This window comes from Jaculus jaculus, chromosome 16 (assembly GCF_020740685.1).
Source record: "Jaculus jaculus isolate mJacJac1 chromosome 16, mJacJac1.mat.Y.cur, whole genome shotgun sequence".
Classification (NCBI taxonomy): Eukaryota; Metazoa; Chordata; class Mammalia; order Rodentia; family Dipodidae; genus Jaculus; species Jaculus jaculus.
In genome coordinates this window covers 62,357,458-63,510,890 of record NC_059117.1, presented here as the reverse complement: position 1 = coordinate 63,510,890, position 1,153,433 = coordinate 62,357,458, and the positions used below count along the sequence as shown (strand labels likewise).

At 44.7% G+C, this 1,153,433-nt stretch overlaps 4 protein-coding genes, 1 non-coding gene and 2 pseudogenes across 12 annotated transcripts; 3 read left to right on the top strand and 4 right to left on the bottom strand.

Annotated features, from left to right (window-relative positions):
* Window positions 1-125,050: 125,050 nt before the first annotated feature.
* Window positions 125,051-126,400, bottom strand: LOC101615746 (annotated as a pseudogene).
* A 63,228-nt stretch (window positions 126,401-189,628) lies between these two features.
* LOC123455449 lies at window positions 189,629-189,739 on the top strand (annotated as a pseudogene).
* Window positions 189,740-229,682: 39,943 nt separating this feature from the next.
* On the bottom strand, window positions 229,683-235,348 carry Oxsm (3-oxoacyl-ACP synthase, mitochondrial). Of its 2 annotated transcripts, none has more exons than XM_045135942.1 (3): window positions 235,263-235,348; window positions 233,059-234,043; window positions 229,683-230,162 (listed from the first exon to the last, which is right to left on the bottom strand). In XM_045135942.1, exons 1-3 carry the CDS (start codon window positions 235,285-235,287, stop codon window positions 229,760-229,762), a joined length of 1,413 nt encoding a protein of 470 aa, XP_044991877.1. In that variant the 5' UTR covers window positions 235,288-235,348; the 3' UTR covers window positions 229,683-229,759. The 2 variants fall into 2 exon arrangements, with proteins under 2 accessions (XP_044991877.1, XP_044991878.1); XM_045135943.1 differs by lacking the exon at window positions 235,263-235,348 and adding an exon at window positions 235,009-235,190.
* On the bottom strand, window positions 232,486-232,593 carry LOC123455396. The gene has a single exon (XR_006633885.1). It is a non-coding gene; the product is annotated as a U6 spliceosomal RNA (small nuclear RNA).
* A 10,085-nt stretch (window positions 235,349-245,433) lies between the features above and the next one.
* On the top strand, window positions 245,434-317,788 carry Ngly1 (N-glycanase 1). 4 transcript variants are annotated; one of them, XM_045136177.1, is made up of 12 exons: window positions 245,434-245,574; window positions 250,563-250,677; window positions 255,887-256,084; window positions 280,144-280,309; window positions 291,680-291,902; window positions 295,067-295,188; window positions 296,467-296,612; window positions 298,934-299,044; window positions 300,860-301,024; window positions 304,773-304,958; window positions 316,014-316,191; window positions 316,889-317,788. In XM_045136177.1, the coding sequence occupies exons 1-12, from the start codon at window positions 245,444-245,446 to the stop codon at window positions 317,062-317,064; spliced, it is 1,917 nt and encodes a 638-aa protein (XP_044992112.1). In that variant the 5' UTR covers window positions 245,434-245,443; the 3' UTR covers window positions 317,065-317,788. The 4 variants fall into 4 exon arrangements, with proteins under 4 accessions (XP_044992112.1, XP_044992111.1, XP_044992114.1 ...); XM_045136176.1 differs by having other exon boundaries at window positions 255,860-256,084; XM_045136179.1 differs by lacking the exons at window positions 245,434-245,574; window positions 250,563-250,677 and adding an exon at window positions 255,183-255,198.
* A 56,003-nt stretch (window positions 317,789-373,791) lies between these two features.
* Top2b (DNA topoisomerase II beta) lies at window positions 373,792-448,923 on the top strand. Of its 2 annotated transcripts, none has more exons than XM_045135708.1 (36): window positions 373,792-373,902; window positions 394,497-394,652; window positions 396,300-396,390; window positions 398,331-398,394; window positions 402,713-402,858; window positions 404,437-404,534; window positions 405,241-405,453; window positions 409,276-409,449; window positions 411,700-411,801; window positions 411,885-412,022; window positions 414,155-414,293; window positions 414,595-414,752; window positions 414,896-415,021; window positions 417,179-417,289; window positions 417,375-417,480; window positions 418,924-419,033; window positions 419,613-419,705; window positions 419,797-419,911; window positions 421,823-421,944; window positions 422,355-422,503; window positions 423,366-423,597; window positions 425,270-425,404; window positions 426,140-426,340; window positions 427,374-427,569; window positions 427,712-427,803; window positions 430,458-430,613; window positions 430,762-430,845; window positions 433,974-434,168; window positions 437,654-437,798; window positions 438,081-438,242; window positions 439,959-440,160; window positions 441,216-441,295; window positions 442,687-442,797; window positions 446,317-446,445; window positions 447,516-447,610; window positions 448,430-448,923. In XM_045135708.1, the coding sequence occupies exons 1-36, from the start codon at window positions 373,864-373,866 to the stop codon at window positions 448,601-448,603; spliced, it is 4,839 nt and encodes a 1,612-aa protein (XP_044991643.1). In that variant the 5' UTR covers window positions 373,792-373,863; the 3' UTR covers window positions 448,604-448,923. The 2 variants fall into 2 exon arrangements, with proteins under 2 accessions (XP_044991643.1, XP_044991642.1); XM_045135707.1 differs by having other exon boundaries at window positions 373,828-373,902; window positions 394,482-394,652.
* A 49-nt stretch (window positions 448,924-448,972) lies between these two features.
* On the bottom strand, window positions 448,973-950,563 carry Rarb (retinoic acid receptor beta). 3 transcript variants are annotated; one of them, XM_012949394.2, is made up of 9 exons: window positions 950,528-950,563; window positions 821,352-821,787; window positions 593,857-594,005; window positions 545,544-545,685; window positions 468,326-468,486; window positions 460,767-460,943; window positions 453,097-453,301; window positions 452,117-452,275; window positions 448,973-450,464 (listed from the first exon to the last, which is right to left on the bottom strand). In XM_012949394.2, the coding sequence occupies exons 2-9, from the start codon at window positions 821,527-821,529 to the stop codon at window positions 450,268-450,270; spliced, it is 1,368 nt and encodes a 455-aa protein (XP_012804848.1). In that variant the 5' UTR covers window positions 821,530-821,787; window positions 950,528-950,563; the 3' UTR covers window positions 448,973-450,267. The 3 variants fall into 3 exon arrangements, with proteins under 3 accessions (XP_012804848.1, XP_004661352.1, XP_044991644.1); XM_004661295.3 differs by lacking the exons at window positions 821,352-821,787; window positions 950,528-950,563 and adding an exon at window positions 622,514-622,938; XM_045135709.1 differs by lacking the exons at window positions 593,857-594,005; window positions 821,352-821,787; window positions 950,528-950,563 and adding an exon at window positions 551,523-551,624.
* Window positions 950,564-1,153,433: the final 202,870 nt, after the last annotated feature.

Genomic DNA, 1,153,433 nt, shown 5'->3' with positions numbered 1-1,153,433 from the left:
ATCTGGAGTTCATTTGCAGTGACTGGAGGCCCTGGAGCACTTAGCCTCTCTGTCTGTGTCTCTCTCAAATAAATAAAAATAATTTCTTTTTTTTAAAAAAAAAAAAAGACATAAAAGGAGTTAGTGTTTGAAGGCAATGAGATTGTTTGCTTTGCTTGGGTGGCTATAAGGACCCATGTGGCTAGATTACGCAGGTCATTGTCTGCCGGCTGAAGCAGTAGAAGCAGCTGCCGAGCCTGCATGCACACGGCAGGGTACACTTGCAGATCCCGCCCCACAAGAAGACCTTCAGGTTCCCCGCTCATGCCTACGATTCCGTCATTACCATTGGAATGTCAAATGTCCCCCACATCCTCCCGATCCTCATGTTCCGTTCTGCATGTATGGTCCTGTGCCGAGAGGCTGGGAGCCTCTAGGAGATTGGTCCCCAGGAGTGAGACTGCCAAGGCCTATTCCAGCCTCTGGTTCTGGCCCCTCGGGTTCTTGGTCTGCCGGGATGTGAGGTGTCTTTTCTCCGCGTTCTCGCCACCATGACCACAGGTGAGCCTCCCTAGCCATGCTGGACTGAGATCTTCTGAAACCAACAGCCGAAATCATGTTCCTGGCCTTGTTTCTGTCTGATATTTCGGTCACTGCAGCACAAAAGCATTTGTCACACCCACTCTTAGTTCCTGTGGTTTGTATGAGACAGGGATTTGGGGAACTCAGGTGGCCCTGTTCTCCCTCCATTGATCACTATATCATATTTCTTGCCCTCCCCCCCACCCCATCCAATCAATAAAGCTTTGATTGAGACTGTAAGTATTTATCCCTACTAAACACTCATCAGAGCTGCTGGCCAGTGTGCTGTGGCCACATGGGAGAGAAAAGAGAAGAGGCATTCTGGAATCAGAGAGAAGGAGACCAGCGTTCAATGTTCTAGGATCCTGTATCCACCCGAAACTTGAGCGTTGAGCAGAAGCTCCCGCTAACACGTCCCTCTGTACTTAATGCTGGAAAGCAAGGCCAGCATCCTGCTGACTGCATTCTAGACTCTGCCTGCAGCACCCCAAGATAAGAATGTTTGTGGGCTGGAGAGATGGCTTAGCAGTTAACCACTTGTCTGTGAAGCCTAAGGACCCCGGTTCGAGGCTCGGTTCCCCAGGTCCCACGTTAGCCAGATGCACAAGGGGGCGCACGCGTCTGGAGTTTGTTTGCAGAGGCTGGAAGCCCTGGTGCGCCCATTCTCTCTCTCTCCCTCTATCTGTCTTTCTCTCTGTGTCTGTCGCTCTCAAATAAATAAAGAAAGAATGTTTGTAATAGCAGAGGCAGATACACCTGCATGCCGAAGTAGGCTAAGGAATGCAGCTGTCCTTACCCCAAGTTAGAAGAAGTTGAATCTTAACCACTGGCCACCGTGGCCTGTTTAGTCCAACTCTTCCACAGCAAACAGACCCTTTTCATCAAACAATATGCTATGAAATCAAGGAATTGCTCTCTAGACAGTTTGTATTATGTAAGAATTGTTATTTGTGATGGATAGGTAAGCCTAAGGAATAAAATCATAGTGGGCTAAGGTGCTGATCCTTGAAGACAGAGAGGAGCCCAGATCTTTCACTTTCCAGTTCCCCCAGTGTGCTTGGTGTCTTGCTTAAGCCTTGCCATTCTTCTTTCAGGGTTCTCTGAGCTCTGCTGTGTTGGACTCAGCCATTTAAGTCAGCTTGAATTGGATTGTTTGTTTCTCTACAATCAAAACACTGAATTGATCTACATAAGTATTTTCTTCTCCACGCAAGGAACCCAGGAGAAACTCTTAAGAGATTTTAAGCAGTTGATGGAAAAGTCAATTTTGATTTTGTAAAGGTCCTTTGGGGATTGTTTGGGAAATGGACTAAAAAGAAAAGAAAAGAAAAGAAAACATGCGAGTGTATGTGCTAGGAATCAGTCAGGATGGCTCTACAGGTATCCAGGTGAGAGATGCCAATTACAGCACAGCCAGGCAGAAACAAAGCCAACCTGGAGCAGTCGCTTCATGGGAACAAAGGCGATTCTAGAGCAAAGGAATAGCCCAGGCACGTCATCCGGCCTCTGCCCCTGGACTCAAACTGGGGTGCCCATCAGAGGCCAGTGCTCAGCCTTGCTGCCCCACACACTTGTGTGGACGGCTGCGTGGGGACCCTTCACAAGCGTGTCAGAGTCTCATTTCTAGATCCAGTCAAGTTGACAATCAAAATAGACCATCCCACTACCTTTACCATTTGGTATGACTTTTCACGTTTCATCGCCATCAGTGGGTTTAACTTCAGGGAGCTCTCTCAGGCCTGACATGAGATATAAAATGTGAACCCTAGAAGTTCCCACTCCTCAGGTATTTGCCCAGGGCTCTATGGAGGTGTGTACACATGGGGGTGTGTACTGTTTTCGAGGTCAATGATGAGCACTGATAACATTCCCAAACACATCCTGACTTGTTTCATGAGGTTCTGTAAACCTCTGCCCCGCCCAGTCCTCACAGCAATTCTGTGAAGAAGCATGGGGTAGCTCAGATTTACAGCTGAAAGCAGGAAGGTTCTTAGAGAAGAAACTTGCCCGTGCCACACAATGGCCATCAGCAGAGCTGCCCTTCACATTTCCCTGGGTCAAGCTAGCTGTGAAGACTCTCCAGCTCTGTAGTTGATGTTGCCTTCCACTTGCCATGACTTCTCGGCTCAGCACTGGCCATCGTGCATCGGTTTTCTTCCCTTGGGCGAGACTGAGGTCAAGCAAGCAAGCCACCCAACCACTGGACATTCTTTAGAGCTCAAACTGATGATTCCCTGGTCCTCTGTTCGGATCTGCAAGTTTCCTTGGCAAAGCAGTTTCCATAGAACAGACACACTGTTTTCCCATTTAGTATCCCCTCCCATCTTTCCAGTGGAATCAAGGCAAGCTTATTAGTGCAGTTTTATTTTTAATATTTTAGTTATTTAGTAATTTGAAAGACAGACAGAGAGAGAGAGGATGGGTGTACCAGGGTCTCCAGCCACTGCAAACTTACTCCCATAACATGCTCCACCTTGTGCATCTGGCTTATGTGGCTACTGGAGGACCAAGCCTGGGCCCTTAGGCTTTGCAGGCAAGTGCCTTAACCACTAAGCCATCTCCCCAGCCCTAGCTCAGTTTTCGAGAGAAGAGTCCTGAAGTTGAACATGGGGTAATGTCCAGTCGTTCAGGAAGAAGCCATGTGCATTAGACAACAATGTGAAGCTTGGCCGACTTTATTACAGTTCCACCCGCTAGTGAGAGGTATCAGAACCATGGGGGTTCCTGACCCCATCCGACCCCATCCGAGACCAATAAAACCAGCTATCCAGAGGGGAAGCCCAGGAATTTACACTAAGGAAACAAAGTTCCCCAGAGAATCCAACACTAGCACTTTGAGACATGGTTGCCTGGCAGAAGAGCGGAGACTTTTGAAACCAAAGAGCTAGCACTGTATCCAGACCCGTCCCATCACTCACTGGCTGGGGAACACTTTGCATGCAGTGCCGGGCTGGGCACCTTCCTTCTCTGGGCTTTTCTTTCCTGGGGTGAGGCAGTTAGAGTTCTTGCCCTGTTAGACACAGCAGAGAGAATGGAAGTGTTCTTTGTGATGTTTTAGTGTGTGATGTGCATAAGATGTTCAATAAGGCATGCTGAAATAGAATGGGAGGAAAAGATTAAATGAATGAATAAAGAAACAATTTGTTTGCTTTCTTTAGCTACTGTACTTGAGTTTTTCTTTTCTAGAACCCCTCCTGAGATCAGTTTGTTGCCTTAAATTGGAGGTGGCATATTTGGAGACTAAATACCTCTCTTGCACACTTAATGCCCCTCTATTTGATCTTGAATCTTAGTTCACACGGAAACACCATCAAGTGAGATGAAAGCGGATATTTGCAGACACAGCCGGTGCGGGCTGTCACGCTGAGCCTCGCTCCCAGTGATGAATGCTCCCGAGAAAATCTCAAAGCTACACCTGCCACGGCCTCACCTGCTAATAATGTTTTTGATGTTTAGAAAAAGTCTTTGAGCACAGTGGCCTTTTTAACGACAAATCTAAGCCTCTCACCCTGAAGTCAACTCCATCTTTACCCATGACCATAGTTGCAAAAAGGCCAAATTCCAGGTCTCAGGAAATCTCTTTCCCTGGTGGCCATTGTCTGTTTTTATAGCTTCCTTTGATTATTGTTACAAGCCCATAATCTGTTCCACAATAGTCCCTGCCACTATTTGTGTCTAGCAATCCATTGTTCTGGTGGGAGAGCTGACAGGGTGTCTCAAGGCCAAATGTTCCTGGGCTTATAGGTTTCTGATCTTAGGTTCTGAGCTATCTCTGTATTTATGCACTAAGTAAGTTTCCCACTTAGAAGTGTTGATGTTTCTCCCTGCAAGGCTCAGGGACCATTGTAGACAAGGTGGCAGAAAGAATGTAGAAGGCAAAGGAAGTGGATAAGCTTTTACAATGCTTTCTTCCATACACAAAATGGCCTTGATATTCATGAGCTCACAGTGGCTGACACTACCTACACCAGACCTGCATAATAGGAGGAAAAATGATGACATCAAAATAGAAGAGAGACTAGTTGGAAAGAAAGGATTCATTGGAGGAGGTGATTTAGGAAAAGGAGGGTGGTGGGACATGATTATCTTCATGATATATTTACATATGGAGGCTGTCAATACAAGTTTCAAAAATTTTTAAATGAAGTGTTGGTGTTTTTGTTTCCTCCTGGCTTCTTGAGAACATTAACAAACATACTCACTTAGATTTTTTTCATATTTTTTCCAGGCATATATGTTTAATCCCTTTGGCCATTGAGCAGAGAAGTAACTCTTTGTTTGTTCAAAGTCAGAGCTAAACCCTCCTTGGAGAGACTTAGTTTCATACACTGCCTCTGATGAATGATTCTCAGAGGTCTGTGTTTAAACCAAGACAAGACGAGAGTATTGAGAACCTCTGCCTCCAGGTCACAATTCCCAGACCCCACTTCTCCGGATCCTCTACGTTTATTTTATTTTATTTATTTATTTATTTGAAAGAGAGAGATAGAGATAGAAAGAGAATGGGCATGCTAAGGCCTCCAGCCACTGCAAACCAATTTTTCAGACACATGTGCCACCTTGTCCATCTGACTTTTGTGGGCCTTGGGGAGTTGAACGGAGGTCCTTTGGCTTTGCAGACAAGCACCTTAACTGTGAGCCATCTCTCCATCCTCCTCTATGTTTTATTAATGAACTCATCAGAAGCACCTCTTTCTTTCACATTGGCACTTATCAGAACTTTCTTAGAACCTTCTAACAGAGGTTCTTTTTTTTCCCATGATTTTGTTATTTATTGCTCTCAAGGTCAGTGATTTTTCTTCATTTAAGGAAGGGTCTCCCTCTAGCCCAGGCTGTTCTGAAACCACTCTGTAGCCCAGGCTGGCCTCAAACTCAGAGTGATCCTCCTACCTCAGCCTCCTAAGTGATGCTGGCACTAAAGGCAGGCCATTTCAGGCCTTCTCTGTTTGTTCTTTTTGATGAAGGGTCTCGCTCTAGCCCAAGGTAACCTGGAATTCACTGTGTAGTCTCAGGGTGACATCGAACTCACGACATGAAGAACTATGACACATAGCAGCTAAAGAAAAGGTGAACATTCTAAGTGTTTGTTCAGAAAACTACATGGGTTGTTTTGCAAAAAACAAACAAACAAACAGAACAGAATAGTTCACTCTCTGGAGGCCAGCAGACATAGCTCAGCTCTGATGCCAGCCTCCTGATTCCTGCCAGCTGGGCAACACTGAGCGGGTCTGTGAAGCAGGCATGACTTATATTTTTATGTGTGCACCATGCTCTTTTGTCCCCTCATTCTGGGAGCTTGGAGCTCCTGGGATAGAGGCTGTGCAGTGTATTGGTGGAGAGCCAGCTCCGCTCCCGGCTAACCTGAATTTACAGCCATCTCTGTGCTTTACCTACTGCTTGGTCTTGAGTGAGTTAACTTACCTCTTGGGGCTTCAGTTCCCCAACCTATAAAATAGAAACATACTACAAGCTGCCTGCAGGGTTTGGGGGAGACGATAATGAATTAACATGCTCTACCATTTACTTTCTTACTGCTGGGACAAAATCCAAAGTCTGTGTCACATGGTCACACTGGCAGGGAGAAAGTGGAAAGTGGTGAATACTGTGGTAGTTTGAATGTATGCCCCCCTACAGACTCATGTATTTAATAAAATATTTTTTTTAATTTTTTTTTAATTTATTTGAGAGCGACAGACACAGACAGAAAGACAGATAGAGGGAGAGGGAGAGAATGGGCGCGCCAGGGCTTCCAGCCTCTGCAAATGAACTCCAGATGCGTGCGCCCCCTTGTGCATCTGGCTAACGTGGGACCTGGGGAACCGAGCCTCGAACCGGGGTCCCTAGGCTTCACAGGCGAGCGCTTAACCGCTAAGCCATCTCTCCAGCCCTAAAATATTTTTAATACAATATTTTTTATTAAATACCTGAGTCTCCCAAGCCTGGCTGGAGGAGGTGTCGCTGGGGGTGGGTCCTGGAGTTTAGCCTCAAGGTGTCATTGGGGGCAGATCTGACTTCCAGCCAAAAGCTATGCAGAGCAGCCTGAGCTGTGCCTGGGCCCCTGCTGCGTGTCATCCATTCGTGCTGCTGCTAATTTTGTTCTTTTCTGGGCTGATTGGTTGTTCGTCTCTGCTTAGGTGTATGGAAGCAGCTTCTTGTACCATAGATGGACCTTCCCCCTGGATCTGTGAGCTTGAAGTAAATCCCTGCCTCCCATAACCTGTGCCTGGTTTGGATGTTCATCCCAAAACATGGATCTCTGGACAACATGTGCTGAATGATCAGCTCACTTTCTCCGTTTAGTACAGTCCAGGGCCAAAGTAAATGGAATATTGTCGCCCACTTCAACTAATCTAATTAAAAAAGAAATCCCTCACAGGCATGATGAGAGATTTGTTTCCATGGTGATTTTAAATTCTGTCAAATTGACAACAAGAAATTTGCCATACACATGCACAATGCCCTTGGCATGGCAAAGATTAAGAAACCAATGGTGCCAGCTTCGACCTTCTCCATCACCACTGTCCACATTAATCCTGCATTTTGAGAAATTATTTAACCCACTGCAGGTGGTATTTGGTGAAGTGCAGACTCCACGTACTTTGCTTCAAAAAGTTTCCCCAAAAGGGTTGTAAGCTACAGCTTCAGATAACTTAGTAAAGCGGTCTGCTTCTTTAAAAAAATTTTATTCATTTATTTATTGGAGAGAGAGAGATAGGTAGACCGAACGGGCATGACAGATCCTCCAGCCACTGAAAATGAACTGCAAAGGCATGCGCCACCTTGTGCATCTGGCCTGTGTGGGTCTTAGGGAATCAAACTTGGGTCCTTAGGCTTCACAGGCAAGCACCTTAACTGCTAAGCTATCTCCTTGGCCCTAATTTTTTATTTATAAACCCTAAAACAGCCGGGTGTGGTGGCGCATGACTTTAATCCCAGCACTTGGGAGGCAGAGTTAGGAGGATCACTGTAAGTTCAAGGCCACCCTGAGACTACATAGTGAATTCCAGGTCAGCCTGAGCTAGAGTGTGATACCTTCAAAAACCCAAAAAATAAAAAAACACCCTAAAACAATTCATAATAATATTTTTCTCTACATATCTTTCCCTTTCATCCAAATTTCCAACATGCACAGTACACACTGTATTTAAAACAGCATAAATGATGGGCTGGAAAGATGGATTAGCAGTTAAGGTGCTTGCCTGCAAAGTCAAAGGACCCAGGTTCGATTTCCCAGGACCCACATAAGCCAGTTGCACAAAATGCTACATGCATCTGGAATGTGTTTGCAATGGCTGGCCGCCTGGGTATGCTCATTTTCTCTCTCTCTCTCTCTCTCTCTTTCTCTCTCTCTCTCTCTCTCTCTCTCTCTTCTCTGTCTCCCTCCCTCCTCTCTATCAAATAAATAAATAAATAAATAATAAAAACATAAGCAAAAAGAAGATATTTCATCAATATTATAGAAAAAATATCAAAATGCTTTGTTTGGTCAAGGCCATGGGGGTCAAAGGCAACCTGCAGCATGCTGAATGTTCCTATTGAAATCTCGGGGCTCGTAACATCTCTTTCCCTGTGGGGATTACGGCTGGAGCAAGGTTTTACAGGGAGCATGCCTGAGATCCCTCTGCATCTTGACCTTTGAGAACAGGGATTTTATTTCTGATAAATAGAAAAGGCTGCAAAGCTTCTGGTCTTTCAGAGGATAAAGCCGCACCTGGGCCTGTGGTGCTCTGAGCCACCGTCTGCCCTTGGGCCCTCACTGCACCTTCTCCACAGCTTGTTAGGTAGGGTGCTGGGCCTTTGAAAGGGGGGTCAGAAAACCTCTGGGGCTGAGATTATCAGGAACTCAAGCTGCTGACAGCCTGGTTCCTCTGTCTCTCTTCCTGAACCCAGACATGGCAGCCCTGTCTGGAGTTCTGTGAATACTCCAGGGATCGCTCAGATCCATCTGTCTCTTTCTCTTACACTAAACAATGACGTCCATTTCTGTTGGTGGCAACAAATGTCACCTTAGTAAGTGCATAAAAGCCCTCCCAGAACAAAGGGGCGGCAGCTACAGGTCTGTGTGTACTTAGCAACCATAGATGTTGAAATGTGACAACAGGGCCGTTTGCAATGCATTTAGCCACCTAGAGCTGGAATGTACTTGGTATACTGGGTATGGTGGCACACACCTTTAAATCCCGTGCTCAGGAGACTGAGGTAGGAGGATCATTGTGAGTTCAAGGCCACCCTGAGATTACATAATGAATTCCAGGTCAGCCTTAGCTAGAGTGAGACCCTATTTGAAAAGAAAAGTGGGCAGGCTGGAGAGATGGATTAAAGGTTAAGGTACTTGCTTTTAAAGCCAAAGGACCCAGGTTTAATTCCCCAGGACCCACATAAAGCCAGATGCACAAGATGGTACATGTGTCTGGAGTTCGCTTGCAGTGGCTAGAGGCCCTGGCATACCAATTCTCAATCTCTCCCTCTGTACATTATATATATGCGAGTGTATGCCTCTCTCTCATAAATAAATAAAAATAAAATAAACCAAATAAGTGTGCTGTAACTTAGAATGTGCATATACCAACCTATTAGTTCAGGATAACCAATTGGAATATAAGCAATGCCCTACATGGGAGACCAAGAGACTAAGGTGTATATAAGCGATGATGTGTCCTGCATTTGGTGTACGCTACGCTATGCTATGCAGATGAATCTGCTGGGCCCATGCCATCAGATACTAATAAACACTGCCTCCTGTAAATCTCAACAGTCCTGCTTGTCACACTGGGCACATAAGCTTCATGCCACCCAGTGTGCTTTTTACCCTGTTGCCACAACCCAGGACCATTATCAACAGCTTATTATATTATATGGTACATGTGTCTGGAATTTGTTTGCAGTGGCTAGAGGCCCTGGCATGCCCACTCTCAATCTCTCTCTCTGTACATTGTGTGTGTGTGTGTGTGTGTTTAAAGCAAACAGAGGGAGAAGGAGGCTAAAATTACATGACAAGTTGCTAGAACCAGCTATACGCCCATGCAGTCCAGTGCAAGTGCGCCTGTCAGAAGTCCATAGTTCTGTCTCTGTGGTCTGCTTACTCAGTAGTTCAAACTGCTCCTACTTGAACCTGTCTTTTATGTTTAAATATTTATTTATTTATAAGAGAGTGATGAAGAGGCAGAGAGAGAATGGGCAGGCCAGAGTTCCAGACACTACAAACGAACTCCTGATGCATGCACCACTGTGTGCATCTGGCTTACATGGGTACCAGAGTATCGAACCTGGATCCTTAGGCTTTGCGTGTTTTATTTCTATGATTATATTCTGGAGCTTAATACAGCTTGTTTTGTGTTTCTAGCACTGAACTTTGCAAAAGCAACTTCGCCTGCGTTTTTCTTATAAATTAGAAAACTATATTATGACTCCACACTGGAAAGTAAAGGAACTAGGCCTCAGGAACCACAAAATTGAGTTTTCTTAAGTGTCAGAAACATCCATCACAATTTCTACAGCTTTCTTTTAATGGTAAAATCTAAGCAGGAAGGGTGTGTAGGGTGATCCCCCAAAGGGCTATATACTTTTCAGCAAAATTTCAACACCAAGATCATAGCATGGGATAATACCTGGTGTCCCAACTGCTGGGGATACAATGACTAAACTCCACCATCAAGATCCAGTTAGGTATAGCTGGAGAACTTCCGTGGTCCAAAGTTCATGAGATTCAACTTCTTACCTCTTCTTGCTCTACAAAAGGACTGGACAGTGTCACCGTTAAAAGGACCTCGAAGTCTAGCAGAAATGCCTGCCTTCCTGAGTCTGCTATCAGCTGCCTCCTTGAAAGCTTGGAGATCCAGAAACGTCACTTATCATATTCATTTAAAGGACATTTTCAAATGGGTTGAATCCTTAGACAAGAGTACTTTCTAGTTTGTAAGTTACTCTGGGGCATTGGATATATAACCTCACCATGAAGTTTCATAGGAATAAAGAAAATAGGCTGGAGAAATGGCTTAGAGGTTAATGGCCTTGCCTACAAAGCTAAAGGAGCCAGGTTTGATTCCCCAGGGCCCACATAAGCCAGATATACAAGGTGGCACATGCATCTGGAGTTCATTTGAAAGTAGCTGGTGGCCTTAGCACACTGATTCTCTCTATCTGCCTCTCTCTCTCTCTCTCTCTCTCTCTCTCTCTCTCTCTCTCTCTCTCTCTCTCACACACACACACACACACACACACACACACACACATACACACACACACACATACATAAATAAAAAAGAAGTAAAAAGAAATAAGAAAAATAAAGTAAGCTTTGAACAACATAAAAGCCTAAACCACCATTGTTAAAAGACATCTTAACTAATGTGGGATGGAAAGATGGATTAGCAGTTAAAGTGCTTGCCTGCTGTAGTGGTTTGATCCAGGTGTCCCTCATAAACTCAGGTGTTCTGAACGGTGGGCTCCCAGCTGATGGAGATTTGGGAATTGACACCTCTTGGAGGCGGTGTATTGTTGAGGGCAGGCTTATGGGTGTTACAGTCAGTGGTCAGCTTCCCCTTGCCAGTGTTTGCCATCCTCTCCTGCTGTTGTCCTCCACCTGATGTTGGCTCGGAGGTGATGTCCACCCTGCTCATGCCGTAGTTTCCCCTGCCATCATGAAGCTTCCCCTTAAGTCTGTAAACCAGAATAAACATTTTTCCCCACAAGCTGCTCTTGGTCAGGCGATTTCAGCAATGGGAATCTGACGGTAAAGCCTAAAACTCACGTTCGACTCTCCAGCTTCTACGTTAAGCCAGATGCACAGTGACACAAGCAAACAAGGTCACACATGTGCACAAGGGGGCGCACACATCTGGAGTTTGGTTGCAGTGTCTAGAGGCTCTGGCATGCCAATTCGCTCTCTCTCTCTCTCTCTCTCTCCCATAAAAAAGCAAAAAAATAAAGACATCTTAATTAATGTGACAATGTGTCACTTAATTTTTAAGCTGATTAATACAGAAAAAAGCAACCCAAGGCTTACTGCTCCATCGAAGTCTAGCAGAAATGCCTGCCTTCCTGAGTCTGCTATCATCTGCCTCCTTGAAAGCTTGGAGATCCAGAAACGTCACTTATCATATTCATTTAAAGGACATTTTCAAATGGGTTGAATCCTTAGACAAGAGTACTTTCTAGTTTGTAAGTTACTCTGGGGCATTGGATATATAACCTCACCATGAAGTTTCATAGGAATAAAGAAAATAGGCTGGAGAAATGGCTTAGAGTAGACGATCCGCGCACACATGCTGAAGCCAGACCTTCTTCTCCCAGACACTGAGGGCACAGTGATGAACGAGAGATGTTCTTGCCTTCATGTGCTCAATTCAAGACACAAAGCTACACAGTAGCTTCCAACCCACTGGCACCATCTTTCATGTTCTGCAAAGAAAAAGAAAATCACTGGAAAGTGAGAAACTGATGAGCATAATAAAGTATATCCTCTCAAATATACATCAACTGTGACAATAAAGGCCGGGCTTTATTTTGGTGTTTCAAAACCAGCTTTTTACTGCCTGCTTTCTTTCTTATTTTTCTGACATGTTCACACATATGTATTACAGTTTGATTATATGCACCATTACCCTACATTATCCTCCTCAGTCTCACTGGGCTCTTGCTCATCACTTAGCAGTGGACATGCCATGAATGAGGAGGCCTCGGCCTCTCTGGCAGTCTTTAACTATCATTTGCTCAAGGGGGTGGGAGGATTTGCGCCCAAGCCTCTGCTCTGTGTATAACGGAATGTTGACTTGCTCCATCATGTCTCACGCAGGTAACCATATCCAGTGTGAGCTCATGAGTGCAGTGGCCCTGTCATGTCTGGACATCAAAGTTCCCCAGCATTTCTCCTCATCCTCCAGCATTTACGTTCTTTTTGTTCCATCTTCTGCAATGTTCCCTGAATCCTGAAGAAAAATATACATAGATTATAGATATAGATATAAATATAGATATAAATATAGATTATATATATATATATATATATATATATACCAATACATAGAATTCTTTGATGTTTCCATGCAGTATTCTAGTGTTTCTACAATGGCAACAAATTTCCAGAAAGCATTTTTAAGCATCACATGGACTAAAGAAACCCCACGTGTGGGCCTGTCCAGCCATCAGGGTTCCCTTGGCAGCTTGGAAGCAAACCACTACCTATGCTTCCCTGCTTCTCCCAGACCCCTTCCCTCCTTTCTTCCTTAGACAAAGACCTCTGATCCTGGCATGTCACCTACCTGCTTTGTAAGTGTCCAGCTGGTGTTTGATCTTCTCATGCAGCCCCCACCCCAGAAGCAGTGAGTGGATCTGCTCGATGTGCCTCTGTCTTCCAGAAGTTGGAACAGTGCGCTTCATGAATTAAGTGTTTAGTAGACACATTAAGTATATTAACTAAGTGGGGCTGGAGAGATGGCTCAACAGTTAAAGGCACTTTCTTACAAAGCCTGACAGCCTGTGTGTGATTTCCCCAGTGCCTACATAAAGCCAGATGCACGAAGTGGCGCATGTATTTGGAGTTTCTTTGCAGTGGCAGGAGACCTTGATGTCCCATACTTACACATTCTCTCTCTCTCTCTCTCTCTCTCTCTCTCTCTCTCTGTGTGTGTGTGTGTGTGTGTGTGTGTGTGTGTGTGTGTGTGCATTTCTCTGTCTCAGTCTCTCTCTCAAATAAATAAATAAAAAGTATTTTTAAAAATTGACAAGTTGTGGTAAGCTAGCCTTATCCAACCCTAATTAGGAACCAATAAGGACCAGACAAAATACAACATAACAAAACAGATGGAAACTGTTGCATTTGCATCCTCTGTCATATTTTGAGGGGGGGGGAGATAGGATATTGTGATATATCTGACTCACCTTGAACTCACTACGTAGTTCAGGCTGGCCTCCAACTCGCATCCTTTCTGTCTGCCTCCCAAGTGCTAAAATCGCATGCACCACCAAACTGGCTTTCCTCAGTTTTTAAGGCCCCATGCCTTCCATAGGGTTTTGTTAGTTCTGAAGAGAGCCCTCTGCGTGACCCTGTTCACTCCTCAGACTGTATAAATCCACCTGCAGAAAAGTAATGCATTTGCCGAAAACAAGGATGCAGGTGCTAGCCCCAGGAGGTCAAGGAACCAGGTCTGGGTCTTTGAAGAAAAGAAGGTGGCTTGGGAGAGGAAGAGAAGTTTAGTCCAGCAGGAGATTTCCTGTCCGTTGTGTCTGTGAGCCCACCGTGTCCCATAAAACCCTTCATACCCAAGCTCCCCTACCAAAGATGGGACTCTGAGACACACGTGTCTTCTCTGATTTCCTCTGTTCTCCTCTTTGAGTAAATTTACTTCCTTCCACTGGTTTCTGCCTCTGGGTTTTGGTAGTAGGATGAAAGATGTTGGGTAATAAGCACTTCCCCAGCCAAGACCTCAGTGCTTCATGCTTGCTTCAATGCCCTTTGCCCTGGGGATGTCCATGCCTCAACCAAGTAGGAACTCACCCTCCATCTTTCCCAGATCTGTACAAGTATTTCCAGTCACTTGGTTTCTGGATCCCACTAGAAAAACAGAAGTTTGGCTTTCCATTTTCCATCTTAAGTATTATGGAGAGGTTGCTCTGCCATGGTATATGGTCAGATGTATTCTGCAGGGTTGAGGGAAGGAAAATAGTTGGTATCCAATGTCTTAGATACAAATCTTAAGGCGATTCTTGTGTTATGGGTTTGTTTGTTTTTTTTTTCTTGGTAGCTTTGGATATTTGATGTATTTTTAAAATACCAAAAAAATCAAGGATGGAGGTGTTTGAGGTAAATGTAATAAGAATCCATTTTCTGCATTTTTGCTCTATTTTTCATGAAGATGTAAGGCCAAACTTGAGTACTTTGTATTAACATTAAAACTTAGTGAAATATTATGGGCAATCAGATATAGAAAAATACAAAGAGATGTCTGTGGCAAGAGGATGAGCTAAAGATGAAGAATGGGTTTCATGCAGGATGAATGAACGGCAACAGCTGCTGAGCCTTTCCCGTAGCCTGTCCCTCCCCTCCACCCATCCATCTCTCTCTTCTCTCCTTCCCTCACCTCCGCTGTCTCTCCTTCCCCGCTTTCTTCTTCCTCTAGCATCCAGAGTTCTCTTTACCTTTGTTGGCAAGCAAAGCACTAGAGCTCACAAGTGATAGGAGGCTTCATTGTTTTCACCAGCCAGTCATGGTATATTTTACCCAGTCATCAAGTCCCATGGATCTTTTGGTTAAGGTCAACTTTGGTTCTGTAGTCCAGTTCCCTTCTTCCCAAAGTGCTTTACAAAGGTTGGGTTTTAATAATCAAGTCTTTATTTTCTTTTTTTTTTAATTTCTTAATTTTTTATTTATTTATTTGAGAGCGACAGACACAGACAGAAAGACAGATAGAGGGAGAGAGAGAGAGAATGGGCGCGCCAGGGCCTCCAGCCTCTGCAAACGAACTCCAGACGCGTGCGCCCCCTTGTGCATCTGGCTAACGTGGGACCTGGGGAACCAAGCCTCGAACCGGGGTCCTTAGGCTTCACAGGCAAGCGCTTAACCGCTAAGCCATCTCTCCAGCCCAGGTCTTTATTTTCTTGTCCCTCCCTCCTTCCCTTCCTTTTCTTGTTATCTTCCATAGGTGCCTCCTGCTGAGATAGGCTAGGATGGTCAAAGATTAACTGCAGATTTCTCTCAGGAGAAAGATTTATTCCAAACACTTTTAGTCAGGTTCCTCCATCATGCAAGAAACAGTTCTTGGGGTGTTAGCAAGAGCTAGCAAGTGCTCCTGTACATTTATGGATGGGGAAGAGTTGGTATTTTGCATCTATGGATGGTGAGGGGTGCTTTTGTGCATCTGTGGATGGTGAGGGGAGGTCTTGTGCATCTTTAGATGGTGAGGGGTGGTCTTGTGCATCTGTGGATAGTGAGAGGTGGTCTTGTGCATCTGTGGATGGTGAGGGGAGGTCTTGTGCATCTTTAGATGGTGAGGGGTGGTCTTGTGCATCTGTGGATGGTGAGGGGCGGTCTTGTGCATCTGTGGAAGGAAAGGAAATGTAGTTTCTGATTCTCATGTCTGTTGCTGCAGGAAGCAGCAGCTCAGAATTATTCATGCATCTCTCAGAAACACACCCATTCATTCTGGATGCTCATTTAATGTAGCTTTTATCCTTCTGTGTAACTCTTGGTATACATTTCCAAGTCTTATTTACAAAAAGATGCTGGCGCTATAAGGAGGGCTAGATCATAGATATACATACACTTTCTGGATGTTTTTGTATTGCATGGCCAATTACTCCAGAACTTAATGGCACACAGAACAACCAACCACTTATACTCAGAGCTTAATGAATATCAAGGATGGTTTGTTTCTGTTCCCTAGTGTCTGGATTTTCATACGGAAGACATGAAGTAGCAGTGATTGACAGCTGAAGGCTGCAGCAATTCAAAGGCTCCATTACTCATACATTTGACGATGCTTTCTGAAAGCTGAGACTCTCTAACCCCTGGGTTTGTTGAGTGGGACATCTAGCCATACCCTCTGCATGTCGGCTGGGTCCTGAGAGAGCTGGGGAGACAAACCTACCTCTTGATACTGACACAGATACTTCCAAAGCATTCTATAGTTTGAGGGAGCTACAGAGGCCCACATGGTTGCCAAAGGAAGTTTCACCTCTTGATAGGGAAATGAAGTAATGGAGGAATATTTGAAATATAAAGTACTAATATAGCCACTTGTGGACATACAGTTTGCCATAGTCAGCTTTCTGGTCACAATAATGAGCATCACTTCCACACAACATCTTTGAAAATATATTTTTTATATTATTTAATTAAGAGAGTGATATTGATTATGAGGTTTCCAGGGCCTCTTGCCACTACAAACGAACTCCAGATTCATGAGAAACTTTATGCATCTGACTTTACTAAACTGGGAAATCAAACCCAGGCTGGCAGCCTTTGAAAGCAAGCACCTTTAACCACTGAGCCATCTCCACAGCCCCACAAAGACATTTTTCTGATGATAACATTGACCTCAAGATTAAGTCCATAGATCACTGTCAGGGTTGGGAAGTACATAACACGAGAGCAGCAGCTGGTACTGGATTTACCAAATGTGAAAGCCAGAGCCTCGTGCACACTAGGCAAGCACTCTACTAGAGCTCCAGCCCAGGTCCTCACGGTTACTTTTGAGTCTTCATCCAGTGGCCCCAATTAATGCTCACACATTGGTCATATTCCTGCAGTTAGAAGGTCAAATGTGGGGCTGGAGAGATGGCTTAGCGGTTAAGCGCTTGCCTGTGAAGCCTAAGGACCCCAGTTCGAGGCTCAATTCCCCAGGACCCATGTCAGCCAGATGCACAAGGGGGTGCACGTGTCTGGAGTTTGTTTGCAGTGGCTGGAAGCCCTGGCACACCCATTCTCTCTGCCTCTTTCTCTCTCTCTCTCTCTCTCTCTCTCTCTCTCTCTCTCTCTCTCTCTCTCTCTCTGTTGTGCTCAGATAAATAAATAAAATAAACAAAAAAAAATTTTTTTTTAAAAAAAGAAGGTCAAATGTGGTCCAAACAAGTGTGAGAGTTTTGTGCAGGTATTCCTCTGAATGGCTATATTCTCTCCCTGTGCAAGGAGAGAGGCTTCTAGAACTCACGAAGCTAAGATAAATTACAAAGTTTAAGAAGCTCAGAAGGTTACAAGATCACAGGGCCCCTCCTCACAATTATACAGTCATTGAACAACTACTGAGTCAGGGAGACATTTCAGTAAAGCTGCCACCAGCCGGGCAAGGAACGCCAGGGAAACAGCTTTTACGACTTGTTAGCCATGCTGGGGGCTTTTAGATGACTACGCAGCTGCCTTGGGTCACCTGTGCTCCTGTAAGTAACCCTGATAAACTCATTGGTTCATCAAGCCAGACTTGGGTGAAATTATTTCTTTGATCTGCTGGTGTTCTATGTTGGGTGAATAGATGTTTGTTTATGTGTTCCCAGGAAATGTCAACCAACAGAGAGGCTGTCAAAAAGACTTGGACTCTTACACAAGAAAATTATTTTATAACTATTTTGCACAAGGCAGAAACCAGCTATGAGCAAGCCTCACTTGCCAGGGCGTGATACATAGCAGGACTGAGGTTCTCAAGGCCAACCATCAGGGAAAGCGAGTACTAATGCTTTGCTTAAATAGCAATCAGAGATAATTCTATTCTGTGTCTTAAGTGCACCCGCTGGCTATTGTCATTATGTCACCGGAACTGTCCGTAAAGCTTGGCTCTGGAACAGAACATTTGCCCCACATTAAGAGTAAATGATATTTTATATGTGTCCGTATGAAATATGAATTTACATTTTTGGCTAACAACTGGGGAGAGAGAAATTCTTGATCTGTCTGTGCTTCACCCACAGCAGCAATACCACTTATTGAAAAGATGAAAAGGAGCCAGGAAATACGCATGTGTGGACCGAGCTGTGGACTCCATTCCAGGAAGTGGAGATATCCTCTTTTGGCTCCAGGTTCATGGCTGGGGTGGGAACATTTTCACTCTAACATGGTAATTTTTTTTTTCTTGCAGGGATTCTAATCCCTAGGGTACATCCCAGGTTTCTTCATCTTTTTATATAGAATTTGCGAAAAACAAAACAAAATAAAAAACCCACCATGGAGATATTCTACAAGGGCATTTTAACCTGACTCAGTTTCAATGGTAGTGCTATTATATAGCCTTGAATAGAATATTTTTCTGTCAATTTTTTGTCCTAATAACATGATAAACTTATTGACAATCAAACGTTTCAAAAACCACTGAACTAGAATCAAATACTCGGCATTGACAAAGACCTCCATGACCTCCAATAAGAGGCTGATATCAAAGTTACAGTGTCCCCTAGGATAGTGTGGGAGTTAATGTGTTTATGTGCATATGAAAGACTTAAGATGCCCTTAGAGATATGCAGCAATCTTCCTGGGTGCTCTTGCCTGCGGGAAGACTGACTGCTTCTCTCATTCCTCTTAGTATTCCCCATCTGATCTGTTGGAACCCAGCAGGAAGAAAGACGCTTCAGCTGTGGTGCTTTGAATCAGATGTCCCCCATAAACTCACGTGCTCTGAATGCTAGGGCCCCAGCTGGTGGCAATTTGGAAATTGGAGCCTTGCTGGAGGAGCCGTGTTGCTGGGGGAGGTCTTATAGGTGGTACATTCAGCAAGCCCTTGCCATGGCTGCGGGGTTCCGCCTGCTGTGGCAGAGGTGATATCCAGCCCCCGCTCATGCCATCTTTTCCCTGCCATCATGACTGTCAGCCAGAACTCAGTCCCTTCCTCCCGTCAGCCTCTTGTGGGCAGGTGCTTTGTCCCAGCAATGCAGACGTCAACACAGCATCAGCCTTAGTGAGCTGATTAAACAAATCATATCTTTGAGCAAAACCACAGAATAACATAGCTAAGGATTGAACCCACGGTCTCTCAATTCAGGTAAGCTCTTCTTACTGCTGATCCACCTTCCCAGTTCACAGATCTGCCCTTTATTTGAATCTATGTCTACCCAAACTCCTATATCCTTTTGTTTCATCCAGGTTCGATCCTTCTGCTCCAGGAACAGACTGACTGCCACAGTTATCTTCTCATTGCTGAGACAAAAGCTTCAGTCAGAAGCAGCTCAGGGAGGAAAAGGGCTCATCTCAGGTTACAGTGTTCAGGGGAAGTTTCCTCGTGGCAGGGAAAGCATGTTAAGGGCATCACGACTTGTCACATCAGGTAGGAGGAAGCATCAAGAGTGAGCTATCCATCGCCAGTAATGAGGCTGAACAGTAAAGTCCCAGAGCTCACGTCCTCCCAGCTCCACCTTCCAGAGGCTCTGCCAGCTAGGAACTAAGTATAAGGCTGGATCACAAGCACATGAGGCTATGGGAGACATTTTATTTTCAAACCATGGACTGTCTTCCAAAGTGCTGGCATCTTAAAGTGAGATTGAGTCTCTTTGTGAGTGATGGAGCCTTATCTTAGCTCTGAGGTGGACTTAACTTGGGAACTAGGATGCTGGACTCTTGTTGGGCCTTGAGAGGCCCGGGCGTGAGGCCTAGTGGAACTTCCTGAGCCTAGCTAAAGTTTGGCGACCTGTCTCTGGCCAGCTATGACTCAGCAAGACGCCTAATGGCTTCTGGCCTGCTACTTCCACTCAGGAGTTGGAATTATCATTTCAAAAGTCACAGTTCACTATTGGCCCTTACCTCTCCCACCCCACCGTCCTAAAATCCCCACCTTCTTCCCCAACATTTTATAGGCAACTGTTTGTAAGAATAAAGTAAGTTCCTGTGAGTCCCTGCTTCCACAAGACTCCCGACTCAGTGTGGCTTTTCTCCAGTGACTAGGAGAGGTTTTTGAGTCGTCCGACATTCATCTTCCTTCTCAACCCTTGGGAGGAACCAGCTGGCCTGGTTCCTCCTCAGCACTACCCGCCTGCAGGGGAGGAGCCCGACAGACTGTCACCAAAGCTCTACAGAGTCAGTGGCTTCAGGTTCTTGTCTGGTAGACTCAAGAATGAATCTTACAGATGATGAAGGATGTGTTTAGCAGGAGACACTTAATTACAGAAAGAAATCAGGACTAGAGGAAAAGCTTACTGCAGAAAGGAAGGAAATTATTATAGAGAAAAAAGCAAAGAGAAGAAAGGAAATGGAGCTCTGAAGCTCTCCTAAAAGGAGATTCCATTCCATACGAACATGGACCCAAAGACAGTTGGCCAATGAGTGGCTTTGTCCAAGAACTAAGAAAGCTTTACCCAAAAGAGCAAACTGATCCCTGAAATAATGGAGTAGAGAGAAGAGGAGGTGGCAGTTTAGTGCAGGCATCAACTCCTGTGACATGCCCTTCGTCATGGTGGCTGACTGAGACTAAAGCAAGGTGGGCATCATAAATTCATGTCCATGTGACGTTTCTGCATCACCATGGTGATTAGCCAGTGCTGACAGTTTTGGGAGCAATGGAGTCTTTCTCAGCTCTTGATGGACTTAGCTAAGTAGTCAGAGTGCCAGGCACTCAATAGTCACTAAAACTCCCCAAGCCGGTGACTCTCAAGTTCTTGTCTTGTGACCTGTGACGAACGACAGGTGCAGACACACCAGAAAGCAAGGTGATCACAGGTTTTACTAGCAAAACAGACAGCCAACATAAAGTTGAAGCAGAACAGTTCTCAAGCCAGGAGGTGCCCCAGCCAGCGGGGCTTCAATGGGAGCACGGACCCTAGAGAACCTGAAATGGAAGGGACAAGAGACACAAGGAACCGACAGCAAGACAGGAGTCTGATCAAGCTGCAATTTTTATTTTTCTCAGGGTGCCTTTTATACAGCAGAACAGGGGAGCTGGTCAGTAGTTTAGGTATTGCTACAGTTCTGTTTTGACAGGATAAGGTCATAGGCCCAAGGCCACAAGATATTCAGCAGGATAAGGCCCCAGCCTTAAAGCCACAAGTTAACAATTTTAACAAACAGTTACAGGCTTTGTGACTTTCCAGAACAGACACCTTATCACAAAATGGAGTCGTTACTCAAGATGGAGGCACTTTTGGTTGCCTAGTGCCCAATGGTTCCCCACAGGTCAGGGCAAGGAGTTGTCAGGAAACCTAGAGGGGATGTAATCAGGTGTTTATCTAATCTTGCCTCAATGGCTTACCATCCTGACTGCACCAGGCTTCACATCCTGACCATAAACTGGCCTTTTGCAAAAGATAAGCTTCTGTAAGCAGTCTGCTGACCAACGTTCCAGAAGTACCTAACAGAAAGCTGGATGGGCCAGCTTTCTGAGTAATGAGTCAACTTACAAGCAAGCCCAGGCAAAATGGAGAGGCTGTTTGCTCTATGGCTCCCAACAAGGAGGGGTCCCCGGGGGTGCTACTGACTGTCTATACACTTGGGGATGTGAATGGACCACCGAGTCAGGGTGGATTGGGTTGTTTACTGTGAGTGTAGGTGAGGTGCTCCTGAGGGCTGACAAGTCACCCAGAGGACTGGCTACTTGATCGGCCAGCCCACATCCTGGGCAGTCCATATGAGTCGGGGCTTTTTGAAATTCCCAAACTCTGCTTTCTGGCCTTACAAACTCTTTTCTCTTTGGTGGCTCTTTCAGGTTACACAGACATTTGTTTATTCTTTTGGGCTTGCCACCATGACTACTTGCCCACAAACTGGGGACTACCTAGCTTCTAATTTCTATCTCGTTGTATACCTCCAGGGACCAGTGAGGTGCTGGTCACATAGAACACAGAATGCAGGCATCTGTGCTCATTAGTTTGTTGCTATTTAAAAGATTTAAAAGAAGAAAGAAAAACAAAAGAAAAGAAAAAAAACAGAAGTCCCTTAATGAAGCCTCTAACTGGAGCCAGATGGATAAAGGTACCAAGGGCTGCTTTTGCCCAGGGTCTCTCCTTCCTGATAGATTTCTTTCTTCTGTTCTCATCAAAAAGAAGTAGTACATGGGCTGGAGAGATTCGTTAGTGGTTAAGGCACTTGCCTGAGAAGCCAAAGGACCTTGGTTCAATTTCCCAGGACCCACATTAGCCAGATGCACAAGGTGGCGCATGCATCTGGAGTTTGTTTGCAGTGGCTGGAGGCCCTGGCGTGCCTATTCTCCCTCCCTTCCTCCCTCCCTTCCTCTCTCTCTCTCTCTCTCTCTCTCTTTCAAATAAATAAAAATAAATAAAATACTTTTTAAAAGAAGTAGTATAGAGCTAGGCGTAGTGGTGCATGTCTTTAATCCCTTGGGAGACAGAGGTAGGAAGATTGTCATGAGTTCAAGGCCACTCTGAGACTGCATAGTGAATTCCAGGTCAGCCTGGGCTAGAGTGAGACCCTATCTCAAAAAAAAAAAAAAAAAATAAGAAGAAGTACACACAAGGGGTGATGCCTGGTGCATTTATAGCACCACAATCTTGGGCATCAACAGATAGGCCGCTGTGTCCACATGCTCTTCCTCCATGATAAGCCATGGGCAACTTCGTGCTACTGTATTTGCTTGCCCATATTTCCTGCCCCTTTTCTCTCTCATCTCAGCTGAGCACATTGGGAAGAGAAAGAAAAACAAAACACCAGCATGACATGAGACTTTCTGGTGTGACATTTTCTCACCAAGTGTTATGAATCTTTGGAACTATTGGCATTAAAAAGAGCACAGGTGCAATAACATGACTCTCACCCCATAAGTTCACATGGACAAAAAATATCCTGTCACTTAGTCTGGTGAGACTTAACTCTTCCTCTCTCAAGCTGATTTTGGTCAGGTATTCTTGTACCAGCAAAGAGAAAGGTAACTGTCTTCTTGGTGTCCACAGCATTTAAATAAAACTGCAAATAAACTTATATTTTGACATTTATTCCTTCCATCAAAACCATAATGTCATTTTCCCCAATTTTCTAGCTTGAAAAGTTTAGGCATATAAAAAAGGTAAGACAATAGAATGCAAGTCAAAGTGCATTGTTTTTATTCAAATTTCTCATGTCACATGTCCTCTATGTTGATAGCTGTGTATCTTTCATTTAAATGTGTCAGCATCATGTTACCCTTAGCTACCTTAGCACAGAACCTCAAAAACAAGGGCAAACTACTTACCAGCCATCATTTTAGCTAGGGAAATAGTCGTTCTTGGATGGTCACTCCTGTTTGTACCTTAATGGAGATCTCTCATTCTGGGGAAGTGTGTGTGTCACTCTCTTGAGTACTGCTGATGTCATCTGGAGGCATCTTCCTGCCGAAGCCAATGTTTCTTGTTGCATTCTGAGACTTGTTTCTCTGGGCATTACATCTATATACTATCTATATCTATCATCTATAAATGATTTCACGTAGAGATGGGAGCTTGAGAAAGGGGTTATGTTTTGTTTCTTCTGACTCAGAAATTCTTTTTTTAATTTATTTATTTGTGTGTGTGTGTGTGTGTGTGTGTAGATAGGTACGCCTGGGCCTTTTGCCTCTGAAAACAAATACCAGAGGCTTATGTCATGGTTTTCTGTCTGGCGTGAACGAGGGGATTGGGAATTGAACCTGGACTGGTGGGCTTTGAAAGCAAGTGCCTTTAATCACTGAGCTATCTTTCCAGGCCTGAGCCTGTGTTTCTGGGAAAGCAATTGGAGGCTGTGATGGTAGAATCCACTCCAATCTGTTTCTTGGTTGTTCACTGAGTGGATTAACGCAGAGGTTTCCTTCTCATGTGCCACCAGGACACTTTGCTGACTGAAGCAGATCCATGGTGTCCACAGCCAAAGGGAAGCAGGCTGTATGTGCTTGTTCCCGTCTCCTTTCAGCTCTGGCCAAAGGTTTGTTGGTGACAGAGCCTTGGACTACATTTAAGTTTGTGAATGATAAATTAATTTTGCTTTCCAAGAATCTCCCTGTCCATATTACTGAGAATGATTGAGTTCTTTGAAATAAATAAAATGACTAAAGAGCTTATAAATTCTGTGTCCATATAAGAGATGACTGTCATAAAGACTGCCAATCAGTGAGTAAAACCACTATGAATGAGGTAACACTGGAGTCTGCCATGACTCAGAGGCACCCTTCCCATCTGCAACACCCTCAGCCAAATACAGTTCTTGAGTCAGAAGCACAGCTCATTCCTACACAAGTACTTCATATTTTAATTGCAGTGTACTGAGTGCTTTGAGGTCTATATGTAAAACCTGTTAGAATTATTAATCTGTGTACATTTATATACCTGTAAGGTACCTAGAAATAAATGTTGAGCTGTGTTACTTGCAAAAGCAAGGCTTGCAACCAGCCTCTGTCATGACTGAGTGTTGACTCTAAAATTTCCACCTTGGGCTGGAGAGATTGCTTAATGGTCAGGGCTCTTGCCTGCAAAGCCAAAGTACCTAGGCTCAATTCCCCATGACCCATGGAAGCCAAATGTATAAGGTGGCACAAGCATTTGAAGTTCATTTGCAGTGGCTACAGGCCCTGGAACACCAATTCTCTTTATATGCCTCTCTCTCCCTCTCTCTCTCTCTCCCTCTCTCTCTGTCTGCCTCTCTCTCTCTCCCAAATAAATAAAAATAAAAACATTTTTAAATATAATAAATTTCTACCTTAATTCGAAGAAACATAGACCCCAGAACTGAAGGCTCCTCTAGAAGAGACAGCCCATTCCTGAAAAAAATTAGGCATGTTATTGTTGTCAGTTGCTGAATGCAGAAAAGCAAAATGAATCCTAAAATGATAAGAAATAGAATGATAGTAGAAAAAGCATACACTCAGGACTGCCCTGGTCAGAAGGCTCTTTTGGGGGAGGGGTGAGGCAGTGAGAAACAGTCAATGCAAGGAATTATAACTGGTAAAAGGTTTCTCTTTTTTTAATATTTTTATTTGAAACAGAGAGAGAGAGAGAGAATGGGCACACCAGGGCCTCTAGCCACTGCAAACGAACTCTGGATGCATGTGCCACCATGTGCGTCTGGTTTACATGGGATTGAAGAAGCAAACCTGGGTCCTTAGGCTTCGCAGGCAAGTGTCTTAACAGTTAAGCCATGTCTCCAGCCCCAAAGGCTTCTCTTAAAAACAAATCAGAAGATACAAACATTTGGGCTGGAAAGATGACTCGGCAGTTAAAAGCACTTGCTTGCAGAGCCTGAAGACCTGGTTTCAATTCTCTAGTACCCACATAAAGCCAGATGCACAAAATGGCACATGGAGTTCATTTGCAGTGGCAGGAGGCCCTGGTGCAACCATTCTCATTCTCTTTCTCCTTGCAAATAGATAAAAATACAAAAAGTTGAGATCTGTATGGACTTAGCACTGATTATCTAAAGGAGAATCTTTTAATCCAGAAGTAGGCTTTTCAATTTTGTTCCAGTTCTACCCCTGCCCCCAAGTTATACCCAACCAGAAGTTTGCTCCATGTCTTTCTTTTGTCATACCTGCACCAATATGCATATTGGAGCAATGACCTGTGTCTGCTATGACCCACAGGAAGTCCACAGTGAGGACTGGAGATGAAAGACCAGGACAAGATGGCAGAGGTAGAAAGACTGAGATTATGATCAGACAACCATGACCCACTTGCTAGGGCCTAAGACTGGGAGAATTTATAACGAACACACGGCAGCTGGAACAGGCGAGGGAACCAGAATGAAGAGAGTTGGTTAACTCAATAAAAACCTGAAGTGTTTTAAGAAGTTTAGATGAAGGGATTGCCCGTATCTTAGAGAGCTTCCAGAAGTGTCATCCCAGATGGGCAGGACACAGCCCATTCTCCACCGCGGCTGTGCGGGTGATCTGACAGGAGCCGGGCAGAATGGCTCAGAGAAAGCAACAGGAGAGCTTGGGACATGCTTAGGAATGATGATGAGAAGGAGTAAACTGGGCAGGGAGAAAAATATCAAAAACACCTTCCATTAGTCCAAAGGTCTTCAGAGGCAGGTTTATAACATACTTGTAGTGGCAGGTACGGAATGCCATTGAATTGTTGGAGACTTTGATAAAATAGGAAGTGCATATTCAAAATCAAGTTGTAAATTGGAGCAATTAGAACCCAGTGTATCCATCAAACAAAATGTGTTCATGAGACAGAATCATCCAGCAATGAATTGATAGGATCACAGGTCCCCCCACAAGCCAGTTAGCTCTCAGCTAAGGCTCGGGATGGGCGGGAGGAAGAGGTTCTGCTTATACATCAATAGACAAAAAGAAGAACTTCAGACCTGAGGTTTGTGGGGTCTGAGACTCCACCACATGCTGGTGACCTTTGAGTCTCTGAGTTAGAATGAGTCTAGAATCCTAAAATAACCCCATAACCCAAAGTACATGGACAAGGCAATGTTTTCCTCTGCAGAAGGTGCATGGCTTTTTAGAGTTCAGGCAAGCAAACACACCAGCAGAAAATCTGAAGGAGTTTTAATGTTCCCTCATGCAGGCAGGGTCCTGGGCACTACTCTGAGTCAAAATTTGGCTTCACAATCTCACACAATTGACTAATGTAAAAAAATGATAGAGTTTCTAGAAGAAACATAAAGAAATGAAAGATTTAGGGATCCTTTACCAGATGCATAAATAGAACTTTGTTTTCAAGGATTATTAACTCTTCTGGTCTCAAGGATAACTGACTCAGGAAGAGGAGCTCACAGAACAGTATCCTTCCAGAATTGAGTTTTTCTATCCTTTGAACCCTTTGAGAGAAAAGACAGTGCCTGCCTTTCTCCCTCCCTCCCTCTCTCTCTCTCTCCCCCCCTCCCTCCCCCCTCATAGTCCTCACATCTGGAAGAAGACGGAGGGTTGATAGGGAGAGAATAGTTCAGTCCTTACAGAGTCCTGCATGGCAGGGAGTTGGGGTGTATCAGGAAGCTGTAAATAAGCTGAAATAAAATATTTTTGAAGATGTAGTAGAAAAAAACTTCCAGGAGAGGAGACAAGCCTTAGTATGCAATGCTGTCATGTGATCGTGGTCCCTTCTCAAAGGCAGAACTGAAATCCTTTCTTCTGCGACAGCTTTCTGCTCTGTCAAGTAAGCAGAGTCCTTTCTACTCTCATATTGTCCTGCTTGCCTTCCACCTTCCCAGGACACGTTCCCATACCTCATCACAGATAACCACAATGATGACTTTGGCCACTGACTTGCCTCTGGTAAGAGCACACAGCTTACCTTCAACACACACTCTCAAGATCTCATTTGCATCTTCTCTGGAATCACCTGGAGATGCCCAGGGGATCCAGGTTTGCACAGGCATCACACCCATCTCACTGGGCAGCTGGGAAGTAAGCACAAAGGATACAGAGATGCTACCATGTGCAGAAAATCTTCTGTGGATGAAGATATGATGGAAATATGGGGAGGCCACCAGGCATCCCAACCCTCCCTCCCAAAGTAATGAATGTGAAATCAAGTCTGCTTCATGGATCCAGTGTCAACACTATCATGAAATCACTTCTGCATTGTGATACATTACTCATGGCAACCTGGGCCATACTCATTCACACTTGACTTAGTGTGAACTGTCTCTTGTCCTCTTTCACATAAGAGCAGTGTTTTACACTGACAGTGTATTCTTACGAAGCATTCTTTGTTCGTTTTACTAATTCTTCCTCCTAAAGCCATGTAATTATGTAAAACCCAGGATAGAAGGGACAGTGCTTGATAATTATACTCAGTCCCTTTTTATGTCAGAAGCCCTGTTTTTTCAAGGGTGTGCACAGTCAATGCTACATAGTCTCTTCTTCACACTTGCAAGACATTGTTTGCCACCCATGACCCAATGACTTTTCCCAAGATTAAGGAAGACTTGAAGTGAAGAAATGAATTGTCTTCTGTGAAATAAACAGGAAGTGAATATCTCAGCCCCCGGGAGCTGGATTCTATTGTCTAGTTTTGTGGGGTTTACTGGAAATGTGCTTGCTATTCAGAGTTTCATTTTGCTGTCTTGGTCTGCAATAAGGAACGTCACACTGTTTGAAAACCCGGGAAGCATATGGGAATCCCGCAGTGTCTGCCCACTTCGATTTTCACGCTGTGGAGCCAGCGTGGAATGAAGGATGGGCCTGCAAACACAGACTGCGGCCTTGCAAACCTCGCAGCTAGAGGCAGCTCTGTCAGGAAGTCCATCTGGCCAGCATCTTGTCCCCCCGCCCCCCCAGCAAAGGTAACACCACGTCTGACCCCGTCTGAGCTCACAGGCCTGGCGTGGGTTGAAGTTGTACAGTGGAGTTAAGAAGCTTCTGTGGAGGGCTGGAGAGATGGCTTAGTGGTTAAGCACTTGCCTGTGAAGCCTAAGGACCCCGGTTCGAGGCTCGGTTCCCCAGGCCCCACGTTAGCCAGATGCACAAGGGGGCGCACGCGTCTGGAGTTCGTTTGCAGAGGCTGGAAGCCCTGGCGTGCCCATTCTCTCTCTCTCCCTCTATCTGTCTTTCTCTCTGTGTCTGTCGCTCTCAAATAAATAAATAATTAATTTAAAAATATTAAAAAAAAAAGAAGCTTCTGTGGAAAATGCCAGGGTATTTGGATACTCATTTTAATGCATTCATGTCACTTGGATTCCACTGCCACTTTAAAAAGAGCACTGAGCCATCAAGGAGCTATTGAGCTGAAGTGAGGCAAAGCCAAACTAAGTCATTAATGTGTGAATTTGTTTTTATTCAAGTATTTATGAAACATGTTTACCAACATGCCTAAAAGCATGCTTGGAAATTCTAGTGTGAAAACCATACCAAAACTCAGCTAGAGAAATATAAATTGAACTAATGAAAAAATAGTTTAAAATCTTTAGAAACATAGATAAATCTAGTAAGAGAATCCAGTGGATAACTAATAAACTAAACAGAAATTTAAAGGAAAAAATATTCTTTCTGTATTTTTTAAGATTTTTTTTTTAATTTTATTTGCAAGCAGAGAGACACAGAGAAGAGAGAATGGGCTCACCAAGGCCTCCGGTCACTGTAAATGAACTCCAAACGCATGCTGGAAAAATATTGTTAATGTAACATTTGTACTTTCTCAATAAAAAGTAATAATAGGACTGGAGAATGCCTTAGTGATTAAGGCTTTTGCCTGCAAACCCTAAGGATCCAGGTTCAGTTCACCACTACCCACATAAACCTGGATGCACAAGGTGGCACATGCACCCAGAGTTCATTTGTAGTGGCTTGAGGTCCTGACACACCCATTCTCTTCCTCCCTCCCTCTCTCTCTCATAAATAAATAAATAAATAAACAAACAAACAAATAAATAAATAAATAAATTCCTTATTTAAAAAGAGAAGAATGCTGACCAAATGGCTCAAGCCAGGGCACAGGCTGGAGACACTTCTAGAAATTACTATTTCACATATTGTCCAATGGTTCCAAAGTCTTCAAGGAAAGGGACATTTACTTGCCAGATTTGAATCCATACAGCTTGGCAGAGAAAAACTGTCTCTTTTCCAAATCTCTTTAGAGGGCTACTTCAACCTATGGATGCTAGAAATGTAAAACTGGTACAGCTTTAGGAATGTTAGACTGATTCTTGAATAATTTTTTGCTAGTGTATACCCTAGATGTGTCTCCCTCGTAAATATTCACATTAACAAAACTTTGAAAAATCTTGCATGTTTGCCCACACTATTTCTTTCTTTCACTATGTTGCCCCGGCTGACCTTCACCTCACAAGCTTCTGCCTCAGCACCTGAGAGCTGAGATTTCAGGCATGCACTACCACACTCATTTTTCTATGCTATTTTCAATAGGTAGTAACATTTACATAAATTCATCCTGTTCAAAATTTAAATATTGATACATGCACACATTTCTTTGACCTGTAGCCACCCAGCATGGTCTTTCCATTTCCTATGAATTTTCATTGGGGTCTCCATTTCCTTGTCTCTAGAAAACTTGCATTAGATAGAACATGCACATTTTGTAGTGTTTATATTTTATAAATGGGATCAGATTATTTACATTTTTCTCTAAGCTCTTTAATACCTGTGTTAAAGTAGTAAGAACTGAAGAATGGCATTAAATTCATTTTACCTTGCAGCTATATTTTTTTAATGAATCAGGCCAAAAGGTTAACATAAAACAATGCAGGGCTGGAGAGATAGCTTAGCAGTTAAGGCACTTGCCTGTGAAGTCTAAGGACCCAGGTCTGGTTCCCCAGTCCACATGTAAAGCCAGGTGTACAAAGTAGCACATGCATCTGAGTTTGTTTGCAGTAGCTAGATGTCCTGGCATGCCCATTCTCTGTTTGTCTGTCTGCCTGTTTGTCTGTCTGTTTGTCTCTCTCCTTGCAAATAAATAAATAAAAATTTTAAAAACAATGTAACTTTGTATAACTTTAAACAAATTAAACTTTTCCAAGCCTTGGTTTATATGCCAAAACATGAAAATGATTATCAACTACATCGCCAGCATAGAATTACTCCTCAGATTAAATGATAAAACTGACATGACAAGCCAGACACGGAGCATGTGCTTAGTAAATATTAGCTTCTACATCAGATTATTTTGTTTTGTTTTTTGAGATAGGGTCTCACTACAGCTCAGGCTGATCTGGAATTCACTCTGTAGTCTCAGGATGGCCTTGAACTGACAGTGATCCTCCTACCTCTGCCTCCTGAGGGCTGGAATTAAAGGTGTGTGCCACCACGCCTGGCTTCCATATCAGTTTTGATGTGTTCTGAGACGGTGGAGAATCTCAAGGCCATTTGTTTATTTGGAAGGCAGGCATGAAGCAAGAATAATGAGTAAGGCTTAGACTATGAAGTGGAACACAGAAATATATCTGGAAATGGAACCTTACCTAGAAAAACATCAATACAAAATACATGTCTATGAATCCTTGGGAATACCCACACAGACTGCTCCTCTATTTGTCCAGCACTGATCCTGTCCTCCAGAAACAGTGTCTGTCTTCTTTGAAAGCACTTCCAAGACCTTCACACTTTGGGAGGTGAGTTAGAGAAGCTGCCATCTTAATTGGCCATTTCAACAGGTCAGAAATAATGCATGTGGCTTGGTCATTTGACACAAATCAGGCCAGTTAAAGGATTTTTCAGTTACAACACAGGAAAGGGGCATTCTTCAATGACAAAGGCATATAATGCTGGCTTAGATGCTGTCTGCAGAAAGATTCCCACCATGCTGGGGAATCTATAAAAGAATGAAGCCTTAAGTCTTCCTAACTGTAGGGAAATTGCCTAAGCCTTTCTCCTCACCAGCAAAATGCAGATTCAGGAATCACTAGCCATCCCAGACAATGTAGAATGAGAAAAGGACCTTTTTTTTCTTTATAAACACTTATTTGAGCATTCCTATGCAGTGCATTCCTATTGTCAGTGCAACCTAACTGTAACTCAGAAACAACGTAGACTAAGTGAAAAAAATTAGCAAAAGCACATTATTGAGTTTTAAAAAAGAGCAGCAAAATCATGTTAAGTATGGCTAATGATTAATCCATTTGTGTATGAAAATTTACAAAGTTTGTAAATAAGCACAAAAAAAAGTGATGGCCATAGTTTAAATCAATGGGGGACCACAACTGGGGGAGGTAGAGGCCAAAGGGAATGTCACCTAGATATCACAGGAATTTGATATTCCAGATCAGATAGGAAATTAGTGTCTCTGAAACTTTATTGACATGTTTTGTAAGTAACATTCATAGTTAGTATCAGCAGACCTTTGACCCCGGCCGAGGTCTCAGGTTGGGACCCAATGCCCCCACTCATGGTGATAGTGCTCACTAGGGAGAATCGTAGGTCTGCGCAACACGGTTGACTCTTGCTGTGTTTCTTAAATGAACCAGGTAAGGAAGCCAGCCCGCTCCTGACTGTTGGAATAACTTGTACTTTGAGTACATCAGCAAGGCTGAAAAAGAGCTGCTGGAGCCTGATGTTTATAAGTCGGTGGCATCAGGTGCATATAGATTTTTGTCAGGGTTGTCTGGCATGCAACTGAGAAGTGCTGAGCAGAGGCAAGAGATCTCATGAGATAAAATACAACACAGGGGCTGGAGAAATGGCTCAGTGGTTAAGGCACTTGGCATATGAAGCCTAAGGACGCAGGTTCAGCTCCCCAGAACCTGTGTTAGCCAGATGCACATGATGGCACAAGCACCTGGAGTTCTTTGCAGTGGCTGGAGGCTCTGGTGTGCCCATTCTCTCCCTCCCTCTCTCTCAATACATAAGTGAAAGTATTTTTTAGAAATACAATGTAGTTATGAGATAAGGATTGGGTGTTTATTGTAACATGACTTACACTGATAGGAAGAAGAAAAATCCCCTCCTGTTGGAAACTGAAGTGGGGTTTCAGAAAGGGCCTATGTGGAAAGTACATGTATAATTTTGGTAAAGACATGTCTAGGATGGTCCTAGCTCCTTGTCCCCAAGAAAGAGAAAAGGAATGGTCATTGATGGTGGAAGTATCCGAGAAGTGGCATGTGGAGGACTGCTCTGAACCTCGGTGACTATTGCAATTTGAACACCCACCAAGTCACAAAAGACCCCAGAATTGTGGCAACTCTTGGGACAGTAGGATAGAGAGTGTGTCACTGCTCTTGCTGGCCATGAGACAAGGTTATTTCTAAACACAACACCTGGGCCTGGTAAAAAGGAGAAACCCCGGAGAGAGAGGATTAGGAATTGCACATTCCATGTTGGGATGGGGAGTTCTACCAACAGAGCATGTGGCTATTCCTGTCACATCGGTGGCTTAAAACAGCAAGAAAATAAAGGAGGAAATGAAGCAATAAAAAAATCATGAGGGAGATTATTAGACCGAAGTTTAAAACAGCATTTGTGAATGGAGGGGAAGTGGAGTGAGGGTGAAATGGAGTCACCAAAATCTAGAGAAGGGTAGACTCTGGAAATAGGAGCTACTACATTTATGAACCACTGTGCAAGTGAGCCAGGTGGAACAGAAATAAAAAAAAATTTAAAATAAATAAAAATAAAAAACAAGAAGAGAAAGGCAACATTTGTCCACAAGAGAATAACCAGATGAGTGAATGATGTCTGGAATGTTCCTTTTCTTGCTCCCCATATGCAGGGCTCATCGCCTCACAGAAACCCATTATGCTGGAAACCACACACACACACACACACACACACACACACGATATACTTTGAGAGGAAGACCACACAGTTACCCCCTGGAGGAAAGTCTACCAGGGGTTCATGTTCAAGACAAAGAAGAATGTCGCATAGAGAAATATCCAGGGGCTGGAGAGAATGCTCAGTGGTTAAGGTGCTTGCCTGCAAAGTTTAACAACCTGAGTTTGATTCCCTAGTACCCACGTGAAGCCAGATGCAGAAGGTGGCACATGCATCTGGAGTTTGTTTGCAGTGGCTAGGTGCCCTGGTCCACCCATTTCCCCTTTCCCCCTGTATCTGTCTATCTCTCTGCTTGCAGATAAATAAACACATAAATATTTTTAAAAATAAAAGGGAAAGATCCAGACCTGGCTGTTGAAAGGGAGTAAAACTGGGAGGGACTTATGTCCTGTAGCCATTGCCTTTCACATTCAAAATACAACTTACAGTGAACAGAAGTTTTCAAAATCAAGAGCGAATGTAGAAAAGGCAGGTGTTCATTCACTGAATCCCTGTAGCCAGAATTGGGATTATTCTTCACAAATCTCCACACCTTGAAGTTCTAGGCCTGCCTGGAGTGAGGAGTGAAGGGGTCTGCCAGTAACTTTGCAAACCCTCTCCCAGGGACACTTACCCAGGACTGCCTCTGGGGATGAGAGGTCACGGGTGACTCAGAAACACCCCCACAATCTACACCTATCAGCTACTCTGTTCATTTCTTCCCCTGAGCTTCCATCAACAAGGTACCTCTGTACCTCCAAAGACACCACCCCCAGACACTGGTTGTGGCAAGAACACAGCCCTATAGCCAGACAGTGTGTAAGGTGTTGGTAGCCAGTGCTATAGAGACTCTATCCAAGCAGGACACTCACATCTCAGGCTGAGCTATAGCTGCTCGGGAGATAAAAGTTGGCAAAACAATAGCCTCACCTCTCCATCCAGCCCGCCGTCATTGTTCAGAATCTCCTCTTGCATCTGCCCTCTGCTCCTCAGGAGCATTTGTCCCATCGCTGAGGGAGGTAAGACCTGTAAGACAGTCATGAAGGAGTCACTAGAGTCTGACAATGACCACAACCAGTTCCAGAAAGGGTGTCAAAAAGGACCAAACCAAAAGTCTACCTCTCTCTCAAAACATGCTAGAATACTTTAATTCTCTTAGGGCCCTTACCTAAGCAGGCTTAAGGAAACCCTGATTCCCATCTCAGAATATGCTCCATGTTGGGCTGGAGAGATGGCTTAGCGGTTAAGCGCTTGCCTGTGAAGCCTAAGGACCCCGGTTCGAGGCTCGGTTCCCCAGGTCCCACGTTAGCCAGATGCACAAGGGGGCACACGCGTCTGGAGTTCGTTTGCAGAGGCTGGAGGCCCTGGCGCACCCATTCTCTCTCTCTCCTTCTATCTGTCTTTCTCTTTGTGTCTGTCACTCTCAAATAAATAAATAAATAAATAAAAAGAATATGCTCCATGTCTAGAAATTGATCCAGTCCCTTCTCCATGCCACAAGGAGCAGAGCTGAAACTCAGGCCAAACCCCCGCCTCTATCCGCTGCTTACTCATGGTGAACTCTTTGGTTTCCTTATTTGGTATGCAATAGGTTTCTCTTCATGGCTTGACCCTGCAGACATGCCATGCCATGCTGCTGGACTGATGTCACACTGCCCAGGGTTGTATCGGCATTCGAACACTTCGTTTGGCATTTCTGCTATGGATTCCTGGAAGCTTACAGAAGCAGAAATCTCAGCCGCTGGGAAGTGAGAAACTCATGACCTACAAGGTTGAATGCAGCCTATCCAGCTTTAATACGTGACTTTAGTTCCAGCTCCAACATCAGACTTCAGAACCTGCCTTTGGCTTGTAACATCTCAAAGCTGAGGACACATTAGCATTCCACTAACCCAGAAGCACAGCCAGGTGGACAGTGTGATTGGTTTTTCGGAGGAACACTCATCTTTGCATGATTAAAATGTATGAATCTGGATAAATTCTGTGATTTTACCTAGATTTATTTTTCTCTTCTTTCCCAGCAAGCACTCTTCTGAAGTAGACGAGTGGCCACTAAGTGCAGCTATGCATATGTCTAATTCAAATGTGAGTCATATAAGCAATGCACAGAGAGTTTTAAAATTATTTTAACTTGCTATAATTGTCATTACATCATTCTATACTTTCTTTGTATAAACTCCAATGCATGTTTCAAAATGTATCTCTAAGATTTATGTATTATGTCAGCATTTTAGTTGCATGCATTTTTTATAAAGTTATTGTCAGAGTTCTTTATACACACTGGAAAAATACACATGCATACATACATATTTCTTTTCCACCTAGTCCAGGATAAGTTTTAAAAATTTATTAATGGTATCTTTTGTCATGCAGGTTTTCATTTTAACATAGTCATATTTATCAACATTTCCTCTTATGATTTCAGCCTGCATAAAAAAGTCACTTCTGACATTGTATTCAAAACAATGTTGTCTTTTTAAAAAAAAGGTTTTATTTTACATATTTATGAATCTTCTTTGCCAGTAGTGTGTAGTGGTTCTGTCTCATCACCAAGTCTTATTTGTGATGAATGGTTCTTGACTTAACAGTACTTCATCAATGGCATGTCTTCATTTCAAAAATATTTTTGTTTAAAAATTAACTTTTAGGGCTAGAGAGATGGTTTAATGGTTAAGGTACCTGCCTGCAAAGCCAAAGGACCCAGGGTTGATTCCCCAAGACCCATGTAAGCCAGATTCATGAGGTGGTACATGTGCCTGGAGTTAATTTGCAGCAGCTGAAGTCCTTGATGTGCCCACACTCTCTCTTTCTCTCTCTCTCTCTCCCTTGTATTCTCTTTCTCTCTCTCTCTTGAATAAATAGATAAAAATAATTATTAACTTTTAAAAATTAATTAGTGTGTATGCTATGGAGATGGCTCAGTTGGTAGAAAGCTTGCCACACAAGCCTGAGGACCTGAGTTCAGATCCCTGGCACCCACGGAAAGACGCCAGACATCATAGTACATGCCTGCTGGTCTCCTGAGCCAGACACGATTCCCAACTCTCCTTTCTCCATCCTGTCCTCTCTGAATTGCAATTCAGTCTTCTTCCCCAGGCTCTCATGGAGGAGACTGCCTCTGTGACTAGAATTCCTTTCACATCTCCTGCAGTGCAGGTTGGTGGTCAGGCATCGCTTTAGCTTGCACTTGTCTTGAAATGTCTCCATTTCCATCAATTTTAAAAGATAACTTTTCTGGATATAGAAATCTTGCTTGGCAGTGTTTAACTAATCTGTGTTTCCTTGTTTTTTTTTTGAGGAGTCTGATGGTGTTTCTCTTTGTGAGTTTGCATTAGTCTCTTGCAGCCTCTAGTGCTATTTCTTTGCTTTGTAGCCTGAGCGTTCTGACTGTAAGGTACTGTGCAAAAGATCTTCTCCCTTTAATTTGGGCTTCTAAATGCCTCTTGAGTTTGGATGATCATTTCTTTTTCTAGATTTGGGGATTCTTCTGGTGTGATTCCTATGAATTACATGTCTACAGCTTTAGTTTTTAATCACAGCTCTTGTTTTAATCCCATGCACTATTGATTATTAAGTTTGATCTCTTGGTAATGTCAAAGATTTCTTAGGAGCTGTGGCATGACTTTTTTTTATTGATGTCTAATTATCATATTCCTCAGACTTGTCTTCCTAATATTTTCTTCTCATGCTTGATCTGGTTTATTGTGTTTATTTGATTAACTGATGTTCATTTCCAGCATTTTTGTTTCTTTGTTCTCAAAATTTTTGATTTCCTTGCTAATTTCTCATCCATGTTCATGACTTTCTCTTCTAGACTGATGACTTGCTTACCCACAGCTTAAACTTACTTTCTTACTTCATATATTTACTTTTTGTTTTTCTCTTTGATGTCATTACATGCACAAAAGACTTGAATTCTTTGTCTGGATTTCAACCATTTTATTATCTTTGCTCACAATAATTGAAGAGTTTGGATGTTTGAAAAAAATCATGTTGTCTTATTCATTTTTAAGAATAAATTTAAACTTTTTAATTTTTATTTATTTATTAGAGACAGAGAGAGGGAGGGAGAATGGGTGGGCCTCTAGCCACTGCAAACAAACTCCAGACACATGTGCCACCATGTGCATCTGTCTTATGTGGGACCAGGAGAATTGAACCTGGGTCCTTAGGCTTCATAGGCATGTGCCTTAACTGCTAAGCCATCTCTCTAGCCCGCATTATTTTTTAAGTTGGTTGTTCAAGACAGAGTCTCGCTCTATCCCAGGCTGAGCTGGAATTCACTATGTAGTCATAGGATGGCCTTAAATTCATGGTGATCTTCCTACCTCTGTCCCTTGAGTGCTGGGATTAAAGTCATGGACCACTACACCCAGCTTTTACCCATGTTTTATGCTTCTGGGTCTCAATGTGTGCATCTCATGGTTTGTAAATCTCCTGTGGTTTCATCTGGAGTCTTTTTAGTGAACAGCTCTCATGATGTCCTATTCCCAGTACCACTCAGAAAGAAGAAAATAAGTGGCAATTTTAGTAACAACTACAAACCAAACATGTACACAAATGCATTTAAAATTGAATAAAGCCCATTAGTATACCACCAATGATAACAAGACAGTAAATGGGAAAAAATAATGTAACATGTGCTATGAAGTGAAAAAGTATTTAGAAAAAAATTAAAGTATTTAGGATTAAGTTTTTATAGGTAAATTAATTGTGAAGCACTTTTTTTTTTTTTGTTTTGTTTTTCAAGGTAGGGTCTCACTCTGGTCCAGGCTGACCTGGAATTAGCTATGTAATCTCAGAGTGGTCTCGAATTTATGGCAATCCTCCTACCTCTGCCTCCCAAGTGCTTAGATTAAAGGCGTGCATCACCATGTGGCTAAGTGTGAAGCACTTTTTAAAAAGGCAAATTAATGAAATAAAGGAAAGAGTCAAAGAAGAGGAAAAAGGAAGAATATGGGCATACCAGGGCCTTCAACCCCTGCACATGAACTCCAGATGCATGTGCCACTTTGTGTATCTGGCCTTGTGGAACTGAACCCAAGCCATCAGGATCTGCAAGAAAGCACCTTAACCACTAAGCAGTCTCTACATCCCCCAAGATTTGTACTGAATCAGCTACATTATTTTAAAGATTTAATCTTTCATACATCAAGATAACTATTATCATCAAGGACATTCTTTACACAACTAGAAAAAAAACAGGGGCTAAAGATATTGCTCAGTGGTTAAAGGTGCTTGCATGCAAAGCTTGACAGCCAAGTTCAACTCCCCAATATCCATGTAGAGCCAGATGCAGAAAGTTGTACATGCATCTGAAGTTTGTTCCCAGCAGCAAGAGGCCCTGCCATGTTCTCTCTCTCTTCCTCTTTCTCTTTCTCTCTCTCTCCCTCTCTCTTCAAATAAATAGTAAATAAAAATTTTAAAGGAACTAAAAAACCCTAAAATTTGCATATAATCACAAACAAGCTTGAGTGTCAGTTATATTGAACAATAAAGAGATGAAGAAATATAATCCTGCTTCATCTCAAAGTGTTCTACAAAGTTATAATAATCAAAATAGCACAGCAGTGGTATTAAAATGGCTGCAGAGCTTAGTGGAACAGAAGAGTGGGGATGTAAGCCTACTCACCTACATCCAGCTGATCTTCAAGAAAGATGTTAAGAGCAAGCCAGGCATGGTGGTGTGTTTCTACAGCCCCAGTGCTGGAGTGAAGCAGCAGTATCATTAGTTCCAGACTAACCTAAGCTGTAGTTAGCCCCTGTCTCAAGATGCATAAATTCATTCATAAACGTTAAAACATCCAGGCATGGTGATGCACGCCTTTAGTCCCAGCACTCGGGAGGCAGAAGTAGGAGGATCACCACAAGTTCAAGACCACCCTGAGACTACAATGTGAATTCCAGGTCAGCCTGAGCTAGAGTAATACCCTACCTCAAAAAACCAAAACATAAAATAAATAAATAATAAAACAAATCCATAAAAAAGAAGCTGAGGATGGTAATATCTTTTGGAAAAGGACATTTTTTTTAATAAATGGTGCTGGGAAAATTGAGTATGCACATGCAGAAGAATGAATTTAGACCATTCATAAGCTTCAATAATCAACTGAGGATAAAAATTTAAATATAAGATCCGAACTACAAAAGTGCTAGAAGAAAACATAGGGGAAACACTTTAGGACATTGGAGCAATCAAAGATTCTTTTTCATAAGTTTCCAAAAGCATTGGCAGCAAAAATTGGCAAATGGGGTTATATCAAACTACAGAGCTTCCTTACAGCAAAGAAGAAAATCAGCAGAGTGAAGAGGCCTATAAGATGAGAGAAAACATTTACAAGGCTTCCATCTAACATAGTTAGTATCCACAACATAAAATGAATTCAGAAACAAAAATATTAACAGTGATCTGATTTAAAAATGAACATTAGCTGTTCATACCCATATACTAACGCTACTCTCACTTTTGGTAGAGAACCTTCTCTTTTCAGATGGCAGTGACCTTGGGATGACTCAAAAGGCACCATGTTCCTGGGAAGAAGTGACAGAGGAGTGCACCGCACTGCAATATCTCTATCACACCCTCCAAGGCTCAGAGTCCATTGCAGAACAAGTGGTGGAAAGAATGTAAGAGCCAAAGGAAGGGTAGGACTCCTTACAACGTGCTCCTCCAGACACAAAATGGCCTGAATATCCATGACCTCACAGTACCTGACACTACCTACACAAGACCATCATAGTAGGAGGAAAAGATGATGACATCAAAATAAAAGAGAGACTGATTGAAAGGGGGAAGGGATATGATGGAGAGTGGAGTTTCAAAGGGGAAAGTGGAGGGAGGGAGGGCATTACCATGAGACACTGTTTACAATCATGGAAGTTGTTAATTAAAAAAAATTTAATTAAAAAAGGGGTGCTGGAGGAATTGCTTAGCAGTTAAGGTGTTTGCCTGCAAAGCCAAAGGACCCAGGTTGGATTCCCCAAGACCCACGTTAGCCAGATGCACAAGGGGGCACATGTGTCTGGAGTTCGTTTGCAGTGGCTGGAGGCCCTGGCACACCCATTCTTCCTTTCTCCCTCTCTCTCCCTTTTTCTCTGTCAAATAAATAAATAAATAAAATGTTTTTTAAAAGATGGAAATTAGGACTGGAGAGATGTCTCAGTGGTTACCAGCACTTGCTTACAAAGCCTGGGTTCATTCTCCAGTGCCCATGCCATGCAAAGCCAGACGCACAAAATGGTGCATATGTCTGGAGTTTGTCTTCAGTGGCTAGAGATCCTTTCTCTCTCCCCCTCTCTCTCTCTCCTTCTCTCTGTCTCTCTGCAAATGAATAAGTAAATTAAATAAAATAATAAACATTGGGACAGGAGATTTCTCAGTGGTTGAAGGTGCTCATTTGCAAAGCCTGATGGCCTTTGTTCTATTCCCCATACCACATAAATCCATTTGCACAAAGTGGTACATGCATCTGGAGTTCATTTGTAGTGGCAGGAGGCCCTTGCATGCCAATTCTCATTCTCTCCCTCTCCTTCTCTCTCTCCTTTTCTGTCTCCCTTTTTACAAATCCATCAATAGAAATATTTTCAAAAAACAATAAAATGGCTGGGCATGGTGGTGCACACCTTTAATCCCAGCACTTGGGAGGCAGAGGTAGGAGGATCACTGTGAGTTCGAGGCCACCCAGAGACTACAGAGTGAATTCCAGGCCAGCCTGGACTAGAGTGAGACCCTACCTTGAAAAACCAAAAACAATTAATAAATAAGTAATAATAATACAAAATGAATAATGGACCTAAATAGGTAATTCTGAAAAGAAAACATGCAAATGACCAATGGGGGTATGAGAAATAGTGCTCAACACACGTGAGTTAAAGCCACAGTGGGCTTTGCCACTCCGGTAAGAATGCTTACTCCTTAACAGTCACAGCATGGGGTAAAGTGTCACTGGAACTGACTGTGCCACTGTGTGTGTGTGTCGTGGAATGTGAGCCCATATGCTGTGTGTGCCTGTGTGTCCCTGCCTATGTAAGTATGTTTCATACACATCTAAAGAAAGGTAAGTCCTGGAAAAGACTATGAGCCTACAGGCTTCTTCAAGTCCCTCTTGTTTGCTTGCTGTAGATTATTTTTGATATCAGGTATTTCAGATATTTTAGATAACAGGATATCCTGCTGTAGTCCAGGCTGGCCTTGAATTCACTATATATTCCAGGCTGACCTCAAATTTTTTAACCTTTTTCCTCAGACTCACTAATGCTGGGATTACAGGTGTGTACCACCATGCCCAGCAAGGTCATGCTGACGAATACGAGGAGAAAAGATTTGAGACAGTAAGTCCACCCAACAAAGCCCCATGATGTGAGGGGTCTGTTTCTAAAGCGCCAAGTACTTAACTAGAGTCAGTTTGAGAGGAAAATGTTTTATAGATTTTTGAGGCTGTGAGATCCTGCAATTGGAGCTTTTCTACACATTTTCTATCAGAGCCATTTGGTATGGCCTTCTGTGGTCTAAACTAGTTCTCTTTGGCCAGATTTGAAGGACTAACGTCTTCCTGACTTTCTTATTTATATAGGACCAGCTCCTTCATTGGATTAAATGGCTTTGAGATTACAGAAAATAGCATTTCAAAGAAATCGCAGCTCTAATGCAGGTTCATCTTATCTAAGCCAAAACACTCGTGAGATCATGGACACCAGGGAAACCACAGTCCAGGCCTGTGTAATGGCCCAGATGTAATGAACAACGTGGCCCCTTTGAAAGCAGGACAGACTCATCTGACACCCATGAGCTCACCTTCATTACAGCCTTAATTTGCGACACCCTTGCCTTCTGTCTGGCTTTCAGCAGCCAAATGCATTAGTCAGCAAGGCCGAACCTTCCAGGCGAAACATCTCATATTTCTAAATGCTCTGTCTTATTTCCAGGATATTTAAAATATAATAAGATACAGATATTTGCAAGAAATGCAGCATGCGGCTTCCAGCAAGTCCACTGCCAAAAGACGCTCACTGAAACCTAATACCTTAAAAGCATTTTCTTCTTGAGAAGCATTCAGCTTACGGAGACTTTTCTAGCAAATGCTACTGTTTGGGGCTGACACAAAGGGCCAGGTGCCAAAGCCAACCTTGATCCCCCTGGATGGAAGGCATCTAGGGATTTCTGTGACAGCTATGAAGTCGTCTGTTCTCTGGTGATTGAATCATAAATTCAGCAGGCAGGGATGAGGATAAAATTTGAAATTAGCCAGGTGTGGTGGTGCGTACCGTTAGTCCCAGCACTAGGGACAAAGGCAGAGGTAAGAGGATTGCTGTGAGTTCAAGGACAGCCTGAGACTACAGAGTGAGTTCCTGGTCAGTCTGAGCTAGAGTGAGCCCTACCTCAAAAAAAAAATTATTTATTTATCTATTTTTTGAGATTAACAACTTGGATAGTCTTTAAATGCTTTAACAGTCATGCCCACAGTTGGCACGCTGCTGATGTGTATAGCACCATCTGCCTCTCATATGAGTGTGTTTTTATTTTCTCTGGTCAGATCAACTTTCCAGATGTTTCCTTCTCCGACAAAGTTAGCAGAGGAAAGAGTGAACACAATCAGGCACAGAGCAGACCTCTGGTGAAGCGGTAGCAGGCACCTGTCCTTTTCAAACATCCACGTTACACTTTCATTCCTGTCCAGGAAAGAATGGGAGTATACTGTCAGAAAAAGAACGCCATTCTGGCCACGTGTGGGAGAGCGTTCTTATAATCCCAGGAGTTCAAGGCTAGACTGAGCTATCTGCAAAATACTGCCCCCTCACAAAGAAATACAAAATCAACACAAATCAAATGGCATTGGGTCACATACAATGTTTATATCCTAGTTATGAGGAAGATGGGCAAGAGCAGCTAAGCAAGTAACTTGCGGAAGGTAACAGAAAGTCCTATGAGAAAGAAAATAGAGTAGCGTAACGTGGGAGCTGAGGTGTGGGGACAGGTGGCTGCTGAACACAGAGCATCAGGAAATCCTCTCGTAATAGGTGCCATTTGAGAGGCAATAAGTCATAGCCAAGCTACTTTTATTTTTCTTTAGGAGGAGAGAGAGGGGGGCAGAGGGAGTGAGTACGGGCACACCAGGACCTCTTGTTGCCAGAGATGAGCTTCAGACACATGTTCTACCTTGTGAAGTCGGCTCTGTGTAAGTACTGGAGAATCAAACTCAGGCCAGCAGGCTTTGCAAGTTAAGTGTCTAACCACCGAACAATCTTCTAGCCCTTCAAACCACTTCTAAATTCTTTACAATGTTTTGTAACTTTTTATTACGTGAGTTTATATTCTTCAGAACATGGTGTTTATTCAGCATATGAGCATATTTCTACACTTAACTACTCTTCCACAGCATAAGTTTATCATATTACTTAAAAACAAATGAAGTTAGCCACAAACGAGCTATCACATATAACTCCACAACTTTTAAAAAGAATTATTTGTTTACTTTAAGAGGGAGAGAGAGAGTGAAAGACATAGAGAGAGAATGGGCATACCAGGGCCTCTAGCCATTGCAAACTAACTCCAGTACATGTGCGTTCTTGTGCCTTTGGCTTACATAGGTCCTAGGGAACCGAATGGGTCCTTAGGCTTCCCAGTCAAATGCCTTAACCACTAAACCATTACTCCAGCCCAACCTCACCACTTTTAATCATATAATGAAACCAAAGTCTCCGTCCTCCGGCCTCTTCTCCCTATGCAACCCTAACGCCTCTCTTCCTCCTCCCAACGCTATGCCTGTTCCATCACTAGCAATGAGTGTTGAGAGCCGAATTCTCTGCATTAGCATCTTATATTTGAATCATGGTGGAAGACAATTTGCCAGGCTGTAGGAGTCTCCTCACTGTTCTTCAGTCTGGACATGAATTTCCCTTACTGCAGCAAAAGCTGGTTCAAACCCCAATGGCCTTTCAATTGGATAAATAAGCTGAAAGCATGGGGAGTGGTTGCCTGAACGCAGACTTGGTGAGAAGTTGGGCTGGCAAGATGACTCGGTGGTTGAGTGCACTTCCTGTGTGAGCATGAGCGCCAGAGAGGCCCTGAACATACCCACGTTCTAATCTCTACATGCCTTGTCAGCAGCAGGGCAGAGCCAGTCTCACAGACAGAAGCAGAGGCCAGGGCACTGCCCAGCTTCATGAAAAGCTCCAGTATCAGGAGAAGACTACAGCTCAAATAAGAATGAGCAGCACTGTGAGCTGGCGTCAGCCTGAGACGACACAGTGAATTCCAGATCAGCCTGGGCTACAGTGAGACCCTACGTCAAAAACAAAACAAAACAAAGAAGAGTCATGCAGAGGGGCACCTGCTCTGGCCACCCCAAGGGACCACCTCCTGACACAGGGGACCTCATTATATTATCTACAAAATAGAAACAGTGTTCAGACATATTTCACAGAGTCACTTTGAGGAATAGGAAATGCAGACACACCTACAACAAACTGCGGTGTACTATTCAATACATACATAGAGCACTATTGCCTACATTTGTTATGATTACTTCCAGAATCTTTTCAGAATTACGCACAGTCTTCCATTCTCCTCCTTATACCAATTGGTTATGGTCTGATGAAATAATTTTTCGGCATAATAATGATAAAAATAATTAATAATAGTTAGCCAGTATGGTACCTTGTGACTTTTGAAGTAGCTTCCTCATTAATCATGAGCATGTATGATCATTTTTCACCATGGCCTAAGTCTCTCATTAATGGGTTCTGAACAGGGGTTGTGTCAGAGCAGCCAGAAGGCATGAGGGTTTTCAGAGAAGCAAAGGGCTTGAAATGCAAGTGTGTTCTAATGCATGGGAGCAAGACCCACATGAGATCTATAAGCTGATTGCCTTGTTAGAAACCAGCAAACATAGGGAGACAGAAACGGTTCTAGCGCATCTCTCTCCACATCCTCTCCCCATCTCCTTCATGTGAACCTTTCTCTCTCTCTCTCTCTCTCTCAATCTTTGTCACTAAAAGACAGAAATACTGTACCCTGTCCTCCAAGCAAGAAATCTGGAAGTAGTGAGTTTTTGTGTATTCTACAGCTTGAAAGTAAGTCATGACTCCTGCATCCAACACACAAAATGGCTTTACACATAAGGGAGGCACAGTGATATTGGTGTTGGGGAAAGGCCTGTCTGGAAATGTAAAAAGAATTGAGGAGGAAGTAGGCTGAAAGCGAGGCTTGTCAGCTACCCTAAGAAAAAGTGGTACTTGATAGGCCTCAACAAGGGATGACAAGATGGAGAGAAATAGATTTGAGGGACATGTAAGAATGAGGAGTACAGACTGACTGGATGAGGGGGAGATGGAAAAGTGTGAATCCAGGATGCCCCACATTCCTGTCTCAGGCACCTCTGGGTCTGCAGATAATTAGGAATTCAAATTATCATTTGATTAAATGATCTCATGAGCTCATTAATACAAGATGTCAATATATTCATATTAATTTTAGGCTACTTATCCATCAAATAGTCCAGAGTGAGAGAGTCATTATCAAAGGTTTTTAAGGAATAATCAGCTCCTGCATGCACACACACACACACACACACACACACACACACACACAAATACTCACACAGACACACACAAAGACACACACACACATAAACACACAGACACACACACACATATAGACACTCACACAGACACATGCATGCACACATAAACACTCACACAGACACACACACATACACACAGACATATACACACACGTAAATACAGACACACACATGCTTTGTGCCAAGCACAAGGGAAGAAATAAACATGAATAAAACACATGTCCAAAGCAAAGTTGTCAAATATTAGAGTGAGTAAAATCTAATTCTAAATGTAAACATATGCATTATATTCATAAATAGTGCCCTCAGAAAGAATGTGGCATTGAGACATCTCAGCCAGCAGAGACAATCTCCATAGACAGGACCCTCAATGCTGCTAAAATGGTATTAGGAAAGCTCTGCAAGTGTGGGGTGTGTTACATGTGGGTGTGTTAGGTGTGTGGGTGTGTCCAGGAATGAGAGAAAATAATCATTAAATGTGTATGAAAGCCAAGGGTAAACATCTCATTGAGTTAAATGGATATTGTACTGAAAGCAGAAACAATACTACAAAAACCCTTCATGCTACTGCAAACCCGACAGCCCACACCAAGTGCTGGGTGGGATGCGCCACCCACCATGATGATGTCAATTTTCATACTGTCCAGTTCGTTGCCTCGTGACCAAGGGAAAAAAAAATGAGGCACATGCACAATGAGGCATGATTAACAGCCAAAAGATGAAAAAGTCTCTAGGTGTCGGGACAAGTATACTTGGGATTTGGGCCAGCATCCAAAGAGAAAGAAAGGAAGAAAGAGAATAAGTTACACTTTTGGAGTTAGAACTCATACAAGCAGGCAGGTTCTGCACCAGGGTCTGTGAGCAGCTGCACTAAGAGAGGGGCTTCCAAGGGTGCAGACATTGTCCCTTAGCAGGATCTCCTGGCAGGAGATACGCAGACTCGGCCAGATTAACTCCTTTTTCCCTCAAAGTCAGATGTAACCTTGTGTTTTGCTTTTTTCTTAAAATTGGTTTCATTCGTTTATTTATTTGCAAGCAGAGAGATACAGACATACAGAGAGCTTTCCTGCAAAGCCTAACAACCCAGGTTTGATTCTCCAGTACCACATAAAGCCAGAAAGCACAAAGTGACACGTACACCTGGAGTTTGTTTGCAAGCAGCTGGAAGCCTCGATGCTCGTTTTTTGTCTGTCTCTCTTCTCTGTCTCTCCTTCCACATAAATAAATAAATAAAGTGGTGGGCTGGAGAGATGAGAGATGACTTAGTGGTAAGCACTGGCCTGTGAAGCCTAAGGACCCTGGTTTGAGGTTTGATTCCCCAGTACCCACCTAAGCCAGATGTGCAAGGTAGCACATGTGTCTGGAGTTCATTTGCAGTGTCTGGAAGCACTGGTGCACTGACTCCCTCTTTCTCTCTCTACCTGCCTCTTTCTCTCTGTCTCTGAAATGAATAAGTAAAAATGAAAAGTATTAAAAAGTAAGCCGGGCGTAGTGGCGCACGCCTTTAATCCCAGCACTCGGGAGGCAGAGGTAGGAGGATTGCCGAGAGTTCGAGGCCACCCTGAGACTACACAGTGAATTCCAGGTCAGCCTGAGCCAGAGTGAGACCCTACCTCGAAAAAAAAAAAAATGTATTAAAAAGTAAAGTAGTGGGCTGGAGAGATGGCTTAGCGGTTAAGCGCTTGCCTGTGAAGCCTAAGGACCCCGGTTCAAGGCTCGGTTCCCCAGGTCCCACGTTAGCCAGATGCACAAGGGGGCGCACGCGTCTGGAGTTTATTTGCAGAGGCTGGAAGCCCTGGCGAGCCCATTCTCTCTCTCTCCCTCTATCTGTCTTTCTCTCTGTGTTTGTCGCTCTCAAATAAATAAATAAATAAAATTTAAAAAAAAAAGTAAAGTAGTAACATTGTTCTTTAAAATATTTTTAAATAAATCTTTGTTAAAAATTTATGTAACCTCCTCCCACAACTGTTCTTTGTCCCTCTTCCACTGAACCTTTTCTTCTTTCCTGCTACTTTCTAAAGATTTTATTTATTTATTTGTTTGTTTGTTTTAGAGCGAGAGATGGGTAGAGGGAGGCAGATAGAGAGTGATAATGGGCATGCCAGGGCCTCCAGCCACTGCAAACTAAATCCAGACACACGTGCCATCTTGTGCAACCAGCCTATGTGGGCACTGGGAAATTGAATCTGGGTTCTTAGGCTTCACGGGTAAGTGCCTTAACTGCTAAGCCATCTCCTCAGCCCCTTTACTGGTATTTAAAGGGTTTTTTGTTTGTTTGTTTGTTTGTTTTTTGCCTTCTCCATCATCCATGGTAACCTGTTGATGAGTTCAATATTATGCAGGTCTTTTACAGGTATCAGTTGGATTAACTCTGAAGGGAGGGGACCTTAATCTTATGTTTGTATACTTTAGAATGTAATGACCCCAACCAGGGCTAGAGGTAAAACTCAAATTAGCTTTTCCTCAACAAAAGCCTGGATGCACATATCCTCTTCCTTTTCATATGGTTACTTTAAATCCTATGGAGAAGCAATTGTGATGTTTTCCATTCTAATAATATCAGGGAAGCTGGAGGTTGGGTCCATGCTTAAGGAACCTCCAAGTTTAATGCCCACCTAGCTACCTACCAGTAAGTTAGGGACTATCTATATACACATGTTCACAGGCTTCTGATGTATGTGTGTGTTTATGTACTGCATAGATGTATATATATATATATATATATATATATATATATATATATATATATATATATGGATGTATATATATATATACATCCATATATATATATACACACACACATACATACATATACATACACACATATATATACACATACACATACATACATACATACATACACTGTCTAACTATAGGTATATGTATATATTCATATATATTTTTTCAGTTTATCTGCAAATCCAGAGGATTAAGTTATGTATGATTTCAAACTTCCAATTAGTCTATGTCCCAAATTACTTTGTGTTTAATTTCATCTACCTAATGTAACCTGCTTGTGGGGAAAAAAGTGAACTTTTAATCCATTGAGAGCAACTATATGTGTGATGTCACTTTTTAGACAGAATAGGCTTCCCACTAAAAATAAAATTCCATTAAGTTAGTCAAAGGATTCGTTTTAAGATAATTTGCTATTCTTGTGAGGGAAAAAGTGAGCAGGAGGGCATGCTTGCAGGCTCTTGGCTCTTTGCCTTAAGTGAAAGATTGTAAATGACACTAAACTTCCAGCTGAACTCAGTTTCTTCTGAGCTCTGAGTCTCCAGCTAGCTTGCTGCCACCCCGGGAGTCTCATCCCCACCAAAACGGCATCATCACTGATCAGGGAATTGCCTTGATAGGGCCCCCCAAATGCGTGATAGCTGGAGACCGGAAATGGAAAATAATGTAATCTCTTCAGAGGGAATGCAAGAACATGTTTTAAGGAGCAGAGTCTCTACTTTAAGCGTACCACTCCAGGAAGTCAGTGAGATGTGAGACCATGAATGAGTGCAGGCACGAGTTAGCTGACCTAGTGAGTATGAGGCGGAGACTGAGCTTAGTCTTGCATGAGTTGGCCAAAGAAGAAAGCAGAAACCAGTGAGGAGAGGTGAGGAAGAGGGAGAGGAGGAGAACTTCAATGTGCAGGGTCCAACTTGAACTGTTTTGTGGATGAACACACCCCAGCTCTGGATTCTTAAGGCTATTTTGCTTCTCAAACCTTCAGTGAAATCTATAGGCTCAAAAATTATCTTGGGCTGGAGAGGTGGCTTAGCAGTTAAACGCTTGCCTATGAAGCCTAAGGACCCTGGTTCGAGGCTTGATTCCCCAGGACCCACACTAGCCAGATGCACAAGGGGGCACACGTGTCTGGAGTTTGTTTGCAGTGGCTGGAAGCCCTGGCGCGCCCATTTTCTCTCTCTCTCTCTATCTGCCTCTTTGTCTCTCTGTGACTTTCAAATAAATTAAAATAACCAAAAATGTTTTTTAAATTATCTTGAGGACAGACTTTTGTAGAACTTAAGAAAGGCACAGAGAGCTGTATACGCCCATGTGGTAGAGAATTAAGCTAGAACCATGGGACTGGACACTGGCTCATAAAAAGAGCTGAAAACTTCCAGTGTCAAGATTTCCAGAAATAAAAACACCTACAAAAATTACAAAGATGGGGCTGGAGAGATGGCTCAGTGGTTGAGGTGCTTGCCTGCAAAGGCACTTGGCTATTGCTTCTGCTCACAGGCACTCATTGGTGTGTGTTTTTTTTTAATATTTTATTTATTTACTTCTTTTGTGAGAGAGAGAAAGGCAGATAGAGAGAGAATGGGTGTTCTAGGACCTCTAGCCACTGGAAATGAACGCCAGACACTTGCGGCACTTTGTGCATATTGTGGGTACTGGGGAATCAAACCTGGGTCCTTAGGCTTCACAGGCAAGTGCCTTAACCACTGAGCCATCTCTCCATTGGTGTTTTTATTGAAAAGCTAAAAAGTACAGAAGTACAAGGACAAGTAGAACATTGGCCATGGGCAAAGGGCAAGGAACTTTTAAACTTCAAATAACCTTTCAAATGTTAAAGGAAGGGATTTAGGGTATAACCTGTTGGACTCTGCTGATCCAGTGCACACGCAGACACTCCACGCACACATGCAATCACAACAAGTCCACTTGTATTCAACAGACCAGTGGCAGTTCCGGGAGAAATTTATTATTGACTGTGTGGTCTTCAGTGCTATGAAAGTCACTTCTCACGCACGCATGCCTGTTTTGGGTCAAGAGGATAATCAGGTCACTGAGGAAGTAGAGCAAAGGGCGTTAGCTAAACATCGGCCAGCACCTCTAAACACTGCCTGTCCATACTGGTCAGCTGTGCTCTTCTGGCTAAAGGTACACTGAGGCAGAGGAAATCTAGTCCCATTGCCTTACGTGGGTAGACTACATGATTGTAAGATTAACTTCAGGGCAAGTTACAAGTCAGGAACTGAGTAGAAAAAAAAAAGCATCTCACAGCATCATCCTCAGAAAAGTTATTTATAAGAGCCATAGAAATATTCCCACAGTTCTTCCCCACAGTTCACGACCACATTTCACTTTTATAGTCCACCCCCACAGTTTGGTTTTATAGTTCATCCTCACAGGAGCCCTGGCAAAACCCAGGGGCTCCAGATCCAACATGTTTCTTTCCCCTTTCTCCAATTGGCTTATTGTATCTCATGGTTGGGTATGAAAAGTTTATTCTTCATGGGGAGATGGCTTAGAAGCTATGGCATTTGCCTGCGAAGCCTAAGGACCCGGGTTTGATTCCTCAGGACCCACGAGAGCCAGATGCACAAGGGGGTACATGTGTCTGGAGTTCCTATGCAGTGGCTGGAGGCCCTGGTGTGCCCGCCCATTCTCTCTCTATTTGTTTCTTTCTCTATCATAAATAAATTAATAAAAAACTTTTAAAGTTTATTCTTCAAAATAAAGCTTTTGTCTGGAGTCTCCAGACCCATGAGAGCTGCTGAAAGACAAGGACATTCACATCTACTGAAAGGCCCAAGAAGCCAGGAGCCTAGAAATACTATCACTCTCCCAAAGGCGCTTTAGTGGGGCCCTGCATACCTCAAGTTTCAGGCCCTACTCTCTGCTAGAAAGTAAGTAAAAAGTCACTCTTATTGTGTCAGAGCCCGCTCTCGATATAAAACTAGGTAAAAGGGCATAAGACAGGTCCTTGAGGATGGGAAGTGAGTAACAGATTAAACCGCTTATCTGGCTTCTGTAAACTGCTTGCACCATAAGCCCTAGTAACCTGTCTTAACTACACTTTGTCAGCCCCACCCAAGAGCCTGCCCAAATGCTGACCACTGAGGTTATAGGAAACTGATTGGTCTACGGAGCGTGGGCTTGAGTAATTTAAAATGATTGGCTTAGAAACTATGGAGAGGCATAAACTGACTGGCCTGCACTGTGCGGACTCCTGATGCTAAGAAATGATTGGTTTTAATGCACAGGCTTTGCTAGAAATCATATAAAAGCTGTCCTGTTCCTGCATTCGGGGCTCTGCAGTCCTCTACCCCTACGTGTTTATGACTGTGGGCCCCAGCGTGCTTGAAAGAAAAATCCTCTTGCTGTTTGCATCAAGACTGTTTCTCATGAGTGATTTGGGGTGTCGCCATTTCCGGGCAGAGCATGGGGTCCTCGTTCTGGGGGTCTTACACTACAAACTGCTCAACTTGAAAGTTCGCTCCAGCCAGGCAAAAATACAAAGAGCTCTCTAGGGCTAGAGAGATGGGTTAGCAGTTAAGATGCTTGCCTGCAAAGCCAAAGGTCCCAGTTTAATTCCCCAGAACCCACATGAGCAAGATGCATATGGTGGTACATGTATCTGGAGTTTGTTTGCAGTGGCTGGAGGCCCTGGTATGCCAATTCTCTCTATATATGCCTCTCTCTCTCTCTTTCTCTCTCTCTCTCTCATTCTCTCTCTCATAAATACAACTAACAGAAAAAAAATTAAAAAAGAGCTCTCTGGATGGGCATGGTAGAGATAGGAAAATCGCTGTGAGTTTGATGCCACATTGAGACTACATAGTGAATTCCAGATCAGGCTGAACTAAAGCGAGACCCTACCTTGGGGAAAAATAAGCTCATACCACACCTCCTTAATTACAAGTTCTATTTCGAAATGCATCATGTTGTAACAGTAATTTGTTTTCATTTTCTTCATTATGTTTCTTTTCGGCATTGTTGGTATTCAATGATATTCAATTCAATACTATTCAATTAAAGCCACACATTGCTTTCCTCTTAATCTATTCCACCAATGCATTCCCTATTACAAACAATTGTTTTTAGTCAGGCAGTTAGGAGGCAGAGGTAGGAAGATCATAGCGACTTCAAGGGCACCCTGTGACTACATAGTGAAATCCAGATAAGCCTAGGCTACACCCTATCTCTCTCTGTTGTTCTTAAATCAATGAATGAATGATTTTTTAAAAAAAATTACCATAGAGTATCCTCAGAAGGACATTCAACACCTACCAAATCAGAGATTTAGACACTCCTAAGAGCCCATCACTGAAGTAGACTTAAGATACTCCCAGAATGGTTCTGAGAATTTTGTGGAAGAGGAGATTAAAAGATTGTTAGAGCCACAAGGGGGCGCACGTGTCTGGAGTTCGTTTGCAGTGGCTGGAGGCCCTGGTGCGGCCATTGTCCCTCTCTCTCTCTCTCTCTCTCTCTCTCTTTCTGTCTGCCCCTTTCTCTCTCTCTCTGTTGCTCTCACATAAATACGTAAAATTTTTAAAAAAAGATTGTTAGAGCCACAAGTTGGGACTTCATACCCAGAGAGAGTGCCTCTCCGCAATAACTGGATGCTGCTCCCAAATGCATAACCCAGGATTTCCTTGCACTTACGATGTGTGGGTGGTGTGGCAGTCTGGAGTAAGTAGACCAGACTTTATCCAGGCTCCCCCCAGGTCTGAGTTCCTTGTGCAGGCAGTGTGTGGGCTGGCATGGGGGTCTGAAATAAGTAAGCCAGACCCCTGTTTCCAGGCTCCTCTCACCTCCCTGGCCCAGGTTCCCTGCACGGGTCTGTGTGCGGGACAGCATGTCACAAAGTAGGCCAGATCCCTGCTCCCTTACTCCTCCCAGTCCCCTGGTCCTGGTGGGTCCCACTGTGTCTTGCTTGAGAAGGCGTAGTCTCTGTGTGAGCTGTGGAGTCAGGTCCTTTGCTCTGATATCCTGACTGACCATTCTGTACCAACATCCCTGCTCACCTGATTCAAAGGCTGAACTAGCCTAAGAACAAAAACTTGCTTCCTCCTCAATAAAATAGTCTTCCTAAAATGGATAGACAATATGCAAAAAAGCCAAAGGAAGTCAGAAAACTCAGAGATGTCCACCAAGGATGCCTAACCCTACAATGGAAGCCTCCAATGAAATCATGAAGAAATCAACAGAAATTCATTCCCAAAATGAATTGAATATCATTGAATACCAACAGTGCAGAAAAGAAACACCCTAAAATGACCAAACATCCAGACCAAATGCATACCAGAAGGAGAGGAAATCAAGAAACATATTCAACAAAATTATTGAAGAAAATTTTCTGATTCTCACAAAAGAGAGGCTCATCCAGATACAAGAAGCCCACAGAATACCAAACAGACAAGTGAAGACACAGACCTTAGGACAGGTAACTACAGCTGCTTCGTCTTTGACAAAGGCGATAATCTTGTAGACTGGAGAAAAGGCAGCATGTTCAACAAACACAGTTAGACAAATTGGATGACTGTATATAGAAAAACAAAATTAGACCCACCCATTTCAGCATACACAAAATCAAGTCCAAATGGATTAAACACCTCAATGTAAGATTTTAAATTCTTCAACTACTGGAAGTAAAAAACAGGAAGCACTATCTATGATATAGGACTGGGAAAAGACTTCCTGAACAAAACTCCAGTAGCCCAGAAAATTAAACAAGCACTCAACGAATGGGATCTCATGAAGCTAAAAAGTTTTTGCACATACAAACATACTATAAGCAAAGCCAATAGATTATCCACTGAGTGGGAGAAAACCTTTGCCAGCTATACCACTGACAGTAGCCTAATATCTACAATCTACAAAGAACTCAAAAAAACTAAGTAATAAAAATCCAAAGAATCCACTCAAAAAGTGGAGCAGAGAACTAATAGGGAGTTCTAGGAGAAAGAATTACAAATGACTAACACACACTGAAGAAAATGTTCAACACCCCTAACCATTAGGGAAATGCTAGTTAAAACAACCATAAGATTCCACCTTATCCCAGTAAGGATAGCAAACAATAAAAAATCAAATGAAAACAAATGTTGGCCAGGCAGTGGAGAAATAGGAACACTCATTCACTGTTGGTGGGAATGTAAGCTAATATAACCACTGTGGAAATCAATATGGAGACTCCTGAAAAGGATGAATATAGAATTACCAACAGACCATGCTATTCCCTCACTGGACATTTACCCTAAAAGCTCCACGTATCACTTCAGAGATATTTTCTCAGCCATGTTTATAGAGTGTGAATCCATAAGAGCTAAGACCTGGAGTCATCCCAGGTGCCCATCACTGGATGAGTGGAAACCAAGATGGGGTATATCTACACGATGAACTTCTACTCAGCAACAGGAAAATTTTCATATTGGGATTTGCAGAAAAGTGGTAGAACTTGGATCAGGTCATTCTAAGTGAATTCACACAATCACAGAAAGACAACCATCACATGGTCTCACTCATCTGCACTTCCAAACCTGAGTCAGCCCAAGGTACTATTCAGGCTTAGAGGCTTAGACTATAGGAACGGTGGGATTGGGGGAAGGGAAAGGGTGAGAGGGACACAACTGAACCCAGATTGAACTGGTACCATAGAATCTTTCATCCTGCACATCTAGCTAAAAGGTGGAACCCTCATGAGGTCCTTAAGGGGAGCTCCTGAATTGAAGGGCCCTGAAGAAAGTAAGACGAAACCTAACCTCAAATTTCTGCTGTTTCTCTTTCTTCTCTGTCTTTTTCTTTTCTCTTGGTGCTGGCCTATATTTCCCTGTACCAGGATGTGGTCTACATCCACAATGAGCTGTTGATCAGAGAGACCTACTAGATCTCCCAAGACAAAAACGACAGACTTCTGCCAGAACACTTGATTACCCAACAGAGATTAATGGTAAGCCCTACTGCTGAAGACACTATATGCTGTTGGTACATACAAGAAAGAGACCTGGTTGGAATCTGGAGGAGAGCCAGTCCCTAGACAATTAGTCCATCTAGTGCTGGAAGGCACTACATGGGCTACTGGGGGAAAGTGGCCAACATCTGTCCAAGCAACTCAGAGTCTAAGCAACTCAGAATCAAACAACTTGATGTGATGTTCACACAAGTGCAATACTGATGCACAGCCATGGTGGGTAACCAACTGCTCTTGGATTGGCTAACAGATGCACTCAGTGGAAAGGAAACCATATCTGGAAATGGGAAACAAGGCAGAATCATATCCAGATAACGATTTGCTTTCCATTGTCAAGCTCCCACTAACCTTAGACTATAAGAGGGTCTACAACCTTTTAATTCTCTCTAAATTAATAATGGTTATACCATTTAACTGGTGCTGACTTCATTCTCTGTTGGAGAACCTGCTTCTCTTTTTCAGGTGGGAGCTGGACCTGATGAGATAGACGACCCAGTGCACTCCACCCTGGCCCCAGCTGAAACCACAGAGGAACTGGGGAAATGAGCAAGAGTGCTGCTTTCTTAGTGAATCTGATATCAGCACAAGAGTGGTGGAGATGGACACTAAGGACACTCAACGCCTACCAAAGCAGGGATCCCGAGGCTCCTAAGTGCCCGTCACTGAAGTAGACTTAAAATGGTCCCAGCATGTTTCAATGAATTTTGCATAAGAGGGGGTGGAAAGATTGTTAGAGCCACAAAGTGGGACATTTTCCACAGAGACATTGCCTTTCCCTCCCTCCTGTAATGCATGACCCATAACCCCATGGAGTTGATCTGCATCCCTAAAGAGGAGGACCTCTTCAGAAAAGGGGCTTGGAGGAAGGAAAGGACGGCACCAACATGTGTTGTTTACATACAAAGTATATCCATATCTAATAAAAAAAATGTTGTGTAAATAAAAAAGAAGCAAAATGTTCTTGGTACTGAGTTTGGTATGTGGTTGGGATGCTGCATGCATAGAGTGAGCTGTTGTCTCAATTTCACATGAATGAATCCTTCAGTGGAGAGTTTAGACTCCAGGACTTTGCAGAAAAGGGGGTAGAAAAATTGTTAGAGCCACAAGTTGAGGTATTTTTCACAGAGACATTGCATCACCCCCTCCATAATGCGTGACCCACAATCCCCATGAGGTTGATCTGCATCCCCAACAAGGAAGGCCTCTTTAGAAAAAGGGCAGGGAGTTGGAAAAGGATGGTACCAACATGTGTTGTTTACATACAAAATATGTCCATATGTAATAAAAAATGTTTCTTTAATAAAAAGATGAAAGATAATGCATAACCCACAACCCCATGGGGCAACCCCACTGATGTGGGCCCTCAGCAGAGTGGGGGCAGAGAGTTAAGAATTGAAAAGATGGTACCAACACATGATGTATCCATACTTAGTATGTCCATAATTAATTTAAAAAAAAAGAAAAGGAAAAGAAGGTAAGTGAACGTTCTCTACAAAATAAAAGGACCCAGCCTGGAGTCATCAAGGCAATTTTGATGATCAATTAAAAAGTAAACACACCCATGCACACATGCAAATAAATAAATATTTTATTTATTTATATATTTTAAGAATAAAAAACTTAAAAATAAAAAATCCAGGCTAAATGGATATGTTATGCTCATAAAACTGTCTTCTATATAAAAAACTTAGCATAGAAAAGGAACCAGTAGGCGAGACACTGGACATCCCACCAGCCAAGGCTGCCTGGTAACAGAAAGAGACCTGTGCTATGCAAGTGACCTCAAGGGTTCCCATCCACTGGAAACAGGGCCCACTGAGCCTCTGACAAGTTTTTCCAGGTCCAGACCCTTCCACCTTTGGAACTTCTCTTTCTTAATAAGCTTACTCTGCTTCCACCACTATCCATGTGTCCTTGGCCCAATTCTTTATTCCAGAACACCAGACCTGGAAATCACAGCACATACCCACTGGATCCTAATGTCTACTTGGAACACTGCCAATGGGTTAGATACCTCAGTGTCGAAGCAATATTTCCTGGTTACAGTTTTAAAGCAATCTCTCAGAAGACGGAGGGGAACCACAGTTGACGCCTGACAAGTGCGCACGCAAGTATCTGTCATCAGAAGGTGCAGGGGAACTTGTTCCTGCCTCACTTTCAGGCAGGTTTAGACATGGATTTTCCTGCTATAAAGTATCAATATTTTTGCCATATGAATCACAAGTGTAAAAATACCCTCTGTATACATGCTTGCTACTCCAATGCACAAAAAAATCTCATGCTTGGCCTTTAAACAGAAGGCATCAAGAAGGAGAAAGGCGAGGCAAAGTATAAATGTACAAAAGATGATTCTAAAGTAAATGCACTAAGGAAGAGTGGCTGGATAACAAAAGAAAGGCAGAAGGGAAAGGAAATTGCCCCCCACTGTCCTCAGGGTTGAGCATTCCCCAGTGTAGTTGACTTTCTCGTCCCTTTTACATATGTCATGAGAGACAAGAAAGAAATAACACGTAACTAATTAAACAATGACACTGCCATTGTAGGACAAACCATTGTGAACAAAGGAGGATCTCGGGCTCGGCTCAGATAAGGAACTAACTGACTAACGTGCTGACCTTTGCTTCTGTAACTCATGCTTGCTTGCTCAACAGGACATTCCAGAAATACTTAGCTCTGGGGGCCTCCAGCCCCTTGCAAAAGATAGGATCTGCAAGCAGTCTGCTGACCAGAGATGAGCAACTAGAAATGTTCCCGCGCGCGCCTTCTTGGAACCAATCATTTTAAAAGATGCTATGTGATGTAACCCTTTTGCCCCCTTCCCACTTTTTTCCTTTATAAACCCCTACTTTTAAAAGGTCAAGGCTCTCTCCACTCCCGCTGCGTCGGTCTGTGTGGATTGAGTCCCTGCTTAAGCTTGACATTAAAAGAAACCTGTTGCTTTTACATTCGAGTGTCTTGGCTTCTGTGGCGGTCCTCTAGGTGACTCCTGGGTGACCGGGGGTCTTGGCTCCTGGTCAGGGGTCGTGGCACAACAGTCATTTGGAGAACACTTAAGAAAGGTCATTTTGAGCTGACATATTTTTTTTCTTTTTTTTATTTATTTATTTGAGAGTGACAGACACAGAGAGAAGGACAGATAGAGGGAGAGAGAAAGAATGGGCGCGCCAGGGCCTCCAGCCTCTGCAAACGAACTCCAGATGAGTGCGTCCCCTTGTGCATCTGGCTAACGTGGGTCCTGGGGAACCGAGCCTCGAACCGGGGTCCTTAGGCTTCACAGGCAAGCATTTAACCGCTAAGCCATCTCTCCAGCCCAAGCTGACTTATTTTATGACTGGTTGAGAACACCAGGCGTAATGGAGAGCTGTCCCTGGGGGAGCTCCTTGCAAGGTAGCGCACGACCTCAAAGAATTTCCCACTGCCACTTTCCATAAAGGAAAACACAGAGCAAGGCATTTTTGTAAAGGTTAAAGACATTAAGTTCAGTTGAATAATGGTTAGAAAATCAAGCACACTGATGAGTCTACCTTAATCAATCTACTTCAAACTCCCCCAGTGTTTAATCACGTGAAAACGGTGCTATAGGTCTATATTCCTTTGGTTACTATTCTAGATCTGGAAGAAAGCCAGGATAAATCAGTATTGAAAAGGGACTTTAAAAAATAGTTACAAGTACTTGAAAAGATTTGTGCAAAGACTTTACCTCCCACGTACAAGCCTGCATGAAATCACTACGTCCTTAAGATGTCCTATAATCCCAGGATAGCATTTGCCATAAATTCCCCTCCCAGAAAAACTCCAGAAACAAGAAAAGAACAAAGGACCTTTTCACTGGCCTTTAGCAATGACAAAATTGTATTGTTTTACACAATCAGAGGTCTCGGCTCAAGGTCAGTCATTCTCTCCTGTTCTCAAGGCATTTGCTGTCACTGTGTTGAGTAGCAGTGGTTTTCAACAAGGAGACAGCTTGTTAGTTGAATAGCATTCCAGGTCTAAAAGATCTGAAGTTTGATGCATGTGTAGTGGCACATGCCTGTAATCCCAGCACTTTGGAGGCAGAGGTAGGAGAATAGCTGTTAGTTCAAGGCATCTCTGAGACTATGTAGTGAATTCCATGTCAACCTGGGCTAGAGAGAGATCCTACCTTGAAAAACAAACAAGCAAAAATACGAAGTTCATCAAAAGACAAAGCATAGGGAAGAAAAGAAAGGAAAAGAAAAGAAAAGATAAAAAAAAGACCAAACACGAATGCCACCAGACCAGGAACATTGTCATGTCCATGCCTGCTGCATGTGAACTCCCATCATGCATTTGGCTCAACAGTGACAACTAGGGAAAATTGACCATCTTACCAGGACCTGTACAGCTTTCTTAGCCTAAATAACTCATCGTGACAAGAAACAGGATTACATAAAAATCATGTCATTGCACCATTTCTTATACTGTGTGTCCTATATCATTTGGTGCTACTACTAAGATAAACCTGACTATGTCATTTATAGACCTTTGGGACTGGTTTGTGGGAAGAATGTCGAAAACTTGAGCTGTGTGTTAGAGATAGAGAGTTGTAAAGTGAGCTTAATGGGTCATGCTGGTAGGAATGTGAAAAACAAGAATACCAAGAGGAATGTGGACAGTGGGGACACAGAGCATGATGTTTCGGAGTGGGAAAGAACTCTATCAAGAACTGGGCTAGCAGCCATTCTGGAAAAGAACTTGTAGGTATTCTATCTATGTCCTGAGAAGTTGTGTGAGGCTCAATTCAAAGATAATGGGCTAAAAATAAAAAAAAAATAGAAAAGTAATGGTCTACTTTGGCAGAAAAAATTATCTAGGAGAGGGTAACATCCAGACTGCTTCATAGCTTCTGCTCACTGTTCCTATCCAGGTCTAGGGTAAGAGAGCGTTCATTGTGACAATAGAAGTAGTGTGAATGTGTTTAAGGTTGTAGACAAGGCAGGTGGTGCTTCTCACAAAGATTAGCTCCTTTAAAGAGAAACCTGGTAATTCTGAGATATTCATGAGCTTACACAGACTAGGGATGGGAATATGGTGATTTGATGTCACTCATGGACTTTTGTGTTTGCTTACTAAATCTCAAAATGACTGGTACTGGAAACTAAGCTGAGAATGTCACTGACGAGATTCCCTGCTGGACAATGGTCGCTTGAGGAAGTTGTTCCCTAGGATCAGCACACAGAGCTGCTATCACTGTTGTCTGCTACGTATCACATAGTCAGGTTTATTAAAGCAGTAGCCCCACTCCTGATACCAATTTTCTGCATTAGTTACTTTTCTTGTGCTTGTGATGAAAAATGTGACAAGAAACAACTTAAGGGAAGAATTACTTTGGCTTGCCATTTGGAGGTAAATAGTCCACAGATCATTATGGCAGATAAAGTCCAATGGCAAGCGGCATTGTCACATTGTGTCAATGGTGTGTGCCCTTCCTAGCAGAAGACAGACACAAAGTGAGGCTGGGATATCAAAGTTCAATGTCCTTCCTTAGTGACTCACTTTCTCCAGGAATGTCACACAATCTTTTAAAACAGGATACATTTCCAGCTGGCAGTTGAGCTTGGCAGTGTCATCCATATGGTACTAGTTTTTGTTTGTTTTTTTTTTTTTTTCAGGCATGCAAAATGTAAGAGTAAAAGGGTCCTGGAGGCTTATGCAAAGGCTCCATAAAGTTGTTAAGAATAAGCAATGTGTGGCAACATCAGAAAGAACCTTGGGTGAAGCTGCCCAAGCCCGTTAGGCTTCTGATGAGTATAATACAACATGCCAGCTATAGGCTTCAGTGTTTCTTATGCTGGGTCTCTTTTTGGTTTTGGTCTGATCTACCACCTTCTTGGAATGCTATTGTATGTTGGATATAATGTATGTTTTTCTGAACTTACAGGTACTCACAATTAAGTGAGTGATTTAAGTCTCAGAAGAGATTTTGAGCTTTCAATGATATTTGGAGTGTTAGGCTTTGGGGGACTTTTAAACTTGGAATGACCGTACCTTTGAATTCTGAGATATTCATGAGCTTACACAGACCAGGGATGGGAATATGGTGATTTGATGTCACTCATGGACTTGTGTGTTTGCTTACTAAATCTCAAGTTTGTGGCAGTGTTTTGGAAAGCTGTGTAACCTGTAGAGGTGGCGAAAGTGAGTCACTGGGGCAGGACTTGAGGAATGAGAAGCCAGCCCCACACCCTGCCCAGGCTCTGCTTCCTGGCTGTGGATATCATATGAGTGGCCCCTTCATGCTCCTTGACATGTCTCTTTGCCCATGATGGACGGTCTGCCTGCAAACTGTAATCCATAGCCAACACTTCGTCCCTTCAGTTGCTTCTCTGAAGGTGTTTAGTCAAAGCTGAGACAAGTAAATAAAACATGTACTGAGTGTGCCTCCACACCAGCCTGTATTTTAAGTCCCTAGTCTTCAATGTGGTGGTATTAGGAGATGAGGAATTGCCCTAATGAATGGGATTATTGATCTCATAAAAGAAACCTCAGTGAGCACCCTTGTTCCTTCTACCATATAGTGACAAAATGAGGAGACAGTTGACTATGGTGTAAGAAGTAGTTTCTCACCAGATAACAACTCTTCTATGTTGTGACCTTAGCTGCTCAGCCTCTAGAAATGGGAGAAAGAAGTTTCTGTTGTTTATGATTAATCAGGTCTATGAAATTTTGTCTTGGAGCCCATACAGGCCAGGGTAATTTGATGAAATCATACCTGTCCTTTTGTCTTATGCTCTTGATGTCATATTTAAGAGTCCAAATGTTTATGCCCATCTTTCTCTTATAGTTCTCGTCGTTTGACTTTTTGTATTTCAGTGCATTGATCCATTTTGAATTCATTTTGGTTAAGGCTTGTCTCCAACTTCTTTCTTTTTAGTGGATATGCAATCTTCACAGCATCATTTAGTAGAAAGAATGGAAGTGATGGCATATGCCTATAATTCTAGTACTCAGAAGACTGAGGCAGAAGAATTGTGAGTTTGAGGATAAGTTGGGCTACATAGTAAGTGTCTATCCCAGAAAAAAACTAATTTTTTGCATCTCTGAATTATCTTTGCACTGTTGTCAAAGACCAATTGATCATATATGTATGAATTTATATTGAGTCTCTCAATTTTATTCTGGGAACATTAATACTACCAGCAAGTCTTCATTTAGCAAATATAGATATCATTTATCTTCTTTCCACTATGACAAATAAAAATTATTTGCCACAGCATTCAAACAATGATGATACTTATGGCATTTTAGCCTTTCTATTGATTACTTTTATAAGTTTTAGGCCATTAATAAGTGCATTCTTTTAAATACCTTATTTATTTATTTTGGAGAGAGAGAAAAAGAGAGACAGAATATGGGCATGCCAGGGCCTCCTGTTGCTGCACATGAACTCCACACATATGACACTTTGTGTGTCTGACTTAAAGTGGGTGCTAGGGAAATGAACTCACTGAAAGGCTCTGCAAGCAAGCACCTTTAACCAGTGAGCATCTCCCTATCCCAATAAGTATATTATTTTCCTCTCAACTAGAGATCAAAACTGTTTGCCACCCGTATTTGTAAACATTTCCACCCTTTCTCATTGCCAATGTTAATAATTTTTACGTTGTGTTCATATTTCCATCCACAGTTTGGAATGTAGACCAAAGGTCAACTCTAAATGCTTAAAAACAACATTTCTTGCCATTGTTTCTACTCTACTACAGCACAGCTAAGCAGCACCCTACAGTGTACGTGTCCTCCCTGAGGTCACCATGTCTCTGTCCTGTGCCACGCAGAGACCAAGGCACCTCACAGTGAGGTCACATGAGCCATCTGGTCCTTCTCTTATTCCAATCTATTAAATGTTCAAACCCTGACGTATATCAACTTGCTACTTATGTGACTGTAACTTTCTTATGCTTCTTTAAAAACCAGTTTTGCCCTTTATTAGATTCTTGAATCATAAGCTCCACAATAAGGTCTTAATTAATATTTATTAAATCTAAATTACTTTAAATTACCAGTCTACCCAACTAATAAATGAAATATGAACTATTGTCATTTCTCAAGGATTTTATGATTACTTGTAAAAGCAGAAAAAAATTCAGTAGGTACTTTTAGAATAAATTCTCCAGTTGTTTGGAAGTACTAAGTTTGCTTAAAATGTTCATGCCATCATCTCATGAAACACAGCTTTGCAAATCTCCAATGACTGTACTATACTCAATATTAACTCTCCAAATGGGAATTAAATATTTTATTTTTCTACACTTGTGCTAAATCATTTCTATCTGTCAGGCTCTTAATGAGAAGCACCTGGTTCCATGTGAACAGTTTTCCTCCAGTGTTTATTCCCAAAGCATCTGCACACAATGATGAATTACAATACAAATTTAGAGAGAGAAAGAAGGGCCTATGTAAAAAATGATAAGAAATATTGTTATTTATTTATTACAGAGAGAGAGAGAGAGAATGGGCATGCCAGGGCCTCTAGCCACTGCAAACAAATTCCAGACACATGAGCCACCTTATGCATTCAGCTTATGTGGATACTGGGCAATCAAACCTGGGTCCTTAGCCTTCATAAGCAAGTGCCTTAACCACTAAGCCTTCTCTCAGGCCCAAAAAGTAATATTTTTGAAAGAAAATATTTGTCATGACAGAGTGATTTCTATCCTCCTAAGCCAAACTTCATGAAGCCATCAGTGAGCTTTCCTTTTCAAATATGTCCCCTACCAGGATCGGTGAAGCCTGAGGTATAATTAGGATCTTTGACCCCTATGAAATAGCTTCAGCAACTTAGTGAAACCCTTTTATCCATGTAAGGAATTTTATGTTTAGTAAGTTCTCCTGCAAATGATTTCTAGATATAGGATTTGTGAAAGTTTCCAAAACCCTGAAGAAATAGAAATCATTATCATAGATTAAATAGGCCACTCACCATTGTGTACTGACAAGCTGACTCAGAAGCAAATACACAGTAAAAGACTGAATGGCAGTCCATAGGTTCCAGAAGCAGACATGGATTCTTGAAGCTATTGCTCTTGGTTTGCTGGAGAGCTAACTATAGAAACCAGCTGACCAGTTAACTTTTCCATGTAAGATCATTCATTAGGCATTATCTAATCAATGGCACCACAGTACACTTCAGCATTTTTAACAAAGCCATAATCTAAGGATGAATATATCAAGTTACTGCAATATATGTAAGTATGTATGCATGTATGTATGTATGTATGTATGTATTTGGGGAGAGGGGGGATTCTGGAATGAGTCATACAGAAATAAAGAACAAGTAATTCATCTGAGCAAGTAAGTAATCTACATGCTCCAAGAATCCATCATGCTCCTATGTCCCTGCATTCCTGGGGAGTGTCCTCTGATGAGTGATGTGAGAGGGAAAGATGTAAGTTTTGTATACAAATAGGTCCAAACCATAGCTCTAGACCAGTGCTCACTATGAGCAGCCTTATTACCCTGTCTATCAGAGGCCATGAAAGGCAATACAGACAGGCTAGTGACCACTGTTTAGTAGGCTGTGATGATAAACACTCCCCACACATGAGCAGTTACAACAAACGCCTTGTTGTGTTCACTATGGTGCGAGCTCTGGGTCAGCTAGCTTTGCTTTGTATACTGTCTCGGTGTCTTTTTTTTTTTTTCAAAAGAGGAAAGAGCAGCTCCTATCTGAGTTAGAGAGAAGAAAAGGCAAGCTCCAAGTTCATAGTGACCATCTTTTTTATTTGGGCATGCTAGGTATTATGTTTAATCACACTTCATTGCTCCACACACAGTATATGGTCAAGCATCATCAGTGGTCTCTACAGGTAGGCTATTAAATCCTCCTGTAGAAAAGAATGTGAACACTTAGTCCAAGTGAACCATGTTCTGAACTGTTTGTAGTAGATGAATGCATATGTTGCTAAGAAAAGAGACTTCAAGGTGTGGCTCAAGACCAATTCACACCAGTGGCTGAGGAAGTTTGAGGGAAAATGAACCCATGGTATGAGGATAATTATGTCCCATGTGACTTGTGACCAGGGGCCTCATTGTGCAGAAAAGCTGTTATTCATATGACCCAATGGTCCATCTTAGCCACTCTATCTCCAGCCAGTGGCTGTGGCAATTCAGAGAGATTTTTGCCCCATAGAAGTCCCCACTACCAATAGATGCTCAAGTCATCAGAAAAGCAACTGGCCCTCAGCCCCAACACATAGCATCATGTCTTTGTGGTCCACAACACATAACCTACAACCCCACAGGGATTACCTGCAACCCCACTGAAGAGGGCCCCTACCAGAATGGTGGAATGGATGAGGAAAAGGGTGTTACCAACACATGATGTATCCATACTATGTCCATAGTTTAAAAAATAATAATAAAGCAAGTAGTGTTCTTAACAGACCAATTGCATCGAGCTTTTTCTATGAAGGAACCCATCACCACTTCTGTTTCTCCAGCCATCCAACTGACTCTGTGATCTACATAACCCTATTATACACATTTCCACTTCAATGTAAGGTTCTGCTACTTGTACATAGAAGTCCAGACTGAAAAACAAAGTCCTTAAGTTTGTCAGAGTCACTTTCCTTCTGAAATAAAGTCCTAAATTTTCAAGTCTCCATACATGAAGAGATCTTCTAGTCTCTTAGAATTATGACCCTGGCATCCAGATTGTAATCAGTCAGATTCAGCCAAGATAACTGTGGGGCTGGAGATACTTCAAAGCCTAACAACCTGAGTGTGATCCCCAGTACCCACACAAAGCCACATATACAGTGGCACATGTATCTGGGGTTTGTTTGCAATGGCTGGAGGCCTTGGTGCACCCATTTTTTCTCACTTTCTCTGTCTCTTTTCTCTATCTCTCTGCTTGCAAATAAAGTAATAAAAATACAAAAGTTTTTTTTAAAGATAAATTCTAAAATAACAGTGACTTAACCCAATACAGAGTCATTTCATCAGTTTCTCAGTCACTTTGATGTAAGTTTAGATGTCAGTCAGGTCTTCATGCAGTCACATGGAGATCTAGAATGTTCCATGTGTGGCTTCATGATTTTAGCATGTGACCTCCAAAACCCTTGAGCCAAAATTAGTCACATATTCTCATTGGTAAGGAGGCTAAGAAATAAAGGAGGGCCACTGTCTCTGCTATGTGTGGAAAAAAACAAGGAATTATTCATCTTCTCTATATTCGGAAAGCCTTGTCTTCTTTAAAAGCCACTGTGTTCTTGGCTCTGTGAGCACTGGGCTGTGAGCTCAACCTAAACATGGTCCTCTTCTCAGCAGATATGGGTTCAGGGAATAGAAAGAGGAGACAAGGAAACTAATGGAATAAAAACAGCACGGGAGTTACTATTAAAGAAAGGGGGAAAGCAGTTGAAGGAGATATTTGTTAGCTAAGTTTGAAAGATGGTTCAAAGCAACCAAATGCTAGTTTAAAAAAAAAAATAGTGACAGTCTATTTCAACAGCTCAATGTGTCATCAGGACTATGACTCACTTGAAGTGACAAAAGGGTTTAGTGGTCAACCGTACAATATCTTTGAGAAACACTATGGAACACTCTGAGCATACTGAAGGTTCTAAGAAATCCTTTGCTATCTAAACCAGTGGAAACTTCTGGGTACATTTACTAAAATCAATATGCCAATCCCTTAACAGGTACTCATGGCATTGCTGTTCTAAGGAACGCTGATGAAGAAATCAAGTACAAGGTATGTCAGTGCTAAATCACGAAGGGCTCAGTCCAGACAGCTTGATTCTTCTCTTGATTCTTAGAGTCTAAACTCAGTAAAAATGTGCACATCCACTACAGAATGTTCATCCAAGAAAAGTGGGGGTCCTCGTGGGGTGGTTTTAAATTATATCATTGAATCTGGAGTGTTTGCTCGCTTTAGGGGTTTAAAAGCCTCACCTCATGCATTTTAACCCGATTTCTACCATAAATTGGAGAGTGATGGAGTGCCACGGGCAGCTACTAAAATGTTTCTCCCACCCACTGCCCTTTTGGTATTCTTGATTTTTATGAAGTACCCTCCTCTTGAGCCCAAACTGGACCTAATAGTTTGTTTCCATTAAACAAAACTGTTGGAAGTCAAAGTTGAACATTTAATCCACTCTACATTTGCCTTACCAGCACTGTGCTAATTTCTAGCAATAGATAGATTTCATTAATCTTGTATGTTCTGCCTTAATATATTCCCTGCTGCTCTGTTCTTTTCTTATTTTTATATTTATAGGTCTTTTTATTGACAACTTCTGTAATTATAAACTATACATCATGATAATTCCCACCCCTCCCCCACTTTCCGCTTCACAAATCCACTCTATCATACTCCCTCCTCTCCACCAATCTCTCTTTTATTTTGATGTCATCAGCTTTTCCTCCTATTAGAAAGGTCTTATGTAGGTAGTGCCAGGCACTGTGAGGTCATGGATATCCAGGCCATTTTGTGTCTGGAAGATTGCATTACAAGCAGTCCTACCCTTCCTTTGGCTCTTACAGTCTTTCTGCCACCTCTTCCACAATGGACCCTGAACCTTGAAAGGTGTGATAGAGAGGTTTCAGTGTTAAACACTCCTCTGTCACTTCTTGGCACTATGGTGACTTTTGAGTTACCCCAGAGGTCACTACCATCTGAAAAGAAAAGCTTCTCTAAACAAAAGTGAGAGTATCATTGACATATGGACACGAATGTTAAGAAAAGTGCTTACCAGGCAGTTTGAGGAGCATAATATATGCATTTAGCCAAACACCAGCAAGTGTTACAACTTAGGTTATGACCTGCCCTGTCATAGGTTTTTAGTACCAGGCATGTATTCCCTCCCATGGAATGGGTCTGTAGTCCAGCTAGTGAGTGGTTGGTTTCCCATATAATAGACTTATAGACACTATTGTACCCATTGGCTCATTTTCTCTGGCTGGATAAACTTAAGGCTTGCAGTATCCACTGTTGTTTATCTCTACTGATGACTTCTGTCTCCCATAGGGTTGCATGCAGCATAGCTTTTTCCAGCTTTCTGTCAGATGGTCTACAGGAAGTTTTCAGCTCAGCTCCAGCTTGATTGCTCAGTGAATTTGCAACCCAAGTATGTAGAGTCTTCAGCAATATAAAGATCTTTTGATATTTTATTTATTTTCTTATTTATTTGAGAGAAAGAGAAAGAGACTGAGCATACCAGAGTCTCTAGCCCCTGCAAATAAACTGCTGATGCATGTGTCACCTTGTGCATCTGACTTTATGTGGGTACTGGAGAACTGAACCTGTGACCTTTCACTTCACAGGCAAGAGCCTTAGCAGCTATGTTACCTCTCCAGCCCTTGCTCTTTTTTTAAAAAACTGACATATCAGCCACAATATCTGCCACTTTTGCACTTGGAATCGGCAAATCTAACTCCTCTCTGCTCTTTCCTTTGGTAGAAAAGAATAGGACATGCATATTGCTACATATTTTTAGGCTACATCAAGGATAGCACTGCTACATTCATTTCTTACCATTTTGTACTTTTTAAAAAATGTCTTTCGGAATGTTTCCAGTACTTTTATGTTTCCCATTTGATTTTGCCATTTTTTTTTTTTTTTTGCATTAAGAAAGTAAAACATAATTTCAGATTCCCCGATACAGGGTTTAGCTGTGTAACTTGTTTTGACTAACATAATAAAACAGATGTAATTTGGTGTCAGTTAGAAGCCTAGGTTTAAGAGGCCCTTAGGGTTTTCAAGAATATTTTCTTGCAAGTCTGCCACTGTCATGAGAAGAATGTTCTCAACTCAGTCTTCTTATCCTGACGGGGAGATGAAACAGACATAAAGCTCAGGGTCCATCCGAGGATTCCAAGGCTGTCTACCAAATAAACTGTAGCGTGAGTAGATGCCAACCAATGTGTGCTGTGCAATCTTGGGATGTTTTCATACATCTGCATGCCCACAGTTGACTGAAAAAAAATGCTATATTCAAGAAATGGAGACTGGAAATTTTCTACAATAGAACTGGTCTAGTAAAGAGGCCCCTATATGTGAATTTTGAATCAAATAAAGCAAAATAGTATATGGCTATGTTTGCAAGCAATATCAAGTAACTTGACCAACATCTCTAAGCCCTGGAATTCCAATATCCTATTACTTCTAGGCTACTAACACTCTCAGTAAGTTATGAGAAAGAAAATGGATTCTAGATAATCATTTGTCTGGGTGAGTTACAGACAAAAAAATTTATAAGAAAAATCCCTTCTATTATATAAAAATACTTTTCCTAGAGTTTCTTTTCATCTGCTTAGTACTAAATCAAGAAAAGAAAAAAAAATGCCTATATTCCCATTCCTGATTACCATGGCTCGCAGATCTGATGCTTTTAAGAAAATCATGAACTCCTAGTATCTCAATTGGCTGGAGGCCATGAACGTCACAGCATGAAGTGACTTCTAACAGGTAAATTCTTTGATCGAATTCATGAGCAGGGCTAGGAGGAAAAAGTCAGCTAAAGGGAAATTTATCTTATGAATGTTTAGTTATGAATATTCAACCTTTGGCGTACTGAATTATGTTGGAACCATATATTGAGTGACTTCATTTGAGATAAATTATTGCGGTTTACATGTTCCTAATTTTTATCCCACTGTGTTCATTTTTAACTCTGATCTTCCTTTTTGATATTTTTAAGAGTGTGTGTGTTTAGTGTGTGAGGGTAGATGCATTCCATGGTGTTGCAATCAGTTTCGTGTTGCTGGGACAAACACCTGACCGAAAGCAGCTTATAGGAGGAAAGAGTTTTTATTTCAGGCTTACAAATTCCAGAGGAACACTGTCAATGGCAGCAGAAGCTGGCTCACTTCCATAGACCCAAGCATGGAGACCCCACCCACAGCCTGCACCACAAAGCAGCCAGAGCTCTAAGTGCTCTTCACATACCTCAGGGCTGGACTCAAGACCCACCCCTAGTGACCCCTCCTCCAGCTGGGCTGCTGTAAACTCAGGTCACTCAATGAAAATTATCTCAGGCTATGGGGACACACATTCACATTCAAACCTCCACACATGGTGTACGTGTGGACATCAGAGGACAACCTTGGGTGTCTGTTTTTCCTTCACATGGATGTCAGAGGACAACCTTGGGTGTCTGTTGTTCCTTCACATGGACATTGGAGGACAACCTTGGGTGTCTGTTGCTCCCCACCTCTCATCTTTTATGAGGCAAGGTCTCTCATTATCTACCACTCCATTTGCCAGGTCAGCTGACCCACAATCTCCCAGGGATCATTCTGTGCTCAGCTCCCACCTCACCATGGGCACACTGAGCTTCAGGATACTGCATATAAACAGAGATCCAGATTCAGGCACTCATACTTGTTCAGCAAGCACTTTTTCCACAGAGCCATCTCTCCAGCCTGACCTCTGACAAAAAGGGTATTTCTTACTGTTCTGCTAAAGTTGTGCATTCATTTCTAACAGAAATAAACCATCCTAGAACATTTGGTACAGTAAGCCAGAACCTTGCTGGTTTGTGCCCCAGAAAAAAAAATGCATTCTTATAAGTTATCTCCTCAAGTCTTGTGTGGCACTGAGAGTTGAGTGCTTTAAAATTCAGAATGTTTGGAAAAATGTTTGCCACTCAAACTCCATAGCAAATTAAAGCGTTTTTAACAGTGATGTGGAAATAGTGCTCCCTTGAAATATAAGTCTAGGCTGTAATTGCTATAATTATACCTCAGCAGGGGGCCAGAATAGATTCCTCCAGCTGCACCAGCTGCATGGCGCACTGAGACCAAGAGGAAGGACAAGCCCAGGACTCATGGGGTTTCTGGAATAAACAAAAATGCATCTCCCAGGAAAAAGGCCATCTAAGAAAACAAGTAAAGTTTGAACAGAGACATGGAGATTGAAGCAAGCTTTGTCTCTGAGGAACTTAGGACGCCCACCACAGGAAATGCCTCCTGGAAGCACAGAACAGAGATCCTGCAGCTGGATGCAGTGGAGAGTCTGGGGATTTCCATGGGTTCCAGTTAAGCTGTGCAGAGCCACGTCCGAGTGTGACCAGGATGATGCAGTACTATGAAGCATTCCTGAGGGGCTGGAGAAATGCTCAGTGGTTAAAGGCACTTGCTTGCAAAGCCTGAAGACCCAGGTTCTATTTCCACTCCCCACATAAAGACAGATGCACAAGGTGACACATGTGTCTGGAGTTCGTTTGCAGTGGCAGGAAGCCTTGGTATGCCCATTCTCTCTCCCTCTCTCTCTCTTTCCTCCCTCCCTCTCTCATTAATAAATAAATATTAATAAATAAATGTTTAATTTTTTAAAAAAAAAAGAATTACTTATGTGCCTCATATTCCTCGTTCCCCTTAAAAGTGGCCTCCCATTCCCTTCAAGTACCCAGGAATAAGTTTCCCACTGAGCCAGATAACAATGATTTGTCTTTAAATATTTAAAAGCCAAAGTTAAGTTCAAACCCAACACTACTGCCACAGATACGTCATCAGACAGACTGCGTATTTGGCCACCACTCTGTGAGCTGCAAATGATAGTAAGAGAGAGGAAAGGTCAGTGCTGGTCCATCTTTATGCTCAGTCTCTCCCCCAAGTCCCGGAGGTGATGGAAGAGAGTGGCGAGAGACTGTTCCAGGTAGAACGGAGGGCTTCAGGATGGAGAGACCTGTGTCTCTCCTGTCCTTTCTGAAAGAGGTAAGGTAATGCCTCACCAGCACAGCTCACATAACAACATAGCAACCCTGGGTTATTTTCTTTCTTTCTTTCTTTCTTTCCTCCTTTCTCTAGATTATTTATAAGAAAGAGAGACAGACAGAGAGAATGGGCACACCGGGGCCTCTAGCAGCTACAAATGGAATCCAGGTTCATGTGCCACTTTGTGCATCTGGTTTTATGTGAGTTCTGGGAATTAAACTCTGGTGTTGGATCAGAGTTTAAGGAGCTTGCCTTCAGAACCTAACGCCAGAGTTCCACTCCTTAAACTCTGAGCCATCTCTCCAGTCCAATGCTGGCTTCTCTGTGCTCCCACACAAGAGACAGGCTCGTAGGTGATACAAGGCACCTATGCTTGCTACAGGATTTCTCGCCTCTGAGTGACCAACTTGTAGAAAAAGTTGAAGCCTGCAGACCAGGCTGGGTGGCTTCACAATGAGGCGAGAGGCCAGTGGAGCAGGAGCATGAGCAGTGGAGCAGGAGCGAGATGGGGACAAGACCCTCGTTCCTACCAGTTGCTTAGGAGAGTTTCAGAAAACTGCGGGACCACTACGGGCTCCATCAAGAAGGCTAATGAGTTTTACCTTTGCTAATGGAGAGTGGGAAGCCTTTGACAGTATAATTTTCTTCCATAAGGGATGAAATCCAAGAAACATTAGCACAAATAACTGCAAGTTTCTTAGTTTTACATAGCCAGAAGCCTAGAGGGAGACAATCGTGAGCAGGCAAGAACTCATATATGTCGTAAAAGACGGAGGCACGGGCTTGAGGTCGAGCACAGCGCTAGAGCACTTGACGGGCATGCGCAAGGCTCCAGGCCCAGGTCCACGAGGGAACAGGGAAGGTACCGATAGTTACGCCGGAGTTAAGCTGGCCATGGAGGGGCACGCTTGCAATCCCAGCACCTGGGAGATTGAGGGGTGAAAGTTATCTCAAATGTGAGGGAATTTACATAGTGAGTTCTAGACAGGCCAACAAGAGAATGCAAAACCCTAGCTCAAAGTAAATAAAAATAAATACATAAGAAATAAATGCTCTTAAAAACTCAAGTTCTTAACTGGGTGGGATAGTGCATGCCTTTAATCCCAGCACTCAGGAAGCAGGGGTAGGAGGATCACTGTGAGTTCCAGGCCACCCTGAGACTACATAGTGAATTCAAAAAAAAACCACCCTCAGGTTCTTTCTAGCTTTCTGTGTCACCATCCTTTCTATAGTTTCCATCCTTGTGAATACATTATACTTATAACGGAGATCAGTGGATGAAGGAAATATGGAGTAAAATTTTATTCACCCAAAAGAGAAGGAAGAGGAGAAAAAAGTAGAAAGATAAAGAAGGAGGGAGAGGAAATTCTATTACCTGTGGCAAGACTAACGACTAAATAGAAGGTCATAATAAGAAGTGAAATCTGACTGACAAAGAAAAATATTGCATGATGTCCCTTGTGCCTGGACCAGGGAGAAAGTCAGACCCAGAGACAGACTGTAGGGCAGTAAAGAATGTAGCTAGAACTGAATTTAGGATGGTAGAAAAATATACTTAAAGCTAGAATTTAGAATGGTAGTTGCTGAGGCTGGCAAGGGAGGGATGTTTGTCAGAAAGAACAAGCCTTCCGTTAGGAGGTGAAACAGTACAGAAGACCAGATTCTTGCATGGGAATTATAATTATAACACTGTATTACGTACTTGAGATTTGCTAAGAGAGTAGAGCTTAAACGTTCTCACCACAGGAAAAAAAGGTTAATATCTGAGTCACCATGTAAAAATGGTAGCTACGATTTTGAAAGACACTTGTTAACTTGATTAACAATTTCACAATATGTATGATTATAAAAGCATTGTATTGTATATTTTAACTACATATAAATTTACATGTCAACTGTACTTCTAATTTTTTGTAGATCAGAAAACCTCACTTCTATTGAGCAGCCTTTTGTAATCCATGAGCTTATTTCTATTTGACAATTCCATCTATGTACATAATGTATGTTGACCCTATTCACCCTCCATTGCCCCACTGCCCTCTCTTGTTCCCCTCTCACTCCTGCCAAGCTCCTCCCTCTTACCAACTAATCCCATTCCCACTTACATGTCCGTGAGCATGAGTGTGTTCCAGTGATTTTGACTGGGATTGTCTACACAGGCATGAGTGACAGGCTATTTACCAGAACATAAACAAATTGCCAGTGGCTTTACCACTGAAGAAAATGTCTCCCCTCTCCCCCAACAAGCTCTGTGCTCAGAGATGGGTGCGGTCATGAGCTCCACGCCTGACATAAGGCTGATGAGCCCCATCTAGCTGAGTTCACAAGTGGAACAGACACCTCATGCCAGAAAGACTGCATTTCACAACACTTCTCCCTTCCCACTGGTTCTTAGATTCTTTTCTCCCTCCCTTAGGCAGTATTCCTTGAGCCTTGAGGTTGGTGATACAGATGACTCACTAACTACTCAGCATTCTGACCAAGGTGGGTCCATGAAGTAACCATCGCCCACTGCAGAAAGAGGCTTCTCAGAGCTCAGCTAAGAGCAGCACTGATCCATGGACGTCACCACACATACTGAGAAGGCGTTGATGGACACAATATATCCACTTAGCATAACAGTAGTAGTAGGTTCCCCCACGCCAGGGCCTTTGACCTCCTGAGCCATGGGGTCTTGACCAGCTTTGCCATACCAGTCATGAATTTCCTCACGTGAAGCGTGCCTCAAATTCAGTCATAAACGGGTTGGGTTCCCATGTAACAGTAATTCCACAACTGCACCTGTGGGTTTCTCGTGCCTGGCAGGTTGGATATGTAGCAAACAGGGTCCAAAGTTGAGTAAGACTGTTGTTGACTTTTCTCCCCCAGAAGCCTGCATAGCACTTTCCAGCACTATGACCGCTAGCCATTAGGGAGGAGGCTTCCAGCTCGGTTCCTGTTCAATTTATTCCATGTCCTACAATTGACGCTTGTAGAGTCTTTACCAATAGAGTTTTACTATCTAGTTCTGGTAAGCAACCAAGAGCAATGGTAATAGTTTGTATCGCTTTGGGAGGTCTCAGGAGTCTCCCTGTCCAACAATTCACAAGGAAGTATCCCATCTTGGCACTGAGATCCCACCTGTGGTTTCTATACACACTACCTACCTCCACGAAAACTCTTAATTTTAATTATATTGTCATGTATTTATTGATTTATGAGAGAAAGAGAAAGAGAAAGGAAGGAAGGAAGGAAGGAAGGAAGGAAGGAAGGAAGGAAGGAAGGAAGGAAGGAAGGGGAAGGAAAAGGCAGGTGTGAGAGAATGGACATACCAGAGCCTTCTACCTCTGCAAACAAACTCCAGACACGTGCACCACCTTCTGCATCTGGCTTTACATGAGTACTAGGGAATCAAACCTTGGTCCTGAGTCTTCACAGGCAAGCACCTTAACCACTGAGCAATCTCTCCATCCCCTAATTATATTGTTAAATCAGTTTACAAAGTAGTAGGTTTCTTTTTTTTTTAATTATTTATTTATTTATTTGGGAGCGACAGACACAGAGAGAAAGACAGATAGAGGGAGAGAGAGAGAATGGGCGCGACAGGGCTTCCAGCCTCTGCAAACGAACTCCAGACGCATGCGCCCCCTTGTGCATCTGGCTAACGTGGGACCTGGGGAACAGAGCCTCGAACCATGGTCCTTAGGCTTCACAGGCAAGCGCTTCACCGCTAAGCCATCTCTCCAGCCCAGTAGTAGGTTTCTTTATGGCCTTTTCATATCCTTTTCATATATGCTTAGCTGTGCCTGACCCTCCCTCTCCACCCTGTAACTGTCCTGGCAAGAAGAAAGATACTCTAAAGAGATACTTGTGCCCCTATGTTTGGCTTTTATACTGTTAAAAGAACTGATCCAAGAAACTAGAATTTTTCCAAGAATCTCATGCATGGAAAAGAAAAGGCCCTGGGCCCAGCCAGAGGAGGAACTTGCCACAGAGAAAGACATACAACTTCTCAGATGACTTTGCAGGAAAGTCCCAGGACTGAGACAATGGGATGGCTGGGACCATGCCTTGGCTGGGACCTCTTAGCTATGACTATTTCTAGTCTTCTATTTAAACCCAAACCTCATGCCAAGGTCCCTGAAAAAGATAGACTTGGGCTGATGATGAGAACTCTTCACTTTCTTTCCAATGTGGCCACCTCGAATAAGTCTCCCTTCTCAAAGCACTTCATTACTGTGTTTCCCTCGTGTATGAGAAGCTGAACCTGACTTGTTAGCTGGCTGTTGGGGCTCACACACTCACTAAGAACTTCAGGAGCAGTTCTGGTGAGTCACTGAAAGACAAAGGCACACTTTTGGGGTCAGCTACTCACAGTAAATTGACTCCAGGTAGAAAGGGAAGACTGGAGTATCCCACACGCTCATGGGATCACTTTATGCCAAGGACTTTTTCCCTCCTTAGCTGGCAACAGCTGGTTTTCACCTGCATGTGGTGATACAGAACAAGGACTATTTGGGCTTTGTTTTGCAGTCTTGAGAAAGTTTGACCTCTGGTGGGATTCTCCCTGCTTGGAACACCTCAGACTTTGATTTCCTGTTTGTTTCTGAGCTGTTGGAGTTCTTTCAGAACTATTTCTGGCAACTATAGTGGGGTGATTAGTATTGTCTTTCAGGGGTCTTTTAGTTATCTCAGTCCTGTTGAGCTATGTTGGGCTCTTAGGCCATTTTTATGGTGGGTATTAAACTATCTGGGTGTCTGCCATGTGACAGAGGAGGTTTGGGGGCTCTATTGAGCAGTGGAGTCTCTCTTGAGCCATTGGGTTTCTGTCGAACGATTTGAGATGGAGAAACCAGGGTGCTGAGGAGATCTCTACTGTGATTTATGGAAGAGAATATGCCTTTGCTGTCTTGGCACCCCATTGAGAGAATTGTAGATGACGATCTTTGTAAACTCATGATAGGTTCAAGACAGCATGGGGTGAGCTTGATCTTCGCCTAGAGTTCCTGAAAATAACTCAGTAAGAAACTCCGGGCCGTTGCATTTCATATTTCTTTCCTTCCTTGCCAATATGAATTGTCACAGAGTAAGCATTCCCAACACACACACGAAATAAAAAGGAATAGAGACAAAACAAGGAAAGGTAAAACCAAAGCAATACTGAAACCAGGCAAGACAAACTCCGAATCCCACCCTTCCAAGCTTAGCATCTGGGACCTGGCGATGGAGCCGTCTGTGTGCAAAGGGCTTGGGCCGTCCCACACCTCTGTTGCAGTCAGTTTTCTCCTGAGTTGCTCCACTCTGAACCTCCAGCTTTCAATGGCAGATATCCTTGTGGTTCTGGCATCTTCAAGAACCTAGGTGTCTATTGCAACTTGGGGTTCACATAATGGCTTCTCTAGACCTCCCTGCAAGTATTCTGACCCTACCATACATTGCCTGGCTTCAGTGGTTCTCTGAAATCACCCCAAGCCCCCCACCCTTCGGTCTTGCATCTTTTGTGCCTCCAAAATCATTACCATATGGACACTGCTGTTAAGTTCCGTCACCGGCTTGGGATGAATCTCCCACCCCCAGACCTCTGAGCAGCTGTGTTGGAGCCTATGTAACTTCCATGCTGACCTTGTGTATCCAGGTTCTGTATTTCGGTGGTTTGAATGTGAATGTATTTCCCCCATAGCCCTGGAGGTTTTTTGTTGCTGTTAAGTAGAAAGCTGTATAGACACATCACGTATCAGCACCAGCATTCCCTCTTCCCTGCCCCATTTTTCCTCCTCAGGAGGATTGCCGGTATTTTGTTATGAGCAGAGAGAGCATCAGTCATTCACTGTAAGGTGGGGGTGGCAGTGCCTCCTGGACATGCCCTTCCACTCTATGGCGCTCGCATTCTTTCTGCCCGCTCTTCCTCAAGATTCCCTGAGCCATGGTGGGTGTGTCTTAACTCTATTGAGCAATCAGCAGCTTCTGTATTTCTGCTCTGGTGCGTTTGAGTGTCCTCATTGTCTGTCTCCACCGCCCTGGCTCTGACTGACAGACTCACTATTGAAGCAGCACTCTTGCTCACCTCACCAATTCCTCTGTGCTTTCACCTGGACCCACCTTAGGTGTTTTCAATTATGATTCCCTGCTGGAAGAGGTGTGTCGCTAGGGGAGGGTCTTTAGTCCAGCCCTATTAGGTTTGTGCAAAGCCAGCTTGAGCTCTGGCTATTGGTCTTGTCTCTCTGTCATGGATGCGCGATGAAGTGAGCCAGCTTCCTCCACCATGATAAAGCTTCCCCTGGAATCTGTACACCTGAAATAAACCCTTTCCTCCATAAGCTGCTTCTGGTCAGGTGTTTGTCCCAGAAATGAGACCGTAACTGCAACATGTATGTTACTTTCCCGTTGCTGTGAGCATTAATTAACTGACAAGAAGCAACTTGAAGATAAGAAGGGTTCTCTAGAGTAAAATAACCAATAAGATGGAGCTGTATTATAAAAGTGAATAAGTAGATTACTTTTTACAGCATATGGAGTGGACAGTCCAGTGACAGCAGGAGAGTTGGAAAATCCAGTTCAGTCCACAGCCTGGATGCTGCAGCAGTCTCAATCTGGCACTGAAGGCCTGGGGGAGGGGAGGGGTTCCTGAAGAGACGCTGTTCTTCAGTCCACATAGGAAGGCCAATGGAACTGGGCCCTAGCGTCCAAAAGGATATCTGCGGAGAATGTATACAGATGCACATGCCAGCAAGTAGGCTGGGCAGCCAGGTAAATTTCCACATGTTCTTTTTGAACAATTCTTCCTGAATTGTCCACTACCAAAAGGGCAAGCCACTCTGGGAGAAGATTCTCTAACTTCCCTAAGAAGGATGGATGGAGACAATCCACACAGACCCACTCAGAGGCATATATGTTCCTTGATTCCTAATCTTATCAAGTTGGAAACATCATTTAACCATCACACCTTAGCAAAACATTTCCCTAGGTGGCTGTGTTTGAGTGGGGAACCACTCAATATAGGCTTTGTTCATTCAAATCAATTTGGAATTTCACAGAATTGCAGCTGTTGTAAGTGGAGACTTTTCTCTCAGGACACCTTTCCTATTGACCCAGTAGAGTAAGGAGGTCTCTCATCAACGGCGCTGATTCTCTTTAACAGTTACAACTGCTTTCTCAGCATTGGTCTGAGTACTAAACTGTTGTGATATTTCCTCTGCCCAAAACATTAGTCCATTAGTTTTGAGCTTGAAGAGTCTCCTCACTACCAGTCCATAGTAAGGAGTCAGAGAGGAATGAATGCTGCTGTTCTGCTTGCTTTTTCCTCTATAGTTCACCCAGGCCCCAGTCCATAGAGGGCTACAGCCTACAATTAGGGAAGTTCCTCCCATCCCAATGAGCCAAATCTAGAAAATACCTCAGTTATTCCCAGAGGTTTGTTTTCATAGTCAAGTTCACAACCAGATATTAACCATCACAGTGTACCAAAGTTTAATTATGGACATAGTTCTGCTCTTGTTAACATTTTATAACTGATTTAAAAGACATAATTTTATGTCTTCTGCTATTTATGTTTCAGTATTTTAGATATCTATAAAAATTGCTTCAGCACAGCCACCAAGACTCAGGATGTTTTGCAGAAGAAAGGGCAGAAATAATGTAAGAGCCACAGGGACTATCCTGAGACATTGCCCACCCCACACACACACAGAAACACAATGATTGACTTCTGCTCTCACAACTCATAATCCACAACTCCATGGTGAATACCAGCAATTCCTCTAAGGAGGACCTTCAGAGGAGTGGGGGCAAGGGAGAGGGAAGTAATGGTACTAACATATGATTTCTCCATACAAAGTTTCTACGTAATAATAATTTTTAAAATGTCGTCTGGAGAAATTGCTTAGTGGTTAAGGAACTTGCCTGCAAACCTGAAGACCCAAGTTTGATTCCCCAAGACCCACATAAGCCAGATGCATAAGATGGCACATGTGCCTGGAGTTCATTTGCAGTGACTAGAGGAGTTGCTATACCTAGTCTCTCTCTATTGGCCTCTTCCTCAACCTCTCTCTTTCTCTCCCTCCCTATTTCTCTCAAATAAATTAAATATTAAGACAAAAAAATGTTTCAACAAAGTAAAGTTTAATATAAGTATCTGTGTTAAAGTTTTTGTATGACTAATTTGCAAATAACTATTTTAATGGGATTGTCTTTAATGTCCTATGTATCTATGACAAAAATTTTATAGAGCTATGAATTTGAACTTCATTATGTTATATAAAAAGTCAGTAAGTGCTATTAGCCAGCATGGGCCCTCACAGCAGCGCAATGTGGTTGACAGAGAGGTAGTAGCAGATGCACCTATCAGACCTGGGAGCCAGCCCGAACAACACACACAGCCCTGCTCCCCTCGGCCCTTGCCTGGGCGGAGCAGCTTGGGCTGGCTCCACCAGCGGTGGGATAACACGTGGCACAAAGGAGGGAGAACTCATGGAGAATACAGATTACAGAGGACTAACAAGGGAATTCATCCATCCGCAGAGCTGTGCCTAACTTTGCTTATTGAGGAAACAATCAATACAATCTGTGGGATCTTTTCATGCTGCTTGAGCCTTGCTAATAGTTTTCATTATTGTCCTTGGCTACTGACTCTTGGGATAACTGACACTTGCCTAAAGTGTCAAGGCCCATGGGAGTGGACCTTCATTACATGTGTGATACCATGCTAACCTCTTAGTGTCTTAGATGTGGAAAAACACCTGAAAAAAAAAAAACATGTTGTAAAAACAACAATTAACCACTTTTTTTTAAGTATACTACATGGGTAAGAAAAAAAAAAAAAAAACACCCAGGAGCCATTTGATTGTTAAATGAAAAAAAATCTGCTATTTGGGCAAGCTTGTTTCCAACCATGAAATAAATCTACTTGCCTTGACTAATGATATGAATTGTTCTTGGCCCTTTTATGTGTATGCGCCTCTTGTGCTATATAAACCTCCTAGTACACAATGCTGAGAACACTTGACCAAGCTGGTGTCCCCTAAACCAGACTTGTAAATGATGTCAACCTTCCCCAGGTTTCCTGCGTGTGCATTCCTAACTGTATTGTGACTATTGCCTCTAGCAAAGGTAATTAAACAGGGCCTAACGCCGAGCACTCCCCACAGAGCATCCTCATAATTAAAAGATATTAGACAAACTATAAACAAGTATTTAATTTCAAATTAGTTATCATTAAATATTTACACCTTGTTGGTTGTGTTTTTTGGAAAGCCTTTTAACTGCTGTCTGTTAACATCCTGCAGAAGTATAAATCACAGTAAAGTGCTGCTGAAGACCTGGAATAGAGGTTCTGGGACACAGAGAAGGAGACAGTAAGAAAGGAAATGGGTGCATACCTTAGTTTAGGGAGAAGCCATAGAAACAAGAGAGAGGGGACATCAAGGAGAGGCCTTACATTTGCTTCCTTTGGGGAAGGGGAAAATACCCTGTGAGGGAAGGGCCTCTGGTGACTTGTGAAAGTATAGGCTGCTGGTCAGGGAAGGAGCCAGGCTGCCTAGATACCTGCATTGAGCCCTTCTGTGGAAGCGAGACCTCTGAAGCCTGAATTATGGCTCTATGGGAAGGGGAGAAATGGGTTTGTAAGGCTTAGAGACACTACCGGGAACCTAAGCCATATATTTGAGATGCTAGGACATCACCCACAGGCAGACAGAATGGATTTCAAACATTTCTGACCTATACAGCTTTGTTGCTTAAAATTGTCCATAAAGGAGTTTATTGGAACTGATTCCTTGACATTTGTCACCTGCCCAGCATGCTTTGGGATCAATCAGACCAACCGGGACAGTTTTCATCCCAGCAATAACAGCCAGTAGAGAAAAAAAACACGAGATAGTTAATCAGTGATATCTTCGGATAATATTGTTCAGGGATATAGAGATTACTCAGTGGTTAAAGGTGCTCGCCTGCAAAGCCTGGCAGCCTGGATTCGTTTCCCCACTTAGAGCCAGCTGCACGAATTGGTGCATACATCTGGAGTTTGTTTGCAGTCACAAAAGGCCCTCATGTGCCAATTTATCTCTCTCTTTCCTTACAAATAAACTATATATATATATGTATTGGTTTTTCGAGGTAAGGTCTCACTTTAGCTCAGGCTGACTTGGAATTCACTCTATAGTCTCAGGGTGGCCTTGAACTCCTGGTAATTCTCCTACCTCTGCCTCCTGAGTGCTGGGATTAAAGGCATGCGCCACCACACCCGGCTAAAAAAATACATATTTTTTTAAAAAGAAAATATCGTTCAGAGACCAAGGAGGTAGGTAGGTTTTCTGAATTAGAATGAAGTTTTGCCAGGCATGGTAGCACTTGCCAGTAATACCAGCAGTTGGGAAGCTAACACAGGAAGATCGTAAGTAAGGGGCCAGCCTGGGCCTCTTGGCAAGACTCTGTCTCAAAATAAAAAATAGAATCACTTGCTCCTGCTCCTCCAAAATAACTAAAGTCAAGATATTATGGATAAATGATTCTTCTGCATAACTACCTGAAACTAACTGGATGTGTATGCCCTATCTTTTGTTTTTATGTGTATTCTGTTTGTCTTTGTTTCTAATACAGGTATAGTGCACTTCAGGGGAACTGTAAGCAGCCTGGCATGCATGAAGATGAATCTAAAGAGACAACTGAGCCCCTCTATTTGGATATCAAACTATTAAAACAAGGTGCTTCAAAGAATTGGAATTTCCCCCCGGAAGCTCATGCTAAAAGAATGAAAAGATTGAAGCCTAAAGCCAGTCAGAAAGAGAACTTGTCAGGTCAGGGGAAGAGAATGAGTAAAGGAAGGGTGAAGAGAGAATTAGTCAAAATCTAAGAGGGTATGAATAAGTCATATGAGAACCTACTTCTTTTGGACAATGGAACATTCAGAAGCCATAGATTATTACTAGAAAATTTGCAGTGCCTGGGGTGGGATACCTTCCAGTGACTTATTGGCCAGGGAGGTCCCTGATGCCCCCAAAACATGATAGGCCATTGCCAAGGCTCTTTGTTTCCCACCAGGAATAGATGGTAAGACCCTATTGCTAAGTACTCCATATACTTGGGCTGCAAGGTCACTGAGAAATCCTGCTAGAGCTGATCTGTAAACCTTCTCTGTGTAGACCAGCTGACAGAAAGCTGGTCAAAAGCTATGCTGCATGGGAGAGAGAGAAGTCATCAGTGGAAATAAACAACAGTGGATACTGCAGGCCAAATGAGCCAATAGGTGTAATAGTGGTATGTCTGTTATGGCAAAAACCAACCACTTTCTAATTGGGCTGGAGGCCTCCTCCATAGGAGGGAATACAAGCCTGATAGTGAAAACCTATGACAGGGGAAGTCATGAGCCCTAAGGAGGTAATGTCTGCTGGTATCTGGCCAAATGCATATGTTATGCTCACCAAACTGCCCAGGAGGCACTTTTCTTAATGTTCATACCCATATATTAATGCTACTCACACTTTTGGTTACAGAACCTTCTCTTTTCGGATAAAGGTAACCTCTGGGGTGACTCAAAAGGCACCACAGTGCTGAGACGAAGTGGCAGAGGAGTGTTCAGCACTGAAACATCTCTATCACACCTTCCAAGGCTCAGAGTCCATTGCAGAAGAGGTGGCGGAAAGAATGTAAGAGCCAAAAGAAGGGTAGGGCTCCTTACAATACACTCTTCCAGACACAAAATGGCCTGGATATCTATGATCTCACAGTACCTGGCACTACCTACACAAGACCATTGTAATAGGAGGAAAAGATGATGACATCAAAATAAAAAAGAGACTGAGAGTGGGAGGGGATATGATGGAGAGTGGAGTTGTGAAGGGGAAAGTGAGGGAGGAGACAATTATTGTGGTTTATTGTCTATAATTATGGAAGTTGTCAATAATTTTAAAAAACAGCTGAAAAAGGAAAGGAACTTGTCTCCGAGAGAGAGATTTTGGGTAGTGCTGTCTGCTTCTTAGACCCCCTTCACAAGGAGAGAATGGAGTGGAGACGGGGACTGGGACTGCTCAGGTATACAAGCCTGTCGTCCTCTGCTTAAGCCTACAGTTATGTCAGGGCTCCGATGACCAGCTGGGTGGAGGGGTCTCACTCTTGGTCCTTCTTCCCAGTGGGGCCACTTGAACAAGCCTCAATTTGCTGTTTTCACCGTTCATCTGGCCCCTTTAACTAGCTGCTTGAAGATGAGTGGCTGAGCCTGGCTTGTTGGGGCTGCCAGGGTCCAGGCTCAGACCCTAACTCCTAATATCCTCAATGCAGCCTCATTAAATAATGGCCTTTGTTTGTTTTTTACTACCACAGGTTTGTTTAATTGGCTTATTGAGGATGAGTGGCTGAGCCTGGACTATCAGGGGAACGTCACGGCTCAGGCTCTGACACTAATAACTGTGGTAACCCTCCTCTCCCCCACATTCCCCTGACCCCCACCCCCACTTAAATCTATCTTCTTCTTGTGTTCTCCCCTCTACATTCACATTATATTTGCTTGACTGACCTCCACCCCCTATTTAAAGCATCTTTTCTTTATACCTCTCATGGCCTCTGTCCAGCTTCCTGGCCTCTAGGCCCCCTGACCCATACATCTGAACAGCTTATATATGCACATCTGCATAGTTGAATCTAAGATCTGCATATGAGAGAGGACAAACGGTATTTGTCTTTCTGACCCCAGCCTACACCACGTTTTATAATATTTGCTAATTCCATCCATTTTTTTCTACAAACTTTATTTTTCTCAACAGCTGAATAAAATTCTGTAGTGTATGCCAGGCGTGGTGGAGCACGCCTTTAATCCCAGCACTGGGGAGGCAAAGGTAGGAGGATCGCCGTGAGTTCAAGGTCACCCTGAGACTACATAGTTAATTTCAGGTCAGCCTGGACCAGAGTGAGACCCTATCTCAAAAAAGAAAAATTCTGTAGTGCATAAGTACCACATTTTCATTATCTATTTATCAGTTGATGGACATCTAGACAGATTCTGTTTTCTAGTTAATGTGGAGAAAGCAACAAGAAGCATGGATGAGCTACTGTCTCCTTTGGGCATGTGCCCATGGTACAACTAGGTCATATGCTAGTTCTGTTTTACATTTTTTGAGACACCTCCACATTGAAAACTATAAAGGCTGTATCAGTTAGCACTCCCACCTACAGTAAAGTAATTGTGTTCCTCTTTTTCTACACCCTCACCAGCATTTGTTCTCATTTTTCTTAATGATAAACATTAGGACTGGAGTGAGATGGAATCTCATAGTAGTTTTAATGTTTTATCTATTTGTAACCAGAGAAGGAAAGGGAGAGAATATGAGAATATGGGCATACCAGGCCCTCCAGCCACTATAAACTCCAGATGTATGCACAATTTTCTAAATCTGGTTTTACGTGGGTACTGGGGTATCAAACCCTGGTTGTTAGGCTTTGCAGTAAAGTACCTTAACCAATTATCCATATCTCCAGCACTTGAACATTTTTAAAATGTTTATTGGCCATTTGTCAGAATAATCTGTTGTATTCCATAGCCCATTTTTTACCCTCTGCCAGATTTATGGCTGGCAGATTTTATTCTATTCTATAGTCTGTCTCTTCATCCAACTGACAGTTTCTTTTTCTGTGTACAGAAGCTTTTGAATTCCATTAGGTCCCATTTGTTGACTGCTGGACTTATTTTCTAAACAATTAAGAGTCCTGTTCAGAATGTGTTTATATGTGTGTTTATATGTTAAAGTGTTTTTCCTATTTTTTTCTCTAGCAGTTTCAGAGTTTCAGGTCTTATAACATCTTTGGTTCATTTGGAATTGCTTTTTGTGCAGGGTGAGAGACAAGAGTCTAGCTTCATTCTTCTACATATAGATCTTTACATTCCCAGTTCCATTTGTCCAAAAGATGGTCTTTCTCCAGTGGGCATTTTTGGCATCTTTGTCAAAAAACATGTGACTATAGTTGAGTTGATTTATGTCTGGGTTTTTTGTTTCATTGCTAACTTCCACTTAGGATCTCGTACCATGCTGCTTTTTGTTGCCTTGGCTCAATAATAGCTCTTGAAATCAGGTATGATGATACCTCCAGCTTTATTTTATTTTTTTGTTCAGGATTTCTTTGGCTATCCAAGGTCTTTTGTGTTTCCAAATGAATTTTGAGGGTTTTTTCCTATTCTTGTGAAGAATAGCATAATTTTTTGACAGAGACTATACTGTCTATAGACTATAGTTTTTGGTAGTAGAGCCATTTCAACACTATTCATTCTACCAAGCAAAGAGCACAGGAGTACTTTCCATCATTTAGCATCTTCTTCAGTTTCTTCCATCTACATTTTAAGTTTTTATTAAAGCTGTTTTCCAGGTTTATCCCAGATTATTTTCTTTTTAAAAATATTCTTTAATATATTGTATTTATTTATTTACTTGAGAGAGAGAAAAAAAAACAATGTAAGAGAGGAAATGGGTGATCCAAGGCCTCCAGCCACTGTAAACAAAATCCAGACACATGCACCACCTTGTACAAATGGCTTACCTGGGTACAGGTGAATCAAACCTTGGTCCTTAAGCTTCACAAGCAAGCGCCTTAACCACTAAGCAATTTCTTTGAGGCAATTGTTAATAGGATTGTTTCTCTGATTTCTTTCTTGTATATTATTCTTTGGTATATGAGAAGGATACTGATCTTTGTGTGAATGCTATGTTTTGACACTTTAGTAAAAGTTTTTATCAGTTCTAAGAATTTTCTAGTGGAGTCTTCAGGTCTCTTATTTATTGACTCATATCATCTGCAAATAAGGATATTTTGATTTCTTCATTTCCTGGCTATATCTCTTTTATTTGCTTCTACTCTATTATAATTCTAGGTGAGAATACCAGTATTTTTTTTCAACTATTAGTCTCATGATTTTTGACAAACAAATTCCAGATACATATGCCACTTTACATAGGTACTGGGGAATTGAACCCAGGTCTTTAGGCTTTGCACCGTAACCACTGAGCCATCTCTCCAGCCCTGACATCCAGTAGTATTTTAAGCAAGAGTGGAGAAAGTGAACATGCTTCTCTTATTCCTGATTTTAAATGAAAACCCTGTGAGTATTTTCCCATTTACTGTAATGTTGGCTATAGATTATTGAATTTGGTTTTCAATATGTTGAGATATGTTCTTTCTATACCCAGATCCTTGGGAATTTTATCATGAATGTATGTTGGATTTTGCACCCCCCCCAAAAAAAATTGTTGTGCATCTATTGATATGATCAAATAATCTCTGTTCCCAAATCAATGTATATAAGATGTATTGAATTCAGAGCTTTTTCAATGCTGAACCATCCCTACATCTCTGAAATAAAGCCAATTTAATCAAGGCGAATGATTTTTTTTATGTGTCCTTGAATTCTGTTTGCAATGATTTTGCTGAGAATTTTTGCATCTGTTTATTGGGGAGATTAGTCTATAGTTTTCTTTTTCTGTTGTGTTTTCATCTAGTTTTGGCACCAGGATAATGTCGCCTTCATAAGAGAATTTTTTCCAGTGTTCAGTCCTTTCCTATTTTATGGAATATTTGAGAAGCATTGGTATTAAAGGTTCTTTTTTGAATGTCTGATAAAATTTACTACTGAATCCAACTCTGGACATTTTTGGTCAGAACAATTTTTTTAAACTACTGCCTCCATCTCTCTACCTATTATAGATCTATTTAAGTGATTTCATCTTGGTAGATCACACACATCTAGAAATCCACCTATTTCTTTTAGACTTTAAAATTTAGCTGACAGAGCTGCAGAGATGGCTTAGCAGTTAAGGTGCTTGCTTGTGAAGCCTAAGGACCCAAGTTTGATTCCCTAGTACACATGTAAGCCAGACTACAAAGTAGTGCATTGCCTGGAGTTATTTTACAGTAGCTAGAGGCCGTGGTATTTCCATTCTACATATATGTCTGCCTCTTTCTCTCTCTCTCTCTCTCTCTCTCTCTCTCTCTCTCTCTCTCTCTCACACACACACACACACACACACACAAATAAAAATAAAATTTAGTGGAATATATCAGTTTTTCATGTTTTTCCTTATGATATTTCTGGCTTTCATTGGTTTCTGCTATAATGACTCCTTTCTCATTTCTTATTTTGTTAGATCAGGTCTGCTTATTCTCTGTTTTTCTTTCTCTTGATTAATTTCTTTAAGAGCTTTTTTTCCTTGAAGAATGTTTAATTTTGCTTTATTCTTACATACTGCCATTATAATCAGGGTTTATTTACATTCTACTAAAAAACTGGAGAAATGTATTCACTACTTTACTTTTCTTAGTATTATTTTTACAGCTTAATAACGTATGGCTTAACTCACTTCTAGATGTATAATTCTGGAACTTTTAGTAAATTTACAGAACTGTACAATTAACATGAAAATCCATTTTCAGAGTATTTCTTTTTCATTTTTTTCTTTTTTAATTGTCTCTTGATTGGACTATGTAATACATTTGTACAAGTTAAATTTTTTAAATACGAAATTTTATACAAATAAAAATTTCTCCCTCAGCTAGGCATGGTGGAACACACCTTTAATCTCAGTATTCAGGAGGCAGAGGTAGGAGGATTGCTGTGAGACTGAGGTCACCCTGAGATTACATAGTGAATTCCAGGTCAGCCTGAGCCAGAGTGAGACTCTACCTCAAAAAAAAAAAAAAAAATTCCCCCTTGTGATGTTTGATTTTTGTGTGCCCCATAAACTTAGGTGTTCTGAATGCTAGGTTCTCAACTGATGGAGATTTGGGAATTAACACCTCCTTGAGGGAGTATATTGTTGGGGATGGGCTTATGGGTGTTATAGCCAGTGTCCCCTTGCCAGTGTTTGGGACACTCTCCTGTTGCTATTGTCCAATGGACATTAGTGAAGAGGTGATGTCCACCCTCTGCTAATGCCATTGTTTTCTCCTGCCATCATGGAGCTTCCCCTCAAGTCTATAAGCCAAAATTAGCCCTTTACCCACAAGCTGCTTTTGATCAGGTGTTTTCTGCCAGCAATGCAAGCCTAACTGCAACGCCCTTCATCCTACATGTCAGAAGAAATCAAAGATTACTAGTTTATATCCTCCGGGGTTATGTTATACATATACTAGCTACTTCTCCACTTTAAAAAATATATATTATTTTTATTTATTTATTTGACAGAGAAAGAGGGAGAGAGAGAAAATGGGTGTACCAGGGGCCTCCAGACACTGCAGACAAATTCCAGACGTGTGCACCCCCTTGTGAATCTGGCTAACATGGGTCCTGGGGAATCGAGCCTGGGTCCTTTGGCTTTGTAGGCAAACACCTTAACCACTAAGCCCATTCTCCACTTTTTTTTAATTCTAAATTTATTTTATAATTTCATCTATAAGTTCCTTTCCATTGATCAGATCTCTTAACCAATCAGAAAGCCACTGGTTACCCCTATGGGCTGTGTGCCACCATTTTACAGGTGTGCACATATTATTATCTTTCTGTGTGCAAGAGAGAGAGAGAGAGAGAGAGAGAGAGAGACCCACTGAGTTTAATTACAACTGTCTACATGAGCACAGGTGAGAGGATTAAAAGATTCGTGGTTTCCAATGACTAGGGAATTTAGGAGTATGCATAGATATCAGAAAGATTTCAATATGATAGAAATTACAATTTTCTTTATATAGATTTCATTTTCTGTACATTTCATATAAAAAATAATCTATGTAACCACTTTTCCTTCACTTCCTTTTCCTCCCACATTTGAGCATTTATCACCATTCCGTTCTCTCTCTCTCTCTCTCTCTCTCTCTCTCTCTCTCTCTCTCTCTCCCTCTCTTTTTTAGTTTTTGAGAGAGGGTCTTAGGTATCCCAGGCTGGCCTCAAACTTATTAAGTAGCTGAGGAATTCAGGACCTTGAATTCCTGATCTTCTTGCCTCCACCTCTCACAGGCTGAGATTAGTGCTAGGATTAGAGGAGCAGTCCAACAATCCTACTTAGAGCATCTTTTCATATTTTTATTAGTCACTTGTTAATTGGCAGAGCGGGGCTTTTTTCAAGGTGGAGTTCATACTCTCCCAGGCTGGCCTGGAACTCACTCTGTAGATCCAGAATGGCCTTGAACTCACAGTGATCTTCCTACATCAGCCTCTTGAGTGCTGGGATTAAAGGTGTGTGCACCAGACACCTAGTCACTGTTGGCTGTTTCTGTATTTTCTCTAATGAAGTATTCTTTCCTAGTTACTGCCTATTTTTAATAAGTTTGTTTGCCTCCCTATTATTGAGTTATAAAGTATTTTTATTATTCTAGATATGAGGCCTCTATTAGATGTGTAATTCAAAAATATTTCTTGAGTTACTTGTCAAGAGTGGCTTGTCTTTTCAAAGCTGTTTTTTTTTTTAATTTTTTTTGTTCATTTTTTATTAATTTATTTGAGAGTGACAGAGAGAGAGAAAGAGACAGAGAGAGAGAGAGATTGAGAAATGGCGCGCCAGGGCTTCCAGCCACTGCAAACGAACTCCCGACACGTGCGCCCCCCTGTGCATCTGGCTAACGTGGGACCTGGGGAACCGAGCCTCGAACCGGGGTCCTTAGGCTTCACAGGCAAGCGCTTAACCGCTAAGCCATCTCTCCAGCCCTTCAAAGCTGTTTTTGAGGTACAAAAGCTTTCAATTTTTCAGATATTCAATTTATTAAATTTCCCTTCTTGGATTTTTTTGTGAAGTTTATGCTTTTACGTAGGAGAGAAGCTACTCTCGGATGACTTTTGCAACATGTTACAACCATGTTACCTCACTCGTGGGAGGAGAGTCTAGCACTAATAGAATTTTCACCTAACAAAATCAGGTTCCTTAGTAAGTGAGGAAATAAGTGAGAGAATGGCTATCTGGGATACAACTAGCATCATCTCTGATTGATTGTAAGCAAGATGAGCGGCTTCTCCTTTAGAAATGGAGTCATTTTCTCTATTACCACAGTACTGTTTCACAGCAGCGCCACAAGACCTCTGCCACAGGCAGAGCAATGTTACTGCCAGTGTGTTCAGAGCCAGTGAGCTCTGGACTGACACCTTCAGTGCCCCTGGCTTTCACATGCCTAGGCAGCCTGCCATGGGGTCATTTAGACTGCTAATGGGCTATGCCCAGGTCTCCATCCTCCAGCAAACCAGCCTTGCCCTGTTGCCATGGTGATATCAAAGGTGCAGGACGGCATCTTAAACCACAAGACCTCAAGGGTCTAAGCCATAAATGACCCTACCTACCTTTTCTGCATTTCATTGCTCACCATCAGTCATGCAGCCATCCCGGGCAGAAGAGATGAGAAGCACACTGATTTTCCACATTTGTGATAAGAACTGCATCATCGCATGGAAGATATACAGATACACAGGTAGATGAAGATTCAGGGCATGAGAGAAAGGCAACATGCAAAACATCACCAGATAAAGACAAAATACCAGTGAGGACTCCCACAGCTGTATCCCAGGGGAAGAGACGAGCAGCCGCCCAAGGCAGAGGGAGATAGACGAGAATCCCCGGGGATTCTCACACAGGAGAAAGAGGGAGAAAAGAGAAGTCTCTCGTGCTTTGAGAGCAGCACTCCCTCTTTCTGCTTTTCAGAGCCATCACAGAGGCAGAAAAGAAGCGTGACACACATTTGATTTTCCCTTATTGTCACAACTGACCCATTTTTATTTGGGTTCCAGTTTTAGTTTGCACTGATCTCTTAGGAGCACAGCGAGATGGGTAACTGTGCCCCTCGCCTGTCACCAAGTTCTAGTTTAATGAAGCATTTGATTCTGAATGATAGATTGTGGCCAACGTGAGAAGAGAAACATTTTCCCACAGCTCTGCGGATATAGATTTCAGTTGATTAGCCCTGAAAATTGGCCAAAAATAAATTAGTACTTAATAAAGCAAGGAAGCCAGATGTTGGGTGTAATGGAGAGTCACAGGGTAGTATGACGATGGTGACATAAAAGAGGCAACGGGGCCTGAGAATCCAATATCGCAAGTTGTTTTACACGAAGTGATAAAAGTTTTGTGAACTGTCAGGGCTGCAGACAGACTTCGCTGACAGCAAGAATCTCCAAGCCTTGTGGTTGGATGTACATGGCCATTGGATGAAGAGGTCCATTTTGAATATCAAAGCCAGGGCAGATACTTTTTGTTTTGGGGAGTGTGTGTGTGTGTGTGTGTGTGTGTGTGTGTGTAGTTTCATTTTGTTTTTAGAGACGAGGTCTCACTACGCAGCTCAGCCTGCCCTGGAACTGCTGATCTTCCTGTGCCAACACCCCCGGTGGTGTGGGATTGTAGGCATGTGCCACCTCACCCAGTTTAATGGATCTTGATAACTGTGAGTCAGTAGAAGTTTCAAATTTTATTAGAGAATTTAAAAATTTTACTGTTTCCAGATGTTCCAAGTAGGAGCCCCTAGGGTTCAAGGGCCAGAGAGTAACAGTGGAAGCTGTGGTGGATCTGTGCAAGGAGGGCAGAACGTACATGCTAGAGAATGTGCTGTCCTTGGAAAGGAGGTGAGGGAAAAGGCAAGAATCCCTCTTCCAAAAATTAAAGGCAAGTGTCTTACTATCATTATTTGCAGTGGCTGGAGGCCCTGGGTGTGCCTATTCTCTTATCTGCCTCTTTCTCTGTTGCTCGCAAATAAATAAAAATAAACAAACAAAAAGAAGTAATTGTACTTACCTGTGGCAGTGGAGAGGGTTAGCCTGTAGTTTAAATGGGTCCATTATATTCAGAAGCAGTCATAATGACTGATGGTGCACAGAAAGAGAGATACCTCCAAAGTGCATAGCCTGTCTCAAACCTTAAAATATTTTGGGTGGGCTGGAGAGATGGCTTAGTGGTTAAGCGCTTGCCTGTAAAGTCTAAGGACCCTGGTTTGAGGCTCGATTCCCCAAGACCCACATTAGCCACATGCACAAGAGGGCGCACGTGTCTGGAGTTTGTTTGCAGTGGCTGGAAGCCCTGGCATGCCCATTCTCTCTCTATCCATCTGCCTCTTTCTCTCTCTCTCTCTCTATCTCTCACTGTCACTCTCAAATAAATAAATAAAAATTAACCAAAAATATTAAAAAAATAAAATATTTTGGGTGTGGGTGTGTGCAAGCGCTTTACCAGCTGAGCCATCTCCCTAGTCTGTTTGCTTGGGTTTTTGTTGTTGTTGTTGTTGATTTGTTTCATGTAGTCCAGGCTGACCTTGAATTTCTTTTGTAGCTGATGGTGGCCTTGAACTCCTGATTATATCCTGGGACTGCAGGCATGTTCTAAAATTAAATGTTTGGAAATTCACAATATTTATTTGACAGTTAAGAAAAATGGGGAAGAAATCTACTGTTAAAAGCTAAAACATTTAATTTTAAAATATTTTGTTTACTTATTTGAGAGACAGAGAAAGAGAAAGATAGAGAGACAATAGGTGCACCAGCGCCTCCAGCCATGCAAACAAACTCCAAATGCGTGTGCCGCCTTGTGCATCTGGCTTTACCTGGGTACTGGGGAATTAAATCCAGTCTGTTAGGCTTTGTAGTCAAGCGCCTTAACTTCTGAGCCATTTCTCCAGTCCTTAAACTTTTTTTTTTTTTTTTAAGGTCAGTGAGTTAATAAAATAGTCCTTCAAGATTCTTTTCTTTTTTTCTATTTTTTTTTTTTTAAATTTTTCAATTTTTCAAGGTAGGGTCTCACTGGAGCCCAGGCTGACCTGGAATTCACTATGGAGTCTCAGGGTGGCCTCGAACTCATGGTGATCCTCCTACCTCTGCCTCCCGAGTGCTGGGATTAAAGGCATGCACCACCACGCCCGGCTAAGATTATTTTCTTTATTGATTCTGAGGGAATAGATGTTATTTAAGAGATGCTGCTATTGTTGTAAAACAATACAAATAGAAATATTAGCTTTGACTGAACTAGAAGTATTTGTAAATTAAAAGTAGAAGAAATTTGTAATGTAACTTTTAATGAAAATATATGTTAGAATTTCTAAATTCTGGTTTCACTGAGGCTTAAAGTGTTTGATATGGAAACATGAGCACACAGTAGTAGACATATCAAGTGAGGGTGACAGTTTCTCTTTTATGGTATTATGTTCCCATATACCTGTGACTTCAAAAGTATGCCATTTCAAAAATTTTCCCAGTCTTGTCAATGACAGTGCAATGTTCGCAAGGCCCATAGATATATCCTTGTAATCTTAGAAGCTAATACAATTGTTCTTGAAAAAACTGATTATCTTTCCTATGGCATTTTGATTGGTACTTTTCCATTTTTAATTTTAGCTTACATGTGACATAAAATTGATCTACATGAAAAAGAGTGGGTTGCTGTTTCATATCGTAATTTTGATTGCCTATCTACGAATGTAAAAATAAAGACAATTTTTTTTCATTAAAAAAAAAAAAATTAAAAAAAATAAAAAAAATAAAGTTCTCAAGCTGGTCATGGGGGGTGCACGCCTTTAATCCCAGCACTTGGGAGGCAGAGGTAGGAGGATTGCCATGAGTTCGAGGCCACCCTTGGACTCCATAGTGAATTTCAGGTCAGCCTAGGCTAGAGTGAGACTCTACCTCGAAAAATCCATAAATAAATAAATAAATAGTTCCCACTTCATTTGTGCCCCCAAAATAAACAAGAATGGTTATAATGATATGATAGGATATAATATAGCATGGTATGGTATGACATGACATGATATAATATAGCATATTATATGACATGATATGGTATGGTGTGACATGTGATATGGTATGTTATAACAGGACATGGCATATGACGTGACATATGATATGGTATAGTATGGCATAGTATGGTTTGACATTATCTATGACATAATGTATCTGGTATGGTGTGACATGATATGTGATATGGTATCATACAGCATGACATACTGTATCTGGTATGGTAGAGTATGACAGGCTATGATATGGCATGAGGTGGTATGGTATGACATGATATGAGAGAGATATGATACGATAAATCGGTCCCCACTGATAGATCTGTAGTGGGCACAGCCGTTTGCTCACTCATTTGCTTTTTAACACAAGTTATTATCATATTTAACTGATATCACCGAAAGTGGAGACAGAGTTGCATGGAGTGGTATAAGGACATTGACCACGATACAGACAGTCCCTGGCCTGTGGTAAAAATGACAGCTGTCGCTGCAGAAAGTCGGTGATGTTGCAGGCACTGCACGTTTACTTCGTTTACTCCTCTGAATGAGCACAAAATGCAAATTCTGCTGCTTCTCTGTCACCGAGGCACCAGGGAGACACTCATGGCGGGAGACTGGCTTAATCTCCTCTTCACCTCAGGCCTGGTTCTGGGTGAACACCTTTTCCCATCTGCTCTACATGACAAAAACAAGCATTTGCAAAGGGGTGACCCATACCTCTAGGCTGCATTTCCTCTCTTTCATTGCCTTTTACACTGGCTTTATCCACACACCCCCCCTTGAGACAGTTATCTGAGGCAGCTGTGAATGACCTTGGCACATGTCACTGCCTTTGAGGAATAGACAGCTCACAGAAACTGCTGACTCCTCTGCGTGGTGTTCCTCACTTACCAGAGGCCCTATCCATTCGACAGTCAACATCCTTAGCACTTCTCAACTTAATCAAAAGCAGGCCAGCAAAGCACATTCCCCGGTCATAAACCCAGATCATCATAAAATCAATCTTCCCTGAATGGTCCACCTGGTACCTGCTTCCAGCAGCGTGAGGACAGCATCACTGTCCGTATCTGCATTCCCAGTGGACACCCAGCGAGCTAATCTCCGAGTGCCTCAAAGAGATGGATACCTGCCATTGGCCTATTTGCATAGCAGATAAATTGGAGAACAGTTCCTGGAGGCAAGGCATGACAGATGGCTAAAATCCCCAGGGTACATGGTGGTTATGCCAGGCACAAGTGATTCCAGGAAGGCGGATGGGACTACACAATACTCTTAACCAAGAAGAACTTTTCTTTACCCAGGAAGGTGGCCCTGATTGACAGACACATTTGGAAGAGGCAGGTTTTACTTTTGCTCATCTCCTTTAGCTTGTAGCCCTTCAGTTTTTGGTTCCATTTGCATTAATATGAATAAATTGATGGAGAAGTGGGATAGGAAATACTCAAAATACTCAGATTTTTAGGTTCAAAGCTCTTAATTCAACAATCACACCAGAGGGTCAAGGAAAACATGCCAAGAAACTTCCCCACATGTAGAAGAGATGTTTGTACCTGAAGCAGGACCTTGGTACAGAAGATGCCTTCAAGAAGCACCAGTGTGAAGCTTGACAGAAATCCAAAAAGTCATATTACTAAGGTGGTTACCACTGTGGGCAATTGGGTTCCACCATATTGGGGACTTTGCAACAGCATGAAGGGGGAAAAAGAAATGGGACATGTGTCCACCATACAAGGATGTCACAATTATGCACAGATGTGTGAGCTCTTCCATGATATCATACAAAGCCCCAAAACAGAGGCAGATACATGAGTCTTGGTGTAATAAGGAAGTAGCACAGTGCCCAGCATTGGCTAAGACTGCAGCTCATGTGGTTAAGGGAATGGGAAAAGATAAGGTGTCAACAGTGCCTGCTGTAATATACCTGAGAAAGATAACAGCAAGGCAATTAGGGACAGAGGCAGAGGGGACATAGGACATAAGACACCAGTGTGGCTCTTTGGAAAGGAGGCCTGTCCTCCACTTCCTGTCTCCACAAGATCTAATAAGAAAGCTGATCAAACCCACCAGCTAGGACTGGAGAGATGTCTCAGTGGATAAAATATTTGCTGAACAATCGTGAGTGGCCAAGTTCAGATCCTCAGATGCCACCAAAAGCCAGAGGCTGTGGGGGACCTCTGTAATTCCAGTGTACCAATGAAGAGAAGGGAGGCAGAGACATTTCCCAGAGCTCATGAAGGGAGCAGAGAACAGCTCGTAAAAACAGCTCAAACGAGGTGGCAGGAAGGATCAACCCAAAAGTTATTCTCTGACCTCCACATGTGCACCATGGCAATCCCAAACACTAAATAAATAAATATATAAAGATATTGAAAAACTTTTAAACCAGTTGAAATGTTGGGGTCTAAAGATAGAGTGAACATGTATTCAAGCCACTGGCAGGACCCATCATTGTTATCAGTCTTTGGTTTCCCCATACCTCACTAGCTAGGTGGTGTGCTCAGGAGCATATAAAAATATACAAATGTCAGAAGAGTGGGTTTTCAACAAGATACAAGGCCACGATGGAAAATAAGCAATGTTCATGATCTGATAGCAAGGTCCATGGTAATGCAGGTAACTTAGCAAAAGTCAGGGGAGGGCAGCAGGGAGAAGAGCAGCAGCTGAGGTGCTTGCAGCAGAAGCCAGCCACACAGCCCCGGGACAACCGTGACATCTAAGATCGTTCTTGTTGAGCTGGGGAATTCATGCGCTCAGGCAGCCATCTCCCCACCACAGAAGCACAGACAGACCAGGTGGCAGAAACAACACAAATTCACTGTCCCCAGTTCTGTGAATGGGACTCCAAGATTCAAAATGTTGGGTTTCCAGAAAGAGCTTCCTTCCTGACTTTCAGATGGCTGACTTCTCAGTACATTTTCAATAGAAGCAGGAGAGGAAGAAGAAAGTGGGGGGGAGGGAAGGAGAATTCCATCTGGTGTCTCCCTTTTAAGAACACCAAGCCTATTATGCCTGCCCCCCCCAATCGCCTCATTTAGCCTTAATTACCTCTTTATACTCTTGTTTCCAGATACAGTCACATTGAGGATTAGACTTCAGCATAGGCATTTGAAAAAGTCACAAAGCATTCAGAGCGGAGGGAGAGGACAAGTATAAATTCACCCAGCTTTCCCCTGAAATGACCATGGGTCGCAGTCTTGGTTTCTCCAAGAGAGGAGCCTGAAACAAGGACTTGCATGCAGCTAATTCACTCAGGGGGTGAATCCAAAGAGCAGGAGGGAGGGGTTAGAAAAATCAGACAGAGACAAAGCCATCCTCAGAGAGTGGCACCAAGGTGGCAATTCTGGGCAAATGAGAGCCAATTCCTTAAGGACTCACTCTGGCCCAGGCTGACCTGTGATTCATTTTGTATTCTCAGGGTGGCCTCAAACTCATGGCAATCCTCCCACCTCTGCCTCCTCAGTGCTGGGATTAAGGGTGTGCACCACCATGCCCGGCTTAGTTGGTGGCATTTTGGAAGCCTTGCTGGAGGAGATGTGTTGTTGGGGATAGGCTTGAGTGTTACAGCCAGCTCCCCCTTGCCAGAGCTCAGCTCACTCTCCTGCTGCTGTTTTCCACCTGCTGTGGCAGAGGTGACGTCCAGCCTCTGCTCATGCCATGCTTTCCCCTGCCATCATGGAGCTTCCCCTACAGACTATAAACCAAAATAAATCATTTCCCCCTCCCCAAAAGGTAATACAACAACATATATTCCTTTGTGGTGAAATTATGTCCCTATCTAGATAGATTTACATGATAGATTAGATAGATAGATAGATAATAGATAGTTGATAGACAGATAGATGATAGAGTGATGATAGACAGATAGATGATAAATATAAGTATAGGTTGAAAGATGACAGAGAAACAGATAGCAGATAGAAAAGAATAGATAGATGATGGATAGATGATTGATAGCTACAGATAGGTGGAAAGACCAATGATAGGTGGCCATACATAGATAAGACAGTATGTGTCTATTATAAGGATTATAGAAGTCAGTAACCCACAAATCTGGGTGAACCCACAAACTGAAGACCCAGGAGAGCCAATAGTGTAGAATTCAAGCCTAATGTTTTGAGGAACAGGAGAAGCAGAGATGTAGACTAGAGGAGAAAGACAGGGGAGGAGACAACGGCAGCCTACAGGAGGGTCATTGAGGTGGTCAGCAGGCTCAAACCCCAGAAGGAGCCAATGTCTCCGAACTTTTCAGAATGGCATTTACCGCTTTGGACCAAGCATTCAACAGAAGAGCTGAGGACATTTCAAATTCAATCCATGAGAACCCAAACTTCCATAGACTCTCTCATCTTTATCACATGCTATCAACGTGCACGACAGCAGCAGAAACAGTGGTGTTGAATTTTACCATTTCTCGGTACCATATAAGGTCCTTTACATGTGTAAGCTCATCTATTATTCAGCCCAAGCCGAGGAGGCAGGTGCTTTGACACCCCTATGTACCGACAGGAAAGTGGAGCCACACAGAGGCACAGAGCACCGCCCCGGTCACCTAACCAGGAAGGATCGCTACTGGAACCCAGGCATTCTGACTGCAGAATTCTGATCTAGGCGCCTCTTGAGTAGCCGGGTGGGGGGGGGGGAGGCTGGACTGAGACACAGCATGGTGGGCTATGTCCTCATTCTGCATCTGTCAGCAGCAGCATTTGATGTGGGACACTCCCTCTCAATAAACTTTCTCACTTCACTACCAGAATGTGATGCAGTTCTTTCTTGGAAGGGCTGTAATTGGCCATTGCTTCTTCAACTGATTTGTCTACTTCTTTATAATAATACCAGAAGACAAACATGTCAGGTCTGCAAGCCCAGCTATTCAGGAGCCTGAGGCAAGAAGATCATTATTTCAAGGTCATCCTGGGATATGGAGTCAGTTCAAGGCCAGCCTAGACAAATGAGTGAGACTCTTGTCTCTAAATACAAAGTAAAAGGAGGGATGTGGGAATGGCTGGCTCAGTGGTAGATTCCTAAAGCCCTAGGTTTCATCTCCAATGTCAAAATAAAAATATCAAAAAAAGACAACTAGGCATAACCCTTTGTCCCTTTCTCTTGCCCCAAATCACTCACTTTCTTAGTTAGGTGATCCATTCCCATAACTTTAAACATCATATATCACACACCCTTCTCTTTCATGAACTCCAGACTCATAGTTTGACTTTGACTGAATGTTTCTACTCACATGCCTAATAGACCCAGTAGAGGTCTTGTTCATCCCCCAAAACCCATCCAAGCCCTCTCTGTCCACAAAGAGCACCAAAATACCACTTGTTCAGGTCAAAAATCGTACAGGAAAAAAAGCACAAACACACTTATAAGTAAAGAAATCCTGTAGTCTCTACTTCAAAATGTAGCCATAGGGCTGGAGAGATGGTTAAGCCATTTGCCTGCAAAGCTAAAAGACCCTGGTTCAATTCCCCAGGACCCATGTAAGCCAAATGCACAAAGGAGCCTGTGTGTCTGGAGTTTGTTTGCAGGGGCTAGACAGCCTGGTTCTTTTCTCTTCTTCTAATTCTTCTTCTCCTTCTTCCTCTTCTTCTTCTTCTACTTCTTCTTCTTCTTCTCTCTCCCTCTCTCTTAAATAAGTAAATAAAATCTTTTTAATGTAGCCATAATTTCATCACATTACTGCTAACACTCTATCTACCAGGTGCCATCTCCCTTCACAGGCAGCAGCAATAGATTTCTCATGGAATCTCTGCTTACACTGGTGCCTTCCTGCAGTACCACACAGCCTGTGAAATTCTGTTTCCCCTCGTGCTGTTAGGCTCCCACCCCAAGTCTCATCTTGGACTCCTATCATGCTGGCTGCCTTGCTTTCTGCCCCCAGACACTGGCCCAGCTCACAGTATCTACATGGGCACCATCCCTCCTCTCCCTGGTGGTAATTTAAGTCTCCATTTTTTTCACATACTAATTGTTACCCACTGGCATGTAATACAATTTATTCACTCTATTTTTCTTAATATTGTATTTTTATTTATTGATTGATTGATTTGACAGAGAAAAAGGGAAAGAGAAAGAGAAAGAGAAAGAGAAAGAATGGGTGGGTCAGGGCCTCCAGCCACTGTAAAGGAATTCCAGACACATGTGGCCCATTGTGCATCTGGCTAACGTGGGTCCTGGAGAATTGAACCAGGGTCCTTTGGCTTTACAGGCAAACACCTTAACCGTTAAGCCACCCCTGCAGCCCTCACTCTGTTTTTAAAATAACGTCCCACTAGAAATTAAGCACCAGAGAGCAAGTGTCTTTTTTAATTCATATTATATTCTAAGACCACGTTTTAGAAACATCAGCCTGTGTCAGGCCCTCAATTGGTGTTTTTCCTTGGTGGACTAGCTGGCTATCTAAGTATGGTCCCTTTAGTAATACGTATGTTGCTTTGAATTAGTTATCTTTCTGATTATTCTTTGCACACTTTGTTTGCTCATCATGAACATTTCAGCTACTTCGTAATGACTTTACTAACCTTCTTATCTTTCAAAGCATATATTTAGGGCTTCAGAGATGGCTTAGCAGTTAAGTGCTTGCCTATGAAGCCAAAGGACCACAGTTCAAGGCTCAATTCCCCAGGAACCACATTAGCCAGATGCACAAGGGGGTGCACACATCTGGAGTTCGATTGCAGTGCCTAGAAGCCCTGGTGCACCCATTCTCTCTCTCTCTCTCTCTCTCTCTCTCTCTCTCTCTCTCTCTCTCTCTCTCCTTCTTTCTCTTTCTCTCTCTGCCTCTTTCTCTCTCAGTCTGTCATTCTCAAATAAATAAAAACAAAACAAAATGTTTTAGAAAAAAAGCATATATTTATCAACACCATTTTTTTTTTACTTACAGCCTAATTACACTTTGAGGGCTTCATATGAAAGGACAAATGCCAATCAAGCATAAGTTATTATTGAAATAGATATAAACAAAACCTCCATTATCGTGTGGTGGGAGATAATTCATTAGTGATATGCCATGAATTTAAATTAATCCAGTAATCCATTATCATTGTGAAATTGCTATGCTGCACTGTGGCTTAAAGAGTAATGACATATAACAAAAAATCATATGCACAGGTTTAAGTATGTGTCAGAATGAGTTACTGCAAAAAACAGAAAACAGGAAATCACCAATTTTCAAGCTTAGCTTTCCTCCCATGCTTTTTCAAGAGGGTACTTGCAACTAGGAAATGAGTGTGATGTTGCACAACCATAATTTAACCCCAACCTGTAAGAGCCAGTCAGAAACTTGCATGATTCCCCAGTGTCCACAAAAAGCCACTTGCACATGGTGACACATGCATCTAGAGCTCCTTTCCAGTGGCTAGAGGTCCTGGCATGCCCGTTATCTCAGTCTCTATCTGCTTCTTTCTCTCTCTCTCTCTCTCTCACTCTCTCTCTCTCTCTCTCCCTCAAATAAGAAAATAAAATATTAAAAAATAAAAAACTTGTACCATCACTAATCATGGGGGTTCACTGAATGTGTGCTCGGGGCATAGAAGATAACATAACTGAAGGATGCAGGGTGGAAAAGAGAATCCACACTTGAGTATGAATTCCTAGGCCACTAGTTACATCATGGATGAACCTGAGCACGTGATATGACCGGAAGTGTGATAACCCGTTTTCTCACGGGAATTTGAGGTGATGTGACACCTCACCTCATACAACAGCTGAAAGGACTGAGGGAACGCAAAGCAAGTGGTCAGTACAGTGCCTGACACCAAGTTTTGTGTTCTACACACACTAGCTATTACGAAAATAGTGTTGTTTTATTAAGAAATTCATACTGGACTCTGACATGAATCATGACACCCAGAAAAGTTGAGATTTTGTGCAGCTATGGAATCCAGATTTTACCAACTGAGAGGGAGAAAAAAAAAAAAAACACCAAATGTTGTTTTCTTAGATTTTAAATTGGAGGATGAAAAAAAAAAAAACAAGTTCATTTAAACATTTCCTTCCCAAAATCAAAATTAGTTTTGCTTTGGGGTTTGCAAATTCCTCCTTTAATTGTCTAAATGTTTGTAATGAAGAGATGAACCACACCAGTAAGTTTATTTGTCCTAGAACCAAAAAGTTAATATATATATAGATTGAGGACACTAAGAGCTTCTGCTTACACATAATAAAAGAATGCAATGGGTAAATGAATTTTCAAAAATATTAGCTACAATCAACTCACCAACCATGTTTGCTTTGATATACACATTAATTCCAAAATAGATAGAAAATTAGGTCTTACCTGTTACAACTTGGGTCTTCCTTACCTTTTGAACTTATAAATTTAAATGGTCTACAAAAATAAGTGAACAGTACCTACAATAAGTATTTTAAATTTAGCATTTTTTTTAATTTACCTGTAAGGAGAGAGAAAAATATAAAAAAACTAGTGCACTGGGGCCTTCTGTCACTGAAAACAAACTCTAGAAGCCTGCACCACTTTGTGTATCTGGCTTTATGTAAGATACTGGGGAACTCAACCTGAGATGTCAGGCTTTGCAAGCAGGCACCTTTAACTGCTGAGCCATCTCTCCAGCCCCCAAATTTAGCATTCTTGATTTCATGTGTATATGGTTCTTGACACCTGATTTTATGATAGCATGTCCCACTTCATTCCATTCAAGTAGTGATTGCTGAGGACCACTTTCAGCTAAAGATTCATCCTTAAAAGCCCTGCTCAAATCAGCATTAAGTTACTATGGATGAACACTTGGTCCTACTGAGAACTTTCTAGATTATGGGCTTTGTGTCTTCAGTTTTGGTGGTGTTTTTGTTTCTTTGAGGCAAGGTTTTATTCCAGCTCAAGGTGACCTGGAACTTACTATGAAGCCCTACCTGGCATTGAACTCACGGCAATCTTCCTACCTTAGCCTCCCAAGTTGCTGACTCATCCTATTTGACAACTTTGTATAGATAGACCATTTATTTTGGTCACCCTGCCTTATCTGCTTTCCACTCCTTCTGAATCCCCTCTTTCCAACTAGCCCCCTTCTACTTCCTCTTTTGTGACCAAGTTTAATTACGGTTGCTTTCAAAAGCATGGGTTGGGGGCTATTTACTGGAGCATGGAAAATTTACCACTGGCTACACCACTGAAAAAAATGACTTCTGTAGCAACCATTAACTACCAGTAGCTTCTCAGACATGGGTGGGGCTTCATGAGTTTCCCCCTCATTCGTGATGAATTTTTTAAACATTTTATTTTTATGTATTTTTTTGAGAGAGAAAGGCAGACAGAGAGAGAGAAGGGGAAGGGAGAGAGAGAGAATGGGCATGCTAAGGCCTCCAGCCTCTGCAAACTCCAGATGCTTGGGCCACCTTGTGCATCTGGCTTATGTGGGTCCTGGGGAATTGAACCTGGGTCCTTTGGCCTTGTGGGCAAGTGCATAACCACTAAGCAATCTCTTCAGACACATGATGGAATTTTGGTGGGCATCATGCAAGTAACCATAACCTCTGTGGGCTTATAAGCTCAGTAGCCATGTCATAGAAGACAGATGTTTACAGCACTCCTCACCATCCTCCAGTCTTTCCGCTCTTTCCACACCCTCTGCTGGTACTGGTATGTTTCTGGGCCTTGGAAGAGGGAACATAGATGTTCTATTTAGCAATAAGCACTCAGCAATCACTTACTCTCAGCACTTTGAGCGGTTGTGAGTCTCTGAAATAACTGTGCCAAACACTGCAAAAAGAAGCCTCCCCAGCAGAGCACCAAGCTATGGATGAATGCGCAGCAGGCAGTTTGACAACATGTCCACTTAGCAAGCAACATTTGCAGGTCCTCCTCCCAGAGCGGGAAACCTCCCCAGCCACAGGCTTTTGACTAGGCTTACAGTATGAAGCATGAATTCCCTTGTGTAGAATGGTCCTAAAATCAAGTCAGAAAGTGGTTGGATAGGGCTGGAGAAATTGCTTAGTGGTTAAGGCTCATGCCTGTGAAGCCTAAGGACCCAGGTCCAACTCCCCAGAACCCACATAAGCCAGATGCACATGGTGGCTCATGTGTCTAGTTTGTTTGCAGTGCCTTGAGGCCCTGGCATGCCCATACTCATTCTCATTCTTGCTCTCTCATAAATAAATAATTTTACAAAAAGAAAGTGGCTGGTTATATGCCACTGTTGTACCAGTGGGCACATCTTGCCTGGCAGGTGAATGACCCAGTATACACAGCTGGGTATGACTGCTGATAACTTTTCTGTCCTGGTAGCCTGCATCGAACCTTCCAGGATTATGAAAACTAGCCAGCAGGGAGGAAGCTTCTAGCTCAGTTCCAGCTTGACTTCTTATGTCTGACAAAGTGTCCGGTGTCTTCAGCAATAGTCTCAAGTAATAGCTCAGTGGTGCAAATACCCATTCATTTAACAAGTTGGTGATATACTCTTTATAAGACACCATGTTAGGCTCTAGAAATACTAAAATAAATCAACAAAACAGACTTGTTAGCTCTACATTCAATCAAAGAAGCAAGCATGAAAACTATTACATATATTAAGAGCTATGGGGAAAATTCAGCTATACAAGCAGTGAGAGAAACCTCTCAGCTGGTGTAAAAGGCCAGGAAAGCTTCCAGTATGTCTGAAAACTCACAACAAACACTCCTGTGCCCAAGTTTTTGAGCAACAACACATAGAAGATATAACGATTGTCTTTCAATTTAAAAGACTTAATTATAGGATATAAAATGAAACCCAGAGAAACCCATTGTCTATATTCATGAATAAATATATTTACAAGCCCAGGCCCTGTGGGGCTGGGACAGAGTAATCAAGAAGGGCAGAAATGAGGGAGGCATGCTCAACTATTTCTTCAGTTTCACCCACCAAATAAATCACTCATAAGTGGACAAAAAGAAAAGAAGGCTATGAAGTCACATTTAGTGAAATTTCTTCCACACAAAATAACCAATCATGTGCAGTGATCTGAAGTAGAGCTTTATTTACCTTTGGGGGGGAAAAAAAAGATTGTGGTCTAACTGGTGTCCCATTATTCTCTTTAACAAAAGAGCGATCACTCTAAAATGTGTCACCAGCTCGCTATGGCTTCTGTTAGCAGCAAATGCCATTGTTCAGAATGTAACAGACAACTGGACTTCCAGCTAAGGTGGTGCAGTAGGAGCCCTGCCAAAGAAACCTGAGGCGGAGGTAGAGAGGCAAGAAAACATACAGTCTTCTACCAAAAAGGGAAGGCACATGAGGGATTATTAACCTGGAGGAGAACCATGCGGAGAAGCAGGAGGGAGCTGGAGCTCCCGGTAATCACATGAGCAGCGAGGATCAGGCGGGGAACAGCTTCTATTCTCTGGGCCCTGCCTGAGCCTGCAAGAGCAGAGCTACTGGGAAGGGCCTCTCCCTCCCACACCAGCCTTGCAGAATACAAAACCCTGAAGGTGAAGACAACAGGGACCAGCTGAGCAGCTCCAGAACAACTTACTGCTTTCCACAGCCTCTCCCCGCCCCATATTCCAGGATGGGAGCACCACTGGAGATCTCAGGTCATGAAGGGATCTGAACCACCCCACCCCGCACTGCATCCAGCCCTGATCAGAAGAACACCGCACAGCATGTTCTCTCTCGTGTGAAGATGCCAGCTTCAAATAGATTTCTATGACAGTTGAAGTAAAAGTCAGTATTAGAGGCCCAGAAGCTAGAAAGGGGGTGTGAGGGAGGGAGGAGAAGGGAGGACTTAAGGAGAGGGTATAGTATGAATGTAAGTAGAGGGGGCAGAAAACAGGAGATGAAATGGTCTAAATGGCATTGGGGGAGAGGATGAAGAAGAGGGAGGAAGGTTAATCAAGATGAAAGATGTCTCGGATGAAGAGACGACTTAGCAGTTAAGGTTCTTGCCTGCAAAGCCTAAGGACCCATGTCCAACTCTCCAGATCCCATGTAAGCCAGATGCACAAAGGTGAGACAACCACAAGATCACACATGCTCAATAGGTGGTACAAGTGTCCAGAGTTCAATTACAATGGCTGAAGCCCTGGCACACCAGTTCTCTCTCTCTCTTTCTCTCTGTCTCCCTCCCTCTAAAAAAAAAAGTTAAAAAAGGATAAAAGATGTTATAAATAAGCAACCTACTGCTAGTTAACATATATATTAAAAAAAAAAAAAACAGAGAGTTTGGACAGAAGTACTCTGTGGGAGTGGATAATCCTGAACTCAGAAGCCATAGATTGTTATAAGAAAATTTCATTGCCAGAAGTGGGATGCTTTCCAGTGAGTTGTTGGTCAGAGAGGCCCCTGATGCCCCTAAAGCAATACAGGCTATGGCCAAGACTTTTGCTTGCCCATAAGAGCTAGAGGGTAAGACCCTATTGCTGAAGACCTCACATGCTTGTGCTACAGGTCACTGAGAAATCAAACTGGAGCTGAGCCAGAAGCCTCCTCCATGTTGACTAATTTTCATGGTGCTGAGAAGAGTTATAAAGCTTATCAAGAGAGAAAAGTCATCAACAATCTTAACAAGCAGTGAACCCTGAAAGTTTTACAGTGCCAAGCCAGGTCAAGTGTGCTGATTGGCGTACTGGTGGCATGTCTGTTATGGGGACAACCAATGGGTCTCTAATTGGATTCGAAATCGTATGCACAGGAGGTAATTCATGCCTGGTACTGAAATTTTAATCATATGCCTATTACTGGGGAGGCTATAAGCCCTAGAGCGGATACTACTGTTATCTGGCTAAACTGATATATTATGCCCACTAAACTACCCACATACTTATGTTTGTGCCCATATATTAATGCTTCTCTCACTTTTGGTTAAAGAAGCTTCTCTTTTCAGATGGTGATGACTACTGGAGAGACTCAAGACTTATCAAAATGCTGACAAGTACTGAGTGTGGTGGTTTGAATCAGTTGTCCCCCATAAACTCATGTGTTCTGAATGCTTGGTCCCCAGGTGATGGTAATTTGGGAGGTGGTGCCTTGCTGGAGGAGGTGTACTGTTCGGGGAAGGCTTAGAGGTGTTATAGCCAGCTCCCCCTTGCCAGAGCTCAGCTCAGTTTCTTGCTGCTGTAGCAAAGGTGATGTCCAGCCTCTGCTCATGTCATGCTTTCCCCTGCCATCATGGAGCTTTCCCTCAAGAAAACTGAAATAAACCCACTAAATTTATCAGAGTAGGCTAATAAATACTAAGTGAAAGCTGCCATCAAGTGCTTCATACTTATTTTTCTTCTGAAGAGTATAAGAATATTTCCCTTTAAAAATCTCAGAAGAAAAATTATGTTGGGTGGAAATTTTGAGTGTTTCCACTACTTGCCCAAACTCAGTATTTCATCCTGTACAGTTTCTATGTATATAAGCTTTTAGTGCCAAAAAAATTTTCAGAAGCACAGCTGAACTTGGCAGAGTACATGAGTGAAATAGTGTGTGTAAAAGTGTTTTATAAGCCAAAATGCATAAAATATGTGATTTACCTGGTGAATGAAAATTCACCTTACCCACGACTTTCAGCCAAAAACCAAGAAATAAAAATAAGAAACAATAAAGCTTGTTTTTGCATTAGTTAGAAATTGTTGACCTTTATATTCAATGGCCTTATGCCAAAACATCTTTCCTCTCCAGGCATGTACAGAATTTATATTCTGAAAACATTGTCAACCATTTGAACAATTCTTGAAAATGTAAAGATTCTTCTTAATTAAGTATTTTATGTTACCCTGAAAACCAATGCTTACACAAATGACTTTGAGGAAAAAGAAAATTGATATTAACAGATATCTGAGAAAATAAGTAGGCAATTACAACAATGTATATATTTTAAAATTGCAGGTCCTAAGATCTAGTTTGATAAGTAATCATTAAAATTTAAGCAATACATCTCATTTTCTACTGAATACAAAGACAGGGTGCTGGAGAGATGGCTTAGTGGTTAAGCGCTTGCCTGTGAAGCCTAAGGTCCGAGGCTTGATTCCCCAGGACCCACATTAGCCAGATGCACAAGGGGGCGCATGTGTCTGGAGTTTGTTTGCAGTGGCTGGAAGCCCTGGCGCGCCCGTTCTCTCATTCTCTCTTCCTCCCCTTTCTCTCTGTTGCTTTCAACTAAATAAATAGATAAAATAAACAAAAAAATTTAAAAAAAAAGAAAGACAAAATAACAATGTTATAATTGATTAATGTGAAAGTGAAAAAGCTAAACATATTATTGACCAAATCAAGGATCATAAATAATTAACTTTTTATGAAATCTTGAATATTAAATTAAAGCCATATCATTAAAAGTTGGACATAAAGCTACAACCAGTTAGACAAATTAAATAGAGGGGGGGGCTAGAGATATTGATTAGTGGTTAAGGCATTTGCCTGTGAAGCCCAAAGATTCAGGTTTAATTCCCTAGTACCCACATAAACCAGATGCACAAAGTGGCACATATGTCAGGAGTTCATTTGCAATGGCTAGAGGCCCTCTCTTTCTCTTTCTGTCTCTCTCTCTTTCCTTCACTCTCAAATAAATAAATAAAATATTTTTTTTTAAGTTAGAGATAAAGCATCAATTGATGTAAGGAGAGTATAAGGGTTGCCATCTGCTAAAAGTGGTAGAATCCCTTCAGTAAATTAATCAGAAAGTTTGTATTTCAAAGCAATTGATAAAAGAAAAAAATGGAAGATTGTAATATTATTCATTTTCAGAAACTTCCTAGAGTAATTATCTTTTTAAAAACTAACATGAAACAAGGTAATAACAGTGGCTGTGTGAAGAGGAGATTCCCAAATCTTTCTTCATAATATTGCTACTTCCCAGCTCACCCTTCACCAGCATGAGAAATAAGGAAGCTGGTGAGCTTGTACTCTTATCTGACCACAGTGGGGTTAAACTACACATTGGCAACAAGAAAAACTACAGAGCATATAGAATTCATGGAGTCTAAACAGAACACTATTGAATGATGAATGGATCATTAAGGAAATCAATAGATTCAAAGAATTAAAATGAGGAGAATATAACATACCAAAACTTTTGAGTCACAATGAAGGCACTCCTAAGAGGGAAATTTATAGCTCTAAGTGCCTATATTAAGAAATTAGAAAGTACATAAGTAAATAATTTAATGCTTCACCTTAAGGCCTTGGAAAAAGAAGGATAAGGCAAACCAAAAATCAGTAGAGGGGAAGAAATAATAAAGATTAGGGCAGAAAAAAAAACAAAGACAGAACAAGAAAAGAAAATTATGGACCAATGTCCCTCATGAACATAGATACAAAAATTCTCAACAAAATTTTGGCAAACAGAATACAAGAATATAGCAGAAAAATTCTTCACCCTGACCAAGTAGGCTTTATCCCAGAGATAAAGGGATGGTTCAACATATACAAATTGATAAATGTAATACACTATATAAAAGGACTGAAGGACAAAAATCACATGATCATCTCATTAGATGCAGAAAAGGCATTAGACAAAATCCAACATCCCTTCATGATAAAAGTCCTACAGAGACTGGGAATAGAAGGAACATATCTCAACATAATAAAGGCTATTTATGACAAGCCTACAGCCAACATAATACTAAATGGGGAAAAAGTTGAAGCTTTTCCACTAAATTCAGGAACAAGACAAGGGTGTCCACTCTCCCCACTTTTATTTAATATAGTACTAGAAGACTTAGCCATAGCAATAAGTCAAGAGACACACATAAAAGGGATATAAATTGGAAAGGAAGAGATCAAATTATCATTATTGTCAGATGATATGATTCTATACATAAAGGACCTGAAAGACTCTACCAGCAAACTTTTAGAGTTTGTGTTCTTGCCAAAGACCATCACCAATGCCTCTTCCGATCTGGTGGCCATTCTGTATGCCTTCAGCTCCCCAAGGCCCAAAGTCCAGCGAAGCCCATCACAACAGGCTGGGGTCATCCTGCAGCTGACCCATCCACCTCTCACCACATCCCAGACCCTTCCACCTTGCTTGCTGGAGCATTAACCAAATCCCTCTCTCCCAGTGCTTGCTACTGGGTGATAAAGTATACTGCTTACTTTCAGTGAGACATGCAGTGGACCACCCAGGTTCAAGCCCCAGCTCCATCTCTTACATTCATCACAGGGTATTTATTAACCCTAGGCTTTAATTTCCCCTTCCTGAAATAGGGGTAGCAATTGTGTCTTCCTCTGAGAGCTTGTTGTGAGGATGAAGTGACTATAAACTAGTAGGAAGTCCCTGGCATAGCTAGCACTCTTGCCTACCCTCACCACCCTGCCTTCAGAAAGCCCTGGCTCTCCCCTGAGCAGCTTGCTGCCTCCTCTGAAGTTCCACAGGGGTGTCTCCTCCCCTTCCTATCCTACTGAGACTCAAGGGAGAATGGAAGTCTTTACAGTGCCTCATTTGACCCTTCCCTCCTCCTAATCACCCCTTCCAAACATGAGGCCATGCTATGCCCTTCCTTGTGGCACCCACAGACCACCACACCCAGCCCCCCCCCAGAAGATTCCAACCCATGGGTCATAGTTACTGCGTCTCTACTACTGTCATAATTTGGTGGCTCCAATGTTTATGGCACTTGCGGTTTCCATTCACTGGCTCTTCACTTTCCTGACCACTTCTCCAGCGACAGCCTCCTAAACCCTCATTCCCTTGGCTGTACAGTACGCAGACCATCCAACACCAACCAAACCTTCTCTCCCCACAGCCTCATCCCCAACGCTCTCCTATCCTGCAGCTTGCTTCACTCGCCGCACCCGACCCCTCCGACAATACCCTACCCCCAGTACCCTCCGTACATTCATCCTGTGATCTATTCACTCATTCCCCCACATCCAGACTTCCCCACGGTAACTCGTGATTCATGGTCTGTCGTTGACCTCTTCCTGCCGTGGACCTGCAGCCCTCGTGCCTTACTCTGTTATTCTCTCGTGGTAAAGTCCACACCTAACCCAGGCTTAGCTGTGGGGCTGTGGCTGCTGCTATTACTTTCCTTTCATGATCTCTCACTGAAGAAAACCCTCCACTGGGGCTGAAGAGATTGCTTAGTGGTTAAAGGTGCTTCCTTACAAAGCCTGTTCCCAAGGACCCATGTAAATCCAGATACATAAAGTAATACATGCATGTAGAGGTTCTTTTTTTGGGTAGCAGAAAGAGGTCCTGGTATGCCCATACTAATTCATTCATTCCCTCTCTCTCTCTCTCTCCCTCTCTCTCTCTCTCTCTCTCTCTCTCTCAAATAAATAATTCATTCTTTAAAAAACACCCTCCACTGAACTTCAATCATGACACTTTCCCAGTCCCTTCATCTTTCCTACCCCACTCAGCTAGTATTTTACAACTTTTTTCTTCTCAAACTTCCAAGATCTCGTCCATCATTCTAATTTTTAGCTGGCGATGGGTTTTGTTTTTTTTTTTTATTTCACTGAGAAAGTGGAAGTGACCAAAAAATAGCTTCCCCACAGCTCAGTCCATGGGGCTTTGCATTCACTGTTTCCCCCTCAGGATCACCACTCCCCGCCAGCCATCCTTCCCCTACCTGCCCCGTGGTCTAGGAGGCTGACCCCTAGGTTCCGCTCCAGTTGGGCCGCCTTCTGGATGCTGGCTCATTCAGTGAGGGGAGGACCAGAAATCCGAGGGTGGGAGGAGAGTGAGATCCATGGTTTGGGTCAACTCTGTTCTGGGCTACAGGTTGGGAGTTGCTCATCCTTCTACCAAGGGCCTCTCCCACAGTGATAGCCTCCACCAGGGCTCACGCTGGGTCCCAACAACTTCCCTTGCACTTGACTGGGAAGCACTACTGTGGTGATAGTTACCGTGTGTATAAGGACTTCTCTAGTTCTTGTCAGGGCCTCCAACTCGTCCCCTTCTTTGTAAATAAAACTTTTATAAGCAACTCTTTCCTTACCCTGCTTGAGTATGCGGCCCGTCTCCTGAGTCTTTCTGACCCTTCCAATGCCTCTTCCGATCTGGTGGCCATTCTGTATGCCTTCAGCTCCCCAAGGCCCAAAGTCCAGCGAAGCCCATCACAACAGGCTGGGGTCATCCTGCAGCTGACCCATCCACCTCTCACCACATCCCAGACCCTTCCACCTTGCTTGCTGGAGCATTAACCAAATCCCTCTCTCCCAGTGCTTGCTACTGGGTGATAAAGTATACTGCTTACTTTCAGTGAGACATGCAGTGGACCACCCAGGTTCAAGCCCCACTGCTTCTCTGACACTGTGCGCAGTCTGGCTGTTTTCTAAGGCTAATCCTAGCATTTGTCTGTAACGCTCTCACCCACTGAAGGTGTCCTTTTCACCATTTTCATGCTTCATGTCTCTTCTCCGCTGAACCCTACCTAACAGCATGTAAAGAGGCTAAAATGGTTCAAACAAAATCTTCCAGTTACCCCAGCAGCTGCTTCATTTACCTGGTCCACTTTAAAGCAAAGCCCCTCGAAGGTAGGATCCTTTCTGTCCCCAGAGCTCACGCCATCTGGACTTCCACAGCTCCTCCCTTAGGCTGTCATGGTCTCTGCACCAGTGATCTAATGGTGAGCTCTTAATCAGGCTGCTGTGGTCTCTCCGCAGGTGACCCAATGGTGAGCTACCAGACAGCTATGGCCTCTCCGTAGGTGACCCAGTGATGAACCCTCGTTCAGGCTGTGGCCCCTCCACAGATGGCCTAGGGGTGAGTGCTTAGGCTGCCAGAGCCTGTCCATGTTGCCCAGCGGTGAGCTCTCAGCGAAGTTGCTGTGGCCTCTTCATGAGTGATGCTATGGCTCTTGGCCTCACCTTACATGATTCTCATGACGCTGGTCATGGGCAATCACTTCTTCATCCAGACGCTTTCTTCCTCTGTCTCTTGGTTGTTCGCTGGACATACCCTCCCAGTGTACTTTTCTGGGTGTATTCTACACAGTGCTATGCGTTTTAAAGCCCACTTCTCAGACCTTTCCACTTGTCCATTTAGGTGACTTTACCTTATTTCATGTTTTCAAATGCCTTTTTTTCCCTTCATCTAATTATATATAACTGACCAGTCAACAAATCGGAGATGTACTTGGCTTCTCAGATGTAGCATGCCCATGCCAACAGACCTGCCGCAGCCTGGGGAAGATTGTGAAAGAGGGGGCAGAAAGATGGTAAGAGCCGCAGAGTGGGTAGAAAGACCCTGAGGCTTGGTTCCCCACTACCTCATGGGGACTGACTAAGGTTTCCATGACCCTACCGAAGAGGGCTCCCAGGACAACAAGAGCTGGGAAGAGGGGATAATAATGTAATAATGTTAAAATATATAATAAAACTTTAAAAAATTAGTGTGTCCAAAGTCACATTCACGGTCCTCCCTGCCAACCTGTAGACCTATTCCTCCTTAACATCCTTCCAGCTGCGCAGACATCAGTGCCATCCCTCCCTTCTCTCTTCAGCCTGTACCTTCTCCACCACCAAATGCAAGCTGCTGCATCCTAAGAACAGACCTGAAGTCTTCTCACTTCTGCATGGGACCCTCATGTGGGCATTGCCATTTCTTGCTGAACTTATCACAATTCCCCTGATGCAACTGAGCAAGGCGTCTGTTCTCCTTGCTCAGCCTTATATTTCTTCATTGTATTCGGTTTGACATGATGACCTATATTTACATAGTTGTTAATTTTTATATCACCTCTCACCAGAAAAAATCAACTCTGTAGCTATTGTTTATTGTTCTCTCTGGTGTGCAGTGTAGTTCTCTGTGCTTACTTATTGATGAGGGTTTGAATATGTACAGAGATAAGACACAGTGACCTCATGTCTGTCATTTAGAAGGATGAGAGAATCATGGAACAGGAGCAGAGTCTTTCAGCACGAAGGTCTTCCATGAGAACCTTAAACACTTTTAAGACATCAATAAGCAGATGTTTCTTATTCCTTCAGTCTGAGGTTTAATGCTTGACTCCATAAAAGCTTCAGAAAAATAGTTCTGAGAAGGAAGTGTGTCGTGTTAGGAAAATGAAAAAAAAAAAAACCAAGTTGCAGCTGAGGTGAATGATAAACTAAGGAGGGTACCATGCAGAAGGTGTGCACTGTGGGTGGACTAAACAGAGCTGCATTGGAGGCGATGGGAGATTAGATACAGGGAAACTGAGTAGGAGATGACATTCATGAAACATTTACCTGATGTCATGACAAAGGCACATTTAATGCTAGAGACTATGATCTCTAGATGTACATAGTCCAATATTTTAAAAAAAATCACATGCTTAAATAACTAAGGTATAACATGAGATTTTGGAAGGGAAGGGAAAATGAAGAAAGGCTCTCTGGTGATTTTATGTCTACTAGAGGAAAAGCAACAACAAATGGAATTAAATATCATTCTAAGGCTGAAACCCAGAGCTTCAAAAGTTCCTGTGACATGAGCAGAATGAGAAGACCCAGGCTGGCAAAAGTACAGGATAAGTTGAAATGACATGTATGTAATGTATGGAGCCAATGTCCTTGGGCTCTAAATGTGGCTTTTTAGGCCCAGAATTGCCTCTGTGACTTCTCAAAAGTGTAGCTGAGCTTAGAGAGATGGCTTAGCAGTAAAGGCACTTCCTGCAAAGCCAAGGGTCCCAGGTTTGATTTCCCAGCACCCACACAAACCAGATGCACAAGGTGACGTATGCATCTGTAGTTTGTTTGCAGAGGCTAGAGACCATAGTATGCCCATTTTCTCTCTCTCTCTCTCCCCCCCCCCTTTAACTAAATTAAAGAGTCTTAACTCCTAAATCCCAGTTCATATACCTGCTGCATCAGTATCTTTAGGATGTTGTATATTGCCAGGTGGATCATAGATTAGATAGCCAATAGATATACAGACATAGGTAGTAAAGATGATAGATTGATATATAGATGATTACATGGATATATGATGAAACAAAGGGAGTGAGAAAGAGAAACAAAGGAAGAAAGGGAGGGAAGGCAGGAAAAAGGAAAGGAAGGGGGAGGGAGGGAGAAAATTTCTATGACTGATGTGATAGTTAAGGTGAAGTCAACATGATCATTTAGTAATCCACAGAAATCCCTTTCAGATGGGTCTGGGAGGTTGCTTCCAAGAAGAATCAACTAAAGGAGGAAATCCTTCCTCCAGAGTGAGCCTTTCCCCCAGAGCGGGTGGCCTGCTCAGAGAGGGACATCATATAAGGAAGCTCTGGGTGAAAAGAGCCCTTCCTTCCTTCCTTCCACTTGGCTGCCGGAGCTGCCTGCTGCCTTCCAGCATGGATTGAAGACCAGCGCGGACTGAAGACCCGAGTGGATTGTGGATCGTGGATCGAAACCCACAGGCTCCTCAGGAATCCTCCAGGCTTTCCGGCACCATCTGCAGTGCTGGTTTGGGACTTCTGAGGCATCTGGCCATGTGGACTGAGCAGCTACCAGGTTCCGTGATTCTCGGGCCTGCAACTGCTATTGGACTACCGCAAACTAATTCAATAAATTCCCTTTTTAAAAATAATTCATTCTAGCAGTTCTATTCCTCTAGAAAACCCTGACTAATACAACTGATACGTGAGTATATTTGTGAGCATGTGTGAGTTTCTTAGGTGGTTCTGATATAGCCAGTTTCTGGACCACTTTTTGGAACCACTGCTGTTAACAGATGAAAATATGGGACAGGAGATGAGAGGTCACTGGGAGAAAAGTTGTGTTCTAAGGACTGGTGCCTCCAAACGTGAAAGAAAATCTAGATGACTCAGCTTCACAAAAGTAGAATTACAACATGTTACATATTATATACTATGTAAATGGATGTTATAGATACATGATATAACATGTGCCATTACATATACTATGTACTACATTCATAATATAAAAAGAAGGCCAAAACACCATTCTGAAAACAGACTAAAACAGCTCTCAGAAAAATGATGAACTGCAAAAAGTCAATAAATAAGAAAGATAATTATTCATGAGAAATATTGGAGGTACTTCTCAGGCACATTCATGCCCAGTGCATATTTTCCTAACTTTTTGCATTTTGAAACTGAGCAGTGTAGTGCAACAAAGTAGTTATTCATTTCCTTCAAATATTTTTGAAAAATAACTGCTGTCTTAAAATAATGAATACTGACCAAATGTTGCAGAACAGATGCAGTGCCCAAAAAGACAGGTCTTGCTAATTAACTCAGCACTCATTAAAGATGAACAGCTCATGAAGCTAAAACATGATTGTGCTCAGGTCTAAAATGTATAATTAATATGAAAGGGAATGCATTATTAAAAGAAAATAATTTGTTAATAAATCAGTTGGTCTTGACCTACTTAGAGAAGTTCTAACTTTTACTACTGATGGGCCTAATTTTTCAGCCATGTGTTTGAGCAAAACTCATGTGGCACTTAATATATGCCGAGCTCTCTTCTGAGAATATGGCCAATTTCAATTCACTTGATGCTCTTAGTGAGCACAAAGATTAGATACTTACTGTTAGGTCACATGAGAAACTGAGACACAGTGAAGCTGAGAGGGTTGTACAAGAAACACAATTTTAAAAGGATTTAACTTTAGAGACATATATGACACATAGAAAATGCAGTTTCCAGATTCGGGTGTGGTGGCGTACGCCTTTAATCCCAGCACTCAGGAAGCAGAGGTAGGAGGGTTGAGGCGAGTTAATGCCACCCTGAAACTACATAGTGAATTCCAGGTCAGCCTGGGCTAGAGTGAGACCCTAGCTCAATAAACCGAAGAAGAACAAAAAGAAGGAGGAGGAGAAGGAAGAAGAGGCATATTTCAAAAGGATATGGTTTTTAAAAATTTTTTTTTTAAGTCAAGCCCAACAGACTGGCCTTTTTTTGTGAATGAGAAACAGTGAGAGCAAGACAGAGAGAGAATTGGCACACCAGGGCCTCAGCTGTAATCAAACCCCAGACGCATGGACCACCTTATGCGCATGTGCAACCTTGCATGCTTGTGCGCATGTGCAACCTTGCATGCTTGTGTCGCCTTTTGTGTGTATGGCTTACATGGAACCTGGAAAGTCAAATGTGACCCCTTAGAATTTGTAGGCAAATACCTTAACAGCTAAGCCATCTTTCAGCCCAGAATGTGATTTTTTTTTTATTAGTTTTGGCTAAATTAATGTTGATCTGAAAATAGACCATAGCTAGTTTGAGGCACTTTACCATACTGCCTAAGAACACATGTCAGGAAGATAAGCTGACTGAAATAGTGAGACACAAGACATACTTATTTGTTATGTGTAAGTATCATTGAGGGTGGGTCCCCCCAAAACAGACCCTCAGACAAAATGTGGGAGCGAGCAGTCTGTTTAGGAAGCGACCCCAATAAGCACTGGAAGGGAAATGGCTGTGCTGACGGGGAAGGAAAAGGAAGAGAGGAAGAGGACAGAAAAGGAGAGGAAGGTGATGGCGAGCATTTCTCAGCACACTCTGTGAAAGACAGACGTGGCCATGTTTTGCCTTGTGAAGCCGGCAAGAGAGGCATCTTGTTGGAAATATTTCTTTCCTTGGACAATTGACTCTCTTTCAGCTCCTCTATGCACAAGGGCATAACGTTCACCACCACTGCTTGTCACCACTTATATCAGGCAATGCAGTCAGTCAAGTGAGGCCAACCTGAGTCTTTGGGGGAGCTGAAGGAGTGTTCTGGAATAGGGACTTCCCTCTCCATGGCTTTGATTGGATGATAGGAGGAAGATCTGAGCGTCCCACAGCCAGCTTGGCTGATACACAAAGAAGGTTGGCTTGGCCAAGAAGGAGGGGTATATCCCCTGGACCCTCCAGTACAGGCCACCTCTGAAGGGCAGACTGAGTCCCCTTCCGCTGTGGTGGTCTGGCATGTGTGCACATGTGAGCATCTGAGAGTGTGGGGCACACATGGGCACATCTCAGGTCTTCCAGCTACCCAGCCCCTAGCACTTGCCTAATCCTGGCCTCGGACCAGAAGTTTTAATTCTCACATTCCTCCACCAGTTATAATTTCTCACACATCTGGAAGTCACATGAATTCATAATTGTATCCTGATAAAAAGGCATGTGTCTGTGATCAAGTGGATTAGGTATGATTAGTAAACATGCCTTATAATGGTTTAAGATTCGAATTATGAAGAGGAATTAAATGAGGCTACTTAACCACTTTGGTAAGTGATTAATTTCAGATAAAATATGGATAGGTTATATATACATACATATGTATACATATATATAGGTGTGTGTGTGTATGTATACATATATATAGGCAAGCTCTGAAAGAAGGCTATAGTACTTCCCAAATTAACAAGGTCAAAGAAGCTGAGCAAATGGTTTGTTGCTATGGAGTGTACACAAGTGCACACATGTGCGCGCACACACACACACACCTTTACATGTTATCTCTGAAGACATGAACATGATTATTATTGAGGAAAATGAATATGGTGGGAGTGATATTAGAAAAATTATCTTAATGTTGCCAGTTGTACTCTTAATGAAGATTAATACCTCTAATAAGATGCTCATGGATTTGGAGAGAATCCTCTGAGGTTAAGGCACTTGCCTGCAAAGCTTAACAACATAAATTCAATTGCCCAGTACTCACGGAAAGCTAGGTAGATACACAAAGTGGTGCATGCATCTTGAGTTCATTTGCAATGGCTAGAGACCCTGGTGTACCTATTTCCTCTCTCTTCTCTCTCTCCTTTCAAACAAATAAACAAAAAGTTGAAAAGCTGAATATAATGGGGCTGTGGAGATAGCTCAGTGGTTAAAAGCACATGCACAAAACCTCCAGTCTGGGTTTGATTCCCTGGTATCCATGTAAAGCCAGATACACAAAGTGGTACATGAGTTTGTGTGCAGTAGTAAGTGTCCCTGAGGTGCCCATAATCTTTCTTAAAAATAAATAAGTAAACATTTAATTTATTATTTTTTTAAATGTTTGTAGTAATGAAATAAAATGTAAAAGGCTAGTCCTTCCACCTTCAGTACTGAACAATTGCCTCCACTCTCTGCCTAGGACACCATCCCTTACTCATCCGTTTTCAACCATGATGCTATTTCAGGATATGCCTAACTCTAAAGTGATGGTTCTAAAAGTGCACACAAAAGTTCACTGCATTCATTTCTCACCCTCAACAAGCCATCATACTGAGCACACACGATTACTTGTCTGGGGAAGATGAATCACAAAACCATCAACTAGCAAATGTGTCTGACCACATTTTCTCTTCTGTAGCTTTTATTTTAACATGTGTAATGACTAAATAACATCACACATTATTCTAGATATTTGATGTGTAAACTTTCTGTTTGCCAAATACTGTCATAATAAGAAAAGTTTCAGCAAATATTTGACCTTGTAAGTGTCAAAATCAGTAATACAGCAGGAGCTGACTCACTGAGTCACATATAACCCACATCCACGTTGTGCCAGGCACTGCAAAAAAAGATTCTCTCTCTCTCTCTCTCTCTCTCTCTCACTGTCTGTCTCTCTCTCTCTCTCTCAGACCAGAAGACAGAAAGATGATATGACTAGTTACCTCTCTGTCTTTACAAGTACTGTGGCTGCAAAGCAAATATATTAGCTGTCACTCATTCTGACTTATTTTGCCATTTGGTGAATGATTCATGCAGGAAAAACTAGGCCAGTAAGCCTATCCTCAGGACAAAGTGATCTGATGGCCCCTCACCATCAGGTGAGAGAAAGAAGCAAAGAGACTTCAAGATACAATCTATGTCTACATAGCTCTAGATCCTAGGTCTGACCTTCTGACTTCCTGAGCAACTCTCATTTCCATGACACTAAAAATATAGGGAGGGGGGTAAATATGACCACAGGACATGATGTACTTGAAAGAAACTGTTATTATGAAACCCAACACCATGTACAATGAATTACAAAGGAAGAAGAGGAGCTGTATTTATCCTTCTCAGGAAAACATTCATGAAGAAATGAATCACAGTGTGTGATCCTGGTGGCTTTCTCAACACTAGTTGAAGTTAGTCTCCTAGACATTCTACCTGTGCATCTAAGTTTTCAAAAAGAATTTAATAATGTATGCAGTGTCTCGGTTGGAAACAACAGTAATCTCATTCAATAATTTGTTGAGGAAAAATAAGTGGAATGAAAATAAATTTGGTTTTAGCACTTTTAATAAGGAGTCAAATGAAAAAATAATGAAATAAACATGAGAAATAAATGTGCTGTTACACAAATGACTAATATTTTGAGATAGGAATATCTTCATATGAAAACAAAAAAAAAAGGACATTTTGGGTTTGTTTTAGGATAGGATTTTCTTTGCCAAATAGTACATAGAAATAAAATCCAATAAAGACATTTGCATACACATTGTGTAATATTTTATACAGTACCAGTGCTGCAGAAACAGGAGCTGACATGAATAATTCATGAGACAGAAATGACATATTACTTCACCAACATTTATCTACAATTACTTCCAACTTTGTTTAGGTGCTGAACCCTTCAAGAGGAACACAGGGTGACAGTGAGTGGAGACATCATAACCAAGAATATTAACATTAAGGTCACAATAAAGAATCTGTGTTTTTAAAAGAAAAAATACTTCAAAATCTTTTAAGAAGACAGAGAGATTTGTTCACATTATTTGAACGGCTGTTCCATCCATCCCCATGAAAGGGGATTTTTGTGATTAATGTCCAACTCACCAACAAATAATATACCCAAGTACTCAGCTGTAGGAAAATCCATGGGATGTGTCAAAAAAACAAAGCACAGAGTTCTGATGCCTTTACCCTGATAGCTGTATGAAGAGGATCAGCAACCACTAAAATGAGATGTATCACCTCTCAAATTTCATCCCACCAAAGTCAGGGTATATAGCAATCAAGACAAGCACATTAATCCCTCTCTCAAAATAAAAATAAGTTTTTTTTGACAAAAAGTGCAAAAAAAAATACTCATTGGAAAAAGAACCCCCTTCAGTAAATAGTAATGTAGCCGGGCATGGTTGTGTACACCTTTAATCCCAGCACTCGGGAGGCAGAGGTAGGAGGATCTCCATGAGTTTGAGGCCACCCTTAGACTCCATAGTGAATTCTAGGTCAGCCTGAGCTACAGCAAGAGCCTACCTCAAAAAAAAATTTGTAGTGATAAACTGCATATCCATATAGAGAATGAAACTAGATCTTGATTTCTCACTACACACAAGAATCAACTTCAAATTGATTAAAGACCTTAGCATGAAACCAGAAACTCTGAAACTGCCAGAGCAAAAACTAGAGAAAATTATTCAAGATGTTGGCATAGGTAAGGACTTTCTGAGGAGAACTTCAGTCACTCAAGAAATCAAGCCAATAATCAGGGAACTGGACCTCATGAACTTGAAAAGCTTTTATACAACAAAGGCAACAGTTAATCAAGTGAAGAGGTGGCCTTCAGACTGGGAAGAAATCTTTTCCAGCTTTAAATCTTACAGAGGAAGGGAATCTAGACTAAACAACGGACTCTTAAAACTGAAATAATATAAAATGAAACAACATAATAAAGATCAGCAAAAAATGCAAGTGACCAATGACCATTTAAGTGAGCAGTTCCTTTAGCCATCAGGGAAATGCAAAGTAGAACTACTTTAGATTGCATCTAACTCCAGTCAGGATGGTTACCATTAAGAAAGCAAATGACAGAGTTGAAGAGGTGGTTTAGCAGTTAAGGCATTTGCCTGCACAGCCAAAGGACCCAGGTTCAATTCCCCAGTAGCCACATAAAGCTAGATGTACAAAGTGGTGCATGCATCTGGAGTTCATTTGCAGCAGCTTGAGGCCCTGGCATGTTCATGCTCACTCTCTCTCTCTCTCCCTCTCTATCTCTCTCTCTCTCTCTCTCTCTCTCTCTCTCTCTCTCTCTTTCCTTTCCAATAAGCAAATAAAAATAATTTAAAAAAAAAAGAAGAAGAAAAATGACAACAAGGGCTGGAAAGATTTCATATCAGTTAAAGTGCTTGCCTGCAAAGCCAAGGAACCTAGATTCAATTCCCCAGGACTCATGTAAACCAGATGCACAAGGTGGCACATGCATCTGGAGTTCATCTGTAGTGGCCAAAGGCCCTGTTTTACCCATCCTCTCACCCTATCTATCTGCCTCTTTCTCTCTCTTTCTTTCTCTCAAATAAGTAAAATAAATAACTAAAAATGACAACAAGTGCTGAGAAGGTAGAGGGGGAAAGGAACTTTTATTCACCGTTGGTGTGAATCCAGTCTGGTATAGCCATTATGGGAATCAGTGTGGAGGTTTTGAAAAACTTAAAAATACAGCTACCATATATATGATCCACTTACACTACTCCTAAGCATATACCTTAAGACCATTTGCATTTCTTGTTTTGGGAACTCTGTTCAGTTCCATAGCAATCTTTATTAAGCTGTTTGACTTTGTATTGTTTAGTTTTGTGAGTCCCTTGTTTGTTCTAGATACCCTTCCTCTATAAAATTTAAAGCTGGAAAGATTTCCTCCCACTCTGTAGGTCACTTCTTAACTTGATTAACTATTGGTTTCCTGTATAAAAGCTTTTCAAGTTCATGAGTTCCTGTTGGTTGATAATTGGCTTGATTGAGTAACTGAGTTCTCAGAAAGTCCTTACCTATGTCTATATCTTATTTATACACTACTATAGAGATACCTGGAAACCCACATTTATTGCTACTTTATTCACAATAGCTTGGAGATGTCATCAACTTAGAAGCCCATCAAGTTATGCCTGAATGGTGAGGGGTGGTACATATACACAATGAAGTTTTATTCAGCTGTAAATAAAACCAAAATTATGAAAGTTACAGGAAAACAAATGGAATTGGAAAAATATACTAAGTGAAGTAACCCAGACCCAGAAAGAAAGGCAAGTGTCACATGTTCTCTCTTATGTGCAGATCATAGCTTTGGATTATATGTGTGTAAGTTGTGGTAAGAATCAGTAAAGACCCAGAAGCTAGAAGGAGAAAACATAGGGGAAAGTTAAAGAAGAGAGATAAAAGAACACATGTGATATGAATGATAAACATACACAACATCTATAAATAAAACTATACAGCTACAGCCACCTGATTCTCAACAAAGGAGGCAAAAACATGTGTTGGAGAAAACATCCTCTTTAACAAACATTGCTAGATAAATTGAATATCCCTAGACTGAAGCTAGATTCCTATCTCTCACCCTGTATAAAAATCAACTCAAAATTCATCAAAAACCTTAATGTAAGACCTGTGCTTGAAATTTCCACACATGAGTGCTTACACTCAGTACAGAACAAGAGATTCCTGGGTGCTTACTCTCAGTACAGACAACAGACTTCTGGGTGCTTGTGCTCAGTACAGACAACAGACTCCTGGGTGCTTGTGCTCAGTTCCACATCCGCAGAGGAAACAGGTGCACGAGCTCTCTCACCCTGCCCTCAGCAGTGCCTCACCCTAACCAGCCAAACAGGGCCAGCAGGACGCATTACTACAGCTTCATGCCCTCCTGTCATTGCCCTTGGGAGACTGTCACATTAGTTGGTGTCTCTTTACCATGTCTTGCACTGCATTTTGCTAAAAATTACTCCATTTTCTAAGTACTTACGGGGCCTGGCAAAGGACAAAGACATGAATCAGTTATTTTTCTTGTTGCTGCGACCAAGTATCTGACAAGACGCAAGTGAGGGTTTCTTTTGGCTTACAGTTTAGGGACACCCAGGCCCTGCCGGTGGCAATGGTATGTGGAAGCGCTGGGCGCATTGTGTTCTTTGAAGAAGCAGAAGGTCCAAGGGCTTGGGCCTGGGCTACGAAACCTCAAGGCCAGTCCCTGGGACCCACTTCCTGCACAGAGCCTCAGCTCCTGAAGTTTCCACAAACTTCCAAAATAGTGCCACCAGCCAAGGACCAAGTCTGTAAACATGTGGGGACATTTTATAACCAAACCATAGCAGGGCACATGTACAATCCCTTTCCAGTGAAACTTCCTACTTCATAAATATAATGGTGTCTTTCTGATATAAGGTGGGCTTTCTCCATGAAATTGATTTCAAGTTACTTTTTTTTTTGAAGTTGAACTTTTATTCCAAATGACCATGATGTCTAGAAAGGTGACAGCTAACACTCAAAACAATGTGCTTAGTTGAAAATGAAAAGGACTTGATTTGCAGCAGAGGGAGCAACAGGGTGCCAGCCTTGCTTATCACTGCTCTGGTTCTGCCCAAGAAAGCTAAAAATGACCTGCATCTTTCCGGCACACAATCTGGATGTGCAGCTTTTACTATGAGTGATGTAAAGAGCTAGAAAAATAGGAAAGGAAAAGAAAAGAGAAAACATACTGCAAAATCCCAAGCCTCAGAAGTCAACATGCACTGAAGGATAGCAGTGAAGACCCGCCATAGCAAAAACCTCACGATTCTTAAAGTGGGAGTTATCAAAAGTTCTTTAAGTTCGGAAGCTACAGGCAAAGCGAAGGGGAGCAGTCACACTGGCTCAGAAGAGCTTCTGCCTGCTGTGAACACGACAATCAGCCCTACTTCCAAGACACAGTTGGAGCTGCTGAGCCTGGTGCACCTGAAGGAAGAGACGGGAGGCTGACGTCCTTAAATGTACAAAAGCACACTGGGCCACCTGGTCCTGAGCCGTGTGAGCCACACCTGCCACTGCTCCTGGATGATGCTGAGGTTGCCTTTCTGCACCTTGAGCTCCTCCGCACTGACCACTGATGGGTCGATGGCGGAATATTTGGTCCCGTGGAATTGCAGCAAAAATGTATCTGCACATAAAGGTTGACATCTGCACTTCTACATGCATAGGGGAAGTGGCCTCCTGTCTTGAGGTGAGCTCTCCGGGCATTAGGGTACAGCTTGCACATTTCTTCCTTGGCTTCCTTTGAAAGTGTGCTCTTATCAAACACATCCATAATTGTTACACAGATGTTCTGAACTTCATGCGGCTCCACATAAAAATTCTGACAGTTCAGGGTTAGTCTTGAAGCCTGTTCACGCTGACCCAAACTTTCCAGCCTGTCCCCCATGAAACCAATGGCATCAGCAATCATAGGGTCCCAGGGGAAACTTTTCCAAGGACTATTTTCTTTTAAGCATAAATGCTGGCATCAACCAAAAGCTGTTTGCAGTCCACATTTGGTTGAAGATGGAGGTATCACTGAAGGCACTGCAGAGGATGAGGGAGTGCACTCTGGGAGACTTGTGAGTGTATTCAGCAAATTTCTGAATCAAAAACCCTCCCAAAGAAGCCCCAAACAGATTGACTTTATCCAACTGTAAGTGGTTTAAAAGTTTTCTGAATCCATCATAGAATTCAAGGTGGTCCCAGTAAACTAGATACTGCAAAGCTATGACCCGGAAATCCCATCCAGTCAAAGCCAAAATCTGCTGGAAGAATACATCTGCAGTTACACTGGCAGGGGAAGAAATATGAGAGGACACCTGACACTTTGGGGGCCCACATCACAGAGTGACCAGATCTTACTGTCATCATCATCGACAATAATCTTCTCAAAATGTTTTTCTTTATTTTTATTTATTTATCTGAGAGTGACAGACAGGGAGAGAAAGAGGGGAGCAAGAGAGAGAGAAAGAGAGAGAGAATGGGCGCACCAGGGCCTCCAGCCACTGCAAACAAACTCCAGAGGCATGGGCCCCCTTGTGCACCTGGCTTCCGTGAGTCCTGGGGAATCGGGCCTCGAACTGGAGTCCTTAGGTTTCACAGGCAAGCACTTAACTGCTAAACCATCCGTCCAGCCCCTACAATAATCTTCTTAAGGGGAACGGTACTTTTAAACCAGTTATAATCAGGGGAGACTTCGACCTCTCCCATGTTTAGCTCAAGTGGAGGTTAACCCTGCCATGGCCTCACTTTCCCTCCGGCTCTGGCAGCTCATCTTTGCCCCAGGCCGGCTGTGGGCGGTGGAGGTTGTGAGTACAGGTGGACCAAGGCCTCCTGAGGGCGCAGCAGGCGGTGGGAATGCTGGAGAAGGGGCCATCACCTCCCTCCTCCACAATGGGAGGCGCCCGCCTCTCAATTTCAGGTGACTTTATGATGCATGACAAGAGATGATCCCCGTCCTGCCACCTGTGCTTCCCCAACCCCTGCTACTACGAAGCATCAATCTAAGAAAGCCTACCAGACCCCTTTCTCGTGATTCAAAACTTTGTAGGATCAACCACCAAAGAATTGGTTTGCCAGGCTGGAGAGAAGGCTTAGCGGTTAAGGTGCTTGCCTATGAAGCCTAAGGACCCAAGTTCGATTCCTCATTACACACATAAATCAGATGCACAAGGTGGTGCATGTATCTGGAGTTTGTCTGCAGTGGCTGGAAGCCTTGAAGTACCCATTCTCATTCTCCCTCTCTCTCTCTCTTGCTTTTATAAAAAGAAAAGGAAGAACAAAAATAATTAATAAAGAATTGCAGCTGGAGAGATGGCTTAGTGGTGCTTGACTGCAAAGCTAAGGACCCGTGTTCGACTCTCCAGACCCAACATAAGCCAGACACACAAGGCTGGGGCAAACACAAGGTCACATATGCCCACCAGGTAGCACAAAAATCTGGAGTTTGATGCAATGGCTGAAGCCCTGGTATGCCAAATTCTCTGTCTCTCTTTATCTCTCTCTCTCTCTTTCTCTCTTAAAAAAAAAAACTAAAATTAAAAATATTTGCCTTTCCGAGTCTCATTTTCTCTTTGGGACTCGTGATCGGATATGCCATCATGATGGATACCCATCCTCAGAGCTTGTCTTGGTGCCATACATTCTGCTCAGTAGAGTCTCTCTAAGGATCATAAATCTCCGCTTCTTCTGCAAAACTCATCATGTTCTATGGGAAAAACCAGATAAAGAAAATGATAAAAAATCAAGTTGCCCGACTTGATGTTACATGAGAAAAATGGCCAGTATCTCAGAAGGGTTCCTGAAGTGCATAGTGGGGACAACATTTTCAGGACACCCTCCAAGGGACTGGAGGAGTAAGGCGGAATGGAAACGCTCCATCACAGCCCAGCACCATGGACAGCCGACTTGGACACCCTCCAGGGGACTGGAGGAGTAACCGCTCCATCACAGCCCAGCACCATGGACAGCCAACTTGGACACCCTCCAGGGGACTGGAGGAATAACCACTCCATCACAGCCCAGCACCATGGACAGCCGACTTATTCTTTCTTGAACGGGGACCCGGCAAGGGCCATCATTGACACCCTCCTAGGTGGTAGACATGGAAGCTTCCCAGCCCTTCCAGCCGACCTCCTACAAGAGAAGGGAAAGTCCTGAGTCACTTCTGGGTGATGCTCTCAGCCAGATGCCATCAAGAAAGGTGGGCTAGAGAGATGGCTTAGTGGCAAAGGCGCTCACATGCAAAGCCTAAGGACTCAGGTTCAATTCCTCAGTACCCACGTAAGCCAGATGCACAAGGTGGGGCATGCATGTGGCGTTTATTTGCAGTGGCAGGAGGCCTTAGCACACCTAATCTCTCCTCCCCTCTCTCTCCCTCTGCGTCAAAAAAATGAATTATTTTTTAAAGTTAAAGGTGAATTCTGGGGGTACCAACTAGGACTGCTACAACCATTGAAAACATTGCAAGCAGCAAGTGCTCACAAATTTAACACATGAAGAGAGCATCACCCCGGAAGAGCAGAGCCAAGGCCGTGGGCGACGCACGCTGCAAGGGGAGGCTGGGTGAGGAGGTCACGGGGTCCAGCAACGGCCCTTTCCGTACAGTCGGCCTGTGACAAGTTGATCCACTTTCTGCACAGATCTTCGTATTTGCAGGACAGAAGCCTCCCACTATGTGCAGAACTGATTTAACTCTTACTGGAGTTCACTTGGAAACAGGCAGCTTTGTTGGCTGAAGGAGAATATTAGCTCACATCAACATACTAGGAAATGAATACCCAAGCAAGAGCTAACTCACACACTCAACAAAAGAAAATCAATATGTTACATAGAAAGGAACAGCAAAGACTATAGAGAAAGCTTACCCCCAAATTGCTGTGTAGGTGTCATTAGCCTTCAAAGCAGCGTATAAACAATAATCATGTAGAGCAAAAATACAGACACCTGCCAGGCATGGTGGCGCATGCCTTTAATCCCAGCACTCTGGAGGCAGAGGTAGGAGGATCATCATGAGTTCAAGGCCACCCTGAGACTACACAGTGAAGTCCATGTCAGCTTGGGCTAGAGTGAGACCCTACCTCGAAAAACCAATATATATATTGTATGTATGTACATATATATATACACAAATGCCTGTGTTGAAAACCAGATGTTTTGATTTTAAATTTCCTGGAACAGGTCCCAGAAATCTGTATTTTTTTTGAGGTAGGGTCTCACTGTAGCCCAGGCTAACCTGGAATTCACTATGTAGTCTTGGGGTGACCTCAAACTCAGAATGATCCTCCTACCTGTGCCTCCCAAGTGCTGAGATTAAAGGTGTGTGCCACCACACCCAGCTCCAGGTATCTGTATTTTTAAGATCTACAGGTAATGCTACAATGTACATTGGGCCACAAACCACTAGCAGAGAACGAAATGAACGTCAAGGCCTGTATTTAGTTAATGTGACTTGGAGGCTGGCTGCAAGGGTAAGATGAGTGAATGTGCAGTGAATAAAACATTGCAAGAGGGAGGAAAAACAGGGTTGCAACATCAAGAGAAAAGAAGACTCCTGCATACTCCTGTTATGCTGGACGGTGCCTGGCACATGCATGTTTGTTCTGAGTAGTAGTCCAAGCTCTTCTGAGCCTAAATTAATGGCGAATAAGAAATGCCCATGACACACAGAAATAGGGTGACCTTCAGCATGAGTCCTGGCAAAGCAGGTGGCAGAGTTGAGAGACATTTCATGGATGACATTCTACTCTCTTTGTTCTTTTTGTTGGTACTGATGTCTGTTTAGTTTATTATTTTATTATTACTTGCAAGCATGGAGAAATAGAGGGAAAAGAGACAGAGAGAATAAGAGTGCCAGGGCTTCCAACTGCTGCAAAGGAACTCCAGCTGCATGCACCACTTTGCTTTACATGGGTACTAGAGAATCAAACTCAGGTCTTTAGGCTCTGCAAGAACATGCTTTAACTGCTGAGCCATGTCTCTGGCCCTGTTTTGGTTTTTAGAGATAGACCATCAGTATGTAGCCCAGGCTGGCCTGGAACTTTCTGAGGACCAGGCTGTTCTCCAAGTAGTTGTGGTCCACTTGCTTCTGCCTCCGTAGTGCTGGGATTGCAGGAGCGTGAGCCTCCTACTTCTTCATCCAACCACAATGACCATATAACATAATAGAAGGGCCACACGCCACATGCACATTAGCAACAAGTGAAATACAATATGTATTATACCTCCTCCATTCTGAGACATTTTTACTATACTCATGTTGATCTCCTGAATGTCCACAATAACTGTGAGATGTGCGTGTCTGTAATCCAAGCACTCAGGAGGCAAAGGCAGAAGAATGAGCTCAAAGTCATCCTCAGGTAAATGGAAAGTTCAAGGCCAGCCCAGTCCACATGAGACCCTGTCTCACAAAGAAAACAACTGGGCTGGAGATATGACTTAGTGGTTAGGCACTTGCCTGTGAAGCCTAAGGATCCTGGTTTGAGGCTCAATTCTCCAGGACCCATGTTAGCCAGATGCACAAGGGGGTGCACGCATCTAGAGTTCGTTTGCAGTGGCTAGAGACCCTGGCACGCCCATTCTCATTCTCTCTCTCTCTCTCTCTCTGTCTGTCACTCTCAAATAAATAAAAATGAATAAATATATTTAAAAAATAATAAGCTTTAAAAGAAAGAAAACAACTACAAGATGCATCTTAAGTCCCAAAATTATGTCTTATAATGTAAGAAATGTTGTAGTCAAGAAATATGTTGCATACTACAGGTCATGCAATGAGGGGACCACCTTTTGTCTTTCAATGCCCGGTTCGATTAGCACTGTCCCTACGTCACTGAGGGCTTCTGGAACTGTTCTTACCTCTCCACTGAAGCACTGGCTCTGCAAGCATTCTGTTAGCCTCCCAGGGCAACAACGGCAGTGGTTCACTGAACTGCTTCTCTGACTGAGGCCCTGGGGACTCAGGCTACACTCTGACCAGTAGTGTACCTGTTACTAGTCTCCAGCTGAAACCACATGGAGCGGAGACATGCATCCCTTTCTGGGCTCTCCTCAAACCGCATGTTTGGGCATGAAGTAAATGATAGTTGTTGTTCTAACCCTTTATATTCTGCAGTAGCTTGTTACACAGCCCTAGGATATCAGAAAAAAGACCTTATGATTCCCAAAGTGAGACCATAGGGTACATTTTGACATTCAAACCACAACAGCCCTATATCCATATATTCATATACACATATACATACAACATTGAGTGCATGGGCATGTATACATATGTACACACACCTTAAAACCAGATTTGTATGTGAGCACATATTCACAGGTATGTGCACACACATGCCTTTAATTGATATTAATATATAGGCATATATGTGTGCATATATGTATATACACCTCAAATAAAACTAGTATGTGAACAGTCATCTTCAGAGTTTCAGAGTCTATGGTCACATATGCAAACAGCCATGGTCAAAGGTATTCAGGGAAAAATGCATCTGTATCAATCATATTGATACTTTTTTGTCTTTTCATATTCTCTAAACAATAAAGTACAATAACTTCAATCACATTTACATAGTGTTATCTCAGCTATAATCTACAGATTAAGCAATACCAGAGGATACGGTTACATTAGATACAAATATTACCCTTTTTATGTAAAGGACCTGAGCATTAAAGAGTTTGACTATTCATAGGGCTTCTCTATGACACCATCCTCTGTTGATGCCAAGAAGAGAGAGAGTGTGTGAGAGAAAGAGAGAGAGAGAGAGAGCATGCTCAGATTAACTCGTTACTTGGGGAATACTAATTAAAACCATAATGAGATGTCCCATCAAACTACAGAATGGCTAACAAGAGAAAGACAAAAACAAGTCTGGCATGAATATGAACTCATCTATTGCTGGTGGGAGGTAAATTGATATGACCACATAGGGAAACTAAAAGAATGCAATCTCTTGCATGTCCTATCACCCATAAAGTTTACTCCGAGGTACATGGTACACACCTAAAAGAAAGACATGCATGCACTCACCACAAGATGTGAACAAAGGTTCCATGAGCTTCACTATTCAAAGTAAGCCAAAGCCAAAAAACACACCAAAAAAAAAAAAAAATTCCCCCAAACAAGACTATAGAGCAACTAACTGCTATTGTAAACATGGATGAGTTTCACAGCTTAATGCTGGTGATCAGGGAAATCAGAAACAGAAGACCTGAGCATGAGCCCATGCCTCTAACGTGTGCAGATAGGCTGGTGAGCGGCTCAAGTTCATGCCGAGCCTTGGAATTTGAGTCCAGGAAAAATGTAAGCAGATGTGTGATGGGGAAAAGTCATGAATAAATCATAACAACTGTGTCTACATGTGGTGGTTTGAATGTAAAATGTCCTCCGTAGCTTCATGTGTTTGTGATTAAGCCTCATGCTACATTGCAGGGTAGAGGAGCCTTTAGGCAGTGGAGCCTTGCTGGAAGAGGTGGACCCCTGGGGGCAGCTGTTCTATCCCAGCCCCTGTCTGTCTGTCTGTCTGTCTGTCTGTCTGTCTGTCTGGAGATATGACACCTGACTGTCTGTCTGCTCTGCCATGTTTCCCTCGCCATGATGAAGCTTCCACTTGGAACTATAAGCTGGAAATAAACCCTTTCCTTCATATGCTGCTTCTGGACTGGTGTTTTGTCCCAACACTAGGAAGGTAATTGCTACCAAAAATTAGTATCAAGAGGCCCCAGCTGAAACCATAGAGTAACTGGGGAAATGAGCAAGAGTGCTGCTTTCTTGGCGAACTTGATATCAGCACAAGGATGAAGGAGATAGACACTGAGGACACTCAACTCCTACCAAACCAGAGATCTACAGACACAGAGGCTCCCAAGACCTCATCACTGAAGTAGACCTTAAATGAACCCAACATGGCTCAGAGAAATTCACAGAGGAGGGGGCAGAAAGATTGTTAGAGCCACAAGTTGAGACATTACACACAGGGACATTGCCTGTTCCCCATAACTGATGGCCACCTCCACAATCTACAGCCTACAATTCCCATGGGGATAACTAGCATCCCCAAAGAGGAGCGTCCCTTTGGGAGGGGCAGAGATGAAGGTAAGGAAGGTACCAACATGCGCTGTTCACACACTGAGCATGTCCATAACTAACAAAAAGTGCAACATGGGGCTGGAGAGATGGCTTAGCAGTTAAGCGCTTGCCTGTCAAGCCTAAGGACCCCGGTTCGAGGCTTGATTCCCCAGGATCCACGTTAGCCAGATGCACAAGGGGCACAAGCATCTGGAGTTCCTTTGCCATGGCTAGAGGCCCTGGCATGCCCATTCTCTATCTACCTATCTGCCTCTTTCTCTCTCTGTCTGTCACTCTCAAATAAATAAATTTTAAAAAGTGCAACATGGTCAGATTCAAAGATCTATAAAAAAAAAAAAAAAAACAGCGGGATACACCACACCTCCTCATGGATGACACTTTCTACCTCACTTTTTAGGACCCAGCTTGGTCTAGAGTCGAAGGTTGGTTGGTGGGCACTGAGGGCCATCAGCATTGTCTTGCTTGGCATCTCCTTATGGGAAGGTCATTGCTGGCTCCACAGACAATGGAGGTGGTGGTTGGACAGGGGCTGTGAGTGGGGGTACGTCTGCTGCTGAAGGTGGGTAGGTTACTTCATCAGGCAAAATAAATCCATCCAAGAATTCAATGCCTCCAGCGTTACCAGGTTTTCCCACACACCCCCACCAGCTACCATGAGTGCTCTCACTTTACCTACCAGTACCTATCGAGGCCGAGACTTGAGCTGGTATCGAAAGTCAACCAAAGGTACAATGAGGGCTTGGGTTTGGTTGTCTGCAAATTGAACTCTAAGATGACTGGAAAGACGCATCTCTTCCAGAGCAGACATAGGAACTTTCAGGTCATTTACATACATTGTAAGCTGGGAAATTTCATCTCCAAGTTTATTCTTTCCCTCTAAACCCTCACATAGCGAGCTTTCACAGTCCACACTTTTCTCTTCATTTGGTCTTTCAAGCTAGCACCAGCACAGTAGGTCAAGCTCTGCTTAAAAACACCAAAAAATTTCCAAAATTTCAAATCCTATAAAACAGCTGCAAAATACTAAAAACCAGGGCTGGAGGGATGGCTTAGCCATTAAGGCACTTGCCCGAAAAGCCAAAGGACCCTGGGTTGATTCCCCAGGACCCACGTTAGCCAGATGCACAAGGGGCACATGTGTCTGGAGTTCATTTGCAGTGGGTTGGAAACCCTGGTGCTCCCGTTCTCTCCCTCTCTCCCTCTCCCTCTCCCTCTCCCCCTCCCCCCCCTCTCTCTCTCTCCCTCTCCCTCTCCCTCTCCCTCTCCCTCTCCCCCTCCCCCTCCCCCTCCCCCTCTCCCTCTCCCTCTCTCTCTCTCTCTCTCTCTCTCTCTCTCTTTCAATCTCTCTCTCTCTCCTTCCCCCCCTCCCTCATTCTCTGTCAAATAAACAAATAAAAATAAATTTTTTTTTTTTAAAAAAGACTAAAAACCACATGGTCAGGATTATCACAACCACAGCCCCACTTCTCAGTACCAATTTTTTGTAGCGGTTACATTCCCATGGGTGGCACAAACACCCAGTCAGAAGCAACTTAGGAAGGAAAGGGCTTATTCCCAGCATATAGTTTGCAAAAAAGAAAACTTCATCGCAATGGTAAAAAGCATGGCCAGAGCAGACAGCCAGGTGTCACATCTGCACATGACTCTGAGTTCAGCACCAGCTTGTCTTTTCAGCCTTATTTCCCTTGATTTCTTTCCTGCACTCTATAGATGGATCAAAAATAAAAATTATGAAATAAACAAGTAAGTCAATAACCACTGGCAGATCATTTAGAGTTTATAAACTGTTTAGAATGCCATCACCAGATTTGTATGTTTCTTCTTGCATCTGTAATAACTACATACAATCACAGTCTTTGGAGAAGTCTGCATCAAGATGATCTCCACATGTGGCTGTCATGACAGGTCTGTAGGTGGCATACGGCTGTCTCTGTGCTGCGGCTTCTGCAAGGTTCCATCCCTGCAAAGCATACGGCTGTCTCTGTGCTGCGGCTTCTGCAGGGTTCCATCCCTGCAAAGATGGTTTGCTGCAAACTCTAGAGCCTTACAGACTAAGGCCCTGCCCAGGTAATGTCTGCAAGCACCTGTCATAAATCAGGGAAGAGGAAAGCTGGGGGAGGGGCTACCAGTCTGGAGGGTACAAGTCAGAGATACTACCCACAGCACGGCTGGACATAAAAATTATCTGCCCCAAGTATCACTTATGCTTGGACTGCAGTGCTGTATTATAATTTTGTCTACCAGTTTAAGAAATGGAACCCCCAAAATATAGAGCTAAGAGAGTTGACAAAGGCAGGTCTTATGACTAAAGAAAAAGACAGTACGATTTTGACAGGGAGCCCGGGAGAATGAAAGGGCAATGCTGCACCTGCCTCCATTTCTACCACCGCCGTCCACCCACTCCTGCCATATGTCTCCAGCTGGTTCTCCACGTCCTGTCGGAAGTGGTGCGCGGGAGTCACATGGCCGTGCCTCCCTCTGGCCCTCTGCCTGGCCAACCCTCTCTGGACTTGTTGACCCGACACAAATACTCCCCATTACTCTGGCAGTTTCCTCCTTTAGTTCTTGATGAAGCAAGGTGGCCCTACTGGGAAAGGGGGGAAAGGACTCTGGCAAAATCCCCTGACCTTAAGTCTGTGGCCATGAGTACTTCAGTTTTGTGTCAAGGAGCCTGTGTTTGGCCCAAAGGGGAGATTCAACAGAGCACGGCATCAGAAGAATGAGGTCAGCATTCAGCTTCTTCCTGGAAAGCTTTCTGCCCTTTCTCTTCCCTCCCTGCTGAGCCCAGGTCCTGTCCAGTCCAACCACCCTTAGTTTCAAATAACAGACTGTGACAGCCTACAGCTCCAAATCCAAAGTCCCCTGGGACTGAACAAATTGCCTACCCAGCAGGCGTCATGACTGATGCTACTCCTTCATCTTGGGCAGTTTCCATGGCGCTCTGCCCTAGACCACCTGGCAAAGTGTCAAAATTCATGCCATGCCCATTGGCATTTTGGGCTTTGCCACTTGCTCCATCAGAGCTCTTGGACCCTAGGACCTGCTAAGTTCACATCATGCTGAAGGGGCATAGTTTCAGGCAGTGAAGGAAATATGGCTTAACAACAAAACAAAATTTGGCCCAAAATGACAGTTATGAGGCATCCAAAATCCCCACAAAAACAAACATATGCCAGGAATGAGTCTGCTCAACCAAACCTTCAGGACCCAGTCCCCAAACTTTGAATACAAATGGGATATGAATGAATATATCACTATAGAATTTCTCATGGTTCTGCAGCTATAAGTTTTTATATCACTTTCCACCCCAGGGCACCAATATGCCCTAAAGATCAAATTTATTTGTACTCTTCTTGCATACCTAAAATAGAGCAAAATGTCTCATACATAGTAGGTCCTTTGCTTCCCCTTTCATTCTGAGACTACACTCAAGCATCTTCCCAGATGTTTGTCACCATTGGTTAGCACTTCCTGACCCATGGCCTTACCTGTCCCATGTAGCCAGGGCCTGTCAAGAGCTGTCTTTTCCCCTCCTGAGAGCAACTCTGGCCCCTCCACCGACAGTCAGTTGGCTAAATTAAGAACCAATGGGGTTTGTATCCTAATAAGTAAAACTCATCTTTACTCTTAACTGCGACTTCTGAAGGCCGTATCTGTCATTGTCATACTCCTCAGGCAACATCATAAGACATCAAATTTAACTTTTTCTACCCAATGCAGATGCTTATAAATCCTTGCTTAGCAAATCCCACTTCAGTAGAGACAATGCTCTCTCAGAATCATAGGTGGGAGTTATGGAGTGTATCTTTGTAGAAAATTTACATATCGAAATGCATGATTCACACACAAATTATATTGATAATCATAACTTTACCACCAACAACAACCTGTAGAAACACAACTGTTTCCAGACTTATGCAACACATATCTTTGTTGCTAGTTGAAAAGCCCTATTATGAACGTCTCAAGAGGACAAGATAAGATGAAAGGAATATTGGCAGAAGCGATCTCTCAGGGCTGGCTTCTTGAGTAGATGGCGCTAGAGCTTCTTTGTTTGAGGTAGAAATGAGATGAAGGTAGAGAATCGAGACAGCAGGATGCCTCATGGCTGTGCCTGTGAGGAAGGCAGTATGGCGGAGTTGTCAGACTAACCAATGTCAGAGAGGAGGAAGGCAGCGCATTGTGAGCTATGGCTTTGAACTCAGTGTGAGGTGAGGCATTCTTACCAACGTCTGCTCTGTGCTGTCCTCTTAGGAAGCTCAAATCCTTCTCTTTGCCACAGAAACTATCGCCATGAAGTCACAGAATATAACCACGGCTTACACAATAGCTCTACTGAAGAAAATCAAAAGTTCTCGGGATATGAGAGAGACTATATCTGAAGTTTAAGATCTGTATCTTAAAAGATATAGGCCACACTGTGACATCCTGTGACCAGCAGCAAGGAGCAGCATGCTTGTTGGTGGTAGGTCAAGTCTCTTAGTTCTCAACCAACTTAGAAGTGGGCTTTTTCATCCCCATTTAGTAAATAAAAACACTGAAAGGGAATGATAGTGATGTTGAGAAAATGAAACTAGGGGCTGGAGTTAAGCAAGTTTAGGCGCTTGCCTGCAAAGCCTAAGGACTCGGGTTTGATTCCCCAGGACCCACATAAGCATTTGCATAAAGTGACATATGAGTCTGTAGTTCATTTGCTAAAGGTCCTGGCGCAATCAATCTCTGCCTTTACCTCTCTCTCTCTTTCTCTCTTTCTCTCTCCCTCTCTTTTTCCTTCCCTCTCTCCCTCTCAAATAAATAAAAAAATCATGTTTTATAAAGAAAATGTTTATCATTATTTATTTTCGTTCTTTTTTGGCAAGGTCTCACTATGTAGCCCAGGCTGGCCTCAAGCTCAAGGCCCTCCTGCCTCAGTTTCCCTAGTGCTAGGATTATAGGCATGTGCCTCTATGGCCTGCTTATGGATCCCATTTCTAATGTTGCTAATCACCTCAATTTGTTTTCCAAAATCATTTCTAGACACACATTCTTCTACTTCTCAGAAACAAGGGTAAAAAGAGCAACCTTTTTCTTTCCCCCTCCCTCTGTTGATTGAAACTGTCCCATGTAGCCAAAGCTAATTGTAAGCTTGCTGTGCAGCTGAGTCCAACCTCAAATTCCCAACTTTCCAGCCTCCACCTTCCAAGTGCTATTCTTATGGGCATGTGCCACCAGACCTGCGTCCCTGGTGGTAAGAGTCTCTTTTAATTCCTTTCTTAGGGCATTGGGAGAACACTTTGCCCCTCAACTGTTATTCATGCTCTATTACTACAACCTACTAATAAGCTCTAGTCTAGATCACTGTTGTGTTATCATTACATATTAAGTCATGGCTAAATATATAAAGTATTAAGTTCAAGAATATTTTTGTTTTTTTTATGAGAGAGAGAGTGTGTGTGTGAGATAGGGGTGGGGAGAGAATTGGTGTACTAGGGTCTTCAGCCACTGCAATCAAACTTCAGACACGTGCACCATCTTGTGCACATGTGTGACCTTATGCATAAGTCACCTTGTGTGTCTGGTTTACGTGGGATCTGGAGAGTCAAACATGGGTCCTTAGGCTTTGCAGGCTAGCATCTTAACTGCTAAGCCATCTCTCAAGACCAAGTTCAATAAATTCTTATTTTTGTATTTTCCATCTTTTCTTGTTTGGATTTAACAATTTATTATTATTTATGTCATTTAAAAAACACCAGTTCATTAAAATATGTAGAACTGAGTGATGCAAAACAAACTTCACTTTAAACCTGTGTCCATAGGTAATCTGTAACTCCAGACAGGTCAGTCCCTTCCTGGAAGAGCTATGGCAGCCAGGTAACCCTCACTTCAGGGGCAGTGAACCTTCTAGGCCAGTTTCAGTGCCAAGCCCACCTTGTATGCCACCTTGTATCACCTGCTCTTCAGACTGTTCCTTTGCTCAACATGGCTGTATCAATGGCATCCTTAGGTTCCAGAGCTTGTCCATCTTCTACCAAGGAGAATTTTCCCACTCACATAGCTCTCTCCTGCTGCTGTGGCTCCAAGACAAAAACATGATCGAAATAAGTGTGGCTGTCCCTCATTCCAATCACATCTTCTTTGAAAAAACAATAACAAAAACGGGGGCTGGAGAGATGGCTTAGCAGTTAAGCGCTTGCCTGTGAAGCTGAAGGACCCAGTTCAAGGCTCAATTCCCCAGGACCCACATTAGCCAGATGCACAAAGGGCGCACATGTCTGGAGTTTGTTTGCAGTGGCTGGAAGCCCTGGCGTGCCCATTCTCTCGCCCTCCCTTCCTCTCTCTCTCTCTCTCTCTCTCTCTCTCTCTCTCTCTCTCTCTCTCTCTCTCTCTCTCTGTCTCTCTCTGTGTGTCACTCTCAAATAAATAAACAAATTTAAAAAAAAAACTAGTGGGCTGGAGAGATGGCTTAGCGGTTAAGCGCTTGCCTGTGAAGCCTAAGAACCGGTTCGCGGCTCGGTTCCCCAGGCCCCATGTTAGCCAGATGCACAAGGGGGCGCACGCGTCTGGAGTTTGTTTGCAGAGGCTGGAAGCCCTGGCGCGCCCATTCTCTCTCTCTCCCTCTATCTGTCTTTCTCTCTGTGTCTGTTGCTCTCAAATAAATAAATAAATAAATTTTTTAAAAAACTAGTGCAAATGTGTAGTAAAAGGTTTACAAACGTGGCCTAGGTGAACCCTCTTCAGTACCCTGTTCAGCTGGTTGCAACCCCAGCGCAGTCACCTCTGACACATGCACCCCACGCTTGAGCTCTCAGCCTCGTCTCAGCAGCCACATTGCGGCCGCAGATCTGCGCCACCTTATTCCTGCATCTTGCAAGTTTCTTTCCTCCCTGACTTACGCTCACGTAGGATTATTTTCCCTCATCATTTAGTTCAATATTATTTGCCTGGATGATTTTGAATATGGGCTTCTTTTCAATTATTATTTGAGGATCATAATCGAATCCTCCAACATGCCTACTGGCCAGTTAGCTCATTTATTTTACTTATAGTTTTGTTTTTTTTTTTTTTTTTATTCCTGAAGTCTTCTCATGAACATAAATTATCCATTTGTTGAATCTTTATTCTGTCCACTATTTATATTATCTTGCTTTACATCATTTTTATCAATTTATTCTTGTTTATAAGTTCTGGAAAATAGTGCCTTCATTGGTTTGATTTTTTACAATGCTAAATCATCATTTTTATCTCCAATGTAGATTGCATTTCTACTACTTAATTTTTAATGTACTCGAAGTCCTTTCTAACATTATTCATCTCCTGTTTTATTATGACCTCATATATTTCCACCAAAAACTTTCTTCCTTTATTATCTTTACCCACTGTTCCCAGTGTGCATGCTTCCTTGCAGACTACAGAGAACACTCCTTTCCTCACGCTTTATTCTAAATCACAAAGATGGGGCTGGAGAGATTGCCTAGTGGTTAAGGTGTTTGTCTGCAAATCCAAAGGACTCAGGTTCGATTCCCCAGGACCCATGTAAGCCAGATGCACAAGGGCGCATGCGTCTGGAATTTGTTTTCAGTGGCTAGAGGTCCTAACGTGCCCATTCTCTCATTCCCTCTCTCCCTCCCTCTTTCCCTCCCTCCCTCTCCCTCTCCCTCTCCCTCTCCCTCTCCCTCTCCCTCTCCCTCTCCCTCTCTCTCTCTCTCTCTCTCTCTCTCTCTCTCCCCTCTCTCTCCCTCTCTCCTTCTTTCTGTCTCAAACAAATAAGCAAAATATTATAAAATGGTTTAAATCTCACAGATGACTTATATAGAGATGTAGAGTTCCTGAAGGGTTTTGTGATTCTGTTCTCTGCTGCATGGTATTTCCAAATTAGCCCTATGCAGGCTGTGACTCATCCTTGATGAGGAAACATTGCCTGTCCTTGGTCCAGCTCTGTCCACTGAAGTCAGGGTGGAACTGTCCATTTGCAAGTTTCTTGTTGCCACGCCCCCAGACAGCTGGCTGTGCTCTGCGGAGATGCTGCCTTGTCACGTCTCCCTGGTGCTCAGTCCTCGGCAGAGGAAAGTACCCTTCTTCAGGATGTCCTGCCAAGCCCTTTCATCTTTCTGCTAGCTTTGGGATTTTCACCCTGAAGACAGAACTTTCCAGAATGTCTTTGACCACTATCAGATACCTGAACCTCACTTGCCATGAGTCTGTAAGTACAACTGTCTCTGACCTCTCAAATAAATTGGTGGACAAAGAAGTTGCCAGAAAAGATGGTTTGACTACCTCAAAAGTCAGCACCTTGTAATGGTTCTGAACTTCTAAGTCAGTGGGCCTGTGGGTCTGGGGGACAAGGACCACTGTGGGTCTGGGGGAGACAAGGACCGCTGTGGGTCTGGGGGGAACAAGGACCGCTGTGGGTCTGGGGGACAAGGACCGCTGTGGGTCTGGGGGGAACAAGGACCGCTGTGGGTCTGGGGGGACAAGGACCACTGTGAGTCTGGGGGGAACAAGGACCGCTGTGGGTCTGGGGGACAAGGACCACTGTGGGTCTGGGGGACAAGGACCGCTGTGGGTCTGGGGGACAAGGACCGCTGTGGGTGTGGGGGGGACAAGGACCGCTGTGGGTCTGGGGGGACAAGGACCACTGTGAGTCTGGGGGACAAGGACCGCTGTGGGTCTGGGGGACAAGGACCACTGTGGGTCTGGGAGATAAGGACCACTGTGGGTGTTGGGGGGGACAAGGACCGCTGTGGGTCTGGGGGGGACAAGCTCCCTGGTAATACTGTTGCTGCTGCTGTGGGACTTCACCGGATACCACTGCATCCAGGGCCACAGCAGTGACAGTGGACCCCCCCCTCCCCCCGCCCACTTCTGTCAGTGCTTGTCTCCCTAGGCAAATTCTGAAAAGAATAATTACAGGATCCCTTTTGTGGCCACAGACACAACTTGCCAAACTGTTTCCTCAATAGAGTGTCATAGCAACCAACACAGTTTTCTCACACAGGGAAAATACTATGCTATTGGTATAGGAAAAAAAAAAAAAAAAAAAGAAGTGTCTGATCATTGTGTGATTTGAGAATTTTTTTTTTTAATTTTCCTGCCAAGGACTATTTCCCACCACCCTGCATGACCAAATCTGTCATAGCAGTAAGCACCCTCCAAAGCTGGAATGCCAGAAGGAGACATCCTCTAGTGGAAAAAGCCAGAATCTCTTTCAATCACCCTAAGGTACAGAAGATAGACTCGCAGTGAGCTGACCTTGACAGTGTGAAAGGCTCTTTTTTGCTGCATCTCTAGGGGTCATGTTGCAGGGCTGATCTTTCCTGCCCACCTCCAGCCCATCCCTTTATCCCAGACCCTAGGCTTCTACCAGTAGTAGAACTGGCTCTCATATAGAGACCCAAAGCCCATCAGAGGTCAGTACAAGAAAGGGCCAGTCCTTGGACAGGAAATGAAATGTTAAAGGGGAGAAAAGAAGGAAGCAAGAAAATTTTAAAGCACGGAGCTTGGAGAAAGGGGCACAGAAAGTAAAGAGGACTGGGTATGATGCAATCCTTAGTTGTCTGAGCCACACTGAGAGCAGGAGCCTGCTGTCCCACCTGACTCCTCAGAGGAGCCAAAGAGGTGCTCACCAGGCTGTGGACTTGATTTCTGAATTCACTAGCTACTTCCTGGAATACCAAAGAGCCACAGCTAGAATCCTGTAGGGAGCCTGAGAAGCAGAATGATGCTTGGAATTTCCCAAGTGACTCCAGTGCAGTCATGACCAGAAGTAGAAATGGGAAATTTGGGAAGGATCTTTCAGAGAAGGTTCTCCTGCAGACACAGCTGGCCAGAGAACAGGGTGGGCGTGGGAATGTCGGACCCACTGCTTTCCACAACGAAGAAGCAGGGGTGGGAAGCGAGCTGAGTACTTCTTCATGAGCCATTTCTTAGTCATGTGAGTGGTGGGTTCATACCTGTAAAGCATGGTTTCTTCTGCCTGCTCCTGGAGTTTGCCAGCTCAGAGATGATTGCTGGTCATTTATAAAATGCTATGGAGGACTGGAGAGATGGCTTAGCAGTTGAGGCACTTGCCTGAAAAGCCTAAGAACCCAGATTAAGTTCCCCAAAACCCATGTAAACATGGTGGTGAATGTGTCTGGAGTTTGTTTGCAGTGGCTAGAGGCTCTGGCACACCCATTCTGTCTCTGGGTAAAAAGTAAAACTTTAAAAAACGTTATGGGAGGCTGGAGAGACGGGTTAGCAGTTAAGCACTTGCCTGTGAAGCCTAAGGACCCCTGTTCAAGGCTCAATTCCCCAGGTCCCGTGTTAGCCAGACGCACAAGGGGGGCGCACGTGTCTGGAGTTCGTTTGCAGTGGCAGGAGGCCCTGGCGCACCCATATTCTCTCTCTCTTTATCTCTCTCTGCCTTTCTCTCTGTGTCTGTCGCTCTCAAATAAATAAAAAATGAACAAAAAAAAAATGCTATGGGACCTCACAGTGCCTGACACTACCTACACAAGACCATCATACTAGGGGGAAAAGATCATGGCATCGAAATAAAAGAGAGACTGATTGAGAGGGGAAGGGGTATGATGGACAGTGCAGTTTCAAAGGGGAAAGTGGAGGGAGGGAAGGAATTACCGTGGGATATTGTTTACAATTGTGGAAGTTATCAATAAAAAAAGTAATTTTTTTAAATGCTATGTATGGAGCATAGCTCATGAGTAAGTTGTGTCTCCTAGTCCTCCACATTCCGGAGTGTGGTCTCGTGGTGTGTAAACAGGACCAATGAAGTGCTCACACAGCACACAGAAGAAACTCGCCTGCCCTCCTCCCCTGAGCATTGCACCTGTAGGTCTGTGATGACACCAAGGCTTAGAACGATGGATTCAAAATTGCATCCGGGGCTAATAATAAAGCTTCTTTGCCCTTTTAAATATGAAGGAATTAAGGTCACGGAATGTTCTAAGGACATTCTAAAGGGCCTTAAATATGTCCTAAAGCTATCAAAGGGCATGCATGTAGGGTGTATAAATATCTCTTTGAAATTAATTTTTAAAATGACAACCTAATAAGAAAAATGGCAAAGCTTTTAAACTTTCTTCACAGTAAAAAAATAATCCAAATAACTTATGAGTGGATGCTAAACTGTGCTGGTCATCAGAAGAGAGAAAATTCAAGCCCACAGTAAGATATCGAGAATGCCCAAAATGTAATAAAGATGGTGCCCAATGCCAGCAGCTAGACTGTCATACCCTCAGGAAGGGAGAAAACTGGTACAAGCACCTTGGGCATTGTTAGAAGGCTGAACAAATACCTGATACCCAGAAGTGACACCACAATTAGAGCAACATTTAACCCTCTAAGCAACCAAACAAGTCCCAAAGACCTCCTCAAGAGAAAGCTTCACCTGGAAATGAAATATGAATATTTGTAGAGATGGCTTAGCAGTTAAGGTGCTAGCCTGTGAAGCCTGAGGACCCAGGTTTGATTCCCCAGTATCCATGTAAGCCAGACACACAAGGTGTTATATTCATCTGGAGTTTGTTTGCAGTGGATAGAGGCCCTGGCTTGCCCATCCCCCCCCCCTGTGTGTGTGTCTCTCTCTCTCTCTCTCTCTCTCTCTCTCTCTCTCTCTCTCTCTCTCTCTCCCACCCTCCCTCTTTCTCTAAAATAAATAAAATAGGTTTTTAAAACAATGAATATATGTAGGATATCATTAATATCCTACATTATTAATACTAGACCCAAACTGAAAATTTGACCCAAGTAAGAAAGATGAATGTAGGACATCCATTCATATAATGAGATAGCATTGATAGTGATGACTTTCCTGTCAGCTCACATAACAATGTAGAAACATCTTATGAGCAGAATGAAAGAGGCCATCACTGACTTCTCCATACTTACGATTTCAGTTGTATCAGCCTATTATTATTATAAGTCAGGATGGTGCCTGTCCCTGGGGAATGCCTGGGGAAAGAGACAAACAGGTAGCAATGTGATATCAAGAAATCAAATAAGAAGTGGGAAGTCTTGGAAATCACTTATTTAAGCAGAGGGTCCACATGCATTTCTTTTTTTTGTAGAGTCAAGTAACAGCTTATTGAGGTCTGTGCCATATTATGTACAGTAATCATCTCTCATATAATGCAAAAATCTAATGCATGGGTATCACCAGGTTCCAATAAGTCTTTCTCTTCAGTGACCTGTGGTCAGCTGCATTTGGCCCACAGGCCCTTGTTTAACAACCCCTGGTAGATGGGACAGACAAAATGAATTTATGGGTTTTTTAATTAACTTACTAATTAATTAATTAATTAATTTGAGAGAGTGAGAGAGAAAGAGGCAGAGAGAGACAGAGAAAAAGGGCATGTCAGGGCCTCCAGCCACTGCAAAGGAACTCCAGATATATGTGCCCCCTGGTGCATCTGGCTTACGTGGGTCCTGAGGAATCAAACCAAGGTTCTTTGACTTCGCAGGCAAGCGCCTTAACTACTAAGCCATCTCTCCAGCCCTAAACTTATATTTTTAAAACAAGGATTTATCTCGTACCTCTCCAGGCTTAAGTTTTTAAATGTGCTATAACAAATAACTAGATAAATTAATCTAAACCAATGAGGGCCTCAGATGTTGGAGGGCTTTTTTTATAACCATGGAGCAAATCAGGGTTTGATTCTCTTTGACCCACACTTGTGAAGTCCCCAAGGCTGCAACATAGTGTTCATTATCTTCTAGCTTCATCACAGGCCTGCCTTCCTGTCAACGAACCCCACTAGTCCAGCAGCTTCATTAGGATGGCTTCCTCCAAGAAGACAATGAATCTACTTCACAGAGGCTGAAAGGAAGCTTAGCAGGAGGAAGTCCAGGACAAGACTGCTCTCAAGGATGAGCAAGCTGGCTTAACAAAATTGAGACCAAAAGGTAGGTCAAGAAGTTATCTTTGTAAAGTTTAGAATGATTTTGGCTGAAAAGGTTCTCACATAATTTAATTTAGCAACTGTTTAATTTAGTAACCACCCTTGGTAGCCTCTGTTCTTCTTTCTTCCCTGCTGTCCTGTAGTTCAGGAGATGCCAGCCTTTGCCAAGTCCATCAGTCAGCCAGTCAGTCCAGGCTTTACCTGTCTTCCCTCACGGTGGCCATGCATGACCCTGTAAGCCATGTAGCATGTCCCATCTCCCTGTGCATAGAATGCTTCACATGAGAAAGATGGAGACCCTCCACTTTCAAGTCTGTCCCACTGTGGAGAGTAAGAGGAGAGTCTTCCTACTGCAGTTTATAAAGTAAACATAGAGAGGGTCTTCCTACTGCAGTTTATAAAGGGAACGTAGAGGGAGGTCTTTCTATTGCTGTTTATAAATGGAAAAGAGGGGGTCTTCCTACTGCTGTTTATAAAGGGAATATAGAGGGGGGGTCTTCCTACTGCTGTTTATAAAGGCAATATAGACAGGGTCTTTTATTGCTGTTTGTAAAGGGAATGTAGAAGGAGTCTTTTTACTGCTGTTTATAAAGGTAACAGAGGGGGTCTTCCTACCACTTTCTAAAGGAAACATAGAGGGGTGGTCTTTCTATTGCTGTTTATAAAGGGAACAGAGGGTGTCTTCCTACTGCTGTCTATAAAGGAAACATAGTCAGGGTCTTTCTATTGTTGCTTATACAGGGAATGTAGATGGGGGTCTCTCTACTGTTGTCTATAAAGGGAATGTAGATGGTCTTTCTGTTGGTGTTGGTAAAGGGGACATAGGCCTGGAGCATCCACTGCAGGAAGCTTCATGGCAGGTGCATTACAAGTTGGACAGCCCAGGAAGAATCTGGCCATGTAGCTCATGACTTTGGAAGTCAATTTCCTTCCAGTTCCCACAGTTAAGAATACTGAGAACACAGCTGGTGCCCAACAGCTACTCAGCAACGACCCTGCTGCTCCAGGGATATGAATGAGTGGGGCACGGGGTGATGCTGATGAGGGGATGGAAACTCAACACATTGGGCCATGGAGCTTCCACGTCCCTTGGATGTCCAAAGCCCTCTTAGAAATGTCAGTAGAGTCCTGGGGAGGAATGGTGTCCACTTACCTCTCACGTCAACTCCTCTTTATTTATTTATTTTTTTCTTTTTTGCTTTTCAAGGTAGGGTCTTGCTCTAGCTCAGGCTGACCTGAAATTCACTCTGTAGTCTCAGGGTGGCCTCAAACTCATGGCGATCCTCCTACCTCTGCCTCCCGAGTGCTGGGATTAAAGGCGTGCACCACCACGCCTGGATTTCAGCTCCTCTTTTGAATAGGCTGTGTTCACTTTGGCAATTTGGGGAGCATTTCTTAGATACTGCAGCAACTTAGATGGGGAGACTGAACCCCAAGGGTGTGATTGCTCATTTGTTTGGCCTGTGGTCGCACTCTGTATTGGCTTTCCATTTGTGAACATCACACCGTTTTCAATGGTGAAGTGAGCTCCTGGTAGACAAAGGTTTTATCACAGACCAGAGGCAGTCCAGCAGCAGGATAAAGCCTCATTGTGCCTGCAGCATTCCCTTTCTTTGTAGGTGACTACTTATCCAAGCCAGGCCAAGGATGCTGCCAAAGGAGCGACTCCTGTGGCAATGCTGATGTGTAAGTGGGGCAGGATGGAGTCGGTCACAAACATCTGGTGCACTAGTTAGACTGCTAAACTCCTGCAACAAACTGCTGAAGAGATGGTTCAGCGGGTAAGGCACTTGCCTGAAAGAAATGCAACCAAAAATGTTAAGTACTACAAAGAAAATTGAACCTCATTTTTCTATCCACCAAATCATCCAAGATAGGCCTTCTGGATTGGCCAGAACCCCTCTCTGTATGTGACTCAAGTCCTAGACTTCTCCTGCCTGTAGCTCTGGCTCCCTTAGGGCCACTAATGTCTACTTTGTAAAGGAAGAATTACAAGAGGGTCCACATCACATGTGTTTAGTCCCGCAGACATACTGCCCCTGGGTGTCCTGTGAAACATGATGTGCCCACACCCCTTACCAAATCCAATCAGTATGCCAGGAGAGAAGGGATGTCGACTGACAGTGAGGGGATTCGTTTTTTACTTACTGGTTTCCGTTAAGACCACTACAGCAGATAAAGTGACAGGCAAGGAGTTGAGTGTGTCATTTATCCCCTTTATCCATTAACTGGTCTTTCCTCCTATAGTCCCAGGTCACTTTAACATCCATTACCTCCTCCCGGATGCCTTCTAATTCCGCCTTCTCTCTTGTGTTTACAAGAAGGTCTAATTTCAATAATCCCCCCATCACGTCCCTAGTTGTATTTCTTAGCATTTTGCAAACCAAGTCATGGATGTCTAATTTATTCATTGCCTCTACAAAACATAATCGTCAGCCCCAATCTTACAAAGTCTATACTTAGAAATTATTTGCACACAGTTCTTTGAAAAACACTATCTATCCCAGCACCTTATCCCTTTCTCATTACTGCAAACTTCTCCCCTGATTACTATTGCCAGTCTTCTGTACACGTCTGCAGCCCACTACCAGAAGCATCATGTTATTTGCTGAACTCTCTCCAGTATTCCCAGTTACTCTACCCTGAAAAAAAAAATAATGTGCATACATTTGGTCAATAAACATTTATTAAGAACCTGCTATGTGTTCGGCAATGTTGAAAGATACTGGCAAAATTTCAGGATGAAGAAAATACAGTTTCAGATCAGCAAGGTGTAACATCTAGGGGGTGAGACGCAGAGAGCCCTGTGCAGCCGCAGGGCTCTGAGCTGGGCTTCACAGGATGAGGAAGCAGCGGTGCTGGGCTTCACCATCAACGGCAGGGAAGTATCACTTGCCAGCAACGATTGAGTCCCCAGTTTGCACTCAGCGCTATAGGGGCAGGTGATGGCTGCAGAAGAAACACAATGTTCTGCCCTTGTCCTTGATGAGCTTATCTTCTCTATCCAGGAAGCAATGGTGTGCTCTGCAGGCTGTGTAAAGTGAAGTTACTCAAGGGCTATTAAAGATATGGAAGGTGTGAGGGCTGGAGAGATGGCTCAGTGGTCAAGGCACATGTAGGCAGAGCCTAACAACCTGGGTTTGGTTCCCTAGCAAAAAATATAACGCCAGATGCTCAGAATGACAAATGCACTGGGGCTTTGTTTGCAGTGGCTGGAAGCCATGACACGCCCATCCTCTCTGTCTTTCCTCTTTCACTCTCTGCTTGAAAATAAGTGAAATTTAAAAAAAAAAAGATATGGAAGGCCTTGGAGATGGCTTAGCAATTAAGGTGCTTACTGAAGAACCTAAGGACCCAAGTTCGATTCCCCAGTACCCACATAAGCCAGATGCACATGGCACATGCCTCTGGAGTTCAGTGGCCAGAGGTTTTGGCATGCCCATTCTCTCTCTCATAAATAAATAAAATATTTTTTAAAAAAGATATAGAAGATGAGGTAGGCCTCCAGAGGAAGGTCAATACTTAGGTTGGGTCTTAAAAATTTGTTTTAGCCGGGCGAGGTGGTGCATGCCTTTAATCCCAGCACTCGGGAGGCAGAGGTAGGAGGATCACAATGAGTTCGAGGCCACCCAGAGACTACAAAGTGAATTCCACGTCAGCCTGTGCTAGAGTGAGACCCTACCTCGAAAAACCAAGATAGATAAATAGATAGATAGATAGATAGATAGATAGATAGATAGATAGATAGATATACACACACACCTATTAACTGGAATGGAAATGGTCTATATTCCCAGCACTTACTTTGTAGGGAAAGGAAAAAATAGTGAAATGAAACAGGGAAGAATGTATCCAAGTGTACAGTAAATAAATCTTTCTGGAGCAGAAGGAGTTGGTAGATAACAGTGGAAGACAGCGTAGATAAGGATGTAGGGTAGACAAAGGAGGGGCGGAAGGAGACGGTATGGAAGGGGCGTAGGAGAGGCTGTGTCAGTCAAACCTTATAGGGAGAGCAGAGGAAGTGAGAGTTCATGCGGACAAATTTGGAGATTACTGAAGTCATGTGAGCAGAAAGACTTTCTGTAGAAGAAACATGTAAGGACGTCTTTGTTTTTGCAGCCCTGGGAGGCATTTGACAACACTTAGAACGGCTGTGAACACATGTTTGTGCATGTCCTCAACTCCCCAGAGGTAACAGGCTTTCACTAGTGCTACAGTGTCACTGGGTGTGGAAGCAGCAGATCTTCGCGGGGAGCCTGTCTTCCATGTTTCCACTGCCTTAAAAGGCCAACCTCTCCCTGTGCACAGTCGCTGTAACACACTGCACTGCTGGGTAGCAAAGCCAGCTGAGGTGACTTTTCAGCAAGGAGGTGAAAGGGAGAAGGGGGCCCTCCAGACTGCGCACAGACTCACACCACACTCCTTTCAACGAGGCCGTCTGGGTGGCTCCACGGGCCTCCAGCCAGACAACATCGTGAACATGCAATTCTAAATGAATAAACTCGAGTTCCAGTGTGACTAATTTATGTCAGGACTCGCTGTGCTCTGTGGATCAAGGAAGGCCTACGGTGGACATTTCTATATTGATTTTTGTTTTAAATAAACAACAAGACCAGTCCCCTGCCCAGAGGCACAATAGTTTTCTCTATCCAGCTTTTATTTCTTTTGCATCTCAAACATCTTATTTAAGTGAGAATTATTTCACCTTTCTTCTTTATTAACTGGGAAAGCTAGTCACATTGAAACAAAAATATTAATTTCATTTAATCCTAGGACTTCCTTAAAGGAAAACATATAAAATACAGAATTACCTTCAAGTATCTGAAGACCACTTCTTCTGGAGTTTACCAAATTCTACTGAGAGCTTTTGAATTTGGCTCATGATAGGGACCTTCCTCTTGCAGATAAATTCAAGAAAACTGGATGTTGTTACCTGGTGTAGGGAACAGTGCTCTAAAAACTCATTAAACAGAAGGCAGCATTAGACCCAGCTTTCATGGTCTATGGAGAGAAAACAGTTTGCTGAGGGCAATAATAAGTCGAGGAAAGAAGTTGTGATACCAAATTGACATAAATTCTTTTCATTCTCTGTTAAAGGCTTTTCAATGCCAATGAGTACAAAGCCTGAATGCTGTTAACAGGAAGAAAATTATACATTTTCATCTTCTAATACATTTCAATTGTTTGAGAATAAAAGATAACATTTAAAAAAGCTATACAATTTAATGTAACAAAGATGATATGACACAGGATGGCTCAAGTAACTTCTTACACAGCTGTTCAGGCAGGGGCGGAGCTATGAAAGCGCCCCAGTTCTTGCGGGATCTCGCTGTGTGCAGCGGTTACAAAACCACAGGACACTCCGCATCACAGCAAAGCAGGGTGAATCTGGAAGTGAAACTGCACTGGGAAGGTAGTGGAGGCCTTAGTGACATGATAAAAGCTTTAGACTACAGAAGTAGCTATAGAACACGGATTCTCAGACTTTTCTGCCAAAGAGGTGAGAGAAACATTGAAACCATGTTCTTTAACACAGGAATGTCGCCCCACTTTCACTGGTCTGCTGTTCGTGGTCACCTACTGTCTCCTGCCCATGGTCACCTCCTCTCTGCTCTCCATGGTCATGTACGCTGTGTTGTCTCTGTAGAATCCAAGCACCATGGATCATAATGTTTATTCATAAGTTTAAATGCCAAATTAGCTCTATTTTTCTACATGGAAAATTGTATGATAACTTGGTAATGTGAAATGGCCCCTTTTTATACCTCACCAGACTCAGGGTCGCATAAAGGATCTGCAGCCTACATTGCTGAGTGCTGGGCCACACGGTGTCTCGGCATTGACCAGCTGCCTGGTTAGGTTCCGCCTCTCGAGCATGGGCAGTGGTCCTGGAGAGCAAGAGCACATGGTGTCACTGAGCTCCCACATGTCATTGCTGCATCACACTTGCCAACAGAGATCCCAAAAGCAGCCAAGCTCAAGGTTAGAAGAAACGGTCATTACAGCTGCAGAAGAGCCTGCTGAATTCGTCACTATGAAGGAAAGGAACCTAAGAGGTGGAGAATGGCAGCTGTTTTTACAGCCTGGCATAGAAACCAGTATCCTTCCGGAGCTGAAGTGTGATTTCATTGCGGAGAACTTAACTGGGCATGGGGAGAAGAGTGCTTGCCAACACCAAAGGGTCTTCACAGATCTCAGCACACAAGTCAGTAAAGCTAGGTTCACGCTTCCCCTGGCGCTCCAGTTCTCCCTCTGGAGTTCTGCTGCCAGTCACTCCGGTTCCGATCACATAGTCAGTTCACACCCGGGAAGGCGAGTCTGAAGGGAAGGGCGGCATTTGTTGGAAAGCAATTTAGCAGCCTCTGGCCCGGAATGTATCCACTGAGCTGGAAGATTCAGTAGCTACAAAAATAAAACATTTGATGGACAAATGAATGCCTGCCTCTTTGTAATGGAGGGGCCACCGAGCAGAGAAACTGGCAGGAAAGGTCAGCGGAAGAGCACCCACCCTGCAGAGGCGCTGCCGGCTCCCAGCCAGGCCCCGAGCCCAGGTGCCTAAGGAGGGGGCGAAATAAAAGCCCCAGCCAAAGGGAGGAAGAGTACCTGTGAAATAAGACAGAGTGCATGAAAAAAGCAATGAAGCAACAGAAACCTGAAAGGCCAAAAATAAAGGGCCAAGTTGAAAAAATAGTAGTCTTTCTTTTGTTTTTTTAAAAATATATTTTTATTGGACTGCCTAGCTGCGCTGCAAATCCTGGGGAAAGAAAGATGCAGATCCTAAGGAGAGAGCCGCCCCATCATACCTCAAAAGGGCCCGGCTGAAACTAAGGAAAATTGGCCAAACAAGCAAGGGAGCTGTTTTCCTAATGAGCCAGATACCAGCACAAGGGGGAAGGAGACCAACACAGAGAAAAATCAACTCCTACCAAACCAGAAAGCCAGAGCCTCAGGGGCCCCAACACCTCATCACTGAAGCAGCCCAAACTGACCCCAACATGGCTCAGGGAAATTTTGAGGAAGAGGGGGCGAAAAGAATATCAGAGCCACATGTTGGGTCAGTATATGCACAGACATTTTTATCGTACCAATAACTGTGGGCTAACTCCACAATGCATGATCCATATACCTCAACAAGGAGGGGTCAATGGGGAGGGGGTAGGTCACGGATGAGCCTAATAATGGTACCAAACTGCCTGTATTTGTTGAATAGAAAACTAATAAAATAAAATATTTTTATTTATTTACTTGGGAGAGAGAGAGAATTGATACACCAGGGCCTCTTGACATTGCCAGTGAACTCCAGACACATTTGCCACTTTGCCTATCTCAGTCCTGGGGCATCAAACCTGAGCCAGCAGGCTTTGAATGTGAGCACCTTTAACCACCGAGCCAGCCCCCCCCAAACCTCTTCTTTTTTCTCTATAATTGTCTTTCTAGAAAATAAATGAATGGCATCCACACTGATTTGCCAACACAATGTTTCTAATGTCTGACAATTCAGCAACAAAAAGAAAGGGCTCAAGTGCCACATGTTCTCTCTCATATGTGGATCCTAGCTACAGATGACTGGGCTTCTGTGTGAGAATGAAAATACTTAGTAGCAGAGGCCAGTAAGATGAAAAGGAGACATAAAGGGAAGAGAAAGGAAGGGAGGAGGATACTTAATAAGCTGATATTGTATATATGTAATTGCAATGATTGTAATGGGGAGGTAATATGATGGAGAATGGAATTTCAAATGGGAAAGTGTGGGGGTGGGGAGGGAGGGAATTACCATGAGATATATTTTGTAATCATGGAAAATGTTAATAAAAAGAAATAAAGAAAGGGCTCCTGACACCCGCGGGCAGTAAGTCGGGAAAGCCATGCATCCCCCAGCACGGTGAGCAGTTTCTCTGGGCGCGTCGGACAAGTGGGGATTCGCCCAAACCCCAGCATGGACAAGGAGAGAGCACCGCATAGGGGAGCTCTACACACAGGAGACCTCGCCATCCTCACAGCCTCAAGGGGAGGTGGCCTTAGGTCCCCTTAGCAAATTCAAACTTGACATTGAAACAGAAAACTAACCTAGGCAAGGGCTCCCACCTTAGATGTCCTGGAGAAACAGCACAGTCTCCTGACCTCGAAGCGGCTGTTTCCCAAGGCACCCGAGAGCTCTGAGATCATGCGACGCTGACCTGCCACATTTCCAGAACTATTAGAACTGTTCAAAGGCTTGTGGCTTCCTTGGCTATAGGAAAAGTCTGTAAGATAGCAGACTGAGAGGCCCAGCCCTACACTACACCAGATGGAGGTTGCCAGGATTTGTCAAGCATCTGTCCACGTCCTGCGCCCTAACACCATGTGGCCAGCAGATGGCACTTTATGCACCATAAGCATCTTCTAGAAGTCGCATTGGTGTCTCTGAAACCAGATGACAGAGATGACCTAAAGACCACAAAGTCATCTTTACATAAAGAATTTCATTTCATAAAAAAAAAAAAAGAATTTCATTTCATTCTCATAGCACCCGTACATGATTAGTGTTACCATCATATTTGCATTTTGTTTTGCCTTGGCTTTAGGGTGAGGGCATTGTCTCAAGTAGTGTAGGCTGGCCTTGATCTCACTATGTAGCCAAGGCTAGCCTTGAACTCCTGATCCTCCTGCCTCTATATTCCAAGTGTTGGGACTGCAGATGTGCCAAGCTATATCATAGTTTCCTCATGAAGTTCTGGTAATGGGAGAGGTCAAAAGTGGTACAAGAGCTGGAGAGATGGTTACAGCGCTCACCTGCAAAGCCTAATGACCTAAGTTCGATTCCCCAGTACCCACGTAAAGCCAGATACACAAAGTAGTGCATGTATCCAGAGTTTTTTTTTTGTTTTTTGTTTTTGTTTTTTTTTGCAGTGGCTACAGGCCCTGATGCTCCCATTCATATTCTTCCCCCCCCCTCCACTCTCTCTCTCTCTCTTTCTCTCTGCTTGGAATTAAATAAATAATATTTTTAAAGTGGTACAAATGGCCTATCTTAGAGTTCTAGGCCACCACTAGCAATTAGACAATTTAATCAGAGTCTCTTCATTTGACTTCCAAGGACAGCCCACCTCTTCTGACTTGGAAATGCTAACCACGACTTTTTTCTTCTTCTAATTCTCAGGTTACTTCACCTCCAAACACAATGACTCTTCACAACACTCCAGAGAAAAAGCCATCAACAACTAATACTTTCTCCAATACATAAACCAGAAGTAGACTACCTAACAGGTTACAGTTGATCCCAAAATAGCCCCCAACACAACTCATATGCCAACTCCAGCAATAGAATGTTTCTCCTTCATGCCAAAAACTCCTCCATAGAAATCACTGCCAAAACCACCATGCAGCCACATGCCCATCTGCAATAAGCTTGTTGTTCTCTGCCCCGTGCCAGGGTACCTGAGCCAGTCATCACAACAAATTGCTGATTTCTCTGCCCTCTTTGTACAACAGTTAGTAAATGTATCTGAAAGAGCTGTGAAATTTTTAAGACCATAGAAAAGCGGACAAAAAAAATTAACAGAATCACTCCCTTATTTCACTCTCTGATCATTGCTTTTGCAAAAAAAAAAAAAAAAAAGCAAAACTAGGCAGCTATTTTGGAAATGTCATTATGCATTTCAAAGGATTTGAGGGGATATTTATTCTTTTCCTTTATCCTAGCTTACTCAGCAAATCTGTACTTTGGTAACACAGTACCAACCAACAATCATGATGTCAGGAGCCAGGAACAGCCACCTTAGGCAGGCATGGGCTGGTGATGGTGGCATGAGCATCCCCAGGTGCCCTGGTACCTCCCTGGGAAGTTTATGGCCTCTTTTTGTAGAAGGCCAATCACTCAGGAGTCCAGACATATGGTCAAATTTAAAACTCCAGCTGCTGAAGGAGGAGGTATGTGGAGCCTGAACTAGAATGAGGCTCCTTACGGTCAGTGGTGGCCTCACGCACATCTCTCTTGGATCTTAAGAACAGTGAGCAAATGAATTAACCTAGAAAATGTGAATTTGGGGAGCCGGGAAAATGGCTCAGTGGATAAAGTGCTTGCTGTGCAAACATGAAGACTGGAGTTCAGATGCCCATCATCTTCATAAATACTGGTGGGCAAGGAGGCCCATCTGCAGTCCCAGAACTCTGGGGATAGAACATGGGGAATTCGGGACAAGCTAGCTAGGCCAAATTGTCAAGCTCTGGGTTCAAGTGAATAAAGTGGAGAGTGTGATGTGAGAAAACACTCAACATCAGCCCCTGGCCCCCATATGCACACACACACACACACACACACACACACACACACACACACACATGTATGTATATATATGCCCACACATATGCAAACATGTATGCCCATGCACACATGCCATACACACACTCACATACAATATGTGAATTTATTGCAGAGAGCAGCAAAAACACTGTACTTCTGACAAAAGGGGAAACACACAGTCTATATATTTGTCAACGTGTCATCAAGTTAAAAGATATAATTACTGGTTCTCCTTAATAACAAAATATGTGTGTTAATATTCCTAACCAGTTCTGTTAATGTTGTGATGATATAAGATTCCCACCAAGAAATCAATACAGTCAGCCCACAATTTTCAATTCCTACCTGATAGTGATTACTGCCTGTCGCTCCTCTTTGATGTGTTTTAGCAACCACATCAAGGCCACACTGAGACGCCTACAATGGCTTCTCAGCGGTTGCAGGTTTGCTGTGTCTCTCTCTCTTCATCCTTTGATATCCAAATGGTTCGCTCTACAAAACCAGGTGGATTACAGATCTGCTTGTTAAGAAATTATTAATATCGAGGTTCTGAGTAAAGTCAACACACCAATTTGGACAGACTTCCATATGCCTCTAATGTATTTGCTTAACTGCAGAAAAATGTTCCAACCAACCAGTGAAATAGCTCATTAAAATGTTCAAAAGAACTCTTTTTTGGCTCTCTTGTTGCAGGTGCATACTTTTCTCCCCCCTTTATTTTCTCTCCCTCCCTCCCTTTTGTGCCTCCCTCCCTTTTTCTCTACCCTCCTTCTCCTTCTCCCCCATTATAACAGTCTTGGATCAAAAAGAAAGTTCAAAAACACTCATTTTCACTTTGAACTAAACTAATAAGAAACAGGTGGGTGGTGTTTTTTTTTTTTTCACAATATGCATAAAAACTCTACATGTCAGGTGAAGAATAAAGATTTAGACCTGGCCTACCTTAAATCCCTCTGGGATGAGGAAGCGTCAAAACTGTAAGTAACCCACTGTCTTTTGGAACAACTGTTATATATCCTAATCATTGCTGAAACCACAATCTGAAGTTTTTTCAGGAAGGGACACCATTTTGCATCCTGCTTGAAATCACAGACCTTATGGAAGCCCAGCTGGAAAATAAACTGTGGACTACTGTCTTACTAATGCTTTCCAATAAGTAAAATGGTTTGTTTTCTTTAATATTTTATTTTTATTTATTTGAGACATAGAATACTGGTGTAAACCAGATACACAAAGTGGTACATGCATCTGAAGCTCGTTTTCAATGGCTAGAGACCCAGGCATGCCCATCCTCTCACTCCATCTGCATCTTTCCCTCCCTCCCTCCCTCCCTCCCTCTCTCTCTCTCTCATAAATAAATAATAAAAAAAAAACAGGGTCTCTAGATATACCTCGGGCTAGTTTTGAACTCATGATTATTCTGCCTCCACCTCCAAGTGCTGCGATTTCAAGGATGTGCTGCCATACACAGCTTAAATAAAGCTTTTTAGGAAAAGAAAATACATATGGCTTCATTAGTAAAATAACAATCCATATCCACTTTCTGAATTCCTGTAAAATAATATCAGCCTTCATCTCTATTTCCATTTACTAGTATAGCTTTTTTATTTTTATTTTGAGAGAGAGAGAGAGAAAGGGCGAGAGAGAATGGGCGTGCCAGGACCTTCAGGCTGCTGCAAACGAATGCCAGTCGCGTGCACCCCTTGTGCGCATGTGCAACATTGCACACTTGGCGTTACTATGCATCTGGCTATGGGGGACCTGGGAAAGTTGAACATGAGTTCTTAGGGTTTGCAGGCAACTGCCTTAACCACTAAGCCATCTCTCCAGCCCGGTACCCTAAATTTGTTGGTGTATTGGCATATTGGTGTATTGACAAGAAACCATGTGAGGGCACAGAGAGATCAGAGATTGTAGGAAAGGTGGATGAGCAAAAGGACACAAATGACGTTAAAGCAGAAAAGGGGACCAAGGGGTGAGAGAGGTAAGGGGGAGGGAGAATCCACTGAAACAAATCGTGTTGGAAAATTCTGTAGTGACACCGAATACTTTGTATGCTAATTTAAAAATGAATAGTCACTAAATAAAGATACAAAAGAAGTGTAAAGGATGCTACAGGGTGCGTTCTCTGGAAGCCATCACTGAGCCAGAGTTTGAGGTGATCAATAGTTATGAGGAATCTATACCTGTGTAGGCAAATAAAGCTAGAACGGAGGCCAGCGTGACACTTGTGGAGGACAGAGAACAACAATAATGGATATTAACATTAGTATCATTAACACCTTATTGTTGTAATAACATCATTTTTATGCCTTCTGGGAAATAATATTCTGTGGGCAGTATGTCTGTTCACTCTAGTACCAAATATTACTTTGCCCAGAAGAAACTTTGCCTAAATCCAGCAAGTGACAGTACAAAATTACACCACAGAGTAATTTCAAGGTGCACTGAGGTCTGGGCCCATCATGGGGTGATGTGTTTCAATATACTGTTAGGGATCTCAAGAGAAGCACAGCCAAGCAGAAGCCAGCAACTAAAGAGAGAGAAAGAGAGTGGGAGGAAGGGAGAGAAAGATTTATCTTGAGGAAGTGGCTCAGGTGTCTGTGGAAGCAGATCCAATGTCAGCAGGCAGGCCAGGGAGGAAGTGCAGGTCAAGTCCTAAGGCAAGCTGCTGGTAGAATAACCCCACCCTGGGGGAGTCTTAAGGCTTTCAAGTGATTAAAACAATCTACTTCCCTGAAGCTTATTTTTTAAAGCAGTAATAGCTTTAAAAAAAATAAAAAGAAAGAAAGAAAAAGAAAAAGAAAAAAAAATCCTTAGGAGAAACATCTATGATGGACGAAATAAGTGGGTACCATGGCCTAACCAAGGTAATATAAAACTACCTATCATGACTTGGGATTGATTTTAAACTTGGGAGGAATTAGGTTATACCCTGGGCATGGCTCCACAGGGTTAGATTGATTAGGTTATTAGGTTAGCTAAGGTTGGAAGACCAAACTCAACTATGAGCAGCTCCATTTCATGGGCCAGATTCTTGAGTGTATAAGAAGAGTGGCGCTGGAGAAATGGCTTAGCAGTTAAAACAGGTGCCTGCAAAGCCAAAGGACCCAGGTTCGATTCCCCAGGACCCACGTAAGCCAGATGGACAAGGTGGCGCATGTGTCTAGAGTTCATTTGCAGTGACTGGAGGTCCTGGTGCACCCATTCTCTCCCTCTCTCTCTCTCTCTCTCTCTCTCTCTCTCTCTCTCTCTCTCTGACTCTCTCAAATAAATAAAATTTTTTTTTAAAAAGCCTGGCATGGTGGCGCACACCTTTAATCCCAGCACTCGGGAGGCAGAGGTAGGAGGATCACCGTGAGTTCAAGGCCAGCCTGAGACTACACAGTGAATTCCAGGTCAGCCTGGGCTAGAGGGAGATCCTACCTCGAAAAAAAAAAAAAAAATTAAAAAACAAAAGGTGAGCACCTGCATTCATCTCTCTCTGTTTCCTCACTGTGGATGACCGTGACCAGGTCTGCTTCAACCTCTCGCTGCTGCCTTCCCTGCCCTGATGGACTACAACCTGGAGCTGTGAGCTGAGGTAAACCATCCTCCTCTTAAGCTGATTTTTTTTTCAGATATTTTGTCCCAGTATACAACGAGAAGCTAACAATCATGCAACTATGAAAACATAAAATTAACATACCAAATAGTCCCATTCATATCATTTTCATATTAGAGTTAATATAAAAGTTAGTGTGGCCATTACCTTCTTATTGCTGAGACAAAACACGCAACCAGAAACAGGTTATGAAAAAAAAAAACGGATTTATTTCAGTTTACAGGTTTGAAGGCAAGTTTCACCATGGTAGGGAAAACTTGACACGCCTAAGCAGGAAGCTCGGCTCACATCTCCACCCAGCATGGAGGAAGCAAGAGAGCAAGAGCGCTCTCAATACCCACTAGGGCTGGACTAAAAGATCTCTAAGCCCGCTCCTGGGTGATATCTCCTACAGCTAAGACTCCACCAGCTTAAGAATGAGACAATCAGGCTGAAGAGATGGCTTCATGGTTAAGATGCTTGCCTGCAAAGCCAAAGGACCCAGCTTCAATTCCTCAGGACCCACACAAGCCATATGCACAAGGTGGCACATGCATCTGGAGTTTGTTTGCAGTGGGTGAAGGCCCTGACATGCCCATTCTCTCCCTCTCTCTTCCTCTCCTCCCCCCTTCTTTCTCTCTCTCTCTTTCTCTCTCTCAGAAGTAAAGAATGAGACAAGCACATGAACCTATGGGGTACATTCTACATTCAAATCACCATAGTTACCATGTTATCATATGAAATTGCTTTGTCTTGGGTTTGTTATCTTGTTGACGTTCTTAAATACAAGTAATTCTGGTCAAAAGATAGCTTATTGAAAGGAACAGAGATCACAAAATCAACCAAAACTTTCAAAAACCAAGCGAGTAAAATGGGAAGGAATTGAGGTAACTGAGAAGATACACAGCCAAGAGGTCACTGTCACCCCAGATTCACTGAGTTCCCAACAGTGGGTGTGGCCATTTTTGAAGGCTGGTGCCATCACTTGGCAGAGAACAGAAGTTACTAAGCAGCACTGGGTGGCACAAACTTGGGTCATAAAGGCTGATCTGGCCCCGATTCCAATACCCCACGATGGAAGAAAAGCCCAGCATTTAACTTGACTCCAGGAAGTCAGGAGCACACTGTGACAGTCATGACAAGGACTGAAAAATGGATCGAATACCGGGATTCAGAAGCACAGGCCTTTCTCAACAGTTTGTTCCTGATCTGTGGGTGTCCTCTTCCTCTCTGAGAAAAAGCTCATGGAGATCCCAAAGGGATTCCAAGTGGAAGGCTTTGAGCATGTGTCTATTTCTCCTCTTCCTCCTCCTCCTCCTCCTCTTCCTCATCCTCCTCTTTCTCCTAATTCATCTCTACCCTGAATCCTCAGTGGCTGGGCCAGAGATCACCCCCCACCGCCAAGTGCATAGGCAAGATTTGGCTGAGTTTTTCAGGAGGTAGTTTATGACCAATACATATTTATTAAGTTCCTACCATGCTGTTCTGTGTATTGGAATTGCATGGGGAAAAAAATCAAGCATACACTCTTCCTCCTGTACTGAAATTTGCATTCTAATGAAGGAAGCCAGACAAGAAATAAACGCATATGTCAAGAAAACAAAGCTGGTGAATGCGACAGGAAAGCAAGAGAAGGTGCTATTCCACGGGGAGTGGCCCAGACGCTCTCTCTGGGGTGACCTCTGAACAGTGTGCACAGCTGAGAGGACAGAAAGTGGGACCCGCAGGTGCCCTGCAGTGAAAACACATTCCCCGTGTCTAAAACACTTCATGCAGGTCAGTGGGACTGGAGCGGAGGGAAGCACTGGGGCGGCGTGAGGTGAGGCTCAAGGGGCCTCAGATCATATAGCACCTCGCAGCCTGGCTTCAAGACTAAGCAAGACAGGAATTTAGCAGACCAGTAATGAAATCTCATGTTTTTTTGTTTTTTTTTTTTTTGAAGGGTTATTTGAGCTACTATGTTGAGAGGAAAATTCTAAGAAGGCAGGAACATAAATTCACACAATGGCCCCAGTGAGCAAAGATGAGGCTGCCCAGCGTGGTGGCGCACGCCTTTAATCCCAGCTCTTGGGAGGCAGGGGTAGGAGGATCGCCCTGAGTTCAAGGCCACCCTGAGACTACAGAGTGAGTTCCAAGTCAACCTGGGCTAGAGTGAGACCCTACCTAGGAAAAAAGAAAAAGAAAAGATGAGGCTGAACTTGGACTCTTAGCAGCAGGGGCAGTGAGAAGTGACCAGATGGATGCTCCCGAGAAGAAAATGGATTTACGGACAAGCTGTAACATGGAGCCAAACAGAAAAGGTGATGATGCTTTCAAAGCATATGGCCAGAGGAACAACAGAGACAAACTTACCACCCGCTGTGCTGGGGGAGACTAGAAAGTGAGATCTAAACCAGGAGTTCGGGGCTGGAGAGATAGCTTAGTGGTTAAGGCACTTGCCTGCAAAGCCTAATGACCAAAGTTGGATTCCCTAGGACCCATGTAAGCCAGAGGCGCATGGTGGTGCATGCATCTGGAGTTCATTTGCAGTGGCTACAGGCCCTGGTGTGTCCATTCTTTCTCTCTCTCTCTCTCTCTCATACATAAATATATAATAATAAAATATTTAATAAGGAGTAAAATAAAATATTAAATAAGGAGTTTAGGGCTGAAGAGATGGCTCAATGGTTAAAGTGCTTGCTTACAAAGCCCACCTTCCTAGGCTCAGTTCCCAGTACCCACATAAAGCCAAATGCACTAGGTGGCACATGCATTTGGAGCTTGTATGCAATGTCAAGAAGCCCTGGCATGCTCACACTCTATGTGCCTCCCTGACATCCTCTCTTTCTCCCTCCTCACAAAGAAATAAATGAAAACATTTTTTTAAAAAAATAAGGAATGGGCTGGAGAGATGGCTTAGTGGTTAAGCACTTGCCTGTCAAGCCTAAGGACCCCAGTTCGAGGCTCGGTTCCCCAGGTCCCACGTTAGCCAGATGCACAAGGGGGCGCATGTGTCTGGAGTTCATTTGCAGAGGCTGGAAGCCCTGGTGCGCCCATTCTCTCTCTCTCCCTCTATCTGTCTTTCTCTCTGTGTCTGTCGCTCTCAAATAAATAAATAAATAAATAAATAAATAAATAAATAATTTTAAAAAAAATAAGGAATGGAGCCGGGCATGGTGGCACATGCCTTTAATCCCAGCACTCAGGAGGCAGAGGTAGGAGGATCACCATGAGTTTGAGGCCACCCTGAGACGACATAGTGAATTCCAGGTTAGCCTGGGCTAGAGTGAGACCCTACTTCAAAAAAACAAAAAAACAAAAAAAAAAGGAATGGCCAGGTATACTGATACATGCCTTTAATCCCAGCACTCAGAAGGTAGAGGTGGGAGGATTGCAGAGAGTTCAAGGCCACCCTGAGACTACATATTGAATTCCAAGTCACCTTGGGCTAGAACGAGACCCTACCTCAAAAAACCAAAAACAAAAAAAATTAATTAATTAATTAATTTAAAAATAAGGAATTCTAATGTGACACATATTACACTTGAGGTGTCTGCTGGCAGTTCTTTGGAGGAGGTCAGTAAGATGAAAAGTACGTTTACAGAACCTGGGACAGCAAGTCTGGGAGGGAGGCGCTGGGCCACAACAGAAGAGGGCAAGGAGCTGTGTGGAGCGCCATGAGAACCCAGCCAAGTAGACAGTGACCACTGAAAGCCACAGCAATGCAGCTTCAGCAGACAGAAGCCTGAGTGAAGGGGAGAGGCAAAGAAGAAGGGAGGACAGTGGGCATGTGTCTGAGACGTTGGATCTCTAAGGGAAGTGGGAAAGGAGCTGAAGGAGGGGTGTGCATGGGAAAGAAGGGGAACTGGTCACTCTGTCGCTAAGCTAATTTGCTGGGATCTGAAGAGAGAAGAAAATGCTCCTCTCATTCTCTCCCTGTTTCAGCAGGAGTCCTGTTACCCCAAAGAATCACCCAGCACCTTTTGTAAATGAGACTTTTCCCAGCACTTGTCAAATAACCTCACTATGAGTATAGACTCTAAGCCAGAAACAAACTGGCCCTTTCATTGAGTGTGGTCATCTCTGTATCTTGTAAATACAAATAGGAGGGTCCATTAAGGATCCATTCATCATTCGGCAGTGCACTGGTTGATTTCCATGAATTTGTATATGTTCTATACTCTCTATTGCTATTCATTAGCAGTTTTTATTTATTTATTATTTGCAAGCACAGTGAGATAGAGAGAAGAGAGACAGAGAGAGAGAGAATAGGCACACCAGGTTCTCCAGCCACTGCGATGCATGTGCCACTATGTGCATCTGGTTTTGCTTGCCTTCAAAGTCTAATGACCCAGGTTCCCCAAGACTGTATTAATAGTTTTTTTTTTAATATACTTTAGCAGTTTATTTTATTATTATTGAGACAAGGTCAATAAATTTTTTTAAATGTTTTAAAAATCCAGATGCTTCTTTGATTTTGTTTTTGTTTTTGCTGGAATGACCATTAATTGGGTAGAGTGAAGTATTGAAATCACCCACTACTATTTTGCTGGGCTTAATTTGTGGCTTCACATCTAGTAGCATTTACTTAATGAAATTGGTTGCTCCCATGTTTGGTGCATATATAATGTTGAGCATTGTAATGTCCTCTTATTGAATTGTTCTCTAAGTATAAAGGGACCTTGTTTATCTCTCCTAATGTTGGTTTTAAGCCTATCTTGTCACATATTAGAACAGTGACACTTACTTGTTTCCCAGCTCCATTTGCTTGAAATACCATCATCCATCCTTTCATCATAAGGTAGAATCTCTCTTTTATGGAGAATTCTCCTTGGAGGCAACAAAAAGAGGATCCCTGCCTTTAATTCAGTGTATGAGCCTGGGTCATTTGATTTGGGAATTGATACTATTAACATTCAGAGTTATTATTGAAAGGTGTTCATTAATTCCTGTCACTTTTGTTGATTATGCAGTACATGTGTAGAGTTTTTCTACTCCCTTGTGCATTAATTATTATTATTATTTATTAGTTAAGAATAACTGGGCTGGAGAGATGGCTTAGCGGTTAAGATGCTTGCTTACAAAGTCTAAAGACAAAGGGTTTGATTCCCCATTGCCTATGTAAGGCAGATGCACAAGGTGGCGCATGTGTCTGGAGTTCACTTGCAGCGGCTGGAGGCCCATGAGTACTCATTCCCTCCCTCTCTCTCTCTCCTCTCCTTCTCTCTTCCTCGTCCTCTCTCTTCCTTCCTCTTAAATAAATAAATACATTTTTAAAGAATAATTTATTCTTTCCTGTGGCCTCATGCATGTGCTTTTCCTTCCCTTCAGTCCAAAGGATTCTTTCAGACAGCTAAGTTCTGATGAGTTCTAAGTGGCCTGTTTTTTATCATAGAAATTTCTTATTTTCCTTCAGTTACAACTGACAACTTTGCTGTGTACAGGAGTCTAGGTTCACAGAAGTCTTTCTTCATTCCAAGTGCTGCTGGCTTTTGAAGTTTCTGTTGAGAACTTGGTTGCACCTGATTTATCAGTGACTTATTTCTTCTCTCTTGCTGCTTTCAATACACTTTCTTTGGTTTGTACATTTTGTCATTTAATTACATAATTGGGGAACGAATCTTTTCTGGTCTTGATTGATTGGTGTTCTACATACCTCCTCTAGTGGCAGTTTTCTCCTGCTTGTTTGTGGAGATCTCACTTGGTTAATCTGTTCATTTAAAGATATTGTGTTTTCTTAAGATAAATTCTTTGTTTTTTTTATTGTTTTTTTTGTTTTGTTTTGTTTTGTTTTGTTTTGTTTTTCGAGGTAGGGTCTCACTCTAGCCCAGGCTGACCTGGAATTCACTATGGAGTCTCAGGGTGGCCTTGAACTCACAGCAATCCTGCTACCTCTGCCTCCCGAGTGCTGGGATTAAAGGCGTGCGCCACCACGCCCGGCAAATTCTTTGTTTTTTATATTGATTTGTTTATTTTATTTATTTGAGAGAGAGGCAGATAGAAAGAGAGAGAGAATGGGCATGCCAGGGCCTGTATCCACTATAAACAAACTCTAGATGCATGTGCCAACTTTTGCAGCTGGCTAACGTGGGTCATGGGAAATCAAACCTGGGTCCTTTGGCTTTGCAGGCAAGTGTTTTAACTGCTAAGCCATCTCTCCAGCCGAGATTTTTTTCTTGTAGAAAAAAAGTGGACTGTGTATTATCTTGCCTCTTTTGTTTCCTCGGGGTTTCACCTAATGTGGCTCCTAATCTTCTCTTACCCAGAAGTCTTTAATGGATACTAAACATTGCCAACTTAATCATAAATGTATTGAAAGTCTGCTTTTATGGCATGACTGGGAAATCGTTCTTTGTGGAAATGCAATAGAAAATAATACATTTATAGCAATATTTTTGGATGAGTGTCAATTGTTAAAGAGGCAAATGCTTGCTTCTGAAACTCAGAAAAGAAAATGTCTGATGGGTTGTTGTAGATATAAGATGTAGAGAAACAGTGGCAATCCTATTTCGTGGGAAGCTTTGTTTTAATTTAGACTTGAGACACTTGGCAGTCTCTCTCCTTTTGTCACAGATTGCTGTACTCCAACATCACCTTGTGTCAGCCATGACACAGGTTTGGCCAGCTAACATGAATTCTGAGTGACATTATTTTGTATTCAGAAAACTCATTATGGAGTGAAAACATTTGTGAGACAAGCTCTCTATTACTGTGACCTACTTTGACTTCACTATGTTAATGACTTCATTTTTCTAGCAGAAAGTAAGGTGATTTTTTTCCCCCTAGGTTCGGATTTGCTATACCAATGAATAATTTGAGGCTTAGATGAATCTTAGGTCCATTAACTTCTGGAAAAAGATGAGTAGAGTGTAATTATTACTAAGTAATTGTTCTGCTTCCCTCTAACAGGATATGATTTGTTTTAAAAAACTGTAACTGTTTTTCCTGCACAGTGCTTCTTAAAAAAGGAAAGTTTCACTCCCAGTTCAGATGCGTGGCTCTAGGCTTGAGTTACTTGGCCATAAGTTCAGGGGTTTTGTGTATAAAGAATTGCTTTGACTAAGATGTTTCTCTGAATACTACATGCTTTAGAAACTAAAGAGAGAAACTTCTGAAAGTCTTCAGGGCTGGAGAGATGGCTCAGCAGTTTTAAAGGCTCTTGCTTGCAAAGCCTGAGGGTACCAGTCCAATTCCACAGTTTCCATGTGAAGCTAGAAGCACAAAGTGGCTCATGCATCTGGAGTTCATTTGGAGGGACACCCCATATTCACTCTCTCAGTGTCTGCCTCTTTCTTTCTGTCCCTCAAGTAAATGAAACTCTCTCTCAAGTAAATAAATACATTTTAAGTCTTCATTATTTTTAATAACCAAAGGGGGATTTTTTTTTCAAAGCTCACCTGTTTATATAGCCAAGTAGAATATCTCTGGAATTTTACTATTCATCCTGGGTTCCATGCAGTCCTACTGCATAATTAAGATGTTTAGATATTTACTAGGCAAAAACATTGTCAAAAATATGCTGAGAGAGAAGGAGGCAGAGGAAGAAAATAAGTTAGAACATTCTTAAAATATTGTACTAAAATGTCTGCAGAGTTTACCTCTGCTCCTCAAGATCCTCAAACACTAGTAGACATTTAAACTTGTCCTCCAAAAAAAAAAAAACAAAAAAAAAACACTGCTCACCTCAAAGGGAATAAGAAGTAGGTGATCCCATAGCTGAATATGAGTGGCCATGGTCCAGAAACATGGATTTAATTTACTCCAAATACCATGTTCCAGCATAGAAATGTTTTTGTGAACTTTTCATAATTACAGAAGAAAGAAAGTCACAAATAAAAGCACTTTTCAATCATATTGGTGGAACATGGTGTAATAGACAGATCTACAATACTGGGGCAAACATCCAACAAACACAGTGTATGGGAAGAAGGTATTTATTTCAAGCTTACAAATCAAGGGAAAGTTCTGTCAATGACAGAAGAAACTGGCTCCCTTTCACAGATCCAAACAGAGAGGAAAAACCACCAGCAGCCAGCAAACACAAAAAAGCAATAGCCAAGGACCCCACCAGAGTTCAGAGTGCTCTCTACACCTTTGAGCTGGAATCAGATCCACCCCTAAACACACCTTTGGGCTGGACCCTAGGGTCCACTCCCTGTGACACCTCCTCTAACCAGGTGGCTAGAGATTCAAGTCACAGATTTAATTTTAATCCCTGAGTCAATGGGGACACATAATCAAACTCCCATACATGGGCAAAGTGAAGTCTCTGCTACAGACCTCAGATACCATCAGATGGCATTCTGAGCCACTGGGTTGGCAGAAGCCATGGGGTGCATTTTACATTTCAGAAGGATTTTAAAATGGCCTCATATCCAACCAGAGAGCAGTTGGTGACCTCCATGGTCTGTATGCCATTATTGCATCTTATACATCGTGTCTGGCTGGTTGATTTTGTAGCTTTCAGGATCTCCTGCTTGTTCATGGTGCTGGTGACCATTATTCCCCAAGAGCTTACATAGCAGTTTCTGGGACTATGAAGGCTAGCCAGTTGAATGCCTTTTCCTATGTTTATTGGCTGTTTGTATTTCACATTTGAAAATTCTTGGCTCAGTTCTGTGGCACTCAGGTTCTCATTACTTGCAGAAATCACCCCACCAAGAGCAGCTTATAGGAAAAAAAAAAAGAAAGGTTTATCTTGGCTTACAGGCTTGAGGGGAAGCTCTATGATGGCAGGGGAAAACAATGGAATGATCAGAGGGTGGACATCACCTCCTGGCCAACATCAGATGGACAACACTGACAGGAGAATGTGCCAAACACTGGCAAAGAGACACTGGCTATAAAACCCATAAGTCCACTCCCCTCCCCAGCAATACACTGCCTCCAGGAAGCATTAATTCCCAAATCTCCATTGGCTGGGAACCTAACATTCAGAATACCTAAGTTTATGGGGAACACCTGAATTAAACCACAAGAAGCTCCCTGTCCCATTTTTTGAGTGGATTGAATTTTTTTATTGCTCTTTGCTTTTAGTTCTTTGTATATTCTAGATATCAAGCCTCCTTAGATGTGTAGCTGGTGAAGATTTCTTTCCATTCTCTAGGTCATCTGTTGACTCTGTGGATGGTTTGCTTATCTGTACAATAGCTTTTTTTAAGTTCACGAAATCCCAATGCTTGAGTGTTTGTCTAGTTCCCTGGACTGCTGGAGTATTGTTAAGAAAGTCTTTCCCTATGCCTATAACTTGGGGTGTTCTCCTTACTTTTTCTTCTAGTCATTGTAGAGTTTCAGGTGTTATATAGAGGCCCATGGTCAATTTGGAGTTTATTTTTTGGGTGGATGAGTGAAGAGTACCTTGATTCATTTTCCTACTTATTCAGCTTCTCCAGCACATGTGTTGAAAATGCAGTCTTTTATCCAGTATGCATTTCTGTCTTCTTTGTCAAGGATCATACGGCTGTAGTTACTATGACTTATACTTGGGACCTCTATTCTATTTCATTATCTATGTGCCTGCTCTGGGACCAGTACCATGCTGGCTTGATTGCTATGGGTTTGTAGCATTTTGTTTGCTCGTTTGTTTATTTGAGGTAGGGTGTCACGCTAGCTTAGGCTGACCAGAATTCACTCTGTATTCACAGGATGGACTAGAACTCATGGCAATCCTCCTACCTCTGCCTCCCAAGTGCTGGGATTAAAGGTCTGCGCCACCACACCCGGTTGTAGCATATTTTTTGAAGTCAGATATGGTAATACCAACAGTAGTACTCTTCTTGCTGAGGACATTTTTGGCTCTCTGGGGCCTTTTGTACTTCCTTACGAATTTTGAGCATTTTTTTTTCCATTTTTGTGAAGAATGTTGCTGAAATTTTTATTGTAATTCCATTGACTCTGTATACTGCTTTTGTTTGGATGGCCATTTGTATGATATCACATCTTCAAATCTATGAGCATGGGAGGTCTTTCCATCTTCACGTGTCTTCCTCAATTTCATTCTTAAATGTTTTAATGTTTTCATCGTAGAGTTCCTTCACTTCCTGGGTTAGGAATATTCCAATATAGTTAATATTTTTGTGGCTTTTGCAAATGGGTCTACTTCCTTGATTTCTTTCTTCATATGTTGCCAAAGAAAAGACGGTCCTCACCCTGAAATCTGGCTGGCAATCAAGGAACTTCAGCTCACTGGTGAAATCTAAACAGAAGGGTTACAAACAGCAAATAGACTGTGCTTGACTAGAATGTTTCCAACCTTACATTCCTATCACATCCCGAAGTCTAAACAATATTTCTCCTAGATCACTTCCTAATTCATGAATAAAAGAAAATGATTTGGGATAAGAAAATAAGTAAGCCAGATCATTTATCTTTTTAATTTTTCAATTTATTTATTTACTATATAGCGAGATATATGTAGAGAGAGAGAGTGAGTGCATCAGGGCCTTTCGCCACTGCAAACAAACTCCAGACACATGCTACCTCATGCATCTGGCTTACCTGTGTTCTGGGGAATTGAGTCTGGGTCCTTATGCTTTGCAGGCAAGTACCTTAACAGCTAAACCATCTCTCCAGCCCCAGATCATTTATTGTTTAACTTAAATTTTAAACTTGTTTAAGCTTTGAACTTGGTTGTAAATTATATCCTTTGGGTAAGGTAACTACAAATGCCACAAATAAATATTACACACACACATTATATTTCTTTTGATATATTTTATATATAGTATATATACATATATATGTATACATACATATATAACCATATATATATATATGTATATATATATATATATATATACACACACACACACACACACACATACATACACACACACACATATATAATCACAGCCTGTACTATGACACTTAGTCACTACTTTCTCTCTTGAGAAACCTAAATCCACAGTGGTACAAGATCTTCACATGGTATTTATTGTTCTTAAAGGTAGCTGTTTCTAAATGTCTATGACCACACTTAATCAGAAGTACTATCCTCTTTCTCCACTTAAAAAACTCAGTAGCTTTATTTCTTTCTGACTCATCCTGCAAAGTCAAGGATCAAGCTTTCCCTAAGCAGAAGTCTTAAGTGGAGAGCTTAAGTGGTGAGAATGGTGGGCTGGTCTTTCCACCTCTGCTTATGCAAACCCATAGGAGGAGAGCTGGGAGAAAAGGGCTGCCTACCTGTACTCTCAGGAACCTGCTGGCACCACTGGCAAAACATCAAGGCACAAGCAAGGAGTGACAGAAAACCCAGGCCTCTGAAAGGGTGAAAGAAAATACTCAGCCCCATTATAGCCACTTAATAGGGCACAAGTCTGCCCTGCAAACGGGCCTAGAAACCGTACTTCCCAGACACATCGCCTCCCTTCCCACTGGCCCTGTCTCTTTCGTCCTGCACAATAATTCTGTTCCTGGGACTTCTCTGACTCTCTCTGTTCCCTCATTCAGAATTGAATGCATTTTCCCCAATAGATTTTGAAATGCTGACCCTGAAGGAGTTGGAGGCAAGGAACAATTTGCATTTCAGTGAAAATATTGCCTGATCTATGTATAGCATCTCTCTTCAAATGATGAGATTCTAGTATTGTCTTTCTTTAAGCCATTTCATATCTCTTTGCTGGTTAGTAGATATGCAAATTCAGTGGCATTTCTATTGACTTTTCTGTACAAAAGCCAATTTTACCTTCATTTCTGTCAATTCAGTTCATATAAATTCATGCTTTGTGAGTCTTCTTTTAAGCTGGATATAAAATCTGTCTGGTTCTATCATGTAGGGGAGTTAATTATTTTGGGGTATAGCAGTAGGAATAGATATGAGCATGAATTAATTTTAATATACACTAAAGGGTCACGATTTTTGTGAAAATTGTCTTTTAATAGGAATCTGTCATTGTCCTATCAAGAAGAACTTTGAATCTTTGAACAAATTTTTCTAGCCTTGCCTTAGCAAAATTTAAATTTAGCATATCAATAGCATTTCAAAATATAAAACAGGGCTGGAGAGATGGCTTAGCGGTTAAGCACTTGCCTATGAAGCCTAACGATCCAAGTTCGAGGCTTGATTCCCCAGGACCCACATTAGCCAGATGCACAAGGGGGCACACGTGTCTGGAGTTCATTTGCAGTGGCTGGAAGCCCTGGCGCTCCCATTCTCTCTCTCTCTCTCTCTCTCTCTCTCTCTCTCTCTCTCTCTCTCTCTGTCACTCTCAAATAAATAAATAAATAAATCTAAATATATATATATATATATATATGTGTGTGTGTGTAATATATATGTATGTATGTATGTATGTATGTATGTATGTGTAACAGGGGGCTGGAAAGAAGGCTTAGCAGTTAAGGCACTTGCCTACAAAACCTAAGGACCCAGGTTCAACTCCCCAGTTCTCACATAAACCAGCTGCACAAGGTGGCACATGTATCTGGAGTTCATTGGCAGTGACTAGAGGCCCTGAGGTTCCCATTCTCTCTTTTTTTCTCTCTCAAATAAACATATTAAATTTTAAAAATACATTCTTAAAAAGATAAAACATATAAATATTATATAAGGTTTGAAGGGAACAAGCAGGTTGATGTCATGTTAAGAAAATGCACTAGGGCTGGAGAGATGGCTTAGCGGTTAAGCGCTTGCCTGTGAAGCCTAAGGACCCTAGTTCAAGGTTTGATTCTCCAGGACCCACGTTAGCCAGATGCACAAGGGGGTGCACGCGTCTGGAGTTCATTTTCAGTGGCTGGAGGCCCTGGCGCGCGCGCGCGCGCTCTCTCTCTCTCTCTCTCTCTCTCTCTCTCTCTCTCCCCCTCTTTCTGTCTCTGTCACTCTCAAATAAATAAATAAATAAATGAACAAAAAAAATTTTTTTTTAATTTTTATTTATTTATTTGAGAGCGATAGACACAGAGAGAAAGACAGAGAGAGGGAGAGAGAGAGAATGGGCGCGCCAGGGCTTCCAGCCTCTGCAAATGAACTCCAGACGCGTGCACCCCCTTGTGCATCTGGCTAACGTGGGACCTGGGGAACCGAGCCTTGAACCGGGGTCCTTAGGCTTCACAGGCAAGCGCTTAACCGCTAAGCCATCTCTCCAGCCCCAAAAAAATTTTTTTAAAGAAAAGAAAATGCACTGATCAGCTTGTGAAATGTTTAATGCTCACTGCTTAATTACAATTTATAACCTTGTCCTTTTCATTGCCGTCTTGATGACTGGCACTCACTCACTCAGAGACGCTGACTGTGACAGCATAGTGTTCATTTCTCAGAGGAATCACAATCACTATGTTACTTCTCACCTCCACTACATGTCTGCTGGAGACAGCGGCAAGCCAGCTTCACTGGGTGCGAACCCACTGAGTACTGGATGAAAAGGTCCAAGTATTCCTAACCTGTTTGTCAGAGTGTACCCTTTTGTGAGCAATCAACCAAAGAAAACAATAAGCAAAACAGCCCAAGATTCTAGAAGTTGTCATTTGTAGTTGTCTCCTAGTTGTAGTCTTACAGAATTACTCCATTTCAATTGGTCAGTTGGTTATTTTTCTATAATTGAGCCTCGAATTGTTAAAATGCTAACCTGAGCTAGACCTGCTTGTCACCCACTTTTCCTCCCTTAGCAGCCACTCAAACAAACCCTTCTAGGCATCAGTCTTGCATACCACCTCAGGCTGCACATCCTAGACTTGCCTATGAATGTCTCACTCCCACAGTGAGCTCCCATGATGAGCCCTGCTGAACTACAGCCCCTTCACTTCCTGATCCTCATGTTTCTGCCCGTGGAAAGAAAGCCAGGCACTTCCAGATTCTTGGTGTCATAGTGAAACAACTGAAAAGTCCACACCAGCAGTAAGGCAGCAAGAAGCTTGATGTGAGAACAAAGCGAAGGTTTAAGTCAGGAGCTCCTTGAGTTCAAGTACTAGGGCTTCCTTTCATGTGGCCCAAGAGAAGGAGGAGCTGATTGCTAGGGGTAGAGTATGAATCCTCTTTCCACTTCCATTGATAGTCTTAATATTTTTTAACTTAAAAAATGTATTTTATTTCTTTATGAGATGGGGCCAGAGAGAGAGAATGGGTATACTAGGGCTTCTAGCGACTGCAAACAAATTCAGAAGCATCTGGCTCCTGCAGGAGCTGTGGGATCAAACCTGGGTCCTTAGGCTTTGCATGTAAGAGCCTTAACCACTAAGCAATCTTTCCAGTCCTGACAGGCTTAGTTTCATAAGCTTTGTTCACTGTGGCTGTTCCTTCCCATGATGCATCTGATTTTAACCAATCACACATGGGCCTACACAGGATAGAAAATAAGAGATTTTCCCTATAAGTTCACTTTGAAGACTCAGTTTGCCTTACTTCCCATGCAGCCAAAACCTGGTCAGGTTGGATAAGCCCATCTCCCTTAGTTTCAGGATGTGGTGGTTCACAAAGTAGCAGCTACCAGGGGGTTGCTAGGGAGCAGCCACTATTGCATTGTTTGAAGTGAGGTATATGTGCAGCTCCATGCAAGTAGGGTGTCCCAGGTTGCTGAGTGTATTGTTAGGAAAGGGGTAGGCATGTAGTAGTGAAGGAGAAATAACAGAAAGCTAGGTTCTTTTAAACTGTTTCAGTTGGAAATGGGAGTCCAAAAGAGAGAATCAGGAGATGCCATCCACATGCCAACCTGCCTTGGCATGAATGAAACTCAGGAATGGAACATGTGTCGGATGGAGACTCAACTAAAACAGCTGAGGGCCCCCCTGCTGCCCACAGTCTAGGACAGTACTTAGATGGGTGGACTTCACTACCCAGGTGGGCTTGGTCCCGGAGCATCTCCTTTTAAATCTACAAATCAATCTGGTCTTCCCCTTTACATACATGAATCTACCATGTGGGTGCGTTCTCTAAACTCTGGTCCAGTTACCTGTGTAATTTCTCTAAATTTGGGGTCACCAAGGATAAATTAAGGATTATGGTATAGCAACCCAGAATTGATGGGTATAGCAACAGGGGGTTGTGAAGCAAGGAATTTGAAGAATCCTACAGTGCCAGCGTCTATTAACACTTCCCATTGAAGAGTTCTGGGATTTTTTGAGGACAGTCCTGTAATAAGTAATCCAGTTTTTCATGCAACATCAGGGAAAGGAGTCTTTCTCGTGGATAATGGCACAGCAGAGCCATGGTAATACAGACTTAGTAGCTGCTTCCAGTTCTGCATTCAGGCTACGGGTCAGGCAAGAGAGAAAGACAGGAAAAATCAAGAGGGTGTGGGAAAGAAAAAGAAGCCTTTATCTTAGAGACTGAAGTCTCTCCAACTGAGAGTCAAGAATTCCAGAACAATTAACATTTTATGTGAAGACTGTCTGCAGAGACAATATTCCTTTTGTATAGAGATGTTCCCCGTAAGAACGTTAAAATAGTAGTGAATCATCCTTAAGGTCTTAGCATATATGTCCTTCTAGTAGTGATATGGATTAGGAGTAAGGTAGCTTTCTCCTGACAGGTAGGTAACTAGAGACTGGGCCCCAGAAACCTGAATGCCACCTTGCCTGTCTGCTAAGACTAGAACTTGCATCTAATCCAGTCTTGTCAATATGGCTGCAAGCCACACCCTACAAATCCTTCCTCAGCAAGGGCAACAACAGTTTCCTGTTTCTTCCTCAGTTCTGGGGGGGTGGGGGAGGTAGCCCTTCCCAATGTTCCTCTGGGGCCCTACAGACAATTAGGCCCCTCCCTGCACTCCTGAGTCTGGTGATGGGCTCTTTCTAATTGGATGTCTGAGTTATATAACTGGACCTGAGACACTTGTGTGAGACCCTTCTTCCCTCCCCTTCCCAGACATTCCTCCCTAGAGAGACTTTTCTGGAGAACTGCTTTTAGACTTGAGCGCTTTCCTGCTTTGCTTGTCTTCTTATCTAACTCTCCCTAAAGTAAATCTCATAATCCACCCTTGTCTGAGTCTACGTGTTCAATTCTTTGCTAAAGTGAACAAGAGCTGGAGACTTAAAAGCTGCTGGTGTGGGAGTTCTAATCCCACAGAGCTCTTTCCTGTATCAGTATGACCTTTCTACTTCTCTAGCTGTAAGCCTATACTTTTCTACAAATGTTCCCCCCCCAAAAAAAAAACCATATGCAATAAAAGACATGTCTTGTCTTGTGCACCCCTTGTGCACGTGTGCAATCGTATCAAAAGCACATCCAGAGGCACCTTGTAATCTCATTTATTGCAAAAGAGGGAAAAAAAGAGAAAAGAATCTTAGCCACCTGTTGAGATATAACTTGAGAGCCACCAAGATATAACTACTGAGCATGACTTTCCCTTGACAGGCCCACACCCTTACTTGGACATATGTTACGCTTTCTCAGGATGTTTCTCTTTCTAATAACTCCCATGTTTAAATCTATGTTCAATTTTCTTCTTCAAAAATCTCCAGGTGGGGCTGGAGAGATGGCTAAGTGGTTTAAGTCTGTTGCCTGAAAAGCCTAAACAACCTGGGTTCTATTCCACAGTCCCTATATAAAGCCAGATGCAACAAGTGGTGAATGCATCTGGAATTCATTTGCAGCAGCTAGAGGCCCTGGCGAGCCCATTCTCCCTCTGTCTCTATGTCTGTCTCTGGCTTTCTCTATCTCACTCTCAGCTTACAAATAAATAAATAAAATATTTTTCACAAATTCCAATTCTTTACATCCTCATCCTTGGCAAAGCCAAGAACCTCAATTAAAGTTCCTCTCCCTCTCTCTCTCTCTCTCTCTCTCTCTCCCCTCGCCCACCCCCTCGCCTCTGACAGTTCTCACTTCATTTTAAGAATTTCAGAGACAAACCAACTCTCCAGCTCTCAACCTGAGGAAGACGGTACTGAGAGAAGGAAAGAAGTCAAGAGCATCTTGAACTCGGACTGGACATGGGATGAGTCAAGTGTGACAGAAAATACCACCCCCACCCTTTGCAAAGAGTTCCTTTCTAAACATCTGGAGCAAATAGCTACTCTCAACATGAGAAACATAGGTGTTGTGAAGAAAGAGGGGCTGGAGAGATTGCTCAGTTGTTAAGGTACTTGTTTGCAAAGCCTAAGGACCCAAGTTCAATTCCCCAGTACCCACATAAAGCCAGATGCATATATAAGGTAGGGCATGCATCTGGAGTTCCTTTCCAGTAGCCAGAGGCCCTGGTGTGTTCATTCTCTCCCTTTCTCTCCTCTCTCTCTCTCTCTCTCTCTCTCTCTCTCTCTCTCTCTCTCTCTCATAAAATATTTTTTTTAAAAGGAAGGAGGCCATTTTCTCAGTAGAATTTCATCTGTGCAGCTCTATCAGCTGCTGGCCATGGACTTGGCATCTGTATCTGGAGGTGACTGACAGCCCCACCAGTACCTTCTGATGATGAATTGGACCGGATTTGCTCATGGTAAAGGTTCTTAGCTGAGCTATGGAGCTAATGGGAGAGCTAGCACGCCTCTTGGATGGTGTACTACCGTGCTGACTGGTTCTGCAAATGAGACGCTCCTGGGCTTCTAAAATCATGACCTATAATTATACCTGGGGGATCAATTAACAAGCAACTGAGGCCTACCGTCAGCATTTGGTAGTGAATTTCTCTTGAATATCAAATATAAAGAGCATAAATAATTTAATATAGAATGATGGTGTATGTAGTAAAGAAAATGATCTATAATCTTAGTTGACTTAAAACATTTTACATATCAAAAAAGTGAATAACACTGACATTGAAATCACTATGAAAGGGAATATTGCACATTATAGACAATATGACGAATTTGAGTCAAATTGATGCAGGTCATCTTTAAATACCACTTAATCATATGAATTGTTGTTAAGTAATCAATAGAAGTCAAGATCCGTCCAAGACTCAGCTGTACGGTGGGCCTGACTGCACCTCCTGTTTCGCAGGATGCAGCCTCGGGTGTGGCTGCCCGTGTGGCTGTCAGCCATCACCGCAGGTCTCTGCTGCAGGCACCCACCCTGCCCCGGGGTTTCATCACTCTTGGTTGCTGGATTAAACCTCATCGGCTGTGTGGGCCTTCCTGCGCTCCTCAAGTCAGTTTCATTATGAGTAAATCTGGGAAGGGAAGGGGAGGGGAGGGGAGGGGAGGGGAGGGGAAGGGAGGGGAGGGCAGGGCAGGGCAGGGCAGGGCAGGGCAGGGCAGGGCAGGGCAGAGCCCATGTGGAGCCAGAGCAGAAGCCGTTTCTCCAATGCCAACATACCTTCAGTGAACAGGGAGGCAGGGACAAGAGAATCCCACAGAAACTCACAAGCCAGCTAGCCTGGCAAAGGGAGCAGTGAGCAAGAAGCCCCTTCTTCACAGTGGAAGGTAGGGACCAACGCCTGAAATTGTTCTCTGACCACCACACGTGCTCTGCGGCAGGCACATACCCACACTCGTACACTAACATGCACATACATCCTACACACACCAAAAAAAAAAAAAAAAAAAAAAGGAATAAATGGTAGTGTTCTAATAAAGGGATGGAGAACTCCACCAAGTTACGCTGGGTCAAAATATCCAGAATGCTAAGAACAACTTGTAACTTTTCCGAGAAGACATGAATAAACATCTCTTCACCCCGGACGGGATCCCAATGATTCCACTCAAGTGTAACTTAGGGAGCCAGTGAGTAATCTACACTAGTGCTGTTGAAATGCCCACTAGACTTACAAAAGCTGCATCCCTGGAGCTCTGTGCTCAACTTGCAGGCAGCTTCACCGAATACAGTCTTCTGTTACCTTGCAAGAGGGCCCTTGTGAATCATTCTGCATTTCACTTACTTCCTGTGCCTTGTAAGTTTTATTTCCTGAATTTTATGAGCCTCTCCCCTTCCTCCAAGAGGGAAAGTTTAAATCTGAAGGACATAGCTACACAAAAATATCAAGATCTTGGGATTTAATTCAACATCTTAAATTTGGGTGGGAATGAACACTAATTGGAGCAGTCTAATCAAAACAGAATGGATCCAGCCAATCAATATTTGGCTTCAAAGGCTCTATCACATTTCAAATATATTAACCTAAAAATTGTTGAACTATCAGTTCTTCATATCTAAGAACTATTCATTTTCAGGCTGAAAGTACCCACAGTCTTGAGTTTATGCCTACTTCACTGTTTAAAAGACATTAGCTATTGTCAATTAAGCCATAATGAAAGTATTATAATGCAAGCCAGAATAATTCACAGACTGTTCCATGACTTGCAACCAGAGCTTTTGTTCTAGAGAACAAAATCTATTAAAACATTCTTTATGCATAAATTAAAACAGAATAATTTGCATAAAACAGATAATTAACTCCTACCACTATGACGCTTTAAAATTTACAAAGTATTTTAGCATAGCTATCCACATTTAATCCTTACTAATACACTGCAATGTAGGTTATAGGATGACTACACAAGTTTCCAATTATACAATATAAAACAAAAAACTTAAAAATACTATTAGTGGGTATAATAGTGAATGAGCACTACCTTAAATTTAAAAGGAAGCCACAAGTTTGTTTCTTGAAAACAAAAGCTAATGACAACTTCCTTGAGAAAATAACCATAATGTTGAAGCGATTTTCGTGCATAAATGGCTCGGCAACATTGCGCGCTGTAAGCCAGCTCTGCTCAAGCACAAGGATAGCAATGCTTAAGCAGGAGCATGGAGAGATGGCCCAGTGGTTAGGAAAACTTCCCGTGCAAGCCTGAGGGCCTGAGGAGGCCTAAGGGACCCTCTAGGTCTATTCCAGGACCCACATGATCAACCAGACGTGGCCATCTGTGATTCCAGTCCTATAGAGGAGAAGAGGCCTGACAAGCACTGGAGTTCTCACACACACACACACACACGCACACACACACACACACACACACACACACACACACACACACACCTGACAAGCTCCAGGATTAGTAAGAGTCTGGATCAAATAAGAATGCATGGAAGGGCTGGAGAGATGGATTAGTGGTTAAAGCACTTGCCTGATTCCCAAGCAGGGCTGGAGGCCCTGGTGCACCCATATTCTCTCCTTTCTCTCTCTCTCTCTTTCTCTCTCTCTCTAATAAAATAAAAGTAAAATATTAAGAATGTGTGGAAGAGTGATGGAGCAGGACACCTGACACTCTGTGAGTACACCCCATCACACGCACGCGTGTGGGACACTGAATTCACACGTATGCATGCACAACCAAGCCCTCTCTTGGGACACTGGATTCACACGTACCCGTGCACAAACGAGCCTTCCCAACACACCTGCCCCAAAGAAAAGATGAAGCATGGCCCTAACACCAGGCAATGCTCTCAGCACCACAGAAAGACCAAACAAGCAAGGCTCGAGACCTGCTACTTAAAATGAACATGAGAGAGTTTAATAACCATTTTAGTATATTTTTTTAAATTAATTCATTTCTTCTGGGTTGATATTTTGCAGACCTTTGTGCTTTAGGCACATAACAATAATAAATAAAATAATTTAGAGCAACATTAAGACGCCAAGTTAGGACACAGATGCAGTCACTTCAAGAGACCCTGCACCTGAGCTGAGCAACCTGTCTTCCCGGGGCGCCCATCTCCCACCGCTGCTAAGCGCGTGAATGGTTAGAACAGCTGAACTTCAGGACCTGCCCCCTTAGAGATTCTGAGGGACTTTCTTTATCTCCCACTCTCTCCTCCATTGCCTCAGTACTTCTCTCTTGTGTATCCAGACAGTCTTTCCCCACACTCCCCCCCGCCCAAAAAAAAACATCTCCTCTAAAGCAAAAACCTACCTGTTTTCCTTGGAACCGAAGCCTTGACTTTGGAACTCCGTCACGCTCGTCCATGGAGGACTGACTCCCTTCTAATAAGCCCTCTCAGCATCCCGCTCTGCTGAACTGACCTTTAGTACATCTTCTAGCACTTTTGCAATGACTGCATTCAAAATTGAGATACCTGTAGCATACTTTAAAAAAAAAAAAAAAGCTGAGGGCTGAAGAAATGGCTCAGCATTTAAGAGCTCTTCCAGCGCAAGCATGTGCTGCTGAGGGGGCCTGAGACCAGCTGGAGACTGGCCTGTGTTCAGTTCTTCAACACTCATGTAAACAGTTGGGTGAGTATGGCTGCACACATCTGTAACCCCAATCCTATGGGGAGCAGAGACCACAGAATTGCTGGGGCTCATGAAAATGGCAAGCTCTGGAATCAAGAGACTCTCTCATAGATGGATAAGAGGTAGAGGAAGCGCACTCAATGTTCTTCTTTGGTCTCTGCACATGCATGGGCATGAGTGTCTACACACACACACACACACACACACACACACGTGCATGTGCCATGCACACATCACAACACACATGCACAATGCAAGAAAACCTGATTTGGGGCTGGAGAGCTCACTGGTTGCTTGCAAACACTTGCTTGCAAAGTCTGACAGCCTGGGTTTAATTCCCTACTTCCCACATAAAGCCAGTGCACAAAGTGGCACATAAATCTGGAGTTCATTTGCAGAGGCAGGAGGCTCTGGTGTGCCCATATTCATAACCCCTCTCTCTCTCTCTCTCTCTCTCACACACACACACACACACACACACATTCTGTCCCCTTCTCTCTCTCAAATAAATAAATATTTTTAAAACCTAACAATGATTTTAATCATTATCAAATGTATAAGCACATTGTTTGTAATGCTCAAGGAATAGAGACCATCTATTATATAAAATAACTATCTAATATAAGAATTTAGGAACCTGTAGTAATTACAGGGTGTATACTCTGCAGGAATTGAAAATGTACCAAGGAAAAGACTGGCAAAAGCTCAGAAGCAGACTACATATGGAACTTGATGGAGTGGACAGATGTCCCTGTAAGTTAGGAAGAAAACTTCAGACTGATTAACAAATGGTCTTTGAAAATAACCATAGAAATAACTAGCAATTCATATGAGAGAAGAAAAGATAATGCATCTGAAGCATACTTCTGGTAGGAGTACTATTAAAATAAATAAAAATAATTTCAAAGCCATAGAAGCTAAGGCAGAAGAATGTTTTATCTTACTGGACAAAGTACACATCATTATAGGTAAAGTTTGGCAACTAGGTTAAAACAGAGTCATAAACAGCAACATGAAAACATTAAAACATGGACCTGGGCTAGAGATGGTAACATGGCCAGTGAGATCAAGACCCAGAGTATCCAAGGCAGCCCCCCAGTCAGCAGGAAGGACAAGCCACTGGGTAGCAGAGGACACATGCAAATGACTTACAGAGGAGACAGCTCCACCCCCCAATCAGCAGGAAGGACAAGCCACTGGGTAGAAAGACACAGCATCATCGTGCAGACGACTTACAGAGAAGCAGACATTGGGAAGGATGCTTGGTCTCTACAGGCGAGCAGACATCACAAATCAACGCTTCCACAAGAGGCGATTTCACACCTGTCAATCCGCCAGAAACTAACAAGTCGGAAAACGCCAGGTGTTAGAGAGCAAGAGGAAGACAGAAGTCTCCTGCTCACTGCCAGGGGGAAGGGATCTCGAAAGCAACTTAACAGTAATTTGACATACTCGGAGGGACAGAGTGGCAGGTGTGTGTGTGCACACGCTCATGCACACAGGCCTGCATGGACCGTCTAACCCAGACCACGCTTGATTTGAATGAATAAGCAAGAGTTAAAAGTGTCATTGCTAGGGCTGTGGCTCAGTGGTAGAGTGCCTGCCTGGCATATAAAAATCCCTGTGTTCAGTCCCCATCACACACACACACACACACACACACACACACACACACACACACACAAAATGGAGTTAAAAGCATGATAATATGCAAAGCTAGAAAACAAACCTGGAAGGAAAAATTTAATTGCAGAATAACCCACTCATTTCAACTTCACATGTTTGAAAACAAACTCATTGGTAGTGATTCTTGTAGACACATTCTTTCTATCCCATTTTTTTGGTTGGTTGGTTGGTTTTTTGTTTGTTTGTTTGTTTTTGTTTTTTCCAGGTAAGATCTCACTCTAGCCCAGGCTGACCTGGAATTCATTATATAGTCTCAAGCTGGTCTCGAACTCACAGTGATCTTCCTACCTCAGCCTTCCAAATGCTGGGATTAAGGGTGTGTGCCTCCATACTTAGCAATGGTGATTTCTGGAGACACATACATGTGTAATGAGGTTCACAAATGATAATATCATTTTTAAGATAATTGGCACGTCAGGGAAGGAAAGAGAAAGTGATGGGAATGAGGAGGGGTGTATTATGCTGTATTTCTCTTTCCTTTTACTTTTCCCTGAGACAAAGTCTCTCTGTTTAGCCCAGCTATCCTAGAACTCACTATGAATCCCAGGCTGGTGCTGATCTTGTAATCCTCCCAACTCAGCCCCCTGAGATCTGCAATTAGACTTTCATGCCACCACACCAGCCTGTTGTGTTTCTTTTTTTTTTTTAATTTTGTTATTTTTATTCATTTATTTGAGAGCGACAGACAAAGAGGCAGACAGAGAGAGAGAGAGAGAGAGAGAGAGAGAATGGGCGCGCCAGGGCCTCCTGCCACTGCAAACGAACTCCAGACTCGTGTGCCCCCTTGTGCATCTGGCTAACATGGGTCCTGGGGAGTCGAGCCTTGAACCGGGGTCCTTAGGCTTCACAGGCAAGTGCTTAACCGCTAAGCCATCTCTCCAGCCCCTGTTGTGTTTCTTGAAAGGAAAGAAGTGAGCTGGGGAGATGGCTCAGCAGCTAAAAGCATTTGGTCTGTAACTCTGCAGACCAGAGTTTGAGTCCCCAGCACTCATGTAAAGCCAAATGCAAAGAGGCACATGAGTGTGTAACTGCAGGGTACCCACAGCAAAGGGAGGCAGAGCCAGGAGAATCCCAAAGCTCATGGGCCATCTCAACTGGCCCTCTCAGCAGCAGCAAAATCAACCATGTCTCAAACAAGGCAAAGGAGAAAACCAACACCTGAGGTTGTCCTTTGACCTCCATACACATGTCATGGCATGCATGTGCCTACACACACACACACACACACACACACACACACACGACAATGTGGATATTGAGCTACTAGTTGCATGTAGTCAGGCACACTTTTGACCCCAGCACCAAGAGACAGAGGCAAGAAATCTGCCTATCCAAGGCCACCTGGGCTATGCAATGAAACGCGGTCTCACTACTCCCCTTTCCAAAACAACTGACTTGTTGATATAAGCCTCTTTGTTATACATGAAATGTTTTCTCATAAATTTTTTTTTCTCAATATTTTTATCCAAAACTTCAAAAGTAAGCTAGTTTACTCAGATTCAGTTGACAGAAAGAAAACAGAAAATCCACACATGGTAGCAATAAAACTGTCAGAATTTCTGGACAATTAAAATCAGTAACATTTTATAATAAATGAATAGACGGTTGTATGAAAAAGTACACGGCCAATTTTCTGAGCATCGAACTGAAAAATGCTGAGGCAAACGACAGGATACCACTTTTTCAGAAGGCCACGTGGTAAATCCGTGTGGCCGCCTAGAAGAAGTGACAAGTCACTTCCTAATTTCAAGGTTTCACTTTATGCTGCTGCAGCGGAAGTCACTTGGTGCTTGTTGGAGGCAGCCTGCGGGCCTGTGACGGCACAGAAGGATGGCCTGCGGAGCCAGGACTCTCGCCAGGACCTGGGTAGATCTGCTGGTCCCAAAACTCAGGGGCTCTTTTGTCTTTATATCCAGCACCACTTGTCCTAACTCAGTTCCATCCAAGGAGTAGGGTCCCCTGGAAGAGTCATCATGGGATGAGGGGTATAAATTTCCTTGTGCTGCCCTAAACCATCTAGCTTTCTAATGCCCTCCATGCTTGGTCCCTAACTTACAATTATCCCACGTGCTCACAGCCACAATGACAGGATGTGGAGGAGCGTCACAGCAGTTTCATAGCTGGCTACTTTCCTCCTCCACACTCCTAACCACAAAGGCTCCCTTGAAGATGTGTCGGATTCTCTACCCCAATCCTGACGCTTGCATAGAGCCTCCTCCTGGACATGGCATTCTTCCCTGAGTTCCAGGCCTTATCTTGTCACCTCGGCCTGGTCCTGTTTCATATACATTGTCAGCAGCAAACTTGCATCTCTTGCCTCCTACGCTTTGGAAATACCTCCAGCAGCCCTTGCTTCGTAGCAAATCCCCAAGCTATAGCTTCTCGTGGTGTCCGAGGAGCACTAAGGACTTCCACGCTGAGCCCCAGCCAAGCCCATCCCTCCAGCCTCCACTCAACGACTAGGCTTCTACTTCAGATTCCTAATGACTCTTAAAATTTGCTCAATTTCCCCATCTGTGGATAAAGCCCTGCCAAGCAAAATGAACAATAACTATAAATAGTTCTTGTCATGGTTGGCTTGGAAAATCAGGTGGGAAGGTGAATGCAGGCTTGTAGAGGCCTTTTCACATGGGGAAAGGCTGAGGGAGAGTGGCCTGAGGGAAAATACTCCAGCCACCTTGTCCAAACCCACCACAAAGCACTGGGAAACTCGATGCATGCAGGTGCATTGCTCTCAAAGCCTCCATCTCTTTCCTCCCAAGTTTCTGGAAACATTCTGCCTGGATCTCAACACAGCAGTCTGGAAGGGAAGTTTCCAGATTCTCTGGTGCCATTGTTAGAAATGAGTCTGGGGTCCAAGAATGATCACACACACACACACAGTCGGAAGTATATTGGCAAGGCCATATTTACTTCTGCAGAAGGGGGCACCACTTCTGAAGAGTTCAGGCAAACAAGCGAGCCCAGCGGGGAGTCTGCTGGGTCGCCTAACGCAAAGATCCCTTGCTGCACTCCGATTAGTCACTGTTCAGCCTCACATCCTCGCATAATTGGCTAAAATATTCCCAGGGGAGACCTGAAGGAAGCTTTATGGACTTTTTACTAAATGCAGAAATAGAAGTTTGGGTTTCAAGGATCATTGACACTTCTGGCCTCAAGGAGGGTTGGCTGAGGAAGGGGGCTTCTCACAGAATGGCATCCTTCCAGAGTTGAGTTTCTTTATCTCCATGACCGTTTTGTTTATTAGTTTTGGGAGGGGTCTGGGGGGGGTTGTTGATAGAGAGACAGAAAGAGTCAGAGAGAGAATGGGTGTGCCAGGGGCTTTCAGCCACTGTGAACGAACTCCAGATGCATGCACCCCTGTGTGCACATGTGCAATATTGCACGCTTGCATTACTGCGCATCTGGCTATGTGGGACCTGGAGGCCCGAACATGAGTTCTAAGACTTCACAGGCAAGAGCCTTAACTGTTAAGCCATCTCTACAGCCCCTTGTTTGTTTTATCAAAGTAGGGTCTCACAGAATTCACTATGTAGTCTCAGGGTGGCCTTGAACTCACAGTGATCCTCTTACCTCTGTCTCACAAGTGCTGAGGTTAAAGGCATGTGCCACCACACCTGGATCATTTTTAACCATTTGACAGAAAAGACAACATATTTCTTACACCATGAACAGTGATCTGCAAAATACCATGCTTGGCCACTATGATATATGCTCATCCTTTGATGGAGAACCAGTCAAGGGAGCTGTCCTTGCTGGACCTCCATATACCTAGCTGGGACTTGACCCTACTACTTCAAACCAGATATGCTTTCAGGAGCAAGCGGGCACCTCTGATCTGACCCAGATTTTCTGCTTCCTAGAGTTTGTGAGCAACAAAGATTTCTAGGACTGAGACAAACAGACCATGGCTTCCTGAAAGGCTTCAAGCATGGGCTCCCTGCTATGGCCTTTGAAGTTGGAACTGTGACCTTCTTTCTTCAGGAACAACACTCTTTTCATACCTACTTTCTATAGACCTAACCCTCTTTCCCCACCATGTTCTCTAGGGCTCCAGCTCACAGCAGCCTGAAGGGGCAAGCAACACATGTTCCAACACAAGGCAAGATTCCCAGGAAGCCATCTGCCACTGTCGTTTGTCTCCAGCTACAAGTCCTAACATCATTGTACTAAACTGCTTCCCAAGCTCTGGGATCCCTGCCATAGATGTATTGTGGACAGTTTTCTAACTTTGGGTTTATTGACAATAGAATTACCATGGCACAAAAGGTTTCAGTAGCTGCTACTGCCTACAAAATAAAAGAAACTCCTCCCCTATGCATTCAGTGACAACTGCAAAACTTACCTCTCTAGTCCTATAGCCCAGAATTCCCTAACTTTATCCTATACCCTTCAATGATGCATTTGGCATCCTTCCCCTAAAACAATCCCTCCTGTGTACCAGCCTTAGTACCTACATTCAAATAATTCTCTCCACTTAGAATACCCTGTTTAAAATTGGGAATGTAGTGCAACAGTGGAATGGTACCAAATATGGGAAAGACCCTGAGTTTGGCCACCTAGCATTACAGAAGGATAAAAAGAAAGAAGAAAAGAAGAAAAGGGGTGGGAGGAAGGAAGGAAGGAAGAAATAAAAGAAGAGAGGGAGGGAGGGAGGAAAGGAGAAGGACAAAGTGAATGGTCTTCTTTATCCCTTAGTACCTCTGTGAAAATTATAGCCTATTTGTCATAGCACATCTCCAATGGCACAAAAAATATTCATTGCCAGGCATGGTGGTGCATGCTTTTAATCCTAGAACTCAGGAGGCAGAGGTAGGAGGATCACCATGAGTTCAAGACCACCCTAAGACTACATTCTGAATTCCAAGTAAGCCTGAACTAGCATGAGTAAGACCCTGCCTCACAAAACCAAAAAAAAAAAAAAGTACTTTTTGCAATAGCAGCACCATACCATGCTTGTAACCACATGTTGGTGTGCAGGTTATATCTTATATTAAACTGAAAGCCATCAGTATCTACTGCAATGTCTCTCACCAACATAATCACACAAATCTACAATGGCCTAAGGGGGAAAAAAAAAAAAAAAATATATATATATATATATATATATATATATATATATATATATATATATATATAAACTAGATGACTTTCAGATTTAATTTAGGAGTCCAAATAAGTCAATAAAATTTTTACATCATAAATTGGGATGTTTCTAATTTTATTCAGTTTGAAAAGGCATACTACTCAAATAAAATAATGGCTTAGAAAAAGAGTTGGATGACAAGTATAAAAATTTAATTCAAAAAGCCACCAAGCAGAAATTTTCTGATGAAAATATCTAGTGCTGGGCTGGAGAGATGGCTTAGTGGTTAAGCACTTGCCTGTGAAGCCTAAGGACCATGGTTTGAGGCTTGATTCCCCAGGACCCTAGTAAGCCAGATGTACAAGGTGGGGCCTCTGGAGTTCATTTGTAGCAGATGAGGGCCCTGGTGCACCCATTCTCTCCCTCTCTCTCTCTCTCTCTCTCTCTCTCTCTCTCCCTCTCTCTCTCTCTCTCTCACGTGCTATCAATTAAATAAATAAAAATAAACAAAATTTTTTTAAAAAAAGAAAATATCTAGTGTCCAGTTACCAATGCATTTTCAGTACCATTTCATCCCAAGTTCAGAGGTTCATGCGAAATTAGTAACACTTTGGAGATCCTGATCACTTATCCAGTTGTTTTACTTGTCATTCATTATTTTCAGTTCATTAAAACACTTACTCGATGGGGGCTGGAGAAATGGCTTAGAGTTAAGGTGCTTGCCTGCAAAGCCAAAGGATCCAGGTACAATTCCCCAGTATCCATGTAAAGCCAGATGCACAAGGTAGTGCATGTGTCTAGAATTTGTTTGCAGTGGCTAGAGGCCCGGATGCACCCATTCTCTCTCTATCTGCCTTTTTTTTTTTTCAATCTCTCTCTCCCTCTCTCTCTCAAATAAATAAAATATTTTAAAAAAAAAAAAAGAAAAGGAAAAGAACACTCAAACCCTTGGAGTTCCTCTACTCACTTCCTAAAACTATTTCCTTCAATATGTTCAGTGAGTAATGGAAGATTTGAGTGACTCCTGGAGCACTGAATGACGGAGACAGGAGCAAATAGACCACCAAAGTCAGTGCAGAAACACCAAGGCTATAAGAGAGAAGAACTGGACATCTAAAAATTGTGGAGGCACCACAGACTGAAGGCTCTGAGAAGTCTCCACAATCTGACACAAGGTGGGCTGTGACAGGAGCCTCTGACTTTCACTGAAGAGGGAAGTTCACATTGTAAGCACATGCACTTCCACCCTGATGGGAGGTAGGAGGACTAGGTTTGAAAGTTTTTAAGGGCTGGAGAGATAACTTAGTGGTTAAGGCACTTGCCTGTGAAGCCTAAAGACTCAGGTTCAATTCCCCAGTACCCACATAAGCCATATGCACAAGGTAGTGCGGGCATCTGGAATTCATTTGCAGTGACTGGAGGTCCTAGTGCTCTCTCTCTCACTCGCTCTCTCTCTCTCTACCTCTTTCTCTCACTCTATCTCTCTCTAAAATAAATGAATAAATTAAAAATATCTTTTAAAAAAGTTTTAAGGCTGAAGAGCGCTGGATAGACGCAGGCCCAATTCAACAAGACTGGACATGAAAGTATTAGAGGCAGAGGCTCAGACACCAAAGCCAGCAGTGCTCAGTGTCGCCCACAGGCAGGGAAGGCCAACTCTGGAGGCACAGGTGGAAAGACGCCTGCGTCAGAACCAGGTTGCAGCAGAGGAGAGGAGAACAGGAGGATGGCAGTGGCCAGCGTGACGTGGAAAACAGAATTCTAAATGTGATAGATACTAAGTGAGACACCAGAACAAGAATGTCTGATTTTTTTAAATAATGGATTTGTTTCTAAAACTCTGATGTATTCTGACTTCTCATATATATGTTACTAATTGTGAATTTTCTGAGTTAACAGGTAAATACGGAAAGTAATAAAATTAGCTGGAACCCAGGAAGGTTCTGAACGCAGGTGAATTATGCTGGCAGAACTCCCATGTGCCGTGATCCTCTGAATGTGGTCTTGAGAGTTTAAACATAATCTCCTCCATATCTCCCATGTGCCGTGATCCTCTCAATGTGGTCTTGAGAGTTCAAAGGCAATCACTCAGGAGATGGAAGCGGGAGAGTAGGAAATTCAAGGACATCCTCAGCTGCATAGTGAGCTCAAGGCCAGCTTGGGATACATGAGACCCTATCTCAAGAAAAACAATAGGAAGTCTACCCAATCACCTCCCTTATAAGTTTGGACCAGAAAAGAGGAAAAGTAAACATTTGTAGATTGTCCTGTGTATTACATATATCATCTAATTTAATCCCTGCAGTAACTCCATGGATATTATTATACTTATAGAAGTGGAAACTGATAAAGACAGGTACAAAAATAAATCCTCTTTTGCAACCCCAGAGCTCATTGTTAAATATGAGTTTTGATACAGATAAGGAGGAATATGGTAAAGAAAAAAAATGGAGGCTGAGGCTAGGAGAGGTCAATTTGGGTTTGCTTCTCTTGTAGTCAGCTCCACTCTGCTGGGATGAACATCCAAACCAGACACATCTTATGGGAAGAAAGGATTTATTTAAAGCTTACAAATCCAGGGGAACTTCCATTGTTGGCAGAGGAAGCTGGCCTCCTTTCACAGATCCACGCAGAGAGAGAAAGGCCACACCACAACCAAGAGCAAAACCAGTAGCCAAACTGCAAGGAACCCAGGCAGAACTCACTCTGCATACCTTAGGCTGGAAATCAGATCCACGTCCAGGGACATGCCTGCCTGCAGGAGTCTGTCTGCTAGGGGCTGCTAGGGGCAAAAGCTGCAAACTCAATTTTAATAGCACCTGAGTCTATTGGGGGACATAGCTTCAAACTACTACCCTATAACTTTTTAACAATGTTTATTCCTTGTTCTCAAAACTACAATTTGACCTGTCAGTGCTGTTCTTTTATTCATAAACCATCCCCCCTCAGCATGTACTGAGAGGGGGAATAGCCCTAAAACAACAGCTCAGCTATAAAGGGCTACTTGAAGGGTGTCTATCAAAGCACACATGCCATCCGTCTAGCTCTTAACCTCACACAGATCCCAGGCAGATTTGCTTCACAGCTGACATGCAACACAAAATATAAATCACTAGCAACAAGACTTACAACTTTTGCCCATGAAAATCCTTTGTGGTGGCTTTCCCACTAACATAGAGACCTTAACTAACACTAGACAGATGGCTCTACTTCCCTTTGAGCAGTGTGCCATTTTCCTGGCTTTTGACTGGCAGCCGGGATTCAACAACAGAAAGCACTTCCTTCTCTACCATGGCAACCTTATGGGAACACTGAGAGGTAAACAGCAACCAACCTATAGCATCTCAGCTGATGGAGGCATGTAAGCCTGGGCAGGTGCCTCCTAAGACAACAGAAGGCAAAGTGCTATAACCTCTGTGGCCGTTTGGATCAGATGTCCTCCATAGACTCATGTGCTTTTGAAATCTTGATCCCCAGCTAATGGCAGCTTGAGAGATGGAGGCTTGCTGAAGAAGGTGTGTTGTTGGGGGTGGGATTAGGAGTGTTATATCCAGCTCCCCCTTGCCAAAATTCAGCTCACTCTCCTGCTGCTGTTTTCCAACTGTGGTGGCAGAGGTGACCTCCAGCCTCTGCTCATACCATGCTTTCCCTTCCCATCATGAAGCTTCCCCTCAAATCTGTACACCAAAGTAAACCCTTTTCTCCCATCATCTTTTGGTCAGATGTTATGTCCCAGCATCATGAAGGTAATTAGAACAACCTGAGAGTTAGACAGACCAAGCCAAGTCTGAGGGATGACAATAGATAAGTCAACCTTAGCAATCGTACCTGGGAGACATATTTTACTGAAGTATTCCAGCATGGGTTGCCAGGAGGGGAAGAAACAAATTAAAAAGAAACAAATTAAAACAAAGATGAAAAGAGAACTCTAGGGCTGGAGAGATTGCTTAGTGGTTAAGGCGTTTGCCTGCAAAGCCAAAGGATCCCAGGTCAATTCTCCAGGTCCCACATAAACCAGGTGCACATGGTGACACATGCATCTAGAGTTCATCTGCAGTGGCTGGAGGCCCTGGTACACCCATTCACACTCTCTCTCACTCTCTCTCTCTCTCTCCTTCTCTGTCTCTAGTAAATAAATAAAAATAAAATCTTTTTTTTTAAAAAAAGAGAACTCTAGAAAGTAAATACAATTTCTAACTTCAAGCACCCACTTCTTGTCTAAATGAAAGTGTAAAGAAATTAAAATGGTCTATGATATTAATGAATCAACTAAAATTTTACATCAACCAGAGATTTAAAACAAACAAGATGGCAGATTATTTGATATTGAAAATCATATAAATATTAAAGAAAATTACAGCATTTGAGAAATTGGGGAAAATAATTCTAAAAATAAGGCTTGCTGAAGGAAAATTTTGCAAATTGTTACAAACTAGAGGAGTTCCAGATCTGGGTGGGGGGACTTGGCTCTATCTCTCATTCTGGATGGTCAGGGAGGTATTGGACCCATACACTAAGGATTGCTTGGATTCCAGTGCCTTGGCCCAAACACAGTTCAGGGCAGGCAAGAGGCCCAGATCTAGGATCCCTGCAGAAACTAGAAGCCAACAACAGGCCTCCACCCATGAGATAGAAACTAGAGACTCTAGCCAACTGGGGGTAAAATGTCAAGGAAACATGCTCTCTAGGTAGGAAAAGGAAAGTTTTCCAAAAGGCCAAAGCCACACAGTCAGGTATTTAGGAGAAATCCCACTCCTTGGTACCACTTTACTGTTGCAGTCAGGTTCACACTGCTGGTAGATATCACCCAACCAAGAGTACCTTGTGGGGAAAAAAGAGGTTTATTTTGGCTTACAGGCTTGAGGGGGAAGCTCCATTATGTCAGGGAAAATGATGGCATGAGCAGAGGGTGGACATCACCCCCTGGCCAACATAAGGTGGACAATAGCAACAGGAGAGTGTGCCAAACACTGGCTTGGGGACACTGGCTATAACACCCATAAGCCCACCCCCAACAATACACTGCCTCCCAAAGGCATTAATTCCCAAATCTCCATCAGCTGGGAATCTAGCCTTCAGAAGTTTATGGAGGACACCTGAATCAAACCACCACAGGTATTATAACCAGAGCCCCCTGCCAGTGTTTGGCACTCTCCTGTTCCTATTGTCCACTTGATTTTGGCCAAGAGGTGATGTCCATCCTCTACTCATGCCACCATTTTTCCCTGCCATCATGGAGCTTCCCCTTGAGTCTGTAAGCCACAATAACCCTTTTATTGACCACAAGCTGCTCTTGGTTTAGTGAGTTCTGTCAGCAATGCGAACCTGACTGCAACAGTTTGAGAATCCCCATGAGGCAAGAAGGCAGAGCTCTTGCCAAGATAGTAAGAGGGGATTTGAGAAGCCCACCCCAAGGCTCAGATCTGGGGTTTTTATGGGGACTGGCTACGTGAGGAAGACCAGGTTGGCAGGTTACTATGGGCAAAGACCAGATTTTACAGCTTTGCCAGTAATCTTAGGTAAGGATCAGAGTTCCGGTCCTTTAGCAAGGGTGTAAGCATAATCTAGAAATCTCTCCTGGAGGATCTAACATCCAGGTTTCTGTAAGCTCAGTGACATTTCCTGCCTTTAATCTAGGAAAAAAATAAACATTCATATTGGAGGTTCTGTTATCCTGTCTGCCTCACCAATTTCTGTCTCCAATTAATACAACCACTTGAATGAACTGTGATGTTCATACTGGTTGTCACGTTGATGGGACTTAGACTCACCTGTGAAGGATTATCTTGATCAGGTAAATCAAGGTGTGAAGCACTGTCTTAACTGTGGGTGGCCCCATTCCACAGACTGGGGTTCGGGCCTGTATACGAAGGAGAGAGCTGGCTGAGCTGCAGCATCCGTCACTCTGCTTCCTCACTGTGAACTGAGTGTGACCAACTGCCTCAAGCTTCTGCTACCATGCCTTCCCTGACAAAATGGACTACAACCTGGAACTGTGGAATACACACACACACATACACACATTTACAAACACATATGTAAACACACATGCATACACACATACAATTCTGAAATAAACCTTTCCTCATTTAAACTAATTTTTTAAAAATTTTTATCTATTTATTTGTAAGCAGAGAGAGAGAGAAGAGAGACAGACAGAGAGAGAATGGGCATGCCAGGGCCTCCAGCCACTGCAAACGAACTCCAGACACATGTGCCCCTCATGCATCTGGCTTATGTGGGTCCTGGGGAATCGGGCCTGGGTCCTTTGGCTTCGCAGGCAAATGCCTTAACCACTAAGCCATTTCCCTAGTCCTAAACTAAATTTTGTCATGAGGCTGTTACTAATACATAAAATATCCACATCTAAAATTATTGAAGAAATTAAGATGAAAATGATAGTGGACATCTGCATATCCTTGATTTTTTGAACTAAGTATTCAGACATTCCTGGCTGTCATATAAACCTGGGGACTTTTGGAAGTGGTGGGAATATCTATAATGTACTACTATAGGGATACAAAATGGTGTGTTGATCAAAACTCATCAAACTGTATGCCTAAAAGTGTAAATTCCATGGTTCCTAAATTATTTCTCAGTGTGTAACACTGAAGATAAAGAAAAATGCAATCTTTTCTCTTTCAAGATATTTGCAGAGAGGAATAAGAATATTCCACTCACAGCAAAAGAACTTGTTTGGGTTCGCCAACAAATAAACTCACCCAAAGAAAACAAAATCATAGAAAATAAGTGAGCTCAAAACATATTAATTATTCAATATTTAAATCACTTCTGTCTGGCCTGCACCTGCCCAGCTGATGAGGGAAGTGTCCTCGGTTGGGAAGCAGCCAGCCAATGAGAGTCGGTGACGCTCACGTCCATTTGTGAGAAACATTAAACAGCAATGTTCTTACTCACTCACGGCACTGGAAAATGAGACCTTACTCCTTAGCAAGTAGGCACATCACTTGAAAGTGAGATCCAATTTTGTTGGATCAGAATAGAGGAAAGATAATTCAAATTCAGACTTTCCCAATAATGAGTAATTTGATGTTGGGCCAGAAGTCTCACTTCTCTGTTCTCTTAAGTTTCTCAGCACACGTTGGTCATCCCCATGTTCAGTAGTGCAGGGCAGGAGGATCATGAGTTCAATTTCAGTCTGGGCTACATGAGAAGACCCTTTCTCAAGAAAAAATAAATAAATTTAAAAGTCTGCTATAGTAGATTGAAGTCATGCAATCTCCTAGCAACATACAAAAATAATGAATGACTTCTTTAAAAAGAAAACTTATTTGGGGAGTTTTATTGTAGAAATTTATTAACAGTGCAAAAAGAATGAAAATGTTAATTCATGTGAATTTTTAAAAGACTTAGCAAATAACTTTATCCATTATTCTCCCTTCCTAACATTCTATTTAACACCCAGCTGCAAAGCCCCACTTTGACAGGATCTTTCATGTTCAAAACCACTCCAGCTAGCCCGCCCTCCAGTTTGTGAGGCTCATGCTCCACCAACTGAGCTAACCAGGCACATGCTCACTTTCCAATTTTAAAGATCTGGGAGACAAACCAGAATAAATCTAACTTGAGACAAGAATTCATCTGTTGGGCTGGAGACATGGCTTAGTAACTAAGACCTCAAAGTTGTCCTGTGACTGCCAGATGTGTACCATGGCACATGTTTCCATACACATACATATGCACATACAACACACACACACACACGCACACGCACATTTTAAAGTCTACATGTACAAGCAGTTTAGGAAACATGAACAATGATCTTCATAAGAGAAGCAAATGCAATCAAGATTCAAGATCATTGCCTTCCTTTTTAATTATTTTATTATTTATTTGCAAGCAGAGAGATAGGAGAGAGAGAGAGAGAGCTAGAGAGAGAGAAAGAGAATGGGCACACAGGGCCTCTAGCTGCTGCAAATTCCAGATGCATGCACCACTCTGTGCATCTGGCTTTACAGGGGTACTGGAGAATTGAACCCAAGTCCTTAGGCTTTGCAGGCAAATGCCTTAACTGCTGAGCCATCTATCTAGCCCCCATTGCCTTCCTTTGTGTTCTTTTGTTTTGCTTTGTTTTTTTGAGGTAGGGTCTCACTCTGGCTCAAGCTGACATGGAACTCCCTAGGTAGTCTCAGGGTCACTTTGAACTCGAGACAATCCCCCTCCCTCTGCCTCCAGAGGGCTGGGATTAAAGGTGTGTGCCACCACACCCAGCTGCTTTTGTTTTGTTTTATGTTCTTTTAAAAAATAAGTCTTTATGTATTTATATGCAAGCAGAGGGAGGGAGAAGAGGCAGACAGACAGAATGGGTGCACAGGGGCTTCCAGCTACTGCAAATGAACTCCAGATGATGTGCGACTTTGTGCATCTGGCTTCATGTGGATATGGGGGAAATTGAACCTTGGTCATTAGGCTTTACAGGCAAGTGCCTTAACTGCTAAACTATCTATCCAGCCCACCTGTTGGCCCTTGTTGAATAATGGGCAGAGAAATGTCTTACAGGTAGGGTGTCATCAATATTAACATTTACGGGAAGCATGCCCAAATCAAACATATTCTTTTTATCTGAAATTAGTTGTATTTGGTTTTAGAAAATTATTGTCAAAGGGGAGAATTGTTTGTGGGGAATGAAAGAAACATAAATCCTATTTGAAGGCATTTACTGGACAGCTAATAGAATGCAGATAGAAGCCAGCCAGATATTATATATTTGAGCTAAAAGAAAAAGATAAGCTTCTCTTAGGATCCTCTCTCTGCATATGTCTCTCTCTCTCTCTCTCTCTCTCTCTCTCTCTCTCTCTCTCTCTCTCTCTCTCCCTCCCTCCCTTCCTCCCTCTCCCTCTCTCCTTCCTGCCTCTGAGAAATTCTATCTTTCTTCTCAAACCCCAAAATATACATGTTAGTTACTCACAACCCTGAGTTTACTTCTCTTCCATTTGAAAGGCTAAAGAAAATAAACATTCCTTCCTTTTGATTCTGTAATTCCAGAAGACTCTAATTAACCTGCTCTGGTCAAATTGGCAAAGGCCCAGAGGGTAGCGATCATACAGCATAGACCTGGTTGTGGACTCATCGCTGTAGGTCAAGAGAGCAGGGAAAGAGTCCACTGTGAGTCTAGAAGATGCCCAGACAGATTGAGTTTAGAGAAAAATAACAGTTGCCTTGGGTAAAAGAAGTATCTATCTCTATGGATGCTGCATGTCCATAATGCTTTAATAAATTATGTGAAGGAAGAATGCTCAGAGAAGCTCACACAGACAAAGACTTCTGGAACATAAATGAGCCAACAAATGGCCTGCTGTGAGTGTTAGGGAAACGTACTACTACAGTGCTAAGAAATCAGAGAACCACTCTTGAGTATAATGAGGTCATGCAGTAGACTAGACAAGATTAATGGATACTGTCCGTTTATCAAATCACTTTTAGTTCTCAAGAATCAGTCACTCATTACTAATGAGGGAGAAAGAGAATGAGGAAAAACATACACAATAATTATCTCATAAGTTATTATCAATCCAGTTTTTCAGACAAGGAAACTATAGCTGATAACGACATAAATTGCCCAATATCACCCATGCTTAAGTAGAACAGCTAGAACACCAGTTGAAGTTTAACTCTGTGACCTCAGAGCATAGGCTCTCTCTCCCACATCACAATCCCACATTTGTGAGACTAGGTATGAAATTCTTTACATGTGCAGGTGCATGTGCGGGTCTGTATATGTGGGGGCCACAGGTTGATGCTGCTATCATTCTTGATCACCTCCCCTAGTTTACTGAGAAGGGGTCTCACATGTGTTCTGGGGCTTGACAGTTCCACTACACCAGGTAGCCAGCCCACCTCTGCCTGCCGAGAGCTGAATTACATAGCTACCTGGCATTTACGTGTGTGCTGAGGACCTGAATCCCAGTCCTCATGTTTTTCAGCAAGTGCTGTATCAACAGAGCAATCTCCCGAGGTCTTGGCATGCAATACTTAACGTTTCTGTCACCAGCATCAGAGCGCTGGGGTAATTAAAGTGAAGGAATGAAAACCACTGAATGCTAAATGCTTTGAATATGGCAGCAAAGGCTAAGACAAAACAACTCATTTGGACAAGAAGACATACATGAAGTCTCTCTAAGCAACAAGCTTCACACACCAGAACAGCTGCCCTGGGGTTGGGAGTGAGCTCAGTGGTTGAGTTCCTGCTTAGTTTGAACAAGGTTCTTTCAGCTAGTTTTATTACTGCTGTGATGAAATGCCTGACCTGAGCAACTTACAGGAGGGGACGTTTCTTTTAGCTCATAGTTTCAGAGGGCTCAGACCACGGCCACTTAGTCTAGTATACTTGGGCAGAACACAGCAGTGACAGGAGGGAAGGCAGAGAACACGTCTTCTGCTCACGGTGGAAAAGAAGCAAAGACCAGCACTACTGAGGAGTTTGTGTCGGGTGTGAATCCTCTTCGTCCCACACCTTTGCCACATGTACCTCCAACATCACTGTTGCAGCTAGGGATAGACAGATTAGTGAAGAACACAGATCCTCTCACCATTCTCCCTCCACCCACACCACCTGCACACTGCCTGCCACTGTGACAAGGTGGAACGTGCAGGTTCTCTTCTGCTCGCCCCAGGAGGAGGCACACACTTGACTTTTTTTTTTTAATTTTTATTTATTTATTTGAGAGCGACAGACACAGAAGATAGAGGGAGAGAGAGAGAATGGGCGCGCCAGGGCCTCCAGCCTCTGCAAACGAACTCCAGACGCGTGCACCCCCTTTTGCATCTGGCTAACGTGGGACCTGGGGAACCGAGCCTCGAACTGGGGTCCTTAGGCTTCACAGGCAAGCGCTTAACCGCTAAGCCATCTCTCCAGCCCACACTTGACATTTTGATCCAGAATTCAGTTATAGCCTTCCACATCAGGGGAATCCTAACAGCTCTACCAGCTGGAGCAGCTGGCCACTGGGGCGAGCACCTGCCCTCGAGCTTCAACGTACAGATTCCCTTTATGTCACTCTCCCCCTAGTAGCAAGGGTCACGGATGAGCTCCTATTTGGATGGAGTCCCAGGCGAATATTCCATCTCAGCAGAAATGGAGTTGAGAGCACGTCACCTGCCCTGTCCACAAGGCAGTACAAAACAGTTCCTCCAAAACAGCACCTCAAGCACCACAAAGCCGAGCAAGGGGCAGGAAACACAAGAAACTTCATGTTTTATCCACTCCACACAGCTGTGCCAGACAGACATGAACAACGCACTGTGTCCAAATGGGAAACTCTCAATGTAACATGATAAACCAAACCAATATGTCTCACAAAGAAATGCCAAACCCATAGCATAGGACACTCATGACAGCTGCCTATAGGAAACTCCAAAGATCTCAAAAGAATAATTATAAACATATACAAAAAACCCAAGGAAAACAAAACATAAATACATGAATGAAATCCTGAGTGAGTTCAAAGAGGACATAAGCAAACTGCTAGATGAAATGAAGAAATCCAACCATGATATGAAAATGAAACTCAACAAATAGATAAAAATTCTGGGCTGGGGCTAGAGAGATGTCTTAGTGATTAAGACACTTGCGTGTGAAGCCTAAGGACCCAGTTTGTTTGCAGGGGCTAAAGGCCCTGGGATGCCCATTCTCACTCTCTCTCCCACTCTCTCTTTCTCTCTCTCTTCTTCCCTCCCTCCCTCTCCCTCTCTCTCTCTAATAAACAAATAAATTACAAAAAATTTAAAGCCTGGGATTATAACTTCAGCTGCCTGATTTTTGGCAAAAAGACTAAAAACATACACTAGAAAAAAGTTAGCATTTTCGCCGGGCATGGTGGCGCACGCCTTTAATCCCAGCACTTGGGAGGCAGAGGTAGGAGGATCTCCGAGAGTTCAAGGCCACCCTGAGACTACATAGTGAATTCCAGGTCAGCCTGAGCCAGAGTGAGACCCTACCTCGAAAAACCAAAAAAAAAAAAGTTAGCATTTTCAACAAATGGTTCTGAGAAAACTGAATTATCTGCAAGTAGAAGAATAAATCCAGCACCTTATCTCTCACACTACATGAAAATAAACTCCAAACGGATCAAGGACATTAATGTAAGACATGAAACCCTGAACCAACTAGAGGAAAAAGTAGAGAGAACACTCCAAGATAGAGGCATAAAGGACTTTCATACATACATAAAGAAAGAGAGAAAAAATGGGCATACCAGGGCCTCTAGCCTCTGCAAATGAACTCCAGATGCATGTGCCACCTTGTGCATCTGGCTTTATGTGGGTACTGAGGAATCAAACCTGGGTCCTTTGGCCTTGGAGGTAAGTGCCTTAACCACTAAGCCATCTCTCCAGCCCAAGAAGAACTTACTGAATAGGACCCTGGTTGCCCAGGAAATAAGGCAGAACATCAAAGGAAACTGTTAACCAGGTCATAAGACAACCACCTCACAGAGGGTTAATATCTGGAATATATACAGAACTCATAGCCTAAGCAATATAAAACCAAACAACCCATTCAAAAAATTGGCTGTGTGGCTGGGCGTGGTGGCACACACCTTTAATCCCAGCACTTGGGAGGCACAGGTAGGAGGATCACCATGAGTTTGAGGCCACCCTGAGATAACATAATGAATTCCAGAAGAGCCTGGGCTAGAGTGAGACCCTACCTCAAAAAAAAAAAAAAATGGCTGTGGAAATGACCATAGTTCTCAAAAGAAGAAATAAAAATGGCCAGGAAATGATGTCCAGGGTTGGTGAAAAGGTGCCCTGATTCACTATTGGTGGGAGAAATATTGGTACAGCCACTATTCCTCATAACATTGAGAGCAGCTCTACCATATGACCCAGCTACACCACTTTGGGCATAAACCCTCAGGAACCCAACACTTTACCACAGAGATTCCTAGTCAGCCATGTTTATTGCTGCCCTATTCATAATAGCCAGGAAATGAAATCAAACCGGATGTCCCTAGTGTGAAGGTGGATTATGAAGCTGTGGTACCTTCACACACTGAAAGTTTGCTCAGCTGCAAAGAAAAACAAAATAATACAATTTGAAGGAAAATGGGTGGATCTGGTAAACACTATGCTAAGGGAGGTAACTCAGGTACAGAAAGACAAATGCCACATGTCCTCTCTCATATGTAGGTGGTTACACTACTCTCTGATTGGATTTGAGGCCTGCTCTACAGGAGGGTGCTGGAAGCTAACAGTCCCACACTCTGTCACTAAATTGTGGTCTTTGGATTCTTGTCTTGTGAGTTTCAGTGAATGAAGCCCACAGATGAGAGAATAAGGTTTAGATTTTACTGCAGGGTGAGTTTAGAAGGAGAGATTACAGATGGCTTAAGAGAAGGGAAGAATACAAGGCTCTTGGCTAACTGGGCAGGATCAGGGTTCCCAAAAACAAGATAGACTCCCATAGAGACCCAGGCTGGGGACTTTTAAGTGGGCCCACTGGTTGAGGAAGCCTGAAGAAGTAGTCCTGACTCCAGACAGGTTTTCTGGGAAAGGACAAAGTTCCCAGGAACTGTAATCCTCCAGGAAGAGAGTGACCTTCTCATAAGGAGGTGATGTGACTATCTCTCTAAGAAAGGGTAACTCCTTAAGGAAAAGCCAGAGCCTTCTGACATCTCTGACTTCTAGCAAGGTGGAATAGCCCAGATTCTCCCCCTAATGGCTCAAAACATTCCTCGTTTTTACTTTCAGGGAGGGAGCCTATTACCCCTAAACTGCCTCATCACCACTAGCCTACATCCCAACCCCCAATGTTATGTAATTATACAATTTCTATGACAGAATTATTGAACATGTTTTTTAAAAGTTCAAACATCTGTCTACTGCTTGACTCAAAGTTAGAGCCATGAACTATAAACAATAATTTTTTAGACTCAAATACCTACAAAACAGAAATCTGACTTGAGCCATGCTTGTGTTAAAAGTCTTTGCAACCATTAGAATGTGTGCTACAAATAAACACACACACATTTACTAGCTGCATGCCAAAATAGCAGCAGCAATTATCTTTGAGACACGGGGGTGACAGATGTCTTTCTTTGTACATGTACGCTGTTCTCAATTTGTCTGTTTCCATGGGAAGTTAAGCTACATGATTTCATGATCAGAGAAGAGTTGCTTTTAAATTAGACTGCAGACATCGAGGAAGAAGGCATTCTACCCGTCTTGTCCATGTGGAGGCTTATGCCTGTCAGAGAAGATCACAATGGCTGCAGAACATTCCAGATGCATGGAAGTAAATGCTAATATCTTCACAAATATGCAGAGCAAGCTTAGGCAGTCCTTTCCAGAGAAAATATAATGCATTCCTAATAAGAAAGAGAGTAGTGGATGACGAGTTCCTCACAGAATAATTAAGACAGTATTCAGAAACTTCAAAAGCAATAACACAGACAATAAAAACAACATAAAACAGATAATAAAAAGGATAAAATACAAATCAAAACAAAGTCATCTTATTAAAAACAAGGGATTATTGCTGAAACTTATCAAAATATTTTTTTTCTTTAGTAATAATTTTGGTTTGTGAATGCCAATTTCAAAATGTCTTGATTTTCCCCACTGAATGATATTTTTTTTAATATATTTGGGTACCTCTGCAAGTGTTTATATAAGCTGCCTACTAAGAGAGATATGCATGGTTAGAGGAAACATATTGCAATATTCAAAAGAAAACAAGATAGATAAATGATATGCTTATAATTAATAAAATACATTTTTCATATAAACCATGTAAATTGGAATTCCAACTTTTGTCTCTATCCCAAACATTTCTCCTAACTCATACCAAAGTGGTCAAAAATGCCACTTCCGAGTCATATTGTAGGGTCCTGAAGGTCTTTACCTTATCAAGACATTATTTTTTTTAATATTTTTTTAATTTTTTATTTATTTATTTGAGAGCGACAGACACAGAGAGAAAGACAGATAGAGGGAGAGAGAGAGAATGGGCGCGCCAGGGCTTCCAGCCTCTGCAAACGAACTCCAGACGCGTGCGCCCCCTTGTGCATCTGGCTAACGTGGGACCTGGGGAACCGAGCCTCGAACCGGGGTCCTTAGGCTTCACAGGCAAGCGCTTAACCGCTAAGCCATCTCTCCAGCCCAAGACATTATTTTTAAAAGGATTCAGGGCTGGAGAGATGGCTTAGGAGTTAAGGCACTTGTCTGCAAAGCTTAACGACCTGGGTTTGATTCCTCAGTATCCATGTAAAGCCAGATACACAAAGTGGCTCATGCATCTGGAAGCCATGTTTCTCTCTCCCTCTCTCTCTCAATCTCTCTCTCTCTGTCTCTCTCTCTCTCTTTCTGTCTATCTCTCCCCCTCTCTCTTCTCCCTACCTCTCTCAGCTTGCAAATAAGTAAATAAAAATATTTTTTTTAAGAGAAAAAAAAGTAAAAAGGACTTGTTATTGCAAAGCAATTACTCCCTGGACCACATTCAGCCTGGTTAGCGATGACTTTCAGTCACCCAAGAGTGAACCAGGATGCCGTACCTTAGAGGAGACCACGTACCAGGGACGTTTAAAGAGGGGACATGGAAAATAAAAGGGTCACGAAAGCAAGCGCCATTTGCAGATAATGAGCGTAAGCAAGTTCAATGGCATCTCGAGGAAGTATCCACTCCTTTTCTTCAAGCAGCAAGTGACAGGTCAGTGGCTTCTTCTATGAGCCACACAGGGGGGCCTTGGCTGTGATCTCTGTGCAAGAGAGAGAGAGAGAGGGAGGGAGAGAATGGGTGCACTAGGGTCTCCTGCCACTGCCAAGGAACTCCAGATGCATGGGCCACTTTGTGCATCTGTTTTATGCGGTGGGATCGGGGAATCAAACCTGGGTCATTAGGCTTTGCTGAGGTAGTGAACAGCTTGGATTTGAATTCACTGGTAGAGCCTCCTTCTCCAGCCGAGGCCGCGCTAAGTACTTCACGCTACCGCTTATCCAGGCTGCCCAGGCGCACTGCTCTTCACGCACTTACGGCTGTACATACGAAGACACGCTGTGACGGGCCCCTGTTACCGAGTCTGCCCTTCATGGGCAATATCCATGCTGTTCCAGCCATTGTTTTCTGTTAGGCACTGGACGTTTGCACCACCCAAGGCTCATGTGTCGAAGCTCTGATCCTCGATGTGATGATATTGAGAAGTGTGGATTATCAGGAGATAATTAGTTTAGATGTAGTCCTGAAAGTGGTGGGGTCCGGGCATAAAATGTCCTCTATAGCTTCAGGTGTTGGTGGTTAACCTCCCTACTTAGTCCCCAGCTACACCGGGGCAGGCCCCGAGGCTGACCAGTTTGCGCTGTGCGGGGTGCTCAGAGCTAAGCCATCCTGGCTGTTCTCTCTGTGGTGCCCAGCCGGCTGACATGATCTTCTCAGCCAAAATCAAACTTTTCCTCACCACGGCACCCTGAAATAAACCCTTGACTTCCATCAGCTACTTCTGGTCAGGTGTTTTATCCCAACAACAAGAGCATAACTGCTACAAAGAAGAAGCCCCACCACATAATTAGTGCCCTTTTAAGAAGAGGAAGAGGCTGGGGAGATTGCTCAGTGGTTAGACACTTGTGTGCCAAGTCTAATGACCTAGGTTTGATTCCCCAGTATCCCTACATAAAACCAGATGCACAAAGTGATGCGTGAATCTAGAGGTCATTTGCAGTGGCGAGAAGCCCTAGTGCAACTATTCTCTCCCTCTCTCTCTCCCTCTCTCTCTCTCTCTCTCTCTCTCTCTCTCTCTCTCTGTGTGTGTGTGTGTGTGTGTGTGTGTGTGTGTGTGTCCGTCTACCTCTTTGTCTCGGTCTCTGTCTCTCAAATAAATAAATAAAAACTTTTTTAAAGCCATGTATGGGTGCTCATTCTCTCATTTTCACTCTCTCTAATACATAGACACACACACAAAATTATTTTTTTTTAATTTTTTATTTATTTATTTGAGAGCGACAGACACAGAGAGAAAGACAGATAGAGGGAGAGAGAGAGAATGGGTGCACCAGGGCTTCCAGCCTCTGCAAACGAACTCCAGACGCGTGCGCCCCCTTGTGCATCTGGCTAACGTGGGACCTGGGGAACCGAGCCTCGAACCAGGGTCCTTAGGCTTCACAGGCAAGCGCTTAACCGCTAAGCCATCTCTCCAGCCCAAAATTATTTTTAAAAACAAAGATTCTTCCCTTTCCTTTTGAGGAGACAGCAGGAAGCCACCATCACCTACCAGCAGGATCACAATCCTCAAAGAACCAAGTCTGCTAGTTCCTTGAGCTTGGACTTCTTACCCTGGTGTAGGCCACTTGGTCTATGATATTTAGGTCTACAACATTTCACTATTATAGCTCAAACTAAGATACTGTTTCCTTGAACCCAGCTTTCTATTATCCTTGTACTTGCCCTCTTTCATCTTTTCTTTTCTTTTTCAAATATTTTTATTTATTTATTTGAGAGAAAGAATGAGAGGAAAAGGGAAATAGAGAGAAGGAGAAAATGGGCACACTGGGGCCTGTAGCCACTGAAAATGAACTCCAGGCTCATATGCCCCCTTTTGCATCTGGATTACGTGGGCCCTGGAGAATCAAACCAGGGTCCTTAGGCTTCGCAGACAAACACCTTAACCACTAAGCCATTTCCCCAGCCCTCACCTTTTCTTTATTTCTTGGATTTTGTCCAGAGTTTTTGCATCATTGTGGCAAAAGTAAACTGTTCTGCTATGGCAGACGTGGTGATGTGCTACCCAGGGGATTCTTTGATAAAAGACTTGTCCACCTGGGGGGGCCAGCCATCCCCAGACAGTGTCTGGCTGTCAACAACTGAGCTGTCAGTGCTTCCTCAGAGTCTCAGGCTTTCCAGATCTGCTGGGTCAGTGGGTGTCTGAGCAGAGTTCTGGGGTGCTGAGGTGTGGGTGGAGGTGAGGAGCAAAAATACAAACCACAGTCACCCTGATGTGAGATAATTCTAACAGGCAGATGTTGCACTGTAGATACTACTGAGGATTTACTGGGCCTGAATCACTTGCCAACCTCTGATCAACCTATGGTCTGGTTAATATCCCTTATAACCCTTTTTTCCTTTCATAGGTATTGAACCCTAATAACTATACTCCAATACAAAGCGTACTTCTTTGTCTACCACAAGAGGACCCAACCCGAAGGTATTGGCCAGGGAGGTCCCTGATACCCTAAAACATTACAGGCCATTGCCAAGGCTCTTTGTTTCCCACCAGAAATAGATGGTGGGACCCTATTGCTGAAGATTCCACATGCTTGGGCTACACTGAGAAAATCAATGTGGAGCTGAACTGAAAATTTCCTTCCTGTAGAACAGCTGGCTGAAAGCTGGAAAAGGCTATGCTGAATGCAGCTCTATGAGAGAGAAAAGTCATTAGTGTGGATAAACAATAGTGGGCACTGCAACCTTAAGTTTGGACAGCCAGGCCATATGAGCCAAGAGGTGCAATAGTGGCATGTCTGTTATGGGGGAAAACAACTGCTCTCTAATTGGACTAGAGGCCCGCTCCATGGGAAGGAATACATACCTGATACTAAAAACCTATGACAGAGGAGGTCATGAGTCCTAGGGGTGTCACACCTGCTGGTGTCTGGCTACATGCATCTGTTTTGCTCACCAAATTGCCCAGAAAGCACTCTTCTTAATGTTTATACCCATATATTAATGCTACTACACTCACTTTTGGTTAGAGAAGCTTCTCTTTTCAGATGGTGGTGACCTCTGGGTTCACTCAAAGGCACCATAGTGCTGAGAAGAAGTAACAGAGTGCTTAGCACTGAAACATCTCTATCACACAGTTCAAGGCTCAGGGTCCATTGAAGAAGAGGTGGCAGAAAAAAATGTAAGAGCCAAAGGAAGGGTAGGACTCCTTACAATGCACTCCTTCAGACACAAAATGGCCTGGCTATCAATGACCATGCAGTGCCTGGCACTACCAACACAAAACTATCATAATAGGAGGAAAAGATGATGATATCACAATAAAAGAGAGACTAATTGAGAGGGCAAGTGGATATGATGGAGAGTGGAGTTGCAAAGGGGAAAGTCAGGGGAGAATTATCATGGTTTATTGTCTATAATTATGGAAGTTGTCAATAAAAAAAGAGCCCTAGGGCTGGAGAGATGGCTTAGTGGTTAAGCGCTTGCCTGTGAAGCCTAAGGACCCCGGTTCGAGGCTCGGTACCCCAGGTCCCACGTTAGCCAGATGCACAAGGGGGCGCACGTGTCTGGAGTTTGTTTGTAGTGGCTGGAAGCCCTGGCATGCCCGTTCTCTCTCTCTCTCCCTCTGTCTTTCTCTTTGTCTGTCGCTCTCAAATAAATAAATAAAAAATGAACGAAAAAGAATTTTAAAAATAAAAATAAAAAAAAAGAGCCCTCAACCCACAAGACAAAATTAAATGGCTCAGAAGCTCTGACAATGGGGAGTCACTAAGTAATTAAGAACACAGAGCTTTCCCTTATACAACCTTAGATTGTTTTCATAGACACCAGTTATTTACATACTCAATAATATTTGCGTGTCTCCAATAAGTTGGTACCTGCTTCATGGAAAATAATATAAAAGAAGAGTCTGGGGGTACAGAGGTCTCTCAATGGTTAAGGCACTTGCCTGAAAAACCTAACAACCCAGGTTTGATTCCCCAGTACCCACGTAAAAGATGCACAAAGTAGTGCCTGCATCTGAACTTCTTTTGCAGAGGCAAGAGGCCCTGCCCCCCTCTCTCTTTCTTCTTGCAAATAATTATAAAAAATATTTTTAAAAAGAAAAAGAGATTGGGCGTGGTGGTGCATGCCTTTAATCCCAACACTCGGGAGGCAGAGGTAAGAGGATCGCCGTGAGTTCAAGGCCACCCTGAGACTACAGAGTGAATTCCAGGTCAGCCTGGGCTAGAGTGAAACCCTACCTTGGAAAAAAAAAAAAGAAAGAAAGAAAAAGAAGAGTATAGAATGTGGACACAGGGAATGAAGCTGCTATCTTGCAGCCATGAAAATGAACCAAGACTTTAAGGGAAGCCAGAGCAGCAGGGAGCTACCTTTTTGCTGGTTGGCTTAACCTGGGCTTTCTCTTTACCTGAGAAACAACTGCTTTAGATTGTGACTTTGGCTGGAACATAAACCTAGCTCCTAGGCTACCTCCACTTTGTATTCACTGTGCCCTGTGGAAGCTCTATGCCTCAACAATAGCTTGTTGATTTATTGATTGAATGGAAGTCAGTGTTGACCATTATCTAAACCCTATTTTCCCTGACCAAGTCCACAAAGTCAGCCTCTGACTGCCCAGCCCTTGTCCCAGTCTCCTCGCCGTCTGTCCTCGTCTTCCTTTCTCATCTCCAAAGCAAACCAATCTTCTTACCTTTAGGACAGTGCCACACAGAAATGAAAGGATCCTGGCGTGGTGGCGCACACCTTTAATCCCAGCACTCTGGAGGCAGGGGTAGGAGGATCGCCATGAGTTCAAGGCCACATAGCAAATTCTAGATCAGCCTGGGCTAGAGCAAGACCATACCTCAAAAAAAGAGAAAAAAAAAAAAAAAGGAATTTCTGCAGTTATCTATCTCATATTCAAAGGAGAAGAAAGTTAATCCATGACATGTGGGGGTTGTGTCACATGCAACAGAGCATTTGAGATCTGCGGCTTCAGAGGAATTGAGAGAGAAGTGTCCATCTGTAATTGTCCATCCATCCATTGGTAAGCTTCCAATTACTATTTGCTCCCAAAGGTAAAGAAAATTTTAAATGATTTTTATCAAATTTCAGATGTTGCATATTCATTAATTTCCTATGTCATGGTGGTCTAGACACAGAAGGTGTTTGAGATACTGGTTTTGTGGAGGGACGTTTTTTAGTATTTTTAATTTATATGTGTGTATGTGTCCATGTGTGGAAGAGAGAATAGAATGGGTGCATAGGGACCTCTTGCTACTAAAATCAAATGCCAGTTTCATGTGCTGCTTTTGGTGTCTGGCTTTACATGGGTGCCAGGCTTTTCAAGCACACATCATTAACCACTGAGCCACCTCCTCAGTCCCATGAGGGAAGTTTTTACTCAATCTACTCGACTAGAGTAAAATAAGACTCCAAAGGTTTGTCTAATCACCAAATAAAGCCATACACCGAGGCACAGGGACACTTTCTACAAGAGTACACATTATCATTGGTTTTAGCACGTGATTTGTCTTATCTCCTGACCAGTGCTTTCTTCCCAGAAGTCTTTTCCGTTTGTTGACGTGTGCATGTATTAAACATGCATTCACATCCCCCCATGTCAAAGCTAGGGAAGACTAAGGCCTGGTCTTCAACCTTAGCAAACAGAACTCGCAGGCGGACACACAATGAAGCCTTTCCAAAAAATAATACAGGGGAGATCTCAGTGATTAAGGACATTGGCTTACAAAGCCTGATGCACTGGGTTGGTCCCTCCAGGGCCCATGTACCGTCACAACAACCAACTCTGTTGCTCTGGCACAAAATCAACATTGACAAAATGTAAGCAGACACATGTTACTGTGTTTCAATGAAATCTTATGTGTGCGTACTGAAAGACAAATGCTACATATTTCAACGCATTATGAAATAATACTTTCAATGTTTTTTTTTTTTTTTCCTTTGGGATACTTAAGAACATAGAAAAGAGTTCCTAGTTTACAAGCTAAGAAAAAGTGGGCAGCAGACAGGTTATGGTCATGGGCCACCGCTGGTGAATCTCTGGCCCACAATTGTGAGCAGGTACGAGAAGGAGCCAGACTTACCTAGCCCAATCTACAAGCTATTATTCAATGTGAACATAGCAGCTCCTCTCCTGACCACCCTGGCCCGATTTTAATAGTAATTGGCATTGTCTCACCTAATCAAGATCTCCACAATGACCCTGGGGGGAACAAAGCCAGGTGTATATGATGCATCCCAATTTTCTTCATTATTTTTATTCAAGTTACAATGGCATTAACAGGAGAAAATCTTTCAATATCACCTCTAAAATAAATCTCTATGGGCTGGAGAGAAGGCAGGGCGGTTAAGCTGCTTGTCTGTAAAGCCTAAGGACTCAGGTGCAATTCCCCAGGACCCATGTAAACCAGATGCACAAGGTAGCATATGCATCTAGAGTTCATTTGCAGTGGCTGGAGGCCCTGGTGCATCCATTCTCTCTCTCTTTCTCTCTCTCTCTCTCTCCTCTCAAATAAATAAAATATTTAAAAAATTTTTAAAAACAAATCTCTTAGGACTGGAGAGATGGCTCTTCAGCTAAAGTCACTTGCTTGCAAAGCCTGACAGCCTGGGTTTAATTCCCTAGTACCCACGTAAAGCCAGATGCGCAAAGAGGCGCATACGTCTGGAGTTTGTTTGCTGCAGTAACAGGCCCTGGTGCTCACTCTCCCCACCGACCTCCCGTTTCTATCTCTCCCCAGATAAATTGTGGTGAGTTTTATGCACCAATAAAAGCAAAAGAAATTGTGCGCCTAGTTAGATGGGTAAAGGGGAAATCAAACCTAGACCAGTAGGCTTTACAAGAAAGAGCCTTTAACCACTGAGCCATCTTCCCAGCCCTAAGCCATAGCTTTTGCTATTTATCCATGATGGCACTCAAGGATCTCCTGGGGCTTTTAACATATAAATACCCCTTCCTTGCTCATCCTTACCTTCTGTTTGCAGAGTGACTTGTCGTCTTACATCAGTCAGGGTTCCCTCTAGATCTAAGGACCCTGTTGGTACAGTTTAATCTACTCTGCAAATCCAGAAGTGAAAACCATTCGCTCTGCTTCACAGATGAGTCAGGTTGCTGGTGAGCACCGTCTGTGTGACATAAGATCGGTGCCTTCCTGCTGTCACGGGCTGAGTCAGCAAGCCTGCCGCAGCACGCCCTTCCCCCTGTTTATCTTGTCATTTAAAGCAGACGTCTGACCGTTCTGTGTCTGAATTCATTTCTATTCATTGTCTTCCATCCACACTCTGATACTTCAAGGTTAATGAAATCAGTCCTCTTCAAATTAGAGTGCTGATTTCACATATGCAAACATGTTGCTTCCTCTTTATTTCTTCATGGAGAAAAGTAGTATCTTTAAGGAAGGTCAAAAATCATACAAAATTTAACTGAGACCTAAGGTGAGTTTTAATAGGAGAAGGCTATATTCCATGACCTCATTCTGCATGAAGTGGAGGGAGTGTCTGCAAGCTTCCCTGGCAGTTTTCCTGGTGCTTAGTCACACCTCCCAAGACGGACTCCATCCTCTCACCAAACAGTTGTTTCTAGGAGCTGCTTGCTCGGACAGCCATTTTCATTTATGCAATTGGAAGCAAATCTGACTCTAGGAAAAAAAAAAAATGGGTCTGTGATTGTACATGGGCAGTATGGTGGTTTGAAAACCAAGTGTTCTCCCATAAAATCATGTGCTCTGAATGTTTCAAACCCTGTGGGTGACAGTTTCAGAAGTAAAACCTTGCTGGAAGAGGCATGTTGCTGCGGGTGGGCTTTGGGGTGTTAAGAGCCAGCTCCCCCTTGCCAGAACTCAGCCCACTGGGCCCCTGCAGTTGTCCCCCTGCTGTGGCAGAGGTGACGTCCAGCCTCGGCTCATGCCATGCTTTCCCCACCATTGTGCAGCTTCCCCTGAAGACAAAGCCAAAATAGATAACTTTTCTCCTATCAGCTGCTTTTGGTCAGGTGTCCTGTCCCAGCAATGAGAAGGTAACTGCCACAGGTGGCATCTGTGAGTCTAGGACAAACTTCCTAGCAGGCAGACAGTAAAGCTTGTAGACAGCAGAGGCACATGGTCTCTGCTGCACAGCTCAGCACTAGTTCTACAATATAAACCCAGCCTGCTGCGGTCGGGTTCGCGTTGCTGGCAGAAATCACTTGAGCAAGAGCAGCTGTGGGGAAAAAAAAAAAAGGTTTATTTTGGCTTACAGGCTCGAGGGGAAACTCCATGATGGCAGGGAAAACGATGGCATGAGCAGAGCATGGACATCACCCCCTGGCCAACATAAGGCAGTCAATAGCAACAGGATAGTGTGCCACAAACACTGGCAAGGAGAACTGGCTATGATGCACATAAGCCCGCCATCAACAATACAATGCCTCCAGGAGACATTAATTCTCAAATCTCCATCAGCTGGGAACCTAGCATTCAGAACACCTGAGTTTATGGGGGACACCTGAATTGAACCACCACACAGCCATATGCCATGTGAGAGTAAAGAGGCATGGAGTGTGCCCAATAAATCTCCAGGTATAAAAGCAGATATCAGGGCTGGAGAGATGGCTTAGTGGTCAAGGCAATTGCCTGCAAAGGCTAAGGACCCAGGTTTGATTCCCCAGGACCCACGTTAGCCAGATGCACAAGGGGGCGCACGTGTCTGGAGTTCGTTAGCAGTGGCTGGAAGTCCTGACGCGCCCATTCTCTCTCTCTCTCTCTCTCTCTCTCTCTCTCTCTCTCTCTCTCTAACTGCCTCTTTCTCTGTCTGTCGCTCTCAAATAAATAAATAAAAATAAACAAAAAAAATTTAAAAAAAAAACAGCAGATGTCACTCGTGAGCTCCTGAGGGACATAGTTCACGGATTTCAAACTTGAAGCTGCTAGAAGTTCTCCTAGTAAGTGCCAATAACACCAGGAGCACATTGGCTCTTTATAGCAGCTGATATGACATGTATGATTCTAGAAGACCTTTCTGGAAACACCATATTCAAGGGGCTTCTTAGAACTTGGTGGCACTCGTGCTTCCAAACCTTGATACCACACAGGGGCCTTGTGTTCTGTGCTCCTGGTATCCATAAATGCTGTTGGCATGACACTTCTACAGCTGGTAGTTAGTGGTATGAAGGGTCCTGTCTCAATTCTGAGATCACAGCCCCAAGCCCAGTAAACATTCACAGAACACTTATTGAATAAGTAAATCATCCACACTTGTGTCTCCAGGAGGTGCTAAATATTGCACCTCTAATGTTTTCTATTTTCTACACTGTGCATTTTCTTTTTTTAATATTTATTTTTATTTTTACTTATTCATTTCAAAGATAAAGAGACAGATATGTAGAGAGAATGGGTGTGCCAGTACCTCCAGCCACTGCAAACGAACTCTAGACGCATGTACCACCTTGTGCGCCTGGCTTACGTGGGTCCTTGGGAATTGAACCTAGGTTCTTTGGCTTTGCAGGCAAGGGCCTTAACCACAAAGCCGTCTCTCGACCCCATGCTCTGCATTTTGTATTCCTCTCTCTCTCTTTCTCTCTGCTTCTTCCCGTCTCAAATAAATAAATAAACAAATAAAATATTTTTAAACAAATACTTGGGGTTTTCAATAATTGATAGTTTCAGTCACTGTGTCTGTAAATTAAGGATCTAATTTTTTATTTTTTTAAAAAAAATTTTATTTTTATTTATTTATTTGAGAGAAAGGAAGAGGTAAATAGAGACAGAGAGAGAATGGGCATGCCAGGGCCTCCAGCCACTGCAGACAAACTCCAGATCTATGTGCCATCTTGTGCATCTGGCTTACATGAGTCCTGAGAAATCAAACCTGGGTCCTTTGGCTTTGCAGGTAAGTGCCTTAACCACTAAGCCATCTCTCCAACCCCTTAAGGATCCAATTTAAGAATCATGTTAAAATCATGTTAAAAGCCGGGCCTGGTGTCACACGCCTTTAATCCCAGCACTCGGGATGCTGATGTAGGAGGATAGCCGTGAGTTCAAGGCCACCCTGAGACTACATAGTGAATTCCAGGTCAGCCTGAGCTAGAGTAAGAGCCTACCTCAAAAAATAATCATCATCATCATCATCATCATGTTAAAAGTTACCTTGGTAATTTTGTGAATATCTCTTGTTCAAGCTTTGCATAACTTCCACAAGCACCATAGAGATATTTCAACATTTCCAACTAGTTTCTTTTCTCTCTCTCTCTCTCTCTTTTATTTTATGTTATTTTTTTCATTTTCAAGGTAGGTTCTCCCTCTAGCCCAGGCTGACGGGAACTCACGCTGTAGTCCCAAACTGGCCTCAGACTCACAGAGATCCTCTTACTTCTGCCTCCCAAATACTGGGATAAAAGGCATGCACCACCATAAGGGGCTCATTTCAGCATTTCTAAAGGAGTGGGAAGCTGTTTCATAGAGATTCTGCAGGTCTTGCTCTTTTTTTTTTTTTGGTTTTTCGAAGTAGGGTCTCACTCTGGTCCAGGCTGACCTGGAATTAACTCTGCCATCTCAGGGTGGCCTTGAACTCATAGCAATCCTCCTACCTCTGCCTCCCGAGTGCTGGGATTAAAGGCGTGCGCCACCATGCCCGGCTGAAAATTCCAGTTTTATAACTCTGAAATAATGAGGAGGAAATCAGATCTACTTGTTGGCTCAAAATATCATTAAATTAAAACATTACGTTGAAAACAGACAAAAACATTTATTCTTAATGGCTTGGTTTTTAAAAATAAAGTAGCCAAGCTAAAAAGGCAATATTTCTGTAGAAGAGGAAATGCACAGGCCCACTAAAGAATCTGTTGACTAACAAGCCTTTGGCACCATCATGTGGCCATCTGGATTCATTCACTTTGTGATTTCTAAGTCGCGTGAGGTTTATTACACAAGCAAAAAATATTGACTAGATACAAAGTGTACAACAGGATGTTTTGATATATGTGTATATCGTGAAATGACTAGCATAACCAAGCTAATTTGCATAGCCACCATCTCACATAGTAACCATTGTGTGTGATAGTACACCAATCGACTGATCCTTCTAAATACTTCATATCTATTAACTGTTGTCACCATGCTACATGTTAGTTCTCCAGCACTCATTCTTCTTTTTTTTTTTTTTTTTTAATTATTTATTTGAGAGTGACAGACACAGAGAGAAAGACAGAGGGAGGGAAAGAGAGAGAATGGGCGCGCCAGGGCTTCCAGCCTCTGCAAACGAACTCCAGACACGTGCGCCCCCTTGTGCATCTGGCTAACGTGGGACCTGGGGAACCGAGCCTCGAACCGGGGTCCTTAGGCTTCACAGGCAAGCGCTTAACCGCTAAGCCATCTCTCCAGCCCTCATTCTTCTTTTTAACATCTTATTTGCTTTTTTGTTTGTTTTGTTGGTTGGTTTCTTAGTTGGTTGGTTGGTTGGTTGGTTTTTCGGGTTAGGGTCTCACTCTAGCTCAGGCTGACCTGGGATGCACTATGTAGTCTCAGGGCGGCCTCGAACTGTCAGCGATCCTCCTACCGCTACCTCCCAAGTGCTGGGATTAAAGGTGTGCACCACCATGCCCAGCTGTTTATTTATTTGAAAGAGGCAGATAGGGAGAGAGAGAGAAAGAGAGAAAGAATGGGTGCACCAGGGCCTCTAGTCACTACAAACGAATTCCAGACACATGTGCCATCTTGTGCATCTGGCTTTACATAGGTCCTGGAGAATCGAACCTGGGTCATTTGGCTTCACAGGCAAGTACCTTAACCACTAAACTATCTCTCAAGCAATATTTTTATTAAGTAGAAATTTTGTATGAACACAGCATGTGTTGGGACCATCACTTCCCTCCTCCCTGCTCCCATTCCACTGGGGACCCTCCTCAGTGGGATTGCAGGTGTTCACCATGGGGTTGTGAGTTATGAGTAGTGAGAGCAGCGGTCAGTTATTGTGGGGGGAGCATGTCTCTGGATGTGCCCTCCAACTTTGTACCTGTTACATTCTTTCCACCCCTTCTTCCGCAAAATTCCCTGAGCCACGGTGGGTGTGTTTTAAATTTACTTTAGTGCTGAGCGCTCAGCTGCTGCGGGATTTCTGCTCTGGTGTGTGTTGAGTGTCCTCAGTGTCTGTCTCCTTCCCCCTGGCGCAGGTTGTCAGGTTCTCTGTGGAAGCAGCGCTCCTGCTCATCTCCTCAATTCCTCCGTGGTTTCACCTAGGCCCTGGCTGATGTGTGAGGGTGGCTCATCTCTTACCAGAGAGTCGGCTATCTGTTCTTGTTATTGTTGATAGATTTTGGTTGTTCTCGGTTCTCGCTGCCTTCTGGTCCGGGTACACAGTGAAAGTAATTTGTAGTCCACCATTACATTGCTGCATTATTTCTGTCTGTACATTTCATTGTCACACTATTCCTATCTACTTATACATTCCATTGTCACGTTATCCTATCTGTCCATACATCAGTCATGCCAGCTTCATGCTTCCACATGCCCTCACTTTGCTGTTTAGCATGCTTTCCACTGAAGTGCTTTCTGTAGTTCTTGTGAAGGAGGGACATTGAAGAAAAACTTTGCTTTTCTTTGTTTATACACAAGACTATTTCATCTTCATTTTTTTAAAAAATAGTTTTGCCAGGCAATATACTCTTGTCTTAGTTCACAAAATCTCTCTTTAAAAAAATTGTTTTTATTTATGTATTTGACAGAGAAAGAAGGGTAGAGAGAGAATGAATGGGCACACCAGGGCCTCCAGCCACTGCAAACGAACTCGAGACACATGCACCCCCTCTTATGCATCTGGCTTATGTGGGTCCTGGGGAATCAAACCTGGGTCCTTTGGCTTTGCAGGCAAATGCCTTAACCACTAAGCCATCCCTCCAGCCCACAAAGACTTTCTTTTTCTTTAAGTACTGTAAAGTCCTTATCTCACTGTCTCCTGACCTGCTGGAGAAAAAAAAAAAGCTACAGAAAAGTTGTTACCACACCTGCAAAATCTTAGTGTTCTCTTGCAGCTTTCAAAATTCTCTTATCACCCTTGGGTTTTGGCAATTTAATTTCAATGTTTAGACCTCTTTATTTTCAATGTATCTGGCTCCTTGAGTTTGGAATCTACTTTCTTCCCTAAAGTTGGATCATTTTCCATCATGGTTTCTTTAAATAAACTTTTATTCATTTTTTATTTTTCATTCTGGAATTTGTAATGACATCCTGGCATTCTCAGTGGTGTCCATAAATCCCACAGGCTTTCTCATCATTCTTCTTATTTTTTTCTGCCCTCTGACCTGGCAAATGACCTTTCTTCGTTCACAGGTTCTTTCTTCTACTTGATACAGTCTGCTATTGGAGCTCTTTTCCACTTTTTACTGTATTTGTTATATTCTTCAGCTCCAGAATCTCTATTGGTTTATTATTTTTAAAAAGAAGGTGGGGGGGGAGACTAAACACTCTACCTCAAATAAATAAATAAATAAATAAATAAATAAATAAGCTAGGTATTTAATAAATGCAGTCAATTCTTTTATAGCCCTGTTACTTTTTCACTGCTGTGACAAACTAACTGAAGGAAGAGCTTCAGAGAGGAAATGCTTATTTTGGCTCATGGGTTTATAGAATACAGTCTATCATAGTGACAGGCATGGTAAAGCTTGTGTCTATATGTATATGCACACGCACGCACGCACGCACATAAACGTACTCATACATGAACCAGATGTGGTGGTGCATGCCTTTAATCTGAGCACTTGGGAGGCAGAGGTAGGAGGATTGGCAGAGGTAGGAGGATTGCCACGAGTTTGAGGCCACCCTGAGATTACATAGTGAATTCCAGGTCAGCCTGGGCTAGAGTGAAACCCTACCTTGGAAAAAAAATGTACTTATACATATACATCTAAAATGTTGGGAGAAGGCCATATTTTTTTTTCATACCTTGCTGATGTTCATGTATAAAAATCAGATTTTTTGTTTTGAGACAGATTTTCATGTAACCCAGACTGGGCCCACAGTTGCCTTACATCTTAAGCAGCCTTGAACACCTGATCCTTTTGCCTCAGACTCTCAAGTATTGAGGCTACAGATGTGAGTCACCACATCCAGCAAGAAATCTTGTGATTTTATATACTGTTGTGATTGAACACATTAATAAATCGTTGTTGCTGGTATTTTGATAGTTTATTTAGTTAGGGTACTTTGATGTCTCTTTCTCTACATCTGAAAAAGGGGTATTTTATTGTTAAAAGCCTGGGGAAAGAGAGAACTGTGAAACTGGGTATTTGGAAATGAAAATTTGGCAAAATCAAGAGGAAACACATTCATCAAACTTAGTCGTTCTCTGCTGAGAGAGCAGTGCTCACACACAGGGATTTCACACAGTCTCACACACATACAGTGCACACACAAAGAGTATTCGTACAGAAAGTACCCACCCACAGAGTGCTCACACACAGAGTATTCACACACAGAGTACTCAGAGCGCTCATACACAGAGTGTGTTCACACAAGCAGCAGTGCTCAAACGTCTTCTGCTAACAGCTCTTCCTCCAGGGCAAAGCTTGGGCGGGTGCACACAACCCTGAACCATTGCCTGCTAGGGAAGCTGCCACATCCTGGGCAGGGCCTGCTCAGAACCTTTGAAAGGCTTTGTAGGATCCTGCATGGAGCAGTCTGTCAACCCCCAGACCCTGCTCCCCTCCCTTTCATTCTGGAGGAAACCCCACCGTTGCTTGTCTTGGCCCCTCCCCTTCTCCCTCTTCGGCCATAAAGACTGCTCACTTCAATGCACAGGGCCCCAACATAGCTTACGGACACAACGCACAACAGCCCCAGTGGAAGATTCATCACCATCGTGCTCTGGGATTTGAATGGACTCAGTGGAATCAGAAAGCAAAATATTAAGCCTGATAACTCTTTGCTTTAAGAACCCGATGAACTAATTCTTGAGAAATCCTGCTAGTGTGCAATTAAATTCCTGTTGATTCTCTGGTTCAATGAGGGTTATTCATTTAACAAAGGTCTTGCTCTTCTATTTAATTTTATTTAATGATTTGCAAGCTCAGAGATAGAGACAGAAAGAGTACGAGGATGCCAGGGCCTCCAGCTACTGCAAACGAACTCCAGAAGCATGTGCCATCGTGTGCATCTGGCTTACGTGGGCCCTCGGGAGTCAAAACCCAGGTTTTACTGGAAAGTGCACCTTATCCACTGAGCCATCTCTCCAGCCCACAGGTCTTTGTGTCACAGTTGCTTGCAGTAAGTGTCCTCGCAAGTTGAGAAAATAAAAGACTTGAGGGGAAGCCAGAACCACTGGGAACAGTCCCGACCCAAGATTGGGCTTTACAGAAACAGGGCTTTCATCAGAACGCGCTTGGGGCATGCCTTGTGCTGATGTCGTCAGTGGTTAGATGGAGCCGCCTGATGTCTGCCAAGCAAGCTTTAAGCAGGTTCTGTCTGCCCTGCGCGGTGTTCTGAAATCTCCCCTCCTCTCCTGGCACACACCCTGTGTGCTCGCAGAAAATTCCATCTGCTGGTATCCAGGACCGTTGTCACTGGGCATGCGGCTGTGATAACACATCAGGCACTTTCCACGTGATGAAATTGCATCTCCCGGTGTCCAATGTCTTAATTAACTGACTGGGCTCAGCCTCATTGTGTGGGGCAGAACTCTCTGTTTACATCATGGCTTGGGACAGAAGGAGATGACAGGTTCTCAGCCATCGAGCTGACCAGAAGGCTTTCTTAAAAGTAAACTCTCATCTTTCCGGGCTCTACAGATACTTCACTGTAATGCTGTAAGGGATGGAGGAATATCTGTCATAGCTGCTCTGACACAACTGATGTAAAAATATACACAGTTGGGCTGGAGAGATGGCTTAGCAGTTAAGCGCTTGCCTGTGAAGCCTAAGGACTCTGGTTCAAGGCTCTGTTCCCCAGGACCCACGTTAGCCAGATGCACAAGGGGGCACAGGCGTCTGGAGTTCGTTTGCAGAGGCTTGGAAGCCCTGGTGGGGCCATTCTCTCTCTCTCCCTCTATCTGTCTTTCTCTCTGTGTCTGTCGCTCTCAAATAAATAAATTAATTAATTAATTAAATATATATATATATATATATATATATATATATATATATATATATACACACAGTTGAGCAACTTATAAGTTATCAGACTCACGTTATTTGATTAGCCTAACTGTTATGAATGTACTAACCGCTGCCCTTAGCACACATTGTTTCCATTTCTCTCTTAAATGGTTATTGTACACCTGCTAGAATTTGAATGTGGTTTGGCCCCTTAGAAATTCATGTTGAAAAGCTGCTGGGGGAGCTGGGGATTGAACCGGGGACCTTGCACATGCTAAGCACATACCTTGCTACTGAGCTACATACACACTCAGCCTTGTGTTCAAATTTGTCATTGCAACAGCCTGAGGAGCTGGGCCAGGGGAAGGTATGTGGATGGTGAAGGAAGCCTTCAGAAAGGAATTACAGGAGGGCCTGGGAGAAGGGTGAGTTGGCGCCAGGGTGCCACACACAAAGGCTGACTTCTCTCCTCACTCACCTGCCGTGTGCTCACTCTTCTGCCTGCCTGTCACGCTGTGAGCAGCATATGGCCTTCGCCACACATGGTTCCTGGTCTTGAACCTCCACAGCCACTGTCTAAAGTAAAGTGATTTTCTTTACAATTACGCAGTCTCGAATATTTCTTTTAAATTCCAGTCTTGGGCTGGTGGGATTGTTTAGTACTTAAGGTGCTTCCTGCAAAGCCAAAGGACCCAGGTTCGATACCCCAGGACCCACGTAAGCCAGGTGCACAAGGTGACACATGTGTCTGGAGTTCATTTGTAGTGGCTGGAGGCTAGAGACCCTGACATGCCCATTCCCTCTCTTTCTCTGTCTCCCAAATAAATGAAGAAAAATAATAAACAATAAAAATATCTTTTAAAAATTCCAGTCTCGTGTTTTTATAAAAAATTATTTATTTATTCGAGACAATATGACCATGCCAGGGTCTCTTGCTGCTGCAGATGAACTCCAGATGCACTACACTGTGTATCTGGCTTTATGTGGGTACTGGGGAATCAAACCCAGACCAGCAGACTTCGCAAGCAAGTGCCTTTAACTGTTGAACCATCTCCCCAGTACAAATATTTTCTTAGCACAACACAGAATCAACTAAGATCTGTACAGTGTTTTCTGTTTAAGTCTCCAGTTACAAGCAGCCTGGTGCGATCCTCCTCTTGTGGCCAGTTGACATAACACACGCATGCCACAGGTGACCTTTTCTTTCCATCCACAGAACTTTTTCAGTGGCTCAGAAATTCTTCCTATGTTCTTTCTCTTGTAGATGGCTGTGTCTTATCACTAAAACTTTTAGGACTTTTTTCTCTAACTCTAGCTGAGGTTTCATCTCAATGTGCTTACATTTATGAATATGTATGATTAATGTCTAGCTTTACTTTTCTACATAAGGACTTAAAATTTTTCCAGGACCATTTGCTGAAAGGTCATCATTTCTTTTCTTCTTCTATTTTTTTTTTCAAGGTAGAGTCTTATTCTAGCCCAGGCTGTCCTGAAATCCACTCTGTGGTCCAAGGCTGGCCTCCAACTCATAGTGATCTTCCTGCTTTGGCCTCCTAAATGCTGCAATTTAAGGTGTGCACCACCACAGAGACAATAAGCATGTCAGGGCTTCCAGCTGCTGCAATTGAACTCCAGCTGTGTGCACCACTTTGTTCATCTGGCTTTACGTGGTTACTGGAGAATCGAACTCAGGTCATTAGACTTTGCAGGCAAGCAAACACCTAAACCACTGAGCCATCTCTCCAGCCCGGATTATCCTTTTTTACTGAACTGCATTTGTCCCGTTTCTGGGTTCCCTCCTGTTTCATTCCATCAGTCTATGTCAACCTATGTGTCTCTGTCACCAACAGTATGCTATTAGGTTACCCTCTAGGAAAAGTGCTTGCCACTGCAAGCTTTCATTGACCATTTTGCTCAATTTCTTTTCTGCATCCCGTCAGTACTGAATTATATATGGCATGTATATCTTTCTCATTCTCTCTCAAATAAATAAAGAAAAAAATCATATATGTAGCATCTTATATATATTTTTCATGAACGCTGCATGTCTCCATTTAAAAAAGAAAAAGAAAACAGATATTGGTCACTCCATGAGGTTTGCAGATTGTCTGAGGATCTCAAGAAAAATTGGATTGAGTTTGCAAGGAAATTCTTTCCTGCTTAATTTATGGGAACTAATGATCATATTTAAAAGTCTAAAAGTACTTTAAAGTCTAAAGTGAACCAAACTTCTATTGCATTAATATTAATATAAGTCCACAGCTGTAGGGCTGGAAAAATAAGGTCAGGGACATTGAAGGAACTAGGAATTGGCAAATAAGGGTTTTGGTAATTACTGAAAATAAAATCCAGGATCATGACCCTAAATTTAAGAAGAATAATGAGTGCTTGCCCAGGTCAGAAACTGAATCATACAGTATTTTAAAGGCTTGAAGAAGTTGCTAAAAATATAAATAAATTAACTGTAAAACCATCTTAATAATGACTTTATGGGGCTGGAAAGTTGGCTTAGCCATTAAGGAACTTGCCTGAGAAGCCTAAGAACCCAGGTTCAATTCTCCAGGGCCCATGTTAGCCAGATACACATCATGGCACATGCATCTGGAGTTCATTTGCAGTGGCTAGAGGCCCTGGCATGCCCTTTCTCTGTCCATCTGTATCTAATAAATAAATAAATAAAGTGATTTTAAAAAATTTCAATGACTTTATGGCAAGGCATGGTGGCACACGCCTTTAATCCCAGCACTTGGAGGCAGAGGTAGGAGGATCCCTATAGCAGACAGCTTCAGGTTCGCTGACATGAACTTCCAGACCAAGTACAGTTATGGAGGAAGGGATTTATTGAAGCTTACAGATCCAGGGGAAGTTCCATAATGGCCAAAGGAGCTGTCCTGAGCACAAGCCAAAAAGCCAAAAGCCACAAAGCACAGCACACTTCAGGAACTCCAGCTAGGTATACTTTGCATACCTTTAGATTGAAATCTGAAACCCACCACCACACCTTAAGATCCACCCAGTGACTGCCTCCAGGTGGCTGCAGATGCAAACTACAAACAAATAAAAAAACTGAATATATTGGGGGACATCTATTCAAACCACCACAATCCCTGTGAATTCAAGGCTACCTTGAGACTACATAGTGAATTCCAGGTCAGCCTGGACCCTGGACCCTACCTCAAAAAAAAAAAAGTGACTTTATATTCCTGGTACTGCAAAATAAATAAATAATACAAATAAATTGGTCCATCAATTTTGGATTTTCCTGTTCTTAATAACTTAAATTTTCCATTTTCTGGCTGTAAGTAAACAACTATTCATCTTGTTTTTCATTATTCAAACAACTTTTAGACATAAAATCAAACCCAAGATAAATGAAGAAGATGAAGTCAGGAATCAGGTTTAGGAATGTTCTAGCAGGTTTTGCTGTTTTGGTTGTCCTGTTACCGTTTTCTAATTATAACAGATGCTTACTCTTACTTCAGTAGAACTGCATTAATCAACCTGAAAAAATACCTAGAAGAATATCAAAGCATAAAAATGACAAATCAATACCCACACCAATTTAAAAACAATTAAGAAGCCGGGCATGGTGACACATGCCTTTAATCCCAGCACTCGGGAGGCAAAGGTAGAAAGATCACTGTGAGTTCAAGGCCAGCCTAAGACGACATAGTGAATTCCAGGTCAGCCTGGGCTAGAGAAAGACCCTACCTCAATACCACAACAACAACATAGGTAAGCCCCATGGATCCACTGTCCCTATCTCATGACTGTCAAGGAGCACCCACCACAGACCTTCACTGGCACCGGAGCCCCAGTTCTGTGTGGGCGGCTGCATGGCTCTGCTTGCCTGGAGGGACTTGCTCAGGTGCCTATGGGTTGAATGGCAGGAGCTAATTGAATCCACTCTGCTAGGGCAGATCTCATTGCCCTGCTCACTGTGGAGTCTGCAGCCTGGCAGAAATGCCCAGCTCACTGTCCTGCCAGAGCCCAAAGTACACTGAAATATGTCCGTAACGGGCATCTAAGACTGAAGTGGACACTACTCTCTTCCCACAGTGGGAGTGTCACTCACACCTTTACTGCAATCCATCATATCCACCTTGGAGAATTCACTCAAAGAAATATTTAACAAGCTAAAAAAAAGGGGGTGGGGGGCTCCTGCAGAGAAGGCTTAGCAGTTAAGGCACTTGCCTGCAAAGCCTAAGGACCCAGGTGCGAATCCCCAGCACCCACATAACACCAGATATACAAGGTAGCACATGTCTGGAGTTTGTTTGCAGAGGCTAGAGACCCTGGCATGCCCATTCTATGTTTCTCTCCTTCTGTGTCTTTCTCTCTTTTTGTCTTTATCTCCCTCTCCTTCTCTCTCTCACACTCAAATAAAAAAATAAAATTTAAAAAATGTATCAAATGTATTAATTATAAGATAAAAATTCTAGGGCTCTATATAGCAATAAATAAGAAGATAGTGATATAAGAAAATAAATGTTTTTATGCTCTCAAAATCATTGTAGCAATTGTTTGTTTCTGAGACAGGGTCTCATGTAACCCAGGCTGACCTTGAACTCACTATGTAGCTGAGGGTCAACTTGAACTTCTGATCCACTTCTACCTCCCATGTGCTGGATGACAGGGTTGCGCCAGTTCACCAGTTTATGTAGTGCGAGGGTGGGGCCGAGGGCCTGGCGCGCGTGAGATATATGTTCTACCAAGTGAGCTGCATCTCCAGTCCAGCCTTTCTTTGAGGGTAGGGGCAAGGTCTCACTGTGCATCTCAGGCCAAGATGGAACATGTTATTTAGTCCAGGCTGGCCTTGAATGCACAAGCATCCTCCCTCAGCCTCCACTGTCCCTAGCTTCTTTTCTTTTTTATATGAAATTATGCCCATCACATATTGTGGAATGAAAAATAAGGAATTTACAGAATCAAGTAAATGTTGTAAGGCTATGCATGTAAAATGCATACATACTTCCACATGTGTCTACATATTAAAAATATATGAAGTGTGCATACACTAGACTATAAGTTCAATGCCAAGCAACACACACAGACACAATAAACAACCATCTGTAGTTTTTGATGACTTTTTGAGCTACAGACAGGTCCTTATTCCTTTCTGTGTTACTCAAATTTTTTTTTAATTTTATTTATTTATTTATTTGAGAGCGACAGACACAGAGAAAGACAGATAGAGGGAGAGAGAGAATGGGTGTGCCAGGGCTTCCAGCCTCTGCAAACAAACTCCAGACGCATGCGCCCCCTTGTGCATCTGGCTAACGTGGGTCCTGGGGAACCGAGCCTCGAACCGGGGTCCTTAGGCTTCACACGCAAGCGCTTAACCGCTAAGCCATCTCTCCAGCCCTGTGTTACTCAAATTTTAAGAAAAAATAATGCACAAGAATTATTTAAACATTAGTAATAAAATACTCCAAAAAGAACACATGAATGCATTCTCTCTTTAATCTTAGATTAAATGCAGAGCTGCACCCTGAGATCCCAACTTCTGGGGCGCAGACCTGATGCACCCGCATTCTTCCTGTTCACCCAATAAAACTCTGCCTCAAATTTCACGAATCAGTGGTCGTACCTGTGTGACAGCAGACCCCATAATATCTTGGGGTCTTGCCTTGGATCTACATTTCAAGACCTCCCTCCCCAACTCTGGGGCTACCAAACCAGGGAAGGACCCTTAATCTTGGCCTAAGAACCAGATCTCCATCAGTCTGCATGTTCTTGGTTTTGGAGCTCATAGCAAGCCGTTGATGGGGAACTTTTGCCGAGGACTACCAGCCCCTCCTTTATTGGGTAAGAAACCTCCAGAGGTGCTTTTTCCACTCTCCTTTTTGTTTTTCTTTTTTTTTTTTTTTTTTTTCCTGGTTTTCTGGTTTTGTCCACTTTTCTGGGTCTGACACAGCATTAATTCCCATGGATGAGGAATCAAGGAGCCACCCTTGACCTTCTCTGGCTCTGTTCGGAGATTCTGAATGGAGGAGGTCTATTTCTGACTCAGTTTCGATTTGACAGTGCATCTGTCTCTGATTCAGTTTCTACGTGGCAGTGTCAGGAGAGCCGTTGTTGCTAGTATGTTTGTGTTTGGTGTTATGTTCGTTTGTCTTGTCCTTGTCTTTGAAGATATGGGTCAAAATCATGTGTTTGAGACCACCCTGAGACTACATGCATAGTGAACCCCAGGTCAGTCTGGGCTAGAGTAAAATCCTTCCTCAAAAAAAGAAAAGGAAGGGCTGGAGAGATGGCTTAGTGGTTAAGCGCTTGCCTGTGAAGCCTAAGGACCCTGGTTCGAGGCTCAGTTCCCCAGGTCCCAGGTTAGCCAGATGCACAAGGGGGCGCACGTGTCTGGAGTTCGTTTGCAGGGGCTGGAAGCCCTGGCACGCCCATTCTCTCCCTCTCCCTTTGTCTTTCTCTCTGTGTCTGTTGCTCTCAAATAAATAAATAAAAAATGAACAAAAAAAAAGAAAAGGAAAAAAAACCCTGGAGAAACTAGGCTATATATAACAAACTTATACCCAACATCATACTAAATAGAGAAAAACACAAAGTATTCCCACTAAGATATGGAACAAGACAACAGTGTCCACTCTCCCCACTTCTATTTAACATAGTACTTGAAGTCTAAGCCAGAGCAATAAGACAAGAAATAAAAGTGAATTGTAAAGGAAGAAGTCAAATGACACTTACTTGCAGATGATATGATTCTAATAAAAGACCCTAAATACTTCACCAACATACTCATAGAACTGATATATAATTTCAGGAAAGTGGCAGGATACAAAATAAACACAAATCAGTAGCCGTTTTCTATATCAATAACAAACATACTGAAAAAGAAATCAGGGGAACACTTTCATTCACAATAGCCACAAAAAAATTAGGCTAGAAAAAAAAAATTGGGCTAGGGTGATGGCTCAGTGGTTAAGTGTACTTGCTTGCAAAGCTTGCCAGCCATGCAGGGTTCAATTCCCTAGTACCCATGTAAATCAGGATGCACAAAGTAGTGCATGTACCTGGAACCTGTTTGTAGGATGGTTGGGGGCAAGAGGTCTTGGAGCACTCATATTTTCTCTCTCCCTCTCTCTCTCTCTCTCTCTCTCTCTCTCTCTCTCTCTCTCTTTCTGTTCTTGAAAATAAACAAATAGCCTGGTGTGGTGGCACATGCCTTTAATCCCAGCACTTGGGAGGCAGAGGTAGGAGGATCGCCAAGAGTTCGAGGCCACCCTGAGACTACAGAGTGAATTACCAGGTCAGCCTGAACTAGAGTGAGACCCTACCTCGAAAAAAAAAAGAAGACGAAGAAAGAAAATAAACAAATAATTAGAAATGCTATTTAAAAATTTTAAACATCTCGTAATGTCCCTAACAAAGGAAGTGAAAGACTTGTACAATAAAACTTTTAAACACTGAAGAAAAAAGTTGAAGAATGCATGGGAAGATAAGGAATGCTGGCTGGCAAGGGTGGGGGGAAAAGAGGAAATCTTATCCACTGTTGGTGGGAGTGAAAACTTGTGTTAGCACTATGGAAATCAGTGTGAAGGTTTCTCAACACATAAAAATAGAACAGTTGTATGACCCAGCTATATCACTCATGGGCACATACCCTATGGTCTCTATACCTTACTGGAGAAATACTTGCTCATCCATGTTTTTTGCTGCTCTATTCACAATCCCAGGGAAATGGGATCAGCCTACCATGCCCATCAACTGATGAATGGATAATGGAGATGTACTACACATTCACAGTGGAGTTTTACTCATCTGTAAACAAAACTGAAACAATGACATTTGCAGAAGAATGGGTGGATTTAGAAAATATTATGCTGAGTGAGGAAACCCAGGCTCAGAAAGAAATATTGCCCGTTTTTTCTCATATGAAGACCAACTTTGAATTTCTAGATTTGTAAGTTGAAGTAAGAGCCAGTAGAAGCTAGAAAGCTATAGAGGCCATGAGAGGGTGAGGGGAAAGGCTTAAGGGAATGCAATAGTAGATTTATAACTAGAGGAGTTTGTCCTGGAGTAAAAGGGTTTAAATATGGCCAGAGGAGGGAGGGAGGAGAACAGTGTTAACCAAAACTAAAAACATAAAAAATCCATAGGGAAACCTGCTTGTTAGCCAATTAAAGAAACGTAATTTATGAAGAAAGAGAAAGGAAGAGCATGTTTGGGCAGAATTACCCTGCAGGCTGGGTAACACCGATCTCAGAAGCCCTGGGCTGTTACAGGAAAACCCCAGTGTCAGAGGTGGGATACCCACCCGCCCCCAGTGCATGAGACGTGTGAGCACAGCCCATCCAAATTCAGCCGTGAACAGCACACACTGATGACCAACTAGCATAACAACATAATAGTTCATGAGACACGTGAACACAGTCCATTGAACAGCACAGACTGATAATACAACTCAAAGAGACAGAACATTTCCAGTGAAATTATAGAGTAAGCAGTGGCTCGAAGCCCTGGCGAACCCATTCTTTCCCTCTCTCTCTCTCATTCTCAAATAAATAAATAAAATAATTTTTTTTTTTAAAAAAGGAATGGTAGCAGGGAAGGAAGGAAGAAGGTAGAAAGGAAGGAAAGAAATAAAGGAAGGAGAGGAGAGGAAGGAATGAAATAAACCTCCTTACTCTGGTGTAGTTTACATTTGAGGAGGAATAGAAAACAGGGAGGATTAAAAAAGAAACAGGAGCCGGGCGTGGTGGCACACGCCTTTAATCCCAGCACTCTGGAGGCAGAGGTAGGCGGAATGCAGTGAGTTTGAGGCCACCCTGAGACAACATAGTGAATTCCAGGTCAGCCAGGGCTAGAGGGAGACCTTACCTGAATGAAAGAAAGGAAGAAGGGAGAAAGAGAAAGAAGAAAGACCAGGATTTAGAGAAGGTGAAAGTAACCAAATCTTGATGACTTTACCTCCTAAATAATTCTAGTTTAAGTTTAAACTAGATGTCAGCTGCCTTTCATTATCACTAAGAGTGGATTGGAAAGGAAATAACTAGAAAAAAAAGTATTTGAAAATAGGCAAGGTTGCAGTGTATCCCTTGCTTGGTGATCAACCTGTGATCTCCCTCCTTATAAATACGGAGTCATCAAGACCAGTCAGATTTGGTGCCTTCAATTAGGGTGTGTAATTTCTCATTATGCAATTCCTGTTATGCACACGAAGATAGCTTTGTGGCCCTGGGTTGCAGCGAAATTTGTCTGGTTGTGCCATTGTGCTGTTCCACTGTTTGGGCAGGATATGTGAAAATGAACACATGGAACATCCGGTGATGCCAATTCAACTGTCTGTGCTTGGAAGATCATCCACTGGAAGCTGATCATCACCACAAAACGGCAAGCCCTCCATGAACATTACAGTGAGGGCTTAAGCACCTTCATTTGTGAACTACGCAGCAGAGTTAGAAAACGACTGCAAGAAAAGTCTCAGTATTTTAAGTAAGTTTACAATGTTGTGCTGGCCTGTATTCATGGCTACATTGGGAAGCATATGGCCTGTGGACCTTGGGGTGAACACGCTTGCTCTAGGTCACAGGAAGTAGGAAGTTAAGATATGCTCACTGTAAACAAAGGTAGTAGTCTCGTTTGTCAGATTCCCAGAATATGTACTGGAGAAAAGTGAGGCTTTATACATTCTGACCTTATGCCTGGTGTAGGACATATGGCCCAGCCATTAAGGCACTTGCTTGTAAAGCCTAGCAACCTAGGTCCAATTACCCAGTACCCAGGTAAAGCCAGACTCACAAAGTGGTACATGCATTTGGAGTTCATCTGCAGTGGGCAGAGGCTCTGGTGTGCCCATTCTCTCTTTCCCTCTCTCTCTCTCTCTGCTTGCAAATAAATAGATAAATAATTTTTAAAAAAGAAAGAAAGAAACGCTAAGCCAGCTTGACTTACTAGAAAAAAGAAAACTCCGAAGTTCAGGGAGATTCCATTAACTTACAGAAAGTACAAGTAATATGAAGAAAGAGGGCAAGGGCTAGAGAGGTAAAGGGTGAACAGATCATTTCTGGCTGGCAGCTCTGCTCAGGGCTGACTGATGATGCAAGCCTCCACTTGTATTATTCTCCGTCCCACACTGCACAAGTAGTGTTCCAAGGCCTGCACCAGGCAGCACCCCTGCTGTGCTCACAGAACCGACTTCAAAAGCCCGGGACATGAACAAGAGCACATCAAATAACACTAAGAGGAACAAATCAGTGAAAGTAGGGGATGTGGGCTGGAGAGATGGCTTAGCTGTTAAGCGCTTGCCTGTGAAGCAAGCCCTTAACCCCGGTCCGAGGCTCGATTCCCCAGAACCCACGTTATAGCCAGATGCACAAGGGGGCTCATGCGTCTGGAGTTCTTTGCAGTGGCTGGAGGCCCTGGTGCGCCCATTCTCTCTCTCTCTACCTCTTTCTTTCTGTCACTCTCAAATAAATAAATAAAAATGAATTTAAAAAAAGAAAGAAAGAAAGTAGGGGATGTGAGGGAAGGAGCTGCTACTGGGATCTAACAGGAGGTACCCAGATGCTGTTAAGCACCCAGTACTGCAAAGGGTAGCCCCTTTCACCTAAGATTAACCTTACGCCAAGCACCAACTGTGCCGAGTCTGAGAAAGCCTAACACATTAAGGGCTTCTGAGTATTGATATAAAATAAATACATATATTTATTACTTTTACATTTGTAACATATAAAAAGTTAATGTTTAACTACAAATGATTTGTTCTACATGCCAGCGATACAGAGTGTTGCATTAGTACCACCAAAACCAAAGGAGTTGGTGAGCCCAACACGTCGCTGTTCAGTTTTCCACTCCTGTGCCTCCAGAGGAACATAATTGAGATCAAATTCTGGCTCTGTACAGTCCAGATTTAAAGTCGGAGGTAGTTTCTGATGGTAACAGGCCAGTGCGGTAAAAGCTGCTTCAACTGCCCCTGCAGCACCCAGCAGGTGGCCAGTGGCTCCTTTTGTGGAGGAAACAGCAAGGGCACGTGCATGGTCTCCCAAGAGACGCTTGATGGCTTTGTTCTCAGCAGCATCGCCCAGTGGCGTGGAAGTGGCATGTGCATTGATGTAGGAAATCTCTCCAGGCCGTACCCCTGCATCTTTTACAGCAGCAGTCATGCATCTGGTGAGAAAAGAAACTCATCAGAACTAATTTAACCTTGACAGGAGAAAAATCATCTGAACAAATGCAGTGAAAGAAACCAAAAAGAAAAAAAGGTATCCAAGCACACTGAATGAGACCCATCCTGGGTCACCATGTGGCTTAGAATGAGCGACACCCAGTAAGTACCTTGAACCAACTCATGACCAGGAGTTAAAAAGACTACAGGACTGCACAGTCTCGAATGAAATACAATCCCATTGATTTGAACAGGCTTCTTTTCCCTGGTGACGTGGGGGGTGTTAACACAAAACTAAAGTATCCTTCTAGAAATGCTTTTAGGAATGAAGAAAGGACAGGAAGACATTTAAATATATTAAATGCATACATTGAAATATCAAATTTGACACATTTCCAATAATCTACTAGTTTAAGGTTTAAACAGCCTTTAAACATCTCCTTTACGGGGCATGGTAGCATATGCCTTTAATCCCAGATTTGAGAGGCAAAGGTAGGAGGATCACCATGAGTTCGAGACCACCTGAGACTACATAGTAAATTCCAGGTCAGCATGGACTAGAGTGAAACACTACCTCAAAAAACTTTTAAAAAAAAAATCTCCTTTAGGGCTGGAGAGATGGCTTGGCAGTTAAGGCGCCTGCCTGCAAAGCCTAAGAACTCCTGTTTAAATCTCCAGGTCCCACACAGCCAGATGCACAGTGATGAAAGGATGTAATGTTGCACATGTGCATAAGGGGGCACATCTGTCTAAAGTTTATTCACAGTGGCTGAAGGTCCTGGTGCACCCATTCTCTCTCTCTCTCAAAATAAATATTTTTAAAAAATATTTTATTTTTATTATTTATTTGTTTGACAGAAAAAGGAGAGAGAATGGGCGTGCCAGGGCCTCCAGCCACTGCAAACGAACTCCAGACATGTGCACCCCTTGTGTATCTGGCTAATGTGTGAATCAAACCTGGGTCCTTTAGCTTTGCAGGCAAAGTCCTTCACCACTAAGGCATCCCTCCAGCCCCTCAAAATAAATAATATTTTTAAATCCCCTTTATTTAGGCTACAATAATTCTAATGTAGAATTACAAAGCCAAAAAATCTAAATAAAAACAAACTTGGCTGGGTGTGGAGGTGCACATCTTTAATCCCACCGCTTGGGAGGCACAGTAGTAGGATCGCTGTGAGTTCATGGCCGGCCTGGAAGTACGAAGTGAACTCCAGGTCAGTCTGGGCTAGAGCTAGACCCTACCTTTTAAAAAAAAGAAGAAGAAAATTGAGCCAGGCACGGTGACACATACCTGGCATCTAAGTCCACTGTAAATCTGAGGTCAGGCTAGGTTACAAAGCAAGTTCCAGGTCAGTCCCAAGACCCTGTTTCAACCCTCTTCTCTCCAGAAAAAAAAAAAATTCTCTAGTAAGAGTTTTTGAGGGCTGGAGAAATGTCTCAGTGGTTAAGGTGCTTTGTGGGCAAAACCAAAGGACCCAGGTTCGATTCCCCAGTACCCATATAAAGCCAGATGCACAAGGTAGCATGTGCATCTGGAGTTTGTTTGCAGTGGCTGGCAGTCCTGGCATACCCATTCTCTCTCTTTTTCTCTCAGGTAAATAAGTATTTGGGGGGAGGGGGGAGAAGGCTTGGGCTGGAGAGATGGCTCAGCGGTAAGGCACTTGCCTGCAAAGCCCAACGACCTGGGTTTGATTCCCCAGTACCCACATAAAAGCCAGATGCACAAAGTGGTGTATGCCACTTTACAGTGGATAGAGGTCCTGGCATGCCCATTCTTTCTCTCTTTCTCCTGTCTCTCTGTGTATAAACAAACACTTAAAAGAGTCTTTGAGAATCTCCTGGCATCAACACCTTATCTTTAGTTGCTAATCTCCAGACTGCACATGCTCTTAACAAGTGAAGTATAATTTGAAGTGTACTGGAAGGTTTCTCCTCACCATAACCACTTCTCATCTAGCTCATTATTTGTTAGATACGTAAAGCAGCAGCAGGTTCCCATTAAAACTCAAGAGAGCACTTTAGCGGTCAGGTTACTCTGGCTCTGGACAGCTGCCTGTGTTTATAAATACTGTTCTTTCACTGGGACAAATTCATGCCTATTCATTTACACACTACTGTGTATGGTTGCTCCCACAGTGCAAGAGCAAAGCTGGAGGGTCCCAAATGAGACCCTGTGGTTCACAGTGCCAAAATATCCACTACTCATGCCTCTACAGGAGTTTGCTAGCCCTCAGGGTAATACAAAGTATGAAGTTCGAAGGCAAAGCTTTTAGCTAACACAGTAACATGCTGTCAAGGGTGTTTTCTTTTTCTTCCTTATTTTTTCTAAATATGGAATTCTTAATGAATTTGGGTGTCATCCTTCATGCAGGGGGCATGCTAATCTTCTCTGTATCACTCCAATTTTAGTATATGTGCTGCTGAAGCAAGCACTCAAGGGCATTTTTCAAAGAGTGCCCTGATCCCAGCAACATCACTATTGCCCAGGAGCTAGCTAAAAACGCAGACCATCCTAGCCAGAATCAACACTTCAGCAAGATCCCTGGGTGCCGCAAGGCTGAAAAACAGTGACTTGAAAAGAGCAGAACGAGCACAGGCCAGACACATGTAGAAGGGCCATCTCTTGTCCAAGTCTGATAAAGGGACAGAGAAAGACTGAAGGATGCACAATTATGCAGAAAACAAGGCATGGCAAGTTTTCAAAGACAACTCTAGCCGCCTTTACTAAAATTTAACTTTTGTAGGTATTCAAGAGTTTTCAAATATTTTAAAGAAACTCAAAAGTGTTTAGTCGAAAATGGAAAAAAGAAGAAATACTACCACCAAGATATAATTTCCAATTGGAGATGCAAATAAAATATCTGAAAATGCACTTTGAACAAAACTGCCAGTCTTTACCTTAAGGCACCTTCTCCTTCGGGATCAGGGGCAGTTATATGACCAGCATCACCTGAGAGTCCATAGCCCAAAACTTCAGCATAGATGCGGGCTCCTCTGCGAACAGCATGTTCGTACTCTTCCAGCACAAGTACAGCGGCTCCCTCTCCCATGACAAAACCATCTCTCTCTGGATGAAATGGTCGACAGGCCACCTTAGGGTCTGGGTTTGTGCTTAGAGCCCGGGCCCTGGAAAACCCAGCAAGGGACAATGGACTAATACAAGAATCCGTACCTCCAGCCACCATCACATCAGCATCACCATGGGCTATCAATCTAAAAGAATCTCCCACAGCATGAGCTCCTGTTGTACAGGCTGTGGACACCGCATGATTAGGGCCCTTGAGTTTATGTCGGATGCTGACCTGGCCCGCAGCCATATTGATCAGAATCTTAGGAACAAAGAAAGGGCTGACTTTATTATAACCTTTGGTCTGAAACATCACAGCAGTTTCGGAGACAACTTCAAGGGGAACCATGCCCATGCCAATGGCAACTCCAGTAGCCACCTGATCAGCCTCTGACTGAGGATGCCAGCCAGAATCATCCAGCGCTAACTCTGCTGCCCCAATGGCCATGATGGTGGGAGAAGACATGGACTTGGTGTCTGCTTTGGACACAAAGTTCTGCTCATTGAACTGACCTTCGTCAGAACCCCTTGGCACATACGCAGCGACACTGCAGGGGATATTCTTGTATTCGTCACCAACCAGAGAAACGATTCCACTTTCTCCTCGGAGAAGTCGCTCCCATACCAGTTGAGTGCCAACACCAAGAGGGGTCACTAGGCCAATGCCTGTGATGACAACCCGCCTGTGCCATGTGGATGTTGACATAGTCCCAGAAAACCTTTTGTTCATTGATCGCAGGCCCAATGTGAAGCATAGATGCATGCTGGTGGCTTTTAGATTTTGTAAGCAGTTGAACCACATGGCTGAGCACATTCCTGTAACAGACATGTAACAGAAAAGAAGCTAAAAGTTAAAAAGCTGAAAGTTGAGCTACTAAAAGAGTTAAATGCTGAGGAACTGAACTTATCTTTGTCAGTAGATGAAAAACCCCAAAAAGAGAACTGTCCAGAAAGGGCCCAGAGGGGCAATAAGAGGGAAGGACAATTTAGACCAACATAGAGTTCTCCTTCAGTCATGCTTAGGGTGACCCAACTGCAAGAACGATTGATATGCTGTTTTGAAAAATGTTTTGAGCCAGGCATGGTGGCGCATGCCTTTATCCCCACTCTGGAGGCAGAAGTAGGAGAATCACTGTGAGTTCGAGGGCACCCTGATACTACAGAGTGAATTCCAGATCAGCCTGGGCTAGAGTGAGACCCTACCTTGAAAACCAAAAAAAGAAAAATGTTTTGATACCATCTAGATCACACCAGCTAACTCAGCTAAGTACTGCGTTTTGCTTCCCGTAAGCTCGTTTACCCGGCCCCGAAAACCGAACTGCCACGAAAACCGAACCTGTCAGCTTGGAGCCAGAGCTTTGGGGAAGCTATCCTAGCTCTTCCGCCCCAGGGTAAATAAATTCATCTACTTTCATTCATACTAGTGTTGGAGTGGTATTTTCAGAGCAGTTCCCACCTCAAACAAAGACAGAAAGAACCAGCTTGCGGATGTCCTCTGGGATGCTTAACGTGTGCTGGTACAGAAAAACCTAACATTTCAACAATGATTTGTCACATTCCTGTCACAGACACAACACAGACAGCAAGAATGAGCTTAAGGATGTCCTCTGGGGTGCTTAATACGAGCTGCTACTTGTCACGGAGAAACCCAGTATTGTGGTGGCGCAGGCCTTTAATCCCAGCACTCGGGAGGCAGAGGTGGGAGGATCGCTGTGAGTTCGAGGCCACCCTGAGACTACAGAGTGAATTCCAGGTCAGCCTAAGCTAGAGTGAGACCCTACCTCGAGGCGCACACACCCCAACATTTCAACAAGGATCTGTCACACCCGGCTGGACTTAAGTCTCATGAGTGGACAACTGGACCGTCCTCCCCGGCCCGGGCTGCGGGAAGCACCGTTCCGCAGGCTGGGAGTCCTCCCGGTTCGGGCCGGCCCTGAGGGTGCGACAAGCGGCTCGAACCGTCTCACAGCCGCCAGTCCCCAGGCCCCGGCTGCGCAGTCCCGCGGGCCCGTGACCCTCCCGCAGCCTCGCGTACCTGGAGCCGACCTCAGCGCTCCCATAAACCTCCGCGGGAGCCAGGGCGGCGCGTGCGCACACGTACTTCCGCCGCAAGCAGCGCCAGAGTCGCGCATGCGCAAATTCACTTCCGCCGCCGAGGCCGCCGCGTCGCGCCGCGCGCGCTCCCGGGGACGCCTCGGGTCACGCCCGCCCTGGCCGCGCGCGCGGCCGCTGCCGTCCTTGCCCAGTTCCAAGGACTTCGCGTCGGGGGTGCGGCGACGTGACCCAAGGTGTCCCCGCGGCGTCAAGGAACGGATGCCATCGTATCCCACGGAAACCAGAAAGGGAATGACTCCCCGGCCTGCGAGAGTGACCAAAGATGAGGGCAGCCAAGCACCCGGAAGCGGGTGTCGTTCCCGGAACGTGCGGACACCGGAGCCGCTCTGCAAGCGGCTGTTCCGGAATGGGCAGGGATGCTGGGGAGCCGTGGAAGGGGGCAGCCTGGAATCTCCGCATTCTTGAGAAATGGAGGCAGGAGGATTAAGAGTGGAGGTCGGGTTGTACAGATGGCTCAGAGGTTAAGGCGCTAGCTTCCACAGCCTAACGACGGGGGTTCGATTCCCCAGTACCCACGTAAAGCCACGTGGGTATGGTGGCACATGCATCTGGAGTTCGTTTGGACCTGCTGGACACCATTGCACGCACATTCTATCTCTTCTCTCTCTGCTTGTAAATAAATCAATAAAAATATTTTTCTTTATAAGTTCAAGGCCATCCTAGTCTACTACAAAGCAAGTTCAAGTTTGAGGCCACCTTGGGCTGCTTACGTGAGCCATTGTCCAAAAACTCCATGTCTTCCATTATCATTTTTTTTTTTTTTTTTTAGTCTTAGTGTTTGTTTTTTTTAAAATAGTAAAGAAAGCCCGCGCGTGGTGGCGCAAGCCTTTAATCCCAGCACTCGGGAGGCAGAGATACAAGGTCACCCTGAGACTACAGAGTGGATTCCAGGTCAGCCTGGTCTAGAGTGAGACCCTACCTCGAAAAAAACAAAGTAAATAGATAAATAAATGGTAAACAAATACGCCAATCCCATCCCCCTTATGGTGCAGAACTTATGCGGGTAGTATCAGTCACTGTGAGCTCATGAATGCAACAGCCACTTTGGAGGGAAAATGACATCAAAATAGCAGAGGGATTATTTAGAAGGGGTCCAGTGGAGGGAGAATGGGGGCAAAGGAAGATGGTGAGAAGAGATTGTGATGAGGGTACATTGTACAGATGTATGGAAGTCAATAAAAAGTTTAAAAAAAGAGCTGGAGAGATGACTTAGTGGTTAAGGTGTTTGCCTGCAAAGCCAAAGGACCTCAGTTCAATTCCCCAGAACCAACGTAAGCCAGGTACACAAAGTGGTACATGCGTCTGGAGTTTGTTTGCAGCAGCTGGAGGAACTGGCGCATTCTCTCTCCCTCTCTCCCTCCCCCTCCCTCCCTCCCTCCTTCCCTCCCTCTCTCCCTCTCTCTCTTTCTCTCTCTCTCTCTCCTTGCAAATAAATAAAAAGAAAAATAAGTTTTTAAATATATTTATTTGAGAGAGAGAGACTGGGCATACTAGGGCCTTTTGCTGCTGCAGACGTGCTCGGGATGCACATACCACTTTATGCATCTGGCTTTATGTGAGTACTGGGAGATCGAACCTGGTCTTTCAAGCTTTGCAAGTAAGTGCCTGTAACTGCTGAGCCAGAATTTAATTGACATATCATTTCTTATCCAAATTGATTTTGTGATATTACTAAGGGGGAAAAATGCACACTAGAATTAAGGGATTTATTTATTGATTTTTTTCAAGGTAGGTTCTCACTGTAACCCAGGGTGACCTGGTATTCACTATGTAGTCTCAGGCTGGCCTCAAACTCATGACAATTCTACCTCTGCTTCCTGGATGCTGGCATTAAAGGTGTGCACCACCATGTCCAGCAGGAAGAGAGGGAGCGAATGTGTACGCCAGGGCCTCCACCTGCTGCAAATTAACTCCAGACACATGTGCCACTTTGTGCATCTGGCTTTATGTGGTACTGGGGAATCAAACTCTGGTTGTTAGGCTTTAATATGGGGAAGTGCCTTAACCACAGAGCTATCTCTCCAGCCTGTATTATGGGTTTTTAAGATGAGTTTAGCTTCAAAGACCTACACATTATTTCACATTATTATTTAAAAGTATTGTACAGTAATGAAAAGAGCAAGTTTCAGTACTTGTCACCATCTTTTTAATGTTCTTTGATTGTTATTTGATCACATTTAATTTTTCCTGAAGTAATCCTGTTTTCATTGAAGGAAGTTCAAAGTTCAGTGACTGGGTATTAAGGTCAAACTGGGTTTCCCTAAACTATTTTAGACAAAGTAGATTTCTAAGCTCATTTAAATCCAGAACTAATGGGGGGAAAAAAGGCTTGACCTAAATTCTTTTCTACAGGAAAAGAAAGAATAGTGTGCCCGGAGACCAAGGCATTAGGAGGTATCATCCAGAATAAATCATGGACACGACTAGACTGGTCAGGTGCAACCAGATAGTCAAACCTTTAAGGTGAAGAAAAAAAAAAAACACCTGAGACAGCACACGAATAACATGGTACTCCCTTCTCGCATTTTCCCTTTACTGAGTCACAGCTCTGAGCAAATAAAAGTTGATGAACTTGTCATACACTTAGAAATGTCTCCATTCTTCTCCTTTCCATTCCTGGCAAATACTGAGTGTGGTATTTTGAGTACTACCTCAGTAGAGGCAAAAATTTTGATGACAAAAGTTTTATTACAGAGCTAGAGAGATGCCTGAGCAGTTACTATATAGTCTCCACAGGCTGGCCTTGGACTCAGAGCCATCCTCTTACCTCAGCCTCCTGAGTGCTGGGATTTAATTTGAGCACAACCAGTTTTATTTCCATCTTCCAGCTGTGTATGCACTAGTACCATATTTAATCTACAAAAAATCATGATGTGTTCTTGCACATAAATCTACAAACTATCAGAGGCTCTTTTTGCCTTAGGTTTACCTTAAATTTTCCATTGGACTCAAAATTATATTTCCAAATATACCTACTGTTTTGTTTTCTGTTAAATAAGCTTTCTAGCCAACTGAACTTCTCTGTCTGTGTGTGTGTGCATTCAGCGTGGCTTAAACCCAGGGCTTCGAGCAGGCTAGGCAGGTACTCTGCCACTAAGCTATGCTCCAGGCTCACAAACGAACTCCAGAAGCATGTGCCACCTTGTGCATCTGGCTTATGTGGGTCCTGGGGAATCAAACCTTGGTCTTTTGCAGGCAGGCTCCTTAACCACTAAGCCATCTCTCCAGCCCACAATCTCTTAATTAACGACAAAAAAATTTTTATCTCTGTGCTTTTGTATATTCAAATACATATTTTTTTCCTACACTGGCTAGAAGCTGGAATATAATGAAGACTAGCGAGGAGTGGAGGAGATGGCTGTGCGGCCATGAAGACTGGCGTTTGCATTCCCAGCACCCCCGTGAATGGTGGTGGTAGTGGATCTCCAGGGCTAGGCGGCTGGCTGGACAGTTTGGCAAGCATGGGGTTCAAGTGAGAGGCTCTGCCCCAGTAAATAACGTGTAGAGGAAGACATCTGGTGCTAAACTCTGATCTCAACATGGACACGGTTCCAAATTACAAGCACTCCACAGTTCAGTAGACAAGAGGCGTGGAAACATGAGTAAACCAATGAAACGTGTCGTCATGGGAACTTTCAATAGAATGAACATACTGTTAGGTCAGGACAAAATGGAATTACAGCAGGAGGGCGAAGTGAATCATGCACATTCCTCAAGAAGGATGCCCCAAGAACCAGATTTACTGCCCCTCGCTAGCCCCTCCTTATCTTTCACCAGGTCGCTCCTGGTCTCACCCTGAGATCAAAAATTCACTGTCCTCCTACCTCTCACCAGGTCACTGCTGGTCTCTCCATACGGCTAATGTGAAAGAACAAGAGAATTCCTTCCCCTTTCTCACCTTCCCCCAATTGAAAAAACCTGTAAAGCCCACTATCCGTAACCCCAGACTGACTGAGATTGTGGCAGGAGGTGCAGAACGCAGACTTAGAGGCAGAAAGCACCAGTATCTTCTGAAAAATGTTCAACGTATCAAGAATTTCAAGATCTCCACTTTGAAGTGTGGCAAAGCAGCAGTAAGAGCATGAGAATAAGCCAGGGGCCAGATGACAAAGGCCTGGGGTGCCATCCTGCGGCTTTTGGATTTGCTCCTGTAAGTCAGAGACCATAAGCCCCCAGCAAATTTGGACTGTGACATTCTTTTACTGAATCTAAATCTAAATGACATAGTAAGCACATTCCCTTAAGCAAACCATTCCTACAGTTCAGTTATCAGCTTGGCTGAGCCCCTTCCACCTTAGAACGTGGGGAGCAGGAGCCAGAGGGATCTTTTTATGGATAGATTAGCTTGATCATGTGTGTCCTTTAGGAAGATGGCAACAGGAAAGGTGACACAGTTGATGGAAAGAATATGGATATGGACATGGAAGACTTAAGACCAAAGTAAAGACGAAGAGCTCCCGAAACAAGGACCAGGAAGAGGGCAGGAAATGTTGAGAAGGAAGCCCTACTTTCATTCAGCGCCCAGTGGGGTGTTTAGGGCTCTCTTAAAGCCTTGCCCTTCTGAATCCTTACAACCTTCAGACTAAGGATTCTGTCCAGATCCCCCTACCTGCAAGAAAGTCCATGTATTCGTCCTGTTTCTAAACTAGTAGCTCTCAACCATCGAAATGCCAGGAGTGGGGTTGGGGTGATAACTCAGAAGTTAAAAGTGCTTCCTATACAAGCATGAGTGCCGAGAGAGGGCCGAGCCCAGGTCCTGCTGAGTCTTATTTGCCAACACCCACGTAAATAGCTAGTCCTGTGCAAAGTGGAGACAGGAGACTTGTTAGAGCTCCCAAAGACTGCAGTTTTGGATGCTGTGGATTCAGAGAGAGAGAGAGAGAGAGAGAGAGAGAGACTGTTCCCAGAAACGCTCTCTGCCAGTCTCCATGAGGGCATCTGCAAACACGCATTTCAGAAGGGGTTGTTACTCCACAGATTGCTGGACCACATCTTTGAAGATGGGGCTTGAGTAGGATGTGGGGCTCATGCCTATAATTCTAGCACTCAGGAGGCCGAGAGGGTAAGACTGCCAGGAGTTTGAGGCCAGCCTGTGCTATACAGTGAGTTCCAGGCCTGTGATGCTGATGAGCAGCTCTGACTCCATGGCTCTAGGAAAGCAGGAACCAAGTTTGTCTCCAGCATTCAGTCTTCCAGTCATAGTCACTGTGTAAGAATGTGGTGAAGAAATAAAGTATGGAATAAGTGAATGACCCTGAGAGGGAGTCAGGTAGCTTTGGTAGGTAGTTTAGAGGGACTGGGCCTCAGAAATTAGAGATAGGAATGTCTGCCCTCACAATCTACATTTGCTAGAGATCAAAGGATCTGATTTCTTTTTTTTTTTTTTTCTAAAGAGCTGTTGCCTTCCTGAGGCTTTGCTCTTTTTTTTTTGTTGTTGTTTGTTTTTATTTATTTATTTGTGAGTGACAGAGAGAGAAAGAGAAAGAGAGAGAGAGAGAGAGAATGGGCGCGCCAGGGCTTCCAGCCACTGCAAATGAACTCCAGACGCGTGCGCCCCCCCCCCCCCCCGTGCATCTGGCTAACATGGGTCCTGGAGAACCAAGCCTTGAACCAGGATCCTTAGTCTTCACAGGCAAGCGCTTAACCGCTAGGCCATCTCTCTAGCCCAGGATCTGATTTCTTATCTCTTGCCTAAAAGAGTTCCCTAGATCTTTTTACACACACACACACACACACACACACACACACACACACACACAGAAACAAACAAACAACAACAAAAAAAAAAAAAACAGAGCCCCTCCTGGGAGGGAGGTCCCCTTTTCTAGAATTTAAATCTAATCCTGACATTGTGGTTGGGCAAATTCAGCCCCCAGAACTTGGTGCAATGGCTAGCTTCTTCCTAAACCAGCCCCTCGTCCAGATCAATCAGCCCTTACTCTGGCTCACCTGAGCCAGAAGGTGAACCCCACCACAATAAGGTTATAAATAGAGGTGTTCCAGGAAACAAGCCTCTCTCAGGGCTGCCTGAGCATCACTCCTGAACCTCCAGGTTCTGGTGGGATTCCCCTTGTCTCGGCCCCCTGAACCTTACTTCCACGTGGGCTCTTTGCCGTGTCCTGCCCTCCATGTGGCCAGAGCTCTCTGCATGCCCTCTTCTTTCCTTTCTGACCCACTTTCCACGTTTCCTGCAGGCCCACCACATGGCCTCTCGGACCAGGCAGGAGTATTCATTTTCCTGTCCTTGATTCTGTACTTCCCTCAGTAAATGTGATAACTTAATTATTATCCTCAGTTTGGTTTGCCCAATTCTTTGCTTAAATACAAATAAGCACTTAGGACTTGGGGTATCAAGATTATTCCTAAGCACCCCATTTGCCCTGAATTTGCCCTTATCAAACCTATACTCTGACATGCTTACACTGGCTATGATACGTGCAGTTTTCTGTGCATGTCTCACCAAATTCCTTTTGTACACTTTTTTTTTTGGTTCATTTTTATTTATTTATTTGAGAGCGACAGACACAGAGAAAAAGACAGATAGAGGGAGAGAGAGAATGGGCGTGCCAGGGCCTCCAGCCTCTGCAAATGAACTCCAGACGCGCGCGCCCCCTTGTGCATCTGGCTAACATGGGACCTGGGGAACCGAGCCTCGAACCGGGGTCCTTAGGCTTCACAGGCAAGCGCTTAACCGCTAAGCCATCTCTCCAGCCCACCAAATTCCTTTTGTTTTCATAGTGGCTCTTGTTTCACACTGTCTAGTATAAGTATCATTAGCGGTCTTCACCCCGGATGGGATCCTTTCATGCCAGTTATTTTAAACTGCTTTTATGCCATTTATTTTAAAATATTTTATATTTATGTATTTGAAAGCTGTAGAGAGAGAAAGAGGAAGATAGAGAGAGGATGGGTGCTCCAGGACCTTCAGCCACTGCAAACAAATTCCTGATGCATGCATCACCTTGTGCATCTTGTGCCATTTATTTTAGACTGACAATGTTGTTTAATCATTAGATAATCACAGAACAGTGAATAACCGACCATATCAACACCTGAAACGTGTCCGCCTACCAGGTTAACAGGTTTTGGTTTGCTTTGCTTGTTTTGTGTGCATGCAGTGTGCGTACCGGTACGTGCCTTGGTGGCACCCCTTGCACTCCCTGCAGGAGGGGGGTGCACACCTGCAGTGTCCTCCATCACTCCGCCACCTGCTCTTGTTTGAAACCAGGTCTCTTACTGAAACTGAAGCTTGCAGCTTCTCATAAGCCCAGGAAACTCCCTGGTGTCGGTTCTCCTTTGTGAGACTGGGGTTACTTACAGGCATGCGCTGCCACTCCCAGTTGCTATGTGGGTTCTGGAAATAATTTCAGGCCCCTTCAGGCCTTCATGCTTGCACAGGAAGTGCACATAGCTGCTGGGCCATCTCTACAGCCAAACTGTTTTGGTTTTCTTTTGTTTTTGTTTTATGTTTTTTAATTACAAGATTATGTTGGACAAAATGTGGTAGGTTCTTTTTGTATTCTGTTTAGGATTAATACCAGCATGTCTTCACTCTAAAGATAGTACATTTGATGAAGCTGGACTATTAGAAGAAAAAATTATACTTTTAATGGTTTCATTATGGTGTCCGGTGTCACAAAAGTAAGACCATCGGCTCACAAAATGTGAGGCAAAGTTTTATTGGGTAAAAAATAAAAGGGAGAAAAAGGATAGTCTGGTATACCACAGCTCCACTCCAGATTTTGAGTGAAAGCCCTGAACTTGTTCAGAGAGTCAGTTTTTATAAAAAAGAAACAGGATGGGAATCAAGGCATAAATCACAATTTACATGTGACAGTTATAGTCATAAAAGTAAGACAAGAGAACTTGTAAATAGGTCTGTTGGTCAGATACAGGAAGTGCCACCTAAGGGATGCCAGGTAGGTCTGTGACTGGGAATCCTGCTAATCTTAAGGCGTTTGTTCAACAGTGCAAGCCCCAGGAAATGCTATTCATTCCAGCAGAGCCTCTTGTTTACCTGCTATTAGCAGAGCCTCCTGTTTGGCTGCCATCCACAGAGCCTCCTTTTATATTTCTCTTGGTTAGGTATAAAGAAATGTAGAGAAATATAACATTTTGCGCTCTTTACAGTTTTAATAACAAATCAAATAAAGAATATAGCTAATTTAACATCAAATCATATGTTGGGTTTTTTTTTTTGAAGTAAGGGTAGATCTAAAGAGGTTAATGGAAGCCCAATGTTTTAAACTTTTTAAAAACAATTATTAGGAATTATTTTATTGCCGGTCATGGTGGTGCATGCCTTTAATTCCAGCACTCGGGAGGCAGGGGTAGGAGGATCGCCGTGAGTTCAAGGCCACCCTGAGACTCCATAGTGAATTCCAGGTCGGCCTGGGCTAGAGTGAGACCCTACCTCGAAAAAAAGAGAGAATTATTTATTTATCTGAGAGAGAGAGGGAGACAGAAAGAGAGAGAGGGAGAGGGAGAGAATAGGCATGCTATGGCCTTCAGCCACTGCTAACAAACTCCAGACACATGAGCCACCTAGTGTATCTGGCTTACATGGGTCCTGGGGAATTGAACCTAGGTCCTTTGGCTTAGCAAACAAGCACCTTAATTGCAAAGACATCTCTCCAGCCAATCTTTAACTTTTTTAAAGGAATCTGAAGAATCAAAATACTCACAACCTGACATGGAAAAGAAGCAGATGGAAATGTGAAATAAAGCCCCTTATAGTGAATCCCCAAAATAATAAATGATGGAATCCAAAAGAGATTAAACTCAGAAACTTTTTCATAAAGCCCAAACCATTTCCAATCTGACCTTTGCCAGTTGAGCCCTGGTTCTGCCCTACTGGATGGAGGAGTCTGGAGCTACTGACAAAGAGCCCAGCATTACACATTGTTATGTGAGCAAGAAAAATAATTACTCATTTAGCCTCTGAAATTTTTGGTTAATAAAAGCTTATAACACATAGTGTGTTGAACATACTATTCTTTGTCTTTGTCTTTTTTGCTCATGAGACAGGGTCTCATGTAGCCCAATCTGGCCTCAGACTTACTATGTGACCAAGAATGGTCTTAAATTTGTGATTTTCCTGCATCTACTTCCCAAATATTGGGATCTTATACATTTGCCACCATACACAGCTGAGCACCACATTCTTCGTCATGTTTTTTTTTTAATATTTATTTATTTATGAGAGAGGGAGAGAGAGAAAGAGAGAGAATGGATGTGGTACCAGGACCTCCAACCACTGCAAATGAACTCCAGACGTATGTGCCACCACATGCATCTGGCTTACCTGCATTCTGGGGAAATCGAACCTGGGTTGTTAGGCTTCTTGTGCAGGCAAGCACCTTAACTACTAAGCTATTTCTCCAACCCTAGTTATTTTCAAGTAAATGCATTTTCACTCTTTTATAAAAATTACTTATTTGCAAGCAGAGTAAGAGAGAGGGAGGAGGGAGAATAGCTACTGCAAACTGACTCCAGACTCATGCGCCACCTTGTGCATCTGGCTTACATGGGTCCTGGGGATTCGAACCTGGGTTCTCAGGCTTCATAGGAAAGTGCCTTAACCACTAAGCCATGTCTCCGGCCCCTTAAGTACACTTTAGATTCAGGCTATCGCCAAGGGAGGTTGTAAAGCTGTTTTATCTGTGGGAACGGGAGGCGACATGGAGGGTTCGAGGCCCGGGGTAGGCAGCTGTGCTGGGACCAATCGCCTGCCACAGCTCTAGGAGTGCGCTGCCAGGCTCCTTCCACCAGGTCCCCAGCTCTTGGAGCCCAGGCCACGCCCCTATGGGGAGCCCGCCCCTGGACCTCTAGGCCCCGCCCCTCCGCGACCCTCCCTGACGCTCCACCGGCGAGGCCCCGCCCGCGCCGCAGAGGCCCGCCCCTCGTAGCCCCGCCCACCCTGCTCAAGCCCCGCCCCTACCGGCGTCTAAGCACTCAGGCCCTCCATAGCCCCGCCCCTCCGCCTAAGCCCCGCCCCCCGCCCCGGCTGGTTTCTGCGCGGGCCGCGGGCCGTGCGCGCGCGCCTGCTCAGTCAGTGCGGGCCGCGGCGCGCGTGGGGCGGCGACGGAGGCGGCCGCAGGCATGGCGTCGGCGGCGCTGGGACGCTCGTCGGGCGCCGAGTCCCCGGCGGTGGCCGAGCTGTGTCAGAACACCGCGGAGACCTTCCTGGAGGCCTCCAAGCTGCTGCTCACCTACGCCGACAACATCCTGAGGTGCGGGCGGCGCCGCGCCGCGCCGGGCAGGGCCGGGAGGACGGGCGGTCCGCCGCCGCGAGCCCGCGGGGTGACGTCGTCCTCCCCTGCCGACGGCTGGGAAGAAACAGCCCGGCCGTGTCGCGGAGCGTCGGCGAATTCCGCCGTGGTTTCTGTCTTCTTTCGCTCGGCCGGCCGGAGAGAGTCGGGTCGCCGCCGGGAGAGGTCGGCTCCGTCCCCGAGCGCGGCGCCCTCCTAGGCGCAGGCTGGGTCGACTCGGCACCCGCGCAGCTCCCCCGGGGCGACCCCGAGGGGAAGTGCGGTGCTTTCGGGGACACCCCCACTCCCGCACCCAGGGTCTTAGCCCTGCTGCGCCGGCCCTTAAGAGACAGGTGTCCTGCAGCGAAGTGTTTGCGGTGTTTTAAGACAGGCCAGTGCCCTGCAGCCCAGGTGTGGTCTCGAACTCACGTCAGTCCTACTTTCTCAGCCTCCCCACTGCTAGGAGCACAGGCAGTAATGATTCATTTCGGTGTAACATTAAGGATTTTTAAAGTATCTTGAAAGTGGTTGATGGGGAACTGGAGCGATGGGTGAGTGGTTAAAGCACTCGCCTGCAAAACCTAACAACCTGGTTTTGACTCCCCCAGAACCCACATAAAGCCAGATGCACAATGTGTTGCATGCACCTGGAGTTAGTTTGCAGTGGCTACAGGCCCTGGCTTACCCATTCTCTTTTTCCCTCTCCTTGCAAATAAATATTTTTTAAAAGTGTATTGAAGGGAGAACATATTGAGAACTTTATTATGCACCAGATGTCGTGTATCATGAGGCCTTTCCACAGCTACATAACTGTAACCTGTGTGGCCATCACCACCTTCCTTTGTGACACCTCAGTTTACCTTTTTCTACCCTGAGAGAGCTTAGGAAACTTCACAGTTCAGGGTGGCTGTGGGCTTCGAAAGAATCCATAGACTGTATCCTCCCTGCTAACTGGGACTTCCCACTAAAGAAGACTCACTTCTGCTTTCAGTTCATTGTGACCACTAACGCTCAGATCAGTGTTTGAGGACATGAGCATGTGGGGTCATAATCATTATGAGAGCGTACTGCATTCCTGAAAGAAAGAAACTTGGTATGCTCTCATTCATGTTACATCCCAGCACTCGGGAGGCAGAGGTAGGATTGCTGTGAGTTCAAGACCACCTTGACACTACATAGTGAATTCCAGGTCAGCCTGAGCTCCAGCGAGACCCTACCTTGAAAAACCAAAAAAACAAAACCGTATATATACATACACATATGTATGTATGTGATATATACATATATATATGTAGTATACACACACACGCATATATATATAATAAAATATGTTTTTTAAAAAAGCTGTGGAAGTTTCACAGACCTTTTACATGGGTTTCTTAGCTAACTTGTTCCATTCATTCTCTTAAGATACATATTTGATCATTAATTTGACTTGCAGACTGCACACAGTTGTTAAAAGCCAGGAATGGAAAGTGCATTCTGTGTAAAATGAACCTAAATATACTTGGTAGGAGGCATGTGTGGAAAGTGTCTGTAAAATTCAAGAATGATTCCAAGAGAGTGTTCCTGTTCCTGTTTACACATTTATATGAGGAGATAAGCAGGGCGATCAGACATGAGACACTAGAGAATAGAGCGTTGCTAATGTGAGATCAACTGCTGAGTAGCAGACAACAGGTATCTGATACCATAGGCAGAAGAAAGCAATTGGTGTCTGGAGTAAAATCAATACAGTGAGGTTTTGGATAGAATAATATCATAAGGCGTAGATTCTGGTGAAGCCGTCGTACCGTTGTAACTGTAAATGCAGGTAGATTGGAGGACGTCGTGTTGCAGGTAGGGCAATATTGACTCAATGACAGTAGAAATAGTCATTCATCCAGCTAACTTTTGGTTTTCAATGTAGGTTGCCACTGACTGCAGAGCAGGTGACCATTAGTTGAGGGTTGGTGAGGTTACCGCTGGCAGCTTGGTTGGTGGAGCATGTGTAACTTTTCTAACCAGACCAGTAAGTTTCATTTCTACGCAGCTGTGTGTTCTTTTTTCAGGCTGCAGTGTCCTGACATTATAAAATGGGAGACAAATACTATGTTATAGATTTAGCAGTTTACAGAAATACAGAATAAAGTACCTGTCATAAATGTATCTGTGGCTGATATTATCATTATGATTCATGCTAAATTAGGTTTTAAGTTTGGTAGAGTTTTGGCTTTTTGATTATATTTTTCATTTTTGGATGGATAAGTTTTGGAGGGATAATTCAAAGATCTACAGAATGAGAACTTGTCTCAACAAATAAAGTAAGCTGGGCATGGTGCACACGTCTTTAATCCCAGCACTAGGGAGGCAGAGGTAGGAGGATTGCCATGAGTTCAAGGCCACCCTGAGAATACAGTGAATTCTAGGTCAGCCTGGGCTAGAGTGAGATCCTACCTCGAAAAAACAAAAATCACATAAATAAAGTGAAAAGTGCAAGTTTTTCTTACTATTCAATTACAAAAGCAAAGTTTGTAAGTTACATATCTGATAACTACTTGTGGGAGTAACAGGAGTGGTGGTTGTGGGAAGGCATTAGGGAGTTGTGCTGTTGTCTCAAGAATCCATTTCAGCGGTAAAGCCACCCAAGGTCCCAAGCAGAGATGCAAAGTAATCACCAACAAGTGATGTGAATATTGTAAGTTGCAGAAATAGTTAACAAAACAGGTGGGAACCAGTTATCATGATAGCTAAATCTGAGAAAAATCTGCAGAGAAACTAATTTAGTGAAAGGTCAGGTGAAAAATCAAGGTGAACCTTAGGGGGTACAAAAAGAAAAAGGACTAGACTAGATTCATTGCTAGACCTTGTGTATAGGATGAGAAAGACTGATGAAAACCTGATAGCTGGTCATATAGAAATCTTGAAGTTATTAGGAGTATATTAAAATTGATCAGCTTTAAAGAGGAGGGTTTATTATTATTCTGGTGGTACTGACATGTTTAAAATCTTGTGGAATGTGGAGTAGAGTGAAAAGTTGTTTCAATTGTGGGTCTTTGTCTTTGGTAAATGTAGAGTATTTTAAGGGTTTTTTGTTGTTGTTGCTGTTGTTGTTGTTATTGTTTAGATGGAAAAAAATAAAAGACAGTTATGTCACAGTGGCATGCAAAGTAGGGATACTGAACATTCTGCAGCTTACAGGGAACCCCTCAGCCACAGCCCATGTCACTAATGTCACAGTTAAGAAATGTATAATAAAAGAGTGGAACATACAGTTGTCTTAGTTTTCTCAACTATCTGTGTTTCTCATATCATATCTGGGAAGAACAATGTTTTGTTTGTTTTTAATTCATAATCCTTTGTAAACTTGGCAACTTTCATAAAACACGGCAAAAATTTCACTTGTTTTTTCAAATTTCCTTAAAAATTATTGAACACTTAATTTCTGCAGTTTTCTTAGAAAACAGTGTGTAGATCAGTACCAATCTTACATTTAAACAGTAAAACTCAGAACTTTGCGTATCCTGTGAACATTTTTGTTTAATTTTTAAAACTAGGAGGGAAAGATTTTAAAAAGATTAAGAATTTCTAACAGTTTTGGCAGTAGCAGGAAGTTATCTGGGAAACAAGTACAATGTTCTTTCAAATTTGCACAGTTCAGACACTTGGTTTCCAGCTAGGCATAGTGGTGCGGGCCTGCAGTCCCAGCACTCGGGAGCCAAGGGGATCACAGTCAAGAGCAGCACACAATAAGCCCCTGTCTCAAAACCAACCAAAAAATTTGCTGGTTATTTTTATTTCAGAACAGCTAGTGAACATATGTTGTGTAGTCACAACATTGGTCCACCTTGTTACCCATACCACATGTACCCCCTGTGGACTCCTTAATCTATCCTCAGAATATACCTTAGTGCTTATGGAAGACAGTGCCATTTTAAAGCCATTGGTTTCAGAAATACACTTACTGTCATCCTTAAACTATGTTCTAAGGATTTTTAAGTATAATATTGTGATTACCTTTAATTTCTTTTCTGATTTTTAAAGTCTTATTAAAAATCATACATTAAAGGTTTTTGTATGCTAATTACTCATCACATGTATGCTATTCAAAATCTTGATGGTAAAAGGACACATATCTTCCTTTAATTTATATTATGGTAAAGAAAGACATTCAGTGCTGGAGAGATGGCTTAGTGGTTAAGGTGTTTGCCTGCAAAGCCAAAGGACCCATGTTTGATTGCCCAGGACCGACATAAGACAGATGCACAGGGTGGCGCATGTGTCTGAAGTTCATTTACAGTGACTTAAGACCATGGAACACCCATTCTCTATCTCTCGCTCTCAAATAAATAAAGGACATTCATTGGTTTGGGAGAGAAAGGAAATCAGGTGACTATACCTTGGAAGTAAAGCTTTTAAGTTTTTTTTAAGTTTGATTCATTCATTTCACAATGCTTAGTCATCATCATTGTGTTAGATGCCATGCTGGGTGATGGTGTCCCTGGAATAGAGCAGACACGGTCCTCTAACCCTTGTGGGTATGTTAGACACCATGCTGGGTGTTGGAATCCCTCTACCCTTTCTTTGTTGGTGCCTCTGTGGTGTGCTGGACTCCATGCGGGGTGGTGTGTTCCCTCAGATCGAAGCAGTCACAGTCCTCTAACCCTTGTCAGGGCCTCTGTGGGCTGTTTTAGAATTCAGAAGACCTAAGGATCTAGATGTAGTAGCATAGAATTAAAATGACACATGGATTTTCCTTGGCGCAGTATTAGGAAATTCATCTGTGAAGTTGGACAGTTAAGGATTAAATGTTAACAGAAGTAAGGATCACAAAATTGGACAACTTCTCTGTACTGTGCCATCTCGCACGTGGGAGTCCAGTTGCCACATAGGAGCATAACCAGGACAACGTGGAAAGGTGTGCACAAGCAGTAGAAAGTACAGATTGCTATATGTCACTCAACTTTTTGTTTTTCTTCTGTTTTACTCAGAAACCCCAATGATGAAAAATACAGATCTATCCGCATTGGAAACACAGCATTTTCTACTAGACTCTTGCCTGTCAGAGGAGCTGTTGAATGTTTATTTGAAATGGGCTTTGAAGAGGTAAGAATGGTCAAAGACTTCTCTGCACTTCACAAACAAAGCAGTCGTGGTGTTGGTGAATAATTGTTTGAATAATCCATTTTTAATTAATTGATTATATTGAAAATCTGAAGAACTAGGTCTGTTTTCACCTATAAGACATTTACAAGTTACAGTGAAAGTACTCAAAAGAGTTAAATAGAACAAGTATTCACAGGGGAATTCCGAGAGTCTCAGTGCTTTAGATTAGAAGCAGACCAGCTGTGGTCCACTTCAGTCTTTTAGCAAGCACCTGACTTGTGAGTACACGGTGAATACTGTGAGGGTCTCACCACTGTCTCCAGTAAGAAGTGAGAGCAGTGCTATCAACACAGAAGCAAAGTTCACTCCAGAAGGTTTTGTTCTGTGAGAGGAAAGGAGTCTCAGTAGATTTTGCTGTTTTCTATCATAAGAGTGTTTCTGTCTTTTCAGATCTTGTGCCACAGGTTACTTTTAGAATGAATGTCACTTCAAAAATTGTGACTTTTAGGGGGCTGGAGAGTTGGCTTAGCGGTTAAGGCATTTGCTTGCAAAGCCAAAGGATCCCGGTTTGATTCTCCAGGACCCACATAAGCCACATGCACAAGGGGGCACATGCTGGTGGCCTTGGCGTGCCCATTCTTTCTCTTGGTCTTGTGCTCAGTGGAAGCCTCTATCTGACCATTGTCTCTCTCTCTCCCCCCCTCTTTCTCTCAAATAAATACATAATTGTGAATTTTAGCTAGGCATGGTAGCATGTTCTGTAGACCCAGTGATATGGGAAACTGAGGGAAGAGGTCATGAATTTGGACCAGCTTGAGCTGCTTAGTAAGACTGTCTAAAAAAAAAAGCCAACCATGTGATTTTCTTCCTATTTATATTTCTGACTCTCTTGTTACTTTACTTGTTGCTATGAACTCCTGACAAGAAGTAGCGTAAGGAAGAAAAGGGTTTATTCCAGCCTGCTGTTTTTACTTTATTTTATTTTATGTATTTATTAGAAAGAGAGAGAAAGAGACAGATAGAGACAGAAAAATGGTGTGCCAGGTCCTCCAGTCACTGCAAACATATTCCAGATGCCTGCACCACTTTGTGCTTCTGGCTTATGTGGGTCCTGGGGAGTTGAACCTGAGTTCTTAGGCTTCACAGGTGAGCACCTTAACCACTAAGCCATCTCTTCAGCCTTCGGCTTACTGTTTTAAAGGAATACATCTTTCATGGTGTGAAGGGCATGGTAGCAGTTGCAGGAGGCTGCCTGGTCACATTGCATTCCGTCAGGAAAAGAGAGAACAGAATGTGGGCCAGGCTATAAAACCTGAAAGTCTGTCTTCAATGACTTGTCTTCCAGGAGAGCTCACAACCTTCCCAAACAGTGCCATCGGCTGAGAACCAAGTGTTCTCATAAGCCTATGGAAGACACTGGACATTTTCAGCATGACACTTCTGGCCCCAAGTAGACTCATGGCCATCTCACTATGCACAGTGCATTCAGTTGAACTTTACAAGTCCTCATAGTCTTTAACAGTCCCAACACTGTGAGAAGTTCAAAATCTCTTCTGAGACTCAAGGCAATCACTTACTTGGGACACTCGGCAAAACTAGAAAACAAATTACCTACTTCCAACACAGGTAAACATTCCAGTTCCAAAAAGGAGGAATGGGGACATAGCAAGGAAAGATTAGACCAGAGCAAGACTGAAACCCATCAGGGCAAACACCAAATCCTGCAGCCGGTGTCCCATATCAGAGACTTGAAATGGAGTCACCTGGGCTCCAAAGGGTTTGGGTAGCCTTGTCCCTCCAGTTTGGCTTCTAGGAGCACTCATAGCCTCTTCCTTGGGTCAGCTCTACACCCAGTCTATAGCCTTTCTTGGCAGATGCCCCATGGTCTTGGCAGCTCCAGCATCCTAGAGTCTTCACTGCAGCTTAGCCTTCACCTCACTGTTCTACACTTTTCTCCTAGGGCCTCCTTGCAGGGAGCCCAACCCTGCCTCACATTGCCTAGCCTCAGCAGCTGTCTGAAACCGTGCAGCAAGATACTATGACCCCCTTTATCTTGCTTTTTTTTTTTTTTTTTTTTTTTAATCTGTAAAACCAGTACCATGTGGACAATGCTGCCAAGTTCTGCCAGCTGGGGATGGAGCCTGGCCCCCTGAGACCTCAGCTGATTCTGGGGCAAGCACTTCTAGAGCAGGGAACTCCTCCAGCATTCTGCTTGCAGGCCTCTCCTTTCCAAAGAATTTATAGTCCCTCAATTTAGAGCCTTCAATGGGTAAAGCATTGCCCTCAGGGAAACTTTTCTATTGTATGCAATGAAGAGCATGAGGTTTTTCCACCTCCTAAAGGGTCTGCAACCTTCCCAAATAATGCCACCAGCTGGGGAACATTTGACATTCAGCACATATCACTTGTTTCTGGTTTGTAGAGCACTGGGAAAAGCTGGACAAGATTAAGGAGGCTCAGGTGTCAGTGGTGGTCTGAGTTGGCATTTGTAGACAGTGTTACAGAGATAAGGTGCACTTTTCTTCCTATCTTCTTCCCAGCAAGATTACATTGCAGACCCTGAGGATATGGTAGTGAGCTATGTAAATATAAACTCATCTCTTAACAGTGTGAAAGCAAAGCAGTAAGAGGGTCAGTTACAGCTAGAACAGCAAGCAGGTAGTGATGTAACAGTGAGTGGCAAGGGAAGGCCCCTAGGAGATAAAGATGAGAATGAGTAATAGGAAACACTCAGGTACCTGAAACTCAACTCAGGCAGAGGATTGGTATGTGCAAAGGGCTTCTGGCTGTGGTAACTCTGTCACAGAAAACAGCTTAGCAGACAGAGACCAGCCCATAGGGGGTTTTGAGGACCAGTAGATTTCACTCACTTATTCTAAGGGATACAGAGCTGTGGGGCAGTCTTGTCAGTTTGTCTTGAGAAACACCTAGGAGACTAGTAAAGCCCTCCTATGGGAAGATCTGTTAGGGCATTTCCAGAGATAGATGTGAGGGTGACCAAGTAAATGCTTTCATCCCTTGAAGCATTCAACTCTAGAGTAGGTGAGTAGAAGGAGTTAGAACGTATGCAGTTGTGGCCTTGATGGAGGGAGAAAGCTACTGAGGGCTTGTCTGGGGCTTGTGTGCTGCCCTGGCCTCTTTCTGCTGCTGCTGTGCTCCACTTCCTATGCCACTCCCACCATATCCTGGCCATGAGCCCAAGAACACATTGGCAGGTGACCATGGACTGAGCCCTCTAAAACTAGCTAAAATAAATTTCTTTTCAATTGTCTGTGTCAGATATTTTATCACAAGTATGAGAAAAGCAATACAGATGCTATAGGAAAGCATGTTTCAGAGATTACAGAAAGAATTATATGGGGAGTATTGTCAATATTTTGGGTTGGAGTCAAGGGAGACCCAGTTATTATGTTAATGTAAGTTATAGCAGTGGTTCTATGTATTTCTTTTTTTATTTTTTTTAATTTTTTTCTTTATTTATTTGAGAGTGACAGAGAGAGAAAGAGGCAGAAGGAGAGAGAGAGAGAATGGACGCACCAGGACTTCCAGCCATTGCAAACAAACTCCAGATGTGTGTGCCCCCTTGTGTGCATCTGGCTAAAGTGGGTCTTGGGGAATCATGCCTTGAACCGGGGTCCTTAGGCTTCATAGGCAAGTGCTTAACCGCTAAGCCATCTCCCCAGTCCCTATGTATTTCTTGAGAGTCTGACTTTGGTCTATTTTGTTCCAGTGTTCCTAGCTCCTAGGATAGTGTATGACATCACAGACATGAGTGGAAGTAGATGGTATAGACATTTTTTCATCCTTTTTATTTTCTTTCTGTGGGACCATCAGGTCTCGTTTATGAGTTAGATTTAGGGTCCAAGGGAAAAGAAGAGATTGGGGATATCCTGGTTTGGATTTGAGAAAGTAAGTGGATATGAGCAGCATGGATTGAGGTGGAGAAATCTTGGAAAGTGGCAGATTTTATAGGGGAAAGCACTACCTATGTTTTGCTCAATTATGATTGATTTGCTGTTAAAAAATACTGTTTAAGTATTCAACTGTTAATTGGGCAGTTGCATAAATAAGCTTCCAACTCAGGAGATGCAGGCTCAAGAAGTAAGTCATAGAGATTTACTTCAGGAAAGGAAGAAAAAAGAACATAGCTCATTTCCTTCCAGCTTGAAATTGAAAGTGGGGGAAAAAGCTGGGTAACTGACAAGAACAGTAGACTCCTAGTATCACTTTGTTGACATGGCCCAGGTTCCAGATAATCCTGTTTGTCTTTCATCAAGTACTAGAATCACCTTCTGACCTGCCCTGTGCTAGGCTGGTTTTAGCACTTTAAAGCCCCACCTTCCACAAAACTCCTTTCAGGCATGCTGATGATTAACCACTCCAATAGATAACAAGCTACTCTTGAGCAGTTACTTGATGCAAATGGAGTAACTCAGAAATTATCAACATGCTTTGGTGAGACTGTAAAATGTGCTTAGGTTCAGGCTGTCTTTGGACGTCACACCTCAGAACATGCTTGAGGTAAGTTCTGTGTCAGTGAATTAATGGAGCTGAAACTGGTTTCTGCTACCAAGAGGAAATTTCAGGTTTTTGAGTTGAAGGATGCTACTAGCTTTTAAAAAAGGATTCTTGCCAACAAATCAATGCCTTGCTTCCTATAGGTCTGCCACCACCAGAAAAATAGCCATTGTCAATTATGGACTGATTTTGATAGAATGTTTTCTTCTGGCAGTGCTGGGGATTGGCCTGGTGCACGCTGGGCAATCACCCCACCAACTACCTTGGAATTTATGGTGAATGCTCACGAGCTACAGGCGTGGTTACTTAATTGGTAGCAACTTTAAAAAAAAATTTTTTTGTTTATTTATTTATTTGAGAGCTACAGACAGAGAAGGAGGCAGAGAGAGAGAGAGAATGGGCGCACCAGGGCTTTCAGACACGTGCGCCCCCTTGTGCATCTGGCTAACGTGGGTCCTGGGGAATCGAGTCTTGAACTGGGGTCCTTAAGCTTCACAGGCAAGCACATAACTGCTAAGCCATCTCTCCAGCCCTTAAATATTCTTAAAGAATAGTATTTTGTTAAAATATGATGCATTCTGTAGTGTTGATTTCACTATGTACATGCGAATGACTCTCAGGTTTAAAGCAGAAGTTAGAAATTTTCCAACTTTGTAAATTCCAGGGAGAAACACATCTTATCTTTCCTAAGAAAGCTTCAGTGGAACAACTCCGAAAGATTCGTGACCTGATTGCCACAGAGAGAAGCAGCAGACTGGATGGATCTAGTGAGAACAGAGGGGAGTCGCCTCAGCAGCCTTCTGCTGGCGCCCAGCCTCTTCCAGCACAGCCTTCACTTCCTGACAGGACAAGCCAGCGACCCCAGAAGCATCCAAGACCGCTGCCAGAGGTACTGTTGGAGTCAGATTTTCCTTAACCAGTCTGTGAAAGCAGGAAACAGCAAAGTTTTCCAGTATGCTATTGTTTGTTCCTAAATGTATGTCTTAGTTATTGTTGGTTGTTCTACCATCTTCAGATGTGTTTAACACTTTCAAAAGTTGTCAGAGATGTAGCAAATGTGGAGATAACAGCTGTCGTTGTTTTTGTTTTGTTTTTGTATTCTTACTTTTTCTTTCAACACAGGGTCTTACTATGTTATCCAGGCTAGTTTTTTTTTTTTTTTTTTTTTTTTTGGTTTTTCAAGGTAGGGTCTCACTGTGGCTCAGGCTGACCTGGAATTCGCTATGTAGTCTCAGGGTGGCCTCGAACTCTCGGAGATCCTCCTACCTCTGCCTCCCTAGTGCTGGGATTAAAGGCGTGCGCCACCACGCCCAGCTCCAGGCTAGTCTTGACTGACTGTGTGGTGTCAGGAGCTTGTGACCTTCCCACCTTAACTTCCTAAGCACTGGGATTACACTTGCATGCCACCACACTCACCCATTGGCTTCATGATTCAATTAATTAATTAATTAATTTCTGTGTGTATGTGTGGGCATACCACAGCCTCTTGCTGCTGCAAACAAACACCAGGTACTTGGGCTACTTTTTGCATCATCTAGAAGTGTTATGAGTGCTGGTCCTCACAGCTGCTCTGATTTTGAAGTGGCAGTGCCATGTCAGGTCTGAAGGACAGTGAGCGTTCTACAACAGTAAAAAAGTACCTAGTTTGCAAACATTCTTTTTGATAAGGGTCTTTAAAGATTCTCATTTTTTAATTAGAGAGAAAAAGAATGAGTGCACCAGGGCCTCTAGCCACTGCAAACAATCTTCAGACACATGCACTGCCATGTTCATCTGGCTTATGTGGATACTGGGAAATCAAAACTGTGTCCTTAGACTTTGCAGGCTAGTGCCTTAACCACTAAGCTATCTCTCTAGCCCATATCCTCAGTTTTCAATGTCAACAAACTTTGTTGCCAGGCATGATGGCCTATGACTTTATTCCCAGCATTTGAGGTGCTGAAGTAGGAGAATCACCATGAGTTCAAGGTCAGCCTGAGACTACAGAGTGAGTTCCAAGTTAGCCTGGGCTAGTGTGACACCCTACCTCAAAACCCACCTCCCTTAAGAAAAAAAAAAAAAAACAACTTATTGTAACATTTATGTAGTAATTTTATCAGTAACCAATTTAAACATGTCCACCAATTTTAACTTTGTTAGAACCCTTTGCATTCATTCTTCCTACATAGAACTTTAATCACTGATGACATCTATCCTTAATCTTAAAGTAGTTCATTCCAGATCCTTCCCCTGGGTCTCTGTTCTTGGTGATGAAATGATTGAAAGCTATTCCTTTGTAGGCCTGTGAGGGTACAGTGCACTTTTTAAAAAAAAATCATTTAAAGGTAGTAGGTGTTGAGCAGGAGAAAAAAGAGCATGAGCTATGATCCTTGCTTGTGATTCTTGTTGAGTAGTTTTTTAACTTTTGATTGTGAAATATTAACTCCTCTACCTTACTGAAGTACATTTTCTTTGTTATAAGTTGGCTTGTAATTCCTTTGTTGTTGTTGTTTTGAGGTAGGGTCTCACTCTAGCCCAGGCTGACCTGGAATTCACTATGGAGTCTCAGAGTGGCCCTGAACTCATGGTGATCCAGCCTCCCAAGTGCTGGGATTAAAGGCGTGTGTTACCATGCCCAGCAAATTCTTTTTTTTTTTTTATGTTTTATTTATTTGAGAGTCAAGAGAGAGAGAGAGAGAAAACACAGACAGAGAGAATGGTTGCACCAGGGCCTCCAGTGAACTCCAGATGCATGCGCCACATTATGCATCTAGCTAATGAGAGTCGTGGGGAATTGGACCTGGGTCCTCTGGCTTTGCAGGCAAACACCTTGACCGCCAAGCTATCCCTCCAGCCTGCCTGTAATTCTTTAAAATATTTTTCTTCACAGAGATTGCTTATTGATAATAATAAATACAACTATTGCTTATGTATGTTTCTTAGGAATGTTACAGTGCATGTTGGTCAGTTAATAGTACACAGAAGGCTATGGGCATCACAGCTAGCATATGAGATAGCATTGTATGCTATGAGGCACTTTTTTAAAAGAAAAATTAAAGTATATCATACTATAATAATCACAAATTACGGATGTACAGTTCAGCAGATTAATATGCCATGGCATTGGAATTCATGCCATAATATCAAATCTTTAGCCCAGAAGCCCTCCTGTGAGTAAAGTAGAGCATTGCCAGGTCCTTGGAAGCCCTCCTGTGGGGAGCTTTGAGACATTTTGATTTTAGTGGCAGTGCTTCTTTCTTCAGAATGAAGTTCTCACTGTCAGAGAAAATAAGAAATACTAAGTCAGAACGTAACTCTCCTCGTTCCATTTGCTGTGATAGTTAATCTTGTCAAATAGATGCCATTTAGAATCAGCATGGAAACTAACCTCAGGGCTGGTTAATTAAGGTAGGAAAAGCCATAGTAAATGTGAGTGGCACAGTTCCATGGGCTGGGGTCCTGAGCATGAGCATTCATCTGCCCTTCCTGACCACAGTTACAATGAGATCAGCTGCTTTGTGTCCTGCTGTCATGCCTCCCAACTATGGAGAACTGTATCCAAGATAAGACCTCAGTCCCTCAGTTTCCTTTATGCTTGGTATTTTGGCACAACAACAGTAAGAGTTATTAGTACAAGTACTATCCACTGTGTCTTTGTTTTTTAAATAGTTTTATTTATTTTGAGAGAGAGAGAGAGGGAGGGAGGGAGGGAGGCAGGCAGGCAGGCAGGCAGAGAGAGAGAATGGGCACACAGGGCATCCAGCCACTGCAAACAAACTCCAGATGGATATTCCACCATGTGCAGCAGGTTTACATCGGTTCTGGCAAATTGAACCTGGGTTCTTTGGCTTTGCAGGCAAGCGACTTAACTGATAAGCCATCTCTCCAGCCCCTATTGCTTTCTTTGAATCAAGTTTACTACATAACCCAGACTGATCTTGATTTTCAATTCTATTTCTTCTGCCTGCCAACTATGTTTATAGATATGGCCCACTGTGGTAGTTGAAGTGTATGTCCCCCATAGACTCAGGTGGTTTGTTTGTTTGTTTTCTTTTTTTTTGAGCCCAAAGGTGTGGCAAGCAATGTGAGTTCTGGTGAGGTCCCTGCACATTGTTATTTTTTGGTGTTTGCTGGATGGTGGTAGTTACTGTCTGCTTGGATTTGTGGTAGTTACTGTCTTCTTGGATTTATGAATGGGAGCTAGCTTCTTCCACCATGGATCGAACTTTCCCTGGACCTGTAAGCTTGAAATAAATCCCTTCCTCCATGAACTGTGTTTCGTTGGATATTCATCTCAGCAGTGTGAAGCTGTCTACTACAGAAACTTGGTACCAAGGGATGGGGGTTGCTGAGATAAATCTGACAATGTGGATTTTGGTGTTTTGGAAGTTGTGTATTGGAGAAATATGCATGGACTTGGTACTTTGCACTGAAGAAGCTATAGAGAATGGTAAGTCAAATTTTATGAGCTATTTTGGTGTGAGTTTTAAAATACTAAGTGCAGAGAGGATTATGTTGGCTTTGGAACTTTCAAAGGGGAAGGAAAGATAGCAGAAAACTTTGTAGGAACTGGGCTACTGGCTTAAAGGCAGACAGACCATTCTGCCCATGCCCAAAGACTGACCAAGGTTGAATTTAAAAGTAATGGACTGATATACTTGGTAGAAGATTTAGAACTGAGAGATAAAACATTTAAAGTTGGAAAATGTAAAGAAGTTTAAAGTTAATAGCAGAGACAGGTTTTAGATTACTAATGCTGCTATTGTCAACCAGATGACCATGATTAAGGATGGTCCATCTGCCTTACATTGAAACAAAGGAAAGATACCTGAAGTGATTCTACCTTGGAAAACTGGTAGAATCTCCTTATGAAAGGAGATGGCTGAAAGGAAGAAACCTCTTCACATCGCAGTTCATTTCCCCCCTGGATTAACAATATGACTGTATTGTTAAGCACCTGGTATTGATTTTGGAAGCATGAGAACTGCATATACACTTATGTCATGAAGTATGCATGGTTTTAGGAACTGCTGTTGAAATGTGCCATGAGACACAGTGTGTGATGTCCCGGATAGGCCAATTAGAACATTTTAAGATAGACCATGGTGTGCCATGGAGAGCTGAAGACATAATAGATGTACCAAGACTGTGCCTGAAGGCTCAAGATGGAAGTTTTCTCTGGCTACTCAGCCAAGGTGGAGAGATGGAAATTGGTAATTCAGAGATTGTCATCACTGATGATGGATGCCAATCTTGAACTGTAGCTGTTTGATGTTTACATGATGGATATTAATTTTGCATTGGTCCAGCATCTCCTTGTTATGCCTTTTAGCATTGGAAATGTTTACTGTGTTCCATTATATGTTAGAAGTATGTAACTTGTTTGATTTTACAGAACTCATAGTTAAGACAGTTTTGAATCTCAGATGAGATTTGCGACTTTAGGACAATCTTTTTTTTTTTTTTTTTTTTTTGGTTTTTCAAGGTAGGGTCTCTTTAGCCCAGGCTGACCTGGAATTCACTATGTAGTGTCAGGGTGGCCTTGAACTCATGGCAATCCTGTACCTCTGCCTCCTGAGTGCTGGGATTAAAGGTGTGCACCACCACGCCTGGCTGGAACAATCTTTTTTTTTTAAATTTTTTATTTTATTTCTTTGAGAAAGAGGGGAGGGGGAGAGAGCGAGAGAATGATAATGGGCATGCCCAGACTTTCGGCCACAGCAAATGAACTCCAGATGCATGCGCCACCTTGCGTATCTGGCTTACGTGGGTACTGGGGAATTGAACTGAGGTCCTTTGGCTTTACAGGTAAGCGCCTTAACTGCTAAGCCATCTCTCTAGCCCTTTGGAACAATCTTAAAGTTGGTAGAGACAATGGGGACTGTTAAAGTTGAATTGAATACAGTTTGCAGTGTGCAATGGACATGAAAATTGGCGACCCAGGGCAGAATGTTGTACTTCGAATGTATGTCCACTATTGACTCAGGTGTTTTATTAAAACTTGTAACTTGGCTTCTCTAGCTTCCTGGCCAGAGGATGTGTTGCTGTGGTTAATCATGGAGCCCAACCTAAAGGTGTGCTTTGGGGCAGATCTGAATTCCAGTGTAAAGGTGTCAAGGGCACTGAGCTCTGGGGGGCCATTATGGCTTGTTCTTTTTTGGTGTTTGCTGGCTGGTGGTGGTTTCTCTCTGCCAGGATTTATGTATGGGAGCCAGCTTCTCTGCCACAGATGGAACTTTGCTGTATATATATGCTGAAATAAACCCTTTTCTCTCATAATCTGTATTTGATTTGGGTGTTCATCCTAGCAATGTGAAGCTGTCTTCTACACCCACCATGCTTGTTTTTTGACTCCTCTGGTTTTATTTTTATTTTTATTTTTTTGAGGTAGGGTCTCACTGGAGCCCGAGCTGAGCTGGTATTCAGTATGTGATCTTGGGCTGGCCTCAAACTGATTGTGATCCTCTTATGTCTGCCTCCTGAGTGCTGGAATTAAAGACGTGTATCACAATGCCTGTAGGTGTTTTTTTTATTGTTTTGACTTCCCTGTGTAAATTATGTAATTTGCACTAATATGATGATTTTCCTGAAACACAAGATCCTGTAGCTCCAGTCTGGCCTGGAAAGGGCAAACACAAGTCCCAGCATCCACTTGCCTCCAAACAGACTCTTGCTATACCTCACGTAGTGCACGGGACTTACCATCTTGACCAGGAATGAAGAGAGATAGGGTGTTTATCTTCAGCAGCTGGATTCCCATTAGTAATCCACTCCCTTTACTTTGTGGACACAGTCGCCCTGACACTGAGGTTGGGACTCCACCTGAGTCACAGCATTCAGTTTCCTTTCAGCATTGCTCTTCGCTGCATGGCAGAAGGCACCAAAGATCTCCCATTTGGGCTAATGTAAGTTCTAGTGTAGCTAGCTGCAAGTGAATTTTGTCCACTTCATCCATGAAAGAGCTCCAACTACTTCTAAGACTGAGCACCAAGAACCACAAAGAAGAAAAAAGACACTACTAAGTATTTTCCTTCTCACTCAGAAGCCGAATCATCTGTAGCTAGGATCCACATATGAGGGAGAACATGTGGCGCTTGGCTTTCTGGGCCTGGGTTACCTCACTTAGAATAATCCTTTCCAGATCCATCCATTTTTCTGCAAATTTCAAAACTTCATTTTCCTTTACCGCTGGGTACAACTCCATTGTATAAATGTGCCACATCTTCATTATCTACTCATCAGTTGAGGGACATCTAGGCTGGTTCCATTTCCCAGCTATTATAAATTGAGCAGCAATAAACATGGTTGAGCATGTACTTCTAAGGAAATGAGATGAGTCCTTAGGATATATGCCTAGGAGTGCTATAGCTGGGTCATATGGTAGATCAATCTTTAGCTGTTTTAGGAACCTTCACATTGATTTCCACAATGGCTGGACCAGATTGCATTCCCACCAGCAGTATAGAAGGAAGGGTTCCTCTTTTTCCACATCCCCGCCAACATTTATGATCATTTGTTTTCATGATTGTGGCCAATCTGACAGGAGTGAGATGGAATCTCAATGTAGTTTTAATCTGCATTTCCCTGATGGCTAGTGACATAGAACATTTTTTTTTTAATTTTTATTAACATTTTCCATGATTATATAATATATCCCATGGTAATTCCCTCCCTCCCCACCCCCACACTTTCCCATTTGAAATTCCATCCTCCATCATATTACCTCCCCATTACAATCATTGTAATTACATATATACAATATCAACCTATTAAGTATCCTCCTCCCTTCCTTTCTCCACCCTTTATGTCTCCTTTTCAACTTACTGGCCTCTGCCACTAAGTATTTTCATTCTCACACAGAAGCCCAGTCATCTGTAGCTAGGATCCACATATGAGAGAGAACATGTGGCGCTTGGCTTTCTGGGCCTGGGTTACCTGACTTAGTATAATACTTTCCAGGTCCATCCATTTTTCTGCAAATTTCATAACTTCATTTTTCTTTACCGCTGAGTAGAACTCCATTGTATAAATGTACCACATCTTCATTATCCACTCATCTGTTGAGGGACATCTAGGCTGGTTCCATTTCCCAGCTATTATAAATTGAGCAGCAATAAACATGGTTGAGCATGTACTTCTAAGGAAATGAGATGAGTCCTTTGGATATAAGCCTAGGAGTGCTATAGCTGGGTCATAGGGTAGATCAATCTCTAGCTGTTTTAGGAACCTCCACACTGTTTTCCACAATGGCTGGACCAGATTGCATTCCCACCAGCAGTGCAGAAGGGTTCCTTTTTTTCCACATCCCTGCCAACAATTATGATCATTTGTTTTCATGATTGTGGCCAATCTGACAGGAGTGAGATGGAATCTCAATGTAGTTTTAATCTGCATTTCCCTGATGACTAGTGACGTAGAACATTTTTTTAGATGCTTATATGCCATTCGTATTTCTTCCTTTGAGAACTCTCTATTTAGCTCCATAGCCCATTTTTTGATTGGCTTGTTTGATTTCTTATTATTTAACTTTTTGAGTTCTTTGTATATCCTAGATATTAATCCTCTATCAGATATATAGCTGGTGAAGATTATTTCCCATTCTGTAGGTTTCCTCTTTGCTATTTTCACTGTGTCCTTTGCGGTGCAAAATCTTTGTAATTTCATTAGGTCCCAGTGGTTAATCTGTGGTTTTATTGCCTGAGCAATTGCGGTTGTATTCAGAAAGTCTTTGCCAAGACCAATATGTTGAAGGGTTTCCCCTACTTTTTCCTCTAGCAGTTTCAAAGTTTCCGGTCTGATGTTAAGGTCTTTAATCCATTTGGACTTAATTCTTGTGCATGGCGAGAGAGAAGAATCTATTTTCATCGTTCTGCAGATATATATCCAGTTTTCAAAACACCATTTGCTGAAGAGGCTGTCTCTTCTCCAATGAGTATTTTTGGCATTTTTATCGAATATCAGGTGGCTACAGCTACTTGGGCTTACATCTGGGTCCTCTATTCTGTTCCACTGATCTACATGACTGTTTTTGTGCCAGTACCATGCTGTTTTTCTTACTATGGCTCTGTAGTATAGGTTAAAATCAGGTATGGTGATACCACCAGCCTTATTTTTGTTGCTCAGTATTTCTTTAGATATTCGAGGTTTTTTGTGATTCCAAATGAATTTTTGGATTGTTTTTTCTATTTCCATGAAGAATGCTTTTAGAATTTTGATAGGGATTGCATTAAATGTGTAGATTGCTTTTGGTAAGATTGCCATTTTCACAATATTGATTCTTCCAATCCAGGAACAGGGGGTGTTTCTCCACTTTCTAGTGTCTTCTGCAATTTCTCGCTTGAGTGTTTTAAAGTTCTCATTGTAGAGGTTCTTTACTTCCTTGGTTAGGTTTATTCCAAGGTACTTTATTTTATTTTGATGCAATTGTGAATGGGAGTGATTCTCTGATTTCATCCTCTGTGTGTTTGTTGTTAGCGTATATGAAAGCTACTAATTTCTGTGTATTTATTTTGTATCCTGCTACATGGCTGTAGGTTTTGATCAGCTCTAACAGTTTGCTAGTAAAGTTTTTAGGGTCCTTTATGTATAGAATCATGTCATCTGAAAATAATGATAACTTGATCTCTTTCTTTCCAATTTGTATCCCTTTTATGTGTGTCTCTTGCCTTATTGCTATAGCTAAGACTTCCAGAACTATATTAAATAAAAGTGGTGACAGTGGACACCCTTGTCTTGTTCCTGAGTTTAGTGGAAAAGCTTCCAGTTTTTCTCCATTTAGTAATATGTTGGCTGTAGGCTTGTCATAAATAGCTTTTATTATATTGAGATATGTTCCTTCTATTCCCATTCTCTGTAGGACTTTTATCATGAAGGGATGTTGGATTTTTTCAAATGCTTTCTCTGCGTCCAATGATATGATAATGTGATTTTTGTCCTTCAACCCGTTTATGTAATGTATTACATTTATAGATTTGCCTATATTGAACCATCCTTGCATCTCTGAGATAAAGCCTATTTGGTCAGGGTGAATGATCTTTTTGATATATTCTTGTATTCTGTTTGCCAGTATTTTGTTGAGAATTTTTGCATCTATGTTCATGAGGGAGATTGGTCTGTAATTTTCTTTTTTTGTTTTATCTTTGCCTGGTTTTGGTGTCAGGGTGATGCTGGCCTCATAGAAGGAGTTTGGTAGGATTCCTTCTTTTTCTATTTCCTGGAAAAGCTTAAGAAGCAATGGTGTTAGCTCTTCCTTAAAGGTCTGGTAAAATTCAGCAGAGAATCCATCTGGGCCTGAGTTTTTTTTAGTTGGGAGATTATTGATAACTGTTCGGATCTCCATGTTTGTTATAGGTCTATTTAAGTGATTAATCTCATTTTGTTTTAATTTAGGTAGGTCATATAAATCAAGGAAAGCATCCATTTCTTTCAGATTTTCATACTTTGTGGAGTATATGCTTTTATAGTATGTCCCTATGATTTTTTGAATTTCTTTGGAATCTGTTGTGATGTTACCTTGTTCATCTCTGATTTTATTAATTTGTGTCTCTTCTCTCTTTCTTTTGGTCAGATTTGCTAAGGGTTTATTAATCTTGTTTATCCTTTCAAAGAACCAACTCTTTGTTTCATTAATTCTTTGGATTGTTTTTTTTTTTTGTTTGTTTGTTTCTATTTCATTAATTTCTGCCCTAATCTTTATGATTTCTTCCCACCTACTGATTTTTGGTTTGCCTTGTTCTTCTTTTTCCAAGGCTTTAAGGTGAAGCATTAGGTCGTTTACTTGCGGCCTTTCTAATTTCTTAATATAGGCACTTAAGGCTATCAATTTACCTCTTAAAACTGCCTTCATTGTGTCCCAGAGATTTTGATATGTTGTGTTCTCATTATCGTTTGACTCTATAAATTTTTTGATTTCCTTCTTGATTTCTTCATTGACCCATTCATCATTTAGTAGTGTATTGTTTAGTTTCCATAATTTTGTGTATGCTTATAGCCTTTCTTGCTACTGATTTGTAGTTTAATTCCATTGTGGTCAGATAGAATGCAAGGAATTATTTCAATTTTCCTGAATTTGTTAAGATTTGCTTTGTGTCCTAATATATGGTCTATTTTAGAGAATGTTCCATGTGCTGCTGAAAAGAATGTATATTCAGCATTTGGATGAAATGTCCTGTATATATGTTAGGTCCATTCCTTCTATGACCTCATTTAGTCCAGATGTCTCTCTGTTTATTTTTTCCTGGGATGACCTATCAATTGATGAGAGTGGGGTGTTAAAGTCACCCACCACCACTGTGTTTGGTGTTATCTGTGACCTTAGTTCTATTTTTTAATTTTTGTTTATTTATTTATTTAAGAGTGACAGGCAGAGAAAGAGGCAGATAGAGACAGACAGAGAATGGGCGCGCCAGGGCTTCCAGCCACTGCAAACAAACTCCAGATGCGTGCGCCCCCTTGTGCATCTGGCTTACGTGGGTCTTGGGGAATCGAGCCTTGAACCGGGGTCCTTAGGCTTCACAGGCAAGCACTTAACCACTAAGCCATCTGTCCAGCCCTGTGACCTTAGTTCTAATAATGTTTGTTTGACGAATTTGGGAGCCCCCATGTTAGGTGCATATATGTTTAGGATTGTAATGTCCTCCTGTTGGAGTGTGCCCTTAATCAATATAAAGTGACCTTCCTTATCTTTCTTGACTAACATTGGACTGAAGTCTATCTTGTCAGATATTAGGATAGCAACCCCTGCTTGTTTTCTAGGCCCATTTGCTTAAAACACCGTTTTCCAACCTTTCACCCTAAGATAATGTCTATCCTTTGTAGAAAGGTGAGTTTCTTGGAGACAACAAATTGTAGGGTCCTGCTTTTTAACCCAGTCTGCAAACCTATGTCTTTTCATTGGGGCATTGAGGCTGTTGATACTAAGAGATATTATTGAAAGGTGTGTATTTATGTTTGCCTTTTTTTTTTTTTTGGTTCTGGTTCTACCTGTGCTCTCTTGTGTTAACTAGTATTTGAGTATTGCTTGTTTTTTCTAGGTTCCTGATGTGTGCTTTTCCTTTTCTTCAGCATGGAGGATTCTATCAAGTATTTTCTGTAGAGCTGGTTTTGTCTTCAAATACTCCTTTAACCTGCTTTTGTCATGGAATGTTCTTATTTCTCCGTCTATTTGAATGGATAACTTTGCAGGATAAAGAAACCTTGGTTGACAGTTGTTATCTTTCAGAACTTGGAATATATCACTCCAAGCCCTTCTGGCTTTAAAAGTTTGTGTTGAATAATCTGCTGTAATGCTGATGAGCTTGCTTTTGTAGATAACTTGATTTTTCTCTCTAACTGCTTTCAATATTTTTTCTTTGGTTTGTGTGTTTGGAAGTTTGATTATAATATGGTGAGGAGAGGTTCTTTCCAGGTTTTGTCTGGCTGGGGTTCTAAAGGCTTCCTGTATCTGCATTGGCACCTCTTTCCCAATTTGGGGGAAGTTTTCTTTAATCCCAGCATTCAGGAGTCAGAAGTAGGAGGATCGCTGTGAGTTCAAATCCAGTCTGAGATTACATAGTGAATTCCATGCCAGCTTGGGGTAGAACAAGAGACTACTGTGAAAAGCTAAAACAGAAAGAAAGGAGAGAAAGCAGGGAGGGAAGAAAGAGGGGAGGGGAAGGGAAGGAAGAAAGGAAAGGAAGGAAAGAAAAAGGGAAAGAAGAAAGATATAAATTGGAAAGAAGTCAAAGTTATTCATAAATGATAGTCTTCTGTATTTAAAAATGCATAAAGACTCCAGCTGAAAATTCCTAGAAGTATAAACACTTTCAGTAAAGTGGAAGGGCACAAAATCCACACAAAAATCTGTAGCCTTTCCTATACACCAAGGACAGACATAGTGAGAAAGAAATCAGGCAAGCTGTCGCATTCACAGTAGCCACATAGATATTCCAGAACATTCCTAACCTAGGAAGTGAAATACCTGTACAGTGAACACCTTAAGACACTGGAGGAAGAAATTAAGGAGGACACTTGAAGGTGGAAACATTCTCCACTCTCATGGATTTGAAGAATTGATAGGGTGAAAATGGCCATCCTACCAAAAGTGGTTTATATATTCAGTGCAATTCTGACCAAAATTCCAGTTACATTCTTCATAGAAATAAAAAACAAAGCAATTTTTAAATTTGTATAAAACCACAAAAATAGTCTCCAACAGCCAAAAAATGTCCTCGGCAATAAGAACATGGCAAGCCAGGCCAAATGAGCCAACAGGTGCAATAGTGGCACATCTATCATGGTGGAAATCAACTGCCCTCTAATTGGAATGGAGGCCTGCTCCTTGGGAGGGAATACGTCCCTGATACTGAAAACTTAAAACAGGGGTAGTCATGAGCCATAGGGATGTAAGGTCTGCTGATGTCTGGATAAATGTATATATTATGCTTATCAAACTACCCAGTAAGCACCTCTCTTAATATTCATACCCTTATATTAATGCTACTCTCACTTTGGGTAGAGAATCTTCTTTTTTCAGATGGCAGTGACCTTGGGATGACTCAGAAGGTATCATAGTGCTAGAAAGAAGTGACTGGAGTACTGAGTAACATCTTGATCACACTTTCTAAGGCTCAGGGTCTAATGCAGAAGAGGTGGCAGAAAGAATGTAATAGCCAAAGGAAGGGTAGAACTCCTTACAACGTGTTCCCACCAGACATAAAATGGCCTGGATATCCATGATCTCACAGTGCCTGACACTACCTACACAAGACCATCATAAGAGGAAGAAAAGATCATGACATCAAAAAAGAGAGAGTGATTGAAATGGGGAGGGGATATGATGGAGAATGGAATATCAAAGGGGAAAGTGGTGGGAGGGAGGGTATTACCATGGGATATTTTTTATAATCATGGACGATATTAATAAAAATTGAGAAAAAAAAGAAGTGATGCTGGGAAACTGGATAGCTACATCTAGAAGAATCTTACACTCTTATTTCTCACCATGAATAAAAATCAACTCCAAATGGACCCAAAGCTTCAATGTAAGACCTGAATGACTAGTGGAAAAATTCATGAGAGCACTTTAAGATACAGACATAGAGGATTTTCTGCATGGGACTCCAATACCTCAGGGACTAAGACAGTCTACCAGTGGGATCTCAGTATTCAAAGAACTTTCTGTGTAGCTAAGGAAACTATCAACTGAGTCAACATACAACCTATAGAATGGAAGAAAATCTTCACTAACTGTATCTGACAGTGCATTAATATCTAGTATATAGAAGGAGCTTGTGGTAGTTTGATTTGGGTGTCCCCCATAAACTTAGGTGTCCTGAATGCTAGGTTCCCAGCTGATGGAGATTTGGGAATTAACGCCTCCTAGAGGCAGTGTATTGTTGGGGGCAGGCTTATAGGTGTTATAGCCACTTTCCTCAAGCCAGTGTTGGGCGCACTCTCCTGTTGCTGTTGTCCACCTTATGTTGGCCAGGGGGTGATGTCCACCTTCTGCTCATGTCATTTTTCCCTGCCACTCTGGAGCTTCCCCTCGAGCCTGTAGGCCAAAATAAACCCCTTTTCCCCAGAAGCTTCTCTTGGTTGATTTCTACCAGCAATGCAAACCTGACTGCAATGGAGATCAATGAAAACTAAGCAATAAAAAAATCAACCCAGTCAAAAAAATGGGCCATGATGAGTTAAGCATGAGTGCTGCTCTCATTGTGAACCTGACAACCTGCACTACGGGGATGGTGATAGACACTGAGGACACTCAACATGTCTCAAAGCAGAAATCCAGAAGTTTCTAAAAGCTCACCACTCAAGTAGAGTTAAAACCACTCACCAAGGCTCAGGGAACATTGCAGAAGGAGGGGGCAGAAAGATTGTAAACTTTACTGTTGCAGTCAGGTTCATATGGCTGGCAGAAATCACCCAACTAAGAGCAGCTTTTGGGAAGAAAGGGTTTATTTTGGCTTACAGGCTCAAGGGGAAGCTCCATGATGGCAGGGGAAAACAATGGCATGAACAGAGAGTGGACATCACCCCTTGGTCAACATAAGGTGGACAATATCAACAGGAGAGTGTGCCAAACACTGGCATGGAGATACTAGATATAACACCCATAAGCCCACCCCCAACAATGCACTGCCTCTAGGAGGCGTCAATTCCCAAACCTCCATCAGCCGGAATCTAGCATTCAGAACATCTAAGTTGATGGGGGACATCTGAATTAAACCACCACATTCCGCTCCTGGCCTCCATGAACTGATAACCATCCATGCTGTAAAATGCAGTGTATTCAGTCCAATTTTAAAAGTCCCCATATTTTTTTTTATCAATTCCTATGATGTTCAAACATCCCCATAATCCGAGGTCTTTTCATGAAACCATAATACCAAAACAAATCCCCCCCCCCCCTCAAAAAGAGCATAATGGCACAGATTAAACACTCATACTACAAAAGACGGCACTGGGCATAGCAAAGAACTATTCAACCAATGCAAGATTTAAATGGGGCAAACATCAAACTCTGTAGCTCCATGTCCAACAACTCTAGTCAGTGAAAAATCTCCAAATCTGGTAATTCTAACCAGCAACAAGTCTCTGGATTTCCACTTCTGTCCCTCCAGCTAGGCTACTCACAATCCAGAAAACGTCATCTGGGGCCAGCAACTTCCCTTAGCGGCCATCTTGTGGGCCCAGCATCTCCACTGGGTCTTCACTGCAACCCTCAGTTCATCCTCATGGCTCCATCGGGTCTCCATGCAGCCATCCAGCAAACCTGCTTCACACTGCTCATGGCCATTTCCAAAAACAAGACCATATTGCAAACTCAGTGACCCTTTTTTCCCTGCATTCTTTATGTTCCACAATACCAGGTGCGGTGCCAGTTGGTCAATCTGGGGGGAATAAAGCAGAGTCTGAAAAACAGGGCACTCCTTGAGCAGTCAAGCCCCTTCAAAAGACTGCATTCCTTCTGTTGCCCCAGTGCAAGTCAGCTGGCCCAATCTCAAAGGTTGTAACCTCTCATATAATTGCAGCTAAATGGCAGAAGTTTCAGCTTAGATTCATTTCTGTGCTATATCCTCTGTACATGCCATTCCGTTTCTACACAAAGCAACCCTTCACAAGTTCTCAGGTCATGGGCATAATAGCAGGTCTCTCACAGAAACTGCTCCAAGCCCAGACCAGGCAAAGCTTTCTCACCCTCAAGCCAAACCTCACAGCCCATAGTTCTTAATGCATTGAGGTCTTTCAACTCTGACCAGAATATTCCAGCAAGCTATACATATAGCACTGTAAGGCATCTCTTAGGCCAAGGTTTCAAATCCTTCCACATTCCTCTTGAAAATCAGCTCAGAAAGGCCAAAGTCACATAGTCAGGTGTCTAGCAGCAGTCCTACTTCTTGGTACCAACTTTACTGTTGCAGTCAGTTTCGCATTGCCGGCAGAAAAACCCTGACCAAAAGCAGCTTGTGGGGGCGGGGGGGGGGGGAGGGAGGAGTTTACTTTGGATTACAGACTTGAGGGGAAGCTCCATAATGGCAGGGGACTATGAAGGCATGAACAGAGATGGACATCACCTCCTGGTCAACACCAGATGGACAACAACAACAGGAAAGTGTGCCAAACACTGGCATTGGGAAACTGGCTATAATACCCATAAGCCCGCCCCCAATAATACAGTGCCTCCAGGAGGCATTAATTCCTAAATCTCCATCAGCTGGGAACCTAGCATTCAGAATACCTAAGTTTATGGGGACACCTGAATCAAACCACCACAGGCCCACCAGGAGGGAAGGAGTTTCCTGGGGTGCATCCACAGACAGAAAGCAGGGAGTGAGCAATGAATGGTTATTCTCAGCCCAAAATTAGGGTGGTTCTTCTCACTTCAGTTAACCTAATCTCACACATATATCCAGACATTTGCCTTCTAAGTGATTCTAAATCTCATCAGGGTAACACTCAGTGTTAGCCACTGGAGAGTGGGACCTCTGGGTGTATGTCACATTCTTTCTACATTCTTAGCAGCATGTGTAAAGGGTCACGTTCCCTTCCCCTCCTTTTTTCCTTCTCTTTGTCATTGTCTTTGCTTGTGTGTTGTATGGAATATGCATGTGTCTGTCCTTGCAGTCCCTCATATGTTCTCCTGTGTCAAGAGGGGACAGTGTCATGTGTACTGCTCCATCAATTTTACATGAGAGAGGGAGGGAGGGAGGGAGGGAGGGGGAGGGAGGCAGATAGAGAGAAGGGGCATGCCAGGGCCTCTAGCCGCATGCACCACCTTGTGCATCTGGCTTACATGAGTATTTGGCAGTTGAACTGAGGTCCTTAGGCTTTGCAGGCAAGTGCCTTAATTGGTAAGCCATCTCTCCAGGCCTTACACTCATTCTTACTTGAGCCTGAGTTCCTTCCTGATACTGCAGCTTTTAGGCCCACTACAGGGGTCTGGGCAGTTTCCCACTGGGCTTTCCTCAGGGTTATAAGGAAAGCGAAATAGAAAAAGCAAACTGGACTTGATCTCAACCAACAGACACTGTTTATTGGAACACAGCAAGGGGCTGCCACCCTCCTGCAGGATGGAGGGTGAAGCACTCAGTAGTGGAAGGGGCTCAGCTTATAAGGGCGCTATTTGAGGAAATGACAGGAATCAGGTGCAGTCTGCTGGGGGTAGACAAGTAGCTGAATCACAGCAATGGCTGGTTTCTTTGGTCTTCCACAGTGAAGAGGATTTGCCTCAGTGGTTGTCTGCAGGGCAGAATGTCTTGAATTGTTTTAGTTCCTCGGTGCTTTCTGAGTTACAGTTCAACAGTCTTTCATGAAGAAAGTCCATTAACCCTTGAATGGGTTGGGCAGTTTCCTCCTGGGCCCTCCACAGGGGTCTATGCAATTTCCCACTGGGTGCTCTCCACAGGGGTCTATGCAGTTTCCCACTGGGCGCCCTCCACAGGGGTCTGGGAAGTTTCCCTCTGTGTACCCCTTTGCAGGAAAGACTAGGGTTACAGGCACACATGGTCATGTCCTACGGTTGAAGTGGCATCTAGAGGTTTGAACTTGGGCAGTTTCAGGCCTCCTCAGACCTTTGTGCTTGCACAGGAAATACACTTACCTGCTGAACCATCTCTTTCCCATTTTAGTGTCTTTAAGTTGTATCTCATTTTGCTTTTATTTCCCTTATCTCCCTGACTTTTAAAAGTATATGTTACATATACCCTTATTGTAACGAATGAAAATAATTTCTTGACAGCCCTCCATATATTTTTTACGGTTTCCTTCCAAAAAGCAAATTTGAAATAACAAGGATAATTTCCAATGTGGGCATGCTCGGGTTTTTAGATGTGTTATTTCCAGTTTTGTGAATTACTTAGATTGAAACCATGATTCTAAAGTATGCATTCAATAGTTTTTACATGGCTAAGCTAGTTTATATGACTTGATTTGCTTTGGCACACAACTATTTCTAGAGTGCACATAAAATATTATGAACTCAGGGCTTGAGAGATGGTGCAGTAGTTAAGGTGCTTACCTGCAAAGCCTGAGGACCCAAGTTTGATTCTCCATTACCTATGTGGAGCCAGATACACAAGGCAGTGCATGCATCTGAGGTTCATTTGCAGTGGCTGGAGGCCCTGGTACATCCCTGTCTGCCCCCACAAATAACTACATGATATTTCAAAAAGCACTATGAACTCTTCATAAACCGATTTGCCACTAGACATGATTATCTGCTTTGTATATGAATGTATTTGATGTGTGTGTTTATCCCAAAGTAGGGTCTCACTCTAGTCCTTGCTGACCTGGAACTCACTGTATAATCCCAGGCTGGCTTTGAATTCACAGAGATCCTCCTACCGCTGCCTTCTCTACATGCTGGGATTAAAGGTGTGCCACCACCATGTATTTCCTCAGAGTTATTATTTGCTATTATTTCATTGACATTATAAAAATTGTGTCATAATAAAATTCAGTGTGGCACCTCAGGTCTCTCACTACTAGACATGCATGGTGCTAATGATCCGTAGACCATTAAGCTAATTAATTTTTTTTTTGAAGTAGGGTTTCACTCTAGCCCAGGTGACCTGAAATTTATTATGTGGTCTCAGGGTGGCCTTGAACTCACAATGATCCTCCTACCTCTGCCTCCCAAGTGCTGGGATTAAAGGCGTGCACCACCACGCCTGGTGCTAATTAATTTTTAAACCAACAATAAAGAAATTTCTGAGCCTACATAGCCTTTTTGGCCTTAAGATTGCAATGTTCTGTTTCTTGTTTACTAATTTGCTAAGTACCTGTGTGACTACTTAAACCATAGTACGTCATCTGTTAGCACTTACTCTGTATTACAAGTGGTGATGCTAAGTGTGCTTGGCACTCAGGCTGAGGCAGGAGGATCATGAATTGCAGGCTAGCCCAGGCTACATAGCAAGACTGTGACTCACTCAGTGAAGGAAACAGACAGTGTGATGATATGGGCTGTTTGGACATCAAGACCAGTGTGATATGGGAAAAACTAAGCTGAGACTGGAAAATCAAACATAAACTGTTATGTGTAACATTGCAAGTTTTCTTATTGAAGTCATAACAGCAGTCAGGTTCGCATTGCTGGCAGAAATCACCCAACCAAGAGCAGCTTGTGGGAAAAAAGTTTTATTTTTGGCTTACAGGCTCGAGGGGGAAGCTCATGATGGCAGGGGGGAATGATGGCATGAGCAGAGGGTGGACATCACCCCCTGGCCAACATAAGGTGGACAATAGCAACAGCAGAGTGTGTCAGACACTGGCATGAGGAAATTGGCTGTAACACCCATAACCCCACCCCCATCAACACACTGTCTCCAAATCTCCATCAGCTGGAAACCTAGCATTCAGAACACCTAAGTTTATGGTGGACACCTGAATCAAACTACCACAGTCATATACATATAAAATTTTTGAAAACCATATGCAGGTATCTTAAATGTGATATTTTTCTGAGTGGTGACACTTGGTGGTTTCATATTATTTATGTCAGTTAGTATTTTGTGAAATTTTTTTGCAATAATATGTAATTCATAAATAGAAAAAAAGGTATTCATTTGGTAAGGAATGTTTAGGGAATTCCAAGATGAAACTACAACTTAAAATTTTACTAAATGGAAGTTTCGTTATCATAAAGAAACTCAAGATCTGAATGTCAGAAAAGTAAAAGGCAGCACAGGGGCTGGTGGGCGGTGCCTTGACCTTCCCCAGGGGAGCGACTTTATCATCCAGCTGTCCCTGGTTAAGTCACAGGATTTACAGAACCATGAGCTTTGTACATTTTTCTTATAAAGAGTCTTGAAAATATCATACATCAGGAACCAAAATACTTGGATGTGCAATTAGTGAAGAAAAAATATTTTTGATCCAAAACAGATTTCACATTTTAAACTTGAGCCTGTACTTCAAATAACTTTTCCTCTGTCAGGCAATTAACTGCTGCCTTGTGGAGCATTAGTGTGTGCCCACGCAGTTGCACCACCCGTAATCAGCAGCCTTCTGTTCAGGTGACTGAACCCCATGCCAGGGAACATGGGAAGAAATGAGGCAAGAACATAAACTTCATTGTTCCCGCTTGTCTGAATGCCATTAAGAACACAAGGAGCCAGGTGTCGTGGCGCAACGCCTTGAATCCCAGCACTCGGGAGGCAGAGGGAGGAGGATCGCCATGAGTTTGAGGCCACCCTGAGATTACATAGTATAATTCCACGTCAGCCTGAGCTAGACCCTACCTCGAAAAAAAAAAGGGGTGGGGAATACAAGGAATGAGGTAATTTCCAGGTTGAAAAGGAATAAATTGAAAATAAAAGTACTGTGAATGAGTTCTTACCCTTAGTAAGTGACAGTCTGCATTTAAGGAAAAGTTATCACTTTGTATGTTATATATATCTGCATACTATAAGAATTCTTTAAAATAAAAATGTTCTGTGTTTCTGTTCTGTGTTTTTTTTTAAAATCAGTTCTCCTAAGGGAACAATTTTCCATTTAGAATTCCCTGCGTTCATTACCAAATGTAGAAGAAATCCAAATTTCTTCTCAGTTATTGTTTTCATCCCTTGTTTTATCAGGCTCCCTCCTGTTCCACACTGTGCAGTCTCACCCACAGTGCCCTCTTCACCTGGTCTCTCGCAGGAAGTCTTTTGTGGTGTCAGACGTTGCTCTGGCCCATTTTCCCAGGCAGCTCTGCTGGCATCCTGTGCACATCTCAGTGTAATCCTTGTCTGCTCAGGTCAGAGTCGGGTTGGTTGCCGTGTTTGTGTTTCAGAACCTTTCTCCAGGCTGTGTGAGGGCTGGGGATCAAGCGTTCAAACACGTGAGCTTCTCTTCCATTCAAACCACCACAGTGTCCATCTCTTTTCATTTTCTGCCAGCACCACAGTCTTAGAGATCTACAGGAATCCCTTATTGTATTTTCTGATGCCTTCTTTCTGCATTAAGGGTGACAGGGCATTATGAAAACAGATCTAATCATTTTACTCCTTGCTTGAACCCCTTCAGTGACTTCCCGTTGCACTGGAGAGAGACCGGAAAGGTCTTGGTACTTTATAACTCATCTCTATTCTCAGCTTCCGCCCTCTCATCTGTTCCCTTAGTGCCCTGGGTACTGAGCAGTTTGATCCCTCCAAATATGCAAAACAGCCCCCCAGTACCATCTTGTTATTCCTTCTAAATGGAGTGCCCTTTCCCTTTTCTCTCATTATATGTCTGCATGGTGTGTATGCTTGTGTCTGCACATTCTTGTGTGTGGGTGTGCACGTATGTTTGGTGTGTGTGTGCACACATGTGGTGTCTTCCATGATTTACTTGCTTCTCCATATTGTGGAATGAGGCAGTCTCTTCCTTGAGCCCAGGGCTCACCCATTCTGCTAGTTTAGCTAGCCAGCTTTCCCTCCTGAATGCTGGGATTCAAGGTGGGCCACTGTGGCCATCCAGCGTTTTACATTGGTGGTAGAGAACTAAACTCCAGTCTTCACATTTGTATGGAAAGTGCTTCATCTGCTAGGCCATCTACCCAGCCCCCATTTCATTCTTTGTTTGCTTTAGAACTCTATCATAGGGCTGGAGAGATGGTGCTTGCCTGCAAAGCCTAAGGACTCCCAGTTCGATTCTCCAGGTCCCATGTAAGCCAGATGCATATGGTGGTGCATGTGTTTGGAGTTTGTATGTAATGGTTAGAGGCCCTAGCGTGCCCTTTCTTTCTCTCTCTCTCTCAATCCCCCCCTAATAAATAAAAATAAAAGAATTTAAAAAACTTATCATACTTTTTTCAAAAAATGTATTTATTTGAAAGTCGAGAAAGAGAGAAAGAATGGGCATGGCTAGACCTCTAGTTGTTGCCAACACGCATGTACTACTTTGTGCATCCTGCTTTATGTGAACACTGGGGATTATCTTGGGACACTAGACTGCAAAGCAAGCACTTTAACTGCCGAACCATCTCTCCAGCCCCAGTTATGATACTTTTTATGAAACAGGGATTTTTAAAGAATATTTTTTTGTAAGCAGAGAGAGAGAGAGAGAGAGAGAATGGGTGCACAGGGCCACTAGCTGCTGCAGACAAACTCCAGATGTATGCTCCACTTTGTGCATCTGGGTTTACGTGGGAGTAGAGAATTGAATCTGCCTTTGCAGGCAAGTTCCTTAATCACTAAACCATCTCTCCAGCCCTGAAATAGGGATTTAAAAAATATTTTATTTATTTGAGAGAGAGAGGGAGGGAGAATATGGACATGCCAGGGCCTTCTGCTACTGCAGACAAACTCTAGACACATTGAACCTGGGCTATTATCCTTTGGAAACAGGCATTTTAACCTGAGACATCTACCCAACCCAGGTGTTTTTTGTTTTTTATTTGAAATAGGATGTTGTGTATCCAAGGCTGTCCCCAAACTTTAGTCAAGGATAGCATTGAGCTCCCATTCCTGCTTTTACTTCCTGGATACTGGGATTCTGAAATTCACTAGCACACTTGATTTATACTGGGGTAGAACCCAGAACTTAATGCATGCTAGGCAAGCACTCTGCCAACTTGGCTAGACCAGCAGCCCTCTATTATATTTATGAATAAACTGTTTAACTTTATATCGTTTATATCCCTGCTATGCTAGTAAATAGAGGTGCAATAAGTATTTGCACAAGTGAACCTCATTGGATGGGTCTATAGCCTAGGCTACTTGCTCCATAGGCGGTATACTTCCGTGTTTGATCTCCACTATTTGTCCAATGTCTAAGGCACTGACACAAATATTTGTTGAGTCACTGTAGTGGCTCTTCTGTTACTTTTTGCACCTTTTCTACTCCTGCAGTAAAATGATCCTTATTATTACTTTGTTAATTGTTGTGGTATTGGGGCCACAGGCATGCTGGGCAAGCACTTACCCAAGGCTGTATACCCTAGCCTTCCTTTTACTTCACTTACATTTTGCGACAGGTTTTACTCAATTATCTAAACTAGTCTCAAACCCACTGTCAAGCCCAGACTAACCCTGAATTTCAATTCTCCCATTTTACCTCACAGCCTCTAGAGTAGCTGGGATTACAGGCCTATGCCAATGGGCTGGGGACCCATCCTGGGGCTTAATACAGCACCTGGAATACTTTATTTAGTAATGATTAACTAAACCATTCACCTTTAATGTAACTACTAATGTGTTTACAATCGTTTGAAACAGCGTCTGTTAGTGGTCTCCTTGCTTTCTTGTTTTATTTATTTATTTTTGTTGTTTTATTTTTCTTGATTTCCTTTCTGCTTTGGTGGATTTTTATTGATCCAAAATTTTTACATAAACCCTTAAACATTTTTGTAGTAGCATCATATAAAACAGCAATCTCTTTTCTGCTCTTCCTGTGCCTCCTATGAAAATTCTTGAGGTTTTGCTTTCCATATGCAATTGATAACAATCATAACTCAAATTTTGAGCAAATCATGGTAGTGTAGGCTGCAGTCCCAGCACTTGAGAGACTGTCATAGGAGGATCCCCAGTTTAAGGCCAGCCTTAGCTACTTAGGGGGCTCCTGCCTCAAAACAATAGCAATAAAAAGTCAAGTTTTATTAGTTAAATTTTGTTTGGTAGTGGTGGCTTTTTATTTTTAATTCCAACTGTACTTCTTAGGTGTTTTGCTTATTTATTTAGGCTGTGTATATAACATATGTACCTTTTTTTAGGTAGGGTCTCACTGTAGCTCAGGCTGACCTGGAATTCACTCTGTTATGCCAGGCTGGCCTCAAATTCAGGGCAGGCTTCCTACCTCTGCCTGCCCCTTAGTGTTTTCTGAATTTTGATTTCGACGTACCTCCTGGCTGCACGGTCACTTTGTGACCCTCCGCACTTGGCAGTTTCTCCTAGTCATCTGCAGCATTGGCTTCCAGCACCGGTCTGGGGGCTGGACACACTGACTGTAGGACTGTGAGATCCCCTGGTCTGCACTTGGGGCCCTCCTTTCTTTGGGCCTCTTGAGTATGTAAGTCTGCTCAGAGGCAGACTTCTTTGGTGATGGGATGGGAAGGAGGAAGAGGCCGCTGTGTGTGCCACAGAGCCCAGCCAGTCCCCGAAGTTCAAGGACCTTTCTTGTCTGCTGTGCGACCCCCTAACACGCACATGGCCTTTGTTTTGACCTGTAGTCAGTTCATACCTAGTGCTTCTCTTTGAGGCATTTTTTTTCTTTTTCTTTTTCTTTCTTTCTTCCTTTTTTTTTTTAATTTGAGATGGTGGGGGGGGGGACAGAGAAAGACAATGGGTGCACCAGGGCCGCTAGCCACTGCAAACAAACTCCAGATGTATGTACATAATTTTATAGACAGGGAAAAATGTGTGCCTGTGGCTGTCTGCTAATACTAATACTGTCAAGGTGTGCATAAATTGTGTGTCAGTAAATCTAGATGTTCCCCATTATCTATGAAGTAGAACCAGAGGGTTGCTAATGTTATTTTTGTAGCATATTGTGAAATGCTAATTTCAATATTTTTCCTTTTAGGAAATTGCTGATTCAACCATTCTAAAAGTTCTTCAGTCCAACACCCAGCACGTGCAGCTCTTTGAAAACCCTGTTCTCCAGGAGAAAGCCTTGGCTTGTATTCCAGTCAACGAACTCAAAAGAAAATCACAAGAAAAGCTATCCAGAGCTAGAAAATTAGACAAAGGTAGTGGCTTTCCGTAATGGTTTATTACTAACTGTGCTTAGCATTGCTAAGACAGCAAACACTGCAGTAATGCTTTCTGCTACATCTATCACACATCAAACCCCTTCTGCGAATGGAGTTGATTTTTTTTTTTTCCTTTTGGTTTTTCAAGGTAGGGTCTCACTCTAGCCCAGGCTGACCTGGAATTCACTATGGAGTCTCAAGGTGGCCTTGAACTCATGGCAGTCCTCCTACCTCTCCCTCCTATGTGCTGGGATTAAAGGCATGTGCCACCATGCCCAGCGTGAAATTTTTTTTTTAATTCAATTAATCTGTTAAGAGAGAAAGAAGCAGATAGTGTGTGAGAGAGAATGGACACTCCAGGGCCTCTAGTCACTATAAACAAACTCCAGACACATGTGCCACCTTGTGAATCTGGCTGACATGGGTCCTGCGGAGTTGAACCTGGGTCCTTAGTCTTCGCAGGCAAGCATATTAACCGCTAAGCCATTTCTCCAGCCCTGTATATGAATTTTAAGAGTATAGCAGGAATAGAATGCTTTGCTTTTAAAAATTTTTAAACTTATTTATTATTTATTTATTTATGTATGAGAGGCAGGTAAGAGAGAGAGAATGTGGGTATACCAGGGCCTCCTGCCACTGCAAACAAACTCCATATGCATGTATCCCCGTGTGCATTTGACTTTACGTGGGGACTGGGTAATTGAACCAGAGTCCTTAAGCTTTGTAGACAAAAACCTTAACTGCTGAGTTTTTTCTCCAGCCCCCAAATTTTTATATTGCAGTAATAGTATTACAGAAAATTTACCATCCAATTTAAGTGCCAAGCTTATTACTGTTAAGTACTTTCACGATGTTATAAAACCCTTACAACTGGCTCTTCTTGTAAACAGAAATTCCACCCATCAGTCTCTCAGCCTTCTGAAGCCTCTTCCCTCCGTCTGCTGGCGGCCATCATGCCACGGCCTCTCTGTTTTTTTTTTTTTTTTTTTAATTTTCAGAGCGACAGACACAGAGAGAAAGACAGATAGAGGGAGAGAGAGAGAATGGGCGCGCCAGGGCCTCCAGCCTCTGCAAACGAACTCCAGACACGTGCGCCCCCTTGTGCATCTGGCTAACGTGGGACCTGGGGAACCGAGCCTCGAACCGGGGTCCTTAGGCTTCACAGGCAAGCGCTTAACTGCTAAGCCATCTCTCCAGCCCCCTCTCTGGTTTTTGACTACTACTCTTTTGCACTTGGTTTACTTCAGTTAATGCAGTTCCCTTTCTTTTTTCTTTTTCTTTCCTTTTCTTTTATTTATTTATTTATTTGTGGTTTTCCAAGATAGGGTCTCACCTGGAATTAACTATGTATTCTCAGGGTGACCTCAAACTTACAGTGATCCACCTACCTCTGCCTCCTGAGAGCTGGGATTAAAGGTGTGCGCCACCACACCCGGCTTTGTTTTGTTTTTTGTTTGTTTGTTTGTTTTTTTGAGATAGGATCTCACTCTAGACCAGGCAGACCTGTAAATCACTGTATAGTCTCATGCTGGCCTCAAACTCATGGTGTTCCTCCTACCACTTTGTGTTAGTTTGATTCATGTGTCCACCATAAACTTAGGTGTTCTGAATGCTAGGTCTCCAGCTGATGGCAATTTGGTAATTAAAGCCTCTTGTAAGCAGTGTATTGAGTGTGGGCTTATGAGTATTATAGCTAATTTCCCCTTGCCAGTGTTTGGCACACTGTCCTGTAGCTGTTGTCCATCTGATGCTGGCCAGGGGGTGATGTCTACCCTCTGTTCATGCCATCATTTCCCCTGCCATCATGGAGCTTCCCTGTCTAGCCTGTAAGCCGAAATTAACCTCTTTTTCCCACAGCTGCTCTTGGTCAGGTGTTTTCTTCCAGCAGTGTGAACCTGACTACAGTAGTAAAATTGGTACTGTAACGTGGTATCATTGCTGCTAGAAACCTATGTGGCCTTTGGCCTTTTGCAGCTGATTTTTTGAGAGGAATGGAGAAGGATTTGAAACGTTGGCCTAAGAGACACTTTACAGTGCTGTAAGTACAGCTTGATGGACTATTCTGGTCAGAAATCTTGGAGGCAATGGGAACTTTGGGCTGTGAGGTTTGGCTTATGAGGGGAAGAAAGAGCTTTGCCTGGACTGGGCTAGGAGCAGTTTGTATGAGAAGCTTGCTGTGTTTTGCTTGTGTCCTATAAACTTGTGTCACCATGTACGCATTAGGAATTAATCCCTGTGCTTCAACCCCTGGTGTTTTTGTGTGAGCCTAGGGCTACTGCTTCACTGAGCAACCTGTGTGTGTCATTTTCTTCATTTGAAAAGAAGAGTCATAACTGAAAGAATAAATGAGGTATAGTACATTTAAACAGCTCGGAAAAATACCTTTCACATTCATAATTGTTTGTTAATCCTATCAATGTATGAAGATTTTAGTTAAAAGTTTTTCCAATTATAGCATTTTCATATTGAGTTAAAAAAATTTTTTTGTGTGTGTGTGTGTGTGTGTGTGTGTGTGTGTGTGTGTGTATGCATGCGTACTGTGTGGCACATGTGCAAAGGTCAGAAGACATTTTCAGGCTGGTCCTCACTGTCGGCCTCATTTGAAGCAGAGTCTCTTATTGTTCGCTCCTTTTGGGAACTTCCTGAAAATTCTTTTGTCTCCACCTCCCTTCTCCCTGTACCCACAGTGGGATTACAGAAGCCCACTACAGCTTTATGTGGGATCTGGGGATCCAAATTCAGGTGCTGCGTTGTGTGGTAAGTGCTTTACCCACTGAGCCAGCCAGCCCTTGTTTTGTGTTTCATGTAATATCCTTGTATACATTATTTCCTTGGGCTATATTTTTCAGGTCATTGTTTAATTTTGGGGAAAGTGATTGATTTCCCTGCTTAATAGTAATGTTTTTGACTAATCTAAATGTGCCTTCTAAAACACTGTCCTCCTGCATGTAGACTGCAGGCTCCTTGTGAGATGGCCTCAGTGCCTCTGTCCTTCTCTTCAGTGGTCTGCATACCATGATCACTCAGGCAAGAGGAGGAAGAGGGCGAGTCTGTTCTGTCGTAGCTTACTCCTTCTCTGGTGTTCCTCATCCTTGATGTGGACCCCAAAGTCTGGTCTCTTTTCTGAAAAATATGTAATGTTCCTTCCAGACAAGTTTACTGGAGGTGAAGTCCCAGGTTTTGTTTGCCTGGAAAGGCATTTTTCCCTTACTTTTGAAGGATAATAAATGTCACTGGGATGTAGAATTATATGTTGGTGTGATTTTTCTGTTCATATTTCATTCTGTTCTGCTGACATTATTCTGTCAAGTCTACTATGTTGTCTGTCTGTATTCCTCATTGAAGACCCTGCCTCAAAACTGGTTTGCTGCAGTTTCAGTAAGATCTGCTTAGATGGAGGTGTTTGCCCTGGTGGTGTCCTCAGGTGTGTGGACCAAGGTGAGTCTCACTGACTCTGGGGACTCTGCCATTGTTACTTCAGCCCTTCCTCTATGTCCTTCTCTCTGCTTTCACTGCTCCTGTGCCAGTGCATGTGGGTTCACCTCCGTCTAGCCCTGTGTCTCAGCCTGACACTGGACTCAGACACTCGGTGGTTTTGCCCCCCCCCCATACCCAGTCACCTGGTCACCCGGTGTAAGGAGTTTTGGTTTTTCTTCCTTTTCCCTTTGGTCAGTCTGAGAAGCTTCTCCAGGTCTGCCTTGGGGTTACTGACCCTCCACGGGCTGTATCATATTTGCTTGTGTAACCCATCAGTTGTTCTTTTGGCTGTTGTTTCCAGGTAGGGTCTCACTCTAGCCTAGGCCGACCTGGAGTTCACTATGTCGTCTTAGGGTGGCCTCGAACTCATGGCAATCCTCCTACCTCTGCCTCCTGAGTGCTGGGATTAAAGACGTGCGCTACCATGCTGGGCTACCAGTGGTTCTTTATGTCAGTTACAGTGAGCTATAGCATTTCCTTTAGAAATTTTGTTATTTCTATCTCTGTGCTTACATTACTTATCTGTTCTTACATGTTTTCTTCTTTTTGCATTAACCCATAGCATATCTATTACAGTAATTTTAAATTCCCTGTTAATTCTCTAGTTATTGTTATAGCTAAGTGACCTTCATGCTTGCTTTTTCTATTCAGACTGTGTTTCTTGCTTGTTAGCATGCCTTGTATTTTTAATTACAATTACGTGTGACGTGTTGGGTAAACAGGATACTTTTCTTAGCGACAGTGCTGTCCTCACACTACTTCATAGCTCTGTCCGGCTGAAACATGGACTCATCCTGCTTCAGCCTCCTGAGTGCTGAAATTCCAGGTGCCGCACTGCTAGAAAAGTGTCGTTGATGTCAGGTTTTATGTTAACCTGGATGGAAGCTGGCCTGTGTTCAATGTTGGCCATTGCTGCAGGTGTCAGACTTTAACTTCCACCTGTGTTTTGTTGTCGGTGTTCTCGTCCATCACTTGGACCTGGTTGTCATGCAGTCTGAAATGGAAGCCCTCTGGAGGGAGACCTGTGATGTTTAGTAAGGGGCTTTCCCTGTTGGTCAGACAGAAGGCTGGCAGGGACTGGCCTCGGGAGCCTGTCCTCCCACCTTTTCTGTTTGCCTCTGGCAGTGTTGTTTTCCTGGAGAACAGGACTGCAGGGCTGGAGATGGTTCAGTGAGCAAGAGCTCTGGCTGTGTAAGCATGAAGACCCCTGTTTGGACCTCCATGACCCACGTAAAAAGCCAGATTTGGCCACGTGTGATTAAAATCCTAGCACTGTGGGACAGATGCAGGAGAACCCTTGGGGCTGGTTAGCCAGCCAATGTAGCCAGAGAAAACATTGAGCCCCAGGTTCAGTGAGAGATCCTTCCTCAAGGGAATAAGACAGAGTGATGGAGGAAAGCAACCAACCTCATTTATGCTCATACACATGCATGTACATGTGCATACACACATGCAGTGGGACTTCCTTGCGTTAAGTTTCTGCTCTGGGTGTAGTTCACAATACTTAGTCTCCCTTCTCCTCTGTGGAGTCGCAAAGAATCTGTTTTCTTTCTTTTCTGTTGTTTTTCTTTGATCGTGAGAATCTGGTGTACGGATGTGGGACCCTGTCCTCTGCTGCATTTCTCACTCCTAGTAGTCCTCACTCAGTCTAGCTTCCCGTTCAATTGTTCTTACCAGCTCTGGCTCCAGTGGCTTCTGCTGCGTGGAAGCACATCTTGGCTGCGGTTCTGTACTTGCCTGTCTCTCGGGATTTAGGGCCACAGTTTGCTCTGTGACCTCAGCTCTCTGGTGAGTTCCAGAAGCGTTTTCAATTGGTTCAGCTTGTATTCTTGTAAGGATAGGTGTGACAACTTCTGGGAACCTGAAAGCTGAAACTAGAAATCTCTCTGAGGGTTTGTGTGGCGTTTTCTGCTTGAACCACACAGTTCATTGTAATCTTGCTACTTCTAGTCTTTGGAAGTCTGTTTTCCTCTTGCACTGTGCCATGTCCTTGTTTGTGATGACCACTCTGGGCTTCAGAGCTAATTCTGCCATAAACTTACCTGGGGATCACTCTTAATCGTCTTGTATTCGTAGGTTTCCCCCGTGTCTGTGAAGCTGTGCATATCGACACACGGTCACGGAGGCCCTGCCCAGCTTCCAGTACTATGTCTTGCATGCTTTCCCCTCATGAAAGGTTCTCAGGCATGGGCGGAGCCATCTCGCAAGAAATAAGCCACCCTTTCCAGTGACTCCATGAGTGAAGCAGCCGCAGTTTTACAAAGTAAAGCCAGGTAGATCAATTGCAGTGAGACGTGTCTGTCACAGAATGCAATAGTGGATTCTTTCCGTCTAGGCAAGTAACCAGCAGCAAATTGCTCAAAAAGCAGGAACCCATAAACAGTACGCAAGTTAGGTGAGTGGTGTAATGCTGATGTGTTGCTCCATCTGTCCTCACTGGGGATGGCCTTACTCAGGTGCCAAGCATCCTTCAAGTCCCTTTCCCATAAAACCTGCTGATGGCTCCTGCTGACATTGTCCAGCCTTTTCCCTCTCATTGTAAAGGTAATGCGTTTTAAAATTTATTTATTTGAGAGACAGAGAATGGGCACACCAGGGCCTCAAGCCACCTCAGTGAACTCCAGACACATGTGCCACCTTTGTGTATCTGGCTTATATGGGTCCTGAGGAATCGAACCTGGGTCCTTTGGCTTTACAGGCTAACATCTTAACTGCTAAACCATCTCTCCAGCCCAGTAATTTATTTTTTTGACAGAAAATTTGGAAAGTAGTGTGAAGTTATAACTGACAAAAGAAAGTTAAAAGAAAGCACACACCTTAGCCAAGTAGATCTCAGATGTTGTTATGACGAGTAAATAGCCAAAAGAAAGATACGTAACCTTATTCATCAGAAACGAGAAAAATGAATTATTTCTTGAGGAAGTCAGGTGTTTCTGAATGCTAATTCAGCAGGGTGAACTGTTGACATGTTAAATGAGAGACAGCAGAACTGTGTCAGAGAGAAAGGGGAATGAGATAGTGAGGGAGGAGCATGTGGCACTTGTTTGGGTGGCAGAAAATACGCTATTGCAGTTGATCATGGGGTATGTGCATAAAGGTGACACATGTGCCTGGATAGTTTTGGAGCTAGTCAGCTAGAAAAGGCAGTCTCTGGAATAGGCTCGAGCTCTTGCTGTCCGGAGCATGGACTGACAGCAGGCCCGGGCTCGGTGTTCAGTCAGACCGCGATGCCTGCCTGCAGGTGGTGGGTGAAGCCGGGCCGGCCGGCCTGCGAGGAGAAGTGCGAGGGGTGACACAGGGTTCTGGAAAATAGGAGCAGCAGAGTGTGAACTTGGACATGTGAGTTCATGTTAGTAAAGCTTAAGATGGAGTTGTTCCATCATATACAGCACCCATCTGCTCAATAACTACACACTGTCAGTGGCCATTCTGGTGGGCAGTGAAAACATTTCTGTTGTAGCTGAAGGTTCTGATGATGGCAGCAGGCTTGGCAAGCAAGTGCCTTTAACCATGACCCATCTTCCCAGCCTGTAATAGGCTCTTTTGTCCTCCAAATGCAATCTTGTTCTAGGTTTATCCGATAGGAAAGTGTTGGCTGGGAGCCAAAGTGGAGCCCCCATTGCCTTGTGCACTGAAACACTTTTCAAGGTGGTTGTCTCCAGGAGTCTGGATGCGTAGCCTGGCCTGGAAAGCTAAAGCTATTTCTTTTTTTTTTTTTTAATTTTTTATTTATTTATTTGAGAGCAACAGACACAGAGAGAAAGACAGATAGAGGGAGAGAGAGAGAATGGGCGCGCCAGGGCTTCCAGCCTCTGCAAACGAACTCCAGATGCATGCGCCCCCTTGTGCATCTGGCTAACGAGGGGCCTGGGGAACCGAGCCTTGAACCGGGGTCCTTAGGCTTCACAGGCAAGCACTTAACCGCTAAGCCATCTCTCCAGCCCTAAAGCTATTTCTTGATGGTGTTCTAGGCAGAAACCTTTCTGAAAAAGAGAACCTGCCATTAGAGGAATGAGGTAATGTTAAAATGAGCTAAATGGAGCTTAAAGGCGTGGGATACACCATGTTGAATCCTGAATGTGTGTCTAAGTTCAAGGTTTAGACAAACAAGTCCCAGCCCTCTTCCAGACAGTACTAGCAGTTGTGTGTATTTATTCCTGTATATGTCTTTTCCTGTATGTTCATACTGACCTATGCTATCTATTAAGATAAAACATCTGCAGGGCGTGGTGGCGCACGCCTTTAATCCCAGCACTCAGGAGGCAGAGGTAGGAGGATCGCTGTGAGTTCGAGGCCATCCAAGACTTCATAGTGAATTGCAGTTCAGCCTGGTTTAATAAAGCCAGACTTATCTCACAAACCAAAAACAGAAAGATAAAGCATCTGATGTATATATACTTCCTTAATGGTTTTTTGTTTGTTGGTTGGTTGGTTGGTTTTTTTTTTTGTTGTTTTTTGGGTTTTTTTTTGAGGGAGAGTCTCACTAGCCCAGGCTGACCTGGAATTCACTATGTAATCTCAGGGTGGCCTTGAACTCACAGCGATCCTTCTACCTGTGCCTCACGAGTGCTGGGATTAAAGGTGTGCACCACCGCTCCTGGCTTCTTGATGGTTTTTGTTGACATGCCCTGGACAAATATTTTCAGGTCTCCATAGAGCATTGTAGTGCACGTGTCCCCATGGATGGGCACCAGAATTGTTCCCCGTTCTCTCTGCTCCATTGCCACCATGGGGAAGAAGCATGACACATGCCTCCTCTCCCAGTCTCCTCCCATAGCTCTTCCTTGATTAGACCCACGTCTGAGGCACTTGGTACTTTGCCCTCAATGGTTCGTTAGAGCATTGCTTTTCACTGGGTGAAACCACTAAAGGTGTTTTATAGACTTTTTTTTTTTAAACCTTTTTCAAGTGAAGTAACTAATATTCTTACTCATACAGAATTTTTGTTCTAGATCAAAACTTTTCTCTGTTGTACATGTTATAATTCTTTCCTCATAATTTTCTTTGTTAACTTATTTGGTATGTCTTCTGAAATATGAAAGTTTTATATTTTCGTGTAACAGATTTTCTCCAGTATTGATTTTATGCTATTGATTGTGTGTGGCTTTCAAGAAGGCCTTCCCTGCCCCAGCTATACACATCCCGTGTTGTCACTTTTGCTGTTACACTAAAGATGGGCAGATTTGCGAGTGAAGTGCAATAGGAATCTGATCTCTCGATAGCTACTTATCCCAACTTAGTAAATGCTCCATCCTCTTGGAACTTCTCTGACATGGCAGTTTTGTTCTGTGACTTTTTAAAATTTTTATTTATTTATTTATTTTGAGGTAGGGTCTTGCTTTAGCCCAGGCTGACCTAGAATTCATTATGTAGTCTCAGGTTGGCCTTGAACTCATGGCGATCCTCCTACCTCTGCCTTCCACCTCTACCTCCTGAGTGCTAGGATTAAAGGTGTATGCCACCACACACAGCTGTGTTTTTGTTTTGATATTTTTGTTTTGTTTCCTTTTTGAGATACTGTGTCCTTACATAGCCTGGCCTGGAACTCCTGCTCCATCCTCCTGCCTAAGCCTTTGAGGTGACAGAACTGCAACCGTGCACAGAGTTGACCTGGAACTTCTGCTCGGTCCACCTGTCTCAACCTTATAAGTGCTGTGGTGACAGGCCTTCGCCACCATGCGCAGCACCGACTTGTGTCACGTGCTGTGTCCTCATGTAGGAATCTACCATTTGGCTGATACAGAGAACTTTTCTCAAAAAGAATGAAGAAATCTTTCATACTTTCTTGGTTCATTGATATTTTTGTTTTTTCTTTACAATAACAGTATTTAATAAAATTCCAGTATGTGTTTTGATATGTAGTGTAGTTATGTTCGAGAAACCTTTAAATGCATGCTGGGGGAAACAAAACAAAACAAAGCAAAACAGGCTATTCAGCAAACGTTCCTGTCATTGTGATAAAGGGTGGTTAGTGAGAAAGTGAACCAGCCCTGTAGGTAACACTGTAGTGCTGCTTATCTCGTCAGCTGGCTGACAGCAAGCACAGAAAAGCTTTGTGGTTCTTACTCGAGCTGGTTTGGTTTAGTTTGGTTTGTGTTTGCTTGTTTGCCTATTTGCAGAGCTGAAATGGAACCCAGGGCCTTGTACATGCCAGGCACTAGCTACATTGCCAGTTCATGTTGGCAGTTTGCCCATTTTCTTTTTCACATGAATTCTGTGTGTAAATTTCTCACCACCTAACACACAAAGCACAGACTACACATAGTGTGCACATATGTGAGAGAATTGTAAACAAGTACACAGATGCAGTGTTAACTTTGCACCGCTCATGCTCATTGGTGTATGGTGTGTCCTGCCTCAGCCAGCCCTGCAGCCTGCCGGCCTCCCCACCTTGTCGCATGTGGGGTCTAGGTGAGACTCAGGCCTTCTGTGTAGGGAGCAGTGGTAGAGGGTGCTCCAGCCAGCTGCAGCAAATAGGATTTCATTTTACCTTTATGGATAATGACAAACATGTTTTTGTTTTGTTTAAAATTTTTCTTTAAAATTTTCATGTTTCATATTTGGGCAAATTAAGATTTAAAAAAAAATCATTCATTTATTAGAGAGAGAAAAACAGAGAGAATTACCATGTCCGGACCTCCAGTTGCCGCAAACAAACTCCAGATGCATGTGCCATCTTGTGCATCTGGCTTATGTGGGTCCTGGGGAATTGAGCCTGAGTCCTTGGGCTTTGCAAGCAAGCACTTTAACTGCCAAGCCATCCCTTCAGCCTCAAATTGAGGGTTTTTTTTTTTGTTGTTTTTTTTTTTTGATTTTTCAAGGTAGGGTCTCAATCTGGTCCAGGTTGACCTGGAATTAACTATATAGTCTCAGTCAAATTTAGATTTTTAAGAACTTAATTTAATCCAAGTTTATAATTTGTCAAATAGTAAACTGCAAGCACCGGTTAATAAAAGACTTAAATCAGTTTTTCCCAGAAGTTTTGCAGACTTTTATGCTCATGGGGGTGGGGAGGGAGAGGTTTGCTTAGTATTCCTGGCCTCAGTATTGTTAGAGCCAACTGTGTGATACACCAAACCACGTTGACCAACATCAAACTTCAGGAGACCTTAGCATCATGCTATAGATTTCCTTTAAACATATTTTATCTCTTTATTGACAATATGTTAAAGATAGAAATGAGAGCTTCTGGTGTATGTCTCCCTGGTCCCCGACCCTATGGTCTTGAATGTGGTAGAGGCCTCTATTGATAAAGTAAGTGCATGTTGTGTCTTGCCGACAGGCTAGGACTGCTGTGAACACTGTTGACACAGGGCTGTGTTTATGTGTTTGGGATGTATGTCCACGGGTAGATTGTATTACACAGTTGAAGTGCTAACAAAAGAAAATGGTGATTTTTGAAGTGGCTGGTATTCTGATCTCCACCTATAGTTTTTTAATTATTTCATGTTATTTGTGTATATACCCAGTGGCAAACTTAATGGGCCATATGCATTGTTTTGTTTGATGGTGCTAATGATAGAACCCAGGACCTTGCACGTATTAGACTTACGGCCTGCCACTAAGCGGCACACCCAGCCCATAGGTAGTCAAATCAGATGTACATTTCTACCTCCCTTGGCTGTATGGACCACTCCCCACTGGTCCTAGTTCCCTGAGAAGCCTTTCTGCCCTGGTCACTTGCCTCGGGTACGTACATCGTGAGAGTGTGAAGTGGACATGCAGCTACACCTGCCACTGCTGCCTGTCACTTTTAGGCTACTCTGACTGGTCTGTCAGTGCCACAACCGTCATCTCCTGCTTTCATGTATTTCTCCTCCCAGTCAGAGCACAAGCTGTGCTTTTGAATTTTGTCAGCGTCCAGCCTCACTTGTCGCTTTTACTTCCTAGGTACTAACCTGAGTGATGGGGACTTTCTTCTGCTGGAGCTTTTGCACTGGTTTAAGAGGGAATTCTTTAAGTGGGTGAATAACATCCCATGCAGCAGATGTGGTGGGAAGACCAGACCTAGGGCTGAATCTCTGTTGCCCAACGACGATGAGCTAAAGTGGGGTGTGAACACCGTGGAAGATCATTACTGTGAGGCCTGCCAGCTGAGCAGCCGCTTCCCAAGGTGGGTGCCCGAGAAGCAAGGCTCAGGGGTTTCTCAAGGAAATGGTTAGCAGGGAGTTTGTATTGAATGTCCTTTAAAATCTCTATTTGAACCCTTAGATTTTTCTCTAGAACAGAGAAAACAGCAAGCTCTTGCTGGCAGGCTAGATCAAGCCATATCTATATTTTGTAGGTAGTTTTGTTAGAACGTAGGCACGCTGACTTGTTGACTTACAGCTTGTGACTCTTCCAGGCTCAACAGCAGAGTACTGGTGACCCTTTGATCTGCAAATCTGACATATTTCCTGCCTCCTTTTAGGGAATTTGTTGACTTTGTTTTATGATACACATTTTTTTTTTTTTTTTTGAGGTAGGGTTTCAATCTAATCCAGGCTGACCTGGAATTCACTATGTAGTCTCAGGGTGGCCTTGAACTCAATGTGAGCCTCCTACCTCTGCCTCCTGAGAGCTGGGATTAAAGGTGTACACCACCACGCCAGGCTGTGATGCACGTTTTAAGCGTGCTCATAACACCTTTTTAATTCTGTCTTACATTTTTTATACGTAATTTTCAGTTTTCTGAAAATACTGATAATGCCATGATTCTTTTGACCATTATGACAGTAAATGCAGTGCTAATAATACTCAGTGTAAAAGCTTAATATAGCATGATCATAATATTTTTTAAACAAATTTTACTTGTTTATTTGAGAAAGAGAGAAGGAGAGAAAGAATAGACATCCCATAGCATCCAGGCACTTTATACATCTGGCTTTACATGGGTGCTGGGGAATTGAACTTGGCCAACTAGGTCTGGCAAGCAAATGTCTTTAACACTGAGCAGCAGTCTCCAGCCTCATGTTATTTTCTTATAAAGGCAGAAGTTTTTTTTATTTAGAATGCTCCCTATTCCAACTAACCTGCCTCTCATAGTTTTGAGTTTTCCTTTTCTTTTTTCTTTATTTTTTTACTGAGACGTGGTCTTGCTGTGTAGCTCAAGCTGGCCTCCAATTCAGGAGCTCCTGCGTCAGCCTCCTATGTGCTGGGTTACAGGTGTATACCATTAAGCACAGCTAGTCATTTCTGCTTTTTAAACTAGGACTTGGTTATTGGTTATTTTTTTCAATTCACTTTTCTCTTAGTTTATGTCTCTTGTCATATTTTCTTAATTGACCATACTTGGAAAGTCCAATTATCAGCCATGTACTACACAGAAAGTAGAATAAACAGGATATAAACTGTCTAAAAAAAAAAGCCTATTTTCTAAAAACAAGTGTTCATTCTTTCTTTGTTGAGCATGCATTTGCACAGCCCCTTCCTAGGCTATACATAGTTGAATCTATCTCATACACATTTTCTAGGCATTAGGTTTTAAACAGTATGGAATGGTACCAGTTAGCATTGATATCTATGTAAAGTGTACTTTCCTCTCTAATCATTTGCTTATTTTAGCTATTCTCTACAAAAAGTTTGGGAAGATGAGCACTTCTTTAAAAAAATATTTATTTTCATGCAAAGAGATAGAGAGATTAAGACAGAATGGGCAAGCCAGGGCCTCTAGCTGCTGCAAACAAACTCCGTACTCATGTGCCACTTTGTGCATGGGGATTTAAGTGGGTAATTGAATCAGGTCATTAGCCTTTGCAGGCAAGCACCTTAACCACTGAACCGTCTCTCCAGCCTGACAATAGACACCTTGTTTGTTTGTGTTGTTCTAGTACTGATGACAGTATAGAACCGAAGCCTCACATTTGCTGGTGAACACCTTCACCAGTCACTTTACCCTGCTATTAATATAGCCCGTTTGACTTGGCCTGAGTCTTGTATATAAAGGAGACATAGAGGGTTCTGCTGTTTCGCCTTACTTTTTTTTTTTCCTAAGTTGATTTAACTTAACTGAAGCAAAAGTGGCTACTTAACAAATGTGACATTGCAAAGTCCATTCAAGGATGCCACTGTTACCATCTTGTTCCCAACTCAGTGCCGAGCTCTGCTCATCTTGAGTTCTGTCCTATACCACAGCAAAATCCTCCTCAGTACAGGGTGCAAGATCTGCTGTTCTCTATGCTTACAATCATTTTATAATCAGAGTAACTTCTAGAAGAATGCTGGAGACATCTTGCAATTAAAAAAAAAAACAATTCCCAGAGCTGGGAAGTTAGCCTAGCCTTTAAAGATTTTGCCTGCTGGCGTGAGTCCAGTTCCTATGCCACCCACATGAGCCAGACACAGAGAGTGGCCCAAATATCTAATCTTTGTTGGCAGTAGCAAAGGCCCTGACATGTCCATATATATATCTCAACAACATACATGTAGAAAAAGTCCAAAATTAGCAAGTACCTATAAGTACTTCTGAAGGGTAAATGCTAAACAAAATCATTAGGAGGAAAAGGTGAAGTAAAACTAAGCTAAAAATCTTTGTTGAGTAAAATTTAGTACCTTTTAAGCATAGTGAGCTAACTGTGCCACTTGTGAGAGGAATATTAATGCCAGAGGCACATTTCTGGAAAAATCTACCTAAATCTTCCAAAGAACCACTGAGATAAATCTCTCCTGTCAGTCATCTCTCCTCCATGCATCCTGAGCTGCCGCACGGTCTCTATCACTGTGTCTGGACTGCTGCACAGTCTGTCAGTCAGTGTGCCTGAGCTGCCGCATGGATTCTGTTACTGTGCCTGAGCCTGGCCCTTTCCGTCCCAAGGATCAGTATGCGTACCTTCTTTCGAGTTGTAGCTCATGTTTTCCAGTAAGACTCAAACTGACTGCATATGGAAATGATTCCTGTTAGCCCTTCTCTCTCAAAGAATTCCAGGTGCTTTGAAAACAGTGCCCCTATTATTTTTTAATCGCTTTTTGTTGTTTTTTTTTCGGGTAGGGTCTCACTCTAGTCCAGGCTTACTTGGAACACATTCTATATTTCCAGGCTGCCCTCAGACTCACAACAGTCTTCTACCTCTCCTTCCTGAGTGCTGGGATTAAAGGTGTGCACCATGCCTGGCTGTTAAATCATTTTTCATATGGCTGTAGAATGATGGCTTCTATAGACGAGGCTGTCTAATCAACATCTAAGGATAAGAAATTAAGGAACATGATTAATATTTAGTATACAGGTAATACAGGTTCCTCCAAGGCTTGGATTGGATCTTGACTCTGACCTGTTGCTTTTGGTTGTTGTTTTTAAACCAGATACAACAACCCTGAGAAGCTTTTGGAAACAAGATGTGGACGCTGTGGCGAGTGGGCCAATTGTTTCACGCTGTGCTGCCGTGCACTGGGCTTTGAAGCTCGCTACGTTTGGGATTACACAGGTATGGCACGCTCTCAGAGGGGGAGGAGGGCTCTGCAGATGAGGAGTGTGGGTTCAGGGTCAGAGCCCTCACTTTCTCACAGCTTAAATTTCCATTTACTTCTATAAAATAACAGCAGTACCAACCTCATAAGTGCTTTGTAGCAGCCACCAGACTGGTAATACTTGCAGCCTTGTTTGCTGGTACTTGTATTTTAGTCTTTGCATTCATCACAGTGTTGTCACTGTACATATAGGAGCATGTGTAAGAATATACTGTAAAAGTCTTCAGTATTAGAGGGTTATTGTTGTGATTTATTAAATTGGCTTCATGCTAGGCATACATACTATAAGAAAATCCATGGTATTTGACTTTGTCTTCATTTAGAAATGACTCGTGTTGAACATGTTAAAGAGTTGTTTCCCAGAGCTGGGGAGATAACTCACGTAAATTGCTTTCCATGCAAGTGTGCAGACCTGAGTTTAATCTCCAGAACCCACTTTTCCAAAGTGCTGCTCCTAGTGGCACACACTTACAATCCCAGTTCTGAGGGGGCCAAAACAGGCACATTCTTAGGACTCATTGGTCAGTGTAGCATCATTAGGCAAGTTTCATGCACATGAGCAACCATGTCTCAAAAAGTTGACCCATGCTACGGGAGTGACAGCCAAAGTTGTCTTCTGGCACATGTGCACGCATACACAGAGGAGTTTTTGTTTTTCTTAGAGTTCTATTTGTACTTCCAATATTCTTTTAGAACAGCTGAGACCTCCAGCCCATAATTATTATTCTTTTGCAATCAAAAAAAGGGTCCCAGGCAGGGTGTGGTGGGGCTTGTCTGTAATCTCAGGACTGGGGAGGCTGAGGCAAGAGGACTGAGGCTTCATAGCCATCTCAAGAAGCAAATATCAAGCTAGAATAGCCTGACCACTCTGTTGTTTCTGCTGCCGGTTCTAGGCCGCAGGGTGCAGGGAGGGGTTTCAGTTTGGGAGGTGACATCAGCTCCTTCTAACCAGACAGTTTTGGTGCTGTCCTCTGCTGACACTTACCTTGCTTAGAGGCACAGCACACTTTATTTTCTATTAAGAGTACAGCTGACTAGATTTTAGTAAATTTCAAAGAAAGAGAAAATGTCACAAAATTCTCATGTATATGAAGGAGAACTTAAATGTATCATTTTACGTGAATGGTTGTTAGGCATTTGCGTACAGTTACTGGAATCCATTGTGAGTGGTGGGCCATTGTGCTTTGTGACCTTGCGTTTATTTCCTTTGTCTTGTTCTTGTCCCATGTGAGCAGACCATGTTTGGACAGAAGTTTACTCTCCTTCTCAGCAGCGGTGGCTGCACTGTGATGCCTGTGAAGATGTCTGTGATAAGCCTCTCCTTTATGAAGTAGGATGGGGCAAGAAACTTTCCTACGTCATAGCATTTTCTAAAGATGAGGTAGGACACAGATCAATTTCCAAGAATAAAATATAGTTCTTCTAAGGGGTACTTGACTTTAAGCTGCATGTGTTTATAGAATACCATCTAGTGAGTTTGTCATTTGTGTATCCTGCCAGCCTCCTATGACTCTTTCCCTATATTAGAATATCAGTACTCCAGGGTGGGTGCACCAGCTTGTTTGTCCATTTACATGTTGGTGGGCATTTGAGTAATTTCAGTTTTGAGTATTTTAAATTAAGCTGCTACAAACATTCAGATATATGCTTACGTTTCTCTTTGCTCAGTGCATGGTGCTGGGATGGCTAGCTCATTGACAGGAAATACTAAATTGTTTTCAAAGGGACCACACCAGTTTCCATTCTGACCAGCAGAGGGAGGGTTCCCAGTTTTCCCATATCCTCACTAACATTTAGTGTGATGTAACTTGTTAATGCTAGTGCTTACTGGTACATAGTAGTATATCATTGAGCCTTTCACTTAGTGGAACATGGAGAGATGTCCTGTTCATGTGAGCTTCCCTGTGACAAAGCCTGTGGTACATGTTTCATGTGTATTTCCCATCAAAATGTCTACTTTGCCTATTTTTCCATTGTGTGTTTTTTTTTCCTTGTGTTTTGAGGGTCTTTATATGTTCTTATGTAAGTTTTTAAAAATATTTATTTGAGAGAGAGAGAGAAGGAGAAAGGCAGCTAGAGAAAGAGAGAATGGGCATGCCAGGGCCTCTAGCCACTGCAAAGGAACTGCAGACACTTGTGCCGCCTTGTACATCTGGCGTATATGGTTCCTGGGAAATTAACTTGGGTCCTTTGGCTTTGCAGGCAAGTGTCTTAACCTCTAAGCCATCACTCCAGCCCTTATATAAGTTTAAAAAAATGTTTTTGTTCATTTTTTATTTATTTGAGAGTGACAGACACAGAGAGAAAGGCAGATAAAGAGAGAGAAAGAGAATGGGCATGCTAGGGCCTCCAGCCACTGCAAACAAGCTCCAGATGTGTGCACCTCCTTGTGCATCTGGCTAACATGGGTCCTGGGGAAATTGAGCCTTGAACCAGGGTCCTTAGGCTTCACAGGCAAGTGCTTAACCACTAAGCCATCACTCCAGCCTAAGTTTTTTTTGTTTTTAAATCGGATATATGTACTGCAAAGGCTTTCTCCATTCATAGCCTTTCATATTCTAAGTAACTTGGAGGGAAGAAATCAGTACCCCATTTCCTACTCTTCTCGTTGTCTAGGAAAGCTTTGCCCTGCTGCCATGATTTTCTTTTAGAAATTGGATTATTTGTCTGTGATTCATTTGGGATACTTTTTGTTAAAATTCATTTTCAGCTTAGGGATCACGATTTATTGTAGCATAGTTTTCTAGGAACAATTGTCCCCTTACCACTGAGTTGTCCTCACACCTTTACCAGAAATCAGGCCTGTAACATCATTACTACAGTGCAGATGGTAAAGTTTTATTTGTTTAATTTTATAGAGTCAGCTTTGTATACAAATAATACAAAGCTAACATTCTGGGGGCTGGAGAGAGGGCTCAGGGGTTAAGGTGTTTGCCTTCAGTGCCTAATGACCTTGGTTCAGTTCTCTAGGACCCATGTAAACCAGATGCACAAACTGGTTCATGCATCTGGAGCTTGTTTTCAATGGCTAGAGACCCTGGCACACCTGTTCTCATTCTCATTTTTTCTTTCTGTCTATTTTGCAAATAAGTTATTTTTTAATGTTTTTATATTTTATTTATTTGAGAGAGAGAAAGAGGCAGAGAGAGAAGGGGGTGGAGAGAATGGGTATGCCAGGGCCTCCAGCCACTGCAGATGAACTCCAGATGTAGTCACCCCCTTGTGCATCTGGCTTACATGGGTCCTGGGGAATTGAGCTGGGATCCTTGGGATCCTTTGGCTTTGCAGGCAAATGCCTTAACTGTCAAGCCATCTCTCCAGCCCAAAAAAAACATTTTTTTGAAAACTAAAACATTGTGAAAATTTCACCTTTTTAGTTACCACAGTGATTTTTGTACATGTTGATAAAAAGTTAAGCCTGTTTTCTTCATTTGTCCTTCATTGGTTTCTGTTTTATTGTAACAAGGTCTCACTATGTAGGCCAGGCTGGCTCAGATTTGCAATCCTGCCCTTTGCCTCCTAAGTGCTGGGTCATGATTGTAAGCCACCATGCTTGGCTTTTCTTTAATTGAGCTATACCTGCAGCCCTGGTTTTTAAGTTTTAACAAAGGGTAGTATTTTCTTGGCTGCATGCATTGTGAATAATTGTCAAGTTAAGTTGAAGTTGTAAAGTTGCTATTTGTGTTCTGTAATTTGTTACAGGTAGTAGATGTCACGTGGCGATATTCATGTAAGCATGACGAGGTGATCTCCAGGAGAACCAAGGTCAAAGAAGAAGTACTCCGAGAAACTATTAATGCACTTAATAAGCAAGTAGGTGGTGGCTGTCTATTAAAAAGGGTGTTTGAATTTTATTATAATCAGGAATAGCCAGATTTTAACCCATTGCAATTCTGAAAGTAGAGACATTATTCCTAGCAAAGGTAGATTAGTAATTCAATGTTTCTTATTCATTGAAAGTTTTGAGAACTCATTTAAATTATTGTGGTCCTATTTTAGATTATATGTCACATCCATTCTTAAAATTCAGTGAAATAGCCTTTCATTATTTTTAGTATTTTCCTTTAGAGTGCATTGTTACCAGGCCTGGTGTACATACCTGTAACTCCAGCACTCAAGAGGCTGAGGCAGGAGGATCATGAGTTCAAGACTGTCCTGGTATTCATAGTGAGATCCTGTCTCAGAAAATGAAAGTAGGCCGGGCATGGTAGCACACATCTTTAATCCCAGTACTCGGGAGGCAGAGGTAGGAAGATAGCAGAGACTTCAAGGTCACCCTGAGACTACATAGTGAATTCCAAGGTCAGCCTGAACTACAGTGAAACCCTACCTGGGGGGAAAAAAATGAAAGCAGGGGTTGGAGAGATGGCGCAGTGGTTAAGGCATTTGACTGCAAAGCCTAACAACATGGGTTTGATCCACCCATATTCATGTAAAACCAGATGCTCTAAGTGGCTCATGTATCTGGAGTTTGCAGCAGCTGGAGGCCCTGGTGCATCCATTCTCTGTTTCTCTGTCCATCTTTCTCTGCTTGCAAATAAATAAATTTTTTTAAGGAAAAAATACTGCCATATTTGTAAAGGTAATCATATATACCTTGGGTATAATGACACACTTGTATTTGTGAGTGTATGTGTGTGTGTGTATGGAAATGTCTGCAACAGGGTACAGAACATTGTCACAGTGATCACTGAGGAGAGCAGGAGCTAAGGATCTGAGATGGAGTCACTTTACCACCTTTTTTTTTTCAAGGTAGGGTCTCACTAGCTCATGCTGACCTGGAATTCACTGTGGAGTCTCAGGGAGGCCTCTAAACTCACAGCAATCCTCCTACCTCTGCCTCCCGAGTGCTGGGATTAAAGGCATGCACCACTCCCAGCTGTAAGTGCAGTATTTTTACTTTAAAATTCAACAACTCATTTTGCTTTTTAGAATAGGGGAAGATCACCTGACCCCAGTCAGTGGCTGAGAGGCATGGTAAAGCTTCAGTCTGGTTTGAATTTGCTCTTTTGTCTGCTGTGTCAAAGACCCCAGCCTGGAACCCTGGAGAATGTGGCAAGAGTGTCTTGTTTTCCTCCTCTGAACTTTGATTTTGGTTAAAAAAAAAAAAATTGCTTTGTTTTTCAGTACTTTGGTCACCATTTTGTGCCTGACTTTCAGCGTCTTCTCCTCAGGCTGTGTAAGAATTGCCAAATGCTGGAGAGGAAATGGGGCACAATGTGTTCCCTTCACCCAGTCTCTCTCTTCCTCTGGGATCCTCAGCACTCGTGTTTTGTCACTTGGATAGTTTTTATGTGCATCCAGATGTGTGCATTCGTGCGTGTTTCCTTGGCTTTGCTTAGCAAGATTCTTGTTGTAACACAAGCTAGTTCATCATAGTATGAACCGAAGAATGCTGTCTCCTGTCTTAAATATTCATCCAAGACAGCAAGAATAGGAAATAGGTATTAAATGGTTTCTCAAAATACACAAAATATTAAGCTTTTCATAGTGTTGTTTTGATTTCCCAAGTAATATATCTATGAAAATAAAACTGCCTACTTCGGTCAAGACCACTCTGTAAATACAAATGTTTGTATTTTGATAGAGATGGGCTTCTGTAACTAGTTTTTCAAACTTAAATTACAGAGGCAACTATCTTTGTCGGAAAACAGAAGAAAAGAACTTCTCCAGAGGATAATTGTGGAGCTTGTTGAATTTATATCTCCCAAAACCCCAAAGCTTGGAGAACTGGGTGGAAGAGTGTCCGGTTCTGTGGCTTGGAGAGTGGCCCGGGGTGAAATGGGTCTAGAGGTATTGTTCCAGCAGTGCCATCCTGTTTTCCTGCTTCCTATGGTATACCCCTGGCTTAGAGAAGCCATATTGTCTCACAACTACAATAGTCTTTTTCTTCCAGAAGGTTTTTGAGTGAAGTGCAAAGGACATAAATTTTGAGAAACATTTAGATATGTTTCTTGTTTATGTTTAAACATGAAAGTAGACACATTTCCTAATAGTGCTTTAATTTTTCAAACAGGGTTTCAAAATACTCTTCCTTTAAGATGCAAGAATTCTGATGCAGCTACACTTGGTGGCACCTACCTGTAGCCCTGTAGGGGATGCTGCGTCAGGAGGGACATAAGTTCAGCCAGGGGCAGCATAGGGAGAGCCTGTCTGGAACTGGAAAGGAAAAAGAGGGCCGGGGATGGAGCTTGGTAGTACAGCACTTGCTGGCCTGTTTGAGTCCCTGGAATCAATTCCCTGATGGGGGTGTGGGTTATCATCACTTCTTAAATTTATTTATTTATTTTTTTATTATTTATTTGAGAGCGACAGACAGAGAGAGAAAGACAGATAGAGGGAGAGAGAGAGAACGGGCGCGCCAGGGCTTCCAGCCTCTGCAAACGAACTCCAGACGCGTGCACCCCCTTGTGCATCTGGCTAACGTGGGACCTGGGGAACCGAGCCTCGAACTGGGGTCCTTAGGCTTCACAGGCAAGCGCTTAACCACTAAGCCATCTCTCCAGCCCCATCACTTCTTTAATATCCAGAAATTAAGTAATCAAAGTGGAAATTAATTCTGTAGTTGAGCCCTATAGTTAGGGACAGGTAGAAGTTGGTATGTGGGTTCTTAATGAGCATGAAGACATGGTATACCAGCCTGGCTCTTCCCAGGAGCTGAAAGCAGAGTTGCTAGATTATTTAGAATAACCATTTAGGAAAAGGAGAATAGTCCACCACATATTGACTAGTATGAAACATTTCTACATGGGTGAAAGTGGTCTATCAGCTTTTCTGAATCTACCTTTGCTCACTTCTCCACCAAGGGATGGCGTCCACAGAGGTCCCCAGGCAGTTCCATGGTTGCTTTTTAATTGATCCCATCATCCGAAGCAGGCAGCCAGAAGCAGTGGTTTAGTCCTAAAATGACTAGAGCTAATAAGCTCAACAAATTATTCCGACCTCTACAGATGCAGCGCGAGTGAGGAGGAGCATGAATGTCGATGAGGCCGTGAAAAGAGCTCATTGAGCTCCCAGCTGTGCTTAGTTGAAAACATGGATGTTATTTAGGTCTCCTTTCTTTTTCTTTGTAGGGAAGGCTGTGCTTCCTGAGATGGCATGTAGTTGGTTAAACTTTAAAAATACTAATTGGCAACTGAGATTGTTTTTCTTTTTTGAAAATGTTCAGAATTTCTTAATTACTGGAGACCATCTTAATGCCATGACTTTAAAAAGAAATCATTTCCTCCTTTAGAGATGGATGTTTTAAAAGTAGATAGGAAAATGTTAATCCTAAAAATACTTGGAGGCGGGGCGGGGTGGCCTGGGATGGAGCATGTGCTGCACAAGTGCCAGTCCCTGCAGCGCTGCCCCAGGCTCCACGCGAAAGCGTCCAGACGGGAAAGGCTTCTGCAGCCCTGCCCAGGCAGAGGCGGGAAACCTCCTGGAAGCGCCCGGGCCAGCCGATGAGCACCCAGCCCTGAGAGACCCTGCCTCCCACCACGGGACGGCAAGGCCCAGCCCCGAAAGTCGTCTTCTGACCTCCACACAAGCGCGCATGCTCGTACCTGCATTCCCACCCAGAAACATGCCCACGCGCACACACGACAGAGAAAATTTCCTCTTCAGAGCTAAGAGGGAAACATTTCTGATACTATCTCCAGGAGGAAAAGTTACCTTACATTAAAATAATCTTATGAAGCCCAGATTCAAGCCAAGATGGCACATGCTTGTCCTCCCAACACTGGGGAAGCCGAGGAGTTCAACCATGAGTGAGACTAGCTTGGTCTTATAAACATTGTAATGAAATAGCAAACTTACTCTACACTGCTCTGCACATAGGGATATTTGCTATGTTCAGAAATACATGGATTTTTTTGTTTTATTTTTGCTAATTATCCTTTATAAGAGATAGTCCTTTTAAATACTTCCTCTTGGTTTATGTCATACATTCTGAAATATCTTGGATAAAAATGGAAAGAGGATATGGGGATGTGGCTCAGTGACGAGTGCTTGCCTAGTGTGCTCAGGCCCTGCGTGCACTTTACACTACCACAAAGGAAGACAGAAGGGAATGAAAGAAGGAGACAGGAAGAGAATTGGGCAGTGACTTGAAGCACACTAAATCTGAATTATAAAATCAAATTTTAAAAACAACAAACTTGCTTTTTTACCTTTTGCCAGCAGCAGCATGTATGGCTGTACTTTAGAATTGTCTTTTCTTTCATACATGTAATGTTGTTGATTCTTGTTATTATTTTGAGACAAAGTCTTGCTGTATAATTCAAGTTGTCTTCAAGTTTTCTGTTCTCCTGCCTCAGCCTCCCCAGTGCTGGGATTGTACACTGCCACACACAGCTTAATGTTACTATTTTAAAATGATGACAGTGATGTGCATTTTTTTTCTCATCTTGTGTTTAAGGTATTTTGTAAAGAGTCATCGCTTCTTGCACCTTGAAAGTTTTTGTATTTTTAACACAAAGTGTAGCCTACAGTCCTCATCAGTTAGAAAGTTCAGAGGACATGGTGCCCTAGCCTGCTCAACAGCTCGCCTCCACAAGATGGCCTACCCCATTGCAAGGAGACACCCTGTCCCAGTGGCACTTACAGACATGGGGTAAATCTTCCTTTGTAAGTGTTTGATGTAGTCAGTGGTTTCAGGAAGAGAGATTAGTAAAACAAAAAGATTTATTGTAGGTGAGAATATACAAAACTTGCCTGGAATTTTAAGGTAAAACATGAGCAGTTATAGTAATTATCACATGGAAAATAACTCCTCGGGCATTCTCTCGGCTTCCCTTGGAGGCAGGAAGGATGAGAACAAAGTCAAATAGGTGATGTGCAGAGTCCAAACACTAGGGTTAGCCCATGTCAGGCTCTGTGTCAGGAACTAGTTGATGCTTGTGAGAAACTACAAGACTGTAGCATGGTAGAAGTTTAGTGGGAATGGGAAAGCTGAAACCGGCGATGCCATCATACAGAGCTGAGCCTTGGTGGGGGCTGAGTGTAAGTATTGCGAAGTCCCGGGAGTGATGTACCCCATTCAGATGTGGTAGCATAGGCCTGTCGTCTCACGCCCACGAAGTGGCGGCAGGAGCACTGTGAGCACAAGATCGGTCTGGACACGTAATGAGACCTGACTCAAAAAGACAAAACAGGTAACGATGAGTGAAGAGAGCAAGAGATAGTGCTTCTCGTTACGGTTTTTACATCCCTGCCCCTCATGGGGAACATGAGTAAGAGTGAACATCAGTGTCCAAGTCACAGGAAGGGGGTGGCAGGAGACATGAGGCAGAGTGAGTGGGGTGGGTCTCAATGACACAGTCTAGGCCCGCCTCTTACTTAGCTCTGCTAAGGTCTGGTATTGCGGCAGCAGCACGCGTGTTGTGTGTAGCCACAGTGTCTTCTCGTTACACGTGTACCACAGTGTCTTCTGAGCTCTCTTCTGGCATCTTTGCCTTTGCAATTTAAATGAATCTCTTACTACTTACTATACATAGTGTTTCCTTTTTATTTTCTGTATCTTCCATAACATTGAAATCGCATTTTGTTTTCTTTTAAGAGAAAAGAAACCCTGTTCACTCCCTCTGAAAATGAGAAGATTTCCAAACAGCTTCACCTTTGTTACAATATTGTGAAAGACCATTATGTCCGAGTTTCGGATAACAACCAAACCATTTCTGGATGGGAAAATGGTCTGTGGAAAATGGAATCCGTGTTCAGAAAAGTGGAAGCAGACTGGAACATGGTAATTCAATGCATGAAACTGTAAAACTTGTGTCATTACTTAAACAAATAGAGGTTGGCTTTGTTTTTCGGTTGTGCATAATGTCAAAACTGATGTAATTGATTTTGGTCTCTCTAACTTGGAAAAGAAAATCCTGTTCCCAGCATTTAATCACAGGTTTACTAGAGACACTTACATTATTGTTATGGAAATAACCATTTTCTTTCCTTTTTTTTTTTTTTTTTTTATTTGAGAGCAACAGACACAGAGAGAAAGACAGATAGAGGGGGAGAGAGAGAATGGGCGCGCCAGGGCTTCCAACCTCTGCAAACGAACTCCAGACACGTGCGCCCCCTTGTGCATCTGGCTAACGTGGGACCTGGGGATCCGAGCTTCGAACCGGGGTCCTTAGGCTTCACAGGCAAGCGCTTAACTGCTAAGCCATCTCTCCAGCCCGGAAATAACCATTTTCATCAGAGGTTGAATTTAACTCTTTCATGGGAAAAATAATCAAGTAACCTCTGGTCCATGTGACTGTCATGCATGAACATAAGAAGCATACTGCTTTCACTGGCGTGTATTCAGAGTCTACAAAATACTAGCTGCTGTGGAGTATGATAGACTTACCCCAAGTCCCACAAGCTCACCACCTCATAGTTTCATGTCATCCGAGTGTGGGTGACTGGTTATTCCTTCTCTGTGTCCTAAAGGGTCAAATAAAGAAATGGAGGCTGGACCATAGTCATTCACTGATACCAGATTGCACATTGTCATACAAGCAAGAGACATTGCTTTTGAGTGTCCTTGCTCCTTAGACGCACGGTCAGCTTGTACCTGTTCATGAGGCTGCAGGGGAGTGTATTTATTCACAGTAGTTTTCCATAGGAGTTAGCATACACAGCTTTTAAGTTACCTCACTAAAGTTGTTGAGCAGGACAGTTCCCGTGCAGGAAATACTGGGCATATTAAAAAGGTGAGGTCTGGGTTGAGGTGGCCGTGTCTGTTAGCACTTTCCATATAGGCATTATTCGAATACAGAGAAACACAAATGTAGTTGCCACTGTCTTCTGTCTTATTCAGTCATGAGCTTTTGCTATAAGCTTACCTATGCTTAGCCATTAAATTGTCTAGTCTAAGGACTGGAGAGAGGGAGTTGCGGTTACGGTGCTTGCCTGCAAAGCCTAAGGATCTACATTTGACTCTCCAGGCCCCACATAAGCCAGACACACAAGGTGCCACAAGCGCACAAGGTCACACGTGCACACAAGGTGACACGTGGAGTTTGATTACAGTGGCTGGAGGCCCTGGTGTGCCCATTTGCTCTCTCTTGCTCTTGCCCTCTTGCATAAAAAACAAGGCCAATGAGCCAGGTGTGGTGGCATACGCCTTTAATCCCAGCACTCAGGAGGCAGAGGTAGAAGGATCACCATGAGTTTGAGGCTACCCTGAGACTACATAGTGAATTCCAGGTCAGCTTGGGCCAGAGTGAGACCCTACCTCGAAAAACAAACAAACAAAATAACAACAACAAAAGGCCAGTCTATTGGGATTGCCTCAAAAAATGAAAAGTCGGGCTGGAGAGATGGCTTAGCGGCTAAGCGCTTGCCTGTGAAGCCTATGGACCCCGGTTCGAGGCTCGGTTCCAGGTCCCACGTTAGCCAGATGCACAAGGGGGCGCACGCGTCTGGAGTTCGTTTGCAGAGGCTGGAAGCCCTGGCGCGCCCATTCTCTCTCTCTCCCTCTATCTGTCTTTCTCTCTGTGTCTGTTGCTCTCAAATAAATAAATAAATAATTTAAAAAAAAAAATGAAAAGTCCAGCCTACATAACATCTAAGAATATAAAGTGTGGGGATCCTTTTGTGTTGAACCAAGAATAGGTTATAGGATTATTAAAATTATAAATATGTGTGTTTTTTAGTTAGCTAAAGAAATGTATAAAATACAATTTAAAATTCAGATTTCAAGGTATGTGTCTACAGTGGTTATATACTTGATGAGGGAGGATGAATGTCTTCTGAAAGACTATTTTTAGTCTAAAAGTTTCTGTGAGCTGAAAAGAGGGCTTAATAGAAGTTTACCTGTCATGGACTAGCTGGTGCCCGCTGAATTGAGGAAAACTTGTAGTTCTTCCTTATCAGAAGTTTCTATAGGAAAAGTACTGGTGGGGAGTAAGAATGTGTTGTGGAGATACAGTGGGCTGAGGAGCTGGGCCAGTCTCAGGCCCACATCTTGCTATCACACCTTCTTCTTTCTCATCAGAGAACATTTGCTGAGGGCTTGTTCTGCCAGGCATTGTTCTCAGCTACACATGTGAAGGGGAAGCTACGGCTCCTGCTCTCAGCCCCACCAGGGAGACCGGCTTATGAGCAGCCATCCTAACCACTATGTCGAGTGCTATAATAACTGTGTCCTTGCATTGCTATAGAAACACTGAGGTAATTAGCTTTGGCTGTGGGAGTTGGGCAGAGCTCCACAGAGAGGGCGGCACTGGAGCTGGACGCTGAAGGATGAGTAGGTGTTTGTTCATCAGGCAGGGAAAAGCAAGAATGCATGTGTTTTCAGATTTCTTCAGCAGAACAGTGGAACCACGAATAGTGTATGGTGTGAACAATGGGAAGGCCATGCCATTGAGCAGAAAACAGACCAGTTTAAGACATGCTTTGATATGCTGTGGTGAGGGACACCCCATCTTAGGTTGAGTGAGTCTGTTTAAGACATGCCTTGACATGCTGTGGTGAGGGACACCCCATCTTAGGTTGAGTGAGTCTGTTTAAGACATGCCTTGACATGCTATGGTGTGGGACTGGTGTGGGACACCCCATCTTAGATTGAGTCTGTTTAAGACGTTCTTGATGTGCTGTGGTGAGGGACACCCCAACTTAGGTTAAGTGAGTCTGTTTTTAGATGTGCCTTGATGTGCTGTGGTATGGGACACCCCATCTTAGGTCGAGGGAGTCTGTTTCTAACTCCGTGTTTATTATCAGATCAATGCAGTACTAAAATTTGTGGAGATGGCCAGAGCAACATTTGTCATTAAACCTTGCATGTCCCATTTAAATCAGTGCCTGTAGTTGTTTGCCAGCTCTGCTCAGTAGGCTTGCCCCCTACCCCTGTTTCCAGTGACATCCCACATGACAGGTCAGTTGTAGAGCAAGCAGACATACTAAATTTTGCTACTTCCCAAGTTCGCTGTTTGTTGATGTCTGAATTGAAAAGATATAGGTGCATTCTGAGAGGCAGGCGGCAACACCGTGATAAAGTCATGTGAATGACTCCTGCCTACCTGCTGTCCCTTCAAGCATGTGCTGTGCTCTCTGCCTGCAAAACTATTTTCAGACCTTCAGCCCCTGCCTCGTCACTCTCTCCAGGCTGCCCTTGCCCTGCTGTGCGCGGCCCTTGCTCTCTGCGCCCCCTGCTGTCTGCGCCCCCTGCCCTTCCACCTCCTCAGAACGCTGGTACCTTCCTTTCTCACTAAGGACTTGTCCTCAGAACTGTGCTTAAGGCCTCCAGCCCCAGCTACTCACATACCCGTCACCCTTTGTAGATGCTCTGCAGCACATCCCTGCCTGCCTCACCTTCACTCAGCAGCTGTGTAAGACAGGGTCTCCCCTCTGTTAGAGCATTGACCTCACACAGAGACCTGCCCCTGTCACTTCCCATTCTGTCATTGCATGGCTCTGGATGTCTGCTAGTGCTGAGGCAGTGTTGAGTGGAGGGTCTGAATGTGAGAAAGAAGAATTAGGGGTGTGCAACATAAATTCTATACCCTTGGACATATTTTGTGTGTGAGTGTGTGGTGCCTTGGGCTTTGCACATGTCAGGCAAGCAACCTGCCACTGCTAATCTGCATACTCAGCTCAGTCCAGTGGACTTTTGAGCAATTTTATGTCTTTGTCATTAGTATCACTTCTGTCAAGAATTGATAGTAAATGTGTACGTTGTCAGACATTGCATGTAGCATTCAGGGTGGATAAACTAAGAGACAAGCCCCAGGCATGTAAGAAAGACACATGGGCCAACTGTTTAGATTGATGGTATAAGTTTTAGAAAAATACCAGTCTGTGTTGGATGCTGAGGAAGGGAAAATAAAAGAAAGAACCACTAATTTCCTGAGCCAGATTGTCCTTGCAGACAAAATAACATCAGGGTGAGTATTTGTAAGAAGAAAAAGAGGGAGAGTTTCTCAGAATGAGACAGGATATGGAAGGGGTGTGTCTGTGGGCATGGACAGAAGCACTGAGGTGGGGACGTCTGGTGCATAGGGGACGGCGAGTGGCAAGATATAGAGAAGGGAGAAAGTGAGGCTAGAGGGAAAACAGTTATCAGGGCTGCGAGATATTCATGTCTTCTCTTAGTCAGGAACTGGAAGGGTCAGGCAGGGGAAGGATATGATCACACTATTGCTCTCAAGACGTAACTACAGAAGTGAAAGGTGGAATAGATCTGAAATAGTATGGAAGGATTTGGACACAGGACATCCAAAAGTGGATTCATGTTCAGTTTCAGTGAGTAGGCAGACTAACCAAGGTTAAGATTCCTGAGCAGTGCCAGGGTGCGGGCGTGGGACTACAGCTGCGTTGTGAGTACCTTGAGAACAAGGGGCTGCAGGGCGCTTTCCGTGCGGTGAACACAGCACAGCTGGGCAGCCTGAGCAGTGAGTATGCCAAGAATGTTCTCCCCACAGTGTACTGAAATCCTCCACAAGGCAGCCATAACCTGACACGTGCTAACTACAGCCTGTAAGCAAGAGTCGCCTGCATTCTGCATGGGTGCATAAAGAGGCCGGCATGCACAGTTGTCTCTGCCCTGAGACTGTGATGGCAGCCACAACCCAAAGGACTGGCTCTGCTTGTATTCACTGTGAGTGATACACCTGTGACATGGTGGTCTCAGCTGTGTATGCATGCAGACATCATAAAGAGGTGGGGTCAGCTACTGGAAATAACTGATTTCTTATTTTACTAGCACAGGAAAAGAGCAGTCACCCTGAGTAGGCCCACACTGGCATGTGAATCTACACAGTGATAAACCTATGAGTGTAAAAAGCCAGGATCTAAAACCTGGTTTGTGAGGTGGGAAGTCAAGAACAGTCAGCAGATTCCTTCCCCATCTAGACAAATAGTGAATATTTGCTGGTTATACCAGTATTTATTATATATCAACAAAACCATAGTTGGAGGTTTTTATATAAATTCTAATGGTTAGTGTCTTTTAAGTTATAAAAGTGAGCATAGTCTTGGTCACTTTCTATCATGTCTAAAAATGCTATTTTGTCATCTGATTTAGTTAAAAATGGTATGGCCATAATATTTTGTGTGAAAAAGATAATGTGAATTTTATATAAATAAGGGCCTATTTTATTTCCACATATAATAGCATAATCTTTAGCAGTAAAAACCTTTTTTATTTTGTCATAATATATGTAGATGTTTACACGGATAAGAATTTAAACTTAAACGCAATTGACTTCTTTAACTTTCTTTTTAATTTTTTAAATTTTTTTTTTTAATTTTTATTAACATTTTCCATGATTATAAAATATATCCCATGGTAATTCCCTCCCTCCCCACCCCCACACTTTCCCGTTTGAAATTCCATTCTCAATCATATTACCTCCCCATTACAATCATTGTAATTACATATATACAATATCAACCTATTAAGTATCCTCCTCCCTTCCTTTCTCCACCCTTTATGTCTCCTTTTCAACTTACTGGCCTCTGCTACTAAGTATTTTCATTCTCACACAGAAGCCCAGTCATCTGTAGCTAGGATCCCCATATGAGGGAGAACATGTGGCGCTTGGCTTTCTGGGCCTGGGTTACCTGACTTAGTATAATACTTTCCAGGTCCATCCATTTTTCTGCAAATTTCATAACTTCATTTTTCTTTACCGCTGAGTAGAACTCCATTGTATAAATGTACCACATCTTCATTATCCACTCATCTGTTGAGGGACATCTAGGCTGGTTCCATTTCCCAGCTATTATAAATTGAGCAGCAATAAACATGGTTGAGCATGTACTTCTAAGGAAATGAGATGAGTCCTTTGGATATATGCCTAGGAGTGCTATAGCTGGGTCATATGGTAGATCAATCTCTAGCTGCTTTAGGAACCTCCACACTGTTTTCCACAATGGCTGGACCAGATTGCATTCCCACCAGCAGTGCAGAAGGGTTCCTTTTTTTCCACATCCCCGCCAACATTTATGATCATTTGTTTTCATGATGGTGGCCAATCTGACAGGAGTGAGATGGAATCTCAATGTAGCAGGATACAAAATAAATACACAGAAATCAGTAGCCTTCGTATATGCTAACAACAAACACACAGAGGATGAAATCAGAGAATCACTCCCATTCACAATTGCATCAAAAAAAATAAAATACCTTGGAATAAACCTAACTAAGGAAGTAAAGAATCTATACAATGAGAACTTTAAAACACTCAAGCGAGAAATTGCAGAAGACACTAGAAAGTGGAGAAACATCCCTTGTTCCTGGCTTGGAAGAATCAATATCGTGAAAATGGCAATCTTACCTAAAGCAATCTACACATTTAATGCAATCCCTATCAAAATTCCAAAGGCTTTCTTCATGGAAATAGAAAAAACAATCCAAAAATTCATTTGGAATCATAAAAAACCTCGAATATCTAAAATAATACTGAGCAACAAAAAAGAGGCTGGTGGTATCACCATACCTGATTTTAACCTATACTACAGAGCCCTAGTAACAAAAACAGCATGGTACTGGCACAAAAACAGACATGTAGATCAGTGGAACAGAATAGAGGACCCAGATGTAAGCCCAAGTAGCTATAGCCACCTGATATTCGATAAAAATGCCAAAAATACTCATTGGAGAAGAGACAGCCTCTTCAGCAAATGGTGTTTTGAAAACTGGATAAATATCTGCAGAAGGATGAAAATAGATTCTTCTCTCTCGCCATGCACAAGAATTAAGTCCAAATGGATTAAAGACCTTAACATCAGACCGGAAACTTTGAAACTGCTAGAGGAAAAAGTAGGGGAAACCCTTCAACATATTGGTCTTGGCAAAGACTTTCTGAATACAACCCCAATTGCTCAGGCAATAAAACCACAGATTAACCACTGGGACCTAATGAAATTACAAAGATTTTGCACTGCAAAGGACACAGTGAAAAAAGCAAAGAGGCTACCTACAGAATGGGAAAAAATCTTCGCCAGCTATATATCTGATAGAGGATTAATATCTAGGATATACAAAGAACTCAGAAAGTTAACTAATAAGAAATCAAACAAGCCAATCAAAAAATGGGCTAAGGAGCTAAATAGAGAGTTCTCAAAGGAAGAAATACGAATGGCATATAAGCACCTAAAAAAATGTTCTACGTCACTAGTCATCAGGGAAATGCAGATTAATTTTTTAAATTTATTTGTGTGCATGTATGTATTAGTGGGGTGCATATCAGGGTCTCTTGCTGCTGCAAACAAATGTCTGTCCAGTTTTACTTGAGTGCTAGGGAATTGTGCCCAGGCCAGCAGGCTTTGTAAGCAAGTGCCTTTAAGCACAGAGGTAACTCTCCATCAGATTCTTTCAACTTTCTGGGATCTTAAAAGCCACTGTCAGGCTGGAGAGATGGCTTAATGGTTAAGTGCTTGCCTGTGAAGCCTGGGGACCCCGGTTTGAGGCTCGACACTGCAGGACCCACGTTAGCCAGATGCACAAGGGGGCACACGTGTCTGGCATTCATTTGCAGTGGCCTCCAGCCCATTGTCTCTCTGTCTCCCTTTTTCTCTGTCGCTCTCAAATAAATAAATAAAAATAATTTTTAAAAAGGCCACTGCCTTTAGAACTTAAAAAATTAAATACATGCCAATCCATAGTCTTAGGTGTGTCCCACAGCTATTATAAACCTTCTGTGACAGTGGACACATTTGTGACCCAGGCCCCTATAATATAATTAAAGCAACTCTTGGAATAAACTGATAATTTGAAGTGAATCTGACTTCAAGCTCTTATATTTTATATCATGATTTGGGGGGAACATCTATAAATACGAAACTGTTGAAATGTTGAGTAGACAAATATATTGAGACATAAATTTAAATATATTTATTTTTGCCTTGATTGCTTTCTGCAAGTCTTACTACTCCTGCTTGCCTTTCTCCCATTAAACTTCCTAGCCACTCCTCAGTGGAAATTTGGGCTGTGGTCCCTCTCTTAGATCCTAGTAGCACAAAATGGGTGAGACCAGTGACTCCCAGGCTCTACTGTGGAACAGCTGCAGGAGTACAGTCATGTGAGCCTCAGAGGTGGCGACAGTGGTTACCAGATATGTGGAGCACGTCTGGCTGTATCAGCAAGTAACAGATGACTATATGCATCTAGTCTAAGGAGTATAAGACCGTCAGTTGTTGCGTGATCTCTGATTGACTAATTCTTAAAAACATTCAAGTCAATTACTATATTTAGCCTGGAATAAAACAGTTGCCAAATATGACTGGAATACTAGTAGTGATTGTTCTTTTATTTGATTAATTTTTTATAGACATATGTGGGGGTGGGAGAAGGACATGCCAGGGTCTCTTGCTAATGCAAATCAATGTTAGATGCATGCATGTACCACTTAGTGTACCACTTAGTGTCCAGCGTCACGTGGGTGCTGAGGGTTCAACTTAGACTGTCAGCTCTGCAAACAAGCACCTTTACCTGCTGAGCCGTTTCCCCAGCCCCGTGATTGTTTGCTACCTAATGAGTAAAGTCTAGAATTCAGATGGAATATGCATTAAGGCATCTCCATGTCAGGTGGGTTTTATGTGGGGTTGAACCATTGCCCAGAGCTAGAGTGTCAGCTGTGTGTGCTGAAAGGACCAGTCTCACTTGAGTATCTGCCCATTTGCATATATTTAATATTTTAATATTTAATAACTATCTCATGTTGATTAAACTCTCTAATGAATCCAGAACCTGTTTTAAGTTCAAGCAAAATTACTTTGAGGAAAGGAAGTCTTGGCAATTCAAGGATTGATAAAAATATGAAAGACCCTGAAAGTTGATAGTGTAGATACAAGGTTAGAGCCATAGCTCATTCTCAGTTAGGTACATGACGAGGAGAAAGGGAGATGTTGAGAATGTGGATCTTATGAGAGAGTAAGAACTGAGCAGTACTGGGCAGGGATGAGCGTGAGGTCACCCTGTGTGGTCAGGGCAGCGTGGTGAACGGTCAGTTAGCGTTCTCTAGAGGACTGAGCAGTGCTGGGCAGGGATGAGCGTGAGGTCACCCTTTGTGGTCAGGGCAGCGTGGTGAGCATTCTGTAGAGGACCAGTAGAACCAGTATGTGTTAGAAAGGATATTCATTGGATTAGTTAACAGGATGTAGGCTGGACCGTCCAACCATAGCTGTCTGCAGGCTGGAGAATCAGAGAACCCAGTTGTTCCTGAGTCCATGAGGCTGGATGTCTCAGCAGTCCCAGGCTGACGTGCCGGCTGGAGGAAGCCTGGAGAGCCACTGTTGAAAAGTCCATGCTGTAAAGCTGACAAAGCAGTTCCAGTGTCCCCAAAGAAAAGCAGCAGCCAGGTGAAAGGCTCCATGCTTCCTGAGCTCCTTTAAACATAGTCCATCACCAGGAGGACTGTCCACTCAGGGAGGAGGACCTCCTCCTCAGTCTTCCTAGTTTTGCCCTCACAAACCATCCAAGAAGCATGTCTGTTACTAGCCTGATGAAGTTAACAGAATTTAACCATCACGGTGAGGAAAGGGTCTTTTTCAAGACATTTTTCACACACGCAGACACACGCCATTTCCGTAGGTGTGAAAGTTAACCCAGAGGGAACAAGATACCCAGTGGAACACTCAGGGCTGGGTTGTGTGTAGAGCTCGGGTTATAGACACAGCTTCATGGCTCCTGGGCAGGACTGCAGATGGCCTGTGGTAGTGGTGCACTGGGTGCCAGAAGACTGGTGTCTTGAGCTGTGTCCATTTAAAGTGCTGCTGGTGGGCTGGAGAGATGGCTTTATAGTTAAAGGCACTTGCTTGCAAAGTCTGATGACAAAGGTTCAGTTCCCCAGTACCCATGAAAAGCCAGATGCACAAAGTGGTGCATGTGTCTGGAGTTCACTTGGCAGTGGCAAGAGGCTGTGGTATGTTACCCCTTTTCTTCCCTCCCTCCCTTTCATTGTCCCCTCCCCCTACAAATTGAAAAATAAAATTTTTTTTAAAGTTTTTTTTTAAATTTTTATTTATTTATTTGAGAGCAACAGACACAGAGAGAAAGAAAGATAGAGGGAGAGAGAGAGAATGGGCGCGCCAGGGCTTCCAGCTTCTGCAAACGAACTCCAGACGCGTGCGCCCCCTTGTGCATCTGGCTAACGTGGGATCTGGGGAACCAAGCCTCGAACCGGGGTCCTTAGGCTTCACAGGCAAGCGCTTAACCAAGCCATCTCTCCAGCCCAAAAATAAATTTTTTTAAAATGAAGTGCTGCTGTTGGGAACAGGGGCCACACTAGAGACCCTTACCTAGGGCAAAGCGGGTTTCTTTTTTTTCTTTTTTTTTTTAATTTTTTATTTATTTATTTGAGAGCGACAGACACAGAGAGAAAGACAGATAGAGGGAGAGAGAGAGAATGGGCACGCCAGGGCTTCCAGCCTCTGCAAACGAACTCCAGACGCGTGCGCCCCCTTGTGCATCTGGCTAACGTGGGACCTGGGGAACCGGGCCTCGAACCGGGGTCCTTAGGCTTCACAGGCAAGCGCTTAACCGCTAAGCCATCTCTCCAGCCCCAAAGCGGGTTTCTTAATGGGAGGCTATTACTTCTCTGGAAAAGTGGTTATTCTGAGCTATGGAGCAGGTGCACTTAACAGGACCCTTATTTTAAACTATTCTCTCAATTCTCAGTTTAATACTGAACTCCTTAACTAAGTATAACTTAGCAGAGTTTGACTAGCATACAACTAAAATGTAGAGCTGCAGTTAGTGATAAGAATCTTCTCAGTGGGGAAAACAGGTTTGTTTTTTGGAATAACTCTTCTTTCATCAGTCCCCATAGTTTGATTATTTCTGATGACTCCTCTCTCCCCTGCGTCATAGGTGTATTTGGCCCGGAAGGAAGGGTCATCCTTTGCTTACATTTCCTGGAAGTTTGAGTGTGGGTCAGCTGGCCTAAAGGTAGAGAGCATTTCCATCAAGACAAGTAGCCAGACCTTTCTGAGTGGAACTGTGAACTGGACACTGCGATCTGACACAGCACAAGTAAACCTGGCCGGTGGTAAGCATGTGACCAGAGAGCTAACCAAGACTGCCTGTTCTTATTTGAGATTTACTAGCAAAGATTTACTCTCACTATTGAAAAAATATTTTAATTCAGTATAACCTCATTCTATCCGAAAGGCTGATGTTTTGATGAAACAAATGCAGGGGGAAAAATCATTTCTTTGTTGCAAAGCATGCATTTCCTCCCAAAAGAATAGTGACTGGTCTAGGGAAATGGCTCAGTGGTCAAAGGTACTAGCTTGCAAAGCCTGGCTGTATAGGTTCATTTTCCCAGTACCCATGTAAAGCCAGAGATACAAAGCAGTGCATACGTCTGGAGTTTGTTTGCAGAAGCAAGAGGCCATGGCACATTCATTCTCTCCTCGCCACCCCTCCCTCCCTTTTTCCCCCTCCCCCCCCCCCCCACACACACAGAGGAAGAAAATAAAAGTGAGCTTGTAATGGCCAGATGTGGTAGTACATTCCTTTAGTCCCAGCACTCGGGAGGGAGAGAGAGGAAGATCTCTTTGTGTTTGAGACCGCTGGGGACTACAGTGAGTTCTCAGTAAGCCTGGGCTAGAGTGAGACAGCACCACAAAGAAGAGTGCATGTCTTCTAAGGGTGATAGCCCAGAGGGAATCCATTCTAAGTCCATTTCTTTATACTTTTCAAATAACCAAAATCAAAATGTAAATTATTTTTTCCTCCAACAGATAAAAATCTTCGCTCTTATGATGATTTTTCTGGTGCCACAGAAGTTACTTTGGAAGCAGTATTAAGCAAAGGAGATGGAACTATTGCTTGGCAACATACCCAGCTGTTTAGACAAAGCCTAAATGACCATGGAGAAAACTGTTTGGAAATAATTATCAGATTCAGTGACCTTTGAGAACCTGAGGATTGGGAGAAAGCTGCCCCTAATCAAGGACTTGCCGTGGCCTTGAGGAGTATATTGGCTCAGCACATGTCTAGTTGGCGGTCACCACCCTGGCCAGCATATTTCTTTGACTGGCCATCCATCATGTGACCCTCATTAAAGTATTTCTTTGTACTATGGACCATAAGAAACCTCGAATTAAAACTCCCTTCAACCTGTGACTATAACTCAGCATAAAGTCTTATTGATCCCAGATGAGAGTCTAATCTAAGTACTAATAATAGAGTTTTTAAAATGATGGTATTTATGGTGAAATGCTATTCATGACTGTAACAAAATCTTGGGCTTATAGGTACTTACCTTTTTTCTGATCAATCTTTTATTTCCTTATAAATGATTGAATTAGACTTTCCTAACATTCTTCATTTTGAGTAAGTGTGAAAGTAGAGTGTCTCCTAAGTTATAATGCATGAAGATTTTTATGATTGTAAATATGTAGACAATTAAGAAATAAAATGGATTATTTTGCCTTATACCTTTCCAGTGGCTACTTTGGCTCGACACAATACTAAACATTGCAGATGACCTGAATTCACATGAGTTGAAAAAACATTTAACATTGACAGCTTAAATTCAGGCACATTGTAAATTCCATAGTATGTAGGAACTTGAAAGTGCTTTACATTAAATTGTGAGCTATTTCACCAAATAAAATGCTCTTGACTTTGGAACTGTATAGCTATTATGCAGTGTCTGTGAACCCTGTTGAGCATTTCTGTGTGTTTCGTAGTACTTCCATGTACCTGTCCTGCAAGGTGAGGGTGATGGCTGGCAGTGCTGAGGACCGAGCTCAGGCAGGACCTTGTATGTACTCGGCAAGCACTCTGCCCTGACGTTACCTCCAGGTAACGCTTAATGAATGCTTACCAAGCCCATGTGTGCAAAGCAGTTGGGTAGAAGCAGTGGTGGAAGAGACGCCGCCAGCCCGTCGGTCCTTTGATGCTCTGTAGACTGGGCTCTCGGTTCCTTAGACACGCCAAAGACATATGTATGCCCAGATTCTCAGCCTGTGCAGCTCACCAGAACATAACGTGTCATAAAATAGGTACTAAGATCCCATAACGACATTTTTAATGGCAACCAAACTGTTGAGAATTGCTTTATATGTAAAAAAAAAAAGTTAATGTTTCTCTTTTGCTCATATACATATATAATTTAATTTTATGTTGTATTTTGAGACAAGATGTTGAGGATGGCCTCAAAGTCATTCTTCCTCACTCTCCCAAGTTACAAGGATTGCAGATGTGTGCTGTCACATCTAGTAAAAGGTATATTTCAAAAGAAAGTTGGAGGGGGCAGAAAGATAGCTCAGCAGTTAAAGGTGCTTACTTGCAAAACCTGACAGCCCAGGTTCAATTCCCCAGACCCATGTAAAGCCAGATGCACTAAGTGGCACATGTGTCTGGAGTTCATTTGCAGTGGTAGGAGCCCTGACATGCCCATACTCACACACACGCTCTCTTTCAAGTAAATAATAAAATCAGAGAAAAAAACAAAAACAGAGGTTTGAGTTTAAGGCCATCCTCAACGATATAGCAAGATTGAGGCCAACCTGGGCTACATGAGATTCTATCTCCAAAAAGTTATTAAAGAAAAATATGGCTTATGAACTTGTTGATGAGAACATCTGAACTTGTTGATATGTCTTTAATGTTTTCTGGAACCCTCAATCTGAGTTAATTGTAGTAGTTTTAAGTGGACAAGTCCTGGTGACTTCATCTTGGCAGTTAGGATTTGAATGTACCCTCAGACCTTCGTGAGGAAACCTACCAGTGTGCAATCAATTCTGTAAGCAAGATGGTAATCAAAATTGTTGGATCTTAAATATACGTGGGAAAGAATGCATTATAGTTTTTAATTTTTAATTTTGTTTTTTTATGTTTATTTGAAAATGACAGGCAGAGAGAGAGAGAGAGAGTGGGCACGCCAGGGCCTCCAGCCACTGCAAACAAACTCCAGATGCATGTGCCCTTGTGCATCTGGCTAACGTGGGTCCTGGGGAATCTTGCCTCGAACTGGGGTCCTTAGGCTTCACAGACAAGTGCTTAACCACTAAGCCATCTCTCCAGCCCACATTATAGTTTTTACTATGGCTTTAAGTGGGGAAAAAATGGAATTCAAACGTCCTGTTTCCATGGAATTGAGCTGCCAAGGATAGGTAGTTGGACAGTTGGAGGTTGAACCAGGGGACTTGCACATGCCAGGGAAGTTCTTTCCCTCTGAGCTACACGCTAACTCCCGCACCTAAACATACTCCTCCATGAGGATTTCAACCCTGAGAGTGTACAATACATGCTAATAAATAGTTACATGAAAGGTTGAGAAATAATGTAGAGTATGAGATGGCAGCTCTGTAGCCACTCAGGAGTATCCAGCCTGTTGACATTTTGGTAGGGCAGCATCCACGTTTTGCTGGGCTGCTTTCATGGCTGTCTTGTGAAGTGTGTGGTCTGCAGACTGCAGGTGGGTGGTGCTCGCCGGGAAGTAAATGCGACAGCTGGGAGTTGAGGAAAGGTGGGCTGCTAGAGCGGCCCGCGGCGCACAGCGGTCACTGGGGGTCTCGCTGGAGAGCTCTTCTGTTGTGGCTGCAGAGGAGTGTGAATGAACAGGCGTGACACCGCCTTCCAGATGTGTGCTTCTGTGCCTACCGTCCCCTCCAGGGCTCGTCCGTGACCTCCGTCCCGTCAGAGTGCGCTCACAGACTGCTTTCTGACACTGTGCTTGCTTTGCTTTTTCTTTGCTTGGGTATGTAATAGGGGTGTGGTGGGGTGTGGTGTGGTGTGTGTGTGCTCACAGACTGCTTTGTGACTCTGTTTGCTTATTCTTTGCTTGTATATGTAATGTGTGTGTGGTGTGGGTGGTGGGTGTGGTGTGGTGTTTGTAGGGGTGCATGTGTCTGCTTCATCACTCTTCCACCTTCTCAGTCTGAGCCAGAGTCTCTGGACGTCAGCGCTTTCTGTCTTCCCCAGCCTCAGGGACTACCTGCTCTCTGCTCCCCACAGCACAGCTGCGGTTACAGGCATGTGCACTTGCTTATGTGGGATCTGGTGACTTGAACTCAAGTAGTTTAAGGCTTCTTCAGACCCTCATGCTTGTGTAGGACTGCCCTGTAGCCCATTTTTTAAAAATAATCTCTCTGATTTGTATCTTCTTTAAAAAAATATTTTAGTTATTTCAGAGAGCAAGAGGGGCAGGTAGGGAGAGAATGGGTGTGCCAGGGCCTGTAGCCACTGCAATCAAGCTCCAGATGCATGCACCACCTTGTACATCTGGCTTACATGGGTCCTGGGAAATTAAACCTGGGTCCTCTAGCTTCACAGGCAAGTGTCTTCCTAATGGCTAAACCATCTCTCCAGCCCTCCCAACTGCTTTTTAAAAATATATATCTCATTTGCAAGCAGACTGAGATAAGAGAGAGAGACAATGGACATGGCAGGGCCTCTAGCCACTGCAAACAAAACTCCAGATGCATGCACAACTTTGTGCATCTGGCTTTACATGGGTACTGAGGAATTGAACCCATCAGGCTTTGCAAGCAAGTGCACCAACCTCCAAGTCACCTCTCCAGCCCCCCAACTGTTTTGTTTTAGTCTTTTTGCTAAAAAAAAAAAAAAAAAAAAAAAACATCGCCAAGGTGAACAAACAAACCCTATACTTGATCAACTTATAAGGAAATAAGTATCTCTAATCAAGGGAGGAGATGCTTTTGGAACTGGAATTTTGAGGTCAGCAGGATTGTTAGAGTTTAGCCCAGACTCCTCATTTTTCACTACAAAAACTTCAAGCCCAGAGAAGTTACATGGCCTGTCCTAAGCGTTTCGGGGGCAAGACTCTGCTCGCTCCCATCTGAGCTGCCGTCAAGTGCAAGATGTGTGGGTGCTGTTTAATGGGTGTTTCAGGAATATTTTAACATCAATGTTCAGAGAATTAGAGCCAGTGACTTCTGTAACTACAATGTAAGCCATTCTGTGACTGTAATTGTGCGTGTGTGTGTGTGTGTTGTCTCTACAAGTTGTGTTTTGATTTAATGGCCTGAGCAGATTAATCTTACAAGCTGATAGCTCTGAGGCAGGCATGCCTTAAGTATTCTTGAGGGACCTGAAGAGTTAACAGTGGAAGAGCCCATTAATTCACTCCACATAGTACACCACCAGCTGCTCCCTCCAGATTGGTCTAACTTCATGTGTGTATAGGGTTAGGATGGGTCTAAACTATTGGTGGACACTTAACCAGTGTTTCCATCTTATTTCATCATGGAGACACTAGGGGACAGAGCGGTAACCACCACAGCAAAACCAAAGTGAAATATTGCTCCTTAATATTCTTTTTCTCTCCCACCTCCTTTGTTTTTGTTAATTGTTTATTTATTTTATTAGCAACGCATGTGCTACTTTGTGCATGTGGCTCTAAGTGGGTACTGGGGAATCGAACCCAGGTTGTTTGACTTTGCAAGCAAGTTCCTTAACTACTGACCATTTCTCCTGCCCAAAGCCCTTTTTTTTTTTTGCTAAAAATCCCAACAGGACAGTCTTGCAAATCCAAAGTGTCACCTCCACCTGTCACATTGACATGATTTCCTAAAGTCACTGCCACAAGTTTAATGTGTACTTCCAGATGTTTCCTGTGATATGTATGTATATATGTCAGCTTTCACATGTTTGGGTTTTCTCTGTAAGCATGGATGTACACCCTCATTCCATTTGTTTTCTTAATGTTGTTTTACTTTAGTATTTTTTTTTTCCCCCGAGGTAGGGTCTCACTCTAGCTCAGGCTGACCTGGAATTCACTATGTAGTCTCAGGGTAGCCTTGAACTCATGGTGATCCTTCTACCTCTACCTCCCGAGTGCTGGTATTAAAGGCATGTGCCACCACGCCTGGTTTTCAGATCCCTTTCTATTGCAGCCCTGACCTGCCCCATCTCAGCAGCACGGCTCTTCACACGTCCCTTGACTTACAGGTTTCCATTTTCCCCTTTACTGTTTGTTACAGACACTGCCACAGGAAGCATACATGTGCATAGTTAACATAAATTACATAGAGGCTGGAGAGATGTCTCAGCAGTTAAAGTGCTTGCCTTGACCCTGGTTCAATTCCCCAGTACCCACATAAGCCAGATGCACAAAGTGGCATATGTGTCTGGAGTTCGTTTGCAATAGCAAGAGGTCCTGGTGTGCCCATTCTCTCCTTTCTCTCTCTCTCTCTTTCTCTGCCTCCCTCTACTTGCAAAAAAGTAAATAAAAATATTTTTTAAAAATACCTGCATAGGGCTGGAGAAATGGCTGAGCAGTTAAGGCGCTTGCCTATGAAGCCCTTAAAGACCCATGTTCAACTTTCCAGTTCTCTCATAAGTCAGTCACATGTAGGTGAAGCAAGCACAAGGTTGCATATTCCCACTAGGTGGCGCAAGCATCGAGTTCAAATGCAGTGACTAAGGCCCTGGCGCACCGATCTCTCTCTCTCTCTCTCTCTCTCTCTCTCTCTCTGTGTGTGTGTGTGTGTGTGTGTGTGTGTGTCCCTCTAAAATAAAATTTTAAAAATGCATGCATAGACAAGTGCATTAAAAATTTTTTGTTCATTTTTTATTTATTTATTTGAGAGCAACAGAGAAAGAGGCAGATAGAGAGACAGTGGGCACGCCAGGGCCTCCAGCCACTGCAAAGGAACTCCACAGGCAAGCCCCTTAACCGCTAAGCCATCTCTCCGGCCTGACAAGTGCATTTTAAGTTGTGCTTTTGTTGTTGGTGGTTTTCCGAGATATAGTCTCACTCTTGCTCAGGCTGACCTGGAATTCACTAGGTAGTCCCAGGGTGGCCTTGAACTCATGGCAATCCTCCTACCTCTGCCTCCCAAGTGCTGGTATTGAAGGTGTGAGCCACCACACCCGGCTCCTGTAAGTTGTTTTTTTTTTTTTTTTTTGTAATTAAGTAGGAACTTTGTATGGATACGTCATGTGTCCGTACCATCATTTCCCTCCTCCTCCTCCTCCATGGCCCCATTCCTCTGCCACCACAGCTCAGGGAATTTTGCAGAGAAGGGAGCAGAAAGATTGTAAGAACCACAGGGTGACAGGGAATAACCAGAGGCATTGTAAGTCTTTGTGGCTACACACCATCAGTGGCATTTGAGGACAGCCATCTCCTTTCCTCGCAAAAACCGAAAGGCAGTGGTGGTGACGAGCCTGCAGTCCTTGCCACCTTGCCTTCCACATGCGCAGATTAGAGCTTGCTCTGTGTCCAGTGGACGGTGCTGAAAGCGAGCATGTGGCATTACTGCGGCTGGGTCATGGGAGGCCTTGGCTGTCATGACTGCTGGCCTGTGGAGAAGGCAGGCTCCTTGCTGCGGGGATGGTCAAGAAGGCCCATGGATAGCAGGCAAGGCTTTGCGCCAACTGCCATCACCAGCTTGCTGTGACTCTTGAGCAAAGTCAGGCCCCTAGAGTTGCCCAGGCAAACTTGACCCTGGCATTTCTAATGAGTACGCAGGAGTCCCGAGGGACTCGGGGACCTTCAGACATGTTGGAGTGATTTTCTTAATGTAGCACTAAATAATTTAAATGATGATGCTATTTTTACTCATAAAGGATGAAAAAAAGCAGTTTCCCTGCTCACTGCGTAGCGCACTGCCTCAGCACGCCCTCTGCAAGGAACGGCGCGTGGCAGAACGGAGTCCCCGAGACGTGGCGCGTGGCCCCAGCTCCTCCCCATGCCGCCCGGGCACCCAGTGGACCAGGCCCCGCGCCCCGCGGAGCTTCGCTCATCGTGGGGGTTCTCTGGGCTTTCTCTTTTCTCCTTCCATGAAACACCCATCAGGTTCCCAAGTTAGAACCGTCGCAGGGGGAGTGGACAGACGTCTTCCTTCCGGTCACACCCTCTCCTTTCCTGACGGCTTCCTCTCGCCCCTGTCCTCGTGGGGAAGCAGGTAAGCTTGGGTTTCTTCCTCCATTCTGCTCTTCCTGAAAATACAAGTGATGACGTCTCTTCCCTGCTCATCACAGCAGATACAGTTCTATAGACAGTGTGTCTGGCCTTCTTGTTTGTTTTCTTTTTGTGATGCTCTCACTATTAGTAATAGCTCAGCTATCAGCCTTGACCGTCTTCAAATTCTCAATCCCCCTGCCTCAGCTTCTCCAGTTCCTGGATTACAAACATGTGCCACCACGCCCAGCTCCACGTACCTTTATTAGTATTGGTGCTAAAGAGCTGCCCGTCCTCTCTGCAGCTGTGTGCAACCGTTCGCTGTTGGCTTGTCTCCAGTCTTTTTTCTGCGATTGCCTTTTCATTGATGAGAAACCTGAAGCTTCTTGAGATTTAGCAATTTAGCTATTACTATTCAGCCTGAAAGTGGCAAAGCTGGGATTTGAACCTTTGTCTTCCAGCCCAAGCCATCCCCAGTACATTGTAGCTGCTTCCCCCCCAACCCCCGCCCCAAGGTAGGGTTTCGCTGTAGCCCAGGCTGACCTGGAATTCACTATGTAGTTTCAGGGTGGCCTCAAACCCATAGCATTCCTACCTCTGCCTCCCAAAAGCTGGGATTAAAGGCTAGCTGCTGTGATTTTAATCATCTCACAGATGTTTCATTAAGGTATTAAGCCTTGCTTCTGAGTACTAAAACTATTGGCATATATATTCCCCAGGGGCATTTATGGCATTTATTTGTTCTTTTTCTTTTTTCTTTCTTTTTTTGGTTTTTGGAGATAGGGTCTCACTCTAGTACAGGCTGACCTGGAATTCACTATGGAGTCTCAGAGTGACCTCGAACTCACAGTGATCCTCCTACCTCTGTCTTCCAAATGCTGGGATTAAAAGTGTGTGCCACCACACCCAACTGGCTTCCTCCCTTCCTTCCCTCCCTCCCTCCCTCCTTTCTTTCTTTCTTTCTTTTTCTTTCTTTCTTTCTTTCTTTCTTTCTTTCTTTCTTTCTTTCTTTCTTTCTTTCTTTCTTTCTTTCTTTCTTTCTTTCTTTCTTTCCTTTTGAGGTAGGGTCTCACTCTAGCCCAGGCTGACCTGGAATTCACTAAGTAGTCTCAGTGTAGCCTGAAGCTCACAGCAATCCTCCTACCTCTGCCTCCCAAGTGCTGGGATTAAAGGCATGTGCCATCATGCCAGGCCTTTGTGTTTTTAATTGCTCTGTGTAGAATTTTTTTTAATTTTTAAAAACTTATTGACAACTTCCATAATTAAAGACAATAAAACATGATAATTTCCACCCCCAATTTCCCCTTCACAGCTCCACTCTCCATCTTATCCCCGCTGCCGTCAGTGTCTCTTTTATTTTGAAGTCATGATCTTTTCCTCCTATTATGCAGATCTCGTGTAGGCAGTGCCAGGCACTGTGAGATCATGGATATCCAGGCCATTTTGTGTCTGGAAGAGCATTGTAAGGAGTCCTATCCTTCCTTTGGCTCTTATATTCTTTCTGCCACCTCTTCTGCAATGGATCCTGAGCCTTGGAAGGTGTGATAGAGATATTTCAGTGCTGAGCACTCCTGTCACTTCTCAGCACTATAGAACCTTTTGAGTCATCCCAGAGGTCACCACCATCTGAAGAGAGGTTTCTCTAACCAAAAGTGAGAGTAGCATTAATTAATATATGGGTATGAATATTAAGAAAAGTGCTTACTGGGCAGTTTGGTGAGCATAGTATATGCATTTGGCCAGACACTAGCAGGCGTTACACCCCTAGGGCTCATGACTTCCCCTGTCATATGTTTTCAGTATCAGGCATGTATTCCCTCCTGAGGAGCTGGCTTTTGGTCCAATTAGAGAGCAGTTGGTTTCCCCCATAACAGACATACCACTATTGAACCCACTGGCTCATTTGGCCTGGCTGGCCAAAGTTAAGGCTTGCAGTGACCACTGTTATTTATCTCCACTGATGACTTCTCTTCCAGTCTTTTTTCAACTAAAATTTAAAAAGCGAATTTAGCAGAAAATCTGGATTTTCTAATTTATATTGAAAAATGGATACTGGGAAGATGGCTCACAGTTTAAGGTGATTACTTGCAAAACCTGTCAGTCTGAGTTCAATTCCCAAGCCACCCATGTAAGCCAGATGCAAGAAGTGGCACAGGGCCAGGCATGATGGCACACACCGTTAATTCTAGCACTTGGGAGACAGAAGTAGGCGGATGGCCATGAATTTGAGGACACCCTGAGGTTACATAGTGAATTCCAGGTCAGCCTGGGCTGGAGTGAGACCCTATCTCAAAAAAAAAAAAAAAAAAAAAAAGTGGCACAGGCATCTAGTGTTCCAAGTGGCAGAAGGTCCTGGTGCACAATACACACACACACACACACACACACACACACACACACACACACACAAACTTTAAAAAATACAAGTGGAAGGCAGTGACAATAATGTGTCTGTACTTTCTATATGGATAAAGTGAGGAGGACCTGACCATTAGCCGTGCTTCGTCTTGCATAGGGACCCTGCAGAACCCAAACCACCCCAGTGCTGAAGCCTCCTACCAGTCACTAAACACCGTGGCATTTGTCCTTAAAGAAATTCTCCTTTGTTTCCATGAGATTGAGTGTACAAATGAAAGATAATGTGTTTCACATTTTATTTTCTCGGTAATTCATAGATTTTTTTTTATGTACAGTCACATTTAAGTTACCTGTCTGGTCATGTTCTGCCCTATAGGAATATGGTCTTGATATGTATATATTTCACAGTCATGCAGCATAATTACTTTATATTCCAAGTTGCTTAAAACAAGATGATTTGGCATGTTGAATAGCTTGTGTCGATGCAGTTGTCCATGACGCTTCAAGGCTTAGATCCATCACAAACTGACTTGTGTCTCTGGGAATCGCTATTACAATCAAGAAAAAACGTAGGCACCACACTCATTCCTATCTGTATAACACACACCTTTCCATGACTTCTCTCAATTTCCCGTGAAACAAACATGCTCAGTTCTACTAAGGATCTCTGGATTCTTGCAGAGAGTAAATCTCAGCATGCTTGGTAAATATCACAACTGCCCTTTAGAAAACAGGACTACAGAGCAGTCACAGTTAAAAACCAACCAAAACATCATCGTTAGGGACTGTGAGGTGGTGCAGCAGTTTAAAGGCATTTGCTTGCTAAACCTGCCAACAGCCTTGGCTCAGTACCCCAGTACCCATGTAAAGCCACACACGGGCTAGACTCATTTGTGATGGCAAGAAACCTATCTCAAAAAAAAAAAAAAAAGAAAGAAAAAAAGAAAGAAAGAAAGGTGCAGTACAAGGTCAGAGAGAGGTCCTGGGATGCCCCCTCTTCTCTTTATCAATCTCTCTCAAAATAAGTGAATAAATAATAAATGAGTAAATAAATTATTTTTTAAAAAGATGCAGTACAGACAACTCCTCTAATGTGCACACACACACAGAGAATAATTAAAAAAAATTTAAAGTGCATCTATAGAAGCCTGCCACGGTGGTACAAAACCAAACACAAAGGCTGGAGACATAGTAAAGCGCTTTCGTCACAAGCATGAGGCCCCAAGTTTGATTCCAGAGCCCACGTAAACACGCCGGACATGGTAGCACATGCATGTAATCCCGACACTGAGGAGGGGAGACAGGCATATCTAGCCTAGTTAGGCAAGTTCCAGGCCACTGAGAGACCTTTTCTCAAAAAAAAAAAAAAAAAAAAGTGGGCAGTGCCTAAGGAAGGACACTCAAGGTAATCTCTGGCCTCCAGGGACATACATGCACGTGCGCACTTAAACACCCGCACACACGCGCCCCTGCGCACACATGTGCACACACAAAATCTAAATGCAATGAAGACAAAGCGATGTCCTCTCAAGAGTCCTATAAAGTGACGAGTTCATTCATTTCATCTTCTAATGAAAGCCAAGGTAGCTCGAAGTCTCCTTTGGACCCCACCTCCTCCCCGAGGCACCTGTTCCGTGTGCACACTCACTGCACCCTCGCCTGCATGGTTCCCCATCTACAGGAGTGCTGTGGAACCACACGCTCTGCTCTGCTCCACCACTTGCCACGTCCTCGTCGACGTGTTCAGAACTTGTCACTCCTCCTGGCTGCCGCGTGGGTCCTGCCCGCAGACAGCAGGCATGGCGCGTCTCACTGGCCAGCACGGCGGATGGATGCTGGAGGGCATTCTCGCCACACGGCAGAAGCCTCGTCTCTCTACAGGGTCTGCTAGGACGCCGGCCATTATTCACTTCTTTCAGAGCACTGACCGGGGACCACCAGGAAAGGGCCTTACGAGACGAGAAGGACGAAGGCAGCAGCAGAGGGTGACAAGAGCCAGCTGCCCTTGAACTACAACCCTGAGCGGAGCGCCACATGTGACTGCAGCAGCACGCGTACAAACTTGGGGAATATTTAGGCGTCCAGAGAGGTCAATGTTTGAAAACAAAGCCATTTTTCTCATGCCAGATTCCAGGGTGGAGAGAGACAGACTGTCATCTGAAATGTTATGGCGTTCCTTGCAGATATAAAAGACTTAAAATAGCTAAGAGGGTCTTTGATCTTCACTTAATAAACACGGAGCCATCAAAGCTCTTGGGCTTCTTGTAAACTTAAATTTGAAACAGATTAGATGCTCAAGGGGAAGGAGGGTAGGAGAGCTTCGTGAAACAAATCATGAGCTCCAAAGATTGATGGTTGCGGAAATGAAGGCTACAGTTTCACTTGGGTTCAGAGCATCTCTTGGGATGAAGAGTGTTAGCACCAAGGCAGGCAAGCAAGCCAGACCTCTTTGAGTGGCAGGCGAGGTGCCCGAAAGAGACGCCATGAACCCAATGGTCCTGTTGTGTAGCTCTGGCTAGCCTGGGCCTTGTGATCCTCCTGCCTCAGCTTCCCAAGCACTGATTATAGGCGAGCATCCCCGGGCCTGGCTCTAAATGCCACTTCTCTGCTGGCCAGATGTGGGGTCAACACCCTTCAGCTGCACTCCCACAGCGTGGTCCCCACGACAGATTCTCGGTGAACAGAAACGTTGTACATTTGATTTCCCACACCTTATTCTCCACATCATAACCCACAGTATCTTTTTCTGGAAATTTTTCATTTCGCTTTGTGAGTGGTAGTTAATTATTTTTCTCAGTTTGAATGCAGAGTTGTGTTTACGACTCATTTTCTGATAGAAGTATAATTTTGCTTTCGCTCATGGCAGAATGAATTGCACGCAGATTAAATTATACTTCTATTTATGAAATAATTCCTTCTGTGAACTGTTGGTGAATGTTTCACAATAGGAATGTATAAATAGAATCAGGAAGAAAATAAAATGCAAAATGTGTATTTGATATTCCTGCCACTTCCCTTTTGTGCTAAGGGCCTCGCAGAGCAGTGAGCCTTTCAGGCATTTCCCGGGGGACAAGCACTGCATCGCGCCATTGGAGGCAGCCATCGAGATGCAGACGTGCGGGCCACTCACAGGAGGGTTGACTGAAAATCCTTGGGTTCAGATGAGTGAATTTGCTTTATTAATACATCATTCTATTTTATTTTTAATTAATTTGTTTGAGAGACAGAAGGAGAAAGAGGAAGATAGGGAACAGACATGCCAGGGCCTCCAGCCACTGTAAATGAACTCTGAAATCATGCATCACCTTGTGCATCTGTCTTATGTGGGTCCTGGGGAGTTGAAATTAGGTGCTTTGGTGTTGCAGGCAAATGCCTTAACTGCTAAGCCATATATCCAATCCTATTAATACATTTTTAATTATTTTAAAATTTATTTGCAAGGAGAGAGAAGAAAGGTAGAGAGAATGGGCACTCCAGGGCCTCCAGCCACTGTAAATGAGCTCCAGACTCATGTGCCACTTTATGCATCTGGCTTTATGTGGGTAGGGAATCAAACCTGCCTTAACTGCTAAGCCATCTCTCCAGCCCAATATATTTTTAATTCTTTGTTTCTCTCTCTCTCTCTCTGTGTTATTGGAACTTTACTTGCTTGTTTTGTCTGTTTCTCATTGCATAGCCCAGGCTAGTCTGGAACTCTCTGTGGCTGACACTGGCCTCAATCTCCGGACTCTCCTGATTCCATCCCCTGAGTGCTGGAATTCCAGGTATGTGCAGGATATTATCGCCTGCTGCCGTGATCTTAGTGTGTGTGTGGAGGGCTGCTGATTGTGCTCACATGTGAAGGAGGCCAAAGGGGAATGCTGGGTGTCCTGTCACTCACTACGTTATTCCCCTGAGACAGGGTCTCTTGCTGAACCTGGAGCCCACTATTTCTCAGCTAGGCTGGTGGCCAGTAAGCCCGGCATCCCTTCTGTTTCCATGCTACACTTGGCGCTTTGTATGGGAGCTGGGAATCTGACCCACTGAGCAATCTCCCCGCCTCTGATGCTCTCATTTCCTTTTTTTTTTTTTGAGGTAGGGTCTTGTTCTGGCCCAACCTGACCTGGAATTCACTATGTAGTCTCAGGGTGGCCTTTAGCTCACAGTGATTCTCCTACCTCTGCCTTCCAAGTGCTGTGATTAAAGGTGTGTGCCACCATGTCCAGCCTGACATTCATTTTTTTTAAAATTATTTATTTATTTATTTGAGAGCGACAGACACAGAGAGAAAGACAGATAGAGGGAGAGAGAGAGAGAATGGGCGCGCCAGGGCTTCCAGCCTCTGCAAACGAACTCCAGATGCGTGCGCCCCCTTGTGCATCTGGCTAACGTGGGACCTGGGGAACCGAGCCTCGAACCGGGGTCCTTAGGCTTCACAGGCAAGCGCTTAACCGCTAAGCCATCTCTCCAGCCCAACATTCATTTTTTTAAAAAAATATTTTAAATTTATTTTATTTTAATTTATGCATTTGAGAAAGAGAGAGAGGGAGGGGGGAGAGAATTGTGCACTAGGGCCTCCAGCCACTGCAAACTCCAGACACATACACCACCTTGGGCATCTGGCTTATGTGGGTTTTGGGGAATTGAACCTGGGTCCTTTGGCTTTGCAGGCAAGTGCCTTAATTGCTAAGCCATTTCTCTAGCCCAATATTCTCATTTTTGAAAAATATTTTATTTATTTGAAAGGGAGAAGGGGGGGAGAGAGAATGGGTGCTCGAGGGGCCTCTTGTCCCTGAAAACAAATTCTAGACACACGTTTCATGTTGTGACATGGCTGGCAAAGTCACTCAGGAACTACTGACTGCTTGTGTGTGTCAAAGATTGCTGGAGGAGCTGAAAACAACACAAGGAATGGAACACACGAGATGCCCTGTCCTGTGGCATGTAGATTCTGACAAGAGAGAGAGATTCTAAGCATCATACACACATATTTCGATAGTGAGAGATATTTTTCAATAGTTTATTTATTCATTTGAAAGAGAGGCAGAGAGAGTGGGAGAGAATGGGCCTCCAGCTGCTGCAAATGAACTCCAGATGCATATGCTACCATGTGCATCTGGTTTACATGGGTACTGGGGAATTGAACCTGGGTCCTTAGGTTTTTCAGGCAAGCATCCTAACTGCTGAGCCATCTCTCCAGCCTGACACATGTTTTTAAAATACCATAAGACAATGGGGGTTAAAGAAATTTTTAGCTCTATATAGCCTGGGATAAACATTTTATTAACAAGAAAGCGACTAAAGATTATTTAGATTTGTTTCTTATATTTTCTTATTATAATATAGATTTACCATAGAAAAAAATTGAACTACAGAGATACACAAATTAAAAATCACTCATGGGGCCAGGCATGGTGGCACATGCCTTTAATCCCAGCACTCAGGAGGCAAAGGTAAGAGGATTGCCATGAGTTTCAGGCCAGCTTGAGACTACAGAGGGAATTCCAGGTCCATCTAAGCTAGAGTGAGACCCTACCTCCAAAAACCAATATATATATATATCACTCATAGGGACTGGAGAGATGGCTTAGCACTTGAGGCACTTGCCTGTAAAGCCAAATGACCCATGTTTAATTCCTCAGATCCATGTTGGCCAGATGCACAAAGATGAGGCAAGCTCAAGGTTGCAGATGCCCACTAGGTGGTGCAAGTGTCTGGAGTTGGATTGCAATGGCTCTGGCCCTGATGCGTCAATTCTCTATCTCTCTCTGTCTCTCTAAAATAAATAAATAAGATTTAATAAACATCACTCTTAAGCTCGAGAAGTGGCTCAGCAGTCAAAGCATTTGCCTGCAAAGCCTAAAGACCCAGGTTTGATGCCCCAGGACCCACGTGAAGCCAGATGCACAAAGTGGCACATTCATCTGGAGTTTGTTTGCAGCAGTTGGAGGCCCTGGTGCACCCATTCTCTGTTTGTCTCTTTTCTCTCTATTTATGCTTGCAAATTAATAAATAAATAGAAATATTTTAAAAACACTCATGACCCTGTTGTTTACAATAGTTATATTTTGGGCATGTGTCTTTACTAAGATGCACATTTATCTAAAATATAGATTAGTACTTCTACACTTACCTTTCTTTTTTCTTTCTTTCTTTCTTTTTACCAACAATGGAGCTACACTATAAGTAAAGTTCAGAGTCCTGAAACATTTTTCACTAGATTTGGTGATTGCACAGCAACCAACTCTATGGCTATATTATAATTTGAAGCCAGTCTTCTGCTGGAGTTTCCATGCTTTGATTAGTTCACTGGTTGGTTTGTGCCAAGTTTTCTAAGAGAAGGAAGCAAACATCAAGAATAGCAAATTAGGGCTGGAGAGATGGTTTAGCGGTTAAGCGCTTGCCTGTGAAGCCTAAGGACCCCAGTTCGAGGCTCGATTCTCCAGGACCCACGTTAGCCAGATGCACAAGGGGGAGCACGTGTCTGGAATTCGTCTGCAGTGGCTGGAGGCCCTGGCACGCCCATTCTCTCTCTCTCCCTCTCTATCTCTTTCTCTGTCTGTCGTTCTCAAATAAATAAATAAAAATAAACCAAAAAAAATTTAAAAAAGAATAGCAAATTAAAAAAAATTCTGGGGGCTGGAGGGATGGCTTAATGGTTAAGGTGTTTTCCTACAAAGCCAAAGGACCCAGGTTCGATTCCCCAGGACCCACGTAAGCCAGATGCACAAGGTGGCACATGCATCTGGAGTTCATTTGCAGTGGAGGCCCTGGTGTGCCCATTCTGTCTTTCTCCCTCTCAAATAAATAAAAAGTATTTTTTAAAATCTGCAGAATACCCAGAGCATGTCCTGAGACCATGCAGTGGATAATCCCGTTTCCCACACTTTAGTAACATCTAGAGATGCCACCATTCCATTGTGACTGTCACTGGGTGCTGTCATGCCTGGATGCCTCCCATTTGCCAGGCACTGTGGGAAGAACTGAGGACAGAACCCCAAGCTGAAGGAGCTGCTTGTGGTCAGTTATAAGGCAGGAAACATTTTAGCACACATTCTGTTTTTTTTTTTTTTTTATGTATAGAGAGTTTTTAAAAAGTGACAGGCTAGAGAGATGGCTTAGCAGTTAAGATGTCGGTCCGCAAAGGCTAAGGACCCCAGTTTGACTCTCCAGGACCTAGGTAAGCCAGATGCACAGGGGGTATATGCATCTGGAGTTCATTTGCAAGGACTGGAGGCCCTGGTGTGCCCATTCTCTCTCCCTCTCCCTCTCTCTCTCTCAAATTAAATACAATCTTTTTTAAAATGTAAGTGAGGGGGCTGGAGAGATGGCTTAGTGATTAAGTGCTTGCCTGCGAAGCCTAAGGACCCTGGTTCGAGGCTAGATTCCCCAGGACCCACGTTAGCCAGATGCACAAGGGGGCGCACCGTCTGGAGTTCGTTTGCAGTGGCTGGAGGCCCTGGTGTGTCCATTCTCTCTCTCTTTCTCTCTATCTGCCTCTTTCTCTCTCTGTCACTCTCAAATAAATAAACAAAAAATTTTTTAAAAAATGTAAGTGAGGGGGCAGGACAGGGAGGAAGCTATTAATGCTACCAACATGGCTGTTTACACACTGAGTATGCATACAACTAATAAAGAAAAAAACATAAGTGAAAACAGCTGGGTTTTGTAGCACATATGATTAATACATGAATGTTCTCCATCTTTGAATGTCAAATTTATAATTTTGTTTAAACATATAGAACATCAAACAAACCACTTCCTGGTTTTCTTCTTTCCTATAAATACTTGCTTATCCTATGTAACATAAAGATGAATGAAACATGAGAATTGGGAAGGACTTCCATCATCTGTGGGAAATGTGCTTGGAATTGCAGGATGGTGGTAATTTAGCAGGGATGTGACAGAAATGGAACCTGATGGCCAAGTGCAGCTGGCGGTCCCAGGGCTGCAGTGAGCAGGCTCTGGACTCCACGCGGCTGAGCTTTCTGGCCTCCAAGCTGGTGTGTAGATCATAGCAAGCTGGGATTCCCTTGGTACCGTGCGGATAGGAGTCAGTGGACCTGGGGCTCCTGGGCAGTGGAAAGTGTGAGCAGAGTTCATGTGTGGGGGCTGTGTGTGGATCATGTGTATGGAGACAACACTCCCTGCACAAAACCCAACTTTCTGCAACCGATATTATACCTCACTAGTATTAGTTGGAAGACAATGTATAAAAATATGTTTAAGAGATGATCTCAACACTCCATGAAATCCTCCTCATGGGAGCCATGGGGGAGAAATCACACACACTTGGTTCTTATGCCAATTGAATTAATCCACCAACCATTTAGATGCATCTTTTTAAAAATTATTTATTTATTTGAGAGAAAGAAGGAGAAGGAGACAGATAGAGAGAATGAACATGCCAGGGTCTCCAGCTGCAGCAAACGAACTCCAAGTGCATGTTTCACCTTGTGCATCTGGCTTTACGTGGGTGCTGGGGAATAGAACCTGGGTCCTTAGGGTTCACAGGCAAGTGCCTTAAATGCTAAGCCATCTCTGCAGCCCTGTCATTGTCATTTGGAGTTGAAGATATTCCACAGCAGCCCCGAATCTAAGCCCTGAGCTCCTCCCCACCTGTCTGTCCACCACCGCCTGTTCTGCCTTCGATCACCGGTCACTCTCGTTGATCCTCCGCTTAAGATATTCCTGTCTCCACTCATTCCTTCTCAAGCCCACACCATGGCCATCAGCCTTTCCCATTTCTGCTTCCCCATTTCTGAAGTCTGCTGACTCCTTTTTTTCCAGAATGTTCTATACAGCACCGCAAAGTGCATAGCACTGTGATCTTTCTAAATTGTCTACTGGGCTGGAGAGACAGCTTAGCGGTTAAGGTGCTTGCCTGCAAAGCCAAAGGGCCCAGGTTCCATTCCCCGGGTTCCATGTAAACCAGATGCACAAGGTGGTGAATGCATCTGGGGTTCTATTGCAGTGGCTGGAGGTCCTGGCTGTATCTGACCCCCACCCAAATAAATAAATAACCAACCAACCAGATAAAGAAATAAAATGTTTACTGATCACATCAGTCCTCAACTCAACTCCCCCCTCCCTTGGTTCACCACCAGAAAACTCCCAATTCTATCCCCACATTGTTGGATGTCTCATGGATGGATTTGCTGACAGGTCTCCAAAAGAGGAAAACTTTGGTTTTGTTTGAGGTCAGGCCCGTGAGTCCTGTGGTTGACCTTTTAGTTATGGAAGTTTACTTCCTTCAGGTTATTTTTATTTTTCTACCAGTAAGTGCACCATCGCCTTGTGAAATGAATCTGGAAAGGAAATAACTAGAGGGACTGACTTCCGCCTTCTGAGTCATTCTGAGTCACAGTTTAACCTGGACCTCGTGGAAGCTTGGCTCACTCACGTTTCTGCCTCTTAGGTGAGCGCTACCTCCAAGATCCTCACTTGGAAGTTAGCCTCACTGTTTGCCCACTCGAAACCTGTCTCATCATTTTAATTTTTAGGTTTAGCCGAGCTAGCAATCATCAGCCTGCCCAAGGGCAAGCCCAGCACTCTCAAGGGCTATAATGGTGAGGTTTTAACTGCTGCCTAAATCTCTGCACATCAGCTGAACACACGGGGCCTGCAGATTTGAAGCACCATATAACTTACTTTTTTCTTACTGCTCTGACAAAATTGCTGACAAAATCAACTTCTGGAGAGAGAGGTTTATTTTGGCTTGTGGTTTTGGGGAGGGGGGGATGCAGTTGGTGATGGCAAGGAAGGGGTGGGGACAGCAGTGTGAAGTGGCTATCCCACTGCAGGCATGGCCAGAAGCAGAGAGATGAAATGCTGGGGCTCGGCTGGCTTCCTCCACCTTTCCTTCTTGTTAAATCCAAGTGGTGCCAGCCACATCGAAGGCAGGCCTTTCCTCCTCAGTCACACCTGTTTGGATTTGCCCTCATACACGTGACCGGATGGTTTCAAATCCAGTCAGTGGACAATGGAGATTCTCCATCACAGTCATTTCCTGTTGAAGAGAAATTCTGAATAAAATGTTCAAGTTTGCATTTGGATTGGACATTTTTCTCCTCTTTCCCACCATTTGGTATTTTGTTAAAGTGGAATAATTTAACTCTAAATCAATCTTTGGCTTTTTTTTATGCTTTTTCGAGGCAGGGTCTCTCCAGCCAAGGCTGACCGTGAATTCACTCTGTAGTCCAAGGCTGGCCTCCAACTCACAGCAGTCTTTCTACTTCTGCCTCCCAAGTCTGTCACCACACTTAGCAACTTTCAATAAATCTAAATAATTTTAAAATATATATTTAACCAAGGTAGGAATGGTACATATGATCCAAGCTCACAAGCTGGCAAAATCAGCGAATTGGTGAAACAGTTCTGAGGGTGACTGACTCTGTGTGGCACGTCCTCTTGGTTACCATTGTGAAGGTGACTCTGTGTGACACGTCCTCTTGGTTACCGTTGTGAGGGTGACTGACTCTGTGTGACATGTCCTCTTGGTTACCGGTGTGAGGGTGACTCTGTGTGACACGTCCTCTTGGTTACTGTTGTGAGGGTGACTCTGTGTGACACGTCCTCTTGGTTACTGTTGTGAGGGTGACTCTGTGTGACGTCCTCTCCCCCCCACAGACTGCCACCGCTGTCCTTTCGCTGGGCTCTGAGGACTGGATGATAACAATGTCTCCAATCTGTCTGAGGATAACTTTTTTAGTCACATTCCTGGAAGACATACAGTACACTGATATGACTGAAAACAAAGGGAAAGGAAGCTTTCTCCATGGCCTTGGCTAATATTACATGATTCTGGATAATTAACACCTGAATAATTGACTGTCATGTGCATCTTTCTTTGATCTCTGCTTCAAAGCACTGTTAATTTTTCTGATTGCACACCGTAGTTTTTTTTCTAATTGCAGAGTTAGTGTCACACTGTCCATATGTCAAATACTGGAGAGAAATGCAGGAAGTTCACTTGTATTTCAGTTATTTATTTTTTTATTTATTTTTAATTTTTTAAAAAAATATTTTAATTTATTTATTTGACAGAGAAAGAGGGAGACAGAGAAAAAGAGAGAATGGGCATGCCAGAGCATCCAGCCACTGCAGATGAACTCCAGATGCGTGTGCCCCCTTGTGCATCTGCTAATGTGGGTCCTTTGGCTTTGCAGGCAAACGCCTTAACCATCCCTCCAGCCCTGTTTCAGAGTTATTTAGAACATGCATAATTCTTGTAAGCAGGTAAGCTCAGTGCAGCATGACTCTTAATGCTGGGCTGGCTGCTCGTGACACTGCCAACCATGGCTGTATCCGTTGGCACACTGGACAATAGACGTTTGCACAGAGCCTGGCAAGCCAGACACTGCTTGGGTTTTAATTATGCCCCTAGGCAGTGTGCTAGGAGTCTCTCGTTCTTAGTACAAGACATTACCTGTGGCAGAAACTGCAAAGGCCCAACCGTAGCCGCGAACGAGCTTTTTACGCTCAAAGCGAAATTGCAGAAGCATGAGATTCAATGGGTGCCTCAAGGTTTCCTTATGCGTCCCTCACGGTGGGAGTTCTTTTAAAAAGAAAACAACAAATTGGGGGCTGGGAAGATAACTCAGCAGTAAAGAGTGCTTTCTGAGTAAGCATGGGGACCTACGATTGCCCGAGTTCAATTCCCAGCACCCATTTAGATGCCTGGGTGCGGTCAGTGTGTCTACAGTGCCAGTCTTGTAGGAGGAAGGGACTGAAGAATCACTGGGATTCACTGACCGGAAAAAAAAAATAGTGAAAATGGTAGCTCGTGATGGAGACGCCATCTCCAAGAAACAAGCGATGCCCTTCAGCCTGGGCATGCATATACACATACGTGTTGCATACTCCACACACCCATCACAACTTGTACCACTCCTACTACATACATACCCGTGCACGCACGCACACACGCACACACACAGACACACACAGAAACATTTAATGTAGCCCAAGCTGGTCTCAAACTCACTATATTTTTTAGAAAATATTTTATTATTTATTTGTAAGGAGTATGACAGAGTAAAGAGAGACAATGGGTACACCAGGGCCTCGTAACACTGCAAATGAACTCCAGATACATGCACCACTTTATGCATCTGGTTTCATGTGGGTACTGGGGAATCAAACATCAGACTTTGCAAGCAAGTGCCTTTAATCACTGAGCCATCTGTCCAGTCCCAAATTCACTATATTTTTAATTTTAATTTTTTAAATTTATTTTGCAAGCAGAGAAACATTGAGAAGGGAAACAGAATGGGCACATCAGCACATCAAGCTGCTGCCAGTGAACTCCAGATGCATGTGCCACTTTGTGTGTCTGGCTTTATGTGAGTACTGGAGATTTGAAACCGAGTCATTAGGCTTTGCAGGCCAGTGCCTTAACCACTGAGCAATCTCTCCAGACCATCACTATATTTTTAATGTGGCCCAGACTGGCCTCAAAGTGGACCATCCTGCCTCAGACTCACGAGCACTGAGCTTTTCACAATGCCTGGCTTATCTTTAACATCTTCGAGAATTATCTTCACATTGGCATTGTCTCCTACTTTACTGTTAATTGAATTTGAAAACCTCAATGGCCAGTCTATCTGCTGCTATTATGACCTCCTTTGTACCAAACAACCACAACATGAGGTGTGGTAACCTGAGGCATGTGTAGTAGAGATTTTGGGGGGGAAATTGGTATATCATGGTGAAGGTTTCTTTTTTTTTTTAAAGTGAAGTAGGAGCTGGAGAGATGGCTGAGTGGTTAAGGTGTTTACCAGAAAAGCCTAAGGACCCAGGTTGGATGCCCCAGAACCCAAATAAGCCAGATGCACAAGATGGTACATGCATCTGGAGTTCATTTGCAGTGGCTAGAGGTACTGGTGCACCCATTCTCTCTCTCTCTCTCTCTCTCTCTCTCTCTCTCTCTCTCTCTCTCTCTCTCATAAATAAGTAAGTAAATGTTGCAATCAGGTTTGCATTGTTGCCAGAAAACACTTGACCAAGAACAATTTGTGGAGAGAAAAGGTTTTTTTTTTTTGGCTTACAGACTCAAGGGGAAGCTCCATGATAACAGGGGAAAACCTTGGCATAAGCAACAAGGTGGACATTGCCTCCTGGCCAACATAATGTGGACAATAGCAACAGGAGAGTGTGCCAAACACTGGCACATGGGGAAACTGGCTGTAACACCCATAGCCTACCCTCAGCAATACACTGCCTCCAGGGGGAGTTAATTTCCAATTTCCATAAACACTCTTACATCTTATACATCTGCTTATAACAGGTGGACGTTTTGGTAGAACAGGCTCCTAAGAAAAGCATGCACCTTCCCTGGATGTTCACCCTTGGCAGGCACAAGGAAGTGGATCACAGAGGGAGAACTCAGCCCCAAGCCTACCAGAATCAAAGTGGCTGCCCCTCTTTACTCTTTGCCTCAAGAGCATGTTCTTGCTTCCTTGCATCCTCTAACAACACTGTCAACTGGTTGCTCTGCTGCTGAAGGAGGAACAGGAGAAAGATTTCTGTAGGTAGTCAGCCAGGGACAAAGACCCAAGGGGAACATGGGCGCCACCTTGCCTGCCCTGGCAAGACTAGAACCTGCGTCTGATCCAGTCTCCTCATAGCAACAATTCAACAGTGCTTCCTGCATCATCAAGAGGTCCCAGCTTGGCACACTTGTGTGGGTTAATCCCTCTTGAGCTAAATACTTGGGTCCCTCCCTTACACACCTGAGCCTGATGATGAGGCCCACCCTAACTGGATGTTCAATCCATGAACAGGCCTCTTGATCCCTTTTCATTCTGTGGGGGCATGCCTGGCTCTCCTGGTCCTCACTTTGTAAGCTCTCCCCACTTTCCAGGAGGAACTTCCTTTTGCTTGGGAGTTTTGCTGCTTGCTTTGGTACATGGACGATCTCTCTCATGGCTGTGTTAGGAGATCTAATGGCCTGGGTTCTCATGCTTTGCCTTCCACATGTACACACGCATGTGTGTATGCACATGTGTGTGTGTGTGTGCGTGTGTGTGTGTGTGTGCGCGCGCGCGTGCGTGCTCCCCTTCTCCAGAGGCTTCTCCCTGGGATATTGCTCTCTGGGAATGGGCTTCACTCCATCCTCCCCTCCCCTTCCCCAGCTGGACAAGGGGGAGAATTCCTTTCTGGCTTGAATCTTTCAGCTAGCCTTCCCCATGGATCCTAATTCTCCCTAAAATAAACCTCATAATTCATATTTCACCCTTCTTGGAATCTATTTTATCAACTCTTTGCTAATCAAGATGAAGGACCCAAAGGTTGGGGTCCATAAGCCTGGGATGTCCTGAATCTTCATGGAATTTATTCCTCCCTAGACCCCAAATCCTGTACTACTCCTGTGTCCCATGCTTTGTTTTCTTCTTATTTATTTATTAACTTATTATTTTTTTAGGGGGAAAGTGTTTTTAAGGTAGTGTCTCACTGTAGCTCAGGCTGACCTGGAACTAACTCTGCAGTCTCAGATTGGCCTCAAATTCACAGTGATCCTCTTACCTCTGCCTCCCTAGTGTTGGAATTAAAGGTGTACGCCACCACACCTGGCTCTGTGGTCTGTTTGAATTCAGTTTAGGAAACACAAGAACTGAGATGGCCACTAGTATCTAGATGAGAGGAAGCTGGAGGCTTCAGGCAGCAGAAGCTCCTGTGTCCTATATATATAGTAGTTCTGACACTCATAAATATAGACCCTAACTGGCTCCATGAGACTGTTTTGAAGTCAGTTAACATATTTTAAAAAAAGCAGAGCTGGAGAGATGGCTCAGCAGTTGCAAAGCCTAATGACCTGGGTTCAACTCCCCAATGCCCGTGTAAAACCAGCTGCGCAAAGTGGCACACATACCTGGAGTCTGTAGTGGCTGAAGGCCCTGGCACACCCATTCCCTCTGTATCGCTTTCTCTCTCTCTCTCTCTCTTTCTCTCTGCACTTGCCAATAAATACAAAATACATTTAAAAAACATTTTTAGGGCTGGAGAGATGGCTTAGCGGTTAAGTGCTTGCCTGTGAAGACTAAGGACCCCAGTTCGAGGCTTGATTTCCCCAGGATCCATGTTAGCCAGATGCATAAGGGGCACACGCATCTGGAGTTCCTTTGCAGTGGCTGGAGGCCCTGGTGCGCCCATCCTGTCTTTCTCTCTCTATCTGCCTCTTTCTCTGTCTGTCACTCTCAAATAAATAAATAAAAAGTAACAAAAAATAAATAAATAAAGGAAAAAAACCATTTTTATTTACTAATTTTTTTGCAAGTGGAGAGAGATAGGGAGAAGAGAGACAGACAGAGAGAATGGGTGTGCCAGGGCCTCCAGCTGCTGCAAATGAGCTCCAGATGCATGTGCCACTTGGTGCATCTAGCTTTATAATGAGCACTGACTTGGGAATTGAACTCAGGTTGTTAGGCTTTGCAGGCAAATGCCTGAACAGCTGAGCCATCTCTCCAGCCCCATTTTTTTTTTAAAGGAAAGGCTGGGAAGAGAGCTTGACCTGGTCAAAGGATAGCTTTGTTATTTCCTTCCTGGGTTGAGTCTCTTTCACTTTTTGAGTCTCTTTTTTTAATGTGTATAGATAATGAATCATGTCTTCCTAAAGGAATCATCATGAAGATGAAATATAAGATAGAAAGCACTAGGTATCCTAGACATTTACATGATAACAGGAGATCTTCAGTCATGAGTAAAGCTGTAGATGTTAACAGAACTTAGAATTAACACCAGAAACACAGATTGCTATATTATCTATTAAAGTGAATTTTGCCTCATCTATCATTGAAGGCAAGATGGGTCACTAGCAGTTCTACTGGAAACACCTACTGGCAAAAACTTTTCCTAGGTTCTCACATTGCTGCATTTGCTTAAACCACCAAGGCCTGGTTCAGAAATGCGGGATGGACATGTGCTTCTGTCAGCACATAAAGGATTAGGAGACCTTCCTAGACCCACCATCTGGTGAGAGAGGTCATGCCAATTCTTTATGCATAAGATCAAAAACTTAAGAACTGGGCTGGAGATATGGCTTAGCAGTTAAGGGGCTTGCCTGCAAAGCCTAAGGACCCAGGTTTGATTCTCCAGGTCCCACGTAAGCCAGATGCACAAGGTGGCGCATGCTGGAGTTCATTTGCAATGGCTGGAGATCCTTGTGCAACCATTCTCTCTCTCTCTCTCTCTCTGTCTCTAATAAATAAATAAATGATAAGTTTTTTTTAAAAAAACAAAAACTTAGGAACCTTCAAAAAGCAAACAAAATGAATTTTAGTAGAGTAGTCTAGAGAAGTCACCTTACTTAAAATGAAAGAGAACACATTTTTTTAAATGTTCAATTCTGAATAAAAAAAAAAAAAAAAAAAAAAAAAAAAAAAAAACACATCCCAGCAGTGCCCAGAAGCAGGATTTTTTTTTTCACCGAGACACTGAGGTTCCTCCAGAAAGTCAGCATCACTCTCACTGGATTTTTTTTTTTTTTCTTTCTCTTTTTGAGGTAAGGTCTCTCTCTAGCCCAGGCTGACTTGGAATTCACTATGTAGGCTAAGTCTGGCCATTCTTCTACCTCTGCCTCCCGAGTGTTGGAATTAAAGATGCCACCATGCCTGGCCACACTGGGCTGTTTTGGTTGTTGACTGCATATAGTCAACCAGATGCCAAATATATCCCCTTGGCACTGCCCCCTGGCACTGCTTGGTGTACCAGAGGCAGCAGCATTTTTATTACTATGCAATCATAATCTATCGTCACTGTTCTCTTGTATAAGGTTTTCAAATGTTAAAAAAAAATTATTTTTTTGAAAGCCGGGTGTGATGGTATACAACTTTAATCCTAGCACTCAGAAGGCAGAGGTAGGAGGATCACTGAGAGTTCAAGGCCACTTTGAGACTACATAGTGAATTCCAAGTCAGCCTGAGTTAGAGTGAGACCCAACCTTGGAAAACCAAAAAAAAAGTTTTTTTCTTTTTGAAAAAACTTTGCACATTAGTTGTGGGTGGCTTATACACAAAGTTGAAATGACATCCTAACATTGTGCTGTGACTGACGTTCTCAGAAAAAAAGCTACGTTCTACAACGCTGATTAAATGACTAGAATGTCATGAATGTGGAGAGATGAGATGTTACAGGTACACAGTTAAATTACCTGGGGCTCTTCCCAGCACCTTTCATGGTCATTGATTTCCCATCTCGATATCTGACCTAACATCCTTTGACTACCAGGTAGAACTTTCTAGAATGTATTGAAGAACAGACCTCTATCTTCCATCAATCCAAAGGCTAAGGACGTCATCAGATAATCTCTAAGGTCTGTGGTAGAGATTTTTCCATTTTGCTGTAACCCACTGAGCGCTGGCAAAACCTGCCAGACAGGTTCCAATTCCCCAGCATCCACGCAGAAGCCAGAAGCAGGGGCACAGGCAACTGTGACTCCAGCATGCCTGTGACAATGAAGTGGACCCAGGGAAGCCAAGCTCACGGGCCACCTAGTCTGCATTTGCTTGCAGTTTGGCCATTCATTTGCAGAGGCAAGAGACCTGGCCTCAAAAGGAAGGGAAGCACACCATCGTGACGTGGTCCCCTCATTCCACCATGTGTGCTACTGGAGCAGGATTTTGGGGCCTGGGGAGGAAATAAATTCTGTAAAGATGCAGGACATCTCAGACCTTTGGACCCCGACTTTTGGGTTCTTATCTGATTAGTAAAGAATTGAAAAAAAAAAGGGCTCTGAGCAGGCTAAATGATGAATTATGAGGTTTAGTTTAGATAGAGTTAGGATCCAAAGAGAAGGCGAATGACTCAGAAGGGAATTCTGGCCCCTCCCTTGCCGGTCTGGAAAGAGTGAGGGGAGAATGGAGAGAATCTCCCAGGAAAAAGCCTCTGGAGAGTGGACAGACACACACACACACACACACACACACACACACACACAGAGAGAGAGAGACAGAGAGAGAGAGAGAGAGAGAGAGAAAGCAAAGCTTGAGAGCCCAAAGATCCCTTCCCCCTTCATGCTCACATAGACACTAAGAAGCAGCTGAGAGGTCAGATCATGGAGGGTTCCGAACTTAAAGAGATCATACACATAACAAGACGAGAAAGTGTCTGGAAGCAAGATTCATGGAGAAGCAAACAGGAAAATGCCCAGGCAAAAGGAAATGCCCCCCACTCTTCCCAGCTGGGACAGCAGGGGAGAGAGACTTACACACTGGTGTTCAGGGAGACCCACAGGGTGAACGGGATCAAGGTGAAGGAGAAGAGAGAGAGAGACATCCTACAATTAACAAGGCGAGAAGGCACCCAAGCAGCCAGCAAAGTGCCAGACAAGAAGGGGCCCCTCCTCCCCAGCCAGGCTGGGAGGGGCAGAGTTCACGAGAGCCGCCTTTGGAGGCAGAGGTAGGAGGATTGCCGTGAGTTTGAGGCCACCCTGAGACTACATAGTGAATTCCAGGACAGCCTGAGCTAGAGTGAGACCTGACCTCAAAAAACCATAAAAAAGTAAAATAAATAAATAAATACATACATAAATAAATAAAAGAACCAGGAGAGCCCAGTGCCACAAGAATGAATAGCGGAGAGAGATTTACACATGTGGTGGGCCCATTTATATGGGTTAGATATCCAGTTAGGATGATCCTTGGCATCAGGCTCTGGTGTGTAAGAGAAAGGTCTGATTGGTTGGTGGACCAAAGAGGCTGACTCCGGAGGGGTCAGCCCACCTTGCTATGCTAAGCTTAGGTAGAAGTGCTGAGGGATTTCTTTTAGCCATCTTGGATAAGACTGGATCAGACACCCGTTCTAGTCCTGCCCGGTCAGGCCAGGTGACATCCACGTCCTCCTTGGTCCTCTGTCCCTGGCTGACTGCCTATAAAAAGTTGTCTTTCTCCTATTTCCCTTTCTCTGTGGCACAAACACCCGTGCACACAAATGAATGAATAAATAAGTACAATTTAAAAACATAAAAGAAAGTAGGGGAGGGAGGAAGGGAAAGAGAGGGATGGAGGAAGAGAACAGAGCCTATGATTAAATAAAAATGAGGTATGAGGTATTAAAATCTCAGATCATGAAAGAGTTTTATTACCTTTCTCCAAAGCTTAATTACCACGTTTCTCTCCCAATAGCAAAACAGCTAAAAGCTGTTTTGTTGAACTGTTCTCTGTTCCCTGCCCCACCCCCTCCAAGAAAAATTCTAATTAATTCTTCAGTTCAACCCCCTGAGCAATTTACAGACTGGGGGTTGTGTTACAGTTGGTCTTAGTTTTCCTGACGTCCTTTGTCAGCCTCATAAAACCCGTGCATGGGTCCGAATCTTCCCCGAGCTCGGTTCCTCTCTGCTCACATTCCTGCTGGTCCCCGGGGAGTGCTCCAGCCGGGCTCTGGTCTGTCTGGAGTGCAGCTGGAGGAGGAATGTGGGGTTTGTGGGAGGAGGGGGCCTCCCTCCTTGTCGCTACTTTGTGCAAGCATATATCCTTCAACCCTGAGGTTTTCTGGGAGCTGGGGTCATAAATGGGGCTGCCTGCCTTGGTGCTTAGCAAGGGAGTCTATTGAAGTTGGACTCAGTTGTGTGGAGTTTATTTTGTCCTGGTGGGGAGGGGGCGGGGAGTAGAAAGACATCCCATTTTGGGAATATCTTCTGGCCTTTTCCCTCCTCTGCATTGTTTTCCAACTGCCTCACCTCCCCTTTGTTTGGGTGAAGGAAGTGACTTTCAAACATTCTCTTAACTCATCTACCAGATAGCTTCCTGACAGCGGCCTTATCACATCCAAGAGCAGAGCTGGAGCCCTGGCATGGTTGCACGTGGCATGTGTGCATTTTGTGTGGTTGATTTGTCTTGTTTTTCCGAGGTAGGGTCTTGCTCTAGCCCAAGCTGACCTGGAGTTCACTATATCGTCTCACCGGTGGCCTTGAACTCACAGCGATCCTCCTACCTCTGCCTCCAGAATGCTGGGATTAAAGGCGTGTGCCACCACGCCCAGCAATGCATGCGTTTTGAAAGAGACGTTAAGTGACAGATTTGAGAGGACACATCTAGGACATATAGCCACCCCATACCCCTAGACGGCTTCCTTTTCCATAAGCCCCTCAGCTCACCCTGGACGTTTTCTCTCCACTCAGCCTGAGCTCAGAGGGGTCAAGCTGGCTTCGGCGTCACTCCCATAGGGGGTCTCTAACCACTATAGTCTCTTGGCCCCTTGTTGCCTGCGAGCCACCAGAATATTGGTTTCGCGTGGAGCAGCTGCCCCTGCCCCGTCTGGGGCTTTGCCTGGGCCAAGCCACTGTTTCCTGGACACCCTGGAAGTCCTTTGCCCCAGCGCTGCAAGCTTTACCCTGCTCTGAGTTCCAGACCCGTCTCTTTCTTCCCATCGGGGGCAGTCAGACATGCAGATGCCTGGCGGGGACTCACTGAAGCTTTCTCCCTGGAGAGCCGAGAGCACAAAGCTCTTGGAAATCACAAAATGTCAAGAAATGGTAAGAATAGGATATCCTTTTGTCCCTCGCAGCGGGTCTATGAGCTCCCAGGGGCTGCAGGCTGCCCTTGCCAGGCTCTCACCAGCGTCTGTGTGCTCTCTGGTTGGCAGCAGAAGGTTGAGGTTCAGGATGGGACACGTTCCTCATCTATTAGGCAACAGTAAGCTGCCCTCTGTAAGCCTGGGATAAGAAGAGTTCTTTAGATAAATAATGTCTGCGTGTGCTATTTTCTCTCCATGCGCTGGAATCGCGTTTAAATTTCCAGAATAACCAGTTTCTGGGCAAAGCGTCCATGCTGTTCCCACAGGGTGAGCAACCTGCGCGGAGGGCGTGGCCTGGATAACAGACGGGGAGCAAGTTGGCTTTTCTTTCCTCGCAGGTGGTTAGGGACCAGCCTGCAGAAACACAGGTACCACCTTGCGTGCTCTGGCAGGACTAGAACGCATGTCTGAGCCGGTCTCATCCAAGATGGCTGGGAGCAACAGCAGCTCGCTGCTTCTTTCTCTGTAGGCTGGGCCATCCTGAGCCCTCTCTTGAGCCCACCAACCAATCAGGTTCCTCCCGCACACACCTGAGTCTGATAGTGAGGCTCATTCTAACTGGATACTTGATCCATATAAACGGACCTAATTACTGTGTGAGCCTGCTTGGGCCCTTTTAAAAAAAATAGCATATATATATATATATATATATATATATATATATATATATATATATATGAATATATATGTATGTATTATATATATTGTTGTTGTTGTTTTCAAGATAGGGTCTCACTCTAGCCCACGCTAACCTGTAATGTAGTCTCAGGATGGCATCCTAACAAAATAATATTTTTAAATTTTGTTATTTATTTATCTGACACAGAGAGAGAGAGAGAGAGGGAGAGAGAGAGGGTGGGAGGGAGGGAGAGAATGGGTACACCAGGACTTCTAGCCACTGCAAATGAACTCCAGATGCATGTGCTGCCTTGTGCTCTAATCTCTTCCTGCCTGGTCGCTTTCCTGCTTTGTTTTCCACATGTGAGCAAGACCTTCCCCAGTGACTTCTTCCCAGGAGAGAGACCTTCTTTTTTTAATTGTTAGTTTTTGGTTTTTCAAGGTAGGGTCCCAACTATTTTGCTTCCAACCTCTCTTACTTGGATTCTACATGTCCGAGGTATTCCTTTAAAAAAGAAAACAAATCCAGGGCTGGGAAGATGCCTTAGTAATTAAAAGCACTAAGCCCTGATGGCAGGAGTTCACATCCCCAGAACCACTGTAAAGCCTGACGCAGTGACATATATGCATGTGTGTAATCCCTGCACGGCTCTGGCAAGTCTGGGCTCAGCAAGCAAGATCCCTGTCTCAAAAAGGGGATGTGGGGAGATGGCTCAGCAGTTAAGGCACTTACCTGCAAAGCCTAATGATCTGGGTTTGATTCCCCAGTACCCACATAAAGCCAGATACACAAAGTGACACATGTATCAGGAGTTCCTTTGCCGAGGCTAGAACCCCTGGCTTGCCCATATTCTCTTTCTCTCTCTCTCTTTCTCTCTGTGTCTCTCTTCCTGTTTGCAAATAAACAAATGAATAAAATATTTTTTCTTAAAAAAAAAAAACAACACCCAAGGATGGTGTCTTTAAAACTGGTGCATATGGTGAGGGTCCCTGAACCTTCAGAAAACAAGGGAGTTGCCAGGACTAGGTGGCAAAAAGGCCTCTGGGTGAGATGGGGCACAGACCATGGGAACCCAGGGAGCAGTCTAGGTGGATCTGAACCAGGTCCAGCATGTCACTCACTGCCTCAAAACAGTTAGCGCCCTGCCCTGGCCTAAAGCACAGAGCTTCCCGTCCTGCTGACCACTGACCTCTGTTGCTGGCACCTTCTGAGCCTCATCCCATCATCCTCTCTGCTACTCCTGGGGCTCCAGCTTGACCCTCCATGCCCTGCTGCTACCGGACACTTTCTCTTGGTCACCATGAAAATTTCTCCCCTCCTTCACTCCATTCGAGGGCCACCTTTCCAAAAGGGCCTTTCCTGACCCCCAAGCAAAGAGCCTCCCTCCCCAGCTCTCAGCTCCTTACCTGCTGCCTCGGTCTCTACCGGCTCCTTACACTCGCTGTTCCCTCCCTGTTTATCCCCGTACCTCTGGCAACTGGAGCAGGCTCCTGGCAAGTGCTCAGCAAACAGTGAATGAAGAAGTAAATGAGGGTGCTTAGCGGTTAAGGTGTTTGCCTGCAAACCCAAAGGATCTTCGTTCAATTCCCCAGGACCCACGAAAGCCAGATGCACAAGGGGGCACAAGGGGCGCATGCTTCTGCAGTTCATTTGCCACTGCAACTGGAGGCCCTGGCTTGCCCATTCTCTCTCTCTCTCTCTCTCTCGTTCTGCCTCTTTCTTTCTTTCTGTCTCTCTCTCAAATAAATAAATAAAAATGTTTTTAAAACCAGAAAATTTTTAAAAAAGCGGTCAGTTTGGGTTACTGGGCATGAGTGTGTGTTCAGTCGTGTTAAGAGGAGCTACATGCAGTTGAGCAACATGGATTCAGTGGAATCTGGGCTGTGGGCTGTGGGCTGGTGTGACATTGGATGTGGCCAGACAGTGAGCAGAGAGGAGCCAGGGGGCATCCTTGGGCCTCAGATTGAGAAAACGAGTTCATGAAGGAGACGTGTTGAGGGAGTCCACTGTGTCTGGAGACCCTGGGTCCCCAGGGTTATCATTGTTTCACTTTACTGTTGGCTAACTGCCACAGGCAAGGCCGTCATCTGCAGATCTGCCTAGTGGCAATTCGGAGTCTGGGCTGGGCCTGGACTGAGCTCCTAGGTCTCCTCCCAGCTCTGTGGGCACGCAGATGCTGAGCACCCTTTCCTTTGACATTCTCTCCCGTTGCCTATGCAGGCCTGGGTCAGAGCCGGAACTGGATTTTGGGGAAGGGAAGACAGGTCAACTAGTTGCTTTTGACCTGTCTCTTGCCAAGCTGCTCAGGACTCCGCCCTATATCCAGCTCGGTGGGTTCTTTCCTTCCTCTTGGTCAGACGCCTTCCCCATCCTCCGTGGATCTAGAGCCTCGCTTCACTTTAAACGTCGTTCCGTTATGTGCGCGTGTACTGAGCTCCTCCGCACCGGAGCGGGTCTTCTTTACAATCTCTAGAAATGGGCTCTGTATGACAAGACGACAAAGAGACACAACAGAGGTGCCTTTCGTTTACCTGGTCAGAAGTCAAAGTCCGTGCGGCACCTTCCCTCCTCTCCCCTTCCCTCCTCTCCCTTCTCTATTTTCCTCTTGTCTTGCAGTTCTGGGGACCCCACTCCAGGGTCCCGGGCATGCTAGGCCAACACTCTACCGTGGAGCTACAGAGCTCAGTCTTTTTTTAATATTTTTTTTTTGTTCAATTTTTATTTATTTATTTGAGAGTGACAGACAGAGAGGAAGACAGACAGAGGGAGAGAGAGAGAATGGGCGCGCGAGGGCTTCCAGCCTCTGCAAACGAATTCCAGACGCATGCGCCCCCTTGTGCATCTGGCTAACGTGGGACCTGGGGAACCGGGCCTTGAACCGGGGTCCTTAGGCTTCACAGGCAAGCGCTTAACCGCTAAGCCATCTCTCCAGCCCCAGAGCTCAGTCTTAATGCACAGAGGCTTAGCACATTACCCAGGGCACAGTCACTGAGTGCCAGGCTAAGGAGGACTTAAAGGCTTTGAAAGGAAAGCTGAATGCACATGATATAAAGCTAAATAAAGAAACAGGGCTGGAGAGATGGCTTAGCGGTTAAGGCACATGCCTACGAAGCCTAAGGACCCAGGTTTGATTCTCCAAGACCCACGTAAGCCAGATGCATATGGTGGCACATGCGTCTGGAGTTCATTTGCAGCGGCTAGAGGCCCTGGCCCACCCATTCTCTCTCTCTCTCCCCCTTTCTCTCTGTCTCTGATAAATAAATAAAAATAAACCTTTAAAAAAAAAGAAACATCAAAGTTTCCAGAGTTTTCAACTGCAGGATCAAGTGAAGGCACCATTTTCAGGTAGTGTTACTCCTAGCTCTGCCTTCAGGAAATATTTTTCTTTGAAACCTGAAATCAATAATATTAACTGTTGTTATCAATCAATACTGAAATAAGACAATTTAATTATCACTTTAAATCATTTTGGGTAGTCTTGAAAATATGACCCTAATGAAAAGACACATAAAATAAAAAATATTTAAGTCCACCATCACCCAGTAGCTGCCACACCATGAAAAAGAAACTAAAAGCTTTATACCAAAAAAAAAAAAAAAAAAGAAGAAGGATGAAAGAAAAGTGCTGGAGAGTTGGCTTAGCAGTTAAGTCATTTGCCTGCAAAGCCAAAGGACCCAGGTTTGATTCCCCAGGACCCATGTTAGCCAGATGCACAAGGGGGGGGGCGCACGTGTCTGGAGTTCGTCTGCAGTGGCTGGAGGCCCTGGCGTGCCCATTCTCTCTCTCCCCCCTCTTTCTCTGTCAAATAAATAAAAATAAAATATTAAAAAAGAAAGAATAAATCATTTTTACCAAACATTTCAGATACACAAAAGACATTAAGAATAGATAATATTATAGATACAGAATAATTCTTTCATATTCTCCCAGACATCAGCCAAGTGGGTACTTAGTAAATGTTTGTTGAATGAATAAATGATTTGCACTTATCTTTAAATATTGGTCTCTGTGTTTAAAATGTCCTTGGAGCAAGGGTAGTGCTTTGATTAGGACTTGTCTCCCAGGTGCCTCCGTCATGATGGCCGAGTGCTTTGCGTCAATAAATACTTGAAGGTTGGCTGACTGTTTTCAAGGTCAAGTCCCCCTGATGTAGCTCTCTTTGAGCTGCAGCCCTAACCGCTAGCTCTGTTTACTCTAACTTCATATTCAATCTAATGGAAATTACTTCATGTCACATGGCTGACAGAGTACTGCTATACAAGTGGCTGAGAAGAGCAAAAACCACCTATTATGGCTGTTAGCTATTACGTCTTAATGTGCCTTATTATTGTACCACATTTTGTGTTTGAATTAAAAACAGAATTTTTAAAATATTTATTTCATTGTGAGCAGAGAGAGAGAGAGAGAGAGAGAGAGAGAGAGAGAGAGAATGAATGTGTGTGTGTGTGTGTGTGTGTGTGTGTGTGTGTGTGAATGCAGCATGACCAGGGCCTCTCTTCACTGCAACTGAGCTGCAGAGGCATGCACCATTTGGTACGTCCAGCTCCACATAGGTACTGGGGAATCAGAACTGGACCAGCAGGCCCAGTGTGGTAGCGCACGCCTTTAATCTCAGCCCTCAAGAGACAGAGGTAGGAGGAATGCCATGAGTTCCAGGCCATCCTGAGAATACAGAGTGAATTCCAGGTTTAGCCTAGGCTAGAGCAAGACCCTACCTTCAAAAACAAAAAAAAAAAAAAAAAAAAGAAAAAGAAAAGAAAGAAAAGAAAAAAAGAAGAAGAAAGAAACACCTTACACAACTGGACCAGCAGACCTTGTAAGCAAGCACTATTGATATTGTTGAACTACCTGTGGGTTTTTTTTTTTAATATTTATTTTTTTTTAAATATTTTTTTGTTCATTTTTTTATTTATTTGAGAGCGACAGACACAGGGAGAAAGACAGATAGAGGGAGAGAGAGAGAATGGGCGCGCCAGGGCTTCCAGCCTCTGCAAACCAACTCCAGACGCGTGCGCCCCCTTGTGCATCTGGCTAACGTGGGACCTGGGGAACCGAGCCTCGAACCGGGGTCCTTAGGCTTCACAGGCAAGCGCTTAACCGCTAAGCCATCTCTCCAGCCCTAATATTTATTTATTTTGAGGCAGGGTCTCACTCTAGCCAGGCTGACCTGGAACTCACTCTGTATCCCAGGCTGACCTTGGACTCACAATGATCCTTCTGTCTCAGCTTCCCAAGAGCTGGATTAAAGGTGTGAGCCACCGTGCTCGATTTCACACATTGCTTTTTGTTTCTTTCTTTTTTTTTTTTTTTTGTTTCTTTTTCTAATTCGTTGTTTCACTTTAAAGTTCAAGGGCTGGGGCTGGAAAAATTGCTCAGTGGTTAAGGCACTTGCTTGAAATGCCTAATAACCTGGAGTTTGATTCTCCAGTGCCTACATAAAGCTAGATGCACAAAGTGGTGCACACATCTGGAGTTTGTTTGCAGTGGCAAGAGGCCCTGGTGCGCCCATTTTCTCTCTCTTCTATCTCTACCTACTTACCAATAAATAAAATACTTTAAAAAATTAAAAATGCCAAGGGCTGCTTGGAGCTGCTTGGTGTGTTCATTGTGTGTGTGTGTGTGTGTGTGTGTGTGTGAGAGAGAGAAAGAGAGAGAGAGAGAGAGAGAGAGAGAGAGAGAGAGAGAGAGAGAAAGAGAGAGAGAGAGAGAGGGAGACACTATCTTTTCTGTCAAAGGGTTAAAGATACAGGGAAACTCAATTCTGGAAGGACACCATTCTGTGGGAAGATCCCCCTTCCTGAGTCAGCCATTTCTGAGACCAGAAGAGTTAATAATTCTTGAGGCCAAAATAGTCAACAATCCTTGAAACCATAGCTTCTGTTTCTGTATTTAGTAAAAGGCCCCTAAATTATTCATTCCTTTATGTTTCCCTTAGAAACTGTGTTGTGGCTATTTTAGCCAATCACGTGAGACTGTGAGATGGAGCAGACCTCCTCTGTGTACTTGCTCGCCTGAACTCTTTAAAAGTTCTGCACCCTTCTGCAGAGCTCAACCTTGCTTTGCCAATACTTTGGATTGTGTGGTTATTCTGGGACCCTGGATATATTTCTAACACCAACCAGGGGAGTGAGGGGCAGAATGACACCCACACATTTCAGTTCTTCAGAAGCTGAAACAGAGCTGGAGAGATGGCTCAGTGGTTAAGGCACTTGCTTGAAATGCCTAACAACCTGAGTTCGATTCCCCAGTACTCACAGAAAGCCAGATGCACAAAGTGGCGCATGCATGTGGAGTTTGATTATAGTGGCTAGAGGTCCTGGGACACCCATTCTCTTTCTCTCTTCTTGCAAATAAATTAATTAATTAAAAAAAACCCCACAAAACCGAAATAGAGTTGGTTGACTGAGCTTTTGTCTGAGCTCTAGCTCAGTAGCTTGACTTCCTGTTCTTAAATTATTTTCCTGGCTTGGCTCTTGTTTTCCCCCTTTTACCACCCCTGCCCCAAGTTCTGTTTTGCTGTAACAGGTGTTCCCTACACAACCTCTGTCCCACCTGCCAATTTAGAAAGTTTAACGGCTGCCTTCTTCACTGAGGCGCCAGGAGCCACAGTCCCCAGAGACACAGAAGAGCTGCGTCTGGTGTGGGACACGCTGTGGACCAGGGCTGCTCACAGGAACCTGAGCAGGAAACCTAGAAGAATAAGCACACTGCTTCTTTTTCTGAGAAAGTCTGGATACTGCTTGAGGTTTGGAAGCCAGCTCCTTAGCTCTTTGTTACCCAGTAAGGAAAATGGAAGGAGCCATTCCATTGACCACACTTTGAGACCCGTGCTCCACAGTTTGAGGAGGAATTAACTTTATTGAGAAAGAGCTCACCCACCAGGCAAATTTATAAGGGTAGGGTGAGTAACACTCACCACCACCAATTTTAGAACTTTTCATCATGACAGAGAGACCTGGTGGCCCTCAGTCCTCCTGCTTTCGTCCCCAGCCTTTATTGCTATTCTCCTTGTTGTTTTAATTTTTTAGTTATTTACATGTAGTGTGTGTGTGTGTGTGTGTGTGTGTGTGTGTGTGTGTGTGTGTATGCGCACACTACGGCCACATGCTGCTATAAAAGAAGAACAAAAGCTTACCTCGCTTTTTGCTTCTGGCTTACAAGAGCAGCTTGGGAATTAAACCCAGGCTGTCAGACTTTGCAAGCAAATGCCGTTAGCTGCAGATCCATCTTTCCAACCCTGTCTAGTTGTTTTTGTAGAATTTTATTTATTTATGAGAGAAAGAGAGAGAGAGAGGGAGGGAGGGAGAGAATGGGTACACCTGGACCTCCAGCTACTGCAAACAAACTCCAGACACATGCTCCACCTTGTGCATCTGGCTTATATGAGTACTGGGGAAATGAACCTGAGTCCTTCGGCTTTGCAGGCAAGTGCCTTAACCACTAAATAATCTCTCCAGCCTCTTTCTGGTTTTTTTTTTTTTTTATCATGTTTGATTGTTGTGACTATTTCATATAAATGCTGGTATGTATGGTCTTCAGCAACTGGCTTCTTTCACATTCGATGCCCTTTTCATCATATTGCAACACGAATATGAATCATTCCTTGTGTAGACAGATGACTTTTCATTGCATAGATAAATGTTTCACTGTACGGAATGATAGACCTGTTGTTTATCACATGATGGGCATTTGTGTTGTCCCCATCTTATTAGAATAATGCTGCTATGAATATTCATTCATGCAAAGCCTTTGTGCAAACGTGTTGTAAAATCATTTGGGGATACAGCTAGGGAGGGAATTAGAGTCAGATTCTAGGTTTAAGTTTTGGGGAACTATCAGACTGCTTTTCAAGGTGACTTTACCATTTTACATTCTGACCAGTGGGGAAATGTTATGACATCTCTACGTGTTTCCTTCTCTTGCATGAAGGCTGTCCTCAAGGTGGGAGAGTAATGTCCTACTGTGGCTCTGACTTACCTAGTGACAAATAGCATTTCATTTTCATGCCCTTATTAGGCACTTGTATATCATCTTTGCAGAAATATCAGTTCAACTGCTCTGCCCACTTTTAAATTAGGTTGTCTTTTTATTATGAATTGTAAACCTTTGTCACAAGTTTTAAAACCAAATACATACATACATACACACACACACACACATACATACAGACATATAATTTACAAATATTTTCTCCCATTCTATGTGTTGTCTTTTAACTATTTGTTGTTTATTTACTTAAATTTTTTTTGAGGTAAGGGTCTCATTCTAGCCCAGAATGATCTGGGATTCACTATGTTATCTCAAGCTGGCTTTGAACTCACCTCCACCTCTAAAATACTGGTAGTACCCCAGCTAGCCTCATAGAAATTAACAAGCTAATTCCAAAAATTATATGACACTTAAGAGAGCCAGGCTAGCTAGAATAGTCCTCAAATGGAAGAAAGTCAAGGAAGCCACACTTTTCTGTTGGACCTGTTATACAGATGCAGTGGCATGTGAAACAGGGTGATGTCCCTGTATTGGAGACCAGTGAGACTATTGTAAGATGGACCATGGTTTTCATTGGAGACCCAAAGATACTTTGAATATACCTGAACTGTGTAAGGGATACCATGGAGCACTGTTGGCTCAGAATGGAAGTTTTCCCTGGCTACTAAGCCCAGCTGCAGGGATGGAAATTGGAAATCCAGAGATAATCATTACTGGTTATGGATGTTGGACTTGAACTACAGATGTCTGATGTTTACCTGATGGTTATTGATTTTACATTGATCCAGTCTCTCCTTGTTATGTCTTTTAAAGCAATGGAAATGTTTACTCTGTGCCTTTATATGTTGGAAGTGTATAACTTGTTTTGATTTTACTAGATTCACAGTTCAGGAACAGTCTTAATGTTGGTAAAGACTATGGGATGCTTGAAGTTGGACTGAATGCAATTTGCAATGTGAGATGGTCATGAATCTATGAAGGCCAGGGGCAGAAGGTGGTAGTTTGAATGTGTGTCCCCATAGACTCCGATGTTTTATTAAAGCTTGTAACTTGGATCCCCAGCCTCCTGGCTGGAGGAGGTATCACTGAGGGGTCATATCCTGAGGTCTAACCTAAAGGTATGTTTGGGGGCAGATCTGAATTCCAGCCCAAAGGTGTGCAGAGGGGTGTGAGCTCTTGGGGGTCCTGCTTGATGCTGGTTCATGCTAGCTGGCTTTTTGTGTTTGCTGGCTGCCGGTGGTTTGCCTCTCTGTTTGAATTTATGAAATGGAGCTAGCTTCTTATGCCATGGATGGAACTGGATTTTGTAAGATGAATATAAACCCTTTCCTCCCATTAAAACTGTGTTTAGATGGAGTTCACCCCAGCATGGTGGAACTGCATATTCCCTCTGAGGAAATTCTAACTGCTATGACCTGTGACCCCATTGAGCTTGAAAAAGATAGAGTGGTCATCACAGCATTTCCCTAACAGCAGTTAGGATTGCCTCTCAGGAGGGGGAAAGGAGACAGATTAGGAGTGAAGCAACTTTCTCTAGTAGGTAGTCTGTTTAGGAACACAGGCCCAAAAGAACATAGATACTTCCCCACCCTGGAAAGACCAGAGAAGAGCTCCAGTATGATTCAAGATGGCTGTAAGAAGCAGCTTCTGGATTCTTCTTCATTAATTTCTCAACATCCCAAGTGGATGCCTAATTTATAAAAAAAAAAGACTTGATCCAAGTTTCCATGTGGACTTTTCTGGATTTTCCCTCTCAGGACCCCTCCCAGGTAGGGATAGACAACTGGCCTTGACTTGGGAGCTTTTCTTTTACTCTATCTTATTTCTACTCTCTCTCAAAATAAATCTTTCATAATTTGTCTTTCTTTGTGTCTACCCTTACCATTTTCTTAATCACAAAACAAGAGCTTTAGTCACTGGCTTGGAGAGTTCTTAAACCTATCCAGCCCTTTGCCACTCTAGACCCTGTAACATTACTCTTTAAGGCAAGTACTGCACTCGTCTTTTTTTTTTTTTTTTTAGGTAGGGTTTCACTCTAGTCCAGGCTGACCTGGAATTCACTATGGAGTCTCAGGGTGGCTTCAACCTCCTGGCGATCCTTCTACTTCTGTCTCCGGAGTGCTGGGATTAAAGGTGTGCACCACCACGCCCTTTTTGTTTTTGATGCTTTCTTGCTTCACCTCTAATGTCAGGAGGCTGGAGAGAGAGGATAATTTTTACGAGGAAGCTGAGCAGACAGATGGGAAACAGATGAAATCTAACCCAACATTGAAGGACAGAACTGTGGCTGCTTGTCTTAATTATTGCAATTTCTAGAAGTGTTTTTCTTTAAGTAGAGATAACTTCTCAAACATCTGTTTATGTGAAATTAGAATTACAGCAAGTTACTTGGGGCTATGGCGTGTATTTTATTCTTGATGTCATATGATTTGGGTGTATCAGCAAATGACTAGAAAATTTAACATAAAAAAATCCCCTCCAGCCACGATGTCCAACCAGGGAATGGCAAAAAGTAAAATCAAGGCAACTTAATGAAATTCAAGAGCCTGTGTGGAAGTCTTTCAGGGAATGAGGAAATCCAGGGATTTCTTCCCCAGGGAAGAGTGGGATGTGTGGCTGGAAGGTCTGCTCCCACACAGCTCTCAGATTGGGCCTCCAGGCTCAGCCCTCTCCACAGGACAGAAGTTGGATGACTGAGCTTGGGGGAAACAGTAGTTTCCCAAGAGTTTGACTGTTGTCCCCATGACCCCTCATAAGGACACTGTAATAAGAAGGCAAGGTACCAAAATAATTTACAAGTAGTGAAAGAAGTTTTTGAATTTCCAGAACCAAGCGCAGAAGGGATCCAATCTCAGTCTCTCTCTCTCCTGTGTTCTTTCTCCCTCTCTTCTCTTTCTGATCTTTTATTTTTCCTCCTCTTCTCTTCCTCTTTCCTTCCCTCCCCTATGTCCTCTCTCTTTCCTCCTGTCCCCCCTCCCTTCTGATGGTTAAAGTAGGATATTTGACTTTGGAGCCCTGCTGGTCAACAATGGATGCTCTCATTTGCTCTGTTGAAAGAGCCTGGCTGTGTTCCTGCTTTCACAAGCTAACAGTGTGAAATATGAAATATAACAGGGTAAAATATGAAATGTTGGTTATCAAGTTATAGAAAAAAAAGGTTCTCTGGGCTGGAGAGATGGCTTAGTGGTTAAGCGCTTGCCTGTGAAGCCTAAGGACCCCGGTTTGAGGCTCGGTTCCCCAGGTCCCTCGTAAGCCAGATGCACAAGGGGGCGCACACCTCTGGAGTTCGTTTGCAGTGGCTGGAAGCCCTGGCCCACCCATTCTCTCTCTCTCCCTCTATCTGTCTTTCTCTCTGTCTGTCGCTCTCAAATAAATAAATAAATAATGGACAAAAAATATTAAAAAAAAAAAGGTTCTCAATATAAGTGGTGAAGGTACAATTCACTATGTCGTATTTCTCAAATTGTTACTATTACATTTGGATAATGAGAAGATTAAGAACATCACTGAATTATGTAGCCTGGTCGGGGGGACACTAAGTCTGATGCCTTCATCTTCCAGATGAAGGAGCTAGAAATCTGGAGAGCTCATGCTTTAAAGAATTAACTAACAAGGTTGGGTGTGGTGGTGCATACCTTTAATCCCAACACTCGGGAGGCAGAAGTAGGAGGACTACTGTGAGTTCAAGGCCACCCTGGGACTGCATAGTGAATTCCAGGTCAGCCTGAATTAGATACCTTACCTCAAAAAACTGAAAAAAAAAATTAACTAACAAGCTGAGCATGTTGGCCTACACCTTTAATCCCAGCACTTGGGAGGCAGAGGTAGGAGGATTGCCATGAGTTCAAAGCCTGAGACTACATAGTATATGCCATGTCAGCCTGGACAACAGTAAGATCCTACCTCAAAAAAAAAAAAAAAAAAAAAAAGAACATATTAACAAAACCTGTACTCTTGAGGCTAAGAAATTAAAAACCAACTATGAGAATTTTGTTTCTTTTATTGAAGAAAAGTGGGTAAACAAGAAATACAGATAGGGCTGGAGGGATGGCTTAGCAGTTAAGGCATTTGCCTGCAAAGCCAAAGGACCCAGGTTTGATTCTTCAGGACCCACATAAGCCAGATGCACAAGGGGGCCCATGTATCTGGAGTTCGTCTGCAGTGGCTGGAGGCCCTGGCGCACCCATTCTTTCTCTCTCCCAGACTATTTCTGTATCTCTTTCAAATAAATAAATAAAAATTATGAAAAAAAGAAACACAGATAAAATGTGAAAGTGGGAGAGGCCTTCACTAGAAAGCATGAACTGGACTGGGGAGATGCTCAGTGGTTAAAGGTGCTTGCAAAGCCTGACTGTCTGGGGTTCAGTTTCATGGTACTTCTATAAACACCAGATGCATAACATGGCACATGTATCTGGAGCTCATTTTCAGTGGCTGGAGGTCCTGGCATGTCCATGCACTCTTTTAATCTCTCTCCCTCCCTCCCTCCCTCACAAATATATATATATATATATATATATATATATATATATATATATATATATATAAATAAAACAGAGAGAGAGAATGGATACACCAGAGCCTCTAACCACTGAAAACCAACTCCAGATATATGCCCCACTTTGTACACCTGGCTTGACTTGGGTACTGGGGAATCCAACAAGGCCATCAGGCTCTGAAAGCAAGTGTCTTTAACCACTGAGCGATCTCTCCAGTCCCTGCACTTTATTTATTTATTTATTTTTGTTCTTTTTGAAGTAGACTCTCATTGTAGCCCAGGCTGACCTGGAATTTACTATATGGTCTCAGGCTGGGCTCAAACGCACAGTGATCCTCTTACCTCTATCTCTAAGCCTTGGGATTAAAGAAGTGCAATACCAAGGCTGGGGTAGAGAGAGAGAGAGAAAGAAAAAGAGAGAGAGAATGGGCATGTCATATGCCAGGCTGCCATTAACTGCAAACAAACTCCAGACGCATGTGCTCCCTTGTGCATCTGGCTTTATGTGGGTCCTAGGGAATCAAACTTGAGTTGTTGGGCTTTGCAGGCAAGCACCTCAACCACTGAGCAATCTCTCCAGCCCAGCTTCATTTTTATAGTAGCTAAATAAACCTCTTTGTGTGTGTGTGTGTGTGTGTGTGTGTGTGTATAAAATCATAGTTTATTTTTCCACTCATCTGCTGATGGATATTGAGCCTGGTTCCATTTCTTGGCTATTGTGAACAGTGCAGTATGAAACATGGGTTTACAGGCATCTCTGTGGTGCGTGGACTCAGAACCCTTCCGGTGTACCCGCCGAAGTGACCTAGCTGATCATAAGGTGTATCTTTGAGAAATCTCCACACTCATTTCCATAATGGTTGCAGTAGTTCACACTCTCACCAACAGTGAATCAGGGTTTCCCTTTCCCCACGGAAATTCACGATGTAGTCTCAGGGTAACCTGGGACTCAAGGCAATCCTCTACCTCTGCCTTCTGAGTGTTGGGATTAAAGGTGTGTGCCACCACCTCAAAACTGTTTTTATTTCCATTTCCTTGGTGGCTAAGAATCTTGACCATTTTCTCGTATTTTTGGCTCTGCAGGCAAGCACCTTAACCATTAAGCCATCTCTCCAGCCCTCCACGTGGTACTTTCAGTAGATGAAAACATACTCCATCCTCAAGGCTCAGCATGATGGTCTTCCGAAAGCCTCCTGCTTTGCAACCCAACTGGTTTCCCCACTCACAAGTGTCACTTAAGCAGCTAGATATTTTGCGTTTTCTCCACATGCTACATGGAGGTAAGCTGACTCTGGTTAACACTTCAGCACCTCCTACTGCCCCATCTGACACTGGGGGTTGAGAAAATATTAGTTGAATAGTCATAACATTTGCCAAAGAATCTTAGCTTAATTACCTAGTACAGGGCTGAAGAGATGGCTCAGTGGTTAAGGGCCCGAGACTTCCAGAATTTGACTCACCATCTCCCAGCTGAATGTCTGAGCATGGCCACGTGCCCCTGTAACCCCAGTCCCGTAGTGGAGCAGAGAGTCGACAGTCTCCTTTGTTGGCTATACTTTTTTGAGGTAGGATCTCACACTGACCTCGGCTAACATGGAACTCAACTTCTAACACCAGGCTAACCTTGAGCTCGTAGTGATCCTCCTACCTCAGCATCCTGAGTGCTGGAATTAAAGATGTGTGCCACCATGCCCAGTGTGAGAATCTCTGGAGTTTCATCAGCTCTGGCATCAGTAAAGAGACTCCAGCTCAAAACCAGACCAGACTGAAGAGTAACAGCAGGAAACTTGACATCCCTTCTGGCCACTGTAGGCAAGTGGCCCCTGGTTCAGGCAAGAATGTCGGGCACCACACCACACTATACACACACACACACACACACGAAAGTACAAATACACAGTACATTGTAACTAATACTAAAAGCTACAATAACTTTACATTCCAGATCCCCTCTGTTGACTTACTTTTTATTTTATCAAATATCTTCCCTTCACTGGGCATGAGAATTGGAAGTGTAGGGACCCCACAGTGTGCCAGGCCACAAGAGCAGAGGTCCGAGGATAACCTTCGGGTGGGTCCTTGTCTTTCCACTTCATTTGAGGCAAGGTGTCTGTCTCTGGAGCATGCTGTGCTATTGTTTCTGGTTGCATTCACCTCCAGCTTCTGGGAAATTCTCCCATCTCCATCTCCCACCTCACAGTGCCCTGAGCGTGTAGATGCCAGTCATCACATCTGCGGCTTTTTACATCATGTCTGGGGATCAAACTTGGGTCCTCGGGTTTGAGTGGTGAGGCCTTTACTCACTGAGCTGTCTCCTCAGCCCAAGGACACATTGTTTTGAACACGTTTTGAACACCTCTTTCCACTGCAAATGAACTCCAGGCATATGTGCCACCTTGTGCCTATGGCTTTACATAGGGATTCAAACCCAGGCTGACAGGCTTTGCAAGCAAGCACCTTTTACCTCTGAGCAGTCTCCCCAGCTCAATTTGTCTATACTTTATAAACTTGAAGAGTAACCATGTTCTAATATAAACAGTGGCAGTGGTTCCAAAATAAAATTATTTCTTTTAGCCAGGCATGGTGGCACACACCTTTCGTCCCAGCTCTCGGGAGGCAGAGGTAGGAGGATTGCCGTGAGTTCAAGGCCAGCCTGAGACCACATAGTGAATTCCAGATCAGCACAGGCGAGAGTGAGACCCTACCTTGGAAAAACCAATATGTATGTATGCATGTATGTATGTATATACATACATACATATATATATATATGCATACATATATATATGTATGTATGTATGTATGTGTGTGTGTGTATGTATATGTATATGTATGTGTGTGTGTATATATATATTAATCTTTGTGTGTTTGTTTTCAGGATGTGTGTGTATTCTCGTGGGCATATGTGTGCCATGGTGTGTATGTGCATGTCAGAGGACAACCTCTACCTTCCACCTTGTTTGAGGCAGGGCTTCTTGTTTGCCACTGCATATGCCAGGCTCTTTGATCCTTGAGCATCCACGGATTCTCCCATTGCTTCAAGAGCACTGGGATTATAGGTTCATATGCTGCCACATCCAGCTTTGTGTGACTTCTGGAAACTCTGAACTCAGGTTCTCATGTTTGGGTAGCAAGTCCTCCCACCACTGAGCCACCTTAGTGCTCCCCAGTCTGTTTACAAATATTTTATTTTATTTATTTGTTAGAGAGTGAGAGAGAGAGAAAGGCAGATAGAAAGCGAGAATGAGAGAATGGGTGTGCCAGGGCCTCCAGCCACTGCAAATGAATTCCAGACACATGCATCAGCTTGTGCATTTGGCCTATGTGGGTCCTGGGGAATCAAACCTGGGTCATTAGGCTTCACAGGGAAGCATCTAAACCGCTTAGCCATCTCTCCAGCCCCCACAGTCTTTTTCTCTAAGACACATGTTCTAAGGAATGTGTAGGCACTTTGAACGTGAACAAGCTCTGTGAACCCTTTATGCTTGATAACCACATAAGTGTGCATGGCTTTCTGACATAATTTCTAAATTTCACAGTTATACTTTGGAGATCTAGAGAACTAAAAAAACAAAAACAAATAAACAAAAAAAAATCTCCATCATTTGCCAAATGTTAGGATGGGAGAGCAAAACTATAATACCAAAATAGATTGTAAACAAGACGTCTTATAATAGGCGGACTGTCCACAGCCTTCTTTGTATGACTAAACACCTTGAGACTTTCTGAGCTGTTTTAAAAAGCTCCGTTGCGTTGGCAGCTATCTAAAATGCAAACATAAACACAGCCCCAGAGTATGTCTGTGCTCTCCTCTGCACCCCTGAAAGCTGCCTGCTGGAGGAAGCTAGCTGGCTGTTCTAGAAAAAGGTCATGGGGTTTGGATTATAAAAATTAAAAGGGCACAGATGCTCACGGATTACGGAGCCATGGAGTCATGGGCCTCAGGTCCTCTTTGACCGGCCTTTGGGTCTCACAGAGCAGGTTACCTCATCAGAAGGGGAAACAGAAGACACAGGCTGGTTTCCAAGAGAATGTTCAGTCAGTGATAGAAACTGCAAGTACTTGTCACCACAGTCCAACAATAAACTTTAACAACCCAAGGGTTTTACTGAAGGCCAATGGGAAGAACGACTCACCCATGTTGCCAAGTTCCTAACACACTGCCAAATGCATATCTTGCCAAGTATGCTGGCCAACTTGGCTGTGTGGCAAAAAAGAGAATGGTTTGGAGTGGGAGACACTTGGGTTTGAATTTTAGCCCCACTGTTTGTTCAGTTCTGTGACTTTCTATGACCTTTCATTTCTTGAAATGACAACATCACCTGTGTTGCTGAAAAGGAATGAGGCAGGTACGTACGGAAGGGCTTCCCAGCACTGTGCCAAATGGGGTACTCTGTGGGTGGGGATTCATGCAGCGAAGGTTAGCATGGGGAGGCCACAGCTGATCTTCATGGATGCAGTGAGTTTACTCTTTCCCTTCAGCTGGCCTCATTTCTCTCTCCATTTCCCCTTCCTGTCCTTTAGTTCTTTCCCCTCGTTCCATGGGTTCTTTTCCTCCTCCTTTCCCCACACCAGTTTCTTTTCATTCACTATAAGAAACAAAGCTTTAATTTCTTTCCACTTCTTTAAAAAAATTAAATTATTATATTTATTGAGGGAAGTACAGAGCCAAGGAAAGATACCCATGTGGCTAGGGAACCTATGTGGAGGGCCTGGTAAAAAGAGTGGAAAGAAAAGAGAGAAAAGAAAGTTCAAGGAGCTCCTGCCATGTGGGGAGGTGGAGGGGGTAAAGAGCCCAGGTGGATACTCAAGGCTAGGGGGCTCTTCCCTGGGCTCAACCTGGCTAGGCCTGGGCCGGCCCAGGGAAAATTCTCACCCCCAGCTGGGAGATCCCGAGTGGCCTTTTTTTTTTTTTTTCAACTTTTTGAGACAAGGTCTCCCTATGTAGCTCTGGTGGGCCTGGAACTCACTGTTGTAGATGAAACTGGCCTTGAACTTGCAGTGATCCCTGGCCCCTACTTCTCAAGTGCTGGGATTAACAGGTATATATATGCCACCCTGCCTGGCCACTTAACCAATTCTTCATAATGTGCTAACTGGAAAAGTTTAACCACTGGTACCAACTGTGCTATTCAACCAAGAACACCCAAAGCACACAAAAGACTCAAGATGATTCAGAATGGAGCTCATGCTGGGAGTGGTGGTGGACGCCTTTAATCCCAGCACTCAGGAGGCAGAGGTAGGAGGAGGATTGCTGTGAGTTTGAGGCCATCCTGAGACTACATAGTGATTTCCAGGTCTGCCTGGGCTAGAACAAAACCCTACCTTGAGCCCCCCCCCCAAAAAAAAAGAATGGAGCTTAGGGCTGGAGAGATTGCTCAGTGGTTCAAGGCACTTGCCTGCAAAGCCTAAGGACCCAAATTTGATTCCCTAGTACCCACATAAAGCCAGATGCACAAGGTGGCGCATGAGTCTGGAGTTTGTTTGTAGTGGTGCATTACAGTGCTGCCTGGGTGGTAGAGGAAAAAATGTTTGCTGAGGGCTTGGGGCAGTTGGCTGCTGAACATTGACTATGCCAGGCAGGTGATGTGTCCTGTAACCATTAAGGAACAGAAGGTTTACTGAGCAGGCTGACTATACGCTTTAGTTTTTCCCAAACAACATGTAAGCCAGAAATATATTCCTTCAAGAATCAGTCTTTTTCTAAGCTGGGCATGCTAGCGCACGCCTTTAACCCCAGCACTCAGAAAGACAAGGTAGGAGGATCACTGTGAGTTCATGGCCACCCTGAGACTACATAGTGAATTCTAGGTCAGCCTGGGTAAGAGCGAGACGCTACCTTGAAAAACAAAAAACAACAAAAAAAGAAAAGAATCAGCCCCTTTTCTGGATTGTTCCACATCCTGACAACCTTGTCAAAGCAAGGATGAAAGCTGCCAGACACAATACTAGCTTTTTGAAGTATCTGCCCAGCCATTTTAAAAAAATGATCTATCTATCTATCTATCTATCTATCTATCTATCTATCTATCTACCTACCTACCTATTTATTTATTTATGAGAGAGGGAGAGAGAGAACAGGCATGCCAGGGCCTCTAGCCACTGCAAATGAACTCCAGATGCATGTGCCACCTTGTGCATCTGGTTTATGTGAGTCCTGGGGAATAGAATGTAAGTCTTTAGGTTTTGTAGTCAAGCTCCTTAACTGCTAAGCCATCTCTCCAGCCCTGCCCAGTTATTTTGAAACAAGGAATAATTTGCTTTTTCTGTTGTAAGATGGCACAGTAAAGGATTATGTCACTCAATGTTTTGATTTTTTTTTTTTTTTTGAGGTAGGGTCCCATTCTAGCCCAGGCTGACCTGGAATTTATTTACTATGAAGTCTCAGGGTGGCCTCGAACTCATGGTGATCTTTCTACCTTCTCCTCCCAAGTGCTGAGACTTAAGACATGCACCAGCAGGCCTGGCTCTGAATTTTTTAACTTTAAAAATATTATTTACTTAGTTATTTGATGGATGTGTCGGGCCTTTTGTGGCTTCAGACGAACTCCAGACATATGCACTACTTTGTGCATCTGGCTTTACATGGGTTCTGGGGAATCAAACCCAGACTGGCAGGCAGGCTCTGCAAGCAAGTGTCTTTAACTAAAGCCCCATCTCTTCAGCCCAATGTTTAGATTTTGAAGGAACACCTCAGATGACTGTCTAATACGTTTTGTTTCTTTGTCCTGGCAGCTCCTCTAATTTACGGGCTTTTCACCTCAGGTTCTCTACTGAAGATACTTGTAAGCTTTTCTGGGCCCCCACCAATGCACTTACAACCAGATTACAGAATGAGCTCTACTTGGAACTCTAGCAGCTGTGGAGTTCCACACTCTTCTGAAGTGGGAACTACTGGGTTAGGAAGTGACTCTGTCATGTTTTTCTGAATCTTACAGACCGGTGGAGGACAGAATAGGATGAGCAGAGTGAGCAGGAAACTTCAGATACAACTTTAGTAACTCCCATGCCAGGGTTGTGTGACCTTCTGTGAAGGTCAGGTGCACCACAACATCCAGTGTTCCCAGGTGCAATCTTTTTTTTTTTTTAATTTTTATTTATTTATTTATTTTTTTACAGAACAAGATGTTTGCTCTGAGAAAGTCCAGCCCATTAGATTTCCTTTGCAAAGGCCAAGGGCAGCTTTCTTAAGTCATGTACTAATTACATTCTCCTGACTTATTTAATTCAGTGGAGCAGTTAAGAACTCTGAATCATTATTGATCTATATCAAGTAAAATAAGTGAAGATGTTCCTTCTGTCAATACAAGTAATTAGAACCTTACCCGGGGATCAGTACACCTCACCGGGACAAAACTAATAAAATTACATTTGTACAAAACAAAAGTCTAACAAAACAAGCATTCCATGGTCATTATGGGTAGGAATTAAAGACATAAGCATTTTTTTTTTTTATTTCTCCCAGTGGTAATAACACTCAGAAATGTGGCCGTCATTGATATCTTCAGCTATCCACAAATACTTGTACCTTTGATGTATAAGTAGCCTTTAAAAAATAAATAAGTAGGGCTAGAGAGATGGCTTAGTGGTTAAGCACTTGCCTGTGAAGCCTAAGGACCCTGGTTCGAGGCTCGATTCTCCAGGACCGACGTTAACCAGATGCACAAGGGGGCGCATGTGTCTGGAGTGCGTTTGCAGTGGCTGGAGGCCCTGGTGTGCCTGTTCTTTCTCTCTCTCTCTCTCTGACTCTTTCTCTGTCTGTTGCTCTCAAATAAGTAAGTAAAAATTTAAAAAATAAATAAGCATATGTATATTTATTCAATATTGCAGGCAATTAAGTTAGAAGGACAAACCAGTCTATAATAGTTACTCAGGCTTGGAAACACTGGAAAACAAAGACACATTGCTTCCCTTTCTTGAGCTCACTTCTAAAGAAATGTAACAAAGTTACCTTTAAATGTTTAGTTAGTATTTCGGTAAGTACCAAGTATGCTTTAAGCAGATATTGTGTCTTTTCTTATAACTCTTCATCTAGCAACTCTATACATACTAAATCTCCACAACAGAGGACACCATGAGAAAGGAGGAAAATGGCATTGAGTTTGGAACAGAATCTCAGGCTGCTTGAAATGCCCGGTAGACTAAAGGCCAGTACCTTTCCCTCACACTGCATCATAATATTGGAGCAATGCATGATTGAAGCAGATGTCTTCTTAGATGATTTTTTCTCTCTTCTTCTTCTTTTTTTTTTTTTTTTGAGGTAGGGTTTCTCTCTAGCACAGGCTGACCTGAAACCCACTTTGTAGTCCGAGGCTGGCCTCAAACTCACAGTGCTCCTTCTACCTCTGCCTCCGAGTGCTAGGATTAAAGGCCTAAGCCACTATACCCCAACTTCTTAGATGATTTTATTTATTTATTTATTTATTTATTTATTTATTTATTTATTTGCAAGCAGAGAGAGACAGGGAGAAGAGAGACAGACAGAGAGAATGGGTACACCAGAGCATCCAGCCACTGCAAATGAACTCCTGATGCATGTGCCACCTTGTGTATCTGGCTTTATGTGGGGGGCACTGGGAAACCCAACCTGGGTTGTTAAGCTTTGCAGGCAAGTGTCTTAACCACTAGGCCATATCTTCAGCCCATTCTTAGATGAATTTTAAAGAAATATTTTTATATCTTTGCCAGCAGAGAGTGACACACATGAAGAGAGTGAGAGACAGAAGAGAGAAGGATTGTGTACGGCCACACCAGGGCCTCTTGCTGCTGCAAATGAACTCCAGATGCATGTGCCATTTTGTGCATCTGGCTTTATGTGGGTGCTGGGAAATTAAGCCCTGGCTGGCAGGGTTTGCCAGAAAGCACCTTTAACTACTCAGCCATGTCCCTAGCTTGTGCTAATTCCTAGAGTAGGGACTACTCTAGGAAGGGTAGTGAAGCTGTGACCAATGGGACTGAAGTGGCCAGAGAGTAACTACAAAATTGCTTTGGGGCCAAAAATATCATCTAAAAATGGTGAAACACTGGTGTGAACTCAAGGCACAAATTGCACCTCTGTTGCCCTTTAAGTTCCAATGTCCCAAGTACTTAATAGAACAGATATTTGCATGTTTGATTGCTGCAGAATGAAAATATATGGTAACAAAAATCAAAATTCAGTTGGGTGTAGTGGTGCACGGTTGTGATCCCAGCAGTCAAGGCTGAGGCAGGAGAATCAAGAGTTTATAGATAGCTTGAACTACTTGGTGAAACATTGTCTCAGACAAAAGGCAGATCAAACTGAAGCAAAAACTATAGTAGGGACTAGGAGATGGCTCAGCTTACAAAGCTTGCCTGTCCAGGATCAGTTCCCTAGTACCCATGTAGGGCCAGATGCATAAAGTGGCACATGTCGCTAAAGTTTGTTTGAGGCCCCGTCATGCACATTCTCTCTCAAGTAAGTAAATATATATTACAAACTGAAGTAGTTAGGAGTTCTCAGGGAAGCTGCTCAGGAAGTTTGATTAAATAAAGACCGTTATTTTTACAGTAGACATGACTTTAACTTGCATAATTTTCATTTTGACCCATGCTTTCTGTGGAGTGGAAGTTGTCTTTAAATGTAGTATGCACTGTGAATTAAGTAGCATAAGACAGAAAGACAGACAAGCCTAGCCAAACCTGTTGGCACAGGCCTGTCATCCTGGGAAGCTACAGCAGGAGGTTGGAAAGTTCAAGGTTAGCCTGGACAACTTAGGGAGACATTGACTCAAAGTAAAAATTAAAGGACATGGGCTGGAGAGATGGCTTAGCGGTTAAGCGCTTGCCTGTGAAGCCTAAGGACCCCGGTTCGAGGCTCGGTTCCCCAGGTCCCACGTTAGCCAGATGCACAAGGGGGCGCACGCGTCTGGAGTTCGTTTGTAGAGGCTGGAAGCCCTGGCGTGCCCATTCTCTCTCTCCCTCTATCTGTCTTTCTCTCTGTGTCTGTCACTCTCAAATAAATAAAAATAAAAAAAATAAAAAAAAAATTAAAGGACAGAGGATGTGGCTCAGTGGTAGAGTGCTTATAGCAAGCACAAGGCCCTAGGTTCAATTCTCAAATAAAAACAAGATACACATAGTAAAGCCCATTTACTTCGATTTATTTGTTTATTTACACAAGCTCTTGCTGCCCAGAGCTCTGTATGCTACCCTGTGTACTGGGATTATTATAGGCATGCCCTACTTGATATAGGATCTTTTTTTTTATTGCTACAATTACTCAGTAAATTAAAATTATTTGGCATTGCCCTACAAAGGAAAGCTGTGCTCAAGTTGTGCACAATTTTCTCATAAAAAATATGTTGTCTGCTGGCACAAAGACTTGTCTTTTTACAGCTAAGATACTTTTGATCTAAATTCCTTTATCATTCATCACAAACCTGCTTTAAAATGTTGATCTGCATGCATATTCAATAAGGTATTTATGATTCTTTTAGATCACTGTCCTTTATGAAGCAACTACTAACATTTATTGAAAGTTTATCCATATTTAGAACATTAAAGGGTTCATTATATACCTCACCTACGGGGCAAATAAAAAGATGGTTACGATTTTCATTAATTGGCCATTTGCGTTTTTTTAAAAAATTATTCATTTATGAGAGAGAGAGAGAGAGCTGGGCATGGGGGAGAGAGAGAGAGAAAGAAAATGAGAATGAATGGGTGTGCCAGGGCCTCTAGCTGCTGCAGATGAAGTCCAGATGCCTTTGTCTCCTTGTGCATCTGGCTTATATAGGTCCTGGGGAATTGAACCTGGGTCCTTAGGCTTCACAGGTAAACACCTGTAGCAGACAGCTTCAGGTTCACTGAGATGAACTTCCAAACCAGGCACAGTTATGGAGGAAGGGATTTATTGAAGTTTACAGATCCAGGAGAAGTTCCATAATGATTGAAGAAGCTGGCCTACTTTCACAAGACCAAGGAGAGAGAGAGGGAGGGAGGGAGAGAGGGGGAAGCGGGGAGAGAGAGAGAGAGAGCGCGCCAAAAAGCCACACAGCACACCACATTTCAGGAACTCCAGCTAGGCACATTTTGCAAATCTTTAGTTTGAAATCTTAAACCCACCATCACACCTTAAGATCCACCCAGTGAAACCACCTCCAGCCAGGTGGCAGCAGATGCAAACTACAAAGTAATAAACACTGAATATATTGGGGGCCATCTATTCAAACTGCCATGACATCTTAACTGCTAAGCCCTCTCTCTAGCCCACATTTGGCTTTCTAAAAGATAGTTTTATTTAGTTACTGGGAGGGAAAAGAAAGTGGTTGAGATTGGGCATACCAAGGCCTCTTGCCACTGCAAACCAACTCCAGATGCATGCACCACTTTGTGCATCTGGCTTCACATGGGTACTGGGGAATCGAATCCAGATCCTTAGGCTTTGCAAGCAAGTACCTTAACTGCTGAGCCACCTCCCCGGCCCCATTTGGCTTTGGACTATATTGTTTTGTTCATTTCAAAATCTGAAGCTTAAGAGTTTTAAAAATGAACTTTTAAAAAGGAGACAACAGGGCTGGAGAGATGGTTCAGTGGTTAAGGCACTTGCCTGCAAAGCTTAATGACCTGGATTTGATTCCTCAGTACATGAAACTGGATGGACAAAGTGGCACATACATCTGGAGTTCATTTGCAGCAGCTGCAGGCTCTGACATACCTGTTCTCTTTCTGCCTCTCTTCTATCTTTCTCTGCTTTCAAATAAATAAAATTATTTTTAAAAAGATAGATAAAAAGGAGACAATAGTTGGGTATGTTGGCACACACCTTAATCCCAGTACTTGGGAGGATGAAGCAAGGGGTGAAGGATCAAGAGCTTGAGTCCAGCCTGGGCTACATAGCAAGGGCATTGTCTCAAAATACTCCGACAAAACAGACAGGTATGCATTTTATAGCTTGGCTTCTATTTGATGCATATATCTTTATAAAACAAACTGTCTTTAAAATTACCTGTTTTGTAACATAAAATATGTGTCTTTGAGATGTAAAGTCACAATAAGTCAAAATGAAAGAAACCACTTTAGCAAGGCACAAAGTGGGACTTGAAGTTAATTAACCAGGCTGTGTGTGCTTACTTGGTCGGGTTCAGAGAGCCCAGGCCCTGGTCTGTGATTTATAAGCTTGCACCCTACGTTCAAAGTAAAGAAAGGGCTGAGTGTTCTGAGCTGAAATCCTCAAATATGCCAAAACTGCATGGTCTCCAGAGAGCTAATTAAGAAAAACTACATTTAAATTATTTCCATGTTTTCAGAGTTCCTCACCTCTACACTCAGAATTCCACGACGTGTGACCCGCCCCCACGCCCACCCCCAGACATTTCTGTTGTTCTTTTAAAACTCCCTAAACACTTCTCGCGAAGCAGCAAGAAAGTGTCCTTCTTGTCCAAGAGCTCTGTGACCTGAGTTCCTTGGTGGCACTTTGTGTCCTCAGGTGGTCATTTTGGCGATTGCATGAGTCTCTCTGCACTTGGAACCCATTGCCGTGCTTGGCACGGCCTGGCACAGCATGTGCCCATAGAGGACTTGTTGAATGAGGTCACATTGACGGGCGGGGTGACGTTCGTGGCTCTGGTGTCTCTTGCGTGGAGAATTTGTTCTTAGAAAGCTTCCACGTGCATGCCACTCTTCCTCCGTGTGCTTTTGCAAAAGCCCCTGCAAGTTAAAACCACCACCACAGCCTCAACCAAAACACCTTATGCATGCCCTCCCTGTTGGAGGTACGTGAGTGGGAGGGGGCAGATCTTGACAGATGGGAAAGTGACAAGGAACGTGTTTGCATTGTTCGCGAGAAAGGTCACCGGAGCGGACACGGAGCCCAGATCCCGTCGGCGTTTGTTCTTTCCTAGGAACGTTGTGGGTCCAAGTTCTGCAAACGAGCGCGGGGGGGCTGGCGGCTGGCAGCGTCTCGGAGGAGGAGGCAAGGGTCCCCCGCAGCGCGCCCGCCGCCTCCTGCGACCCGCCACCAGCCACTTCCCCCGAGACGGCCGGCGCTTCCTGCCTCCCCGCCCCCACCGGCGCCCAGACCCGCCGGGCTTCTCCGCGGTCCGTGGGAGGGACGGCCGTGCGGCTCGGACGAGTGGACATGCCCCCGAGGCCCGGGCCGACGCTCCCGCGGTGACCCCTGACGGCCCCATCCCGTCCCGTCCCGTCCCGTCCCGCTCCGCTCCGCTGGCCCCTTCGCGATGGAAAACCCACGGACGCGCGCGCGCACACAAACAAACAAAAAACCCCAAATCTGCCCTCGGTTGCTACCCGCAATGACGTTTTTCCCTCGGGTCCCGCCCCGTCCGGAGGAGGGGGGCTTGGAATTTTGCGATTGGCTGAGCGGCTGCGGCGACAAGGCTGCGATTGGTCAGCGCGGAGTTGATTGACAGCGGGGGCGGTCGCCGCGCCCTTCCCCCCCCCCCTCCCGGAGCGCGCCCGGGAGTGAGTGCGCTGTTATGCCTGACGAGAGGGAGGCGACCGCGGCGGCGGCGGTAGCGGCGGCGGCTCTGTGTATTGTCCCCGTCGGCTCGCGCTCCTGAGCAGCCTCGGGGGAAGACCCACCCCGGGCGCGGCGGTGCGGTGCAGGCGGCCTCGGAGGAGCCGGCGGCGCCCGAGGAGCCCCGCGTGCCTCAGCCTCGCGCCCGCCCGCCCCGGCGCCCGCCCGCCCCGGCCCTCGGCCGCGCGCTAGGCCCCCCGGCGCCGCGCGCCTGGAGTTTGCAGGGCGGCGGGCGGCGCGGCCTCCTCGGCGGCTCGGTCGGGCGATGGGGCGCGGCTAGGCGCTCGGCTCGGAGCGGTCGGAGCGAGCGGGGCGAGGCGGGGAAGCGGGGAAGAAGCCGGAGCCGGAGCGGCGGGCTCGGGCCTGCGCGCGGGAGGCGCCGCCATGGCCAAGTCGGGCGGCAACGGGGCGCTGACCTGGGTGGTGAGTGCCGGGCGGGCGCGCGCATTGTTCGCGGGGGGCGCGCGCACGGGCACGCGCCGCCCCCTCCCTGCAGAAGCCCGGGCCGCCCGCGGCGGTCGGTGCGCACGCAACTTTGGGGTGCACCGGGGAGGCGGCGGGGGTGGAGGGGCGGCGGGAAAGTGGTGGCGCGGCGCCTTCGTGAATGCAAGCCTGTGGGGAGGGGGGCGAGCGCTTCCGGTGGCTTGTCGCCCCGGGGACGTGGCCGTGGCCGTGGCCGTGGACGGGGCTCCTTGGGCGGGGAGGGAGGGCATTCGGAACGCCTCGCCCGCCCCTCCGCAGGGGGATTATTAAGAGGCGCTTGCTGACGTCAGCCCCGCAGGTGCAGCGGACCGCGGGGGGGGGGAGGTTGTCCAAGGGTGTCCCCGAGTGACGACCGGAGCGTGGACTCGGGCCCACGGGGGGGGGAAGGGTTCCCCGCTGGGCAGCGACTAGTCGCCGTGGAGAGCTGGTGAAGCCCGGTTCCCACGACTCCTCGATTGAGTCTCCAGCACCTCCCAGGTCCCACCATAGAGTTCAGACTAGGGTCATCGTCCATTCCCATACAGGGTCCTTAGCCTGGCCGCCCGAGTGTTTGTGTGTGAGAAGCAATTTTGCACACTTTGAACCCACTTCCTGCTTTCGCACCCCCCCCCTCAAAAAAAGCAAAGAAACGTGCATATTGGCACTTTTGTTCATTTTCTCTTTGTTTGTGGAAGATTGGATGAGTCGAGTGGCAGTTGGGTCTTGTCAAAAGGGTGTTGGTTACAAGAAAAAAAAAAGACATCAAAGTGGAAGTGACTAGTTGGGAAGAGAGATGGCTTCAGCTGAAGGAGAATGGGGGGGACAAAAAAAGGGTAATGCGAGGGGTTTGTGATCAAATACATAACATGTCACCCTTTAACTTTTTAAACAAATGTCTTAAAATGTTTTTATTCGCAAGGAGCGAGAGGCAGAGAGAAAGAGAAAGGGCATGCCAGGGCCTCTTGCCACTGCAGATGAATTTCAGACGCAAGCGCCACTGGCTTTAACATAGGTACTGGGGAATTGAACCCTGGCCACCAGGCCCTGTAAACAAATGCCTTTAACTGCTGAGCCATCCCTGCAGCCCACCCTTTAACTTTTTTTTTTTTGTTGTTGTTGTTGATTTTTTATTTACTTGAGAGCAACAGACACAGAGAGAAAGATAGATAGAGGGAGAGAGAGAGAATGGGCGCGCCAGGGCTTCCAGCCACTGCAAACGAACTCCAGACGCGTGCGCCCCCTTGTGCATCTGGCTAACGTGGGACCTGGGGAACCGAGCCTTGAACCGGGGTCCATAGGCTTCATAGGCGAGCGCTTAACCGCTTAGCCATCTCTCCAGCCCACCCTTTAACTTTTTCATAGACAATTTTTATACATCAAAGTGGAAGAGAGACTAGTTGGAAAGAAGGAATTCAGTGCAGGGGGGATTTGGGAGGGGGAAAAGAGGGTGGTGGTGAGGGGAGCGCATTATGATCACGTTATATTGTCTAGATGTATGGAAGTTGTCAATAAAAGTTGAAAAAAAAACATCGCAAGCTTTAAAGGGTGTTAGTTATGGGTGGGGAGGGAAGCATTTTTACCATTTGTATTTCTATGCCAAGGCATTTTGCAAAATAACTTGTTTAGAGTTTTACTGTTGAATCTCCCCACATTTTGTGTTACTACAACAATGAGGATATGAGTGGGGAGGAAATGTTAGAAATGAAATGAATGATTATTAAAAGTGATGACCCTTTCCTCTGTTTCTAAAATCAAACACCTGCAAGAAGTGTTGGGGCCAGATGGTGGTGTTAGTCTCACTCCTGGAGTAAGTGTTGAGGCTGAGTAGGGATTCTGTTGAGGAGCTGCTCCCATATGGCAAACATTTTGCACAGGGGTTAGACTGCTTTCCTTCATCATTTGGAAACAATATTTCAGTTCACTGTCAGTAGCTTTGCACACCACTTTTCCTTTGAAGCTTTTACATAAGAAACAAAGCACAACTTGGAGGGTTTCATTCCACCCACTTGAAATTAAAAATTGATTCATCAATTAAATTAAATATAAAACTGATTGTGGAAAATACAGTAAAGTAAAGGGATACAGATATGCTATTAAGTTATCTTGTTGAATTAGTACATTAAAAAAATGAGTGATCGATCCCCTTTAAGCCTGCTTTCATATGCCATGCTTACATTAAATTTAAGTGAGATTATGTGAGTGCCTTCTGTGTCTGTAACATACCTCATAGGCTGGTTTAATGTCATGTGTGTGAGCGAGGGGCTGTTACTGTGTAGCTGAGGCTATCTTGAGCCTGTTGTCTTCCTGCCTCAGACCCCTGGGTGCTGAGATTGCAGGGTGTCCTCACACCTGTCCCTCCAGGTTTTGTACTTTGGCGGATGAGATAAGGAGTTGGTTATGGGCTTTGATGTGGGTCCAGATTCCATCTGTAGTACATATAGTAGCTGGGACTTTTTACAAGGCACTTACCTTCCTAACCCTATTTTGTCAAGTTGTGTTGCGTTTAGGTATTAAATGAGGAAAAACAGTGAAGCGCAGTGCAAGGACTAGTAAGTGTGTGTTATTGGCAAAGGTCAAAGAAGTCCATACTCTGGAATAATGGTTTCCAGTGGATTTTGAAATATGTTTTAGCTAGGTGAAAGACTTTTTTTGTAGGAGTTTGAGGACTTTCTGCAGCGTGTGCTTTGTAAGAGGGTAGCTTTGCATCAGTGACACCCGTCTTGGGTGCTGCCTCTTGTGGACAGTAAGACATGCGCAGAAATCGGTCCCCGCTGTGTGCTTCTGGGTGAAGGGTTGCTGCTGATGGTTGGGTTGTTTGTATTGGCATTTGTGTGAAAGATCACCTTTCAATGTGGAAAACCAAAAAGCAGCGTGGTGTGAGATTTCACTGATTTCTCCTTTTAATAATTTATTTGGCTTATTTTTGGCTTGCAGTATTTTGACCATAATTTTAATAAGTAAAAAGTGAGAAATATCATAATATGGTATAACTATTGAAAAAATAAAATTGACACTAGCTAGCTATGACAACTACCCCCCACTTCTGTCTTCTCTTCTCTCCTCTCTTCTCTTCTCCTCCCCCTCCTCCCCCTCCTTCCCCTTCCTCCCCTTCCTCTCCCTTCCCCTCCCCTCCCTTCCTCTTCCCTCCTCTCTTCTCCTCCCCTCTCCTCTCCTCTCCTGTCCTCTCCTCTCCCCTTCCCCCATGGAGGTGCATGTCTTATAGTTCCCATAGGTAAACTCTCTGCTTTCTGTACAAATCTTGGTTGTTTTTTTCACTTGTGCTTTGCATCTTTTACTTTTCATCAAAAATGCCCCTTTTCTTCTTGCAGTCTACATCTTCACTGTTCTTTAAGGTGAGGTTAGATTCTCACCAGACTTATTTGTGAGATTATGCTACTTTTTAAAATTTGAACTTTTGTTACTTTTATTTTAAGGGAGCTTTCATATATGATTATTTTGTCTTAAAGCTATAAGTATCTGAAATCAGAGATCATGAATTTCCTTGTTTATATCCTTTGTAGTATTTAGCAAAGATCTGGATATGTAATCCAACCTTAGTCATTAGTGAAAGTAGGTAATTGACCTGCTAATTTGCTCACATTATAGTAGGCAGAGTTTAGGTAACAATGATGTTAACATTCAATTACATTCTTAAGGAAAGATAGTAGCAGTATTTAAAAGCTCTTTTCATAAACTGCTAACTTTGCTCAGAAGTAAGTTTGTTCACCTGTAGTTTTAGGTCTTAGATGGTGAGACAGTTGTATTCTAGTTGGTACACTTTAAAAGCAAGCTTCTGTGGTTTTGGCTTTGTATCCCCCCTCCCCATGCTTGTGTGCATGCCATGGCACTTGTCTGTAAGTCTGAGGACAACTTTGGGGTGTTTATCCTTTTATTTCCCTTTGTTTGAGACAAGGTGTTTCCCCTTTTAAATTTTTGCTGCTTCCCGAATGCTGGTCTAGCTGGCCCATGAGCTTCAGAATTCTCCTGCTCCACCTCCCAGTGCTGTAGGTATGTCGGGATCACAGATGCATGCAACATTTTGTGTCCAGCTTTACATGGGTGCTAGGGAATTAAACTTGGGCCAGCAGGCTTGTAAGTAAGCACCTTTAACCATTGAACAATCTCCCAGCCCACTTTTTTTTTTTTTTTTTTTTTGAGATAAGGTCTTGCTTTAGCCCAGCCTAACCTGAAATTCACTATGTAGTCTCAGGGTGGCCTTGAACTCATGGCCATCCTCCTATCTTTGCCTCCCAAATGCTGGGATTAAAGTTGTGCGCCACCACACCCAGCAGCCCACATGTTTTTAAAACTGTAATACTAAAAGGACTACCCATTTTAAAGGTAAGAAACCTGTTTTGTTGCTCTTCTCCCCTCTACCTCACACACTTTTTTTTTTTTTTTTGAGAAGGAAACAGGATGAAGAGAATAGGTAATGAGCAGCTAGGCATGTGTTGAAGGCAGATATGGGATTTGAACTTACTTACTTCATTCTTGCCCACCAATTACTCATCCTCCTTCTAAAGATATCAAAAACAAAACAACTCTTATGCCCTGGTAGTGCAGAGACTTCTTGGATAAGCCTGTCTCTTTCTGTCTGAGTTTGATGGTTTAAGTGTGAATGTATGTTTCCCATAGCCTCTGGGATTTTTGGTTAGGATTGAATTTATAATGGAGTTTCCAGTGGGTGGCACTCTCTGGGGAGCAAGTGTCCCTGGTGGATCATGTAGTCTACCCCTAGAAGGTATAGAGAAGCCAGTTTGAGCTCTGGCTGTTGTTGCTTGGTGGTGTCTCTCTGCTTGGATGTATGGGAGTGAGCCAACAAACATCTTTGATGGTGTTCCCTTGGATTCTGTAAACCTGAAATAAACCCTTTCCTCGCATCAGCTGTTCTTGGTTGGGTGCTTGTCTCAGCAACTCAAAAGTAACTGTGACGCTGACCTTTTGCTTTCACATAGAAAGCCAAGCACTGTATTTCCTTTTTAGGGTGTTGTATAATATAAGGGTATGGGCTGTGAAGTCAGATCTTCAAGTGACAAGCATACTTGTTTAGCTTTGGGAATATACTTCTGCAACCCTCAGGTGGCTCTGCACCAGGGCTTCATCAGCAGCACGCTGTTCCTGGAGCACACAGAGCTCATGGAATGTCCACTGTGTTGGCAGGCACATGCCTACTGCCAGGTGAGGGTGCATACACACCTATAAGTGTTTCCATCCCCTAGTGCATGTGGTGGCAAAGGTTGGTGTTGGGTGTCATTTACAATTGCTGTCCACCATGTCTTTTGAGACAGGTTCTCACTAAACCTGGAGCTCACCAGTTTGTCTAAACTAGCTAGCTAGTGTGCCCAGGATTCTCCATCTCTGCCTCTCCAGCATTGGGATTACAGATGTACACGGCCTTGTTGGACTTTTACTTGGGTGCTAGGGGTCTAACTTAGGTCAGGCCATCATGCTTGTTGTGTGGTAAGCACCACATTTCCCCAGTCCCCTGTGCCTTTATCCTAGGTTAGGGAAGCTTGGCTTCCCTGTAGAGTCTAAGCAGTCCTGGCTGTATTGTGTCCTCTTGTCCTTTGCTTCGGGAGGATGTTTTTGGAGGAGCATAGGTAGGGGACTCTACTTGCTTGTTTGTTTCACTAGTGGTGGGCAGATAGATAACTGGTGCTTCTACATCATGGGATGGCAGCCTGAGAAAAGATAGGCAAGGGATGTTGCCAAAGGCTAAGTTTGAGGACAGTGTCCCTAAGGCGAGAGAAGAGGCTTATTGATAAGCTGCCAGCCTCAGGCCTGTTCTTGTTGGCTTGGTGATGGACCCATTTCTTTGCTGACTTTCTGAATGAATGGTACAGTCCCCTTTTAGTACTAACTGTCTCATTTCTTGGCAGCATTATATTCTCCCATAGAAAAACAGGAATTGTGAGTGTGTGTACCAGATCAGGTGCATACAAGAATCTTTTTCTTTTTTTAAAAAAATAATTAATACATTTTAATTCTGAAGAATAGGAGGATTTTTGTTTTAATTTTTGTGGTTTTCTGTTCTTAATGAAGTGTTCTTAATGAAGTGTTCTTAATGAAGAACTTATAGATAAATACTACATAGGTGTTTCTTTCCTTCCCTCCCTCCCTCCCTTTCCCCTTTCCCCCCTTCCTCCTTCCTCCTTCCCCCTTTGAGGTAGGGTCTTGCTGTGTAGCCCAGGCTCACCTAGAATTCACTCTGAAGTCTCAGGTTGGCCTTGAACTCACAGCGATTCTCCTACCTCAGTCTCCTGAGTGCTGGGACTAAAGCCATGTGCCACCGCATCTGGCTACATAGATGTTTAATGTAGAGCTAATAACATTACAGATGTGCTATAAAATAATTATCAGTTTAAGAGATATATGCTTATTTTTATGTTGTTATTATAATTTAAGAATTGTTTTTAATTTGCAGCCAGCTTTTGAACTTTAGAAGAGTCAGTTATGACATCATATATGACAAAGAATAGAATAAAAATAGAAGTCAAACTACTTTTAGACATGTGTAGTATATTTATTTTATAACATAGTGATTAGTTTAGATTTGTTTTCATCTACTTTTTTTTTCAAGATAGGATTTTGCCTTAGCTCAGGCTGACCTAGAATTCATCTCAGGCTGAACTCACAGTTATCCCACTGTCTCTGCCTCAGTGCTGGGATCTCAACCCCAGTGCTGGGATTAAAGGCATGTGTCACCACGCCTAGCTAGATTTGCTTTTAAAGTTCAGGAAGATTTTATTATAGTTTAGGGATTTAGGAAGGAGAGCTTTTAGGGAAGGAAGATAGCTCTTGCCCAAGGAGGCAAGAAGGAGTTTGAAAAAGCCCCTACTGTAGATTTTTATTGTCTTTAGGTTTACATGGGAATGGAGGTGTTTTCTTGCTTTCTTAGATTCCAGTGTAATTGGGTGCTGAACTTATTTATTACTATTAATAGTTTGGTGTTTTTTTTCCACTTAAATAAGTCAGTGAAGTAAATTACAAGTAATCTTAAGTCATCAATCTTTGGGGACCAGGGAGTGTCTGTGGGTAGGAGGGTTTGCTGCTGCGCCAGCATGAGGGCCTCAGTTTTAGTCCCAGCCCCATGTACAAAGCTGCCAGGGCTGCACATGCCTGTAACCCCAGCACTAAGGAGGGTAGAGATGGGCAGGAGGATTGCCAGGCTTGCTCTTCAGCCAGTCACACTGAGAAATGGTGAGTTCTAGTGTCAGCGGGAGATGCAAGGAAATAAGGCAGAATAGTGGTAGAGGATACCTGATGTCCTGAGCATGCATGTGTGTGCATGTGCACACGTGTATGCACACATAGCCCACATTGCTATATATATAATCCTTAACAAAGAAAAACAATTACAAAATTTTAATTAGCAAATCCAAATACAAAGTCACTGAGCATGTTCTTGGTAATTGACGATTTTTGTTGATTGTGAAGAACGAGGGAAAGATAGACATCAGCCCCTCATTCTGTGAATATCAGAGCAACCTGAGTGTAGTCACTGTGCATGTGAGAGCACCTTTCCTCATGTGAGGATGTTTGTGGCCCTTGTCCAAGCTCACTGTCTGTCTGTCCTCTGCCTGCCGTCAGCAGCAGTGAAGAGCCGCTCACACTGTGGTGGTTCTGATGAAGCGATGGAGTAGTGGTGACAGCATGTAAGGCGCATTTCTTCAGCCTGTCTCTCCCCAGGGCAGGAGGGCTTATGTCTGTTCCAGGCATAGGACCATGTCATTACTTCACTAAGGGGAGGTTGCCGTATGGGAAGAGTCTGGTTTCAGTCGCCTGGCCAGAGTCATCTCTAGGGCAGGCTTCTGTTAATCTTACCAGTTGTTTGGGGCCCCGAGTGTTGGCTACCAGTGAGCTTGGGATGGCATGGTGGGAGTAGGAGCACAGAGGCTTTATCACTGAGATGCCCACTTCTGTTTCCTACCCTCTCAGGGCTGCCAGGCTGTTTGTCCTGGCTTTGTTACTTTCTGCCTAGGTAACAGGAGAAACTTGGGCTGCAGAGGAAATGGCTAAGAATGGACCATGTTGTTAATTGTGTTTTCTCGTGCATGGGGAAAAGCTTTTTAACGTGATTCTTTGAGTTTGTTGTAGAAAATTGGAAGACTTATCTCTAAAAAGAAAATAAAACGAACTATATTTCTACTTCATACAGATATTTTTTTATTGATGTTATATTGTTTTTTGTTTTCTCCTTGCATGCTATTGCAGTAAGATTTGCATTGCTGGCAGAAATCACCTGACCAAGAGCAGCTTCTGTGAAGAAAGGTTTATTTTGGCTTACAGGCTCTAGGGGAAGCTCTATGATGGCAGGGAAGATGATGGTATGAGCAGAGGTTAGATATCACCTCCTGACCAACATTAGGTAGACAACAGTAATAGGAGAATGTGCCAAACACTGGCAAGGGGAAAATGGCTATAATACCCATAAGCCCACCCCCAACAATACACTGTCTCCAGGAGGCATTAATTTTCAAATGTCCATCAGCTAGGAACCTAGCATTCAGAACACCTAAGTTTATGGGGGAACATCTGAATCAAACCACCACACATGCATATATTCTACTCCATTTTTTTTTCTGACAAAATGGCCTTCTGGCAATTTTCCTGTCACTCCCTTCCAAGTGCCAGGATTATAGGCATGTGCTGCCATTGATTTAAAAAAAAATTATCTTACTAATGTGTACATTTTTATATAAAACCTATAGTGATGGAAGATTCTTCTTATTTTTTATTTTTTGCATTTATTTTTCTGAGAGAGAGATAGAAATAGGTAGAGAGAGAGAGAGAGAGAGAATATGAGTGGGCATTCCAAGGCCTCTAGCCACTCCAAACTTACTCCAGATGCATGTGCTGCTGCCTTGTGCACCTGGCTTCTGTGGATACTGGGAAGTTAAATCTGGGTCCTTAGGCTTCTCAGGCAAATGCCTTAACCACTAGGCTATCTCTCCAGCTATTATTATTTATTTTTATTATTATTATTGTAACATTTTCTCTATTAATTTGAGGCAGCTAGAATGTGGAATATTCTTATTAACAAATATTGCATAGTATTCTAATTAAAAATATTACTTATCAAAGTGTCCAGGTTTAAAGGTTTATATCAAGTTCTAGAAATTTTAATATCTTAATTGAGAGTTGATTTGAAATGGTAATTTTTTTTTTTTTTTTTTGAGGTAGGGTCTCACTCTAGTCCAGCCTGACCTGGAATTAACTCTGTATTCTTAGGTTGGCCTCGAACTCACAGCAATCCTTCTACCTCTGCCTCCCAAGTGCTGGGATTACAGGCATGCACCACCATGCCCGGCTGAAATGATAAATGTTTTAAAAATATGTTTTATTATGGATTTTATAGGTAATATGTATCCTTTAATACTTTTCATTACTTAAATAGAAAGGTCCTTTTATTTTTTTTAATACCTGTCATGTTGGTCACTACCTTTATAGTATTTACATATTCTTAGACAAAATTGTGAGCAAGAATTAGAAAAATCAGTTACATTTTGTTTGTTTGTTTTTTTGAGTTGTCAAAAGCATAAAATTAAATTCACTGCCTTAGCCATTTTTCAGTGTAGAGTTCAATGTATGATAATTGTGTGATAGACCATTAGAACATTTCAGTTTATAAAATTGAAACTCTGGAAGCTGGGGAGATGGCTCAGCATTTGAAAGCATCTGCCAGCCTGGGTTTGATACCTCAGTACTCACATAAAGCCTGCAAGCCTGGGTTAAGGGGTTCAGTTCCCTAGCATCCACATAAGCCCAGGTTCAGGGGTTCAGTTCCTTAGTGCTTACATAATGCCTGCAAGTTCAGGGTTAGCTCCCCAGCACCTACATAAAGCTGGACACAAAAGCAAAGTGGCACATGTGTGCGCAGTTAGGTTCACATTGCTGGCAGAAATCACCTGACTAAGAGCAGCTTGTGGGGCAAAAAGAGGTTTTATTTTGGCTTACAGGCTCGAGAGGAAAGCTCCATGATGGCAGGGAAAACAATGACATGAGCAGAGGGTGGACATCATCACCTGGCCAACATCAGGTACACAGCAGGAACAGGATTGTGCCGAACACTGACAAAGGGAAACTTGCTATAAAATCCATTAGCCCGCCCCCTACAATACACTGCCCCCAGGAGGTGTTAATTCCCAAATCTCTGTCAGCTGTGAACCTAGCCTTCAGAATACTTTAGTTTATGGGGGACACCTGAATCAAACCATCACAATGTATTTATAGTTGCTTATAGTCTCAGGAGACCATAGTGTGTGTGCGCGCGCGCGCACACACACACACACACACACACACAAATACATACACACACAAATAATACTAGAAAAACATTGAACCTATACTGGGTGTACACTAATTCCACCATTCATTCCCCTATGCCCTTGCTAGCTACCTTTCTAATTTCAGTTTCTGCTAAGTTGACTAGAGTCTAAATGTCAGTAGAATCCTGTGGAGTTTGTCATTTATGACTGGCTTATTATATGTAGCATACTGTTCTGAAAATTCATTCATGTTTATAGCACATGACAGGGCTTATTTTTTAAGGCTGCATAATATTCCATTTTTGCAAACCACATTTACTCAGTCCATCTGTAATCTATTGATGGTTGTTGAGGCTGTTTCTGTGTCTTGGTGGCTGTTGTGCATAATGCTGAATGATGCTCGTGGTCATACTGACACCTCCTTGAGAGCCTTCTTAGAGTTGTTTCCCATATGCACCCGGGAGTGCTGGAGGTGAGCCTGTGGTTAATTGTTGGGGGAACACTCATATTGTGCAGCATTTTATATCCAAGAATTCCAGCAGCTTTTCCACATCCTCACCTATACTTAGTATTTTCTGATGTCTGTCTTAATAGGCAGGAGGTGTTACTGCTGTGTGTGTGTGTGTGTAGATGGGATCTGTCCTGTGAGTGCTGTGATTGCAGGTGTCACTATCATGCCTAACCTCGTTGTGTGTTCTTTTCAAAATATTTTATTTACTTACTTATTTTCAAACACAGAGAGAAAGATAGAAGAGAGACAGGCAGAGGATGGGCACGCCAGGACCTGTAGCCACTGCAAACGAACTCCAAACGCATGTGTCCCTTGTGCGTCTAGCTTATGTGGGTCCTGGGGAATTGAACCTGGGTCCTTTGGCTTTGCAGGCAACTGTCTTAACTGCTAAGCCATCTCTAGCCCTTATGGCTTCAATGTCCATTTTGGTTAGCATTTAATGACATTAAGACATTTTCAGTTGCTTGTTAGCCATTTGTGTATTTTATTTGGAGAATTGTCCATTGATTTCTTTCCTTCCTTCCTTCCTTCCTTCTTTCCTCCCTCCCTTCCTTCCTTCCTTCCTTCCTTCCTTCCTTCCTTCCTTCCTTCCTTCCTTCCTTCCTTCCTTCCTTCCTTCTTTCTTTCTTTCTTTCTTTCTTTCTTTCTCTTTCTTTCTTTTTTCTGAGATACGGTCTCGCTGACCTGGAATTCACTATAGTCTCAGGGTGGCCTTGAACTCATAGAGATCTTCCTACCTCTGCCTCAGTGCTTTGATTAAAGGCATTAGACACCAAGCCCGGTGCTTCTGACTGTTCTTTATTCCAGTTTCTCTGTTGTTGAATTATGGAAGTTCACATCTTTTATGTGATTTGCATATCATTTCTCCCATGCCATAGGAAGAGGGTCTGGTGTTTTCTGTTCTGCCTGATCCTATTTTAAGATGATACAGAATTGGATTTGCTAGTATTTGCTTGTGTGTTTTTGCATTAGTGTCCTTTAGTCTCTAGTTTCATTGCTGTGGTTTTTTTTTTTGTCTGCTTTTGTATCAAGTTATACTGGCTTGTAGGGTGATTGTGAAAGTGTTTTTTGCTTTGTTGTTTGGGGAGGAATATGAAGATTGGTGTTAATTATTTCCATACTATGTAGCTTTTCCAGAGATTCCATCTTTCTTGGGCTTGTCCTTGGTGGGAGTTTTAATCACTTCTGTCTGAGGCTAGTCATACTTTTAGCTATTCTTAGAGATGTCTCTTGGTTCTGGTTCTCTAACAACCTGGATTCTTCATTTCATCTTAGCTGTGTAGTACTTTTAGGTTTTCTTAGAGATGTCTCTTGGTCCTGGTTCTCTAACAACCTGGATTCTTCATTTCATCTTGGGCTTTACCCTCATAGTTTCTCACATGGCACTCTTGGAGTTCCATGTAAGGAATACAACATGGATATGCCTGGCTTGGTCTCATGGGCTTTTCTCAAAAATCTTCATGGAAGTCTTCTTGATGCTGTACCTCCTTCATCCTGTGTGTCTGTAAAACTGGCACCATGTGGATGGTCCTCAGTGCTGCTGTTGCAAATGTAGTCTGGCCACCTTGGAGCTGAGCTGCAGGGGCTTCTGAGTGCCTGCAGAGCTGAAACTGCAGAAACGCTTACTTGTCTGTGTGGATAGAGCACCCCTGGGGCACTCTTTGTTTAAGGAAGGTCTTGTAAATGAGTTTGCAACTTTCTGCCATGGATGGAGCCTGTGATGACTGAGGTCTCACTAATTTCTGAACTGCCCCTAGGTATAGCCTTGCCACCTTGCCGTGCTTCATTTCAGTTCTGCCAGTCTTTCTAGCCACCATGGCCTCCTGGTATACCAGTGTTCCTCTTATGTTCAGACCACACAGTTTTCACATCTTTTTGGCCTCCCCCAGTTGTCACTAAGCCTGGCTAAAAGAGGCCAGAGGTAACTATGCCATAGACCTAATTGTTCTGCTGTCTTGAAATGTCCTTTGCCAAATCACTTTTAAACTTAGCTTCACTCATAGTCTTAGAACACAGGCAGTGAGCAATTTTTTTAAAATTCTTGGCCAAATGTGGTATGAATGGCCTCTGGTGCAGTTGCCAACAGTCCTTGAAACTACAGATGTGCATATTTGTTGTCCTCATGTCTGTTTGCATCCACTTTTGAACCCCTGACATAATTCCCCATTAACCTCCACTTTTAGCATTTTAAGACTTCTCAGTTCACATACCCAAATCTATTTTCTTCTCATAAACCAGTGAGAGAAACATATTCAGGTTTAGTCACAGCAGTGACCCCACTTCTTTGGGAACTTGCTTTGTGGGTATGAGATACTCTTGCAGTGCTGTGACAAAAACAACTTTAGGGAGAAAACATTTATTTTGACCCACATTTTCCAAGGGTTTCAGTCCATTTTGGCAGGGAAGGTTGCAAAGTGTGTGGCAGTCTATTCATGGCAGATCAGGAAAGAGTGAGTCAGGAACCAGTGGTGTGTAACCTTCAGTGCTACCAAGTAGTCCCTAGCCTTCCCAAATAGCCTTGTGAGTTGGAGAAGCATCAAAACGCAAGCTTGTGTGACACTTCCATTCCTACCAGTGGTAAGCATTTGCCAGTTTTGTTTATCCTAAAAGAAACAAAAACACTTCTTATTTTTTTTTAATCTCTATTTTGTTTATCTCTGTTATTTCCCTCCTGTTAATTTTGAGTTCAGTTCTTTCTCTGCTTTCTCGAGGAGTGCAGTTGAGCAGTTGGGGAGCATTAAGTCGTCCTTCTGGGCTGTGTTGCGCTCAACACCCTGTCAGGTTTGGTGGACTGTATGTGCTTTCTCGGTTCCCTAGTGAGTCCTTCATGGACACATTTAATGTAGAAAAGCAGAATGTGTAGTTGCCATAATTTGTGGACTTCTATTTTCCTTCTATAGATTTGTAGTTCCATTCAATTGTAGACAGGGTGTCTATTTGTTAAGACTTACTACTCTGTGACCTGACCTATGGTCTGTGCACTGGAGAATGGATGCTCACTGTTCTGGAATGACCTCTGTTCTCTTAGGCGCATAGGGCTGTTCCAGCCCTGTTTCCCCTTGACCATCTGTCTGGTAGTTCTGTCCATGACTAGAAGTGGGGTACTGAAATTTTACCTCTTTCTGTGTCTCTCCCTTTATTCTTCTAGTGTTTGCTTTATGTGTCTGGGTACTCTGATGTTAGGTGCTATTTATTTTTAATAATTGTCTTTGTCTCATCAGTTTGAATTGTCTTTGTGAACACACCTTTCATTACAGCACCTGAGAGGAGGCAGAGGTAGGAGGATCACTACGCGTTCTAGATCAACTTGGGCTGTAGTAAAACCCTGCCTTGGGGAACAAAATTGTGAATTGTCTTTGTCTCATCAGTTTTGTTACCTTTCTTGTTTCTAGGACAAAATACTTAACAAAAATTAGTTTAAAGTAGGAAGGTTTCTTTTGATTTACACTGATGTTACAGTCCATCGAAGTCATGGTAAGAAGACATTGAGGCAGCAGCGGGTCACCCAGGAGGTAAAGAGCCATGACTTCTGGGGCTCAGCTCCCTGGCCCTGCGTCATGGACTTAAGGCAATGTAGTCCTTCCCTTGAAGGACAGGCATGCCCAGAAGCTTAATCTAGACTAAATAATCCCTCACAGGCATTCGGGTTCATAGGTGACTTTAGATCCTGTCAAGTTGACAGCATAAGCCATCACAAAGTAGATTTTGTATAATGTAAATAAGGTGCCCCACTCTCTTAGTAACTGTTTGCATGAAGTGTTTCTCTATGCTGTCACCTGTACCCTGTGTGTTCTCATGTCTAAGTATGTCTTGCAGTCAGCATATGATTGATTGGATTTGTTAATGCTGTTCTGTTGCTTTCATTTGTCTTGTATGTTATTTTCTCCCTTGTCTTTTGTGCTTCATTAATTTTATCTGACATGTGTGTGCTGGTACATGTATGTGTCCCCGGGTGTGTGTGCATGTGTGTGTGTGGAGGTCATAGGCACCCCAGGTGATGTCTCTCCTGTGGCTGCCATTACTGAGACCAGGTGTTTGAATTAGGCCAGCCTGGCCGAGCCAGCCGAGGGCTCTGCTTCTCTGCTTGCGGGAGCACCACACCAGGGGCTTGTTTTTGTTCACATGTGGGTTCTGGGGGTCCAGTCTGGTCCTCAGGCTAGCAAGGCAAGCGCTGCACTGACCGAGCATTTCCCTTCTTCTCTGCCATATGTGCGTCTGTACATGTTTTCTTTGTGGTTACTATTGTAATTACAGACAGAAAATGCATTAAAGGGATGATAGTCAACTTAAACTAATCACATCTCAACCAATTGCATGTAAAATTCTGTACTTTTCTAATTCAGCTACCACCTACTTTATCATAGAGAAAAAAAGTACTATTTTATTTTATTTATGATTTTTCAAGGTAGGGTTTCCCTCTAGCCCAGGCTGACCTGGAATTCACTATGTAGTCTCAGGGTGGCCTTGAACTCACGCGATCCTCCTACCTCTGCCTCCCCAGTGCTGAGATTAAAGGCGTGCGCCACCATGCCCGGCTAAAAGTACCTTTTTAAAAATTGCATTCCATTTAAAATAAATATATAATTACTTGTATGCTGACCTCGAATTAGTCTCAGGTTGGTCTCAAACTCAGTGACCATACTACCTCTGCCTTCTCAGTGCTGGGTTGAACTCAGCGATCCTACCTCTGCCTCCTGAGTGCTGGGACTAAAGGTGTGCACCACTATGTCTGGCTTATGCTTTTGTTTTTAAGGTTCTATACCATATTTAAAAGTGAGCTATATTGGGCTGGAGAGATGGCGTAGCGGTTAAGCGCTTGCCTGTGAAGCCTAAGGACCCCGGTTCGAGGCTCGGTTCCCCAGGTCCCACGTTAGCCAGATGCACAAGGGGGTGCATGTGTCTGGAGTTCGTTTGCAGAGGCTGGAAGCCCTGGTGCGCCCATTCTCTCTCTCTCTCCCTCTACCTGTCTTTCTCTCTGTGTCTGTCACTCTCAAATAAATAAATAAATAAATAAATAAATAAAAATTTAAAAGTGAGCTATGTACCTGCAATAATACAGAAAATTATATATTTTTCTATGATTTTGTGTTGATTTTTATTGTTTTGCTTGAAATTGAACTCTCATTAGCATTTTTAAAAATTAATTTTTATATATTTATTTGACAGAGAAAGAGAATGGGTATGCTAGGGACTCCAGCCACTGCAAATGAACTTTAGACTTGTACACCCCCTTGTGCATCTGACTAACGTGGGTCCTGGGGAATAGAACCTGGGTCCTTTGACTTTACAGGCAAATGCCTTAACTAAATCCCTCTAGCCCTCATCAGCATTTCTTTCTGGGCAAATGTAATGTGATGACTTTGCTCAACCTCAATTTACAGTCATCTTTTCTCTTTTAAAACTTAAAAAATATAATTTTTAATTAAAAAATTTATAGAGTAGTTTTGCTAGTTTAATTTTCACAGTTTTAAATCATTCAGCACTTGGAATATGTGTCATTTCAGTTGCTTATAGTTTGTGTTTGTGGATAACCTAATAAAAACTCTGGTACATGAGAGAGTAATCTTTTGTGGCTGTTTTCAGGACCCACAAGTACTAGACAAGTCTCCCCACAAGTACTAGACAAGTCTCCCCACAAGTACTAGACAAGTGTCCTACCACTGAGCCAATCCATGGCCTTCCCTCTGACTTTGGACTGTTGTATTATGATATGTTTTAGTATAGATTTCTAGATTGATCCTTGTTTAAATTCTTTCTTGTTTTATTTTAAAGGGGGGGGGAGGGGAGAGAAAATTGATGGACCAGGGCCTTAGCCACTGCAATCAAATTCCAGATGCTTGTGCCACCTAGTGTGCATGTGCGACCTTGAACTTGCCTCACCTTTGTGTGTCTGGCTTATGTGGGATCTGGAGAGTCGAACATGGGTCCTTAGGCTTCACAGGCAAGTGCCTTAACTTCTAAGCCCTCTCTTCAGCCCCCTTGTTTGGATTCTTTTGAGCTTGAATTTGTATGCCTATTTGCTTTCTCACATTTGGAAAGTTTCAGCCTATAGTTCTTCAGACAGGTCCTTTACCCACTTCTCTCTCTTCTACATTGAGACTTCTGTAGTAGGAATGTTGTTGATTGATGGTGGCCTATCAGCAGTTTAAACTCTTAATTTTTCTTTATTCTCTTTCCTTTTGTTTTCTTTACCTTTTAATTTTTTTTGTCTTCATGTTGCAGTCAGGTTTGCATTGCTGGTAGAAAGCACCCAGCCAAGAGCAGATTGTGGGGAAAAAAGAGGTTTCTTTTGGCTTACAGACTTGAGGGGGAAGCTCCATGATGGCGGGGAAAACGATGGCATAGGCAGAGGGTGGACATCACCCCCTGGCCAACGTAAGGTGGACAGTAGCAACAGGAGAGTGTGCCAAACACTGGCATGGGGCAGCTGGCTATAGCACCCATAAGTACACCCCCAACAATACGCTGCATCCAGAAGGAATTAATTTCCAAATCTCCATCAGTTGGGAACCTAGCATTCAAGGAACCTAAGTTTGTGGGGGATACTTGAATCAAACACCACACTTCATATTTTGTATTTTTCCCCCTATTACTTGGCCAAGTTTGCTGCTGAGTCCCTCCCTTCCATTAATATGCTTTATATGGACACATCATGTGTTAGTACCATTACTTACTTCCTCCCTGCTCCCACCCCTTTGAGGGCCCACCTCAGTGGGGTTTCTGGTACTCCCCATGTGTTTGTGGGTTATGTGTGTGAGAGCAGAAGCCAGTCACCAGAGTGGAAATGCTTCTGGGTATGCCCTCCTGACCTGTCCTGTCGTATTCCCTGTTACTGTATTTTTAAGTTAAGGAAATGCTTGATTCTTTTATCTACTGAACTTCCATTTTATCTATTCATCTTCTTTCTCACTTTGCTCAGGGTTGTTTTATTATTGGTTTTCATGTTTCATCTTCAATCAGGGCTTTCATGCTGTGTTGCTCTTGATCATGTGCTACATTGATTGCATGCTGCATTGATGATCATGTGCTGTGTTGATGTGATCCCGTGCTGTGATGATGATGATGATCGTGTGCTGCGGTGGTGGTGACGATCATCTCGTGCTGCAGTGGTGGTGACAGTCATCGCATGCTGCAGTGGTGGTGATGGTGGTGACGATCATTGCGTGCTGCGGTGGTGGTGACGATCATCATCATCGCGTGCTGTGGTGGTGGTGATGAGCGTTGCGTGTGCGGTGGTGGTGGTGATGGTGGTGATGATCATCGCATGCTGGGATGACGGTGACGATTGCGTGCTGTGTTGCTGTCATTTGTGTGCTCCATTGTTGATGAGCGTGTGCTTTGCTGTTGATCATGTGCTGTGTTGTTGATGATCATGGGCTGTTGTTAATCACATGCTGTGTTGCTGTTGATCACATGCTGATGCCTTCTTTCCTTCCATGTCCCTCCTCCAGTGACAGGACCTTCTCTGTCATTGTCCCAGGCTGGTCTTGAACTCACTGTGTGGCCCAAGCTAGCTTCACATTTGCAGCAGTTGTCCTGCCCTCAGACTCTTAAATACTGAGCCACCCCATTTCTTTAGGCTTAATATGATTGAATTTGTTCATTTGAAAATAGATTTATTTTTCCTATTTCCTTGTATGTCTTATTTTCTGTTGGGATTTGGTATTTAAAACTCAGCTCTACTCTAGTCTGGTTAGTCTAGTGAGAGAACCTGAAGACTTGGTAACCCTCTTCCGGGTTGTGTCCCTTCAGGGCTTGTTCATGTTTGTGCATTCTTTTTTTTTTTTTTTTAACTTTTTTGTTTGTTTATTTATTTGACATCAACAGAGAGAGAGAAAGAGGCAGAAAGAGAGAGAATGGGCGCGCCAGGGCTTCCAGCCACTGCAAATGAACTCCCGCCCCCTTGTGTATCTGGCTAACTTGGGTTCTGGGGAATTAAGCCTCGAACCGGCGTCCTTAGGCTTTACAGGCAAGCGCTTAACCGCTAAGCCATCTCTCCAGCCCACGTTCGTGCCTTCTTAACTGAAAAGGTTGGGTCACTTCTTGGGGACTTGTCTGCCTTACTGTGTCCTGCCTCAAAAGCTGTCAGAGGCTGTGGAACTGAAGCTCCACTTAGTGTCTGTCTCTGGTACTGCAGCCTCTGGGCTAGAGCAAATTATTTTCTTTGTTCTTACTGTCCCCTACCTGGCAACTTGTGCCTAGATTCTGGCATTCAGACCTCTCCTACCCTTCCTTGGAGGTGCAGCCCATTTCCTTCTCTCCCCAGAAAAAAGTTGCCTCCATGTGTTGCCTTGGGCAGACAGGGTAGTCATGGCTTTGATGTGGTTCACCAGGGCTGCAGGACCTCTTGATTGGTTTCTATATTTCTTACAGCATTTCAGAGATAATTCTGTGGGGAGAAGGATGTTTGGGGATTTCCTGTTTTAAGGCATCATCCTAGCAAGAATTACAAGTTTTTTAATTGGATAGAGATTTAGTAGGTCTAGGTCAAATGTTTCCTTTTCTTACCTGGACACCTGGGAACAGGTATGAAGGGAGGAAGATGACAGCAGTTTGTCAGGATTGTGTAGAACATGTAAATTGTTGAAAAGGGCATGAGGTAGGCCATTACCCCTTGTCCATCCCCATATACTAGATCAGTTCAGTGAGACACCTCTGAGTGATTCTTGAAAATAGTTTCTTTATGATGAGTATGTCTTAGAGAAATATCCTGGGTAGGAAAATGCTTCTCTGTGAGGTTGTTACATGTCAGGAATTGTGCACTTAGAAATGCACTTCTTTTAATTGAAGAAAGTACCTACCTTTGATCCTATAGTGTTTTCCATCTTTAAGTACTTTTGTAAAGAGTGTGGTTTTGGTCATTGAGGTTTTTGTTCTAAGTCTTCTAAGGACTTGTGTTGGTTATTTGTCTTGTTGCTATGTCAAAGCACCTGACAAAAGCAGCTTAAGAAGGAGAACTGCACTTGGCCTCATGTGTGAGGGTGTCGTCCACCATGAAGAGGAGGGCCTGGCATGAGAGCAGCTCTAGGTGAGGAGGAGGAGCAAGAGGCAGCTGCACATTCCATCCACGGGCAGGAAGGGGAGATGAATGCTGGTGCTCTGCCTCTTTTCCTCTTTATTCATTCACCTCCCCAGCCAAGGGTAGTGTAGCCCACATTCAAGGTGCGTCTTTCCATCTCAGATAAGCCTTCCTGGAAACTCCCTAACAGACTCTCCCAGAGACTTGTCTCCTAGTTAAATCCCATCAAGTTAACACGATTACTGGCAGAGAAGCTAGCTGCATGACCTCCTAATGCAGATTGTGTAACCTTGCCGTTCTCAGCATGCCGTGCAGATTACTTTCCATATCCTATAGTCTAGTCTTCAGTAGCATAATGTGAGGAACCTGTTCCTGCAAGCCTTGGACCCCTGCCACCACCCACATTGCTAATTGTCATTCTGTAATCTGACTGGAACTCACGTACCTCACTAAATTTTGAGTAACACAAAAATTAGCTTACAGTCTTAGATAATTGGGAAATGTTTGGATTGTGAAGTGAGTAAATGGAATTCTAGTGATTCTGGTGACTGTAGCCTCACCACTGTAGCTTCATGCTATGTTAGAACAAGAACGAGACTCAGTAGATAGAGCAGTGTGCCTTAGGACTTAAACATTAGTGAGTATGGAAGATAATTTTTACATTTAAAAAAACCTGTGTCCATATACATTTTAGTTTGCCCCTTGGTAGGTTATTTAAATATGATTTTTTGGTTAATTTTAGACTCTTTTTGATCAGAACAATGCTGCAAAAAAAGAAGAATTAGAAACAGTTAACAAAAATGATGCTTCAAAGAAGTTGTCTGTGGAGAGAGTGTACCAGAAGAAGACGCAGCTTGAGCACATTCTCCTCCGCCCTGATACCTACATCGGATCTGTGGAACCATTGACACAAGTAAGTAATTATTTGCCAATATTGATTATAATATATATCTACTTTAAAAATGTTTTGATACAATTGTATGATTTGAAGCCTAGAATTTCATGTCTATAATCATAATTAAGGAAGGAGTGTGAGGCTGGGGTTATAGCTCAGTGATAGAGCACTTGCCTGACAGGCACAGACCCTGGGCTTGGTTCTTAGCTGGAGAACAAGACAGCATAAGACAGCACAAACCATATCATGGGGGAGAGAGCTCGGAGAAACAGAAATGTCTCTTCACCTTCTGTGTGTGAATCTTATCAGAAGACTAATGTGTACAACAAAACGGTGTCATCAGGACTTTTTGAGCAGTTCCTAAGTTCACACTGTAGTTAACTTTAATGGCAGTACCTTCTAGAATTTATACATATATATTAAGTGTACTGTGGACTTGTCTTACATAATTTTGTTTGATCTTAACAGTTTGGGAAGTCCACAATTATACTTTGTTCATGTTACTTTAGTCTGTGCTACCAGTTGTGAAAAATGTAAGACATGAATTGACAGTGGAAGGTTTTCAGGTACTGGGAGATGGCTCAGTGGATAAAGGGCTTGCTGTGCAACTGAGTATGTGTTTGAAAAGCCAGAAGCTATGGCAGGCCTCTGTAATGCCAGTACACCTAAGGCAAAAAGGGAAGCAGAACATGGAGGAGCTCTTGAAACTTGTGAAGTGAGTGGTGAACAAGAGACCTTGCTTCAAACTAACCAGAAGATTGACTTTGACCTCCACATGTATGCTGTGCCATGCACACCCATACTCATACACATGCACACTCCACACATACCACATGCACAATAAATAATAAACCTTTTATCTGGTGTTTTTTTTTTTTTTGTTTTTTGTTTTTTGAGATGGATTCTCATTCTGTAGCTGTAGGCCAGGCTGTCCAGAACCCACCATGAGACCAGGCTGACCTTGAACTCGTAGCTTTTTGCCTGCCTCAGCCTTCTGAGTGCTGGGATTACAGGTGGTCCACCACACCTGGCTTGAATGCTTTTCCTGGTGATTATTGGTGCCTTGAAAGCTAGGACATCCAAACCTTTGGGATGAGCCCCAGGCTTTCTCCTCTGCTATAGGAGTGGTTAGGAGTAGTTCCACCAACCTCAACTTCCTGAGGCTGGCAGGGGAACTAGAGTCACAGGTGTTTTGTTTGTTTGGTATTGGAGATTGAAGCCAGGGCCTCATGCATAGTGAATAAAACATGCATTCTCCCACTGAGCGTTATATAAACTTGGCCCATATGCCTTATGTTAAGGCTGGCTTTATGTATGAAAAGAATAGACTTGATGCAAATTGGACACTTTTCAATTTTTAGAATATTTAAATTCATGCCTAGTGATGTGTGTATGTTGCCTACTTTGAATGTCTATTCAGAATAGACTAAATGACAGTGTGGATTTTTGTTGTTTTGAGACAGGGTCACTTTATCTCTGCTGGCCTGGAATGTATCCCAGGTGGGCTTCAAACTATGGCAGTCCTCCTGCCTCAGCCTCCTGAATATTGAGATTACAGTCGTGAGCCACCACATGTGGCTGACAGTGTGGATTTATACTATGTAAAATTGATGTTGAGGATTTCTGGAGTAAACAAGTGCTTTTTGAATCATTCTCCCAATGCAGTTAATGTGGGTGTATGATGAAGATGTAGGAATGAACTGCAGAGAGGTTACCTTCGTTCCAGGGTTATACAAGATCTTTGATGAAATTCTAGGTGAGTACTTGCTTAGGATGAAATACATCTGTTCTGTTAACGTCATTACCATTCCTGTCCATATCAAGTCAGACTCAGCATAAATTTAAAAGTATATTCCTGGTTTTTAGTCTGAATAGAAGTGTTCTTCAGAAATCCTTTGTCTGTGCTCACATCTTTGTTTTTGCTCGTACATGTACACAGTGAGTGTGTTGTACTTGTTTGTAGTTCCAGTGAGCCTGTGTCCTGCTGTGTGGAGTGTGTTATAGTTACTGTGAGCCTGTGTCCTGCTGTGTGGAGTGTGTGGTACTCGTAGTTCCAGTGAGCCTGTGTCGTAGTCTGGCGTTTGCTCACATCTCAGTTATGTGGGAAGTATTTCTACTATGGACACTACAGGGCCTGCTCTTGACAGAGTCTGTGAGTTGGTTGTGGGACATGTAAATTTAGGGGTTTCAACAATAAATAGGGTACTTTTAGTGGACAGCTAACTTTTGTAGCCACAGTTCTGAGTGATCTGTTTCTTCTAAATCCCATGATTGACTCACTCAGTGAAGTGTCTGCCTCGTCGACTCCTTGGGAATGCTCATGCTATGGGGATGTTTGTAAACTTGGACTTTCTAGAAATTCTCTTTTATGCCACCTCATAAGTACAACTTGAGGTTCCTTATCCTGTGTGAGATGATGTGAGTCTCTGAGGAGCTTCCTGTGAGGCCTGGGAAAATGATACGAGAGCCAAAGTGGTTATATTTTGTTTTCTCACACTTGTCTCTCAACTTGATTTTACTCTTTGAGGTTTTATCTAGAAAACTAAATTTCTTTGATAGAAGTTAATTTTGCTGGCTAGCTTATGTTCACATTTTCATGGGATGGTGGTTAAAGAAGGCAAAAATATTCCATTATCAACATAAGATTTAGGTTTTTGATTCTGAAGGGAGTTCAAGACTCTAGTTAAATAGAAGAGGATTAGGGAGATGGCTCAATGTGTAATGTGCTCACTGTGCAAGCCTGAATGCTTGAGTTTGGATCCTTGCTCTGATGTAAAAGGCTGGGAAGCATGGCTATGTGTGCCTGTAATTCCAGTGCTGAGCAGGCAGAGGCAGGAGGATTGCTGGGGCTCTCTGACTAGCTTGTCTAGCAGAATCAGTGAGCTCTGTGCTCAGTAGAAGACCCTGTCTCAGCAAATGAAAGATGGAGAATGATAGAAGGAGATACTCAACATTAACCTCTGGCCTCCACATGCATGTACACACATGTGCACGTATACTTACACATATATACACAGCCATGCACAATGCACATGTACAAAAACAATTAAAAACAACTAGTTCAGGGGCTGGGGAGAGATAGCTCAGTCAGTAAAATGCTTGTCTGGCAAGATGAGGACCTGAGTTTTATCTTGAGAACCTCACACAAAAAAACCCAGACATGATGGCACGTGCTTGTAGTCCCAGCTCTGGGAGGCAGACACAGGCAGATACCTAGAGCTTGCTGGCCAGAAAGTCTATCTAGCCTGTTTGATGAACTTTAGGCCAGTGAGAGAGCCTGTCTCACCGAGATACAACATTCTGCCCTGCACATGCACACATACCTATGCGCACACGCACCCTCCCACACACAAACATGTGCACAGGAGTGCACACAAAATAATGTGGAAAACCACTGGATTATTAGGAGAAGGTGGGGACTTGTTAACTACATGAAAAGTCATTAAACCGAATGTGTTACTTACTTTGGGACTTGCATTGGGGTCTCAATGCAGATGTTTTTACCAAAATATTTCCTCCTCTCTTGTAGGTGAGGTGTGAGAAACATAACATAACTGTGGTGATCGAGAACGTAGATTGTGAAGTTGAAGTTAGCAGTAATTGGCTGTTAGCACATACAGATGCATATGTCATGTAGACACATGTGTAGTTGTATTCGTGTGTGCAGCATGCTCATGGAGGTGTTTAATTTTGCAGTCAACGCTGCTGACAACAAGCAGAGGGATAAGAACATGACCTGCATCAAGGTGTCCATTGACCCGTAAGTACATTCCCAGTTAAGTGCTCAGTGCTGCTGTTCATTCAGAAACTTCCACCCTTAAATATGAGCACTTCTCAAGTGTATTGTTGTTTCCTTGTTGAGTCATTGTCTTTTTGTGACCTTTCCCCACAAGGTACTTCTTATAGGGGCTGTTGGAGGTCATTTTTCTTTGATACTATTAATTTCATGGCGGTTGCTGGAGTATTCTCTCCATCTTTTCTACTTAAAGACTAGAGCTGTTAGTGCTATTCTCAATGTATTAGGAATTAAATTTTTTTTTCATGACTGGAATTTGAACTTTTCCATTATATGACATGGTGTAATAAATTACTGCTGGTGTTATCTACCAGGTGTTTAGTTCATTAGATTTCAGCATGGTGATTTTGTTTTTGGTTGGGGGGGTTTCCCGGAGGGACAAGTGAGTAGGCATAACAAAATAAGATTTTTATTTAGAAACAATTGTTTTGTCCGTATTTTCCTAAATTTCTTTTTAAAAATATTTTCTTGTATTTACTTACATATGAGCGAGAGAGAGGGGACTATGGGTGTGCTAGGCCTCTTATCTACTGCAAACGAACCTCAGGTGGCTTACGTGTGTTCTGGGGAATTGAACCTACGTCCTTCAGTTTCGCAGGCAAGCACCTTAACCTCTAAGCCATCTCTCCAGCCCTATTTTGTCCTGTTTTTATCTGCATACTTTTTGTAAAATACTTTCCTCAATTTTTTTTTTTTTTTTTTTTGAAGTAGGGTCTTATTCTAGCCAGGGCTGATCTAGAACTCACTCTGTAGTCCCAGGCTGGCCTTGAACTAACAACGATCTTCCTACCTCTGCCTCCTGAGGATTGGGATTAAAGGCGTGCATCACCACACCCTGTACTTTTATCATTTTTTATTTCAGCACTAATTTAGCATAACTTTAAATTTTTCTCTAAAACATAAAAATTTAACAAGTATATAGTCTTACTGTCAGTAATTTAATTTCAGGTGGCATGACTAATATTTGTGGTGTAATAAAAATTTTATAATAAAAATGTAATTAGGTTATACCATGAGATTAACTGTATGTTATATGAGAATGTTACCACATAACTATGCTGTAGAAATTCATAATTTTTTTTTTTTGAGGTAGAGTTTGTAGTCCATGCTGACCTGGAATTCACTGTGTAGTCTCAGTGGGCTCTCTAACTCATGGTAATCCTCCTACCTCTGCCTCTGAGTGCTGGGATTAAAGTCCTGTACCACCATGCCCAGCTTAATTTACATTTTATTTTTATTTATTTGAGAGTGACAGAGAGAAAGAGAGAGAGAGAGAGAGAGAGAGAGAGAGAGAGAGAGAGAGAGAGGGAGAATGGGTGTGTCAGGGCCTCCAGCCACTGAAAATGAACTTCAGACACATGTTTCACCTTGTGCATCTGGCTTATGTGGGTACTGGGGAGTCAAGCCTTGAACCAGGGTCCTTAAGCTTCACAGGCAAGTGCTTAACCACTAAGCCATCTTTGCAGCCCTGGTGTGTTTTTTTATTTGGATCATTTCTATAATGAATACATTCTTGAACACTTATATTGTTAGCTATGCGAGATACTTGTAACTTAAAGTGTACACAGAAATTGATCATTGTAAAGGAATTTTAGTTGTCATGGAAGTTATCAGTTAAATAGCAATACCATTGACCACTGTTGTTCTGGGGGAGAGCTAGTAAGTAGTGGCAGAGGCTTATACAAGTTTTATAACTGGATGATTCTGATAGGAAATGAAGGAAAAGAGGGCTTTCTTAAGTGTAGTTTGTGTTTTTGTGAGATAGGGTTCTGTTTATACCCAACCAAGCTGGCCTCAGATCCATGATCTTTCTCCCTTTGCTTGGAGTCTGCCACCATGCCCAGCTTTAAATTCATTCTTTTTAAAGTTTTGATGTATTTATTTGCAAGCACAGAGAAGGAGGGAGAAAATGGGTGTACCAGGGCCTTTAGCCACTGCAAGTGAACTCCAGATGCATTTGGCACTTTCTGTACTTTTACATGGGTACTGGAGAATCAAACCCAGGTCCTTAGGTTTTGCAGGCAAGTGCCTTAACCACTGAGCCATCTCTCCAGCCCCTAAATATATTCTTGATGGTGTGAGGCCTCAGATTCAGTCTCCTCACAAAACCAAGCAGACATGGAGAAAGTACATTAAGCAGAGTTCTAGCCTTCTAGCCCAAGTATTCTTGAGTTGAAACTCTAAATTTATAACTTTCAAGTAATAATACACACATACTAAATATGTAAATTTCAGTTTCCATGAAATTTCTTATATGGAAAACCATGTAGGTTTTCAGCGTAAGCTAGCAGTACTTGGAAGTCTGAAAGCAAAGTAACAGAAAGCAGTGCAGCCCATGGCCTCTGTTTCCGAGGTCTCCTGTCTGAGTCAGGGCACACAGGCAACAGAGCAGTAGGCAGTGTAAAAGGGTTTCATATGTAAGTGTTTGGAAAGATGGTTGTCTGTAAGTGAATGCATTATTATCTCGGGAAGAGTTTGTTAATTAATTTTTGTCTTCTAATCTTAGTACAAAGAGAACAGAAAAACTTAAAAATGTATTGACTCTTCAACGGTCAGAAGCCAAGGTTTGAGTAAAATTTTGCTAGACAAAGGAAAGAGGAAGAAAACATAAACCAGGGAAAAACTAATGGACAAGGAAAGAGAAAAACTGGGGACCAGTAACAAGAATGAAGGGAAGGAAGAGTGTGATGTACCTGTGCAGTCGTGGTGACTCTGCCTAGAGATATGGCAAAGGCCTTTAACTCATAATAGAGGATTTGAATTTTACTTTGGTTGTAAATGTGGAGTTACTGCAAAGTTCTAGAAGAAAACACTGTTTAAGTTTTATTAAGTTCATCATAGTTACTCAAAATATTGAAGTAGAGAGGGTTGGGCTGGAGAGATGGCTTAGTGGTTAAGGTGCTTACCTGCAAAACCTAAGGACCTAGGTTTGAGTCCCCTGTGACCATACAGTTAAGTCATATGCACAAGATGGCACATGTGTCTGGAGTTCGCATGCAGTGGCTAGAGATGCTGGTGTGATTATTCTCTCTTCTCTCTCAAATAAACAAATAAATAAAAAATATTTTTTAAAGGAATAGAGACTGTTACAGTAATGTGTAAGGTGGTGCTGATTTTATCTGGACTCTCACTGACATTTGGAATGGTGTAAGAATTTTCATTGATATAAATGAATCTGATAAGACAAATTAATAAGCTTTGATGACTCAATTCTAGAAAATAATCAACGGAAGTGAGTCAAAAATGACATCACAGCTTGAGTAGCAAATTGGGAGACATGAAATACTGATGGACAGGAAGAGGAAGGAAGGATAGTAGTTGTTGATTTGGGGAGGAAAGATAATCTGTTAGAAATTCTATTTTAGTTTCTTTTTCAAACCTTTTTACTTAATTAAGTACTGTATGGATCTTTGATTTTCCTTTCAGTTTTCTTAACTTGATTTTTAAATCTAGAATCTACATCTAGTACCATTTGAGAAATTATGGTATGTGTAAGTGAAAAGTGTGTCTAAGAACATTTGGGAATCCGATTGGTAAGTGGTAATTGGTAAACAGTGGCTTTCTAAGCCAGTCCTTATTCTCTGTGAAGCTATTTCTCTGCTTGTTCTACATGGTTGTAGGCATCACACCACTCAGAATGAGATGGTAGATGACATTTTTCATCCAGGCTACTACCAATCTCAAGTGGCTGTTACTTACAGGAACTTCTCCCTGAGTCTGTTCATGGTTGAAACTAATGTTTAAACCTAAGAGATCTAAAAGAAGGAATATCTGTAATATTTAAAAATTGTTAAAGTTAGTTTATAACTGTGATTGGCATAACAATGATTAGCATGGCTTTTAGGTTGAGAATAAGACACAATTTAGGCTGTTTCGTCTTTGCATCTGTGTTCTGTTGTTGTAATGGGTAGATAGGAGCCACTGGCTCTGGGGAGCTTATGGTATACCAAGTGGGGAGATTTTGTCTAATGTGTATGAAAAAATGGAATCTATAACTGACTTCTTATAAGTCTTCTTTTCCCTTCCTTTCTTGGAGCTTAAGAAGAATGTCTTCTGATAAGTTTATTGTGGTACCTTACAGGCCTTTGTGGTCCTGCTGTGGGTTGTGTCTCAGAGATTGAAATACCTTTCAGGAAAATACTTGCTAAATACACACAAGTCAGTGTTTTCCTGATCCTGACTTCCACGTTGCTTTAGTCATTCAGGTTTACTTTAGATTTCATTATCTTTATGGAAATTAGCATGATTCGTGTTAAGCTCTAAATTCTGTTTCTCTCTCCAGGGAATCAAACATCATCAGTATTTGGAATAATGGGAAAGGCATCCCAGTAGTGGAGCACAAAGTAGAGAAGGTTTATGTTCCTGCTTTGATTTTTGGTCAGCTTTTAACATCCAGCAACTATGACGATGATGAGAAAAAAGTTACAGGTAGAGTCTGAATGAAATTTGGATTGAAAAGTATTTTCTTAACATAAGATCTGCATGTTATTTATTTATTTATTTATTATTTATTTATTTATTTTACATAACCTGCAGGGTATTGTTGGGAGAAAAACCTTAGAGTTAACAGTCATGTAGAAGCATCTTCTTGATTATGGAGCCTGATGGGTCACTTATAAAGTGCAGCATACTGGGTTTCAGATTAGACACTACTGGGCTTCTGAACTGAATGACAGTTTGTGTTTGGAGTTCGATGTTAGTATGTGTTAGTAGTTAGTATGTTGGTACCTGTATATGTAAATTTGTTTTAAATGCACATGTTTTTTTAGTATTAAATACCTAATAGCATACAATTCTTTTTTAAAAATTATATTTATTTGAGAGAGAGAGAGAGAATATGAGAATGTGTGCCCCAGGGGGCCTCCTGCCATTGCAAACAAACTCTAGATGCATATACCACTTTGTGAACCTGGCTTTACATGTGTACTGGGGATTGAACCTGGGTTGCAGGCTTTGCATACAAGTACCTTTAACTGCTGAGCCATATCCTTAGCCCTAAAATTTAAAAAAAAAAAAAAAGTGTTCTTATTCTTGTCTTTTTTTTTCCAACAATTTATTTATTCATTTATTTGAGAGAGATACAGAGACAGACAGAGAGAGAGAAAGGGAGGGAGAGAATGGGCACACCAGGGCCTCCACCCATTGCAAGTGAACTTCAGACGCATGTGCCACTTTGCGCATCTGGCTTACATGGGTACTGGGGAATCAAACTTGGGTCCTTAGGCTTCACAGGCAAATGCCTTAGCTGCTAAGCCATTTCTTCAGCCCTCTTATTCTTTTTTTAAAGAACATTTTACTTACTTATTTGAGAGAGGAGAGGAAGGGAAGATAGATAGGTAGATAGATGATAGAGAGAGAAAATGGATAAGCCAGGGCCTCTAGCCTCTGCAAACGAATGCCAGAGGCATGTGCCATCTTGTGCATCTAGCTTTATGTGGGTCCTGGGAAATTGAACCTGGCTTTTTAGACTTTGCAGGCAAGTGCCTTAACTGCTGAGCCATCACTCCAGCCCAGTGTTCTTAATAAAAGAACCTTTAACTGTTTCCTTAAGTGAGTCAAGAGTAAAAGTCTATACTTTGTAAATAAAGTTGAGAATGCATTGGAAAATATAATATTGCCCAAGTAGGTTGATAGTTTCTTTTGAAATAAGGCTCTGAGAGCAGTTGATGGAGATGTAGACAAGTGACTTTGATAGAAATCTCAGATGTCATACTCATGTAGGTTTAGTGGGTAATAAAATACCAAACTTACTTTGTTTAAATTATGAAAAACTGAATCTAAGAAATAGCATAACGTGACAGACCATATGCTGTACTATTATACTACTAAAATCTTAGTACTTCAACAAAACAAGTCCAGTGTTCTCAGGAATATTTAATCAGTGGTGGATAAGGTAATACAATAAAGAGAACAGTTTTGCATCAGTCTTGCCCTTTGATGGACAAGCTAACAGCATTTATTTAAAATACGTTTTATTAAATCTTTCACATTTAATTTGTTTTCTAGGTGGCCGCAATGGTTATGGTGCAAAACTTTGTAATATTTTCAGTACAAAGTTTACAGTAGAAACGGCTTGTAAAGAATACAAACATAGTTTTAAACAGGTATGATAGAAACATAGTACATTTCTTTTTAAAATAATGTTTTGTTGTGATATAATTGTTTTCTTTTTTTAAGCATTAAACATGTCACCAGAGAGACATTAGAAGTCCTCAGCAATTTTATATTGCTGCTCTGTCATTCGTGCCATCAAGACAGATCCCTGTGTTTAACAGACTTCTTTAACTTAGCCCATATTCATGAAAGTGTCCTAACTACAACCACTTAGCTTGCTTGAGAACTTCCTCACTGAGTTGCCATTCTGCGCGTGGTGGTGCACACCTTTTAGTCCCAGCACTAGGGAGATAGAGGTAGGAGGATCACCCTGAGTTTGAGGCCACCCTGAGACTATGTAGTGAATTCCAGGTCAGCCTAGACTAGAGCAAGACCCTGCCTCAGGACAAAAAGAAAGAAAAAAAGGAAAAGCATCATGCCAGTTTAATTTGTAAAACTCTATGTATCATGTTGCACATGAAAGAACTCTACTAAAGGCATATAAAGCTGCACAGGTTTCTGCATTAAGCTGGTATAATTGTAGTATTTATACTGTTTATCTTTAATGTTAACCAGTTTTAATGAATTTTTTGGTTTATTGTGAAGTAGGAAAATATATTCATGTGGTAAATGAATGTCTTTGTTAGCTGAGCATTTATATATTATAAAGCCTTGAAACATAGAGATACTTGACTATTTTTTCTTTCTTTTTAACAGACATGGATGAATAATATGATGAAGACTTCTGAAGCCAAAATTAAACATTTTGATGGTGAAGATTACACTTGCATAACATTCCAACCAGATCTGGCCAAGTTTAAAATGGAAAAACTTGACAAGGATATTGTGGCCCTCATGACCAGAAGAGCATATGATTTGGCTGGCTCATGTAAAGGGGTCAAGGTCATGTTTAATGGAAAGAAGCTACCTGTAAGTGTCCATTGTAAAATAAATTAATATAGTGTTATTTGTACATTGCATGTAGTTGGATCTTGCTTTTAAAATCTCCTCTGATCTCCTTTAAACTGGTGTGTATGGCTTATTAATATTTAAAGTGGTTATTGAATTATTTGGAATAAAATTCATCATTTTGATAACTAATTTCCACTCCATGTATATGCTGTGTCTTGGTGATGATCCCAAAAATGAATCTTTTATCTTTGCCTAGTTTTTTATTTCTTCTTTAAAATCCTTTTTTTTTTTTTTTTTTTTTGTAGTATTTGGGCTGGGAAGATGGCCCAGCAATTAAAGGTGTTTGCTTGCAAAGTCTGTTTGTCCTGGGGTTCAATTCCCTAATAACTATGTGAAGCTAGGTGCACAAAGTGGCACATGTATCTGCCATTGGTTTGTTGTAGCAGCAAGAGGCTTGGCAGCTCCCAACCCCCTGCTATATCAATGTATCTCTCACTCTCTCTGAAATAAATTTTTCAAAGATGCCTTTTTTGAGAGGTAGTTTTCATAGTGCTTGCAATAAATACTTTTCTAAATGGTCTTAGCCGTGTTCATATAATACTTTGTGTTGAAAGTAGGAACAAAAGTGGGGACCAAAGAGGTGAGGGAGAGGGAGGATTCAGAATAGGATGTGGGGAAGATTATGCTCAAAGTATATTACATTCCTGCATGAATACGAGCTTACATGACTAGGTATAATAAAAATTTTAAATGTCAGATTATTTATCGTGTTACATGTTAAGGACTTTACAACAGTCTAACCTCAGGTGTTTTCTTCCTTGTTCATGGTCACCTAGCATGTCATACTTGCATAGGTTACAAACACCAGGTAGAGAAGAGAATAAGGCAAAAGAAGTATTGGGAAAAATGATGATAGAAACAGTTTAAAAATAGTTACTTTCTTGTTCTTGCTTTAAGCAGTCAATTCTCATTTAGAACAGTAAAAATTATATTTCTGTTGTTCTTCATTTCTTGGTATAGAGCTATTTCTGAGATACATACACATATGTATGCATACAAACATGCCTTTCTTTTTTGTTGTTTTCAAGGTAGGGTTTCACTCTGGCTCAGGGTGTCCTTGGATTTATAGCAATCCTCCTACTTCTGTCTCCCGAGTGCTGGGATTAAAGGTGTGCGCCACCATACCCAGCTCACACATGCCTTTTTTGTTGTTTCCTTTGGTGATGTGGTCTTGCTTTGTTGCTCAGGCCACCCTATAATTCCTGTGCTTAAGCAATCCTGCCTGGGGCTTCTGTAGTCTGCAACTATAGACATGAGCAATTTCTCAGTGCCATAGTGCAGTGCTGTTGTAGGTTCTGATCTTAACCATATTCCTTTTGTATCACTTTTTAAAAAAACTTTTCTTGAAGATAGGTGGCAATGAATTCCCCATATTTTTGACTCAGGAAGTTCTTATTTTTCCTTTACTTTCAAAAGATGTTTTCAGTGGACAGAATTGCAGGTGGGTAGCACCTAAGCTCTCACTCTGTTATCTTTTTTATTTTTTGAGGTAGGGTCTCACTCTGGTTCAGGCTAACCTGGAATTCACTATGTGGTCTCAGGGTGGCCTCAAACTCACAGTGATCCTCCTGCTTCTCTCTCCTGAGTGCTGGGATTAAAGGCTGCACCATCATGCCTAGCTGACTCTGTTATCTTGATGCCTGAGTTGTGATTGGAAGTCTGCTGCAGGTATAAGTTGACTATGAGGTGAAGGCTCTTTTTCTTCTCAAGGATTTTCTCTTGTGTTTGTGCTTTGGTCTTGTGTCTATGGTATTTTTTGTTTGTGTTCTCATTCATTTATGGTGTGCTTATATCTATGACATTTTTGTTTGTGCTTTCTTTCATTTGTCCTGCTTGGTATTCTTTCAGCTTCTTGGGTCTATTACTTGGTGTCTGTCACAGATTTTGAGAACTTCCCACCATTTCTTCTGAGACTATTCTCTATTCTCCTTCCCATCTGCAGGCTAAGCATGCTGGCCTCTCGCTGTTGTCTGTGACCTTTGCTTTGCCTATTTCTTTCATCTCTTTTGTCTTCTGCACTTTGTTTAATTTCTGTTGCTTTGTCTTCAGGTTCATTTTTTCCTTTTACTGCATCAGAACTACAGAAGATCCCTGTCAGTGGCAGTCAGTCTTCTGTTCTGAGTTTTAGTATTTCACTTTGGTTCTGTTGTTCAAGCCCCGTGCCGTCTTTTCCCCCAGAGATTGTGATGTATCGGTCAGAGATCAGAGTTACTTTAAATGCCTCATTTGGTCATGTTACAATGCCTGGGACATGTCCCAACTGTTCTGATGATTGCTTTCTTTTGAAACTTTTACTTCATCTCAATATTCTGAAAGATTTTGTGGAAAATTAGATATAGAGCAGTGCATACTAAGGTAAACCAGCTTTTTGATTGTATTAATGTTAATCTGTTCAGGAGCAAGGTTGTGTCTGATGTTTGTTCCTTGCTGTTGTGGGTGCCAAGGACTTTCAAAATCTTCCCCCCCCCCCAAGTTCTTCTGGTGTGTAACTGTCCAGTTAGCGTTGGGTCTTGTCTTTGAGCTGCTACAGAGAGATGGTTTGTCTCTTAGAGCTTCTCAGGCTGGCTGTGAGGCTTAGTAACGTGGGGCAAATTCTTTATGATCAGATAAATTCCAGATTTTGAGGTGTACAAGGAACTATTTCCCCCAGTTTTGGCTTTTGTCAACCATTCACAGGTAGAGGTTTGTCTTCTGTGGCTCTTTTCCACAGTGCAGTTGTTCCCTCAGCCTCCTGCCCTGAGAGCCTCTTCCCTGCAGAGTAAGCCTTCTTCATGTGTAAGAATAGGATGCTGATCTCTCCCCCTAGCCAGTACCCTGGGGTGGGGATGTCTTTTCTCTTGATTCCTTCTACCCTTCCCTATGAGATCTCTCTCTCTCTCTCTCTCTCTCTCTCTCTCTCTCTCTCTCTCTTTGTGTGTGTGTGTGTGTGTGTGTGTGTGTGTGTGTGTGTGTGTGTGTTGGAGGAGGGGGAGGGGGCCATGCCTGAGGGAATTCCGTATGACTACAGCCTTTTCCCATTCTGATTAGTTTAAACTTCTAGTTTAAGGTTACTACTAGTTGATTACATTTCTGCCCCAGGTAGGCAGGTGCTGGTGGTTGCATGTGGTTTTTGTTTTTTTCTCTCTCAACAGATTTCAAGACTGCTTGCTATCCTGCAGTTTCAGTTCTTTGGTGGGTCATGAAAAGCCTTTTATTAGATCAGCTATTTCCTTGTAGGTGTCATTGTCCTTTGCTTCAGACCTCTGCATGTCTGAATTTATATTGGAAGTTATTGCCATTTTAAAAAATTAGATTTGGGGAAGATTTTAGGACAGTTTACCCATCCATCTTTCTTTTTTAGTCTTCTTTGTCAAATATACACAGAAGAGTTCTCTTTTAAAGAACAAGGCATAAGGGCTGGAGAGATGGCTTAGCGGTTAAGCGCTTGCCTGTGAAGCCTAAGGACCCCGGTTCGAGGCTCGGTTCCCCAGGTCTCACGTTAGTCAGATGCACAAGGGGGCGCATGCGTCTGGAGTTCGTTTGCAGAGGCTGGAAGCCCTGGCGCACCCATTCCCTCTCTCTTCCTCTATCTGTCTTTCTCTCTGTGTCTGTCGCTCTCAAATAAATAAATAAATAATTAAAAAAAAAAAGAACAAGGCATAAGAAGCAGAGTGGGAGCTGCATGGAAGGTAAAGGAGAGGAGACAGGAGAAGTACTTCAGGGCCCCTGTTTATTGTGCTGCTGACGCATGGTAATTACTCATTTTATAAGTAAATGCTCACTGTCTTCATATACTAATAGGTAAATGGATTTCGCAGTTATGTTGACCTTTATGTGAAAGACAAATTGGATGAAACTGGGGTAGCCCTGAAAGTTATTCATGAACTTGCAAATGAAAGATGGGATGTGTGTCTCACACTAAGTGAAAAAGGATTCCAGCAAATCAGCTTTGTAAATAGTATTGCTACTACAAAAGTAAGTGTGCCAACTTTTTGTTTCCAGGTCATTAGCAAAACATTGCTTCATTTTAAACACTAAAATGAACAACAATCTGTTTTTGTTACATCAGAATTGACTTAGAAAAATGAAAGTTCTTTTTTGTGCAGTAGTTGTATTACAATTTAAGTATTCATTGAGTAGTAAGTTAATTTTGTTTATTGTTGAATATACTTTATGAAAATTACAATGATAAATTATTTTGTGTTTTCAGTTTGGGTCTAGTAGAGAATAATAGGAAATGAGGTTGTTTCATATTAGATTGTGGATGTGTTATTTGCAGTGCTAAGGAGTTCCTACCTTCTTCAGTAGGTTTTTGATTTCAAAATCAAGTGAAATTCTTTTCAGGTAAAAGTTTTCATTGGGCGGGAGTGTATCGTGGTAGGAGAGTGCTTGCCTAGCATGTGGGAAGTTCTTGGTTTAGTTCACAGCTTTACAACAAAGTTAATGAGTGGATAAACAAATAAATGAATGCATTTATCCACTGACCATAAGAAAACGTTGGACAATACAAACATATTCTGAAACAATTTAAAGCAGCAATTTGTCACTGTGGCTCATTTTATCTTCTGTTTGATGTGTTTTTTTTTTTTTTTTTTTTTTTTTTGGTTTTTCGAGGTAGGGTCTCACTCTGGTCCAGGCTGACCTGGAATTAACTGTACTCTCAGAGTGGCCTCGAACTCTGCCTCCCAAGTGCTGGGATTAAAGGTGTGCGCCACCACACCCGGCTTTGATGTCTTTCTTGATCTACCATTACTTTCTAGTCAACAGAAATGTCAGTTATGATTGCGTTTGTTACACACAATATAACTCTATTAGATAGTGCCTTAAACTTTTACAGGTTTTGTTTTTTGTCATAAGCAGGACTCTGCATGGGCAATCTAATGACTGCTGTGGCACCATGATGCCATCAGGGGCTTCTATTCTTCCTTTGCTGTCACTCATAGCATATGGTTTCACTCTTCTGCCCTCAAGATCCCTGCTGTACTCTGTGCCTCATTTCTAAGCTCTAGGGATAGAAAAATGTCTTGAGCCATATTTCTTTCTTTTGGTAAGGCATATGATAGTTTTCCCAAAAGGGCCACCCAGTAAATCATTGCTCACATCTCATTTGTTGGAGCTGAGTTACATGGCTGTTCTAGCTACAGGGAAATCAAGCCTTGTGAGTCTTTTTAATTGAGTTTGTTGCCAGTGAACATAGCCATGTTTGTTAGTGAAATCACCGAGAATGGACATCGCATGGACAATTAGCAGTGGTTGCTTATACCTAGGCTTCACCCATGTGGGTTTCATTACTACCATCTATTCTAGTTTTCATTCCCATGCCTGTATATTCTTTTATCCTACTGCTTTTACTTTAAAATTTAGTTGACCTAATTGAGTTATGTGGTACAATGGGAAATATATTTGGTCTTTGTCCTCAAATCCTGATACATACAGAACTACTTAAAACTTTTGCTCTAAAGTTTTCTGAGTGTTGGAAATTTTTGGTCATGTGTGATAGCACTTAGTGGACTTTTAAGGACTGTAGGGTAAGAGATTGTTACGTGAAAGCTAGGTTTTGTCGAGAAACCAGTGTGTGCTCTGGCGTCAACATCAGGGAAGGAGAAGGGACTGGAGGTCATAGCTACATGGTGAGTGTTCTGTTAAAGACACCTAAACAGTGGTGTTTGTAGGGTGTCATTCATGGAGAGGTGAGTGGAACTCCATGGTCTCCTTTCTCCCTGCTGTTACCCTGGGTGTTTCTTCTTTGGCTTTTCAGAAGTTGTATCTTTTTAATAAGCTGGTACATGAAAGTAAAATGTATCCCTAAGTTCAATGATAGAGTAGCACATTGTCATATCTGAGTTGAGTCATGGGATCCCCCAGTTTAGAGCTGGCTGGACAGATGTATGGGAAGCTTGGTTGGGACTGCCATCTGAAAGTAGGAGGCAGTGTTGTGGGACTGATCCACTAATCTGTGATGTCTGTGCCAACTCTGAGCAGCTAGTGCAAAACCTGACCAGTTAATTGGTGTTTAGATAATCACAGAGTTGGTATAGATTTTGGAAAACACTCCAGGACTGGTGTCAGAAGGAAAGTAGAGTTGGTTTATTGGTGTTAGAGCTGAACATTTTTGTAACAAGTTCTGTCTGTATCAGACTCATTATCCCTGTAAATACCAAAACCTACCTCAGTGTTGGCTACTATAACTGCAGATTTTGAATTCTGTACTTTTTTCTTCTGTAGGGTGGACGCCATGTTGATTATGTAGTAGATCAGGTTGTTGGTAAGCTGATTGAAGTTGTTAAGAAAAAGAACAAGGCTGGAGTTTCAGTGAAGCCATTTCAAGTAAGTGATGCTTTGTATGTGCCACTGACTTCCCAGCCTGTGCCTGCTGTGATATTGACCTTCGCTTTGTATGTTTTCCACAGGTAAAAAACCATATATGGGTTTTTATTAATTGTCTGATTGAAAACCCAACTTTCGATTCTCAGACTAAGGAAAACATGACTCTGCAGCCCAAAAGTTTTGGGTCCAAATGCCAGCTGTCAGAAAAATTTTTTAAAGCAGTAAGTGAGACTTGCATTATTTTTCAGAGTTACTTTTGGGAGCTAAATAGTTTTCTTTATTCTATTTGTCACTAGTTTCTCTTTTGTCATATTAACTGAGTACAGACATGTTTACATTGCAAACTGACATGTCTAATCTTAATATCTTCAAAGGAGAGACTGTTATGCCATAAGAAGCAGTGAATTACAGCTGATTGTGTGTTTAACTTTGTGTTGACCATCCTAAAGTTGTGGGTCTCCTTTAACAACTATACTATAAGATCTTTATAGGACTTCTGGTTTCAGCTTTTCTACTCTTTATTTTGAAACTTTATTACTGAATTTTACTTATACTTATTTTTTTTTAATTGTGGTAACAGCTACATAACAAATCGTAGTATTTCTACTTTTTTTTGTTTTGTTTTGTTTTTTGATGTAGGGTCTCATTCTACCTCAGGCTGACCTAGAATTCACTATGTAGTCTCAGGCTGGCCTTGAACTCATGCTATCCTCCTACCTTTGCCTCCTGAGTGCTGGGATTAAAGGTGCGTGCCGCCATGCCCAGCTGTATTTTCTATATTCTTTAACATTTCACTTGGCTTTGTACATATTTAGACTACCTTAGATTTGAAGGTGAGTTTTATGGCTACCACCAGCTCCTTGTAGTCTGTTGTGTATTTGTTGGGGTTTGACTCAGCTCCTTTTTCAGAACTAAGTATCTGGGAGGTGCCTTCACATGTGTTTGCAGTGGGAATGTAATGCTAGAAAGCTGCAGTCTCTCTTCATCATGGTGAGGAACAGTGCAATTTCCACAGGCCACTCCTTGTCATATTCCATTATTACTTTTCCAGGATAGGTTCTCAGAAACAAAAACAAAAGGTGCTTTTTACCTATCAGAAGAAATAGTAATTTTGCATCTAAACATAATGAATTAACATCCAAGTTAATGATTTCTCAGACTTCTTTCGTTATAACTATTGTTCTCATGAAGTGATTTGATTGTAGATGTCAGGCTTTCTCTTTATGAGCTGAATCTGGATCTGGCACAGCTTACTTTTTAAAAAAAATAAGCAGCTGGGTGTGGAGGCACATGTCTTTAATCCAACCACGTGGGAGGGAGCCACAAATAGGAAGATCACTGAGTTCAAGGCCACCTTGAGACTACATAGTGAATTCCAGGTCAGCCTGAGCTAGAGTGAAACCCTACCTTGAAAATACGAAAACAAAAAGAAACAAACAAAATTCTATAAAACTATTTTGTATACCTAAATCAAATTATCAATGTGGATTAAAAAAAAAAAACAATTTAAGAGTTGGACTTAAAAATGTGTAACTCAGGCTGGTGAGATGGCTTAGTGGTAAAGGTGCTTGCCTGCAAAGCCAAAGGACCCAGGTTTAGTTTCCCAGGACACACGTAAGCTAGATGCAGAAGATGGTGCGTGCATTTGGAGTTCATTTGCAGGGCCTGGAGGCCCTGGTGCTCCCATTCTCATTCTCTCTCTCTTTCTCTCTGTGCCTCTTTATCTCTCTCTCTCAAACAAATAAAAACTAAAAATTTTTAAAAAAGATACTTAACCTTTCTTTTTTTTGAGGGGGGGCGGGTTGTGGGGGTTTAGGATACTGTCACATACTGATTCACCGCAAATTACCAACAGTTATAGAACACCCTCATTATTTGAAGAGTAAGTCCTGTTGATGGGTTCCCAAGCATATCCTAAGGTCCTCTTCATGTTAGTAGTGATTATTTGTCACAGGATTTCAAGACTCACCTTTTATACCAAAGAAAATGGAGATGTCAGTGTTTGAATTTACCAGCTAGTAAATTCACAGTGGCCCATTTGTGTGAATGTTGACACCGTCAGCCTGTAATAAGAGCGGTGGTTAGTCTTCATAGGGTTTACTATGAGAGAGTCTCTCATTGTCTTTCACTGTAACAGGCCTGTGTGTATAGCTGCCTGCATTAGCTTTACTAATGAACTGTGACGGTTTTACTATCACTGAGTAAAATGCACTAGCAGGTATTGTTGTTGTCATCCTTATAACTGTACCTTGAAACTGCCCTTTTAGCTATTATAGAAAGTCTCAAATTGTAACTAAATATATGAACTTTTGGCTTGTTTGGATACCATTAGTCTTTAATTTTGTTTTTTAAGGCCTCTAATTGTGGCATTGTAGAAAGCATACTGAACTGGGTGAAATTTAAAGCCCAGACTCAGCTGAATAAGAAGTGTTCATCAGTGAAGTACAGCAAAATCAAAGGCATCCCCAAGCTGGACGATGCGAATGATGCTGGTAAGACCTGGTGATCCTGGGAAGACTTAGATTTGCTTTACTTGTAATTTTCTTTGGTTATAGAAATGTTTCATGTAGACCATGATTTTCTGTTCAGAGTATAATTGAAATTGCCTCATGTATTATATATTATTAGTTTTCAGGCATTAGGAATTCAATACAATATATTTACATTTTAAATTTTACTAAGCATTATGTAAAATGATTTCTACAGTTTTTCACTGTTGTGATATTTATCTGGCTTCATTTTGCTTGTCAGTAAAATGAGTAATTTATATATTTGATTAAATATTTTTCTCAGGTGGCAAGCACTCCCTGGAGTGCACACTAATATTAACAGAAGGAGACTCTGCCAAGTCACTAGCTGTGTCTGGATTGGGTGTGATTGGAAGAGATAGATATGGTGTCTTTCCGCTCAGGGGTAAAATTCTTAATGTACGAGAAGCTTCTCATAAACAGGTTTGTGCATATTACACATACTTAGGACATTTTTAACACGTTACTAATATTGCTAAATTTTCAAATGTGAATTTTGACACAACTTTTCTTATATTTCAGCACTTTAAAATTATTGCCAATGTTTTTTTTTTATTTTTGTGCAGATCATGGAAAATGCAGAAATAAACAATATCATTAAAATAGTTGGTTTGCAATACAAGAAAAGTTATGATGACGCAGAGTCTCTGAAAACCTTACGTTATGGGAAGATTATGATCATGACTGATCAGGTTGGTTTGGGAGTTGTCATATGTTTACAGTGTGTATTTTTGGGCAGTCTTTTTTGTTTTTTTTTGTTTCTAAGATTCATTTTGCAGTGCTGGGTGCTGGGAAAATGCTCTACCCCCGAACGACATCCCACGTTGTCCTTTGGTAGTTGTTTCATGAGTCTTGCTTGGAGATACCATGAGTGAAAGTGATGTGTACATCCTGGGGTCAAACCTTGCTGTTTAACATGAACATTTATGAATTTATGTGAAGTATATTTTACATTACTCGGTTTATTGGGTACTTTCTCATTGCTGTGCCCAAACATGTGACCAGAAGCCACTGAAGGTTTGTTTTGGTTTCCAGTACAAGGGATGGAGTCCATCACACTGAGAACGGCGTGGCAGCAGGAGCATGAAGCAGCTGTCACATCATTGCGCAGGAGAAGGCAGAGTGGTGAATGCTGGTGCTTGCTAGCTTTTTCCTTTCAGACAGCACAGCCCAAGGCATGGCACCACCGTAGTTAGGATGGGTCCTCCCTTCAGAGTCAGCCTAATCTAGAAATCCCCAAGAGACACGCCAAGAGATTTGTTACCAGGGTGATTCTAAATTGCCATGTTGACAGCCAGAGATTAACTATCACACATTTTAAGCAGTTTCACTAGTTATTTGAGAGCATTTGGGGCTAGGATAATGGCTTAGCGTATAAAGTGCTTGCTGTATAGGCATGAGTACCTGAGTTTGGATCCCCAGAACCTGTATAAAAGCTGGATGCTGTGGCAAGCATTCTGAAATCCCAACGCACATATGGTGAAGAGGGGAAGCAGAGACAGGAGAACTTCCAGAAAGCTGTGGCCTAGCTAGCCTGGTTGATGCAACAGTGAGCAATGAGAAGAGAGACCCAGCCTCAAAACATAGGGGAAGGTGAGGACTGATGCCTGAAGTTGTCCTCTGGTCTCCACATGCACACATATACACACACCATACACACATATACCCTTCAAAAAATGTTTTTACATGCAGTAAATATGAGAAGAGTTGGTAGGACCCAGTACTGTACCACAGTGACTGAGTCTGTGTGTTGAGTAGGACTGGCGTGATGGACTCTCCAATGATTAATAGGCCAGTGGTTAATACTGGGATATGTTAGCCTAAGTTGGAATACACAAAACCCTGGTGGACTTTAGTAAAATCACAGCAATAAAGAAAGAACTAGAAAATTGAACAAAGAACTTCATATGTCTCTACCGTTTTCTCTTATGAAGTCTTAAGAGTTTTAGCTAGGCATGGTGGTGTATGCCTTTAATCCCAGCACTTGGGAGGCAGAGGTAGGAGGTGCTTGCTTGCAAAGAGTTCAAGGCCACCCTGAGACTACATTGTGAATTTCAGGTCAGCCTGGACTAGAGAGAGACCCTACCTTGAAAAACCAAATAATAATCACAGGGTTTTTTTTTTTGGTTTTCGGGGTAGGGGCTCACTCTAGCCCAGGCTGACCTGGAATTTACTATGTAGTTTCAGGGTGGCCTTGAACTCATGGCGATCTTCCTACCTCTGCCTCCCAAGTGCTGGAATTAAAGGCATGTGCCACCACGTCCAGCTTAATAATAGTTTTTTTTTTTTTTTTTCTTCGAGGTAGGGTCTCACACTAGTCCAGGCTGACCTGGAATTCACTATGTAGTCTCAGGGTGGCCTTGAACTCACGGTGATCCTCCTACCTCTGCCTCCTGAGTGCTGGGATTAAAGGCGTGCGCCACCTTGCCCGGCTTTTAATAATAATTTTAAAGAGGAATTTTGTAGCTTTTCTGTCAAGAGAAGCTGTTTAAGTTCCTGTACTCTTTCCATTGCCCAATGACATGGGTTATAACTATGTTTGATGTATTTTTTTTTACCCTTTTCTCATTCTGTAATTTGGTAAATTAAAAAATGTATATACAGATAATATGATCAAGATAATATGATAAAGATATAATATCAGGCAGATTTAGTATATTACTGCCTATAATTGCATTAAAGCAAAAATTCTCTATTATTGTCATCTAATGTTTATTGTTTGGCAAAATGCATTTCTACAATTTGAATGGAATTTTGTCTTTTGGGTTCATTCGTACATTTAAAAATTTGGTTATGAATAGTTATGTTTTATAAAGTTTTCATAAGACTTTTATTTTACATTTATTTAGGATCAAGATGGCTCTCACATCAAAGGCCTACTCATTAACTTTATTCATCACAATTGGCCATCACTTTTAAAACATGGTTTTCTTGAAGAGTTCATTACTCCCATTGTAAAGGTATTGTTTGCATTGTTTTCATTTTATAGTGATGACCTGCAGGTTAGCAGAAACACTAATTTCTTGCTTGCTTTTTAAATTTAAGGCAAGCAAAAATAAGCAAGAATTATCCTTCTATAGTATTCCTGAGTTTGATGAATGGAAAAAACACATTGAAAACCAGAAAGCCTGGAAAATAAAGTACTACAAAGGTATGTGTTTTAACATGCTTGTTTTATAAGATGGGTCCTATATTAAATTATTACATAAAGCTTTTCTTTATGAACACAGCATAAAATATCTTGAAAATTTGTCTCTTAAGATTGCAGAAATAGCAATGGCTGATTTTAAAAAAATTCATAGAAAATTCTGTGAAATAAAGAGTAATAAAATGGACCCCCATGTATTTTAACCATCACTATTTTAATCGATATCTAAATCTCTGTTATCATGGTAGTGTGAAATAACTTCCAAATATAGTATTTCATCTGTAACTATTGTAAGTGTATATAAAAGAATTGCCAGGTGTGGTGGTGCACACCTTTAATCCTAGCACTCAGAAGGCAGAGGTCGAAAGATCACTGTCAGTTCAAGGCCAGCCTGACACTGCATAATCACACTTTCCTTTAGCATATTTAAAAATATAGCTAGTGGGAGAGATGGCTTAATGGATAAGTTGATTGCTTGCAAAGCTAAGGACCCATGCTCGGCTCTTCAGGTCCCACGTAAGCCAGATGCACAAGGTGATGGAAACGTGCAAGGTCACACATGTGTACTAGGTAGCACACATGTCTGGAGTTTGATTACAGTGGTTGGAGGCCCTGGCGCATGCCAGTTTTCTCTCCCTCCCTCCTTCCCTCTCTTTCCTTCTCGTGCTCCCATTCTTGCTCCCATTCTTGCTCTCATTCTTGCTCTTCTGCATAAAAAAAAAAAAAAAAGCCAGTCTATTGGGCTTGCCTCAAAAAAACAATCTAGCCAGTATTAAAATTCCTCATGATTGTATTAATATATAAGTAATATCATGCAATATAAAAGCTTTTAATGCAATCATAACAAATATATGTTTGTCAGATGAACTTCAGACATGTGTCACCTTGTGCATATGGCTTACATGGATCCTAGGGAATCAAACCCAGGTCCTTCGGCTTTGCAGGCAAGCACCTTAACTCTAAGCCATTTCTCCAGCCCATGTATTTTTTTCAAAAAATACTTATTTGTTACTTATTTGCTAGCAGAGAGAGTGAGAGGAAGTGAGCGCCAGGTCCTCCTGCCACTGCAAATCAACTCCAGGTGGATGCACCACTCTGTGCATCTGACTTTACATGGGCACTGGGGAATTGAACCTGGGCCTTTAGGCTTTACAAGCAAGCACTTAAAGCACTGAGCCATTTCTTCATCCCTGTTCTCTATTTCCTGTGAACTGGTGCTTAAATCAGAGGGGTGCTTACATTTTGGTTAGATTTGACAACATTTAAATAGAAAGGCATTGAGTATGTCAAGAGGCATGGAATGTCTTTTGTTCATGAAGATTGATCAGTTGATACAGTTGTTGCTGGATTAATCTCTTTTTATAACTTTCCCCACAAACTTTTCATTTGGTGGTTTTGAACAGCCACCAAATGTTTGTGACTCCATTTTTTTTTAAACTTATGCAGGATTGGGTACCAGCACAGCCAAAGAAGCAAAGGAGTATTTTGCTGATATGGAAAGACATCGTATTCTATTTAGATATGCTGGGCCTGAAGATGATGCTGCCATTACCTTGGTAATTATTTGAAGGAAAAATGTTTTTTCTTATCACCCCTGCTTGCTGTTTCTTTCTTCCCATTACTGTTTCCTGTGAAAAATCACTTTGTAGGTCTAGTATTCATAGTAGTAGATTGTATTTTTTACAGATTATTCCTGGCTTTCATTATCTTTAATTAGAACATTGCAATTAAAGTGTTTATGGGGCTGGAGAGATGGCTTAGCGGTTAAGCGCTTGCCTGTGAAGCCTAAGGACCCTGGTTCGAGGCTCGGTTCCCCAGGTCCCACGTTAGCCAGATGCACAAGGGGGCGCACGGGTCTGGAGTTCATTTGCAGAGGCTGGATGCCCTGGCGCGCCCATTCTCTCTCTCTCCCTCTACTTGTCTTTCTCTCTGTGGCTGTCACTCTCAAATAAATAAATAAATAAATAAATAAATAAATAAATAAATAAATAAATAAAGTGTTTATGATTTTTAAAGGTAGGAGAATCCCTTTAATTTGTCAGAAATTAATGATTGGTGATCTGCCATTTGTAAATTTAAATATTTTCATGATGGTAGTTTTGTTTTGACTGAATGTGTGACCTCTGAACCCTCAGGCATTTAGTAAGAAGAAAATTGATGACAGGAAGGAGTGGCTGACAAACTTTATGGAAGACCGGAGACAGCGCAGGCTACATGGCCTGCCAGAGGTTAGTCCTGAGGAGTGTTGATCTGGGGGAGCAGGACAGCCAAAACTCATCCCATCATAACTACAGTGTTGCTGTCTAACTTTTCTCCTAGCAATTTCTATATGGCACAGCGACAAAGCACTTGACTTACAATGACTTCATCAACAAGGAGTTGATTCTCTTTTCAAACTCCGACAATGAGAGATCTATACCATCTCTTGTTGATGGTGAGTGTCATTTCTTTAAAACATTTTCTCTTGTTCCGTTTCATGTACTTTAGCCTATCCTTGTGAGCTACTTTAAATTGTTTTGTTGTTGTTTTTTGTTTTGGTTTTTTGAGGTAGGGTCTCGCCTTAGTCCAGGCTGATCTAGAGTTCACTGTGTAGTCTAAGGGTGGCCTTCAACTCACAGTGATCCTCTTAACTCTGCCTCCCAAGTACTAGGATGAAGGGCATGCACTACCACACCTGGATACTTAAAAATTTTGGGGAAGATCAGATGAAGAGAAATTTAAAACTTTTGATCCTGCTTTTGTGGTAGATACTTTTTGGTAGGGTGGAGGTCTTTAGTGTTCTTCAGTTTGAAACTTAAAGCCTTTGACTTTTTCAGGAAAATTATGGCCAATCTTTAAAGCTTTTGCCCAAGTTGTTTGTAGAACTTCCAAAATTACAAAAGCAAAATGAGATTTTGAAATGAGAGAGAGTTTTCTTCTCCTCGTGTGTGCAGATGTGGGGTGTATGAATGTGAGCAAGCAGATGGCCATGCCCCATGCTCACCCATGTGAAGGTGAGAGGCAGATGTTGGGTGTTCTTCCCCTTTCGTGATACACAGTCTGTCTCACTGAGCCTGCATCTTCCTGTTGGCTGGTTGTACTGGCTGACCAGGGAGCCCCAGGAACCCTCTTTGCTCATACCCCCTTAGCGTTGGGATTATGTAAATGTATCACCATGCTCAGCTTTTTACATGGGAGATGGGGTTTCACTTAAGTCCTCACACTTGCTCAGCAAGCTCTTACCCACTGAGCCATCTCACCTCCCAAGAATATATTTAAGTTTCTTTGTACCTCACTAACATCAAGCTGATTCTTTCACTTGATAAAATGTAGAAACTGTTATACTTTAGTTAGAATAGATTTTGCTCTCCTATTTAGAATTCTTGTTTTTCACATTCTAGAACTTATAGCAAATTTGTTCATTTTGTGTTACATGGTTTTTAGCTAATGACAATTTTGTTCAGCTATCATGTTTAGCCTGAAGTTGCCTCCTTTCTTTCTATTTTTTTAAATTAGTTATATACATACTCAAGTGTGTAGGTTGCCTCGTTTCTATGAAGTCTTTCTTCCAAATTGGCCTCAGATGCCTATGCTTCTATGCCAGTTGGGTGTCTCTTATATTTTGTTAATTTTGCTCTCAATTACACCATGCAGTTTTTAAAGAAATAGCTGCATTTTAACATACTGTTTCTTCCATGCTTTGCTTTGGGCTCACATTGCTGATGTTAACAGTCAGCATGTTCTGATGAGAGTAACTAAGGTTATTAAGAAGGTTGTCATCTCAAGGCATGGTGGCACACACCTTTAACCCCAGCACTCTAGAGGCAGAGGTAGGAGGATCACTGTGAGTTTGAGGCCACCCTGAGATTACATAGTGAATTCCAGGTCAGCCTGGGCTAGAGTGAGACCCTACCTGGCAAAAACAAAAATAAAAGAAGGTTGTTCTCTCAGTTACTCTGTGAATACTGAGACTTCTTGCCTTACTAGTTTGCCCACTCACATATACATGGCCCAGTTGAGATAAATATCCAGATTAGTAAGATTCTAAAGCCTGCATATATTCTTAACTGCCATGGTCAACATTTGTAAGAGTTTCCTGACTGGGGATAATTTAATAAGTGTTGGGCCATTGGTGGTATTTTGGAAACTCATGTGGAGGGGCGGGATAGGGTCGTTCTTGAAGGTCCTTCACTTCAGGGACTGAGAAAGTTTCCATGAGCTTATGTTGTTAACAATTTGAGCCAGTTAGCCTTCAAAAGCAAACTATTTTTCCTTTTTTTCCCCAATATGTATGGTATTGTTGCCACTCAAAGGGTTGTGTTTTTGAAGTAGTATTTTGAAAGAGAGTTGTTCTTTTTACAAATAGGCTTTAAACCAGGCCAGAGAAAAGTTTTGTTTACCTGTTTCAAGAGAAATGATAAACGTGAAGTAAAAGTTGCCCAGCTGGCTGGATCTGTTGCTGAAATGTCTGCTTACCATCATGGAGAGGTAAGTAGTAGAGTCAGCTGAAAACTAGCAATTAGCAGGGTGAATGACAATTATACATAATAAAATAATTTCCTTTTTTAAAAAAATTTATTCATTTATTTATTTGCAAGGGAAAAGAGAGTGGAAATGAATGGTAATAGACATACCAGGGCCTCTAACCACTGCATATGACCTCCAGATGCATATACCACTTTGTGCATCTGGCTTTATGTGGGTACTGCTGAATCAAACTTGGGTCATTAGGCATTGCAGGCAAAACACCTTAACTGCTGAGCCATTTCTCCAACTGCAATAATTTTTTTTATGAGGTCTTTGGGAATATCATACAGTTGAGAATTTAGATTTTCTTAGGAGTAGTTTTAGAAAATGTAGACTACCAATATTATATTCTGTTTCTTTCCATTCTGTAGCAAGCATTGATGATGACTATTGTGAACCTGGCTCAAAACTTTGTGGGAAGTAATAACATTAATTTGCTTCAGCCCATTGGTCAGTTTGGAACTCGTCTCCATGGTGGCAAGGATGCTGCAAGCCCTCGTTACATTTTCACAATGTTGAGGTAAATACCTGCTTATTTATTGGTATAAAGTTCAATTTAAAGTTTTTAAAAAAATATTTATTTTTATTTGAGACAGAGAAAGGGAGAAGGAGAAAGAGAATGGGTATGCTAGGGCCTCAAGCCACTGCAAATGAATTCCAGATACATGTGCCACCTGTGCATCTGGCTTATGTGGGACCTGGAGAATTGAACCTGGGTCTTTAGGCTTCACAGGAATGTGCCTTAACCATTAAGCCATATCTCCAGCCCCAATTTAAGGTTTATTGCTATCAAGGAGATATTTAATAAAAGTGTGGCCATCAAGAAAAGTACCTAGTTATTCTACTAAGGATTCTAAATTATTAAGGTCTGTTGACCTTAATTATTTTTGAATTCTTGGTGAAATGAGTATATAGATTTTTCTCATTATATTCTTTAGACTGAAAATAGATTATGTATGTTATTCAGAGTAACGAGATTCTTAAAAAGCTGTTTCATAATATTAAAGAGCTCAGAGAGATAAGTAAGTATGTAAGTAAAATAGGGCTACTTTATCCTGGCTTCATGCTTAAAAAATGCTTTATGTATATATAAATGTTAGATGACTTAGCTGGGCGTGGTAGTGCACTCGGGAGGCAAAGGTAAGAGGATCGCCCTGAGTTCGAGGCCACCTTGAGACTACATAGTTAATTCTAGGTCAGCATGGACCAGAGTGAGACCCTACCTTGAAAAACCAAAAAAAAAAAAAAAAAAAGTTAGGTGATTTTATTGTTGGCCACAGGTAGTCAGAATTATAACAAATTATTCTTTCTAGGAGATTTTATTAAACACTTTACATATGAGGCTTTGTTTCTCAAGGGAATATTCTTTTTCTTTTTGTCAGTTCTTTAGCAAGACTCCTTTTTCCAGCTGTGGATGACAACTTGCTTAAGTTTCTTTATGATGATAATCAACGTGTAGAGCCCGAGTGGTATATTCCCATAATCCCTATGGTTTTAATAAATGGTGCTGAGGGCATTGGGACTGGATGGGCTTGTAAACTCCCCAACTATGATGCTAGGGAAATCGTGAACAATGTCCGACGGATGCTGGAAGGATTGGATCCTCATCCCATGGTGAGTGTTAGTATGCGTAGCTCATATTGTTTATTTAACAAATGATCATGGATAGAGGACAAAGTTCAGTCGTTTTAGAAGAGTAATGGAGTGCTTTTATCTTAGAGCTGCTGTAGACAGTAATGGCTTTAGTTAGGGTACAACTTGATGCATGCTTAGCAGTAAAAATACATAAGATGTAAAAGGAAAGAGTGAAGATGAGACAGATGAGGGAAAGCTTGTACTGAACTTTATTTACAAACACCTCATATTCTAAACTTTCACATCTGTACTATGTAGAGAACGATATTCTTGTGATAAAACTAAAGATAATTTTATTTTTGTTCTTAAGTTTTGAAAATTTTCCTTATCACAATATACTTACATAGTTTGTTACAAAAATAGTGATGTGCATTGTGGCAAATATAGATAAACAAAGGAGAAAAAAAGTCCAAACCTACCATGCAGAAACAGACAATGTTAATATGCTTGTTTCTTTCATTTCTCTTTTGTTTTTGAAAATAAACATTCTGAATATGTTTATTATTTTTCCCACGTAAATACTTCAAAATACTTCTAAAGTATCTTTACTAGAAGGATATAATTGTGTTTTATTTAAACTGTTGAGATACATCAGTACTTACTTCTTGTATGCCTCTTCCTAAATTGGGGCTGTGCTGATCCAAGGTCTCTGTCTTCCTAAAATTCATCTCTCGTCAGGAGACAACATTAGGGCTTGAAGTTTACAGTGACCAAAGAGCAGTCATTGGTCAGTGTTCATAAAATGTCATCTTCTGTGTACATAATTTCTTAGTAACAGTGACAAGTACAAATTTTAGAAGAGGAAAAAGTCACTTCATGCTTTGGTTGAGAAAGCAGACTAAGCCTCTATTTCAGGTTGACTGACCCGTGTCAAAGCTGGTAGACAGTCCATTTTTGTTTCCATAACAAAACATTTGAAGCAAGCCACTCTTGAAAGGAAGATGTGTATTTGGCCTCATGGTTATAGAATGACAAGGTCTAGTGACCTCATCTGGTGATGGCCTTCTTGTTGGCACAGCCCTGGGAAGCATAGGGCATCACATATGGCAACAGAAAGAAGTGCTTGCATGCATCTGTGTTGTTTAGGCCTCTCCCCTCCTTTTGCACAGACACTTTAATGACATTGTCCAATCCTAGTGATTTCCTTCAAAAAAGAAAAAAAAAAACACTTCTAAACATCACAGTCATATTCATGGTGAGGGTTAGATTTCCAGGTGACATTCTAGGGAATATCCAGGCCATATGTTACACACCAGGTATAATAAATATTCAAAATGTTTTCATGCAAACTGGGGAGAGTGGTCCTTTCTCAGACAAGTCATTAGCAGCAAGTCTGGAAGACATAGGATAGGAAACACAGGGAGTCTGATTTTAAAGGAGTTAAGCTACAGGAGGAGGAAGAAGTATGGGAACAGTGCTCTGGAAAAAACTTACAGGAAGACTAAAAGATGATGCTCAGATTTGGAGATTGGGAGGTTACAGATCTATGAATTCAGGGTAAAGCAGTATTGATTGGAGAGGGACAGTTGAGGAAGGGGAGTTCCATTTCGGTCATGTTCATCTGGACTATACATTGAGTGAGTTGTATCTGTATCTGTGGTGTTGGCCTCCAGAGTTGCCTCAAGTTCTGTCATCTCCACTTTCCTTGCAGCTCCCAAACTATAAGAACTTCAAAGGCACCATCCAGGAACTCGGTCAAAACCAGTATGCAGTCAGTGGTGAAATATTTGTGGTTGATAGAAACACGGTAGAAATCACAGAGCTTCCGGTTAGAACCTGGACACAGGTTAGTGTATGCATGTGAACTTCCTGGGAGAAGGGCATTGGATTAACTGTAAGTCTGCAATTCTTTGTGTAAGAGTAATGCATGAATTGTTTCTTCTAGGTCTGTGTACACTTGTTCTACACAATCAATTGAATTTGTGCTTTACATTTTTAAATTTTAAGAATATTTAAACTTAGGTAAATAATATATAATACAATAATAATAGTTGACTTAAGTTAGCTAAGGGCTTTTTTGAGACTATAACTTTCTTTACCTCTGAATGAAAGAATAGAATAGTTGTTTTTGTTTCTCGAAGAGGCAGGCCTTCACTCCAGCCCAGGCTGACTTAGAACTCACTCTGTATCCTAGATGGTCTCAGAACCACAGCAATCCTACTTTAGCCTCCTGAGGGCTGGAAATATAGGCACAAGTCACCATGCTCTATTTAGAATAGGTATTTTTGAGTCCTTCTTAATATAATGAGTACGTTTATATGAGTAAATATATGTACATGCATGCTACCTCTCTGAGCACTAGTCGATGTCCTATTTTGGGTATGGGGAGATTAGAACCACCACCCATCTCTCTAAGCATTTCCTATGTGCCCCTCTGTCACGATGAGCAGAGGCAGCAGAGGAGGCATTTTCCTTTTTGCTTCGCAGGAGATGAGAATCATCGAAAGCCTTTGTGACTTATAATAATATGAGACTATGACATTGAGTCCCCAAAATAACTGTTTTTAAAATGTTTTTCTAGGTGTACAAGGAGCAGGTTTTAGAACCTATGCTCAATGGAACAGATAAAACACCAGCATTAATTTCTGATTACAAAGAATATCATACTGATACAACTGTGAAGTTTGTGGTGAAAATGACAGAAGAGAAACTAGCACAAGCAGAAGCTGCTGGATTACATAAAGTTTTTAAACTTCAGACTACTCTTACTTGCAATTCTATGGTAATTCATTGGATTTAATGTTCAACTAACCTTTCATGCATGGCCCTACGTTGGTGAGAGTGGCTGCAGTAAGCCTGCCTGCCTGCGGAAGAACCCAGAGGCATATGCCTCCCTTCTATTCTTGTCTACCACCTTTACCTTCAGCTCTGGGCTTGTGCCTTTGGGCTTGAGCACCCAGGATACACATACCTTCACACACTCTGACTAGGAGTGATAGATCTATCTCTGCTAGCATTTTAACTGTGGGGTAATTGCCTGTTCCTTACTAGCTTGCTTAATTAAGCTTGTATATTTGTGTTGATATAAGTGGGAAGAAATAGAAAGTTAATGTGTATGATTGTGTAAATTCAATTCCAAATTAACATTTAGATTCTAGATTTAAAGGGGAAACATGTATAGCAGAAGCCTAACAGCTAAAGAAATGCTGATAGAAGGGGTAGGGAAGGGAGGGAGTGCTCAGATGATTGAGTTACCATAGTAACAAAGGTGGCCAGTCCCAGTCCTTGTAGATGGGAGGGAAGCAGGCTCGGAGTGTAACATTTTAAATCTGAGAGATAGAATATTTATCCTTTTAGTTTTAAGTGGTTTTATAGCTACTTTAAGCACATCTTTACATTTTTTTTGTTTTTGAGGTAGGGTCTCACTCTAGTCCAGGCTGACTTGGAACTCACTCTATAGTCTCAGGCTGACTTTGAACTCACGGCGATCCTCCTACCTCTGCCTCCTGAGTGCTGGGATTAAAGGCGTGCGCCACCACGCCCAGCTTAAGAATTTCCTTTTAAAGACTCATTTTTAAAAATTATTACTGTTTTAAATATTGTCATGGTTTTGTGAATAGAATTTATCAGCTTCTTGTACTTACTAAAGGAATATTTACAGAAATCTAGTTAATTTTGGTTCTTTTGAATGGCTTTTAGGGGTAGTGTGTGTTCATATTATACTTACTTAATTTTAAACTGCAGATGCCAAAATTTAAAATATTACTACAGATTTCTGGAATCTTAAAAAAAACAACACTTTGTAATTTGCCTAGGTACTCTTTGATCATATGGGATGTCTGAAGAAGTATGAAACTGTGCAAGACATTCTGAAAGAATTCTTTGATTTACGGTTAAGTTATTATGGTTTACGGAAGGAGTGGCTTGTAGGAATGTTGGGAGCAGAATCTACGAAGCTTAATAACCAAGCCCGCTTCATCTTAGAGAAGATACAAGGGAAAATTACTATAGGTAAGACACAGCCTTTTAAAATTTGATCATTAGTTAAAATGGACAAAATCTTTATTAATAGAAGACATTTTTAACAGTAGATATAAGCAAATACAAATTGAATCTCTTTTCTTGATCCTAACTTTATTTTTCCCTCACATAGAGAATAGGTCAAAGAAAGATTTGATTCAAATGTTAGTCCAGAGAGGTTATGAATCTGACCCAGTGAAAGCGTGGAAAGAAGCACAAGAAAAGGTAATCACCTGCAGAAAGACCCTCAGAGAAGTTCTGAAAGCAACTCCACAACAACCCCAACCCCAGTTTAAACTCAGCATTGGGAGAGGTGCTAAGCTGGCTTTATGCAGATGTCAGTCTTCTGTTTACCCACAGAGCAAACACAGGACAGTGCAGGGTGCCCTCAGCACAGAGCACTTTGCCAGTGACTCCACTGGGCCTGGAGAAATGACTCCAGCTTTTAAAAGGTAGCTCAGTGTCCTTGGCTTTTTTTTTTTTTGTCCCCCTGAGCCTGCCATTAAGAGGTGTTATTTGTGGTGGTGTTTTCTGTGAGGTCCACATATAGTCTGGGGGCCAGACTGCGAGTGCTGGGGACCATCCCCCAGTGCTCAGTGGTGGTCACCATGTGGCGTCTGGTCACCACTTACTTGGTCTGTTTGTGTTAAGGCTGGGAAGATGAGAGATATGCTATTTTGATTGAACAACCAGCATGTGTTTTGCCTGTGCTTAAATCTGTGACCCTGGAGCATCAGATTAAAAGTCTGAATTTTAATAATTAATCTGTCCATTTCGGATTATAAAGTAGTATTAATTCAGTGAGAGTCCCTTCAGGAAGTAGTTTCTTAATACTGCATATAATTAAAAGGAAATTCTAAAGAGGCAGCACAACATTGTGATTGAGAACAGAAAGGTAGAAAGGAAGAATGTTTGAAATAATTAATGTTTGTAGATATTTAAATAGATGATATATGTGCAATACTGATGTAATATTATTAAAAAGTTATGACTGTGTAGCATAACTTGAACTGAAATTTAAATTTTTAAAGTTCTCAACCATAATGTTTTCATAATTTTTTGATTAAACTACATTGAAATACCATTTTTGTTCACATTATTTAAGCTTTTAAAAAATTTTAGGTCAATGTAATATGCTAAAGTGAGTAAAATTAGAATAAGTCATATAGTATAGTAATAGCAGATAGCATCATCATTTGAAGAAAATAGAGTAAGACAGGGTGGTCAGCTTTTAGAACTGTGCTGCCTGGAGCACTGGTTCTCCTCACTGTGATTTGCTGTGCGGTTAAACTCACTTCATGGTTGACATACTTGTACTTCTGTGTCATTATTGATGTAAGCTGCTTCTTAAAATCATAATTGGTAGCTAGTAAATTTAACACTTAGTTTTCAAAGGTAAAGGTACTTGAGAATGCCTTCCTTGTGGAAGCAGAATTCATGGAGAAAGGCAAAGGCTAGCTTTGTTTCAGTATTGAATTATTACCATCAGATCTTTTTCAGCACTGTGGCCATGTATATACATGAGGGAGTTCAGGTTCCCAAATGAGCTGCTCTTCCATGAGCCTCTTACTGTGTATATTCAGGAAAGAGAGGGAATTATAAAACAGCTAACTAGAAGATTAAGGTTATTTCTTAAAACATAATGAAATTCTATCATTAAACATGGAAAAGTTTATTTAACTGATTTCTAAAAGTACCCTTAGTTATGTTCTTGTTTACAGTGAAATACACATATATTCAGAGTGCTTACTAATAGTACTTTCAGTGTCATGAAATCCTAGATCATATGGACTTTTGCAATGTGAGTGCAAGGATTGTAAGACGTCCTAACATCTTACAGTCACCTGGCAGCCTAGGTGCCCATTGGCAGCACATTATCTCATAAAGAACTTTTTTAAAACTGCAGAATAATTTGCTACAAGTTATCTAGGACTTATTAATCATTTACCAACTCAGTAGATGAGTTTCCCATTTTATTTGTATAATGAAGCATCTTGCTTTGCAACTTTAATTTTTATCATTTTACTTCTAAAGAACACCGGGACCTAACTTGGTGTGTCACACACATACATACAACTTCTTTTGCTTAATGAGGTATCATGGTTAACATTATTCTAAATTCTTTTAGTGCCTTAAAGAATTTAGATTCAATTTTATTTAATGTTTATTTTTATTTTTAAGCCTTTGAAGGCATTTACACCTAAAATTAATTTTATTGTTCATATTTTGAAACTTAATATTAGCACAGGTTTTTTGTTGCAGTTTTTTTTTCATGAAAATACATTATGAATAAATTTTCAGAAATGCTTTGCTACTTTAACTTATCAGCTCCTAGCCTTTGGTGAACTAATTTTCTGAATTCTTGCTTGAGTAAATTCTTGCCTGAGTAATCTTTCTTGAGAGAACTTTCATTAACAATTCATCCCTAGTAAGTGTACCTATATTTATTATTATAACTATTAAAACAATTGGTAGTTATGTTGGGTTTCAACTGGTCATTCACTCACCAGTATAGATGTATGATAACATGCAACAATCAGACATTCTATTCAGTAATTTAAGATACAGTGGCTTGTTTTGTGACTTTACTCTGAGGAGAGCACTTAACTTTTCCCTAAATACCTGGGTAAGCACAGGAATAGAACATACCATCCCTTCTGAAGATTTCATTGTCTATCTTTGGAAAATTTTTAACATCTTTTACAGAAGACATGTTTTATAGGCAATCTTACAGGTAGCCTAAAATATAGCTCCATCTCCCTGAAGGTATAGCATTGACAGTGTAGCATTTGTAGAATTTTTAACTTGTTATTCAAGAAAATTAAGCATTGATTTGATATTATAATGGACTTTAATATGAAGTTTATTATTTTTTACAGGCAGCAGAAGAGGAAGAAACACAAAACCAGCATGATGATAGTTCCTCTGATTCAGGAACTCCTTCAGGCCCTGACTTTAATTATATTTTAAATATGTCTCTATGGTCTCTTACTAAAGAAAAAGTTGAAGAACTCATTAAACAGAGAGATACAAAAGTATGAACTTCTCTGGGTTAAATAATTTGAAACTATTTCAGTATTTTCCATATCTTTGATTTTCTTTTTCCTAAACATAAGTATTTTGATTTACACATTTAAAAACTAATGAATGTTAAACTGTACTACTTTTTCTTTTTAATTATAGGGACGAGAGGTCAATGATCTTAAAAGAAAATCTCCTTCAGATCTTTGGAAAGAAGATTTAGCAGCATTTGTGGAAGAACTGGATGTATGTTAAGTCTCTGTTGATGTATATTCGGGCTAAGGATATAGTGCAGTGGTAGAGCGTTTGCCTGGCATGCACAAAGCCCTTAAGTCCAATCTCTAGTACTGTCAGTAAATAAAAGAAATATTTTGAAAAAACAAAATATATTTGGAAAAACAGTGTTTAAGAGATAACATTTTAAAAATTATCTTAACATTTCCTTTAGCTCTGTGGTAAAGTATTAATAAGTGAAGCTTGGATTAAGCTAACTGTAGTTCTGTAAAGTTAGAAAGAAAAGCTGCTTCTAGCCTGATGAATATAAGTGCTGTGGAGTAGAGATTTAGGATATTTTAAATTTTAACACTTTCTAGTAATTAAACTCTCTTTGTTGAGTGCTAACTGAGCTAATTGATTTACTCTGGTGTTTTTTCTGGAGTGAGGTCAGGTCGGTACATGATTGCATTGAATATTGGTGTTTTGACTTTCTTTAGATTTATAACATTGCAATATTTTTGTGTAATAACATATTTTTCTCCCAAGTATAATTCTCATTTAAAAAATGTAAAAATTAGAGAAAAGAATTAAAATGTAACCATTTTACAAAATTGCCCCCATAAAGTGGTAGAATTAAGTTAATGGCAATAGAATTACTACCTAGCTTTGAGTAGCCAAAGGTAAAATGCCATTTGCCATGGCATGATGATTTCTTTTCACTTTTTTTCATTCTCTGTATTGTCTACACATCTCAGTCTCACAGCCTTGGCTTTTGTTAGGAACAGATGTAATTTATTGCTTGCTGGATAGAATTTCTGGATTTTTTTTTACTATTGTTGCAGGACCAGTCAATGATCTTTCAAGTGCTACAATATCTTGACTTCATACTTTTTGACATTATACATTAATTAGATTTTTAAAATTTTTTTGTTTTATGTTTATTTATTTATTTGAAAGTGACAGACCGAGAAAGAGGCAGCGAGAGAGTGAGAGAGAATGGGCGCGCCAGGACCTCCAGCCATTGCAGACGAACTCCAGACACATGTGCTCCCTTGTGCATGTGGCTAACATGGGTTTTGGGGAATCGAGCCTCAAACCAGGGTCCTTAGGCTTCACAGGCAAACACTTAACCACTAAGTCATCTCTCCAGCCCATTAATTAGATTAAAAAAAATTGAGTAATTGTTTTTTCATACTTGTTTACATGTTAAAAAATTTATATGGAGTTGTGGGTATAGCTCAGTGTTTGAGCACTTACCTAGCCTTGAGTTCCATCCCCAGCACCCCCTCGCCACACTAATCAAGCATACATTACAAGGAAAAATTGCTCTTGATTGATACTACTATATTACTCTGGTACTGCTTTAAACATCTATATTAAAATATTATACTGATGTTTATAAATTTCCTCATTTTGTGCTTTATTTGGACTGAAGTTGAAAAGTCATTATTTAAAACAGTCACAGCCAAAGAATGTTATTACTGCTTTGAGTTGTCCATCTTACTTATGGGGGCTATATCACCATGGTCATAAGCAATGACACATTCTCAGAGCCTCAGCTTCCTCATCTGGAAATGCAGCTTTGGATTGCTAACACTTGCCATGGGGAGGCACTAGAAAGTATCTGTCATTCTTGAGGACACAGTTTGAAAAATTTCAGTTGCTAATCTCATTTGAAGAACAGTAAAATAAATATCTGTTCAAAACTAAATATCAAATTATAGATGCATATCTGGGATGAAGTATCATTTTTATGTTATTTCATACCATTTAGTGCAATAGATTTTACTCCATTTATCAAAATCATGTTATACTTTTGTATAAATTTTATAGATTTCTTCATACTAGGTGTCATATATTATTAAATTAATTTTTAATTATTATGCCTTTATCATAATTTTTATCTATCTTGTTGAATAATGAAAATATTGGGAGTTTGTTTTATAAATAAACATCAAATTAACTCATGAATTTCAGCATTTTAGTTTTACATGGGTATTTTTGAATGTAGGCAGATTTTAATTAATTAATTATTAAGTTATTAATTGATATTCTAAGGTAATTTTATTTTTCTCATGTTATAGCATATTTTAAATTGTATTCAGTTAGATAAACATGCACTGGAAAGCTCCTTAGTTTTTATGTTTGTAATTGTTGCTGTCTTAGTCTAGAATGGCTTTAATATTTAACATTCTTAAATGATGGGGGCTATTTGCTTTGGGCAAGGAAATAAGATTATGCATAGGAACCTTTGCACTATTGCTGTTGTTCAGTTTTACTTAGAATGTTTGCCTTGCTTAACTTGTTGGTAAGTTCTTTACTTAGTATGTTGTTTGTATTTGCTACTTTAACCTTCATTGCAAAGTATTGTTCACAGTTTCAGTAGCTTGATAACCAGAAGTTTTGGTTTTCATAATAAAATTTCAACTCGCTCATGGAGATTTTTATATATATATATATATATATATATTTATATACACATACATATATATACATACATACATACATACATACATACGTAAAGTACCAGCATTGAAATTTGGTGTGTTACTTTTAAAGCCTATCATTTTTAAATTACTATATGACAAACTCTCTTTAAATGTCTTTTAAGAGATATCATAATTTTTTTAAATACAGGACCTGTGACATTAATCTTGGTTATAACCTCATTTATTGTTATATAGAACCCCATAAGTTCAATGTAGTGAACTTTTTAAATCCTTTTTTTTTTTTTTTTACTTCCTGACTTCACATTTGTGGAGTGATCATGACATATCAGTAGACAGGAATGGCTTTGTACTTCTCCTTAGAATGGCCTCTGTGGTTTTGCCAGGCTTCTGACACCAGCTCATGAGCTGTCCTGATTCCTTAGCACGTCCTAGGACCCTGAGTCTGGAAGAGATCATGTTAGGTCCTTCAGTCTCCACTAGGCACTTGTGTTACAAGTGAGAAGCCAGTAAGATGATTTGGGTTTATGACTTGAGTCTTCAGACTTAGTTTTGCTGGTGAGTCTGTCTTCCCATGAATTTGTCTTAGAGTCAGTGAGCTGAGAGGAAACTTTATTGCTTAAGGTGTGAGTAGCACTGTGTAGTGTCCTGTGCTGTAGCGGTCTGCTCTAAGGAGCTGTGTGTGTGTCTCCTCCCTTTGTCAACGTGCAGAAAGTGGAAGCACAAGAACGGGAAGACGTGCTGGCGGGAATGTCAGGAAAAGCAGTGAAAGGCAAAGTGGGCAAGCCCAAGGTGAAGAAGCTGCAGCTGGAGGAGACGATGCCCTCCCCCTACGGGAGAAGGGTGGTTCCTGAGATCGCTGCCATGAAGGCAGATGCCAGCAAAAAGCTGCTGAAGAAGAAGAAGGTAAGCTCACTGGCAGATTGCACACGTGGTCATATTTGCACAGGTGAACGAAGCACACACATGCAGTGAATAAAGGATCACTGCACAGAAATGACATCCAGACTTTGATGCTGCTTGTGTACTTGGTTATACTCTATTCTTTGTAATGTATTTGATTGTGATACGTGTGTGTATGTGTGTGTGTGTGCGTGTGTGTGTGTGAGACAGAGAGAAAGAGAGAGAGAGAGAATATGAATGTGGGCATGTATGTGCCATAGCATGCATATGGAGGTCAAAGGACAACCTCTGGCATTGGTCCTCACCTTCCATGTTGTTGGAAGCAGGATCTTTTGTTGTCCACTGTTGCCAGCTAACCCACAAGCTTTGGGGTTCTCATTTCCACCTCCCATTTTGCTACGGGCATGCTGGGCTTACAGATGCTTGTGCTACTGGATATGCATTTGTGTGGCTCTGGGGATCCCAACTCAGCAACTCCTGCTTATCCAGCACTTTCTCCACTGAGCTATCTCCACAGGCACTGCAGGAAATCTGCTTTCTGTGCATTGTGGAGCCCAGAAAGAGCAATCTGTTAGTCAAGGATCATGCTTGTGTTTAGAGCCACTTAATGTTTATTTTCTGTTTTTTAAGTTCCTTTGTCTAAGTGGCCCCTGAGTAGATGGGATCATAGGGACATGCCAGTGCATCTGTCTTAAATTCAGTTCCCCCTGAATTTCTTGCTCTAACCCAGTCTGACTTTGAATTTCCTATATAGTCTTAGGGTGGCCTCAAACTTATAGCAATCCTCCTGCCTCTGCCTCCTGAGCATTAGGATTAAAGGTGTATGCCACCATGCCCAGCTTAAATTCAGTTTTTACAGTGAGAGAGAATACCAGTGCCAGCATCTTCCTCAACTAAAATCTAATTTTTAAAAATTTTTTTAGAGGTCTGGAGAGACAGCTTAGTGGTTAAGCGCTTGCCTGTGAAGCTTAAGGACCCTGATTCAAGGCCCAATTCCCCAGGACCCACATTAACCAGATGCACAAGAGGGCTTGCAGTGGCTGGAGGCCCTGTTGTGGCCATTCTCTCTCTCTATCTGCCTCTTTTTTTTTTTTCCCCTCTATCTGCCTCTTTCTCTCTCTGTCACTTTCAAATAAATAAATAAAAATAAACAACAACAAAAATTTTTTTTAGAGAGAGCAAGGGTGGGGGTGGAATTGGCATACCAGGGCCTCAGCAGTTGCAGTTGAGCTCCAGGCACTTGCACCACCTAGTGGGCATGTGTGACCCTGGATTTGTCTCACCTTTGTGTATCTGGCTTATGTGGGATCTGGGGAGAGATTGAACATGAGTCCTTGGGCTTTGCAGGCCAGCACCTTAACTACTGAGCCAGCTATCCAGCCCCTAAACTAAAATCTTAAAAACATAACAAGATAAAGAGCTTTATCTTTATTTTTTAAAATATTAATTTCTGTGTTATGATCAATTCATGGAGTTTCATACCAAAAAAAGTTTGTTTCAAAATTAGCTATCATCTTACATTACTTTGTTTTCCTCCTTAGTTACACAGTTATTAATCACATCCTGAATCACTGGCCCTGACAGGTGCTATTGAGAAAAGAACACATTTACCTGACCTTAAGCAGTATGGGCCAAGGTTAGCTGGAAGGAGAGGCCAGCTATGATGTCCAGAGCCGAGAAAACAGGGTTGTGCGTGGTTAAAGAGGATAGGTTCTGGACAGGTTGATGTTACAAGGGACCGTTACGCAGACATGCTCAAGGGTGTTGGGGAATACAGGCTCAGACTTATTAGGACTTAAGAAATGACCCTGTATTGGAGTCACAGCCTGGAGAGTTTCTGTGAAGAGCCAGTGTTTGAGGCACAGAATATTTTGACATACAGCAGGTACTCTCTTCTGTTGAGGTAAACTGAGGCCATACAACTGTCTTCTTGTCTGTCTCCTCACCATATGCACACACACTTACCTTTCTCCTAGGACAGTGGTCTTTATCCTATTTTGTGCAGTTCTCCATTCTCTCTCTCTCTCTCTCTCTCTCTCTCTCTCTTTTTTGTTTGGTTTTCCAAGGTAGGGTCTGACCTGGAATTCACCGTGGAGTCTCAGGGTGGCCTCAAACTCATGGCAATCCTCCTACCTCTGCCTCCTGAGTGCTCGGATTAAAGGCGTGCGCCACCACGTCTGGCCTCCAAACTCTTTCAACCTCATCTCTGCTCCAAACTGCTCCTACTTACAATGATGACTTTCAAGTCTCTGTCCCCAAGCTATCATGTTGCCCCAGGCTTGGGTATAGCCACCAGAGTGTCCAAAGCCCTTAGCCTCAGCGTGTCTGAGCTATGCCTATTATCCTGACTTAGCTATCGCTAGCAGTAGGAAGTGGGAGAGTTCTCCCGTTTAATCAATGTTTTATTGATTGCCCGGTATAATTCCAAAATCTGCCCCCTTCCCTTGGTCCCCTTTGATATATTGCTTTAGAATTCGCTAAATTTTCCCTGAAATACTTTAAAAACTGGTCCTCCTAACTAGTTTAACTAGTCCCCCTGACTCTAATCATAATCATGACTTCTGCTCTTCTCCACTTTATCCCATTTAGACTTGTGTCTAGTACCGGGATACTATTTCTAAAAAGTAAAGCCGAGTTTCACACAAATGCTTAAACATCTTGATTGACTCCGCACTGACCACATAGACTTCTCACAGCAGTGGTTCACACCTGCATGCCTCTCTCTGCTCCTACTCCTTCCTGGCTACTTGTACACTTCCTCAACTTCTAACAGACTAGCTGCTCTGCTTAAAGACCTCATTCTTTACAAAGACTGTGCTGCTGCATGCTTGTGCCTCCTGACTAGGCCTGCTCTTCTCTCCTTTCTTTTTACTTGGCAAACTTACATGATTCCTTCAGCAGCCACTCAGGACAGCACCATTTACAGCTGCTTCTCTGACTCCTTACGCAGAGTTGCTCACTTACCCTCAAACTGCCGCTGTCCCTCACTCTGTACTTGTCATTTTTCTTGTTGTGACTGATGTACCTGCTTCCCTTCTCTGCTGTAGGAGTCTTAGGGTTGGAGTCTCCCTTTCAGTGCCTGGCATTGTGTGGCATGTGTCGCTGCTCTTCCTTCAGAATGTGGACAGTGTTACAGTATGTGCAGACTTCAGGTAGAGGGATTGATTCTGTGGGTTCCTTTGCGTATACTCGTGGATCCTTAGGTAATCAAAAGCTGCTTCTTTTCAACATGATTTTTCTAAGTATCTGTCATCTGAGTAAAATGGGTAGGTGGTTATAAACAGTGCTATTTGCTACAGTAAATGAAGCAAGTAAAACATGATCTGATCAAAGGTATCTGTTAGAACTGCATTAAAATCACTTTTTTTCAAAAACTTAACTTGGTATGAAGAAAGAAGCTGTCTGTTGACTGGAACCATGTTTCTAAAATATTCAATGTTCCTCAAATTTTAGTTTTACTCAGGTTTGGTTTGGTTTTGAATATGTAGGGTGATCTTGACACCACAGCAGTGAAAGTGGAATTTGATGAAGAATTCAGTACAGCACCAGTGGAAGGCACAGGAGAAGATGCATTGACCCCATCAACTCCTGTCAACAAAACTCCTAAACCCAAAAGGGAGAGAAAGGAGCCTGGTAAGGAATTGCGGCTCTGTGTGTGTGTGTGTGTGTGTGTGTGTGTGTGTGTGTGTGTGTGAGAGAGAGAGAGAGAGAGAGAGAGACAGAAAAGACAAGACTGTGTACACGGTGTAACTGGAGTCTTTTGTGCATGTGTGTGTGAGACAGAAAAGACTGTATGTATAGGGTGTTACTAGAGCCTTTTGTGTATGTGTGTGTGAGAAGATGAGTTCTGTTGGCATTGTGTAAGGGTTTATATAGTCTCACACATCTGCATAGGTCACCGTTGCTTTCTCTTAGGCACCAGGGTCAGGAAAACCCCCACGTCATCTGGTAAACCAGGTGCAAAGAAAGTGAAGAAACGGAATCCTTGGTCTGATGATGAGTCCAAGTCGGAGAGTGATCTGGAAGAGACAGAACCTGTGGTTATTCCAAGAGATTCTTTGCTTAGGAGAGCAGCTGGTATTGTCATATATTTTACGTTTATTTTATTGTATACTACAGATTGATCTGTAAGTTGATAGTGTTATCAGTGTCACTAAAGTACTAAATCATCATGTTTAGAGAAGTGACAAAGACAAAAATTGGAGAATGATCTTTTCTTAAAGTGTATCATGTTTTCTTACTGAATTTTATTATAAAATTTGGGTAATATTCCCTTTATGACTTGAAGATACTTTCTTCAATGTCTTTTAGAAGTAGAAGTGTGAATATTCTTTACTTCTTGTATCATGAAATGTCTCCTGCTTATAACATTCTGATTCTATGCACATAGCTCCTTTAGATAATTACAGTGGTAAAGTTGGGCTGCAGAATCTCATCTTGTCAGTATATTGTTACTTTTAATATATGATCTTCTCTTTACTGAATACTCATTAATGAAGTATCAGATAATTAAAATCTGATGATTTTCTTATTGTATAGATTTATTTTACATTCTGTTAGGTCCTATTTTATTACAATAAGACTTGCAACATTATAGTTAATTCTGACAAATTTTTAATGATATGCCTTATATTCTTTGGTTTTCTAATCAAGTGATTAAATTTCTTTTTCTAATGTATATAGGTATAATATAGGTGAATCTTTAATGTGAATAACTTCAATTATGTAAAATTAATTTATTAAATCAGATGCTTCAAAATTATGTTTAGAATTTTCCATCATGAAAAATAAAAGGTAAAATCATGTAATAATCAAATGATTTTAAATTTCTATCCCATAATGCATGCTAGCAATTGTCATAAAATTTACTTATATTATGTCAATATGCTTTACCCCCATAGAAGGTGTCTTTCTATGCATTATATCATTTTATGACTATATTGAGATTTTTATGTTTCCTATCATCTTATTTATCTAAGAATTTACTCTCTTTGCTATTTTATTGTAAAACTCACACTGAAGAGAAGATAAAAAATTTTAATTAGAGCAAAACTTTAGCACTTAAAAAAATATAAAATTTGTCATTTGTAATTGAACAAATGAGAAGTCTTATATAAGTAGTCCTTTGTACAGTGGCTGTTCAAGACAAGGACATAAATGGCCACTTCCTTGTTTTTTTTTTTAAATTTTTTTTTTGTTCATTTTTAATTTATTTATTTGAGAGCGACAGACATAGAGAGAAAGACAGATAGAGGGAGAGAGAGAGAATGGGCGCGCCAGGGCCTCCAGCACTGCAAATGAACTCCAGACGCGTGCGCCCCCTTGTGCATCTGGCTAACGTGGGACCTGGGGAACCGAGCCTCGAACCCGGGTCCTTAGGCTTCACAGGCAAGCGCTTAACCACTAAGCCATCTCTCCAGCCCCACTTCCTTGTTTTTGAGTAACATTTAAGCACAAGCAGCATCCTAAGTCAATAATCTTGTCCCATGTTTTCTGAGTGCACAGCATCATCTCTCATGTTCTGGAAGATGTACACTGATTCATGCTTTGAGATCAAAGCTGTTAGTTTTTATTTTCTAAATCCTTATCATTTTTATGTATTTTAAAAATTCTTTTTGTGGCAAATCTATGATATTGAGCCTCGTGTTTTTTTGTTACTGTTGTTCTTGAGATCGTGACTCTCAGTGTGCATCCCCCAGCCTGGCCTCGACTTCTTGCCTCAGCCTCCCATTTTCTAGAATTACAGCCACATACCACTGTGCCCTGCTAACATTCATTTTTATTTTTTTCTAGCGGAAAGACCTAAGTACACCTTTGATTTCTCAGAAGAGGAGGATGATGATGCTGATGATGATGATGACAATAATGATTTGGAAGAGCTAAAAGTCAAAGCATCTCCCCTGACAAATGATGGGGAGGATGAGTTTGTCCCTTCAGATGGCTTGGAGAAAGATGAGTATACCTTCTCTCCAGGCAAATCAAAACCTGCTCCAGAGTAAGTAATGGTGCCACCGCTGTTCATTCATTCACAGTGGTTTTGTTCCAGGCATTCGCCAAGGGTCTCAGTAAGCTCCAAGACATTCCATTCTGCTTTGGTAGGTATTGTAGCTGTTCCCATAGCTCTTGCTGGAGTTGAGTAGAAAGACTGCAGGCTTTCTCATAAAGGACTCTATAGTTAACATCTTAGGTTTTGTTGGTCATGTGCCTTTGTCACAACTAACCCATGCTGTCATTCTAGCAAGCCATAGACAGCATATAAACAAATACATGTAGATATATGTTCCAGTAAAATGTTATTTATAAGAAATACCTTGCTTATGAGATGTATTTCAGCAGTTCCTGATTTGGGAAATAGTCTCTAAATATTTAGACTTGGAAAATTTGATTCCTCTCTAGGTTTGGTCTTGATTGATTGTGCTTGTTTTAGGTGAATATTAAGACTAACATGGGGGAGATGAGGGTTATGAACTACTTCAGGGTTTTTCCAGAGTAGTGTTTTCTTACTTGCCATCACTGGCCTTGACCAGACAGAAATAAGTGTCACCTGCACTCAGAATGGACAATTGCCTGTGTGATGGGGAGGCCATTCCTTGGGTTCTTACTAATAATTTAGAATGACTATTCATGTCAACTGTAAAATTTAGCGAGTATGTATAGTTTTTTGACATAGAGTTTCACTGTAGCCTGTCTCAGGGTGACCTTGAACTTAGGACGATCCTCCTACCTCTGCTTCCCAAGTGCTGGTATTAAAGGCATGTAGCACCACACCTGGATTTTAATGCGACTTTAATTAACTTTAAATCCTGGTCCAGTTTCTGTTCTTGCAGTACATCACCATTTTATCTGTGTCTGTGCTCACCTGTGTTTTTAATGGTTGGTGGGAGTGGTGGGCTAGCATTGCCACCTTTAGCAGAGAACGGTTTCTTAAACTGAGAGCACTGAAGCTGTGTTGTGTGATTGCAGTCCTGCAGTGTAGAGCATACAGAACTCAGCAAAGTTGAAACTAGATATTTTACTTATGTCCTTTTTGTGTTATTTTCTTCCTAATAGAAAATCTTCACATGAGAAAAAAAGTCAGGATTTTGGGAATCTCTTCTCATTTCCTTCACATTCTCAGAAGTCAGAAGATGGTATGTTCTTTTGGTCTTTATTTGTTAATCATTAGTGCTATGTTTAATAGAGAAAAACTTTAAAAATCATGCCAGGATTTAACGTTAGAATTTTTCATGAAGACTGTTTACATTTTGCTTAGTGTACAAAGGCCTGTTTATTTGTTCTAAGTTGATTTACAACTGACTGGTCAGAGTAGATACTGTGGATGCATGCAGGCAGGAAGGCAGGTGCCTCCCTGCTGTGTGTAGTATATGTTTAGTGCTTTTCTAATGAGGGAAGTCTAAAAAAGATGTATTTTAACCTTCATGGCAGTGTGAATCAATGTGTTTGAAACTGTAGAAACACCACCATGTAGTGTAATGGATGTGTGTCACTAACCCTAATAGTTGAACTATGGCCAATACTGAATGCCTCTCCTAAACCCTGGCTGTTTGCCAAGAAGTGGGTTTCCATTCAAAGATTTTTACCCTTCCTTAGGTAAAACAGTAGAAAATAACAAACTTCAAGGCTTGAGGGACTCATGTGAAGAATGAACTTTTATCTTATGTGAAGTTTTTACCCTATATAATTTTAATAAAAAATTATAATGAAGTTATAATAAACATAAAAGAAACTTTGATAGGGGCAACTTTAATCATGGTATATTTTTTATGCCTATATTTTCTGTGTGTGCATTATTTAAGGTCAGTTGGTTCACTGTCTTGCATTTTTAATTACATGCATACAGCCAGATAGACAAACACCTAGATTTGTTGAATTTGTCTCTTAAGTATAGACAGCATTCATTTTTAACAGCTGTCCAAAGTTCTGTAAAAATACTGAAATCCAAGTGATCACTTTAAAACCTGCTAGGATGTGGAAGAAGAAAGAACTGATTGCAGAATTAAACTAATTTGTGGATAAAAGTGAGCGGAAGCCGGGCGTGGTGGCGCATGCTTGTAATCCCAGCACTCGGGAGGCTGAGGCAGGAGGATTATAAGAGTAGCCAGATTGGACTACATTATGAGACCCTGTCTCTCCCCTCTAAAAAGTAAACTGAAGGTAAGCTTGTATGCCTTTTAAACTAATCTTCAATGATTTATTGACTTAAAAATATAAATGTTTCCTATTTTTGATTTGAACATTTGTGCTATTACTGTTGAAGGGCTCATAGTGTTGGTTTAGATACTAAGATAATACCAGTAGAGCCTTTTCATCTTGTCTTAAAAATCAGTCTTCATTGTATATTGTGTGAACTTGTCAGTTGTGTTTTAAATAGCCTTGGGTGCAATTCATTTACATGACTCTGCATCATATGATTCAAAGAGAACCTTACAAGATATTTTATTCACTAAAGACAAGTCATCAATCAGTTTAGTGAGAGGTCTTTATAGAATCGCTTTACTTAAAGCAACTTTGACATTTTTAGATTCCGCTAAATTTGACAGTAATGAAGAAGATACCGCTTCTGTGTTTTCTCCATCGTTTGGTCTGAAGCAAACAGATAAAGTTCCAAGTAAAACAGTAGCAGCTAAAAAGGGTGCGTACTCATATTTGATTATGTGACATGTAGAGTGGATTGATGGAAAGAGAAATCTGATGTAATTTGAAACGCTTGCACTGGTGCTTCACTGTGAATTGTTACACTGAAAGTACCAGGAGGCTCCCTTTTGTTTGCTAATCATGGGCAGGAAGGAATTCTAGAATAACTATTGGACCATATTATTGTATGAACATATTCCTCCTCTCCTTTAAGTCTAAGTTCACATATGAGAGAAGACATGTTAAGATTATGTTTTAAAACTGTTATAATTATACAATAATCTCACGTATTAAGCCGGGCATGGTGGCACATGCCTTTAATCCCAGCACTTGGGAGGCAGAGGTAGGAGGATCACCATGAGTTCAAGGTCACCCTGAGACTACATAGTTAATTCCAGGTTAGCCTGGACCAGAGTGAGACCCTACCTCTAGAAACAAAACAAAATAAAATAAAACACAATCTCACGTATTGATAATCTAAAGCAATTTGTTGGGTTAGAAAGTGCATACAAATTTTGTCTTGCTAGTAGCTTCATTCTGTTACCTTCTGCTAGTCATGCTTCCACTCCTTGTCTGAGGATCAGCCAGTTCAGTTCGGGTCTACTTTTCTCCGCGAATCATAGCTTTTTTCTTTTCCATAGCCTTAGGTTGTCCATGAAACACTGAATGATTCATTAATGTTATAAATCAATCATATATCTTGGTCATTTTGAAGATCAGTATTAGTGCTTTGTGTTTGAAAATTAATATTTACTTGAAAAAAATCACATCCATTTAATTAAGCCCATATGGACTACTCTCTCAGGATCTGACTTACACCAGCATTTACCTCTGTGCACCTGAATCACAGCAGCACAGTAGTACTAGAAACTGTGAGGTTCCTGCTTGTGCTGAGTGCACTAGCATTTTGATGACATGAGCCGTGCTAGTCTCTCTAGCCAGCGCCCCGGGTGCACACCCAGGACTGTCGTCCTCACCTCTTAGTGGCCAGCGTCGCTCTCTTTGCAGAGGCCCTGAGCAGTGCAGCTGTGCTGAAGTGCTGACTTTCCTACCCTAGCGACCTTTCCACCAAGGAAGGGGAAAGCTGGTCTGGAAATAATGCTCAGTGCCCTCACCATTCCAGGCAGGTTGACTGGACTATGCTTTATACTGGCTCTTCCAAATTCCTCATGGGATTAATTAAGCTCCTAGAGAAAAAGTGGCTTGATAATTCATCCATGACTAGCTTTCCTCTGCTCACTGTCTCAATTTTATAAACTATCACATCCCAAGTGAATATTGATGCCTACATCCATATCTTAGGGTCAGGCAACTTTGGCTTCTGGGGAACCCAAACTGAGACACATGTTATAATTTCCCTTTAAAGCATTTTGGGTTTTTCTTTTTTCTTCTTTTCTTTTTTTAGTCTTCAAATGAGTGTCTTTAAAAAATATCTTGGGACCTATATCCCTTCTTGAAGTGTATCTTCTTGTATCCTTTATTAAGCTAACAAGAGTTTAACTAAAAGGTCAAACTATCATACCACCTAACCTATTTGGATTTGCTACTAGCTTGAATTGGCCTTGTGTGTGTTGAATTAGGACACTGTGCAAGATGACTTCAGGGACCTCAGTAAGCTCTCCTCTTCCTCTGCCTACACCCCAAAGTATAATTTCCACATATTATTTCAAGAAGATAGCATTTCTTGTTCCTTTGAGGAACTGTCTGTGTTAATTCCAAGTTACATATAGTATACAGGTTATGGTCTGTACTTTGCAGCAAAAAGGAAGCTCATAGTACTTACATATCTGACCTATGTTTGGCTGGGAGCAGTAGAAGTGCCACATAATATTGTAAGCAGAAGAAAGAATGGCCTCTGGTTCCCTGCTGTGTTAAGTCTGCACTCCTACGGGGAGGTGCCTTTGGGCCCTTGTGGTGGATCTAGTCATGAGAACCCATGGATAGGAGAAGCAACGCAGTCTTTGCTCACTCCACCATACTGTAGAGTTCAGCATCTCAGAGTGACACACGGGAGACAGTTTCTATGGAATCAGCACTGCTTGTGAATTTTTAATAGGAAAGTATTCAGTTGTTTGGGATATCAATAAGTTTCATTATACAAGTATACCAGAAAACAAACAAAAATTTCCAGTCAATAAAATGAATTAAACAGACAGTTCTCAAAAGAAGAAATGTGAATGCCCAGTACATATTTTAAGATCAGTATCTTAGCCATCAGGGAGATGCAAATTAAAACTGCTTTGAGATTCCACCTCACCTAAGTCAGAGTGGCTAATATCAAGAAAAAAATTACAAAAAATGTTGGTGAAGATGTGAGGAAAGAGGAACGCCTTATTCACTGTTGATGAGAGTATAAGCTGGTATAGCCACTGTGGGAACCAGTGTGGATTTTGCTCAAAAGGCTAAAAGAATTGCCATCCAGCTATAATCACTCCTGGGCATATACTCATAAGATTGTCCCAGAGAGATGTGTATATGTGCATATCCATGTTCGTTGCTGCTCCATTCACAGTAGCAACAAAGGCAGTTAATTGAGGAATGGGTAGTGAAAGGGAGGTGCATATACACAGTAGAGTTTCACATAGCTAAAAGAGAAGGGATGGAACTGGACAATGTGTCAAGTGAGGTGACTGGCTCAGCAGGACAAGCTTGCCGTGTTCTTTTGTGTGGGTCCTATCTTCTGATCTTTACATCTGTGCACTTACATGGCAGTGACTATGTATAAAGGCCAGGAAATTAGAAAGGGTTAAGTGACACTTTAGGGGAGGAAGGTCAGGGGATAATAGAACTCATGTGACATCAAAGTGGAAAGGGAGTACTGAGGCCAGAAGGGTTTAAGCAAGGTTGGGGAGTACTGTGGGGTGGGTGGTCAACCCAAACAAAGGATGCTTCAAAATGCCATAAGGAAATTAATACTTTACAAATATTAAAAATAAAGTAAAAAGTGATTAGTTTTTATATAGAATTGCAGGTTAAATTAGGAAACACGATCTGTCTTTACAACAAAACACAGCAAAGCAAGGCCTTGTATTGTTTGTCTACTTAGGATTTTCACATCTTTCTCATAAGTTCACCTAAGCTACTGAAGTAAAGTGAGTTGGGTTCTGTTCATTGTATTTGAAGTTTTCATAAAAATGTGTTTCCCCCACTAAAGCACTTTTAAAAGCTAGAACTTAACATGTACTTGAACCTAGGTTGTAATTAATATGTCAGATACTACTTCTTTTGTCACGAGTATACCATATTTAAAAGTTACTATTTAATTCATTTAATAGCTTTGCTTAAAATATCTCAATTGAATTATCTAAAATCAAATTATACCTAATTGAATAAAGACCGTTTTGTCATCTCTGAGATATTATTTGTCTTTATACTGGCACCAAGCAGAGAGACCATTTTGTTTTTCAAGGTCACTCAGTTTCTTATGAGCAGTAAGAAGCCACATTGTTACAGACTTACTTCAGTTTGGTGTGTTGATAGATTGCATTGATCTGTGAAATGGATGTTTGCTTGATAGGTAAACCTCCTTCAGATGCAGCTCCTAAAGTCAAGAGAACTCCCAAACAGAAGAAGGTAGTTGTAGAGACTGTGAACTCTGACTCAGATTCTGAATTCGGCATTCCAAAGAAACCCCCAGCACCAAAAGGTAAGGAGTGTCTTGTGTGGATGGCCCTTGAATATGTGCCATGTGGAAGAGATTTCTTTTCTTCTACTTTATGGAATTTAGAGACTGGGTACTTCTGTAAATTAGGTCATTTGTCAATGAGCCTTATGTGTCTAAGAATGGGTGCTGAGATAATCGAGTCCAAAAAAGCTGAGTATTTGAGCCATCACTGTTCAAACATTGACCTAAAACTAGCTTCACAGACCCTACACTGCAGTGAACTCATTCTCCACCTCTCCTTGTACACAGGCGCGTGCGCACACGCACACACACGATCTATTTGCAAGGGTCTTGGTGTGTCTCCCCCAGGCCAACCTCAAATTCATTGTTACCCTGCCTCCACCTCTTGAATTACAAGTGTAGATTAGTACTTGGTACTAACTAAGGAGTGACACTTACTGGAGTGGGCTAGCTACAAGATTCTCGCAATAGAGCCCTTATCTAGGAGATGAAATAGCGCTACTAGGATCCACAGCTGGAGCTGGTGCCCATTCTTCCTTGCACTTCTTCGCTTGCAAAATCTGGAAAGACGCTAAACTCTGTCCATTCTGGATATGACAGTACTATGAGCAGCCGCTGATCCTCCTGTTCCAGTGAAGAACGTTTCATCAGTGTTTTTATTTTACATCTTAAAGGAGGTGTGGAATAAAGAGCTGTAGATCTATAGAGAAAGAGGGAGGCAGGAAAAGAAATAATCTCGAGGCCATATGGCCAGTGTGTAGATATGTGTACATGATGTGAAGCCTTTGTGAAACCTCACATGTTTTTTTTGTCAATTGGATCAACAGCGACCTGTGACTTAAGCAAGCATTCTAAGATTTCCTCCCCTGGCTCAAGAAAGAACCACATCCACAGAAAGTCAGTGTGTTTTCAAGGCTTAATCATTAAAATTTGTCTCTCAAGTTTTTCAGTCTTGGTTATAGCAACCCAGAAGTCAAATGGCACTGTCAGACTGTATGCATAGAGTTCATAGCAAGAGTGTAAGGTTGCAGGGCCTCACTGGCCATGCCAGAAGAGTCACCGTAATGTTTGGACCCTTCCATATCTTTAAGGTAAAGGCCGTGGGGCAAAGAAAAGGAGAGCATCTGGCTCTGAGAATGAAGGTGACTACAACCCTGGCAGGAGGACATCCAAAGCACCCAGCAAGGTAATCAGTATTGCCAATGCACAGCTTACTCCTGACATGCCTGTGACAGCTTCCAGCATAGTGTCTCTCATCAGTGGAGAGCTTGTGTCACTTAAAACTGGAAGACATTAATTTATGTACTGGGTATGGTGCCATAGATGAATCTACTTGGAATCTTTGTTTTACCCACAGAGCTATGTAGTCACAGGCTACTTACACATTAGACTATTCCTATAAACTTGGATGAATTTTATTTTTAATTGAATTTGTGTGACTGTAGTGGATATTCTGAATTAATATGACCCTTCTCCAGAAGCCATCTACCTCTTTTTAATGAGTTATATCAGATGCACTCCCTTCACCCTTATTTCCTCTTTCCATTAAAACTATAAATCCAAACTTAGATGGTAGCTAGACACATGGACATCTTTCCCCTCGTCTTCTGTCCACCAAAGACTCTCTACATCTTCATAGACACTAATATGTGGACCACACACACTGAGGAATCTTGCTGTACTCGCATGACTTGTTAGTGTGTGCTCAGTTTAAACTGTACTGGGCAAGTGTGTTTGCTTGTTGCATTATAGAACATTTCAGAACAGTGATGTTACACTGGTGAGGCAATAACTCAGTAAACATGAGTGTGGGGTGGGGAGGGGGTACCAACTATATCAGATCTTTCTTTGGCCTTCCAAAGTTCATCCTCGGCCTACATTGACATTGCAACTCTGATTCTAAAGTGATTTGTGATCCTTCAGTGTAAATGTTAGTAGTAGTTCATAGCACTAGACTCTTCCTTAATCTCAGGAGTGACAACCTCTCTTTTTGTTAAATATCTAGAAACTGAAGAAAACGTCTTTCGATCAGGATTCAGATGTAGACATCTTCCCCTCAGACTTCACCTCTGAGCCACCGTCACTGCCACGCACTGGCCGCGCTCGGAAAGAAGTCAAGTACTTTGCAGAGTCTGATGAGGAGGAGGAGGAAGATGTTGACTTTACGATGTTTAATTAAGTGCCCAGAGCACAGACATTCTCCAGCAAGTCCCCTGCGTTGTCCTTTTGTCTTTTCTGTCTCAGACTTTTGTACATCTGGCTTACTTTAATGTGATGATGTATTTGATGGTTTTTTATTATTGTGGTAGGCCTTTTAACATTTTGTTCTTACACATACAGTTTTATGCTCTTTTTTACTCATTGAAATGTCATGTACTGTCCGATTGGCTTGTAGAATTGTTTTAGACTGCGTGCATTAGCACAGATTTTAATTGTCATGATTGCAGACTACAGACCTGCTTTTTGAAATGAAATTTAAACATTAAAAATGAAACTGTGTTCTTGGGTTCTTTATTTAAGGTAAAAAGCAGTAAAAACTCCACACACCTTTAAAATAAATATACTTTATTCTTTGCCAGGAGACTCCATGGAAAAAGGTAATCAGTAAATATATGGACATAGAAAGCTGTTTGTTACACAGTCTTAGTGTATATGAACGGTATATGAACATAGAAGGCTGTTACACAGTCTCGGTTACAAACAGAGCTGGGAAGGGCACGCCACAGACTTGCTAGCATATCAAAACAAGGACTGCTCTCGTGCTTGCTTGCATGACGACTCAGCACCTGACAGGAGTCTGCCAACCACTCTACCACAGCTGTCACTCTGTTCATAGTGTCTGAACAAGGCCAGCCGACAGGGACTCTGCCCATGCCTTTGGGCATTAGTGATTGCCCCTGGGTGACGTGAAGATGGGGAGATCCCAGTGTCAGGCATAGGCCAGGAAGGACGCTGGAGCAGACCAGCCTGCTACTCATCCCATGCAGCCTCTCTGTGGCTTATGGACAGGGTAGCAAACCCACGACACTGAAAAGCGTGTTTGCCTTGGAGGCTACCATGACTGAACATGTTGTATCTTCTTCCTTCTGCAGTTGTATCATTAAGTAATAAACCAGTTTTAATTGAAAGTGACATTAACAATTGAACAAATGACATTGGGTTAACTGAACTGGCAGTTATAGTGAATAATAATTCTCTTCTGCTAGTCAGTGAATTGGTATACTTGAACTGGGCAACATGAAATAAAATGTGAATTGAGAGTATCAGAAAGCAAGGACAAGCTTCCGTACTTACTAGCTTATAGTATCTTTAGTCTCATCTCATCCTGTGTGGTACAGCAGTCCTATTTCCTTACCCCGTGCTCTTGATTATCCCAGGAATGCAGGGCAGTTACTTTCTGAGCCCTTCTTAGTGGACGTGGACAGTAGTTTGTCTCATAACCTCGGTGTCTTGGTTATTGAGTGTGCAAGACAAAAGGGAAAGCACCAAACAGTATAGAGACAACAGAGCCGCACTTCTGTATGTACAAAGTCTTCAGAAACTTAACCAGGGCTAACTCATCCCGACCGGGTCCTTGCCATGCGTCCTGACTGTTCAGAGAGGAGAGTAGAAGCTTCCACAAGTTTCTGGTTGCATGAAACGGCTGATGTTCAGAACTTGAAAAGTTTGTGTTTCTAGGCAAGTTACACAGTGAGGAGAATATATTGATACATACGAAAACTTCTTGGTCCTTCTTGAGTTTTAACATAGTTTCAGTCCAAAAACTCAGCAGCACTAAAAATGTTCTTCCCGTGTTTTAAATCCCGGAACGGAAGTGACTGGGGAATGTCGCTGGGAAATGTCTTATTGCACCAGTGGTGACTGACTGACTCCACTGTTCTCCACTGAGCTGGGTGAGATGCTGGGACTGTGCTCTGCTGTGTTCCCACTTGAACTTGGGGTCAAGGGTTCATGTCCTTCAGAATTCTCCAGCATTTCCTGAATGAGAGGTGGCATTGATCCAGGAATTTCCATTTTCAAGGTAATTACACGTTCGGCACCTATAAAGGTGAAACCGAGATGGACCTGGTTAGAGAAATGCTAAGCTTGCTATGAAAGGACCAACATTCATCCCCATACTTAGGAGAGTCATGAAATGCAGGTGTTGGGTGGTTTGTATCTTGCTGCAAAGCTCTCAGAAGTATAAACATGAAAGTGGGAATGTCAGCTGCCAGGAACGCTGGTGTCAGTGTGCTGTGAAGCATCATCAGGCTGGGTTTGTAACCAGCCTCAGTGTCCAAGGGCCTCTTTCTGGCATGGACCCTGCCATTGCTCCTGTTGAATACAGAGCATTGTGCAAAACGATGCACCCCAGAGATGGCTAACCTTACATTAAAGCATCTCATCCTAAGGGAAGCAGTGACGTGTGTGCGTGTGTGTGTGTGTGTGTGTGTGTGTGTGTGTGTGTGTGTAAATCTGATAGTTCCACCACTTCAGTGAGTTTCAGGAGACGACGTAGAAAGGGACATTCCTGATGAGTGTATCAGGAGAGACAAAAGGCTAGAAAACAGTGAGGGATGCCAGCTACCCTAAGACAGACGACGACCTGAGTCCCGAGTGTGGCGCTTTGCAGAAGCCGGACCCCTCATGGCCCCTCGCTGTAGCCCCAGCTACAAGCTGCTCAACAGATGGAAGTAGAACTGCCCCACTTGTGTTTGATGCTTTGAGCAAGCACCGTACTAGTGACCACTTCTGTTACCTGTGCCCTAGCCATCTGTGGAGAATGAGAGCACTAACTTAGCCTCGTTCTAAAAGTCAAGGCATTGTGCCAGTGAACCCATGAGGAGATGAGTAGAAGATCAGTTAGATCACTCAAGTACTGCTGTCTCTGTTTTTTATTTCTCTTAATCCCGTGCTAGGGAGAAACTCGTGATAAAGAAGAAACTTCATTAAAGGAACTCAAGAGTTGAGGTTCCTTGTGAACCAAGTTTGCTGTGCTTCTGAGCACCTGTAGTTTGTTCCAACATCCTCAGGTCTGCACAGCTAATGGGAAGGACAGCGCACTTGGCACCGGGTATGCCAACTTGTACCCGTAGGAACCCTTCTGCACTCAGCTGATAGAGCTTCTGGCATTGCTGCAATTGCCTGTGCTGCCAAGTAAACTAAGAGTTACCCAGCAAGGATGGACTCCTTTACTCAGAGTGCAGAAGTAATCTCTCCATGCACAGCTGTGACCACAGTGATGGAGAGAACTTCGGCTGGTAACAGTGACCCTAAGTATGAGTCATTTCTCCTGGGGCTTGGATACGTAGGAAAAACAGAGGTCAAGTATGTAAGCCAGAGATGTCTGGAAAGCTAGAGTGGAGTGCATGAAACCAGAAAATTGAGAATACATTCTCTGGGGGACAGTGGTTTTCTAATTAACCATGGCAATTGAAAAGCTTTCAGTCATCTATTAAGATCACTGGTGACAGGTAACTGTTCTTTTTGTCTTCTAGGCTGGGATGAACTGAATATGTCTTACTGGAGAAACCAATGAGGAGGTGAATAGAAGATTTGAGGGCTTGTTTGTGTACATGGTGGATGCATGTGTGTGCACACACTACGTCATTCCTTCTGATTTCTGTGAGTGCCGCCTTGCTGTGAAAGAAACCTCATGGAATTTATCCCCCTCCCTCTCCCCCGCCTCCACCGCCACCCTTGAGGGCTCAACCTTTAGCACTGATGCTGCGGAGATCGGTGATCTTCATTAAGATTTTTGGAAACATGTGAGGCTTGCTAGGTCGTCTTTTTCGGATGTAAATTTTCAGCGCCTCCAGAAGTGGTTCTTGTAGCTTATCCACTTTCGTTGGTTCCTCCAGGTCCTGGCGGTCTGGGTACCAGGAGAAAAGCGTTCAGTGTCTGGACAGACAGGGTGTGTCTTTTTTAGGTGGAGGACTGCAGCCCCTCCCTCCCCCTGCGTTAGCCCCTAGTCCTACTGTATGGTGGCTTTGTTGATTCGGTGATTCAATCGCACTGTAAGTTGAGGGCATACACAGCTGCTTTAAGCAGTGACAACTGACTTGGCCATTGGTTGGTCTAAAACGATGCCTACTTGCTTTTATCTGAGGGGAAGCATTACCTCCTGTGACCAGGAGGTGTCAGTATCAAACAGTGGAAGGCACCTCAGGTGGGGTATCTAAACCCACTCCTTAATTAAAGCCATAACTCTGGAACCACTGGAGATTTGCCCTCCTGAGAGCCAGCAGGGGGTGACTACAGAAGAAGAAAGCTTCACTCTACCCCAGTCCTCGAAGATGGTGGGGGGCCCAGGAAGTCAACCTGTGCTCCCAGCAACCGACCAAGCATGCAGGTCCTTTGGGTCATCATGGGAATGCCCTTAGGCAATGTGTTTTATAGTAGTACAGGCCACAGGAGAAGTAGCGTTTGGGTACTTCTTTCAGAGTAGAAGGATCTCAAATTACTTATTTTTACAGTCCCAAGTATCTTAGGTTTTATTCACCTACCTTCCCCCATGCAAAGGGACTCTAAGGTGTAGCCACGTGGGGTTCTGGGTGTGGGTTTCATGAGGGTGTTTGAATAGACCCCCCCATTGAGGTTTTGGGTGAAGGGCCTCATGAGGTTGTCTGAGTTGGGGCCCATGGAATTATGAGTGTGAGGCCTCATGAGGGTGCCTGCATGGGGTGTGGGTACCTCCACAGATTAAGCAGATGGCGCTGAGAAGGCCTGTTTCTGTGTCATCCATTTCCAAAGGCAGGAGCTGGTTGGCGAAGGTGAATACAAGGTCAGTCAGAGGACCGAATCCAGCATTGTGCATCTGAGTTCGATTTAGGGTAAGGCCATCGGAAAAGGTCATGGTGTCTTGCTCTGGGGTGTACCTGGTACAAATTCTAAGAATCTGAAAGAAAAATAAATATAGTCACACTAGATGGATTTTCTCTGTCAGCCTCTACTGACATGGACAGCAATGACCAGATTACGTGAAAATTAACAGAACAGTGCAAGGAGCTCAGGCTGACTGTCTTTGGCTCTTCCATGAAGTCTGCACATGTCAAAGAACATAGGGCTAAGGCTAGTTAGGGGCGAATACACAGGGCACAAGAACTTTTGAGGCACTACTTCATATTGAAAGAATTCATCACTTGATTGAATATTTCCTGAGGCTCTGTTTATCTCTGAGGCACTGATGAACTACTTTCAAGAGTTCGTGGTCTACTAAGAATAAGTTAGGGTGAGCCATACCCACTGTGCTGGTGAATCTTTATTGTCAACTTGACAGTTTTTAGAGTCATCATGGAAACACACCTCTGGGTGTGTCTGAGTGTGCTGCCGGAGGTTTAAGTGAGCAGGAAGACCGGCCTGACTGTGGACTTCACAGCCCGTGGGCAGGGGTCCCAGGCAATGACACAGAGAAGGCAAGCCAACCACTGACATCCCCCTCTCTGTCCTCTCTGTTTCTGGACTGTAGACGCTGTTAGCCAGTTACTTCACTCCTGGGTAGCTGCGATTTCCCTGCCATAATGGACTGTACCCTCAAAGTGAACCTGAGTAAACCCCTTTCTTTTAGAGGTAGGGTCTGGGCTGACCTGGAAGTAGTCTCAGGCTGGCCTTGAACTCACAGTGATCCTCCTACCTCAGCTGCCTGAGTGCTGGGATTAAATGCTTAAGTGTGTGCCCCACCATGCCCAGCTGAAACTCTCCCTCCTCTTGTCAGGTATTTGGTAACAGCCACAGGAAAGTAACACAACCACCCTTTCTTAAGAACTTGGTATACACCTAGTACTGTAATCTACCATCATCAGTCTTTGAAGCAACTTGGTCAAATCCTATCATTTTATAGATGAGTGCCGTAAGGCGCAGGCCACATGCTTTGCTGAATATCACAGTTAGTAACTGATCTGGTTCAAACCCCAGCGAGGGGCTCTCTTCCCCAGTGCTGGCCACAGTCACACAGACAGCCATCACCCAAAGCATGCAGCATACCAGCAGGGTGCTGTGGTGAGGAAGGAACAGAGCTAAGTCATGGAGAGGAGGTGGTATCTTCACCCTGGTCCAGGCAGGATTCAATGCTCACGAACCTGGCTCTGTCCTGTGCCCCAGTCCCTTCCTGCCAGTGGCATCATCCTGGAGCATGCCTGTTCCTGGGCAGGTGCTCCTACCTCCTGTCCCTGAGCCCAGGAGCCCCATGTTGGTGAGGCCTGTGCAGTCCCCGGCACTTCCCCAAAGAGCCACGTTTCTGTCAGCAACTCCATGCCTCCTTGGCGCTGCTCCATGTGGCCACCCAGAGTTGAGGGAACCCAGAGGTATGGTTTAGTTGGGGATGGCCTCCCTGAATGTCCACGTCAGTGGAGGGTGACAGGCGTGGGCCAAAAGGCCTGTCTTCCAGTTACAATGCTGTGGTGTAGAGCGGTTCCCCGAGTGGCTTGGACCCGCATTCTTACGGTCTCTGGCATGCACTCCCCCTCCCGTGGTTCCTAAAGCAGAACTTCATGTGATCAGCGAAGGGGTTGAAGCTGGCGGAGAGGTCGCTTCTTCCCATGAAGGGCGGCACCTGAGAGTCTTCCCAGCACTTGAGCTTACTGCCTTACCTCCCCCCGGGGCATGAGCTGTGGGAATGACTGGCCTTCCTGCCTGCTAGGTCGCTAGCATCCAGGACACTGTCCTCCACACACTGGATGGTCAATGAAAGCTTTCAGGGTAACTGGACTAGCTTCCCTCTTTAGACACTCTCCCACCTTGCATACCCCCGAGGGGTATCCAACTGGAAGGTTGTGGACAGATCCTGACCTGTGTGATGATTTCAACCCCAAGGGATCATGATAGTTACCATGGCAATGGCATATACAAAGCAGCAGTACCTACTGTGTGCAGGGCACAGCACGTACCCTGCAGGCCCTGAGGTCAGCATGCAGTTTCCAGAAGAAGGTGCTCCCTTGGGATGAGGATGTCTATTTTGTATGTTAGTTGTTGTGTTTATTTTATTTTATTATTAATTTGAGGTAGGGTCTAGTTCTAGCCTAGACTGACTTGGAATTCACTATGTAGTCTCAGGCTAGCCTCGAACTCACTTCTACCTTCTGAGTGCTGGAATTAAAGGTGTGAGCTACCACACCTGGCTAATTGTTTTTAGACCAGCACTCCAGTGGCCATAATTAAAACATCTGGAGGAATAGGTGGAACTATTTTATGAACATATTAAGTTAATTTACTTAGTTGAGAGAGAAAGAGAGAGGGAGGGAGGGGGGAGAGAGAGAGAGAGAATGGAATGCCAGGGCCGTCAGTTACTGCTGCAAACCAACTCCACACACATGTGCCACTTTGTACATCTGGCTTACGTGGGTCCTGGAGAATCGAACCTGGGTCCTTCGGATTTACAGGCAAGCACCTTAACTGCTAAGCCTTCTCCCCAGCCCTTATGAACATACTTTTGATCGATTGCCTCTCACATTGCTTCAGCGCATGGTCAACATTAATGAAGTCCTAAAATGTGCTGCCTTTGTAAATGCCTGAAGCTCAGTTTCTGCTCCACAGCCGCAGTGCTTCAGACCAGCTGCACCCAGGGTCAGCAGCCGCCCACTCTTGCACCCATTCAGCCGGTCCACCACTCGTCCACGCACACACTCCTCCTGTGTTGTGGGTTGAATGTGGAAGGTCTCCTGCAGGCTCGTGGGTCTGAGGACTTGAGTGCTGGGTCCCCTGCAAAGCGGTGCTGCTGGGAGGTGGAGCCCTGTCCTGGAGGACGTGGGTTTCTGAGGGCGAGCCTTGAGGTCTTCAGCCTCGTCCCACTTGCTGTGCTTTCTCTGCTTCCTAACTCCGGGGAGACGTGACCACTCCCCACTCTACTGTGACTTTCCTGCAGTGATGAATAACACTGTGCACTGAATGAAACCCTTTTCCTTCCATAAGCTGCTCTGGTAAGGCATGTTGTCTCAGCACTGAGAAAATAACTGATATACCCACCCACACTTCCATCCACCCACCCCACCTACCCATCATCCATCTACTCATCTAGCGAATCCATCCATCTGTCCATCCACCCATCCATCCATCTATCCATCCATCCATCCATCACTCATCCAATCTGTATACCCATAAATCCTCATTGAACCTCTTTTGCTGCTCCAGTGACCAATCCTAATCTGGTGGCTTCTCTCATGTCACTAGGCCAGTCAGCAGGAAGGAACCCGCTCTAGGCACCCGTGCCATGAGTGTGCTGAGAGACCAGCAGGGTTGGGGCGCAGGGGCCTGGTGAGGTGGCCTTTTCCAATATGGCAGTGAAACTGAGACAGCAGCAGCTGGCCAGAAAAAGATGGGGAGGGCAAGCCTGGTGGGTGCCAGGGAAGGACCCAAGCACCAGAGGCTCTGGACCACCGATGAGCTCAGCTAAGGTCCCAGCAAGTGGCTGGGCCAAGAGGCGATGTGTGTGTGTGTTTATGGACGTCTGTAGCCTCTCCTGGCAGGCAAACACACAAGCAGGCACACTCCCCTGCTGAACAGGCGGGATCAGGGCTCCTGCATGAAGGACAACGTCACCATGGCAGGGCGGCCAGGAGCCACTCTTCTGAGTCCTTGCTTGCAGACTTGCAGGATGTCGTTATCCCTCATAAGGTCCCAAGGCTTTGATCTTACTGCTGACAGTAGCTATGCGTTGAGTTCACTACAGACCCTAGACAAACCCTGGGGAATCCAATCACTCTTCCATTGGAAAATGGCTCATTTTCTCCACCTCCATGACCTCCTGGGGGAGACTTCACGAGCCCCTGGTCTCCCCTCACACCTCAGAGGGTGCGCTGTTTGAAAAGAGTGGATACTAACCCATGCTAATGTTATTGAGCTTTAATACATTAAGATGCTAAGCTCCAAACTGGGTGTGCCACCTCATTCCGTGTCCAGACCCTAAAAGAAAGCTTCTGTTATCACTGGAGGGGCACAGAGAAGATGCACTCAGCTCGTCAGATGCACGGCCAGACTGTGGACCTGTCAGGTGGGCTGTGGAGACCACATGGAGCGCCAGGATCTGCAGCTGGGCAAGCCCAGGGGAACAGGGCCACATGAAGTCTCTTGACGGTGGATGGGGCAGTACAAGGAAAAGTACAGCTCTTCTCTCGGCCCTGCTCTCCCTGGATCATCGTAAGTGCTCAGCAAAAAGCTAATAATGCTGACTGAAAACACAGAGGGCTACAGAGATGGCTTAGTGGTTAAGGCACTTGCCCGTAAAGCCTAACAACCCAGGTTTGATTCCCTAGTACCCACGTAAAGCCAGATGCACAAGGTGGCGCATGCATCTGGAGTTTGTTTGTAGTGGTTTGAGGCCCTGGTACACCCATTCTCTTTCTCTCTCTGAAATAAATAAATAATTTTTTTTTTAATAAAAAGACTTTTAAAAAGAAAACAAGACAGAATGAACATTTGAGACACAAGTCTGATTATGCTGTCCCAAATCCTAGGGATTTTCATGGCCCTGAGAGTGGAAATCTCCCTGTGACTGAAGTCGCACTTCCTCCCCACTCTCCTTACGTAAGACCTCAGGTGCAGCCTTAGTTGCACTGTTTCTCAAACCCACTGGGACACCCCTGGCCGGGGACCTTTGGACTGCTTTAAGCTGCAGAGGTGAGAGGACAGGACGAAAGGGGAAATGTGCCGAGAGGGGCTGTCCTACGTTCTCTCCAAGTCCCCGGACGCGGGCGAGAAGGCTGCAAGGCTTGGCTGGGGGAAGGCAAGTCTACCTGCAGTGATTATGCTTGGCCATGGTGGAGCATCCTGAAACTCAAAAGCCAAAGCCGGGCCCCACCTAGCCATGGGTGGGACGTCAGATCAAAGGTTCTGGGCAAGCATAAGGGTGCCAGAGCCCCTGGAAGGGATGAGGATGGGGGGCGGGGCAGGACCTGCCACCAGGACCTCCCAAAACTCTAGGTCATCTCCTCTCTAGTCTGGCAGTTATGTGATTCCAGACCCCTTGCAACCCAGTGAGTCTGTTTGCTCTGACTGGGTGGCTCCTTGACAAGCCTGGTGACGCCGATCAGCCTCCATTCTCCTTTCTGGTGGCCGAGGGCAAGCCTGGGCAGGTCTGCTTGTCGTCTTGCTACTGGTTGTCACTGACCAGACATCCAAGCAGCTCAGCTGGCTGGCCATGCAAAAGGTACCTTTGGTCAGAGGCAGAATGCTGTGCCTAACATGCTAAGACCCCGGGCTTAGCAAGATCCCCAGCGCTGTAATGACAGCGGACTTCCAGAGAAAGGTGCCTTTGATACTATGCCTTCTTCAGGATGTGTGACTAACGACCTTGGCTCACTTTTTTTTTTTTTTTTTTTGGTTGGTTTTTCAAGGTAGGGTCTCACTCCGGTCCAGTCTGACTTGGAATTCACTATGTAGTCTCAGGGTGGCCTCAAACTCAAGGCAATCCTCCTACCTCTGCCTCCCAAGTGCTGGGATTAAAGGCATGCGCCACCACGCCTGGTTTTGGCACACATTATCGAAGAGCACCCCTTGAGCCATTGTCCATCTGCCCAAGTGCCACTATGGATCTGCTCTTCCTTGTGGCCCTACCCTTTCCAATTTGGCTGTCCCCAACCTCTCTTTCACCCTCTGTGTCCTGGGAGCCAGAAGCTTGTTTTTTTTATTATCTTTGATTATTATTATTGTTTTATGAGAGAAAGAGAGAGAGAAAGAGGGAGGGAGAGAAAATCAGCATGCCAGGACCTCTGCAACTGAATTCCTGATGTGTGCGCCACCTTGTGCACATGTGTGACCTTGCAAGCTTGCATCACCTTGTGCATCTGGCTTACATGGGACCTAGAGAGTTGAACATGAGTCCTTAGGCTTTGCAGGTAAGCACCTTAACCTCTAAGCCATCTCTCCAGCCCAAAACTTGGGCTTTGACAAAGGTTCCTGCACCAGCCTTGCCCTAGCTTCTCATCTATAAAATGACCAATTCCCACCATACCTAGTGGGGCTAAAGGGGCTGAGGTCCCTCGATGATACCCTCTATGGTCTGGCGTTTCTGAAGTTCCTGGCTTCATCCCTGACCCACCCTTCAGTTTTAGGAGAAGACAAACGCATCCTCAGGATTAGATTGTGAGTCACCATTACTGCCTTCCCCAGTTGAATTAGCAACTTGAAGAACAGTTAACACTCAGGCCTCCTACAGGTCAAGTTCATGCTGAGTGGAAGTGGGGCCTTTGGGTAGTTAGAATTGTTAGGTCAGAAGGGTGGAACCCCATGAGGGGTCGATGGCTCTGTAAGGAGAGGGAGAGACCCTGGAGCCGGCCCATCTGGTGTGTCTCCATGTCCTGAGGCAGCAGAATGTCAGCACTTCTGAGAGATGGATGTTGGCTAGTTCTGGGGCTTAAGCGAGACACACGTACCCCTGCCAAGCCCCCCACCTCGGGGGCTTTGTAGACCACTGTACCAGTACACCCCTCCCCGGTTCTCCATCCTCCTGCATGGACTACGTACTTACTATGTGTCCCGTTATAGTGAGAAATAGTACCAGCATTTGCAGAGCAGTTGGTACTTGCAGTGTGGACAATGTAATAATAACAATAAATCATTTCAAAATTTTCCTCTATTCTTTTTGCATGTGTATACATGTTCATATGTGTGTGGGTACTTGTATGTGTGTGCACGTGTGTGTAGAGGCTCCATGCGGATATTGTATATCTTCCTCAGTCCCTCTCCACCTTTTTGGGGGGGCCGGAAACTCTCCAGCCACACTGCCTCCCTGATCCCAGGCTCCTGACCTCCAGAGCCACAAGAAGCAAAGCGGATGTGAACAAGCTGCCTGGTCTCTTCTCTCGCTGTGTGGGGACAGGTTCCCCAGGGCCACAGGCAGAGGGAGGCCGTGTAAGATCAGGGCAGGGGTAGGGGCCCAGAGCACTCCAGAGCCCCTGTAGATGGCTTGACCCAGGGGGGACCCCTGAGTCTTTCACCACCTGCGGGGCTGAAACATGGGACAGAGCTGAAAATGACCCATGAGACTCCAGGGCAGAGGGAGTATGCTCAGAAGGTAGGAAGACACTCGTAGTGACGCCTGGGCCTGGCTGGTCTGGAGCAGGCCATCACTGAAGGCCTATGTCACATGGACAGTGTTACACTGGGGAGGGACAGAAGGAAAGTTATGTGCAGCCCCAGGGGACTTCTGACCTTTTGACAATTCAGTGAAATTCATGCAGAGGAGAGGACTCTTTGGGGCCAGGAGGTGAGTCTGGGAAAGGAAGCTTCCTCATTTCTCCTGTCTCCCTCCTTCCATACATCTCCATTCCTTTTCCCTACCTATTGTTTCTTTCCTCCCTCTTCCCCCTCCCTCCCTCTGTCAATCCTTCCCTCCCTCCACCTTCCCTCTGAAGGTTCAGGAAGACCCCTACCAGGATGTCCAGGCAGGCAGCCTTGAGCAGGGTGATTTGGTCTGCGATGGTCAGGCCAGTGAAACCTGGCAGGCGCTTGGCAAACTCCACAATCTTAATGATGCACTTGGTGGCCAGCTCACTGAACTTGTCCCAGAGGCCCAGGTCCAGTCGGACTCGGTGGTCAGCACTGGAGTTCTGAGAGAGAGAGAGAGAGAGGGAAGAGCCCATCAGGAGCACTTCATGGAACAAGACTCTCCCGTGAGTGACATGACGCTCAGCCATCTCAGTGTGACAGTTGCGTTCACACGTCTGAAGTGCACAGGTTCCCACAGCCATGTCACTAACAAGCAGTGGACAAGGGCGAGTTCCTCTGTGGGCAGCGTGGCATAGCTCTAGACCTGGCCAACACTGGTGCCTTAAAGTCTGCTTCTCGGCCATGTAGGTGTTCTCAGGGACAACAGTCGGATGGAGGAGGCTCTTGATGGAAGAACGCTAAATTATTTATTTATTTGCAAGCAGAGAGAGAGAGAGAGAAAGAGAGAGAGAGAGAGAGAGAATGGATGCACCGGGGCCTCCAGCTGCTGTAAATGAACTCCAGATGTAAGTGTTGCTTGTGCATCTGGCTTCACGTGAGAACTGAAGAATTGAACCCTGATTGTTAGGCTTTGCAAGCAAGTGCCTTAACTGCTGAGCCCTCTCTCTAGCCCTGGGACAAGGTTAAACACCACTGAAGGGATGCAACTGTTAGCATCCTGAAGACCCAACAGCATTTAAACCCTATGAACTACCCAAGACATTGCAGGCGTCAGGGTGGGGAGGCAATGGGGAGAAACCCATAGCTCAAAGTGACTCATCTCAAAGGCCCGATGTGGAGGGACGGTAAAGACAGTGCAAGGCAGCGAGCAGAGGGTGCTGCCAGCCAGGGAGGAGGAGTTCACCCGGCTCAGGGCAGGGCGAGGAGCCTCAGAGCATGGTGCTAAAGGAGGAGGTAGACACCAAGCCCCTTGTGCAAAACCTCTGTCCAGAGCATGCTGGGAAAGGCCAGGCTGTAGCGAGAGAGAACAGGCCAGTGACTTTTAGGATGTGGGGAGAGAGGCACAAGGAGTGTGGGAGCCCTTTCTGGATCGGTGGGAATGTGCCACACCTGGACAGGTGTACCACTTACACAACTGAATATTTCTGTCACCCATGTCAGGTCACATTTTCAAAAGATGAAAAAATTACATTATGTAATTGATGCCCCGGAAATCTACCTGAGAAGAATCGAGGAGGCTTTTATCGGAGGAGTTGGAACCCTTACATAACTTGTATTTCGTCTCCTCATCACGTCCGTCTCCTCCCTCATCTTCCTTACCTCTCTTCTGTGCCATCCTCTCATCTCATCTCTCTCGTGTCTTTCATGGCCCCCCATCACCTGCCCATCTCCCTTATCATCTTCTTCACCTCCCTCATCATCTCCATTGCCTTCTTTATCTCTCTCATCCCTTCCTCATCTCCCCTGAGACCATCAGCACACGTCTTTCCGCAGCGAGAGGGTCCAGTCGTACAGCTCCCCTGGCTTTGCCTGAAGGCCGAACCCTGCTCCACCTCCAGCCTTGCCACTGGCTGTTCCTCACCTAGATTGCTCTGCATAGAGAAGTCCTTTAAGTCTTTGATCAAAGGCTACCTTTCCTTGGACCTTCCTTGTCCTCCCCTCCCCCACAGTTCTCACGCCCTGCTCCCTGTCTGGTCACCGCACTTGGCTCTGAATGCTGCGTCACCTTCTTACTATGCACGGCCCATGGCCTGACTCACTGCTCGTTACCACTGCCTGCACCGGGGGTGACACCATGAACGCACAGTAGGGACTCGAGACAGCTGTTCAGTGAACCAGTGGCTCTCTTGTCTGACATGTGCCTGGATGATGAGGTCTCTGATGTCCTGAGAATGACCTACATCTGTTCGTAAGCCCTGCGGCTCCACTGTCTCCCCAGGCAGGAGAGAGCTATCCAGGGAGAAGCCAGACTGCCTAGGGCTGGGGTGTAGCCCATTGACACAAGTCTCATGCTCAACGAAGGGAATTCTGCATCGTAAGCCAATAACTTCAGTGTCGTGCCTCAGTGGAGAACAGTCCACAGCGCTTCCAGCACATTACAGGCCAAGGACCTTAGTTTCCCACGAGAAACAGATGGTAAGGCCCTATTGCTGAAGACGTCACATGCGTGGGAAGCAAGGTCACTGAAAAATTGAGCTGGTGCTGAGCTAAAAACCTCCCTGTAGCCCAGCCAACTGAAAGCTGGAGAAAGCTGCACTGTATGCAGCCCTATGGGAGACAGAGGTCATCAGTGGTGAAGACAGTGGGCACTGGAAGCCTCAAGTTTGGACAGACAGGCCAAATGACCAAATGGGTGCAATAGTGGCATGTCTGCTCTGGGGAAAACTGACTGCTCTGTAATTGAGCTGCAGGCCTGCTCTGTGGGTGGGAATACATGCCTGGTACTGAAAATCTAATCCAAAGCCCATGGAAGGGGAGGTCATGAGCCTTAGGGGTATAAAGCCTGCTCTTGTCTGGCTAAATGCATATATTATTCTCACCAAACTGCCCTGAAAGCACTAGACTTAATGGTCATATTCATATATTAATGCTATTCTCACTTTTGGTTAGAAAAGCGTCTCTTTTCAGATGGTGGTGACCACTGGGATGATCCAAAGGGTACCATGGTGCTGAGAAGAAGGGACAGAGGAGTGTCCAGCACTGAAACATCTCTATCACACCCTCCAAGGCTCAGGGTCCATTGCGGGAGAGGTGGTGGAAAGAATGTAAGAGTCAATGGAAGGGTAGGACTCCTTACAATGCAGCTGTCCAGACAGAAATTGGCCTCAATATCCATGACCTTGCAGTGCCTATCAACCTTCACAAGACCCTCATAATAGGAAAAAAAAAAAAGGACAATGACATCAAAATAAAAGAGAGACTAATGGAGAGAGGGAAGGGATATGATGGAGAGCAAAGTTGTGAAGGGGAAAATGGGGGAGGGGAGGGAAATATCATGGTTTATTGTCTGTAAGTATAGAAGTTGTCAATAAAAATTTAATTAATAAAAAAATAGAAAAAGAACAGTCTACAGGAGTCAGCCAACTTAGCTCTTGCTTCTAAAATCAGCAGGAGACCAGAGGAAGGGAGGCCAGAGAAGCTATCCCCATGGTGGTGGCCGTCGTGGATTCCCACAATATTCCTTGCGGAATCAGATGTGCGTCGCCAGGTGGACGTCACTCCTTCCTCAGGGACCTTGGTGGGATGCAGTGAGCTTCGGGGGATGCAAGCTCGAGATGCGTGGCCGTTTAGGCCGTAACTAGATTTAATAGGCAGTTTATCCACTTTGTAGGGAAATGCCATGGAGGAGAGGGACAGAGATGAGCTTGGTGGGAAATCACTTTGCAATGGAGTATCCACCTGGAAAAGAAACGACATTGCAGGACCAGCAAGTGTGAAGGAAGTCTTCATCGCCATGCGCTAAGGGCGTTTCATGATGCGGGTGTGCGAAAGCGCCCGTCCTCTTTCTACTGGAAGTCACGTCCAGAAGCGTGCCAGTCAGTTTAGCATTACGCAAACCGAAGGCAGGAGGCAGTTAATAAAACACAAAGTAACCCCACGCCTTATTATCTCGGCTGCTGATTCATAGGCACGAGGCTTAGCATGGTTTCTATGCTATCTTCCAGCTGTGGCTAGTGATAAACATGGTCACAGGGAAGCACATCGCAGGGGCAGGGAGGAGGGCAGGGAGGACTCTGGGGAGCAGCTGAGGCCATACGGGGAGGGAGCTGATGTAAGGGGGGAGGGAGACAGGTGAGAGGGACTGGATGAGGCCTTGCTGGCCATCGGAGGCTCACCCGAGCTGTGGGCGGCTGAGTTCCCCCAGTGCTCTTCTCTCTCTCAGTCTTCAGCCCAAGATATTTATTCTCTGAGCAGCAATTATCTCCAAACCAAGAAAGGCCAAAGATTGCCTCCAACAGCCAACAGTGTAAGAGGTGAGGACTGCGTGCCCCAGAGCTGTCAGTGGACATATGGCCCTGCTGACACCTTGATTTTGCACTTACATCATTGTTGCAGTCAGCTCCACGTGGCTGGGACAAACATCCAACCAGCCACAGCTTGTGGGAGCAAAGGGGTTCATTTCAGGCTTATGGCATGGGGCGGGTGGGGGGAGTTCTATCTGTGGCAGAGGACGCTGGCTCACTCCATCATGCATCAGCATAGCAGAGAGAGAAAGCCCAACACAGCAAGCTCAAACCACCAGAGCTCGAACTGCCATCCACACAGCCAGTAGTTCTGGACTCAGATCTTCCCCAGTGACATGCCCCCTTGTGGAAGGATCAGCCAGCTGGGGGCTCAAGTAGGAAGTTTAATCCAAAATGAGCCGGGTGTGGTGGCGCACGCCTTTAATCCCAGCACTGGGGAGGCAGAGGTAGGAGGATCGCCATGAGTTCGAGGCCACCCTGAGACTATATAGTGAATTCCAGGTCAGCCTGGGCTAGAGTGAGACCCTACTTCGAAAAAACAAACAAACAAACAAAAACCAACCAACCAACCAAACAAACAAAAAAGAAACCATCCCAAATGACTGAGTCTATGGGGGCCAAACATTCAAACTATTGCCTTCAAACCACCATAGTCCTCTTGACATGGGAGAGTAAGATAAGGCTGCCCGAGTCACCCAGTGAGTGTGACCTTGCTGTGGTGTTGAGGAGACTAACCCGAGTGGGTGTGGTGTGACAAAACAAGAGACTCGCGGGGGTGGGGCAGGGCAGCTGCGTCTCTGTAAGAAACTCAGGCTTAGGAAGACGGCTTTGGAGTGGCAGCTGCTAGGCGACACAGGGCATCAGAACTCAGGTCTCACGACTCCCTGCCTGTCTCCTCCCGGCCCCCGCCTCCCCGGTGCCACGGCCGCAGAGGGCTGAAGTTGGGCACATGCTCTTGCTTCCTAAGGCACAGCTCTCAGGGCAATTGCAGGACTGATGAATCTGTTTGTGCTCAGTGTTTTGAGCCACGTCTTCAGGGTTCAAATTCACGAGTCCCTGCCGGGGCAGTTTTCCACCAAGCCCTGTGTGGGGTGAATGGCCGGCTCGAGGCTCAGTAGTGGCTGGACGTCAGGAGCAGAAGCCCAGCCGGGGACCACGCTGGCCGTCACGTCCCTTCTCTAGAATCCAGGCATCAGGCTCTAGTGACAATGAGCCACAGAACCCAGGGGAGGAGTCGGCCCACCTGCCTTGCATACTTCTCGGCCTGAAGCCATGTAAGGCTGCCGACACATTTCTGTCATGGAACCTTCCAGGCACCTTATGAAGCAGGTGCCACCAGAGCTCCCGCTGCACAGGTGAGGGGCCTAGGCTCCAGCGGTGGCCTACACTTCCAAGGGCACGGCACCCCCCAGGCAGCGCCACCAGGGAAGACTGGCTTTCTGAGTTCCAAAGGCCCAGCGAGCGTGTTGCTAGTGAACAGCCTCTGAGAAGTTCCTATCCTCTGGCTCACAGTTGTGAGTGCTTGACTATAATGACACTGACCTCCCCCCCCCACTCTCTCCTGTCTGCGTGGAGAACACCCCTCCTCTTGTGTGGTGAGGGGTCATTGACTGGAAACCTTCCCCAGGTCATAGCTTGAAGCTTGAAGGTGGGCATCATGCCCAGGCTGGGGATGAGGATGGTGGTATATGTTTCTGCCCCACTTCTCTTTCTGCTTCTTCATAGGACCTTTCAGTTTGTCCCGAATCCATCCTGATTAGGGAAGAACAAGAGTCACCTCGAAGGATCTGAAGAAGTGGCTGGCTGCAGGAAGCTTCTTGCTATGCAAACACTGCTTCCTGTAAAAAGCCCAGAAGGGCTGAGAAATGGCTCAGGGGTTAATTGTGCTTCCTGAATAAACTTGAAGGCCTGAGGGGACCTGTGACTTCCAGAGTTCAAATCTCCAGATCCCATACAAAACAGATGGGCATAGCCACACAAGCCAATAACCCCAGTCAGGCAGGGAAGCAGAGACAGCAGAATTGTTGGAGCCCCTCAACCTCCTGAATCAGTGAAAAGAGACTGGCTCAAAACAAGACTAGGCAAAAAAGCAATGGAGCGGGACTCCTGACGATTCTCTCTAGCCACCACGGACAATATATGGGGTGCCACAAGGGCACATATATGTGCAGAGAGAGAGAGAGAGAGAGAGAGAGAGAGAGAGAGAGAGAGAGAGAGAGGAGAGAGAGAAAGAAAGAGAGAGAGGGAGAGACAGACACACACACATACAGACACACAAGTTTTTTGAGTGTTTAGCTCAAAAAACCAGGATCCTGCTGTGGGGCATGTATATGTCCAACCTGCTTCCAGAAAGTCCTTGACAATGAGAGCAAAGCCGATCTGTGTGGAGACAGTAGGAAGGAAGAGAAAGAGGTGCGGCCTGCGGCCTGCTGGGAAACTGCTCAGAGCAGCTCGGGTGATGTGGTCTGGTGAAAAGGATGAGCGTCTGAGAGGAATCTGCATTTCTCTTTCTCCTGCTAGATTGTCAAAGGTGCAGAGAGTCCCCACTGAGTGCTGGGGTGATGGACCAGTGACCAGGTGCCATCCCTTATGGTTTTAATCGGAAATGCCCCCACAGGTTCCTGTTTGATTTTAATACTTTTATTTATTTATTAGAGTGAATGGGCATGCTAGGGCCTCTAGCCGCTGCACATGAAGTCCAGATGCATGTGCCACCTGGTGCATCTGGCTTATGGGAGTACTGGAGTCCCTAGTACCCTAGGACTTGGGTCCCTAGGCTTTGCAGGCAGGCACCCTAACCACTAAGCCATCTTTCCAGCCCAAGTTTTTTTTTAAGCACACTTACCAGCATTTTACACAGCAATGGTGGCCATTTAAAGGGACCTCCATCCCCCCAAGAATGAATGATCTGTTGAGTACCTAGATTGCACCACAAACCAGGAGTGTACAAGGTGAACAGACACGCAAGGACCCCGTGGAAAATTCAAGCCCCTTGTGATGTCTCGCTCACCTCCCACCTTTTCTTCCCCCTCTTTCCCTGCCCTTTTCTTGATTTGCAACCCAGTGCAAACCTCCTCACAACACAGCGAGGCAGAGGGGCCTGTCCACCCATGGGGCCCAGACTCTTCTAGACACTGCTTGAGACTAAACATACTCCTCTTGGAAGCCAGACCCTGGCCCACGGGACGGCTCCACGATCCTGGCTGGTCCCATAGCTGGACTGGCGCTATAACACGGACCTCAGCACCCACCCCTCCCCGGTCCTCTCTGGATTCTACACAGTGTCTTCTATGACCTATGTACTATGCCACTGGCTTGACTGGACAGATCTGGGAGAGTGGCTCATGGTGCCAGGGTTGAGCCTGAGGCTTCCTGAGTGATCACAGTACAGGGGCCGAGCTGCATCCTTCTCAGCCACCATGCTCTGGGAGGAAGTGGGCACCATGCTCTCCATCTGCCCACCAGTGCTGGCCTGGATTAGGTGCGTGTCCCGGCCAGGGCCAGGCCACATGTATGGGAGGCACGCACGCATGTCTGTGCCCACGGCCCCACAGTGGGCTGGGGCGGCTCGTGCTCACCGTGGTGTACTTGCCCAGCTGGCAGAGCGACGGGAAGGTTTCCTGGTGGGCTTTCCGGATCTTCTCTGTGAGGTCGTCCAGCTCCGCTGTCATCTCGTAGCTCTCTGCACACTCTTGCTTGGAAGGCTCCTTCTTTTTCTTATTCCTGTCATTCCTGACGGCTGGAAATGACAGGTCAGAGGTCACTCATAGCCAGCTGTGGTGGTTTGATTCAGGTGTCCCCATAAACTCAGGTGTTCTGAATGGAGATTTGGGAATTACCGCCTCCAGGAGGCAGTGTATAATTGGGGGCAGGCTTATGGGTGTTATAGCTAGTGTCCCCTCACCAGTGTTTGGCACAAACTCCTGTTCCTGTTGTCCACCTGATGTTGGCCAGGGGCTGATGTCCACCCTCTGCTCATGCCTTAGTTTTCCCTGCCTTCGTGGAGCTTCCCCTCAAGTCTGTGAGCCAAAATAATCCCTTTTTTCCCACAAGCTGCTCTTGGTCGGGTGTTTTCTGCCAGCAATGTGAACCTGACTGCAACGCCAGGCCTGTGCTCCTGAGCGGGAGGCGTCCTCTCCTAGCTGGACACCCGATGGAGCAGCGCAGGAGGACAGATCAGCCCCCTGACCCCCTCCTCCCGTGAGAGGCTCTGCATAGCTGACCCGTAGGCCTTTCCCAGTGTTCTTGCACCAGTTAGTCAGCTTGGACAAGTTCCCCTGCTGACCAGCTGCCTTGAAGTGGAAAGGAGGCTTCCAAGAGCACCACCCAGGTCCCAGGGGTGCTGTGAGTGAGGCATAGTGCAGGGACCCTTTGTCCCTGAGCAAAGCCCTTGTTGCTTCACAGCAAGGGTGGCCTCACTTGGCTTCTGGTTTCTTTGCTTTCTGGTTTTCTTTCTTTTCCTCCCTTCCTTCCTCTCTTTATTTCTTTCTTTTTGAGAGAAAGAGAGGGAGGATGCACCAAGGCCTCCAGCCACTGCAAATAAACTCCAGATGCATGTGCCACCATGTGCATCTGGCTTATGTGGGTACTGGGGAATCAAACCTGGGTCCTTAACTGCTAAGCCATCTCTCCAGCCCTGCATTCTGGCTTTCTGAATCAACTGACTGGCATGTGAAGAAATTCCTCTTCCAAGTCAAGGAGCCTAGACAGCTCATGTCCCTCCATGTTTTCTATTCACTAGGCTTTCTGTGTTAACTGTCTGATCTGTCATTCATGATGCTGTTGAAAAAGAGTGCAGGTCCTCAGCCAAGACAACCATTCATTCATTCGCCTGCTCCTTCACAGCTACCCACTTATAAGTCTCATGTGGCCAGCTGAGCCTGAGAGGGTGCCCACCATCTGCTGCACATAGCCCCAGCCTAGCAGGACACTGGAACATGAATAGATGTGGTAGCTTGAACCAAATGTCCCCCATAAACTCATGTGTTTGAATGCCTGGTCCTCAGATGAGAGCAAGGTGGAGCCTTGCTGGAGGAGATGTGTTATTAGGGGCAAGTTGAGGGGTGTGATAGCCAGCTCCCCCTTGCCAGAGCTCAGCTCACTTTCCTGCTGCTGTTTCCACCTGCTGGGGTAGAGGTGACGTCCAGCCTCTGCTCATGCCATGCTTTCCCCTGCCGTCATGGAGCTTCCCCTCGAGACTGTAAAGAAAAAACCCTTTCCTCCCACCAGCAACTTCTGGTCGGGTGCTTTGTTCCAGCAACAAGAAGGCAGGTGCCAACAAAAGGACTGGGGGCTCGGGGCCCGGTGCTCTGAAGCCAGGCCTCCACATCTAGCTGGAAGTTTTCGAGCCTGGCTCTGAATTCCTGAAGGGAACCTGAAGCCCAAGAGATAAACCAGGGAAACTGGATCACATGATTCCTTTAGGGAGCCCATGTTTCCTGGGGTGCCAGGCTGGAGGCCATCTGCTGTATAAGCCATCCATGCCACCCGGGAATGTGTAATGCAAGGCGATGCAGGCCATAATCTGATTTGTCCAGGAGGATTTGACCAGACCTGTCGCCCCAAGGGCACATGGGCCACCTGAATATGCACCCTTCATGCTAGGAGAGTCCCATAGCCCTGACTGGGAAGAGGGTGAGGGCAGAGGAGGGTGGATGAGCAAAGGCACAGGGAGGTGGTGGGAGGGAGGATGGGAGAAAGGAGAGGGGCCACTGGGAAGCATGGCGTCTTGACCACTGAGGTGAGAGCTTGGTTGACAGAAGCTCACTCCTCTTTCCAGGAGGCAAGTTTACGCCTATTAACAGATGAAGACACACCCTGGAGAGGCCAAGTTTATGAGGCTGACAAGTTCTCTGCTCATCTGCGCCCACTCGCTGCCAAGGAAGCGGGCGTGTGGGAGAGCAACTTGATAGCGCCTTCCTTCCTGGGCCCCTGAAACGGCGCTGCTCAAGACACACGTAGGTGAGGCCAGGGTTGGGGTCTGTGAAGAGCAGCCCCTGGGCCCCTGTGACCGGTCTTCCCTGTGCGGATGGAGACGGGAAAGGCCACATGTTACCGAGCAGGGATGGCACAGGGAAAACTGTTGTCGGGGGACCCGCAGGGGCAGGAGGGCAGCACAAGGTGGCAGGTACACCTCCCCAAAGCTCTCCCGAGAGGGGACATTGTGACCTGAACGTGGGCGGGGGCAGTGCTCAGGCATTTGTGCTGAAATCAGAATCCTCCTCCCCGGGGGGGTTCCAGAGGTCCTCTTTAGCAACAAGGGCTTTTCCCGACCAGCCCTGGGGAAGAGCGGGGCATTCCCTGCCGAGTTACTGAGCACTCAGTGATTACTGCCCCAGGCACACACAGCTCTGTCCTGTAGCCAAGATGGGAATGACCCAAATGCCCACCCACTGATGCACATGTAAACCACATATGGCTGTCACCCAATGGAATGGTATTTGTCATTTAAAGGAGTGATCTGGGCTGAAGAGATGGCTTAGTGGTTAAGGCATTTGCCTGCAGAGCCTAAGGACACAGGTTCAATACCCTAGAACCCATGTAAGCCAGATGCATAAGGGGGCACATTCATTTGGAGTTTATTTGCAGTGGCTAGAGGCCCTGGCACATCCATTCTCATTCATCCATCCTCTCTCTTTCTCTAATAAGTAAACACATAAATAATTCCTTTAAAAAGGAATGATGCTAATGCATGCTGCAGCTGGTTGCCAAGGGCCACAGAACACGTGCTTTCTTCTGGTATGCAGAATCCTCACACAGAAGGCAGTTTAGTGGTTATTCAGGGCTGGGGTGCAGAGACACCGTTTTTCCTTGAGATGAACATGCTGCAGACAGTGGTGCAGATTGGGTAGCTCTGTAAACACAACATACTGAACTGTAGACCTTAACATGACACACGTTAGGGTATGTGACTTAAGTCAGAAGGACAGTTGAATATCTCCAGTGAGGCCACAGATCTCTGTCCTCCGGGACCAGCCGACTAGACTCAGAGGACCCTGTCCACAGCCTGACAAAGAAGCCACTGACAATGGTGAGGTGACGAAATCTGTGGGGCGCGGGTGAAGAAGCTGTCATCACCCATTTCACAGCCCAGGAAGCTCCTCTCAGAAACTGGCTGTGAGAGAGTTCAGTGGGCAGCGCAGAGAAGCCAAAAGGGACCACAAAGAAGTAGACAAGCCCAGCCCATGCTCTTCAGGGGTTCTGACTCCCGAGAAGGCCTCACTGACCCACAACCAAGGGCTCCTGGGAGTTAGTACAAGTCTCCAGGGAAGAGCAGCGTTAGTGACATTGTTGTCACTGTATTGGAGTGCAGTCCATCATGACGCCAAAGTGTCAATCACCCCTTGTAGCCACCAGCAAGGGCAGGCATCCATGCAGATGGGAGGGTGAGGGAGAGCTGGCCAGGCTGTGTCCTGACGGTGGCTCCAGGCCTGCTCTGAACCTGTCGTACAGGGCAGTGTGAAAGTTCTATGACGGAAACCAACCGGAGCCCTGTGAGCGAGCCGGTGTCTGAGTGAGGGTCCCCAACCAGAATGGGGAAGGTGTCACAGGGGAATGGGGAGGGTGCATTGAGGGCAGCCTGTGCTATGTGGTAGCCTTGGTCGTTTGTACCCCAAAGGTATTTGGCTAGCTCATGCACCAACCTATCCACCATGGCCCAGGGGTCATGACAAGCTACAGTCTAGCAGGAGCAGGTGTTGATGGGGGTGGGGTGAGGGACCTGGATGGCACTGTCAACCCGCCTCAGAGCCTGCCTTCCACAGCGCATCTCCCCGCTCAGGGAGAACTGGAGGACAGCGGCTGTATTGCATCTCCTCTGTGTTCCCAGGCTGCATTCGATACTCGACCCACAGAGGGGCTCAGGGACTGTCTTATGGCTGACAGGGAGGGTGTGTGACTAAATGTGGTATACCAGGGCTGGAGAGCTGGCTTAGCAGTTAAGGCACTTGCCTGTGAAGCCTAAGGACCCAGGCTCGAGTCCCAGTACCCATGTAAGCCAGATGCACAAGGTGGCACATGTGTCTGGAGTTCATCTGCAGTGGCTAGAGGCCCTGGAGTGTCCATTCTTTCTCTCCCTCTTCCCTCTTTTTCTGCCCCCTCTGTCTAATAAAGAAATATATATATATATTGGTTTTTCAAGGTAGGGTCTCACTCTGGCTCAGGATGACCTGGAATTCACTATGTACTGTCACGGTGGCCTCGAACTCACAGTGACCTCCTACCTCTGCCTCCAGAATGCTGGGATTAAAGGCGTGCACCACCATGCCCGGCTAAAAAATATTTTTTAGAAATGTGGTGTTTTGTTCACTGCCAGGCCCTGTGTGGGGCAGAGTAGAGCTCACCCGAACCTCTGGCTTCCAGAAATTAACAGCCTCACTGTCACCTCGGGGCTGCAGAGAAATCACTAACTGCTCCCCACACCTTTCGCAATGGCCAGGAGGGTGATGAAGTGGTGGTGGGGGACACTCCAAGGGTCAGGAGTGTGATTTATACACACGATAAGACCTGGCCCGCTGTTTGCCAAGCACTTCTTGAACTAAAGGTGCTCTATAAAATATCAAGTATGCGCTTTGTGAGGGGCTAAGTGCTACAAATCAGATTTGGTGGCATAAAAGTAACGTATTTATGATCCACTATCATATTGCAAATGAAATGAATGTAATAAAAGTGTCACTTATACAAATACCTCTGATGTACGGATCTCGACCTATGAATATGAAAACAGACACCCAAGCACTTTTATTTGAATGTCTAATCATGGAAATAAATGAAGTCATGTTCATTTTAATGTGAGCACTTGTGCATGTATCTGGAATATTGATTTCCATGCACACAATAAAATTCAATGCAGGAAACATGCAAAAGATGTGAGTCCCACTTGGACTCAGGAAGAGAGAAAAACAATGCTTCACTACAAAGTCCTTTGTGTTAAAAAAAATCGAAAATATGATCATGAGCTATTTTTGTCCACAAAGTTTTTTTTACATCCAGTTTAGCCAAGGGTGCGTGGTGGTCTATTTATTCTTGCTTGAAAATTAAGGTCTGAAATTTGCACACCTCGACTCCGCAGCTCCGTGCTAACTGTAAGAATAATGGGTCACAGTTGGTGATTGAAGCGATCTGGCTGTCACGCATGGACGAGGCTCTGTAACTACTGTACTGATAAGCTCAAGAGAGCAACTTAACAATATGGTTTAATCCTGGTTTAAAGACCATTTTCTGAACTAATTATGTAAATGAACTACCGTGGATCTGAAGGTTGGTAGTGGGTCTATTTCTAATTGTTAAGAGGCATGCTTTTCCCAGAACTTCAGGGTTTGAGAGTTGGTGCTTAAGCATTCAACATAGGATGCCTCACCATGAAGTTGGGGGAGCTGCGTTTCATGAACGCTCCCTCCCTCCACATCTGAATCTCCTCAAAGGTGGAAACTGTTTTATTCCTAATGCAGCACCTGTCACGGACGCACTGGTTGGAACTTAAACAAATAAACAGAGAAAGAGGGGTGACTGGAGGGATGGAGCTGAGCGCCTCACTATTCAGAACATGGGGGCCTTTGGAACCAGCAGCCTAAAGGTGGGGGCATCCAGGGAGTCTATGGATTGAGGGTTCTTCATTCCCTGCGACCTTGATTTGGTATCCCCAGGCAGCTGCAAGCCTGTGTGTGATAGTGTTTGTGCAAGGGCTTCTAGAGGTGACACAGGCCCCACGTGGCTGCAGAGCCAGGCATCACGGGGTGCCCACCATGCGGGGGGCAGGCATGGAGCATGCTCAGACTTTTGCAGACTCATGGATGTCCATGTCTTGGGGAAACAGACTGAACAAGGATTTTGTAGCCCAGATGAGCTTTGTAAAGTGTCTCGAAGCAGTTTGAGAAAACACCCACGATACCATCTGTGGCAGGGCTACCGTACACGAACGAGGCTCTTCAACCCGTTCTAAGTGCACGTTAGACATGAAGACTGCGTCTTTGGTTGGATGCTCTTCCAACCTCCTTCCCTTAGTCGGGGCTGGTGTGGCACAGGGGGAGTGCATTCCTTTCTTCCAGCCAGCGTGGTGACCACCCTTGCAAGGCAATGGCTTAGAGTTTGCAGGTCCTGTTTCAGCCACATACCTGCTCTTTGCGTCATGTGAACTCCAGCAGACATCTGCAGTTCAGCTGTACAGATGTGGGCAACAACGCTGGCTTTGGTGGCAGAGACCTGTCACCCCCACCACTATGGAGGCTGAGGCGGGAGGCACCCAAGTCCAAGGCCCACCTATGTTATGGGTGGAGTTCAAGACAAGCCTGGACAACTTCGTTATCTGTTCCAGAATAAAAGTTGACAGAGGGCTGGGGAAATAGGACAGTGGTGAACTGCTTCCTACCGTGTATGAGGCTTTGGGCTTAGTAGCCTGTACTGCCAAGCAAGTCAGAAAATAAACGGATACACTCCTGCCCCGGAACAGAGGGCAAAGAAAACATTTAACATGCTATGTGCTGGATGAGTTCAATTAAGCGCGCAGTTCTGAGGGGCCTTGCTTCACAGTCGCTGGCACTGTCCACACTTTCTCTGGCAGCAAGGGGCTGCCGTCAATGATGGCTTTGCCTAAATCTTATCCGTAGGAGGCTGTGTATCTCTGGCTCTGGGTCTGCGACATAGTTCTCCCACATGGAGAAGAGATGAGACTTAATTGGTGGCATAAAACTTAGTCTAGCAATGGCAATGGAAGACGTAGAGCCTGACCCTGCACTTTGATTTATTTAATGTTGTTTTATTGTTGTTTTTAGAGGTAGGGTCTCAATATGTAGTTTCAGGGTGGTCTCGAACTCATGGTGATCCTCCTACTTCTGCTTCCTGAGTGCTGGGATTAAAGGCGTGCACCACCACGCCCAGCAGTTTTGGTTTTTAAACTGAGAGCCTTCATATATGAACACATTACATATTGGTCGTAGACCTATTTGGTTGTGCTCTTAAGCTCGTTCTCTCCTGTCCCTGTTCCACTCAGGCCCTCCGCAGTGGGGCATCAGTATTCACTGTGGGGTCAGGAATGCACCAGCCAGTCTTTGCGTGTGTGTGGCACGAGAGAGGGTTCAATCCCTCAGAATACACTTTTCCATCCTGTGGCTCTTACAGTCACTCTTCCCACTTGCTGCAGCGTTCCCAGACTCTTGGAAAGTGTGTTCTAAGTCTCTGTAAGAGTTTGCGTGTACGTCCCCCAGTAGACTCAGGTGTTTTTCATTAACAAACTTGTGTCCAGATGCCTGGCTAGAGGAGGTGTCACTGGGGTTGGATCCTAGGGTCCAGCCCTCAGGTGTCCCTGGGGGCAGATCTGAATTCCAGCCTCAGGGATGCGGAGTGGGCTCTGCCTGGGTCCCTGCTGTTTGGCTGCGGGGTTTTGCTCTTGCTTGTGGGGCTGGCTGCTGGTTTTGTCTCTCTCGATCTGTGAAAGGGGGGGCAGCTTCTTCTGCCATCAGTGGAACTTCAAGTAAATCCGGTTCCTCCCATAAACTGGGTCTGTTTGGAAGTCCATTCCAGCAGTGGGGAGCTGACTTCTATGTTGAGCCCTCAGCAGCTGCAGATTTTCTGCTTTGATGAGTTTTGAGTGTCCTCTGTGTCTGGCCCTGCACTTTTTAAAAAAATATTCTATTTTTTAAAAATTATTTATTTGACAGAGAGAAAGAGGCAGAGTGAGAGAGGGAGAGAATGGGCATGCCAGGACCTCCAGCCACTGAAAATGAACTCCAGATGCATGCACCCCCTTGTGCATCTGGCTTACGTGGGTCCTGAGGAATCAAACCTTTGGCTTTGCAGGCAACCACCTCAACTGCTAAGCCATCTCTCCAGCCCTGGCCCTGCACTTTTAAACCTTGAGTAAACACACACCTATCACACCATCACTGATTGCTATTCTTATTCAGCTAGGACAATCACAAAACAGTTTCTTATTCTTGCCAGGAAAAGTTTTAGGCCCTGCCCACCTCTGTCACAATATATAGACGCGATGGAAATGACTACTGTAGATTAAAAATAAAAGGAAACACTGGACAAGGGGGACAGTGGGTTCAATGCCAACAGCTGCATTTTAGTTCATCATTCACTAGCTGAGAACACTCATGAGTCTCTCTCTGTCTCTGGCATATGTGTGTGTCCGGGTACATATGTGCCTGTGTGTATAGAGGCCTGAGGTTGGTGTTGGAGATCTTTCTCAGTTACTCGCCATCTTATTGAGGCAGGGTCTCCTCAGTGAGCCCGCAGCACACTGATTCAGCTAGACTAGCTCTCTGTCTCGGTCTCCTCAGCTCTGAGATGACAGGCATGGGCCACCACACCCAGAACTCACCCCCAGAACTCAGGTCCCCTCACGCTTGTGTGCTCAGCACTTCACCCACTGACCTCCAGCCCTTGTGACAGCGTCTTCATATCTCTGAACCTCAATTTCTGCATCTACCAGATGACAACATGCATTACTGTCAGTCAGATACATAACATATATAGAAGTAGTTGGGCCACAGAGGGATTGGGGAAATGAGCAAGAGTGCTGCTTTCTTGGTGAACCTGCTATCAGCACAAGGGTGAAGGAGATAGACACTGAGGATACTCAACATCTACCACAGCAAAGGCCCAGAGGCTCCTAAGAGCCCATCATTGAAGTAGACTTAAAACTCACCCACCATGGCTCAGGAAATATTGCAGAAGAGGGGGTAGAAGGATTGTTGGAGCCACAAGTTGGGACATTATGCTCAGAGACATTGCGTCTTGCCATAACTGACTGCTGCCCCCACAATCCCCATAGAGTTGACCTGCATTACCTACAAGAAGGGCCTTTTTGGAAAGGGGGCAGGAGGAGGGAAACGATGGTGCCATCATGTGTTGTTTACATAGTAATATGTCCATATCTAATTGTTCTTTTTCTTTCTTTCTTTTCTTTTTTTTTTTGGTTTCTCAAGGTAGGGTCTCACTCTAGCCCAGGCTGATCTGGAATTCACAGGGTGGCCTCGAACTCTCAGCAATCTACCTACCTCTGCCTCCCGAGTGCTGGGATTAAAGGCATGTGCCGCCACGCCTGGCTTCCTTATCTAATTTTTTTAAAAAGGAAAAAAAGTAGTTGGGGGCTGAAGAGATGACTTAGTGGTTAAGGCATTTGTCTGCAAAGCCTAAGGAAGGACCCAGGTTTGATTCCCTAGTACCCACAAAAGCCAGATTCACAAGGTGGCACATATGCATGGAGTTTGCAGTGGCTGAAGGCCCTGGTGCACCCATTCTGTCTCTCTCTTTCTCTCTCTCTCTAATCAGTAAAAAAAAAAAAAAAAAAAAAAAAAAACTTTAAAAAATATTTGAAATATTGAACTAATTTATTTATTCAACAAATATTTATTGAGTGCTGAAGTTGCAAAAGATATTGAGTCCAGTAAAGAATGGCATCTCCCAGGCTGGAGAGACGGCTCAGAGTTTAAGATACTTGCCTACAAAGCCCAATGACCTGAGTTTGATTCCCCAGTACCCATGTAAAGCCAGATGAACAAAGTGGCTTGTGCATCTGAAGTCTGTTTGTGGTGGCTCTGGCATGCCCATTTACAAGTAAATCAATAAAAATATTTTTTTTTTAAGAAAGAAAGGGATTTTTGAACCTGGCATGGTGGCACATGCCTTTAATCACAGCAGTTGAGAGACAGAGGGAGGAGGACTGCCTTGAGTTCAAGGCCACCCTGAGACTATAAAGTGAATTCCAGGTCAGCCTGAGCTAGAGTGAGATCATATCTCAAAAACTAAAGCATAAAAATAAAAAAAAAACCCCAAAAAATAAATGTACAAAACAGAATGGGATTTTTCAAAATAAGTGAAACACACTTGATGATATAGAATGTGAATTTAATATACAAGCAATGCATTGAGATCTGGAATATTCGACCAGCAGTAGAGGAATGAAAGTGTAAATAAGCAATGGGGAGGAGGAAAGGAAGACAAGGGGATGAAACAGAATGGAATGGAAAGTGGGAAAGAAAAAGAATTTTCAGCCTGGCGTGGTGGTGCACGCCTTTAATCCCAACACTCGGGAGGCAGAGGTAGGAGGATCACCATGAGTTCAAGGCGACCTTGAGACTACGTAATGAATTCCAGGTCAGCCAGGGCTAGAATGAGACCCTACCTCGAAAAACCAAAAGAAAAAAAACAAAAGGGGGCTGGAGAGATGGTTTAGCGGGTAAGCGCTTGCCTGTGAAGCCTAAGGACCCCGGTTCGAGGCTCGGTTCCCCAGGTCCCACGTTAGCCAGATGCACAAGGGGGCGCACACGTCTGGAGTTCGTTTGCAGAGGCTGGAAGCCCTGGCGCGCCCATTCTCTCTCTCTCCCTCTATCTGTCTTTCTCTCTGTGTCTGTCGCTATCAAATAAATAAATAAAAAAATTAAAAAAAAAAAAAGAAAAGAAAGAAAAAGAATTTTCATTCCAGATAAGGCCAGCGCCACGTGACGGGAGAGCCGTGGGAAGAGGACACAGGGCAGGCGGAACACTTGTAAGAGGACATCAGGGCCGTCTGTTACGGCAGGACTTTGTCTCTGAACTTGGCTTAGAGAACAGGAGTAACCAGTTCACCTTCTTCGGAGTTGGCTTTTCACCTGCTGTCCGGCACATCTGGCTGTCTGCATGGGAGGCGGACCAGAGGCCTGCAGGCTTTCCTGGTGTTTTCCAAACACCCCTCTAGGACGTCAGCATAGAGAGGCTGTTGCATATTTTCAAATAAATCCAAAAAAGCTAACCTTTAGAGAACTGGTCTACATGTATGCCCACATGACATACTTAATTTAAATAAAAAATCTCTCTTTCGTAACATTTCACATGGTTATACCATTTATGATGGTATGTCCCCAAGTGATATGCTATGGGCCCTTGAAATACAAAGGTTTTTCTAACGGGTTTCAAAATCACCAAATGCAGTTCTTGCTCATAATAGCTTTGTTCTAAAATATCCTATGTTTTACTTTTTTAGTGTTGGTATTTCATGTATAAAATGTATGCTAGGCAACTGTTGGATATGATTGGTTAATTAATGATAACATTTCCATTAATTATGCATCTGAAGTACCTTTTAGCTGCAAGGTTTTAGCCAATTTAATCCACATATCAATTCGTCTCTTTGCCTATTCACCCAGTCCTTTCAGCTACCCATTCATCTTCCTGCCTATGTTTATCTTTACATCTATCCCTTTGTCCATGATTCGGTAGTCTGTCCATCTGTACTATCCAGACTATCCACTGGTCTATCTACCTGTCCATCCACTTATATGCCCTACCGTTGTTTTTATTTTCTCCATACAACCATCTCTCCATCCCTCTCCCATCCATCCATCCACCCACCCATCCATCCATCCACCTACTTGTCCATCCACCAATCCATCTACCCATCCATTTACTTCTCTTAAATAGCTGTTGAAGACTTATTTACGTGATATCTGGCACTGTGAGCAATGTGAAAAAAAAATAAACAAAAGAGGATACCACTTCAAGAGAGTCACACCCGAGCAAAAGACACAGGTCATCTGAGCACATCATTGTCATGTACCACACAAGATGCAGTGGGAAGCATTTACTCATTGATTCAGTGAAAGGAATGGAGTCCAAGAAGGCAGTTGTGAGATGGCACTCAGACCCATGGACTAGGCAGTTAACAGCGCTGCTGCTGGGATGGGGACAGTGCCGAAGAGAAGACTCTTGAGTTGAGTGGCCCGAAGGACCGGGCAGGCCTGCTCACTTGGCATCCTTGGTGCATGTGCAGGGCTTTTCCTATAAAGGATACCTTGTGATGGTTAATTATCATTGTAAACCTGACAGGATCTAGAGTCTCCTAGGAGACAAGCCTTTGGACATGTTGTGTGTGAGTGTGTGTGTGTGGGGGGGATGTGGAGTAGTTGAGATGGGAAGATGGATTCTATCAATGACACCACTCCATGGGCTGCAGTCTTGGACTAGGAGAAAGAGCTGAGCACTAGTGATTCATATCTCTCTGTTTTTTGATTATGGATTGAGTCCATCAGCTTCCTTCTGCTCCTGCCACCATGACTTTCCTGCCACAGTGGACTGTATACCCTTGAACTACAAGTGAAAATAATAAGCATTTCCTCCCTAAGTTGCTTCTTATCAGGTATTTTGTTACAGCAACAAGGAAAGTAACTAATGTAGGAAATTGGTACCAAGAAATATGATTGTTGCTATGAGAAACCCAGCCATGTAGTTTATCAGCCTTTGGAACTGGCTTGCAGGAGGAATGGGGAAGAGTTCTGACTCAGGGCTAGAAGGTCCCTAGAGTGCTGTATGTAAGGAGAGCTCAGTGTGCCACCATGGTGGGAGTTTGGAAGACTGAAATGAAATGAAAAACACAGGCAGCTGAGTGAGGCTTGTGAGGTTTCAGAGGGAAATGAGGGTTTGATGGGCACTTGGCTAAAGACTACCTATGTTCTACCCTGGCAACAAATCTGGCTGAATGTTGTACATGTAGTGAGAACTTGAGATAGCTTGAATGGAAAGGTAATTGACTAATTTGTTTGGAGAAGGAAATCTCAAGACAGGATAGCATTTAGGCTGTGGGATTGCTCAGTATACAAGTTTAGGCCTGAGTGAGACAGAGCAAAGGTCGACCAGAAAGAGGAGAAATGCGGCTGGGTGAGGAAGGGAGTATGAGTGAGTTCAAAGTGATAAATGAAAGTCCCTCCAAGGAGAAAGCTGGAGCTTTTCCCTGAGACAGCAGAAGAGGTGCCTGGAAGGCAAGACCCCCACTCATTGAAGGCTCCACGTTGTGAAAATGGAGATGCATTTGAAAAGAGAGAGCCTGGTCTGAGGATCCCTCTAAAAGGATGGCTTGCTCAAAATAGCCACGTAGGACAATGTCTCCCTAGCATCAGCACACAAAGGCGGATGGGACTATGGTCCAAGGGGGCCAGGCTGTATCCTGATGGATCACGGCAGTGACACCTCCATGCTGCTGTCCTTGGAAGCATGAACGATGCCAGGGTGAGACGGCACATTGTCTCCTCATGGTTCCAGAGAGCTGCTGAGGCCAGGCAATGTGTAGCAGAGTCGCGGTCCCTGCAAGTAGGTCCTTAGAGGTCACGGTGAGAATCGGTGTAGGTGAACCCTAAGTTACAATGACGACATCCAAGATGTCCAGGGGCACCGTGGGCAGGAGCGGGGACACACGTGCCGCAGGCAGCAGAGCAGGAGAGGTGGGCAGCTCAAGTCCTCTGAGAGCCCAGATGACCTCTTCACCAGCCCCAGATGCCAGACACAAAGCTGCAGGATTTGGTGTTTGCTCTGCTGGGTTTGGGTCTTGCTGTGGCTCAATCTTTCCTTGCTATGACAAAATTCCTCCCTTTTGGAACACGTCATGTATACTGGAAAAGTGCTTAATTTTACAAGAGCTTCGGTAAGCAATTGCTTTGAGTGTCAGGAGGGACTTTGGACTTTTGAACAATGTTGGTTTCAACCTGTTAAGAACTATGGGCACTTCTGAAGCTTACCTGAATGCCTGCTACACATGAGACAGCTGGAGCCACAAGCCTAAGGCAGTGAGGAGTGGGGTGGGGGTTTAAGACCTAAAAGTAATATGTTTGTGTGCCAAGGGGTGAGAGTCTGAACATTTACATTGACTGTGAACTTGAAAGGACCTCTAGGAGACCAGTCTCTGGGTATGTCTGTGAAACATTTCTAGGCGGGCTCACTGAGGTGGGAAGACCCATGCTAACTGTGGGTGGCACCATCCAGAGGACGTGGGTCTTGGACTGAGTAAAAAGGAGTGAAGTGGGCACAAGGGTTCATCGCTCTCTGCTTCCTGACTGTGGACTGAAAGTGACTAGACAGGATCTGTTTCTGCCAGCCCACCATTCCCATCATGGTGACTGAATCCCCTTAGACTGTAAGCCAGAACTAGCCCCTCCCCTCTTAGGTCGTTTCTTGTCAGGTATTTTGTCACAGCCACAAGGAACATCACTAATATAATGCCCAATGACATCTCTTAAAACAAGGGGGCTCTGCAGGGTAGGGGGCATTCTGGAGGAAGAAGAAGATGGGTGCAAAGGCTTGAGGGTCAGAAACAGCATGGCTACAGGACAGAAGTTAGCTTTGGCACAGCCTTAAGGGACGGGGGGGAGGGTCTCAGCGGGGAGGCTAGAAGGGCAGGGAGAACATTCTGGGTGTAAAGAGTATGAGGAGGACTGCAAAGGAAGAAACTACAAGAAGAAACAACAGACTGAATGTGGGAAGGAGGAAGACTTAGTGTTTTCTGTTTGCTTGCTTTAAGAGCAGGTCTCACTATGTAGTCCAGGTTAGCCTCGAACTTGAGCTCTTTCTGCCTTGACCTCCTGAGTGCTGGAATGACAGAGTTGCAGTGAAGTCTGGCTGCTATGAAGATTTTAGCCCAGCTCTGGGCTACTCACGGCACCACAACAAAGAGTAAAATTAGAGTGGCCAGTGGGGAGTCGGGAACTCATTTGGGGCAGAGAGATGGGTTTGGTTCAGAACTGCAGGTGTAAATTCTAGATGTTGTTAGAGGTGGCACTGTGGATTTAGCTAGACAGCTGCACTTAAGTTACATTAAGAGCTTCGAACCTTTGGCATGATGCTTGATGTTCTGAGAGAGGGTTAATCATCTGAGAGGGCGTGGGAATAAAACAGAGAGCCTGAGACTGACACTTGGGAGGTATCAGTGGAAAACGACACAATGACCAGGGGTCACGAGCCAAAATAACTCAGACCTGGAAGCCAGTGGAGCCAAGAACTCCATCGGCAGCAGCCGACTACAGAGTCCACCACATCACCCGTCAAGGAGGAAAGAGGAATGGAGTGTATTGGTTTTGGCACTGGAAGACTTGGAGAATTTTTTAACAATATTTTTTATTTATTTATACACTTGGGAGGTAGGCACCCCAGGGATTCTTGCCATTGCAAATGAACGCTAGATCCTCATGTGACTTTTTTGCAGCCCACCTATGTAGGTAGCTTGGGAATTGAACTCAGCCTGGCAGGCTTTTCAAGCAAGTGCCTTTAACCACCGCGTCATCTGGTCAGCTAATGTGGTCACTTTCGAGAGAAGACTTATACCAGAGCTCTGAGGATGGCTGCCAGACTTGGGTGGGGAGGAGGTTGGTGGGAAGAAAGGTTAAGAGGAGGCAGAGAAAGTCCTTTAAAAATCAACCTAGGAAATGAAATAATTGAAGGAGATCATTTGGAAGCAGGGTTTCAGTAAGAATCCAGAGAGGAAGACAGTCGACCTCCATGTCTGCAGCTAGCGAAAGGCTGTGTGGCGGTGACTTTGCTCTTGCTGTGAATACCTGACCAGAGCAGCTCGTGGAGACAAGAGATTATGTGGTTTACAGATCCACTGGACAGGACCCATCATGGCGAAAGCACTACGGAAGTGGGAACCGGTAGTCACATGGACAAGCAGGAAATAGCAAAAGAGCAAACAGGAAGTGGGGCTGGGCTATAATAAGCCTAGTCCCACCCTCAGGGACCCACTTTCTCCCCCAATCCTCCACCTTCTAAAGGTTCTGTACCTTCCTAAACAGCGCCACTAGCTGGAGACCAAGTATTCAAACACATAAGCTGCTGGGGAGTATTTCACCTTCAAACAATAGCAGCCCGGTGAGTCTGAAGTTGCCCAACTGTAGAGGCCCACGCTGCAGGGAGATTCTGAAAGGTGCATTCACCTGTCTATTCAGATGTCTAAACAGAGGCTCCCAGCAGCCTGGACTTGGCCCAAGGTTAAGGGAAGGGGTTGTAAGCCAAACAAGATGCTGACCACAGTTCAGGGGTCATGTGGTCTTTGGTATCTTGTCAGAGAGGCTTAAAAAATAATAATATATAATATAATATGTAATAAATATAAAATATTATTATTATTATTATTGCTGTTGCCCAGGCTGACCTGGACTTCACTCTGTAGTCTCAGGGTGGCCTCGAACTCATGGCGATCCTCCTACCTCTGCCTCCCAAGTGCTGGGATTAAAGGTGTGGACCACTATGCCTGGCTTAAAAAAAATTATCATTGGGCTGGAGAGATGGCTTAGCGGTTAAGCGCTTGCCTGTGAAGCCTAAGGACCCCGGTTCGAGGCTCGGTTCCCCAGGTCCCACGTTAGCCAGATGCACAAGGGGGCGCATGCGTCTGGAGTTCGTTTGCAGAGGCTGGAAGCCCTGGCGTGCCCATTCTCTCTCTCTCCCTCTATCTGTCTTTCTCTCTGTGTCTGTCGCTCTCAAATAAAAAAATTAAAAAAAAAATTAAAAAAAAAAGAGTGAAAATCTTTAAAAAAAATTATTATTAAGTAGACACTTTGTTGTATGAACAAATCACATGTTGGTCCCATTCCCCTCCTCCCCATCCCCATTCCTGCCCCACTGAGGGCCACTCTCGGTGCAATGGGGTGACTTGTGCTCACCACGGGGTTATGGGTTATGAGAGCAGCAGTCACTCAGTGGGAGGATCAGCGGCGGGGTGGGGGTGGGGGATCATGCCTCTGGAGACTCCTGCCCACACCGAAGTTCCTACAATCCCTCGTTCCTCTCTTCTGCAATGTTCCCTGAGCCTTGGGGGTTGGGGGGTGTCATAAGTCTACTTCAGTGTTAAGCTCTCAGAAACTTCTGGATTTCTGCTTTGATATGTTTTGAGTGTCCCCAGCGTCTCTTGCCACTAGCTCGCAAGTGGCCAAGGAACAAGAGAGGGACGCAGGATGCACGGGGTTCCAGGTTTCTGTGCTGCAGTCATCTGCGGTCACGCAGGGTGCGTCTTGTGCCACTAACTGGCTGGACCTGGGCTCAGAAATGACCGGCTGCAGCCAGAGCCCTGGGAACCTCGGTTGGGCGGCGGAACGGTAGCCGGGGACAGAGACAGCTAATCCCTTCGTCCCACTGCTTGTTTCTGCTTTCAGCTTTTCTAGGAGTTGAGGGGGAAACCCCTCGGCTTGTGGAACTCCACATTCAAGATGCTACTGGGTGGGATACAGCAGGAAACCAAAGTGCTGGGCACGCTTTCTGTTTGTCCGCCTGTCTCTCTCTCTCTGTGGTGTGTGTGTAAGAAAGCTCACCTGTAGGTGTTACTATGAGAAAACACACACGTTTCCTGGCTCTTGCCTTTGAAATGCAAACACAGGAGATATTCCAACCCACGGTGGAGACTCAAGCTCCACTCCTCCCTCACCACAGGCATTTCTTAAATCACCAGTCTGGTGCATGACCAAGACTTCTCCCTCACCCCTGCAGCCACAGCTGCAAGTACAGATTGTCCCAACAGAAGCAATTACTCCCATCCAAAGCCCTCAGGGATGTCCTCTGAGGGATGAGGGGAACCCGCTTTGTGCCCTGCCAAGGGTGTGCTGTGCACTCTCCTCCATGTGGACACAGTGCTGCGTCTTTCCCATCACACGTGCAGGAATGAGGCCACACAGACACTGACCACAGGGACAGAACTTGAACAAACGACTATATAATTCCAAAGCTATATGCCATGCATAAAATAATCCCCCAAAGATTGATATTTGCAAGAAGAAAGAGGACTGTAATTAGAGAATTTTTCTGCTTGGCCTTGGCTGCCCCTGAGTGATATTGAGGGCTCACTCCTTGGCCAAATGGGTCCCCGAGAGTAAATGTCAAAAAAGGAAACGGCCAAAACAAGCCGCTCCCCCAAGCCAGTCTGCGTTCACAGGACTGTGGCCAGCCTGGCCTTCCTCAGGGAACGTAGTGCTTTCTTGCTACACCTACGTCAGCCCAGTGGCCCAGTGTATAGAGAAGGCCACGTCCTGCCTAGAGCTCTCTGCTTTATAGCTCTTCAATTCTCAGGGTGCCTTTCTAGGAGTTATTGGGAAAAGAAATAAAGTCATATAGGTGACAGTAACAGTTTCTATTCCTGGAACTGCTTCTGCAAAGAGGTCCAAACAAAACAGAGTTTTGTTAAAAAAAAAAAGTGAAAAGAGGGGCTGGGAAGATGGCTCAGCAGGTTAAAGGCACTTGCTTGCAAAGCCTGACAGCCTGGATTCGATTCCCCAGGACCCATGTAAAGCCTGGTGCACTAAGTGGCACATGCATCTGGAATTCCTTTGCAGCGGTAAGAGGTTTTGGTGTGCCCATGCTCTCTCACTTTGTCAGTTTGTCTCACAAATAAAAATGTTCTTTAAAAGGCAAGAGGTGGGCTGGAGAGATGGCTCAGGGACTAAAGTGTTTGCCTGCAAAGCCTAGGAACCTAAGTTCGATTCCCCAGGACCTATGCAAAGCCAGATGCACAGTGGTGCGCACGCGTCTGGAGTTCGTTTGCAGACGCTGGAGGCTCTGGTGGGCCCATTCTCTCTACCTCTCTGGCTCTCTTTTCCCTATATCACTCTGTTTAAAAATAAATAATAAATTAATTGAAAAAAAAAAAGAAAGACATGGGCTGGAGAGACATCTTAGTGGTTAAGGCATTTGCCTGCAAAGCCGAAGGATCCTGGTTCAATTCTGTAGGACTCACGTAAGCCAGATGCACAAGGGGGCTCATACATCTGGAGTTCGTTTGCAGTGGCTGGAGGCCCTGATGCACCTATTTTCTCCCTCCCTCTCTCTTTCTGTCTCTCAAATAAATAGATTAATAAAATATATTTAAAAAAAAAGAAAGATGTGCAAGAAAAAGCACACAAAGTATCCCAGCCAGAGCGTCACAGTTCGCTTCCTCTGCCTTCGCACCAGCTCTCAGCGCAATGTGCTTTCCCTCTATGCAGAAAGAGACCTGCGGGTGCTCTGCAAGGCGGAGCTGTCCTGGGGGACTGAAGAGAGAGGCGGTGGCCCCCCGGCAGACACCGCCAGCGCCCCTGCTCCCCACTCCCGGGTGGCACAGGTGGGAGGTCGGGCCCAGCCCCGCGGAAACGGGGAGAAGTCAGCTCTTATCCAAGAAACAACTGCAGCGCCTACGAGGACACGGTAGGCCACAGCATGCCATCACCCCGTTAGCTGCACCTTGTGAGGACGCCCTGTGTTCCAGGCTGGGGGCGTGCCAGAGGATGAAAGCACATGCTCAACCTCCCCGGAGTTCATCTCTTTCTGGAGGTGGCAGGGGACGAACAAACACACACCTCTGTGATGCTTAGTCATGGTAAGTCAGTATCGTGAAGAAAACCAGAGCAGGAGAGAGTGAGGGACAGGCCTGGGAGATGGCTCAGGGGTTCGGGTGCTTGCCTGCAAAGCCTAATGACTCGGGTTCGATTCCCCAGTACCCACGTGTTGCAGTCAGGTTCGCGCTGCTGGTAGAGATCACCCAACCAAGAGCAGTATGTAATATACGACTACAGTGCCACCTGTCAAAGTCAGGACGCCCTCATTCTCTGGGGTGGTCTGAATGTAAAATATCCCCCATAGACTCAAGGATTTGTTGTTTTTTGAAATTTAATTTTTTTTTTTTGCTTTTTGAGGTAAGGTCCTGCTCTAGACCAGGCTGGAATTCACTATGTCGTCTCAGGCTGGCCTTGAACTCACAACTATGTTCCTACCTCTGCCTACCGAGTGCTGGGATTAAAGTTGTGCGCCACCATGCCTGGCAAGTTTGTGATTAAGCCACCTACCCAGTCCCCAGGTGGAAGTGGGGCCTTCTGGAGTGGGTGTTCAGAGCCAGCTCCCTCTTCTTACCCTGCCCTGCTGCTGATGTGCACAGATGCCAGCTGGCGCTCTCTCCACCAAGATGAAGCTTCTCTTCGGCACTAAGTGTGAAATCAACCCTTTCCTCCAATCGGCCGTTTCTGGCCAGGTGCTTTGCTCCAGCAAGACGAGGGTGACTACAACAGCCTCTCAATAATTTCACTCTGGTACGACAGGGACCTGTGCCGGGCTGTGTCTGCACGGTGTGCTGACCCTGAGATATGGCTGGTGAAGGGTGCAGACGTGGTTCCACACCCAGCCAGAGATAAACTGGGGGAGGGTCCAAACTTTTCCCAGATGGGTTGATCAGTGAGAAAGGTTCAGGGGTTGTGGGCCTTTGGGTGGTGGTAACACAGAGGGCTGGGGGACTCTGCGTGTCAGCAAACATATGGTCCCCTGAGAAAGCTTCCCTGACCAAGACGTGCCATGGGCTGGATCTCACTCAGCCTGTTGACCCCCAGGTTTAAAAACCATCCTTGATTGCTAGGAAGTTCTTTGTGCAATAAACCCAATTTGGAGAAGACATTTGGCAGAGGGAAAAAAACCTCATCCTGATCCCCATGCTTGGTTTTCATTGTATGGTAGTTATCAGGCAATGCTAATGTTTTTTTTATTTGTTTGTTTGTTTTGTTTTTGGTTTTCGAGATAGGGTCTCACTCTAGCCCAGCCTGACCTGGAACTCACAGTGATCCTCCTACCTCTCTGCCTGCCAAGTACTGGGATTAAAGGTGTGTGCCACCACGCCCGCTGCTGTTTTTTTTTTATATATTGTTTTTTATGTTACTTATTTGAGAGAGAGAAAGATGCAGATAGACAGAGGCCTTCAGCCTTTGTAAATGAACTCCAGACACATGCGCCACCTTGTTCATCTGGCTTACGTGGGTCCTGGGGAATTGAATCTGGGTCCTTTGACTTTGCAGACAAGCGCCTTAACCACTAAGCCATCTCTCCAGCCTGTTTTGTTTTGTCTTGTTTTGTTTTCCTGCACAGCAATGAGCATCCCCTTGCCAGCATTTTCTCCCCTCACATCATCCATGGTCTGAGTGTAGCATTTCTAGACTTCTGGCCCTCAGGTACCTAACCCCACACAGAGAACGGTCACAGTGTCCCTTGAGAACACATGCAGGGCAGCTGTCCCAGACGCTGGAACAAGGGCTTTGGCCTGATCAGGGATCAGGGGAAAGGGAAGGTGGAGGCCGACCAGAGAACCCTCCACAGAGGAAGGGACTTTTGAGCTGCCTGACAGTCATGGAGATGAGAGGAAAGTGAACAAAGATGTCAGCGCCATAAAGAGAGGCAGGGATCCTAGCTGCAGGTGAGAAGTGCTGGGAGATGGGGCGATGTTCCTCGCCTCGGGGTACCGGAGCTCAGCTTCAAGCCTACGGGCGCACTGGGGAGCAGTGATAACAAACGTGAGCGCACTCAGCTTGTGTGCGGTGAATGCTTGTGAAGGGTGGACGTCCCTCAGGCCCCAGGAGCACAGAACAGGAAACGTGGTGCGTGCAGTCTGTCTGTGTAACCCAGAGTCAGGGACAGCACCTGAGGGCTTTGGAGCCGGGGTGGGTTATCCTGAAATCCTTCCTTCACATTCACTCAGAGGTTCTCCAAAGTCATTTTGACCTGCGGCTCATTTGGACGTGATCTAGTGAAAAATGCGCCCCCGAAAGCAGCTACTTTAATTCATCCAGGGACAAGGAGAAAGGCTGTGGGGATCAGCCATGCCAGCCGTGTGCCTACCATGGCCCCTACTGCCTAAGGCTTTGGTTGGCAGAAGGCTCGGGCAGATAGCAAACCAGGGTAGTTCTGCTTGGGTTACTCAAATCTTTCCTGGAAAAAAAAGTGCAAATGATGGCAGAAAATAGAAGTAAAAATTTAAACACTGAAAACCTTTTTACTTTTGTAAAATTCTGCTCATGGTTTTAAAGCATCCAAGTACGGTAGCCTGTGTCACTGGTTTTTCCTCTCCAGATAAATGGTATATGGATACATATAAAGAAATCTATTGCGGAAATCTCAAAGATACCTACAGATCACAGCATAATGAGTCCCTATTCAGCATCCAGTTTGATTTTCTTTTTTCAAGGTAGACTCTAGCTCTAGCCTACGCTGACCTGGAATTCCCTACATAGTCTCCAGATGGTTTTGAACTCACAGCGATCCTTTGACCTCTGCTTCCTGAGTGCTGGATTAAAGGTGTGTACCACCACACCCAACTTAAAGGTTTTCGTCCACAAGCCATTTAGAATTCTTTCTTTCATAACTTTTTGCCACACATGTGCTTTGTTTGTTTATTTGTATGTATGTATTTATTTTTCTCACTATCTAGCTGATGCTGGCTTCAAACCTATGGCCCTCTTGTCTCAGCAGTCCTAGCTCTGGAACTATAGGTATAAGCTCATCCACCTGCTGTGGTTACCCTCTTGTAGCTGGCATAAAACACCTAACCAAAAGCAGCTGGCAGGAGGAAAGCTTTTATTTTGGTTGATAGACTCGAGGGGAAGCTCTGTGATGGCCGAGGAAGCATGCCATGAGGAGAGGCTGGACATCACCTGTGTCCCAGCTGGTGGAAAACAGCAGCAGGAGAGGGAGGCTGACTTTAGTAAGGGGGAGCCGGCTGTAACACCTCTAAGCCCGCCTCCAGTGGCACACTGCCCAGATGGCTGTCATCTGGGGACTGGCATTCAGAACTCCCAGCAACACCCAGCGGCCCTTGCTGCATTTGAGAGAGGTTACATATGGTCTCTGCATGTAGATTTTAGTAGGGCGCGAGGCCAGGAGTAAGAACTGACTGTCTAAACACCTAAGAGAGGACACGAGGCTGAGGGAGACAGGGGCCTGCCTGACCTGCACTTAGGCCAGTCAAAGTCTTCAATCCTGGCAAACAATCAATGGCAGAGAAGGTGGAGGGGACTGAGGGTGCCCTGTCTCATTTTCCATGTCATGTTCACAGAGAGCAGACAGTGCCCCCACCACTGGCCGTTTTATCACCTTGAGAAGATACCTGTGAGCTAGGCATGAGCCATGGGCTGGCCAGACCTCATGCCGAGAGAAAGGCAGGCTCCAAAACGACCCTTTCTCCTTTCACCACACTTCCTTCCCCCCTGAATATTGCTCCACTCCTTCACAGTCTTCTGTCTAGATGTTTTTTGTTTTTGGTTTTTCGAGGTAGGGTCTCACTCTAGCCCAGGCTGACCTGGAATTGACTATGGAGTCTCAGGCTGGTCTCGAACTCATGGCGATCCTCCTACCTCTGCCTCCCAAGAGCTGGGATCAAAGGCGTGCGCCACCACGCCCCGCTCTTCTTCACAGTGTTCTGATTAATTCAGGAAATTACGTGGTGTCCCGAAACTGTCACTTTTCATAATATAGACTACTCTTGCTTGAACCCTAGGGACCTGGCTGAGGACGGATACATGGTGACCCGAGAGAAGTGACTTTATCTTCGTGCGCGCCTCTGTGTAAAGACAGGGAGGGATCAGCGGGCCAGGGGAACGTCATGGAATGACTCCCGCTTTAAGAAATAGCCTGCCCTCAGGAAACGTGGTTATTAAGGAGTGTCCCCAGCACGGTCTCTAGTGTGGGACACAGCATAGCTTCCACCCACCACAAGCCCCAAGCCAGCAGCAGACACAGCCTGAGCAGCAAACTAAAAACTGATTAGGACATGCGTTAGGAAAACCTGTGGAACCGCTGCCTGGAAGCCACTTCAGAGCCGTGTGACTCACATCGGTAATCCCAGCACTCAGGAGGCTGAGGCAGCAGTGTCAGCAAGCCAGGAGAGAGAGAGAGAGAGAGAGAGAGAGAGAGAGAGAGAGAGAGAGAGAGAGAGAGAGAGAGAGAGAGAGAGAGAGAGGAGAGGAGAGGAGAGGAGAGGAGAGGAGAGGAGAGGAGAGAGAGGGAGAAAGAGAGAGAGAGAGAGACACAGAGAGAGAGACAGAGAGAGAGAAAGCATCACCATGGAAAGCGATATTAATATAAGCTCACAGCAGAGGGTGACGGCGCACTCACAAGGACAGGCTGGCTGTGGAAATTAAGTCACAATGAAAGAGCTACAGGCTCCGCGTCACTGAAGGGATTTTTCAGGCTCTCGAGTGACAGGGGAAATAATCAACGATGTTAAGTTTAGGAAAACAAGATCAGAAAATCAGGGACCAACGTGATCCTACGTTGACAAGAAGGCACGCATAAAAGACAGAGAAGGATGAGTTGACCCCAAATATTCACAGGCCTCATTTCTGGAACACAGGTCAAAACGATTTACATTTTCTTCTTTGCAGTCCCACTGTTTGCTCGGTGTGCTCTGAGCCTCTGCTGCTCTTTTATTTACCAATTTATTTATAATCATTTATTGATTGACTTATTCCTTTTGGAGACACAGTCTCTCTACATAGCCCAGGTTGGCCTTGAGCCCATGACCCTCCTGCCTCAGAATCCTGAGCGCTGGGGCTGTAGGCATGGACCAGGACCCCAGCCCGCGTGCTGTCTGTTAAGTGGAACTATTTTCTGACCTTTGCAAAGACAGTCGTGTCTCCCTGGAGCTGGTGAGGCTCTTGCCCTCGGTGGGGGTTCTGGGAGCTGTCACTGGGCACCTGGGCTGGAAGCTGTGTCACTGGAAGCCAGTCCCAGGCTGAGCGTCAGGGTTCTGAAGGTCTGAACTCCCAAGTGCTCCAAAACCAGAGGACTGACACGTTGAAACAACGCCCCAGTGTGACACGTTTGAGGTGGCCTCGCTGGGAGAAGGTGAGTCATGAGGTGAAGCCCTGTGGGAGTCCAGAGAGGGTGCGCTTCTCGCTTCCTTCCGCCAGCAGGCTACAGCAAGAGAACCCTTGTCTGCAGTCAGAACGTGAGTGCTCACAACACCTCCAGGGGTCTTGATCTCTATTTTCCCACCCCCAGCACTGGGGAAGTCATTTCTGTTGTTTATGTGATACTCAGCCTACAGTATTTTTGCTATAATAAGTTGACATGGATGAACAACACACAAATTTCCTTTCCCCATGGCTCTACTAAATGACATGTCACGGAAGTTGCTCGTAGTGTGGGTGGCTGTATTGTTGAGTGTCTTTGCTAGAGAGGATCTTATTTTCCAGGCTCCGACCACTGAGCAACAGCAGGCCCATGTGAACCTCATCCAATTTTGAGCCCAAGGGAGAGTAAGCCCTCTGTGAATTTGAGCATATGCCCTGGGCAGAGATGTGCAGAGTCCCACACTAGGAATGAATATTATCTAGAATCAGCTTATGGAGAATCTCAGCTATGGGAAGGTCACAAGAACTGGATGACAGAGCTGAGCTAGAATAGAAATGGACCCTGAAGCTTCAGTGGTTGTGTGAACTTGGGCTCGCTGGGGGTCAAAGCATGGTTGTGAACTCAGGGAGGAGCTGAGATGATGCAGTCCCCAAGGGTGTGAGCAGACTCTGTCACTGTCCTCCTCTTAGCCTCTTGGGAGTGTTGGACAAAAGCAGTCACTTTCCCCTACACCTGGCTTTCTCCGCACTGTGGATTTTAGAGAACACAGTCTTATGAGTGCCTGCTATGGTCAACATGACATGGAGAATATTCAATTCTAGAAAACTTCCATACTGAAATGTGGTACCCAGAACAAAAACTAACAACATCTCCGGATGTTCCAATCAGGTCCACATACAGACGGTTGTGGTTCTCCATGACCCGATGGCTCAAACACCATGCTGTTGCTATCACTGCTTCTGCGTGAGCATGTGGTGGTCAGTTTCTGAGCCCTCCCTAGCCTGAGTCCTCACTCATTTGCTATGCATGTCCATTAAGGAGGACCATGCTTGCACCGGCCCAACATTTGCTCCTGTTGGCCCTTCTGGAAACTTCAGATCTCCTGCAGTTTCTGCATGTTAGAATCAAGATGCACCCACTGTTTAGCTCTCTCCCTGTTCCTCAGGTCTGGAACCTCCTGGTATTGTCCAGTAGAGGTGCACAGAAAAGTGTCAAGGTGGTCCAGTCAGTTCCAAATCCAGAACTCTCTGGCTTCTCACGACCTGATCAGTCAGACACCTTTAGAAGGAGACATGTCATTGCTATAGTAGCTTCTAGTTTTTTAAAAAATATACTTTATTTATTTGTTTGACAAAGAGAGAATTAAAATGGGCTCACCAGCATCTTCAGCCACTGCAAATGAACTCCAGACGAATGTGCCACCATGTGCATCTGGCTTACATAGGTACTGAGGAATGGAACCTGGGTCCATTGGCTTTGCAGGCAATTGCCTTAACTGCTAAGCCATTTCTCCAGCTTGGCTTCTGGGTTTTGATGCCATCTCATGGCTGGCGGGTCCTCATACTGAATTCATATTACCAACCTAGATCCTGCACTTGGGTTGGACTGGTTCCCAGCTGCAAATATAAAAGCTCATCTTGCTTCCCAAAGTGGCTCAGTTCTCTTGAGAGTCATCTAGCAAACACAGTGTAGTAAATGTTCACCTCTAAATACAGTCTTCCTCACACTAGATGTCCCATGGCTAACCTCCAAGCTTCCTCCTCATCAGCTGCTGCTACACTGGATATTGGAAAAATGTTCAGAGCTAAAATTGGATATTTCTTCAGGGAATGTGTATTAACAGAGGGTGAAAGAAGCACGTATGAGAGAAATGCAATATATAAATTGGCATCCTGTCACTTGCCTCCAGTTGTATCTATAACATATATTCAGAAAGGTTCACAACTTGCTAGTTTTCCCCTCCACCTCGACTCCATGTTTCTTTGGGGTGATGCTATCTGGAAAAAAGCTTCAAGCAATCACCAGCAGGGAAAAAGAATCCTGTATATACCAACTCAGATTTGGAGTGTACAGCACGCTTAAAGGCATGGTGTGTAGCACATTTAAAGGCATGGGTCTTCCTAGAGCTTCCCTTGGCATGGCCTTGAAACCAAGGAAATCTGAATGCTGGCCCTCCTGTATTATCCATTACATAATTGCTGTGTTTTATTAGAAATATGATCTATTATAACCTTGAATGGAGTACATTAAATGACATTGAAAATTAGATTATTCTGATTATTAGAGAAGTGAGAAATGTGCTAAACATTTGTAAGACTGATAATCAATCAAGGTATCCATTTGAGTGTAATAAAAATCAATCTGGAGCCAGTGTGTTTAAATCCAATTTTTTAAGCATGACATTTCCCTCAGAGTTTCTTTCTGGAATGTCACCATCTTCTACAACCGTGATGGATTCTGTCTCTAGGGAATGGCACTCACGCGGGTGACTTCACCCTCTGCACACACGCCACCGTCCACTTCAGGGAAGCCAACTGAGCCGCAGTCATAGCAATCTGCTTGACAGGGAGCCGAGTCTTATGCCACTCCAGTTCACAGGCTGCCCTTCTTCCCTCCTGGGCGGAAATGAGTGATCCATGGTACTTGGGGTCACAGTACACCCTTCACCATCTCCCAACAGAAACAGAGATTTTCATACTGCTTCTACTTTACCTGCCCAGGCAAAAATAAAAGCCTACAGTACTGGCTTGGGTAAAATTATTATTGTCTTCACATATTTGAAGTGAAAAATAAATGACACAGTTCATCTACATTTACTTTTCAATCTACCAATTCACACCCGTATTTTCCCCATCCTTCCGTTTCCTCACCCATCCACTCACCCACCTCCTATATGTCCATCCATCTGTCTCTCCAACAATCTATCCATCAACCCACCCATCCAGATTCCATCTGTACTTCCATATATCCATAATTATTGAACTCCAGTGGAGGTCCCTAAGAGATGGGCATCTTGGGGGACCATTGCTATTTTCTTCCTCTTGATTCTGTTCAGACACACAGGAGGTGAAGATGGTATCACTTCACCATTTGATGGAATGAACTGAGTGGATTGCCACATCCTGTTCAGGGCTCACAGGTTCATGTAAACAGGAATTATTGCCTGACAGTTTAGCTTGGCCTGTTAGACTTGGCCTGTTAAAGATGGCCGTATTTACCAAGACACCTTGTCATTTTCCTGGCAGTCTTATGGAAAAGAGTGTTTGGCAGGAACACAACCTTGACATATATTTAGTCCACTGAGACCCCAGTGGCATGATGGTGCCTCTGCTACCCAGTCTCTCTCTCCCAAATAAATAAATCAATACATTTTTTTAAAAAAAAAATGTACAGAAAGTGAGGAGGAGAGAGAGAAGGTTGGAGCTGCCCTGAACTCTGAGCAGCTCGGGGGGCTGGGGGGACACCCGCAGCCGCAGGATTGCACACTTCCCCAGGCACTCCTTGAGGGAGGGTGAGGCATGACCGTGTCAAACAGGTTGACAATAACTTCACCTGGTTCCCAAATTCCAGAAGGACGGTTATGCAATGTACCTGCGGCAGGAAGAGAAGGGCCGTGCGGGTGACAGTGACAAGGGCTTCCAGGCTGGAAATGAGTGTGGTCATCTTTCAGGCAAGGGCCCCTTACTCCAGAGGTTTGGGGCCACAAGTGTTTCGGGTTTGGCTTCTCCTCAGGTTTTGGAAAACTTCCATGTACATCATGAGAGTGTTACAGGGAAGGGCCAAGTCAACATGGGAGATTCACTTAGGTCTCACATACACTTTGCACCCACAGCCTGAAGGTAATTTTATACATTTTGATAATTTTGGACATTTTAGTTGGAACCCAGCCTGAGACCAAATGTGGAATTTTCTAAGTCTGTCATGTTAGTACACCAAGCCCATCATCAAAATACTGTGGGCTGAGTGTCTTACAAGCGACAGAAATGACTTCCCCAGTGCTGGGGGCGGGAAAATAGAGATCAAGACCCCTGGAGGTGTTGTGAGCACTCACGTTCTGACTGCAGACAAGGGTTCTCTTGCTGTAGCCTGCCTGGCGGAAGGAAGCGAGAAGCGCACCCTCTCTGGACTCCCACAGGGCTTCACCTCATGACTCACCTTCTCCCAGTGAGGCCACCTCAAACGTGTCACACTGGGGCGTTGTTTCAACATGTCAGTCCTCTGGTTTTGGAGCACTTGGGAGTTCAGGCCTTCGGAACCCGGACGCTCAGCCTGGGTCTGACTTCCAGTGACACAGCTTCCAGCCCAGGTGCCCAGTGACAGCTCCCAGAGCCTCCACCCAGGGCAAGAGCCTCACCAGCTCCAGGGAGACACGGCTGTCTTTGCAAAGGACAGAAAATAGTTCCACTTAACAGACAGCACGCGGGCTGGGGTCCTGGTCCATGCCTACAGCCCCAGCGCTCAGGATTCTGAGGCAGGAGGGTCATGGGCTCAAGGCCAACCTGGGCTATGTAGAGAGACTGTGTCTCCAAAAGGAATAAGTCAATCAATAAATGAATAGAAATAAATTGGTAAATAAAAGAGCAGCAGAGGCTCAGAGCACACCGAGCAAACAGTGGGACTGCAAAGAAGAAAATGTAAATCGTTTTGACCTGTGTTCCAGAAATGAGGCCTGTGAATATTTGGGGTCAACTCATCCTTCTCTGTCTTTTATGCATGTCTTCTTGTCAACGTAGGATCACGTTGGCCCCTGATTTTCTGATCTTGTTTTCCTAAACTTAACATCGTTGATATTTCCCCTGTCACTCGAGAGCCTGAAAAATCCCTTCAGTGACGCGGAGCCTGTAGCTCTTTCATTGTGACTTAATTTCCACAGCCAGCCTGTCCTTGTGAGTGCGCCGTCACCCTCTGCTGTGAGCTTATATTAATAACATTTTCCATGTCGCTGTTTTCTCCCTCTGTCTTTTCCAAGCTGACCAGTTGCCTGCCTCGACCTCCCGTGAGCTGGGATTGCATTTGGCTCTGATGATTTCTCTGAAGCGTCCCCCAGGAGGGGTTACAAAGGCTTTTCAGTTGCACGTTTAAATCCGTTTCCACCGTCCAGCTTGGGCCATCCGTTTCCGGCCCGCTCCCTGCCTGTCTTTGCGGACGGCGGCACTCGCTGTCTGGAAGGAAGCCGCCGCCGTCGCGTTTCCAGCGTCACTAGCTGTCAGAGCGGCCCCCAGGGCTGTGGGCCTCGTTATCAGTGCAGCGGACACTGCTGTTGTCCATCTCACTCCGGCCAGCGCTGCCGGCTTAATAGCTCCCTGTTGGGCTACAGACGGGCAAGGGGTGGACGTAACAACATAATGTGACTGCAGGACAAGCAGTGACACATTTAACCAACCTCTGTCTTCACCAACAGCTCCACCCAGGAGCAGACATGGCAGGCTGCCTCACTCCTGGGGGCCCACAGGAGCCCCATCTTGAGACGCAAGTCTGATCAGTTGCATGGCCTGAATAGACGCACTGAACTTTTGCCCTCCTTGCAGGACATACACAGAGGAGGGCAAGTGTACTTCAAGAAGGATTTCTTTTCATTTTCTTTAAATTTTTTTTTTGTATTTTTTAATGAGAGAATTGGCACACCAGGGCCTCTAGCCACTGCAATCAAACTCCAGCCGCTTGAGCCACCTTGTGCGCATGTGTGCCCTTGTGTGTTTGCATTGTCTTGTGCATCTGGCTTACATGGGACCTGGAGAGTCAAACACGGGTCTTTAGGCTTCACGGGCAAGTGCCTTAACCGCTAAGCCAGCTCTCCAGCCCTTAGAAATATTTTTACTGGGGTTGGAGAGCTGGCTTAGCGGTTAAGGTGCTTGCCTGCCAAGCCTAAGGACCCAGGTTCAATTCCCCAGTACCCACATAAGCCAGATGCACATGGTGGTACATGTGTCTATAGTTTGTTTGCAGTGGCTATTCTCTCTCCTCTCTCTAATAGATACATATTTTAAAAATATTCATTTGTGAGAGACAGGAATAAAGAGAGACACAGAAAGACAGAGAAAGTGTGTGCATATGGGTGTGCCAGGACCTCTTGCAACTATATGCAAAATCCAGACACAGGCACCATCTTGTGTGTCTAGCTTCACGTGGGCACTGGGGAATCAAACTTTGGTCTGCAGACTTTACAAGAAAGTGCCTCTAACCTTTGAGCCCTGCTCCCAGCCCCAGGAAGGGTTTCTTATTGGCCACAGCTCATTACAAAAAGCTCACCCCATCACACGGACTCATGACAACTCATATGACGCTAGCGCTAAAGATTTTCTCCCACTCCATCTGAAGCCCCCTATGGCAAGCCACATACAGTATCTTCTGTGGTTCTAGGATACAGTGACCGCACTCCCAGAGGTGTTGTGACCACAAGTTCAACTGGTTGCTAAGGACACAAAAGTCACAACATCCACAGCGAATCAACTCCACGCTTAGCAATTCTCGAGGGAAGGAGGGTGAAGAGGCCAGTTTAAAGCAATGTAATGTCCACCTGCGGGGGGGGGGGCGAGGGGGGAGAAGTACCACTTCTGGAGAGTTCAGCTGGCTTGGGGTTTAGTTAATGGCTCACCATGCCCTGATGTGTGCATCCCGATCAAACAAACTAGGAAGATGAAGGGGCATAAACCATTTTCTTCCCCAGCCACGATGGCTTCACAAAGTACCTCACAGGATTAAATCAGGAATTGATATTACAGAATTCTACGACCGAGCTGGTGGGATGACTGGGGAGTGAAGGAAGGAATCCACTGATAAAACAACTGGATCGATAAATAAAGCATACGACCAAATGAAGAAATACGCATTAAAAATCCTGGTGGTGTTTTTACCTTGCTGGGTGAGGGGGCACCTGGCGGGGAGATTGGCAGTGGCTCTTAGATGCTTACGCATTTTAAGAATTGAGCATGTGAGTGGGAGTGGCTGTCTTTGTTCCAGGCAGACCTCGGGTTTGCCAACTTCAGCAAACACGATGCCTCAGTTTCAGGATGGACACAGACTGACAAGTGAGGCCAGGAGGCGAGGCTTTTGCAAAGCCAGACCCCACAAGCATCTGTGGAAAACCCAGGGTTGTCTGATCTGAAGGAAGAAGGTTCTGGAAGGCTCACTGCCTGGGTCCACATCATGGGATCAACTCTCTGCATCTGGAGAATGGGTCTGGGCCAACAGGGGGGCTGGGCCTGCCGCAAGGACAGCCTCTCACCGTCCTGCCGGACTCGACCGACACTCCCCGGCCAACTGCAGGAAGAATCGTTTCTGGTGTGGGGGGGCGGGGGAGGCGCAGGGCTCTCTGGGGTCTTGTCTGTATCTCCCCCTTCTGTGCAGCTGGGGACTTTCAGCTACTTCAGGAACCCTGGGCTGCTGGTACCTTTGTGCACTGGGAGAAGTCAAAGTCACCCAAGGTCACCTGTCTATTGAGAATTCCGGGTCTGTGGCTGTGTCTGACTTTCTGTTGGCGTGACAAGATGCCTGATATAAACATAACGAAGGGGCATATTTTGGCTCAGTGCAGAGTCAGCCATGGCGGGAGGACGCAGTGGAGTCAAGTAGCTCACATCCGGTGCCCAGCAAGCAGGGAGAGACAACGTCTGCCCTCACTGGCTTCCTCCTCTTTCTTTCTATCTGGACCCCCAGCCCAGGAGTGGTCTTTCTCCTTTATTCATCTCTGGGGCCACCCTCCCGAGACACATCCAGACGGAGACTGGCGTTACTAATCCTCAATCAAGCAGACGGAGGTACGTGCTTTGGGAAAGCTTAGGCCAGCTGAGCGTGCACACACACACACACACACACACACACACACACACGCATACACACACACACAGGGGGGTGATGGTGGGTGCTGTACTTCCTCAAACAACTGGCATGAGGAACAGTCTTCTCTCTTCAGCTCTCGTCTCTCAGGGACAAATCCCTTCATAAGGCACAGTAAAGACACACATCAGGAAATGAAATGCTCTTGGACATTGCGCCTAAACATCTGCGCTCAGTGGTGTCTTGGTCTCGCCGGTCTGTTCACAGACCACCTCTGGCCCACAGACCAGACTTTGAGAAGTACTACGAACAGCACTGTTGTGAAGTCAAGCCATTTAAAACGTCATGACAGGGCTGGAGAGATGGCTTAGCGGTTAAGCGCTTGCCTGTGAAGCCTAAGGACCCCGGTTCGAGGCTCGGTTCCCCAGGTCCCACATTAGCCAGATGCACAAGGGGGCGCACGCGTCTGGAGTTCGTTTGCAGAGGCTGGAAGCCCTGGCGCGCCCATTCTCTCTCTCTCTCCCTCTATCTGTCTTTCTCTCTGTGTCTGTCGCTCTCAAATAAATAAATAAAAATTAAAAAAAAAAAACACAAAAACGTCATGACAGTAAGTGAGCTGACACTCCACTGACACGATCTGGAATTCCAAATGATGTTCAGCAGCCCAAAGACCGTTTTCTCCTGATACTGACATGAGTTCAGTGATATCTCCTGGGTCACATTATGAGAATAATGAGGAAGTCTACAATTACGCAATAGATCCACATCTTATGCTCTGACAGGTGGAGCCCAGTATGTCTGGACAATTTTACTTGAAGTCCTTTCTCAATCAAAACTGTCACATTGGCTCCACATTCCATAAGAATTCATTAGAAAGAAGGTGAGGCTGGAGAAATGGCTTAGTGGTTAGGGCACTTGCCTGTGAAGCCTAAGGACACAGGTTCAATTCTCCAGTACCCACATAAAGCCAGATATGCACAAGGTGGCGTATGTGTCTGGAGTTTGTTTGCAGTGGCTGGAGGCCCTGGCACCTCCATTCTCTCTCTCTCTCTGCCTCTTTCTCTGTCTCTAAAATAGACAATAAAAGGTGAGTTCCCATTGTTGACTATATTTTGTTTATTTATGTTTTCACTGTTGATTTTAAATCTAAGTGATTGGTTGGGGGCCTCTTGTAATTTCCAGGGATTGTCAGTCCTTGGACACCAGAGGTTTTGTTTCTCTAAAGCCACGAGCCAGCCATTTGGGCAGTTAGCACCATAAAATAGCACTTTCAACTTGGCGAAACGGGCCTAGATTTGCTGACTTCTGCACAGCATTGACACAGGCAGGCTGAGTTCTCTGGAGCTGTCTGTGAGAGCCAGAGGGTGAGACCAGAGTGCCCAGCATAGGATTCTCCTGTTGTCGTTAGAACCTTCCACCCTGCGCTCTGTGAACACAGGCGTTGGCTCTAGGCTTTCAAGAAGGCGAGAAGTCAGATGACAGCGTGATCCAGAGTTGGGCCCATAGAAGGTGATACCTAATCAAAAGAGCCCTGGAAATGCTCACTCCTCAGGCGTTCCCCTCCCTCCACATACATGTTCACGACATGGGAGCTTGTGGTTCGGAATTAAAAAGTCAAACAGCCCCGTAGGAGCCCAGGCATCTATAACTGTAATGTAAGGATAATAAGCCTTGCAGCGCTATGCGTTAGGTGGTAAAAGCAAGAGGCTGTGTACAGTACGGGAGTGTGGAGTCTAATCAGTAAATGGCATATACGTGCACATGCATGCACACGCGTGCTCACACACACACACAGCATACGGCTCACTCAGGGCCCATTCAAATACACAACCCATCTTGAACTGAGGAGTAATGCAACCTCGGGGGGAAACTATATCCAGTTGAGATAATTTACAAGCACATAAGCTCGCGTTCCTCAATTATCTTGGCCCGAGTTTAAAGCACGAAATGGCTCTTTCCAGTGCTGCTTCGCACCGAGCTGCTTCCTGTCAGTAGGCCCCCTTGGATCTCTTGTTCTGTCTACTGTACCAAGCCACCCGTTCAACTCCCTTATCCCTGTGGGCTTGGGGTCTCTTCCTGGCCCAGTCGCAAACCAGCCTGCACGGCCCCAAGTGGGGGTGGTCCCCTGCAGCATCCTGCTCAGAGGCCAAGTCAGCTTTCCGACCTGGTGTTTCCAGGGCAGAGGCTGGAAGCCCTGGCGCGCCCATTCTCTCTCTCTCTCCCTCTATCTGTCTTTCTCTCTGTGTCTGTCGCTCTCAAATAAATAAATAAAAATTAAAAAAAAAAACACAAAAACGTCATGACAGTAAGTGAGCTGACACTCCACTGAAACGATCTGGAATTCCAAATGATGTTTAGCAGCCCAAAGACCGTTTTCTCCTGATATTGACATGAGTTCAATGATATCTCCTGGGTCACATTATGAGAATAATGAGGAAGTCTACAATTATGCAATAGATCCACATCTTCTCGCTCTTCTCTCAATTCTGGAAATGTCTCTTACTCAATCTCTGTGAGCGGATTCCCCATCTTACTTAGCACGATGTGAGTTTGCTTTCTTTCCCAATCCAAAATGTCACTGGAAAGCTCCCAACTTCCTTCCTTCATGCTCTCTACATCCCTCACCCCTCACCTCCCAGTGACTGTCCCTCCTTCCAACAGCTCAGGCCACTCCCATGAAGATGGCTCTGCCACTCACTACTCACTCACCAGTCCTTCTTCTGCCTCGAGCGTGAATTTCTAAGAGATTGTTTCTTCTAGAAACATCCAGCGACATTTGCTTAGAATAACAATAGTCTGCATTTTATTTCTCACCACATTTTCACTATAACAAACTAATTTCCACCAGAGCCCAGAGATAAGCATCTTTGATTATCTGTTTTGTAAGAAATATTTATTTTTTTGTGAAGCAAACCCAACAGATTGGCCTTATTTTATGTGATGTTGCATGCCAGTGTCACCTTGTGTGTCTGGTTTATGTAGGATCTGAAGAGTCAAACATAGGTCCTTAGGCTTTGCAGGCAAGTGCCTTAGCCACTAAGTCATATCTCCAGCCCACAAAATTTTTTACTATTTATGTATTTGCAAGCAAAGAGAAATAGAGATAGAAGTAGAGATAGAGAATGAATGAATGCACCATAGCCTTCTGCAGCTGCCAACAAATTCCAGATGCACTTGCCATTTTGAGCATCTGGGTTTATGTGGGTAGTGGGGAATTGAACTCGGGCCATCAAGCTCTGCAAGCAAGGACCTTTAACCACTAATCTGTTCTCCCAGGCCTTGAGTATAAGTCACAAGTCTTATCTATCTAGCTTTACACTTTACTTTTTGGGCTATGGTTTAATTGGACCATTTTTATCTTTGTTGGAAGCCAAGGTATGGGCAGGAGTGACATGGTGTCATCCAACTTTCAGATGAGCCTTGAAGAAATTGAACTTGCTCAGTCTTGTCACATACACTTGAAAATTCCTTGTTCCAGTGGGAGGCAAGCCAGTATTGTTAGCAGTGGGTCAGGTGTGGCACATCATGACAGTCATTTAACCATGTGTATTTGTACAAAGTAATGGGTTTCCTTGTGACACAATGTGCTTCACCCCCTCATCCTCCTCTCACAAGACCCCCTCCAAATAGACTCCTTTTTACCTTCATTTTTTTTAAATGTATAAGTTCCATGCATGAAAGAAATCATCTTGCATTTGTCTTTGTGAGTCCAGCTTGTTTCACTTAGCATGGTGATCTCTTGTTACATCCATGTTCCCACCAATGACACAACACTGCTCTTCCTTATGGCTGAATAAAAGTACAAATATATAAGTAAATAAATAAATAAATTTAGAAAGGAAAGGGCTGGAAAGATGGCTTAGTACTTAAGGCACTTGCCTGTAAAACCTGATAACACAGGTTCAGTTTCCCCAGTACCCATGTAAAGCCAGATGCATAAGGTGGTACATGCGGTTGGTGTTTCCCGTGGCTAGAGACCCTGGCATGTCCATTTTCCATTCTCTCTCTCTCTCTCTCTATTTCTGTGCCTCTCTGTCTCAAATAAATAAATTTAGCAACTAATAAAACTCTGTAGTGTGCATGTATCCATTCATCTGTTGATGGACTTGGCTAGCTCCATGTCTTAGCTACTGTCAGCAGTGACACGGTGAATATTGTGCGCATATTAGATGCTTTTCTGTGTCCCTCTCGGTCCTAAGACCTGACATGGCCAGTGGTGAGACAGCAGACACGGCAGAGGGGTGGCGGTGGGCTTCTTTGACAGCCTCCTCCCCTTGACTGACTTCTGATCATCTTGGTATGTGTCCCGCTCTCTTCTGTGCCAACCCATTCTATCTGCACAGCTGCCCAAAGAGGAAAGGATTCTCACTCCCTCTGCTAGGGAGGCCAGGCCACTGAGGTATGTGGCGTTCCTCTGCCAGGTGACTCTTGGCCATTGTGACAGGGTCCTAAGCACCCAACAAGACTACCTAGTTGGATGTCACCTGAAGCAAGCCATTACAGACCCAACAAAGATCCTTCCATTTTGAAACTCGTCCACACTCACGTGAAGAAACAACAAGCTAGAGAAAGCCGGGCACGGTGGTGCACGCCTTTACCCCCAGCCCCGGGCAGGCTGAGGTGAGAGGATCACTGTGAGTCTGAGGCCAGCCCGAGACTGATCCCAGGCCAGTATAGGCAAGAGCGAGACCCTACCTCAAAAAGAAAGAAGGAAGGGGGGGGGTAAGCCAGAGAAAAAGGTTCTAGAGTAACTGAGTCAGAGCCAGAGGAATGAATCAAGTGGCAGACATTCCTGTTCTCCAGCCAGATTCTGTCCTTGTGGGAAACTGAACTCTCCTTCTCCCCTCTGTGACCACATCACCAGCAGGAACAGCCTGCTGTGTCTTGAGTCTCCCACAGCCATGACTATTCTCCTTCTCAATGTACCTAACTAGTGCACCCATCAAGTGTGGTTTAAGCTTCTGAGTACACCTCTGTGTCTTCCTGCAGGAAAAGTCTCAGAGGGGTGCACACTGCACAGACTTTGTGATCTCACGACCTAGTTCTACTTTAATTTATGGATTTTCTTTTTTTTTTCTTTATCTATTTGAGAGAGACAAACACAGAGAGAAAGGCAGAGAGAGAGAGAGAGAGAATGGGCGCGCCAGGGCCTCCAGCCACCGCGAACCAACTCCAGATGCGTGCGCCCCCTTGTGCATCTGGCTAATGTGGGTCCTGGGGAACCAAGCCTCGAACCGGGGTCCTTAGGCTTCACAGGCAAGTGCGTAACCACTAAGCCATCTCTCCAGCCCTTACTTTTTTTTTAAGTGTACATGGGCTATATCTCAGCCGCAGAGCACCTCTCTAGCACACATGAAGCCCTGAGATCATACCTTAGTCCCACAAAGGGAAAAACATCTAAGCACCCGAGTACCCCTCAGATCAGGTAAAGGAACAGTTCTCTCCACTCTCTGCTGATGTTTAGAGTGAGCTCCTCACGTGCACTGGGCACACGGGTCCTAAGAGAGCTGTGTAGTCTCCGTCCACTCCTCTCCACTCTCTCCACTCGGCACTGCCATTCTCAAATGTTACAAATCCTCCTAATCGTTTTCTCAAAGTCTTTGGTCATGTTATGTTGAAACTGGGTTTCCAACTCACACATAACTAATTTTAAAATCTTAGTATTCTCAAGGTGACAAGTTGTGGAGGCACAAAGTGAGCCCAAAATGTATAGGAAATTAGAATTGAGTTGAGTGAAATGTAATGGGCTTTCTTCAACTGGGGGCCATGAGCAAGGATTTGACTTTGCTCCAATGGAGGACCTCTGAGAAGCCTCAGGCCAGCCCTGGAAACTCCAGTGGGCATTAGTATCACAGGAGAGAAAAACTAAGGTGTAATTAAAAAGGAATTCAGGGGCTTGGAGATGGCTCAGTGGTTAAAGACGCTTGCTTGCAAAGTCTGATGGCCCAGGTTTGAGTCCCTAGTCCGCACATGAAGCCAGATGCATAAAGTAGCAGATGCATCTGGAATTTGTTTGCAATGGCAAGAAGTCCTGGCACATCCATTCTCTCCCTCTCTCTTTCTTTGCAAATAATAAATAAAAAATTAATCAAAGGATGAAAATGCGAGGAAGCAAGGCATCTAACTTCGCACAGTTCTTTAAGATGTGCCTTATTTCGGCAGCATAATGACCTGTAGGGCAGTCTCTGCCTTTTGACTTCCGAGCGGCTCTCTCCGTCCATTTGGTATGGTCTAGTAGATTCCTGTAGGTTCTACCAGCAAATTTCCTGACATCTTCAAATGACAGGATTTTGGAATGAAAAGAACCACACCCAAGCCCACGGATGCCATCTGCAGAGTGAGCACTTGATTAGCTCGCCAGACAACAGCACGCGCTTCCCATCTCTTCAAGCCAACACCCACACATCTCTCGGCATTCCGTGAGCCTGCGCTGCTGACAGGTAATCTGGTAATAACACATGGTCACGATACTACAGTGGCTACCTCAGTTTTATTTATTTATTTATTCGAGAGAATGGGCTCCATAGGGTCTCCAGCAGCATTTTATGCTTCTGGCTTTATGTGGCTACTAGAGACTCAAATCAGAGCCGTCAGGCTCTGCAAGCAAGCGTCTTTAACCACTGAGCAATCTCCTCAGCCCCACCTTCACTTTTAGAAAGTATTTTATTATTTATTTGTTTATGAGAGAGAGGGGGGCCTATGGTACTGACTGATGCCACCTTCTTAGGAAATCAGCCACAGGTCACACAGCTCACCAGGTGTTAACTTTGGCTCACTGACTTGATGGTCTAGATTTATTTCAATACTATTGCAATCTTCCTATGTTCTAGTATATTTATTTATCTATAGGAGTCCATATTTTTTAAACCTTTATTTTATTTATTTATTGGAGAAAGAAAGAAAGAGAGAGAGAAAGGAAGAAAGAAAGGTGGGCAGATAGACAGAGAATGGGCACTCCAGGTCCTCTAGCCACTGCAAACTAACCAACTTGTGCATCCGGCTTACATGGGTACTAGGGAATCAAACCTGGGTCCTTAGGCTTTACAGGCAAGACCCTTAACCACTAAGCAATCTTTCCAGTCCCAGGATTCCATATTTTTCAGGGTTAGCAAAAACAAAACATAATCACATATCCAGAACTTGTTTAATCTTACTGAATTAAGATGTAAAGTATAACAGACTTGTTAAACAAGCTAATATGTCTTACAAAATCCTATTATTACAACCTTCAAAATATTTATTCAATGTATTTTGTTAGTCTGCACTACCATGGTCCTTACACCAAGAACATTAGATTTAAAAGTGGAGTGTCCTCCTTCCCTCTCTATCTCTCTTCCTCTCTTCTTTCTACTTCTGCTTGCAAATAAATAAATAAAAATATTAAAAGCTGGGTGTGGTAGTGCACACCTTTAATCCCAGCACTCAGGAGGCAGAGGTAGAGGATTTCCATGAGTTCAAGGCCACCTTGAGATTCCATAGTGAATTCCAGATCAGCCTGAGCTAGAGTGAGACCCTACCTCACACAAAAAATTAAATTACTTTGTTTAAAAATGACCTATGGGGCTGGAGAGATGGCTTAGCGGTTAAGCGCTTGCCTGTGAAGCCTAAGGACCCCAGTTCGAGGCTTGGTTCCCCAGGTCCCACGTTAGCCAGATGCACAAGGGGGAGCACGCGTCTGGAGTTCGTTTGCAGAGGCTGGAAGCCCTGGCGCCCCCATTCTCTCTCTCCCTCTATTGGTCTTTCTCTCTGTGTCTGTCGCTCTCAAATGAATAAACAAAAATAAAAAAAAAAACATTTAAAAAAAATGACCTATGTTTGATTTCCCAGTATGCACATGAATCCAGGTGCACAAAGTGGTGCCTGCACCTAGAGTTTGTTTACAGTGGCTGGAGGCCCTGGCATACCCATTCTCTCTCTTTTTATCTCTTTCTCTGTTTGTCTCTCTCTGTTTGCAAATAAACAAATAAAAATACTTTAAAAATACTTTACAAGTGCTGGATAGATGGTTAGTGGTTAAGCTACTTACCTAAAAAGCCCAAGGTCCCAGGTTCAATTCCTCAGAACCTATATAAAGTAGATGCAAAGGCAGCACATGCTTCTGGAGTTAGTTTGCAGTGGCTGGAGGCCCTGTCACCCCCTTTCTCCCTCTCTCTCATAAACAAATAAATAATAAAATACTTTCTAAAAGTGAAGGTGGGGCTGAGGAGATTGCTCAGTGGTTAAAGACGCTTGCTTGCAGAGCCTGATGGCTCTGATTTGAGTCTCTAGTAGCCACGTAAAGCCAGAAGCATAAAATGCTGCTGGAGACCCTATGGAGCCCATTCTCTCGAATAAATAAATAAATAAATAAATAAATAAATAAAATTGAGGTAGCCACTGCAGTATCGTGACCATGTCTTATCTTTCATAAAGGATTCTTTTTTTTTTAAATTTTTTATTTATTTATTTGAGAGCACCAGACAGAGAGAAAGACAGATAGAGGGAGAGAGAGAGAATGGGCGCACCAGGGCTTCCAGCCTCTGCAAACGAACTCCAGACACGTGTGTCCCCTTGTGCATCTGGCTAACGTGGGACCTGGGGAACCGAGCCTCGAACCGGGGTCCTTAGGCTTCACAGGCAAGCGCTTAACCGCTAAGCCATCTCTCCAGCCCAGGATTCTTTTTTGAGTCTTTAATATCCGGATTTTCTAGCTGCATGAGGAGATTCACAGGGACTTGATATTAGTGTTGCCCGCCCCCTGGTGTCTGCCTGTTGAAATTGCAAGCAGAGAGCTGCAAGCAGATTCCGGTGTGCCAGACATGCAGGTGAGACTCAAAAACAAACAAACAAACAACAACAACAACAACAAAGAACAACCTTAAATGTCTCTAAGAGCAACTCCTTTCTTACCGAAGCACTTTAGAGACAGTTGCCCATGACCAGTGAAGGGCTGGGTCTTAAGCCCTTCTCCCAGGATGACAGCAGAGACCACTCAGCTAGCCACCTCATATGGCAGATGTTAAATGGGTGTGACTCTTGGGAAGCAAAGTGATGCAAAAAGAAAAGAAATTCTCACTAGAGAAACTACAACAAACCTCCAAACATTCTTCTCTCTTTTGCTTTGGGGATGCGGGATCATAAATAGGGGACATTTCTTATTCTTTCTTTTCTTTTCTTTTCTTTTTCTTTTTTTTTTTGTTTTTTTGAGGGAGGGTCTCATTCTACCCTGGCTGACCTGGAATTCACTACGTAGTCTTAGGCTAGACTTGAACTTACAAGGATCCTCCTACCTCTGCCTCCCAGGTGCTGGGATTAAAGGCGTGCGCCACCACTTCCAGTTGAGACCTTTCTTTCAAAATAAAAATGCTGTTTGTTTTTGGGGTATATCTCCCCCCACCCCTACCCTGATATTAATAACATCTGACGTTACATTTATGCAGGAAGAAAACATAGCTGTATGATTTAAAAAGCATGTTTATGACTTGCCATGTTTAAGCACTGCTGAATAAATGCATATTGAAAACATATTTCAAGTGAGAAACCATAATAAGGGGTTTAGGGATATTCAATATTACTCTCCTAATTCATAGCACACCATAATTATGGAATGTGTAGACATGCTCAGTATAAATTATAGTCCACAACTCAGTAAGAACCCTATGTAGCCTTCCCTCAGCACACAGCCACCGTGCCACACACTTTAAGAAAACTGACACAGGCTGGCATCAATCCTGCCAAGAGGTGCATGTACCATTATTTCAGTCTTAAACATGTCATTAGCATGAAACCAGTTCAAATTTTCCCCTTCTACACTCCGCCTCACAGCCATCACTGGAAAAGTTCCTGAAAATATAGCTTTTTACATTTTCTAGGGGAAAGATGACTTTTGCCAAAAAAATCAAGTCCAGGGGCTGGAAAGATGACTTAGCAGTTAAGGTGCTTGTCTGAGAAGCTTAAGGACCCAAGTTTGATTCCCCAATACCCGCATCAGCCAGATGCACAAGGTGGCACATGTGTCTGGCGTTCATTTGCAGCAGCTGGAGGCTCTGGCATGCCCATTCTCTCCCTCCCTCCCTCCCTTTCTCTCTCTTTCATATAAATAAACAAAATCTTTAAATAATCAAATCTAGGGCTGGAGAGACGGCTTAGCTAAGGTGCTTGCCTGCGAAGTCTAAGGACCCATGTTCAGTCTCTAGATCCCACATAGCCAGACGCACAAAGGTGATATAAGCACAAGGTCTCACAGGCACACTAGGTGGTGCAAGCGCCTGGAATTTGATTGCAATGGCTGAAGCCCTGGTGCACCAATTCTCTTTTTCTCTCACTTGCTCTCTCTCAAAAAGAAAAAAAAAAATTGAATCCATGCTTCTGTTCTGGACCCCTCAACAAAGACCCCGAGGGTCTTCAACTGAGTTCCTACATCCTAATTCCCACCTGATAGAAAGGATTCCTGACACCCAGATTTTATCATTTGCAGGCCAAGAAAGTGGGTTTCATTTTCTATAAAAGCATCAACATATAAAATAGAAAATAGGAGCACTTATAGAAGTGGGGGATGGGGTGGGAGCCTCCCTCAAAATCATTTAGGAATGTGTGTGAAATTCTCTGAACTCTCATTAAAGGAATTTGCTCAGTGGCCACATTTGAGTTTTCAAATTCCGACACAAGTTGTAATAGGCTCTTGTTCTGTCTTGTTCTGTCTGTCTGTCTCTCTCTTTCTGCCTTGACATATGCAGTGTACTCTTACCTTACTTGTTTCTGCCAATGTGTGTAACTCCTTGCTTGAGGTTTTTGATTTGGCCCTGACACCCCAGAGCTCCATAGGTCCTAGGAATTATGTCCTCCCTGGAGAAGCCCTCAGTCAGTAGCTGATGTCTATCCACTGAGGGGCTGATTCTGAAATTCTGAACTTCTGAACTGGAATTTCATCTGCTTCTTAAAGTTCTCTCTTTAAATGCATTCATTCATTTATTTGTTTTGCTTTAAAATTTTTTAAATTTATTTGTAAGCAGAGAAAGACAGAGAGAAAGAGAGATAGAGAGAGAGAGAGAGAGAGAGAGAGACAGACAGACAATGGGCATACCAGAGCCTCCAGCCACTGCAGAAAACTCTAGATGCACGCACCAGTTTATGTGTCTGGCATTATGTGCATACTGAACCTGGGAATTGAATCCAGGTCATTAGGCTTTGCAGGCAAGCTCCTTAATTGTTTGATGAGTTATCTCTCCAGCCCCATTTGTTTTATTTTCGAGACAGGGGCTTATTGTATAGCCCAGGTTGGCCTCAAACTCATGATCCTCCTGCCTCTGCCTCCCAAGTACTGGCATACTAGGAATGGCCACCGTGCTCAGCCTAAAGATGCATACCTTCCTGCTCATCTTTACCGTGAGGTCTCCCTCACTTCCACATTAGTGTTCCAGGGCTCAAGCAGAAAAAAACCCTAAATTATCCCCATGCAACCTTGGTCATAGCGTCTGCTTCTGGGTGTGCACCCAGAGCCCCAAGTGCAACGTGTGCTCATTTGTTCTTTATCACACCCAGGAGGCAGAACAATGGCCTCTCCGCGGAGTCATCCATAGCCTAATCCCCGGACTGTATGAATGTTATGTACCCAGCTGGGGAGAGTGAAGGTTGCAGATGAAGCAAGGTCATTGATCATTTACTCCTCAAATGAGGTTACCCTAGATAATCCAGGTGGGTGCACTGTAGCCGCAAGTCTTAAATATAGAGGGGGCAGGAGTGTTTGAATCTGAGCAGTGTGAGTGGGAAAGTCTGGGCCAGTCACTTCGGCCTTTACAGATGGACATAGGCTACAAGTCAGGGAGCCAGGGTGTCTCCTGGAGCTGGAAGAGATGAGAAAAGGGGTTCCACCCCAGAGCCCCCAGGAAGGAACACAGCCCAGGCAGCTGCTAACTGCAGCTTCACAAGGTCTTTCCATCCTGAGACCTGCAGATCTGTAAGATAATAAGCTTGTGTTGGTTCAAATGATTAAAGTGTGGTAATGTGTTGCCATAGCAATAGGAATCTAATAAGCCAAATAAACTGCAGAACTGGCAAGTCTGAAAGAAGGATTACCATGTACACCCTTCACCTCCCTCCCGCTCCTCTCCCCCATCTCTCCTGCAGTCACTAGGATGCCTGCGCATCTCAGCAAAACTGGGCAAGTCTTTGCCGAGCCCCAGCGATGCGCTGGGTACGCTAGAAAGCGTGGGGTTTGTGGCACTGGGGAGACTTTCCGTATGGGGGACACAGAGAAGCCCACAGACCATGACAGTCCAGCCAGGTCAGTCCTGGACAGAAAGAGGCGTAACTATGTGGATGTGTCTTGGCCCAGGGTAAGAGAGACGAGCAGTAGCCCATCAGCCACTCTGACAGCTTTGTTCTAACCTTAGGAAAATGGTGAACCTGGAGGCATTCTGTTTTTTTTTATGAGAGAGAGAGAGAGAGAGAGAGAGAGCGAGGGAGAGAGGGAGAGGGAGGGATTGGCATGCCAGGGTCTTAACACTTTGCAAACAAACTCCAGATGCATGTGCCATTTTGTGAGCATGTGTCACCTGAGTACATATGTCACTTTGTGCATCTGGCTTTCGTGGGTCCTGGGGAATCGAACCTGGCTCCTTAGGCTTTGCAGGCAAGCACCTTAATTGCTAAGCCATCTCTCCAGCCCCTGGAAGAATTCTAAATATCACTCTATTAAACTGAGTAGCTATAAAAGAATGTAATTGGTGAGCTTAGCAGTTAAGGTGCTCATCTGTAAAGCCTAAGGACCCAGGCTCAGTTCCCCAGTACCCAGAGAAGCCAAATGCACAATGTGGTGCATGCATCTGGAGTTCATTCATTTACGGTGGCTACAGGCCCTGGTGTGCCCATGCTCTCTCTCTCTCTCTCTCTCTCTCTCTCTCTCTCTCTAATAGATAACGTGATGACCCTGCAGGGAGTTGGGCTGTCACCTTGACCCTCTCTGGAGCGGTGAGAAGGGATCACTTGGAGGTTCAGCTTGGTTACAATGCCAGCTGGGAATCACAGGGCACGACAGCCGCCCACCTGTGTCTGTTGCTTTTCTTGTTGCTGTGGCCAAACATTTGCCAAGAGACAACTTAACGGAGGAAGAGTTTATCTTGGCCCACAGTTAGAAGGGATACAGTGGGTCACGGAGAGGAAGGCAGGCTGGCGGGAGTGAGAGGTGGCTGGTCACATTGTGTCCACATTGAGCAGACAGGAAATGAAGGAGAAGGATAAAGCTTCAAGGCCGGCTCCTCAACCTACTTCCTCCAGTGAGGGTCCACCTCCTAAAGGTGATGCTATCACCTTCTAGAACAACACCATGTGTCCAGACACATATGCCTGTGGTGGACAGTTCACATTCAGACCCCAAGACTCCCCTCCCTAGCACCCTCGTCCAGAGGAAACGAAGGCTGAGTTACCCCTGGTCAATAGCTGTGCTTGGCCGGGGGCTGGAACTCCCCACCAGGACCTTCCTCATGGTATCACTAACCAGCTACCCACGGGGGTTCAGAACAGCTGTGCATGGAGCTGTCGGCCTCCAGAGGGCGCCCGAGGCCTCACCCCCTTCACTTCTGCTCCAGCCTCCCACAGTCCACCCAGGCTGACCTGACCCTGGGACTCTGGGCATAGCTGTCCTTTGAAGAGTGCAAGTGACCAGTTAAAAAGGGTTTGGCCAACTGACTTGAACTCCGTGTTGGCCAGGCCCTTCTCTAGGATCTCCGTGTTAGGCTTATTTAAGTATGCCTTCCTTCCTTCCTCAACACCCACCAGTCTTTTGATTCTCTCTCTCTCCTCTCTTTTTGGTGCCAGCTCCCCAAAGATCACCAATTAGTCAAACATCAACATTTGGCAGGCGGGCTCCTAGGTTTCTGGCACAGGCCGGGGGGCACCTCGCGAGCCGCTGGCCTGCCTCTGTGAGGCCTGCTGCTGAATGAAAATAGTTTTCCTGATGCTTTCAAAGAAATGGCTCAGGGCTGGAGAGATGGCTTAGTGGTTAAGCACTTTCCTGAGAAGCCTAAGGACCCCGGTTCGAGGCTCAATTCCCCAGGACCCACGTTAGCCAGATGCACAAGGGGGCGCACACATCTGGAGTTCGTTTGCAGTGGCTGGAGGCCCTGGCGCACCCATTCTCTGTCTCTCTCTGCCTCCTTCTATCTCTGCCTCTTTCTCTCTCTGTCTGTCACTCTCAAATAAATAAAAATATTAAAAGAAAAAGAAATGGCTCAGAGCGGGAAGCACAGCGAGAAATCTGGGGGAGCACTTCTCTTTTGAGGGGTATGGAGTACAGTGTTTGTTTCTCTTAAAATATATAAGGCAAAGATAATCACTTGTGTTAATTTTTACTCCCTGAAAGAGAAATAATCATGTTGGGTTTGTCTAAGCAACGCCAGGAACACCTCACCTTGACAGAACCCCTTTTTGCTTTAAGACACTGGACACCACAGTTGCTTTTTGGGTCACTTTATCTGGAAGGTTCTGGATTAAATCTTTCCTGCTGATGCTAGACCTTCTGACACACTAGAGAGGTCGGAGGGAGCCTGGGTTGTTCTTCAGGATGCTCTAGCTCACACACAATTTGGGGAGAGCTTTGAACCTACAGCTGACCAATTTTAAAACCCTGTCTTGGTGACGTCTTAGCCTAAAGGGGTCATGCTTTCCTGAAAATGGCCTTGTCACTCCCACTTTCACACGCTCTCAGGGCTGCCCTGTGAGGAGGCAATGGAGTCACCAACAAGGACTCCAAGTGCCCTGCAGGGTCAGCGAACGGAGCCTTCACATCTCCAAGGAGTAAGACGAGGTATGGACATGGTGGAGAGCTGGGATGGACAACTGAGGTCATCTAAAATGCCACAGAATCTAGGAATAGTGACCACGTATTTATAGATAATTGCAGTACTCTAAACGCTAAGGCAGAAGGACAGTGAGTGCTATAGAATGACACTTGTCCCAATGGATAAAACAAGATAAAGGGCTGGAGAGATGGCTCAGCAGTTAAGGCGTTTGCCTGCAAAACCAAAGGACCCAGGTTCGATTCCCCAGGACCCATGTAAGCCAAATGCCCAAAGTGGTGCATATATCTGGAGTCTGTTTGTAGTGGCCGGAAGCTCTAGTATGTCCATTCTCTCTCTATCTGCCTCTCTCCCTCTCAAAGTAATTAATTAATTCAATTAAAAATACAACAAAACAACCCCATAGGAACCCAGAATTCAGAGGGCTGGCAAGTCAGCAGAACCCCTGAGGGTTGTTGGCTGCACACTGGGGTGGTGGGAGCTCATTCCCATGACCAGGCGTAGCCTGCCTCACGATGCTTTAGGCTCCCGGTCTTCACAAGAGACCAGGTGGAAGCGGCAAGTACGGTGCCAGCTCAAGGCTCTGCGAGGCTGGGGACAAGGGATATGTGAATGGGAGCTGATGTGCCAGGGATGCCTGGGATCCTGACATCACAGACATACTGCTCACCATGTAAATCATGGTTCAGACTGGAGAGATGGCTTAGCAGTTAAGGCGCTTGCCTGCAAAACCAAAGGACCCAGGTTCGAGTCCCCAGGACCCACAGGAACCAGATGCACAAGATGGTGCATGCCTCTGGAGTTCATTTGCAGCAGCTGGAGGCCCTGGAGCACCCATTCTCAACCCCCCTCACATAAATAAATAAATAACTAAATAAATAATTATAAGTTGTGGTCTAGGAACCCATAAGGGGAGAGAGAGGTCATCATCTTTGCCTTACTGAGAGTTCTCTGTGCGAAAACGCAGGTCAAGTTTTGTAGCCCTAATTCTTCTATAATCACACGTCAGACCCAAGACGGCCGGGGGAAGGGAACAGAGAGCGCACGCAGGCTCTCTACAGCGCTTCGGCCTTTGTTCTAGTCCCGCTTGGTGCTTCCCTGAAAACCCCAGGGAGGGGAGTGGGCAGGAGCTGGAGGGGGAGGCAGGTTCTGCCCTGCACCCTACAGGCTGCTTCATTCCCTTAGGGAGACCCAGCTCCCCTTATACCAGGCTAAACTGTAGGTACTGCCCTTCACCCAAGCAAGTCCTTGCAGCTGGCAAGTGCCAAGCCCTCCTGTGCTCCTGACCCACTTGCGTGAGGTCCGTTTACAAGCACACAGGTTTCTTCTTATGGTCTGAAGCTCACTTCTGTCCTCCTACCTTTGCTGTTTTCCCTTCCCTTGCTCCCTGCCCTAGGGTCTTTTCTTACTGATCCGCCACCATTCCCTTACCCCTCATCTTCACCATGACCTTCATGCTAGTGTTCCCCCCAGTCCTCAAGCCCTACTCTCTATGGCAAGGGCCAGCTCTGTGGGCTGAACTGCTGCCTGGGATTATAATAAGGTTTTACTGAAACATAGCCACACTGTTCCCATTCTCTGTCTGCTTCCGTGTTACAGGGTAAAGGCTGGGTAGTCATGGAACCCACCATTCTACCCACCTGTCTGCCCACTCATGGTCCCCATTATCCATGTGCTTGTCTATCCACCTGCCCATCCACCCATCTACCAATCAGCCACCCACGCATCCACTTGTCTATCCAACCGCCTCTCACCCGTCCACCAGCGCATCTGCCCACCCATCCATCCCCACACCTATATCCATCCACCTGCCCACTCACTCACCTGCCCATCCATCTGCTCATACACCTGCCTGTCTGCTTGCCTAGCAGTCCAACCAGCATTCTCAATGTGCCTTTTACGAATGGTGTCAGGTTGGAGAGATGGCTTAGTGGTTAAGTTGCTTGCCTGCAAAGCCAAAGGATCCAGGTTTGATTCTCCAGGACCCACATAAGCCAGATATACAAGATGGCACATGCGTCTTAGAGCTCTTTTGCAGGGCTGAGGTGCACCCATTCTCTCTCTCTATCTGCCTCTTTCTCTCTTTCGAATAAATAAAAATTTTAAGGAATGGTGTCATGTTCTTTTGTGTACAGTTAATTTATCAACCCTGTGGTACTTGAATGAGATGCCATCTGCTTTGAATACTTGGTCCCTAGCAGGCGGCGATTTGGGAAGTGAAGCCTTGCTGCGGGAAGTGTGTTGCTGAGGGTGTGCTTAGGGTGTTATAACCAGCTCCCTCTTGCCACTGTTAGTAAGCTCACTCTTGCCCCTTTTTTGCCAGCTGTTGTGGCAAGATGTGGTGCCCTGCCTCTGTTCTACCATCCTTTTCCTTCCATGATGAGACTTCCACAGGAGACGGTCAGCAGAAATGAACCTTGTCCCCCCATCAGCTCTTTCTGGTCGGGCGTTTTGTCCCAGCAACACAAAGATAACTATGACAAAAACCCACTCACTTCGCTTTACTTTTAAGTGGGCCTCATTGGTCCTAAATGTTCTACTTTATCTTCCTGTTCTGGCTCCTGTAGCTTCTCTCCTGTGTGGAACGGTTCTCAGCAGTAACGACACTGGTACATCTGCCCACCTCCTCCCCCACCACGAGCTCCGTAGCCTTAGAAACTCTCTTCCACGTTGACTCTGGGCTGAACCAGCATATTGTTGAGAGCAGACATGCAACAAATTCTTGGTGTTGATAGACCATGTGGTAAGTACTCAGCAAAGAGGTGGATAACAGGTGAATTCGGAAGGCCTGACCAGAAGCAGTGTGCTGAGGTATTGGAAAACAAGGTGAATCCTCTCGTGTTCTAGGTGTTTGTGACTAAGGATGGAAATCAGCAAGTTGGCCGCACAAGTCTTTGCCCTCCATCATCTTACCTGCATCCCGTTCTCCTCTCCCTAGTCATGAAGCCCGGCCCTCTAAGGCAAGGGTCGGTGCTGTGGTGTTGCAATAAAGTTTTATTGGAACACAGCCACACCCATGCCACAGCAGCTCCCGACCTCGGCCTGTCCCTCAGCGTCACTCTACTCTTTCCCTTTGCTCCTCCTGGTTTGCCTGTGAGATGGACAGAGCAACCTAGAACCTGGCAGCTTTATTTCTGTGACAGAAAGATCTTAGAGCATTTTTATTTCTTCTCCTATCCATTTAACTGTGCGAGTGCTTAGACTTTGATGAGTTTCCTCAGCGTACTTTATGATATTGTGAAATAGACTAAAACTGAAAATGTTCACGTGCAGAATAATTTCAGATTTTATTCCCAAGGGTCATAAAAGAAAACCCATTTAAAAATGTACAGAGGAAGAAGGGGACTGGGGAGGAGGGACGGCAGGGAGCTGACTTCCTTAGCAGGTGTTTGGTAGTGTGCGGGGGTGGGGAGGGTCCTTGAACCTTTGAGATGAGAGGTCTGTCCTGCACAGCGTGGGTGCCTCATCTCTAGCCTTGCGATGCCTTTTCAAGTCCACCCTTAACTCCTGCTGGAGAAAGGTCCTGCTCACATTATCCTTTAGATCTTGTTTTCTGGCCAACACCCTGATCTTGACTTTGAAAGCACTAGTTGTTCAATCTGATTTTGCAAGGAGTTTAAAATTCACATTTCTGCTGGGTGCCATGGTAACAGAAGTAGGTCACTATGATTTGGTTGCCCATCTCTCGGAGCCCATCAGAACTGCCAGGGGATGATTTCTGCTCAAATCTCTTGGGCGACGTGCCGTTTTTACGCATGGTGTGGAGGTAGAGGCCATGTCCACTAGTTACTCTGAGCTCTGAGAGTCCTCGCATGTTTCCACAGAGCAGGGAGCCAGTCACTCCACACCGAGGGGCAGCCTCGGGCATCGCCCACAGGGTGCAATGCTGCAAGTTTTGAGACACAGTTTTCAAATTGTGTTTTATACAGGAATGGGAAGGGGAGACCTTTTGCTCTTCTGTTACTAAAAATGGTCAAGTTAAAAAAAACACCCAGTGATACCAACACATCCTGTGCAGGAGAAAGAGTTCGTCAAAATCCCTAAGAAGTATTAAGCTTATTCCCTCTCCTGGCTGGGAAAATAAGGCATTTCTCATGGCTTTCAGAGTATTTGCAAAGGAAGCAACAAAACACCAATAACAGACATGGCCCCTGACTTCCAGAGTCTCCTGTGAATGGCAGAGTCAGGACAGCCAATGGCAGCACTGGTGAGCTGTTGGCAATGGACAAACCATTGGTGTTCTTAAATCTTCTATGTCAGACATTTAGAGAGGAGGGCCAGTCTGCCTTGTGTGTGTCTCACATGGCATGGGATAAAGCTAGCAAGAGATCCTGCACAAGGGATCACTTTCAAAGCTCAAAGGTCTCCCTGGACCTCTGTGGAACATTGAATTTGAAAAACAAACAAAAGCCAAGTGTTCCTGTTTAGAACGATTTGATTTACACCTCTAATCAGCCAGAAATCAAATAGAAACGAGGGTTAAAAGAAAGCATTCCCTTGGGGCTGGAGAGATGGGTTAACGGTTAAGGCACTTGCCTGAGAAGCCTAAGAATCCTGGTTCGATTCCCCAGAACCCATGCAAGCCAGATGCATAAGGGGCTGCATGCATCTGGTGTTCATTTTCAGTGGCTGAAGGTCTTGGCACACCTATTCTCTCTTTCTCTCACTTTCAAATAAATAAAATATTTAAAAAAATCACTCCCTGGACAGACATCTTACCATGCCTCATATAACGTGACGCTTCCAGTACATGCGCATCGTGGTCACATCCTGAGTTCGGCAAGGCATGGTGACAAACTCAAACCTGTCCATGTATAAAACACGACCCCTGGTCACCAAAACAATTTTCTAGATAGTGCTGTAAAACTGTGGGCCATTTAAGTTGGATGCTTATGAATTCATTGGTTCCTTACCTAGTGCCCAGTGGGAGCCTGGCCTAGAGACCAGGCACCTGCAGCCCCTGCTCTGTGCCCAGGACCAGCAGCCAAGAGCCCACAAGGAATCACAGCCCAATATCCTGCAAGGTGTGTTCCAAGAGGGCAGGGCAGGGTAGGGGTCCCTCAGGAAGAGAGAACCCCCTACCGTTCTAAAAAGAACGCCAGCACCCAGGGCTGCCTCCGGACTGAAATGCAGTGCGCATGGCCCGGGCTCTGTCTCCCTGCCGTTTTTCACCCCAAACACCAACAAGAAGCGATTTTCCTGCCGTGTTAGCAGGTAAGCAGGGAGCCTTGCATTTCACGGGGTTTAAAGGAACACTTGGTTACACATTTTTGGTGATGGGATGGGAAGCCAGAACCTTTGCCTAGGACTTGAGTTGGTGGAGGCCTGCCTCTCTGTGTCCATCAAGGAGCTATTGTGTAGACCCTTTCTTTCCAACTCTGGTCTCCTGGCAAATGATAGAACCAGAACAAATCTTTGTATGGGCTTAAAAAAAAAATAATTATGGAGCTGGAGAGATGGTTTAGCAGTGAAAGGTATGTGCCTGCAAAGTCTGACAACCCAGATTTGATTCTCTAGTACACAGTAAAACCAGATACACAAAGTGGCACATGCTTGTTTGCAGTAGCAGGAGGCCCTGGCGCCTCCATTCTCTCTCTTTCTCTTTCTCTCAAATAAATAAAAATAAATAAAGGCAAACAAAATTGCGTGTATGCATGTGTGGGTGTCATTTGTGAAAGGTGCATGTACGTTGGTGTCTACGGACACCAGAGAATAGTCACAAATGTTGCTTCCCAGGGTGCTGGGGTTTTTGTTTGTGTTCATGGGGTTATTATTATTTTTTTCTTTGTTTGTTTGAGATAGTCTCTCTCATTGTTCTGAACTCACCTCTTAGGCTCGAGTGGCTGCTCGGTGAGATTCAGGGGTCCTTCTGTGTCTGCCTCCCCAGTGCTGGGGTCACACGTGTGTACCGTGGTGCCCCACATTTTTTTGTATGGGTTCTGGGAAATCTGGGAATCAAACTCAGGTCATTACACTTGTAAGGGAAACCCGTTATTGACTGAGCTGTTTTTCCACTTGTGAGTTCTTAAATCTACACATTTATACTAAAACCACTAGAAAATACAAAGTGACTAATTGTAACTCGACTATTTCCTGCACCGACTACACAGGTGCTTTTTTTTTTTTAAGTATATCTTTAAAAAATATTTTAAGGGACAAGGTGATTCAGTGCGTCACAAGTGTCTCCTCTTCAAACCAGTGCTGCTCTGTTGTACATCGTGACAATCATGTTCAGGGAACCCTATGACACATGAGACAAAAATACCAAGAAAAGCCAATCTGGGACCATCATTCTGCTGGAAAATCACTTCACAGCTCTGTCTATTTTCTTAGGGCCGGTACGCAGCATGAATTAAATTTCATGTTAATTACGTCCTGGAAGCAAAATAATTCCAATGAAGAGGTGCTCTCATGCTGTGCTGTCTGACCCATGCTGGATGGATGGGGGACTCTCCCCAGCCCCTGCCTCAGCACCCCTGGTGCCCAGATGAGTAGCGCCCACCCAGGACCCGTGACTTGGTCACAGCCACCCGTGTGTGATCAGTCTTTACTGCCAGCTTCGCCTGGCTTAGAACCACCATGGCAACTACTTCTGGGCTCGCCTGCTGGGGTGTTTCCAGAAAGCTTCAATGAAATTCAAGTGGGAAGACTCACCCTGGATGTGGCTGGCACTGTCCCCCGGCCCGGGGTCCCAGACTGAAGAGAGAGGCAGTGGGCTGAACAGCGGAGCCACCTCTCTCTGCTTCCTGACTGTGGACGCAACGTGACCAGCTGCCTCATGCCACCTTCTCCCCTCCCCCCACACTGCCATTGTGGATGGTCGCCTCAAACTGTGGGCCCAAATACATCCTTCCTCCTTTCTTTCTTTTTTTTGGAAAAATGTTTTTGTTTTTTTTTTTTTATAAGATTTTAAATATTTATTTCTTTATGAGAGAGACAGAGAATACATGGATGTGGCAGGCCTCTAGCCACTGCAAATGAACTCCAGAGCAAGTACCACCTTGTGCATTTAGCTTTACGTGGGTACTGGGGAAACAAACCTGGGCCTTTAGGCTTTGCAGGTAAGTACCTTACCCACTGAGCAATCTCTCCAGCCCCAGGATGATATTTTAATTATACCCATACAAAGTCTAAACAATTCTCACTAAGCAGGCATCTTGGGAGGGAGCTCAATAAAACACTCTCCTGAGTCTGACCCTTGGTTTTGAACCCCAGTGGGGTGCCTGCTGAGTCTTAGGAAGCAGACATTCTTCAGCGAGTGTCCAAGTGTACTGTTTGGGTTAGATTCTCTTGTTCTGTCAGCTCCCCACAGATCCAGCTCACCAGCACACACACCAGTGCTGGGGTGAGCCAAGGTGCTTGTGTTTCAAGGAGCACACGATTGGCACGTGTGTACTGGGACACACGCAGCAGTCCTTTCACGAAGTGTACTTTTGTGGCATTTAGTTCGAGGTGCTATGGAAGGGAGGTCTTGTGAAAATAAAAAATAGACAACGTGGAACACCTGAGCCCAGGTGGGCCTGATGAGTGTCAAAAGCTCAGAGGCTGCTTCTGGGTTTGAGCAAGCAGGTGACCTCAGGCAAGGCTTTCTTCCTCTACCTCTTGTAAAAATGTTTTATTTATTTATTATTTGTTTGAGGAAGAGAGAAAGAGAGAATGGACGCTGCAGGGCCTCCAGCCACTGCAAATGAATTCCAGATGCATGTGGCCCCTTGTGCATCTGGCTTACATGGGTTGTGGGGAATTGAACCGGGGTCCTTAGCCTTCACAGGCAAATGCCTTAACTGCTAAGTCATTTCCCAAGCCCTCTTTTTTTAAAGTTTTTATCTTTTTATTTGAGAGAGAGGGAGAATGGGAGTGCCAGGGCCTCTAGCCACTGCAAACAAACTACAGACGCATGCACTGCCATGTGCAACTGGCTTATATGGATCCTGGGGAATCAAACCTGGGCTTCAAAGGCAAGAGCCTTAACCACTGAGCAATCTCTCCAGCCCCCTTTACCCCCCTCCTTTTTCTTTGTTTTTGGTTTTCTGAGGTAAGGTCTCACTCTAGCTCAGGCTGACCTGGAGTTCACTATGTATTCTCAGGGTGGCCTTGAACTCACAGTGATCCTCCTACCTCTGCCTCCCGCGTGCTGGCATTAAAGGTGTGTACCACCACACCCAGCTCTCTCTTCTGGTCAGGTATTTGGCCACAGCAATGAGTAAAGTAACTGATGCAGTGAACTAGCTGCGATTGGGCTCGACCCTCCCTGGGCATCACTTTTTGGATTTACTATGGAATGCCAAGTAACAGACTGGCAGGTCGGGATGCGTGCCTCTACCCAGAGCTCTTCTCCTACTCATTAATGACTGACTGGTTGTCCTGCAGAAGAGAGGCCCGCGGATGCTCATTTCTTAGTTCATTCATCTGGCCTAGAAACTGGGAGAGGCGGTAGACTAACCCTGACACAAACCTGGTCTTGGCAGCCGACTGTGCATGCTGACTCGTCCTGGAGTAAGGAGCCTCGCGGCAAGTTGAGGGGAGCTGAAGCTTGGTGTAGCCCTTATTCATGCAGCCGGATGTGGGAGAGCGCTCTGAGGAATACGGTTGCCACAGTGGTCTTTCTGCACTGAACACGGCTCTGCCTCACTCATGTGGGATGTCCCGGGCCTTGGACTTCAGGGAAAAAAAACACGCCTAGATCCTCTAGGCAGTCTTTGCATGGATAGAAGTCACTTTGGTTATCTTCTGTCAGTAAGTGTTTCTAAGGCATTTAATGTTAAAGATTTTGCAATTTCTCTTTTTTTAAAGTTTATTTTATTTATTTATTTGAAAGAGACAGACAGAGAGAGGAAGAGGCAGAATAGAGTAGATAATGGGTGCACCTGGGCCTCTAGCCACTGCAAACCAACCCCAGACGTATGTGCCACCTTGTGCATCTGGCTTACATGGGTCCTGGGGAATTGAACCTGGGTCCTTGGGCTTTGCAGGCAAATGTCTTAACTGCTAAGCCATCTCTCCAGCCCCTGGAATTTCTTTCTTTTTTTTTTTTTTTAATCTTTTTATTTATTTGGGTCGGGAGAGAGAGAATGGACATGCCAGGGACTCTTGCCTCTGCACATTAACTCCAGATGCATGGGCCACTTTGTGTGTCTGGGTTTACTGGGCAGTTAAACCTGGGCCAGCAGACTTTGCAAGCAAGTGTCTTTAACCCCTGAGTCATGTCCCCAGCTCTCACTCCTTTACAGTTCCTCGGCACTCCTGAGGCTTTGTTCTCACAAACTCCCTTAGGCATGGAAAGAGTAAGGATTAGTCTTCGGATTACATGTGACAGCGGGTAGGTGGTGGCCACATAGAGTCCGTCTTTATACTGGACTCATGCACCGCGCAAGTTGGCCCAAGAGGATTTATTCTCCATGGCTCTTGGTATTTTGTCAAAGGCATCTGTGAAGGGTAAGACATTTGTCATGAGCCAGATGTACACCTCCAAGTGGCCATTAAGAACAAGAACAGCCCCAAAAAGTCATCCTGGAATTTATCCGCTACCCCTCAGGTGAGGGCCACTGCCTGCAAGATTCCAATCTCTCCCCTTTCGGAACTCTTGTCAGAGTCGATCCCCCCTTAACTCCTTTCTTCTACCCCTTTTCTCCCTTCCTCTCTTGCGACTTCTTTCTCCTATAAACCAGGCCTTTTCCTGACCTATGCAATGGCTCTTACCATGGATCTACCTCTCCAGATATAGAGCTAATTTTTAGAAGAGAAAAATCAAACTCATCTCTTCAGTTACCACATATTTTTATTTAAGCAACTTTAAGTGCCGAGTCATCTCCCCAGCCCCTAATTTTTATTTTAGTATTTTTAAATTTTTCATTTATTTGAGGAAAGGGGAAAGAGGCAGCGAGAGAGAAAGAGAGAGAGAGAGGGAGAGAGGGAGGGAGAGGATGGGTGTAACAGGGCCTCCAGCCACTGCAAATGAGTTCCAGAGGCATGTTCCACCTTGTGCATCTGGCTTACATGGGTACTGGGGAATGGAACCTGGGTCCTTTGGCTTCACAGGCCAGTGCCTTAACCACTAAGCCATCTCTCCAGTCCCTTATTTTTATTTATTTATTATTTTTTTTAATTTGTTTATTTGAGAGCGACAGACACAGAGAGAAAGACAGGTAGAGGGAGAGAGAGAGAATGGGCGCGCCAGGGCTTCCAGCCTCTGCAAACAACTCCAGACGCGTGCACCCCCTTGTGCATCTGGCTAACGTGGGACCTGGGGAACGGAGCCTCAAACTGGGGTCCTTAGGCTTCACAGGCAAGCGCTTAACCGCTAAGCCATCTCTCCAGCCCCCTTATTTTTATTTTAAAAAGATTGATTCTAATTAGATGCCTAAGTCTCATGTCTCTGTGTTAAGAAATAACATGATGTCATCAGCTGCAGTTTTTAGAGCACAGGTTGTTTTTCCTTCATTTAGAAATCACTAGATTTTTCCAGTGCTGGGAGAGGGGAGCTTTATAAATGTTCAGTCCAAAATTGAAATCAGGGGTCCCTGTTGGATTACCAGGATAGAATGGTGAGACATGTAGATCCTGTGCTAGTTCTACAAACCGGACAGAAATGAGGCTGCAGTTACAAATTGTACATGTGTTTGGCATGGAACCAAACTCTTATAATCAGTGTTGGAATTAAAACAAAATTTAAAAAGAGCATATCAATTACGGCAGGGGTTGGCAAACTTCTTCTGCGAAGAGCCAGATAGTAAATATCTTAGACTTTCTGGCTTTATCACAAACACTTGACTGTTGTCAGAGCAGGGAGATACCAGCGGGTGATTCAGAATGGAGGTGTGTCTCAACAAAGTTTTATTGATAAAAATGGGAGGTCATATTTGGATGACAGGCTGAAACCTGCTGCTCCTGGTTATGGCCTTCCACACGGAGGCACATACGAGTTCTGCCATAGAGTATGTAGTTTGGATACGTCCCCAGAGGTCGATACCTTGAGAGTGTGGTCCTCAGCGGGGTGATAGAGAAGTAAGTGGCAGGCATATGAACTGCTTAGGCTACGGCAGGCCCTGTCCCAAGAAGGAACTGATGTGGCTGTCGTGTGACCTTGGTTTGTTTTCATGACAGGTTGTTATAAACAAGGAAGCCTGGACCTCCCCTGGCTCTGGCTTCCTGTCTTGCCATATGACCTGACTTCCTGTGATATGGGCGGTCACTGTGACGCCACCTGTTACGAGGTGTTTACTACAGCCGAGCCAGGGCAGGTTCCATGGCCTCCAACTTCCAGAACTGCGAGCTAAGTAAGTCCTGTCTGTGGTGGTTTGATCACGTGTCTCCCATAAACTTCGGTGTTCTCGATGCTAGGTTCCCCAGCTGATGGCAATTGGAAATGGAAGCCTCCTGGAGGCAGTGTATTGTTGGGGGCGGGCTTATGGGTGTTACAGCCAGTTTCCCTTTGCTAGTGTTTGGCAAACTCTCCTGTTGCTATTGTCCACCTTATATTGGCCAGGGGGTGATGTCCACCTTCTGCTCATGCCATCCTTTTCCCTGCCATCGAGGAGCTTCCCCTCGAGCCTGTAAGCCAAAATAGACCTCTTTTTCTCACAAGCTTCTGCTCTTGCTTGGGTGATTTCTACCAGCAATGCGAACCTGACTGCATCCCTGTCTTTATAAAGGACACAGCCTTGGGAGTTTGGCAGCAGCCGTGGACGACGGCAGAAGCAGCAGCTACTTGTACCCACGCGTGGAGACTCGCGGGTGCAGCAGTGGGTATGCCTGGTGCTGGGGACATAAAGCAATGAGCGGGAAGCCAGCCTGGCACGGATTTTCTTAATCTTTCCATCCAAGTCTCTGTTTAAAATCAACGTCATTTGGAGTGTAGGCAAATGGAGGTCTAGGAGTTGCTTAGTGGTCAAGGACTTGCCTAATGTTCATCAAAATTGGATAAACTATAGCCAACTTCTCTCCTTTTCTTTCTTTCTTTCTTTCTTTCTTTTTTTTTTTTTTTTTTGAGGTAGGGTTTCGCTCTAGCCCAGGCTGACCTGGAATTCACCACGTAGTCTCAGGTGGCCTCGAACTCACGGTGGTCCTCCTACCTCTGCCTCCTGAGTGCTGGGATTAAAGGCGTGCGCCAACGCACCCGGCCTACATTCCTTCCTTCCAGGTTTTCCTATTTAGGATGCAACTAGAAGATATGTGCTACAAATAGACAATGAAATAAATAGAAATTCAGAAAAGGAATGTGACAATAGCTTTTAACATTTTGAGCTCCTAAGCTTCTGAGTTCCATAGCTTGAAGTATCATGAGGACAGGCATCTCTTGTTTGTTAGAGTCCCTTTTTCCTGGGTTTCCTTCTACCCCATGACCATCACTGTTCCCTAGGGGTTTGTGGTCATAGAGGCTGGTTGATTCTTCAGGCTGTCCCTGAACTCACAGCATTCCTCCTACCTCTGCCTCCCAAGTTCTGAGATAAATGTCTGCACCACCATGCCCAGCCCACACTTTTTGTTTTTAATAAGTTGTCTTATTGATGACTTGTAATCTCCATTTTTTTTTTAAATAGAGAGAGAGAGGGTGACAGAGAGAGAGAATTGGCACGCCAGGGCCTCTACCTATTGCATTCAAACTCCAGACACATGCACCATCTTGTGTGTGTGTATGCCCTGTGCGCTTGCATTACCTTGTGTTTCTGGCTTATGTGGGATCTGGAGAGTTGAACATGGGTCCTTAGGCTTTGCAGGCAAGTGCCTTAACCACTAAGCAATCTCTCCAGCCTATAATCTTATTTTTTTAAAATTATTTTATTTATTTATTTGAGAGAGAGATATAGAAATGGGCAGGGAGAGAGAGAGAGAGAGAGAGAGAGAGAGAGAGAGAGAGAGAGAGAGAGAGAATGGGTGCACCTGGGCCTCTAGCCACTGCAAATGAACTCCAGATGCATGCACCCCCTTGTGCATCTGGCTGATGTGGGTCCTTGTGAATCAAACCTGGGTCATTTGGCTTTGCAAGCAAGTGCCTTAACCGTTAAGCCATCTCTAGCCCTTTTTTAAATTTTTATTTATTTATAAGCAGAGACAGAGAGGTGGGGAATGGGAGCACCAGGGCCTCTAGCTATAGCAAACGAGCTCCAGATGCATGTGCCACTTTGTAAACCTGGCTTTACGTGGGTCCTAGAGAGTCAAACTTGGGCCATTAGGCTTTGCAAACAAGCACCTTAGCCACTGAGCAATCTCTCCAGCCCATATCTGTCTTTTTAGTGATATGCTTGTGAGCTCCCATTCTTTGAAGGTGGTGGTGAGACAAATATGCCCACAGTAGCCTTTCTTCAACTTGGGGAGATTAGTCCTAAGACCCCGCCACTGAGAACCTGGAAACCTTGGATAATACTGTTGTGTATATGTTTTTCCTATATATAAACACACCTGTAATAAAGCTTTGTTTCTAAATTAGGCTTAGCAAGAGACTCCCATTAACTAACAACAAACACAACAGCTCTAGCAATGCACAGCATTACAAGTTACACAAATGTGATCTTGCTTGCTCTCCAAACATCTTATGATGTTGTGATGCCTCAATGGCCACTCGATGACTCGGTGCGGCCTGCCAGTGACTATGACAATGTGTGCACGCCCACAGGAAAGGGTGACTAACACCTCAGGCATGGCAGAGTGGGGTGGGGTGAGATTTTATTACACTGCTCAGAATGACATGCAATTTGAAACATGCACTGTTTATTTCTAGAACTTCCCATTTTTATTTCTGGGTTGCTGTTGACTGCAGTAATTGAACTCTTGGAAGTTAACACCCCAGATAAGAAAGACAGCGGTATATAAGATAGATGTTTGCTCATATTACCTTCTTGCAGAAATAACTGAGCCCACCAGTCTTGATATTTTAAAAGTGATATTCCAGATGTTAAATCAACTCGTCAATGAACCATTCCACACCACCAAAAGTTCTACGACTTTGGGTCAAAATTTCTGATAATAGAATATAATTTGCCAACAGTGCCTTCAGTGCATGGCACTGGAGCGGGGGCAGAGAGGCCAATGATGAATTCTGGGTACGACATCCGCCTCAGCAAACTTGGAGGACACCAAGAACCACATCACTGGTGCCCCCAAGGCATCTAAAGCTGCCATCAGAAAGGGTCTTGGATGTAAGACAAAGGCAAATTGGCAAGAGACTCTGACACCTTGTCTTTTTGATGCTTTGTCTTCTGTCATACATGCATATCAAGTACTCCATCATTCTTATTTTAATCATTTTATTTATTTATTTATTAGAAACAGAGGGGGAGAGAGAATGGGTGTGGCAGGTCCTCTAGCCACTGCAAATGAACTCCAGATGAATGTGCCATGATGTGTATCTGGCTAACATGGGACCTGGAGAATTGAACCTGGGTCCTTAGTCTTAGAAGGCAAGTGCCTTAACTGCTAAGCTATTTCTCCAGACCATCATTCTTTTTTTAATATTTATTATTATTAGCAAGTGGGGGGGAGAGAGAAAGACACAGAGAAAGAATGGGCACTCTGTGGTCTCTAGCCAGTGAAAACTCCAGATGCATATGCCATCTTGTGCATCTGACTTTATGCAGGTGCTAGAGATTTGAACCTGGATCACCAGGCTTGTAAGCAAGTGCCTTAACCACTAAGCCATCTCTCCAGTCCTTCATTCATTCTTACAAGGCACCTCAAGAAATAAAGATTAAAGGATGCCTAGCATGTGCAAGACACTGGATACAGCCCTAGTACCTCAGAATAAACAAACAAACAAACAAATAAACAAACAAACAAATAAATAAAAAGGAAATGAAGACGGACAATTCAGTGAGGGCAGAACATCTCTACATTTGAACCTGCTTACAATGAAATTGTTCTGATGGCTATAAAACATGTTGGTTGTCCGTTCTACCAAGCAAACCTCACTGTTAAATTCCCTTAACCAGTCTCAGTTTGACCACTTAACTAATTTCAAGGTCCAGTTGTCTTTAATAAATGAATCAAAGTGAAAACTCATCTTGTTTCGTTACTTATAGAGAAAAGGGATAGTCAAGTAACTACTAAATCACAATCCACATGAGTTCATAAATCATGTTTGGATTGTACTACATATCCATGAGGAGTTTAACTGACGTCCTGACAGCTGAACAACGTTTACAAACAACAATCTTACACTATCTTTGTTTCACGCCTACTTATTATTTGATGGACAGGATGGTTTTGCAAACACCGCAAGTTGTGTGTAGAGGCCGCAGTGCCTGGCACTGAAGTGGGGCGGGGGGCAGAGAGGCCACCAGTGCATTCCGGGTACCGCGTTAGCCTCAGCAAACTTGGACACCAAGAACCACACCACTGGTGCTCTGGAGGCATCCAAAGCTGCAATCAGAAAGGGTCTTGGAGCCAGGCATGGTGGCACACTCCCAGCATTTGGGAGGCAGAGGTAGGAGATTGCCATGAGTTCAAGGCCACCCTGAGACTGCATAGTGAATTCCAGGTCAGCCTGGGCTAGAGTGAGACTCTACCTCGAAAAACCAAAGAAAAAAAAAGGGTCTTGGATGTAAGACAAAGACAAAACAGCAAGAGATGATGACAGCTTTTGAGCAGGGCGTGGGGGGGGGGAGTGGAAGGGGGTGGTGCAGAGGAAGAGTATCCCCACCCCTCATCCCAGAATGGAGGCTGAGGCAAAAGGATTGCAAGTTCTAGACCAGCTTGGGTTACAGAATGACAACCTGGGCTATCAGGCTTTGCAAGCAGGTGCCTTTAACCACTGAGCAATCTCCCCAGCCCGACATTTTTATTTATTTGTGTGCACGCGCGTGCGCGCGCGTGTATGTGTGTACATGCCAGGGTTTCTTTGTTACTGCAAATGAACAGCTACCTAGCTTTACATGGGCAGCTGGAGATCTGAACCTGGGCTGGCAGGGGTTGCAAGCAAGGTGAGCTGTCTCCTTAACCCCTTAAACAATTTGCTTTTAAACCAGAGACAGTTTGCACTGGTAAGATTAAGTGGCGGGGCAGTTGTGATGCCTTTGGTAAAAAGTCAGTCCTCTGAAGGATCAGACTGCTTGCTTTTTCCTTGCTGGAAATGATGGCCATGCGGGTCCCCTGGCTCAAATGTCTCCAGCTGGAAAGGCCGGAGGAAGTTATGAACCCAGGGCGTTTCCATGTGGCGGTGGCAGAGGGAAAAGAGACAGGTTGAGAGTGTGACACACTCCAGGAAGAACACAGAGCAGGTGCGGCTCTGCGCCTGGAGGTACTAAGCAGGTTTGGTGGCCATCCCCAGAGAACTGTGCCGTATGGAGAAGGGATTCTCAGGGTGGCATTCGCTGTTCCAGAGCCCAGGGGCGGCAGAACTTCAGGCTGCTATTTCCACAGACATTTGTTTCCCAACACAGGGCCGTGTGCCAGCCATCTCAGAGGCTCTTGCGCATCCATTCAGCCAGCCCTCTGGACTGGGGATTGTCTTTGGGCATTGGGGTTTCATCCATGTCTATTTAGAGCAGAATGAGAACAAGCACAGGATGAAAACAGAATATTTCCAGCAAGAATGCGCGCGGTTTCCTCTTTCTTACAGGGTGGATGCTGGCTTCTCCCTCCCTCCTGTTTGGAGACTGCCTGCCACCAGTCTGTAGGGTGCCCAGGGTTAGTTGGTACTGCTTTTGTCTTAGAAGTAGTATATAAAGTGATTGCATACCTAAATACATTACAGATTTGAGGAAGTATTTGTGTGTGGGGGGAGGGAGGACTATGCATAATTTTGAGAGAAACCAAACCTTCTCTGTTGGGGCCCTATTTACTGGCTTTATCTGGTTTCCCACCATGGGACGAGTGGTGGTTTAATATTTCATTAGAAGGCAGCATTCTGCTGCTTATTGGGTGGGAGAGGGCAGAGAAGCAAAGTGGAAAAGACAAACACGGGCTCCTGATGTCAACAAGATGGAAAATTTCCTTGAAACAGTTTTTATATTTTTATTTATTACAGAGAAAGAGAGTGGGGGGAGGGAATGGGCACATCAGGGCCTCTGGCCACTGCAAATAAACTTCAGACACATACGCCACCATGTTCATCTGGCTTACGTAGGTTCTGAGGAATCAAACATGGGTCCTTAGGCTTCAAAGGCAAGTGTCTTAACTGCTAAGCCATCTCTCCAGCCCCTCTTTGAAACTTTTTTAAAAAATTGTTTTTTCATTTTTATTTCTTTATTTGAGAGTTACAGAGAGAGAGGGCGAGAAAGAGACAGATAGAGAGGGAGTGGGCGTGCCAGGGCTTCCAGTCACTGCAAATGAACTCCAGACGCGTGTGTCCCCTTGTACATCTGGCTAACGTGGGTCCTGAGGAATCAAGCCTCGAACCGGGGTCCTTAGGCTTCACAGGCAAGCACTTAACCGCTAAGCTATCTCTCCAGCCCTCCTTGAAACTTTTAAGTCCATGTAATTCAAAGGTCTAACTTTTGGGGAGATCAGACAAAAGAGATTCAGAGTCTTCAGTCTGCATTTTCCTCTTAGCTCCAACCCATTCTAGAAACATCTGTTAAGGTCCTGGGCTCATCGGTGAAGATCCAAGGACAGATCAGACTCCGTGCAGACAGCACAGGGTGAAACTATGGGCGGGTTCTCTCTGTCTCAAGACACACACATGCCCAAGCATGTGCACATATCTCCTGGACTCAGGAGCACATGTGACTCTGGAAGTCATCTCCAAAGAGGTGCCATGAACACATCACCCTGGGGAGGTCCAAGTGACCCACATATGTTCCTTGATGGGAGGACGTGCATCTGTGCAGTGTGTGAAACTCAGTGCGTGAGAATCACCTGCAGTGTGCATGCGTCCCTCTATTATTACCTCACTTGGTGGGTGTATATCTGAGCCCCAGGGAGAACTCCAAATTCAAGAGTAGCTCTTGCTTGGGTCCATGGAGAAGCGGGAGGGAAGCGTTAGCTGTTCGGGCGGTTACTGAAGGCAGCGGTGGTGGAACGTGCTACCCAGCGGAGGCCAGGAAGGCCCGGCGCTGTAGTGGGAAGGACGGCAGCAGGGGCGGAGACTTGGCTAATGCTGTTTTGAGCCTCTGCCTCACATCCACCCTGTCTTTGCCTCGCCATAGCCCACCAAACAGGTGCAGGTACTGTTGTTGTTGCTATCTGCGGGTTAGAGAGAAAGGACTTGAGGCCCCAGGTAACAAGTAACCCACCAACATCAGGCAGCGCACTGTGTGGTGTGTGGAGACTTGAGTCCAGGCCGAGTCCCTGCAGTAAGGAACGTTACTGTACAGGGCACATGCAGCCGGAGGGTCTCCCTGCTGCTCCGTCCATCAGCTCACCTGACACCTGACGTCCCTTCAGGACGCATGCGCCCACTCATAACCCTCATTTGCATCAAGGTGCCACCAAGGAAAGCAGAGGAGAGACGTGTTGTTCAGCCTCTAGTCCTGAGCTGCTCAGGAGGTGTGGAGGACATGGGGGACACATGCAAGGCAGAAGCAACCCCATGAGGTAATGGCCAGCAACTATAGCACTTCAGGGCTAGAGAAATGGCTTGGCTTAGCAATTAAAGTGTTTTCCTGAGAAGCCCGAGGGCCCAGGTTTGATTCCCCAGTACCCATGTAAGCCAGATGCACAAGGTGGCGCATGCTTCTGGAGTTCGTTTGCAGAGGCTAGAGGCCCTGGTGTGCCCATTCTCTCTCCCTGTCTGTCTCTTCCTTTCTCTCTCTCTCTCTCTCTCTCTCTCATAAGTAAGTAAGTAAATAAATAAATAAATAAACAAACCTCAGTGTCTGGAGGGGTTTAGACTCCAGAGCCAGGCTGTTTCTATTCCTAAGAGGGGCCGACCTACTAAGCCAGGGTTTCTGGAGCATCAGGATTTCCAGCCCCATCTTCATGACTTCTCACCTAGTCACAGCTCAAAGAACTTTGCTGTCAATCGACTGTTATTACTTTCTTTTGCTTAAATAAAACGTGGAGGAAATTTTCGCACTATCACTGTAAAAGGGAAAGTAATTCTGTTTGCTGTCATTAGAAAGAAACAAAAATAAGTGGAGATTTCAGGTCAACTGCTGATCTTTTTGTAAATAACGTTTTATTGGAACAAAGCCCTCTTCAGCTGTGATATTCTCATATCACACACGGGGAACACCAGAGGTAGATGCTAAGGACCCTGGCATGCCTTGGACATTTACCATCTGGCACTTAAGGAAGTCTGCAGATCTCTGAAGCAGATCCAACTCAACTCTGGCAAGGTTTTTCTGCCCTCCCCTACTCTCTGGTCTAGAAATCAGGAGATTTAAGAGATGTTAAGGACATTCTGGCATTAAGAAGACATTCTCATGCATACAAAGCCTGCACTATCTTTGACAGTGCTCTAAAGTCCTCCTTCATGTTGCCATGAGCAGCCTATTGACAGGAAACTAATCCAGTAATCTCATACACATGTGAAATCAAATCCCACATGCAGGTGGATGATGGTACTGGATTGGGTGCCATGACAAAGGGCAAGTGTGGCTTCCTGGTAATTGAAAAGGAGATCGTGGGCGTCAGCCAGTGATGTGGCTTCAGATGGTACCGTGGTTTATCTTCTCGGATTTGGAGTCACCTGGAGGTGTATCTGTGCAGTATTTCCAGAGAGGTTTAACTGAGGAAGGAAGACAAGCCCTGAATGGTACCAGACTGAATACGAAGGGAAAAGAGAGAAAGACAGCTGAACGCCAGCCTCCCTCCTTCCTCTCCCCAGCCTCTTCTGCTTCCTGACCTGCCCAGATGTGAGCACGTGGCATCACGCTCCGCCCGCCACAGCGGACAGCCTCTCCTCCAGCCTCATGTCTCCCCGCCACGACGGACTTTACTTTCTCATACTCGAAGACCAAAGAAGTCCTTGCTCCCTTAAGTGGCTTCTCATCAGGTATTAGTCACGGCAATAAGGAAAAGTAACTTGGGCTGGAGAGATGGCTTTGCAGTTAAGGTACTTGCCTGCAAACCCAAAGGACTGCGGTTTGATTCCCCAGGACCCATGGAAGCCAGGTGCACAAAGTGGCACATAAGTCTGGAGTTCATTTGGAGATGCTAGAGGTCCTGGTGTGCCCATTCTCCTCTCTCTCTAAATAAATAAAGAAAGAAATAAATAGAGTGGGGCTGCAGAAATGGCTTAGCAGTTAAGGAGCTTACCAGTGAAGCCTAAGAACTCATGTACAAATCTCCAGGTCCCACATAAGCCAGACGCAGTGACACAAGCTCACAATGTCACACATGCACACAAGGGGCAGGTGTGTCTTGAGTTCATTCACATTGATGGAAGGACCTGGCACAACCATTCTCTCTCGCTTTCTCTGCCTATTTTTTCTCTCTTCCTCAAAAAATAAAAGAGAGGGGGGGGGGACTCATTTAGGCAGATGTCTGGACCTCAGAACACAGGATGACCAAGGTCCAAGGAGGCTGTCTGTCTGGCTAAGCACTCAGTGACCGCCCACTCTCATGCCGTCACTGATGTCCTCCACAGCTTTCTTCTCACTGGGCTGACTGCAGTCAGTCCTGGTGAGAGGCCAAAGGCCGGATAAGATTTATTTGGTGGGGAGGAGAGAAGAGAGAAGGTGTCAAATGGGCCAAGAGAAGACAGTGGGTGTGGCTTGACCTCCATTATGACTTGGTGGGCTCCACACTGCCTGGGAGATTCTGATGCCCTCACTGAGATCTGACTTTTCTAGGAAGGGGCCAAGTGACCTTTTTAACACCACAGTTCAGCTTTCTCCCTGGAGTTGGGTTCCATGATACCCGGATCCTATCTTGGTCTCTGGTTACATGTGTCTGGGCATCTCCAGATGGCAAATGAGCCCTCTGCCTCCCAGGGTATAGAAGCCAGGAAGGTGGGCATTTATTTTAGAAATGATGCTTGCGAGCTTTATCCTTGGGGCTATGACGTGCTATGTGGGTCCGCCGTCCTAGCTCTGTGGTGTTTCAAAAACAGTTCCTACGGAAGAGGCAATGCCTTCACTTCCACCCTGCTGTCCCGTCCAGGCAGTCACTTTGATGACCACAGCAACTGCAGCACAGAGCTGTGTCACCCTCCCAGGAAAACAAAGCAAGAAACAGCTGCCTTTCGACCTAGTATGTACCAAGCAAGCATTAAGTGCATCACCCTCATGCCTGTGGTCCTTGGGGTCCCATGTGGTGGCTGGACAGACCCCCAGACAGAGGTTAACTCACTCCACATGACGCAAGATTATGCTACTGGTTCTGGTGGAGACAGAAGTGAGCCCAGCTCAGGCTGGTCTCAAAGCCTGAGTCCTTTCTCCTGCTCTGGTCTGTTGAGTAAGGGACATCTCTCATTTTTCTAAGGGGAGCATGAACCTAGTGTCCCCTCACTAGAAGATAAGCACTGGGGAGAAAAGTGTTTGTAAGATGAAGAAATGTACTGGGTTTTTTCTCAGCCTGAGGGTTGCTGGCCCTTACGTCCCACAGTGCCAGTTATCTGTGCCCAGATGGAGCTGGCACCCTCGAGTCCCCGATCGAAGCAAGGAAACATTCACATGTGGCTAATGGAAGCAAAGCCGGTGGAAGACTTTTATTTTCCTTCTTGTAAGTCCTTTTTGTGATCTAAAAACATAAAGCACGTGGCCTGTGGCTTACTTTTGGGGTGCACCTTGGGGCTGTGTGGACCATGACACAAAAGACGAAGTAGGAGTAATGGTGACCTGTCTCTGTGGAGGGAACAAAGTGGCGACAGTGAATCACGCAGAGGTTGGGAGGGAAAACAGGAACAGATGAAGAAATAAACTAAAATCACAAAGACATTAAGTGTCCCAGTGATGACTTTTATGTAAGCCCCCAAGTACACAAGGCAACTTACAATATGAATTTTCTTGTGATTACACAATGAAATCCAGCCGTGGACGCAATCAATATAACTTGCACCAGCAAAGGTGACTGCAGCTAGGGTTAAGTGGTTTTGGTCCAAGAGGTTTGTTTTAATGTGAGTGTAATGCTCGTGGGGGAGGCAAGAAAAGCACAGAGCAGACAGCAAACTCACTCCATCCAGCCCACCGTGGGGACATTCGAGTTGCAAGTATAAATGGGAATTTAGAGACTTTATAAGAAACTGTTTTTAAGCTCAACATGATCCAAATGAGAAGGTGTCAATGAGTGCTTAGGGACTCTTAAATTCTGAGATTATTCAATTGCTCCGTCTAGAAGCATACTTATGAAACTGCCACGGAACTGAAATGCGGTCATAAACTTTAAGGAACATTTGTGAACAAAGTCAAAGGAATGCTGTGCCCTCTGCTCAGGAGCAAAGGCCACCTAAACCTCAGAAAACCAAACAAAGAGGTTCTCTTAGAAGAATAAAAGCCAGGCATGGTGGTGCATGACTTTAATCCCAGTATCTGGGAAGCAGAGGTAGGGGGATCACTGTGAGTTCAAGGCCAACCTGAAATCAGCCTAGGCTAGAGTGAGACCCTACCTTGAAAAAACAAAAACCAAAAAGCAGACAAAAGATGAAGAAGAAGAAGAAAAGCAGGAGTGCACTGGAGCTGCGGACATGCCCTGGTATCTGTTAACCACATGCTGTGGTGAGGCCTCCGTTTGGAAGGCCAGAGGCCTTGGACGCCTGGCCCAAGGCCAGAGCACCCACACCTTCCTTTGCCTTGGCACACAAGCCTTGGTCTGAATCTTGTCAACCACTTTCCTCCTGGTCTCCCGGCCCCCTGAGGAGCCTCTCTTGAGAGCCCTTCTGTTTTGGCTACCTGAGCTGCTCTATCTGGCAGAGCTAAGTTATGCAAGATGCCTGATCTGCTCAACCTTTCCCTCCGTAAACCCCACGCTGGAGGGTCTGGTGTCTGGAGGGAGGAAGCCGCGCGTGGAAAGCTGCTGTCTCAACAGGAGCAGAAGCTTAGGTTCCCGTGTTGCACGCGGGCCTGTGAGTTCTCCCGTTTCTTGTCTCCAGGTAGAAAACACAAGAGCAGGGACGTTGAAAAACTTGTTCTGGGTCCTAAGAGGTGTGTGAATGTCAACGGATTGAGCAGATATCCACTGAGAATTCTTTTGCATTGGACAACTCCTCCGGAAGTAAAGCAGAGAGAAGGGGTTTGGTGTCTTAAGGCCGGAACATTAAGAGTCCCAGAACTTTCTCCTGCCTCCCATCTGGCCACCTAGGATTCTGGGACCAGCTCCTGTTATGGTAATCGAGGGGTGGGAAGTAGGAAATGCCACTTCCCCTAGTCCCTACCCAGCACATCACCCAAGATCCTTCCCTCGCATGTGGTTTCCCTCCTCCTCTTCCATAACCCTGAAAGCCCTCTCTGGCCTTCACTTGTCCTCTTGCTCTTTCCCTGGTTACATTTTTCCTCTCCTCTCCTCTCCTCTCCTCTCCTCTCCTCTCCTCTCCTCTCCTCTCCTCTCCTCTCCTCTCCTCTCCTCTCCTCTCCTCTCCTCTCCTCTCCTCTCTTCTCTTCTCTTCCTCTCTTCCTCCCCTCTCTTCTCCTCTCCTTTCTTCTCTCTCCTCACCTTTCTCTTCTCCTTTCTTCTTTCTCCTTTCTTCTCTTCTCCTCTCCTCTTTCTTCTTCCTCCTCTCTCCCTTCTCTCTCCTCTCCTCTCTCTCTTCCTCCTCTTCCTTATTCTCTCTCTCTCTCCTTACCCATTACAATAAAGTCTTAGCCTCAAGAAATAGGAACCCATTCCCCTGGGCGAGGCACAGTGCTACATTCTGAGGAAGTGAGGTTGCGATGTGATCAGGCTTCAGCGTGTGCCCGATGCCTGGTCATGGCCAAGAGGCAGAGGGGCCGTAGTTCTACATTTACGACCTAGCTGAGAGCCTCGCTGGTGGGTGAAGGATTCTGCAACAGTAGAAGTAAGCTTGCGGCTTGTGGAGGTGTGTGCAAAAGCACTGTGGGAAGGCAGGAAGTGTGCAGCTCAGCCTCAACATGGGAGGGGCTTGGTGTGGGGGACTTCTGAGAGGAAAGAGCATTTAGTTAGCAGGCAGCTGGGTTCCGTGGGAGGGGGGTGTAGACCACTGAAGGCTGGAGCTCATGGCTCAGCGTGGGCCAGCCTGGCTGGAAGCCTGGTGTCTGTGGAGGAGGTAAGGCCAGGCTGGGGTGTCACAGTTGTATGTGCCAGGTGAGGGCACTGCCCAGCCACTTAGGGCAGCTGGAATTCCATGGCGAGTGGGCAGAGCCCAGGCCTCCTTCCCCCGCCTTGACAGTGTAGGTCTATTGGAACATAACAGCCCTGCCTGTTTGTCTACCGTGATGTTGCCATGTCATAATGTCACAGAAAATGATCAAATCCTCTAAAATGGCCTGGCTCACAAAGCCAAAAGCATTTCCTAAATTTCACCTTTGTAAAAAAAAATTTATTTATTTATTTATTTGAAAGAGAGGGAGGGAGGGAGAGAGAGAGAGAGAGAGAATGAATGTGCCAAGGCCTTGAGCCACTGCAAGCAAACTCCAGCCGCATGTGCCACCCTGTGCCTCTGGCTTACGTGGGTACTGGGGAATTGAACCTGGGTCCTTAGACTTTGCAGGCAAGCACCTTAACTGCTAAGCCATCTCTGCAACCCAAATTTCATCTATTTAACGGCTCAAGCATTAAAAAAATAAATAGTTTGCTGACCTTTGGCCAAAAGCTTGGAACTCTTCACTTGGACTTCAGTCAGTGACTCCATGTGGTCAGGCTTTCTAAGGCCTTCCTCCAACTGACTTTTGGTAGCCCCCACCTTAAATCTGCATTTCCAAGGTGGACAGACAATCAGGTGTTCATCTGTGTGATGGTTTATGTTGACTATCAACAGAACAGGATGTAATATCGCCTGTAAAGGGTTGTATTTTGGTAGAAAGAGCCACCTTAATTGCGGGCAGGGCCCTGGACTGTAAAAGGGAGAGAGTTGGCGGAGCTGCTTCCTCACTGTGGACTGAATGTGACCAGCTGCCTCTGGCTCTGGCCACCATGATGGGCTGTGGTTTGGAACTGTGAGCTGAAATAAACCTTTCCTTCTTACGCTGAGTTTTGTCAAGGTTTTGTCTCTCCAAAGAGAAGGCTAACTTACAGATTTTGCTTACTGGCCTCTCTTCTAAAGCTTATGCCTCCATCCTTCGTTTATTGTCTCTTTTTTGTCTCTTTCTTGAGACGGGGTCTTACACAGTGTCCCAGGCTGGCCTGGAACTCGCTAGCCATGTAACAACATAGCACAGGTTGGCAATTCTTGTGGCAATCCTCCTGCCTCAGCACCCTCCCTGCCCAACTGAGTGTTAAGATTATAAGTATGAAGCCACAGCGACTGACTGACAAAGTGGTTTTCTTTCCTACTTTCACTCAGGCCACGGATTTGCACTTCCTTCACCGACCCTGCAAGCTACCTCGGCCACCAGGAGCTCTCCACTTGTGGAGTCTCTTTACTTCTCTTGCTCTCTGCCTCTAAGTCGTCATAAATTTTTGTGTTACTTTTAGAATTGCAGCTAAAATTTCATTCTTCTCATTGCCATTAACACTCTCAAATTCCATGCCCTGACAGATGGCTATAGAAAGGCTTCCCTGGCTCTATAAAGCCCTTGGGAAACAGAAGGAATCACCACCAGAACCTACCAAACACAGCACGGTAGACATAACCCCCGGGTTCTGGTAGGCCATGTTAAAAGACGTTTTACTAGCAAATCCCCTTACACATTTAAAATCAAATTTGATCTATAAGAATTAAATTTGTGCATGATTTTCTAGGGAATACATCTCTAATATAGAGCAAGCAGTGTGCTTATGGTTTTATTAACCACTGGCAATAAAAGAGAATAGAAAAAGTAATTCAGAGTTTAAAAGCTGCTTTTTATGGTGCACAGTGTATGTTTCAGTTTGAACACAGACTTAATATCAAGCTACCTTGTTCTAAACCCTAGAACTGCCCCTTTACTAACTATGTTGAGTGAGGTAACTAGCTTCTCTATGCCTTAGCTTATTCATATGCCGAGAGGGAGGGTGGGGAGAGAGAGAGAGAGAGAGAGAGAGAGAGAGAGAGAGAGAGAGAGGGAGTAAAATGAAAGTGGAAGGGAAGGGACATGAAACTGTAAGAGGGTGTTGGGAAGTAAGCATGTGCAAGTTACTGATACACACATGAAAACATAATGAAACCAACTACATTTTCTCTAGCGGGGAGATCAGTGCGTGCTGTGTTATCTGTCATATAGACAGCTATTGCTGTGATATGATTCTTAGATTTCTTTCCTCGCCACTCCCACCCCCCCCCCCCGCCCCACTTAGCCAAACAAAAAGAAAGAAGCAAATCGAGGCATGGTGGTAGCCCTCTGGTCATCCTAGCACTTAGGAGGTGGAGGCAGGAGGATCAGGACTGTAAGGGAATCCTTGGCTACACAGTGAGCTTGAGGCCAGTCCAGGCTACATGAGACTCTCTGTCCAAGAACCAAAAAGGGCTGGGGACGAACCCAGGACCTCGGACATACCGAGAATGGATTTTCCCATTGTGCCCTACCCCAACACTCCTGTCACTTAGATTCCCCATACTCCTGGCCCACATGTTTGGTCTGAGTCAGCCCCAGACCTGGGCTTGAAGGACGGATACATGACACACACCTAAGCAGAAGCCATTTCCAGACAGACAGTTTGTTCGTCGAGGGGTGCGTGACCCCAGTTAGGCAGAGGGACCCGAATCCCCAGGCTGCAGTGGGAGGGTCGGATCCAAGTCTCTCTCTCTCTGGTTGGATGGAGAAGCCTAGAGTAGCTGGGGACCACCTTTGTTCCCAACAAGGAAGGTGGCCGGCACCGAGAAATGCTATGGATGTGCTCTCAGGCCCTTGGAGCCCGGGTGTCACTGTGGACTGGACTTTGCAGCGGCACATGCTGATGTTTTCGCCTAGGCAAGTCTGAGCTGGGCTTTCTGGCCCCCGCATTCAAAGGGTTCTCCCCAGGGCTGCAGTTCTAGGTCCAACCTCCAGGGGCCTTTGGTTCATAACAGCCCTTCTAACCCACTGGCCTTTGGTCCCGTGCTCCCAGAGGTCACTGCCTGCGTCTCAGGCACCTCCAGGATCCAGGAGCAGCACCTTGCTTACTCACCAGTGCACCTCTAAATCCTACAGCTGGAAACAGATGTCAGTATTGCCACTGCAAAGAGAAGAGGAGGGCAGCGGTGGCGGACTTGAGCTGGTTCTCTTTGCCAGAAAGGGATTGCTGGCACAAACGTTTCAACTTTCTGGGTGCTGCTGTGCTTGGGTGTCAAATGAGAAAGGTGAGCGAATCTGATCTCCGGGGCCCGTTTCAGTTGTGACAGACCCCTAATGGCGCTTCCTCTTGGCTCGTCTCAGTTACAAATACTGGGGATAATTGGTTATCAAATCTCTGTTTACCTGCTTATTCTGTTTCAACTTTAAACATATTCTCTTAGATCCCTTGATTCCTGTATCACAAGTGTTTATTTCCCTTTCAATTTTCTCCTAAGAAAAGCATATTTATTTTTGAGTGCTTGGACGTAATGATGCCATTCTCTTCCCATTTCTATAATTTTAAATCTAATTAAGGTGCTAAGTTCTTTAAGACTCGAAGCAAGAGTTTTCCTGTGGGTGGAAACATTATATATTTTTTTTATTTGCCTACCAACTGCCAGTTGACAGAATAGCAGGATGTGGGTTTTGAGAAATGTAAGCAGGAAACAGTCTCTGGTCCCCACAAAATAAATACAAAAGTACTGGTTTCCCCCACCTTATATCTGGCTTATTCATTTGTAGTTTGAGTCTGAATTGAAATTCTCCTTCCAAGATGCAGGGTGGCATCCATGCCGACAGGACATCAGACCAAACATGGGGCATCGGGTGGCCCTCTGAGTGCCACTCATGAAGATAAACTGGCTATTTCAGGTCGGTGTGCTTTTCTTGCGTGGGGCGGGGATGGGCTCTGGGATAATTGGATATCGGCTTCATAGCTTAGCATTTCTCCATCTCCAGTAACTCAATCACTCAAAAGTTTGGAGGGATCAAAGGGGAGTGGAGGAAATGTCACCTGACCCGCTCTCTGCTGACACAGAAAAGGTCCACACAGCTGATGGTCTAGTCCACCACACTCGTCTCCCTTCCAAAGGTCATAGTGAGGACCTCGTGGGACATGCAGTAAAATAGCCTGGGGACACATCACAGGGCTGGCTGGCTGCATAGGTTCTTTTCCATCAGCCCACTTCTCCATCCATGGGGACCTCTTGTCACACAGCTGACTTTCCTCGGGGCCAGAGGAGAGCTACCAGATACTTGTGCCAACCTGCTTCCTTGTCCATGCACATTGGCAAGGTTCTGAGTGTGAGCTCTGAATTGCCTCTCTCGGGACTGGCCTCGTGCCTCCATGGTGAGCCGAGAGTCATGGCTGCAACGTGCAGCGTGCTGACTGCGCGAATCCTGCTCCCAAGGTGCAGAGACCTAGGACTGGTGAGGAAAGGGGACGGGGCAGGGGCAGTGCCGGCATGATGTGTGGGCGCCTCCAAGAAACAGCTGCTGCAGTTCCGGAGCAGTGGGCCCAGTCGGGCGCTCAGCCAGGCACCCCTGGAGCAGTGCTGCTGGCCTTTGGGGCCTCGTGCTCTTAGCCAGGCTTCTCCAAGAGCTGTTGGCTTATAGCATAGCTCTTCTAACCCATGAGGCTACGATCACGGGCGGGGTGCTTAGCGTAAAAGTCCCATACTCCTGGAGGACACTGGTCAAACCTTACACATCTCAGGGACCCCCAGCAACACAGTGTACACTGCCGGGCACACAATCACACCCATGCCCTGTGGGGAAGGAACGAGAAGGCAGTGGTGGCCACCTTACTTCACCTGGAGGTGTCCTCACAACTGCTTAGTCGCTGCCCAAGCCACTCCCCTGTCACCCTCATGAAAACACTGATGTGACACTTTTGTGGTTGTTAAGATCTGACTACATTAAAAGGCATGTGCATTCCATGCCCTACTATTAGATGTTTATAGGCAAACAAACAGTTTTTAGCTTGTTAAAATGTTTTCTTTTGGGCTGGAGAGATGGCTTAGTGGTTAAGGCACTTGCCTACAAAGCCAAAGGACCTTGGTTCAAACACCCAGGACCCCTGTAAACCAGATGCACAAGGTGGCATATGCGTCTGGAGTTCGTTTGCAGTGGCTGGAAGCCCTGGCATGCTCATCCTCCTTCTCTCTCTATCTCTCTGTCTCTCTCTCTCTGTCCCTTTTCCTCTATTATATGAATAAATAAAATATTTAGTTTGGAAGAGAAAAGCCAAGGCAACTGGAGTGTCTCAAACTTCAAAACAGTTCTCCTAAAACAATTTATACCATCCTTCTTGTCCAATAAAAAAGAAAAAGCAGGGCTGGAGAGATGGCTCAGGGTTAAAGGTGGTTGCTTGTAAAGCTTGACGGCCTGGGTTCACTTCCTCAGTGCCCACATAAAGCCAGACACACAAAGTGGTATATGTGTCTGGAGTTCCCTGGTGTGCCCTTACTCACTCTCTCTCTCTTTCTCAAATAAATAAATAAATGAAAAAACAAGTTTTGAAAGAAAAGCAGATGAGTACTTCTGTTACTACTTTTGTCTCTCATGCCATTTTACCTTCATGGTTTCAGTGCACCTCACCATTACTGACTGGGGGGGGTGTGGCGGGGAGGTTCCCCATGGCTGTGTGCCATGCCCGAGGGACTGAGGGCTCTGGAGTCCCCAGACAGCCACCGCTGTGCACTCTGACAGCCACGGTGCCAACCCGTGCTTTTCAACAACTGCAACTCGAGTTTTATGGACAACCCCCATAGTTACCCCCTCTGGTGGCATCTCTGTGAGCACGTGGCTTTTGCAGCATCTCATTAGCACCACGTCTGGATGTCACCTGCTAACAACAGTTTGATCTGGGAAGCTGAGCAAACACATTCGTAGATAAGGCAAACGAGGAAAGGGTTTGTGCGTAAGGTTCCACTTACATTCTTTGGACATTCCCACTTCAAAGCACTTCTGGAGTCGGCAGTACTGGCATCGGTTCCTGGTGACTTTGTTAATGACACAGTTCTTGTCTCGGTGACAAGTGTAAATCATGTTCTTCTGAATACTTCGGCGGAAAAAGCCCTGCAAGCAAGCAGACGGGCAAACTGAGAAAGATGGCCAGGCTTCCCTGGGAGCAGAGCCTGGACTCCGTCCGTGCCCCTGAGCAGTGGAGGGACGGGCGGAAGGGCGGGCTTGTGCGAACCGCCAGCGGGGCTGCAGAGGAGGCTCGGAGGCCAGAGGCGCCTGCTCGCAAAGCCGTTGTCCAGCACCCACGGAAAGCCAGATACACAAAGCGGTCTGTGCGTCTGCAGTTTGTTTGCAATGGCAGGACGTCCTGGCATGCCCATGCTCTTTCTCTCTCAAATAAATAAAGATTTTTTTAAACCCTGAAAATGTGTACTAGTATTAAACCTTACTTTTAAATCTTGTCAAATCAAAACGAATGCCAAACTGATTCACTTGGGAAAAGTCAGGCAGCATCAGGACGTCCAAGCAGGCTTAGCTTAACTGGCTCCTTTGTCAGCCAGATCCATTTCAGGTGAGCTCCCCGGCCCCTGCAGACAGCGCGCAAGGCTCTGCTTACAAAAGGCATAGCACACCTCATGCAAGAATTCGGTATTTCCAAGCAGGCTTCTTCAGGAAAGTTTCTTTTCCTACTTGGTTCCATATCATAACCTTTAAAATATGCTTTAGTCTACAAAAGTGTTTAGGAAAAAAATATAGAAAATCAAAAGCAGAAAAATGGACGTGTGCTCATTAATGGTACATGACCTTCGCCCTGTCCAACATGATAGATATCAGCCACATGTGGCTATTGAAATCAAGCTTAATGAAGTTAAACAAAATTAGTAACTCAGCCCTCAGTTCTGTTAGCCACGGTTCAAATGCTCAACAGGTACACATGGAGCTGTTGTTCATGGTTAGCTAGGCACTGGGGTCACAGTCATATGCAGCCATGTCAACATTGTTTTTTCTTGTATTTATTTGAAAGAATACTGGCTTGACAGGGCCCTACCCCATTGTGAACACTCCAGAAGTATGTAGCACCCCATGTGTCTGGCTCTATGTGGGCACTGGGGAACTGAGCCAGAGAAGTCAAGCTTTTTTTTTTTTTTTTAGAGAGAGAGAGAGGGAAGGAGTGAGAATGGGTATGGCCTCTACCCACCGCAAACTCCAGATGCATGTGCTGTCATGTGCAGCTGGCTTATATGGGATCTGGAGAATCGAACCTGGATCCTTAGGCTTCACAGGCAATCATCTTAACCACTAAGTCATCCCTCCAGGCCCCATGTCAAGATTTTTATATGGGTACTGGGAATTGAACTTAAGTTCTCATGCTTATGCAGCAAACACCCTTACCCACTGAGCCCTTGTTACCCACCCTCTTAATGAGTTAAAGAAAAGTTTGACCCTGGCTTGCTAAATGTTTTGAGTGGTTGTTTTTTAACTTCTTGGAAAATATTTTGACAACAGGAGCAATATTTCCCAATGTCTGTGAAACACTCACAACATGGAGCAGACTTCAGACTCTGAAGCACGGGACCTTCAGTCCATCTCCATGGGGACACCTTGCAGATGATGGTATAGTGTAATGCTTGTTGGGATCAGATTTACCAACTTCCTTTTCTCTCTCTTTTTTTTTTTAAAGATTTTTATTTATTTACTTGATTATTTGAGAGTGACAGAGAAAGAAAGAGGCAGATAGAGAGTGAGAGAATGGGCGCACCAGGGCTTCCAGCCACTGCAAACGAACTCCAGACGCGAGCGCCCCCTTGTGCATCTGGCTAACGTGGGACCTGGGGAACTGAGCCTCGAACCGGGGTCCATAGGCTTCACAGGCAAGCGCTTAACCGCTAAGCCATCTCTCCAGCCCCCTTTTCTCTTTTAACTGCCCAACAGAAACCCTGTTGGGCAGAAGAGATGATCTAGCAGTTAAGGCACTTTCCTGCAAAGCCGAAGGACCCAGGTTCAATTCCCCAAGACCCATGTAAGCCACATACACAAGGTGGCACAGACGTCTGGAATTGGTTTCCAATAGCTGGAGGCCCATTCTCTCCTCCTCCCCCTCTCTCTTTCTCCCTCCCTTCCTCTTTTTCTCTTTTCATAAAAAGAAACTCTGCTGTCTAAGTAGTGAAACAAGGAGGTCCAGAAGTGTGCTGGAGGGCTTTGTACCACACTGTGCATAAGGTCCTACGCCACATTTGTTAAGCAGAGCCCATGTCTCCCGCGTGACTGCGGCCTCGCCTGTGGTCCATTCCCGCTGCAGGGGTCAGGCTGAGAGCCTCCGCCACCCGAGTCCTGAGCCAAGAACACTCACAGAACCCGAGCTGTTTAGGACTTTTATGTGGGCACCCTACGACTCCAGTATCTAAATAAACACATTTTTACTGGCATAATTCAACTGTACCAGCCTGGAAATCTGGTCTAAGATTGCCACTCCTGTCACACAGCCAAGACATATACATTTTCTAAGAAAACATAATTTATTTTTATTTCTCTGAACCCATAAGTATGCCCAGAATCTAAAGTAGCAGATTTTAAACATTTCAACCTGAATAGCACTGTTCAGCGGCCACTCAAAAGCCCTCTTTGGGGCTAGAGAGATGGCTTAATGGTTAAGGTGCTTGCTTGCGCCTAAGGACCCAGGTTTGATTCCCCGTATCCATGTTAGCCGGACGCACAAGGTGGCGCATGTATCTGGAGTTCGTTTGCAATGGCTGGAGGCCCTGCTACGCTCATTCTCTCATTTTCAAACAAATAAATAAAATACGTATTTAAAAATCTCTTTTTGCCACAAGACACTACAGGCCACTGTTGTCTCCAGATGTACAAACTCACTGCCGAGAAACGACCGTTGCCAGGAGCACGACGGACGAGAGGCAGTCTGCGGTGCAGGGAGCCACAGGTGACCTTCCCTGGTTTACGAAAACGACATTCAACTCAGCGAATTCTTAGTGAGTGACCACGGAGCAGAGGAAACAGCCTCGGGATGCTCACAGGAAAGAGAGAATTCAAGAACCCTGTTGTCACTAAGCACCCAGCCCTGTGGCTCGGTGACAATAGCAGCAGAAACTGAATAGGGCGTCTCGGTTTTCCAAATCAGACTTTTGGCTGGCTTTCAGCGGACCGTCTAAGTTTCAGTAAATCGTTTCCACCATGGTAGAGCCCTGGCTGAGAGCGCATGCGGGGAGGCAGGAATGGCCTGCGACACAGGTGGAGGTCTGCCCCATGGCCCTCTTCCTCTCCGTCGCCATTGTAAGTCGCAGCACAAGCCTGGCCCTGCTGGAGACCAGAGCTCTGACAACTACATGGGGTGGGGTGCGGCACCCAGCCCTAGACCACTGATGCCGCCCTTCATTTGTTCCTAGATCAGCTCCACATTTTACTTGAAATATTCTGCAAAATGGAGATCTTTCCTCTCTGATGACGCCGGCTCCAAGTGCCAAGATGAGAAGGCGTTTGTCGCATAAAGTGTAAAGCCCGGCGGTCCCTATTCAGGTGTTAGTTCACTCTCTTGGGGTACTGGATCCACGGAAGGTGGGGTGCCCACGGTCTCCTCCCTCCCCGCTGAAATGGAACTCTAGTGAGCCTGACAGGTGCACCAGTGCTGACTTGAGATTTCCTCTTTGAGGAATTTTGAGAAACTGTGCAAGTTCTCTCCATGTGACTCTATGGGACATAAAGCCCATGTCTGACGGTAAATGAGGGGCTTCCTATTTTGGGGAACAAGATTTTAATCTAAGACTACTTGGTTACAACAATGGGCTTTAAGTTCAAGAGAGACAGTCTCTCTCTCTCTCTCTCTCTCTCTCTCTCTTTATTCTAGGTAGGGTCTCACTCTAGTCCCGGCAGACCTAGAACTCCGTTTATAAACTTCAGAATGGTCTTGAACTCATGGCAATCCTTACACCTCAGCCTCCTGAGGGCTGGGATTAAACATGTGCATCACCACACCTGGCTTAAGTGAAGCCAAAAGATGATGGACATAACAGAGAAAAGACCAAAAGAGTGACCATGGGAAGAAGGACTTGGTCATATTTAGAGGAGCAGGCTGAGGGGAGGAGAAGGTCACACTGCACAGAGGGGACCTGAACTGGGAGGTGAGCCCCCCTTCCCATTGAGAGCTTCCTCATGACCTCTGTGACTTCAATGAGTCACAGCCCTGTGGGGCTCTCAGCTCCTCAGTGAGTGCTTGTGGGGGGAGTGGGGACTGGGGGACATATTTTCAAGGTACTACTGCAGGTTCCTGGGATTCCAAGTGTGTCACTGTACTAGGAAGTGATGACTTGGATGAGTTGGGAAGGCCAGAGAGTTCACCAAACGGCCGAGGAAGAGACTAATAAAAAGATGTTGCAGGACTGGAGACATGGCTTAGTGGTTAAGGCACTTGCCTGTGAAACCTGAGGGCCCAGGTTCAATTCCCCAGAACCCAAATAAGCTAGATGCACAAGTTGGCGCATGGATCTGGAATTTGTTTGCAGTGACCTTGGAATGCCCATAATCTCTCTCTCTCTCTCTCTCTCAAATAAATAAAAACCATACTTAAAAAAAAAAAAAAAAACCTTTTTAAAGAGACCTTCCACCTGTGTGGACAAGAATGGTTCATTATTCTAGACAAGGGTACCATGAGGCTTCCAGGAGGCAGGCATGACTGTCAACACCGTAGGAGGGACCTCAAAGGTAGCTCACAGCTGGAACCTTAGGACCTGGGTTTCTGACCCCTGCCTTGTGACACCACCTGCTGCTCTGCTCTGGACGTTTCTTGACCCAGGAAGCCTAGGGAGGAGCATGGGGGCTTGACTCAGGGTGCCTCTGGGCACACGGGTGCTCCCTGTCAGGCACGTTGCCTCTGTGCAGCCCTGTCCAAGGACCGTGGCTGGTTAGAGAATTACACAGCAGCATTGCCATCTTCCCAGGCTGCGTTGACAGCAACATGAGGCTGTGGCCAGTGGTCACCGCCTGGGGAGCCCAGAGCACGGTGTGTTTTCACCATTGCCCTTGCTGGCAGTGACGGGCAGGGAAGCCAGCTCCGACGGGCTACCGCAGAGAATATGGTGTCCATCCAAGAGTCACTGCCACCTCCTGTAGTGATGGCAAGGGATGGGTCAGGTCAATGGACACTTAGGAGGACATTTAAGAAAGCTGTGTCACTGGGCATGGTGTCACATGCCTTTAATCCCAGCACTCAGGAGGCTGAGGCAGGAGGATAACCATGAGTTCAAGGCCACCCTGAGACTACATAGTGAATTTCAGACCAGCCTAGGTTAGAGTGAGAACCTACATCAGAAAATGAAATAAATAAATGAAGGAAGGCAGGAAGGAAGGGAGGGAGGGATGGATGGAGGGAGGAAGGAAAGAAAGAAAGAGAAAGGGAAGAGAAGGGAAGGGAAGGAAAAGGAAGGAGCTTGTGCTTGCTCCGGCCGGGGCAGAACCTGACACATAGCGAGCATGTGCTCTGTAGACCCTGGTTGACTGACGGAATGATGATCTTGTAGCCATGGCTGTAGACCCCTCCACGGACCCTGTCTCCTCTCCTAGCTTCCAGACTGAAGACGGTGCAAAAGTCTGCACCATCTTCCTCAGAGAGTGACTTTTTAAAAAAAATTTTTTTTTGTTTATTCTTATTTATTTGAGAGCGACAAACAGAAAGAGAAAGAGGCAGATAGAGAGACAGAGAGAGAGAGAGAAAGAGGCAGATAGAGAGACAGAGAGAGAGAGAGAGAGAGAGAGAGAGAGAGAGAGAGAGAGAATGGGCGCGCCAGGGCTTCCAGCCTCTGCAAACAAACTTCGGATGCGTGCGCCCCCTTGTGCATCTGGCTAACGTGGGACCTGGGGAACCGAGCCTCGAACCGGGGTCCTTAGGCTTCACAGGCAAGCGCTTAACCGCTAAGCCATCAGAGAGTGACTTTTTGACTTACCTTCTCACCTAGCAACGATGCATTGGGTTTCAGTTCGGGCACGTGGGCACTTGCATTGTAGCTCCACCATTTACTACTGGGTGGCCCAGACTGATTTGTGCTCAGGCCTCGGTTCCTTCATCTGGACAAGTAGAATCAGGAAAGCACCTAGCCTAAGGGTCACGTGTGAACACAGCAGGGGGCAGTCAGCACAGTGCCCGCCCCGTGACAAGCATGGGTGAACAGCAGCTATTGCAAAGCCCTTTTGTTAACAGTCCAGTTCTTGTAAAAATCACATATACATTCTGTGATTAGAATACAGAGGGCTGGAGAGATGGCCCAGTGGTCAAAGGCACTGGCTTGCAAAATCCTGATGGCCTGGGTTTGATTTCCCAGTACCCATGTAAAGAAAGCTAGGTATACAACTTGGTGCTTGCATCTGGAGTTCATTTGCAGCAGTAATTTCCCCCTTCCCCCCACTCTCCTTCTCTCTCTTTCTCTGCCTGCTTGCAAATAAATAAAATATTTTTAAAAAACACATTAAAGGTGCTTGCTCGCAAAAACAAAGCATCCCGAATTGGAGAGAACAGCGGTGTTAGCCTCCGAGGAATGTCAACAATGGCGGGTGGAGATTTGATTCCAAAAGCCAAATCTGCACACAGTCGCCCATTGAATGCTGGCCACAGTAGGTAAGGGGACAGGGAAGGTTTCCTTGAGGGGCAGATAGAGGTTTCCAAGGCACTGTCACTGTCCTTGCTCAGTCTAGAAGAACTAAAGCCAGGGGATGTAGTGTGGCGAGAGTCTTATGCTTTGTTCTAGCCAAGAAGCTGAGAAGTCGTTCAGTTCAGTAAGTCCTTTAATGGAAGCAGAAAGTGACAAAGCAATCCCAGTTTGGCATTTGATAGATACTAGGTAAAATCATCAGGCTGAGTCAGTAAAGATCAAAAAGAATTTGAGTGAGTTTGACCCTAGCTCTGAAGAAGGGGTAGGGATGGGAATGGGATGGACATTTTCCTGGAGGAATCTCGGGGTCAGCAGGCATGGAGCGTGGTCGAGCTGTGAATGCTAGTAGTGTGTATAGAAAACATAGCTGGGGGCTGGAGAGATGGCTTAGAGGTTAAGGTGCTTACCTAGAAAGCCAAAGGACCCAGGTTCGGTTCCCCAGGAGCCACATAGGCTAGATGCATAAGGTGGCACATGTGTCTGGAGTTCATTTATAGCAGCTGGAGGCCCTGGTGAGCCTATTCTCCCTTTTTCTCTCTGTCTCTCTCTCAAATAAATAAATAAAAATTTTAAAATAAAATAAATAAAAATATTTTTTTTAAAAAAGAAAGCATAGCTGGAAGAGGGGTGGATGCTCAGGCCGGACTTGAGAGGCCTTGAAGGGGCACCCGACACTTGCTAGGAGACACTGCACTACCCTACAAACGGAAGTCGGGATCAGAATTACATCTGCCAAAGTTGTGAGTCTTTATCGTGCAGATACTTACGTCTTTATTAAGTAGATACTGAGATCTTGGCAGCAAGCTAGCCCTGGCTAGGCAAGAATATAGGCAGGGAATCCTTGCTTTGAGACTGCCATTAACTGACTTGAGTTTAATCACAGCGCAAGGTTGCTAGTGAGGGTTCATAACCCTGCTGTTCTGAGGGAAAGTGTGTCCAAGTCTTGTGGTCACTACACTGGGTTGACAGGTGTGGGATATATCATGATGATTTGAGGAAAGGCACTTGGTAAAAACTTGTTCTTTTTTTTTTTAAATATTATTTATTTATTTAAGGGAGAGAGAGAAAGAGGCAGATAGAGAAAGAATAATTGGCATGCCAGGGCCTCTAGCCACTGCAAACAAACTCAAGACACATGTGCCACCTTGTGAATCTGGCTTACGTGGGTCCTAGGGAATGGAACCTGGGTCCTCAGGCTTCACCGGCAAGCACCCTAACCGCTAAGCCATCCCTCCAGCCCAAAACTTGATTTCTTAAGAAAGGCAACTTGCTGCCATCTTTAGTCATGAAGAGCATTGAATCAGGAGAAATTCACCCCAAAGTAGAGGGTTCCTGTGAAGCGAGCTGCAGCCCAGTTCATTTCTATTCAGCTCAGCACTCACAGGGGGGAAGGAGGGAAAGCCGGAGCCTCTCATGCTCCTTGTGTCCTGTCGTTAAAGGGAAAGATTCCAAGCCAATTTCGACCAAAAGAAGCCAAGTGACCTCCTTGAGTTGTTGTGCAGGGCCTGGCAAGACTGCAGGGCAGAGCCACTTGCAGCAGGAGGGGACTGTGGAACCGTCCCATCCACCACTTTGAGAGGCAAGGTCCGGAGACCAGGAAACACGATGCCTTAAGCAAACAGAAAACACCCTGGTGAGTGGAAGCCTATGCGTGACAACGGCGAGGTTATTAATAGCCGAGTTGGAGGGGGAAGAGAGAGAACAGTGAAGACCTTTTCACCCTCTGAAAGACAATGGGCGAGAGGGAGGGAGAAAGTGGCAAAACAGCTATGATGGGGATGGCGATGGCGAGGACGGTTTCCTGCCGAGCTGGGAAGGTGGCCCAGGCCCGAGGCTGGGGAGTCAGTGAGGGCCGGGACCCAGCTCAGAGCCGGGAGAGAAAATGACCCAAAGCCCAGGCTCCATGTGAGAAAGTCCCCAGCAGGCCTTGGTAAAGATGAACGAGGGCTGGAGAGACGCCTTAGCAGTTAAGGTGCTTGCCCGCAAAGCCAACAGACCCAGGTTTGATTCTTCAGTACGCATGTAAGCCAGATTCACAAGGTGGCACATGCAGCTGGAGTTTGCAGTGGCTGGAGGCCCTGGCACACCCATTCTTTCCCTTTCTCTCTCTTAAATAAAAATTTTCTTTTTTTATAAAAAAAGATGAACAAACAGCAGGCAGGAAGAGAGATGGAAGAGCTCCATGGGCAGCACAGGTGGCTTCTAGAAGCTCCTGCAGGCCATTTCTCCTGCTCACCTGGATCCTGCTCACCTGGATGGTGCTTCCTCATCCTTTCCACGGCGAGCCTGTGGAAACAACCTGTCTGTTATCTCCCTGCGCCACCCTTGTCTAGACACGTCCATGGCACGCTTCTTACGGCCCAGGTTAGGAAAGCAGTATCTTATGAGACGCCTAAAGCAGTGGTTTCAGAGAGGCCTGTGGTGACCAGAGCACGGTCTCTGTGAGGGCTAATCCTTCCAGAAGGCTACTATCGCAGTCTTTTCCTAGCCCGTGTTACCGTGAGCCCAAGAGCTTAGCTTCTGTTAGACCCCAAACCACTACCCTCAGTTCTCTTAATCCACTGTTAATTAAAACTCCCTGGCAATGAGGAGGCAGCCTATGTTCTTAACTTAGAGCTTGGAATCACATCAGCAGAGATCAAGGTCTAAACTTCCAAAGCCTGTGGCATCCCAGGAAGGGCAGGCGCTGGCCGATGACTCCTGCTAACAATGCGGCTTATTGAGATGAATACATGAGGGACAGAAAGGATCTAGGAAATGCCTGCAGAGGTATCCAGGGTGGGGAGAGAGTGCCCGATTGGATTAAAAATCTAAATCGAGGTGAAAACTATTCTCAAAGCATGACCTTGGTCAAAATAATTCTGATCAGTGACCAGGCCTCAGACAGGTCTGGTTATCATAATCCAATTCTAATTGGTAGGCAGGGGGCTTGTGGTCAGTCTTCTCAAGGCAAAAGCTTGCCTGTTGCTGACTAGAACGGGCTGTCCTCTGGAGGTGAGGAGGTGTGCAGGCCAGGGCTGAGGTGGCATGTCACCTACACTGCCTCAGAGGGTCCCACACCTGGGGGGGGTCTCATGCTTCACAGTGTTTGCAGGAGAGACCAGCGTTTCAGGGTGGTCAGGGTTCTGTGGTCAGGGTCCATCTAGGGTGGAGGGTAGCAGCCATTCTCCTTCACCAGCGTGTGGGAGTCTGAGAATCTCTGGTCTCCGCTGCTTGACCCGAAGGCTGTTTACAGACTTGGCTCAGGTGGAATTAAGTTGTCACCACGGCCACACTCTTCCCTGGACTCCCTGGGGACACCGCTGAGAAATTCCACTACCTCAGCAAGTGCCAGAAAAGGCCAAGCTTTCAGAGGTATTTTATGTTCAAGGGATTTGGGGACAGTGGGAGGAGCTAGAACAACACAAAGAGCTTTTCCACAACTGCATCAAGTTTCCTCTCAAAGAGCACCACACCTCAGCCCGGGTCAGAGCTCACCAGTTGAGCTCAGGGTCTCCCTGACCGCCCATGGGTCGGGGGGGGGGTCACTCAAATGAAGCACTGATTAAAATAAAAGTCTCAAGAACACAGAGTGGGGCAGCTAATGGGTTATATATATTATCAAGGTGATATCCAGGGACCGTGTTCATCTCTTCCCGAGAGTTTGAATGATGACGATATAGAAATGTAACTGGTGGCCGTCTAAAACGGAAGGATTTTCTAGGTCCCACAAGAGCTTTCTTTGAAACTGGACTTGAGAATCTACTTCAGACCACCTGAAGACATCTGTTTTTGAGATGACCTGGGTCAGTTATCTTGCACCCTTCCACAGTGCGACCCACGGTTACCGATTTATCATCAGGATCTTGCTAAATATAGCAGGGCAAGAAGCCAATGAACTTGGAGTTTTTAAATTCTCAATTATTTTACTGAGAAAATGTACCCAAATCACTCCTTAGCCACAGCCCAGGAGGGAGTAGGCCCATGTAGTTTGCACAGCAGTCATTAAGCCTCATCTGGACCCAAATTGAAGATTTGAAAACGAAGGCTGGGGAACTGACTTAGTGGTTAAGGCACTTGCCTGCGTAGCCTAAGGACCCAGGTTCGATTCCCCAGTACCCACATAAGCCAGATGCACATGGTGGCACACGCGTCTGGAATTCGTTTGTTGTGGCTAGAGGCCCTGGCTCACCTGTTCTCTCACTTGCTCTTTTTGCCACTCTATCTCTGTCTCAAATAAGTAAGTAAAATATTAAAAATAATTTTAAAATATTTGAAAATGAGGGGACAAAACGGTAAGCAGAAGAAACGAAAGTCAAAAACAAAGATGTACCTCATCTGCTCGCTAAAGAGAACAGGTTGTAAAATTGCTTTGAGAAGCCTGGTGTGCAGTGTTCCCATCACACGCCAGGCCTTAGCTCGCTCTGTCACAGCATGCTGATGACAGTGCACATTGCCATAGCAACCCCGCCCAGCACATAATTCAAAGGCCTTTCACAGACACCGATAATTATGATGTACTTGCATTGTTTTAGGACATTAAAGACCTAAAATTAGTACAGGAAAAAACGATGTTTTTCTTTTTTTTTTTTTCTTTTCTTTTTTTTGCTTTCAAGTTGATTTAATTCTCAGGGCCAGTCTGGGATCTTCCCAGTGGAATTTTTTCTCCCTCACTCTTACATGATTCCATCCTGAACCTGAAGTAGGAAGGAAGGAATTGGGGAGGATGTGAGCCCTGGAGAAGGGAGGCCAGCGAGGCGTTTATGCTTACGTGTGGAGATGGCTGACAAGTGGAAAATAACGGACTCAGGGCCCAGAGCCTTCTTCACGTCCTCAGCGGGCGCTCTGCGCTCACGGAACAAACCCCTTCCTGAGCCCGGCTTCCGAGGGGGAATTCTGTCCTGTAATGGCAAAGTGTGGCGACTCTCTAGGTGATGGCAGGGGAAGGGGCACCATTCCAAATCACAGCCTCTGAACACAGAGGTGGTGACAGCAAGGTGCAACGCTCCCTGCCCCCGGCCACAGCTGGTGCCTCCGGCCAGTGACACTTGGCCAGGCCTGGCAGAGCCAAGCCATTCTTTCTGACCCTATGCCTTCACACTGCAGGAGCCCATGCCACCAAAGTCCCCCTGGGTCCTGTCCGTGTCACACCGGCTCATGTTCAGTAGACAGGAGGGTCAGAACCGAGAAAGTTCACGTTACCGTCGTCACCCTCCCACTGTGACACTGGCCTCTGTGCCCCTTCCTCACTTTTGGATAACACCAGCAGAGCAGGAGGGAAGAAAGAGCAGATCAGTAGATGAATGAATGAACAACAATGGAAATTCTTTTTTTTTTCTTTTTTGATTAATTTTTAAGGTTAGCATACAAAAGAATGGGTTTCATTCTGGCATTTTCAAACATACGTTATTACACTTTGTTCCCAGGGGTTCACTCCCGCTGTGCCCTTCCCAATGCTCCAAGCACGAGCCAGAGGAAGAGGAACGAGGCTGGCCGTTTGCAGCAGCAAGCCCTGATATAAATCCAGGCCGCTCTGCTAATTCAGTGATTTATTCCAACTTCCCTTTTCTCCTCTTCCAAATTAGCAAAAGATAGGCTCGCGTTTCAGTGGCAGGCTCCCCTTTCTTAATCTTTAAAATTAAAGTAGCTCTATTATATCAGCACGGTGCGAAGATTTGAAGTCAAATAGGTCCCCAATGCAAAAGGTAAAGTTCTTTTAAACAACACCAAACTTGCCTGCAATTAGAGCGTTATCGTTTCCCCCCAAGCACCTGCTGTATAAAAATACACTCTTGGAGCCACTGCTGTTTCCAAGACCTTTAATTTTACATGTTCTGATCCTATTCTGTGAGAGAAAATTTAGTATAATCCACAGAATTAATTTTTAAGTGTGCCCCTCCACCTCCTGTCTTCCACTCCATCCCTGATTCTTGCTGATGCAAAGAGGAGGAGGCAGAGCAGCCCAGCACAAGCGAGATGCCTGCCAAGAAGTCGGCCTTCTCCAGCTTTCCATTCAAGGCAGCTGAATGGATGCAAGGGGATCTGTTTTATTTTCCCTGACAGAGCCCTTATTTTTAAACTCAGAGCTTCATTTTCCAAAATCACTGGCTTTAGACAGCAGAAACATGTATCTCGAGTGAAAGCTGTCACTGTTTGTCCATTTCCTGAATCCAAATTGCACTTTTCTCCTCACTGTGACTCCTTAAAGCGCCCTGCCATCCAGAGTGGGCTTGTTAATGCAGGGCATCTTTGGTGTCCCCGCCCCTGGGGTAGGAAGGAAGCTCGGGGGAGTGTTTCGTCCTAGCTTTGCACTGTGGTGATGTTCCCGTGACGGGCTTGGGGGCTGCAGAGATGGCTCGGTGGCTAAAGGTGCTGCCTTATACAGCCCTGATGGCCTGGTTTGATTGCCCAGTACCCGCGTAAAGCCAGATTCACAAAGCGGCACATGAATCTGGAGTTCATTTGCAGTGGCAGGAGGCCCTGGAGTGCCCATATTCTCTCCTCCCTCTCTCTCTCTCTCTCTCTCTCTCTGTTTCTCTCTCCTGAAAGAAATGAATACACATATTTAAAATAGAAAAGGTGGGATATCCCATCCTGCCTATTGGGAAGGAAGACTCATGGATGGACATGCTCAGGTGTTTTACTCTCTCTCTCTAGACAGTGGTCCCGTGGAACCTCACTCCCTTTCCATAGGTCTCCAGAAGGACAAGGGAGAAAACTGGGAGGGTATGTTTATTTTGCCTGGGCCGGGTGGGGGGGCGGTTGTTCCTTAGATCAAGCAGGGTTAGGCATTGCCTTGGACATGGTTGGCCTTCCTGAGAACACATATGTTTTTAGCATGGGGCTTTTTACCCAGTTTTCTCAAATTAGCAATTAGAAGATGCTCACAGGCCTAAAAAAAAAAATGCTCCCAGGACTAAACAAGCTAAAAGAGCTAAAGACTAAAAGAGCTCGTCCCTCATAAATCACAACGAGGCTGCATTCAACCACCAAAGCCCGAGAAACCTTGGAACAGTGTCGTCTGTGGACGTACACTGTAAGAGGCAGAGGTGGCTTCACAAGGCATGTGAGGCCCAGGACACCTTGGTCGCGTCAGCCCTGACTCCCTGAGCGCCCATGCGGTAAGACAGGGGCGTCCATCCTGCCCGGAAAATGGAAAGTGTGCTTCCAGGAGCCCCTCCAAAGGAGACTTGAATTAATTCTTAATTTCAGGTTTTCAAATGGCTTTTGTGAGCTTGCTTTCCCAAAGCATTTCCTTTAATTTTTAATTTTTATCCTCACGATGCTCCAGAAAATACCTCGCGTGAGCCCTCTCCACTTATCTTGTGATCGTAATGGGGGAAGGGCCATGCGTCCTGCTGGCCATTCTGCCTTAGGTGTCCTCATTTACAGATTGGGGAGAAAAAAAAAAAAAAGGAAAGAAAAGAAAACAGTGCCGGATGTAAATTATTTATTGTCTCCATGTGTGTTCTGTAGGCATTTACCACCGGCAAGGCAGGCAGATTAGTTTTCACTTTTAATTGTGTGGGTGTCTTGTCGCTGTTGTTGAAGGCTATACCGCAGGCCGAGGAGGGGGCGCTGCGCGGGTTGAGTGTGCCAAGCCACCGCAAGCCAGTTAGGGGACGGAGCTGTGGCTCACTGCTAGGAAGAAACCCGGAGCTGCTACTGATGCCGGGCATACGTGGGTCCCTGCGTCCACGTGGGTGGGGGCAGAGCAGGCTGACTCCTTGAAGAAGTAACCCACCAGCTGGGCATGGCGGCTCCTGCCTGTAACTGCTCCACAGAGGAGACGTGGACAGGACACACGTTGTGAGTCTGAGGCCAGCCTGGGCTAGACGCTGAGTTCCAGGCCGAACGTGGCCACTGCACAGAGGGGCCACTGTGTGTGAAGGAGAAGGCGACCTGCCCTGTGTCCCTTCTCTCTCCCTCTCTTCCCTCCAAATCTGCTATGACACAGCAGTGTGAAATCAGGGGGGACCATTGTTAAGTGTGACTCAATAAGTCTAAAGAAAGTAGTTAGGCCATCAAAGACACACACACACACACACACACACACACACACACACACACACACGCACACGCACATGCACAGAGACATGGACACATTAACATCACTAACCTGTGACTGGAACCCAGTCGAAGTAAAACGGGGTGCAGGATACGAGTCATGACTAGAAAGTCAAGATACACCCCTCCCTTCTAATTCTCTTCTGACCTCCAGAACCATCACCAAGCAATGCACAGATGCGCTGCTTTGCTCCTGTGTTGCCCCAGCACTTCATTGTCACTGACTCTAAAGTGACTCTTCCCATGCCAGTGACCAGGACTCTCACGGGGAACCTGCCAGTGAATGGCAGATGCTACCAGGAGCATGGAATGCCATTCATCAAGTCCAAGGCTTGTCCTGACTACGCTTTTGTGTTCTCAACACCAAACCTGGGACCCCCCACCCTGTTTTCAGTAGGTATCCTGGGGCTGGGTGTGCATCACAGGGGAAATGACCCCATTTGCTGGACGACCTCAGCAGGGCTGAAGGACAGATGAAGAGCAGAAGCCCTCTATGGGGCACCATAGGCTGGGGCCAATGTCATGCTCTGCCCTTGAGTGGCCCAGAGTCCCAGCTGCCTCGCCAGCTCCTGCTCATAGGCCGCACACTGACTGCCTCCCTGTGTCGCCTAGCACCAAGGCTTGGGATCTCCTCATGGATGAGTGAGGCTAGCCTCAGATCTACGCTCCGGGAGAACGTGTGTTGCATAAGGCACAAAGAGCTGTGGAGAGCCCAGAGCCTTCCAAATATGGGAGACTCTGCATTGAGTCAAAACTCCGCCATGGACAACCCCAGCAAAATGCTCCAGTCGGTAAGGGGACACAGAAATAAGCTGCATTACATGTGATATTTATGAGTTTCATTTCCACACTGTCAAATATAATTTGCGGCAACCCACTTTAGAGAAAGCCAGCGTTGGCCACTGGACTGTTCTTTCCAAACACCACCTTCCCACGGGTGTGAGCTGCAAACTGAACTCGTGACTTCCCCAGCCATGGCTTGCATCCCTGAGACAGTTCCATCATCACCTCAGGCCACCACGTGTGAGAGCCACAGCCAAGGTTGCTCTATTTCTGTTCTGAAAGGGACAAGTGGCAGGGTCCTGGTTTTCTACCCATCTGGTTTCTCCAATAAAAGGGGAAAAAAAATAAATGGAAATGAAAAGTATACAATTAAAAAAAATTACATTTAGCTTCCTTTTGCTAATGTTTGTAAGATGGTTTTTGGCCTGGCAGGAGACTCCAGATGGGTTGTATAATGAATATAATTTAATACGGAGAACCGGAGTTCTCAGAAAGACATTTTTCCAAGTCAGAAGGTAGCGAGCGGGTCGTCTCATACTATTAATGCAGAACACCAAGGCTGGCCACTGCGCTTCTTTTCTTATTGCACATTGGCCTTTAGACTTAATATCAGTGTGACCAGACCTCAACCCATCAAAACCAGAAGCTGCTGTCACTGTCTCCCGATGGGCTGGTAGCCACGCCTGCTTCCCAAAAGGCCAGAGACCACGAGCCGTTCAACCTGCTTTCCCTCCGGGGTCTCAGGATTTATGTCACCAATTAAGGCCATAATGAGTGCCCCAGGTTGACCTCCCAGGAGCAAGAATTAATTAAGCACAGTATTTCTTGGTAAGAATGACATTTCCCTGCATTACACGAAGTAGCCACACTGCCTGGCACAACTGGGTTCTACATAGGACTGCTCATTGTGGGCACTCTAAGAACATGGTCTGGTTTATGTTTTTAATTTGACAATCAACGAAAATAATTTTTACTTTAATCTTTATTTTAGGGGCAAAGAGAATTTTTGGTTATTCACCGTGTATGTGGCACAAACTCATTTCCATTACTAATATAATAACACTTCCTTCAATTTATTTGCGTCACCACCGAAAGCAAGCCAGGACTCACATTTATCATTTTTCCTGAGCTTTCGAGGGTGAAGGAGTGTTTCGAAACCTATTTTATGCTTCCATAAATTTTACAACTGGAGGAAAAATGAAAACAAAACCAAAGCAGGTGAAAGTCTCCATTTTGTAAACTAAAGCTTAGACAGTCTAATCCAGGGCTTGGTTGGCAGGTTTCTTCTGTAAAGGGTCAAATATAAACTTTGTAGGCTGTGGACTACACAGTATCCAGTATAAATCCTCCACACTCCGTGCACAGAAAACACAAAGACGGACGGAGTGCCTGCCTTCCTGAAGACCTAGTTCATTCACATTGAAATGTATATTTCAGATCATTTACATATCACACTTAAAACTTTTTAAAAATTATTTATTTATTTTCAAGCAGAGAAAAGAAGAGAAACAGAGAGATGGAGAGAATGGGTGTACAGGGCCTCCAGCGGCTGCTGCAAACAAACTCCAGGTGTGTGCACCACTATGCATATGGCTTTACATGGGTACTGGGGATCAAACTTGGGTCATTAGGCTTTGCAGGCAAATGCCTTGGCTGCTCAGCCATCTCTCCAGCCCTTAAAATTTTTTTCAAGCATTTAAAATACAAAACCAATTCTTAGCTGTTGGCTATGTAAAAACAGATAGCTTGTGCTCACACATATAAGCGTGTGTGCACTCACACATATATACACATGCGCGTGCATGCACACACATGGAAAAACTCTCACAAGAAAGAAACGTGGCTTCAGCACATCTCCTCGGTGCAACAACCCGAGGTATGGAAAAAGCCCTCAGCCTTGAAGAACCGTCATGGGTGTGGTGGGAGAGATGGCACACCCCGTCCCTTCTCATCTAGAAAATTTCTATTCAGTTTGAAACCCATCTTACCTCCTTGAAAGACTGAATGCAGCCGTGCCATTCTGGAAATCCCACTGCCTACTTGCCAATTAAGGTATTTAACTCTAAGGAGTAGGCACTTTTTAATTTAGCACATCCATCACCAACAGAACATTTTGGTAGAAAATATTAGGATTTCCAAATAATTTTATAGCTCTGTAAATTGCCAACATACCATCTGCAATTGAATTAACATTTATAACCGAACTGAAATAATAAATAAAGCAAATTACACCGCAAATATTCGCGAGTGCCCAATATGCACTTGAGAACGGTAATTAGCATTTTATAATCACGCCTCATTTTCTTTATCCAACTCCCTGTCACATTAATGATAAAATATTTATGCTGTGCTCTATCAGCGGGCAGCAGCCACCGTCTCCACACTGTCTGTGAACCTGTTAGTTCACAAAGCGCAAAGACTCTCACTGCTGCCGTGCAGGCCAGGGAAGTTCCCGTCCCACTCGGGCTCTGTGGCTATTGGCTCTTCTCCCCCTTCTGACCAGCAAGGCTTAGGAAAGCCACGCCTGCTCTGTGTCTTCCAAACTGTGGTGCTATGCAAGCTACAGGCATACATCTTTCTGTAAGTGGGAAGGAAGGAACTAATGTTTTATATATATATTTATTTATTGGAGAGAGAGAAGGAGTGAAGCAGACAGATAGAATGAGAATGAGCACGCCAGGGCCTCCTGCCACTGCAAACAAACTCCAGACACGTGTGTCACTTTGTGCATCTGGCTTTACGTGGCTACTAGAGAATTGAACCTGGGTCCTTTGGCTTTCCAGGCAAGTGCCTTAACTGCTAAACCATCTCTCCAGCCTGAATTAATGCTTTTAAAATATAGCTGGGCACGGTGGCACTTGCCTTTAATCCCCTGCCCTCAGAAGGCAGAGGTAGGAGGATCGCTGTGAGTTCGAGGCCAGCCTGAGACTACAGAGTGAATTCCAGGTCAGCCTGGGCTAGAGTGAGGCCTTACCTCAAAAAACCAAAAAAATTAATTAAATAATTAATTAAAAAAATATATTACATTCTTCGAATTTGGAAAACCCAACTAGGGCCAAGAGGTTAAGAAATTGAAGTCACTCAAGTATGATTCTTTCCAAAGCCCATTGTCATTGTGACCTGACACCCTTGGTGGAAGCGTGTGCAATACTATCCTCAGCCCAAATAAAAAGGATTTCAAAAGAACATACATATATATAATATCATAGACATATATATATTCACGTAGCTTTTACAGCAATTAGCAGTTTCCCAGAGCCTTCCCATTAGTTTGTTTTAGCTTGTAAGATATTTTATTTATTTGAGAGTAAGAAAGAGGCAAATAGAAAGAGAGAGAGAGAGAATGGGTGCAATAGGTCCTCTAGCCACTGCAAATGTGCCGCCTTGTGCATCTGACTGTATGTGAGTACTGGGGAAATGAACCTGGGTCCTTCAGCTTTGCTGGAAAATACCTTAACCACTATGCCATCTCTCCAGCCCCCAAAGCACTTTCTTAAAACAACTATGGGGCTGGAGAGATAGCTCAGCCATTAAAGGTGCTTGCTTGCAAAGCCTGACAGCCCAGGTTCAATTCCCCAGTACCCATGTAAAGCCAGATGCTCGAGGTGGCCCATGTATCTAGAGTTCCTCTGCAAGGGATGCCAGAGTTCCCGGCTCTCTCTCTCTCTCTCCACCCTCCTTTCTGTCTTACAAATAAACAAATAAATAATAAAACCATCCACTAGCACCTGGGAGGCTGCGGGAGGAGGATTGCGTGTTCCGGGCCAGCCTGGGCTACACAATGAGAATGGAAAAAAAAACCAAAATGAACAAAATCAAAACAAACAATGCCACAAAACCCAGTATAGAAAATCTGTGTGCCTGCTTTCTGCTTCCATGTTCCATCTCATTTACATCTCACGTGTCAGCCTTTTCAGGGTTCTAATGTAGACACTGGCCACGTGTGTGTGGCACTAGGCATGTGACACATGGCATCCAAGACGAGCTGGGCTGTTGCTGTGACAGGCACTCAGGTTCTTCCAAACTGAGCATGAGGGTGTAGGTCAGGGCTTGGTGGCTGAATATTAATGTTGAAACGATAACGTTCTGAATGTCGAGTTAACTAACATCTACTGCTGAAGTGAGGTTAATGTGCTTGCTTGACATTTTAAAAGACGTAGCTGTTAGAACATTAAAAAAAAAAACCCATCTTTAAGTTGTTTTTCTGGGTGGCTTTATATTTCTAGTAGGTGGTGCTGCTCTGGTGGCTTCCAAAAACAATGATGCCTGAAGCTTTGTGTGGAGAATATATCCTGCAAGCCCAGGGCTTGATTCCCCAGTACCAGTGTAGAGCCAGATGCACCAAGTGAGCATGGGTCTGGAGTTTGTTTGCAGTGGCAAGATGCCTTGGTGTACACATCCTCTCTCTTAAATACATACATACATATATACATGAACAATTCAGAGGCCAACTGCGGACATTTCAAAGAGCACGAGACCCCCGGCTCAGCCCACACGCGGTCTGCAAGCATCCTTCCTGAGATCCAGATTTGGTCAGGCAGCATCCACTCCCAGAAGGAACTTGCCTGGAAAGCTGACTAGTGGCATTGGTTGGAGAGCCTTGTTTCACGTTTTACCTTTCCTGGTTGCTGTGCAGTTTCAGACAAGTCACATACCTTCTTATCTTCTAACTGGGGACGTTATTGTTGCCTCTCTTGTCATAGTTATGATAAGCTAACACATGCAAAAAGCCTCATACAGTACCTCACACACAACACACCAGTAGGTTTATCACCTGCTAGCTACAATAATAACTATTCCAAGTCAGGTCTCACTCTAGCCCATGCTGACCTGAAATTCATACTGTAACCCAGGCTGGCCTGAAACTCACAGTGATCCTCCTACCTCAGCACCCTGAATGCTGGGATTAAAAGTGTGTGTCACCTCAATGACACTGATAAATATTCCTGTTAGTCTACCTCCACCAAGGGAGGGAAGGAGGAAGGGACAAGTGAAACAAACAAGACCCAAGAGACTAGGACAGCAAGCATGCTGGATGCAGACGCAGAGAGGGCAAACGTCTCTGAGGCACCACGATGGGAAGAAACTGGCTGGCTCCAACTCCAGATGGCCGCGCCATTCCTGCAGCTCTTGTAGGGGAAAGACCATTCTCGGACTGAGAACAGGGGACACGTGCTGCAGGGTCGTATTAGCTTTTCTTCAGTTCCACTAATGTCCTCATAGTATTTCCAGTTGCGGAAAAGGGTGGGCAGGTGGAATTGTTTCATATTCCTTTGTTTCTCCCTGGCATCCACACAGAGGTTGAAAAATGCTCATCTGCTGGCCGAGTGGAGCCATGGTGGGCACAGTCTTGTAAAAACTTTTTAACAGTGCTGGCATCGTGGAGGTGGAAGACTAACTCCATGCTGTTTCCTGTCTGAACATCGTACGAGACCTGAGGACTTTCCAGCACTGTAAGGTCATATCTCAGTCCTCAGGCAGCAGAGGAGTTCTGAAGGCCTAAGAATCTGTAGGTCCTGGGCCCTCATGCACAATGCTCTCAGAGGGTGCTCCCCAGGGATGCCCATGCAGTTCCTTGGCCAAGCACTTGCTTATCATGCACAAGATCCTGGGTTTTACCCGCCCCTCCAGCACTGTGATCAAAAACGTGGTCCCTGGACTTGTATAGGGGGCTGGGAAAAGACCCCTGAATCCGAGTCCCAATTGATGCAGAATGGAGAGTGAACATTTTGGGTATAGGAGAAGGGAAAGGAGCTCTTCACCCGAGAATCTGCTTGAACACTCTTTTTTTTAAAAAATATATATATTTTTTTTTATTTTATTTATTTGAGAGCGACAGACACAGAGAGAAAGACAGATAGAGGGAGAGAGAGAGAATGGGCGCGCCAGGGCTTCCAGCCTCTGCAAACGAACTCCAGACGCATGTGCCCCCTTGTGCATCTGGCTAACGTGGGACCTGGGGAACCGAGCCTCGAACCGGAGTCCTTAGGCTTCACAGGCAAGCGCTTAACCGCTAAGCCATCTCTCCAGCCCGGCTTGAACACTCTTGCAAGCAGCTAAACAGGAATTCCAATGTCATCAACAACTGCTAAAGGACTTTCTTCCTTTTCATCTGTAAACCTGCAGTTTTCTAGGGAATCTCCCCGGAAACACCATGTGCAGGGAAAGGAAATGTATGAAGCCCTTTGTACAACTAGAGTAGCTTCTGAATTTATCAGATTATAATTCCACTAAAGGCATCGCCAGAGCCGTCCCATCATCTCACTTATCAAAAAGTGAGAGAAAGCCAGGCATGGTGATGCACGCCTTTAATCCCAGCACTGGGGCGGCAGAGGTTAGGAGGATCTGAGGCTAGCCTGGAAAGACAGGATGAATCCCAGATCAGCCTGCACTAAGGTGAGACCCTACTTTGAAAAATCAAAAAAGAAAAGGAAAGAAAAAGTGAGAGAGATCCAGGAGTGGAGGCTTACCCCTCTAACCCTAGGACTTGGGAGGCAGAGGTAGGAGGATTACTATGAGTTCAAGGTCACTGAGACTACACAGTGAATTCCAGCCTGAGCTAGAGCAAAACCTTACCTTGAAAAACCAAAATAAACAAATAAATAAAAAGTAAGAGAAAGGGGTTTTTCAGCAGCCTTTAGAATGTAACTTGAGAGTCACTAATATGGAATAGGTATGGATGATGCTAACATACTTAATTGGCTCATCTGTCTGAGAGGAGCCCTCACCCAGGCTCTCATTCTCCTTCTTAGCACCTGTCCCTTCTCCTAACCCTCACACTTAAGCCTGTATTAAAATCTTGCTAATAAAATCTTCATATTGGCTTTCCTTGAAATTCTCTCCTAGGTTAAAGCCATGAGTTTTGGGTTTGCCTGAGTTGAGGTCCCTAAAAATCTGGCAAAATTCCTCAGGTGTCCAGGGTGACTATGTGGAGCCATCTTATTCCCCTCAACAAAGGTTTGTCCATTGCCCACCATGCCGGAAAGCCACAGCACCAAGGAGGGAAAAGAAAAACAACTTCTCCATGGGCAGATCTCTGTAGAAAATGATTAAGCACCCTTGACTCTAAGAACAAGTACACAGATTGAAACATACAGTGCCTCTCTAAGTGTGTGAGATGGTATCCTTGCCATAACTACAAAAACGCTGGTGAAGGTTCAGGATGAAGGACAATCATGTCCATAAAAGAAATGGAAGAGAGTCGGGCGTGGTGGTGCACACCTCTTTAATCCCAGCAGCACTCGGGAGGCAAAGGTAAGAGGATCACCGTGAGTTGGAGGCGACCCTGAGACTACATAGTGAATTCCACTCAGCCTGGGGTAGAGTGAGACCCTACCGTGAAACCCACCCCCCACCAAAAAAAAAAAAAAAAGAAACAGAGAAATGGACTGGGAGGTGGTTGCCTGGATTGAGGTAACTGTGCCTTCCTTCCCCTCAGAAGCCTTTAAGGTGGGCTGGAGGGATGGCTTAGCAGTTACTGCATTCTGCAAAGCCAAAGGATCCAGGTTCGATTCCCCAGGACCCACGTTGGCCAGATGCACAAGGGGGCATATGTGTCTGGAGTTTGTTTGCAGTGGCTGGAGGCCCTGGCATGCCCATTTTCTCTCTCTCTTTCTCTGTCAAATAAATAAATAAATAAAAATAAAATATTTAAATAAAGAAATCTTCCAGGTGAGTGTTGGGGAGAGATGGCTTAGCAGTTAAGGGGCTTGCCTGCAAAGGCTAATGACCCAGTTTTGATTCCTTAGGACCCACGTAAAGCTAGATGCACAAAGTGGTGCATGCATCTGGAGTTTGTTTGCAGTGGCTAGAGGCCTTGGCATACCTACTCTCTCTATCTGTCTTCTCTTTCTCTGTCTTTCTTCTTGCAAATAAATACATAAAATTTTTTTTTTTATGTTACATGAGCCAGGCATGGTAGCTCACGCCTTTAATCCCAGCACCTGGGAGGCAGAGGTAGGAGGATCACCATGAGTTCGAGCCCACTCTGAAACTACATAGTGAATTCCAGGTCAGCCTGAGCTAGAATGAGACCCTACCTCAACAAAACAAAAAATAAAATAAAATGAGATAAAATAAAATGTCAGGTGAGTTGTAATCTGTATCCGACACAAAGGAAGTGCCACATAAATATTCCTGTGACTGACGGAGCTCTGTGTGTGTACATCAGTTGGATTTCATAACAACCCATGGCTCAGAGATTATCCTCACCCTGCAGAAGATGGGACTGGGTTCCAGTGGTTTGTCCAGGAGTTGAATCCCTCCTGTCCGCCTTCCAGTTTGAGGGAGCTTACTAGCCCAGGCCAAAGGAACACACACCCTTCGAGAACAGGAAAAGCAGGAATTGCCCCACTGAGGCATTCTATCTCACCAAAATAGAGCCTTTTGGGAAAGATAGAAATGCTCCTTTTCCAGACCAACATAGTTGACTTTTGTTCTTTAAGGGGGGCGCTGGCTTTGTGGGCCATTCAAAATCGTTCCTAGCTATGTGGTCACTATGGAGCTGGTAATGCATGCGCGGCGTCTGGGCGTGTCGGGAGGAAGTCAAATTGGGGTGCTCCACTCCAGGGGCTGCGATCCAGACGCATCCAGGAAGAGGGTTGGGAACAGAGAGCTGGGCCAAAGTGGCTGCGGTGTCCAAGCTCAGTGGTCACCCAGCCTCTTTTGTGAGAGATCACAGACTTGGCAAGTGAAAGCCATGCGAGGGCTTTGAAGTAGGAGATGTGAAGACGCCCAGCGTCCCACAACTCTGCCGAGGCAAGCGACCACTAACGGCCACTAGAACCACCTCCATCTTCCTTAGGGGTCCTCAAAACATCCATGAAACCCAGTTCTTTAAAAAGATTACCTGCCTGAACTTTACTTATAAGGACTTGAATAAAAGTTGGCACATTTCTTCCGGTTTTGTATTAAACTTTTAAATAGGAACAAATTGCTATAAATAGCTTTAGGGGCCTCAATTTGAAATGTAAAAAAGAGAAAGTTCATGCTCAGAGGCAGGCATGGCTTGCGTAACGCCGTGCCCGCCCTGGCACGCTGAGATCTCAGCAGCAGCTGGTGGCGGTGCCTCTCTTTTCACAACCTGACTACCAGTCCTCCACCAGGGTGTTCGCAGGATGCCTCCTGAGTGCTCCCCAAGTAAATAGTCCCCATGTTCCCCACGAAAATCCACAACCAAGTTCAAAGAGGAAAAACACAAGAAGATAGGACAGCGGTTTTGGAACGGCCCTGCCTCGAAATGTATATAGACCTGATGTCTCCCGGGAGTGTGTCTACATTCTCTGAGGGGGAGTCTGTCATTAGAAGCCACCCTTTTCTTTCTTTTTAATTCTCAGAAGACAACGTCCAACCTGAAGCCAAAGAGAGTTTTGGCTGAAGCCTTGGACGCTCACACCCTTGCCACATACACGGGCTGTGGGGAGCGAACTTTCTGGAAACCGAGTGGCCAGAGTCTCTTGGTTCTCAAAGTAAAAATGCATGCAGCACCTGAAATCCACATGACAGGAAGGGTAGGCATGGCTGGCAGAGCTGGGGTGCACGGGGGTCTCCTAATGCCGTTCCTCCATGTTGCTATAGACATCCCCAGTGCAGCTCTGTTAGCTGTGACCTATCAAGAAGCCCAGCTTCATGGCTGGCAGCGTTAAGGTGGGTGGCAGCCAAATGCCCACTTACTGCGTGACTCACTGAGAGTGGAAGTGTGGAGGGGGGCGGTGGGAGCCCACAGTGCCTCAACCTGTGTTACTACTCGGGTTTCCAGTTGAGCCACAGCCTTCCCAGTACATAAAGACACGTGCACTTCCCGTGACAGGTTTGTAAAAACAAGCCACTGATTACATTTGGTAAAACTAACCCCAGTTTGCAGCAGACTGTATCTCCTAGAGATGGGCGTGCTGAGTTGCCCCATGGGGCTGGGAAGACAGCTCAGTTGGTAAAGAGCTTGCCTTGTAAGCATGGGAGTTCAAGTTCCAGAGCCCATGTCAAAATGCTGGGTTGGGTACTGTGTGTTTATAATACCAGCACTGGGGAGATAGAGACAGGAGGACCCCTGGGCTTTCTCGCCGGCCAGTTTGGCCTATTTGATGAGCTCTGGGTCAATAAGAGATCTTGTCTCAAAAAAGACACTTGGAGCCAGGTGTGGTGGCTCATGCCTTTAATCCCAGCACTCACGAGGCAGAGGTAAGAGGATCACTGTGAGTTCGAGGTCACCCTGAGACTTCATAGTGAATTCCAGGTCAGCCTGAGCTGCAGTGAAACCCTACGTCACAAAGCCAAGAAAATAAGAGACACCTGAGGTTGTCCTTGGGACTTCACACACCAATGTACTCACGTGCACCCACGAACATACACTTGAGTGTACAACCCCAAATACACACGTGCATAAAAGTAAGATAAAAACAAAGCGATCCTGGCAAGCTGGATGTGGTCTCTTGGGTCTGCAATACCAGTTAGTCCCAGAGGGTGAGGCAGGAGGGTCACAAGTTCAAGGTCTGTCTGGCTATAACGTGAGTTAAAAGCCAGACTAAGGAACTCAGTGAGAATCTGTCTCAATATAAAAAGTAGAAAGAGGGGGCTGGAGACATGGTTTAGTGGTTAAGGCATTTGCCTTTGAAGCCTGAGGATGCAGGTTCCATTCCCCAGTACCCGATGCACATGGTGGCACATGCATCAGGAGCTCGTTTGCAGTGGCTGGAGGCCCTGGCATGCCCATTCTCTATCCGCCTTTCTCTGTCTCTCAAATAAATAAATGACTTTTTAAAATTTTTATTAGCATTTTCCATGATTATAAAAAAAATCCCATGGTAATTCCCTCCCTCCCCCCTCCACACACTTTCCCCAATAAATGATTTTTTTTAAGTAGAAAAGAGGGCTGGGATGGAGCTCAGTGATAGGCTGTTTGCCTGGCACGCTGTGAAAAGCCAGGAGACACTGCTTTTATAAACCCTCAGAACACCACAGCAGCCTCCGCCTGCATCCCACTAGGAAATGTGATGATGAGGAAAGACTGATATCTGATATTCAAAGACAGCTCAACTTGGTCCTAAGACGGGACCTTAACAACTGGCAAGCTCAGCCATCCTTCAGACAATATTGTCCCCTTTGTCAGAAACCAATAAGCCATCCCATCAGGTGTGGGACTGAGGCCAGTGCTGTTCTTGAATCATCCTCTCCAATCCCGCAGCAGCCCGGCAACGGGAAAGTGGGAAGAGACAGCCAGGCAGGTACGGCAGGTGCTCCTACGACTTCAGCATTCAGGAGAAACCTCCTTCAACAACTAAAAGTTGAGTGGTCAAGGACACTGCAGAAATGGCCACCCTTGGGCCTGGGAAGAGCTCAGTTGGTAAAGTGCTTGCTATGTAATCACAAGGACCTGAATTCGGATCCCAGCACTCACATAAAAAGTGGGCACAGCAGTGGGCACCAGGGAGGCACAGACGGGGGGGGGGGTTAGGCAGCTTGATAACTAGCTAGTCTAGCCTAATCTGTAAGCTCCAGGTTCAGTGAGAGATGATGTCTCAAAAAAATAAAGTGAAGAATAACTGAGGAAGATCCTTGACCTCTGACCTCTGCATGCATGTTCATTCATGTGCCCTTGCACATACACACACACACACACACACACACACACACACACACGTATCAATATACAAACATGAATATGCTTTAACCACTGAGCTATCCCTCCAGCCCACTACGTTCAAATAATAGTAAGTACCACCCTGGAAATGCCATTTCAGGAATCCTGGTTTATCAGGAAAGTGCCAGCGTGGTACATCTATTCTGCAAAGCCCAACAGGTCACTGGGGAGAGGGGAGGTATGCAGAGCAGGATACCAGTAGCCTGGCATTGGGCTTCACCCTTAGCCCAACACAGAAGCTGCCCTTTGCTTCCAAAGGAGCTCCACAGACGGGCAGGGTGATTAGTGAAAATAAAATGAAAGGCCAGGTATGGTGGTGAACACCTTTAATCCCAGCACTTGGGAGGCAGAAGCAAGGAGGATTGCCATCAGTTCGAGGCCAGCCTGAGACTACATAGTGAGTTCCAGGTCAGCCTGGGCTAGAGTGAGTCCCTACCTTGAAAAATAAACAAACAAAAAATATCTTTCAGCTTTTTTTTAGGAAGGGTCTCACTCTAGCCAAGACTAACCTGAATTCACTATGTTGTCTCAGGTTGGCCTTAAACTCAGAGTGATCCTCCTACCTTGGCCTCCTGAGTACTAGGATTAAAGGCATGTGCACCACCACACCTGACTCAGCTTTCTTGTTTTTAAAAATATTTTTATTATTTATTTATTTGGCAGAGAAAGAGGGAGTGAGAGAGAATGGGCACACCAGGGCCTCCACCCACTGCAAACGAACTAGAGACGTGTGGCCCCCTTGGACATCTGGCTAATGTGGGTTTTGGGGAATCGAACCTGGGTCCTTTGGTTTTGCAGGCAAATGCCTTAACAGCTAAGCCATCCCTCCAGCTCTCTTTCAGCTTTCTTAATCCATCAAGTTCCAGGTATCAGTCCTGTGAACTCAAATGGTGATTACCTGAACATGGGCTTAGGGAAAGAAATTATTTCATGATATACTTGTATTTAAAACCAAATATGTTCTGTGAGGAAAGGCAGACTTGTTTGGGCTCTGTTATGTAACTGATAATCCTATGCTTACCTATGTGTATGAGATTCATAACTTTGCTTGACAGGCAAGGATAAACATAAAAAATGCACATTCACCTAACTTTTAAAGAGGAAAGGGATAATTTAAGACTAAGTCACAATTGGGCTGAGAGATGGTTCAGTGGTTAAAGACACTTAATTGCAAGGCCTTCTGCCTGGGGGTCAATTCCCCAGTACCCATGTAAAGCAATATGCACAAAGTTGTGCATGTATGTGTCTGGAGTTTGTTTGCAGTGACAGGAGGCCCTGGCATGCCTATTCTCTCTCTCTCTTGCCGCTCAAAAGTAAATAAAATTATTTTTAAAAAGACAAAATCACAATTGGATGAGAATTATATATTTCATTCCTTTTCAGAGAAATAATCAGAATTAATTTCTGATAACTTATCTGCAAGGATCTGACATTAGACTGAGACGTTCATATTTCTTCTCCATTACAGATCAACACAACAAACTTACTGAAAAGTTAAGCAAGTGTGTCAGCATAATGGTGCTCATGAAATCATAAACATGACACTGTGGATTCAAACTGAGTACATGGTGTTTTAAGAAGTAATAAATTGGGGGCTGGAGAGATGGCTTAGTGGTTAAGCGCTTGCCTGTGAAGCCTAAGAACCCCGGTTCGAGGCTCGGTTCCCCAGGTCCCACGTTAGCCAGATGCACAAAGGGGCACACTTGTCTGGAGTTCGTTTGCAGAGGCTGGAAGCCCTGGCACGCCCATTCTCTCTCTCTCCCTCTATCCCTCTATCTGTCCTTCTCTCTGTGTCTGTCTCTCTCAAATAAAAAAATAAATAATGAACAAAAAAAAAATTAAAAAAAAAAAGAAGTAATAAATTGGCCCACAGGGCTGAGGGCAGCGGAAGGAACGCCAATGGTGGCAGAACGTGTCCCTGGAATGTGCTCCTATCAAAGACCACACCTCTCCAAAAAATGCTATTATCTTGAAACTAATTCTTTATGCTAACGAGGAGTCGTAGAAATCAGGGCAGCAGTTTTCGAGAGTATTTCTTGGCAAAAAGTGTGCCCACATTCTTGATGTCCCTCCCATACCGCAGAGCTCCTCCATGACACGGAGGGGGCTCCAAGGAGTCGCGTCTCCCCAGGGACAATCAGCTGAGTCTTCTGGCTTTGAGCAATAAGGATAATTTCCATGACTTGGGGGACTTTCCAGGCCCGTATGAATGGCGGTGTTGTGTTCTTAGAATGGACTTAGAATGCTATTTTCAGATTCAAAGGCAAAGAAGAGAACAACCTTGCTTCATCATTGTAGTTTCTCCATATGTGCTTAACCACGAACCCCTTTACCAATCTCCCGTCTCCCTGTTGCTGCCTGACGTCCTCTGGGCTCCCACTGCTCGTCGCTCCGGGGTTTGTGGACTCTGAAGTGCAGCCAGTGTAAAGACACAGAAAAAGGCCTCATCGGAGCGGAGCGGAGAGGGTCACCCAAGACTCTGACCTTTCCTTGGTGGGTTATTTCCTTTGAAACTCCCCCAGTGTTCTTATGAATTAGGCACTGCACGGGAATCCCGGCCGAGAGGGGGGCTGCCCCGAACAAGGGAAGAAGCGGGCTGACCTGCTCTCCTTTTGACACCGGTAAGCAGAGAGCAGACCCCCGGGACACCGGCCCCCTTGACTTGACTGACAGGGGTGATGACAGGCGTCACAAAACTGTCCCACCCCAGCCATGTAGCAGCCTGCACTTCGCTGCTTTCGAAATAAAACAAAACAGAAATGCCCCAGGCGGCAATGCTGGCCACAGAACGGGTGCCAAAATCCCGGGCAGCAGGCTGCTAACAAAGGAATGCCATCCTTTCAATGTGAACAAGGAACAAGGCTCTAATGGGGCAGGCATGCCAGAACCCCAGCTCTCCTCCTCACACCAGACAATACTAGCATTGACCGAGCAGGGATGCGCACACTTTATTAAGCCTCACTCTAGGTTTGATCCAGAGATGTGCTCTGGAGCCCACAGAAGCAAAGCTTCCACGTTCTGGCCTTGTTAACCCGCCTGACACATGGACTCCTCTTCCGGGAGTGGAAAAGTACTGAACAGACCCAATTCAAATAACACCGTCCACAAAAAGCACATGAAAAGCCAGGCGTGGTGGCACAAGCCTTGAATCTCAGCGCTTGGGAGGCTGAGTTAGGGAGAGCGCTGTGAGTTCGAGGCCATATTGAGACTACAGAGTGATTACAGGTCAGCCTGGGCTAGAGTGAGACCCCACCTCAAAAAAAAAAAAAACAAGGTGCAAGAAAAATTCCAGGGCTGGAGAGATGGCTTAGCAGTTAAGTGCTTGCCTGTGAAGCCTAAGGATCCAGGTTCGAGGCTCGATTCCCCAGGACCCATGTTTGCCAGATGAACAAGAGGGTGCATGCGTCTGGAGCTCATTAGCAGTGGCTGGAAGCCCTGGCGCATCCATTCTCTTTCTCTCTCTCTCTCCCTCTTTCTCTCTCTGTCTGTTTCTCTTGAATAAATCAACAAGAAAAATTCCAATCCCAAAGAGACTTAGGATAGGAGAAGCTCAGTGGCAAGGAAGCATCTAGAAGGATGTGTAGTTTTCATGGTGCAGGCATAGTGTAGTTCTTGTGAGTCAGGATGTGTACTTTGGCCACAATCTGAAGACAGAAAGGACTTCATCTGGTGTTCCATGCAGGGGGCAGCGTTTTGCTCTCTAAGGCGGAGGAGGAACCAGCTCTGCAGGTCCTCAGAGACATCCCACAGTCCTGAAGGCAGCCCACTGAGGAAATTCTCGGGGGTCATTTTGTCTAGATGTGATTTTGTTTTTCATACTGGTGGGCAGAGATAGAAACTGACCCCTAATGGGAGTCTAACTCTGCTGAGTAAGGCTTTCCCTGTCCCCCAAAATTCCCAAACAACGTCAGGAACGCATAAGTATTTGGAGTCGGGCTTGCAGGACATAGCTTCATGAGTTTCAGAGGGCAAGTTAAGTCAAAAAGTATATCCAAGGAGATTCTCACAGTAAGCATTTCAGTAATAGAATTGGATCAGAAGTCAAGGTCACAAATGACGGACCTTCGTCTTATCAGCTCTTAGTTTCCTCATCTGCAAAGTAGAGGGAAAAAAAAGTCTTCTCCTATCCATTTCACACACACACATAATTTTTTTTGAGGTAGGGTTTCACTTTAAGCTAGGCTGACCTGGAATTAATGATGTAGTCTCAGGGTGGCCTTGAACTCAGAGCGATCCTCCTACCTCTGCCTCTGGAGTGCTGGGATTAAAGGTGTGTGCCACCACACCTGGCCCACTTCTCTCATTTTATGAAAACCTACAGCAAAGCAAGAACAGATCCACACATCTCCGTGGCGTCCATTCTTTCTTTACATAAGAGCTTTGTGTCCATACCTGACTAGACTAGATCTCCCATCCTCCTTTGCGTTTGCTTTGGTCATGCGGCCAGTTCTAGCCAATGTTGTGTGGAATTTCCATCCTAGTGGTTAGAAGCAAGATCATTGCCTCCTTCCGGCTTTCTCCTCAGTCCAGTGACAGGAATCAGCAGGGTCTAGGGAAGACCGTGCTCCAACACTGGGGAGAGGCCAGGTTTCCAGTCAATGCGTAGAAGAAGGTTTCTCATGAAGAATGCATGTCTTACACTCTTGGTTGTGTAAGGTACATGACTTTGGAGTGCATTTTTATTTTGCCAAACTAACTGAATTTCATCCCATATATACAAGTGCTTTAGAGACACTGAAATGTGCAGTGTCTTTATGGTTTCTGTGGAGGTGGGAGCTGGCGCTTGCAGCCCTAAGGAGAGACAGTGAGGACACTAAAGAAACCAAACCAAGGGCCTCTTCAGATGACTGAACCTCTTATGGCCTGTCTGCAGGAATCCTTGAGGGCCAGGGAGAGCAGAACCCAACCATCTCTAATAAAACGATGGGAGAGGGTCAAAGGGCCCTCTGCCGAAAATGAAGAAAGCATTTCCTACAAGGATATGAATTTTGCTTCCACACACTGCCAATTATGATGCATCTCTCAGGAAAGCATGAGTGTGCGCCTTCTGTGACAAAATCACCTTTGTAGGGTTTGTTTGGTATGGTATGGCTACTTTTAGATGACTTTCTTTGGGAATTATGAGGAAGTAACTTATTTTGTTGGCTACCTACTAGTTGCTTTAAATCAGAAAATACACACATGGGTTTTGATGATTTATTTTATTGTATTGTATTGAGTTTTAGTGATTTTCAAAAAAATGGCCAGGGCTGGAGAGATGGCTCAGTGGTTAAGGTGCTTGTCTGCAAAGCAGAAGGACCTGAGTTCGATTCCCCAGTATCCATGCAAAGCCAGATGCACAAGGTGTGGCATACATCTGGAGTTCATTTGCAGTGTGGCTGGAGGCCCTGGTGCTCCCATTCTCTTTCTCTTACTCTCTCTCAAGTAAAAATAAAAATATATTATGAAAATATTTATTTATTTATTTAATTTTATTTATTTATTTGAGAGCGACAGACACAGAGAGAAAGACAGATAGAGGGAGAGAGGGAGAATGGGCACACCAGGGCTTCCAGCCTCTGCAAACGAACTCCAGACGCGTGCGCCCCCTTGTGCATCTGGCTAACGTGGGACCTGGGGAACCGAGCCTCGAACCGGGGTCCTTAGGCTTCACAGGCAAGCGCTCAACTGCTAAGCCATCTCTCCAGCCCCGAAAATATTTATTTTTTAAAAGGAGGATCGCTGTGAGTTCGTGACCAGCCTCAGAACACATAGTGAATTCCAGGTCAGCCTGGCCTAGAAAAAAATAAAAAAATGACCAAATATTCATGAACAGATACTTAAGATTCCACTGGGAGGTGAGACAGGTTCAGACTGACAGGCTACACAGGCTAGTAAACAACGTAGGAAAGCCCTTTTCTTAAACATGACAGACTGATAAAACAACAGCACGTGACAATGTCGTAAGTATTGTCGAATAACAAGTCAACGAAGCAAACATCTAAACCAGCATTCTTCAATTTTTAGCCATTAAAATTTTTTTCATCCATTTAAGACACCAAGTTAAACTATTTTCACCCAACCAACAGGAGAAAAACAACCACACGGGCTTAGAGGCTAGTTCGAAACTCACCATCCATTTCCTGTTTATTCACATGCCAGAAGCAGGGAAGGAAAGAGAATTTTCTGCCTTTCCAACCCAAAATGATTTCTCAATTTAGAACGAAATTTTGAGCAGCAGAACAAAAGCCTTCCTGCTTTGAAGGCGCTATTATGAGAACATCTAGGCTGTCATTCGGCTGCCTTCACGCTCCTGGGCGTGGACGTGGCTTCTGTATGAGATGTTTTTGTTTGTTTGTTTTTTCGAGGTAGGGTCTCCCTCTAGCTCAGGCTGACCTGGAATTCACTCTGCATTCTCAGGGTGGTCTTGAACTCATGGCGACCCTCCCACCTCTGCCGACAAGTGCTGAGATTAAAGGTGTGCACCAACCACCACACTTGGCCCTATTCACAATTTTCATTCATGTGTATAAACGTATTTTGCTGTCCCCCCGCCCATTCCTCTCCCACTGAACCCCTTCTTCTTCCCAACCAGTCCCTCAGCTGTACAATACTGAGCCCACCAACACTCCAATCCATCATGGATGGTGGAAGAGGTCCTTACCCACTCCCCGAGGAGTTACCGGTCCTTCGTGGTTGCTGGGAAACTGGGGAGACATTTTCTGCAGTGGTGTAGCCAGCGGTACGTGGCACATGCTATGGGAAATCTGCTCTCACCCATGTTTATGCAGGCAACCCCAATTAATCTCAGTGGGTCACACAAAGGACATTTTTCTTTTCTATGAAGATTTTTCTTTCTACACAAAAAGCCCGTGGTGCTCTCAAATATGTTATTCCAGATGCTAGTGTGGCCAACAAAAGAAGTCACTTCCTCACAATTCCCAGAGGACATCATCTAACATATATGGTTTCCTTATATATGCCCACTAATGCAATGGTGGCCTGTCTGTCATGGGGGTAACCGAATGCTCTCTGATTGGATTTGAGGTCTGCGCCACTGGAAGGAGTTTCCACTCAGGACTAAAACCTGTTCAAAAGCCTATGGCTGGAAAGGTCACAAGCTCTAGTGGGGAAGCTCCTATAGTTGTTTGCTAAATGTGGGTACTACGCCCACTAAGTTGTCCTCTCAGTGTTTATATTCATGCCTATGTGTTATTGCTACAGTCACTTTCAGTTAGAAAAGTGTCTCTTTTCAGATGGGGATGACCCCTGGGGAGACTCACGACTCACCAAAGTGCTGAGAAGTGACAGTGGATGAGACATCTCTATCCAAGTCTCCAAGGCTCAGTGACTATTTCGGAAGAAGTAGGAAAAAGAACGTAAGCGTCAAAGGATAGAGAGGAATGCTTTGGACACACTCTTCCAGGCACAAGGTGGTTACTGCCCTCGTGACCTCACAGAGGCTGTCATTACCTGCTTAATACTGGGCCCACCAACACGTTGTCATGGATGATGGAGAAAGGTAAAAACAAAACAACATCAAAAAAGCAATAGAGGGCTGGAGAGATGGCTTAGCGGTTAAGCGCTTGCCTGTGAAGCCTAAGGACCCCGGTTCGAGGCTCGGTTCCCCAGGTCCCACGTTAGCCAGATGCACAAGGGGGCGCACGCGTCTGGAGTTTGTTTGTAGTGGTTAGAAACCCTGGTGTGCCCACTCTCCTCTCTCTCGCTTTCTCTCTCTGCCTCTTTCTCTCTGTGTCTGTCACTCACAAATAAATAAATAAAGAACAAAGAATTAAAAAAAAAAAGCAATAGAAAAGGGCCAGGTGTGGTGGCACACACCTTTAATTCTAGCACTCGGGAGGCAGAGGTAGGAGGATCACTGTAAGTTTGAGGTCACCCTGAGACTACAGAGTGAATTCCAGATCAGCTGACCTACAGTGAGGCCCTACCTTGAAAAAGAAACCTGAAGAAAAAAGAAACAAAGAGGGAATGGTTGGAAAGAAGAGGAGGCTGAGGGAAGGGGTGTTGGATGGGGAAAGAAAGGTGGTGGGCGAAGATTATGCAAATTTTTAATAAAATTTTTTAATTAAAAGTTTGCTTACAGACAATATAAAAAAAAGAACATATCTTTTCTGGAAATGGATTAGCTCTGAGAAGAAAGGCAGCAATTCCTAAGAAAATGGCCACCAAAGGCCTCAAAAATGACTTTGGCCACCAAAGATCTCATTCTATTTATAAAACTTCATAAAAGTTGCCGGGTGTGGTGGCACACTCCTTTTACTCCAGCACTCGGAAGGCAAAGGTAGAAGGATCGCTGTGAGTTCGAGACCACCCTGAGATGACATAGTGAATTCCCGGTCAGCCTGGGCTAGAGCGCGACCCTACCTCAAAAAAACAAAAAATCATAAAAAGTTTGCAAGAATGTGTATCACACACTCTATCATTAGGTACAACTCGTTATCTAATTAATTGTGAAATTAATTGCTACGGTTAAATGTATAAATGTATATAGTTTGTATCTGACTTACTTCACGTAATTTATAACTTTATTAATTGCTCACAATTCATTATCAAAAAATGCAAACTGAGACCCTACTATGCGCTCCCCCAGCATGCGCGGCGCATCAAGCTGTGAGCAGAGGCCCTGGGCAGCTACCCTGGAGCACACAGTTGGATACAAAATCCCACCTCAGCTGTGGTCAGTTACGGGCTACGAAGGTAAGGAACATGGCATGGAAAAGGTGCTGCCCAGGCTCCTGGAGCTGACAGAGTCCTTCTGAATGTTTAACGTTCAATGTTGCCATACCTCCATAGGGCTGTGCAAATGAATGCTGACAGAATGGTCTACCTTCGCTCAAGTAAGTTTGCAAAGCCTGTTTTCATTCTAGGCTTCTTCAACGTCCAGCCCCACCTCTAACTTCTGCCTGGAACATTCCCCTCCTTCTCCTATGTGGAGAACGCTTTCATATCTGTTACGTGCTGGCTGTATCTCTGAGCTGCGCCTCCCAAACCCCTCCAGCCACAGTCAGGCACAGCGCTCAGCTGTTCCCTTTCCCCTTCTTTCATCATTCAACGAGTATTTCCCAAGGGCAGGGGTAGTTCTGGGTGCCTTCTAGACCCTGGGAAGAGCACCCCCTAAACCTTTCATTTCTGTGGCCCAGGCTGGTCTCAAGCACGGTACCCAACACATGCGTGAGACCAGGGGAAGAAATCAGCTCTCCCCTAGGAGCCAAATGCAGTGGTCAAAACCAGCTTTAGGCCGGCGTGGTGGTTTAATCCCAGCATTTGGGAGCCAGAGGTAGGAGGATCGCCATGAGTTCGAGGCCACCCTGAGACTACATAGTGAATTCCAGGTCAGCCTGGACTAGAGTGAGACCCTACCACAAAAAAACAAAAAACAAAAATAGAAAAAAACAGCTTTGGGGTCCATAGGGAGGAACCTCCTCAGCGTGTTCCAATGGACTCCAGTAATGAACTTGACGGCAGGTTTCCTGGTCCAGTTTCGCACCGACACTACTCTATGCTTGTTACTGATTTTAGTAACATCACATTATCCTTGGGACTCAATGCCATAGCAAACCCATAAACAGAAGCAACTATCAGAGTGAAGGGAGCTAAAGATGTTCTCCAAAGAGAGCTTAGTTTACTTCATGCCAATTAAAATATAATTTTAAGAGACTGGTCAAATAACACCTTGAAGCCCATATATAGTATTTAATAGCAATTCTAAAATGAAGTACTTCCTGATTGCAAAATTTTTCTGACTGAGCTACTTGCTGTCTGTCAGGAAAGCCAAGGCTCCTTATTTATCCATTTATTTATTTATTTATGAGAGAGAGAGAGAGGCAGATAGGGAAAGAGAGAATGTACCCACCATTGCCTCCAGCTACTGCAAATGAATTACAGATGCATGTGCCACCCTGTGCATCTGGCTTATGTGGGTCCTGGGGAATTGAACCTGGGTCCTCTGGCTTTGCAGGCAAGCCCCTTAACCACTAAGCCATTTCTCCAACCCCAAGCCTCCCCTCTTGTGAGGCAAGAGAAACAAGGGTAGGTGAGAAGATAGAATTAGTCTAGAGGAACAGGAAGCTAGTGAGCTTTAAAGGCTGCTCTAAATAGAAGGATCCGGTGTGACCTTCAGCGAGCACCTCCTCTGCACGCCTACGAGGACAGCACCTTCACAGTGTCAGTGCTGCTGGGGTCTAGAATGTGGCTGGCTCATGGCTCCTGAGGCCCATTTCCAGGTCTGCTCCCAGCTAAGGCAGGGCCAAGCAGCCTTTGGAAGTGAGTCTGTGTACACCTCATCCCGCCTGCTGGCTCTCTCTCCCAGGAAAAAAACACTTTCTAAGCTCTTAAAAAAAAAAAAAAAACAGAAATTATTTATGTCATCCAGGTGCCTTGATAATTCATAGTGGCCTGTCTCAGCCTTCTGAGTCCTGGGGTTACAGGGACATGCTACTATTCCTGACTAAGATTTTTTGGGGCTTTGTTTTTGCAAAAATGTCACTGTTTTAAGAAGTGACCAAGATGATAGGGTATTTTGTAAGTTGCCCTACCTGTTTTTTTTTTTTTTCCCCCTAATATAACCTATTTTGGTTTCACATATACCTTTATTATTTTTTTATTTGAGTCATTTTTATTTTCATTTACTTACATGCAAGGAGAGGGGGGAGAAGGAGAAAAGAAGGGAAGGGAAGGCAAGGCAAGATAGGAGAGGAGAGACAGAGAAAGAATGGGCATACCAGGGCCTTTAATCATTGCATACTAACTCCAGATGACTGCGCCACTTTGTGCACCTGGTACTAGAGAATTGAACCTGGGCCATCAGGCTTTGCAAGCAAGCACCTTTAACCTCTCTCTCTCTCTCAAATAAAAATAAATGCTTTCCCTCTGCTACCTGTATAGCTGCTTCCTTCTCAGCCACAAGATGCCATCTGACACCTACGAAATCAAGTCACCCTCCATTATCCTTCAGCAGCCCATTTTGCTCATTTCTTTCTGACTTTGAAGCGTGTATCACTTATCCCTTGTATGAAGTTCCACGAGGATCTGCCCGCTCAGTTCTCTGGTGAGACTCTAGTATACTCACGTGGGGAGGATCAATAAAACATTTCCTGAGACAACTGAACGGTGCTCTCTATTGTCAGAAGAGACCTGCCCATGAGCTTGGGAATAATAAAAGACGGACCAGAAGCACATTCCTGCTGGAGACAGGCACGGCAGCTTTGCCAGCTCTGCACCGTAGAACCGATGTTAAGTCAAATTGCCAGTTTGGCCAATAGGGCACTGGTGACGCCCTGCCAGTAGAAGTTGAAAAGTACTTGCCAAAAACAAGCAAACAAACAAAAAACAGAAAAAGTCTTTTGAACTTGTGTTATTTGGAATCAGCTGCACCCTCACAGCTTTGTGTGTTTTGAATACTTGGTCCCCTGCTGGTAGTAATTTGGGAGGTGGACCCTTGCTGGAGATGTGTTGGAGGGGGTGAGGGTTGAGTTGTCGTTACCCAGCTTTCCCCCTTGCCAAAGCTCAGCTCACTGTCTTGTTACTTTCTGCCAGCTGCTGTGACAAGAAGTAATGGCCAGCCTCTGCCCTGCCAACCTTTTTCAGGCTGTAAGCTGAAATAAACCTTTCCCTTCCTGCCACTGCACTGGTCTGGCGTTCCAGCAACAACACTTGTATTTAGAAAAAGGGAAGAGTACTAAGATTAGATGTGTTTATGAGAGAAATTAAACGAAAATGAAAACGAAGAAACAAGATGTATTCATACTGGGCTGAGGATGTGGCTCAGCCCAGCACCGCCACAGTTAAACGAAAGGAAAGGCGTTCGCATGCTGTGGCTGCCCCCTCTCTGGCTGGCACACATCTACCGCCGCATGAGCAGCTCAGGTGGGGTTCGGGAGAGCAGTCGCCCCGAGACAGGAATGGAGCTGAACAAGGCCATCGTAGACCAGTGGACCCCAGCCCGGCCATCTGAAACAAGAGCCGCCCAGAACTGTAAGAGCCCTAACAGTCCATCTTTGTCAGCCACTGAACACTGGTTTTGCCAAGCAGGAAACTAAGTGGCCCAGCAACACGGAGTACACATTCTCTCAACCTTTCCAACGTGGACTGCCAAGTGCTGCTGAAAGGAGCATGATGACAAGAAAATCGCAGGTGAGGAAGCAAGAGCTGAGTGTGCGTAGGTGTGAGGAGTGGCCAGACGGGGCGCATGGACTTGAAGCTACCAGGTCCTGGGGCCCAGCAGGCGGACGCCAGCTCTTTCTACAATGACTTAGGCTCAGTGGCTCTAGATTAGGTCCCGCCAAGGCCTATTGGCCTGCTATCTCTGGCATAAGTGCCTGGCCACCAGGGTCTGAGATTTGTGAGAAGGAACCCATCTTCACGTACTGGAGCAGAGGCCAAGGAAATGTGGCCCAGTGGCCAGCGCTGGCCCACTGCTTGCTTTTAATAAGTAAGGCTTTGTTAAAGTTCTTGCTCTGCTACACAACGTCCATAGCGGTAATAAGAGTGGAGTTATTCTGACAGAGCCATATGGCCCTAAAAACCTAAAATACTTACCATATGGCTCTCTATGGGAACAGTTCACAACCCTGCTCTACTGTAACCCAGGGAGGCTTGAGTTGGGCCTTAGCCTGAGTTGTGAAGGGAAGAGGCCATTTTGATTTGGGTGTAAGTGAGCCAGGAGCTGCTCGAAGGTCATTGTGGGAAGAGTTCTAAGATTAGATCTCGTCCTTCCACTGAGTATTCAAGAGAACGATAACCCAAGCAGAATGCTGTGTACACACTAACTCACTAATTTTTTAAAAATGTTTTTTGGGTTTTTTTTTTTTTTTTTTTTTTATTCTTAGGCACTGTCTCACACTAGCCAGGGGTTGATCTAGAACTCACTCACTGTAGTCCAGGCTGACCTCGAACCCTCATGTCTGTCCTCAACCTTCTGAGTGCAAAAACTAAAGGCATGTGCCACTGCCCCCACTGGCCAGAAACTCATTATATATTCACAACAATGCTGATATGCAAGGCCTGTCTCCATGTAAGGGTTGATTTTGATTGTCACCTAGGGCATTAATGAGGCTTGTCTTGGGGTATGTTTGTGAGACGATTCACTGAGGTGGGGGAGACTTGCCCTGGAAGTGAGTGATATGATCTCACGTGTGGGGATCCAGGCTGATTAACTAGGGGGGAGGAGAAAGACACCTGAGCACTGGTGCACCCCTTTCTCTGCTTCCTGGTCCACCCAGATGTGGGCAAGCAGGCTCCCACTACACAGCTGAGAGCTGGTCCTTCCCCACTATGATCGACCCCATCCCCTGGACCATGAGTCAAAATAAACCTTTCCTCCCTGACAGTTTTTCTTGTCAGGTGTTTGGTCACAACAGTGACAAGAGAAGAGAGGCAGCAAATGTACAATGCTTGTACAAGGTCATCAGGGTAGCAGTAGCCCAGCAAGGACGCCGTTCCTGCCATTCTCACCCTAGACTCTAAATACCGTGTGGTTATTTGAATGCTAAGTGTCCCCATAGCCTTGTGAGCTTGTGATCCTCCCACTTTGTGCCCAGCTGGTGGAGCCTTTGGGAGGCAGAGCCTTGCTGGAGGAGGTGTGTTGCTGGGGGAGGCCGTTGGGGTCAGCCTGGCTGGGTGTCAGGGAGCCAGCTCACTCATGAACTTCCTGCTGTCTTCTTGAGCCATGTTTTCCCTGACACGCAAAACCTTCTCCTCGAAGATATAAGCCGAGATAAACGTCTCAGATAAACTTCTGAGATAAACTGCTTTCAGTTGGATGTTTTGTCCCAGGAATAAGATACCTGATACACTACGGTGGTGATTTGATTCAGGTGTCGCCCATAAACTCAGGTGTTCTGAATGCTAGGTTCCCAGCTGATGGAGATTTGGGGATTAAAGCCTCCAGGAGGCAGTGCATTGTTGGGGGTGGGCCTGTGGGTGTTATAGCCAGCTCCCCCTTGCTAGTGTTTGGCATACTCTCCTGTTGTTATGGTCTACCTGATGTTGGCCAGGGGGTGATGTCCACCCTCTGCTAATGTCTTTGTTTTCTCTGCCATCATGGAGCTTCCCCCTGGAGTCTATAAGCCAAAATAAACCTTTATTTCCCCACAAGCTGCTCTTGGTCAGGTGATTTCTGCTAGCAATGCGAACCCGACTGCAACAACTACTCTCTGAAAACTAAAGAAAAGGGAAAGAGAACATCTGATTTAAGGCCAAAATTGTGTGTAAATTTTGACTATGAGAAATGAGACTTCTTCCTAAGGACATTATTTTATCTTTTAAAAAATATTTTTGGCCAGCCAGGCCAAATGAGCCAACTGGTGCAATAGTGGCACACCTGTTATGGGGGAAATCAACCACCCTCTAATTTGACTGCAGGTCCTCTCCATGGGAGGGAATACATCCCTGATACTGAAAACCTACAACAGGGGTAGTCATGAGCCCTAGGAGTATAACATCTGTTGCTGTCTGGCTAAAAGTATATAGTATGCTCATCAAACTGCCCAGTAAGCACTTCTCTTAATGTTTATACCCATATATTAATGCTACCTTCACTTCTGGTTAGAGAACCTTCTCTTTTCAGATGGCAGTGACCTTGGGATGACTCAGAAGGCACCATGGTGCTGGGAAGAAGTGACAGAGAGTGCTCAGCACTGAAACATCTCTATCACACCTTCCAAGGCTCAGGGTCCATTGCAGAAGAGGTGGCAGAAAGAATCTAATTGTCAAAGGAAGGGTAGGACTCTTTACCATGTGCTCCTCCAGACACAAAATGGCCTGGATATCCATGACCTCACAGTGCCTGACACTACCTACACAAGACCATCACAATAGAAGAAAAGATCATGACATCAAAATAAAAGAGAGACCGATTGAAAGGAGGAGGGGATAAAAAATATTTTTATTTATTTGAGAGAGAGAATGAGACAATGGGCACTCCAGGGCCTCCCTGCCACTGTAAATGAACCCCAGACACATGCACCGCTTTGTGCATCTGACTATACATGGGTGCTGGGGAATCAAGCACTGGTCGTCAGGCTTTGCAGACAAATGCCTTTAGCCACTCACTCATCTCCTCAGCTCCGATTATTTTATCTTACATTGTCACTTTTTATGTGTGCATAGAGTCTAGTTCCACTAAATATCCCAGGCTGGCTTCAAACTCACATTTTAATCTCCCAAGTGCTGAAAGACCTGCACGCATCTCCGCACCTGATCTCACTGTTTCTTTACAACCTCCTATTGCTACATCTTTTGACTAGCCTGCCTCACATGCACATTGTGTTCTGTTTGTGCCCACTCAGCTGGAAGTCCCCTAAAGGGACATCCCAAGGGTGTGTCTAGAGGCTTTGTTGCCGTGGTAATGTTGTGTCAACAGACAGGCACTAACTCTCCCCAGAGATGGACACAACTTATTCATGACATCCTGACTGTCATCCTGTATCTGCAGTGGTGGCTGGGATGGCCACCAGAGCCATCGGAGAATGAAGTTTTCTCCAGTCACGGCTGCTCTGGCCATCCTGGGCATGCCACGCACAGGCCACTGTAGGCGTTCCATTTTCTTTTTGTTCTTAGACAGAGACTTGTGTAGCCCAGGCTGGCCTCAACTGGCTACATAACAGAGGAAGGCTTTGAACTCCTGGCTTGCCTGTCTTCATGTCCTGAGTGCCAGGATTATAGACATGCACCACCACGCTAGTTTTAGTGGGGTTGAGGATGGAAACTGAGGCTTGGAAAGCCAGGAAAAAGCTCTACAGACTAGGTCACATTCCTAGTCCCCATTACTTCTTTTTACTTATTTGCCTAAAGTTTTTAATATGTTATTTATTTATTTCAGAGAGAGAGGCAAATAAAGAGAGACATTGGGCACACCAGGGCCTCCAACCACTGCAAACGAACCCCAGACACATGCGCCACCTTGTGCTTCTGGCTTATGTGGATTCTGGGGAATCAAACCTGGGCTCTTCAGGCGAGTACCTTAACCACCAAGCCAATCCTCCAACCCTTTTTAAATTTTTTAATATTTATTTTTAACTTCATTTATTTTTCAATCAGAGACAGAGAAGAGAGAGAAAGAGAATGGGCATGCTAGAGCTTCCAGCCACTGCAAACAAACTCTAGATGCATGTGCCAAGCTGTGCATCTGGCTTTAGGTGGGTACCTGGTCCTTTAGCTTTGCTAGCAAGCGCCTTAATTGCTGAGCCATCTCTCCAGCCCCTCATTACTTCTTAAGGTCACAGTGTGGGTTCTACCTGAGAACAGAGACTCCCAGCCAGGAAAAGACAGGGCTGGCCCAGCACCAGTAGGTGATCAGTGTAGTCCATGTGCCTGACTGAGTGTCAACATCCAATTGAATAGAAGAGGAATAGAGGAGGAAAGGAAGCTGCATATGAGTTCGTTGCCTAATCAGCACTGGAGAGAGAGCCCAAGTAATGTCCCACAGGATCAGCTTGTCACAGACTAGCAGCTGAAGCTGACACACCGTTTTGGAGACACTGCAGGCTATAGGTATCCAACACCTTAGAAGTGAGAGGAAGTGGGTACAGCTCAGTTGTTAAGTGCCTTCACTAGAGTACATGGGGCCCTGGATTCAATCCCCTGTGCCCTATGGCCCTCTTCTTCCTCCCCTTCGCAATAAGGGAAAGAGTAGCTGGGTGTGGTGGCACACGCCTTTAATCCCAGCACTTGGGAGGGAGGCAGAGGTAGGAGGATCACCGTGAGTTCGAGGCCACCCTGAGACTACATAGTGAATTCCAGGTCAGCCTGAGCTAGAGTGAGAACCTACCTTAAAAAAAAAAAAAGAAAGAAAGAAAGAAAGGAGAAAGTAAAAGGAAAAAGCTTGAATCTGAGTGTGGTGCTGTGCTAACATTGTGGCTCAGGGTACTTAGCCTCTTGCTAATAATACCAAATCCCCAACACAAAGGGAGGAAGGGTTTTTTTTTTTTCAGCTCACAGTCAGGGTTACAGTCCATCATGGCAGGAGGCAGGAGCAGATCATATTTAGTACAACCGTGAGGATGGCGGAAGCTCAGCTCGCTTTCTCCTTTTACACAGGCACCACATGAGCCACCCCCCAGGTCGAGTGAATCCTCCCACCTCAGCTAATCTCATCTGGAAAATCCTTCACAGACGGGACCAGAGATTGTTTCCAGGGTGACTCTTAATCCTGACACGTTATCACATTAACCATCACAAACCATAATCCTAGCTACTCTGATGACAAGTTCAAGTTCAAGGCCAGCCTGGTGTAAGTTCCTGAGGCCTTGTCTCAATATTTAAAAAAAAAAAAAATGTAGCTCAGTAGAATACTTGGCTAGCATGCACAAAGCCCTAGGGTCCAGTACCACACAAAAGAGCCTTAAAAACACCACTTTTACTAATTTATCCCAAAGAAATTACTGCAAGTATACCTACATTCTATTTTTGTAAGCAAACAAACAAAAATTTATAAACTGGTAAAAAACACTGAGGATTTTTTTTTTTAAGTTTTTTGAGATAGGATCCTAGCCCAGCCTGACCTGAAATTCACTGTGTAGTCTCAGGCTGGCCTTGAACTCATAGTGATCCTCCTACCTCTGCCTCCTGATTGCTGGGATCCCATTAAAGGTGTGTGTCATGACACCAAGTTTTAAGAGAGGTTGTCTCTGAGGAAGAAATACTTGCTTCAATTTTCTATTTTTCAGACATCACACCATATTGGTAATTTTAAACAATATCCTTTAAGATTATATTTTATTTTTGGATACTTCTATTTCTTTTTCTTTGAGTGCAAAGTTTTTGTTTTACCACCTCATGTTCCTTAGTTCTATAGACTTCTTCATTATTTTCCCAGTGAGCCCCAAAGCCTTTCTCCCCACCAGGAAGAAGGACAGCCAGTGTGTTCAGAGGTCCCCACAGCACCTAGTGATCAAGGTCAGCCCGCAGCCTGGGACACTTCTGACCTGGCTGTGTCCATGGTTCTGGTGAAAGGAGTCACTGTTCGGAAAGTCAGGGCCACTTACCTGAGCTCATCAGGGTTGTTGGTGCTGGTGTGGATTTTGGTTTTGGGTTTTGGTTTTTTTTTGTTTGTTTGTTTTCCTAAAAAGAATTGGGATCCCTGAGCAAGCTGGGAGGTGAGAGAATCGGTTGACAAGGAGCTGATTCAAGCCCCGCTTACTGCCCAGGACGCGAGGCTGTGTGCCGCAGAGGCCGAGTGCGCAGAGCCTTTCCCCGGCCGTCATGGAGCAGGAAAGCTACGCAACCCCACCCCTGCTTCAGGCTTTGGGCTTGGCGTGACTTCAAAGCTTTTGGAAATAAAGCAACCTGTTCTCGTGGATGTGGTGGCTCCTGTCTGTAAACCCAGCACTCAAGAGACTGAGGCAAGGGAATTGCTGAGTTCCAGAGTAGCCTGGGCTACTTAGTAAGACCCTATCTCAGTAAACAAATAAATTAATTGAAAAGTATTTTCTCAAGCTGGGTGTGGTGGCACATGACTTTAATCCCAGTGCTTAGAGGCAGAGGTAGGATGAGTTCGAGGCCAGCCTGAGACTACAGAGTGAATTCTAGGTTAGCCTAGGCTGGAGTGAGACCCTACTACCTCAAGCCTCCCCCCCCAAAAAAAAAGTGTCTTTTCAGGGGCTGGAGAGGTGGCTCCTCAGATCAGAGTGCTACCTGTGTAAGCATAAGGATCTGAGGGGGCCTGGGACTGCTGGAGTTCAATCCCCTTCCAGCTATGTAAGTAGCTGGGTGTGGCCACACATGACAGAAATGCCTGTCCTGTGAGGAGCAGGTAACAGAGCAGCCAGGACTCCTGAAAACAGCAAGCTCCAAAATCAAAGAGAGAGACTCTGTATCCAAGAGGGGTCACGTGACTTTCTCCTCTGGCCTCCACACATGCATGGGGCACATACATGTGTGTACAGCATCTACACACCACATCATACACATACATGCAAAAAAAAGTGTCCTTTCATTTAACTTTCAAATGACATTAGAAGCCTGGTGTGGTGGTGTGTACTTTAATCAGCACTCGGGAGGGAGGCTGAGGTAGGAGGATTGCCACAAGTTCCAGGTCAGTTTGGGGCTAGAGCGAGACCCTGCTTCAAACAAAACAAAACAACAACAACAACAACAAAAACTGGCCTGGAGAGATGGGTCAATGGGTAAGGCACTTGCTTTCAATGCCAAAGGATGCCAGTTGGATTCCTCAGTACCCATGTTAGCCAGATGCACAAGGCGGCTTACATGCATCTAAAAGTTTGTATTGGTGTGCCCATTCTCTCTCTCTCTGCCCCTTTCTCTCTCAAATAAATAAATAATTTTAAAAATGATTTTTTTAAAGTATATGATCAGATGCACAAATGCATTGCTTGTTAACCAGTGCTGAACAGTTGTTCACAGACTTCTCCCAGAAACCCTCTTGGGAGACTGCAGGAGAGAGAATGTCTGGAAGAAAGCCCCCACTATCCTGAAGGGGGAGTCTTCAACGAACTTCTCCAGCCTGGACTTCTGTAAAGTGAGGTCAAGTTTCCTCAAATGACTTCAAAAGAAGGGGAACTAGGCATTGTGACTTTCCGGGGCTGCATGTCATTCACACATTTTTCATCCTACATCATGAAGCATCCACTACGAGCCAGGCCACAAGTGGGCTGGGCAGGGGAGTCTGGTCCTCCACCACTCATGCCCACAGGAATCAATGTGGTGAAGCTGGCCCCTTCCCCACCGTACTGTGATGGGGAGCAGCTCCAGTTAAGCGTCCACAGTGAGGGGGTCACCGCTTGTTTGGGCCATGGTGTTTAGGCCTCTGAAGATCTCTCTGGCTTCCCTCCTCTCTCCTGGTGCCCAGCCTCTGCAAGTAACCTCGACCAGCACACGGAGTATAGAGCCGAGGTTCCCCACTCCCAGCCAGCATCCCGGCAGCCAAGCTGACGGCAAACCCGCAGGTGACCACAGACAGGTGGAGGAGCTCAGGGAGGACCACAGGAGTTCTGCTGCCTGCAGGTGACCAGAAACCATGGAGAAGTACAGAGAAGACCGCAGACCCATGGAAGTGTGAGCTGATAAAAGTCTGCCACGTGAAGCCATTACATTGTCACCAAGCATACAGTGACTGCTTATGCTGATAACGCCACAGAGCCCTGGGAGTGTGATCCCAGTATGTTAACAACTACAAATGAATCATGCAGTTTAGATAGAAAACACACAGCCTTCTAGAGACAACCAAAAAGAAGTTATCCATCTAGGGAAGGGCTGGCAAGCTCAAGATAGCCATCATTCCATGGAGAAATGTTTTGTGGATGAGCTGAATTTGCCTATGACTCAGTCTGTTTCTGCTCTCCTTTACAAACACAAGGAGCCTTTTTACTCAATTATGCTTCTTGGACTTGATAGCAATTGTCTAGCTTGATTCAAAGCAGCCATCTCCTCTCTGACACATGTTCAGCCTCCAGTGCTCTGTAGGCAGGAACTTTAATCCAGCTCTCCTGAATTTATGACACAAATACAGTAGCAAGTCTGCACAGGCTGGAAATCAAAGTGTAATTCAAAGGCCACAGGGCTGAAGAGGAAGCCAGGAGATAAATCCTAATTTCAACCTTGGACTGTCTGCAAGTTGATTCAGCGGACTGTCAGTCATATTTAAAAATAAAATAAACTACAAAGACACCAGATGGCATGTTCCAGGAGAAACAGGGCAATAGTTGCCAGGATTCCTGGCAAAGAAACAACTCCTTTGTAGGGTATCTTAAGGGCCCCACAATTCTTGGCCCCGATAAGTCATTGACAAACATTTCAGAACTTTAAAATGAAGACATGCAAAAAGTAATAAAAACCACTGGGCTGGAGTAATGGCTTAGCAGTTAAGGCATTTGCCTACAAAACCAAAGGACCCAGGTTCAACCCCCCCCACCACCCCGTACCCATGTAAGCCAGATGCACAAGGTGGCGCATGCATCTGGAGTTATTTGCAGTGGCTGGAGGTCATGGTTCACCCATTCTCTCTCTCTCTCTCTTTCCGTCTCTCTCTCTTTCCATCTGCCTCTTTCTCTCCTCTCTCAGATCAATAAGAGACAAAAAAGAAAAAGAAAAGAAAGAACAAGTGAAGAAAACCATATACTACAACCAAGCTTGCCGTCCTGATTGTAGGTTTCGAAGCAGCTCGTTTTCGGAGGAGCCGGGGGGTCACACCCCTCAGCACGAGGGACTCACCTTGCACCCCTCGCAGGCACTGACGCCATAGTGGTATCCCGACGACTTGTCCTGGCACACGAAGCAGGGCTTGTACACTCGGGGCGGTGGAAGTGGAGACGGTGGGCTCGGGACGAGCTCCTCAGAGCTGGTGCTCTGTGTTTCAATCGCTGCAACGGAGGAGGGAGAGAGACAAGAGAAAACGCAGTTAAGGTCCTGTTTGCTTCGGCCAGCGAATCCCCGTGCCTAGGCCCCAGGTTTAAGCAAGAGCAGGACTGAGCAGGACTAAGCCCAGACGACAGAGCTCATTGTCACCACAGCAGCGGTGCTGACACAGGCTGCGGCGCGATCTCACCCGCGTCTTTCTAATCTGCAGCCCATCAGCGCTGAGGGGGATGCGGCATTCAACGCAGTTAAACACGGCAGCAGATGCTCGGCTTGTGCTGTGGACACAGGCCTGTCCAACGGTAACCGCTCCCCCACATCTCTTCTGTTTCCCACACAGCCTTGAATGAATTGTGGGTTCTGATGGTTTACTTAACGGAATGCAAATTGCCTTAGAAAAAAAGTGAAAAAAGCATCCAAGCCAGTCCTTGTGGGTATAACAATGCCCGTGAAATGTGAAAGACATGGGCCGGAGAGATGGCATAGCAGTTAAGGCAATTGCCTGTGGAAGCTTAAGGACCCAGGTTTGAGTCCCCAGGACCCATGTAAGCCAGATGCTGAAGGTGGTGCATGGGTCTGGAGTTTGTTTGCAGGAGCTGGAGGCCCTGATGTGCCCATTTTCTCTCTCTCAAATAAATAAATAAAATATGAAAAACATAATTGAAAGGAGTGAAATGATACTCCAGAATCTTCAATCTAGAGACTATTTCCTGGTGTATAAAAATTTTAATTATTCTATTTGTACCTGTCCAATTGAAATATTTCCCTTTCTCCTATAGACAAATTTGTAGCAAATCAGGTCACATCCATCCACCCTCAGAACACTCTTAACAACCCAGCCCATCTCAGTACGGGGCTGCCTCACCAGACTGTGGGGATGTGGCTATTGGCTGTGGAAGTAACCTCTTCATTGGCCTCCCTGAACCTGCACTTTCCACCCTAGAGACATTATCGAAACAAACACACATAATAAGAATTCAAAGGTCAAAGTGGATCGCTTTTAGGGCTGAAAAGATGGTCTAGTGGTTAAGGTGCTTGCCGGCAAAGCTGAAGGACCCAGTTTTGATTCCCCAGTATCCCAGTAAAGCCAGATGTATAAGGTGGCACATTCATCTGGGGTTCATTTGCAGTGGCTAGAGGCCATGGCATGCCTACTCTCTCTCACTCGCTCAAATGAATAAAATACATTTTTAAAAAACTGATCTCTCTTGGGCTGGGGAGATGGCTTAGCGGTTAAGCACTTGCCTGTGAAGCCTAAGGACCCCGGTTCAAGGCTTGATTCCTCAGGACTCACGTTAGCCAGATGCACAAGGGGGCGCATGTGTCTGGAATTCGTTTTCAGTGGCTGGAGGCCCTGGCGAGCCCATTCTTTCTCTCTCTCTCTCTCTCTCTGCCTCTTTCTCTCTCAAGTAAATAAATAAATAAATAAATAAATAAATTAATTAAATTAAATAAAAAAACTGATCTCTTGGGCTGGAGAAATGGCTTAAAGGTTAAGGCGTTTGCCTGTGTAGCCAAAGGACCCAAGTTCAATTCCCCCAGACCCACATAAGCCAGATGCACAAGGTGGTGCATGCATTTAGAATTCGTTTGTAGAGGCTAAAGGCTCTGATGTACCCATTCTCTCTCTCTTTCTCTCTGAAATAAAGTTAATAATTAAAAAAACAACCCTGATCTCTCTTGATTGCCTACGCAAAAGCTTCCAGTGGTTACCAGTAAGGTCCAATGCCTCACGATGATGCCTCACGATGTTCTCCAAGGCTCTGCATGCCGTGCCCCCGGCAGCATGCTTGTCTCCGATGGTTCCCCTCATTAGGGGAGTTCTATGCCACTAGTTTCCATTTTATTTCTTGAACAGGACAAGCTCTAGTACCACTGTGACACAGTGTGGCCGCCACGGGAAGCCCAAGGCTTGAGCCAGACCAGGCTGGAGAGCGTGCCAGGACCCAACCACAAACAATCTCACTAACCATTCTCCACCCAGCAGTCCTCATCCCTTCACACCCTTTCTCCTCTTAGCCCTAGAACAAACGTCACACCCTCAGATATGATATCCTTAGTGAAGATAGATGAGCGTGTACTTATCATACAGGTCCAATCCCTAGCACAGGAGAGGATAGGAAAAGATAGAAAAACAGAAAGAAAATGCCCTTCCCACTCCTGATCCTAGTATCCTATTATTTTATCTTATTTCCTTTAAGAAAAAAAAATTTGTTGTTGCTTTGTTTTTCGAGGTAGGGTTTCACTCTAGCTCAGGCTGACCTGGAATGCACTCTGTAGTCTCAGGGCGGCCTCAAGCTCACTGTGGTCCTCCTACCTCTGCCTCCCGAGTGCTGGTTTTAAAGGTGTGAGCCACCACGCCTGGCTCCTTTTTAAAATTATTTATTTATTTATTATTATTTGCAAGCCGAGGAAGAGAGAGAGATAGAATCAGTGTGCCTGGAGCTGTTGCTACTGCAAATGAACTCCAGACACATGTACCGCTTTGTTCATCTGGCTTTACATGGGAACTGGGGATTCGAACCTGGGCTGTCAAGCTTGCAAACAAGGACCTTAATCACTGAGCCATCTCTCTAGCCTTACTTTCTATAACTCTTCAACTGTACAAATTTAAAAAACTTAATTTCACACATTTTTAAATTTCATACCTGTCACTCTTCTCCCAAACACAGACACATGCTATAAATATGGCCTCTCATGAGGTCAGGGATTCAACCTGCCTTCCTCACAATGGTGCTCCTGGGCCACAGACCTCACACAGGGTGGGCGTCAACTGTTGGATTAATTCCTGATGTTTTCCCTTCTCCCTTTTTTCCTCTTTTCAAGCACTAAGTGCCCTCTAGGTTTTGACGTGCTAAAATTAGAAATCAAAGAGCACTCTTATACTCATTTGCTTCCTTAAAAAAGTAATTAATTGGCCCTTTGGAAGAGAATCAACATTAATTGTAACATTTTCATAATTCAGAAGAGTCTTGGAGTGAATTCATGAGGGGAATCTCGGTCTGGTAGAGGAATGTCTTCGAATCTTTACGGGTTAGGTCAGAAGCAGGTGGAATGAAGACATCAATCCTGAGAACATAGTTCTTTAGGCACGTAAGTGCGCTGGCTTGGGACAAATTCCCTGGAGAGGTTTTTTTTTTTTTTTTTTAAGATGTCACTAAAGCTAACCACTAACAACTGTCATTGCAAAAGCATGTGTCTTTGTTCAAATGCAAGAAAGCAGTCCATACCCATGAATCACCCGCTATGCTTTCACTCAGAGAAAGCCCTGTGGGATTTTCTTCATTTGCTTATGAAAGTGGAATTCTGTTGAGATCAGTGAGGTGCTTAGCTTATGATGTCATGAATATACTTCCGTGTCAGTATCTTTCCTGCAAAAAAGCACTTCGTTGGAATGCACATCTTTACAGCTAGCCTCAGCACACCTCCAATTGGCATCAATTCTCAGAAATGGAATTATTAGCTTAACAGGGAAATTTCAAAATTATTTTGTGGGGCTCAGTGCTTTCTGGCAAAACCAAAGGGCCCAAGTTCAATTCTTCAGTACTCATGTAAAGCCAGATGCACAAAGTGGTACATGTGTCTGGAGTTCATTTATAGTGGCTAAAGGCCCTGGCTCTGTCTCTTTCTCTCTTTCTACTTCTTTATCTCTCAAATAACTAATACATAGATAAGTAAAAAGAAAAAGTAACAAGAATTATTTTGTTAGTGTTGGATTCAGATTGATAAACTGATGTCTAGAACTGCTGCCCACTTCCGTCTTTCTCCCAGCCTAAGCATGCCTTTACCCTTCCTGTCCTGCCCTGTCTTCCAGATGGGTTTGATCTGTGTCCTTTTATTTTCACCCATGAGTGAGTTACCAGCTCTGGCCCAACCATCAGTCCATCCCTGCACTCTTAACAGGAAGGGCCCTGTGTGACAGGAGGGGAAGAAGGTGGCATTCTCTTTGCTCCTGTAGGACACCCACTCTGGCTTGTCTAGGGCAGTTGGAAATAGAATCCTGTTAGGGCTGGATTCAGCTGTCACAGCTATGCCCTGAATTTCACAAGTGGGTGGTAATTCCCATAAATATGTCACTTCAAATCCACACACCAAAGGGAGCCCAGCATTTCATCCTCCCAAAGAGAGGAAATAGAATAGGGCGCGGTCCACTCCCAAGAAATGTGGGACACAGTAAACCCACTGGCACAGAGGCCTGTTACATGTCAGAAAGCCCCCAGCCTTTCACAAAAGGAGGTGAGATTTCTTCTCTCACATAGGAGCGCCATTTATAACTCAATGAATCCGGGAGGCTTTTCTTGAAGCTTGCCATGAATGAAGAAAAAAAAATCAATAGAGGCCTGGCATGGTTTCCCCAGCCTGGTCATATGCCTACCCACCACGGTATGGTGCAGCCTCACACTCATCTCATGGGCCCAGCCACTCACAGTCACGCCAAGCTTTGTGTCCCGTGCCGTGGAAAGCTCAAGATAAGTCAGGCCTGGTGGTGCAGGCCTGTTATTCCAGCTACTCAGGAGGCTGAGGCAGGAGGATGGTAAGTTCAAGCCCCTACCTGGTCTGCACAAGGAGTTCAAGGCCAAGCTGACTATCTCACAATAAAAAATACAAAAAGGCCGGGCACACAGTGATACAGCAAAATGAAACAGCACTTGACCCATAGGCATGAGGCCCCGGGTCCAGCCACAGCAAAAGTTGGTGGTCCATGGTACTGTTTTGTTTACATGCTCTACAGTGCTGAGAACCACACAAAGCCAGAGGAAAACACACACACACAAATTTAGGGCTAAGGAGATGGCTTAGCGGTTAAAGTGATTGCCTGGGAAGTCTAAGGATTCAGGTTCGATTACCTAGGACCCACGTAAGCCAGATGTACAAGGTGGCACATGTGTCTGGAGTTTGTTTGCAGTGGCGGGAAGCCCTGGCACACCCGTTCTCTACCCGCTCCCTCAAGCAAATAAATAAAATATTAGAAAAAGAATTTCACATGTTGGACAAGAGTGGGCGCATCCAGGGTGGCACACTGATTTCAGATTTCTGTGGCATTGGCAGAACACTTGAGCCACCCTCAAGCAAGCATGCCAAGACAAGCTCTAGAATTACATCAGGATGTGGCATCAGGATAAAGGATTTGTACTTCAGCGCAATCACTCGCCTCTTTAGCAATCTAGCAGAAACACCTCTGGCCAAGTCTATTAGTGCTTCTCTTGCTGCTGGTGGGAAACGCGGCAGGAGCGGCCGCAGCTCTCGGGCACTGGGCACTTCTGATATTTAAGGTGGATACAGACTGCTCGGCCATTGATCTGCTCACCACCACCGTGCTTAAATCAATAATCTATTAGTCCCTTTAAATTAGAGTTAGATTCATCAAATGCCCTTGAGGAGCCTCAAACATTTTCTCCCGTATTCCAGACAAGCACAATCAGTCCATGGAATGATAAAATTTTTTGCTGGAAAACCCTGCCGGCTCAGCAGACAACATGTCTGTATTAGCTCATTCAGCGATCTCAGGCTGGCCAGAAAAGCAGTTTTCCAACATCCCCCGGGGAGGCGGCTTGTGTCATTCACTGAAATGGCACTCCAGGCATCCTGGTGCAATCACAGTGGGGGACAATCTTTTTTTTTTAATAATTTTATTTATTTATTTATTTGAGAGTGACAGACACAGAGAGAAAGACAGATAGAGGGAGAGAGAGAATGGGATCGCCAGAGCTACCAGCCTCTGCAAACGAACTCCAGGTGCGTGCGCCCCCTTGTGCATCAGGCTAACGTGGGACCTGGGGAACCGAGCCTCGAACCGGGGTCCTTAGGCTTCACAGGCAAGCGCTTAACCGCTAAGCCATCTCTCCAGCCCAATCTTTGAAGAATAATTCAGATCTGCTTTTTGCCTCTTGCCTTCATTTATTTCCTGCTTACATATTGACTGCCTACCCAACCTTTAGCACCATCAAGTGAGCCAGGTGAGCGCCTGCTGCCTTGTCGGGGCACGGTGGGGCCAAGGAGGGATGCCTGGCTCTGTGGGACAGGGCTGCCGGGCCCCATGGTCCTGGCAGGAGTGGTATCAGCGGCGGAGATGCTGACGGTGCAGCTCTGAGCTGCATACCACCCAGAGCCTTCAAGAATCAAGATAGAGGCTGGAGAAATGGCTTAGCAGTTAAGGTGCTTGCCTGCAAAGCCAAAGGACCCAGGTTCAATTCCTCAGTACCCATGAAAGCCAGATGTACAAGGTGGAACATGTGTCTGGAGCTTGTTTGCAGTGGCTTGAGGCCCTGGTGTGCCAATTCTCTCTCTCTCTCTTTCTCCTTTCTCTCTGCCCAATAAATAAAATAAATAATAAATAAAAAAGAATCAAGATGGAACCAAATCTGCCAGTGTTTTAAACCCTTCTTCTCCCACAACTTCAACAGGCCTGTCCCTGAGGAAAAGTCAGACATCTGCCTGTAAAACGAGTCAAGGAATGTTTGACTTTTCTTCTTTTGTTTATTTTATTTGTGGCTGGCTTTTTTTTTTTTCCTTTTGGAGACAGAGTTTCATGTAGCCTAGGCTGGCTTCAAACTCACTATGTAGTCCAGGCTGACTTTAAACCTCTGATCTTCCTTCTATCTCCTGCCTTGCAATTACTGATTTGCAATGTCTTGCTCACACGGCAGGGCCACATAGCAGCGCCTTAGGGAGACTGGACCGTGGTACTCAAAGGGTAATTTTTCAGAGGGTCAGCAGTAAGTGGTGAAAGACCATTTCCTACTCCCCCCTCCTCACAGCACAGCTTGTTAATATTCCAGTTGTTACCAGAAGGAATCCCTGGGACAAAGGGTTAAAATTAGGGAAAAACAGCCACCTCCAGAGCACCAACTTCATTCTTTTTCAAACGAGACTTAATGGACGTGAACTTATTCTCAACTTGCTACAAAAGCTTTGAGAACTTTTGCTGTCTCTGCCCGTCTCCTACAGTGGACTGGCATGGGTTACTAGGGCAGGGATGCCAGTCTGTGCCCTCAGACTCTTTGCAGGCCCACCCAGGAAAGCTCAGCCAAGATGAGCCTCCTAGGACAGCAGTAAAGTCAATGGTAGGCTCCACTGAGACAGGTTCTTAAAAAGAGTCATTGCCTTGGCAGTGGGCTCCTTCACAAAATGAAGGGGGAAGAGAAAAGAAAGAAAGAGAGAAAGGGAGGGAAGGGAAATTAAACATAGCTGTCTGCTAAGTGGACTTGGCTCCCAGGAACCCCACTCACCTGGGAAAACACGGTATCAATGGCCTTGTTGTTACAACACACCTGCATGTCACTTAAACATTCGGAAAGTCTCCAACAGTGGCCCCTTCACAACTCCTCACGTGCCTGGCATTTTTTTTTTTTCAAAGGTTTAGATTAGGGAGCAGAATTACCTGAAAGAGAGGCTCCGTGTATTCTTTTCCCATTATGACTAGCCAACCTGTGCTGATTACAGGATTTTAAAGTTGGCCCTGATTACAGGCATCATGAAAAGCCTGCCTTTTTCACTAGAAACTTCTGATTAAGATGGTATATTTTAAAAAATTATTATTATTTTTTTTAAGGTAGGGTCTAGCTCTAGCCCAGGCTGACCTGGAATTCACTATGTTGTCTCAGGCTGGCCTCGAACTCCCAGCGATCCTCCTACCTCTGCCTGATTGAGACAGTATTATAATTCCGTTTTGGGGCAGCTGAGCCTGCAGAGGAAAAGGAGCTGTAAAGCAAAAGGCATTTCCTGCACGCCCCCCACCAGCGCCCCCGGAGGGGGTGGATTTGTCGCCAGGAGGAGCTGGGGGTTGGTGGGCGGGAGCTTTTGCAGCTCATTAATGGGAATGAATAGCAGCAAAGTTGCACTTGGTCAGGACATTAGTCGGGTTTCATTTTTGTTGGCACCAGAGACCCTAGCTGGATTCCCCCCCCCACACTCTCCCACCCCCTTCTCTGTGGACTCGCTGCAGGATCGCAAGGCCCACGGGCTCACATACGTTAAGCAGAAAGTCAAAGGAAACGCCAAAGTTCAACTAAAGTACAAGTAATTAGAACCAGACCCGGCGGCAGGGCGGGCGCGCATGCGCGGTTCATTACATGTCATTTACAGGGTGGGGAGGAGGAGGAGGAGGAGGGAGTGGAGGGGGAGGGGCTGCGCTTCCCGGCGGCTGTGGGCAGGATGCTCCTGGCCCTGCACGGGGTGCGGCGCGGGTTGCAAATGTGTGAGTGGCTTTCTGAAATCAGGGACCTTGTTTGCTCGGAGGGACCCCCACCCCCACCCCCAGCATCCTGACTCCATGCCCTGCCCGTGACCCTGGCCTTGTGTGATTGCCCGGTTGGTCACCCACAGAGGACCTGGCCTGGCCTGCTCTTCTGTCTGACCACACATGTAATACAGAGGACACGAATTGAGGCTGGCTGGGGAAAAGTTTTGGATGGTGGAGTGTTTAAGGAAAGTCTCACTTTGCTAAGGGAGTGTAGTCATGGGGCCCACAGCGTCAGCGCCAACCAGGGAAGGGAAGAGGCAGAATGCCAGCTGCGCCCCAGAAAATCCAGGGAAGCCGGGCATGTCCACAAAGTCCCCTGAGGATTCCCAGGCAGAGGCTCTGACGGAAGAATGCTCTAACTTAGTCCCATCCTGCTGATTCAATTCGGTAGGACCTGCCTCAGCTGCCCAGAGGCCCGTTAAGTGCTGTGAGGGCAAAGCGGGCAGATCTCCCACCAGATGCCTTCTCTTGCTGCCATGCAATGTTGGCCGCAGCCACAAGTTGTTGCTTCATTCACTGAGCACTGCTCTGCTGGACCTAGCTAAGTACTCACAGACTCCTCCCCCAAACCACAGAAGGTCAGGACTCAGCACCTCAAGATAAGGAGATTTATAAACACAAGGCTAAGTTGGAGAGATGACTCAGCCATTAAGGCGCTTGCCTGCAAAGCCTAAGGACTGGGATCGATTCCCCAGTACCCATTTAGGCCAGATAACACAAAGTGGAGCCCACATGTAGTGTTCCAGGTGGCTGATTGGGTTCAAACTAGTGCTGATTGGATTCAGTTAAATGTGACCAGATCAGAGTGAATCCTGTCTCTCGGCCACCGTCTCCTGGGCCACCATCATCAGGAGACATCATTCCTGGAAATGACATTTACAATGGGGGGTGCAATTATATCTTCACAAGGGACCACGACACACCAGACACCTGCACTGCATTTTCATCATAGCGTTCTTGCTTCAAGGAACATATTAGAAAATTATCCCAGAAGGTGTTTTGTGAGATGCTTTATGACACTGCTTTCCAGGCCATACTGAGATAGCTTATGACAGAGTTCAAGTAAATTTTCCCTCAAAATCACTTACCAGGCTGACACCTCTAACTGCTTATTAATGATCTGAGCCGGGAGGCAGCAGAAACAGCCGCATTAAGGGAACAAACGCAGAGCAGGTTCAGGGGTCAGGTGCAGAGGAGACCTTGCATCGCATCGTACTGTTAAGGTCCTTTGAAGAGTTTATCTCTACACTGTGTTAGTCAGCTCCATTTCTGCCTCTAATCAGGAGCCACACGACTTTGAAAAAGCAGTTGTTGTACTAACAAATGACATTCTCTCATCTGTTCAAGTTTCTTGCATGTAAAATGGATTAAAGTGAGGGCACTAATGTCCACTGGTTCATGTGTCTCCTTTCCTCACAAGCTATACATTTGGCAACCAGGTTGGTACCAGCTTTACAGAGACGTAACCCAGGCCTCTAATCTCAGCACTCAGGAGGCTGGGGCAGGGGGATTATGATTCTGAGGCCAGCCTAGACTACATAGTAAGTTCTAGGGTATCCTGGGTTATATAGCAGCACCTTGTATCAAAACAAGAACTGCGGTAAGGAGGAAGAAAAGGCAGTAAGGGGCACAAACACCAACTTCTGCCACTCACATGCCATGCCCACCTCTGAGTTCTGAGGCAGCTCAAGTATGAATGACTAAACCCAAGGTTTTCCAAAGCAGTGCTCTTCAGGCTTGATTGCAAGTTTTCTTGAAAGAAGGTTTTCTGTTCCTTTTCATCTCTTTTCTGCCTAAAATAACTGTGGAGTTAATTGAATCCCCCACAGCATGGGTTTTCTTGGTTCTTCAAAGGAAAGAGAATGCCATGAGGCTGCATAAAAGTTGGTGGTAGAGGTGAGGGGAAGTTCGTGGGCTTGGACTTCAGGTTGACCTGAATTTCATCCCTTTTCTGCCACTTATGATTTTAATAACCAGAGTTTTCTTTGCTTTTCTGAACCCTAGTGCTTCTTTTCTGAAAATTTAGGTAGTCCTAAATTGTGTGTTTGCAGTGTGCCTGGTATGCAGTAATTGCTCAATAAATGACAACAGTCCCTCCTCCCTCTGATATATTTTCCTTCCCTGTTCCTTAACCTAGGACGGAGTTTTTTTTTTTTTAATTATTTATTCATGAGCAGAAAGAGAAAGAGAGCATGGGCATGCTTGGGTCTCTAGTCATTGCACACAAACTCCACACAAAGGGACCGCCTTGTGCATCTGGCTTTTATGTGGCTACTGGGAAGTCAAACCTGGGCCATCAGGCTTTGCAAGCAAGTGCCTGTAAATGCTGAGCCGTCTCTCCAGCCCTAGAGTTTCTTCACCCGCGCTGACGTCCCCTCTAAGCACACACTGTGATGTCTGGGGACAGTCTAGGCTGCCACAGTGGGCTGGATGTGCTGTCCATGTCTGATTTCTATCTTACATGAGATGAGCTAGGGGCCCAGCAGGGCTAGCTATAGCAGTGACAGCAACGGCTGAGACCAGTGACCACCAGGGTGGCACAAATCTGGAGGGGAATGGGGTGCGTTAGCATAACGTCTTAGATGCTTTGCTTGCTGCAGCAACAAGGTCCTGAGGGGTCTGCGCTGCTCTCAGTGTGAAGGGTCGCCACTCGTCATGGTGGGGAAAGCGTGGCTGCAGGAACGTGAGGCCGCCAGTCACGTGGCATCCGCAATCAGGACGTATTCTGCTCAAAGCCTTTTCTGTTTTTCTTTTGGTTTTTCGAGGTAGGGTCTCATTCTAGCCCAGGCTGACCTGGAATTCACTTTGTAGTCTCAGGATGACCTCAAACTCACAGGGATCCTCCTACCTCTGCCTCCCAAGTGCTGGGATTTAAAGGCGTGCATCAACACACCTGGCAAGAGCCAGAATTCTGGGCTGGGCTCTGCTGCTGCTGTCCACACTGCGAGGTCTTAAAGCAGGATCGCTGTTCCTTTCTTCCCAAGAGGACCCAGTGGTTGGGTGGAGAGAGGCGATTCAGGCGAGGCTAACCCCTGGAGGCAGTTTGACACTGCTGGAGCCAAGCATAGCGTGTCTGATTACGGGTGCATGTGACGGCTCATGTTCTCAGAGAAATGATACTCAAAGGAGAGAAGGCAGAAAGTTCCAAGCGTCGCTTACTGGATCAAACATGCACACACAGTGGGTGACATTCCCATAGAAATAATTCTAGAGGGGGGAAAACTGAAAGCTTCAGGGCGTGTTAGTTCTATTTCTTTAAATAAATAAATAAAACCTGCTAAGGAAAACTTGAAAATGAGGCCAGGTCAGGTGTGGTGGCACACACCTTTAATCCCAGCACTTGGGAGTCAGAGGTAGGAAGATCGCTGTAAGTTCGAGGCCAGCCTGAGACTCCACAGTGAATTCCAGGTCAGCCTGAGCTAGAGTGAGACCCTACCTTGAAAAACCAAACACACACACACACACACACACACACACACACACCCCAAAACAAAACAAAACAAAAAACTCTTGAAAATGTAAGAGATTTTCACCCCTTTTCCAACTATTCCCAAGTCCCATGGCTAACTCACATCTTTCTTAGCTATTCCCAGAATTTGTCAATCTCTACAGACAGCTTGCTTGGGGCAAGTGGTTGAAGTGTGAACTCAGGAACCAGTCTTCCTGGATTCACGCCCAGGTGTGCTTCTTACTAGCTGTGTGACTTTGGATAAGGTTCTAAGTCCCTCTGAGCCTCAGGTTCTGTTGGTGTAAAATGATAGAGCAGCTTGCGTGGATCCCTATGAAGATTACGTGACCCATCACCACAAAACCCTTGTCATAGTGACTGTAGAGAGACTGACTCATGGCTGCCGGACTTAGTGGCATTCACTTTCCCAGCTTCCTCCCAGGCAGGGGGATCACACCTTCAACTGTCTCCCCTCCTGGTGGGGCTGAAAGCCAGCAGCCAGCAGGAATGGATCCAGTTCTGCCTATTTCTCCTGTGGGAGATGCTTGGTCTAACAGGCATCTACAAGACTTCCGCCAGCCAAACTGAGTCCAAGGTCGGTGGCTTTCAAGTCTTGAGTTCTTGTTGGCATTAACAAAGAATTGGAAAATGCAGCTACAGAGAAGGGAAAATTATGAGATTTATTTTAGGCAGAGTTAAGGTTAGAGGGGGAAAGTGCCCAAAGTCAAGAGGTCCCAGTCCAGGAGGGAGGAGAGGAAAGAGGAGGGTTAAATCAGGTTTGGCTATGAGTTTGGTATCCAATCAGAATGAGCCTTGTTACCAGCCGGGTTCAGGCGTGTAGGTGGGACTCTGCTTGGCTGATGGGCGGGTGCTAAGCCAGTGGAACACTGAGGAAGAACCAGGAAGCTACTGTTGCTTCTGCGGCTGCTCACAGCCAGCTTGGATGAGACTATCAGACTGGAGTTCTAGTGTTGCCAGGACAGAATGGCATCTCTACTTCTGTGGGTCTGTCCCTAGCTGACTACCTACCAGAAAAAGCTACCGTTCTCTTCATCCATATTATTACTGTGTTCACCAGTGATGTGTGTGATGCAAGGTGAGGTCCCTTCTTCCAAGGTTAGAGCTTTACCTCAAAGGACTCCATGTCCTGGCCAAGGTCTCCCAGCTAGAAACTGGCTTGCTCCAGGACCACCTTGGACATAGCCCACATTTCAGGTACTATTTCTAAAGGCCCTGTGAAATTTTATGGGTTTTGTTTTTGTTTTTATTTTTTATTTATTTATTTCAGTCACTACATGGCCCAGGTTGGCTTTGAGCTCATAGTATTTGACCTGTCTCAGCCTTCCAAGTGCTAGGATTAAAAGTGTGAGCCACATGCCCACACTGATGTTTGTTTTCAGGTAGGTCCAGAAAAGTTGGCATTAACAAAGATCCAGGCCTTGTGGGATACACAGCCTCTGTCTGGGCCACTGGCCCTGCCACTGAATGGGAGAGCAGCCCCGAGTGAATGTGGCTGACCAGTGTGGCATGTTCCAGTAAGACACAAGTACCGAAAGATAGACTATGGGTCCAGATCTGGCTAATTATCTGATCCTTGTTTAAGAAAAAGAAAAAAAGAAAGAAAGAAACTATTCCTTGGTGCAGCACCTACACAGATCACAGTAAAATGTGTTCATGGGTGTGATGTCATACGCCTTTCATCCCAGCACTCAGGAGGCAGAGGACGGCTGTGAGTTTGAGGCCACTCTGAAATGACATAGTGAATTCCAGGTCAGCTTGGGCTACAGTAAGACTCTACCTCAAACCAACAAACAAGCAAGCAGCACGTGTTCCTTCACTTCCAGGGTATAGACAGCAGGGCCGCCGTAGTTCAGAGACGCAGGCAGTGCTTTAAGTCATGGATATGATGGTGTGCTGTGAGAAGCTGCACGTTCCCTGCTACACGCACTTCGTGGATACACACTTATTAGTTAACGAGGTCAAGATGCCCGCCATAAATATGTTTGAAAATTCCTTCCTGCAGCCTCTGTCTATTGGGATTATTTTTCATGTCCTGTTCCCTGGCCTCCAGCCAGGCCCAATGTGGGGGCTTTAATACCTTCAATCCATTACATGGACTTTTTAGAGCGTCATAAGACAAAATAAAATGCACTCTCATGGTCAAATAAGCGGTAACCCTGATATGTCACTTAGTATTTCGTGTCCTGTTTCCTATTTCCGCTGTGCTTCTTGCTAGCCTGCAATGTGCGGAATGAATGGCGTGGCTTTTGTTGACCTTTTTGTTCTAATTTTGTGTTTGTTCATGTCAAGAACTCCTGACAAGGCATGAGCAACACACCCCGCTATGACTTTTGGGGGCTATTGCTTCCCAATATCCTGAGGGTTTTTTTTTTTTAACATTTTTTGTTATTTTTATTTATTTGAGAGCGACAGAGAGAGAAAGAGGCAGAGAGAGGGAGAGAGAATGGGTGCGCCAGGACCTCCAGCCACTGCAAAGGAGCTCCAGACGCGTGCGCCCCCTTGTGCATCTGGCTAACGTGGGTCCTGGGGAATAGAGCCTCGAGCCGGGGTCCTTAGACTTCATAGGCAAGCGCTTAACCACTAAGCCATCTCTCCAGCCCTATTCTGAGGTTTTGAAGTCATTGTCCACCCATATGTATCCTCCAGTGCTAGGTAGTGAATTGGTTGTGTTGATTTAAAAAAAAATTAATTTTTCCATTTTCATACATGTGCATAATGTGTTGTAATCTTATTTTCCTCCAGTGATCCTCTCTTATCCACTTCTCTCTCACACTAACATTTTTCTTCCTCATCAACCTCCATCTTACTTTCATGCAAACAACCCATATTTAACTCAATGGGTATTAAAAAAAAATGGCATGTTGAATTTTTACTGTTTTGCTTTTATTTAAGAACATTTATTAACTACAACATAATGACATGTGCAAACCATCTTAACACATGTGGCTACCAAAAGTCACAGATGAAGCACTTGCTATGCAGCTGTGCATTAATTCAGAATTAATTTTGATCCATACCAAAGCCCATGGAGGCACGCACTATTATTTTTGTAAGATTATTTATTGATTTATTTGAGAGAGAAAGAGGCAGAGGGAGTGGGGAGGGAGAATGAGAATGGGCATGCCAGGGCTTCTAGCCCCTGCAAACGAACTCCAGACACATGTGCCACCATGTGCATCTGGTTTATGTGGGTTCTGGAGAATCAAACCTGGATTCTTAGGCTCTGCAGGCAAATGCCTTAACCACTGAGCAATCTCTTCAGCCCTATCTTTGTTGAGGCAACCCCCCAACAGACTTGACTTTTTTTTTAATGCGAAAGAGTGAGAGTGAAATCAAGAGTGAGTGAGTGAGAGAGAGAGAGAGAGAGAGAGAGAGAAAATTGGCACACCAGGGCTTCCAGTCACTGCAATCGAACTCCAGATGCGTGAGCTACCTTATGCGCATGTGTGACCTTGTATGCTTCTGTCTCCTTGTGCAACTGGCTTATGTGGGATCTGAAGAGTCAAACATGAGTCCTTAGGCTTCACAGGCAAGCACCTCAACCACTAAGGCATCTCTCCCATCCCCTGTTTTGTTTTCTGAGACAGATTCTTGTTATATAGCCCAGGCTGGCCTCAAATTGCAGTGTGCCAGGTCATTATTTTTGCACGTGTCCTATGACTGACGTGTGCATTTAATGGAGAATGTCAGGTCCTCCTCATTCACCCATGTACTTCCTTGAGATGGAGTTTATTTGAACCTGTAGCTTTCATTTTTTTGTGAGCCCACAATTTTTGGTCTGGGATCCCCACAGGACCCTAGGGTTACAGGCATGCTCGACTATGATCAGCTATTTAAGTGAGTGTTGAGAATTGAACTTACGCAATCTAGGGGTGGGGGGAGAGGCTCTCAGGTCCAGAGCCGATTCCCCAGCCCCTCAGGTTGGTTTTTATCAGGCCATGTCAACTTGTCTGCAAACAGCTCATTGACATGCAAGTGCTGGCCTCTCAACACAGGCTTCCATGGACCCGCCCTCCATGATGTAGCCTGGTCCTCCTATTTCTTGAGAATTATTGTGTATAAAACCTGCTGCATTTCCACTGAGCTCATGTGTGAATGCCACCTGCCTCTCACCTGTGTCCACTCTTTCATTTTGAGATACAGATGTCTGCTTGAAGGGCTGTTGCATTTTTATTGGCTCCTCTGGGGGACAGATTGAATTCTTTTCTCCACACTGGACATTGCAATTCAAAATAATCGCCAGAAGACTGATAGGTAATGGGCCGTAAGACTCGCTTGATATCGCTAAGGGACGGCTTAGATCACTTGCTCTGTTACCTTTCCCGAAACATCTGTTTCCTATGAGCCAGTTAAAACTGCATACATCTGTAAATAATAAGCCTGTGTGTGCACATAATTTAATGAATTAAGACATAAAAGGGAACCGAACAGTAGGGCCATAGCAATTAGAGTAACTGCCCATTTTGTTAAAAGTGCATTGTTTTCAGCTTGCACTTGGGAGCTCTCATCCTGCGGGCTGTGAGGCTTTGACCCTGCCCTGCCCCCAGCCCCACCGAAGAGCTAGGCATGCGTGTCATGCAGTCACACGCGCGCGGGCTGCTGGGGACCGCCTGTCCTCCCAGCCCCTCCCTCCCCAGTGGGTCTGAGGCACTTCCGGGCCTTTCTGCTGCCCAGAACCAGGCAAAGATGGAGCTGGCAGCAACGCCCCTCTCCTCACGCTGCCGTGAGCGTGCGGTGCCACCTCTTCCTTTCAGAAGCGACGCCTCAGCCCTCGGTGGGCAGGGTGAGGATGGGGCTTGCTTCATTTTAGAACAGTTAGTTGAAAGCACCAGGGGAGGAGGCAAGCCTGGGTCGAGTTTCTCTTGATGATTGGTTTAATCCTATTTCTGCTTTCTTTCTCCGTACAGATTCTAGAGATGAGGGGGTAATGTCCAGGTGGAAGGAAGGAAGCACCTTCGGGAAACTCTATCCCATGACACCCACAGGGCAGGGCGGAAGCCCCAGGAGACAGTCTCTTAGTTTCCGGATTCGAGTTTCGCAGCTTACATACCCATAAGGGCTTGTCCTGACAGCCAACTTGAACTTCTCATGGTTTTGACAGCTCCTTGACACCACTTCAGGTGTGTTGAGTGACCCCAAAATATTCAAACAAAAGCCAAGACCACTCGAGGTGATCCGAATTTCAAATTCATTTCCAAAGAACTACGCTCATCATATTTCAGAGCACCTATTGTGTGCCAGGCCCTAGGTGACCAAGCAGGGCACATAGATGTGAGCAGAGCAATGTTCCTATGGAAGAAAATGCACAGAACTTTCTGGAAGGCACATGCATTCTAGTTCATAGTGGATGGCCTGCTCTCTGCTTCCCTGAAGGCTGTTGAGATACTCGGGTTGGTTTGAAAGTAGTTTTTGTTTGAACATGGTAAAAGATACCCTGTGTCCACTTGGACAGCCAGCCCAGGGCAGACTCCCTTCATGCTTCCATGATACAAGTGCTACAGGAATATTAAGTTCATTCTACTGGGGCTCTGGAGAAAGCTTGGTTAAGCCCTGCAAAAGAAACAAGAGACACCACAGGCCCCAGGAAACACAGTTCCACTCAGAAGCATGCCTGGGATCTCAGCCCTGGAGTGTTCTGTTTACATTCTCCTGCGGTCTATTTACCATCTACTTAAAGAGATAATTAGAGCTTGCTAATAGCAAGAAAAGAAGCCAGGCTGAAGGGAGAAGGGGAAGCAAACAGAATGAGCAAGCAACAGCCAGCTCGATAAAAGCTGGAATAGCGCAGAGCTGTGCCCCCAGCCCAGGGGCCACCAGCGCAAGCGGCCACGGGACCCAAAGGGAAATTAATTCGGATGAATGTATGAAGAGTCCACTCCTTGGATTATGAGCCACGTGCCACACACGCTCCAGAGCCACACGTGGCTGGTGACTATGACCATGTCAGTCACTCTGCGGGAGGGCAGGTCATATCGAGCTCGGCTGGAGGGGACCGATACTTGAGTGGACAGAAGGAGTGTGACATGGAGGTCTCTGCGGATTCACAGATCACAGTCCATAGGGATCATGAGTCAAGGGCTGCACTAGGTCTGCTAGAGCTGAGGTCACACCCATGCCACTCAGGCGTCCTGGTTCAGTGACGGGTCTGGTCAGCAAACCAAAAGCAAGAACACACACACACACACACACACACACACACACACACACACACACACACGAGGGGTATATATATATGTCTACAGTTATATAAAACACAAAAATACATTTGGTCATTTTAATGGTACATATGATTGTCATATAGCAATAATCTGCTTGCTTATTGCAAATACTTCCAACTTTTCTGCATGTATACTTTTTCATAAAATATTAGGAAAGGTAGCCTGGACAATGAACATTCTATGTGATATATCCTCTTTTCTTAAGTATTTGATTAACATGTTGACTTTTTAGCATGTACGGTGAACATCATGGATCCATTTCACAGATGAGAAAGGAGGTTACTTGCTCAAGGCCCTGAACAGTGGCTGTCCCACTTCTGCTGGGCCACAGGGGCCTGGGCCCCCCGGCCCCACCGTCCTGGGCCAACATTGGACACTGATCCCAGCTTCCCTCTTGGGTCTACCACATGGCTTCCAAATGGACGTGATGTTACTAAGTAAGCACATTATCCACAAGGCCAATTAGCAACCATTCTGATTCATGCATGTTTCAAGGGAAATAGTGGCTCACTTAGGGCTGGGAGGCCCTAAACACAGCAATACTTAAAAGGTGGGGGGTAAGCCAATATAAAAATAGCCATTCCACTTCGCTGCTTCTCAGGAAACTGTCTTCCCTCTTTCCCTTTCCTCTTTTCCCCTTCCCTGCTTTCCATCCCTTTTCTTTTTCCTTTTTCTTTTGGTAATGAAGACACAGTAGTCCCACTTAGCTAAGAGGCCCCATGTTGCACAGGTGCCTGGTGGACTCTGTATGTGAGCTAGCATGACTTGAAAAGCTGCATCATCCACCTCTGGTCTCCCGGGTGGACCTTACTTATTGCTAGAGTACTTTGCCCCCCAGCCTGGCGAGCCACAGCGGCTAGCAGGCCGGCACAGCCTTCCACAACAAACAGGATGCAAAAACAAAAGGGCAAAAGTGTAAAGTCGCCTCGTTGGGGCAGAGTTTCCTTTGCAATTTTAAGGCCACGGCTTATATTAGAGAAAATAATGTAATCACAGGAAATTCTGTGAGCCACAGGTCTTTACCTTTCTGATCCTAAACCAAACACCCTATGGCCTTTTCTTGGCATGACTGGGACATGAAAAGTGACCAGGAGCTCTCCGCTGGGCTGACCAATGAGGTGAAGGACTGCCAAGTGGATGCCCCGTGTCGGAGCAGGGAGATAGACTTGCCTGGGTGGCACTGGAAACGTACGGCCACAGCTCACTGGGTGACCCCAGTTAGATACTTGCCTACTCTGAGCTCGGTTTCCTCATCTATAACGTGAGAGTAGCGATACCATCCTGGCATGCTGGGGAGGGTTAATTGATCATGTATGCACAGTCGTCAGAGTAGAATTTCCCTGGCTATTTAACTAGCCAGCTTCAGCTAAAGCCTCACCCCTGTTCCACTCCGTCTCATTCAGAAGACAGACTCTTCCTCCTCCCAGAGCCACACGTGCTCTGACAGCTATTGCTGACTAAAGATCACTGGGCATGCTGGCCCGTCCCCCCACCCCCCATGAGAGGAGGATTTATTGGACCTGGCCTGGCCCTGTGACTGATTAACCCACAGAACACAGCGGTGGAGACAGGACTTCACTGGCCGCCTCCTGATTGGTAGGCCAGGCCTCCTCTCCCGGGTTCCTTCTCATGTTATCTTGCTGAGAGAAGCATGCCACATGGTGAGCCTCCAGGCCCTGGCCCCAGCTGAGCTCTCACCAGCAGCGTGAGAGAGCTTGCTTGGCCTTCCAGCCCATGGAGCCGGAGGCTGCTGACGCCCCAGCCGGTATCGTATGGAGTGGAGGAGATCTGCCTGGTAGTGCCCGGTCAATGCACAGCATCATGAGAAAATACACTGTTAAAACGGCCACTGCATTTGGGAGGGTTCGTTACAAAGCAATCAATCATGCAAACTATCCTAAAGAACCAGGCATTCAGGGCAGGAGAGATGGCTCAGCTGTTAAAGACGCTTGCTTGCAAAACCTGCCAGCCTGTGTTCAGTTTCCCAGCACCCACACAAAACCAGATGTACACGTGGAGCATGTGTCTAGAGTTTGTTTGCAGTGGCATTGACATTGGTGTGCCCATACTCGCTGACTTTCTTTGTGTGTGTGTCTCTCTCTCTTAAATAAATAAATTATATATATATGTATGTATGTATGTATGTATGTATGTATTGTTTGTTTGCTTGTTTTTTGAGGTAAGGTCTCACTCTAGCCCAGGCTGACCTGGATTTCACTATGTAGTCTCAGGGTGGCCTGGAACTCATGGTGATCCTTCTACCTCTGCCTCCAGAGTGTAGGGATTAAAGGCAAAAATAAACTTTTTTTTTTTAAAGAAAGAATAAGGAATTTAAAAGAGTCTAAGTGAATCAAACCTGATTCCAAAGAACATAATTGCTTAACAAACACTCCAGAAACATCCGTAGAAGAGTTTTCAAGAGGCAAATTTGGAAGGTGTGTACTTAATTCATCATTCCAGACAGGTTTACAACTCCTCTTTGCGGGACTTTCCACACAGTAAAACTTCTCTCCTGCCTCACTGAGACAAAAAGGGATAAATCACCCCATCGTCAGCTTGTGACCCTGTCTTATCACCGATCTCAGGTTCAAAGTCCTGAGGAGGTATTTGAGGGGGTGTGTCACGTGCCTGACTTAGACACTTCTCTCCAAGTTTGGAGGGAGCAGGGACAGTGGCTGAAACATCTCGGTGACCCAAAGATCCTGTCAAGGAGTCTGGACGTGGCAGACGCCCAAGAGCTCTGGTGGGACAGGAACGTCTCACGCACCACTAAGCACCACCAATGCAGTGTGCCACCAAGAGCATCTCGGGGCTAAGCGTGTTGTGACAGCCTGGCAGGTGACAAGGCTGACTTGTAACTGTAAATCATTTGTGCAAACTGAGGGCTTAGGGAATTTGAAATCAGGACCAGTGAGCTGCTCAAACTGTGACAAATAAGAAGGACTGTCACCTAGGCAAGGAGCTGCAGGCTGAGGAAAGTGCAACAGGTGGGTGTGACTGAAGAGCACTGAGTACCTCCGCCCCAAGTCAGAGTGGAAGCCCCCCGCCAGTGACTGCCGTGTAACTCCAGGACAAAAGCAGAATCTTAATTCACATGCCTGCCAATCCTACAAATCCTCCATGGCGGACATCACCGTCCCCGGTTTAAAGCTGAAGGAAAGGACTCTGTGCCAAGCCCCGCTCTTTCTGTCACCTTAGACCGTCAGGAGTGCCGGGAGAGGTGGAGAGGCACGAGGGGAATTCTGAAGACAAGGAAGGAGCTAAGGGAGAGGCAACTTCTCACCACCTCTATTGAGGGCAAGGAGATCATTTTGCCTTCTACTCCACAGGGCCTTCCACACTGAGGAGCCAGAATCACCTCCGCTTAGCATTTATAACTTCAGCTACGAGACGCCCAACATGGGCAGCCAACACCATGAAGCAGAGATGCCCAATGCCTTTGCATCTGCCCTCCAACTTTGACGGCCCATCCAAACCTGTTCACCCCATCTCCAGCTCCCATTGTTCCCTCTGATAAGCAGGGCCCTCGTGAACAATTAAAGCTTTCAATAAATAATCTCTAAGCACATTCATTTGATTGACTGTTATTTGATACAGCAGTTAGTTTCAATGGGGCAGTAAATATTGATCACATAGAGTACTCCAGATGAACGTGAACCTGATCCAGAATTCCATGCACTATTACCCTTTATCTGTCAGTCATCTGGGTTACTTGTAATGGTCATGGAATTTAAAATCAATAATATCAATTAGTGTTCTGTACACCAAAACAGATGAATCATGTGAAATGGGTTTTCATATACAAATCAAAGAGGAAGCAGGCACGTAACAGAGACGACTCTGAATTTCCACGGCGTGCTTGGTGCGGCACCTTCACTGTGGACTCCAAATCCCACAGCACAACAGAAATGACAAGATGGTTCAGGACAAGATATGGCCCTCAAACCCACAGAAAACTCCTGATAGTCTTGCTCCGAAAAGATAAAAGTCACCACAGTGAATGTTAACAAGCACAGTCAGATGAAGAGACCTCCCCATTTTCTTCCTTTAGCAACTTGCTACCTGCCTTGGCTTTCAATGTGCAGGCATTCAGTGTGATTTTTGTTGTTTGTTGTTGTAGAAATGGCATCAACGCACTTAAGTGAGCTCCAAGCACAGCCACAGTACTGCCTAGATAATTAAAATGCAAAGCAAAGAGAAACGCTTTATCATTAAACTGTAACCAGCGCACTATGTGAAATCATCCATTCCAAAGACTTGCTTTTCATCAATTATTTGTTATTTATCTGATGTAAATATAAGCAGGACTAATTAAAATGTATGCCTTTTTATACAGCTTCTTGTCATTAAAGCCAATGAAGGCATTTTGAGGACCATAATGAAATAATTATGTTTCCCTTGAAGAATTCTCTTCCATAACACACGTGGTGCTGAGCTAAATTAAAACATCAGGAACTGAAATTCGCTGCCTTCACTTCCATTTTAGTTAATTATACCCCCAAGCTTTCCAATAGACCAGACCCTAAAACATCTTTTGAAGCTGAAATGGCCCTAGACCATCAGCCTTTTCATAACTGTCGACTTTGATGATGGAACAAAGGTGCTGTCACCGTGGAAAGCTTTAAGATTTGTGCGAGGAGGGATTTATTATATGACTCCTTCATTTGCTCTGAAAATTGGAGGAAAATTAGGAGAAATGTGATCTAAATCTCTTTCTCCCCCCAGGTAACTGATGCACTTAGTTGCTATTACCGGTAGTAGTTTGAATTCACTACTTTTTTTTCCCTCTGACTTGGTAAAATTTAAATTTTTGGCAAAATAATTGATACACAGCAACAACAAAAACGAACTCTTTTCCATTTTTTAAAAAAATTTTAGAAAGGGACTTCTGTAGCCTAGGCTAGCCTCCAATTCTATGTAGCTGAGGCTGGTCTTGAACTCCTGATCCACTCGCCTGTACCTCCCAAGCGCTGGGACTACAAGTGTGCCACCATACCCACAGAAAGACAAACACTTCTCTAGTTGTGGGTCAAATTAAAAGAATAACTCCTTCAATTCTAAAACTTAAAAAATAAAATAAAATAAGGTGCTCTCTTTAATACAGGAGCAGACTGGGGAGAGCCTGTGAACTTCAGAAAACAAGAGAGGGCCTTGATTTGAATCCACCTTTAAATCTTAAGCCAGTTCACTTCATTCAGTCCCTGCCCTGGGAGCCTTTGGGTTCCTGGAGTCCTTCCCAGTGCCCCACTGGAGGAAATACTCTGCAGGCTAGGTTCCCCAGCTGATGTCACTTCCTGTTATCGGCACTTTATCCCTGCTAGGGCCAGAGTCTTATCTTCCCCAGTGGCCCCCTGACAGCTCCTGGTCCTCCAAGGTCTGAGAAAAAGCAAGTCAGCACTTCCGTGGCCTGTCAGATGCCCATGAAGACCTCTGGGAGCCCGAGGCAAAGAACAGGCCTGAAGCCTGAGTGTCTCCTGCTCCTAGCAGAACTTCCGCAACTTTATTTTTCACGCATTTAAAGGGGCTGTGGATGGGATGGGACTGGAATCGCGCTTGTGAATGCTGAAGCCAGGAAGCCGGGCAGGAGAAGAGGACTCGAGCAGCACACTGACAGATGAGGTGGTGTGAGGAGATCGTACACACGGACAGGTTATCTCCCTTGCTACTTAACAACACCCACTTCGGCCAAGCGACTTACAGGCACGACACGACCCCCATCAATTTGAATCCGAAGAAGACTGCCCTCCTTCCTTCAGCAACTCCAGCCCCTAATTTTTAAGAAGCTCATGCAGAGCTGTTACAGATTCATTCATAACCATTCCATTGAATTCCACTCCTTTTCCCATCCCCAACCCACGTGCTGGAGTGGGGAGCAGAGGTCCATCCATCTGTGGGACATGCTTCTACCCTCAGATCTGCAGTTTGCTACAAAAGGAATTCATGCTTGGGAGAATGACCCAGAAACACAAGGCGATCCTCAGTCATAATGGAAAAATTAAGCTGTGAGCGCTCTAGTTATATCGACCATGGAATCCGAACAAAGACTCTCTGTGCCACTCCTGGGTTCAAGGGCCAGCCCAGGAGGTGTCGTCATGGTGAAATATCTGGCATATTTCAGTGATTGACGTGGGAACTGCAGCAGTACATCTGAAAGTGGGTTATTCGACAAACAGCACTATATGATTGCCTTAGCTAGCCTGCAATTTGAAAAGCAAGACTCAACATTAAAATCTTTGCAAAGGTTTTTAGCCAACGTTTTTCTGATTAACCTTCATCAAAAACTCCCATTTCCGAAATAATCTATTTAATTGATAGTTAACTGGATTTATATTAGAACATTCAAAGTATAAAAAGGCCATTTCAGGATGAATTTATTGGCACTTACATGTAACTCCAACTCTACAGTAGATTCTTGTCAAGTTCTAGGATGAATGCTGCATTTATTGTTAAAGTCCTGCGCAACTTGAAAAGGAGTTTCGTATTTTGTATCTGGGTTTATAGTTCCATCTTCCTCTAAGACACTCACTTCATAATGAAAAATTCCTCAACCTTTTTGCTTTCATCAAAAATCTGTTCCTGCCAGGCGTGGTGGCGCATGCCTTTAATCCCAGCACTCGGGAGGCAGAGGTAGGAGGATTGCCGTGAGTGAGTTCAAGGCCACCCTGAGACTACATAGTGAATTCCAGGTAAGCCTGGACTATAGTGAAAACCTACCTCGAAAAACAAAAAAAAAAAAAAAAAAATCTGTTCCCTTTGAATTTAGAGAATTATAAATTCCTTGAGTAGAATTTATAATTTTTGTCATTTTTCATGTATTTCCCTTACAGAACAGAATCTAATGCTGTTTGTAGTATGTATATAGGCAAAAACATAGGATGTTCTTCCTGGTTCAGAAATCTCAGCGTTTCCACACATGCCCATGGTGCAAATTCATCAGTGTCTGATACCCAGAGAATATTATTTTATTCTCATGCTTGTTTAAAAATAAAGTCCACTGACTGGTTCTGCCTGGTTCAAAATAAGAAGGAAACTTCTGATTCAGTCAACTAACCTAACGGAAATCCACCTTCTGGTCATTTATCAATTAAGAAAGAAAGGTCAGATTCAGTGCAAGGGTCTGCTATTCCTTCTAGAATTGAGTTCCAACTAGAACCCCCAAATCAATCCCAAACTGGTAGTTTATGGTTAATTGCATAGACACACCACGTCTTCCACGCTTTCATCTTGGTCTGGAATCCACTCTTTTCGGGTGATGAAATTTTAATCCTTGCATTTATTTATTTATTTGCTTTCTTAACTTGCCAAACATATCCGTTTATCTGGAAATGGACAATATTTTAACATTTCTTTTGTTTTTCTATAGAGAAAGGTAAACTTTGTGAAAATTTTCACTTGTTCTCAACATGGCCCTGCCATGCACTCTGTCTGAGATTTAAGGAAAAGCCCCTTTCTTCTCTTCTTTCTGATGGCGTTACTTACCAGATCATGTGGCTGAGAAGCAGAAAATCATGTCCTACTTTAGACAAACAATTGGGCCTTTTCACAGAAATATTTATTCAAAAACCCCATTCAATTCATAAGGTGGCTGACAGTCTTTATTTAGTCTTTCTTTCAAGGGAGTATCTTTGATTTTGCCACTTTGACCCTAATTTATATCTCACTAGGAGAGGATTTAGATGCTATGTAATACTTAAATTTCAGGTCCCAGGGCTTCAAGGAGAGGACTTTTCTTGTTCTTCAAACACAGATCAGTACTATTTGTTTTTTAAAAAATAATTTCTTTTTCATTAATGGACCAAGTCCTATTTCAAAAAGAAAACATTGTTTTCCCTTTTCCTTTTGGTGTGTTGAGTAGGGAGCGTACAGGGAAGCAGGCCAAGAAGTTGTCAAACCCGTGGTTTCACCAAAGCAACTATATTTAGCCCACAGATATTAAGATTTATCCTGTGCCCACTGAGCAGTGAATGCAGAAAACATCTGGAGCAGCCTCAACCCAGGAAAGCCCAGGAGGCCTCTGGACAGAAACTGAGAGACTCAATACCTTCCACGTCCATTTCACTTCTATTCTCTATACCACATTCCATCAGTAGCCCCTAATCCTGATTTTGAATGTTTATAACGAACAACTCCCAGGCCCTGCTATCGCCGACAGCTGCTTGGCATATCATTTTTCTGTCTTTAAAATTAAAAGAATAAAGAGTACTCTCACATCTTTCAAAGTGAAGTTCTAGTGTGTTCTACATTCAAAGGTTTTCTACTACACACACGCACCGCACAACAAACAACTAGGGTCTCAAAGCTGAAAATAGTCTCGGTCGGTATTTGTAGTATTTTTTTTTTCTTTTACACTTTACCCACTGTTTCCTCTGTGTGAAGAGCACGAACTGATCAGCTTGTCCTCAAAATAGCCATTAAGCGAAATGGAAAAGGCTGTGGGTTTTATGTTCTTACTGAATACTCTTTTATTTCAAAGCCCCACAATTGCTTGGCACAGTCGTTTGTTAGAACCTTTAAAAAAAAAAAAAAAAAGAATGCTTCAGCTCTATGTGCGCTTGAAACTCAGTTAGCTGCTGGCAGAAGCAAAGTGGCCGGTCATAAAGTAGTTTATGGAGAATAGAACAGCTCTGTGGGGGCACAAACAATATTGACATTTTACTCCTTTAACCTAAAATTAGGGTTTGAAACCCTTGTGAAACTGACCACAATGTGCACTAATTACCCTGCTTACAAAAATAAGACACTGGAATTTCTGAAATCTCTTTGTCCAATGCCTTTATTTACTTTGTCTAATGCGAGCTTCTTTGATTAGCTAAACCTTGCTGTTATCAACACTTCTTGCTTATCAGCTGCCCTGGGCAAGTGACACATTCACCGTAGCTCTGCCCCGATAAGGCAAATCCCTTGTTTAACTTGTCCAAGAACAAAGCCTTTCCCTCCACTCTCTCGCAACCCAATAGGCATGCTTGGAGGGGCTAATTGCAAGTGGGAGATTTCTATATGCAAAATCTCTGCTCTCTGCTCTGTTGAACGACTTTCCAAAAGGCTCTTGAGCAATTCCCGCCCCCTTCTATTAAACAATGTTTTGTGACAACTTTATCTAACAAGAAAGTTTAACATTGCCCCCTGTTCCCTGGGATTCCAACTGGAATGCCCAGACCTAATTGCGACAGAAAGCAGCGTTCTAGGGAATCTGTTGGTTAAGGAAAATTATTTCGTAACACTCAATTTCTTTGCATTCTCCTAAAAGAAAATGACTAAAAAGGAAAAAAGGCATGTAACAAGCAATTAAAGATTACGACGTGTTGTGAAAACGGTATTATCTTCTACTACTATGGCTCTATAAATTTGAAGTCAGACAGCTAGGTTTTTAGCATCAAATAGTTATTGATTTTTTTCCCCCCAGCTACAAACCTGTTGATTTTCTGGCCCAAGAAGCCTGTCTTTTTTTTTTTCTCCCCCTGAAGAAAAAGTTTCAGAGTGTCCTATAATGCTATTACTGGCCCTCCAATCTCTCCCTTTTCTCTTCCTGCACAAACCATCATGTTATTAGGACAACTCAATTTCTTCCAGTTAAACTTTGACCTCTTTGAAAACAAAGATTTAAAATGTCACTTTCAGGCTAATGCGCCAATGAATTGTCAAATTGAGTACGCAAAACATTTTGATAGATAGCTGAGCCATTTATCTCAGTCACTGTCAAGACAGCCAAGAATCCCGAAGGCTCTGCCCGGCAGCCCAAAGTGGGATTGCCTGGGCTCCTGGTCATTCCTCAAGCCTGCAGTTTTAGCTACTGTTGACCGGCCGAGCCTGGGCACCATGTCAGTATCAGATAACCGAACAGTCAACAGAAGTCCAGGTTTCTGGCTGAACTGCGAGATATGGGGGTAATGGATAGCTAGCCCAAGGGGTGCTCGTTGCTTGCAGTTCCCTGGCCAAACAGGGACTTCTTACACCAACAAAGTGGCTGAGAGGTAGCACTGGGGTCAGCGGTAAGAAATATTGCCTGTCCTTAGCCCGGGAAGCATTGGAAGCAAAGCCAACTACAGGGGGCTGCAAGCTTCGCAAGGAAGACGTAGCCTTTTAATTACTCTGGGCTGCTGAAATACACAAGGAGGGGTGGGAAACATCCACCTTTCGGAGCTCACCTCCAGCCCAGCCAAGTTAAACCCGCCACCGCTCCCCTTCTGCACTGAAACTGCACGGTGGGTCACACTGCTCTGCTGGAAGAATGTTTCAAAGTCCTGCGATTACCCTGTACTTTCCCCCTCCCTCCATGCATATTTTTGCAAACTGGTTCTGAGAGTCTGTAGGGCGGTCAAGAAGGGTGCATGGGTGCCGGAGTCGGGGGGGTGGGGTCACTGCACTGGGGGAGAAAACATCTAAGAGGAAATTTGCAGCTGAAGGAATTCATATGCAGGGCTCCATATCACACACACCCTCACCCCCTGCAGCATTAAACCATTAAGTCCTTTTGTCTTGCTACCAACTCAGTTTATTTTCAGGGTCTTTATTGCATGCATGCAAAGACAGACGATTATTATGATTGTTATTGGTAGAAGAGGGAGGGGAAAAAAATAAACCTACATTGCGCCGTGTGTCGGTGCTGCCATTCCGTCTGAGTGAATCCACTGAGGCAGGCTTTGAGAGCCTTCTCCTGCAGCATGCACGAGGACGGGCTGGCCGAGTAGAAGTCCAGGATCTGCCCGGGGCTCACGGACAGAACGTCCATGCAGTCGAACATGATCTCCCTGGGCCGACGTGTGCCTAGGTGCGTGCGCAGAGGGCGGCGGGCGGCTCGGGGAAGTCCAGCAACTCCATCAAACTCTGCCCGCTGGACGGCCACTGGGCTGCGGGGGCGCGTCCCGGCCTCGAGTCATGAGTGATGATGGACGGGCCAGCTAAACGCCTGTAATTGATCCAAATGACCATTGACCATCTTCCAGGCCGGTCCAGCCGGGGCCAGGGGGTTCCGGTGTCCGCGGACGCCCGCGATCGCGCGTGGACCTTCAGCCGCGCCGTGTCCACTCGCGCCCGGGCCGGCGGGTGGACGCGCTGGGCATCCCGGGCGGCGGCGGCGGCGGCGGTGCGGGGCCACGCGGGTCCCCCTGGGCGGAGAGTAGACGGACCCTCCTCCTCCTGCTCGAGCGGCTCAGCTCGCAGCTCGCTTCCTACCGCTGCCGTCAGCCGGGATGAAAGATGGAATCGCCTAATATATGCGAGTGAACTCTCCGTGAACCCTTCCCGGGCTGCTAACCTTCAAATGACCCAACCCGGCTGACATCACCAACTCCCAGGATCCTCGCAGCGCAGCGCAGCGCTTTCAGAACTCCCAGCAGCCCTGCGAGAGGAGGGAGAGGCCCGGGAGAGAGAGAGAGGGGTGGGGGGCGTGGGGGGGGTGTGGGGAGGAGAGAGAGAGAGAGAGAGAGAGAGAGAGAGAGAGAGAGAGAGAGAGAGAGAGAGAGAGAGAGGGAGAGAGAGAGAGAGAGGAGAGGGAAGGAGAGAAAGAGAGGAGAGAGAGGGAGAGATGGAGAGGGGGAGAGATGGAGCAGAGAGAAAAAGAGAGAGAGTAGAGGGAAGGAGAGGGGGGAGAGAGAGAGGAAGAGAGAGAGAGAGAGGTGGGAGAAAGGAGGGGGGAGAGGGAGAGAGACAGAAGTGGGAAGGGTTGGGGGGAGAGAGAGAGGAGAGGGAAGGAAAGAGAGAAAGAAGGGGGGAGAGGGAGGTGAGAGGGGAGAGACAGGAGAGAGAGAGAGTAGAGGGAAGGAGAGAAAGAGATAGGAGAAGGGAGAGAGAGACAGAGAGAAAGGGAGGGAGGAGTGGGGAGAGAGGAGAGGAAGAGAAAGTGAGAGAGAGGCGAGGAGAAAGGAGAGACGGAGGGGAGAGAGAGAAAGAGGGGAAGAGAGAGACAGAGAGGAGAAACAGGGAGGAAAGGATAGAGAGAGAGGAGAGAAGAATAGAGACAGAGAGGGAGAGAGAGGAGGAGGAAAAGAAAAGAGAGGGAAAGCGAGCAGAGAGGAAGAGAGGAATGGAGAGGGAACAGAGGAGAGAGAGAGAAAGAGAGAGGAGAGAGGAATAGAGAGGGAACAGAGGAGAGAGAGGAGAGGAGAGGGAGCCGCAGCTGAGGCGGGGGGGGGGGGATATCCGGGGGGCTTCCCATGGCCACCCTGCCCGCAGTGTGCTTGGAGCACCTCACCCCCGCCGCGCAGGGCGGAGCGCCAGCACCTGGGCTTGGCTGGCACTCCTGGCTGGGACCTGGGAAGTGCTTGCAACTTAACTCTTTCCCCACTCCTGAAAAAAAGAAAACACACTTGAGCTGGTGCACGCCTTTAATCCCAGGACTCAGGAGGTATGCCGTGAGTTCAGTTCGAGGCCAGCCTGAGACTACAGAGCGCTTCCAGGTCAGCCTAGGCTACAGTGAGACCCTACCTCGAAAAACCAAAATAAATAAATAAATAAAAAACAAAACAAAACACACTTGGCAAATCCTAAACTGCAGAACAGGAGGTGTGTGTGCGGGGGGGGGGGGGGGGGGGAGCAAGGCCCCTCCACAAAGACAGCTGCCCTGGGGCCCAGAAACTTTCCATTGTCTGGTCTTTTATCCTCATCCAAGGGTTTGTGGCCTGGTCTCTACAGCAGAAGGGCACCTTTCAGGACCATCCCTGCAGGTAGGCTGAAATGGCCGAGCATGCACAAGTTAGTCTCAACCCATCTTTCTTTCTCTCCCACACAAACACACAGATCGTCCAGACCCTGATTGGAGGAAACAAGATAGAAGTCAGTAGTGTGGATTTGGGAGTGACTCTGAGCTGGTTTCAAGCACAGCTCTGTCACTGGCCAGCTGTGTGGTCTGGGACAAGTATTTAATCTCTTTGGAACTCAGTTTTCTCATCTCTACAATGGACCTACAACAATAGCCACAGGTCAAAAATATCTGTGTAATGTACCTATAACAATATCCACAGGTCAATAATACCTGTAGGGTCTCCTGTAAATACCCCCAAGCTGTGAGTTGCCCCCCTGTTTGAAGCCAGAACTTGCATCAGGGAGATGGAAGTCTACCTGAGGCCACCAGGTCAGATGTGGCCCGGAACCCAGCTCCCTGGGTCCCCAAACCAATGTGCAAATGGTTCTGATGCCCCCACAGCCGCCTCCTACTGCTGGCCGCCTCTTTTGCCACACACACACCACACTATGCTGAAACATATTTTGAAAACTGGGTATGAGGTCTTATATTTGCAAGCTTTTAATTTTTATGTATTTATTTATGAGAGAATGAGAATGAATAAGTATGGGCAAACTAGGGCCTCATATAGTTGTAAACAAACTCCAGATCTACAAGCCATGCACTTCCTACATCTGGCTTTATGTGGGTGCTGGGGAACTGAACACCGGCTGGCCAGCTAAGCCACCTCCCCAGCCTGAGAAAGTACATTCGTAAAGACCAGGTTTTGCCCACACCAGTCCTGTCCAATCTTGGTTGTTTCTTTTCATTTTCTTTCCCTCTTTCTTTCTTCCTTCCCTTCCTTCCTTCCTTCCTTCCCTCCTTCCTTCCTATGTTTTTTTTTGTTTCTCGAGGTAGGGCCTCACTCTAGCCGAGGCTGACCTGGAATTCACTATGGAGTCTCAGGGTGGCCTCAAACTCATGGTGATCCTTCTACCTCTGCCTCCCGAGTGCTGGGAGTAAAGGCATGCACCGTCACCATGCCTGGCTCTAAGACCCAGCGTTTGGCTGTTTCATCAAAGCATTTGTTGCAGTCACCTTCTTGTGCCTGGGGCGAGTGCCCAACCAGAAGTGGCCGGTGGGAGGAGAGGGTTTATTGTGGCTTATAGTCTCGAGGGGAAGCTCCATGATGGCAGGGGAAAGCATGGCATGAGCAGAGGCTGGACGTCACCTCTGCCACAGCATGTGGGCAGCAGCAGCAGGAGAGTGAGATGATCTCTGCCAAGGGGGAGCTGGCTACAACACCCCTAAGCCTGGCCCCAAGAACACACCTACTTCAGCAAGGTTCCAACCCAAATAATCACCATTTGCAGACCAAGCATTCAGGACACATGAGTTTTGGGGGCGGAAGGGAGGGGGGTGCATCTGATTCAAACCACCACAGCATTTCTCATAGAAGTGTGATTTTTTTTTTTTTTTGTTTCAATACCTCTCATGCTGACTCAACTCAGAGGAGAAGATTTTTAGCCATTTTCAGAGCCCGTGCACATAGGGCCTTTAAGGGACAGCAGCCTGTAAAGAGTGTCCATGGTGCAGGATGGAAGGAAGGTGGGAAGAACAAGGCCCCTCTTCCTGCTCTGCTTCCCCAGGGTTTGCCAGTAATTCTTCTCACAGAGCCAGGCAAGGAGGGGCCGGGGAGGGAGAGCCCACTGCTGTCCTGCGCTGGGCAGTGCTGGAATGCTTGGGCATCCAGGTCTCTGAAGAACCTATCAGAGCAGTCCACCCTGGCAAAAACGCTGCTCTGTGAGGGCAGTTGCCACGTGGCACTCCAGGTAGAACATGAAAGATAAGTGTCACATATGCCCAGGCAAGACTCTTTAATGAAGGGGCATTAAAACAATTTTCAGGGGCTGGAGAGGTGGCTCAGCCATAAAGAGTGCTTCTTGAAAGGCTGACAGCCTAGGTACCCATGTAAAGCCAAATGCACAAAGTGGCGCATGCATCTGGTGTCCATTTGCAGGGGCGAGAGTCTCCTTTCTTTCTCCTTACAAATGAATATATAAAATATATATATATTTTTAAAATTTCAGCTCAGCAAGTCAAGTCCTTGCCATTTAAAAGTTGAGGGGGATAAAGGGGTGAGATTTTTGCAGAAATGATGTTATTCTCCCTCTCTTCCTCCCCTTCTTTTGTACATGGCCATCCACTTTGTAATGGTATTTTATTAGAGAAAACCTTTAACTACAAAGACAGTGTGAGTGCAGAGAAATTTACAAAATATTTAACACACTACCGTTAAGGTATTTTTAAAGATATGCAAAGCCGGACTGGAGAGATGGCTCAGTGGTTAAAGGCACTTGTTTGCAAAGCCTGACTGTTTGGATTCGTACCCACATAAGCCCAGATGCACAAAGTGGTGCATTGTGTCTGGAGGGCTAGGAGGCTCTGATGTGCCCATATTCATTCTCTCTCTCTCTCTCCCCTTGCAAATAAATAAATAAAACAAAGACACACAAAGCCCATGATGCTTGGCCCATGATACTTTCAAATGCTTACTTAGAGGGTCTTCTGGGTTCCCTGGAGACCAGGCTCACTCATACCCAGGGCTGGAGATAGGTGAAAGTGTTGACTGTGGGCAGAGGAAGCAGCTACAAGGAGGCTTTAAGTACAATAGAATGAACTAAGTTAGAGATGAGAAAGCTTGTTAGGCCACGGAGTACATGTGTTCCATAGCTGCTCTGGGGAGGTTGTCACACTTCTCTTTCTTTCTTATTTATTTATTTACTTATATATTTATTTATTTAAGAGCATGAGAGAGAGAAAGAGAAAGAAGCAGAGAGCGAGCAAGAGAATGGGTGGGCCAGGGCTTCCAGCCACTGCAAACGAACTCCGGATGCATGCGCCCCCTTGTGCATCTGGCTAATGTGGGTCCTGGGGAACTGAGCCTTGAACTGAGATCCTTAGGCTTCACAGGCAAGCGCTTAACCACTAAGCCATCTCTCCAGCCCCTCTTTCTTTCTTTCTTTCTTTTTACATTTTTTTGTTTGTTTTTCAAGGTAGGGTCTAGCTCTAGCCCAGACTGACCTGGAATTCACTATGTAGTCTCAAGGTGGCCTCGAACTCACAGTGATCCTCCTGCCTCTGCCTCCCAAGTACTGGGATTAAAGGCGTGTGCCACCATGCCTGGATCCCTTACTTTTTTGAAAGTATTTTTATTTAGTTGAGAGAGGGCGAGGTAAAGTATGGGCATGCCAGAGCCTCTTGCCACTGCAAACGAGTGCCAGATATATGTGCCACTTTGCACATAAGGCTTTACATGGGTATTGAGGAATCAAACCCAGGTCAGCAGGCTTTGTAAGGAAACAATTTTAACCACTGAGTCATTTCCCCAGCCATAGCACTATTTATTAAGCTAGAGAATTAGCCCCAGATGGGAAGGGAGAGAACTGCTTCCCAAATTTCCCCATTTTGTACTATTGCCTCACAATGTGTGTGTGTGTGTGTGTGTGTATGGGTGTGTCTTAATGACTGGAGGACTGGCTGGGTGATTTCTTTCTTTGCACAGGGAAAATTTAAATTTATAATCACCTTGAGGTTCTCTTAGTTGTAAGGAAATGAACTTGAGCCTTGAAATAAAAGGAACGGTTGGTATTTAAATCCTTGTGGACAGAATATTATGGGTTTCTTCTAATGCGATGGGGCTCCCTGGATGCTTCATCATTTCTCATCATAAATTAATTATGTCGGTAGCAAGGATTAAGGCAGTTACTTAATCTCAGTATTAATTTATAAAGCTGACTCACATTTTAGCCACGTGCTTCTTATCAATTCTTTTCAGTAAATCTAATTTCTACACTTTTTTGAAAACCTGGTTCTTCCACTAAAGTCTTCATTTTAAGTAAAATTAAAGACTCAAAAATTAGTATATATATATACATATATATATCTTTATAGCAAGTACATATCTATATATGTAGATATCTAGATATATATTTGCTATAAAGATTAATGAATAGGGTAGAAAGTAAAAATGGGCTACTTAATTTGGTCATAATGAAGTTTAAATTGTTGACACCCACTTTAAATATTACTTAAATAGTTGGAATGAGTCTATCCAGTATCCTTTGAGTAGACCAAAAAATAACATTCTAATATGTTCTATCTCTTCTCCTTTCTCTGTGTTTGACAGATGATCTCATAAAACTTTTCCCAATGAAACAAACAAAAAGCAGAAACCAAACAGCCAAAGTTTGAGAGGCAAAGCCATTTTGTCTCGGAGTGACTGTGTTTGTCAGTGTGACACAGCACATTTGAAACCCATAATCATAAAACAAGAATTTATAGCCAGGGTTCAGGGTGTACATCTGTTTCTCTGCTTTTCTTACGGCAATTACCCACTGGACAATCGAGAGAGAAGCACCATGAATCACGCTCCGCGAGCACGTTGGGGCCGGAGCCTCCTGGAGAAAGGTGGGTCTGCGTAAGCAGCCAGCCCTGCTTGCAGCCGCTCAAGACCCTGGCCGCGTCTCCCCAAGACAGCCCTGCAGGCAAACCACAGCCCAGCATGCGAGACCCGTGCAGCCCGAACCACCAGTGAGGTGCTGTCCGTGGTTTTAGAAGGACACGCCCATCGCTTTGTGATTTTCCAATGTTTGTGTTACGGTGGAGGTAGCTCAGTTGGTAGGTTGCTTGCCTAGCATGCACGGAGCCCCGGGTTCAATTCCCAGCACCAACAAACTGGCCGTGACGATGAGCACCTGAAGTCCTAGCACCTGAGAGGTACCGGCAGGAGATCGGAAGTTCAAGGTTATCTTCGCCAATAGAGCCTACAGGGCAAGTTTGAAGTCAACCTGGGCTACATGACTCCCTTGCTTAAAAAAAAGAAAGAAAAAGAAAAAACATACGACTGTTGTAGTCAGCTCTATGTTGCTGGGATGAATGTCCAGTCCAGGCACAGTTTGTGGGAGGAAGGGGTTTATTTCAGACCTACAGGTCCAGGGGGATGTCCCGTCGGCAGTAGAAGCCACGTCCATATGTTCAAGCAGCAAAAGCCCAAAGCAGCAAGCACGAATCTGCAGCACCAGCAGAGACCCCACCAGAGTTCACACGACTCTCTTACACCTTTGGACTGGACTTTCGTACCCATCCCTTGTGACGCCTCTTCCAGCTAGGTGGCTAGATCCAGACGACAACCTTTAATAAGACACCTGACTCCTGGGCAGGACACACATTCAAACCACCACCACCACAACAAAATGTTTTCCTGCTGGTCCCCTCAAGTCCCCTTAACACATTCTGTCAGGACAGCCCACGGTGGGGCTCACTGTCTAGCTTAGCAGTCTAGAGCTCTTGTCTAGCCTGCCCCAGGCTCTGGGTTCAACCTCAAGCAGTACAAAGGGAAACAAAATAGGGCTGGAGATATGGTTTAGAAGTTAAGGTGCTTGCCTGTGAAGCCTAAGGACCCAGGTTTGATTCCTCAGGACCCACATAAGCCAGATGCACAAGGTGGCTCATGCATCTGGAGTTCATTTGCAGTGACTGGAGGTCCTGGTGAGCCCATTCTCTCTCCCTCTCTCTCTGTTTTATTTTTATTTTTATTTTTTTTATTCCAAGGTAGTGTTTCACTTTAGTTCAGGCTGACCTGGAATTCACTATGGAGTCTCAGGGTGGCCTCGAACTCATGGTGATCCTCCTACTTCTGCCTCCCAAATGCTGGGATTAAAGGTGTGTGCCACCACGCCCAGCCCATTCTCTCTTTTTATCTACCTCTTTTTCTCTCTCCCTCTCTCTCTCAAATAAATAAATAAATACAAATATTTTTATAGAAACAGAAAAAAAATAGAGCACATCCATGTTGAGTAAGGAGAATGTGTGTGCCTCTTCAGAGAAACTGAGGCAGGGGTGTGCCAAGCACCAGCAGTGCTTCTCAGACTTTCTGCCCCACCAGCCACCATGCTCCCATGTACAGTGGGCGCAGAAGAGCACCAAGGAACGCACAGAACCCTGCTCTGGCCCCGACTCTGACCTGTCTACCATGCTGGGGCTGTGCGTGAATGAATGGTGCGACGGAGGAAGCGTTTGATACACATTAATTTACCAAACCTGGTCCATAGGTGGCAGTTTGTTCTTCTGTGTTCTCAACCAATGTGTCTGAGGGCCTCTATATTCCACATTGCCTGTCCCCATCTCTGTAAAACACAGACAAGTGCACTCGGGTTGTTTAGCTGGGTCCTTTCATTTGCAGGCCTGGGACAGAGGCCGGGGCCTCAGACGTGCTGGGTAAACACTCTTCTACTGAACCAGATCCTCCACTTGGGTTCTGTTAACATTGTAATTTGCTTTCTTTGACAGTGTTATCCTATTTCAATTTGTGTCACATGAGGATGAATTCCACAGCTGTCTTACTTAAAATTTTTTTACAGTATTTATTTATTTCTTTGAGATAGAATGGGCACACCAGGGCCTCTAGCCACTGTAAACCAACTCCAGAAGCATGAACCACCTTGTGCATCTGGCTTTACAAGCATACTGGGGAATCAAACCCAGATCCTTAGGCTTTGCAGGCAAGTGCCTTAACAACTAAGGTGTCTCTCCAGCCCCCCACAGCTCTTTGATTATATGATCCTTCCAGAATGTTTTATATCACTTCATACAGGACTCACCTTCCTTTCTCTCTTGGCTCATGATTTTCTCCCTCTTTATTTGGTCTCACTTCTTTCTGTCAGAATCCCATCGCCTGACCACCTTGAAAACACACACGCTGGGCACATCTCACCTCACAAAGTGCTTAGCAGCACAGCAACAAATCGAGGGTCATTCATTTCTCCTTGTGATCTTGTGGCTGATGCACCGCTTCCCTGCATGGTGACAGTGTGAGCCATCAAAACAACATGGGACACCCACCTGCGAGCCCAGCGCTCGGGAGGGAGAAGCAGGAGGCTGACTTATGAGTTCAAGGCCAGCCTGAGCTACATACTGAGACACTGTTTCAAACAAAACACAATCAACCAAATAAGCAAAAACAAAACAAAACAAAATAAACAAACAAAAAACACAATTAGCCCCAGAAGCCCCTGTCTCACCTTTCTACCAAACCCTGCTTCACAGCCCATCATTTTAGCAACACCTTCATGTGAGGCAACACCAGGGGGAGGGAAAAGGCGGCTCCTCACTCCAGAACAGCCACTGTGACTCCACCATGTCACAGCTTCTCAACAGCCCCCAGGACTACACCGTGTCATAGCTGCTCATGGTTTCCCTATGTCGCTCCACCTGATTTTTTTTTTATTTTTAAAAATTTTTATTTATTTATTTTTTATTTATTTACTTGAGAGCGACAGACACAGAGAGAAAGACAGATAGAGGGAGAGAGAGAGAGAATGGGCGCGCCAGGGCTTCCAGCCTCTGCAAACGAACTCCAAATGCGTGCGCCCCCTTGTGCATCTGGCTAACGTGGGACCTGGGGAACCGAGCCTCGAACCGGGGTCCTTAGGCTTCATAGGCAAGCGCTTAACTGCTAAGCCATCTCTCCAGTCCTCCACCTGATTTTTAAAAAATATTTTATTTATTTGAGAGAAGGAGAGGAGAGGAGAGAGAGAGGAAGAATATAGGCATGCCAGGGCCTCTAGCCACTGCAAACGCCCTTCAGATGCATGCTCCGCCTTGTGCATCTGGATTTACGTGCGTACTGGAGAATCAAGCCTGGGCCCTTTCACTTTGCAGGCAAGCCCCTTAGCTGCTAAGCCATCTTTCCAGCCCTGCTGGTATTTTCTAGTCTTACCTCAATGAGCTGAGATTAGAGATGCCGCCCAAATGGTGGGGTGCTTGCCAACAGAGCTAGGTACTCTTCAAAGATGGAATGAAATATGAAGATTCTAAGGGTGCTTCGCCATGATGTCACATTTCCAAGTCAGTGGCCACAGAACTCCACTGTCAGAGACCTTACCTATCCTCACTGCTGCTACGTTAACTAGAATGGCACCGTTCCACTAAGCTCCTCGGTCACATTCATTGCACATCAAGTGCGCAGAAGTCATGGCTAGTGGTTGTCCTCTTGCTGGGGCAGTGTTGACATAAACCATTTCCATCACTGCTGAAAGGTTCATCAGACACAGTGTCCCCAAAGAACAGCTTAACCACTGGAGAGGTGGGGGTGAGCGGCACCCAGAGTTTTACATCTTTCTTTCTGACTGACCTAAGCCAAGTCCCACCTCATCAAGCTTAATTCTCTCACCCACTAAATGCAGAGACCAAGGGTCCTTAGAGCAAAGGGTGGAGGCGCAGACTCAATGAGGCAACACAAGCATGCACACTGAGAGAACGCTGTTGCAGCTGCAACTCCGATAGCTTCACGATAGCTCCACTGTGGTGTTGGCAGGAGAAAACAGCCAGGAGCGGTCACGTGACACTCCTCAGAAGACTCACTTTATTTTGATTTTTAAATTTTTATTTATTTAGTTGAGAGGGAGAGAGAGTGAGAGCGTGCGAGCGAGCCAGGGCCTCTTGGCCCTGCAAATGAACTCTAGATGCATGTACCACCCTGTGCATCTGGTTTTATGTGGATATTGGGGAATTGAACCCTGGCCAGCAGGCTTTCTAAGTGAGCACCTTGAACCACTAAGCCATCTCTCCAGCTCCAGCCCCAGCCCCAGTCTTGAGCAGACACTTTCAATCAGGTGATTAAGACCTAGGAAGAGGAATAAGCTCCCAGGAGTCAGGGCCTGCCTAGGTTCACTGCACTTCTGTGCTGCAGAAACAGCCTTTGTAAGCGAGTCCCTGGCTTCGAAGGCATTGGTGGAGCAGTTTTCAGTTGCATGGTGTTACAAAAGCCAGAGGAATTCAGTAGAAACAATACTTACAATCATAATATTTTATTTATTTATTTGAGAGAGAAAAAGAGGCAGATAGAAATAGATAGATAGATGATAGATAGATAGATAGGTATAGATAGGTAGATAGGGCGCACTAGGGCCTCCAGCCACTGTAAATGAACTCCAGACACATGTGACACCTTGTACATCTGGCTTATGTGGGTACCAGGGAATCGAACTGGGGTCATTAGGATTCATAGGCAAGCACCTTAACCGCTAAGCTATCTCTCCACACTTCCTTACAGCTTAAAATTTTGATTTTTTTCCCAGATTAGTATTTACCAATACTCTTCTTCACCCCTTCTCCTCCTTCTTTTCTGAGACACGGTCTTGCTGTGTGGACCAGACTGGCCTGAAACTAACAATCCTCCTGCCTCCGCCTTCCGAGGGCCGGGATTTCTGGTAGGGCCCATGTTGGCTTGGTAATGCTTTATGCTCTGCATCAGTTACCAGCTCAGGAGGGGCGACAAACAAGCCTTGGGGTGGTCCCGTGTTGCCAGGTGAGGTGTATGCGCGGCCCTTCTGACTGATGCTCTCTGCAGGGCACGATTGGTTCATGAGAGAACAACCCCATCATGCCTCGGGAAGTGCCTGCTCTCTCTTTTTATTTATTTTTATTTCAAGGTAGGGTCTCACTGTAGCTCAGGCTGACCTGGGATTCACTCTGTAGTCTCAGAGAGTGCCTGCTTTTATTTCCTGGTGTGCACGCTGAGTCAGAAAGGCAATGAGATATTTGACAAGCTCCCCACCCCCCACAGGAGCAGGACATGAAATAGATGGTGTGATTTGCTTTCTTCTGCAGGAGAGTTCAGTCACAAGAACTTAACATCAATTAAAAGGCGGTGGTATTGCATAGGATGGAAGAATTACATTATTTGTCTGTCTCATTCACCCATCCAATCTACCCACTCGCCCATCTGTTTATTCATCTCTCTCATGCCCCTATTCATTTATTTGCTCTATATCCACCCATCCAACTGTGGCCTATTTACCCATGTTCCAACCCATTTATGTAGTTAGTAAAATTCTCCACTCCCTCACTTGTCCACTGTCCACATCTCCCTACCCAACTATGCACCCACACATCCTGAGGTCCCTCACCCACCCACGTTCCAGCACCAGACAATGAAATAGAGTAAAAAGAGGACCAAAAGCAAGATTTGGCAGACCACACACCTGCCTGTCTCTAGTCCTTCCAAAGGGCTTCCTGGAAAGATAGGGAGGCAGAAGCAGGGCTAAAGGCCTTGGCTTCTGGGGATTCTGTTAAACAGGACTTCTGGACTGGCGATACGGCTTAGCGGGGAAAGCACTTTCCTATAAAGCCAAAGGACCCAGGTTTGAGTCCCCCAGTACCCATGTAAGTCAGAGGCACAAGGTGGCGCATGTGTCTGGAGTTCATTTGCAGTGGTTGGAGGCTCTGGCGTGCCCATTGTCTCTCTCTCTCTCTCCCTCCCTGTTTCTGAAATAATAAGTACATAAATAAAATATTTTTGAGAAAGAAACAGGACTTTGGGCTGGAGAGATGGCTTAATAGTTAAGGTACTTGCCTGCAAAGCCAAAGAACCCAGATTCGATTCCCTGGGATCTACATAAGCCAGATGTACAAGGTGGTGCATGTGTCTGAAGTTCATTTACAATGGCTGGAGGCCCTGGTGTGCCCAATCTTTCTATCTGCCTTTTTCTTTCTCTCTCTCTGCTTCTCTCTCTGTTAAATAAATAAATAAAATAGTAAAAAAGAAACAGGACTGCTAAGTGGGGTTGTAACTGGAAGGACTCCTAAGACCCAACAACGATCTCTGGGGATTTATGCTAACGAAGCAACAACAATAATAAAAGGTTTCAGGATGGAGAAAGGCTAAAGGCCCAAAGGAATTTCCTTCAGAGTCTCCTGGGAAAGGGAATGTAGAAAGTACAAATACTTCCAAAGAAAAGCAGAGGGAGTGGTGTTTAAATTCTCTCTGCTATCTGACAGGGAAAAATACAAATAACAAAGCCAGAGGTGACTGATTGGGAACTGTCAGAGGGATCCTTGAGACACTTCTGTTGGAAAGAGAATCATATGTATACATTCATGTCACACACACACACACACACACAAACACACGATGTTAACAAACTATATATATATATATATATATATTTTAAAATTATTTATTTATTTGAGAGTGACAGAGACAGAGAGAAAGATAGATAGAGGGAGAGAGAGAGAGAGAATGGGCACGCCAGGGCTTCCAGCCTCTGCAAATGAACTCCAGACACGTGCGCCCCCTTGTGCATCTGGCTAACGTGGGACCTGGGGAACTGAGCCTCGAACCGGGGTCCTTAGGCTTCACAGGCAAGAGCTTAACCACTAAGCTATCTCTCCAGCCCCAAAGTATATATTTTTAAACAGCTTTCTTTCTCTGTTCAAACTGTAGTGCAAAGCCACCTTCCTATCTACCTCAATGAAGTGCTTTGGAAAACCCCTCCTGGAGAAGAACCAGGCAATGGTTTCCAAAATTTGAGGGGACAATGAACATGGGAAGTGAAGGCTAGAGAGATGGCTTAGCAGTTAACATGCTTGCCAGTGAAGCCTAAGGACCCAGGTTTGACTCCTCAGAACCCACGTAAGCCAGATGCACAATGTGGCGCACGCGTCTGGAGTTTGTAGAGGCTAGAGGACCTGGTATGATCTCTCTCTCTATCTGCCTCTTTCTCTCCGCTTTCTCTCAAATAAATAAATAATATTTTTAAAAAGTATTTTAAAAACGAAATCAACAAACACTGGAGGCAAGCAAAGGAAAGGCTAGACAGAGAGAGGAGCTTCTCTTGCCTGTTTGTCACAATGCCATGGCCAAATGTGAGACCCCCTCAGTCCCTTCCATTTGCTGGGCCATTCTACTCTGGAGAGCCCTTCGTGAGTTAGATGTGAGGAGGAGCCAGTGTTTAGGCAGGTTCTCCAAGTACTGCACTTGACCAGGGCTGGACTGAGGACTTGGCTTTGTCCTCACAGAATCCAGACTGAACAAGAATTCTGCTGAGGTGGCTCAGGGAAGCAGCCCTCACCCTTGGTATGGAAGGTTCCAGGCACACTACCCAAGTTGCATCCTGACCTCCAAGAGCTCCGAGGAAGCAGGAAGTTCCCCCTCACCTTCGTTTGGCTTTTCTCCTGCAGGCAGGGGACAAGCCCTACATTTGTAGGAATGTGGCTGAAGATATAGAGCTAAGACAAGAATCCAAGCAAACGGGCCTCTCCCAGTGCCTCCCAGCTCAGAGCAGACCTCCTAGTCCAGCCACATGTCTCCAGCCTCAGCAGCTTCTCCTCAGACCACATGGACACACACAGGGCCAGCTGCCTCTCTGGCTTCACGCTCGCAGGCTCCAAGGCATGCTTTCATCTCGGAAGGCAGCTGGTGTTACAAAGGCTACAACCATGCTGCATTTTGTGTGGACCTTACAAAGTGGAAGGGATGTGAACCCCAGAATGTTCCTATGGAACATGGTCAGTGTGGTGGGGGGTTGAACCAGATGGACCCCCCCTACACTCATGTGCTTTGAATGTTTAGTCCCCAGCTGGTGGCAATTGGGGAGGTGGAGTCTTGCGGGAGGAAGTGTGAGTGATGCTGAAGGTGGATCTTGTAGTTTGACTCACTCTCCTGCTGCTGTTTCCACCTGCTACGGCAGAGGTCTTCATGAAGCTTCCCCTCCAGACTGGAAGTCAACCTAAAAACTTTCCTCTCATGAGCTGCTTTTTGTTGGGTGCTTTGTACTAGCAAGGTGAAGGGAACTGTGACAGCTGTCTTCCCAGCCTGGGCTGCTGACCGCAGGACTCGATGCGTGCAGGAGAGAAGTAAGCACTTACCTCATTCATGTCATCATATTTGGGGGTCTTTTAAAATTATGGTAGTCTATATTCTAGTTAATCACATCCCTTTCAATTTTGTTGAAATATTTTTTTTTAATAATTTTATTTTTTGATTTTTCAAGGTAGGGTTTTGCTCTAGCCCATGCTGACCTGGAATTCACTATGGAGTCTCAGGCTGACCTCAACCTCACAGTGATCCTCCTACCTTTGCCTCCCAAGTGCTGGGATTAAAGGTGTGCGCCACCATGCCCAACTCAAGAAGATCAGTTTAACCCTGTCATATTTCTCTTGTTTTAAAGGCCTCTTCTTCTGCCCTGCTGGGACTAGATTCTTGTCTCCAGCCTCCCAGGGAGGATATTCTATGGCAAAGAACATAGCTGATTTCTCTTCCACCCATACTCAGGTTCAGAGAAAAGTGGCACAGGTTCTGCTGGCTTTCACGTGGGCTGCAAGCAGAGCATGACAGAGCTCTAGTGAAGATCATATTCAGTGTCTTCTAAAGAAAGCTCAGTGCCAGGCTGTATTTGGAGGGGAGGCAGTCCCAAATGTCGGTCACCAAATGTGTCCAATGATCTGTGGCCAGCCTGGATGGAAAGGACAGGTGAATCCCACAAAACTGAGTTGGGACAGCAAAGACAGTCTGACTTTCTGCTCTCAGCCTGCAAGACCATCTCTGATGCTGTGGTTAACATGGAGAAGCTGTTGTGACTCATGGTGTTAAATGCACGGCTGAGAGGCTCCACGTGGAGCCATTACAGAATTACCAATGTGTCTGTCTTGGTCTGAATCTGGAGTGTCCCTCATAGGCTCATGCTTTGAATGTTCAGTCCTCAGCTCATGGTGCTATTTTGATGCTGCGGGAGGTAGCGCTTGGCTGGTGAAAGCAAGTCCCTAGGGGCTGGCCTTTAAAGATGATACCACCCTGGAGTGGGCCTGGGGTTCCCTGCTTCCTGGTCCATACCATGTGCATCAGTTACTCTCTTGTTGCTGAAACAAAACGTTCGCTCAGCCGTAAGCAGCTTAAGGAAGGAAAGGGTTGAGTTTTGGCTTACAGTTTCTAGGAGATTCCATCATGCTGTGGAAGGCCTGGCAGGGGCAGGGAGCTGGTGTCCCCGTATTGCATCAATGGGGAGGAAGTAGAGAGAGAACAGCAAGCAAGGCTAGGCTGGGAAACCTTTTCTTTTTCTTTCTTTTTTTTTTTTTTTTTTTTGGTTTTTCGAGGTAGGGTCTCACTTTGGCTCAGGCTGACCTGGAATTCACTATGTAGTCTCAGGGTGGCCTCGAACTCTTGGCGATCCTCCTACCTCTGCCTCCCGAGTGCTGGTGATTAAAGGCGTGTGCCACCACGCCCGGCTTTTCTTTTTCTTTAAAGAGAAAGAGAGGGAGACAGAGAAAGGGGTGCAGAGTCTTTGGCTACTGCAAACATCCTCCAGATACATGCACCACCCTGTGCCTCTGGCTTACGTGGGCCTTGGGGAATTCAAACCTGGGTTCTTTGGCTTTGCAGGCAAGTGCCTTAACTGCTGAGCCATCTCTCTAGTCCTGAAAAGACCTGAAGTCCCACCCCCAAGCACACACTTCCTTCAGCAAGAATCCATCTCCTAGAGGTCCCACAACCTTCCAGAACAGTACCACAAGCTATGGGTTAAGTATTCAAATGCATCGGTCTATGGAGGACATTTTGCTTTCAAGCATACCACCATGTGCGCAGCTGTACCCCAGGCTCCCTCCATCGTGGGTGAAACCAGTTCACCACACCTCTTCCAACGTGATGGGCCGAAAAATATCCTCCCTCAGGTTGTTCTGTCAAGTATCTGGTCACAGTAACACGAAAGTCACTAACACAGTGCCCCTTTGAAGTGTCCAGGCTGAATCTCCCCTTCCACCTGCTGTTGTAAAATCAAACACCCCGGCGTACAGTAAATTAGCTTGTATTTGTTTATAGATTGTCTATGGCTTCTTTTGTACAGTACGGTTGATAGATTACAGCAGAAACTGTACACCACAAAGATGTGAGGACTTAGAACCTGTGCCTTCAGGGAGAAAATGCTGGCTTTAATCGTGCATTACTAATCCATGAGGCTGGCTTAAAGGAGGGCCAGGAGGTCAGGTCCTCATGGTCTGAAGTTCCCATTCCAATACTCTAAGAACCCTCCAAAGCTATTTTTCAAATACATTTCTTCAGTGTCTTTGAGTTTCTTTTTGCTCTGAAATCCTCTTTGATTAGATAGCAGTACAACTTCATCACTTTTTTCAGTTTTTTTTTTTTTAACATTGCCTTAATCGAGACAGTAATGACTTCAATTAAAATGAGACACTAGGTCTTACTTATTGCTGTGCCCTTGGCTAGGAGCGTTTTAAATATAGACCTTCCTGGCACATCTTTACTATATTGACTATCTTACTCTGAGTAATGTCTCCTTAATTATGATAACACAATCCAGGATGCTGCTATTACCCCAGTTAGGAGAATAGAAATAGAAAGAGTCTTCTCTCAGCAAACAAATGAATGAATGAATGAATGAGCAGCCCTCTTCTTGGAGGATATTAATCAATAGAACCATGTACAATTTGGACAAAAATTAAAATTGGAGGTAGAGAGATGGTTCCGTGGTTATAGGTGCTTGCTTATAAAGGCTTACAGCCTGGGTTTGAGTCTCAAATGCCCACCTAAAGCCAGATGCACAAAGTGGCACATGTGTCTGGAGTTATTTTATAGTGGCAAGAGGCCTTGGTGTACTTATATTTTCTTTTTCTCTTTTTAATTTAATTAATTAATTAATTAATTTATTTATTTATTTTTGTTTTTCAAGGTAGGGTCTGGCTCTAGCCCAGGCTGATCTGGATGGAATTCACTATGTAGTCTCAGGGTGGCCTCGAACTCATAGTAATCCTCCTACATCTGCCTCCTGAGTACTGTGGTTAAAGGCATGTGCCAGCATGCCTGGCTTTTTAAATTTTTTTTTTTTTAATATTTTTTATTTATTTATTTGAGAGCAACAGACACAGAGAGAAAGACAGATAGAGGGAGAGAGAGAATGGGCGTGCCAGGGCTTCCAGCCTCTGCAAACGAACTCCAGACGTGTGCGCCCCCTTGTGCATCTGGCTAACGTGGGACCTGGGGAACCGAGCCTCGAACCGGGGTCCTTAGGCTTCACAGGCAAGCGCTTAACCGCTAAACCATCTCTCCAGCCCTAAAATTTTTATTTATTTATTTGCAAGCAGAGAGAGAGAGAAGAGAGGCAGACACAGAGAGAGAATGGACATGCTGGAAACAAACTCCAGATGCATGTTCCACTTTGTGCATCTGGCGTTTACATGGGTACTGGGGAATCGAACCCGGGTCATTAGTCTTTGCAGGCAAGCACCTCAGCTGCTGAGCCATCCCTCCAGCCCTATTTCTCTCTCTTAAATAAATAAATAAAAATTACAAATGTAAAAATAAAGAATTAAAATTGGTAAAAATTATGATTGACAGTTTCAAAGCAATTAGAATGACTCTATTATAAATAAAATAAAAATCAGAACTAATTATTAGAAGACATTAACATAAAGTGACATCTATGGCATAAGCTTTGTGATTTTCAGGCACCGATGAGCAAGTGCAACCTACATGGGAAAGGACACTGTTTTCAGTGGCTGGAAGCTGGCTCAGTGGAGAAAGAGCTTTTTGCACTAATGTGAGAATTGGAGTTTGGAATCCAGCATCCAAGTAAATGCTGGGCAGCTGTGGCAGCTTCCTGCAATCCAGCATGTGGGAGAGGAGTCACATGATCCCTAGGGCAAGCAGGCTGAATAGATTACCTGAGTCGGTGCGCCTTGGGTTCAAGTGAGAGACTTGCCTCAGTACATAATGTGGAGAGTGACTGAGGAAGACATTCAATGTCAACCTCTGGCTTCCATAGGCACGCATGTACACACACACACACAATACAAAAAAATGGGGCTGGAGAGATGGCTCATGGGTTAAGGTTCTTGCCTGCAAAGCCTAAGGATCCATGTTTGACTTTCCAGATCCCATGTTAGACAGACATGCAGTGAGGCAAGCGCAAGGTCGAACATGCTCACTAGGTGGCGCATGTGTTCAGAATTCGATTGCAGTGGCTGAGGCCCTAGTGCACCAATTCCTTCTCTCTTTCCAAAATAAAAAAAATGCAAAAAAGTAAAATGGCTCTGGTATAATCAAAAATCTATTGCAAAACAAAGCAAAATAATTCATAGCCCACAGCATGTAAAAATTTAAATAAAAAGGATCATGTGCCTTAGTGCAAAGCGTAAAATTATAAAATTTTTAGAAGAAAACATAGGAGAAAAGCTTGTGGCCCTGGGGGCACAAAGATTCCTAAGATATATAACACGAAAGCATAACACATTAAAACAATAAAATGAAGCTGAGTATGGTGGCGCACATCTTAAATCCCAGCACTCGGGAGACAGCAGTAGGAGGATCGTTGTGAGTTCAAGGCTACCCTAGACTATATAGTGAATTCCAAGTCAGCCTGGTCTACAGCAAAATCCTACCTCAAAAAATAAAAAAAGAAAAACAAACAAACCAACAACAAAAGAACACTACAGTGAGAGTTTGGACTTGATCACAAGTGAAAACTCTTATTTGTAAGACTAAAAAAATGATGAGAAGACAAAACTAGGATAAAAATTGTGAAAAGTTTGCATCTCATAATCTAGGATTCAGAATAAGGAAATCTGGAAATTCAGCAGTAACTGAGCATTTTCAGTCACCCTCACCAGGAAACGGTTTGAACAAAAGTGTCACCAAAGGCAATAAGCCCATGGAAAGATACTCTACTCCATTAGTCATTAGTGAGACACCACACAGCCACTGAGATTGCTGACGCAGGAGATGGCCGAGGCTGTGGCAAAACCAACCTCCTACACCCTGCTGTTAGAGGCCCAGCCGCATGCAACCACTTTGAAGAGAGTGGGAGCTTTCTAAACATGGACTTTCCAAACAGCTTGGTCATTCTGTTTTCAGATACTTATTTAGGAGACATTGCAGTCTATTTCTTTCCTTGTTATAGAAAAATATTTTTATTTATTCATTGAAAGGCCGGGGAGAAGGGATGCACCAGGGCCTCTAGCCACTGCAAAAGAACTCCAGAAGCATGCACCACCTTTGCATCTGGCTTATGTGGGCTCTAGGGAATCAAACCTGCATCCTTAGGCTTTACAGCAAGCTCCTTAACATCTCTCCAGCCCTGAAGCCTGTTTCTATATGACATCATCTATGTTTACTGCAGCTTCCACTGTTTTCTTTTTGAGGTAGGGTCTTGCTCTATCCCGGGCTGGCCTTGAACTCACAGTGATCCTCCTACCTCTGCCTCCCAAGTTCTGAGATTATATATCCTGGAAGCAACTCATCTATCTGTCAACAGAGGAGTGGGTAAACTGGTGTGCCCACTTTACTTCTTGGAAAGCAAAGGGAACGAGCTGCTGATTTAGCTACAGTGTAGATGGATGCCAGTGATTATGGGCAAAAGACGTAAAGATGTAAGAAGGACATTTTAGGAAGTGGTCAATAGCACCAGTGATGGCCTGGAGACAGGGTTTGGGAACAGCAATGGGATGAGGAGAAGAGCCCACAGAGGAACTCCTGGGGGCTATTGATGGTGACCCTGCACTGTTATCTACCCAGGTGGAAGCCACAGACTTTATGCCCTTAAAAATATATGCTTTGGGCTGAGAGATGGCTCACTGTTTGAGGTGCTTGCCTGTGAAGCCTAAGGACCCAAGTTCAATTCCCCAGTACCCACATAAGCCAGATGCACAAGGTGGCACATGCGTCTTGAATTTATTTGCAGTGGCTAGAGCCTCTGGTGTACCCATCCTCTTTCTCGTTCTCTCAAGTTAAAAAATAAATACATAAAAGGAAATGTCTATAAAAATATATATGCTTTATTTCAAGAGAGCTGACATAGCAAATAGTAGTTAATGAAATATTTAATAACCAGTATGACAGACACTGATCCTTAAGAATAACGCTGGTTATGCAAGGCACCAAGCAGTGTTGGTGGCCAAGGTGATCAGCTTGACTGGATATGAACAGGCAAGTTTAAGAAGGACAATTTAGGGCTGGAGAGATGTCTCAGCAGTTAAGGTGTTTGCCTGCAAAGCCTATGGACCCGTGTTCGCCTCGCCAGATCCCACGAAAGCCAGTTGCACAAGGTGATGTGAGCACGCAAGGCTGTACATGGGCATAAGGTGGTGCATGCATCTGGAGTTCTATTTCAGTGCCTGGAGGCCTTGGGGTGTCAACTTTCTCCTTTTCACTTTCACTTATTTAAAAATGGACAATATAATTAGCAGTACATATCCAACAACATGGCTGAAATGAAAATAAATAAAATGTTTAATGACCATGTGGGAAAAGCTAAATTCATATACATTCCCATTGGGAAATGTGACATACCTTTGAACTCAAACCTGATCATTCTGTTGTCATGTATGCACCTAATAAACATACAAACACACATATAAATGATTCTAGGAGTGCTAATCGGAACAGCTTCAACCAGAAAACCATATAGTATCCATCCGTCGGGTCAATGCATAAAATGCTGCAGTCACACATACAGTACCACCATGGAGCCATGAGGATGAGAGGTCTCCAGCCCTGCACCCCATGGGATAACAGAGAGATGCGTGGCTGAGTACAAATCTCCCCCTGCAGACTCTCAGCCGAGACTCACAAAGCTCTGCCATGAGCATCTAGGGTCCCGGTCAGGACTGGGCCAGGGTTACAGGGGGAAGGGGGCTCTGGACACAGGTTGACCGAGTTCATTGTCAGAACTGCAAGCACATCTAACCACACACACACCTAGGCTGGGGGGGGGGGGGCTTCTCCCTACCTGTGCCGTGTATCTCAGTAAAGGTGCTTAGTGAATACAGAGTGGGTGGGGCAAGTAACACGGTTAAAACCCTCCGTTGGCCCTTGAGCTGGAAGGGCTGGCGAGCCGCTAGTCCAGCTAACAGTCTGGAGAGATGAGGAGCTCCGAGCAGGAGCAGGCGAGACATCTGGGGCGGGAAGCCTGGAGTCCCCCCCGGGAGCAGCTGTGACTAGTTCACAGCGAAGTGAAAGGCATCGGTGAAACCTCACTCCAGCATCTACACCACTCGGTCGGTCCCCTCGGTTAATAGCAGTAGCTGATGGAAACACACCCAAACCTCAATGTATCAGGACATCCCCTTAATCTGTTAAATAACTGTGTTAGTGGTCAAAATACAGGAGAAACAAGTGGAATGAGGGATGGAGGACAAAAGAAAAGTTAAATGTTCATTTTCCTCTAAGGATTTGCCTGCTATGAATTTCTCACCATGAAGCACCTTGAGCAAAAGTCATTCTTGCTAGAAGCTAAGACCCATTAGAAATTTGCAGTGTCGGGGCTGGAGAGATGGCTTGGCAGTTAAGGCGCTTGCCTGCAAACCTAAGGACCCAGGTTGGATTCTCCAGAACCCACATAAGCCAGATGCACAAGGTGGCACATGTGTCTGGCGTTCATTTGCAGTGCCTTAGAAGCCTTGGTGAACACATTCTCTCTCTCTCTCCCTCCCCCACTTTAATACAAAAAATATAAATAAATAAAAATAAAATATTAAAAAGAAATTTGCAGTGTCGCTTTTGGGGAATCCCACATCCTGGAATGACCATAATGCCAGTTCTTCCTTCAGTCCCTGGAGGAAGAAATTTCAAGGGGCAGAAGGAACAACTTGCCTTTCGGCTTCTTGGGCTCCCAGCATCAGCTGCCTCCATGGTCTCCACTTCTGCCTCCCGCTGCTAGACAGACAGCATGCTGCCCTGGCCCTCCTTCCCCTCCCTGCATCTTCTACTCAGAGAGAGATTGAGCAGCTTGTGGCCTTCTCTGGGGACATCTAGGAACATTTGTCTTTTATGTATCACCTGACAGAGGTGGAAGGACAAGAAGTATGGTCTTGAGGGACAGATGTTTGGGGCTTTGATTCAGAGGGCTAGCTCACAACCAGGGGACGCAATTTCTAGAGTATTTTAGAGTCTTTGGAGGGTACTCTTGGATTCTCCCCATTTTTAAACACGCAAGATAACATTTTTAACAATAAAGTTAAAAAAAAATTTTTATTTATTTGACACACATATACACACACACAGATAAATGGAGAGAAGAGACAGAAAGAGACAGAGGAAGAGCAAAAATGAGTATAAATGAGAATCGGCACATCAGGGTCTCCTGCCACTGCAAATGAACTCCAGATGCACGCATCACTTTATGCACCTGGCTTTAGGTGAGTATTGGGGAATCGAACTGAGGCCACCAGGCTTTGCAGGCAAGTGTTGTAACCATTGAGCCATCTCTCCAGCCCCACCCAACAATGTTTTCAAATAGTTGTTGCTGTTGCCAGGCGTAGTGGCGCACAGCTTTAATCCCAGCAGAGGTCGGAGGATCGCCATGAGTTCGTGGCCACCCAGAGACTCCATAGTGAATTCCAAGTCAGCCTGGGCTAGAGTGAGACCCTACCTTGAAAAACAAACAAACAATAAAATAGTTGTTCTTGTTGTTGATGTTGTGTGTGTTATGTGTGTGTGTTACTAGGGATTGAATCCAGGGCCTTGTCACTGAGCCACACCTGAGCCCCTAACACCTTATATTAGATGTCTTGGCTTTTGGGGACATCATAGGCAGTGAGTGAGTGGGGAACCATAAAGAATGTCAGATGTTTTGTGATAAGGAACTAATCCATGTCCTGCCCACTCTATATCGTAGGTAGTTCACACAGCTAGGTTACCCGAGCCTGGAGCCTGGAGCCTAATTTCTTTTTGTGCACTAGCATAAATTGTTTTTTTTCCCCTCATGGTTTCAATATGCCCATGTTTTCTAAGAAGCAGCTACCTTGTGGATTGAGGGAAGATTGTATTTTGTCTGGCGCTGCATTTTGCCATGTGCTGAGAATCCTCTGGGGAAAACACTTTCTTTCCCTACCCTCACCTCTGCCAGCCTGCCCTTTAGCTGCTGCTTTCACACTGGTCCTGCATAAATACAGAGACACCTGGCCTTGTCACCTACCCTCCCAGTGTGGTCACACCCCAGCGCTGACATGTCAAAATATAGAGAATGTCATGATAAATGACTCTTCTTTTGCTTATCAGTTCTCTTTGGAACCCTATGCTACCTTGTAAGTTTCACAGGTAGATTTTGTTCCCGAAGTTTCCTGCTGCAGCGTGCTATGGGCCCAAGGGACGGAGAGGCAGTGACTGAACAAAGGAATGGGTTCGCTGACTGAGGCAAATGGCTCCAGTCCCTCTGGAAATCGTTCAGATGCCTCCGTAAGGCTTTGACTTATCATACCAAACACAGGGCGACCTTTTTCTGGTGTGCTGGTAAATACTACCAGATGGCTCTGGGAGTGGTGGAGGGGAGGAAGGAGGGAAAAGCTGTGGTCGGCTGATGCCCAGAGTGTCAATACACAGCCACGGCCAACTGCAAGAATTCACTTACATAGGGGAAATGATCAGGTCTCTCCTCCAACATCTCTCTCTCTCTCTCTCTCTCTCTCTCTTGTTTTTTCGAGCTCACTCTAACGGGGCTTGTGGAACCATCAACAAATAGCAGAGACAAACAAATTCCAAACTCCTGTGGGAAACATTACCAGACCCCATCAGGCTCAGACGGTTTCTGCAAAGGGAATAAGATAAGAATGAATTGAGCAGTACTTCATGGAGGCGGCTGGTAGCGGGCGAGATTCCAGGTTAGAAGGGGACCGGCATGGTCAGGTGGGAGCTTTCTGATGGGGCGGTCTGTTCCTTACATTTATCCTAATGCCAACGCGAGGGGAAATGCTGCGCACAGGTGTGCACGCCGGGTCAGGAGGACGCCTGCCACTTGCTCCCCAGGCAAGGGGACCTCGGGAAGGCTGACAAGGCCTCATCTTGTGTTTGCTGTTCAGGGAAGGGGACACCCACCAAGTGACACTGGGCTGGCATCAGCCATTTCCAGGCCTAGGGCTTTCCTATGATGATGTGTTCTGGCCACAGTACAAAATCTTCTCAGTAGAGAACAATGAAAGGACAGAAGCAAGGTCGGGATTCCTGCACCTTTCTGCTACGGAGCACTGCCGGCGTTCCGGGATGTGAAAGGGAGACCCTGCTGCCCAAAAGGCGTGGCAGCATCTTCCGAGCCCGTGCTGAGGCGAGCTGTGGAACTCCCAGAGACTGCATGTGGGGAGCCAATCTGTTTGTTTAGGGGCTGAGATGAAGTCTTCACTTACAAAAGATGCTACCACTGCACAGCCTTCGGCAGGAAAGAAAAAGCAGTGCTGGGGGCGGGTCTGAAGTCCAGGCGGAAGGTGTGCCGGGGCAGCGTGGTGTGGGTGGTTAGTGCTTGCTGGTGCTGGGGGTGGCTGGCTGCGTTGTTCTTCTCTGCCTGGATGCCTGGCAGCTGCCTCTGCCATTGACGGAACCTCCCCGCCATTGTAAGCTGAAATAAACACCTTCCCCCCATAAGCTGTGTGTGGTTGGGTGTTTGTCCCAGCCACGTGAAGCTGACTCTGACAGCAGGTCTACCCACAGCAAGTCTCAACTGGAGAAGGGGTTCATGGCAGTAGACGCTGGCTGAAGTGCCCTGACGATGGTGGTGCCCTGGTGGGGCGGGACTTGCTCAGCTTTGCCACAGTGCTTGCTGAATGCGGAATATTATGTCTGCAGTTTCGTCTTAGTGGAGTTTCCTTGCCGAACCTGTGACTCCAAAGGAGAAAATTCTAAATGCCTTTCATGATTGTCAAGGGAAGGCATGCCTGGGCTCCAGTCCAGAGAGCAGAGGGATGCAAAGACCCAGCCTTGACCAGTGAGGGCTCAGAGTCAGGCAGAGAGACGGGCTTCAGCGAACCTCAGAAATCAGCAGTGACATTCAGCTAGACATCAGCTGACCTTTGGGGATCTACAGTTAAAGGCCTGGTTTCTGCCCCACTCTCCAGACCCCATAGAATCATTTTCCTCCACAGAAAGGAAAAAGATAACAAATGCTGACTGAGTGTGGGAACATCTGGATTCCTTTTAAAAAATGTAGTAAGCAAATTAGAATTCTTTGAGAAGCGACCAAGCTGTGGGGCCAGTGTGGAAGAGGAGCAAGGCTGAGGCTCCTTTGGAGGTCCGAGGAGCCTTCCTGTGTGAGGTGTACCAGCCACCTGAGCCTTTTCTCCCAGGGCCGCATTTGTAACACGAAGATTCTGTTCAGTCCTAATCGGAATCCCTTTCCTCTCAGGCACAGTTCCCCACCCTGGAGAACTCACGTGTGAATGATAGTGTGTGGAAAGTGTATGAGCGGGCCTGGAGAGATGGCTCTGCGGTTAAAGGCACTTGCTTGCAAAGGAGCACCCACACTCCCTCTCTCCCCCCTCTCTTTCTAGCTCTCTCTTAAGTAAATAAACAAAAATTTTAAAAAGAGAAAGTATTTGAGCGGCTACTCAAATGCTTCTCTGAACTTTCCAGAGAAGAGTGACGGTGGACTTGAAGGAAGACCATGTGGAGTATGTGACTTCTATCCTGGGCCAGTTCTTTGCCCCCTAGATTCCTGTCTTTCCTAAAATGTGCAGGAGGGCTGGAGAGATGGCTTAGCGGTTAAGCGCTTGCCTGTGAAGCCTAAGGACCCTGGTTCAAGGCTCGATTCCCCAGGACCCACGTTAGCCAGAAGCACAAGGGGGAGCATGCATGTGGAGTTCGTTTGCAGTGGCTGGAGGCCCTGGCGTGCCCACTCTCTCTCTCTCTCTGCCTCTTTCTGTCTGTCACTTTCAAATAAATAAATAAACATAAAACAAAAAATTTAAAAAAAAGTGCAGGACATTCAGTCACCTGTTGGGGCTCCTTTGGTCTAACGTGCAGAGGAGTCCCAGGGAGCGAAGGGAGGATGTGAGCGCAGAGCATGTGACGGTGCCCAGACCAGCCGGGCCAACCGTGCTGGAATGTGGCCGGGAGTGCAGCCAGCACCTCGTAAGTGTGGAAAGAAACTCCAGGGCTTTGCCAAGAAAGTCCATCAGTGAGAAGAGCCCTCTGGAAGGAGTGAGGTAACAGAAACTTCTGGGGAGAGCACCAACTATGTAAGATCCCAAACGACATGTTGACAACGCCACTCCTCTCTCTTTCCTCAAGTCAAAAAAATCAAGCGCTAAGCGCCAATATTTCCAGTTCAAGGCTGGTTCCTCCTCGCCTAGCCACAGCTCAGAGGCTCCAGGTGGATCCAGTCCAGGAAAAAGAAATCCTGAAAAAGTCAGTTAAAAGCCAGGAGAGAAGCTGTCCCCTCCAGCTACAAGCTCCCAGAGAGACTTCGTTCTCTTTCCCCTTCCCTCCCCCTGCCTTTTAAGAAAAGTGCCTCAAAGCTTGTAAAACCTGGCCTGTTTTTCTTTTGTTTTAGTGATGATGATGATGATGATGGCTGGCTCCATAGCAAAAGCAGAGATGAAAATAGCAGGGCTAACTTTCAGCATTTGAATGTCAAAGAAAGCAAGAATTCACCAGCAAACGGAATTTATGAGAAAGCTGAAAAAGAGATTAGGATGGTCATATAGCTCTGCATACAGCCTCTTTTCATTTTAGAGCAAATTGAAAACATTCACTCGCAGAACTGAACATTTCATTTCTGTCCTGGTTCTGAAGTTAAGCCAGGGTCCGCTGGGATTTCTGTGCTTGAAAGGGAGAGGCGAGGCCACACCCACCACCAGCCCCTCATTGCACATCTCAGCCGCAGGCTCTCAAGTTGCTCTCCTGCTTTTCTCCCCTAAACCAAGAGCAAGTCATCAGTGTTTGGCAGAACCGGCTTGGAGTAGCTGCAGTTAACCCACCTTGGAGTTCAAATTGCGGACTTCAACGTTTTAGCGGTGCAGCATCAAGTTTGGGATTTGTGGCCATTTTCCCTTTAAAGTTCTTCCTCTTCTCTCTCCCTAGCCCTGCGCTAATATTTTCCCACGTGTCTCTGCACTTTGCTGCAGATTCCACCCTTTCACCTCCTGTCCTGTTGCTGACACCTTGTCCTGTTCTAACAGCTCTCTACCTCAACCCCGCTTGCTCTGTCTGCTAACACACTTATCTATGGGATCTTTATTTAAAGTAATATATTTTCCAGTTCTAGAATTTTGATTTAATTCTTTTTTTAAACAGAGTTCAGTTTTCTGGTGAAATTAAAATGTGTATATATATATATATATATATATGTATATATATATATATATATATACACACACACACACACACATACATACATACATATATATTATATATATAAATATATATAAAATTTTATATCTATATCTATATCTATCTATCTATCTATACATATATATATAAAATTTGCAGAGAGAGAGAATGAGAAAGGGCACACCAGGTCCTCTAGCTGCTGCAAATGAACTCCAGATGCATGCTCCACTTTGTGTATCTGGCTTTACATGGGTCCTGAGGAATTGAACCTGGGCCATCAGGCTTTACAGGCAAGTGCCCTAACCTCTAGGCCATCTCTCCAGCCCTCTGGTGAAATGCTTTATCTTATGATTCATTTCTTGAACCCATTAATGAGATTTGTTTTAGATAAATGTAGTATGTGGACCATCTGTTGGTGTGCGCTGGTATCTAGCTTCCTCTTCTCCCGTCCTTCCCACTTTCCTCTCCTCCACTCACTTGGCCCCTGTTCTTCTCTTTTCTTAAAACAAGCTCTTATGGGGGTGGAGAGATGGCTCTGTGGTTAAGGCACTTGTCTGCAAAACCGAAGGACCCAGGTTTAATTCCCCAGGACCCATGTAAGCCAGATGCACAAGGTGGCACATGCTTCTGAAGTTCATTTGCAGTGGCTAGAGGCTCAGGTGTGCCTATTCTCTCTCTGTCTGTCTCTCCCTTTCTCTCTCTCAAATAAGTAAATAAATAAAATTAAACAAGCAAACAAATAAATTCTCAGTAGCTCAAGCCTTGAAAACTCTCTATGTGGCTAAGGCAGGCGTTGAAGTCCGAATCCTCCTGCCTCCGCTTCCTGAGTATTGGGATCACAAGTGTGTCAGCACACCTGTGTCTTGGTGACATTTCTTGGTAGGACTTTTGACCTAATGAGGGTCATCATGTATGGAAGACTGTAAAGGGTCTGCATGGTGTTATCTTCCTTCAAGGTAACCTAGACATCACTGTGGTCAGCAGCCCGGCTGGCCAGAGAGATAGCTTTGTCTTCCTCATGCCTAGAGCTGCCTACTCTGAGGGGTCCACCCTCTAGGCTCCTAGGAGGGTCAGGATGCTTGCTAAGCCTCTGCTGACTCTGAAATGGTCTTTGGGCACTGAGAAATCAGAACACCCCTCTCAGCATTTTAACAGATTTCTTTAGTTCCTTAACCTCCTGTCCCGTGCCATGGACAATCAGCACACGGACCCAGGGCCTTTCTGAGTGCTCAGTCCTTCCAGGGCTGCATGCCGACATGGATTTCAGATGCCTGTATTTGTTTTATTGCTTTTCTTCTTCTTCTTCTTTTTTTCCTTCAGGGGCTGATGGGGGGACAGGGAGGAGAGGGAAGCAGAGAAGGAACAGGGGAAAGTCCTAAGGAAGGGGGCCGCTCAGTCTTCCAGGTTCTAGGTGCCACCACCCACTGCCAACTCGGGCTCCTCACATGCACGTGTGTGCACAAGTACTTGCTCACACCGATTTTTGTTATTTTATTTCATTATTTTACTTTATTCCATTCTTTTCTAGTTGCTCTTGCTGGGTGAATTGATCTGCTTCAAGCCACTTCCCAAAAGCCAAAAGAGGAAGTGTTAAATAACTAGCCTGCTGAAAGGCAAAGTCCTGGTAGCAGAAAGTGATTGAAAGCCCATCTGGGAGAATTCACTATTTGGGCCAGCAACTATTCTTATCCCCAGGTCTTAAACGAACAAGGAAACATACCTGTTAATATTAACTCCAAGACTCCAGATAAACTGTTGCTGAAAGATTTCAGCAAATACTGGCCTTGTCTTTCCCTACAACCTCACACTTCTATCAGCATCTCAGAGGTGCACACACTGCTGTTTAATGGGTTCTTCCTTCCCCGTGCTTGCTCCCCCCAAGGAGTGTGAGTCCCTTGAAGGCAAGCTCCACAAGGGAAGTCTTGATGAATAGCGTCTGGTTTATGTTTTCGCCATGATCATGTGCTTGGGAAACTCCTGTCCTCCAGTATATTGTGTGCATGGGTAGGTCAGGAGCGGGGGATGGAGAGGCGGAAATGACCCTCTTGACAGTGTCCTGTCTATGGAAGGGGTCAGTGAGGGAGTGCTGTTGCTGGGAGTTAGTACTCCCTGTCTGTGCAGCATCACCTTTTCAGCATTGGTTCTAGTGGGTGGTGTGTACTAAATACCTCTAGAGTCCCTAGTATTATTAGAAGCACCTTGCATGCGCTCGATCTTAACATACTTAGCGTCATCCTACAAGGTGGTTTACATCATTACCCCCATTTGCAAGTTAGGAATAGAGGCATGGGCTATAACATCAGATTCACCTGCAATCTCCCTTCTCTGTGAATACTAGCTGACACCCCAGATCTGAACATTCCTAGTGGCAGATCCTCAGGTGCCCTGATGAGAGACTTGCTGGCGAAAACACTTTTCTTCCTCTTCTTCTTCCTTTTTTTTTGTTTTTGAGGAAGAGTCTCACTATAACCCAGGTTGAGGTCTCACTCTAGCTCAGCTGTCCTGGAATTCTCTATGTAGTCTCAGGATGGCCTTGAACTCACAGCGATCCCCCTACCACTGCTCTCCGAGTGCTGGCATTAAAGGCACGCACCGCCATGCCCAGCTTAGAACACCTTTTTTTTAAATTTTTATTTATTTATTTGAGAGCGACAGACACAGAGAGAAAGACAGATAGAGGGAGAGAGAGAGAATGGGCGTGCCAGGGGCTTCCAGCCTCTGCAAACGAACTCCAGACGCGTGCGCCCCCTTGTGCATCTGGCTAACGTGGGACCTGGGGAACCGAGTCTCAAACCGGGGTCCTTAGGCTTCACAGGCAAGCGCTTAACCGCTAAGCCATCTCTCCAGCCCCCTTTTTTTTTTTTTATACCTGTGAGATGGATGTTGGATTTTTTTCTCCATCCCCCAGCTTGTTCTTCCCATGTTAGTTCCCTTTCCTCGAGCACCAGGACTGAGCTTAGTGCTGCTGCTGCAGGGTGACTGTGATCTACACTGGTCACAGAGCAACAGCGCCAGAGGAGGAAGTTTGGGACTCAGATGGCAACTGCATGATGCCCCGAGGGGCTCAAACCCTTTCTAGCTTTCTGATCTCTTAATTAAATACGAAACCTTCACCCTCCTCTTTGAAAGCTGGCTGTACTGTGCCTGCTCCCCAGCAGGAGGAACGTAAAGGGAGCTCTCCCTCAGCTCTGCTCCCACTGGAACACTTTTCCCAGAACTCCATCCAGAACCTTTCATTTTTTATTTCTTTCTGTTTTCCTTTCGAGGTAGGGTGTCACCCTAGCCCAGGCTGACTTGGAATTCACTGTGTAATCCCAGGGTGGCCTCGAACCCACAGCGATCCTCCTATCTCTGCCTCCCGAGTGCTGGGATTAAAGGTGTGCGCCGCCACGCCCGGCTCTGTCTTTCTGGTTGTATGACGAGGGTCTCGCTCTAGCTGAGGCTCACCTGGCATTCACTGTGCAGTCTCAAGATGGCCTTGAACTCACGGCAATCTTCCTAGCTCTGCCTCCCGAGTGCTGGGATTAAAGGCGTGCGCCACCATGCCCGGCTGCCTTTCGGTTTTTCCACATTGAGGAGTTGCTTCTACAAATCTGGTTACTCCTAGCTGCAAGGGAGTCTGGGAGATAGACTATTTAAAAGACATTTCTATACTGAGGAAAACAAAAACACTTTCCTGAAGGAATAAGGGAGAATAATAATAAGGAATCTGCCACAGTTACGGTGGTGGTTTGATTCAGGTGTCTCCTTCAAACTTAGGTGTTCTGAATGCTAGGTTCCCAGCTGACGGAGATTTAGGAATTAACACCTCCTGGAGGTGGTGTGTTGTTGGGGGGAGGATTTATGGGTGTTATAGCCAGTTTCCCTTTGCCAGTGTTTGGCACACTGTCCTGCTGCTATTGTCTAGCTGATGTTGCCCAGGAGGTGATGTCCACCCACTGCTTATGCCATCATTTTCCCCTGTCATCATGGAGCTTCCCCTTGTCTGTAAGCCAAAATAAAACTCCCCCCTACCTCCCCTGACAAGCTGCTCTTGGTTGGGCGATTTCTGTCAGCAATGTGAACCTGACTGCAACAGTTACTAAAGCTTTAACTGAAATCAGAGAAGACTTTTACCAAGGGCCAGCAAGGCCAGGAGGTCATGCTTCATGGGGAAGAATCACAGTGATACAGGGAGATAGCTAAGAACTAGTTCTCCTGGACCTGATCCGAGTGTCTGACTAACCAGGTACTCCTGACTTCATACTGCAAAGCCAGAGGGCACAGTGAAAAGATTCTTCAGTTTGGAAATTTACCAGGGTCATGGCTTTCTTTTCCCCATATATAGCCTGGGGGACTCTGGACACAATATTGTTTTTACATTTCTTTTTTTTTAAAAACATTTTTTTTTGGGGGGGGGGAGAAAATGGACACCCTAGGTCCTCTACTGTAAATGAACTCCAGAGGCATGCACCACCTTGTGCATCTGGCCTACGTGAGTACTGGGGAATCAAACCTTGATCCTTATGCTTTGCAGACAAGAGCCTTATCCACTAAGCCATCTCTCCAGCCCCCCCCCCATTTTTACATTTCTTATTGCTAAAATGAGCAGACATACACTTGACAGCTCCACAGAAGTGGAGGTGGAAGTAAATAAACGTGGAAATGTGCTGAAATCTAGCAATCTGTGCATGTGATGTACTTTGTATGCCACGTTTAAAAATCAGAAATGACTGGTCGTGGTGGTGCATATCTGTAACTCCAGCATCTTGGAAGTTGAGGCAGGAGGATTCTGAGTTTGAGATCAGCCTGGACCATATGGTGAGTTCAAGGGCATCCTGGGGTACATCCTGAGACCTTGTCTCAAAACCCGCACAACCAGAAGTAAAAAAGAGGCATTGACAGAGCCTATTTTAATAGCCTTTTTCCTTTTATAAAGGCATTTAAAGTTATATATGAATATAAGTTTATAAAATTTTATGTAAATTAAATGGCTACAAGTACAGACAGTGGTGCGTGTTTGCACACACATGGACACATGAGTATTACTGTTTTCTTAATGAAGCGCTGTGATGGATTTGTCATGGAATGGGGAAACATTTACAGTTGTACACGTGAGGATTCAAGCTTCTTGCACCTTGCCATGTAATCTGCTTCCCATGTGGTGTGTGGGGCGGGGGAGGGGCTTGAAATTATTAGTGTCTCTCAACATTAAAACTATCACCTTGCCCACTGGAAATATGACAGTGGTGTTGTGTTTTCCAAGACAAATGCCAGTAATATTACAAAATATGATTAACAGTGCCAATGGCTTGTAAAGGTGGGCACATTTTTTCTTGTTCTGCCTTAGTGGTATAGTCTATCTTTGTGAAAGCTGATCTATTAAATAGCTTTTTAAAAGCCTTCGTGTGGCCTTCCTTTCCCTTTGGTGTAGTAGTGTAACTTTTATCGATAATAATGGGAGTTAGGTTAGAGCATATGGGGTGGTTATGTGGCTTGTGTGGTTAATGGTGAAGGACCAGCCCGTGATCTGGAGCCATGATCTGGAGTTCAGGAATCTGTCTCAATGACCAAGACTCTCAGAAGCAGGGGGAAGATGTCTTGTCACATCTCTCAGCTAGTTCCTAAACTTGGACCTTTTTTCCTTTTTTTCCCTTTTTCTGAGGTAGGGTCTTACTCTAGCTCAGGCTGACCTGGAATTCACTATGTAGTCTCAGGCTGGCCTTGAACTCACGACGATCCTCCTACCTCTGCCTCCCAAGTGCTGGGATTAAAGGTGTGTGCCGTCATGCCCAGCCTTTTTTTCTTTTTTAAAATAGTTCATAATTATTGAAAGACAGAGAGAGAGAGAGAGAGAGAGAGAGAGAGAGAGAGAGAGAGAGAGAGAGAGAGAAAGCACAGGCATGCCAAGACCCCTTGCCACTATAAACAAATTTCAAACACACGTGCCCACCACGTTGTGCATTTGGCTTTATGTGGGTGCTAAGGAATTGAACCCAGGCTGGTAGGTTTTGCCTTTAACTTCTAAGCCATCTCCCAGCCCCCTTTTTCCATCTTTATTTATTTATTTATTTTTTATTTTGGCAGAAACAAGTGCATGGACATAAATTCAGTGAGAGGAAATGAAAAGTTTCAAGTAAGACTTAAAAGAGTTTTCATTCCAAAACTTTAGCTTAGCTTAAATTTAGGCTAAAGAATTTATGCAAAGTTCTACTCTTTTAAAGTGTATGTACATATTATAACCAGTTAATGGTCTTAAAAGCCAGCTAGCACTTTATAAATAAGGAAAAAAATTCTAAGCAAAAGAGCTCACACATTTCACAAGTAATACTGTTTTCTGTTTTCTTTTTGGAGACATGGTCTCACTTTACACCAGACTAACCTAGCACTGACTGTAGCCAAGGCTGGCATTGAACTCAGAATATTCCTCCTCCTGTAACCTCCCAAATGATGGTGTTACAGGCACGAGCCACCACTCCTGGCTAAATAACACATTTCAAGGGGGTGGAAATTCGGTGAAATGGATTCATCTTGTGGATGAAGCAAGTGTCTGTGACCTCAGACTTGGGGTGCCGGTTGTGTGAGACGTGACAAACCACCAGACACATGAGCTTCTCAGAATGTACTCGGTGAGGCATCTTCAAAACCTCAGCATGGTCAGGTCTAGAGTGCAGAGCTGTCCTCAAAATTATTCCACCCTTGCTCAATGGTAGCAGAAAAGTGAACCTACTCCAGACAGCACTCACCTATAGCTGACTCAGTATTCCTCGACTGATGGAAAAGGCAGAGAGCTGGAGAGATGGCTCAGTGGTTGCAAAGCCTAAGGGCCAGCGTTCAATGCCCCAGTATGCAAGTAAAGCCAGATGCACAGAGTGGCACATGCGTCTGGCGTTCGTTTGCAGTGGCGGGAGGTCCTGGCGTATCCTTCTCTCTCTCTCTTTCTTGGCCCTTTTCTCTCTGGCTGTCTCTCTCTCTCTCAGATGAAAAAGAGAAGAGAGTTGGAAGTTTACTGTACATGTTAAGAAATACTCAAAAGATTAATTAATTTTTATTTATTTGAGGGAAAGAGAGAGAGAGAGGAAATTGAACCTGGTTCTTTAGGCTTCGCAGGCTCGAGCTTTAACTGCTAGCCATCTCTCCAGCCCCTCAAGAGAGTAATTTTTAAATTAAAAACATCACTATTTGTGTATGTGTATGAGAGAATACGAATGAGCACATGGAACCTCCTGCCACTGTAATGAACTCCAGCTGCACGTGCCGCTCTGTGCATCTGGCTTTATGAGGTTACTGGGGAATCGAACCAAGGTCTTCAGGCTTTGAAAGCAAGCACTCTTAACAGTCGAGCCGTCTTCTAGCCCCTCAATGATAACTTGCATTATTGTGAAGTCTAGATTTGATGAGTTTGACAGGTTGTCCCTTTTTTCATTTAGTTACTCTACTTAGAGTAGATTTCTGCTAAGTAGTTAAAACCTGTCCTATTTTCTTTAACAGGAATGATGAATATGTCTTTTCATGATCACACAGCTACCTTTGGATTCTTTTTTTGGGGGGGGGGGTTTCCGAGGTACGGTCTCACTCTAGCCCAGGCTGACCAAGAATTCACTATGTAATCTCAGGGTGGCCTCGAACTCACAGTGATCCTCCTACCTCTGCCTCCTGAGTGCTGGGATTAAAGGCGTGTGCCACCAAGCCCGGCTCGGCTCATGTTGCTTTTTATCCTTAGCCTTGACATATATTGGAGGTATAACAAAACACTTTATTTAACCTGCATAATTTACAAACAACAGAGTTACTGCTCACAGCTGCTGAAGTTGGGAAGGTCAAGATCAAGGCATGCAGGGGTTCAGCGTCTGTCCAGTGAGCGAGCACCTCGTCCTCATAGACAATGTCCTCTTGGGTCTTTCCGTGGTGAAATGGGCAAGCCAGCTCCCTTGGGCTCTTTAAAAAGGTGCTAATCCCATTCATGAGGGCCTGCCATCATCAAAGGTCCTGCCTCCTAACACCTTCCCGCCCAGGACTCAGCTGCTACCTGTGGGTTGAGAGGCAGAGAGGCCAGCCTGCCTATCCAGCCTTGCTTTTCCCTTTCAGCCACAACAGACCCAAATGGCTTTCCTGAACCTTCCATCTCTAGACCTACACCACGTCTCCATGTTCTTCCTCTTCTGTTCATTTCTCTGCCGCTCACGTGAGGAGCCAGTGATCATTGAGAGTATTCTGATACCGCTCATCTGCATGTTTCCTTGAGACAGTCTCTCATTGAATCTGGATTTACAGCTTTCTGCCCCTCCCTCCCTCCTTCCCTCTCTTCCTTCCTTCCTTCTAACTGGCTGATCAGAGAGACCCAGCAATTCTCAGGTCTCTGCTCCCTATATTATTGGAGCCACAGGTATGTATAGCCATGTCTAGATGCTTTTGTGAGTTCTGGGGAATTGAACTCAGGGTACAGCCTTCTGGGGCACTCATACCTCTGCTCAAGTCACTCTTATCCACTGAGCCATCTCCCTACCTCCTCTATTCTGCTCCTTTCCATCTTTTCATGCTATGTTTGTTCTCCCTTGTGCCCCCTATGAGCTCCCAAGGTAACTGGCTTGGTTCCTTCATACACACCATGGCCACCTCCCTTGGACTAAATTCGGAGACGGGGATGTCCCTGTGCTCTACTTCTGAGTCCCCAGCACATAAGCCATGTACTGGAAACGGGTGCACAGTCAACACGGTGAAAGAACCAACCCTGCCCACGTGTGCCAGACCTGAGACAGCCAGCGGCCCTCCGGTTCTGGTAAACTCCGTTCCTGTGCTGACCAGTGGCTGGCATGAATGGCTGCATTTCAGCCTCACAGAAAGAAAGCGAGAAAGAAAGAAAGGAAAGAAAGAGAGGGGAGAGGAGGGAGGGAGGAAAGCAGGAAAGGAAAAGGGGAAGGGAATGGAGGAAGGAAGAAAGAGCTAGGTGTGCTGGTGCACGCCTTTAATCCCAGCACGCAGGAGGCAGAGGTAGGAGGATCACCATGAGTTTGAAGCCAGCCTTGAGACTACATAGTGAATTCCAGGTCAGCCTGGGCTAGAATGAGACCTTACCTTGAAAAAGAAAGAAAGGAAGAAAGGAAGGAAGGAAGGAAGGAAGGAGGGAATAAAGGAAGGAAGAAAGGAAGGAAGGAAGAAGGAAAGAAAAAGGGCTGGTGATATGGCTTAGCAGGTAAGGTGCTTGCCTGCAAAGCCAAAGGACCCAGGTTCAATTCTCCAGGACCCAGTAAGCCAGATGCACAAGGTGGTGTGTCTGGAGTTTGTTTGCAGTGGCTGGAGGCCCTGGCACACCCATTCTCTCTCTATCTGCCTCTTTCTCTTCCTGTCTTTCAAATAAGTAAATAATTAATTAAAAAAGAAAAGGAAAAAAAAGGAAAAAGGTGGTAGGGAGGCAGGAAGAAGGCAAGAAAGAAGGAAGGAAGGAAGGCAGGAAGGGAAGAGAAAGAAAGTTCAGACAAAACATGATCATAATCTAAACAATTTCTGGGATTTAAAAAATGCCTATAAATTCACAGGAGAGACAGTAACACAGAATGAAAGAAAACCTTCCCACCCACCCTGCACATCGGTGAACGCTCACCGAGCTGCTGCGGTTTGAATTTTATTCACTTCTGTCAGCAACTTTCCTGGTGTAAATGACTTCCTCATGCTCAGCTCTCTGTGAGTTGCCACCATAGCTAATGGGAATTTCTGTATCACATACTATTTAATTTTAAGGCATTGCCATCTAATTTATTACCTACTCCAAATTTCATTTTGCCAGGGCAAAAATCAATTTGTTTGTTTCATGTTGAAAATAGTTTTTCAAATAAATTCTGAAGGTCTACTTATCTCTCATTAAACTAATGCTTTCAAGAATAATTAAGGATGGGCTGGAGAGCAAAGTATATTGTAATGCTCTGATATTAAAGAGGACATAGTGAAATGAATTTACAATCATATTACTACATCAAGCTTTCTTCTGACTGCACTATTATTATAACCATAATTAATTAGCTAATAAATCTTTAGAAATTAAAGGCCTAATTTTTCAAAACCATATGTCTTTGTAAATTGATTATTTAGAATTTAGAGGCTTTTTAATTAGGGAGAAATTTATGCAATGCTGCATATGATAATCAGGAATCAGCTTTTCTGTAATATTATTGAACATCAGCAAAAAATGGAATCTTTGGAAAAATAGTACGGGTTAATGTCAGTATTTCATTGTCAAAAAAAAACCCAAAACAAACAAACAAACAAAAAACCCATATATGTAGAATTTAGAGCCCAGCATGGACATTCTCTTTCTTTAACTTCCACCTAGCCTTATGTTCTCAGAATCAAAAAATCTGTGTGTATCTCTCTCTGTGTGTCTCCAGGGATCCAGGCCTTTAAGACAATTTTCATTTTATTCCATAGCCGTGGCAAACCTTATCAATCCAGGTTACACATTTTGTACTCTTTTCCCTGCCCCCTCAGGACAAAGCCAGGATATTCCTGAATCTTGTTGTGACTTTTAGTGATTATTTGGACATAAAACACAAAAACTGCTTTGTCTGAAGGGGCGGGGGCCTCGTTTGGGTCAATGACATTACTAACATGGAACCTCATTACAGGTGGGGTCAGAACCCCCCCCCCCCAGAGAGAGAGATGGGGAACTATCTAATGGTAAGGCCAATTGTTTACTCACAGGGCCTACTCAGAGTGTATTTTACAGCCAAGATCCTCTTGTAGCCAGAGCCTTGGTGGGGAGGGGAGGTGGCCTTGGGACATTCCTTGCTCTTGCTTACATTAGGAAAATGGTGATCCAAATGAGAGGGGATACTGTCAAAAGCAGAAGGAAATGGCCACACAGTCCAAAGACCCCTTAGGTTTTCCTTGCTCTTTCTCCTGGTTCTCTGGACAGAGCCCTCCCCAAATACTCTGTTGCCCTTAGGGCTGTAGAACACAGGCCAGCTTGGTGAGACTGTGTTTGCTGATCTAAGCTCTTCCTCTATGTGGTCTTTTTGACTCCATCTTCCTAAGTTAAAGAACTGGATCTCTCATGTCCTCTAGACAGGCAGCTGACCCTTGACTCCACAGGAAGAATTCTTCTTCTCGACAGGCCCCACGAATCAGCAACTTCCCTTTTGCCACCTCAGAAGTTCTTTCATGCCTGTTACACCCATGAGCATCCCTCCCAGGGACACGCGGTCTTAAATATTCTTATTTATTTATTTGCAAACAGAGAGGGAGGCGGGGAGAGAGACAGTAGAGAGAGACAGAGAGAATGGCTGTGCCAACTCCAGATGCATGCTCCACTTTGTGCATCTGGCTTTTATGTGGGTACTGGGGAATGGAACCTGGGCTGTTAGGCTTTGCAGGCAAGTGCCTTAACTGCTGAGCTATCTCCCCAGTCCTCGCTCCAGAAGAAAGGAAGCTCAGCTCTGGCCAGCAGGCAGGTAACAAGCTCCAGGAATCCCCATTTGCTTTCCCAGGTAAGTGAGAACTGTTCCATTGTGGTTGACTGCAGCAATAACACCAAAACTACTTGGTAGGGGAAGCTGGTGGCCCAAGGGTGGTGACTCACCTGCGAAGAATGCGGGAGAACAAAACCAGCCAAACACCCTCTTACCCAGGCAGGGCCGTGTCTCTCACAAGGAGCCTCAAATTCAACTCTGATTCTCAGCTCAGCAAACACCACAGGCAGAGAACCAAGGGCTCTGGCCAGAGTCCAGAACGCCTTTCCCAGCCGCACGGGGGCACGCGCAGCCTCTTAGAGGGTCTCCTGCTTCCCACTCCCTCCACGCGGCCTGGAAGAAACCTCCCAGCGTGCCACCGTGCCCTTCTTAAAAGCACGTGGTAGCCTGCTGGCCCCAAGGTGGCCTCCTTGGCCTCTCCCCAGCCTCTGCCCCTCCTCGCCCCTCACTTTCAGGCCATGCTTCCCGTTTCAGCTTCCTTGTTCTTCCCCCCTTGAAGCCAGCCCTGGCTTCCAGAACAAGGGTTATCAACAAGTTGTGAATGCAGGAAAGGCAGAGCTGGAGACACAGTCGATTTCTTATCTTTCGAAGTTTCCAACTGAGCAGAATATGGCTAGTCCAAAAACGTGAGAAAGAAGAGGCCTTCTGAAATCGTTCTTTTCTGGAGAGCACCCAGACAGGCGCCGCTGCCGCTCTATGCCCCACGCATCTCACAGCAGAGAAAAGAAAGTGCGTAAGGGAGGTGGCATGGGACCTGTGCTACAGAAAAGGGCACCCAGTCTCTCTGTCTCTCTGTCTGTGTGTGTGTCTGTGTGGTTACAGCGCTGGGGTTCTGAGGAGAGAGAGAAACTGCAGTTCCATTACACTGAGGGCAGGCTATGAAGGAGCGCAGTACCCAGAGCATTTTGAACAGACATGCTGGATATTGGAGGAAAGTTCATTTGTTTATTCACTTAAGAGATTAAGGAAACAGGGCTGGAAAGATGGCTCAGTGGTTATGGCACTTGCCTGCAAAGCCTAAGGACCTGGGTTCAATTCCCAGCCCCCACATCAAGCCAGATGCACAAAGTAGTGCATGTATTTAGTTAGTTCATTTGCAGCGGCTAGAGGACCTGAAGTGCCCATTCTCTTTGTCTCTGTCTCACTGTCTCTGTCTCTCTCTGCTTGCAAATTAAAAAACATTCAAAAATATTTTAAAACCTTTAATGTAAAATTTAAGCTAGAATTTTTTTTTTTATTTGAGAGCGACAGAGAGAGGAAGAGGCAGAGAGAGAGAGAGAGAGAGAGATAGAAAGAGAGAGAGAGAGAGAGAGAGAGAGAGAGAGAGAGAGAGAATGGGCGCGCCAGGGCTTCCAGCTACTGCATACGAACTCCAGACGCGTGCGCCCCCTTGTGCATCTGGCTAACGTGGGTCCTGCAGAATCAAGCCTCGAACCGGGGTCCTTAGGCTTCACAGGCAAGCGCTTAACCGCTAAGCCATCTCTCCAGCCCTAAACTAGACATTTTAAAATAAATTTAGCTTTTTATCTAATGGCTGCCACGCTGATAGGTACAAAGCATGCCTGTCCCCACCTAAGTTCCTCAGAGAGTCTGCTTGGGGCCACTGGTGGCCATTATCTTAAGCACTGACCAGCCCCTGGTTCCACCAAGTTGACATCTGGGGGAAGTTCTGGGAACAGTGCAGTTGTCAACACAGGGCTACGAGGCCTAGAACGGAAGTCCATTTCCTTCCGTAGGTCACAAGCGGCTTCTCCAGTGAGGACCCACGCTTTCTTCATCCTGGAGCTCTTCAGGCCACCCTGTCACGTGAGGTCACAGGGACCGTGAGGTGGAAGGGCTGTGGCCGGGGCTCAGAGCACAGGGTGCGCACCACGGCTTGGCTCTGGGACTAGCTTTGGCCTTCCCTCCTGACGACCTGTCTGGAGCTCAGTTTCTGACTCATAAAGCGGGGTTCAGTCAAGCCAATGCAGCTGGCTCCGTGAAGGCAGGAGTGCACCATCCTCACCATGCAAAGGAACTGGCCTTTGGGCAGCGATCACAGGCGCAGCACACTGCCAGCAGTGAGCTGGGAATTGCCATCCGGCAACTCTCCTGGTTGTTCTGCTGTTCCTCGGCGAGGACTTCTTCTGCAGGTCTGCCTGGGGGTGAATGAAGATCTTGATCTCTGAGCTACCGTCTCTCTGGGGATACCTCCAGCAGCAAGTTTCCAACAAGGAAGGGCTATGCAGCTTTTCTCCATATGAAGCAGAGGTTGTCCCAAGGTCCTGTGGATCACCTTGCGCTCTAGACAAAGATGTGCCGCCCATGTGGTGCCCGAACATGGCACTATCCAGCCCATGTTCCTGAAAGGAAAACTTCTCCTCCTACCGTGGAGCTCCTGAGCGGGCTGTTAGGCAGATTTCTGTCATGATAACAAAATTACTTGAGATTAATAGATGGAGACAAGGTTTACCTTAGAACGTGGAGGTTTTAGCCCCTGACTGGTGGTCTTGGTCAGGCTGATATCAAGGAGCATGGGCTGCTAAACTCACCTCATGGGCAGAAAGCAAAACAAGCAAGGGGGCTAGGATCCCCAATCCCCTTCAAGGACACGCTGCCTGCTGCCGGTACAATTCCTTTGGAGCAAAGATGTCAGACTAGGTGATGTAACTTGCGTGATGGGTCCCAAGTTCAAGGTCATCCTCTACTACATAGCAGGTTTGAAGTCAGCCTGGGCTACATGAGACTCTGTCTCAAGAAAACTCCCCCCAGTACAGAGAAGAGATGTCTTCCATGTCATGGCAGAGGGAGGGCGGGGCTAGAGGGCATTTCTTTCTGTTCTTTTTTGTTTTCTGAGACAGGGTCTCACTGTAGCTCAGGCTGTCCTGGAATTCACAATGTAGTCTCAGGATGTCTTTGAACTCATGGCGATCCTCCTACCTCTGCTTCCCAAGTGCTGGGATTGAAGGTGTGAACCACTGTGTCCAGCTGAGGGCATGAATTTCTAACAGGTTGTTAGGAGATGCAGCTACTCCTGGTTTGAGAATCCAAGTTTATTTTTTTTTTGTAATTTTTTTTTATGAGAGCAAGAGAGAACGAGAGAGAGAGAGAGAGAGAGAGAGAGAGAGAGAGAGGGAGAGAATTGGCGCACCAGGACCTCCGGCCACGGAATCACGCTCCCTATGCGTGCGTCCCTTGCACATGCTGCCTCGTGCGCTTGCGTCACCTTGTGTGTCCGGCTTATGTGGGTCCTGGAGAATCAAAAATGGGCCTTTAGGCTTTGCAAGCTAGTGCCTTAACCACTAAGCAATCTCTCCAGGCCGAGAATCTAAGTTTTAAGACTCCATCTTGGGCTGGAGAGATGGCTTAGCTGTTAAAGTGCTCACCTGTGAAGCCTAAGGACTCATGTTTGACTTTCCAGGTCCCATGTAAGCCAGATGCCCAATGGGATGCAAACGAGCAAGACCGCACATGCACACAAGATGGTGCCACATCTGGAGGTTGATTACAGTGGCTGGAGGCCCTGGTGCACCAATTCTCTCCCTCTCTCTCTCTGATTAAAATAATAATAATAAAATTATTCCACTATACACAAAAATCTTCTGATCTTGGTAACTTAAAACCATTACTCCTACCCTCTCATGCCCACAGCAATATCGGTCTAGACTGGTTTAATCTTGAAGGGTAATGCAGTAAGATGGAAGACCAAACACTTTAGATTCTGGACAAGGTAAAAAATACTCGTAAACCTTCTGGATCTTTGGATTGATTAGCATCATTAAGGGAACCGATTTTTGATGTGCTGAAAAAAATGTGTTCATCTCCACTGGTGATTACCAACTCTTGCCAGCCCACTCCATCTGGAGGAGGCCACAGAGCATCACCTTGCTTGGTAATTTCACTGTTAATCAGTTATTCTCTTTAGTTTGTCCATCACACTTTCATGTACGTAAGCCTCTTTTCTAATCATGACATCATTTTTGTAATGGCTGTTGTTGGCATATTTCAATGTCCTGTCAGGTCAGAGCTCAAACTAGGAATTTGTGGCCGAATTTGCCTTTGTGAGCCATGGAGTCATGAGATAGAAGTCACTCTCCAGTGCTTGTGAAACACCAATCAAGATCTAACTTTTCCCAACAGGCCACATTATCTGGTGGGCACCCATGCGCTTTTCAACTCTTTTATTCCCTCCTTTCTTTCCCAGTGCTATCCTCACTCTGGGCAAGAGACAATACTCCTTTAAAAGAGGAACCTTTTCATCTCCCCACTTCCACACCTGTACGAGCCACCTGCAGGCTGATGGCCCTTGCTGTTGGCCCAGCTGACCGTTCACACGCAGCACAACCAGGAGAGAGCTCCATTGCTGTCCATGCGCCAGGACTTTGTCACACTGGGAGCACTCATGACTCAGTGACAAGGGATGCAGAAAGACTTCACAAATGGAAAATTAGGGCCTGGAGTGAACAATGAGAAATCCTAAACAGAACATAAATAAAGTGGTAGAAAGAAAGGTAAAAATAGCCAGATGGGAAGGTTGAGGAAGATGGCAAGAGGCATAAGAATCCTATAGGTGGACAAATCATCTAGAATCAAAATACATATGAGGGGGAGATGACTTAGTGGTTAAGGTGCTTGACCTGTGAAGCTAAGGACCCGGATTCGATTCCCCAGTACTCATGTAAGCCGGATAGATGCACAAGGTGGCACATGTGTCTGGAGCTCATTTGCAGTGGCTAGAGGACCCTGCATGGCCATTCTCTCTCTCTCTCTCTCTCTCTTTGTCTCTCTCTCTCTGGATCTTTCGCTTTCTCTTCCTCTCTCTCTTTCTCAAATAATTAAAAATAAAATGTTAAGAAAGAAAAGCACATTCTGGTTGTGTACTAAGAAAGCAGTAGGGTGAACTTAATCGTAAGCCAGCTCAGAGGAGACAATACAGGAAAGAGAGCGAGGGGACTTAGTAGGGGCAGAGACCAAAAAGGCTAATAATTGGATTTTGTACTGCACTTGCTATAATTGTACACTGTTCTTCAGCTTTGGGAAATTTTGCAATCTTCTCAAATACAGGAAATGCCATTTGGTTTCGTCCCTACGCTGGCCACTCAAGGGCTGCTTGCTTGTTTATTTTTATTTCTTGAGCAAAAGAAGTTTCACTAAAGGTTGGCATGTGGGATAAATCTTTTAGAGGAAAGACAGGAAGGAAGGATTCATGTGACAAGGGCTGGGTCAGGGAAGTGGCCACAGAACTGCGTGCCTCAGAGCGCTGGCCTGCAAGAAACCCAACCTGCTTGAAGCTGTTTGCTCCGCCCTGATGCTGAGCTGGGGTCAGCCCAGAGGCCAGTCCGAGGGGCTGGGACCCCGAGTGTGCTGTTTTAGATTAAAAGCCGGGTTCACCCAAGGGGTACAGTGTTGGGATGGCTGCTGGCCCTCCCTGTGGTGCTACCTGCCATTGGGTGGGCAAAGATAGTGGTTGAGTGGGCAAAGCCTCTGCCCTTTATCCCTTATAGTTTCCCAATTGTTTTCTTTTCATGTCTGTTGAGATATAATAGGAAAATCCGGGACTTTTCTTTTTTTTTTTTTTTAATTTTCTTGTTTTCTAAGGTAGTGTCTCACTCAAGCCTGGGCTGGCCTCGCATTCCCTATGTGGTCTCAGGATGGCCTTGAACTTCTACCTCTGCCTCCACAGTGCTGAGGTTTAAAGGCATGCACCACCATGCCCAGCAAAGTTCTGCAATTTAAAAATGGTATACTTTCAAAGCTACCTTTTCCCCAAAACTAACTCCTTTTATTCTTCTTCCTTTCCTCCTTTTCCATTTTCTCCTTTGCTTTCAGAAAGGTTCTTACTGTGGAGCTCAGGCTGACATCAAACTTGCGGTTCTCCCATCTCATCTTCCCGAGTGCTAGGAGCACAGGCGTGCACCACCATGTCCTGTTTCAAATTCATTCCCACCGGTCCAATGTTAATTTTATAGCCACATCTCTTTTTTTTTTTTAACTTTTTTTGTTTATTTTTATTTATTTGATAGTAACAGAGAGAGAAAGAGGCAAATAGGGAGAGAAGAGAGAGAGAATGGGCGCGCCAGGGCCTCCAGCCACTGCAAACGAACTCCAGACGCTTGCGCCCTCATGTGCATCTGGCTAACGTGGGACCTGGGGAATCGAGCCTCGAACCGGGATCCTTAGGCTTCACAGGCAAGTGCTTAACCGCTAAGCCATCTCTCCAGCCCTAGCCACATATCTTGCATGTAACTTTTTTTTTTTTTTTTTCTGTAGCCTTCCAGAAAGAGTTGTCTGGGATCTACCTCCCCCTTCCCTCAGCTTCTTTAGTCTAAGAAGACAGGCGTTTTCAAGGCCGAATCACTAGCTCGTTTGCAATCTCAGACACTGCTGAGTGTATGTAAATAGCAGGTACTGGGCGTGGTGCTCCATGTCTAATCCCAGCGCTAGAGAGACAGGGAAGGAGGGTTGGTGTGAGCATGAGAACAGCTACTGAGAAAGAAAAACTATGCTCGTTAAACTAAGGTATGCCACTGGCTGGGAGAAGTCTCAGTTCAGGCCTGTTCTGGTGTTGAATGAACACTGCCCGGGGATTCTTGAGCTCTTCCATCTTGTACCTGACTGTCAGCTCCTGGGGAGGGGTGACGTGAATCCTTCCCTCCTCTCTGAAGCCGCTTAGAGGCAAACTGCCCTGTGTATTCTCCCATCTAGCTGACAACGCTGACAAATGGGCCACACAATTGCTGGTATAGCACACTATGCTCATTTTGTACTTAAAATGTCCCAGGAAATTCAGGTATTGGGCAGCTCCTAGTTTTCATCTGGTCACACCTGCTTCTTAGGGAAAAGGATAAAGGACCCATGGTCAATTTGCCAGGACAGTCCGAGAGCGGAATCCCAGGCGGGATTTAGTTAAGCTGTTTGCAATAGTTCCATAATCAGCAAATAATAGAGATGTTTAAAAACCCGGCCTCCTCCCTTCCCACCCCAGTGCCGGAGGAAAGCCCTGCATCTCATTGGTAAATTTGGAACATGCCCTTCCTTGCCACGTCTGCTGTGGCACGAGCTCCCTTTTAAAAATCTCTGCAGCTGCCACCTGTCAATGTGTGCTTGGTGCTAACGCAGAGGCATTGGAACACACCGGGACTATCTAAACAGACCATTAAGAGTAGTAAAGCAAAACATGTGAGTGACAGGTCAATACATCCCCAGCTACTCCTGTGGGCTGCACGGTGCTCGCCATGGTGGAGCGTTGTGGCTGTGTTTACATAAAATCAATTTTACAAGCGATCTTAAATAATTAGGGAAGCCGCTATCACACAGAGGGTATTCGACAGTCCAGTCATTGCAAAGGCTTTGATATCCATCTCATTGATCCCTTTTGTTTGGTACTGCGTGTGGGGCTCTCTTCTCGGATGGCTTCTTTATGAGCTGCTGAAACACTGCTTTATGAAGAACCGAGAAACGTCCTTGTCAGTATTTTACAGCTGAGAGACCGTGAAGTTCCCCGGGAGCTGAGGCGTCACCAAACTGTTTTCTTGTCTTTTCCTCAACTCTCATCTCAAGCCCTTGGAATATTTGGGGATAGATAAATTATGCGTGTGTGTTGGGGGGGGGGGCTGTAATGCCAAATGAAAAGTTCAAGAAATATGGAGTTGTTGGGTTGTATGAGAGCAGAGAACATTTAGTGTGAGTTTCTCTTTCAACTTCAGAGCATATTTATCCATTACAAAGCTGCAGTTGAGCTGCTTTCTTCTAATTAATAATGATACTATATATTATTACATATATATAATTCTAATTACTACTACTTAATAACACATTGCAGGGATTCCAGATAAAGGGAAAGATCCAATTCATCGAGGAAAAAGTGACTGTCTCCTCTGGGGACTCCTGTGTCCGTGATTCATAAGTCAGAATGTCAACCACTTAAGCTGCCCATCCGGTAGAAGGGAGCCACTCTCCCCTGTCACTGTGGCACTATAAATCCACATTTACCACGGGAGGCTGCGGGCTCCATCTGTTCCTAAAGTACCTCCATAAACCGAGTCTTTGCGAGCCATCTGCAAAGTGCCCTCATGCCGGCATGCCAGTCTCTCACAGACTCTGCCACTTCAAATAAGGCTCACATGAATTGTCATTGTTAAGACCCAATGCGTCGCAGCTGTCTTCCCTGTGGGAGGAGGGGTGGGCTTCAGTAACAGCCAATGGGAGCCGCTCTCCCACCCAGGGTCTTCCTGTAAGCTGCCACCTCTCTGCACCACGTAGTAGGCGCTTAACCAATATGTATTTTTATTTTTTAAACTTTTTTTTAAAAAATTTTATTTATTTATTTGAGAGCGACAGACACAGAGAGAAGGACAGATAGAGGGAGAGAGAGAGAATGGGCGTGCCAGGGCTTCCAGCCTCTGCAAACGAACTCCAGACGCGTGCGCCCCCTTGTGCATCTGGCTAACGTGGGACCTGGGGAACCGAGCCTCGAACCGGGGTCCTTAGGCTTCACAGGCAAGCGCTTTAACCGCTAAGCCATCTCTCCAGCCCTTTTTTAAACTTTTTTATTGACAACTTCCAAAAATACAAACAATATACCATGATCATAATCTCCTCCCATCACCCTCCCTCCCCCCTTGCAACCCCCTTCCACTGAATCCCTTCTTCTTCCCAACTAATAACCTCTGTTCTATTTTGATGCTATTGTTTTTTTCCTCTCCAATTATGCTGGCCTTGTACAGGTAGCATCAGTCACTGTGAGATCATGAGGGCTATCTTTAAAACTTGTTTTTAGTTTTATTTACTTATTTGAGACAGACAGAAAGAGGGAGGGCGGGAAGAGAGAGAGAGAAAGAGAGAGAGAGAGAGAGAGAGAGAGAGAGAGAGAGAGAGAGAGAGAGAATGGGCACACCAGAGCCTCTAGCCACTAAAAAGAACTCCAGACGCATGTGCCACCTTGTGAATCTTGCTTATGTAGGTATTGGGGAATCAAACCTGGGTCCTTAGGCTTCACAGGCAAGTGCCTTAACTGCTGAGCCATTTCTCCAGCCCTAGGGAATATTTTTGAATTGAAAAATTGTGGTAGAAAAATGTAGTGGGCATCAACATGGAACAATCAAAGATCCTAGAGAGGAGGGGCCTCTGGCTGCTGTGTGGCTGGTGATGAACTTTATGTGTGACTGACATCTATAACCTCGTGCTCCCTTTGGGAGGGTGGACGCGCTGGGTGGAGTGATGAGAGGTCTGCCAGAGCTAGAGTTCGGGTTTGAAATTGTGACTTGTTCTTCTCATGGCTGACTCTAACCTTGCTTGAGTGTTCTTATCTGGGGGACATGAGCTAACGTACAAATGTCTCCTTTATTCTATAATAGCAACCAGACCTTTATGTAAAGCTGCCCAGAGATTTTTCAGTTATCATTAATCATCTAATTTTAGTAAAACCACCAAGTATTAAAGATGGCTTAATTAACTGTGGCTGGTGATTTTTTTAAAACTCTTTTACCATGACCTGTTTCCTATTTCTATACTTTAACTAGAAATTAAAAAGCAATTTCACATGGCTTACTCACGCATAGCTGGTGGGCCATGCTTCCGTCCTGCCCGGACCATCTTTTACCTGCATGACCTCCCTGCCTGCCTTGCAGAGGACCAAAGCAATGCTTTGTCTCAACGCTGTTTGGTCATGTTCCATGTTCAACATGGGGCTGATACTTAGTCAAACAAAAGGCACAGGATTAATGATATAGGACTGGGAAAAGACTTCCTAAACAACTCCACCCTCTCCCCCGCCCGCACCTGGCAGCCTAGGAGATTAAACAAGCACTCAACCAATAGGATCTCATGAAGCTAAAAAGCTTTTGCACAGACAAACATACCATAAGCAGAGCCAATAGATTACCTACTGAATGGGAGAAAATCTTTGCCAGCTATAACACTGACAGAAGCCTAATATCTAGAATCTACAAAGAACTCAAAAAATTAAGCAATAGAAAAACAAACAACCCACTCCAGAAGTGGGGCAGAGAACTGAATAGGGAGTTCTCAGAGGAAGAATTACAAATGGCTCACACACACTTAAGAACATGTTCAACATCCCTAACCGTTAGGGAAATGCAAATTAAAGCAACAGTGAGTTTCCACCTTACCCCAGGAAGGAAAGCAAACATTAAAAAAACATCAAATGAAAACAAATGTTGGTGAGGATGTGGAGAAATAGGAACTCTCATCCACTGTTGGTGGGAACGTAAGCTGGTACAGCCACTGTGGAAATCAATATGGAGACTTCTGAAAAGGATGAATATAGAATTGCCAACAGACCCTGTTATTCCCTTACTGGGCATTTACCATAAAGCTCCACATCTCAGTTCAGAGATATTTGCTCAGCCATGTTTATGGCTGCTCAATTCATAATATCTAAGAACTGGAATCAACCCAGGCACCTATCATTGGATGAATAGATAACCAAGATGGGGTATATCTACACTATGGAATTCTATTCAGCAGTAAGAAAAAATGACATATTGAAATTTGTAGAAAAATGGTCCAACATGGAACAGATCATTCTAAGCTAACTCACCCAATCACAGAAAGACAACTGATGCATGGTCTCACTCATCTTTACTTCCTAACCTGGATCAGCCCTAGTGGCTGACATACCTGAATGGCATCTGGAGGCTTAGGCAATACAGAGGGTAGAACATGGGGGAAGGGGAAGAGTTCAGGGGGCGAGGTACAAAACTGAACCCAACTTGAACTGGTACCATAGAATCCTATATCCCGAAAGTTAGACTAAAAGGTGGATTCCTCAGGAGGACCTGAGGGAGAGCACTTGAATCAAAGGGCCCTGGAGAGGGTGACACGAAGCCTAACCTTAAATTTCTCCGGTTTCTCTTTCTTCTCTGTCTTTTTCTTTTTTCTCTTCCTTTGCCACTGCCCTGTAATATCCTGTACCAGGATGTGGTTTATATCCACAATGAGCTATTGATCAGAGAGACCTAGTAGATGTCCCAAAACAAATAAGACAGACTTCTGTCAGAGCATTTGATTACTTGCCAGAGGTTAATGGTAAGACCCTATGGCTGAAGACACCATACGCTGTCGGCACAGACCATGGAGAGACCTGGTTGGAATCCAGAGGAGAGCCAGTCCCCAGACAATTAGCCCATCTAGTGCTGGAAGGCATTACATGAGCTGCTGGGGGAACGTGGCCAACATCTGTCCATCCAAGCAACTCAAAGTTGAAGCAACTCAGTAGCAAACAGCCTGACGGGATGCTCACACAAGTGCAATAGTGGCACACACAGCCATGGTGGGTAGCCAACTATTCTTGGATTGGCTAACTGATCTGCTCAGTGGAAAGGAAACCATATCCGGAACTGGGAAACAAATCAAAATCATATCCAGATAACGATTTAGCTTTCCAATGTCAAGTTCTCACTAGTCTTGGCATATAAGAGGGTCTACACACTTTAAATTCTCTCTAAATTAATAATGTTATCCCATTTAACCTGTGCTGACTTCACTCTCCGTTGGAGATTCTGCTTGTCTTTTTCAGATGGGAGCTGGACCTGAGGAGGTAAATGACCCAGTGCACTTCACCCTGGCCCCAGCTGAAACCACAGAAGAATTGGGGAAATGAGCAAGAGTGCTGCTTTCTTGGTAAACCTGATAACAGGGCAAGGGTGAAGGAGATAGACACTGTGGACACTCCACATCTACCAAAGCAGAGATCCAGAGGCTCCTAAGTGCCCATCACTGAGGTAGATTAAAATGCTCCCAGCACGGTTCAGGGAATTTTGCAGAAGAGAGGGCAGAAAGATTGTTAGAGCCACAAATTGGGGCATTTTGCGAGAGACATTGCCTCTCCTCTCCCCCAGATGTATGACCCACAACCCCGTGGGGTTGACCTGCATCCCCAATGAGGAAGGCCTCTTCAGAAAAGGGGCAGGGAGGAGGGAAAGGATGGTACCAACAGGTGTTGTTTACATACTAAATATGTCCATATCTAATAAAAATAAATTAAAAAAATTAAAAAGTGATAAAAAAAACCCCCAACAACACAGGATTAGACGAAGTCCAGAAGTGGCTGCCCTTTCACCACTGAGACATTCAATTGTGTGAGGGCAGGTCTAAGCAGAGTCTGTCATTAACACAGTGTGCTATTAGTCCAAACATCTATAGGCCACATTATTCCTCTATAAGCCAGTGAGAGAAAATCAAAACCAAGACAGGTTATTAGTCACTTAGTATTTCTCAACATACACGCACACACATACCCCATAGTGGAATTGAAACAAAGAAAAGCAATACATATATATATATATATATACATACATATATATGTAAAAATAAATAGATAAATATATAATATATAAAAATATATAAAATATATAATATTTTATAAAATATAAAAAATACATAAATATACATATTTAATAAATACACACACACACACACACACACATATATATATATATATATATATATATATATATATATATATATATATAATCATCATGAAATGAGACCCCAGACCAGTAAGGCCTGTTTTACATGTAGCAGTAGGCAGGCACTGGGTACTGGGAGGAGTAGCAAATGGGACCAGTGCCTTACTGGATACACCCTGGTACTTATCATTTCCTTCCAAGGAAATGGAAATTCAGATCTCCATGCCTTCTCTGTTTGTGTTGGAGGGGACATGGGAAACCCAAATGGACTGGATACACCACGAGAATTTAAGGACAGCCTGATGCCATTAGAAGCAGGCGGATGTGGTGGGGAAGGCCACACCCGCTGAATGCCAGGTGAAAAGGAGCAGGGCCGATCCCTGCCGTGTGCCGCCGTCGCCGCGCCGGGATCTTGCAGCGTATGTCCTCTGCACACCTGTCGGCAGAAGGCTGGTTCTAAGCAAAATCGAACGCTCAGGAACAGTGAGTATCCTGGTGGCCCGCCATGGGACCTCAGTTTCACATAGCCAGGAGCAGATGACAATGAGACATCAAGCAGGGGTTTCGAGAGCCCTGAAACTTGGCCATTGTAAACCCAAACCTCATTTTACCATATTACACATGAACAAAAGATAAACTTGTGATACAAACTGGAATCGTGTCTATGGAACACACGCATTTCCCCAGACACGACTGTGGGTCGGGCCGCAGACACGTTCCCGGGCAGTTGACAATGAGCTCCTGAGGACAGGGAGGCAGCATCTGGGCAGGAGCAGATTGGTGACATACCAAGGCGGAGAGAGTAAAAGACCACACTACACGACCGATGCCACACAAGCTAACGATAGCTTCACTTGGAAGTCTGCTTAGCAAATGGTGCAGCGCAACATTAAACGTGTAATAAAATGATCCCCTATGAGCTCACGTTCAGAGAGAACTCCCTGAGGGCCAGGTGTGGTTTTAAGAGCTCTACAAAGATTAGCTCATTTATTCCTCATTAATCCTGAAGAGGTAGAAGTAACATTACCCCCATTTCATAGCTGAAGAAATTAAACCACTGGGAGGCTTGTCGCTAATCCTCCAGGCCACATAGCTCATGAACGGCATAGGTGGAGACTTGAATCCTGGAAGCTGATGGCAGAGGACCGGTGTTTCATTTCCTCTCAGAAAAATGGGAGGGCCAATTGCAGCTGACCATAAGCTGACCCTCATTTGGATCACAGTCATGTCTGCCAGCAAGCACATGTGTGTGTGTGTGTTCATACATAGGTGCATCAAAAAGCGGGAATGTTCAGATTCTCTCAACGTGTGATCATCTTCTAACTAGGAGCCATGAAATATAGACCCTGACAGGGTCCAGCTTGTCTCCAGAAAATGCACTCGTTATTTATGTCACCAGGCTAGCCCTGTTCAGTTCATTTATCCAGCACAATGGCCAGAAGGTTCTGTGACCTCAGTAGTTTGTCACAGGACTCAAGGGCCCAAAAGACCAGGACTGTGCTTCTGGATGTAGTCAACCCCGTGACCACAGAGCTCGCTGGCAGGTGGGGACTCCCGGGCTAAAGCAACCACGGTGGCTGGTATGTGAGATGGTCACAGTGAAGGGTTGGTGGCTGTGATGTTTCAAGGCATCAGATGGCTCGTCATCATGAGCTGATACAACTGCAGTGGCTGGCTGACAGGGAGGTCTTGGCTACCTCACATGTGCAGGGCCCTGAATTTCTTGCCTTCTCTAAAGCTAGTGATGTTTTAAAGGTGAGATATGCTAATGGAGGATAATCTCCTGGTTTTCCTTCCTTCTTTAATATATTTTTATTTATTTATTTTTTTAGAGAGAGAGAGAGAGAGAGAGAGAGAGAGAGAGAGAGAGAAAATTGGGATGCCTAGGCCTCAGCCACTGCAATAGAAGTCCAGACGCTGGTGCCACCTAGTGGGCATGTGCGACCTTATACTTGTCCCACCTTTGCATCTGGCCAGTCAAACATTGGTCTTTAGGCTTTGCAGGCAAGCACCTTAATTGCTAAGCTATCTCTCCAGCCCTCCTTTAAAAAATATTTTTATTTTTATTTATTTATTTCAGAGAGAGAGAGAGAGAGAGAAAATGGGCGTGCCAGGATCTGTAGCTGCTGCAGACAAACTCCAGACACATTGCCACCTTGTGCACATGTGCTTATATGGTTCCTGGAGAATCAAAACCTGGGCCCTTTGGCTTTGTAGGCAAGGGCCTTGACTGTTAAGCCATCTCTCCAGGCCCTGGTTTGATTTTCTACCCAGCGCATTTCCTGTAACATAGTTTCGGGGGCATGGGCAGTACCATTCAGTAATGAGTTTTTATTGTTGGCTGACAACCTGTTTTATTTCTTTCTGCTCGGTTTTCAGTAAAGACTCCTCTCTGCCTGAAAGATAGTCAGGGCTACACTCCATGAGGGAGAAGCCACTCAGGTGAAACAGAATCAGAAAGCAACCCCAGAGCCCTCCCGGCGATGGGTTTTCCTGGAGGTGGGCCTGGAGTTCTTCTGCAGGCGAAGTCAAGGTGAGAACTGGCACTTGGTGCCGCTAAATTTCCCAGCAATCCTGAGCGTGGGAGCTAAGATGCTGCTCACCGCACAGTGTCCACTTGTTCAGACCTATGTGACAGCGTGACAAGGAGAGCCTTAGAAAGTGATTGCTGAATGGGGTTAGAGACCTTATGAAAGAGGCTTCCTTCAGGGACTGGCTGTCACATTCTCCTGCTTCCTCTTATGTGAGGACATTGAAGACCCACCTGGCATTCTTCTCCCAGGGGAGGCAGAACGCCAAGGTGCCATCTTGGAAACACAGAGCAGCCCCTCCCAACAGTGAGGATGGCCGGGAGCTTTCGGCCTGGGCTCCCAGCTTCTAGAACAGTGAAAAGTAACTTACTGTTTTTTTATGAATGACATGGCTTGTGGCCTTCTGTGACAGCATCACAAACCAATATAGGCTTTCTCCTCAGAGTTCCTGGAAGGAGTACAGACGTACTGGAAATTGGATTTTTGTACCCCAGGACTGTGAGAATAAATTTCTTTTGTTTCTGGCCACTGAGTGGAAACTAATATATGCAGTGGCACTCCAATTCTCAGCTACCACTCCAGCTCTGGCTTTCTGGTTCCTTTTGCACCCCCATCTCCAGACAGTCACGCCTGCCCAGCCTGCACCCTCCAGCGAGGCTGGGGCACGGGGGACTGCCTCTGCTTGCCACGCACTCGGTCCTCCGCACACTTTGGTCTTTCCTGATCTTGGCCTCCAACCCTTTCCACTCTGCCTAAGCCAGGAATCAAATCTCGTCCTCCTTTTCCATGGCCTGACTGGGATTTCTGTGCCTGCCCCTCCTGTAAGGTACTTCTAACATCAGCTGTTGGACTCCATTTGGTTCCTTTCCCATAGCTTGCAGCAGAGACATTTCCTCCAACACCAGCTTTTATGCTAGCATATATTTCTTTAGAATACTTATTTGTTTATTTATTTATTTGAGAGAGACAGAGAGAGAAAGAGAGAATGTGTGCGCCAGGGCCTCCAGCCACTGCAAACGAACTCCAGATGCATGTGCCACCTGTGCCTCTGGGCAGTGGGGATTCAAACCTGGGTCCTTTGGCTTTGCAGGCAAGTGCCTTAAGCACTAAGCCATCTCTCCAGCCCTATTTGTTTATTAACTGAGAGAGTGACAGAAGAGAATAGGCATGCCAGGGCCTCCTGCCACTGCAAGGAAACTGCAGACACACGTGATACTTTGTGCATCTGGTTTTACACAGGTAGCGGGGTACTGAACCTCCATCAGCAGGTTTTGAAAGCAAAAGCCTTCAGTGGCTGAGCCGTCTCTATCCCCATGCTAGTATAGTTTGATGATTGTCGTTGATTCTAAAGTACTTCATGAATACAGTGTCATGTAAAGATTATCAAGCTAAAGTGTCCCTTTAACCGTCCTCCCTTTTCCAGTCCCCTCCCCCAGAGGGATGGCTTATATTTTTTCAGACATATTTTATGTACATAAGTACAAGTTAGAAAATATATAGTATTTTATGTGCATCTAAATATATGTTATATGTGCATATAGACATAAGTACAACCAAAACATGTGCTTCGTATGCACATACCTGATGTGTGTGTATATATGTTGGCTTTCTACTAACAATATCTGAGGTTATTATTTTATGAATAGAAAAAGTTCACACTGGCTCTCCGTTTTGTAGGTTTCAGTTCAGAGTTGCTTTTGTGACATAGCAGGAATGGCTGCTTGTGGCAAAATTGTCACTTTGTGACCAGGGCACAAAAGAAAAGAGAGAAGAGACCAGGATCCCGATATTCCTTCCAAGGACATGTGCTCAGTGACCTGCACCCTTCCAGTATTTTCCATTACCTAAAGGCTGGCAAACAAGCATTGGCTGCATCAGCCATGGCGGAACATTCCACATCCACCGTGCCTGTGTTGTGCTCTGTGACCTCTCAGCCAGCTCCCCTGCTAAAACCTGAGCATCTAGGCTGTGTAGAACTTGTCACTTCACAAACAAGGTGAGTGTGAACACCCTGAATGTGCTTGTGCATGCGGACCAACAGCTTGTGATAACAGATACAGAGCCGCCACCGCGATGGGCACACGTTTCTGACCCCGGCAGGTCCCGCCAGGTCTCTCTGTATGCTGGGGTGGGAGGCAATGATTTGTGGGCTTTAATTGACCGACCCATGGAGTATAAGCCATGACGGTCAACACCCCTATATAAATATATATATTTACTCACTTCGTTGTCACAATCTCCTCAGACTAGAACCTGGAGCACAGCGGGCGTGTTGTGGAGGGATGCTGGGTTCTCTCTCCCTGCGAGCTTCTGCTCTGGCCTCTCACTTGTGACTGTGGTGTGGTGGAGAATGCCACAGTCTCCCATTGCTATCATGTGCTGCCCGCAGGCTGGCAGAAGCAGTGCCCCTGAGGTCCGGGAGTGGCCCACAGCCCTGCTGCGTGACAAGAACGCAGAGCACTGTTCCAGTTGGGGGTGGGAAGCACACAAGACTTATTTGCCTTTGCGTGGTGCCTGGGACATTCTGGGCAAGAAACAAGAAGCCATGATGGTCTCATTTCATGGACCAACATATTCTGAAGAAATCTGAGGGCCAATGAGTGATGGAAAACATCTATCTTCTAAGGCACCATCAAAACCATGAGATGGACAGTATCAACTTGGGAATTTAGATCTCATGGAGTCAAACAATAGCAATAATTCAAATATAAGAATAATGATGTAGAAGAATGATATATGCTTAGAAGGAGAATTTGATAAAAGTTTTAATAGGAGGCCAGATATAACTTCATTATAGCAGTGATGAAGTATTGATATCTTTTTAAAAAATATTTTGTGTTTATTTTTATTTATTTATTTGAGAGTGACAGACAGAGACAGAAAGTGGCAGATAGGTAGAGAATGGGCGCGCCAGGGCCTCCAGCCACTGCAACGAACTCCAGATGTGTGCGACCCCTTGTGCATCTGGCTAACGTGGGTCCTGGGGAACCGAGCCTCGAACTAGGATCCTTAGGCTTCACAGGCAAGTGCTAAGCCATCTCTGCAGCCCTTGATATCTTTAAAAAATATTTTATTTATTTTATTTTCAAGCAGATAGGGAGAGAGAGAGAGAGAGAGAGAGAGAGAGAGAGAGAGAGAGAGAGATGAACTCCATATCATGCGCCACTTTGTGCATCTAGCTTTATGTGGGTGCTGGGGAAGCAAACCCAGGTGTTAGGCTTTGTAGGCAAGTGCCCTAAAAATTGAGCAATCTCTCCATCCCTGTTGATATCTTTTAGAGAAAGAGGGAAACTGGTAATATCACAAAAATATTATCAGTTTTACTTGGTTCAAAAAACAAATGAAGACAATGGTGAATTGCGTGGTTTCACGTTGAGTTAGACGTGAACCCAGGGCAAAATGATTAGTTTGGCTTGCTGTGGCTTCTGGTCACCTTCTACATCAAACAGAAACAAGGCTGATGCTGGGGCATTTCAAGCCGGGCATGGCTGAGGCGAAGCTGACTTGGCCTGGCTCTCCTCGTCCATGGCATGTTTCCTGCTAAGCTTACACTCCGGCCACACACCGTCACCTCCGAGTCTTTGCCTGTAGTGGGCATAGGACACAGGTCCTCATCTTGGGCTTAGGGCATGAGACTTAGGCGTATGCGAGACTCCAGGCAATGGGAACAGCCTTGTGTAAGTTGGCATAGATACGTCATAGACTTACGAGGGGACTGCAAGCCAAGATTGTCCAAAAACTACTTACTCTATTTTATTTTCCTCATCTATCTACTTGTCTATTTGCTGAGAATATTTACTAGGTGTCCAGTATATGACAGACACTGACATGGGTACTTAAGGATATAGCCAAACAGGAGAAAATATTTGCAAACTAATTTCCTGAGAAGTGGTCTGTTCCTAGGATATATACGGAATTCGAATAATTCAGCACTGGAGAAAAAAAAAAAAAAAGGTCAGATCACCCAATTAACATATGTAAGTGACTTAGACATTCTCCAGAAAGAGGATACAACAATGGCCAATAAGTATGTTAACAATGTCAGTTCCCCTGGCAGCGGTCATCACACCTTTTTTTGTTCATTTTTATTTATTTATTTATTTGAGAGTAACAGAATGAGAAAGAGGCAAATAGAGATAGAGAGAGAGAATGGGCAAGCCAGGGCTTCCAGCCACTGCAAAAGAACTCCAAACGCGTGCGCCCCTTGTGCATCTGGCTGACATGGGTCCTGGAGAATCGAGCCTCGAACCGGGGTCCTTTGGCTTCATAGGCAAGCGTTTAACCACTAAGCCATCTTTCCAGCCCCATCACACCTTTTGATTAACTAGGAAATCAAAAGATTTTAAGTCAAGGTTTTCAAAACTGACACTGAGCACTCTCTAAGTAATGGTTAAAAATAGTTTTTCTGCCGGGCATGGTGGCTCATGCCTTTAATTTCAGCACCAGAGAGGCAGAGGTAGGAGGATCGCTGTGAGTTTGAGACCCTGAGCCTATGTAATGAATTCCAGGCCAGCCTGGGATAGAGCAAGACCCTACCTTGAAAAACCCAAATCATCAACATCATCATTATCATAATTTTCCTGAGTTCCCACATAACCCCTTCCTCTTACTGCTGACAGTTGAGACTCTTGTAGATGCACTCCACAAAATAAGAGGCTGAGTCCGAAAGACAAGCTAACATGCCTGAGCTGTTTCGTCTATTAAATTATTGTCACTAGTGCTGGAGAGATGGCTTAGGGGCTAAGGCACTTGCCTGCAAAGCCAAAGGACCTCAGTTGATTCCCCAGGATCCACATAAGCCAGATGCACAAGGGGGTGCATGCGTATGGAGTTCGTTCGCAGTGGCTGGAGGCCCTGACATGCCCATTCTCACTCTCTCACTCTGCCTCTTTTCCTCTCTTAAATAAATGAATAAAAATAAAATATTAAAAAAAAATTAACTTATTGTCACTGACTGTGAAGTTTGAGTGGGGGCTGTGCTCGTGATGTCCTGTTTTCTTTGTCCCTGGGTCTAATGGGAGAGGGTTGTCTTTAATTGAGGACATCACGGATGACTTACAAGTGGCTTTCCACAAAACTGATTTGGAAACACCCTCTCTAGAATAATGGTGATGGAGGAAGAGAGCCTGGGTGGCCAGGGGCAAGTCAAACACAGGTGGGAAAGAGGCAAACAAACCCTCTAGCCAAAGGAATTCCTGTCAAGAGAAGGCTAAGTGGCTTGATCGAAGTGCTTTACAGCGAGGCAAAGAGGTTAAAATACAGGGGCTTAATCAGCTTATCTCAGAGTTGAAAGCCCTTGGGGTGGGGGAGGTTGGCCAAGGGGAACAGCACCATCCAAAGAGATGGGTGGAAAAGATTTGGAAAAAAAAACCGACCACAAGCCATCCTTCCATTAAAGCAAAACACAAAACAGAAGCAGACAAAAGAAAGGAAAAGCCAACCTCAGCCCGTGATGGCTGGCCCACTGGTGGGAGGGAGGGAGCTTCTCCAGAGAGACTTGTGAGATGTCCCTCAGCATTCCAATGAGGCCCTCTGAGATCCCCAACGCCCAGCATGGCCCTCTGAGATGTCCCTCAACTTCCCAACAGGGCCCTCTAAGAAGTCCTTAAACTATACAACATGGACTGTTGGGATGTCTCTCAACTCTCTAACGTGGTCCTCTGAGACGTCCCTTGGCTTTCCAACATGGACTATTGAGATGTCCCTCAGTTCTCCAGTGTGGCCCTCTGAGATGTCCTTCAAAGCTTCCCCCCTCCGGAAGGCAGGCTGGAATCAAGAGGTTACAAACCTGGGAGAGCTTAAAGGTCACAGGAGCACTCCCCAAGGTACAGGAGACCTGAACAAGTGCTGGGGGGCAGGCTCAGACTGACGGGCAGCAATTTTCTTGGAATTAAAACTTTTCCTCCTGAGGGGAGGAGGGCGGGTCAGGAGAGTCAGGTAGCCATGGGAGAGCTCAAACTGCAGGAAGAGGCCTCCCAGAGAAGGGGGGGCACCTCTGGAGAGGCAGCTTCTGTGAGGCGTAGGCATTGCCTAGGTTGGGATGGGCTTTTTGGTGCTGAAAGCAACCCTTTCCTCTGCTCTGGAAGTGGACCCCATAAACTCATTCGCTTATTGTCAGACTCAGTGCTCCCTCCCCCTCCCAACTTGAAACTACAGTCTTCCTTCCGAGCTCACCCCCCTCCTCTCCTTCTTAGGGGATACAGACAACCTGGTTCCTCCCTGAGCTTGCACCCCCACAATTTCCCCACTAGCTAGCTGCTTTCCCATGGACTGGCCAGCTGACCACACCCCAGGGACAGGGATGTGAAAGCCCTGAGGCCAGCTCCCTTGCTCTTTCTGCTTGTCCCTCTTCTGCAGACCCTGCCTGTCCCGTCAGCTCCCTGCTCTGTGCTCAGGCACATGCCTTCTCTCTCTCTTTCCTTCTCTCTTCCCCATTCTCCCTTCTTCCACCACGGTTGCCTTTCTGCTGGTGTCCTCTCTGCCGCCCATTTTCTCTTCCTACCTCCCTCCTGTCCTGCTGCTGCCTCAGCCTGCAGCCTGCAGCGTGTGTGTGTGTGTGTGTGTGTGTGTGTGTGTGTGTGTGCGCGCACGCGCGTGCGTGCTAGCTGCTGCTTGTAGCTGTGGGTGAACATTGATTGGGCGGGCCACAGGCTCCCTCTCTTTCCCTTCCCCTCTTTTTTATACATTTATTGGAAGAGAGACAGAATAGGTGCGCCAGGGCCTTTAGCCACTGCAAACAAAGTCCAGACTCATGAGCCCCTTTTTGCACCTCGCTTTACGTAGTCCTGGTTGTTAGGTTTTACAGGCAAGTGCCTTAACCACTGAGCCATTTATCCAGCACCCTTCTCCCTCTTAAGCCACACCACTCTGCTTGGAGCTGATAAGGTCTCCCTCCCTCCCTTCCTTCCTTCCTTTTTTATTTTTATTTTTTTCGAGGTAGGGTCTCACTCTAGCTCAGGCTGACCTAGAATACACTATGTATTCTCAGGGTGGCCTTGAATTCACAGCAATCCTCCTACTTCTGCCTCCCCAGTGCTGGGATTAAAGGCGGGCGCCACCATGCCCGGAAAAAGCATATCTTTATTAACCCACATTGGTCTCAGAAGCCCGTATCTCAGGCCCCAAACTCCTGGCACTCACCAAACCTGGCCTGGTGCAATCGGGCTTTGGCCTGTCATCTGTGCCCTATCTGGGGTGAAGTGACATGTGTTCCCATCTCCCCAGGAAAAAGGTTTCAAGTAACAATGCTCCACCATGGTCTGCTGAGATGTCGCCATGGCCCGTTGGGATGTCCCTCCACGCTGCAACATGGCCAGCTGCAGTCAGACCTACCTCAGCATGCACGGCTATGGCGCGGCGGCTCTGCCAGCTTCCCAAGCGTCAGCCTACTTAATTTCCGTACAGTGGATAAGCAGTGAGTGTTCTAGAGACACGCGCCGAGACCCGTGCCCAATACCACACAGCTCCGAAGGGGAGGGCGAGACTCCGGTGCAGAGGGCTGAGAAGAGAATGAGTGCCCTCAGTTGCTGCGCTAGAGGGCACGGGAAGAAAGACGCCTGCTTTGCCCTCTGCGTGCAGCCCCGCCGTCCTCGGGAGGCCAAGCAGGGGAGGACAGCGAGCATCTTCCCGCCTTGAGTGGGAAGTCGTTCTGGGGGACTGGTCATCGAGACAGGCTCTTCACTGGTGGCCTGGAGCTTGAGGTCCTTTAGCCTCAGCCTGGCATTATTGATTACCCTTGTATGTCACCATAATCTCCCCAGGCTGGTTCTCTTTTTGTTTTTTTTTTTTTTGTTTTTGAGGTAGGCTCTCACTCTAGCCCAGGCTGACCTGGAATTCACTATGTGGTCTCAGGCTAGCCTTGAACTCACGGCGATCCTCCTACTTCTGCCTCCGAAGTGCTGGGATTAAAGGCGTGCGCCACCACGACCAGCTCTCAGGCTGGTTCTTAAATGCGGTCACCTCCGTGGTCCTTACACATGTCTAACCAATAACTGAAATGCAAAACGACATAACTAGACTATCTAAGGCAGCACGGCTCACAGTGTGTTTTCCCCTGCGTTGCAGTCCGGTTTGCATTGCTGGTAGAAATCACCCAACCAAGAGTAGCTTCTGGGAAAAAGAGGTTTATTTTGGCTCACAGGCTTGAGGGTAAGCTTCACGATGGCAGGGGAAAACGATGGCATGAGCAGAGGGTGGACATCACCCCCTGGCAAACATAAGATGGACCACAGCAACAGAAGGGTGTGCCAAACACTGGCATGGGGAAACTGGCTTTAATACCCATAAGCCGGCCCCCAACAATACACTCCCTCCAGGAGGCATTAATTCCCAAATATCTATCAGCTGGGAACCTAGCATTCAGAACACCTAAGTTTATGGGGGACACCTGAATCAAACCAGCACACCCTGGGAGCTGGAAGGGCAGGTGTGGAGGGAAGCCCACTGGGCTAGCTTCCAGTTCTATTACCAGAAAAATGGGAGCAATCTGGCTTGCTGGTATCACGGAAGTCTCCCAGGCTTGTGACAGCTCCTTTCCTCGTTGGTCCAGAATCACATAGCATAAGATGAGTGAGCAGCTTACCCTTCTGGGTCCGGGACAATAGTGACACAGTTTTGGGGGTGAGAACAATAGGCCAACTTCAAGAAGAAATTCTAGGCCTGGAGAGATGGCTTAGCAGTTAAGGATACAGGTTTGGCTCCCCAGAACCCATGAAAGCCAGACGCACAGGGAGACGCACATGACTAAGGTCACATGTGTACATGAGATGGCACACACATCTGGAGTCTAATTGCAGTGGCTGGAGGCCCTGGTGTGCCAATTCTCTCTCTCTCTCTCTTCCTCTTTCTCACACTCTCTCTCATAAATAACATAAAAATAAATTTTAAAAAGATTTTTTAAAAAGAAGAGATTCCAGAGGTGAACAAGGTCCCACCAGGGCCCATCCTGACCTGGGCATGCCTACAGTCTCCTGGAGGGTTGCCTCCTGAGTACTGGTTTCAGAAACAGCCTGAACAAGGTAACTGGAACTTTCCCCAGTTGTTGGGTGAAGGAGAACGAGAAAGCTCCAGGAGCCATATGACACATGTGAGTAATTTAAGTTCGCTGTTGGCCTGTTTTCTGCTCCATGGCAGTTCTGGGAATAGGAAAATATGTTACAGGAAATCACATTGTTCATGTGGACCAGAATCTTTTTTTTAAATTAATTTATTTATTTGACACAGAGAGAGATCCAAAGAGCTAGAGGGATGGAAGGAGGGAGGGAGGGAAAGAGAGAGAGAGAGAGAGGAGTGCACCAGGGCCTCCTGTCACTGCAAGTGAACTCCAGGTGCATGCACCACTTTGTTCATGTGGCTTTATGTGGGCAGTGGGGGACTGAACCTGGGTTGTTAGGCTTTACAGGCAAGTGCCTTAACCACTGAGCCATCTATCCAGACTGGGACCAGAGTCTTTTAAATTTTTTTTTTTTTTTATTTGAGAGCGACAGACACAGAAAGACAGACAGAGGGAGAGAGAGAGAATGGGCGCGCCAGGGCTTCCAGCCTCTGCAAACGAACTCCAGACGCGTGCGCCCCCTTGTGCACCTGGCTAACGTGGGACCTGGGGAACCGAGCCTCGAACCGGGGTCCTTAGGCTTCACAGGCAAGCGCTTAACCGCTAAGCCATCTCTTCAGCCCCAGAGTCTTTTAATGGGTGTCGCTGAGCTTAGGGTGGAGGCCTGGGGGGATGGTCGGTTTCCTTTGTGAGGCTGCTGAACACTGAAGGAACTCGGGACATCACCATCACACACCGTGCTCTCGTTTTAGGGCATTCACAGAACTCTTCATGAACCCCATGTCTTTGAGGAACTTCTTGTATTCTGGCCCTAATGAAATACTATAGATGGTTTAAGATGTTCTCATAGAATAACTGAAGATTTTGCTTACTGCTGCACTGGTCAGAGACCAATGGGCTGGTCTCCTATAACTGCCCTCCCCATAACGACCTGGCCAAAGAAGCTAGGGAGACTGGAAACACCCAGCAAACACGTCTGCTTCAATGCTAACAGTTACTAGAAAGCCAAGGAATAATCTCAGCTTTGGTTTCAATAATACTAATTATGATAAATTATAAATACTCCCGAATCACCTTAGTTAGTAAGATGGAAATGACCGGCAGCCGGTTCCTCTCAAGGGACTCCTATCTTACAGTTACGTTTAAGAAGAGAATCCATTTCCAGTGAAAATTCACTGGAATCAGATAAAACAGGAAAAGGATAAGACTTTCATAGGAGCCCCTATTTGAAACTACAGAGCCAGAAGTAAATCTAAGGTGTCCAGTATGAAATGTCATCACTGTTTCAGCCTTTCATGACTTACTAGTGGATTGAAACGAGTTTTCATTGCGCAATTGGTGTGGCTGACTTTGGGGTACAGTGAGAGGCAGTCATATCAGCGGAACCTGCCCATACTGTGGCATTTCTTGTCAAAGGTCTGCAATTTAAATTATTTGTTTGCAAGGAGAGAAAAAGAGAGAGAGATGAGAGAAAGAGAAATTGGGCACACTAGGTCCTCCTGCCACTGCAAATGACCTCCAGATGCATGCACCACTTTGTGCATCTGGCCTTATGTGGGTGCTGGGGAGTCAAACCTGGGTTGTTAGGCTTTGCAGGAAAGCACCTTAACTGCTGAGCCATCCCTCCAGCCCAAGGGCCTGCGATTTAAAGTGAAGACCACACTGTATGTTGAGGATACTACTAAAAGGCATTGGTGACTTTATTTCTCCATTCTAAGGGCCACATACTACTAGATATATGATAAGTGGGCAATTAGTTGTGGACATTTCTATCATATACATGAGGAAAACAGTCTTAGAGAATGGCAGTGGACCCCCAAGGGTGGTACAGTGGAGACAGTGCAGACCCACAACCAGCAGCCAATCAGATCAGCTCCAAAGCCAACATTCTTTTTACTAAACACAATCCAGGGGCTGGAGAGATGGCTTAGCAGTTAAGATGCTAAGGACCCAGGTTCGATTCCCTAGTACCCACATAAGCCAGATGCACAAGGTGGCACATGCATCTGGAGTTTGTTTGCGGTGGCTGGAGGCCCTGGTGGGCCCATTCTCTCTCTCTCTCAAATAAATAAATAAACACTAGCCAGGGAAGTAGGAAGTGATGACTGATGCGATATGCTCCTGACCTGATGCAGAAAATGATGGAAAGAGATGGCTTACAACATTTGTTGGTTTGCGCTGCCTGGTAAGTCTGTCCTGCTGGCATTACATGGGCCAGATGCACGTGAGAACGAGCAGCCACGTGTTTACTGGCTGCTGAGCTGGAAGCAGCCGGGGAATGAGAACAGGCAAAGAGAAGACTGAGGTCCTTACACCCCGGGGCTGGCTAGACGCACACGAAACCCGAGGAGTGAGCTAAGGACCGACTCGCCAGACAAAGGGGAAGGATGACGCTCAGTGTCACATGGTCAATGTCAGAGACAGAGGTGGAGATCAGTGATAGAACACTCGCCTAGCAAGTCCCGGCTTTGATCCCAGGGCTGCACAATGCAGGACAGCCCAACACGCGCAAGGCCACCGCTGACTGACAAGTCTGTTGAAACTGGCACCCGGTAGACTTCCATGACCGAGTCACTTGCTGGTTCAGGAGGACTTGACTCTGTTTCCCTCCCAGTTTGGGAGCCTCAGGGGCACAAGTTCACCTCAGGAAACATAGGAACAGGTCAGGAAGCTGGGTGGGGGGACTTCCAGTGGGGGCTGAGTCCCCGGTTTCTCCTTTCTTCACGCCCTGCAGTGCTCATGGCCTTGAATTACCTTAGTCACTTTCAGGAGTTTGACTTTTGGGACCATTTCAATAGGGCTGTTAAGGATACGTGGCTTGAACGGTGTTTGCGTTTAGGGTATAAGCTCCCCTGAGCATTGGTGGCCTCTTATTTAAACTGTGAATCTGTATTCTACCCGAGCAGCTCCAGGTCTGGGGTCTTTAGTACCTCAGGAAACACTTGTTATCCAGCTGTTGTACATTGAAAGAACTAGCTAAGGTCACCACAGCCAAGAACAACATTCCTTTTTGTGCGTTCAGAAAGGTGTCCCCTCCCGCCCTCAGCCTGGGTTGGGCTGCTGCTCTTAAGGGAGTCCCAAGGCCATGACTTAAGCCAGCAGGTGTGTCGGAGGAATGGGGGTGGGACAGGAGAAACGCAGGACTTGGAGGTAAATGGCAGGGACCCTGTCTAGCATAAGCCCAAACCTTCATCAAGGCCACTTCCCAGCCTCATTTGAAAGCATGCAAATGCCCTCCCTTCAAGCTGCCAAGATGGCCACCCAGTCAGGGTAAAGTCCACTTTGTGTGGCCTCAGGACGAACTGACTGCTGACAAAGACAGTGCCCGACATCTGCGGCTCACAGGCTAACCTAGAAAGTTCATTAAGGAAATCGGACTTGGTTTTCTATAATCAATAAACAATCAAAAGAGAAAATTGACAGGAGGCTGGGCCTGGCCACAGAGCTGCACTTCCCATCTTCAAGGGGAAACAAATGGGAAAATCACACCCGAGAGCAAGCGAGGGCACGTTTACAAAGTAGCCCCTCCCCACCCGGCATCACCCTGAGAGGCGCAATGACAAAACATCCCTAAGCTCTTCTTAGGAAGGAATAGCCAACGCCTGCTAGGCGGCATTAGCTGGGTGAGGAGATCATTGGAAATAATAAAGCATTGCGGTGAAGGTTCACTACTTAACACAGCCCTTCAATAGAGCCAGGTTCGTGTTTCTTCCTCCGCCATGTCTGGAAACAGGAGCACAAAGTCTCACGGGCCCAATAAAGCGAGCTAACGGCTTCTCAGAAAAATCCCTCCAAACCTGTGATTGATGTTCACTGACACCTCGGAACAATGACACCATGGGAACTGGCAGACAGGGACCATGCCCCGCGAGGGAGGGGATGGGGCAGCGCTGGCCTGTAGAAAGGAGGCAAGCCCCTGCCGTAGTCCAGCAGCACAGCAGCCAGGGTGGCAGTTGTGACATCTACCTCATGCATGCTTTCTTTCCCCCCGTTCTTTTCCTTCTTTCTCTCTCTCTTTCTTTCTTTCTCTCTCTCTCTTTCTTTCTTTCTTTCCTTCTCTCTCCTTCCTTCTTTCCTTCCTTCCTTCCTTCCTTCCTTCCTTCCTTCCTTCCTTCCTTCCTTCCTTCCTTCCTTCCTCCCTTCCTTCCTAAAGATTTCTGTTAAAAAATGTTTTATGGACTGGAGAGATGGCTTAGTGGTTAAGCACTTGCCTGTGAAGTCAAAGGATCCTAGTTTGAGGCTCGATTTCCCAGAACTCACGTTAGCCAGATGCACAAGGGGCACATGCTTCTGGAGTTCATTTGCAGTGGATGGAGGCCCTGATGCACTCATTCAATCTCTCTCTCTGCCTCTTTCTCTCTCTGTCTGTTGCTCTCAAATAAAAATAAACAAAAAAGTTTTATTCACTTACTTATTTGAGAGAGAGAGAGGGAAAGAGAGAGAGAGAGGGAGAGAGAGAGGGAGAGAGAAAGTGAGTCTTGGTCACACCAGAGCCTCCAGCCACTGCAAGTGAACTCCTGATGCATGTGCCACCTTGCGTATCTGGCTTATGTGGGTACTGGGGAGTTGAACTTGGATCCTTAGGCTTCACAGGCAAGCACCTTAACCTCTAAGCCATTTCTCCAGCCCATACGTGTTTTCTGATGCAATGTTTCTCTGTCTATGTGTCTAGCACAGAGCCTTCTAGGTGCCAGCCACCGTTCCTGGTGCTGTGCATAGAGCAAGAGCAAAAAGCCCGGGGGTCTTCCGGGAGTTCACCTGACTGGGGAAATGTCTACAGCTTCTTAAGAAAGCTCCAGGTTGGGTAAATTCCCTGAGGAGCAGATGCGGGCAGGGTGGGACAGAGAGTAAGGAGAACTCCGTGACCAGGCGTTGAACAGACGCCTGCTCAGCATGTACCTGTCTCGCCTCCTGGCAAAGCCAAAGGCCCCTCTCGGTGGGAAGCATCTCGACCATCCCAAGGTTAACAACCTGCTTCATTTAGGCCAACCCAGCCTGATACCCAGAGTCCTGAAACAGCAAGGGGCAGAAAATACCGTGTAGTCATGCCTAGGGAAGACTGGTTTGGGTGGTCCTCACAGAGACGTTTTCAGTGTCCATGGCCTGGAGCAGATCTAGTTACTTTTTCTTTTTTTCAAGGTAGGGTCTTACTCTGTCTAGCCCAGGCTGACCTGGAAATCACTCTATAGTCTCAGGGTAGCCTTAACTCACAGCTATCTTCCTACCCCTGCCTCCCAAATTCTGGGATTAAAGGTGTATGCACCATGCTTGGCTCTAGTTACATTTTTAAAAATATTATTTATTAAGTTATTTATGAGAGAAAGAGAGAAGGTGGGAGAGAGAGAGAAAGAATGGGCACACCAAGGCCTCCAGCTGCTGCAAATGAACTCCAGACACATGTGCCACCTTGTGCATCTGGCTTACATGGGTATTGGAGAATTGAACCTGGGACCTTTGGCTTTGCAGGCAAGTACATTAACTGCTAAGCCATCTCTCCAGCCCCGCAGTTAACATATTTAAATACAGAACTTGATGCAAATCATGCCATCTAGCACAGCTACAAGCTTAAACCTTGAAGATCCAATAGTTTGTGCTTCTGTACACTGGAGGAAGGGAGGCATCTGAGAAAGCCCAGGGCCATGCTGATTTTCAAAGCCCAGCCTCACCACAGGAGGAGACCACAAAAGAGGAACACCAGGCCACAGACCATAGCTCCAGCTTGTCAGAAGTGAATGAAGCCTGTTTGGAGGCAGCTGAGCCAGCCCCACACGGAACCAACCCTCCGGAGGACTGAGCAAGTTACTGAAAATATGATGGTGGTTGTTTGAGCCGCTACTTTTTGAGGGTTGTTTTGTTATTCAGCATCAGTTAACAAAAATGCTGACTTTCAATTTCAATACAAATACATATATCACATATAAATACAAGCTTTTCCTTGGACAGTCTTGGCCTAGAATTACTAATTTTTGTTGGTAGAATTATCTGTGCATTTGATTTTAGAATACCTTATGTCACAAAGTGTCTTTGATATTCATGACCTCACATTGGCTGACACTAACTACACAAGACTTGCATACCAGAAGGAAAAGAAATGATGGCAAAATAGAAGAGAGGGGCTAGAGAGATGGTTAAGGCATTTGCCTACCAAGCCAAAGGACCTTGGTTCAATTCCCCAGACCCACATAAGCCAGATGCACAAGGTGGCACATGTGTCTGGAGTTGGTTTGCAGTGGCTGGCGGCCCTGGTGTGCCCATTTTCTCTCTCTCTGTCTGCCTCTTTCTCCCTCTCTCAAATAAATAAATAAATGAAATTTTAAAAATAGAAGAGAGACTACTTGGAACAAAGGGATTCAGTGGAGGGGGGATTTGAGAGGGGAAAAGAGAAGGTGATAGGAGGAGATTATCATCATGGTGTGTTGTCTGTATTTAGGGAAGTTGTCAATAAAAAGCTAAAAAAAATAAAAATAAAAGACGTCTCATGTGAGGCCATGAATTACTGACAAATAGGCAAGATGCATTCTAACGAGGCTTAAAAAGAGGTATCTGCTATCAGAAGGACAAGACTGTGTTTCTGCTGACCTATTCATCTCGCTGTGGCCAAATCTATGTCCTGTCATCATTCTGTAGGTAGGAAGCTGAACTGAAGTTGACCCCACTTAGCATTTCCCAACTCAAGTGACAACGCCCCACCCTGGAATTCCTGACTCCACTATCAACACCGCACAGCAGCCCCTTGCTGATGGTCCTCAGAAAGTGCTGGCGTCGCTGAGCTCTTGCTCAATCAGAAGGGACGAATCTGCTTGGCTTCATGCAAAGGAAAAGGAAGAGCGAGGCGATTAATTCACCCTGGGGAAACATGCTGAGCCGGGAATCCACCTGGTAGCACAGACTGTCAGTTGCAGCTCGCAGGAGCCTGCTCCATCTGCCCTCTGTGCTCTGGGCCTCTTCCGCCTCCACTCCCTGGGACGGAATGAGACCGATTTAGGATGTAAAAGAACTACCTTGGCTGGAATACAAGGAGAGCATGGATTCTTATCTTATTTATTTATTTATGAGAGAGAAAGAGAGAGAGAGAGAGAGAGAGAGAGTGAGCGAGAGGCAGAGGCAGAGAAAGCAAGAATTGGCATGCTGGGGCCTATAGTCACTGCAAACGAATACCAGACACGTGTGTCACCTTGTGCATCTGGCTTACATGGGTCCTGGCTCATTGAACCTGGGTCTTCTGGCTCTGCAGACACGTGCCTTAACCTCTGAGCCGTCTCTCCAGCCCAGAACATTGATTCTTGATGACACCCACCTAGACTAGATCTGTATTCTAGAAACCAAAGACCTGGGAGATGAGGTAACCCAGTGAGTTTGCGAGAGGAGATCTGCTGCAGAGTTCCTCCTGGCATTGTCCCTAGGAGCAGCCGCAGGGTTGCGACCAGGAAACGTGCTAGAGATGCAAACCTCTGGGTCCCGTCCCAGACCGAGCCCACCAGAAACCCTGGGAGTGAGGACCAGCAAGCATGACTTGAACCAAGGGTTTTGGTTGGTCTTGATGCATGCTGAAATTTGGGAACCACTAATATACTGAAAAGTGCCAGTATTTTTATAAAAGACTCAGCTTTGCTAACATTTGAGGTTTCTAGCCTTTAGCCTGTACAAACTTTGCCACCTACTTTCCTGCTCATTTGATTTGGAAGTTGGGTCACATGCTATAGGCAGTTAGCACAACCCAAACCATCTAAGATGACCATCGTTATTGATTACCAATGTCACCCTTCTGCCTACTGGTGGGCTTACCAATGATGCTGCCTAGGTTGAGCTTTGTTAACCTGTCTCAAAGGGCCAACTAAAAGAAGCCACCAAGCCAAGCAAATAAGAAAATGAGCAGAATTGAGTCTTTCACAGTCTCACCATAATTGTCACAGAAAATGGTAGTCTAGAGAGCCCTCAAAAAATTTAAATACAATGAGAGTTAAAGCATTAAATAGTTTTGCCATTTTATCTATTTCTACTTATAGTGTGATATGTCTCTTTTATATGGTGTGGTGATGTAAAGGAGCATTAACAAAGGAATGCATTTTGTGTGTATCCTGGTCAGGTCTTGGAGACTCATATACCTTTTTTTAAAGTATTTAATTCATTAATTTATTTGACAGAGAGAGAGAAAGAGGAAGGGAGAGAGAAAGTGAGAGAGAGAGCAAGCATGCCAGTACTGCCAGCCACTACAAACTCCAGACGCATGTGCCATTTTGTGCATCTGGCTCTACGTGGGCACTGGGGAATTGAACCTGGGTTCTTTGGCTTTACAGACAAGCACCTTAATTGCTAAAGCATCTCTCTAGCCTCTCATATACTTTTAATTGATAGGATACGCTGATAAATGTCACCATATTCTTCTAAACTGAATTTCTTGGTAGTTGTCTGGATGTGTGCAAGTCCTGGAGACTGAAGAGCTAAATTATGTGTTTTTTCTGTGTCAAGTGGAGGATATGAAATAGAATAGAAATAGTAGGGATAAAGACACACGGGCAGTTCTGTGTGATGTACAAATATGAAACACCAAAGATGGTTTCGATAACATGGAGCTATAAAAATAGGCAAAATGTCTACCTAGAAGCCTGCAGACTCTTATGACGTAAAGAAAGTGACTTTACCTTTTATCACTTTCATACCAGTTTGCATCGATTCAATTTCTCTTGTGAGGAAGCTAAGACTCAGGGGTGTTGCATACGCATACAAAGATCCCAGGGCAAGATTTGAACTTGGATCTGAGCATGCTGATGTCCAGTGACTGTGTAAATGTGGTATTTAGCCTTTAAGTCCTGTGGCAATTCTGACGGGAGATTGGAGTCAGGCATCTGTCAATCAGTATTTGCAGTGACATCGGGGAGACAGGACCAGCAGGGTCCTCCAGGAGCCCAGCTTCGTCTTGCCTGAGACGAGTCTGCCATGACTTCTCCAGGGCTGGGAGGAGAATTCGTTTGGCATCCCCAGGGCTGGGGTTTGTCATGGGTCTTGAGAGTAATGAATGTGTGTCTGTGTGATCAGGGTATTAACTCTTGAATGTGTATTGATTTCTTCATAAAAGGCAAATCCAGAAAAGCACGTTGGTTCAGACAGCTCAGGCTTTCTGGCCTTTTCAGTGATTTTATAAACTATGTAAGCCTGAGGTTTCCGTTGCTGCTGTATCTGTCCATTGTGCTGTGACTGCTCACTTGGACTCCTATGTCACTGGGTTAGAAAAGCAAGTCTGAACAAAGTATGGTCTATAAGAGAACAGCAATCAATTAGAGAAAAATCAAAAGAGCCAAGGGCAGTTAAAGATCATTGTCTGTAATATTGGTCATTTTCTTTACTATCCATCATTTTCTTAGACTGCTATCCTCAGGATGACTTTGAGATAGGCAGCATTGAACATCTTCACATAGGACATTCAGAAGGATTGATGGGTGTCCAGGTAGCCGTGTGACATCAGTTTACCCTCTGGTGTGGTGCTTTGAACCATGTGTTCCCCATAAGCTCATGTGTGCTGAATGCTTGGTTCCCAGCCAATGGCAATTTGGGTGGGGGTGGAGCCTTGTTGGAGGAGGCGTGTTGTTGGGGGTAGGCTTTGGGGTATTGTGGTGGTTTGATTCAGGTGTCCCCCATAAATGTAGGTATTCTGATTGTTAGGTTCCCAGCTGATGGGGATTTGGGAAATAACGCTTCCTGGAGGCAGTGTATTATTGAGGGCAGGCTTATGGGTGTTATAGCCAGTTTCCCCATGCCAGTGTTTGGCACACTCCCCTGTTCCTGTTCTCCACCTTATGTGGGTCAGGGAGGATGATGTCTACCCTCTGCTCATGCCATCATTTTCCCCTGCCATCGTGGAGCTTCCCCCTTGAACCTGTAAGCCCAAATAAACCTCCTTTTTTTCCCCGCAAGCTGCTCTTAGTTGGGTGATTTCTACCAGCAATGTGAACTGGACTGCAACAGGTATTGTAGCCAGCTCCCCTTTCCAGAACTTGGCTCGCTGTCCTGCTGCTGTTGTCTGCCTGTTGTGGCAGAGGCGATGTCTATTCTCTGCTCATGCCATGCTGAACCCTGCCATCTTGGAGCTTTCCCTCAAGACTGTAAGCCAGAATAAATCCTTTCCTTCCACCAGCTGCTTTTGGTTGGGGGTTTGGTGCCAGCAACAAGAAGGGAACAACAGCACCTGGTGCCTCCTGCTCAGAAACTGTGGTGTGAAGTGTCTTCCTTTCTTCTAACCCCACGTCCCCCATGCTTTCTCCTCAGCACACTGACTGGAGTTTACACACCAGCCCACTTGAAGACTTCTTACACCAACTCAGCCACAGATCTACAAGGGTGGAGTTGGCATCAAGTTTGCTCACCTGGTCCACACTGCAACATCTACTGCCAGAGGAGAGACCCCTGAGCCCATGTCCCTTTTTCAGTGCCAGCAAGCCTGAAGGGACTTCCAACAGCCTTATCACAACAGCTATGTCAAAACATCCTGTGTGAACAGAGGCAGGCATCAGTCACTTCCAGCTTCCTGATTAACTGCGGAGGGGCGCCCAGGGCTGCAAGGCGGCAAGAGTTTGTAAGTGCTGCCCCGTGACCGGCCCAGGAGGAAGTTTCTAAGGACAGAATTGTCAGGGCCTGGTGAGTTCATCAGAGACATACAGGAAACGGGGAGTAGAGAGAAAAAAAACAATAATTCAATAAAAATGCTAATTCATTCAGCCATCAATCTTTAATCATTTGACTATTGAATTAATTAATAAATTAGTTTCGTTTGGACGATGGCTCCTTCCTGCAGGCATTTGGGACTAATGGCCATAAAATGACACAAATATAACAAAATTATTAAAACTGAGTCAGGAGAAATGTTGGCTTTCTCTACTCTGTCTCCAGAAAATCCATGAGACTACCAAAGGATGACAGCCTTGGGGGAGGCTCGAATATGATCCACATTAAGAAGGCACCGACAGGGATTCAGAGAAGAGTGAGAATACACAGAAAAGGAGGGAGGCTGTCTGTGAACACGGACCAGAGTTCACAGGAAGTCCTCGGCCAGGCCTTTCCCCACCCCCACCCAGCGTGCACAGCTTCTGCAGAGCATGGCTGAGAGGCCAGGCAGACCCAGCTGAGCTAAGTCAGCTCCGGCCCCACCGCCGCGCTGCATCCGAGCCCACATCAACCATCACCTACGGGATGGGCAGCTGGCTGCGGGGGTCAGTTGTTAGGAGGTGTTTCTTCTTCTTTTTTAAAAAAATTTATTTCTTTGCAAGGAGAGAGAGAGAGAGAGAGAGAGAGAGAGAGAATGGGTGTTATGCCCAGTTCTCAGCACCCCCCAGTGACCACTAAGGAGAACCGAGACAAGGAGGTAAAGGGACAAGTCTTTGGCCAGTCTCAGGTGTCCTGGGCAGGGGGCGCTGCCCCTTAGTTTCTTTGTTTAAGCTGAAACTTGTAACTTAGGCTTAACCAGGGCAGCATTCTACTGAGGACTGTCATGGCATCATTTAGTTTCTGGACCCTTCAATGGGCACACAAGGGCCTCTAGCATCTTGCTTGCCAATTTCAGATGCATGTGCCGCTTTATGTATCTGTCTTTACGTGGGTACTGAGGAACCCAGGTCGTTAGGCTTTACAGGCAAGCTCCTTAACCTCTGAGCCATCTCTCCAGCCCTGGAGGTGTTTCTTATTCGACAAGAGTAGTTCATTTATTTCTTTATATTGTCTTATTCAGCAAGAGCAAACATGCACGGTCACCGCCGCCTGAGATCATTCACATCAGTTTTCAGCATCTGAGAAGGGGACAATCTTCCTATCTGTCTGTGAGTTTGATGACATTACACCTTCTGGTGAATTTCTGATGGCGTAACCCTGTCTGCCAATGTTATGATTATTAGGCACAACAGCCAGAGGAGAAAATAAAGCGCTGAGAGTTTCACCCCATTGGCTCAGTGGTTTCTTTTTTGTGGCAAAAATAAAACAAACAAAAAACTCTCCAGAGGTTAAGTGTGACTCTCAAGCCCTCAATAAGCAGCTCCGGGGAGCTCTGCCTGCTTGGGCTTCTCACAGTCCTGGGATATACGCTATGGAACTGGAGTTGAGAACAACTCTTTTCTCTGAAGTTTGGTCAGGGGGCTAACTTAGAAGAAACTCTGTCCACAGGTATTTCTATAAGACAGTAAGTCAAACAAGCCCGGCTTAACCTATCCTAAGACAACACGTATCTGTAAACCAAACACACAAACGTGAAGTGAAATAAAAGGGAAACGTGTAAGAACAGAACTGCCTGCTTGAGCTTACAAACACACACATGCCAGGCCCTTCTCCAAGAGCGTGCATGCATAAGGACATTTAAACTAAGTTCCTTCAAGCTTTCCCCTCTCTCTGACTCTCACATGCACATAAAAGGTTTAAATGAACAAGAAAAACATGTCGGGATTAAGATTTGATTCCCCAAAGCTTTCAGAGTCATATAGAATGACTGGGGGATACATTAGCTTCAAAAGAGATGCCAAGCAAAACCTGATTTTTATCAAGCAGCATTAATACTTGAAGGACCAACGTTGTTTTCACAAAGTATTTACATAATCAGGAGCTCTCACCAGGCTGTGTAAATGTTTACGGTTTTAGGGTTCACATCTTAGAGCTTTCACGTCCAGTCAAAAGGGAGCACCACATGTTTGTTTATTTGAACTTTAAAATTTGTCAACAGCTAGACAACTCAACATCTCTGTGGCGGGCGCTGAGGCGCAAGGCTCGCTGCGTCTGCCTCTAACAGTCCTTTATTAGGGTAAGCCACCTGGGTGTGGTGGGTGCATTCGGATGGGATTTTACTTTGGCCCAAACACTTGCAAATCTCTTCCATGTCAACATGACCTAGAAATTAATCCTTCTGGTTCGTTGCTGTAAAAACTCACCCAAGACTCCTAGGGCCTCAGACTCACATGAGTAAGGGTAACTGTTTTTATGTTGTTTGTACAGAGTGCCAAGATTTTTAAAAAATTATTATTATTCATGATATTTGATTGTTCTTGAAATAATTTCAGAGTTCTCTATCAATTTAGATTTGAACTTGTTTCAAGCAGGATTGTGTGAAACAAGAAATAAAGGGTGTGATCACTTCCTTGCACCTTAGACAATTATTTTGGAGTAGCAACCCAAGGTGGTTGGGAGAAGGTTCTTGAATAAATCGTCAGGTGGAAAGGTTTGCCGAGAACCTTGCTTTAGTTCCCACGCTAAGCCATGGGCTTCCAGGCTGGCATGGCAACGGGACCCTCCCTGCCTCCTGCTGGATTTCTGTCCAGTCTGTTTGGATTTCCTACTTCCTGAGCTACAATCTCTTTTCCTTCTTCTCACATCTTTAATTTCCTCATTATTGTCCAAAACAACAGTACCCAAGTTTTGCTCCAAGTGAGCAGATGGCTGTCAAATCACTAGTGCATGTGTTTTTTTTTTTTTTTTTGTGATATGCCAGAAACACCCTTCTTCCTCCTGTTCTATAGGATGACAGTGTCACAGACCAACAGTGCCCACCCCTGGGTCACACACAGAGTCTGGCCTGGCCAGAATACTGATGGGACAAATTCATTGACCTTTTTCTTTTCTTTTTTTTTTTTTTTTGGTTTTTCGAGGTAGGGTCTCACTCTGGTCCAGGCTGACCTGGAATTAACTCTGTCATCTCAGGGTGGCCTTGAACTCATGGCAATCCTCCTACCTCTGCCTCCCGAGTGCTGGGATTAAAGGCGTGCGCCACCACGCCCGGCTCTTTTCTTTTTAATTTAAATATTTTATTTATTTACTTGAGAGAGAGAGAGAGAGAGAGAGAGAGAGAGAGCGAGCGAGCATGGGCATGATAGGGCCTACAGCCACTGCAAATGAACTCTAGATGCATGCATCACTTTGTGCATCTGGCTTTACATGGGTACTGGGGAATCAAATCTGGGTCCTTAGGCTTTGCAGGCCTTAACCACTAAGCTATCTCTCCAGCCCCCCCCCCCACATTATCCTTTTCAAAGTACCCTTTCCTTAAGTAAAATCTTTTGGGAATCTGTGTTCTAAGTTCATTTTCTTCCTGCTATTCAGGACACAGGGACAACGTTCGAGGTAAACAGAGATGAGGGGAAACATGACATCAGCCTCTGCCTCTGACAATTCTTTGCTTTAGGGTTAGCCACCTGGTGTGGTAGGTGGTCATTGCCTTGTGTTTTTATAACAAGGGACTTTGGAGATCATGTTCACATGGGGGAAAATACTGTTTGGGAGCACCCTATACTTAGAGAAACTGAGAGCCATCCAGTTTGTGGGTGACCCCCACAGTGCTGTGGAAAAGGGGATCAGGAGGGGGAAGATCCTCCCCAAGCCTGTGCGTTAGTAGGGCACTTCATCCATACGTAGTCTCTGAAACTGAAGCTGTACCTGGAATCCTCATTCCCTTCCAGTACCTCATTACCAAGAAGAAAAACACACCCTGAGAAACGTGAATGGAAGTTATCCAGGAACACACTGGATCATGGATACTTGATTCCTACCCCGCTTCTCTTGAACTGGGAGCCCTGGCATCTCTCTGTGCTGAACTCCACTGTCTCTACAAGCTTAGTTTCTTTCGAGGACTAGCATTTCAGAGGCAAGGGGGCACGGACGTGCTGTGGTAGCGGCTCTCTCTGCTTCTTCCCTTGTCCCACCAGCAGGACTGTGGAGCAAGATGAGCTTCCAGGGCAGAATTCAACACGAGGTAGAGACAGAGATGCAGCTGCAGGAGGGAAGACTCCTGACCCGAGTTGTGTAGGCGGAGGTGACACCTCTCGTTTCACAGTGAGCCATCATGTAAGAACCAGGCTGACTTTGGCTCAAAACAGAGAAAGAATGTGGTTGATTTGTTTGACTCTCCCTTTCCTCACAAAAGCAAAGTTTTTTCTTTTCTTCAGAATCATCACAACAATTTTTTTTTAAATCCCATTACCCGAGATGGTGTGACACAGCTGTCGAAAACAATGGGACACGGAGCCCCAACGTGTGTCCTACGAGTCAGTGATGCATCCCCCCACCACAGCTCTGGCCTGGTTCAGGCCGCAGCCTTTCTTTTTTTTTTTTTTTTTGCCACAGTTGGAACTGCTCTCTGGCTGGCAAAGCTCACCCTTCAGCACCTGTGACACCGCAGAGAAAACGTCCATGGAAGAGGTGACAAATGACAGTGCCAAGAGAGAACAATTAGTGCCCACTCTGCGCGCATGGCGCACACACAATGGGCACACGGAGCGGCAATTCCACAGGCTTAATGGCTAAGCTCCCTTAGTGTGAGTCAAAATGCTAAAACGTTATGGCCAGACTATAAACTAAAAGTACATGCTTAGAGGACATAGACCTTCCCTTCGTCACTCATCACCTTCTAGAACTGAAACAGCAGAGAAACCCAAGACCACCAGACAGGCTTGATGTATTCCTGAGACCACAGCTGCACACAGCACTACTTTCTTTTCTTTTCTTTTTTTTTTTTCTTTTCTTTTCTTTTCTTTTTTGTTTGTTTTTGTGAGGTAGGGTCTTGCTCTGGCCCTACTTTCTAAGGCTCGTCACTTTTTGACTCACTCCATCAGCACACAATCACTGAGGGCCTACTGTGTGCTGGCGTCATGATGGGCCCTGGGAAGTGGTGTGGAGTGAGACACAGGCTTTCTTTTACAGAGTCTTGTTTCGGTGGACAGATGAACAGGACGTGTGTCCTTATAATGGGGACACACGAGGTGGTGGCATATGTACCAATGGAGCTGAGGATCTGTGTCATTTTTGAGGTGTCAGGAAAAGCTTGCCCATAGATCACTGAAAATGTTCTGGGTAAGATGCCTCTTTGGGGCTGGAGAGATGGCTTAGCAGTTAAGGCGCTTGCCTGCAAAGACTCGGGACCTGGGTTTGATTCCCCAGCACCCATGTAAGACAGATGCACAAGGTGGCACATGTGTCTGGAGTTCGTATGCAGTGGCTAGAGGCCCTGGCGCACCCATTCCCTCTCTCTCTTTTTCTTTCTCTCCCACCACTTTCTGTCTCTAAATAAATAAAAAAAATACTAAAAAGATGTTTCTTTGTTGAGGGGCTGCTTTAGCTACTTTTGTCAATACTGTGACAGAATTCCTGACAGAAGCGATTTAAGACAGAAAGAATTATTTTCAGTTATAGTTTTGTTTTTTTTTATAAGGAGAGAAGAGGAAAGGAGAGGAGAGACAAAGAGAGAGAGAGAGAGAGAGAGAGAGAGAGAGAGGTAGCATGGGCATGCCATGGTCTCTTGCTGCTGCAAATGAACTCCAGATGCATGGACCAATTTGTGCATCTAGCTTTACATGAGTACTGGGGAACTGAACCCCAGGCCGGCAGACTTTGTAAGCAAGAGCCTTTAACCTCTGAGCCGTCTCCCCAGCCCCTCGCTCATGGTTCTGGGAGCGTCACTCCGTCCGCTGGGCATGGTGGCTGAGGTGGTTCTGGCCATGGCGGTTGGAGCTTAACGTGGGCCTTGTCACATTTTCATCACTCAGGAGGCAGACAGCTCAGGCAGGAAGTGGGCTGGGCTGTGACCTTCAAAGGGTCACCCCACCCCAGTAGCCCCCCTCCCATGTCAATGGTTGTACAGCTTCTCAACACAGCACCATCAGTTGGAGACATTTCACATCTGAACCTAACGGTGGACGTTACTGTACCAAGTTGAGTGGCAGCCATGGCCTCTACCCACTGAATTTTAGTAGCATACCCCTTCCCAGCTATGAAAAGCATAAATTGCTCTGAACCCTAACAAAACCACTGTGGGGTGCTGAATTGTCCCCATTTGAGAGGAGACTGAGTCACACTGATATAATGATGAACTTTAAAAATAAACTGTGGAAAAGCTGGGTGTGGTGGCACACACCTTTAATCCCAGCATTCTGGAGGCAGAGGCAGGAGGATTGCAATGAGTTCAAGGCCACCCTGAGACTACATAGTGACTACATAGGTCAGCCTGGGCTAGAGCGAGACCCTACCTGTAAAAACAAAAACAAAAAAACAAAAAAACCCAAACAACAACAAAAATAAATTGTGGGATGAACTGTGGGAAAAAAACAGGGAATATTTCTTATGGATCTTACAAATATCTTTTGTGATATTATTGCTGTGAGATGCTGAATTCTTTGCTTGTAAATTGCTCTAAAGTTAATGTCACAACTGTGTAATCCACCTGCTTAAAGCAATGTGACTAGGCTTCCTCTGCCTTGGTGGACCTTTGGCCTGAGCTGCACCGACGACCAATATTGACAAGTGCTGTTTAGAGAGGCTGGCTGATTGGAAGACACGCGCACGCTCCTTCCCTTGCACTTGACTCGGAGCAAACGACCACGCCTGAGAAACACTGACCCTAGCACCGCAGACCACGAGGTTGGTAACTCTGGGTCCACAGGTCTGTTGAAGGCAGCAGGTGGGCTTAAGAGATTGCTTTGGTGACCACAGCATGTGTGTGTGTGTGTGTGTGTGTCCTGGATTCGCGAGCCCAGCAGGTCACACATCTACATCCCTTCCTTTAACAAATGCTTAAGGGTTGTCCAAAGTTGAAAGTTCCTTCCCCTTTGCTCCTATAGTGTTATTTATGTGTTACTGGCTTTTCTTTTCTTTTTTTTTAAATTTTTTTTGTTCTTTATTTATTGGAGAGTGACAGAGAAAGAGAGAGAGAGAGAGAGAGAGAGAGAGAGGGAGGCAGAAAGAGAGAGAGAGAGAGAGAGAGAGGAGAGAGAGAATGGGCGCGCCAGGGCTTCCAGCCACTGCAAACGAACTCCAGACGCCTGCGCCCCATTGTGCATCTGGCTAACGTGGGACCTGGGGAATCGAGCCTCGAACCAGTGTCCTTAGGCTTCACAGGCAAGCGCTTAATGCAGCAGGTTTGCTAATGGCATCAACTAAACTTCTCTCCAGTTTCCCTTTGTCCTCAGGCTGCTCCTAGAGGTGCTTAGCCCACCCCTGAGATGGGGGTTCTCCCACCTCTCGGGCTCTGCTCCTAGAAGCACTTTGCTCATTTCTGGATAGGAAAATTCCAGAGGCTGTGCCCCCAAACAGGGCACACCCACCCGGAGAGGTCATCTGTTCCAGTTTACCCTCCACGTCAGCCTCTCTCTTTGAAGGCTGTGAGCCTTTACGAATTCAGCAAAATAGCACTTGTAGGATTCTCTGCGGAGCAACTGAAAAATAGGTTCCCACCCAGCATAAACACAAGGGCTGCAGTTTTTTTTTCCCCCCCTTATTGGCTATTTATACACTCCAGGATGTCCGTGAGGTCTGGAGACATAGGTAATGTTATTTTGCTTTCCCACAGGCTAAATATGCCTTAGGTGATATCGTGAGCATTCGCCTCTGTTTGCAGGCTTCATAGCCAACCTGTGAATGCATTTCTCTTCATTGCCCCATAGGCGTCCAGGGCCTGCTTCTCAGTAGGTCCTGCTGAGGAAGGGAAGACCTGTGTTCTGCAGAAATTCATCCTCTGCCTTCCCTCAGGTTTCCGTGGAAGGAGTCATGGACACAAAGACAAGTGTTCGGAGAGGTCATTCCCCACTGGTTGCCAGCAGATTGAGAGGCTGTCAGTTCGCATTTCGGCACCAGCGAGAGTACAGAGAAGCCATCAGCAGCTCTGGCAGACGACAATTCTGAGATGAAAGGGTTAATGATAGTGCTTTTGCGCACGCTCAGACAACATACAATGAAATGGCAGTTCCACAGGCCAGCTTCTTCCCAATCATTAGTTGAGTAAATTGACACTTGATTTTCATTTGCTTTAAGCTCTGTTGATAACTTACTCAAAGTGGGGTCTTCCCAGGTCCTTGCTAGGCTCGGTCCTAGTTCCATCACATTCCTTCTTCCCCAGGCAAGGCTTCCCCTTAAAAATTCTCTCGTTTGAGCCAGGCATGGTAGTGCATGCTTGCCTTAGAAGGATCATTATGAGTTTGAAGCTAGTCTGGGTCAGCCTGGGCTAGAGTGAGACCTTACCGCAAAAGAATCACCCCCATTTTTTTTCTTGTTTAACTTTTTTTTTTCCTGAGGTAGGGTCTCACTGTAGGCCAGGCTAACCTGGAATTCACTATGTAGTCTCAGGGTGGCCTTGAGCTCACAGTAGTCCTCATACCTCTGCCTCCTGAGTGCTGGGACTAAAGGCATGCGCCACCACGCCTAGCTCTCTTTTTGTTTTGGGCGGGCGTTGAGGTAGGGTTTGCTCTAGCCCAGGCTGGCCTGGAATTCACTCTGTAGTACCAGGCTGGCCTCAAACTCACTGCGATCCTCCTACCTCTGCTTCCTCAGTGCTGGGATTAAAGGCGTGTGCCATCACACCCATCTTGTTTGACTTTTGAACAAGTGGTGGGGGGAAAACTGGGCATCTCCGTGTAGAAGACTGAAACTAGATAGTTATATCTCACCCCGGACAAAAATCACCTCGGAATGGATCAAAGAACTTAATGTGAAACCTGCAACTTCTAGAGGAAGACACTTTAAGAGAGAGGCACCGGGAGGGGGTTCTGCAGGACTCTTAACAGCATGGGAAGTATCAGCACAAAGATGACAAATTAAAAGCTCCTGTCCAACAAGAGATACAACGGCCAGAACCGAGAGACGCCTTGCAGTGGGGGAGTCTCTGCCAGCTACTCACAGGACAGGGGATCGCCGTCCAGAATCTATAAGGTCTCAAAAGTTAAATAGTATCCCAACGCAGGAGGCCAGTGGCAAGAGGGCTGAGGGTGCCAGTGGGCTATAGCATGAGACCCTGCCTCAAGACAACAAAACCATGGGTTTGAGGGGGATGGCTTAATGATTTCAAGGTACTTGCTTGCAAAGTCGGCTAGCCTGGGTTCAATTCTCTGATACCCATGTAAAACTGTATGTACAAAGTGGCGCATGCATCTGGAGCTCATTTGGAGTAGCTAGAGCCCCTGGTGTGCCCATATTCATTTTCTCTCTCTCTTTCTCTCTTCATAAATAATTAGATAAATAAATAATAAAAGCTAACCAATTAACCAGAAAAACCCCAAAGGCGTGCACACATGCATGCGCACACACACATGCACACTCCAGTTAAAAACTGGGCGAGTAAACTCAATACTTTTCACATGAAGCACACATGGTCATTAAACAGATGGACAGTGTCACCACAGAGTGTCCAGGGCACAGACGGGGTTGGGGGAAGGATTATACAGACGGTAACTACGACCAAAGTACACTATGTGCATGTGTGTATGGAGATGTCATAGTGACTGTGTCTACTTTGTACAGTTCCTATATGCTAATCAAATAAAGTGACTGAACTAAGAAAAAAGTTCTTATCACCTGTCTAGCCAAGTCAACTGCTAAGGACAGGAAGTGAGGTAAAGCGTTTCTTTCCTACCCTTTAGTAAACCCATCAAAAAGAAGTCTTCCCTGCTTTCTTATTTTTTTTTTAAACACTTTTATTTATTTGCAAGCAGAGAGTGGTAGAGAGAAGAGAGACAGACAGAGAGGATGGACATGCCAGGGCCCCCAGCCACTGCAAACGAACTCCAGATGCATGTCCCACTTTGTGCATCTGGCTTATGTGGAAACTGGGGATTGGAACTCTGGTTGTTAGGCTTTGCAGGCAAGTGCCTTAGTATCTGAACCATCTTTCTTGCCCCTCACTGCTTTCTAAGTAATGATTCAGTTTGATCAGAACCACACACTCGTGAACATGTCCAGACACGAGACATGAGGACGGACCGGAGCGGCACCTCCCTTTCCTTCCCCATCCAGGAAGCCTGGGTTCGCATTTCTCCTGAGAAGCAATGAGCACAGGTAGAAGTTACCAGAAACCGAGCTCAGAAGGAAATGTGGCTCCGTCTACCCTGAGGACTCTGGGAGAGAACTGTCCCATGCAGGCGTAGGCAGCTCACCAGGGGTTGAAATGAGTGAAAGTCACCTGACGTACATGACAGAGTGGGCACAGGACAACCCGAAAGTCCCACCTGTCCTTCCGCGGGTCCTTCAGCTCTTTGGGGTCAGCTCACGTCACGGCTGGGGACATCAGCACCACCCCACCCACTCCACTCTCCACTCTACGACAGGAGACGCACATCAGCAGGTTGTGACATGTTAATGTCAGAGACACATGCCCTGCGTCACTGCTCATGTCACGCTGCTGGTCATTGCTTTACATGCACCCAAGGCGGGCCCTTCTGTGTACCTCAAATGTGCGGCCATCTCCGTGGTACAGATCTCCTTAATTTATTTCTCAGAAACTATCTGTGTTATAGCCTACAAACAGTGGCCAGCGCTTATGTGGGAACATCAAAGGACTAACTTCTTCCCCAGAAAATGCACAGTTTGCCAAATGCTGCAATGTGTGGGATTCATCAGCCACCATTGTCCAGCCCTTCTCAGGAAGCTCCATGCCGTGGAGCCTGGGACTGTCCCACAGGTGAGTCACATACCCTGTCACAGCTGTAGAACCAGGTCCCATGCACTTGTAGGTTACGTGTAAAACGAGTGTTCCCTCTTTGGAAAAACTCTCAAATTAAGCAAATGCATCTCAGATTAGGTGTGAGATGTGCTCTGTAGGCAAGGCAACAGAATTAGATGTTGGGAGCCTGCTCTTTTGGGGTGTTTCTAAAGACTTTAGTATCTCCAGAGGTGCTGATGTGACATCTCTGTGAAGTTAGCCTTGGCTCTGTAATGTCACAGCGGACATAGGACTTGCAGGCACTGCTGTAATCATTTCAGGGGGTGACAGCAGAACGTCTGTCCTGACAAAGCTGCAGCCTGTGCTCAGAGCGGCTCGGCTGTCTTCACTCAGGACTTTCCACTGGGCCGGGTGAACCTTCTGTGGGTTTGGGGGAGTGTCTGGTGAGAAAGTCTCTTGGGAAACCCCAGATGACCCTGATAGTGGGCTTAGTGGCTATTCACCAAGGGCACACAGGCTTCCCAGAGTTTTAATGGGTGGCACTGTAGCAATGGTGTGGAAACCTCTGCCAGCCATGCTTTCCCGGATGAAATTCAATGAGTGAACTCTGATGAATAATCAAGTTGGTTTGAGGCCCCCAGAAATACTTAGGTCGGTGCTGGACAGCGAGTCAGGAACGCATACATTCCCCAGTCACCTTTTGATGCAGGTGGCCAAGAGATCTCTCTCTCTCTCTCTCTGCTTTTCTTCACGCATTTAATTTAGATCTCAGCTTCACAAAGTACTACACATCCCCGTCAGGAAAACCAAACAGTTCGATAGTTGTGAGGAGATGCTCACATGTCCAGATTCCTGGGGGGTCCTTCTAGGAAACCTGGATTTGGAAATTATGAACTTTAGTACCCTAGTGACCAAAAGGCAGCTCATAGTCCCAGAAACGTTTATGTTTCACAGCCTTGCTTAACTGTCCGTGTGTGACACACTCCAGTGCCCAACCATGGCAATGTCACTCATTCATTCAACAAAAAAGAGTGTCAAATACTTATAGAGATGTCTAACAATTTTTTTTGGGGGGGGTATAGGGTCTCACTCTGGTCCAGGCTGACCTGGAATTAAGTATGTAGTCTCAGGGTGGCCTAAAACTCATGGGAATCCTCCTACCTCTGCCTCCCGAGGGCTGGGATAAAAGGTGTGCACCACAATGCCCAGCTAAAATGTCTAACAATTTTTAGACCTTTTTTTTTTAAAAAAAAACCTTTGAGTTATTCTCTTTGTGTAACTTATTCCAATCAAATTCCTTCATTGGTTCACTCACCCACTGTCTGTTGGGAGTCTGCTTTGTCTTACTGATTCTACTGGGCCCTGGGGAGGCTGAAAGGAACATAAGAAACCTGTGCTGCCAGTGGGCAGGGCCCAAGAACCATCACAGAGGAAGTGGCAGAGTAAATATGACTGCTGCTCTCACTACTAGACTGACAACCTCCTCCAGGGAGATGGCGGTGGACACTGAGGAGACTCAAAATGCACGAGAGCAGAAACACCAGAGGCTGCTGAGAGCTCAACACTAAAGGAGACTTACACCATGCCCTCCAAGGCTCAGGGAACATTTTGGATGAGGGGATGGAAGGAACATAAGAGCCACAGTGTACGAAGGTTATTTGTATTCTGAGGCAATATCTGTCACACAGAGACTGACTGGTGCATTCAGGACCCCACGGTGAATACAGATGATACCACTGAGTTGGGCCCTTAATGGAATGGGGGTAGAGGAGAGGGGACATAAAAGAACAATCTGACGGGAACATGACCATTAGGAAAATATGTTCACACAATAAAGCTTTCAATTAAAGAACAAAACCCAGGACATTTACATTTAAGGAAAAGGCAGGTGGCAAGTGCCTGTCCTATAAATCTCAGGAAGACACTTGGGGAATACAAAGCAGGGGGAGGGCTGCATGTGGGTGGGGTATCGGTGGGGGGACTCACAGAAGGCCGCTGAAAGGAGATGGTAGACCCAAGAACAAAATGTGTGAGAGGGAGAGACGTTTGTTTTTTCAGGCGGGAGAGCCTTGCAAGCAGATGCAATTAAGGAGGCAAAGCCCTGAGGTGGGTGATCTTGGATGTTCCTTTTACGTGATGAAATTTAGAATCCTGGTAAGACCAAACAAGGGTGTATGTCAGGGAGCTAGTCCCAAGGGACTCTGGCAACAGCCCCTCATGAGGCTAATCTCAGATTGAGGGAATTTAATGTCAAGTCTCTTTGAAGAGCAAAATGTTGATTTATTTTTCTTTTTTCTTTAATATTTCATGTATTTATTTGAGAGATGGTGAGAAACAGGCAGATAACGAGAGAGAATGGACATTCCAGGGCCTCAAGCCACTGCAAATGAACTCCAGACACACGTGCCACTTTGTGTATCTGGCTTTATATGGGTGCTGGGGAATCAAGCCTGCGTTGTTTGGCTTTGCTGGCAAGTACCTTAGTCACTCCAGCCCAAAATGTTGATTTCTGATTGAGCCACAATGGCTCACATTCTGAATTAGAGATAATTTTCCCCATAATGCCTTCTTCTAGTTAGTTCGCTGCATGTGATGTAATGCTTCTCTACTCTTTTGCTATTTTATTTATTTATTTATTTATTTATTTTTGTGGTGCTGGGGAATTGAATCCAGGGGTGTTTACATGATGAGCAAGGCACTCAATGGCTGGGTACCATCCCCTGCCAGGCTGCTCTGTGGTAAACACGTCTAACTTTCTTGCTGGTGGAAAAGGAGCTGGATGGTGGTGGATCTTCCTACATATAAGCAAGGACATGTGTTCTTAGCTCTGCCCTCTCTTCTCAGTGGCGTCCATTCTAACAGACGGGGATGCAGCGGGGCTGAGCTCTGCTAGAATCGAACTTCAGGAGGGCGGGCGTGGGTGGTCACTGCACTGCGCTGACTCAGTGTCTAGATGCGGACACCCCCTGTCCAGCCCATCTGCTTCCTGCCCTCTAGACCCTCCCTAGGCCCTGGCCAGCTGACAGTGCTGCTGAGGAGTGCAGCAGGGCCCTGGGGCTCTCAAGTGAGTAGTTCCCACACTCCGCGTTAACACAGCACGCAACAGGCCGCTTCTTGGCGTGGTCCCCTTCTCCCAGCACTGCCTGGCTGCGTGGACCGCTGTGTGACTGGCACTGAGCTCACAGCAGCTCAGGGCAGCTCCAGGTCAGGAGAGAGGCAGCTACCTGAATCTCAGTGTCTCTCTCTTTGAGGGAAATTTACTCCAGGTGTCTTAAAGCTCACTTCTTTGTGTTTGCCACAGCTGGGATGTTTACAAATGTTGCCATCAGCTCCACGTTGCTGGGACAAACATTCGACTACTCACAGTTTATGGGAGGAAGAGGCTTATTTCAAGATTACAGATTCAGGGCACACTCCCTTTCATAGATCCAAGCAGACAGCCATTACCACAAGCAAGCATGAGCCGCCAGATATCAAACGGCTCTGTCTACACCTTTGGGTGGAATCAGATCTGCCTCCAGTAAAACACTCCCTTCTAGCAGGAATCTGCCTGCCAGAGGCTCCAGTAGTAAGCTTAATAAAATAACAGTCTAGGGACTGGAGAGATTGCTCAGTGGTTAAGGCTCTTGTTTGCAAAGCCTAACAACCTGACTTTGATGCCCCAGTACCCACATAAAGCCAGATGTACAAGGTGGCATAGTATCTGGAGTTTCTTTGCAGTAGCCAGTAACTCTGGTGTATCATTCTTTCTCTCCTCTTCTCTCAGTCTTTCTCTACTTGCACATAAATAAAAAAAATAAGATTTAAAAAAAAAACTAAGAAAAATAAGGGCCTGTGGGGCCAACATTGAAAGAATCACATTCAAGCTACCACAAACATTTAGCATGAGAAAGGAACTGTGGGGCCTGTGCCAGAGTCTAATGATTGATTCTTGACCACAAGATGTTTAAAGGCTGGACAAAAGGCAATAACATGATACTATGAAACTGAAACTCAGTGATTTAAGCATGTTTTACTACCTAAGTGCGTGGAACTCTAAACACACCTCATGGGATATATTGGATATCTGTATTTAATTCTGTTATTTATCTTGAGGTTAATGCACTTTTTTTTTTTTTAAGGTAGGATCTCACTGTAGCCCAGGCTGACCTGGAATTCACTATGTAGCCTCGGGCTGTCCTTGAACTCACAGTGATTCTCTTACCTGTGCCTCCCCAGTGCTGGGATTAAAGTTGTGTGCCACCATGACCAGCAGAGAAAGAGAGAGAGAATAGGTGCACCAGGGCCTTTAGCCACCACAAAAGAAATCAAGATGCATGCGCCCCTTTGTGCATCTGGCTTTATGTTGGTATTGGAGAATGGAACCCTGGTTGTTAGGTTTTGCAGGCAAACATCTTGGCTGCGAACCATCTCTCCAGCCTCTTCATTTTTTGTAAGTCATATTATGTACAGGTTGACCCTGAACTTGCCATCCTTCTGACTAAGCCTACCTTATAACTTATTTTTATTTTGTTTTAAAATATTTTCATTTATTTGAGAGAGAGAGAGAGAGAGAGAGAGAGGAAGAAGGAGGAGGAGGAGGAGGAGAAGAAGAGGAGGAGGAGAAGAAGAGGAGGAGGAGGAGGAGGAAGAGGAGGAGGAAGAAGAAGAAGAAGAAGAAGAAGAAGAAGAAGAAGGAGAAGAGTCAGAGAGAGAGAATGGGAATACCAGGGCCTCTAGCCACCTCACTGAAGTCAGATGCATATGCCACCATGTGCATCTGGCTTACGTGGGTACTGGGGAATTGAACCTGGGTTCTTAAACTTTGCAGGCAAGTGCCTTAACCACTAAGCTACTTTTCCTGCCCCACAATTTATTTTTAAATCATATATATATATTTTTTTCTTGTAACCAAATCATTGACTTTCTGTGTCAGAAAGCAAAGAAGAAGAAAGAGAGTGGGCAAGAAAGATAAACACAGTTTAGTCACTGCACTCCAAATGACTCTCCTAACATTTTGGATTATTTATTTCCAGTTATTTTTCAAAAATTCTCACACAGATAAATCACATGTAATATATGATTTTATTTCCTATTTTCCTCCTAAGAGGAATGCCTTGCATGTTTTCAAGTCTGTTTCATACAAGGATTGTGCCTTGACCAATGACCTTGGGAGTTACTGTGTGGCTGGCCAGAGCATAGCAGAGGCCTCCCTCCTGCTGTGCCATCTTCTGCATTTCAGTCACCCATAGTCAAAGGTGGCATGAAAATATTGAATGGAAAATTCCAGAAATAAGCAATTCATAAATTGTAAGTTGTGTCCTGTTCTGAGACCAGGATGGAGTCTCTTGGTTACATGCAATATGCTGCTGTCATTGTTCTATCTTGGGTTGCTGCTATTACTCTCTTCTTGTGTCTGATTTATGAATGGATGGTATCATTGCTGTGTGTGTATAGAAAAATGGAATATGAGTGAAATATTGTTTACAGTTTCAGACGTTCACTTGGAGCTGTGGATAGGGGGACAAATATGTGTTACCATAATTCTTTCATTTTATTTCATTAATTTATTTACAAGGAGAGAGAGAACAGAGCCAGGCCGAGAGAGAATGGGCATGCCAAGGCCTCTAGCTACTGCAAACGAGCTCCAAACGCATGCACCCCTTGTGCATCTGGCTTATGTGGGTCCTGAGGAATCGAACCTGGGTTCTTTGGCTTCACAGGTAAGTGCTTTAACTGCTAAGCCATCTCTTCAGCCCCCACAGTACCATAATTCTTAATAAAGTTGGTGAGTCAACAGTGTTCTAGCGATATGGCTCAGTAGTGAAGGCACTTGCCCGTAAAGCCTCATGACCCATGTTTGATTCCCCAGAACCCACGTAAAGCCAGATGCACAAGGTGGTGCATGCATCTGGAGTTTGTTTGCAGAGGCAAGAGGCCCTGGCACCCGCCCCCCACACTCTCTCTCTTTACTTGCAAAGAAGTAAGTAAAGTATTTAAAAAACAAAACAAAACAGTATTTCTAACTGTGTGTTGTTTTGACAGAGCAATGTCACTAACTTTTGTTTCATTTTTTGAAATTTAATGTTTATTTGCAAGGGGGGAAGAGGAGAGATTGAGAGTAGGTGCACCAGAGCCTCTTGCTACTGCAAACAAACTCCAGACACATGTGTCACTTTGTGCTTCTGGCTCTACATGGATGCTGGGGAATCGAACCTGGGCTGTCAAGTTTTGCTAGCAAGTACCTTTAACTACTGAACCATCTCTCCAACTCTGGATTTTGTTTCTTTTTTTTTTTTTGTATACAAATGCTTATTTTTCTGCAAGTTCATACTATAAATTTTCTTTCTCATGATCCCCATTATTAGTGTTATTTTGATAGTCAGATATCAGTCATATTATTTTCCCGGCTTATTTCCTTCTAGATCTATAGTGCAGTGATCAGGTAGAGTACAACCTCGTGGGTGTCTCACTAGTGCTGATAATTCCTGGGTTTGTGTCCTTAGTTTTGTGGGATCTTTTTTTTTTTTTTTTTCTGGCTTTTCGAGGTAGGGTCTCACTCTAGCCCAGGCTGACCTGGAATTCACTATGGAGTCTCAGGGTGGCCTCGAACTCACAATCCTCCCACCTTTGCCTCCCGAGTGCTGGGATTAAAGGATTGTGCCACCACGCCCAGCAATTTTATGGGATCTTTGTAATTCAGAGTTAACTTTATTTTATGGCTGAAGCCAAACCTTAAAAAAAAAAAAAAAATCAAGGCAGAAGAAAGAACTCGTGAGAGAAGTAGGCTGAGGTCCTCTAATCTGAAGATGTTTTCTGTATCTGCTCTCGTCTGATGGGAAGCTTAGGCTGGAGGTAGAATTCTGGGTTGAAAAACCTGTCCCTCAGCATTATGAAAAATATTGCTTTTATGTTTTCTGTCTTGTAACATACCTACTAAAGACTCTGGTGTGTTTTTGATTCTGATTCTGTCTTTTTCCTTCTTTATGGGTGTTTTCTAGAACTTTCTTTTTTTAAATTAATTAATTAATTTATTTGAGAGCGACAGACACAGAGAGAAAGACAGATAGAGGGAGAGAGAGAGAATGGGCATGCCAGGGCTTCCAGCCTCTGCAAACGAACTCCAGACGCGTGCGCCCCCTTGTGCATCTGGCTAATGTGGGACCTGGGGAACCGAGCCTTGAACCGGGGTCCTTAGGCTTCACAGGCAAGCGCTTAACCGCTAAGCCATCTCTCCAGCCCATAGAACTTTCTTATTTGTTATAAAATATCTCAGTGATGGTCCTGAATGTTCATTCTTTTATTTGATGTTTTAATCACTTGTAGTCTGGAACTTTCTACTCTTCAGTTCTTAAGAAATTCTCCCTTTTCTTTCCTTTCCTTTCCCCTTCTTCTTCCTTCTTTCCTTCATCCTTATTTTCTTGTTCTTTCTCAGGTAATTTCCTCTCATTCATTGTCTCTCTGAAATCTCCCTTTAATCCCTATCTCCTTTTACAATCGCTTTGTGGTTTTTCGAGGTAGGGCCTCATTCTAGCCCAGGTTGACTGGGAATTCACTATGTTGTCTCAGGTTGGCCTTAAACTCATGGCAATTCTCCCACCTCTACCTCCTGAGTGCTGGGATTAAAGGTGTGTGCCACCAAGCCTGGATTTACTTAGTCTTTTTAACTTTTTAAATATTTTATTTTTATTTATGAGAGAGAAAGAGAAAGAGAGAGAGAGAGAGAGAGAGAGAGAGAGAGAGAGAGAGAAAGAGAGAGAGAGAGAGAGAAAGAAACAGAGAGAGAGAAAAAGAGAATAAGCACACCAGGGCTTCCAGCCACTGCAAATGAACTCCAGACACATGAATTGCCATGTGCATCTGGCTTACATGGGTTCTGGGGAATTGAATCTGGGTCCTTCGGCTTTGTAGGCAAGCACCTTAACTGCTCAACCATCTCTCCACTCCTTGCTTTCTCTTTTTAATTCTTATCTGGTAAGAATTTCTTGATACTTTCATTCAGCCTGATGGTTACATATTTTCGTTTCTGTAAAAGGACATTGATTGGGACTTTCCCCATGCCTCAGCATTTTGGGAGAGCCCCAGGGGCTGGCAGAAGGAGGAACCAGCAGATGTTCTCAGAGGTGCTAAGGAGAGATGCTGAAGGTTCCACGTGGCATCTGTTGAGAAGGAGTTGGACTTGTAAGGTGTAGATCATGAGAACAGGAAATCATTTTACTTTTTAATACCAGAGTCTGTCAACCACATTATTTTGAATATTGTCTTCCTGCCCCAGAAAGGAAGTTGGGCCATCTCCAAGTCTTAAAAATAGCCTCTATTAGACAATTGTTTCCACAGACAATTGGGGCCACCTTGCCCTTCCTGGGGTCCCTTTAAGGTGACTGTTTCTGTTCTTTCCTGAGGAAGGACACTTCATCCCACAGCGAGGTCTGCTGGGCACCCCTCTCCATTCTGCTTCTGGGGAACCTCCAGACACAAGGCACCTCGGTGAGCCGCAGTGTGGTGATGCTGGACGTAACCAGCCCTGCGTCCACCAGAGAGCCTGCATGGCGATGGCTGCATGGGTTTGTTTGTATCCCCGATGTTCTTTCACATTTTGTCTTTAGAAATAAATGATGTTTCACCCATTTCTTTCATTATCTGCTTCTTGCTTAAAATTATTTTATTTATTTGCAAATATGGTGAGGAAGAGACAAACAGAGAAAGAGAGAAAAAGAGAGAGACAGAGAGAAAGAATGGGTACGCAAACAAACTCCAGATGCATGTGCCACTTTGTGCATCTGGCTTTGCGTGGGTACTGGGGAATCAAACCCGGGTCATTAGTCTTTGCAGCAAGTGCCTTAATGGCCAGGCCATATCTCCAGCCCTCTTTATCTGTTTTTTTTTGAGGGGGGGCACTTCGACTCACTGTTGTCACCTCAGAGGGAGGTACTGGCCTATGGATGGTGTTCCAAGAGAGAGGAGAACTTGTCATTAGACTAATCATGTTTTGCTGAATTTCTCTTGGGTTTAAGAATATAAGCTTGTTTAATTTCTAAAGTTTATCACCATTGTTGTCTACTTCAGGGCCATGGCTTGTGTTGTATTTATTCTCTGGCATTGTCCACTTGGTGAGGGGGCAGAGGTCTGGCATCAACCCCATGACCCTCCATTAGCCAGGGCCACATGGGGTTCTGAGGAGACTCCAAGTTAGAGCTTTTGAAGTTGTAAACAAGATACCGTGTGTTTACGTGTGTGAAATATCAGCCATAGTTATGGCATGTCCTTCCCATTTCATGCATGTATAGTTTTGTCATTGGGAAATTTAGATAAATTGTAGGAAGCAAGCAACCTCTCAGCTAATTAAGTTAGTAGACTACTTTATAGTCTGCATCACTCTTAAATTGCATTTTTGAATGTGAAGACTTGTTTTCAGAGAATTATATTATTGTAGATTGTTCTATTTGTTTTTTTTTTTTTTTTTGGTTTTTTGAGGTAGGGCCTCACTCTAGCCCAGGCTGTCCTGGAATTCACTATGTAGTCTCAGGGTGGCCTCGAACTCACAGTGATCCTCCTACCTCTGCCTCCCGAGTGCTGGGATTAAAGATGTGTGCCACCATACCTGGCTATTTGGTTAGTTTTGAAATAGGGTCTTGCTGTGTAGCTCAGGCTAGCCCTGTCACAGCTTTCAGAGTGACCGGGACCACAGACAAAATGTTCCTATCTTAGTCTCCAGCGTGGCAAGGTCCACACACTTATGGCACTATGCACTATGGGTTGTTTCTAGAAATTGCACAGTGATCCGGTGATCCTTCCTAACCCAGTGTCCTTTATTTTGCCCTGACCCCCAGGTGAGTGAACCCAGGGCTATTGTCGGCAAAGACCAGTAGAGGAACCTTGAGCCTCTCACTGACAGGGGTCCTGTCTAAGTTTCTGACCCGCAGCATTATGAGTAAAAAGTGGTTCTGGATCTAAGTCATTCTGTTATGCAGCAGTGGGTAACGCTACTTCCTCCCTTTAAAAGTTCAGAGAGTCCGGGCGAGGTGGTGCATGCCTTTAATCCCAGCACTTAGGAGGCAGAGGTAGGAGGATTGCTGTGAGTTCAAGGCCACCCTGAGAGTACATAGTGAATTCCAGGTCAGCCTGGGCTAGAGTGAGACCCTACCTCGAAACAAACAAACAAACAAACAAAAAGTTCAGAGAGAGAGCTGGAGAGATGGCTTACCAATTAAGTTGCTTGCCTGCAAAGCCTAAGGACCCAGGTTCGATTCCCCAGAACCCATGTAAGCCAGCTACACATGGTGGCACATGCATCTGGAGTTTGTTTTCTGTGGCTGGAGGCTCTGGCACACACACGCACTCTCTGTCAAACAAATAAGTAAATAAATGTACAAAGAGAATCCAGGTGTGGTGGTGCGTACCTTTCATCCCAGCACTTGCGAGGCAGACAAAGGAGAATTAACTGTGAGTTTGTGACAAGTCGGCGCCTACAGAATGAGTTCCAGGTCAGTCTGGGCTAGAGTGAGACCACACCTTATAAAACTAATCCCTCCAGTGAGTATAGACAGCTGCCTGTTGTAATGCACACAGCGCTGGTGCCTGTCACCGCGCACTTGGACCCAGCTTCTGATTCTTAAAGGAGTCTGTCTCGGGCTGGAGAGATGGCTTAGTGGTTAAGCGCTTGCCTGTGAAGCCTAAGGACCCCGGTTCGAGGCTTGCTTCCCCAGGTCCCACGTTAGCCAGATGCACAAGGGGGCGCACGCGTCTGGAGTTCGTTTGCAGAGGCTGGAAGCCCTGGCGCGCCCATTCTCTCTCCCTCTATCTGTCTTTCTCTCTGTGTCTGTTGCTCTCAAATAAATAAATAAAAAATTTAAAAAAATATATATTTAAAAAAAAAAAAGGAGTCTGTCTCCAAAAGGCCTGAGAACCACTGACTCCTGGGCCAGTTGTGGTCGCATGCAGTGTCACCAGAGTTTAGCTTTTATACATCGAAATAACACATGGCTGACTGCAGTAAAAACCTGATTATTACAAGGTTGTATCAGTTAAAAAAGAGTACCTGAAAGCCATGGTCAAAAACATTTACTGGGCTGGAGAGATGGCCCAGTGGTTAAAGCACTTCTTTGCAAAGCCTAAGGACACAGGTTTGATTTCCCCAGTACCCACATAAACGAGATGCACAAGGTGGCACATATGTCTGGAGTTCATTTGCAGTGGCTAGAGGCCCTGTTGCATCCATTCTCTCTCTCTCTCCCCCTTTCCCTCTTTCTCTCTTGCTCTTAAATAAATAAATCAGAGAACAATGTTATTAAAAAAAATTACCATTCCCAGTTCACATAGCTCTTAGAGATCTATTCAGAGCAACTGAATTTTTTTTATGTGTGTGTGTGTGTGTGTGTGTGTGTGTGTCTATGTGCCTGTCTGTATTCATTCCTGAACTAACAACGCGTTTGGCTCACTACGAAAACCAGGCCTTACATATCTACAACAAATGCCTAATGGTGGTGTGCTATTGCTCGTTTGACTTTAAAATACTTTATTTGCAAGGAGAGAGAGAGAGAGAGAGAGAGAGAGAGAGAGAGAGAGAGAGAGAGAGAGAGAGAGAGAGGGAGAAAGGGCAAGAATGGGCATCCCAGGGCCTCCAGCCACTGCACACGACCTCCAGATGTGGGCATCTCCTTGTGCATCTGGGTTACGTGGGTCCTGGAGAGCAGAACCGGATCCTTTGGCTTTGCAGGCAAGCACCTTAACTGCTAAGCCATCTCTCCAGCCCTCTCTTGTGACTTTTGATGAGAATTTAACTTTGTTTTGTGGTCAAATCTGTCAATATCTTTCTTCATAGCTCTAGCATCTCCTTGCCACTTCTAGAAAGTTCTCCTTTCCTTGGTTGACACTCACCCATATTTCCTTTAGAGCCTTATGGTGTCAACTTTGTGGTTTGTCAGAGGTTTAATCTGTTGGTGGTAAGGTTGCATTGTCTTTCTTCTGGGCATTTACTTAATATGTGCCCCCTTGCCCATGGGTGAATAGCTGCCTCATGCCCTGTTACCATGTGGGATTCAGAGCCATGTTCCCACCCCCTTGCCACCCCTGGGCCCACACTCGCTGTTCTTGGCCACCACTGCTTATGTGCATCTTGTTGTGTAGATTCCCTTCGTATCATTTTCCCCCCTTTAGCCATCACCCCCTTTAAATGTTGTTTTCCAGATGAACTTAATCATCATATCACGTTAGCATTCACCCTCAACTGCCCGCCTCCACAAATGCCCCTAGCATCTTCGCTTATGCTCAAGGGCCTCTGTCATGCTGAATTTCTCTGGTTGTCAACTTGACAGGTGATTTACAACCACCATGGGAACAAATCTCTGGGAGTGACTTTGAGAGCTTTTCCAGATTCGGTTAAGCGAGGTGGGAGGATCTGCCATATCTGAGGGGCATCATCCCACGGGCCTTCCCTGAATAAGTGGAAAACAGGGAGCCGAGCCCTGGGGTGCACAGCTCTGCGCTCCGTAACTGCGGACTGCACCCAGCTGCCCACTGCTGCTGCCAGGCTTCTCTGCCCTGCTGGATGCAGCCTCCAACTGTAAGCCAAAGTAAACTCTTTCTTCCTGAAGCTGCTCCCCTTCAGGTCACAGCAATGGGAGAGGAAGTGATAAGGCATCTTATGGAGTCTGTGGCTCTTTCTGGGGTGGGGGGAAAGTAACCTCTTTATTTTTATTTATTTCCCTTTTTGCATGTGTAGCGTGTGTGCATGTGTGTAGACACACCAGTGTGGGTGCAAGCACACATGTGTATGCGTACAGAAACACATTGGCCTCTGTGGATGCCAGATGTAGACAGCCTTCCTCCAGCTCTCAGTCTCTCTCCACCTTACTATTGAAACAAGGTCTCTCACTGACCTAGAGCTCGTTGACCTGGGCTAGCAAGCTTGCTCCAGAGATCCTTCTGTCTCTCCAGCTCCCGAGTGCTGGGAGGGCAGGAGTGTCCGGCCATGCTGGCTTTTCTAAAGTAGTGCTGGGGGTTCGAACTCAGGCCCTCATGATTACTCAGCAAGCACTTTGCTGATGGAATTGTCTCCCCAGCTGGGTGAAAACTGCTCCACGGTCCTGAGCTTCCCTAGCCAAGAGCGTTTACTTAAGAGCTGTAGTGGCTGATGGCAGATTTTTAAATATTTTCCTCTTCTGTTTTGTGCTGAATTTACCTTTAGGTATTTTAACATGTTTTGAGCCAGCAAAATGGACTATGTAATACAAATATTCAAGTGCCCCTGGCTTGGAGGAAACGGGCGCATTCCCACAGTATGCAAGGGCGGGCATGGTGTTTGCCCATGCAAAGTGAAGTCCCATTGGTCTCCTTCCCAAAGTCTCAGCGCAGCGCGGGGCACCTGCAGCTCAGGAATCATTGTTCTCAACAGCTTTCGTGTTTCTACCCTGGTCCCAGACTTGCTGTGCCTTGTGCTGAAGTCTGCCTGTAAAGCCCAGGCTGACCGGAGCACCAGGCTGTGACACTGCTCCCAAGAGAAACCCTGAAGCCCCCTTGATGAGCTTGGTCATTTTATAATCTGAAGGCGAATATAAAGAAAACGAACATCACTGCTGGTGGAGACCAAGAACATTCCCAGGTTCAGACCTCTGGGCAGGAAGTCGAAGTGCCCTGACGAGACGGAGGGGTGAGCACGGAGGCTCCCCTGGCATCTGACCCCACGCTTTACGACCAGAGGGAGGAGTGGGTGTGTAGACGAGCTCACTGGGAACGAAGCCAACTCAGAGCTCTGGGTAACAAAATGTAACTCCCAAGTTTCAGACAAAGCTTCTTTAGCACTTTTTAATTTTTATCTATTTATTTGAAAGAGAGAGAGAGAGAATGAACGGGCGCACCAGGGCCTCTAGCCACAGCAAATGAACTCCAGATGCATGTGCCACCTTGTGCAGCTGGCTTATGTAGGTCCTGGGGCATGGAACCTAGGTGCTTTGGCTTTGCAGGCAAACACCTTAACTGCTAAGCCATCTCTCTAGTCCACAGCACTATTTTGAGAAACATTACCATCACTGATTCTACCCATGGACTCTTACGTTGACAGAAGCCTCGATTCTAAGTGTTCTTTCAGCGCTTAGAGGCGAGGTAGGATTCAGAGAGAACACCATGGGTATTTGGCACGAGGAGCCACTTATAACACAAGTATATGAGGAGGAAGCTGAAACACTGTGTTGCCTCTGAAAGAGAGAAGAGAGAGAGGGAAAAAGAGAGCGAGAAAGAAGAAGGAGGAAGGAGGAGGAAGGAGGAGTTGGTAATGGAGTCAGATCCGAATAAAGAGCTGATTGCTGGCCAAACTTGAGATTGTAGATTTCAGCCCTGCTGAACTGTTTCTCTGCCGAGTTCTAGAAGGTCAGAATTTCATCCTTCATCAACCGCTATTGCCAAACAAGGATTTCCCTCCATCTCCCAGTCTGAGAATACAGATTGACCCACAGTCACTGGATGGTCAGAAGCAACCTTTGATGTAGTAGTTGATAAAAACTGACAAGAAAACTGGCCTCTGAAATGTCCCTCATCAGTCAGCAATCAAACATAAACAGAGAGTCCAGATAAACAAACACGACTTGTGAGTGCCCATACTTGCTGGGCATGACAAGAATTGAAGTGTTGGAGAATGGACATGCGGAGCAAAGGAATGAAAATGTGATGTTCGGAGAACAATGGAAAAGAAATCGAAACCTTCTGGAAATCCTGCTCCATCCTGCAGGTCATGAGAGTCCCAAGGTGAGTTTTTAAATGTGGGGGCCACTGGAAGTCGAGTTGCAAACATCAGCCTTATAGGAAGAGCAGTCTCACCTTTCCTCCCAAAGTCCCCTTTTATAAGGAGTGGAGCTGATCCCTGTCATGGTTCTAGATAATGGATAACCCACGCATCCATTTCCAAGTGTAATGACACTCTTGCTTATTAAAGACCTCTCAGCTGAAGGGGAAGACTATTATGAACTGGCCCAGCCATTCATTTTCTTGAATATGTTATTCAGTATTTTATGCTAAACCAGCAATACACCATCCATTTTAGTACAATGATCCTTATGTTCAATAAAACTGAAGTGTCCCATCATAAATCATTAGAGTCATTTATTTTACATTAGACACGTTAGCCACTATATTCCATAATCTATTACAATAAGGTGGATTTAAATGTACCCCAAGGAACTGTAGTAATAACTCGAGAACCAAATATAGCAATTTATGGATAAAATATGCTTAACCTAAAACTGCACCAGCTTTTGTGACGGCTGTGAACTCAGAGTGGAATTTAGTGCTGATGTGACTGAACTCAGCTACACATAAAGAGAGAAGGTGGGGGGAGGCAGACCTGCCTCTAATTTTCTGTTCATTAGTTTAAAAAATGGACAAGATTAATAGTTACACAATTAATCAGCGAGACGTAAACGTTGCTGGAGGAACTCATGCACAACAGAAAGGTCTCCTGACCAACACACGCTCTCGAGCGCCGGTGAATCGCCCCACGTCCTGTCACTACATAAACAGAATGTGGGGGACTTCATCCACACAGACCAACTCCACCGACCGCACCTTTGTAAGCAGGCTGGGGAGAGCAACGAGCAACGCTTAGTGTAAAAGAGGGGCCAGAAGAGCTTTTATTTTAAGTACCAGAGAACTACTTGTTTTGAGACAGGGTTTTACTACATAGCTCAGTTTGGTCACCATGTAGTCTCCCGCCCCGGTCTTCCCAGTGCTGGGATTACAGGCATGTGCCACCATGTCCAGTCAGAGAATACATAAAATCATTCTGCTTTAAAAAATTATTTTTATTTATGAGAGAGAGAAAGAGAGAGAAAGAGAATGGGTCGCCAGTGCCTCCAGCCACTGCAGATGAACTCCAGATGTGTGCCCTACCTTGTGCTTCTGGGTTTGTGTGGGTTCTGGGGAATTGAACCTGGATCCTTAGACTTCACAGGCAAGCACCTTAACTGCTAAACCATCTCTCCAGACCACATGAAGTCATTCTTAAGTTGACAGGATGCATCTCCTTAATTGTAATGGAAATGATGATTATAAATTCTTAAAAGTTAATGAGAACAGTTTTCCAGTGACCTCTGCTAGGTATTTTAGTAGCTTTTTTTTTCTGTTTCATACATGCATCTATCTCTACATAAAATGTCTTCATGTATGCAGTGAAGTCAGATCCTCAAAGCTAGGTTATTCACTAACTTGTTCATGCCTCTGCTTGGCCATGGGTAGTTTCTGATTTGAAATTACAGGTAAATAGCACCATTCACCCTGCTGACACACTCCGACACCGCTCCTGGCAATCTCAAGTCTTTGAGATTTCATCATGAGATGAGACTTGCTTTATTATATTTCTTAATATAAAGTCCTATCTGTTCAAGATTATTAAAAAGCATGTTCATGGCTGTGATCAATTTCATATACCCTGGCCCAGAACTGGCATAGTCAACACTTCCTCAGGAAATCAGAGAACAGATTAAAGTTCCCCTTTGAAAGTCATCCATCCATGCATCCATCCATCCATCCATCCATCCATCCATCCATCCATCCATCCATCCATCCACATCTATCCATCGATTTACCTTTATCCTTCCCTTCCTCTTAAATTATCCATTTATCCAGTCTTTAACCAATGAATTAATGAAGGCCCAAATCTATTTGGTGTCTTCTCTAGGCTGGACACAGGTGGACACTAAGAATACCAGAAGAGGCTATCCTTATAATAAGATATTTTCCTTTTAAAATATTTTTTTATTGATGGGTGTTGGGGGGGAGGCTCTGCAAATGAACGTGTGTCACTTCCTGAGTCTGGCTTTACATAGAAAATCAAGCACGGGCTGGACTAGCATGCTTTGCAAGTAAGCACCTTTAACTGCTGAGCCATCTCCCTATCCCCTAACAAGACATTGTCAATAGTCACATTATTCTTTTATTCTACCCCCAAACATTTTACTTTTGCTTTATTTATAATCATCAAATACCAAATACTTATGAGTAGTTACTTTTAAATGTCCTCTGCATTTATGTAGCTGTAAATTCATGCATAAACCAAATCCCAGGGACAAGAGAGGACGTCGCATGCTGACGTGGCTTCATCGAGTTGTGTGTCCTGGGTTCCTTTCTGTCCCTGTCTGGCGAGGTGCTAACCTGGAAGCTTGGTGTTCCTTCTGAAATTCTAAGAGGGGAATCATTACCTCTGTCATCTCTCATAATTACCTGTTTTGTTTATAAGAGAATCTCCATGCAAAGATATGAGACAGAGGTCCGAACACTCATCTCCGCCCCCCGTTCTCTGCCTGCGATCTCACCCATGGCTGTCGTGTGTCCTGAGCATCCCGTTTGCGGCTCCGTCACCTCCGCAGCCAGCGCAGGCGGCTGGGAAACGGCTTCGGCTGACGGAAGCTGCTGCTTGGGGCTCGCGGCGACCCTGTCCTGACAGATAGGTCCTGGCACATAGGCTGAGATAAAGAGCCGTTCCCCCAGGCGCACTTTTCCTCATGAGATAAACGTTCATTTTCTCTACCCTGCTTTGATCCCAACAGATTTCTTAGCTTCCAATATTTACAGACACACTTTGTGCCATTTTTTTTTTTTTTTACCCGTTCACCACAGTGCGTGTTTTATTCTATCTGGTGCTTCAGGTGGTGATCACCCACAATTGAGCCTTCTCTCTAATATCACATGACACCTTTTGTGTGAGCTGCCAATTATGGAGAAAGATGACACCTCCTATGGACAGAATGAAATTCATATACAGACATGATAAAGAAAGACAGACAATGGCCCTTGGAATGGCTTGTGTGCTCAACTGGGTGCCTGATACACAAAGTTTACTGAGGACAACAGGAATACTAGAGAGAAATATTATATACATACATATATACATATATAAAACTTGGGATCACACTGATTTTTATATTTATTTACTTATGAGAAAGAGGAGAGAGAGAATGGGCACACCAGGGCCTCTAGCCACTGCAAACAAACTCCACACGCATGTGCCACTACGTGTGCCTGGCTTATGTGGGTACTGAGGAATCAAACCTGGGTCCTTAGGGTTCTCAGGCAAGCACCTTAACCACGAAGCCAACTCTCTAGCTGTCGCGATCACATTTAGAATAATAGTGACATCTCCGAAGCTAACGGGAGGGACAAGATGTGGTCAAGGTCCTGTTTGGAAAGCGACCTCATGCCAGCTAATCCACCTGAATGCAGTCGGTCGACTATAGTCGCTGTTCCTGAACGGTTCCAGTGGTCCAGACTGGGGTGCGCTAGTGACCCCATGCCATTCACATCAGCAGTGCCTGCTGCGGGGTTGAAGGGATGGCGGGAGGTGGCCACAGCCTCCTCTGCCTCTGCGCCCTCCTCACCGATCAGATCAGCCGGGAGGGAGAAGTAACTTGAGAGGGGAAGCTAGGGAGGCTCGAGTGAGGAGCCCACTGCTGGGCAGCGCCTCCCTAAGGCCCGAGGTGCTGAGGATGTTGTGTGGTCAGTCACAGGTACACATCTGAGAAAGATGAGACCTTGGGTGAGTTTTTCTTTTTTCTTTTAATTTCTCACTATCTTAGATACTAATCTGTGAAAGATAAAAAGGAAAAAAAAAATAACCAATAGACTCTGCCCGTCGTCCCAGTTTGTTGTTGTGGGAATCAAATAAAATAATGGATCTTGCCAATTACCATGTGCCAATGAAAGAGAGTATGTACTAAAAAATGTGCATCTGTCTTTTGGAGACTACCAACATCTATAGAAAAATCAGTATTACATTTGTGTGTGTGTGTGTATGTGTGTGTGTGTTTTCTCGAAGTAGAGTATTGCTCTGGCCTAGGTTGACCTGGAATTCACTATGTAGTCTCAAGGTGGCCTTGAACTCATGATGATTCTCCTACCTCTGCCTCCTGAGTGCTGGGATTAAAGGTGTGAACCACCATGCCCAATTAAAAATCAGTATTATATTTTTAATGATGATCTTAATTCTTTGAAAGGCAGTTAGCCAAAACTCCCTCTTTCCATTTATGGAAACTAAGACATTCATTTTCCTTCCAACTATGACTCTCCCCCCTTGTAGCATTTAAGACATTCATTTTCCTTCCAACTATGACTCTCCCCCCTTGTAGCATTTCCCAATGAGTGTCCTGTATCCTTCAATAAGTTTGTCAACTCTTTCCTCCCTGTGGTGGTTTGATTCAGGCGTCCCCATAAACTTAGGTGTTCTGAACGCTAGGTTCCCAGCTGATGGAGATTTGGGAATTAACGCCTCCTGGAGGCAGTGTATTGTTGGGGACGGGCTTATGAGTATTCTAGCCAGTTTTCTCTTGCCAGTGTTTGGCACACTCTCCTGTTACTGTTGTCTACCTGATGTTGGCCAGGAGGTGAGGTCCACCCTCCTCTGCTCATGCCATCATTTTCCCCTGACATTGTGGAGCTTCCCCTCGAGTCCATAAGTCAAAATAAACCTTTCTTTCCCACAAGCTGCTCTTGGTCAGGTGACTTCTGCCAACAATGTGAACCTGACTGCAATACTCCCTCACCCCAACTAACTTTTCACATAACATTTATTTTATTTTATTTTTTGGTTTTTCGAGGTAGGGTCTCACTGTAGCCCATGCTGACCTGGAATTCTCTATGGAGTCTCAGGGTGACTGAATTCACAGCAATCCTCCTACCTCTGCCTCCCGAATGCTGGGATTAAAGGTATGCCACCACACCTGGCTTATTTTTGTTTTATTCGAAGTAGGGTCATCACCCCATGCCAAGCAGCTTCTGGCTTTAAAAAAAAAAATTATTTATTTGCAAACAGAGAGAGATAGAGAGGAGACAGATAGAGAGAGAATGGGCACACCAGGGCCTCTAGCTACTGCAAATGAACTCTAGACACATGTGCCTCTTGTGCATCTGGCTTATGTGGGCTCTGGGAAATTGAACCTGGGTCCTTTGGCTTTGCAGGCAAATGCCTTAACCGCTAAGCCATCTCCCCAGCCCTGTTTATTTATTTTTATATACTTCCAATTTTTTTTTTTTCTCAAGAAGTCAATGTCAGTGAATTGCATGTTACCTGAGTTTTCCGTTGGGGACACTGTATTTATTAGCTGGAAGCAGGAGACAGTTGTCCCATGGGGTGAAGTTCAGGTAGGCACTGCATGTGAGGGTGGACGTCAACAGTCTCCACTGTGGTTGCCATGACTCTAGACATCTCGTGTCATGAACCTGTACTAAGTGAGCCCCACCTCTCACCCTCTCCATGTATTGGTTAAAAGATAAATTGGGGGCTAGCCAGATGGCTTAGTGGTTAAGGCACTTGCTTGTGAAGCCTAAGGACCCAGGTTTGATTCCACAGAGCTCACGTAAGCCAGATGTACCTCTGGAGTTTGTTTGCAGTGGCTATTAGCCCTGGTGTGCCCATTCTTTCTCTCTGTCTAATAAAAAAATTTAATTTTTTTAAATTTTTACTAACATTTTCCATGATTATAAAATATATCCCATGGTAATTCCCTCCCTCCCCACCCCCACACTTTCCCATTTGAAGTTTCATTCTCCATCATATTACCTCCCCATTACAATCATTGTAATTACATATATACAATATCAACCTATTAAGTATCATCCTCCCTTCCTTTCTCCACCCTTTATGTCTCCTTTTTACCTTACTGGCCTCTGCTACTAAGTATTTTCATTCTTACGCAGAAGCCCAATCATCTGTAGCTAGGATCCACATATGAGAGAGAACATGTGGCGCTTGGCTTTCTGGGCCTGGGTTACCTGACTTAGTATAATACTTTCCAGGTCCATCCATTTTTCTGCAAATTTCATAACTTCATTTTTCTTTACCGCTGAGTAGAACTCCATTGTATAAATGTGCCACATCTTCATTATCCACTCATCAGTTGAAGGACATCTAGGCTGGTTCCATTTCCCAGCTATTATAAATTGAGCAGCAATAAACATGGTTGAGCACGTACTTCTAAGGAAATGAGATGAGTCCTTTGGATATATGCCTAGGAGTGCTATAGCTGGGTCATATGGTAGATCAATCTTTAGCTGTTTTAGGAACCTCCACACTGTTTTCCACAATGGCTGGACCAGATTGCATTCCCACCAGCAGTGTAGAAGGGTTCCTTTTTTTCCACATCCCCGCCAACATTTATGATCATTTGTTTTCATTTATTTATTTGACAGAGAAAGAGGGAGGGAGAGAGAGACAGAGAGACAGAGAAAGAAAAAATGGGAGTACCAGGGCCTCCAGCCACTGCAAAGGGACTCCAGGTGCGTGGGCCCCCTTGTGCATGTGGCTAACGTGGGTCCTTTGGCTTAGCAGGTAAACGCCTTAACCTCTAGGCCATCCTTCTAGCCCATACTTTTTTTTTTTTTAGAGGTGAATTAGGCTCAGCACTCACGGGAGCAGGGGGTGGGTGGACATGCTGTTTCTGTCTATACCTCTGCCCTTTCCGTTCCTGGTCACAGTGAGGACAGGCTGACAGCTCCAATGCAGGCTGGTGTCCCTGGTGGAAGCCCATGACTGACCTGTGCCTACCAGGTGGCAATGTCTGGCACCAACAGGTGGAATGGCCAAGAGCAAGATCGCCCTATCTGATACATAGCTACTGTTAACCAAATACATGCTATGGCTGGCATGCTATCATCTAAAGTTCACACCAGGGCTGGGGAGATTGCTCAGTGATTAAGGCACTTTCCAGCAAAGCCATAGGACCCAGGTTCAGTTCCCCAGTAGCAAGGGAAAGCCAGCTGCACAAAGTGGCACATGCATCTGGAGTTCATTTGCAGTGGCTGGAGGCCCTGGTGTGTACATCCTCTTTCTTAAATTAATAAATAAATCAATAAATATTTTTGGAGAAATGGTTTTAGTGGTTAAGGCACTTTCCTGTGAAACCTAAGGATGCATGTTTGATGCCCTGGTACTGACATAAACCAGATGCCTGGTGCTCACAGGCAGCAATTAACACTGACAGACCATGCGTCCAGCACAGCGCCAAGTCTCCTCTCCCTCCGTATGTGCGTAGTGGCACACATGCACCCACATTCACACACATGAACATAAATCACATATAACACACACATAGGCCCAACTCACACCAGCTGATTCTCCCACAAATTGCCCACATGTGTGGTCAGAATCAGGCTCACTCCCATTGTTTTTTCTAGCCCGGTGGGATTCCATTCCATCCTCACAGACCATGCTTGTCCTGTGTGTGTCTTCCGTGTGAATGTTCCCCCAGTGTGGCAGACCCTTCCCTTGCATCTGCCATCTACCTGGGGTCTGAAATACTTTGTGGCTTGGTGCTGATTCCAAGCCTTCCAGAAGCCTTTCTTGATTTTGCTGATCCCTACTGATGTTCTTGCCTCTGAATCTAACCCACAACTTATTTTTTATTTTTATTTTTTGTTTTTTTGAGGTATTGTCTTGCTGTAGCCCAGGCTGACCTGGAATCACTGTGTAGTCTCAGGATGGCCTTGAACTCATGGGAATCCTCCTACCTCTGCCTCCTGAGTGCTGGGATTAAAGGTGTGCACCACAACACCCAGCTAACCCACAATTTAGCACCATGCATCATGTTTAGGTGTCTAAGTCTATTGACTAACTGGACTTGAAGTTCAAGGTGATAGGATACCCTCCTCAAATGTCTACACTGTCCAGAGTAGCCCCCTAAAGGACTTATATGCAAATTCTGGACTTGAGCTCACAGAAGGAATATATCTGGATATATCTGCACACTTCAGAGCTTACAAGCTTCTGGCGAAATGCACTACGGGAAGTCCAGAGGAGAAACACCACTGGAGGATGGGGTGAACAGCCTGTGCTGAACGCATCAAGTAGGGGCTGGACAGCCACGGGCATGCCTCCCGCAGAATGGGGTAAGTCATGAATGGAAAGGATCAAAGGACACGGTGGCCCAGGCAGACACAGAAGTCAGCCTGAAGTCACGTGTATGGTCCCAGCGAGGCAGCACTTCAAGCAGCGCGCTTGACAGCTTTCAGGCTGGACCTTTGTTAATGGCCTGCTGCGAACCATGACCCCAAAGACCCTCAGCTGAACCTGCTGCTCCGTCTGCCACGCTGCACTTGGGGGATCAGGTCAGCGAGGTCACTGCAGTGCCTGCGCAAGCCCTCCGTGTCCACGGGCTCAAGGTGTGGTTGACGCAGTGGGCACCAAGCAAGCATTTTTCAGATTACCGACCACCTAAAAAGTCCAGGGACAGTCAAGTGAGCTGAGATACACTGCAAAAACAAACCGTCCTAAATCTCTGCCCCATGCTAGACAAAGGGTTATTTTGCACCCAGGCCCCACAGCCATCTTGAGTTTAGCAGGGAGCACAGCCTCATGTCACCGTACTCTAAGACCTGCACTGGTTGTCATCTTCAATGCTGTAGGCTAAAATGCCACCCCCCAAAAAAGCTCTTCTGCGAGGCTTCAAATGAGTAGCTGAATGCTTTGCCTGAAGACAACAACTATCCATTACTCATCAGAATTCATGACCCACCTGCCCAATCCTAGTGATGACCAAGGGCGGTGCTACCTCCGGACCCCAAGGAGAAAGTCTGGCAAGTCTGAGGAGGAGCCTTGGGGCACAAGCGCGAATGTCAGAAGAAACCCCCTTCACTGCTGTGAAGGGAGAGAAAGGTGCTTGCCTCTTTATTTCCCCGGGTGATGGCAATTCTGCAGTGTTAGGGAATCTGAGCCCTTCGTGAAAGCCGGGGCACTGTCCAGGCAAGAATGACGGAAGGCAAAAAGGGACAGAAGTAGGGAAACCAGCAAGCTAGTTCTCGACAGAGCAACAAGGGCTCTGGTTGACTTTATGCATAATCAGTAAACACGGATGTGTGGATGCCCCAAAAGTGAGTTGAATTTCAGTCTATGATCACTGAAATGGAAGATGTAGAAGGATTATGCTCAACTACACGGGAATACTGGATTGGCACCTGAGGACCAGTTGATAGACCCGTGGGGTCAGCTGATATTAAGGAACCTGCTGATCCTCCATGAGAGGAATACCACATTTGAGGAAGAAAACCCAGGGAGAAAATAATGCTTTCCAGTGCCCAAAGGGTTCTGCAGTAAAGAATATTGCTATATGTGTGCTTGGTTCAAGGAAGAATTCCTAATATCTTTATTTTTTTTTTTTATTTGCAAGCAGAGAGAGAACGATAGAGGGAAGAGAGACAGACAGAGAGAATGGGCTCACCAGGGCTGTAGCCACTGCAAACGAACCCCAGATGCATTGTGCATTGGGCTTACGTGGGTCTTGGGAACTGAACTTGGGTCCTTTGGCTTTGCAGGCAAATGCCTTAACTGCTAAGCCATCTCTCCAGTCCCTAATTTTTTTAAATTAATATTTTATTTTTATTTATTAGAGAGAGAGAGGGAGGGAGGGAGAATGGGTGTGCCAGGGCGTCTAGCCACTGCAAACAATCTGGGTACTGGGGAATCAAACTTGGGTCCTTAGGCCTCACAGGCAAGCATTTTAACTATTAAGGCATCTATCCAGCCCCTACATATTTTTATTTATCTCTAAGCAAAGAGAGAGAGATAGAGAGAGAAAAGAGAAAGACAGAGAGAATGGGCATGGCAAGACCTTCAGCCACTGCTAACGAATTCCAGATGCATGTACCACTTTGTGCGTCTGGCTTTATGTGGGTACTGGGGAATCAAACCTGGGTCATTAGAGTTTGCAAGTGCCTTAACAGCTGAGCCATCTCTCCAGCCTATGAAGGAAGAATTCCTAAGAACCATCAAAACACAGGGTGGCATGTTTGTTTCTTCAAAACCTGTAATGTTATCATAGAAATGAAAAATTAGTTACAAAAGAAGACATGCATGTTCCGATACTTCACATCGTTGGAAAACTCATGACCTGACATCCGTAGCACCTATTTACCTGCATGAGGTACAGCCACAGCAGCCCCTGGGCACCGGAGTCTAGAAGATGATAGAGGAACAAAACACTGTAGGCCAAAGATTGGCCAACCTTTGGCTGCAGATGGCCAGAAAGTGTTTTTGGCTTTTTCAGCCACCCGGTCTCTATGACAACACTAGATGCTCCTGGCAGCAAGTGGATACACTCATTATGCAGACTGATGGACAGGTTATGGGCCAGCAAAGCTTTAGTTATTAAAGTAAATGTTAGGTGGGATTGGCTTATGGTATGTAGTGTGCCAGGCCTGCTGTGAACACTAAGGTGAGTTCCAGCTGGCAAAGCTATCATGCAAGAAATCTACCCTCTCTCTCTGCTCATCTCTGACTAGAGACAGGGAAGGAAAGTAGTCTCTGACTTCGGAGGAAGTGGAGGTGACTCTGAACCAAACATACGCATTTGTGATAATGGCTTCTTGCACACACGGAAAGCAACAGTAAATGAAGATGATTTTGAAGAAATGTGTTTCTGCTTAACCTTCAAATGCGGCTCATACTACCTTGCTGGGAAACAAAGACACAGCCAGAGATGCCAGGGATGCATCCATGTGTCAGTGAGGACTCTGGAGAGTGGCGTATTCATTTTCAGAGATGACAGTGACAGCAAGGATGGGCCACACACGCCGTGTTCCACTGCACACTCTTTTCTTTTTAATTTTTATTAACATTTTCCATGATTATAAAATATATCCCATGGTCCTTCCCTCCCTCCCCACCCCCACACTTTCCCGTTTGAAATTCCATTCTCAATCATATTACCTCCCCATTACAATCATTGCAATTACATATATACAATATCAACCTATTAAGTATCCTCCTCCCTTCCTTTCTCCACCCTTTATGTCTCCTTTTCAACTTACTGGCCTCTGCTACTAAGTGTTTTCATTCTCACGCAGAAGCCCAATCATCTGTAGCTAGGATCCACATATGAGAGAGAACATGTGGTGCTTGGCTTTCTGGGCCTGGGTTACCTGACTTAGTATAATACTTTCCAGGTCCATCCATTTTTCTGCAAATTTCATAACTTCATTTTTCTTTACCGCTGAGTAGAACTCCATTGTATAAATGCCACTGCACACTCTTTTATTTTTTTGTGGGTGGCTAGAGAATTGAACTCAGGCTAACAGGCTTTACAAGCAAATGTCTTTAACAACTGAGCAACCTTCCCAGCCCCTATTTATTTATTTATTCATTTTTAAGATTTATTTATTTATTAGAGACAGAGAGAGGGAGAGAGACCGAGGGAGAATGGGTGTGCCAGGGCCTCTAGTCACACTACAAATGAATTCCAGATGCATATGCCACCATGTGCATATGCTTTCGTGGCTTATGTGGGACCTGGAGAATAGAACCTGGGTACTTAGGCTTCACAGGCATGCACCTTAACCACTAAGCCATCTCTCCAGACCCACTGCACACTGTTAACCAGGACATCCATCACTCAGGACCTGCATGACACAGGAACACTGATGGCTCCTGTATGTGAGGATCAATCTCCTTTGACCACTTGACAGGATCTAGAATCACTATGGAAACAAAACTCTGGGCATGTCTGGGAGGGAATTTCTCTATGAGGTTAGAAAACCTGCTCTATGTGAGGGCTGCACCACGCTAGGGGCTGGGATCTTGGGCGGTAGAAAAGGAGAGAGCTAGCTGGGCACAAGCATTTTTCACTCTCTGCTCCCTGACAACAGATCCGTGCAAGTATCAAGCACTGACCAGCAGCGCCACTGGAGCTCCTGATGGCAGATCCCATGTGACAGGCAGCTTCCTGCCCCTGCCACCATGCCTTTCCTGCCCTGATGGACAGCGTCCTCCGGAACGGTAACCTGGAATTCACCCATCCTTCCTTAAGTTCCTTTCATCAGTGTGTTTCATCACACCAAAGAGAAAGTGACTGAAACCTTATGGGACTGAAAGACCACATGGGCAGGAGCCGCTGGGTCTTGGAGGGTGGGCGGGGGTGTGTCTATGTGATCAGGGTACTGTGTGAGTGAAGAGCTCACATCCAGGACACCCAACAAGGTGACAAGCTGCAGATAAAAGAGACAACTGGCTTTTGATTTGCGGTGAGAAGCGCTCAGCCCCCCCATGCTCTTTGGGTGCAGTTCCGAATCAGGCATTATTATAATGATATGCAAATTTGTGGGAACTGCAGACGTCTTTCCAACTATGTTTTCATTAAAAAATCAGCTTTTTTTTTCCACTCCCAGAATAATAGCAAATGACATGCGAACTTCATATGAACTATAGGTCATGAAAGGATTTAGTATTGGCTTTTTAATCTAAAAAGTCTAGCTCCACAAAAATCAATATGTTCCCGTTGCAGCCCTCGAATGCAATTTTCCTCACATAACAGGGTTTCTTTCTTTCCTCCTTTCCTCCTCTCCTCCTGCTAAGTCCCTTTTTTTTTTTTTTAAGAATGAGTAATTCCTGGTTTTTCTATGAAACAAGCTGCTGCATTATAAGGTAATGACATCAATAACACATTACATGTAAACAGAAAATGAACAAAAAATCATTCAAGGCCCTTTTGAAACCAGAATGCCTTTCATCAGCCCTATTACAGGTTCCATTCACATTATCGGATTGAACCATCCTGCATAACCGAGGTGCTGACAAGTCCTGATTACCAAATAACTCCTGGATCCCTTTCGGGCAGGTTCACAGAGAGGACAGGAGAAGCAGGCCTCCGGGGGGCGGCCAGCCTGTGTGGAGCCCCAGGAAGGAGACTCAGAGCCTCATGGCCCCGCCACGAACCAGGATGCTGGGCTTCCTGGCCGGTGACAGGACTTTCCCCCTTGTGTCCTTGTATGCTTCAGACAACGGTGAATTATCATACAGAGGCCAAGAGGCCAGAGGAGTCTCTGAGATTCCCCAAAGCCATAGTCAGGAGGCTCAGCTTAGGAGCCTTGGATGGTCACTCAGATGCCACCTGTCTAGTACGGCTGCTTTTTTGTGGTCGTTGTTGAGATAGGATCTCAACAACAGCATGGATATATAGGCATAAACGTAAGTACTTAGAGGGCAGTTTGGTGGGCATAATATATCTGTTTATCCAGACAAGAGTAGTTTGCCTTCCTAGGGCTTAGGACTTCTTAAGTCTTAGACCTTTCATTAGGTTTGCAGTAACAAGCAGGGATTCCCTAAAGTGGAGTGGGACTTAAATCCAATCAGAGAGCACTTAGGTTCCTGCAGAACAGACATGCCACCATAGCACCAGGGGTCACATTTGGCCTGGCTGGCCAGCTGTAAAGCTTGTTGCTTCTATCCCTCATTTCAGTACTTTATGTGGGGTCTGGAGTTGATTTTTTTTTCATATGCTTGGTCTGTATCTGGAAATGGGACAGAGCTGTAGATGCCTAAGGTCAGAGAGTCACCGAGATGCAGGTGCTGGTTGTGAAAAACTAAGATCCTTGGATGACGAACCTGGGAGCTGAAGCCCTTGTGGTGGCACTCCCCAACACCGCTGGTTTCAACTACGAAGGGAAGTGACACCCTTGCCAGAAAGTATCCGTGGCCCCAGGGCCCACACTGTGGGAGACCAAGAGTGATCGGGGGTAGGAAGGCTCCATTCCCATGAATAGGGACTTGTGTCCTAATGAAAGGACTACAGGCATGGCCAGGCCTCGTGTCTACTTCTGCTGTCCTGTCAGGCAAGCACGTTGTTAGTCCCCTCTACCATGACAGGAGGTAAGAACAAGTAACCATGGTTGAGACAGTGAGGAGCCCTTGCTAAGCTTCTAGTATATTGTTCTCAAATTTCTGCATATAGAACTGTAAGAAACGAAATGAAGCCGAGAAGAATGTCTACAGTACTGGAGTCCACATAGAAGGTGTCTACAGTACTGGTGTCCACACAGAAGATGTCTACAGTACTGGAGTCCACACAGAAGATGTCCACAGTACTGGAGTCCACACAGAAGATGTCCACAGTACTGGTGTCCACACAGAAGATGTCCACAGTACTGGTGTCCGCACAGAAGACATCTACACTACTGGTGTCCACACAGAAGGTGTCTACAGTACTGGAGTCCACACAGAAGATGTCCACAGTACTGGTGTCCACACAGAAGATGTCCACAGTACTGGAGTCCACACAGAAGATGTCTACAGTACTGGTGTCCACACAGAAGACGTCTACAGCACTGGTGTCCACACAGAAGGTGTCTACAGCACTGGTGTCCACACAGAAGGTGTCCACAGTACTGGAGTCCACACAGAAGATGTCCACAGTACTGGTGTCCACACAGAAGGTGTCCACAGTACTGGTGTGCACACAGAAGATGTCTACAGTACTGGAGTCCACACAGAAGATGTCTACAGTTCTGGAGTCCACACAGAAGGTGTCCACAGTACTGTAGTCCACACAGAAGATGTCTACAGTACTGGTGTCCACACAGAAGATGTCTACAGTACTGGAGTCCACACAGAATGTGTCCACAGTACTGTAGTCGTCCACACAGAAGGTGTCCACAGTACTGTAGTCCACACAGAAGGTGTTCACAGTACTGGAGTCCACACAGAAGGTGTCTACAGTACTGTAGTCCACACAGAAGGTGTTCACAGTACTGGAGTCCACACAGAAGGTGTCTACAGTACTGGTGTCCACACAGAAGATGTCTACAGTACTGGAGTCCACACAGAAGATGTCCACAGTACTGGAGTCCACACAGAAGATGTCCACAGTACTGGTGTCCACACAGAAGATGTCCATAGTACTGGTGCCCACACAGAAGACGTCTACACTACTGGTGTCCACACAGAAGGTGTCTACAGTACTGGTGTCCACACAGAAGGTGTCTACAGTACTGATGTCCACACAGAAGGTGTCTACAGTACTGGAGTCCACACAGAAGATGTCCACAGTACTGGTGTCCACACAAAAGATGTCCACAGTACTGGAGTCCACACAGAAGATGTCTACAGTACTGGTGCCCACACAGAAGACGTCTACAGTACTGGTGTCCACACAGAAGATGTCTACAGTACTGTAGTCCACACAGAAGGTATCCACAGTACTGTAGTCCACACAGAAGGTGTCCACAGTACTGGAGTCCACACAGAAGGTGTTCACAGTACTGGAGTCCACACAGAAGGTGTCTACAGTACTGTAGTCCACACAGAAGGTGTTCACAGTACTGGAGTCCACACAGAAGGTGTCTACAGTACTGGTGTCCACACAGAAGGTATCCACAGTACTGGAGTCCACACAGAAGGTGTCTACAGTACTGGTGTCCACACAGAAGGTATCCACAGTACTGTAGTCCACACAGAAGGTGTTCACAGTACTGGAGTCCACACAGAAGGTGTTCACAGTACTGGAGTCCACACAGAAGGTGTCTACAGTACTGGTGTCCACACAGAAGGTGTCTACAGTACTGGTGCCCACACAGAAGGTGTCCACAGTACTGGTGTCCACACAGAAGATGTCTACAGTACTGGTGTCCACACAGAAGATGTCTACAGTACTGGTGTCCACACAGAAGATGTCTACAGTACTGGTGTCAACACAGAACCTCCATGGCCTTCACTTTCCAATTTTTATGGCTCTGTTATGGAGAGCTATACCTGCCATTCCTCCCCTCTAAGAACTTCTCTCCTCTCTCAGGGTTATATAGAGCTATGAGACTTTGTCTCCCTGGCTTTCACATGGCCCATAGGACGCCAGACTTGGATTGTCTTCTAACATTTCAAGTTCGTGATTGACAGGATAGATGACCTCTGTCAATGGCCAGACAGGAAGCATTTGGGTTTAACAGCAACTGTGCTTCCATCTTGATCACATGGAAACATTGAAGTGTTGTTCAGAGTCACACCCATGCTCCTTCCTTTACAGAAACACAGTCTAGAAGCTGTGTCATATTTTACAGTATCTTACTCCATCTTACATATCAAGCAGTGAATATGCTAAGTGACTTATCACACAGAGACATTTTGTAGAAAGGTGTGTCACCTAGTTCTCATACAAGACAGAGCTTATTAGATTTACCACAACAGCCATCGTGAAAACTCAGATTAAATGGAGAACAGGGGTTCTCAGGTCATTCATGTGACACCAGCCACTTCTCATTTGGAAGGTGGAAGTTAGGAAGGTATATGAATATCATGCTTAACTGAAAAGAGCCTGGTGTTGAACTCATATCAACATGGGACACATTTAATGCTATTCATAGTTGTAACTGTATTTTGTGGCAGTTAGACACCAAGGGCGAACAGTTAAAGTAGATGTTACAGTTATTACAATTTTTCCACAGACAAAACAGAAAGATTGACTGGGGCTAAAGAGATGGCTTAGTGGTTAAGGCACTTGCTAGCAAAGTCAAAGGTCCGAGGTTTGATTCCCCAGTGCCCATGTAAAGCCACATGCACAAGGTGGCACATGCATCTGGAGATTGTTTGCAATGGCTAGTGCCCCTAGCACACCCATCCTTTCTCTGCCTCTTTCTTTCTCTCCCTCCCTCTCTCTCCTTCAAATAAATAAAATATTACAGGCTGGGGAAATGGCTTAGCAGTTAAGGTGTTTGCCTGTAAAGCCTAAGGACCCAGGTTTGATTCCACAGGACCCACATAAGCCAGATGCACAAGGTGGCTCATGCATTTGTAGTTCATTTGCAGTGGTTGGAGGCCCTGGCATGTCCATTCTCTCATTTTCTCTGCTTCTTCTTTTTTCTTTCTCTCTCAAAGAAATAAACAAAAATATTGATAAATAAATAAAATATTAAAAACGTAAACTCAGGCCAAAGAACAAAGGCAAGCCCAAAATGTTTAAAACAGTTTGATCATACCAGTCTGTATTATATATATATATATATATATATATATATATATATATATATATATATATATATATATATATAGTTTATTTGAGAGTGACAGACAGAGAGAGAAAGAGGCAGAGAGAGAGAAAGAATGGGCATGCCAGGGCTTCCAACCACTGCAGATGAACTCCAGACGCATGTGCCCCCTTGTGCATCTGGCTAATGTGGATCCTGGGGAATGGGGCCTTGAACCAGGGTCCTTAGGCTTCACAGGCAAGCGCTTAACTGCTAAGCCATCTCTCTAGCCCTGGGCATGACAGCACACACCGTGAATCCCAGCACTAGAAAGGCAGAGGTAGGAGGATCACCATGAGCTCAAAGCTACTGTGGGACTACATAGTGAACTCCAGGTCAGCCTGGGCCAGAGTGAGACCTTTTCTCCAAGGGAAAAATAAACGAGTCTTCTAATCCTTTGCATGGCAGAATCACAACACTGTGTGTGTGTGTGTGTGTGTGTGTGTGTGTGTGTGTGAGAGAGATAGGTCCTTTGATAGGCTATGGAGGCCTGTGAATTCCTTCTTCAAATGTTTCTGAACTGACAAATGCTGAGTGCTGGGATTACAAGTGTGTACCATCACACCCGGACACGAGTTTCCCTTTGAAGCCATAAGTGTAAGCAATTTTTTGTAGTGTTACAACAGCTCCTTATGATATGAAAGGAGACATCTCAGCAGCAGTAGAAACACAATGGTCATCTCTAGTTATAGTCACATAGTAACGGAGGTCAAGGTGTTTTCAAGGTGTTTACCTCCATCCCCTTCAACGCTGAAGGCTGGGCGTGGTGGGTACTGGGTGTGCCTGGGCTTCTTGTGAGATTGAAGCTAATCTTCATTACAGAATCAGACCTCATTGTTAAGACAAAATGGACAAGATCCTCTGAATATAGAGGTTTAAATATGAATTATGTCCCTCATAGCTGGAGGGTTTTTTTTTTTTTTTGAGTGAGAATGAGAAAGAGAAAGAGAAAGAGGGAGAGAGTAAGGCCTCCAGCTAATTTAAATGAACTCCAGATAAGCATCACCATGTGCATCTGGCTTACATGGTACTAGAGAATCAAACCTGGGTCCTCAGGCTTCGTAGTCAAGTACTTTAAATGCTAATCCATCTCTCCAGCCTCCAAAGGTATATATATATATATGTCTCTTTTTTTTTTTTTTTTTTTTGAGGTAGTCTCACTCTAGCCAGGCTGACCTGGAATTCACTATGTAGTCTCAGGGTGGCCTTGAACTCACAGTGATCCTCCTACCTCTGCCTCCTGAGTGCTGGGATTAAAGGCACGTGCCACCATGCCTGGCCCCAAAAGTGTTTTTGATTAGGCTTGCAACTGGAGGCTTCTGCAGGCAAAGCTCTGCTGGGCGTGGTGGGTCTTGAAATCTTGCCCTAAGGCATGTTTAGAGCAGCTGGAGCTCTGGCTGGCTGGCTGTTTAGTGGTGTCTTTTTGTTCTGTATCAGTGGAAATGAGCCTGCTTCCTCCACCACTGATGGGGTTTCCCCTGGATTCTGTAAACCTAAAATAAACCCTTTCCCCTCCCATAAGCTGCTGTTGCTTGGATGCTTGTCAAGCAATGTGAACATTGCTGCAACAAGAGGTTAAGTTTGTGCTAATCGGAGACAGCAAAAGGAAGAAGCGCCAATCTCCAATAAATATCCACTCCATGTTAGCCATGGACCACAGGACAATCTGTACTGAAAACAAGCCACAAGCCATGTCCTCTTCCTCAAACCTGGGCTTTAACTAGCCTCCTTTTTAAAATTTATTTATTTATTTGTAAGCAGAGAGAGACAGGAAAAAGAGAGAGAGAGAGAGAGAGGAGGGAGGGAGAGGGAGAGAGAATGGGCACATCAGGGCTCCAGCCATTGCAAATGAACTCAAGATATATGTGCTACTTTGAGCATCTGGCTTTATATGGGTACTGGGGAACTGGGCACTAGAAATCACCAAACATTCAACACATGAGCCCATGAGGAATAATTTCTATCCCAAACCATCCCACTGCTTAAATTAGGTGGTTCTCAGGATGAATCTCTGGTCTGACCTTGAACATGTCACCACCATGACTAGAACTTAGAAGACTGTTGCTTTTGTTCTCTTACCTGAATCCATAAAGGCATTTCAGTGAACCAGACATAACCTTGGAAAGATGTTCCCAGCAGGACTCCATCCCCAGTTGCCTGGAGAGGTTGTCTCTAGGTGGCTTCTGAGCCTTGCCCTCCACAGAATATCCATGGTGTAGAGAAAGAGTTAAGTGGACTTAGAAACTTCATCTGGCCAATGCTTGCTTCCAAGTGCTCTATGTATGTAGATCTTTGGGAGTTCATGAACGTCTGCTTTTTGCCAGGTGGAATGTGTCCATGCAAGGATTCATCTTCTTAAAAGAGTGCTCATTGCTTTCTTCTACTCTCAAGTGGTTAAATTGGCCTGGCATGAAGTAAGAGTATTCAGCTTTGAAGACAAGTGCCTTAACTGTTGAGCCATCTCTCTAACCCCACACTGGCCTTCATTTTTTAAAAAAATATATAAATATTTTTAATTATTTATTAGAGAGAGAGAGAGAGACTGGGCATGCCAGGGCCTCCAGCCACTGCAAACAAACTCCAGATATATGTATCACCTTGTGCATTTGGCTTACATAGGTACTGGGGAATTGAAACTGTGTCCTTCGGCTTTGCAGGCAAGCTCCTTAACCACTAAGCCATCTCTTCAGCCCTATACTGGCCTTCTTAGCAAAATCCATTTAAGGCCACCTATCAGAATTCTGTCTTAACAGCTGATAGGTGTGCAATATTATGATTGGTATGTGGGGCAAGCTGAGTACAGCCCTTGTTGGCAATTTTGTTGTTGGACATTGTGCAGCCTCATGGTATGAATTGCTTCAATTTTCTAAGTCTCTCTATATATTTGAAATCCAGATTGTTCCATCACCTTCACCTGAGTAGATCCTTGGGTGTTCTTGGACGCCTTGGGGACAACTGAAGGAAGTGACCATCCTCTCCACGCAATCACTAGAAAATGCACAGAACATGAGACGGCTGGCTTCTCCTTGGTGTCTTGTCTCCCAGAGCACCAACTAAGGGGAAAGCAGGGGGAAGCTGGCTGGACCCCCTATGAAAGTTCCAGAATTCCAGTGGCATTGTCAGACAGCAGCCTGACTCACCCCGCACAGAACCACCATGCCCAGGTTTGGTTCTCAACCAGGGGTGCTGGTGAGTTAAAGGAATGCGGGACCAGCCCACCGGAGTCCCCATCACTGCTTCTGAGTGCACACTACATGAAAAGTTTTGGTAGCAATGCTTAATAAAATTATATGAGTATTTACATAGTCAAAGGAGGCCCTGGACAAGTTGCACAAATAAATACCATTTCCCCTGGTCCCAAGCCTCCACTTTGAAGAAAGAAGCCATGCTCAGCTGTCCTTTGTCCTATGTTATAAAAGAAAAGCCCCTTTCTGTGGAATATGTGAATCATTCCTTGGCAGATTCTCAAGGTAAACAGAGTAAATTAAAAATTAATGTCTTGCATATGTATGTTACACACATAAGTGAGAGTAGCTAGTTCTTCCTGTCCCCACCAGGCATGAAAGTCAGTTGAGCCCCTTTGTCACCCCCCAAGAAGAACCCACTACAAATAAAAACACTAGCGCAACATCAAAAATTATGAGAACAATTTGGACAAAGATAAATGCCCTGAAGTGATTTATCTTGTCTAATTAGGCGCCACACAGTAGACAAGAAGGAGCGGGAGTTGGGTTGATGCGTGTTTTAATAGGGGGCAAAACAAAAGGGGGAAAATAACGCTTTACATCTTGGTATCTTGGGAAAGAGAGGGAAAATCCCCATGAAGATCTGCCTTTTCTGGTACAAGATTAGACTCTCCTTACGAATTTGCTTTTTGATAAAAGCTGTTTCGGATGACAAGAGAATGAACCGCCTGAGGTCTTTATAAATTGGTATTCTGTTACATCTCTGTGCTGGCAGGAGTGCATTTGACCCATCCAACCCCAAAATAAAATGAAGGGGAGAAGAACAGCAGGCTTCTGGGCCTGTGGCTTGCCCAACCCTGCAAGGCCCTGCATGGGAGGGGAAGGTGGCCGGATTGCCTGCGCTGCCTGTGAGTTCCTCCCTCTTGCTAACATCTGCTGCTGTGGTAGGTCTGACTGTTCTGCTGTAGAGGATCCAAGCCTGAATGCTCTTACTTCATGCCAGGTCGGTTGTTTAACCACTGGAGAGTAGAAGAAAGCAATGAGCACTCTTTTAAGAAGATGAATCCTTGCATGGACACATTCCACCTGGCAAAAAGCAGACGTTCATGAACTCCCAAAGATCTACATACATAGAGCACTTGGAAGCAAGCATTGGCCAGATGAAGTTTCTAAGTCCACTTAACTCTTTCTCTACATCATGGGTATTCTGTGGAGGGCAAGGCTCAGAAGCCACTTAGGTGGTGGACTTCCTCCACTCCCCATACCTCACCCATGGGAGACAACCTCTCCAGGCAACTGGGGATGGAGTCCTGCTGGGAACATCTTGCGAAGGAGATGTCTGGTTCACTGAAATGCATTTATGGATTCAGGTAAGTTAACAAAAGCAACAGTCTTCTAAGTTCTACTTAGTAATCACGGTAGTGACATGTTCAAGGTCAGTGTAGAGATTCATCCTGAGAGCTACCTAATTTAAGCAGTGGGATGGTTTGGGATAGGAATTATTCCCCATGGGCTCATGTGTTGAATGCTTGGTGATTTCTAGTGGGTGGCTCTATTTTGAGATCTTCTGGAAACTTTAGGAGCTGGGGACGAGCTGGAGGAAGTAGGTCACTGGAGTTGGCCACTTCCTGTTTCTCACTCTGCTTCTTGCTCATCATGAGGTGAACAGCCCCCTCCTCCACACCCGACTGTGACTATGATGTTTCCTCTGCCCATGGCCCCAATAACACAGAGTCAAGTTCCCATGGCCTGCACACTCTGAAACTGTGGGCCAATATAACTTATCCCTTTTCGTTGTTTCTGTCAGGTAGTCAGTCACAGGGATGGCAAAACTGACACACACAGCCAAATGATCTGGATGGGGACTAGGTTGACATTTCTGCACGGGATAAGCCCCACGCTGCGCCACTTCAGCGGTCAAATCATCTCTTTCATTTGTACCTGTACCACCAGGTAATTTCAATAGTAGAACTAAAAATTTCCTACCATTACTACCTGATAGGCAGCATGCTAACCACATTGATGTCCAAGCACCATGGAGCTCACATCAACTTCAAGAGGAAGGAACAATGAGAGTCACTAGTTCAAGACAAGGAATGGCTTGTTCACAGCAAGAGAATGTGACTGGGTTCCCAGGGCGAGAGAATGTGATGGCTTTTCCCACCCCGCTTTTCTCATGGATATGATCAGTCCAGTTTTCTGTCAAGCACTAACCCCAGGAAAATGCGAGTCACCACCTTCTTTGGAACAAAATACAATATATATATATTTTTTTGTTTTCTCCTTTGTTCTTCTTTTTTTGTTCCCTCCATTCCTTTTTTTTCCTCTTCCCCTATCTCCTCTTTTTTTTCTTTTCTTTCCTTTCTTTCTTTTCTACCTACCTTCCTTCCTCTCTTCCTACCTCCCTCCCTTCTTTCTTTCTTGTTTGCTTATAATAAAAAGACTCTCTTACCCTCAGCTTTTCTGCTGTGGGATGAAGGGACTTTCTTTTCCAAGGTTGTTTCACAGTCCCTCTCACATTCTTCCTCTTTCGGTCCTTGTCCATGAGGGACTGAGGCTTTTGATGTACTTGACAGGCCAACTAGACTCTGATTTTGAAAGCCAGTCACATTTATCAAATTAGTGAATGTGACAACATTTTTGAGAAGGACCTTGGTATAGATAGGAAGCAAAGCTCCCATGTCTATAAGGAATGACTTCAATGCCAGGATATGTCCTAGGCCTTGCATGATGTCCTGAAGTTCTTGGGATTCAAGTATCTCTCTTCAACACCCTGAGCCTTTCCCACTAGAGCATGCTTCACAGAGAAGGCATGGTGTGTAGAAGCATTCTTAGACACGCAACTTCATATTGTCTTGTTTTGTTCTTAGTTGTGCCTCTTGACCCCTTTGGTTTTGATTTCCATTGAATCTGTTGACAAGCTACGATCTGTTTGCACCATTCTTCTTATTCTCTTTGAAATGTTCTTAATTTTAATTTATTTACAAGGAGAGAAAGAGGGAAAGAAGGAAAGAAAGAGAAAGAGACGGGGGGATATGGGTGTGTCAAGTGTCTTTCTGCTGCAAACTCTAGAGGCCTGCACCACCTTGTGCATCTGGCTTCACTTGGGTACTAGGGAGCTGAACCAAGCTGGCAGGCTTTGCAAACAAGCACATTTAACCGCTGAGCCATCTCCCCAGTCCTGCCCCATTCTCAGAGGAGCTTCTTCCTGGGAACCGTGCTGTTTCCCTTGGTGAGCCCTTGGCTGAACATCCGCTTACCTCTCATGCTCCACATAGGAGCCGAAGCTGTCAGGCTCACTGATAGAAACTGAACCTTTAGAACAAATGAAGAGTATGAGGATGACAAATAAGCCCAACACACATGAGATGAGGCCATAGCATGCCTGGGTTGAGTTGGAATTCAAGCAGCTTGGGCAGTGGGTGAACTAGTTCATTTGGTGGCAGATAAGAGACCGTACACACACACACATACACCACATGCATGTATACACACATGCACACACATAGCCTCTGCAGCCAGAGTCTCTGAGCCCAGGGCATTTTCACCCACCAGGCTACAGACAGGATGGGTTGGGCCAGTCCATGCAAGGTTCAAAGAAACGGGATGATGCTGCCTCAGACATTGGCTGTTTCCTGTCTCTGGGCTTTCTTGATGGAGACCTCTAGTGTTGGGGAATTCTTTTGTTCAGCGTTCTAGAAACTATTTGACCAAACATGAAACATGTTGTGTTTTATTCAACAATAAGTATTTTTCTTGTAGTCAACCATATTGACAGCACCATAGCATAGCCATAAAAAGTTAATTATGTCATCAACAACTAACATCTGAGGCCTTGTGATATGCCAAGCACCATTCAAAGTTGTCTGTTATGAAACTTTAACTTACCTTGAGGACTTTACAAAGTAGAGGGCATTATATTCTTATCCCACACACGAGAACATAGCACGGAGGTGATTCACTATGAGGGTGGCACAGTTAGCAGTTGGCGGAGCTGGGATTAAACAATACTTAAATACCTTCACCTACAGTTTTAATGACATCTGGAACATCTGCCTCTCTGTGATGCAGACAAAAGTCTTTGGTAAAAAATAACATTTAAGTGTCTGACCTGGTGTGTGACTGTGTGTAACCAACATAGCCTGTCTTTGGTCTCTTTGAAGTCTCTACCATGTAGGAAGGGCAGTCCATCCTCCTGATCTAGTATGTGATTGTGTTGTAACTGAGTCTATGTGAGGTCATGACCCATGCATTAGGGGCAGCCCATTAATCCAGAGCTCCTAGGAGGATGATGATGGTCTTGCTTTTGGTTATTGTTGGATCTCTGAAACACCTTGCCTCGTCTGTGTGACATCAGAGGGAAACTACAGACCCCAGAGGTATTATCAGGTAGATGAAAAATTTGCTAAGTGACTCCCAGGAAAATAGGCCAAATCCATTCATCAAAACAAACTTACATGACAAAAAACACTCTGATATACCCATCGTAAAAACAAGTTAGGAATTGCTAGTGTCACCAGTAAAGGGAACAGGGGGACTTATTGAATAAGAACTCATTTGAAGAGAGGCTAGTTTTTCAAGAGCTGAATTTCAAGGAATCCAGAATGTAGAGGGAAAGCATCAGTGGAGATAATCCTTGCCCAGTACCATCCACCATGCACAACAACACACACTCCATCCACCGTGCAGAACATCACACACTGTAAACACCACACACTCCATCCACCACGGAGAACAAGACACACTCCATCTATTATGTGGAACATCACACACTCCATCCACCATGCAGAACATCACACATTCCATCCACCATGGAGAACACCACACACTCCATCCACCATGCAGAACATCACACACTCCATCCACCATGGAGGACGCCACACACTCCATCTACCATGCAGAACATCACACACTCCATCCACCATGGAGGACGCCACACACTCCATCCACCATGCAGAACATCACACACTCCATCCAACATGGAGGACGCCACACACTCCATCCACCATGGAGGACGCCACATACTCCACCCACCATGCAGAACATCACACACTCCATCCACCATGGAGGACGCCACACACTCCATCCACCATGCAGAACATCACACACTCCATCCACCATGGAGGACGCCACACACTCCATCCACCATGCAGAACATCACACACTCCATCCACCATGGAGAACATCACACACTCCATCCACCATGCAGAACATCACACATTCCATCCACCATGGAGAACACCACACACTCCATCCACCATGCAGAACATCACACATTCCATCCACCATGGAGAACATCACACACTCCATCCACCATGCAGAACATCACACACTCCATCCACCATGGAGGACGCCACACACTCCATCTACCATGCAGAACATCACACACTCCATCCACCATGGAGGACGCCACACACTCCATCCACCATGCAGAACATCACACACTCCATCCAACATGGAGGACGCCACACACTCCATCCACCATGCAGAACATCACACACTCCATCCAACATGGAGGACGCCACACACTCCATCCACCATGCAGAACATCACACACTCCATCCACCATGGAGGACGCCACACACTCCATCCACCATGGAGGACGCCACATACTCCACCCACCATGCAGAACATCACACACTCCATCCACCATGGAGGATGCCACACACTCCATCCACCATGGAGGACGCCACACACTCCATCCACCATGCAGAACATCACACACTCCATCCACCATGGAGGACGCCACACACTCCATCCACCATGCAGAACATCACACACTCCATCCACCATGGAGGACGCCACACACTCCATCCACCATGCAGAACATCACACACTCCATCCACCATGCAGAACACCACACACTCCATCCACCATGCAGAATGTCACACATTCCATCCACCATGGAGGACATCACACACTCTATCCACCATGGAGGGCATCACACACTCCATCCACCATGGAGAATATCACACACTCCATCCACCATGCAGAGCATCACACACTCCATCCACCATGGAGGACATCACACACTTCCTCTTCTTGCAGAAGTACTTACTCATCTCACAGTCTGCTTTAAGAAAAAGAAGTGATGACCATGGAGCTTTTGTTTCTATAGCTCTTCCTTTTCTCTTCCTATCTTAAGGGAAGATATGCTCTGCTACTTACTCATCCTTAGCAGATACGTGGTGTTTGCTTAGTGCCCTGACCTTCCACATAAAGGGAAGTCCTAAGTGTGCCCAATCTTGCCTTTGTGCTCAATATCATGATGGGTGAGAGATCCTTCAATGTGGGGCATGTCTCTCTCATATGCATTTCCAAATCTCATCTTTGGACATATGGCCAATTCATCATCTAATGACCTCGCCTCCCTGTGTTACAGTGGAGAGCACCCTGTGTTCATGTTGATTAGCCTAGCTTTCCTAATGGCACAAGAGAGCCTACTCCCTCATAGGCCATCTCCAAAGCACAGCCTTCTCCAAGCAAGGGACAGAGAGTTTGAGAAACGTTTCCTCTCTATCGAGGTTTTGCCCAACAATGAGAGGAAGCCATTCTCCCCTCTTCTCCCACACTAGAGATGTCAGATTACATTGATGAAATTTTAGCGAGAGGAGAGGATGGGAGGAACCCCGTGAGAGGGGAAAGTTAAAGCCCTGGGTTAAAGATTAATATTCCAAGTTCTGAACAAAGGGATGCTCTTTCCCGACTCTGTGCTTATGCCTCTGAATGTAAACATTGTTCTGAGAGCCATTTTTTCTTAGCCGGATCTTTAAAGGGTAATAAATTAGCCCGCGGACGGCCATACAAGCTGCTACTAGATGTGAATGTGAATGTGTCTGAAGAAAAGACTGACTTTCAATCACAGTCTATTGAAAGAATGGTGAGGCTTTCTAAAGAAGCATGTTGTGCCTATTAACCAACTTACAAAAGGGGCCATTTCCTTGATTTATGCTTGGTTGCTATAGCAATCCCACAGCCCAGACTGGCAGGTGAATCCCCTTCTAACATCCTCAGAGGTTTTTCTTATCCCCCTCCAAACTGAGGCACTGGCTCAGCAACAGTGTGTAAACAAGCAGTGCTTGAAAAAGAAATCAAACATCTAGCTCAAGCAGCTCCACACATCTCTTTTAAGTTATAACTTACGATGTACCCAAGGGTTGGGATGGGTGTTTTGACAGCACATAAGAAGAAGGGCCCAAAGAAGGCTTCATCGTTCTATTTTCAGTCATTGGCTGGAGCCAAGGTTGTGCATTGCTTAAGTTAGTTTGCAGCAGGCCCAGTGCATAGTGTCTGAACTCATGCTGATTCCCAGTAACGAGCTGGGTCTTCCTGACCCCAAGAGAGCTGGCTTTGCACGTGTGTGTGTGTGTGTGTGTGTGTGTGTGTGTGTGTGTGTATTCATGGGGTCACTTGTGGAGCAGACGGACTAGGATCATGGCATGATCATGCTGGAGGGATCAGAAAGATCATTTGGGCCTGTATCTCAACTCCACGTTTCTCAAAGGAGAAACTGAGGGATGTGAATAGTGAGGTTTGTCTGTGAGATGCGAGGGATTCGAGGTGCAGCAGAGTTGTCTCTTTAGCGGTATCTCTCCTGCCTTCATGTAGCTTCCTGAAGTGAAGGCGGTGGAATTCTTGGCATAAATATAGATGACAGCCTTGTTTTACATATAATTTCCAAGGAATGTATATTAAGGGGGGTCACAGAAAAAGTGTATGCTTTTTCTTTTTAAATATTATTTATTTATTTATGAGGGAGGGAGACAGTTTACACACCTACCCAGGCCGCCAGCCACTGCATATGAAATCCACATGCTTGCAGCACTGTGTGCATCTGGCTTTGTGTGTACTGGGGAATTGAACCCAGGCCAACAGGCTTTGCAAACAAGTGCTTTCAACCATTGAGCCATCTCCCCAGCCCCCTAGGTTTATGTTCCGGAGGGAGCAGGAGGAGGGGAGAGAGGAGGAGAGACTAGCAGACAGCTAAACACATTCTTTGGTCTCAAGGAGACCCAGGTCCTGAAACCAGCAAGGGCCAGCAAAGGGCATGAGCACTTGAAGGGGTACATGGAGTCAATGGCACCGCTTTTGACTCCCCAGCCTGGATTGGCACACCCTGCTGGAGCCTCCTGGAAATTTCAAAGCTATCTGCATCTTTGGGAGGAGCAGAAAGCAATTCTAAGTCATGAGAACATGTCACCTGTGTCCCCTTACATACTATGCTAGTGTGCCACGCGGTAGGCTCGGGCTTCTGCAGCATGAGCTGATTTCCCACAGTCACAGAGGCTAGAGATCTGCTATCAACGGGTCGGCAGGGCCGCTTCTCCTAAGGCCCCATCGGCTTGGAGAGAGCAGCCTTTGGATGTCTTTGCACAGCCTTCCTCTTGTACGGGTCTGTGTTCATCTTAATCCTGATAAGGAAGGACACCGTATTGGATCAGGGCCCACTATACTGATTTCTTTTAACCTGGTTGCTTCTTTAAGGCCTTATTTCCAAGTGTGGTCACATTCTTAGGTTACAGGGATTGTACCTTAGCACAGTGCAGCCTAGAGCACACCCTGAAAGCAACCTGAAAAAGAGGAAAACAATTTCTAGAAAGTTCTCTTATACTGAGTCCCAGGACTAAAGAGTGTGTCGGGGGGGAGCTGTGAGAGAAAGAGGGTCCACAGCCTCCCCCCCTGTACTTGTAGAACCCTTCCTGCTTTAGTCAAGCCAGCATTTCTTTATAGCTGAGAATTACGGTGGCCTCCTTTCAGCCACCGGAGTTTCTGGTATTCTCTAGTCCTACAGGGTCTTGGAGTCATTTGCAAGGAACTGTTTATTAGTGGCAAACAAATGAAACTTTTGGGTGATTTCCAAAATATGATTTGCGGCTCAGTCCACTGCTCTCTCGTGTTTCCAAGAAACTTAAAGGAATAGCCCAGATTTTTTTTTAAAAAAAGGTCCTTAGCTTTCCTCCTACCTCCTCCCACTCCTTTATAGTGCTATAAACATTTGTTAATAGAGCAATTATCTTTTGAGTTGCAAAGCTAAATAAGTACGAGGAGGGAAGGGTGAGGGAAAAGTGCCATTCTTCAAGCTTAATGAAGTCAAGTGAAATCATTTCAAGTGGATGTGAGATGCAGAAAGCAGAATCCTTTTTGGCTTAAGTTTAATAAATGACAGCTTGCCACGCTGTTATCCCAAACCTTCTCACAGCCGGGGTTTGTCAGACAACATATATATGAGCAAATAATAAAACCATCAGTGGACAGACTCAGCCTGTTAGAAAGAGAGCGAGGAGGCTGCAAGGAGCTGAGGGTGATGGAGCACGCAGGCCTGGCTGTCTGCTGGAGACCTTGTTCTTAATGATGGTCATAGGAGCATGGACCCTGGCTGGTCCTGGAGATCTTGCTTTTTTTTTTTTTTTTTTTGAGGCAAGCTCAACAACCTGGTGTCTTTTTTATGAGAGACAGTGAGAGCAAGAATGAGCAAACAAGAGAGAGAGAGAGAGAGAGAGAGAGAGAGAGACAGACAGACAGACAGACAGACAGAGACAGAGAGAATTAGTGTGCTAGGGCCTCCAGCCATTGTAATCAATCTCCAGACCCATGTATCACCTTATGTGACCTAGCACTGGCATCACTTAGTGTGTCTGGCTTATATGGGAGCTAGAGAGTCAAATGTGGGTCCTAGACTTCATAGGTGAGCACCTTAACCTCTAAGCCATCTCTCCAGCCATTAAGATCTTGTTCTTAATGATGGTCAAGTACAGCGTGGACTGAGGAGTTGAAGCCGGTCAGTCATCATGCTGAGCCATCTCTCCAGCCCTGGGATATGATTTTTTAATTGGTAACAAAAATACAAGAACATTTTCCACCAAGGACTTGGATCAAATAAAACAGCATGTCACCTGTGTCCTCTGAGTTAGCCATTGCCTCAGAAGTCTTAGAGGAACTCCCACCATTGGCATGGGAGCTGTAATCCCTTGATTTTTGCTTGCTTTTGAACTTAGTTCCAAAGTCTCTCTTGATCTTTTCTTTAATTCCAGATCATCTCCTGTTCTCTCCAAACTCGGGTCGCAGTGAGAACAAATTCACTACTAAATGAAGCATGGCCTGCAGCCCATGAGGGGAGACTCAGTGAAGCGGCCCTCTGATATTTGTAGTGTGGGCTCCTCTGACAATTTTGTGCTAGATTTGATACTTGCTTTTAATGCTGAACTTGCAACTTTTAACTGTATAGGCTCTGTAGATATTTAATTTCTATTAAAATATATTTTATTTGAAAGATCTACCAAGTTCATGGAAAAATATAATGACAAAGTCTTCTCCCACTAGTCACACCTTTTCATGCTCCTTGAATCAAGTTTGGAATCCTGTTGGCACTCTCTGAGCTTTTAGGATCAGGATCTTCCAAGTTCTGGGTGACTACGGCTAATACCAGACGGAAGTGAAGAGGAACCGAAGAGCTTGCTTCTGTCATAAGATGTAACCATTTCCAAGTATGCTCCTTTCCTGGACATAGCTTTTCTGTAACCGAATAATGCAAAGTATGCCATATATGAAGGCCCGAATTTAAGTAGGACACTTTCCAGTTTACAAAAAGCTTTGCATGCATTTCATCATTTGACAACGAGAGAGATCCTTTGAATTCCTTGACATGCATACAAAAGAAGCTGGAATTGGCCAGTCACTCTGGAAGCTGGGGAGGGCGGTTCAGCCAGATCCAAAGGGATGCGGAGGATGTCCGTCCACATGGGCCAGGTTAGAGGGATGGGAGCAGTTACTGGGCACTTTCCTCCTGCTGTCCTCCTAGTGACCTCAGCTCTGGCCTGAGGGACCAACATCCCTTAGAATGAGCGATTATTTAGCTTTGAAATGAGCGCAGCCTTGGGACTCCCTGCAGAGCAGTTTCTTATTCCAAAAATTTAGCTTAGCTTCTTTTCCTTGTAAGTGGAAACATAGGAAGAGAAGTGGCCTGGCACATGGGGAACACAAAGCCACATGAGGACAGACTCGCAGATGGAGAGAAGAGGGTCACCGAGTGTCTTCCGGAAGAGGAATGCCAGTGAGGACAGACAGGCAGCATGAGTTGACCCCCCAGTGAGGCGCTCAGCCCAAGAAGGGGACCTGTACCAGTGGTCAGATGTGACTGTGTGTGTGTGTGGTGTGTGTGTGGGTGTGGTCAAAAAGACATCTGACTACACCAGGTCACATGGTAAGAAACAAATTGCTTCTTCAGTGCACCTAACTGTAGCCTGGAGGAAATCTTCTCTGCCACGAGCATCACCTCTGTGACCTCCTCTTTACACACACACACACACACACACACACACACACACACACAGAGAGAGAGAGAGAGAGAGAGAGAGAGAGAGAGAGAGAGAGAGAAAGATATTGTCCCAGGCATGGTGATTTTTTTTTTTTTGTAAAATATATGTATTGAAGTAAAAATACAAATGTCAGAGAAGCAGTGCAGTAGAGGGATACTCACTGCGGATTGGATCTCTTTGAGCCTTAATTTCTTCCTATGAACTGTGCAACCACCAAGCTTGCTAGGTTGTTGGGAACATTAGGGGCTAGGACACAGTGAGTGGGTTGGTACTATGAAAGCATTCAAATGAATACTTAAGAGTATGTGAGGATTAAATGAAATTTTTTTGTTGTTTGTTCAAGGTAGGGTCTCGCTGTAGGCCAGGCTGACCTGGAATTCACTTGGTAGTCTCAGGGTGGCCTTGAACCCATGGCTATCCTCCTACCTCTGCCTCCCGAGCGCTGGGATTAAAGTATACCACGACGCCCGGCTAGATTAAATGAATCTGGGGAAGCAAGGATCATAAAGGACTCAGGGACTCCTGGATGCAGGAATTACATGGCCAAACTTTAATCTGGGGCAACTGAAAGTTCTAGATATGTTCTGATGAAAGCAAGGGAGTTGTAGAGAATCAACCTAGCAGGTCCTGGAGGAGAAGGAGGCTGGACAGAAGAAATATCACAATTGTCACAGGAGAGCCCATTGAGGAAATAAATACTACCTAAATATGTAATTTGTCATCCATCCCAGGTACTTAAGCGGCAAAGGCAGGAAGATTACAAGTTTAAGGCCAGCCTAGGTTATAAACTGAGTTTTGAAGTAGCCTGTGTAACTTAGCGAGACTATCTCAAAATGAAAAGTACAAAGAGAGAGAGAGAGAGAGAGAGAGAGAGAGAGGGAGTTGGTATGAATCAGATGTCCCCCATAAACTCATGTGCTCTGAATGCTTGGTCCCCAGCTGTTGGTCATTTGAGAGGTGGAGCCTTGCTGGAGGATGTGTGTTGTTGAAGGTGGGCTTAGGGGTGTTATAGCCAGCTCCCTATTGCCAGAGAATATGTCCAGCCTCATGTCATGCCTTCCTCTGCCATCTTGAAGTTTGCCCTTGAGACTGTAAGCCAAAGTAAACCCTCTCCTTCCACCAGCTGCTCTTGGTTGATATTTTGCCCCAGTAACACGAGGGTCACCGCAACAATGAGGCCCAGAGGAAAGTTCTTCTGTAACTTGTGTGAGGCTCTGGGTTCTATCCCTAGCACCTCAAAAAATAAACAAATGAAAGTTGGGTGTGGTGGTGCACACCTTTAATCCCAGCACTTGGGAGGCAGAGGTAGGAGAATTGCTGTGAGTTCAAGGCCACCCTGGCACTAAAGAGTGAATACCAGGTCAGCCTGGGCTACAGGAACACCCTACCTTGAAAACCCAAAATAAATACATAAATAAATAAGAGCAGGATAAATCTCAGTAAGAAGTTCTGGTGTGTTTCTGTACAGTAGAGTGACTATATATAACAATCTTGTGAGTACTTCCAGAAAGATAGAAGAAAAGATTTAAAAAATTTTTACCACAATGAGCCAATACAGGCCTGAGGAGAGAGATATACTTAACCTGAACATTGCACATCTTGAAACATTGCAGTGTACTCCATAAATAAGTACACATTTTATATTTATACAAGCACTTATTTTATTTTATTATTTGGGTGTGCATGTGAGAGAGAGGAAGAGAGAGAAAAAGAGAAAGAATGAAAGAGAATTTTGTACATCTGATTTCACATAGGTATAGGGGAATCAAACCGAGGCCAGCAGGCTTTGCAAGAAAGTCCCTTTAGGCACTGAGCCATCTCTAATGACTCACATTTTATATCTTAATATATATAATACAGATTTAATAGAAAAGTCTAATGATCAGTGAGTCATGGAATGGGTTTGGGTAGCTAGTCAATGGGTGACTGAGACAGAGGGATGAAAGATTATCAAGATAGGAAGGGCAGGAAAAGCAACTGGGTTTAAGAAAACAGAGTTGTTTGTATGTGTGTGCCCATATGCACATGCGTGTGTGTGGGTGTCTGTGTGTGTAGACGTGCACACACCCATGTTTCTGAGCCCATGAGTATGTTATGCAAGGACCAGACCTGGAGATGCCAGTGCTTCCCAATGTTGGAGTCACCAGCCAGGGCCACAGCTCCACAGAGGTGACCTTATTGATGCACAGCTTACAAATCCTCTGTTTCTTCCCAAGCTGGGTCAGGGAGGGTCAGTCTGACTCAGTCGGGTCACGCGGACTCCATTTCCATGGAATCACTCACTGTTCCTGGACCCCAGCGAGCACACCTCTACCGTGTCAGGTAAGGCATGCTGATTTCAGCCATTGCCTGGCCTCCTGTCAGGTTGATGTGGCACTCGTGTTGAGACACAGAGAACCAAGAGCATTTCCACCCCGGGTTAGGTCCCAAACATCAAGAGAAGTCATTTCATGTTCTCCAACCTGTGTGGATTGGGAGTGATGGCAAGGATGGGCTGTCACAGAAAGGGCCCAGGCGTGGGCGGCTGCCCTTGGAGCTCTGACCGGTTTCCCTCCACAGCTCAGCGTTCGTGTCTGGCAGGAGCCCAGGCGACGGACACGATTCTAACACAGGCCATCAACTTGCTGAAGACGTCCTCTCATCTCTGGCTTTGCTGGCACTGCGCTGCGAACAGCCCCCAGGGATGAAGGGAGCCAAAGACGAGCTTCGCAGTTGCGATGCGATGTCTACCGGGCAGCTGGGCTGGACGACTCACGACGAGCCCGCAGCCGCACGGCCCGCTCCGCTGCTCCGTGCTCTCGTGCACGGCAGGGTTACGCAGCTGGACGGACTCCCCCAGCCCCCCAGCCTCGACGGCACCCTGATATCATTTGGAAACGCTGAAACTAGAAACACTGCACTTGCCAATCTTCACTGGGGTGGGCAGGAGAAGGGGAGCAGACGTGTCTTTCAGAAGGGTCCAGTCTGAGGAGAAAGCTCCCAGTTACAGCACGGAGCCGCCCCAGAGGCGACCAGTACATCAGCCACTGTCTCCTGACCTGTGGGGGTGGGGCATTGAACCCCAAGTCTAGTGGCACGCTTGGCTTCCTCTCACCCACTTTTTTCCCCCCAGCACGCACCAAATGTTTACTAAGCCCCATTACTCTGAGCAGTAATTTAAGCCCTTGGGATTCCTGAATAAACAAAGTCAGACACAGGATCCTGCCTGTGGGGCTCTAATGTTACAGTGCGAGGGAATAAACAATAAACACACTGAGTGATTACTTTGTATTTTAAAAGTTAAGTGCTGGGCAGGAGGGATGGCTTAGCGGTTAAGGCACTTGCCTGCAAAACCAAAGGGCCCAGGTCTGATTCCCCAGTACCCACGTAAGCCAGAGGCACAGGGTGGTGCATGTGTCTGGAATTCATTTGCGGTCCAGGTCTTTACCTGCTTCGCTGTCTTTCTGCCAAAAGCAGTTAGGGTGCAAAGCTGTAGGACCGCAGTTCAATTCCCCAGGACCTACGTCAGCCAGATGCACAAGGTGGCACATGCGTCTGGAGTTCGTTTGCAGTGGCTGGAAGCCCTGGCGTGCCCATTCTCTCTCTCAGCCTCTTTCCCTCTCTCAAATAAATAAATAAAAATAAAAATATTAAAAAACCAAAATATTAAAAAAAAAAAAAACAACTCAAGGGCCATGAAGGCAGAGGGCGTGTTCAAGGTGGGGCTCAATAGTGGAGTGCGTGCTCGGCACGTGGGGTTCTGGCTTTGATCCTCAACGCCATGAAACCAAACGCAGCAAAGAACAGCAAGGTCATACTGCCAGAACCGATCAGTCAGGCAGCGGGAGAAAGACGTGAAGGAAGGGGTCAGTCACGTGGCACCTCAGAGAAGAGTAAGGTGACATTGCAGGCAGAGGCTGGAGAACGAGGAAGGGGCCCAGGGTGGCCAAAGGAGGGGAGAGGAAGGGGCGGTACCAGAGGCCAGCCAGAGCCTCATCCCCTCAGCTCCTTCCCCTTGAGGTTGCAATAACTGGGCTGTCCTGAACTGGATGTGATGCGCGGCCCCTGTACAGGTTCACCCTAAGCCTTTCAGCATGGCACTAATGTTCTCCTGCTGAACTCACACCCGCCCCAAAGACAGTGCCCTGTTTGCCTTGTTAAAACTAGCCCAGATTAAGCGCTTGCCTGTGAAGCCTAAGGACCCCGGTTCGAGGCTCGGTTCCCCAGGTCCCACGTTAGCCAGATGCACAAGGGGGCGCACGCGTCTGGAGTTCGTTTGCAGAGGCTGGAAGCCCTGGCGCGCCCATTCTCTCTCTCAATCTAACTGTCTTTCTCTCTGTGTCTGTCCCTCTCAAATAAATAAATAAATAAATAATTAAAAAAAAATTAAAAAAAAAAAAACTAGCCCAGAGCTCTGGGGAGACGGCTTAGCTAGCAGTTCCGTCACTTGCCTGCAAAGCTAAAGGCCCAGGTTTGTTTTCTCAGAACCAACATAAGCTGGATGCACAAGGTGCCACATGTGTCTGGAGTTCTTTTTGAGTGGTCACACCTTGGCATGCCCATTCTTGCCCTCTATCTATATGTCCCTCTCTCTCTCAAATAAATAAATAAATAAATAAATAAATAAATAAATAAATAAATAAAAGCTGGCTCAGGGCCTTGCTAAAGAGGTAGTTAATACATGATCACTAGCAGCACGTGAACACAGATATTTCCAGGCAGCTGCCTCTCGCATACAGAAGGAGTGGGAGGATGGAGCTTCCAATATGGCTGGCTGTGTGGGGATAAAGATCTCCCTTGTTGAAGTAATACGTTTAGTATTCTAATGAAGTAATTATAAAAGTAAGTAATTATTGAAATAACCACATCAACTCCCAGCCATTAAAATCCCCCTAAACAGAGCTGGCACCATGGCTTAGCTATTAGACACCCTGGCAACCACCCAACGCCTACAATAGCTTCTAATTAATTGATCTCACCTCTAATCTGCTATTGTTAGCTCAGCTCCGATCATTTGTTTGGCCCGCAGATCCTATTGCCCCTTCTTTTTGATTGTATTTGTTACCGTAACCCTCTCTATCTCTTTCAATTAAGCACAGGTTAAGTGGTTCACCCGCAAGAGAATAGGAGATAATGGCACCAATCAGAGTCATCTCTTTAATTTGCTAAATGGATTACCGGGGAACCCCAGCCAAAGTGAAGTCATAGCTAGTGGCCTTTACTTGAACTATACACAAGGAGTATCTAATTATTAACCCATCATAAACCAAACTTCAAGTGCCCACAAAGAGATCCACCAGCCTCCGGGAGAAGATGGCTCCTTAGGACTAAATTGTTGCCATGGTCAAATGTCCCCGCTGGCGTTATCCTCAACTCTCTTCTCACTTCGACTTTTTTGCTGTGATTCACATTCTCAACTACCCTTCGGAGTGCTGGCCCGCACTCCATCCAAGATGGTGGATTCCGAGCCTCTTTAAGGACCCAGCATAGCTAGGATTCATTTTTCTTGTTTGCACTGTATATGCAAACACAGTTCCATAGGCGTGATGGCTCTGGCTTTCGCTGACTCAAAGGAAAATGTATATTTAAGAGTAAACAACTTTGTCCCTTGGCTGGTAAATGACCTTCCTTCTTCTCTTTATGACCCTGTTTATTCGCTCCCCTTTCTCGACCCCACACTGAGGCTCAGGGCGAGGAAGAACACAGAAAGACCTCAGGAACACAGAAAGGCTACCAGGACTTGCACTGCGGAACGAACCTCCAGACCAGACACAGTTCTGGGAGGAGGGGAATTTATTGAAGCTTACAGATCCAGAGGAAGGTCTACAATGGCAGAAGAAGCTGGCCCTCTTCCACAGGTCCACGCAGAGAGAAATACCACCACCAACACCACAAGCAAGCACGCTCCAGGAACCCCAGGCAGAGCTCCAGCACTCTGCCTCTCCAGGACTGGAATTCAGATCCACTCCTAGTAATACCTCAGAGCCAGACCTCAGGATCTGGCCAGTGACACCTCCTCCAGGCAGGCAGCTGGAAGTGCAAGAAGCCTTACTGAAACTCCTGAATCTTGAGGGGGAGGGGCATCCGCTCACACTACCACACCTGGGTTTTGTACCTGTCAGTGGTTGATCGGGTGAGCAAACAAAACATGTGAAATGGACTCACTTCCCAGGAGTAGTGGCCAGGAATCGAATGGAAGCATCTAGAAATGAAACTCTGTAAACTTTGAATTCCTGGTCCCAACATCAATAACTGAGTGAGGTGATGTGACCTTCAGGACAGTGAGCCTTGGAGGGTTTGGGGGTTCCTGCATTTTCTCCAGGACTCTGAGCCCTGGAGGTTTTGGGGTACCATCTTCTTCCGGTTCTCAAAGAGCAGGCTGCTGTCAGTTTGTATGTTTGCTGCTATTGCTTCCATTGTCTGAGTGAGGTCTCCAGGCGGGAGCCCCTGGGGTGCTCCCAGAGGCTGGCTCTGCTGCACGCTGTGTTAAGGGCTACCCTCCTTTCAGCGGCCCTTGAGAAAATCATGGACCGCTCCTCCACACCCAACCACTGGGGCTCAGAGTCCTGGGGAAAAAAAAGAAAGCAAAGGACTTCTAAGCCTCCGTGTTTGTGTAGCCTTTGAGAGCTTTTATAAGGATGACATGTTTAAATAACAATATTGCAGAATGCTGGTTCAGTCAGAGAGAGATTTGGCCTTCCACAGAACAGAAAATTCAGCCACATGTGACTCAAAGATATTGGAAAAATTTGTGTGTGTTTTGAACACTTGCCCTCCTTTTTCTTGGACACTAATCCCTAAACAATAGTGTGGAACAGCCATTTGCACAGCGCTTGCATCGTACCAAGTATTACAAGTGCTCTAGAGATGATTTATAGTATATGGCAGAATGCACACAGGCTATAGGCAAACACTCTACTATTCAGGGTAAGGGAATGGAATATCCGTGGGTTTTGGTGTCTTTGCGGAACTCCTAGATCCCATCCCACATCAATATTAATGCATAAATACATATTGCTAGAATTAATTTTGCATGTTTCCATTTTTTCCCTTAATGTGGTGACTAAAAAGTTCCACATTACAGACGTTACATCCACATTACGTGGATAAATGCCTCCGAGCCCGTCTTAACTGGGCACATCTGGGCTAGAGGTTTTCCCAGGCCAATGAGACGATGCGAGTCAAGCCCAGTGTGGGATGCATTTGGGGTCCGTGTTTGCCATAAGCGGCTTGGGTGGCTGCAGGGGTCCAAGGCTGGGGACCCTAGCAGAGGATGAGCCACGGGGGTCTGAGCCAGCACACTCAGCTCACCAGCTGCAGTTGTCTCCCCAGGGGCCTGGAAAGTAGCTTCGTAAAGGGGAGGCATAGATCTGGGTGGTGGGTTATGAATGGGGCTGGCAGGCACTGAAGAAGAGGAGTATTTGTGATGGAGAAGTCAAGGGCTGGCTAGCACCCGCTCTCCTATTCTGTAGCACTTATGGGTTGATAGATGGGCAATTTGAAACCATAAGCAGTTTCGGTGATGAAACATACAGACCAAATGATATCCCATTTCTTATCTCTGCCACTGAGCACACACTCCCCTCGGCCTCTGTCACAACACTGTCACCTTGACAGGGGCTGGCCTATCACTGCCTCTGACGGGGCGGAGGAGGGGGACGTCACTTCAACAGCATCATGAAGTATGAGGCCATCTGGAGAAGTACAAGGTGGGCTTTAAGAGAGCCAGGCTGCCTTGGCAAAAGGCGAGAGGGAGAAACTCAAGCCATTACCAGATTAGAATGCAGTGATAAATATCACTGTCACCTCAGGGCCCATTAGGCAGTGATTTCACAGACCAGTTATAAAAACTTTCCAAGTGATGAGGCCATTGAAGACGGAACAATTGGGAAATGCTGAATGGGAAAAAACCAACAGCTTATGTATGTTGGCTGAATCCAGCTAGCACTTGCTCGGCTCCATCTCAAACATCGGTGCTGCTTCTACACGAAGCACAATGCCTGGATACGCACGGTGGCCTATGAACACACTGGAATCCACGACTGTGCATGAAGTGCTGAATGTTTAGTGTCTGAGTGAGCTGGTGACTGCTCAGATGGACTCAGACCTGTCAGACTTGTACAACACCAGCTTATAGGGAATATGAAACACAAATGAGTGAACGAGATATCAAGAGGGAAAAGGTTTCTTCCAATTTCATTAGGAAGATTTCTGTTTGCTTAATTTATGTGCAAATTGGAATTTCATAGGCTGATAGAATGTGGAGATGACATCTCATTTCATCTCATGTCGTAGTAGGAGACACACACACCACCAGGCCTGTGTTGTAGGGGGCAGCTTGGTCAACATAAAGTTGGTTTTTCTACAACACTGTCCTGGTTCGATCAGATGTCTCCCCTGGGAAGCTTATGGGTTCTGAATGCTCGGTCCCCAGCTGATGGTAATTTGGGAGGTGGAGTCTTCTTGGAAGACATGTGTTGTTGGGAGTGGGCTTTGGGCTGTGATAGTTACCTCCCTCTTGCTGGAGCTCAGCTCACTCTCCTGCTGCTATTTTCTACCTGCTGTGGCAGAGGTGACGTCCAGTCTCTGCTCATGCCATGCTTTCCCCTGCCATCTTGAGACTTGAGATTGTAAGCCAAAATAAAACTTTCCTCCCATTGACTGCTGTTGGTTGGGTGTGTTTTTACTCCCACCCCCCACCAGCAAGAGAAGGCAACTGCAGGAGTCACTATCACATGCCCCACATGAAAGACAGGCTGAGATGAGCACAGTTATAAAGCAGGCATGTTTAGCTTTGAAAGGTGTATCATAACACCAGGCATAGAATTTTATGCTGCTGATGCAAAGCTTTGCAATCTGTACTCTCTGATATGGTGGTCACCAGATATACGTGGCTACTGAGAGCTCCTTGGGCTGTTAGACAAAACATTTTGGACATTACATTTTATTTCACTGGAATAAAGTTCAAAATGAAGCTATGGCCTCTCCACATTACGTATGGCTTTAGTGTTTCCAGTAAGATTGGAAAGTACATAAAATACAGTAAAACTATCCTTGATGAGCATAGATACAAACATTCCCAACACAATATTGGCAAACCAAATTCAAAATGCCAATAACATTAAGTTTCCAAGTACTTTCGGATCTTTTTTCTTTTCTTTCTTTTTTTCCTTCCTTCTTCATTTTTTTTCCTTTCTTTCTTTTTTATTTTTTGGTATTTTATCTGACCAACCATAGTGCAATAAAGCTAGAAGTTAATAACAAGAAGAACAAGAACAACAGAAAACATACAAACTCTTGAAGATTAAACAACTTACTATTGTATGAATCACTGAATAAGTCAAGAATAAAATCAGAAAGTTCCTAGAACTGAATGAAAGTAACAACATAACCTAACAAAACCTGTGGAACATAATGAAGGAATCCCAAGAGGGAAGTGTAAACGCCCCTGTCACAGAAACAGAGGTCACAAACAAATGGCTTAATGATGCACCTGAAAGCTCCAGGATGAAACACGAATAAACCAAGCTTAAGTGTACCAGACTGAAAGGGAAAAATTAAGATCACGCCAGGAATCAATGAAATAGAAACAAACAAACAGACAAAAACAACTAAGCAAGTCGATGAAGCTAAGACTTAGTTTGTTGAAATAAACAAGATCGATAAGCCCTTAGACAAATTAATCAAAGAGAGAGAAGATTTCAATCATTCAGATTAGAAACAAAAAGAAAATGTTACAACAGATACACATGAAGTTGAGAGAATCATGAGGATACACTTCAAAAAATTGTATTCCACCTTTTGAAAATTCAAAAGAAATAGGTGAATTTGTAGATGCATATGACCTACCAAAGTTGACTGGAGATGAGAATGAATATATATATATATATATATATATATATATATATATATATATATATATATATATATATATATATGTATATATGTTTATACATATGTGTGTGTGTGTGTGTGTGTGTGTGTGTGTGTGTGTGTATGTGTATATCAAGGTAGGGTCTCACTCTCATCCAGGCTGACCTGGAATTCACTGTATTCTCAGGGTTGCCTTGAACTTATGGCGATCCTCCTACCTCTGCCTCCCAAGTGCTGGGATTAAAGGCGTGTGCCATCACGCCCAGCAAGATGATATATTTTTAAGATATATTTTCTTTATCTGGAGAGAGAGAGAGAAAATGAATGAACATACAAGTACCTCTTGTCATTGCAACACCAGATGCATGTGCCACTTTGTGCATCTTTACATGAGTACTAGGATTAAACCTGGGCTGGCAGACTTTGCAAGCATGCCTTTGACCTCTAAGCCATGGCATAGTTGAAATAGAGCATTAATAAGCAACAGGATTAACATGGTAATAAAATAAGCTTTCTGTAAAAAAAAAAAAAAAAAAAAAAAAAAAAAGCCAGACCCAGGCGTGTTCACTGAAGAAGTCTATCAAATTTTTATGTAAGAACAAAAACGACTGCTTTTCCAATTACTCCATAAACTATGAAAGAGGCAAATTCCTCTAACTTCTATAAAGCCAACATTACAGTAATAAGAAAACCAGAGACACAACAAAAACAAAAAACTATAGACCAATATTCTTGATAAACATACATGCAGAAATTTCTAATAAAATATTTACAAACCAAATTCAAGAGCATATTAAAAATATCATCCACCTCAATTAAGTAGGCTTTACCTCAGATATGCAAGGATGGTTCAACATATGTAAATCAATAAATGTACTATATCACATTCTGACTCCATGTCAGAAATCACATGATTACCTCCAGAGATGCAGAAAAGGCCTTTGGAAAAAATACCCAACATTACTTCATGGTAAAAACACTGGTTTTATTTTTCTTTATTTTTTAAAACTACTTTATGTATTTGCAAGCAGAGGGAGATAGAGAGAATCTAGAAAGACAGAGAAAGCATCAGGGCCTCAAGCCATTGCAAACAAACTCCAAACACATGGACCACTATGTGCATTTGGCTTTACGTGGGTACTGGGGAATCAAACCTGGGTCCTTAGGTTTTGCAAACAGCACCTTAACCACTAAGTCATCTCTCCAGCCTTCTTTTTCTTTTTAAAAATATTTTATTTTATTTGAGCGAGAGAGAGGGAGGGAGAGAATGGGTGTGCCAGGGCCTCTAGCTATTGCAAACTCCAGGTGCATGCCCCACCTTGTGTATCTGGCTTACGTGGGTCCTGGGGACTTAAACCTGAGTCCTTAGGCTTCATAGGCAAATGCCTTAACCCCTAAGCAATCTCTCTAGCCCTGATTTCCTTTTATACATAATATTATGGAATTGGACAAGAAAATTCTTGCCTTGGAGTATTCAAGATCTGTGCTGGGAATGAGTTTCAGGAATAGCAAGGACCCCAGCCTCCTGTCGATGCTGGAGTCAGAATGATGGAACTCTTGCTTTATTGAATGACCACCTTGCCATGGAAGCTCTTCCAAAGAAAGCTAGTTGTGTTCCAAAATCAACTTGTTGTCTCAGAACCACAGCAAGCACTAAATTCTCTGAACACAGAGGCTCTTGGCCAGGGTACAGGCTGAAAGTCTGCTGGCTTCCTCAGGTTACAGAAGAAGGAGTTCTCTGGGTGCCCTACATTTGAGATGGGATTCCAGGAATGTTAGTGTGCTTTTCCTCTACAACTTCCATTCCAATAGTTAGTTATGTCTGGTTTGCACTGGATTTTCCACATGAAAGCTATCTTTTGCCTAGGGAAATTCAAACCTTTTGACAACCTTATCTTTCTTTTTTATTTCATCCTTAAATACTTGACTGTATTGTTTGATTTATACTAACAGACAACGAAGAAACAAGAATTCCTGCCACATTTCATCTACAGTGGTGGAAGGAATCTTCTGACCCACCTCACTCTTCTCTATCAGCAATGGCGGCAGGAGATGCACATCCCTGCCAACGCCCATGCCGCGGATCAGATTCCACTGAAAGGCGCAGCAGTGATTTCTTTATGGGTTGAAGACCTTGCTGAGGGGTAGTGAGTACAGAGGAGAGCCAGAGTGGCTACCTGAGAGGTAGGGCTGAAGTTCTGAAGCCACTATGGGGACCAGACCTCTTCCCTTCTCCGAAAGTCACTCACATCACAAGAGGATTAGCAAGGGCATGCCTTCAAGGAGGCAGAGAGTGCACAAAGGATGATCCCCAGGATGCTTTGTAAATCAGAAGCAAAAGGATTCTCCAAGTGCTAGTTAACATCACTGGCTGGCTGGGCCAATCTTTCCCAGTGATTTCTACATATAACCCTTCTTTCTTAAGTGTGTACTAGAGTTCAACTAACATTCCCCATGGCTTAACATGATGGGTGTTTAAAAATGTGAATAATATTTTAAAATTGTTTATTTATTTATTTCAGAGAGAAAAAGGGAGAGAGAGAGAGAAAGGCAGAGAGAGAGAGAGAGAGAGAGAGAGAGAGAGAGAGAGAGAGAGAGAGAATGGGTGCACCAGAGCCTCTTGCCACTGCAAATAAACACCAGACACAGGTGCCACCTTTTGCATCTGGCTTACATGGGTCCTGGGAAATTCTGAATTTGACTTCTCTCGGTGGCTCCCAGATTGTCTTATCATCATGCCTGCACAAGGTGGCTGTGGGGGCAGCTCTCTGGGCTTTGGTGTAAAGACACGGTGGTGGTTTGAGTATGAAATGCTCCCCTTAGCCTCATGGGCTGTGATTAAGCCTCACACCCAATCCCCATCTGGCAGAGCAGCTGGAAGGTGGATCCTTGCTGGGCCTTGAGGCTTATTGTTCAGCCCACTGGGTGTGGAGAGCCAGCTCACCCCTGCTGCTGCCTCCCAGCTGATGTGACAGGATGTGAGGCTCTGTTGCCGGCTCTGCCATGCTTCCCCCACTGTGATGAAAGTCCCTCTTCCTTCCCGGGAGCTGCTTCTAGGTGTCTTCTCATGGCCATGAGAAGGGAATTGCTGCAGACACGAATCCCTCTCAGCTCCTAAGGGCCCTTCCCCAAATGCCGTCACTGATGGGCAGACTCTTGTACATGAGCTCTGGGGACACCCAATCTGCAGCACTAAGTTATCCAAGACATCTATGAAAGGCCAGAGGGAAAGAGAGAGAGAGAGAGAGAGAGAGAGAGAGAGGAAGAGGGAGAGGGAGAGGGAGGGAGAGGGAGAGGGAGAGGGAGAGGGAGAGGGAGAGGGAGAGGGAGAGGGAGAGGGAGAGGGAGAGGGAGAGGGAGAGGGATGGAAATCACTGCAGGGAAGAACGCTGTCAGTGATTTCAGTTTTTGGGAACATTGTCTACACACACATGCAGGAAAGGCGGGGCTCTCAGTGGCGTTCTTGGGGTGTGAGCACAGACTCTGTTTACTTCTATTATAACTATGTTTTTAAATATAAACTATATGTTTATACAGCAATCAGTATGTTTCTAATTCTTGGGAAACTGAAGGCATTTGCATTGGGTCACTAAAATAAAATGTATACATTCAGTTGCAAAGCAATTTTTCTTAACTTAGTTATGGACGTGCAAGTCCGTCGCTCCTCCAGGCTGCTGGGAGAGGCCAGTCACAGCACACGTGGCAGACAGAGAGCCCACACAGCACTGGGCACTGCACCCTCCCATCTAAGAAAATGAATGGCTTCATCTAGGGACTGGAGGGAACCGCATCTCCTCACCTCAGTAGTGAGGGAAGACTGGGTGATTATATGACTTAATGCCATTTTCTTCCCCCTTTCTCTAAATTACAAAAGTTTTGATCAATGGGAAACATCATCAGCTTTGGAAGATAATTTATTTGCAACACCCCCCCCCCCGAAAACAAAACAAAACAAAACCTCAAAACACCCAAAAAACAAAGCAAGACAAAAAATCCACAACACAGTAGCCCCAAGCTAGAAAACATGTATTATTTCTCTCCTGGTCACTGATTGACCTGCTGGTACAAGTCCGGGAGGAGCCTGAGATCATGAATCGTGTAGCAGTGGCAGCAAACAACTTTCTAGTACCCCTCGCTTCTGATGCTCCTGTTAAGTTCAGGAGCTGTAAAAGAAATGAGTTCATCAGTGCCGATGCCTTCCAGGGCCCTCCTTCTCTGAACTGCTGGGAGGACGAAGGCCTTGATGAACCGAGGAGGCAATCTACCCCAGACAGCAGCAGAGGCAGATGCTGGAAGCCTCTGCGCTGTTAATGCACTTCTCTTTGGCACACTGGCCTTCCCCTGGGACCGGCTCTAATCAAAGTGACAAAGCCATCATGGTTGGAATCACAGGCCCAAGAATTTGCCCCAAACCCAGGGTAGCTTTGAAAGTGAATTCACAGGCTCCATTTTATACTTGAAGGCATAGCCCATGTCTGAGGAGTTACTTGAAAAACCTCACATGGAGCCAGCAAACCCACTCTTTTTCTTAAACCCACGGGGGCTAAAGGATATTGGGTTTCATGAGAAACAAACAAAATTGCAAATTAACTACAATGACTCCTTATTTATGCAGGCTGGCAGAAGGGACTGTTTGCGTTGGCAGACTCCACGGTGAACTCAGCGTTCCTGTGTAGTAGGATGTCTGACATGAAGCAAGCTTTTTAATCCCAGATACCTCAGTTTCCATATTCATGAGGTGGGCAGTGATAATTGTACCAGTATCTGAAGCTTCTTGTAGAAGTTTAAATAGAATAATACATAAGTAGTACGGGGCTGTAGAGATGGTTTAGCAGTTAAGGCTCCTGCCTGCAAAGCCTAAGGACCCAGGTTCAATTTCCTAGGACCCACGTAAGCCAGTTGACAGGTGGCGCATGCATCTGGAGTTTGCTTGTGATGGCCATAGGCCTTGCTACACCCATTCTCTTCCCTCTCTCTCAAATTAATAAAATTAAATTAAAAACATGTACTAGGAACAATGCCTGACATATGAAACAATAAATATTAGCTCCAAAAAAATTAATGTAATGTATATCAGTGGTGTATTTTGGGTGACAGATTTTCACCAAATGGAATCATTCAAATGAGTGACTAATGACTGGAGACAGGCTCTGGGTGGATCGTGGGAGGGACTGTAGTTTATCACTAGATATTGAGATTTTCTATATGATTTCTAAGTACGTACTAAGCCTACTACTTAATTAAAAAAAATACTTATTTAATTAAGAGAGAGACAGAGAGAATGAGAATGAGCACACCAGGGCCTCTTGCCACTGAAAATGAACCTCAAACACATGGGTGTCACTTTGTGCATCTGGCTGTAGATGGGCACTGGGGACGCGCACCTGGGCCTTCAGACTTTGCAAGCAAGTGCCTTTAACTGCTGAGCCATCTCTTCCGCCTTACTTACTCTTCATACAGGGGTCAATGGTGAATGAGACCTTGTGAAAATCCAAGCTGCATCTGGGCAATGACCAAAACTCAAATGCTCATGACATTGTCACTGTGGGCCATGATAGAGATAAGCTTAGAGTCTCCACTGCATGGAGAGAGAGAGGAAGTGAAGACTCTGACCCATCTGCTCCAGCCAATAGGGTTATCCGGGCTTTCCTAGGAGGGGCCCGATGCAAACAGTGAAGGGCCTTAGAAGTGGGGGAGGGGAGCAGAAAACGGTGTCAGTGATGGAAATGGGATGAGTCAACCGTTAGCCTTGGATGTGAAGGTGGAGGAAGGGGACCACAGGCCCGAGAAAGCAGGTGGCCTCTAGGCCTATAGACAAGGAAATGGATCCTCCCCAAATTGACACAAGAGACAAGCCTTGTCACCATTTTTTTTTTTTTTTCAAGGTAGGGTCTCGCGATAGCCCAGGCTGGCCTGGAACTGTGCTCTGTGTTAGGCCAGCTTTGAACTCATGGCGATCCCCCCAGCTCAGCATCCTGAGTACCGGGATTAAAGGTGTGCACCGCCACGTCTGGCTCCTGCTACCATGTTGGTTGCTGACTGTGACGCCCATGGACTGTCATGAGCTTCTTTTCCACCATTGAGTTTAGGGCACATTTTCTTCAGCAGACATAGGATACTAATATGGAACAGAACTCAACTGTTTAAAAAGTGTTTTGAATATATTATTTCCTTATTTATTATTTATTTATCAGAGAGAGAAAGACAGTGAATGGGCATGCCAGGGCCTCTTTCCACTGCAAAGGAATTCTAGACGCATGTGCCACCTTGTGTATCTGGTTTTTATGGGCTCTGGGGAGTTGAACCTAGGTCCTTAGGCTTTGCAGGCAAGTGACTTGACCACTAAGCCACCTTTCCAGCCCAGAACTCAGCTTTTACAGGAGAAGGGGGAGGTCTAATGGAGAGAGGGTGTTGAGGCTGGGTGACAGTCATCTATCACATACAGCTCGGCACACACCAGGCACGGTCCAGATGGATGAACATCAGCAGGTGTCAGTTCCACTGGCCAAGGGACCTGAGGTGTGAAGAAATGGAAGGCAAGACAGCTGACCTGTGGAAGTCTAGCCACAGAGAGCCAACAGGGAGCCTCGGAAACAAGGAGGCTCACGGGAGCTTGCATCTGGAGGTGACATGGGATCCACTGGGGCTTCGGAATCGTTAAGGCAGCGCGATGGAAAAAGGACTTGTCGGGGCGGTGAGGAGGAAGGAGTCCTGGGGAGGAATGATGGAGGCTGCATCCACGCACAAGAGTCAGTTCCAGGCAGGTAGCAGATATGGGGGAAGGAGGAGTCTAGACGGAGCCTGCACCTCTGAGTGAGGTGAAGATGCTCTCAAACGAGATGCAGGAAGAAGGAGTCATTGGCTCAATGGAAAGACTGTTGTCTGTGGGTGGAGTCCTCCCCAGGCAATCTGGATGCTTTGGGAACCTGGGCTGGGGAGATGGGCTTGGCCACTGGGTGGGGAGACTCTGGCAGCATATGGGGCATACTTGTGTGGCACAGACTGTTGAGTAGACTGATGACCGTGTACTGAACAGTGGGGCGAAATCAAGGCTCTGTGGATGGTGGCACGCTGAAAGAGATATGATGACCATGGACAGGAAATAAGCAAGGAATATTCTAGACAGCAAGCAGGTATAGAACCCTTCCAGCCAAGGGGGTGGAGAGAAAGGAGGGAGGGATCAAATATGCAAAATTGAGAAACATAGTGATTTGATGGTGAGGATGCTGATGGCCAAGATGACCGTCACATCATTGAAACGGGCCACTGTACATTCATTATGGGCGACACTATCATTTGTAAACAGTAGTAGTCAGCCTCACGTCGCTGAGGTGAACTTCCAGACTAGACACAGTTTATGGGAGGAAGAAAGGATTTATTGAAGCTTACAAATCCAGGGGAAGTTCCATAATGGCAGAAGAAACTGGTCCCCTTTCACAGGTCCAAGGCGAGAGAGAAAAGCAGCTGTTGTCACCGCTGGCGAACACCCTTCAGGCACCCGCTGACGGCGGAGCTCAGACACTTTGCATATCTGAAGCTGGAATTCAGGCCCACCCTAAGCCACATCTCCTCCAGCTAAGTTTCAAGCTTGAATGAAACTCCTGAATCTGCCGGGGGACATTCATCATACCACCACATAAAACCCCCACGCCATGGGTCACGCCCTTCTGCCTAGAAACCCAGGGCTCTGTTGGTTATCATTTCTTGTTTTTCTAGGAGGCAGGCGCTGTTACTAGCCACTTCTACAGATTTTCCAAAGGGAGGACCACCGAGAACGGAAATGACTTGCCCAGAGTGGGAGGGGGACAGGATGGAGGCAGCAGGGGTTATGTCGTCGGCCGTTAAGCTCAGTGGTCTCCTGTGCTGTGTTGTACCTGGGCCAATGAATAGCATGCAACATCACTCTAGTCAGATAACCCAGCTGAGGGTCAGCAAATGCCACCACCAGGCCAAGGGGCAGCCAACCCGGCAGAGCAGTCCTGAACCGGGCCTGGACTAGCTTACCTGGCTTGCATACTGAAGCAGCCACCTTGAGCGTGAGTGGAACCACGACCAAGAAGCTGAAAATGGCATCTCTCACAAGGGCAGGGTCCCCTTCCTTCACTCTTGGGGATGGGGATGGGTTGCTGTTTCTGAGATTTGCTTCGTTTCTGGCCCTGGATGTGAATTCTTGGCCTCTTGACTGACAACTTAGTGGTTGGTCATCTCTTTCCCCTGGGACTGTGGGAAATTCTCTTCTGTCCTACAGAGGTCTAATCGCTCTTTCTTTAACAAGGAGTATGAACAAATCCCGGGTATCGGAGGCTTTGGGCTGCTGGTTTCTCATTGCACCGTTGACTGACACATTCTGGACTGTTCTAAGAGGAGGCATGCTCTATTGGCTCGGAGCACGCAGCTCTGTGCTCCTCTTCCCGCACAGCGCGGCTGCTCTCCTCTGCGAGCCGGGCCTCAGTGTCCCTGCGGGCGCTGCCTTCTGCCCAGCTTCAGATGAGTGCGCTGGGGCCTGCATTTCGGGGAACGACCGCTGACCACCCGGTGTCTGAGGCTGATCTCAGACCCACCGGTATAAACAACAAACAAAGCTGAGGTCGGCTGGGCGCTGGGCCCAAGAAAACCAGCCACACATGAACTCACACTGTGGGGGAAGGAGGAAGGGAAAAGGGCTCCAAAAACAAACCCCAAAGAGAAAAAGGCTGCCTGGGATGATGGCTCCATGCAGATGGGCAGCCTGTGAATGCCTGAGAGACACAAAGACCTCCCAGTCTTGCTCAGGAAAGAGACCCTGATGTAGGAAGCAGGGCCCGAGACCCAGAGCTCTGTGAACAAAAGGCATAGCTCTGGTTCGTGTACTGGACAAAATGGGGTTTGCTTCAAAAGAAAAACTCGGGTTGTAGAGATTGCTTAGTGGTTAGGGCACTTGCCTGCGAAGCCTAAGGACCCAGGTTCGTTTCCCCAGTACCCCCCTCAGCCAGATGCACAGGGTGGGACGTTTGCACCTGCAGTTTGTTTGCAGTGGCTGGACTTCCTGGCATGCCCATTCTCTCTCCATTTCTCTCAAATGAATAAATAAAATAAAAGTTAAAAAATGTTTATTAAAAAAAAAAAGAAAGAACAATCCACGCTCTACGTATTGCTATGAAGAAGTTATCTTCCCAAGCCTGTGTCTGGACTTGAGTATTGGACTTAAGCGGATCTAGTTCTTGGGAGCAGTAAGCCTAAATTCTCACTGGCTTACACAATGGGAGTTTAAGTGGGGGAGGAGGGTGGTGTGTTGGGCAGTCCATCATTCCTGGACCTTGGCTAAAGGGAATACTGCCATCCTGTACCATGTGGCTTGTAACTCTGCCATGGGCACTGCCAGCTAGCTAGCAGAAAGGGAAGACCATGCAGGAGTGAGGGATATTTTCATAGCACAGTGAGAGGCCATACTTTCCCCATGTGTTGTTAACTAGGTGGAACTCCATCCAGCAACATGCTGGGAAATGTAGTCTCTGCCTGGGCAGCCAAGCTCCATGTATGGAAAGGAGCATGGCGCCTCCTTCCCCACGGACTTGCTGTTATAAAGACACCCGTCTACTTATTCTCCATGGTCCCCAAGAACTGTCAGCGCAAAGGTTCCCCTCAAGGCCGCCTGACTCCAGAATCCTGTCCTTGGTAAATTCTGCTGGATCAGGTTCGCAGAACTGCTTTGACCTCACGGTTATGTCTAAGCTGTCACATGCACTCAGCCTATGTCACCACTTCTTCTTCAGCCTAGCCTCCCTTATCCTGTGAGACAGTGTACAAGTTCCCTTTCACTCTTCCCTCACCCATCCAAGCTGGACATACTTCAGGTGGTCAACGTCCCCCTTAAATGAGGTACCAGGATGGAGCACACCACTCCCTGTGTGGTACACCAATGCCATCTTTGATCTACGCTCAAGCATCAAATTAAGTTACCAAGCAGCCATGCCACAGCCCTGAGTCGCACCGAACGGCCAGCCAGCCTCCTCATGTGCTAAGGTCAGCTCCCTCCCTATGCCATTAGGGTAGATGTTTTTATAATGTGAGCACATAACTTTACATTAATCAATTTATTTTCCTCTTAGTAAAATGTGTTGCGTTTCTTTTTTTGCAGGCTGTCAAGAACTTATTTGAGGAAGAATGGAGCCAGAGTCCCCTTCCAAATGCCTCATTATGAGGCTTTATGAGAAAAGGCTGAGAGAACTCTCAGAACCAGGCGAAACATCTAGACCACTCTTGGTCTTCATTTTTGGATAGTCTTATTCTCCCACACTTTGACGTACAATATTCTTTTGTGAATAGGTCTATCATGAGACTCAGTTTACAGCTAAATTGGTTTCTAAAGTTTCCTTTGACTTTTCTGCTCCTCTCTCCTCACATGACTGAAATGTCATTTCTGATATCTGCCTACGCTTTCTGAGCCGGCCGGGAGTCTGCTGGCCATCAGTTCTACTTCTGTTGCTCCGCGACTTACAGCCCCTGACGCCATGGTGCTAAGTAATGGTGAACGCTTCCAGCAATGTGCTGTTTATTCATGTGGACTTTGGAATGGCACGGACACCTTGGGAGGCCCCTTCTTCTTTAATCAACTTCTTCATGGTTCATTAAATTCCTCCTTAATGACTGCACAACTTTCCTGCACATCTTTCTTGAATTCTGAGAAAAACTTCGCCTGCCATCCCTTGTCATCTACTTAGCTTTTGCAGTGGAAGCGCTCTTTGCCAGTCTCATGGAGAAGACAAGTACAGATGATGGCTTCTGTCACTGCAAAGGGGCACAGGTGGCAGAAGGGTGACGGTCTACAAAATAATGCAATAAATAATAACATATGTTTTGAAAAGAAAAAAAATAATGGACTGCAGAGATGGGTTAGCAGTTAAGGCACTTGCCTGTGAAACCTAAGTGCCCAGGTTTGAGTCCCCTGTACCCCCGTAAGCCAGATGCACAAAGTGGTACGTGTGCCTGGAGTCCGTTTGCAGTGGCTGGAGGCCCTGGTGTGCCCATTCTCTTTATCTGCCTCTTTCTCAATCTCTCTCTTACAAGCAAATAAATAAAAAAAAATATTTTTTAAAAAGCCCTCTTCTCCCGTCCAAGGAACGTGAATGTTAGCGCCGTGGTTGGCAGTGCCAGCAGAGAGGTCACTGCTGGTGTTGGTTTCGCAGAACCCAGTTGGGACCCAGGCATTGCCTAGGTCCCCTTTGGGATTGCAGGCACAGGTGTGGTACTGGTGTCGCTTGCTGAGTTTCTCAGTGGTCTTCTCAGTGTACTTCAGACCACTGTCCCCCGACATGGCCTTGCTGCTAAAGGTGGTATGGTCCAGTTATTGGGATGGGCTTAGGATCAAAGTTGTTATCGCTCCAAAGTCTTCACATACATGACACAAGATGAACTGCCCGCCCTCCAATGATCTCCCATGTGGATTCCTTAACATTTGGAAGTTCTGTTGGGCAGGCATGACCTTGGCATTTGTGCACACAAGCAGGCCCGGTAGTGCGCCTCCGCCATAGCCCTGCCCGGGCTTTGTCTGCCCCCACGCCACAGGGTTAAGGGTGTGGGACCTGAGAAAGCCACTAGAAGGCAAACTAAAGGTGGGGGGCATCTACCTGTCCCCATGTTCAGCTCCGTTCTGAACCAGGGGAGCTGGTTAATCACCGTGTCCATTATCCGTCTAAAGGCATGTCTTAAATTGGTCTCTGCAGGCTTCTCATTCTACTTGAAAACTCCACAGAATTCCAGCTTGTTGGGGTGTTGCAGAAAGGGTCATGAAACTCAGCAATGAGGAGGCGGTGCACGACACTGTTGGACCCTCCAGACTGAAAGTGCTAGAGCCATTACATCCATTAAGTCCATTAAGGTAACTGTCTTTAAAATAAAAAGATTCTTCACTTGCATGCTTGTGCTTGTGTGTGAATGTGTGCACGTTAGAGTCTCTTGCCTGTCGTTTTGGGCTTTACATGGATGACTGAGGAATCGAACCTGTGCTGACAGGCTCTGCAAGCATGCGCCTTTGCCTGCTGAGCCATCTCCCCAGCCCCTAGAATTTTCTCAGTGGCAGGAAGGGATTCTGTTTTTCTCTTGTGGTGAAGAGGCAAGTCGAGAACTTGTCACAGAGGTTCAAGTAAGAGCACTGAGACCACTAAGTGTTGGGAAATGGTCATTTATTAACGGCTTGGAGAGGGAGGTTTTAGACAAAAGGAGGAGGGTCACAGAAGCTGGAGGACCGGAGGTGGGCTTCAGGCTGCCAGCACAGAGCCACAGCGTGGGGGTGGACCAGAATAGGGTGAGCTGGGAAGTCAGAAAGGGAGGGAGAAAGAGAAAGAGGGAAGAAAGGGTGCATATATGAAAGAGAAAACAGATTAAGGTAGAGACAGAAACGAGGTACTTAGACAAACGCATCTTGCTTAAGGAAGGAGGCCAACATCATGCACTCTCATGAGTCCTCCACGGCAAGACCTGAACCTTGCTCACCCAGATAACAGCCCTGGCTTTTGTTTTTCACTTACGGGGTGTGTAATGATGGAAGACTCTGGTTGCCCAGAGTGAAATGCTGCATTAAACAGCAAGCTCAATTGTTCTGTGTTCGCACTCTTCCTGAGTGAGGGGCAGGGAAGGCCAAGCGGAGACTCACAAGGAAAAACTTTCTTTATTCTGGCTTCCAGTCTCCAGGGAAAGCCTCCTGACGGCAGGGGAAAGCATGGCATGCGTGGAGGCTGGACGTCACCTCTGCAACACCAGGAGGAAAACAGCAGCAAGGGGAAGAGAGGGAGGGAGGGAAGAAGGGAGAGAGAGAGAGAGAGAGAGGGAGAGAGAGGACACACAAGAGAGCTCATTGGACTAATGCTGACTCCTAGGGGCCAATAAACCTTTAGGTCCATCCCCAGAGACACATGTCCTCTAGCAAGACTCCACCTCCTAAAATTGCCATCAGCTGGGGACCAAGCATTCTAAAACATACAACTGGGCATCTCATTCCAAGCACAATGCCCTGGCTGTAGGAGAACCGTCACACTGCGCGCGCGCGCACACACACATACACACACACACACACACACCCCTTTGGCAACCTCCACGAGTTATGCACATTTCTTCTGGTGGTGCTGCCACATTCCTTTTTCCTGTGACATGGCACTGTGATGTCTAGCTGAGTATGCTGATGGCTTATTTCAAATGATTAGACTGCAACTTCTGGACCTTTCCAGCATAGAATACATCCTCTAGAAACCAGCTGTGGGGCTTGGGCAGCATGGACTGGATTGGTTAAGTTCTCTGATGATGATTTCATAGTCTCACAAGGTGGCGTTCCCTTATTTGGTAGAAAATTAATAGAGCATGTTTTAAGCAACCTTTTAATGTTTTGGCTACACTGAAATGCTCTTTATTTTTTTTAGAATGTAGTTCAGCTACATCCTAAAAATTATTACAGCTCTTCTAGTTAACATGTTTCTACTTAGTAGGCATTACCTAGAGATCTTTTGTAAAGTCAGGTGTGGATAATAAACACACCAATCTGACGGACTGCTGGAACAGACTGGAAAAGAGAAAGCATTTTAGTCTCCATGAAACACTCCAATCTTTATGACCTTCCTGTCAAGTGGTGATTCTCATGTAAATGGATAAGTGGGCCATCTCCCGAGGTAGACTTTAGGTTTTGACTATTTTCCTGACATATTTCTTCTATAAAAAGAATATTGATGGTCTTTTTCTAGATTTGCTACATCTGTCCATCTTCTCTCTTAGTATTCCACTCTACCACCTTTGAAAACAGTGCATATCCAGAGAATGTATGCATTGTGTATGGGCATCATTCCTATCTCACAACATGCTCTGCTGCTCTAGAAAAGTTAGTATTTTGCGGTTTACTATTTCTTTGAATTATCTCTCCCTCTCTCTCTCTCTCTCTTTCTCTCTCTCTCTCTCTATATATATATATATAAATATATAAATATAAATATATATATATATTTGAGAGGGGGAGAGAGATAGGGAGAGAGAGAATGAAAATCAGTGTACCAGAGCCTCTAGCCACTGCAAATGAAATTGACACACATGCCACCTTATGCATCTGGCTTTATGTGGGTACTGGAGAATCAAACCTCTGTCCTTAGGCTTTGCAGTCCTTAACCACTTACCAATCTTTCCTGCCTCCTTTGAATTATCTTTAAAAGCTTTGGCAGTTAAAGGGATAACAAACATGACGTGGAGGCTGCTTAAAAAAAAAAAAAAAGGTGGTGTGGATTCATGTCCCCAGGAAGTGGTCACTCATATTTAGCTCGAGAATAGATTTTATCTATTATCTCTCTCTCTCTCTCTATCTATATTTTTTTCCACCTTGTTTTTTGTTACTCAAGCCCAGGCTGATCTGGAACTCCTTCTATAGCCCCCAGCTGGCATCAGACTCATGACAGTCCTCCTTCCTCAGCCTCCTAAGTGATGGGGTTAAAGCTGTGCATCACCATGCCCACCTTAGAAAAGAGTTAGTTAGTCTAGATTCCTTGCTAATGCAGAGAGGATCCTCTTATCTCCACCCCCAGTGATGGCGTTGTAGGTGTATGCTTTGGCTGCCCGGTGTTGATACAGGTGCTGGGGATCCGAACTCGGGCTCTTGAGCCTGCATAGCGTGATTTAACCATGGAGCCATCTCCCCTTCCTGAATATTTTGAAGGGTGGTTGGTGGAGCCCATGGGTGGAGAAAGCAGTCACAGAGGGCCGTTGACACTGACCTGTGGCACAACAAGGACAACCTTGAATGTGTAACAAACCAAACCTTGTCATAGAGGAATGAAGTTTCAATAAACCTATTAAAAAAAGAGTATATCACCAAAGGAAGGGTAGGACTCCTTACAACATGAGCTTCTAGATACAAGACGGCCTGGATATCCATGACCTTACAGTGCCTGACACTACCTACACAAGACCATCATAATAGGAGGAAAAGAAGATGATATCAAAATAAAAGAGAGAGTAATTGAGAGTGGGAGGGGATATGATGGAGGGTGGGGGGATTACCATGAGATATTATTTACAATCATATATATATATACACTCTGTTTTATATATATATATAATCAGTTGAAAAAAGAGTATATCAGAGTTATGAACCAAAATTTTATGCATTATATTTTTGAAGGTAGTTTCTTTAAACAAAGATTACCAGCTCATACAAAAAGAAATAACTAGCCGAGCACGCCTTTAATCCCAGCACTCAGGATAAGAAGATCATTGTGCGTTTCAGGATAGCCTGAGACTACATATTGAATTCCAGGTCTGCCTGGGCTAGAACGAGACCCTAAAGAAATAAATAACTGTACAGTGTACATTTTGCTTCCCATGTAGGACATAGTGTATTGTTACATGGTATTTTAAGAATTTCAGTGGAGAGAAGATAATGCATGACAAAAGTGATTAAATTGGGCAAAGAAACCAACTGTTTGTTTTGAGAATGTTCTGGTTCTTTTTTAGATGGTTTTCTAATGCTGTGTAGGAAAAATCATCCCGAGGGACTCTACTGACACGGGTTATTATGTCGTCACCCGAGTTCTCTGGTAACAATTCGCTAAATGGATTAGTGGAGATATGCTGAGCACTGTTCCATATAGAATCCTCTGTCGTGAGGTTTTAATGCAGGAAAGCTTTTAACTGTTAAAAATACCTTCTCAGATAAAAGGAGCCCTTTATTAATGGAAAGATAGCAATTATGATAATAGCGGAAGATTCCTCATTCAAGTCTACCACAAGTGCAGCAAAATAGCTAATGTGGCAGCATGTCACCTGGATGGTCGCGGCTGGAAGACGCATGGCCCGTGTTTAGAGCTCGGTAGAGAAATGGAAGTCATCAATGCCACGGTGAACAGTCAGTCACCATGACTGCACACTTTCACAGCATCTAGGATTTTAAATGAATAACAAAGTATCAGACAATTATAAAAAGCATATTTCTAAAAAGGTCCCGGCATCTTTATTGTTCAAAAACAAATAAGCTTTTCCAGTGAATTCTGAATGCCAAGTCTGAGTGAAATACTACTTGAAACAGCAGTAGACAAGTGTTTCCTTCAAAATCAGCTTCTCCATTCTCTCTGCCATAGGTCCATGTCCATTCTACTAACGTGATGTCTCAGCCTTTCCTAGGTATGCGCCTAGTCAAGGGAGGAGAGGAATGAGGCCTGCACTGGTTTCCCATGCTTTCTTCCCTCCGGTGTGAGCCCCAGGCTACGTTCTTTCCTTGCCAATTAGATCAATAAGTACTATTTTTGTTTCAAGAACTCAAGACTCCTCTGGTGCCCGTTTCCTTCTTGTTGCTGGGACAAAGCACCCGGCCAAAAGCAGCTGGTGGGAGGAAAAGGTTTATTCCGGCTTATAGTCTCGAGGGGAAGCTCCATGACGGCAGGGGAAAGCATGGCACGAGCAGAGGCTGGACATCACCTCTGCCCCAGCAGGTGGAAAACAACAGCAGGAGAGTGAGCTGCACTCACACTGGCAAGCTAGGAGCTAAGAAATGGTCAACTCCCCAGCCACACAACTTCCCCAGCAAGTCTCCACCTCCCAAATTACCATCAGCTGGGGACCACATGGATTTATGGGGTACACTGGATTCAAAGCACCACACAGACTGAAAACTGAAGTTCCTTGAAACAGCCACATATACTCTTTTCCCAGGATGTGCAGTTTGAGTAGATAAGCTCTTCCTTTCTACAGAGTTTTGATTTGTATGGGTCCAAAGTTGCTTTTAATGTTTAAAGAAGAGATAACAAATGTCTCTACTATTTAGTAAGGACTAGAGTGGGATTTGGCACTGTGTATTTACAGATACAAGTATGGTGGGGTAACTGCAATCTCCATTTACATCAATAAGAGCAAATAGTCATCAAAGAAAGGATTTTATTTTTTATTAATTTATTTGAGAGAGAAAAACAGAGAAAGAGAAAGAGAGAGAGAGAGAAGAATGGGTACACCAGGGCCTCCAGCAAACAAACTCTAGACACATGCACTACCTTGTGCATCTGGCTTACGTGGGTACTGGGGGATTGAATCTGAGTCCTTTGGCTTTGCAGGCAAGCACCTTAACCCTTAAGCCATCTCTCCAGTCCCAAATAAAGGATTCTATATTAAAGTCTTCTGTGTGTGTATAGATATATTACTTTGTCACCTCCTTTGGAGAGCTGAAATCAGCAATGGTAAACTGGTTAACCACATAATACAGCGGGCTTGCTTATTATAACTGTGAAATGTTTCATCTGAGCAAAGAGTGTGAAAACTGCTGCATAACAGAGCAGGGAAGTGAAAGAAATTCACCCATCATGAAGAAGCACCCTGCATCTCTCTGAGACACTGAACATATCTTCAGTCTGGGTTTGGTGAACAGAAATACAACTGTATTGTTGTTTTTGTTATAGCTTAGTATTGTCAAAATAAATGCCTTCAGAATTAAAAAAAAATCTATTTATTTATGAGAGAGAAAGAGAGAATGAGAATGAGTGCACCAAGGCCTCCAGGCACTGCAAATGAACTCCAGATGTGTGTGCCACCTTGTGAATTTGGCTTATATGGGTACTGGGGAACTGAACTTAGGTTCTTAGGCTTCACAAGCAAGCACCTTAACCACTAAGCCATCCTTCCAGCCCCTCACATTTGATTTTGAGAACTTGTAGTTCTGACTGAAATATAGTAACTCCACTAAAGATTCTCTATGTATTATAGACACATAATTTAGGGAGGATAAAAACAGCAAATATACAAGGATACTAAAAACCAAACACCTGTAGGCACAAAGTGAGAAAAGTTAAATTTGAACAATGATCAGTACCACCGAGTTCCCTGGCTTACTGAGGATAACCTGTTGGCTCCAGTGAGATGTGGGAATGAACAGTGGGGACTCAGAGGGACTCCTCTATATCTGGACATAGGGGAAAAGGCAGGAGTGGGAATGGATACTTCCTAAAAGCCTGAACTTGCAAGAGAGATTCCTGCACCTTTTTCCTTCTTCTTCTTTTTTTTCATACACTGTAATTTCCTAAAATCTGTCCTAGTCACACCCTGACCAAGGGGGAGTAGGAGCCATGGCCTAAGTGTAGAAACCCCAACAGGAAGATCTGCCCGTCTGCACAGAGGAATCAGAAAAGAGGCCTGAGGGATATGTAGGGCTTGTGTTTTTGTTCACCGCAAAGGCTGATGTCACCATTTCAAAAGGTGCAAGAATCTAAGAGGAGAAACAGATATTTCAGTGAAGCAAAGAAGGGACTCTCTGGTACTAGACAGTTTGGGGAAATCTCAGAGTGGAGAGAATTAGAGACATGGATCCTCTACATCTGTATTGCAACATCAAACACGTTCCAGGATGAATCCTAATGACATGTGCATTGACTAATTCACAGGAAGAAAGAAAAATAGCAAAGTAGAATAAAACTGAAGACAAAATTGACAGAGAAATATCAGTGAAAATGACAGCTGGATCTTTGGAAAATCAATAAATCTGTGAAGCTTCCAGCCAGACTGACCAAAGCCAGGAGATGGGCATGAGCTACCAATGTTAGCAGTCAAAGAGGGGACATCACTACAGACCTTACAGCCATGGAAACCAACAGCCTACATGCAGTGGGAAAGTCCCTTTAAAGACAAATTGCGAAGACACACTCAAGGAGGCTCGAGAAGTGGCTCAACAGTTAAAGACACTTGTTTGTAAAGCCTGATGGCCCTGTTTCAATATCTTAGTATCCACGTAAAGCCAGATGCACAAAATAGCATATGCATTTGGAGTCTGTATGCAGTGGCAGGAGGCCCTGATGCTCACATTTTCTTTCTTTCTTTCTTCCTTCCTTCCTTTCTTTCTTTCTTTCTTTCTTTCTTTCTTTCTTTCTTTCTTTCTTTCTTTCCTTCCTTCCTTCCTTCCTTCCTTCCTTCCTTCCTTCCTTCCTTCCTTCCTTCCTTCCTTCTTTCCTGCCTTCCTTCCTTTCCTCCTTTCCCTCCTTTCTCTCTCTCCCTCCCCCTGTCTGCCTATTTCTCTGTCTCAAATAAAATAAGCACATTCAGGAAGAGTGTTCCAGAATCATAAGTATTAAAGAAATTAAACTCATGCTAAAACATGCTACAACATGCTACAACAACAACAAAAAATACTACAACTGAATGGTTTCCCAGGTGAATTCTAGAAAACATTAATAAGAGAAATAATAGCAAATATATAAACTTTTCAACTACTTTTTACTTGTGTTACTCCTTTCCTGAATCTACCATTACTCCATAGCAAAAGCAGACCAATACATTTAAAGAGAATTATGGATGAAGCCCTTATAAATAACCATCAAATCTTTAATAAAATATCAGTAAAGTATGGGTAAAAAAATGTAAAATAAAAGTCAGCTGGGTGTGGTGGGGCATGCCTTAAATCCTAGTACTTGGGAGGCAGAAGTAGGGGTTTGAGGCCACCCTGAGACTATATAGTGAATTCCAGGTCAGTTTGGGATAGAATGACACTACCTCAAAAAAACAAAATAAAATAAAATATAATAAATCACAACAAGGTAGGGTAAGGTACACAAGATTAACTCAGCATTTATAACACAATTAAGCTGAAACATCAATGAAAAATACTCAAGAGGACACATAAACTCAAAATAAAAACAATGGACTCGAGAGGTAGCTTAGTGGTTAAGGCACTTGCCTGTAAAGTCTTAGGACCCAAGTTCAATTCTTCAGGACCCAAGTAAGCCAGGTGCACAAGGTAGTACATGCATCTGGAGTTTGTTTTCAGTGGTTTGAGGTCCTGGAACACCTATTTTCTCTCTAATAAATAAATAAATAAATAAATTTTTGAAAGAAAAACAAGCCCTTGCTCATTCACTGGAGGGACTAGAGAAGTCAAAAAGACCACCCCCCTCCCAATCTGCACCTTCAATGCAGCCCACATCAAAATAGTACATTTCCTCACAGAAATCAAATCATCCTAAACTTTGTGCCAAACCACAAAGGACTGGATATAAACAAAGCAATCCCAAGGAAATACAATAATAACAACAAAAGAAACCTAGAAGCACAGTAGTTGAATTTAAAGACAGGCTACAAAGCTAGTTGCCCCCCCAAAAAAACTGATTCACAGAACTAAAGAACAGAATAAAGATCTCAGGAATTAATGCACATATATACAGTCAGTTGGCTTTAACAACAACAACAAAAAGGCTTCAAGAGTGTACACTGGAGAAAACAGAGTCTCTACAGTGAAAATGCTGTGGGCAAAACTGGATATCCATGTGCAGAATGACAAGAATAGACTCTTATCTATCACCATTTATGAAAATAAGCTTAAAATGGATAAAAGATCAAATGTAACTATGAAACCAGTCTAAGAAAAGATGTGGGAGAAACTTCAAGACATCAGTACAGTCTAAGATATATTTTTTGATAAGACTCCAAAAAGCACAGACCACAAAAGTAAAAACAGACAAAGCAAACTTCGTTAAATGTAGAAGCTTTTTGTCACAGCACAGTAAACAATCAATGGGGTGCTGGGGAAATGAAGAATCATTTGTAAAGCATCCACCTGAGAAGAGAAAAATATCTGGAATCCAAAAGGAATTTAAATCAACTTAATAGTGAACCCCAAGTAATCATTTTTTAAGAATGGTCTAATGATCTCAAGAGACATTTCTTAAAAGAGGAAATACAAATGGCTATACAGGATATGAAAAAAAAATGCCCAATATAAACTGGGCATGGTGGCACATGCCTTTAATCCCAGCACTCGGAGGGAGAGGTAGGAGGATCACTGTGAGTTCGAGGCCACCCTGAGACTACATAGTGAATTCCAGGTCAGCCTGGGATAGAGTGAGATGCTGCCTTGTAAAAACAAAACAAAAGAACAACAACAATAAAAAGTCCAGTATCAGTAATCAGAGAAATGCAGATCAAATCACCCTGAGATGTCAGCTCATCTCAGAATGGCTAACAGGACAAGATAAAAAAGTAATGCATTCTGGCAAGGAGAGAGGGAGAGGAAAACTGCATCATGGGTGGAATCATAACTAAGTGATCCACTATGGGAGTGAGGATGGAGAATCTTCAAAAGATAAATTTAGAACTTCCATATTACACGGCCACCATGTGCTGGGTCAGCACTGACAGATGCGATCACTAAGAAAGAGATGTGGGCTGGAGAGATGGCTTAGCAGTTAAGACGTTTGCCTGTGAAGACTTAGGACCTAGGTTCGATTCCCCAAGACTTACATAAAGCTAGATGCACAAGGTGGTTTATACATCTAGAGCTTGTAGTGGCTGGAGGCCCTGGCACACCCATTCTCTCTGTCTGTCTGTCTGTCTGTCTCTTTGCTTCTTTCTTTCTCTCTCAAATAAAAGGAAAGACCCAAAAGAGATGTCTGTGTCCTCATGCTCAGTGCAGCCCCACTGCAAATCCAAGATGTGTGCTAAGCATGGCCGTGGAGAGGGGAAAAGTGCAACATACCCAGTGGAATATCAGCCATGGACAGAGTAGAGTAGAATCTTGTCATAGTGTGAAAATGGATTAAAGGAGCCATGGTAAGCCAGGCACATATTCATTTGTGGGGCGTAAACATTCCAAAGAGAGTGGAGGCTCCAGGGATCAGGTGGGAGAGACAGGATGGATGAGATAATGTAAGGGGCCCTGAGATGCAGTCAGACAGGTGGCATCAGATCTGGCATATTTCAAAATGACTAAAAGCATGTGAGGGTTCCCAACACAGAAATGAATGAATATCTGAGGAGCTGCGAATGCTAATTGCCCTGACTTGATCTTCATACATTGTCAATATGTATCAAGATGTTTTTTAAAAATCTCATTAAAAATTAATTGAACATGGTACTAACAGGTCAAAGAGAACAAATATGATCCTTACACTGCACAAAATTCAAAATTTATCTATAATGATAAAATGAATCAATTAGCAATAAGAGCTACCTCTTGGCAAAGATAAAAGGCATTTACAAACAATAGCTAAGAAAGTCATGGTTTAGACAGAAGGAAAGACTGAAACTTTTCCTACTATTGAGGACAAGACAAGTATGTCTTTTATCAACATTATTCTGTAATTCTCAGCCATGCAAGAAAACAATGAAAAGAAATAAATGACAGTGTGGCATCGCTGTTTTGTCTGTGATAGACATGCCCATCGCTACCTGGAGGCACAGCGCTAGAATTGGATACACTAGACCCTGCTCCATTCTCTCCTGGGGGAAGGGTATGTTCAGAATCTTCTGGAAATTTTCATGAGCTCCTCTCTTCTTCAAGGTCATAGAAAAGGCAAACAGTTGCTGGTGGCAGAACCAAAGGACTTCCTGATGGTAAGTCAGCCATGCTCCTGAAAGTAACCCCATCACCCTCACTGGCTTCCAGACTCGATATAGCAGTTGCATTCTTGCTGCTAGGACAGAACACTGGACCAGAGCAGCTTATAGGAGGAAAGGATTTATTTCAGGCTTACAGTTTAATTCTTTTTTTTAAGATAAATATTTTTATTTATTTACAAGGAGGGGGAGAGACGGGGGAGAGAGAATGAAAATGGGTGTACCAGGGACTATTGCCTCTGCAAACAAATTCCAGATGCATGTGCCATTTCATGCACCCTGCTTTACATTGGTACTGGAGAACTGGGCCAGGACCTGAAGGCTTTGCAAGCAAGCACGCCCGGGCTTACAGTTTCCCGGGGAGTTTCGTCATGGAGGAGGAAAGCACGCTGACCAGCTCACAACGTCACACATCCACCACAGACAGAACAACAAGAACAAGATAGCACCCAGCATCCAATAGCCAGGACCATTCAACTCCAAGGTCTCCCTCTCTCCAGCACCCAGTGACCCATCTCCTCCTGCAGGGCGCAGCAGCTGGGGATTAAGTAGGGGGCTTAATCACAAACACTTAAGGCTATGGACGGGCCAGGACTCTCTCTCTCATAATGTCACCGGAGAGGCCCACGGACTGCTGTCCATCTTGCTTAACAGAAAACAAGAGCATCTTACAGGAGCAGCTGGATGGGCCCTGCCCAGTCTGGCAGCTTTGTGTGGCTATTTCAATTTAAAACTCCAGTGTTCTCCACATCTTACGTTCCAGGGGCCGAGTATCTCCCGCACCTAGCAGCACCCCTGCGGTGCAGAGGTGAGAGCTGGGCCCCCAAAGGCTAACAGGAAGCTGATTTTCAAAAGAACATCTTGCCAGGCATGGTGGCACACACTTTCCATCGTAGCCCTAGGGAGACAGAGGTAGGAGGATCGCTGTGAGTTCAAGGCCACCCGGAGACTACATAGTGAATTTCAGGTCAGGCTGGGCGAGAAGGGGACCCTACTTCAACAAACAAACAAACAAAATCTTGTCTGGAAGATTAACCCAGTCAGTAAGGTCTCAGGATAGGAAAATACAGGAGATATTTTAAATATTTTAAAATATATTTTATTTATTTATTTATGAGACAGACAGACAAAGAGAGAGAGAGAGAGAGAGAGAGAAAGAAAATGAGAGAATGGGCGCACCAGGGCCTCCAGCCACTGTAAATGAACTCCAGACGTGTGCATCTGGCTTACGTGGGTCCTGAGGAATCAAACCAGAGTCCTTTGGCTTTGCAGGCAAACACGTTAACAGCTAAGCCATCTCTCCAGTCCCAAATAATTATTTTTAATTCATTATAACAAATGATTGTTAGGAGACAGAGTTACTTGAAATGGAGCTCATATCAGCAAAGAAGACAGCTGAGAGAAGAGAGGGGCACTTTGATATCAGGGGTCTGGGGCAAAAGCACCCCTTACTATTTACTTTTATTTCATTGCTGTCACCAGCACCATTGTTCATAAAGTACTTACTCCAGGTCCAACCCCAACACAGAACCAGGCTTCTCAACAGGCTTTGGCGGTCTCAAATCCATGGCACACCTCCTCTCTGGGTGCAGTGGGGGGGGGGCTGCTCATCGCTGACCCCTCCCGCCACCACTGCTTACCTTTCCACACTGTGCTGAGCCAGCAAGAAGGAACGCAACGTGGGACTGGCTGCATTTTTTCCTCCTCTTGACCTGCTAGGGAATTAATCTTGAATGCTTAATTTCATGCTTTCTAACAGTGGCTGCTGGGCAGGGTTGGGTGGAGTGGGATTGAGGGATGCCACGTTAAAAAAAAGAAGAAGGGCAAGAGAGATGGCTTAGTGGTTAAGCGCTTGCCTGTGAAGCCTAAGGACCCCGGTTCGAGGCTCGGTTCCCCAGGACCCACGTTAGCCAGATGCACAAGGGGGCGCACACGTCTGGAGTTCATTTGCAGTGGCTGGAGGCCCTGGGCCCATTCTCTTTCTCTCTCTATCTGCCTCTTTCTCTGTCTGTCACTTGCAAATAAATAAATAAAACTAACCAGAAAAAGAAAATGAAAAGAAACAGAGAGGAAGGGCAGGAGCGATGGCTTAGTGGTTAAGTCGCTGGCCTGTGAAGCCTAAGGACCCAGGTTTGACTCCTCAGTACCCATATAAGGCAGATGTGCAGTGTGGCACATACATCTGGAGTTTATTATTTGCAGTGATTAAGTCCCTGACGTGCCCATTCTCTCTTTCTGTAAAATAAATAAAATATTTTTTAAAAAGGAAAAGAGAAGACATTCACTGAAAGTAAAGAATCTAGTTGCATTGGCATAATACCCCAATTTTCCCCCCAATTTGATAGGGAAGTTGCAGCCAAAGGTGTTCGTACCCTTCTGTCGCTCACAGCTCAGCGAGTGCTAGGTGAACAAGGCCACATGCTTGTTGGGGTGGGCGTTTGGGGGTGTGGCATAGTGCATTAAACAACCAGGACACAAGGTGATAGATTTTTGGGGAAGGTGAATGTTTTACCATTGATTAAGAAAGAGCTTAGGGGCTGGAGAGATGGCTTAGCGGTTAATCACTTGCCTGTGAAGCCTAAAGACCCTGGTTCGAGACTCTATTCCCCAGACCCACGTTAGCCAGATGCACAAGGGGGCGCACGTGTCTGGAGTTCGTTTGCAGTGGCTGGAGGCCCTGGTGCACCCATGCACCCATTCTCTCTCTATCTGCCTCTTTCTCTCTCTGTCTGTCACTCTTAAATAAATAAAAGTACCAAAAAAAATTTTAAAAAAGAAAGAGCTCAGAAGGACATTGGATTTATCAAACTCAATTTAGGAAATTTTGTGTTTCCTTCCAGATGTCTCATGATATGTATATATTAAGAGATAAAATAAAAATTAAGGTATTGGACAGGAGAGATGGCTCAGCACTTAAAGTTGCTTGCTTGGTGGCCTGGGTTCAGTTATCTAAGTATCTGCATAAAGCCAGTCGCACAAAGTGGCATATGCATCTGGAGTTCATTTGTAATGGCAAGAAGCCCTGGCACACTCTTTTAATCTATATCTTAAATTAAAACAATTAAAAATGAATACTCTTCTTTCTCAAATTGACAGAAATTAATAAAAAGAATTAATGACATAGGATAGAAAACATGAGCTGTAATTTAACTAGGAAACAACTACGAATTCAAATTGTGACTGAGAAGAAAGCTTGCTTAAGGCAGTAACAATTGTTCCACACTGTGGTGAAAACACATATGCCAATCAACCCTGGTAACCACAGGGTGAGGCCAAGTCAGGATCGGGCATGAGAGAGAGAGAGAGAGAGAGAGAGAGAGAGAGAGAGAGAGAGAGAGAGAGAGAGGGAGAGAGAGAGAGAGAGAAAGAGAGAGGAAGAGAAATTGCTTTGTAACCCACAGGCAACTTACATCCTTTGTGGAAAGCAGAGGAGTAACCCAGGGGAAGGGTGGAGCCATGGCAAGGCTCTCGTTGGAGATGACATCTCCTGGTGGGCCTGTTTTCTCACAAGAGATGGTGTTCTAGGGCAGAGAGCTGGTGCCCAACCCCTCTGCACGGTGCTGCGCACAGATGCCCACAAACATGGCCCCTGCAGCTGACCAAAATGGCACTACCCCTGTCTCTGTCAAAAAATGTCAAGAGAGGGCTGGTGACATGGCTCAGTGGTTAAGGTGCTTCACTTCAGATTCAGTTCCGCAGGACCCACGAAAACCAGATGCACAAGGTGGTGCGTGCATCTAGACTTTGTTTGCAGTGGCTAGAGGCCTGGCATACCTATTCTCTTTTTTCTATATATTTAATAAATAAATAACTAAAAATAAGATATTTAAAAAAAAAGTGTCAAGAGGGACTGTCAAGGAAAGCCACACACCATTGGGGGCACCAGAAAACTGCAGACAAATATGCTGGGACCCTCTTAAGTGTGGAGGGAAGTGTGGAACCTTTGGTGGGGCAGAGATTGTCAGACTCATCCAGGGACAGAAAGAGAGATGGTGCACTAAAGGAGGTGAGGTGGCTGGCCGTGGAGGCATCCTACAAAAAGCCCAGGTGCTATCATCAGCATGAAGGAAATTGCAACAGAGGCAGATGGAAGGAGAAGCAATGCTGCTCAAGAGAGATACGGAAAAGTCCATCTTTTCATTAAAAAAACAAACAAACATTTATCTATTTGCAAGCAGAGAGAGAAAGAGCGAGAGAGACACGGTGAGAGAGAGAGAGAGAGAGAGAGAGAGAGAGAGAGAGAGAGAATGGTCATGCCAGGGCCTCCAGCCACTGCAAACAAACTCCAGACGCATGCGCCCCCTTGTGCATCTGGCTTATGTGAGTCCTGGGAAACTGAACCTGGGTGGTTAGGCTTTGTAAGCAAGTGCCTTAACGGCCGAGCCATCCCTCCAGCCCCTCACTGCTCTTTTAAAGCAACTGAGATTTAGCTCCATTGTGCATTTAGTAGGGCTTTTGGAAAACCAGCTGAAATAAATGCATTCCTGCTGGAGCAGTGCCCCATTCAGAGTAAACAGCAAGTCCAACCGAGGGCAGGTGTAATTCAACTGATTACACAAAGGAACGAGAAAAGCACAACATTTACAGATTCTGAGGGTAAATCTTGTAGAAGAGCAAAAAATATCCCTTTCATTACACATCCCAGAAAATTAAATTCTCACCTGAGCAGTTTCCCTAAGAATTCTAATTATGTAAAACAGTTAAACTTCCACTGAGTTAGACATTAATTTTTGTTATTAGAACCTTATTTATATATTTCTTTCTTTCTTTCTTTTTTTTTTTTTTTCAAGGTAGGATTTCACTCTAGTCCAGGCTGACCTGGAATTCACTATGTAGTCTCAGGGTAGCCTTGAACTCACAGTGATCCTCCTTCCTCTGCCTCCCAAGTGCTGGGATTAAAGGCGTGCACCACCATGCCTGGCGAATTTCATTTTTTAAGCATTTATTTTTATTTATTTATTAGTCAGCGAGAGAGAATGGGTGTGCCAGGGCCTCCAGCTGCTTCAAACGTACTCCAGACACGTGTGCTACCTTGTACATCTGGCTTACGTGGGTCCTAGGGAATCAAACCTGGATTCTTTGACTTTGCAGGCAAGTGCCTTCTCTGCTAAGCCATCTGTCCAGTGCACATATTTCACTTTTTATGACATCACTTGTGATGGTTAATTTTCATTGTCTTCTTGCCTGGATTTGGAATCACTTTGTGTCTGCGAGGGAGTTTGCACAGAGGTTTCACCGAGGAGGAAAGATGCCCGCTGCGTGGAGCTCACACCACACCATGGGCTGGAGTCCTGCACAGAATAACATGCTGAAAGGAAGAAGCCAGCCGAGTCCCAGTGCTCACCTCTCCCGACCTCCTAACTGCAAATGCAACCCGGATAGTGATGCTGCCTACTCCCAGCATGCCTTGCACCATGACGGACTGTGTCCCAAGAGCTAAAGTCAAGTCTTCTTCCCACAAGCTGCTTCAACCATAGCAATGAGAAACGAACTAATACATCACCTTTAATATGTATTGATTTTCTGGCTTTAGGGGTCATCAGTGCTGGTGAATGTGGAAGATGATCAAACCAACTTTGTAGCACAAACTTCTGTGGTGAATCAGGTTCTTTGGTGAGTTGTCAGAAGTGCTTTGTATCTTACTTTTCTGTTTTTAAGGTCTACTTAAAAATATCATATGATTGAAGCAAATTAGAAGAGCTGATTGGGGCTGGAGAGATGACATGGAGCTTAAGGCTAATGACCTGGGTTCAATTCCCTAGTTCCCATGTAAGGTCAGAGGCACAAGGTATAGCGTGTGTCTGGAGTTTGTTTGCAGTGGCAGGAGGCCACTCTATCTCTCTTTTCTCAACATCTCTACTTGCAAATAAAATGCGATATTCAAAAGAAGAGTGAATTGATCAGAATTGACACTATTGATATTGCACTGTTACAATGCAAACATGAGTGCATCATCTGTTGTCAGTTTTTCCTGCTATTATGTCACATGCCAAGTTACTTGTTTCTTTTAACATTTCACACAATTTCTGCTCATCTTCTCCAACCTCAACTAATGGCATTCTGTTCTAATAATATTCTATTCTGAGAGACATTAGCAATTTTTTAAAAACATGCCAGTAATGCTTATTTTATTTTACTTATTTATTTGCAAGAAGAGAGAGTACAATAGGGTTGTTAGCCCTTGCAAATGGACGCCAGATACATGTACCATTTTGTGCATCTGGCTTTATATGGATATAGCATGAGAGCTGCTGTCACGGTGTGAGTAAGAGCTGATGTCACTGTGTGAGTGAGAGCTGATGTCACTGTGTGAGTGAGAGCTGCTGTCACGGTGTGAGTGAGAGCTGCCGTCACTATGTGAGTGAGAGCTGATGTCACCGTGTGAGTGAGAGCTGATGTCATGGTGTGAGTGAGAGCTGCCGTCACTGTGTGAGTGAGAGCTGATGTCATGGTGTGAGTAAGAGCTGATGTCACTGTGTGAGTTAGTGCAGCTGTCACTGTGTGTGTGCATTCACATGTGTGTGTACTACATATGCATGCATGTTGTTTTGTGTGTGCACATGCACACATGTGCCATTGTTTAAGGTCTGAGGTATCTCCTGTCACTCCACACCTTATTTATTATGACACAGTCTGTCATTGAATGCAGAGCTCAGTTATTCTCTGAGTCTACCTAGCCAGCTTATTCTGGGGTTACCCTTTTCTCCATCTGAACATTGGGGTTGTGCATGGGACGCTGCACAGGAATTAGCCTCGGTGCTTAGGGTTATGTCTCAGGCCCTCCCCCTTGTCTGGCATGCCCTTGCACACTGAGCCATGTCTCCAGCTCCAGTCATAGGAATTTAATGTATTTTTGCCTTCATGTTCACAAATATATGGGAAATAAAAGAATTAGCACATTCATGGTAGTAACACCAGGCTCTGCTATAATCTTATGTGGGCAAAGTGCTTTAGACCCCAATGCCTCCAGAGCACACTGTCTCAGATCTAACACGATGTATATTTTTAAGACCTAGACGATGTAAAGCAGTAAGTTGCTGGAATTATTGCTACTCAATTTAGCATAAATAATCTATACTATTGTGTTTATTTTTGCATTGAGCTTATTTACTTAGGTACATTTTTTCCCTCATATTCTCATCCTAGAATTATGAAACTAGAAGATAGAACTTAAGAAAATGTTTAGATCATTGGCCACAAATGGGTTTTCTTGTTCATTAATGTTGGTCAAAGTTGTTTCAGTATGTGAGAATCACAGTGATAACTCCACTCCTCCAACCCAACTAAACAGCTAATTGAGAAAACAAACTAAAATGTAGGAAGCAAAGTCTCCCTCTTTTCCTTCTGGTAGATCTCAAGGTTTTGGCCAATGGGCATATTTTATAAAATATAAGCCGGGTGTGGTGGTGCACGCCTTTAATCCCAGCACTCGGGAGGCAGAGGTAGGAGGATTGCTGTGAGTTCGAGGCCACCCTGAGATTCCATAGTGAATTCCAGGTCAGCCTGGGTTATAGTGAGATGCTACCTCAAAAAACCTATATATAGATTTTTTTTTCTAGGAGAGAGAAAGAGAGAGAGAGAGAGAGAGAGAGAGAGAGAGAGAGAGAGAGAGAGAGAGAATGGGTGCACCAGGGCCTCTAGCTACTGCACACAAACTTCAGACACATGCGCCACGTTGTGCATCTGGATTTATGTGGTACTGGGGAACTGAACTGGGTCTTTTGGCTTTGCCAGAAAATGCCTTAACTGCTAAGTCATATCTTTAGCACCAATGGGTACATTTTATGTGGAGAAATAAAGCTGTGGACAGGAGGATGGTGTGGGGGGGTGATGAAAACCCAAGGAACAGAAAGCTGGACTGGTCAACATTTAAACTATAAGCCTACAAATTATGCATTGTCACTCGAATTTAGCCAAACACCTATTTTTATAAATAAAGTTTTATTAGAACACAGATACAGTCAAACACTCATTATGTATTATCCATGACCACACAGCTACAACAGAGCTGACAAGGGGCAAGAGATAGTATGTGACCCCACCAAAACCACAAGTATTTACTCGTGATTGTTACAGAAATGTTTCTGTAAAACTTAACCTCTTATTTAAATAACAAGATTTACACTTAGATTTCAACTTCTACTTTTTGGCACTGGGACATGGCACCAGGAAATTCATCTATTACTAGTGCCGATTTCCAATCAGTATTAATCACTTCCTACTAGATTTTGTGCTTCTGTGACTGATTGCAAAATACACTGTTGTATGGCCTTGAAGTTCATCTCCAAGGGCCAGTGATAATACACATGCAATAAGAGTATGTTTTTTTGTCACACCTTTGTGGAAATGGCTCAAATTTTTGCTAAGCAAGAAGGCTTATAACAACTCCTCCTATGCACTTCCCTGAGATCAGGTAGCTCTGCATATGCGGCCACTCTCAGAGAGTCACGAAGTCAACTACCTGTTCTTGGTTCTAGGTGAAGGACCACGTTCTCTGGCTCAGTATAAATCAATTGATGTGGGGCTGGCGATCAGTGATACTACACATGATCTAAGCTGAAGTGCTGAAGGAGGGTGAGAGCTGGGGTGATGTTGCACCCCTGGCATCTCAGCACTTAGGAAGTGGAGGTAGAAGGATGGGGAGTTAGGCCAGTTTGGGTTATAAGGCAAAACCTACCTCAAAAACGTAAATCTAAACAAATAAATAAGACAGGAGGAAAGAATCTTTCATGTCAACAGAGACTAGCACTGGTATTGAAGTCGAGCCAAGATTGGTTTTGATGAGGTGTACTCGTGTAGTTTCTGCAGAGGAGAGAAATGCGACATGAGAGCCAATGGCCTGGCTGGAAGGTCGCAGTAAGAAATTCAACAGTCGCTGTAGGAAGACGAGCAGTCAGCCTGTGACCACCTGTGGGGGTGAGATTTTCTTTTAATTAAATTAAATTAAATTAACTTATTTGGGAAAGAAAGAAAGGAGAAAGAGAAAGAGAGAGAGAATGGAAGGCCAGAGCATCCAGCCACTGCAAATGAACTCCAGACATGTGTGCCACTTTTTGCATCTGGCTCACATGGGCCCTGAGGAATTACAAACCTGAGTCTTTGGCTTTGCAGTCAAGCGCCTTAACTATTAACCCATCTCTCCAGCCCAGGATAAGACTTTTGATGACAAATGATCTCTGAAGAAAATGTATTCTGATATTCTGGTAGCTCAATATTTTGAATACTAGATAAAAGAGAATTGGCTCCTATGATGGAAACAAGATCTCAGGATCCATATGGGTGTGTGCATATACATGTACATATGGCATGCTTTCATATGTGTATTTGTGTATGTGAGTGTATCCTCAGGTCCATAGGGTACTCTCTAAACTATAAAACATGTTCCCTATGAAAAGTCCACATGACAGTCATTCTTTTTTAAAAAATTTAAATTTGTTTATTTGAGAGAGAGCGAGAAAGAGGCAGACACATACACACACACACACACACACACACACACAGAAAGAGAGAGAGTGAGAGAGAGAGAGATATGGGGGGGGAGGGAGAGAAAGTGAAAGACAATGGGTGTACCAGGGCCTCCAGCCACTGCAAACAAACTCCAGATACATGTGCCACCTTGTACATCTGTCTTGCATTGGTACTGGGGAATTGAACTTGGGTCCTTTGTTGGTACAGGCAAGCTCCTTAATCACTAAGCCATCTCTCTCCAGCACCTACATTCATTCCTTAATTCAACAAATATTTACGAGGCATCTTATGCACATGTGTGGCGTTCCAGCAACTGACAAAAGCAGAAACAAGTCACCCTTTTGGAGTTTCCTTTCTGATAGCAAGAGGAAAATAAGAAAATGATGTGGACTATTAACGATTTCACAGTTTTGAAAATAGGAGACTAGTGGACAGAAAAATACTGTTTTCCTATATTGTTAGTTATTACCACCTGTCAAGAGTGAACAGTCACTTCTTGCATTTGACATGTAACCTGCCAGGTCTTACTCGGAAGGTGTGAGGGGATGTTTGAGGCGGGAAGGAGGAGCAGCCTGAGTGCACAAACATCCCAGCTTAGCTGTCCCTTGGGCAAGAGCTCGGGCCACTTCCCATCTCTAGTACCTCCTTGTTAGGACAGCTGCAGTGAAGCAAAGCGTTTCTTTCTAAGGTCCCTTCTCACCTTAACCTCCAGATCTTGTGACCCTAAGATTCAAAGAGAAGTAACCAGTCATGAAAAGAAAGGTATTTGAGGACTGGAGAGATTGCTTAGTGGTTAAGGCACTTGCCTGCAAAGCCTAAGGAACAAGGTTCAATTCCTTATTACTCAAGTAAGCCAGATGCACAAGGCGGTGCATGCATCCGGCGTTCATTTACCGTTGCTAAGGTCCCTGGTGTACCCATTCTCATTATCTTTCTCTCTGCGTCAAATAAATAAATGTATAAAATATTTTTAAAAAAATTAAAAAAGAAAGGTATTTGAGGAAGGAATCCTTCCATTCACAAAATTCATCATAATCTACTGTTACACACTGGAGTTCAGGAACTGTCCCAGGCCACTTGGCCCGGTTGACTGCCTCAAAGGTACCAACAGTCGACTCCAGCCTCTGGTGCCCATCATCGTGGCATCGGTGCAAGTGCAGTTGAGTAAGACACTGCCAAGGTTTGGAGGATGTCTTGGTTGTTGTTGGGTGTGACCTGGTGTCCAACAGCCCAGCACAGTGGCAGCGCTCAAGCTACCACGTTTTTCTCCTTCAAAGAGTAATTTAGGCGCTTCCATGCTGACCCCCTCTATAACAAATCTCAACAGAATCTTTGTCTTATGCCCCAAGGATTTGATTACTTAGTAATCTACCTGTGTTTAAGAGGTTAGCTCTTCTGGCCTGCATAGCGTTCAGATACAGTGACCATGGAGTGGGCACCATGACGCTGTGTTTGGCACTAAATTGAACACATATGTAGCAGACCTGAGCTGGAATCAAACCTACGTACACATGGCCTCATGACTCATTCCTTGACAAGATCTACTAGGCAGACTTTGTATACTGCTGACCTAAATGAGTTCTGAAAGACTTAGGAGACAAAGAAGTGAGCAAGAACTTTTGTCTCTTGAAGAAGCTTTAAATCTATCAACTTAAGGGCTGGAGAGATGACTTAGCAGTTAAGGCACTTGCCTGCAAAGCCTAAGGACCCAGGTTCAATTCCCTAGTGCCCATGTAAGCCAGATGCACAAGGTGGTGCATGCTCTGGAGTTCTTTCCCAGTGACTGGAGGTTCTAGCATGCCTATTCTCTCTCTCTATGTGCCTCTTTCTCTCTTTCTCAAATAAGTAAATAAATAATAAACTTTTAAAAAAATCTATCTACTTAAATAAAGAAAGGGGGTAGCAATTTAAATCCCAAAGAAAAGGTCTATGCTGCAAGCAGAATCAGGGGAGGGGCTTACTCAATGGAATCTTTCTAGCTCTGGAAAATTCCAGTTGGGCAAACATTTAGCTAGACTATTTCCATCTACTGTGTGGACCTGGACAGTTATATCCAAGAAGACACTGGCTGGAGGTTAATTATACACACAGTACATGTTGCTCTGAGGCTAGGCATCTGCCTGGTTTGTGTAGATCCTTGTGGTGAGGTCATCATTTACCTTATGGACAAATGGCAATGATGCCTCTCTGATGACCAGTAACATGACCAGTGAACAGCAGCTTCTGAAGCCATCTCATCCTTTACACCTCAGAGGCCAGGTCCCTCTTCTCTTTGTCAGAGGCCATCTGAGGCAACCTAGCCCTGGGAAGATGTGATGGTCAGTGGAGAGCACTTTTTCCCAGGCCTCAGTGGCTGGCTCGGTGGGTTCTAGTCTGGGATGGAGTAAGTAGACACATTCGCTCTTCCTGAGTCTCCTCCAGTGCTCTGAGCATTAAGTACCAGGTGTGCACATGGCACCTGTGCAATGCTCATGTTACTGGCTTTCTCTCTGGCTCTCTCACTTCCCCCCTGAAAATCCCCCTGCTGTAGCTTCTCATGTTCCCTCATAGAAGAATTTTACCCGAGTCTCTCATAGTGTGTGGCATGGGGAACTCAAATGAAGAAACTACATAGGCAAATGGAATATTACTTTATTTTTTTAAAAAGTATTTTTGTTTATTTATTTGCAAGCAGAGAGATAGAAGAGAGACAGAAACAATAGATGTGCCAGGACCTCTAGCTACTGCAAATGGACTCCAGATGCCTCCGCCACTTTGTGCAACTGGCTTTAACGTGGGAACTTGGGAATCAAAGTTGGGTCTTTAGGCTTTGCAGGCAGGTGCCTTAACTGCTGAGCCATCTATCCAGCCCTAAAAAATTATTTTTATTTATTTATGAGAGAGAGGGAGAGAATGGGTACACCAGGGCCTCTAGCCACTGCAAATGAACTCCAGACACATGCACCACTTTGTGCATCTGATTTATGTGGGTCCTTAGGTTTCCTAGGCCAGTGCCTTAACCTCTAAGCAATCTCTCCAGCCCAGTCTTATTTTCTTTCTGACTTGCTAGCGTTCTCTTGAGTGACACAAGAACAGTAAGGTGCATAAAGCCCCGTGTAAAAAGCAAGCACCATGATGTGATGCCCACACAAGTGCAATAGTGGCACACAGCCATGGTGAGGAACCTACTGCTCTTGATTTGGCTAACTGATCCCCTCAGTGGTACTAGACCCACAGTTGGAACTGGGAAACAACTCAGAACCATACCCAAACACAAGCCCACTCTCCAATATCAAGCTACCATCAATCATGGGGTACAAGAGGGCCTACACCTATCAAACTCTCTATCAAAAAAGTAAGTGTTATCTCAATTTTCCGGGTGCTAACTTACTCTCCGTTGGAGAATCTGCTTCTCTTCTTCAGATAGATGCAGATCCTAAGGAGAGAGCTGCCCCAACATACCTCAAAAGGGGCCCAACTGAAACTAAGGACAATTGGCGAAACAAGCAAGGGTGATGTTTTCCTGTGATCTGGATACCAGCACAAAGGGGAAGGAGACCAACACAGAGAAAAATCAACTCCTACCAAATCAGAGAGCCAGAGCCTCAGAGGCCCCCAACACCTCAGCACTGAAGCAGACCAAAAATGAACCCAACATGGCTCAGGGAAATTTTGCGGAAGAGGGGGCGGAAAGAATGTCAGAGTCATATGTTGGGTCATGATTTGCAGAGACATTTATCATACCAATAACTGTGGGCTAACTCCACAATGCACGACCCATTTACATCAACAAGGAGGGTCCAATGGGAGGGGGTAGATCACAGATGAGCCTAAACAATGGTACCAAACTGCCTGTATTTGCTGAAAAGAAAACTAATAAATTAAATTAAAAAAAAATCAGGGCTGGAGAGATTGGTTAGTGGTAAAAGCACTTGCCCACAATGCCTAAGGATCCAGGTTCAATTCTCCAGGACCCAGATAAAGGCAGGTGCACAAGGTAGTGCATGCATTTGGAGTTTGTTTGCAGGGGCTAGAGGTCCTGGCATGCCTATTGTCTCCCTATCAAGTAAAAAAAAAAAAAACAAAAAATTCAAAGATTAAAAAAAAAAAAAATCAAGCATCATGGAGAGATGGCCTTTTCTGCATGCAGCCACCGCTACTGATCTACATGTGATGACGTAATCTATATGTCAAGAAAGCAGGTGATGAGGAAGTGTTCTAAACGGCTGTAAGATGCAGAGGAACAAAGCAAGACTAACCTCCAAACTCCCTAACAGCCTTGTTTGTTCACTCAGCAAATGAAGATTTGAAATAAAGTCACAAACACCAATTCAAGGAAATCTTACAGATTGCACACATTTCTGTTATCTACATTACAGAAGATGCTTACATTTAGATATTCTATCACTAACAATATTTAATTGAAACATTATGGTTATCCCTTGAAATCTTTGCCTAGATTCATAAAATTCTTGATTTAGACTTAACGCTTCTTTTTAAATTTTTTTTGTTCATTTTCATTTATTTGAGAGTTACAGTCAGAGAGAGAAAGAGGCAGATAGAGAGAGAATGGGCACACCAGGGCCTCCAGCCACTTTAAACGAACTCCAGACGGGTGCACCCCCTTGTGCATCTGGCTAACATGGGTCGTGGAGAGTCGAGCCTCGACCCGGGGTCCTCAGGCTTCACAGGCAAGCATGTAACCACTGAGCCATCTCTCCAATCCCTAGACTTAATGCTTCTTTTTATTCACAATGCATTAGTAAGGTTTAAGCCACGGACCTGAAATTTACTACCAAGTTAAATTTTCAATGAATCTTTATTTTATAAAAAGGCATTTCAAACTCACTGAGCTTTATAAGGTAAAAAGAAAATTCTTATAAATTCAATGTGGAATCTAATAAAATGTGGGAACTCAGAAAGATGAAGATATTGATAGGAATAAAGTTTGAGTGGTTTCTCTGCAATAAACTCAGAAGTTAGATTTGATTTCAGGGATAACCAAGCCAGTGCTTCAAATACTTTTCATAGGGTCACATCGTATTAAGCCACATGGCGACACTGTGAAGTCAGTGTGTAACTCCTTTGGCTTTTGTCTTTGTGCTTAAGGTTGCATGGGTTCTTTAGAGTCCTTTGTAGTTCCAGTGTGAATTTTGGACTTCCTTCCATTCCTGTGGAGGATGTTTCTGGTATTTTGGTAGAGATTGGCTTGAAGATTTCTTTAGATCATGTGGTCATATAAAAAAAATTCTGGGCTGGAGAGATGGCTTAATGGTTAAGCGCTTGCCTGTGAAGCCTAAGGACCCCGGTTCGAGGCTCGATTCCCCAGGACCCACGTCAGCCAGATGCACAAGGGGGCGCATGCATCTGGAGTTCATTTGCAGTGGCTGGAGGCCCTGGCGCGCCCATTCTCTCTCTCTCTCTCTCACTCTCTGCCTCTTTCTATGTCTGTCACTCTCAAATAAATAAATAAAAATAAAACAAAAACTTAAAAAGTTCTTCCAAGGCCAGCTCAAGCCTCTAATTCCAGCAAGTAGGAGGCTGAAGCGGCCTGAATGTCATGAGTTCAAGGCCAGCCTGGGCTGTGTTACCCAGTGAGTTCAGGACAGCCTATGCTGTAGAGCAAAACTCTGTCTCAAAAAAAAAAAAAAAAAAAGAAAGAAAGAAAACCTCCAAAAATTCTTCTAATCCATGAACATGAGATATACTTTAACTTATTTGTGTCTTCTTTATTTTTTATTGATGCTTTATAGTTTTCTTTGTAAAACTTGTTCACCATCTTGCGTATACACACACACACACACACACACACACACATATACATACACATACACATCATTATATAGCCGGGGGTATCATAAATGAGTTTACAAAGCGTACAGGAAGCAGATGACATACTACCAGTACAAAACACTCAGGTCAGTAGAGTATAGAGCCTTGAATAAGTCCACATGTTTCCAGCCAATTGGTTTTCAACAAGGAGCCAGGATCACACACTGTGAAAGGGAAGTCCCTTCACTAAGTGGCACCAAGAGAACTGCTTATTCTCACACACAAACCAATCAGTCCTTTAACTTCCACCCCAGCAAAACCAACTCAGTGCATTAAAGACTTAACTATAGGACATGGAAGTATGACACTTCCAGAAGCAACAGAGAGGAACACTTCAGCACATTGATCTGGGCAGGGATTTTTCTTTTTTTTTTTTTAAATAAGACATCGTCAAGGCTATACTTTCGGGGATCATTTCTAGAGTTTGTTAAATAAGACATCAAAATCAACAATAGGACTGGAGAGATGGCTCAGCGGTCAAGGCACTTACTTGCCTACAAAGCTTGATGACCCAGGTTCAATTTCCCAGTGCCTGTTTAAAGCCAGAAGAACAAAGAGGTGCATGTGTTTGGAGTTCCTTTGCAATGGCAAGAGGCCCTGGCTAACCCATTGTCTGTCTGTCTCTCTTCTATCTTTGTCTTCTTGCAAATAAATAAATAAATATTTAAAACATTTTCAAACAATAACAAAAATATAAATTAGACAAATGGGGTTACATTAAATTGACAAGTTTCTTTTAAAAAGCAAAGGCAAAAAATAGAATGAAGGAACATTCCTACAGAATGGGAGATAATGTTTGCAAATGATGTATTTGACAGGGGTTAATATCCAAAACATAAAAGGAACTCACACAACTGAATAGTTAAGAAAAACCTTCAAATAATACAGATATATGTTGAGCAAAAGAAAAGAATGGACATTTTTCACAAACACATGTAAATGACCGACAGGCCTATGAGAGGTGCTTAACATCCCTAACCATCAGGGAAATGTGAATCAAATCTACAGCGAGACATCACACTACTGCAGTTAACGTGGATATTAGGACAAGATGGAAGGTAAATGAATGCTGAAATGGCTGTGGGGGAAAAGGGATCCCTTGCACACAGTGGCAGTGGCAGAAATGTGAATGAGAATAGCCACCAATGCAAAACTAGGTAGAGGTTTCTCAGAAAATTAAAAACAGAGCTCTTCTGTGATCTAGCAATCCTGCTACCCGGAATAGACACAAAGACAATGAAGTCAGCATGTCCAGAAGGCATCTACAGACCCTCATAGAAATTTTCACAGTAGCAAGATTTGTAATGAACCTATGTGTCCATCCACAGATGGATGGATATGGAAAATACGGAATATAGTAAGTAAAATTCAGTCATAAAAACTTCCATCTGCCACAATGTGGATGAACCTAGAGGACATTATGCTAAATGGAATGAACCAGACATGAAAAGATAGCTCTACATGCTCATATTCCCGTGTGGGTTCCAAAAACGTAGGAAGTCAGCTTGAAATGGTGGTGCGTACCTGCAATCCCAACCCTTGGGAAGCCGAGGCAGGAGAATCTCAAGTTCAAGGTCAGCCTGATCCTTATGGTGGGACTCTGTCCAAAACATATTAATAAAGAACCAAGAAGAATAAATAGATACAGAATGATGGTGAGCAGAGCTAGGATGGTTACCAGGAGGAAAGAGGAGATGGAGAGGGTGTTGGTGAAAAGATAACTTCCTGTCAGATAGACAAGAAGGATGATTTGTAAGAGGCCCTGTGTAGCAAGACGACCATGGACAAAGGGATATTGAGTCGTCCACGTATGCAGGGTGGGGGATTAGTGTTCTCAATACTGCACACGTACCAATGGAATGCTGCATCATTATGTTACTACTGAAATCTACCCACCAGATCCAAGATTGTTAAACATCTATTTCCATTGCCCAGGCACAACTATAATACACCTCTAGGCATGGTGTCAGGATCTGCATACATAAGACCATACAAATGTACTTCTCAATTGATGGGGAATTAGTAGGTATCAAATTAGAGGTGAACCTCAGCCACATAGTAAAATACTGTCTCAAAAAAAGAAATAAGGGGCTGGAAAGATGGCTTAGCAGTTAAGGTGCCAGATGCACAAGGTGGCACATGTGCCTGGAGTTAGATTGTAGTGGCTGGAGGTCCTGGTGTGCCAATTCTCTCTCTTGCTCTACCTCCCATAAAAATAAGATAAAAAATGATAAAAAAGAAATAAAAAAAGTTAAATCACACAATGTTTGTCTTCCATGCCTGTTTTATTTCACAGAGCAGAATGTTCAACAGAAGTAACCTCTTTTCCATAAATGATAGCACCTCTTTTTTGAAGGGTGAATAATATGCCATTATGTGTGTCATAAATACACACAGCAATTTCTCTGCTAATGGATATTTTGGCTGTTTCTGCAGTTTGGCTGTTGTGATTAATGTAAGTCTAATTTTAATATAGAATTGTTTTCATCTAAACTGTGTAGCTAAATAGCTATTTTACTAGCTGGCTGATAAATATAGATTATTTTAAATGTTTATTGGTGTGCACTTTGAAATGGAGTGAAAATACAAATGTGTATGTATGTCACATAAATACAGAAAAAGTCTACTTTACACATCTTTGTACAGTCACCTCCCAATTCCTTTTCCCTTTCCAGTGTGATTATCTCCTTTCTTACTCTGAAAAGCAACAATGTACACACATAATGGAAAGAAAATTACTATGGAAATTGTGCAAATATGTTCCTATAAAATACATCCCAACAGCTGCTCTCAAGCAATATATGCTAAAGATGCAGAACAGACAAGAGGGGAAATAAAATAATAAAATGATGAACAATAAAATTTGATAATTTCTACTCTTCTTTATGACGAATTTGTTGCTTAGAATGAGGTGCTGACAAGCAATTACAATTAAGCTAATTGAAACGTAAAAACCAATCAAAAACACAATCATACCCAGGATGGAAAATAGCAACTCTGACTCAAAGAAGACATTCCTGAACTTTTCAGTGGCTTGGTCTCTTGGTGTTTCTATCTTAAAAAAAAAATAGTTTTATTTATTTATTTGAGAGAGAGTGTGAGAAAGAGGCCGATAGAGAGAGGTGGGGGGGGGGGAGAAAGAGAGAGCACTCCAGGGTCTCCAGCCACTGCAAAAAGAACTCCAGACACATGGGCTACCTTATGTAGCTGGCTGACATGCATACTAATGAATTGAACCTGTGTCTTTAGGCTTTGCAGGCAAGTGCCTTAAATGCTGAACCTGTGTCTTTAGGCTTTGCAGGCAAGTGCCTTAAATGCTAAACCACCTCTCCAGCCTAATGTTCCTATCTTTTTATTCCATGCAAACAGGATTTGTGTTTTACTTTAAAATAATTCTTTAAAAGACTTCCACATTGTAATAGTCTTAAGAGTGTGTAAACACTGAGGGCAGATGGCGTCTCTTCCTGGGGAAGACGGCATCCTTGGTTAGGAAGAGGGTGAGGTAGGTGGACAAGGAAGATACCTGCGGCCCAGTGAGCAGAGAGCTTTATGCAGCCTGTGGTGAAGGGCTTCTCACTGCTGAGGGTCTTAGCAACAACTCCGGGGCCTCATGAAGAAGACGTGAAGCTGCCTTTTGTCTGTCTGGTCTAATGGTGACTGAAAGTTTGTAGCTTCCTTTTGTCCTCTAAAAAGCCAGAAGCCATAGTGGTTAAAGCACTTGCCTGAAAAGCCCAAGGACCCAGGTTTGATTCCCCAGGTCCCACATAAACCAAATGCACAAGGTGGCTCATGTGTCTGGAGTTCCTTTGCAGAGGCTACAGGCCCTGGCATGCCCATTTTCTCCCCAGCCTCCCTCTTTATCTGTCTCTCAAATAACTAAATACAAATATTAAAAAATATATACTTTAAAAGCCAGAAGCCATATTTACTTGGAGGCTCTTTCATTGAGCCTCATCAGGACTGCTCGTCTCATTCCACAGGAGGGTCGGCAGCAGCAGGTGCTGAGGAAGGTTTGCACATGCAGACTGGACTCCTGGCCTCTTGCCCCAGGAAGTCACTGTGGTCCTCAGCAAGCTTGCTGGTGGTCCCAGCATCACAAATTCCTGTTCAACAGGGTACAGGACAGGCCCTGATCACCCACAGCTCATGACCAGTCACAGTACCCAGTTACTACAGCAAAACAAAGCCAAAACCACAGGTCTCCAGAGACCTACTGCAGGATGGCCCTATCCCAGCAGGATCCCCTGTTGGAAGAGACAGACGGGGACAGTGACCAGTGGTGACATCGCTGCACCACAGCACAGGCCCTTTAGATCAGTCCTGGTCCTTGGATAGGGCACCCGAGACGCTCATATGTCCTCAGTATGTACATAGATCTGTCTTGTTTGCGCTGCTCCCCGCCAAAGGGAGGGCACTGAGCTCAGTTTTGGGCATGTGAGGCTCAGGTTCACCTTGACCTGACTCAGCATGGCGTAGAGCATGGCTGCAGGGTGAAGTCAGTCACGCCCGGGAGTAGTGAGCTTCCACAGACACACCCCGCCCATGACAGCCCATGAGCCCGGGGTAACCCTCCTCCTGACCTCCCAGAAAGACCAAGTGAGGTTGGGTTTCGTCATCAGCTTTACATCCCGGAAGCCTGAAGGAAACTGTTTCTTCTTTTACTATTAAGAGGAGCTTGCCTGAAAAGCCAAAGGACCCAGGTTTGATTCCCCAGGACCCATATAAAGTCAGATACACAAGGTAGTCCATGTGTCTGGAGCTTGTTTGCAGTGGCTAGAGGCCCAAGTGTGCCCATTCTCTCTCTCATGTAAATAAAATAAAAGAAAGAAAGAAAGAAAGAAAGAAAGAAAGAAAGAAAGAAAGAAAGAAAGAAAGAAAGAAAGACAGACAGGGCTGGAGAGATGGCTGAGTGGTTAAGGCACTTGTCTGCAAAGCCTAACGACTTGAGTTTGGTTCTCCAGTACCCATGTACAGCTAGATGCACGTAGTGGCACCTGGGGTTAGTTTGTGGTGGCATCCATTCTCTCTCTCTTTCTCCCCTCCTACTCTATTTGAAGATAAATGAATAAAAATACAAAGAAATAAAAACAGAATTAATTGTGCTCACTACAAATAAAATCATGTTTACTGTTCAGCAAAGACCTTGCATGGGCTGGAGAGTAGGCTTGGCAGTTAAGGTGCTTGCCTGTGAAGCCTAAAGACCCATGTTGGATTCCCTAAAGCCCATGTAAGCCAGATGCACATGGGGGTGCATGCGCTTGGAGTTCCTTTGCAGTGGCTAGAGGCCTTGGTGTACCCAGTATTCTCTCTATCTCTGTGTCTTCCTCTTTCTCAAACAAATAAATAAAACTTTTTTATTTCTAAAGAAAAGTCCTTTCAGATTAATTTGTAAATGGGAGTGTGGGAGCCATGTCTTCAACCACATCCATCTTAGCAACAAAGTACAACAGGAGCCATCATTTCAGTGACTTCCTCCTGCAACAAAGTACAACAGGAGCCATTGTTTCAGTGACTTCCTCCTGCGCATGTGATTCTACGAAGTTATCCACACGTGGGCCAAGACCAGAGCAGGAGGCAGAGAAGCCAATACAGATTCCAGGTTTTAGATGAATTTCTTTTTATATTCTGACAGCTTAATCTTGCGACATTTGTGAACATTTTAGATTCAATACATCCACTCATTAACATAAATTATTGACTAAAATATCCATGATGACACACAAGAAAACAATCTAAGTCGCGGTGGCCAATGTCCACCTCTCTTTGCTGTGAATTCAGTTCTTGAAAGCTGTTAACCCCAGAACAACAATGACTCCGATTTCCACCAATCAGAATCACTTCAAAGGGCAGCAGGAAGTCTTGAGAATAATGAGCTTCTGAGACGCCCTTTGGGGCTACACTTTGTTTGACCTATAAATTATTTAACCTCGAGAGGGAGAGGCTGTTTAGCTGTACTTAAAGAGCTACACAAAAAGCCTTCCTTCTCCTGTTCTGCTGTTTACAAAGCCCTCGGCAGATACCTTTAATCCTGCGAGGTCCGGGCATGCACATTGGATTCTGAATGTGTAGCCTGGGCCCCGGTCACAGGTCTGCAGTGCTGTTTAAGAGAACTGCTTCCACGGGAACTTCTTGGATCCGGTGCTCTACCAGCACTCCACGACTCTCCTCGGAGGTTCTGCAAGCTCCACACATGGAAACCGCACACACTCGCACACTCACAGGATTCCTTGCCTTTGGAAGCAGAGGCAACCCAGGAAACTTTTTCCCAAATATTCCATCTGTCATCAAAGCCTGCTACTGTGCCTTGCCAGTTGGGAGACAGGTGTTTTTTTTTTTTTTTTTCTCTGAAGGGACTCTAATTCAGAACCAGAAAATTCCTGGGTGAGGCTGGATGTCATCAAGTCTTGTAGACTGGACATACTGAGTTGACACCTTCCCCACACAAGTCACTTGCCTCTGCCTGTCCTGGTCACTGCAGCATGACCCAGTGAGGAGTTAGAAGCTCTAGGTGGGTCTGCTCATCTCTCCCCTGTGTGCTCCGGGATGAAAATGCACAGGCATCTGTTTTGAGATTCTTCCCTTCATTAACAAGTCAGTGAGAATACCCCGGTGAGGCAGAAGAGAGACGGGGCCCTTGTCCTCAGCAGCAGATACTTGCCCAGGAGGGAGAAATGACATCATGAAGTGGATTAAACAGAGGCTGTTAGTGGAGCCAAAAACTCCTGTGGCAAGGTAGGAGGGAATATGCAGAGCCCTTGCCCTCACAACAAGGACTGACTGCTGCTCCCACTGCTCAGAGCCCACAGCTCCGTGGAGAACACCAGCAATCCCCGTGGAGTGGGGCCGGGAGGAGGGGAATGATGGTCCCAACACATGATGTGTCCATTCAAACTTTCTACTTAATAATTAATAAAACAAAAACAACCTCCTGTGGCGAGGCTGAGGCTGAGGAAGTGAAGGGTTCGAAGGGGAATAATTGTCTCTCACAAGGGAAGAGCACTTTCTCAAGAGCAGCATCTGAGCCTCCAAGAAATGCGGGTGGCCAGTTTTCTGAGTGGGAGACGATAAGAAAATTATGTCAGTCTGGGGCTGTTTATGCCTCCTCTTTCTTCCATTCGTCTGAAAAGCCCTTTCAACATCTGAGAGCAACATGGACTTCTCACCGGGTGTGATGGGCACCATGGGGAAGGCCCACAGTTGGCATTCACAGTTTTCTATCCACAGGGCATCAGAGCAAAGAGAAGAACCAAGCGATGCTCCTGACACGAGTCTGTGCCCACCACTGTTTGCTTTGGAAACAAACACCTCATTCCAAGTCAGCTTCTCACAAGTGGGAACTGGATCTTCTTTTTCTTTTTTTAGCTTGTATTGTGGGCAGTGTGGTGTATTCCAGATGTGTGTGCCTTGTGCATGTGTGCAAAGGCCAGAGGAGAACTTCGGGCGCCCCTGCGCCCCACATGTCTCCTCCATGTCACCGACTCTACCCTTTGAGATGGAGTCTCTCTTTGATTTCAGAACTTGCTGTTTTCACAACCCCCAGCAATTTTCTGCTTTCTGTTCCCACAAGACTGGGCTATTTACATGGGTGCCGGGGAATTAAACTCAGGTGGGTCTTAGGCTTTCATGTTTGTACAGGAAGAGCTCAAGCCCGCTCAGCTATCTCCTCCACCTGATCATGTTCTTTTGGTGTATATGTATATGTGTGTGTGTGTGTGTGTGTGTGTGTATAATTTATGTGTGAGGGAGAAGCAGAGAGGAGAGAGAGAGAGAGAGTGAACAAGAGAGAGAATAGGTACACCAGGGCCTCCAGTCACTGCAAATGAACTCCAGATGCATGCACCGCCACCTTGCGCATCTTGCTTATGTGGGTTCTGGGGAATTGAACGTGGATCCTTAGGCTTCACAGGAAAATGCCTTCACTGCTAAGCCATCGCCCCAGCCCAATAGTGTTCTTGATGGCACCTCTGTCAACCATGTTATGCCCTGTGGGCTTTGCCAGGAATGACGTCTGAGGATCGATGTGATCATTACTGGGGTGTGCTCATTTCTGAGCAGCAGGGTTCTGGGGTGAGCACGTGTGGCTGACCTCTCTCCTTTGATGTGGCTTAGAGGACTCACTGTCTGCCTAGTTTAGAAGAGACTAGAAGACTGTGCTGATTAACAGATCTGAGTGAACTGAGCACACCCTATCCAACCGCTAGAAAGTCTTTAGCAAGGGAAGCTCTGCCGAAGTGTGGCTTACACTGGCGTCACGCCCACCCTGTCAGCTGACCCTCCTGTTGCGTTCTGCGAGGTGGGGGCACTACTATACATGTGTCCACAACCCCATGTCAAAAGGGTGCACACACCACACAGCTCAAGAGAAAAGCACTTGCTGGCAGGTGTGAGGTCCTGAGTATGATCTCCAGCACCATGTGCGTGTGCACACACTCTGTAAGAACCCCAAACTCACACAGATGGCCCCAAACATAAACAATGAAAATATACTGAAAATAGAATATTAGGTAGTCTTAATACACAATTATGAGTGTTTAATTCTGATTATGAAACAGCCTTGGAAAGCATTGCTTGTTTTCGTGATTCCCCTAGTCAATTGCTATTGTCATGAATGTGGTCTCCAGTTTTACTTTTTAATTATAAATATGCTTGCACTACTATCCCTGTTCTCCCAAATGCATCACACATTTATTTTGCATGAAAAATTCATAGAAAGAAAATGAGATAGAAGATCTAAGGCCCTTCAGACTCACAGCAAAATTATTTAATAGAAAAGGGATCTTCAAGTTTCCTTCTCCCTACTAGGCGGCGTGTGAGTGTTCTATGTCTAGAACCTTCCTTTCATATCTTAGCCTCTTCATCCACAAGAATTTTTTTAAAATTTAATTTGAGAGAGTGTTGGTATGTAAGCCCTTTGCATATCCCACCTTTAACATAAGCTGCTGTTACTTTTGGTTGGAGAATCTGTTTTATTTTACAGATGGCCGAGAAAACAGAGAACTAAGATCCATCAATAAGACCAGAAGACAGCCAAGTGCCCACCAAGAGAGACACAACCTCTACCAAGTCTGTCAGGGTCCAGGAGAAATTGCTAAAGATGCAGTGACATGAACACTGCTCTTACTGCTGGCCTGACAACCAGCTCCAGGGTGATTCTGACAGACACAGTGATCAAGCAAAACCCATGAAAGCCGAAATCTAGAAGCTACAGAGAACTCAACATTAAACCAGACTGCCAACAGGCCTACCATGGCTCAGGGATCATTCTGGAAGAGGAAGTGGAAAGATTGTAACAGCCACAGAGTGGGTAGGAATACTCTCAGGTATGGTTCCCCCCTCCCTCCCTGGGACTGGCTCAGGCCTCCATGACCCCACAGTGAATGCCATAACCCCACCTAGAAGGCCCCCCAAGGGTAACAGGAGCAGGGGTAAAGGGATAAAAGAGTGTAACCTGTTATAACATATACATAATAAAATTTTTTAAAATCTTAATTTATATAACTTTATAAATTGTCATGAAACCATAATTTAAGAATAAAACTTAAAAAATATTTTATTAGTCATTTTCCTCTGTTTGTGTGTGTGTGTGTTTGCACACATGTGTGTGTGCATGCTTGCATTACTGAGGCCTTGAAGATGCTAAGTAACTTTTCCGCTGTGAAGTTGCAACCAGAGTCCCATTTACTTTTTCCTGCATTCACATTTCCCACTCAAGGCTATTGCCAGGGTGTTCTTGTGTTCCACCTTCCCCTTTCTCCTGTCACTTCCTGACATGAGTTACACTCATAATGCACACTCACCACCTACACACGGGTGACACACATATGTGAAGCTCTGAGCTCAGCAAGAGTGAACACAGACTCCCTCAGAACCTCACTTCTACACATCTGTCCCCGTTCTCCATCCCCCGCCCTTCCCCACTTGCCGGGCCCTCGGTATCACCAAGAAATATCTTCTATTGTGGATTTAGTATTTATCATCTCTTGATTATATATATTTGCTAAAATAAAATTCATCCTATTGGCATTGGAGAAAGCATACGACGCTCAGAGGCCCCTCACCCCTCATCCTCTCCCTTCACCCTTCTCCCGGGAATAAGCTATAAATCTGACCTGCTGTCCTGAAGCCAGCCGCTGGCCGTCCGTGGAGAAGGTCTCCCTGGGACAGTATCCTTACCTCGGACACAAGAAACCCAGCAAATGGCTTTGCTAAGCCCCCCATGCCCAGGGAATTGTGTTGCAGCCATTTTGCCCGATCACACTGCTATTGGACTTTTCCCAAAGTGGCTCAAAAGACACTTACAAGGCCCCTTGCTAAAGGTTCCAATGCCTCCTCAAGCTCATCCACCATAAACCTGCACTTTTCTCTTATTAAGCTGTCTTTTATCACAAGTGGCTCAGCCACAAGTCTAGTGCTGGGTGAAAAATCACTTTCGGCAATGTATAAACTGGCAGTATCTCATATGCAGTGTTAAAGACTTTGATGGTTATTCAACATTTCATTTCCATGATCTGTCCATGTTTATACCTATTACCTCATTTTCACCAATGAACAATATTCAATTAATGGAGTATACCACTATTTTTTTTTTTTGGAAGTAGAGTCTTGCTCTAGCCCAGGTTGACCTGGAATTTCTGACCTGGAATATAGTCCCCGGCTAGCCTCAAACTCACGGTGGCTCTCCTCCTTCCCTGTGCTGGGATTGAAGGCATGTACCACCACGCCCCACCCATGCCACTGAGCTTTGTCTTTGCCCGATCATAGATATTTGGATGGTTTCTTGATTTTTCCTAAGGACTATGAACATGTCTAACCATGTGTGTTATTACTAATCGAGAGAGTGTCTGTATGGCAATATCCAGGAGTCAAACTGGTCATAGAGAATTGAAATGTTTCACTTTATAAGATGAACTATTTCAAGTAATAACCAGCAGCATACCTCCACGTGTGCTGATCTTTTCCAGCACTTGATATTGCCACCGCATGTGATTTCTGCAACTGTCATGGCTGTAGAACAGCGTTCTGTTCCATGATGCCCTCGCCTGACATGTCTATGGTTAAGAATGTGAGGCTGACATGGGACATGTGAACTCAGGTGTAGTGAAATGAAGCGTGTGCCTGCTTTTTACTTCAGTTGTCATTTTCTTTTGATTCAGAATAGTTTTGTACATATTCCATATATATTCTCATGTACTCTGCTTTTAAAAAATTTTTTTGAGGTAAAGTCTCACTTTAGCCCAGGCTAACCTGGAATTCACTATGTAGTCTAAGGCTGGTCTTTAACTCACAGTGATCTTCCTACCTCAGCCTCTCAAGTGTTGGAATTAAAGGCATGTGCCATCATACCTGATGCATACTACGTTTTTTTTTTTTGTTCATTATTTATTTATTTATTTGAGATCGACAGACACAGAGAGAAAGACAGATAGAGGGAGAGAGAGAATGGGCGCGCCAGGGCTTCCAGCCTCTGCAAACGAACTCCAGATGCGTGCGCCCCCTTGTGCATCTGGCTAACGTGGGACCTGGGGAACCGAGCCTCGAACCGGGGTCCTTAGGCTTCACAGGCAAGCACTTAACCGCTAAGCCATCTCTCCAGCCCTACATACTACTTTTTTAAATTGCATTTTCAGTGCTATGAATCCTGGTATGGAATCTTAGTCTTTCTCCAACACACACACACACACACACACACACACACACACACACACACACACGTGTGTGCACATCCAATGTAGATACTTAAACATTCTAGCATACATATTTATATAAGAATCATACTAAACTGACTTAAACTCATTTTCTATGTAAACCACCTTATGTATTTATATTTCGACCTATGTGGGGAACTAAGACTTGGTCAATATCACCAGTGGCCTGTTCCTGCCTTGAATTGCAAGTTTTGCTTTAGTTGTGGAAGAGATTTCCTTGGTGCATCAGCAAAGAATCGGGTCATGTCTCAGAGTTTTCCATAGAGACTTGCAAAGACTCCTGGATCGTCAAACATTCTGACAAAAGGAGTTTTCTGAATGTGCTTTAGGCCAATGGTCCTTTTCACCATGTGGTCATCATTACAGGGCTGTTCATTTGTGTTTTGAAATGTCAATGTTGACTTTGCCCCTTAGATGTCTTCTTTCTTCTTTTTTGACTGGTTGACTTTATAATCTCAGACAATTAACATTACAGCTATCTTGGCATTAACAGAAGCAAACCCGCAATGTCAGAGAAATGTACTTAGGACAACCAGAGCTGGTATCAAGTCAAGCAGTATTTGAGATTGTCTATAGAGAAGAAGCGAGCTGCAGGCCCTGTGGGATGTAGGGAAGAGCACAGCCTTTGACCCAGGTTGTGGCTCTGAGCAGAGGCACCTTAAACATGTGTGTATTGCTAAAAATTGAGAAAATGTTAATAAAAATTGAGAAAAAAGTATAAGACAGCCATAAAATGGATAGTTATGAAAATAACTATGAAAATAATAAAGGCTTATACAAAAAATGCATGTGTATTTCTTGGATGCAAACTGTGTTAAATGCGGAATTACGTATCACATTGTGCTTACTTAATGACAAAAGGGTCTCTCTCGTGCTGGATTTCAGGTCACTCCTGGGAGAAATTTGAAAGTCAAAGAAACATCTTGGCACAGCATGCACTCTGAGAAGTGAAATCTTCCATATGTCTTATGGAGACTTCAGAAACATGCAGAAAAGTACATGCACATGTGGAAAGACCTTTGCATTTGGCAAGCAGCTAGGACGGTGTACCATCCACGCAGTGACTGTCCCTTGACCCCAAAGCTGGGATGGTGTACCATCCACACAGTGACTGTCCCGTGACCCCAAAGCTGGGATGGTGTACCATCCACAGAGTGACTGTCTCTTGACCCCAAAGCTGGGATGGTGTACCATCCACAGAGTGACTGTCCCGTGACCACAAAGCTGGGATGGTGTACCATCCACACAGTGACTGTCCCTTGACCCCAAAGCTGGGATGGTGTACCATCCACACAGTGACTGTCCCTTGACCCCAAAGCTGGGATGGTGTACCATCCACAGAGTGACTGTCCGTGACCCCAAAGCTGGGATGGTGTACCATCCACAGAGTGACTGTCCCTTGACCCCAAAGCTGGGATGGTGTACCATCCACACAGTGACTGTCCCTTGACCCCAAAGCTGGGATGGTGTACCATCCACACAGTGACTGTCCCATGATGCCAAAGGGTTTTAAAAAGTTTTTTTAAAAGGTTTTATATTTATTTATTTATTTATTTGAGAGAGCGACAGAAGGAGAGAGGCTGACAGAGCAAAGGTGAATGGGTGCGCTAGGGCCTCCAACCACTGGAAGTGAACTCCTGATGTATGTGCCACCTTGTGCATCTGGTTTACTACATGAGTACTGGGGGATTGAACCAGGGTCCTTTGGTTTCACAGGCAAGCACCTCAACTGTTAAGCCATTTCTTTAGCCCCCAGAAAGAGTTTTACTTGGAAGTGGGCACAGTGTGATTATAGTGCATAGTGAAGAAAAGTGTTGATTAGTTATTGAGTTTTTGGTCTTATGACATTGTCATAAGCAGTTTTAATTACCAGTCAATAAAACCCCCTATTATCTCTCTTAGGGCACCACCATTCCCCCTTAGTGTAAAAGGAAGCTGTCACCTGGAGAGGTCTCACTCAAGGTTGCAGCAGGGTCTGGAGATTCCTCTTTTGCTCCATCACCACCTTCCACACGTCCTCTCCTCTGAGTGTGACAAACCGTTCCAAATGGATGCTGCAAGGTCCTAGAGACCGTGGTCTGGGGGTGCCCTCACAGGGTGTCAGGAAACATCCAGTTGTCACGGTGGTCACAGGGCTCACACACACCACCTCGTTCCCAGACTACCCTCATGTCTGCTTCTGTAGCGCAAGCAGCTGGGGTTGTTGTTGCAAACCTTTTCCCGCCTATTCCCGTCAACAACACCCTTCCTCTCCTCTCCACAGGAAAAGCATTTGCTTTCTACACAGTTTGACACTGTGACTTTCTTCAGTGACTCACTCGCTCACTCCTTCATTCATTCACTAGCTGTATGACTATTTCAAATCAAAGTCATAGGTAACATGGCCTCCTACACATATGCTTTCCAAGAGGCTGATACCATGCACTGGCTGTGACAATCTGGCGCGAGCGCAGATAGAGCAATCTATAATAATCACAAGCTCAGTGTGTGACTGCTCAGACGTAGGCAGGTAGCACAGCGACATCAATGCACCGGGTCCAGATGCAGACGGATCAGCCACTCAAACGTAGGGACAGCACTGCTACCATGACATAAGTTTCTGAAAGGGACAGCGATTCTTAGTTCCACACAGAACAGTCTGCCCGGCTCACAACTTCCATTGCCGTCACAGCGTGAAACAATTCAGGGCATAATAAAAGTGCACACTCATGTCTTGAGTTTGTGTGGAGGATGGAAGGAATGGCTTGGGTTCAATCCATAATAGCTTCTTTTTGTGGGTTTATAACATGCAAGCCTGCCGAGATACTAGGAAGTCCAGAGGATGTGATGGGTCATGCGCCCAAAGTGTAAGATCTGTTATCTAAGACATCCAGGTAAAGCTGTTGACTGACCTTAGTCAGTAACTGAAGTCAGAAGAAATGGGAAAAATGATTATAACTCAGTTAACAAATTCCTAACAAGTTTCTTTGGCCTTATTTATTTATTTAAATATATTATTTATTTGAGAGAGAGATAAATAGAGAGAGAGAGAATGGGCTTTCCAGGGCCTCTGGCCACTGCAAAGGAACTCCAGATGCATGTGCATCTGGCTTTATGTGGTTACTGGGGAATTGAACCTGGGTTCTTAGGCTTTGCAAGCAAGCACCTTAACTGCTGAGCCATATCTCCAGACTTTCTGCTTTATTATTATTTATTTATTTGAGGCAAGCCCAACAGACTGGCCTTTTTTATGAGACAGAGAGAGAGAGAAAGAGAGAGAGAGAGAGAGAGAGAGAGAGAATGAATTGGCATGCCAGGGCCTCCGGCTACTGGAATCGGACTCCAGATGCATGTGGCCCCTTGTGCGTAAGTGCGCCCTTGTGCGTTTGCGTCACTGTGCTTCTGGCTTACGTGGGACCTGGAGAGTTATACAGGAGTCTTGAGACTTCGCAGGCAAGTGCCTTAACTGCTAAGCCATCTATCCAGCCCCTTTTGTTTATTTTTATTTGGCTTAAGAATGTGAAAACTACATGGATGTGGGCCACGCTATTTATTATGTTTGACAGCCATGCACAACCAAAAGTATGTTAATCCCCAGACATCTTATGTCAGACAGGATTCCTGTTCAGTGGGGCCTTCGTGGAAGTTTAAGGACAAATGTAACAGCAGAAACAAGACGGCACCGATGAGCAAAGCGAGTCAGTCGGCAGAAATGACCGTGGTGGCCTGGCTGCCGGCGGTCTGCGCGTGTTTGAAGCCATGTGCACGCCTCTGGGTAAAGTGACCAGCACACACTGGACAAGACTTTCTACTCTAACGCCGAGCACACACATTGCTTCGGAAGAGCTATGTGACCTGGCTCCTCTTAGTCTTAAAAACTTGCTTTTATGTCCTTTTGTTGGTAATTTTCCAACTGTCTGTAATTCACAGCCTGTCTTTACAGAAGGTTGAAAAGAATGTTTCCAGGTGAACACACTATTGTGTGGTTTTGACAGGACAGTGATTGCTGATGGCTGGCACAGGCAGGGAAAGGCTCCTACTGTAATGTGCTAGAGTCAAACAGATCATTTTGAGAGCTGCTCCCACGCCAAAATGCTTAACAATGTTGCCAGCTCGCAACAACCTGTAAGAGACGCATGTGCAACAATAAAATGATCGAGCAGCCAGGAAAGGGACAGAAGGACACAGGCGGACAGCTCTCCAACCTTCCCAGCAAGCTTTGCACTGTCCCCTCTGAAACCAGCTTCTGCTCTCACATCCCTCCGTGTGATGGGAAAACCTGATAGCCACCTCCGTAGTAGTGAAAAGAGGTTGAGAAGTCCCTTAAACATCCCCATCTCTAAGGGACCCTGAAACATCGTGGTGACGTGATGCCTGTGTGTCTCATCCAAGGGTTACGTTACCTACCCACTGGAAAAGGCATGCATTTTGGGGTCCCAAGATCTGGATTTGCAATTTGACTCCAAACTTTGACTGGCTGTGTAAGCTCTGTGCTCTCTCTAAGTCTCACAATCTTTATTGGTAAAATAGAGCTTCTGCTAATGGCCTGGAAGCCATGTCAGAGGGCCATTAAGAATATTAAGGGTGACATAGATTAAATGCTCTGTGGTTCATCCAAGAGGCACTAAGTGCATGGAGTTTTCCTCGTCACATATTTCAACTCCCTTTATCACGTGTGCCTGTGCTTACGGAGTATCCATGACTTGAGAATTCTGTCAGAATGTAATGACAAGCGAAGGCAAATGCACAAGATGCCTCCAAGTTCACGTCTCTCCTTTTCTTTAGGGTATAAAGTTCTAGAGCACAGACATTCTGGGAAGTAGCTACAACTTTCCTTTTGAATTGCATGTAGGCATGCCAAGAGCCAATTGGCAAAAGCGCAGAGCCATCATCAGCTACCTGCCTGAAAATTGGCCAGGAACAGATGAGACCAGGTCCAGACAATCCCAGACACTCCCGCCCTGCGGAGTGAACAGGACCCTCAAGACATCTGGGTCCACTCCTCTAGGGCACATATTTCCTTTCTCATGTACAGCCACTTGCATTCTCAAGAGATTTAAAAGTGATTATTATAAAAGATTGTCCCACCATTAGAAATGTTTTAACTGCTGGTTAAATACAAATCTGAGAAGTCAGACAACTATAAATTATATGTAGAGTCAAGGGCACAACTTTTTAAAAAAATATTTTTTGTTTTATTTATTTATTAGAGGGAGGTGAGAGAGAGAGAGAGAGAGAGAGAGAGAGAGAGAGAGAGAGAGAGAGAGAGAAAGAGAGAAGAAGAAGAAGAAGAAGAAGAAGAAGAAGGAGGAGGAGGAGGAGGAGGAGGAGGAGGAGGAGGAGGAGGAGGAGGTAGGAGGTAGATAGAGAGAATGGGCATAACAGAGCCTCCAGCCACTGTAAATGAACACCAGACACAGGCACTACCTTGTGCTTCTGGCTTATGTGGGTCCTGGGGAATGAAACCTGGGCCCTTGGGCTTTGCAGGCAAGTGTCTTAACTGCAAAGCCACACTCCAGGCGACATAACTTTTTTTTTTTTTTTTTTTTTTAGACAGGATCTCACTGTAGAGTCCGGGCAGCCCTGGAACTCTTGAACCTCTTGAGTACTAGATAGAGAATGTACTACCTGGGCTGGTGAGGAGACCTTTAAGTGTGGGACACTATGCCAGAGACAGAAGTTAGGTACACAGTGTTTAGGTTCTGGACCAGGGAATTAGAAGTGAATGTGAGAAGTGTAAGGAATGGGCTTTATGGAAAGTGTTCTCACAGCTTTTGATATAGAAAGTTCTAGAATCTTTATAATTACATGGTACTACAGAACCTCATTTTGGGGGCAGGAGAATTTATTCTTTCTGGTTAACATGCAGATGCAGATGGTGACAGGTTATGAACCAGTAAGTCTCACCATTCAGTGGCACAGTCTCCCATGAGTCATTTCCTGGTATATGTACCCCTGTTTTATGAAATACTAACTCCTCCTTTTTTACCCCAGTATGTATGCTGCTACTCACTGAGAATCTATTGCACTTGGTTATCTCCCTAACTAATTTTAGTACATAAATAAAACATTAGACTCAGTTTTAGCCAGGGGAATGTCTATGGGCAACTTTAAGACCCAACTCTTCTAAGAGATAAGAGAAACTTTCACAAGGGAAATTCCCTCCTTGATGGCCAGCTAACAGTGTCTTAACACTGGCGTTTTAAAAAAAAATATTTATTTATTTTTTTTTGAGAGAGAGAGAGAGAAAGAGAGAGAGAGGGGGGAAGAAGCAGTTATATAGGGAGAATGGGCACACCAGGGCCTCCAATCACTGCAGCCAGACTCCAGACACATACGTCACCATGTACGTCTGGCTTACATGGGTACTGGGGATTCAAACCTAGGTCCTTGGGCTTTACAGGCAAATGCCTTAATTGCTTGGCCATTTCTCCAGCCCCCAGAGGGTTTTTTCTGATAGTAGCAAAATAAATGACAAAATGTGTCCATCAAGGCATGAGGAAAGCCAGCTTTGAGGGTGCTGGGGCCCTTTTCTGCCTCCTCTCCAACTACTTCTCAGGTAAGAGTTCCCCAGCACAATCCCCCTACCGCCCAGGAAGCCCTCTGAAAGGACTGTTGTCAGTAATTTAACCCTTTGTTGCTTTTAAACCTTTTGTTGCTTTTTTATAACCCCCCCCCCCCCACTTCCAAAGCTGCATCACATCTCACCTGTTTTGACCTAGAAGAATGGCAGTTGCATTGAGGCTCAGTCTAGATCTCGAGGGTGACGAGATCTGTGGAATGAACGAAGCACCCTGTGCGTGAAGGTGAAAGCCGTAGGTACGGCTCTGCTCCCCCAGGCTGGGCCTCTGACCCACTAAGGGAAGGAGTTAGAAGCACAGAGATCCCAGTGCAGAGCCGCATTCCACTTGGGCTGGCTGGACTCACCACAGTGCCCGCTCCTCCGTAGCAGGCTCCAAGCACTTTCCCATAAAACAACAATATTTCAGATCTGTGGGTTGCAATGCCTTACTGGCACATCAAGAGCACGAGGGGCAAACGCATGGCACATCTGCCTCTCAATAAAAATTTATTCACAAAATCACCCTTGCTGTGGAGAGACAGGTCGGGGTGTGTGTTAGGAGCCCCTGCACGTGTTCAGAAACACTGATCAGCACGTGAGCTAAACTGCCATCCTCCACGTATCACAGCCGCCTGAACGTTCCTCAAGACCAGGAGGAGAAGCTGCCCAAAGATGCAAAGACGCCAGGATTTGCTATTGGTGCCTTGGGGCCACAGGCAGCCTGAGAGTGTCTAATGTTAATAAAACCAAATATAAAATATAAAAATATAAAAAGGAATACAATTCATGTCTTAACTCCTTAGTTATATGCATGAAGTACACCCCCGTTGTGAGGACAGACAGACACGTGTTACAGTGTGCTGCCTGTTGGGCTGGATAAAGCATGGAATTATACTCCAGGGCTCTTGGGTGACTCATAAAACCTTTCATAGAGATGTCCGCATGTTAGCCAGGGTTGCTTTGAAATATCATTTGCATGTTAGATGGACACCCAGGACTTGAACTGGTGCTTGTGTTAGCAAAATATTTTCCATGTAGCCACTCTTTCCATTCCTGGTGATCGCCACAAAGTCCTTTGTGAAAACTTCTACTTTCAAGTTGAACTTATAAATATGGGAGAGGTCGTTAAGCAATTTCAAAGACTTAATTTTATTGGCCTCATAATGAGGATAGAAATCCAAAACACATAATGGAAGAATTATAATCAGGCCATTCCAAGAAGGAAAGCAAGTCAACATTTACCATCCTCATCCTACTTGGAAAACAACCAGCATCCCTGTCATGAGGTCTGGCCATCTGTCTGTCCATCCGTCCCCTACTACTTTTGAAGGCACCATATCAACAGCTGAGGGATCCCATTTGAGTGGAAACAACCAATATTCATGTTGTGAGGACGAGCTATCTCTCTGTCCCTCATCCCCAACTATTTCTGGAGGCACCACATTAACATCTAAGGGATCCTATTTGAGCCGAGCCAGCTTCCCTCTGCCAGTGGACCACTGAGAGGAACAGGAAAAAGGTGAACGTGGAGGCACATCACAGAACAATGAAGACTGTGCTTAGCCAAAGATAAACTTCTAAGAGCCCGTATGATATCTGGAAGGACTTGCTCAAAGGTTCTGGGAGCCAGGAAACAACAAACCCAGAAAGCATATGAGTGGCACTGCCCGGCCAGACACTAAACCTTCCTCCTCTACTGACATGAACTTTCTCGAAGGCACAGGCAGTGGCCGGGGCCACCAGCTCCTCAACATGCAGACTTTGTAAATCATGTGACATGATGCTCTTTAGAAGCTACTCATGATAGCAAAGGCCTGAATGGGCTGAACAGGTACAGGTATCGTTTCTACACAGGACAGGAGATCTCGTAACCAAGTGAGAGTCCCACATGCCCCTAGGGGCTTTCATAATACCACCTCTCTTAAATCAAAGCATACATTGGTTTCCAAGTGGTCATGGTGCCCGAGCCACCTCACATGCACCTAATGCAAAATTCGCCTTTTCTATTCCATACCATATTTCTCCCACTCATGTATTGTCATCTTATTGTCTGTGTAGGTCTTGTGGTAAGATTCTAGTCCAAGAGAAACCGACGCAGAGACAGCCTGGTCTGAATGCCCAGTGCCCAGGGTACTTACTGGCCGGCGAGGGCGTGCTGCATCCGCTGAGGGGTGGGTGGCCATGGAGCCCATGCAGTGGCGGCAGGGACAGTCCTCCGATGACAGGCGGGAAGAGCAAGGGGTAGTGCGCGGCAGGGTAGTGAGTCATGTGTCCACGCACAGCCGGCACGGGGCATGCGTGACTGCTGGTGGTCATGCTTTGGCTGTCACAGCAGAGGGGCTCGGGGGCGGGCACACATCACTGCACGGAGGGGGTGAGGCACGGCCCACAGCGATGCTGGGCCACGCTGGGGCCACGGGCAGGGGGCTCACCAGCTGCCCCAGCTGCACTGCCGCGGGATCTCTGCCCCGGGCATGTTGCGGCGTGGGTGGCGGGAAACAGGCTGCTTTTGCCTGGTGGTTCTCCTTGCAGCTAACAGGGCTCCTTCACCTTGCAATTCCAGGGCTGTTAATCCTGAGAGAGAGAGGGGGAAAAACAAACAAACAAACATAGGTCACAATCTAAGCCTTTCTCTTTTTATCTAGTTATGCAGAAACCCTTAATGTTAATTCAGGTTTCCAAATTCCTTTTTGTTTCCACACATTTATATTCACAAATTATAACATTCCAATTTGGCTAAAACGTGTGTGTAATTTTACAATCATCCTATATTAAACTGCAATCCACTGGTACCTCCATGCCCTGTAGCAGCACACCCCTTTGCTAATTTTTTTCCAGGGAAACCTGAGCACTTTGATACCTGGAAGGTAGGAGCTTTTAGTTTTCTGTGCTTTACTACCCCAGGGACAAGGTGGGGGTGGGCAGTTAAGTTATACCTCAGTCTCTTTTTGTAAGTGTGCCTGAGGGAGGAGGGATGCGCTGTAAATATTTGCTGAATGAAACCGATTGCGTCTCTGGTCATTGGGGAAATGGCTTGTTTGATGTTGTTCTAACCCATGTGCCTCAAACTCTGCACACAGCAAACATCAACAGCTCTGGAGTTTACTGCAGCCATTGGGAATCACACAAACAAAAAGATATAGCTGGAAGAGAAAACTCCATTGCTACTTAAAGAAAGCTAACAGACCCAGTGCAATCTTGTATATCTCAGCTCCTTGTTGTCAGCATGTATACTTATATGAGCAACAGCCATCCGCCCATCCACCCATCCATCCATCCATCTATCCATCCACCCATCCACCCACCCATCCACCCATCCACCCATCCACCCATCCACCCACCCATCCACCCATCCACCCATCCACCCATCCACCCACCCATCCATCCATCCATCTATCCATCCACCCATCCACCCACCCATCCACCCATCCACCCATCCACCCATCCACCCACCCATCCACCCATCCACCCATCCATCCATCCATCCACCCACCCACCCATCCATCCATCCATCCATCCACCCATCCATCCATCCATCCATCCATCCATCCATCCATCCATCCATCCATCCATCCACCCATCCATCCACTCATCCATCCATCCACTCCTCCGTCCATTGATCCAACCATCTATCCACCCACCCACCCACCCACTATCCATTCACAAATCTACCCATCCATTCATCCATCCATCCATTCCTTCCTCCATCCATCCCTCTGTCTGTCCATCCATCCCCCATTCAGGCAATTAAATGATCCATCATTCACTGAGTGTCTGTCTGTCTAACTATCATCAATCAGATAGAAACATGCTATTATGTGTCAGGTACTGATGCCGACCCCAGAGTGATGCACTCTGGAAGAATACTAACGTGGTTCCTGTCCTCCTCGAGGTCACCCACTTGGTGACAACCAAGCTGCCCACCCCCACGGAGCCCCGTCCAGGATTCCTCCATGGCGACAATGCGAGAAGCCTAGCTACCCTAGGTTCTCAGTGGGCAGACTGATTTCACAGGCTTACCTTGGCCTTACTAACCAGTGTCCAGTGGGAGCTCTCCACATCTGAAGACCACTGATTGGCAAGCTCGAAAGGCAGACCCCAGTGGCGTGGAGTCAGAGTGGCATCTCTAGGGCAGCACCGATTGGTTGTTCAGAGCATGACTCTAGAGCCAGTTGTTCAGATGCAACTGTGATTTTCTCTCTCTCGTGTGTGTGTGTTGAGCATAATATGGGGATGTTACAGAATTCACTGTGGAGAGTAACTATGGAGATAAGAGGGGAACTGCCCCAGGACACCACCATGTGCATATTAAATACCAGGGCCAGTTAAAAGTTTGCTTTCAACAAGGGCTGTTTCTAAAGACTATGCTTCTGAGACCAGAGGCTTTAAGGCTGTGGCAAGAAGGGGAGCCCATCACAGTAGATCCAGGACTGTATGTATGTATGTATGTATGTATGTATGTATGTATGTGTATATATATATACACACACACACACACACACATACATATAATCTTAGCACCTAAACTTAGGTCAGATAATTGAAGAGACTAGAGGTGGGGTGTGGCTGAAGGAAGAGCAATATCTCTTTCAGACTTCCCTGTCACTCAGCCTACAGAGGGCCAAGTGAGCTCTGGTGCCCTAAAATGCTCTCATCAATAATAAATTTTGGGGCTGAAAAGATGGTTCAGTGGTTAAAAGCACTTGCTTGCAAAGCCTGACGGCCTGGGTTTGATTCCCCAGTACCCACGCAAAGCCAAATGCTCAAAGTGGCACGTGCATCTGGAGTTCATTTGCAGCAGTAGGTCCTTGTGTACTCACTTTCTCTCTCTCTCTCTCTCAATCTTTCTCAAATAAATAAATAAATATTAAACAATAGAGACTTCTATTTGCCTGCCATGTCAAGTACCTTATGTATAAACTCTGAACTCTAGCCCTTTGAAGCCTCTGTAAAATATACTTTAGTTATTTGAGAAGGAGAGAGAGAGAGAGAGACTGAGAGAGGAAGAGGCAGCTAGAGAGAGAGAATTGGTAAACCAGGGCCTCCAGCCACTGCAAACTCAGATGCATGCACAGACTTGTGGGTGGGTACTGGGGAAGTGAATCGGGGTCTTTGGGCTTCGTGGACAAGTGCCTTAATGGCTTAGCCATCTCGCCAGCCCCTTGCACAGTCTTGGAGGTGAGGAGCTCCGCTTTTCCAGATAAGCCACCACGCAGCAGCTTCATTGTCTTCCCTGCAACATCACAGCCACAGTTCTGGGTCTGAATGACTTTGCCATCTCGGTGCCTCCTTCCGGCCTGTTTCATGCTGTGCTTGCTGATCTAGTCAGTACCAACTGAAGCTGCCCACCCCCTCACCCCATGCCAGCGTCCCCTCCCTGCCCCTGTTCTTGCGGAGGAGAGACCCCACAAGCCCCCGCGGCCTTAGCTCTCGCTCTACCTCCCACGACATTGCTCTGTGGCCTTCAGTCATCTTTAGGAAGCTGGCCAGGGTGGCAGGCTCCCCACCTTCCCGGAGAGGCTGCAACTGTAAACTGAAGTCCCCCCAAATTCCAACACCTCTTCAGACTTTCAGAGCACCACATCTAGTTTATCACAGGGGTTCCGCAAAGAAGACACCATTCGGCATCTTTAACACTTGTGTTTTGTATTTGGAAGCAAATTAATTAGAAAATAAAACAAAGCCATTTAGTATTTCGTGCCTTTCCACTCGATTTGATTTTCAAATCCCACATAAAGCTCAGCATTGTTACAAATGGGCTTTTCTATCTCCATTTGACAAACTACCTCATTAACTGAAAGGGCTGACAGCTTAGTAAACCCACCCCCACAGGGCACAATTCTCAGACTTTTAAAGCTGTCTGTTTGTTTACCAAATAGGGACTGTTGCTATAATCCTTCCCTTCCCTTCTCTTCCCTTACTTTTTCCCTTTCCTTCCTTCTTCCTCCTTCCCTTCCCTTCCTTTCAGTACCATTTACAGACTGGCTTAAAGGTCTGGCAGCATACTTGGGATCTTCAAAAAGTCAAATTAAAACAATCATAACAACGACACTCCTTGTGCCGATTAACAGGCAAAAGAGAAAGCAAATCTGTATTGGAAAAGCCCTGTTCGGAGCGCAAGGGAGCCAGCAGCGTTGGGCAGCGCTGAGCTGTTCTGCACGCAGACAAGCCCTTTTGTTTCAGGTTTGTAGGGGCAAAAATGGTGCCTGGCATTAGTGGGGTTTTTGTCCTTTTGTGCTTACCTGCTTCCAGTTGACACTCTTCCCTTGTCTCTGGAGGCAAAGTAAAAAGGAGCTGGGTGTGGAGGGCAGGAAGTGGTGGACAAGATATGGGAGCTGCCACCCTGAGTACCTGCTACCTGTCTGTCGTCTGTGAGAGGGTAGAAATCAAGTGTTTTACAAGAATATGCTAACTGTAAGTTTCAAAAACTAGAAAGGTAAATCAAGAAGAAAAAACTCTTTAAAAACTACTTTTGCCCAGTTGGTATTGTCCTGCCGTAGCTGCCTGTCACACTTCAGATGTCAGGGAGGACGTGGAAAGACAGGCTCACCTGGACTATGTGATCACCTGTGTGTGGCAGAGTATTGTCACCTCATGTGGCACCTGTGGTAGCTTCCTATATAAAAATCCAGCAATATGGGCTGGAGAGACGGCTTAGCGGTTAAGCGCTTGCCTGTGAAGCCTAAGGACCCCGGTTCGAGGCTCGATTCCCCAGGACCCACGTTAGCCAGATGCACAAGGGGGCGCACGTGTCTCTAGTTCGTTTGCAGTGGCTGGAGGCCCTGGCATGCCCATTCTCTCTCTCTCTCTCTCTGCCTCTTTCTCTGTCTGTCACTCTCAAATACATAAATAAAAATAAACAAAAAAATTAAAAAAATATTTAAAAAATACAGCAACACAGCATGGTGCTGGAGAGATGGCTCAGTGGTAAAGCCAGATACACAAAGGGCACATGCACCTGGAGTTCGTTCGCAGTGGTAAGGAAGTCCTGGCATGCCCATATCTCTTTATCTCTTTCTCCGTCTCTGCCTTTCAAATAAATAAATAAATAATACATAAATATTTTTTTTCAAAAAAACATACAGCCTATTTTCCCTGGTTTAATTAATGGTTTTGTTGCCCTAGCAAGTCAATTTAAATAGCATTATAGTAGTTTCTTGGTGCTTTTAATTCATGAAAGATTTATCTTAGGTTTACTTCAGCTTAAATTTGTATCGCATGCACGCTTCTAGTTTTAGACTTCTTACCATTAAACTGTTTGACAAACACAATGCTTACACACAGCATTTTAACATCAAATAGTTCCTTTGGACCAATGTTTCTCAAAGAGCATCCCAGAGACGGCAGTGTCAATGTCCGCTGGACATTTGTTAAAACAGCAAAAGCTGGGCTGAAGAGAGGGCGTCTCACATTAACTGAGAAGTCCAGGCCTCTTCAGCTCTGATCAGTTATGACAGGCCTTTCTCATTGCCCAGCGTGCACCATGCTGGGTGCCGGCAGAAGCAGGGGTTCTGCTGATTCTTGTCAGGACAACTATTTTATGGCTTACAGTGATGACATCATCTGTCTCCTATCTTGTTGCTTCTGTTTACAAATCTTATTTAGGGTGTGGTCCTCCTGAAATGGTTCTCTAATTTTATTATACTTTCCCTCCATTTTTGCTTCATCCATTTAGTCTTCTATCTGGAAGCCATCCCCTCCCCCTTTAACTTTTCAGTTAGTTTATTTAATTCTATATATTTGTGCTTAGATATTTTTAACATCCAGGAGGTTTTTTTCTTTATTTATTATTTGATTTATCATGACTACCATATCTTTCTTTGTTGATATCTCCTAGGATGTTGGCAATAGTTCTTTCCTATTTTATTTATTTATTTAAGAGAGAGAGACAGAGAGAATGGGCATGCCAGGGCCTCTAGCCACTGCGAATGAACTCCAGATGCCTGTGCTTTACCTGGACTCTGAGGAATTTAACCTGGGTCCTTTGGCCTTGTGGGCAAGTGCCTTAACAGCTAAGCCATCTCTCCAGCCCAGGAATAATTCTTTTGTTAGGATACATGAATAAAGAGTTCAAGGGCAGCCTGGGCTACATATTGAGGTCCTATCTCAACAAAACAAAAACCACAAAAAAATTCTCTTTAGTGTTTAATTCTGCCCACTGTATTGACGCCATTTCTCCTTAGTTTCCTTCTTGATATTTGACTTATTCTCTTATTAGGTGAATGGCTGCCTTAGTACCTGCCAGTTTGTCTAGGCTTCTCTATTCAGACTCAAAAGAGATTGCTTATCACAACTCTGCTTTCTTGAACACGCCTCGCCAAATGAGGTGCATGATGAAGTCATCAAACTGGGATATTTCACCATGGAACCAGCTTCCTTGACCACCCCATTAGGTGATCTTCTGAGCAGGGAGGGGAAAAGAGTTTACTGGTGGTAGCATGGATGAGTGAAGCTGGGTTGCTGGTGTGAACATACTGTTGGTATGTGGCCCTTTGACTGTTTTTCATGATTCATCTCCCCCCCACTCTGACTATGCCTCATGACCCACACTCAGCTACTCAGTGCCTTCGGCATCTGCGTCCAGCAGGCTCACTTGCTTTGCCAGCTTTGGATTATAAGAACCATGAGATGTAAGCAGTAAGAGTGCATTTCTCTTCTCCTTATTCAGAGCATCAACCCGTTTTCCCATCTAGCTACCACTTCCATGTTTTCACTACCCAATGGTCCTACTTTCCAGGATGGGCTATGTCCTTTATTAATTGTCTTAACAGTTTATTATATTTCTAATCTTTTTTCCCCTTTGTTAATTGTTTGTGGCTTTGTTAATTTACTCACCACTGAATACCTGTCTCCAAAAAGTTGTCTCTGTCTCTTGCCTGTGATCAGCACCATTTGTACCTGCGACATCTTTCACAGTTTGTGCTTTTTATAATTGCTTACTAGCATGTAAGTAAACACTTCATAACTGAAAAAAATACAAGTCTTAGGCCCATGATATTTCACTGGAAATTCATTAAATTCAAACAAGTGATCCATAGTTTAGAAAGTTTGAAACCGGGGCCAGATTATTCTTTAGCCTTTGAGTTGTAAATTCCTTCTATGAAAAGTGAGTGTAAGACTAACTGTGTGTGGGGTGGGGGGTGGGGCGGCTGGAGAGATGGCTCAGCAGTTAAGGCACTTGCCTGAGAAGCCTAAGGATCCGGCTCAGATTCCCCAGATCCCACGCAAGCCAGATGCACAAGCTGGTCCTTGCATCCGGCATTCACTTGAAGTGGCTAGAGGTCCTGGTGCATCCATTCCCCTCTTTGTCTATCTCTCAAATCAATAAAAAAATATATATATAAAAAGAATAACCATATGGGAAAGCTTCCCTTACAGTACTAGTTAAGGTAAGATTCAGTCACCAGATGTCAGAATTGTTAATCCTGTGTGGCAAGAGAAAGCCAGAGAGGGCTCCATCTGGAACTGAACGAAAAGGAGAATTTATCGTCACCATGGACCCATCATGGGCTGTGACAGATAGTTCTGCAAATAGATGGCAGGAAGGTAGCTAGATAGTGAGACAGAGAGATGGACAGACTGATGGATGGATGATAGACAAATAACAGATGACAGACAGATCACAGGTAGATGCGTGATGGGTGAGAGACAGATGCTAGACAGATAGTAGATGTGGCCTTCTTTAGTCATGGTTCCTGCAAGTGTATTGGATAGGGAGCCGAGCCAGGAGAAGTGGACCACCTTGCAAGGTGTTTTCTTAAGACTTCATGTTGAGGAGAGAACTCTTCGCAGAGCCCATTTTGAGGCTCTGGATGCAGACACTTCTCGTGAGGCTAGGTGTGCTGGCTTCCCCTGGGCTGCAGCCAAGTGGCATGCAAGATACAAGACGGAAAACACAGATACTGGCTTCATCTCCTCCTGCCGCAGCTTAGGGGCACAATGGTTGATGTGACTATCATCCAAAAAAACAAAATGACAACAAAAACATAAAATGGGAATTGGGCTGGAGAGATGGCTCAGCAGTTAAGGCACTTGTTTGCCTGCAAAGCCTAACAACCTGGGTTCAATTTCCCAGTACCCACGTAAAGCCAGATGCACAAAGTGGCAAATGGGGCTGGAGTTCATTCGCATTAGCTAGAAGCCCTGGCATGTCCATTCTCTCTCTCTCCCTCTTTCTCTCTCATAAATAAATAACTATTTTTAAAAGAAAATTAAAAAAAAGAAATTGTGTCTCCAGAATACGTGCTTACTGATGCACCAGTTCCAATCCTGCATGATCGTGAATCCACATGATGGTGTCCCCGTGAGACGCTGATCTTGGGATGCGTGGGCAGAGTTCATGTGTGGAATTAAACTGGGCCAAGTGTTCCTTCCTTCATAAGCCCTGTTTCCATTACTGACCTACTAATGTACAGAACCCAAAATCACAGGTTTCCATACATTTTTATGCATGTGAATTTCTGCCTATGTTCCTGAAAGTTCTAGTTTCACTTTGGGCTTAAGAGATGAGGTCTTAAAAATTTGATGTTACAAATTATAGATGAGCTTATTTCCAGTGGCTGGAGGCCCTGGCAAAAGCACCCATTCTCTCTCTCTGTATTTTCTTCTTTCCCTCTCAAGTAAATAAATAAATAAATACAATATTTTAAAAAGAGAGAGAGAGAGTAAGGTTGAGCCTTACTCAGACATTCAACTTGGTCTGCTACTTTTAGGAGAAGCATCTTAATGCTACCTTCCTCTGGAAGTTGCCAGTTTTGCAGTGTGGCCTGAAATGACAGTGGGTGGTTCTCCTCTTGTCTCCTTCCATTTTCAGAAAGACTCCGAAAGGTGATTGGCAGGTGAAAAGAGCCCATCCTGACATTCTCTGCTAATGTTATCCAAAGGAAGCCAAAAGGAGAAAACTGGAACCAGTAAAGGAACTCTTACAGGACATACCTCCACTGGGATGCACCTCCAACAGGGCTCAGTGGTCCTTCCAGATTACTCTGAGATTTCCCAGAACATCTGGAAACATCTAGGGGGGGATCTGAAAATACCACCAAAGCAGAAACACTGCCATGTTCTCACCAAATCCCGTTACCTTCTTCCACTCTCACTGCCAGTTTTCCTAACTTCCTCCACACCTGAGTGGAATCATAACGTAGAGCTCTGGCTGGTGGGATGGGGCAGCTGTGATGCCAGCCACCTTGGTACTCTCTCCCCAAATCTCCCATGGCATCACTCAGATTTGTTTCCCTCCTCCTGACCCCTTTTCTGGCTAACTGGAGAAGGCCCATGTGGAAGTTTGAATAGATAGCCCACAATATATTGTGTTTTATTAGTTTGTAGTTTGCATCTGCAGCCACTTGGCTGGAGGTGGTGTTACTGGGTGGATCTTAAGGTGTGGTGGTGGGTTTGAGATTCCAATCTAAAGATATGCCAAGTGTGCCTAGCTGGAGTTCCTGAAGTGTGCTGTACTATATGGCTTTTGGCTTTTCTATGTTTGGACCTGTGAAGTCAGGCCAGCTTCTTGCCTTTATGGAACTTCCCCTAGATGTTTAAGCTTCAATAAATCCCTTCCTCCATAACTGGGCCAGGTCTGGAAGGTCATCGCAGTGAACCTGAAGCTGTCTGCTATATCCCAGTAGAACTCCATGGACCCAAGCAAGGAACCAGCCAGGCCATCAACTGGCTGAGTGAAGGTGACTGGCCCATTGATCTGCATTGAGCAGTGACATCACTGAGAAAGAAATCTAGCATGGTAACCACTGAGATTCAGGGGTAGTTGTTATGATTACACCAAGAACGTTCTGGATTATGCCAACATAATTGTACTATGCCTATTTTCACTCCAGTTTTTAAAATTTGTTTTATTTATTTATTTTTCAGGGATTGTTTTTTCCAGGTAGGGTCTTGCTCTATCCCACGGTGACCTGGAATTCAGTATGTAGTCTCAGGGTTGCCTTGAACGCACAGAGATCCTCCTACTTCTGCCTCCTGAGTGCTGGGATTAAAGGCATGAGCCACCATGCCCAGCTTCACTTCAATTTTTGATTTCCAAATCTTTGTCACTCCTTCTGATCTTTTACTGAACTAATTTTAGGTAAATTGTTTAATTAAATCAATTAAACTAAATTATTAGATTTGTTTTCATTGCATATATTCATATATACCTGGTATCAAGACATCTTCATGCAAGTATTAAGGTATGTTTTGAGGCAAATCTACCCCAAGGTTTTCCACCTTTCTAAATAAACAAATGCTTGCTACAGTTAAAAAGGAGAGACATTCCAATGCCAGTGTGGTTAGTAGCCTCCAGGTTGTCTCCTACGTGATGACATTGTATGTGAACTCACAGGGAGTGGCACTGACCGAGGCCACCCCCATGTGGGCTAGTGTCTCAAGTAGCCAGCATGTCACTTGTGCTCATGCTTTTGGCTGGTTGCCAGGACCAGTGTCCAATCTAGCCAAGGACAGCATGAAGTGGGCCTTTCCAAAACAGACAGGGTGGTCACTGACCCCTATGCATGGCAAGATCCAAAGCATACAAATCATACCTCCTCCCCGCAAGTATGAAAAGAAGAAAATGTGAGCCAGGATGTGAAGATGACTCCTGCTCTCCCTTGTGGGGTGCAGGACGCAAGCTGGCCGTGCCTGGGGGTACAGTCAACAAGTAGATCCTACACCCCCCACACATGCACGCACACGCATGCACACGTGCACACGCACACACATGCTCGTGCACACACACACGCGCACACACAGGCACACACACACACACACACACACGCACACACGCACACATCTGCAGCTCCTGGCTTCCCCACTAGTGTCCTTGCAGTAGACTCCCGTTTGCAAACCCAGTGTGATAATACTGGCTTCTGGTACGTGAACCAAAGAACTTTTGCTTGGTAACAAATGTTTATATAAACTCGTTACCGTAAGTTTGCAAGCCATGAGATTATTATTAAGTGAGATTCTGAATGATTGCTGTATTAATAATGGCAGCATTCTAATCATTGCAGTGTGGTGGGGTCCTGAGAGGAGGGTGTGAGCAGTCAGGTGATGTCATGGCAACCAGCTCCCAACAAAGACAGAAGGGATTCCTGCAGGAAACACATAGGCATTCTCTGCTCAGTTTGGTCGGTAACATGTGAACCCTCATGTTTCTTAGTGTGTAAACAAATAACATGTTTGCACAGAAAATAATGTTGAAAGTAGTTGACTCCAGACGCCTAAATACTGTATCATGGGGTCCAAGATTACTTATTAACTGCTAGATTCTTTCAAAGTCAAGAGAACCAGCATGGTGGCATGGTGGCGCATACCTTTCATCCCAGCACTCAGGAGGCAGAGGTAAGAGAAGCTCCATGAGTTCGAGGCCACCCTGAGACTGCATGATGAATTCCAGGTCAGCCTGGGCTAGAGTGAGAGCCTACCTTGAAAAGCCAAGAAAGAAAGAAAGAAAAAAGAAGAGAACCACCCATGTTTTGGAGAAGTTATTAATTCAGCAAGTGTCACTTGACAGACGTGATGGATAGGCAGGCGAGCTTGGGTGTGCTTGGTTAAAACTTTAGACGCAGTGCTTTATGACTTCACATCTTGAGAACAGAGGGGCGAACCTTAGTGAGTCTGTTTCCTGACAGAAGGGTGGGGAGTTGCTGCCTCAGCTCACAGTGTGGCATGGGGATGGAGTGAGCTGGCACTGCCCTCTGGAACTGATCCTGGCACCAGGGAGGGACTCGTCATTCTCAGCACTGTTGTGGCTGTGACCTGATGGTTTCAGCCACTTCATATTCTGGCATAGCTGGAAACAGAACAAAAGCACCCCCTACTTTTTTATCTTAATATGTCACTTTTTATTTATTTGTTAGAGAGAGAGAGAGAGAGAGAATATGGGCACACCAGAGCCTCCATCAACTGCAAAGTCTACATGTCTATGCCATCTTGTGCATCTGCCTTATGTGGGCACTGGAGAATCGAACCTGGTTCCTTAGGCTTCCCAGGCAAGTGCCTTCACTGCTAAGCTACCTCTCCAACCTTTATTTTCTAATAATCACTCTAACATTTCTTACATTATTATATGAATTCACTTATATGAGATGCTATTTGTGTACATACACTTGTAGCAGCTTCTTTAAAGCCTAATTTCTTAACTTAAAAAAAATTCGCGGAAGCAATTTCCTAAGAAAATGGTGAAAGTATAGAAATGGCTCTGGTGTCCCCGACTGGTTATTAAGATCCAGCCTGACCGCCAGCACCGCCCAGGCAGGCAGCTCCCAGCGGAAGGCCAGCTACTTTCCAACTACCTTGTCACCCTAGCAATCTGCCAGTCAGTGCTTCTTCTAACCCTGTTCTAGTTCCAGCTCTTTATTGCTTAAATTTCATTTCTAGCAGACAGAGAAAGAGAGAGAGAGAGAGAAGCAGTTTAAAAATTCCTTGTGGGCCAAAACACAGCCTAGGGCATCTTATGCTAAGAAGGACTCAAAAATAATGCTGAGACATTTTCTTGAATCTGTAGTAGAGGTGAAAGCATCTCTAATTAGACTTCCTGTATTCAAAAGTTAGCTGTTTGCTTGACTTCGTGGACAAGCACCTTAAAAATTACAATAAAAAATTAAGTGACAAGTCCAAATGCTTTCTCCCCCGCCAAAACACATACCAGAATTTGTGTTTAGAGTCACTTAAATGAAGGGAAATTAACAGCGAGTGAGAAAGCTCTCAGTGGTGACGTGCGTGAATGACCACATGCCCATGACATTTTACTGCCTCCACTCAAGCAGATGGGATTCCAGCATGAGCTGGCCTCTGTCGAGATGAACGGGATTCCACAACTCTTAGCACATTGGCATAGAAATGGGGTGGATTCGGGCGCAGAGGCATTCTTCGAGAAACAAAGCGGCCACAAAGGTGTCCTGTCCCCAGTGTCTGTCAGTGCAGACTCATCTGTTACGGAGTCCCATTCATTCTCATTAAAGCTACATTCACTATCAGATGACAGTGCAGGCACCCCATGGAAATCGTGAGGACCAGATCATCTATTAACCACAGCCGCTGCTGAGCCAGCAGCAGAAGACCCAACTGCAGTCTCTCAACTGGCGATACAAATCAGGAAAGTGCCAGGCAGAAATCAAACACGCAGATAAAAGCAGACCCGCCCGTGAGCCCACGCACCGAGGGCTCCTGCATTGACAAAGGCCACACAAGACAGTGAAATTCAATGAAGGGGACTGAGAGCGAAGGGAAACAGGCCAGCACCAGGGAGCCAAAGCCCCTTTCCTATAGAAAGAAACCAGCATGGGGCATGCCTTTGCAGAAGGGCCCAGGGCACCACGGGCCGCAATGCACATCTGGCTCACAGGTGTGCCGCCTGGTATTCCTAAACCAGCCATCGACAGTCATGTGGCAAGAGGTCTATTGTTGTTTGGGGTGGGAAGTAGAAAAGAATTATAGCTCTCATATCATGATGCTTTAGGGAAAATGTATGTAAGTCCCATTCAAAACATACTTCCTCTGGCAGATTATATTTTTAATCCACCTACTTAATTAGCTTGCTCCTCAGTGGATCAAATGATATTAAGTGAGTTAGAGTAATATTGCCATTGGAGCAGCCATTTAATTCTGGCAACTCAAAAGCAAATTATTTCATAAATGGATCGTTTATTCAATTCAGCTCCAATTCAATTCTAAGCCCCTTCTATAACGCCAGCGCTGAGATAGATCCATAGGAGAACCAACCCAGGCCCACAGCACTTTGCAGATTTCAGTAATGTAATGAGCATATTAATGAATATAGTAATTACGATATACATTAATTAATGACTGCAACAATGAACGTATGGTCTGGGACATGGGAGCTAGGCAACCAAAGTACTATCACGGGGCTGGAGAGGTGGCTTAGTAGTTAAGGCACTTGCCTGTGAAGCCTAAGGGCCCGTGTTCGACTCTCCAGGTCCCACGGAAGCTCCAGATGAAGCAAGTGTGTGAGGTCACCCACGCGTACAATGTGGCACACACATCTGGAGTTCAATTGCAGTGGCTGGAGGCCCAGGTGTGCCAAATCTCTCTCTCTCTCTTTCTTTCTCACTCTCTTCCCATCTCACTCTCTCTCACAAGTAAATTACAAAAAAGGGGTATTATTCATTCAAGGGATCAGCAGAGGGAATGGAAGATGACTATGGAAAGATACAAAGGGCAGCTCAGTAAGTAGCAGCAAGATAGATGTTTTAGGCATTAGCAACAGTCCAGTGCAGAGAGCAGACAGAGACTAGAGAGACACATTTCTACACCAGAGGAGCAGATTAATCACAGGGTAGACATGAAAACAATTACGATTCAACAGTGGAGTGAACTGGACAGGTTTCAGGAATGTCGGCTGTGTTAGTTCCAAGGGTACTCCGATACAAAGGTCAAGGACACATGGCCCTGTCATCCCCTTCCTCCCAAGTAGCTCATGGCCCTGTGGGGGGAGAAGACAGCTCTTCAGTGTCATAGATGAGGCAAGTCACGTGGGACTTGGAACACAACAGTGTGATGCTGGGGTTCTGCCACTGGAAACTAAACATGGCCGGGAAATGGAGAAGGACCAGGGTGGACGAAAGGTACGGTAGACTGAGTTCCTTGGGAGTGTCTGTGGAGCTTATGAACAGAAAGGTTTATTAGCAAAGATGACATAATCACAGTCCTTCCAGGAAACAGAAAGCAAAACAAAGTGTCTTTGCTTGTCACCTACGTAGCTGGCTTCTTAAAACCTGGTGGAATCACAGAAGAGAATGATTTAGATGGAACGTAAGTGCGGTCATTTGAATGTGTGTCCCCCATAGATTCAGGGGTTTTATTAAAGCTTCTAACTTGGGTCTCCAACCACCTGGCTGGAGGAGGCGTCACAGGGGTGGATCCTGGGGTCCAGCCCTAAGGTGTGTTTGGAGGCGCATCTGATTTCCAGCCCAAAGTTAGGCAAAGCACTCTGAGCCCTGGAGGGCTCCCTGATGCTTGCTGCCCACACGTGCTTGCTGCTTTTGGTTTTCACGGCTGTTTGGTTGTTTCTCTCTGCTTGGGTGTGTGGAAGCAGCTTCTCTGCCACTGATGGAACGTCCCCTGGATCTGTAAACTTGAAATAAACCCTTTCCTCCCCCAAACTGTGCTGGTTTGGATGTCCATCCCAGCAAAGTAGAGTTGACTACAGCCCAACAGACATGAGACACATGCCAAGTCCAACGCAGGCGGTTACTGCTGGGCGAACATCTCCATTCTTTTAAGCACCTCTGCGGAGACAGTGGACTTTGGAGGCGCAGGCAATGTCAGTGTAGTTGAGGTCCTTGGCCTGGCTCTTTTATTTAATACGCACTTTTTACAAACTTGGCTAGAACCACAGTGTTGGGGAAAGTGCAAAACGTTGATGTGGACAAAGCTTTGGCCTGTGTCTGTTGGCTTCTTGTCACTGTGATGACACACCCAAGGAGATGTAAGGAGGAAAGGTCGACTTTGACTCAGAGTTTCGGGTCATGGTCGTGTGGATGGCTTTTGGCCGTGACGAGGGAGGACGTCATGGCAGAAGCAGGTAGCTGAACAACGCTGGTCCCTCATGGTGGCCAGAACCCAGAATAAGAGATGACTGGTGTCGAGGTTTCTAATGAAATGACACACCCTTCTAAAGCCTCCAGTGAGCAACTTCCCTCCACCTGGTGCCACCTATTACTACAGGAGCTCGGTCAGCTACTTGTCCATGGGCTCAGCCTCCTCACGAGCAAATCACTCTCAGCTGCGCCACCCGCTGGAGACAAGCCTGGCGCACCTTCCAGAACTCGATGGCCCTGAACTTCCCGGTTGTGGCTGGTGACAGTGCACAGGGAGAGCTGCCTGCCCACGAGGAACCAGCCAAGGTGGGTGTGAGTCAAAGTAAGAGTCACCAGTGGCTGATGACACTGAGCAGGTCCTTATTCAAGTTGTCAGTTATTTCACTGTGGAAGTTTCTGCATTAATTTTGATGTAAAATTTTACATTAAAATATGATTTTTAGTTGGGTGTGGTGGCACACGCCTTTGATCCCAGCACTCAGGAGGCAGAGGTAGGAGGATCGCCATGAGTTCGAGGCTACCCTGAGACTCTATAGTGAATCCCAGGTCAGCCTGGGCTAGAGCAAGACCCTACCTCAAAAAACCAAATATATATATATAATGATTTTTGGGGGGCTGGAGAGATGGCATAATGGTTAAGGAGCTTGCCTGTAAAGCCAAAGGACCCAGGTTTGATCCCCCAGTATCCATGTCAGCCAGATAGACAAGGTAGTATGTGTGTCTGGGGTTCATTTGCAGTGGCTGGAGGCCCTGGCGCACCCATTCTCTCTCTCTCTCTTTCTCTCCAATAAATAAGTATTTAGAAATATGATTTTTATCACTGAATCTTTTAGGCACCTCCTTGTTGTGTGTTGCCAGGGTGAGTGGTTTTCTTGCCTCACCCCAATCCTGGCTCAGGGACAGTTGGCACAGTTCTGAGGAGGCAGACAATCAGGGTAATTGTGGCAAAAATCATGACTTTCCCACAGCATCGTCCTGATTTGACAGTTACTCCACACCGTTCTTCCTAAACAGCTGCCTCCCCGCCATGATTGAGCCAAGGCAAGATGTACCCACCAAGGCAGTTGTGGCACACAGGCTATGTGGGCAAGCACCCACTCCCAGTGGAAGGGAATTCCAGCCTGGTACTGAGAACCGAGTCAGAAGCCTAGGTCTTGGGAGGCCATATTCCCTCTAGGAAAGTTTTCACTATTCTCTGGCTAAGAAAGAGAGGTTATACTGTCAAAAGTCTTCCAATGTCTATTTGTCCTCTTTGCTTCATGCTGCTCTCACTCCTGATCAGAGAGCCTGTTTTTACAGATGGCAGCAAACGCCAAGAGGACCCAAGACCCATCAGTAAGACAAGAAAAGAAAACCAACCACCAAGCATAAGGCAAGTCATCTCTATCATAGCTTCCAGGGCCCAGAAAACATTACAGAGGAAGTGGAAGATTCAATATGAGTGCTGCTCTCCCGGCTAGCCTGAGAACCGCCCTTAGGGAGATGGGACTGGACAGTGAAGAGACTCAAGTTAACTTTGCTTTAAACCGGCAGATTACATAGCTGTGAGATCAGCTGTCGAGTAAGGAATTCAGCATCTCACAGCAATAATATAAGAAAAGTTATTAATAAGAAATATTCTTACACGTTTTTTTCCCTATAGTTCATTCTCATAGTTCATTCCCACAGTTCATTCTCAGAGTTCATCCCCACAACTAAGGAGACTCAAAACCCATCAAAGTAGAAACCTAGAGGTTGCAGATGGCTCAACACTAAAGTGGACTTAGAACACACTCACCAAGGCTCAGGGAACCCGTGGAAAAGGGGGCGGGAATATTTTAAGCGCCACGGGGGGGGGGGGGGTTATACTCTGAGGCAGTGTGCCCACCCACAGAGACTGGTGCATTCATGACCTGGCAGACAATACACAGACAATACTGGGAACCTGAGTGAGGAGGGCTCTCAGTGGAGTGGGCTGGGAGAGGGGACATACGAGTTTAGCCCAAAGGGTATGTGACTCATATACAATATGTTCATAGAATAAAGTTCTCAATAAAAGGGAAAAGAAATAGCAACTGTGAGATCATCAGTTGGAGTTTTCTCATGTAAATAAAAGAAGCAAATGCCATTAAGGATACACTTCAGCCTGGGACCAGGAGGGCTGAGTTTTCTTTCTGGTTAAATTACTCACAATGAATCACCAGAAAGAAGACTGCAGAAACAACCATGGCACCATCAGCTCAAAGTTGACATTTTGCAACATGAGCACAGATTTCGATTTCTATTTGGGCTTGACCTTCCTGCCGGGTTTCATAGCCTCGGCATTTCAGTACCTACAAATCCATCCTGGGCAAAGAAAACTGACGTGTTCTGACTCCTCCAGTGCCTCAGGTCTCAGGTGGGAGTCTTCCTGTGGCCTTCACTGCAGTTCCTGGACCACAGTGGGAACTGAAGAGATATTTGCCCAATGGTTGCACACTGAAAATTCCTAAAGTAATGAAGAACACATCAAAATAAACATGGAGGGCTGGAGAGATGGTTTGTGGTTAAGACACTTGCCTATGAAGCCTTAAGAACCCAGGTTTGAGTCGCCAGTACCCATTTAAGGCAGATGCACAAGGTGGTGCATGTGTCTGGAATTTGCAGCAGCTAGAGGCCCTGGAGTGCCTATTCTCTCTCGCTCAAATAAATAAGTAAATAAATAAAATATTTTAAAAAATCAACCAGGAAATACTCACGTAGCGATGTGTTCTGATTACTGTTGCACATCAGCCAAATGTCCACAGAGGCTCAAAACATGACCTTTCAGCTCTAATCTTCCCGCAGTGGCAATTTCTGTCCAGTCCTTTCGTAGTGGCAGAAGTTGTACAAGTGGACGTGAGCCAGCAGACCTTATGCCAACAACCGAATGAAGAAATTATCTGTGCATGTTCTTGGTGAGGAGGAAATTTTGCCAACAACAGATTCCTCGTGAGGCTTTGCTGACTAAACTGGTTTGGAAATTGCTTGTACGTGTCTGGGAATGATATTCAGGGACAAGGATGCTTGTGCCCGTGTGTGTGTATGTGGGGGGGGGGCATGATAAAGGCCAAGAGTTCAAGTCACTGTTTACTGAAACTATCCACTGACACGTGTCACTCGGTTGGCTTGGATGATGAGTATTGGGCCAGCAGTGAGGCATTCTGTGGGACAGTGACACGGGGTGCTCTCAGTTGGCACAAGATCCAGTTCTCCTTCTCTGAGAAATTTCACCCACAAGCAGTTTGCCATGGAGGCACTCAAAATCACACGCAGAGGCAGAAGCCGCTCTCCACCGCTGCAGCCCACGCATCTCCGAGGCTGTGGGTTTCCGCGGGTGACGTCCTCGGGCTGGCGGCCCACGTGACCCTGCTTGGTTTATGGAAGCTGAGGAGATATGGGTCAAAGCGTCACCGGTCTCAGTCACATTTTAAGTGATGTTAATGTACTCCCACAAGAGGTCAGCTGCCAAGACTTGCATTTGTGGACTCTAAAATAGACTGTGGAGAGTCTTTTAAAATGTTAAGTAATGTGGGGGCTGGAGAGATGACTTAGTGCTTATGGCGCTTGCCTGCAAAGCCTAAAGGACCGTGGTTCGATTCCCCAGGACCCACGTAAGCCAGATGCCCAAAGTGGTGCATGTGTCTGTAGTTCATTTGCAGTGGCTAGAGGCCCTGGTGTGCCCATTCTCTGTCTCTCAAACTGTTAAAAAATGTTCAATAATGTTAACATACCAGATGTGTCATTACTGCATGTGTGTAAACATATATAACTTAACACGTTATGGTCACATGTGCATACATGTAAATGCGCAGTGTCTCATGGCATAGCTGATGTATGTCCTTTCCAAGGTGAAACATTTAATTATTATTTAACAAACTATAGCTTTATTCTTTTCTTAATTTTTTTTTTTTATTTATTAGTGAGAGGGAGAAAAAGAGAAAGAGAATGGGTACAGCCAGGGTCTCCAGCCACTGTAAATGAACTCCAGATGTGTGTGCCACCTTTGTGCATCTAACTTATGTGGGTCCTGGGGCATCGAAACTAGGTCCCTTAGGGCTTTACAAGCAAGTGCCTTAACCAGTGAGCAATCTCTCCAGTCCTCCTCACTTTCAATTTCATATAAATAAAAATCTAGCAGGCAACGCTCATTTCCTCTTCAGTGCCTTTCTCTTACAATAAAACAAAAGGTGTCACCCATTGTTAATCTGTTTCAGAACATGGTGTTTTGCCTCAGCTTAGAAACAGGTTAACCAGGTTATCTGTGGAAAGAATACAATCTTTGGTAACTTTCCCTCAAATAAAAAAAGAAAAAGAGTTAAAAGCCAGCAATTGAAAATCAGAGAGAAGAAATACCAACTCTATGGGAAGCCACATATCTAGAGAGTACTTAAACTATCTCACTTTATAAACTTCAACAGGAATATGATTTCTGGCATTATGGCTTATAGAATCACTTGGGAATGAATAATTCATTGGCTTTTTTTTTTTTTTTAACCAAGCCTCCAGTGTAAATCAGTCAAATATAGCAACATGATATTCGTGCTGAATTTTTAAGTCCTTAAAACATTTAGATGGAAACTTTTTCTTTTCAAGAGTGAGGGAGGGAGAATGTCATTTTTCCGTCTGCTCACGTTGCCCGGGCATACTTTCATTATGTACTTCTAGAAAAATCTATAAAGAGGGATTTAATTAAACAATAAACCAGGGAATGGTAGAAGGCAAGAAAAGCAACAAGCAAACAAACTTTGAGTGTTATGTTTTCTTTATTAACATAGAGAAGGGAAACGAAACAGAAAGGCAATCTAATAACAAACGTTCCTTTGAGCCATGCTCGGGAGCGAAGGGACATTCCCTTATTGTTCCGCCCATCTGATTGGTCCGTACATGGCAATAAAGGTGGAATGGACGGAAACAGGAAACAGACGGGCACATCTCTAGCATCTTTATTACCAGCTAATAGATATCTGAGAAGAACGCACAGATAATGCCGAATCGTCTGTACCAATCTCCTAAGCAATTATTCTTAATTAGTGGGTTCTGTTTATAGATTCAACATCGTGTACCCTTATGTATCAGAAAGATGATGGCAGCTGGAGAGAAAGAAATGACACTCTTAAAGGAAAAGTATTGCAAGATGCTGAGGGATTTCGCTTTTGGTGAGGTGAATGAATCTTGATTCTTCTCTCTGCCCTGGCATAAGTAGGCTTCTTCTTTTTTTTGTGTGTGAATGATTAAAGAAAAAGTTTTTAAAAAAACACAATAATTATCAAGGGAAGCTAAGCGAACAAGTGTTCTTGTCATTGCTTCAGAAAAATGAAAAGAAATCCATCAAAATGAAATAATTATGTAGGACAGAAATATTCCCTCGTATTATAACTCCAAATGCTTCCAGAAGGCTCCCTCCTCCCCAACTCCAACAAAATGTAGAGATGCGGCACCTGCAATTTGCTTCTGCCAAATTGAAAGCCAAGGGGTAAAATGGGCGGTGTGACCAGCTGTATCTTCATAAAAGAGAGAATATGAAATGATTTTTTCCAGGCCAACATGGTCCAAGGGGACCTGAGTGTATACATGGAGCCAATGGGCCACTTCAGCAAATGGAAAAATATTGTGTAGATCAGCTCCACCCTACCCCATGCCCCACAAACCTGGCTTGTGAATCCTCAAAAGCTTCTCCTCTGACTGGCATTACTTATTTCCATGCATGTTGTCTAGGTATCTTTCCTATAAATAAGCAACATGGTGATCTGGCCTCTTGGGTTTCTGTAAAGACTAAAAGTCTAGACTTTTTAAATATGTGTGGTCATTTTAGTAATATTCTGTTCTCCTTCCTTGAAAACCAGAGTTTTTCCCTAGCATACTGGACTTCTGTTTACAAGGACCGTTGTGGATACATGCCAGTACACGAATGATGTATGCTACAACGCTCTAAAATGACCATACTCTGTTGAGCATGTGGTGCCCCATGATGGCACTATTTTGGGAGAGGCCTTAAGAAAGTAGGTCACTGGTCATGGGTCCTCAGGGGTCCCATGTTCCTGGACCCTACCTGTCTCACTCTTCTCTTGTTTACTGTGAGGTCAAGAAGTTCATCCACTCCACACTCTAGCTGTCATAGTTTTCTGTCCAAGCACACATGGGTGGCCAAAGGAACATGGCTTGAACCCTCTAAAATCATGAACCAAAGGAAATACCCCCTTAGGGTTTTCTCAGGAATTTTGGTCGCAGTGACAAGACAGTTAAGCAATACAGATCCTCTTCTTCTGAAAAGCACTTAGAGCAAGAGAATACCCCCACCCAAACTGGCCTTTTTCATTGGTGTGAGTGTCAGAGACAAGGCAGAAGTAGACTACCCAGGCCACCTTTGCTTGGATGACTTGGTGACAAAGCCTGGCCGCCTTTGGTAACCCCCTTCTCATTTTAGAACCAACTCCAGAGCGCCCCTTCTCTCACCAGATGAGTCCGTCTCTGTACACATCACCAAATTATATATTTGTGTGTTCTTCAGGCTTCAAGGTGAAGTTTTTCTTTTCTTGTTTTTAAATAGCAAAATGTCCCACAGCTTATGAATATGGGCCGAGTTGTCAACACGTCACTAAGTCTGGGGGCTGCAGAGATGGCTCACTGACAGTGTGCTCACCACCCAGCTGGAGCCCCTGAGCTCAATCTCCAGACCCTGTGTCAAAAGCTGGAAGCCACGATGGGCTTCTGTGAGCCCAGCATGCCGATGCTCGTGGCCACATGGGAGGCAGAGGCAGGAGAAGTTCCCAGGACCCCGGCAACCCTGCTTCAAATGAGGTGGACAGGTGAGAACTAAACTGGAAGTTGTTCTCTGACCTCTGACCGTGGTTGGCAACTGTACCCTTCAATCTACTGCATATGTGAATCTCTTTAAAAAAAAAACAAAAACAAAAAACAAAAAACAAAATGAACTTTTAAGCCAGGCGTGGTGGCACATGCCTTCAATCCTAGTAATTAAGAGGCAGGGGTAGGAGGGTCACCGTGAGTTTGAGACCACCCTGAAACTACAGAGTGAATTCCAGGTCATCCTGGGCTACAGCAAGACCCTACCTTGAAAAACAAATAAGCAAACAAAACAAACAAACAAACAAAAACTTTTAAAATTGTCAACTTCCATAGTTATAGACAATAAACCTTAGAAATCCACACTCCATTATATCCCCTCCCCCTCATCCCTCTCAATTAATCTCTTTTATTTTGATGTCATCATCTTTTCCTCCTATTATGAGGGTCTTGTGTAGGTAGTGTCAGACACTGTGAGGCCATGAATATCAAGACTACTTTATACCTGGAAGAGTGCATTGTAAGCCATCCTGCCCTTCCTTTGGCTCTTCCATTCTTTCCACCACCTCTTCTGCAATGGACCCTGAGGCTTGGAAGGTGTGGCAGAGATGTCTCCTGACCCCTTAGCTTTTATATATATAGGTGTGTGTTGCCAATAAATGTCACATTGACACAGCCCATGTAAGTGATTCCTGTTGTGAATGATATAACTTTCTAGGTTATATTGACAATATTCCACTGTTAAATAAAAGTATCCATCACAGATTTTAGGTTTCATTCCCATGGATGATCTGTCATAATGCTGTGTACTGAGTCTGCAGCCTAAACCACCCTCCTGTTCCTCACTACCTCCCTCTTCTCCGACTGCAAGGTATACAGGTGGCAAATAATTCTTTTTTTTTGTATGTTATTTCTGGGTAAAGGTCAGAGCTAGGCAAAGTGGTGGCCAAGTTACTGGATGGCTTCCCGGCTTCTCCTTGGCATCTGAGAGTAAAACTCACTCTTTATCAGCTTCCTTCTTCTGCTCAGATGGTGGGAAGATGGGCCAGACAAGAGAGGAATGTTTGGCGTGGGTGAGGGAGAGGAGATAAAGTGAGGAAGGGGCAACTCTTTCCAAGAGTAAGCTGAGCAAGGGTAGATACCCGAGCCAGCGGCCTCAGAAGAGGAAAGGCAGCTCCTGGGAAGGGCTTGTGATCCAGATGGCTCTGCAAGGTCCATCCTTTCCTGTATAGTTTTTTTTTTTTTTGATTTTAAAAAAATTTTTATTAGCACTTTCCATGATTATAAAAAAAAATCCATGGTAATTCCCTCCCTCCCCCCCCCCACTTTCCCCTTTCCTGTATACTTTTAAAAATAAAAATATATATTGTTAATTTATTTAAGGGGGGGAAAGAGAGAGAGAGGAGAGAGAAGAGAAAATGGGCACACCAGGGTCTCTAGCCACTGCAAAGGAACTCCATATGCATGCATCACCTTGTGCAACTGGCTTATGTAGGTGCTGGGGAATCAGACTCTAGATGCATGCACTACCTTGTTTACCTGGTTTACATGGGTACTGGGGAATCAAACTTGGGTCCTTAGGCTTCACAGGCAAGTGTTTTAACTGCTAAGCCATCACTCCAGCCACCCCCCTGTACACTTTTGCTCAATCCTTCCTGTGATGCCAACAAGCTATGAATTAACCAATATATTACCTATGATGAAAGTGACCTGCTGAGAAATGAGATCATTCACTCACAATCACAGAAGAAGGTTTGGAGATGGAGTCTATAACTAGACACTTCCATAAAAGAACTGCCATAGAGGAGTCATCAGTTTGGTAGGTATTCACCTTGGGCTCCTGGAAGCCAAACTCAAAGATCCAGTATAGAAAGGCATAGACAGAGCTGGAGAGATGGCTTAGAAGTTAAGATGCTTTCCTGCAAAGCCTAAGGACCCAGGTTCAATTTCTCAGTACCCACATAAGCCAACTGCATGAGGTGGTACATGCATCTAGAGTTTGTTTGCAGTGGCTAGAGGTCCTGGTATGCCCCTTCTCTCTCTCTCTTTCAGTCTGTTTCTCTTAAATAAATACAAATAAACAAGTTATAACATTCAAAACAGAAAGGCATAGACAGCTTTAAAAGAGCCACCTCTTATAGCTCTAAACTCTGACTGGAATCCACTTACCCAATGAACAAACATAATTTATAACAGTGCCGAAAATGGTTTTGTAATGTCTTCCTCCTGCATGAGCAGACGAGGTCATTTTCTTTAAAAAGTTTGCTCTCTTTTAGTTGAAGCAAGTCTGCCTCTGATGATTGGATTGCCTGTTTTAGACCTGCTGTTGTGGCTTTCAGTGGGCTTCCTTCCATCAACGGATTAGGGGTGAATTTATTTTGATCACTGCACTTGTTATGATGCAGGAAGGTATAGATTACATACCCCAGATGGGAGTTCTTTTGCCTGAAAGAACAGTACTTCACATTGGTTTAAGCAGTGGGTATTGAATGACATCATGTAAACAGGAATGTGTTGATAGGCAGACCAGAAAAGAAATGCGAAAAAAAATCCATCAACGACTCAGTCCCCTGATGTCCTTTCTTACTTTCACAAGCATGTGTCTCTTTGGCTCATGATCACAGATGGGATATACTTTGCAAGAAGGAGTAGCCATTATGAAAAGGCAAGTAGGAGAGATGGCTCAGAGGTTAAGGCGATTGCCTGCAAAGCCTGACTCTTCGGGTTCAATTCCCCATTGTAAAGCCAGATGCACAAAGTGGCACATCTGGAGTTAATTTGCAGCAACTGGCGACCCCGGTATGCCGATTCTTTCTTGCCCTTTCTCTTTCTCTCTCTCTCCTTGCAAAATAAATAAATAAATAAAATTTCAAAAAAGGCAAGTATTTGTAACCCAAACTTTCTCTAAAGGACCCTAAAGACTTGACCAGAAGTTTTACTGGCCAGAACTGAGTCTTCCTCTGAAGGAGAAGCTGGGAAGTGAGAACATGCAGCAGACTCTTTAGCAGATGGTGACAAAGGCCCTTACAGGGCTGGAGAGATGGCTTAGCGGTTAAGCGCTTGCCTGTGAAGCCTAAGGACCCCAGTTTGAGGCTTGGTTCCCCAGGTCCCACGTTAGCCAGATGCACAAGGGGGCACACACATCTGGAGTTCATTTGCAGTGGCTGGAAGCCCTGGCGTGCCCATCCTCTCTCTCTCCATCTATCTGTCTTTCTCCCTGTGTCTGTCACTCTCAAATAAATAAATAAAAAATGAACAAAAAAATATTTAAAAAGGCCCTTACAGCATCTAGCACTCATGAACACATGCCCGGGGTTGTATAATTTCTGTCTTTCCTCTATACCCAAGCAATACCAGAAAGCCATCATGGCCCAATACCACCTTTCTGATCCAAGAACTATTTTCTTCCTTTCTAAATTGAGATTCTGTTTTTGTTATTTATCTATTTAAGAGAGAGACAGAAAGAGGGAGGGAGGGAGGGAGAGAGTGAGAGTGAGTGAGAGAGAGAGAGAGAGAGAGAGAGAGAGAGAGAGAGAGAGAGAGAAAATGGGATCACCAGGACCTTTAGTCACTACAAACTCCAGATACACGTGCCACTTTGTGCATCTCCAGTCCTAAATTGAGATTCTTGTTTAGAAAATTTGACATAAGACTTAATCATCAGGGAAATGGTGACAACCTCTAGTCTGAAACAATATTGAAAGTCCCCTCTCCGAAAGTAACTCCCTTGTCCGGTTTGTGGCCCCAGCCTGAGGCTAGGGGCATTAGTGAGCATGCTGTTCTGGCTTAAATGAACCCAGAACTCATGGGGATGGCAGAGGTGTCCTAGCAGGCTTCTGTGGCACCAATGTCTCCTGGCACAGATCCCTGGGTCTCAGGGCAGCTTGAGTTTGCTGCATGAGTCAGAGAGCTAGACATCAGTTTTGTAATTTTTAGCAAGGTACACAATGACTGTCACTGTCAGGTGTTTAGATACAGAAGCAGTGGCTCTCAACCCAGGTTGTTTCTTATGTAAAGAAAGTCCTTGAACCCCAAACCCTGGGGTCATTTCTTTTTAAGATACTTTTATATATTTTATTTATTTATTCATTTATTTGAGAGAGAGGGAGAGAAAGAGAATGGCATGCCATGGTTTCCAATCACTGCAAATGAACTCCAGATGCATGTTCCACCTTGTACATCTGGCTTACGTGGGTCCTGAGGAATTGAATCATGGTCCTTTGGCTTTGTAGGCAAACATCTTAACTGCTAGGCCATTTTTCCAGCCCTCCTGGGTTCATTTATAATTTTAATCAAAGAACTGAATAAAAAAGACTGAGGATAATTATTAAATTATTGTATTTATTGAGGGAAGTACAGAGCCAAGGAAAGACACACACTTGGCTAGAGATCCCATATGGAAGGCCTGAAAAACCAAGAAAAGAAAAGAGAGAAAAGAAAGTTCAAGGAGCTCCTGCCATGGGGGAACTAGAGGGGATAAAGAACCCATGTGGAGTGTCAGGGCTGGGGGGCCCTCCCGGCTAGGGTCAACCCAGCTCAGGGCCAGCTGAATGAAAACCTAACTCATAGCTGGAACTTCCCAAGTGGTCAGAGAGTCTGCCCTCCCCTTGGAAATGTACTTATAACCAGAGGAGCAGCTGGTTGGTTAGGGCCAGGGGCTGTCTTAGTAACAGGTTAGCTCTGGCATCAAGTGCCAGTGGCTGAACTTGACCAACCACAATGTTTAAATCTATAAAATACCTCTTTCCCAGGAGGAATCCTGGTTGTTTATGGGAAAAAACAAAAACAAAAAAACAGGTCTAGAGAACTAGGCAAGAGATAAGAAGTAATACCATGTTTTACTTCTAGCAAGTACAGACTTTCCTGTCTTTTTTTTTTTTTTCACTGCCAGGCGTCCACTCACCCTAACTGTACCCCCCCCCCACTAAAAAACATATGGAAAGCTGCGTAAAACACCATGGCTGGAGTCTGACCCTCAACCACAGGATCAGACAACATGGTCCAGGAATTAATATTTTTCAGGGGTGACAGTGGCTTTTCCCATCAATGACAGGAGCAATACCACTGCTTAAAGATCTGGACAGCCAAAGAAACTCATTCAGAGGGTGGAGAATTGTGGCTTTAGGTCACCCCCTCCAGCCTGCAGGCTTTTATAAAGTTTTATTGCAGCACAGCCATGCCTGTTTCTTTGCATAGTGTCTAGAATTACTATCACCCTCCAGTGATATAACCAGATGGTTACTATAGAGACAAAATGTGCTCCACATAGCTTCATAGTATTTATCACCTATATCTTCATAGGAAAAGTTGGCCAACTTCTTAACTAGTTGAACGTTTAAGTCAACAGGGCCTAAGAGGGGCTGAGGAGATTGCTCAATGGTTAAGGTGCTTACCTGTGAAGCCCAAGGACCCAGGTTCGATTCCCCAGTACTCATGTAAGCCAGATGCACATGGTGGCACATGCATCTGGAGTTCATTTGCAGTGATTAGAGGCCCTGGTGTGCCTATTTTCTCCTCTCTATCTCTCTCTCACTTTTTCTTTCTCTTGGTTTAACTAACTAACTAACTAACTAACTAACTAACTAAATAAATAAATAAAAAATTTAAAAACAGTGGCAATATCTAGCCAGAAGACCGGGTTCCGGGCACATATCTACTAACTCTTTAGTTCTTTTTTTTTTTTTTTTTTTTTAACTAGGCAGGCCCAGTTATGGAGGAAGGGCTACTTATTGAAGCTTCGAGATCCAGGGGAAGTTCCATAGTGGCAGAAGAAGCTGGTCGGCTTTTACAGCCCTAACAGAGAGAGAAGCCAACACCATCGCAAGCGCACTGCAGAAACTCCAGGCAGAGCTCAGCACTGCACGTTCCGTATCTTTAGACTGGCGTTCCAAATCCACGCCACACCATAGGGCTGGAACCTTAGCATCCTCCCTGTGACACCTCCTCCAGCCAGGCGGCTGCGGATCAACATTACAGACTGCAATAAAATCCTGAGTATGTTGGGGGCCACCCATTCAAACCACCATGGTTTCCACCATGCCTGTCAATAAGGAAACAGACGACCTGGGAGGCTAGGAGCTTGTGACGGTTCACAGAGACGGCAAGGCAAGGACCTGCCACAGGCCATCTGCTGCTCTGGCCACAGGCCGTGTGTCTGCGCAGTACCCACGGACTTCCAGTTTAATCAGAAGGAACCACACTTGTGCATAACGTCTGAGACCCCATAAGCAGCGGTGCCTTTGTGATTTCTTGCCGGAGGAGGTTCGGGAGGACAGAGTGACGTCTCACCTGAGCCTGCCTTGTGCCTAGCTTCCTCTGAAGCCACCAGTCTGCAAATGGTGAGAGAGAGAAAGAATGGGTGCACCAGGGCTTGCAGCCACTTGGAATAAACTCTAGACACATGCACTACCTTGTGCATCTGGCTTACGTGGGTCTTGGGGAATTAAACCTGGGTCCAGCTTTGCAGGTAAGCACCTTAACTGCTCAGCCCTCTCCCCAGCCCTGGCTCATCCCTTTAGGAGGCTGAATTACCAGTATGGTTTCTTCTCTTTGGAACTTGACAGTAGTTGGCATGACTAACTCTGTAAGCCCAGGTGTTAAGACTCCTTCATGGATCCACACACGTGGCAGTAGGGGGCTTCTTGGCTGCGGCACGCCTCACACCCTTCCTTTGTTCTGTGATATATTCAGTACGTTCTCGGTTTTCATGGGTCAGCAGGGCAGACGGCTCGCTGGCGAGGGTTGCAGACATGACTCTGAGTGACCGAGCGCTGTGCCGTTTAGTCACAGGAACAGCGAGGTGGGCAGGGGAAGAGGAACGTGAGTCCATTAAATGCAGGGAACAAAGACTACGCAGTGACGGCTGAGGCAAAAAAATAGCAGCTTTATTGTCAATATTTTGCTTTACAGGGAGCCAATAAAGCGACTGAAACATATAACTTCTGTGCTGAGAGAACGATTCCGCACAAGCGCCCGGCAGGGCTCCTGGACCTTGTGTCTGCGACAGTGGAGACGCGGACTGGCTCAGAGACAACCTCCACCGCCGCCCGGAGTCTGATGCACGTGCTCCCCAAAGCCTGCACCTCACAAGTTAGGTCCTTCATGCCGCCAGTACCCAGCAGACAAGGCCAGTGACTGGGGCTCCGGGCTGAAACGCCTCACCTTCCTGATGACCTCCCTTTTTTATCTGTTGTCTTATGCTGCGTAGCCACAAGACAGGCAGGCTGACCACAGGCTCCTTGCTTCCTGTTGGCCAGGGGCAACCCCCTGCTTTGTCTCCAGCGAGAACCAGGAGTTTGAAATACGGTTTTGGTTGCCGGTGATGGGGCGGGCATGCTGGGCCACACACACCTGTTAAGCATCAGGCCCCGGATGGCCAGTGCCCGGGGTAATAACGTTTCACATTCCTTCATGGTGTGGGCCACTCAGCACCCTGAGCGTGGCAACATGCTTTCATCAGAATAGCCTTTCTCCTGCGTAACTCTGCAAGGTCTGTGTTTGCCATCTTCTGCTCACGTTAACTTTCCAAACTCCCATGCTCTCTGCTCAAACGTAGAACCCTTAAGGCTAAGGACTGTGCATACATTGCGAGACAGCGAAGTTTTGCCTAAAGGACGCACACTGGCGGGTTCCACTGGTACTGCTAGTGTGAGGAAGAGGGGGCGAACATTCTCCTTTTGTCTGTCTGGGACTGTAGGTGAGGAAATGAAAATGAACGTAACCTGACAGAACCCAAGCTTTCTGGTGGTGCCACTGTCTCCCAGACACCCCGTGGGATGCTTTGGATTTCATGTCCCGCTCCCCACACTCATGTGCTCTGAATGCTTGGTCCCCAGTGTGGGGGCAATTCGAGCGATGGAGACTTGCTGGAGGAGGTATGTTGTTGGGCCTGGGCTTAGGGGTGTCATAGCTAGCTCCCCCTTGCCAGAGCTCAACTCACTCTCATTGCTGTTGTCCACTTGCAGTGGCAGAGATGATGCCCAGCCTCTGCTTATGCCATCGATGTTCCCCTGCCATCTGGAGCTTCCCCCCGGCCTGTAAGCCAAAATAAAAGCTTTCCTCTAATAAACACCTTCTGGTCAGGTGCTTTGTTCCAGCAACAAGAAGGAAACTACAACGCCTTGTGTGCTTGACTTCAAGGAGCCTCCACAGTAGACTTCTATACATATTAAGGACTGAAAATGGTTAAAGACACGTAATTTCAAAGGCAAGGCACCATTAGAACACAAAGCCACCTATGTGCAGAGCTCATCCACATCCGCTGCATTTTACAGCGTTAGGTGTGCTAGGCAGGAGAGTGAAGGTCCAAACAGACTGCGTAGCAGTTGGAGGCATTTTTGGGCTCAGGAGTTGTGGTGGTTTGACTCAGGTGTCCCCCAAAAACTTAGGTGTTCTGAATGCTAGCTTCCCAGCTTATGGAGATTTGGGAATTAACATCTCCTGGAGGCCGTGTATTGTTGGGGGAGGCCTTATGGGTGTTATAGCCAGCTTCCTTTTGCCAGTGTTTGGCACTCTCTCCTGTTGCTGTTGTCTACCCGATGTTGGCCAGGGGGTGATGCCTACCCTCTGCTCGTGCCATCTTTTCCCCCTGCTGTCATGAAGCATCCCCTCAAGGCTGTAAACCAAAATAAACCATTTACCCCCAAATTGCTCTTGGGAGGGTGATTTCTGCCAGCAGTGTGGAATCTGACTGCAAAAGGAGGAGTTCCTGACTACAATGGCAAAATGCCTGACAACTCAGCTCTCAATTGTGCCTCTGTGAGGCACTTTGGGACTGTCTCTGAGGGATGCAGGGACCTCCTTCCCCGTTCACCATGCCTCAGCCTCTCTCCATCCTGCACCTCCAGGCAAGCTGGGCCCACAGTGCACCAGACACTACCAGCTAAGCAAGAGCCTCCAAGACACAGGGTTGGGAGCTGTCACACTCAAGCATCGCAATGGACAAACATGCCAGGAGTCAGGGACAGGGGTGATGCATACCTGCTCTCCCTGGGGATGCTAGCCAGCTTCCACTCAGAATAAATGCCCCTTAACCGTTCTATCTGTGTGTTTTGAAATCTAAAATAGCCCCCATAGGCTCATATGTTTGAATAATTGGTCCCCAGGTTATGTCCCTGTTTGGAGAAGCTGTGGGTCTTTTGGGACATGGACCTAACCAGGTCACTGGAGCAGGTCTTTGGAGGCGATAGCCACTTGCCTTCTTCCATTAGGTTGCTTCTGCCAGATATTCTGTCTCAGTAATGAGAAAAGTTACTAATAAACGGCTCTAGTGTTTAAGTCATCTTCAGAAAGTCTAGAAGCTTCACATCACTGGGTTGACACTCTTAAAAAAAAAGTGAAACAAACAACATGTATGTAACCCCCTTTGTGGGTTGGACCTCTCTTCCAACAGAGGCCACGCATCCTTAGGAGACCTGTTTCTCCCTCACGGTGACCACAGATCCTGAGGACAAGCACAAATCTACGAGCCATTGAACTGCGGCTCCCTTGCTGATCCCCAAGCTCTGCTCTGGGTTCCGGTGGCTTCTGGAAGGCAGCATGTCTGTCATGGAGATACTCCCTGCCCGCTGCCCTGAGGCACTGTTGCCCAAACCTACTGCCGACAGGACCAGTGGTGTCCCCAGAAGTGCCATCAATAGGCATGCACACTGGTAGTGACGTCCTGCCCTGAAAGTGTGGGGGTGGGAGGGTGTGGTGGTTGAATGTAAATATATGTTTCCCCCATACACTTAGGGTTTTTTTTCCCTTTGGTTTTTCAAGGTAGGGTTTCATTCTAGCCCACGCTGACCTGGAATCATTAAGTAGTCTCATGGTGGCCTCAAACTCACGGAAATCCTATCTCTGCCTCCCGAGTGCTGGGATTAAAGGCATGTGCCTCCACGCCTGGCAGTAGTTTTGACTATATTCCCACTTGATTCTCCAGCAGGCAGAGCCCTGCTGAAGGAGGTGTGTCACTGACGAGGGATCTTGCATCTACCCTACTAGGTGTGTAGAGAGCCAGCTGGGGTCCTGGCTGCTTGTGTCTGCAGGTGCTGGTTTTTCCTCTCTCTGCTGTGGATGTATGGAGTGAGCCAGCTTCGCCCACCATGATGAAGCTTCCTCTGGAATCAGTAAGCCTGAAATAGACCCTTTCCATTCATCACTGCTTCTGGTGTTTGTCTCAGCAACTTGAAGACAAGTGCAACCAAAGGAAGGACTCAGAGCCCAGAGCTGTGCCCGGTGTATTACTGAAAGGAAAATGTCCTGCACACACAGAGCCCGCAGAGATGCCAGGCAGGACGTCTCAGCCTTCACTGTGGGCATTCGGGGTCAGGTCAAAACATAGAGTCTGGCTCTGGATGTCGGAGGACCTGCATTTCTACCAAGGCCACAGGTGAGGCCGCTACTGTGGGCTTTCCAGCTGCAGGGGGAGGGTCACTGCATTCATTACAGACGCAGCTTAATTTGATGCAAGTCTAGACCAAACAAGGATGTGTGTGTGTGTGTGTGTGTATGTGTGTGTGTGTGTGTGTGTGTGTGTGTGTAGGCATGCATGCATATGGACGCCAGAGATGAAGGCTGGGTAGCTCCAGCCTTACTTATTGAGGTTGTATCTCTCGCTGTACGCAGAGCTCCCAGATTTGGTTAGTCGGGGTCACCAGCAAACTCCACGGATGCACTTGTCTCTGCCACCTAACCACCGGGATTATGAGCACAAACCACCAGACCTAGCATTTCGTGTGGGAGCTGGGCACCCCAGTCATGTCCTCACCCTTCTATCAATTGAGCCATCTCCCCAGCCCTGGTTTCCTTTTGAAAGTCTGTATTTATTTGCAGATGTCAAGTATTCAGTTAACACTGGAAAGTCTATGTATGGCCCAGGGCTGGAATGAGAGTGTCTGGAGGTTGCCCTGACAGGAGGCCCCAGTGTGCTCAATCCCTCTCAATGAACTAACTAAATGAATACCTAAAAAGAAGAATGAGGATTCACGTTACTGACTAGAAAGCTGAGTTTAAGGTTGATACTCAAAGTGGAAATGCGAGTTGAATATTGCTTCTTTGCATTACTTGGTGACCCCCTCCCAGAACCATCTAGAAGCAGTCCTAGACAAGCCTAGACAAGTGTTCTGTTATGCAGCAATGTTCCTTCTAGAATGGCAGCCCTCTCCTTTGTTGGTTTGTTTTCTAACAACTCAATTATGCTCTGTGTTAAGGAGGAATGGGGCTGGAGAGATGGCATAGAGGTTAAGGTGCTTGCCTGCAAAGCTAAAGGACCCAGGTTCAACTCCCCAGGAACCACATAAGCCAGATGCACATGCATGCATCTGGAGTTTGTTTGTAGTGGCTGGAAGCCCTGGCATGCCCATTCTCTCTCTCTCTCTCTACCTGCCTATTTATGTATCTCTCTCTTAAATAAATAAATACATAATAAATAAATAAAATAAATTTTAAAAAATTAACATAAGAGGAATGCACTATAGTGTAGAGACAAGATATAAAGACCCAACTTCTGGTCATTTCTTCACTCACATACATGCTTTCATCTATACACAACAGTAAGTTGAGCACGTGCCCATAGTTTCCAATCACCCTGTGGGGCTCGGGTCATGGCAGATGTTGGGGACCGGCTTGGAAGGCAGGCTTTCAGCTCCCTGAGTGCTGGAATTCTCAGGAACCCCGAGGTGTCTCACCGGAAGTCCAAACAAAGCCTCCCTGACTTGTGCTGCATGTTGGCAGTAGCGTGACATGCCTCCCTCTCCCAGTGGATCTTGAACTTGATCTTAGGTACAAAGGATGCTTTGAGTATCTTTTACGGCCATTGCAGAAAGCCCCAAACTTTCAAAGACAGAAATGTAAAAAACAAACAAACAAACAAAACAAAACAAAAAAAACACTAAGTAGTTTTCCCTAGGAACTAAGGCAACTTTTTCCATACAATTTTATTCATGTCACTTTGAGAGAAAATTATAATTCTTCCAAATAAAATTTTAAAAGAACAAAAAGGCCAAAATGTTTTTTCAGTTCAGCTCACCCTTGCCTCGGGGATCTTACCAAGTGTCTCTGCCTCTCATGGCTCAGGGTGAAGACAGGTGACCAGGGACTAGAAGGCGACTGGATGGACTCCTTGGACAATCTTTACAAAATGACAATGAAACCTTAACATAAGTGCGGTATGTTTTGTTATTGTTTCTTTTTGGAGACAGGGCCTCTAGATCAAGCTGACCTTGAACTCATTATGTAGCAAGGAGGATGACCCTGACCTACTTCTTTTTTGTGTATGTATGGTATGTGTGCATGTTCATAAATGTGTGTATGTGTGTGTATGTGTGTGTGTGTGTGTGTGTATGTGTGCATGCCTATGTGCATGCTTGTGTGTAGAGGCCAGAAATTGATGGCAAGCATCTTCCTCAATCTCTCTCCACTTTATTTATTGAGACAGGGTCTCTCATTTGAACCATGAGCTCACCAATTCAGGTAGTTCAGCTATCCCGCTTGCCTCGAAGATCCCATAACCACTTTCCAAACACTCGGATCATGGGTGGGCCACCAAACCTCCCAGTATTTGCTTCAGTGATGTGAATCTGAATTCCAGTCCTCACGCGTGCGGATTGTGAACTTCTGACTTTCCTTGCCTCTACCCTCGTACGTTGTGCCGGGATTACAGGCGTGTGTCATCACACCTGCTGCACGCCGCACCGTGGGTCAAAGCCGGGGCTTCGCAGATGCTAGGCAAGTGCTCTACCCGTTGACCTATATCCCAGCTCCACGGCCTCTTGGTCCGCACTTGTAATACAACGAGCAAACGTGAATATAAGAGGAGCTCACAGGTCACTAGACTCATTACGGTATTAATTTCCTCTGGAAAAATAAAGTCCCAGTCAAATTCAATAGCAATGTTCTTAAAACATGTAAGGCTCTTTAAACTTTAATTTCCACATGGAAAACAAGGACATTTTCTACTGGAACCTAAACTCCTTTGCTTCTTCTATATCTCACTGATTTCCCTGGAAGGTTTTGAAATTCGCTCACAATTATCCAAACCCACAGCACATATCACCCAGTACTTCTCAATTCTAACATTTCAAGCTTTTAGACGCTAAGAATAAGGGGAGAGAAGACACATGTTTTGCTGAAGTTTCATCTTACTGTTGAAGCAGAGCACTCGTCCTGAACTGTCAAGCTATGTTTTGGAGATAAGAAATTATAAGCATTAAAGCTACTCTAAGAATTCCTTGAATTTTAAGTTCTTAGAGCTTGTTTTCCTTGGCTGTTTAAAGCTATTCTTTTAAGCCCATCTCAGCCACAGTGAAAATTCTTTTGAAATGGGAGAAAGATTCAGCATTTGAAAAAAATAGTTGGGCTTTGGTCTCATAAAATGCCCTGAGATCAACACCCGTTCCTTGGGGAACGCTGCTGGACCACCCAGGACTACGGAGCTCAGTGGCCATCCATAGCTCCTTGCTCACTGACTGTACTTGACTATAGAATGGTCAGCCATGTCCCTCCAAACCTGTGTTATACTTGACCATTGGATGGTGAGCCATGTCCCTCCGAATCCATGTCCCTGTACTTGACTATTGAATGCTCAGTCATGTCCCTCCAAACCTGTGTCCTGTACTTGACTATTGAATGGTCATCCATGTCCCTCCAAACCCATGTCTTTGTATTGGACTATTGAAAGATCAGCCATGTCCCTCTAAATCAATGTCCCTGTATTTGACTATGGAATGGTCAGGCATGTCCCTCCAAACCCATGTCCCTGTACTTGACTACGGGATGGTCAGCGATCATGACCACCTCATATTTCATCTTCCTACCAGTAACCACAATGCCAATATGTTGAGGGTTTTGTTTGGTTCCTTGTTCTTGCCATGCTGGAAATTGAACTCAGGGTCATGTTGATGGCAGGCATGTTCACAGCCCACAACAACCTCTATGCACCATTGATGGAGAAAGAAGGTCAGCCTGCATAGAGCACTGAGCTGGTTCCGTCCCACCATGGGTATTTCCATCACTGTACTGTCATAGGTGGTTGTATATTCATGTGTGTAATAGCTTCATCATAGAAATCCTACTACATATGAAACAAAACAACCCCACATGCTCTGCTGGGCAAAAATATAAAATAGATGTCTTAACTAAGGCAAAAACCAAACTTTTCTCAGTAAGCCATAAACCCACCTGAAGACACATTTCTATACAATCTTTATGCAAGCAAAAAGACAAGAAAGTGGCCTAATAGGTGTGCCGGGCCTGTCCTCTGCTGAGTACACGTCACTTTTGCACACACTGTCTTTCACAAGCTTCTGATGAAGCTTTCAGTCACGCCCAGTGCCTGTCGTGGGCTGGCCTGCTATGGTAGCATCCTGAAATGTGATTGGACCAACCAACACTTTCTGTCCTGATGAAACCACCTAGAATATAAGATGAGTCAGAAATGAACGTTGAGGAACTTAAGTAGTTTGGGGCCAATGAGGAACATTCCACATGGGAACATACCCTCCAAAGGCCAAGACTTTTCTTAACTATTTTTGGGGTGTGTGTATGTGTGTGTTAGGGGGTGGATTCATGTGTGAAGCGGTCAGAAGACAATCTTGGGATGTCTGTCCTTGCTTCCCCCTTGCTTGAAACAGGCTTCTCTTGTTTGTAAGTGTGAATGCCAAAGGAGCTGGACCCGAAGCATCAGGATGCTCCTGACTCTGCGCCCAGTCGCCGCAGGCGCATTGGGATTACAGGTGTGGAGCCCTGAGGTCTGTTCTAGGGACTTGAGCTATAGTCACCATTCACAGCTGAGCCATTATCCTCAGTCACAAACTTTTTTATTTTAAATATTTTATTTCTTGGATTGGGGAGATGGCTGGAGAGACTCATGTTTGATCTCTCTCCAGACTGTACCTAAGCCAGATGCTCAAAGGTGAGGCACGCACAAAGTCGCATATGCCCACTGAGTGGCACAAGCATCAGGAGTTCGATTTCAATGGCTGAGGTCCTGGCATGCCAATTCTCTCTCTCTCTCAAAAAGTTACTATTTCATTATTTATTTATTTGAGAGAGAGAGAGAGAGAGAGAGAGAGAGAGAGAGAGAGAGAGAGGCACATAGAAAGGGAGTGCCATGGCCTCTAGCCACTGTAAATGAACTCTAGATGCATGCGCCCCCTTGTGCATCGGGCTTATGTGGGTCTCCTGGGGAATTGAACCTGGGTCCTTAGGCTTCACAGGCAAGCACCTTAACCACCAAGCCATCTCTCCATCCCCAACAAACTTATTATTGTTATTAATTTGTTATTATTATAAAACATTTAAGAGGCAACGTTCCTCAGCACTGCAGGGACCTGACTCCATTTTTGGTACCACAGAAAATTTTTGTAGGTCACATTATGAAAGGAATCTTTCAAAGATCATTAAAGCTTTAGCTTGAAAAATTCACTGTGACACTGCCCACAGTACTGGCATGTGCCCTACGTTGACCTTTCCCTTGGCAAGGGCTCAGCTGAGTCTGCCCTGATGGTCTGTGGTCTAGTGTCCACTTTTCCTGCTTGATTCCATCGTGATTTGTGCTTCATGCACTGCTTGTCTAAGAAGCAGGGCTTAGTGTAGTACTTGCTTCTAAAAGTCTGCTCTCCGCTCCCCCCCCCCCATTCAGCTTCATATGCTCCGGGACAGCCCTGCGTGTTTTCTGGCTGTTGTATTTTGTGCACAGTCACTTAGAGAAGCTCCCCAGAGAAAACCAGCCTGGCTGGCTACCAAGAGTCATTGTTAGCATAACATTGCTCTGGTGTTCGTTACTGGGATACTTCGCCTCTTCATCACTCCTTCCAGAGGGCAAATGAATGTTTGCAATTTCTAACAGTTGGATACATAGATCAGGAAGGCTATTCTATGAATTCCAAGAAAATTGAAGAATACTTTGTGGCTTAGACATGCAACATTTCATATTCATATATATATATATATATATATATATATATATATATATACACACTTTATATATATATATATATATATATATATATATATATATACACACTTTGTAGATATATATAATATACACTTTGTAGCTTAGCCATGCAACATGTTATATATATATTCAAATTAAATAAGCTAAAAAGAATTGATTCCCTAGTGACACCAGCTATATTTTAGGTTTTCATCTGTCACATATGGTGAGAGGCTACTCTGTCAAATACAGCAAAAACAAAACAAAAAATACACCACCAGTGCATGTTGTTGGAACAGAGTCCTTCAACAAGCTAAGCTGGGGGAGGAAGTATGTTTCTAGGTTTATTGAACTCAGAAGGGCAAGGAAAGACCAGTGGAAGAAAGGAAAGGAAAAGAAAGGAAAGGGCACAAAAAAAAAAAAAAAATGTTTGTCACACTGCTTCTAGATTTTAAGTTTTTAAACAGTGAGATCAAGAAGCTGAACTTGGGCTGGAGAGATGGCTTAGCAGTTAAAGGCACCTGCCTTCTAAGCCTAAGAACCAAGGTTCAATTCCCCAGGGCCTACGTAAGCCAGATGCACAGGGTGGCGCATGCATATAGATTTTGTTTTCAGTGGTTGGAGGTCCTTGCATGTCCATTCTCTCCGTCTCTCCCACTCTCTTCCTGTCTCTCTCTCTCTCTTTCTCTCTCAATAAATAAATAAATAGTTTTTTTTTAAATAAAAGGAAGCTGAAATTAATCTTCTCATGGATCTGAGGCTGTGAATCTCCTTAAATAAAAGGTAGTCGTGGCAGAGCCTGTGCAATGGCCACATGTTGGCTGCGTGACAGCCGAGGTCGAGACCGTGGTGGCCACAGCCTCCTCTGTCCACGTTGATTCCTAGAGATAGATGGGACACCTGAAAGAAAGCCAGAGTCCAGTTTTGGGGGTGAGAAACCCCTCACTTCTAACACAGTCGGGACCACATAGCTGTCTTCCCTGCTGCTAGGATATCGTGCTCCTGGAGAAAATGCAGACCCATGCTCGAGGAAATCAAAATTCTTCTGTGGACAGAGAGCAGCCACATGACATTCCCATTCTGTCACCTAGCTGGCACATTGGGTGGCTCCCTGTGTGTCATCACAGCCTCCCAGCAGACCTCCAGGAAGACGCTGGAGCAGGGTGAACACGCCTACCTGCTATGGTGTGGGTGGGGCAGAAGATGCCTCCAATTCCCTTGTGAACAAAGGGCTGCTCCTAGGTTGACGCTGTTGGAAGGTGGTGGGTGGGCCTTACGGTGACTGAGGAGGTGCCCTTGCGAGGAACTAGCGGACCCTATCTGTCTGACTTACAGTTGTGACAAATGTCCACACACACTTACCCTCCCTAGGTTGGCTGCCTCAGCTACTCTGTGACAACAGTGCACAGCTAATAAGCCTCAGCGTGTGTCTAAGCCCCAGGCAGCACCTGTGACCCTGTGTATCCCTCGTAAGCTTTCAGCCTCCTGGCCAGAGCAGAGAAGGCATGCTTCCCCAGGACCCAGAGGGTGGCTCACGTGACTCCCCAGGCTCTTCAAAACCCACCGCTTTCACCAAATCAATGATTTGTAAAGTGCTATTAGCCAGAAGTGTGGTTAACAAAAGGCCAAAAATCTGGCTTACTTCTTGGTGGCTGCAAGCAGAATGAAACCCTCTAAAGGGGGCTAGGAGACGGAGTAAGAATTACTGAAGGAAGAGATGCTCTTTTATAAGCCCCCCGTGCTAACCGATTGTGCCACTGGAGCTCCGAGATGCTCTTTTAAATTGTGGCAAATGCCCGGATGTGTGTTGTTTCTTGATGTTTTAAACAAAACAGTACATTCCAGGAAATGAAAGCATTGGTTTTCCTTCAACAAAGATGGTATATTTAATTAACATCACAGCTAGACCAACGTGTTTATGATGTTTTAACCTCATCATTCTTAAATGTTTCTTAAATGTTGCTAACCCCTTCCCAACTCAATCCACACACACTTCCTCTGTGACCCTGTCTCCTCACCTCCATCCACACACACTTCCTCTGTGACCCTGTCTCCTCACCTCCATCCACACACACTTCCTCTGTGACCCTCGCTCCTCACCTCCATCCACACACACTTCCTCTGTGACCCTGTCTCCTCACCTCCATCCACACACACTTCCTCTGTAACCTCCCTCCTCACCTCCATCCACACACACTTCCTCTGTAACCTCCCTCCTCACCTCCATCCACACACACTTCCTCTGTGACCCTCCCTCCTCACCTCCATCCACACACACTTCCTCTGTAACCTCCCTCCTCACCTCCATCCACACACACTTCCTCTGTAACCTCCCTCCTCACCTCCATCCACACACACTTCCTCTGTGACCCTCCCTCCTCACCTCCATCCACACACACTTCCTCTGTAACCTCCCTCCTCACCTCCATCCATACACACTTCCTCTGTGACCCTCCCTCCTCACCTCCATCCACACACACTTCCTCTGTGACCCTCCTTCCTCACCTCCATCCACACACACTTCCTCTGTGACCTCCCTCCTCACCTCCCTCCACACACACTTCCTCTGTGACCCTCCCTCCTCACCTCCCTCCACACACACTTCCTCTGTGACCCTCCTTCCTCACCTCCCTCCACACACACTTCCTCTGTGACCCTCGCTCCTCACCTCCATCCACACACACTTCCTCTGTAACCTCCCTCCTCACCTCCATCCACACACACTTCCTCTGTAACCTCCCTCCTCACCTCCCTCCACACACACTTCCTCTGTGACCCTCCCTCCTCACCTCCCTCCACACACACTTCCTCTGTGACCCTCCTTCCTCACCTCCCTCCACACACACTTCCTCTGTGACCCTCGCTCCTCACCTCCATCCACACACACTTCCTCTGTAACCTCCCTCCTCACCTCCATCCACACACACTTCCTCTGTAACCTCCCTCCTCACCTCCATCCACACACACTTCCTCTGTAACCTCCCTCCTCACCTCCATCCACACACACTTCCTCTGTGACCCTCCCTCCTCACCTTCATCCACACACACTTCCTCTGTGACTCTCCCTCCTCACCTCCATCCACACACACTTCCTCTGTAACCTCCTTCCTCACCTCCATCCACACACACTTCCTCTGTAACCTCCTTCCTCACCTCCATCCACACACACTTCCTCTGTGACCCTTCCTCACCTCTATCCACACACACTTCCTCTGTAACCTCCCTCCTCACCTCCATCCACACATACTTCCTCTGTTACCCTCCCTCATCACCTCCATCCACACACACTTTCTCTGTAACCCTTAATCTCTTTCTTGATTCACACACGTGATTTTTCTTCCACTAGAGCCTATCAACCTCTGTTCTTGGAAGAGTATTTGAGGGTGTGTGTGGGGTGTGTATGTGTGTGTACATGCATGTGAGCTACCTTTTCTAATAAATTTCTCCAATCCTATTTTCATGTTCCTCATTTGAAATTTTTAAAGGTAATGTAGATGGGTCGCTCCAGAAAATGTTTTAAAATATTACTCTCTCTCTCTCTCTCTCTCTCTCTCTCTCCACATACATACACACACACACACACACACACACACAAATATATATTTGGTTTTTGGAGGTAGGGTTTCATTCTGGTCCAGAATGACCTGGAATTCAGTATGCAGTCTCTGGGTGGCCTTGAACTCACAGCAATCCTCCTACCTCTGCCTCCCAAGTGCTGGGATTAAAGGTGAGTGCCATCATGCCTGGCTAAAATATTAGTATTTTTTGTTTAAGGCCAATTTTTTAAACTATGATCAGAGTGGATTTTCTAGATAACTGAATCCAGGATAAATTTTGTACACTTATTCTTGATTCTTCCTAAAACAAGAAGACATCATTGCTTCTTAACCATTTTTTCCTCTTTTTAGTTTTCTTTGTTTATTTGTGAGAGAAGAGAGAGAGAGAGCAAGCAAACACACGCCAGGGCCTCTACCACTGCCAACGAACTCCAGACGCATGCACCACCACGTGCATTTGACTTACGTGGGTCCTGGGGAGTTGAACCTGGGCCCTTACATTTCACAAGCAAAAGCCTTAAGCACTAAGCCATTTCTGCAGCCCTCTATTTTTCTTAATGCCTTGGTGTACAGTTTCTGACCTCCACAGTGCAGTGGTGATATGTGGATCTTTGACAATGCGGTCACGTCAAAACTTGCACAGTAGGTATCAAAGGCTCAGGGACAACCTTGGCCAATTACTGGAACAAACTCTAATGATATGCATACTAATTTTCTTGATATCACAAAAGATGATACTTAAGGAAGTAGTTAGTTATTTTTAATCAAAAAGTAAGTGAGCAGAGACAAGGTCTTTACACTGAATTGTTTAGCAAAGTCCTAACCAATTTACTTCTCCAACAATCTTTTTGCATATGATTAAGAATGATTTACAATAAACATTTATGTCACAAAGAGCTCTCACAATGTTAAAAATTCAAAGTGATAAAGCCTGGTACCATAGTTTCGGATTTTAAATTTCTTATTGTCACATAAAACATTGGTGTAACTTGCAGTGATACTTTCTTCGTTTAATGCAGTGCATTAATATAGGTTTATGACATCAGTCAAATAAAGTAGGAATAAGTCTTCAATTTTCCCTATGGTACATGTGGCTCCTCAATGACTTGTACTCCATTCTCATTTAAATGAGGACATCACTGTAACTGTCATGGTGTTTGTGTGAAGTCTGGATGTGGGGGTTCTGGGGAAGCCCCTTAGCACTCTGCCCAGGCTCGAGGCTACTGCCACTATCATGGGTTAACCTGGGAGAATCACCACGTTTTTGGAAGCTGTATTCTTGTCTTCTTGAGTATAAAATGCCCAGCCTGATTCCAGTGTTGGGATGTTCAAATGCAATAACACTCATGAAACACAAAACAACAGAATACTACACCAAAGTGCTGCCGTGGCTTCTCCTGACAGCCGCCGGCGGCTGTCTCAAGTAACAGGCGTGCCCATCCCTCCCGGGGACAGACCGCCTGGCATCAGACAGGATGCTCTCATGGAGCTCAAAAAGAGGCTGAGAGAAGGAGACGGACACTTCCCTGAGGCGGGACTTAGATCATCCCTAAAGTCCCTTCCACTCCAGTTTCTTGAACTTGAATATTTGCATTGTGTAATGTGTTAAGACCTGTCAAGACAGGAATTTCAGCAGACAGTCATGCCTCACTTTGGACTCTGCTACTTCTAATTTTCTTGGCTTCAATCACTCTTTTTCTCCAACCTTATCTTCTTTTGTACCCCAATTCCATTTCCTTTCCTTCCTTCTAAGACCCCGCAACTCCCTCTGTTTACATTGATTCCAAACATATCTAGTACTGATAATGGTGAGAAACGTCTTGGCTTTATGCTTTTTAAAAAATTATTTATTTATTTATTTGAGATAAAGAAACAGAGAAAGAGGCAGACACAGAAACAGTGAGTATGGGAACGCCATGGCCTCCAGCCACTGCCAATGAACTTCACGTGCATGTGCCACTTTATGTGGGTGCTGGGGAATGGAGCTTGGGTTGTTAGGCTTTGCAAGCAAGCACTATAACAGCTGAGCCAGTTCTGCAGCTCATTAGTTTGATGTTTGTTTGCCTTAATCTTGGGACCACAAGATATTGGGAGTGGCGGAGAGTGGGGTGCAGAACTGTTGATCTTGGCACCACTTCTCAAATTAGAATTGCAAAAGTCCTGGTGTCCTCCCCCCCACCTGGCCAGACTGGCAAAAAGTTTCACCCTCCACCCCCTTAATGTAGTTTCTATGATCAGTAGGACCCATCATAGATTTTGGTTCCTGAAATCTAAAACTCTTGCACAAACATTCTCTCAGCAGATGAGGAACTGGAAAAAAAAATTAACAGCCTGCCAGACGGTCTTAAACAATTCATCTGGCATGTTGAAGCTAATTAGACATGCAACATAAACACTGTTGTGATAAAAATGTACAGGAAAGGCACTTCACAAACAATGTGACTATAAAGTTTTACATCTGACCAAAAATGTTTAAAAAGAAACAAGGCTTGCCGAAAGTATTTCACCAAGTGCATTGTTTTTAGAGTGATATCTGCAGAGGGAGTCCACTCTCTGAAGGACAGGGGGTGGGCTGGGGGGGTCACGGTGAACCTCTCCTTTCTGTGAGTGAGTACCCTCCTCACTTTGAATCAGGCCTTGGTTTGAATTCTGCACATGTCCTGAAGTCTCTCAGCCTTCCCATCTGCTGTGCTGTGACTTCCCATGCAGCAGAGAGAGGCCTGGACGAATTCATGATCAATATGTCCAAGCCCTTTGTGACACGCTGATATCCAGGAAGAACAAGAAGAAAGATGGACGGGCCACTCCTTCAGAATTTCCAGGTAAAGCAAGTTCTGGCAAGGATGGGACTCTTGGGGAGAGAAGGGTGAGGTGGAATGTAGGGCTCTTAGAAATAACTAGCAAAAATGAAGCACTGGGACTGGAGAGATGGCTTGCTTGCAAAGCCTGATGGCTTGGGTTCGATTCCCCAGTACCTATGTAAAGCCAGGTGCACAAAGTGGGACTTGCATATGGAATTCATTTGCAGTGGCAGGAGGTCCTAGTGTACTCTTATTCAGACTCTCTCTCTCTCTCTCAAATAAATAAAAATATTTTTTAAAGTGAGGCACTGCTTAGAGTTCTGTTTGAGCAGAAAAAGAAATGGCCATTTCCTTCCTTTGGCTTACTTGTATTCTGGTTCTAAATACAGGAAACTTCCTGGGAGGTATAATAGGCAGCCAGGGGGCGGGAAAAGATGTAGGGACAAGGAGGAAGGGAGACAAGGCAGTATGCTGCTAATGGTTGCAATTTTATAAAAAATGATCAACTGCTCATTCCTGCTGGTAAAATCCTGCAGGAATGTGGGGTCCAGGAGGCCTGCTTTACCCTGTCAAGGCTGGTCGCAGTGAGGCAGGGAGTACACTGTCTAATCCGAGTTCTCGTGAGAGCACCCAGGAAACACAGGCCAGTGCGGGTTCACGTCAGCTGAGCCTTGAAAAATTAGCGGTTAAGGTGCTTGCCTGAAAGGCCCAAGGACCCATCCTCTCTCTATCTGCCTCTTTCTCTCTCTCTTAAATAAATAGATAAATCAATAAATAATAACTAGCAAAGGCCATGAAAATGAGAATTTCTGAGGTCACCCCGATTTCCAGTGCAATTGCCGGTGCCCTTTTCCCCCCATTACTCTGCCCCTAAGGGTGTGGAATTATAGCAAAAAAAAAAAAAGTGCTGACCTGTGGTGCCCACTGCAATGTTTATGAACACAGAAAAAAACCCACATAAGTGCCAAAATAGGTTCAGATTTATAATCTTTTTTTCTTGTACTGAATCTTCCTAACATTTGATGTGAATTTATAGTAGTAATTAATTCATTTAACAAATGTTTCTTCCACAACCATGATAGGACAGAAGTGTGCCTTGGTCTGGCCTTCTGCTTTTCCCTGAAGTTGAACACTGTACGCTCTATCTCTGATCCGTGGACAGGGTGCGTGAGAGTAATGCCACGGCTGAGACTCTTGAATGTGCCCCAACATGGCCTTGAAGCACGTTATTTTATCACAACTAAACTCACATAATCTGATTCTAAGTATGTCTCTCATATATTTATGTTCCAAACTTTGTTTCACATAAATAGCAGCTCCACGGACTCGAAACCATTTCTCTACCAGAAAAACACATTGGAGGGCTGGGGCGCAGTGGTGGAATGGGGACTCCCCGCGCAGGCCCCAGAGCACATCCTGGAAAGAAGAGCCAAAGCACTTCATGCTGGCCTGGGCGCTACACCCCCCGAGATGCCATTCAGCGACTGTCCGCTCAGTGCCCTACAGAAGGTCTGCACATGCGCATTGCCTACGGCCACCCTCCGCAGCAGAGCCATTCTTAGTCAATGTGCCCAAGGGAGTCTGTTCTACACTCACTTGAGGTTTGGAAATGAAAGTTAATCAACACAGAATTGCTTTTATAAATACACACATTTGTAAATGTATATTTAGAAATATGTGTGTATATATTTAAGCATTTAAATTATACCTGGTAGCTTTTGTTTCTGTCTTCCTAGAACACAAGGGAAGGGTAATATTCAATAGCACGGAGGGAACTGGAAACAGCAGCCCTTTCTCGTGTCCTCTTATTTAGTAGGCATTGAGCCTTTCTGGAACTCCTGTCTAGTGCATCAAGGGGAGACAGAAAGTACCTGAATACATAGAAATGATGTGGAAAAGTTGCTTTCAAAGGATGTGAAGTTATTAGCCGGGTGTGGTGGCGCACGCCTTGAATCCCAGCACAGAGGCAGTAGGAGGGTCACTGAGCTTGAGGCCACCCTGAGACTACACAGTGAATTCCAGGTCAGCCTGAGCTAGAGTAAGACATTACCTCAAAAAACAAACAGACAAAATAAAAGGGAAGTGAAGCTGGGATAGGAAGGAGAGGAGTCAGTGAAACCTGAGGCAAATCCAGGTGGGAGGGACCGGGGCCACCAGCCAGGCAGGCCTTCCCCACAGCCAGCACAAAGCCTGCAGCTCCATGGAGGCTGCCCTGCCTTGTTCAAAGAGCTGACTAAAGGCTGGTGGGTATGGCCAGGACCACAGGGGCCCGAGGCAGGGGGCCTGAAGGTAGACTCCATCTGCCTTTATGATGAGGACCCAGGAGTCTACCAGTGGGTTTTAAGCAATCACTAGCACTTGATTTCTCACCTTCAAAGATCACCTATGGCAGCTGCAGGGCAAGAACCCAGGCAGAGAGAAGAGGCCGAGAGTCTTTTTTTTTTTTTTTATAATAAATTGTTTTAAAAATATTTCATTTATTTATTAGAGACAAAGGGAGAGAGAGAGAATGGGTGTGCCAGGGCCTCTAGCCACTGCAAACAAACTCCAGATGTATGCACCACCTTGTGCACCTGGCTTATATGGGTCCTGGGGAACCAAACCTGGGCCCTTTGGCTTTGCAGGAAAATGCCTTAACCAATAAGCAATCTCTCCAGCCCCCAGGAGTCTTTTGAGGTTGAGATGGGAGTGACATAGCTGAGGTAGAGGGCAAGAGAGGGCGAGATGGACTTTGAGGGTGCAGCTGGAAGACCTTGCTGACCATTGGGTATGATTGGGAAGAGAGAAGCCATGACATTGATGTCATTTGGGTGTGACATTCGGGTGCTGTTGTCTGTGGGTATCCCCCAAGGGGGGGGTGGTGCTCACATCTTTACACATTTGGTCCTCAGATGGTGGTGCTACTTTTGGGAGGTTGTGGGACTTTTGGGACCTGGGACCTGGTTGGATCTAGGACCATGGACCTGGACTTGAGGGTTAAAGACTGACCCCACTTCTGGTCTCTCAGTTTCCTGGACGCTCATTCAACAACCAGACCCCCACCACTGGGAACCCAGCCCCTTCAGCCACCAAGACTTCTCTTCCATGTTGCATTGTGACCCCTTAAACCGTGAGCCAAGAGAACCCGTGAAGTAACTTCTGTTGGGAACTCTGTTGCAGCAATGGACAAAGCGGCAAATATAATCTCAGCCCCCAAGATCCATTTCTCCTGTTAGATGTGGCCAAGGAAGGATCCTTACACGAAAGAGTCATGCTTTCACCAACTCTGTGCAGATCCTGGCAAGTTATCTGAGAGGTATTAAAGTAAAAGCGGAACGGTGACCACAAAACCAGTGTCCACTGACCAGCGATGCAGGCTCACCTTTAGGAAGTTGTCTTTGAGCCTGGCCACATCAACCCCACTCTGCAAGCAGACGGGCCACAGTGTTAGCCAGTGCCTGCTCACACCCACTGACTCAGCATCCTCCCCAGGACACAGGTGCCAGAAAGACACGGGTGACTGCGCTTCCTCATGGAGTATACACCTGCCTCCTTCCTCGTTTTAGGAAATAGAAGAGGCCTGGAGAGAGAGATTGCTTAGCACTTAAGGCCCTTGCTTGTGAAGCCTAAGGACTAAAGCTCAATTTGCCAGTACCTACATAAGCCAGATGCACAAGGTAGTACATGTATATGGAGTTCGTTTGCAGTAGCTGGAGGCCCTGGGATGCCCATTTTTTTTCTCTCTCTCTTAAATAAATGACTACAAATAAAAACTATTTTAAAAAATAAATATAAGAGACAGCATGCTTATTTGGTATTGGAGGCTTAACAAACAGAAGTAAACACCCTGAATAGAACCCTAACCGTAGCTTTCTAGAAGCTTGCTTCCAAACACCTTCCTTCCCAGATTTCTTCCCTTTCCGGTAGTCTTACTTTCCTGTCATTTTCTTAATTGCCCATTGGAGAGTCACAATCTGCACAAATCTGGTTAGCAGGCATCAGGGGCTTGTGGTCAGAAACACTGCTCTCCAGTAATATTTTAAAGGAAGCATTACTTTCTTCAATTATAAATAGAGGCCACAGCAATTTCTGCACAGACCCCTAAATGTTTTATGATGTTTTTAATGAAAAAAAGGCAAAGGCGCCCACACTTCAATACATCACACTGGCCAGAGCAGCAGAGATTATAATAAAACTCTGTGTACGCAACTACATTTTCAACCAGCAGCGAATTTATTGTGAATGGAACCGTTTATGTGCTGTGTATTTCTAACTTGAAGGCATAGGCGTTTCACTGGGGTGCAGCAAGGGTTCCTTAACCTAATGAAAAATGCCCCTGTAAAGCCAGGCACACTAAGTGGCACATGTAGCTGGAGTTCATTTGCAGCAGCAAGAGGCCCTCGTGTGCCCATGATACTCTCTCCTTCTTCACCAAAGACGTAAATAAAAATATTTTTTTTAAATTTTTTATTTATTTATTTGAGAGCGACAGACACAGAGAGAAAGACAGATAGAGGGAGAGAGAGAGAATGGGCGCGCCAGGGCCTCCAGCCTCTGTAAACGAACTCCAGATGCGTGCGCCCCCTTGTGCATCTGGCTAACGTGGGACCTGGGGCACCGAGCCTCGAACCGGGGTCCTTAGGCTTCACAGGCAAGCGCTTAACCGCTAAGCCATCTCTCCAGCCCAATAAAAATATTTTTAAGAACCACATTGAGATGTTTCCCAGATTAGCGGTGCTGAGGTCGCCGTCCTGGCATGCAGAGAGGGCATGTCAATCAAAGTGTGAGTGGATCCGCGCTCCAGTCAATAGTCAACAGGTACTGTCGCCACGCCTAGGCTGCTTGCAAGGGTTTGAAATCCACGCGCACGGCGCTGCTGAGAGCTGCTGGTTGAGAAAGCCCTACACTGATCATTTCAAGATGAATGAAGCTCAGCTATAGAGCCTTAGCTATCGATGACTGCGTCATGTTTGTCCTCTCATTTAAAATATCTGATTCTAAGCCTGGCATGGTGGTGGCTCATGCCTTTAATCCCAGCACTCAGGAGTCAGAAGTAGGAGGATTTCCGTGAGTTCGAGGCCACCCTGAGACTCTATAGTGAACTCCAGGTCTGTCTGGGCTAGTGAGACCCTGCCTCGAAAAACTGAAAAATAAAAACATTTAAAAAATCTGATTCTAGTGGCGCTATCTCAAGGTCCCTTCCTCAAAGACAATTTTCCCGCCCTTGCAACTGAACATCAGCCTTTACCTCTCTTAGTCTCTTCTGCAGGCTAGGGATATTGAATTAATTTAATTAATGTCTCTAATTTAGTAATGGAGATTGAACTCAAGGCTTCACCCATGCCAAGTAGGCTCTCTCCATGGATTATACCCCAGCCCAGGACACTTCTTTCTTAGTGTTCCACATGCACTGTAACTTCATGGGACATGCCTGCATCTGATAAATGCCATCTTCTCATGAGGACATCCTTGTGAGGATAAAAACTGTACAGATTTGCTCTCCAGTGGATACCAATTGCCTGGAAGCACATCTGTGGTGGTCTGATTCAGGTGTCCCCCATAAATTTATGTGTTCTGAATGCTGGGTCCCTAGCTGGTGGCAATTTGGAAATTGGAGCCTAATGGATGTAGTGTATTGTTGGGGGCAGACTTATGGGTGTTAAGCGAGCTCCCCTTTGCCAGTGTTTAGCACCCTCTCCTGCTACTGTTGTCTACCTGATGTTGGTCAGGGGGTGACATCCACTGTCCACTCATGCCATCATTTTTCTCTGCCATCATGGAGTTTTCTCTCGAGTCTGTAAGCCAAAATAAATCCTTTTCTCCACAAGCTGCTCTTGGTTGGGTGTTTTCTGCTGCAACAAGAAGCTCTCTACAACAGTACACTCCCGGGCAAGCAATACATAGTTGTTCAGTGAAAATATTCATCTGTCAAAATCTGGTCTGTGCTTATTACCGGCCTCTGTTCACAGATGTCCTGATGAAATCTGATCTTTCTTGAATTTATCATTCATCCACTCTTGGCAAAAGCAAGTCATATTTTTAAAAGCAAAAAAGTGATTTTTGAGTTCTCTTTCCTTAAATTTACTGTGCACTGATCAGTGATGGTGATAGAATATTGCAGCAATTTCTTTACTTCTGACATTTTTTTCTTTTTCTATTCTCAGTAAACCACATAGATTCACTAATGCGAATTTTTATCAATTATCGAAAGTTGAAAGCTGTGCGAAGTTCTATCTCTAAGTCTCCCTCTGTGCCCCAGTTCCCACCGACATGTACTTTTTCCTGTATCAGTCAGGCTTCCAAGAAGAAGACTGGCGAGCCCCATCCACTTGGTACACCATAGTCTGAGCAAAGGTGAGCCAATGTCGTGCATCCAGCCTGCACATGGAATTCAGGTGAGCTGTGCCTGTGACACAAGTTGACACCAATAAAACCAACCGGCCCCAGTCAGGGGAATGAACCACTTGGCAATGAGAAAATACCTCCACCTAAGTTCTGTGGCCAAAACCTTGCAGGTGCATGGAACGGAGCAGGTTCACAGGGATGTTTGGAGGAATAGTAAGAAAAACTTCCCAAACAGTTTTGTCTCCAAGGGAACAAATTCCCAATAGCCCATTTGAATTTTCAAATTGCTTAGGCTTCTAGCAGGTCTGAGGAGGGACACATTTACATATGCCAGAGCATTGCCCCTTCGGGATCAAACACCGTCCAGCTTGTAACACACTCTTTTTATTATTGTAGCCATGCATGTCATTAAAGGTTGGGAACTAGAGAACGGGTGGGCACCAGACACAGATGAGGACCTCACCAGAGGTCACCTTTTAGCTGGAAGAGGGAAAAATGGGCAGGAGACTAAAATTGGCTTCTCTACATTGGTTCAACAGCCATGGCTACCAAAGGAGTTCAGTGTTGATTTCCATGGGGGCTGCTGGTCTTACTGAGGTTTAGCTGGAAAGCTTAATTGTACTTTTTTTTATATGTATTTCCTAGCTGTCCATAGACTCATTAATAAATTACAAGGTCTGGGTCTAGCAGAGACGCCAAAGTTCACCTAGGCCTTGGCCCTGAGCTCTCTCTGCACCCTTGAGTCACACTGGAAGCTGACACTGGAATGGATGCACTCTCTTAACATCCATTTCACCCTCCCTGACTCAACACCAGTCACGCAGTTCAAAAGATTTGTCTCGACCAAAGAGGTGTGTCTGATAATGGCAAAACTGTCTTTGTACTTATGGGTTCAGAACTGAGATATTTTGGCCAAGAAGATATGCAAAGAGGTTTGCTATTGGCTTTTTAGAGGGTTCTAGAGAAAGCCACAGGAAGCCAGTATCTGCCGTAACAAAGTGAAGAGACATCCTTAAAATTCAACCAGCAAGCCAAGTATGTAATCCCAGCGCTGGAGAGGCTGAGGCAAGAACGTTGTGAGTTGGAACTTGCATAGTGAGACGCTCTCTCAGCAAACAAACAATAGCAATATCTGAAAAAGAGGGTAGGTGAGGGAGATGGGGGAAAAGTCAAGACAACAGGGTTGAGTGGATGGATCTCCAAACACAAACAGCTACAAGAGGCCAGATAAGCAAGGTGTGACCGAAGCATATTACATGTATGTAGGAACATGTCACAGTGAGACCCATTATTTTTTTATAGTTAGTATATGTATATATATATATACAATAATACAATATTGTAACCAACAGCTAGCTTACTCACAGATGCTGGCTGCTCCTCACTGCTTCTAGTGCAGACCAAGAGAGCTGTGTGATCCAGAACAGCCTGGTTTGCTGACAGAAGTGTGGGAACAAGGCTCATCTCAGAACAAGCTGCTGGGGTACGTGGTGAGAATGGCCTTACAGCCACTGCCCCGCCCCCTCCCAAAGCAGTGTGCCCAGGGGCTCTGACAGGGCCACCATTACTGTGAAACAGAGAGATGGGTAGAGCAAGGAAATGGAGAAGCAAAGAGGGTGGGAAATGCCTAGCCAAGAATGCTGGTCATGACGAGTAAAGTGCTTGCCACACTAGCCCAAGGACCACCCTCATAAGATCCACGAGTGCCGCCATGCACAGGAACCCTTGGCACTAAGAAAGCAGACACAGCAATCCCTGGGGCTTGCTGGCCATCAAGTCTAGCTGAAGTGATGAGTTATGGGCTCAGCAAAAGACCTTGTCTCAAAAAACAAGGCGGTGAGTGACTAGGGAAGACACCTGAAATCAACCTCTGGCCTACACACACACACACACACACACACATACACAAGAGACCAGGCATAATGGTTCATGCCTGTAATCTCAGCCGACTCGGGCTGCATAGTGAGTTCTCCATTAGGGTGATGGTGATGGTCTAGTTGACAGGACCTGGAATCACACCTGACTGAGTTCACTGCGGAGGGAGGGAAGACCCTCCTTAGCAGGTGTGAGTCCCAACACCCTCCTCTCTGCTTCCTCACCTGAGCGGACTGGGAGCAGCGCCTCAAGCCCCCAGCTCCACGCCTTCCCTGGTACCTTGGAGCTGTAAGTGGAAATACACCCTTCCTCTCTTACAAAAACAAACAAATAAATAAATAAATGAAAATAAACATAAAAAAGAATACTAGCCACAGCCACAGTGCAAGGAAGCGGAGGAGCCCAGGCAGCTGAGACAGCTGCCACGATTCTGACACGGCTCAGAGCTGCCAGAGCCCGTGAGCGGTCAGCCCTGAACAGACTCTCCGACCTCCGAGTGGCGTCAGTCAGCAGAGGTTGAACTGTAAACCCCGTCTCCGGTGATGGAGGGGGACAGACAAGGAAGGGTATATTGTGGGTAGAGAAGACAGTGGGCCAAGTGGCCTGGACCATGAAAGACAAGCTCCGGATTGCCCCATGGGCACATCCAAGCCCCTCCTAATGACTAGACATCCCGAGCTTCTGGGGAACGAGTGACACCTGGATGACGGTTGTTAAGCAGATAGACTGTCCTCGAGTGAGCAGTGTGTGTGCAGGGGTGTGGAGGTGGGGAGGGGCCAGGTGACTTGCCGTTTGTTACCACAGATGACAAGGAATCTATCCCAGGTGTCATGGAAACAGGTTGACATTGCTCAAACATTCTGCGTTTACATTGACCCTACAGGCATCCTTCCTGGGAAGCAGTGGCCTGGGCTGTCCCCCAGAACGTGTGCTCTCTCTTCTGGAACTGCGTGCTCCATGACTGGTGACATTAACTTTCCGTTCCTTAGAAGCGCTGAGCCAAGACTTCACTAGTAGAATCTTGCAAAGTGACATGAGAGAAAGAGGTGGGCCCTCAGGACAGCAGGCTTGCATCCTCCGTCCTTTCCTGTCCCTCAGACCGTGAATGCAGCCGCAAGCAGCTTTGTCCAGACAGTTTTTCATGAGACCGCGCCAGGGCAGAGGCTCCCCAGCTTCCTTGGCTCATGCCATCGTTCCATAACACCCCTATGGCAAAGATCTATCTAATGGTTCAAAAAAAAAAAAAAAACCCAGCAAAGTTCAAGAAGGATCTATTTATTTACCACTTGAAAAAAATGGTATATGTAAGTTGAAAGAGAATTATTTTTATTTTCCTCTTACCATAATTACAGAACAGTGAGATTCAGCCATCTTTTTGGCATTATACAACACCATCATTTCCTATTCGGCACTGATTTTTTTTTTTTTTTCACAATGATTGGTTGTAAAAATCACAACAAAACAACTTTGCAGAGCCATGAGATTGCAGGAACAGCAGGAGTCTAATATCTGGCATGGAAAGTGATCTGTATTAAAGACCCTTGGGGTTTCCTTGTCATCACAATTAGCACTCAATGAACACACGAACTCTTGGATGGATTTCAAAGAAATGAGAGGTTGGGACGTTGCGTGGAGATGACACGCAGGGTTGGCCAGAGCGCTGCTGCCTTTCTAGGGAACTTGGTGTTCAAGGAGAGAGGAGGAGAAAGGAGCAGGAACACTGGGATGTCACCTTCCAAAGAGCTTCCTGATGCTCCAAATGACCTTCAAAATCCACTAGTGTTAACAGTCATGGACTCTCTTATCAAATGATAATTCTGAAATGTTCAGTAAACAAATCTTGAGACCTGAGTAGGAATTCAACGCATACAAATTATTTTGAATGTCCTGTTTACTAGATCTGCGTGTCCAGAAGACTTACTGTGTCGACACCATGGAATATTAACATGACTCTAAAACACATGGTACCATATTCCACTGGAAGAGTAGACTCAGACTTCACTAAGCCAAAAACCAACCACATTCTGTTTTCATTATCCTGAGAGGAAGACTTGGGCTGGATGTTGAGACACTTGTCCCAGGGCCAGATCCATTGTTCATAAAGAGGATTCTTTTGTCTTACTTGTTATTCATGCTTCAACTAACCGTGTTATACCTTATTGCTTTTTAAGATGTCTTAAGACTTTAGTTGAGTAAAACGAACTTTTATTAAAGCTAGTGTAAAACACGAGTCAGAGGCTCTGAAAACCAAAGGCAAGACAAGTAACATTTCTTCTCCCTTCCCCGTTTTCCTGTGGGAGTCTAAGCCCTGGCAGGCTCCTCTGTTCTACAAACCCATGTTCTCATGTGTGTGTTGAGCCTGGATGTTCTCCGTTCTCCTCTTGGGGGACCTTTAATACCTCCAAGGCCTTCCTCATCACCCCCAGGGGGAGGAGTCTCCATCCTTGGCAAGGCCCTTCTGGCAAAACACACACACACACACACACACACAGAGATTCTTGAACACACATGGTGTTTTCAAAGTATATAACCATACTTTGGTGACTTGCTTATTTAGGAAAAGGTCTGATGATAAATGTTTTAGACTCTGTGGGACCAAACGTCTCTGAAGCAACCAGTGAGTTTTGTCTTTGCACTGGGGAAGTAGCCATAGACATATGTAAATCAACTGGTTTGGCTTAGTTTCAGCTGAACTTTGGCTGTGGCTTGATTTGGCCAAGGGACAAATGACTGGGAGACAGCAAGCAAGCACTCTGTGGCTTAGGAAGCCCTGGCTCTAACTTTATTTCCCCTCCTGAGGTCTGTTGGGTCCTTGTGATGGTTTGGATCTGAAATGTCCCCAACAGGCTCATGGGATTCAACACTTGGTCCCCAGCTGGTGGAGCTATCTTTGGAGAACCTCTAGGAGGTGGGACCCAGTTGGATGACACAGGGAATTAAGCTCTTAGGGCATTGGGTGTTAGAACCTGCCTCTAGTTCTAGCCTATTTCTCTGCCTCCTGTCTGCAGTGTCACCAGCGTCCTGATGCTTCTGCCTCCACACACAGGGGGCATTTTCATGCCACGCCTTCCCGTCCGTGTGGAAGCAGAACAAACGTCTCCTCCCAAAAGTCGCTTCTGCAGGTTCTCTGTTACAGGGGTGAGAACGTTACTAATATCCCCCTATTGGGCTCTTTCCCCAATATTAGGACAACAGGATCTATTTCTGACCAATTTTGGAAATGGCTCTTGCTAATGTAACTCACATTCAGCGTGGAGTATGTAAATTTCATGTTCAAGAAATCACATTCAGCTGTGCACACTGATTTTTCTGTGATCTACAATGTTAACCCATAAAGTGTTCATATTTTGCATTTACTTAGATGGTAGTTTAAAATAGGCGTATTAAAAGTTTAAAAAAATAATGTTTCCTACTATTTTAAAATGCTATTTATTTGCAAGCAGAAAGAGATTGAGAGAAGAAAGACCTGGAGAAGAGATGCACCAGGGCCTCCAGCCACTGCAGACAAACTCCAGATGTGTGTGCTACCCACATAGAGCGTATCTGGCTCTATGTGGGTACCAGGAAATTGAATCGGGTCATTAGGCTTTGCAGGCAAATGTCTTAACCACTGGGCCATCTCTTCAGCCCCTTTCTCTACTATTTTGATGTTCTCTACTTTGTTGACATATTGGAAGGCATATTTGTCCTCCATCCATCTTCCCTCCTGGAACAGTCCATGGGATCTGAGCACTGGGTATCCCTGTCTCCCTTCTTAGGGAGCACTTGGCCTCCAGGTGCCCCGTCATCACCACTCCCTCTCATCCCAACATCCTGCTCACATGTCAGTTGCCATTTAAAATCTTAACACCTGACCAGCCTCTTTATTCCCTATCTGGTTTCTGGTGCCACTGGCTTCATAATTCTTTTTTTTTAATTTTTTTTTCATTTTTATTTATTTATTTGAGAGTCACACACACACACACACACACAGAGAGAGAGAGAGAGAGAGAGAGAGAGAGAGAGAGAGAGGCAGATGGAGAGAGAGCGAGAATGGGTGTGCCAGGGCTTCCAGCCACTGCAAACGAACTCCAGATGCATGCGCCCCCTTGTGCATCTGGCTAATGTGGGTCCTGGGGAATCGAGCCTTGAACCAGGGTCCTTAGGCTTCAAAGGCAAGTGCTTAACCACCAAGCCATCTCTCCAGCCCATGGCTTCATAATTCTTGATCAAGGTAGTAAGATTTCCTGGGGGTTTCTCACCACGTGTTTTGTTCCTCACTTTTCTTGTCCCCACTCAAGCTTCCTCAAGGCTGCTCTCTGCTTTGTTCCTTTCCTGGGTCCTTGGTGGTCCCTGGCCTCACATGTCATCTCACTTACACACTCATCAGTCGACTTTGACAAAGCCCAGAAGCTCATGCCTTTGATCCCAGCACTCAGGAGGCAGAGGTAGGAGGATCACCATGAGTTTGAGGCCACTCTGAGACTCCATAGTGAATTTCAGTTCAGCCTGGGTTGGAGCAAGACTCTACCTTAAAAACAAAGAAAGGGAAAATAAAGCCCACCTGGGGCTGGGGAGATGTCTTAGTGGTTAAAGGCACTTGCTTTCAATGCCTGGCAGCCCGGGGTTCAACTCCCCAATACCCACATAAAGCCAAATGCCCGAAGTGGCACCTGTGTCTGGAGTTTATCTGCAGAAGCAAGAGGCTCTTGCATGCCCCTTCTCCCTTCCTTTCTTTCAATCCCTTGCAAATAAAATAAAACAATTTTGTTTAAAAAGAAGGCCCATCTGAATGTCTATTGTACCCCTACCTGCAGGAAGGACAAGGTTTACTACGAACAGGAAGACTACATCCTTCCCCTAGTCAGCACTCAGGGGCTCCACAACACCCTCCACTCAGTGGGCAGTGGCCTTGCACACATGGCCCAGCTCTTGTCCTGTCTCACAGCCTACATTTGTGAGGTGGGCGGAAGAAGTTAAGGCACATAGTTCAGCTAAGAGCAGTGACAGCAGCCAGTGTTTATGAGTGCTGTCTATATTCAAGACTCCTGCGACCCCTTCCACAGGCAGACTTTTTAGTCTTTATATACACTTGTGAAGGGTATGCCATTATTGCACTCACTGTATAATGAAGAAACCGTGGCTCAAGTGGTAACAAGTCACAATCAAACGAAGAGTAGAGATCTGATCTCAGACAATGTTTATTTTATTTATTTATTTTTAATATTTATTTTTATTTATTGGAGACAAAGAGGGAGAGAGAGAAAGAGTGAGAATAGGTGCACCAGGGCCTCTAGCCGCTGCAGACAAACTCCAGATGCATGTACCACCATGTGCATCTGGCTTATGTGGGACCTGAAGATTTGAACCTGGGTCTTTAGGCTTTGCAGGCATGTGCCTCAACTGCTAAGCCATTTCTCCGGCCCTGTGTATTTTAGTTTTAAATATTTGTACTTATTTATTTACAAGGAGGGAGGGAGGGAGGGGGAGAGAAAGAGAGAATGGGTGCACAGAGCATCCAACCACCAAACAAACCCAGGTGCCTGTGCCACTTTGTACATGTGGCATTGTGTGGGTACTGAGGAATCAAACCCAGGCTACAAGGCTTTGCAAGCAAGGGTCTTTATTCACTGAGCCTCTGGCTTTATGTGGGTACCAGGGAACTGGTCTCAGGCTGCCAGGCTTTGCAAACAAGTACCTTTAACTGCTGATCCGTCTCCTCAGCTCACAATCGGGTTTTAAAGTATGTTCTCCTACACCTGACCTGGACCCGCGGGGGGCCATGAAATAAGTCCAGCCTCTGGCCAAACAGGTTCAAACTGAGGTACTACTGACAAGCCAGTAAATGAACTATCACCTTGCAAAAAGGAAAAGGAAAAACATTATTCCAGAGATATCCACCTTGCTAAAATGATAACATAGATTTACTGTTCCCAAGCTTAAACAGTCTGGGATGTTGGTGAACATTTTGATGGAAATTTGAAAAAAAAAATGTGTTCTGTTTTCCAGCTTAGCCTGGGAGTGACACTGCTGAGCTCTATGTTCACTGGACACCAGGTTTATTGAGATTTTTATTCTTCTTATGACCAAGATGGGCATTTCGTTATGGCTGCTTTAAAATTCTTCTGAAATAAAGATTAAAGTTGCACCTTAAACAGGGAACTGTGGGCCCTCCGTTCCTCATCTTTCTGTATTATAATGGGACCCCAAATGACTTCGTGGGGAGAATTCTGGGTTTCCTGGGACTTCTCTTATATCTCATTGCTAAGCAAAAGCAGGTATCCTTCTACGGAGACATACCTCGTTGTTAAACGCTACAACTCTCAAGGGGACAACCTTAATCATACCCCGGCTTGCCATGAAATCACCAGGCTTAGTACTTCCTGGCGACAAAGCACAGCTGTCTTCCACGAAGCTTGTGAGGAATAAAACCTCAGCTCATCACCGATTCAACATTATCCTGTGAAAACCAAGAGGACGTGGCTTACGGAGAATCCCTGCAAAGCTATGAGGATTTGCCGGCGCACTGGGCTTTCTTGTCTCGGAATCCAAACAATACCAGGAATGTTTGTACAGCTACTCACAATTAAAATAAGGGCAAGATCCTGCACATGTTTCCTCCCTCTGTTCCCATGCCCAGGCCTTCTGACTATATTCCTGGCTAACTTTTACTCAAACTCCGTCCAGGAATTAGCTGCACATCCCACCAAAGTGACAAATCTGGACCACTTCGGGTCAAATCTGATGAAAACACTCCCTTTTTGTTTCCCCCAGAATTGATTTTCCATCAATTTTGCTGTGCCCAGTGCTCTGGCCCACGCTGAGGGACGGCGCAGGAAGCAGTTGATCAAGCTTATCACCGCGTTTATGATGGGGACATTGCTCCTGACATCGGACAATGTCCTTTCTAGAAAACCTGATTGGAGAAATTTCTCTTTGGTCTCAATTTCAGGGAGGATGGGGCCTCTTCAAACGATTGGTTTCATCTCACTTATGAGCACCATGAATCACATGTGCCTCTTATATTGGGCTGCTGGGAAGCTCAGTGTCACATGTGTGTCCCTCTCTGAAAAGGAGGTGAGATGGCAGAGATGGGCGCATCCTCTGGCGGACCCACCTCACAGCTTCAAATGCAATTTGCTCCTTCCTTCATCTATTGATGCAGCATGATGGGCTGTGACTAGATTGTACTAACACATGTAAAGTAAGATTCTATTAATTTGAGAGAGGAAGAGAAAGAAAGAGAGAAAAAGAAGAAAGATAAAGAATGGGTGTGCCAGGGCTTACAGTCACTGCAAACGAACTCCAGATGTTTGTGGCACCTTGTGCATCTGGCTTATATGGGTACTGGAAAATCGAACCTGGGTCATTAGATTTCGCAGGCAAGTACGTTAGTCGCTAAGCCATTTCTCCAGCCCATTTTCTATTACTTCTTTATTTATTTGACAGAGGGACAGAGAAAGAGACAGAGACAGAGAGACAGAGAATGGGCATGCCAGGGCCTCCAGCCCCTGCAAACAAACTCCAGACGCATGTGCCCCCTTGTGCATCTGGCTAACGTGGGTTCTGGAGAATCGAACCTGGGTCCTTTGGGTTTGCAGGAAAACGGCTTAACCGCTAAGCCTTGCCTTCAGCCCCCAAGATTTTTTTTGAAGAAAGAAAGATATCAAAGATATCAATCAGTAACTGTCCTCCAGTGAGGGGTGACCCTAATGACCCATTTTCTATGCCTAAGAGCCTGAAAGGCAACTTACTCTTTCCTCCCTCTAATGACCACAGTGCTTCAGAATCCGACCCTTAAATCTGCACTGCTGCTACGTGCAGTCTAAGCCACAGGCCTCTTTCTCCTGGCCCACTGCAAGAGGCAATGGCATCTTTATCCTTCATCCTCATTACAGCTATGTCACAGCATAGGTGTGACACCAAGGATTTCAGCCTTTCCTTTAGATAAGGAGGACCTTTCCTGTACATCCCACGGGACATGGGGTGAGCGTGCACAGCACAGCTGGGCTGGACTGGTTGACCTCCTCTTGGGTTCCGCGCTCCCTAAGCTTACGTTGTCGTGCGTCCTAACAAGGCACTCCTGCTTCACTCAGGTTGGGAGCTCTGAAAGCTGCCTGGCTGTTAGTTCTTTTTCTATTTTTTGCCTATTTTCTGAGGAGAAACACAGAGGAGAGGATGAGGGCCCTGGGGCCTCTTGCCACTGTAAATGAATTGCAGATGCATGCACCACTTTGTGCACTTGGTTTTATGTGGGTACCGGGGAACTGAACCCCGGTTTTGCAAGCAAGCACCTTTAACTGCGGAGCCATGTCCCCAGGCCCTGATTTCCGCAAAAACAAATGATTTTTCACCCAAGGTGGCTACTAGAGCATTTCAAAACTGATCTAAACATCCCAGTGACTTGCAAAGAGAGAGGCAATGCTGCCTTGAATAGGACAGGGTTCCTCGGGCTATGCGCGGAGCCCGTCCCTGGCTTCTCTGGGGTTCCTCTGCTCACTGGAGTGGATTCTCTTACTTGGAATCCAAAGGACAGGACTGAGCAGAGGCTGGTCAAGGAGACAACAAGAGCACAGATAGTGTGAGAAGTGGAGAAAGTAGGGAGTCACAGCTTGAAATTGTCACTGTGGGAGAGAATTCCCAGGGCTCTCGCTGCAGACAAGTGAATATTATCACCCAAATTGCAAAACCAGGGAGTGCGAGGCGCAGGGAGAAATGCTGACTTCGGCATCTCCGTTCAGCTCAATTAAGTAACCATCTTTTCCAGGCACGCACACGCCCTCCACCAGTTATCTGTTTCTTTCTAACTACTGAATTTTATAGACTTCACAAAGTCATTAGCAGTAAAGCGCACTGTTTTTTATGTTCTCCTAAGAAACAGAAAAGACTGTCAATTAAATGGTGATACAATGCTTTCTTGACACTTGTTTTTTTTTTTTTATACTTTCTGAGAGAGCTCTTTTAGATGTAGACATAGAATTTTAGTACTTATCTTTACACGCTAAAAGGGAAAATAAACGAAATGCATTGGTTAAGGTTCTCCTAAAACATCATTTTTCTCTTATTTTTGGACAATTTCATATCTTTATTGCATTCATCTGTACTATCATCTCTTGTCCTCCTCACTCCTGCTTCACCACTCATTCCCAAGTACTGCCCCCTCCTACATTCATGTCCAACATTTTCGTGTTACTTTTCCTACCCTGGTGACCATTGCCTGTTGCTGGGGACTTTGTAGAGCTGCTTCTACCCACCACCCTTCCATTCAGTTCGTTCTGAAATCTGATGCCTATATTGCAGCTGGATGACAGAGTCTGGGCATAAATCAGAGGCTGCTGAGAGCTCAATACTAAAGATGGCTTCTAGCCCTCCCCCTGCCCCCAAGGCTTAGGGAATATTGTGGAAGCAGAGGCAGAAAAAGAAATGTAAGAGCCACAGGGTGGGAAGGGCTACTGTGAGGCACTGACCTCCCTAGACAGGTTGACTGGTACATTCAGGACCTCACAATGAATACTAATAATCCTACTGAGGAGGGCCATTAGTGGCTGGGGGCAGGAGAGAGAAGACTTTAAGGGAATAGCCCGATGGAAATGCAACTAATTTGCAATATGTTCATATATTAAGGTTCCTAATAAAATTTAAATTCAAAAAATTCTATGGTGACCAGTAAGTTTCTGAGGAGCCTGAGCTAGCCCTCATTGAAAAAGACCAGAGCTGGATAGAGCTAATGGCTGGAGAGCTAGGCAGCAGTTAATCATTAGCAGGATAGTACGCACACACGCGCACACACACACCATCCTAGGGCTGCAGAGGTGGCTCTGAGGTGAAGGCACCTGTTTGCAAAGCCTGATGGCTCGGGGACAGTCCCCCGTTTCCATGTGTCATAGTCAGTTCTACAATGCTGGACTGAACCTCCAAACCAGACACACTTTGGGGAAGAAGGGATTTATTTCAGGCTGACAAACCCAGAAGCTCCATCAGTGATGCTGGTCCCCTCTCACAGATCCAAGCAGAGGAAAACCACCACCAGCTAGCAAAACACCAAAAAGCAACGACAGCATGCATATGCCAGAGCTCACACCTCTATGCACACCTTGGAGGTGGCATTCACTTCAGCCTGCAGTGACACCCTCCTGTAGCAGGAGTCTGTCTGCTAGGGGCTGAAGCTATAGACGCAAGTTTAAAGCACCTGAGGCTGTGGGGCCATGCATTCAAACTACACAACTCTTAAAGCCAGATGCACAAAGTGGGACATGCGTCTGGAGTTTGCTGGCAGTGTCAATAGGTTCTGCCACACCCATACTTCTTCTCTTTCTGTTTCTCTTCTTTGTTTCCCTCCTTTCCTTCCTTCCTCCTTCCCTCCTTCCCCCCACTCTCTCTCTCTCTTTCTTTCTTTATTTCTTTCTCTGCATGCAAATAAATAAAATATTAGGGCTAGAGAGATGGCTTAGCAGTTAAGGCACTTGCCTACAAAGCCAAAGGATCCAGGCTGGATTTTCTAAGACCCATGTAAGTCAGACACACAAGTTGGCACACACATCTGGAGTTTGTTTGCAGTAGCTGGAGGTCCTGGCACACCCATTCTCGGTCTCTTTCTCTCTCTCTCAAATAAATAAATAAATAAAATATTAAGATTACAAAAATATTTTTTAAAAGTTTGAGGTCAAAGTCAGACTGGTGGTACACATCTTTTTAAAAATTTATTTATTTATTTTCAAGCAGAGAGATAGATAGAGGAGAGACAGACAGGGAGAGAATGGGCATGCCAGGGCCTCTAGCCACTGTAAATGAACTCCAGACTCATGTGCCCCTTGTGCATCTGGCTTACGTAGGTCCTGGGGAATTGAACCTGGGTCTTTCGGCTTCGCATGCAAATGCCTTAACTGATAAGCTATCTCTACAGCCCCTGGTGGTACACATCTTAAAAGAAATAAAACCAAGCCAGGAGTGGCAGCACACACCTTTAATCCCAGGATTTGGGAGGCAGAGGTAGGAGGATCACTGTGAGATTGAGGCAACCCTGAGACTATATAGTGAATTCCAGGTCAGTCTGAGCTAGAATGAGACCCTACCTCAAACTCCCCTCAAAAAAGAAAAAAATCTAACTTACTCCTTTCCTGTGACATAAAGCCATAATCCTCTCTTCACATTCCAAATAAGGAAACAAGCCAAAACATCCACACAGCATGCTTACTGTAAAGAAAGCTTGGGTTTTAGGATATGAACAACCATGAGAAACTGAGGAAACTTCTGGTTACAGTAAGATGTACTGTATCTAGTGGTAACTTAACATACCTATCAGGATCTCCCAAGAGAAATGGGCAACAGAAATGTGTCCAAGCCCAGTAGTTCCCCAGACAGTAGGTAAAAGCTGCTTCCAGGAGAAAGGAAACATTTGCCACCAAATCCATGTAGACAAGCCTGACGTGCAGGAGAAACCATCCACACACACAAAAAGGCAAAATGAAGAAAAAGCCAGAGTAATAAGAAATAAAGAAGCACATTTCTCTGTAATGCCATTCCTTCCCAGTGCACAGCAAGCGAGGGTAAAACCATGAAAACACACTGGCTCCCAGGGGGTCTGATCATCTCTTGTCAGGAGACTACAAGAAAGATACTTACAAGATGAAAGCAAAAGTAGCCTATCATTCAAGACAAGTTTTAGGAGGAACTTTCTAGTATCCCATTGGGGATTGAGTTGACCGCTTAGGGTGCTTAAATAGTGGTCTATAATATAGAACTGCCCATATTTTGGACAACCTTTTATGAAAGAGCATGGCATTGCAGAAGTGAGAGACAAGTCATTCTTAGACATTAAGCTCATCCAACACCAATTTCTTATACTAGGCTAAAGATAACCATTAGTTTTTTACAAGGAAATACTAATACCACATAAAATGAAAGCAGAAGAAGTCTACAGCACAAGCAAATATCTCTGGTTAAGTTTTAGATCAACTTTGTATTATTTTGTTTGAGATGCTCACAATGTAGGCTGGCATGGAACTTGCTATGTAGCCCAGGCTGGCCTCAAACTCACAATGTTTCTGGCTCAGCCTCCAGAGTACTGGGGTTATAGGTGTGCAGTACCACACCAAGCATAGGTCAAATTTTACATGAAGATCCAACTTTCTTTGTAAGATTTTGAGAAGCGTGCTTATACTGTAGCTCAGTAGCATGACGGTGCAAGTAGGTTCTACATAAAGCTGTGAAGTCCTAAACATGTCCAGAGTGCTTTCTAGTTCTTTCTTCTGTTCAAGTCTTGCTCTGCTTACAGAGGATCTGGGGATCCACTAGTGCAGGGTCTGACGCAGAAAGGTAGAGTGGCACCCGGGCATCTGTCTGGGCACCAAGCTTCTGGGTAGGGAGCCACTGCAGCTGCTTCCTGTGTTTAGCGGAAGGCTCGCCATTCCTTTGACCAGATCTTTCACCAGTGACCTGTGACCACAAGGGTGGCCCATGGCCAGCACAGGTCCTTGTCAATATTTTGACTGTGGTCCCAACTAGGGACCTTGGCTTCAGGTAAACTGCATGAATGACGGCCACCTTCTACAAGAGTCTGTTTTCCCACTCATTTAAAATCATGCTCCTGTCTGTCTGCCTGCCTGCCTGCCTGCCTGTCAGCAGGTTCTATGGCAAAGAAAATAGCTTCCTGTCCTGTGCTCAAGTACTGTAAGCCCAACGTAGAACCAACAATTTTTAATTTTTTTTTCTATATTTAGCCGGACGTGGTGGCACACGCCTTTAATCCCAGCACTGGGGAGGCAGAGGTAGGAGGATTGCCATGAGTTCAAGGCCACCCTGAGAATACAGAGTGAATTCCAGGTCAGCCTGGGCTAGAGTGAGAACCTACCTAGAAAAGCCAAAAAAAAAAATTTTTTTTCTTTATTTAGTTGCAAGGACACACACACACACACACACACACACACACACCGAGGCAGGGGAATGAACCAGGGCCTCAATCTACAGAAAATGAACTCCAGATGCATGCGTCACTTGGCTTTGTGTGGGTACCATGGAACCAAGCTCAGGTTGTTAGGTGTTGAGGCGAGCGGCTCAACCACTGAACAACCTCTCCAGGCCAGAAACCACAGTATGATGCATCTGTAACAGAGAGGCAGGCCAGCCACACGGAGTGGACAGGTGGTTTCAGGGTTACCGTGTTTTCAGAGCAAAAGGAAGGGATGCAGATATAAAAAGTGGTGGAGATCGAGCCAGCAGCTGAGGATGCTGGAAACATCCATCTGTTTTCGCACAGCCCTGTCTGAAACAGCGTGACTGACAGCCCACTTCTCAGGCTGCGTGGACTGGAGTGTGCCCACATGCACAGGTGTGTGCCCACGTGCACAGGTGGTCACAGCGCGGCAAGTCAAAAGTGCTCGTGATGGTCACAATCAAGAGAACTGTCTGTGCTCATGCGGGTCGAGGCGGGAGACAGTTTATTAGCTGCCAGTGATCAGTTCCTGAATGTAAATATTGTTTTGACTTTCAAATTCAACTCAAACGCTTCCAAAAATGAGGCCGGTCAATTTCCCTCCAGAAAGATTTGTATAAATATATCTCTTAGTAAATGAAAATCCAAACAGTATTAGGATTGATTACTTGCATGTGAAAAAACAAGATGGATTTGATAATGGATTCTGGACTTCCTTGCTGGCCAGGGCCCCATGTGGATTTAGCTGGTAAGAAAATAACTCTGCACAGTTATTACGAAGCCTCTGGAGGCTAGAAGGAATGTCAAGATGTTAGACATCCCTCCTCATCCCCACTGCTCTCTCCTTTCTGCCCAACTCGTAAAAACGTACACGATGTTTACGCACTGGTAAAACTATCCTCTATTTATGTCAAAGTCAGCTCACACTCAGGGCTTGTGTGTCTCTCACACAACAGCTCATTGTTTCCTGGAGAAGGAAGGACAGGAGGCATTTGGATACCAGGGGCAATGCTAAGATGGTTCCAATAGGTAATTAAGAACAGATTCTCAGAAATGATGCTCGATCAGCAGAAACCAAGTCACAATTCACAAGCTACTCCTTCTTCCCAAGGTTCTGAAACAATCTCTTCCAACATGGACCAACCAAACCTGACTGCTTTTCCAGAATCAGACGTGATCATAGACTGCCGAGGCTGGCGGCTCATGTGTGGACTTGTACCCTTTACCATGTCAACTGGTATTTCTCTCTCTTGTTAGGTAAAGTCTTAATATTTAAAGAAAAAAAATTCTGTAAAATGAAAAACGTGGTACCTTGCACACATTTCTGAAGCCTGGTGTGGTGGTGGTGCACATCATTAATTCCAGCACTCAGGAGGCAGAGGTAGGAGGATCACCATGAGTTCGAGGCCACCCTGAGACTACATAGTGAATTCCAGGTCAGCCTGGGCTAGAGCGAGACCCCACCTCAACAAACAAACAAAATTTCTGAAAGGTAGGTGAGATACAGTGTGAATGGGTTGAGCTTGACATGCTGACTTTGAGTCCTGGGACACCCTGTAGTGATTCTGATTTCATTACTTGGTTTTCCTCAGAGACACAAAGCAAGATGAGATGATAGAACGGATAGGAATGCTCTTAGAATACGAATGCTACTCAACTTAGTTTGTCATCTCACCTAACAAAGCAGCCACCGTAGAGGCCTTGGCAAAGTAAGATGCACGTGAGCATTTGCCTCTGACATGGTCAACTAGCACCTCGCAAGGGTGGCAGGCACCACATCCCACTTTTATTTATTTATTTATTTATTTATTTATTTATTTATTTATTTGAGAGCGACAGACACAGAGAGAAAGACAGATAGAGGGAGAGAGAGAGAATGGGCGCGCCACGGCTTCCAGCCTCTGCAAACGAACTCCAGACGTGTGCGCCCCCTTGTGCATCTGGCTAACGTGGGACCTGGGGAACCAAGCCTTGAACCGGGGTCCTTAGGCTTCACAGGCAAATACTTAACCGCTAAGCCATCTCTCCAGCCCCACATCCCACTTTTATAGGTGAGATTCTGGGCCCATTCTAGGTATGTGCTCTAAAGCAGAAACAGGGCTGGAGAGATTGCCTTAATCACTAAGCCTAAGGACCAGGGCTCAATACCCCAGAATCCAGGTGATCATGTGGAGTTCGTTTGAAGTGTCTAGGGGCCCTGCTGTGCCCATTCTCTCTCTCAAAAGTAACTAACTGACTAAATAAATAAGAAACACCACCAGGAAAGCAGAGTGCGCAGAGCTTAGTGCCGTGAGCTGCTCGCTAGGTATTGGGCAACAGGAAAGACACGCGAAACGCAAAGGTTGTAGGTATCACGTGTCGTAATTGCAGCATGTGGTGGTCACTGTGTGGAGGGGAACCAACCGGAATTTGATTCAGGTAGCAATGTTGTGTGTGCGTGTGTGTGGGGGGGAATGGTCCAGATCTCTGAGAAGCACCTAGCAGGAGCTGGTGGCTCTGAGGCTGGCCTCAAGGCTAAGGGACAACCACAGCTGCCTGGTCACGTGTGCTTCGCACAGGGGAGTGTGCTGACCAGCGCTCTCCCGTCCTTCCTCCACTCCCCCTCCTGTGGCCCCGCTGGCAGAGCTGGGAATCGTTAAGTGCGGGTGCTGGTCCCACAGTCAGCGTTTCAAAGTAGAGAGCTGAGAAATGACATTTTTACGTTGATATTCACAAAAGCATTCTAATTTTAGTGGTTTTATGCTGAGATAGTCTCACCGCTTAACCAGTTTCTTATTATTTCACTTGATGTTACAAATGCCTCTGCTTCTCCTAGAGGTACCAAGGCCCATGCCTGACATGTTTTATTCTACTTAGAAACAAAGCAAGGAATCACAAAGACCATCCTATTTTTATTGCTTTTGTAGGAAACAAAAACCTTTTTTTTTTTAAACTACTGTACAAGATAATTGGTTTCCTTATGACTTCTTCACACGTGTGTATCATTGCACCTCCCTCCCAGCCACCCCTTCCTGCCCCATTCTGATTGCCCCTCCCGATCCACACAGCCTCTCTTCTGCTCTCATGTCACGTGGATGACCCGTCCTAAATCCAGACTTTAGAGAAGATACAGTGTTCTGTTTTGTCTCCACCATTCCCCTCTCTTGCTCCATCTCCCCCCCCCCCGCCACCTTTTTAGACCCTTTCCTCCTTTCTCATAGGCCCCCTTCAGGTTTTGGGTTATATTTCCATTTAAATCTAGATTCTACACTTGAGGAAAAGCGTTATATTTGTCTGAGTTTGGCTTACTTCACTTAACATCATGCTTTCTTGTTCTATCCATTTTCTGCCAATGCCATCATTTCATCCCTCTGAATGAAATTCCTTTGTGCATATACCACATATTCTTTGTCCAGTGATTAGCCGACAGGCACTCAGGCTGGTTCAATGTCTTGGCTATTGGGAATCGTGTGGAAATAAATATAGGTATGCGCATATGGCTGTGGTGTGCTGACTTAGAGTCCACTGGATATGCATCTAGGAGTGGTAGACATACCCGCGGTACTAGTTCTACTTTTGATTTTGATTTTTCAGTTTTTGAGACAACTTCATGAAAGTATTTTTCAGGTCAAAGAGTTTTTGATTGGAGGACTAGAGATGGCTTAGTGGTTAAGGCACTTTCCTGCAAAGCCAAAGGACCCAGATTTGATTCTCCAGGACATATGTGAGGCAGATGCACAAAGTGGTGCATGCATCTGGAGTTTGTTTGCAGTGTCTGGAGACTCTCTCACCCCCATTCTCTCTCTCACTCTCTCTATTCCTCTGTCTCTTTTCCTCTCTTTCTTTCTCTCTTGAATAAATAAATAAATAAATACATACATAAAAACATATGTTTTAAAAAAGAGTCTTCTAAGGGCCGGGCATGGTGTTGCATGTCTAATCCCAGCACTCGGGAGGCAGAGGTAGGAGGATTGCTGTGAGTTCAAGGCCACCCTGAGACTACATAGTGAATTCCAGGTCAGCCTGGATTATAGTGAAATCCTACCTCTATAAACAAACAACAATGAAAAAAACCAAAAAAAAAAAACAACAAAAAATGAGTATTCTAGGGGAATCTTTATGGCTTTTAAAATCTATTTATTTTTATTTTTATTTATTTATTTAAGAGAGAAAGATGGAAAGAGAGAGGGAGGGAGAGAGAGGACATGCCAGGGCATCCAGCCATTACAAATGAACTACAGATGCATGCACCATCTTGTGCATCTGACTTAGGTGGGTATTGGGGAATTGAACCTAGGTTCTTTTGCTTTGCAGGCAAGTGACTTACCTAGGAAGCCATCTCTCCAGCCCTGTTTGTGGTTTTGTAAGTATAAGACAATGTCATCTGCACATAGGGATGATATGACTCCTCCTCACTGTTTGTGTCCCTTTCATTCTTTCTTTGTTCTTAGTACTAAAGTGAAGGCTTCAAGCACTGCGCTGAATGAGAGTGGACAGAGTTGGCATCCTCCTCTTGCCCTTCAGTTTATAGGAAATCCTTCAAATTTCTCCCTGTTTGGTATAATATTGGCTATCAGTTTGCCATATACATTTTTTTGTTATGTTGAGGTATGTTCCTTCAACTTCTAGTTTCTCAAAGACTTTTATCACACAGGGCTGTTGAACTTGGCTAACAATCTTCTTGGTGTCTGTTGGCATGATCACAAAATTTCTGTCCTTAAGTCTATTTATGAGCTACATTACGTTTATTGATGTGCTTATGTTGAACCATCCTCGCATTCCTGGAATGAAACTAACTTGGTCCTGGTGTATGATTCCCTTAATGAGTTATTGAATTTGGCTGGCAAATATTCCATTGAGAAGCTTTGTGTCTATATTCATCAGGGGACCTGGAGTTATATAGAGAAAAAAATGTAAAAGTTAACTAGTAGCTTCAATCATATGCATACTAAAAAGTCATAGTACAGAATGGTATTATTATAATGTTTGTGTACATGTATTTATTTATGCAATTGCTATGCTATTTTAATACTGCAGTTGGGCTAGAGAGACAGCTCAGCAGTGAAAGGCTGGGTTTGATTCCCTAGCACTCACTTAAAGTCAGATGCACAAAGTGGTGCATGCATCTGGAGTTCACTGCAGTGGCAAGAAGGCCTGGTGTGCCTATAATCTCTCTTTCTCTTTTCTTCTCTGTTGGCAAATAAACTCATAAAATATTTTTAAATATAGTATATAAAGGACCTATACCTGATTTTCGAATGCTCATTATACTACACATACTGAAACAGACAACTTTTATATTGTTTTCATATCATTAGAGCTATTGCCTCATTTTTCTGAAGAAATGTTAACTTCTATAAGCTAAGCCTCTTGTCTAAGGCATTATTATTTGTGTGTAGTACTGCAGGGAAATGATATGGTCTGAATATTTCCAAAGCCTAAGACTTATGCTCTATACCCCACTGCTTTCATATTAAGATTTTCTATGGGACTGGGGAGATGGCCCAGCTTGTACAGACACTGTGTGCAAAGCCTGCCTGCCTCGGTTCAATTCCCCAGTATCCATATCAAGCCAGATGCACACAGTGGTTATCCTTCTGGAGTTCACTTGCAGTCCTAAGAGGCCCTTTCAAGCCTGTGCACTCTCTCTCGCCTTACAAATAAATAACAAATAAAGAATTTAAGACTGTCTATAGAATGGCTTCTTTGGTTACTTTCTGAGAATCGGACATAAACAATAAAGTGATACTTACATATTACTGAGACACTGAAACTAACTAATAAAGTTGAAAAACAGCTTAATTAAAAAAATTTTGGTTAATTCTTATAGTTTCAGTTAAAGATTTTTGGGCTATTTGAGTACAGTAAAAACTGTGAAAGAGGAAAGATGGCTTCAGAATTGTGAAAAGTAGGTCACAAAATCCCTAGGTGTAATATTAGAAATCCCTTTGTATTTTTTTATTTAAATCTATCTTCAGCTGCCATAATAGGGCCTGAAAAGGTGCTGGGTAGGATAAGGTTCTGTTTCCCTGTCCCCCACTTTCTTTCTGGGCAAAGAACTGGGGAACATTTTCAAAGTGTCCTTGCAGTTAGAGCAGTCACCAAATTTAGTTCTAGACAATAAAATTGCAAAGAGGAATGACTTCCAAGTAACCCCACCCCCATTATAATTTCTTTCTCTCTATGGGTGAGGCAAAACCGGGTCAGTTCCCTCCTTCTGTTGGGTGAACAGATCCAGGGGTTCCTGGCGGGCTCCTCATTCCTACTCCCCAGCTGAGAAGGTGACTGGCACAGATGAACAGTACCTGGTCCCTTCCCCCACCCCGGGGTGTGCTCACTTTAATTTTATTTACTTATTTAAGCAAGATAAAGAGGAAGGGAAGGAAGAAGGAGGGGAGAGAGAGAGAAAGAGAGAGAGAGAGAGAGAGAAAATGGGTACACCAGAGCCTCTAGCCACTACAAAGGAACTCCAGACACATGCTCCACACTGTGCATATGGCCTACATGGGAACTGGGGATTTGAGCTTGGGTTCTTAGTCTTCATAGACAAGTGCCTTAACCATTGAGACATCTCTCCAGCCCAGGGTGCTCACTTTAGACACAGCCTCCTTGCTTCGCTTCCCCGCTGTCACCTGGAGTAGGTGAGGTTAGCAGCCAGGGCTACAGCCACAGGGTCAGTAATGGCACCACAGTGAGGCAAGAACCTATCCCGCATTTATTTCTGGGCACAGGACTAGGACACATTTCCAAGGTTCCCTTGCAGTTAAGTTTAGCCACGTGACTCAGTTCTCACCAATAGGATTGCAAAGAGAAACGACTTTCAAATCCAGCCTTTAAATCCTCTCACCACTTGGTCTCTCTCTTCTTCCTGAGAAGAGACACGGATAATGTCAGGGTGTTAGATTTCTGGGTTTGCAATAGAGGACCAAGACAGACAGTTTCTTGGATCTAAGACTTTATTGTAACAAGGGAGAGAGGGAAAGGAGGAACAGAGAAAGAGAGAGAGAGAGAGGAGAGATAGAAGTGGGTGGGGAGAAAAGGGAGTGTGGATGCATCCAGAGCAGGGGACCACAAAAAGCGTGTGGGCCCAAAAGAGGGTTGTATGGAGGGGAGAGAAAGCGCTCTATGAGGGAGGGGCCTCAGTGGCATGCAGAGGGGTCTAGTCCAGAGGTATCTTAATGCCAGGTCTAGTGTGGCAGGTGGTAGGGAAGGAAGAGAGGAGTGGGTAGAGAGTTCAGAGGCTCTAACACAGGATTCTAATGGGTCTCAGAGGCCTAAGACAAAAGTGGCCTGTGCTCCTAGAGCCCGCTGTAAAGTGAACTTAGGTGGTGACCTCCCTGCTGTGACAAATCAGTTTTCGGAGGTGATGGAGCCACTGCACTGTCCACCACATCTGTCTTCACGGCTGCATTGCCCCAGACTGACACACTGGTTCTAGTTCCGACACTGATGTCAACTGAGCCCTAGCTAATTAAAATGCTTTCACTGGGCTGGAGAGATGGCTCAGGGGTTGAGGCACTTACCTGCAAAGCCAAAGAATCCAGGTTAGATTCCCCGGCACCCATGTAAGCCAGATGCACAAGAGGGAGCATGCATTTGGAGTTCGTTTGCACTGGCTAGAGCACCCATTTTTTTTTTCCATCTGCCTTTCTCTCTTTTTCTCTCCAATAAATAAATAAAATATTTTTTAAAAAATGCTCCCACTAAGATGTTAAGAAGTGACAGACATATGACAGGTATGGACTGACACCAGAATTTGCCAAGCCCTACATTGTGCCTATAGCCCACAGGAGCCTGTCTAGACAACCTAGGCTTCCACTTAGACGAGAGGGAGAATACCAGAAAACAAACAAAGAAACCATAAATAAGACCATGGGGAAAAGCAAACACTGACAACCGACAGCTTGAAATAGCTGGGCCACAAAGGCTGTGGCAGGAGGATATGAAACCATGTAAGAACATGACGTGGCATCTGGGGTGGGGCTGTACCCTACCCACCTCCTGGCTTCAGAGGGAGTCATGATTTGGTCATTTTATTCAGTATCTGGGGGTCACCATGATGACCCAGTCGGCGAAGGTGAAGTCAAGTTCCCTAGGATCAGGTTCAAACAGCAAGCGTGGGTCACAATCTGTCTGAGAATAAACACCGGCTGACAGCCCAGCAACCAAACCAAACCAAACCAGCCTCCTTGCGCGCGAGCTCGTGTTAGCTGGAAGAATCGTTGTTGAAGAAACAGCTCATCTCCAGTGGTGGCGCCTCACTGGATTGCTGGCCTTTTATCTGAGAAGCCATCCTGGAAACATCACAGCTATAAATTCCGCAGGAAACCCTGCCAGGTACCGTCTCCGGGTCTTAATGCATTCCCGTTTTATGGGAGGCAGCTTGTTTGGCCCACACAGATCACATGAGCCCATTCTCAGGGCCTGTGGTCCTGGCTCACACCCATATTTACACATGCTCCTGTGTTCACCCTGGGCATCCGCTATGGACTGGTAACCCTACACCTGTTGGGCTCAGTCATGGCCACGTGACCAAACAGCACTGCACCATCAGTGTATGGACTGCAGCGAGGTTACCTTGTGCTGTCATTTTCCCTTAGGTTACAATCAGTACGTCAGGGCTGGAGAGGTGGCTCAACGGTTAAGGTGCTTGCCTGTGAAGCCTAAGGACCCAGGTTTGATTCCTCAGTACCCACTTTAAGCCAGATGCACAAGGTGGTGCATGCATCTGGAGTTCATTTGCAGTGGCTGAAGGACATGGTGTGTCCATTTTCTCTGCCTCTTCCTCTCTCTCTCCCTTCTTCCTCCTCTCAAATCAATAAGCAAATAGAATATATTTTCTAAAGTCAGTAACGCAGAGTAGGTTTTCATGGCATATCTGATGCAGAACATACCCAACGTGGGCTCATGGTTCAGACCATGTGCAAAAGATGGGGACGAAGGGAGCTGTTTCCACCTGCACACCAGGGAGATGTCAGGAACATGCAAACCCAACATCATCTTTTGCCAAGCCTGCCCTGCTAATACACTGAGGCCCATAAACCACCAGAGCCATTATTCACAAGATAACGGCCAGGAAGGACAGAGACTATTATATCAGAAACCGCGCAGTCTCACTTGGCAAAATGGATGACTGATGTCCTTTGTGGTACCACAAATCTTATGGATTTTGGGGTTTTTTTGCACATGTATACACTAAACAGCTGTCACTTCTTTTATACCTGTTATGAATTTTTAAAAAGTGCTATCAAAGCACTTGTTTTAGTGTCTTTTTTACTGTCTTCCCCCCCCTGTTTACAGTGGGTCTCAGAAGCCTGGCTGCTCATCCTGAAGCTCATTAGGTAAGGGAGGAATCGAGTCCAGCGGGCTCAGCTCTGCAGGGACACAGGCCGTTTGTATGCGGCGTAGACTGCAAGGAGCCAAAAACAAAACTCTGTGTCACTGAAAGTCATGTAGTCCCGAAACCAGTTACCTTAGAACACAGATGTTTCAATTAAAGTGAGGTTTCTTGTGCCCATTAATTTCATATACCTTTAAATTAAACTACTTATAATTATGAAAGTACACAAATTTTAAATAGACAGGTCAACAAATGTTCACCAAACACACATGTGATCCCCATTAAGATTAAAAATTAGACCATAGCCAACAACTACACATTTCCCTGAAAGTCATCACCTCCTTGCCTCGGGGCAAACACTCCCTTAGTGTGTAACACTGGAGATTTGTTTTGCACATATGAGTGTGATAGTATAAAACATGCTCCAAACACACACACACACACACACACGACACCAAGCATGCTCACTGATATGAGTGAGATTCATCCATGTCATTTTAAGTTGCTGTGCTATGTTTATTCTCACTGAGGTGTGGAATTACATTGCTACAGAGATATCCCAATTTATCTGTCAGGCCTACGACTGAAAGAGCTTCAGGCATTTTCGGATTGTAGGTGATTAGAGATAGCACTGTAATGAGCATTTCATACATTAAAAGTATTTATTTATTTGCATGTAGATAGAGACCGTGAGAAGAGAAGAGAGAGAAAGACAAAGAATGGGTGCACCAGGGCCTCCAGCCACTGCAAACGAACTCCAGATGCGTGTGCCATTTTGTGTATCTGGCTTTACATGGCTACTGGGGAATCAAACCTGGGTCATTAAGCTTTATAGGCAAGTGCCTTAACTGCTGAGCCATCTCTCCAGCTGGGTTTATGCCTAAAAATGGGATCATGCACACTGAGCATTAGCACATTCTGACTTTTCCTATAAAATTGTACTCTTTCCCAAATGGAGGGAAGGGGGCATTGTGGTACCTCATTCTTATCAAAAGTCAATCTTTTACATTTGAAAAGTTATCCATGATTTTCTGTGGGAATTTACAATGGACATGGGCTTTGTCATGCAACTCCACTACAGAGAATCCTGTGGAAAAACTAGCCAACATATGGCAAGGATACACCTTATTGAGTATAATAAAAAGATGCAATAAAGATAATTCAAAGAAAAGATTGGGGCTGAAGAGATGGCTTGCCAGTTAAAGCACTTGCATACAAATCCAAAGGATCCAGGTTCAATTCCCCAGGACCCATGTAAGCCAGATGCATAAGGTGACTGGAGTTCATTTGTGGTGCACCCAATTTCTCTCTCTCTCTCTCAAATAAATAAAGTTAAAAAAGAAAAGATTGGTTCCATGAATTTTTATATAAGAATAAAAATAAGGGCTGGAGAGATGGCTTAGTAGTTCAGGCACTTGCCTGAGAAGCCTAAGGATCCAGGTTTGATTCCCTAGTACCCATGTAAGCCAGATGCACAAGATCTGGAGTTCATTGTGGTGGCTGGAGCCCCTGGTGTGCCCATGCTCTCTCTATATATCTGCCCCACTCTCAAATAAATAAATGACCAAAATATCAAAAAAGATAAAACGTTAACACAGTGCAGCTTGTGAATAAACAAAAATAACATGGGTCTGTGTGCAATGATACGGAGTAGATCTGAGAAACTTAAAATGAGAGGGTCAACTTAAAGGATAGATATGTGTGAGTCTTGATAGGGTCTTCACAATGTCTGAAATAATAATCATATTCCAGATGAGCACCTTGTGCCATCCGCACGTATCAATGGAGAAGGCCCAACAGTGGGGGATGGGGACGGAAGGCAGGAGGTGGTTACACCTTCTGTTTTCCTCTGGTTGGTTCCCTTTACGCTGGGTGTACTTGGCTCTTGCCGTCGCTCTCAGGAAGCACCCAGCCTGGATAGTACAGGACAAGGGTCCTTTCTGTCATTGGCAATACCAAGGGGGGGGGGGGTTCCAGCCACCAAAACACATTGCGCTTTGCCATTCATCTTGATCTCCCTTGATTATGAGATAAGCCATCCCTATGTGACATGGTGGAATTGCAGAGAACACCTTCTGATCAGTACAGCATCCTCACCGGCTACCCCCTCCACGCAGTTGGTGTAAGGCTTATGAGCTGTGTCCTCAATGCTCAGCCCGGGGGATGGTGCTCAGGGCCAAGGTCAGCTGTGACTGGTGAACAGAGGTGCCTCTTACCCTGGGATGAAGACAGGAGTTCTTCTCCCTCCACCCTCAGCCCCCTTGCGGGTTGGAGAGAGCATGCATTTTTGTTGATAATGTCCCATGTGCTCTACCTGAGTGATAATGGGGACGCCTCATCTCAAGGACAGTAATCGGAGAATGAAAATGATTACAGACTCTCTCAAATCTCACCCCCTCCCCCCATACCCAGACTCAACTGCTCTACACTCCCTGAGCTCTAGCCAAGAGCTTTCATAGCTAACCCCCACCTCACTGCTTGGTACTGCTTCTGCGCAGCAGCCGCGGATGACGACAGCACGCTAAACAATGCAGCCATGAAGTGGTTAGGCTGCCCAAAGAAATGCGTTCTTAAGAACCAGATGTGGGATGGAGAGATGGATTAGTGGTTAAGGTAGTTGCCTGCAAAGCCAAAAGACCCAGGTTCAATTCCTTGGGACCCACATAAGCCACATGCACAAGGAGGTGTATGCGTCTGGAGTTCATTTGCAGTGGGTGGAGGCCCTGGCATGCCCATTCTCTCTCTCTCCCTCTTTATCTGCCTTTCTCTCTCAAATAAATAAGTGGAAATTTTTTTTAAAGATTCAGATGGCTAAAACTAAGTATTTTGATAGCAAGTTGATGGGCACAACATACCCATGTAGTCCAACAGTAGTAGCTTCCCTCAAAGAGTCTCCGATCTTCCCAGCCACAGCATATTGACTAGGTTTTCAGCACCTGATAGGAATTCCTTCCCAGGCAGTGGGCCTTAAATCCAATCAGAGAGCAGCTGCTTCTCTCTATAACAGTAATGCCACTATGGCACCAATGGGCACACCTTGCCTGGCTGGTCAGCTCTTGGCTCTCAGGGTCAGCTCTTGGGTAAGACAGTTGATGACGCCCCCCCACCCCCACCCCAGCAGCCTGCATATAGCACTTTCCAGCACTCCGGCAGCTTGCCAGTCAGGAGGAGGCTTCCTACTCAGTCCCAGTTTAATTTCTGAGTGTCCTGTGACTGGAGCATGTGGTGACCCTTAAATGCGATCTAGTTTTGGTGGGCAACCAAGAACACCAACAGTTGCCTGTAACGTTTTGGGGACCTCAGGATCCCTGAACAACAACTCCTTGAGAATGGTCTTACCCTTGGCACTAGGGTTTTCCTGTAACAACCAGTGGCTTTTGAGAGCAGCATGATCCACCCCTGCAGGGTGCTTAATGCCCAAATGTTCTATTTTAAAAATATTTCTGGGCTGGAAAGATGGCTTAGCAGCTAAAACACTTGCCTGTGAAGCCTAAGGACCCTGGTTCGAGGCTTGATTCCCCAGGACCCACGTTAGCCAGATGCACAAGGGGGCGCATGCATCTGGAGTTTGTTTGCAGTGGCTGGAAGCCCTGGCGCGCCCATTCTCTCTTTCTCTCTCTCTCCTCTCTCTTTATCTGTCTGTCACTTTCAAATCAATAAATAAAAATAAACAAAAAAATTAAAAAAAATATTTTTGTTTATTTGCAAGCAGAGAGAGAGTGAGAGAGAAAGAGAGAGAGAGGTAGAGATAGAGAGACATAGAGAGAGGGAGAAAGGGAGGGAGATAATGGACATGTCAGGGTCTCTAGCCATTGCAAACAAACTCTAGATGCATGTACCACTTTGTACATCGGGATTTACGGGGGATGGGGAAATTGAATCAGGGTCATTATGCTTTGCAGACAAGCACCTTAACCACTAAGCCTTCCTTTCAGCCCCAAGATACTTTCTTTTTAAAATTATGTTTTTAACTTAGCTAACAATGGAGTAGATCCCCTATAGCTTTTGCATAATGTCTGTGATTTTGGTTAACATTGCCCCTTGCTCTGCTCTCCCATACCTCTCCCCTGACCCCACACAGACCTTCCCACACCCAGTATTGTTAGTTAGCCATGTAGATATGTTGTGCCCATTAGAGTGCCCTGCAAAATGTTTATGTTGATGCTCATAGGTGAGTTCTACTTTCACTTTTGTGGAAGAGAAGCGTGTTTCAAAATGGCAGTGATCATTGGGAAGAAACACAACTTGTCCAAGTGTGGAGATAAAGTGGCTGTTGAGTGGTCAGCACTGTGAGACATCACCCCTCCGAGGCTCAGGGACCATTATGGAAGAGGCAGTGGAAAGAATCCAAGAGCCAAAGGAAGGGGAGAAGTGCTTTGGCACACTGGCTTCCAGACATGAAGTGGCCGTTGCATCTATGAGTCCGCAACAGCTGTCCTTACCAGCACAAGACCTGCAAAATATTTGGCCCACCAACATTTTGACATGGATGAAGTAGGAGGGCCAAAACAAAGAAACAAACAAGAAACCGCACCAAAATAGAGCCAATCAGGGAATTCTGGGGAAGAGGGCTGGAAAGATTGTAAGAGTCACAGAGCGGGTAGGAATACCCCGAGGCCAAGGTCGCCCCACTACCTCATAGGGACTGTCTGAGGCCTTCAGTGAATCTCATAACCTCCAGGGAAATAGGACCGGGATGAGGGGATAAAAGAGGCTAGTCTGTTAAAAAATTACACACACACACACACACACACACACACACACACACACACACACAAACACACACAGATGAATTTTAAAAATATAGAAGCAGGACCAGTCAGAAAGAAGGGGTTCAGGGGAGGGTTCCTGGGGTTGGTGGAACAAAAGAAGGTAGCAGGTAGGCACCATGATCAAAATGCATTATGTACATGTAAAAAAATTGTCAATAATAAGTTAAAAAGGAAAAAAAATTTAAAAGACACAAAAAGAAGTCTCAGATGAATTCGGCTTTTATTTTTCTCAATTTAATGTCTTTGCATTTCCTAAGTCATTTGTCTTCAGATACTTTAAAAGTAAATCTAAGTACACTCCAGCCTTCAGCCAAGGCCTGTATCTAGAACATTTCTCTTCTTGATCTTTGCAAAGAAGGTCCCTTTCTGTCGTTTAGATTACAGTTCTTTTTTAAAACATTTTATTTTGTTTATTTATTTGAGAAAGAGGGTCAGAAAGAGAGAGAGAGAGTGAAAGAGAGAGAGAGAGTGGGCATGTGCAACCAGGCCTCCAGCCACTGTAAACAAACTACAGACATGTGTGCCACTGGCTTATGTGGGTCCTGGGGAATCGAACCTGAGTCCTTTACTTTGCAGGCAAGCATCTTAACCACTAAGCCATCTCTTCAGCCCTAGATTATATTTCTAATGGTTCCTCTAAGCAAGCTGTTGCAGTCGGGTTCTCATTGCTGGCAGGAATCACCCAACCAAGAGCAGCTTGTGGGAAAAAGGTTTATTTTGGCTTACAGACTCGAGGAGAAGCTCCATGATGGCAGGGAAACAATGACACTAGCAGTGTGTGGACATCACCCCCTGACCAACATCAGGGGGACAACAGGAACTGGAGAGTGTGTCAAACACTGGCAAGGGGACACTGGCTATAACCCCATAAGCCCACCCCCAACAATACACTGCCGCCAGGAGGCGTTAATTCCTAAATCTCCATCAGCTGGGAACCTAGCATTCAGAAAACCCAAATTGATGGGGGACACCTGAATCACACCACCCCAACACACGAACTTAAGTTGCCTGTGCACTACATATCCTTATTTCTTTTCTTAACTCAGTAATTATTCAGTTACTGCTGGTTTAGTCCCTCCACAGAGTAAATGTAAAAAAGTGGAAATATTGTCTGTTTGGGTTGTCACTGTACTCAAAGTGACAATCCGTGGGGGATGTGACAATTAATGGAGGGATACGTGAGTTCAGGAACACATTCTATCTCCTCTCATCTTCCAGGAGTGGAGCCAGACGGTGACACTGATTGTGTTTAGCAGAGCAAAAGCTGGGTTCAACCTCTGCTGTGTGTGCACCTGTGCATCTGTGCATGTGTGTGTGTACATGTATGTGCATGCATGTGTGGGGGTGCATACGTGTGTGTGAATGCGTGTGCACACATTCGCACACATATGTAAATACAGGGTCTTGAGCTTACTAAACAAGCAAGAGCTTGACACCTGGGCTGCTTGTACCTTTAGTCCCCAGAACCGATATGTAATGGTTAACCTTCATTGTCAACTTGAGTGAATTTAGAGTCACCATGGAAACATCACACCTCTGGGTTTGTATATGAGGGTGTTTCCAGCAAGGTTTAGCTAAGCAGGGAAGACCAGGCATTGGTGTGGGTGATGCCATCCTGTGGGCTAGGGCCCCAGGCTGAAGAAAAAGAAGAAAAAGGAACAAGTGATCTGAGCATTGGCATTCATCTCTCTGTCCCTTCTCTCTGCTTCCTGACTGTGGATGCAACATGAGCAGGTGCCTTACACTCAGCCACCATGATCATAAGGGCCTGTACCCCTCTAAACTGTGAGGGCCAAAAGAAACCTTTTCCCTTTTGTGGTGGTTTGAATCAGATGTTTCCCATAAACTTATGTGTGCCGAATTCTTGATCCTCAGCTGATGGAAATTTGGGGGTGGTAGAGTCTTGCTGGAGGAAGTGTGTTTGGGGAAGGCTAGGGGTGTTAAAGCCAGAGTTCGGCTCACTCTCCTGCTGTGATTTTCCACCTGTGTGGCAGAGGTGACGTCCAGCCTCTGCTCGTGCCATGCTTTCCCTCCCATCATGGAGCTGCCCCCTGAGACTGGAAGCCAAAGTAAAAAGTTGCCTCCCATGGGCTGCTTTTGGTTGGGTGTTGTGTCCCAGCAGGAAGAGGGTCACTGCAATATTTCTTAAGCTAACTTTTGTCAGGTGTTTGGGCACAGCAAGAGAAATGTAACCAGCATGGACATTTTGTACTGAGTAGAGACCCAGGGCCACTGTGGTCCTTGAGGAAATGTGAGGTAACAGCCACTGATTCTGTCCCACAGCTTTCCTACATGGGGACTGGGAGGCAGCCTCACAGAGGGAGGAAGGCCAGCGCAGGAAGCTCGCCACGGTCCCTTGCGCAATGCACTGTGTTCAGAGCCGCCCTTCATCATGGCTCTCTGTGCACTGGAGAAACAGCACCGAGACACAGAGGCCAAGACCTCCGGTGACCTTCCGTGACACACTGGCATCAGTGTAGCCTGAACACACATGTTTAGGCATCGCCTAATACAGGATGAAGTTTTTTTTTTTTTTTTCCTTTGAATCCTGACAATACTCATTAAAAAGTTAGATGAGAATTGACAGTAATGGGAAAATGTTAATAGTGTAATGAAGTCTAAGAAGATGTAATTCGACTCAGTGGTGCATCTGCATCTCGATCTGCCTGTTCTCCAGATGAACTTTCCCCCAGTGGGGTGTTCTCTTTTAAGACATGAGAAATGAGCTGCTTCACTCACAGCAATCCTGTTCGGTTGCGTTGCAATTTTGTCTCTGTAATGTCTGGGTAACCAAGCTCTCCTCTTTACTGCGCTGCCTAGGGAAACACAGAGACGCACACAGTAGGCTCACGTCTCCCTTTCACACAGCTCCAGACTGCACTGAAGAGGGCTGAGAAGATGAGAACTGTAGGGGCTCTTTTTTCTCACCACACCGAGTGATGAATTTTCTTTGAAACCAAGACGGTGCTGCCAGTGGTGGGAGTCTACTTGTTTTATCATCATCTTTCCCTTGATACTCATGACCCCTAGTCATGACTTCACAATCACTTTGCCCCTCTAAGATCATAGTGTGTCCTTTCCCTTCGTCGGCCTACAATCAAACTCCAAGGTAGCAGCAGGGAAGGTCATGCAGGTCTCATCCATGGGACTGACATCCTAGCTATGAGACCTAAGGATGACATGGGTTATGTCATGTTAAATATATTAGAATATTTTCTTTTTTGATGTAGGGTCTCACTCTAGCCCAGGCTAACCTGGAATTCACTATGTAGTCTCAGGGTGGCCTCGAACTCAACAGTGATCCTCCTACCTCTGCCTCCCGAGTGCTGGGATTAAAGGCGTGCATCACCATGCCCAGCTAAGAATAAAATATTTTTTAAAGTTTATTTCCCAATATATCCAATACAATGACGAACACTTGTCATTTAATTTAGACTCAAGGGTAGGTCCAGGTGTTTAGAGGACAATAGAGGAGCCAGGAAGGAGACGACACAAGGTGACACCGTAACAGCCATGTGTGGAACGTGTGAGTCAGGGATCAGCACGCTGTTTTTTCTTTTGCTTTTTTCCCGGAAAGACAAGATAGTAAAGACTTCAGGGTTTTTGGATCAGTTGTCTCTCTTGCAACTATTCCACTTGGCTGTTGCAGCATAGAACCAGCCATGAGCCACCACATGTAGACAAGTAACTGTGGCTAGATGCCAATAAAACTTTATTCACAAAAACGAGAAGTTGGCTAGATCTGGCCCACTAGCTTCAGTTTGTGAGTTTTAATCTGGGCTCATCTTTCTCCAGACCCGGAGCTGAGTACAGGTCAAGTAAGCCAGCACCCACTCCCCTGGCCGGATCTAGTGGTAAGGGCAGTGGCCAGTACAGACGCAATCATGGATGTACATGCTGGTGGAGCGCTTGCACTTCCAAGTGATCCCCCATGAGGAAGCGGCCGTTTGATTGAAGCCCATTAGATAGAGCTGAGTACAGATAAGAACCGTTAGAGAGAAGAAATCCTGCCTGGAATAGTCATCTCTCTTCCCCTGTCTCTTTACTTGCTTGTGTTCACCCTGCAGGCTCCCCCTTGGTGAAAGCCTTCCCAGAGTCCCCAGGCACATTCAGCTGTCACCATCACAGTGCCTCCATGATGGGAGCCAGCATGCAACACCTTGTGGGCTCTGTTCTGCAAGTGTGTCATATTAGTAAAACAAGCAAAAAACCAGTGAAACACACATGCATGCACATGCACACACACACATGCACCTATACACACCTATGCACGTGCACACACATTGCACTCACACATGCACATCTGCACACACAGCCACAAGTAAAACAGGGCTCTCTTCCACCTCAGGAACCTTGCCTTACCTTATGGGGGTCACTCTTTCTAGTTGAGGTTGTTTTGGTGGCAGGTTGCTAAAAGACCACAAGAAATTTGAGAGATCGGTTAAATGCGAACCGCCGTGGTGGCTCAGTGGAGACTAGCCTTTGGGTTCTCATGTTTGCTCCCCAGCGCAAAGACCCACTGGAATAAAGGTTTGGAATGTATGCAGAAACTACAAGCATGCACACGCATGCACATACACATACGCACACGCTCGTGCGCCACTTTGCAAACACACAAGCAAGAAAAAGAAATGAAACAAACAAAAATTGACCAGTTTGTCCTCTGGTGCTGTAGACTGGTCCTGTCCATGTCTGAAACTCCGAAGGACTAGAAGTCCTTCAAGCTGCTGGTACAAGGTGCACGACACGCGTTCCTGATCTAGAGTAGAGCCAGATCTCCAGGTCACCCGGACTGAGAGCCCAAGGGGGCAGAACAGGGAGGAGGTGAGCTTGGCTGGCGTGGGGACAAGCCCACAGGGGGCTCAGGGGCCCACTGTCACTTAACCAGGGCTCTGTCCTACATGGTGAGGTCTCCTTTGCTGGGACAGAGTTGGAGCATATTTTTCTTCTTTTTTTTTTTTAAAAAAAAATTACAGTTACTTCTGCCTAATGTATTAGTAAAAATCAACCTTCCCATCATGTAAGAACGTCCCAGGAAACTTCTAAAGAACTTTCCGTGTTTCTCCATTTTCATTCTCAAGGATTTTCTTTGACTCTATTTCTATCTTAACCCATGTTTCTTCTCCTTCCCTTACTCCTAGGTTCTTTTTCAGTGAGCTGTCAATGGTTGGGGGCTGTCAATCAACAGTTTCTGCATACATTCCAAACCACTGTTCCAGTGGGTCTTTGCACTGGGGAGCAAACATGAGAACCCAAACGTTAGTCTCCACTGAGCTACCACTGAGGTTTGCTTTTAACCGATCTCTCAAATTTCTTGTGGTCTTTTAGCAAACTGCCACCAAACCAACCTCAACTAGAAGGAGTGACCCCCACAAGGTAAGGCAAGGTTCCTGGAGGAGAGCCCTGTTGGACTCTTGGCTGTCAGCAACTCAGCCCAGGCGTGGCGGGTTGACTTATGCCCCCTGGAAAGGTTATTAGCCACAGCTGGACAGTGTTAGTTTGGCTCACTCTTGCTACTTTCGTCCACCTGCTGTGGCAGAAGTGATGTGCAGCTTCTGCACACACCAGCCTTTCCCCTGCCATCATGAAGCTGCCCCTCAAGACTGTACACCAAAGTAAAAACATTTTTTTCCCATCAGCTGTTTTGGGTGCTTTGTCTCAGCAATAAGAAGGTAAGTGCAACACCAGGTCTGTCTGTCTTTCTTTCCATCCTTGGACAACTCACAGGCTGAGCAGAGAGGTTCCAGGTATCTAGAGAGGATGTCTTATATCCCACTCCCGTCGCCTCACCGTTGATGAGGCAGTCGGATGGCACTTTCATATGGAGCGACCTGTTCTTTCCCGAGGATGTCATACATGGTGTCTATGAATAGATTAGTGTGTGCAGGAGCATCGCTTGGCACATGAGTAACATGTGGGCCCACGCCTAGATGAATCACGGTGCAGGCCTGGCAGGAGAAATGTTCCCCTGGTTCGGGTGAAAGCGAGTCACCTGCTCTCCTCCCTCCCCTCCTTGCCTCTTTATCCAGTGTGTTTTCATTACATTCTCAGACAGTTCATTGTCCCGGGATGGAGACAGAAAAAGTGAGAGCTCAAAACCAGATACTGGCTGAAAAGTGGTATACCTCATAGTAATAGATGTCTGAATGTTAGGAACAGTGTTTGCATATGTTATTAAAGTATCTTGGAATTAATGACTGCTGGCTCAGATCAAGAAGCTGAATGATTTGATTCTGTACAAGAATTTCAGATCCAATTCCACCAACTTTCCTTACAGCTCCCCAGTAATCTACAGCTTTATGTAAATATTTCTGTTGCCTCTCTCTTCTTGCTCAACATCTTACAAGTTCTTGTTTAAACAGTTATAGTCCATTAACACACTGTCCAGCCCAGTGTCATGAAGTCTTAATTCTTTCAAAAGCAGTTGTCATAATGAGACTAGAGAGATTGCTTAGTGGATAAGGCACTTGCCTGCAAAGCCTAAGGACCAAGGTTTGATTCCCCAGGACCCACGTGAGCCAGATGCACAGGGTGGCACATGCATCTAGAGTTTGTTTGCAGTGACTAGAAACCCTGGTGTGCCCATTTCCTCTCTCTCTCTCTCCCTCTTTCTCTCTGTCAAATAAATAAGTTAAATTTTTTTTTTAAAAAAGCAATTGTCATAAGGACTGATCAAAGCTAAATCCAGCAACCACTGTGTGAAGCCCAGTGGGGAAAATACTTGAGAACTGGACAGAAACAAACCATACGGATTGAGCATGCCACAAAGAACATTAGGGAAATTGGCTAATATACTGATTACTTAAAATTACAATGTTGAAAATAATAATTGCCGTAGCAGGGAAATGATGCCAATTAACTAGGTCAGCCACGGGGAGGAGGCAGGCGGGATACCATTGTGCTGTCTCTCACGTGCCTTGCAATGTGCTTGAATTCTGCCTCTAGTGCAGAGCTGTGTGGATGATCTGAACCACATCGTGGTCTTCAGGAGAACTAAGAAGAGACATGACAGCTAAGAAACATCACCCTTAACTCCAAAGCACAGGAAGGAAGGACTATAAGTGGTTCAAGTGAAGTTAGATGACAAGATGTCACGGTCCCCATTTCTCTAGGGACCAATTTCTTCCTTTGTCCTTTTTGATAGATCAGTATTCTAGCTGCCCCCAGAAAGATGCCAGAAATCCTCCTTCAGTTTTATTTTATTCCTGCTCTTGGCAACCTACACCACCAGGAAATTGATCTTTTCATACAAATCTAAAAGCCTTGTACTGTCATTCGGGTTTAAATATATTTCTGCCAAGTTCTGGCTTCAGCAAAAATAGCAGACAGCTGGTCACCATGTTCCACATCATAAACCTGTTGGGAGGACGTATGGCCACAGGGGCTGGCTTGCATCAGAGGCACTTGGAAAGCTTGCTTCTGGCATCTCCACCAGAATATCCATTGTGTAAGAATGATGTGGAACCCAAGGATTTGCATCAGTAACAAGTTCCCAGACGATATTGCTGCAGCTGGTCCAGGGACCACACTTGCAGTGATGTTGAACTGAGTGCCCCAGGAGCCATGGCATTGACACCCAGGTTCTGCAGCATATCAGGATCACCTGGTGCTCTCTTGCCAATCCAACCACAGGGGACTGGATGAAGAGAGAGTGGTAACTATCTACAGTGGAATTTTATGCAGCCATAAAGAAGAATGAAATGGTGTCATTTGCAAGAAAATGGTGCAACTGGATAGTGTCATATTAAGTGAATGAAGTCACTCAGGAAGACAAATGTTGTGTTTTCTCTCATCTGTGAATCCCAGGTTTTACACAGACATATAAAATCGTGTACATAGACATGATCAAGAAAGACCAAAGCAAACTGTCCAGGGGAACAAAAGTATTGATGGGAGGGGGAGGGGCATATGGAGGTGAACATTGTCAAGATACATTATATACATGTATGAAGATGTATTTATGGGGTTGCAGAGATGGCTCAATAGTTAAGGTTCTTGTCTGCAAAACCTAACATCCCAGGTTCGATTCCCCAGTACCCACATAAAGCCAGACGCACAGTGGCACATGCATCTGGAGTTTGTTTGCAGCAGTTGGAATCCCTGGCACAATCATTTTCTTCCTCTCTCATCTCTCTTTGTCTCTCTGTTTGCAAATAAATAAATAAATAAAAATACAAAGAAAAAGATGTCTTTATGAATTCAGTAGTAAGTCTAGTGAATACGTACCAATTAAAAAGTGTACAACGCATCTTATATGGAGTAAATCAAGTCTGGTGGGTAGGCATGAATATTCCTCAAGGATGTCCCAGTGGTGACAATATACAAGCCACTGTGGGAGTCACCAGTGTCTGGGCAAAGGCCTTGAACCGAGGAGAAAGAGCACGAGGCCAGAGAGAGGAAGAAGAGGAGCCCTGGTCCTTTGTAACCTTGGGACACTCTCTCCACTTCCCACCTCTCTTTCCATCTGTCAAACGGGGTAAAAGAGTCTCTTGCTTTCTTCTCAAACATCAACAGGAAGAAAAGTTCCTGCAACCAAAATGGTTTTGAAACTTGGGATCAGGAAGATCAAAGCAGACAGCCCCACCAAGGCAGAGATGCCAGAGTGTGGGGACCTGGAAGACTGCGGTCAGTCCCTGACTAAGAGAAGCCCATGACTACAGGTTGCTAAACCCACTCTTTGACACAGTTTGTGAAATTCGAATGACAATGCCCTTTTAGGGGTTCCTCCACAGTAACATTACATCCGTCCAGGTCCTGGTAGGTGTCCAGTAAGCCTGTTAGTTACATCCGATAAGTCTGTCACTAAGCCACCAGCTGTAGAGAGAAAAAGGCCTCCCAGGGGCAGGATTACAAATCGAAGTTTAGGACAGTAGATGTGGATGGGCTGGGATGTGGGAATGAGTCAGTCTCCTAACTAATGACAGAGTGTGAGGCTATGGAGAGCTGGCTTGGCTTAAGTGACCCAATGGCCAGGTCTGAGGCAGCATTGTCCTTGGAACTGCTGGGCTCCACCACCTTGTCTTGCACGTGTGCTCAATTCCCCACCCACCAGGAAGTTTGCAACTCAGATATTCTGCTGTTACTATGAACTTGGGACACAAACCCATCTTGTATTTGATATGCTGATCTGTGTATAGACTTGTTTCTCCTGGAGAAGACTCTGAACTGTGTGGTTCATTTTTTCCAAGGCAATCCTGAACTGACAATTCTGGGTGCTTTAATAGTCACCCATCTCTCATTAGCCTTCAGAAGGCCTTCTGTGAATATACCCTCTACAGAGCTTCTAGGATATTCTTTAAAAAAAAAAAAAAGTGTTTTATTGACAATTCACACAATGATAGAAAATAAACCATGATAATTTCCCTCTCAAATCTACCCTCCATTATATCCCTCCCCTCTCAACTGGTCTCTCTTTCATTTTGATGTCATCATCTTTCCCTCCTATTCTGAGGGTCTTGTGTAAGTAGTGCTAGGAACTGTGAGGTCATGGATATTGATGGCAATTTAGGTCTGAACGATTGCATTGTAAGCAGTCCTACCCTTCCTTTGGCTCTTGCATTCTTTCAGCCATCTCTTCTACAATGGACCCTGACCCTTTCAAGGTGTGACCAGAATAATCTTTCAAATGTCTGCATGATTCCCTAAACTCTGTGTTCTGGCCTCTACTTATATCACCCACTTGGCATACAGAGGATGTTGATGGTTTGATGGTTTTGATGTCACAGTGATATAGGCTTGAAGTCCAAACACCCCTCTAACAAGCTGCACGCCTGTCAAAATTCTATAGTCGCCATAAAACTCAAGTCTATTTCAAAGTGGGAAACTGGAAAGACCAGAGTTAACCCAGGTGGGAATCCTGGAATATGACAAACATGATTTCAAAACATGTCAACTTCAGGCTGGAAAGATGGTTTAGCAGTTAAAGTGCTTTTCTGCAAAGCCGAAGGACCCAGGTTCAATTCCCTAGTACCCACAAAGAGCCATATGCAAAAGGTGGTGCATGCAACATCTGGAATTTGTTTGCAGTGGCTGGGGGCCATGGCATGCATATTCTCTCTCTCTCTCCCTCCCTCTCAAATAACAAAAATAAAAAAGAAATTACTTTGAGCCGGGCGTGGTGGCACATGCCTTTAATCCCATAATCCCAGCACTCGGAATGCAGAGGTAGGAAGATCACAGTAAATTCAAGGTCACCCTGAGACTACATAGTGAATTCCATGTCAGCCTGAGCTAGAGTTAAATCTTATTTTGAAAAACAAAACAAAACAAAACAAAAGAATAGAATAGAAATTACTTTAATAAAATTAAAAGGTGGTCGGAAAGATGGTTAAGCGGTTAAGGCACTTGCTTGCAAAGCTTGATGACCCAAGTTTGATCCCCCAGTACCCACATAAGCCAAATGCACAAAGTGGTATCTGGAATTTGTTTGCAGTGGCTAGAGATTCTGGCCACCCATGCACTCACTCACTCTCTTTCTTTCTGTATCTCTGTGCTTGCAAATAAATAAAGTATTAGAATATTTTAAAAAATGTATCAACTTCATTTCCTGGTGTGGTAGTTGGAATCAGATGCTCCCCATAAACTCATGGTTTGAATGCATGGTCCCCATCTAGTGGCAATTTGGGAGGTAGAGTCTTGCTGGAAGAGGTGTGTCACTCCAGGTGATTTTTATCCCCCAGCTTGCCAGTGCGAGCTCAGCCCACTCTCTTGCTGCTTCTTGCCCTATCTCCATACTCTTATTTGTGGATGGGCTTGTCTTATCTCTCAGCCCAGACCAAGGGCTACACACCATCAGGAGCTGCCCGATATTTACTTAGCATGGCACATGCCCCACACTAGCCAAAATCACCCTCGTCCCATCGTGTCTCCTCCACCTGCATATGAGCTCACACCTAGCTGGATGCATGAGCTGTAAGTCCTCAGAGGAGAACCCTTCCTTGGCTACGTAGGGACAATATCACTAAGGTCTTTGGAATTAAAAACCTTAGGTATCATTCCAGGTGACCAGAATGTACATGTACTGAGACATTTCAGTCCAGACGACTCTTCAGCACACCATAGGCACACAGCAGGTGTGGGATAGAAACAGGAGTGGGTGGTTCATCAGCAGTAGCAAGGAAATGGAAGGAGAGCTAAACACAGTTCCATCCCAGTGTAACGTGGGAGTATTATTTTAATCCACAGAACCCCATTCTTGTGGGAGTTTCTGAGGAGTAGGAGGCCTAAATCTCACTAACAACAACAGTCATGATTAAATAAGAAAACAACAGAACCCGGTTCCAATGTAGATCCTTGTGTGATTGGGGAAATGCAGAGCTCTAAACAGTGTTGAGTCACAGAGCTAAAAATGGAACAACTAATCTTGTGGTGGGGATGTCCAAAGTCAAGGTGTCAGAGCACAGGCCGGGACAAGAGAGGAGTCCATAGTCAATACACAGGAGCAATGTCTCTGTTTTCAGCGAATGCATCTTCCTTAAACATGGCAAGTGCAGTACCATTGTTGAAAACCCCGCTCCTCCCACAAATACGCAATACTATAAGGGATGTTTCAGTTGTTTGTTGGAGTGGAAAACTCAGTCTTGTCTGTCCATTTCCTCAGTAAACAGCAGAGGTTTCGTAAGGACACAAAGAAAGCCCTTCCGTGAGGCACCTCGCTCGTGCCCGCTGAGTAGTGGCAGCGACAGTGTTCAGCCAGGAGCTACGGTTTGGTGCTGTGGGCCAGGGCTAAGGTTCAGAGAGTGACTGCGGATCCCACTGGCTCACCAGAGAAGGTAGCACCCAAGAAAGAGAAAGGTTCTGCCTCAGTTTACATTCTGGAGGAGCATCACCTGCAACCCACACTGCATGGGAACAGAGCTTCGTTCTTCCTTCAAATTAAAATCTTGGGCCTGGAGAGATTGCTTAGTGATTAAGATGCTTGCCTACGAAGCCCAAGAACCCAGGCTAGACTCCCCAGAACCCACATAAGCCAGATCACATGGTGGTGCATGCCTCTGAAGTTCGTTTGGAGTGGCTAGCCACCCTGGTGCACCTTTCCTCTCTCTGTCTCTCAAATAAATCAATAAAAATAAAATAAAAAATAAAATCTTGGGTTAATGAACAAACAACGGAAGTCAAAGATGTCACGAGGAGAGGGGGGGCCGGAACATTTGCTGTGCTGTTCTGCTCGCCAAAGGCCTCAAACATTCCAATAGTTTGCGACCTTTTTGGTGGGATGCTTTTTTCTCCCACCACTTGACAGATGGAAAGACGTTTTGACCTTTTCAGAGCAACAGACAGGCCCTGTCTCCTCTGTGTTAAGTGCCTCCTCAGCAGATTCCCAGAGCCTGGCTCTGAAGTCCTTGTTCTCCCTTCCCATCTTCAAAAGATGCCAGCTCAGCTGTAGTTAGGCCGAACACAGCCATCCCATTACCCAACACAAAACATCGTGGGGCAACGTGCTCTTCCTGTGAGTGAGGCTGACCTCCTCCCTGCGTCGTCTCACCCACCAGCTGGGAGGAGCTGCACGTTTCTCAATTCTGAGATAGCTTGCAGTCTATGTTTGCAGAGCAGACTGATGAGATCTCAGAGCAGCACGGGAGGGAAAACACATCCCAAGCTCAGCTTCTAACTTGAGTCTGACAGTGGTAATAGCACATTACACTTTTTGACTTTTTGATACAGATGTTCACACTTCCACTTTCCAGTATGCTTTTAAAAGCATCCAACTGTTTTAGTGTGTTTTAGTGCCCACTCCATAAATATTCTAGCCAACCCAAGCTGCGTGCACTCATGTCTACGACCACTCAGAGAGTAAGTGGGGTTACATCTCAACAAACAAAAACCTAATTGTGAAGTCTATAAAATTTATATCTACCCCATGTGAAACAGATGGTAGGCTCTGTCAGAGGCATAAAAAAGAGCTGTCCAGTTTAATGTTTGGTTTGGAAAGCACTATTTCCTAGGACAAAAACATTATCAAAGGCAAGTTTCACACTTGTGTATTTCTCCTGTTCTTTGTGGACTCACCTATACCTAGAAAGAGGAGAAGGTCAAGACTTCATTGCCTAAGGAAGTCTCAAATTCTGGAACAGGCTGAGTCTGGCTTCCAACCTTCACCATGAGGCCAGTGGACGTTCATACCTCAGACACTATCAAGATAGCACGGCACACCTCAGTTTTCTATAAATCTTGAAAAAAAAAAAAAAAAACACCTGTCCACTGAATTATTCTACCTGCTTTGACTTTTCTGGAACACAACCAGCATCATATTTATTCTAAGAATATGCTGGTGGTATTTTGGAGATTCTGGATGAACTTAAATATTTAGTTTTTCAAAAAGTATTTTCATTTGTTTGCAAGCAGAGAGAAATGTAAAAAAGAGAGAGAGACAGAGCGAGAGAGAAAAAGAGAGGGACAGAGAAAGAGAGAGAGAGAGAAATGGGTGCATCAGGGCCTCTAGCCACTTCAAACAAACTCCAGATGCATGTGCCACTACATGCATCTGGCCTACATGGGTACTGGGGAATCAAAGCTGGGTTCTTAGGCTTCACAGGCCAGTGCCTTAACCACTAAGCCACTTCTCCAGCCTACCTTTAAATATTTCTTGAAAGAACCCTTCTACCCCCAACAAGAAAAATGGAGTGTGAATTTGAACAAGAGGTGGTTATTGAGATGGGTCACATGGCTATTACTCATGGAGAGATATGCCAGCTGCTGCCGAAAGTTTTCTCAAACTATTAGACTGAATCTGGAAGGTGAACCTTTGTCTCCTTATCACCATGAATACTTTATCTTTGTCTAATCTGAACTTTACATAGGAAGTGTGAAGAAATCCATCATCTACATCAAGGGTCAGAGTTTATTAAAAACTCTTGCTCCCCCTACCAGCCAACAGCATCTACTCTACGTGGCAGCAGGAAGGAATTCCATGGAAAATGCCCAGAACAATTCTTTGCTCCACAGTTTTAACTTCTCCAGAGCATGGGGAAGTTGTGACAAAAGTGACCATGGTATTTCAGAGTGAAATATTTCTCGTAATGAAAACATTATTGGTCATGAAATGCATAAAGTTTTGAGATCTAAGGACAACTATGGTAATAATGGAGAGGCTTAGGAATATGCTCTCAGGGGCTGGAAGATGGTTCAGCGTGTCAAGTGCTTACGGGACAAGTATGAGAACCTGGATGTGGGTCTTTAGCATGGGTGTTAGATTTCAGGCATGTGCCCGTAATTCCAGCTCTGGGGAGATAGAGGATGGAGGATCCTTGCCGCAATCAGTGAGAGACCCTGTCTCCAAGAGTAACATGAAGAATGATCAAGCAGCATACCTGACCTCAATGTCTGCTTCAGTGTCTGGCATCTACACACACACACACACACACACACACACACACACACACATACACATCCATGCATATATGCACAAGTATGCATGACAAACACACAGAAAAATGTCTTGTGTTAGAATTTCCCTCAAATGCTTTTGTTTTCCAAGAAAGACCTAAAAGTCCCCACTGTGTGGATGGGTCTCACCTCTGTAGTGAGCTTACTTGTGCATGTGTTTTTTTGTAGTACTGGGGATGGAATGCAGGGTACTGTGCATGCTAGGTCAGTGCCCAAACATTGAGCTATAGCCACTACCCCAACAGCAGGCTATTTTAAATGGAGTTATTTTGTAATATATGAAGGTGCTGAGGTGCAAGCTAGGTGCCTTAAAGGATTGGATTCCACTTTTAGAAAGTGGACAGTGAATTCTTCAAAGGTAGTCCATGTTTGTACTACTTGGTGATTTTATTCAGATTAGACTGAATTGGGGAGGAGAGCCTTTGTCTCCTTAGTACCATAAATATTTTCATTGCTGTTTTTGGTCATTTTGGTAATATATCTATATCTATCTATCTACCTATTTATATTACCCATATGTTATATAATAGTAATATATCTATATATTACCCATATCTATTATATAATATATTATAATTTATATTACCCATATACATATTATAATATATTATAATATATATTACCCAAATGTAGTAGTATATATATTTGGATAAATATATATGTATATATATGTGTGTGTGTGTGTGTATGTATGTGTATATATATATATATATATATATATACACATACATACACACACACACACACATAGGTATATATTTTCCATATAATCTTTATTTTGGAGCAGAATATCCATTATTTTGGAAAAGAATTTGGCAACAGATATCTTTAGTTTATAAAATGAGTTTTAAAAGGTGAAAATAAAAATAAGAAAAGAAATGATTTCCATTACAAGAGACTCAAGAACACATCAACTAATCTACCGACCCACAGCAAATCAGTAATTGCTACAGCCAGACGCACAGAAGGATTTCCACCACAGAGACACTGGGAAGCTGCAGAGTGGTGGAAAATCCCAGAAGGTGGTTGTAGTGATGGTAGCTGCACTTGTACATATATTTACGTAGCTAGATGCTCATCAAACTCCACACTTCTGGTTTACTGAAATAACAAAGGTGCCAAGAAGACAGAAATGAAAGATAGTTAAAAATGTGAAGGAAAGTTTCATAGGCATCAAGAGTGAGCCTGTCCAAGCCTTCCAGCGGCCCGAGGGACGCGAAGCACCGTGAGTGTGAAACCGGGGTGTCGGGGAAGAGGCCCTCTGTGGGTTGCTCTCTCTTTTCTTACTTCCTTTTGCAGGGTTACCCCATTTTTGCTATTTTTCTTCCATCCCATATCTGCCTCCCCCAAACAGACAGATTCTGAAGTGTTCACCCACAGTGATTTCTGCCACTGGCTTCCTGGTGTCCTTCGTCTTTCCTTGAGTGTGGGCAGGATCTGTGGCATACTTCTCTCAACAAAATGGGGCAAAGGCTTGTGCCACTCCCCCACAAAAAAGAACAAAAAGACAAAGAAATGACAAATTCTGTTTTCTGAATTTTTAAAGAATAGCTCTCTCTATATATATACATAATGTATTTTATATTATATTAGCATTATGTGTGTGTGTGTGTGTGTGTGTGTGTGTGTGTGTGTGTGTGTGTATGTGTAATTTTTTTAAGAAGAATCTGTCATTGCTCTCAGAAACAGCATTAACCTTTGCATCCTAAAGAAGCAATGTCTCCCTGGAGCCTTCTACAGGCTCCTTTTGAACTAATAAAACTAAAGAGGCTGAAACTAGAGGGAGACAGCTGACTTGAAACTCGGTGCATATTAGAAAGACAGGTATCACAAGCTACATTGGGATAGAGTTTCCAAGAAAAAAAAAAACATCTCTTTTCCTTCCTTTCTGTGGTTAGAGAAAGAGACTTGTGCCCCTTTGCTGGCCCCTCACCTGCTCCCCAGCCATCCCTAAGTGACCCTGGGAGTAGCTTTAACTTAGTCCTGATAACTTGCAGTTCTGAGGTCAAATTTTTTTTTTTGGGGGGGGTAGTGTAGTGAATATATCTGCTTCCCCAAGCAGCAGCACTCCTCTTTAGCAAAGGCCACAATGAATACATTAGCCCTAACACCCATTCTGTGATGAGCCGTCTCGAGGTGGCCTGACTTTTGTTTTCTTTGCTCTCACAACACACTCCTCCGGGTGATGAATGGTCTCCCATCAGCGAGATGGGGAATTTCCCAGCCCATTCCCTTGAGAATGCTCCTCAACATGGATCTCTGAGCAAAAGTGCGATTAAAAGAGGAGGGGCAGGGCTCTGCTGCCCCCCTCCACAGCCATCAATTATCCTCAGTGGTAAATCAAAGTTTTCAGCGGGGACAAAGGCCAGTGTGGCCCGCAAACATGGGCGTTCACGCCCGATTGTTTGGAGAGCGACTAAGGCTGAGGTCGGAAAATGCTGGAGCTGGGAAAGCTCTGCCAATATCGCTCCGGAGTGCACCTGATTTATGAAGAATTAGACATGGTGTATCGAGTCACGGCAGGATTGATGGCGAAACGGCACAGAGAAGGGCGAGCAAGACGCGGTGAAAAGCCACGGCTCTGCCTTCAGCCAGCACCGACCCAAGCGTTGCCTTAGGTCTCTGTGAAACTTCTCCTCAGCCCCTCTCCGGCCCTCCTATGATTTTGTATTTTTTTTTCTTTTTAAGTCTCTTAGGTGCCCAAACCTCTGCCTTTCACGACCTTCCTGTGAACCAGCATTCCAGACTCGCCCCTTCATTGTGTTTGTTCCCACACTGGGAAGAATTGACTTCTGCTGGTTTCGGATACTGTTTCCACGCCCCACGTACAAATCTGTTTTAGATGAAGAAACAGGAAGATATTGACTTGTGTAAGAATAAATGGAAATACCATCCGGAGGTATGAGATTAAATAAGTGCTATAGTATTCTGGTAGACTTTTTTTTTTTTTTTAAGCAAAAGCTCTCATTTGTTAATAACTCTTTAGAACCCTGGATTGCCCATGCTTATAAAACACATGTGACTCCGAATGAATAGCAATTCTAATGAGGATTGTCACCCTTATGGCTACACCTAACACTTTTTGTTTTGGGTACTTACTATGGCAGGGGACTACAAAGCAATTTACATGTATTATCTTATTTATTTGTTTTTTTAGAAAAAATTAAAAACCTAAGTGATTCCAAATCCAGTGAAATGGACAATTAAGATTTACCACCATATTATATGAGCAATAAGCTTCCTTTAGACTCAAGCATGGCATAGTTTGGCTGATTATAATAGTTGGGTCTACTATCTTTTTTTATTATTTTTTATTTTATTTATTTATTTGAGAGCAACAGACCGAGAGAGAAAGAGGCAGATAGAGAGAGAGAGGAAGAGAGAGAGAGTGCGCCAGGACCTCCAGCCACTGCAAATGAACTCCAGACACGTGCGCCCCCTTGTGCATCTGGCAAACGTGGGACCTGGGGAATGGAGCCTCGAACCGGGATCCTTAGGCTTCATGGGCAAGCGCCTAACCGCTAAGCCATCTCTCCAGCCTGGGTCTACTATCTTTAATATAACAGTACAAAAAATTAAGTTTAAATTATTTCATAAGATTAGTCAAAATGAAAATCAAAGAAATGGTTTTTTAATAATTCTGGACAATTATGGGCCACAAACACAAGAGGAAAGGCGAACTATGGAGCCTACTGTGGTGGTTTGGATCAAGTGTCCCCTATAAGCTCTTGTGCTGTGAATATTTGGTCCTCAGCTGGTGGCAATTTGGGAGGTGCTGCCTTTCTAGAGTAGGTGTTTTGTTGAGGGTGGGCTTAGGGGTGTATAGCCAACTACCCCTCGCCAGAACTTGGCACACTTTTCTGCTGCTGTTTGTCACCTGATGCGGTAGAGGTGATATCCAGCCTCTTCTCTAGCACCTGACCCTGCCACCATGAAGCTTGCCATCAAGACTGTAAGCCAGAATAAGCCACTTCCTCCCTTCGCTGTCTTTGGTCAGCTGCTTTGCCCAGTAGTGTGACGGTAACTTCTAAACTTACTCATTTCATCATGAGAGAGAAAGTGAGCCTGACCCAAACTAAGAGGTTTCTTTCTCCAGCTCTTTAGTTGGCAGCGTTAACTCTAATGTTCTGGTAAAAACAAAGGAAGATTAATTCATGAAGTGGATCCAGGAATAAGGAAAATTTTGCAGGCAGCTAATGAAAGGCCAGGGCAAGGAAATATAGGAAGAGAGAAGAGAAGGGGGGAAGAGAGAAAAGAAAAGTAAACAAGGCCATACCAACAACCTGAAAACACTGGAGGATGGCTTTGCTGTCCCATGCAGTGCTGCGTAAGAGGACAGTTGTCATCCACAGGGAAGAAAGTGGAAGGACGCAAAGGAACCTGCCAGTGACCTTGTCTGGGCTGCAAGGTTTAGACCTGAACTGTCCAACACCACGAGACCAGCATTAAAAGCTTGGTCCCCAGGCTGGCGCTACAGAATGTGATGGAAACTTTAAGAGGGAGTCTTCAGGTCTGTGGGGAGAGGCCTCAAAGGCACTGTGGGATCCCACTTTCTTCCTATCAATCTTCACTTTGCAGGCTTGCCTTCCTCAATACCCGTGCTGAGGTTCGCAGTCTCACCACGCATCCACAAGAGAGGGAATTCTCCAACCCCATGAGCCAGAATAAGCCTTTTCTCATTAAGAGTCGATGGCCTAAGGTATTTTTCACAATGCTAGCTAACTGACTAGCACAGATGACTGACTTATCATTAGATTTTCTGCAGCTTCTGTTTACTTGTTACATTTGCTAAAGAGATTCTGTTTTATTTTCACGATTCAAATAGATGTAGTGACATCCTGCTTGCCAGAGGATAAGTATCAAATGATAAGTCAGCCAGTAATTTTTTTTTAAATTATTTATCTTGCAAGTAGAGTGAGGTGAGGGTGGAAGAGGAGAATGGGCGCACCAGGGCTTCCAGCCACACTGCAAATGAACTCTGGATGCATGTGCCACTTTGTGCATCTGGCTTTACGTGGGTCCTGGGGAATCAGTACCTGGGTCGTTAGGCTTTGTAGGCAGGCGCCTTTAACCACTGAGCAATTTCTGCAGCCCTCAGCCAGCAGTTTTGAACTTCAGGTAGAGTTTGTCTAGAACAGCACATCGCTTATGCCATCATTAAAATAAAAGTCCTACTGGTCTACCTTATTCAAAGTGAGAGCGCTCTGAGGCCTGCTTCATAATTTTGGGTAGAAGTGAGAGTATTTAAATGATTTCTTGTTTGGGAGGATGATTACCAATAATGTATTTTGAAGTAGGTGGTGAAAATGGTGATATTTAAGGAATTAAATTAAATTGGCAAATGTTCTTTTTTCTTTTTTTAGAAAAAATGTATTCTAAATGAGTTTATTAAAATCAAATTACAATCTTAGGTTAAAATATACACATGAAAGTTAGAAATAAAATATAAAGATCTGGAAAAAATATTTTTAAAATATCAAACAGATGGAATATAAAAAAAAATGAGCAAGTATAATAGCAATATAGAGCCAGGGAAATTACAGCAAAAATTTCCCCTTGCATTTTCTGGTGAATCCCCAAACAGCAACTCACACATCTCTTCCTAAGTAGAGTTTTATAGAACCATCCTAAAATTTTAATAATTTTCTAGTCATTAAAACATCTGACGCAATTTTCTGGCAAGTAGAAAATTTAATTATGTGTAAAGAAAAAAATTGATGATATCAACATATTTCCAGTATATTAGCCAAACAACTAAAAATCAAGAAAAAATTACAATTGAGTTATGAATATAATAGCAAGAAATTTTTTTGTGGTCTGGGGAGGTGGCTCCATGGCTCAATTGCCACTCACGTTGGAGTGCCTGACTCCAGACCCCATGCAAAAGCTGGAAGCGGTAACAGGCTTCTGCGATCCGGGCACACTGACTGCAAGACCAGATGTAGAGACTGGACAGTTCTGGGGCCGCCGGTGGCCCAGCTAATCTGATGAGCACAGCAATGAGCCACAGAGAGAATGAGAACGAGAGAGTGCCGCAAATGAGGTGCAGTATGAAGACTGAAATCGGAAAGCTGTCTTGTTGACCTAAACACCCATACACACCCACACCATTACACACACACACACACAAATGTATATATATACATATATAGTTTTACAGGAACCAGTCATAACAGTTAACAGGTGTCCATTTATTCTTCTGTTGTAAACAACTTGCACGATGTTCAAAGCACATGAGGCAACTCTTCTCAGACACTGTGTCTGAGGCATAGGGTAGCGGAGAGGTGCAGGAGGCACTGGGCTGAAGGCCCAGGAGGGTGCACAGGGGTAAGTGATTGTCAACCAAATACAAAGACATCACCCAAGGACGATACTGGGCGAGGTCTTCTAGTGAGCGCTGCTGGGGATGAGGGGTGCAAAGACACAGAGAACACCACAAATATTTGGTGTTTCCATTTTACCAATAGGGGCAGATTGTGCAAGGCACCAGGGCTTCTTGTTGAGCATGGGTCAAGAGAAGGGTTCTGAAGTGCAGTACCCCTAACCCAATAGTAAGACTTATCTTGGATCCACTCAGTAATGCCTAAAGCTGACCTGAAGGTTGACTTATGTTTCCGTATACTGAACGAAGGATGACAGGAAGAACAAGGCAGTCTCACAGCAACGTCGCCTTACACCCTCCAGTTCATCCTCAGTCAGTATGAAGCAAGAGAAACTGGGAAAGTGATCATGGGAAATAAATGGAAATGTAGAAATAAGTAGATGAACTAGGCATTAGAATCAGCCCATGGAGATTTTTAAAACTATTATAAATAAGTTCAATAACAAATGAAGAGTGAACCAATGGGAAATCTCACTGGAGAAATGTAACTATGGGATAACCAAATACAAACCCCACCATTAGGGGCTGGAAGAGATGGCTCAGTGGCTAACATGCTTGCCTGTAACGACTAAGGACCTTAATTCTATTCCTCAGGCCCACCTAAAGCCAGATGCACAAAGTGGCACATGTGTCTGGAGTTCATTTGCAGCACCTAGCACATCCATTCTTTCTCTCTCTGCTGGGCATGGTGGCGCATGCCTTTAATCCCAATACTCACAAGGCTGAGATAGGAGGATCACTGTGAGTTTGAGGCCAGATTATGATTACAGAGTGAATTCCAGGTCAGTGTGGGCTAGAGCAAGACCATACCTTGAAAAAAACCACAAACCTACGATTAAAAACACTGGGTGCTGAGAAGATGGGTCAGTGGTTCAAAGTACTTGCATGCAAAGCCAGTCAGCCTGAGTTTCCCAGCCAGCCATGTGAAGCTGGCATTCAACTATAGTGGCAAGAGATACTGACATACCCATATACACATATGCAAAAAAATGCACAAGTGAATAATTTGAAATATCAGCGTAATGAAACAGCAACTCACTATATGAACAATGACAGGCAGGAAATGACAAAAGTATCAGTACATCTGAGAAGATCACTAGCAACTGCATGAAAGGAAGTGCAGTGAAGCTAAAAATACAGTCTCAGCAACCCATGAGAAGTAGATCTCCATGGATGCAACTGGCATCCCCAAAGAAGAGCAGCAGTGAGTTGAGTAAGCAGAAATAATTGTGTAAAAAAGGTCCACATAAACAGGCTTTAAACTGTATACTAAATGGTGGTGGTGGTGGCACACTCCTTTAATCTCAGCCCTCGGGAGGCAGAGGTAGGAGGATCGCAGTGTGTTCAAGGCCACCCTGAGGCTACATAGTGATTCCAGGTCAGCCTGGGCTAGAGTGAGACCTTACCTCAAAGAAACAAAACAACAACAGCAAAACAAATAAAACCCCCCACAGGAATCTTAAGAAAGTGGGTGTGACCAGATGTGTAGCAGGAAAAGTAAGCTTCAGGACAAAGAGTGTTGTTCACAGACCATGCTAATTCATGAATTCATGAAAGGAAATGGATGAGGATAGAAAGTCATATAGGTATATATGTAGATATTACATACACATGCATCAGCTCAAGGAGATAAACTAGTAAAACATAAGCTAATGTCAAAATAAATGGAGAAGCAGGTTGAAGTAAGGATTTCCTCTCAGTAGTTGATAAAACCAGCAAACAAGAGCTGATCAAGGTCGCAGAAGATGGGGCAGCACTATGACGCCACTTAACCCAGACCACACCTTACAACAGCAAAACACACATTCTCTTCAACAGCATTATGAGCTAGTATATGGTGGGAATAGCCCAAGACACCATGTTTCCCCCATTCCTGCGGAGACTGACTGAGGCCTCTTGGTCCCCACAATGAATACCAATCACCCCACCAAAGAAGACCCTCAGCAGAACTGGGGCAGGGAGAGGGAGTGTATGTGTGCAACCATTTTATAAAATAAATCAATAAATTGAAAACAAGCCAATCAAATCATAAGAGAACAGATTTATAGGCTGAGGCTTCTCATAGAAATAGTTATTAAAGACTTAACAGAACTTTTGCAAACTGAGTCTAGAAACATACCAAAGGGCATTGGTTTTGTCCTGCAAAGAAACAGTTTAAAAGGATGGGATGAGCTGTCTATTCAAAAACAAAGCAACAACTCTCTGTAGCCAATGAAAGACAAGGTATTTATAAAGCCAGAAAAAATGAACTTAGTCAGATGTAAGGGTGTGCTCACTATACAATAACTTATTTTCAAATATTGGAAATGAATAACGAGAAATTGAAATAAAGTGTCACTGATACCAAAAACCTAAAGCACTTAAAAATGAACTTAAAGGAACGAGTGCGCAACTGGCATGCTGAAAGCTGTGATGTCAGGAGGGGAGATGTGGCTCAGCGGAGGGTGTGTGTTGAGGGTGTGTACCATCATGGAGGTCATCCTTCAGCTCCATCCCACCGTAATGACAAGAGTGACAGTAACGCCATTACTGATTAAAAAAAAAAAAAGTATGTTAACTGAAGCCTATTAAATATTGTGAGAGAAGTTTTAAAACTATCTAAGTAAGGGCAGAAATACATTCATGTCTACATCTTGTTCAAAGCAATCTATGAGTTTGGGAAAGTTCCAGTGAAAATCCCAGCAAGCTCATTTGTGGAGTTTGGTGAGCTGATTCTAAATGTGTGTGTGGAGATGCCAAGCACCCAGGGAAACAGGACACGAACCTGGTCGAGAGGAGACATCTTACAGCTCCTTGAAAGTAGCATGAAGAACATATATATATAGAGAGAGAGTTTTGAGGCAGGGTCTCACTCTAGCTCAGGCTGACTTGGAATTCACTATGTAGTCTCAGGGTGGCCTTGAACTCATGGTGATCCTCCTATCTCTGCCTCCCTAGTGCTGGGACTAAAGGTGTGCACTGCCATGCCCAGTGAAGCATAAAGATATTTTTGAATCTTATGGGTAAATAAAGATTCCTTGAGGGGGGCGCTGGAGAGATGGCTTAGCGGTTAAGCACTTGCTTGTGAAGCCTAAGGACTCTGGTTCGAGGCTCAATTCCCCAGGGCCCACATTAGCCAGATGCACAAGGGGACACGTGTCTAGAGTTCATTTGCGGTGGCTGGAGGCCCTGGCGTGCCCATTCTTTCTCTTTCTGCCTCTTTCTCTGTGTCACTCTCAAGTAAATAAATAAAAATTATCAAAATTTAATAACCTAGAATTCATTTACTAAAAATAAAAAATTCTGGTCATAAAAAATCACAAAAAAAGACTTAGAGCTCCCTTGACTGAAACTACTTGAAGTGTTTATGTCTCTAGATCTAGATGTCTGTATATATCTCAAAGTATTTATGTCTGGAAAGTATAAAGAATTTCTGGAACTAAAGAATGAAGTCAAATAATGACTCAAAAAGGAAATAGACTTCTATGGTGAATTTCACAAAGGAAGAGTTATGAGTAAACAATAAACATAAAAAATAGTCAACCCTACTAGGTTGCAAGGATATTCAGGTTAAAATATGTTATTGCTTCACATCCAAAACATGGGTACAATGAAAAAGAGAATATCACACGGCAATAGTGTGGGACAACTTGGGTGTTCACTCATCACTGGAAGTACTATAAAATGGAAAAAACACCACTCTGTAAAAATGTATGGCAATTTATTACGAAAACATGACTGCATGCATGTATAAACACACATACATGTACATGCATACACACACACATACGTATATAGACACACATGCTCTAGAATCTAAGAATCACATTTATAGCTAGTCCCCCAAGAGAATGAGGGGATATATTTACAAACTTTTCTATAAAAATATGTATTGCAGGCTCTCCAGAGAGGTGGCTCACCAGTTAAGGCACTTGCCTGCAAAGCCTAATGACCCAGGTTCAAATTTCCCCATATCCACACAAGCTAGATGCACAAAGTGGTGCATGCATCTGGAGTTCATTTGCAGTGGCTGGAGGCTCTGTCATGCCTATTTTCTCCCTCCCTCTCCCTCTGTCCTTCTCTCTGCTTACAAATAAATAAGAAAATATTTTAAAAAATTAAAAATTCTTATAGCATTCCAAATAATCAAATGTCCAGCCATTAAAGAATAAAAATAGATAAGGAAATATAGTAGTGTGCTTGTCAGCATGTTATAAATAACATGCATGGATCTAAAAACTGTTATACCAAGGTACATACAAGGGATAGGGTCATTTATATAAATTTTAGAGCAGATAAAAATAATCTTGGACAGTACAAGTCACATTGATGGGTGACTCAGATGGAGAAGGGAGACTGAGGACAGGTACTGAAGAACTTCGGAGGGATAAGGGAATGGTGGACACAATGCTTGCCTGTCTGTAATCTGTCAAAATCCCTTCAGCTCTACTCCACCTGATCCGGTGTTTCACTGGTGTACACTGAATGCTAGTTAGCAGAACCACAGAAAACTGTGCAGCCACGTGTCTGCGGTGTGAGAACTGGCTCGAAAGGATCACATGCTGTTTGGGAAGGCCATTATCTCCCATAATGAGTTTCATACATCAGGAACTAACAGAGTTGTTCATGGGCCCACAGTACATTTAGCTGATGTTAGGTTGCACATAGCAGATGACCTAAAAACCAGGGAAAGTGCAGAGAAGACCTGCTGTCCTTGGCTATACTGATATCCTTCCACAGTTTTCATCATATCTTATTGTCCACAGTTCTCATCATACCTGACATCCAACCATAGCTGTCTTCATACATGATTATCCACAATTCTCATCATGCCTGACATCCAACCATCGCTGTCTTCATACATGATTATCCACAATTCTCATCATGCCTGACATCCAACCATCGCTGTCTTCATACATGATTATCCACAATTCTCATCATGCCGGACATCCAACCATAGCTGTCTTCATACATGATTATCCACAATTCTCATCATGCCTGACATCCAACCATCGCTGTCTTCATACATGATTATCCACAATTCTCATCATGCCTGACATCCAACCATAGCTGTCTTCATACATGATTATCCACAATTCTCATCATGCCTGACATCCAACCATAGCTGTCTTCATACATGATTATCCACAATTCTCATCATGCCTGACATCCAACCATCGCTGTCTTCATACATGATTATCCACAATTCTCATCATGCCGGACATCCAACCATAGCTGTCTTCATACATGATTATCCACAATTCTCATCATGCCTGACATCCAACCATCGCTGTCTTCATACATGATTATGCACAATTCTCATCATGCCTGACATCCAACCATAGCTGTCTTCATACATGATTATCCACAATTCTCATCATGCCTGACATCCAACCATAGCTGTCTTCATACATGATTATCCACAATTCTCATCATGCCTGACATCCAACCATAGCTGTCTTCATACATGATTATCCACAATTCTCATCATGCCTGACATCCAACCATCGCTGTCTTCATACATGATTATCCACAATTCTCATCATGCCTGACATCTAGCCATAGCTCTGTTCATGTTGGACCAGATTACTTTTCTCAGAAATTTTATCTCAACACCAGGTATGGTCACACACACCTGTAATCCCAACACCTGGGATGCTGAGGCATGAGGTTTTCAAGTTTGAGGCCAGCCTGGACTACGAAGAGAAACCCTGTCCCAGGGGGGGAAAAAGAATGGACAAGAAATGAAGAAATCTTATCACCAAGGGAACCGCTTCATACAGGGCATGAGGTTCAGAAGTTCTCACAGCTCAGGGAGGAATTTTGACTTCCACGTGGTGCCTGGTCACACTGGAACAAAGATGTTGATCATCAAGTAGACTTTGAGAATATTTCATTTTGTGTTTAAAAAGCTTTTAGAGGGCTGGAGAGATGGTTTATCACTTAAGGCGTTTGCCTGTAAAGCCAAAGGACTTCAGTTCGATGCCCCAGGACCCACGTAAGCCAGATGCACAAGGTGGTGCATGCGCCTGGAGTTCGTTTGCAGTGGCTGGAGGCCCCAGTGTACTCATTTTCTCTCTCTCTCTCTCTCTCTCTCTCTCTCTGTGTGTGTGTGTGTGTGTGTGTGTGTGTGTGTGTCTGCCTCTTTCCCTCTCTCACTCTCTCAAATAAATAAATACTTACAAATAAAAAAAAAAAGCTTTTAGAGTTTTAATCGCAAGACCTCCTCCAAATCCTTAACATGAAAGTGTTCTGGGTGACACTTCATACCCGAGAGAGTGTCCTGGACAAATGTGTCGGCGGCCCTACTTGGAGAAAGCTGTTCACCACCACCATTAGCTGGAAGGATTTCTAAGGGAAGCGCTCCCAGGAGGGATCCCCAGGTCAGACTACAACTTGGTACATAAATTTGTATCTAAAATATCCACAGAATTCTAACAATTCTCTTGATATATTCAAGCTATCTATGATGCTTAATGTCACAAATTTACAAAGTTAAGCAGCCTTTGTGGATATTGCTGGCATTTAGTTTAAGGGTTTGTTAACTCCCACTGAAGTCTTGAACTTTTCAAGGGATGACTGCTTTGTTCTTATTAAGTTTTTGTTTCTTAAGGTAACCTAATTTCTTTCTTTTTGCTGGGTATAGTGGCACATACCTTTATAAGAGAGAGAGGAGAGAGAGAGAGAGAGCGAGAATTGACATACCAGGGTCTCAGCCTCTGTAATTGAACTCCAGATGTGTGCACCGCCTTGTGCACATGTGCAACCCTGCACGCTTGTGTCACCTGTGTGTCCGGCTTACGAGTGACCTGGAGAGTGGAACATGGGTCCTAAGGCTTCTCAAGCAAGCAACTTAATTGCTAAGCCATCTCTCTAGCCTGAGATAAGCTAATTTAAAAATGTTCCTTCTGATGACCAGCGGCTGACCTGCAGGGTTTCTAGCCTCTCTGAGACAACTTACGATACAAATAACCCAAACTGTCAAAAGTGACAACTCATCAGCTTGATGGTCGCTATGGTCACCAGCCCGTTGACGGGCTGGCCATCACTCTGCATAAAGCTCTCCTATGCAAAGCTCCCCAGTTCATCTTTCTCTTCACTGCCAAATAACTCCAGCCCAGCAATGTGAAATAATATCACATGGGGGATTTTTGCAATGAATGCCATACTCATGTACTCTTCCAGGCTGGGAGGATAATTCTCTCACTAAATGATCTCTACCTACCAAGCTACGCTCTACATGGATAATGACAGAGTCTCTAGCAGTTAGAGGAATTATAATGAAATATTTTCCCTAGCTATAAGGTAGCAATGGCCAAGAGAAAGATATGTTTTTTTTTTTTTTCCTGTCTACTTCAATAAGTGCACATCGAAATGGAGGCACGCAAGGCGTCGTGTCCGGCAAGGCACGCCCCAGGCCCCACAGCCATTTCCTGCAGTTCCCATCCATCCAGCCTGACAGCTCAACGACCGCTCAGGAAATGCTGCTGTGCGCCGTCACTACAACACGGCCAGTGCAGCTAGTTTGTTGGGTAAAGGATAAGCAGAGACTGAAGGACAATTTTCATTACGAGAGAGAGAGAAGGGAGGTGTAAGGGGCCTGGCTGGATCTGCTTGGGGAAACCAGCTTAGTGCGTGTGAGGAGGAGGACAGACCGCAGAGAGAGGCATGCTAATTGAGTTGTAATTTTCTTGTCAAGCGGTAGGCACTTGCTGAATTCTTGGATGTTCCCCAAATCTGTATCTTAACTGTTACGCACTCTCTCTTCCCAGTGGCTGAGCATGGTGAAGGTTTTTTTTTTTTTTTTTTTTTGTTAACTATAAATGGAATTGAAATTTTAGCAATAAAGTGAGGGAGTCGATGGCTTTTCACACTGAACTAAGGAATCATTTTCAGAAAATGAACTCTTGTTGAAGTGTCATCAAACAAGAGGGCTGAGAACCAAAACTGAGGACCAGGAGGGAAGGCAAGCTCACGGCATGTTTGGCTAATATGCCCGGCGCTGCTCTCCTCACACAGACAAGGGGTCTTGGCTTCTGTCATCCTCGGAAACAGACTCAACCCTAAACCATACCAAAGCTAGGCTGGCGGAAATCATACTTAACCATCTGTCTTCTTTCTAGTTGAGCATAACTCTACAGTCACAATATTAAACCTTAATGCAAGTTTATTGAGTAAATCAAGTGATCAATATTTTCTACAAACAGAATGGAAGTTATAGGAAACTACCCGGTAGGCTGAAGGGGAGAGCACTTCCTTCAGAAGGGTCAGAGTCACGCAGGGCCGGGCGCTCACTCAGTGCTAGAATGCTTGCTGTAGGAATCCCCGCCCCTGTAAAAGGTCAGGCGTGGTGGTGTGCCCCTGAATTCCAGTGCTGTGGAGGTAGAGGCAGAGAACTTTGGGGCTCACTGGCTAGGTGGGCAAAATCAGTGAGTTCTGGATTCTTCAAGAGACTTTGTCTCAAAGGAAAAGATGGAGAGTGATTGAGGAAGACCACATTGATCTCTGATGCACACACCCTGCACATACATGCACACACATGTACGTGTACGAATGGATACAGACTTATCATGCATACACCCACACATGCACCCACACATACACACACGTACCACACATGCACACATACGCATGTGCAACACACACACAAACATGCATGTATACAACACGCCACACATATATGCACACACATGCATGTGTACCCACACAGACATAGACGCACGTGTGCACACACTTATATATGAACAATACATATATGCGCCCACTGTGCCTATGCACACATGCACACACCACACATACGTAAACACTGCACGTACACACGTGTCCACTAAATGAAAAGCACTGATCACACAGATGGGCAAGCGATTGGAGCCTGGTGTTTCTACATTTGGAGTCAGAGTGTTGCTGGGGAAGAACAGGTACACACAACATGACCAGTGCAGGGGACACTTCCTAGGGTGGTAGGTTCCCTGTGCTCCTCTTCCCGGAATACAGTGACTGCGCCCCCACCAGCCTGGTGCTGTGCGTGTGTGAGAGAAGCAGTGCCATTGGTAGGCACCTATGTAACCCAAGACCAGCCAGGCCCCTCAGGAAATCATAGACCAGGCTATTCTTTTTCAAGATGTCGGAAGACTTCATGTGGAAAGGAAGCACTCTTCCTTTGTCTGTTAGCAGTTATCCGTTGTGATAACTTATGAATTGAAGACATGCACTCTAATTTGATCCCTGGGTTTTGGTTAGAGCTGGCCACGGCGGTAGAAATAACTTAATCCAGGCTGGACTTAGTACCTGGCATGTTAGCTGGCCCACAGTAGGTTATTTATTTTATTTTATTTTATTTTATTTTATTTTATTTTATTTTATTTTATTTTATTTTATTTTATTTTATTTTAGAGAGACAGAAAAAAAAGAGGGGGAGGGAGAGAGGGAAAGAGAGAGACAACAGGCACACCAGGACCTCCAGCCACTGAAAATGAACCCCAGACACATGTGCCACCCTGTGCATTTGGATAACATAGGTCCTGGGGAACCCAGCCTGGGTCCTTAGGCTTTGCAGGCCAGTGTCTTAACCCACCAAGCCATCTCTCCAGCCCCAGAGTAGGTTCTTTGGAAATTCATCTGTGATTATAATCAGAAGTCGAGATCTCTTGAACCAGGAAAGTGATTGCAAGACAGAGGCTTGGTCTTATCATCTCTAGTCCCACACTCTCAAGTTCCAACATAAGAATCTAAGTGCTGTGCATAGGACACTCTAATTACCATGGGGGCTGATGAAAAGACATCGCCATCAGGCCCTCCCCATGTTGCTGGTGTGGTCTCAGACTGCTCAGGGCCGCTTAAAGTCATCCTCAGGGAAGCCATGCTCTTTGCCTAGTTTTCAATGTTGACTTTCCCCCAGGCCTTTCGCTGACAGGAACGATACAACTCTGATTGCAAAGCAAATTAATGTGCGGTATCCCGAGGCCCTGGGCTGATGTATCTCCCCAAAGGAAACCCTGGGGTCAGATGAGTTTGGGAAACGCTTCCTATGCGGAGATTAACAGTGGAGACGTGCTTTGTAAGAGACATGTTTAAGGTTCTGAGCAGCCTGGTGATGGAGGAGCTAACCACCTCTGCTTAACTCAGGGATTCTCCAAGTACTCACACCACAGAACCCGCTGTGCACACTCTCACTCTTATGGACCTCACGCTCCCAGCGCACCCGAGGGACGATGGCATCTTAAAGCTGTGGGGCATTGTAAACTGATGCTCCTCATTCCGTCTGTGCTTGAAAATGGAGTGGCCACACACTTTAAGGGAAACAGCACAGGTCATCTGCATTCTATTCTTTTTTTAAAATTTTATTTATTAATTTATTTGAGGTGGGGGGAGAGAATGGGCGTGTCAAGACCTCTAGCCACTGCAAACGAACTCCAGACACATGCGCTACCTTGTGCCTCTGGTTTATGTGGGTACTGGGGAACTGAACTTGGGGTGTTAGGCTTCACAGGCAAGCACCTCAACCACTACGCCATCTCTCATGCCCCATCTGCGTTCATCACCTGGCACCGCCTTCTCACCGGCCGCGCACTTCCTGCTGTGCTGTGGCTCCAGCACCCTGTCATCTGTCACAGCCCTCCCACCTCTGCCTCGGGAGCTGTGTGCGGATGTCAGCCAGGAGAAAGGCCACTGGTGGGTATCCGCTATGCTCCCCACTGCTGGATCCTCTCCCTCCACAGGGAGGCTCTGGGAGGCACTGGGATGCTCCGTCCCAGCGACCGGCTGCTCAGATGGTCCATGAAGAATGGCTAGGTCTCCACTGCTTCCTTATGTCCTCACAGCAAAGCTGCCAGCTCTACCGAAGGCATCCCAAAGTCCCATTTTCAAAAATATACTCATTTCTCTGAGCTGACAAGCTAAACTGCCCAGAGAAACCAAACTAATCCAAGTCAAGCCAAGCATGTTTGTTCTGTGCTCCTCGTCAAAAACATCACGGTTCCTTGATGGAGTTTTCTACTTTGCCCCACCACCGTGGCCGAGGAGCTGTAGCTCATGTCATTTCTGCAAGCCAGCTGGTTGTATGGTCACCGAAAAGGATGGCAAGAAGTTTTGCAAAGAGAACCTTCCGCTCTATGATCTACTTTGGCAAGGAGGAACCCAAAGCAGGGATGCCATCTGCCTGTGGCTCAGCCTAGATTAGGGCCCTGGCCGGCTCACAGTCCATTTGGGAGTGCAGGAAATCCCATTGTTTAGTTTGAGTCAAGTCTCAATGTAGCAAGATATATTGCATTTTAAATTAAGTTAATAGCCAACATATATTGCATGTGATAACTAACACTGGTTACACTGTTTTGTTTGGTGTAATTCAGTCTCAGGTTCTGCACTGTTGTCTAACTGAAGGGATTTATTCATCTGCCACATTTGTACTGAACACGTACAAATGGGCTTCCCTTTGGGTGCTGCAGAATCAAAAGTGGAGGAGAGGGCTGGAGAGATGGCTTAGCGATTAAGCGCTTGCCTGTGAAGCCTAAGAACCCTGGTTCGAGGCTCGGTTCCCCAGGTCCCACGTTAGCCAGATGCACAAGGGGGCGCACACGTCTGGAGTTCGTTTGCAGAGGCTGGAAGCCCTGGCACGCCCATTCTCTCTCTCTCCCTCTATCTGTCTTTCTCTCTGTGTCTGTCGCTCTCAAATAAATAAATAAAAAATTAAAAAAAACAAAAAAGTGGAGTAGAATTAAAATGTCTGAAAGTCTAACTTTCCCAGAGCTTATGCTGGAGTTGTTATCTGTGCTGTTTTTATTAAGACCTCCTTGCTTTCTTATCTTTTTCTGGGGTGAGGGATAGAGGTAGGGTCTTGCTCTAGCTCAGGCTGACCTGAAATTCACTTAGTAGTTTCAGGGTGGCCTCGAACTCACGGCGATCCTCCTACCTCTGCCTCCTGAGTGCTGGGATTAAAGGTGTGCTTCACCATGCCCGGCTTTGCTTTCTTATCTTTTTAAAAAAAATTTTATTAGCATTTTCCATGATTATAAAAAAAATCCCTCCCTCCCCCACCCCCACACTTTCCCCTTTGAAATTCCATTCTCCATCATATTACCTCCCCATCTCAATCATTGTACTTATATATATACAATATTTCTTATCTTTTAATGACTCTGCTTGTCTGTTCATTTCTACCACTTGGACTCAACACTCAGACCAACATAGCAAATGGATCCAGCGCACATAGCCGACCCAGCCTGGTAGGTGTGACCTGGGCAGCTCAGGGCAGGAGAAGACCTTGAGTCACACAGTTTAATGCTAATATCCCCTACGGCTAGCTCCCCCCCCCCCACCCACCGAAACCATGGCAAAAGACAATGGAGGCAGCGCTGCTCCACACTGGCTATGCTAAAGGGAGAAACGGCCACATTGCAGATGAAGTCAGCGAGGTCTACAGGGACCTGAGGAAGGCAGCAAGCTTCCCCTGCTCACGACGCGGTGCTGTTGTGATTGGGCCACAGGAGTCAGTAACCCCTGCCATGTCCTCTGAATTTTGCATATTATGTTAGAATTTCCATATGATGGCATCTCTATCTTAATAGTCTTTAAGCATGGGATGCTGTCGTATTCACACCTATAGGGTCTATATGGGATTACTTCTGGTCACCCGTCTAATGGAAGTTAGAGCACAACCCTTGGTAACCATGGTTTTCACTTAAGGGTTACTGAGCTTAATCAGAAAAAACCCTCTCAGTGGGTTCAGCTAAGACTTCAGACAACCCTCAAGCTCAGGGACAATGAGGAAGAGGTGGCAGAAAGAATGTGAGAGCCTGGGCTGGAGAGATGGCTTAGAGGTTAAGCATTTGCTTGTGAAGCCTAAGGACACCAGTCTGAGGCTCGATTCCCCAGAACCCCCACTAGCCAGATGCACAAGAGGGCACATGCATCTGGAGTTCAGTTACAGTGGCTGGAGGCCCTGGCGCACCCATTCTCTCTCTCTCTCTCTATCTGCCTTTCTTGCTGTCTGTTGCTCTCAAATAAATAAAAAAAAAATTAATCCCCCCCCCCAAAATAAAAGAATGTGAGAGCCCAGAAAGTGCAGGACGGCTTACCGTGCTGTCTTCCAGACACAAAACGGTTTTGGCATTCATGACCTCACGGTGGCTGATGCCACCTACACAAGACCTGCCTGATAGAAGGGATAAATGATGACATCAAAATAGAAGGGAGACTAGTAAGAATGAAGAAAGGACTCAGTGGAGGGGGGACGTTGGAGGGTGTAAAGGGAGGGCTGTGGGAGGGAATTATGATCACGGTATATTGTCTGTGTTTCTGGAAGTTGTCAACAAAAAGTTTTAAAAAAGGGCTTCAGACAGTATTCTTTGTAGGCGCTATTGTGGGATATATTGTACCCATCTCCTTTCCCTCATAGAAGAGCTGAGCCTACATCCCTGGGTGTGACCTTATTTGGAAACAGGGTCCTTGCTGATGTGATGATTTAAAATGAGATTATGCAGAGTAGGTAGGCTTCGAATCCACTGTGACTGGTGGCTTTGAATAAGGCAGCCATGTGAAGGCAGAGACGTGCAGATAGAAGGTCGTGTCCGGGTGAAGACACATAGCCTCAGCCATGACACTGCACGCTGACAGACTCCTAATGTTGCTGGCAAATTATCAGAGGGTTGGAAGAATTTAGGAAGGCTTCTGCACTCGACGTTTCAGAGAAAATGTGGCCTTTTTAACGTTTTGATTTCAGACTTCTAGCCCCCTGAACTATCAGGCAAGATATTTCTGCTGTTTCAAGGTCTGTGGCATTGTCCCCAGTAGTGCTCAGAACCTGAAGTCACACCAGGGCCTTCCCGAGTCCTGCATGTGAGGGGGCAGCTCCGATGGTCTGTCTGTATCAAGGCCAGGCCACAAAATGCTCTCACTCACACGATAACCGAAGTGTTTGCGCGTGGAGTGTTGGCTGCTAAAAGTCCCGAGCCAACTGTCCCAGGAAACGCTGGCTCCTTCACTCCGGCCGCCCTGCCTCCCTCCTCTTTCAGCCTTGAAATAGACCAGATGAGACACCCTGACGGTGTATACACGGCGAGGCTCCCAGGGTGTCCGGGCGCGGGCCCGTGGAGATTTATAACGTCCTGTCAGCTAGTGAGAGGATTTCCAAGCTAGACTTGGAAAGTAAAGTCACTCTGGGAAGTTTCCAGAGTACTCTTGCTCGTCTACGAATTGCATTCAATATGAAATTATACCTTGTTTGGGGGGAAGATGCAGCGTATAAATTTGGGGCAATATATGCCAGTTAATTCAACAAAATGTCAGACTGTCTGGGGAGACCCTTAGAAAGGTTTACTCTCTCTGTCACCAGGGAACTGAGCTATAGGAGGGAGAGCTCATGAGAATGAAATTTTCTCTAACTTCTGCCTACAGGGAATAATAAATCAATGAGGTTTTTCCAAGTCCCCTCAATACCAATGAGCTTATTTCATAAGGAAGCAAGTCCAAACGCTGTCTCTGTCCGTTCTCTCTTCCTACTCCAGCCCAGGCGCTTGCTTCACGTCTACCCCTGCCTTCCTTCACATTCCCTGCCTGCACCCTTACCTGTCCCTTTGTGTCAGTATAGGAGCAAAGGTCTGTCTGGCAGCTGTCTCCTGTCTGTCAGCTTCTAAAAGCCATGACGACTGGGCAGTCTTGACTGGGTGAGTTTGCTTGTTTGTTTGTTTCTTTGCTTGTTTTTGAAGATTTAGTCTGCCTGCTCTGAACTGGGTTTAGGGAAATTATGTCTGTACTCTAGGGCTGAATGCAATTTCTCACCTTTTTCATAAAGTTTATGGCCCTGGCGCCCCTTTAGAGGTCTCATGTGGCTGATGGATAGGCTCATTTCGGATACTAACCGTAAAGGATTGGCTCTCCTGAAGATAAGCTGCCCTCGGCGGGTGCTCCAGGGCCAGGCGCTGCGCTGGCAGAGGACGCCGCCGTTATGGACGGTGGGCAAGGGCTCCGCCCACGTTTGTGCTGCGGCAGGCGGCTGCGCTCCACGCCGGGGGACCGAGTCACCAGACACAGCAGCTCATTGAGCCCTTTCAGTGTCCAAAGATTAAAATACCATCATGGGGCTGGAGAGACAGGCTTAGTGGTTAAGTGAAGCCTGAGGACCCAGGTTGGATTCTCCAGTACCCACGTCAGCTAGATGCATGCACAAGTGGCACATACGTCTGGAGTTTGTTTGCAGGGGTAGAGGTCCTGGTGCAGCCATTCACGCTCTCTCTACACCTCTTTCTCCCCTCTCCCTCTCTTAAATAAATAAGCAAATACATAATTACTTTTTAAATATCATCATGGATGGGAAAGAAAGTTATAGCTAATACCCCACTTCCTGGCTTCTGTCATGAAGTAAAGAAGTCAGGCGAGTGACATAATGTGTAACTTCAGACATTGTACTTAGGCTAAGCGTCCCCCAGATATCTTCCTTCAGTATGTGCTTCATCATTTCCATCTCTGTCTATCTTTCTCTTTGTAGATTCTACAAACCAAGGCATAGGAGTCAAAATGTATTTCAAGTATTGGGAAAAAAAACAAGGAAAGGATGGCAAGATAAAAATGAAAGAGGATAGCTGGAGAGATGGCCTAGCAGATAAAGTACTTGCCTGCAAATCCTAAAAAGCCAGGTTTGATTCCCCAGTACCCACGTAAGCCAGATGTACCTGGTGGCTCATGAGTCTGGAGTTCGTGTGCAGTGGCCGCAGGCCCTGACATGCCCATTCCCTCTCTGCCTGTTCCTTTGTCTCTCTTGTTCTCTCTCTGTCATTCATTCATATATATATATATATATATATATATGTATATATGTATATATGTATATATGTATATATGTATATATGTATATATATATATATATATAATATTTTTAAAAAATGAAAGAGGAGAAGTCTGATAAATAAAAGGAGAGAAGAGCCACATTCAGGGTGGGGACAGGAAAATTTTACAAATGTTGGACTTGAATTGATAAGGTAAAATTTTAATTTCTTGTGATAAGGAGAGGTAATTTGCCAATAGCATAGAGAGAGGAGAGAGAGATAGAGACTGAGAGGGAGACAGACAGAATAATTTATATAACCTTATAGCCTAGTCAATGCAGAAAACCAGGGGAGAGATGGAACTAATACCAAAAAGAAATGGTGTCAGGAGAGTAGCTGGATAAAAGTCATCAGAGAGTTTCTGCGTGCATGTTAAGATAAATACAATTCTAGGACTGAGGACATCAAAGGTAAGACAGCCATGATCATAAAGTAATGCAAGCATAAAAAGAATCACATTAAAATGTTAAAACATATATAAAACATAAAAAAGATAAAATAAGATGTGCCAGTTGATCCAGCTACACCACTCCTGGGCATGTGCCCTAAAGACCCCTCTCTTTACCACAGAGATACTTGCTCAGCCATATTTGTTGCATCTCTACCCACAGTATCCACAATATCTAGGAACTGGAATCAGCCCAGATGCCCATCAACTAATGAATGTGTAACGAAGATGTAGCCCATGTACACAATGGAATTCTAGACAGCAGCAACGAAAAATGAAATAGTAAAATTTGCAGGAAAATGGACAGTGTTGGGAAAAAAAATCCAAGTGAGGCCACGCCAGAACAGAAACACGAGTGCCGCAAGCCTTCTCTCGTCTGCGGGTCCTAACGGGGGCCAAGTGGAGATGAGCAAATGGTAGCCAACACCCCAAATACGGGCATAAAACCAGGATGAGACCAAGAGAGAGAACAGAGAAGGAGAGAGGAGAGGAGGTACTTCTTACATTAAGGGAGGGGCAGAATATAGGGGGTGGGGTGGGCTTGGAGAGTGGGGTAGAGAGGGTAGGAAGGGGATTACACAAAAGTTAAGACACCACGAATCAGTTCCACAGAAACCCTAATTCTGGCTAGCATTCTACAAAATATAGCCAAGAATAAAGAGGGCAGGGGAAGGGACAGTCTGGACAGAAGGTGGACCAAGCCTAACCTCAAAACCATGGACTGTGCCTGGTAAATCCCACGTCCAGAATTGGATCACAGTGAGCTGTTGTCCAGGGAGATCCACAAGGTCCCTAAAATACAGGCGGAACCACTTGGTTGCCTGCCAGAGCTACAAAGTAAGGCCTTACTGCTGAAGATACCACTGGCTGCAGTCACAGGACACTGGAACACCCTGCTGGAACCACAAGGGAAACTAGCTCCCAACTGGCTAGCCCTCAACGTGCTGGGCAGCCCTATGGCCGCTGCTGGAGGACAATGGTCACCAGCAGCATGAACAAGCAGAGGACTCTGCAGACGATGAAATTAACCATCCAGTCAAGAATCACCCACTTGTACAATACTGGCATTCAGCCTCTGTGGGTAACTAACTGTTCTCTGATTGGACACGAGGCCTGCTCAGTGGGAGAGAATGCATATCTGGTACTGGAAACCAGGTCAGAATCCCATGGTCAGGAAACTCATAAATTTCGGAGATACGACCACACTGCTCTCTTGAGAAGAGTGGGATTGCACACAAAAAGTCTCTCAAATAATCTGGCTTATCCCCTTTAACTCAGGCTATTGTCAATCTCGTTGGGAGAATCTGCCTTATTTTATAGAAGTCAAAGAAAACAGAGGAGAACTAACATCCATTGATTAGAAGATAGCTGACTGCCCACTATGAGATATGCCACCTCTCCCATGTCTGCCAGGGCCCAGGATAAACTGCAGAGGAAGTGGCAACATGAATACATCTCTTATTGCTAGCCTGACATCTAGCCCCAAGGTGATGATAACAGATACAGTGATCAGTCAAAACCCATTAAAATAGAAATCTAGTGGCTACAGAGAACTCAACGCCAAATCAGACTGCCAACAAGCCTGCCATGGCTCAGGGAGCACTGCAGAAGAGGGGCAGAAAGACTGTAAGAGCCACAGAGTGGGTAGGAATACACTGAGGCATGGTTCCCCTGCTACCCTATAGAGACTGACTGAGGCCTTCATGCCCACAGTGGATACCATGATACCAGATGGAAGGGCCTCAGGGAAACAGGAACAGGGATGAGGGGATAAAAGAGTTTAATAATAATTAGTTAAGAACAAAATGAAACCCCAAAAATGTTAGAACAGAATAAAATGCATCTGGAAGGTCGCCAAACCTTACCATCCATACCTATCTTGTCTCTTTCCTACGTCATACCACACAGCTCTTGTCCAAATCTCACCCAATGGACCACTTTGTTTATCTTGAAGATGTACACTGTTTTGTGATTTCTGTACACTCTGTTCTCCAATTCCCCAATTCTTTCTCTAACTGTTTTTGTAGAATATCCTTTGCAAGTTTATCTTTGGTTGGCAACACCTGGATATGATTTGGTCCTACCCTCACATCTCTTCCCTAGACTCTGGGACAATATCTTTTACCTTTGGCTTCATCTGTGTCTGATAAGCCAAGGATGCTCACACAATATCTTGTATGGGACGTCGTCCTCTCTGAGTTTCCCACTAGCATGCCACACCCTTGCTGGGCCCTTTCTCAGTGGGTCTGTCTGTATCTGCTGCTTAGGCCCTGTACTCTTAGCCTGAGCTGCATGTGCTGAGTATCTCAGGGTCTATCTTGGTGTCTGGCATGTGTGAGGTGGTCACGTTAGCTGCACTGTTGATGAGAATTAGGATAGGGCTTTACAAAAAGGATCATCCATTCTCCTCCTGAGACAGGCATGCTGGGCTACTCTCCCCCAGCACTGAGAATTCAGGCAGTCAAGTGAGGTAGACTTAGGAACTATAACAATGCTCCAGTGAGGCTCTACCAACACCAAGAGGTTTAAATGAAGATGCAAAGTCAGACAGTTGTTCCTGGAGATTGGTTCCCAGACCCATTATGCATATTGGAATCCGTGGCTGTTCAAGCTCCCCTGTAAAATGGTGTGGTATTTGCAAATATATGTGTGTATACATATGTGTGTACATGTGGTGTGGGATGTTGTGTTCATGTGTGTATGCATGTGTGTGCATGTTTTTATGTGTGCACACATGCCAACACATGCAGAGTCAGAGTAATGTGATCTCCAAAAGGGACATTATCCACTGGCAGCCTCCTAGATATTGAAATAGAAAGAACTACAATATATTTTTCTTCAAGACTCAATATTTATCCCAGTTCTTCAATACATACTTCTTCAAATTGTATTGTTTTTCCAAGTGACATTTGGGAGAAAATATGACAAAGAAATAATTCGCTCAAATGGATTGTCGTCACTCCTCATCTTCAAGCGTTGAAATCACAAAACTCTTTAGAGACAATAAACTTGATTGTAACATGTGCTGCCTTGAATTTTCCCTCCATGCCAAGTCGCTGATGAGTCTCAGACACTGACATCCTAGACAACTCATTTACGACATCAAAATAAACAATCCCCATGAACACGAAAATTGAATATCACACTGGAAAAATTGAAAGCATGTTTTATCAAAAGCAATTTGTTACCTGACAACCTTGGAAACAACAGCGTAATCACACTTCTCACATTAAAATGAAAAACAGCAGCTCCTTTAGGCATCCCAGTAACAAGGTAACAAGGAAACCTGGGTCACTTAGGGGAGGATCCTGGTCCCTCCGCAGGGCAGCTCTGTCTGACATTTTCTTCTTTGCATTGGGTTAGGGTCCATTAGTTCTGCACTATTTGAATGGACTATTAAAAACAAAAAGTACTGGCTAGGTGCACTCCTTTAATCCCAGCACTTGGGAGGTAGGAGGAGCCCTGCAGAGAGAGTTCCAGGTTAGCCTGGCTTAGAGTGAGACCCTATCTTGAGAAAACAAACAGACAAAAAAACCAGTACCAACTAAAATTTCGTGTTCACAGGGTAAAAGAATCTACAACAGAGCTACCTCGCAGGCCATGGAAGCATTCGAATCATGGCTGTGACAGTTCACAGTGGCTTCCTCCTCCCTTGGAAGAGCCAGCGACAAGGAGGCCCTCTGATGTGGCGTTCTTCCTGAGGGTGAGATGGGTCCTGCGGTCTGTGCATCCTAGACTCCCAGACTGAGTGCCACTTCCTAATGGCACATGCGTCTGAGGCTGCCCACTGTGATAAGCAAAGTCAGGAATTCCGGGCAGGCTCTGGGTGCAAACACTGGCTTCATCTGCCCCTTGCTTAAAGTTACAATAGGATCATGTGCCCCGCAACAGAAAATGTCACTAGAATCTACAACACTGCTGGTGAAAACATCTCTGTGGGATGAACAGTGAGTGGGAAGCCTTGTGCCTAGCAAACTAACACCACCGCCACACCTCAGAGGCCCATGGGCTTTACTGAAGTACTTCAACGTTCTCTGAATATTAAAATAGCCTCAGCTTTCTTTTGAAATGCGTGCCCTGAAGGAAAAGCATAGTGACAAACCCCATAACCAGCTTTAAAATTATTTTATTTTTATTTATTTATTCACTTGAGAGAGAGACAGACAGACAGACTATAGGCACATGAGGGCTTCTTGCCACTGCAAACACACTCCAGGCACATGGGCCACTTTGTGTATCTGGCTTTGCATGGGTACTGGGGAATTGAATCTAAGCCAGCAGGCTTTGCAAACAAGTATCTTAACCACTGAGAATCTCCCCAGCCCTGACAACCAAGTTTTTAAAAATATTTTTAATATTGTTATTTATTGACAAGCAGAGAGAGAAAGAAAGAAGAGAGACAAAGAGAGAGAGAATGGGCATGCCAGGGGCTCCAGCTGCTACAAACTCCAGATGCATTTACCATTGTGCATTTGGCTTTATATGGGTACTGAGGAATCAAACCTGGGTCATCAGGCCTTGCAGGCAAGTGTCTTAATTACTAAGCAATCTCTCCAGCCCCAACAACTAACTTACTAACGCCAATATTTCAGAGTTTCATAAAAACAACTCTTGACATACAAAGGAAGTATACAAAAGCCAAGAGGCCTCAGATTATTTGTAAGAGATTTAACAACTAAAGCAATAATTGTTTGAAAGGGTTCCCAATGGCATAGGAGTGACTATTGAAAATACAGCCCTTGAGCAAAATTTAATATCAAGTGTATTCAGCCAGCTTACACTTTCCTCTGCTCAAGGAAACGGACTCATGCATTGAGGCATTTGGTCAGTTCTCTTGTATGTGACGACCTCAGCCGGTGACGCATCTCTGTGGCTAGGAAGACCTAGGGTGCAGCTTGTATACTTGGGTTCACACGGAGGTAGAGAGGCGCAGACCTACCACTGCAGCTTCAGGGTCTCAGAATCTTAAGTCTCCTAAATATCTGGCTCAGTGGTTAAGGCACTTGCCTGCAAAGCCTAAGGACCAGGGTTAGATTCCCCAGTACCCAGTAAGGCCAGATGCACAAAGTGAGACATGAGTCTGGAGTCCATTTGCAGCAGCTGGAGGCCCTGGCGCATCCATTCTCTCTGTCTCCCCCAGTTTGCAAATAAAATAATAATAACTTTTCAAAGATTAAAAAATATCATTTGAAACACTTCCTTCCAGCACATGAAATTCTAACATATAAAACAGGCGCTACTTCTCTGTCTTTGTCGCCTACTACTTTGGACAATAACTCTGGGATAGCTGCCTTCATCCGAGCACTTCACCCCTAACAATTAATGCCAAAGGCCACGACCTCACTTGCTGACATTGACACTCTTCAGGAGCTCTCGGTGAACACGAAACACAGTCCTTTCTAGAACAACCTGCAAATGATTGTTAAAACCTACTTTGAAAATGCTGCTTTTGATTGCTGCAACCATGGACACTGGCAGGAATATTGAAGCTGTATATCAAAAAGATATTTTGGGAAGAATCAGCTTAAGAGTAAAATAGAGCTCTCGTAAAACTGAGAGATCTCTTTTGTATCAAAGTATATTTATGAGATAATACTTCAACTGGAATGGGGAAAAGATGGAAATCTGGAGCGGTCAGAGCACTGTTTTGTTGAAAAGGCAGTCTCATAATGAAACTGACGGTGGATGGCGGCTTGCTTTAATCTTGGTTAGCGTTAGAACTTTAAGACAATCATCAAAATTAGCTTTGGCAGGCTGGAGAATGACTCAGTGGTTAAGACACTCGCCTGCAAAGCCAAGGACTCAGATTTGATTTCTCAGTACCCACCAAAAACCAGATGCACAAGGTGGCGCACACATCTGGAGTTCATTGACAGTGGCTGGAAGCCCTGGTGGGCCCATTCTCATTCCCTCTCTCTCTCTCTCTCTCTCTCTCTCCTCTCTCTCAAATAAATAAATAAAACATTTAAAAAGTAAGCTTTGGCCTTTATGAAAAACCAGGCAAGACTTTATGGCCCTCTTCCCAGGACCCCTCCTTTCTAGCTCTGTGGTTGCTCCTTGTGATGGTTTGATTCAGGTGTCCCCCATAAACTTAGGTGTTCTGAATGCTAGGTTTCCAGCTGATGGAGATTTGGGAATTAATGCCTCCTGGAGGCAGTGCTGTGTTGAGGCTCGGTTCATGGGTGTTCTAGCCAGCTCCCTCTTGCCAGTGTTTGACACACTCTCCTGTCCCTCTTATACACCTTGTGTTGGCCATAGGGTGATGTCCACCCTTTGCTCATGCCATCGTTTTCCTCTGCCATCATGGAGCACCCTCTCAAGTCTGTAAGCCAAAATAAGCCTATATTTTTCCCCCACAAGCTGCTCTTGGTTGGGTGATTTCTGCCAGCAATGCGAACCTGGCTGCCACACTCCTGACCACAAAATGTCATACTTGCTCCTCACAGTCAGAAGCAGGCAGTGGCTCCTGGATAAGAACGTCTTGCCAGGACCCAGAACCTCAACTGCCCAGACTCTGTTTAGGAGCTGGGAGAAAGAAGAGCCACCCTGTCTTGTCTACCTTGAGGTCAAGTTTGGAACCAAGATCATATGACCCTGTGCAAGGTCCTAACCTCATGGTGTCTTTCCTCACCTGGGATCCAGTGTCTCGGCTCTGTGTCCTCAAAGAACCTGAGCTCAGTGATGGGTACCTGCTGTGGCCTTAGGACACTCCTTGGACCCAATCGTTAGGATTTTAGTGCATGTTTCTATCTCGTCAGCAAGCAACGACCACTTCATCTATTCAGTGTCTGCACGTGGGTCTCTTTAGTCCTGTCCTTTTTATTTTAGTAAAGGTACTTAATATATACAAGTCACAACTGCTATCAAAGGATCTGTCTCACTTCAAATAGAACATTAATCATAAAAGTATGAATTAAGGACTTGGGAGATAACTCAGTGGTTAAAGGTACTTGCTTACAAAGGCTGCCGGCCTGGGTTCAATTCTCCAGTACTCACATGAAGCCATATACTCATGCCCATATTCCCTCTCTCTCTCTCTCTCTCTCTCTCTCACACACACATACACACACACCCACGTGGGTATACATACTCATAAATAAATAAATTTCTATAATAAATAGCAGCATAGCCTGACTGTGGCTGTCAGCCCAGGTCTTCTATGTTCTGGAGAACTGTAGAAGATGTGGCCCATCACACTGCATTTTAGAGATCTGAAAGGATATCAGAGTAAGTTCTTCGCTATAGGATTTAGTAGTATTTTAGTTGTCACAGGGAACAGCACTGGGGTAGGTTCCCTTTGTTGAGAATACTTCTTCTAAGGTAGGGTCTTGCTCTTTCCCAGGCTGACCTGGAATTCACTATGTATTCTCAGGGTGGCCTCAAACACATGGAGATCCTCCTACCCTTACTTCTCAGGTGCTGGGATTAAAGGTGTGCACCACCATGATTCGGCTAACTTCTGAGACTTTAGAAAGACCATGTCACATTTGCAGATCTAAGTCCACACTGCAGAAACATAATCTCTTCTATTCCTGGACTCTGAGATGTTTCCAACGTTGTCCTAGTCAATATAAGTCTTGTTTTGGTATCTGAAAAGCCACAGGCAAGTTTTATGCATTCCAAATCTTGTGTATTCTAAGTTCCAACATTCTTATTTCTGAAAATGGACATTTCAAATGATATAGGTGGAGTCCTAACTCGCATCTTGAATAATATGCCCTATGGGACTGTGATACACAACCATTTCTCTGTATCCACTGGGTAGAACACCGTCAACAGAGTCTGATGAATTTTAAAACATTTTAATTCCCTGCAAAACAGAACTCTCATACTTAGTGGTGGTGTTAAGTCCCCACCCCACCCTCCTGACCCCAACCCAGCACATTGGTAACCTCCTGTCTGTCGCCATTGATTTGCATAATTTGTACATTTCAACTAAGTGGACCCCAAGGTTGATATGACTGTCTGTCATGTACGTCTGACTTTATGACTAGTATTTTAATCCAGCAGTGTCCTCATGGCCTTGCTGCCATTCTTCTGTGTTTTAAAAATATTTTATTTATTTATTTGCAAGGAGAGAGAGACAGAGAGATGAGAGAGAGAGAGAGATTGAGAATGGGCACACCAGGGCCTCCAGCCGCTGCAAACAAACTCCAGACACATATACCACTTTGTGCATCTGGCTTATGTGGGTCCTGGGGAATTGAACTCCCATTTGTTAGGCTTTGCAGGCAAGCACCCTAACTGCTGAGCCAGCTCTCCAGTCCACCATGCTTCTTTTTAATACTGACTAGCACCATGTGGAGACTCCACGTCTTTGCGAATGCACTCATCCCTTGGTGGACATGAGGTTGTTACTGCTTTTCTGATGCTTATAAATGTATTTTCAAGGTATTTTTTTTTTTTTTGTGAACGGAACTTTTCATTTTGAGTAGGCATATACCTAGGAGTGAGATTTCTTGAAGAGGTACATTTTTATTATTTAAATAATTATTTATTTGTTTGAGAGAGAGAATGGATGTGCCAGGGCCTCTTGCTGCTGCACATTAGCTCTAGACCTATGCGCATCCTTGTGCATCTGGCCTTATGTGGGCACTGGGGAATCAAACCTGGGTTGTGAGGTTTTGCAAGCAAGCATCTTTAACTGTGGAGCCATATCCTCAGCCCAAGAGCTGCATTTTTTTATGAAAACATCATTTTTTCTTTTATTAAATTCACTTATGTATTTATTGTAGAGAAAGAGGGAGAATGAGAAAAAGAGAGAAACATAAAGGTGCACCAGGGCCTCCAGCCACTGTAAGCAAACTCCAGATACATGTGCCACCTTGTGCATCTGGCTTATAGGGTCCTGAGGAATTGATCCTGGGTCCTTCAGCTTTGCAGGCAAGTGCCTTAACTTCTAAGCCATCTCTCCAGCCCAAAAACATCATTTTAAAAAATTTATTTGACAGGGAGAAATACAGAAATGGGCAGGAAGAGAGAGAGAGAATGGGCAAGCCAGGGCCTCCAGCCACTGCAAATGAACTCCAGATGCACACACCTCCTTGTGCATCTGGCTTACGTGGGTCCTAGGGAATTGAACCTGAGTCCTTTGGCTTTGCATGCAAGCACGTTAACTGTTAAGCCATCCCTCCACCCCAAAAACATCATTTTGAAGCTATATATCATTACAGATTTTTAGTCTGGCAGCACAAAAATGCAGTATAACTATGTATCTGAGTACAGTTCTGCTGTTACTTGCTGCTGTTGCCTTTGTTTCCATATTTATTTGAAAAACAAAAGGAACAGCATCTAGAAGCAGAATACGTATTCAAAATAATAGAGAACTAAGTAGGTAGCCCACTCATTCTCACCTTCAATTCCATATCTGGAAACAAAGCGTGGTTAGAACTGCATTTTTCACCTACCATGGACATATCTCCGTATTGTTTGACACAGATTTACTGCACTTTGAGTACTATGGATTATTTCATTATACTGAGCTATCAGGATTTATTTACCCAGCCTTCTATTTTATTTTTTTTCTATTATAAAACACCATGCACAACTTTGACATTATATAGATCAGGTACATGTCTTAGGAGTTTCAGTAATCACATAGCTTTTCCCCAGAAGTGAAGCAATGAGTTTCATGATGTTGATAATGGAACTTTTCATGCCGGCCATTTTTACTCTAGGAAGATCATTTGACTCCACATAGCCAATTACAACAGAGGAGAGTACATATTTCCCTGCCACTCCCCCACCTCAATGCTAGATAGCATCAATGCTACACTTTCCCAATAGAGGCAAGTCAAAATCTGAAATAATACAGCTTTTATAAATATTTAACTATTAGTGTACTTGAATATTTTTAAAATTTTGTTCATAAACTGTTGATATTTATTCTGAGATAATCCACTCTACACCATGCATTTATTTCTGAAGTGTTTGCCTGACTTTTATAGATTGCTCTGTAGGTACATGCCTCATTATTAATTACAAAATGAAGATATTTTGGGTCTGTGTCCTCTCTTTTTCCCTCCCTAGATGTTGCTTTTAACATTATTTCTTTATTAAAACATATATTTTTTCTGTCCTGGTTGTAGTTGCCGTGTGTCGTTGAGACAAAACATCAGACCAGAAGCAGCTGGTGGGAGAAAGGGTTTTACTTTGGCTTACAGTCTCAAGAGGAAGAGCCAGGATGGCAGGGGAAAGCATGGTATGAGCAGAGGCTGGACGTCACCTCTGTCACAGCAGCAGGAGAGTGAGCGGAGCTCTGGCAAGGGGGAGTTGTCTATGAAAGCCCTAAATGCAGCCCTAATAACACACCTCCTCCAGCAATGCCCCACCTCCCAAGTTGCCATCAGCTGGGTACCCAGTACTCAAAACACATGAGTTTATGGGGGACACACAAGTCAAACAACTCCAATCCTATACCAAATCCCAAAAGATATATTTCTTTCCAGACTAGTCTCAAAGCCAGTGCCAACTAGTTGACTTACTTATGATTCATTAAAATGTTTGCTGTGATATTAGGTTATACAAACTATTCCACACAAAATGCCTCAACTATATTCATATACTCATTCTCATAACATTCTTTTAACCTGAATCACTTAATAGTTTCCTAAATTTTAACCAATGGTTATTATTAATAATATTTAACTGGTATGAAACACTATTCCCTCCAAAGTTTTAAAGGATCAATATATTGGTGTTACATTGCAACAAAAAATTAAGAGAACCATTCCATCTTATCTTTAACTGTAGATAAAATAAGCTAGCTCTGAATTCACAGGAAGAAACAATAAAACAAAGAGAAGGGAACTGTCTATGTTCAAATTGTAGAGTAGTCAACTGAACGCACAACCACACGAAGCACAAAGGAAAACAAGGTTACTGAGTCATAAAAAATGCATTAAATTTCAAATGAATTAGAAAAAAAAAAACAAGGTTATCTGGACCTGCTATGGAAATTCTGTTCTAAGCACTAGTGGAACTCACCCAATAGGCTTACTAAAGATTAAATAAAAACATGATTACCATTATCAGAAATTTATAGTTGAACAACATTACATTGATTTCTTCTTTTCTCCAAGTGCACTTTACTGTTTTTCTTTGATATTCTTTGTGCATACTTATCTTTGCAATAAAAATAATGAAGGAAATGATGGGCAAATGAAATTTTATTTCCACAATAATTAAATTTCCCTTCTCAAAAAAGCACAACCCTCTATCTTTTCAAATCACTATGAATTAAACTGCAGTGTTCCTTTCATCTCAAAAATGACATGCCCAGCATGTAAATGTTTTCCAGAAAATCACAGGGCCAGCCTGTTCTTCGTGACTGCCCAACCTCTGCCCACAGTTTACCACATGATTCTGAGAGGGTACCACATCACAGAAGCCTTTAACTTGTTGAGATTTCATGAATACGGCTGTTTCCTCTTTGCCCAAGTGGCTTATCTACGCATGTCCATAAATTCTGCTCCCTCCTTACCCATCCCGCCTAGCAAAGATGAGTCACACGAATTTCATCTCTTCACAGTGGTCCTCTTAGCTGGGCCGCAAGCTCACACTAAGTTCCGGAGGTCATTGAAGTACTTATCTTACCCAAGGCCACAGCCAAGGAAACTCAGATCTACTTCCCTGCCATCTGCCTCCTCCCCAAGTTCATGGTTTACTAAATAATTGCCTTCTTTTCCTTGTAGTTCAGAAATTGCCTGATGTTTGTATAAATAAAACTTTATTGACACTCTTGTATCTTTCTGTAGGAAGCAGAGATGGAAAGCAAGGTCCCTAAGTCTTCATTGTTTCACTGGCTGCAACCTCTCAGAAAAGGCTCAATATTTATTCTGTCCCATCCAAGTGTCTGCTGAGAGGTAAGAACTTTCCATACCAGAAACACATGAAAGGCCAACCTATAGCATTTAAAAAAAAAAAAAAAAACTTTAACTTTTATTTATTATTTATTAGAAAAAGAGAGAGAATGGGCATGTCAAGACCTCTAGCCCCTGCAAAGGAACTCCAGATGCATGTACAACCTTGTGCATCTGGCTTTTGTGGGTTCTGGGGAATCAAACCTGGGTCCTTAGCCTTCATCTGTAAGTGCCTTAACCACTAAGCCATGTCCCTAGCCTTGTAGCATTTTTTTCTTCGACTTTACATAAAGATAGTCTACATTCCTCTGTCTGCCTCTTTGCCCTCACTAATTCTTGTTTCTGCCATTATTTGCCTATTAAGTTGAAGCACTTAATTTTACGACTATGGAGGAGTACCTAGGATCAATCAGCAAAACCTCTGAAGTGCAGACGGTGGCCAAGGCCAGCTTAGTGGAAAGTTAGGAAAAAAAAATATGCACATTGACGCGTATGCAGATATAAAATCCTCAGAGTTGACAACAGCATTGTGTCTGAGATGCTCATTTTAAATGGCCTTCGCGTTTCTTAGCAGGTTGCTGTTTACGCTTACTTTTTAGGTCACTTACCAGGCACAGGTCCTTGACTGTTCACTTCCTTGCTGCAGTTCTCTGGTTCATCTGTAAAACGAGGACAGTGTTAGTCAATTTGCCAGATTTCTGTTACTCCCAATGACTATCGCCATATTCAACCTAGGCATGCACTTCTCCTATGATCATTTCATTGTGGACCACAGAGGAGGAGGTTTGCTGGGGGCACTGTGGTTTAGCATCTAGCCACGGTGATCTCTTCTGAGAGAGGTCCCAGGAGCTGTGAGATGCCACCTTTCTCCACCAGTTCATGCTACCAATAAAAGCCCTGTCAAACTGTAAGTTGAGGTAGGGTTGTGTATTATGATTTCTTACTTTTTCCTACGAATGGGACTTTTATTGTCCCCAATCCCATACCTGTGTTTCCTCAAAATTAAAATTTATTTATTTATTTATCTGAGAGGAATTAGTTGATTTCATTTGTTAGCAATGTGACCTTCAAGTTTGTCTTCAGACATGTCCCTCAAACTCCCACTTCCTTTAAATCAGATTTTGTTGCAATTTTTAATTGAAAAGCAACATTATAACTATTAAAGCATCGTTTAATATGTATAATTTCAAAATAATAGACTATATAAAATACCAGATTTTTAGTTATTTTTAGACAGCTGAAATAACAGACTTAAAAATCAAAATGAATACTAGTAAAAGTGAGGTACGGTGAGACTGCTAGTTTTTGGCCTGTAGATGTCTCATGACCACATGCTTAAGGGCTCTCATAATGTCTGTATCAGCGTGGATTTGGGGTTCTCATCATGTCTGTATCAGCATGGATTTGGGGGTTCTCAGCATGTCTGTATCAGCGTGCGCTCGGGGATCTCATCATGTCTGTATCAGCGTGGGCTCAGGGTTCTCATCATGTCTGTATCAGCATGGATTTGGGGGTTCTCAGCATGTCTGTATCAGCGTGCGCTCGGGGATCTCATCATGTCTGTATCAGCGTGGGCTCAGGGTTCTCATCATGTCTGTATCAGCGTGGGCTCGGGGTTCTCATCATGTCTGTATCAGCGTGGGCTCAGGGTTCTCATCATGTCTGTATCAGCGTGGGCTCAGGGTTCTCATCATGTCTGTATCAGCGTGGATTTGGGGGTTCTCATCATATCTGTATCAGCGTGGGCTCAGGGATCTCACCATGTCTGTATCAGCGTGGATTTGGGGTTCTCATCATGTCTGTATCTGCGTGGGCTCAGGGTTCTCATCACGTCTGTATCTGCGTGGATTTGGGGTTCTCATCACGTCTGTATCAGCATGGATTTGGGGGTTCTCATCATGTCTGTATCAGTGTGGATTTGGGGGTTCTCATCATGTCTGTATCAGCGTGGGCTTGGGTTCTCATCACGTCTGTATCAGCGTGGATTTGGGGTTCTCATCACGTCTGTATCAGCATGGATTTGGGGGTTCTCATTATGTCTGTATCAGTGTGGATTTGGGGGTTCTCATCATGTCTGTATCATGTCTATATCAGTGTGGGCTCGGGGTTTTCAACATGTCTGTATCAGCATGGATTCGGGGTTCTCATCATATCTGTATCAACATGAGCTCGGGGTTCTCATCATGTCTGTATCAGCATTGGCTTGGGGGTTCTCAGCATATCTGTATTTGCGTGGGCTGGGGGTTCTCATCTCATGGGCTTGTAATTCTCATCATATCTCTGTACAGATATGATGGGGTTGGCGGGCACATTTCTCATCATATATCTACCTCCTCAAGAGTTTAACCATGCAATGCCGCTTTCAGGAATGTCCTCTGAGGAAATACTTAAGGTAAAGAAAGATAGGAATCCCCTAATGTTTATAAATGTGAAACTGGAAATGAATTAAACATGCATAGACTGTGATTTTGAGGAAGCCAATTGAGATACAGGAAGTCAGTAAATATTGTAATTATACCATAAATAATGAGTAAGACAATGGGAGACTTGCTCATCCTAAAAGGTAGAAATTGATGGTAAAATTATGTATGTAGTAGGGTTTTCTTTCCTGTGTAAGTGCACAGAGTGACTACAAAAATATTACTCAAAATTCTAAAGCTTAGATGGTAATGATGGGTAACTTCTGGGGATTCTTGATAACTTTAAAATATTTTACATTTATTGTATATTAAAGAATTATTTATACATGAAATATATATATATATGTATATATATATATATACATATACATATACATATTTGTATTTTTGAGGTATGATCTTGCGCTAGCCCGGGGTGACCTAGAATTCACTATGTAGTCTCAGGGTTGCTTTGAGCTCACGATGCTCCTCCTACCTCTGCCTCTTGCATGCTGGGATTAATGGTGAGAGCCCCCAAGACCAATTCACATGAAATTAACTTTAATGTGTGTAGGATTTGCTCACTTTTGTAAGCAGATCCCCATGGAGCCAGTCATTGCAGTAACTCCAGAAAAATATCACTTTTTTGGAATCAGATCATTTTGATCTTCTGAAATAATAAGCTGATAGTTTTGATTTGTGTGCCAGAATGTTAAAATTAGCAAGTGAATAACAAAAGCAGTACTGGGGAGATGGCTAAGTGGTAAAAGGCAATGGCTTGCAAAGCCTGATGGTCTGTGTTTGATTCTCCAGTACCCATGGAAAGCCAGATGCACAAAGCAGCTCATGTGTCTGCACTTTGTTCACAGTGGCAGGAAGCCCTGGCATGGTTTTACACACACATACACACATGCTTTCTCTCCCTCTCTCTCTCTCTCTCTCTCTCTCTCTCTGTGTCTCTCACAAAAAATAAATATTTATTTACAAAAGTAAATAACATGCCTTCTGAGGATACTGATTCTCTACCATCCGGGACTTTTAAACTTCATGATAACGTATTCTTTTCACTAAGTCCTGGTGCATCCACCAATTCTCCATGAGATCTGGAGAGCACAGACTCGATTCAATACTTGCTGACCGTTCAATCCAATGGCTTCCAGTCAGAAGCATTCGACTGGGCAGATCCCGTAACCCAGAATGCCCGCATTCAGTTGGCCTAGCCCAGCTGCATAAGCACAGTGGTGTGTATCAGCATCTAGCGCATGCGTGAAAACAAGCTCATCAGTTGTGATGATTTAGGGAAAGCTAACCTTCTTTAACTGCACTGTTGTTACTTAATTTAATTCCTTTAAAAGATTACACTGGATACATCAGCCATAATCAAAACTTTGAACTCCAAGTATAATTAACCAAATGGCAACCCAGTTCCACTCAGGTGAAAGTTAATGGAGGAAAGTTTATGCTCTAAAGTCAATTTTTATAACCTTAGCAAAGTGGAACTGCATGATTAAATATTGGCTCACGTGGTGTCAAGATAGGGAGAGTTTAATTCAGGAGAATGGATCAGATATAATTGTTTACCATGTGTTTTGTATCTCCTATCAAGACAGGTTTGCAACACAAATTAACAGTACAAGAAATCTGTGTTTGAACTGACTGCATACATCATTGTTACTTCCGTAATTATTCAGTTTCTTTAAGAGCTCTTTTGAAGGACTTTATTGGTCAATTTCTGAATACACTGTCCATGGCAAAAATATCGAATCACTTCAAAATAAATGATTTTCAGTGGAAGACATAAAAGAACACTTGGATTAGGGTGTCTCTAGTAAATCCGAGGGAATGAATGTTTACTTAGTAATAATGAAAGTTCACGATACACTTCAAATACAAAGGAAGCACAAATATAATGAAAACACCAGGAAGTGGAGAAGTCCTCCTTTTCCCTTTGAAGTTGTCTTCCTCCCATAAGATCCCAGATGAATTTGCTTTCCTCTGCCAAGTCTCCCAAACCTAACCAGAAGTGGAAAGTTACTCAGTGGCTGGAGGATCCAGTCAGCAGGGTAAGCCCGCCTAGATAAGTGAGCCTTGGTTTTAAGGCTATTCTCTATTCAGTGGCTAGCATAACCATTTTGTTTTGAATTTTAAACAGGCAGGTGGGAAAGGAAGATACCCACACACGATTTCTGTCCTCAGACAGAATTAGAAACATCATAGCACCAAGTCCCAGTCTCTTAGGGAGAGGCAGCTGACCAGAAGTCATAATTTACACAAGGGCACTTCTTGCATAAGGCTCCTACAATCCCATCCCCAATGGCTTTTAACAGCCATCGCAAGCTGCCTTGTGGATGTAGATGCAGCAAACATGTGTGGTTCTGAAGGAATCACGATGGCAAATGACCCTCCACACTTGAATCCATTTCAAAGTTGCTCACTAAGACCTTCCAGCAAGTGGGCTGAACACATGGTTCAAGAGAGCCATGTGTGGCCAATACACGATGGCAAATTTACTTAAAAAGTTATAATGTTTGTGTGTGTGACCTGATCGCACAGCTCACCAACATTTTGGTAAAAATTTGGACACTCCCATTCCGTGATTTGCCTGATTGTTGGTACGTTCAAGAATGCCCTGGTGCAGTGGAAATGTACCGGCTAGCATACCCACGAAGGAGAACTTGGGAAGACCAAGTGACCAGAGCTCATTTGTTCTTCACATGGCTTAAGTCAAGAGCTATGACTAGTGCGATACTCACTTAATGCTCCTGGACTTTAGTGCACGATGGGTCATTAAGAAGACTTTTCTCTAATTACTCCAAGAAGCAATCAAGGGATTGAACTGACAGGATTTTGTCTTTAACGGCACTAATGTTATAACATTTAAAAAAATTAAAATAATTCTATTGTCCCTAAATACTTATGGAAAAACTCTCAGGGAAAGTAAGGGCTGCATTCTTTTTTATAAAATTAGTTATTTATTTACTTGATAGAGAAAGAGGCAGATAGAGAGAGTATTGGTGCACCAGGGCCTCTAGCAACTGCAAACGAACTCCAGATGCATGTTCTACCATGTGCATCTGGCTTACATGGGTACTGGGGAATTGAACCTGGATTCCTAGGCTTCCCAGGCAAGTGCCTTAACCACTAGGCCATATTTCTAGCCCTGGAACCTAGGTTTTGGAAGTATGTCCTATAATTCTCTCAATTTCATTGGTCTCCTTCTCATGGTCAAAGTACTTTATGTACATATATGAAAATGTCAATTAAAAGTCTTAAGATGGGGCTGGAGAGAAGAGTTAGTGATTAAGGCATTTACTTGCGAAGCCTAGGGACCCAGGTTTGATTCCCCATTACCCACGTAAGCCAGATGCACAAGGTGGTGCATGCATCTGGAGTTTATTTGCATTGGCTAGAGGCCATGGTTTACCCATTTTCTTTCTCTCTCTCTCTCTCTCTCTCTCTCTCTCTCTCCCTTCCTCTCTATCTCGAATAAAAAAATAAAGAAAGAAGTTTTTTTTTTTTAAGTCTTAAAATGTGGGCTGGAGAAAGGGCTTAGCAGTTGAGGCACATGTTAGGGTTAGACTTTCGGCCATTTGCACTAGTAGGGTACTGGGCAAACTGGGGTGATGCATGTACTTGTGAGCCAGCCCTCTTTGAGGCTGCATGTCATTGCTCCTAGATGGAATATCTTTCTGGTGTCTCAGGCTTTTTGGCCACTGTGGATCCAGCTGTTTCTTGCTGAAGTTATTTGCCAGGTCTCTAAGGCAAAGGGGTGGCGTATTTTTTCCTGGCTTGTTTCCTTACTTAGCATGCCCACCGTGTGTTGATCCTCTGGCCAGCATGTTATCAGGAGGGCAGGTTATTGGTCCCACAAAGCTCAGAATGTCACCCCAGGTAAGAAGAATGAGTAGGGTAGGGTAGCCTCCCTGCTTGATGATGGTGGGCTTGCCACTGCTGTCCCAAGTGGTAGGATCTAACTCTGTCTTTACAGCATTGAAGGTCAGTCCTGGAGAAGTTGACATGGCTGGTGTGACAGATGCCATGTGGACACAGCCCTTCTGTCCCCTGATCCTCTGCCATTTCTCTGTACCCCAGCTCAGTGCACTCTTTCTCTCACCTGCTATCAGATGATCACAAACATGGGTACAGCGAGGCAGTGTCCTGGCCCTGGCTGCCATGACTTGGTGTGTACCCTGCATTCATTTCAGAGCTCCTGGAATTAGTGACTCCCCACATGACTGTGATGGAAACTGAGTCCTATCAGTTCTGTTCCTCCCCAATCGATCTAACCACCTTCCTGAAAGTCCTTTCACCAGATGCATTTGTGAGGAAATCTACTCAAGATGGCTAGCTCCCAAAAGCGAGAGGGAAGGAAGCTAGCTGGTGACAAATGCCCTGCCGTGTTTCCAGAAGTCAAAGAGGCTCTGGTTGAGTAGCCATCTCCATCCACACAGTCGCTTCTCCACTGACATGGATCTAAGCTGTCATAAACTTGGAACTTGAAAGTGCATTTCATACATTGGCCAGGGTTTGCCTGGTCTGTCCAAGGCCCAGCTTGAAATGCCCATGCTTCTGTAATAGAATGGGGAGGTCGGACATTTGAAAGTTGACTGGGTCATGAAGGTGAGGGAAGCTTATTGTTAAGGGAGTCACCATGGGAATGGTTGTTATAAAAGACTGGGAGGCAGAGGTTGGAGGATCACCTTGAGTTCAAGGCCAGCCTAGGATGATAGAGTGAATTCCAGGTCAGCCTGGGCTAGAGGGAGACCTAGCTTGAGAAAAAAAAAGATCTTTCTCTCTCATATCCATTTTCACTCTATGCCCATCCCCCTCCCGCGTGTCTCACATGTGGCCCTGCCCTTCCCCCGTGGCAAAGTGCAGTAGGAGATTTGTGCCAGATGTTGGCACCTCACGATTGTATGTTCAACCTCCATAACACAGTCACCTTCAGCCTGGCAAAGTCTTCCAACATAAAGTCTATTTTATAATGAAATACTGGAGATCTCATGTAATTTCCTGAGCACCTTTAACCAAACCTGTGCTGTCAATGTGTTGCTTTATAGTTGTTTGCGATTTTAACTGACTGGGAGCTGGAACTCACTGCCACAGAGCATTGTGAGAGAATATGGTACTAGGAAAAGATCAAAATTCATGTCATAATTCATATATATAGCTTCTACTGAATGTGAACTGCTTTTACACTGTTGTAACAATGAAAAATAATAAATTAGAACCCTCATGGATGGGGACTGTCTGTGTAACTTCAATTGTCAAGGTGCATAAGTCACTCACCATGACGCTTGTCAATAGTAGAATCGTCCATCAAATGCCTGTGTGACGCTTGGCAGAACAGACTCTGCTATAGTGCCAAATCGGTAATGATATGCAAAGATTTCTATTGCTGCCGCTGAACTCTGGGACATCTCACAAGATCAGCTTCATCTTTTTTATAATCAGTTTTATCAGTGGGCAGGACTCATTTATAAGCCAAATCCCCAAATCTGAACATAGATATGTACTTCAAATAACATTTCTGAAATTGTGGCTTGTGTTACTCTAGGAAATGACTTTGTGGTAAAGGCAGAAGGAACACATGCTAATGGCATTGAAGACCATGGCTCAGACGCGGATGCTGCACTTTCCCAATCCATGAAGTATTTAAAGACTGGTTGAGACAGTACATTAGGTCTGCATGGTGATTTAGTTCAGAAGTTCACAATTATTTTATTTTCGATATTAATTGCCTTTGTCTCTCAATAAATGGCTCAGTAGGAAGTGGGATTCAATCTCATTCATTTTCAATAATCGAGATTGCCTTGAACTAGCTCAATTACTCTTAGCTCCTCTCGGCCTGTGCTCCATTGCTGGGCTGAGCTCACACATAATGTGGGTTTTCTTTGCAGATTCCTAAGCAGGGAAAGCTGGCCTCTGGAAAACAGCTCAGCAGACAGAGTCTTCTATGGACTTTGCCATCTCTGCTCTTTGTTCTTTTCAGCATCCACAGTCCCTGGGCTTCCCACGTTCCTCCTGCCTGCTTCCTTCTAGGGACAGGTGTCTGGAAAAATGCATCCACCCTGTGGAGCGCTGACCCTTCCTGCCTTATTTTAATCTACATCCCTGGTCTGAAGAAGGCTTCTGCTCAAAGCACACGCAGTGAGATGATGGCTCTCCTCAACGACTGTCACCTCCCCCGACCTGTGAAGACCTCAGAGGCAGAAACAAGCCCTATAGCCCACCTGTTCCAGGGATTTCTCTGAACCTCCCATAGGCTTCATGTCCTGCCTTGGGGGCTCACACGCCATCTCCCCTAGCAGGCGTCCGTGCGTCCCACACAGAAGTAGCATTCCACACACACCTCACTCCCCTCTGCCCTCTGTTTATATTGAGGTCGCAGAAATGCATTGTACCAGAGCCACGTCACTGTGAACCCCACCAGGCTGGCAGTTCCTCAGGGGCCAGGAATTTGCCCCTTGCCCAGTGTGGGATGTGCATCACCTTTGTAGATCTAACAGGACCATGATCCCTGTGATTGTGAGAAGCATACAAGGAGGATGCATCATAGATGAGAGAGAGAATGAGAGAGAGAGAGAGAGAGAGAAGAGAAAAATCAGCCTCACCCATAAACCCAAGCCTCGGCCAGGTTTCCCATTTGAAGGAGGCTCTCCACGGGAGCTTGAAACATCCTATATGACAGTCAAAGTGAAGCCCCTCACGACACGCCTGCAGGCCAGAACTCCATCAGCAATGCTCTGGCCGGCAAGGGATTCTGTTTCACCTGTCTGCAAGTCATTTCTAAGAGTGACGGGACCGCTTCCTTCTGCAGAGGTACACGTTCCTCATCTGGTTTCCCTTAAGGGAGCGACCTGCTGGGATCCAAGCGCACCGCTCTGCGAAGGGTTTGAGGGCCACCGCCAAGGACTCCGTTCTGGGTTCCGTCCAATTTAAAACACTCACCGTGAACCATCTAAGCGCAGTAAATGAACTGCTCTGTGAACTAAAGACGACAGAAACAGAAACACAGCAAATGCTGGCCCTTACCCAGAAGGCTCACTCTCTTGTGTGAGAGAAAGAAAGACAGGGTTATGTTGGAGACAAAGCTGAGGCAGGGAGTTGTACCAACGTTCTTAAAACCAAGATGTTCAATGTGACCGAAGAGGTGGAGTTTAATCTCATAACTGATTGTGCATTCAGATAGGTGGGGAGAATTTGGGTGGGTGCCTGGTCTCTTTTCCTATAACCAATCAATTGCTCAGGAAGCAGGCCAAAGAGTATGTTATCTTAAGTTCCTAAGATAGACAGATGGTGTTGGAGAGAGAGTAAGAGAACCTCAATAGTGAATGTGTGGGAAGAGATAGGGTGGGGGAGGCGGAAGGCCAGGCATGTTTGCAGATCACTTTGTCCTCATCTGCGTCTGTCAGTTTCTGCTCCGGCTGCGTGAACATGGAGCTCGAACTAGACCCTGGGTTCCTGAGGCTTCTTAGCAGTAGGACATGATGGAGGGATCAGCCGGCCTTGTGGGGACATTGTCTGAAATCCCTTCAAGGGCATGTCCTCTTTGAGGAGAAGACCTCCCTCTGGGCCCACCTCTTCAGGTTTCCATATCCCCCACCAGTGCTATGAGCTCTTGGCAACCAAGCCTTGAAGTTGTGGTTTGCTGGAAGAAACTGAAGATCTACTAGCAAACCCTGTCACAAGCCACATTCCCATGTGGCCTGGGGGCCGATACTGACTAGGTCTGCATGAGTCTTTATTTGCCTAAAACATCTCCTTTCAGCCTACTCAGGTTCCTTCCTGATCTTAATGAGGTGCCAGTTTCAGTGAGATTTTTTTTTTTTTTTGAGGTAGGGTCACTCTAGCCCAGGCCGACCTGGAATTCACTATGTAGTCTCAGCGTGGTCTCAAACTAATGGCGATCCACCTACCTCTGTCTCCCAAGTGCTGGGATTAAAGGCATGCACCACCATGCCTGGTTTCAGTGAGTTCTTTATTTTTATTTTTATTTTTATTTTTTTGTTTATTTATTTGAGAGCGACAGACACAGAGAGAAAGACAGGGGGAGAGAGAGAGAGAGAGAGAGAGAGAGAGAGAGAGAGAGAGAGAGAGAGAGAGAGAGAGAGAGAGAGAGAGAGAGAGAGAGAGAGAGAGAGAGAGAGAGAGAGAGAGAGAGAATGGGCGTGCCAGGGCTTCCAGCCACTGCAAACGAAATCCAGATGCGTGCGCCCCCTTGTGCATCTGGCTAACGTGGGTCCGGGGGAATCGAGCCTCGAATCAGGGTCCTTAGGCTTCACAGGCAAGAGCTTAACCACTAAGCCATCTCCCCAGCCCTTTTTTTTTTCTGAGGTTGGGTCTCACTCTGGCCCAGGCTGACCTGGGATTCACTATGGAGTCTCAGGGTGGCCTCGAACTCTCAGTGATCCTCCTGCCTCTGCCTCCTGACTGCTGGGATTAGGGCTCAGTGAGTTTTTAAAAATAATTTAAAATTTTTTATTTATCTATTTAGAGAGAGAGAGAATGAATGAATGAATGAATGAATGAATGAATGAATGAATGAATATGGGACTGTCAGGGTCTCCAACCACTGCAAACAAACTCCAGATATATGCACTACCTTGTGTATCTGGCTTATGTGGGTTCTGGAGAATTGAACCTGGGTCCTTGGGCTTTGCAGGCAAGGTACTTAACCACTAAGTCATCTCTCCAGCTGAGTTTCAGTGATTTTTAATGTTCTGCTCTGAACTCACATTGCAGTTTAGTTGGAGTATCCCCAAACTAGACAACTGATATGCTCATGAACTTGAGTCCAACAACCTCTTAGGAGGTAAGCTCATGGCCCCAGCACATCCTTGCCTTCCCTCTCAGAACCCCAGTCTTACTTTTCATTGCAGAATTTTATTGTTTTGATTTGCAAGGTAGCATCTTGTTTTAGTCCAGGCTGACCTGGAATTCACTATATAGTCTCAGGGTGGCCTTCAACTCATGGAAATCCACCTATCTTCCCCACCCCCCCCACCACCAAGTGCTGGGATTAAAAGACGGTGCCACCATGCCCGGCTCATCTTAAAAGATTTTGACTGCTTCACCGGCCCTTACTGCTCCTTGAGCGTCTTGCTATGGCCAGCAGGTCACGTGTGCATGCATGTGAGTGTGCGTGTGTTTCTAGATGGAGAGCATGAAGCTGTCTCATGAGGAGAGTGACAATAGCGGCAAAGCAGCAATTACTTCTCAGACTGACCTGGCAGCAGAGCTAACCTTCAGGAAAACACCTGCCTCCTGACCTAACTAGTTTCTCTCTGCAAATGGGTGAGTGTTCTTTGAAGAGTAAAGATTTCCTACTTTACTTCAGTAGGGCTGTCTCAGAAAAGGAAAACTTAAATGTGAGTGGTGATTTTTAGTATAGTGTGCATGTGTTGTATACTCAAATTCACAATATTTAGTTACCTGACGTTCTAACTTACCTCGTTATCCTTCTTTTTTATTTATTGATTTTTATTTTTCAAGGTAGGGTCTCACCCTAGCTCAGGCTGACCTGGAATTCTCTATGTAGTCTCAGGGTGGCCTTGAAATCATAGCAATCCTCCTACTTTTGCCTCCTGAGTGCTGGGATTGAAGGCGTGCGTCACCATGCCTGGCTTTATCCTGCATTTTTGTACGTGAAAGCTAGCAAATGTTCTTTGTGTGCCCAAATGAATTTCAATGAACCTGTAAGAACTTTTGAGGCAGTTTAGTGTGGTGGTTAAGAGTGCATGTGGTGGGTTAGGAAGATAACTCAGTTGGCAAAGTGCTTGACTTACAAGCATGGGACCTGTGTTCAATTCCGAGAACCCATGAAAAAATGCCAACTAGGGCTGGAGAGATGGCTTAACGTTGAAGGCACTGGCCTGCAAAGGACTCAGGTTGGATACCCCAGGGCCTTCATAAGCCAGACGTGCACAAGGTAGTACACGCGTCCGGAGTTGGTTTGCAACAGCTGGCGGCCTTGGCATGCCCATTCTCTGTCTATGTCTCCCTGCTTGCAAATAAATAAATAAATGACTTTAAAAAATGCCAACTATGGGGCTGGAGAGATGGCTCAGTTGTTAAGGCGTTCCTAAGGACCCACGTCACATAAGCAGACACACGAGGTGATGCATGTGCAAGGGCACACGTGCGCACAAAGTGGCGCACATGTCCGGAGTCTGATTGTGGCGGCTGGACGCCCTGGTGTGCCAATTCTCTCTCTCATAAAAACAGAAGGCAGTCTGTTGTGATTTCCTTAAAAAAAAGGAGCCAGCTGTAGCAGTATGCACTGCATCCCACCTCTGGGGAGGCAGAGACAGGAGGAATCCCTGATCCCCTGCCAGTCAGCCGAGCCTACTTGTTAAGCTCTATGCCAACGAGAGACCATGTCGAATAAAGAGGTGGACAGCGCACCTGAGGAACGATGCCCATGGTTGGCTCCTCTGGACCCTGTCACAGGTGTACAGTCATCCTTCATCACACGTGTGACCACACGTGTGAATACATACACACACCCCACACACAGAGTGCAGGCTGTTTATTTCTTATTTTAAAAATATTATTTATTTATTTATTTATTTATTTGAGAGAGGGAGAGAGACAATGGGCCTACCAGGGCCTCCAGCCACTGCAAATGACACATCTGCTGCCTTGTGCTTCTGGCTAACGTACTTATTGGGAAATCAAACCCAGGTCCCTAGGCTTTGCAGGCAAGTGATTTAACCGCTAAGCCATGTCTCCAGCCCTTGTTAGAATTTTTAGGCACAAACATTTTCATGAATCCCTCCTCACCAAGTAAGGTACAATTCCACTTCCTCTGTCCACTTTATGTTAGGTGTGGTCAATAGGGAATGGGCTTGGGAGCTGCTCCCTGTATCCTCCTTTTGTGGTCATGGAAACACGGTGAGGTCAAACTTCCCGTAACCTGGATGCCTGCATGTCCGCACTGTGAAAGGTCTCTGGTACTGGCATGTAGAATGCGTGGCAGGTGCATTCTGGGTAGGAGGGGTGCTCAGAGACTGAGGTCAGTATGATAAACTAGATCTGATGGGTAAGGGCGCTGAGCTTTAAATCACAAGATATTTTCCTTCCTTCCTTCCTTCTTTCCTTCCTTTCTTTCTTAGAGAAAGAGGCAGAGAGAGAAAGAGAGAGAAAGGGAGACAGTATAGGTATGCCAGGACTTCCTGCCACTGCAAAGGAACTGCAGATCCATGTCCCGTTGGAGATGTAGCTCAGTGTTGCAGGACAGTTAGACAAGCTGGCTTCCCTCCTGTTCCACACTGCACCTCCCCATCCAAGCTTTATTGATACTTTCTCTGGAAATCTGCCTATCATTCTTATTTCTAAATAAAAACTTCCAGGATCTGTTGTGAAGGATTATGCCAATGCCTTAAGAATCCTTATGATAGCCCTTTGGAATGTGCATTAATCTGAACAACTTCCTAAAGGTATTTGTTGTCTGGTCACTCCCAGGTTCTAATGAATTAACAATACTATATTGACAGAATTAAATATGCAGTCTTTTCCCTTATGCAAATTTATGGGGTAGAGTGTGATCATTCAACACACTCGCATTCAGTGATCGAAACAATATAGTTAACATTCTTGCTTTCTTAAACTTCTTTTTATTTATTTACTTTGTTTCAAGGGCTAAGGATACAGCCCGGCGGTGCAGCGTGAGCCCTGGCGTCAATCCTAGCACCGCTGTGTGATTAACATACAACTGGACTTAGCTGTGGGACACAATGTGACACGTGTGCGAGAAAACAACATCCCTCTTAATAAAACATCCTGCCCTTAATAACTAATTCAAATGTCTGCAACCTGATCCCAAAAACTTCTGTGTTGTCATCCTTATATTCTCTTAGGGTCCAGAGTCTGGGCTCTTCACTTTTAGACCTAAATATTTTTAGACAGATTCTGTCTTTAGTAAATTTTCTTTTTCTTTTTTTCCTCCTTGTCACTATCAGGTCAAGACTTACTGCCAGAAGCACTCCCTCGCTCCTACATTTACAAGTAGAATGTTCACAACAATTACATCTTTCTATTCCTCCTCCACACACGTACTTTATCTGTTTATTAATGTCCTTGGCAAGTAGTTTAACGTCTGACTTATCTCTACACCTGGTTTTCCTCGGGATGAGCAGTCGTTGCCGTTCCCATCCAACCCTGTGTTTTCTCTTGGCCCCACACAGAAAGCTCAGTACTCCTTTGTTCAACACAGCACATTTATCTATATCTAATACACAAAAAAGGCACAAATTTACAAGGTCAAAAAGAATGAGAGTAGAAACAACAGAAAATGAAAGATGTCAACAGATTTTTAATAGCTTCAAGATAGATCAGAAAATGCAGACCAGAGAGAATTCAAACATTAAACTGCTCATCCAATTGGAGGAGAATGCCTGGGTACCAAGACCAAGCTAACTTGTGTAAGTAAAATAAATACATTCATAGTACATAGCAGCTTCATGTGTGAGTAATGTTTGCACGATGATAGATAGATAGATAGATAGATAGATAGATAGATAGATAGATAGATAGATAGATAGATAGAGATATAGCTATAAATATCAAATAGTGCTTAAAATTGTGAAGATTGGGTTGGAGGGATGGTTTAGTGGTTAAAGTGCCAGCAAAGTGTAAGGATCCAGGCTTGAGTCCCCAGTACCCAAGTAAAGCCAGATGCACATATATCTGGAATTAATTTGCAGTGGCTAGCGGCCCTAGCATGCCCATTCTTTCTCCTCTCTCTCTCTCTGCCTCTTTCTCTCCCTCAAATAAATAAATAAAATAAAATAACATTTTAAAATGGTGATGATAAATATATTGGAAAATGGGATGGGGAGGTGAGCCCACAATTTGATATGGAAGAGTGGCATCTTTGTTTTTGGTGGCTGGGTGACAGCAAACGTTGTCTAAAACTAGAAGGTGGTATGTGTGCGCACAGAGGGTGGTGGACTAGAGTAGCGGATGCTGCCGGGCCGTGGGGAACGCTCCCTCCGTGCAGTACCACCCAGCGCCGCAAGAGGCAGCACGGAGCTGCGGGCCGGGAGAACTACCCAACCTCTGCGCTGATCCCCGGAGTCACGGTGGGATCGAAACTCACCCCACCGACTCATACTGGGCAACTTAGTCCCGGATGGAAAGGCTGTCTTGAGAGGCCGTGGGAGCTTTAGGAAGTGAGGCCTGAGTGGCAGATGTAGGTCACTAGGATTGGGCCTTTGGAGGCTAGACCTGGCCCCTGGTCCCATTCTCTCTGATTCCTGTCATAGCTCCTATCACCATGATGTTTTCTCGCGTACATGGGGCCACGCAACCATGGACCGAACCAGATCAAACCCTGAGGCAGAGGCATTCTTTCCTCATTTAAGCTGCTTATGTTAGATAGTTCACAGAACATACAGTACCCAGCACACATGCAAAGCACTTCACTGAAATGTAAAAGGATATAATTTAGCTTTTAATGAAATATTTTACTTATTGACTTGATAGAGAGATACAAATGTATATTATATGTGTATATATATATGTGTGTATATATGTGTATGTATATGTGTATTATGTAGGCATATATATATACACACATATATATACATATATATATGTATGTATGTATATGTGTGTGTGTGTGTGTATATATATATATATATATATATATATATATATATATATATATGGAGAGAGAGAGAGAGGATGGGTATACCAGGGTCTGCAGCCACTGCAAACGAACTCTAGACACATGCACTACCTTGTGCCTCTGGCTTACATGGGTCCTGTGGAATTGAACATACCTAGGTCCTTAGGCTTTGCAGGCAGGCACATTAACTGCTAAGCCCAGTTGTTGTTGTTTTAAGAAAGAAAATGATGAGCTTTATGAGGTTTTTCAGGTTTTGCTTTTGGTTGTACTACGAAGTGGACCTGGGCCTCTACCAGGTGAGCACTCTGCTACCTGGCTACATGCCCAATCCAAGAAGTACAGCTTCATTAGAAAGTACTGACCACTTCCCGAGACCAGCACACTGTGCATTTCATGCCCTCAGTGGTGGCATCCCCACAGTGTGGACATGAGACCTTCCAGGTCTCGGTCCGCAGTCACAGTATGAGAGAGGGTGGGGGAAGACACCTCTATTATCCCAACACGCCATCTGAATGGTGCCACTGAGTCTAGACACATGTCACAAAGTTGCCATAGCCCTTCCCATATCTTCAAAATGTTCCTGGTGGGGAGAACTTTTAGTGATTAAAATTCAGAAGAAATGATCTTTGGTGGAGAAAACATTTAGGCATTGAAACTCAAAGGAAATGCTCTGCCTGGGGTACTTTCCCTCCAGAACATGCATGACACCCTCTAATGGCTTTCACCACGGAGCTCACCTCAGCTGTCATCATCAACTTCTTCCCCACACACCTCCCCCTTTACTTCACGGGGGGAAACCTGTACCACGTACATCTTTTGCTCGTGGTGCCAGAAATATTTGTCAAGTGAGTACACGGTTTCAGGAGATGTGGCCAAGCCCCTGAATGATTCGCTAAATTCATAAGAAATTACCCCCGGAACACCATCAGATTCTGTCTCAAAGGCCAATCAGGGCAAAGATGCTAAGACATTTTCAGAACCAGCATCTCAACTGGGAGAAAAGGATGAAAGTGGTAAACCATAGGCTGGAGAGATGGCTTAGCAGTTAAGTCACTTGCTGGCAAAGCCAAAGGACCCAGGTTTAATTTCCCCAGTACCCATGTAAAGCCAGATGAACAAGGTGGGTGGCGCATGTGTCTAGAGTTTGTCTGCAGCTGCTGGAGGCCCTGGCCCGCCCATCCTCTCTCTCAAATAAATAAATAAATAAATAATTTTTTTTTTAAAAAAAGAAAGTATTAAATTAGCCTGGATCACTGTGTTTCCAAATGGTATGTCTGTCACTGGACTCAATGCTGAGTCCTTGGAACCATCAGGATTTAGCAAACCTGTAATGATTTGGAGGTGAGTCTATAGCAGAAGCCAGACTTGCGCTGATTTGGGAGAGGGCCTTGTCCCTTAATGAGACTCAGCCATGCTCCCACACCCACTTCCTCTCCCCTGGCTCCCAGACCCTCCTTCTGCTGCAGCCGCCCAACAGGGCCCCACTTCCTCAACCTCGCCTGACCCACAAGACGCCCCAGGTCAGCTGAAAACCACGGCTCGGGTTTCCTTACCGGGAGCAGTGATATCTTTATTGAACTCAAGTGAAAAAGAGAGCTCAACTATTTTCTCTATAGAAAAGCGGTCCTTAATCCTTTAAAACTCTGAAAGCATGAGTGAATAGCAATAAGAGGAAGAAGAAAGAAAACAGGGGGTGGGGAGGGGGACGTGTTCTTACCCACAGAACCCACAGCTGTCTACCATAGCAAGAATTGCAAGTACACAAAGAATGTCCCCGAACTGCAGACACGATCTAAACATCTTTAACAGCTACAGTAAACAAACCTATAGAATGACAGGAATCCTTTGACATCATGTCACAGCCCTTCAGAACATCAGCTTCCTGCCTTTCTGGCTGTGAATTAACATGGGAACATGGGTTGTGTGTAGTAGAGGTGGACTACACTGAGGGCGAGTATTGACATGGGAACACCGGTGCATGTAACAGAGGAGGTCTACATCAAATATAGAGACTGCATTGTATACAGCCTACATGCAGGTACCTCCATTCCCAACAGCCATAGACTGTAACTTAGATGGCCAAACCACCAAGTTCATTTTCCAATCCAGTCTAGTTCACCAAGTAAGGACTTTAACTTAATTTAATTTTGTTTTTTTCAAGGTAGGGTCTCACTCTGGCCCAAGCTGACCTCTGGAGTTCACTATGTAGTCTCAGGGTGGCCTTGAACTCACGGTGATCTTCCAACTTCTGTCTCCCGAGTGCTGGGATTAAAGGCGTGCTCCACCACGCCCGGCTCCAGGTTGGTACTTTATAACAATCGAGGAGATAAGATGAGCAATTATCCTTCCAGCGTTCCGTCACCCAGGATTCTATCCAGAAATGCTAGCGAGCAGCATGGGAAGAGCTAGCGCTGGGTCCTGCAGGACCTGGGTTCCAATTCGTTGAGGGTCTCAGTTCACCAATCCACAGTGGAAGGAAAGGCCTAAGACCCACCATAGCGAGTGACCAGGACAGAGCAACCACTGTCCCCTAAATAAACCATAGTAGTCACCCCAAAGATTCTCCGGCCTTGCCTTTGCGTGAGTGCACGTGGCCTCAAGTTCCCATGTGGTACATGCTCACTGGCATGTGCTTCAGCATCCACGAAGGCTGCATGAAGCTTCTACGAACTCTTTCTTGTCCAGTGGGTTCTTTTACATAAACATTTTTAATTGAATCCCTCTAGCCGTTCCTTATGGTTTGTGTCCCTGACCTAATTACATATGTTTCTGATGGGCTGGGTCTCTTCCAAAAGGGTCTCTTAGGAAAAACAGTCTGAGGGGTTTTCTTCCCCCGCTTTTGTAATTACATAATTACTCAGTTAACTAATATGAGTCACTGTGTGCCATTCTAATCTCCCAGGCACAAAATAGTTTTATTATTTTCCTTGGAACTACCTAATTACCCAATGGATAGCAATAACTCCCGGGCTCTTTTCAGTAAGTAATTTGTAATGCTCAAGGCCGAGATGCCCGCAGAAGTCTCAGCAAATGGAGAGAATTGAGAAAAATGGAGTCATTTGCTACATGAGACACTGGGGTTCTCAGTGATGAGGGTGGTCCAATGACACACCACAAATAAATCTGGAGAAAATCTGTCACACTTTGGGCATAGGCTAAGTTAATGAGGTGGAGCCACCCTGCTGGGTGCTGGGACAGAAGTGTCCCTGAGCTAACTAGCAGTTTGGGCACATTTCATCAGTGAAAACAATTAAAATAATTTATACACTCACATGTATATGTGTGTGTGTGCATATATATATATATATGTGTGTGTGTGTGTGTGTGTGTGTGTGTGTGTGTGTGAGTAGATGCATCTGCAATATCACTCACAGTATTTGTAAAGTATTTTCAAAGCTTAAGTCATATTTTAAACAATTATTTATTTACTGATTTATTTTTGAGAGAGAGAAAGACAGAGAATGGGCATGCCAAGACCTTCAACCCCTGCAAATGAACTCTAGATTCATGGACCACCATGTGCATTCGGCTGACGTGGGTACTGGGGAATTGAACCTGGGTCTTTAGGCTCATCTAGCAAGTGCCTTAACCACTCAGCAATCTTCCCAGCCCCTTCAAATAATATTTTTACACAACATTATAACTATATTTCCTTTTGTTCCAATGAAAGCCTGTAATGCTTTAGAAAGTGGTCTTCCAGAATACCAGTCTTAGATATATTCTAGAATTGTTCTAGTTTGGCCTATAACTGTTCCATCTCTGCTCACTTAGAGAGTCACTCATGAGGCATTTTGACTGTTTTCTGCCTTTTTCAAAGGGATGTCCAGACTAGGATCCAAGCTTTGCACAAATCAGGCTACCCCAGGAACCTTCTAGGGATGCCCAGAAACCAACAGCAGAGCAGTTTTCTCCCCAAGCCAAACCTGACCTTCCTGCCTGCACTTATGTCTGGATCCAGAAACAAGGACTGGGTGAGTCAAGTGTCAAAAGGGTTTGGCAAAAAGTTCATGATTTAAAAAGCCAATGTTATGGCCTGTGACCTGGATATGAGAGGTTTCTAATAAAAAGGAAGGCATATTTATTCAAGCTATTGAAGAGCAGCATCTAGTCACTGTTAAATCTGATCAAGCTACTTTCCGATGTATAATAAAACCTAAGTCACATTCATAATTTAAATCTATTTGGAGCTGTCCTCTACAGATCATATCTATTAAAACATTTTAAGAAGAAGGCTACATTAAATTTTATTTCAGAACTAATGAAAATATCGAGTCTGAAAAACCATGAAGCCTTGCCAGAGTGGCTGAGCTTAATATGCTTGTAATTTACTGAAGTAAATGATTCAAAGCCATGACGAAGAATTCTGTATTCCATGGAGTCACAGGGCACACTTGTTTTTTTTTACAAGTGGCATAAGGCATTAGAAAATATAAATCTGAAAAACCCTTCAGCAAAGTTTGCTTGTTTTGGTGAATAAATGAACTCATACTAGGTAGTAGACATAACAGCAGTGAGGCCTCTTGAGAATGGGACACATATTAGCGACACAAAGAAACAGGACACTTCTTTGGAGGGAAGAAGATGATGGAGTGAAGGAAGTTCAGCTTTGCCTGTCAGGAGGATGACTACAGGCTGTCCACCACACATCCCTCTCCTATATCCATGGTAGGATACATACAGTCTGTCCATCACACATCCCTCTCAGATATCCACAGGATGACACACACAGTCTGTCCACCACACATCACTCTCAGATATCCACAGTTACTTTGTTTTCTCTCTCAAATGAATCTCCTGACCTAGTTCCTCTGACTGTCCCATCACAGATCCATCTCCCTTCACCTACAGTCCTGCTCAAGTCTGCTAATTATGGGATGAAAGAATGGAGGAGGAAGCAAGGAAGCTTACAAATGTATCCATGAAAGCACACCACTTACAAGTTAGAAGATTCCACCAAACTGCCAGGAGAATCTGGCAGGGATGCAACCTCAGCTTTTGGACTAGGTTGCTCCTAGTCAGAGATCTGACACCCATACCTCTTGTCAGAACTCCTGGGACCACAAAACTAGCCTTTTCACATTTTCACAATTTGCCTATTAAGAGTCATCCTTCATATATTTTCCTTCACAAAGGATGCCTGGAGGATCATGGTCATGGGCATTAAGCTGCAAGCATTCCAACATACACGGGACTTCCCCTGGCGCAATGAAGCTGAATAAATTCAGAGGGGCTACATGGCCCGGGAAGATCACGCAAGACTGGCCTTCCACAGTCCACTGGCCATGGCAGCCTGCAGGTCTGACTGCTTCTACAAAGAGGCATTTTATAGCTGGGGATCTCCTCAGAAACAGGACTTGAATTTCTATTAAACATTTTATCTACAAAGCTTGAATACCTACCATTTCCTGCATACCCTTTCAGCTACATGTCTAGATATATTTTATAAAGCCAGGCATATGGTGTCCACACACATGGGACATTAAACCACAATGTACGAACTCTGGGCTTTGATCACTATAGAAAGACCTGGTCAGGAATAATGCATGGATCTTTTGGATCCCTATTGTATACAAAAGCAGGCTTGTTAGGGGCTGGAGAGGTGGCTTGCGTGTGAACCCTAAGGACCTAGGCTTGATTCCCCAGAACCCATGTAAGGCAGATGCACAAGGTGACGCATGTGCATAAGGCCACACAGTTCGATTGCAGTAGCTAGAGGTCCTGGCATGCCAATTCTCTCTCTCATATGAAATAATAATCATAAGTAGGCTTGTTTCTTTCCTTCCAGTGAGTAGAGTACTGGCCACTGAGATTTCAGCAGTGATGCCCCAGCTAACATTTACAAGAGCTGGTCTACATTTCTACTTTGAGGGTGAGACATTTGTGAAAGAATCACACATCCTTCTTCTATCACTGCTTTCATGCATCCTTAGAGGTAAGGTAGGGGTGTAAGTCATACCCTGGAGTTTCATCAAAAAGCAATGAGTACATGAGGAACTGACTGGAAGGTTTCTGCCTTGTAACAGTCTTCCCTGAACTTAGTTGCCTCCTGTCGATTCATTTTTCATTTACTTCAAGGATTTCACTGGACTGAAACTCTCAAAAGCCGAGAGCTCTGCAGTGTCAGTGCCCCCCCCCCCAAGTTGGGAGAGCTTGTACCCCATGTCCTCCCTCACACGAGGTTCTTGTTAAAGCCACTGGGAAGCTCTGAACAATGTCAATCACACGCTGCAATAAGCCACAAATAAGGTGCTATTAATTCTCACCAATATTCACAAAACAGTTGCTTTTTATTGCATCTGTCTAGCTTTCCACCCCAGGCTGGAAGTTTCCCCCACCTTTCTGATCACTGGGCAAACCTCCATTATACTTAGGAAACAGCACCAGCAAAACATTTAAGGCTCCGCTGGACATAGACTCTAAGATGGCAAGCACACAAAAATCAGCTAATGTAATTAGAAATAACCTTATTTAAGAAAAGCAGAGATCCAGAATGCCTACTTTCCCTTCTCCTGAATGCCACAGGAAAAATAAACTTTCTAGAAAAAGACACACTTTGAATCGACTAATACATCATTCTAAGATTTCCTCTTTCCCTTAAAATTTTTTTGATTCACTTCCAACCCCTTTCTAAAAGAGAGTGTTTTAAAAATGTTATTTAAAACACACACACACATTACATTTTATATCCCCTCTGACCATTCTCGGGTTACAAGCCTCTGAAGTGTGTCTGGCTTGCTGCCCAGCATATTTATTACTATTAATAAATGAGTCACTGGTGTAAGAATGCAAATTTTATGCGGTCCACGCATAAATGGGTCAGTTAAAAATGACCAGATACACATTTTATGTGACTGCTAAATAATTATGTCATAGAAGTATAGCTTGTGAATTCAACATTAAAAAAATGAAATGGATTCCAATAATGTTGGAATGAGTATTTGTCAAAACATGGTTTTGGTGAGTTAAGGCTATTTTTAAAAAGACAAAAGGAAGCGATCAGGCTGTACGAGCAATGGGGAAGCTCAAACTTTCAGAAGAGCCTCTTCCCACAAGGGCCTGTGATGGTCATGCCCCTGCCTCCACACCCCACAGCACAACTCACACACTTGCTTTTACTCATTCAGCCTTTCCATCAGGAAGACCAGTCCTGGATGAGGGGGACAGTGGTTGTAAGGGGCTGAGGAGCAAAGAACAGGAGGGGACTGGCCAAGAGAGTGGCGAGTTTCTGTTATGCAGATGGATATATTCTGAGCGTCTCCAGCACAACATCGGGTCTGTGGTGTAAGACTGGGTGTTCCGCTGTCATATGTGCTAAGCGCACGCATGTCATATGTGCTAAGCACACACAATGGGAAGAAATGGATGTTCCTGCAATGGGATTTATCACAGAAAAGGAGCAAAATATTCAGAAATAGATTATTGGGAAACTAATTCTGAAAACAGAAAGGCCTACAGTTAATGTGTATAATAAATTAATTTCACAATGTATACATATATCAAAACATGACACATGCCTTTGAGTTATATAATTTCATTTCTTAATTATACTTCAGTAGGTTTGGTAAAACAGGAAGAGGCGATGACTTGCTGTGGATGGCTAACTAACTTGTACTTTCATATAGGTATGTGTTCTCATGATAGCTTCACAAACACTTGACACCCAGCCATTCACAGTTAAACGAGACAGGTACACTCAGAATGGCCTTTATACCAAACACATTTCTTTTTTAAAAAATTTTTATTTATTTATTTGTGAGTGACAGACAAAGGGAGAAAGAGGCACAGAGAGAGAGAGAGAGAGCGAGTGAGCGAGAGTGAGAGCGTTTGCACGCACCAGGGCCTCCAGCCACTGTAAACGATCTCCAGACGCATGGGCCACCTTGTGTATCTGACTAACGTGGGTCCTGGGGAATCGAGCCTCGAACGGGGTCCTTAGGCTTCACAGTCAAGCGCTTAACCACTAAGCCATCTCTCCAGCCCCCAAACACATTTCTTTATGCAAATGTTAATCAAAGAATAGATTATTTGGTGCAATAATTTTGAAGACATAAATGCTTACAGGAAAGGCATGTAGTAAATTAATTAAGTACAATTTCAGCAGCAAGGGTTGCAGCATGCTAAAGTAAAGTTCACGTCCATTTTTGCTTTCTATTGCATTGAGTTAGTGAAATTGTAAGGATCTTCAATCATCTTAAGACATCAAAGTTCCACTGAAAAAGGAATTGAACAAATCAGTGAATTGGGCCCAATGTAATAGATATGATCTTGGAGCTCATGTCCAGCAATTGAACACACAGTAGAGTCTCCCCCCAGTTTTTTAAAAAGCATTTTAATTATTTATTTGAGAGAGAGAGAGAGAGAAAGAAGCAGATAGAGAGAGAATGGGTGTGCCAGGGCCTCTAAGCCACTGCAAATGAACTCCAGATACATGCACCACCTTGTGCATCTGGCTCATGTGGGTTCTGGGGAATCAAACCTGTGTCCTTAGGCTTCCCAGGCAAATGTTTTAAATGCTAAGCCACCTCTTCAGCCCCAGCTTCCTTCTTCTTCTTCTTTTTTTTTTTTTTTTGGTTCTTCAAGGTAGGGTCTCACTCTAGCCCAGGCTGACCTGGAATTTACTATGGAGTCTCAGGGTGGCCTCGAACTCACAGTGATCCTCCTACCTCTGCTTTCCAAGTGCTGGGATTAAAGGCATGTGCCATCACACCTGGCTTCCAGCTTCCTTCTTATCATGGTGTTTTGCTTGGGCCTATCATGAGGCACAATGAAGGGCTGTGCAGAGTGGCTTTTCTATCTCTGGAGCAGGGATGTTGGCATCGTTCCTCTAGTCTGGGAAAGGCCTATGTCAAGTGTCAAGGGAGAGTCCTGAGCAAGCACTAAGCATGCAGCAGAGCTGAGGGCAGCGAGACCCACACCACCAACAACCAACCCAGCAACAGAAATCCACCAGGCTGGAGATATTGCTCAGTGGTTATGGCTGTTGTCTGCAAAGTCTAATGACCTAGGTTCGATTCCCCAGTACCCATGTAAAGCAGAGGAACAAAATGGCACATGCACCCTGAGTTCATTTGCAGCAGTTGGAGGCCCTAGCATGCCCATTCTTTGTCTATTTTATCTTTATCTCTCTCTGCTTGCAGATAAGTAAATATATATTTTTTAAATCTACCTGGGTATAAAGGACCATCACGTGCCACATTGAGGGAGACAGAGTTTTAGACAGTTTGAGAACTTAATATGTGGTCTCAATGCCTTGACCAATGTGAATGAGGTACCACATGCCACACTTTCCATACCTCCTTAGTAGATCTGTTGGTAAACAATTCAGGTTGGGAAGGTTTTTTTGTGGTTTTTGTTTTTGTTTTGTCATGCAAGTTTAAAAAAGTATTACAGCGCATGCTTTTAATCCCAGCACTCGTGAGGCTGAGGTAGGAGGATCGCTGTGAGTTCAAGGCCACCCTGAGACTACATAGTGAATTCCAGGTTAGCCTGGGCTAGAGTGAGACCTCACCTCAAAAATCAAAAACAAACAAACAAAAATGTGAAACAAGTCATTTGGGCTAGGGGTAAAGTCAGCATATAAATTTAAGAACTAGATCCAGAGTCCTTGCTCTACAAACCGTCCAAATGAAAGACGTTTAGATGCTCAGTGGATCTCTTGCAGACATCTGCAGGGAGCACAAGTCAGCAGGTTAGCCGGTCCTGCACAGAAGGATTAGGATCAGAGAAGTCCCTCTCTCCTCAGGTGAGCAGTTCAAGGTGGTAAGTGATGTCTGACTGGAGACAGTGTAGCCAGACACCAATGCAACAGGTAGACATTAGACATCGGATGACAACTCAGACCATCTGATAATCTCACTGCTGACCATCTAGCAATTTTGAACTTCTAAGGGAAAAGCTAATCCCATAGCAAATTCAACAAGCACTTGTTCACTGGCTCTTAGTTGGCAGGCATGACTGGGTGATAGGGTAAAGCTGGAAGGAGGCAGCCAGAAACAAACAAACAAACAAACAAAAAAGCATCCTCAAAATGCTAGCTGTCTTTGAACCATCCACATATGGGGCAATGGTCATAAAACTCCTTTTAAAAATATTTTTAAAAATTATTTAATTATTTAAGAAAGAACAAGACAGATAGAGAGAGAATAGGTGCACCAGGGTCTCTAGCCACTGCAAACAAACTCCAGATGCATGTGACACCTTACACATAGCTTATATGGGTCCTGGGGGATCAAGCCTGGCTCCTTTGGCTTTGCAGGCAAGTGCCTTAACCACTAAGTCATCTCTTCAGCCCAGAACCTTCTTTTTTTGTTCTGTATAGGAAATATGTGATGTGTGTGTGTGTGTGTGTGTGTGTGTGTGTGTGTGTGTGTGTGTGTTTATGCACATTCATAGGTGTATGGTTGTCCATGCACGCATGTGCAGGGAAAGACCAGAGGACAATTCAGGTGTCATCCTCAATTGTGTCATACACAGCTTTCGTGAGACAGGGTCTGTCACTGGCTCAGAGCTCACCAATTAGTCTAGTCTGGCTGGCCAGCAAACTCTGGTGATCTGTCTGTCTCAACCTCCCTATTGGTGGGATGAGGGTCCTACACTAACATGCTTGGCATTTACATAGTTCTGGGGATAGAACTCAGGTTCTCATGCTTAGGAGGCAGGGACTTTATTACAGAGTTATCTGCTAAGTTCCAGAAAATTCTTTTTAATATCAAAGGGTCCTAAAAGGTTTGGTCCTACACTTTAATATGTCCTGGGCAGTCACGGTGAAAGAGAACCTGCAGCCATGGGTTCCGTCCTCCTAGGAATTGAAAAACCTTCCACGTGCTTCACTTTACCCCAAGCTGATGCAAGTTCATTGAAAGAAGACTGACCAAAGAAAGGAAAAGGAGCGGGGAAGCAGAGGAAGAGAAGGAAAAGAGAGCAGAGCAGAGAGGAAGAGGAGGTCAAGTAGAAAAGCAAGTATTGGGTTTCCATGCCATTGCTGTGGAAACAGCCCAGCTGAACAGTTACACCAAATATTCCCACTTCACTTTTCTACTGACAGACTTTTTTGACAGCTTCTACGTTATTCCAAACCAGAAATTAAAATGTACACATAGTTGTCTATTACCGTGAATGCCTCTGGCCTGGCCAGCAGGGCTCACCTTCAGGACAGCAGCAGAAACGTCACCATTAAGTTGACATTCTCCAGTAACATCTTTCTCTTTCTCAACCAAGTGAAACACGGGTTTCTCCGATCCCTGTGGGTTCCTGTCTCTAAGACCACCGTGGCGCTATCACACTTTGCATATTTAAGTTTCCCAAGGGCTAATGTGAATTATCTGCAGAAAACATGCAAATCTTCTCCAGTTTACTAACTTCTCTTCACAGAGATCTCTGGCTACCCTTTGTTCAAAACAGGAGAACTTCTAACGCAGACAAGACTCAGAAAATCCCTTTGGTGCCCAAAGTTCAACCTCTAAATTAACCACAGTGAAAGAGACAAACAAACAGCAAATATTTTCTTATTTTGGGGTCCTCAGCTCTTTTCCCCACATGGCTGCCCAGCCTTGCCTGTACTACCAATACACTCCTTTAATCATATAACCCACCACGTGATGATTTCATGTCCACATGCCGCTCGAGAGTGACCTCTAAAGCTCCATCTGTCCCCCACCTTTGTCGCTCTATTTCTCAGATACCTTTCACATTGGAGTTACTTAAGTATTTGTTGAATTAAAGGAATGAGGTAAGTTAGAGGACGAATCATTTGAACCCTAAAGCCCCCCTGACCAGGGCTTACCTGGAACAACACATCAGCAACAAAGGCTTTACCACCGCCCTCTCCATTGCAAGCATTTCCGGCTCTTGCATTATCTCCCCACCCTCACCCATCTTTGTTTTCATACACAACCCCTAATCAAATGCAGAATGCATGAAAGACGATACGCGTCCCATCGCATGGATTTAGTTTGATGTATTCATGTCAAGCCCGTCTGGACAAGTGGAAAGAGAGCGAAACAGAAGCTGGGAAAATACTGCCAGAAATTCTGTCAACAAATAACTTCAGAGTTTGCTTTCCCATTAGTTCTAACTCCTTTAAGCAAAGTAGCTGTTTCTTTCTCTGGAGGTCAAAGCCCTGGCCCACGCTGGGGGGTGGGGGAGGAGGCGAAGAAAATCCCCAATACAACATTTTTTCATTCTGTGGTCTCAGGAATTAGATTTCTTTCTATTTTTACTAAAAACAACACAGGTTTATGCCTCCTTGTCTTTCTAAATTCATACCCGGAGGTTGGCAATAAGGCTCCACTTGGTAGTTAATAAATCTCAACTAAAATATCAATCACTTCCCATGCTCTCTGCTGTTGTTCTTAAAACCTAAGAACTGTCTCATTATGTTAAGAAAAAGGGACAACTTTCCACACTGAAATGCCAACCAAGGAAAGAAATCCCTGAGAAGCTAATATAATGAAACCAAGGTGGTTTTCTTCAGCACAACCGTATTGCTAAATTGCAGTTTTATGTGATTTCTAGAGCAATTTGCCACTTTCTTGGCACCACCGCTTCATCACTTTCCTTCAGCAACAAAGAGAGGCGGGCCATGGTGACCCGTATATTGGAGCTCTAACGATGTGGGGGGGGGGCACTCTGCAAGTGCAGGAGAGTTAACAATGGGAATTTCAGTGTCCTGTTTAGGCAACACAAACTTGACCATATCTTCTCCTTCCCACAAAGACTCTCCCTTTTCTTCCTCCTGGTATTCTAGAAAACTTTTCATCATTCCATTTTTAGTTTTTTGAAAAAAATGTACTCATTTATTTGAAAGCGATGCAGATGGGGTGGAGTGAAAAGAGAGAGAGTGTGTATGCACACCAGGGCCCCTTGCCACTGCAAGTGAACTTCAGATGCCTGCACCCTTTTTTGCGTCTGGCTTTAAGTGGGTACTGGGGAATTCAACCAGACTCGCTGGCTTTGCAAGCAAGTGCCTTTAACGGCTGAGCCACAAGAGCCTGTTCTACATAACCACATTATACATGACTCCTTGACTTTCTAAGAGGTTCACCTTTCCACCTGTCCAAACATTTCTTCACCACAACAATGAGGTGGCGGGCTGGAGATGTGGCCCAGCAGTTAAAAGCATTTCCTGTGTAAACGTGAGGATGAGGAGGCTTGAGATTGCTGGAGCTCCATCCTCAGGACCCATGGAAATAGCTCGGCTTGACCTGTATCTGTAACCTCAGTCCTGTAGAGAAGGTGGATTGGATAATTGTCAGAGCTCATGACAAAGCAGCAAGTTCCAGGATCAGTAAGAGACTCTGGCTCTGCTGAGAATGGATGGAAGAACAACGGAACGGGACACCTGACATTCCACTTCAGCCAACACAGGTGAGGGAGCACACCTAACCACAAGCCGCTCACACATGCACACACCACACATGGTCACAACACATCACACACACATAGAGAGAGACAACAGGAAATGGAGGCTTAAGGAGATAACATGACAACTTCACTCACTGTCAACATAGGTTGTAGCTACACTCTGGGTAATGGACAGGCATACAGCCAAACATCTTGAACCTCATTTTCCCCATGTCTAAGTGGGAAAATTCCTGCCCTGTGAGTTGTTCCTTACTGTCTCTGCTGGCTTAAAAATAAGAGCCCTTGGGCTGGAGAGACAGCTTAGCAGTTAAGGCACTTGCCTGCAAAGCCAAAGGACCCAGGTTCGATTCCCCAGGACCCACATAAGCCAGATGTGCATGCATCTGGAGTTTATTTGCAGACGGTGAAGGCCCTGGCATGCCCATTCTCTTCCTTATCCTTTCTCTCTCTCTTTTTGCCTCTTTCCAAATCATATAAAAATAAATAACTAACTTAAGATTAAAAAAAAATGTAAGAGCCCCTGGTTCCCAGCTGGCATGCTCTTGCCTTTTTCTCCCCCTGACTTCCTGTTCCACTAACACACACCTCTCCCATGCTTTGTGGCAGGCACCCTTGCCCTGCAACTTCTGACTTCATCCAGTCCTCTGTCCTGCAGGACACTTGGGTTCCCTCCACTGTAAGTCAACCACGATCGCAAGTGACTCATGCGTGTGGAACCTGCTCTATAGACTCTTCCTTTGCCCTAGAGCACAAGGCACAGGCGGGAGCTCCTGTCCCGTGGCGTCGTGTTTGCTCTGCAGCCCACTGCCTCTCCTCTCCAAGTTCTCCAAGACACTTAGAAAAACCTTCTAAATGAGCACACAGTGGCTGGTCAAAGGCAGTCGGTGTTCCTGCGCTTGTTCAGCCTCCTTGTTGAGTCCAGGGGACACACGAATGGCTCAGCAATTCTCCTAGGTCAATTTCTTTCACGACTCTGAAAATGGCTGGTCATGGCTGTGCAGGGCAGCAGTTTCCTGGTGTCTGTCTGAGATTTTTCTCTCTCATTTCAGTGTGAACAAAACAGCTGAGGAAAAGTCACTTCTGGGCTTAGCTCTTTTGGCAAAACAAACCTCCCTTGTGCCCGCCCCCCCCCTCGCCGCCCCCCAGCATTTGCCCTGGATTTGACTTCACCATACTCGGCACTAAGAACAGCAGCTAGACCCTCTTTGAAACCTTATTCACCATGGCCAACAGGGGAAAAAAAAAAAAAGCTGGTGAGATTCCTTTAAAATGCTCTTTAATCTAGCTGGAATGCTATAAATTGCTTCCAGATGTGCACGATTCAAAAGTCAATCAAAGCTATTTATACTGACACTCTACAGTCCAAACAATCTGAAGCCAAATGCCATGTCTCTGCTTCAACAAAGCTATAAATGTCAGTTTTGTTGAATTTGGAAAGGTGTTGAAGAGTTCATGCAAGTTTGAGTTCTTCGTGTTTTTTTTTTTTTTTTTTTTTTTTCGTGAGCCAGCAGTCATTTTGAAAGAAGGGAAATAAAACCGTCACACACACAACCACGGTAAATCCCATCCTCACCTAGTACACCTCTCCTACCTGACCTTGGAAGTGCCGCAAGTCAGAAGACAAAGCTGGTCTTTATGAGACCGAAGCATGGAGCTCTGGAGAAGGATGCCAGAAAAGTCCAGAGAACCTGGCTGGAACCCGGGGCCTCTCGGTGAACGCAGACAGCAGGCGTGCTTGGGAATTGGTTGGCTATGTGGCTTCCTGACACCCGGGCCGTCCCGTAGAGATAGTGCTTGCTGGCGGCTCCGTGCTCAGGAGCTGGTGTGGGCGCACAGCCAGGTGGCTGGTTCTGGGGTTTCATCACCTGAGAGAAGTGACTCTCTTCCATCCCCGTGGCTTTGCACATAGGAGGTCACTGATACATGATGGTGAAAAACATAAATGCTTCCAATAAAAAAAAAAAAAAAAAAAAAAAAAAGGAATTCTGGTTGCTGCTTCTCGGGAACGTCACACATTTCTGTGATAAACAGAGAGGCCTGGGACAGGAGAACACGGAGTTTTGACCACAGTGCTTTGTGGACGGTGGCATAGAGGTGCACTGGAGGGCAGGGTGGGCACTGAGCGCAGGCAGCCTCACAGCAGAGTAAGCGCCCAGTTCCACCCTTTCCTTGTGCACCTGCCGTCAGCACGGGTGTGTGCTTCGTGTCAGGCTGTTGGCATGCATTCCTTTATTTTCATACCCATAGCTGAGACGTCGACGTTTGAAAATGCAATGAATCAGAATTCAAATTTGAAGCCAGAAATGTAAAGTGTTAAGGAATGCAGATCAGCCAATGTCCATCCATCATGGCAGTGTACCTCGGTTCAATGATAGGGAGTTCCCAACATTTACACACAGCGGTTTCATGTACTACCAAGGGTCCTGTGCGAGGCCACGTTATTGCATCTGCTGCTCCTTCCCACAGCTCGCAATTTGGATGCTGGATGTAGTGATGGCTGCAGTCACCAGGGCTCCTGGGCTTTGGGGTAGACCAGTAGTTCCCAGACTCCAGCCTGCAGGCCAGACGCAGCCTCTGCTGTTGTGGAGGGGAGGGGAGGCTCTGGGTGAGCACAGAACTCCTGAGCCGGTGACTCGCAAATCTCGAGTTCCTGTCCCCATTTAACTAGAAACCATGAAACATCCACACAGAGAAGGGTAAATTTTGAAGGATTTATTAAGGGAGAGTTGAGGCCAAGAGGGAAAAGCAGGAAAGCTCTCAGTCCCAAAGAGTAAACTGGGAAACATCAAGCTTGGTTCAGGTCCGTTTATAAAACTGAGGCATCTGATTAGGATGAAACTCACTAACAAGTCTGAACACATGTGAGGATCTTGATCGGTTATTGGGCCCAGGAAGCTCCCCGGCTCCCTGCCACACACACGGGGGCTGAGCCTGGGAAAGTTCTAGGAAGAAGCTGGAGGAAGCAGGAGGCATCTCCTTGCTGTCATCTTAGATGAGACTAGAGTTGTAGTCTGGACAGGGCGGGTAGCACCTCTTTATTTGGAGCTCTGTCTCTAGCTGAGGATCTATATTAAAAAAAAAAAAAAAAAAAAGCTAGGGCTGAAGAGATGGCTTAGCGGCTAAGTGCTTGCCCGTGAAGCCTAAGGATCCCAGTTAGACGCTCGATTCCTCAGGACCCACGTTAGCCAGATGCACAAGGGGGTGCACACGTCTGGAGTTCGTTTGCATGGGCTGGAGGTCCCCCTCTCTCTCTATCTGCCTCTTTCTCTGTCTGTTGCTCTCAAATAAATAAATAAAAATAAACAAAAAGTTTTTTCCCAAAAAGCTACCTGGGGCTAGAGAGATGGTTTAGTGGTTGAGACACTTGCCTTTGAAGCCTAAGGACCCAGGTTTGATTCCCCAGATCCCACATAAGGAAGATGCATAAGGTCTGGAGTTCATTTGCAGTGGCTAGAGGCCTTGGTGTGCCCATTCTCTCTCTAATAAATAAATCAAAATAAAAATTCTTAAAAAGCTACCATGCTCCTGATCTGGAACATGAAAATGAAGCTTTAACGGAATACACCTCACTCTTTCCTTACATATCCGTGTGCAGGCTCCTTCTGTACACACAGCTTAGTCACAGCCTAGGACACAGTCTCCAATTTACAATGGTTGGACTGGGGGTGATAGGAAAGCACCACCCATTCAGAAGGAACTGCACCATGAGGCATGCGATACTCAGCAATACCCTTGAGATGCTGCGGGAGCAGTGAGCTGTGATCACCAGAGCAAGAACCAACCAGTAGCATCAGGCATGGGGCTGCAGTGGCTTAGGCGGATTCAGAGCACTTCAATTCCAGCAGTTCTAGGAGATGACCCTGTCTTTCACAGAGGCACACCTGTGTGAGAGTGGCTTTTCGAGCTAGCCTGCCATTCCCTGTCCTCAAGTGCATCACCACTTCCCTTGAGGTAACTCAGAGAAATGCACCCCCCCCACACACACACACCATTCCCTGAAGCTCAGCTTCTCATTCATGTGTTAGAATAGTTACCTTGAAAGATCGAGAATTTTATTTTATTTTTGAGTGAGAAACAGAGAGAAAAAGGGAAGGGGGGGAGAGTGAGAGAAAATATGAATAGGCACTCCAGGGCCTTTCAGCCACTGTGAATGAACTCCAGATGCATGTGCCCTCTGGTGGCTTATATCTTGCTCATAGCACTGCGTCTGGCTACATGGGACCCAGAGAGTCCAACATGGGTTCTTAGGCTTCACAGACAAGCACCTTAACTGCTAAGCCATCTCTCCAGCCCAAGATTGAGATAATTTTTAAACTTTAAAAAAGTTATTTTATTTTACTTATTTGTTTCAGGGGGAGAGGATGAGCACACTAGGGCCTTCAGCCATTGCAAAAGAACTCCAGACGCATGCGCCACCTTGTACATCTGGCTTGCGTGGGTCCTGGGGAATTGAACCCGGGTCCTTTGGCTTTGCAGGCAAGCGCCTTAATGACTAAGCCATCTCTCCAGCCCACGACTGAGAATTCTTAAGACCAAGTGCATGACAAGGTGTAACTGATGAGCTTCCCATCCCCATCGTCCATCCATGTCTACTTCTTGTCACACACAGCTGGCAGGAGATGTCAAGATTGTCAGGGAGGGTGGTATGCAAAGCAGATGGGGACAGAACTGTGTCTGACATTTCTTTGTTTCAGTAACAATATAGGGATTCTAGAAGTGGGTTAAGTGTTTCAACTCCAACAGGTTTCACTGGGTGTATAAGGGCTGCAACCGTTTACTTTCATTATGGGAAGTAAGAATTATCCCAAGAAATGACACCTCATTTGCTCACTTACAGAACCCCAACACATTGTTGCACTTATACTTTGTGAATTGCTGTGTCTATAGTTGTTGGATAAACTTGCATAAGTCAGTGACTAAACAAAGTTGGGCAGGGGGGGAATCTCTATCATTCCTGCTCCCAGCGACCTCCCTTCCAGCTATGCTCTGCTCGTTTATTTTTCTACCAACACCCTTCGGAAGGATTGTTCCCACACATCCTGACCGATGCCACATATTCTCCAACCACTCTGGGAATAATGCGGCCTTAGTGCTGTCTGAAGTGAAGACTCGTTTGGGAGAAGCATCAGGCCTGATGCGCCGTCTGCTTCCGTTTCAGATCCACATAATCAATGAACATGTCAGTCTCTTCCTGGGCTGGGATTAACTTTACAAACCAACCAGGGATACTTAGCATTTATGCAGCAATTCAACTAATGACTGGAACTGGCTTTGGGAAGATAGTACTGCTGTTAATTTTCACAGCCCCCAGGGACATTAGCTTTTACTGTCTTTGTTTTACCATTCTTGTCTTTGGAATGTGGAAGGTGGAGAAAGACAGTGGGTTAATTAAGATAGATTGGACAGCTCAGAGATTGTGGAAGACTTTTACAACCAGATTTTAAAAAAAATAGTTATTTTTTATTTATTGATTTGACATGAGAGAGAGAGACACACACAGACAGGCAGACAGATGCAATGGGCACACCAGGGCCTTTAGCCACTGTGAACCCCTTAGGAGACTCCACAGCCACTCCAGATGCATGCACCACCATGTGCATCTGGCTTACGCTGGCACTGGGGAATCGAACCTGGCTCCCTATGCTTCAAAGGCAAGTGCCTTAACCGCTGCACCATCTCTCCAGCCTTGCAACTAGATTTTAATGGTGGCTATTGTCGCCAAGACTGACTAGTATTAGCAGCAAAAAAAACCCCCAAAACAAAACAAAACAAAAAAACTAGTAAGTCTATGAATTAGAGCCCTACTAATCATTCTCTGGAGGTAAAGCAAATAACATAAGCTTAATTAATAATCTGTATTTTAACTATAGATCAGCAGATGAGTGTGGGTGTTTAGGGAAGACTATCTTCTAATAGATTTATCATACAAAATTTCTCAGGCTGAATAAATCAATCGAATGACTAGAGTATCAAAAAGTCAAACTTATTAATTCTAGATTAGGCTTCTTGTTTTCAGTTTTTCAGACAAAGAGAAGACATGGAAATATTTGAGAAGTACTGTTCTCACTTGTTCTCTACTGCTACAGTGACAATACAAAAGAAACCAAAGGAGCACAGTGTCAGGATTCTCAGAGAGGCTCATGGAGCAAGTCTGTCTGCAGACAGTTCCCTTCTGAATTCTTCCAGGGGCGGGAGGGAAGGGTCCACAGGTAAGAGGAGATTGGAGGTCAACAAAGTGGACCTATGTACTGTCCACAACCTGCATCCTACCACGTCATTCTTCCCCAACTCTAACCTCATGTAAGAGAAGACAGACGGAGATAGAGGGATATAAATAGATAATAGATAGAAGATAGATAGATAGATAGAAGATAGATAGATAGATAGATAGATAGATAGATAGATAGATAGATAGATAGATAGATGATAGAACAAACAAGTACCTCAGCACACATTTGGAGGTCACAGGACAGCCTCGGGTGTCAATCCTCACCTTCTGCCTTGTTTGAGGAAGGGTCCCTTGTTCACTGCTGCATATACCAGGCTAGCTGGCCTGTGAGCTTGGGTTCTCTGGTCTTTGCCTCCACCTCACCACAGGAGCACTGGGATTACAGGTGTTAGCTATAGAATCTGGCTTATTACCTGGGTTCTAAGGATCCGAACTCAGGAACATGAGCAAGTGTTTTGCCCACTGAGCTGTCTCCTCAGACCCCTTAGCTCTACGTCAAACATCAGAAAATGTACCTGTTCTAAGGTGGAGGAGTTAAGACATTCATTTCCATTAAAACAACCTGCTCTTTGTCTTGGAAAGTTGTGGGAAAGGCTGAGGGCCAGATTCGGGACACATCTTTGCAAGCAAGTGTCTCCTAAGGGGTTCACAGTCTGAGAATTGAGCTTGTGTCAAATGCCACCGAACGAGCTTGAGGATCCTCAGTATAGATTTGGGGTGATTTCAGAAGGAAAAGCAATTCTGCCCCAGGGAATGTGACAATATCTGGACCTATCTTAGTTGTCACAATTTGAGGAAAGAGAGTGTCATGACACCTAGAGATGCCTGGAGCTCACTGGGCTATGTTTCCCAAGGAAGCGTCTCATGCCACGAGTATCAGTCATGCTGGCTTAGGAAGCCCGCTGTGACCCATCAAGACAAAGGGTGATGGTGCCTGGGAAGAGGCTTTCAAAATGAATATCTAAGGATAAGAATGTTTATACAAATTTTCTGTCTCACATCACCTTTGGGAGGGGGAAGGATGTTTGCTTTGTTTTATTAGATTTATTTGGGTTCTAAAATGCACTGAGGACAAAGTTAGAAAAGCAAGCTCGAGGGTCTCTGCTCGTGAGGAACTTAAGGTTAGAGTTACAGATGCTATAAAGGCTCATTTAGTAACTTCAAGACAGCCCCACATGGCCCATGTTAAAGCCAGATCTTCTTCTGGGACCAGTGGTCTCCACAGCTTTCCCAGAAAGCAGAAAGACCACATCAAAGGTACATGACAAAACATCTAATATCCCCTTAGGCACTCTGCAAAATGCTCAGTTTTCCTAGCTCTAACTTATTAACTTTAATGGTTGACAGGAAGAGACAGAAGAAAATGTAGTATAAATTATAAAGCTCAACTGAGTTAACCCTCAGAACTGGTAGCTCCATAAAGACATTAGCAACATTTTTCACATCGTTATTTAAAAAGATCATGAATATAGTTCTTAACCAAAATCAAAGCTACAGAAAGATAGATAATTAAATTCTGGTATGGCCCATGTTATGTCGCTTTTAATTTCAGAATTACATACCTAACCTCTTGCATACCCTAACCTTAGGATAGCTTTAAAAATAGGTAGGTGAATTTTATTTAAAATCTATGAGTAGTCCATAACTAGCATTTCTGGCTTCAATGTGTCTGGACAGGGTCTAAAACACAAGTTCAACCATAGTGTTTTCTTCTCTTCCCAGTCCTCTACCTTGCATGCAGAAGGTAATGATTATTTTCCAGTAACATAAGAATAGAAAACGTATTGACCAGTATGCAATCTACCTGATCTCCCCGCATGACTCCATTCTCAGCACCGAAAGCTCCATCTGAAGGCGTGAGAGATCTGTCTCTCCGAGGAATAGAGGGCTCTCCCGCTACACTGTAGCTAAAGGGCGCAATTTGCCTCATGTGACCCTATTTGCCACACACCCCCAAAATTCAGTGGCCCCGTCTCGTTCATCACTAAGCATGGCATGTTTTCTGGGGCCCAGTGTCTGTGGAAACTAAGAGCAAGTACCTGACTTCTGACTTCTGTCCCATGCTAATTTTCCTTTTCCCATTTGGATGACACAGTAGTGTGGCCCTCACTGCCCGGTCCTAAGATGGAAAGGGGCCCTGCTGTGCTTCACGTGACTTATGCGCTGGTTCATGGGCATGGGTGCCTCTGAGGACTATCGTTAATACACACCGGTTTCCTGCAGTGCTAAGTGGTTTTACTTTCCAGGTGTCAGGAAAGGGTTGAGAAATGAGTGAGGTTCCTCTGGAAAAGAAAGACTCCCACCAACTACACATTTGCTCCAACAGAGGAGACTCATTAGCAAAGACCCAGGAAAAGGTTCTTGTGAGGCACAAACCTACAAACAAAACTTAGAATGGACTCCCACCTCAGTCGGTGTGAAGCAGCTATGCAAGTCAGAGTTGGGCCAAGCTGGAGACCAACCAGCTCGTCTAACCTACTGACCCTCGGGATGGTGGGCTTTGTTTCTATTGAGAAAATGGCCATCAGTCCCGTGACTCTTCGTTCCTCAGTGCTGGGCTCCGGTTATGTGAGAGGTGAAGAGATATACATCCATGGAGAAAGCTCAGGGACGTGTGTAAGGGGGTTGGTTTGAAGAGCAGATTGGGAACAAGTATTCTCCAAGGCTGTTTGCTCCCTTGGAAAATGCCCTCTTTGTCAAATAGAAATGATCAGTGCTGGGCTGGAGAGATGACTCAGTGGTTAAAGACACTTGCTTGCAAAGCCTGACAGTCTGTGTTCAATTGCCCAGTGCTCATGTTAATTGAGCCAGATGCACAAAGTGGCACATGCGTATGGAGTTGGCTTACAGTAACGGGAGGCCCTGGTATGCCAATATACCCTCCTATCTTTATATCTATATGAAATAAAAATAATAAATAAAAAATAAATAAATGGTCAGTGGTAGTTAGAGGACCATCAAGGCTAGTGATGCCCGTAGGCAAGGACTTAGGCACGGGGGAACCAAGACCATTCCAGCTAATCTACTTGTTAGGCAGAGAGGTGGACGTGAGGGCAACAAGGAAACTGCAGCTGGATCTTGGAAGCTGGGTCTCCTGATGTTCAGAACACCCTTTTGCCAGCAAAAGTCTTTGAAGGTGCCATTAAGGTCCATCTGCTATATCAGAAACCAAGGAACCAGGGCCACACATGTGCTCCAAAAGACCTCAGCTTCGTTGTAATATGCTTTTGCATTGTGGTTTTGAATCCCCCTCTTGTGGGCATTTCAAATTATCTAAAGAAGTGTCCGCAAAGGGAGAGGAGAGAAAGAAGGATCACCTTACCTCCTGACTATGCCACCCACCTCAGGAATATTCATAAACATTTGTAACCATGCACAACCCAGACCTCAGTGGGCTGCTACCCATGCAGACCAGGCCATTCCAATCTCCTCTGGAATGTTCTGCACTTTGTGCTTGGCTTCATAAACTTCTGCCTCCACTCTCCAAGTCTCAGCAGAGTCCTCTGTTTGGAGAAGACAGGAACTGAGGGGAAATTTGCATCTGGTAACAGAAGGGTGTGTCCTTGCACTTTTCAGTGCAGCCCCCAAAGTGTCCCATCCCCAGGCTGTCGTGAGGACACACACGCCTGGGTCCTCCAGGGCCAGCTCCGTCCTGCAGGCTGGTGCTGCAGGAGAGCAAGAGCGCGGCCGGCTGGCGTGAGAACTGGCAAGGTCAGGCACGTTCAAGCCACTTCTTCCACAGAGCGCTTCTAGAACACAGGAGGATATTCCTCAGAGCTTTTCTACAAAGCTTCAGGACTTCAAAGACACAGACCAAACACTAACGGTTCCATTAAACACAGGAGGAGAGGGCGCGGTCGAACTTTTGACGTCTAGGTTCAGTGGCTCTCTGGCGGTATAGGGGTCAAAGCTAGTGTGCTGGCCATGTCAGCAAGGTCTCTCTACAATTGCACTACATCAGCAGCCCCAATAGCTACATTCTTGACCCCCGTTTCCCCTCCCAGCTACCTTTTCTCCTAACACATTTAAGAGCACAAAACCATCCTTTCTCACCATTCCTCCTTCAAAAATCACTGCCTTCCAAACTGATGTGTTTTTAGAAATATTTTATTATTTATTTACTTATGAGTCAAGAGGAAGATGGAGAGAAAAAGGAGGAGGAGAGAGAGAACGGGTGCAGCAGGGCTTCTAGCCATGTGCCACCTTGTGCACCTGGTTTACATGGGTCCTAGGGAATCAAACCTGAGTCCTTTAGCTTTGCATGCAAGTGCCTTAACCATTAAGATATCTCTCCAGCCCTTTTAAAAAAGTATTTTGGTGTGTTTTTATCAGTTTGTTTACCTCTCTCCAACCCCAGAGGGAATTATGAAAATCCTCCCTTTTGGACAATATTTTGGCATGAAATCTGCCCCTTGCCATGTGTACCTCATCAAGTCTTCATGGGGCAGGTGAGTGTAAAGTCAGAAATACACTTCTAGAAAGATCCCACCTAAGCCTGACCCTGCTCCTCCAGAGCCTTGTCTCAGAGAAGCCCTGGCCTAGAACACGGGGAGAGAAGAGAAAACTAACCGTCACTGCACATGTGACCGATGCCAAACCTGCCTTGAGGCCTTGCTAAGGCACAGATTGTTGGGCCCCCATGTAACTCATTGAGCAGGTCTGAGGGGAAACTGCATTTCTACCTTATGTCCAGTTACAGCCAATGCTAAGAAAAGCATGTCATCAAAACCAGAAAAAGGCCTGGAGAGATGGCTTAGAGGTTAAGGCACTTGACTGTGAAGCCTAAGGACACAGGTTCAATCCCTGCATACCCACGTGAGCCAGATGCAAAAAATTGGCTCATGTGTCTGGAGTTGTTTGCAGTGGCTGAAGCCCTCATTCTCATTCCCCCCCCCCCTTTCTCTCTCTCTGAAATAAATAAATAAAATATTTCATTAAAAAAAAAAAAAAACAGAACAAAATGTTGCCATGCACTTGGTCTTAGATTCCAAAGAAGTGCATGTTCACCAGAACCTCTTAGAATGGCATTAAGTGCTATTCACAGAAGAGTTCAAAAAAAACCCCAGGGCAGTTAAAATCTCCTGCTTTGTTTCTGCAGAGTCTGGGATTCACAAAACTCTGTTTTGTTTTTTTTTTAAATGTCCTAGTCAAAATGAAGCAAGGCTGGACTTTCACCCTCAAACCAAGTAGAAACATTTGGGGTTGCACGTGGACATGGGTGGCTTGGAGTTGCAGCTGAACTCAGGTCATAGGGGGAAAAGAGAACTCTGAAGGAAGTCTGCTTATGATTGAACTGTATGTAGCAGACAGCCTCACGTTGCTCTGATGAACCTCCAAACCAGGCCCAGTTATGGGAGGAAGGGAATCTCTTTGAAGCTTATAGATTCCAGGGAAAATTCCATAATGGCAGAAGCTGGTCCCCTTTCACAGATCCAAACAGGAAGAAAAGCCACCACCCACAGCCAGTGAGCACACTGCAGGAGCTCCAGGCAAAGCTCAAGTACTTTGCATATCTTTAGACTGGAATCCAAAGTCCACCCCCGCACTTTAGGGCTGGACCCTGGGACTTCCCCACAGTGACACCTCCTCTAGCCAGGCGGCTGGATCTAAATTAAAAGCTTTAACAAACTCCTGAAAGTATTGGGGGACATCCATTCAAACAGCCACACTGTATCTTTTTATTAAATATATATATATATATTTTATTTATTTGAGAGAGAGAGAGAGAATATGGGCACACGAGAGCCTCCAGCCACTGCAAACAAGTGCCAGATGCAAATGCCATCTTGTGTATCTGGCTTTATGTGGGTCCTGGGGAATAGAACCTGGGTCTTTTGGCTTTGCAGGCAAGTGTCTTAACCACTAAGCCATCTCTCCAGCCCAACACACTGTATCTTTTCAGAATGTGTCTTTTCTGGGTGATTGTCATATGGGACAGACAAACACACACCCAAGTTATGGATTCCTTTTCTGGATTAGCTTCTGGAGACAGAGAAATGTGCTTGATCTCAGAACAGATCCCTTGAAAAGCCCTAGCGTGGGGATGCACTCTCGCTGGGCTCCCCGCTCCGTGCTCCAGACCACCCAGCGTGTTGGGTGCAGCCGAGTGAGGATTTCAGACCTCCCAACCCCAGGCCTCTCTCTTCCCCAGTGCTGCCCATGTTCTCAGCCTTATGAAAGGCCCCTCCCTCTGTATATTCCCGTCTTCTCCCACTCCTGCCCGTTGAATACCTCGAGCTGAGTTTCTGCATACTGTGGCAATCGCCACACTGCACACCCAGTGGGCTGACTCTTTGTCATTTCTGCGTTAGCCATTTTTCTTTCTACCCACAAGGACAGCTTTCTTTCTTTCTTTTTAAATATTTTAATTTATTTATTTGAGAGAGGGAAAGAGGAAGAGAGAGAGAGAAAGAATGGGTGTTCCAGGGCTTCCAGCCATTGCACATGAACTCCAGATGCATGCACCACCTTGTGCATCTGGCTTATGTGGGTCCTGGGGAATTGAACCAAGGTCCTTTGGCTTTGCACGCAAGTGCCTTAAATGCTAAGGCATCTCTCCAGCCTAAGGACAGCTGTCTTAAGGTAACCCAACTGGAGGATCCTGAGGTCCTCAAGTGCCCGTTATCAAATTCTCAGGAACTTCACCGGTCCATTATTAAATGCATCTCTTATTAAAAATGGGACACTATATGCTTACATGACAGTAATTGATATTAGTAAGAAAAATATAAACTAGAGCTCATTCTTTTCCTAATGATTTTACTCCATGTTCCTATCACCTCTGTCCTTGAGGACATTTATATCAGTGGATGTGACAGGTGAGACTGCTGTGTGCTTCAACTGCAGCCTTCTTCCCAGGTCTTCACTCAGTGATGTCATGTTGGTAACATGACATTAGCCATGGTGGCAGTCAGTCACAGGTGCTGGGCAATTGCTGCAACTAAGGACTTTTCTCTCTGCAAAGATGCTTGTTAAGATTTAACAGCCCATCACTTGTCATAGCTGAATAGCATCAAACTTATATGCCAAAGTTCTCATCCCCAATATTGGATAATGTACTATCTATGGGGCCAGGACCTTTGAAGAGGTTATTAAAATTAAATAAATTCCTATGAATGGGGTCCTAATATAATCCAGCTAACATCATTAATTAAGAAATCTGGACACATAGAGTGACAGCAGAGAAAGTCACAAAGGTCACAGGAGGACATGGTGAGAAGGGGACATCTGTCAACTACCTCAGACACAAAACCTGACAACACCTTGACCTTGTACTTGGCCCCTCCACAGCTGTGATGAAAACATGTGCCCATCTGAGGGACGTAGTTATATTAACCCTGGCCAGATAATATGCCACTCTCTCTGAGTTTTCTCACATAGAAACCCTTGATTTCTGTATTCCTAACACCCCATTTTCACATCTGGGGGACTTACTTACACTAGCCCTAGCCAGCCCACAAACCACTCTATTTGGATCTTCTCACATAGAAACTCTTGATTTTTAGATTCCTAACACCCCATTCTCATATACCACAACTTCATTCAATGGTGCAGTTGTGTAAGAAGGTCCTTATATTTTCACAATTTAAATTTGTTGTATGTTAATCTTACATTCCATCTACTTGTATGTGGTAGTTTGAATCAGGTGTCCCCCCATGATAAACTCATGTGTTCTGAATGCTTAGCTGTCAGCAAGTTGGGAAGCGGAGCCTTGCTGGAGGAGGTGTGTTGTTGGAGGCGTGTTTAGGGCTGGTATAGAAAACTCCCTTTTGTTATAATTTGAGTCACACTTCTGCTGCTATTTTCCATCTGCTGTGGCAGAGGTGACGTCCAGCCTCTGCTCATGCCATGTTTTCCCATGCCATCATGGAGCTTCCCCTCAAGACTGTAAGCCAGAATAAATCCCTCCTTCCATCAGCTGGTTTTGGTCTGGTGTTTTGTACCATTAATGAGAAGGTAACTACAGCACTGTACACTGGTTCTGACAGTGTGGATTACCAGTCTTCATATTTTGGGATTACAGCCATTAGATTGAAGCATGGAAAATTACTGACATCTGACCAGTTTTTTTTTTTTTTGTTGTTGTTTTTTTTTTTTTGAGCTATAAAACTGATCATTTCATCAGGTTCAATCTCAAAGGCTTTAGAAAGGTAGCTTGGGATTTTCCTCATAATTGTTATTTTTGTAGTCGGTTTGTCTACTGAGGCTTATGGGCTTCATATAGGCCGAAAGTGTTATTTGTTTCACAAGGTGTCACTGAGCTCTTGCCCATAAACAAGATAAGCACATGCTGTAAGAACTGTGAGCCTGCAGACTTCCTTATGACGTGTGGGCTGTGTCTCTCTGAGCATTTGGTTTCCCAAGCTGGCACATCTCTCCCGACATCCTGTGTCCTACCCAGGCCACCTCACTCTGGCACCTGCCCTGTCCTGGGAATGTCTGTGCATGTAACTGTAGTTTATAGCTCCTACTCCATCTTTCTGCTTCCCCGGTCAGCTGCACAGTGCTTCAGCCTGTTGGGCTACTTACAAAGAGAAATGATGAATCACCAGGGGTCAAGATTGCAAGCCTAGGAAGATGAGCTCCTGGGGCTGAGCAAAATCCTGCGGAGGTGAGCGTGGTATGATAGAGTCGTTGCGTGACATTTGCAGACAAGTCAAAGGGAGAAAGGCTCTGAGACTCAAAATCAATTGGTATCGAAGTTACTAATGAAATAATTTGCTGATGCCTCCCACCAGCACTGAACACAATTGAATAAATAATTTGAACTTGAAGTTCATGTTGGAGTGCTGTGTCACTAACAAGGCATAATGGCTGCATTTCAGGACAACATCAAAGGAGGAACATGGAATATGGAGTCTTTATTCTGAATGCTTAGATCTTGTCTGGGCAGATATTTTCTCTAACCAATTTTTTTTTTTTTAATTTCAAGATTTCATTTAATTTCTTATCTCACTGCAGCTGAAATTGCCGTCTAATGGCTTTCTCGTCTGTTAGTGTGGTGCTGTTCCCACCATTTAGGGACTAGTTCAGGTTGCTTTATTGATAAGAAACTATCCTAGAGCTCTTATCTGCAAAGAAGATAAATAGAAATTGATCTCCAAGGCGCCATTTGTTGCCTAATTAATGTTCATGAGAGTCTCTATAATTACTCTCAGATGTTATTACTTTTAATCATGTCAGTTTATATGGATTAAAAGGTACGACACTATTGTATCTCCACAGCCCCAATGTTGGGGCAATACACACTAGGAAAACTTCTGAAGTGTTCTGATGGTTTTATTGACTAATAATAAGTGACACCAAGCAACTCACTGCAGTTGGCTGTATACAACACAAAATGTCAAGATTGACTTTAAGAAAAGCATAATTGTGCAGTGCTTTTGAGGCTTCAAAGAAAACTCTAAATAGATTTTGTACATTTCTGTGTTTTAATTATTTTCACATTTCTAATCTGAGGGTCTGGGGTTGGGGTGTTAAGGGGCTTGCTGGAGAGCATGGTCCAGGGCAAGTTAATGAGAGAAGCATCAGATATTGGGAGCTGCGACACCTTAGGGATTATCTAAAGGCATTTCCCTCATTTTGCAGAGGCAGAAACTGCAGGCTGGAGGGAAAACAGAGAGCTCTCTGGTAATGCAACACTCATGGCAAACCTGACTGTGACAGCCACATTGCACACCCACTCATTCACACGCTCACACTCAGGCGTATCTTCCACCTACCATACAAACACCTACATAGATGGGTTTCTGCACAATTCCTCTCAATGAATCCCCCTGGGTCTCGATAATAGTGCTGCCATGCTAACAACTTCTGATAGGGTTTCTCACCACTGAGGCTTCCCTGGGGAATGTCACCTAGAGCCAGCTCACCCTCTTCCAGCACCTTTCACCACCAAGCTGAAACGTCCCTTCGAAACTGTAGCCTGGAAATAAACCCTGCCCTTCCATAAGCTGCCTCTGCCTGGGCGTTAAGGTCCCAGCACTGGAAGGAAACTGCCGCACCAGTGCTGTGCTGGGACTGTGACCGCTCTGTCCTCACATGGCTATGGAGCCCAGGCCAGTCCCCAAGGCTTGGCAGAAGAAAGTTACAAATCCAGGTAGTGGTGACTGCCAACTACAGACATCCAGACCCAGGCAGCCCACCAGGCATGCAAGGGCCTCCTTACCGGGTTCTGCAACCGCCCTCTTTCAAGTGCAGTTAGAACTACGCCAAGATATATTATGTGCTCAACAGGGAGGTTAGCGTGGGTTAGCATGGGGCAGCTGAAAGCTTATAAAGGAAATGTGGACTCTGTCAGGACAGGTAAAAAGACTCTTTTCCTCCCTTTCTTCCTTCCTTTTCCTTGCTTCCTTTTCCTTCATTTCTTTCTTCCTTCTTTCCTTCCCTCCCTTCCTTTCTGCTTCACTTCTTTCTTTTTTCATTTATTGATATTTTGATATTTAAAAAAATATTTTATTTATTTATTTGAGAGAGGCAGAGAGAGACAGAGAGAAAGAGAGAGAAGGGGGAGAGAATGGCATATCAAGGCCTCTAGCCACTGCAAACAAATTCCAGACACATGCACCACCTTGTACATCTGGCTTATGTGGGTACTGGTGAATCGAACCTGTGTCCTTAAGCTTCACAGGCAAGAGCCTTAACTACTAAGCCATCTCTCCAGCCCCTTATTTAGATATTTTCTAAAAAGTCTTGCTATGTATCTCTGGTAGATACAGTGCCACATAGTTCAGGACGGTCTTGAACGCACAACAATCTATCTGCCTCAGCCTCCCAAGTGCTATTGGGTTATGTAACACCACACCTGGCTGCAGCAAATCCGTTAGGAAAACAGTTTGACAATACCCAGTAGTGATGGACATGCATATGCTCTGACGCAGCAGTCCTGTTCCCGCCAATTCCATATATCCACCAAGCCGGGCGTGGTGGCACATGCATATAATCCCAGCACTTGGGAGGCAGAGGTAGGAGGATCACTGTGAGTTCAAGGCCAGGCTGAGACTACATAGTGAATTCCAGGTCAGCCTGGGCTAGAGTGAGACCCTACCCCATACGCCCACCGTACACACATTTTCAAAAGACACTGGAGCGTTATTTAGAATGGAAAAAAGACAGAGGCCACATCACTAACAGCAGAAGGGAAAGAGGAGCTCACTTGGGATTGGTTGTTTAACTACACATATATTACACTTTCAAAAAAATTCCAACCCTGGACTGGAGAGATAGTTTTGAGGTTAAAGCACTTGCCTGCAAAGCCTAATGACCTGGGTTCAATTGCCCAGTACCCACACAAAGCCAGATGCACAAAGTGACACATGTGTTCGGAGCTCTTTTGCAGTGGCTAGAGACCTCAGTGTGCCCATTCTCTCTCTCTTTGTTTGCAAATAAAATAAATAAAATATTCCAAAAAATCTCAACCCCTGTTGGTTCTGACAGGAACCAATACTCATTCTTTATGGTGCACGTCTCTCTTGAGATTTTACCACTGCTTGGTATCATTGCTTGACTGACACTTCTGATGCCCTCTAGAGTCTGTACAGGAAGCCCCAGGAGGGCAGGACACTCAGTGTTTAATAATTATCACTCCTCAGTGCCTAACCTGTATCAAATAAACACAAATCAAAATGAATGAGTGCACATGTTTGCATCTCCTAGATGTAAATATCTGGCTAGTGGGTGGTACAGCCCTGCTTTGGAAGTGGGAAACATGAAGGGCTGCCCCTGACTCACGTGCCAGCACGCATCTGGAAGCCCAGCTCACATGGGGCTGAGGGAGAGCTGGACCTACGTCAGTTTGGCTCACCACTGTTTTGTTTTCTTTTTCTTTCTTTCTTTCTTTTTTTTTTTTTTGCCACTCACGACGCTGCTGTGGACTTTTCAGGCTCTCAATGTTTTGAATTGTTTTTTTGAGCACAAGTGAATACATACTAAATCAGACCAAGCAGCGTTCCAGTGTGCAATGCTCTCCAGTGAACCAAAGCAGCGAGCTGAGCTGTTTGACTTGATGTCTGCATCCTGGTCCCTAGATCTCCAGGGCACTGGACCCTCTCCACAGTTCCCAGTCTTTGCTTCTGCATCTCCTCGCCCGCTCCATCCCGCCTCCTGTGATCTTCCAGCTTCTCCAGTGAGCTCTGGGGCTGCTTCGTGGTTCACAAGCCAAAATCTTTAGACATTCTGACCTCACTGGAGACATAGGCAAGGACCTGATTTCCAGTGATGAGTCTGCAAATGAATCTATTTTCCAAACTAGAAAATATTTTTTGACTGACTCAAATATAGAAACTTTTTGATATGAAGATGAATGAAAGAAATATTTAGCATAATTATTCTTACTTTAAGGTATAGAGTTTCCTTGCATTGATATCATACCAAAATATCTACCCTTCCTCATTCAAAGCATTGCCTCTTTCCCAAGGAAAGAACCACACATTCACCATCCAGAAATGTTCTAGAATGTGTCACTTAAAAAAAAAAGATTAAAAAATATTTTATTTATTTATTTGCAAGCAGAGAGAGGCAGAGACATGAGAGACAGAGAAAATGGGTGCACCAGGGACTCCAGCCACTGCAAACTAACTCCAGATTCATGATTCATGTGCCACCATGTGCATCTGTTTTTTTTTTTTTTTTTTACATGGGTACTGGAGAATCAAATGTGGGTTGTTAAACTTTGCAGGCAAATGCCTTAACTGCTGAGCCATCTCCAGTCCCTAAAAAGATTTTAATTTAATTAATGTAATTATTTTAGGAGAGAGAGAGGGAGAGTAGGCATATCTGGGTCTCCAGCCACTGCAAATGAACTCCAGATGCATGTACCACCTTGTGCATTTGTCTTATGTGGGTCTTGGGGAATCGAACCTGGGTCTTTAGGCTTTGCAGGCAACTGCCTTAACCACTAAGTTATCACTCCAGCCCTAGAATGTGTGCCTTTATCTCCAGCTGAGATCCTGCACTTTTCACACTGGAACTTTCAAGTCAAGCCTCAAGCGCTCAGTGGCAAAATTTTAGGAACCGAGACTTGCCTACTTATCCTCTAGGTCAGAGGGACCCAACATTAAGACGCAGTGTGGCTGCGTGAAGCCTGCGGACTGCAGGTTGGACAGATGTTAATATGTGTATAGCATAAGCCTTTGCATCGTTTTTGAAGGTGATATTTCAATGCCTGTATCCAATGAAATCCAACACCGTGTGCAATCTTGCAATCTCCCTCCTTTTAAAAGAGTCCTTCTCACAGGACTAGTGTTCATAACCAGAATCAGCAGAGGGGATATGAGCCTCTTTCCTTCAAACAGGAGTCTTTTTAAAAATACTTCATTTATTTATTAACAAGCAAAGGGAGAGAGAGAGATAGTACAGATAGATACAGAGAGAAAGGGTGTACCATGGCCTTCTGCCACTGCAAATGTACTCATCTGGCTTTACGTGGGTACTGGGGAATTGAACCTGTGATGTCAAGCTTTGCAAGCAAGCACCTTAACCACTGAACAATCTCTCCAGCCCCAAACAGAATTGTTGATTATTCAAAGAGCTACTGTGAAACTGTGATTACCCATAAGATGCTTGATTGAATTTGAATATCAGCTTGTACCTTACACTGTGGGGACTCACTTGTGGCAAAATCCCCAGCTTAGATTCACCCCTGTAAGGAGTGGTTAGTCTCTTCTTGTCAACGTGACAGGATTTAGAGTCCCCATGGAGACAAATCTCTGGCAATGTCTGTGAGGTGCTTTCTAGATTAGGTTAATAGGGACAGGAGAGCCCATCCTACTTGGGCAGTGTCGTACAGTGGGCTGGATCCCTGGCTAAAGGACAAGGAACAGCAGTGTTCATGGCTCTGCTTCCTGGTGGCAGGTGTGATGCCACCAGCTGCTTCATGCTCCTGCCTCCACGCCTCTCTGTGCTGATGGGCTGAAACCTCAAACTGTAAGACAGAATCAACCCTTCCCTCCTGTGATGGTTTGAATGTGAATGTATTTCCCCCACAGCTTGGGGTATTTTTTTAAGTTCATATAATTTAAAAAAATATTTATTTATTTATTTATTTATTTATTTGGGGGGGGAGGCAGAAAGAAAGAAAATGGTTGTCCCAGTGCCTCTAGCCACTGCAAATAAACTCCACATGCATGTGCTACCTAGTGCCTTTGGCTTATGTGGGTCCTGGGGAATTGAACCTGGGTCCTTAGGCTTCACAGGAAAGCAAAGCCTTCTTTTCAGCCCCACCCTGAGGTATTTTTTTTTTAAATTTTTATTTATTTATTTGAGAGCGACAGATACAGAGAGAAAGACAGGTAGAGGGAGAGAGAGAGAATGGGCGCACCAGGGCTTCCAGCCTCTGCAAACGAACTCCAGACGCGTGCGCCCCCTTGTGCATCTGGCTAACGTGGAACCTGGGGAACCGAGCCTCGAACCGGGGCCCTTAGGCTTCACAGGCAAGCGCTTAACCACTAAGCCATCTCTCCAGCCCAGCCTGAGGTATTTTTGATTAAGCTTGCAACTGAGGTCTCCAGCAACCTTCTGGAGGAGGTGTCGCTGGGTGGAGGGAATCTTAAGCCCAGTCCTAAGGTGTATGGAGAGCAGCTGGAGCTCTGGCTGTTTCATGGCGTGTCTTAGCTACCCATCTATGGAAGGGAGCCAGATTCTTCCACCATTGATGGTGTTCCCCTAAATTCTGTAAGCCTGAAATCAACCATTTCCTCCCATGAGCTGTTTCTGGATGTTTGTCCAGTAATGAGATGGAAACCGCAACATTTACTTAGCTTGCTTCTGGTTAGGTGTTTGGTCACAGCAACAAGACAGTAATCAAGACAGCCGGATTCTCCCTGGAGCTGGAGAAGCTCCCCGGTGAGAGAGCGGTGCAGGAACCACGTGACCGGTGCAGCGGGGCTCAGTGGAGGCTGGTTATCTCTTCAGCCTCATGTCTGGATTTTGTACTCTGCTCTGGTGAAGCAAGCCATCTGTGGTGGTTGGATTCAGGTGACCCCATAAACTTAGGTGTTTTGAATACTAGGTTCCCAGCTGATAGAGATTTGGGAATTAACGCCTCCTGGAGGCAGTGTATTGTTGGGGGCGGGCTTATATAGTCAGTTTCCCCTTGTGAGTGTCTGGCACTCTCCCCTGTTCCTGTTGTCCCCCTGATGTTGGGTGGTGTCCCAGCCCTGAGGTTGAGTGAGCATGGGTTGATGTCCACCCTCTGCTCATGCCATAGGTTTCCCCTGCCATTGTGGAGCTTTCCCTCGAGTGTATAAGCCAAAGCTAAATCCTCTTTTCCCCCAAAGCTGCTCTTGGTCGGGTGATTCCTGCCAGCAATGTGAACCTGATGTAACCCCACATGGAATGACATCACAAATCCCAAGAGTGACAGAGGCTTAGCCCATCCAGCGTTGGTCCCGTGTGCCAGGTCACGCAGCTTTCCAAAACCCTCTGCCCTTCTCCTGATGCCTTGCTCCTGAACGTGGAAGGAATCACCAGCCTGTGCCTCAACTTCTTCCATGCCCTGGCAACAGAGGAGGAGGAAGACAAGCCCCCGCCCGTCTGTCTTCTGAGAGCTCCGAGGTTTGGTTATTGTCTGCGCTTTTCTCTTCAGAGACTCGGATACAAAGCTTTGATATTCAGATTCGCAGCACATGATGTATTCATGCAAATTAAGTGTTCTGAACCTTGAGCTGCAAAGACTTATTTTTAGAAGGATATAAACCTATGAAGAAAAAAAATAATTCAGGGAACCTGGTGTCGCTGGAAACTTCCCTACACATGGATTTCCTGTGGCCATACCTACCTGTACTGCTGTTTCCTTCTGAGCTTCCCTTCCTCCATTATGTCTGTCACACCACCTTCTTTATTTCTTAAGGGCCTCTCTAACCACTAATGGTGGCTTTTTTTGCTCCTTATTTTTATTTCTTGAAATTCAGTTGTGCTCAAATGTAGCTTTAAATTTGATTAAACACCTTTAAAGTGTTTGGAAATAAATAGCCAACATACTCAAAGATACCTGGCATGAAAATTCTTTCTTCCAAGCCCGGAGTACACTGCTCCCATGAGACCCTCATGGGAGCTCTATGGTGATCACGCAAAGGGAAGTCCCAAGAGTCACCTCTCAGTGGAGACTACTGAACTATGAAACTGCTTAATATTTGAACAAGGTCTGGTCTCCGTCTTTTTAGAGCTTAAAAAGAATCCCTTTAAGACACTCATAGTGAGAATGTGCTTCCCTCCGCGTCTCTGAGGTGAAAGTGTGGCTGCAGTGTCATCTCTGGAACGAGATGTTGCAGGAGAAATGATAGAGCTGGAAATCATATTTCAGTGCTAGGGCCAGAAAAGTAGCATCCATCACTCAGAAATGTGATTTTCTTAAATTTTTATTTGTTATTTATTTACAAGGAGAGAGAGAGAGAGAGAGAGATTGAGAGAGAGAGAATGCGCCATTACTGACAAACTTCAGATGCATGTGCCACTTTGTGCATCTGTCTTTACATGGGTACTAGAGAATCAAACCCAAACCATCAGGCTTTGCAAGCAAGCACCTTGCACCACTGAGCCATCTTTTCAGCTCCCAAGAATGTTATTTAAAGGCAGTATAATGGAGGTAGCACCCATAGGCTGGATGGAATCCTATTTTTTGTAATTTTGTAATTTTATTAGCAAGCGCTAGCCTCGACAAGCTGGCTGTCCAGGTGACCCGGTCACAGAGTGAGAGATACCTGGATTTATACGGGATGCTTTTCTAATGACAGACACTTTTAACATTTTAAACGAGTGATTTGCTCATGTGTCCTGGCTTTCAAAAGGTAGAATGTCTTTTAACAATTGCCTATTGTTAGTGACAGCTCTCAAAGGGAGAAACAGTTGCAAGAAAGGAGCTGTCTTGTAAGCACTGAGATTCCGAGGCTTATTGTTGAGATAATAACATTCTTGACAACTTTTAAAAATAATCCTTTTAAGCTGATTGGCCCTCCTCCCCACCCACCACTATGTTTGACCCCAGCCTGTAACATCCAGATCAATAGCTAGACTTCTGACTATGAGAGGCCAGAGGGAAGAATTATCATTCTGCTTTTCTTTTCTTTCTTTCTTTCTTTTTTTTTTTTTTTGGTAACAATGCACCTAACTACCTCTGCTGCAGAAATCTGGCTTGACTAGATTTGCTATGCTTGGTACAATCTGTTTGTTCTGTTGCAAACATACACCTGTGTTTGGAATTGTTAAGTCGTCCATCCAGTTAAGCAATGCAAAGTGGACTCTGCAAAGCTTCCAGCACCTACCTCTATCCACGTGTCTGCATTGGAGCTGCTAGCACAAAATACCACACGGGTACCTTACATGCAACAGAAACGTGTTCATTAGCTCTGGGAGGGCCAAGACCGTGGTGTGGGAGAGCTTGCTGTCTGCTTCCTCGTTCACGGTGTCTACCTGTTGCACGCTCACAGGGCACAGTGGAAAAGCAGGCTCCCGCAGGTCTTTATGACGGATGAGCTAATCCCATATGGCACAGTCACCTCTCAAAGACCTCGTGTGTTAACTAACGCATTACTTTGTGAATTAAGTTTCAAAATGTGTCTTTGGGGGAAACACAGATATCCTGACCATGTTAAGTAAAGGATGAACTTCCGTCCTGTGACCTTCCTTTCAAAAGTGAAGTGACTGACTCCATCCCACGGCACTAAGTTCACCAGTATGCACTATGGGTGCCTTCTAGTCTCACCAACAGAGTTTCGGCTGGCACAGTATTAACAGGCTGTTGTCCTGTTTTGGCCTTACCTCCTGCCATGTAGGGATTCATCTCGAAACACTAAGTTATTTGATCAAACAGCTGAAGTCGAGAGAGTCATCGCTCATCTGCTTCTGTGCAACAGTCGAGGATGATCCAGAGAAGTCCACACTCTGGGGGACCTGTAGAATGCTTTTGAATTTTATGTTTGAATTAATATTGAAGGCAGACTCGTCAAAATGGCAGAGCTCTTCTTTCGTAAGCCTCTTTTGTTAAGCATGATGAATGACTTATTTACATTTTGGGAAGACAAAGCTTGGGTGATGTGGGGTCTATGAGGAAGCAGGGTGAAGACTGTATTTATAGCCAGGAGAGAAAGTCATAACTGAAGTGGAGTCTTAGGGATATGGAGGTGTAGGCTTTGAAGGAGAAGAATAATTAGCCTATGAACGACGGAGTCCGCAGCAAAACATGGATGTTGGGAACTGTGATGTGTCGCGGCAGCAACAGGTCCTATCCCACGAGCTCATTGTCACATGCACCTGCCAGCCCACATCCAGAGCAAAAGCTCACTTTCTTCCTGGATATGGGTGGTCTTGTGACCTAAGGGCAGGGATGCTCTGTGCAGTGAGTGAGAAGTAGGGTTTGCAATCTCTCCTTGGTCTTTGGAAAGGAGACTCCTTCCCAGAGTCTAGTGGGGATCAAATGAGGCAGTGGAAATGAAACACTGCAGTCTTACTTGCCAGCATTTATGGCCCATGGCATTGACAAAAGTAGGGATGACACAACAAAGAAATTCTCTCAGAAGGCCTGCTTGCCAGGGATTAAGCCCCTAATGCTTACCCTTCTGTGAAACACACAAGACCAAAGAAAACAAACAAACAAACAAAAAAATGGACTGAAGAGACGGCTTAGTGGTTAAGGCACTTGCCTAAGGACCCAGGTTTGACTCCCAGAATCAATGTAATCCAGATACACAGGGTGGTGCATGCGTCTGGAGTTCCTTTGTACTGTCTAGAAGCCCTGACACACCCATTTATTCTGCCCCTGCCATGTCTCTAATAACTAAAAATTTTGAAGGTTATGCTGATTGCAATTATGTTCCGTTACCCAGAAAATGAAGCTGAAGGGGTGTGACAATAAAAATTGAACTAACTTTTCCCCAAATCAAGGCATATTTCTAGCTTATAGTCAGTCCTTACACTTTCTTCTAAGCTCATCTCTTGTGGGGAAAGTGACGATGGTTTCAGGTGATATTTTGAGTAGAGGGTCTCATATGATGCATCAACTGGAAATCACAGGTGTGGTATCTGAGAATGTCCCAAACTAGTGGTTCTATACCTTGGGTGACCTATATGCCAAGCCCATCCCAGAAGATGTGCTCAAAACACTTGGCTTCCCCGGTGCCAGGAGGAAGTGCCAGATGGGTCATAAAGCATCCTGCATCCCACAGGGCATCTTCCCAGCAAAGACGTACATCGCCCCATGGGTCACAGAAAGCTGGGAGCGTCGTCTCAACCTGTCACATGGCAGCTTCCCTTGGATGTAAGTTATGACAGGTGATTGTTGCTCATTTGGAATACACAGAGTGTTGCCAGTTTTGGATTATTTTTCAGTTATTATTGGAGTATTTGCATATGTATATTAAGACATTGTGGGGTGGGATCCAAGTATAAATATGCCATACACACATACACACACACACACAGTGTGTATAGGATATATATATATATATATATATATATATATATATATATATACATATATATATACATATATATATACATATATATATATGTATATATGTATATATATGTATATATATATATATGTCTGTGTGTGTGTATATATATATATATACACACACATATACATATATACATACATATATATATATATATCCTATACACACTGCCTGAAGGCACATTTACATGCTATATTAAAGAATTCCAGGCACAAGACAAGATGTCCTTATATGGAATTTTCCACTGGAGCATCATGTAGGTTCAAAAAGGGTTTTAGGGGCTGGAGAGATAGCTTAACAGTTAAGGCACTTGCCTGAAAAGTCAAAGGACCCAGGTTCAATTCCCTAGGACCCATGTGAGCTAGATGCATCCGGAGTTTGTCTGCAGTAGCTAGAGGCCCTGGTGCACCCATGTTCTCTCTCTCTCTCTTAAATAAATAAAAATGAAGAATAAACTCACTCTATCTGCCTCTTTCTATCTCTGTCTCAAATAAATAAATATACTAAAATATTTTTTAGGCATATTGGATTTTTGGTTTTTGGAGTAGTGCTACCCTATATATGAGAAACCTATCTATACCAATAAGCATCTGTCACGTGGTCTAATCACATATTCTTCCTCCATTCATTTTATACTCAAATTCCTAAGCACGGTGTGCTCTGTGTATTAACTACTAATTCCAAAACATGCCGAAACTTACAATACACAATGCCTGTCTCACTTAGATGGCTTCTCTTCCTTACCCAGGACCAAAAACATATCCTCTGCCACCTACCAAGAGCCCACACCCACTTTTCTTCCAACAACCTTTAGAGGAGATGGTAAAAGAAATGAAGGGAAAAACAAATGGCAAGTTTCTGCAGAATGCTTTGCTGGTAAGCAGAGTAAAGAAAGGCACGGCCAAAGAATCCATGCCAGTGAGTCACTGGGGCTGTGGTGGGAACTGTTACCATATACAGCGGGCCTCACTTAGGGTCGTCAAGGTGTTGACAGTGTCTACAATCAGGTTTTTGTCCTCTGTCTGCACTGGCCCAGTGACTTCCTGAGATGCCTGCCAGTTCATGTTCACGTGCATAGCGACCCAGCTGCATGCCCCTATTTTCTTGATGAGCACAGGAAACAGTGTCCCTCCTTGGAGCGCCGACAGCCTGGGCAAGAAGCGATGGCTTCACAAGCTTTAGGCCGCGCCCGGAGGGGGGTTACAGAAGCCAGGCTCGGTGTGCCAGCAACGTCTAAACATTATGACAGCTTCGTCATCATGCCAGCTTGGGATTATTGATGGGTCGGGTTAAACAGTTTCCTATGGTGTGTGGTGAGGGGAATCTCACACACAAATGAGAAAGTGTCAACCCATACTTCCACTCGGAAGACAAAATGATTGGGTTCATTCGCAGTCGCTTTAACAGGTATAAAGACAACATTCTCTGTCCACGAACTATTCAGACAGTTTGGAGTATTTCTCACTGCTCTCTAGGATAAGCCATTCTTAGGATGAGCTAACAAATACCAAATGTTAAGTTATTTGGGTTCAATGAATCCTAGCCTGTAAACGTTTTAAGTTTCCTCCGGTGCCTTTTGAGTTTATGAAGGTTATGACTGGCACTCATGAGAGTGTCATGTCATCGCATGGAGGTATTTGGCTGTAGAAGGTCAGAACTTCAGGGTGACGGGTGCGAGCCCCATCCCCTCAGCGAGCCGCCCTCACGCCCATGCTTTACGGGGTCATAGAACGCAAAATGTACAGAGGTCCCGGCTGCAAACACTTCAAATCTACCATGCTCTCGTCCACACTGTCTTCCTTAGAGACTTACTAAAATGAAGTGGACTTACGTTTGTGGGCTCCATAAGTTCATAAATGGAAGTACGGAGGTTAGATTTGGTGCGGTCCCGGCAGATGGAGGGGAACATCGGACGGCTTTCTTTGTCCACATAGTTACACCTGTGAGCACATCCAGTTTTCCTGTGGGGCCACAGTCGTAAGGAGACTCAATCATCCTATTTCTAGGAAGGCTTCTAGGAAGGTCGAACTCACCCTCCACCTGCAGCAAACCGTGCACGTAAGACAAGCCCGGTCTTTCACTGGTGAAATACAAACGACGGCACAATTTGGTGGCTTCCCTCAAGTCTACAGACCAAGAGTCTGAGCAGGGCTCAGTGGGGCTGGATTTTGTCACTCACTGGCAGGCTGGTACCTAGGTCAACTGGAAGGTTGAAGACAGAGTCCCTTGCTGCTGACCGTGCTGGGAGAACTCAGCTCTCCCCTGGACTTCACACTGCTCCTTGCCCGCCAGGGCTTCTCTTCACAAGTGGCCTCGTTTCCTCTCACACGGACAGCATTCATGTCCTGATGTGAAGTTCAGGGTAGAAAAAGAATGAAAGCAGAGCCTTCCAGACTCTTGAGTTCTGTGCTTAGAACATGCTCAGTACAATGGAGTACTTACTATTTGAATTTTATTTATTTATTTATTTGAAAAAGAGAAAGAGAGAGAGAGAATGGGTACATCAGGACCTTGTGCATCTTGCTTACGTGGGTCCTGGGGAATCAAACATGGGTCCTTCGGCTTTGAAGGTAAGTGCCTTAATAGCTAAGCCATCTCTCTAGCCCTGATAGAGCGCTTTAAAAAAAATTTATTTGAGAGAGAGAGAAAGAGAAAGAGAAAGAGAAAGAGAAAGAGAAAGAGAAAGAGAAAGAGAAAGAGAAAGAGGCAGAGAGAATGGGTGCACCAGGGCCTCTAGCCACTGCAAACGAACTCCAGACACATGTGCCACCTTGTGTATCTGGCTTACATGGGTCCTGGGGCATTGAACCTGGATCCTTGAGCCTTGCAGGCAAAGGCCTTAACTGCTAAGCCATTCCACTAGACCCTAAAAGAGTGCTTTCTAAGGACACAACAACTCAAAGTGCAGCCTGTTCAAGGACAGGGAAACAGACCGTCTCTTGACAGAAGATGAGACAGCATCATATGGCATAAAGGCTGGGGGAGAAGGCACTGTCACAGAATGATCTCAGCACGAGCAGAGAGTCGGGGTTCTGTTCCTGCTTGAGTCTCCGAGGCTGGGTGAGCCTGGGGTTCTGGCTGCCATCCTGTAGGATAAGCAGCGAGGCCAGCCGAGCTTGGAGCAGAGACCAGAGGCCGATGGTGGTGAAACGCATAGCGTGCGAAAGCTCCTGAGCGCGCGCCGGAAGCTGGGTGTTCAACAGGCCCTACATCCCTCTCGTGACTAAGCCCCTTCGGCACAAAGTCTGTCACCTTTGTAGGCCCGGGTGACAGCAAGAGCTGCTTGCTCAGCACTTGACCGCAGCTTTCCTGCCAGCGCCCTGAACAAGGCTGTCTGTAGGCACTGTCCTTGGCACGCCCAGCTGGGAACTAAGTGGGCTCAGCCACAATAGCCAACAGTGGTTTGCCCTGCAGACCAAGGCAATGCCAGCTAAGGGTCAGGCATCCCGGAAACAAAAGATCGGAATCTTCCCGGTAGACTATGACAACATGAGCCCGTCAAGGCTGGTCAGACCATGGTAACAAGGCAGCATGGAGCACGTGAAGTCAAGTGTTCTTTGGAGACCTCTGTGATGGCAGCCTAGGAGGCTGAGGCACGCACCCTTCCAGCTAAAGAAAACCTACCTAGGGCAAAATGCGTCTTCCATCTGGTCCATTCCAGACAGCTAAAAGCAGTTTCCAAGTTGATTTAAGAACCTGAGATGGTCCAGGAATTCTTAAGCACCAGTGAACAGCGGGGATTCGCGCTGAAGCTTGTCTTACATGCTCAGCTGGTTCTAGCCTTAGTGAGATCACCCGGGCTTTTCTTCAAGGCAGCTGTCTTTGACACAGCCTGGGTCAATGTGGATTAACGGGCTATGCCCAGAGAAGAACTACTGGGGTCTGCCATCCCGCAGGGGTTCTTTGCAGGTGAAACCAGGCCTCTGGCAAACCCTCCCACCCTTTCTCCATATGCTATATCACAATTATTTTATGTGCCTGGTCCAACCAGGTGTGAAACTGAAAAAAATTATCAAGGGGATTCTTAAGTACTGGCAACTATCATTTTATTTATTTATTTGAGAGAGAGAAAGAGGCAGAGAGAGTGAGAGAGAGAGAGAGAGAGAGAGAGAGAGAGAGAGAGAAAGAGAATAGGCACACCAAGGCCTCTAGCCACTGCAAAAAAATTAAATGCATGTATCACCTTGTGCAGCTGGCTTATGTGGGTATTGGGGAATCAAACCTGGGTCTTTAGGCTTTGCAGGCATACACCTTAACTGCTAAGCCATCTCTCTAGCCCACAACTATTATTTTTTAACCATCTTAACTAGGGTATGAGAAACCACACAAACACCTCAATTCCATCTTCTTGGGTCTCTGCATTCTATCCCTGACGTGAACTCATCATATTGCTTAATGTGCAGTAAAGCCAATCGGTAATCCATTCATTCCACTTTCTGAGTGCAGACTTGTCTATCATGGCATTTCATGTTGGTTGCTTTTCCCATAGAAATGAAGTGTCTCAGTTTCCTGCTTCCTAAAAGAACAGAAATGTAAATTGCTAAATACCTGAGCATTTACAACCTTGCTCATTATAATGCCGAACTCTGCCGACCTGCAGAAGCAACGTTAGCAGACACTTTCCTGCCTCGGTCTTTTATGTGTGTAATAAGCCAGTTTAAATGGAAATCAGCGCAGCATTCAAGTTTCCAGCCTGTAGAAGTCAGCAGCTCACAGAGCTGGCATGCCAAGCCTTGAAGCAGTTTGTGAATCTGGCTGATTACTGGAGTTCACGTGGAACTTGTTAGAATGTACGCTCCGCTACCCTACTCAAGGCTTCCTGAATCGAAACATCTGGGTGTGGGATCAGGTCTCAACACTTCCCAGGTGATTTTACTTGTCAGCTAGATATGGGAAACAGAAGCAAAATGTTTTAAAAACAAAAGTTTTCCAAAATATCAATAATGTTTTAGGATGATAGTGTCAGCTTGGTATATTTGACAGATGCATCAAGTGACTTCACATTCCTGCCCAGTGTTCAGTGAGGCCAATGAAAGCCAGATGCACGGACACCTGCTGGCACGGACTATCCAGGTCCGACATGAATAGGTGCATAACTGCTGCTTTCCTCACTGACTTTACATTCATACGCTGATCTGGAAGTAGCTGTCTGTACTTTCCCTTGTGGGACTTCTGGCCCTGCTGAGGTGATGCCAGCCTCTCCTGCCCCATGTAAAGAGAAGTTTCCTTGTGAACTTCACTTAGCATACATGAACTTCTCCCCCACCAAACAACATGTTTCTCCCTCTGTGGCAGCTGAAGGTTTGCAGCTCCAACCAACATGATGCCTTAGTAATGATGCTCTTAATTTGGGTTTATATTTCCCTTAGATATATGGGATTCCTCCGTGTGCAGCTGACTTCCTATTTGAGCATTGCTATGTGATGACATCATTTCCAGCTTTGGGACACGAATTTTCAGAGTAGGTATGAAAACTCACTGAAGGGGCAGAGGGATGCATGGATAAATGGATTCATGAGGGGATGTAAGGATAAATGAAGAGATGTATGTATGTATGAAGGTATAGATGAAAAGATAGATGAAGGGATGGATGAAGGATTGGATGAAGGGATAGATGGATGAAGAGATGGATGCTCTGGATTTTCAGTGGGTACTGATCAATCTAAGGCTGCTTAATTAAAGTTGGGTTCTTGGTCTCTTTAAGCTTTACTTTCCTCAAAAACAGAGATAGATGAGGCAGCCAACACAATCCCTCTGGTCTCTAATAATCTAATAATAATTAAATGGAGCTACAACTAGATGGAGAAAGCCTCCAAACTTGGCCTTACAATTTAGTATTCAAATTGCATTAATTAAAATGTCACATATATACATAGATGGATAATGTTATCCACTCTTCGACCTCCTTGGCATGTTTTGTTCGTCTGTAACTACCTCTGTGAGGTTAACATTAGCCATTCACTTAAAAATGAAAAATTCCCAACTCTCCTTTTACTTGATTTCCTGTTCTTCATAGCACTGCCTCCTTCTGGCATGATGTAGTTAGTTGCTTATCCCAGTATTGTATATTTTATTAGTCTACTTATACTGGTGCTGTATAGTTTACTTATCTATTTATCCTGATACTATATAGTTTAGTTATCTATTTATTCTGGTATTGTATAGTTTAATTATATATTTATCCTGGTACTGTATAGTTTATTTATCTATTTATCCTGATACTATATAGTTTATGTATCTGTTTCTCCTGGTACTATATAGTTTATTTCATATTGCTTGTTCTCCTTGAATAGCATGTAAATTCCATGAAGTCAGGACTTTCTACCTGCCTTTCTCAATTCCTTTCTGTATCTCAGCCAACCTGCCACCTTGTCAGTGATGAAAAGATACTCCTTGAGTGAAAGAATCAACTATTCCCAGTGGAGCAGATGTGGGTTCACTGGAATGGAGTCACGGGTATAAACAGGGAGATATGGGCCCGGCCTCAGAGTGACAGGGCAGCACAAACCATTGCTCTCCCTGTTCACAGTGAGACAAGGGTGCATCTGGGGAGACAGAGCAGGTCACACTGTGTGCACAGCAAGGAGGACCCTAGCAATTGTTCATGGGAGTGCACAGGAAGGAGTGATTGTTCAGAGCAGAATCATGAGGGCCTGTGGAGAAGCATCGCGGGGAGGGAGGTGTAGTTACTACCATGTTGCTGACACGAAGCGCCCACACAAAAGCAGCTGGCGGCAGGGAAGTTTTATTGTGACTTACAGTCTCGAGGGAAGCCCCATGACGGCAGGGGAAAGCACGGCATGAGCAGAGGCTGGACGTCACCTCTGCCCCAGCAGGTGGACAGCAGCAGCAGGAGAGTGAGCTGAGCTCAGGGAAGGGGGAGCTGGCTATGACACCCCTAAGCCTTCCTCCAACAGCACACCTCCTCCAGCAAGATTCCACCTCCCAGACTGTCGCCAGCTGGGCACCAAGCATTCAGAACACATGAATTCATAGTGGACATTTCACTCAAACCACAACAGGGTTCTTGGGGAGCGTGGCTCTGAGCTCTTTGCAATGCTTTTGGTGCATTGGCTTGTTCTTCTAGAACAGACTGTAATAATTCCCCCTCGCAGAGATGCTGTGAGGGTCAAATGAGGTGACATATCAAATGGTGCCCACTTTGGTGGAAGCAGATCGTGTAATGTGAACTGCACAGCAATGTATTGCCATCAATGCCCAAGCGCAAAGTATAGTGGACAACAAAGAATTAATTGGTGGCAATGTTATGTTATATAACTAGGATTGAAGTCTGCATGCAAAGTAAAAGTGCCTTTCTCACCTGTCTTTCAGTCTCATCATATGCTTTAATTATCTAGGTAATTATAGAAAATTATCTTGTGAATGCATACCTATGAAAATGGTTACCATACTATTCTTTTTACAAATATATTATTTTTGTTTATTTGACAGAGAAAGAGGGAGAGAGAATAGGAGCACCAGGGCCTCTAGCCACTGCAGACAGACTCTAGAAGCATGCACCCCCTTGTGCATCTGGCTAACATAGGTCCTGGAGACTCGAACCTGGGTCCTTTGGCTTTACAGGCAAATGCCTCAACTGTTAAGCCATCCCTCCAGCCCTACCACACTATCCTTTTAGGTGTAATTTAATTAGTTTTAAAGTTTCTTTTTATTTATAATAATTTAAAGTGCATAGAGAAAAAAGTTCTTAAATATTTTTTTATTTATTTGAGGGAGAGAGAGAGAAGGGGGCAGAGAATGGGCACACCAGGTTCTCCAGTTGCTGCAAACAAATTGCTGACGCATGTGCCACCTTGTGCAGCTGGCTTATGTGGGTACTTGGGAATTGAACCTGCGTCCTTTGCTTTGTAGACCAGTGCCTTAACAGCCAAGCCATATCACCAGCCTGAGAAAAGAGTTTCTAATCTAAGTTTATTAGAGATACGGAGTCACTGTAGGAGAGGCTGAGACATAGGATCCCGTAGAAGACATGTGAAGGTAATCTAAGGTAATCATTCTTTCCTTTGGGCCACTGTGTAAAAACCCTCCATCACAAGAGAGAAAACAGGGTAAGTTATACTATGAAAACCTTTACCGGAACTAAGGTTGTAGCAAGCAACCAGTCAAGGTCGTGACCAGCATTGGGGACTGACATAGAGAAAGGGCAACTTACGAGACAGCCTGGCTTATAAAATAAGAAACAGCTTTGACGTCAGTGTTGGCCCTGAACTGAACTGCTTCAAGGTTCAAGCTGGGTTCAGTTAAATTATCCTTTCCTTCCTGCCTGTGTCCCTTCCAGTGCTTCCACTGACCCCAACCCCAACCCTGACCCTGACCCTGACCCCCAGCCGCTCCACTATGACCTCTCCAGACAGAACAAGTAAACCCGCACACTTCCCACCCGCCCCCCTTTCTGAGCCTCCTCATGCCGAAGCAGAGCCCCGAAGCTGGGAGCGGGGACCTGCGCAGAGAGACTGGCTGGGGCGGGGTAGGGCTCTTTGGAGATTCAAGGTGAGTCCAACAATTCTGGGGTGCTGCCTGCCCTGTGTCCTTGGCAAATGTGAAGGAGACACCCTCCTAATAGCCGAGGATCCCACGTCCCTAGGCAGTAACCTGAACCCAGAGACCCCACAGCCACTATTTCAAGTTCAAGCTGCTTCCTGGACTCCTCTGGGATTTGAACATTGGTGGGGATCACCATTACCCCGGTTCGTTATTACGGAGGCCACCTGGAGGGTGAAGGGGGAGAGAGGAGACTGTGAGGCTCTTCGTAGAATTGTGAATGCAGACAATTCTTGGGATATTTTCAAATGGATAGTGTCCTGTACGATCACATTTAAAGAAAAGTCGGTCCCTTTATTAAGTCAGAAAGCTACCGACCTTAGAGGGCGTGTGTATATTGCCCATCAGTCTTGATCTGACCCACCCCTTGACCACATGGCTTCAGAATTATAGATGTATTTTGCAGCTGAAGTATATCCCAAGTAATTTGCTTTAAGAAGCCAACTAACTGTGGCCAAACTCAAGTCTTATTGCCTCGCTCCTGGACCAGGGGCATCTCAACAGGTAACAGTGCTCCTTTGGTCACTAGATCTCATTTCCACTCTTTTGTTTAAAATTTTTAAAAGTAACTTTAGGGCTGGAGAGATGGCTTAGTGGTTAAGTGCTTGCCTGTGAAGCCTAAGGACCCCGGTTCAAGGCTCGGTTCCCCAGGTCCCACGTTAGCCAGATGCACAAGGGGGCGCACGCGTCTGGAGTTCGTTTGCTGTGGCTGGAAGCCCTGGCTCGCCCATTCTCTCTCTCTCCCTCTGTCTGTCTTTCTCTCTGTCTGTCACTCTCAAAATAAATAAAAAATGAACAAAATATTTTTTAAAAAGAGTAACTTTAATTTTTGTTGTATTTTGTTTATTTTTTGAGAGAAAAGGGGAGGGAGAGAGAGAGAAGGAGAGAATGGGGGCACCAGGGCCTCTAGCCACTGGAAATGAACTTCAGACGCATGCGCCACCTTGTGTATCTGGCTTACGTGGATTCTGGGGAATCAAACCTGGGTCCTTAGGTTTTGCAGGCAAGCACCTTAACTGCTAAGCCATGTCTCCATCCCTCATTTCCACTGAAGTAAATTCAGTGTTACTAGAAATATCAGATCTCAAGACATCAGACGCAATGGCAGGTCATGGTTAATTACTGCAGTAACATCTTTCTTGCAGTGTCTCATGGCATAGACTTTCACACGGCCGACTTGAAGGTGATAAACAAGAACTCAGGAGCACGTAAGGGAGGGAAGTCATCGTCCACGTGCTCAACCTATTTACCACAGGCTGCATTTAAATCGGAGGTCTTTACTGCATGCCTTGAGGGTCACGATGGTAAGGCGGTGGCCTGACTTGGGAGGGAATATTTTTTGTTCTTCCTGACAAGCTCTAGGAAACAAACAACAAACTGATGAATCTTTGCCATTTCCAGGCACTGGAGACATAGGAAAGTGTATGTATCCACACAAAATATGTTGTTAATAATAATAATAAAGACAATGACAAATGGTCAAGAATCCCAAACAAAAAGCCTCAAGAAGGGTTTAATATTTTTTTTCCTTCTGTTTTGAAGACATTGTAAAATAGGGTAGGAAGTTCTTGGACCATTAAAAAAATTTTTTGAGGGCTAGAGAGATGGCTCAGTGGCTAAGGTGCTTGCCTGCAAAGCCTAGTGTCACAAGTTTGATTCCCCAGTACTCACATAAAGCCAGATACACAGTGGCACAAGCATCAAGAATTCTCACTTTCGGCGCTGGAGAGATTGCTTAGTGATTAAGGCGCTTGCCTGCAAAGCCAAAGGACCCAGGTTTGATTCCTCAGGACCCATGTAAGCCAGATGCATCAGGGGGCACATATGTCTGGAGTTTGTTTGCAGTGGCTGGATGCCTTGAAATGCCCATATTCTCTCTCTCTCTCCCTCCCTGCCTCTTTCCTTTTCTCTCAAGTAAATAAATAAAAATACAATATTCAAAAAACAGCCGGGTGTGGTGGCGCACACCTTTAATCCCAGCACTTGGGAGGCAGAGGTAGGAGGATCACCATGAGTTCAAGGCCACCCTGAGACTACATAGTGAATTCCAGGTCAGCCTGAGCTACAGTGAGACCCTACCTCTAAAAAAAAAAAAAAAAAAAAAAAAAAAGAATTTCATTTTTGGTGGCTGTAGGCCCTGGTGCACCCATTCTCTATCTCTCTGTCTCTCTTCTCTCTATCTCTCTCTGCTTGCAAATAAATAAATAAAAAGGTTTTTTAAAAAATATATTTAAAAAAAATTTTAAAATATGAAATACAAAGTGGCCAGGACTAGGGAGACCAAGGCAGGAGCTCTGTGACCGAAGCCCAGCCTGACCCCAGTTTCTCTGTGTAGGTAAACCAACATGGCACATCCGCACACTCAGAAAGGTTGAGGACAGGGAAGGGCTGCTCAGGACGCAAACCTGGACATAACTGTTACCTTCCTCCCAGACGGAAACTGGAGTTCAGACCAACTGTGACAGGCAGGGTCAAGAGAGGCTAGCCTCCTGCGGGGCAGCAGGCCAACCTGTTGGTATGACACAGTCAGACGGGCCCGTGGGTAAGGAGACGGGGTACAGGCGGGGGGGGGGGCACAAGGTGGGCGTCTGCCTAGTTAAAGTCATAGGGAGCAGCAGTTTGGTGCACATTACTAAGATGTGCAAGCTCCACTCAAAGGCATCCAAGAACTCAGTGCAGACGGAACAAAGTTCTCTTATGCTTCCGATTTCAGCAGGAGAAAAAGACATCGATGCACAGCTGTACTAGAACGCCAGCTCTGAATGCTTCTGTGAGAGAAGTGTAGTTCCCTTGGCATCAGACACGTGGTGTCCCAGGAATGCAGTGCAGGACCTCACAGATAGTTCCCAGTTCTTTTGTTTGTTTGTTTGTTTGTTTCGAGGTAGGGTCTCACTCTAGCCCAGGCTGACCTGGATTTCATTATGTAGTCTCAGGCTGGCCTCAAACTCAGAGCAGTCCTCCTATCTCTGCCTCCCAAGGGCTGGGATTAAAGGTGTGTGCTCCACACCCAGCTTATTTTCTATTTCTTTTAAAAACTATTTTATTCACTTATTTATTTACTTATTTTTGAGCAAAAGACAGAGAGGCAGATAGAGTGAATGGGCGTGCGAAGGCCTCCTACAAATGAACTCCAGACACATGCATCCCTTCATGCATCTAGTTTACCTGGGTTCTGGGGAATCAAACCTGGGTCCTTAGGCTTTGCAGGCAAGAGCCTTAACTGCTAAGCCATCTTTCCAGCCCAACATTTCCTGTTTCAACATATCTGCATTTCCCCCTCATCTGGTCTTGAGGAACAGAATGCTTAGGATGAGTTGGGTGCTCAGCCAGTATCATTTGCACGCTGTCCCTCTACAGTACGTGGTAGCGTGTGGACTCAAGCGGTGGTCATCTGACTCCCACCTAGACCTCTCCCCACCAGACACAAGCAGGTTACAGAGCACTGACGATGAGATCAGACTAGACAACACTTAGCCTTAAACCGAGGAGAGTGACTTTCAAGAATATTTAATGCTTTGAAAACTTGAGGCTTACTGAGCCATCACCCACATCAATTTCTAAGTTTCCTTCATTTTCCTGTTGTTTTTGTTTTCTAAGATGGGCATGCATTGCTTTCAGAGAAAAATCATCACTGTGGCTTTACTATACAGCACTGATCTTCCACTTTCAGAAAAGAATCCTTGATTAATTGGGTCCTCAGCAGGGGCACCCGCTGACATGGGGGTGAGGATGTCACAGGGCAGACGGTGCTGTCGCCTCTGTCTCCCTGTGAGCAGTACCAGGCAGCCAGGCTCAGCACTTTGGTTTTATTGCAAGTTTCTTTCTGAGGCATCATCCCAGCATTTTGTATCTTTTGGGTTTGGCAGATGCTATATAGAGCCAATGCAGGAGCGAAAGTCCTAGTTCTTTGCAGGAGTCTTTGCAACACTCATCCCTGCTCAGAAGACTCTGAAAACTAAAGGGCTACACAGATACCCTGGGTTACAATAAAATATTGCACTGGATAGTATCTAATCATCACTATTGTTGCCCTTTCATACAGTGAGCTCTCAGACAAAAAAAAGGAGAGGTTGTTGAGGGCTAGAGAGATGGCTTAGCGGTTAAAGAATTTGCCTGTGAAGCCAAAAGTAGCCAGGTTCGATTCCCAGGAAACATGTAAGCCAAGTGCACAAGTGGCATATGCATGTGAAATTTGTCCGCAGTGGCTAGAGGCCCTGCTGTGCCCATTCTCTCTCTGTCTGTCTCTCTTCTCTCTCTCCTTGCAAGTAAATAAATAAATAAATTTTAAAAGTTTTGTTGAAAAATATTCTCATCATTTGTTGAGTTACAAATCAAATAAGTACTGTAAACACCATAATACAAAATAGGACTGGGAGAGGTGACTCTGCCCACAGGAACAACTAGTTGGGACTAGAACAGGGTGGGTCATAACCCATGTTCACATCTATTATGTTTTACTTCAGCTGTCTGAGATAATTTATAAGGGCATTTTCCCCCCTAGGCTTTGATTAAATCCGAGGTAACCAAATACTGAAGCTTTTTTTGTGCCTGTCTTATCATTTCAACAGTAGAAAAAGGCATCAAATTTCCCCTTCAAAGTATCACTTCTACACTCTTGTGTAACATTGACCCTGATTGGAAATGAGAAGAAAATACCAAACAGTTGCTTTTTTTTTTAAAGACGTTTAAATAACAATACTATCAAAGAAGTTGGAGTTCTTTTCTTAAAAAAAAAAACATTCTTTAAAAGATAACTGTGATGGTATTTATTTATTTATTAACAGATTATGTCCTTTATTTATTTATTTGACAGAGAAAGAGAGAGAAAATGGGCACGCCAGGGCATCCAGCCACTGCAAACAAACTCCAGACGCATGCACCCCCTTGTGCATCTGCCTAATGTGGGTCTTGGGGAATCAAACCTGGCTTTGCAGGCAAATACTTTAACTGCTAAGCCATCCCTCCAGCCCTTAAAAAAAATTACTTATTTGACAGAGAGATAATGAAAGAGAGACAGATAGGCAGACAGACAGACAGATATTCCAGGGGCTCCAGCCACTGCAAATGAACTCTAGATTCACGCACCACTTTGGGCATCAGGGAATCAAACCTGGGCATGGAGACTTTGCAAGCAAGCACCTTTAACCTCTGAGCTATCTCTCTAGCCCAGGCTGGAGTTCTGTAAGCATCCAGTCAGGGTCTCATTCACCATCAGACTCTGGATGAGCAAAGTGCTGTTTTTTTTTTTTTTTTGTTGTTGTTTTTTTTTGTTTTTTTTTTTAACCTCCTAGTGAATCTAAAGATGTTTCATTTCTGGCGCTGCACACTTGGATATCCTGGGCATACAAGCCAACACGGAGATGGGATGGGAACAGAACAGACAGCATGCGTGTCTTTCTAAGCCTCAGAGCCAGTCTAACATCAGAGCGGCTGAGCCCAAAGGAAGCGGGGTGGAGGGCTGGGAGGGAGCCATGCTGGGGGTGGTCAGGAAAGGCGTACCCAATAACACAACAGCTGAGTAGGAAACAGAAGGAAAGGAGTGCTTGAATGCCTCGGGATTCCACGAATAACACAGGCAAGCCCAAGTCCATGGCTGGGAACGTAACTGCCCTCTGGTAAAGGTGAGGAGGAAGACGTTCTGCCTGAGTGCGTGAGAGTGAGGAGCGTAGCAGGAGTTCTCAGGGCGGTAGGCAGAGACCAAGAAACACAGAACCTTCTAGAACATTGGGCCCTAGAAGTCCTGGTTTTATAATTCGGCATAGCTGGCCACCTGGACGACTTGGTGGCCACAGAGGCAAACAGATATGCATGTAGATTTCTCATGGGGTGTTTGAGAAAGGCAAGAAAGAGGCAAGCTTTCGGCCTGAATCATGAGAAAAATGGGATTCCCATTGACTCAAGGAAGGCAGCCGGGAGAACATAGAGTCGGGGTAATTCACAGGCCCAGTTCCTGCTCCACTGCTCGGCCTTCAAGGCGTTGAGCATGTTTTCAACTTGGACTGTAGGCAGGTTGATAGGAAAGTAAGCCCACCCTGCACCGAGGCCTGTTTATCTGTGTCCACAGTGGTTTTGTCACTATTTGAAATGTCATGATGGTAGAACGGCATTTTATAAGGATCTCAAAAACAGCTGACAAACACCGTGAAACTGTCCCTTCAAGTTTTCAGCATAGCATCATCTTTTTTTTTTTTTTTTTTTTGGTTTTTCGAGGTAGGGTCTCACTCTGGCTCAGGCTGACCTGGAATTCACTATGTAGTCTCAGGGTGGCCTCGAACTCATGGCGATCCTCCTACCTCTGCCTCCCGAGTGTTGGGATTAAAGGAATGCGCCACCACGCCCGGCTAGCATAGCATCATCTTTAGGTGATGCTCAGCTGGCGTCTCAGAGGTGGGAGGACAAGCAGTGGGCACTGGGTAGCCTCATGAAGAGCTGAACCGTCACTCACAGAAATGACGGAACTACATTTGCACTGAACACCTTCACTTCCTGGTCACAGAGAATGAGCGTGTTCTCTAGGGTCTGGTGCCATCAGAACCATGTCAAGGGATTTCGCTTTGGCGCCCACCGCGTGGCGTGGCAGGTTGCAATGGCGCCATGCCTTGATAGAGATTGCTGGAGGCAGCTGTGTCACGTGTATGTGAGAAACAGTTCCTAGCCTCAGGTCCTGGGTCACACAGCCCAGTCTTCCCAAGAGACATGCTTGCCACACGGTGCCAGTCACAAGGTCAGACAGGCGGGCGCTGCCACCACAGTGTACCACTCTGTAGTCGGTGGGGAGCTGGGAGCGTGGGTCGAGTCACTGAAAATGGAAGCAAATGTGCAGGAGCCTTTTCACCTGTAGATCCATCCCCATCTCCCGCAGGCAGGAGGCGCTTACTCCCTGCTTCCAATGACTAACAGGACTTACTGTTTTTCTGGCAAACATGAATTTTTGTTTAACTAATTGTGAGTTCTTATGGCCAGGGTCTTTGACTTCCTCTTCCGAGTTTTTGAGTGAGAAATTCACAGAAGGCACTGATAAATATTGGATGCATTGATGAGGTGGGGAGTTATACTCACATATTTCAAGTTTATTATTTCTGTCAAAATAGCTGACAATATTATAAACCAGAGCTAACACCTTCCTGACCCAAGGAGATCCAACAGGGAATGCTATCTCATAATTACCTGCGACATTTTTTATCTACTCACAGAACAGGCTATTCAATAATTCCAGGTCAACATCCTGTGTGTCACATTACAGTCTGTTAACCCAGTAAAATGACTGAGCAGAGATACGCAATGAAGAGGAGCCCAGCTAAGCAAAGACCAGAAGGAGTGAGCTCCAGGCCGGTCGTCACAGCATTGGATCTAGAACCAAGCCGTCAGAACTGACTGAGGGTGCACTTGAGGGTAAACCAGGCTGCATATGCTCAAAGACCGCACAGCCACTGCAAGTGCACATGAGGATGTTTTTCCTATTGTAATAGGATCATAATATACTCAAATAGCATTAACCAGGAAATAAATGCTTTCATTATTCTAACTGAGGTGATCTTCCAACAACTGTGAGATAGACATTCTTTTGTTTTAAAAAAAATATTTACTTAGTTATATGCAAGGAGAGAAATGGAGAGAAGGACTGAGAATGGATACACCAGGGCCTCTACTTGCCACAAACTCCAAAAGCATGTGCCACTTTTTGCATCTGGCTTTACAAGGGTACTGGGGAATCGAACCTGGGTTGTTAGGCTTTGTAGGCAAGTGCCTTAACCACTGAGCAATCTCTTCAGCCCATGATAGATATTCTTTTATATTATTTTTAATTTTTTGTTTATTTATTTATTTGACAGAGATAGAAAGAGGCAGAGAGACAGAAAGAGAGAGAGAATGGGCGCACCAGGGTCTCCAGCCACTGCAAACGAACTCCAGATGTGTGTGCCCCCTTGTGCATCTGGCTAACGTGGGTCCTGGGGAATGGAGCCTCGAACCGGGGTCCTTAGGCTTCACAGGCAAGCACTTAACCACTAAGCCATCTCTCCAGCCCCCGAGATAGATATTCTTAATAGCCTCATGTGACAAATGAGGAGACAAAGTCATGAAGGGGTTAAGTCATCCAGATAATGGTGAACTGGTACCTAAACACAACCTAACACTGAACTTTATATCAGCTAAATATAACTAGATTTTATATGTGCATATATGTACATGTTTACTTCATATGTACACATGCATGCAAATGTATATGTACCAAGGGAAGACCTGATGGGGGTTTGCTAAATTGTGACTTTTCTGCAGTAAGGTATTTCAAGATAGGCTCTCCCTCTAGCCTAAGCTGACCTGAAACTCATTCTGTCACTCCAGGCTGGCCTCAAACTCACAGCCATCCTCTTACCTCAGCCTCCTGAGTGCTAGGATTAGAGGCGTGTGCCACAATGCCCAGAAAATAACTTTTTGTTACTTTTTAAAATGTTTCAGAAAGCTTCCTAATATAAAAAATATTTTTATCCTCCCTGCTAAAAAAAGAAAAAGTTGCATATATTCTAAACTTAGTGAATTTTCTAGACGCATTCTGCCCAGTGTCTGGCCTGCTCCAAAGGGAGTGTTATGCCATCATGCCTAAGGCCAGGAACCCTAGGAACCCCACTTCTCCTTCCTTGCCTCACCACATCACAGATCCCATGTGGGAATTGTCACAACAGGACCAGGAGCACACATTTCACAGTGTACGTAGCTACAAGTCAAAGGGGACACAGAAGCCAGGGGCACACCTTTAATCCCAGCACTCGGGAGGCAGAGGTAGGAGGATCGCCATGAGTTCGAAGATACCCTGAGACTATGTAGGGAATTCTAGGTCAGCCTGGGCTAGAGCAAGACCCTACCTCGAAAAACAGAAAAAAGGGGGGGAATATGGAAATGTGAGCAGACAGAGGAGGTGAGCAGTGTGTAACGCTGTCTCTCGGGCAGACGCGGGTTGCCCATGTCGGGACTTCAGCAGTGGGTCCAGCCTGCCAGGACGTGAGGGCTTTGGGTGGCCAACAGCCAACACTTCTGCTGAGCTGTGGAGGTGGGCTGTGGCCATCACTGAAGCCACTGAGTGTGGCAGGTGTCGCCCACTGTGCCCTCTGCTCTTGCCCGAGAAAGAGAGGCCAGGCGAGGAGAACCAAGGCAAGAGTGTCCACACTCTATTCTACTGAGTGCGTTGGGGACATCTCAGAACCTTTCTTGAGGTCTGGGGAGACAGCTCAGCAGTGAAAAGTCCTGCCTATGAAGCCTGAGGACTGCAGCTTGATTCCCCGGTACCTACATAAAGCCAGATGCACAAAGTGGCGCATGCATCTGAAGTCTGTTTAGTGGCTGGAGGCACCCATTCTCTCTGTCTGTCTCTATCTTCTATCTCTCTCTGCTTGCAAACAAATAAATAAAAACAATACTTTTTAAAGAAAACTCATGAAAGTTAGTTGTTCCTGGGGGCCCTCGGGACTCGGGAAGCGATGTCTTCTCACTCTCGGGGTTTGAACACTGCTGAGACGCCCTTGCACTTGCACCTGGCCATTGTTTTCCTTCACAAAGAAAGCCACACATGCTTTTCTCTTGAGTGTTTTGCTTAGAAACATGTTAAGGCTTGCCTTTATTTATTTTTAGCTGTGCCAGTAGAAAAACTGTCCCATCCACTTAAGATGATTAATCTGCCCTGCATTTCCCATCATCCCATGTCGCTCAACAGTGGACAAAAAAGTTCCATTGCCATGGGGCGCTTGAATTATTTGCAAAGATCCATTTTTTAAATAGTATGAATGCATGATTTGGTCCTCAGAGCGTCTCTTCCAAATTCTGCCCACTTCAAGGCCAGTGAAATTCCGTCCAAGCACTTAGCCCTGTGTGACCACCACACACCTGGCAGCTCCCTATGCTGCAGTTGGCTCTGCATAAGTGCTCTTCGAGATCACCCCCCTGCCTTCCAGCCTCCCCCAGCATAGCTCTGGAGAGCAGGCTCAAATTCTACATCTTCAGGAAGAAAGAAACAATTGCTGACTGATTCTGGAAGTAAAATTAAGTTCTCTTTTTTTTATTATTTTTATTTATTTATTTATTTGAGAGCGACAGACACAGAGAGAAAGACAGATAGAGGGAGAGAGAGAGAATGGGAGCGCCAGGGCTTCCAGCCTCTGCAAACGAACTCCAGACGCGTGTGCCCCCTTGTGCATCTAGCTAACTTGGGACCTGGGGAACCGAGCCTCGAACCGGGGTCCTTAGGCTTCACAGGCAAGCGCTTAACCGCTAAGCCATCTCTCCAGCCCAAATTAAGTTCTCTTTACTCTTTTCTTTTTTCAAATTTAATTTTATTTCGGAGAAAGAGAGAATTAGTTCACCAGGACCTCAGCCACTGCAATCAAACTCCAGGTACTTGCGCCACCTAGTGGGCATGGTGACCTTGTGCTTGCCTCACCTTCATGTGTCTGGCTAACATGGCATCTGGAGAGCAGAACATGGGTCCTTAGGCTTTGCAGACAAGTGCCTTAACTGTTAAGCCATCTCTCCAGCCCTAAAAACAGGACAGGTTCTCTACTTCTCTTAGAGGCAACATTCTTAGAGTCAGGCCTCTGGTGAGGAATGGGGAAATAAAGGCCTTTGCACACCTACATGACATTTTGTGTTTGCATTTGCAATATACACAGGTATAGACACTTGACAGATTTTTTATCAGATACTAAGTGATTAGGAAATAAAAATCAAACAGCCACCATTAACTAAATAAGATTTAAAATAAATCCAGGGCAATGTGATTTAGAAATTGCTTCAAAGGCTAAGAGAGTATTTAATACCTCTGGGGTGGGAATCTAGGCACAAAAGAAAATGAGGAAAAAGAGGTTTGTGTGCAGAATTTTTCTTTGGAAGAAAAAGGAGCCAAAACAATGTGCCTCTAAGTAATTTAGGGTGTACAAACATCTGGGTAGTGATCATGCATGGCAAGAACAGCCTCTCCCCATGCCCTTGGCTTTGCCAAGTCTACGAAACACGTGTTACTTTGTATGCAGGCAGATGGGGTCTGGCTACAATTTGCATTCTGGAAGGAAAGCACTGGTCCTTGAATTTATGATCTGAAGCTACCATAGTCCCGAAGTCATCACACCCACAGGAAAGTCCGTTTTATAGTGGAGTCTGTTGTCTTGACAGCTCAGCACTCTCTCCCAGAAACACTTTTTCTTCCCTTTAGCACTTTCTCTTTTCTCTTTTCTCAGCCTGATGTCCATTCCCATTGAACTGGGCCTGTGAGTCTGACTGGCCTATTCCCCTTCTAGTCACAGTTCACATGGAAATGGTCAAATGTTTTCTTGGCTGTTGGAACAAAAGTCTCTATATCCCTCCTGTCCTCTCTCCCTCCATACACTCTCACATTTCTCCTTTTCCCTCTCTCTTTCTTATTTTTATTTATTTGAGAGAAAGATGCAGAGAAAGAGAGAGGGAAAGAGAGAGAGAGAGAATGGACACACCAGGGCCTCCAGCCACTGCAAACGAACTCCAGATACATGTGCCACCTTGTGCATCTGGTTTATGTGGGTCATGGGTCCATTGGCTTTGCAGGCCTTAACCACTAAGCAATCTCTCCAGCCTCCCTCTTTCTTTCCTTCTTTTACCCTGTCTTGGAAGCGATGAAGAAGTAGTCATCTTTGAGCTCTCTAGGGCCATTCTGTTACCTATGATAAGAATATCATTGACATTTAAAACTGTACAACAGAAGCAAAACTTGAGGGGCTGGGGGTTCAGGACACTGCCTTGAGCAAAGCCCAGTCAGCACAGGACACATCAGCTAAGGACCCAATAACGTCCTCTGTGCACAAGTGAAAGATTCCTTGCTGATGCGTATAGCCAAAATCATTCTTTTGCCATTTTTGGTCCTCAATGGGAGCAGTATCACCTAAGAAACAGCCATGTTGACTCCATCTCTGATTGTCTGGCGGGGTGATGTCCTCGGCTACAGTCTCTGAACACATTTAGACTGCAGTGTTTCAGAAAAGACACAAAGGCAGGGTTTGATGCTTCACTGGATTCATGGGTTGTGAGCAAAGAGAAGCTCAGCTGCCTTGTGTTCCCCAAAGTCCTTTGAGGCTTCCTCTCAAATTTATATGCACACAACAGAATATGATGTCTCATAAGAAGTTACTCTTATTTAGTTATTTAATTAATTTATTTGAGAGAGACAAAGAGAAAGAGAGAGAGAGAGAGAGAGAGAGAGAGAGAGGAGCAAATAGAGAGAGAATGGGCATGCCAGGGCCTCCAGCCACTGCAAACAAACTCTAAGCACATGTGCCACCTTGTGTATCTGACTTATGTGGGTCCTAGAGAATCAAATCTGGGTCCTTTGGCTTTGCAGGCAAGTGTCTAAAACACTAAGCCATCTCTCCAGCCCAAGAAGTCACTTAAAAATATTTTATTTATTTATTTGAGAGAGAAGGAGAGCAATATATATATATATGGAGAGAGAGAGAGAGAGAGAGAATGGGCAAACCAGGGCCTCTAGGCACTGCAAACAAACTACAGAGGCATGTGCCAAATTGTACATCTGGCTTACATGGGACCTGGAGAAGTGAACCTGGACCCTTAGCCTTTGCAGGCATGTGTCTTAACCACTAAGCCATCTCTCCATCCCAATAAAATATTCTTCTAAACAGCTTCATGTATCCAGGAAAGTACTTCCCATGCTTGAGTCAAACTGACAAAGATGACACTTCAGCTGTGCCTTTGGGGCCCTGAGGTTCAGCTGGTTTAGTCTCTTGGAATCTGACTTGTAGAACGAGTCTGATGCTCCTACAATGTAGCAGAACCATGCAAATTACACAGCCTGTAGGAGGTATACAGAAATACAATTTTCAAAAGCGTGGGGTGAAATGGAATTCATTCAATAAAAATGCTTTAGAAACACTAAGACAGTACCTGGAGGGTTCCTTGAAAGACTGAAGGATGTTAAACAAGTGTGGGGAGACATGTACAAACTGGTTGAGTTTCTGAAAAAGATGAAAAGGGGAATCCAGGAGGATGGAAATAAAGGCGGAACATTGGTCTTATCCAGCTAGACATAATTCTTGACAACAAAAGACAAAGAGCAGAGTGTGTGGCCCAAGGCCAGTCAAGACCAGGCCTTCGACCAGCTATGCAGCACACACGAAAAGGAACCAGGCTTTGCGTTCCAAATCTGACCAGCTAAGATCCCAAGAGCTGGGACAGCTGAAGTGCTTCCAGCTACGAAGTGGGGAGCGCAGCCGCTCAGCCCTCAGCAGCAGCGCTGCATCACCAAAGCACGGCAAGGGAAGTCCCTGTCACCAGGCTCTCAACTGTGACCGTCTTCCACGGAAACACGGGCTCTGCATCCGGGCCCCAGCATGTGAGGCTTGAACCCCAGACACTGAGAATACCATGTGTACCTATTGCAGTGAAAACCAGAGAAAAGGAGTCAGAGCAGAAGAAAATGAATCTCCATGAGAGTCACAACCAAGGGGCCAGCCAGCTACATCTGCCCAATGAACCAAAACTGTCTGAGATTCTTTAGGTATTTTTATAATTTTTGAAAGGCCAAGTTATTGAAACAGTTCTCAAAGATCAAGCAGTAAAGGAAAAAGGATCTGCAGGTTTCACAGCAATCAAAATCACTAAAATTAAAGTCTATAAAGGACTGGAGAGATGGCTTAACAGTTAAGGTACTTGCCTGTGAAGCCTAAGGACCTATGTTCAGCTCTCTAGATCGGACGTTATCCAGATGCATCAAGGTAAGGCAAGTGCACGGCCGCACATGCCCACTAGGTGGCACAAGAGTCTTGCATTTGATTATAGTGGCTGAGGCCCTGGCACTCCCAATTCTCCCTCTCTCCCTAAAAGTATATTTTTAAAAAAGTCTAGGAAAACCAAAAGATGTTTAGATAATAGTGCTAATAATGTTGGCTAAAAATATCCCATGAGGATTAAAATACTAATGATAAAGAAGATGACTTATTTACTGTAGTAAAGGGAATGGTTCACGGCTAAGATTAAAGTGATTTAGAGCTTCAATGAACCTTTATCACCATAGATTCAGAGTGAAAATAAGGACTTTGCTCAAAAAATTTGGGTAGAGTGCACCTGTGTATGTGTGTATGTATGTGTGTGTCAGAGAGACTCTGTGTGTGTGTGTGTGTGTGTGTGTGTGTGTGTGTGCATGCATACGCACACATGCATGATAAGGTTCCTCTCTATAGCCTATGCTGGCTTCAAACAATCTCCCTTCCTTCACTCCTGAGTAATGAGATTACCCAGCTCTATACTTTAAAATATTTATTTATTTGCAAATACAGACAAAAGTTTCATCAAAAGTCCACTGAACTCTGAGAAAATAGATGAAGGAAAACAAAAAACATACTAACAGCATTGGACTTTGTAAAAGGAAGATGGAAAATAGCAACTGTGGGGACTTTTCACCCTCACTGGTGGGTCTTACGGATTGTTCTAATACTTGAAAACAGGTGAGACAACTTCCTGGTTCCCCCAAACTGTCTTTACCTACATTGGACACTGGACTAGATCCATTCTACCTGATGAACCTATTTCTCTTGGATGCCTTAGACCATAGGTTGAAGTCTCTACCCCTAATTCCTCAGACTGTGACGGTCTGTGCAGACGAGCCTAAAGAGGGGATTAAGTGGTATGAGCGGACACAGCCTGAGGCCTCCTGGTAAGAGGAGATCCGAGCACCATGGGAACCCAAGCCGACTCAGAGGAGGCCGCTGGGGAAATATCTCAGAAGACACTGTGCTCACTAGCACCCCGAACTTAGACGTGCAGCATCTGGAATCATGGAAAAAGAGATTTGTGTTTCTTAAGCCACCAGACCCTGTTGTGGCTACACAGCAAATTCTGCCTCAACCCTGCCCACAGGACCAGCGCTGCTCCTCCTGACTCTATCACAACAGAAATTGCTGCCAGTTTACTCTGCTTTTAGAAACAAAAGTATCAACCTCCCTGATCCTTCAAGGATAGATAGCCCCTATCATCCACAAAATCCTCAACAGAGCATATAGATCAAAGCCCCCGGCATCACTGGAGGATTTCATAGTGAAATATATCAACACCAGCTGAGGACCAGAAAAGTGTATGATAATCTTACTTAAAAACACAGACACACATATCCGAGACATGAAAACATAGAGTATCATGTTCATGTCCCACACATGATGATGCATCATTGTTTAAATGCTGCTACTGTCTTCTGCTTCTCTTCCCTTCTGAGCATCAAAGGCTGTGTTGGGAAAGAACAGAGAACACATGTTCACCTGGGCGAGGCGGGTAGGGGACATGACCACTCTGGTGAGGCGTGTGGGAGTGGGTACCAGGGACCAGAGCTCTTGAGAAGTAATGAGAACAGAAAATTAATAAGAATCAGGGGGCTGGAGAGACAGCTCAGATGCATAATGTGGTGCATGCATTGGGAGTTTATTTGTAGTGCATGACATCCTGATGTGTCTCTTCTCTCTCTCTCTCTCTCTGACTTTCACTCTCTCAAATAAATAAAAATATTTTTAAAATGTTATCATCATCTAGATGGAAATAAAAACAATTTGCAGACTATAGGAATAAGTCAAGTAATTCAGTAAGGTGGCAAGTCCAACGTATCCAAACAGGGGGAACTTTCACAACCTCTTTTGAATGGCAACAAGAATTATACACAATTTAGGAATCCAGCTAACAAAAATGTTGGAGACAGTATATTTCAAAACTTTAACTTACTGTCCAAGGATACCAATTCTATCTTAAGTTATCATATACTTCAATGAGTTCTAAACCAAATTCTCACCAGGAACTTCTTGGCTACTTAAAAATTCATTCGAAATTCATGTAGAAAAGAGTCAGTGAAGGTAAAGATGAGGGACCCAAAGACAACGTCACCGAAGAGCCACGTGCCAGGACGTCAGAGGGCATGATGGGTCCCAGCGTCCCCCTGGCAGTCAGCCCTCCGCCCCCCAAAAGCACACCTGTGTAGAGTTAAAGACGGTTTCTGAGGGAAATGCCGGGAATTGGGCAGAGCAGATTTCTCCCACATGTCTGAAACTTTACAGGAACTGAAGAAAACTACTTTAAACTTTGCAACAAAGCCTCGGCCTGTTGGTGTCTTCATTTGTGTGAGACAAGGTCTTGCTATGTCGCTTAGGCTGGCTACAAACTTGTGATGCTCCTGCCTCAGCCTCCAGAGTGCTGGGATTACAGGCATGGGTCTCCACATATGGCCAACTCAGTGTAATCATGATATTGGATTAAGTATAATTTTATAACAAGATAGGATCATTTAACCACATAAAAACATGATGCAAAGATAACACATGTATTTGCTTTCTGTGTAACTCATGAAGGTCTATTTAGAAAATTCAATACAATAGCATTCAACACAGGAATACAATAATGTCTCATTAGAGGAGAAATAATAACAACCAGTAATTCACAGATGGGATCCAGCGAAATTAGGTAAGTATATACTGATGTCCAACTTTGCCTGTAGAAAAACATACATTAAGCATGAAGGATAGATGATATTTCAAACCATTAGTCAAGTAAACATTAAAATATCATGCAATATCAAATGTTCATGAGGCCATAAGGAAGTGGACACTGGAATGTATTGCTTGCTGATTGGAGTGAAATTTGATAGTACAATGTTACAGGGAAACTTCTGTGAAACTGAGCATTTCCTTATGTCACAACAATGTCTCCTGCCAGGTGTCACCCGAGAACTCTGGCACACAAAGTAACTATTCCACAGGCGCACCTGACAGAGAGAGCTGTGGCAATTGTCTGTGGCTGGAGTCCACACTCTCGCCCTCCAGCGTCCCATTCTCATGTCTGACACTCGTGTTTGGTATTTTTCCCATCACTGTAGTAACATGAGGGGATGAGGCAAATCCCAGGACGTGCTCCGCAGGATTCTATCAACAGCGCATGTCCGTTATCAGTAAGGGAACGGGTAACTTATAGAACCAGTCATAGAGCAGTCTTAGGACAGTTCAGCTGGTAAGGCTGGTTTACATCTCACAATAATTTTGGCATTCCAAAATAGATGATGTTAAAATTTTAAATTAAAGTTATAAGCCTGGAGTGGTGGCGCACGCCTTTAATCTCAGCACTTGGGAGGCAGAGGACGGAAGAATGCAATGAGTTGGAGGCCATTCTGAGGCTGCAGAGTGAGGACCAGATCAGCCTGGGCTAGAGTGAGACCCTACCTCAAAAAAATATAAAAAAATTAAATCAATGCACTTCTAAAATTAAAGTTATACAAGGCAAATATAATGTTGTTATGAGAAACTCTTCAAAATGAGGACCTAACTCTAAGACACCGTGTTTTAATAAACTCATGAACCTTAGGCATACTTGCCATTGTGAGGTTGTAATTTTCTTTACCTGTGTAGGGAGACACTGAGATTAGAATCAAGTCTATGTGATTATGTCCTTTTTAATGTTTTAAAGTTAACATTTATTGAGAGGAGCACAATGTTTAAATTTTAGGGGGTCTCAGTGGTTAAAGTTATTGCCTACAGAGCCTAATGATCTGGGTTTGATTCCCCAGTACCCATGTAAAACCAGATGCACAGTGGCACATGCATCTGGAGTTTGTCTGCAGCATCTGGAGGCCCTGGCATGCCCATTCTCTCCATCTGTCTCTCTTCTCTCTCTGCCTACAAATAAATTATTATTTTTTCCAAAAAATATTTGCAAGCTACTTTGCTATAGGTGTGAAGTATTTTATAAGTTGAAAATGATTGTACTTATTTGTTTTAAAATGTGATCCCCAAATGTGGCATCAGTTGTGACCATTTGAAGGACCCCTATATCCAGACTTACACCTTAGCTTTAAGGGTGTGTTTTTTTTTTTTTTTAATTTATTTATTTGAGAGTGACAGACACAGAGAGAAAGACAGATAGAGGGAGAGAGAGAGAGAATGGGCGCGCCAGGGCTTCCAGCCTCTGCAAACGAACTCCAGACGCGTGCGCCCCCTTGTGCATCTGGCTAACGTGGGACCTGGGGAACCAAGCCTCGAACCGGGGTCCTTAGGCTTCACAGGCAAGCGCTTAACCGCTAAGCCATCTCTCTAGCCCGGGTGTGGTTTTGACTTTAAGTTAGAACACCCCAGATGGAAAACAAGACTTATAGTCACCTCATTTCTAAACCACAGCAGCCTAGAGATTCTACATGGTAACCATTGAAGATCTCCTTCCACATATGACCCAGAAGCAGAGTCACACCCCGAACGCCCTAGTTAAGGAATGGTCCATCGGGGACAGTAAGGGTACCTCTGCATCTCACACACACCTACTGCAAAGTCAAGACCATTTCTCACACGCTCTGTTACTAATGACAGACTGTCCCACTTGCAACAAAGGGAAGGGTGATAATTAGAAAAAGTGGAGTAAAGATTTTTTAAATCAGCATTCAAAGGACAGAAGCCAAGGGCTGTAATTTCTTGTTGATATTATCACACACCTTCTCTTGGTTTTGTTTGTGTGTGTGTCCCTACACAAAGTGTGCATTTAAACTTCAGTGTCTGTGTGTGTTGGGGTGGAGAGGGTCAGGTAAGGGGCTATAAAAGTGCCCGTGTGACTGACAGGAAACTATGGAGTCCTAGAGAAAATACATCAGCTTATTTACCAATTGCCTTTTAAAAAAAATAAGTGTAAGCCTGGAGTTGTGGCACACACCTTTAATCCCAGCACTCTGGAGGCAGAGGTAGGAGGATCGCTATGAGTTCAAGGCCCCCCTGGGGCGACATAGTGAATTCCAGGTCAGCCTGGGCTAGAGTGAGACCCTACTTACATTCTTCTCTCACAGGCTGACCATTGGCTGTGTAGTGCATTCGCTTGGGAAGATCATAAGTCTCTTGTCATAAAAATAGAATGTATTTCTTGTGCTGCCCCAAGGCAAGTGAACAGTGTAACCGTCTCATGGGACAGTGCCATCTTTTCCCCCTGGGCCCCCTGGCAGCATGTATTTAGACAAAGATTCCATCTGACCCCGCCATTATCATTTTAATTTGACTCCATTGTCTTCCTTATTTCTTTCTGCTGGTCTCCTTCTGATAGTAATTCTATGGGCCCTTCCTTGTGCTGAACTTGTGAGTCTTCACTGTGCAACGTTTTCCTGAAAAGCAGACTGGAGTTGGGCTGCGGCAATAGCTTAGCAGTTAAGGCACTTGTCTGTGTAGGCGAAGGACCCACACAAGCCAGATGCACATGGGATCATCTGCATCTGGAGTTTGTTTGCTGTGGCTACAGGCCCTGGTTTGTCCATTCCCTTTCTCTCTACCTACCTACTTCTCTCTCAAATAAATACATAAAATATATATATTTTTTAAAGTAGAGTAGGGTATCAAAGAAACAGATGTGGATTTTGAGACATAAGATTGTAGGCGAACAGAAATGGCAGCTAGCAGAAGGAGGAAGAAAGCGTGTCTGAATTTTGTCTATGAACTACGGTGCCACTCACGGACCAGGGACTTAGATGGACTTAGAGTGGCCTCCTGAAAGTGAACGAGAATTGCAGGTCTCCCAAGAGGAGTGAGAAAATGATATTTCTCGGAAGAGAGGGGGGGGCAGGGAGGGAGGGAGAGAGAGAGAGAGAGAGGATGCTTTCAAGCACATAGTTTTCTAAATGACCATCAGGACTTTGAAAGTGGAGAGGGGGCCAGTGGGATTCTGAACGTCTCACTGGAAGTGTTGATAGGTGACTCTGAGTGTCCTGTTTGGCCCAGTGGAGAGCGGGCCCTGATACACAAATCTCCTGGGACAGACGCATTCTCCGGCTGGGTCCCTGTTGGCCCCCAGAGTGCACAGGGAGGGACCTCCTGCCAACTCCAGGCCCATTTCCACGAGGCTACGGGACTGTGCAGCATCTCCGAAATAGCATCTGTTATTTGAACCATAAAACATACCCGCTGCACTCTCCCAGAAATTAGCTACAAATTGTTTTTATTCTCCTGTTTAATGATCTTTATGAATCAATTAGAACAAAAAATAGCATTACGCAAGCAGAATCCAGAGAAGACAAATGAAATTGCAGCAACACAACATTAACTACTATTAATATTTCTTTAACTAAAACCACAAACCCATTTGGACATTAATCCCAAACTAATCGACAAACAGCCAAGGCTAATTTTGGTGAGAGTCAAACTCTGGCAAGAATTTACTACAGAAAAGGGGGCTTTTGATGCATTTCTAAACTCATGGTTGCATTCAGGATCCAGATTTTTGCCTGAAGTAACTAGATGAGGAAAGCTGAATTTTTACTCGGGTGCTCACACATCTCTTGTCTTTTGCTACATTGGAAATATTTGCTGGCGTGCAGCGTGTTCTGTTCTGCATTCAAACTCTTTGCTTCTGCATTCCTGGCCTGAGCCCAGGGACGGAGCACACAAGCCTGGGATAAATCTTTCCCAAGTCAATGAATGGCACCATGCGCGGGTGAGAAGCACACTATTTACTGTTCAGCACTTAAAACCAGCTTGTCACCGCTCCAGGTGATCCTACCCACAGCTCTTAGAATTATAGCCAAATATTCCAAGGCGGGGGAGGGAAGCATGGTCGTATTTAATCCTATAAATATTTGATGGCATATCTAATATGGACACAGATGGGCACCAGGTCTCTGTTCTTGGCTCATTATTTCTGTCTTCACTGCTTTGTAACCCCTCATCAGCCTGGACTGGTGACTATAGAGGGTGACCGCCATCAACATGGACTCTGGCCTCAGCACGATCATGTATCTGTTTAATTCCCACAGCCGTTGCAGCTCTTGTATGAAGGAAAAAGGAGAGAAACTGCTCTGGTAAAAGGCTCATATGAGGGGGAAAAAATACCAAAATTTCTGTAAACAAAAGACCCTTTCTCAAAACAATGACTACGGGGCTAGAGAGATGGCTCGCCATTTAAAGGCACTTGTTTGCAAAGCTTGAGAGCCTGGCTTCAATTCCCCAATATTCTCTCAAAGCCTGATTTATAAAGTTGTGTGCGTGTGTAGTTTGTTAACAGCAACAAGAGGCCTGGCACACCCATTCTCTCTCTCTATATGTATCTTTCAATTTTTTCTCTCTATACTTTTCCTTCTTCTCTTTCTCAAATAAATAATATCTACTTTTAACAAAAGACAAACATTTATTCTCTACCTTGCCGATCGAAAGGTTTGAATCAATGGGACCTTGACAAATTAGAAATTATGATGACTTAAAAATATGAAATTATGAAATTATTATTACTCTTCTGTCTCAAGATGTTCTGCTACAATCACAGTGTCCCCAGTAAATATTATGGTGAGGAAAAGAAATTCTCAGGTGCCATAAGGAAACTAGTAAATTAGGATGTAAACTAGCAAGAGGATAAAAACTAACTAGACTGCCACCATCTCAAAACAAGCCCTCACCGCTCCCACACTACCACTAGTAGTGATGATGGAGAAACATCACATGCTTATTTAAGGCACTTGCAAAAGAAAATGAACAAAAGAGAGAATCTCTCCGAACTGTGAAAGTTCAGGCAAATGGCAAAACTCGGCCTCACATAGGAGCAGTCCTCAGCCAGAGAAACCTAGGTGGTCACCAGTGGACGATTCAAAAGCAGGAGACCAGGCACTACTGAATGTGCCAGCTGTCAAGTGGAAACTGGTGTGTGCACGTGATGTTTTGACCCAAATACACACGGTGAAATGAAAACTACAGGGAAAATTAACAGCCTTCCTCAGTGACAGTTTGCTGCGACTTCTCTTGGAAGACACCTTGCACAGGAAATGGGAGATTAACAGAGGGGAATGCTCCACCCATTAGCTTTCTAGGGTGGCCAATCCTGCGGAACAGCATCCTCATCCACTTCACTATCTTCTCGCTCACTTCCACCTCCAGTATTCAACCACTTAGCGCTACGCATTTCATTTGTTTTGGTTCCACTGATCAGAGGGATCGTGCGGAAAAAATGATTTCAAGAGTAAAAAAAAAAAAAAAAAAAAAAATCCTTCAAGTTTAATCAAAAACAAAAGACACTATGCTCATTTAAGAAGAAAACAAAACCTATCTAACCACACATGCTGTTTTTCATTTTCTTATTTTGCCCTTCAAATCTACCCAGCACCTGCATTATTTCTCATTAACTATTTTAACATGGTGTAGAATACAGACCCGTGCTCCTTCCTACATTGCCTTTGCTTTATATTTATTAAGATTTTTCCACTTGTTCTTGGCCATTTCGGTTACTTTTACAAGGCGGTGAGCACCTTCATTTGTTTGGTTTATGGCTCTTCTTTTGCTTGGCTTGGCTTAAATTCTCAGGACAGAATTACCAGATCAATAGGAATGTGCATCACAACGACTTCAGATTATAGAGCTAAATTACTTTCCCAAATAATTTTATTAATTTGTAATGACGCCAGTGGCATAGTGGCAGAACAGCTCTATCACGGCCTAAATTAGAATTAGTGAGAAATCATGCAAAATGAAAGCCAAATAATAAATGAACTGGAAATTGCCTGCTCTCTTCTTTTGGCTCACTGTATCACGTCTACTTGTCTTTTAGTGATTGTTTATTCTGTTCAGTGTTGAGTCTTTAACGCCTTATTTTAAGGTGTCAATAATGACTTCCCCATACTCCAGTGTCTCATAAGCTAATCTCTCTCTTCAATAAGCTGAGGGGGCTTTAGGTTGTGGGGGAGGGAGGGGAAGGTGGGGAGGAGGAGAAAGATGAGGAAGAACAGAAGGAGAGTGTCCACAATAGCACACATGAGCTCCCGTTTTGAAGAAAGCACTTATCACATGTCCTACTTCTTCAAATTTCATTTATAGAAAAACATGATCTACGGAAAAACACGTGTTTTCTAAAACAAAAAAAAAAAATCAAATTCTCTATCAGCATAACCAATATTAACTGAGGACAGATTACATGACAGAGATGTGATGCTATTTTCGGTACAGGAATGCATGGGTACATTCCACGAGAAGACACACGGGAGCCGATAGATGAGTTCACCCAGGTGCAGTGTCCTCACTGCCTTGACAGTTATAAGTGTCATTTGCATGTGGATGCTTTCATGGCTGCTCAAATAGTATTCACAGCCATCTTGCTATCCATGAGGTGGGCAAATCGATAAAAGAATAAAATAAAGCTCTCAGCCTGGTTGTTTAGATGCTGAGAAAATTCAAATGCTTTAAAGCATGTGAATTTATGCACAGAAAGGCATAATAGCATAGATATGTTTTTATTTGTGTAAATTTCGAGGACATTTGAAGGTCATACAGAGGACATGTGTATAGCTGGATGGGGCTCCCATGCTTGGTGACTGCTCAGTAGACCCAGAGGAAGTGCTCAGACAAGGTCATTTGGATGGGCCCACCTTGAAATAGCCTGGCACATGTCTCATTCCCCTCAGGAATGGCTTAACTTTCTTTTTATTTTTTTTAAGTAATATTTATTTATTTGAAAGAGAGAGGCACAAAAAGAGGAAGATAGATAGATGGATGGATGGATGGATAGATAGAGAATGGCATACCAGGGCCTCTAGCCACTGCAAGCAAACTCCAGATGTGTATGCCACTTTGTGCATCTGGCTTAGGAGGGCACTAGGGAATCAAACTTGGGTCCTTTGGCTTTATAGGCAAGTGCCCAAACCACTTAGCTATCTCTCTAGCCCAGGAATGACCTACCTTTTTTGTGAGGTGCCATTGAACAGAGAGGTTGAAGGTAGGCAGTGAGAAGAATTAACCAAAGCCAGGGAATAAAGGGAAGAGAAGGAAAGGAGTTCAGATTTACGTGCTCTCATCATTCTGTCCAGAAGAGAAAGTATTACTCAAGGAGGAATACAATCTAATCAGAGGGAGCCTGTTTCCCCCATGGCACTAAGAAAGGGGACAACAGCCTTCCGAGCTGCGACACCCCCTGCCCTGGGCCGTGTGGAGACTGGCCGTGACAGAGCTCGCAGGCCATGCACCATGAGCTGTGAGGAAGCAGAGTGTAAGGACGACTTTCTAGCCCACCTTGTGGCCTCTGCGGCTTGGCAGGAATTCTGGATCTCAAGTCACCATTTAAGAATAGGAGCATCAAAAGAGCAAGATCACATGAGACCGAGCTAGGCTGAGCCTACATTTCCTGCATAAGAAACACTTCAGCAGGCCGCACTGCCCAAGGACCACCTTACTCAACAGAAGCCAAGTGAACATTTGTCTTTCAATCCCCTGATGGGGTGAGGGAGGGCATAAGCACACAAGGGACAAAGATGTTAGACACATGCATCTCAGTGCGATCTCATTCAATCACTTCACTAGAATTGAGTTCAAACATGATTCACTAGAAGGCAAACTCCACGAAGGCCAGGATGTCCCTGAATTTGTTTCTTTGGACACCACACATCTAGAGCAGTGGGGAGATGCAGGCAAGCCCAGGTTTTCCTGTGGGAACACATGCTATGAACTTTAGTGGTAAGGATGCTGATAACTGCAGTGGCCGTGATCAGTTACTGAACAACTCCGCTCACAGCACTGGGGACCACTGACACATTATGAGAGCCATGATTAACTTCAGCATCCAGCCACTGTCTGCAAAATCAAATCCCTATGCTAATCAGTGGGAACTGGAAAAAAAAAACAAAAGTACATCTCTGTTTCTAACAATCTCAGGGATCCATTCCAACCCAATTAATTATAACCAAATACCATGTGAAATCCAGTTCATCATAGCTGTAGATTACTTATGGTCACCATATGGACTGGGCAGCACCAACCAGGAAGTACACACACCTCGAGGGACAGTCCCATCACTGCTATGATCCCACTGGGCAGAGAATAATCAGAGCTTCCAGCCTTTTCAGAAGACTCTCCAAAGCCTTCTTCCTCTTCCGATGTCGAGCAGGTGGGAGTGTGTCCTCTCCTTTGATCTGCTGCAAGGACTAAAGAAAGCTTCAAGTCTTACACACACCGGCTTCCACAGGTGCTTTGTCATGTGTTTCTTCCCGTGTGGAGACACAGCGATGGTGTACGTTTCTTTAAGCCCATATCTGCTCCAGCTCTAGTGGTGGGGCCACTAGCAGAGAACAGGGATGACAGTGACACTGGGGAACAGGAAGGCTGTGTTCACTTGTCCTGCAGCAGCCTGTGCTGAGCCACGCAAGACAATACATCGGGTATTTTTACATCCTTAAAACTGAGCCCAAGGAGACCAGAAAAGCATAAATCAACGGAGGAGCTCCCGTGCAAAACTTTCCCCCCCCCAGTAGACGTCTTTGAAAAGACGGGACTTCAAAGCAGTCACTATTTGTTCATGTTATTACCACTGCTTGAATGTTTAATAGAGAATTACCAATATTTTAAATAAAATATTTTTACTTATTTATTTACTTTTGTTGAGCGAGAGTAAGAGAGAGAGGCAGATAGAGAGAATGGACACAACAGGGCCTCCAGCCACTGCAAACGAATGCCAGACACATGTGCTACCAGGCACATCTGGTTTAAGTGGGCACTGGGGAATTGAACCTCAGTCCTTGGGCTTCACAGGCAAGCACCTTAACCACTAAGCAATCTCTCTAGCCCTAGAATTACCAAGTTTTGCTTGATTCATAATATATAAAGTTATACATTTTATACTTCAAGCCTAAGTGATGCTAAAAAATGTTGATTAAGGGCTGAGACAATGGTCAGTTAGTAAAGTGTTTGCTTTGAGAGCATGAGGACTGGATCTTAGATGCATAGAACCCATCTAAAAGCCAGGGTTATGTGGCAGCCTGCCTATAATCCCATTGCTTGAGAGGCTGAGACAGGAGATCCCTAGAGCAAGCTGGCCAGCAAGACTCAGTGAGTTCTAGGTGTAAGTGAGAGGTTATCCTCGGTCACTAGGGTGGAGAACAGTGAAGGAAGAAACCTGATGCCAGCCCCTGCCCCTGCATGTGCATGTGTACCACAGCACACTGCACACACATGTACACACACACACACACACACACACACACACACACACACACTTTGGTGATCCCCCAATGCAGAGAGAAAATGCTCACTACCAAACTCAATTCCACCCCCATCTGAACTTCCTTAGAAAACCCCTGTCCATTTTCCCTGTGATGATTTCAAATTCCTTCCAGATCAAGAGTGGGACAGCTTCAGCCACAGGGCAAGTGTAGCTCATGGCTTCGGTAAATACCATGTCCTTGGACCACAGCTATACCCACTGTGGTGTGTGTGCCCCCTGGAGCTGTATGAGGCCTGGTTGTCACAGAACCCCGTACCCCAAATATTTACTCTCCTGTCCTTCAGGAAAAAAAAAAGAGCTAACTCTGTTTAGAGGAGACTGCTCTTTCCACTCTTAAAACTCTGTCATATAATATCTTGTCCAATACAAGATTTCACAGAGAGCTGTGACCACCGTGTGGCCAATAGGGTTCCTCAGCTATATATAAAGAGAGGCAGGAGAAGAAATGCACAGCAAAACTACATTCAACAGGAAACATGACAGTTCCAGCAGGCACACCCTCTCTGAGGAAACACCTCCTGTCACCCAAAGCTCTGGAGAACCACCACTGAATCACAGAAGAGCAGTGGCTGCCGAGAGAGGGAGAGCTGGGGGCTCGGCATGGTCTGAATCTCTTTCTCAGAATGTCTGCTGACACGTGCGTTCATGTTTCACAAGGACAGAAGCAGCATCAGGGCGGCACCAGGCTGGCTCATGCCGCCTCCACCGGCGCCTTCACGGAGCGCTCGTGATGCGCTGGACACTAAGGGGAGCTTTTAAATTGTCCTAGCAGCTTTAAGGGGAAGGAACTTTGGCTATGTTCCTTTTGTAGACACAAAAATGGAGTACCAACATGCACTGCAGCTAACAAATCCAAACACAGTTGGTCCATATATATATATATACATACATATATATATATATATATGTATGTATATATATATATATATGAACTGTGCACCAAATGTTCAGACTTTTTGTTAGCATTACCCTCTATGCAGTGCAGGATATTTGCATAGTATTTACATGATATTAGACGCTGTACAAAGTGGGGTTGACTTAAGTTGCACAGGGATATGAGTATAGATAGGTTCTATGCAAATGTTGTGCCTCTTTATAACTTTATGGCACTGAATACCCACAGATTTTGTTGTTGGAAGAAGTCCCGAAAATTATAAACCACACTTTCCTTCCCTATGGCAAATATATTAGGAGTTACCCAGCAAAGCAGTTACCATGCAGTAAGTAAGTATGAATGGATATGAGTCTACAAAAACATGCCTGGCTGGTTGGCGCCTCAGTTACTCATGCTTTTTGTGACCATATTCTTGGGCGGTTTGCTACAACCTGATTTTTTTTTTTTTTTGACCAATAGTTTAACAACAGCTGTGAAACAGAGACTTCAAATGTGCTGTGGATTGTGTTTTGGCCTCTCTTACTGTTCCTACGACCACAGGAGCCCACAGGAACCAGCCCGGGCTAGCTTGCATGGGAAGGGTAATACGTTACCCATGTAGCACTGGTGCCCATCAGCATGTGGGTAAAGATACCAGGTGCCTTGCCAAGCGCAGGAGACCTGTCGGTCGATGAGCCGTGATAGCCTATCTGACATGGGTCTGCTCAACCCAGTTGAGAACTGCCCATCAGAACCCGGAGTTAAGCAGACAGCTGCCATTTTAAGTACCTTGTGTTTAAAGATGGCTTATCACATGGTAAAGTACGCTGATTCTCTGCCTTCAAAAGAAGAGTACATGATTCTGTCAGGAGATGAAGATCTTTCACCATTCACGGTAAAGAACACGGGTTCAGGGAGGTCCCTAAAACTGAGCTATGAGAGAAACATAAAGAGATGTTTCAACCTGGACGATGTGGCGGATGGTTCTAGATTTACACATTGACGTAGCATATACTTCACTGTCTATTTTCCTACTTGTGTTTTGCCCCTCCTCCAGTAGGTTGGTCATTTATAACTGTGAAGCTCTAACTGGCCAATACTTCCCACATAATTTCTTTCTCTGGATCTACTAGGAGATAAACCAAAGCAAACAGAGAAACACCACCAAAGCTCTGAAGAGCTATTACAATTGTTTCATAGTTTCATTAGGAAGCATCCTGTCTGTCAAGCTCGCTTCCGGAACGCTAATGGTAATAGTGTTTGCTGGTGCTGCTTAATTCTCCCGCAGGGTGTCTGCCTTTTACAGTCACAACTGCAATTTGAAAGCCACTCAACCACATGTTCACACCAATTTATCCATTAATTTATTTGACCTGTTAATCCATTAGTTACTTGTCCAATAATCCATTAAACTGCTTAAAATAATATTTGTAGTCTCTGGTGTGGGATGCCTTTGGGTCAAAGATGACAAATCCAAATTATTAATGATGAAGCTATTTTATTCATTTTGGAAACTTTGATAGTGTCATAAAATGGGCTATGAATGCCTTCTTAATTACATGACTGCAGAGGAGCCCATAAAGGCCAGTGATTGGGCAATAACTCACTCCCAGACTCTGACTATCATTCAGCCAGTTCATTCAACATCCCGGCAAGTTTGCTGGAAGGCGCGTGGATGCGGAAGCCAAGCCTTGCTTGGTGGAGCTGAAGGTGCAGCAGGAGACAAGTGGCTCTGCCCTTGAATGCCAGCCCCTTGGGTTAAAGAGGCAAGTTGATGAGCAACCCCCTGTCATCCAGGGGGCCATGGTAGAGAGAACCCTCTTCAAACCACTCCCAGAACAGGAGCAGGCCCAAGAAGCTGGAAGCTTCTAGGCCAAAGACATAAACTGAAAACCCACAGGACACAGACACGCTCAGGGAGTGAATCCAACTGAGGGAAAGAAACATAAATGAGAGTGGTGGACCCACGAGCCGCCAGAAAGCCGTGACCAGCCCAACATGGCTGCCACCAAGGATGGCGTGGAAATCCATGGGTTTAGAGCTGCGGTTCTTAAGATTTTTCATAGTATTATGGAAGTCCTAAGCCAGTGCGTAATTGTTTACATTTAAGAATATATTCCTGGGATGGAGAGATGGCTAGTGGTGAAGGTGCTTGCCTGCAAAGCCAAAGGACCCAGATTCAATTTCCCCAGGACCCACATAAGACAGATGCACAAGGTGGTACATGCATCTGGAGTTCTTTTGCTGTGGCTATAAGTTCTGACATGCCCATTCTCTCCCTCCCCTCTCTCAAATAAATTTTAAAAATAAATATAATTTATTAAAAATAATATATTCCTAGCTCAAATTAATTTTTATTTACTTGTGTATTTTTTTTAATGCAGGGTCTTGCTGTGGGTCAGGTTTACCTGGAATTCACTATGTAGTCACAGGGTGGCCTCAAACTCACAGCAATACCCCTACATCTGCCTCCTGAGTGCTGGGATTGAGGGTGTGCACCACCACAGTCGACTTCAATTTACTTTTTCAACATGTACCCACAGGAGCTGGGGAGGGGTTGTAGCTCAGTAGGTGGAGTGCTTTCTTAGCATGTACCAAGCTGAATTTGCTCCCCAACATCACATAAACCAGGTGTAACAGGAAATGCATAGTCTCACCACTTGTGAGGTAGAGGCAGGAAGATGAGAAGTTCAAGTCATTATTGGTTACATAGAGCTCAAGGCTATCCTTGTTTACGAGATACCTTGCCTCAAATTAAAAAAAAAAAAAATCACATCCTTCTATCCAGTGCTTTTGACATGGACACCTGGGGTTGTGACTCCATCCCAGGAAGCCTTCCTGGGTAAAGAAGAATAGAAGAAAGACAGTATGGGGTGAATTCAGAGTACAGTGTTCAATACAGCCAAAGGATGCAGGATGGATTTATTAATTAATGTATGTAATGCCATCTGAGCTATATTGACATATTATAATGATCCAGAGAATATTTGAGGAATTCAGCCTGATAATTCAAAAGGAAAACACTGAGCAGGAATTCTCTTGTTCTTTAAAGTTGGCTAGCCATTACCTCAGAAATCCTGTCCAGTGTCTTCCCTGTTCTGTTTCTTGTTAGGGACTTCAGAGAAAAATGAGTATTAACCAAGGTCAGTCACACACTTTGGTAGAAGTGACCCTTGACATTCCCATACTTAATCAGACCGAGGAGTGTGTTAACAAAAACACACCGAGGTGTGGAAACCATGAAATATCACCAGGAAAATGGGAGAGAGAGATTGGTCAGAAATGTAAGCCACCTGCTGATCCTGCCCAAGCGAAAGTAAGAGATAAACAGGGGTAGAAATCCTCCAGGGTTCAGTCAACACTGACCATTTCCCCCACTCGGAAGACCATTTCTCTTGACTAATTAGCCACTGCCCCCCTCAACTTCCCACCGCAGACCTCTTCAATCTTACTTCCAACTGGCCTCACGGTCTGTCCCCTTTCCTGTCCCGACTCCGACAAGTTTCAATAATAGGTACCTGGCCTCTCTGTTTTGAAATGTCTCTACAATTAAGTACTAAAAATGTCAAAGGCCAATGCCAAAGAAAAACAATTTAAGAATCTAAAACAATAAAGAAAGGATTCAAGGAGGAGGGGTTGTCTGTACAGTACAAGCAGGTTTCTGAACACTCTTCCCCTGAACACATTCGTGACGCTAACCTGGCGGTGGCTTCCCACGTTAAGTTGTGATTCTTTTCCAAGTACAAAATCTAAGACTTGCACAAATAATGCTTTGCTGGAATAACACATGACCATTCCTCAGTGCTTCACAGTGACACATTCTTCCACAATTATTTTCCTTAATATTGATGACAAGATCACATAATTCTTTTGTGGAGAACTGGGAGAAAATTAGGACTCAGCTAACATGACAAACGTAATCAAAGTGATAGGACCAAGCAGCTGTTGAAGAGCGAGCGGGACTTACTTGTAGGGATGACAAGAACCTGGAAAACACTGTTGGAAGTTTCTGGATGAGCAGCCCCTGATGCCCACACCGCGTGCACACACACAGCTGGCTTTTCTGGATGACCAGCCTCTGATGCCCACACCGCGTGCACACACACTGCTGGTTTTTCTGGATGACCAGCCCCTGATGCCCACGCTGCGTGCACACACACTGCTGGCTTTTCTGGATGACCAGCCCCTGATGCCCACGCTGTGTGCACACACACTGCTGGCTTTTCTGGATGACCAGCCCCTGATGCCCACGCTGCGTGCACACACACTGCTGGCTTTTCTGGATGACCAGCCTCTGATGCCCACGCTGCGTGCACACATACTGCTGGCTTTTCTGGATGACCAGCCCCTGATGCCCACGCTGCGTGCACACACACTGCTGGCTTTTCTGGATGACCAGCCCCTGATGCCCACGCTGCGTGCACACACACTGCTGGCTTTTCTGGATGACCAGCCCCTGATGCCCACGCTGCGTGCACACACACTGCTGGCTTTTCTGGATGACCAGCCCCTGATGCCCACGCTGCGTGCACACACACTGCTGGCTTTTCTGGATGACCAGCCCCTGATGCCCACGCTGCGTGCACACACACTGCTGGCTTTTCTGGAATACCAGCCCCTGATGCCCACGCTGCGTGCACACACACTGCTGGCTTTTCTGGATGACCAGCCCCTGATGCCCACGCTGCGTGCACACACACTGCTGGCTTTTCTGGATGACCAGCCCCTGATGCCCACGCTGCGTGCACACACACTGCTGGCTTTTCTGGATGACCAGCCCCTGATGCCCACGCTGCGTGCACACACACTGCTGGCTTTTCTGGATGACCAGCCCCTGATGCCCACGCTGCGTGCACACACACTGCTGGCTTTTCTGGAATACCAGCCCCTGATGCCCACGCTGCGTGCACACACACTGCTGGCTTTTCTGGATGACCAGCCCCTGATGCCCACGCTGCGTGCACACACACTGCTGGCTTTTCTGGATCACATGTTCCATGTAAATGCTGAGTTATACTTTAGAACTTAGTGAGGCAGTGACTAAATTTTCCTCATAATACATGTGACACACAGAGAGAAAAGTCACTTTGTGAAGGTCATTTCATGACCTTGGAGTGCTGCTAGAATTCAAAAAGCCTAGCGGAGGTCTCATGACCCCCACAGACATAATCAGCACTGCTTGATATAAACCCTACATTTCTGATTCCAGATTTACTTTTTCTTAATCCCTTTCCCCCAAGTTTGGGAGTAAAAGCCTCCCTTTCTTTCATAGATTGAGGGAGGGCAAAGTGCTAGCCTTCTCAAATGCCTCAAGTACACACACTTATGCTTTCAAAGTGGGTGTGCTTCCAGAACCTAGGCATTCCTAAAAATTAAAAAGGATTGAAATATAACCCAGGGAGCACTAGTTTAATAAAAGGATGTTCTCTTAGGCATTTGGGCACTGAAAAAAAGATTCAAGAAGTTCCTAGAAGCGAATTCCTATAGTATTACATTGCTGATCCTGTCCTCTGATGCAGGAAGCAGGGAAGAGCATATTTTTCTTTGAATGAGGGTCAGCAGGGAACAGATTCCCATGAGTGAATTTGATTTGTAAATTTCTGCTTAATATTACTTACCATAGTATAGCCTTTATCTTACTGAAGATACTTATCACCTGCCCACAATTCTACCCATAACTTCCTAGAAATGAAAGAGGGATTAGAATTATATCTTACAAAGTATAGGGCAGGGAGGGAAAAAAAAAATCACAACACTTTGTAGTTCATTAAATAATCCACTTGAAAGGACTTTGATGATCAAAACAGAAAAGAAAAAAAAAAAAAAAGCAACCATGGAGAAAAGATCTCATGTTATAGGAATGCCTTGGCCATTTTGCTCGGTTAGGGCAGTTTGTCAAGGACAGAAGCCCTCTGCTGGCAGGGTTCTGCCTGAGCATCATGATGCTGAGAGGAAAGGAAGGGATTTTTGGCCCCCAAACTCCAGCTGGGTTTGTCTCTGAGATTTCCTGTAAAAATTAAATATTGATTGAATGCAACTGAATTATTTTCTGAGGAGAAGAGAGGCATTTGCTTTTAGCTGATGGCTGAATTAGACATTTTCTCCCAATTGCATTTTTGAGCCTGCAAGACAGCCACGCAGTCCAGACCGTCCCCCACACCACTGCTTCCTCTCCTCAGCGCACTTCGGAACTGGTTCTGTTCTCGGGGACTGCTGAGCCTCATCCAGGTATCGAGAATTCTGCAAGCCCCTGATGAGTCTCAGGATTTGAGAGTTTACTCCTAAAACTTCTGCTTCCTCAATTTGGTTCATTAAGCAAATAATAGTCAGAATGTAATGGGAAATAATGTCATTCTCAGGGGAGGCTCAAGGGCAAGCACAGGCAGCACGGGAAGGCAAACTAGATCAGGAAGCCTTGAGCGTGACAGCCAGGAGGAAGGCCATTAGGCCCTAATGCTCTCCGTCCAGGACAGCTGACCCTGGACAAAAATAGATGCGTTCCCGGAGTCTTGCCTCTGCGAGCCTCTTTAATTAATTCACTGCCATCTGTATTAATGCCCTTCACCCCTTGACACTGCAAGAAAACTTGCCCAGAACACACGCCGGGCAAACAGCTACCAGGCCAAGGAGAGACAGCCCTGGTTTGCGCCACGAGACACCGCTTGATATCAACAACATGAACACCAAGAGCAAATAGGTTTAAAAACCATATTCTAAGGCATTTTGAAAAGAAGTCCACAGGGCATGAAAAGGCATGGCTCATTAGTAGACATGGAGAACTTGCACTGGGTGAGAAGAGTAAATGGTGTCTGGCTGTGTGGCTGAGGGGTTGGGCCACCTCAGCAAGGTACTTAACCTTTCTCTCAGGCAGGCTGGGTTGGAATCCTTTAACATGGGAATGATAACAGAGTCCGCCATACAAAATAGCTATAAGGGATATGGAAAGATGGCTTGCCTACAAAGCCTAATGACCAGAATTCGATTCCTTAATACCCACGTAAAGCTAAATGTACAAAGTGGCACATGCATCTGCAGTTCGTTTGCAGCAATTGGAGGCTCTGGCGTGTCCATTATCTGTCTGGCTGTTTGTCTGCTTACAAATAAATAAATAAATAAATAAAATTTTAAAATAGGGCTGGAGAGAAGGCTCAGCAGTTAAGGAGCCTGCCAGCAAATCCAGAGGACCCCAGTAATTCCCCAGTACCGCATTAAGCCAGATACACAAGGTGACACGTGTGTCTGGAGTTGGTTTACAGTGGCTAGAGACCCTGGCATGCCCGTTATTTCTCTCTCTCTCTCTATCTCTCAAACAGATAAACAAAATAAAATAATTTAAGAAATAGTTATGAGAGTTCAACAGGCTAACATGTGAAGGGCGCCAGGGCGATGTGACTTGACAGGACAGTAATCCTTCAAGCAGTTGAGCACCGTCAGGACAACTGACAGGCTGCAGTGTCAGCACCTGTTTGATGGCCAGAGCTGGGCGCTGACCACAGCCAGCGCTTAGCGGTGAAGGCCTGGCTGTGCTTCAGGGTCTTACGCTGTGTGGCTCAACCTGCGCTCCAATAAGCAGTCATTCGGTTCAAAACGTTACTAAAGCCACACCTCAATCTAAGTCCATATTCTCCCTCCAAGGGACACAAAACTAGCTATTTTTCTCATACTTTATAAAACTGAAATACTTTCATTGTGGCATAGTAATTCTACGGTATTGCCACAAGCTTGGTAGGGGACTCAGATCGTCATATGTTTTACTAGGGGTCATTTGGCCTCTTGAACCAGCCTCGTAGGCCTCCATCTGAAGCCTCTTGTCATTTCCAGGACTCAGGGCCACTTTGATCGTCTTTAGAAGTCCGTGGGCTACCCTCCATTCTCTCTGGGTGACCTGCAAAATCTCAAGTGATCCATTTCCTGAGTCAAGAAAGTCTTGCCTGTATTCATACTAGTAGGCTGCTTAACATACATTGATTCTGCTTTTATACAGATACAAAGAAGGGCCAATCATCATATACTTTGTCCATTTCAGCATCAGCCAAGAGCCATAGGGCTAAGCCATGTCATGGACAGATTCAGCAGGGTGTGGAAGTGCATGCTTGTAGGAGGCTGAGTCAGGAGGATTGCCATGAGTTCAAGGACTGCCTGGACTACCAGGTAAAAGGAGCAGATGGGGATGGCTTGGGTTAAAGCACGCATGTGCTCATCACCAAGTGTTTACAGAACCTTTGTTCTTGCTGTGGGAAGGGGGAAATTAGGGCAACTACATAACTGCCCCAGCAGGGTCCCAGGCACAGGAGATGCTGAGTAAATATTTATTTACTGAATTGGACAGCTGAAACTATTTGATGTAAACCAAACCTGTCATCAAATTCTCCATTCCAGTTACATTAATCATTATAACCACAAAGTAGCTCACAACAATGGAAGAGTGTCTTAACAGTTTTCAAATAGACTTTCTCAGGTCTCTTCTCATTTAACAGTTTGAAAAGAACATAGTTTCAACTACATGTGGCAAACAGACCTGAGAGGTTAGATTCAGTTCCTTCTCACCGGGCGCCCTTGCCCACCTCTTGGTCCCTCGTCATCTCTAGTTATCAGTTATGCCAAGAAATGCCATCCTAGAAACCATGCATATTTTTAAAAGGGGAAATAGCGTTGAAGAGATGGATTAGCAGTAAAGGTACTTGCCTGCAAAGCCTAAGGACCCAGGTTTGATTCCCCAGTATCCACGTAAGCCAGATACACAAGGTGGCACATGTGTCTGGAGTTCATTTGCAGTGACTCCAGACCCTGGCATGCCCATTCTCTCTCTCAAATAAATAAAATATTTTAAAAAGGGAAATAACTCAGTTGATAATACTTTTATGCTATTAACACCCAAATGTGTAGAAATAAAAAGTGTCATTTGCCATACCTTAAATATTTTAAAACCACAAAGGTCTAATTTTCAGCCAGAATTTGCAGTTTCTTATCTTTTACAAAATCAGTGGCAATAGCCTATCCATTAAGTCCTTCCACCCTCAGCACTTTAATTTGGCCTTTTAAAAAAAAAAATAGGGAGCATCAGGTTGATATTTCAATTTAGCACACATGCAGGCATCCAGAGTTTTCCATTTTCCATGCCATGTCTTGATAAACCTCTTCCACCGGGCCCTGTCCTCCGCCCGTGTCTGCATACCAAAGGCATTTGGGAACCCATGTTTATGCACACTGAGAAAGCCCGGGCGTCCCGGGCCAGCGGAACAGGGGAACTTATCACAGCTTGGGAAGAAAACTTCGCAGAGAGAGCTTTCTTTCTTTTCTTTTCTTCCTTTTTTTTTTTTTTTTTCTGGAAAGCAAAATGTTTTCCCAGAAATGCCTCTCAGCGTTGATGGTATACTGTATCATACAGTACCACACTGACACAATCCGAGGTTCTATTCCTGGACTATGCCAATTTGGTAAGGCACATCTAAATAACACTTTGAAGGACATCTTCCCATTATCAAAGGTGAAAGAACTAAAATATCCAATTTAAGTATGAGATGACCTTTTCCATCAAAACAGGAGGGCAATATCCCATAGTAGTGACCCAAGGAATTCAGGTTCAGAATATTTCAGAGAGGGACAGACAACTGTCTTACGAATCAGAAACAAGGGAAGTCTCCCTAACTCGGCCATGCCCCTTCCCACCCTCCCCTGGCCATGGTTCTCTGCCAGTTTGGGGTGAGGTGGGGGCTCTGTGTGTTCTGAGGATTAACCTCTGGTGTTGGACAAATTTGGTTCCAAATCTTAAATTCCATTATTAACCAAATCAGATCTGGACCAAATGGCTATAAACCCAACAGAACGTCTTACAGATATAAAACCAAACTATAGATAATAATTCAGGTTTCACAGGGCTTTTGCAGAGATTGGGTAAGTTGAACAGGAATGAAGGGTTTGCAATATTCTCTTCGTGGCTCCCAGTTTCCCTTGTTCTTTGCTTCCAATCCCCACATCCCCTTCTTTTTGGTGAGTATCACAATCTTATTATCAAATTATCTCCCCTGTTTTTGTTTTTATTATGATTGACTGATTTGAAATACTCTGGAAAAGTGTGAAAATCTCAAGCGTAAACCTCAATCACAAGGTGGGTGGCTACATGATACTCAAAGCCAATGATTTCCTCCCAGCTGGCTCGGGGAGGTGAACTTGAGCTATGTGAATTCGGCAGAGTCCACACACACTCCCAGCCTTTGCTTTTCACGAGGTGGTGCCCAGGCTGACGTCGATTCCTCCTTGCACAATGCCAACTGGAACTGCCCGCAGTAGACTGGAAGCTGAACGAAAACCCTCATGCAATGAAAAAAGAAAAAAAAAAAGAAAGAAAACCTCAAAGAGAGCAGCATGTATTCCAAACATCAGGACGGGAGGCATTTTAATGACGGTTTTTCTTGTTGAATTAGCTTGCCTTTCTGCTTGTTTCTGGCAGATGACTAATTAAGGACTGAAGTGCAGTTTTCTGCTTGCCTCTATCAGAGGGCAAATAAGGAAAGGGAGTTCTGAGGACACCATTAATTCTGAAGCTCACCGAGTCCTCAGGATGTCTAATGAAACCTTCCGAGAAACTAGTCAAGGCTCAGAGCAACTCAGATTTCAAATTAAGGAACCCAGACTTCAAGTACGTGCCTGCCAGAAAATTTTACCCATCACTTGTGGAAATCGACTGCTTTGTTAGCTAATTGAAAAAAAATATGCAATTCAAACAGGAGAGAGTTTGGGCAGAAGTAACCTGGGCTGGGGGAGCGGGGGCAAAGATAAAGCTGCTCTCAGAAGCCATGTTGTTATAGGAAAATCTCAGGGCCACGGGCGGGGTAGTTCCCAGTGAGTTGCTGTTAGTCAGGAAGAACTCTGAAGCCCTCCACACATGACAGGCTTTTGCCAAGGCTCCTGGCTGCCCACCAAAGCTAGACGGTAAGACCCTGTTGCTGAAGACCCTGCATGCTTGGGTCGACGGTCACTGAGAAGCCAAACTGGAACTGAGCTGGAAGATCCCTCCCTGTAGGCTAGCTGCCGTCATGCTAGAAAATGCTACACAGGCTGCTGGAGGAGAAAAGCCATCACCAGTCTTACCCAGCAGTGGACCCTGGAAGAGACCCAACTGGCTGGCCAGGCAAGATAGTGGCATGTCTGTTACGGGGGTAACCAACTGCTCTCTGATTGGATTTGAGGCTGGCTCCATGGGAGGGAATCCATGCTTGGTACAGGAAACACAGTCAAAAGCTTAGACAGTCATAGGCCCTAGAGGTGGAAACTAGTAGTGTTGTTTAGCTAAATATTCTAAATATCCATGTTTATGCGCATAGATTAGTGCTGCTCTGTCACTTTTGGTCACGGAGGTTTTTGGCAGATGACGGTGACTACTGGGGAGACTCAAAATTCGTCAAAGAGAGGATAGGAAGTGTCAGGGAGTGCTCAGCACTAAATGTGACATCTCTACCACACCCCCAAGACTCAGGGACCATTGTGGAAGAGGGGATGGCAACAAGTAAGAGCCTAAGGAGTAAGAGGACTGCCTGGGAACTCTGGGCTGGCTGTTGCACTCATGACTTCACAGTGGCCGTCATTAACCGCACATGACCTACATAATACTGGGTTCAGCAACATGATGCCACGGGTATGAAGGTGAACAAAAAGAATGACCTCAGAATAGAAGGAAGGCTGGGTGTGGTGGCACCCACCTGTAATCCCAGCGCTTAGCAGGCTGAGGTAGGAGGATCACCTGAGGTTGAGGCCAGCCTAAGATTACATAGTGAATTCCAGGTCAGCCAGGGCAACAGTGAGACTCTACCTTGAAAAAAAAAAAAAAGAAAGAAAGAAAGAAAAAAAAAAAGAAAGACTAGTTGAGAAGAAGGGGTTAGGGAAAAGGTAGTTGGAGAAAGGAGGACAAATTTTTAATATTTTATTTTATTTATGACAGACAGAGAGAGAGAGAGAGAGAGAGAGAGAGAGAGAGAGAGAGAGAGAGAGAGAGGGAATATGGATGTGCCAGAGCCTCTGGCCACTACAATCAAACTCCAGATGCATGAGCCACCATGCATCTGGATTATGTGAATTCTGGGGAATTGAACATGGGTCCTTAGGCTTCCCAGGCAAGTGCCTTAACTGCTAAACCATCTCTCCAGCTTCATGACCATATTTTAAAAAGGGGGAGAAAGTAAAAATGGAAATAAATGTCTTATAATGGTGGTGTGAGGCTAGTCAAACACAGAAGACTTTTTTTCCTTTTCTGTCTTACTTTTTGGTTCTGTTTTAGGATTTCTATTTGAAGTTGGAAAACATTTAATGAAATGAATTGCTGCTATTTCCAGTGGAAAAAGAAGCTGCCAAAAGCCCCAGGCAGGGGCACTGAAGCTGAGGTGTCCCAAGCCATGAGGACTGGAGGTTAAGCGTTCCAGGATTTTGGCCAGCAGGTTGCTGAACATGGGTGCCCTTAAAATGATTATACATTAAAATTAAAATGCAATTAGTTGTTACAATCCAATTACAGTATGATAATCAGTTCTCAAAACTCCTCATTTACAGGGCTAGAAAGATGGCTCAGCTGTTAAGATGCTTGCCTGCAAAGCCTAACAACCTGAGTTCAACTCCCCAGTACCCACATAAAGCCAGATGCACAAAGTGGCACATGTATCCGGAGGTCATTTTCAGTGGCTGGAGGCCCTGGTATGCCCAGTTTCTCTCTCTTTTTCTCTCTCTGTTTGCAATTAAATAAATGAAAATGTTTATAAAAAATCTCCTCATTTACTAATTATTTGGTTACTTCATATATTATCATGGGGTTGTTCATAGCTACTTTACTTGCATGCATGATGTAAATACTTTATGCTGGGAAAACGGGTTTTTGTTAGTGAACTGAAGACATGGCTCCTCCCACCCAATCCACTCATGTTTAGCAACGTGGATCTCTGCTCATACCACTGTTTCCACCTGACTGTAATCACGTGGCACCTGACACAAGACATCAACCTACTAGCAAGGGGGATGCCCAAGCTGGCGGCTGGTGTCTACAACTCTGCTTCATATGTCCGGAGCACACACAGCAAGGTGCGCTCTTGAGGTGCTGTTGCCCTCATCTCCTGAGTCAGCTACCTTGGACATCTTTCCATTTCATGCTTCCAAACACAAATTCAGGCAGTAAGTGCAAAGATGTGGGAAGAACATAGACCAACGGAAACTACGCAGCATGGGAACTTGTAAATTGCATTGTGCCTTCTGTGAAGGCCACAGACAAAGCTAAAACTCCATGTGTCTAACATCCATCTCATGAGGAAATACTTTTTATGTTTGTTTTATTTACTTGAGAGAAAGAGAGAGGGGGAGAGAGAGAGACAGAATGAGGGAGATACAGAAAGAGATACAGAATAGACACATCAGGGACTTCAGCTGCTGCAAACGAACTCCAGATACATGTACCACCACCTTGTACATGTGGTTTACATGGGTCCTAGGGAATCAAACCTGGGTCTATTGGCTGTGCAGGCAAGTGTCTTAACTGCTGAGCCATCTCTCCAGTCAAGGAAATACTTTCTGTCACATCACATCATGTAGTTCATTTGACAGAGGAATTAATGCTGTCTTTCTATTAAGTCAAATATAACCACCTTTAGGAACCTGAAAGCATTCTAAGTGAAATCCTCATTGGCTAAAACCCTGAATCCATAACCATTTCTGGATATGTGTTAAATGTCAAACATTATCCTGAGCAGCATGAATACAGAATAAAGGATGACTCTGCCCTTTCAGCCGAGCTCCTTCTGAGGATACAACCTGCGTGTAGGTCATTATTTATCTGTTGAGCTTGAGCACGTTGGTAGGTATAGGAAGCTCAGGGACATTCAGCAACCCTGCAGTTGGGCAAGGTGGGCTCAGGGAGAATTTCATGCGGGAAGAGGTGCTGAGGCTGAGTGTGGTGATGGAGTATCAGTCTGGGAGGAAGGTCGTGTCCAGCTGAGGAAAGTGCCATGGACCACAGAGGACACAGCTTAGGGTGAATGGAGCAGACTGTTCGTAGCGAGGGAAGACATCCAAGTGAAGCAAGCATGGGCACGAATGAAGGACTGCCTGTGACTCTCACAGGGATCTGAAATCTACCTGGAAGACTCAAAGGGGAACAAGGAAGGATTTGAAATCCTTCTTATGGACACATTCTGCTTAGGTCAGGGACAGATGGGTCCAGAGTAAGCTGATGGGGACATAAGTTCTGGAGCTGATTTGTGTGGAAGACAGAAAAGCAGAGTGTGATGACTTGTTAAACATCCAAGGTACAAGACAGGCATGCGCTGGAGATGTCCCACTTTCTGTCCCTGGAAAGCAAATGAAGACAGAGCTGTCTTCTGAGAAGAACAAAGTAGTGGTGGTTTCGGCAAGGATTATCCTTCAGGCACAGAGGAGGAGGCAGCAGGAGGAAAGATCACAGGAGGCTCGAGGGAGGAGCTAAGCGCCATTTGAGGGACCTTCCGCTGTCTACAACTGTGGCTTGTTGGCCATTGCCCGGGGAAGGGAATGTTGACTGTAGTCTAACCATTTCCATGACTTGGAGGGATTGGCTGGCCGACAGGTGACAGTCCTCCCTCTGGCTCACTCATCCTGGCTTATTCCTTGCAAGTGGTGAGCCAGGGGGACCTTTCCTGTGTGCAACTGTCCAGCAGACAGAGGTTTCTGAGGAAGTGCCCATACGTCCACCTCCTACACCTTTGCTCTCTATGACCAATGACCATGATCAGTCACTACACTGTTAGAAGGGCCAATGTTACAAGCTTCCAGCAAATCGAGACCCACTTACCAACATTATCACCTACTCCCTATAACATGTCACCTGGTCAATGGCTCATGCCAGTCGCTTCCTGACATATGTCACCAGCTAGCCACTTTGGCCACTGTGTCTGTGTCCCCTGCTCAGAAAGTACACCTTCTGGCCAGTAGCTGTGGCTGAGATTACAAGGACACAACGCCAATGGCCTGAAGCCAGTTTTCAGACTCTCATTTAAGAATCAGATAGAATATATTGGTATGTGGAGAACCTTCCACTTATTGAACTCCAGGCATTCCTCATTATTAATCCATGAGATTTACCTCCTTTTCATACAGGGTAGATGCAAGGAAAGTTCATTCACAGGCCCACACAATTATGTTGAGTGTTTGCTATATATAAAGCTATAGCTAATAGTCTATGTTTATATATAGGTATTTAAATGATCCTCTTCAAACTTCAGCATGCTTATATAAAGACATTTCATTTATTTACTTATTTGAGAGAGAGGAAGAGGGAGGGAGAGAGAGAACGGCTGTGCCACGGCCTCCAGCCATCGTAAATGAACTCCAGATGTCTACGTCACCTCGTGCATCTGGCTTACGTGGGTCCTGGGGAATTGAACTGAGGTCCTTCGGCTTTGCAGGCAAGTGCCTTATCTACTAAGCCATCTTTCCAGCCCAACACTTCCTTTTTATCTTTTCTTTAATTAGAGAGAGAGAGAGAGAGAGAGAGAGAGAGAGAGAGAGAGAATTGGTGTGCCAGGGTCTCCAGCCACTACAAGGGAGCTCTAGACATGTGCGCCTCCTTGTGCGCATGTGCCCCCTGCGCTGACGCGCCATCTGTGCACCCGGCTTACGTGGGTTCTGGGGAGTCAAACGTGAGTACTCAGGCTTCGCAGGCAAGTGCCTGAACCACTAAGCCATTTCTCCAGCCCTGAAGACATTTCTATGTGCACATGTGACAGATGGGAACACTGAGTTCACAGTGTTTCTCCATTGTCCCTTCCTCTCTCATCCTCCTCACAAACTTCATAAACCTCTCTCCTATCTTAGAAATATTTAGCATCTCCGCTTTCCCCATCTTGGGGAAGGACTGCAACACCCAGTACCATCCCCTCTTCTCTTTTTACCCCTCTTTTCCACACCTTGTGCCACTGAATCACCAGCCAGCCTCCCAGAACCACCACAGTTGTAACCCTTGATTTCTACAGGACTGGATTCTTCCCAGTTATCCCATAACTGAAGGAATTAGCAGACAGACCCTGGACACATGGCAGGGGACTTGCCCGCAAATGGAAGACTTGCAGACAAACTCCAGCCACAGTCTACCCAGAGACACCCAGCTGGCCCCGCTTACCTTAGGCCACAAGAAACCACCTGTGGACTGATTGCCCCAGAAAACTCCCTTTACGTTCGTCATTTTGCAGGTAGAACAACACTAACCCCAACCCCAAGGCTGATAAAACCCCCCATCACGTGCCACCCAGTGCACAGCCTTGTTTTTAGGGACCTAGTGCTGCTGGAACCTGAGGCGCCACCCTCCTGGGCAGTCTAAGCAAAGCCGCCCTGTGCCGTTGAGATTTCTATCCGGCTCTTCCTTCCACACTTTTGTCTTATAATAACTGCATGCAGAAAGACAGTCTGACTTCTGACTTTTCTCCATTTCTTGTGGCTTCTAACACGAGGCCTGCATCTGGCACCAGGGTGCTGTGTAAGGGCTGAGGAGGTGTGCCTGGTCTCTCAGACTGCCAGATGTCCTCTGCTCTGGCAGGAAGGGGTCCTACCCCTCCTTCTCAGTCTGCCTGGGGTCCAGTCCTGTCTATGGACATGTGAAGGACTGCAAGGCGAGCTTTTGCAGGTCCTTTATCATTATCACTCTAGAAAATACGTGTGTGTGTGTGTGTGTGTGTGTGCGCGCATGCACGCCGGCGCTTTACTTGTTCATTGTCATTTCAGAAACCAAGTGAACTCAGTCCGGTGTGAGTGTGAGAATTTCTGGAATTCACAAGGTACTCAAAAAGGGACTGGGGCAGGAGACCACAGAGAAGTTGGTGGGACATGCATGTGGGAACAGAGTATGGGCTGTTGGAGAGGAAAATAAGAGCAAAGAAAGAAATGAAAATAGGATAAAAAGAAAGAAAGAGCGAAAAGAAGAAACCTGGTATTACTACAGAAAAACAAATAAGGTCAAATGATCTGTTTTAAAGTTAAGAAACCCTGGTAGATGTCTGATGGGCTCTGGCCTCTCACACGAAGTCACTGAGCCCTGTAAGAAAGTTCATCTCCTAGACACGAAGTCAAGTGGGAACTGGACGGGCAGAGCGCACCATCAGCGTGCTCCGCTAAAAGCCTTGGGACTGTGGGGAAATGCACACGGAATGGGAGGAAAGCCGAGAGTTCTATTTTTGATTTTGACAGTAGAATTGTTTTTGAAAAAAAAATCTGCAATTTCTTTGGCACAAAGGCCTCTCCTGACATATGAGATCATTTATCTACGATCTAGTCAGTGCCTATCTATCATCTAGCTATCTATCATCTAGTTATCACTATGGCAACGATCTCCGCCACAAGTAGGTGTTTTGACACTCCCGAACCCAGCTTCAAGTTCATGGATCTGCCTCCCCAGGTGAACACAATGCAACGAAGGTGCTCTCGGGCTGTCTTGAGAGCACCAGCCTTTCAGGTGTGGTCTTCCCAGAGGACTGGCACTGCTCAGGGGCTCACGGTGAGACCCTGGCCCCTAGAGCAATGCGAATCAGAATATTGCATTGCATCAAAGAAAAGAAAGCCCATATAGATGGCTTTTTGGGGTGATTTTGCCTCTTGATTTTCTTCCCCCCATGCCCCCTTTTGAATATGCATTTCTTTCTCCCTCTGCGCTTGCTGGCAAACTTCCAAGATTTTTATCAAATCCTCAAGGGGGTGAATTACTCATTTTAAGTTATTTAAATGAAAGAGATGCATAATACCACTTCACATTCGAATCTTCTGAACTCTGCTCATGGATTCTTCTGTGTGCATGCTTCTAGAAGCCCCCAGACCCAGCTCCAGCTTTCTATCTGTTCTCTCCTATGCAAGCTGCCGTAGCCACGTAGGACTTATTTTTTTTTTTGTATTAATGCAAAGAACCCTTTCCTCATTGAGATGCATGGTGAACTATGCTATGTCCTCAATGCCACACCTTCTCCTGCAAAAGAAATAGGGTTTCACTATGAGCCTTTTCTCACCCTTGAACATAACCAATGAGATGCACAGATAGTTTAGAGAAACAGCGGGTTAGTTAAGTATCTCGTAACGAATCCAACCAGGAAAGAGGGGATGAGGGGCGCAAGGCCAACTTCAGAAATAGACCACGGGTACAAAGCGGGTTTAGCCACAACCAAGGGATGTTTCCAAGGGCTGTTTATTGAGTGTCTACTGTGCCAGGAATATTGAAGGCCCGAAGTCCAAGGGTTAGATAAAAACACACATGTAGTCACACTCTTTTGGAGCAGAAAGGAAACACCATTTGAACTAGTCAGAGGGATTAGCAGAGACTGGAATGGATTTTAGGAAACGTAAACTTACAAAGAAATTTTGAGAGCTGGAGAGATGGACTAGTGGTTAAGGAGTTGCATGCAAAGCCTAAGGACCCAGGTTCAATTCCCCAGTACCCATATAAGCCAGATGCACAAAGTGGTGCATGGTATGGAGTTCCCTGGGTGCCCATTTTTTCTCTCTCTCTGTTATACTTGTATCTTTCTCTCTCTCTAGAATAAATAAAATTAATTCAAAAAAATTTTTAGGGCTGGAGAGATGGCTTAGCGGTTAAGCGCTTGCCTGTGAAGCCTAAGGACCCCGGTTCAAGGCTCGGTTCCCCAGGTCCCACGTTAGCCAGATGCACAAGGGGGCGCACACGTCTGGAGTTCGTTTGCAGAGGCTGGAAGCCCTGGCCCGCCCATTCTCTCTCTCTCCCTCTATCTGTCTTTCTCTGTGTCTGTCGCTCTCAAATAAATAAAATAAAAAATTAAAAAAAAATTTTTTAAAGAATTTTGAGAAGGTCAAAGGTATGCTTAAACTTAATTCTATAAGGCTGGGAAATCTACTCAATTAATGTAAAATGGAACTATTTGTTATAATACATCTCCCTAATAAATGTTCTGCCACTAAAGAAGCAAATGTTATTTCTAACTCCGAGAGCTGCTCGTCAGGAATACCCTGGTGGGCACAGAGAGTCACCCAGCCGAAGAAGTGGCTCCACTCCACCTGCATCTGATTCTTTTGGGGGTTGTTGGGACGTGGCTTCCCATTCATTCCCTCGCATTATTACAGGGATGTCCTCTGGGACCAACTTAAAGTCAGGTGTTCCAGAGGGAGTGCACCCAAGATAGGCCCAGAACACATGCCAATAAAGAGACTGTCAGAGATTAGTGACACCATTGTGTTGACCCTGGGGTCCAACACTTTGTCACTGGGAAGGCTAATCTCATGATACCACACAGGTCTTTCTTTTGGGGAGGGGAGGGAGTCTGAGGAAGGGTCTCATTCTAGCTCAGGCTGACCAGGAATCGACTACGTAGTCTCAGGCTAGCCTCAAATTCACTGTGACCCCCTACCGCTGCCTCTGTTGGGATTAAAGGCATGTGCCACCACTCCTGCCTTGCCTGGCAGGTCTTTAATTCACGTTCACTCACCTCCCACAGAACCTGCCCATGTTGCTCTCGTAACGCTTCCTGGGGTGCCCAGCAGCTTGGCATTACCCTCGAGCTATGGGTGGGTTCCAGTGGCGAGTCCCTCTCCCTCCTATAGTCTGGACACAGGCTCAAGTCCAGGGCACCAAGCTGATTTCCGTGTGGGCTGTGGTTGCCCTGACCCTCCTCTCCGCCTCTCCTACAGGTCTATCCTAGTGGTCCGCACCCTGGCTTTGAGTCTGGCCAATGGCACTGGGCAGTGCTGAGTGGGCGCACCCCCATGTCTGCGAGCTGCCTCGTCACTGGAAAGACATGTTGACAATGTCTGCTCCAGAGCGGCCTCTGCTCTTCACTGGTCATCACCGTCTCTGATCCCCTCTACCCCTCAGCTGGGCTTGGGGAAGAGTCTCCTGTCATCACCCCTGTGAACTAAAGCTCCCAGCAAAGCACGTGTGTGCTGTACCTACTTCCAACGAGCCTGGATGGACTGATAAAACCCCTGGGATCAGTGAGATAGAACGCTGCAAGATCAAAACCAAATTACTTTGGGCTATCTTTAACCCTTCAATAGCCATTATTTCCCACCTCTGTTTCTGACCTAGCATTCATGGGATTAGATCAGGTGCAACCATTTTGGAATATACTAGCAGACTCCAGCTTCCACCAACCCAAGGGCAAACAGCATCATCAGACAGCATCTGAGGCCTATGGTGGAGAGCTCCTCGCTCTGCTGTGACCGCCTACCTAGGGTCAGCCAGTGCATGTACAAAGGGCTTTGATTCATGATTTTTGTCCTGTAACTATAAAACCTTCATAAAATTGTTAACATGTTGGGACGTGGATTTGGGGGTAACCATGGTTACTTATATTTGGTTCCAGAATAAACTATCTCTTATCCCCTTTGAGGTGAGCGCTGTGTCTTTTGCATCGACAGACCTTACAGAAGCTGTAAATCCCCTGGGGTTGGGAAGTTCTTAAACCTTAGTGAGCCACAACTGTGGCCTGGGGAGCTTGTTAAGCCTGATTTTCTGGGCTCTGTACCTACTTTTTCCTTCTCTGGCTTCCTTCTCTCTTGCCTAAGTCTCCATGTAACCCCAGCTGAGCTTCCTGTCACTCTGCTCATAGCAAACGGGACAAGGGTTCCCATCTCTGTTTCATTATATGCATTTCTAAAATATCAGACGTAGCTGCATACTCTGCCAGGCAAATGCATCTGTGTTATTTCAAATGCATTCCACAGACCAGAATAAACTAGCGTATTCCAGCAAAGCTGTGTTCTGGATATATTAAGATGTGAAAAAAAAAAAAAAAAAAAACCTGGCATGAAAATCAGGTCTCATGTAAACAGGGTATTATTATTACTTAGAATCCTATAATGTCCCCATCCTATGGGTCTCCAGGGCATTGGCAAGCCCATTTTTACATAATTATGTGAAGAACATGTATTTTATATGAGATGGTGAAATTAAATACAAAATAGGGTATTTTGAAATGGCTGTAATATTTTAAATGAAGAAATGAAATTGTTTTGAGACATATGTAGGAGGGAAATTTATAGACAGCAGTTTTTAGAGGCTCAGTTAGATCCAAAGAAAACACAGGATGAAAGCAAAATACTGAAAGAGTAAAATAAAAGGTCTCCCATAAAAATCTGTCTGTGTGAATCAAGGGGGAGGCTCTTGTGACAGAGTGAGTTTCACCAAGTGACTCTCGCCTCCATTAGCATCTCAATAGCTCAGTGTTTTGTCACACAGGGTTGCATCTGCTCTAACCTGCACCCTCACCTGGTTCTTCCTATCTTTGTCATCCACTGGTACAAAGCCATGGCTTGCTGGTGAATTCTGTGTAATTTTCCTTAAGTGTGTCAGCTCAGGCTAGCACTTTCTTACTTAGTGGCTAGATATTGGAGGAAAAGTTAAAAGGCCACAGATTTATCTTGTGACCACTCAGCCCACATCCAATGTATAAACCAGCTTTCACAATTGAAAAGAACATGAGGTCAGAGACTCTAGTGTGATGTCCTACACAGAGAGACACCCCAAGAACTCGCATAGGAAACTGTGTCAATCTAGGTTCAACCAAAGGATCCGAGAAGTATATGTTCTCACTCGACAATCAGATGGGTAATTTTCTAATTTCTAAATGTATGTCTTTGTGGAGAAGATTCAATAAAAATGAGGGGCTAGGAGATGGATCAACAGTTAAAGTGCTTGCTGCAAAGCCTGTGGGTCTGGGTTCAAGTTCCCCACAGAAAGTCAGATGCACAAAGTGGTGCATGTATCTGGAGTTTGTGCTCAGTGGCAAGAGGCTCAGATGTGTCCATATTTTCTCTCTCTCTCTCTCTTTCCCACTCTTCTTCCCTCCCTCCATCCTTCCCTTTCTTCTTCCTTACAGCTAAAGAAATTATATATAACATTAAAAATATATTAACATATAAATATCCATATACTTATATAATATATAAATAATAACAAAAGATATTAAAAATATATAATCACTTAATAAACCTTACCTTGTTCTTAGTTACTCTGTCTGCTTTCCTTCCCTCCAATTTGATCTTCAGTTTTAACATGTTTCCTCTTCAATAGGTAAGTTCAAAATTTGCATAGTCTATTCAGGGGACAGGAATAGGTGGGGGTAACTCTAGTTGGTCCTTGTTCCACAGGAAGGTTTTGGGATGCACACAAAAGCTGTGATCAGGAAAAATGTGTGTTTCTGTGACACTTCTCAGGGGTGCCATTGGCAACACAGCTGCAAGAGAATGAAGTGCTCCCCTCTCAGCAAGCTAGCTTTTCACCGCCAGGGTTTATGGGCTGGGCATAGCTCCAGCCGCCTTCTACCGTGGACTCCAGATAAACTGCTGCTCTATGCTGGAAAGCTATGTGTTACTTGTTTTTGCCATTACTTAATTTTGTCTTGCTAAGAACTTAATACCTGAAAGAAACTGAATGGAGGAAAGAGATACTTTGGCTCAAAATTTCAGGTTTCAGTTTCTTATAGTGGAGTTGTGACAGAACAGAGCAGAGAACCATGGTCAGGAACACACAGAGACATCATGTGAGGAACACCAGATAGTCACGTGAGGAGCACCCAGAGACAGTGACGTGGGAAACAAGCAGACAGTCATGTGAGGAACACACAGAGACAGTGACGTGAGGAACATGCAGAGACAGTCATGTGAGGAATGCAGAGACAGTCATGTGAGGAACACACAGAGACAGTCATGTGAGGAACGCAGAGACAGTCATGTGAGGAACACACAGAGACAGTTATGTGAGGAACACAGAGACAGTCACGTGAGGAACATGTAGAGACAGTCACGTGAGGAACACAGAGATAGTCATGTGAGGAACATGCAGAGACAGTCATGTGAGGAACGCAGAGACAGTCATGTGAGGAACGCAGAGACAGTCATGTGAGGAACACAGAGACAGTCACGTGAGGAACATGCAGAAACAGTCATGTGAGGAACGCAGAGACAGTCATGTGAGGAACACACAGAGACAGTCACGTGAGGAACACAGAGACAGTCATGTGAGGAACACATAGAGACAGTCACGTGAGGAACACAGAGACAGTCATGTGAGAAACACACAGAGACAGTCATGTGAGGAACAAGGAGAGACAGTCACGTGAGGAACATGTAGAGACAGTCACGTGAGGAACACAGAGATAGTCATGTGAGGAACATGCAGAGACAGTCATGTGAGGAACATGTAGAGACAGTCATGTGAGGAACACGCAGAGACAGTCATGTGAGGAACATGTAGAGACAGTCATGTGAGGAACGCAGAGACAGTCATGTGAGGAACACAGAGACAGTCATGTGAGGAACACACAGAGACAGTCATGTGAGGAACACAGAGACAGTCATGTGAGGAACACGCAGAGACAGTCATGTGAGGAACATGTAGAGACAGTCATGTGAGGAACACGCAGAGACAGTCATGTGAGGAACATGTAGAGACAGTCATGTGAGGAACGCAGAGACAGTCATGTGAGGAACACACAGAGACACTCATGTGAGGAACATGCAGAGACAGTCATGTGAGGAACACGGAGAGACAGTCACGTGAGGAACATGTAGAGACAGTCATGTAAGGAACAAGGACAGTCACGTGAGGAACACAGAGACAGTCATGTGAGGAACATGCAGAGACAGTCATGTGAGGAACACGCAGAGACAGTCATGTGAGGAACACGCAGAGACAGTCATGTGAGGAACACACAGAGACAGTCATGTGAGGAACATGCAGAGACAGTCATGTGAGGAACACGCAGAGACAGTCATGTGAGGAACACAGAGACAGTCATGTGAGGAACACACAGAGACAGTCATGTGAGGAACATGCAGAGACAGTCATGTGAGGAACACACAGAGACAGTCATGTGAGGAACACAGAGACAGTCATGTGAGGAGCACACAGAGACAGTCATGTGAGGAACACAGAGACAGTCATGTGAGGAACACGCAGAGACAGTTATGTGAGGAACACAGAGACAGTCATGTGAGGAACACGCAGAGACAGTCATGTGAGGAACACGCAGAGACAGTCATGTGAGGAACATGCAGAGACAGTCATGTGAGGAACGCAGAGACAGTCATGTGAGGAACACAGAGACAGTCATGTGAGGAACACACAGAGACAGTCATGTGAGGAACACAGAGACAGTCATGTGAGGAACACACAGAGATAGTCATGTGAGGAACGCAGAGACAGTCATGTGAGGAACACAGAGATAGTCATGTGAGGAACACACAGAGACAGTCATGTGAGGAACATGCAGAGACAGTCACGTGAGGAACATGCAGAGACAGTCATGTGAGGAACACAGAGACAGTCATGTGAGGAACACAGAGACAGTCATGTGAGGAACATGCAGAGACAGTCACGTGAGGAACATGCAGAGACAGTCATGTGAGGAACACCCAAATAGTCATGTGTGGAACATGCAGAGCAGACAGTCATGGTCAATTACAAGTACAGCAGAGACAGCCACTAGGGTTGTTTTTTTTTTTGGACTATGACAAATTATCCTGAAGTTGGCCTGTGTCTAAGAGACAGGAGTTCGAAGCACACAAGGTCATGCAAGTTCCATTGCCACAGTTGCAAAACGTACTGCGTACTTCTGCTGCCTGCACACCACAGACCCGCCTTGGCCTACCAGCCACCTGCTCCGGTGGGTGTTAGAAGACGGGGCAGGAAGAATGGAGCCCGCACACTGACTGGCAGCGTTGGACTTGACTGCTGTTCTGTTGGACTCGGGAGCCTGGTGTCCAGTCTTCACGGTCACTAGCCTGTTCTCTAAGATGTGCTGAACTGTGCTATGTCTAAGAACATGCCTCACTGTAATCATTCCAAACTGGACACAGAATCTTTGGCTGACCCACTGTGGCTGCAGGTCATTTGCATGTAAACCTTCCTTGGAGTCTTAAAAGCACACCCAAGGCAGGGCATGCAACTTTGGCATTGGTGGTAAGAGCACACAGGATGTACTGTGGTGGCCAGAAAAGGGGGGGCTGGAACACACCCGGCTCATGATTGCGGTGGCATGGGTGGGCACCACCACCACAGCCATACATCAAAGCAGGTGACTGAGGCATCACAGCCATTGTACAGCTAGTGCACAAGACGCAGCCCCGGGCCCGGGTGGCGGTCCTGTGCCTGCTCCCGAGGGGCCAGCACCCTAACTCACTTCGGGAGAAGAACTGATGAGTAAATGAGGTGGTACCGGCAGCACTGTCTGGCCACCCTCAAGACCACTTCCTGCATTCCGACCCTGGCTTCGTGCCCTCCAGCGGCACCCTAAGCCGGAGCTGTCTAGGAACTCTCCCAGAATCTAGCGGAGGAATGACAGAATCCCAAGGAAGACACCGCGTAAGGTCATGGACGAACTCTCCCAGCATCTTAGTAACTCGAAGCAACTCATGAAAGCTAAACACAAGACACGCCTCGGCGCAGCTCTCCTGGTGCCTACGTAGCCTGGCTTCGGAGAGGCTGATGCTGGCTCTGCCCACCGACTGCCAGCCCTACAACTCAGCAGCCTCACCCTCTCTACCTAGTGATTATTTTTCTTTTACACGTCTACACACACACACACACGCACACACACACACACACAATAACATATGTGCATATGGCACCTCTTTATGAGGAATTTAGCACATTAAATAATATTTTATGTATTTGTTTGCAAGCATAAAAAGAGAAATGGAGGGAATGGTCCCACCAGAGCCTCTAGCTACTGCAAGTAAACTCCAGATACATGTGCTACTACATTTGGCTTTACATGGGCACTGGGGAATCGAACCTGGGCCTTTGGGCTTTGTTAGCAAGCAACTTTGCCTGCTGAGCCATCTTTTCGGCTTGAGAACTTCATATTTTTAATCAGGCTTATCCATACTAAGAAGCTGCAGGGCATGTCTTTGGACTGGATTGTTTTAACTCCAGTTTTCTGATGAGGCTTGCCATTATTAATGTATCACCTTTCAAAGATATTTTTTAAACCAGGAATGCAAACCTGCTGTTCTAGGGAAAAAAAAAAAATCTGCAGTACAAATAGCTTGGTAAACATATCTGCAAAACATTCCACAGTGAAAAAGTAGCAGTCTTCGGGCTTTGTGTTCTATTCCAGATGACCATGGACCTTGGCTTCTACAGACGGTAGATTCAGTGACACCATTTCCAGTCTGGAGAGACTGATCATCGTAAAATCAACACTTAGCTCTGGAGAGACATTCTTCCGTCTATGCTGCCCCATTGATTTCAGTGATGCTTATCCAAAACATAAGGCTTATCTTTTATTCAAGAGAGTAAGTGGCAAAGAAATTTTGTATCATTATCAATTTGAATTAAAATGGGTACAAAGTAGCCTCACTGTCCACCAGCCCCATGCTCCCCCACCCAACAAATACCTCCCTGGCTTCAGAGATCAGTGCTGCCCTAGGGAGCACTGCTGTATGTCAGAGGCCAAGAATTGCATCTTGTTCAGGTCTGCTGTCTGGTGACTGCAGGCCAACATAAAAAATGCTATAGTGTGGGCTAGAGAGATGGTTCAGCAGTTAAGGTGCTTGCTAGCCAAGCCAAAGGACCCAGGTTCGATTTCCCAGTACCCATAGCTGTCGCATTGATTTGTGGGCTTTAGCAGTGTGGGCATGCATGCACACATGTAAACATAGGCATATACATACACACATGTGTGCACACAGGCACACATGCGCACAGGCATTCACTCTGTCTTAACCATGTTGCAGTTTTTGTTCAACTCCTAGGGGCCGTATGGGAACCAAAGGCTGATGTAGGCGTTCTCACCTCAACGTGTGTCCAAGCACTCCCTGGTGTTACAGCAAACCTGCACCCAGACACAAAACCAAAGCTAAACCCTAAAGTGTGCACCGCTTCCTTCAAAAGGAGAAAGACAAAACTGTGGCAGTCTTTACAACATTGACAAATCTGATCGGTTATCACGTAAATATGCAAACATCACATGATAAGCATTGTGTGTGAAGCACCAGCAGATGCTTGAAAGAGAGACAGATCTGTCCGTAGACTGTACAAAGTGAACGCGTCACTGAAACATGATAGACAATATTAGTCCACTGGAACTTGGCCACTGTCCCCCGTGTGAAGAGGTCCCCACTGGGGTGACACCATTTCCATAGCATTGCCACTTCTCCATTGCCATGCACCCTGTGGAAACAGATTTTTGTTACTCCTACACCTTATTTTAACCTATCAGAATTCTTTTTTAAATATTTTATTGATGAGATAGAGAGAGGGGAAGAAGCCCATAGAGAGAGAATGGGCATGGCAGGGCCTCCAGCCACTGCAAACGAACTCCAGATGCATGTGCCACCTTGTGCATCGGGCTTATGTGGGTCCTGGAGTAGTGAATCGGGATCCTTTGGCTTTGCAGGCAAACACCTTAACCACTAAGCCATCTCTTCAGCCCACCATCAGAATTCTTAACACCATCAAACCTTCATACTTTTTGTCTCCCAGTTGAGTCAGCCTGTGATCCTGCTTGAGAATACTCCACAGCACAGTAGACAGCATGTACTGTGGCCTTCCAGATGACCTGTGGCATGCTCATATCCACTCCACTCACAATGTCACTACAGTGAAAACAAGTATGGGACATCCCACATGGGAAGCTCCCAAGCTCCCAAGAATATACCAAGACACAGATCTGAGGAGGCTCAACCTTGTACCATGTCTAACACACAGCCTCCACGTCCTCTATGGCCAAAAGGCAAGCACACGTTGACAGTCTCAGGTTCTAACTCCAACTCACTACTGCTTCTACCTGTGTGATGTTAGCGAGTTGTTTGCCCACCTTAGCCTCAGTTCATATTTCTGGAGCAAGAGCTTTCTTTATCTAAGAACATACCAGAGCACAGGGATCAACATGATATTGGTCAATATTTATTACTATTATTATTTATTTGAGAGAGAGAAAGAAGCAGATAGTGAGAGAGAGAGAGCGAATGGGCGGCTGCAAATGCACTCCAAATGCATGTGCCACCTTGTGCATCTGCCTTACATGGGGAATCGAACCTGGATTCTTTGGCTTTGCAGGCAAGCACCTTAATTGCTAAGCCGTAACCCCCTCCCCATGCTGGTCAATATTTCATATGAGGTCAACACCTAGCTTGGCATGGTGGCTCACACCTGTGGTCTCAGCTCTCAGGAAGGAGGTGATATAAGAGGCACCATGTGTTTGAGGTTAGTCTGGGCTACAGAGTTAGTTCTAGGATCACCTAATCTACAGACTAAAATCCTATCTCAAACAATTCACCATCAAGTCCTCTGTAAACATGAGCAAGTTCCAGGGTTTCAACAACATTCCTCCAGTGAACGAGCGGGTGTGTGCGTGTTAGGCTTTGGACTCTCAGATCCTGTAAAACATAATGCTAGAGAGGATCCAGATCCATATGTTCTCTGCCAGGTGACAGGACAGTCAGCTCAACCTCAGGTATCTGTGAATTAAGACAGGCTGGCCACAGCATCACAGTTCCCAGGTAACGTCTGTGAGCTGGACTTCTGAAATTATAATTTGAGGTCTTATCTCCTCTGGCCCCACAACCAGTGGGTTCTGACACACCATGATCTTGAGTTGTTATATATCTTCAGAAAGGGCTGGATACTTAGATATTATCATTTCTATTGTATATTGAATCACTGTGATTTCCCCCTCTCATTTTGAAAACTGAGATTTAGGATGTTTGATGTGGAAATGAAGCATCCTCTGAAAAGTCTCCAGCTTCCAGAACTGCACAGTCATTAAAACTGACCCAGAGCTAAATTTCTCAAATGTGTGGATGGAAGACTGCTTGCTGATCCTGACTCTCACCATCCCATCACTCTGCTTTGCTTCTTCAGAAAATGGGTCCATCTGTAGGTACAAAAATGCAATCTTACAGAAACAGCACCTTAAAATATTCTATCATGATGTTCCATCAGCAGTCCTTATTGCCAGACCAATAAACACAACGCGAGCTGTGCAGACCTGTTAACATCTGCTCTGAGCCTGCGCCCGCGCTTCCTTGCCTCGGCTCGCTCTAACTCAAGCTAGAATTCATTTAGATAATTCCTGAAGCTTGGAATGCTTAGCATGTCACATTTCCACCAAGTCTCATTTATATAATTAGTGCTAACATATGGCCCACAATCAACAGTGGAGGTTTGGAATCATTTTTAGCATGCCGTTAGACCTAGAGGGGGACGGAATCAATATGGAGGGAAGGGAATTCAGCATGTGAATTCCATTTACGATAACAAGAGCTCTGCAGTGGAAAGTTACCCCCAAAAGGTTTGGCTGCTAATCTCAGTGCAGGCAGAATGAATTATATTCTTATTACCCCTTTCTAAGTGCAATAAAAAGAACTAGAAGTTTGTTTGATGTGATGTGTTTTTGGTTACCATTTCTCCTCCTAAACTCTGTCTTTGCGTAAACCTTACAACATTGCCCCAATGAAATTCTCTATTGTGTGGTTTCGTTTAGGAATCTAAGTCCAGAGAGATGGCCACCGGTTCATTCACTAAGATCTCAGGCCGCACTGCCGAATCTGTGGGCCACGCTTTCCCTAGGCTACACCAGATGGCCTGACGGCTCCTTGTTCTTTGGTTGGTGTCCCATGTGTTGGCCTTTCCCAAAAGAAAAAGGAAATTTGATAGCCTACATCTTTTCTTGGTCCCTTAAAATGTTAGAGGATTAAAATGTTTTGATATAAGAAGAGCATGAAAGAAAGAGAATGGCTAAGTGATGAGTCCAGGTTCTAGAAGATTCCACAAAGCCTTCCTGGGGCCAAGGGTGCAGCTCAGTGGCAGAGCACACACAAACTTAGTTTGTGGAAAGTGCTAGGCTCAATCCCAAGGAAGTACTTTCCCTAACAACAAGTTTGTTCTCTACCACATGACAGGATGGGACACACCTCATTTCCCCTCATCAGTCAATGTCACTAATGATCACAACAGTGATGCTGTCACTTAAACTACCAGACAGCGCAAAGCTCTCTTACAAGCATAACACCACTTGATCCCCAGAAAGCCCCATGTTGAAATTATCTTGATTTCACAGACGAGCAAGTTGAGATCATACGACCTGACCGAGGTCACTGGGGCAGTGATGGCAGAGAATGCCTAAGCCCAGGCTTTTAGTAAGTTCTTAATTCTCTGCAGACATTCAGCATCTGTCTCTAGGCCTTCACATTAGCCTTGCAGCGACTTTTACTGACTGGGCACTGGCACCACTCAAATCTGTACTCGTCCCAAGCCACTTTGTGAGAGAGAGCAGAGTCTCGTATCTGAAATCCACTTCAGGAAATCAGGGTCTCCTGTCTTCAACATGAATTGGAATAATTAAAGCCTAAGACCCTTTCCAAATTGAGGAAGCGTCCATAATTACTACTCTCTGCATGGTATCTTCCCATGCTCCACAGCTGTCTGTAGAACCGCGAGGTGGATTCGTCTCCCAGCACCCAAGGCAAGCGTCTAGAGGAGACCGTGGGAAACCTGGACGTCCAGCTGCAGAAGTCAGGCTGAACCCTGTGACAGCATCCTCAGCCACAAAAGACCTGTGTGGTCTTGAACAATCATTTACTTTAGAAACTAGAGTGTAATTGATAACATTTATGAGATAGGACGAAAAAAAATATGTTTCCACACAATGTGGACAACCGTTCCTGTGCTGTGGAATCCACTTCTTCTCTTTCAGAAGCCCACATTGAAATCACTTAGCATGGAATCTGATTGCCCACACTTTGATCACGTGAGAAAGTCAGAGGAGACATAAGAAAGGTGCCGATGTACAAGCTGGAATGACCCAGAACCACTTGGTCTCCTCGTCTTGTAAAGAGAGCAAGCTACATCACATGATCAGCAGTATCCTTAGACATAAAAGGAGCCATGTGGATAGAAGATTCCCAATGCTGGCCTGTGCATGAAGCATCTTATGGCCCACAGTAAAATGAGCCAAAAGTAATGATACCACAGTGCCCTCTAAATAACATAGTTTCATTAGATGGAATAAAGATGTTTTAGTATGAAAGAAACTCAAGCAAATTTATTATGATATAAATTATCAAGCAAAATAAAACACTTAAGAATTAAAAAAATGCAATTTCAGAGATTGGACTTATATATATATATATATATATATATATATATATATATATATATATATATTGCTTTAACACCAAAAGAAACCCTACATGTTAAACCAAATATTATTGATTATATCAATACTCTTTAAATTTACAAATCAAAATGAAGTATTAGACTCTCACAACTTATGAAGTATATATTTCTTTGATGTATTAAATTTTACTTGGATTTGTATATTTTCAGCAATAGAAAGTATGTTTTTTCAATTACCTGCTTTGAGCAAAAGATTTTCATCTTTGTCAATTATTTGTTCTTTGACAATTTCATAGCATATGTACCTGTAATATTGTGACCAGATAGGGCTGATATTCCACCCTCTCACCCCCATCCCCACTCCCACTAACCCATCGTTCTCCATTTACGAGTGAAAAAAAAAAGCACTGACGAGAATGACTATCATTTGTTAATGCAGTGAATTTGTGTAAGGCTGCCTGCAGAGGCATTAACCTAAAGGGCTACTTTTAAAATGAGTTGATATAGAATCTTTTCTTTCCTCTTCTTGTGGAAAGTAAGAGGAAATAAAATTTAATTTTAAACAAAAGGCATGAGCTCCCCCTCTTCCACATTTCCTTTCTAGGTCCTGAGCATCCCATACAGATCTGGACCTTGGTTCTGAGTCTTTTGAGCCCAGGAAGAAATCCCCACACACTGAGCTCTCCTATTAGCTGTGTAGTGTTGAGCAGAAAAGACTGTTTGGAATGAAACTGCCAAAGGTAACTCAACTGGTACCATGGAAAGATGAAATGCTGGGTTGTGTCTTGTCTTGCAGCTACAGAGCACATCCATCCTCAAAGGGAAACGATGCAGGTAGCTGCCAATGATGCACATCCGTCCTCTGAAGTAAACGAGTGGCTTCCTGTGACTCTAAAGTCATCCTGTGACTGACTTATGTAATGACCCCAGAATGTGCTTGAATGAGTAAAAACATGATTTGATGGGAATGATAAAATTTATCCAAAACAGGGCTGGAGAGATGGCTTAGCGGTTAAGCGCTTGCCTGTGAAGCCTAAGGACCCCGGTTCGAGGCTCAGTTCCCCAGGTCCCACGTTAGCCAGATGCACAAGGGGACGCACGCGTCTGGAGTTCGTTTGCAGAGGCTGGAAGCCCTGGCGCGCCCATTCTCTCTCTCTCCCTCTATCTGTCTTTCTCTCTGTGTCTGTCGCTCTCAAATTAATTAATTAATTAATTAATTAATTAATTAAAAAAAGAATCTAAAAATAAATAAAAATAAAAATAAATTATCTAAAACAAGTGACATTTACTTTTAAGGAGAAGAGTTACACAGAATGTGCCTTATAGATTATATTGTGAATTCATTTCCCACTATGCCTATGCATTATTATGTGAGGTTAAAACATAGGTCTTCACGTGTGATTACATAAAGGTATATTTCTGTGAGATACATGATAGTATTGCCAGGGTTCAGTTCTCCAATGCCCATGTAAAGCCAGATGCACAAAGTAGTACATGCTTCTGGAGTTCATTTGAAGTAGTAAGACTTTCTCCCAAATAAATAAAGTAGACTTTTTGAAAAAGAAGGAAGCCATGACATTCATTTTTGCTTCTGTGCATAAATTTGTTTCACCAGCAGCTAAAGCCTAGGGCATGCCTCCCTCCAATGAGACATTCACGTTTGTCTTTGATTCTAAAAAAAGATGAATTTTACATTCTTTTACAGACAATAGCCAAGAGAGATTCATTTTTATTTCTCCTAAGAGCCCTAACAATTATATATGAGGAACACTGAAGTCTTATCTGGGCTCCATGTAGATATTTAACCCAGGACTGGCCTCTTCTCTTGGAATTTGGCCTGGCACACCCTACACACTCCACAGCATTTAATTAACTGGAGACCATTCTCAAGCACACTTAATTATAGGTCAGTATTCTGACTGTATAAATCATGGAAAAGGAAAGGAAATGACACGAAAGTCCCAGACTAATATAATTTATAGCTATCTGAACCAACACAAGGAAGAATGGTACTGTTCTATAATTAAAGATTAGGTTAGTGCCAAAAATCATAATTTTCTGCTTGGCTTTAAAAGCAAATGTCATGTTAATGACAGTTAACTTTTGATTACCCAGAGAAGATTACATATAGTTTGTGGGTTATCTATGGCCTTGTTCTTTCCTCTCTCTCTTTCTCATGTTACTTTATTGCTAATTAATCCGTCTATGAGAATTCTGGTTAAGGATGGGAAGAGGAGATCAAATTAGTCTGAGCTGCCTCGGCTAAGACCCTTGGTTAAGCTGATGTGAAAAGTGCCTTTCAAATCGGCCCTTTGTTCTACTCTGACTTTGTAACTAAGAGGATGTGAACCTGAGCTGCCTAGGAGGCTTCACAGACTTTGATTTCATTGTGTTTCCCAAAGCCCCAACAAGTATCACTCAGAAAGATTCTTTTACTTAATATATGAACAGGTAAAACAAGGAGCATCTCGGGAATGGCTCTCATCTGTTGCCGGCCCACACCTGGAAGTGATGTCATCAACGCCACAGGACCTGCCCCTGTGCCATCCTGCAAACACAGGCCATCAGTCGGGCAGCAATTTTCAAAATTGACACAAATTTCAAAGGATGCTTCTGAACTAAGGCAGTGAACTCCAGAGACTTCACAGAAAGAAAGGCCCCTTACTGTTTCTCCAGCAACACAAGTGTGTTCTGGACATTCCAAGAGATACTCAGAGCCCCATGAAAATAATCCTGCAATCTACAAATTCTCCTGACATAACACAGAACAAAATTCACCTGCTTTATGCCAGTTCATCAGTGGTTAAAAGAAAGAAAGATTAAAACTGTGAAGAATCAGACAGTGGTCACCAGTATGCACACTGTGGTGGGCCAGCCACGCGTCCACCACACCAGACTGACCTTGTGTGCAAGAGAAAAAAGAGCACCCCTTTTTGGAGTCTTGGAAAGATTTCCTCATCAATGCTGGTCCTAAGGAAAACGTTCCACCAATTTCCCACCATAAGCTGTCTGCTCTACCATATAAAATATATTTTACATCTCAGGGATTGTGAAAGATCATCAAAAAGTCTTATTTTCCATGACCTGCCTATTGAGCTAGGGATGTGGACATATCAGAATATCAAAACAAAATCTTTAGAAGTTAATTTCTCTCTAGCTGGAAAGCCCTAATATGATGTGAGCAAGGGTTTAAGTGACATAAAAGAAGGGTGAAAGGTGAGGTAACAACCTCAGAAAAATCAATAACCAGGTTTCCATAGATGCCAGAGTTTTCAGGCTTTTCGCTATTTGCTCATACCTACTGCCTGCCAGCAATAGAAAAGAATTAGGTTTTAGTCTCGGCTTTTAATGCTTGGAATTCAAAGATCCATATGTGTAAGATGACATCGCGTCTTTGTCCACACCTAACCATAACAGAGCGATTTTGGCTTCTGCTTAAAACCTGCAACAGAATATGAAACTTCCTCATGGTGTCTATGGCCTTATCTCCCTGATCGTGCTCAATTTCATCTGAAAGTGCCTCATGGATTGAGTCAGCCAGCTCTGGCCCATGACTGAGCTCCTAAAGACAATGACAAAACAACAGACAGACACCCTTTAAAAAACATCTGCTTCTGGAAAACATCAGTTCACTTAATCCTAGCCCAAAAGGAAGGTGAGGCCATGTTATACACGATACGCTTCATTAAGCACCTCAAATCTTCATGGTGCTTTTTGGAATTGCAAAAGTTTTTCTGTCACATACCTACTATAATGTGATGCTGAAAAATTGTTTATTTTTATTTATTTGAGAGCAACAGACAGAGAAAGAGGCAGAGAGACAGACAGAATGGGCACACCAGCATCTCCAGCCACTGCAAACAAACTCCAGATGCACGTGGCACCTTGTGTACCTGGCTTACATGGGTACTGGGGAGTCGAGCCTTGAACCAGGGTCCATAGGCTTCACAAGCAAGTGCTTAACCACTAAGCCATCTCTCCAGCCCTACCACTAACTTTAAAATATATATATTATTTATTTATTCATTTGAGAGATAGAGAGAGAGAGACAAATAGAGAATGGACACATCAGGGCCTGTAGCCACCACAAACAAAACTTCCAGACATATGCGCCACCTTGTGCATCTGGCTTACAAAAGTAATGGAGAATTGAACCTGGGTCTTTAGGCTTCACAGGCAAGTGCCTTAACCACTGGGCTCTCTCTCCAGCCCAACCATTAACTTTTTAAATTATATATTTTATTTATTTATTTATTTATTTATTTGAGAGAGAGAGAAAGAGGGGGGAGAGAATGGGTGCACCAAGGCCTCCAGTCACTGCAAACAAACTCCAGATGCATACGCCCCCTTGTGCATCTGGATTATGTGGAACCAGGAGAATCAAACTGGGATCCTTTGGCTTTGCAGGCAAACTTCTTAACTGCTAAGCCATCTCTTCAGCCCCCAACCATTAACTTAACTACACCAATTTTCTTTTTGCTGCCTGATAGACCTAGTTTGTCATTCACAGGCTCTAAATTCACTGTATACTTAATGATCACTCACTCCCAGATTTTTCCCAGGACAGCAAATTGCTCATTAAAAAAAATTTTTTTTGGCCAGGCGTGGTGGCGCACGCCTTTAATCAGAGCAGCTGGGAGGCAGAGGTAGGAGGAGCACCGAGAGTTTGAGGCCACCCTGAGACTACATAGTTAATTTCAGGTCAGCCTGGAGCAGAGTGAGACTGTACCCTAAAAAACCAAAAAGAAACAAAACATCTTTGAAAGAAAATAGTATTTGGTCAAAATACTATAGGAATATGCCGAAACATTTTTCCTTGACATTAAAATAATGAAACTACTAAAATTACTCACATTTGGTTATACAAGCAACTTTCTAAAATACTTGCTAAAAGTAAGTATAACTGTGATGAAACTACCAGTTTTCATGCATAAAACTACGAAAGGACAGAAGTTTCCGAGGTGGAACGAGACACTGGGATTATTTACAGTTCAGACCAAAACCAACGTGAGAAATGTACAAAGTTCACAGTGCATGATGATTCCTCAGCAGACGGTAAGAAAGAGAGATAGCAATGGTTTGAGTCTTCAAAGTCATTCAAACAATACATGAAAGAGAAGCACTCTTACCAGAGAGGTCTTCCAGACAACCTCTGTGCTACAAGGATGTAGCCTGGGATGTCCTGGTCATTTCTCCACGGCTCGCCCGGAAAAGTAGGCAGCAGGTATCAGACTAGCAGTTCGCTTACGGCAAATACACCACATTTGCGTGTGACTTCAGAGAAAGGCAGGATGGAATGGCAGAGCCTGCCTTCTCCTCAGCCTATGAGGACCAAGGACACAGCTGAACATCACAAGTGACCCCGAACACAAAAACTCCGACAATACCTTTTGGCAAATAACAATTGGAAAAGCTGTTATTTATCATTCTGCTCTTCCAAGGAATTTCACAGCAAGGCTGTGGGAAGTCTACTTAACAAAACAAAAACGTTGCTCAATAAAGGCTCCAAGGATATTAACAATGGGTTTCATTGTCTTTGGCAGAGGACTGCCTTATGGGAAAATATAGAAAGAAATACAAATTCACATATATTTTCATGAATTCGTATCACCAGTTTTGTAATAAGTTGTCTGATGCTTAATCTACCTCATTATATATTATCAAATACAGTAAAGAAAGAGATTAAAGGTAAAGTGATCATTAAAAATAATTTACTGAAAAGCTGGGCATGATGGTGCACACCTTTATTCCTAGCACTCAGAAGGCAGAGGTAGGAAGATCACTTCGAGGCCATTGTGAGACTACATAGTGAATTCCAGATCAGCCTAAGCTCGTGAGACCCTACCTCAAAAAACCAAAATATAGATGGATAGATAGAAAGACAGACAGATATAGATATACTGCTTTTTAAAAAAAATATTTTGTTCATTATTTATTTATTTATTTGAGAGCGACAGACACAGAAAGAAAGACAGATACAGAGAGAGAGAGAATGGGTGCGCCAGGGCCTCCAGCCACTGCAAATGAACTCCAGATGCGTGCGCCCCCTTGTGCATCTGGCTAACGTGGGACCTGGGGAACCGAGCCTCAAACCTGGGTCCTTAGGCTTCACAGGCAAGCGCTTAACCGCTAAACCATCTCTCCAGCCCCAGATATACTGCTTTTTAAAAAAGTGTTATGTGCTCTAAAATTGTTAAAGTGGTCATTTAATAAAGAGCTAGCTCTTGTTTCTCTATCCCCATCTGGCCTAGCCAGCAGATCCCAGGACTGGTTTGCAGAGGTGTAGCCTCCACTCGGACGAGTCTGCGAGAGGAGAGGCCACTGAAATTCTCCTAGCAAAGTCAGTGAGTTTGAAAACTCCATTTTAATTTTTTTTAAATTTTAATTATTTAATTAATTTATTTATTTGGTTTTTGGAAGTAGGGGCTTGCTCTAGCCCAGGATGACTTGGAATTCACTATGCAGTCTCAGGCTGGCCTCAAACTCCTGGCAGTCCTCCTATACCTGCCGCCGGAGTACTGCGATTAAAGGTGTGCACCACATTTTAAGTAAGCCAGCTTCCTGGAAAAAAAAATAATAATAAAGGTCTTATAGGTGTTCAAAAACTACCTTTGGGGAAAATTTTTAAACAGGCTTAAAGAAGCAACTTAAAGTATTTTCCCCAATAGATTCATTTTTCAAATGTTTCATGAAAACCTGCAAAGATAATTCATAGTGAAATACTATGATTATCAGCCCTTTCCCTCAAAACTGGTAATTATTGTTTTTTTCCCATTGCTTTTTAAAAATAAACAGAATCATAGAGAAATAACCTGCAGTTTTTCATTGATGCTTTCTCCTCACTAGAAAATTATTTTCTCCTACTGACAATACTAAGGATATGCACTGAAATGTCACAAGTTGGAATCACATCTTATTTACATTTTCTAAATAAAGATGTCTGGTAGAGCCTCCTTGACTGACTCCAGCAACTCTCCCTTGTGTGAGGACACTCTGGTAATAAACAAATTATGGTCTTCCTCTCATCTAAATCATTAATTATTACCCCTGTGTAGTAAAATAGAAATGGAAGCAAGATTAGAACTTCCATGAATTCTGTGAGCCAATGGTTGTTTGTTTTGCCAAAGTAAACATTAATTATGTTTTAATCCCACCAGTCATTTCTTGCTTAATTGATAAACTGCATTTTCGTGACTACACAGAAAAATGTCTCTATTAACAAATAGCCTTCTCTGAAAAAACTTGTTGAATATGCTATTGGCCCTCATTTTAAAAATCAAATTAGGAGGCTGAAAAGATGGATTAGCGTTTAAGTGCTTCTCTGTGACGCCTAAGGACACTGGTTTGAGGCTCAATTCCCCAGGACCCACGTAAACCAGATGCATAAGGTGGCGCATGAATCTGGAATTTGTTTGCAGTGGCTGGAGGCCCTGGCATGCCCATTCTCTATCTGTCTGCCTGTTTCTTTCTCTGTCTGTTGCTCTCAAATACATAAATAAAAAATAGAAACCAAATTAGGGGCTGGAGAAATGGCTCAATGATTAAAGTGCTTGCCTGCAAAGCCTAATGACCCAGGTTCAATTCCTCAGTACCCACAGATTCACAGTAGTGCATGCATCTGGAGTCCGAATGCAGTGGCTGGAGACCCTGGTATGCCTATTCTCTCTCTCTCTTTGCTTCTAAATAAATAAAAAATAATAATAAAATAAAATAAATCAAATTAAATAAATGTAAACCACTAGCCTAGTGTACAAAAACATACAGAGGATTTTGAGGATCTTGAAAAATTACAACAGAAATAAATATTCAATACATATCTAAAATGTATAAATATATATGTATGTCAAACATATTCAAGATGCACATTTAGGGACTACGGAAATGGCTTAGTGGTTAAGGAGTTTGCCTGCGAAGCCTAAGGATCCTGGTTTGATTCCCCAGGACTCATGTAAGCCTCATGCACAAGGGGTCACATGTGTCTGGAGTTTGTTTGCAATGGCTGGAGGCCCTGGTGTGCCCATTCTGTCTTTCTCTCTGCCTCTTCCTCTCTCAAATAGATAAATAAATAAAAATATTTTTAAAAATATACATTTAATGAGCTCATTGGAGTTAGTTGTTTTGAACATGAATTTAATGCCAACCAAAATGACAAAAGGTACTATACATTAACAACCAGAAATACATGAGCAGGCAGATGTGACCAAACACGTGGATGTTCCAGAAGCAGCCGAGGTTGGCTCTTCCCTTGTCCCTCATCTGGTGCTGGGGGGTTGAGAATGGGGCAGAGACCCAGTCAGTCCGGCCTCAGCATGTCCACTGCCTCTTTCCCCCTGTCCTTCATTCTCCCTGTCCATCATGGTGCCCCTACCCCAGATGCATCACTCCTTTCTCAGCAGAATTGGAACTTGGAACAGACCCAAAGATCAAAGCTGATTTCTTTCAGGCAGACTCACAAAGTTGGAAAGCTCCATTCATCATGACAATCACACAGAGGTAGCCTGAAATTCAGCTAGAAACACCTCGGGTTTCCTACCCAGTAAAGTCTGGTAGAAAGATGTGCTGAGCTTAGACACAAATCCACTCTGATTATACAGTTGAAGATCAGCACACATCTACCAAAACCCTCTCTGATATCCACTGGCTTTGAGAGGGAACTATGCCGCCAGCTCTCCTCCAGAGGCCCTCCGTGCTCCTTCTGCTGCTGACCAGGAGTGCGCTGCACAAGTCCAGGGCACATTTGACTGTTCGGTCACATGGATGCCACTGAGAGACAGATGCGAGGATGTGCACTCAGAGGCTTACAAAGGCACGAGAGACATCCGAGGACCACTCAGTGCAGACCACGGGGACTGAGCCCATCAGTCATCAGTGGACGTTTTTCCTGACCCGCGCACACATGCATGTGTAGGGCCAGAGGACACCAGAGTGCTAACCTCAGGCCCATGGTCTCTGGCTCCCCAGCACTGGCATTACAGGTACAAGCTGCCACACCCAGCATTTTCTGGGGCTACTGGGGCTTAAACTCAAATCCTCATGCTTACAAGGCGAGTACCCACCCAACGGAGCTATCTCATTGGTCCACACTTCAATAATCTTTATTGGTTTTACTAACCAAGACAGAAGAGTGGTGATACTGGTAATCCCACCATGGGTCAGCAAACCCACAGAGTGCTTCCTTTAAGGGGAAAGAGGAAAACCCTCACTTAATCAGAAGAATAAAACACAGTCCTACACTTAGGGTGCTAGGATCCATACAAGAATGACATTTCTGTTCATGAAATTGTGAAAGTAAGAACTTCCCACTGACTATCCCTCCTCAGACCTCAAAAGTTGTGGTCACACTGTGTGACAGGCTCTTAACTAGCACAGAGAAGGCATTTCACTGTAGAGTTTCGTCCTGCCCATGGCTAAGGCCATCCAGTGTGGGTCTTGGAGCACTTCCCCAGATCAAATCAGAAAGCTTATATTGACGATTTCCTTGTGGCTTTCACAGGGCAGGTGGCATCTAAACATGGCTCACTGGATCTGGCCTATTTGGCTGAGAGTATACTGGATCTGGACAAGGACAAGTCAGTCACTCAGGTTTTGCGGGGGTTTGAATCAGATGTCTGGTCCCCCGCCTCCATAAACTCATGTGTTCTAAATGCTTGGTCCCCAGCTGGTGGCAATATTGGAGGTGGAGTCTTTCTGGAGGAGTTGTGTTGTTGGGGTGAGCTTAGGGTTATTTTAGGCAGCTCCCCCTTACCAGAATTTGCCTTCCTCTCCTGCTGCTGTTTTCCACCTGCTGTGGCAGAGGTGACCACAATAATAATAACAATAAATAATAAATGCTTTTCTCCCATGAGCTGCTTTTGGTTGGTAGTTTTGTGCCAGCAACGAGGAGGTCACTCCAACAGGCTTAAGCAGTCTATTCTGGGCTCTGCGGTATTTTGTACATCTTATACCCTAGCCTGGTAATGAAGCACGCAAGAATAAGGTGAAATGAGGCCAAATTAAAAAGTTTTAGAGAACATGTCAAGAAATAATCACTTTATCTTGACTGGTTGGAGGACAAAGGATTTTCAGACCTCAAAGAGGAATAAACTGTTGTGTGTGTAAAATACAGGCTTGGAGACATGAGTGACGTGAAGCCCGGGCCCTCCCCAGACGCTTCTCAATCCCGCAGCCATGGAGCGTAGCTGGAGGCAGATGACCAGGCCTCCGAGTCTCAGCTCCGCTGCTTTCAAGCTCAGCTCCAGCAAAGGCCTGGCTTCCCAGTGCTTCAGCTTCTGTGTTTGCACTGGGCTGCCCGTCTTGCAGGGTTCCTACGGGAATTCAGCGGCTCACACTGGAAGAGTGCTTGGCAGAACCTGACAACGGTAAACACCATCCCCATGTTCTGCAGAGCATGCTTGGACTGAACTATGAGGCTCTAGGGGCAAGGACACAAGGTTGAAACACAGACACGGACCTATCTTTCATGACAAATTAATAGCGATCAACAGTCCAGGCTCTACTGAGTGGCTTTTATTCATTTATTTATTTATTTTTTTAAATTTTTTTTGTCCATTTTTTATTTATTTATTATTTGAGAGTGACAGACACAGAGAGAAAGACAGATAGAGGGAGAGAGAGAGAATGGGCACGCCAGGGCTTCCAGCCACTGCAAACGAACTCCAGACGTGTGCACCCCCTTGTGCATCTGGCTAACGTGGGACCTGGGGAACTGAGCCTCGAACCGGGGTCCTTAGGCTTCACAGGCAAGCGCTTAACCGCTAAGCCATCTCTCCAGCCTTCATTTTTGTTTTTATTCAGGGTTATGAATGAAAAAAAGACTGGAATTTGGGGATTGGCGTGGAGTTTTATGATGCTAGCAGAAACCATAGCTTTCAATTCCGCGAGCCACTGGCCTCTGGCTCATCCCCTCTCCAGGCGAGCACGTGGCAGTCCACTGCTACTCAGGCAGCTTCCCTGGCACTTCTGTCTCACATCGACTCTGCTCCTTCCGTCCTAACAGCCGTGTTTGCGTAATTTTACTGTGCTGGAAAATTCTCAATGTGAATAAGAAAAAGTCCGAGCTTATTTCTTCATTCAAATTAAAATATTCCATATCAAATTTCAGAATTCTCTTTGAGACATCTGTGGACTTGTAGTTTATTGAGCTATGACACTCTACTAACTCTCAGTTGACAATCAGGAATAGGGTGAAAAGATGTACGAATGGCATGTTAATGTGGGTAGAACGGAATATGCACATTGTTCTTTGCAGATGTGAAGATCACTCTTCAAAACTGTCAAGTCCTTCATAATTAGAAAAAAATTAAAGTGCTGGAGAGATGGCTTAGCGGTTAAGCACTTGCCTGTGAAGCCTAAGGACCCTGGTTCGAGGCTCGATTCCCCAGGACCCACGTTAGCCAGATGCACAAGGGGGCGCATGCGTCTGGCATTCATTTGCAGTGGTTGGAGGCCCCGGTGCACCCATTCTCTCTCTCTTTCTCTCTCTCTCTTTCTACCTCTTTCTCTCTCTGTTGCTGTCAAATAAATAAATAAAATAAACAAAAATATTTTAAAAGATTAAGAACCCACCCACAGCAGTAGTATTTGTCTCCCCAGAAGCACTGTGGGCATTACAGAGGGACCAGGGTGACCAAGTGGGCAGCGAGGAGGGTCTGAGGATGTTTCCTCCAAGTGCCAGGAGCAGATCTCAGTGACAGATAATGAGGGAGAGGGGCTGGAAAAGACAGAGGGAGGAGTAAGAGTTTGCAAGTTGTTGTTGTTTTTAACACTATATCCTCAGAATTGAGCATGGCGTGTTTAATTGTGTAAGGGATTCAATAATTATTTATGAAATCAATAAATAATGTCAGTCTTTTTTTTGCCTAAACATTCCTGCTTTACTCAAAAAATAGAAGCTTTCTTTCTTTTTTTTTCTTTTCTTTCACAAATGAGTTCCAAGCCATGCTATTATGTTCATGGCACTTTTTCCCCTAAAATGCATTTTTATTGAAGCTCATCGGTCACATTTCTGCTTACTCATAGAGCAGAGTGAAACCTTCTTGTAATTTATCCACAAGGGTAGGTAGGGCCATGTGCCCACCCAGAGATTTCACTATGCACTTTAAATACCACATCATTTATGAAAATATTAAGAAAGGCCCATCTCCAAGAGCTTCCATTAGTCACCTGTTGTTCTGGCTCTGTTTCCTCTTGAAATATTTAAAAATACTTTCTGAGAGTGTTTTAGTTGCATTAAATTTCTTTCCATATGGATCTACAGACTTGGCAAGATGAGATTAGGAAAACAACTCGTGACATCATTTCACATTATGTCTTTTCCAAACAAAATAGGCATTTCACTACAGAGGAGAGACACCATCCTATTGTCCCCTCCTTCCTGACAGGTCAAAGTTCAGATTCTTAATGCTTACTACAAAAACATTCACAATCTCTCTCTTCCTGCACTCCTGTGTTTTGTTATTTTTTTTCCAACCAAGCCACTTTAAAGATGCTACTAAGTTGGCCATTTGGATTATAAATCATATCACAAGGCATCAAGTCTTGGTGACCTGACATTTCCAAGGACATTTCAGCACCTCCCCAAGGACAATTCCATGCCTCAACTTGGATGTGTTTATATCGGTGTGTTAGTCTTGTTCCTGTTGGATGTGTGTTGGAAGGCAAAGCCTTTACCCTTTATACAAAGCTCCACAGAACACACACACACTTGTGGAGAAACATTTAATTCCTGGGAAATAACCCAGGTGAATTTTCTTATTGGCTAGAATACCTTGTGCTCCAAAGGCAGGCTTTAATCTCACAAGTTCCTTACTGATTTTTTTTTTTTTTTTCAAGACAGGGTCTGATTCTAACCCAGGCTCCTCTGAAACTCATTTTGCAGCCTAGGCTGTCTTTGAACTCATGGTGAGCCTCCTATCTCAGCTTTCCAAGAGCTGGGGTTACAGACTTGAGCCTCCAGGCTGGGCGTCTCCTGCATCCTTTTCTGAATCCTTTCCTCCCAGTGTGTATGCAAATATTTCCTTGCTATGCCTCATTATCTTTGTTCACACAAGACCCAACCTTATTAGGATCCCACAAATCAAGGAAAATTAAGAAAATGAGACATGAAAAAAAAAATGCACCAATGATTCTGATTTCTGTAGCTAAGGATTTTGAGTTGTCTAAGCGTGTTTTCCCTCCTCAAGGCTGTCTTATTAGATTACCCAGTGAGTACTGCTCACCTGGGCAAGTCTCCAGAGATGGTGGGCCTCAACCTCACATTACTACCAAACAGACACTTCTTGGCAGACAGGCCTGCAGGTAGAAAAGCAAGGAAGGAAAATTGGGAGGAGAGTGGATAATACCTGAATTTTTTATTATTATTATTATTATTATTATTATTATTATTATTATTATTGGACAAGGCTGGTCTTGAAATTGAAGTGTTTCTTCCTTAGTGTCCCACATGCTGTGATCATGGGCCTGTGACACCATGCACAGGTTAAACCCTATTTTAATGGGAGAGTAAGCTACTGAGAGGTTTTTCTTTTTCCTTTTTTTAAAAACTTTTTTTGTTTATTATAATTTATTTATTTGAGCATGACAGAGAGAGAGAAAGAGGCAGATACAGAGAGAATGGGTGCACCAGGGCCTCCAGCCACTGCAAATAAACTCCAGACGCATGTGCCCCTTGTGCATCTGGCTAACATGGGTCCTGGGGAATCAAGCCTCAAACTGGGGTTCATAGGCTTCACCGGCAAGCGCTTAACTGCTAAGCCATCTCTCCAGCCCTTTTTTTCCTTTTTTTTTTTTTAATAGTTGACTTCATCTGAAAAGATGAGCTTCTTTAACCAAAAGTGAGAGCAGCATTAATGTATGGGAATAAACATAAATAGTTAGAGGGCAGTTTGGTGGGTGCAATAATCCACTTAGCCAAACAGCAGAAGTAGCTTTTGGCTGTAGGGCTTACGACTTCCCAGTCGTAAGTTTTCTGAACTAGGCATGAATTCCCTCCCAAAGAGCAGGCCTCAAACCTGGCAGGGAGCAGCAGGTTATCTCCATCACAGAAATACCACCAGATACGCACTCGAGGACACATTTTGAGAGTTTTAAAGATGAAAATGTTGAGATGGATGTATTGATAGCCTGTTACATTCCAAACACTGCATAAAAAGATTTTAAATTATGGAATTTCCTTTAAGAGAGTTATCTGTAGCAAACAAGGCAATCTATAAAGTTAATTAATTAACAATCATATTATTTATTTATATCATTTTTTTTTGTTTTTTTTCGAGGTAGGGTCTCACTCTGGTCCAGGATGACCTGGAATTAACTCTGTCATCTCAGGGTGCCCTTGAACTCATGGCGATCCTCCTACCTCTGCCTCCCGAGTGCTGGGATTAAAGGCACGCACCACCACGCCTGGCTTTTTATATCATATTTATGACAATTTAACAATCTATAAAGTTAGTAAAAGCAAATGGAATCTGTCCTATTTTCTGTATTTTCCTGGTCACCAACATTTCTGAATTGAAAACAAAGTGAACATAAAATCAGAATGTCCTATTCTTTTGCTTAGCAACCATCTAAGTGTCCTGGCCGTGCCAGGTTGAATTGAAGACGTGGGGGTTGTAGTTTTGTCCTTTCCCCCGTTCACACATGAGAGAGGACTGGGACATGGAAAGTGAGCGTGAGGACTTTAGCCCTTCCTTACATACACTCACTTGGGTCAGAAGGACTCAGGAAGAAGACACAGTACTGCCCAGCCAGGCGCAGGTAACTAAGGGCCGCCTTGTCTGCGGTAGCCAGCCACTGCGTGCTCAGCACGTGGTATGTGGCAGACCCTGACTCAGAAGCGACTCGCCATCACCTGCTCCCCTAGTGACCCCATTCTCCATCACACCTGTAGGGCAATGATGCCCCACCTCATGAGGAGCTACGATGCTAAATTCGTGAGTGGTGGAGCTAAGCTTTCGACCCAGGCCCTCAGAGCATGCCATGCAAAGTGCGCACACAACACGGGGCTGGGGCTGTGACGCGGCTCAGCACGCAGGAGCACGTGTGTCAAATCTCCACCCTTGTGTCACACTGCCCTGTGTTGTCTACAAATCTTACAACTGTGCCACCCAGCGGGTGTCCATGAGCCACAGGGGTCTCGTTGCGTCAAGGTTAATTAAAAGTTTAAAAACAATCCAGGGCTGGGATGGCTCAGCAGTTAAGGCACTTGCCTGTGAATCCTACAGACCCAGGTTCAATTCCCCAGTACCCACATAAGCCAGATGCACAAGGTGGCACATGTGTGTGGAGTTAGTTTGCAGTGGCTAGAGGCTCTGGCATGCCCATTCTCTCTCTCTCTCTCTTTCCCTCTCAAATAAATAAATATTTTTAAATGCTTAAAATTTACATCCTCAGTCACACTAACCATGTTACACTGGACAGTATGGGTCAACATCACGCCCACTATTATCTTAAAATATCCTGACTTCTGACGGCATCTAAGGCTGTTTCAACCATGGCATCTTGGGCCAAAACTTATAGCATTTATTTTCATGACTCTCTTCTCAGAGATGGCAGAGGGTTAGTGCCGTTCTAGACCCAAAGGCTACCTGCCAGCATCAGAGCTTTCTTCTCTGAGGAACCCTGGACAACAAGAACTGACTGTCCCCAGTGACCCACCCCATGGACAGCTTCTGCTTGGAGAAGAGACCTGGCCGGGACATGGGTAGCTCGGATCCAGCTGAGTCTCCAGGCTGTATGGTTTTCTTTTTGTTGTTATTGTCGTTTGGTTTTTAATATTTTATTTTATTTTATTATTTGACAGAACCCAGGTTCAATTCCCCAGGACCCACATCAGCCAGAGGCACAAGGTGGCACATGTGTCTAGTATTCATTTGCAGTGTCTGGAGGCCCTGGCACTCCCATTTTCTCTCTCTCTCTCTCTCTCTCTCTCTCTCTCTCTCTCTCTAATAAAAAACAAAATTATTTTATTTCATTATGGTTAGCAAACAATTATGCATACTTCAGTACAATGTGTTGTATACACCATATAATAATCTAGTCAAGATCATTAGCATGAGCATCACCATGAACTTCTGACATCTCTGAGCAGTGAGAAGAGACGAAATCTCTCTTCGAGCTGTTTTGAAACATACTATCCACAGTTGTCAACTGGAATCACTCTGCTGTGCAGGACGCCACTGCTTATTCTTTCTGTCTGCCAGTGATGTTGTCCTTCTTGGCCACCTCGTCCCCATTACTTCCTCCTCTCCCTCTTCTCCAGCCCCAAAAACCTCTCTTCTACCCTTGTCTTCTTTGGCATCGACACTTAGACTCCACAGACAAGTGACGTCACACAAGATTTGTCGTTCTGTGCCAGGCTCTTTTACTTAACACACTTCCTCTAGACCTGTCCATCACCTATGGCCACAAAGGTGGGCCTCAGTTTTATTAGGTTAAATGGCTGTTACTTTCTAAGTTCCTTTTCTGTTAAATATTTAAAAATCAACAACCACAGAAACCAACATCATTACTTCTTCTCATTTCAAGTTCACTGCTGGTACCTTGAAAAGAGATGAAGCTGGGTGTGGTGGCACACGCCTTTAATTCCAGCACTCGGGAGGCAGAGGTAGGAGGGTCGCCATGAGTTCAAGGCCACCCTCCTGAGACTACATAGTGAATTCCAGGTCAGCCTGGACCAGAGTGAGACCCTACCTCGAAAAACCAAAAAAAAAAAAAAAAAAAAAAAAAAAGAAAAGAAAAGAGATGAAAAACTCATCACGGTCTGTAAGTAAGAACCCCAGGTATCTGTTCCTGTCCACGACTAGCCTTTGAGCTTCATGTGTTTTTAAACGCCCACATTTGCTCAGTCCCATTTAGTTTTTCACACGATGTGGCCAGCAGTCTGCAGGATGAAGCCGTCCTCCCCAAAACAGTTCCTGCACCTGGCTCTCCTTATAGCCTTTCGGGCTAGCACTACATCTACTGGGGCCTGCTCTTGACATCTTTGCCGAACACCTCACAGAGCAAATTGTCAGGGCTGAAACCTTACCTTTCCATGTTGCAGATTCAAAATAGAAAAGAAAAGAAAAAAAAAAAAAAAGAAACAGAAAAAAGAAGTGCCTATATAAGGTTTTAAAATAACGATTCTATAATTATTGGTAGTTCTCAATGGGTTTAGTACATCACTAATTATACTGCATTACTGTCAAATGAATTCTTTTAGCATGATTAATGTTATTATGCCAAATCCCAAATTAATTCACAATGAGTATCTTGAAGTCTCAGCGATGCTTTAAGAGGAGGGGGAGGAAGATGACAAATTGAGCTGGGCCATTACAGGGAAATGTTAGGCGCTGAGCTATCTAAGCACTTCGGATCTTCAGATACATCACCAGAATTAACCTCTACGGTTGCGGAGCCCCTCTGCTCTCCGTCTCACTGGCAATGGATTTCCCAGCTGGGGAAACAATGTGCTAAGTGAGCGGCTCAAATGCCCAATCTCTTGACCTTTCCCCTTGTGGGAACATTTCCATTGTTGGGGTGTCTTTTGTTCCACTCCACAGCAAGTCATCACTTTGGAAGTTGCTGGGATATAAATAAAGAATCCAAGAACAAAGGAAAATACAATCCCGTTGTCAGTTACTTTTTTTTTTCCCAATGTATAATTACCAACTTATTTGGGTGATAAATTCAGTCTTTTCCAGGTGCCCCAGGGTTTCATCATACCTGGTCAGGCTGGCCCTGAAGACCCATAAAGGTCTGGGACACTGGACACTGCCTCCTTGCCCTCAGAAGGGAGATGTCTGCACAACACAGGGAGCCAGACGTAGCAGTGGCTCTGGAACCTTTCTGTTCTGAATGCAAGACCCCATGCTTCACACTCAAATTTCTTTTCTTAGAATATTTTATTTATTTATGTATTTATGAGAGAGAGTGGGAGGGAAAGAGAATGGGTGCAAAACGGTCTCCAGCCGCTAAAATAAATTCCAGATGCATGTGCCACACCACCTTGTGCATCAGGCTTACACAGTCCTGGGGAATCAAACCCAGGTCCTTTGGCTTTGCAGGTAAGAACCTTAACCTCTAAGCCATCTCTCCAGCCCTCATACTCAAATTTCATTGTTGCCTGCCAAATCCTTCCTTCCCCTGGGTCCACCCCTGAGCTGACCCATCTCTTCTCATTCATAAGAAAGAGAACGCTTATCATAGGCTTCAAGGCAGCTTTACCTACCACAGCCCTCTTGAGCTATACAGGACTTGACACAACATCTGTCAAACTCGGTTTCCTCATCTGTGGAATGGGCATAATAAATCCTTCTGACAAACGCCTATGAAAGAGAACCGCAAGGAGGGTTGGTGATGGAAGGTGTGTTCAGTTCAGTTCCTGGAGAAGCTGACATGATGGCTAGACATGCGTTTCCATTATTCTCTTTTCCCCAAAGAGGAAGGGCACAGTCAGAGACAAGGCGCAGCATCTTGGGCCACAGCAATCACAGAGTATCCCCCTGATGCTGAGGTCCAAGTGTTCCAATACCTCAGGGATTGTGATAGGTGTTTGACGACCAGTATCTCACTTAACCACTTGACTCTCCATTTCACAGGAGGCCAGGACAGAGCCAACTTGTTGAACTTCAGAGTCTGAGTCCTGAACTACGGACACCTGAAGCATGTCACAAGCATTCTCCTCCACAAGGAGCACAGCAGCTGCCGCATGGACACGCAGGAAATGATACCTGCCTGAAATAAACTGCCCTTGGCTCACAGGATGAGAGATTGCAGAACTGGAGACTTGGATACATAACTTGACTCTAGGGACAATGCCATCAACATGGATGGCCTGTGGAGATCTCTGGGGAAAAAAGCCACAGAGGCAGCTCATTTGCATGTAGTTGGTCTGCAAACTCCAAACCAGCAAATGCAGGAATCACTTAATCCCACCCCAAGGGCATTTGACTGCCTCACTTCTTAGAACTATTATGTCATCTAATAATTAGTGCATATGTGCTGGAGAGATGGCATAGTAGTTAATGTGCTTGCCTGTGAAGCCTACAGACCCATGTTTGACTCTCCAGATCCCACATAAGCCAGATGCACAAAGGTGAGGCAAGAGCAAGGTGGCACGTGCCCACTAGGTGGCGCAAGCATCTGGAGTTTGCAGTGGCTGAGGCTCTGGTGTGCCAATTCGTTCTCTCTCTCTCTTGCTTGCTCTCTCTAGAATAAAAATAAATAGAAAAGAAGAATGCATAGCTCACTAGTTATGAAGATCTTGCATAAGTGATTATTCTATTTTTAGTTCATGATCTGGGTCCAGAAATATTTTCAGCCAATTTCAATATGAGGAAATGGCAGGGCTGGCAAACTTGAAGGTCACAAAGCCTATGAACCACTCCTCAGACTCTTTCTGGAGGGCTGTGGCACTGGTCTTGGTGAGTGCCAGTCAACAGCCTGGAGATGGTCTGGGGCAGAGCATCTCCCATGATGCAGGGCTAGTGCATTTCCTGTGGGGTGAAGTAGGATCTGGCCTGGACCATTTGAGCAGAGGGACCAGAGGAGACAAGGAGATCCAGGACTGGGAGACCCACAATAGAGACTTTCTTCTGGCTTGGGTACTGGGGTAAGGAAGGAGAGGTGTCAAGGCAGCTCCTGGCTAAACTTCTGGATAAACCCAGGGTGCAGAGCCTCCGGCACCAGAGGTTATCTGTGCTGTGCCTGGCCAGAGGATTTATTTTTATCTGACACAAGACAAGATGTAGTCTAGAGTTTGAAGCAGGGCTCATATCAGGAGAGGCTGGGAGGGAACAGGGAGAGTAGTACCCTCTCCCAGCACAGGGATGTAAGGAAGGAAGTTCATCATGAGTGGGGGATTACCATTGCTTTGGGGCTGGAGAGATGGCTTAGTGGTTAAGGCGCTTGCCTGCATAGCCTAAGAACTCATGTTCAAATCTGCAGGTCCCACGTAGCCAGACACAGGGATGCAAGCACGCAATGTTGCACATGCACCCGAGGGGGCGCATGCATCTGGAGTTTGTTTGCAGCAGGTTGATGGTCCTGACATGGCCATTCTCTTTCTCTCTCTCTCTCTCTCTCTCTCAAGACACCACCAACAACATAAACATTGTTTACATTGTTTTTTATTGACTGAAGAACAAAAGGCAGAGCATACTGCCATGCACACAGTAGGGTCTCAGGTCTCATCAACACACAGCAGGAAGGCCGCACTGAACGTGAAGCAGAAAAAGAAGCTGACAGGCTAGCCTGCTCACATCACAAATTGCTTGAGCTGCTTAGAGTTTTAAAAAGTCAGAATTAGGGGGCTGGAGAGATGGCTCAGCAATTAAGATGCTTGCTTGTGAAGCCTAAGGACCCAGGTTCAATTCCCCAGAACCCACATAAACTAGATGCACAAGGTCGCAAATGCATCTGGAGTTCATTTGCAGTGGCTGGAGGCCTTAGCACACCCATTCTCTCTCTCTCTCTCTCTCTCTCTCTCTGTTCCACTAATAAATAAAAATTTAAAAATAGACCTTTCTAAAAAAATTCAGAATTCACTGGTTTTGGCTTTCCTGCTACAGGTATGTGCATGTCCCCTTTTTCTTGTCTCTCCTTGCATCCTCTCTCTCCTTCCATTCTCTCTCTTCTTGCATTCTCTCTCTTCTCACATTCTCTCTCTTCATCTCCCCCTTATAACAATGCCTCTGTTCCAAACCTGGGCATTTACTTGTTCTCTTTCTGGCTGTCCATGCAACCCTCTCATTTCTTCTTCTTCTCCTTCTCCTTCTTCTTCTTTCCTCTCTCTCTCTCTCTCTCTCCCCCTCCCTCCCTCTCTCCCTCTTATGCTTTCTTTCTTCTTTCTCTCTCTCCCTATGCCCTTCTCCCTCTCGCCCATTACAATAAAACTTTAGATTCAAGATAAAATATTGGAATTATCTCTCATACATCCTAATGGGGAGATTGCATAGAGAAGCCCAGACTCGCTGTAACTCTCAGAAGCTTAGGGGGATCTTGCAGGACCAGCCTCAGCCTGGTTTACCTGCTGGCACTAGGTGGGCATCAGAGCCTGAGGCCGGCTGCAGTGATGATCAAAGGGCGGTGAGAGGTAGCTGGTGCCTTGAAAGGCTTAAGAGAGCCCATGAGGCACAAGGGGAATGCTGACTTGTCTTTCAGGTCACACTTGCTACAGCACAGTCTTCCCCAGCTTCTTCTGCGTGGTGCTCTGTAAATGGGGTCACTTAGACAACTGACATGTGAGCAAGGCTGCCAAGGTGGCTGCTAACGGCTGAGCATGTCAGCAGGTGGCTCTGGGAGAACATTTAGACTCTCGTGACTGAAGACAGGAAATGGTCGTGGCATGGCTAGAAGTAGAACTTAACATAGTGGACAGAAAATCATGTCCAAGCCCAGTGAGGATGCCAGCAAGGCCTGTGACCTTGGACAAGGCCAGCCCACCCTCTCTCTGTTCCCTACCTGGAAAATGAGAGACAGACGTAGGTATTAGGCTAAACTACAGTTTATAACTACACTTGCAACCTGATAAGTTAACAGCTGGAACTAGCTAGAATGTTTAAATGAAAATAACAAGTTATCAGGAAGGTGGCCATTTTTTGATAAAGAATTTGATTCAAGATTTCCAGTTTTAAATCAGTGATTATCCATTTGAGCTGGCTGTATTACTATCATTCCATTACACGTTAAGAAAATATTTTCTCTACCAATTAACTGAATTATTAAGGATTAGGAAAACGCTGGCCCTAATTGGGAGGAGAGGTGGACCGTTTGTAAGGACTCCCACACATTCTTGATGTGTATGGAAACAAGCTAATTGCAAATTAAAGGAACTCACAGCAGGACCTCTCCAGGAGAACACCAGGGCTCAGTCTCTCCCTGTTAGCATTATGAGAAAGAAACATGCCAGCTTCTTATTGTCAAATAATGTTAAATTCACTCTCTACAGTTTGTTTCACTATAATTCCCACAATTTCTGCAAACAGAAAATTTAATTCTTGATCTTTTGACCCATGCCTCCCACAACATTTAACAATACCCTGCTATTTTTCCTAGATAGTTATTACCTCCCCTTCATATCAAGCCCAAATTACATCAGAAGAAGCTGAAACAGTTATATCAGTATCAAATAAAGTCATCGCCAAAGAACAAGGGAAACAAAACCCGCACATCCTGCTTCGCAGGTGAAGACCCCAGGCCCTCATGGAGCCACGTTTATTCCCAGTCCCCTGGGAACTGATCGCAGAGTCCCTCTGCACTGCAGGGGGCTGCAAATGAGCCATGAGCCTGCAACACAAAATGCCACAGTCAGCCTTTTGAAAGGTCTGTGGAGAAGCAGTGAGGAGGGGGCGGGGATCAAGTGGAATTAGCAGCCAGTTAAGGAATTGGAAAAGCATTCCACTCCACATCCTTTAAGAATCCTGTCAGGGCTGGGGAGATGGGTCGGAAGTTGAATACCCTTGCTTGCAAAGCCTGGCAGCCCCAGGTTCAATTTCCCCAGTGTCCACACAGAGCCTGATGCACAGGGCACATGTGTTTGGAGGTCCTTTGCAGCAGAGGATGCCCTGGCCTCTACTTCTCTCTCTATATATTTTATAAATAAATAAATAAACTTTTAAGAACAAAGAAAGAAAGAAAGAAAGAAAGGAAGGAAGGAAGGAAGGAAGGAAGGAAGGAAGGAAGGAAGGAAAGAAAGAAGTTGTGTCCACATAGTCTTATAGCAAAACTAGTGATTGAATACATTCCATTCAAGGTTAAAATGTTTGGGCCAAAAAGAAACTGAAATTATGGTCAAGCTCTCTCCATCATCATTTTCATGGTCATATGGGTTGATGTTTATTAAGCTCTCAATGTGCTAAGTGCTGTTTATCTTGTGCAATTTTCTTACCGTGCATACTATTATTGCTATGTTATGGGAGAGAAAAATAAATATGAGGGGTTAAGTTATTTCAAAGAGGCAGAGAATGGGACTGGAGAGATGGCTTAGCAGGTAAGTGCTTGCCCACGGAGCCTAAGGAGCCTGGTTCGAGGCTTGATTCCCCAGGACCCACGTTAGCCAGATGCACAAGGGGCTCATGTGTCTGGAGTTCCTTTGCGGTGGCTGGAGGCCCTGGGGCACCTATTCTCTCTCTCTCTCTCTCTTTCTCTCTGTCGCTCTCAAATAAACCAAAAATTTAAAAAGACCCCCCCACACACACACACCGACTCCAGGTGTGCTGAATGCTAGGTTCCCAGCTGATGGATATTTGGGAATTAAAGCCTCCTGGAGGGAGTGTATTGTTGGGAGCGGGCTTATGGGCTTTATAGCCAGTTTCCCCATGCCAGTGTTTGGCACACCCTCCTGTTGCTGCGGTCCACCTTATGTTGGCCAGAGGGTGATGTCCACCTTCTGCTCATGCCATCATTTTCCCCTGCCATCGTGGAGCTTCCCCTCGAGCCTGTAAGCCAAAATAAACCTCTTTTTTCCAGAAGCTGCTCTTGGTTGGGTGATTTCCACCAGCAATGCGAACTGGACTGCAACAAGGAGATTCTAACTAAATTAACTCTAGAGACCAGTGAAGGTCGGGTGGAACTCCTTCCCTTCGCCTGTTAAGGGCCAGGTGTACTCCTTATGTAAAAGGAATTATTCCACTTGAAATTATGTATGGAAACCCCCTCCCATCCTGCCCGGGATGGGTCTTGAAAGATAACTGACTTTACTAATGAGAGGCTTCTTCATTCTATCCAAGCCTTACAAAGAGTCCTAGAGTCCATTTTTCCAGCAGTCAAGGCTGCTTTTCAAACATCCCCTGTTTGACCCCATCCCTTTCAGCTTGGTGACAGAGTTTAGATCAAGAAACACCATACTGGGACACTGGACCGCTGCTGGGCTCCCAACAGGCCATCCCAACTACTCCAATGACCATGAAAGTGAACAGGATACTCACCTGGATTTGCTAATCTTAAGTTAAAAAAAAAAAAAAGCAACAACTTCTGAGGACCCTTTAGAAGGACTAAGAAAGACAAGAGGTGGTGGGTCCTGGAACATCCAGAGGATCCACTAAAGCTAAGACTCTCTTATTCATAGACTTACTATTGTTATACTATTTAAAGCTTACCACACAGGAAAACATTTATTTCCTCAGGACCTGGGAATGGGAATTAAAGGATACCATGGCAGGGGAATTAAGGGCCAAATAGAGAACCCTCATTACTCCCCCAACATTTAAACGGGACCTGTGCCAATTATGACCAACACTTGGAAACTATGCGAGCTCGGGAGCCTGAGGCTCTCCCCACGGGAGAATAGGGACACGGGGCAGTTGGAGGAGCCCACTTAGCACTGGAATGGGTTTGCTTACCTCCTCTTTGAAAAGGCCACAAGGGGAGCTGAATACTATGCCTGTCCTGCTGTTGGGGGATCATGCCACTATGGAGGCTGGGAATGTGAAATCATAGCCTCCTGGGTGGAAAGAGACCCCTTCATATCCCCTAAGATAGAATCCAACAATGGCTGTGAGGACCCTGGGTACTGCAACCCAATCACTATCACCCTCCACAGTTGAGTCCCTTTACCCTTAAGCGGCCATGGGACACAGGGAGGACATGGGGAATCCGAAAGTACCAACAGTGGGGGGACCCAGGCTCCGAGTTTACCATCCAAAGAGTTAAGATAGTTCCCCCAGCACAGCCTATAGGACCTATTTATTTTATGGACCCACCAAAGGCCAAGCCTACTCCTTCTGGAGAAAAAAATAACCTCAGGCCCAACTGTTGCCAACGATGTAAGAACAACTCTCCCTTCGCTTCTACCATAATGACGTCACCCAATCCCACCCTGTCTGTGCTAGACACAACTGCTCCTTTGCCAGTGCAACTAACTCAAATTTAACCAATGACTGTTGGTTCTGTTTAAACCCAAAGCCTCCCTATTATGTAGGAATAAGTGCCAACAGTGCAATAGGGGAAGGCGAACTGCAGATAAGGGTAGTTACACCAAGCCAGAGACAGAATGCCCTTGGGGAAGACCTAAGCCAGTAATACCCCTGGGGGTCATCAGGGAAAGAGGACTATGTCTCCAGTCCTCAACCTAGCCTCAGCAGGCCGCCCCTTTTCAACAAGACTGTGAACTGGCACTGGAAATAAAGCCAGAAGAAAACGGACAGGCCCTTTGTAAAAGTCCACCCACTACCTGGTTTGCCTGAATAGTTGGCCTCATACCTTATGTAAGTCTGGAATTTTTAAAGATTATTTTATTTATTTATTTGGGAAGTAGGTTGGTGGAAGAGGCCAGATGGACAGAGAGAGAATGGGCACACCAGATCTCCTAACACCAACATGCTTCCAGCCACTGCAAACAAACTAAGCCTGGAATTTTTTAAAGACCAGGAAGAATTGTGTAGACTAACTCATGTTATTCCCCAGGACTACTTATATGATGCCACATCAGGAAGGTGGCACATGGGTACGTTTACTACTCTGCCAAAAAGGGTCAAAGGAGGTGCTTCAATTCTAGTGCCCTTACTGGCAGGGGGTGGAACTGCATTAGGCACTGCCTTTCTGGTGATAGGAAGCAAAAGTCTTAGACTGCTTAATGAACAAATAGACCAGGACTTAGGATACTTAGAAAGTTCCCTTAGCCACCTGAACCAAGTTGATTTGTAGCAGAAGTAGCGCTATGACATAGAAGAGGATTAGACTTCCTTTTTTATGAAACAGGGGGGACCTATGTATGGCTTTAGGTGACACTTGTTGCTTTTATGCCAATCAGTCAGGAATAATTCAAAATACATTGGCTTTAGTCAGAGAGAATCTCAGGAAAGAGAACTTGAGTAGCAATTCACTAATAATTGGTTTTAGCCTATCTTCAGTTGTTTGCTGGGGCTAACCACCTTATCTTTGCTATTGCTGGCCCCTTGATACTACTGTTCTTAGGCCTTACCGTAGGACCTTGCAGCATTAATGCATTATTTAGCTACATTAGGAATAGAATAATTTCTGTTAAGCTCATGGTATTGTGGACTCACTATGGCCCCTTAGCTGAAGATAAAGAAACCCTAGTAACACTGTTCTTCATGGGTCCAAGATCTCACATCATGCCATATCAGAGGGGGAAATGTAAAAGGGACAAACAATACAGCAAGTTAAACATTCTCCTGTGCGACCCTTGCCTTCAGGGCACACACAGTGGGGATGACTGCCCAAGCTGATTCTCCTGGCAGATAAGAAAGCTCCCAGGATCATGACCACAAGCCTCACTTGTACACAGGTGCTTCCTGCTGTCTACATGTATGAAATGTCTCCGATACAATGTACCATGACGCTTTTGTTTAAAACTATCTTTGTGGTTTTGCTTCAGTCTTGCTTTTGGCACTAGTAACTTGTGGTTTTCTACAGTAAACGCTGACTCCCCGAGCAGTTTGGGGTGCACTCAGAGATCCTGACCTCAGGGGTGCAGTCCTGATGCATCAGCCCTTGCCCAATAAATCTTTGCCTTGTATTCTGTGAGTTGGCAGCCTTACTTGTGTGACACTGGATCTCCGAACACCAACATGCTTTCTAGAACACCACCTGCCACAAGTGTGCCCTGCTGGCGGGACCGCTAGGCAGCATGGGTATCGCTGTAAGAGAAGAATCCTGAGTTCTGCAGTATGCCCGGATGTGGGTAAGCACAACTCAGGCCTCCATTCTCCAAATACTAAGATGCTATAGGAAAAACCAAACATGGGAGAACAGACGGATGCTGTTCTCCTGCTGCCTTTTTGGGGGGGATCCTTTGAGAAAAACAATGTAGAAGAGAATTCTATTTCTCTCCAGCGGGTCATTCCAATGTTTTCCCTTCTCCCCTCATCACTATGATTAGAATGGAGAATAAATAATACCACAGTACCTCGGGCCATAAAGAAGCTCTCTCTCTTTTCCCTGTGTTCTTCTGCTTCCTGGGAAAATCTTCTTCCTTAAGCCCAGACGTAAACACAGCCAGGTCTGCTCATGCTCTCGTTACACTGAAGTAAACCACTGCAGACGGGCCTGGTTGAGATTAACTCTCCTTGTCCGCCAGACCCCCAGACCTCCCTAAGGCAGCTGCGAGCTTCCTACTCCCCATGGGCTACGCAGCACCCTTCGGGCCTCGCAGCACCTCTCCAAGCTCCCTTGCTGGTCCTGCCACTGCTCTGCATCTCTCCAGCCATTCCTCCTCTCCCAGTTTCATTTCTTGGCTCCAGACACCCACTGCTTCTATGAGATGGTAACCCTACAAACTGCCTGGTCCACTTAATGCTCTCACCTATGTTTAGACAGACCCTGGATCAATATAAAATCATTTCCACGAGGCTGTATGGTGGGCTCACCATGGTTGAAAGTGACATCTTGGGCTGGAGAGGTGGCTTAGCGGTTAAGCGCTTGCCTGTGAAGCCTAAGGACCCCAGTTCGAGGCTCGGTTCCCCAGGTCCCACGTTAGCCAGATGCACAAGGGGGCGCACGCGTCTGGAGTTCGTTTGCAGAGGCTGGAAGCCCTGGCGCGCCCATTCTCTCTCTCTCCCTCTATCTGTCTTTCTCTCTGTGTCTGTCGCTCTCAAATAAATAAATTTAAAAAAATTAAAAAAAAGTGACATCTTATCTCATGCATTTCACGTCACATACAGCGCCAAGAAGGCTGCAGACAGCGCATACCTCACACCTTAACTTGCTATTTCCCTTTCTGAGGGGCTCACAAAACTTCATGGGGCTGGAGATATTGCCCAGTGGTTAAAGATGCTTGCCTGGCAAAGTCTAAGGACTGAGGTTAGATTCCCCAGCCCCCTGCCCCATAAATCTAGCTGCACAAGATAACACAAATATCTTGTGTTTGTTTGCAGTGGTTGTGGGCCCTGGTTCACTTATTCTCTCTCTCTTGTCTCTTTGTATCCTGTATTGCTTCTCTCTCTCCTTTCTTTCCCCTTCCTTCATAAATAAATTAACTAAAGATTTTTTAAATAAAATAAAAGCTTCTTTATAGTATAAAATTGGGACATTTATCTCTATCTGGAAATTGTACCAATGAATTAAGAATGATTTCTTAGTGACTTAGGAACATGGCATTTAAACTGCTCCGTCTCATATGAAAGCTACCAGGAGGACTCACCATAAATATGAACCCACAGAATCTTTAAGACAAAGTACTGAGGGTAATGCATGTCAGCTAATTTTTAATATGGATTACATGTTGAAATATTTGAGATATATTAAACTCAATGAAATGACTAAAATTAACCTCACCGGTGTCAATGTAATGACCACTGGAAATATAATCACCTACTCGACTTTCTTCACATTTCTATTGGACAGCTGAGGTCCATGGTGTTTTCACAAAGTGTTTCAGAATAGTTGCCCTATCTAAATCAAAACACTTAGAGCCAGAATTGCCTCAAGAGATGCTGGTCCCCTCCTCTCATTTTTATGTCCAAAATATCAGTTCTGCCTTTAGGTCAACTCTCTCAAGTTGAGGGCCATCTCCAGAATGTTCCTTGGGGTAGCTGCCCAACTATGCAAGGACAAAGGTTAGATTCATGGTAAGAAGAAAGACAATGTATTTCTCGTTTGTCTCATTGCTATGACCAAGTACCTGAGAAGAAGCAGCTTAAGGGAGGAAGGCCTGTGTGGTGGTTTGTATGGATGACCCCAGTTGACTCGGGAGGTTATGAAAAGCTTGTCATTTAGATCTCCAGCACCCGCCTGGAGGAGGTGTCACTGTGGACGGATCCTGGGGCCCAGCCCCAAAGTGCAGGGTGGACATGCAAAGTTCCTGAGCTTTGCCTGGGGATTCTTGAAGCTTACTTGCTTGCTTATTGGTGGTGGCTTTTCTGTGGCACATAGGCCTGTGAAAGTGGGCTGCTACTTCTGCCATTATGGAACTTCCCTTGGATCTGTAAGCTTCAAACAAATGCCATTCCTCCCATAAACTGTGCTTGGTTTAGAGGTTCATCCCAGTGACATGAGCTGTCTACCACAGACTGCTTATGCTCATGGTTCATAAAAGAGAGTCCGGCACACTGGGAAGGCGTGGTGGTGGGACCAGGTCCTATTTATGGTGGCTCAATCTGCTTTGTCTCCTCTCTGCAGATGAGAAAGAAGGAAAGAGAGAGTGTGAGCACTTGGTTGATATCTTCCTTTCTCTTTTCTTTATTCAGTGTGGGACTCCAGTTTATGGGACGATGCTACTCACATTCCAAGTGCGTTTCCACAGGCACACACACACACTTGATCATCTCTGCAAACACACGCACTTGTACACACGAAGGTGTGCCTAACTAATATCTTAAGTATTATTTTTTTTTTTACTTTTTAATTGTATTTATTTGAGAGACAGAGAGAAAGAGGCAGATAGAGAGAGACAGAATGGGTACGCCAGAGCCTCTAGCCACTGCAAATGAAGTTCAGATGCATGCACCACCTTGTGCATCTGGCTTGTGTGAGTTCTAGGTAATCAAGCCTGGCTCCTTTGGCTTTGCAGGCAAGAGCCTTAACCACTAATCCATCTCTCCAGCCCCCTAGGTGTTTTATTTTTCTGTTTTGGAGGGGAGGGTGTTGAGTTAGAGTTTCACTCTAGCCCAGGCTGACCTGGAATTCACTATGTAGTCTCAGGGTGACCTTGAACTCACGGTAATCCTCTGCCTCACAAGTGCTGAGATTAAAGGCATGTGCCACCAGGCCTGGCCTCCTACATGTTTCTTTGTTTCTTAATCAAATCAAATTGTCAATCAGAATTCACCATCACAGGTAGTAAGTATGGATGTCATGGAAACAGATCAGTGAAAGGCATACTTATAATGTGCATGTGGTCACATGAGTGAGTGGTTGTCTCTAAGAATGGAGTTCACATTTCATTCTGGACATTTCACCTACATAGAATTGGCAAAAAGGGTTAGAACGATCAAACCCAAGGGATTTTCATACTTCTTCCCCACCACTGACAAAACATACCAGCTCTGCCTATTTCCAAGACCCTTCGGCATCTCCCACCTTCAAGGGCTTTGGAGCTCTAAGGAGTAAGATCACCTGGGAGACCCATGACCCACTTACTGCTGACCGCCACAGGGAAAGCCTTGGGAAACAGTATCACTCCAGAGACCCCAAGCCAGGTGCGGTGGTGCACACCTTTAATCCTAGCACTTGAGAGGAGGATTACTGTGAGTTCGAGGCCACTCTGAGACTGCATAGTGAATCCCGGCTCAGCCCGGGCTACAGCGACACCCTACTGTGAAAAAGAGAGTGAGACAGAAAGAGACCCCAGTCTCTGCTGACCTTTCTGTGCTGTTGAAAAATAATTTGTGTAAACTTTCTTTGTCTCAGATTTCCAGGCTGTTCTATGCTGAGGTATAGAGAACAAAGGGTGGCAGAGGATTTGGATGGAGGCATCTCAGATCTCTTTCTTTCATAATATTATATGATGAGCTTCCCTGGCTATATGATTCCACATGTGGTCGGGATCCTCTTGGCCAAGCTTGTCTCTTTGTAGCTCCTCTACCACATAGAAACAAAGACCAGACAGGCTGCCTTTAGAGAAAGCAAAATTTAGTTTCTATAATTGTTCAGTTGCTTTTCTTCTGGGTTTTTGATTTTCCTTTCTTCTCTGTGACACTAAGGAATGAACACAGGACCTCACACGTGCTAACTAAGCAACTGTTCTGCCAGCTCAATTTTCACTTCTTGAAACAAAGTTGAATTTACTCTGTAGCCCAGGCAGGACTCGAACTTGTGATCCTCCTGTCTTGAGGTCTAGAGTAGTTGGTATTATAGGCTATGTCACCAGGCCTCACTGAGCTGTCCAGTCTTGAAGACACATTAGTGGAGGTAAAGCAATGATGTTCAATGGGCATCTCCTGACTCCTTCTGGTGCTTTTAGATTTCCTTGTAAATTCGTGATTATTAATCCCACCAAGAAAATTCACATTAATACATCTTTTCCCAGAGTTGAAAAATATAGAAATATAAGGACAAATGCCCATGAACAGCTTAATTTATGTTAGCCATTGAACAAACTCAGCTATATGCATTGTTTAAGAAAGGCAACTGCATTTTGGCTGGGGGTGGTAGCAGGCACCTCTAAATCTTAGGACTCTGGGGCTAAGGCAGAAGGACCACAAGGCTGGTCTGAGATATGTAACAAGACCTCATCTTGAAATTAACAAAATTGAAGCCAGCCAAACAGACTGGAAAAAAAAAAAGACATTTGATGGAAAACTTCCCAGACATAAATTGCTCACTAATTATGATAGACTCAAATAGTAGACCACATTTTGTAAATCATACTTTTTGAAGAGTTCTTAACTTCAACCCTGTTGTTCTAGAAAGAGATCAATGCATAAAGTCATAGTGAAAGTGCATTTTTTACTCTGCTCTTGAGAGCTGTGTTAGCTGAAGTTCTAGATTCACGAATACAGCTGATCTCTGACTACAATTGCCTTTACAATGGAGTGAGAGTGAATTCGGGTGGGAAACCCCTTGGAAAGGCAAGAAAGCACCTTTTCTGTGATCACTGTACTGAAGAGAACCCTGGACTGTCTTCTTCTCAAAAGGGCTCTATGGGATAACTTTCCTGACGATCTTCCAGATTCTTGCCTGGAGTCTACAAGGATTCTTATTTTAAAAGGAGGGCTGGAGAGATGGCCTAGCGGTTAAGCGCTTGCCTGTGAAGCCTAAGGACCCCGGTTCGAGGCTCGGTTCCCCAGGTCCCACGTTAGCCAGATGCACAAGGGGGCGCACGCGTCTGGAGTTCGTTTGCAGTGGCTAGAAGCCCTGGCGTGCCCATTCTCTCTCTCTCTCTCTACCTCTCTCCCTCTCTCTCTCTGTGTCACTCTCAATAAATAAAAATGAACAACAACAAAAAAATTAAAAAAAAATACTTTAAAAGGAGTCCTTAGAGGTAGAAGTAGAAAGAGAGAAAGGAGTCTGAGAAAAGGAAAGGAGGAAGAGGCTTTATCTTGTTTAGAATATTAAGAAGGAAAGTCAGATATAATTCACTTTCATCACATAGGAAGTGTTTCTCTCTAGCCCTGGGGAGTAGACAGCTCTCATTTAAATCCTTTGGGTAATTGGTGGTCATTGCCCTGTTTCTGTTAATCCATTTCTGTGATTCATAAAATGCTCTACACTCAGCTGAACGGTGTCTGCCTCACAAGGGTCTGTTGGTGTCTGCTTTGCTCCCTGCACAGAGCTGCCCACAGCAAGTTTTATTCATCTCTCACATCTCAAACATGCACACTAAGTAGTAACTTTCGCTCAGTAAGAATACAGCTAAGGGGTAATTACTAATGCGTCCCAGGCACTACTATAAGATTTATCCCAAGCCTATTAACCCCCCTCAATACAAAGAAAGAAACGCAGGAATCCTTTGTTTATAGACACGCAGAGAGGTTTCCTCTCTGCCAATATTGCACAGACACGAACGGAAGCGGCAACTCTACTCTCATGAGCCTGATGCCCAACTGAACTTGTGGGCACCATGCTTCTCCAGCCGGGTCTTCCTGCTCCCCATCGTCCTTCCCTCCCAGCTTCCAGCAACTGGCCCTGTATCTGTTAGGGTATATAAACATAGAACCAGGCATGGACATCGCTCAAGCTATATGTGCTTAGCCAATATGTGCACGAAAAAATGTAACCGAGAGTGTCCCAGCTCTGAGCATTTGTAACGTCATCTTCTAGGCCTGGCGACTTGACCTTTCTTAGGCAGTCATATGTGTTGTGTTTTTAACATCTTAAAATTCTTGTCTTCCCAAACTTTTAGAATGTCCCAGAATGCTTTGAGACCCTAATGAAAACTATAGACCCCCCACTTTCTAGGAAAATAACCCTCACTTAAACATCTGAACAGGCAGTTTGGAACTTCCCCAGATCTCTGGACCAAGCATAATAGTGAAGCATATTAAAAATTTCCTGTGTTATGAGGAGACTACTTAATAACAGCAAAAGTAGATTAAAAATTTAATAAATTGGCTATTGTGGCGTTAGGTGACATCTATGCTTAATTAGAGACTGTGGAACAATTCTTCCTCCATCTTTCCTCACATGTGTATCATCAGCTGGTTATTTCTAGAGTTTTCCTCTGGGGCTTAACATGATATTAGTAGTGGCCCAGGGAGACCGCTCTGTAGATGAATCACTTGCTGTATTCATATCCCCAGTTCCCTTGTGAAAGCTGGAAGCTGTGGTGGGCTTCTGAAGCCTTCATGCAGAGATGGGTGAATTTTGTAGAAGCTCATGATTACAGCAGTGATCAACAATGACAGCTGCCTCAACACAAGGTGGTAGGTGAGGTTCAACCCTAAAATTGTCCTCTGACCTTCACATATGCACTGTGACACACACTACCATAAATAATAAAGTTAGCACCATTTTGTATGACATCATGGTAAAAACTCTTTCTTATTGATGCAAATTATTGTCTTTTACAATCAGATAGATCAAACACTCCAGTCCACGTCACTCATTTTGAGATTTGTTCATGTCTCAAGAATTCCAATTCTCTTCCCCCAAGCACAGCTGCTGCGAGCCAAGCTGAGCACACTCCCTCCAAGAGAGAAGATAATTTTCTCCCACAGATACTTTTAATTATTAAGCAGTCCAACTTAATTCATCAATAGTGCCCATAATGAACCTCAAATAAGGCAATTTGGAAGGAATGGAGCAGAGGTGTTATAAAATAAAATATAGAGTCATAAAATTTATCACAGCTTGCTGTAAGGAAATTTATTCTGCTGGAAGCAGTCATTTCAGATGTGAGTGGAGCTGTTAAGCTTCGGATGTCGCCCCTGGCAGAGAGTGGCTGGCTGTGTGCAGAATCGGCTCTTTCTCCTCGCAGGCAGGCATACTACCAGCCTCGCTTTGGTGACCTGTGGCCATGGGACAGACTCGAGGCCAGGGCAAAGCAGAGGCAGATCGTGCGCTCCTCTTTCCCGCCAAGCTCTCTGTGGTCATTTCTGCCACTGCCTGGCTGCTATGGAGAATACCTCCAGGTCACACCATGATTTATATGCTGAAAAAAAAAAAAATGCAGGCTCACATAATAGGACAGGGACAAGCTGTGTTCAAGCTTAGGGAAGAGCTTGCTGCCAGAACAGGGGTTCCAAGTTGGACTGTTACTTCTGTGACAACATTTTCTTCCAGGAAGCCTATGACATTTGGAGGCGGGAGCAACAGTTTTAGCAGCTATCATGACTTTAACTCAGTCCCCTCTTGTAAGCACAGCTATCCATAGAGCCTAAAACTTTGCAAAGAAATTTATATTTACTCTGTGTCTGTATTTATCTTGACATGCCATCCAGTTATTCTGGTGTTTATCCTTAAGTGAATTTCTGCTAAAATGTCTCACTGCAAGGTGGCTTGGAATAATATAAAGAATTGGACTCTGGACCAGAGGTAGAAAACTGAAGACAGAAAGATAAACACAGGGCAACCCCGTGTCAGTAGAAACAGTGGGGTTTCTACGCTTAGGTAAGTCGCAGTTTCTGTTTCAAGTTCAGCACTTGCCTCGTCAGTGATTCAAACACTATGACAGGGTGGAAAACACAGAGACTTGGATCACCTGGCTTCCAACACTTTATTAAAAGTAAGACAGAGAGACCCGCCCTCACGTGGTTGCTATGAGATTAAAGTCAGGGTCAAGTACAGGAGTGCAGGAGCTGGTTGGCAACCCCTAGTCGGTGATACCAAACACAGGTGTACTCTCCTCTGTTCCTGACACCAGCGCTGCGCAAAGGCACGCAGAAGTTGCACATTTGCTGCGGAGGACACATAGGCACGTGCATGCCAACTACCCATCAAATCCAGGCGTGGGGTCTATATTCTTTATATGATATCAAAGCCCTGTATTTGACAAAAGAAAGCCTTAAAAATAAGACGGGACCGGCGCCTGGGAAGAGGGCTCAGCATTTAAAGGTGTTGTTACAAAGCCTGCTGGTTCTGGGTACAATTCCCAGGCTATTCTTTACAGCCACAAAAAGTGGTACAAGTGTCTGATGTTCGTTTGCATCAGCAAGAGGCCCTGGTGTGCACACATACAAACACATGCAAGTAAATAAAGAAAAATTAAGATAGTACCAAACAAAAATAAGTCATACAGATCATTTAAACTGAGGAGTTTCATACAGAGTATAAACAAAAATAATCGCTCTAATAAAAATGCTGGTAGAATCCCTAGTAAACAAAATAATGATATATTAAAGAACTTCAACTTATTTTTTTTTTTCAAAAAAGGTTGGAGGCTGGAGAGATGGCTCAGCAGTTAAGGTGCTTGACTGCGAAACCTAATGGCCAGAGTTTAATTCCTCAGTACCCATGTAAAGCTAGATGCACACAGTGGCACATGCACCTGAAGTTCATTTGTAGCTAGACACCTCTGGCATTCTTTCTCCTCTCTCTCTCTCTCTCTCTCTCTCTCTCTCTCTCTCTCTCTCTCTCTTTCTGTACTGGGCATGGTAGTGCACGTCTTTAATCCCAGCACTTGGGAGGCCAAGGTAGGAGGATTGCTGGTGTTCAAGAGCAGCCTGGGACTACATAGTGAATTCCTGGTCAGCCTGGGTTAGAGTGAGACCCCACCTCAAGAAAACAAACAAAAAAAAGGGTTGGAATAGGTTGATGGAAGTAGAATTGGGGGAAAAATTAGGTTTGAGTATGAGAGAAAAAGTAAAAATGCAGGAATATTTGTGAAGAGCAGCAGCCCATTAAATGTATCTAAGGTAGCCCACCCACCTGGCCACACCGCGTCAGGGACAACAGAGGAAAGGGCACCATGCACATGGCTCTGCCCCTCATTGCCAGCCACACACAGCTACACTGTCAGCATGAACACATTGTAGGTAAGAGGCAGGAGCAGAGGCCAGCTCACAGCACAGCCCCTTGACTTTGGATCACCAGCAGCAACGTCAAACACCAGACCCAAGTCTGTAACCCCAGCCCTGTGGTGGCGAGATGGGAAGGAACTGAGGCGTTCCTGTGGGCCAGCTTGCCCGGCAGACTCAGTGGAGAACAAAAGGACCCTGCCTCAAACGAGGTGGAAGGAGAGGCCTGGCATTCAAAGTTGTCCTCTGAACTCCACACACACCCCCACCTCACCCACACAGAGAAATAAAAACTGGTTAAGCAAGCATGTTCAGGAGAGGAGAGAGAATCCCTGTTTTATTGACCTCCCTGATCTATTTATTTACCAATCTCTGCTGACTTGTATTGCAGAAACCTTATAATGGAGCATGGCAGATGTTCAGGGAAGAATTTCTAAGTGAAAGAATGAATGAGTTAGTGCCCCAGCAGGTGACTGGAGATGGGCAGGGAATAGAGAACGGTAGTCTGCGGCCTAAATCCCAACTGGGGTCCTGGCCATTGTATCATATCACACATCGACTTTGAACTTCTCAGAGATTTGATTTCCTTCTCCACAGACATTTTCATGACCGGAACTTACCTCCCATGGTTATTGTGAGTAAAAAAAAAAATACTTTAGAGAAAGCTGTGCCATTTCTAATGCATGCCAAAAATGAGAACTATCAACATTATCAGCAGCATCCTTTCCTGCTGAAGTCCTCTGCACATGAAGACTTCAACGCAAAGCAGGATTCATCTAGGTCACAGTGGGGGGTAGACTACAGAGGCGTGAACAGCGAGGGCATCAGGGTGTCAGACCCAGAGTGGGAATGGGGAGATGTAAACTGAACTTTTACTGAGATCATACTGGTTGACTACACACAGCAATGACCATAGTTTATAGAATTTAAAAGCTAACATGTGGTTAGTCTTGGAATGGTCAGTATAAAGAAATATATTTCCAGGCTGGAGCAATGGCTTAGTGGTTAAAGTGCTTGACTACAAAGACAAAGCCATCCAGGTTTGATTCCTCAGGACCCACATAAACCAGACACACAAGGCGGCACATGCGTCTATTGTTTGTTTGCAGTGGCAGGAGACCCTGGTGTGCCCATTCTCTATCTGCCAATATCTCTCTCAAAAAAATCAATTAAGAAAGAAATATATTTCCTTTGTCAATTGTTCTTTCCTAAATATAATGCAAATTAACTTTATGCTAGCTTAAAATCACAGAACTGGGTGCTTGAAATTTTAGAGATAGAAAGGTTTGATGACTAGCTTGTCATTTTGTCCTCCACTCTCGACAACCTCATGTCTGCCCTGAGGAGGCCAGAGTTGCAGGCCAAAGCAGCTGGGCTTTCTCGCTATGTTGAGCCAAGCTATGTGCTCTTCCACTGAGAATGCCCAGGCTGTGAAGGTTCTTGCATCATTGACTTTTCTCACCCAGCTGTGGCTGTATTGGCTTTCCATACACAGAGCACAGATGGCCCAGATCTTCCCTTCAGCTATTGATTCTACTATCTCATAGCCTCTAGAAAGTATGTGATTGCAAAAACAGTGCTAATGAAATATGTCACTATTATTTTTTTTGGTGTAGGTGTGTATGATGTTCATGTGTGTGTACATGTTCATGCATGTAAATGCGGGTGTGTGCATCCATGGGGGCAATGTGGAGGTCAGAGGACAATATCAGGTGACAGTCCTTGCCTTTTACCTTGTTTGAGGCAGGGTCTCCTGTTGCTCACTGCTGTGAATGCCAGGCTGCCTGGACCACAAGCTTCTAGGTGATTCTCCTGTCTCTATCTCCCTTCTCCCCATCGATGCACTTGGACTGTCAATGGCAGCATTGCTGTGTCCACCATTAATTACATTGCTGCAAGGATCCAAACTCAGGTACTCAAACTTGCACTGAAAGTAGCTTATCTACTGAGCCATCTCCCCAGCCCCTCACTGCTGGGTTTTACAAAGAAGTTATCTTATATTTTCTTTTGTTTATTTATTTGCAAGGAGAGGGAGGGAGGGAGGGAGAGAGAGAGAGAGAGAGAGAGAGAGAGAGAGAGAGAGAGAGAGAGAAATGGGTACTCCAGGGCCTTTTACCACTGCAAACTTCAGATTCACATGCCACTTTGTGCTTTGGTTTATGTTGGTACAAATGAAGCCCTTTAACTTCTGAGCCATACCAAAGAGGTTATTTTTAACTTCAGGAATTGCTGAAGGGGAATTAAGAAAGCAAATGCCTTCAACTAATGATAAGAAGCCAGTGGTGCCCCCAGGAGACCAAATACCTAGGCAAGCATCTTTACAGGTTCAAAGAAAGCATGCCAGTCAAACCCCAGGCTTCTCTGGTAGGCTGTGAGAGTATGAGAATGTGAGACAGCCTTCTCCTCAGAACCTCCATAGCTAGTGGAAAGGTTTAGACCTGCAAAGACAATGTTTCTACAGGGAGCTCCTTGGACCACTTCTCCCTCTGTCAGAACATTGTGAAAAAAAAAAGTATTTCCTTGTCAAATAATGTAATAAATATTGTTGGATTCCCTTACTGGCAATACGCACAGCACAGTTGCATGGTATGAACCAACTACACAGAACTTTTCATCAGTTTTACTCTAGGCATAATTGACCAGTTATTTATTCATTGAAGCCTTCTTTTCAAATATCAGTCACAACCTCAAAATATCACTTTGGATTAAAGGGTTCAAAGATTCTGTTTAGGGCTGAGGAGATGGCCCCGCAGTTAAAGGCACTTGAGTTTGCAAAGTGTAAGGCCCTGGGTTCAATTCCCCAGTACCCATTTTTCTAGTCAGCTCTTTGTTGCTGGACAAACACCTAATCAAAAGCAGCTTATGGGAGGAAAGGGGTCTATTTCAAGCTTATAACTTCCAGAGGAAACACTACCAATGGCAAAAGAAGCTGACTTATTTCCATAGATCCAAGCAGAGAGGCACCATCAAACAGCCAGCAAACATGAAAAAGCATGAAACACCAGAGCTCAAACTGCTCTCCACACAGCTTAGGGCTGGACTCCAAGATCTGCCTCCTGTGACATAACTTTTCCTCGGTAGAGCTCTACTCACTGGAGAGTCAAAGTTCCAGCCCGAGTCTACGGGGGCCACACATTTAAACACTGCACCCACATAAAGCTAGAAGCACAAAGTGGCACATGTGTCTGTAGTTCATTTGCAGTAGTAGGAGGTCCTAGTGTACTCATTACTTCCCTTCCTATCTATCTATCTATCTCTCTATCATCTGCCCATCCATCTATCTGTCTATTTATCTCTGCCTTTCACTCTCAAATAAATAATTTTATAAAATTCTGCCTATTCAGGAATTTCATAAACTGAGTGCATACATCATCCCTATCTTCAGTATTCACAGAGAAATTCTTTGGCTTGGCTTCCAAGTTCTTCTGTGACTTGATTCAGAGGTCTCCCATAAATTCATATACTCTGAATGCTAGGTCCCCAGCTAGTAGCAATATGGGAATTGAAGCCTCCTGGAGGCAGTGCATTGTTGAGGGTGGGCTTATGGGTATTACGGCCAGCATCCCCTTGCCAGTGTTTGGCACACTCTCCTGCTGCTGTTGTCCACCTGATGTTGGCTAGAAGGTGATGTCCATCCTCTGCTCATACCGTTGTTATCCATTGCCATCATGGAGCTTCCCCTCAAGTCTTTAAGCCAAAATAAAGCTTTCCCACAAGCTGCTCTTGGTTGGATGCTTTCTGACAGCAATGAGAATTTGTAATAGTAAAGTGGTACTGAGAGTGGGATTGTTGCTGCTAGAAGCCTGAATGTGTGGGTTTGGGGGCTGACTTGAGGGAGGACTGTGGAAGGATTTGAAACCTTGGCCTAAGAGACACTTTGCAGTGCTGTAAGTACAGCTTGATGGCCTATTTTGGTCAGAGTTGAAAGACCTGAAAGCAGTAAGAACTAAGGACTATGAGGTTTGGCTTATGAGGGCGAGGAAGAGCTGTGTCTGGACTGGGCTACAAGCAGTTTGTGTGAGAGGCTTGCTGTTATGGCTGTGTCCTGAGAATTTGTGCAGGGTTGCATTGTGTACAAATGGAATGGTGTGAGTAGAGGGATACTGCACAAAAATGAAATCTCTGGGCTGTCCCTACTGTCCATTCAACTGCAATTATTTGAGAGATCACAACCACTGATATTGGGCAAGCTATTCTGCATTGGGACAACAGGAAGAATGCACACTCTCTTGGAGGGGTCTGAATGTTGAAGAGGCGTCCTGTTCAAAGAGAGCTTTGGTCCCCCCTGCAGTAAGTTGTATGCCCACATTGTATTATGTATTATAAAAAAAAACTGAATTTGGGCTGGAGAGATGGCTTAGTGGTTAAGCGCTTGCCTGTGAAGCTTAAGGACCCCGGTTCGAGGCTCGGTTCCCCAGGTCCCACGTTAGCCAGATGCACAAGGGGGTGCACGTGTCTGGAGTTCGTTTGCAGAGGCTGGAAGCCCTGGCGCGCCCATTCTATCTCTCCCCCTCTATCTGTCTTTCTCTCTGTGTATGTCGCTCTCAAATAAATAAATAAATAAATAAATAAACTGAATTTGCAACATAGTTTTGTTTTTTGAAAATGGTCATGGGCAACGTGAAGAAGGCTTGTTGGATTACCTGTGTGGAGACCTGATGGAGCCGTGAGAGTGAACTGTGGTTTGCAGTGGAGACCCAATGGAGATGTCAGGACTGTGAGATGGCTGCCAAGGAGAGCTGCTGGCACCAAGTGAAGTTTTCTGGGACAGTGAGTAGCCTAGCTGGAGGGACTAAACTGGAACTCTAGAGACTTGCCACTGGTTAGAATTATCAGACTTGGAGACTTGTCACTGGTTAGCATTGTCAGACTTGGAGTTACAGAGTTTAATGCTTGCCTATTTGTTTGAAATGTTGTATTGGTTGAATATTTCTTTGCTATGCCTAATGCCATGTTTTGCACTGTGAATGTTTATTCTGTGCCATTATGGTTTTTTTTTTTTTATTTTGGTATTATGGCTCAGTTAAAAAGACCTTGGACTATAGGAATGTTTGAACATCATTGGGATTGATTAAACTATGGGGACTTTTAAAGTTGGACTGAATCCATTGTAATTACCTCATGAATAGTTATCAGTTTATAGGGGTCAAGGGTGGAATGTGGTGCTTTGAGTAAGGTGTCCTCCATCAACTTACATGTTCTGTATCCTCGGTCCCCAGCTGGTGGCAATCTGGGAATTAAAACCTCCTGGAGGTGATGTGTTCTTAGGGGCAGGCTTATGGGTATTATAGTCAGCTTCCCCTTGCCAATGTTTGGCACACTCTCCTGATGCTGTTGTCTATCTGATGTTGGACAGGGGGTGATGTCCACCCTCTGCTCATGCCATCTTTTCCCCTGCCATCATGAAGCTTCCACTTGAGTCTGTAAGCCCACATAAACTCTTTGCTCCTATAAGCTCCTCTTGCTCAGGTGTTTTCTGCCACCAGCGCAGAGCTGACTGCAACAGCCCTCAGCACCCTTTCACAGACACACGGATTGCTTTCTTTCAAAACTGTTCTTTGGCTTTAGCCTGCATCTATTTAGCCCTTCCTTCTTGGTTTCCTATAAAATTCTCTGCCACCCAGCAGCACGAGGCATGGCCCAGAGTAGCCCATTAGCAGTCCCAGGGGACCGTCAGAGCAGAGAATGTCAGACCTGCCCACCGGCCTGCCTCAGCACATCTCCAGGACATAGGACACTGCTTTTCCCAAGTCCGCCAGGTGGTTGTAACGCTAGTTTGAGCCCTAACATACCCCAGCCCTTAGACATTCCTGCTTTTCTGTGCTTACCCAGGTCCTTTATCCTGGCTTCAGCTCTGATCAGCACCCAGGGCCTGTGGCCTCTGTGTTCCACAAACACGTGAGTAGACATAAGCAAATATGTCTCCAGGATGCCTCGAGTTGACGCTCTGTCTGCGCTCACATTCACCCTCTCCTGAGCTGACCTCATTCTCTGCTCCTCTTAACTGGATCCAACAATGGTAATTAGCTCCTACTTGGCTCTAGGCTTTATAGGAATTGTCTCCTGTGATTAGTGAAACTTTAAAGATAGGAATCCTGAAGATAAGAGGGAGCCTTCTTGAGCTCATGGAACTAATCAAGGCAGAATTCCAATTCACACTGGGGGATTGCTCACCTGACAGTCTGAACCATGGATCATAGCTTAATTGGATGCCCTGGTTATACCATTTTTTTTTCCTGGGCTGTAAAATCAGTATCCAGTTAATTCAAACTCTAGGTAAATCCACTGTATCATTCTTGCCCAAACCCCAACAGGTCTCCTGTGAACATAACACGCATCTTCCCAGACCCTCCCCACCCATCTATCGCTGTTGTAGCCATAGCAACCTTCCCGAATCCCAATGCAGTTGCAACAGGGCTTCTTCTTTCACACTTGTGTACAGAACTCATCAAGTCTTACTTGCATCCTAAGACAAAGTCGAAACGCTCCTGCTCCTAGCCGTCAGTCAATGCGACTACCCAAATGGTGCCCTGGAGCTTTACAGTTCTTAGTACAATGACTGCTCCTGCTCTCTCCCTGTGGGTTCAGAGACTTGGCACACTCTTGCCACATTCACTTTCTCCACCAGCTGCAGGTACGCAGGTAAGGAGTCCCTTTGCTCATGAAACCCTTCCTGCCTAGGCATGATGCTCATGCTGTCTCAACAGCCAACTCTTTGGCCCCGTTCTTTTTTATTTGTCTATGAGAGAGAGAGAGAGAGAGAGAGAGAGAGAGAGAATGGGAGCACCAGGGCCTCCAGCCACTGCAGACAAACTCCAGATGCATGTGCCACCATGTTCATCTGGCTTAGGTGGGCACTGGGGAATTGAACCTGGGTCCTTATGTTTCACAAGTAAGTGCCTTAACTGCTAAGCCATTTCTTAGTCCTCTTGCCCTACTTTTATTGCTGAGCAGTGTGTATTTTCTGAGAAGAATCCAGGCTTCTTGTTCATTACATCTCCTAGTCCAATGCCTAGGGCATTTCAGGCTCAGGAAATATTCATCTAAATAAAAATAAACTTTATTTCAATTCAGATAAGGAGCGCAACAATTAAAACACTGAGCCTTAAGTGCTCTGGTAGGTAAAGTAGGGTTCTGGCAAAACAGTCAGAAAACATGTCACAGGGCTGGAGAAATGTCCTAGTGGTTAAGGCACTTGCCCGAAAAGCCTAAGGACTCATGTCCACCTCTCCAGGTCCCATGTAAACTAGACACACAATGAGGCAAGTGTGCAATGTCACACATGCACACAATTGGGCGCATGCATCTGGAATTCAATTGCAAGGGTTGGAAGCCCTGGTGTGCCAATTTTCCTGCCCTATGTCTTGCATTAAAAAAAAAAATGCCAGCCTGTTTGGCTTGCCTCAAAAGAAAAGATAAAGAAATAAAATATGCGGCAACAGTGGGATCACTGTTAATCAAAGCCCTATAAGGAGGTGGACAAGGGGCATCCTTGGCTGACACGCCTGCAAAGTGACCGTGTCAAGAACCCAGACCCTAGCTGTACCCCTATCCAGAAGCTCTTCCCAGTGGCCACTTGGGATTCAGGAGCAGAGAAACAAACATGGTTGGGTAGATTTGGGGTCGAACGTATTAAGAAAGCTGAGTATTTCCACGGCAAGTTCAAATAATATATTTGACTTTGAGACGATGAGACAGAGAGGATGCGATACAGATGTAGCTGGATTTATATGTTAGAAAGTTCATCTTACTACCATTGTTCTTACTTCTGAACCCCCTTCCCCCTGCCCAGGAATCTTTCCCTGAGGCCCAACGTGAGAAAAACATGGCTGCTCATACTATCTGGGAAATGAAAGAACAGAGCCGCCCTCTCTGGCCTTTCTACCTAGAGGGTTTTATTTGTTTATTTAATTGAGTTGACAGAAATAGAATTAAAAAAAATGTTCATTTTTATTTATTTGAGAGTGACAGAGAGAGAGAGAAAGAGGCAGATAGAGAGAGAATGGGTGAGCCAGGGCCTCCAGCCACTGCAAACGAATTCCAAATGTGTGCGCCCCCTTGTGCATCTGGCTAATGTGGGTCCTGGGGAATCAGGCCTCAAATCGGGGCCCTTAGTCTTCACAGGCAGGCACTTAACCACTAAGCTATCTCTCCAGCCCCAGAAATAGAATTTTTAAAAACACACTAAAAAAGCCACGAGAGAATGAACTTTAAATCTAAAAGTGCAAAGAAGGCCATTTGCTCTGTGCCGCATGCCAAGCCTGGACCATACCTGACCAGCCACATTAAATGTAGCCCCTGCAATAGTGACATCACTGTTACGGTGGAAACCAAATGCTCTCTGATTGGATGTTAGGCCTGTTCCACTGAAGCAGATGCATGTCTTGCACTGAAAACTCTGTCATAAGACTGTAACAGGCAGACATGGTGCTACACTCCAGGAGGGAAGCTGTTACTATTATTTGGCTGAACGAATTGTTGCACCCACTGAATGTGACCTCTGCATATTGATAGATCAGTGCTGCTCTCACTTGGGGTCAGAGAAGTTTCTTATGGCAGTTGGGGGTGACTACCGGGGAAATGCAAACCTTATTAAGGTCTGAGAAGAAGTGATTTCAGAGATTTCAGAGAGCTCAGTGCTACATGAGACATATCTGTCACCCCCTCCGAGGCTCGGGGGTCACCGCAGAACAGGCCCTGACCTTGCCTCAGGGTACAAACTGGCTCAATGCCTCCTCCTCTTCCTCTTCTTTCTCCCCCTCCTCTTTCTCCTTGTCTTCTTTCTCTTCCTCCTCCCTTCTCTCTCTCTCTCTCTCTCTCTATCTCTCTCTACCTCCCCCTCCTCCTCTTGTCTGGCTTACTGCTTGCTGACTACCTTGGCTTCCTCTTATGTTTCATAAATACACTCCTAACATATCACATTCTTGCAAGTCATGTGCCTTCTGGTGTCCCCTTCTCATACATATTACATAATTTAATCCTCAAAATCATTCTGAGAGGCTGACATTATTTCTTCTGTTTCAGATAAGAGGAAAGATGGGGAAGGGAAAAGACCTGTTCAACCATAATACCTGGCTGGCACTGAGAGTCTGATAATCTAATGTTAGCTTTGGGAAGAGGAAAGTTAGCTTTTGATTCTCCTCAGCTTTAGGGGGGTGGGGGAATCTCCAAATAGGACCTTTATGTAAGACATGATTTATGCCACTGGAGTCAGGGTCATCAGGAAAGCATGAAACAAAGGGGGTTTCTGAATGTGGCATTTATGTGACCCCCTGAAAATAACTGAAGGAACATACACCCTTTCTAGCTATCCTAATAGCTAAAGGCTTTTGGTGCAAGTTTAAATAACCAAGGGCTGGAGAGATAGTTTACAGTTAAGGCACTTGCCTGTGAAGCTTAAGGACCCAGGTTCAATTCCCCAGTACCCATGTAAGCCAGATGCACAAGGTGCCACATGAGTCTGGAGTTCGTTTGCAGTGGCTAGAGGCCCTGGCACACCCATTCTCTTACTTTCTCTCTCTCCCTCTCTCTCTCTATGTAATAAATAAACAAAAAATAAAATGTTTAAATAACTGAGAGTATAAAACAAATTTGTGATTAGAAATATTGACACAATGTATGCTTATTATGATAAACATTAATAATGTAAATAAATGAAAGGTTTCTAAATGTAATTAGTACATTATAAATATTATGGGGATTTCATATCCTAGTTTGTCACTTTCCAAGTACATGGCATGTTCTCATAAGAGATGAAAATTTTAGATGAGCTTTTCTTATATGTCTTCCCCTCCCATCCTACTTCTCTGCTTCAATATATCAATACATTCTTTGGTTTCTTGTGCTTAAAAAGGCTGTAATGTTATACAAATAAAAACTATTTTGTGTTGACTTGTTATGTAAGAAATTAGATATCTTAAAAAGTAATAGCTGTTAAATAAGGAGAATCTGAATTTGAAATAGTTAACTGAAATGGATGGATGAATGTTTTCCTAAGATTTCCAATAAAGTTTGGAGCCATATCGAGAGCTTTTCTAAGACTTTTATAATACCTGGTACTGAAAACCTAATCAAAAGCCTATGGCAGGGAGGTCATGAGCCTTAGAGGTATGAAGCATGCTCTTGTATGAATAAATGCAAGTATTACTCTAACCAAATTGCCCTGAAAGCACCACACTTAATGTTCATATTCATATGTTAATGCTACTCTCCCTTCTGGTTAGAGAAGCTTCTCTTTTCAGATGGTGATGACCACTGGGATGACCCAAAAGGCAACATAGTATTGAGAAGAAGTGACAGAGGAGTGTCCAGCACTGAAACATTTCTATCACACCCTCCAAGGCTCAGGGCCCACAGCAGAAGAGGTGGCAGGAAGAATGTAAGAGCCAAAGGATGGGTAACACTCCTTACATACAATTATCTGGACAGAATTTGGCCTCTGTATCCAAGACATCGCAGTGCCTAGCAATACCCACACAAGACCCTCATAAAAGGAGAAAAAGATGACATCAAATTAAAAGAGAGACTAATGGAGAGAGGGAGGGGATATGAGGGAGAGCAGAGTTATGAAGGGGAAAGTGGGGGAGGGGAGGGAAATACCATGTTTTGTTGTCTGTAAGTATAGTTGTCAATAAAAATATATATTAAAAATGACTATTATGCCTGTTTCTCTTAAGTGTACTTTATCTCAATATAATTTGAAAAGTTTGAAAAAACTCTAATCTTAGTTTGTCAAACTTTTACCAACATAGATAATCAAATACTTTGATCTTACCACGAGTCTGAGGTTTTGGAAAAATCTTCTGTTGGCAGCTGGCTGTTCCCTGCTCATAGTTACTCCAAGTATTGTGTGAAACTTGCATTTTAGACTGTGTCGTACCCTGAGGAATGCCATTTTACAAGCATCTTTTAAAAAAACATTTATTTATTTATTTAATTTTTATTAATATTTTCCATGGTTATAAAAAATATCCCATGGTAATACCCTCCCTCCCCCCACACACACTTTCCCCTTTGAAATTTCATTCTCCATCATATTACCTCCCCATCTCAATCATTGTACTTACTTATATACAATAACAACCTAGTAAGTACCTCCTCCCTTCCCGTCTCTTCACTTTATATCTCTTTTTTAACTTACTGGCCTCTACTACTAAGTATTTCCCATCTCACACAGAAGCCCAATCATCTGTAGCTAGGATCCACATATGAGGGAGAACATGTGGCACTTGGCTTTCTGGGTCTGGGTTACCTCACTTAGTATAATCCTTTCCAGATCCATCCATTTTTCTGCAAATTTCATAACTTCATTTTTCTTTACCGCTGAGTAGAACTCCATTGTATAAATGTGCCACATCTTCATTATCCACTCATCAGCTGAGGGACATCTAGGCCGGTTCCATTTCCCAGCTATTATAAATTGAGCAGCAATAAACATGGTTGAGCACATACTTTTAAGGAAATGAGATGAGTCCTTAGAATATATGCCTAGGAGTGCTATAGCTGGGTCATATGGTAGATCAATCCTTAGCTGTTTTAGGAACCTCCACAATGATTTCCACAGTGGCTGGACCAGATTGCATTCCGACCAGCAATGTAGAAGGGTTCCTCTTTTTCCACATCCCCGCCAACATTTATGATCATTTGTTTTCATGATGGTGGCCAATCTGACAGGAGTGAGATGGAATCTCAATGTAGTTTTAATCTACATTTCCCTGATGACTAGTTACGTAAAACATTTTTTAGATGCTTATATGCCATTTGTATTTATTCCTTTGAAAATGCTCTATTTAGCTCCATAGCCCATTTTTTGATTGGCTTGTTTGATTACTTATTATTTAACTTTTTGAGTTCTTTGTATATCCTAGATGTTAATCCTCTATCAGATATATAGCTGGCAAAGATTTTTTTCCCATTCTGTAGGTTGCCTCTTTGCTTTTTTCACTGTGTCCTTTGTGGTACAAAATCTTTGTAATTTCATGAGCTCCTAGTGATTAATCTGTGGTTTTATTGCCTGAGTAATTGGAGTTGTATTCAGAAAGTCTTTGCCAAGACCAATATTTTGAAGGGTTTCCCCTACTTTTTCCTCTAGCAGTTTCAGAGTTTCAGGTCTGATGGTAAGGTCTTTAATCCATTTAGACTTAATTCTTGTGCATGGCGAGAGAGAAGAATCTATTTTCATCCTTCTGCAGATATTTATCCAGTTTTCCCAACACCATTTGCTGAAGAGGCTGTTTTTTCTCCAATGAGTATTTTGGGCATTTTTTTTTTTTTTTTTATCAAATATCAGGTGGCTACAGCTACTTGGGCTTACATCTGGGTCCTCTATTCTGTTCCACTGATCTACATGTTTGTTTTTGTGCCAGTACCACGATGTTTTTGTTACTATGGCTATAGGTTAATATCAGGTATGGTGACACCACCAACCTTATTTTTGTTGCTCAATATTATTTTAGATATTCGAGGTTTTTTGTGATTCCAAATGAATTTTTGGATTGTTTTTTCTATTTCCATGAAGAATGCTTTTGGAATTTTGATAGGGATTGCATTAAATGTGTAGATTACTTTTGGTAAGATTGCCATTTTCACAATATTGATTCTTCCAATCCAGGAACAGGGGATGTTTCTCCACTTCCTAATGTCTTCTGCAATTTCTCACTTGAGCGTTTTAAAGTTCTCATTGTAGAGATTCTTTACTTCCTTGGTTAGGTTTATTCTAATGTTTATTTTTTTTTTCATGAAATTGTGAATGGGAGTGATTCTCTGATTTCATCCTCTGTGTGTTTGTTGTTAGCATATATGAAAGCTATTGATTTCTGTGTATTTATTTTACATCCTGCTACATGGCTGTAGGTTTTGATCAGCTCTAACAGTTTGCTAGTAGAGTTTTTAGGGTCCTTTATGTATAGAATCATGTCATCTGCAAATAATGATAACTTGATCTCTTCCTTTCCAATTTGTATCCCTTTTATGTGTGTCTCTTGCCTTATTGCTATGGCTAAGACTTCCAAAACTATGTTAAATAAAAGTGGGGACAATGGACACCCTTGTCTTCTTCCTGATTTTATTGGAAACGCTTCCAGTTTTTCCCCATTTAGTAATATGTTGGCTGTAGGCTTGTCATAAATAGCTTTTATTATATTGAGATATGTTCCTTCTATTCCCAGTCTCTGTAGGACTTTTATCATGAAGGGATGTTGGATTTTGTCAAATGTTTTCTCTGTGTCCAGTGAGATGATCATGTGATTTTTGTCCTTCAACCCATTTATATAATGTATTACATTTATGAATTTGCATATATTGAACCATCCCTGCATCTCTGGGATAAAGCCTACTTGATCAGGGTGAGTGATCTTTTTGACATACTCTTGTATTATGTTTGCCAATATTTTGTTGAGAATTTTTGCATTTATGTTCATGAGGGAGATTGGTCTGTAATTTTCTTTTTTTTGTTCTGTCTTTGCCTGGTATTGGTATCAGGGTGATGCTGGCCTCATAGAAGGAGTTTTGTAGAATTCCTTCTTTTTCTATTTCCTGGAAAAGCTTAAGAAGCAATGGTGGTAGCTCTTCCTTAAAGGTATGGTAAAATTCAGCAGTGAATCCATCTGGGCCTGGGCCTTTATTAGTTGGGAGATTATTGATAGCTGTTTGGATCTCCATGTTTGTTATAGGTCTATTTAAGTGATTAATCTCATTTTGATTTAATTTGGGTAGGTCATATAAATCAAGGAAATCATCCATTTCTTTCAGATTTTCATACTTTGTGGAGTATATGCTTTTATAGTATGTCCCTACGATTTTTTGAATTTCTCTGGACTCTGTTGTGATGTTACCTTGTTCATCTCTGATTTTATTAATTTGTGTCTCTTCTCTCTTTCTTTTGGTCATATTTGCTAAGGGTTTATCAAACTTGTTTATCCTTTCAAAGAACCAACTCTTTGTTTCATTAATTCTTTGGATTTTTTTTGTTGTTTCTATTTCATTAATTTCTGCCCTAATATTTATGATTTCTTCCCGCCTACTGATTTTTGGTTTGCCTTGTTCTTCTTTTTCCAAGGCTTTAAGGTGAAGCATTAGGTCATTTACTTGTGACCTTTCTGATTTCTTAATATAGGCACTTAAGGCTATAAATTTACCTCTTAGAACTGCCTTCATTGTGTCCCAGAGATTTTGATATGCTGTGTTCTTATTATCATTTGACTCTATAATTTTTTTGATTTCCTTCTTGATTTCTTCATTGACCCATTCATCATTTAGTAGTGTATTGTTTAGTTTCCATGATTTAGTGTATGCTCTATAGCCTTTCTTGCTAATGATTTGTAGTTTAATTCCATTGTGGTCAGATAGAATGCAAGGAATTATTTCAATTTTCCTGAATTTGTTAAGATTTGCTTTGTGTCCTAATATATGGTCTATTTTAGAGAATGTTCCATGTGCTGCTGAAAAGAATGTGTATTTTTCAGCCTTTGGATGAAATGTCCTGTATATATCTGTTAGGTCCATTCCTTCTATGACCTCATTTAGTCCAGATGCCTCTCTGTTTATTTTTTCCCAGGATGACCTGTCAATTGATGAGAATGGGGTGTTAAAGTCACCCACCACCACTATGTTTGGTGTTATCTGTGACCTTAGTTCTAATAGTGTTTGTTTGATGAATTTGGGAGCCCCCCTGTTAGGTGCATATATGTTTAAGATTGTAATGTCCTCCTGTTGGAGTGTGCCCTTAATCAATATAAAGTGACCTTCCTTATCTTCTTGACTAACATTGAACTAAAGTTTACCTTGTCAGATATTAGGATAGCAACCCCTGCTTGTTTTCTAGGCCCATTTGCTTGAAACACTGTCTTCCAACCTTTTACTGTAAGATAATGTCTATCCTTTGTAGAAAGGTGAGTTTCTTGGAGACAACAAATTGTAGGATCCTGCTTTTTAACCCAGTCTGCAAACCTATGTCTTTTCGTTGGGGCATTGAGGCCGTTGCTATTAACAGATATTATTATTGAAAGGTGTGTATTTATGTTTGACATTTTGGGGGGGTGTTCCAGTTCTACCTGTGCTCTCTTGTGTGAACTAGTATTTGAATATTGCTTGTTTTTTCTAGATTCCTTATATGTTTATACACCTCACTTTTTAGTAAAAGTGTATATTTTGCTGAGATTTTTCAGTCTCCCCCCCCCCCAGGCTTCTTTGGCGTGGTACCTATGCCACCATCTTAACTGGAAGTCTCACAAGCAGCTTTTGACTCTACTTTGTGGGTGGAGGATAGCTTACCTGGTCTGGCATCACAAATGAGGCAAAACCTGACTAATGACTTACTTATTGGGGTGAATTGGGACTGTGGGAGCCCATGGATATATTAAAATCATAGCAAGAAAAACAGGCCCAAGAACTTATTGGGCAACTGTGGGATGGGTGTAACTCTCTCACAGGGACCATGTAAAGAAGTGGACCCCTAGCACTGTGATGGTGACAGCCCCTACTGACCTGTCACCTGCCCGTCCAGTTGTGAGTGAGTGTGTTTGGCTTCAGCCAACTTTAAAAGAAAAGTTTTGTTTATTTTTATTTATTTATTTGAGAGTGACAGAGAGAGAAAGAGAGAGAGAGAGACTGAGAATGGGTGCAAGAGGGCCTCCCGCCACTGCAAACGAACTCGAGATGCGTGCACTCCCTTGTGCATCTGACTAACGTGGATCCTGGGGAATGGAGCCTCGAACCAGGGTCCTTAGGCTTCACAAGCAAGTGCTTAACCGCTAAGCCATCTCTCCAGCCCAAGCTTCAGCGAACTTTTGGTGTGGAGACGTACTCAATTATTCACAGGTTGGCTTGTTCGCCCATCTGAACTGGTGTCCATCTGTCTGTCTGTCTTTCTGGACCAGGTCCAGTCCCTTCACTTTGCCTTGCTCGTTAAGGTCAGCTACTACTACCAGCAGCAGGTTCTTCAGCCTTTCCCCCACTGGGTTGTCTCACCAATACAGAGACTTTGGCATTTATGCCACTTTCCTAACTGTAGTCTCTTAGGCTGCTACGAAGCTCTGCTTTTTTAACCCTTTTATCATTGTTCTGTCACCTACATTTGTAAATGTATGGAGGAATATGTTTACTGCATGAAACGTGATGTGTAATGTGTGACTTGAGAGTTAGCATTAGTAATTAGGATTAAAATAAAAAAGAGCCTGCATTTGCCTTGGCAAGGAAAGTGGTGGTAACTGACAAGTTGTCACCAATGAAACCACCACATCTTGTGAATTTGTTGTTACTCAGTTAATTCTGAGATCACAGAAAAGTACAAGCATGTTCATCTATGTTTCTGACATAATGTGCTCATGACCCCTAATTTCATCATCCGACATCACTGTCTACAGAACACCTTTGAATGTTGAGGCCCTGCCAATGCATCCCAGCAAGAGGCAGGAGATAGGCAGGAATCCTTGCCCCTCTACAGTGCAGAAAGGGCAGGAAAAAGGGGTCTTAGTTGAGGCTGGGGAAAAAAAGAATTGTAAACTCCTTCCTGCCTCAGCATCCTTTCCTAACCCATAGGGAGGCAAGTCTCATATTTCAAACCCTCCTGAAAACATGGAGATGCTCCAGAAGCAGCCAATGGCTACACATCTGGTTTCCAGGCCAAATAAAATCCAATTCTACATCTACACTTCTGAGTTTTGGCAATGTGGAGAAGCCCCTTTACCCCTTTACCTTCCAGAAATGGAAAATAATAGTGTCACTCTCACACACTGGCTAGGTTTTGGGCAATGATATAGGTACAAAAATTTAACCTCTAGTGTGAAAAATTCTTAATGCAACACCAGCTGTTAATGGGACTACAGTTAAAATTCTGTACAATGGAATGGCCCCTGACTAAAGAACTGTTTCCTCCCAAGTAAGAACAGGATCTCAGAAGGAAAGACAGAAGGCATGCCTAGAGAGGGACTACCTGGCAGGCTGGATGTTTAGAACCCTAAAATGTGAGCATGCTGTATAGTTTATGCATATTTTTAAGAAGAGGTGGTTACAGGCTTCAGTGACAATGTGTTTATACTTGTATTTGTAAATCCCACATGGCTATCTACCTAGCTAGTGTATGTAATCACATGATCATCTTCCTAACTGGTGTATGTAATCATATGATCATGTACCTACCTGGTGTATGTAATCACATGATCATCTTCCTAACTGGTGTATGTAATCATATGATCATGCACCTACCTGGTGTATGTAATCACATGATCCTCTACATACCTGGTATATATAATCACATGGTCATCTTCCTAACTGGTGTATGTAATCACATGATCATCTACCTAACTGGTGTATGTAATCACATGGTCATCTACATAGCTGGTATATGCAATCACTTGTCATATTCCTAGATAGTACATGTCACCACATGGCTGAGTTCCTGCCACAACACAAGCATCCACAAAGTCACACTCGCAGAGATGAAGTTTCAATGGCTCATCTGAACCTAATACTTTGTCTCCCAGTATAGGTTCTACGAGCGTTGTGTGGGAGCCTTCCACATTACATGGTGAATTCCCATGACTTAGGACTTCATAGGGCCACTGCTCATTTACTTTCCCATACCTTTTTGATAAACCACCAAGCTGTCCCTCTAAGTTCTTGGGCATCACTTTCCTGGCATGGCCACTCATGCTGCATGGACACCTGGCTCAAAGTAGACATGCTCAGCACTAGGTTAAGGTTAAGGTTGTGCTCAAATGCATTGGCACGAAGCTATTTTTCTGTCCTTAGAGAAACAAGCTATTGTGCCAGTTTCCATCCCCCACAATTTTTTTTTTCAGATCAAGCTTTGGCAGATTAGATAATTATTAAGCAAAACAATTGGGTGTCCAACATGATGTATTAACAGTTTCTAATGTTATTGAACCAAACGACAAGAGAGGCACTTTGTTCTTCTGCACTTGGCAGACAATTCTTCTTTGCCGAAGCCATCCTTCATGCGCATACTTCCGAGGAAGACTCATGAATGCCCGGGTTCATTAAGGGAATGAGAGAATCGATTGTAAAATGGAAAAGGCCGGCTGAGGTCATATTTCAAAGAGATGAATATGGTACACTCCATTATGTTGTAATCAGCCTCTCTCTTTCATTCCACAAACTGTAATAGTTTATCCTATTTTTTTTTTAAATAGGAAAAACAATTGCTACTGCTGGCTCCCTGACCACCTTCACCCAATAGCCAGGAAAGGAGCTGGGGGTGGCATCCTTTTATGTTGCTGGCATCTTAGGTTTACCAGAGCTCTAGGTGTCTACCCAGTCTCAGATTATTGACCATTTTTCTCCTTAATAAGAAAAACATTCAAATGTTACTATTATTGCTGCCCTAGCAAACCACATGTAATAAATGGGACTTGCCCTATACATGACACATAGAGCATCAGTCAAGACTGAATTTTATTTCAATTTATTATGGTTGCTGTCCAAATGAAAAAATGCTTATATCGTAAAAATGTCTTGCAATATAAATGTGCCGATGATGTAATCAAAGATTTCAGGCAAAAAGAAAATCCCGATTTGGCTTAAACATTGGCCCATCCTTCCTCCTGAATTTTTCATTGAAGTAAAACATAACAAAATAATGGGCCCATTAAGAGGTGATGCTGTATAAAACAGAAGTCACATGTTAAATATTTGATGTCTTTATGAGGGGGCTTTATTATATTTTCCTTCTTTAAGAAGGGAGTTGATATTTCCAAATGATCTGGGATAAATGACTTTAATTTCACTTTCATTGAAGGCTCATCTGCAATTTTTCCCCCCATTGGGAAACAGCCATTCATCAGGAGCTACCGTCCCCAGCCTATTAGCTTGGGATTTATCCTTGGCCACAGCTGCTGGCCCACAGACGCCTCTCTGGGCCACTCCACTCCTGCTAGGACATTTAGAGACAGACATACAGAGATGCTTCTCAGGATGGCGAGGAAAGCCACACCACATGTTGCCTCTCGAGTGACGGAGGTGCCGGGTGTTTCCACAAGCAGCCACGGTTTCTCCATAAGGTGGCATGTACAGGAGATGGCTGAGTACCCGCCCCGGCCTGCCAAGGCTGCTCTCTTGGCACACTCAAGCTGAGGCCACCCGGAACTCTTTGACCCTCACTTCTCCTGCAGAGGTCTGACGACCTCCACAGGGGCGGCCTGGGTGCTTACAACGGTCCCATGCTTGACTCAATGTTCTGCTACTGAGTTGGAATGCAGAAAGGGCCACAGTTACAGTTTGCATTGAGTCCCACAAATTAAATAGCTACTAGAAGTAGCTACTGCGACTTTGCAAGATCCTGGCTCAACCCGCTCCCTGGGAAACATCCTCTGAAAACTATGTGATCAGTCATGTGATTTAAGAGAGGGTCGTGTTACAGTTTTGGCCAATGAGATGTGCTCTGAAATTTATAAACACAACCCTTCCAAAAAAAGGAAAGATTCTCCACCCTTCCTGCCTAGAATGCAGACTGGGTCCTGGTTAGGATATAGCAAGCTACTGAGGGCAAAAGCAAGTGTCAGATGACTGTAGCCGACGGCTAAGCATATTGTCTCCATAAGGGCTGACAGAATGAATGGTGAGGGAGAAATCCTAAGATTGTGGAGAAACAAAATTTTAAAAAAAATCATTGTAGTATAATTAGTATGAAAATTGAAAGTACTCACTCAAATTCTCTAGTGAAATAAAACTACTAACATTTGGATATGCCAGTACATACTGTACGCGTAAGACTATTTTCAATATTGCTGTAATCCTTCCATCAAGAATCATAGCTCTTAGACTGGAGAGATAGCTTAGTGGTTAAGGCACTTGCCTACAAAGCCTAAGGACCTAGGTTTGACTCCCCAGGATCCATGTATGCCAGATGCACAAGGTGGCACATGCATCTAGAATTCCTTTGTAGTGGCTGGAGGCTCTGGCACACCCATTCTCTCCCTCCACTCTCTCATAAGCAAATGAATAAATAAATAAAAATTTAAAACATAGATTTTGATGTTGTCATGGCAATGATAAATTCCAAACCCGTTGTCTGAGCAGCTTGCCCCCTTGTAGCGCTCTGCAGAACTTTCCTTCCCTTGGCAAGACATTTCCACAGACACAGCGTTACTTGCTTGTGACATCCTGTGAGCTTGGGACAAGAGGAAACACTGTCCAATGACACAACGTCACACCCCTGAAGTGTCTCAGAGCATCAGACAACCCACTCACAGACTAGGGACTCAAGCTCTGATTGTGACCTCTGACCTGTCCCTTTCTAGTCCAAGATCAAAACTTGTCTATTTTCAAGGTCATATAGCACCAAATAAACCAGGAGGCCCGGTCTTTATTTCCCCCATGTGCGCAACAGAGGAAGTCGGGCACATGTTCACATTAGCCCGCTGTGTTGTACTTCTGAGAGACGCCATCTGGAAGGAGACTGTTTCACAACTGAGAAGTTTTGGATAGCTGAAGTCACACACTTCTGCTTGGTAATCTGAAACGCAGATCAGCAAGTTTCTTAGAAGTCCTCTTATTAATTTTGTTTTTAAAAATTGCTTATCATATTCTTTTAAGCATCAACTTAAAAAGAATTTTTCTAAATAGGACATAAAAATTTTCATCAAAAGCAATACTTTGTCTATTTAAGGAAGTCACTAATGGGTAATGTGTTAGTGGCCATGGGCTCTTGAAACTGCTGCAGAAAGGAGAGCTTTGTTCCATCTCTGGTGCCATGATCTTAGGGATATAAGCCTCAGTAACTGGAATACCTGTGGAATATGGTTCTGCTTAACTCAAGATTAGCAAATGCTGCAGTAACTGTTCAGAAAAGTACTTCTTCCTTAACAAGTATGGCATGCCAGAGGTAAGTTAGTGTTTCTAACTAGACAGTTGGGGCATTTCACATGTCTTGTGTTTAACTAAGAAATTGTAACTGAATATAGCCAAGGAAGGTATAAGAAATGGAACCACTTACTGACATTGTGGTATCACTTGAAATTAAAATAATAAATTCTCTTTTTATTTAAAAAAAAACAAAAAAAATTGCTTATCATGTCACTATGTTCTGAGCTTATTTGAAAAAACAATATTTTCTTCCAGAAAACGATTCATCTTCATCCCAGAGAACACTGTCCACTCTCTGGACCAAAGTCCCTCTGGAGTGAAGACCCACTAAGAATAGTGACAGAGGATGGCACAGAATATCGCCCGGTGATATTTCAAGTAAATATGTTACACCTTCTAGTTTTCCATCTTCTATATGGTTTGATTTTCAGGTATGACATTTGCAAGGCATAAGAAACCTGCTCACTTCAGAGCGATAAAGCTTCAGTTAAAACAGAAGTCAGGTGTTTGGGATCCAGAAACAAAGTCCCCCTGCTCTAAAGCATTATGCAAATGGAAGAAATTTCTTTTGTAAAATGTCATGCTCAACAGCTATACATGCCATTCAAAATGAAGTTGTTAGAAACCACCCCCAGGCATTCCACTGTGTGTATTTATTTTACTACTGGGGTTTTCAGCAAAGTTCATTTTTGGCCACATTTAATTGAGTTAAGCAGTTATGCCCAAGGTTAGGCATTATGAAATGATGGATACAGACGTCTCTGCATTGTGGCAATGCCCTGGTTTATGAAGGAGGGCAGACAGGCCACGATGCTGGCTTCACACGGTTATTTAATTAGCAGCAGTCTAATTTAGACATAAGTGCCAGAGACAGACATCACCAATGCGAAATCAGACAGCCTCTGACTCGCAGCCACCTTTCAGGCGCTGAGCTCACAGACAACGGTTTCCCATTCAGACAAATCAAGATGTGTGGCTTTCCCCACAATGTGCACAGTGGGTAAGTGCAAAGGGTTAACTTCTGGGCCAGCTCAACCCAGGCAGGACTTCTGTACTATTCCATGAACAGCTCCAGTCTGGGTAGGAGACACCTCAACACTACAGTTAGAGTTATTCTTTATTTTTCTGGTGTAGGAGAATATAATATTGTCTTACCCCAATTTCATAAGTCACTCAACAAAAATAAGCCTTTAACCACTGACCATCTCTCTAGCCCTATTCCTTCTTTCTTTCTCTCTCTCTGACAAAATCTCCCCACGAATCCATGGTGGCCTTGACTGAACCCCCATAATCTGCTGTCACTTCTGCCTTCCTGGGATTACATGTGTGCGTCATCAAGCCCAGCTAGCAACGTAATTGACCACTCCATTTTCATTCTAATGAAACATACAAAACCAGAGGCACAAAGTAGAGCAAGCATCTGGCATTGGTTTGTAGTCAACCCCGAAATACCCCTACCCACATACACACATGTGAATATATAAATGAAAGTATTTTTTTTAAAAGAACCATGTGACACTGTTCCTGTCTTTGATGTACTTCATTTAGCACAGTATAGTCAAGGCTCATCCATGGTGAAGCATGCGTCATACTTCCCGCTAGTGGCTGAATGCGCCTTTGTTGGATATACAACCCACATTCAGGTGGACCGCGCATCCATCCACGGATGGCTGAGTCCCCTACACACACCATTTGACTGCTGTGGCTAACACAAGTATACAAATGCCTGTTTTATTTAGTGTCTGCTTTCAAGTTTGGGGGGGATGTTTCTAATGGAAGTGCTGCATCACATGTTAGTTCTGTGTTTCATGTTTTGACAAACTACCCTCCTATTTTCTACAGCAAACACACCATTTTATGTTTCCATAAGCAATGCACAGAGGTGCCAATTTCATCATCAACACTTGGTCGCTTTGGTTTATGTGATTATCCTAAAGTAGTCTCAGTTTTATATGTGTGTGTGTGTTTGAGAGAGAGAGAGAGAGAGAGAGAGAGAGAGAGAGAGAGAGAATAGGATTGTGAGGGCCTCTATCCACTGCAAACGAACTCCAGACACATGTGCCACCCTGTGTATCTGGCTTATGTGGGCACTGGGGAAATGAACCTGTGCCCTTAGGCTTTGTAGGCAAGACCCCAAACCACTAAGCCATCTCTCCAGCCCCACAATCTCTTTTAAGATGACAAACTCTAGGAAGTACCTGAGATATAGATAAGAAATATAGGGAAGGAGAAAAAATGCATATGTTTTTCATTCATGCCTGAATGCAGTGCATTTTGAATGCGAACATTTTCAGGTAGACAAACCTTCTTTAATATACATCATGTATCAAAGTATGGTTCTGTGAGCCCACATTCTAGGGCTCTACCCCAGAACTACTGAAGCAGACATTCAGGAGACAGGGTAGAGTCGTGTGTGCTTTGACACAATCACCAGATGACTTGAGGCCCAAAATGCTGGAGAACCAAACTTCTAGAGCTCAGGACTAATGTAAAGCAATCCCAGGTCCAACTGGGAGCCATCTACAACCCACTTTTACATCAACTACCTAATGAATCAGCTACTTCCCCTTTCTTTTTAAAAAAATATTTTATTTGGGCTGGAGAGATGGCTTAGCGGTTAAGCGCTTGCCTGTGAAGCCTAAGGACCTCGGTTCGAGGCTCGGTTCTCTCTCTCCCTCTATCTGTCTTTCTCTCTGTGTCTGTCGCTCTCAAATAAATAAATAAAAAATTTTTAAAAATATTTTATTTAATTATTTTGTTTATTTAAGAGAGGGAGGGAGAAAGAGACAGAGGAAGAGGAAGATAGGGAATGGGCATGCCAGGGCCTCCAGCTATTGCAAACGAACTCCAGATGCATGCACCCCCTTGTGCATCTGGCTTATGTGGGTCCTGGGGAATCGAACCTGTATCCTTAGGCTTTACAAGCCAGCTCTTTAACCAATAAGCCATTTCTCCAACCCAGCTACTTCTATTTCTAACCTTCTATGCTGATAAGCAAGGATGACTTAACCACTGTCTCCTCCAAGGCTCCTACCCCCATACTCGGGATCATTCACACGTCAGTTGGGCTGTGGTGTGCCAGAGATTAGCCTTAGCTGCCTTTACCTCTCACATGCCATCTATCCTCGCTGGCCAACTCTCAGCCTCATTCACTTGCTTTGGTGAACACAGCTGTAGAATGAATCCTGGATTAAGGACTGAACCTTATAAATATGGTCTGAAAAATGCCTCTCTCCAGAGTCATGTATGTGGGACGCTAGACACCTCTGCCTTCAATTCTTCCTCAACTTACCTATTCTAGAATGTCATACCACCTCGTTATGAATTGCTACAACTCTCAGAGTAGAAAATGGCCTTTTTTTTCTTTCTTTTTTTTAGTAAACTCCTATATCTGCTTATATGTGCTTGTCATTTTCCCCATAATCGGTAACAATGTTTCATTTAGCTAAAGAGAGGAGTTCTGATGAGAGGTGACTGTCTCTATGGGTCGGGAAGATGGCTTAGTGGGTAAGAGTGCTTGTCACAAGCATGAGGGACATGAGATCAGCTGAGTTCAATTTTCCAGAACCTGCATAAACAGTAGGGCAAGGTCATGCACGCCTGTAGATCCAGTCCTGTGAGGAGCAGAGACTGGAGAATTGCTGGCGCAGCTCCTGGAGACAGCGAGAAGCTTCATCTCAAGGAAATGCATGTATGAGGGACAGAAGAAAGACTCTGGACACTCTCCTCCCATGGTTAGCACCCTGCAGTCTAGAAGAGCGAGAGGTCAGCTGATGCTGCCTGCCCCCTGAACAGAAAGAGCTGCCGCCATTTCCTGGTAGCCACCACAGTGCACACCATCAGGCCCGTGACTGTGACCAGAGCTCAGCCCCAGTATTGCTCAGCAGCAATAGCTCCAGTCACCCCTGGGTCACTCCAGCCCTAATCCTAACCCTATGCCTGGGGTAATGGAGCCTTGCCCTGAATGTAATAACTGCTGTTTGAAGACTGTAGCTGTGGGAGGAGTTCGACTTCCATCATGATGAAGGAGACCCCTAGGCTCATGCTCCCCACACTTTGGGCCTTTCTCCAAGGTATCAAAGAACTGAAAGAAAAAATAGTAATAAAACAGTGCCAGAGTAGTTCTGAGAGATATCTTAGGGACAGTTGAGGTAAGAGGAAAAAATGTCAAGGAAGCACCCAAGACAGAGAAATTTTGCAGGGAAGCGGGGAGGAAACCAGGAGAACCTTCAGTTGAGGCTTGGATCAAGTCCTTTGTAAATTATACAACCACTTCGGAAGAGTCTCAGCCCCAGGTTCAGGTGTGGAGAAAAGACCTGGGTGGCTGATGGGTGAGGAGCACTGACATAAGCTGGCCCAGGACTGGAGAGATAGCTCAGCAGTTAAGGCACTTTCCTGCAAAATCTAAAGACCCAGATGCACAAGGTGCAGCATGTGTCTGGAGTTTGTTTGCAATAGAGGGAGGCCCTGGTGTGCCCGTTCTGTCTCTTTCTCCAGTAAAAAATGAGGGCCCACCTGTGGAGGCTTAGCCCATTGAGGAAGAAACAGAAAGCTCTGCTTTTACCCCACCTTGGATGAGGCTGAATCGGCTGGGGTTCTAGTCCCACCAGGAAAGAGAGACATGTGCGTTTCTCTGGGCCAGTCCCTGGCTACCTACCTATTAGAGAAAGTTGTTTTGCTTCTAATCTATATTATTCATATTATTATTATTTTGCCTTGTTTTGTTTTTCGAGGTAGGGTCTCACTCTGGCCCAAGCTGATCTGGAATTCACTATGTAGTCTCAGGGTGGCCTCGATCTCACAGTGACCCTCCTACCTCTGCTTCCCAAGTGCTGGGATTAAAGGTGTGCACCATCATGCCTGGCTCTAACCCATATTACTGTGTGTGCGACTGATCATGTTGTAATGAGTGTGCTACCCAGGGCTCACTAACAAGGTTTTCTTCCATGGCCATCCACATCTTTAGAGGACGGTTTTGGGAGGAGAACCATGTCTTCTCTTAGCCTAAGTAATTTCTCTGCATGGTCTGCAAAATCCTCTCTGGCTCTGTTGGTGATAAACTTCTATTGTTTCTAGAACCCTTTCCAAACTTGTAGCACACTCAACAACAACAAACAATATACACTTTGTAAAATAAAATGTGTACTCCTATTTTAGATAATTAAAAATGTGTGGGGGGTGGACTGAAGGCAGGGTTGTATGTGTGTGCAGTCATGTGTTTACACATGTGTACGTGTGGGTGTTTGAGTGTGTGGGGATATGCATAGGTGTGAGAATGTGTGTGTGCTGATGTGGAGTATGACTCTGTGAGGGTATGGGCATGGGTCTGTGGAGGTGTGGGAGTGAGAATGTATCGTGTGTATTTATGGGTGTGTTTAGGTGTGTGTAGGTATTGGAGTGATAGTGTATGTAGGCATGTGTAGGTACGGGTGTACAGGCGTGTTTAGATGTCTGTGTATGTATGGGGTGAGGGTATGTAGGCATGTGCAGGTGTGTGTGTAGGTATTGGAGTGATAGTGTGTGTAGGCATGTGTAGGTATGGGTGTACAGGTGTGTTTAGATGTGTAGTACATATGGGTGAGGGTGTGTAGGCATGTGTAGGTGTGGGTGTAGGTATGGGTATGTGGCTGTGATGGGATGGGCATGTGTAGGCGTGGGTATATAGGTGTGTTTGTATGTGTCTGTAGGCAGGAGAATGAGGGGTGTGGGGTGTGTATAGATGTATGTATAGGTACGGGTATGCAGCTGTGTTGGGATGTGCGCGTGCAGGTGTGAGTGTGGGGGAAGTACAGGTGACAGGTACACACCGTCCATATTTTAAGAGGTAACTAAATACATTCGGGGTAGGAAGGAGACAATATTCAAATAGTAGTAATAGAAATTGAAGACAAAAAATATTTCTAAGCAAATGTATGTTTTAAAGATTTCAGGAGCACTAAAATTGGCAATGACTCACACCATATAATCTCATCAGCATAAAAGTTTCCCTGGAAATAGTAAAATGATGATTTGCTTTGCCATTTCCTGAACTGATTTTCTTCCCTTTAGCAAACATAAGATAATGAATGTATAAACACTGCTGTAACTGCATGTTGCAAAACCACAGTGTTTTTTTTTTTTTTTTTCCAAAAGTCAAGCTTGTTACTCCTGCTCACTCACCCATGAGCAGTGCAGACTCAGAGCTGCGAGGTCGACTCAGCTACCCCAGGATGAGTGGGGCAGGCATCGCAGAGCTGCTGCAGAGAGGGGACGTCTGTGGTCTGTGGGGCAGCGCGCCCTCCACGGGGGCAGCCCAGGCAGGGAGAGAGGAGAGCCCTGTGCGGTTTTGACCCTCACCCACTTGTGTGGGAAGTGCACAGGGTGGCTCAAAGGCCAGCTGCTGCTGCCACCTCCTGCCCTCCACAGATAGGCTTTTCTTCTAGCTGCACAATTCCCGGTAATCGTATTAGCAATTAGAGAAGGAAATTCACAATAATGCTATGAGGAAATTAGCCTGACAGTTGCTGTTTTCCATTTCAGCCAGGTCAGTACTGCGAGACTGGTCTACTAAAGACACCGCACCAGAAGTCTGATATTTCCTTGAGACAGAGTATCTCGGTGAATCCCGAGCTGCCATGTTTTTGGTGGGACTGGCTGACCAGTGAGCTCATGTGTCTGACCCCAGAATCTCTGGCGCTGTCAGCACTGGGGTTACAGGCATATGTGACCAGGCCCAGCTCTTGACATGGTGCTGGGGTCCTCAGGGGCAGGCACTCCTACCCATTGACCCATCGCCCACCTCAGAGCCCGTGTTGCTGAACTAAGAGTACTCTCCGGCTATTAACACCCCACGCTACCTGAACTATGAATCTCAAACACGAATGCAACATGAAATCGGCCAGTTTGTATATAAAACTTTCAGAGGGGGAGAGAACATTCATAAAAATAACCCAAAGACTGTTCAGGGTACATGTATACTGAAATCTTGGGCTGGAGAGATGGCTTAACAGGTAAGGCACTTGACTGTGAAGCCTAAGGACCCAGGTTCATTCCCCAGCACCCACGTAAGTCAGATGCACAAGGTGGCATATGGCACATGTATCTGGAGTTCATATGCAGTAGCTTGAAGTCCTGGTGTGTGCTCTCTCTCTCTCAAATAAATATATAAATAAAATAAAATTTGAAAGTACTGAAAGTTCATAGGAAAACAGCCTTGTGAATCAAACAAATGGAATTCTCCAGATCATGCCTGCCTCTGGCAGACAGCTGTCTGTGTGGAGCAGCGAGTGTCATCCACAGACATGTGATGGGCGGTGGGGCGGGGGGGAGTCTCATCTACTGTATGGCCTATTTGCAGTTCCAAGTGAAGCAAGGACAACTCAGCTGTCCAGACACTCAGCAGTACCTGACACTGAGAGGCTATGCCTTTACTGAGGCCTGCTGTCCCCTTAGAGAGGCACGGTCAAGTCACAGTAAAAGATGCTGCTGCTAGGGCATTTGAAAGCGATTTGCCTTACAGACGAGACATGCTGTGGATAGCGTTGCTCAGTCCTGGACACAGCTGACATGATAGGGAAGGAAGGCCTGGTGCTGACGTGGAGAAAATCCAAAAGTGACTGAACTCACAAGTACCCTTGCATGCGGGTGCAGATCTATACTGACAAATGACGGCGAAGTCACAAAGTCAAAGTTACCCTTAAAAACATCACCTGAATGGGGCTAAGATGGGTTGCCTACAAAGCCAAAGGAACCAGGTCCGATTCTTCAGTACGCACATAAGCCAGGTGCATAAGGTGGCATGTGCATCTGGAGTTCGTTTGCAGTGGCTAGAGGCCCTGGAACACCCATTCTCTTTCTGTCTGCCTCTCTTTCTTATAAATAAATAAATATTTTTTTAAAGAATTTTTATTTATTTATTTATTTATTTGAGAGTGACAGACACAGAGAGAAAGACAGATAGAGGGAGAGAGAGAGAATGGGCGCGCCACGGCTTCCAGCCTCTGCAAACGAACTCCAGACGCGTGCGCCCCCTTGTGCATCTGGCTAACGTGGGACCTGGGGAACCGAGCCTTGAACGGGGTCCTTAGGCTTCATAGGCAAGCGCTTAACCGCTAAGCCATCTCTCTAGCCCAAATATATATTTTTTTAAATCTCCTAACTGGCTCCACAGAGTATGCTGTGTACAGTGGTGTGGAAGACAGACGGAAGCATAGCACAGTGTTCTACAACTACTTAATGTATGGATAGACTGGCCTGATTAGAATAGATGTTGCTGTGATGTAACTTCCCAGTAGAGAATGTCACATGCCTCATGCTGGCTTCTGAAACCTGTCTCCTGGGACACAGACCTGCTTCAAAGAGAAATTTTGGCATGCTCCAGATCTCCAGTCTATACCTTCATTTTCCATCTGCACCGATTCCTCTGGCAGACCTAACCCTGAGCTCGGAGCCCACAGACAGGACCTTCCCAGTTCAGTCTTGAAGTCTAGTTGCATCTGATCCCATGTCACCGTTAGTGAGCCACAACCACTGGGCAGCCCCGCCAGGCTGCGCGTTCTGGGACGCAATCCCGTGAGCACGCATTTAAACAACTCGATGCAGTGTCCACAGCTCTCCACGGAGGGTCTCCATCTAAATCTTACATTCTCGGGCTTTGCAACAGCGTGGGGGCTCATATGGTGCAATCATAATTCTGATGTTTGAGCCCACCCCACAACAGCCTTGATGTTGGCCTCACAAACTCTGAGTGAGCACTTCCACTAACTGGATATGACTAAATTCTTAAGGGCATTTCATGTCAGCCACTCATGGGTTCCTAAGAAACTCTTTCCCTTGGTCGTGTGGGGTCCTGTGAGGCTGCAGTCAGACTCTCCTTTTTTTGTTGTTGTTGTTTTTTTCTTTTGTTTTTTTAAGGTAGGGTCTCACTCTAGCCCAGGCTAACCTGGAATTCACTCTGTATTCTTGGGGTGGCCTTGAACTCACAGAGATCCTCCTATCTCTGCCTCCCAAGTGCTGGGATTAAAGGCGTGTGCCACCGCACCCGGCCGGACTCTCACTTTTTTTTTTTTTTAAGTATTTTTTGTTCAATTTTTATTTATTTATTTGAGAGTGACAGACAGAGAGAAAGACAGATAGAGGGAGAGAGACAGAATGGGCGAGCCAGGGCTTCCAGCCACTGCAAACGAACTCCAGACGCGTGCGCCCCCTTGTGCATCTGGCTAACGTGGGACCTGTGGAACCGAGCCTTGAACCGGGGTCGTTAGGCTTCACAGGCAAGCGGTTAACCGCTAAGCCATCTCTCCAGCCCCGGACTCTCACTTTTAAAGTAGCTGTCCTCACACTGCTGGCCCGTGCAATGCTTGCACACTCATTTTCTATACCATTTTCCCCCCAAAGGTGCCCAACTTGTTAAAGAAACCATCTAGACATCCTGCCATTGTAGCCAGCTGCTGAAGGAACTGAGCCAAGTTCTCCCTGGTTTGGGCTACATTGCTAGGTTCTTTGAGCATCTCTCATATGGCATAAATTCTGCTGCCCCCTTCCCCCACTTTCCTCTTTAGAAGAAACAGTGCTTACAAGGGTTTATGAAAAGGGTGCCAGATGTCAGACCTCCTTTACTTAGTAAGCTTATTGCTTTACATTTCATAGTGAATTCACTGTTTGCAATGATTTATGCCTCCCTCCTTGTAACAATTTCTGTTTCTGTTTCAGGAGGGACCATTTGTGTCTTGTCGACAATCCAAGATGGACTTCCTACAAAGAGGTAATATGTTACCGAGACCAGTGACAGCTCGGTGGTAATTAACTGTCTGATTACAGTTAAAAGGCTATAACCATTGAATGACTTCAAGGAGACTTCATAACGAAGCCCAGAAACAAGGAAAAGGAGATTACAATGAGCTCAGATACAGAATGTAGTTGGTGAGGAGTTGAACAGATGGGTAAAACCTGGCAATCAAGGCCAAACCTACCACCTCTATACCATTGGTGTTATAGCTTAGTGAGCATCCACAGGAAAAACCAGAGCAGCATAACTGAGAAGGTTGTGTATGTCCATCAGAGGACATGTTCTTGGTATTTCAAGCAAGACCTCATCTGTGGCTTAAAGAGAACAGCTAACTCATCCATGTCCCTCAAGCCAGAACTTCAAGGACACAGATGATCCAAACAAAGCGCACATTTTACTCTACCAGGTCACATGACATTATCACACTGCGTCCACATTTTGGTCTACTGGGTCACATGGCATTACCACACTTCAGCCTACTAAGTTGGGTGACATGACCATATTGCACCCACACTTCAATCTACTAGGTCATGTGACATTACCACACTGCACTCACAGTTCAGTCTACTAGGTCATGTGGCATTACCTCACTGTGCCAACAGCTCAGTCTCTTAGGTCATGTGACATTACCACCCTGTGCCCATACTTCAGTCTACTAGGGCACATGACATTACCACCTGCACCCACACTTCAGCCTACTAGGTCACGTGACATTACCCTTCCAACCTCCTTAACAGGAACCTCCACAAAGAGTTTCCCGATAGGACTTTAGTGCATGCCACATGTACCACTCGGGACACTGACATGAACTTGATAGGACCTCTGAGCATAAAACACTTCCACGGACACCTGCTATAGAGCTTCAGTTTCCTTAAACGTTTATTTAGTACCCTTACACCGTTCTCAGAGTTTTATGTGGCTTGCTATAAATGATCATTGTATTGCATTAAACAACAGAATCATCAAGGTCAGGCAAGCAGGATAGTGTGTTGACCAGATGCTTTTATCTGCTTCAAGGATGGGGAAATGCATCTAATGGTACACAAAAGACCTGGTTTTCTGATGAGGATAATGAAAATTAAATAACCACACTGACCTTAGATGAGAAATTTGATACGATAATGCACATATGCAAATGAAATGTTAAAGAAATAACAACTTACACAAAAACCATCAATTTTTTCCCCTCTGATTACTATTTCAGTGATCAGAGTATATTAGGTACTTGTTGGCTTGCAATGTGTTTTATTAATGCTCTGTATCTGACACCCAATTTGGAAATCAATGCTTATTCCATCATTTTTCTCTGAGGGGTTCTATTTTTTACAATTGATCTAACAGGAATGAAAGGCTTACCATTAACAAGACCCAGCTGCTGACACTTCACAGATGAAATATTGAACTTTGAGAAGTGAGTTAACTTAACCATCACCAAGACGGATGGTTTGATGATGTTTTGCACCAAGTGTGATGTATTTATAATTAGTGTCAAAGCGGTGGTGTTCCTGCTTTAGCTGCTCCCTCCACCCCTCACTTTATAGTATTTAAAAGTTGAGTTCACAGGGCTGGAGAGATGGCTTAGCGGTTAAGCACTTGCCTATGAAGCCTAAGAACCCCGGTTCGAGGCTCAATTCCCCAGGACCCACACTAGCCAGATGCACAAAGGGGCACACACATCTGCAGTTCGTTTGCAGTGGCTGAAGCCCCTGGCAAGCCCATTCTCTCTATCTCTCTAACTGTCTCTTTCTCTCTCTGTCACTCCCAAATAAATAAATAAAAATAAAAATTAAAAAATATATTTAAAAAAAGTTGAGTTCACAGACCCTGAGTTTAAGAATTCCTATAGTGGTTTTAAAAAATGCCCCATTGTGACTGTTGAAAAATCTAGCTTCAAAGATGTCCAAGAAAGTAGCATTTTCACCCCTAAATGTCCTGCGACTACATGCATATGAAAAGATTTGACTAGGGGCCAGTATGACTCCTAAAGGTGACTTGTTTCTGGTTAAGAGGCAATTCACATTACTTCAGTTCGAATTAACAAAACAGAAAATCCAGATTTTGTTGACTAACTTGGGTAAAGGAGACTTTTAAAGATTAAGGGTTTTATGTGGTTAGTTGCTTGGTTGTGTTAAAACTGCGGCAAGGAGGTTAAGGGCCTGGCAGAGTCACGAGCCATGTGTGACTCTCCCGCCACACAGGCCTGCTGGGCTACACGCTGCACGGAGCCCAAGGACCCACACCCACGTCAGTGTTGCCCAGCAGAGGAGAACACGACTCTTCCTTACCTGTGCTTATCGTAAATAAGGAGGTCTATGGTGGTTTGATTCAGATGTCCTCCATGCAGTCGTGTGTTCTGGACACCTGCTCCCCAGCTGATGGCAATTTGGGAGGTGGCACCTTGCTGGAGGAGGTTGCGCTGTTGGGGAGGGCTTAGGGATGCCACACCCAACTCCCTCTGGCCAGAGCTCGGCCCACTCTCCTGCTGCTGTCGTCCACCTGCTGTGGCAGAGACGATGTCCAGGCCGGGCTCATGCCATGCTTTCCCCCACCATCATGAAGCTCTCCTTTAAAGCTTAGGAAAAAAATAAGGGCTGAAGAGTTGACTTAGCAGTTAAGTGCTTGCCTGTGAAGCCTAAGGACCCCAGTTCGAGGCTTGATTCCCCAGGACCCATGTTAGCCAGATACACAAGGGGGCGCACGCATCTGGCATTCGTTTGCGGTGGCTGGAGGCCCTGGTGTGCCCATTCTCTCTCTCTCTCTGCCTCTTTCTCTGTCTGTTGCTCTCGAATAAATAAATAAATATAAACCAATAAATAAATAAATAAACAAGACCTTTCTGCCCATCAGCTGCTTTGGGTTGAATGCTTTGTCCCAACAGTGAGAAGGTGACTGCAACAAAGTCTTGCCCACGTATCCCATCACTACTAGCCACAAAGGCCAAGCTGCTCATCAGCCAATCAGAAGTTGAGGGGCTGGAGCTTCCAGTGCAGTGCACTCATCTCTAGGGAGGTCTGCGCAGGCCTGAGTTGACTGGATGTTCTGGAAACAAGCGGTGGAGAAGGCGTGTTTCCAGGGAACAATGGAGCCTTCCACAGACTTGAAGGCACTAGGTCAGTGAAACCATGGAAGATACAAGCCTCTGTGCTTTACTCTTCCTGATGTTAAATTTGGTTTGCGGTTACCAAGAAAACATTGAAGTTGAAATGGATATGGAGATTCCCATAGGTTCCAGTAAAGTTAAAAAAAAAAATCAGGTATGTTGGGCTGGAGAGATGGTGTAATGGTTAAGGCAGTTGCCTGCAAAGCCTGAGAACCCAGGTTTGATTTCCCAGTGCCCACATAAGCCAGACGCACAAGTTGGCACATGCATCTGGAGTTTGCAGTGGCTAGAAGACATGGCATGCCCAGCCCATTCTCTCTCTTTCTCTCTGTCTTCTCAAATAAATAAATAAAAATATAAAAATATTTTTAAAAAATCAGTTACATTCAACAAAACTATTCTTTTGCCCTTCTTATATTTTTGTAACACTATACTGCTATTAAATTTCCAATCCTAAATCTTACTTGCTCCTCTCCTAACTCTTGCTTTTAGTCTGTCTTCTATACATATTCCCTCTTCTCGCATTCTCCACATGTGATTATTTGAAAATGTCTCATTTGTTTACTATTCAATTTTTCATTATTATGACTATATAAAATACTACTTACAACTGAATTATGAATGCATTGCCTTTTCTAGAACCTTTTATTTCCTGAGAGCCAAACATTGAGCCAATATTTTAGTATAATTTACTTTCATTCATTCATTTATAAACTCCGAAGTGTAACTCCCTTCAGTCCAGACAATCCAGAAACATGATCTACTCTATAACTCCCCACAACCCTTGCTCCAGGACCTCCATTTCCCTGCCCTCCACGCAGGGCCAGAGCTACTGGCCACAGCAGCCCAATACTCAGCCCTGGCTTTCCTGGCCTGGAAACTTCATCTTCCCTCAGAATTCTGAGGAAGATATTCCCTGGTTTGAGGATTCCAGTTTGCTTTTGAAAGATCAGTGCCATCATGTATCTCATATACTTCTATGCAGTCTTTATTCTTTCTTAAATGTTGTTTATTTTTATTTATTTATTTGAGAGCCACAGACAGAGAAAGAGGTAGAGAGAGAGAGAGAGAGAGAGAGAGAGAGAGAATGGGCGCGCCAGGGCTTCCAGCCACTGCTAATGAACTCCAGACACGTGCGCCCCCTTGTGCATCTGGCTAACGTGAGTCCTGGAGAATCAAACCTGGGTCCTTTGGCTTTGCAGGCAAATGCCTTAACTGCTAAGCCATCCCTCCAGCTCTTAACTGTATTTTTTAATGAAGGAAAGTAAAGGTGAGAGATTATACAAATGAACAAACAGATCAAATGAAACATAAAAATATTTGCAGCCAGGTCTTTAATCTTGAGGCAGGGATCAATACATTTTGTTTTGTTTGTCAGAGAAGCCACCAGCACTAAGCTGTCAGGGGCTTCTTACCACAAACTGTGTGCATTCTGAGGCCAAGGAGACGTCCCGGCACTTCAGCAAGCATAGGGCCCTCCTGGAGCTAAGAGGTGGTCAGTCTTATCGCCCCTTTTGGTCAGTTGGGGACATCTAGTAGGTAGGGATCAGGAGTGCTCATCGAAGTCCTCCAGTGCACACAGCTGCCCCGGGCACCCAGGACTTGTCTGGCTCTGTATGTCCACAGTGCTGGCCTTCGTGGCTCCAGCCTCCTCCTCCTGGTGGACACTGCCCAGCTTGCCTTTCAGAGCCTCCCATTCTAAGTTAGGAGAAGCAATGTGCCAAGGCCTTTATTAGATGTGTGAGGAAAAGCATGCAAAATGGAAGATAAAAAGCAACTGCAAACAGATAAACAGGGAGGAAAAGCATCTTGGAAGCCCAACAAGCAGGAAAAGGAACAGTTTGAGATCAGAGTTGCTGGGAAGGAGGCGTGCAGTATAAGAAGGCCACAGCCCAGGTACCGGCTGCTTCTGAGAAACAGGACAACAGCCGCGATCTCGGCACCCAGGCACTGCAGACAAGCGGAGCGGAAGTTCAAAGTCATTCTCATTCTCAGCTACTACATAGAAGTTCAAAGTTAGCCTGGGCTACATGAAATGCTGTCTCAAAGATAAAAGTTAAAAACGCCAGGTGTGGTGGATCACACCTTTAATCCCAGCACTTGGTTGGCAGAGATAGATGTATCGCCATGAGTTTGAGGCCACCCTGAGATCACATAGTGAATTCCAGGTCAGCCTGGGCTAGAGAGCGAATGCTATCATGAAAAAACAAAAAATAAATAAAAAATAAAAGTAAGTGATAATGATAAAGATATGTCAGAAACAGCAGAACTACCAATGGAAATAAAGCTAGCCTATGATGCTGGTGAGACAGAAGCTTGGCTGGAGCACAGCTGTGTGGAGGGAGACGCCACACCGAGCTCTCAGCTCCGGCAGCTCACAGCACAGCCCCAGAAGAGCCTCCTGTGCGGTTCTTCACTGTTGTAATTCTGGAACTTTCTACATCTGTGGTTTTGATTTTTCCTTGCAGTCATTAGTCACCATCTAAATTATGAAACATCTAAATTATGAAGTTTTGCTTTTTTAAAAAATATAGTTTATTTATTTGAGAGAGAGAGAGAAAAAGAAGAAGAGGCAGATAGGGAGAGAATGGATGCACCAGGGCCTCCAACCACTGCAAATGAACTCCAGACACATACGCCACCTTGTGTATCTGGCTTGTGTGGGTACTGGGGAATTGAATCTGGGTCCTTAGGCTTTGCAAGCAAACACCTTTACTACTGTCAACTCTCCAGCCTCGGCTCCTTTTTTGCCTAATGCACATCTGTGATGTAAAGACATCTAGTGGATGATATTTTTTAATAAGCTTAATCACAATAAAAATCTAAAAATAGCTGCTAAAAGCAGGTTAGAATACATGCATGTCACAGTCTGTAGACAGGCAGATTTCCCTGTGCACGATCATCAGTGGGTCATCTCATTCTCAAGTTCTCAAACGTTACTACCTGTAGATCTTTTTTTGACCCATTTAGAACACAGGGCAGCTGTCCATGGTGACTCCTGCCTGTTATTGCATCACTTAGGAGTCCAAGGCAGGAGGATTACAGTGAGTTTGAAGTCCGTCTGGGCCACATCATGAGATCCTGACCAGCCTGGGCTAAAGAGTGAGATCCTGTCTCAGGGAAGAAGCGGAAGAGGAGGCGGAGGAGGGAGAACAGCAACACGCGGGCAATTGCCCTCCCGAGCAGGACGCGTGTCTGTCATTCCTCACAGCAGAGCTCAGAGAAGACAAATTTAGGGGGCTGTGCTGCCGGCTTGTGTTTGCCGGCACCCCGCCTCCAGCTGGCGGTACCTGGTGTCTCCTCTGCCCTGCTTCTCCACCAGCATCTCTACAAATGGACTTCAGGATTCCACAGAGGACGGCAAAGGCTTTCCACAAATTCTCCCAGTTTGAGGAGCCATACTTTGACTTTACTTTTAAATGTGCCTGGGATTTTCTACTATTTAGCTTTCCTAGACCTAGAACTTTAGTTGAATTAAAGTACATTAATTAAATGTCAAAGTTCATTCCTATGCAGTTTAAATAAAAACAAACAATAATTCTCAAAAAAATACATAGGCATCCATTTTACATAGTACAACAAACCACTATCCCTATTTAAGGCACCTTAATACAAAATTAGAGGAAATATATCTGACAATGTGTGCATTTACGTATTTGTCATTTCAATTTACAAAATTAGTACACAGCCCTAATTATTCTGCAGTAAAATGCTGCACCACTGAGCTGTACCTCATGCAGTCCTATTCTTATTAATATTCCCAAATATCACTGGGGTTAATAGAAGGAAATTTCTCCTGCATAAGACTGATAAGTCTATTTTATTTTGAGTACACTTATGCCTGAAAGTTGGATTACATATTCTGATTCTTAAATCCACCCATAGTAGTTAAGTATTGATAGATAAAATGCCACTATTTAAAAATTCATATTTCTAATTATCATTATGTTCTGCATATGGAAAAACACTGAGTTTTGGTATACTATGGTGTTGTGTTACATTTGCACTCCTGGAACAAAGCACCCAGCCAAAAACAGGTGGTGGGAGGAAAGGATGTATTCTGGTTTACAGGCTTGAGGGGAAGCTCCATGATGGCAGGAGACAGCATAGCATGAGCAGAGGCTGCCACAGCAGGTAGAAAAAAAATCCCAGCAAAATAAGCCAAACTCTAGCAAGGGGATCTAGCTATAACATCACTAAGCTCTCCCTAGCAACACACTCCTCCAGCAGGGCTCTACCTCCCAAGCTGCCACCAGCTTGGGAAAAGCATTTCAGAACTCATGAGTTTATGTGAGGGAGGGGCATTGGACTCAAACTACCACTTGTTAATTTCCCAAGGCTAAAGAATTCTAAGAATGGGTAGATTTATGTAACAGCAATAGAAATTAAGACTTAGGTTATACTCCATGAGATTGTGAGATATAAGATGGCCAGTTGAACACCGTGACCTCTTTCCAGTGTTGAATGCTGCATAAGTAAGTTATTCCCACTCCCCACACCTCAGTTTACAGTTGAATTTGCTTCATGAGACTGAGCTCCCTGATCACACTTTCCTTTCAGCTCATGGTGAATTATTTTTATAGAGTATGGACAATAATAATAATTAAATAGGGAAGAAGAAATGCTTTTTAAATTCTATTTTATTTATTTGAGAGAGAAAGGAGAGAGAGAGACAGAGACAGAGACAGAGAGAGGAGGAGAGAGAATGGACACACCAGTGCCTCCAGCCTCTGCAAACAAACTCCAGATGCAGGGGCCACTTTGTGCATCAGGCTTACATAGGTACTGGGGAATAAAACCTGGGCCCTTTGGTTTTACAGGTAAGTGCCTTAATTGCTAAGCCATCTCTCCAGCCTGAAATATCTTTAACTTACAGAAAAAAATACTTGTGTTATGATAAAATGAAGGAAGTAGAAAGTCACCATTAGGCAAATGGTGGGGTCACGGCTACAGGGTGGATCTACCCTGGAAGAGAACATTCACACAGCTATTGTTCAATCACAGGCGCTAAAATGGAACTTCCCAGTAGAGAAATCACCACATGCCACACAAATGGATGGCAGATGTTCACAGTAATAAGCACCTGGACATCATGGGTCCCTGGAGGTCGTATCACAGCTATGCTATTTCAGTTTTGTACATCACAACCCCAATCCAAGTACAAATCAACATCAGATTCAAATGGGGAGATGTGGTGGTTTGAATCATATGTCTCCCATAAACTCCTGTGTTATTAATGCTTGGTCCCCAGTGGATATGGATTTAGGAGGCAAAACCTTGCTGGAGGAGGTGTGTTGCTAGGGGCCTGCTGAGGGTTGTTATAGCCAGGTCCCCCTTGCCAGTGTCCAGCTCACTCTCCTGCTGCTGTTGTCCATCTGCTGTGGCAGAGGGGATGTCCACTTTCTGCTCAAGCCATCATGAAGCGTCCCCTTGAGACTGTGAGCCAGCTGCTTTTGGTTGGGTGTTTTGTCCCAGCAGTGAGAAGGTAACCACAATGGGTGACTTTTTAAAAACATCCCTGATTAGGGCTCTTTAAAATACCAAGGTATTACAGGATAGGGGAAGACTGAAGGACTGTCAGATTTGGGGAGACTAGGCAACTCTGTCATGAACAATGTGTGGTCCTGAAAAAGTGGAGATAAGCAGTGGAAAACAGGTAAACTTTGCAAGAGGTCTATAATTCATTTCACAGTATTGTGCTAATGTTATTTACTTGGATGTGATAATTACAGCATAGTTATAAAAGCCATCACCGTGAAGGCAGGCTGGGTAAAGATAGAACTACTCAGAATACCTTTGTTACTTTCCCGTAAACTATCATATATTCTGTAAAATTATTTCATACGTAAAAAACCCTAAAAGTTACAGGATAAACAAACTAATGCTGCCTTGATAGCTTATCCGGGAATGCTTGCATCAACCGAGGCAGTTTGCTAAGCCTTTAAGTGCATTCATGTTCAGTCCTCACAATAGACTTTAATTAACCCCATTGAACCACGTCACTGAGGCCTGAAATACATGAGAAACTTGCATGGCCGTGCAGTTGGCATGTGACACTGAGCGCCGTCGGCCCAGAGCCAGCATGCCCCACCTAGCAGCTCATCTTCAGCAGCAGAAGGCCGCTTGCTGGAACCCAGGCAGAACCAGCCTGGAGGGCAAGCTGGTCTGTGCCAACAAGGAGCAAGAGGATGTGCTCCAAGGAGGAGGAAAATGGTTCCAAAAGGGAATGCAGAATGAAAGAAGAGAGGAGTCACATGTCTGAAACTAATACATGATGCTTCTGGGATTAGAGGACAGCACTGAAATAATCCTATGCGGGGCTGGAAAGATGGCTCAGTGGTTAAAGGCACTTGCTTGCAAAGCTTGTTGGCCTGGGTTCAGTTCCCCCGTATCCACATAAAGCCAGATGCAAAATGTGATGACTGTATCTGGAGTTCATTTGCCCTAGTGTGTCCATACTCTCTCTCTCTCCCTCTCTCTCTTTCTGTAAAATAAATAAATATCAACATGTAAGTAATAATCATAACCCTAAGTGACAAAAGCATATGAACCTGAGAGATTCTTATTAGTATCTAATTAATTACAATGTTTATATATTGTTTGTCAGGAAGTAATATTTTTTAAATTATTTATTTATTTATTTGAGAGCGACAGACACAGAGAGAAAGACAGATAGAGGGAGAGAGAGAAAATGGGTGCGCCAGGGCTTCCAGCCTCTGCAAAGGAACTCCAGACGCGTGTGCCCCCTTGTGCATCTGGCTAACGTGGGACCTGGGGAACCGAGCCTCGAACCGGGGTCCTTAGGCTTCACAGGCAAGCACTTAACCGCTAAGCCATCTCTCCAGCCCAGGAAGTAATATTTTTATTTAGTCAATTTTGATTTGTTAGGCATAATTATTTCTTTTTAAATTATGGACTTTACTTTATGAACAAATCACATGTTGGTGACATTCCCCCTGTGCTGTCCTCTTATATCCCTGAGGGTCCTCGCTATCCCCTGGGGTCGTTGGCCACCAACATCCCGGGCCCAGGAGGAGTTGGTGAGTGCAACGGGCAATGAACTACCCGGGAGACGGACTGATGGGTAGTGGCTTTGTCTCGTTTATTCAAGAGGGTAGTGGGTTTATAAACTTGGGAAAGGTTGAGAAGGCACATACAGACTATAAGGTGATTGGATACATGGGCTTATGGGTTGCTATCTATTTGGCTGGTGTAGGAAGGCAGAAGTTGTGAGAGAGGAGTTGCAAGGGAGAAGTGGGGAGAAAGCTACGTGACTTCAGCCACATATTGGAGGGTTACAGCAGCTGGGAGACTGTTTACTACCAAATAAGGGTCTCTTGGGCAGCTGGCCACAAGGTCAAGAACTGTGCCGATGGTGGGGGGAGAGGGAGAGAACCTTAGACTATGGAATGTTCAGATGCTTTGGGGGGCGGGGGCCCAGGGGTCCTGTTTCCTCTGTGTGAAGATGAGGCACCATATGACCTTGGGAGAAGGGAGGGCCAGCTCCGGTGCCAGAGTGGGTTCCTGACGATAAGGCCGGCTGCAACACCCACAGCCCAAGGTCCCCGGCCATGTCCATAGCGCAGGCCAGCTTTTGCACAGTCCTAGCCTGTGTTTAGCAATGCCTGACATAGCCCCTCTTCCCCGTGACAGTTCCACTGAGGGCCCTCCTCAGTGGGGTTATTGATATTGACCACAGGGTTATGAATGTATCACGAAGTCTCTGTGGGGCAGGGGGAGGCAATGCCTCAGGATACTCCTTCCCAATCTATGGCTCTTACAATATTTCTGCTCCCTCTCACTCATTTGGAGAACTGGTTTTGTTTTGTTTTGTTTTCAACGTAGGGTCTCACTCCGCCCCAGCCTGAGCTGGAACTTACTCTGTAGCCCCAGATCTGTAGTCCTAGGCTGGCCTTGAACTCACATCAATCCTCCTACCTTTGCTTCCCAAATGCTGGAATTAAAGACGTGCACCACCACATCTGGCTTCCCCCCCCCCAACAGATAGCAGTGAAAACTATGAGAACCAAGATCCATCAGTATGACAAGTAAAGATGTCCAACTGCCTACCACGAGACCAGCCACCTCTAGCACCTCTGCCAGGGCCCAGGAGTCTTCAAAGTAGTTGATTTCTAAGGTCACCACTGAACAAAAGGAAGTAAGAGTATTTTCCAGCATCAAATAAATGTTGAGTTAACCCAACAGGAAGGTAATTCAAGCTGTAAATTTATCTGCATTTATTAAAATGACTTTGAAATATTTAAATGTTATTGCATTACAACCACATGAATAAAATAATTTTTAAAAAACTTTATTCTGGAAGGCTCTTAGAAGTAAACAGATCAGTGGGTAGAGAGTTTCAGTAATGAGGGAAACTATTGACAGACTTGAGTTAATGAATGCTCCTAGCACAAAACACTTTACACTTTCACGCAGATACAGAAAATTATAGGATTTAGTTGGGTGATGAACCTCAAAGCAAATCTCAACCACTTTCTAAAAACTCATGACTCTGTTCTCGGATTAAAAGATGTCTTAGTTTAAAAAAAATGAAATGTAAAACACACTTTGAAATGCACCCTATCAACTGTCAAAAAGACATTATTATGCGATGTGCTGCATTGAAAGCAAAGTAAAAATGTTAAGAACATGTATTCAAAACATATGGGCTGGGGGCTAAGGAGATGGTTCAGTGTGAAAAGCACTTAGTGAGCGCTTGACTTTGGATCTCTAGACCCCTCAAAGCCAAAGTGTGGTGAGCTTCAGTCATCCAATGAAGGAGTGGCTGGTGATAAGATCTCCTAACTGAAATGAGGTGGGAGGTAAGGACCCACCTGAAAGCCATCCTCTGACCTCCACATACGTCATAGCACATGCATAGTACATAAATATTTTTAAATAAAGCATGTTGGGGTGGGGTCTGGGGAGATGGCTCAGGGCTGACAGTACAGCCTGCTGGCCTGGGTCTAATTCCTAGTACCCACATTAAGGCAGGTGAACAAAGTGGTGCATGCATTTGGAGTTTGTTAGCAGTAGCCAGAGGCCCTGGAACACCCATACTCTCCCTTCATCCCTTGGAAATAAATAAAATATTATTTTTTAAAGGTACATGGGGGAAGCTCAAGAGATGGATCAGCAGTTAAAGGTACTTGTTTAAAAAGTCTATGGGATAAAGCAAAGTTTCTCATTTGAGAAAAAGTTATAATTGCACATTCTACAGGGGGAAAAGGTAAGACTGGTAGATAACGAGCTAATTACCCAGAAACCTGCAGAACTCCAATAAAAGTCCTTTGGTCCTCTTAAAAGACAAAATTTCCAGAAAGGATAAAAAAAGATGAGAAATATATTAATAATATTTATAACTAAGAAAGATGTAACTAGGAGGAACCATTTAAAAAGATAAGACAGAAATTTATTAATTAACTAAATGTAAAAATGTAAATTAGTTATTAATTTACATTTATTAATTGTAAGTTAAATGCAAATTAATAAAATATCATTAATTAATAAATTAAATGAAATTAATCAAATTGAACTGAAGGACCCATATGACCCTAAAGCCACTGACATGGAAGAAAACATGTTCCCAAGAAGCAAATGCAGGCCTAGTTTTATAAGTTCACCATTCATGTCAGAGCAATGTTGCTCTCACAGAAAGACAAGCACATGCCTAGGGAGCTGGCCCAGGGGTACAGCTCTTGCTGCTCAAGCCTGATGACCCATGTTTAAATCCCCAGAATCCACGTGAGGCTGGATGCATAGCACTTTCTGTAATGCCAGGGTGCCTACAGGTTATGAGAGGGACTAACAAACAAATGCAGAAGCTTGCAGGCCAGCTATCTGGGTGAACCTAAGAGACCCTGCTTCACAATGGGTGGAAATCAAGGACCAACACTCCAAGTTGTCCTCTGAGCTTCACACGCATTCGATAGCATGCATGTGTACGCGCGTGCACAAACACACACACACACACACACACACACACACACACACACACATTAGTTTCTTTTTTTTTTAAGACAAGCAGAATAAAATAAAGTTTAGGAGCTAAGGAGTTGGCTCAGTGGTTAAAAGGCACTTGCTTGCAAAACCTGCTGACTTAACTTCAATTCTCGAGCTACTCGCATAAGGCTAGTCACAAAAAGTGACACACGTATCTGGCATTTGTTTGCAGTAGCAAGAGACCTTGGTGCACCAACACACACACACACACACACACACACACACACACACACACACCACAAATAATAAACATATTTGAAAACATAAGACTCAATGAAAGATGCTCTGTCATTTATGTTTGTGAAATAAAGTTAAATTAGAACACAGGCGCACCTCTCCTTATTTTTATATTAAGTACATTAACTATTCCATGACTGTTGTGAGGTGGAATTGAAGAAATGAGTAGGCATGATACACTGTATGGTCCACGGAGCTGAAAATTCTCCCAGCACTCCTGACCCTAGTATTAGAAAGTCACTGTTGAACAAGTCGATCAGGGAACATGAGTGTGAACCCTCATGGAAGGGCATTTATCCCGCAGTCCCACAACATGCATGTAGAACGCATGGAAAACAAACATGAGTTACAGAGCTTGACCACAGAGCCTACAGACAACTTGTTAACACGAACATGGGTTTCTAAAGTTTCCTGGAAATAAAAAAAAAATCAGTTCTGTTAATATTCTATGATTGAAAGAAGATATAATTCTTAATATCAATGGCTGTGCCTGTAATACCAGCTAGTTGGAAGGCTGAGGCAAGAGGATCCCAAGTTCAAAGTCTTCCTGTTCAACTTAGTGAGACCCTGTTTCAAAATGCAAAGTAAACAGAGGCCTGGGGATAGTCCAGAGGTGGAGTACTCACCTCAGACTTTCCCTGATCAAAACTAAAGACTGTGTTGATGACCAGTAACTCAACATAGATGATAAACTTACAAGCCATGACACGGAACATTCAGGAGAATGCATGACCCAGAAACATGACTGACAGCAGCCACGGTTAGTGAGACAGGATGGACAGGAAAGAAGAACCCTAACTCTCACCTCACGTCAGTAAGATGCCAACTGTGAAGGAATGACTTAAAGCGAAGCCTGAAGATGTTCAGAAGAAACTGGAAGGAGATCATTGGAGACGTAAAACAAAATGAACTGAAATGCATTCAAGTGAAGCTGTGTTCATCAAAACACATTATAGAATGGAGAAGGCATGCTTCCAAATGCAAGAACTTGTTGGAAAGACATGATCAGCAAGAATTAAGACTCCAAGACCTAAAAACTGAAATAGAAAATGACCATGGGTTTTCGACAGAACATGAAGGATAAATCCTCTTTGAACATGGACAATGTCATTGATAAAACCAAAGTGGGAGATTTTCCACACTGACCAAATGTAGAGACCTGAGGAGTTCAGCTCAAGGCCTGCCGAGCCTGGAGAGCTGCAACGCTCTCACCTGCTACGCGGCGTCAGCGCGCAGGCCCCAAACAAACGAGGCAGGGGCACAAAACTCAGGAGTGCGAAGCTCTGTCGGGAACACGAAAAGACAGCTACACTCACCAGGTACTCACATAATGCAAAAATTAGGGTGCCTCAGCAGCTGAGGCACTTGCCTGCAAAGCCAAAGGACCTACATTGGACTCTCCAGGTCCCACGTAAGCCAGATGCACATGGTGGTGCATGTGTATGGAGTTTGTTTGCAGTGGCTAGAGGCCCTGGTGCACCCATTCTCACTCACTATCTCTCTCTCTCTCTTCCTCTCTCAGTCTCTAATAACAATAAAAATCTATTTTAAAAAATTAGGAATGGTTTTATGTCTATCAAGGGCAGGGAGAGGGCTAGAGGTTAGGGGTGTTTGCTACTTAAGTAGAGGACCTTGGAGGGCCTGAGTCCAACTGAGCTTTGGCTCCCCAGAATCCATGTAAGAAGCTGGGCATACCCAGGTACATCTATAACTCCAGTCCCTGAAGGAAGGGACTAGAGAATAGCTGGGACTCACTGACCAAAATGGAGGTTCCAGGTTGTAGGAGAACCCTGTCTCAAAGAAGTTACGCAGATGAGCAATCGAGAAGGACCTTAAGGTTCTCCTCTGGCCTCTGAGTGTACACACATGATATGCATACCTCTATACACACACACACACACACACACACACACACACACACACACCATACCTACTTTACACATATGCACACAAAGGAAGGGGGAGTGTGGTTAAGTGCTGGGGAAATAGCTTAGTAAGCCAGAGTAGCCTGACTTCCAGGCTCCACAGATTCCAAACAAAGAATTGGAAGCTGTGGTGGGTTTCTGTCATCCCATGGCAAAATGGAAGGCAAAGACAGCTCATTGGAAGCCCAGAAAAGAGCAGGACAGTGATGAAGTGGAAAGGCAAGGATTGATCAGAAAGGCTGTCCTCTGACTGCCACATACAGTGACATCTGCGTGGATGCGCACGTGTACACATACACGGATGGTTAACAATGTA

Excerpts from the sequence above, each read along its gene's own strand:
- Oxsm (XM_045135942.1), bottom strand. The coding sequence starts at position 235,287 with ATGGGAGCGCTGAGGTCGGCTCCAG. Across the intron at positions 234,044-235,262 it reads AGCGCTGAGGTCGGCTCCAG|GAATGTGCTCAGCCATGTGG; the intron begins GTACGCGAGGCT and ends TGTCTGTTACAG. Across the intron at positions 230,163-233,058 it reads GAAGGAGAAGGTGCCTTAAG|ATGCATGACTGCTGCTGTAA; the intron begins GTAAAGACTGGC and ends TTTTCTCACCAG.
- Ngly1 (XM_045136176.1), top strand. The coding sequence starts at position 245,444 with ATGGCGTCGGCGGCGCTGGGACGCTCGTCGGGCGCCGAGTCCCCGGCG. Across the intron at positions 291,903-295,066 it reads CTGAGCAGCCGCTTCCCAAG|ATACAACAACCCTGAGAAGC; the intron begins GTGGGTGCCCGA and ends TTTTTAAACCAG. Across the intron at positions 295,189-296,466 it reads CTACGTTTGGGATTACACAG|ACCATGTTTGGACAGAAGTT; the intron begins GTATGGCACGCT and ends CCATGTGAGCAG.
- Top2b (XM_045135707.1), top strand. The coding sequence starts at position 373,864 with ATGGCCAAGTCGGGCGGCAACGGGGCGCTGACCTGGGTG. Across the intron at positions 414,753-414,895 it reads GAGAAGCTTCTCATAAACAG|ATCATGGAAAATGCAGAAAT; the intron begins GTTTGTGCATAT and ends ATTTTTGTGCAG. Across the intron at positions 422,504-423,365 it reads TACATTTTCACAATGTTGAG|TTCTTTAGCAAGACTCCTTT; the intron begins GTAAATACCTGC and ends TCTTTTTGTCAG.
- Rarb (XM_012949394.2), bottom strand. The coding sequence starts at position 821,529 with ATGACCACCAGCAGTCACGCATGCCCCGTGCCGGCTGTGCGTGGACAC. Across the intron at positions 453,302-460,766 it reads CTGCCTGCCTGGACATCCTG|ATTCTTAGAATTTGTACCAG; the intron begins GTAGGGGTCTTC and ends TTTTTCTTTCAG. Across the intron at positions 452,276-453,096 it reads CATCTGCTTAATCTGTGGAG|ACCGCCAGGACCTGGAGGAA; the intron begins GTACCCACACCC and ends CCTGGTACCCAG.